General features: G+C 41.3%; 4 protein-coding genes across 12 annotated transcripts; 1 reads left to right on the top strand and 3 right to left on the bottom strand.

Annotated features, from left to right (window-relative positions):
* Positions 1 to 35,624: 35,624 nt before the first annotated feature.
* Positions 35,625 to 48,176, bottom strand: DAPL1 (death associated protein like 1). The gene is made up of 4 exons (XM_089659743.1): positions 48,021 to 48,176; positions 45,267 to 45,357; positions 44,488 to 44,548; positions 35,625 to 35,850 (listed from the first exon to the last, which is right to left on the bottom strand). The coding sequence occupies exons 1-4, from the start codon at positions 48,076 to 48,078 to the stop codon at positions 35,734 to 35,736; spliced, it is 327 nt and encodes a 108-aa protein (XP_089515869.1). The 5' UTR covers positions 48,079 to 48,176; the 3' UTR covers positions 35,625 to 35,733.
* A 31,849-nt stretch (positions 48,177 to 80,025) lies between these two features.
* On the bottom strand, positions 80,026 to 517,191 carry PKP4 (plakophilin 4). Of its 8 annotated transcripts, none has more exons than XM_089659730.1 (22): positions 517,015 to 517,191; positions 368,801 to 368,934; positions 311,309 to 311,421; positions 247,506 to 247,540; positions 228,271 to 228,402; positions 227,977 to 228,164; positions 217,585 to 218,152; positions 207,661 to 207,852; positions 185,054 to 185,270; positions 165,667 to 165,799; positions 163,335 to 163,548; positions 122,517 to 122,700; positions 119,993 to 120,110; positions 117,811 to 117,999; positions 115,454 to 115,627; positions 111,401 to 111,551; positions 108,881 to 109,076; positions 103,509 to 103,593; positions 97,831 to 97,948; positions 91,955 to 92,086; positions 85,936 to 86,006; positions 80,026 to 81,002 (listed from the first exon to the last, which is right to left on the bottom strand). In XM_089659730.1, exons 2-22 carry the CDS (start codon positions 368,927 to 368,929, stop codon positions 80,754 to 80,756), a joined length of 3,588 nt encoding a protein of 1,195 aa, XP_089515856.1. In that variant the 5' UTR covers positions 368,930 to 368,934; positions 517,015 to 517,191; the 3' UTR covers positions 80,026 to 80,753. The 8 variants fall into 8 exon arrangements, with proteins under 8 accessions (XP_089515856.1, XP_089515859.1, XP_089515858.1 ...); XM_089659733.1 differs by having other exon boundaries at positions 185,054 to 185,189; XM_089659732.1 differs by having other exon boundaries at positions 228,277 to 228,402.
* On the top strand, positions 517,022 to 826,973 carry CCDC148 (coiled-coil domain containing 148). Of its 2 annotated transcripts, none has more exons than XM_089659739.1 (15): positions 517,022 to 517,456; positions 561,905 to 561,963; positions 573,048 to 573,169; positions 659,393 to 659,496; positions 669,549 to 669,631; positions 682,282 to 682,445; positions 684,579 to 684,674; positions 684,756 to 684,934; positions 721,721 to 721,859; positions 728,234 to 728,440; positions 775,916 to 776,056; positions 789,897 to 790,015; positions 802,685 to 802,802; positions 805,426 to 805,566; positions 821,940 to 826,973. In XM_089659739.1, the coding sequence occupies exons 2-15, from the start codon at positions 561,909 to 561,911 to the stop codon at positions 822,084 to 822,086; spliced, it is 1,815 nt and encodes a 604-aa protein (XP_089515865.1). In that variant the 5' UTR covers positions 517,022 to 517,456; positions 561,905 to 561,908; the 3' UTR covers positions 822,087 to 826,973. The 2 variants fall into 2 exon arrangements, with proteins under 2 accessions (XP_089515865.1, XP_089515866.1); XM_089659740.1 differs by lacking the exon at positions 517,022 to 517,456 and adding an exon at positions 551,185 to 551,302.
* Positions 826,974 to 828,600: 1,627 nt separating this feature from the next.
* UPP2 (uridine phosphorylase 2) lies at positions 828,601 to 857,554 on the bottom strand. The gene is made up of 7 exons (XM_089659742.1): positions 857,433 to 857,554; positions 850,737 to 850,854; positions 843,756 to 843,914; positions 841,188 to 841,302; positions 835,991 to 836,200; positions 834,278 to 834,424; positions 828,601 to 829,250 (listed from the first exon to the last, which is right to left on the bottom strand). The coding sequence occupies exons 1-7, from the start codon at positions 857,492 to 857,494 to the stop codon at positions 829,108 to 829,110; spliced, it is 954 nt and encodes a 317-aa protein (XP_089515868.1). The 5' UTR covers positions 857,495 to 857,554; the 3' UTR covers positions 828,601 to 829,107.
* Between the last annotated feature and the right edge of the window lie 81,216 nt (positions 857,555 to 938,770).

Genomic DNA, 938,770 nt, shown 5'->3' with positions numbered 1-938,770 from the left:
CTGAACTCCAGGATAGGTCAAGAAATGCGCTCATCATGTGTCATCCTGCCGCAATCGCAGTGTACTTTGTGTATTTCTCCCAGATCTGTGCACTGATCCAGTGTGAGACTTTGTCTTGTAAGAAAGACCTATCACTAATGCTCTCTCTGCTTGTGCAGGGTGACTGGTCTTGTATCCGCCCCCTCTTGTCGTTTTCTGCAGGCAGCCTGTAGTAGGTGGAGCCTGCTGGGTCCCTCCCATAACTCTGCTCTCTGCACAGGCTCTGTACACCACTGATCATGTCACAGCTACTTTTACAAGGTGATGAATTTTTTTCATACATATTCATTAATTTTTATATATTTCAATGAAAGTTTTTGAGTCTGGAGTTCAACTTAAACAAAGTCCCTTCTTTTGCTTTCAGCCTCCTCCAAATCTCCAAATTCTTTTTTTTTTGCTGCTGTGATTTGACTTCCTTTTAGAGCAGGGATGCTCAATTTGTGGCCCTCCGGGCCCTCTGATGTGGCCCTCAACCTCAAACCAGGGAAGCGCATGCCCAGGGTCAGCAACCCATTGATTGCATTCAATCCCAGAGCATCAGAGCGCATCAAGCTGGCTCGAGCAGCAGAGGACACAGGAACTATATGAGCTGACGCTTCCTCTGCAGCACCAGCTCTAGTCCCAGGCGGAGTGATAAGTGCGCTTCACCTGGGACCTTTCTAGCAGCCTGGAGAGCCATACCAGCAGAAGCTGGAAGAGGAAAAGAAGGTCAGTGTATTAAATAAAACGTCTATAAGGCTGCTTTCTCAGTGATCCGCGTGTGCAGCTCAGTACACCTGAGGGTTAGCTGCAGTTAGTCATCGACTTTTGAATGCAGGAGTAGTAGTCAGAAAGTGCACCACCCCTGCAAGATATATTAGAAGTCTATGGAAAAGCACAGCTAACCGGCAGGAAAAGCGCAGGTGCACTGGACTGCACCCATAGTGCAGGTAAACTGTGAAAGCAGCCTTATAGGGGGCTCAAGACAGTAAGGGCTCATTTACATTTGTGGTTTGGAGAGTGATAAAATTCCATAGTTGAAATGTGTTTTTACCCCCCCCCCCCTAACCACTGGTGTAACTTCAGGGGTCGCAATGGCAACCCTGCCGCGTGCTCCAGGGGGCCCGTGCACCCTCCCTGTCACATTATGATTTACACTTCGACAGGAGGGGTGGCATATACAGGTACTGATCCTCTCCATTTTCCTTCTGCAACCGATGAAAGTCGGCTTTTCTATCCTCTCCCTCCCATCGGCATTCAATGGCTGCAGAAGGGAAATGTTCATTATGCTGATGTAGGAATGTAGGTTAGGTGCCTTAGATTGTATGCTCCTTGAGCATTAGGGACTGATGTGAATGTTTATATATATTTATATATATATATAAATTGACAGCGCAATAAAAGTACCTAAACCTGTAATAATAAATGCAAAGCTGATCTTTTACTTTTAGCGCTGGATCTGACTTCACATTCTTTTATGCTGGAGTCACTCTTTTGAATCTTTGCTTAATGTGTTCCACTGAAATTGGAAATGCATCTCAACCAGGGGCAGACTGACAACTCATGGGGCCCCCAGACCATAGGGGATCATGGGGCCCCTGTGTCCTCACCCACACTCAAACCACTCCCAAAAAAGCCTATGAAGGGTACCAGGGGCATCTCATGGGGCCCCCTACTGACCCCAGGCCCTCGGGCACTGCCCAAGTGAATGGTCAGTCCGCCCCTGATCTCAACGCATGTGTTAGGACATCACGTGCATTAACACACATAATGGTGCACATAAATGCACATAAATTACTGTCACTGACACCAATGCTTGAGGTTATTAATACTGCCATTGGAACCAATGGGGGGGGTTGTTATTACTGCCACGGGCACCAATGCTGGGAGTTGTTATTACTGCCACCGGCACCAATGCTGGGAGTTATGATTACTGCCACCAGAACCAATGCTGGGAGTTAATATTACTGCCACTATCACCAATGCTGGGGGTTATTATTATGGCCACTGGCACCAATGCTGAAGGTTATTATTACTGTCACTGACACCAATGCAGGGAGTTATTATTACTGCCACTGGCATGAATTCTGGGGGTTATTTTTACTGCCACCAATTTTGAAGGTTTATTATTAACGCCACTGGCACCAATGCTGGGAATTATTATTACTGCCACTGGCACCATTGCTGGGAATTATTATTATTGCTACTGGCACAAATGCTGAAAGTTATTATTACTGCCACTAAGACCAATGCTGGGGGTTATTATTACTGCCATTGGCACCAATGCTGGGGGTTATTGCACTCCAACTTTATCAGGGCACATTGCACACACTGCAAGAAAGTTCAGCAGGGCCAACATTTGTGGGCGTTGAGGTGCATTATAGCCCTTTCCAGGGGCGGACTGACCATTTGGAAACTCTGGCACTGCCCGAGGGCACAGGGTCAGTAGGGGGCCCCATGAGATGCCCCTGGTACCTTTTTCATAGGCTTTTTTGAGTTTGGGCAAAGACACAGGGGCCCCATGATCCCCTATTGCCCGGGGGCCCCATGAGTTGTCAGTCGGCCCCTGGCCCTTTCATTTTGAATGGGTTGCCTAAGTTGATGCAGTGCACCTCAATGCATGAAAATATGTTGCTAATGTGTGGCCCTGTGGAAGTGCCGCACTTGAGGCCCTCTATGATTTTCAAGCTGACCACCACTGATCTGAACACTCTGTGCAAAAATGCAGCATGTCCTACCTTTTTTTACTGTCCACACGCAGATCACATCAGTGTGAACTGAAACAATAGGACATTAGACAAATTGTATTGTTGTCACGTACATGATGGGAGACTGAAATGACAAGGTCAACCTCACTTGTGTCACTAGCCCTGACCCCACTGGAGTTGGAACAGAGGGAGTCTAGGGACCAGGGGGACAAGAGCGCCAGTAGTTGTTGTTTGCAGCTCTTGCAGATGATGGCCTTGGAAGACTGATGATCATCTGATTCAGACACAGTAGTAACAAGAAGAGCAGGTCTTGTAGATTGCCAGGTGTGCACCAGAGCAAGGCAGGTAGTGAGGGTAAGAGACAGGAGCAGTGTCATAGGGATAGCCAGGGTCATCGACAGTCGGGCAGCATGCTACAGAATCAGAAGGAAAGCCAAGGTCAGGAGCAGAGCTGAAGTCAGGAACCAGTATCAATCAGAAGAGCAATCTGAGTCAGGTCAGGCACAAGCCGGGTCAGCAACAAAGGAATCACACAGGAACAAGCAGGACACGGGGGAGCTGAAGACCAGTCAGCAACTAACATGGGCAGAGACACTCTTTAAATAGCCCATCTGGCGCCAATCTTCGCCATGCGTGTGCGCATGTGTGTGCGCGATCGCGCATTTCTGCGTGCATGCACACAACCGACCAGTCTTCTCCGGATGTTCCGATGCGCATGCGCACTTCTATTCGCAATTCGTCTTGCCAGAAATCCCTTACATTGCCCCCCCCCCCTTAAGGGCAACCTCCGGATGCCCACTAGGGCTCATTTTTCAGGGTGAAGATGGAGGTAGGCTTGAACTAACCATGGGGCATGGACATTAGTGGACGGCTCCCAGGAATTATCCTCTGGACCGTAGCCTTTCCATTTAATGAGAAACTGGGTCTGTCCGCCCCTCTTTCTACAATCCAGGATTGCCTCCACCTCGTATTCTTCATTTCCCTCAACCAGCAGTGGAGCAGGAGTCTCCGGATCTCGATTGAGTGCCCATCTTGCTTGTCGTGGCCTTAGACATTTCGCCGTTCTCAAATATTCAAGATTCTTGTGGTCCATGAAAATGAGAATAGGATGGGAAGTTCCCTCCAGTAAGTAGCGCCATTCCTCAAGTGCTCTCTGTCTCCCACATCATAATTCCTTTCAAAGGCATTTAGCTTTCTGGAGAAGAATGCAACAGGGTGCAGAAGGGATTTGAGTCCCTGTTGTTGTGACAAAATGGCTCCCACAGCATTCTCAGAAGCGTCTACTTCAAGGACAAAGGCTAAAGCAGGATCTGGGTATTTCAGGATAGGTGCAGAGGTGAACAAGGTCTTTAAGTGTTCAAAGGCTGCTTGAGCCTCAGGAGTCCACCTGAAGGTAGCATGTTGCCTGGTTAGCTGTGTTACTGGTGCAATGATCCCAGAAAAGTTTTTAATGAATTTTCTGTAAAAGTTTGCAAACCCTACAAAACGTTGCACTGCTTTCCTGTCTCTTGGAACAGGCCATTCTAATACAGAGGACACGTTTTGGGGGTCCATAGCAATGCCCTCGGGGATGATCACAAGTCCGAGGAACTGAATAGTCTGCCTCTCGAACTCACATTTTTCAGCCTTTGCATAGAGGTGATGCTGGTGTAATCTATCCAGAGTCTTTTTTACATGATACCGATATCTTTCAATTGAACTGGAAAAAACTAGGATGTCATCCAAGTAAATGATAATAAATAGATCCAGATAGTCCCGAAATATATTGTTTACAAAATGTTGGAAGGTTGCTGGGGCATTACAGAGACCGAAAGGCATCACCAGGTATTCAAAATGCCCAAAGCGTGTTCGAAAGACCGTCTTCCATTCGTCTCTTTCGCGAATTCTTACTAGATTGTAAGCACCCCTCAGATCCAGTTTTGAAAAGATACACGCCCCTCGTAGCTTTTGGAATAATTCTGGAATTAGAGGAAGGGGATAGCGATTTTTGACAGTTATCTTTTTCAGATCACGATAGTCCACACATGGTATGAGGGTGTGATCCTTCTTCTCAACAAAGAAGATGCCAGCTCCTGCTGGTGATGTAGAGGGCCGGATAAAGCCTTTTTCCAAGCTATCATCAATATAACCCCAGAGGGCCTCTAATTCTACTTCAGATAGAGGGTAAATTCACCCAAAAGGAATTTCGGCGCCAGGCAGAAGCTCAATAGGACAATCATAGGAGCAATGTGGAGGAAGAGTATTGGCACTCTTCTTGTTAAATACATCCAGATAATCATGGTAAACAACAGGAACGAGTTTCATTGTCTCGGGATCAGGGTGGATACTAAGAAGAGCAGTTGCTGCACTTGGTTCTTTAGGAATGCAGTGATTCAAACAGTATTCAGAAGGGAAAAGGATCTCTCCAGACAACCAATTGATGGATGGGCTGTGTACTTTTAGCCAGGGCATGCCGAGAATAACCGGAAATACTGGAGAAGTAATAATATCCAGACAAAGAAATTCCTGGTGTCCCGAGGAGGAGTGGCATAAAATTGGCATGGTGTCTTGTGTCACAGGACCAGAACTGATACCGAAGCCATCAGCTAGATGGACCAAAAGTCTTTGTGCCTTAGAACAGAGAGGAATCTTATTTTGGGTAGCGAAATTTGCATCCATGAAACAACTACAGGCACCAGAGTCTATAATGACCAGGACCGTAATCGTCCTTTCGGCCAGTTGTAATTGAAGGTGGAAGGAAAGGTGCGTTTGGCTTGCTCCTTGGGGATGCATCACATAGAACCAGCTAGGAGAGGGCTTTCGAGGTCTTACTGGACACGTCAATACATAGTGACCTGCGTCACCACAGTAGAGACAGAGGTCGAACTTCTGTCATCAAAGACGTTCTGCAGAGGACAACGGTAGTCTCCAAAAGCTCCTTCTAGAAGAATTAAGATGTTCTCCTTTATTGATAAGTAACTCTGATGAGACAACAGTCATAGAGGGCACAGGGGCAGGAGCAGACTGATCATTTGGAAACTCTGGCACTGCCCGAGGGCCCAGGGTCAGTAGGGGGCCCCATGAGATGCCCCTGGTACCTTTTTCATAGGCTTTTTTGAGTTTGGGCAAGGACACAGGGGCCCCATGATCCCCAATTGCCCAGGGGCCCCTTGAGTTGTCAGTCGGCCCCTGCACAGGGCTCCCCATTTCTGAACATATCAAGATCTCCCTGTTAGTCTTCTCACTCTGTCTCTCCCGGATCCGACGATCAATGTGGATAGCCAAGTCTATCACGTTCTCTAGCCGGGTAGGAACCCCCACTCGGGCAAGCTCATCTTTCAGGGTGTCAGAAAGGCCAAGACGGAACTGGTAGCGGAGAGCAGACTCATTCCATTGAGTGTCAGAACTCCATATGCGGAAATTGGTAACATATTCCTCAATAGGCCTTTGGTCCTGCTGTAGCTTGCTAAGCATAGATTCAGCACTCTGACACAGGAAAGGTTCGGCATAGAGTTGTGCCATTGCTGTGAAAAAAGAGTCCACTGAAGTTAGAGCAGAATCGTGTTGCTCACGAAGGTGGTGTGCCCAGGATTGGGGTTCATTCTTAAGGAGTAAGATAATGAACCCCACTTTGGTGCTTGGTGATGTAAAGATTCTTGGAAGCAGGGAGAAATATAACTCGCAGGAGTTGCAAAAAGTTCGGAATTTCCTGCGGTCTCCCGTGAAAAATTCAGGCGTAGGCACCCGGGGTTCTGGTACGGGAGGAGTTCCAAGAAACATACTGAACTCTGAGTAGTTACATCTGAGACTGCAGAGAGGTCCGTGGCTGTGGGGTCATTGGACTCGGGTAGTAGTTGACTCTCCAGATGCTCAAGGTTTCTTTGCAAATCTTGCACCAAGTAAAACAAGGCAGATACTGATTGACAAATGTCCCCCAATGCAGAGGCCTCTGTTTCAGACTCCATCATTGGCTGACTGGTACTGTCACGTACCTGATGGGAGACTGAAATGTCGAGGTCGGCCTCACTTGTGTCAATAGCCCTGACCCCAATGGAGTTGGAAGAGAGGGAGTCTAGGGACCAGGGGGACAAGAGCGTCAGTAGTTGTTGTTTGCAGCTCTTGCAGATGATGACCTTGGAAGACTGATGACCCTCTGATTCAGGCACAGTAGTAACAAGCAGAGCAGGTCTTGTAGATTGCCAGGCGTGCACCAGAGCAAGGCAGGTAGTGAGGGTAAGAGACAGGAGCAGTGTCATAGGGATAGCCAAGGTCATCAACAGTCGGGCAGCACGGTACAGAATCAGAAGGAAAGCCAAGGTCAGGAGCAGAGCTGAAATCAGGAACCAGTATCAATCAGAAGAGCAATCTGAGTCAGGTCAGGAACAAGCCGGGTCAGCAACAAAGGAATCACACAGGAACAAGCAGGACACGGGGGAGCTGAAGACCAGTCAGCAACTAACATGGGCAGAGACACTCTTTAAATAGCCCGCCTGGCGCCAATCTTCGCCGTGCGCATAACCGACCACTCTTCTCCAGACGTTCCTATGCGCATGCGCACTTCTATTCGCAATTCGTCTTGCTGGAAATCCCTTACAATTGTTCTTGCTTTGGACATTGAAGCCCAACATTGCTGGTGTAAATGAGCCACTTGCACATGGGTGGATGAGTCCGTTCAATATAAATGCCGGCATCTTTACCCTGCCAAGGATGTTATAACTAACATTTTCCAACAGACAGGTCATGACAGCCAGGTAACTAACACTCTTTGATGGAGAGACCATAACAGCCTAGCAACTAACATTCTCTAATTGAGAAGTCAAAATTGGCCACCTACATAATTTTCAAGACAGGTGCACTTTAAGTTGCCCACATCGACTATTTAGAAGTCTTTCACCTTTCCTCTTGCATCTGTAGCACTACTTCGTTAGAGGTTGCTGATGAATTTGGGTCCCCCTATAGCCCTGCACAGCCAGTCATTTTGGCATTTTCCACAAAAGCTGGCATCAGAGTCAGAAAATCAGTCCTTGAGCTTTGGTTTTGTGTTTTATTGAGGGGATTAGAACTTGGATAGGATAAGGGGGGCATAGGATGCCCAAGGGAACTGATATCTGAGGACAACTTCCTGAACTATTCACAAGCTTCTCCTTCTTCTGCAATACAGTCTCTGTTGGAGTGCTAGCCAGCATCTCCTAGTTGTACCACGCAGACCCTAGATGAACTCCTCTTCACCCGGCAATCTGGCGACTTTTCCTGAGCAGGGGATCTAGCTCCTGTCCCTTTAAATGAGGTGGACAATCACTAGTATGGGGGTAATCTGGTTTCCCACCAGAGTGCTGCTTCCCCTATCCGCCCAGGGGGTGCAGTTGTACTCACTCAGATCCTCTTCTGTACCACTTGCGGGTTGGCTGCTGCTACCAGGCCTATCAGCTGGGCTGCTCCTTCCCTGCCATACAGGTGGTCCTTGCTCAGGGAGCCAGTGTGCTCCGAGTTTTCTGCCTTTCCAGCTCCAGGCTCGCAGACAGGCCCCATCCCACTAGGCCTCCTGGCAGCCTCCTTCCTCCAGCCTCACATCTTCCTCTGTCCTCTCCTTATTCTACCTGACTCCCCCTACTCAGCAGGCTTCTACACTTTTAAGGGAGTCCCAGCCCCTTTACAGTATTTCTGTTGGGGACTGGCTGAGGTCCCTAGCTTCTCAGATCTACAAAACTGCCTCCAAGGCCCTCCTCCGAACCCCTCAGAACAGGGGGAAATTCCAGAGGGGCTGGCCTGCAAAATCTCTCGGCCCTGACCACAATTTTATCCCACTGGCTATTACACCTGAGGTGGTAACCAACTCCTGTCTAAACATTATGATCTAGCTCCCCCTAGCTAAAGTAGGAGGTTACTACACTAGTTTCATTTAAAGTGTTAGTTCACCTTGACAGAAAAAATATAAAGGTTAACAGGTTGAATAATGCCAGGGCTTTTCTTCAGCAGGAACTTGGGGGAACAGAGTTCTGGCACCTCCAGCACTGAAAGTATGTAATGGCAAAGGGTGCTGGGGTGTGCTGGAGGGTCTATTGTTGCTGGCTGCTGGGTGATCTATTGTCACTGGTGGGGGTCTATTTTTGTGTGGGATCTATTGTTGATGGGGTGATCTTATCTTGCTGGGCGGGGGGGTCAATAGTTGCTGGGTGGGAAATGTTGTTGAGGGAGGGGTCTATTGTTGCTGGCTGCTGGAGGGTCTATTTATGTTGCCTACTGAGAGTCTATTGTTGCTGAGATGGATTTATTGTTGCTGGGAATGCATTTTTTTGTAGGGATTCTATGTTGCTGGGAGGCTATTGTTGTGTAGGGGATCTATTGTTGCTGGGGGGGTTATTATTTATCTAGGCAGTCTATTGTTGCTGGCAGTAGGAGAATTACTTTACTACTTTTCTTGTTATCATTAACAAACTCCCTACAAATGACAAAGTTACTTGGTTTTGTATTCTCTACTGGGAGGTGGGTAGGCAGTGAAAACAAGGGGCATTACTCAGAGGAGGGTAGGGGAGAAGACAAGGGGTGACTCAGAGGGGTAGAGTTCCTCCACCTATTCTCTGAGAAAAGAAGCCCTGTCTAATGCCATACACCCTCTCCCCCCCTGTACTTACCTTTGTGGATGCTGAGCTGTCATTGCCCTCTTCTACCTCTTTCCTGTGCAGTGCTGCACAGTGGCAGTTGTAGCCTACAGGAGTGTGTGACTCCACAAGTCAACTTCTGGTTTCCTAATGAAAGCAATCCAATGGTTGTACAGCCATTTGTGTGCTTTTTGTGACCCCTGAACTGTGCCCTCCCCCCCATGCTTCATGAGCTTCCCAGTCCCACCTGCAGGCCCGGGACCAATATGGATGGTGTCACTGGATAGAGAGGGAGACAAGCGAACATCTGTTCACTGATCTTTAGTTAGAATGAACTTGAAAGTAAAATGTAAAACTTCTGTAGGGGTTTGTAAGGGTTAAAGTTTTTTATGCAAAGGTGTCAGGTGAGAACAAATCTGGAATGTTCCTAAATTCTAAAAGATACCATCACCCAACTCACCCAAGTGTGACCAGCCTGACCCCGAAGAAAACAGCAGGGCACTGAGATACACATATAAGGGATATGTGAGATTCTGTTCACACAAAAAGCTGAGTTTTCCCTACATACCCCACTGAGCTCCATATCAGGCCTGTGTGTCCATTCTCTGCTATCTGCTCTGGAAATAAGTGAGCCTCACCGTAAACCGTATGCCCAACATCTATTTTTACAGGACTGACTAAAGAAAAAAACCCATAAAAACATGAATTCACTGTACGGCCTAATCCAAAAGAATGCTTTTGAAATATCAGTAGGAAGATAACAACTACATCTGGTCTTTATTAATCATTGGAAATATAAGGATGTGTAAAGGGGAACCACATTGAGCAGCTTATTTCCCAAAAACACAGATTTTTCATTATTTTCTTGTCTTTATTGGCTTCTTGGCTGAAGGACGACAGCATCATCTAGCGCTTTCCTCCCCAGCCTGACTGTCCCTGGCCCCCTTTCATTCACTGGATTTCAGTTCTTTCAATCAAGGAGTCTCAACATCACATGAGGCTCAACAGCACGCTCCAGACTGATACCCACCCATCAAGGCATTTTGACATTTTAATGGCTCCTCCTATTGCTTGCATCAGAGCTGAAGCCATGGTGCTGTGATGTTTTCAGAATGCTAGGGTGCTGTCTGGCAGGGTGGCAGCACCCTGCCAGACCCTCCCACCAGCCATGATCTGTCTGCATTGCATAAAGAAGCACAGAGGCCCAGTGATGATGTCACTGAGTCTACCAAAATGATGTCATGAAAATGAAAAAGGTTTCCTATTTGGGCAGCACAGTGGCTAAATGGTTAGCACTTCCGCCTGGCAGTACTAGGGTCGTTGATTCGAATCCCAGCCGCGGCACCTCCTGCCTGGAGTTTGCATGTTCTCCCTGTGCCTGAGTGGGTTTCCTCCAGGCACTCCGGTTTCCTCCAACAATCCAAAGAAATGCTGTTAGGTTACCGTATTTTTCGCTCCATAAGACGCACTTTTTTCCCCCAAAAAAGGGGGGAAAATGTCAGTGTGTCTTATGGAGCAAATATAGAGCGGCCGGTCCGGTGTTTCCACCGCGGCCGTGTCAGAATACCGGGCCAGCCGCTCAGCTCTGCAGTGGGACCTTACCTGTCCCTCTATCCAGCGGCGCACTGTCTTCTCGGCTTCTGTAGTGTGCGTGACAGCCGGGTCCCAAGTGCGCATGCGGAAGAAGCAGTGCTCTTTGTGAATGGTAAGGCGGTACCTGGGACACATGACAGATCTTAGAAGCCGCCGGACCAATCACAAAGCGCAGCGCTTCTCGTGCATGCGCACTGGGCATCCGGCTGTCCGACGAGTGCCCACACTACAGAAGCCGGGAAGACAGCGCGCGGCTGGATAGAGGAACAGGTACGATAAAAAAAAAAAACTCTGCGGAAGTAAGAGCGGGTACCTGTCAAATTCAGGTACCCGCTCCCCACCTCCCCAAAGGTCAGCAGTCATCTCCTGTACTGTCCGCAGTCTCTGGTCATCCCTGTACTGTCCGCAGTCTCTGGTCATCCCTGTACTGTCCGCAGTCTCTGGTCATCTGTACTGTCCGCAGTCTCTGGTCATCCCTTTACTGTCCGCAGTCTCTGCTCATCTCCTCTACTATGTCTGCAGTCCATTAGTTCAGAATTTTTTTTCCTGTTTTCTGCCTCTAAAATCTAGGTGTGTCTTATGGTCAGGTGCGTCTTATGGAGCGAAAAATACGGTAATTGGCTCCTGTCTAAATTGGCCCTAGTATGTATATGTATGAATGTAAGTTAGGGACTTTAGATTGTACGCCCCTTGAGGGTTAGGGACTGATGTGAATGTACAATATATATATGTAAAGTGCTGCGTAAATTGACAGCGCTATATAAGTACCTGAAATAAATAAAAATATATTGTTTTGTATTGTATTGTTACTGTACTGTCTCCCGTACTGTCTCCCATTATAATGTACAGCGCTGAGCAAACCGTTCGCGCTATATAAATACTGTATAATAATAATAATAAATAAATACATTTGAAATTGTCATTAGCATGTTGATGAGGGGGGATGAGGAAACAGAGAAGGCAAAATAAAAGCAGATTAAATTTTACTTTAAAGTGTAACCAAAGGCAAAACCGTTTTTTTTTTTTTCGTTTTGTTTTGGACAGAGTGGAGAGGGATTAGAACCCCTGTCAGGTGTTTATTGCTGTTTGTGCCCCTGTTAGGTAGACTCATCCTCTCTATTTGCCCTGTTTACCAGTATTACCGAAAGTTAAACTATAAGAAAATCCTAGATATTGGAACAGAATGAGAGGGGAAATCTTCCAATGGGGTCACTAGTTCTGGTGACAACCAGGAATTCCCTCACTTTAGAGGGATTATCTTTCACTTCCTGTTTTGGCTATGGGACAAGATGGTAAAGGAAATCCCCCCAATTGGACACAGATAACAAAAATAAACCTTACAGGGGTTAAAACCCTCCCTTTTGCATTTAGTTCTACTTAAATTTCATTAGATATCAACTACTCCTCCCTCCCCCCATCCCTCTAACTAACTACTGGTTTATAAAAAATATGTTCTCAAATGCACATTTTACTTACCTGAAGTCATATGACCCTGCAGGCCAAATCCCTCTCTTTCTTCTTCTGTTTACTTCCTGGGGTCCTTTTTTGAGTGTCCACATCACTGCCTGGGTGGAGAAGGTGACACTGCCAGCGACCAGGTCCTCTCTCATAGGCTCCAGAGACAGAACTCACAGGGGTGGAGAAAGGACCAGAGAAGATAGCGAGTGGAGAAAAATGTCTGGTCCTTAGGGCAGGAAATTAGCTCATAGAGGAAACGGTCACTTTGATCCACTACAATGACGGATGGCTTAGAAGGTGGAGGAATAATGCACTATTCAAAGATAAATTCCAAGTATATTATAGCTTTGCATAGTTCCATTGGTTCAGCTTGGATTAATGTAACTAAGTGTAATCAGCGGTTTTTTTCAGCAGCCCCTGCACGCACCCTAATGTTTTCCTATGTGTCCATGTACACATCTTCGTTTACAGTCATTTACAGGCCTTTGAGTTTACAGTCATTTTTTTGAACGCAGAAAACTTGCGTTCAGCAGTTGATTTTATCAGCGTTTCAAACACAAAACACTTGTAAACGCAGCAAATCGAGTTTATAAGCGTTTGCGTCTGAAATTTTTTTTTAACTCTTCCAGTTCCCGATGCTGTCCAGAGCCTTTTTTCATCATGAAAAATGCATGCAAAGTGTTTTCAAGGTACTGGAATGGACAAAACACTGAACACAGGATGTTCCTGCCAAGCTTGTCACACATTGCAAAGACCAATTCACACTTCAGACCTCTTCCACCCAGTGGAAACAAAAGATATGTTAATGACCATTTACACCTCAAACCCTCATGAAGACCCCCTGCCAGGTGGCCTTAATGACTCACTCCACCTGACACCTTTCCTACCCTTGGAAACAAAAGAGATGTTAATGACCAACACGCACCTAAACTAATCTCAAGACATACTGCTGTCTCTGCTTCTACTCTGTGTATTTTTCTGAAACAGTCTGAAAAACTTTTCAGTGCATTCTGGGCATTTGGGAGGTTCTCCTGTGCTTCTCTTTAAAAAACGCTTCTAAACGCAAACACACATAAACGCGTTATGCAAACGCGGCTAAACAGACGTTTTTTAACCTACGTTTTCCAGCAGTAAGTTTCCATCTTTCAGAAGTGTCCCGTGTACATGGGGCCTTAAGCTTTTGAAACTTGGTCCTTACCAGGTCTGAAGTTACTTAAAGGGGTGCATGGTGGTAATAGTGTATGGAAGAAAAGGGCCTGTAATGCACACATGGGGTAACATGCCACTGTTAGAGGCAACATGTACAAGAGAAGGATGAGATGACAGCCAGACAGCAGGAGAGTGGTACCGGCAGGGGCAGAGGCAGACTGACGATTTGGAAACTCAGGAACTGCCCGATGGCCCGGGGTCAGTAGGGGGCCCCATGAGATGCCCCTAGTACCATTTTCATAGGCTTTTTTGAGTTTGGGCAAGGACACAGGGGCCGTATGATCCCCTATTGCCCGGGGGCCCCATGAGTTGTCAGTCCGCCCCTGGGCAGGGGTGATGGGATGGATCACATGTATAGTGAGGGGAGTGGTTCATAGCCTACCTCCCAAGCAATTGGTGCCCCAGCACCCGGGACCAGACCTGCTTGGTGGAGACCCTAGGGACCTAGCCGTATGGTACAGAAGAGAAGAGTTAATTATGCACACACATGGGGTCCACGCTGGTTCCCGGCAGGACTCATTTTGTCACTGAGAGTGAAGTGGCAGAATCAAACTGGATGGGTAGAATGGGATACTGCTCTGTGGTGTCTCCTTCAAGATGTCACATCCTGAGTAAAGGGAACTCTTAAGGTGTCAGCATACCAAGACATTTTGGACTATTTCTTGCTCCCCACTTTGTGGGAACAGTTTGGGGATGGCCTTTCCTTTTCCAACATGGCTTTGCTCCACTACACAAAGCAGGGTCCTTAAAGACATGGATGAGAAAGTTTGGGGTGGAGGAACTTGACTGGAGCCCTGATCTCAACCCGATAGAACACCTTTGGGATGAATTAAAGCGGAGACTACGAGCCAGGCCTTCTTGTCCGACATCAGTGCCTGACCTTACAAATGTGCTTCTGGAAGAATGGTCAAACATTACTACACTCTTAAACCTTGTGGACGGCCTTCCAAGAAGAGTTGAAGCTGGTATAGCTGCAAAGGGTGGGCCAACTCAATATTGAACCCTACGGACTAAGACTGGGATGTCATTAAAGTTCATGTGCATGTAAAGGCATGTGCCCCAAATCGTTTGGCAATATAGTGTGTGTGTGTGTGTGTGTATATATATATATATATATATATATATATATATATATATATATATACTGTATATACCATTCCTAGCCAATGCCAGACACCACTACTTCAGTGATCTCCACTTTCTTCCAGGGGGGCCTGTGCTGAGTGGCCAGCCTGATGCCTTGTGAACACAAGAGGTCGGCCACTCAGCACAGGTGCCATACAGATAATTCTTTGCATTCTCTGATTGGATGAGGTGGAGAGGAAGGACGGTGACATCACACATTTAGCCAGGTCCAACCAGAAAAAGCTTTGCAATCATTCAGAAGAGGTAAAGCATCCTCTGAATGGTGCCTGTGCTGAGCAGCCAACCTCCTTTATTTACAATGCATCAGGCTGGCCACTCAGCACAGAACCCGGAAACAAGTGGAGATCACTGGAGTAGTGGTATCTTCTTCAGCGAGTATTATACAGTATATACATGGTTATGCTGATCCAAGCTGGACCAATGAAAAATATATCATGCCTGGAATGAATTTTTTTGCCTGGAGTTGGGTTTCACTTTGTTTACTTTGGTATACATTCCATACATGGTAATGTCAGACTTGCCCACACCAAACATTATGTTGCGTCTGACATCCATCTGCAAGGTGCATTGGGGTGCCATTCAGAATGTGAAACAACTAAAGATCTCTGCTGTGCACACATGACTCTGTCAATTTACTCTACAAACTCTGGCATTGTGTTTAGGAGAAAGCAACCACCACGTATACATTAGAGGTCCCTGTCATTACAGTACTGCACATTACACGGGAGTTCACTGCAGTCCCTCTGCCAGTGGCAGCTGCTTGCAGTCATTCTTCTCTGACCTTGGGCCTTCAGGCCTAGAAACAAAGCCCTACCCTTGACAGGAGCCCTTGTAATAACATCCAGTTGTGTACTTATCTATCACTCTTCAGGTGGCCATACACTAGTAGAAGTTTGTTTTACTAGAGAATTGTTATTTTCATTTTTTTTATTTTCCAGTCATTAGCGGGGGTCAAATTGACCTTCGGTTTTTTTTTAAATACAGTGTTCATGTATTTTGTGCAACTACATCAGTATTCAGTATAGATATATTCTTCCACCAGTAGATGGCAGTGTTTATAAAATTTGTAGCTGCATCTATGGTACTGTATACCCTATGTCTTTTCTCTAAATAACGTTTCCTATTTCCTGTTTGCAGTGAACAAGCAGAAAAGCACATGTGGACTGTGCACTGTCTGCGCACACCTGTCACAATAGGACAAGTGGGTGTGTCTGTGCAATCACTGTGGCTGAATCAGTGTTGACAACCCTCAGTACTTTTACTAGCAGTCAGTAAAAAATGGGCACTTTCTCCTGCCAGTAAATGGCAGTGATAGGAAAAGGTTGCCTGTTAAAAATATGGCTGGAACTGTTCTTCCTCTTCTCGGGTCCCCCCGCCGGCGCTCCAGGCCACTCCCTCCTGTCAGGTTTCCCCATAGCAATCAGCTGGCTATGGTGTGCTCCTGAGCCGTGGCTCTGCAAGTTCATTCACACACAGAGCTGTGGCTTGGCCCCACCCCCTCCCTCTCCTGATTGGCTCACTGGCTGTGATTGACAGCCTCAGCCAATCAGGAGTGAGAGTCCCTGGAGAACCGAGGCTCTTGTGGACATCACTGGATCAAGAGGGGGCTCAGGTAAATGTTAGGGGAGGGCGGCTACACACAAAAGGTTTTTTCATCATCATGCATAGAATGCATGCAGGTGAAAAATCTTGAGACCTTAGAACCACTTTAATGCATGTATCTGTATTCCTGTCCCATCCTCTGCTTATGACTCAAGGTCATAAGGTAACATTATGGACACTGCTGCAGTACAGGCATCCACCAAAAATCTCTATTTTCTTGATTCAGTATCAAAAACTAAGTATCATACTCAGGCAATGATACCTTCCATAGTTTGTGGATGTGCTGTGTGGTTAAGCAGAAAAAGCTGCCCAAGTCTTGGAAAGATTTCATTTGTGTCCCGCACCAATATTTCTCAACCTAATGAGTTCCACAGCTGTCAGCGTAGACAGGGACCCAGAGCACATTGGAGGCACTCTGCTTGTTTACTACCTACGCTTTGTTATATAAACAGCCGACAGCAGATAGCTTGTATGGAGATCAAAGTGCGTCTCTGCAAAGAAAACGACAGATTTATCCCAAAATCTTACTGCCTGAGCGTGCCAGTAATATCACGGCACAGCTGCTTGAGCATAAAACGTATATCTCCAGAGAAAAGGGAGTAGACAAATGAAGCTGTTTTATAAACTTTCTTCTATTTCACCAAACAAAGCGGCTGCCTAAAAAAAATCTGAAATGTAACCATTACAATGGAAGACTACATCTATGTTTATATACAATAGTGACTTTTCCTTGTTGTGTGAGAACTCCGTTTAAGACTTTTATTTGTGTAAGACCCGCTGTTCTGTTCCTGAAGAATTCTTTTTTTGGCATCAGTTTCATCACTTGCTCATCAATGCCAATATTTTTGCTCTTGATATATTATGGCATAGGTTTGTTTTGGTACAAGACATGTTTGGCTCAGAAGTGTGGTAGGATTACAGCAACTGTAAAGCCTTGCTTGGGAGAGAGGGTTGGATTTGGGATTGAGGCCAAGAGTAAGATTAGATTAAGGGTGGCACAGTGGCTTAGAAGCAATGGGGTCTTTAGTTCAAGTCTCAGCCAGGATACTATCAGCATGGAGTTTGCATTTTCCTCCCACTCATCAGACATGCAGGTTAACACTTGCCAACCATATAACGCATATGTGCAACAGCAAGGCGGGTGGGTTTTAGTGCTCACATGCCGCATATATTATTATTATACAGGATTTATGTAGCGCCAACAGTTTGCTCAGCGCTTTACATTATAACGGTAGAAATTCTGAAGGACCCTCTGCACACTGGTATATACCCTTTCAAGCAAACTATGCAACAAATAGGGATATTTGGTTCACACATATTGCAATACATGTTTAAGCTGGCCAACTGCGTCAAAGTAATCCCTCTATGGCCAGTCCTACTCTGCCCTGCCTACACAAGTGCTACTGTGGACACAATGCTAGCATAGGGGAAAAGACACAATGGGGAGAGCTACAAGGTTCAGGTCTGGCTACTGACCTAACAATACAACAAACAAGAGCTGTATGGATTTGAGCACAGGGATCTCTTGTTTGTTGTATTGTTGGGTCAGTAGCCAGACCTGAACCTTGTAGCTCTCCCCATTGTGTCTTTTCCCCTATGCTAGCATTGTGTCCACAGTAGCACTTGTGTAGGCAGGGCAGAGTAGGACTGGCCATAGAGGGATTACTTTGACGCAGTTGGCCAGCTTAAACATGTATTTCAATATGTGTGAACCAAATATCCCTATTTGTTGCATAGTTTGCTTGAAAGGGTATATACCAGTGTGCAGAGGGTCCTTCAGAATTTCTAGAGTTAATGTGGTTACACCCCTTTAGCACCTGATGGATAAATGCATGCACTAGCTGTATGGATTTGAGCACAGGGATCTCTTGTTTGTTACATTATAACGGGAGACAATACAGCAACAATACAGTTCAATACAAGAGGGAAAGGAGGGCCCTGCTCCTTGGAGCTTACAATCTAGGAGGGAGGGGCTAGTGGTACAAAAGGTAGTAACTGTGGGGGATGGACTGGTTGGAAGAGTAGAAGTTTCAATTATTAGCTGAGGGCAGGATAGTCTTCCCTGAAGAGATAGGTTTTCAGAGATCGCCTAAAAGTGAGTAGAGTAGGCGATAGTCTGATAAATAGGGGTAGAGAGTTCCAGAGGATGGGGGAAGCTCTGGAAAAGTCCTGAAGACAAGCATGGGATATAGACACATATATGTGTCTATATCCGATGTTTCTGTGCTGAGAGTGCGTTCACTTAGTGCTCCCATTACAGAGAGATAGTGGGACAGTCTTCCGATTATGTGATCACTGTGACAGCCATTTGCAGTGATCATGCGGTCGAGAAGTCCGTCCCACCCTCTGGTGTAAAGACCCAGTTAAAAAGCTGCCAGGAGGGGGCAAGAAGGGGTTAATTGTCCCCTGTCTAAATTGACCCTAGTATATGTGTACAAATTGGCTATGCACATGTGTTATCCATAACACAAGCCGAGCAATTGGGGAGGTTTAAAGAAAGATCTGGCGACCTACCTTGTTTAAAAGTTGGCAAAAAACATTATATGGAATGTGTTTCAAGGGACATGGTGGCCAGAATGCTGACCCATAGGGGTTTATTTACTAAAGCTGGAGAGTGCAAAATCAGACTCACTTCTGCATAGAAACCAATCAGCTTCCAGGTTTCATTGCCAAAGCTTCATTGAACAAGCTGAGGTTAGAAGCTGATTGGTTTCTATGCAGAAGGGAGTCTGATTTTGGACTCTCCAGCTTTAGTAAACAAACCCCATAGAGTCACCATGAGTTAGATACAACCGAATGGATCTATACATACATACAAGGCTTAATATACATTTGTGATTTTTGATTTCAGAATTTAAAATCGATGAAGTGATAATTTCTGTTCTCCAACAGTATGCAAACATAATGCATTTTAAGGCTATTAGTAGCTTACATTTTTTTTTAATTGAAGTGGAGTGTATGCTGACAATAGCAAAGAATTGCAGAAAGATGTGTGTGATTGGGGCTTCAGGAGCCCTAGCAGGGACACTGTGGATCTGCACTTGCTAATACCTAAACCATAGGCAGGATCTGCGGTCATGTGAAATCAGCATTAAGGGGATACTCCGGACTTAGAAATGAGCAGTACACTTGCACAGTTAACTCTTGATAATCTGTTGCCATGCATTTTACACTGTTGACACTAAAGACTTCTGTTACAGATTACCTCTCCCTAGGTGTGCAGCATTTCTGTACCAGTTTCCTCAAACCCAGCAATCCCGTCACCTCACTCCCAGTGACAATGTCTGTATATTGCTATTGCTCATAGGAAACACACTTCTCCATAACTCCATGCTTGTTTTTCTCCCAGGGCTCCCACTACATCTCTTTTTATGACCCCAGGCTAGCTCCCTATGTACTCTGTGCTGCGAGGTTAGTGCTAGTATGTAGGGAACTGGTCGCTAGTGAAGGGACCAAGTACGACACCCCTTTGCTACCAGAGTATTTGTCACCCCTGCTACATCAGCAGTTTCCTCGCTGGTTGGCTGCTTTAGCAGTTGACACAAGTAGGACAGTAATTTTCAATGACAATATAGCTTACTCTGGACAGCATGCTGCATGTTAGACCTCTGTACTGTATCTTTCTAACCTCTCCGGTCCCCTGATGTAATCTCTGTTCTTTTGATAGTCCTTAAATGCACCCCTTTAGAGACTTCAAGACATCCAATGTAGATGAACAATAAAGATCTTTTACTGAGGTAGTTTCTGATAACAAGAAAACAGTTCTCAAAGACATCTTCCACACACCATTCTGTACAAAGCTCTAGTGCCACAAAGTAGTGCCCCATGAGGTAGTCTACCTTACACAGATGGCCTTACAGTAAAAGTCCATAATAAGCAGTAAATTCACAAGAGGTAGAAATAATCCATAACAGGGTCCAGTTTAAAGTGGAGCTTCACCCAAAAAGGGAAGTTCCGCTTTAATGCTTTGCCCCCCACTCCCCATTAAGGATTGGCACCTTTGGGGAGCAGGGGGGGAGCGGGTACCCGAATTTGACAGGTACCCACTACCACTTCAGCTGTGATAGCCTAGGCGATCGGAAGCGGAAGCTGTCCCCCCCCCTCCCTCCCCGTAGTCTTCTGGGACACATGACAGGTCCCAGAAGACTACAGGGCCATTCACAAAGAGCAGCGCTTCTCGCACATGCGCGGTGGGCACCCGGCTGTGAATCCACAAGCTGTCACAGTTGGGTGCCCACACTAAAGATGCTGGCGCCTGGGAGAGAAGATGGCCGGTGAAACCAGCGGTGGTGAGGACACCGCTTGACCGAGGGACAGGTAAGTGGCTGTATTTTAAAAGTCAACAGCTACAGTTTTTGTAGCTGTTGACTATTTTTTTTTTTCTTTTCAGCTGGAACTCCGCTTTAAGGTAGCACAAATCCATGTAGGTTCATAAGTTCCAGACTCAACTGGGAACCTCGACTGGGCTCCCCCCAAGGGGTGGTTCAGACCAACAGCATAACAGCTACATTTTGGCAGTGTTTCCCTAGGCCGACCCATTCAGGAGATTAATGAGCCCCTATTTATATGGACAGTGTTAATCCTTCCTTCCCAGGAACCACCAGCTCTGCAGGTCAACCAAAGTACACAGTGCAACATTTCTACACTTTAACAATTTGCAACATACAGTAGTTGACCTGATTACCCTCCTAGCATGAATAGAGCACAACTTTAGAAAACTGTTAACACTTTAGAACCTGCTTACATGTGACTAGGCACACTTAATGAAAGTTTCCTAGACCAAAGCAGAAGAAGAAGAATGCTACCACTGCTTGCAGCGCAACTAATTTGGAGCACGGTGCTACTTTCTGCAAATTCTGTAATACTTGCCTAAAAATCAACCCTGGATAAAGCAATGTGTTTCTAAGCAGGCAATTCATCAACTGTGATTTTAGTTATGTGATCAAAAACTGTCCGTAAAATACAAAATTTCAGACTAGGAGTAAGTTCCTAACATTTGTCACCAAGCCCACCCATTTCCCTGAAAGTCACTAACTGAAAACTTGAAATACTTTTCCTGTAGAAACCACAGTTTCAGGATCACATGGCAGCCAGTCAAATGACCTAATACCTAGGTATTTGCTGGAAAATGCCTGCAATTTATGAATTGCAGTTTTTAGCAGTTGTATGCTTAGGGTGGGGTGGTGGATATGTTCCTCACTGGGTAAAGCCAGCTGCAGGACACCATGCAAGTACAGGCATAGCCAGGCAGATTTATATCCCACCCAAAGGTGCCAGCATTGTCCCAGCACTGGCATCACTTGGCCAGTGGCTCGGATGTAGTGTATGGAGTTTTCTGCTGCCCAAGGTATAACTGTAGGTAAAATGAAAATGCACTGTTTAGGAGATATTCAGGGTTTTGTTTAAGTTGGTGCATGCTCTCTGAAGGAACAGCATACCCATTACGTTCCTTCAGAACAGTGTGCCATGGCCCATGACTCCTGTTCGCATGGAGTGACGTCATCGTGGCATAGCCAGTCAGATGGCCAGAACCCGCAATCCTAGAAGAAAACTGGGTGAAGATGGACGCCTTTACAGCGGTGACAACATGCCGCTGGGGGGCTTTGTTTTAAGATGTTAAGTGTCACATAATGTGATAGTATGTGCTGCATACTAGCACATTATGCCTTTGCCTTGCAGGGAGTTTTTTTTCTTTTTTTACTACCGCTTTAAACTATGACGTTATTATTATTTGCTATTTTTTTTGCACTGACATGATTTTTTTTTTCTTTAAGGTCAGATTAAGACATTTTTTACTGTTTCTTTTCTGGAAATTTTAATTACTTGTTTAATTTTAGTTTACCACTAGAGAATACCTCATTACATTTTAGGGATCAGCTGCAGAACCCCTTCAGGTTATTTTTTAAATAATCTTAATAGTTTGTTGCTATAATCTGTTTGTAGAATTTCTTACAACATGCCATCTTTTATCTGTTCTCATGACCCTCACCAGGCTTTCCTCTAAAGTTCACATCAGACTCATATCAAAAGGAAACATATTCGTGTTTGCACAGTGATATGATCTGGGGCTGAGCTATTAGAGGAATTTGTCTTGGCCGAACGTTCAAAGAATTACAAAAAGGTAAAAGCTGAACACTTCCGAAAAAACAAGGCTCAGCGCTCCTTCCACAACTGCACATCAGCCGTTACTGTAAACAGGATTGAGGTTTCATTATATCCCGGTGTCTGTACAGCTGATGCACAGGCCAGATTCCAGTCTTTGTACTGTGGATTACTGGATCACGGTGTATTGTGCGCACTATGAAACTGGTCCGGATGGCATCCCTATTACATCTGCACCACGAAAACATAAAGCAGGGGATTTGGTTCATTCACTATTGTAACCAAATGACCATTTGTCATATTCAAGGGCCTGGTAAAGTATAAGTAAATCCAATTGTAAAAATCTCATATAAGCTTTACAAGTATTGTAGGTATTGCAGTTTTAAAAGTCATTTCTTTGCTTTTTTTTTATTTAAATCAGCATCATTAAATCATTTTTGGTGGTTCTGTTATCAAGGTTCTTGTTTATCACTTCCTGTTACCTCCATCTGTGTCTCCTAATTGTGCTCCTGCATTGTCATTATGTCACATGGGCTCTGATGGAGACTATAAGTGGCAGCTGAAACACATTATGCAGGCATGGTCTACTGTTGTCACTGTAGCTGAGTACCTTCTACTTTTTATTACCCAGCAGCAGACGGTGGCTCCTTTGACTCCATTCCCCACAATCCCCTGGGCTCTTCCCACCTTCTGGTGCTCAGAGGGACCATGTTTGATGGGATAGCAGTTGAGGATGATGTAAGTGATCTGGTTCCCAGACAGGTGGCTTCTACACCCCAGAGGATCTCAACGGTCTCCTTGGCTTGTAGTGTAATGTAACAAAAATGTCAACTGGAGAACCACACCACTGCTTAAAAGCCCAGATATGACTTTATTCCAATAAACGTGAGTGGGACAATCCAAAGAGTATTTCACGTTTCAGGAGTTCAAAAACACCTCCTTCATCAGAGCTTGAGATTGAAAACAATGTGACTGGACTAGAAGTGAACAGGATCTTTAATGGTATTTTTCCAGTGTGATCACAAGCTCAGGTCTTGTCAGCAGCTGGTTTGGCAGCTTACATTTGGGCAATTTACATATTGAGGGACAGCAGTGACTGGGCATGCAAGCTGTCACCAGGCACTGGGCCTTCAAATGTTATTTTCAACTAGCTGGGCTGCCCGCGAGCACAAGAGCATGCAGTTTCCTTGTAAACCTCCTCATGGTGGACACTGTACCGACTGGCTCTAGAATATTTCCTTTCCAATGGGGTGGCATTAACTTCAGCCACCCAAATCTTGAGACAAAAGAATCCTCCAGCCTTACATTTGTGCCTAATGTTCCTGTGACACTACTACCTGAACCTCAAGTAACTGTATTACTGCAAATCGTTTCCTAAAAATCCCCGTTACTGAGGTAGCTTTACTGACTACCGATTTATCTGTGTTATCAATTCTCCCTGCATTTATTTAGTAAACGTTTTTTTTTTAATCTGCGTTTGCCTGATAATTTGGCTGACAATGTTACATAACATCATCATAAGGAAATCTGCCCTGCAAAATACGACTCTTCTCGATGAGTGGGTGGTGGGTGGAGACCAACCCCCAGTCCACCCTGTGCGGCTTCTCCCCTTCATTCCCAAGGGTGCCAGATGCTGGCCTACCTTTCTCAGGCCTGACAACCAGGTGAAGAACTCACTCTCTTCAGAGCTGCATTTTGACCAAATAAAGGCACCATGAGGCTGGATGTGGTCAAAGTCTTTACTTGAAAGCCTCAATTAATACCATGGGTTCAATGGGTCGCAGACCCAAACACAGTTCCTACAGCAAAGTGGAATCTTGGTTCCAGGCCCTGCCGGTGGCTGCTCATATCCCCACGGAAAGGCACTCACTCCCTTTAGGCCTGTTAAGGAGGGGAGGAACCAAGGGGTAGACCAGCTACCAAAGTCCTCTCCTGGGCCTGCACTGACCAACTGTCACTGTTTATCCTTCTGTCTCAGAGCTGGGATGGGAACCCCAGAGCATCTGCCCTGCCCTAGAAGGGGGAGAGCAGGAGCACAGCAGCAGGGCCAGTGCAAAGATTTTCATCTACACAGGCATCCCTCCTCCCCTTCACCACAATCCTTTACTGTCTACAGCTGAGCTGGTACCTCCTTTACATTGCGCCCAGGGGCGGACTGACCATTTGGAAACTCGGGTACTGCCCGAGGGCCCGGGGTCAGTAGGGGGCCCCATGAGATGCCCCTTGTACCTTTTTCATAGGCTTTTTTGAGTTTGGGCAAGGACACAGGGGCCCCATGATCCCCTATTGCCCGGGGGCCCCATGAGCTGTCAGTCCGCCCCTGATTGCGCCCGTAATGTGATGGGCCAAATTTCTATGCACCCGTTAGGAGAGAAGGTGCAGGGTTAGGGTATGGAAGACAGGTATTTTAAAAATCCCTATCCCCAACAAGTGGCTGGAGATTCAGATTTTACAGCCTCCCACCTATCCTGGTACCAAAGATGGCTGCTTAAGGAGCCCTATGCTGACGCAGGCCCTGGATACTCTCCATCCCGATATACAAACCCCAGTGGATACCCTCCATCCCAGTTTACATACCCTATGTAGCATTGGTAGTATAGTAGTGAGTATAGCTGCCTTCCTGTATATGTACCCTTTGGTATACCTACCGCAGAGGAAATCACCCCATACATGTTCTGGAAGTTTTAGCTTGCCTGCTGGTTTGGATAGGTATTTAAAAAATCTAAATCCCTAGCAAGTGGCTGGGAATTAAAATTTTACAGCCCCCCCCCCCCCCATGCTGGTGACCTAAAGTGGCTGCCTAAGCTGCCTTATGGTGGCGCTGACCCTGCACAGCAGATGGATGTCTTCCTCTTCTTTTCTTGTCTCACCCACCTCCCTCCTAGGTCCTGCCTAGACTCCCAGCCTTCTCCCAGGGGGAGGATGCACCTTAAAGGGGAACTTGCTCTACCACCTGCCTACAGAATCACTAATATGTAGCAAAGAATGAAGAAAAAACAGTGAAACTAAGTATTTTATTAACAAAAAATCGGTATACGTATAATACCCCATCGCTACTGCCCTGATACCTGATATCTTTTTATATAGTTCTGATTGCACGGGGAGGTGGGGAGAAGGGAAGAGAGGAAGGATCGGCAATGTTACCACTACCAAATACAGTAACTGGAAGCTGGTCCCGCTACCAGCTTTAGTCCAGACCAAGAGCTAGCCTGGGCAGCTTGGTCTTTGTGCTGGGAGCGCACAGTGATACTTTTTGGGAAAAAGGTTTTACATAAAAATGTAGAGCTTACTATTGTAAGCACTCCTGTCAGTGGTAAATGGTTTGTCTCAACCTTATAAACGACACTTTTGCTGGACAGCTTGGTCTGGTAAACAAGGTTGAAAAATACCAGACTTACTGGCCAGTCATCAGGTTAAAAGAAAGGGAAAAAAAGTGTAAAAAAAAAAAAAAGAAAACAAATGCAGCCAGCACATCGAAAAATTGGTAAGATGCAATATAATACATTTTTGTGGAGGTTTAATACCAAATGTTTTTTTGTCAGGTAGGCATTACTTTTATTTTAACTCAGAAGGTCATAAATGGTATCCTTTTTTTTCTGTCAGGGAAGGTTTACAATTTGTACAGGTAATATTCTGAAGTGAATTCATATACAGAACTTGGACTGTTGGTGGAGATATCAGTGAAGATTCTTCCCCTGGTATAGCTTTAAATTTTATAATCAGCACAAGATATTTTAGACTATTGCTCCCTCTAGTGGTCAGTACAATTAGCTGCTTTTTCAGAGTACAAATGACAACACAAGTGTTGGTTCACAGTCATTAGTTGTGACAATGCCTTGCAATTTGTTGTGCTGCATACTTTATAAGAAAAAAGTTGTACAAAATAACTTTTCCAAATTGTTATGATGTATACTTCATGGTGATTCTTCATGCAATTTTTAAATCTTAAAAAGAAATGCAATTGACCTGTTAGGATTAGTGTGTAAATGTAATTTTGTAAAGTGCTGTGCAAACTGTTGGTGCTATATAAATCATGTATAATAATAATAATGTCTTACAGTCTTTAGAAACCTGTCCTTGTTAAAGCAGAACTATACCATAAACCAAAAACACTATTTAATTCATTTTTAATATTCAAAGCAAATTCATCCATCCATCCTGTACCTCTTTCAGACACAGCAGTTGCCCTTCTCATGTGCAGACTTTGTGGCTTTTTCAAAGGCAGCTCCAAAGAACAATCTGATCTCAGACTGAAGGGCACAAACCAAGGAATTTAGAATAGCATCACATAGACTAGAAATCTGCATACATACAGGACAGCAGCCCAGCTTCCAAAAAAAACCCACTACCAAGCATGTATTACATTGTACTATACCAGAAATAAAAAAAAAATATTTACTTAAAGTGATTGTAAACCTCAGATATGAAATATGAACAAAGCATATCCTTCTATAGGTAAAACTCGAAAAATTAGAATATCGTGCAAAAGTTCATTTATTTCAGTAATGCAACTTAAAAGGTGAAACTAATATATGAGATAGACTCATTACATGCAAAGCAAGATAGTTCAAGCCGTGATTTGTCATAATTGTGATGATTATGGCTTACAGCTCATGAAAACCCCAAATCCATAATCTCAGAAAATTAGAATATTACATGCAATCAATAAAACAAGGATTGTACATAGAACAATATCCGACCTCTGAAAAGTAGAAGCATGTATATGTGCTCAGTACTTGGTTTGGGCCCCTTTTGCAGCAATTACTGCCTCAATGTGGCGTGGCATGAAAGCTATCAGCCTGTGGCACTGCTGAGGTGTTATGGAAGACCAGGATGCTTCAATAGCGGCCTTCAGCTCTTCTGCATTGTTCGGTCTCATGTCTCTCATCTTTCTCTTGGCAATGCCCCATAGATTCTCTATGGGGTTCAGGTCAGGCGAGTTTGCTGGCCAATCAAGCACAGTAATCCCACGGTCATTGAAACAGGTTTTGTTGCCTTTGGCAGTGTGGGCAGGTGCCAAGTCCTGCTGGAAAATGAAGTCAGCATCCCCATAAAGCTTGTCTGCGGAAGGAAGCATGAAGTGCTCCAAAATCTCCTGGTAGACGGCTGCGTTGACCCTGGACTTAATGAAGCACAGTGGACCAACACCAGCAGATGACATGGCTCCCCAAATCAACACAGACTGTGGAAACGTCACACTGGACTTCAAGCATCTTGCAGTGTGTGCCTCTCCATTCTTCCTCCATACTCTGGGTCCTTGGTTTCCAAATGAGATGCAAAAGTTGCTCTCATCAGAAAAGAGGACTTTGGACCACTGAGCAACAGACCAGGTCTGTTTTTCTTTAGCCAAGGTAAGACGCTTCTGACGTTGTTTGTTGTTCAGGAGCGGCTTGACAAGAGGAATACGAAATTTGAAGCCCATGTCCAGGATCCGTCTGTGTGTGGTGGCTCTTGATGCACTGACCCCAGCCTCAGTCCACTCCTTGTGAAAGTCCCCAACACTTTTGAATGGCCTTTTCCTGACAATCCTCTCCAGGCTGCGGTCATCACTGCTGCTTGTGCACCTTTTTCTTCCACAATTTTTCCGTTCCACATAACTTTCTATTAATGTGCTTTGATACAGCACTTTGGGAACATCCAACTTGTTTTGCAATTACCTTTTGAGGCTTTCCCTCCTTATGGAGGGTGTCAATGATGGTTTTCTGCACAACTGTCAGGTCAGCAGTCTGTCCCATGATTGTGATTCCTACTGAACCAGACTGAGAGACCATTTAAAGGCTCAGGAACCCTTTGCAGGTGTTATGGCCTAATTAGCTGATTAGAGTGGGACACTTTGAGCCTAGAATATTGCACCTTTTCACGATATTCTAAATTTCTGAGATTGTGGATTTGGGGTTTTCATGAGCTGTAAGCCATAATCATCACAAGTATGACAAATCACGGCTTGAACTATCTTGCTTTGCATGTAATGAGTCTATCTCATATATTAGTTTCACCTTTCAAGTTGCATTACTGAAATAAATGAACTTTTGCATGATATTCTAATTTTTCGAGTTTCACCTGTATAGTGTGTAATTGTCTCAATCTAGAGCACTAAGTGTCATTTCTATCTGTTGCTTAGTTACTCTGTTATCAACATGAGTCACTTCTGACAGCAAGTTTTCCTGACAGCAAGTGATAAATGGTGACGGGGAGGGACCTCCAGCCTAAGAGCTGTTCCTGTGTGCTATGTAGAGGGGGATGTGTCTCTTCCCTCCAATCAGCTCTCAGAATTCACCTCACTGAACTCTGCAGTGTCTGATTTCAGTTCTCTGTCCCCTTTTTTCTGGAATCTCAGACAAGCTTTATAAATTCAGCACTTTGAATGGCTGTAGAGAATAAAAATTGCAGATAAACAGGTACAACTTATGTGAGAGGATTTGTTTAATCTCTGTGTATCACCTGAAGCCAGTCACTTCACTGGGCATATGTAAGGGTTTACAACCTGTGAAAGGAGTGACTTTGGGTGGGGGGCCCATGGAACAGAGCTCACTTTGGAGGGGTGGGGAGACCCCTGTCTCAGCTCCCCATATCCCTCCTATGTGTAAGTCACCCTGTGCCTGTTAGGGTTACAGGGTGGAATGTCCTGATATTGTGTAGACATGTATAGGTGGGGTGTGGGGGTTGTTCATTGCCATGTGGTGCATTGCATTGTTCTATTGTGTGTCTTGCTTGGGAGCAAACTATTATGGGATGTATGTGTTTGTGTATTGGCTTGGTGAGGGTGTCTGCTGATGTGTCTCTGGTTGCTAGATTTGGTTTGCCACGCCCTGTGTCCATATGCAGGGAGGTGGGTTGTTCCCTTGAATGTTACACTGTATCTTGTGTCTGTGTTAAAATAAAGCAGTCTATTTCCTGCTTTTCGTTCAAGAGTGGTGTCCGTGGATCTGTGTTCGGACAGGGAAGCAGGAGTCTACTGGAAATACCCAAGTGCAGTCAGGGTCCAGTTCTGTTACACAACCACTTTAAAATCAAAACACAGGTGCTAATAGAAGGTAGTTGGCTGCGTCCAAACTACTGCTGTTCAAACTTCTGTCCTGATTCACTCCCAAAGAGGAGGCTAAGGAGCTCCTGCCTGGGATCTGAGGAAGAGTGGGAAGGTTTAGACCAGTTTTTCTCAATCTTTTTAAACCAGAGGAACCCCTAAAATAATTTTCAGGTCTCGGGGAGCCCTTACTTAAGCCCAGTGGCATCTCTAGGGGGGTGCGGGGTTGCGGGCTGCACTGGGAGACACCATTACAGGGGGTGCAGGAGCAGGATGCCAGCAGAGCTTTTGGGCTCTGTGAAGGTCCTGGCCAGTTATTGGGGTGATCCCGGATTCCCAGCACAGTGACAGCTGCCTCTGGTAAAATGAGTATCCCATGAAGATATGTATCCCCTGAAGCAACTGCGCATGTGCCGAAGAAGCCAATCGCCGATCTCCAACTTTAGCACAGAGCTGCCACTGTTCACCCCTTACAGGCTGCAAACCGCTGAAGCTGATCCTGTGGATCACTATGGATTGCAAGATCAGTTAACCCCGTATAGAGATCGGCTTCTTAGGCCTTCGGCAGTTGCTTCAGGTGATACATATCTTCATGGAATACTCATTTTACCCCTACACCGGCACCGCTCCTTCCTCTCTGGAGGGGTGACACCAACCCCAGGGATGCCTCTGCTTAAGCCAACTTTAGGTGGTTAATGGCAAAAATTCCCTTTGTGTTGGGGTTCAGTAGGAGGTGGTGGCCAGAATATCACCCCTACAGGCAGCTTATAAGGTAACTGGTGGCTTTACAAAGTGGTGCAGGCCTTGGAACCATACAGGCACCATCAAATGAGAGGTCAATAAACCACAGCTCAAGGTATCCCAAGCAACCTCTGGAGGAACCCTGGATGAGAATGGCTGGTTTAGACTATTTAGGCTTTTCAGAGGGCTTGGCCATCTACATCCCTGGAGTAGACAATTGGTTGGTGGACTTCCCAATCCATCAATGCTTAGACTCAGGGGAGTGCTCTCTGCACCCTGATATCTTTACAAATCTCTGTCAAAGTTGAGAAAACCAGATGCAGACATCATGGCCTTCAGGTTCAACAAAAATCTGAACAAGTTAGTAGCCGTGACCAGAGATTCTGTAACTTCACAGTAGGTGCTCTGGTGATTCTTTGGACTCATTTCAAGCTGGGTTATGCCTTCCCGCCAATCAAGTTCCTACCTCAAGTGCTGCACCAGATATTAATATTATACAGGATATATATAGCGCCAACAGTTTGCTCAGCGCTTTACAATATAAAGGGAGACAATACAGCAATGATACAGTTCAATACAAGAAGGTTAGGAGGGCCCTGCTCCTGGGAGCTTACAATCTAATAGGGAGGAGCTGATAGTGCAAAAGGTAATAACTGGCGGGATAAACTGATAGGAGAAATAGAGGATTCATTTATTAGGCAGGATAGGCTTCTTCTAGAGTTCAGACTTAACCCTTCCCTACCGTTTACAAGACTAAAAAAAAATATGTCTTAAGATGCACTGTAAAAACCTGTTACTGAGAAAGTAGGTTGACTGTGACATGCCTGCTGTGTTTAGTTGGATGTTCATTGTGACGTGACCTGTTAGGAGTAATCTATATACTCAAAAATCTAAATAAATTATCTAGTTTAGCCATCTAAAGTTGGGTGGTGCACCTAGGATACACCCTCCTGTTGCACCCCCTCTGCCGGTAAAATCAGTGGGCCCCAGCTGTAAGTTGTTGATATTTACCGCTCCAGCAGTCCAAACAGAACAGCGGCCATCTTTAACACCTCTCCTCAAGCTCTCCCTGCAGCTGCTGGCTGGCACAATGGCTCCATCACTTAGAGGACAGAGCCCTCCTACTGACGGATTACATTAGAGACTTTTTTTACTACCACATTGTAAGTGTTTTAACCGGTTTTTATTAATGTTGACCTGGAATACTGCACTTAGAAGCGCCTGTTTCACCTTCTGTTGATATTTACCACCTTTAGGCTTCGTTTAGACTTGTGGTTTGTGGGCGGCAAATATGTGTGCTTGAGGCGCATTTTTGTTGCCCACCAACTGCCCCCCATTTAAACTGCAATAGGAATCTGAAAGGGATATTCACATGCCGTGCCGTGATGCTTCACGCCCACTGCAAAGTTCACCCAACATGTAATGATTGGGGGGGCAAACCTGCCAGATGCTACATATTCAAGTATATGAGGAAGCGCTGCAAGCACTCCACAACCACGCACAATACATCTCAGTAGCCCCTGCAGCGCGTTCCAAATGCGGATCAGGCTTCAGAGGCAAGGTAGATTTAGACGCATTTCTAAATCAACCCCTATAAGCTCTCTAAGCAGGTTCTGTTACTGGAATGATGATTTTATTTTTAAATTCACTATTTTTCTGTACTGTATATAAGCTTTCTTTGTTTTTATTTCATTTTGTAGCACCAGGACAAACCAAACTTAGAAAGATTAAGCTTTTATTATATTTATAAATAATTGGTCATGCTTTGTACCAGAAACATTATTGTTGTGTCAGGCTCAGGAGCAATGGGGAATATTTGCAAAATAAAACATTCACTTTTTATCTATATTAACACAGCACTCCCCCCTCCTCACCCACTACCACCACACCTCACAAAAGACTGCATCCCTTGTGTCATGTTTTATTTTGCAAATGATTCCACTTTAAAGTGCAATTCCAGGCAAACCCTAACTAGCCAAATAACTGTCCCCTCCCAAGCAAACCAACCTGTGTAAGAAAGATATACATACCCACCCGCCTTCAGGCCATTCCAGTCCAGCTACCCTGGGTCAGCCAGTGAAGCTTCAGGGGAGAGGAAGGAGCACCAACACTGGATGGTCCATTGAAGCCTATGGATGATGTCACTGCTCCAGGCAGCCACTGCTGACTGACACAAAGGAAATCAAAAGACCAGACCAAAGAGGCCAGGATCTTTACTGCTCTGGACTAGCCCAGAGGATGTGGTATGCCAACCTGCTAATACTCCTGGCAACGCTCTACTAGCATGTGGACGCGTTGCTTGAACACTGAGCAGGCCACATGCTAGCTTAAGAGTGCATCCCCTTCATGATTCACTGCATACAGAGAGAAGGCCAGGTGATATAGCAAGGAACAGGTGAATGTGACATAATAATAGCAGTGTGTTGAAAAAAGTGAATAAAGCTCAAAATCCTTCTAATAACTACACAACATAACTACAACTACACATTCTATTCCAAATCAAAACATGAAGAAAAAAATATCAAAGTTGTGTTGTTCCTCTAAAAAAAATGAAGAAAAGTGAATATTAAACTGTTCAAAAAAATAGCAGTGTTTGTATTCTTCTTTACAAACTCAAACATTCACTATAGAAACTGAAAAATGTTTGAAGATTTTGCTTTCCTTTGAATCAATATTTGGTTGTAGTCGCACTGTTTCTGATAACTGCTGTACATCTGTGTTGCATGGAGTCAACCAACTTCTGGCACCTGTGAACAGGTATTCCAGCCCAGGATGATTGGACTACATTCCACAGTTCTCTATTTCTTGGTTTTGCCTCAGAAACTGCATTTTTGATGTCACCCCACAAGTTTTCTATTGGATTAAGATCTGGGGATTGGCCACTCCATAACGTCAATCTTGTTGGTCTGGAACCAAGATGTTGCACGTTTACTGGTGTGTTTGGGGTCGTTGTCTTGTTGGAACACCCATTTCAAGGGCATTTCCTCTTCAGCATAAGGCAGCATGACCTCTTCAAGTATTCTGATGTATTCAAACTGATCCATGATCCCTGGTATGCGATAAATAGGCCCAGCACCGTAGTATGAGAAACATCCCCATATCATGATGCTTACGCAACCATGCTTCACTGTCTTCAGTGGCTTGAATTCAGTGTTTGGGGGTCGTCTGACAAACTGTCTCCGGCCACTAGACCCAAAAAGAACAATCTTACTTTCACCACAAAATGTTGCGCCATTTCTCTTTAGGCCAGTCAATGTGCTCTTTGGCAAATTGTAACCTCTTCAGCACGTCTTTTTTTCAACAGTGGGACTTTGCGGGGGCTTCTTGCAGATAGCTTGGCTTCACATAGGCGTCTTCTAATTGTATCAGTACTCACAGGTAACTTTAGACCTTCTTTGATCTTCCTGGAGCTGATTGTTGGCTGAGTCCTTGCCATTTTGGCTATTCTTCTATCCATTCAAATGATAGTTTTTCGCTTTCTTCCACATCTTCCAGGTTTTGGTTGCCATTTTAAAGCATTTGCGATCATTTTAGCTGAGCAGCCTATCATTTTCTGCACTTCTTTATAGGTTTTCCCCTCTCCAATCAACTTTTTAATCAAGGTACACTGTTCTTCTGAACAATGTCTGGAACAAACCATTTTCCTCAGAATTTCAGAGAGAAATGCACTGTAACCAGCATGTACAACATTTGCTGCCTTCCTTACTTAAATAAGGGCAATAATTGCCACCTGTTTTTCAAAGAATGAATGACCTCACTAATACAACTCCACACTGCTATTATTTTGAACATGCCCCTTTCAATTAGTGATTCAATTACACAGAATCAGCAGCATGCATGTCATGACTGTTGGATTTCTATTACTCTACTACACCTGCTAGTATATTATTTGCCATGTAGAAATATCATTTCTACCAAAAACAGTGATTGATCAGGTTAGTGATGTCTGACTGCTATTATTTTGAACACAACTGTATATACACACACACACATTCTGAGTGTTGCAAAAGTAATTCACACACCTCAGCCCCTTCCAGGACAATTCTTGCTCTTCAGATACAATTACAACCACAAGTAAGTTGGCATACATGTGTACAATCTTTTGCTCATTCGGTTAAGAAAAGTGCCCCCTGGAAGGGAACTGCTAAACATCAGTTTAAGCCCTGTCATGAAACCCGAGTTGACATTGAGGTCTAAGCCCGTCAGGTTCTCCTGCAACCATGACTGCATTTATGGTCTTTGGGTTGTTGGTACATTGTTAACCCCAGTCTTATGCTTTGTCTTCTGCAATTTATCATGTTTAATTTTATGTCACTGAATTACGCCAATAAGGCAGTTATACAACGCAGGATCCATACTACTATCACTAAGGGGATGCTGTGCCAAAAAGTGATAAGCATTGTTTTGTTTTTATTGGCTATACAGTGTTTTGACTAAGGCAGCATTTTTTCATCCTGGGATGCCTTGGCAAAATTACTCCAAAATTGTATACAAGCCAAACAGGTGAATGAAGCCTGCCTCTTAGTTACACAAAGCCACAGTTTTCATTGTGCACCATTACAACCTTCCAGCCACTGGCCTCTAAAACAATGATATCATTAGGGTCCCTACACAGCATCCTTGTGGTTTGCCCTTCTCCTTCAGCACTGGGGTCACAATAGCTGAGTGAGGAAGAAAAAATGAGAAAGAAGAGACTCGCTGGAATAATATTCAGTACCAGTGTGCAAAAAGATATTTGCTTTGAAAGACAAAAAAAAATAAAATATTTTATTTATATATATATATATATATATATATATATATATATATATCACATCTAATGTTGGGTGTCCTACGTGTGTGGATGTTGCTGCATTATGTAAAATTATTAGTTTTGTTCTTTACACTTTAGAATGGGGTGCCTCAAGATTTAGAATTTTTTTTTTTTTTTTTTTAAAGTGTGCCTTGATTGGCAAGGAATAAAGATTTACTTTTGGTCTCAGACCAGGAACCCTTTCATGGTTGCCATGTCATGACTTTAAAGCTTTGCACTCGTTTTAGCAGCTATTTCCTTGACATGCTTTAAAACCCAGCTTTCTGTAGCATCAAAGTTGGTTATCCCAGGGCTGCATTTTCCCCATCTTTATTTGGGCGTTTCATAAAAAGGGGAAAAATATATATATTTTTTTATTTAAATATTTGGAAACAATAAAATTATTCCTACACTTCCAACACTATAGATTGTTTTGCTGAAATCCATATGTTGAGTAACTTTTTTGTGGAGCAAAACAAACCACAACACAAATTTTGCAGCCATCATCTGGCATATCACTTTTGTTAATGCATAGTTTTTTTTAAATGTATATTCCTTAGATGTTGTGCAGAAAACATTTGTAGGAGAAGACAGCAGGTATGCCACTTTTACAAAATAACCCAAGTGGTAATAATTAAACATGGAGACAAAAGCAATATCACAACTTTATTTTGGAAATATACAAAATATTTTTTTCCCTGTAGACAAAAACGTTGGTCCCTCCTGGAGAACATCAGCAACAAGCCACTTCATACATCTGAACTAACATCTACGTGGCTGCTGGATAATATAGAGTCTCTTCGGAGGAGTGACCTTCTCCACAGTGGGGCGGGGTTTCTGATGCGCAATCTGTGCCTCTTCTGGATAGTTATGACTCAGCTGCAGGAACAAAAACAGGCCGAGTTTAACCAGATAAAATAAAAAGCTCATCAAGTTTGCAATGTACACGACATCTACAACAAATGTAGGGAAAAAAAAAAAAAAAAAAAGAAGAAAAAAACAGAATACATACTTCCAGACCAACTGAGATCAGCGTTTGTAAAGAACTACAGTGTGTGAAGAACCTCTTGCCTACTTCTGGGAGAGCTGGATAGTGTGTGCTGTGGTACCATCTGCCAGCCCATAGATCACTACTTAAAGCCTTAATCCAGCTTTGCCACCACTTTAAGATAGTTGGTCTGTGTGGACCAGCTTAGCCCAAACCAACTACTTCCTTCACTATGAAATGTGGCTGCTGTGTGCACTGTATAAACTATATGCATCAGATACATACAATATACAGCATTGTTCAGGGACTTTCTGGCACAGGAACAAAAAAGTCAAGCTGAGCACTGCTCAGCCAGCCATTTATAGAAAGCCTTGTATTTTTAAAGAATGAGTTTTCACATCATGGACCTCCACCTCAGCTATTCACAATACAAGGCTTCCTATGAATGGTTGGCTGAGCAGCCCTCAGCCCAACATGATTTTGTTCTGGGGACAAAGTCCCTGTACCACTTCGTTATCTAATGGGACAGAAAGTCCCTGTAATGCTGCTGGAATATAGCAAAGTACATAGCCAATGATACTGTATGTAGATCTTGTCCATACAGCACTGACAATAGTCACATTTCTTAGTGAAGTGGATAAAGCTGGAATTTGGCTTTAAAGTGTTACTAAACCCAGGACCCTGCATTCACTTTATCTGGTCTCCCACACAGAACATGGAAATGCAATTATTTTAGTCAATATAAAACTGCTAAATACTCTCAGTGGTATATAGCAGTCTTGTAACCTCTATCAGTGTCCAGAAAAGCACAGATTGAAGCTTGGAGGAGTTTGTTCTCTCCTCACTGCCCTATGAGATTGCATAACCCCTGACCCTCTGTCTGGACAGTGCTGATTGGCCCTGGGCTGATCACATGCATTCTGCACATGCAGAGTTGGGTGTGTACTGCTAGAGGTTTTTATCTTGTGCGAGTGTCCGCGGCGGTTTTCCATCAAGAGACTAAATGCGGAAGGGGAGGATCAGAGAAGTCAGGATTATTATACAGGATTTATCTATTGCCAAAAGTTTGTACGGTCTCCCTTTATATTGTAAAGCTCTGTGCAATTACAATACATTTCAGTACAGAAGGAATAAGAGGGCCCTGCTTGTTGAGCTCACAATCTAAAGGAAGGGGGAGGTGGTACAAAAAGGGATAGCTGCATGGGATGATCTGATGATGGTGACTCAAGTACAGTTCTTAAGGGGGGTTGGGTAGGCTTCCCTGAATAAGTGAGCTTTCAAGTATCGAATAAAGGCAGACTGGGGGGGCGGTGGTTGTGACTGGACATACTGGTGTAGGGAGAGGCTCTGGAGAAGTCCTGGAGGTGAGCGTGGGAGGTGGTGACGAGGGAGCTAGAGAACAAGATGTCTTGGGAGAAGTGGGTGATATCTGCAGATGGTTGGTGATGTAGCTAGGGGCAGTGTTGTAGATGGCTTTGTATTTTTATACATGGTGTTTTAAATAAAAAAAAATAAAAAATTTGGCTTCCAATAACCCAATGCAGAGGATTAACCTTTTACGTTCCATAGTAAGTGAAGGGAGTCACTTGGGGTGGGGGTGGGGGCATGGAACCCAGGTCACTTTGGAGAGACCCCTGTCTCAGCTCCCCATATCCCACTTATGTGGGAATCACACTGTGCCTGTTAGGGGTACAGGGTGATCTGTCCCAATATTGGGGTGGGGGGGTTGTTGATTGTTTAATGTCATGTGGCTGCATCCTATTGTTCTATTGTGTGTCTGGCTTGGGAGCAAACTATTATGGGATGTATGCATTTGTGTATTAGCTTAGTGGGGGGGGGGGGGGGGGGGAGAAAAAAAAAGAAATGATAGGATTTGGATAGAGTGAAGAATGGTTAGAATCCCATCTGGTTTTTAATGGAAGTCTGTCCCTGTGAGAGGCAGTTCACACTTTATTTGTATTGGTGACCACCATCAATAGGATGGAAAGCAAGAAGGAAACCAAGAACAAAATCTTAAATGGGGACACTTAGTCAGAAATGCCTGCTTGGACAGCTGTCACTGGAATGAGATGTTCCTCTCACTTCCTGTTCTACAGATGAAGTTATGGAAGAGATCCCCAATGGGGCATACGTGATCTGCAATGGTCGAGTCAGTCACCTGATCTCAACCCAATTGAGCATGCATTTCACTTGCTGAAGGCAAAAAAAAAAAAAAAAAAAAAAAAAAAATATTGCAGTTCCTAAAATTTGTACTTTTATGTTCAACCCCTTGAATTTGAAGTGCAGACTTTCAGCTTTAATTCAAGTGGATTGTTTTGTTTTAATTTATTCTCGCAGGCACAATTTTCATACTTTTGGCTCTGTATGCGGTGTCCAAATATATATGGACCTAATTATATATCTACTCCTTCAGTCTCCTTTCACATTGCCAACTAACTGAGCAGCCTAGATGTCACACCACTTCCTTAAACTAAATTTCTCAAAAAGCGAACAGCTATTACATTCATACCCTCCAAGACTTTTCCCATCAAGATCAGTAATGCAACTATTAGTCCCTCCCCTCAAGCCAGGGTACTAGGTGGAATCCTGGACCTATCCTCGGCCGCAAATCCAATTGCTGTCAAAAGCGTGTAGACTTCACCTCTGTAACATCTCTAAAATTTGACCCTACTTAACTAATGAAATCACCAAGCTACTCATTCGCTCCCTTGCCTTGACTATTGCAACGCCATTCTCATGGGCGTACCTCTCCATAAGCCGTCATGAATGCTGCTGCCACACTTGCCTACCTTACCAACTGCTCAGTGTCCGCTACCCCTCTCTGCCTATTCCTCCACTGCCTTCTGATTGGCCAGCAAGTTAAATCCAAAATGCTAACATGCAAAGCTATTCAAAACTCTGCCCCAGAGTGACATCAATCTCCTCCAAATATCACCAAAACAGTCCTCCGTTCCCATCATGATCTCAAGCTAGTCTTCTCTCGTTGTCAGAGCCTCTCCCCTCTTCTGAAATGCTCTACCTCAATCTGTTTGGCTATCCTGTACTCTGGCAACCTTTAGGCAATCCCTGAAAACTCATCTCTTCAGGAATCCATCATGCCTCCAATGAAACATTGAAGCCACTGACCATTCTTCCCTTACTCATCTTTTCTGACTGTCTTTCACTAGTTTTGCATTTGGCTAGGGTCAGTGTTACTACTGGTAGCATGAGGCGATATCTGGATCCTACAGAGTTTGCACAGGCAGTTTAACTCCTCCAGGATGGCACAAATACATGTCATTGCCAGAATGTTTGCTGTGTCTCCCAGCACAGTCTCAAGAGCATGGAGGAGATTCCAGGAGACAGGCAGTTATTCTAGGAGAGCTGGACAGGACTGTAGAAGGTCCTTAACCCATTAGCAGGACTGGTATGTGCTCATTTGTGCAAGGAGGAATAGCATGAGCACCGGCAGAGCCCTACAAAATGACCTCCAGCATGCCACTGGTGTGAATGTGTGACCAAACAATCAGACTTTGTGAGGGTGGCCTGACATCCTCTAGTGGGCCCTGTGCTCACTGCCCAACCATACAGCTCGATTGACATTTGCCATTGAACACCAGAATTGGCAGGTCTGCCACTGGTGCCCTGTGCTTTTCACAGATGAGAGCAGGTTCACCCTGAGCACATGTGACAGATGTGAAAGGGTCTGGAGAAGCCATGGAGAACATTATGCTGCCTGTACCATCATTCAGCGTGACCATTTCGGTGGTGGGTCAGTGATGGTCTGGGGAGGCATATCCATGGAAAGGACGCACAGACCTCTGAAAAGGCTAGACAATGGCACCCTGACTGCCATTGGGTATCGGGATGAAATCCTTGGACCCATTGTCAGACCCTATGCTGGTGAAGTGGGTCCTGGGTTCCTCCTAATGCACAATACCTAGCCTCATGTGGCAAGAGTATGCAGATAGTTCCTGGAGGATGAAGGAATTGATACCATTGAATGGCCCCTAAGCTCACCTGACCCAAAATCCAAATAGAACACCTCTGGGATATCAGGTTTTGGTCCATCTGATGCCGTCAGGTTGCACCTCAGACTGTCCAGGAGCTCAGTGATGCCCTGCTCCAGATCTGGGAGGAAATCTCAGGACACCATCCACTGTCTCATTAGGAGCATGCCCTGACGTTGTCAGGCATACATACAAGCACCTGGGGGGGGGGGCCATACAAACTACTGAGAACCATTTTGAGTTGCTGCAATGATATTTCAGCAAAATGGACTAGCCTGCTGCATCATTTTTTCACTTTGATTTTCAGGGTCTTTGAATTCAGTCCTCTGTAGGTTGAGAATTTTCATTTCCATCAAATGATGGGGCATCCTTACCTTAAACACATTACCCAGTCTATACCAGTATACATATCCAGCATGATATTTTTCCCCCATTGAGATTGGATGTGTTCCTTTAATTTTTTTGAGCAGTATATATAGCCTGCATTTCAGAAAGACATTAAAAAGCCTTATGTTGGCAAGGCAATGACACTAGACTGTTCTAAAATGGGCAAAACAATATGTAAGAGGTAAGACAGGTTGTTGCACATCTATCACAGAGATAATCTGCCAGTCTGCAGAACGATCAAATGTTCCATACACTGTCTGAAGGCCACGGTGTCTTGTCTTCGTGATAAAACAGACAGCTGATGGATAGACATTGCCTTGTGCCATTCTACATTTGTGAAATAAAAGTCAGGGCAGCACCAGCTCCTAAAATGACGGGAAATTAGAGCATGCAGCTGTTCTGCTTCTCACAGGTAACTGCGCCTGTGTTTTTTGTGCTCTTCATTCTTTTCTCCGAGACTGAACAGACAGCTCGCAATGAGGAAAGCATCACATCAAACTGAATCCAATCTTCTCTGGCTGACGGCTGGTGGATGGAAATGGAAGTGTAATCTATTCTGCAATGGAAGAGACAAACTAGTGCTAGCTAAAGCTCCAACTGTAGCCACTGCCATCTGTCACACAAATAAATATTTTTAGATAAAGATACATTAAACTGTCTGTACCAACTTTACTACAACCAATGAAAGAATTGGCCAATCACTTGTATTTGAAAGTCTGGTGTACGGTCAAGAAATGGAGTTTAGGTGACTGGATAGAAAGTCCATCAAAGTCCAAACCTGCAAGCAGTCCTGAAGTTCTAGGGACATAAAATGTCCAATATTAAACTTCAGAATTACATTTTTCCTCCAGAATATTTACTTGGTTCTCATCTTCAAGTGATCTTACATCACCCAGCATACTTGATCTAATAAAAACAAGGAGACACCTCTACAGCTCCAATAAACTGTCACTCGCAAGGGATCCCCTTTAACTTGGCCAAAGACAACATAGGGGAGCTTTAGATCCTACATTAGGAATCCCCGTGAGTACCATTACACAAGAGAGCAAAGTAATTGACGAGAACACAAAGCAGGTTTCTGGATGTGGTAAGCAGTATTGTTACTACAATATCATTGTTAGTAGTCATCGGGCTGATTACAGTCGCAACAGCCTTCTGTGAGCTTGGTGTCATGTTATATACACTAAAGCACAGCACATTAGTGCAAGTCACATGGCTAAAACAGGGAACACATTACAAATTGCATAAGGGCTGGCAAGCAAAAAAAAAAAATTAATTTTATATATATATATATATATATATATATATATATATATATATATATATATTTTTTAATCAAGCTTTATTGCACCGGGGAAAGTGACAGTCCCCAACTAAGATTAAACCATTTACAGTCAAGTGTCATAGGGGCAGAGAGTGGACCAATCCAGTTGCAGGAAGGGTGCATAGCAGTTCAGCAAGCTGATGGGGAAGCAATGTGGATCAATCCAAACACCAATCTGGGCACAGAATGGACTGATTGGGTAGCTAAAAAAGGGCCACAGAACAGTGGGAGCCAAAGAGGCAGAGTCAAACAAACCAGACATTAAGGACATTAATATACTTGACACTTTTCATGGAGCAAAATTCCTGAATTTTGCTCCAGTAAAAATGGACAAGTATAAATCCCATTTATTCCTATAGGGGTGGTTCTCATCTATGCACTGCAGTTTAGTGTGAAAGGGAAACTATATGGGCCCCATTTACACATACGCACGCAGCTTACAAGGCAAACACCACATGAACAGTCTTAAACTAGCCTAAAGGGAGCAGACTGGTCTGGGTGCAAAGGTTTTAGTAGTTGTACGCAACTTCAGCTTACCATTTCCCTATAGCAGGTCATCCCTTCTTGCTGCCAAATCTACCTTCCCAAGACAGCGTACTAATCTGAATACTATGCCCCGACAGGCAATTTAGAATTTACAACATCTTCCTCACAAGGTCTCCTCCTGTGCCGATACTGATCCACATTAGCATGTCTAAAACCAAGACTATTTTTGGCTGCAGAGAGTGGCAAGGGGGTAGCACAGTGCCCATGTGTCTTGTGAAATTGTCCCTAGATCCTGGACACTGTTCCATAGGATCCAGAACAATTGGCATGTGGCATTTGGCAGCAGGCACCAAAAAGAGTGCCAGTACTGCAAGGTGGTATGACCTCTGCCCCACAGTAGGAGTTCCAGCCTGATGTCCTGCGAGAACAGCATGGGAGCGTGATCAGGTAATTAGCCACTGAACATTGATTCAGAGTGTTCAAGTACTGCCACTGACCAGTGCTGGGCGTTCTTGCCGACATTGATCCCAGCAATGGGGCTTATTTAATCCCACTTTCTCTTCAGTATACCTTCAGATCCATTTTGGATAAAGGATGGCAGAAGGGGAAGGTACCAAACTATAAGCCCTATGCTGTGAAGTGACCCCCACTTTAATCAATCACACACACACACACACACACACACACACACACACTTGTCCGGCAGTGTGTACTGCATTTTTACATAAAAAGTCATGGGTCATCCAAGATGCCACTGGAACAAAGTTTGTAACAGTTTCATATTGTTTTTACATATCCATGCCTACAAACAGTTAAAAAGTTACCTCAAAACCCAGTTCACCAGGAAGGAGGTAGCACAAACCGTTCTTGCTGGCACCCTCTCCCGAATCCTTCAGATGCCAAGAGCCAAGGTCTAAGAACCAAGTCTTGTGCTTTGAGAGGGATCCCAAAAGGGTATAACCCTCCCAAAGCACCCACTCAAATGTTAAAGGGCACATGGCAGGGAAATCATTGCCCTCTTCCATGTGGGTAGCACTATGGACTCATTTACTGTCCTGTGCAGGATTAAACATGCCAATGGGTAACAGCAAGAATATGGTTCAAGGTACTGGGCCTCCCCTAAAAAGGTAAGCATTTTTAAAATCATGTATTTGTACGATATGGTTGTGTTCAATACAGACAGTTAAGTGTTAAGCTCAAGTCCCAAGTCACCCTATGCAATGCTTTATCACAATGTGTTATGCAGCCCCTACAGAAGACACTAAACATGATGATCCTTCAATTCAGCACAACAGAACAATTATGCATACTGCAGCCTTTTTTAGCCAGGGTGCCCAGGCACCCTTGAGTGCCATGAGGTTTCTTCAGGGGGTGCCTTGGCAAAAGGTCTAAAAGTTGCCCAAAACGTGTATTCAGGCCAGAGGGTGGAAAAAGCCTGCCTTTTAGTTGCACAAAGCCACAGGTTTTTATTGTGCACCAATTATGACCTAGCCGCCGGCGTCCTGACAACCAATGATATCACAAGTTGATAATGAGGATGTCTGTGCCTACACAGCATCCTTGTTTGCCTCCTCTGTCAGCGCTGAGGTCACATTAGCACAGTGAATGAGAAAAACTGAGGGAGATGAGAAACAATGAAATAATCAGTCAGTACCTGTGTGCAAACATGCATTTGCTATGGAAGAATAAATCACCTCTTAGGCTAGGGTCACACTCATGTAGTGCATCGCATGTGATTCGCACCACATTCCTGTGCGTATCACATGCGATTTGTGTGCGGTGTGATTTGAGCCATACATTGTGGCTGGCTAAAATCGCATTGCAGCCACACCAAAAAGGTGTGGGACCTTTTGGGTTGGCACTAGAATTGGATCGCATGGTTATTCACAGCTATGCAATCCGATTCTGTACATCGCACTGCTTTTGCAGACCGATTTCAGGGTGTTAACATACACACTCACAGCAGTTCGCATGACCAGGGTGCGATTCTGATACGGAATTCAGACAGAAAACGCTGCAAATTCCAGACCATCAATGTGAACCCAGGCATAAGGCTGGGTGTCCTAAGCGTGTGGATGGGGTTGTGATGTATAAAAAAGGTATGAATATAGTTTTTTCATATTTTAGAATGGGGTGCCTCAAGACTGTTCATAATTTTAAAGGGTGCCTTGACTGAAAAGACTGTTGAGAAACACTAGCATATAGACCACTCCTGTCACTGTATTGGACTGACAGTCAAAGTGAAAAGGGTCTCATTTTGCTGTAAACTAGTGTGCAAATAGGTGCCTAGAATGCAAAAAGTTCCACCCCACCCCAAATTAATCAAAATCAGCAATACCAACCTTCTCCAGAGCCCCAGCCAGAATATTCACAGCCTGCATCTTCGTTAAATTCACCACAGGGCTGTTATATTAGGAGAAGAAAAATCTATATTAGTGTGGAATTACAGCCATCACTGCCCCCCCCCCCTTTCTCCCAAGCCACCAAAATTGGGCTGAACAAATCCCCTGAATCAATTTGTGTACTATTCCAGTGAAATTAGATTTACTGCTAGAGTTGAACCCCAGTAGTGGCCTTGGCAAAAAAAAAACGAAACAAAACAAAAAAAAAAAACCCATACACAATAAGTCTTTCCTGCATATCAAAAGTCAAGCAAAAAACAAATCTGAATGAATGAGTATCTGCTAGGGCAATGCAGTAGAACGTTTGTTTCTCTTCCACGTGGTCAGGTTTCACCCTTTTCTTCCTGTTTATTGTTCTACACATGACCCTATAACATAATCACTTAATATATACAGTAGTAGAATAAAACACAACTTGTTCTTATTTGGACAGCCCCCCCAAGAGTGAAAAAGCAACAGTGCAATCTCCTTCCACATCGACCTGCATAGTCAGATTACGGAAGTGGAAATATGATTCTGCTTGAGGGATAAACCAGGAAATAAAGTAGTTGAGGAACAAAAAAAAAACACCAGACTGCATCACAGGCTTACAAAGTCTGACTGTGAATTCGTGGAGATCTTAAAAATGAAGGAATCATGACCAGGCGAAGCACGACTTGGTCTCTAACCATTTTCTTGTGACCTCCCTGAGGATTCTGAGATTGAGCAGCTAGAAGTACCTTGGCTTGTCCGCTGTGGATTTCTTCCTCTCTGATGTCCCACTGTCTTCATTCCCTTGTTTTTTGGTGACCCGCATCCCTCCTGCTTTTACTAAAAGAAAAAAAAAAAAAAAAAAAAAAAGAAGGTTTTTGTTTAAAACCAAATGTCAGCCAAAAAAACAATCATAAAAGGCTGAACATTCATTAGATGTAGGCATGTCTGGACTAGTGCAGGTTAGATAGGTGTAGTACACTTGTACAGAGAGCTGTGACGTACACAGGTGATCCCATTTCCGTTTAAAACATACCAGCAGACACAAGCACACTGCAGAACAGTCACATAGCAAGACACCTGTGCGAGAAGGGAGCAGCCACCCCCCCCAATTTATGTGGTGGCTCAGGAAATACATCTGCTGCTTCTAGAACAGCCTTTTCATACCATTTCCTTTAGAAAAGGATTCATCATGAAGGACAAAAAAAAAAAAAAAAAAAAGAAGAATTTAAAAAAGTTCCTTTAATGACCTCAATAAGCAAACAATGATTATTGTAGAGCAGGCGGGTTCAATAGTCTGACCAATCCCTGGATGCCAGTCTGGTGATTGGATAATCATCAGTGACCAGTGTGAATGGATTCACCCAGCAGAAGATATTGGGATGACAGCTGGTCTATTAACTGCTTACATGAGCACAGAAAATGTTTTCCAGGCGGCTCTTAAAAGTGCACCTGTCTAAAATCTGCACAGTTGGTGGACACAGGGCTCAAGAAATACCAAGTCTCATATTGCAGCGACAGGCCAACAAAGAAATACTGCTCTAACCAAACAAACTGCTTCCTCTACTGTATGTAACACAGGATAGTAATTAGAATCTCCTTGTCACACACAGTGATATTTTTTTTTTATAGGCCAATTAAAATAGACTGCCATTTCCGCCGACTGTCCCCATTGTCATTCCATGGAGGGAACCCACTTTCATATGTTTTGGACAGAGGTGTTTACCTGTGTCAGCACCCAGCTGAGGCTGTCCCTTTCACTCTCTCCTGAGCTTACATTGTTGGGAATACAAGATGATGAACAGAGGCCTCGCCACACCAAATTGCTTCTTTCCTACCCATTATATTATGCCAAGAAGGATATACTTCATAACTGGACCACCCCTCAGTGGTCTCGTGGGGAGCGGCCATTAATGCAGCGTTAACACATTAATAGAGGTTGTCCTGGGAAGTCCCATAAGGTTTGGCAACCCTGGACAGAACAATGAATATGCTACTTTGTTGAGGTTTTATTTATTTGTTAACTGGTTGCGTAGCCACCGACATTGCTGTGAGCCCTGCGCCTCTACGACTGATTGGTTGCACTTATTTTGTATTTGATTGCTTTCAGTCTTCAGATATTGTTGTCTCACTGTTCTGCTTGTTTGTTGCTGTTAGTATTCTATGCCATTATTCAATAAACAATCATCCTAGATGACAAAATTAAATAAATTATATACTGCTATTAAATTAGACTGTGCACCGTACCAGGATCTAGTGGGGTTATGGTGTGGGTTGTGCCTCCCCAGGTCTCTGAAAGTGCATTCACTGAGCCAGCCTTGATTGAGGCAATTGATGCAAGGGGGGAATTTAATGGAGACCCTGATGCAAGTAGAGACTGATGTCATGGACTCACGATACACAAGTGTGCTGGAGTCTATGGGGTTAATTCACTAAAGCTGAAGAGTAGAGAATCTGGTACAGCTCTGCACAGAAACCAATCAGCTTCCAGGTTTTGTTGTCAAAGCTTCATTGAACAAGCTGAAGTTAGAAGCCAATTGGCTACCATACACAGATGTACCATATTTTGCACTCTTCAGTTTTAGTAAATCAACCTTTATGTAAGCATGGACACATAGGCTTTAATGGAGTGGAGATCAGGGGCTCTGGACAAACCCCCCCACCCCACACGCTTCTGAACGCACATTTATAAGCAGCAGTGTGCACAAGGCCTTAATCTCCCTCTAGTCTAGAGCAGGGGTCTCCAAACTTTCTAAACCCAGGTGGCCCACTTTACTATCCTAACTTGGGGGGGGGGGGGGGGGGGTCAGACCACCTGCCTGGAGTTTGCATGTTCTCCCTGTGCCTGCGTGGGTTTCCTCCAGGTACTCAGGTTTCCTCCCACACTCCAAAGACATGCTGGTAGGTTAATCGGCCCTAGTATGTATGAATGTGAGTTAGGGACCTTAGATTGTATACCCCTTGAGGGTGAGGGACTGATGTGAATGGAATATATATATATATATATATATATATGCGCTGCGTAAATTGATGGCGCTATATAAGTACCTGTAATAAATACACACACACCTGTGAACTATAATTAGACCATAGAGCAAATGTGATTGGCTACAAAGTTGCTAGACTGCTTTACTCAGTATTGTCAAGTATCAGGAAGGTTGAGGAGGGAAAAAAAAAAAAAACCCCCCCACACACACACACACACACAAACAAATATTCCCTAGCAAGCAAACGTCTGCCCACAGATCTGCCTGCACCAATCATAGCAGATAGCCCGGCGTGTAGAGCTTAGTGCAGAGATTTAGCAATCAATAGACGGGGTAACCTGTAAAACGTGGGCCACTCAGTAGACTGAACAAGACATTCCAAGAGACAAGTCCGCAAACATTGGAACTTTCCTAAGAACAAATCTACCATTAGCAACACTCATTACATCAGAAATCCACCTGGAACTTGTTTGATTCCCAATCTATTACACTGCAGACTGCACAGCAGCGACCTACCTGCAGGAAGGTGTCCCCCCTTCAGTGGCAGGGTCTGCAAAATCACCTCTGTAGCCATGATAATCCTCTCACACTTTGTTTACTGCTGACACGCAGCCTGCTCTGGTTTATATAGAGGGCAGGGTGGGGCCCTAGGGGACTACCCAGAGGGCCTTGTTTTGATTGCCATTCAGGCACAGCCAGGGCTGCAATCCCCAGCCCTGCCCAGGAGAACATATAGAAATCATAGTGATAAAAGGTGCAGTGTAAAATTTCGGCAGAAGAATTACAATATGTATTTTCAGTGTGTTGGTGATGGTGGGAACCCCCCTGTGAGGGCCCCGGCTGTCTCTGGTTGCAGTCAAATGGAGGAAAAATAAGTTTCTTGTGCAGGAAATGGAGTGAAGTACTTGCTGCAGGTGGGCCAGGTCTGTATTGTTATTCATGTTTATTTCCGGAGTCACCGATATTTTCTACTAGGAAAGGCAAAAATGTATAAATATAATAACCATAGCTAAAAAAACAAACAAACATTATAAATTAAAGTGTATAAACCCCAAAACAATAATATATTGCAGTCCTAGATTTAGTGGCTGCATTAGTTTTCTTTCTTCAGACTTTTATTTCCTTATTTTTTATTACTTCCTCAGTCTTCAGTGATAGCTGGGAACAATGTTAACTGATAGTTTTGCATTTACTGAAAGAATGCAAAGTGTTCTCTGATTGGATAAGGTGGTGAGCATGATGCCAAGGCATCAGGCCGACTGTTCAGCATGGGCCCAGAAGTAAGTGGAGCTTACTTCAGTCATTTCCAGCTTCCAAGGGCATTGGCCAGGTGTGGAACACACCTACAGGTGAAACTCGAAAAATTAGAATATCGTGAAAAAGTTCATTTATTTCAGTAATGCAGCTTAAAAGGTGAAACTAATATATGAGATAGACTCATTACATGCAAAGCAAGATAGTTCAAGCCGTGATTTGTCATCATTGTGATGATTATGGCTTACAGCTCATGAAAACCCCAAATCCACAATCTCAGAAAATTAGAATATTACATGCAATCAATAAAACAAGGATTGTACATAGAACAATATAAGACCTCTGAAAAGTATAAGCATGCATATGTACTCAGTACTTGGTTTGGGCCCCTTTTGCAGTAATTATTGCTCAATGCGGCATGGCATGGAAGCTATCAGCCTGTGGCACTGCTGAGGTGTTATGGAAGACCAAGATGCTTCAATAGCGGCCTTCAGCTCTTCTGCATTGTTCGGTCTCATGTCTCTCATCTTTCTCTTGGCAATGCACCATAGATTCTCTATGGGGTTCAGGTCAGGCGAGTTTGCTGGCCAATCAAGTACAGTAATCCCACGGTCATTGAACCAGGTTTTGGTGCTTTTGGCAGTGTGGGCAGGTGCCAAGTCCTGCTGGAAAATGAAGTCAGCATCCCCATAAAGCTCATCTGCGGAAGGAACCATGAAGTGCTCCAAAATCTCCTGGTAGACGGCTGCGTTGACCCTGGACTTAATGAAGCACAGTGGACCAACACCAGCAGATGACATGGTTCCCCAAATCAACACAGACTGTGGAAACTTCACACTGGACTTCAAGCATCTTGCAATGCGTGCCTCTCCATTCTTCCTCCATACTCTGGGTCCTTGGTTTCCAAATGAGATGCAAAAATTGCTTTCATCAGAAAAGAGGACTTTGGACCACTAAGCAACAGACCAGGTCTGTTTTTCTTTAGCCCAGGTAAGACGCTTCTGACGTTGTTTGCTGTTCAGGAGCGGCTTGACAAGAGGAATACGACATTTGAAGCCCATGTCCAGGATCCGTCTGTGTGTGGTGGCTCTTGATGCACTGACTCCAGCCTCAGTCCACTCCTTGTGAAAGTCCCCAACACTTTTGAATGGCCTTTTCCTGACAATCCTCTCCAAGCTGCTGTCATCCCTGCTGCTTGTGCACCTTTTTCTTCCACACTTTTCCCTTCCACATAACTTTCTATTAATGTGATTTGATACAGCACTTTGGGAACATCCAACTTTTGCAATTACCTTTTGAGGCTTTCCCTCCTTATGGAGGGTGTCAATGATGGTTTTCTGCACAACTGTCTTTTCCATGATTGTGATTCCTACTGAACCAGACTGAGAGACCATTTAAAGGCTGAGGAACCCTTTGCTTGTGTTATGGCTTAATTAGCAGATTAGAGTGGGACACTTTGAGCCGAGAATATTGCACCTTTTCACAATATTCTAAATTTCTGAGATTGTGGATTTGGGGTTTTCATGAGCTGTAAGCCATAATCATCACAATTATGACAAATCACGACTTGAACTATCTTGCTTTGCATGTAATGAGTCTATCTCATATATTAGTTTCGCCTTTTAAGTTGCATTACTGAAATAAATGAATTTTTGCACGATATTCTAATTTTTTGAGTTTCACCTTTAGATACACTATATTGCCAAAAGTATTGGGACGCCTGCCTTTACACGCACATGAACTTTCATGGCATTAAAGTCTTAGTTTGTAGGGTTCAATATTGAGTTGGCTCCGCCCTTTGCAGGTATAACAGCTTCAACTCTTCTGGGAAGGCTGTCCACAAGGTTTAGGAGGGTGTCTATGGGAATATTTGACCATTCTTCCAGAAGCACATTTGTGAGGTCAGGCATTGATGTCGGCCGAAAAGGCCTGGCTCACAGTCTCCGCTCTAATTCATCCCAAAGGTGTTCTGTCAGGTTGAGATCAGGACTCTGCAAGCCAGTCAAGTACCCCAAACTCACTCATCCATGTCTTTATGGACCTTGCTTTGTCATGGTGGAACAGGAAGGGGCTATTCCCACAAAGCTTGGAGCATGAAATTGTCCAAAATGTCTTGCTATGCTGATGTCTTAAAGAGTTCCCTTCACTGGAACTGAGGGGTCAAGCCCAACCCCTGAAAAACAACCCCATACCATAATCCCCCCTCCACCAACCTTTACACTTGGCACAATGCAGTCAGGCAAGTACAGTTCTCCTGGCAACCACCAAAACCAGACATATCCTCCGTGATTTGTCACTCCAGATAACACGTCTCCACTGCTCTAGAGTGCAGTGGTGGCGTGCTTTACACCACTGCATCCAGCACTTTGCATTGCACTTGGTGATGTAAGGCTTGGATACCGCTGCTTGGACATGGAAACCTATTCCATGAAGCTCTCTACGCACTGTTGTTGTGCTAATCTGAAGGCCACAGGAAGTTTGGAGGTCTTTAGCTATTGACTCTACAGTTAGCGACTTCTGCGCACTGTCCCCTTCAGCATGCGCTGACCCTGCTCTGTCATTATACGTGACCTACCACTTCATGGCTGAGTTGCTGTTGTTCTCAGTTGCTTCCACTTTGTTATAAAACCACTAACAGTTGACGGTGGAATATTTTGTAGTAAGGAAATGTCAAGGATGGACTTATTGCACAGGTGGCAACCTATCACAGTACCACGCTTGCATTCAATGAAAGCGACCCATTCTTTCACAAATGTTTGTAGAAGCAATCTGCATGCCTAAGTGCTTGATCTTATACACCTGTGGCTATGGAGGTGATTGGATGACCTGAATCCAATGACTTGGAGGGGAGTCCCAATACTTTTGGCAATATAGTGTACATTGGTCCAAGTATGAAGAAATGCACCTATATTGAACGTATATTGAAGCTGTTCAGTCAAAGTTAATAGGTTGCCTTAGTTCTCTTGAACAGGTGCACCGGAGACCCTAAGTGCAGCTTCGCACTGCCCCACTGTGCTTTTGCTGAAGTGCAGCTAACCTACGGTTTTCATGTGGGTTAGCGGTGTTTTCCCATAGACTTCCATGACGATCTGTGGTTTTGGTGCAGTTTCAGAAAGAACACCAAAACGCCAACATGCTTCTTGGTGCGATTTTTGAAACCGCACGAAAACCATGGACTAGCTGCGATTTTAGCAAAATCACATCGGGTCAGTGTGAAAGCCACCCTAACAATATACAAGTTGGATGTATTTCCCTGCCTGGAAGTCACAGGTGCTGCATACAGACACACATAGAAATCAATGGCTGTATATGGGTATACGCCAGTAGTTGCATACAACTGGTATGCATACAGACCTATAGGGCTGTATGTCAGTATGCATACATATGTAAGTACTGGTGTGTGCCAACCGCTTCATATATGTGCGGCTGTACACAGCACCTGTGTTTTCCAGGCAGTGAAATACACCTGTATATTATGATGTTAAGACCCCGGGCTCCTTTGTAAAGGAGGCCTTCATGCACCATGTATCCAGGCATAATATAAAAAAAATGCTCATCATACTTGTGAATAGAAATGAACAGCACATTCTGTCTGAGGATCAGTTCACATCACGAATCACACAGGAACATACTGTCTTTCTTGTGCGATTTGAACGCAGTTTCAGCTGATTCATTTGAATGGGCTGAAATTGCAGTGCACCACACCAAACATAGTACATGCACCACTTAAAACAAACGCATGGAAAGTGGATCACATGATACTTCAGTGCCATGTGATCTGGTGCAGGCAAATGCACTGCATTTGCAACCTCCATTTGGAGTGTCATTAGCATTGCAATGACACCTGCTGTAGATTGCAAGTGCAGTACATTTTGAATGTCACATCTCCCAGAAGACTGTGGGGAAGGGGAAGAAAAACGTCTGCCTAGGCGATCGCAGCGGCAGTGGATGCGGGTACCTGTCAAAGTCGGGCACCCGGTTCCCCAAGGTGCCAATCCTTAACGGGGAGTGGGGGACGAGGCCTTAAAGCGGAACTTCCCCTATTGGGTGGAGCTCCGCTTTAAGTTGGGTTGAAAACAAAAGACTACTTCATCTAGAAAAAAAATTATAAAAAACCTCCTTAACCACTTGCCTTCCAGAAGATTTACCCCCATCATGACTAGACCTAGACCGTTTTTTGTTATAGGGCGCTGCGCTATTTAAACCGACAATTGGTTGGTCATGCAACACTGTACACAAATGGTAGTATTGGTATTGGTGGTATCTGATCATCACTGAGTTTTTTACTTTTTTATGCTATGAATGAAAAAAAAACTAATAAAAAAAATATTTTTTACTTTTTGCTATAAAACATATCCAATAAAAAAAAATAACATGTCTTCATTAATTTAGGCCAAACTGTATTCTGCAAAGTCTTTGGGATAAAAAAACAAATCCCATTAAAATGGAGTTAGTCAGTTTTGTGTTTATTAAAAGTCAGCAGCTATAAAAACTGTAGCCATTGACTTTTAATAAACACTCACTTACCTCTCCCTTGATCCAGCGATGTGCTCACCCACGCCGTCCCTTCTCTCCTCAGCGCCGGCATCATAACTGTGGGCACCAGGCTGTGACAGCTTGCGGCTTCACAGCCAGGTGCCTACTGTGCATGCGTGAGTTGTGCTGCAATTCTGATTGGTCCGGCAGTCTTCTGGGACCTGTGAAGGCTCCCAGGAGACTGCGGGAGGAAGGAGGGGGGGGGCAAACTTCTGGATCACTTTGTTGCGTCGAACGAGTCGGAAGTAAAAGCGGGTACCTGTCAAAAACAGGTATCCACGCCCCCCTCCCCCCCTCCAAAAGGTGCCAAATATGGCAGTGGAGGGGGGGGGGGGAGGCAAACAAGTGGAACTTCCACTTTTGAATGAAACTCTGCTTAAGTGTATATTAATTGGTCTGCATGAAAATTATAGCGCCTACAAAAGTTTTTTTTTTTTTTTGTAAAAAAAAATGGCGTCAATCTGCGACTTATAGCGGGACTGTGATAGTGTGAGAGGCATTCTGACACTGACTGCCACTAACATCTCCAGTGACACTAATACACTGATCAGTGCTAACAAAAAGCACTGTCACTGTACTAATGACACTGGGCAGGAAGGGGTTAACATCTGGAGCAATCAAAGGGTTAACTGGGTTTTATGAGGAGGTGAGCAAAACCTGGGACAGAGGGGTGGCTGTGGGCATGCTATACTTGGATAGAGGGGTGGCTGTGGATGTGGTATACTTGGGACAGAGGGGTGGATGTGGTATACTTGGGAGAGAGGGGTGGCCGTGGACGTGGTATACTTGGACAGAGGGGTGGCGGTGGACGTGGTATACTTGGGACAGAGGGGTGGATGTGGTATACTTGGGAGAGAGTGGTGGCCGTGGACGTGGTATACTTGGGACAGAGGGGTGGCCGTGGACGTGGTATACTTGGGACAGAGGGGTGGCCGTGGACGTGGTATACTTGGGACAGAGGGGTGGCCGTGGACGTGGTATACTTGGGACAGAGGGGTGGACGTGGTATACTTGGACAGAGGGGTGGTGGTGGACGTGGTATACTTGGACAGAGGGGTGGCGGTGGACGTGGTATACTTGGACAGAGGGGTGGCGGTGGACGTGGTATACTTGGACAGAGGGGTGGCGGTGGACGTGGTATACTTGGACAGAGGGGTGGCGGTGGACGTGGTATACTTGGACAGAGGGGTAGTGGTGGATGTGGTATACTTGGATTTTGCAAAAGCACTTGACACAGTTCCCCACACACGGCTAATGTGTAAGGTAAAGTCTACAGGCTTGGAAAAATCTGTATGTAAATGGATAGAAAACTGGCTAAAAGATCGTATTTAGAGAGTAGTGGTTAATGATTCATACTCTGAACCTTGGGGTACACCACTAACAACCCTAGACCATTCAGTGTTGGGACCCTTACTTTTTAACATATTTATAAACGGTATAGGGTCTGGGATTAAAAATCCCATTTCAGTCTTTGCAGATGACACCAAGCTGTGCAGCGGAATAACGTCCTTACAGGATGTCTCCAATTTACAAGCCGACCTCAATGTAATTGGGCAACTATGTGGCAAATGAGGTTTAACCACTTGCCGACCGTAGATAGCCGAATGACGGCTTCACTGTGGCCGGCCAGTTCTAAGAGGACATCATATGACATCCTCCCAGAACGCGCCCTCCCGAGCGCCCTGGCGATTTGACACAGCTGATCATGTGATGTGGTAAAAGGCCAAACACAGCGGCTTTTTACCACAGGATCAGCCGTGTCCAATGACTCAGGAGATGACACGGTAAATGCAGTTGCCGGTTATCAGCTGCACTTTCCTCATGCTGTCACAGCCGTCAGTCAGTGCCAGCTTATCTGTGCTGCCTATCAGTGCCCATCATTGTTGCATATCAGTACCAGCTCATCAGTGCAACCTCATCAATGCACATCAGTGAAGGAGAAAAATTACTTGTTTGCTAAATTGTATAATAGAAACAAAGAAAAACTTTTTTTTCCCAAAACTTTTGCAATGTTTTGTTTATAGCGCAAAAAATAAAACACCCAGCGGCGAGTACATACCACCGAAAGAAAGCTCTATATGTGTGAAAAAAATTCTAAAAATTTAATGTGTGTGCAGTGTTGCATGACCACGCAATCATCATTCAAAGTGCAACAGCGCTGAAAATTGGCCTGGGCATGAAGGGGGTATAAGTGCCCTGTATTGAAGTGGTTTATGTTGATGAATGTAAGGTTCTGCACTTGGGGGCTAAGAATATGCATGCATCATACATACTAGGGGGGAGTACAACTGGGGGAATCAATGGTGGAGAAGGATCTGGGAGATCTGGTAGATCACAAGCTTAATAATGGCATGCAATGCCAAGCTGCGGTTTCTAAAGCGAGCAAAATCCTCTCTTGTATTAAAAGAGGTATAGACTCCAGAGAGAGAGATATCATTTTACCCCGGTACAAATCATTAGTAAGACCTCATCTGGATTATGCAGTTCAGTTTTAGGCATCAATAAGAACATTGGGGAACTGGAGAAAGTACAGAGAAGGGCAACCAAACTGATAACAGGCATGGAGGAACTCAGCTATGAGGAAAGATTAGAGGAACTGATTTATTCTCTTGAGAAGAGGAGATTAAGGGGGGATATGATCAACATAGGTCATCACAGAGGACAAGGGGGCACTCCTTACCTCTGGAGGAAAAGAAATTTAATCTCCAAACACGGAAAGGTTTCTTCACAGTGAGAGCTGCGAAAATGTGGAATAGACTTCAAGAGTTGGTTCTGGCCAGCTCAGTGGATTGCTTTAAAAAAGGCCTGGATTCTTTCCTAGATACACACAATATAACTGGATACTATTTATAGGTAAAGTTGATCCAGGGAATATCCGATTGCCTCTCGGGGGATCAGGAAGGAATTTTTTTTCCCTGCAGGAGTAAATTGGATCAGGCTTTGCTGTTTTTTTTTTTTCCTTCTCTGTGGGTCTCTTGTGGATCAACTGTGGGTATAGGATTATAATTGTCTGATCCCCCATTAGGTAGCTCAGCAGCCTCAGAGATGTGAGTACACCATTGCAATGTAGCACTGCCCCTCGGGACAAGCTGGAATATATTATGGGTCCTGCGCTCAATAGATCCAACCCTAAGCAAACCCAATCCCTCTGGCACAACTGGTAATGAATAGCAAATACCCCGCCAAGAAATTTGCTGACACAGGGTTAAATGAAACAAGAACAATTTTATGGAGAGTGAAATGCAGTGTAGAGGGGTGGGGTTCCCCTTTCAACTTCCAAAACTTACTTTTCTTCTTTTATGCAATGCAGTAAATTTGGTCTGCCACTAGAGGGCTTCACAGCCAAGAGTCTCCGGATGGCAGAGCTGCACTTTAAGCAGAATACAACTGATATCAAACAAATAAACTTACTTATACTCTATCAATGAAATGTATTACCCACACCGGTGTATGATTCTGCTTCTGAGGGGCGTTAGCCAAAAATCACCTCAGAATCAGAACGCAATAAAGAGGTACCTCTAATAAAGCTACTAAGCCAGATTCCCCCACTTCAGTCCTTGTAACGGTGGAGCTCTAGTTGGTGCACGTTTAGTCCTTACAATGAAGTAAATAGCAGCTGAAGGCTTCTTTGGAGTTTCAGCTGGTGTGGGTTACATCAGATATCACTAGGTTTCTGGGCTGAGAGGGTCCAACCTCAGTGTCTAAATGCAACACAAAGCACCCCAAGACCAGGGGCAGTCGCAGGATGCAATCTCCCAGTATGTGTCAGTCCCCGGGGCAGACAGTCTCAATTACACTGGTGGTGAGGGGCAAAGCAGGCAGAGGGATCTGTGGCTTGCACAGGGCCCCGGATGGGTGAGATCCCAGCAGTGGGGTGCGGATGTCCCAGTCTATATGCAAAGTGTAAATGGTGTGTCTCACTCTCTCCAGGGGGACAGCTCACCAGACTCAGAACACACAGCAGGGTCCCTCTATCCGCGCTGGGTGCTGTAGTGCCTCCTCCTCTGCTTGGACGGGCTCCACATGTCCCTGTCTTTTCTCCAGCCTCCTGTCTCTCCCCTCTCCCCTTCACTTCCTGCTTCCTCCCCCCCAGCGTTCTTTGCTGTGTAGTGGATGAGTCATGAACTTGGCAGAATGCCCAGGTTTTACAAATAGGAGAGAGAGAGAAAGGACTGACTGCTGATCATGTGATTCCTTCTGAATCCTCTTGTACAAGGAGCCTGCTACAGCAATTTATCTTTCCATCATTTTTCATTCAATTATCTGTCAAACTACTACATCATAAGGAACTCTCCTGCAGCCTATGTCTCTTTTTTCTTTTTTTCTCCTTCTCTTTGGAGGTACCTCAGATATAATGCATGACCCAATTCACTCCAGCAAGGAAACAAAATTCCTTCCTGATCCCCCAGGAGGCAATTGGATATTCCCTTGATCAACTACCCCTGGTATTACCTCTAAATGTTAGCACCTGGTATATTTTGCACATTTATGAATCCTCAAACTCTTTTTTTTTTCTTTTAGAATTTATGGAGTACTAGCTCCACATTTTTACAGCTGTTACTATGAAGAAGCCTTTCCATATTTGAAGGTAAATCTATTTTCCTCCAGACTTAGAGCCCCCCTTGTCATCTGTATTGACCTAAATGTCTACATTTACAAACTCTACATCAAGTTTACTATATGGACTACTTATGTATTTATACATGGTTACCATATCCCCACCTTAAATGTTCCTCTAATCTTTCCTTGTAGCAGAGTCCCTCCATTACAAACTTATAAGCCACAGCACATGCCACATTAATATGCATAAATTGAGTACATTTGCCCAGTGTTTTGTACTTGTATTTTCCAATAAAGTGTCTCCGTGCTCAAAACAATTCAAAGCTTGTGCTTGGTGTCCCCTACCCCTATGCACTCCTCAATCACCAGATAAGTTGGACTCTTAGCTTTTTGGGCTCAAGAGTCAAAATCGCTTTTCTCTGGTGAGGTGTGTTGTTGGATATTTCCAGGGTTCCTTCACAATAATTCACTAAATCCACAGCTGTCATGTAAAAAGAGTCAGCTTACAGATGGATCCCACTTGTCAAAAGTTATGAACCAACCAGTATATATATTGCAGAGGTGCGGTATCCCAAAATGACTCTGGAGCTCTGCTGTTTCATGTGCGCTCCACTCACTGGACATGAATTCATTCATACAAACCAGAATTGGAAATCGTGTCAACGTGTTTCGCCCCTCCTACAGGGCGTCCTCAAAGACAATGATCTCCGGTTTCCGCATCATATATATCATCCAAGGTAACCAATAATCGTTTGGTGGAGAGACTTTCAAGAAAATGGTGGAACATGATTTGGATGAACTAGTAGTTCCACTTAATAGACAGAAAATAGATTTGATCAGAGAGATGGAACAGCTCGAGAAAAAGAAAGAGATTGTAATAAGACCAGCAGATAAAGTGGGAGGGGTGGTGATTCTTAATAAGAGTGATTATGAGAAATAATTAAATAGATTAGTAGAAGACAGAGAGACTTATGATGTACTAAAAGGAAATCCCAGTAAGAAATATAAAGCCAAATTAAAAAGACTAATTAAATTGGGAGAAAAGGAAGGTATACTGAATAAGAAGGAGGCGGCTAGGTATTTAGTACCTGATGCTCCCATAGTCCCTGTGATTTATCAAGTACCTAAAATACATAAGGATACATGCAAACCACGAGCAAGACCTATAATGAGTGGGGTAGATTCCCTTTTTGCAAGAATAGGGGAGTATCTTGATATTTTTCTTCAACCCTTGGCCCAACAATTCCCTGCTTATCTCAAGGATAGTAAAGACTTAAATTAACATTATAAGGAAGATGAATATTAATAAAAACTGCATCCTAGCTAGCATCGATGTTAACTCACAAACAAGGTGATGCATTAGCTGCTGTAATTTGGGCTTTACAGAAAAGTAAAAACTTGAACAATAAACAAAGAGTTTTTAAAACAGGTCTTGGATTTAGCCATGAGTAATAATTTCTTTTGGCATAGTCGTTGATATTACAGGCAAAGGAAAGGGGTGTCAATGGGTGCTAAATATGCACCCTCAGTAGCCAATCTCTTTATGAGTAAATGGGAACATGATTCAATCTATGGGAAAAGCGGATCAGAATTAAAACTATACAAGAGGTACATCGATGATATGTTCATCGTGTGGGAGGGATCACAGAAATCATTTCTGGAGTTTATGAAAGAGATTGGCAATAACAAATATGGAATCTCATTTTCAGAAAATGTAGATTGGGAGTCCATTAATTTTTTGGATCTCACCACATAGAAAAAGGAAGACAAAATGTATACATGTACTCACTTCAAGGATGTATACATTCCAAAACATAGTTGCCATCATCCTAGATGGCTGAATACGATCCCAAAGAGCCAGTCTCACAGAATTAAACCAGATGAATTATAAAATTAGATTAGGGTTAAATATTTAAATAGATATGAATTGTTTCCTGTCGAATTGGTAATGATGTTATGGTTGTAATTACAATAGGATCACCTTAGATATGTATTTCTTAACCTAATATAGCCCAAAAAAATGTGTATTTTTCATATTTCTTATTTTTTTATTATTTGTAATTTTTAATTTTTTTTTTTTTTACATGTTTTTTTAAAAAAAATTTTCTCCATTTCACTTTTCATTTTTTCTTATATATATATATTTATTTTTTTTCAATTTTTGTGATTCAATTTAATTTTTTGTATTTAATAAAGGTTTGTAATAAATATTTTATTAATTCAAAATTTTATTTTAATCTGAGAGGTTTAGAAACGTGTATTCTACTAATTTCTACATGCAGAACCAGGCCTCGCCTGTCACAACCCTGGCAAACAGATGACACCAGAAGTCTCAAGATACGCAGCCACACTCTTGAGGGAGCATGGCGTAAAACTAAATCCCTGAAAGACTTTACCCTCTACAAATCCGCTCTTCTCAAATACAACTCCAGTCTCCACGCTGCTAAGCAAACCTACTACAACACTCTCATCAAGACCCTCTCATCCAATCCTCGTCAACTCTTCTCTACTCTTAATTCCTTACTCCACCCCCCACCCACCAACTTCCTTACTGCACAGGAGATTGCCAGTCATTTCAAGAAGAAGATCGACACAATTCGTGATGAGATCTCCAGTGTTAAGCTTCCTCCTCTAACCAACATACCAGGCTCAACACCAAACTAAACACTCTCCTCCTTCGACCCTGTTACCACCAAGGAAGTTACTGTACTCCTTTCCAAGGCCAACTTCACCATCTGTCTCCTGGATCCTGTCCCCTCACAACTGTTGCAGCCTCCTTCCTGCTCTATCCTAAATTCTCTAACCCACATCTTCAAGCTCTCACTCTCCATGAGCACCTTTCCCTCCCCACTCAAACATGCACTGGTTACCCCCAGTCTCAAAAAACCCTCTCTGGACCCCACCTGTTTGAATAACTTAAGACCCATCTCCCTGCTCCCGTTTGCCTCCAAGCTTCTCGAGCACCTTGTTCACAACCATATGAACTGCTACCTCACCGACAACAACCTTCTTGATCCCCGACAGTCTGGGTTCCGCCCACAACATTCCACAGAAACTGCCCTACTAAAACTCACTAATGACCTACTAACTGCTAAAACCAACAGCCATTACTCCATACTCATACGCCTTGACCTTTCCTCTGCCTACACAGTCAACCACCCGCTCCTCCTCAGTAAACTCCACTCCATCGGCCTTCGTGACTCTGCTCTCTCCTGGTTCTCCTCTTACCTTTCTCAGCGCACTTTCAGTGTCACATACAACTCCTCCTCCTCCTCTTTCTGTTGGGGTACCCCAAGGTTCTGTCCTTGGGCCCCTCCTTTTCTCTCTCTATACCTCCTCCCTGGGCCAACTGATAACCTCCCATGGCTTCCAATACCAGCTCTATGCTGATGACACCCAGATCTATTTCTCCGCTCCCCAGCTCACCCCCTCAATCTCCTCACGTATCACAAATCTATTAAGCGACATATCACCATGGATGTCACATCACTACCTTAAACTCAAAACCGAGCTTGTAATATTTCCTCCTCCCCGATCCCCCACTCGTGACTTTACCATTAAGATCAACAGCACAACCATCGGTCCTTCCCCTCATGCCAGGGTGCTAGGCGTAATCCTAGACTCTGACCTCTCCTTTGGGCCCCACATCCACTCACTGGCTAAATCCTGCCGCCTCAACCTCCAGAACATTTCCAAAATCCACCCCTTTCTGACCAATGACACCACAAAACAACTTATCCACGCCTTGGTTATATCCCGCCTCAATTACTGCAACTCCCTCCTCACTGGTCTAACGTTACACAGGCTATCCCCCCTTCAGTCTATTATGAATGCTGTTGCTAGGCTCATCCACCTTACCAACCAATCAGCGACTGTTGCCCCTCTCTGCCAATCCCTTCACTGGCTTCCACTAAGCCAACGTATAAAATTCAAAATACTAACCACAGCTTACAAAACCATCCACAACACTGCCCCTAGCTACATCACCAACCTCATCCACAGATACCGCTTAAATCGCCCGCTCTGCTCCTCCCATGATATCTTCTTCTCTAGCTCCCTCATCACCTCTTCCCACGCTCACCTTCAGGACTTCTCCAGAGCCTCTCCCATCCTCTGGAACTCCCTAACACAGCATGTCCAGTCAGCCCCCACCGTCTGCCTTTAGGCGATCTTTGAAAACTCACTTCTTCAGGGAAGCCTACCCCACCTCCACCTAAGAACTATACTTGAATCACATCCGCCAGATCATCCCCCGCAGCTATCACCTTTTGTATCACCTCCCCCTTCCTTTAGATTGTAAGCTCCATGAGAAGGGCCCTCCTATTCCTTCTGTACTGAAATGTATTGTAATTGTACTGTCTCCCTTATATTGTAAAGCGCTGCGCAAACTGTTGGCGCTATATAAATCCTGTATAATAATAAGGGTTGGGTGTAGGAAGTATAATACAAAATGAAGCCACTACACCCTCCAAGAAATGAACAAAGGGAAGTGAGTCGCTGAGGATCGGGATGGCTACTTGAGCAGTGAGCTCCGGGAGCTGAGCTGTACAACACCGACATGGGGCAGAGGAGAGTGTCACTCTCACCCCTGGCTGTTGTCCCATAGTCCCTGGACCCGACCTGTGGTGATGGGGAAGCATAAGATCAAAGAGGGGCCCCGCAAATTAACAGAGTTTTTCACTCCCCCCAAGATGGCAGCAGCCCTAGTGTCTCTCCCTTTGTGCAGCAGCAAGCAGCAGAGGAAAGCCCTCACTCCAGCTCCCAGCAGACAAGCCCTGCACATACAGAGGGGACTACACCTCCCAGCAGCCGTCTTAAAGCGAAGCAGCGCTGTTCTCCTGATCACCAGCCTCCAGTTGAGCAACCTATGATTTCTACTTCTCATACTGCTGCAAAGGAGTTTATTGAACATCTAGCAGATTACCCCGCTGACACTCTGCCTTTGACCACGTCCGTATTGAAAGATATGCTTGTTACCCTTAAAAGCTCATTACATAAAGATATGATGAGTTTTGTGTCTCAAGTAAACGCAGAGGTTGAGAGTCTGGGGGAGCGCGTCAGTCATGTGGAAACTAAAATGGGCGAGTTTGCGTCTGCCCACAACGAGTTAGTGGATGTTCATAATGAGGCGGAAGAGGAATTGATAGCGCTGAAACTAAAAGTGGCGGATCTAAAGGACCGCTTGCGCAGGAACAATATCAAATTTAGGGGGGTGAGCGAAACTGTCCCTGCTGCAGATCTTAGATGGTATGTCCAACATATGATCAGTACCTTGTTACCACATGCATCAGAGGGAGATGTGATAGTGGATAGAGCGCATAGGCTGCCAAAGCCTTCCTTTCTTCCCAATCAGGTTCCTAGGGACATTATCGCTAGAATCCACTTCTACCACATAAAGGAGGAATTGATGCCCTTTGCTACAACACACAATCCACTACCAACGCCATACAATGAAATATCCCTATTTGCGGATCTCTCGCAATATACCATCATTGCTCGTAAAAGGTTAATCTCCTTTACGAAGTTACTCCGCAAAAATAATATAAAATATCAATGGGGTTTTGCCATGAAATTGCTGATAAAACGGGACAATCGTTTACTGACTGTCAGCTTGGAGGAGGAGGGTTTCCGACTGGCAAAGAAATGGGGGATTGTACCTACAGGAGAGGAGTCACCGACCACCAAATCCTCCCCTAAGAAAGTCACCTCGGAATGGGACAAAGTAGCTGCTTAGCCCTATGCAGGGGCGGACTGACAACTCATGGGGCCCCCGGGCAATAAAGGATCATGGGGCCCCTGTGTCCTTGCCCAAACTCAAAAAAGCCTATGAAAAAGGTACCAGGGGCATCTCATGGAGCCCCTTACTGACCCTGGGCCCTCGGGCAGTGCCCGAGTTTCCAAATGGTCAGTCCGCTCCTGGCCCTATGTACTCCCATACTTTGATAGTGCCTTGAGAGGGCATCTCCCTACCCCAGTACTGCGTAAAAATGCTGAGCATCATTGCTTGCGGTTCCCAGATAATCCCTCCAATACATTGAAGTGATTTGGTTCACTTGCAGTTGTTTGCTATTTGTTTATACTGTTTATGTTTTTGTTTCTTCTGTTTCTCTTTCTAAGTTTTTCCAATGGAGTATCCCCAACTGCTTAACCCTGGAATCTCTACGGGGCACTGCAATGATTTTGATTTCAGGTTTGCCTATGTATCCAACTTGAAGAGAGCTGAGTGAAGTGAGTGGCTTCAAGCAGGTTAGCTATAAAGGGCCGCTGCTGTTTTCTCTTAATCCACTAGATGGCGAACATGCATTATCTGTGATATACTTTAGTATGGTGCTGAATATTGTATCTATGAATGCACATGGTCTCAATAGCCCTTACAAACGTAGTTTGATGTGGAAAGAGGCACAGAAATTGCATCGGGACAGGGGTGGACTGACAACTCATGGGGCCCCTGTGTTCTTGCCCAAACTCAAAAAAGCCTATGAAAAAGGTACCAGGGGCATCTCATGGGGCCCCCTACTGACCCCAGGCCCTCGGACAGTGCCCGAGTTTCCAAATGGGCAGTCCGCCCCTGCATTGGGATATTGTTTGTGTGCAAGAGATGCATTTTTCCACTAATAAAGCTCCGCGATGCTCCCTCCACCTGTACCCACAGGTATTCACGGCCAGGGGCGGACTGACAACTCATGAGGTCCCCAGGCAATAGTGGATCATGGGGCCCGTGTCCTCACCCACACTCAAACCACACCCAAAAAAGCCTATGAAAGGTACTAGGTGCATCTCATGTGGCCCCCTACTGACTCTGGGCCCTTGGGCAGTGCCCAAATGATCAGTCCGCCCCTGTTCACGGCTAATGCACCTGTGAAAAAATGTGGGGTTCTAATAGCCATTAAAAGCTCTGTAACATTTTCCCTCCACTCCCTGGAGTGTGATCAAAAGGGACGATACATAATAATGGTGTGTGCATTGAATAATGTTCTCTACACGATAGTGAATCTATATGCCCCTAATGTCAACCAAATTTCCTTTTTCAACTCCCTGAAGAAGAAAGTCATGAAAATCCAGAAGGGTTTTTTACTCTACTGTTGTGATTTTTAATGCGGTTATCCACAAACTTTTGGCTGTAGTAGGCCAGTCCCGTGGAATAAGGTATTCTATGGTGCCAACTATACAGGAATCAAATCTTTATGATCCTTGGAGATGTCTCCATGCCTCTGAGAAAGATTTCACATATTACTCAGCTCCGCATGGGTCTTATTCTAGGATTATTTTTTAACCGCTATACACCTTCTGCAACATTACTAAAGCAACAATCCATCCCATGACATGGTCAGATCACACGCCTATCTCTATTCGTATTGAGGAGTCATTGAGATTTTCACCGGTATTCCTGTGGCGTGATGACACCTCTATGTTCACTAACCCCAATACTCGCACATACATTTCTAAATCTTTGCAGGAGTAATTCGATATCAATGCCTCTTCAGATGCGAATGTTTTTAATATTTGGTGTGCGCATAAGGGCTTCTGCCGGGGCGTGTTACTAAAGATAGCCTGTAGGGAGAAACACCGTAGACAAAAGGTCATGTCAGAACTGCTATGAAAGATCGCTAGCTTGGAATCTCAACATAAACGAGGTCTCTCCCATACAGTGTTACAGGAATTACAGACTAATAGATTAGCCCTTAAAAATAAAGCTGGAAAAATGTTGGCTTCCTACATAAATGTCAAACAGGCTAAGACTAAAATCCTATCGTTGATAGACCCTCAGTCCCAGAAAAAAAGTCTTCCATCCCAATAGAATCGCAGCAGCCTTTTGGACCTACTATACTTAATTATATAATCTGAAAGATGATTCACATACACCTCAATTTACCCCTGACCTTATCAATAATTTTTTTGCGAATATCTCCTTACCTCAATTGGCACAGGCTAAACTGGATATTCTAAATCAACCTATATCAGATACTGAGATTGTAGCTGCAATTAAAGCACTGATGAAGGGGCCTGGGGCAGATGGGTTTGCTGCAGAATACGATAAAGAATTTCAAGATATATTATTACCCCATATTAGGAAGGTGTTTTTGCAGGCATTACAAAATACTACTTTTTCCCTTAGAGATGCTTAAAGCAATTATTGTCACCTTGGCTAAACCGGGGAAATCCCCAGACTGCCCCCAAACTTTCCGTCCAATATCCTTAATATGGATCTTAAGATTTCTGCTAAAATTTTAGCTACCAGATTGTTAACCGTAACTCCTTCTCTTATCCACTCAGAACAAGTAGGGTTCGTTAAAGGTAGGCAAGCAGCGAACGGCATGCGCAGAGTACTTAATCTATTGCGGATTACTGAATTGCGTAAATCGCAAACTGTTTTCCTGACATTGGATGCTGAAAAGACATTCGATAGAGTTCATTGGCAGTATCTCGATTCCACTCTTTGCAATTTTGGTATCAATGGCTATATCAAATCGGCCATTTCGGCATTATATACAGTGCCCTCCGCACAAGTTTTTACGTCTAATGCCTTGTCCGATCCTTTTCTTATCACAAATGGAACCAGACAAAATAGATATTGCATTGAGAAAATTTGTTTGCGGGGAGGAGGCCCAGAGTCCCGTTTACGGCTCTCATTAAGCATAAATCTAGGGGGGAGTAGGTCTCCCTGTTGCATATACCTACTATTATGCTGCTCTACTAGATCAACTTCAGTACTGGTTGACCCCATCAGATAAGTTATGGGTACAAATAGAGAAAAGTTTGGTTTCAGCTGGAGATCTTCAGGCTCTTATACTTGCGAAAACTATTTCCCCCAAATTAATTAATACCTACCTCCCTTCTGTCTCTGCATCACTGAGTGCATGGGTAATGGGATTATCTAAATCAGCCCCTTCTACCCCGAAGGTTAAGCTAGACATACCGTTAACAACCTATGAACACCTTATTCCCAATCTTACCGTAAAATCCCTGAGAGATGCGGGCTCTCTCGAGTTTACCGACATCCATGCTTCTCAAGTGCGGGGCAATATATACCCATTTCTTCAGATTAGGGCCTACAGGGGCACCAATTTTAACTCGGATGTACAGGTGGATGCTAAGATTTGGCATTCATTATCGAACCCTGCTGGGCTGAAAAAAAAAAAAAAAAAGTGCATTTCTTGGTTTTATAGATTTTTGCAGTATAATTCTGACAATTCCGTGATAGCATGCGTTGAGAAACAGGAAAGGGAGCTGGGGCAAACCTTCACTCAGGAAGAGTGGCAAGCAGCTTGGTCTTGCAATATCAGCCTTTCAAAGTGTACTAACCACTGGGATAGCTCTCTTAACCTCTTCACCCCGGCAGCACACAAATGTGTGGCCTCCCGGCGTCTGGGCCTAGACGCCGAGTGGCCGCACATTTGCGTGCAATTAACAAAAAACATATGTGCTGAGAGCGCGCACCCTGCACACTCCCAGCACATGTCCGGTACTCATGGAAAGGTCCCGGTCTGATCTTTCGATCGGGACCTTTCCCGATCATGTGACCGCCGCGATGATGCATCACGGCAGTCACATGATCCCTAAACCCCACCTGTCCCACCTCCCGTCTTCTGAAACTCTTAAAGGGCCAGGAGGCGCAGTCGGGAAGGGGTTAAGAACCTGTATCGCAGCTATCTCACCCCATATAAAATCGTAAAAATATACCCCGAAGCATCACCCTCCTGTTGGAGGGCTTCTGTTGAGGTTGGAAGCTTACTGCACGTTTTATGGGAATGTGCAAATATACCTGAATTTTGGAGTGATGTTTTTGCTTTAATCTCTTGGGTGTCAGGAGTACAGACAAATCCCAATCCTCATCTAGCATTACTAAATGTTACACTGAATTTATTTTTTTGTTCAATTTCGAACAATTATTGCCCACATTCTAATAGCTGCTCGGCTCACTATTGCTAAAGCATGGAAATCCTCTACATCCCTTCCTATTTGGGAGGTGATTAACAGAGTACAACTTCCACTATCTGTATGAGAGAGCCTACGCACTTTCAAATCACACTATACGGGTATTTGAAGTTAAATGGCAATGTTGGAACACTTTATTCAAAATTTCTGATCTGTAAGAGTAAGGGACCATATGGCAAGGATGTTGGAGTCTTCTTGTTGAATTCTGTTGGATATGTTGAACATCTTTATTTTTCTTTTGATTTTTTTCCTCTTTTTATCCTGGTTTTATTTTTTTTTCATTGTTGTATTCTATTCAACTGTATTTGCAATGGATAAAACTTTGTCCCATATGTATCACATGTGCCAGCTTGAATAATGAAGTGTGCACTGCTATGTTCTGGTTTATATATCAGATAACGTTCTGTAACTGCTAAATGTACTCTACATAATTTGGACAATGTGTGATGTTCCTATGGCTACTGTTACAGCCGACTACTTTTCCTTCCTGTTATTGACTTGAAAAACCTTAATAAAAAAAGAGTTGAAAGAAAAATGGACAAACAGAACGCTCATGTGAAAGGGGCTTTCGTGTTAAAAGTGCAATGGATGCTGGCTAAAGGTTACAAAGAGTTAACAGTGTAGTTGCTGCTCACTTCTAAGTTTGGGAGACCGACCTTAATGTTGAGTTCACGTGACCACAATGAGAGCAGTACTATCGAGTCCCCACTAGAGTTTCTAAGCCCAACGCACAAGCATTTGAGCCAATGGCTGCAAGTGCTGATCAGTGTATTCTGGCGGGGAGAGTCCCCCTGTCGGATTGCAATAGAACAAGGTGAGAGATCCTTGCATCGCATATCATTGCCTTAATATGGGGATCTGTCAGGTTTTTTTGTTTTTTCATTCAACTCACTGGTTGAATAAAAATAACTGAATTCATATACCTAACTTTAGTTGACTAGTGTTAGGCTGGCTTCACACCACTGTGTTGTGCTAACACACTTTACGTATTAGTTGCAGTACCATATATTTTGAATGGTACCCTGATGCACCTCCACAATGAACTTGCACTGCACAGCACACTGCTGTTCATTGTGGTAGGCTGCATTGCAAAAACAAGGTATGGGTGCTTTCTTTCTCCATTATGATGTATTGGCAGTCCATTCAAATGGTTCATTAAAGGTTCACCTATTAAACATGTTACACCTATATGTGGCGTGCAACATGTTCACACAGACCCCCCTCTTCTACTAACCCTTCCCTGTGACAGAGTGGGGATTCCTCTCCCCCACAGCCACTATTATATTCTAAAATCTGCGCAGCTGTGGGGGGGTCCACCTGCACAGCCACATCATTTATTCACAGGAATCTGTGAATGAAGAAATTGCAAGTCCTGTCTTCCACCTTGGCAAACAGCTTGTAGTTCTCAATGGACTGCAAGGGCGCTGATGAGTACCGTGATAGTTCATGTACAATTCCTCCAGCTTTCAAACAGAAATCCCTTCAGAGAGATTTCCCAATGCTTCCTGTAGGCCCCTTTCACACCTGCAGAACTTTTTTTTCCATCAATTCTTTACAGTCACTCCCAATGCAAAAATGGACTGTTTGTCTGTTTTCGTCCATTCCATTTTTTTTAACAAAAATAGGGCATTGATCGGTTTCAAAAAATTGATGGATGTGGAGTAAAAGGATGACCATCCGTTTTTTCATAGAGATGCATTGATGTCCACTTTTCATTCGTCAACAGATGGATTAAAAGCAGAAAAACGGTCTGCACGCGTCAAAGGGGCCTAAGTGTCTCTGAGACAGGAAATTATGAAAATATATCCCAACAGGACACAGGAAAAAAAAAAACCTGTCCAAGGTTATTATAATATACAGGCTTTATATAGCGCAAACAGTCTGTGTAGCACTTCACATATTAAAGGGAGACAGTACATTAACAATGCAGTTCAATACAAGAGAGTTAGGAGGGCTCTGCTCTAGAGAGCTTACAATCTAATAGATGTAACCGTTTTTAACAATCTATACAACTGAAATATTGTTAAACTCTGACTCAGGGTCAAAAAATACCTTCAAGTACAAAAATAAAAATTGGACAAGTAAGTTCAGAGTCCTCTGGCACTAATATAAATTCAAAGCTTGGAGCAGATCCCTCTGAATATCAGTCTCTGAGAACTCTTATCAAAAAATATCAGTTTGTAACAAATAAATGATTGAAAAAGCACATCTGAAGTCTATGAACATTGCATTTGTCAAAATCCACATCGGATAGCATAAACTGTAAAAACCGTGGTACAATGGGAAACCAGTATTACCCCTGGGCAATTCCCTGGAATCTCTCTTAAAATGAATTATACATGCAATGAGGATCATCTCACTTTCAAAATAATATAAAGTACGCTACTGACTCCCCCCCTCCCTAAACAGGCGAATTCAATGAATGTTCACCAGTGTTGGCATTCATGAAACAATCCCCCGCAGTGAATCAGATCTGTACAGGATACATCATAAATTACATTGCAAATATCAATATATATTGATGTACATACTATATATACATATGCATAACAAGAACATAGAAGGAAATTGGCCAGGTGGAAGTTTAATTATATGTACTTGCTATACATACTGTATGTGTGGGGAAAATATATATTGGTAGCTTTACCTCAGAAGTGCTCCACTGTTCTCCCTGCTTAGTTGTATGGATATAAAGTATATAGATATTTGCACAGTACTTTATGATCTATCCTGTACAGATCAGAATCATTGGATCATGGATCTGCAGGGAATTGTTTCATGAATGCCAACAGAGGTGACTATTCCGTTGAATTGACCTGTGTAGGGGGGATGCCAGCAGCATACTATACAGTATGTTAAAATGAAAAGGAGACAAATCAGTGCATGTTTAATTCAATTTAAAGCTGAACTCCAGGCACAAAAGCTTTTATGATGATATATTCTTCAATTGCAACAAAAGATATAAGTCCACTTTGTGTGCACCAAATACATTTGCAACCCACATTTAACCTTGTAAAAATAGAAGTGACTTTATTGCTGTGCTGTACATAGCCTGTGCAAAGAGCAAACCTGTGGGAAGGACCCAGCAGGCTCCACCCACTACAGGCTGCTTGCGGAAAGTGCAGCAGTGACCGGTCTTTGTTACAAGAAGCTCCTGCACAGAGGTAAAGTTTCACACTGCATTACTGCACAGATCTGGAAGAAATACACTAAGCACACCAAGATTTTCCTGTCTGCCCTATAGCAGATATACTGCTACAGGGCAGCACAGGTGCGCAAAATCGTGTATATATACGTGATTTTGCATTTTCGGGTAGGTGGCGCACGTCATTGGCGGCCGTGGCTGTCCATCACCGCGTCCCGCTGATTGCTGAGGATCTCCAGTGGGGGGGAGGGAGAACTGTTAGTAAACAAAACAGTTCTCCTCCCTGTCAGCTTGTGCACACTGCTTTGCATGGCTGTGCACAGAAGTGTGCTTACAGTGAAGCACACAGACACAGCCCTATAGTAAACCACATCCAGCACACTTAACTCTTTGATCGCCCCTCATGTTAACCCCTTCCTGCCCAGTGCCATTAGTACAGTGTCAGTGCTTTTTATTAGCACTGATCACTGTATTGGTGTTGCTGGGGATGTCAGTGACACCAAGTCAGTTCCCCCCAGTGTCAGAATACCCCCCACAGTCCCACTGTAAGTCGCTGATTGCTGCCATTACTAAAAAAAAAAAAAAAAAAAAAAAAAAATCATATATATTATATATAAATATATATATATATATATATATACACACACATATACACACATACACACTGGGATTTATTTATGCTTTTAGTAAAGACATGTAGCAGAATATATTTTGGCCTAAATTTGACGAAATTCGATTTTTAAAAAAAAATTTTAATGGACATGTTTAATAGCAAAAAGTCAAATATTTTTTTTTCTCAAAATTATCGCTTTTTTTTATAGCGCAAAAATAAAAATCCGCACAGGCGATCAAATACCACTAAAAGAAAGCGCAATTTGTAGAAAAAAAGGACGGAAATTAATTTGGGTGCAGCATGCATGACCGTGCAATTGTCAGTTAAAGTAATGCAGCACCGTAATGCAAAAAATGGCCTGGTCAGGAGGGGGGGGATCCTCTGGAGGGCAAGTGGTTAAAGTAAGAATACACAACTCTTGTGTTAAACAATATTTTTTACTTATGCTAGAGTTACCCTTTTAACAGAGATTCCCAGGAGATGTCGGGGGCAAGATTGTTTTAACAGTGTATTGTGGTTTTGAAATCTTATGTTATCCTTTGTGTATTTTGCATTACAACAATGTGCATAGAATTCTACAATTGGAAAGCATTTTTCAATCTTTACGTGTCTTGACATAAATTGACTTTTAATTAGATATTTTGGATAGAGTTCGTAGAGGACTGTGTTTTAATCAGTTAAACACACAGGAAATGTTTTCCTTTATATACACTTAAAAATATAAATAGTAATTGTAGGACTAAGCATTGATTTATGTTTTATTGACAATGGCCACAACTAGAGAGGGGATTATAAATAGTTTATTGCATAGAGATTAAAGCAATAACTGCCACATACCCTATTATTTTAAAATTGAATGTTGATTTTGGAACAAAGTGCAGGTAGAAAGAAACCCTGAATGCTGTAGGTTTAAAGGATTACAAACCAGCTTGGTGAGGGGGATGGATGGAAACATCAATTAACAGAGTAATAATAGCTGTGTTCATTTTCCAATAAACATCACAATAGAACTGACAGGTAGATGGAAAGACTCAGGTGAGCGCTGTGCCAGGATGTACGTCAGCTGGCTGCTACTGAAAAATGAGTAGAGCGTCTGATGTTTTGACTTTTGAACATGTCCAAACCAGAAGGTCTTTGGCGAAATATGAGAGGCCTAGTAGAGACACCAACCATACCAGAGGATGAAATCAAAGGACATCTCTTGAAAAAGGAAAGCTGTCAGGAGAAAAATATGGAGGCTGCGAATGAGGACATCTCCTGACTATACAAGTTGCCAGGCTTTTTGCCAATGTTTTGGCTTCTTAATCTTATTTTCTCATTAACCACTGAGGATTTACTCCCCTTTATGACTAGACCTTTTCTTGCGTTACGGCGCTGCGTTATTTTAATTGCACGGTCATACAACGCTGCACCCAAATTAAATTTTTTCCCACAAATTGAGCTTTTTTTTGGTGGTATTTGATCGCCTGTGCAGTTTTTATTTTTTGGTCTATAAGCAAAAAAAGACCGACAATTGTGAGAAAAAAAAAAAACAACATTTTGGACTTTTTGCTATTAAACATGTCCAATAAAAAAAAATAAAATTTCGGTATAAATTTAGGCCAAAATGTATTCTGCAACGTCATTGCTAAAAAAAATCCCAATACATTTATTTTAATTGGTTTACGTGAAAGTTGTAACGTTTTCAAAAGGCAGCATAGATAATGGGATTTTTTTTTCTACTAGTAATGGTGGCGATCAGTGACTTTTAGCAGGACTGCGGTGGACATTCAGACACAGGGGGGAACTAACTTGGTGTCACTGACATCCCCAGTAGCACCATTACAGTGATCAGTGCTAAAATAAAGCACTGATACTGTGCAGGAAGGGGTTAGCATGAGGGGCAATCAATGGGTTGTGTGCAGGGAGTGTTTTACTAGGGGCCGGGGGTGTGTTCTTCACTGTAAGCACACTGATCGGGATGGCTGTACTGTGCACAGCCATCCCGAGCAGTGTGCTCAAGTTGACAGGGAGGTCTCAGAGTGATCTGGACTATATCCTTATTGTTTTCAATAGACCATGAGGCCAAATGAACGGCCCCACCAAATTTGCCACTTTATTAGGTTGATCAGTTTATCTACCTGGGAGTAATTATTTCTCGAAATGTTTCAGATTTTCTCCCCCCAAATCTTCATCCAGTCAGTTAAACTGAGATTGAAGGCATGGGAGAACTTGCCATTGTCCCTTCTCGACCACATAAATTTAGTCAAAATGAAAATCCTACCCAAATTTACCTCTTTTCAGAAACTCCCCCCAATGGATTCCCAAATCTTTCTTTGCATGCCTACATAGTCTTTTCTCCTCTTTCCTCTGGAGCTCCCAAGGTACAAGTTTATCCACCCTCATGTGTCCCCAAGCTCAGGGAGGCCTGGCCATGCCAGATTGCCCCAAATACTTTATGGCCACTCAACTGGTTACTGTTGCCTGGTGGATGAACCGTGATAAAACCAACTCATCTACCATGCTCGAGGTAGCAATAGTAAATTCTTTGGAGACCCCTTGCATCTGAAATTTTCCCAAGCTAGCTGTTTCACCAAATGCTCCACTGTGGCTTAATCCCTCGCTGCCCCATCTTTACAAGTTGCCTGATCCTGGAGCTTGGGCCAAATAAAAAATTAGTCCATCTCCCTAGTGGTGGTTAATGGTACTCTAAATTCCCTGGCCCAACTCTCTCAAATACTTTAACATGCCTCCCACATTTTACAGTATTACTGGAGGATGCAGTTCTCCTATGCTCCGTTCCCTAGGGCTTCCCCCGCCCTGCTCCAGTCTACCCTGGAAGGGGTGCTTAGAATGGACTGCACTGAAAAACCCACCTTTCACTTATATGCCCATCTTGTGACAGTTGCCCTGCCTGTGATGGAGAACCTTTGAGGCAGGTGGTTGAGAGACGTTCTATACATGGACAATGATTGGGATGATATTTGGGACTCTCCCTTTCGATCCCTAGTTTCATTGTGTGATCAGCTGATACAATTTAAGATTGCTCATACGGCATATTACACTCCTACTAGGCTCCACAAAATGAACCTTTCTTGCCCACCAGAGTGTTGGAGATGCGGTCATTCCCCGGGGGATTTCTCCCACATATTGCATTTCCCCTTCATTTCCGGATATTGGGTGGAGGTCCTGACCCTAATAAATAAATTGACGTCTGTTCCTCGGAGACCCAACATAATGACCTGTCTGCTAGGCTTAGTTGAAAATATACTCCTACCTAGAGCTGAAAGGACCCTTGCTAGCCTTCTTTTCTATGCCACAAAGGCTATTACGTTACACTGGAAAAAGTCCACCCCCCTCCTTCTGGAAGCAGCTGGTAAATACTAGTTTACCCCTCTACAAAGATGTATAGACACAGGGACTAACCTGCGACTTTTGACAAGGTTTGATCTAAATGGCTTGCAAAAACCCGCAACTGCATCCTCTCTACCTTTTACTAGACCTTAAGGGGTATAAGCACATTATTTATGTTTCCCTGAGTATGTAGACATCCATCGACTGTGTCAATTCATCTAGTGATTTATTCTGTATGTACTGTCTATTGAGTGCAAAACCGTGGCCACACGGTTGTGTGTTTATGTTTTAAGTGTATACTCTCCATACAGTACATGCTGTGTAGTTGTCAGCAGTTCCATGCAGCCACTGTGTGGATAAAAACACAAAGGTAAGTTCACCTTTACACAAAAAATAATAAATACTAATTTTTTTGCTGGTAAAAAAAAAAAAATAAAAAAAAAATGTGCATTTATTATTTTTTGCTGCAGGAGGCTGTAGACCATTGCCCCAGTGATCAGCAGATCACTGGTGCCATTCAGGTCTCCTGCAGATTTGTCAGTGTCTCTCCTTGGGATGTGCGGGCAAGCAGATATACTGACAGGAAGATTCAGTGAATGACCACGACGCTCCACAGCACCATGGTAGTTCATTGAGAACTACAAGCAGACGCTCATTCACAGAACACAGTGAATGAGTGACGCGGTCTGGTGGGCTGAGCCCCCGCATGGCCACTTTTTTAAAATTTGACAGCTAGCAAGGGGGGAGAAGATTCCCTGCTGTCAAAGTGGGGGCTGCTGCATTCATAACATGTTACACCATGAATATGGGTGTAACATGTTATGAAAGGTGAACTTATCCTTTAAAGTAAATTAAAGGGATTTAAAAAAAAACAAAAAACAAATATGTGATATTTACCTGCTCTGTGTAATGGTTTTGCACAGAGCAGCCCTGATCCTCCTCTTCTGGGCTCCTCCCCCCTGCTGAGTGCCTCCATAGGAAGTGGCTTGCTATGGGGCACTCATGTGGGCTTGATCCTGAGCCGCACTGTATGTCCATTGGTATATATAGTGTGGCTTGGTCCCATCACCTGCTCTCTCCTCACAGGCTGTGATTGAAGACAGCAGCAGGACCCAATGGCTCCCATTGCTGTCTCCATGGCCAGTTAGGAGAGCGCGCCGCTGCTCTTGGGCACAGTGCTGGAATGGACTCAGGTATTTGGGGGGGGGGGGGAATTGGTGCAGAAAACAGCTGTTTTTTTTTAACCTTAATTCATTAAAGTAAAAAAACCTTCAATCTTTACAGCCACTTTATAAGTATTGAAAGCAGAAGGCTCAACATTAAAACCAGACAACTAGCATTATCATAAGGAGACAACTTGTGCTACTGTGCAATAGTTGTAGGCAGTTGTTAAAAATAAACTGTTAGCACGGTTCCTGAAAGCATTCTTCATTTACAGCATTTGTTTTATTTTATCAATTAACAAAATGGAAAGTAAATGAACAGAAGAGAAAACCAAAGCAAATCAATATTTGGTGTGACCAGCCTTTGCTTTCAAACCCGCATCAATTCTTCCAGATACACTTGTACGCAGTTTTTCAGTTTTTGAAGGAACTTGGCAGGTAGGTTGTACCAAACATCTAACTCCTGCTCTCTCTCCTTGAGCAGTGTGATTGGTTTGGTCTCCTTATCCCCTGTAGTTTTCTGCAGGCAGCCTGTAGTGGGTGGACCTGCTTGGCCCCTCTTCTAGCTTTACTCTCTTTACAGTCTATGTGCAGCACAGTGATGATGCCACTGCTACTTTTACAAGGTAATATCTAGGTTTGCAAAGGCATTTGGTACAAAGTTTGATTTAGACTTATGGCTATTTAAGAATATATTGAAAGTTGCTGTACCTGGAGTTCAGCTTTAACTATTCTCAGTCCTTTTTGTCTGCCTGAACTCTCCTACTGGCACTGACCTCCTACTTGCCGCTGTCACAAACACAGAAGAAGGTAGAGTCTGTTTTCCACTTGTTGCTTCCTCTGATGGTTTCTGTGTTTACAAGTGATAGCAAGCCTTTCTGGGAGTCTCATATGCAGAACTCTTCCTTATTACACTGCTGCACCATTCCCATGGCAGCAGCTTCTCCTTCACCCAGCTGACGCTGAAGACTTCTCCTCCACCTGTGGTACACTCCTCTCATCGATGCAATACTCAGAACCTGAAAAGTACCTGTTCCTCATTGTAGTGCGTATTAGGTGCTCTACCACAGCATCCCCTCCTATCTCTGTAATGAGGGAAAATGTGATTGTACACTGAGTGTTATCTACTCCTGAGACGTGCACTATATACAGCAGTGTGCTGCTTTACTACTCTCCCCTGGTTTGTATGAGTATCTGTATCGGTTCTGACAAAAAAAAAAAAAAAAAGGCCGGACTAGTATTGGATCAGGAGGCTAAGGTGAACATGCGTGAGATATTTGTATTGTATCAGAATAGTCAAGCTATTTATATCCCGCATGGTATAGTAACTTTCTCAGTCTGGTCTCATTTCATCTCTTCATTGAAAAGAAAAGCACAATCCAGCTTTTCAGCTTTAAGTAGATATCCCCATTTAACATAATACCAGGTGCAGTTTTGGAAATATATTATTACAAGCGCAGTTATCTGCATCCTGTGCGTTTATCTCATAATGCTAAGTGCCTGTAAGTAGCTGATCTGCCAGTCTCTGCTGAGGCAGATATCATAAGTTATATAACTATACACAGCTATCACAGAAATACACACGTGATGTCTGCCACGTACTTCCTAAGCAGAGGTGCCAATTGTCACCTTTCTTTGTATGGTAATGGAGCCTCACCAGCCATTTATCTTCAATCTGCTTAGTGTGCAAGTCTGGAAAGTTGCAGAGCTCAGTGGGATGAGGCTTCTCCTCTACATCTCGCTATTCTCTGTTATGAGAGGAAACGAATTCTAATTTCTAAAAGCTAACATGGTGTGACAGTATCAGCAGATTTCTCAAATGTCTTCCTTCCTTTGTAGCTGTGCGTTTTACACTGGCAACACTAGTTCAGCCACAATGAGGAACCAGTGGGGGATCCAACAGTCTCCCTAAATGCCATCAGCGAGTGAGATTTAGGAATGTGTCAGCTCAGTGTTGCTACACACTGCAGCCTGGAAGCTATATAGTATGCAAGGTGACAGAACCACAAATTATCCAAAGCTTCTTTTATGGAGATTTTTTCCAAAATGAATGCGTTAGTTCTGTGAATGGGACTAGAAGTCACAAGGTGAGCTACATTAATGGAAGTTCGTAGCACAAGGGCAAAAACTTGGCTCTAATCTATCATTAAAGAAAACCTGTTAATAGGAAGATGTGCAGGCTCTCATTCTGAAAATGCTATTTGCCTGGCTGTTATTCTGACCCTCTTGCTTCAATACTTTGAGCCACTCACCTGAAATAGATAAGTTGTCAGCATGCTTGTTTTGGGTAATGGATTCAGGTCATTGCTTCAGACAGTTACACATTATAGTTATGTTACAAATCCATACTTTTTTTCCTTTCTGTTCTGTATTACATTGCTGAATTCCATGAATACTAAGAAAATATTATTATTATTTTTTTTAAGACACATACACATTGAGTTCAACCAATAGAAAAATGAATAAATAAATTGAGAACCTGCATCTGCGGAACCCTATATGCATAGCTGATCCATAGGAAGGCAAAAAAAACCCTTAAAGCATGGTCCAATTTGCTCCAAAAGCTCACGATTTCTTAAGGTAAAAAGATGTTTCCTGGATAAAATATATACAGTGTTACTTATATGACACATTTCCACAGCTCTTACTGTAAAGAAGTATTTTCCTATGCAAAGGTTAAACCTCTTTTCCTCCTATTGGAAAGCTATTGCTTTGCACTGGAGGAAGTCCTCCCCTCACAGTCCAGTTCTGGCAACCATTGGTGAATTCCTCTTTGTCTATGTACAAAGATACTTACGCTAACATGGGCGGTTTTAAAATAAAAATTGATAGAGTATGGCTGAAGTGGATAGGAAGCAGCACAACTGCTTCAATGCCCAACTCACTTTGATGCTATTCTATTGGCTCCTGATGGTTAGTTGCTTGGTCTGGAGGATAACCCTACGTTTGTGAATGCTACATAAATGTCTGGGTAGATAAGGCTGGTGAAAGGACATGGTGTAGTGTACATCTGCTTTTTTTCACTATGAGCCACATACTAACACAAGCTGTACTTGTTAAGTGTTTGAGTTCATTTTTGTTTGGCCCTATATTTTCACATCTTGCATAAGTGTTTTTGTGCCATCATTGAAATCCAGATAAAAAGATTACTTTAAAAAAAAACAAAAAAAAAACTTTTCCTTCGTATGCAAAAGTGCCCCCTTGTCATTTGCAATGACCTTAATGTGAACAACTTAGCACCAAATACACTTTATGGACCATTAAGGGATACGATCGCCCTGTCCAAATATATTACATCTCTAATCTCAAGGGAGAATAATTTCAGTTCAGCTAATCGTTCTTCATAGCTTAGGTCCTCAATGTCTCTTATCAGTTTAGCTGCTCTTCTCTGCACTCTCTTCAGTTCTTCAATATAATATTTATTGTCTAGCCATTATGGTTGCTCCTACTGACCCCTACATCGCTATAGGATACAGTAGTGACTTATGGATTGGTAAGAGGAACCACAGGGCTAGCGGGGGACAAGCTATTCAACATACTCAGAAGAGTCAGCCATAGAGGGGACCAGAACTAACGGAACAAAGAATCAATGCATTGCCCACTTGACAGGTAAATACAAAGCTTCTTTTACAGTATTTGCTGATGGGAAGTCTGTACACTGTTGACACGGTCACTTTAAAGATTAAGAATTTAGTCAGTCACAAAATCCAATACCACTTGTGTGCTAATGAGCATAAAAATAGCAAAAATATTACAGATTAAAAAGCAAAAAACACATAAAAAAAACCAGTAGCACCTTTTACATAAAAAATAAACCGTAAGGTTCTAGCACAGGTTAGAGAATGAAAAAGTATCTGATTGGACAGCAGTGTCCTTTTTGTGTTCCCCCAGTTTTCAGGCCAAAGGTCAGCATGCTTTGACAAATATAAGGCAGCCATTCAATGACAAACGTGACACACATGACAAGGAGCACACATGAAGTAATTTTCTGTGGATGGCATGTCCACATTTATTTGATCTTCCAATGTGCATAGAAAATGGCAGTGAGACCGTTATGAAATCGGCAGGGAATGGAGAGGAATGTAAACTACGCTCTACGATTCAGTGATGCTACGCTTAAAAATGTTAGCTCTTTAATATACTGATTTACATATCTCTGCTTTTCAGTGATTGCAAATGATACACGGCGTTACAAATGATGGCACCCGCAATCGGTAATGGCTTGGCTATATTTACATGGGCGATGGGGAAATTTACAAGACAGGATAGCATACAAGGTCAACATTTAGTAACAGGGAAACAAAGAAAGCATTCGCTTGATCCATAATTCTGTACAAACTAATTGTAACGAGACTTTATTCACATTAAAAAAAATATCAAGATTTTGATTTGACCATAGACATTTTCCTCAAAAATCATTTTTGTCATCAATCTCATACCTTCACTCACATAGCTCGCACCATCACCAGACTAGCGCTACAAGCAAAGAGCTACACCCTAAACAGCAAAATGAAAAAAAAAAAACCCTTGCTTCATTTCTGCCCATCCATGATTATCCTTCTGCATAAAAAAATAACCGTGTACCAAGTTCCTTCTTATTTAATTCACTTTCTGATCCCATCTCTTTAAAAAAACAGCATAAGGCCATTCAAAAAAAATAAATCAAGTCAAGCATTATTGGTAGAGTCCATTGGGGGGCACTCTTCATATCACACCCAAGAGTCCGGAGAGCCTGGGTACTGTTCTGACCTGTACGAAGGCCTTCTAGTGGAGTAAAAATCCACATAGTTTGTGGTTGATTTGAGTCCATATTGCGCATTCTGATCACCAGTGGATGTGAAGTGAACACGCTCGTCAAAGTAAGGGTCTTCATAGCTGTGGGGGGACTGGAGATACAATCTGTAGGAGTCATAGTTTTTTCTGTTGGAGTCTTCAGGGCTATAATACAGCTGGTGCGGCTGGAGGACAAAGACAACGTTACGTTTAGAAATACTGATCTACGGCTGGGGGATTATAATTATATAATGTACATATAACAATATAGAATGGTAAGATCTATTTCCACAGTGTTTCTCAAAGGCCAGATTACCAATTGCATAGCTTGGTGAGCGGATTACGGTTCCAACCTTATGTTAAAGAAACACTTCAAGTATCACCTCCCCTGTTTTATACAGCAGAAAAACTTAGAGGAACACCACCCTCCCCCATATACATTTTTTCATCAATTCTACACTTACCTCTTTTGCTGGGGTATCCTAAATAAGCATACTCACCTGCCCATTAAGTCAGGCATAGTTATGCTGCTCTGCTGTCCCAGGCCCGCACCAATATCTTTCCTTCCTATATCATTGGTGGTTGGCTGTCTCTTCCGAGTTCATCAGTCAGCTCCCAATTACGCACCACCAGGTCAGTCCTCTAGCTGCAGTGTGTCCCTGCTCCTGCAGCCTCCTGGGGGGAGGGATATATAACAGGGATATCCCAGGAGGCAGCACAAGCAGGGACACATCAATCCTCCTGCCTGGGGCAGAATGAAGGTGGAGGGTGGGCAAATGTGAAGAACGTAAATAAATAAAAAATGGAAATAATAAAAAAGAGCATTGTTTACACATTGCAGGGGCGAAGCGGACAAATACAAAGAAGGGGCAAAGTATTTTTTATTTTTTTTTTTAAGAGTGAAGGTGCGCTTTAGGTATTATAGGAGATGCAATTAACAGTGACACAGTAGGAGAATTTTAGTCATATTGCATGTGATTATATATAGCCACTGGATCAGCCAGACAGCCAGGCAACTAAATGTTTCATCAGCACACTCAGTTTCCTGATTTTCTGGAGTATCTGGACATGCTACAGTTTCTTCTGAAATACAACTGTTACACATTTTTTAAATCCTGTTGCAAAAATATCACAACACAATATCTATAGAGTTGTACAACACCCTGGGGATGTAGATCAGGAGTTCAAACTGTACTTGCTGCATTCTTGCTCTGTGCCAATGAATAATGAAACTGAAAACAGCCAGGTAACTAGCAGAAAGACGTTAGCAATGTCATTCTACATGTTTTGCCTCATTGACTGATTAAAAAAAAAACAGCAGATATGATTGAAGTTGGCTATACATGTAGTGATCTGAGATCATGTTACATGCTCCGCTCGTTTTATGGTGGAACATGTAACCTGTTCCCGCTCCTGCAGCGGCTCGGAGAAGTACCCTGTACCAGTTGTCACTTTTTGAAAAAAGCTTTCTTTTTGAAAAAAAGAGTTCTGTGAATTAATCAACTACAAGAACCGACATCCTTTGCGAATGTCGGCTTGTAGTTCTCAAATAACTACCCCAACGCTAATCAGCGCAGTAGTAGCTTCCTGTCAGTGTGAACCGGCCTGCTCGTACGATGTATGGGCAGACAGCTTACAATGACAGTCTGCAGGAGTCCTGTATTTATTGCAGCAGCAATCTGCAAGCTTTGCAGGCCCCTAAAAAAAATTGTAAATGCACATTTTTTTAACCTGCAAAAAAAAATAAAATAAAATAATGTGCATTTATTTATTTATTCATTTTTTAAAGGTGAAATTGTCCTTTAAGTACAAGTGATTGCTTCCAAGAGACACATCAACTAACATATCAAACTATGTATCATATTCTATATTTATTGAAACTATATTAAAATCCGTTCCTTGACATGCATGCAGATATTCGTTTGATCAGATGTAATCAACAAAATTCTGCCAAAATCGACTCTGGAAGGTTGACCAGCTGAGTCGATCTCAATCAACAGCTCACTAAACTGATCTAATGGAGTCTACGGGTTATGATTCTTATTCAGTTAGATTATTTTAGTTGCATCAAATGATCAATTAAATGTTTATAGTGATACATGTGTGGTCACCTTAACATTCTGCTGAAAAAAAGATAAATGAATTCACAGAGCTAAAGGACTTCACAGAATGTTTTTGGTTGAGTTGGCAGGTTGTCTTCTATTTCAGAACAGGCAAATGTCATCAAATAAGTCACACATTTCTCAAATGTGGGGATAGCAGCAATATTGCTGTGTTGAATAGTTCAGCACTGATCTTAGTTCTACAAAACACAAAGGTACACTGCAGCTTGCTACAGTTTTACAAAGTCCCCACTAGATGGCACCAAGACAACCTAGAGTTTTGGATGTAGAACTGCAGATATGTTTTATACAGAGAATTCAAATAAATGTTTGATGAGCCATTCTTACTGCTTGTGTACTGAAATCTATAAGAATATTGATTCTGCATTCACGGGGAAGGTTCCCAGGGTAAACACAAGCCATGGCTTGTAATGCTTATCTTGGAGCAGCAGACTTTGTACTGAGGTCTGTTTAAACACCTATGTGGATGGTGGCGGCTTTGGAGAGAGAAGTCTCATTAACAGTTACATTAAGACTGGATACAGTGCAGGGTTATATCACTGCTGCTGCACAGGAGAAACTGATCTCTGATAAACAAAACAACAGTTCAGAGACTGATCGCTATATACACATCTGCAGCCGATCAGAAAGAATGAGCTGATAAATCTATTCTGTTCTGCATATTATTACACCTAATCCTATAGAGACTGGTATTTACTGATCCGGAACTGCTGTGGGAGCTTCCGTTAGGACGATTTAAACAAACAGTACTTTATTGACTTTCTAATCATTAAACAACATTGGGAGTATAATGCAACAGCATTAAACAAAGTGGTTGCTCTAGGGAAAGAACAAAGTAAAGTATTTCTGAAAGTTTTCCTCAACTGTTTTTTACACTGATCAGAACTTTATGATGACCTTGCAGCATGGGAACATAAAAGGCCATTTCCTTAAGAAAAATCTCTTTTGCATTTAATAGGACACTATAAAATTGCTGTTGCCTTGTCTGAAATACATGGACTGCATTCCCTGTGGACAAGGGTTATTCTGGATTTCATTTAGCTCATACTGTACAGACAGATTACTTCCAGGTCTCAGGTGGCCCCGGAATTTTCTTATCCTTCAAGAAACCTGTCATAAGAGAAGTATGTAGGTCCTAATCCTGGAAACAATGGTGGTTGTGATGATCCAGCCAGAACAAGTATGTCACAAGTTAAAGCGAAAATTCCTGGTCTCCATGTTTTTTCCAGGACAGCGACTCAGAAAGTGCTGAAGTCAGGGAATAATGTGACAGGCGGGGTTTTAGGTGGATAGCAGTTGCTAGCCATATTTTCCACAGACAAGGTTCTGAGAGGCAGGTGAGTGCTGGAATAACGCAGATCTCGGAATGGCCGGCTGCTTTTTCTCTCTCTTTCCTCTTTTATTCGTTTAATTTTGTGGGGGTGGGGGGCAGGACAAGATCACTCTAGCAGGTACATACTACCTTTGTAAAACCTGAGAATCTGTAGGTTTCAAATTCCACTTTGTGGCTACAGTACTATGCTGGCAGATCTCACTAGCAATTCCGCCTGGCAGTACTCGGGTCATTGGCTCGAATCCCAGCCACGACACCACCTGCCTGGAGTTTGCATGTTTTCCCTGTGACTGCGTGGGTTTCCTCCTGGTACTCCGGTTTCCTCCCACACACCAAAGACATGCTGGTAGGTAAATTGGTTCCTTTCCAAATTGGTCCTAGTATGTATATGTACGTATGTGAGTTAGGGACCTTAGATTGTACACCCCTTGAGGGTTAGGGACTGATGTGAATGTACAATATATATGTAAAGCGCTGCGTAAATTGACGGCGCTATATAAGTACCTGAAATAAATAAACCAGATTGGAACAGTGTCTGTCTTAACAGAGTAAAAGATCTAGAAACTGGGCATCTTCACTGTATTTTAATGAGAGTAAACTCTGTGTCCTTATTCGTAAGTGGGGACAGACTGCGTTTCTTATTTCAAACTGTGGACAGTAGCTTGCAGTCTGCCTGAGGCCTGCTCCAAACACACACCTTAAAATTAAGAAACAGGTTGCTGTGTTAATCGGAACACAAACAATGGTGTTTTCTCAAATTTGACTGAAAAAGTGGAAATACACTTTAAGCTAGCTGTAAACGTCTAGAAATGTCTTCTTCATCCCACAGGCCGAACAAGAGAAAAGCAACAGATTCCTCCATCTACGTTAAACAGCGTAGATGAAGGCATCTCCATTGCTGTTTATTATACTTGAGCATCCACAACACCCATACCTGTCTGAACATCTGATCAGTGACATCTGATAGCATGCAGTCACTGTTCTGATGAGAATTTTTAAGCCATCTCAGTTGATTTTTGAACCTACTAATGTCGAGCCTGGTTGTACCGACATAGCCACCCACGACTCAAATTCAGCCGATTCAGCAGGAATATAACTAGCTTAGGAATTATAATGCTATCTGCATGACCACCGAGCTATCACTCAAACCCAGAACAAGGATGCAAAATAAATTCAGCATTAAAGTAGAACTTAATGTGAAAAGTAAAAATGGGCAAACAGGCAGAATTTTTAATGCAGAAGAGACATGTCTTGTCTCTCCTGCATTAAAATTACCTGTTTGCCCCTGCATGCACCTGTGCATGTGCAGGAGCGAAGTCATCCCCGTCCAGCTAATGAGAGCGACCTGCGATCAATATCCAGAAGCCGGTCACTCAAAGATGTCAGCAGTCAGTGGGGAGCTACAGGACCTCGCATAGCTAAAGCTGAGGAGAGGGGAGTATAGTTCTGCTTTAACTCAGGACTCAATCTACATGCTTGTTCTGGTTTGATGATCTATAAACTGCAAAATACATAGTATGCATATGAGGGGCAACTAGTATTTTCAGAAAGAACTCAGAAGTAGATGAGTTTATATTTGCCCCATGACAGATTTCATTGAATGTTGTGATATCTGGCATTGTTTTTTTTTGAAAATTCACTTAAAAGTAAGGTATATCTCACCTGCCGCCTGTTCTGCTCCCGTGCTGGTGATGAATAGGAACTGATGTACATAGGAGACTGCTTACTGGACCCTGAAAAAAATAACATGTTTTATTCCCCTGGGCTACAGCTCTGCAGTGCGGTGCAGTCATTTTACAAGTCCATTCATACACATGGAAATGCAGTTTGGCTTATACCAGCAGTAAAAAATTCTGCCTGGCACATCAGGAACAAATAGCAATGTGTACAATTTAACTGTCACCAAACACAAGAGATTCTTAAATGGATGTTCGTTCACAGTGACTGAGCACTGCTCTCCCAGACAAAAGTGCTGGAGGATGTCTGGAATTCCAGAGAGCGATTGCTGAACACATGTATTATACATCTGGTAATGTCACAACTGATACCTATGAGCATGGCTAGGTGGAGGAGACACCTTTTATCTTCACCATGTAAACATGCATCCAACAGGGGATGTCCAGGGGCAAATATCTGCTTTTCTCACATTCTGTAATTTGCAGCTTGCAGTGGGGTAACATACAATTATATTATGTTATTACACTGGACTATATGTAAAAAAAATATACAATTCCAAAACAGATATAGAGGCAATGATGGGCAGCATTTATATTGTTAATGTATCGAAGAAGTTCAGTTCATCAGATTGAGATTCATCAAATCGCCGATAATAAAATGCCGTTGCTTTGCTCTATCTCCTCTGCAAGACCCATGAGTGCCTCTATATCGGTCTTGGATTTGTATAAATTTCTTCGTGGGTAGGCACCTGGGGATTTACCTCAGAGTGCGGTGGCTACCCTTGGGACTGTAAACTTATAAAGATATCATAAGGGACCTTAAAAGAGAAGTATTTAAGAAAAAAAAAAAATCACACTCAGCTAGATGACTGCAGCATCGATCCCAGCAACAGCTGGCCTCCGCCACCTCTAATACAAAAGAACTGAGCAATCAAAAATTGCTGTTCGCTCAGATTATTATACAAATTCTTATTATGAAATTCTTGGTCCTCAGCCTGCAGATAGCTGGTGACTGTCACTGGAGCGCAGGGCTGTGGAGAGGGCAGGAGCAGCTGGCTCAGGCTCTCAGTGGCTGGCTGGGAGGCTGAGCCAGCAGCTGCCAATCCAGGCTTCTGGGTGGATCCCGACCGCAAGGTCGGGATTTTTTCAGAGACGGGATTGGGTCTGTGACATCAGTTGACAAATGGTGTAACGGAACCGGACCGCAGACTGCACTTAGGTATATTCCATTATACCGCAGCTTCCCTGTCCCAACACAAATCCACGGACCACACCCTTGAAATCCCTCAGGAAAAAGACAGCACCCGACTCTTCTTAAAAAAGGAAGTCAACTTCTTTATTTTTACACAAACAACAAATTATATACACAGGGCAGGGAAACACAAACAGGAAACACATCATCAGCCCACCACATCAGAGGGAAGGGCTACAGGAAACACAACATCAGCCCGCCCCATCAGTGGGAAGGGCTACAGCACATGGCAAAGAACAATGGACAGCCACATGGCCGAGAACAAAGGACAACACACCAATACACAATACTAGGACATTCACATTCACAGCCTGTACCCCTTACAGGCACAGGGTGAATTAAACAATGAGCGGAACATGAGCTGACACAGAGGTCCCCCCACCCCCAAAAGTCACTCCCGTCACAAATGGGTCACAGGATTGCAGAACCAACTGCACTCCTCTGACCCACAGGAGAAGTATAGTCAAAAAAGCTTTGGCCATAAGTCTCCTTTAAGGTAGAACTCTGAATTAACAGCAAAATATACTATTGGAAGCATTTTTGCTACTTCTTCAGCTGAGAAAAAAATTGTGATTTAGTCAGACAGACTTTTGATTTACACATATAACACAATGCATAGCTAGGTGTGAGTGACCTGTTTTTTTTTTTATTTAATTTTACTTAACTACAGTCATCTCTCAGTCTGATAGAATATTAAAGGAGCCCATTAAGGTAGTAGCATATACCAGCAAGCAATGTTTAGGAGGTGCCAGTGTGCAACAGACAGGTAGTGTTTCTGAGGTGACAGTGTGTGGGATAGGCAAGCAGTGACCCTGAGGTGACAGTGTGTGGGATAGGCAAGCAGTGACCCTGAGGTGACAGTGTGTGGGATATGCAGGCAGTGTTCTTGAGGGCACAGTGCGTGACAGACAGGCAGTGTTCCAGAGGGACCAGTGTGTGTTGCAAGCAGGAAGCATTCCTGAGCTGACACTGAGTGATAGGTACAGCAGTGTTCTTGAGGTGCCAGTGTGTGTGACAGGCAGGCAGTGTTCCTGAGACGCCAGTGTGTGTAATAGGCAGACAATGCTCCTTATGTGACAGTGTGTTGCCAGCAGGCAGTATTTCTGAGGTGAGTGTGTGTGACAGGCAGGCAGTGCTCCTGAGATGATTGATGGACACATTTCCTAGGTAGACATTGTATCCAATGTTATGTAGACAGTCAGAGCAAAATCACACGCTTGTAGTGGAAAAAGACTAAAAAAAAAAAGACCACATAAACATGTGTTTCAATGACATTATTAGTTACAAGTGAAACAAAAATGCTACACAGAAATAGCTGCCTATATTATGAATCTAACTGCTGCCATAAATTGGTTGCTTGATGAAAATTAGTATTTTTGCCCTGCAAAGTCACAAGTTGACTCTGATTATACTCTGAATGACAATATAGGTGCTGTTACAAATGAGTTCTCTTCTGAAAGTTAATGGCACATACACCCCTGCTCCTCCCAGGGGGCCGTTCTTCCTAATGAACTCTTACAGACTAAGCTTTGGTGGGAAGGATAGAAAAACGGAGACGTCGCAGACAGCTGCTCTACTCCAGTATAATCTGACAACTGTCACAATTCATTACTTATGAGAGGCGTAATAAATTGCTTTCAATTCATGCTGTATTCCCACAGTGTTTACAATAAAGGGGTATCAGGAACCTCATTAAACTGAATGTCTTTGAATCTCCTGGCATTACATAATAGGCCCTGCGTTCTCTGTGGAAAGAAACTAGACTGTAAGCTTATAAAACTCAACTCTAGCCAAACCGCTCAACTTTTTTATTTTAGTTTATAAAAGCATTAACAAGTTCTGACTTTACCCATTGTGAATCCTCCTAAATGTAACCCGAACTAAGACCTCTGTCAGGTTTTTGTCATCGGCTGCAGCAGTAAATTATAAAAAAAACTTTCCTGCTCAAGCTTCATGTTAAAGCTTAAAAAAAAGAAAAAGTGTATTGGCTGGACTGACACTTTGATGCAGGACAATGACTATGTAAGAAACACTGCCCCTCCCCCTAATCTTGGCATACTGTATCATAGTTACATCTTTAGTCTGGTTGATGAGTGACGCAAATCCATTCAGTTCAACCAATATCATCACAGTGTTATACTGACCTAAAGTGTATCTAAACCCAAAACCGAAAATTGTAATATATTGCACCTTACTAGTCACTGGTGTGGTGGCTGAATTTTTTTCTTTTTTTCAAGCTTAATGTATAATCTTACTTGCTCTGTGCAATGATACTGCACAGAGTGGTCCCTTACCTCCTCTCTGGCAGTTCCACGCTGGCGCAGTCTGTTCCATCCCTCTCCCCGGTTGTCCCCACAGGAAGTGCAGTACTAAAGGGGCACCCATGCAGGTGTGCTCTTGATCTAGCTGTGTGTGTCCAGACGCACACAGCGCCAGTAAGCCCCACCCGCTCTCACTCCTCACAGGAGTTTGGCTAACACTAGGAATTTTTGAACACAGCTGCTCTTAGTGTGAGACCAGGAATAGAGAGCAGTGCTGGATCATGAGAGGAGGCAGGTAAGTGTTTAGGGTGTTGGGGGGACAAGTAGTGGGGAGTTTTTTTTACCTTAATGCAGGGATTGCATTAAGGTAACCCCCCCCCAAAACAAAAAAAAGCACAGACTGTAGAACCACTTTCATCGTGCAAATAACACATTTCCTGTCTTTGGGTGGCAACATCAAACCTCCACTGATCTATGGCAGGAGACATGGTTGTCACACTAGGCTGCTCTCCTGACACGGGACTACAAACATGTCTGTATCTCATGATTTCCATTGACTGAGGAGTAGGTCAATTGGTCATTTTCAGAAGATAGCTAGGAAGGAAGAGATTTTTCTGTGTAGCTCATATAAAGTGAAAAGGACAAGGCATTTGCTGAAAATGTTCTTAGCATGAAAATAAAAATAATGCAGCCAGCACATCCAAGGACTGTAACCAGAATATATTGCATTTGGGTCTAGTTATTCTTTAATCCATGGGCCCCTGAAAGCCAAAGTCCTAGTCCTCTGCTCTTCAGTGACATAATGTAGTTTGCCATTTAAAACAGCACCCACATCCCAACCTTATGATGTGGACCTGCACCTATTATGACGCATATAAGGACATCTTGAGAGGGGCGGGGACAACAGGATTGGTTGGAGACTGAACTGCAGACTGCTTAAACAGACTAGTGGTCATAACTGGAAGATAGCAATTTGCTACAAACTTTATTTGGAACACATAACAGTCTATATATATATATATATCATATGGACAGAATTCCACTTTAATGGTTTATGTGACACCATGACCTTTTGGGTGCTGTATATTTATGTGTGTTAAAGTAAGAAACAGGTAGCACAAATCTCCCATAAAAACCCTGAAATTACAAAAAAAACACAAACAATAGTAAACAAAAAACAAGGCACAGCAGAAGTGAGTGTCCATCAAAAGGAAACCTTTAATGCAGTCTACAGGTAAAAAATAAATGAACAAACAGCATGCTTGGGATATACTGCTTATGGGAAATATGTACTCAAATCATTAAGTATGAAGCCAGATACTGCCTGGCAGCATACATTTCCAGAGGTGGGTCAGCAATGGCAGTCTCCCAAGTTCAAGCCTTAAAAAGCAGATACCTTAGTGATCCCGATCACATACTGAACCAAGACCTATTTTACACAGTGTTCAAATTTTAACATAGCATGTGAGAATTTAACACCCACATAACAGCTCCTGAGAATTCATCAAGCTTCCTGCAAGCTCACAACAAAGTACTGAAGTCATTCAAGTGTTTCTCACAGCAGCTCAGCTCACCCTGCCTTCAGCTCCCAACAGTGACTTAGCAGTTCAGCTACTTCTCCCAGCAGTAATTCAACAGCCTTCCAATCTCTAACAAACACAGTAGAGAAGAAAGAGCTAAGCTTCTGAGTGCTTGCAGCGGAGAGCAAGGAAGCTATGCTGCTGAAAGAATGACATGAAGCACTGTAGTACCTCTGCTGTGATCTTTAATGATGAATTGCTCCACAGTGCCTGCCATTACAGAGGTCTAACAGGGTTTGTATTAAAGTGCATGCACAGCTGTTAAGAATAAGTCAAAGGATAAGTTCACCTTTTTTAACATGTTACACTCGTATTCAGGATGTAATATGTAACATGTTACTGCTGCAGCTGCCACCACGCCATCCTGAGTCCCTGCTGTGACAGCAGATTGGGGATCTTCACCTCGTTTCTGCTGCCACAATTGAAAAAAAAGACGAGGCCGTGTGGGGCTCTGCCCACCCATCCATATCACTCATTCACAGTATTCTGTGAATGGGAAACTACAACTGCCAACAGACTTTGTGGCTGTCGGGTTGTAGTCCTCAATGGACTACCACGGTGCTGTTGATTTTTTTTTTTTTCTTTTGAAAAGGTGAACTTATCCTTTAACCCCTGAATGACTATAGCCTGGCCACAGGTTGACGCAGAGTTGTCCTGGACACTATTCCTCATAAACTTCATCACTTAACACTGCTTCAGAGTAGGAAATGTCTCTCTCTATATGTATATTTTTAGTACTCAGCAATTGATTAAAGTTATAGTTAAGTTAAAGAGAATTTTTTTAAAAAGCAATATGGTGCTCCAACCAAAAGAAGTTTCAGATAATCCTATGATGACTTCTGATTAGTTACTACAGCAGGACTTACAATCCACACTATTAGATTTATGAGAGGGTAGCAAGTGTTCCCTTACCACTGTAAATGTCCTTGTGAACGAGGGATTCTCCTTGGCTGTTGTAGTATTGCATAGAGGGCTGTGTTCTCTCATAGCCGGAGTGTGGCTCCCGGATGCCTAGCAGTGCTGGTGAGGATGATGTGCTGCCCACTGTACCGTGACAAAAAAAACATTATTAATATTGGATTTATTATCACAGCTTATCAAGCACAATGAATGACTGTCTCAGATTCTTCTAAGAAGTAATCCTGCATATATCTTGTACATTACAGAGGCAGCAGTATGAGGAGGGGGGAAAGGGAGGATACGTGTGGTATATACAGTCAGGTCCATAAATATTGGGACATTGACACAATTCTAACATTTTTGGCTCTATACACCACCACAATGGATTTGAAATGAAACAAACAAGATGTGCTGTAACTGCAGACTGTCAGCTTTAATTTGAGGGTATTTACATCCAAATCAGGTGAACGGTGTAGGAATTACAACACTTTGCATATGTGCCTCCCACTTGTTAAGGGACCAAAAGTAATGGGACAATTGACTTCCCAGCTGTTCCATGGCCAGGTGTGTGCTATTCCCTCATTATCGCAATTACAATGAGCAGATAAAAGGTCCAGAGTTCACTTCAAGTGTGCTATTTGCATTTGGAATCTGTTGCTGTCAACTCTCAAGATGAGATCCAAAGAGCTGTCACTATCAGTGAAGCAAGCCATCATTAGGCTGAAAAAACAAAACAAAACCCATCAGAGAGATAGCAAAAACATTAGGCGTGGCCAAAACAACTGTTTGGAACATTCTTAAAAAGAAGGAACGCACCGGTGAGCTCAGCAACACCAAAAGACCCGGAAGACCACGCAAAGCAACTGTGGTGGAAGACTGAAGAATTCTTTCCCTGGTGAAGAAAACACCCTTCACAACAGTTGGCCAGATCAAGAACACTCTCCAGGAGGTAGGTGTATGTGTGTCAAAGTCAACAATCAAGAGAAGACTTCACCAGAGTGAATACAGAGGGTTCACCACAAGATGGAAACCATTGGTGAGCCTCAAAAACAGGAAGGCCAGATTAGAGTTTGCCAAACGACATCTAAAAAAGCCTTCACAGTTCTGGAACAATATCCTATGGACAGATGAGACCAAGATCAACTTGTACCAAAGTGATGGGAAGAGAAGAGTATGGAGAAGGAAATGAACTGCTCATGATCCTAAGCATACCACCTCATCAGTGAAGCATGGTGGTGGTAGTGTCATGGCGTGGGCATGTATGGCTGCCAATGGAACTGGTTCTCTTGTATTTATTGATGATGTGACTGCTGACAAAAGCAGCAGGATGAATTCTGAAGTGTTTCGGGAATATTATCTGCTCATATTCAGCCAAATGCTTCACAACTCATTGGACGCCACTTCACAGTGCAGATGGACAATGACCCAAAGCATACTGCAAAAGCAACCAAAGAGTTTTTTAAGGGAAAGAAGTGGAATCTTATGCAATGGCCAGGTCAATCACCTGACCTGAATCCGATTGAGCATGCATTTCACTTGCTGAAGACAAAACTGAAGGGAAAATGCCCCAAGAACAAGCAGGAACTGAAGACAGTTGCAGTAGAGGCCTGGCAGAGCATCACCAGGGATGAAACCCAGCGTCTGGTGATGTCTATGCGTTCCAGACTTCAGGCTGTAATTGACTGCAAAGGATTTGCAACCAAGTACTAAAAAGTGAAAGTTTGATTTATGATTATTATTCTGTCCCATTACTTTTGGTCCCTTAACAAGTGGGAGGCACATATGCAAACTGTTGTAATTCCTACACCGTTCACCTGATTTGGATGTAAATACCCTCAAATTAAATCGGACAGTCTGCAGGTAAAGCACATCTTGTTTGTTTCATTTCAAATCCATTGTGGTGGTGTATAGAGCCAAAAATGTTAGAATTGTGTCGATGTCCCAATATTTATGGACCTGACTGTATATGGAGAGCCTACAGTGCTCAGCATAAATGAGTATGCCCCAACAGATTTGTTAGAAAACCTTTACTTTCCTTTCAGAATCATTTTCTATGGGACACTATACTACAAAATACTGCCACAAATGCGGGCCATCGATCGCAAACAAGATTTCTTAATTTGCACACACAAAGTATTTTTCCGAACAAATTAATTCAAGACCATGTTGCAAAATGAATATACCCTAATGTAAGTCTTAGGAGCAAAGCTAACTTTTAGACAACAAAATCCTAATTACCAAGAATTTAACTACAGTTGAGTCTAATTAATCATTAAACAGGTGTCCAGCACACAGCTGATTATAAAAGGGTGTTACTTAAAGAAAACCCCTTCCCATTTCAAGCTGTCAGCAATGGCACCACATGGAAGAGAAATGTCACAAGGTTTGAGAAACAAAATAATTTCTTTACACAAGAAAGGCTACAAGAAGATCAGCAAAGCTTTACTTATTAGTCAGAATACTGTAGCAAAAGTAATATAAAAATTTAACAAAGATGGAACTGCAACGATCTCACAGAGACGTCCAGGCCATCCATGGAAGTTACAACCTCGACAGGAGTGTCTTCTGATAAGAAGGGTTGAAGAAAATCACCACGCAAGTTCACTGCAGTTAGCTAAAGAAGTAGAATGCCAAACTGGGGTGACTGTTTCCCGTGACACAATACGGCATATGCATTGCAGAGGAATGGCATGCATGGGTGACATACATGAAGGAAGCCTCTCCTAAAGAACATGCACAAAAAAGCCTGCCTAGAATTTTCCAGGGTCCATTGTGAAAAAGAAGACTACTGGGATTCTTTACTCTGGAGAGATGAGGCCAAAATAAATGTTTTTGAACTTGATGGCTTCAAAACTGTATGGTGTCGCAAAGCTGAGGAGTACAATGAAAAATGCATAGTGCCTACAGTAAAACATGGCGGTGGCAGTGTCCTTCTGTGGGGCTGCATTTCATTGATGGTATCATGAATTCACAGATGTACTGCTCTATATTGAAAGAAGATGCTATCATCACTCTGTGCCCTTGGTCGTCGTGCACTTTTCCAGCTTGACAATGATCCAAAACACATCTAAGGCCACTATTGCATTTCTGAAGAACAAGGTGAAAGTGATTCAGTGGCAAGTATGTCTCCTGATCTGAACCCAATCGAGCACCTATGGAGAATTCTGAAGAGACAAGTTGAGCATCACTCTCCATCCAGCACCCAGGGTCTACAAGATATCGTTCTTGAAGAATAGAAAAAGATAGATGTTGCAATATGTCACCAACTTGTTCATTCCATGCCTAGAAGACTTTGTGCTGTCCTTACAAATCTTGGAGGTCATGCAAAATACTAGATGGAGTAACTTTTGTTGTGGGGTATATTTATTTTTGCATCAATTTAAGTAAAACTGACGATTTTGTAATCCAAGTTATAATATTAACTTTACTTTCATGTAATGAGCTAAACAAATGTTCTATAAAACTCAGGTTTGTCAAAAGTTTGGAAATTGTTCTTGTGTTCATTGAGATATTGACTAAAATCTTACTTTTCAAAAGGGGTGTACTCATTTATGCGGAGCACTGTATGTGTACAGAATAGAATGATCACTGAAATCAAAACCTGGCTTTAGCATTACATTATTGAGATAAAGCTGTCCCTGTAACTTTTATTAGCCAGAGAATCTCCCCGAGCCCCTCTAGTTTCTACTTTGTTACGTGGACCTGAGTTCATGGCTAAGCCCTGACAACTGCTCATTCCCTGTTACAGTAATAGGAGAGCTCCTTTTTATTGGACACTGTTACGTGTGTGTGTGTGTGTGTGTGTGTGTGTGTGTGTGTGTGTGTGTGTGTGTGTGTGTGTGTGTGTGTGTGTGTGTGTGTGTGTGTGTGTGTGTGTGTGTGTGTGTGTGTGTGTGTGTGTGTGTGTGTGTGTGTGTGTGTGTGTTTTCAAGCAAGCAAAAGCATCTTGTGGTATCCACGCTTAAGTGACCCATTGGCCAAAGAGAGAGAGTGGATGTAAATGCAAAAGCCAACCACACACAGCAATGCTATGCTCCACATGTGACTTGAAAAGGAGGAGACAAGCAATGTTGACAGATGTAGTCAGAACAGCTTACCTTTCAGGGGAACAGTAGTAACTAGGACATGTTTTCTAGCCTGACCAACTGATGTTCTCTGTTGCAGCATCTGACAGGGGATGGGGCTCCTCATTGACACATGGCTGTAGCCAAATCCATCCACAATTTAAAGTGCCACTTTGGCACGACCTTCTTAATCCACTCATACTATCTTGCTGCTTTACCACAAAGCACACTAACGTGTGTTTTCATAACATATAATTCATTATGAATGACACCCCAATGCACCTACTCGGCACAATTTTGTTGCTGCCCAATGCATTAAGGTATATTGCAGAGCACTGCTCAAAATGCAGCATGCACGATTTTTGGCATGCTGTAGCGCACTGGGCAGCCCATCTAAATGAAGAGGCTGTCCTAATGCAACGTTTGTGTATTTAATGCACTGCAGCAGACCAGCCTGGTGTGAATAGGTTCTTATGATTTATAATGGTTGACAAGTTCACTTTAAGCCTTCCTCCCATGATGACTGAATCAAAGACTGCAAATACTTAAACTTTCACCAATACTGATTTTTAAAAATTGCATATAATGAATCTATCCATTTTATGAGATGCAATGGTGAAGGAAAGATCTAATTTTAAAAAACTGATATATACCAAAGGACCTGGCATGGAATTATAGGAAAGCCATGCAGGGCTTGCCCAAGGGCAAAAAAACTGATCCTTGGTTTATTTGTCATATTTCTATTGTTTCTAATTTCAGGGTTTTTTTTATTTTTGTCTTAACTGAAACCTGAATAGAATATGGAGTCTCAATTTGTGGATCTCCCCTTCTGAAAGTGCAAACTGCCTGGCTGCCATGCTGATCCAATGGATTAAAACTTTTGAGGCAATGACAAGTATGCAACCAGGCAGCTGTTATTGTTAGAAGGTTTCAATGCCATCCTCTGTATCTCTCCCAGCACCTGACAGGTCAGCCCAAAAGTGAAATTCTAGTTAGATAGGTGGAGCCATTTGGTCAAAGTCAGTTTCTTTTAAAAGTCTTGGATACTCAACAGTGAGATCACCCTGCCATAATTCTTCAGAATGTTCCTGTTCACCTGGGAGCTTTGGGTGTTCCTGTCCATCTGGGTGTGATGGCGCACCAGGTTGCATTCTCCATAGTATAAAATAAATGATAAATCCTCAGACAGCAAGAGATCCCACCAATAGAAACCTTGAGTAAAACTGTCAGGTGGATTAAGTCCCCAGAAGCTATCAAAAACTGAAATACCAATTTATAGTGTGCAGACCCTTTATGATATACTACAAATGTATTATTTATACAAGCTGTTAACTAGGAAGCCACAAGGGTTCAGTGACAGAAACACCAGTTATTGGGCAAGGTTGACAATTTAATTCTTGCTTCCTAAAAATGTATAACATGATTTAAAAAAGACCATTTCAGCAAAGCCGGATTCTGTATGTCTCCACACTAAATGAAAGTGGGTACACCCAACAGAACACACACAACAGTCTGGGGAAGAATTCAGGTAAAGCCGTGCCCTAGGCACACAGTGATTGTTTCAGTAATACATCTTGGCATGCAAAGCTTAGATTGCTGTCAAACTGTCTCCATGACTGCAGAAGCACATTAATAGAAAAGAAAGTCTAAAGCTGCAGGGACTGGAATCAGACAGTCTTGTCAAAATCAGCACGTGTTAAAAGAGCATCTGCAACTCTATGACAGATACATAGTCCAGGGGAGGGCTTTGTGCTGTTTCAGGATATGCTTGTTCCTTTTGGCTATGTGCAGACATTGCCTTGTATCATGTGATTCATTCCTCACCTGACTGGATTATGGGTGACATCTGCTGATTAGTGGTCGATAAAGACGGGTGGGATTTGAATCGGTCACGCTCTAATGTGGAGACTGGGGTGATAAAATGAGACTGATTCCAGCCATCCTGCAAAGAAAAACACATTAAGGCACCACAATTAATTTATAAACATTATGTGGCAGAGCTATGAAGAACATTCACAACTGTGTATATAAAGATCCCCACGGCTGTACAGAAATTGTGTGAAATTTGTGTAACGTTTATGTGCAGTCTATTTCTGTATGTCAGCTGCAAATGTAGGAAAAAGAAAGCTGCAAGGCCTGCAAGGTAAGATTTATTTTCTTGATCTATTAGACAGGATGCCAGTTGTGCGTATACGGATTCACACTGATTCAGATATTTATTTTAAACATCTGTTCTGACGGCCTATTTAAAGTGGAGCTCCACCCAAAAGGGGAAGTTCCGCCTTAAAGACTGGCCCCCGCGCCCCAATAAGGAGTGGCACCTTTGGGCAGCGGGAGCGAGGGGGGGCTGAAGTTGTCCTCCTACGCTCCCTCCCTCCCCGTAGTCTTGTGGGACACGTGACAGGTCCCAGAAGACTACGGGGCCATTCAGGAAGCGCAGCGGTACTCGCGCATGCGCAGTGGGCACCCGGCTGTGAAGCCGGAAGCTGTCACAGCCTAATGCCCACACTGAAGATGCCGACGCGTGGAACACCAGATGGCTGGTTTAACGGGCTGCGGGGAGGACACCACGCGATCGTGGGACAGGTGAGTGGCTGTTTTTTAAAAGTCAGCAGTGAGTGGCTGTTTTTTAAAAGTCTTTTGTTAATAAAATACTTTTATTTTGTTACAGTGTGAGTGGAACTCCGCTTTAAAATCCATTTGTTATGAAAATGTATGTATAGTGTTCCTTCAAATACAAGTAAATTTGACTATACATGTTACACTCTGAACAATCTAATTTACAAGTATTAAAAACCTGGTGGTGATGCATGGACCTGCTTGATGGGAGCAAAATCAAATAGATTTTTTAGGTAAGCTACCGCCAATGCTGATGTACACCATTAAAATATACAGTTAGCCCTCTCATAAGTACTTGTATTTCATGTCTATGACCAAATTAACTCCAGTCAGAAGGATTTAAAGTGAACCTGTGAATAAAATAAATACATTAAAGTATTCAGTCTCCTCTTGCATTACTAACTGACATATCAGCATGGATTCCACTCCACTTCCTCAAACTAAATCTTTCTAAAACGGAGCTCATAATATTCCCTCTAGCCCGTGCCCCCTCCCCTGGCTTCTCCATCAAGATCAATAATACATCAGTGCCTCCCCTCATGCCAGGGTACTAGGTGTAATACTAGACTCCCATCTGTCCTTTCAGCCCCAAATCCAATCACTGTCCAAATCTTGTAGACTTCAACTCCGTAACTTCTCCAAAATATGTCCCCTTTTTAAAGATTGAAACCACTAAGCAACTTATTCACTCCCTGGTTATCTCTCACCTTGACTACTGTAACTCCCTCCTCATTAGCCTACCTAATTACAGGCTATCCCCTTTTCAGTCTATCATGAATGCTCATCCACCTCTCCATCCCTCTCTGCTAACCTCTCCACTGGCTTCCCATTGCCCAGCTAATAAAATTCAAAGCATTAACAACATATAAAGCCATTTATAACTCTGCCCCAAACTACATCACCAATCTTGTCTCCAAATAGTCCTCTTTGTTTCTCCCAAGACCTCCTGCTCTCCAAATCACTTGTCTCCTCCTCTCATGCTAGTCTCTAGGACTTCTTCAGAGCCTCCCCCATCCTCTGGAACTCTCTATCCCAATCTTTCCGACTATCACCTACTTTGTCCACTTTTAAGAGATCCCTGAAAACATCTCTCTTCAGGGAAACCTATCCTGCCTTCAGCTAATAGCCTTTACCTTTTGTTCCACCAGCCCCTCCCTAATAGATTGTAATTTCCCAGGAGCAGGGCCCTCCTGTCTTGAACTGTGTCATTGTTGTATTGTCTCCCTTTATATTGTAAAGAGCTGAGCAAACTGTTAGCATTTTATAAATCATGTATAAAAATAATAATATACATAATTTTTACAAGCAGTAAATGAACTTTGAAAAAAACCTTCACTGAGCTCTGTAGCAGCAAGTGCTGTGGAGTAATTTGTCCTCAAGGATTACAATAGAGACTCTAAAATCAAGTTTCAGTCAATTTCTGAACAATTTAGATCACATGGTGTTTGTTTTCATTAGAAGGCTCGCAGTCTGCCAAGAGAAATCGCCTCTTGAACATTTTCAGGATTTTTTTTTTCCCCACAGTTCTTGCTGCTACAGAGGTTAGTGAAGGTGTGCTATAAAGGTTATTTATTGATTTTTAAAGTAGAACTAAATGCAAAAAACATTTTTTTTTAATTTTGGATAGCATAAGGGAGGGTTAGTTTTTTTTGTCATCTGTGTCCCATTGGGTAAATTACCCTTCACGTTGTCCCATAGCCTAAACAGGAAGTGAGAGGAAATCCCTCAAAAGTAAGGAGAATTGCTGGCTGTCACCAGAACTATTGTCCCAGTTTGAAGATTTCCCCTTTATTCCTGTTTGGGCGACAACCCAAAGTTTGGGATTTTCTTTCACTTCACTTTTAGTGATAACAGTAAACAGGACAAATAGATGGTGAATCTCCCTAATGGGGGGGCACGGACAGCAATAACCTGACAGGTGTTCTGATCCCTCTTCCATTCTATCCAAAACAAAGCCTGGCTATATGTTCATTTGTAGTATTTTTTTTTTCCTGCTAGAATTAAAGCTAGCAAGGACCGGAACAATGTGGCCCCCCTTTCTTTCTACTCTTCTACAGTTAAAAGCAAAGAGATGCTAAATTCAACGTGGTTCAGGGGCCAGGAGGGGCCCCTGCAATGAGAGGCCAGGAGTTCCAGCAGGGACCTGAGAAAAGGAGGATCAGGGCTGCTCTGTGAAAAATCCTTGCACAAAGCAGGTAAGTATATCATGTTATTTTTAAAAAAGTAAAATTTAAACCTTTTCAAATCACAGCATAGCAGAGCATTGTGCTTTTTTTATCTGATCCAAGTCAAATCAATGCAGTTAGAGTGTGAACATGGCTACAAGACTTAAGCCTGGTACACACAGGCAGTTTTTTTTTTTTTTCAACCCAGCGGGCTAAATGAAAGAAAAAACGAAGGAGCTTGTGAGGAGCTCGCTGTACTAACTATGCGATGTTAGTACAGCGTTCTCCCAGCTGGGCATTGTCGATCGGCTGCTGTTTTTCCAGCATACCCAAAAGTCCTGCTTCTGTCGGACAGGCTGCTGTATACATGGGCCAAATGTTGTGCAGTTTCTGTTGAACCAGCTGATACCGATCGATATTCACCCATGTGTACCAGGCTTTAGCCTGATCCCAGTAAAGAATACCATGCACATAAACTTTTCAGTCCACTCTTCAAGTAATATTATGGGTGCACAAACACTTTAACCTGCCTTATTTAGGTAGCGTAGACCTGTGTCCTGGTTCAGGAAAACACTGCAAACAATTAAACGAATCTGTGCTCAGGGGACATTGGGCATAATGTTTTACCATTTATTTCTCCTGCTACAGCACGTCCTATGTCAAATAGTGTTCTGATTTAGCAAGGTCATTAGCTCTTGGTGATCTAATTTGACAAAGTCTGGCTTCACAAACAAGGCGGCCTGTTGAAGACCATATAGTGCTGGAATTTTCATTAGCAAAAACTAAGAACTGTATTGAACAGATAAGAAAAATCTGTGTATTTGTTTGTGACCCAAAATGTGAATATCATAAAAATAAATTTATATAATCTATACTGATCTAGTGACAAGAGCAGCAAGAATGTGCAAGCAGCATTTCAAAGCAGAGGGACCAGTACCTGCTGACCACATACTATCATGTCATCTTACAGTGTCTCTCAGACGTGAGTCCACCCCTCACATTTTTGTAAATATTTTATTCTATCTTTCCATGTCACAACACTGAAGAAATGACACTTTGCTACAATGTGACGTAGTGAGTGTACAGCTTGTATAACAGTGTAAATTTGCTGTCCCCTCAAAATAACTCAACACACAGCCATTAATGTCTAAACCGCTGGCAACAAAAGTGAGTACACCCCTAAGTGAAAATGTCCAAATTGGGCCCAAATAGCCATTTTCCCTCTCCAGTGTCATGTGACTCCTTAGTTACAAGGTCTCAGGTGTGAATGGGGAGCAGATGTGTTAAATTTGGTGTTATCGCTCTCACTGTCTCATACTGGTTACTGGAAGTTCAACATGGCACCTCATGGTAAAGAACTCTCTGAGGATCTGAAATAAAAAATTTTTGCTCCACATAAAGATTGCTAAGAGCCTGAAACTGAGCTGCAGCACGGTGGCCAAGACCATACAGCGGTTTAACAGGAGAGGTTCCATTCAGAACAGGCCTCATGCTCAGCGTCATATCCAGAGGTTGTCTTTGAGAAACAGACGTATGAGTGCAGCCAGCCTTGCTTCAGAGGTTGAAGGGGGTCACCCTGTCAGTGCTCAGACAATATGCCGCACACTATATCAAATTGGTCTGCGTGGCTGTCATCCCAGAAGAAAGCCTCTTCTAAAGATGATGCACAAGGGAGCCCGCAAACAGTTTGCTGAAGACAAGCAGACTAAGGACATGGATTACTGGAACCATGATGAAACCAAGATAAACTTATTTGGTTCAGATGGTGTCAATCGTGTATGGCGGCAACCAGGTGAGGCGTACAAAGACAAGTGTGTCTTGCCTACAGTCAAACATGGTGGTGGGAGTGTCATGGTCTGGGGCTGCATGAGTGCTGCCTGCACTGGGGAGCTACAGTTCATTGAGGGAACCATGAATGCCAACATGTACTGTGACATATTGAAGCAGAGCATGATCCCCTTCCCTCTGAGACTGGGCCGTAGGGCAGTATTCCAACATGATAATGACCCCAAACACACCTCGAAGGCAACCACTGCCTTGCTAAAGAAGCTGAGGGTAAAGGTGATGGACTGGCCAAGCATGTCTCCAGACCTAAACCCTACTGAGCATCTGTGGGGATTCCTCAAACAGAAGGTGGAGGAGCGCAAGGTCTCTAACATTCTCCAGCTACGTGATGTTGTCATGGAGGAGTGGAAGAGGACTCCAATAGCAACCTGTGAAGCTCTGGTGAACTCCATGCCCAAGAGGGTTAAGGTAGTGCTGGAAAATAATGGTGGCCACACAAAATATTTTCACTTAGAGGTGTACTCACTTTTCTTGCCAGCTTTTTAGACATTAATGGCTGTGTGTTGAGTTATTTTGAAGGGACAGCAAATTTACACTGTTATACAAGCTGTACACTCACTATTTTACATTGTAGCAAAGTGTCATTTCTTCAGTGTGGTCACATGAAAAAATATAATAAAATATTTACAAAATAGTGAGGGGTGTACTGACTTCTGTGAGATACTGTATGCCCTCTTCATTCCCATGAAGTGGGTGAGTGAATTGTCTGGATCTCATGTGCAGCAATATTGTCATATAACAGAGGAAAAAAAAAAGTAATTTGTATTATATAATGATATTTCTGCTGAAACCATCTAGCAACACAACATAACTCTAGAACACATGAAAGTGTAATAACACAAACGTAGAATGTGAATTTTGTGACAGAAGTACCTTTTTATAAATGCTGCGCAGGTCTCGATACTGCCACAATGTATTTAACACCTGGGCTGCTGCTTTCACCACTTTCAAAGAGGATCTGTAAGAAAAAACAAACATAAAAAGATTATTAAAAAGCCCACAACAGTAAACGCAGGGCTTCATTTATCACAGTGTGTGGGAAAAAAAAAGAGTCACCAATGCCATTCAAGCATTTAAATGTCAGTTGGAAGTCTGAAACTGATCAAGGAACTACAGATAATTGTTTACACTCCTTACACTCCAAAGGAAAAGTTGAATGGAGGACTAGGAGCTTTACAAACAGCAACCTATTGTTACAAAGAGAGAGTTTAGATTTCATCTGCAGTGTCACCTACTAGTGATATCTGATTTTGCAATTCAACCTGTAAGATATGAGGTTCCTTCAGTACCTTTACATGACTGGACAGAAACGTTTCAGGGCTACCATTTCTGACCTCTCCATTAGAATATTAGTTCCCTGGATATCAGAGTGATGTTTTGGCTTCAATGCTTTTAGAGTCTCTGACAGTGAACAAGTGTAAAGATAAGTTGTTCTGACATTCATTTAGGGCATGCTTGTTCAGAGTCTGTGATTCAAACATATTGAAGTTTGCCCCAGCCACACATCCAGCATTTTCTTCTACAATGGAGATTATTGATAGTGTCAAGTCATCAGATAAATCCAAACGGTAGAAATAACAGTGAAGAGGAAATAAACATACAGTTCCTCTAGTTAACATGAAGCATAATAAATGCACTGAGTTACAGAAGCAAACAAAAAATGAAATTACAATGTGTAATTAAATGATGAGATACTTAAAGTGCAATATTGAATAGCATGTGAAGGCCTAAGATTCATTAGTTTGAATCTGTAGGCAGGCATGAGAACAGCATGCAAAGCGTTATGCATAACCCCACAATAGAAGTGTGGATACACCAATCCTTTGGGCCCAGAATGGGTCCAGAGATTGTACAAAAAGAAAAATCATATTCAGTTCAATTACAAAATAAAAAAAGCGTAGATGAGAAAAAAGAAAAAATGAAGGAAGAGGAAAAAGGGTCTCGGGGGAGCACAGGAGAAGGTCATCAAAGCGACAGAAGGGTGTTGTCAAATCTAGACGGCTGGGCTATGTTAATCCAAGGCTGCCAAATCCGGAGGAACTTATCATGTGTGTCTAGCAGTATATAGATGTTAACTTCTCATTAACCATTATAAAGTTCATCTGATTTTTGACTGCTTCAAAACTGAGGAGGGGGACTTCGCAATTGTCAACTTGGTGGCTGTGAATAAATGTGATGCCAATTGTCACTCAGGGCGAAGTAGATCTGCAATTGGTTTGAATAAAAGCACCTCGTTTAATATTTGCATGAAGCATAGTGCGAAGGAGGGCATAGACCCTGACCCAGAGTCTACATACCTTGGGACAAGACCACCAAATGTGGGCCATGGTACCGATTTGTTGGCAACCCCGGAAGCAATTTGGTGAATAAGATGGGATGAAACGGGCCAGTCGAGCTGGTGTATAGTACCACCTATAGAGGATTCTATAGGCATTTTTTAAAATAAGGACATTCTTTGAGCATTTGGATAACATTTGGGTCATGATTTGCCAATACTGCTGGTCAAGTCGACCCCCCAATTCATTTTGCCAGGGCTGGCAATAGGGTTGTAGCGGGAGATTTCTATAGGAGATAATGGAAGACTAGATCAGTGATATCAGGCCTGGAGACTGAGGTCTGGTTCTACAGAGGCTTTCAAAAGGAGTCAATCTGTACAGCTTGGGTTGTGGACGTAATAGTGTAGTGATAAAATGGCGAAGTTGAAGGTAGCAAAATGCTCCCGCAGTGGGATGTTATAGGACGACTGAAAGGCGTCAAAGGTGAGAATCCTAGTAGGGGAGAGTAAAGAGTTAATGTAATTGAAACCATGGGCCCCCCACCACGTGAATTGTCCTGAGTTGTCAAGACTTGGGGGAAATAACAGATTATGGAGAAGATGCATTAGGGAAGGTGTGATGAAATGAGACCTGCTGAATACTTAACGGAATCCCATAGTCGGAGTGTGTGTGTGTGTTAACGTCGGACTGAGGTGCGTAGGACAATGAGTAGGGGGGAGCCAAGGTAGGGATGGAAGTGGCGTCAGGTGAGAATCCATCAGATCTATTGTGGCCCACAGAGGGATATTTTGAGATTCATGAAGGTGGAAAAGAGGTGCAATATTAGCTGCCAGATTGTAGGCGTGAAGGTTTGGAATGGATACACCTCCATTAACCTTACGGGCAAATAAAATCGGTTTGTTAATTCTAGGATGTGAAGAGCCCCAGATAAATGTCAGGAGTTTACATTGGTGAATATGTAAGATGTGTAGGGGAACAGAAACTGGCAAGACACGAAATACGTATAGTAATTTGGGAAGATAAGTCATGCGAATTGCGTTAATTCTGCCAAACCACGAAAACGGGAAATGAGCTCTTGAAGATAACATGTCTGTCAATTCTTTAAATAATGAAAGGAAATTGGCTTGGTAAAGTCCATCGTAGGATGAGGTGAGTCTGACACTCATATATGGCAGCACTGGGAGTCATTGAAAGGGAAACTAATTTTTTAGAGTCGCTAATAGTGGTGGAGGGAGGGTCAACGATATAGTTTTAGATTTGGCAGGATTAACATAAAGGCCGAAAGGGAAGCAAAGGCGTCTCCTGGGTTCCTTAGTGTCCATAGTATATCATAAGCAAACAAGGAAATTTTATGTTGCGAGCCCGCCACATCTAGCCCTGTGACATCTGGGTGAGTTCAAACGGCCTCCGCCAATGGTTCCAATGCCAGCATAAATAGCAATGGAGAAAGCGACCAGCCTTGTCTGGTCCCCTTGCAGACCCAAAAGGTTGAGGATTCAAAGCCGTAGTATTTAAGTTTAGCCTGTGGGTCTGTATATAAGGCTGAGATCCAACGCAGAAAGGATGGACCGAAACCATAGTGGCGGAGGAGGACAGACATAAGATAGGGCCAGGACAATGTATCAAAAGCCTTAATAGTATCTAGGAACAAGAGCATCATGTCGATCATGCAGGTGTGAGCTAAATGTTGTAATTGTAGAACATGTTTAATGGCGTCCCCAGCTTGTCTATGTGGGACAAAGCCCACCTGATCTTTTTTTAATCGGGTGAGAACGGAATTCAGGCAATTAGTTAAAATTTTAGTAAGGATTTTCATATCTATTTTGATGAGAGAGAGAGGTCTATAATTAGCCCCACATCCAGCATTTTCAAAGGAAGGGCAGCAATCGAATTTCCGATTTTTATTTTCTCATGATAGAGTTTCTTCATGTCCACCAAATAAAACAATGAGATAAATGTATCACTATAGTAGTCACAGTAGATAGCAGGGGTCTGCAAACTTTCTAAACAAAGGGCCTGTGTACTAGACTTTAGGAAAGACAGACTGTAACCACAAGGAGTAGAAATGCCCCAGTACTAGTGGGAGTGAACAGACCCTTAGGCTTGGTGGTCAGTTATAACGTTACTTAGTGCCTGCAGGCAGTGGGAAAGAAATCGTGTCCCATTGTTGGTATTAGTGTGAGAAATATTGCCGCATCCTTGGTGTCAGAGGAAGGAATAGTGGTTCACCATTTATATTAATGGGAAGAATTATGCCCCATTGTTGGTCTCAGTGGAAGAAATAGTGCTCAATCATTTGTGTCAGTGGGAGGAATTATATCCCATTGCTGGTGACAATGGAAGGAATGATGCCTTATTATTGGTGTCATTGGAAGGAATGATGCCTTATTGTTGGTGTCATTGGAAGGAATGATTCCTAAGGCAGGCCATAAATGGAGTGAATTTCTTTTCTGCAGAAATTCGCTCGATTTTCCCATCAACATAGTCAGTGCTCACAGGGGAATCGCTCCCTCTGAGCTGTTGTCTTCTGCCAGCGGGGGGGGGGGGGTGAAAGTCACCCCCGCCAGGAGAAGACATTAATAGCCACTTGCAATAATCACATTTCAAATCCAGTAGACTTGTTGTACGTCAGTTGATCGATTTGGGTACATTCAGCCTGCCCATACATGGTTCGACTCTCGGCTGGTTCAGCACGAATCATCTATGGCTTTATTGTTGGTGTCAGTGGGAGAAATAGTGCCTTAGTGGGAGGAAGTGTCTTAAGGGTCACATAGGGGCAAACAAAGGGCTGCATCTGGCCCACAGGCCACAGTTTGGAGACCTGTGGCATATAGTAACGTCTGTTGGCTGATGAGGGATAATTCAGTCCATTAAAATAGTCATATAAGACAGATGTGCCAATATCTCAAAACTCAAGTTTATACTTTAGTGCTAAGAAAAGAGCCTTCTATTTTAGAGCTAAGAAAAGAGAAGTGCTAAGAGAAGCTTTTTATTTTGGTTACCACTGAATTTATGTAACAGATTAAGGGTCAGTTCTCACTATAGAAACGCAGTCCAGATGTGTTTCTGCATGCATGTTTTTGAGACATTCCAGTTCATCCCCCCCCCTCTTTTTCTTCAATTTAAAGAGGAACATGTGCATTTCAGTGTGGTTTTGGTGCATTCCGGTGTGGTTTTATGCATTTTATGTTTCAGTACAGTTCTGTGCAGGAAAAATGCAGCCTGTTCTACTTTTTTTTCTGCATCGGAAATGTACTGGAACTGTAAGCAGTGATGTGAACTATGACAATGACAACCATATAACCTACTTTCTGTGTGTTTTGGATGCAGAAAAAAAGCAACTGAAACGCATGTAGTGTGACTTGGTCCTAAAACATAAACCCTTCAGGAAACACCAAGATGCCCATGACAATTTAAGAGTTCAAATGGTTGAAAAACTTGCCAATCATTATTGAGCTACTGTCCCCAGCTGCAAATTCGATCCACAATACCTTGAAATGTAAAACCAGAGACGAACAGTATTAAAATGTGGATGTAGCCGTGCACAGGCAGGGCACCGTGACTCATGAGAAGGCAAAGAAATGGAATTTGGATTAAATCTAATAAAAAGGATAATCCAATTTTGATAAGAACATGGCTCTTCGCTGTCCCTTCACTCCTGCTGTGAAACCAAATGGCCAGATGTTTCTAATGAAGATGCAACATGAATTAATGAAAAGATGACTGTAGAAATGGATGATAATCTGAGCAGTTTATGGAATTTCAGAAAGTACAGCTTCTACTCATTCATTTACACTGAGCAGTGTGCTGCCAAGAACTTTTCAGAAATTAATAATTAAAAGCAACAAGTAACCAGATGTACAAGAGAAAAGGCCCAACTTTATCTGGGAAATGTACAGAGGCATTATGTGCTTATTATACACAATGTCTGTTTTAGGCCAGTTGATTACACCACTGTAGAAGACTTGCCTTTCCCCTTTTCCTTTGGTGATGTTCACTAACTTCTCAATTCCTCCAGTGTCCGCCAAGGCCTTTGCGTTCTCCATGTTTTTGCTGGTGACCTCATGCAAAGCACAGCAGATGGCAGCCACCGTGTCATCTGACAAAATGCTGGGGCCGTTGCCACCAGGAAGCCGATTCACCAGGTCCCGCATTGCATATTTGCCTATCGAATAAAAAAATCATGAGCATAAGGGGAACACATGGGCAAAGACACATGATCACTATAGCATAAAAAAAATCAAATATGCACTTAACTGTAGTATACAAATCTTTTAAAAGGGGAAAAAAGGTCTGAAACATTATTGGTGCTTGGATAATACCCAAAAACCAGGGTTATTTATGCAAATCCTGCTGCAGTTTCAAGTTGATAGAAAAGGGTTAAAGTAGCTAGAGCAAAAAAAAAAAAAAAAAGGAAATCCCCCAGTTTTGAACAGAGCGTGAAATAGTTAAAAACCCCTATCAGTTGCAATCAGCAGAGTCATCCCCATTTAAAGGTTTTCCATCATCTCCTATGCTGGTGAAGGTAAAATTTTGTATTTCTGTTACCTTTCTACCATAGTTATCAGGGTCACTTTGACAAATTAAGAATAAATCTCCCCACCAGGGACACAAGTTGCAGTGAAAACCTGACAGAGGTTCTAACCTTTCTCCACACTACCTGAAGCTAAAAAAAAAAAAAAAAAAAAGACTTTAAATTGTCAAAAGAGAGTGATGCAGGAGTATGGTGAAAAGGTAACAAAGGAAAAGCTTTCCATCACTACTTTCTGTGCTAAGGTCACAGGTTTGAGCTCAGTCTGTGGCTATCAGGCCTTAAGGCTGGCCCATACACTACACAGTTTTCTTACAATTTTCTGACCAATTTCCTTTAGATTTACCTTCAACTATGTAGTGCAAGGACCGGCCTAATTGGATACAATTGAAAGTGTTGTTTAGGTTTGACCTCATGTTATATGGTTTTTGGTAAATCTAAAGTAAAATTCTCAAGAAAATTGTATAATGTATGGCCAGCATAAGCAAATGTGTGTTGGTACAGGCATCCTTCTAAAATATTTTGGTTGCCTGGCTGCAGTAATGCTCCTCTGGGTGAAATTTGAAGACAATATCCTGGCCGGGCACAAATATGCATCAAGTGAGTCAGAGTGAAGTCAGAAGTCGGGACCCATATACTTTTTCGGTGACTGAAACAGTATTTAAAGCGGATGTAAACCCAGCTTGAATGATCTTTAGTTTACTAGTGCTTTGTACTAGTATCCTATTGGTTTGTGACGCTTGTTATTTTATGTAAATTAAGAACAAAATTATCACTATATGTGCTGGTGGAAAACACAGGAGCACAACGTGGAGTCAGAACTTCATCACCCAAAAAAGGACCTTCAGGGCCAGTTCACACCAGGAATTTCAATTCGCATGCAGTGCGATTTTAGCCCATTAATCACACTGGACTGCAACAAAAGTAGACAGTGCACTACTTTAAAAAACTCACTGCAACCACACCACATGGTATTTCTGTAGCATGCAATCTGGGGCAGGCAAACGCACTGTGTTTCCACCTGCATTTGTGGTGTCGTTAACAATGACACCCGCTGCAGATTGCAACTGCAGCGCGTTTCGAACGCGTTGCACAAAACGTGGGTTTCCCGCACTGTATTCTGGAGTGAAAGGGCACCCACTGCAGGATGACCAAACATTTAAATAAAAAAACTGCAGATTTAAAAACGTAATGGAAAACAACCTTTAAAATTACATAAAACTGGAACTAAACTGCCCACTGCAGGGAAATTTTGTCATGGCAGACTTGCTTCCTAATCTACTCTCCTATGACGCTGGCTGACAGATTCACGATTGCGGTCGCCGATACAGATATCTTTGCCATTTTTCTAGCCTGCCTTCTTCCCTCTTCAGCCAATGATAATGCAATTCTGCACACCTTCCCAGCACATCAGCTTTCATTCTGGGCAGCTTACAGTTTTGTTTGGTCAGGACTGTACACTGCATTATGCAGCCGTATGCGCAAAGCAACAACTGTTAAGAGAGGTTTATTGGCAGAAGAGACATACAAAGTCTCTCCTAGCCAATAACCTCTTAGCAATTCTGTGAAGGTTTAGTTCCACGTTATTATAGCTTACGTACAAAAGATTTTTTGTTTTGGGCTTATATTCATTTTAAGCAAGAAGTTCAGCATAACAGCTGAACAACTAGCATTAAAAAAAAAAGTCAGGAAGCATATGGATTTGTCTACAGCAAGTTTCCGTGAAATGAAGTCTGCTTTGGTCTCCAACAGTTGGAAACAGCTGGGAAATTGCGGCATCTCTACTCTCACTTAGTTGTCCAGGGTCAGTGTAAGGTTTCTGCCTTGGGTTAATATGAGCAAAATGGATTACTATAAAGGATGAGTATAAAATGGGAATATTTTATCATCTTGTAAAACCAAGTGCACAAACCTAAGCAATCAATACAGCCATCTATCCCTGAGCTTTCACTACGTACCAATTAGCTCTTTGTTGCGGACGTCCAACGCCATATTTCTCAATGCCGTGGCCACAGAAGACACCACTCTGTCGTTATCCATCCTCAGCAGCTCTACCAGTATGGGCAGTCCTTTTTCCTTCCTGACAGCTGCTCTGATATACGCTGCAAACTGCATAGACACAGAAAAGACGACAGATTACTTACAGTGCCGGGAGGAGATACTTCACCGGTCATCTCTACTCCGCTATCCAATATTCCTTACTGCTGGTAGCTGAAAGTAATATCCAGAGGCTTTATGCAGATAAACACTTTATTAAATATAACATTAACCCCTTCATGACTGGATACTAGGTTTCTCTGCACTACACCACTTAAATAAGTTGTCATTTAAGAAACATACCTTGATTTAGAACCTGTTTGAATGAAATACAATAAAAACAAAAAAGGGGCAAAAACTGATAAACACATTACTGAAGTGGTAAATAAAACCTGCAAAACTTTCCTGTAGTTGAATGCTGTGTCCATTTTTCAAACTTTGCAAGGGCAAATCAGGTTTCCAGCTTAAAGCAGAGTTCCACCCAAAAGGGGGAAGTTCCACTTTAAAAATTGGGGGGAGGGGGGTAGGTGATTGGAAGCGGAAGTTCCCTCCCTCCTCGTAGTCTTGTGAGACACGTGACAGGTCCCAGAAGACGACGGGGCCATTCAGGAAGCGCAGCGCTACTCGCGCATGTGCAGTGGGGACCCAGCTGTGAAGCCTCAAGCTGTCAGTTATTGTAGCTGCTGACTTTTATTTATTTTTTTTCAGAGTGAGTGGAACTCCGCTTTAAGTCTAGGTTCACACCTAAGCATTTTGTGGTGCGTTTTGCATTTTGCAGAAATACACTACAGTCCATTTAACATGATTTTCTATGGGACGCGTTCACATCACGTTTTTTGGAAAGGGTCAGGTACTTTTTTAAACGCAAAATATTGCATTTTGGTTCCATAGACTTCAATGGAGATGCTGCAGAAATTCATGTAGTGCGATTTTGATGCGTTTTAATCTGCCCAGCAACAAGTTGGGAGGAAAACAAAACGCGCAAAACACATCAAAAACGCAAAACGCACCACAGAAACAGATTAAACGCAAACTGCATAGGTGTGAACCTAGCCTTAGCCAAATTGAGTGAATTACTAATTTTGCATACTTTGTATCATCATTTCTGTACTGTCCAGGTGTATTGAAAAGACACAACCTCTTTTGCCTGCACATGTATCTTCATATTTTTTGTAATTAAAAAAAAAAAAACATTACTGCAACACAAACTACATTTGTATATACATTTTTCTTCCTATAAAGTAGAACTCTAGACAAAAAGTTCTTAAAGCTTTGGATAAAAAAGGGAAGGGTTATTGCTTGCCTTTCTAATGTTTCTAACTGGCAGATTATACCTGAATTATTGACCAAGAGAGACAAAAATAGCATCTGGAAATTTCTCCAAAAAGAGGTGAAATTACTTCTTTGACCATTGTCACCTGAACTGCTGTATCCCCATCTACCCTTGTCCAGTGACAACTGAAAAAAATGTGTCTTCCCCATAACCTTCTGTCCAGGCAACAATTGTCACCAAAACATATACTGAAGGCATATCTCTCCAGATGGGAAACAGACAGCAATTAAAACCTGAAAGAGGTTGTCACAATTCCTTGTATTTGAAAAAAAAAAAAATATAGGGTTCTTCTAATTTTGAGTAACATTAGTGCTCCCCACAAATAATGAAGAATAAATATGCATTCACCCATTCATTTCCTCTTAAATTATTTATATATTAACCCCTTTAAAACTTAAGAGCATGCTGTGCAGTTTCACAGCTGGGGGCCCACTGTGCATGCGTGAGTTGTGCTGCACTTTTTGAATGGTCCAGTAGTCTTCTGGGATCTGTCATGTAGGACAACTTCTGCTTACGACCATCTAGGCGATCACAGCGGAAGTGGGAGAGCGTACCTGTCAATTTCGGGTACACGCACCCTAAAGGTACCAATTCTAATGGGGAGCGGGGGACCAGTCTTTAAAGTGGAACTTCCCCTTTTGGGTGGAGCTGCACTTTAAGGGAATTCCTTGGGGACCCCCAGGTCACAAAAACTAGTGTCCCAATTGGATAACTTCCCCTTTATTACTTTTCCAGAGAAAACTTAGAATTTGGGATTATATTTTACTTTCACCTTCAATGATAATGGTAAACAGCGCAAATAGGGAGGGTGAATCTCCAGAATGGGGTACAAACAGCAATAAAAACTGACAGGTGTACTAATCCTTCTGTACTCTATCCAAAACTAAAAAAAAAAATTTCTCAGTAAATATTTTGACAATAGGTGCTATTGACATGAAATTTTCACCATGTCAGTAACATCCCATGCAAGCCAAAATTAAAAAACAAAACAAAAAAAACAAAAACAAAAACAAAAAAACACAACAGGCGTTCAGGAGGCAGTAGTGTCTCAAAAACATCGCCATCCACCGTAGACTGCAGCAGTGCCACCAATGTGAAAGAAGCCTTAGTGAGTATCTCTCCAAAATATAACTCTTATTATTATTATTACACAGTATTTATATAGCGCCAACAGTTCGCTCAGCGCTGTACATTACAATGGGAGACAATACACGAGACAGTACAATAACAATACAATGCGATACATGAGGGGTTCAAAGGCCCTGCTCCTTGGAGCTTACAATCTAGGAGGGAGAGGATAGTGGTACCGGAGGGATAGCTGTGGGGGATGGAGTGGTAGGAAGAGTGGAGGAGATCGGCAATTAGCTGAGGGCGGGGTAGGCTTCCCTGAAGAGGTGGGTTTTCAGGGTGCGCCAAGAGGAGAGTAGGTGAAAGTCTGATGGATTGGGGTATGGAGTTCCAGAGGATGGGGGAAGCCCTGGAGAAGTCCTGGAAACGGGCATGGGAGGAGGAAACCAGGAAGTAGAGAGAAGGAGGTCTTGTGAGGAGCGGAGAGTATGTTTTGGGTGGTATTTGGATATCAGGTCGGTGATGTAGTTTGAGGCAGTGTTATGGACAGCTTTGTATGTCAGTGTTAGCATTTTGAATTTAATCCGTTGGGCAATCGGAAGCCAGTGGAGGGATTGGCAGAGGGGGGGTGGCGGATATGGAGCGGTTGGTAAGGTGGATGAGTCTGGCCGCAGTATTCAGGATCGACTGAAGCGGGGATAGCCTGTGGTGAGGTAGGCCGGTGAGGAGGGAGTTACAGTATTCAAGTCATGATATGATAAGGGAGTGAATGAGTTGCTTAGTAGTTTCCGGGGTTAGGAACGGACGTATTTTGGAGATGTTGCGGAGGTGGAGTCTACATGAGTTTGTCAGCGATTGGACCTGGGGCTGGAAGGACTTTGCAGAGGATGCCTAAATGTACGTATATCTTAGTACCTAGACTTCTGGGAAAATCAGTGAGCCAATCACACAGAGGAAATTACATTTCTGGGGGAGTTCAGTAGACCAACTGTGCAAAGAAGGCCTCCAGGTTACCATATTGCAGTGATTTTTATAAAAAATTACAGAGGATGCAGATTGAAAAGGAACTATAATTTTTAATAACTACAATATGGCTTGTATACTTTTGTTTTTTTTTTAATTTGCTATATTTTAACAAAATGGTCTAGCATCTAGCTCTTCTCTACATGCAAACGTTCAGATCAGCACAAGCCTGAAGGTTGATTGCTTTATAGTGGATCAGCTTTAAAAGTACCTGAGAGTAAGGGGCTGAAGACACTTAAAATAATAAATAAAAGTGAAAGTAGCAGCAATAACATTTATTGGGTATCATCTTATATAAACATAAAAGGACTAACTCACCAGCACATTTATATAAAAATCCACACTATGCGATGAAGGGCAGGAATGGGTAAATATATGGGGAACTACAAGATTTAAGCTGGCGTACAGTTGTGGATGTTGTAGCTCCTCAGATGACAAGCAATTCTTTCCTCTTGATAAAGAACAAAGTGCAACAGCCTGCAGCAACCAACCATAATGCACCTCCCTGTGACCTCACTTCAGACTGATTAACATGCCAGTGATGTATTACCTTCCAGTTCCCAGCAGAAAGATTCTGAAGAGACCCAGCAGAACCTTCTAAAGTGGCTGGGTTCGAGCTTTCGGCCAGAAGAGTTAGATATGGCTTTACTACAGAGGGGTGCCAGAGCATTTCAACTCCTTTTGGAGACTGAGAGAGTCCAGGAATGGGGCCCACACCATCCCACTGCAGGAAAGAAAAAAAAAAATCACAATCCAAACAGTTGCCAAATATCTTCTTAAAAAAAAAAATCACAATCCAAACAGTTGCCAAATATCTTAAAAACCTCCAGTGTCTTTTAAGTGCTGTACATAGTAAGCAAAGTATAGAATAATCTACCACACTTTATGTACACTATAAGCCTGCAACTGATGATACCTGCTCACAGCTCCTGTTTGCTGGGACATTGGCTTGAAACCTAGGATCATAGTACTGGATGGGTGTGAAAGCTGGACTTGGCAGCATTACATTAAGGCTCTATTCACTCTTGTGAATCAGGCTCTTAGCAATTGCATGTGGGAGACCCAGCAGGGATGCTCAGAGATTAGCTGTGGGCGCTCTAAAGCAATGTAAAGCCGACAGTTGCCGCAGCTAATCTTGGCAGCTCGCATGTAATCGCACATGTAGCGTTTGCATCCAGATCTGATCTTTTGCGGATAACTGCTCCTTGAGCTACCACATGCCAGCTGTCGCGATGAGCTGCAGGACCTGTTCGCATCCATTGCTTTCAATGGTGTAGCCGCCCGCAGCTAACCACTGGAACCTCCTGCTGGGTCTCCTGCATGTCCACATGCCACAGAAGAAAAATGGAAGGACAAGCAGACACAATTATATTGATGAATATTTGTCTCATGAAAAATATCATCTCTTATCTTTGGGTATCTCACTCGCTTTCAGGATTAGGAAGTCTTCCTAGCAGTTTTGTTTTCCCATGACACTGTCACTTTAAAGACCTTCAAAAACTTACGGCTTGCATCACAGCCCGGCAGAGATCTTAAACTGCAAGTACCCTTATTTTTCACCACGTCCTTTTCGGGGAGCACTCTGGCGCCATTCTATACATAGGCCTCACTGTTTGCTTTAGCTTGGAGCTTTGCTATCTATATCATGATCTTATCAAGGTGCCCCAGCAGTCAAAACTGGAATGACAGAGGTACATGGCAAAGCTGCAAATTGAGAAGAGGCTTCTGTACTATGGGCACCTAGAATCTGGGGAATCAACAGGGGTAGAAAAGAGGATTTGGTGAAATAAAAGGTACTTGCAGAAATCTTGTGTTAGCTGCTCTTAAGGTGGTCTTAACCCCTCAAAAATGTATTACATTACAGCTCAGCAATTCTTAGATGTGGTAGCTGCATTAGTTTTCTTTTATAGTCCTTTTTCCTTATTTTCACCTGGTGATTTGCCCAGTAACTGTTATTTTCCAACTTACTTTAACAAACCAGCTGTCCAAAGAAACAGTTGGAGAGTTGAGACAAACCATTTTACTTTGACAGGGGTGCTTACAATGGTCAGCTTTTATGTAAAAGCTTTAACCCATTAGGAAAATAAAAACTGTTTGCAGTAACTACTTAAAAATGTTAGCTGGAGTTCAGCTTTAATTTTTTTAGTCAAGGCCATCTAAGTCTGTTAGTCTAACACTACCCTTCCCAGACCAACAATGCTGCTGTCCAGGTGTCTGCTTTACTACTTCATCCAGAATAAAGACACCCTAAGATAGGAATTGTGTTGCTGGCAGGATCACCAGGTGAAATAAAGGAAAACATCTTTGTTTTTGGGTTTAATATTGTTTTAAGCACTGAAGTAATTTACAACATTTATAATATCACAACAGGTCATCTTTAAGGTAAAATTGGCACCAAATACTACTACTACTAATAGTGCCAAAATACTACTATGATATCGGAACTAAAAGTTAGCTTTAAACTTTAATAACTGACTCATGAAGGAATAACCATCAGTTTAAACCCTGAATCAGGCTTTGTACAAAAAGAGTGACCGGAGCTGTCTTTCCAGGACTGGAATGCATGACGCAGAGAGGGCCGCAGCCTCTTGGTGTCTGAACAGTCTGCCATTATACTGCTGAAGCCATTACAGATTACCACTAGAGGGCAATCTTGGGAGAAAGGTTGCTTTCAGCCTAATGCAGAACCCCATGACCATCTGCAGAGTTCCCAACAAGTTCTGTGATCTCATATTCTGTTTCATTGATGCTGCGGACACATGAAAGAAATAATTCTATAAATGTCGCTACAGTTGCTCAGGAACAGAAAAGGGCCCAAGCAAAACCAACCAGTAACAGGATAAAGCAGCTGAAGCATCATGGCTGCTATCTCTTTATTCTTTACCATAATCCCCTATTTGTACTCACCAGCTCTTCTTGCTGCGGTCTTTTCTTCTTTTTCTTTTTTTTACCCCAACAGCTCGAGTCAGATTCCTTGCTGGGGGATTCCTTGCAGAAGTCCTCCATTTCATTAATTCCCAGCAAGCGAGCTTGAGGCACTTCCAATTCTAGACGGTAAGATAGGTTTCTTAACGTACAGACACAGTTCTCCACTGTCTGGAAAAGAGGGAAGGCAGGCTGTCAGAGACGGACATTCTCAGATGCTCCATATGACTGCGAGGAATGCTAGATTATTCGTTCCACCACAGAAAGCCTTACTGCCATTTTGCAAGCAAGATATTACGTGCTTTTAGACAGTCGGCCCTAATCCTAACGACTGTCAGAACAATTACAGAATTGAATGAACATATTCCAACTGCCAGACTATAAAGAAAACCTGACTGTCATTCAGGCTCATGAGAATGTGGGCAGTTATCTGGGCCATAGATTATAATGCTGGATTTGGCCGCCCACTGCACCTTCACTTCTACTTCTCTGGCTGAAACTCTATTCCTCAAGGCTGAAGAAATCTCAGGAGCTTGTTTTCCAATTTGATTCTAGTTTAACACACCTTTGTGTAGTTTAAAGTTACCCAAGAATAGTTTTTAAAGTAACTTTTACATTTATGTACTTGGAATGTTCATATTTTTGTGTTCTTACTTAAGGCACACATTTGCGGATTCTCCCTCAAGCATCTGTATCTATGCCAGATTGATATCCACCTCTTGGCTGACCTGTTGCAAGGAGAACACCAAGTACAGGATAATTAATAGAAATTGTATTGTTTTCACTCAATATGACCTGTGGACCTACAGATAGGAAGAAAAAAAGAAAAAGAAAAAGAGAGATGGGCAGCCTGCTGCTGCTCTGTCATTGTCCAGTCACTGCCTGGAGGCAGCGCTATATAAATGAGGTGCAGTAGAGAAAAGTGAGGTAACCTGACCTTCACACTTTCTCCCATGCTTCTATTCCTTTCCCCTCTTACTTTTTTTGCAGGCTTACCTTCAGAAAACATACTCACCTGCCCAGTGAGTCCAGCATAATCAACTCTTCTGCTGTCACACTCTAGGTACTGTATTGCCATCTCCCTTTCCCAGGTTATCAGAAGCTGGCTGTCTCTTCTGAGATTGGCCCCTTTCACACGGACTTCCTGATCAGGTCTGCCTGCCCTGTTTTTCAGACGGACCTGATCAGAATCTCTATTCTCCACTATGGAGTGGCGGGTATAAACAAACATGTGTCCGTTTATACTCAAAAACATTAAATTCGATCTGATAAAGAGAAAAGACGTTCCCATTCTGTCCATTGGATCAGTTGGCAGTCAGATGGAAACGGACAAGGGGTCCTTTCAATCCGGCCGCCCATAGAAGACAGCAGGCTGTGTCTGTGTCTGCTCTGCATAACTTGAGCGGACATGGACCTGTCAGCTGCTTGCTTAGTGAGAATCAGCAGACAGATCCCCCGCTGAGCAAGCAGGTCCACCCCATGTGAAAGGGGCCCTTTTCAGCCCACACACTGATACTCCCTGCCAGGTCCACCGCACAGCCACTGTGTGTCCCAGCTGCTAAAGCCTCTTTAGATATTTAACAGGGATATACCAGGATCTGCAGGAGTAGGGACACATCATTCTTGCCTAGGTAGGATACTGGCTTGAGCAAATAAATAAAAAATAACATTAAAACTTTATTTTTTTTTTTTTAAATAGGGGAGGAAGTGAAGGTTGTGGAAAAAGTTTGTTTTAGGAGTAAAGATTCACTTTAAACTAAGGACTGGCTTAAAAAAAAAAAACTGACAGAAAAAAAAAAAGTTCCCATACACAAACTGCATGTGTATATTTAGTTGCATGTCTGGAGTTCAGTTTTAAGACCTATGAATCTACAATCAATCATTCAGTAGCAACTGCAGTGCAGACTATTGAGGGACCATGTGACCTGCCATAATGATCTCATTGATTAGAATTTCTGGAGGAAAACAGCTGGGATTTGTATTTTACCCTTTTTCAATCATAGTATATAAAGCACAAAAACTCCTGAAACATCTCGAACTTCACAAACAGGGTGGAGGAAATTGCCTATGACTTAAGGATTTAAGTGCAGCAAAAAGCTTAACGCATAGTAAATGACGCTATGTAAAAATGTGTTATTACTACTGAAATAAATAAAATAGATACCTTGCTGTCAAAATCTGATGTGTTCACGCAGGTCTGAATCACAAAGAGGAGGGAGTCTACCAGCCCTTCACAATATCTCATCTGCTTGCGAGCCTCTTCTCCTGCTGAACTCAGATTTCTAAAGGAATAAATGCATGACACTGATAAACAATGCTGCCTATCAAAGACAGAGGGTCACAAAGAATGTTAGGAAGCAGGTTTAGGAGTTCCTGCAGAAGATGGCAAATTCTAAGTGCAATGGTGTCATATATCATATTATAGTAACATTGGCTAGTGGCAAACAAGAAATGTAAATGAGACACTACATAAAATACAAAAGGTTAATGGGTCAGTAAGCATTAGGGCACTTTAACATGGACAAACCGATCGAGTCCACCTGTCTGTTTTTCAGGCAGACCTGATCAGACCACCCATTGTTCTCTATGGGGAGGAGGATGTAAACAGAAGTGTCTGTTTACATCCGCCTGCATCCAATCCGCTAAAAACAGACAGATGGGGATCCGTTCCCCATCCATCTAGTGGACTGGACAACAGTCAGATGTAAAACAGAAAGGTAGTTGGTTTACATCCAACCACCTCATAGGATATATATACATATCATGCATTTCAGAGCAGTATTTGTTCACGTTCTGCATAACATGTTTCATTTGCTTTACCTGCATCCAGATATACAACATCATACGTCCCCTTATTTTCATTGAAAAATAAATGATCTGTAAATCTTAAGCTGGACATGGATTGAAATTCAGCCAATTAAGCAGGGACCAGCTGAATTTTAATCAATGTATGAGCAGGGTAATTGTACAGAAGATGATCTACCGATCCTGTTGGAAAACTTTGGCTCTGTCAGTGCCACAGGCTAAAGTGCTGACCAGTGTATTGACAGTGGGGAAGTCTACCCCCTGTCAGAAAACAATAGCTCAGTGGAGGATTCCCCCATTCACCTTGAATCATCTATCAGACCTCATCGACATGGCTGCAGAGGGTCATACACGATCCAGAAGGAGAGTATTTTTGTGCTCAGGAGTCACAGGTATGTGCATTATTCCACAGCCAATAGCCTGTACTAATCAATGACAGGATGACAGATGCCACCTCTGTAAGGATGTGAATGCAAATCTGGGCAGTTACATTCATACAGATAAGATGAGTGGTCCTTGATACAAACTGTCTGCATCCAGGGCCACTCATCTGTTGCTGTATGCATGTAACGTTCAGATGTGCACTTATATGTATACAGCTAAGGCATCTGTCAGCCTGTCATAGAAAAGCTGCTGGCAGAAGCTGTGACTCCCAAAAATATGCTCCTTCTTGATGATGTATGGCACTCTGCAACCATGTTCTAGGTCCTAAATTGTATATACATAGCCCAAACATTTTTTTAAAGTTTTTAATAAAGTATTAAATGGTTAAAACCACTGCCATTTTTTTTCTATCTATATGCTGATTTGCCTTTGCTTCCCAGAAAACACCATAACAGAAGTGAGAGAAAATCTCTAGAAGGCAAACAGTCTTCAGTTGCCATGGAACTAGTGTCCCCAATGAAAGACCACCTCACTATTTATGGTAACAATTGTACATTTTTAGATTTCACGTTACTTTTTGTCCCAGTGACAGTGGTTACTATGATAGAAAAAAGCAGGAGAATTTCCTTAATGGGGTAACAGACAGCTCTGATGTATATATGACCACTATAGAAGTAAGTGAGTTTTATGGCTGCAGTTACGTTTGTCATGAATATAATCTTTGAATCTGCTGCTCTGAATGCAAACATGACATGGATAAAGCTCCCCAATCAGCCTCGCTGATCCATAAGTTCAACTATTGAGATCACTCTTGTTAGGGTTGCAGCATCTGCTACTGCTTTCCTTTGTATGCCGATTTCAATGGAGCTGCCAGCCAAATAGTCTTATTTCAGCTTGGTTTTTTATTTTTTAGCACTTATTTCAGTAGCCAATTCATCTTAGATCAGCACATTTTTTTTCTTTGTGTTTTTTAATATTCATTAATTGGAGAGAGGGCAGTAAAAATAGACAGCTGAGCCATGGTTTTACTGCCCCTAAACTGCGCACCCTTAACCCACAAAGGCAGCCAGACAGAAGTCTACTGCAGCAGTAATAGTTTGCTTTGTGGCAAAAATGATACCCCCTGTGAATTGAATGGGACCATGCTGCACTGCCCACTGTGTTGCAAGCCTGTGCAATGTACAAGGTTGCAGCACAGTAGTGTGGGCTTAAATCAGACACTGAGAAGGTGACATATCAAGTCCTAGCTGCCCTCTGAAAACTGATCCACTTCAGATCAATTTTCAGAGGAGCAGCAGGGACTACTGCAAATGAAAGCAAGTCCTAAGGTAGTAAAAGAGGTTACAAATGTTCTCCGCTATATCCAAAACCAAAACGTTTTCAGAGAAAATACATTAATATTGCCAAACGTAGCCTTTTCTTAACATTTGTTTACTTCTATGTATCAGATACAGGTGCTCTTAAGGTTAAGAGTTGAGGGTGAGATACCGATGTATTACCTCATGCAGCCAGTGGTATTCCGTAAAACCGAAGAGGACTGAAACTTGACTTTATGATCGTCGTCAAAAGAAGAATTATTCAGGCCGGAATGTGGAACGATCACAGTGTTTGTGAGAGGAGACAGAGCGTCACGGATAATAGTCATCTTTACAGCATCGCAGGATGATAAGTTCCACAGAACTCCTGAAAGTACAGAGCACAGACTCCATAAAACACTGACACAGGGAGAACACAGCACACTTCTAGACTGTGAATAAGAACTGCAGCAGCCAACAACACTACCGGAACGCAGATGAAACAGAACACCAAAGTCTGTAGGACATAACGGATGGTATAGTTCCAAAAGAAAAGGAGTCAGTGTTAGATCTTTACTTTTCATATTACTCAGCCCATACATTTTCAGCCAAAATTGCAGTGTTTAAAGGAACTAATAAAAAAAGGACATAAATGTCGCAGTCTGTCAATGGCAATATCAGAAGTTTTCATTTTTCTGTGCTTCGCCTCCCCTGTATATTAGTTTTATTACCTGCTGATCCTGCCAGTAGATTAACTTTCCACCTGTAACAGGGTGACAACGCTGTTCATTCTGCAGTGAAATCACTGCAGTATTGTCACCCTGTGGACAGGGTAATCTTAGTTGGACATGTACAGTGGGGCAAAAAAGTATTTAGTCAGCCACCAATTGTGCAAGTTCTCCCACTTAAAAAGATGAGAGAGGCCTGTAATTGGCATTATAGGTAGACCTCAACTATGAGAGACAAAATGAGAAAAAAAATCCAGACAATCACATTGGCTGATTTGGAAAGAATTTATTTGCAAATTATGGTGGAAAATAAGTATTTGGTCACCTACAAACAAGCAAGATGTATGGCTCTCACAGACCTGTACCTTCTTCTTTAAGAATCCTGCACTCATTACCTGTATCAATGGCACCTGTTTGAACTTGTTATCAGTATAAAAGACACCTGTCCACAACCTCAAACAGTCACAATCCAAACTCCACTATGGTGAAGACCAAAGAGCTGTCGAAGGACACCAGAAACAAAGTTGTAGACCTGCACCAGGCTGGGAAGACTGAATCTGCAATAGGCAAGCAGCTTGGTGTGAACAAATCAACAGTAGGAGCAATAATTAGAAAATGGAAGACATACAAGACCACTGATAATCTCCCTCGATCTGGGGCTCCACGCAAGATCTCACCCCGTGGGGTCAAAATGATCACAAGAACGGTGAGCAAAAATCCCAGGACCACACGGGGGGACCTAGTGAATGACCTGCAGAGAGCTGGGACCAATGTAACAAAGGCTACCATCAGTAACACAGTACGCCGCCAGGGACTCAGATCCTGCAGTGCCAGACATGTCCCCCTGCTTAAGCCAGTACATGTCCGGGCCCGTCTGAAGTTTGCTAGAGAGCATTTGGATGATCCAGAAGAGGATTGGGAGAATGTCATATGGTCAGATGAAACCAAAATAGAACTGTTTGGTAGAAACACAACTTGTCGTGTTTGGAGGAGAGAGAATGCTGAGTTACATCCAAAGAACACCATACCTACTGTGAAGCATGGGGGTGGCAACATCATGCTTTGGGGCTGTTTCTCCACAAGGGGACCAGGATGACTGATCCATGTACAGGACAGAATGAATGGGACCATGTATCGTGAGATTTTGAGTGCAAACCTCCTTCCATCAGCAAGGGCATTGAAGATGAAACGTGACTGGGTCTTCCAACATGACAATGATCCCAAACATACCGCCCAGGCAACGAAGGAGTGGCTTCATAAGAAGCATTTCAAGGTCCTGGAGTGGCCTAGCCAGTCTCCAGATCTCAACCCCATAGAAAACCTTTGGAGGGAGTTGAAAGTCCGTGTTGCCCAGCGACAGCCCAAAAACATCACTGCTCTAGAGGAGATCTGCATGGAGAAATGGGCCAACATACCAGGAACAGTGTGTGCCAACCTTGTGAAGACTTACAGGAAACGTTTGACCTCTGTCATTGCCAGCAAGGGATATATAACAAAGTATTGAGATGAACTTTTGATATTGACCAAATACTTATTTTCCACCGTAATTTGCAAATAAATTCTTTCCAAATCAGCCAATGTGATTGTCTGGATTTTTTTTCTCATTTTGTCTCTCATAGTTGGGGTCTACCTTTGATGCCAATTACAGGCCTCTCTCATCTTTTTAAGTGGGAGAACTTGCACAATTGGTGGCTGACTAAATACTTTTTTGCCCCACTGTAGCTATAAATGGAATTTATGTTAGCAAAAACATGATTAAATCAACCACTTTTAGGCAGTGAAACTTTTTAAAGATTTAAACGATAAGTTCTCCTTTTGCTAAAAAATAACAAATGCACATTTTTTTGCAGGTAGAAAAAAAAAAAAGTGCATTTATTATTTTTTGTTGCAGGGGCCTGTAAACCATTGCACCAGTGATCAGTAGATCGCTGGTGCCGTGCAGGTCTCCTGCAGATCTGTCAATATATCTGCCTGCCTGTACGGGATTGTACGAGCAAGCAGATATACAGACAGGAAGAATCAATTAACTACCATGTTCCACAGTGCAGTGATAGTACATTGAACACTACAAGCTGACAGCAGTTAAGGCTGTCGGGACTTGTAGATTCTCATTTACATGGCCACATTTTTTTTTTTTAAATTTTGATAGCTGGCGGGAGGAGAAGATCTGCATGAAAGATTTGAATTTCTTCACAGATAATAACCACGTACAGTTACCATACAACAGGGGTAGGCAACCTTTTGAGCATGGTGTGCCAAAAAAGGTTTTCAAAGAAATTGATTGTGCCTGTTATATACAAATGTCAACTTTAAACACTTAGCCACAAAAATAATTTTTCATATAGTAAATGCGGTAAACTATTTGAATAATAGGAACAGGGTTGTCTTTAAGGAGGGGCAAAAGGGGCAGCTGCCCTGGGCCCAGTCAATTTTGTGGGACTCAAAGCAGCTGTCCCATACTTGCCAACTGTACTGGTTTACACTTCCTTGTACCTGGCAGTCTTTGTCCCAGGTGGTGTCTGATATCTGAGTAAATAATGGCAGCATTCATATGTAAATAGTGGCGGCAATGTGGCATTCATATGTAAATATCAGCGGCATTCATATGTATATTAAGCCCCCTTGTGGTTCCAGCCATCAGCACCTCTGCTGGTGGTTAGTGTAACTTCCCCCTTGCGTTGGTGGCCAGTGTAGAAATGTATTGGTTTTTGGTGTAAAATCCACCATCACATTGGATGTCAGTGAAAATTCCCCATTACACTGGTCATCCGTTTTAATCACACCTAACATTGGTGTAGAAATGTCACCTCCCATCCCCATCCAGCACTGCCACTGATCCCATCCTCCCCAAGCACTGCCATTGATCCCATCCCCCTTCCCCCCCAAGCACTGCCATTGAACCCATCCCCCCATCAGCACTGTCACTGAACTCATCCCCCCATCAGCACTGTCACTTATTCCATCCTATCCACCACTGGTCCCATCAACCCTCAACCCAGCTTTGCCACTGACCACACCCTCCCCCCCCCAGCACTACCCATGAAGCCAAAAGTACTAGTAGTTTTCTGACTATTGGTGGGTCCCCTAACCTTCTCAGTCCATGGTGTGCAAGTAGTGAGATACTGTACCCTTCAGCAACCAATCAGTGAGAAGTAATGAAGTTCTGTAACCTCTAGTAACCAATCAGTGAGTGGTAAGGATGTGTAGTAGCCTCTAGTAACCAGTGAGCGGTAACGATATGCAGTAACCTCTAACAACCAATCAGTGAGCGGTAATAATGAGCAGCAACCTCTAGCAACCAACTAGTGACCAGTAATGATGTGCAGTAACCTCCAGCAACCAATTATTGAGCAGTAAAGGATATGTAGTAACCTCTAGCAACCAATCAGCAAGCAGAAATCATGTGCTGTAACCGCTAGCAACTAATCAGTGAGCCGTAATGTGTGCTGTAACCTCTATCAACCAGTCAGTGAGCGGTAATGATATGCTGTAATGTCCGGCAATCAATTGCTATTGCTGCCTGATCTGCTGAAGTAAACAGATTTTGAGTTTCGCTGCTATTTATTGTACGTCACAGAGCAGGTGGAGAGCAAAGTTTCATGTGGGGAGGCAAGAAAAGGTTTGCCCAGGGTCCATTCATTGTTAAAGATGGCCCTGAACAGGAGGAAAAAATGGAGCTTTCAAGGATAGTAAATGGTAACTTACCCCTTTTCTAGAACACGTGCTGTGAGGCAAGTATGGTGCGGTTGAAATTAATATGTCAGCTAAAGACTTCTGCGAAATATACATTGGAAATGAAATGTGAGGTGATAGTGGTCACCCTAATACAGTTCTCTGGGATCAAACCCAATCTCTGCACCTTCAGACCCTAAATCAGCCCTCATTCCTGCAAATTCACACCTCAGATCACCCCAATTTCTGCACCTTCACACATCAGATCACCTCAATTCCTGCACCTTTACCCCTCAGATCACCCCAATACCTACACTTTCACACCCCAGATCAGCCCACTTGGACATTTAGCTTTAAATGGAATTTATGTCAGCAAAAACATGAATAAATCCACCACTTTTAGGCAGTTAAGCCCACGTCCTGCACCTTCACACCTCAAATCTTGTAATTTTGCACCCCAGATCAGGCCCAGTTCATGTTTCTTCAGGCCTCAGATCAGCTCCAGTTTCTGTACTTTCACGCCATAGATCAGCCCCAATTCCTGCACCTTCACACCTCAAACTGGCTCCAAATCCTGCACCTTCATACCTCAGATCAGTCCCAATTCTTGCACCTCCAGACCTCAGATCAGCTACAATTCCTGACCAGTAATGATGTGCAGTAACCTCAGATGAACCCTAATTCCTGCACATTCACCCATTAGATCACCCCAATGTCTGTACTTTTATACCCCAGATCACCACAATTCCTGGACTTTCACACACCAGATCAGCCCCATTTCCTGCACCTTCACAACTCAAATTGGCTCAAAATCCTACACCATCTCAGATCAGTCCCAACTCTTGAGACTTAGAAGAAATTGTCAAAGTGATACCAACTTCAAAATAGTGGCTGATGGCCTAAGACAAAGACTATTGGGGAGCGGATACTTTGGAGCGGATACTCTAGGACCTGCTTATGTAAGGCATTTAATAGAGTTTTGAAAAAATCACATACAAAATCAACTCTTTGAACCTTGTTAAAAAAAAGTGTTTAAAAATCGCAAAACATCCCGTTAGAATTAGAACAGCCTACAATGATCAGCATCTGTTGGTCAAGAAATATATCAGTCAATATTAACATTTATTGACTTCAGACACTAAAATTGCTAAATATATTCCCTCCACACCTATCCCTATTAAGTGATAAAATAGTTAAGAGTAGCTTTTCAAATGAGTTTAAAAACAGTCACTTAGAAATCGGTACCTTCTTCTGTGGGTCATACAACTAATGTAAATTCATCTGTCATGAAAAATATCCAACACTTCCGAAAGGCGAAACCTTCAACTCGAGACAGTTTGTGAATTGTCTCACAAAAGCGGGTGTACATCATGTCTTGCCCATGTGGCGCTTTCTATGTGGGTAAAACAATGCAGGAATTTTGGCGTAGGACATATGAACATACACATACTGCTGCAAGTTGTAATATATACTCACCCATTAGGAGACATATAGTTAAAGTACATGGATACAGAATGCAAGAACTAAAATTTTGGGCTCTAGAAAGGCTGCACCTTAACAGGGGAGAGAACCTGAACAAAATTCTTTTACAAAAAGAAATGAAGTGGATTCATCTTTCGAAAGCTAATATATATCTGGGGTTAAATGAAAAAATCAGTTTCAAACTGTTTTTGGAGGGCTTCACCTCTAGTAAATCAGAACAGGATCTATGATTAGGACGCTCTGGATATAATGTCTTGATTTGATATGCCTCTATATTGTTTATGGAGTCTGAGCTAGTTATTTGTATTTTGTTGATGGTTATTTGTATCTTGGTTCTGGGGTTGTTCCGGTGGGGGAGGTATGGGGAAATTGTTCCCCGTGTCTGCAGGTCTCCTTACTAACTTTTCATTGAGAAAAAACACTTGAGTTTTTAATTTTTGGTTTGGTTGCATTTTGATTGATTTACTATGTTTGGTATTATTGGTAATTTTTGCTGGTTTTCCTGCTATTGTCCTAGTGCACACGGCATGTGTGGCCCCATACACGATGTTCCTCGTGGAATGGGGGTCCTTGCCAGTCCCTTGTCTCCTCTATAGATTGAGGTAGGTCTTCTTTTAAACCAGACAATTGTCAGTGTTGTACTATCTGTCTCCCTTTTTAGATGAAGACTGGTTGCTTAGCAACCGCAGGACATTTACACGTGCCGGCACGGACCGTAAGTGACGTTCCAACGCGGCACATGCACCGGAAGTGATGTCACGACAGCCCGGATGTCAGAGGTGGACATCTTAAGTGACGGGAGAGATCTTTTCCATGTGCTGGGTATTATTTGACTCATTAATTGAAAACTGGTTTGGAGTAGAGGTTTTGGCTGTGGGGTCCTGAGGGTCTGATATTCTGGCACAAGATGTAGGTATATTTTACGATGTGGTATTATCCTCCTTGGTATCATCTGTTTGGCAATATTTTTTTTCCCTCTTTGCTTGTTTGTGAGAGTGGTTATATTAAGTGTATATAACTGTTTATATATATTCTGCGGATTCCTGTTACTGTTTTTGACTCCTGTGAACTGCTAGCTGCAGCCACCGAGCCTGCATAGTACACTTTTCCAGTGGCCGTAGCTATTACCTGAGGTGATCGCTGCTGAATGCACACAAAGTGTGTGTTCAGCACCCATCACCACAGGTAGTCACTTGACTATGTGAACGGTCACGAATAGCTGCAGCACCCAGTAACCTGTAATTATAGTGTAATGTATGAGCTTGGAGGCTGCAGCTAACTGCTCAGATTCCTGCTACTGCCATTCGCACTGTGGCTAAATGCCCATGTGAATGTAGCCTAAATTAATCACTCAATGCATCATCCATTGGCGGGAAAAAGTCCGGCCAAGGAGTATTGAAATGCCACAACACCTTTGGATCTATCCGGCCCAGTACCATTGAGGTAACTACAGGCGAGTGATCAGAGATCCCTCTGGGCTCAATAGAAGCATCCAAAAATGCCATCACAAGCTCTGCTGATGACAAGACCATGTCTAGTCTAGACAATGTGTTATGGGTTCTAGAATGACATGTGAAACACAGCTCTTCCAGGTGTAGTTTCCTCCAAACATGTAGTCCTGTCCATATTTGTGCACCAAAATGTAAACAACTGTGCCAAGAGCGTGTGTCGTGCTTGCTCCTGGCACAGTTACCAGCGCCTAATGGAAAGCTCCCAATTGCTACTTTTGATCAGGAGCTTTCTGATCATGTGACTGCTGTGACAGCCAATCACGGTGGTCACATGCTCATAAACCCTGCCCCTCGACATCAGAAACCGCTGGAAGACACCAGCCTTAAGGGGTTAAACAACATGTCATACATTCTTCCTACCACTGCACAGATCAACCCTGATCCTCTTCTTCTTGGGTCCCCCAATGGTGCCCCTGGCTCCTTCATCCCCCGTTGACTGCCCCCATAGCAAGCCACTTGCTATGAGGGCACTGGTACAGGCTCTCTCCTGAGCCCCACTGTGTGTATTCATTGACACACAGAGTGCAGTTTCGCCCGGCCCTCTATACCCTCCTGACTGTGGTTCACAGCACCTCTGGTTCCCACTGCTGTGCCTGAGCTTAAAAGGAGGGAGAGAGCAGAGAGGGTCACTACTCTTGTGCACAACACTGGATCGAGATAGGCAAGTATAAGTGGGGGCTGCAGAGTTGCATGCAGGTGGTTTCTTACCTTAATGCATAAAATGCATTAAGGCAGAAAACCTTCAGCCTTTAGAGCCACTTTAAGATATCAGTCACATGATCATGTGACCATGTTTCTATGTGATTAGACAAGGCCATGTCAAAGGGCTGTTAGTGTCTGAACTACTGTTCTCCCAGTACAAAAGTCTTAAGAAATTAAAAAGCCGCTTGAAGCAGCTCAGGAGGTTAAATGTACCAGTCAATGAACTGTAAATGAGCCTCTGAAGTATCTCAATTTGATTTTAAATGCAAAGAGAATCAAACAAGCTGCACTTGGCCATCGATATGATGCCTTAAACTTGAGGACAAAGGTCTATCTGCTACTGATGTTAAGGTGAACAAGAGCTGACTATTCTACATGCAGGTTCCCAAATGTTTTACCCTATGAATTTACCCTATGAGTTTTCCTCTTTTCCCTTTAACTGGTACAGATGCAAGGAGCTTGCTTGCCACTAAGATACATTTTACGATGTTAAAGAAAAAATACAATTAAGCAATTTCATTAAGAAGACACAGATCTGTAATAAGATTCTGTTTACTGCAACAGAAAAGCTAATTACTGTTTTTCTCTCCCCATAATGTTAAAAATTTAAAAAGCAACATTTGCTCTAGGATCTGCAATGCAGATCTGTAATATCATCAACACAATATTGCAGAACTTTTATTGATTTTTTTTATTTTTAACGCTCAATCATTGTTGCAAGCCATCAATGGTTCAAAAACCGACAGTCCAAACAGTTGGGATGGGGGGGTCAAACTTCACTTGGGAGGAACATCTAAAAGGACCTAGTTGGCATATTTACTCTGAGTCACTCAGCCATATTTCATGAGCTGTATGTTTTGGCCCTGAATGTAGTTCTAAAACTAAAAGGTTGTTTGCTCAATTATACAGTATATATAACATTATCATCTAATTGGCCACACATTTGATCTGGTTCTACAGTGATCCTAGCACATTGCTTGTCAGCAATGGCTGTATGAGTATGGCACAACAGAACGTTACACTACAGCTCCCCACATTTCCAAGGTCCTTCAGGTATTATTATACAGGATTTATATAGCGTCAACAGTTTGCTTAGCACTTTACAATAGAACGGGAGACAATACAGCAACAATACAGTTCAATACAAGAGGGAAAGGAGGGCCCTGCTCCTTGGAGCTTACAATCTAGGAGGGAGGGGCTAGTGGTACAAAAGGTAGTAACTATGGGGGATGGACTGGTAGGAAGAGTAGAAGATTCCATTATTAGCTGAGGGCAGGATAGGCTTCCCTGAAGAGATTTTCAGAGATCACCTAAAAGTGAGCAGAGTAGGCAATAGTCTGATAAATTAGGGTAGAGAGTTCCAGAAGATGGGGGAAGCTCTGGAAAAGTCCCTGAGACAAGCATGGGAGGAGGAGACGAGGGAGCTAGAGAGCAGGAGGTCTTGCGAGGAGCAGAGAGTACGGTTTGGGTGATATTTAGAGACAAGATTGGTGATGTAATTTGGGGCAGTGTTATGAACGGCTTTATACGTCAGTGTTAGTGTTTTGAATTTTATTCGTTGGGCAACTGGGAGTCAGTGGAGGGATTGGCAGAGAGGGGTGGCAGGTACAGAACGGTTAGTAAGGTGGATGAGTCTGGCAGCAGCATTCATGATAGACTGAAGAGGGGTTAGCCTGCGATTCGGAAGGCCAATGAGGAGGGAGTTGCAATAGTCAAGGAGAGATATAACAAGGGAGTGAATAAGTTGCTTAGTGGTTTCCGTGGTTAGGAATGAGCGTATCTTGGAGATGTTGCGGAGGTGAGGTCTACAAGATTTGGACAGTGATTGGATTTGGGGGTGAAAGGACAGATGGGAGTCTAGGATTACACCTAGTACCCTGGCATGAGGGGAGGGACTGATGATTGTGTTATTGATCTTGATGGAGAAGTCCGGGGAGGGGGCATGGGCTGGGGGGAATACCAAGAGCTCATTTTTGGAAAGATTGAGTTTGAAGAAGTGGAGCGACATCCATGCTGATATGTCGCTTAGTAGGTTAGTAATGCGAGAGGAGACTGAAGGGGTGAGGTGAGGAGTAGAAAGATAGATTTGTGTGTCATCAGCATAGAGATGGTACTTAAAGCCAGGGGAGTTTATCAAGTGACCAAGGGAGGAGGTGTAGATGAAGAAGAGAAGGGGTCCAAGGACAGAACCTTGTGGGACCCCTACAGAAAGAGGGAGTGGAAAAGAGGAGACAGAGTTATAGGTAACGCTGAAGAAGCTCTGCGATAGGTATGAGGAGAACCAGGAGAGAGCAGAGTCTCTGAGACCAAGAGAGTGGAGTTCTATGAGGAGGAGGGGATGGTCAACCATATCAAAAGCCGCAGAGAGGTCAAGTAGTAAGAGTACGGAGTAGTGGCCATTGGTTTTAGCCGTTAGCAGATCATATACCTGCACTAACAATCTGTGCATACTCTGTGTACTTTGGTATGCTAAACGCTACATAGGCTCACCTCCTTCATGTCTTGAGAGTGCAATCATTCAAACGTCAGACTCCACCAGGGATACAGTAAGGGGGTTTATGGCTAAACAAACCATTTAAATTACATACAGGCTGACACCAAGAATGGACTAAGAAAAAATATGTAACTAGTTCTTCAACTTTTACAGCTCTTGGACAATCAACATCTACCCACTTTGTGGTAACTGGATAATGGTGTCTATGCTTCATGTGTGGACACAAATGATGGAGTATCTTCTTGACACTCTTCCTGAACTGAAATGAGATTTGCAGAAACTACAAAACATCGCCAACATTACAGGACAAGTCCAGCTGAATTTTACTAGCTACTAATAGCTTCATATAAAAAGATCAGCCGTAATATTATGACTACCGACAGGTAAAGTGTATAACATTGATTACCTTGTTACAATGGCAAATGAAAGTAGGTGGGGTATATTAGGCAGCAAGTGAACATGTTGTCCCTGCAGTTGATATGATGACAGCAGAAACAATGAGCGTGCCGATTTGAGAAAATTTGACAAGGACCAAATTGTAATGATTAGAGAAGTGGGTCAGAACAGCTCTTGTGGGATGTTCCTGGTCTGCAGTGGTCAGGACTGACCAAGGAAGGAAAACTGCCAATGGTGTCATGGGCCGTCAAGGCTCCTTGATGTGTGTGGGTTGTGAAGGCTGGCTTGTGTAGTCTGATCCAAAAGAAGAACTATTGCAGCTCAAGTTACTGAAAAAGTTAATGCTGGTTCCGATAGACGGGTGCCCGAAAACACAGTGCATCACAGTTTGTTGAGCAGACCAATCAGGATGCCCATACTGACCCGTGTCCACAGACAAAATTGCCTACAATGGGCATGTGAGCATCAGAACTGGACCATGGAGCAATAGAAGATGGTGGCCTGGTCTGAAGAATAATGTTTTCTTTAATATCATGTGCATGGTCAGGTGTGTGCACAACGCTTACCTGGGGAAGAGTTGGCACCGGGATACACTATATGAAGAAGACAAGCTGGCGGAGGCAGTGTAATGCTTTGGGCAATGTTCTGTTAGGAAATCTTGGGTCCTGTCGTTCATGTTAATGTTACTATAGAGTCCATGCCTTGACAGATCGGGGCTGTTTTGGTTGCCAAATGGGGACTGACTCAATACTAGGTGGGTGGTCATTATGCTATGGCTGATTGGTGTACATTTACTGTTTTGCCAAACATCAGGTGATTTAGCAACTACACAGTCAGCAGACACACATTTCCTGTTTTATTAATGCACTGTCCTATTACATTCCTCTACCTGCAGTCTCTTTATTGGATACTCAACACCTCTGTCCAATAAGCAGGCAGCTGACCCTGAAAGGTTACACTATTTTTCATTTAAAAAAAAAAAAAATGGTAACAAATACTACAAAAATATTGGCACTGAATCACTGAGATATCACTAGTTTAGAAAGCAGCAATCACAGTTGAACATCCCTGATTTACATCCACCTCAAGTATGCTGTACAGGTTACAGTCTTCTATTTAAAAGCTTCAGAAGTTCGATGTCACCTCAATATCACTTCCTTATTTATTTGCAGCATGTCACACGGTTTGACAGAAAAATTATTAAAATCTTCACTTAAGATCTATCCTTGGTGAATTTGTTTCTTAGTGTTTGTCAGACAAGTTATATATTGCTAATCAGATCAGACAACTGAGATCTCCAGCAATTTAGAAAATTCTTGTAAATAACCAAAGTACTTTAGTAACAACTTCTCAACAGCTTATCCTCTTTCAAAAATATTAGTAAGTATCCATGGCATGGTCTTAGAACTCCTGACTGCATTCTGTTGGTATCTGGGTCTTCACTTCCGCTTGTTTACACTTATGTTGGGGAGCAGTAAAAATAGGTTAACCTTGTTTTACGGTCCCCGATTGCCCTCTTAAGCTGCAAAAGCAAATAGTCAGGGTTGTACACATGCCAAAGCATTGCAGCTTCAGCAAAAATCTTACATCATTTGGTACAACCAAATAATTTCTTTCATATGTTCCAAGCTTAACTTGCTAATGGGAACTTTAACGCATCTGACCTCCGAATTATCCTTTCAAGCTGGAGGTTTTCCAAAAGGTCGAATATCATCTATACATGGTTCCCTCGCTAATCCAAATGCTAAACTCCCTTACATGGTCCATTGGGAACAAGATTTACATATTTTTTTCAAACTGACTGAATGGCAGAACATGGCTTAGGCTTTAAGATCTACATTAATATGACATTAAAAGAAGCTAATTAAAAAACACTTTTGAGGTGGTACCTTGTTCCTACATGGATCGCAAGATGCATACTACTATATCGCCTATTTGTTTCCAGCGCTGTGGACAAATGGGTCTCACATATGGTGATAATGCCCCATAGTATCTAGCTTTTCGATTTGGATGTTAAATTTCATCCACTTGGTAATGGGAGTGAATATTTGCAGATCCCCAGAGGTAGCCCAGAAACTACCCACTGAGGTTCCAAAAAAAATATGCGAAACTGATACTATATATAGTTCTAGCAGCAATGATCACTATAGCAAAATACTACAGACGAGTGGTGCTATTTGATTATGTTAAATACAAACAGAACTGGACCATGGTTAACGACAAACATGTATTTTATCTTTCCATTTAGGGAGTTCTCTGGTCATCATATTTATGTGTTATGATAATCTTCTGCTTTTCATTTCCACGCACTATCACTGTACCTTAGATTCCATTTGTGCAACAACTTGAGAGCAACCTTTTAATCTTTTGCTACATTTCTACTGTGTACCACTGCTGCTTTAAAAAAAAAATATTGAAATATATAAAAAAAAAAAGCTTAAGTATTTCTCCTGTACCACCTGTTAAGAGTATCAAGAGACAAAACTTTTTTTTAGTACAGTGGTTTTCAAATCCCTGATGGATTTTTTTAAAATTGTCAGTCCCAACTGTGGAGAATTATTTGCTCTGATGACCATTTTCAACAGCACTAAAACTGAGAAAATCCAAAAATTTGAGTTGTCACAAGTGCAGGAGGTGAGGGATTATCTTTCTACAGCGACACTTGTTTAGGTGACAGCTGTCGAAGAGGGGATTAACTTCACTTTTGAGAGATTTCCTCTTAGTTCCTATTGTATCTACATGAAGTGAACAAAAATCTTCAAGGGGTACCAATGGACAAACAAATCAAAAAACTTTACACGGGTTTTAACCATCCCTTAATCCAATGGTCTCCAAACTGTGCCCTGAAGGCCAGACATGGCCCTTTGCTAGCCTTCATCCAGCCCTTGGGGCATTATTCCTCCCACTGATATGAGGCACTATTCCTTCCACTGATATCAACAGTGGGGCATACTTCCTGCCAATAATGATGGGACACTATTCTTCCAACTAATATCAATGATGGGACACCATTCTTCCCACTAATATCAATGATGGGACACTATTCTTCCCACTAATATCAATGATGGGGCACTATTCCACCTACTAATATCAATAACGGGACACTATTCCTCCCACTGATACGAACAATGGGACACTATTCCTCACACCGACACCAACTATAGGGCACAGTGTCTTCCAAGATACCAATGTTGGAGTAATATTCTATATTGTAAAGCGCTGAGAAAACTGTTGGCGCTATATAAATCCTGTATAATAATAATAATAATAATAATGATATTCTTCCCACTGATACCAATGATGGGGTACTGTTCCTTCAAGTAATACCAATGATGGGCTAATATATCTCCTCCTCCTGCTGACCACAGGCAATATGTAACTGACTACTAACCATGAGACAAGGTTAATTCTCACCGATGCTGGGTCCAGGACATTCTCAACCCCCACTGGTCACAATTTGGCCCTCCTAAAGTCTGAATGATAGTAAACTGACCCTTTGTTTGAAAAGTTCGGAGACCCCTGCCCTAATCGGTCCAAAATGGAAAAACAATTTAGGCTTTACATATACTATAAATGCTGATGTGCATTCAAAAGAACAGTTTCATATAAACCAAAACCACAGTGATTACTACAGCTTATGTAGCATTTCTAATATGAGATTAATGTGCTTGTTTTTGATCATCTGAAATCATGAAACTATACAAGATGGCAGATTATTCCACTAATACACCCCTCTGTTATGCTGCCAATGCCACTGTCCAGCCAAAAGGTGAAAGATTCAGAAGGAGGTGACAGAGCAGAATGTTCCCCTCGTTCTGCACTGTCAAAAGCGATAATGTGAAAATCACTGCCGCATACAAGTCAGCCAAATTGTAAAAAGCTTCTTTGATTATTTTCAAACATGTGAAACAATGACAATGTTCCTACCTGCAGCCAGGAGCACCACTTACACTTAAATGGTGATTGTTCCATTTTGCGGAACAAAGAATGAGCTTATAGATCTTCCAAAAAAGTCACTCAAGTGGCATCTTTTCTGCCTGCCTTCTCACAAAGATTCACATTTATATTCTGTCCAAAAAAAAAAACAACAAACACACCATGCTGGAAATGTTATGCCTGTCACACCTGGTGGTAACAGCCATTTTGTGATCTCGCCAAAGCAAATATTGAGAAAATGTGGCTGAGGTTCCTAGGTAACAATACTGCACTCCTTAGCTCTCAACATTCCCAATCACATAAAATGGCCTAAGCTTAAGGCTTTTGAAGTTTTGTCCCTGGAAATGTGTCTGAGTTGGAGCAATGATCATCCCTGATTTTTTTTGTTCACTTACCTGTTCACTTATGAGTACTTTAGAAAGCAATATGTTCAACAACCATTTCTATTTTCACGGTTAATTTCAAGAGGGGGCCTGTGCTTCACACAGCTCTTAGAAACCCCCCTGCAGGAATCTACAAGCCAACAACTGCTCTCAGCTCTGGTCTGTGTAGTACAAAAAAGAAACTTCTGAAAGCCACCTTCAAAAGTTTTAGAAACAGCTATTTTACCATGAATGCAAGATATCTGATCATCTTATAAACAAGATGCTCCATGCCAGTTTTAATCAATATGCTAGATATCATACCAGTCTTTATTAATGCCTTACCTGGCACATTTAGTCTAGGCAGGTATGAGTGATTGTAAAGTCTTAAGTGACGTTCAAAAGCAGGCTATAGTTTTCAGGCCTCAGGGTCCTAAAATTAATTCATCAGGGGTCAGTGGGAAAAATGCCACTTCCATTGCTGGTCAGTGAGAAGAATGCCTCCATTACAGTGGTGGTCAGAATGTCTCCATTATAGTGGTGGTCAGAAAGCCTCCATTACAGTGGTGGTCAGAATGCCACCCTTACTGACACAGCTAAAATAGATCATTGATGCCATGCAGCTGGTGATGTTGGGTCCAGAACTATGCCAGCACCATCAAGTGGGAAGTCAATTAGTCAGAGCTTAAATGATAAGTTCACCTTTCAACAAAAAAAAATAAAAAAAATAATATATATATATATATATATATATATATATATACACATACATATATATATACATACATATACACACACACACTTTTTTTGCAGGTAAAAACAGTGCATTTATTATTTTTTGTGTTAGGAGTCTGTAAAGCATTGCACCAGCGATCAGCAGATCACTGATGCCATGCAGGTCTTCTGCACAATGTCACTGTATCTGCTTGCTCAAACATCCCGAACGGGCAAGCAGATACTTGCCGACAGGAGGACTCAATGAACTACCACAGCGCTCACAGCGCCATGGCATTTCATTGAGGACTACAAGTCAACAGCCGCTAAGGATGTCGGGACTTGTAGTTCATTCATTCACAGAGCAGTATAAATGAATCCTGCGGCTGTGTGGGCAGAGCCCCGCACAGACAAGCTGTTTTTGAAAGATGACAGCTAGTTTGGGGAACTTCTCCATGTACTTCTGTAATGGGGGTTGGTCAGCAGGCCATGGCTTCAGGATCGGGAACATGTTACATGTTTTACCCTAAAAACAGGTGGAAGATGTAACATGTTCCCAAAGGTGAACTTATCCTTTTAAAAACCTCTCAGCAACCTCTGGAGGAATGTTAGGATTCCATGGACCCTGGTGGAAAATGGCTGCTCTATAATATTCCCACTCTTTTTACCAACTGCTACATAAAAGATTATGTAGGGAGCTGAGGGAAGGGTTAGAGATACTGGGCAAGCATAGCCACGACCTGAAAAGAAAGGGGCTCTAACCTGCAAAGAGATCAGGGGCTGTGCTATGCAACCGATTCTCCTGTAGTCAGATTTCCTAGCAAATTTAAAGGTAAACTTCAAGTCAAATAATTTATGGAAAGTAAAAATACTACAGATAAACATTTAACATACTTTATTTTTCTGCGCTTTATCCTGCGACTTTTTTTTTTTTTTGGTTATTTGTTTGACAGGGTCTCTAACACTCACTTTGAAGGACTGGCCCTTTACAGAAGACACAGATATTGCATGTGTGTGTGTGTATATATACACAGCATATATTTATTAAGGATCTCTATGGGGAATTTCTATTTCATGTACCTTGGCTGCAGTTCCAGTTTAACATGGTTAGAATCATATACACTGACTGACAGATTCTGATATATAGGGGTTGATTTACTAAAGCTGAAGAGTGCAAAATCTGATGCAGCTGTGCGTGGTAGCCAAACAGCTTCTATCTTCAGCTTGTTCAATTAAGCTTTGACAAAAAATCTTGGAAACTGATTGGTTTCTATGCAGAGCTGTGCTGCACCAGATTTTGCACCCTACAGTCTTATGAAATCAACCCCACGGTGTCCCTACTGGGATTTAAAAAAAAATGAACAAAGATGACTTCAAGCAATCAAAGACATCAGAAGTTAGAGAAATTCAGAAACCGAAACACAAGGGTGCAGTTCCTATGCATGTTTACTATCACCAAACTACACCGCAAGGCTTTTTAAAAACACAAAGTGGGATTCCTATGAAGAATATTAACAGCAATCAGAAACCTGCTGCACAATGTGTATGGAAGCAGGAATAGGTAGAGGAAGTTTGTAACACATGGTGCCACGCACATCAATTCATAGCCTCTAGGCATCCTCCTGAACAGTGTGAATAAGCCCCTTGTTAACAGGTTATCAGGGGCTGTTGGATTCATCTCTAGGTTTACAGAAAGCGGCCACGATTCCAAGCACGCTCTGCAGCACTTGAAAGAACACAGAATGGAAGACGGAGCTAAGTGAAGAATGGAGAATATTTGAGATCTCTGACACTTTGTTCTCTTTCCTAGCAATCTTATTTTCCTTAAAAGCACTGAATTCATTTCAAATAAAGCGACAGGCATGGCCCAGTGCTTAGGTTTCCTAGGCAGAAAAAAGGAATGAGACAGTTGGAAGAAAGAAATTGTATTGGGAAAAGAAATATCTTGACTAGTCTTTTCTTACAACGAAAGACAAAAACAACATTATGGGCAGCTCCCGTCATACAGCTGAATTCAAATATAGAAATTATTTTATCTACAAAAACATGTACTCTAGCACTCTGCTCTCTCTTCCCCTATTCTAAACCCACCTATGTACAATATATGACAGTGAAGGGTACTGATAATATTACAGCATATAAAAGACAACTGTGCACTACCAAGGTTGTGGCAACCTTTGGTGAAGGCCTTTCTCTGCTTCAGAATGACTGCAACCCTGTGCACACAGCCCAGTCCATAAAGACATGGTTTGATGATTGTGATGTGGAGGAACTTAAGTTGAATGCTGATTGCAAGCCAGGTTTTCACACCAAACATAAGCACCATACATCATAAATGCTCTACTGGTTGAATGGGTACAGATTCTTACAAACACTAACATTTTGAAATTTGGAAAATTTAACTACATGAATTTGTCAATATGTTAGCTTCTTAGCATTACCTGCAATGCAGGACAGGGTGAGGGAGACCCACAATATATATTTCTCAGACTCCACTGTATTACAAAGTGCTGTCAATCTGAAGCGCACCACACTCATTACCAATCTATGCAGTGCAAGGAACTGACATGATACAAATTGAATGGATAGTTTTAGTAAATCAAAAGAAGTTACAAACACAGCCCTGGCCATAAGTTTTGAGCATGGCACCAATGTTAATGTTTACAAAGTCTGCTGCTTCAGTGTTTTCAGATCTTTTTGTCAGCTGTTACTGTGGTATACTGAAGTATAACTGCAAGCATTTCATAAATGTCAAAGGCTTTTATTGACAATTACATTAGGTTTACGCAGAGTCAATATTTTCAGTGTTGACTCTTCTTTTTTCAAGACTTCTGCAATTCAACCTGGTTTGCTGTTAATCAACTACTGGGCCACATCCTGACTGATGACAGCCCATTCTTGCATAATTAATGTTTGGAGTTTGTCAAAATTTGATGGGGGTTTTTTGTTCACCTGCCTCTTAACCAACTGCCTACCAGGCACTTTTACCACCTTCCTACCCAGAACAATCTTCACCTTTCAACGCTGTTGTACTTTGGGTACAATGTTTCATGACCACGCAAATATCATTCAAACTAAACTTTTTGCATTTTTTGAGACAAATAGAGCTTTCTTTTGATGGTATATAATCACCACTGGGGATTTATTTTTTAACCACCATTTTAGAAAAAGAAAAGTTTTTCTTAGTTTCTGTTATAAAGTTTTGTAAACTATCTTTTAGGGCTCGTTCACACTAGGCTGTTTTGCCAACGCTTGCCAAACGCCCCTATAGCGTTTGGCAAGCGTTGGTCCGGTGTTTGCGGAGCGTTTTTAACGCTTGGCAAACGCTCCGCAAACGCCGCATGCGCGGTTTAGCGGCGGTTGCTAGGCGTTTGCCGAGCGTTAATAACGCCCCACAAATGCCTATAATGCATTTGAGTGGTGTTACCGCTCCGCAAACGCCCCGCAACCGCACCGCAAACGCCGGCCGGGCGTTTGCGGAGCGGCACCATAGACGAGAATAGGAGGCTTCAAAGCCTCCTGTCTCGACCAGAGGCGTCCGTTTTGCCGCGACGCAACGCGATGCAAACGCTCCGGTTAGAACAGCACCATGTGCTGTAATATGCAGAGTTGGCAGAGGCGTTTGGGAAGCGGTAAAAACACTTCCCAAACGCCTCTCTGCCGCCTGCACACAAGGCTAGTGTGAACGTAGCCTTATACAGAGCTATTGTTTTTTGTTTAAACATGCGCAATAAACAAGCATATTCTCTGCAATGCTCATATACTCAAAAATTAAACATGATTCACTAAAGTGTCCTTTGTGCTTCAATATAGTCTCTCTGTGCATATAAAGTGTCCACATGTTTCCAATTATTCACACTATAGTGCACAATGCCTTTAAACTTATTAAAGTGTCCGTGCTCAAAAAAGTACTTTATTTTCAACAATCAGTGCCAGTGTTCCCGAAATCCTTCACCATAAACACAGAACACTCGCCAGATTTATATGACTACCTATCACAGGTGAGTCATACAATGCTTATTATCATGGATAACCACCATCAGCCTTCTCTATTTGGGGCCAGCTGTACTCCTTCCTTTTAAATCTCTCACATAAAACGTAGGGAGAGATGGAGGGAGATTACCATAGTGTGAAATCTTTAAAACCTTTTATTTATTAAAAACCACTTCCACAATGCCCACTCACATTGTTAGGTGCATACCCTTGCATCAGGATAAAAACGCATTTTACATCATAAGCATAGAATAACACGGATCTGGCTCCAGGCTCTCTCACCACCACCTTCTCCTGTATTAACCACTTCCGGTATCGCTGTGTGGGATGAAGTCCCTTCCTGCTATGCCCCAAATAGTTTCATCTTCCCGATGTTCTCAAGATGCCACCATCTTTCAAAAGTCTTCACCTCACTGTGCGTGAGGATGCACTCACACCTGCCTGCTGTCATTCCTGAGCAAGCTCTGCACAGGTGGGGCCCCGATTCCACAGCTGAATCAACTTTAGAAGATGGTCCTGGCGCTTGCTTTCTTTCTTGGGCGCCCTGAAGCCTTCTTCACAACAATTGAACCTCTCTACTTGAAGTTCTTGATTATCCAATAAATGATTGTTTTAGGTGCAATCTTAGTAGCAGGAATATCCTTGCCTGTGAATCCCGTTTTGTGCAAAACAATGATGACTGCACAGGTTTCCTTGCAGGTAAATTAATATTTGTGTCATTCTCAAAACTTTTGGGCAGGGCTGTATGCTGAGCTTTACCCAGGGAGATTGCCAACATATGGGAACCCACCTCAGTATGGAAATAAACCCCAACTGTGTAATCAGTAGGCTAGGTTCAGGTTGGCTCCGATACTGTACTGTTTAAATGTAAAGTACAAGTAAAACCTTAAAGAAAAAAAAAATCACGTATCTGGAAGGCTTTATATCACTAAAAGCATTGGTCTTAAAAAAAAAAAAAAAAAAAAATCACAAGCTCACAGGTTTAAACCTTAAAACTCCTAGTGCATGGTGCCGCTTTGATTCCTAACACTTCCTATGCACATTCTAAAGCAGTGATATTCAAAGCCTTTATTTGTAATCAATAGCTACTTTGATTGGGTAAATGTTTTTAAGTTGCAAAAGGACTGAAGCAAAGGTACTTGGCGCAAAAAGAGAATCCACTAGCTGACTGGCAATGTGAGGGAAATACTTCCTCCAGGAACCACTGTCCATCATAGGTGCCAAAGAACAAGGTCAGACCCTTTGGTACACTACACTGAACTATGTTGACGTGCTGCTGCACTGTGCATTGGCAAGTCAGCTGTTGGCAAGAATTCTAAGGGGAATAACGCTGCTCCTGCTTTATGATCTACTCGGGCAGCATCATCACCTCTTAAAATGAAAGCTTACATACATTAACTGCAGTGTAGATACACGACAACAACCTGGATGTGCTGTCAGGAGTGCCTAGATCATGGAACTGGCTGAAAGGGATTACAAATATTTTGGTAAGAATCATGATTCACGTTGTGTCTGTATTTCAACTGTATACTTCACTGTTCCACTGACCTCATATGACCCCGGGGAGCCAAGATACTGAAAGCCTACAGTTCAATGAAGTTTCAAAATGTTTCTTAGCACTGCACACGTGGATTTCAGTAAATGGACAGATACAGTGGCTTTGCAGCCACCTATATATGACCTGACGTATATATGGTGAGAATATTTTAAATATCCTATAAAACACATTTTATATAGTCGGCAAAAGGTCTCTTCTGCATTAGTCTGGGAAGAGAGTTTTCAGAGTCAAGACAAGGTAAATATTTTTTCCCCGTATTCCCGGTGACCGATCTTGAGGTCAAAGTCATCATACTTGAAAGGGCTGGTGAGGATTAGAGAGAAGATTATCGTGTGGGTTATTAAAGAAAATACAAGTCTCCAGGAATAAATTGGGCAAAGTGGATAAAAAGATCAACGCTATAAATAACTGCAGCCGTACAGAGCTGGGGGACCACAGAGGATAGCTTTCATGGCTCGGGGAATTGTGGGTTTTTATATTCACTAATTTCCTATTACATCTGCAAACAGAGTTCTGAGATATTGCAACAAAATGAGTGACACAGCTAAAGGAATGTGTATTGCATAGTGTAAAATGGTGACTTACATATAAAACAAATGCAATTATTTGCTGGATACCTATAATTACAATCTCATATAAATGCCAGACAGGCTTTGACCAGGTTCAGCAACTCCATGCTAGCAAAAATCAGTTCTGAGATCACAATTAAAGTGGAACTTTAGGAAAAGGCTAAGAAGGTGAACTACAAACACATTAACTGTTTTTCCTGCCAAAAGTAGGGGCAGACACACTATTTGTGTAGATTGTGCAGCTGAACAAGGGTCCTGTGGGACGTAGGTGCCAGTTATAGTAGATGTAAGTGAGATGGGTTCTGGGACCCCTCACACTGTCACATACACCTGGACCTACAGTGAGGAACAGAAGTATTTGAACACTCTGCGATTTTGCAAGTTCTTCCACTTAGAAATCATGGAGGGGTCTGAAATTTACATTGTAGATGCATTCCCACTCTGAGAGACAGAATTAAAAAAAAATTCAGGAAATCACATTGTATGATTTTTAAAGAATTTATTTGCCTTGCACTGCTGAATATAAGTATTTGAACACCTAAGAAACAGCAAGAATTCTGGCTCTCAAATCCTATTACTGGGCTTTAAAAAGTCCACCTCTACTCCACTCATTAATCTAATTTAGTAGCACCTGTCTAAGCTCTTTAAAGACACCTGTCCACCCCACAGTCAGTCAGACGCCAACTACTACCATGGGCAAGACCAAAGAGCTGTCAAAAGACACCAGAGAGAAAATTGTGGACCTCCACAAGGCTGGAAAGGGCTACGGGGCAATTGCCAAGCAGCTTGGTGAAAGTAGATCAACTGTTGGAGAACTGTTAGAAAATGGAAGAGGCTAAAGACGACTGTCAGACTCCCTCGGACTGGGGCTCAATGCTAGATCTCACCTCGTGGGGTATCACTGATAAGAAAGGTGAGGAATCAGCCCAGAACTACAAGGGAGGAGCTGGTCAATGACATGAAGAGAGCTGGGACCACAGTCTCAAAGGTCACTGTCAGTAGAACACTACACCGTCATGGATTCAAATCATGCATTGCACGGAAGGTTCCCCTGCTCAAGTCATCACATGTCCAGGCTCGTTTGAAGTTTGCCAATGACCATCTGGATGATCCAGAGGAGGCATGGGAGAAAGTCATGTGGTCAGATGAGACCAAAGTAGAACTTTTTGGTCTAAACTTCACTCGTCGTGTTTGGAGGAAAAAGAAAGATGAGTTGCATCCCAAGAACACCAACCCTACTGTGAAGCATGGGGGTGGTAACATCATGCTTTGGGGGTGCTTTTCTGTGAAGGGGACAGGACAACTGCACTGTATTAAGGAGAGGATGAATGGGGCCATTTATTGTGAGATTTTGAGCAACAACCTCCTTCCATCAGTCAGAGCATTGAAGATGGGTCGTGGCTGGGTCTTCCAACATGACAACGACCCGAAGCACACAGCCAGAATAACCAAGGAGTGGCTCTGTAAGAAGCATATCAAGGTTCTGGAGTGGCCTAGCCAGTCTCCAGACCTAAATCCAACAGAACATCTTTGGAGGGAGCTGAAACTCCGTGTTGCTCAGCGACAGCCCCGAAACCTGACAGATCTAGAGGAGATCTGTGTGGAGGAGTGGGCCAAAATCCCTGTTGCAGTGTGTGCAAACCTGGTCAAGAACTACAGGAAACATTTGACCTCTGTAATTGCAAACAAAGGCTTCTGTACCAAATATTAACACTGATTTTCTCAGGGTGGGAATGCACCTACAATGTGAATTTCAGACCCCTCCATGATTTCTAAGTGGGAGAACTTGCAAAATTGCAGGGTGTTCAAATACTTCTGTTCCTCACTGTACATGCACAATAAAGTGCGTAAGCTAAGTTTACCTTAGAAAAGTGAAAAATTAAATGCATGTGTTTTTGCAGGAAAAAAGTGCAATGTCAGACCCCTGCAAACACTTTCTCCAGCTCTCTGCCTGTACCTCCACATGATCTGTCATTTGGAGAGCTGGAGGAAGATTCAATTGACTAAGAGTTCGCTGATTACCGCACTTGTAGTCCATTAAGAACTACAAGTCCATGTGCCATGGTGGAAGATGGGACTTGTAGCTGATTCATTTACAGATCTCTGTGAATGAAGGATGCAGCTGTGTGGATGGAGCCCTGCACAGACACACTGATTTCAAAAACTGAAAGCTAGTATGGGGAACTTCTTCCTGTACTGCTATCACAGGGAGGGGGGGGGGGGGATCAGGCAGCGGCTGTAGCAGTTGGCACACGTTACATGTTCCACCCTAAAAACGGGTGGAACATGTAATATGTTGCCAAAGGTGAACTTATCCTTTAAGGCAAGCCATAGATGCAATTTTCTTTCCTGTAACCACAGGTTTCAAGAAAAGAATCACTTGATTTCCCCATCAATACAGTGAGTCCGGAATCTCTCCCGCAGTGTTATTGTGTTCTACCAGCAGGGTGCCTTCCTTGCTGGCAGAACACAATGATCACTGCTGGTGGCAGTAATCACATGCAAAAAAAAAAAAAAAATCAGACAGGCTGCCAATACTGAAGTCGATCAATGGATCGACTTCAGCACAACCAGCCTGCCCATGGATGGATCGCATCTGGGACAGGTCCCAATGAACTGGCCGAGATTCAAACCATCTATGGTCGGCTTAAATCTTTTTCAAAATGTTTAACATAATGCCTTACAGTAGCTGAGAGCACTGAGCTATCACCTTGCCATTAACAGCAGAGTTGTCATGGCTCTTTAGTTGGCCATTGGGCATGGTTGCCAAATATAGCGGATATACGGTACTTCCCAACAGCAACTAAAGAAGCAAACATAAAAGAAATGGAACACAGCAGCACTTATCTGAGTGTAGTAATCATCATAAAGCCATTTAATTATTATTATTATACAGTATTTATATAGCGCCAAAGGGTTTGCTCAGTGCTGTACAGTAGCAGGGGGGACAGAACATGAGACATAACGGTAACAATACAATACACAAGGGGTTTGAGGGCCCTGCTCTTTCAAGCTTACAATCTAGGAGAATGAATGTAATAATTCACAAAAAAGGTCCCCATGTCACATAACAGTCTCCTCTATGGGTAATCTGCTCCGGGCCGCTGGGGGTGTCGTAATTCGCAGACCACTCAGCTGTACTGGTGGCTTCCAGGGTTCCAAGACGCTGGGGAATCTGAAGCCCACAGCTGTGATGTCACCGTAAGCAGAAGTCTGAGGAGAGTCTCTTAGCCCTCGTTTATTCATGTTATGAGCATGCTGGGCCATATAGTCCACCCACCAGGAGAGGTATAAAGCACACAACCAATATGGCTGCATCACGGCCCGGGAAAGGAGCACTCATGCTCCGAACACGTACCAATTAGCCAGCTAGTCCTCTGACTTCCACTCAGGTGATGCCACAGCAGTTGGCTTCAGATTCCCCAGCATCAGCTTTTGTGAGTTGTTCTCATTACATTAAATAGTTTTATGAAGTTTACTACACTCAGATAAGTGCTGCTGTGTTTCCTTTCTTTTATCCTTACTTCAGAGGAGCTTCGACTGACAGCTGGCAGCTCTCTGGACTTTAGATTAGGGACTTAGTTTATGGACTTTATAAGGACCATCAACATTGATATTCAATTTATAAGATACTTATCTAGTGATCCCCTGATTCCTTGAGCGCCACTGATCCCCCCTATGATCTCCCACTGATCTCCTAAGCAAACATAGCTGGCTGATAACGCTGTTGCTTATTACTGGTAAAGTTTCCAGCTAAAAATTTACAACAGATTCACAAAAAAAAAAAAAAAAAAAAAAACTTAGGAAAACTAAAGACAAGGTAAACAAGGCATGTTGCTAAACATACGGAAAAATAGATCAGGGTGTACATACACTTCATTATGATTCACACACATTTGCCACAATATTTTAATGTTTAGGCAAACACTGACTGGACAGGCCAGTGGAAGATAAGGTCTAACACAATTAGGTCAGTATGGGTATGCTGTACAGGAAACCCTCTTATACTGCTGTGCCTGCAAAAAGAGGTGAAAGAGCATAATGAAAAACACAGCATTACCTTTCTCATTTCATCTCAGGACTGGATCTAAATTCCTAGAATACAATCAACATACAAAAATTTAGAGGAAACAATGAATTCCCCTTTAAGCCAATGTGACAGCAGAAAACTATCCTGCTGTTAGGTCTTTCTCTTATGACTAATAATTTCTTGCTTTCTGAAAAGTCACTAAATGGAATTTTCCACTAGAAAGGACACCTGTCATGAGAGAAATGTGGTCATTGCTGACTGCTCCAGAAAATGCCTGGTTACCTGTGGTTTTAATACTTGAGTCACAACCTTAAAAAAGACTGCAGAAGGTGATGCCACAATTCCTGACCTGTCAGATAGCTCCAGGTTAAAGCTTCTGAAAGCACTGAAGCCAGACAGTCAGGACAGAAGCTAGGAGCTGGCATTTTCAGCAACAGCAATTTACATATTTTTTTTTCTCAGTCTGTATCCTGGGCTGATAATCTGCAGGTAATCACTGAATGAGCTATTACATGCAATCAGCCATTAAGCCCTCATGCACACTTGACGTTTTGATAACGCTGGTGACGTTAGCTGTGTAAAGCAATGTTAAAAACTTGAGTTTTTAAGCTTTTTTTAGTGTTTTTGAATTAGCAGCGTTTTGACGCGATTAGCACCATTTTCCCACGTTTTTCAGATTTTATTTACCCCCCTCTACATTTTTTTTTTGGTCAAAAAAACATCCAAAAATGCTCGTTTGTGGCGTTTTACAACATTTTTCAGTGTTAGAGTGTTTTTACAGCTAAAAAACTCCTCTAGAAACCTACTAGTCCTGGGTTTTTTTTCCAGCCAAAAAACATTGATTACAGTCTATGTGTACATGGACACATAGGATACCATGCTGGGGAGTTTACTGGCTGTAGAAAAAAAAATGGCAAAAGCCAAAAACAGCAGCTGTAAAAACGTCAAGTGTGCATGAGGGCTTATAGTTGTGGGAGATGTAGGCCTCCTATTGCTTCCTGCCTGTAGCTAATCGCAGGAAACCCTGATGGGTCTTCCACAGCTGATCTGTGAATGGGGACTACAGCTACAGTTACGTGGGTGACTTTTGATTGTGTACCTAAAACAACTAGAGATTAGTTGCCTTCTTTAAAACACATTGTAACAGAAAGGCACTTCATGGGCAACTTCCAGGTCACATCATTATAGTGATAGTAGCGGATAGTAACTCAGTTCTCCAAATAGGTTGCATTGTAGATAGAACAAGACTTTTCACTAGGTACAAACTACTGATTGCACATAGCTGCTATGACATGCAATCATGAGAGAAAAATACACACAATTGTGCACAGTTGCAGACATTTAAAAAAAACTTGCCTTTTTTTTTTTTTTAAACAATGCAAATAAAAAGTAGCTCAGTCTCAGGGTCTTGAGTAACACTGATTGGAATAGCCACCACTGAACACTTTGTGATTTCATTTGTCATGCGACTCTGTGTGTCACAAGTCCCATCCCACATCGCACCTGTGTGAACCAAGGGCTTACAGCAGGTTACACGGACAGATACAAAGTAATCATTGTTACATTGTTGAACAGTACAGCAAACCTGTACTTTTGTTTGTTAAATACAATTATTTTATGCTTTATCCTCAGTTAACCTTAGAACAGCTCTAATTAACATCTTCCTGTTTTCTTTTCGCATTTGTAAACTTTGCATTCTTATTACGTTTGCCAAATTTCTCAAGAACCTTTATTTAATTTGTGAACATTCTCACCAAGCTTTCTACCAAAATTTGTAGGATGTTGAGAAAGAGGGAATGTATATGGAAAATTAAACCTTTACCGAGGACATTACCTAAATAAAGGCCTCATTTAAAAAGTAGACTGTCAGTAACCAAACTTTTTGTGCCCTTTATAGAAGGCTTCAAACTACAGATCTAATCTAATTTAACTGACTAGAGTCCAATTCCCCTCTTTGCAGGATGTCATTATCCTATTTTTTTATCAAGGACCTGGGTAGTTTAATCTATATAAAATGTGCATTTTTTTAAATCCTAGTTTCAGTGATTTTTTTTTTTAACTTTTTTTTTAGTTTTGGAGGGTAGGGAAAGGTTAAAACGTCTGTCAGTTTTTCAAAATTTTGCTAACCTAAATTAGTGGTGCCCATACACTAGATGAAAGAATGTGCATCTCACCAGTTGTTAGTACTACGCGCATATGTGACCCAGACGCAAAAAAAAATGGACAAAAAAATGATTTATGTCCACTTTTGTTGAAATTCGGACAGTACATGATGGCAATATCGTTTACTCTCACAACCATGTGTTCATTTTTCAAAAACCCCTTCGGATGATTTTTTGACTAGTGTATGGCTAGCATAGGGCTCATTTAGGCCTTGTTCACACTAGTTTTTGTCTCTGGAGAGTGATCCACTTGCAGATCGCTCTTTAGAGAGTATTTAACAGGTGGTGAAGAGGAGTTATATTGCCTCCTCATGCCGGTTTTAACCCCCTAAATGCCAGACTAATGCACCACAAACACATGCATTGTGCGCGGTTGTGGGCCTATTCACTTGAATGGGTTGTTTTCAGTAGGAAGTAGTGCTCGCCGAGTGAGACTGGGATATGTATCCTGCATGTGTACACCTACGGTTGTTATCTTCCTAGCTAAAGAGGGAGCAGATGAGGGGGGGCAGTAAAAACATGGCTCACCAATGTGCTCGAAAAACAGCCGTTTTTCGTGGATTTTCCAGCATGACCGATAAATATAAATGAGAAGATCCGTGAAAAATGGCCAATGTGCATATGAAAATTCGGCCGATAAATGACCCGTCTATGGCCTGCATTAGAGACTGTGACGTGAAGAATTTCTGTCAGAACAAAAAGGTGATTGTTTTGTACTTGCAATACATACTATATATATATATATATATATATATATATATATATACACACACACACTTTTTCCAATTCTGCCCAGACATACACTTTAAATGGAAAGTAGTATTGACTGATTTTAGCCAGCAGCAGTAACAGATTACCCATTACACCTGTTACCTGGAGTTGCCCTTTAAGTATGGTTGCACCTTTATTCCTTTTTACAGGGAGTAAATTCTACTCAGGAGCTATGAAGTATATTAATATCCAGAAAGTACTTAGCCGACCTTTAATATGCATTCAGTTTCAGTGAAAATGTCTAGAGGGATTTGCATCTGGTTGAAGCATAGCACAACATAATTAGAAGGCTAGAAGCAGGCTATCACAGTAATCAGCATCAGGCACTGTAGAAAAATTCAGCAGGCGAATTAGCGTTTGTTTATCCTGAGCTGGAGAATGTAGCCGTTTATGCTAAACAGTCACAGAAAAATGAACAAAGATCCCACCTATAGACAACTGATGGCGGAGTAGTAAGCACTTCTGTACATCTGCAATAGTATGGCCTTTGCATCTGATTCATTGAAGCTTAATTTCATTTTTCAAGCCGCATTACTGAACAAAAAATAAATAAATAAAACACGAAGGCATACCTATCTGTGATCAGCGAGTGTGAAGAGGCTAATATGTTGCTAGGCAACGTGACATCCGTAAAAGTAAAATAAATGTACACAAGAAGATGGCTGCCTGAGTGCTCCCATCATTAGATGTTCTTTTCCCTGGCTGCGCTGGAAGACATCTGACCATGGCGAGGTCTAGTTTTGTTTCCACCGACTACAAGGCTGCAAACTAAAGGAAAGCACACTATATTTTCCTTTTGCAAAATAGACAGCTTTAAGTGCTGTTGACTAAAAAAGCCAAGGTTTAATGCTGAGGAATATACTTGTTAAATATGGCTGGTTTATGTACAGGATGCATGGTGAATGTCAAAAACACAGTGGAGTCACAGTCAAGATTTAAAGACTGGCAGACAGGTGAAGTAGCTGCACTGGGTCATGGTAAAAAAATAAGTGTGGAAGAACATTGCTTTCGTAATGCTGAGTGCTTCAGCAGAATGACTTCTTTGGCTAAAAGGAAACCATGAAGGTTTATTTTTTTGTTGTTAAACTTAGCTAAGTACTTTGTACATTAGAAGCTTAATATGCCACATAAGGCATGGCTGCCAAAAACGTTCTTGGACTGGTTTCTACTATCTGATGACTTGTACACAATCTGAAAAAAATATAAAGCAATGCAGATGTAATGCAAATATAAGTTGTGGGTAAGGAGACATTTTTCGTTTTGTTTGTTACCCAGCTGCATCTTCTTCCAGCTAGTAGTTCGCTTAAAACAAGTGGCTGTCATCCCTTAAAGCTGACCTACAGAAATTGTTTTAAATAATGTACACCACCTGAACTGTTTTCTCTATCTCTCTGAAAGTGTTACTTTTTTTTGGATGGAAGGTAGTGCATGCCTGGTTGGATCCCACAAACCCTCCTTTTACCTAATACTCCCTTTCTGCCAATTTTTCCCTTTCTTTTTTCCCTTATTACCTCTTTTTTTTTTTCCACAATTGCTTAACCTCTCTACTCCTACCCTTCCTCATTTGGCCTCCTAGTGTTCCCTACCCTGTCTTACTTTCACCTTGCACATTGTTTAAACAGGGCCTATAGTGCTTGCACTGTAGTCTCTGCAATCCAAGCTTTGTCCGCAACTCTATGATCACTCATGTTTAAACTGGAGCTATAGGCAAAACTTTTTCTTTTTTATTTTGGATAGCTTAAGGGAGGGTTATAACCGTTGGCAGGTATTTTTTGCCTTCTGTGTCCTATTGGAGAAATTTCGCTTTACTTCATGGCCATATCCAAAACAGGAAGTGAGAGAAAAGTTCTGCAAATGAAGGGAATCTCTTGGGGCCTCCCAAAGTCACCAGAACTGGTGTCCCCATTTGAAGATTTCCCCTCTACTGCTGTTCCAGGGACAACCCAAAATTTGGGATTTTCTTTTACTTTCACTTTCAATGATAATGGTAAACAGGACAAATAGAAAGGGTGAATCTCCCTAACAGAGGCAGAGGCAGCAAGTAAAACTGGACAGGTGTTCTAATCCCTCTCTACTCTGTCCAAAACAAAAAAAGAAAAAAAAAAGAAAAAAAACAAACAAAAAAAACTTTACCTTTAGTTATACTTCAAGTATTCAGGTGTTACGTTATCGCTTTACACCACAGTTGACCAATACCATTATGAACCACCAGTCTGTATCCATCTCACAGTATTCTAGCACATACTGTAACTCTTGGATTGCCCACTCCTAACACACACTGCTTCTTTTGTTGTACTGTTACCCTATTTGCATGTCCTTGTACTTCTCTGGTGGTCTCTGTGCTTCATATTCTGTACTGCATATTCCTTGTAAACTTTAAAACCAATAAAACATTTGTAAAAGAAAAGCCATATTTCTCCTTTCAGGGACCAGTGGGTCATTTGACCAGTGTCCGCTAAGCCCTCTCTCACCTCTATCCCCCCTGGCCTCCAGTCGTGAAACTTCCCCTCTGTTGTTCATTTTGCAGTGGCAAGTGATGTAGTTACGTATTTCTTGCCTTGCTATAGTGGGCAGCCCTAGGAGTCTAAGACTTCTGGTTTGAACTGCCCACTGTAACTGCGGCGTTTTACTGACAGGCCAGGAGACTGCTTGTTTGTCCTGTCTCCTATAACCTCACACTTTACCAAACAGGTCAGAAAACTCCTGATCTATCAATCAAATGATGCAAAGAACACTAATAGGAAGCGGCTTATTACTTATGAGATCCCTCCTCAGTGTCCAGGCATAGGAGATTCTTGTATGCAGTGATGAGGTCTCTGGGGTTTAAATGGATAGTGCTGACAAAACAATGCTAGATAGTTAAAAAAACAAACAAAAAAAACCAAAACAACTATTTTCTCTTTACTAGGGGAACAGAACAATAGAACTGTTGGATAGGATTTATTACAATTCTAGAGTTCGGTACGAGTGCTATTTTCCAAGTTTTGTGCGAGTTATGGTCAAAAACATTGGCTCCCCTGCATTTCTGTCAGATAATGCACCACTTCGCCCAGAAAATTGTCATTATTACAAATGTTTAGGCATTCTCGTGTTTGTTTCTTATGTTTCTATTGGTATGATACAAAAAAGTGAAGAAACAAAGCCAAATCTGACACATTCCACACAAAACGCCAAAAATGGACTGGACAAAATTATCGGCACCCTAAAATATTTGGTAGCACACCCCTTGGAAATAAATAAATCAATCGCTTCCTGTAACCATTAATGAGTTTCTTACAACTCTCTACTGGAATTTTCTTCTCTTCTTTTGGCCACTGCTTCAGGTCTCTCAGATTGGAACTATTCCTTTTCCCAACTGCTGCTTTGAGATCTCTCCACAGGTGCTCTATGGAATGGAGATCTGGACTCATTGCTGGCCAGTCCAGTGCTCTCCAGTGCTAGGTCTGGGTGCTTTTTGACGTGTGCTTTGAGTTATTGTTCAGCTGTAAGACCCATGGCCTCTGACAGAAAGCCAACTTTCTGACACTGGGCCCTAAATTGCACCCCAGAATTATTTGGTAGTCTTCAGATTTCATAATGCCATGCACACGGTCAAGACATCCAGTGCCTGAAGCAGTAAACCAACTCCAAAACATATGTGAACCTCCACCATGTTTGACAGTAGGGCCTGGATTCTTTTTTTTTTTTTTTTTTAATTGTTTTTTTCAAACATACACTGAACAAAAACATGTACATCTTCAGACACTAACCCACGTAGGGCCATCTCAGTGAAAAGCATATTAAGTTGGCAGTCAGAGTTTTGGCCCGCAATCATAACAACATACAGTAAGACAATAAAGAAACATAAAACAGGTGCTGCTGTTCGTGACCATCAAGTTAAGAAAATAAGACATCGTTCCCAGTACCCGAGGCACCCCCCCCCCAAAAAAAAAACAAACAAACATAAATGAGGCTCCAGGACGGACAAAAAAAATGCAGGGCGGTCAGGAGTCGGCAGCTGTTTAGGGTTCCGCAAACCATTTTGCCCAGACTCCATTATATTTTTTAGGACACCCTCTATTCAGATAAGTATCTTTGTACAAAGGTAAGGTGGCATTAACCTGCTGTGTCTAGAAAGTGAGGAAGGGGGGGAAGCCTGTTTTTTTCCAGCACAGAGTGATGGCTTATCTGGCGTGAAGCAATAAAAGGCTCACAAGCGTCTTGTCCACCACCCCAGGAAATAAGCCCTCCACTAAACCTAACAAGCAGACTCTGGGGGAAGGATGGGGTTAAAGGAATGACCACCATAAGGCTGGGCAGATCCAGAAAATATGTATAAAGTCCCCGAGAGTGCAGCCACAGCGCCAGCACTCTGGAGGAGAGGTTCATTTTTTGCAACATGTAAGGGGTAAGGTAGGCCCTATGGACAATTTTAAATTGTATGAGGCGGTCTCGCAAGAACACCAGTACTTTAAAGGGAAATTCCCATACATCATCCCAATCCTCAGAGTCCAACCCCGGAACATCACAGGCCCAACAGTGATGGAGCAATGACAAATCAGGGGAGGATGCTCAAAGAAGATGAGTATATAAGATGGAGGTAGGCTTTTCCGCACAATCGTGTCTTAATATTTCCTCCAATTCTGAGCTTTGCAGCTGGAGCGAAGCAGTAGGATATTGGCTCCTGAAAGCATGGGACAATTGCCAGTATCTAAAAATGTAAGAAGGGGGGACATTGTGATGGGACAAGACATAATCTAAGGGGCGTTGAATTCTTTTCTTTAAAGGCCTCATTTCTTTTTCTGAAAACAGTAGAATGATTGGCTTTACCAAAAAGCTGTAATTTTGTTTCGTTTATCCACATCACATTGTCGCAAAATAATTTTCAGGTGAGTTTTGGCAAACTCCAATCCGGCGTTTATGTTTGTGTCAGCAGTGGGGTCCTCCTGGGTCCCTTACCATAGCATCCTTTTTCATTCAGGTGGTGGCGTATAGTGTGAGCTGACACAGTTGTACCCTGTGCAGGAAAGTCAGCTTGAATATGTCTGGAAGTTGATAGCGGTTCTTTATCCACCATTCGAACAATCCTTCCTTGCAATCTTTGATACATTTTTCTCTTTCGTCCACATCCAGGGAGATTAGCTACAGTGCAGTAACTGTGCTGTAAACAGCTTGACAATGTTGCGCACAGTGGACACGGGAACATTAAGATCTCTGGAGATGGACTTGTAACCTTGAATTGTCCATGCTTTTCCACTATTTTTATTCTCAGATCCTCAGATGATTATTTGCTGCTCTCTTTCTCTTCATGTGGCACACAAGACACACAACAGAAAGGTTGAGTCACTTTTTCAGCATTTTAATTGGTTGCCGTTGTGATTTCTATATTGTCAGCACTTGTTAATTGATACAGGTGAGTTTGAATTGCAAATTACAGGAGCATCGCAAGCATGGAACGCAATAATTTTTTTACAATTTTGAGAAGGTGCCAATAGTTCTGTCCAGTCCAGTCCATTTATGGGGTTTTGCATGGAATGTTTCAGATTTGCCTTTTTGTTTCTCCACGTTTTTGTGTCATACGAACACAAACAAGAAATAAACATGAAAATGCCTAAACATTTGTAATTGCAACAATTTTCTGGGTGAAGTGGTGCATTGTCTGACAGAAATGTAGGGTGCCAATATTTTTGGCCATGACTGTATGACAAGTGTGCTATATAATAGTTTATATCTGAGTAATATTTAAAAATAAATAAATAAATGCTGTACACCTCTCCAACACATGTGCATTTCCCCCATGTTATAACCTTTTAAAAATACTTCAAGTACAGAAAAATACATGTTGACCTGCCTAATATCCAGTTTGCTCTTAAATTCCTTTTTGACCTGATAGCACAGTCTTTCTCTGCTGCTCTGAAATCCCAAGCCATTCTGGCAGACCTGTACAGTTTTCTTCTGCTCAAATACAAAACTTACCAGCCTATCATCTCCACAACATAACAAGGAAATGTTCTGTAGTCCTTGGAGAACTGTGCAGGGCTGACAACACTGCTTAGGAATATCAATGCAACAGACACGGGCTGCATGCGCAGAAATTTAGGACCTTTCCAGCAAAATCAAGAGGATTTTTTTTGGGGTATTAGCAGAGTTTTTAAAGCGATAAGCCATAGGGAAACATTTAAGGATTGTTAAAGGTCAATTTGCACTTTAAGTATTATTAAACCCAAAAATGCATTACAGCACAGCTTACTGATCCTTAGATGTGGTGGCTGCATTAATTTGCTTGTTAAAGCTTTATTCTCCCCCTTTTCACTTGTGATCCTGCGATTAAGTCTGTTATTTTGCAACGTCCCTTAATAGACCAAGCTGTCCAGCAAAAGTAGCAGTTAAGTGGGTTGAGACAAACCATTTACCAATAACAAGGAGGCTTACAATGGTCAGCTTTTATTCATTTATCTAAACTTTATCCCAAAAGGAACAAAAAAATCTTGGTGTAACTACCTAAAAAGTATTAGCTAGAGTCATTTTATCTAAACCTTCTAGTGCATCTAAAACTACTCCTTCCCCCAGACTGCCAATGCTGCTGTCCAAAGGTGTCTCCATTGCTCCCCCATCGAGACTGGAGACACTCTATGACAGCAAGTATGTTACTGAGAAAATCACCAGGTTAAAATAAAGGGCAAATGCCTAAACATGAAAACTAAAGCAATCCAATTTTAAGGAACGGTAAGCTACAATATATTATATTTTTGTTTTTGTGTAGTAAGCATAGGTGTTGGGAAAGGGACAATTTTAAGAGTAGTTAGGGTTTTCCCAGTATTTCACTTTAAGAGCTTGCTTAGCTGAACAAGTTATTTTGGCAGATGAATAGTAAATACTTGTACAGGGTGCCGATGATAAACCACCAACAGGAAAAATAAAATTGGCCGTGCTAGTGATTCTCAACATAAGGGTCTGTTAACAGACCACATTTTCAGGATTCCTTTAATTTCACACTGGTGAATTATTCTGCCTCCTTAACTCCAACTTGGGCAAATGCTGAAATCAAGAGCTCCAGGCAGGAGGAAGGGGTGAAAAAGGGTTCACTAATTTGAATTCCCTTTCCTTTTTCAGCCAAGGCCATTGTGCAGCAACTTAAAGCACCTAGATCTAATCCTTTGCGGATATCGCACCAATAAACTGAAAATTTGGTTATGATGGGTTATTAGACTTTGCAATGCACCACGGCTCTCTGCAAGACTGCACTGGATAAGTCTCCATGTCTGTCTTTACAGGCTTTCTCTTTGAAGCTTTTAAAAGCAGACCATGAAACTGTGTTCATGTTATAGGTTAAATTCAATAATTACATCCATAAAACACATTAATTAGCTTGTGTACTTTGCCGCATGTCTGCAACACGAGGAAACACAGGAGGGATTGTCAGTGGTCAAGAACACTCCAGTTGAGTTAAATCAGTCATTAGCTGGTGAATGTTTATGAATACTACTTTGCTCATTTGTATATTGCGACAGAAAGAAAAATAAGAACATTAGGCTGGGAAATTCGTAAACAGCACTCAATTATTTCTGCCAATATCATATGAGCTTGAAATTGAATGTTAATGCTTTAGATAATCAGTGTACTTGGCGTCAGAGATGACTTTAAATAAATAATAGTAATAATGAAAATTGCATAGGGAACAAATTACCCAGACAATGACTGCAAACAGTGCAGTTCCACAACCGCAGGACTTTTCACATTTCAAACGTTTTAATTAGTGATGGCGGAGTTTACTGTGCTATTTTCATATAAATAACCAAGGGCATAATACAGTTTAACTGTTCTCACAAGGATTCAGATATTGCACTGCTGAAAGATATTGAATCAGGTACAAGAAGTACCACGGAAATCTGTTTTTGCACACATTTGAATAAATTTCAGCCAAGGCAACATAGGGTCATTGCCCAAAGGAATCACCTTAGCTTCTGTCATCTTACCTGCTATAGAATAATGACAATGGGGATCTGATTGGTTGTTCGCTCTCTGTGCTAATTATGTGCAATTAATGGATTAATGGGAATGCTGAAAATATCTATAAGTCAGGAATTTCATACATCTTGGTGGTAGGGGAACATGATGGTATAGAACCAGGATTGTGTAGAATCTAGGTTTTGTTAAGGTCCCTTGAGCTGTGGCTAATTGACCTCCGACCTGATATAGTGTCTTTATAGTTTTAGGTCTATCCCCACTTGGCAGAAGCTGTAGCATGGCCAATGTGGGTAATACACCTGAGCTTCGTGTCGTGACTCAGTGCAACTGGAGGACTGCTGTAACTTAATCTATCTGAATACAAGATATATGTAAACACCATACAGAAAAAAGCTGTGCTGTCTCATTAAATTTGTCACCATTAATAAAAAAGAGCTCCAGCACAATGAATCTATAATCAAATTCATACAAAGAAAAAAATTATTTCAAATATTATCCAAATTGCTTAAAAAAGAACTGCACTGTATATGAGAACCACAAATCAAAAATACTATGTAGTACATTTTGTCTCCATGATTTATTTTGATGTGATATTACTTTGATAAACACTTCCTGGCATTTCTGGCAGTGGCCACTTTAAGTAAGGGCAGGGAATCCATTTGCCCTTTGCTCAGGCTGAGCCAAGAACCCTGCCTCCCCTCCTGAAGACTGCTGAGATGTAAGACTTCATTTGCCTAAGCAAGGAAGCCAGGAAGTAACTGAAGAAATGTTAAAAAAAAAAAAGTTTAAAACAAGTAAATATGATATACTTTCCTATCTATTTACTAATACCAGCAGCATAAGGAATAAAAATAGCCAATGTTGATTGAAAGAGTGAACTTCTGCTTTAAGTGCAAAAAAAAATTAACATATATCAGATTCATATATAAAAAGTGCTAATGTGCATATATACAGAGAAAAAAAGTGTCCATGTGTATCACTAAATTAATTAATTTAAGTCCATCAAGATTCATAAATAGACCTGTGCTGTAAACAATCCTCTCCAGTTCCTTATATGTGGATCAGTAGAGCCAGTAGCATGACACCAGTGATCTTTTAAAGTAGGCATCACTAAATGGCAGACCGCAGGTCACATGCGGACCGACTCACTTTCCTGCCCGGGGCGCCGCAGTCCCACCATTTAGAAACCTGTTGCACCCTGCTACCATCACCGCTGTCATCCTTGTAGCCTACAATGGGAGGAAAAGACAGCTCAGCATGGAGGGTTTGCTTCACGAGCTATCAGGCAGCTGATTGGTTGCTAGGACGGTCCTAGCAACCAATTACCAGCTTTCAGCTCCCAGCCTCTGCCCAGACTTCCTGTGCCTTTCGCTCTCCTGTGTAAGGCAGGACTGGAGGGAGGGGGAGGAGGGGAATATGAAGTAAGGCTGCTTAAGACAATAATGGGGGGATAGAACAGTAATGTGGGGGGCTGAGGACAATTATGGGAGAGCTAAAGACAATTATAAGGGGGGCTGAGCACAGTAAAGGGGGCTAAGGACAATTATAGGGGATTGAAGAACTGTAATGTAAGGGGGGCTGAGGCCAGTAATGGGGACTAAGGACAATTATAGAGGGGCTTAGAACTGTAATGTAAGGGGGGGGGGGGCCGAGGACAGTAATGTGGGGGGGGGGGGGGGAGATGTGGACAGTAATGCGAGTGAGGGTGGCTGAGCACATTAACAGGGGGCTGATGACAGTAATGTGAGTGGGGGGGGCTGAGGACATTTGTGAGGGAGCCGAGGACATTTATGGGGGAGCCGAGGACATTTATGGGGGAGCCGAGGACAATTATGGGGGCGCTAAGGACAATTATAGGGGAGCTAAGGACAATTATAGGGGAGCTAAGGACAATTATAGGGGAGCTAAGGACAATTATGGGTGGACTTAGGAAAGTAATGGGGGGCTAAAGACAATTTTAGCGAGGCTGAGGGCAGTAATGGGGGAAGCCAAGGACAGTAATGGGGGGGCAGAGAACAATTATGAGGGGGGAGAACAATTATGGGGGGGGGCTGTGGATAGTAGTATTAGGAGGAATTTTGATGTGAAAGGGAGGGAACTGTGATGTAAAGAGAGAACTTTGCATTGATGCGTCACAGGTTGGGCAGCCCATTAATTTTAAAGTGCTGCCCTACCATAAAGAAAGACAGGGAAGACGTTCCTGAGCCTTCTTTTAAAATCGTGCTGCACCAAGGCGCATTTAAGAATTATTGGCACCCTTGCACATCTGATAAAGTGCAGCAAATTTTTCTGCGGGTTGGGAACATATTCAATTTCACAGCCAAAGAGATATAAACCTAATAGAAGAATGGGATTGTGATGTGAAGGATCTGAACCATGGCACAAACATGCAATCTGGATCTCTGTTGGAAGAATCTTTTATTGACTGGACCTCTATTAATTTAAATTCAGTACCCCTGTTTTAAAGGATAGGTTCACCTTTAGGAACATGTTACATCCGTTTTTAGGGTGGAACATGTAACATGCTCTCATAGTCACAGCCGCCGCCCACCCTCCCATATGGCAAGCAGATATTCTGACAGGTCTGCAGGAGACCTGCATGGCATCAGCGATCTACTGATTGCTGAATGCTTTCCAGGCTCCTGCAGACAAAAATAATAAATGCACATTTTTTTACCTGCAAAAAAATATGCATTTATTATTTTTGTCTAAAAGGTGAACTAATCCTTTAAGCTGACCACTCTAGCCACCGACAGCCAGCATAAGGGGCATTTTCCTAATGATCACTTATGAATTGGTTTTAGAAGGGCGTTCCCAGGACCTGAAAGTTTATCACTAAAAAAAATATTTTGATGATGTCACTATATTGTTTATTGAAATTGAGATTGTGTATTTTGGACACATAAGGCTGTGCTTACCGAAGTTTATATAATTTTCAGCATTTACAGCTACAGTGGTAATTAACTAGTTTGATGATGAGGATGATTCTGACAGTCTGAAGAAAGTGTTGTTGATATATATTCTGTAATCAATTTTTCATTGTGTACAGGTACTTGTATAGAGCCATCAATTTTACACAGCACTTTATACACACACACACACACACACACACACACTGTACATTCACATCAGTCCCTGCCCTCAAGGAGCTTGCATTCCAAGGTCCCTAGCTCATATTCATACACACACACACTAGGGCCAATTTAGACAGAAGCCAGTTAACCTACCAGCATGTCTTTGGAGGGTGGGAGGAAACCAGAGTACCCAGAGGAAACCCACAAAGGCAAAGGGAGAACAGACAAACTCCAGGCAGGTAGTGCCATGGTTGGGATTCAAGCAGACGACACTATTGCTACTAGGCTGAGGTGCTAACCACCTAATTGTTCTACCCTGTTGGGGTTCATTGGGGGGTCTGTAATATTAAAAAGATTAGGAACCCATTGTATAAGTGATTCTGCCAATCTGTGCATTTGAAAACTGTTGCTACATTCATTGGATAGGTTTGAGAATCTGTCACTACTTTTTTTTTTATTTAAAGAAGAGATAAAACCGGTAACAAGCCTATCAGCCTAATATAGAAACATTCCCACACGCATTGGTCCTGATCATTTCTTATAACGTGGTAATTTTGTAACAACCTCTGGGTTGAAATTGTATAGATAATTTGTGCCAAATCTAAACCTGGTGGGGAAAATATTTAGGGCCAAGATAAAACTTCTGATTGTATCAGCAGCAAACCGCACAAAGAAATATGAGCCAATGAATATGACTGTATTTTTCTACAATAAATTGAATTGACTTTTTCGATAAGCCTTGTTTGCCGGTAGTGTAACCTTTTGCCTACCCAGAGGGCTTTACCTTCTGGTTAGGATATTTATTTTTTGTTTGCTATGCTTGGTTATTCCAGCAACACTTACTAAGTGAGTAGGCTAAATTGATTATAAGTCACCCTTTTTTGTTTTTTTCAAATACGAATTTGAAAGCAGCTGACTCACCAGTTACAAGTTCCCGTATTTCTTGGTCACTGGTTTTTCTCAGTAGTCTAAGGAGTGCGGGGACCCCACCAGCATTCTTTACTGCTATTTTATTTTCATCAGTAGACTTGCCATAAACCAAGTTCCTTAAAGCCCCACAGGCATTCTTCTGAACTTCCAGGACTTTGTTATCCAGAAGGTCCACCAGGTGCTTTATTCCTCCCAGCCTGCACACCTATGGAAGAAATACTGTATGTAAAGTACACTTAAGAAATTATCTTAGCATCTTGCATCATCAAAGAACATCTAATTCAGATAGGTCCACTTTTTTTTAGAAATCTATAGTAATTTTCTAATCAGATAAATATGAAATAGCCTGTATATATATTAAGTTTCCATTATATCTACTAAAGCCTTATTTTCACATCTAACATTGTATTTTTGCTCATACAACAGAAAAAGAAGACCCTAGAGTTTGCAGGAGTCAAATTATTCTTCACAGTAGTGACTCTACATCTATTGTGCAGCTCAGTAGCAGGTTTAATTATGCCAAAGGGAGCTGCAAAGCAAGCAGTGTCTGTTGTGCTGTCTCTTGACATACCCCACAGTTCTCTTGGAATCCATTGTTAAATATTACATGTAGTAAGCCTTTAAAAATGTACTTTTACAGCATTCAAAGAGCTCATTCACTTTCAGAGTATTTATACTTTGAATGGAGCACTTTTGTAACCACAAAGCAGATAAAGGAGAAGTTTAAGAGCTTACATACCAGTGCCTGATGGAAAAAATGTTTGTGCAGATTATAGCATCATTTGCTGTATGATCTGGAAGACCTCATAGCACATTATGGGGAACAAAAGAAGCACGGCTTTCATGTGCAACAAGGACAGTCCTCTTTTCGGACACTTAGATAAATACAGCCAAGTGTTGAATTTCCAAAGCAGCAGAATATCTTTATCCTGGCAGCCATTATAACATGACTAATGCCACTTCACATTCGGAATTACTGTGTGCAGCAGGAGGCATATTTTTCTCCAAAACAATACCAGTCTTTCCCTTCTGTTCTTATTATATGACAGCAAAAAGATTGCCATCATTCAGGTAGAGTGTAAAACTCAATGGAGACAACAGAGCAGCTATTTTTCATTGATATAAGTTATTTTGAACAGAGGCTATTGAGTGGTTCCTGTGCATTTTAAAAGATATTGGTTTGGTGATCAGATAACCCATCACTGTGACACAAAACGTAGACATCATGAGATTTCTAAGATTTAAACAAGCCTGAAATATAAAAATGGAGCTGAAAATGTATTATACCTTAATGGTAACATTTTGTAAAAGAGCCAACAAAAAAAATATGTGGTCCAAAGCAATGGCAGATACCTTACCCAAAGGACACTACAAAAGTGAGCAGCTTGAGTGCATTGGATAACATCTCCAATTTTAAATTCCTTTTTTTAAATTGTAAGTCAAACCCATTTTTTAGTTTGAATAGAGTTTTAGCAAACCTCTCAGAAACCAGAATAAATTTTTCTGTGAAATTGTCTGTCTTCTTAGCATGCGTGATTCCAGGACATAAATCTAAGAGAACTCACCCCAAAGTGGACACAGCAGTATAAACCCAGTTGAGGATTTAACCCTTCCTTAGTAAATCTAGAACTAGAAAAATGTTGTGGTTGGAGCTCCAGTTTGCTAACATCTCTTACTCAACAGCCTAATTTTTATTTTCCACAGAAGGAAGAAGATGGTGCAGTTTTTCCTAAGATACATCTGTTCTGCCCCAAGGATTCCCCAGCTACAAGTGCTGCTTTATAACGCACATGCTCTTAATGCCCAACTAGAGTATCCCGAGATATAGGGAGAACAGGCATGTTCCCTATCCATCCCACAAGTACTTGAGCAACCAACTGCCATATCCAACACTTGGGCGGCATTCCTAAACCATTCCTGGGCGGCATTCCTAAACCAACTATGCATACACTGAACTTTCAGAACATTGGATAATGCATAAGATTCTTCAGAGGTTCCAAATAATGCTCTAAAGGAGGATCAGTGTAAAGATGTCTTTTAAGCAGCAAAGCTTTCAACGCTTTTTAGGCAGTGCAAATGTATTGAAAAGATTTGTGTACATTTAGTGGCAGCCATTTTGGTAAGCTGCATTCATGACAAGACAAATGAGGTCACTAGTAAATTTGTATGAACTCTCGATACCATCAAGACAAAGTATACTGCACCTTAGTGATGTAATTACAGCCACAACAGTCTTACATCAGTTCACAGCCCATAAAACTACAGTCACAATGACCATGTGTCAGAGGGGCCTACAGCAATATACAGTGACGTTTAGGCCTACCTCAATCTTGGTTTTATGATCTCCAAAGCAGAGATGCTGCAAGTAGGCGGCTGCATTTGCTTGCACAGATGGGAAGTGATGCTGAAGCATGTGAATGACTTCAGGCAATTCGGGGTCACGCCAAGCAAACTCTCTGAGGGAGGAAATAGAGAAACAGGTTAATGTACACATTTAAAATCTAGTCAACGTCAAAGCATCAATATTTCACACTGCCAGAGCTATTGCTAACCACAATGAAGATACATATAAGAATATTGACCTTTCCAAATCAGATATCCAGAGTGTCAAAAATGAAAATCTAATTAAATCTGACAATCAATTAGAACATATACGAACTTATAGCTGAACTCCAGGTGAATATAAAAGACAATTACTGCAGCTGTGTATTCATTAATACATCATTAACCACTTCAAGTCCAGACACTTTCACTCCTTTCCAGTCCAGGCCAATTTGCAGCTTTCAGTGCTATCACACTTTGAATGACAATTGCGTGGTCATGCAACACTGTACCCATAGGATTTTTTTGAGACAGATATAACTTTATTTTGGTGTTATTTATTCACCACTGGGATTTTTATTTTTTCCTATAGAAATGAAAGTCCAAAAAGTTTGAAAAAAAACTCTCTTATAAAATTTTGGAAATAATCTTTAATACATCTTGGCCAAAATTAGTATTCATCTATCTTTTTAGCAAAAAAAACAAAATTAGTTTATTCCGCCCCGTGAGGATGTCGGGTGACGAAACTAGTAGGGCGGGGCTTCTTTTGGATGTGACTTCGGGATACTCCTCGTAGACTATCGGCTGTGATATCGCGGTGAGCAAGGCTCCTCCCTGCTTTCTTGAGGCTGTCATTGCTGGTGTCGGCTAGACACCCTGTTTGTGAGTGCATTTCTGATGTTTTAATAAAACAATTTGGTTTTAAACGTACTGCACCATGATTTTCTTTTTTTGATTCCCCGAACATGATCTATGGTATGGAGACGTGATGACTACCTGCTGTTAAGGCTATTCCATATTGTGCTGATTGGCTGCTTGCAGTATATTGCTCCCTGTTTGGATTACTACTGCTGATCATCGCTCCCAGAGCAAACGCTATCTTTGCTGACTTATAATCTGGTCAGCATGGAGCTCTGGTGAGTGTGCCCATTTCATTCGGTGGTGGATTTTTTTTTTTTTTTGCACGGTGTTTGATTTATACAAGATTTCAGAACTGTTTAATTACTTTGTGATGGTGGATGGACTTTTATATAATATTTTATTATCACGGACATCATTATTTTAAACTAATTATTTTTGTATTTACTTATATTTAAGCGCACTCTTTGATTTATTCACATTCTTACCTTTTTTTGGTTAGGAGTGCAGCTTTTGTTCTATTTAGTTTGTGGCACTTTTTTTTCGCTATTTCTTATATTAAAATTAGTTTATAACCAAAAATAATAATTTTTCAAAAATGTTTTTAATTTTTTTTATATTTATGTTTTGTTTTTTTTTTTAACATACTGTCACACTATCAGTACAGTGTCACCATAGTGATGAAGATTTTTGTTTTCTTTTTTTACACTGATTGCTTTTACACCCATAATGGCTGTAAAAGCAATAATTTCTCCTTTTCTCTGGCTGCATTCCTGCAGCCATTGAGAAATACTGTGCGAGCTGTGATTGGTTACAGCTTGTCACATGGTACAAGGCTGTTGTGAATAGTTGAAAAATATTTCCAGTTTAATGTGTCTTGCCTTTGGGCCCCTGGGCAGTTTACCACTACGGCATTACTTGGTCTCAATTCCGGATTACATCTTGTATACCAGACCTTTGACTGCATTAGGAATTAAGCCGTTCGGGAAAGACAGTTTCTTCCGCATATGCTAACCAACATTTACAAGCTTCTTAATGCTCTGGGTGAGGATTCTGTCCTTCCATATATACATAAGTGGGAATCTCTAAAAAGCACAGATTGATAGCGCCATTACACTGACCCACAAACTAGCCAACCAGTTCCAAGAACAGGGTTGCAAATTGTTATTACAAAGGTACCAAGTGCCAGTAAATTAAAACAAAACGTACCCGCAGGTCTTGAAAATGAGCTGGCGATGTCAAAAGGAACAGAGAACTCTGCACTTGTTAGGCAATGCTCTGACTTGGGTACATTCTGGACAGGTGTCTAAAATGTGATCTGTCATTTGACGTCTGTGGCCCTTAGTACAAACCCTATAGGACACCATGTAATTCCATGTAAATCAGATGCTGATAAAGCGTCATCGAAGTTTGCAGACATAACATGCAGCAAGGGCATGTATTCCTGACTGATGGAAACAAACTTCACTAGCCTTGTTGAGTCATTGGTTCATTAGACTGAAATCAGGACCATGGAAAAATTGATGGCCACTTTATAAAAACAGAGGACAAATTCAGGGTCACCTGGCTTCCATGGACAGCCTTTACGTTTACGGCGCAATACAATGGCATGCTGAATCCACCTGATTAAACTGATTTTGATGTGAGACACTTCCCTCTCTGGTATGCCGCATGCTGGGGGATACCTACATTCTCTGAGCCTCTACTTTTCTTCACCTTCTCCCAGCTGTTTTTCCCTTCTTTCCTACCCCCCCCCTTTTTTTATTTTCCTATTACAGTGACAGTCACTTCCCTTGATCTAACATCATTTATCCCCAACTTTATTTCCTGTGCTCCTTAACATATGAAAAATTGTTCTGGATGATGTGCTCCCTAAGGTGGCAAACACATCCCTTGGATTCACTTTGTTCAATGATACAGTGTACTGTAAATGATGATTGCACTTGCTTTTAAGGGAACATGTAATGGAGACTGTAATATTGGTCTGTACCATACTTATTTGTCAAAGTAGAACTATAGGTATAACTTATTTTCATTTTGGATAGAGTAAGGGAGGGTTACAATACCTGTCAGTTTATTTTTTGCCATCTCTGTCCCATTGGGGAGATTTATCTTTGCTTTATATCCCATCTCCAAAAGAGGAATTAAGAGATAATTCCCGCAAATAGAGGGAATGCCTTGGAGACCCCCAGGTCACCAGAACTAGTGTTCCGATTGGAAAATTCCCCCTCTATTACCTTCCTGGGGACAACCCAAAATTTGGGGTTTTCTTTACTTTCACTTTCGATGATAATGGTAAACAGGACAAATAGACAAGGTGAATCTCCCTAATGTGGGCATAGAGTACAATAAAAACCTAATAGGGGTTTTAATACATCTTCTTTCCATCCAAAACAAAAAGTTTTGCTTTTAGTTATACTTTAAATAAAGAATTAAAAAAAAAATACAAACATTTTAAATACCTGAATTTGACTGTCAGCTACTTGCAATTACAGTACAGCACAAGTCAGAATGGGAGATGGAAAATCAGCCCAATTTGCTGGAGTACAAAATAGCATGCTGATAGGGGGAAGTGAGGAGTGACCAGGAGTTGAGATCATCAGCCTGCTGCTTTTCCTTTTATTATCCAGAGGCTGGGGGTGGGAAAAGGCCTGTAAGTATTATGTTTGATATGCTATGTTATAGGAAACATCTACAAATGTTAATGGTACTTTAGCAGCACTCTGTAAAATGTACCTTTTGGTTTTTTCTCACAGATCAGTAAGGTGAATGCTATGTATAACATATCAGAGGAAGGAATCTACACCTGAAATGCAACCACATAAAACTGGGACAGAGCTCAATTTAAAGAAAACAAATATTTTGATATTGCTTTCATGAAAAATTCAAATAATGTAGGTATTTTGCAAAATGAACTATACTTTACATTCCAACCAAGCCCACAATCTGGATGGATCCTTCAATGTAAAATAAGTGGTGACCTTTCATCATACTGTTCATCTAGCTAGCACAAGTTCAAGAGAAAATGATGGTTGGTTCTTGATAATTAGCGCATTTAGCACTAGCTAGAAATGTTGTGATTCTGGAATCCTCATGACTAACCAGGCACATATGATAAAGGTTGTGATCACTCAAAAAGTTATTTTAATAAGAACTCCTCGGTCATATGCTAACATACTGGCACAAATCAGCAAAAATTATAACAAAGACACTAGACATGGATCATATTCTTGCCAAATTCTCTTCTATGTGAATAGTTTATTATTTAATATTGCACTTTTGCTTTGATTACTTAAGATTGTTCAACACAAAATAGAGTATCAAAACTTTCAAACTACTAGTTAAAACAAACAGTTGTATTGATAAAATTTTGTGTAAAAAATATTTACAAATCTAGTGACATTATTTAACTAATGAAGTATGGTCCATATTGTGCAGGTAGCTGGATCCTGTAAAAATATTCATTGCAGGGAGGCCATGATGGTCCCTCTCCTTTTGTTGAACTTCTGGTACTGAGAGAGTTAACAGCTTCTGATCGTCAGACAGAACAGCAATGACGAAGATGCGATGGGGACCAGCCTCCTCCACTGAGAAGTGCTCTTTCATTGTTTATACTGCATTTAAGGACGCCTCTGAATGGGGGAGATTCAGATGAATAACACGATCCTGTCCCCTATTCATAGACTGTGTTGCATGCAGTGTAAATAATTAAAGAACTATTCTCAGTGTATGAGAGGGGAGGAGGGGGCAGGTCCCTGTCAGCCCAATCTCACTGCTGTTCTTCCCAAAGAGCAGCAGCTATAAACTCCTGCAGCACTGGAAGTTCAGACGCAGGAAGAGGACCAGCATTCCTGTAAACAAAAACATTATAAGATCCAGCTGCCTGCACAATGTGGATCATGTTTCATTAATATACTTTAGTGATATTACATTTCTAAGTAATGTCATTAAATCTAGAGAAAACATTTTCAGCTTTAAGCATATGGCCAATATTACACGTTCAGATCAGCAATTCGATCCACATGAAGTGGTCTTTCTGCTTAACCTAATGATACATTTGTATTGATACAATTGATTGGCTGTGTAGATGTGTCTTGGAGGTACTTTCCAGACTTGCTGGCATGTTTACATCTTTAAAGGTGCATGGGTTCAATTTTAGTATACATTTTTGCAACCCCCCAACTTTGGGCATAGTACACCCAGCCCCTCCCCATTCATTGCAGCTCTCCAAGTTTTCCCATTTAACTTCTTCATAAAGCTAGTCATACACATATAGGATTTCTAACATTCAGTTGAATGGCTAAATCTAACAGATTACTGCATCCATACTAAACAGCGGGTATAAAGGAATTTCGCCTGCTGGCTATTGTATTTCTGCAGCAGGAACTGAACAGCAACTTATTCTGATTGGACGCAATCAATGTTTGACCGACAATTTTTCAACTCACTTCCTTTGCCAAAAGTAGATTGAGAAATTGGCTTTTGTCAAGATGGATGGTGCTGACAGGGTTAAACTGGCTGAAATTTGAGCCATCTATGGCAGCCTTTACACTGCCTTAACCCTAATAAGCCCTAATTATCATAATCTTCCCCACAGGATATATTTTTCAGCTCATTTCATTTTTATTCCAATTTTTTTATATTAATAGTTATGTTTTATAGTTTGGTCTTTAATATAAGTGACACATTACAAAAAAAATAAAAATTTAAGAAAAAAAAAAGCCTTAGTTCCGCTTGTAAATAATTTTGCTATGATGTAATAAAAAAACAACAGAAACTCTTTTTTTTTTTTCTATAGAGTGCAGCTATTTTTTTCAAGACAATATTGTCACGAGAAAGCCTTGTATATACTGAAAACAACCTTAAAGTATTACTTTATTATATCAAATGATGACAGTTATTTCTGAATTAAAATAGACTCATAGCTGAAATGCAAAGATTGCTCTGGTCCAAAGGTGTAGGCGCTCAAGTGGTTAACAATGGAAAACAGAACATTACAGACACAGTGCAACAACCAGCTAGAGTCTGGCCCTAATTTTCAAATTTACACTAGAAAAGTGGCTGGAATCTAAAGCCAGCCCATATGTGGTTCAAATCTCAGCCAGTTCAACAGGGACCGGCAGAGATTCGAACCATCTATGAGGAGGCTGATTGTACCCAAGTCGGTTCATCGATTGACTTCAGTACAACCAGCAAGTCAGATTTTTACACGCAATTATTGCTAGTGGCTATAGCCGCTAGCAGTAATCACTGTGTTCCCCCAGCAGGGACGGATCCCTGTGCCCCGTTGCTGGGAGAACACAATGGCTCTGTGGGAGGCATTCCCCCATCAACACTGTTGGTGAGTGAATCAAACTATTTTCTTTTGTGTGACTTGTGGTGGAAGGAAAGAAAATTCTATGGCCTACCTACCCAGTTACAGCTTTTATACCAGAGACATTTTACATTGATCTTGTACTGGCAGTAAAGCCTTTTCTGCCAGCCTGAACACTTTACTGTACACTACACTGTGATTCTATTTAGCTGACAAAGCCTGTCTTCCAGCAAACACATTACAATGTAGGCTTGCAAAGTAAATCCAATCACAAAGCATCACACAACAATGAACAAGGGAAATAAATTATCTCCTTACACAAACTGTACAGCGCTATCAGGTGCCATAGCACAACACTCATCCAGTGAATATCAAAAATCAATATGGTGCTAATCACATTATGCCGGACGTACTCACAAAGGGGAAAGAACAGTATGCAATATGACTTCAGGCTGGCAGCAGTTTTGGATTATTATCAAATAAGCAAAAAAAAAACCCACCAAAAACAGACAGGTCAATACAACAAGAAAACACCAGCTCAGCATTAGGCACCCAATTTAACAGAATTGTATTTAAAACTAGTGATAACATAATTGTATGTTACTTCATCAATGTGGATAAAAAGACAGGTCAATGTTACCGAAGCACCTCAAAAGGCTTTAAAAAAATGTTTGTTTTTTTTTTTCTCCTTTTAAACAGCCAATTATTTACGATATATGGCCTTATAGGTCTTTAGACAATGCAAACATTATATATGTATGCAAACTGGTAAGAGTTAAGCTGGCCATAGACAGTTAAAAAAAAAAAAAAATCAATCTCAGACTCCTCCATCAACACAAACAAGGTGAGCGGGGGAAACTTTCCTTGCTGGGACATTGTATTCTGACAAGAGGACCTGTGACTGTAAGAACACATTGATCATTGGCTGCAGCCATTGGCAAAGTTTCTCCAGCATGTCACTTCGATGCAAGTCAAATGATCGACGTCCGATGATCAGGCAGACCACTGATCAAGATTCGGCCAACCCCTGTTGAATTTCGATCAGTGTATGGCTAGCTTTATTGTCAAGCTAACCAACTCATACGCTAAATTTGATCCCAGCATCTAAGCTCTAACGACCTTTGGTCACAAAAGGAAGGATCACACCTTAATGACATTATATGGAATGTCTGTAAGGCCTGGCAGTGTCAAAATTTCACTTATATACAGTTAGAGGACATTTACTGCAAATGCACGTAATGATTTTTCCATGGTGCCATTCACAATGAGCATTTAGCTGCGTTTTGAGAAAACACAGTGCATTCATGATCCCAGTGGAAACACTAAACAATGTGTAAGCACAAAGGTTCATTCACTATCTGTGGTGACCTACTGTTTTCCACACTATTTAAATGCAGATCACAGCAAGGGTACAAAGGGCTGAAATGTGTATCACACCACTCCGTGCCAGTGCCAACACTGACACAAGCCTGACACAAGCCTGCATGATATAATGCCATGTGAACCCAACCTCAACATTGTCTATACTTCCCAGATAACTTCTATGTTTAGAAAGGCTAAACACAAAAGTGCCAGTGTGACTATAGCCTAAAGGGCACACACTATGGTCTGTATCTATGTTGTTTTACTTCTTACTTTCAGTATTATATTTCTTTAAGAAATATTTATTTTCTTTTTTTAATCAAGTAAATAATAAATATTGCAAATAAACACTGACGTTTATCACTTGATGCAAGAACTTCAAGTTTAATAGAATGTCTCTGAAACTTTCATGCTAGCAATAAATCTAAATAACAGGTGCACTACCTCCCTCTATTCTAGCAAAGAATACATAAATAACATGACTATATGAATTAATACATGACTACTGTATATGAATTAACTGATTAAATTAGTCGGTCAATAAGCAGTCAGTCCTGGCTTTCTTTTAAAATCAAAGCCCAACATACTGTTAAAAAAAAATGTTATGGAAACCTCAGTGACAGAACACGAATTTGAAATACAAAGATGTTGAATAGGTAAATAAAATAAAAACTTTCTTACACTGTACACACAATCTGAGCATTTTCTATTTTCTGCTTTCTTTTCCTATTACTCTGACTGATTTGCCTTCTGTCAGTAAAGCTGTTAAAATACTAGACAAGATTACAGTACATTGTAAAGCAACAGTTAGACATCTAGTAAAAGATTTTTTAACTCTAGTGGGTTACCTGACAATACACCAGCACCTTGCTGGAACATGGAATAAAAACATCACAGCACCTTTTGGGAGACTACCAGGCTTTTCCTGAAAATGTAACAAATGCCAGTGCCAAACAACTATACCAGCTCAGGTAAGCCAACAAGTACAGCATATAAATACTTTACCGTACACTCATAACGTAGAACTGTGTCATATTTATTTATAGAACATGCATGACAAGAGGGAGGATTTCTGAGGAGATTGGTAGTAGGCTACCTGCTAAGGACATGCATTGTGATAAATTATAAGGGCTACCATTGGGGATCTCTTTTTCAGAAAACTCCAGTTGCCTGGCTGGCTTGTTGATTCTCTACCTACAGTGTTGTCACTCAGTCACTTATGAAAATTAGGTGTCATAACTTCACTTGAAGCTCGCTTGTTCCAGGTCAAAACACAATATTGATTTCTCTTGTTCAGCCCCTGTGCATGAACGAAAGAAAATTTAATATGTATGACAGCCTTAGTCAGAGTCATTGCAGTGGCCAATCAACAAACTGCATTGGGTACAATGAATATGCCTGAGCAAGCATACAAAATGTGAAAGTTGCTTTAGGGTAAATTATGACACAACTTCCTTTTAAGGACCATTTTGTCAGTACTGGGGTAGGGTGGGGTGGGGTGGGGGGTGGATAGCAGAGCAGTGGTCCAAATGCAAAAGAATGTCACCAGCTCACCAAGAAATCGTCAAAATGGTTCCAAAGCTTTATTTTGTGGTCAGATGGTAAACACAAAGGCAAAGTTATGGGCCATGCTGGTCAGGCAAATGAAGGGGCCCTGTGTGGCTCTGAAATGTTGTCTGTGTTTACCATGTGACAACAAATTAAAGATTTGGACCCATTTTGAGGAATCCTTGGTGTTCTGGTGATATTTCTTCACTTTGATTGTCTATGGTTCCAAGCCTGTAGTCACCAGCAGTACTGAACAGCCACTAAAATGTATGCATTGGGAATATCATAAATGGTCTAAAAGCAGGTGCAAACCCCAAACTTTTGTTTTTACATTTAGACTAAGCAGGGAATTAATTTCAATTATTAAAACCCTTGTTGGTTTTGATTTTGATAATGTGTCCTGTTGCTCAGTCTTGCATTAATTTTCTGTAACAGACACACAACAGAAAGTAAAATAAAAATCTCTGAAAAAATGACGATAATTCGATTGTGTTGCTTCCTAAGCAATGTGCTGAATTTTTGCCACGTTTGCGTGTATTGCATTTTTTTTCCCTGGACATGGAAAGCACTTCCCACAGGTGTGTTGCGTTTTTGGTGTGATTTCTATTCATTTCAATGGGAAGGTGCATTTTTTTTTGCAGAGATGTCAGTTTTTCTGCACATGTTCTGCAAGAGCACAAATAAACCAATTGTTCTCTGTGTGCCCTGGTTTACACCACAGCACTAGAATCACTTGCAGATTTTTTTTTTTTTGCACAGTAATCTGTAATGTACACAAAACTCATTAGAAGCACGCATGAAAACTGATGTAAACTGCTGTGTCTGCAAGTGAAATCTGCGCATCTGTTTCATTCAGTTTTTCTACACATATGGTGTGAACGAGGCCTTAAAGGGATGCAGTTTTGTTCTGCTTTTCTTCCACTTTTTTTTTCTCTTTAACTGAACAAAAAATGATCAGTGAGAAAGCAGCAAGATGTGTCTCCAGTTGTAAGTGCAAACTGGAGCTTTAAAAGACAACAGCTTTCCATGGGAATATGGGGGGAAAAAAAACAAAGGTTGGTGTGCTGTTTTTATTGCTGCTCAAATTCTTGTGAAACTGCTAACTGTAACGGTTAATAAAACAAAAAAGAAAAACAAAAAAACCTTAGAATACTTTAAGTATTACTATGTATAAAATTTCAAAGACACTCAGATGTGGCTGCCAGAAATAGGAAAATAAAAAGATTTACTGTATCCCATTTCATCAGAAGAACAAATATTGAGTATTTGGATGTTGCTATCATTTCCATTTCTAAGAAATAAAAAACAGGAGATGGTCCCTAATACAGTCAAGGCCAAAAATATTGGCACCTGAAAATGTATTCACTTTCTAGATGTGCAAAGCTGGTAGAGACATACCCAAAAAGATTTACAGCTGTAATTACTCAAAAAGGTGGTTCTGCAAAGTATTGAGCAAGGGGGGCTGAATACAAATGCACGCCACACATTTCAGATAATTATTTGTAAAAAATGTTGAAAACAATTTATCATTTTCCTTCCACTTCACAATTATGTGCCACTTTGCGTTGGTCTGTCACATAAAATCCCAACAAAACACTTTTGATGTATTTGGTTGTACCATGACAAAATGTGGAAAATTTCAAGGGGTATGAATACTTTTTCAAGGCACTGTATATGGTATTATTTAACAGGATTATATTAATCAAAAATGTAAATTGTATTGTTATTGCATGAAGTGAATATTTGCCTAATTAAGTAATTTGTGTTTTATATTACTACATTCATTTTCCATACGTATATATGTTTTATCTATATTCATTGGTTTTAACAATTAATACATATTATGTTACAATGTCTGTATGCTATGGAAGAATTTAGATAATCAAGAAATATCGCTACAAATGAACTCAGCAAATGCCTGTAAGATGTATAGATGGAATTTTTTTCATAATCACTTAGGTAATACATTATATTAAGTGACACTGGTCCCAGTTTGTCTAACCAGTCGTGTCCTACCTCTTAAGTTTATTGCATTGTTACAAACTGAAGGTTAGAGGTCAGCTATTGACATGGCACAGGAGGATGTAGAAAAAATCCAAAATTATTCCTAATCCTATACTGCCCCCTTCAGGTAACTGGAATCATTTAGTATTGAACATGACACCATGAGTGACGTCATAATTAGGTGAGATATGCTTTGCTCAGCTAGGTTTTTTTGGATGATAAAAGTTAGGAAACAGACAAAGGAGGGGGGAGACCAGGGAAAATAGATGGACATACACACACAGAAGTGAGCTGACCTAAAGCTGACATCACTGATACCATAGAATCTATATTGGTAATGTAAAATTTTCATGTTTCTACAAGCAATTTGTGCTCAGCTTATATCTCCAGCTAAACCATTTAGTCTGATAGTGGTTATGGTTAGCACCGGAGTTGATTTGAGATCATTTTAACTGCAGTATAAATTATCTTAATTTCAATTCTCTGAGGGGAGGATTCTCTCTGGAATATCCCCAAAGCAGATTTCAGCTTTTAATCAATGGTTTAGTTGGATATATATGACAAAGTGGACAACTTAGTGGAACATTTGTTCTTGACCCCAGATAGATTCTAAGCTTATTGGATTGTCCTGTGTATGGTATTCTAAATCAGTTCATGCCAATGTGAACTTTGAGCTTGAATATCTGGTTGTAGAGAGATCACATGGTTAACCGCATGCCGCCCAGCCACTGTACATATACGACGGCAGGGCGGCACTCACAGGCAAAACCACGTTTTAAGACGTGTGTTTTGTAAACAAATAGGAGGCGCGCCGCCGCCCTATTTGTCCCGCGGATGACCGCCGCAGATGTCAGTCGCCGGGTCACAGCCGCTCGTTAGCGGCTATGTCCCGGCGATCGGCGGCAAACAGTGACAGACAGCACAGCTGCAGTAGCTGTGCTGTCTGTCACTTCCCTGTCAGCTCAAGGATGAGCTGATCGAGAAAGAAGAGTTTCTCTTTCTCGATCAGCCTTGTCCCGTGCAGCACACACCCCCACCCCCTAGTAAAACACTCCCCTCACTCCTATAACCCTTCCCTGCAAAATAAAGTTAACCCCTTCCTCCCCATTGCCATTAGTACAGTGTCAGTTTGTTTGTTTTTTTGCACTGATCACTGTATTAGTGTTTTTGGGGATGTCAGTGACCCCAAGTCAGTACCCCCCAATGTCAGAATGTCCGCCGCAGTCCCGCCATAAGTCGCTGGTCGCTGCCATAAATCCCTGATCGCCGCCATAATTCGCTGATCGCCGCCATTATTAGTATGAAAAAAAACCTAAAAATCCCAGTATCTTTCCCGCCATTTGTTAACGCTATAACTTTCACGTAAACCAATTAATTTACACGTATTGGTTTTTTTTTTTTTAGCAAAGACATGTCGCAGAATGCATTTTGGCAGAAATTTATGACTAAATTTGATTTTTGCATTTTTTTTTTACTGGACATGTTTTATAGCAAAAAGTCCAAAATATTGTTTTATTTTCCTCAAAATTGTCAGCCTTTTTTTTATAGCGCAAAAAATAAAAACCGCACAGGCGATCAAATACCACCGAAAGAAAGCTCAACTTGTGGGGAAAAAAAGGATGTAAATTTAATTTATGTACCGTATTGCATGACCACGCAATTGTCCATTAAACTAGCGCAGCGCTGTATAGCAGAAAAAATGGCGTAAGTTGCAGTATTTATACCATAGTTTGTAAACGCTATAACTTCCACACAAAGCAATCAATATACACTCATTGGGATTTTTTTTTACCAAAAACATGTAGCAGAATACATTTTGGCCTAAATTTATAACCAACTTTGAGTTTACTATATATTTTTTATAGCTGAAAGTAAAAAATATTGTTTTTCTTCAAAATTTTTGGCCTTTTTATGTTTATAGCGTGAAAAATAAAAAGCGCACAGATGATCAAATACCACCGAAAGAAAGCTCTATTTGTCTGAAAAAAAGGACGTAAATTTCGTTGGGTGCAGCATTGCATCACCGCGCAATTATCAGTTGAATTAGTGCAGCGCCGAGTAGCAAAAAGAGGCCTGGTCATTAAGGGGGGTAAATCCTCTGGAGCTCAAGTGGTTAATTTGCATAGCCTTTGTCATATTCTGCTGAGTTACTGATAGTTTACTACACTGTATTTCTAGACAGTTGGTCCTATTTCAATAATATTGCTATTTTAAATTAGGTAATTGAATTGCTAGTTTGTTGTAATTATTTGTCATCACCAATTATATTTTTGTTACCATTTTGCACTGATTTTTATTATTAATAAATATATTTTTTACATTATTACTTTTTATTTTGTCTTCAAATTAGCGCAAATAAAGAACTCGGATTATCAGTTGATTTATGAAAATTAGCCTGTTTTCATAAATCATATACGGATTATATATATGGATATTTTTTTACAGAGCTAAAGTTCTGACACCCCAAAAATGGATCGGGCAAAATTTATGGCACCTTCTTAAAATTGTAAAAATAATTGCATTCTGAGTTTGTGATGCTCCTGTAATTTGTAAATAAACTCACCTGTATCAATTAACAGATCTTAATGTTCCTGTGTCCACTGTGCGCAACATTGTCAAGACATTTACAGCCCATGGCACTGTAGCTAATCTCCCTGGACGTGGACGTAAGAGAAAAACTTGATCAAAGATTGCGACAAAGAATTGTTTGAATGGTGGATAAAGAACCTCATTCAACTTCGAGACAAATTCAAGCTGACCTATACGTCACAACCTGAATGAAAAGGGATGCTATGGTAGGATACACCCACTGCTGACACAGAAACATAAAAAAAGGCAGATTGGAGTTTGCCAAACTTTAACTGTGGAAGCCAAAATCCTTTTGTCAGAATGTATCAGTGTAGATGCTTCCTTTCACACTAGTCGATCAGCAGTACTTTCCTCACGCTGTCACAGTGTGACGAAAGTACTGCCGATAACTGGCAAGTGGGTTTACATTGTGATCATTTGTGATTGGACACAGCTGATCATGTAGTAAACGTCCACTGTGATTGGGCCTTTACCATGACATGTGATCAGCTGTGTCTGAAGGACACCACGATCACAGAGAGTGCTGGGTGCACACCGCAGTTCTGAGAGGACGTCATATGATGCCCTCCCAGAACCGGATGACCGCGCTGTAGCCATCATTCGGGTATAGTGCGATCAGTCAATCGTGGTGGAGGTTTACTTATGTTTTGGGGTTGGTCTGCTGCTTCAGGCACAGGATGTCTTGACCGTGTGCATAGCATTATGAAATCTGAAAACTACCAAAGAATTCTGGGGTGCAATAAAGGGCCCAGTGTCAGAAAGTTGGGTCTCCATCAGAGGTCATGGGTCTTACAGCAGGACAATGACCCAAAGCACACTTCAAAAAGCACCCAGAAATGGTTCAGACATAGCGCTGGAGAGTACTGAACTGGCCAGCAATCACAAAACAGCAGTGGGGAAAAGGAACCCTTCCAATCTGAGAGACCTGGAGCAGTTGGCGAAAGAAGAGTAGTCCAAAATACCAGTAGAGAGGTGTAAGAAAGGCATTTATGGTTACAGGAAGCAATTTATTTCAATTATTTTTTCCAAGGGGTGTGCTATCAAATATTAAATTGAGGGTGCCAACAAATCTGTCCAGTCTATTTTTGGGGTTTTGCGTGGAATGTGTCAGATGTGACTTTTTGTTTCTCCAAATTTTTGTATCATATCACTACAAACAAAAAAAATAAACATGAGAATACCTAAACATTTATAATTGCAAACAGGTATAGATGAATCAGAGTGACTTGCGAGCCACAGGTGTGATAATTACTAGAGGATCGCAAACATGAAACACATAACTACAACTGTGTTGGAAATATCTACAAATATATGTTGCGCTCCTAAATACTTCTCAATAAATAATAATTCAATTATTACCATTAAATGAATTCAAATTATGATACAAATAACTAATAAAAGTGTATAAATACCAAAAAAATTTTAAATAGATAATTTCAACTAATCAATCTCCTCCAAATAAATATCAAAATAATTCAACATGAAATACTCCTCTAAAAAATATTTTACCACGTGCTCATAAATCATCTATTAGTGACATGATGTACTTACTAATACCCTCAATTTCATTTATATTCATAATACCCTCATTTAATATAATAAAAATAATAAACCAACTAATAACCCTCAACTAAAACGCATTTAAATGATCCCCCATAAATAAAAATAACCAAATGCTCATAAATAATTAGTAGTGATTAGTATTAATCCAAATATCATCAAAATAATAGTCCCATTGAATAAACAATTGTTTATATATAGTGACTTGGTGCTTGTTGTTCTTCAATTTTGTGACTTTTGTGAATCCTTCAAATAGTGAAGATGTGCGCTCACCTCCTTTGATGCCTGCAATTAGGCTATACACGCTTTCGGTTCACTTTCCCTGGAACCTGCTGGACATATACTTTTGCTGGTAAAATTGGGAGATCCTTCCTTTAGGAGTAATGGATGTATCCTCCTGGTGGCTGATTATCCCCTCAGGGATTACACACTCCTTTTGTTATCTCAGACCTCCTAATTATCCTCTCCTTGTGTTACTCCGCATACAGGAAGAAATAGAGGACATAGTGCTTTACCTTTTAAAAACTTTTTATTCCCACAACCCCCTGATGAAGCCACGTGATTGGAGGCGTAACGCGTAGGGGAGGGGCTACGTCATCACTCGGAGAGGAGCTGCACAACACGATAGACGGCAGGTGTATGACTCAGAGGCCAGCAGAGGATTTCCAATGGGATATTGCGTTATTTAAACCTGTCTAATGTGAGTTAAATACTTGGATGGTGGGAATAAAAAGTTTTTAAAAGGTAAAGCACTATGTCCTCTATTTCTTCCTGCATGCGGAGTAACACAAGGAGAGGATAATTAGGAGGTCTGAGATAACAAAAGGAGTGTGTAATCCCTGAGGGGATAATCAGCCACCAGGAGGATACATCCATTACTCCTAAAGGAAGGATCTCCCAATTTTACCAGCAAAAGTATATGTCCAGCAGGTTCCAGGGAAAGTGAACCGAAAGCGTGTATAGCCTAATTGCAGGCATCAAAGGAGGTGAGCGCACATCTTCACTATTTGAAGGATTCACAAAAGTCACAAATTGAAGAACAACAAGCACCAAGTCACTATATATAAACAATTGTTTATTCAATGGGACTATTATTTTGATGATATTTGGATTAATACTAATCACTACTAATTATTTATGAGCATTTGGTTATTTTTATTTATGGGGGATCATTTAAATGCGTTTTAGTTGAGGGTTATTAGTTGGTTTATTATTTTTATTTATAATTGCAACCATTTTCTTGGGGAAGTGGTGCATTATCTGACAGAAATGCAGGGGTGCCAATATTTGTGGCCATGACTGTAGGTCAGACAGCACCAAATACTGGTTGTTTTCAGGATGAGAGTGGTGTTCGACACTCACTATAGTTGTACATAGGACATTTACCTATTGGATTTCAGTTTATCCTTGCAGTACTGCAAATATATCACTGGGATACCATAAAGAATGGTGATGAAAAAAATTATATCAAAGTAACAGAAGAAGCACTGACAGCACTATGTAAACGCAACAGAAGCAAACAGGTGGCTCTTCCTGTACGGTTACCAGCAGCAGGTCATCAGATGTACAGTCATCTCATAGGTTTATTAACATACTATCACAATATTATACTACGACCAGTAAAACAAAAAAAAAAAATGTGTTGCTTTGAGTGCACAAGTTTGTCTGCAACAAGCTCCAGTGGCAGACATCATGTGCTGCTGAGAGGAGGAATATAATGGATGCAAAAGGTCTGAGAAAAACATGATATTCATGTATAGTAGAGTTTACAATTATAGCCTTTTTACTATACTCAGAAGGAGGGCCAGTTTTACTTGGGAAGTGAAAAAAGGCCAATTGCACACTCCAAGTACGCTTACCTTGGCTACTACGTTTTAGCAGCCACTAACCAATAATAGGGGCAGATGGGTTAGGTAAAGATTTTAAACCACCTTCCAAGTGGCTCAGTCTATGAGGAAACCGACTATATCACCATAAACACCAGTGGCTTTTCTCTGCTTCTACTCTTATAACTGATCAGTAAATAGAAGGTTGGAAGGAGGTCTGCAAAAAGACACGCATGCCAGATGATCCTCCATAGGGCAGGACAACAATGGCAGGGAAAAGATAGTCCTCAGGGCTAGCTAAATATCGATGGAGGCTGCCAAATGCATGATTAAAAAAGTGCAAATTGCTCTGGTTCTATTTCATAGTGCAAATCCGTGACCAGACCTGAGTCTGTAGATTTCCTCCATAATGGCACTATTGATACTGATCAGCCATAGCTTTATAACCACCCACCAAATTTTGAGCAGCTCCCATTTTTGCCGGCAAAACAACCCTAGTCCAGTGAGGCATGAGCACCACTAGACCACTGAAGGTATCCTGTGGTATCTGGCATCAAGCCGTCAGTAGCAGGTCCTGTAAGTTGTATGGTTGGGCCTCCGCAAATCAGACTTGTTTTTCCAGCACATCACACAGATTCTTGATTGGATTGAGATCTGAAGAATCTGGAAGCCAAGTCAACACCTCAAACTTGTTTTTGTGTTCCTCAAACCATTCTTGAACCATTTTTGCAGTGTGCATTATACTGCTGAAAAAGGGCACAGCCATCAGGGTATACCATTTCCATGAAGGGGTGTACTTGGTCAGCAACAATGTTTAGGTGGTAAGTACACATCAAGTAACATCCATCCTAATAGCAGGACCCATGCTTTTTCAGCAGAGCATTGCCCAAAGCATCACACTTTCTCCATCAGCTTGCCTTCTTCCCAAACTGCATCTTGTTGCCATGTTTTTCCCAGGTAAGCAATGCACACGTACCCAGCCATCCACAGGATTTAAAAGAAAGCATGATTCATCAGATCAGGACACCTCATTCCATTGCACCCTGACCGGTCTGCAGCTACAACAGCCCTATATAAAACAATCTGTGTTGGCCATTTTTCTGCTTTCAACACACCTTCAGGGACAAAGTGTTTACTTGCTGCCTAATACAATAGCATATGAAAGTCTGTGGCATATAACAAGATCATCATTGCTATTCACTTAATCTATCAGTTGTCAAAGTTATAGCTGATCGGTGTATGTCCACTAAAGTATGTTATAAGCAAGTATTCACATTTTGTAGACTAGGGACTGGCTAAATAATGATTCATTTGATTCAGGTGACCAGCTTGAACATGTATTGTAATATATATGAACCAAATATTAATTGATTTTATGCAAAGGTTTGCTAGAAATATGTAAGGGTGTATATCAGGGCAAGGGTCAGAACTTTCAGTGCAAATGGTACTGTGATCATGTGCAGATATCACTTCTCTTCACCCAGTAGCTGTGTGCTCACCTTGTATCCAGTACATTAGAAAGCAGCATTTCTCTCTTTCAGAACATTTTAGGCTGCTTAAACTTACATAGTCAAAAAAGGACCAAAGAGCTGAAGAGAAGAGTCAAATGTGAGACAATTATGAGATATGAGGGGAGGAGGCAGTGTAAGTTTGAAGCTGTCCATAGACATGAGAAGACTGTCATCTGACTGTCCTTTTCCTACAGAAATGGTTACTCCTGCCTTAGGCGAAAGCAGCTGGCTGCCTACTTTGATGGAACATCAATTGGACAGGTAAGTAAACCTGTCCGACAAACTCCAATATTTCTGTACATACACTATGTGTGTTGCAAGCAGTATCTGTCTTTCCTACTCTTCTCCTCCCCCTCTATTGACATTTACATTAACATTTGGCAGAGCAGAATATTTCTTCTTATGGAGCGCTCTGCCCTCATAATTGCATAATGATCACACCTGGACAACAAACTGCCCTCATAAATACATCAGGGGTCTACGGCTTTCAGGTACACCTTTAGAGGAAGCATTGGAAGTAATCAGCAACTGCATAAAATAGTAAACTGCAGTGTGGGTCCTCTTTTCCCTAAATGCACTTACATTAAGAATGTTTTTCTTAAAATAGCAGTGTTGTCCTACTGAACGACTTTGCCATGTTACAGTACAAAAGAGGTCCACCCAATCACAAAGAAAGGTTTTCCACTGAATAATTAATAAATATACAGATAAAACAATCTTCAGAACACTTTTTCTAAATGAAGGGCAAGACTTCAATATGAAGCCTGCTTCTAACAACCGCAGAAATTATGTGTGACGCCCATGCCATCTACTTACCTGGGATCTTTCTGGATGCTGTCAATAGATGGTGACCTTGTTGTTCCATCGTCAGCCGGGGCCCCGTGTGGCATCCTGTTGTAGCTGCTTTCAGATACCCGGTACGGCATCGATCTGAATGGCTCTGCATAGGTAGCTGCAGTGTTGAGAGCATAATTATTTCTTTGGTATGTAAGAGTGTTACGCTGACTCAATGTCCTTTGAAGATTACCCGACCCTAGCAAAACAAAACACAAAATCATGCCTGCGCTCCTCAAATAAGACACCTGCTGTGATTCTTACAGGAACAAAAATCCCACAGAAACTGGACAGTATTAAGACAAGATGGTGAAGGTGACAGTTATTCAAAAACATTTAACATTAATCTGACATGAACTGCAGCTATGCAGCCAACAGCTGCCATGACAGAGTGACAGTGGGAGAGCTGCAGGATGCAAAGGCTTACTCCAGTTCATTAAGGAACATTGGATTAATCGACTAATGGAGTGAGGTCACTGTAGCATGCAGACAGACACAGCACAAGTCTTATTTGGTAAATATGAATAATGAATTCAAACTGAGAAAAGTGAAGCCATTGTCCATAGAAATCAACCAGAGGCTCAGTTTGATTAGAAAAAGTGACAAACAGAAGCCAATTGATTGGTATGGGAATCACAGTTTCCATCAGTTATCGTCCATCATGTATGATCGACAGTGAAGATTTTACCTCAAGGCTCCAACATTCTATCAATGCTCACAGTTTACCAGATCTTCCCACAAAGTTATGTGAATCCCTTGTACACATCAAGTATTGTCTGCTAAACAGTGTTTTAAAGATAAAGAATATACGTTTACACGGTCCTCAGCTACAAAACAATGGCAAACATTTGTTTAAAGTAAATTTGTCCCAAAGACTCAATTCAAAATGACCACATCATAAACAAATACCTTCAGAAGAAGCCTCATATCAAAATGATCAGTAGATCCAGACATACTGTAGAGGAAGCTTAGGTTTTATGCAAATCTTGTCTCTTTGTAAAAAATTTGCTTGGTTCTGCCCCTAACACCTCCTGGGTTTAGGTCCTTTGTTTTGATAGGTGGCCTAACTAAGCAGGCGCATGGTAATGGAGGGCCATGTGACACTTTTTCTCTTACTCTACTGATCATTTTGACATTTTTTTTTTTACTGAAGACTTTACCTCAGCTATATTTAATCATTTACTCAATTTTAACTGCCAACCTTATGCACAGGTTTACTTTGAAAGAAAACTATAGGCTTTTTAAATATTTTTTTTATAATGTGTTTGTGACTGAGTTGCAGAATGGTAAAAACTAATGTTATCAACCTATATCTAATAAATAATGCATAGTGCTGGTCCTTAAAAGCCATATACAGTTCAGGACAATCGGATAGTGATTTGTATTGCACTTACAGCAGACCTAAATTCTCAGCTAAATCCATCCTTTCACATTTCCTCAATCCTTTATTAAAATATAATTAAAGATTTTTGTTATTTACCTGCAAACCATTAAAGTTCCCTCTGGCTGGCATTCTTAGAACAGTCCTGCCATGATAGTTAAAATTATATTTTCACAAGGGAAGTACTGAGGCTGCCAATGCTGGACTTCTGAAGAAAATTCTAGTTGCCTGACTGTCTTGCTGAAGTACTTTTATAAATAAATATAGTGGTGAAAAGAGTCTGAAGCTGTCATCATCCCTATAACAGCTTTGGGAAATAGGAATTCCCCTGCAAATGGGAGTTTGAAGGCAACATACCTTCACAACCAGTAAAAATGCATAATCCCAGTAAAATACAAAAATGCATTTAAATTTCTATTAAAAAGACAAAAAACCCACCATAGGTGTGGTCAAAAACACACAGTCATACAATACATTTTTGTATTTTTACTGGGAATGTGCATTGCTTGGCTGGTGAAGGTATGCTGCTTTTAAAGACCCATTTGTAGGAGAAATCCGCTTTTCCATGCCTAAGTACTTTTGAGCCATTGACCCAGCACAAGCATGCTGAATGTAAATGACTTAAAGTGTTACTAAACCAGAACCTGCATTCACTATATCTGGTCTCCCACAGTACACAGAACATGGAAATGCAATTATTTTAGTAAATATAAACCGCTAAATACCTTTTCTCATTAGCAGTCAGATCAGTCTTATGACTTCTATCAGTGTCTAGCAAAGCAAAGGCTACAGTTTGTAGGAGGAGTTTTCATTTTCCTGTAGGAGGACACAGGGCCCCTGACCTCTGATTGGCCCTGTGCTGATCACAGGCACTCTCCCAAGAGAAAAAAAAACAAACAAAAAAACACTCTAGCAATACACACCAAACTGAGCATCTGCAGCTTGCCTACGAGCCTCTGTTCTACCATGAGATATTTAGGACACACAGGAAGAAGGGAAGGATCAGAGAAGTCACGATCAAACATCCTTTTTACACAATGTGGAGGATTAACCCCTTAGGTTCCACAGTGAGTAGAACAAGCAAGCTTTACTGCATATGCAGACTGATTTTGCTGTTGTGGGTTTAGTAAAATTTTAAAGAACAAGTTTACCTTAAAATAAAGCACTTATATTTGAAGGTGAAAAAAATGTGCATTTATTTTCTTTCTTGGGAGCCTGCAAAGCATCAGCAGACCGCGGGTGCAATGTTAGGCTCTTGTAGACGGTCACTACACTGTCTGCCCGTACCTCCAATACGGGCAGGCAGTTACTGAAGTCCAGAAAGCTCAATAGACTATGAGAGTGCTCACCAGTACCCTCGTAATTCATTGAGAACTGCAAGCTGTCAGCCACACTGGCTGACGGTACTTGTAGGCATTCATTCACAGAACTCTGTGAATGATGCAAACGGAGCCCAACATGACCGTGCGGTTTTCGAATTGTGACAGCGGGTACAGGGAGAGGGTCCCCTGCCCACTGTTACAAGGAGGGGGCTGTGAGGAAGAACAAAAAAGAAAAGAGAAGCGCACCAACCTTGCGCATTACCTCAGTAACCAAAATTTATTAAATAAAAGAATGGTACTCACAAACAGCGAATAAAAACAGGCATGTCAGTCCTCAAAGGGACTTTAAAGGCAAGATGCAAATGCGAATCCCATCATGGAGGAAGCCACTCAGTACAGCTGACGCGTTTCGAAGGACAAGCCTTCTTCCTCAGAGCTCAAGGAGGGGGCTGATCAGGTGGTGAGGTAGTGGATGCTCCGCATGTTAAATATGGGTTTAATATGTAACATGTTGAGAAAGGTGGACATATCGTTTAAGGAAGAGGTCCCATGAACAATGAAAAATTGAATTCTAGTCTATAGATTCATGCTGAAATACCCAAATGTTGAAATGCTAATTGACTGTAGTAAAACTCATCTTTTATACATACACTGGACATTCAAATGAGAATACATTTTAACCACAAATGGGGGAATTTATCAAAGTTAGTAAAAGTTGTGTGTTATTTGCCTTAAGGGTTATTATTTTAAGATTCTCTCCTATCCATTATCTTTATGAATAGACCAAGAGCACTAAAATCTTTTCTTCAGGTGATCCCTGTAACCTCCTATTTGTAATATGGGCAAATCCATCACAAAAGGAAGCAGTGCTTAACTTGATCAGGAGAATATGAAATGTGTGCATTAGCGTGCTCCAGGTTTTGGGACTCTCAGTTGTGTTCATGAAGAATTTAAAGTGCACTTGCGACCAGACATTAAAGTATTTACATATTCTTAACAGAAGTAGAAGAGCTTCAAAACAAGTCATCCCTGACCTCCTTAGCTGAGGCACATTGCACTAGTGAACCCTTTTGAAATACATAGAATGTAATGCACCTCAATGCACAAAAATTTAGAGCATGTTACAATTTTGCAGTGCAGCACATCAAAAAATGCACATTGCAATACAATGCAGCATAGGTGTTATTTGGAACTTGTGATGGATTTGGTAAAATGCTTTTTTCGTTACCTATTGAATATATATATATATACGCTATTTCTATAAGTTTTATAAATATTTACTTTTATACTTGAATATATATGTTGTGTGAATATTTTCTGCCTGCTGGGCTTTGTGGTACTTTAAGAAATCCTTGCTTAAGAAATATTTGCTCACAGGAACAGACCCCCTCCCATCCTGTGATTTGGAAGACAAAAGAATGTTTTTCTCTTTTTAAGATAAGACTGAAGAAGATCACACCTATACCATGACGGAGATTGTTTTCGTGTAAAGTGACCAATCAAAGACTAATATAATGCTTATGCTGTTGTCACATGACTCTTGCATCATTCTGCATATATAAGTTCACTTTCTCATTATAATAAACTAGAAGTATTCATAGACTGAACTTGTGTGTCAGCGTGAGTGTCTTCCAATGTGCGCACATTTCAAAGCTAGCGTCATAAATTTTGGACAGGAACAGATAAGCACTGGATGATTAAGTCCATGACTAAAACAATTTGGTGCCAAGAAACCCGGGAACTGAGTAATGAACCTGCAGCCAGCCGACATGAAAAGGGCATTAGCTGTCAGTCAAACTGGACAGGCCTGGAGATTGATCACCTCTCGGAGCATGGTAAGATATATTTTGCTATCTTACCATTGCTTATCCTGTCTTTGTTGTTGATTCATACCTGTGCCTAGTACGGCTGCTAAAGGTCACTAAAGGAAGGTAACCTTGTATGCCCGGAGTTTATTTAAATATACCTGCATGTGCTTATCTGTTGCCTGGGTCTCTGTTGTGTGTGTTTTTATGTATCAGTCTTGAGGTGGAAGAGGAGTGGACCTACTGAGGGTTTTGACACATAATTTCTCTGGGTGTGTGGTAACCTTGTGTGTTGACCACAACAGAGGAGGTGTCGGTTTACGGGTCACTTTAGTGTGACAGCGGGGTGCCGTAACTGTTTGTTTGGGTTACGATGGATGAGTTACTCAGTGATCTGTACTCAGAGCCCACCAAGATAGACTGCTATGTTATGTCCTAAATGTGTGTCTGTGAGCTAATGTTTGCCATTCATAACAGAAGGTTGGGGTTTGTTAAGGGTTAAGGAAAGTCTGGACAGCAGCCTGTGAAGTATCTTAGATTTCTGTTAGAAAGGACAGAGAAGGGGGGAGGAGATGGGTCAGAAGCTGATAAGACCCCTAGAAAGGAATGTTAGCATGTGACCTGGTTGCAGAGAGAGGAGAGGAACAGTATGTGGAATTAAAGATAAGGAGGTATGGCAAAGAAAAAAAAAAAGGAGAAGAAAGATGTCTTAGTTGACAAAGAATTTTGCTGAAGACAGCGGAAGCTTGGTATAATGTAGCCAAAGTTACCCACAAAGAGTAGTGGACAGAACAGGTATTGCTACAGGGAAAAAAAAAAAAAAAAACTGTTTGTGTGTACAATTAATGTGTTAAATATTGAAAAGGATTACTGGCATGTCATATTGTGAAGAGATGTGAAGAAAGTGAAGCAGTTAAAAAGTTATCTAAAGTAGCGAAAATTTGTAAGCTGAAGGTCAGGACTGGCATAAATCATTGTAGGAACAGAGAGGAATGTTATGTGAAAAAAGGTTTGCTGAACGTGACAGAAGCTTGGTAAAAAAAAAAAAACTGTAAAAAGCGTTGCATAAAGGATAGTTGGAAGAAATTCAATAAAATGGCGATTGTATAATGTATCATAAAAGTGAAAAGGGACAGCCCTGCCCTTTTGTCTAACGCCTACTTTATTCCCATAACCCCAGCCCTGCCCAGTACACTTCCTGCTAGCAGCCATCTTGCTACACCTGTGTTGTCATTTCCTGCCCTGCCCAGTACACTTCCTGAAGGCAGCCATCTTGCTGCTCCTGCTTTGTCCCTTCCTGCCCAGCCCAGTACACTTCCTGGAGGCGGCCATATTGGTACACCAAATTAGACAAATGGAAGGCCAACGCCTTGAGTGAGCCGCCTCTACCCAGTGTGTCCGGTCTTACAAGTCAATGGTACATTCTACGTGGCACCGGATGTGCTGAGCAGAATCCCAAGTTGTCTATGGTCCACAGGACCCAAAGATATTGGACGTTTAGGTACCCCCAATTATGGTGGAACTGAAGCCTGGAGCTCCCCTACCCAGGAAACCACAGTACCCACTGAAACCAGCGCAATCCAAGGCCATTTCGAAGCAGGTCAAGTCCCTTGTGGCAAATGGTGCACTCGTACCTTGTACCTCTCCATGTAATACACTTTTGTTCCCGATAAGAAAAGAAGACACCCAAAGGAGAACCAGAGAAGTACAGGATGATACAGGACCTCCGAGCAGTGAATGAAGCCACTGTTTTAGAGACACCTATCGTTCCAAATCCCCACACTTTACTCACAGGGGTCTCTCCAACAGCAAAGTATTTCACCGTGGTGGACCTGGCAAATGCATTCTCCAGCGTTCCCTTGTATCCTCCCTGCAGATACTTCTTCGTTTTTACCCATGAGGGGCAGCAATACACCTGGGCAGTTATGCCACAAGGGGGCTCAAAATTCCCTGAGCCAGTTTGCCAAAGCCATGACCACCATACTGGGCACGTGGAAAAAGGAACATTCGGCAGTGGTCCTTCTTGTGGATGACTTTTCCTCTGTGCTGATGACCTGCCCACGGCTGAAGAAGCCTCAGAGAGTTTACTATGTTACTTGGCACACCAAGGCTGTAAAGCCTCTAAACCGAAGTTGCAATGGTGCTCTACAACAGTCGTATTCTTGGGCCACTGCCTCTCATATGGAACAAGGCATCTTACGGAGGAAAGAGTTAAGGCCATCCAGAACTTGCCACTCCCTTTAGGCCAGAAGCCACTCCATGCCTTTCTTGGCCTCATATCCTACTGTAGGTCATAGATTCCTGATGTTTCTTGGTTTATGCAACCACTCTACGATGCTCTCAAGTCTGAGCCCTTCCATCTGTCCGAAGAGGCCGCCTCTAACTTTTTGGCTCTACAACGCTTACTTTCTTCAGCCCCAGCCCTGGTTCTACCAGACTACGAGAAACCTTTCAAACTGTTCATGTCTGAACGCCAAGGCCATGGCACAGGAGTATTGGCCCAGTCCCACGGAGACTGCCTACGATCCGTAGGCTACTACTCATGCCGTTTAGACCCAGTGGCTAGAGGAGCACCCTCGTGTCTGCGTGCAGTTTTTGCTGCTCCAGCTTTGCTGGATAAGACCTCTGATATCGTACCGGGACATGAACTTGTTCTTCTGGCGCCGTATGACATTGCTGCCATTTTAAACCAAGTCCAACCTAAATATTTGTCCACAGTGAGGCATCTTAGACTACAGTGTTCTCTCCACCTTCCTGATAACGTCACTCTCCTACGTTGCCAAACCCTGAATCCGGCCACTCTCCTCCCAATTGCTGAGGGGGGTAATGAAGGTAATGCAGAAAGTGGAAAGGATGATGGAGCCACTGAGCCTCATAATTGTTTTGAAGTGATGAAAATGGAAATCTTCCATCTCCCCCACAGTGAGTGAAACACCTCTGCAGGAACCAGACTTCACTTTCTTTGTTGATGGTTCCAGATATGCAGATGAAGGAGGAAAATATTATACAGGATTTGCGGTCACTACTGTAGACACAGTCCTACAGGCAAGAGCCCTATCGCCAGCAATATCTGCACAGGGAGCTGAACTTCAAACACTCACAACAGCATGCCAGATGATGGAAGGAAAAAGGGCCAATATCTACACAGACTCCAGATATGCCTTTGGGGTGGCCCATGACTTTGGACCCATATGGAAGGCAAGAGGATTTATGACTGCGGCAGGAACGTCCATAAGACATGGAGCGGCCATTGGACGACTGCTGGAAGCACTCCTTCTACCCATTCAAGTGGCTATTCTGAAGGTAAAAGTTCATGGGAAAATAAACTCCTCAGAAGCCAAAGGCAATAATCTGGCAGATTTGGCGACAAAACAAGCGGCCATGGGACCACCAGAAATGGAAGGAGAGGTGACCGGAGAGTGGGAACCAATGTTCACCTTACAGACCTTACCTGTGGACAGAAACTACCTCCAAGGAACTCCAAGAAGCAGCAAGTCCAGAAGAAAAAGAGAGCTGGAGACGGAGAGGAGCTATTCTCAAAGACGGTCTGTTTGAGTGCAACAAGAGGCTTTGTTTACCCAAGAATATGTTTCCAGCTGTAGTCCAGTGGGCACACGGAGCAGCCCATCTGTCAAAGAGCCTCATGAACTCTCTCATCAACAAGTACTATATAGCGCCTGGAATCACCACATTGATGAACAAGTTTTTGCAGAACATGTGTCATCTGTGCAAAGTGCAATCCGGGACGCACAGAGAAGACACCACAGAAACACTTGGCCAAACCCCTATACCCTTTTCATAGGATACAAATTGATCATATCAAGATGCCAAAGAGTGGGCGGTTGAGTACACCCTAGTGGTGTTCGACATGTTTTCCAGTTGGCCAGAGGCCTTTGCTGTAACTAACATGACTGCTAAAACAACTGCGAAGAAACTCCCCACTGAGGTTGTATGCAGATATGGGCTTCCAGAGGTGATAGAGAGTGACCAGGGCACCGCCTTCACAGCTTCAGTAACCAAAGAAATATGGGCGGCATTAGGAGTCACTCTGGCGTTCCATACCCCCTATCACCCCCAAACTAGTGGGAAAGTAGAAAGAATGGTAAAAGTAGCCCAAGAGACTGGCATGAGTTGGCCAGTCTGTTTATTGCCCTATTTAGTGTCAGATACACACCAAGAGAGAACACTCCCTATCCCCTTATGAGATTTTGTTTAGCTCAGCCCCCACATTTGGTTGTTATTTTCCACAACAGTTGCAATTACAATTTGATGTGTTAACTGATTATGTGACTGTATTATCACGTGAATTAACCCGTATCCATGTCCAAGTGTTTTCTCCATTCCAGATTCTGAGTCAGATACAGGAACTCACAGCCTATTACCCGGAGATTGGGTATTAGTAAAGACATTTATGAGGAAACATTCCCTTGAGCCAAGATATGATGGTCCATTCCAAGTTCTGCTGACCACAGCCCCTTCTGACAAGGTGGCCAGGAAGAACACTTGGATACACGCCGCCCACTGTAAGAAAGTCCCAACCCCTGAGGGAAAGGAGTCATCTACACCATGACAACTATGTTGTATATCCTTTTTCTTATAAGTCTGACAGAGGCTCAACAGGTGGATATCACCGAAATAGGTGACATCACTATATTTTGGTACAACTCATCCAACACTCATGTAGTTATTTTCACCTTTGATTTCTGTAGTATAGATCCCATGTGGTGCTATGACCATAATCTATATGATCTTAATACAACGAGCATGTTCCAATAGTAGTGATCAGGTATACATATGTGTCATGGATGATTACTGGGGACCAAAAGATTAGAATAAGATTGGAAGGGATTTGGACTGGTGAGTATGCCCTTGCAAAGGCCATTATGCCTCTCCACATCCTAGCAGAGAATACCCCTGACCCAATGCCTGGCCGTAGGAGGAAACGAAAAGCTCCTTCTGGTAGTTTTGACCCACATGTGTATAGATGCCATTGGAGTCCCAAGGGCGGTGTCTAATAAATTTAAAGCCAGAGACCAAGTAAAGCAGGTTTTGAATCCCTGATTCCCATGATAACTGTTAATATAAATGTAGATTAGATAAATTACATATACTACAACCAACAGAGGTTTGTGAATTACACCAGGGATGCCCTTCAAGGAATCGTTGACCAGTTAGCCCCTACATCCTACATGACATTCCAGAATAGAATGGCTCTGGACATGATTTTAGCAGAAAAAGGAGATGTCTGTAAAATGATAGAAGGAACCGAAACATGTTGTACATATATTCCTGACAATGCTGGCTCGAATGGTAAGGTTACTCTGTCTATAAAGAAATTGGAAGATCTGTCAGTTGAGTTGAAAAAGAATTCAGGGATCACAGACTTGTGGGATCAATATTTCAGTTGAATGAGTGGGTGGCAAAAGATACTTGCCCAAATAGGGGTAACTGTACTAATAATTCTGATTCTTCTGGTCCTGGTTGTATGCTGTGTTATACCATGTGTGAGGAAATTGATTTGCAAAGCTGTAGATATCAGAACATTTACCTTCCTGAACCAAGAGCAAGAGGATCCCCATATAATAGATGAAGGAAAACCTTATACCCCATTACGGTCCCTCCCCGCCAACAGTAATCTCACAATTTTGTAGGGATAGCATATGACTTTCTATAAGTTTTATAAATATTTACTTTTATACTTGAATATATATGTTGTGTGAATATTTTCTGCCTGCTGGGCTTTGTGGTACTTTAAGAAATCCTTGCTTAAGAAATATTTGCTCACAGGAACAGACCCCCTCCCATCCTGTGATTTGGAAGACAAAAGAATGTTTTTCTCTTTTTAAGATAAGACTGAAGAAGATCACACCTATACCATGACGGAGATTGTTTTCGTGTAAAGTGACCAATCAAAGACTAATATAATGCTTATGCTGTTGTCACATGACTATTGCATCATTCTGCATATATAAGTTCACTTTCTCATTATAATAAACTAGAAGTATTCATAGACTGAACTTGTGTGTCAGCGTGAGTGTCTTCCAATGTGCGCACATTTCAAAGCTAGCGTCATAAATTTTGGACAGGAACAGATAAGCACTGGATGATTAAGTCCATGACTAAAACAAACTTTACTCAGGTTTGATTTAAAATAAACAGTAAAGCAATGCAGGAATGGTGTGTTACTGCACATTACCACAATGTGTGTATATGAACAAGCCATAACATCTTACAAGCACCTGTTTGTTTACATTAAAGGGCAGCCAACCCATATTGCCATACAGATAAGGGGACCTTTGAGGATTAATTTATCCACCGTGATTAAGTCACAGGTAAAGGCAAGTTTTAAATTCCTTTATTGCTTTTTCAAATTATGTAAATGTTAGTTTGGAAACCGGTACACTTTATTCATGCAGCAGTTTATAGGTGTTTGCAAAATTACAGGTTTACTTTAAGCCTTCATAGGTCACAATGCATCACACACAGAAGTGTCAACAGGCAATCATTAAAAATGTGAAGTATAAGGGTAAGACAGTAATAAGTTTAGTATTTTACCCTTTATCACAACAGCACGTTATGATAGCACCACAGCTAGTGCTGACAGGCACATTACACCAGCACACTTAATGGATGTTTAATAGGGAAGGTTATTTGCATGAGGTCAGTGAGGCTAATGGGAGGCCTGTCTTTGACAAGACACAAGATAGACCGGGCTGAATACACAAGCCATTTATAGAGTTCAGGTGAACAGAATGGTCAAGGATCAGAACACAGAAGAGCAGACACGTCTTTATTTTTTAATGGGCACGTCAGACTGGAGCAACTTTCCTATAACTCTGCCTTTTATTAAAGAAGAACTGTTCAAGGGCTTTTATTTCACAATTTATATCATGTAATAAAACCTAAAAGCGACTTAAACCTTAATATGAAGCTCACAGCTGCAAATATGCAGAAGAAAGAGCTGCAAGGAATTATACGGATTAATGGTTGGAGAGTTCGGGTCATAACTGAATACTAATTGTGGCAGGTGTCTATAAAATGCAGTAAAGACATGACAGAGGAGTTCATTTTTAAATGCCCTGGAATAACGTTCACAGGAATGTAATTGGTTGCCAAGGGTAGCACCTGCATTTTTCTTTTCCGTTAGCTTTTAGAAATTAGTATTTGTTAACATATCAATGCCAACTGTAGATAGCTGTAGATACAACTCTATGATTAAAATCCACATTTTGTAGTTCCTCATAGGACGTAAAAGATATTTGAAAAGACTATATAAAACGTTTCTATAACACACAATTGCAGTTGTATCCCACAGCAACCTATCAATTTCTTGTTTAGGGCACCCCCAACCCCTTAAATAAAAAATAACCTGAAATCTTATTGCTTTTTATTAGTTTCAACTCCAGTTGTCTGTGTATTTTCACTGTTGATTTTGTTGTAATATTAAGCTCCTAAAGTAGATATTTTTAACATTTTTTTCAGTGACTTGTCACATTAATGCACACACCAATCAAAAAGGATATGCATTTGCAACAATTAATTTCACACTGGCTATCACTGTAAGAAGAGTGACCACTGGGTCAGCATTGAACCTGGCAGACAGAGAAATATTTTTAGGATGAGGAGTGTGCAGCTCAAACAATAGATAAGAACCCAGGAGGGACATGAAAGTGAGTATATACCCCAAGCTGACCACCCCCAGTGGCGCACACACAATATCCTAGCAGTAGACTGGATGCTTCACAGCCAACCTACCATATGAGCTGCAGTTCAGCCAAATCTGGTGGCCACAGGAGGCTTACATGTATTATCAACAAGCTCCTTTCCCCCCTCCAGCTCTAGATGAAACTCCTGCCTGCAGTTGGGGCTCCACTGCAATGTTGTAGGCTTGGGTTTACAGAGGCAGGCATCAGCAGCATATATGGTGAGATCCTCCATGACACTGAGATCTAGTTCTGTACTCCCACTGGCTCCTGGATTGAAAGCAAAGCCACAAGGCACTCCAGCAGAGAGCTCTGCACTAGGGAAGCTGGAGCTTGAGGAGCATCACTTTGCTGGGACTTTCAGGCTCTCAAGCCAGCCAGTGGTGGCCAGAAGAACCGTCTCCTCCACGAGCCAGTAGGAGTGCAAATCTAAAGTTTTGTCAGAGTAGACAGGAAACCAGAGCCTGATAGGAGAAGTTTGCAACCCATTTACAATTTCAGACATTTTGAGAGGAATAGAGAGAGCAGAAACAGAGAGAGCAGTATGTGTTGAGATTACCGTTTTTTTCTGGTTGTATTCACTATGGATCCCATCATGAGCATAATGCGGCACGTTCTACCATCTTTTCCTTCACGCAAAACCTGGGACTGACTGCACTGGTGTACTGGGTCCATTTGAATACATGGAAAACGCTTTTCATGCATTTCTGATGAAAAATGGCTCTGGACAGCATCTGGATATGGAACAGTTAAAAAATGCTTCTAAACGCAAATGCTTATAAACGTGGCTAACCACGATTACAAGCGTTTGAAACGCCAGTAAAATCTACTCCTGAACGCAAGTTTGGTGTGTTAAAAAAAACGACTGTAAACTCATCTGCCTCTAAAACGACTGTGTGTACATACACACATAGAAAAACATTAGGGAGAGTTCAGGCTGCTGAAAAAACCGCTGAATAGCTCCTGAATGTCAGTTTAGGAGCTGCAGTGTACATGAGCCCTAATTAATTTATGTGAAACCTTTATCCTGGGGGGGGGGGGACAGTTGCAGTAATTGCTTCAATCATAAGTTAACCTTTTTGACAAAAATAATAAATGGCCAGTTTTTTTGCAGGTGAAAAAATGTGCATTTATTATTGTTGTCTGCAAGAGCCTGAAAAGCATTGTACCAGCGATCAGTAGATCGCTGATGCCATGCAGGTCTCCTACAGACCTGTCAGAATATCTGCTTGCCGTACGGGATGTACGAGCAGGCAGATATTGCCTGTGTCCTTGTTGAGGAGATGCTCTCTTGATTTTAATGGTGACCCCAGTAAATGGGACTGAGAGTAAAAAAATAAAAAATTTTCAGTTGCACAGGAACCAGAATACAGGCAAAATCTTCCAAAAGGACACTTTTTCCAGAAACCACTTTCTATCAAGGCACCCTCTTCACATTGGAGAGGTTTCCTCTCACTTCTTGTTGTATCTACTGAACAGAAAAGTATAATGTGAAGAGAAATCTCCTCAATGGGACACAGATGTTTAAAAGAAAAACAAACTGCCAAGGCTTTTAACTATCCTCTATCCCATTCAAAATAAGAGTCATTCTCAGATATAGAATACACTGTGCTTTAAGGAAAAAATTATGTGATGAAAGGTAAAGATCATAATTTTACTCTTAACTATAATTGAGTTTCAATGCCCCCCCCCCCCCCCACAAAAATTCTCGCATTGGCAACTTCATTGGCATGACAATACTATAAAGCATCTTATTTTGGGATAAAACAAGGGTAAATAATATGTAAACCCTAATACACTGCACTTCTTTGCTCCCTTCTGGTCTGTTAAAAGGATAAGCAGACCGCTCCTGCAAGGCTCCTGCAGACTGTCAGTGTATTGGTCTGCTCATACCTCATATGTTCAGGCAGTTGCACGACGACAAGAAAAATTAATGAACCATCTATTCTAGAGTGCTCATCAATGCCCTGGTAGTTCATTGAAAACTACAAGCAGACAGCCGCAAAGGCTTTTGGTACTTTTAGTTCTCCCATTCACAGAGCTCTGTAATGAATGATGAGGCCGGGTGAGCAGAGCCCTGCACGCCCGCAATATCTGTAAAATTGTGACGGGGTACGGGGTGAGAATCCCAGGTTTGCTTTCAAAGCAGGGGGATGGGGGGTGGGATCAGGCACTACTGCAACAGTAACATGTTGAATTTTTCTTGCTTTTTATTCATTTGTTTGAGGAATAAGTTTTCGGTTTGTGCATGATCATTATATTTTTTAGGTGTTACCACATTTTTACTGTTTGATATTTCTTAGCGCTAAGCTTATATTCACCCAAAAATCTTGAGCAAAATTTTTTGTAACTTGATGTGTCGTATCAGTCATAGCATGGAGATCACCTATAGGAAGGTTTTTAACACTAGCTTGTTCATCACAGCCATCAGTCTGCAGTGGAGCTTCAAGAACGAGAATGTTTTTCAGAGGGGTAACTTTTTTGGTTGTGGGAGGAAAGGGATAAAAAAAAAAAGAACAAAAAGGGAGTAAACCCATGCAAATATGAGGAGAGCATACGAACTCTGTTACCGAAGTACTCAGGTAAAAAAAAATGCAACCTGAGACCACAGCACTAAAAAAAAACCAAAAAAACAAATTATAGTCTTTCAAAAGACAAGTGAAATTATTTATCAGCTGCAAATAAACCTCAGAAATTTTCCTCAAATTTCTGCTTTTGGATGGGACTGCATTCTTTTACCAGTCATTTTATGCAACCTCCCTGTAAATATGACTGCAGAGTCAGAAAGGTTGTAAAGAACTGCTTTCTGAATTATCAGGACTGTGCATGACTCCTAAAGCTGGCCATAGACAAGCCAAACCATGTATGGGAAGGTTGAATGTACCGAAGTTAATTGATCGATCAAATTGGGTACAACCAGAGTGCTGGATTTTACAAGCAATTACAACCGCTAGATGTAATTACTGTGTCCCCCCACCAGGAGAACTTAATGGATCCCACGGGAGGGATTCCCCCATTAACACTGACTGTGGTTGCAGGAAAGAAAATTGCTCCGTCTATGGCCGGCTTAAACCTTGGCATCGAGCATATGCAAATATGCGGCCCCACTGAACTGGGCATTTTTCTGTGGGGCCGTATATTTCCGTATCTGTCTTTGTGCAGGGAGCACGTCACTGAGAGCCCTAGGTCCCATTCTAACGATTTTGACCCAGAACTCCCGATTTCAGGTCACCTGATCGGTGTAATAGTCTCTGAATGGCTATAACAGTGATCAGTCACTGTGAAGCCCGCTCCCGTGTTTTTTTCCCAACAATGTGTAAAAAAGAAAAAAATAAATAAAAAAAAATCCCCCCTCCCCCCCCCCCCCAAAAAAAATGCCAAGATCAAGGTTTGATCTAGTTCAGTGCCAGGGTTAATGTTTGGATCAGGATCAGTATTTTTTGGCCAGGATTTAAAAAAAAAATCAGTGTCAGTTCATGTCAGTGTAGTTTAGATAGGTTAAAAAAAAAAAAAAAAAAAGAAGAAGAAGATGCGCACTATTGTGTCTCGGCTGTACTATGGGTATAAACAACAACAGACATACAGTGGACATAAAAAGTCTACACACCCCTGTTAAAATGTCAGTTTTCTGTGATGTAAAAAAAATTAGATAAAGATAAATCATGTCAGAACTTTTTCCACCTTTAATGTGACCTATAAACTGTACAACTCAATTGAAAAACAAACTGAAATCGTTTGGGGTGGGGGGTGAGAGTAAACAAACTAAAATGAGGTTGCATAAGTGTGCACACCCTCTTATAACTGGGGATGTAGCTGTGTTCAGAATTAAGCAATCGCATTCAAAATCATGCTAAACAGAAGTCAATACACCCCTGCCATCATTTTAAGTACCTCTGATTAACCCCAAATAAAGTTCAGCTGTTCTAGTAGGTCTTTCCTGACATTTTTTAGTCACATCCTACAGCACAAGCCATGGTCCGCAGAGAGCTTCCAAAGCATCAGAGGGATCTCATTGTTAAAAGGTATCACTCAGGAGAAGAGTACAAGAGAATTTCCAAGGCATTAGATATACCATGGAACACAGTGAAGACAGTCATCAAGTAGAAAAAATATGGCGCAATAGTTACATTACCAAGAACTGGATGTCCCTCCAAAATTGATGAAAAGGCGAGAAGAAAACTGGTCTGGGAGGCTGCCAAGAGGCTTACAGCAACATTAAAGGAGCTGTAGGAATATGTGGCAAGTACTGGCTGTGTGGCACATGTGGCAACAATCTCCCATATTCTCCATATGTCTGGGCTATGGGGTAGAGTGGCAAGACGGAAGCTTTTTCTTATGAAGAAAAAAATCCAAGCCCAGCTAAATTTTGTAAAACCACATCTGAAGTCTCCCAAAAGCATGTGGGAAAATGTGTTGCGGTCTGATGAAACAAAGGTTGAGCTTTTTGGCCACAATTCCAAAAGATATGTTTGGCGCGAATACAACACTGCACATCACTAAAGAACACCATACACACAGTGAAGCATGGTGGTGGCAGCATCATGCTTTGGGGCTGTTTTTCTTCAGCTGAAACTGGAGCCTTAGTCAAGGTAGACGGAAATATGAACAGTTCCAAAGACCAGTCAATATTGGCACAAAACCTTTAGGCTTCTTCTAGAAAGCTGAAAATGAAGAAGAACTTCATCTTTCAGCGTAACAACCCAAAGCATACATCCAAAACAACAAAGGAATGGCTTCACCAGAAGAAGATTAAAGTTTTGGAATGGCCCAGCCAGAGCCCAGACCTGAATCTGATCGAAAATCTGTGAGGTGATCTGAAGAGGGCTGTGCACAGGAGATGCCCTCGCAATCTGACGATTTGGAGTGTTTTTGCAAGGAAGAGTGGGCAAATATTGCCAAGTCAAGATGTGCCATGCTGATAGACTCATACCCAAAAAGACTGAGTGTTGTAATAAAATTAAAAAGTGCTTCAAAAAAGTATTGGTTTAAGGGTGTGCACACTTATGCAACCATATTATTTTAGCTTTTTATTTTTACTTCCCTCCAACTAAAAAGATTTTTAGTAGCAAGAAATATACAGTTAAATTTAAAAAATATTTTGTTTTCTAACTATTTTGGGCAAGTTTTCCGTTGACAATAACAAAAAAAATCAGGAAATATCCATTACCATTTACCACCAAATGAAAGTCCAATTTGTCCTGAACAAAGCAAGGTATAAACCACTTGGATGCACAAAGTAGTTGCAATGATATGTACGGTTTTACTAACACAGGTCAAAGTTGCAAAATTGTGCTTAGGCATCTACATTTGTTTTACTTTTAGGCGCAAAGGGGTTAAGTTATTAATAACCACAGGATTTTAAAGAGTGGGTTGGCTTGCACATTAAGGTACCTAATTCTTTGTATGCAACCTTATGACGTATTTCTAGTTTATTTAAAGTGTGTGCCTAGCCAATGTATTTATTTATTGCGGATAGTAGGGAAGGATTAAAACTCATCAGTTTACTTTTTGCTGGGAGATCTAGAAGGTAAATCTACCTCAGGGATAAAAGCAACAACAAAAACTTGACATACTGGACATTGCATAAAAAGCTTAAAGTAGAACTAATGGCAAAACATTTGTATTTTTTTTATTTTGGCTAGAGTAAGGGAGGGTTATAAACCATGTAATTTTTTGCCATCTCAATCCCAATAGGGAGATTTCCCTTCAATTGCTGTCCCATTGCCAAAACAGGAACTTAGAGGAAATCCCTTCAAAGAAAGTGAAATCCCTGGTTGTCACCAGAACTAGTGTCCTCATTTCACCAGGAACATTTTCCACTATTACTGTTCTGGCGACAACTCAAAATTTGGGATTTTGTTTTACTTTCAGTAATAATAATGGCAAAAAGGACAAATAGAGAGGGTGAATCTCCATAATTGGGGAACAAGACAGCACTAAAAATCTGGCAAGGGTTCTAATCCCTCATCACTTTATCCAAAACTAAAAAAATGTTTGCCTTTAATTATACTTTAATGTACATGATCAAATAAATTATGGATAGCCTGAAAATAAAAAAGCTATATGGCAAAAATCTACCTCACATTTTATAGCAATAAATATTTGACAGGTGTTCTAATCCTTTTAAAAAAAAAAAATAAAAACATTAACAAAATACAAAAAGTTTTGCCTGTACATACATTTTGATATGGACATTTAAAGACACTCCATCGCCTTTCCCAATCAGGGTTCTGGATACCAACAACCGTCTGCTTGCCTAAAAAATAACTGAGAATCAGTTGTAGGTATGCAGTGTCTGCGCTGTGCCCTTCACTACTGCATCATCATGGCCGACACATGATGCACAAAATAGAAAGCTTTTATTAGCTCAAGGGGAAATATCTTTTTTCTTTTTTGGATCTAGATCTGCTTTACTTCATCTTGTTTAAGAGTAACCTATTTCATTTTTTTAAAGCTTCCATGTATTTATCAGCCACAAATATCACACGAACAGCGTGTTATATTAAGCATTTACATGTAAATAGTGCCTAGCAGAAGCCTTTATTAAATGGCTAAAGCAATAGGCTGGTTGATCTGTTCTAGCAATGCTGAAGTGGAAAATTCCCAGCTCACAAAAACTTTTGTGCTGCAGAACATTCTGCCATAGTTTTATGTACAGCGGCTTGTCAACACTGTATTATTTTCATGTCCATCAAACCATTAGCCTAAATCATTTACCATGGGGCTCTCATTTAATCAGTGCCGCTTGATTTACTGGTCCTTTGATAATTGTTTGATACAAAAGGTCCTGTACAAATGACTATTGTGTGGTGTAACACGGTCACATCTCATGTATATAGCGCATTCATCATCCTGCTGCTAACTCCTGAGCTTCCATCACTGTCGCAGGCTGCAGACATACGGCTTTACTGTGCCCAAAACAAACTGGTAAGCAATGAATAATTGGGATGCCTCTGCGTCAGTTCACAAGGAATCACAAAACCACAAATAAACAAAAACTAGACCACTTCAGTCAAAGACAAGCTCAGTCTTTTGTCTCAGATTCCATAATACAATCCTATACCTCTCAGAATTGCACTATTACAAGTTTATGGCCTATTGCAAAGTTCCTCTTGCCCTTTCAAATATAGTGTTTTTTCCTAGGGCTTGTTCACCCCAGGTGCATGGAGCTATGTCAATCTGCATTGATCAATGCAGGCTCAATGCAGACTCAATTGATTTCATATGCCCTGCTCACACCCCAACAATGTGTTGGTGTGCGGTGCATAAAAATTATGCATGTCTATATTTTTATACAGTAAAATGCACAACATGTAACAACGCACAGCAATGTTTGGAAGTATTTTAAGTAACTGTTAATAAAGTTTATTAAAAAAAAAAAAAAAACACAACAGGATGTCCTGTTGCAATGCACACTGACCTGTATGCATCTTATACCACATAGCATGAGCCCGCTGGTGTGCATGGGCCCTTACTGACATTTAATAGACGAGATTTGCAGTACTAGAAAACTGTAGAGTGAGAAGAATGTGGCAAGAGAAGAGCCTAAAACTATATTAGTGACATCTGTAGGGCCCTTTTAGCAGTGCTAGAAACACACTGTTTATTTTTTTAAGACAAATGTCTAATAGTAATATTTAACTATAAATTAATTGTAAGACATTTTCTTAGGGAACTTTATTTGTTGCCTCTGAAAAGATTAAAGGGAAGCCGCCTTTAGATAAACATGCATGTTGACATTGTTGATCTCCACCTGTAAATGCTAGTTGCAGAGACATCATTCTTACCTCCTGGCTTTAAAACAAAGTTACAAACCCAGAATGAACCTGCAGCAATGAAATCAGAATTGCTGATCTACATACTTGTTCAAGGTCATTGTAATGAAGCCAGAGGACCAGACTGGCCATATAGCACAGCATTTCTCAACCTTTTCAACACAGAGAACCCCTTGAAAAAAAACTTTCCAGTCTCAGGAAACCCCTGCCAAAAATTACATGATCTACAACTTGTGATATATTAGTGTGATGCACAGTGGGAAGAATGCTCCTTACACTGTTACGGGGAAGAACTATCCCCTTATAGATAGCTAAAACGTTCAATGGTGTCAGTAGGAAATTATCGGAGAGGCAGAAAAAGCTCACAGCTCAAGCAACCCTTAGCAACCTCTGAAGGAACCCTGATTTAACATCCTATATTATATTTTTATGAGGAGAACAGCAGCCAGTCAAACCTCTTCAGCACTAATAGATCTTCTACATTTAATAAAAAATAGTACCTACCTTTCAATACTGACAACTCCAGTTAAGAGAAGCATGCTGCTAAAGGGGATTGTACAGTGTTATGGATTAAATTAAAGAGTTACTATACCCACGACCCTGCATTTACTATATCTGGTTTCCCACAGTACACATGGAAATGCAATTATTTAAGTAAATATAATCTACTAAATACCTTTTCTGTAGTTTGTAGCAGTCTTGTGACTTCTATCAATGTCCAGCAGAGCACTGGTTAAAGCTTGTAGGAGGAGTTTTTATTCTGCTCTGACTGTCCTATGAGACTGCATAACCCCTGACCCTCTGTCTGGACAGTGCTGCATTGGCCCTGTGCTGATCACATGCACTCTCCCAAAGAAAAAAAAGAAAACTTTAGCAATTTACATTAAACTGAGCATGTGCAGAGTGACTCCTAGAGCTCCGTACTATCAGCAGATGGATTGGGGACTGTGGAAGAAGGGGAGGGTCAGAGAAGACAGGATTAAACAGCCTTTTTACACAATGTGGAGGATTAACCCCTATGTTCCACAGGGAGTATAATAAGCATGCTTTACTGCATATACAGACTGAATTTACTGTTGTGGGTTTAGTAACATTTTAAGGTAGGTTTGTGTCAAGGATATTAATATTAGTTAAGTGCTATGGTCAGGTTGTGTGTTACGTTATAGTCAGGTTAAGCTAATGGGTCATAGTACATGTTGGGGTCTGTTTTACAGTTAGGGACAGTAAAGTATATAGTATTGTACTTTTTTCCCCATACTGAAAACAAACACACTGAGCTTTGCATCAAAAATTAACAATGACCGTTCACATATTTATTTTATGAGTTTGATATTAGGTGAAATATCTGCATTTAACCTTACCTTTTTGAGAAGCTCTAATTTTCAAACCATTCATGGTATGCACCTGGCTGTCTAAATTGCTAATTTATTATTTAACTAATGAACAGTCCCAAATCAGAATCTAGTAAAATACAAGGGTTTCCAGACACCCCTTGAATCTCTCAGAGACAAGTTATGCACACAGAACTTTTTGCAAGAAACAGCTGTCCCACAGAGAAAATGTAAATCCCATATTAAACCTGAATTCTGACTTTAATACAGGTACAATGTTTTATCCATTCCCTTAATTTTACTTGTTGCATGGAAGTGTCCTTTAAGATCATGCCACTTTACAAAGTAATGGTTTTAATTAGACTGCAGCTGTCCTTCAAGTGCACCTGTACTTGAAAGGCCAACAAATGCAGCAGAGAAGAGGTGGAAGGTGTAACAGGTTTTGGTATATTTTTAGTTCCATCATGTTTAAAGCCTACTCTATGCAGCTATACTGTAGGCTTGTCTCGATGGCAAAGAAGCTGTTAACATCATGACAGTAAAGTCTTTATGACCTAAAGAATGATATTATGCAAGAGAGGTAGACCCTGGTACTTGGGGGTGAGTACTAGTTAAAATGGGTGGTTTGACTTGTATGGTGGTTGCTTTTACCAAACTTTCCATTTTATGAATATATGCAATTTGCTATTTCATCAGCTAATTATACAACCATACTAAATCAATAGGTTTTACGGAGGACAATCATTTCAGATTGTAACAGATATTCGTTATTTTGTCACTACTAGTTTTTTTTTTTATGACAGAATAAGAACATTCATCAGAATCTGAAAATCTCATCCTACTTGTATTTACTATTTCAGTGTGCTGCCATACTAAATAGAACTCATGGGATCTAGTTGCCTGAAATATTAAATGAGATAGCAAAGAAACTCACTGTTTCAAAAATCTGCTATGACACTGTTCAATTGCCCAGAAGCCATTTATTTTATCAGATGAATTTAATATTTACTATAGAGACACAAAAAGGTACATTTTAGGATAAAGCTTTTACCAGGTGTGTCTGCATAAACATGCAGGTAAGATCAAAGTGAGCCCATGCATGTCAGTGTAAAGATCTTTCAGCTGTCTGATCTTGCCAACTCTTGTCCTTGAAATTAGGGCATTGGTCAGTAGTTGATAAAATAGCAGTCTATTATTTGAGATATTTTGTTACTATAGATAGTACTAAAAGAAAAGGTTTTCAAGAACAGACAACCTAAGCAGAATACACACCTGAGCCAGTGCGGTAAATTGCAGTCTGGGAACCTTGCCGTAGCTCAATTGTTCCATGGTTTGGATTGCGATAGACTGGACTGTAATATGTCCTACCCTCATATATTGGAGTAATCTGTAAGTCAGGGGATACAGCTGAACGCAGGTCCTGGCCCAACTGGCTATGCTGACTTGCATAAGAGCTTCTCAAGCCTGAAAAAAACACAATTACAAAGCATTAATATATTCCGGATTCTCCTCAGGGTGTTTAATCTTATCCCTCCCTAGTTCATTGGTAGGACGAGTACCAAATTTGCTATTAAGACACCTCCAATCAAGTATGTTTATATTTTTTGGTAGGTGTCGGTAAGCTCAGACACTATCTCATGGTAACTACAATTTTAAAACTCCCTGCCAATTTTAGGCCATAATAAAAGGAGTCACTCTGCTATAGCTGGCTTGCCTAATGGTTTATTCCATACTATGGCATCTTAATTGGGGAAAGGGTGGGGGAGGGATAGCTGGTAAGACCGCATGACTCAACTGTCTAGCAGCTGGACAGACCTGTGAATTTGGGTGAAAGCATCTGGTCTCCCACAAATACAAGGACCTGGAACAAATCCAGTTGCTAACAACTACATCTAAATAACCTGATAAATCTTTTTATGTAATCGCAGTTTAAATGGTTTCTCTGCATTTAGATCTAGTGCATTCATAAAGTATTCAGACCCCCTTCACGTTTTTCAATTTTGTTATGTTGCAACCTGATACAGTTGTTTAAATTAATTTTTTTCTCCTTAATCTATACTTGGCACTCCATAACGACAAAGTAAAAACAGAATTTTAGAAATGTTTGCAAATTTATGAAAAAGGAAAAACTGAAATATTACATTGGCATAAGTATTCAGACCCTTTGCAACAACATTTGAAATTTAGCTCAGGTGCCTCTCGTTTCTCTTGATCATTGCTGAGATTTTTCTACACCTTGATTGGAGTCCATCTATGATAAATTAAATTGATTGGACATGATTTGGAAAGGCACATGCCTCTCTATAAAATGCCTCACAGCTAACAATGTGTACTCGATCAGAACAAAAGCCACGAGGTCAAAGGAACTGCCTGAAGAACTCCGACACAAGGCACAGATCTGGGGAAGGCTACAAAAAAAATATGTCTGTTGCACTGAAGGTCCCCTAGAGCACAGTGGCCTCCATAATTCTCAAATGGAAGAAGTTTGCCACAGCAATTATTCTTCAAGAACTGGTCGCCTGGCCAAACTGAGCAATCGGGGGAGAAGGGCCTTAGAGGGGTGACCAAAAACCCAATGGACACCTTTACTGAGCTCCAGAGATCCTGTGTGGAGATGGGACAAAGTTCCAGAAGGACAATCATCACTGCAGCCCTCCCCTGAATTGGGCTTTATGGCAGAGTGGCTAGACAGAAGCCTCTCAGTGCAAAACACATGAAAGTCTGCTTGGAGTTTGCAAAAAAGCCAATTTAATTTACCAGAGGTGGACACCAATCAAGGTGCAGAAACATCTCAGCAATGATCAAGAGAAATAGGAGGCACTGGAGCTAAATTTCAAGTGTTGTTGCAAAGAGTCTGAATAGTTATGCCAATGTGAGATTTCAGTTTTTCCTTTTTCAAAATTTTGCAAACATATCTAAAATTCTGTTTTCACTTCGTAATTATGGGCTACTGAGAATAGATTAAGGAGAAAAAATGTAATTTAAACAACTGTAGAATCAGGCAGCAGCATAACAACATTGAAAAAGTGAAGAGGGTCTGAAAATTTTCTGAATGCACTGTATAATGGGAAAATACCTTTGTGCGTTCAAAGCAAAGCTGATGTTTAGTTACACTGAAAAGGGAATAGCAACTACAAAAGCTTTGGAAGACTTCATGCACTTTTTTGTAAAAGCAAATAAACTAAGGCAGCCCATAGATGATTCACTGGTTGAACGGAGAGAGAAAAAAAAAAAAAGACGACTCAATTCCCCCATCCACAAATTCGAGGTGGATGGGAAAATCCTCCCACTGCACTTTTGTATTCTGAAAGTGGGGAGACTTACCCACCATCAGAATATACTGATCAGTGCTGGCAGCGCTGATTGAGTGTAAATTTTCCAACATGGCAACTGTACAGAAGTCAACTGGAAGACTGACTTCTGTACAATCACCATGGCCATAGATGGATGGAAATTTGGCCAGTCCTGGCTGAACCGGCCGAATTTTGACCCAGACCAGCTTAAAAGGATGTTTGATCAAGGCAACGTTACAAATCACAGCTGTTCAGGAAATGGATCAGTTACTCAACTTGTAAGTGAAGACTGAAATCCCCTGGATACATATCAAAATGATCAAAGCTTAGGTTGCTATGAAACTGCATTGGTTGTACTGTCTTGTACTGGCAATAATCTACCAACTCCCATTGCTTGCCTCCTCTGGATAACCTGCCCAATCTGGAAGGAGGCAATTCTGGTCTGAGGGTTCAGTATAAATGTTTTATCAGAATCAACCCGAGATCCTGTCATTGTAATAAGCATTCTACTACTACTTGCTCAAATATATCAATCGTAAGCTTTGGTTAGGTAAAATTGTACCGTGAAAGGGCTATAACCTAGAGGTAATAACAGCTTATAACATGTTTAAAATAACAAAAATGAAAAAAAGTTTTAAAAACACTACTTGGTATTGTATGTATGTTAAAACACAAAATAATTAAATACAAAACTGTAGGATGAGATGAATAACGCATCAGAGAATTTACAGAGCAGCAAGGCTTATTTACTTCTGTTGTGTCAGATGTGACATGATGGATTTGTTTCTCCAGGCTTACCCCTTTGGCATAAAAGCAGCATAAACTCTATTCTGCTTCAAGTTAAAATTCTAACAAGTCAAATCAATATGTCAACTGCTAATACTGTTAATTAACACGGCAACTGTGCTTAAAGATGAACATTCGCTATTAGAAAAAAAAAAATACTGGAGCACAATACATGTCCAGATAGCTTACTCTGTCTCTGTAATGATCCGTCATTGTATTTTAGCAGAAAATGCCATATTTACTTTATGCCTTCCTGCATCACTCCCCCTCCCTAAAAAGCACTTGCAGCTCTCCACTTATAACTGAAGCCTCATTCTTACACCTTTGTCTCTTTCCTGAATCTATACAGACCATGCACATGTGCAGAGGACAGGCAGACCTCTACTTGGAGTGCGCCTAGAATGGCTTATCTCAGGGGTAGGCAGCCTTAAACAGTTGGAGATAAGCGCACAGAAGTCACCAACTGTCTGCAGAGTCAATAGTCAAAGACCTCCAAACTTTGTGTGGCCTTCAGATTAGCACAACAGTCCCTAGAGAGCTTTATGGAATGGGTTTCCATGGCTGAGTAGCTGCATCCACGCCTTACATCACCAAGGGCAGTGCAAAGCGTCGGATACAGTGGTGTAAAGCACGCCACTACTGGACTCCAGAGCAGTGGAGAAGTGTTCTCTGGAGTGACGAATCACTCTTGTTTGGCAATCCAATGGACATGTCTGGGTTTGGTGGTTGCCAGGAGAATGGTACTTCCCTGACTGCATTGTGCCAAGTGTAAAGTTTGGTGGAGGGGGGATTATGGGGTTGTTTTTTTAGGGGTTGGGCTTGGGCCCTTAGTTCCAGTGAAGGGAACTCTTAAAGCACCAGCATACCAAGACATTTTGGACAATTTTAATGCTCCCAGCTTTGTGGGAACAATTTGGGGATGGTCCCTTCCTGTTCCCACATGACTGCACACGAGTGTACAGAGCAAGGTCCATAAAGACACGGATGAGCGAATTTGGGGTGGAGGAACTTGACTGGCCTGCACAGAGTCCTGACCTCAACCCAATCGAACACTTTTGGGATGAATTAGAGTGGAGACTGCGAGCCAGGCCTTCTTGTCTAACATAAGTGCTTGACCTCACAAATGAGCTTCTGTGGACAGCCTTCCCAGAAGAGCTGAAGCTGTTATAGCTGCAAAGGGTGGGCCAATTCAATATTGAACCCTACGGACTAAGACTGGGATGCCATGAAAGTTCATATGCGTGTAAAGGCAGACGTCCCAAAACTTTTGGCAACACAGTGTAGTTTGAGGACACAGACTGAGGTGAACCTACAGTATTGTAAAGTCCTACGTTAACTGTCAGTGCTATCTAAACACTTATATTATTCAACTCTCACGACACGTTTCGCTCTTGTGGCTATGAGGAACTTCAGTTTTTACATTCCGATATATTACACTTTCTGTATGTGAAAATATAAAAAGCCTACAATGTGTCTGAATGATTGGCAACAAAAAGTTGTGTGGGTAGAGTAATGCGATAGATATATATATATATATATATATATATATGAAAAATGGAATATACCAGGGCAAGCATTACACCTTTTTGAGCTAGATAAACAATCCATGCCAAAATTGTGGCCGTTAATATGGAGCTACTCGCTCATCTCCCCCCCAAAATCACAACTATAATCGGTGCTCATCTAGCAAGGCTGTCCACAAGCTTTCAGAGTTTTGGGAATATGATCCCATTTGTGAGGTCACATACTGATTGTTGGATGGGGGGGAAGTAGCTCACTACGAGCATTTCAGTTCCTCCCTAAGGTGTTCAGTAGGGTTGAGGTCAGGGCTCTGTGAAGTCCACATAAGGTCCTTCACACCAAAATTATCAAACCATGTCTTTATGGAGAGGGCTTTACCATAACATTTTGGCAATATAGTGTATAGTTCTATACATTCTCTTTAAAAGTTAGGCAAAACGATAGAGTCCAAGCTTCAGTCAGCATACTGCAGTGTGTAAAGCCCCAGACTTTCACTGCAAAACAGAACCCAGGTAATTTTTTTAATATTTTTACAAATTCTGCTTTTGTGAAGTTGTGGAAGCAATGCAGATAATAATGGTAAAAGGTTATTATTTTAAATGCAAGGCTGCCTTTTAAATAGAATGAAAAATAATGAGAGCTTGTCTCCACAGGCATTACAAACTCAATGCCTGCAAACACTATGAAACCATGTCTTACTTTTTTTTTTTTTTTTTTAAGCTTTATTGCGTCACCACCCTTGGGTTGGAACTCTTTAGGAGGCCCAAGTAGTTTGCATTTCACTACAAACATGCTAATACTGTACGTTATATGGCTCCTGACTGCTTCAGCATTATTACCATGCTTATGAGGTTCTTACATTTAAACACCTATTCCTGGCTATCTTGGAGCAAATTATTTCCTCAAGTGAAAATACTATTCATCTAAAAGCAATTACGTTAAAAAATAGAAAGTTGAAATTGGGCAATTTGTTATTGATAATTGCTGTTCCCACCTGGCATGATTTTTCTGATCTGAATTTCAGGATAATTGTTTCATCTAGGGCGAGATGCTATGATTTGAAAATACTGTACATTTTTGCCTGAGGCACAATACTGGTAGGTCGTATGGAATGCAGAATGACATTTTAAGGGAAGGCGCAGAATGCTAACCATCAAGTTTTCTTTAATGTAAGACTACATTTATACTAGTCTCCTGTGTTTTGGCTTATTTTAAACACAGGAAAAATTACCTGAGAGGTAAGGGCAAACTTTGAGCTGCACAGGTCAAGTACTCCTGTTTGCACTTGCGTTTACAAAAGTTTAGATGCGTTCAAAGTATCTAATCTGGCTCTGGACACTCTAAACACAGCTAAAAACTGAATGCACCTAACAGGAGGTAAGCCGTGTAAACGGTACCAATAAAATCATTACATGCATTTATATGTATTTGGAAGAGCATGTATCTCACTGCCCGTGTGATTGAGGCCTAAAAAAAAGCCCTCACACAGAGTAAAACCCAAACATTCCAGATGTACAGGAATACAAATTAGGAGCAAATTGTGCTAATGTTAACTGATTATTTGGAACAGAAACTTTTTCTAAAACTAAAGAACGGTAACCTAAATATATTAAACACTTTATTATTCAGAAGAGAAAGTCCACGCTTACAGTAATGATTGTTGTTCTTTAAAACTGTCCCTTTCCTTCTCTTCTGACTGGTCCTAAAACTTCTGGCACCCCCTTGTTGTTTATCGGTGTCAACTTTAGCCATCCAGCTGCACTTGGCACCCGGCAAGCCACACCAATGCCCCCCCACTTGACAGCAGCACGATTAAACCACTTCTTGGCGTTACAAAGGTTAAAGTGTTACTAAACCCACAACAGTAAAATAAGTTTGTATATGCAGACAAGCATGCTTGTTATACTCACTGTAGAACCTAAGGGGTTAATAATCTGCATTGTATAAAAATGCTGCTTGATCTCCTCTTCTCTGATCCTCCCCTTCTTCCAGTGTCCCCCTCTTATCTCCTGATAAGACTTAGTGTGGAGTCGCTCTGCACATGCTCAGTTTAGTGTGTGTTGCTAAAGAGGTTTTATTTTCTTGGGAGAGTGCATATGATCAGCACAGGGCCAATCAGCACTGTCCAGACAGAGGTCAGAGGTTCTGCATCCTTCTAGAGCAAAATGAAAACTCCTCCTATAAGCTTTAACCAGTTATCAGCTGGACACAGATAGAAGTCACATGACTGCTCTAACTGCTGATGAGAAAAGGTATATAGCAGTTTATATTTACTAAAATAATTGAACTTCCATCCATGCTCTGTGTACTGTGGGAGACCAGATATAGTGAATGCAGGGTCCTGGGTTTAGTAACACTTTAAGGGCAGAAACCGAGGTGCAGAAAAATATCAGAAGTGCTCTGGACTGATGAGTCAAAATTTTAAATATTTGGCTCTAGCAGGAGGCAGTTTGTTCACTGAAGGGCTGGAGTAAAACAATGAGTGTCTGCAGGCAACAGTGAAGCATGGTGGAGGTTCCTTACAAGTTGGGAACTCATTTCTGCACATGGAATTGGAGATTTGGTCAGGATCAATGGTGTCCTCAATGCTGAGAAATACAGGCACATAGTATACTTATCCATCATGCCACACCATGAGGGAGGCATGTGATTGGCCCCAAATTTATTCTGCAGCAGGAAAACAACCCCATACAGTGGGGATCGAAAGTTTGGGCACCCCAGCTAAAAATTTGTATTAATGTGCATAAAGAAGCCAAGGAAAGATGGAAAAATCTCCAAAAGGCATCAAATTACAGATTAGACATTCTTATAATATGTCAACAAAAGTTAGATTTTATTTCCATCATTTACACTTTCAAAATAACAGAAAACCAAAAAATGGCGTCTGCAAAAGTTTGGGCACCCTGCAGAGTTAATATCTTGTACTGCCCCCTTTGGTAAGTATCACAGCTTGTAAACGCTTTTTGTAGCCAGCCAAGAGTCTTTCAATTCTTGTTTGAGGTATCTTTGCCCATTCTTCCTTACAAAAGTCTTCCAGTTCTTTGAGATTTCTGGGCTGTCTGTCACGCACTGCTCTTTTAAGGTCTATCCATAGATTTTCAATTATGTTGAGGTCAGGAGATTGTGAAGGCCATGGCAAAACCTACAGTTTACGCCTCTTGATGTAATCCCCCGTGGATATCGAGGTGTGTTTAGGATCATTATCCATTTGTAGAAGCCATCCTCTCTTTAACTTCAGCTTTTTCACAGATGGCATCAAGTTACCATCCAAAATTTGCTGAAATTTTATTGAATCCATTTTTCCTTCTACTCGTGAGATGTTCCCTGTGCCACTGGCTGCAACACAACCCCAAAGCATGATTGATCCAACCCCATGCTTAACAGTTGGACAGAGGTTCTTTTCATTAAATTCTGTGCCCCTTCTTCTCCAAACGTACCTTTGCTCATTCCGGCCAAAAAGTTCAATTTTAACCTCATCGGTCCACAGAACTTGTTTCCAAAATGCATCAGGCTTGTCTAGATGTTCATTTGCAAAGTTCAAACGATGATTTTTGTGGTGAGGATGTAGAAGAGGTTTTCTTCTGATGACTCTTCCATGAAGACCATATTTGTACAAGTATCTCTTTATAGTGGAATAGTGTACCACAACTCCAGTGTCTGCCAGATCTTTCTGGAGGGATCGCGCAGTCAAACATGGGTTTTCAATTGTTTTTCTCACAATCCTGTGAGCTGTTCTGTCTGATATTTTTCTTGGTCTTCCAGATGTTGCTTTAACTTCCACTGTTCCTGATGACTGCCATTTCTTAAGTACATTCCGAACAGAGGATATTGACATCTGAAAACGCTTTGCTATCTTCTTATAGCCTTCTCCAGCTTTGTGAGCGTCAACTATTTTCAGTTTCCGTTTTCTAGACAACTGCTTAGAAGAACCCATGGTGCTGATTGTTGGGGCAAGGTCAGATGAGTCTGGGCATTTAAAACCTTTGAGACTGACATCACCTGGTCTTCCCAGACGATGATTGAGAACAATCCATGACACTGGCAGGTCTCAGCTTGGCAAAGGGGGCAGTGCATGCTATAAATTCTGCAGGGTGCCCAAACTTTTGCAGACACCATTTTTTTGTTTTCTGTTATTTTGAAAGTGTAAATGATGGAAATAAAATCTAACTTTTGTTGACATATTATAAGAATGTCTAATCTGTAATTTGATGCCTTTTTGGAGATTTTTCCATCTTTCCTTGGCTTCTTTATGCAAATTAATAAACTTTTTTAGCTGGGGTTCCCAAACTTTCGATCCCCACTGTACATACAGCCAAAGTCATCAAGAACCATCTTCAGCATAAAGAACAAGGAGTCGTGGAAGTGATGATTTAGCCACCACAGGGCCCTGATCTCAACATCGAGTCTGTTGAGGATTACATGAAGAGACAAAAGGATTTGAGGCAGCCTACATCCACAGAAGATCTGTGGCTAGTTCTCCAAGATGTTTGGAACAACATACCTGCTGAGTAAGCTCAAAAACTGTGTGCAAATGTACCAAGAAATATTGTTGCGGTTATAAAGGCAAAGGGTGGTCACGCCAAATATTAATTTGATTTTCTCTTGTGTTCATTTACTCTCCATTTTGGTAATTGATAAAAAATAAACTATTAACGCTTCTATTTCTGAAAGCATTCTTAATTTACAGCATTTTACACAACTGCCTAAAACTTTTATACAGTACTATATACTGTATATATTCACATTCTCCCGTCTTGTACTTCAAAGACTCGCCACTTTAAGGCTCAGCATCAGTCCTTTCTGCTCATTTAACTCAGTTCATGTGGGCCCAGGATGCCACGGAGATCTCAGGCCGCCCAGGACTCACACCACAACCATGAAGAGCACTGTATTTATATCAAACACACACTGCAACTACAGAAAATATCAAAATTGCTGTAGCTACTGTGTTAAAGTAAAAAATCCCAATCAATTTACTTTGAATAAACTTAGTGCAGTCAGACACAGAAAGATGATTGTATAGCTCCAAGAACTGCAGTTACTTGCAATATGATTCATTGTAACCCTACCTTTTAGGCCCCTTTCACACAAAGGGTCTAATCAGGTCAAACTTTTCTTTTTCAGGTGGACCTGATCGGACCCCTCCATCCACCCCTATGGATTGACGTGTGTACACGGACTCACGTCTGCCTACCTCCAATTTGATTTGGTCCACGAATCAGATATATTCAGATGTAAAAGGACAGTGGAGTCAGTTTACACCCAGTCACCCAAAGAGCAGAGCGGGCTGTGTCTGTTTGGACACGGACCACTTTGCTTCCCTGCTGATCAAATCAGAGTCTGTCCCATGTGAAAGGGCCCTTATGCTGCAAATTGTGCCATGAATGGTGAGTTCAGAAGTAGCGCTTGAACCATAGAACATGCATAGAATGCTGCAGTTCTTTTGAGTTTCAAATTCAGCTAAAGGCATTTAGCAGATATGGAAACTAGCAGTCTAAAACAAATGCAAGGATAAAAATTATAGCTTCTCATCAGGTAGGTTGTGTCTCTTGTACAACTTTTAGATGTATTGTTTTATATATTTTCTTGCACTAACCTGTAAGACTGTCTGGCCGTGAAGGTACCATTCTTTCATAGATATCATATGACTGATATTGGTCTATTTCATTCAGGTTCCTCTGCAAAGTTCCCATATGCTGTGGTACCGCTGTCATTCCTGGACGTTTTGGCGAAGATGATGATCCAATAGGAGCTTGGGACAATGAGCCCACTCTGTTCTGTGTATCTGATAATGTTAGTGGAGAACCGACTCTGACAGTAGTGCCCAAGGTTTGGTAAGATGAGGACATGCTAGAGGGGTTGGAGTTTTGCCGCGTAGTGACTGACCCAATCCTTCGTACACCTGTTGGGGAGTTGGCCCTGCGCACTGTGTAGGGAGAACCAGCTCTCTGAGAAGGCAACGTTGTAGAAGTGTAGGTATTGGCGGTGGGAAGTGGCCGTGAATCTGTAACAGATGGTGAGCCATAACCACTCCCAAGAGAAGTTCTCACTGAGCCTCTAGATGGAGATACTCCAGACCCAATGACGTAAGAAGGTGACTGTGACCTTGAAGGAACAGAACTCACTCTCCGAACTGCTCGATTGGCTGCCATTGCATTTGACGGCTTTAAGAAAAACATCATAAAAACAAAACATTTAAAAGCAGAAACAAACCACCATAAACTATTTAGAGTTCTGTTTTATACTTCAGTACAGTTCTCAAGCTATGCTTGTGTTATGGGATATTGTCTCACAGAGTTACTAATTAGCTCTGCTTTGATTGACTACTTTGCTCCTGATCTTCAGAGGTCTGTTCATCTCATGATTCTCTGTTCTTGCAATTGAATGTTAGTATATAACCATAAACTGTGTGGTTAAAAGCTAAATTGAGCCTTTGAGGGTTAGCATATGGCCCACAAACAATTTGAGAAATCTCTGAGCCAATATTGCTTCCTGTTTCATTTCGCTCCAAAAATAAAAACTGCTAACTTTTTTTTCTTCCTTTTTTTGATAAATCTGGGGAAAGGATCATGTTGAATGTGCTAACACATTTATATGGACTTGACTAACAAATAAAGCCAGACCCTGACTAACACTTTCTGAAGTATAACCAAAAGCAAAACATTTTTTTGTTTTAGTTTTAGATATGGGACAGGAAACGAAAGTAAATCTGACTGGGGTTATAATCCTCCCTGAAAAACATTTTGCCCATGGTTAGAACAGAGCTTTGTTTTCCCTTGTGGGGTAAAGGTTTTAGATAAATACACTGTAGTTAACCCTTATCAGTGTTAATTTATTTGTTTCAGCCTTCTAACTGCCACTTTTGTCTCTACTGCTTTGTCTGGTAAAGGAAGTTGAAAAATACCACTTACTGGCAGAATCAACAGGTGAAAATAAAAAGAAATACACGGCAAAAGAAAACGAATGCAGTCATCACATCTATGAATTAATAAGCTGCAATATAATTATAATTTAAAGCGGTATTAAATCCAAAAACAAAAATTAAAGTCTTCAGGCTGGTCATAATGCCACAGATCCTTCCTCTTCTTCTCTGGCTGTGGCAATCCTCACCCCTTGACAGAGCATGGTTTACATTGCGAGGTGTGAGCATAATGCTTTCAAGAACTGCTGTCCAAGGCCAGTGTGATGTACATTCTCAGTGCTCAAAGGAAGTTGACTGGATGGCACTGAATGTCTTTGACTCTTGAAGAGGAACGATGCTGGATCACAGAGTAATGGGTCTGCATGGGACAACTCCATTGAGGAGGTAGGTATTGGAGCTGAGGATCTCAGTGAAAGCTGCTTTTTCATTCGTACAGCTGATGGGCATTTTTAATTGACGCAAAAGGTTAGAGTTTGCCTTTGGAGCAGTAGCTGCAAGTACTACTAGCCATAAAAAGTAGGTAATAGGTACTGCTTCTGGTTTCATAAACTACTATTAATAATTGGCTTGTTTGTGAATTTTTTGGTGAGCAAAAAAAAACAAACAAAAAAACAAAACAAATTCTGTGAGCAAATCTCCCCTAAGGCCTCCCTATACACTGCGAGAATTTCAACATAAAAAAAAACCAGATCAAATCTGATTCATTGTATGGATATAAAAAGTTTACACACCCTTGTTAAAATGTCTGTGATGTGAAAAAATTAAACAAAGATAAATCATTTCAGAACTTTTTCTACCTTTAACTGCTTGCTGTCCAGCCACTGTAGAAAAACGGCCACAAGGTGGCATTGCTGGGCACAATCACGTTTTAAAATGTCATTTTGCAAAACAAGTAGGGGGCGCGTGCCTGCCCTACCCATCTCACCGATCGCGGCAGCGGGTGTTAATCACCGAGTCCTGACTGGTCATTTCCTTGCCGGCAAACAGTGACACAGAGCACAGCTGCATTGTTTACAATGCGGCTCTGCTCCCGGTCAGTTCCTAACACACTGAACCTGAGAGCGGAGTTTATCTCTCGGGATCAGTGCGTTCCTGTGAAGTACACACCCCCGGCCACTAGTAAAACACTCCCCTCACACAGTTAACCCTTTGTTTGCCTAAAGAAAGTTAACCCCTTCCTCCCCAGTGCCATTAGTACAGTGTCAGTGTTTTTTTTTGGCACTGATCACTGTATTGGTGTCACTGGGGATGTCAGTGACCCAAAGTCAGTTCCCCCCAGTGTCAAAATGTCTACCGCAGTCCTGCCGTAAGTCGCTGATCACTGTCATAAACCGCTCATCACCTCCATAAGTCGCTGATCGCCGCCATTATTAGTATATAAAAAAATAAATCCCAGTATCTTTCCCGCCATTTGTAGACGCTATAACTTTCAAGTAAACCAATTAATTTACACGTATTGGCATTTTTTTTTTTTATAGCAAAGCCATGTCGCAGAATACATTTTGGCTGAAATTTATGACGAAATTTGATTTTTTCATTTTTTTACTGGACATATTTTATAGCAAAAAGTCCAAAATATTGTTTTTTTTCCTCAAAATTGTCATCCTTTTTTTTTTATAGTGCAAAAAATAAAAACCGCACAGGCGATCAAATACCACCAAAAGAAAGCTCAATTCGTGGGGAAAAAAGGACGTAAATTTAATTTGGGTGCAGTGTTGCATGACTGCGCATTTGTCAGTTAAAGTAACGCAGCGCTGTAACACAAACCGCTTCTGTAACCACTTCCTGACCGTCCTATAGCAGAAATACTGCTACAGGGCGGCATGGCTGCGCAAAATCAGATATATATATCTATATATAGATATATATATACATACACACACACACATGATTTGCGCTCCCGTGGTTTTCACTCCTCTCCCTGATAGCGTCAGATTGCCCGTCAGTACACCAGTCATCACATTTAACCCCTTGATTGCCAAGAGCACGCTCATGCACAATAAACCTCCATTGCAAGTATAGTGTCTGAACGGATCAATATATTTGATCAGATCAGCACTATACCAGCATTCACATTAGTATAGCGTCCCCAAAAACGCAGAGTTAGCAGGATCAGCCCCGGCACCTGTCAACACCTGTGTTTAGCCCCTACGCTTACCCCCCCCCCCCTTCTCCCCCAGCAAGTGCAGTGTCAGTAGGTCACTGTCACTTGATATATTGCACACAAAACCGCAGTGTTGGCAGAATCAGGCCTGATTTCTGTTAGCACTTGTCGGTAAATTTTGAGGACTCTCATATGCAGCAGAGTGCCAGTACTAGTGCTGTGCTACCTTTTGGTGAACTGGCGAGTACTAGTGGCCTAGTACATCCTGGTCTTTCACATACCTCTTAGATTGTAAGCTCCTAAGATCAGGGCCCTCCTAACCCTCTTGTATTGATCTATATTGTTGCTGTATTGTCTCCCGTTATACTGTAAAGCGCAGAGCAAACTGTTTGCGCCATATAAATCCTGTATAATAATAATACCAGCACTGCAGTATGACTTGGTGACGTGGCGAGTCCCATAAGTCCAGTACAAGCCGGTGCGGTGGCAAGCTCAAGTATTGTCCTGCAGCCACCAAGAATTCGCCCATAGAGCTCCTAGTATCCTTTTGGATGTGCTTGCAAATCCCAATAGACAGCCCACAAATTCTGCAGCACCCGTACTTCCCCCACTGCCCAACCCGGAATTCAGGTGGAAATAGCAAATTTAACTACTCCCCTTGATTTTTGGAGCTGTTTTTCACGGAATATCTGTATGCGTTGATTGTGGATCAAAGCAATTTATATGCACAACGACTTATCGCGGCCAACCCAAATTCAAACCTTGCCAGATGAGTCGCATGGAAACTCATTACGGTTTCCAAATTTACATTTTTTTTGGGCCTAACCCTCAACATCGACATTACTAAAAGAAATGAATTGCGGTTGTATTGGTCCGCAGACCCGATTCATCATATGCCCATGTTCTCTGCTGCCATGGCCAGGCATAGATATGAGAGTATAATGTGTTTTATGCATTTCAACGACAATAAACTCTGTCAACCTTGGGGTGACCCTGAATTTGATTGGCTCCACAAAATTTAGCCCCTTGCAAATCACCTTAACCAAAAATCTGTAGATGTCTATATTCCCCAGCAAAACATCTGCGTTGATGAGTCCCTGATTAATTTTTCTGGCCGCCTTGCATTCAAACAATTTCTCCCCAGCAAGCGTGCCAGATATGGGGTCAAGATGTAGAAGTTTAGGATTTACGAGGGAAAAGATAGTTACGTGGAGCCCCCCGGATGCCCAGACTACATGGGGAGTGGTGGCAAGATAGTTTGTGACTTGGTGTCATTCTTTTTCCCTATGGGGTACCACTTATACGTGGACAATTGTTATTCAAGCATGCCACTATTTAGAAATTTGTACAATCTTGGAACTGGCGCATGTAGCAAAGCGTGACCTAATGTGTGCCCACCATTAGAAGTGGGTGGATGCAGGGAGAAATATTCTAATGGTGGGCATACCACACACTTTTTCTGGCAGAGATTTCTTCTCTTTTTTTCCCATTCAGTCCACAGGCTGCATACAAATAAAAAAAAGAACATAGTATATATACCCAACAAGGACCAGCGATGTACTGGTACATCACTGGACTTTGAATGGTTATACCAGGATGATGCCTACAGCTGCAGGCATCATCCTGGTATCGTTTTTTTCAGCTGGTGATCGGCTTTCATGTAAAAGCAATCCTAGTGGCTAATTAGCTGCAGGATTGCTTTTACAAGCAGCGGGATATGATGCCCCCCCTCCCCCGCAGCCTTCCACGGCCTTCTCGGGCAGTCCCGTGCCATCAGGGGAACCTGAGAATGCAGCCAGTATTTCTGCCAGCTGACCATAGAGCTGATTGGAGACCAGAGTGGTGCCAATCATCTCTATAGTATAAGAATTCGGAAGCTACAAGCATTTCATCACTTCAGTTTCACAGGATATAAACAGCGCCATTTGTAAATTGGGAAAGCATCTAATCACACCGATTTTGGTTTGATTAAATAATGTAAGGGCAGAGGAGATATCTAGAGCCTGATAGACCCCAGATTTCTCAAAAAAGAATATATGACAATGCCCATTGAAGTTATAGGGGATATTTGCATTCCCTGTGATAGCATTAAAAGTGATAAAAAAAAATATGAAAAGGTACAGTGCAAAAATAAAAAAAAAATCAAAATAACCTAAAGAAAAAAAAAAAACTTGCCCCTCCCATACACGCACACCTGTGTGCACAAGCGTTGACCCTGTGCCGGTATGTAAACAGCGGTTGCACCATACATGTGAGGTATCGCCTTGAACGTCAGATCAAGGGCAGTAATTCTAACACTAGACCTCCTCTGTAGATGGTAAAAATGGTAGCTTTTAAAGGCTTTTAAAGCGTTGCCTATGGATATTAAAAATGTATGCAGTTTGTCGCCATTGCACGGGGCATGCGCAGTTGTAAAGCATGTCAAGTTTGGTATCTATTTACTCGGCATACCATCATCTTTTATATCTTACCAAATAATTCGCCAATATATTGTGTTTTTGTGCATTAAAAGTAAAAAAAGTGTATTTTTTTTTTTAAATTGCTTTTGAAAAATCACTGTGCGAGTACTATGTGCCATTAAAAAATTGAAGTACCCACCATTTTATTCACTAGGGTGTCTGCTTTAAAAAAATATATAATGTTTTGGAGTTTCAATTAATTTCCTAGCAAAGAATACTGATTTTTTTCATGTGAACAAAAAGTGTCAGAAAAGGCTTGGTCTTCAGATGGTTAGAAGAGTGAGTGATGTGTGGCATAAACTTCTAATGCTGGGCATAAAACACCCCCACCCCTCAAAACAACCCCTTTTTGGAAAGTAGACACCCCCAAACTATTTGCTGCGAGGCATGTTGAATCAATAGAAGAATTTAGAAGAAAGTTTTTTTTTTGTTTTTTTTTTTACACAAAATTGTCACTTAAATGATTTACTGCTCACACATGCCATGGGTAGATGTGGAATTACTCCCCAAAATACATTCTGCTACTTCTCCCAAGTATGGGGGTACCACATGTGAGAGATGTTTTGGCAGTCTAGCCAAGTACAGGACCCCAAAATCCAATAAGCACCTTCAGGCTTTTTAAGGACTTTATTTCCTCATTACACTTCCAGACTACCTATCACTGTTTCGGAGGCCCTGAAATGCCAGGATAGCACCTAACCCCCCCCCCCCCCAAATGACCCCTTTTTGGAAAGCAGACACCCCAAGGAATTTGATAAGAAGCATGGTAAGTATTTTGCAGATCTCATTTGTTGCCACAAGTTTTTGTAAAATTAAGAAAAAAAAAAAACATTTTTTATATTTTTTTTTATATCTCAAAACCTTGTGAGAAAAAATGAGATCTGTAAAATACTCACCATGCCTTTTTTTAAATTCCTTGGGGTGTCTACTTTCCAGAAAGGGGTCATTTGGAGGGGTTTGGTGCTATCCTGGCATGTCAGGGCCTTCGGAACTGTGATAGGTATTGAGGAAGTGAAATGAGGAAGTTACGCACCTTCAGGCTTTCAAAGTGGTCATTGGATTTCAGGCTCCTGTATGTGGCTAGGCTCCCAAAAAGTCTCACACACGTGGTATCCTCATACTCGGTAGAAGTAGCAGAATGTATTTTGGGGTGTAATTCCACATATACCCATGGCTTGTGCGAGAAATAAATCATTTAAATGACAACTTCGTGAAAAAAAAAAAAAGTTTTTGTCATTTTCCAGAAACTTGTGGAAAAAAATAAATCTTACATGGACTCAATATGCCTCTCAGCAAATAGCTTAGGGTGCCTACTTTCCAAAAAGGGGTCATTTGAGGGTGTTTGTACTATCCTGGTATTTTAGCACCTCAAGAAATGTGATGAGCTGTCAGAAAGTAAAAACTGTGTAAATTCCATTACCTATGCCAGTTTGTAGACACTATAACTTTCACACAAAGCAATCAATATACACTTACTGGGATTTTTTTAATCAAAAACATGTAGCAAAATAAATTTTGGCCTAAATTTATGATGAAATTTTAGTTTTTCTGGATATTTTTTATGACCGAAATGAGAAAATATTGTTTTTTGAAAAACTTTTTCTTCAAAAATTTTTTTGTTTATAGCGCCAAAAATAAAAAGTGCACAGGTAATAAAATACCACCAAAAGAAAGCTCTATTTGTGTAAAAAAAGGACAAATTTAATTTATGTACTGTATTGCATGACCGTACAATTGTCCGTTAATAGCAAAAAATAGCAAAAAATGGCATAAATTGCACTATTTATGCCATAGTTTGTAGACGCTACAACTTTAACACAAAGCAATCAATATACACTTATTGGGATTTTTTTTACCAAAAACATGTAGCAGAATACATTTTGACCTAAATTTATAACTGAGTTTACTATATATTTTTTTACAGCTGAAAGTAAAAAATATGGTTTTTCTTCACAATTTTCGGTCTTTTTTTGTTTATAGTGTGAAAAATAAAAAAGCGCACAGGTGATCAAATAACACTGAAAGAAAACTCTATTTGTGTGAAAAAAAGGACGTAAATTTTGTTTGGGTGCAGCATTGCATTACCGCGCAATTATCAGTTGAACTAGTGCAGCGCCGAGTAGCAAAAAGAGGCCTGGTCATTAAGGGGGGGGGGGGGGGGGGGGTTAAATCCTCAGGAGTGCAAGTGGTAAATGTGACCTATAAACTGTACAACTCAATTAAAAAACAAACAGAAATCTTTTAGGGGGGGAAGTAAACAAAAAAACTAAAATAATGGGTTGCACAAGTGTGCAAAACCTCTTATAATTGGGGATGTAGCTGTGTTCAGAATTAATAAATCACATTCAAAATCATGTTAAATAGGAGCCAATACACACCTGCCATCATTTTAAGTGCCTCTGATTAACCGCAAATAAAGCTGTTCTAGTAGGTCTTTCCTGACATTTTCTTAGTCGCATCCTACAGCAAAAGCCATGGTCCACAGAGAGCTTCCAAAGCATCAGAGGGATCTCATTGTTAAAAGGTATCAGTCAGGAAAATGGAATAAAAGAATTTCTAAGGCATAAGATATACAGTACCATGGAACACAGTGAAGACCACCATCATCAAGTGGAAAAAATAAGGCACAACAGTGACATTACCAAGAAATGGACGTCCCGCCAAGAAAACTGGTCTGGGAGGATGCGAAGAGGCCTACAGAAACGTTAAAGAAGCTGCAGGAATATGTGGCAAGTACTGGCTGTGTGGTATATGTGACAACAATCTCCCATATTCTTCATATGTCTGGGCTATGGGGTAGAGTGGCAAGACAGAAGCCTTTTTCTTACTTAGAAGAACATCCAAGCCTGGCTACGTTTTGCAAAAACACATCTGAAATCTTCTAAAAGCATGTGGGAAAATGTGTTAGGGTCTGATGAAACCAAGGTTGAACCTTTTGGCCATTATTCCAAAAAACATGTTTGGCACAAAAACAACATTGCACATCCCGAAAAGAACAACAAACCCACAGTGAAGCATGGTGGTGGCAGCATCATGCTTTGGGGCTTTTTTTCTTTAGCTGGAACTGGGGCCTTAGTCAAGGTAGACGGAATTATGAACAGTTCCAAATATCAGTCAACATTGGCACAAAACATTCAGGCTTCTGCTAGAAATATGAAAATGAAGAACTTCATCTTTCAACATGACAATGACCCAAAGCATACATCCAAATCAACAAAGGAATGGCTTCACCAGAAGAAGATTAAAGTTTTGGAATGGCCCAGACAGAGCCCAGACCTGAATCAGATTTCAAATCTGTGGGGTGATCTGAAGAGGGCTGTGCACAGGAGATGCCCTAGCAATCTGACAGACTTGGATTGTTTTTGCAAGGAAGACTGGCAAAATATTGCCAAGACGTGCCACGTTGATAGACTCATACCCAAAAAAAAGACTGAGTATTAGAGAGTGAGAATAAAATCAAAAGGTGCTTCAACAAAGTATTAGTTTAAGGGTGTGCACACTTATGCAACCATATTATTTTAGTTTTTTATTTTTACTTCCACCTAAAAGATTTCAGTTTGTTGATCAACTGAGTTGTACAGTTTATAGGTTACATTAAAGGTGGAAAAAGTTCTGAAATTATTTATCTGTGTCTTTTTTTTACATCACAGAAACCTGACATTTTAACAGGGGTGTGTAGACTTTTTATATCCACTGTATATACTGTGATGCAATTCATATTTACTCACATATTTGTGTACAGTATATTACAGACATGCACTTCTAGCATATACACACATACGTACACTCACATGCACATACATACATGTACTTTACCTAATGAAAACAAACACACACACATACAGTATGCCAGCATGCATATATTTATACACGTTATTAAAGCAGCAAACGAGAAGGGATTGAAAAGGAGGGATATACACATTAATACAAACTTGTATATACAGTACATATATTTGACAAATAGCGTCTGGTGGCAAGAGGGACAATTGTGGATGAAGTTTGTTTTGCCCAGATTTTGGCATTTTATCACAAAGGTTCCAGAATGATACCATTAGTAAGATAGGCAAATGGATTTAGTCTCACCAGAGGTGTGAAGTATGACCAGAAAATGTGTGGGTGGGCTCCCTACCCACGACTCCGCCCCAGGTTTTGCTTCAGTTTCCTGGATGGAGATTTGTGGCTGTTTTGAATCTGTTGGGGAGAAGGCTTGAAATCCAATGTTGTGCACCCTAGTTAGGAAGCTCATGCTATTTTAAAGAATAAATGTGGGTGGGAAAACACTTACATGGACTTTTCCTCAATCTTACCGCTTTGTTCCTGTCTTCAACAACAGCTACAAATGTGAACTTGGAATGGTGTTCAGAGATCCTTACCTCTTTCTCTTACCATATTATATTCTCTCTTACAAAGCATACCCATAATGCATATATATATATATATATATATACACACATACATACTCCTACATACATAATCTTACACATATTTAAGCAGAGAATGTACCTGGACAAAGGTCTGGCCTTCTGCTCTGGAAGACCTGACTACGTGGTTTCCGGTGGTTCCCGAGAAGGAATGCTGCTGTCGTAATTCAGGTTTCCCCGCGCTGTGGTTATGAAAAGTCCCAGCTTCCTGGTAACCACTATCAGAGTACGAGTTCATTTGTGTTGAGCTTCTCGAATTGCCTAAAGATCCTAAACAGAAAGATTACCTCAATTAGCTGAGAAGTGTTTTTTAAAGCAGGTGAAATCCTGCATGAGAATCATCGCAGTAAAGTAAAAATGAAAGCATAGAACAGACCCTCACTTTCATGAAGGGAAGTCTGCTCTGGGGAATACATGGTGACTGGTTCTGTGTCAGCTCGGATGAGGAAATGGTTTGGGTGAGTGGAGTCAGACAGTCTCTGTTTGGGGGGAACTCCGGAAGACGCATCTGAAACAAAAAAATAAAACTTGTGACTTCTAATGAAAGAGTTATCTGAGAACAAAGTAAGAAGTAAAAAAAACAAAACAAAAAAACCTTGCACACTTTTTCACCCACAAATGTAAAAACAAAATTTGAATTATGCAGCACTCAATCATGGAAACATACAGTGAAATTGGGGAAAATCTGAGTATTAAGTAGTGAAATCAACAAAACAACTCTGTAAATAATAGCAATTAAAATTGGTCCCCCAAATTCCTTAGGAAGAATTACACAATACAATCAGTGTCCCAAAAATGTTTGCTGGATTGAAGGCGAGTATAGTTCTGCTTTAACCAAAGTGAAAACCCGCTTCTCCGTGCTTTTCACACATATACAGGTGAAATTCAAAAAATTAGAATATCGTGCAAAAGTTCATTTATTTCAGTAATGCAACTTAAAAGGTGAAACAAATATATGAGATAGACTCAATACATGCAAAGCAAGATAGTTCAAGCCGTGATTTGTCAAAATTGTGATGATTATGGCTTACAGCTCATGAAAACCCCAAATCCACAATCTCAGAAAACTAGAATATTGTGAAAAGGTGCAATATTCTAGGCTCAATGTGTCCCACTCTAATCAGCTAATTAAGCCATAACACCCGCAAAGGGTCCCTGAGCCTTTAAATGGTCTCTCAGTCTGGTTCAGTAGGAATCACAATCATGAGAAAGACTGCTGACCTGAAAGTTTTGCAGAAAACCATCATTGACACTCTCCATAAGGAGGGAAAGCCTCAAAAGGTAATTGCAAAACAAGTTGGATGTTCCCAAAGTGCTGTATCAAAGCACATTAATAGAAAGTTATGTGGAAGGGAAAAGTGTGGAGGGAAAAGTGTGGAAGAAAAAGGTGCACAAGCAGCAGGGATGACCGCAGCCTGGAGAGGATTGTCAGGAAAAGGCCATTCAAAAGTGTTGGGGACTATCACAAGGAGTGGACTGAGGCTGGAGTCAGTGCATCAAGAGCCACCACACACAGGCGGATCCTGGACATGGGCTTCAAATGTCATCTTCCTCTTGTCAAGCCGCTGCTGAACAACAAACAACGTCAGAAGAGTCTTACCTGGGCTAAAGAAAAACAGACTTGGTCTTTTGTTCAGTGGTCCAAAGTCCTCTGTTCTGATGAGAGCAGCTTTTGCATCTCTTTTGGAAACCAAGGGCCCAGAGTATGGAGGAAGAATGGAGAGACACACACTGCAAGATACTTCAAGTCCAGTGTGAAGTTTCCACAGTCTGTGTTGATTTGGGGAACCATGTCATCTGCTGGTGTTGGTCCACTGTGCTTCATTAAGTCCAGGGTCAATGCAGCTGTCTACCAGGAGATTTTGGAGCACTTCATGCTTCCTTTATGGGGATGCTCACTTCATTTTCCAGCAGGACTTGGCACCTGCCCACACTGCCAAAAGCACCAAAACCTGGTTCAAGGACCGTGGGATTACTGTGCTTCATTGGCCAGCAAACTCACCTGACCTGAACCCCATAGAGAATCTATGGGGCATTGCCAAGAGAAAGATGAGAGATATGAGACCGAACAATGCAGAAGAGCTGAAGGCTGCTATTAAAGCACCCTGGTCTTCCATAACACCTCGGCAGTGCCACAGGCTGATAGCTTCCATGCCACGCCGCATTGAGGCAGTAATTGCTGCAAAAAGGGGCCCAAACCAAGTACTGAGTACATATGCATGCTTATACTTTTAAGAGGTCCGATATTGTTCTATGTACAATCCTTGTTTTATTGATTGCATGTCATTTTCTAATTTTCTGAGATTGTGGATTTGGGGTTTTCCTGAGCTGTAAGCCATAATCATCACAATTATGACAAATGACGGCTTGAACCATCTTGCTTTACATGTAATGAGTCTATCTCATATATTAGTTTCTCCTTTTAAGTTGTATTACTGAAATAAATGAACTTTTGCACGATATTCTAATTGTTCGAGTTTCACCTGTACATGCTCACCTCACAACCAGGCCTCTAAATCATAAAAGGTCTAAAGGTGCTTAATCAAATCTATCAGTGGTATCATACATGGCCAGATAATCCCGCAAACACAATCTAAGAACCAATTTATTATTTCCTGGATTGCTTCATAGGTCACCTCAATAAAATATACGAGAATCTAGTGCTCTCTGTGCAACCTTTATTTAGATAAAAAAAAAAAGATTATACTCACATCATACATGCAGAATAAAAGCATTCCCATGTATACAAAGCCACACTAATTTGCTCATGTTCTCAGCCAAAGGAATCCATAGACTACACTTACCAATATAATGTTCCATAACAAGCCAAGTGCTGACAGCTTGGAAAGATGCATGATGACATCACAGGGGTGTGGCTCAGCCCTTACATGTTATACTTCAGCGACAGGACTTCATCAGAGGTTCTACCCTCTGAGGCACCCTTTGATGAAGTCCCGCCTCAGGGATGTAACGCTAAAGAGCAAAACTACACCCCACGTGACATCATCACGCATCTTTCCGAACTGTTGGCTTGTTTTGGAACATTATATCAGCATGTGTACTTTAAGGATCCTCTTGGCTGAAAACATAAGCAGATGAGTGCGGCTTTGATGTATACACTGAGATGCTTTTATTCTTTGTTTACGATGTGAGTATAATTGTTGTTTTACTGGAATAAAGGTTGCACAAAGAGCACTCTATTCTATTTTATGTTATTAAGGTGATCTGTGAAGCAATCCAGAAAATAATAAATTGGTTCTCAGACTGTTGTTGTGGGAATATCTGGCCTTGTATGATACCAATCATATATTTATAAGCACCTTTAGACCTCCTATGATTTAGAGGCCTGGTTGTGAGGTGAGCATATACTGTATATGTGAAGATCACGGATTGGGTTTTCACTTTAAAGTGGAACTACAGTATACTCACCTTCAATCCAGTGATGTGCTGTCCCAGAACTCCCTGTCAACTGCTAACATCTTCGAGCGCCAGGCCATGATTAATGGCCACTATCACTGGCCAGGCCAAGATGGCGTCACTTCCACACATGCGCTGGAGTTCTATCAGCTTCAGTATTCTCAAATTTGTGTAGTGAACTGCTCATGCGCAGCTCACTGCAGAGGGGCAGATAGGCAAATAAGTAGCTTTAATGCAGAAGAAACAAAGCATGTCTCTTCTGCATAAAAACATTCTGTATGTTTGCTCATTTTTGTTTCTTACAAAAAGCTCCACTTTAAGGGGATTATGGTTGGCAAAATAAATTTTGAAGGAAGAGGATTTCACGTGGTCGAGTTTCTTATATGTGCACAAAATGACCTTTATAAATACTCAGCCACTTGAGATTAACTTGACCCAAATGTTAATACAAAGCTATCATAAGATCCAACTTCAAAAAAAAAAAAAAAAAAAAATACTGCTCTTCAGGTGTTTAAAAATAAAAAAATAAATTAAAAAAAATTTCTCACTGTAATACTTATCCTATATCTCTGGCACTGCTCCCTGCAGACTCATCATTTTGCAATCCAGTGACGAACCCTTTTAGGGCTCAATGACAGAGTCATTAAAAGTTATTTCCTGTGAGGCCATGGCATAAAGAACCCACTCCTTTGAGGAAGCACCATAAAGCTATACTGTTCTCAGAGGAAGTCCAAAGGAGGAACCATTTATTTTAAACAGCATACAGCTATTTCTGGCTTGTTGACCATCATCAGTGCAGTGTATGGGTAACCCATTGATATATTATTACTTGCAATACATAAAAATGGACATTAGATGGTGGCCTGCTATTCAGAGTTACTCACATTGATAGAACAACACTCTGGAACTTTTATTTCTGAACAGCAGGACTTGGCTGATACGCAGAGTGTCTGGGACTACATTTCCCAGGAGAGGTAGGTTGGGGGCATATAGATTTTAAAGCCCGGGAGATTGGCCAGGAGTGCGGAGAGACAGTGTAAAGAACTTACTGACCACCCACCTTCCCATGATGCCAGCAGGTCACATTGACAGCAGGAGACAGAGCAGGATGCCAAGTCTGAACCAGAGGGCCTGTGGACTGTGTCTATCTATCAGGAAAGACGGATCACGGCAATCTGCCGAACCACATTGAACGGGTGAGAGAGAACGATGCATCCACTAACAAAGTGAACATTGATAGTTCGTCACCTCAGTTATCTGCTGGCACATAGTTGTGAACATTACATACAGTTGACCCAGTTTGCGGCCTAGTTATACCAGCACCATTGTTGGAATATATCTGCAGTGCAGTTATCATCCAAGCTGACCACAGGATATACAGTTACAGATAAGATACAGCAGTGCCCACTAAATCAACAAGTCCATTTCCCTCTCTGCAGAGCAGGATATCTATTACTGGCATTTAGAGGGAGTTGTCTTTGTCCATAGATATTTATGCCAATTGTTGCTATTTCCTACTTTAGGCTCAATTCATGGTTAGAGCTCTTATAGGGAACCTAGCAATAATTCTTTACCATCAATCAGGGAGGTGTTAAATCCTCTCCTTTTCCTTTACCATATTTGATGTGATTACCTTAAGGAACTATCATCCACCCCTTGATGCAACTTCACATCAATTGGGCCCCATCAAGCATGCAGAAGACATTATAGAGGTCTTAAAGGGGACACTGTCAATTATAACTGAGAATTCTCTTTATTTCACATTTAATCCTTGTTTTCCAGTTCTGAGGAACCACAGTGAGCTTATTTGTTATTGATAGTCATTCCTGCTCACTGGTGATTCAACAGTCTCCTCAGACTGGAGGCAGTGGATTATTTCTGAAAGCAGGTCTGCTAACAGATACGGTTTTATTGTGAATGTCATTACTTTTGCTCACAGTTGCCAAAAGTGATCAGTCTTGCTGCCAATACCAGTGTTATTTTGTTATTCTTGAGTTAGTTACCTCTGAATACAATATAAACTTCATTTTGGTTTATACTACTCTGTGCGTGAGTCCATTTTACAGGTGTGATTTATCTGGGTCAACAGAGCACGGTGGTGTTAGCAGAGGTTGCACTTTCAACGAGAGGTTCAGATTGACAGGGAACCCAAAAATTACTAAGCAACCCTTAAAACATGGCTTCTATGGAGTATAGAGACACAAGACAGAAAAATAAGACAGGTTAAGGTGAAGCAGGCAAAAAAGAACTCTAATATTTGGCTGTGTCTGTATTAGAAACTAGCAGTTTTTAAACAGCTGGCCCGGGAGCATAAAGAAATTATTTACATGGCTTCACCCACTAAGCTATAGTGCAGAATAAAACCTTTATTTTAGAATTTATTAGATGTGGGACAAGCACTACTGTGCTTATCAATACAAGCCAATAGCTTCAATACCCAAACCATTAACAAAAAATATTTTGTTTCCATTGACAAATTAACTTTATGTGAATTGTGCAGTGAAATCTAACAGCAAATGAAGACCAACTGAATTACTTAAGAGTAAACTAGCATAAAAATTAGAGAACGTTCCAGTTCTTGTTATTGTCCCTGACCCACCAGAAACAATGAAAAAATGTATGCAAAAAAATGTTAGAGCACAAAACATGAAGAATATAGTTAAACAAATAGTTAAAAAAATGAACAAAGAATATTGAATAAAAATTCATCATACTCAATGCAGCCTGAATAATTTTCAAAGATTAATGTTCATAAACGGTTTTAAACTGTACTGCACAATACGTGTACAGACCAGGAAGCACCACTGAGAGCTTCATATTTTATGTTTTATACTGAGGCAAAGCACTTGAGAGGATCATGACTAATGAAAACGTGACATTTTATCGGATTTTGGTTGTTAGAAGGTGATCCAACCATCAAACAATCTTTCATAGCTCTGACATTACATATATTAATAATGCCCATTGCAAGAGCCGTGTGCAGTTTGAACATAGTGTCAGGTAGATGGAAATGTAATATAAAGCAATGGGGCTAAGTGGTTGCCATGCTTTCCTTGATAGTCTCCTGTATTAGGATTCCACAAGGGACACCAAATGCACTGAGTGTGGGCTTCCTTCAAATGTAGTATCTCCACAAAGTCTAAAACAGAACTGTGGTAAAATCGGCTTCTACCCTAATTTGGTCCTCATATATTTGTATGTTTTTGAACCTGGTAGGAACATTATGCCGTAAACTCCTAAACATTCATGGCTTGATGTATATAAACACTGTAAAGCAGATTGCAATTTATTATATCAATTGATAAAATAAATCATCAGAAGGATACAAGCTCACAAATCAAAAATACATTGGCAGTATCTCAATTAAAATACATATGCACACACGCGCACGCACACACACACACACACACACGACAGCTTAAGTCATGGGCTGTAGACAGAAAGCTCATAGTTTAGAATGGTACAAACAAAAGTACATCCACTCTGACTGTGTTGTATGCTTATAATCTTTAAACTTAGTATCAGTACATATGCTTCAACAAAATAGTCAAAAAGCTGATAATTTTAGTTGTCCTCAAAAAAGGAGCAATGGCGCATCATTTTTTGTAGACCATGTCCTGAAAATTAGTTAGGACATAGGAATGTCCCTTGTGCAGTTTTCTCTTGGTTTAGTTGAAGTCTACCTCCCCTGACCCCTTCCCTACCTGTGCTGTAATAATATTCTGCTGTAGTTGGGAATATTAGATCTGAGGGAGTAGTGACAGATACTCATATTTCTGTCCACCTCCGCCATTCATAAAAGCTGTCAATGACTATCACTTCTATGAATGAAAAATGACCTAAGAATTGAGGATGGTCAGATGACGGAAAGGTCCACCTCCTCCATTCATACATAGCCATAACTGAAGATAATTTGACCTGAGAGTTTTGATACAAAAATGCTAAATATAAAATTTGTGCTGACCTGAAAACTAAGACAAAACTAATTAGCTCTACAGTTTCACTTTCCATTAATGAACCAGTTGCTCTTGATTCCAAGAATCTATTTGGATGATTTAATTGAAACCAACACTGAATGACTTGGAGGGCTATGCAAATCTATTAGGCTGTGTGGATGCCTTATGGATGTTAATACAGAACTGATGAATGTGTAGAAAGCACCTTATGGGAAGGGCACTAATCCTTCACTCCAGGCTGTTGAGCCATGTTGACAACGCTATAAAATCAGAAAGCACTTCACGGTGTAGAAAAAAAAAATGATTTCAAAAGCGACTCCTGCAAACTGACATATGCTGATAATTATCCAGTGTGAATGGGCAAAGTGAGAGATTTGTGCTGGCGCTTCTTCCTGCAGCTCTAGCAGATAAAAGAACATTGGTTAATGGTAGTATTGTTATACTAACAATACAGGAACTGACAATTCTGGAGGGAAAATTGCACTTACATTTTGATACTAACAGAAAGGGGTGTAACTAAGAAAGGACATTAAGGGCAGCTGTCAAAAAGATAAAATGTTAAAATAAATAAAAATATTTAAAAAAGGAGTGCCAAACTCTAAAACCTAACAGAAATTGTAATTATTTTCAATAGTGATTGCAGAAAACCCCCCAAAAAAAACAAACAACGAAGCCATATATGCCAGGTAAGAGGAGGGCTAAGAAGCAGCACACCACAGGTACCCAAAAAAAAAAAAAAAACAACATGTGAAGATCTAAGCAGCAGGTTAAAAGATTGCTATGGCCAGAATCTCACAGGCACAAATTCAACCCACTGGATGGATTGTGCCTTTGGGAACAAAAACAATGACATGACATGGAGACCATGAAAAAAAAAAATCCAAGATGCCAATACATTTCTGTTACAGAAAATTTTACTGCAAGCTCTGCTTGGAGTTGCACTCTAAAAATGCCTCCAATATCGTGCCAAGGCTGACAAGTGAAAAGGACCACCAGGATTTTTATTAGCCTGTGAAATATTACATACCCAAGCAATAGCAGCACAGAATAATTAAACTTGACGCAGTATGGCAAGGATGAGGATGTTGGACACTTGTTTTTCCTTGATTGTTTGGGGAGCTATTACAAACTGAATGTCTGGGGCTGCTGGGTACGTTGCAAACTTAATTTTTTTTTAATGATGTGTTGTCCTTTCCTATTTCTTTTAGTTTAAAATATCCCTACTGAACCCAAATTTGTGGCCAAAAACCTTTAGAGCCGGTTCGCATATATGTGGATTGGATGCGGTTTGTCTGTTCACATACGTCCGGTGCACTGTCCTGTCCGATTTCTGAGCAGTGAGGTCCGGTTCAGGTGCAGATTACAGGCTCATTGGCTTCAATGGGAACAGCTTCTGAATTGCACATGTTGGGTTGTAAAACTGAGTCACCAAACTGGGCCCGCAAAGCATGACGAAGCTGGAGATAACAAAAAAACAAAGTTGAGGAGGTCATATTCCCCTTTGAGGTCTTGAAAAGATTTGACTCCAGCACTGGTAAACACCTGGGAAACGTACAAAATCCCCCTGCCGATCCATAGGCTAAAATCAAGGAGTGTGCGCAATTCGGGGAGATCCATGTTATCCCACAAAGGGGTATAGGCATGGATTTTCGGAAGCTGCAACCTTCCAGAGGCTAGTGAGCAAACCACCTCGCAGTAATAATTGAAGTGCAAGGTATCTATTCCTGTCCCCCTTATCCCAGTGGAAAAAAATGACATAATTGGGCTGCCAAATAATAAAAGTTAATATCCGGGAGCGTGATACCCCCCAGATGACTGGGATTTTTAAGAGCTCACCTTGACAATTTGTGCCAAGCACTACCCCAAGCAAAGGAGTTAAGCATAGAATCAAGGGATTTAAATACCCACAGCGGTAAATATATAGGTGCGTGCCAAAGAATATAGAGAAGTTTAGGAAGGAGCACCATCTTAAACAAATTAACCCGTCCCATAACCCCAATAGGGAGACGAGACCAGGCTTGCAATTTGGACTTTAGCATAGGATAAAGGTGTTCTAAATTAAGTCGGGAATAATCCGCAGCATCTCGAGAGACCAAAATCCCAAGATAAGTAATGCTGCTCACCCTAACCAGAGGAAGACTAGCCTGTTCCCTAGTGGGGGCATCAAAATCTAAAGGAAGAATCTGGGATTTCCCCCAATTTATACAAAGCCCCGAAAAACGGCCGAAATCCTCAATACAAGCAAGAGCAGCCCCAAGCGAAGGGCCCGCATCCTCCAGATACAAAAGCATGTCATCAGCATATAGACTCACCGTCTCAGCCAGTAGACCAGAGCACAAACCGTGGATATCAGGATGTAATTGGATAGCTATGGCCAAGGGCTCTACTGCCAGTGCATACAGTAGGGGAGATAGGGGGCAACGCTGATGCGTGCCGCTGGAGAGGGGAAAGGAATTCGACACCTGACCAACCACCAGGACCCTAGCCGTAGGAGCGTGATAGAGTAGTCTAAGCCATTTAAGGAACTTGACCCAAAACCAAAGTTGCGTAAACATTCCCATAAATACCCCCACTCCACGGAGTCAAAAGCCTTAGCTGTGTCTAGGAGACCACGACTCATGAAGAGCCTCCGAAGATTGAATGCCATATTCTTGGCTGGCATAAACCCAACCTGATCCTGATGAATTAGATCTAATATAACTTTATTTAGGCGCAAGGCCAGGGCCTTAGCCAAGATCTTAATATCCAATTGCAGGAGGGAGATGGGGGCAATACGACTCAGAGTGAGGGGTCCTGCCCAGGTTTAGAGATAAGAACATTTAAAGCTTTGGCATAGAATGGGGAAGAGAGGCAGATTCAAAGATATGTTGATTTAAAGAATGTAAACGGGGAAGTAACGATTCCTGAAAATATGTGTAAAAAACTCCAGAGGGAGTCCATCAGAGCCTGGCGCTTTTGAGGGGGACAGGTGGGCCATAGCCTCAGCGATAACATCCATGGAAATAGGAGCCTCCAGATCAGGGGTCCTCAAACTTTTTAAACAGGGGGCCAGTTCACTGTCCCTCAGACCGTTGGAGGGCCGGACTATATCCGGACTATATATATAGGCCCATCAATGCAGTCTTATCAGTGCCCATCAATGCAGCCTCACCAGTGCCCAACAATGCAGCCTCACCAGTGCCCAACAATGCAGCCTCACCAGTGCCCAAAAATGCAGTCTGATCAGTGCCCATCAATGCAGCCTCACCAGTGCCCATCAATGCAGTCTGATCAGTGCCCGCGGCCCGTAGTTTGAGGACCCCTTCTCCAGAAGGAAAATAAGAGGGAGCTGAAGCTGAAATATGAAGCGTATGAAAAGAGAAATAAAAGAGAGAAGGAGAGGAAGAGGATCAGATATCAATAGAGAGAGAAGGAAAAAAGGGATGGTGAAGACAAGGAGTAATAGGGAGGCATAGACAGAGGCATACACTCTCAGGGCACCGGGCTAGGGGGAGACCAAGCATAATACCAGACAGAAACCGTCCCAATAATAAAAAGGAGAAAAAAAAAAAAGTATATCAGGCCGGAGCAGGTCCTGGTGCTGTCCGTTGGTCCAGCCAGATCAGCACCGATGCTGGCTCCCAAAAAAATGAACCTTGTCATCCCCCAGGACTCTAAGTCTAGCAGGGAAAAGCATAGCATAGGACACATGGTGGACCCAGAGTTGTCTCTTAGCCTCCATGAATTGCGCACGTTTTTGGACCTCTGCTGAAAAGTCTGGAAAAACCGTGACTCTGACATTCTGGAATGGGATACTTCCCTTTTCCCTGGTGAGGTGAAGAATAGTGTAATGGTCCAGATTTGGCAATAAACGTGCGGGGCAGAGCTCTTTTGGGTGGAGGCCTAGAGGCCAAGCGATGGGAGCGCTCCACTATAAAAGTAGGGGAGAACGCCTCCCTACCGTAGGTAGTAGTAAGTAGCGACTCCAAAAAGGCCGGGTCAGAACCCTCCACATTCTCGGGCAGCCCAACCAACCAGAGGTTGCATCGGCGAAGCTTGTTTTCCATAACGTCTTACTTTTGCACCACTGTATGAAGCTGATGTTGCAGGCGTTCGGTGGTGACTTGTAATGGCGGCAAATCATCCTCCATGTGACTAAGCCGCGCTTCCGCCTCCGTAACCCACTCCCAGATTGTTTGTAAATCCTGTCAGATAAGCGAGATATCGATCTTCACCTCCTCAATCTTACAGGTTAAGGTACTCTGGCAGATAGATTGCTTCCAGCACCTTGTTAGTGTCAGTCTTTAATGGTTCCCCTGAGGCAGAGGCCTCAACGCCATCTTCCACTGCGATATCCCTCTCCTTATGGCGGAACTTATCAAGTTTACCACCAGCGTCTGCACCTTTCTTCGGCGGCGACATAGCACCAGGAGATGGAAAGAAATTTAGCAAGCATAGCGGGTGTCAGTACGAGCAGGATAGTAGTTAGGATCAGCAGAAACGGATGAATGTCAGACGGAGCTCCCAGAAATTGCCTCTACGCCATGCTGCTCCAGGCCACGCCCCCTCTGAATTGCACATGTCATGAGTTTGTGAACACAATTTCAGGACGGTTTTCTCTCCTGATCCTGATGTAAACTTGACATGATACTGATGAAAACCTGACCTGATCCAAAGCTGAACTGAACCGCTGAACAACTATTGTGTCAATTAACTGTGAAAACGGAGCTTCAATTTTAAATGCACATGTGTGAATCTACACTTTGACACTGCTTAGGGTAGTAGGCTATATAAAGTACCATGATATCCCTTTATGTCTTGCCTTGGCAGATGTTTTTAACATCTGCCAAACACTCTTCAGACTTTGGGTTGTGCTGAGCATCAGGCACTATATCACTGTTCCAACAGCAAACCAAAGTACTAACTTTCTGAACATATTCAAGAACTCGCCTCTCATATCACAATATAAATCAAGGTTCTATGGGATGTGGATCATTACTACACTTCCACTAATTTTGTTTGAACTCCACCTTTCTAAGCATTTTGGATAAATCAGATATTATAAGGCAGACACCACGCCCATAATTGTTTCACAATTTTGCAACCAAATGAAAATACAGTCAATTAGTGATAAATGACAAACTTACAATACAAGTATAGTATGCAGTTTAATACCAAGAAACTTCCATACCCCTACTAACCCGTCTTGGCCATTACTCATAATCCCACATTTTCCCCATGACACCCTACCCCTATGCCCTTAGATGAATGGATCCTCAGAGTTCTTATCCAAATAAGCCACCTAATTACCAAAGAAGGGTAAAAGCCCTTTCCGATACTATAGCATGAAAAAACTCCTAAGTCACCAGCTATTCCACTACCTACAGATCAAACCTTTCCTGCAAGCGAATGTCCGCAAACCAGAAGGTCCCCCCAGTCCCTACCCCCTTTGAAAAAAGATGCCATTCAGACCCCCTGTGCCAGGGATGATCACCTTAGTATACTATTAGTAACTTTAGTTGTTGAAGTAATGTGGTGAATAGCAACCTCCCACTGGAGAGTATCATCCCTGTATAGATAATCTCAAAACTGCATATATTGAAAGGGGACTTTAACTATATCTCCAGTGGGTACAACAGACAATGGTAAGAATATTTAAAAGCAACTATACAATTTTATTTTTGTAAACATTTAAAAATATTTGAAAACGCCATCTTGAAGCAATATAGGGGAAGCTGTATGCTTGTTTTTAACCACGCTGGGAACCTTATGCAACCTTTTGAGAACCTATGCAAACTACTTTACTGGGGGGCTCTAGTCCTAGATGTCAGGTCTGCACATTATAATCTGTGTGCTACATAAATATATCAAGCTTTCCCCCTGATTTGGTGGTCTCCCCATGGGCCGGTAGAGACTGCCTCTTTTTCCCTTCTGGTTTTTTTTATTTTTTTAGTGGTTTTGATTCTTTCTGCTATGTAGATGGGTGTAGTTTTCCCTTGGAATATCAGAGGAATATGATTATAGTAAATACAATGCACCCTCAGAGTGATTTACCTATCACTGGAGTTTATGAGGTCCTGAGGAAGTGGGGATTCCCTAGCAATGCATCAACTTATACAATTTAAGTCACCATTGTTCATATGATCTATTGATGTTCCTCTAGATTACTTTTAAAACTGTGTTTGTCAAATAGTTTTAAATGTTTACAAAAATAAAAATGTACAGTTGCTTTTAATCATGGTTAACATTGTCTGTTGTACCCACTGGAGCTATAGTTAAAGTCCTCTTTCAATATATGCAGTTTTGGGATCACCTTAGTATGTATGCAATTAGAAACCTCCTCCCAGCAAACCCCTAAATATATCTAAAATGGACAACAGTGCTAGAAATGAATACACAAGATTGGTCCCCAAAATGGAAAACAGCTTTTGCAATGCACTGGTGGTCAAGTCCTAACATGTTGGTCTTTATTACCAAGCCGATCATGAATTGCACCCAAATACTCATCACTTTGTTTAACCACTTCTCCTCCGGCTGTTGTATATAAACGCCCGGACGGTGTCAGTGTAGGGGCGGGTGGCCGTTCATAAACGGCCTCCCTGCCCCCTGCTTGTGCGTGCTCTTTGGGATCCGGACACAGTGGAACACTGATCGTCGTACGGGACCTCTGTGCGAGGTCCCGATCATGTGATCACCGATTGGCCAATCTGTGATCACATGCAGAGTAGTAAGCAAGATGCCACTTCTGACATCATTGCTTACTACGTGTGAAATCTGTGAATGATCACAGAGGTCACATGGTACAAGGCCAGAGAGAAGGAGAAATGATTGCTTTTACAGCCTTTATGGGTGTAAAAGCAATCAGTGTAAAAAAAAATAAAATCTTCATCACCCCCCACAAGTAGTACAGTGTCACCATGGTGACACTGTATTGCTAGGGTGACAATATGTAAAAAAAAAAAAACACAAAAAAACAAATATAAAAAAATAAAGTAAAATGTAAAAAAAAAATGTAACAAATTATAATTTTTGGTTACAAACTAATTTGTTTTGTTTTTTTAATAAAAAGATAACTAAATAAATTTTGGCCAAGATTTATGATGAAATATTATTTATTTGCAAAATTTTATAAGAAAAACACTTTTTTTCAAAATTTTTTAAATGTTTCATTTATATAGCAAAAAAATAAAAATCCCAGTGGTGAATAAATACCACCAAAATAAAGCTTTATCTGTCTCAAAAAAATGCTACAAAATTCATATGGATACCGTGTTGCATGACCGTGCAATTGTCATTCAAAGTGTGATAGCGCTGAAAGCTGAAAATTGGCCTGGACAGGAAGGTGGTAAAAGTGACTGGAATGAAGTGCTTAAGAAGGTGTGAACAGATGGGAACCTCTCTTAATATATGGTGGGCCTGCCTGTAGCACGGCACTTCTGGGAAGAAATATACCAGATGATTGATGTACTAATGGTTCTCCTTTTTAGCCCAACATGAGCTCCTAGATCTCAACAGCTACGCCTTCCCTACAGTAACTAGGGATGGAGCTTATCATAGGCTGCAGAAGTTTTTAACCACTAATAAATAACAGTGCAGGTTACTTTGGGCTTAGTATCACAAGTTTATTTGGTGTTAGCAGCTGCACATGAGGAGGGAATATACCTAAAGGCAATGGTTTGGTGTTTTATTTGCAGAAGATTTTAAGGCCGCTTCATTTTAAATGCAATTTTGGACTACATTCATTAAAAAGAAAGGGAGCCATGGCTGGAAGGTCAGTTTATGCTGCTATACCCATATGAGACAGCATTGTGTGCTTTTTGGTAAAGGCAAACCTACACTTTAAATTTGGTGGTGGCATTAATTTTCTTTTTTATTTTCAACCATTTGATCCAGCCAGGTCGTCTAATTTTTTAAAATGACATTTAAAACAGGCCAAGCTGACCAGCAAAAGCGTCAGAGGATTGAGACACACCATTTAAGAGGTGGTGCAATGGTCAGATTTTATTAATTTAAGTAAAACCTTTATCCCAAAAAAAAAAAAAGGTTGCTGTAACTGCTTAAAAAGTGTTAGCTAGAGTTTAGCTTTAGTTTGTCACCATGCCACTTATGTAAGGTCCATCTAACATTACCCTCTCCACAGGCTGACAATTCTAGCATCCAAGGGTGTCTACACTGTTTCTTATAGAAAGAAGAGTGAGCGTAGCAACAAGTGTTAGGCTTCTTTCACACAAGCGGGTAGCTGCGGCTGGCGGATTCTTGCTGCTAGAATGACTGGGTTATATGGTCAGAAAAAGCAGCTCAGCCCATTTAAACTAATGGCAGGCTGACAGCAGCTGCTGTTCTACGCATTTAGCTATGGATATGGACAGATGAAATCTGGCAGCCACAGCTACCCAGCCATGGGAAGGTTGCCTTACTGGCTAGTTTACCATACGAAAATAAAGGGCAGGGGGGAAGAAAATGAATGCATCCACATCAAAGTACTGGCAAACTGCCTTTAAGTTAGGTTAATTTTGGCACAATTCTTTTCTGAAAGTTTACAAAGTTCCACTTCAAGTCACAGAAAATACCTGTAAAACATTATAAATTGGTGTGGATATGCCAAATTTTTATTTTTCATTGTGATGTAGACTGATTAATTTAAAACCTTTTTATTCATATAAATGTCCTTGGATAGATGCAAACATGTTTGGACTGCAAAGAAAAATGGTGTTACAGTCAAAATATTGACTTAGTGGCGGACACCCTTGTCACCAAACACAGAGAGATGTAGCTTGAGCATCAATCAAACCACTGCAGAATCTATTGGTGATTGACGTGACTAGACTACTTGACCTCATCAGCTAAAACACAGGCGTACAAGTAAAAAGTTTCAAACAAGATGAAACACAGAAGATTCTGAAACCTATGCCTATTAAAAAGGACAATTTTCGTTTTAACAATGACTGCACATTTTTCTAATGGTTAGTTTTATTTTTGTCTGCAGTGATGAGAAAGTTTGAAGGAGCAGGATGGAAATTTTTCTTAAATTTTTAACTGGTGGTTTTCATTTGGGAAACTGCATTCATTCCCATATCAAATGTTGAAAGGAAACAAGATTTTTAAGTAATTTCGTACGGCATTGGTCATGTCATTGAATGTACTGAGAATTTTTGTACAAATGTTTGTAGTGTATGGCCAGCTTAAGATGCAAAGAAAAGAAATCTGAGATCTGTGTTTGTAGACAATGTACAGAAATAAGATTTTGTTTTTTTTTTGTTTACAAAATGTTTTTATTAGGAGATAGACTACAAAAAACGCACCATTTAGTGAGGTAGAATAAACAGCTTGAAAAAAAAATATGATAAATGAACAGAAATACAAAGTACAAACATGAAAGTATGAAAAAAAAAAAAAAACAAAAAAAAAAAAACAGTACATGAAAGAGGTAGTCAATATCGGTAGAACAACCACAAGAGCAATAAAAGGATTGATACAAAACATCCCATGATAGACCATCAATTGAATAATAAAAGTGTCGATGCGTTCTCCAACCATCCCATTTCCTGCTGGATAAATGCATCCATAAGCATAACCATATCAACCTTCTGTAAGACAGAAGCCAAAGGGACCACTGGAGACTCCCAATAAAGGGCAATGGCCCATAGGGTGGAATTGCAGATCGTGTGAATTAGCCTCATTTGGTTAACTGGGATTCCCGAAAGCAATACACCCAATAAGCAAATATGCAAGGATAAATCCACCGGAGAACCCGCCAAAGCAGCAGCTACCTCTAAAATCCTACACCAGATCAAGGAAAGACCAGGACAAGCCCAAAATACACGTACAAGGGTACCAGCCGAGTCACACCACCTAAAGCAAAGGTGCGATGTTCCCGGAAACATGACATGAAGTCTACAGGGGGTATAGTACCAGAGAGTTAAAACCTTCAGGGCCGACTCACGGACCAAAAGAGATCTAGAGCCCTTCCGTATATTCTCCGCCATATAAACCCAGTCCTCATTGAAAAACGTAATCACACACTAATGATCTGTAAGAAGGAGTGATATAAATTTGAGATAAGACCCCTATCCAGGACTTCCCCCATCCTCTGGAACTCACTACCCCAATCCATCAGACTGTCACCTACCCTTCTCACCTTCAGGCGCACCCTGAAAACCCATCTCTTCAGGGAAGCCTACCCCACCCTCACCTAACAGCCGATCTCCTCCACTCCTCCTACCACTCCATCCCCCACAGCCACTTCCTCCTGTGCCACTATCCCCACCCTCCTAGATTGTAAGCTCGAACCCCTCGTATACTGTTTTGTTACTGTATTGTCTCATGTACTGTCCCCCACTACTCTGTACAGCGCTGAGCAAACTTTTTGGCGCTATATAAATACTGTATATTAATAATAATACCCCTGGGCGAGTCACACCTGATACATTCAAAATAAGTAATCGGGGGCGAGGGTGTCAAACCAAAATGGGAACTGAAAAAGGGTTGAATTTGACGAAAATGTTCACGAAGTGGGATATCAAATATCGTACATAGCATATCATAGTATATAAATGCCCCATCATGCTGAAAATCTGATCACTGGTAAACTTTACTTTATCTGAGTTAGGCTAACCATACACGCATAGATTTCTCCCTGCACACTAAGCGTGAATCTCTGTTGCCGGCTATTATATGCAGACAACCGCAGAACCATGGCTGCTTGAATACCCACACAATGACTGCATCTCATTGGATGCAGTCACTGTTTGGCAGACAATTTTCCACTTGGTTCCTTCGATTTTTCAATTGAAGAAGTTTGTTGAGCCAGGTGGTACTGACAGGGTCATCCGCGGCTCACATACCCATTGAATGTTCCGAAATTCGGGCCATGTATGGCCAGTTTTGGAGGAAAACTTTTGTATGTTTTGGATAGATTAGGGAACAGTTAGAACCTTGTTGTTTATTAACATTTTTCTTCTCCCTGTTCCCACTGGAGCAATTTAAGAATTAAGCATAAATTGGAAGCATACCATGGAGCTTCAGTTAGCATCTAAATGTTTATTAAAGTGATCATATCACAGCAAAGAGTTCCCACTATATTAGGGGCCATACAAGACTCCATCAGGCATAATGAAGGGGTCCTGCATTGCCCCAAACATTACACCTGTTTGCTGTGATCAATTCAATACATTTTGGATGCTATCTAAAGATCCATGGTGTGCTGATGATATATGCTTTATTCTTGTGTTGATACTAGTTGCAAGCTGGCTACTGCTACAGCACCTATTTGTTGAAAGCCTTTTCCAGGAACGTGTTTGATGGGGAAATTTTTTTACACTGAAGCAATTTACTCGGCTTCTCCTAATCACCAATATCACCCGAATAGAAGATAATGGTAAATAAAACATTGTTTAACTTGTCACTTACACAGAAGATAAGGTGAAATCGTGCAATGGGAAAATGTTCCAGTGAGAACCAAGAAGGGATTTCCACTTGCTTCCCGTTGTGTCTCTGAGACAGCATGTTTATATCTCCCAAACAGCGCATGGTCGCAAAAAAATAACCTGGCTGGGATTCTAATCTTTCCCTGCTCTAGCTAAAGCCACTGGGCCATAATGACAGCCAGCAAGTCAGTACTTTCACAAGGTGAGGTCTGCAGTTATGTGGATTGGGGAATCTTCCCCGCTGTGCTATTGTACTCTGACAGAGGGTAGACCTCTCTGCTGTCAGAATACACTGATCAGCGCTGCCAGCTATACGAACAAGAAAAATTTGACAGGGTGGTTGTACAGAAGTTCATCAGTAGATCTACTTCTGTACAACCTCCCTGCCCATACATTGATAGAAATTGGTGGTCCCTGCTGAACCGGCTGAATTTTGATCCACTTACTTTTAAGGAAGTGATGTTGAAAGCAGCAGGAAGACATCTGCCTGTCCACAGTCCGCTATATACTAAAGAAAAAAATATACGGCTTCTCATGTTTCAGTGGGCACCATTACTGTAAACAGGAGACCAGGATAAGAACAGAGCAGACTGACTGACTGTTATTATAGACATTGCAGTCACTTTCTAAATTCAGCTCCAGTACCTGTACTATAAATCAATTTTACAATAGGGACAAAGTGCACAGTCCATCTACATATACCAAATTTCACATATCTGGTTTATTACTACTTAGCATTGAAGCATTAGTTTTCCTTTTAAGTTCGGTCATAAAAACAGAAGGAAAAAAAGATGAAACAGCTTTCAAATATTATAGGATTAACTTTTCCATACCTGCTGTTCTCCAGGGAAATGACTTTTCGGTAGAGCTGAAAGGGAAGAGAGAGAAAAGTCTTAACGAAAACTTTAACTACTGTGCATTGCCCTCCTGCGCACAGCAAAAAGAAAATGAAGCTGGGAGGAGGGAGGCAGGCAAAATATCAAGTCATATAGAAAAATATCATGGCATAGATTTATAAAACTTGGGAGAAACAAAGTGATGCAGTGGTAACAAAACAAAATCCTTGACACATTTTCAATTCAGAGTACAGAACCTGCAACGTATGATTTGCTTTAGCCCACTGCTACGTTTCCTCCAATTTATTTATACTTCTGACCTAAAATGTATAGCTTGGTCTACCCTGTATAGTCTGGAATATATAGAACCTGTCAACTTTTTGGACCTCAGAGTAGAAAAGTAAAGCTAGCCATATACAGCTCAATATTCAGCCAGTGAAGTTAAGCCTACAGCCATGGGAATGCAAAAAGAAAGCTCTCCACATGTGCAATAGATGCACTTTTTAATGCAAAGGCTGTGCGGCAATGGGAACAGCTCTACAGTTCACTACACAGACTTATACTGAAGAGAATGGGGCATTCTGAAGAATAAGCAGACTAAAATTGAGGTTGTCCTTTATGTTGCGTATTGAAACAGATGCAGTATGTAATTCAAACTCTCTTTAGTGAAGTTTGCATAAGGCCCCTCCTATCTTACAACTGCCTCTTTTGCCGCTTGACAATCCAAAAATATTGCAGACGAGAGGAACTGTGCCAAATGCAAGAAAAAAAAGTTAGGTTCTCATTACACCATTTCAAGAGACAGTCAGAAAAAGTTCACAACTCAGGGGAAGGGAAATTAAATGTTTCAGTCTAGCAAGGCATCCAAAGACTCCTAAACCAGCAGATGGATGCAGATATTTTAAGATCATTATTCCAATACAAGGTGACACAAAATTTGCAAAAACTACAATTCCAAGTGATAAGATCTCCTGCTGTACATAACTTCTTGCTATTACAATAATTGCGTTATATAATGGTTTGGAATAGTGATAAACATTTACAAAGATTTAAGATTACCAGTTAAAACTTTAGGGACAGTTGTCGGATTCTTGGCAATCATACATGTACAGTCATTTATATGGCAGTAATCAAAACTCCACCCGCTCCCCCCCCCCCACCAAAGGTCAGCAGTCATCTCCTGTACTGTCCGCAGTCTCTGGTCATCCCTGTGCTGTCCGCAGTCTCTGGTCATCTCCTGTACTATATCTGCAGTCCATTAGTTCAGAATTTTTTTTTCCTGTTTTCTGCCTCTAAAACCTAGGTGCGACTTATGGTCAGGTGCGTCTTATGGAGCAAAAAATACGGTAAATGAACGTTCGGCTGATTGTCTTCATTTCCAGATGTCAACTGCTTACTAAGGAAAAACAGCAGATCATTTAAGTAGATCAACAAGTGGTATTTGTCAAAACAAAATGAAGCAGACCTAGTTTTTAAGAAAAAAATGACAGACAGAAAGGCTGCCAATAATTTAATTTGATATAATATTGTGGACTTAATAAAGTTTTCTATAAATATTTTGAGCTGTACTTAATTTTGGTCTACCTAATGCCCCTGTGGCTCAGTAACATAGTCCTTATTGGTAGCCTTTCAGTCTGTCATTTTTTTCTCGTATGCTGTGGGTTGACCATTAAGCCCCACTGTTCAATATCAAAATTCTGGTGAGTGGGCAAGTTTCATAGGAGTACCTATGTAACTTCATATATACGGATTCCCTCAGTGTTTTTCTTTTTTTATCTTTGTGGTTCAGTCCTAGTTTTTATTGAGGTTATTTAAAGTGGATGTAAACTCAATAGCCAAAATCTCATATAAGCTTTAACATGTTAATTCAATTTCAAAAGCCACTTCAATATTTCTAACTCTTAACACTGGTTCACACTGATGCGACTTCAGGTATGACACACGATTTACAAAGTGCACCTGAAGTCGCATCTAATTTATTTCTAAGGCACTTTCTTAATTAACCGCTTCCCTGCCACGCTATAGCAAATATACTGCTACAGGGTGGCAGGGGTGCGCAAAATCACGTATATATACACGTGATTTTGTGTTTCCGGGTAGGGGGGCATGTGCGCCCTACCCGCGCCGCCATCCGTGGCCATGGCTGTCAATCACCAGGTCCCGGCTGGTGCCCAGAGAATACCGAGGATCTCCGACGGGGAGGAGGGCTGCTTTGTTTACTAATAGTCCTCCTCCCTGTCGGATCAAGCACACTGTGAGCACAGTGTGCTTACAGCGAAACACCAACACACTGCCCCCCAGTAAAACACTACCAGCACACAGTTAACCCTTTGATCATCCCAGATGTGAACCCCTTCCTGTCCAGTGTCATTAGTACAGTGTCAGTGCTTTTTATTTAGCACTGATCACTGTATTGGTGTCACTGGGGATGTCAGTGACACCAAGTCCGTTCCCCCCAGTGTCAGAATGCCCACCGCAGTCCTGCTTTAAGTCGCTGATTGCCGCCATTATTAGTTTAAATTTTAAAAAAAATAAAGGTTCCAGTATCTATACCACCATTTGTAAACGCTATAACTTTCACGCAGGGAATTAATATCCCTTCAGGGAAAGCAGGAAATGGCTCCGGAGCGCCGCAAACCAGCATGCGCTCCCCTGACTGGATATAACGTCACTACGCATCCACCGGAACCGGAAATACGTTGATGCACTTCGCCCCTCCTACGGGGCGTTATCAAAGACCTTTCTTGCCAACTGCTGCCAGCCCACAGAGCCCATCATAGAGGATGGCTGAAGTGCTATGGATAACCCAGGGGAAAAGGATCTCTCTGACCAGACCAGGCTGTGTGCATCCTTAAGGGGACCTCGGTTGACCACATTACTTATAAATGCGTATTAATATTACGCATCTGGTGAGTGCGTAATCTTACCACATTCCTGGCACATCACTGAATATTCGTTATAGCATGTGAAGCACTTATTTTGAGATCATTTTCATCTGGAGCTCCACATTGTCACTTTATGGACATTTAATTGTCACTTAGAAGATTTTGACAATTTAGCACTGTCATTTGCTCACCATTATCTCTTTATTAGCACTTTATATTGCTATTACAATGGTTCATTAGCACTTATTTTGCACTTTGTCACCTTTATAGACTTTTTTTGATTATTAACCACCTGCCGACCGCAGATAGCCGAATGACGGCTACACTGCAGCTGGTCAGTTCTGGGAGGGCGTCATACGACGTCCTCCCAGAACGCACTCTCCTGCGCGCCCCTGGGGGCGCGCACCCGGCGATCTCCGTGTTCGCTGTGTCCTACGGACACAGCTGATTCCGTTATGTGGTAAAAGGCCAATCACAGCGGCCTTTTACCATGTGATCAGCCGTGTCCAATGACACGCTGATCACCGGGAAATGCAATTGCTGGTTCTCGGCTGCACTTTCCTCACGCTGTCAGAGCGTGAGGAAAGTGCTGCAGAGAACCGGCAGTTGTCAGAGCAGGGATCGGCACCAATCATCAGGGCACTGATGATCAGTGCCCTGCTGATCATCGGTGCCCAGCAGTGCCACCCATCAGTTCCACCCATCTGTGCCAGCAGTGCACCCACCTGTGCCCAGCAGTGCACCCACCTGTGCCACCCAGCAGTGCCACACACCTGTGCTCAGAAGTGCCACCTACCTGTGCCCAGCAATGCCACCTACCTGTGCCCAGCAGTGCCACCCACCTGTGCCCACCCACATGTGCCCACCAGTGCAGCCCAGCAGTGCCCATCAGTGCAGCCCAGCAGTGCCCATCAGTGCAGCCCAGCAGTGCCCATCAGTGCCCAGTGGTTGTGCCAGTCAATGCCTAGCAGTGCTGCCAGTCAGTGCCCTAGTGCTGCCTATCCGTACCACCTCATTAGTGCTGCCTATCAGTGCCCATCAGTTCTGCCTCATCAATGCACATCAGTGAAGGAGAAAAATTACCTGTTTGAAAAATGTTATAATAGAAACTTTTTTTTTAAAAATTTTTTTGCACTTCTTTTGTTTATAGCGCAAAAAGTAAACTGCCCAGCGGTGATTAAATACTGCCAAAAGAAAGTTCTATTTGTGAGAAAAAAATTATAAAAATTTCATATGGGTACAATCTTGCACGACCGCGCAATTGTCATTCAAAGTGCGACAGCGCTGAAAGCTGAAAATTGGCCTGGTAAAGAAGGGGGTATAAGTGCCCGGTAGGCAAGTGGTTAATATAAAAGCTACTCAGTTTTTATAATTTTTTATAATTATTTATTTACATACAATTTATATTGCATTTATATTTCTGGTCATCAGTATCTCAGTGCTGCACCTATATTTAGCTTACTGGTTTGGAGGTTGTTTGGTTACATTTTTGGTGCGTTAGCTGCGCATTATTATTATTTCAGGTACTTATATAGCGCTGTCAATTTACGCAGTGCTTTACATATATATTCTACATTCACATCAGTCCCTAACCCTCATGTTTTAGCCCTCGCTTGTCTGCTTTGATATTCACACACACACATATATATATAAAATACTTTTTTTTGCACTGTGGAGTGTTTACATATGTATTTGATTGTTTTTTTCCTTTCATGAGCTCATTAGTAGCAGTATTTATATTTAGAACATAAACTTTTATTTTCCTTGGCGTAGGTTTATTTAATTTAAATAGGATACATTGGCTGATTGCTTCCTGGAGAAGCTTGCTAGAAGGTAAATATTTCAGAAGTGCTGGCATTAGTTTCAGTTAGGGAGCAGTGTGCATGTGTCTTGGTCACAAATAACGTCTTAGGAACTGATTAGCAGTTAGTCCTCATGCACAGTGGACGTTTTTACAGCTGCTGTTTTTGGCTTTTGATGTTTTTTTTCTAGGGCCAGTAAACTCCCCAGCATGTTATCCTATGTGTCCATGCACACATAGACTGTAATCAACATTTTCTGGCAGGGGCGTTTTTTTACTGGAAAACCCCCCCCCAGAACTAGTGGGTTTCTAGAAATGTTTTTTAGCTGTAAAAATGCTCTAACGCTGAAAAACACAGCAAAACGTGGTAAATTGTGGCAAGTGTTTTTGGACATTTTTTCGGCCCAAAAAAATTTATTTTTTTTTTGTTCAAAAGAAACTCTAAAAACCGCAAATGTGAAAAACGCTGCTGAATGCTAATACAATAATGTAAAAAAAAAGCTGAAAAATTCAAATTTTTAACGTGACTTTATACATCTAACGTTACAAGCATTATTAAAACGCCCAGTGTGCATGGAGCCTTAAACCCATCAAACAAGTTTCCCAGTATGGGTGCACATAAAAATATAGGAGGCCTAAGAAGGCTTCAAAATACATGTATAGCTTTACCATCAAAAGAACTACCTCTTCCGCCCTACCTCCTTTTAGGGCTGCAACTATTATTTTGATAATAGATTAGTTGGTCTGATTGTTGTTTCGATTAATCGGATAAAATGTCAAAAAAAGTTTGCTGTGTAATTTAGTTAATATGTTAAGTTTTCAAAAAGACTGTTTATTTTGGAATATTTATTTGCAGTGGTAAATATAAGTAACCAGCTTATATGGTTAGGAAACAAAATATCTAATTCACTCTTAAGAATAACAGATGAAAATATATATATATATATATATATATATATATATATATATATATATATATATATATATATATACCCCATTAGAGGTTAGATCTGGACATGTCAGACTCAGCAAGAGAAATTTGTATTTAAAGAAAAATAAAAATTAAAAAAACCTGTAAGATTTTCAGGGAGGACTGTAATATAATATTATGCATGACAGACTTCCTTGTCATAGGCAGGCAACCTGATACAAGCTACCTGCACCTGCTGTCACTTATGAGGACCATACACAAACAAATTTTTTCTTCTGAAAATTTAAAATTAAATTTTTCTAATCATTAGTGAGCTCAAAACTGACGTTTGTTTTCAACCACAGTGAAGGGAAAATTCGAAGGAGCAAAACAGAAAACTCTTCTCGATCGAACTCATTGATTTCAAATAATTTTTATACAATTTTTCTTGTCTGAAAATTGATACATGTATGGCCAGCATAAGATACTCAGCAACATGCTTTTTTTTAATTACCGGTCATGATGGCGTTAAAAAAACAAAAATTAGCCCTTTATATTACAAAAACAGCATATAATCACTATTATAAGGGGTTCATTTATACTGTGAAACAGGGAAAGTAAAAATAAATAAATATTACATAAATATATATTTATTTTTTTATACCCAGAAGTAGGATTGGTGGAGAAGTAATATAAATCTTTTTATATTAAAGTAGTGCTACAAGTGGATACCTTTTTTTATTGATATAACCATTTTAAATATAATGCACAATACTGGTAAACTTTTACTTTAATTTTGATTGTAATGCCTTATATTACCTCCAGTCTATCAGCCTCCAGCTTCTCTGGGTTCACATGCTGATCTTCCCTGCACACAGCCCCTTAAACTGATTGTAAACATGGCATTTTTTTTATAAACAATAGACGTCATACTTTCCTGCTCTGTGTAGTGGCTTTGCACAGAGCAGCCATGATTCTCCATTTTCTGTCGGCACTTCTGGGTCCTCCTGTCTTCATAGTGTTCCTATAGCAAGCCGCAAAGAGTAGTATAGCGTGTCCATATAGCAAGGTAATAAAAACCTTCTGCCTTTAAAATCACCTTAAATTATTTATTTCTTATGCCCAGGACTACATGCCCCATGAGGCATTGCTCCTCACACATTCACATGTTCTCAGGTAAATACTGACATATATGGACGGTGTACTGAGCTGTATGTGCGCTGCAGTGTGTATACTGACGTGTGTGAATCGTGTACTGAGCTGTATGTGTGCTGCACTATATTTCCTCATATGTAAACAAATAATGCATTCTGTATGCAGGCTAATCGATTATGAAAATTGACAACTATTTTCATAATCGATTATATCCTTTACAGTGCTACATTTATCTCCAAATACAAGTGTTCTCTAATACTTCTGGATAGAGATATTCTTTAAACATAAGGTTTCTATACAACTTCCACTTTTATATGTACAATCACAGTGTTATAAATTATTCTAAGAGACAATGCTTTATTGGTTATCGACTCAAAATATATTTTAAAGCATTTCTCCTTTTTACTGCCAGATTTAGTATGCAGCCTTGCTCTGCATGGAATGTGCCTGAAACCCACAAACTGCTGATATTCTAACTTTAAATATAAAGCCAGAGATCTGTGTTCTGAGAGAAAGTGCTTAAAGCATCCTCCTCCCCATTCACACCATCCCTGGCAGCAAGGAATAAAAGATACTGATCCATCAATAAAAATTCCAGTCACCGAGTTACTTCCTCACTGAGATTAAACATTAAACCCACGCACAATAGGCTTTGCGCCTGCCAGGCTTGCCAGGAGACATTTGCCTTATTCCCATGCCAATAAAATGACACGCTCAGAGCTGGCACTATTTCCTTAGCGAGGTCTCGGTACGGGGTTCAGGTCCATATTCTCTGGTGTGATCGGAGGATGTCTTCAGGCCTATTAATTTGTGTCTAGTTGAAACATAGGTTACAGATTTAAAATGCATTTGTGGACAGAAAAAAAACAAAACACACACAAAGAATAAATTACGTGTCTCCAATACGTGAACATTTCAACAATTATGTTAAATTTCACTAAAATGCTCACAAGGTGTTGCTTCTGCCATGATCCAGTTTCAGAGGGAAGCCTGTTTTTCTGAAACAGCATTTGTCATGTGCTCACTTCAATGTAATTTTTTCATTCATACTAAAGATGTAAATGTATCAATACTCAACAGTTGCCTGTAGTGTACAAAAAACATGTGCGCCATAATAGGATATATTAAACATTAATGAATATGACGTTGTCCTCAGAGGTCTCTTCAATCCTCACCTTGGGGAAGTCAGAGCACTTGGCTCTATGGAGAGAGTTTGTGGAGCAGCAGTTATTCCAAGTATAATCGACCGTTAATTTGTGTATTTCGCTATTACAAAATGTAAGCCCCCAATTTTTTTTGTCAGTATATTTTACACCATGCCTTACTGTATTCAGTTTTCATCAGCAAATAGTTTTTGTGAATCTGTGGCAAAGGATCTTACACAGAACTGCTGTCAGTAACACAACTTCCTTTTTCAGGCTGACCACACTAAACCGCTGCCTCGCAAGCAGCAGCAGTGTGAGCCTGCTGTGCAAGCTCCTTCAGTTGGAGGCAAAGCTGCCTATTAGATAGACCTGATAGGCAGCACAACAGGCAACTAAATGAGTGCACCATGATGCCCAACGTACATGGACAGAGATTTTGGCACTCTTATGTCAAGTTAGAGCTGAACTAGCTAGAATCTATATTTATGTTTTAATGATGTGGAGAATGCTGGACATGCCATTTATGCTTTCTGATGTAAGCACAATAAAGTTGGTTATGGCCAATTTGCAACTTGACCTGCTAGGTGGACTGTCAACACCTGTACAAAAAAAACATCATCTACCCCAAGAGATGGCAAAAATATTGCTGCCATCATTACAAAGCATTTACAGTACAACACTGGAACAATTTAACCCCTTGATGCCGACGTCACACAAATACGCAGCCTCATAGAACTGGGCTTTTTTCCGTGGGGCCGAGCGGCGCGCTCCCAGCACAGAGACCACGATGTCACTGAGAGCCCCGGGCCCTGTTCTAACAATCGGGACCCGGGACTCCCGATTCCGGGTCACATGATCGCTGTGATAGCCTCTGATTGGCAATCACAGTGATCAGTCACTGTACAGCCTGGCCCCCTTGCTTTTTTCTCTCTCTATGAATGGAGGAGAGAGATACGTTGTATCTCTCTAACTCCTGGCATAAAGAGAAAAAAAAAATGTTTGTAAAAAAAAAAAAAAAAGAAAAAAATACCTAGATCAAGGTCTAGTTCAGTGACATGGTTAGTGTTTGGGTCAAAGGTCAAGGTCAAAGGTCAGCGTCAATGGTCAGGATTTAAAAAAAAATTGGTGTCAGTTAGTGTTAATGTCTGTGTTTTAGGAAAAAAAGAAAAAAAAAAAAAAAAAAAAAGAAAAACACAAAATGCGCACCATTGTTTCTGGGCTGTACTACGGGTACAAACAAGTAACACACATATATGGTATCGCTGTGATCGTCAAGAGCTGGAGAATTTATTTTGGATTGTTCTATGGTGGTAGGTTATGGTCGTAACAAAAAACACACAGCTAAATAAAAAAAATATTTTTTTTTTTTTACTATTTTGGGCCAGTTTTCCTTTGATAATAAAAAAAATCAGGAGCTTTCCATTACCATTTACCACCAAATGAAAGCCCAATTTGTCCTGAAAAAAATCAAGGTATAATCCACCTGGATGTACAAAGTACTTGTGATATGTACGAGTTTACTCTCACATGTCAACGTTGCAGAATTGTGCTTAGGCATTTAGATTTGTTTTACCCTTAGGCGTGAAGGCGTTAAAGTAGATCTTAACCATAAATGGATCACCTATAGCTTGGTAAAGCACTATGCATCATAAACTACTGTTTTTCACAGCACACAGATTTCACTTTTTTCCATCTCTGCCTTACTAACTTCCTGAAGCCTCTTCCAGCCACTTTCGATATACATGCACTCACTCCAATGTCAAAAAGCTGCTGTGTAAATTATCTGTAAAGATAATTGAAGTAAAAAACAATCTAACAGCACTCACATAAAACGGATTATCACACAATGATTAATTGGTGTTCACAAAAAGATGTGTAAAATATCAATATACTTATTATTAACACATAACTATATTGTGTAAGGATCAATCAATTAAGTGAATCAAAATAAATAAAATGGTCAAGTATCCATCAGGAGAAAAAAAAAGAGCTTTGAAGTGAAAAAATATGTGAAAGTGAAAATAGCAACCAAAATCTTCTTATCACCCCATGTGCTCCTGTTACCACCACCCACTCAGAGGGAGGATCATCTCCATGTGTTCCTGACCAGACCAACCACCTAGAGAGAGGATATCTTCCTCCATCCCATACCACACCCTTAAAGGAGGCTTCTATGGATTTTTCTTAATACACATTTACATTGTGCATCTGGTGAGTGCACAATCTCTCTACATTGATTGGAACATCACTGCGAATTTAAAGGGGAACACTATATATAGACTATTAATAAGTTTTTGGTTGCAATACGGAACATTTGTTTACATTATTTTAGACTAATTTTATGATTGCTTCATTGCCTTTTAATAATTTTGCACCTTAATTTACTGATTAGCGCTGCACGTTTTTTTATGCGTACACCTTCCTATACTTTATAGCCAAAGAAGTTGCCATCTTAGCCTCTGTTTGAGCTGCAGTTGCCATGGAGTTGCACATGTGATCAGTTATGACACTAGAGATTGATGGCTTGATAGTTTGGTTGAGAGCACAAGTAATTGTTGACAGTTATCATTCACAGCATGTCTTAAAAGTAACTGTTTTGGGAAATGTTAAATTGATAGGTTATATTCCACTCTAGGATACAACATGAAATATGATTAACTAGCACATGTGTACATAAAGACCCAGGATATCCAACTGGCTGCTTTGGGGATTGGTTCACTGCTTTTCCCAGAAATGCTGGGGTAAAAATTTCAGGCATTGAAACAGGAAAGGCAAGTATAGTCATAGCCAAAAATATTGGCACCCCATGCAGCCATCTGATAATGCACCGCTTTGCCCAGAAAAGTGACGCAATTACAAATGTTTAGGCATTCTCATGTTTATTTATTTTTTTTGTATCGGTATGACACAAAAAATGGAGAAAACCCCAAAAACAGACTGGACAAAATTATTGGCACCCTCAATTGAATATTTGGCAGCACACCAAATAAATGGAAAAAATAACTGAAATTAATCGCTTCCTGTAACCATCAATGAGTTTTCTACACCTCTCTACTGGAATTTTGGACCACTCTTCTTTTGCCATCTGCTCCAGGTCTCTCATATTGGAAGGGTTCCTTTTCACAATTGCCTTTTTGAGATCTCTCCACAGGTGCTCTATGGGATTGAGATCTGGACTCATTGCTGGCCAATTCAGTACTCTCCAGTGCTTTGTCAGAAACCATTTCTGAGTGTTTTTGACGTGTGCTTTGGGTCATTTTCCTGCTGTAAGATGCATGACCTCTGAAAGACCCACATTTCTGAAACTGGGCTCTACATTGCACCCCAGAATTCTTTAGTAGACTTCAGATTTCATAATGCCATTCACACTGTCAAGCCATCCAGTGCCTGAAAGCAGCAACGCAAACCCCAAAAACATCAGTGAACCTCCACCATGTTTGACTGTATTCTTTTCTTTAAAGGCTTCATTTCTTTTTCTGAAAACAGTAGAATGATGGGCTTTACCAAAAAGCTGTAATTTGTTTTGTCTGTCCACAACACATTCTCCCAAAAGGATTTTGGCTTCCTCAAGTTCTGGCACGTGTCAGCAGTGGGGTCCTCCTGTGTCTCCTACCATAGTGGCCCTTTTCATTCAGATGGCAACGTATAGTGTGAGCTGACATAGTTGTACCCTGTGCCTGAAGGTCAGTTTGAATTTATCTGGAAGTTGATTGAGGCTCTATAGCCACCATTCGAACAATCCTTTGATCATTTTTTCTCTTTTGTCCACATCTGGGGACATTAGCTACATGCCATAGGCTGTAATCTTCTTGACAATGTTGTGCACAGTGGACACATTAAGATCTCTGAAGATGGACTTGTAACCTTGAGACTGTGTATGCTTTTCTACAATTTTTGTTCTCAAGTCCTCAGACAATTCTTGCTGCTCTCTTTCTCTTCACCATGCGGCACACAGAAAGACACAACAGAAAGGTTGAGTCAATTTTTCACCATTTTAACTGGTTGCCGGTGTGATTTCTATATTGTCAGCACTTGTTAATTGATACAGGTGAGTTTAATTACAAATACAGGAGTATCACAAACTTGGAATGCAATTATTTATTATTTTGAGAGGTGCCATTAATTTTGTCCAGTCCATTTTTGGACTTTTGCATGGAATGTGCCATTTGTGGCGTTTTGCTTCTCCACTTTTTTGTGTCATACCAATACAAAACAAACATGAAAATGCCTAAAAATTTGTAATTGCAACAATTTTCTTGGCGAAGTGGTGCATTATCTGACAGAGATGCAGGTGTGCCAATATTTTTGGCCATGACTTATTTAATCCTTACCCTACCTTTTCTAAAGCGAACTGCCTACTTTGTACTCAATGGAGAAACTACAGGTTTTTTTTAAACAGTATATTTTAATGAAAGTTCCTATATGCAGCTAAAGATCTAAAAAACAATCCCCCTCGAAGTTCCCGTATAATAAACTACCAGTGTCACCATTCTTAGACTTCAGCTTCCTGACAAACATGTGACTATATGATGAGCAGTGCTGGAAAACACCATATGTAGCAAGGCTCCATTATGGGAATTTGTACTCAAGAACAAGGGCAGAGGGAAATAAGATCATTGATTTTATTTCTGCTTCTGTTTTCTTCTGTACAAGGGGGCACGCAGGACAGGCGACCTCATTTACTGATAAGCAACTGCTCCTTGCATCAGTCAAGTGACAAAATCGCTTAGCTCGGCTCTATCTCTAATAAGAGCCAATGCACCAGCTAAAGTCTCTCAGCGTAGGAGCAGGCAGCAAAGGGAATGTTTTATTAATAAATTATTATTGCTAAAATAACCTTTCTTAATAGATTTCTATAAATCATCTTGTTCTCATAAAATGAATGCTTCTCTCTTCATTAAATATACTTGCTTTTATTTAAGGAGAAACACCCATTTTCAATTTGTTTTGCACATAAATGTCAGTCTTTCAAATACTTCCATACTAATATGAGATTGAAATGTCAATAGAAAATGATAAGATTGCCATAGAGGACAGTGAAACTGGGCCCCCAGAGGCTGTGCTAGAAATGCAGAGAAAATGCTTGATTGTTTAAAGGGAAATGCCACTTCATACCAGGTTATCCTCAGACACAATGGGCCAAAACAAATACATAATGTAAATCAGCCTGTCAACCTTTTTAACTTGGAGGAATCTAAATATAACTTGATAAATATTAAACATTCACCTCACAGGGCATTAGCAGGAATAGGAAGTTATGGATATAATAAATAATAATTAAAGTAATTGGTAATGCATTCAGGGACAAAGGTTCAGAACAAAGGTCTCCTGTGTTCCGGACCTTCATTTCTGATTGCAGTGTCCTACAAACCAGTACCAATAGATACAGGGTTCAGCCCAATCCACCACATGCTACTGTACCATAGATTTTGACAGGCTGCCTACAGTGGGGATGGACACTGCACCTGTTCCTTCTGGGCAAGAACTTTGACTTACACATACCTTCAGGTGATTGGACACTGTCAAGTTTTTGAAGACTCTCACCCCTGGGGTGCCTCCTCTACCCCATTCTGTAAGTCCTCAGTTTTTCGCTGGTGTCTGTAGGTGTCAGATATCTTGTCCATCCCCGAGGAACCAGCTTCACTAGTTTATTTATTTATTTTTAATCTTCTGATAGTTCAGTCAACCCTTACTGTCTCTTTACAAAAAAAGTAGTGTATCCAGATTGATGCAACCTTGGTAAAACCTTGCGAGACTTACCCAGACCACAGTGCTGCGGGGACAGCCTGTAATGTTGCTGTCCCCGCACTGATCCTGCATGAGGTGCCCAAATTGGCATTTGGTGCAACATGTTGAGTGCTATTCAGGTCCTGAGGTGTTGTCTATTGCTATGGAACACAGTCCCTGAAGACCTCCTCTGTCTTGCCACACCCCCTTGGACACAAAGAGATCAATATGAACTTCCAAAACATTCCCTGCTTGTGACAAATAGAATGTGCAGTCTACAACAATTACCGTATTTTCTGGTGTATAAGGCGACTGGGTGTATAAGACGACCCCCTAATTTTCCAGTTAAAACACAGGTTTTGGGCTATACTTGCCGTATAAGACTACCCCCCTTCCGAGGCAACACCATTGAAAAACATCAGATTTTTTAATTGAAATGCTTATGATTTACCGGTACTTAAAATCCTTCAAAATCCTCATGTTCATCCTCTGACATCATAAGTTCATGAATGACATATTGTGATACATTTGTAAGACAGTCATCATATGGATCAAATCCCAAATCAGATGGTTACCGCTGGATGTGCGGTAATACGGTAGCTTCGGCTACATACAGTATACAGTATATATACAGCCCGCTGGATGTGCATACATTATACCGCGCTGAGCCAAGCTGGCTCAAAACAAATGTTCCTATGACAGATTAATCTGTCAGCCCGCTGGATGTGTGGTATATACAGTATACTGAGTATATATCACTGTGGTATATACAGTATACTGACCCAAGCTGTTTCAAAACGTACCGGTACGTCCCTACGGTAATCAGATTGCTAGATGTGTGTATGTACAGTAGCTGCGGCTACATACAGTATACGCTGGGCCAATCACGGTGAGCGATGTATTCTACTAATGAATATAAAGCCTGCTCGGATTTGCTGAGGTTGTGACATCATCAGCCCACCTCTCTGACTCAGCCAGTCCGAGCAGGCTTTGTATTCATTAGTAGAATACATCACTCGCCGTGATTGGCCCAGTGTATACTGTATGTAGCCGCAGCTACCGTACATACATGCATCCAGCGGGCTGATGACAGTAGGGACTTACCGGTACGTTTTGAAACCGCTTGGCTCAACGCGGTATACTGTATATACCGCACATCCAGCGGGCTGACAGATTAATCTGTCATAGGGACATTTGTTTTGAGCCAGCTTTGCTCAGCACGTTATACTGTATGCACAGTATTACCACACATCCAGCCAGCTTGACCCAAACAAACTCAAGGTTCACATTTTATACCCCGCGTATAAGACGACCCCCAATTTTTGGGGTATATTTTTAAGTATAAAAAGTAGTCTTATACGCCAGAAAATACTGTATATGCACTCAAAATAATTTACTGGACTCCACCCAGTGGAAAAAGTTTGCAAAAAAAATGGGGTCATTTTGTATTGAGGTATTTAAAAAAAATACCATATTTTCCACATGGAGTCACTGATCATAGAAATGAATTACAAAAAGTACAGGGAAAATTTGTCCAGCCGGCACAAATGTTTGAGACAGTTGTCCAATTGATATTTTAAAAGCCATGTGGTGACATTCCAAAAGGGGATATTTAGGGGCTCAGTGCATTTCTGGCAGAACGACAGGTATTTTTCTGTGCTAGCAGGGTCAAGAAAGGGAATAAACATTGGGGACACGTGCATGTATTAAAAGATAAAGATATTTATTTAATTTTGCCTCATCAAAACTAATATTCAGTTTTGACAGGAATGTAACTTTAAAGCCCAAATCCAGCTTAAAATTATAATTAAAAGGCATGTGGCAAAAAAACATGTACTTCGTATTACAGCAGTAAGTGCTTCAATGTTTGCTGCCATACAGATCAAAGGTGCTATAATGTTTCCAGTGTTGCTGTGGGAGCTTCTTATTGAAACACCAGCACTGATCATGTGATTATATTGGGCAGACCATTTCATAAAACATTTACCATCAGCGTATTAGACTAGCCCATCCCAGTATTTACATAAAAGGTACAAGATAGGTAATGAAGTTAATAAAATACTTTTAATGTATGCAAGTGTATATAAAGAACACGCATGCACTTTTAAAATACAGATATCATTCCACTTATTTTCCCTACCCCCCCTCAACCCCTCCTCCCTTCCTCCTATTTAGCACTAAAAGTGCTAATGTTTCTTTAAACGTTTGTATAATTTGCTTATTTGAAAATCAATCAGTATTTAAATAAAAAAAAAAAAGAACACGCATGCATCACTCAACCTGCACACATGTCAAGAGCTAATCCAGTTTTAACCTTGTGTCTCTGGGTAGTCTATAAAATATGTACAGTGAATATAAAAAGTCTACACAACCCTGTTAAAATGTCAGGTTTCTGTGATGTAAAAAAATGAGACAAAGATAAATCATTTCACAACTTTTTCCACCTTTAATGTGACCTATAAACTGTACAGCTCAACTGAAAAACAAACTGAAATATTTTAGGAGGGGGAAGTAAACATAAAAAAACTATAATAATGTGGCTGTGCAAGTGTGCACACCCTCTTATAACTGGGGATGTATCTGTGATCAGAATTAAGTAATCACATTAAAAATCATTTTAAATAGAAGTTTTAATCATTTAAAGTGCCTCTGATTAACGCCAAATAAAGTTCAGCTGTTCTAGTAAGCCTTTCCTGACATTTTCTTAGTTGCATCCTACAGCAAAAGCTATGGACCACAGAGAGCTTCCAAAGCATCAGAGGGATCTCACTGTTAAAAGGTATCAGTCAGGAGAAGGGTAGAAAAGAATTTCCAAGGAATTAGATATACCATGGAACACAGTGAAAACAGTCATCAAGTGAAGAAAATATGTTGCAACAGTAACATTACTAAGAACTGGACGTCGCTCCAAAATGGATGAAAAGACAAGAAGAAAACTGGTCTGGGAGGCTGCCAAGAGGCCTACAGCAACATTAAAGGAGCTGCAGGAATATCTGACAAGTACTGGCTGCATGGTACATGTGACAACATTCTCCCGTATTCTTCATATGTCTCGGCTATGGGGAAGAGTGGCAAGGCGGAAGCCTTTTTTGTTACGAAGAAAAACATCCAAGTCCAGCTAAATTTTGCAAAAACACATCTGAAGTCTCCCAAAAGCATGTGGAAAAATGTGTTATGGTCTGATGAAAACAAGATGGAACTTTTTGGCCATAATTCCAAAAGATATCTTTGGCATAAAAACAACACTGTACATCCTCAAAAGAACACCATACACACAGTGAAGCATGGTGGTGGCAGCATCATGCTTTGGGGCTGTTTTTCTTCAGTTGGAACTGGGGCCTTAGTCAAGGTAGAAGGAATTATGAACAGTTCCAAATACCAGTCAATATTGGCACAAAACCTTTAGGCTTCTGTTAGAAAGCTGAAAATGAAGACGAACTTCATCTTTCAGCATGACAACGACTCAAAGCATACATCCAAATCAACATAGGAATGGCTTCACTAGAAGAAGATTAAAGTTTTGGAATGGCCCACCCAGAGCCCAGACCTGAATCCAATCGAAAATCTGTGGGGTGATCTGAAGAGGGCTGTAACAGCAGATGCCATAACAATCTGACAGATTTGGAGTGTTTTTGCAAGGAAGAGTAGAAGAATATTGCCAAGATGTGCCATGCTGATAGACTCATACCCAATAAGACTGAGTGCTGTAATAAAATCAAAAGGTGCTTCAATAAAGTATTAGTTTAAGGGTGTGCACACTTATGCAACTATATTATTTTAGTTTTTTTATTTTTACTTCAATCCACTTAAAAGATTACAGTTTGTTGTTCCGAGTTGTACAGTTTATAAGTCACATGAAAGAAGGAAAAAGTTCTGAAATTATTTATCTTTGTCTCTTTTTTTTACGTCACAGAAATCTGACATTTTAACAAGGGTGTGTAGACTTTTTATATCCACTGTATGCTACATATCTGCAACATGAAAGAGCATTCTGTATTTGGATAACGCTGACAGACAAGCCTTTCCTCTGTGAAATCACTGAATTGAAGATAGCAGTGCGTACAGCCACAGGTCTGTGAGCACCGTAAGCCTCTGAACCTATTTCACTTATCAAGAACAGCTCAGTCTGGGCAAGAAAACAGACAGATGCAGCAGTACCCCAATTTCCTTACTGAAGGTGAGGAACTCAGATTCCCATCTTCAAGTCTGGATGCTGCGCTCTGATACAAGAGAAGAAAATCTATTTATTTTTATCTTGTTGCAACCGAAAGGTTTTTTACGCACGTAAAATAAGTCCATCAGTGTTTTATATTAACAAAACTCAGATTTGTCGGGTAACTGCCACCTAAAAGTTCAGTCCGTATATTTCAGTTTTTAGAAGATACTGGATTTAAGGAGCTCTTATTGGCATTAATGGACTCCACTTGTGAGAGCTTTATAACTGCCACTGAAGTCAGTAATACAAGAAGTGAGCAGATGATTTTTTTTTTGTTATACTTACCTGCTCTGTTCAATGATTTTACACATTGCAGCTAGTGGTGCAACTAAATTAAAATTCTGGTGCCGAAACCAAAAATTCAAAATGCACTTGGCCGAAAACCAAAACTGAAATGCATAGTTTTCAAAAATGAATATGTTTTTGGAAAAAAATACACTTTGATTAAAAAAACAATATATACCCTAATTTTTTTGTAAAATATGAAAGAGGATGTTACGGAGAATAAACAGATACCCAACATGTCACGCTTTAAAATTGTGCATGCTCGTGTAATTGCTTGAAACTGCGGTACTTAAAAATCTCCATGGGTGATACTTAAAAAATTTCTACAGGTTAGCAGTGTAAAGTTACAGAGGAGGTCTAGTGTGAGAATTATTGCTCTGATGTTCATGGCGATACCTCACATGTGTGGTTTGAACACCATTTACATATGTGGGCATGGCCTACGTATACGTTCACCACTATGTACAAGCACGGGGGGAGAGGGACACTTTAAACTATTTTTAAAACATGTTTTAAATGTTTTTTGGTTTTTTTTGCACTGTTCCTTTAAAAAAAAATGTATTCTCATCACAGGAAATGCAAGCATCCCTTGTGATAGAAATAATCAGCGACAGGTCCTCTTTATGGAGAGACATGGGGTCAATAAGACACCATATCTCTCCTCTGCAATGTAAAGCATTGGATCAAAAAAAAAAAAAAAAGCATTGGTCTAGTGCTTTAAAAAAAAAAAAAAAAATGGCCCGAAACAGGAAGTGACATCGCTCCAGTCCTCCAAGGCCTGTGGCCATCTTTCCTTCACGCATGTCTATGCCCAGCGCCGGGACTGATGTTTTATCAGGTAAGGCTGAACTACGGAATGGCGCAAGGGGTGGGGTTATTTTGGCACCTGTATCGGTGCTTTTTTTTTTTTTTTCATTTTGGCCGAAGAGGGTGTTTTCGGCCACTGAAATTTAGGTGCATCCCTAATTGCAGCCCTAAGCCTCCTCTTCTTGGCTCCTCCTCTTTTCTGAGTGCCTCCATTTTAAGTCGCTTGCTATGGGGGCATGCATGTGGGCATGATCTCGAGCCAGGCTATGTGCATCTATAGTCACACATTGCACACAGCTCTGCCCTGCCCCCTTTTCACAGGCTTTCACTGACAGCAGCAGAAGCCAATGACTCCCACTGCTGCCAATTCTCCTGTGAGATAAGAGAGAGTGGAGAAGAGCTGCTGCAGACAGGCACAGAGCTGGACTGAGATCAGGCTAAATGTTACTAAAGTTAAAAAACATTTAATTAAAATAACAAACATGTTATACTCAACTGCTTTGTGCAGTGGTATTGCATACAGTGGCCTGATCTTCCTCTTCTCAGGTCCCCTCTCAGGTACGGAAAGCTGTCAGAAGCGGGCCAAAGACTATAAGCACATTACAAGATATAAATACAAACTACACACCTGATACAGGAATTTGTTAGAGACAAGACTCATGCTTCTGGAGAGTAGCAACATTACAAAAAAAAAAAAAAAAAAAAAAAAAAAAAAGACTACTGAAGCTCTGATCCCTTACAGACCAATGCTTTTACATTTGCACTCCAAATAGCTCCCATACAATTACTTGAGCCGCATTTGAGATTTCTTTTAGCATTATAAAAGAGGGGGAAAAAAATGAAAGGGATGGAATGCACAGAAAAAAAAGAAAATATGGTAAAAGGAGTAAACCAAATTATTTCCTGTGGATCTAAACGCTAAACGTTTTTGGTTGTTTTTTTTTTCACCTTATGCATGTCCTGCATTAAGGTAAAACTGCCCCATTAACTGTTTCAATCCCCACCTCCCAACCCTAAACACTTTCCTGACTCTTCTCTCTGCTCCAGCTTCGCCCCAGCTGCAGTGCTGCTTTCCTTTCTTCCTGGTCTTCTAGGAGACACAGAGTAGTGGCCATAGCCATAAGCTTCTTCTGCTGTCAGTCAACTCCTGTGAGAAAGTAGCAGGCGTATGGATTGCCGCTGCTGTGAACCTGCACAGGTACCCACTTAGCGGGGTGCTTCCTAAGAGTGGACAGTGCTGGCAGAGATAACTAAAGAGGTGGTAAGTGACTGCTCTAAAAAATAAATTGCCTTTAGAATCTTTTAACCACCAAAAACCACTTCAAAGAATATTTTACTTTTACCAGTTTGAGCAAGCACCAAAACTAACCTCACTATTTGTGGAATGTCAGGGCTGTTGATCATATCCAGCCCTTTTGCAGCCATTGTGGCAATGGCTGTATCCCATTTTTCAAGATGGCTTTCCTAAAGATGGACCCCAGACTGTGGTGAGACCAGTCAATCGTGTTACCACCAGTTCCCGTTGAACTGACACACCAATGTCAGCCAGTAAAAAATGCAGCCTAGTTGCATCATCACTGAATAGTATTAACAGTATTAAAAAAAAAAAAAAAAAGTACTTACCATAAAAATAAAGTGAGCTGTCAACAATTCCCATTAATGTGTTTGTTAAGTGGAACGCAAGTGCAGATGGTAACATAGTGAAGCCACTTTGTGCTTGCGAAGTTCTGCTTGCAAATTACTCTACCACCTACTGATAACTTGTCACTACAGAGCTGCCCAAGGGACAGAACAAACCCAGAAAATGTCTGCAGATATAATGGATTGTGACTAGGCAAAGCACTGAGCAGGAATATAACATACCTGGTTTAGGATAACAGCTACCCTTGAATTGGAAAACAAACAAAAAAAAAAAAAAAAGACCTTGGTGCCATCTCTTTGGAACGCTCAATGTAGAGTGTGCAGGAACAGATGTTTTCCTCAATGTCACTTTTGCTGCCTAGTTATACTATCAAGCAAAGGCAGTTGGTATAACAAAGAAGCAACTTTAATTAAACAAATGCAGTATTAATGAAGGGATTTGTGACACAACAAGGTGGAGATCCTAACCAGCAGTAAATCTTTATGGTCATATACCTTGTATTAATTTTGTACTCTAACAATGTCGTGAGGTGACTGGGCTCATTACCGTAACATTTTAGGAAAGTTTCTTTGCTGTTCAAAACAAGCAGAGGACTGGTAATGAAAAAGAATATAGCCTATCCTGAACACTCTTTGTTGCCATTAAAAGGACAAATAAAATGTATGCAAATTCGAACAATGAACCTCTTATTTTATCTATTAAATATACTATTGGAAGCATTTGGTATATCGGTTTGGTATGTGCTAAACATACATACCCTGCTGCTCCTGCCCAAAATGTAGAGCTGTCCTGTGTCCAGTGCTCACTTCCCGTGTTATCTCAATGACTCTGTTTTGCCTTTCTAGTTCTTATTTTAGGACTACATGTGAATTAGTGCCTGTGTTTTGGAGATGAAAATAAAGCAAATTAGGAAAAGAAAATGGGCAGGGCTAACACCAGGAAATGCTGCAGAGCCCAAAACAGGACTTGGTTGTCGAGTGCATTTCTAGCATACCGGGTATTTGCAGGATTTTATAAGGGATTAAAATATAGGAATATGACCAGGAATGGAAGAGATATAGTGAAAAATCCTTAAATGGAATCACCCTAAAATCACTGATATATTGCATTTATTAAACAAGGTTTACTGACTGGCTGTGCCTGGCTTCAGTATTTTTTGAGTCACTGACCTGGAACAAGCACACAACAAATTAACTCAACCCAAAGTTAGAAATGAACTCATGTGAACTGGTTTTCAAAGCCAATGCCAAAGTCAAATTGAAATTTACTTATAAAGACAGTATAATTTGGATACACGTATCCCAAAAACAAGTGTCTCTGCAAAATCCATGTATTATATATTGCCAATACAGTCACTAAGATATGGAGCCACAGAATCCAACACTTCTGGATGTTGGATGTGTGCTTCTCAGAGCATGGTTCCACATGCCAGCCACTACATCACTAATGTGTCCCTATAGCTCTGAAAGGAGACACAAATGACATGGAGACTAGTGGGTGGAGCCACAACAGGCAGCAAGGAGTTGAAGGAAATATATGCATACAAACGTTCAAGATCATATTGCTGTCTGGAACTCGACAAAGGAGTGGAGATTGTATTCAATGAAACTGATATTACCCACTTCAGCCCCAAGCCATTTCTGGCACTTGTTTACAAATCAGTAATGTTTGCTAGAAAAATCTTAGAACCCCCAAACATTATATATATACATATATATATTTTAAAGCAATTAGTGGTTTTTGCATTTTTTAACGTCACACGGTATTTGCGCAAATACAATTTTTGGGAAAAAATTTACTTTTATGAATTTTATTGCAAAAAAACACAATACATAACCAATTTTTTTGTAAAATATAAAAGATGTTGTTACACCGAGTAAATAGATACCAAACATGTCACACTTTAAAATTGCATATGCCCGTGCAACAACACAAATTTTACTATTCATAAGGCATTAAAAGCCTTTACAAGCTACAACTTTGGATTTACAGAGGAGATCTAGTGCTAGAATTACTGCCCATGATCTATCACAGCGATACCTCACATGTGTGGAACGATTGCTGTTTGCGTGCAGGCAATCTTTTTTTTTTTTCTTTAATTATACATTTTTTTATTCCACTGTCAATTTTATTTTATTACACTGTCGCTTTATTTTTTTCTATCACTTTTATTGCTGTCACAAGGAATGTACACATCCCTGTGACAGCAATATGACAAGTATTTTTATGGAGGGATCTGGGTTCTATAAGACCCCAAATCCTTCCACTGCAATTGAAAGCATTCAAAACACCAAGATCGATGTTTTTGAACGCTTTCAGATTTTTAAAAATGGTGCCGAAAGTCTCAGAGTAAATCATGCTTTGTTTTTTTTGCCTTTGGATTAACTGTGGGCACTGGATAGTGTATCACCGGTTCAGGTTTAGAAAACCTCCATATACAAGGCAGGATAGATCCATGCTTTCATGTTGTTTACGCCAAATTCTGACCCTACCATTTGATGTTGGTGATGTCCCATCAACCAGTCTGCCCATTCTCCTTTGACCTCTGAAATCAAAAAGGCATTTTCGTCCAAACAACTGACAGTCACTGGATATTTTCTCTTTTTTGGACCATTCTCTGTAAACCGTAGAGATGGCTGTGTGTGAAAATCCCAGTAGATTTTACTATTCAGTCAGCCCGTCTGACACCAACAGCCATGCCACGTTCAAAGTCACTTAAAACCCCTTTCTTCCCCATTCTGATGCTCGGTTTGAACTTCAAGAAAGTTGTCTTCACCACATCTAGATACCTAAATGTATTGAGTTGCTGCCATGTGATTGGCTGATCAGCAATTTGTGTTACCAAGCAATTGAAAATTATCTTCTGCTGCCACGTTTTATTCTTGTTTTGTTGCTGCTATGTGTCTCTATCATTCTACTATCCGATGAGCGCACTTTAGTAGCACTTACAGCAAAACAGGATTTGGGGATTATAAAGTCTTTGCTCAAAAAAAAAGTAGTTCTAGTAATTAAAAGCACCCAGGATCAGAGGGTCACAAAGAAAAGCTTTACCTGCCTAAAAAAAAAAAAAAAGCTTACAAATTCACTTTATGTTTGGCGTTGACACTAGTGGACTGGGCTATCCAATAGCTTCCTATAGTTCTTAGGATCCCAGCAGTGTATTCCTCCTGCCAGATGCCTTATTATCTTCCTAAAACCACTATGAAATATGTTCAGGACTCCTCTATAAATCAATCTATGATGAGAGAACAACTGAACAAATATTTTATATATGCAGACCTACTGATCCTAATGGGCAATTATACACACTGTAAATGTGATGTATGCTTTCAATTAGGGTCTAAATAGAGTGTCTGCTCTATTTCTAAGATGCTGAGATTAGAATACATCAGGAGCTAAGGAAACGTGAAGGGCTTGCCTTTTTCCCCAGCTCAAAAGAACTGAAATATCCTGCAGGGGTGTGGACATTTTTGAAAAAAGTACTTGTCCAGGGACTAAATCGGTGTTGCAACCTACTTGTTCCTCGTGACAATCTACTTGTCCTGATTAAAAAAATTTAATTTGAACCAAAACCATATTTAAATCTAAGGTGATTTTAGGAATAGAGAAAAACAAAACAGAGGGCGCACCGGCCGTGTGCATTACCTTTAAAATATGTTTATGCAATTTAAAAGAAGGTATTCTACTCACAAAAGTACATGAAAATAAGCACATCATGGAGTTAGGCTCTGAGGAAGAGGCTAGTCCTCAAAACGCGTCAACCATTTTGGATGTCCATCATTCTCATCACCATTCAGAAACGCAGTTCGAATTGGACAGAGCGGTCTCATATGATGTGCTTATTTTCATGTACTTTTGTGAGCAGAATACCTTCTTTTAAATTTAAGAAACATATTTTTAAAGGTAATGCGCAAGGCCGATGCGCCCTCTGTTTTGTTTTTCTCTATTAGTACTTTTGGACTCCCCGGTTCTTTGAGGGCAGCAAGGCGTGCATATTCCAAGACATTTGTTGTGTGATCACTATGACTGAGTCCGTCCCTAAGCGCAGGAGTATTTGGGTTTCCACCTTCACATCGTGATTTTAGGAATGTCGGTGGCTTTTAAAATCAAAAGGGGCTTTATGGCGACTTAAACGTGTAATAATTTTAACATTGCTCTGTTTATCTCTTCCTCCCCTCCCTGCCTGTCTCCAGCACAACCCCTGGGGACTAGCAGGGAGGGGAGAGACCTTGCAGTGTAATGAGCACTGATGGGGAGCTCGTTAGGAAAGGGGAGTATCCTTTATCCCTTTCGCTGCCAGAGCCGTTTTTGCACACGTTTAAAAAATCATTTTAGGCCTGAAGACTACATAAAAACCCCAAAACATTATATATTTTCTGAAAGCAAAGACCCTAGAGAATAAAATGTTGGTAGCTTCAAATTTTTATAGCGATTATATTACCGCACAAATTTCAGTAAAAAATACGAGTTAATTTTAAGGCACCAAAAAAAGCAATAAATGACCCTATTTTTTTTGTAAACTATAAAAGATGAGGTTGCATCAAGTAAATAGATATCCAACAGACAAACTTTAAATTAGCGTGCACCTGTGAAATGGTGACAAACTTCAGTACCCTATATTTTGCTATAGGCGACACTTTTAAAGCCCCTTATAAGTCATCAGTATAGTGTACGGAGGAGGCTTGGTGCTAGAATTATTGCTCTCATTCTGGGGTGCGTGGTGACATGTAACGTGTATCGCAATCGTCGTTTTCATGTGTAGGCACCCCAGCATGTGCTTTCACGGTTGTACATCTGTATATGTTGGGGGGCCTTAATTTTTTTTGGGGGGGGGAGGTGTTATGTGCTTGGGTGTAACTTTGATGTTTTACAATAAAAAAAAAAAAGGAAACAAAAAACTTATTTTTTTTTTTTCCATCACACAAGGGTCAACGTCCCTTATATAATGATTTTTGGTGAGAGGTTCTCTTTATTGAGACATCCAGTGCCTAAAACACCCTGAATGCCTCCCCTAAATGTAATACAGTGCACATCACACTGCATTACATTCTTTCCCAGCCTCGATGGCTGGGAAATTTTTGAACAGGGACTCAAAAGTGACATCATAATGTCACTTCCGGGTAAGGACAAGAAGGGGAGGGGAGCGGATGTGTCCGTCTCCTCCCTCTCCTCTAGCCAACGGTGAGCCAGCCCCGGGCCCGCAGATGGGTAAGCGGAGCCCGGGAGACAGTGGGTGGTTCGCGCATGTGGGAAGTGGAGGCTGGCACTGTGTGAAAGCAATCAGCAGCAGTGCTGCTGCCCGAATGCTTCCACCAGACAGGTGAGCCCTGCTGCTTGCCTGCAGTAGGGCTGAAGAATAAAATGCACTACCTGCCCAGCGCCATGTCCCGGGCATCGGGCTATACAAATTCAACATCCCTGTCCTGAGACAAAAGTCATATATAAACTTAGTCAGAAGCTGCTACAGAGTTCATTAATCTCATGCAGCAAACAGTTTTTGAGACATTTGTATTATTTGGCAGGTGTGACTCTGCATGTTCTGAGGATGCTTAACACTGAGTTTGTAAAACAGCAGACATTAGCCACAGCTCATTCACTCATGTATCAAAGCCAACAATCCCATCCACACAGCTGGTGTCCAACATGCGCTATGTGAGGATATAACAAAATGGGTTAAATGAAGACTTATGGAGAAAATACAAATATTCTTCAGCTTTGTAGGTCACCTAAAGCACTAGACAAACTTTTGTAACATATCTTATGCTGTGAATGCATAATTATTTATTTTAAGGTGACCCTTTTCTCCTGTGGTTCTTTATTTTGCGGCTACATGCAGTGCTCATCCACTTTTCAAAATTTACAGGTCCCCATGGGTGACCTATACACACAAAGCATTCATGTCTACACAGCAAAATTGCACCCCAACATTAAAGTTAATGTTAGGGATTACAGAAACTATAATAGCAAAGAACACCTGAGAGTACAAGTGTACAATTAAAATGACCCAATTCCAACAAGGTCACTTACCTGTTTGGTAACTGCAAAACAGTATCTGTTGATATCACCAGAAATCTACTGTGCTAATAACTTGCTGTGCTCTCTGCCTTTGCAGCACTGTTTTCAGTAATGCTCCCAGTTCTCTTAGTGGACTACAGACCACCTCACCCTTGTAACATAAAAAAAGAAAGGGGAAAGTGTTCTGTAAAACTAACAATTCCTGCCCTTGGATGACAACACTGCTCCCATGTACATACAGTACAGTGAGTGTTGTCATTCTAGGACAGGAAGTGCATTATAGGCAGAATCACCATGTAAAAGAAAAAGGGAAAAAGCTTGAAAAGAGAACAAATGCAGCCACCATATCTAAGGACTGGTATGCTGCAATATTCTATGTTTTTATTCTTTGGTTTAGATACATTATAACCCCTTAACCTTTTAACTTAACCTGACCTTCAACTGATGGAAAACCCAACATCATGTATCCCTAAAGCTGAAATCCAGTCTTTATTTAAAGAACACCCTCAACATCTTATTCTGTTACCTTTAGACTCAATAGGCAACATAAGTATAAAAAGATCTGGTACAACCAAGGGAGTAATAGTCACTTTTTTTTTATCTTCTCCTAATATACTATATGTAATAGCGGATGACAGGGTCACTTTAATTTCCTCAAACACAAACTTTTACCTTAACTCTTGAAATGCTAGACTTATCTGTGCTATGTACAGACTGCATGGTCAAACTTTTCTCAAGTATTTGGGACTGGAATGGGAACCATGTTGAGGTTTTCACTATTTTTATCTGATATATTTAGCAGTATATAATAAAAGGTATTATATATAATCCATAATCTAATTTCTTTTGTCACTAACTAAAGCTTCCTTTCCTGTGCTGGCATTTTGTATTTGAGTCATTAAACCTTCATAGTACCTGCCTGAGCTGTACCATCCTGTAGAGAATGAATAATGTTATTAATAAAACGCCGGCTGGCTGACTGCTTCCTTGCTTGTGTGTACACTCATAAAATGTGCCTGATTACCAGGCTGCTAATCAGCAGTTCTCCACAGCCTTTAGAACAGGCCAAATCTTGCTATTCCATTATTGTATTAGAAAGGTAATTTGATAGCAGAGGACATGCAACTAGGCTTGATTCATCTGTAGATATTTATTTAATCGGTGGTCCTCAAAGAATGGTCACTAAGGATTTTGTTCCCACCAGATGGTGGCACCTTTAGTTTCTACTCCCCAGTAGGGACAATGTTAAGAGTGATAAATCACTAAGAGGAGAAGCCTCACCAGTAACAGGAGAATATAGATTTGGCCAAATAAACTTCTTTGAAAGGCATAAGGCACGTGTGCCACAAAAAAGACCACATGTCAATGATGGGGCAGAAACCACTAAAATGAACAATTTAGGCTTGGATTCACAGAGCTCACCATGTGCAAAGTGAGGCACTGATCACAGTGTAGCAAATGCTTTGCTAAGTGTTCATGTGTTGAGCTTAATTACTCAAAATAACATTTTGATCTTGCAAACCCAAAGCAGAACAGATCACATTGGTCAGTACTGATAAAACTTATTTTAATAAAAAGAATAAAAAATATGCACTTACAAATAAGGGGTTGAATCAGGACATGCAACTAGGAGAACCCTTCTGAGAAAACCAGGCCACAGCAACTACATCAATTCTAACTAGGCAGCTGGCAACAGGAGAGGAAAGGAGTAAAAGGTGAAAACATGCAGAAGTGACACTGGCTGAGTACTGGGGGATGATACAAATCATCCAAAACAGGTTTCAGGGCCATGCCATTAGCGTCATACCCAGATGAAGGGGTACGGCCCGAAACATGTTACTGGAGGTCCTCCATTTACAAGGACAATATAAATTGGTCGCTGTTGCCAGCTGATCTCGGTGGACAATTTCTAAGTGTTAGGCCAATGTCCTGCCAGTAATCTTTCTGGTAATTTTCACCTTTGGCTCCTTTCCTCCCCTGATGCTGGCTGCCTACTGAGAGTTGATGTAGCAACATTTGCTATGACCTGGTTGCCTGCAAGTCCTGGTTTAAAGTATAACTACAGTAAGTAGAATTACTCCCATGCCCGCCTCCAGGACTTCTCCAGGGTGTCACCCATCCTCTGGAACTCCCTGCCCCAACCCATCAAATTATCATCTACTCTCCTCTCCTTTAGGCGCACCCTGAAAACCCATCTCTTCAGGGAAGCCTACCCCACCCCCTGCTAACTTGCCGACCTCTTCCACTCTTCCTACCACTCCATCCCCCACAGCTATCTCCTCCTGTGCCACCATCCCCTCCCTCCTAGATTGTAAGCTCGAAAGAGTAGGGCCCTCGATCCCCTCATGTTTTGAATTGTATTGTATTGTTATTGTTCTGTCCCCCTCTGTAATGTACAGCGCTGAGCGAACTATTGGCGCTTTATAAATACTGTATAATAATAATAATAATAATAATAATAATAATTGGATAGGGTGGAGAGGGATTAGAACACCTGTGAGTTTTTATTGTGGTTTTTGTCCTACTTTAATGACTGACCCAAGTCATTGTTTGTAAGTGCACGTTATGATTTTTCTTAGTAAAACTAAGTTTTATCTACACTATCCATTGCACCCTGTTCTGCTTTGCTCATGCATGTCTAGTTAACTGGCCTTTGGATACATACAGAGCTTGAACAGATAGGCTGCTTTTTTTTTGCATGGCTACTTGTGAAGCACATTGGAGGATTTCACCTAACTTTTGATCCTGTCTGATGATCCAAATGATCCTGGCGCTGGGCATAGAGATCAGTGAAGGAAAGATGGCCTCATCTCTATGCCCTTGTAGGACTGGAGAGATGTCATTACGTCATGTCTGGTGCTGGCGCCTTGTAAACAAGGCCATTTTTCTTTATCTAATGCTTTACATTGTAGAGGAGAGATGTGGGGTCTTATTGACCCCATATCTCTCTATAAAGAGGACCTGTCACTGCTTATTTCTATCACAAGGGATGTCTGCATTCCTTGTGATAGGAATAAAAGGGATTACATTTTTTTTTTCTTCAAAAGGGACAGTGTAAAAAAAAAAGTGTAATAAAATAAATAAATAAATGTTTAAAGTGCTCCTGGGCCTCCGTGCTTGCATGCAGTGGCGGACGCATATGTAGGCCATGCCCACATATGTAAACGGTGTCCAAACCACACGTGAGTTATTGCCACAAACGTCAGAGCGAGAGCAATAAATCTAGCACCAGACCTCCTCTGTAACTTTAAACTGGTAACTTGTAGACATTTTTAAAGCGTCGTGGAGATTTTTAAGTAACGTAGTTTGGTGCCATTACACGAGTGTGCGCAATTTTAAAGCATGACATATTGGGTATCTATTTACTCAGAGTACCATCTTTAATATTTTACATAAATTTGTGGTATATATTGTGGGGGGGGGTTATGCATTAAAGTGTAATTTTTTTCTAAAAAAAATTGCGTTTAAAAAAACATAAATTTTTAAAAACTGTCCATTTCGGTTTACGACCAATTGCATCCTGAATTTTGGGTTTCAGCAAAAGAATTTTCATTTTGGGGCACCACTAGCTGTAACTGTTTAAAAAATATTCACTGAAGATTAGCTTCAATTTTTTTATCTTAACCTGCTAACACATCTAAGGCCATTCACACCTGAGCGTTTTGTAGCTCCAATGTATTCTCAATGGAGAGAATTCACATCTCCACTCCAAGTCGCCTGAAGCTTAAACAAGTTCTGGAGCAGTTTTTGTAGCTCAAATTTGGCAGACTTGCATGTTTTTAGTGCATTTTTATTCCTAGAGAAATTAATGGAAATGTGTGATGTGCACAGTTTTGCATGATTTTCTGCTTAAATGAATATATTTAAAAAAAAAAAGTAATATATGAATACATGTAAAATACACACATAAAAGTTATCATAAATAAAATGAATATGTATTAATAAACATTATAAATAAGAACCCAAACCAAAAAATAAAATACTAATGTATTTATTTTGTGTTAGGGTGTTTATTTTATTATTATTCATTTAGGTGTTAGGGGGTTAAGGTTAGGGGTAAATTATTATTTATTACAAAGTATTAATTTATTGAATTTATTTATGATTATTATTTGTATATTCATTTTACATTTATTAAATTATTATTATATTATTAATACCCTAAGAAAATAAATAAATAGGACAATAAATAAAATATTAACCCCTACCCCAAACCCTAACCCCAACTCTAATCCTAACCTAACCTTAACTCTAATAAAATAATAACAATAATGATAAATAAAAAAGAAATCAAACTGATGGTAAAGCTAAAAAAAAACCTTGCAACAAATGATATGTTGCTCTATTGGCTAATAAAAAATTGTCAAACCTGAATGATAACACGCAAAAAATCATGCACAAAAACGCTATGCTCAAGTGTGAATGCAGCCTAACACTCCCCTCAGACTGTCAGTGCTGCTGTCCAAAAGGTGTCTCTGTTGCTCATCCATCCAGACTATAGGCACTACAGAATGTGTGCTACTAGCCAGATCAAAAGGTAAAACAGAAGCAAGCAAACAAAAAAAGAAAACCAATGCAGCTACCACATCTAATGATTGATAAGCTACAATACATTACTTTTCATTTTGAGTTTAATACCGCTTTAAAAGAAATACAGTTTCCCTTTAAGGAGGTTTATGGGTTCCAAACAGTAACTATAAGGAACTACAGAAAAGAACTAAAAGCAAAAAACACTAAAAATAGAATTTCCCAGCATTAAGAACATGCCTAGATGAACGCTTGGCCAGAAACATAATCCGAAGAGTAACATGAAGAAATTCATTCCAAAGCCAAATGGTTAAAAATCTGCATCAATTGCATGAAAATTTCCATGAAGATGAAACAAACCTATTCCTCACCACCTAAGGCGATGTAAATGAGATTAAGTACAAAATAGTGACAATCAGCTTATTTTAAACACTTCCCACTTCAGAGCTCTGAAACATTAGACAAACCCAGCTGCAATGTAAGCGCCTTCAAATGTAGAGAAACATCAAATGGTAATCTAGAACGTAACGTTATCTCCACCTGGGATCTCGCAAGTAAATCAGGAATAATAGGTGAGAGCAAATTCAGATTGGTTTCACCAGCAGGCACAGCGTTGGCCTTTTCACAAATTGAACAGAACATATTAAAGCCAGTTAACAAAGTGGAATCATTTTTACACAATCTACTTGTCTATATGGCGACCAGTGAAGCTAACCGGAAAATGGACATTTAAATTTGCTGCATTAAGGATAATGGAGTGGAACAAAGCTTATTCCGCATATAATAAACCGATGGGTTGTTCTCACTCTGGCCAGGCAGACTCGTAAAACTATTTGTTGCTGTGGATTTTCAAACATCTTTTATAATCATGTTCGTGAAATAGATTTCCATAAAATATTTGCTTTTTGCAGAATGAATGGGCCACATAAACAAGTCAGAACACATGGCATTCCTCGTGTTCTTGAGTCATTAATCCTTCATGCTTTCTGCATGTGCTTGACCCCTCAACAGCATTTGAAGCAACGGATTCATGGATTGCTTCCTACAATCTCATGTATGGGTTAAACTAAAAAAGGATAACAGGCACTTAGGATCAGTGGTAGCTTATGATATTATAAGCAAAGATCGCCCAAAAAGTCATGGCAGGATAGAGAGTTTTCTCTTTGTTACAGAGAAAAGGAACAAGCAATTTATTACACATGCGCCCCACTGTATTGTCAAGCTGGGTCACAGAAAAGATTGCAGCAGGTCCTGGTGGATTTGAGAGGGACAGGCAGATCTCTGACCTACTAAGTTCCTAAAGCTCTTGACACAAACCTAGGGAAACCCAAATGAGCATGATGGAAAAAAAAAAAAAACATAGGGAGGTTACCTTCATTAAAGCCACAATTTAAAATAGAACCAGAAAAACGGGCATCTGAAATTACACACAACCCTCATTTTGTTTTCAGAAGTCAAACATGACCATACTCCAACTTCTATATCACAAGCCTCCCTATGAATCGTTGTGACAGATGGCTTCCCTGATCAATAGTAAGGCTAAATTGTGAGAGCAGGGTCACTGTCAAGCCTTAGCCACCTTAAATGTCAGTAAATGCTTCAAACTTATAGATGGTTAACGCAAAGGGTACAAAAAGAAGATAGGTCCCAGAAGGTCACTGGCACTTACATATGGTGGACTGAAGGTGAATGTAGTTTATACACTCCATTCATGTCCTCCAAAGATGTGTTAAATTTGAGCTGCAAAACCTTCAACCACCTAGAAAGAGAATGCAGCAATTGGCATGTTAGTAATGTAACATGACAGCTTACATTTGAGGTTGTCCATATCTGCAGGTGATACATATAACCAAATGGCTCATTTAAAAGTTCAAGTAAGTAAAAATCCTAGAAGAATAAAATATAGCTAAAATCTAATTTCAGTGGTTATTACTGTAGTCTACAGAAGCACCTGTCCTGGCTCCTTAAAGTGATATTAAAATCAATTGAAAAAAAACAAAAACCACAAACATATAAATTACCTGCTCTTTGTAATTGTTTTGCACAGATCAGTCCCAATCCTGCTCTTCTCAGGTCCCCAGTCGGAACTCCTGGCCCCTCCCTCTTACACAGTGCCCCCAGAGCAAACGGCTTGCTATGGGAGAACCCTAGCAGGCTTGCTCCTGAGCCGCTGCTCTGCATGTCTATTCACACACAGCCCCCTCTCTCTATATTTGGGAATATATATATAAACATAAACACCTTTCTTTCAGCTGATTTTCTTTCATCTGTTTTGTTCCTAGCTACCCACATGTAAAGTAAAATCCAAGCTATTGACATCTTTTGAAGTCCTACTGGTACCTAATAGGGTTGGTGATGATTATGGTTTTGCCAGTCTACTAAAGGGAATTCAGGGATATATTGGGCAATCCGTTGCAGATCTGTAATCATAAAAGGTAAAAGTGGAAGTCCGGGCTAAACCTATGTAATGTTGAATCTGCACCCACCCCCATTCTCACTCTGATTCTAACTACCTGGTAGAGGAAAGATGTGTGTACTTGCCTATGCTTAGGGCACCGAGGTCCAGTCACATGATCAGTTCCCAGTGCCGGTTTTAGGGGAGAGAAAGGACAGTCGACAACAGATGCCCCACAGTAAGTCTATGGGTGATGTCACCACCCAGGCTTTGCAGCCATTGTGGCTACTCTCTTGTCCTCCCTGAAACCGGACACTTGGGAGATCATGTTACCGGACTGGAGCACCGCGAGAATAGGTATGACTGTGCTCTTCTAGATATCTGCCTTATACTTTTCTTTACTATATATATATATATATATATATATATATATATATATATATATATATATAACATTATATTAGTTTTATTTTGATTTACTCTACACCAGCTGCATAGTGGGTTTCCCAGGACTGATGTGAGTAAACAAGTTATAAATCTAGACAAACAAGGCCTTCTTTGGCAAGCTTTTTTCAAGAATGCGTGATCAATGAACAAGAGTAGTTTGTGGAAGAGATCCAAAAGTAGGTATTACGTAGAAACAGAAGAAAGGCGAAGATGCATATCTCCTCTGCCAGATAACATTCCCAAGGTATCACATGTGTGCCGATCATTACAATTACAGACTCAAAATTCGCTTGGCAAGCACTTCTGTAGAACACATGATGAATTGCCACTCCAAGCATTTGTACTACTTAGTTCTTCTGGTGAAACCTATAGAAAGAACATTATTTGATTGATGCTCTCTAGTCTTCGGCAGGAGGTATACCTATTTGGATTTCATTATAAAATATGACGCAGAGTTTGTTCCTGGCACCCAGTTATTGCTTTTCTCTGAAACGTCTTTTCACTGCCGCGGGTCTATTTTTCCATTAAATTTTGTTGGGTTGCATAGAGTTTGTAGTGTCAGTGGGGTAAGCAAATGCAATCATTGTAAATGCACGAAAGCTGGATCTGTGACATCTGTGGAGCCACATCCATTAGTATTTTATTCTATTAATAGAACAGAACCTAAAGGCACCGTTAACACCCACAGAAGCTGAACAGAGTGTGCTGTTCATGCCCTGTTTATCAGTTCAGGATGGAAACAAAGATAAAAACATTGTGTATTTTGTGTATCAGCCATTGAAAGCCAAAAAAAACTAAACAAAACCCTCTACTCATTTTTAGTGTGATCAATTTCATGGCCCAATTTCAGCTAAAGAATTTCATTTCAGGTTGTACAGAGCAAGAAGAGGGTTAGAGCTGGTCTTGCTTCTGTTCTGGGGTTCCTTCACTGGGGGGATAGAAAGTGACTGGACGTCTCTCTAATAGGGTCAGAATTTTTATTTTTTTTAAACACAGCAGGGAAGGGTTATAACTTCTGACACTGTTTTTATTGCTGAATGTTTCTTCATGTTGTGATGAGAACCATACTCCTGTTTTCTATGGGTGTCACAGGAAAAGAAAGAAAGGACAATTTTCTTCAATGGAATCACAGACCAGAATAAAAATCTAACAGACGTATAGCTAGAATTTAGGATAAAACTGACCTAAAATGCAGATATTTAGGCCCACTGAAAAGTTTACAAACTGCCATAATATACCAGCTGTGTAAGTGAAGCCTCTCCTAATATTACACCAAATTTTGGAATAAAATGTTAAAAGATAAAAATGTTTGTGACCATTAAACTTTAAACTGGATTATGTATAGCAAGGTTGTAATTTCACCGATAGCGGATTGTTATATTGCTTTTTGATTTCTATATTAGAGTTCTCCAAGCAGGATAAAAAGGTACCTCAACTGTGTAATAACACAAAAAAAACATTCAGCATATTAACGGTTTGAAAAATCATAGAAGCTGGGTAGAAAACGGTTGTCCAAACAGTGACCGCATCTAATTAGATGTACTCATTGTTTGGGTATTTTAAGAGCTGCAGGGGTGGCCGAAATTTGGTTTGTAGTAGTAGCTAAAGTCCACATTGTTGCCAATGTGTGACGTATGTCTGTGACACTAAAAGGGTTAAAGGTAATGTATAGTATAGAGTCATATTACAGCTTCCAATAATGAAACACAATCTATGAATGGAGGAGGCAGACCTTTAATTTACCCGGCCATCCTCCATTCATAAAGTGCTTTTCATTCATGGAAATTATATTACATCTTTTATTAATGGAAAAGGGGGCGGAAAGGACGGACATAGTTGGCACTGTTGACAATTGCATACAACACATCCCTCAGCCCATAATAACCCCTGCAGCACCGGAAGATTACCCCTGCCGGGATGGTGGGGGGCAAGAGAAATAGTCACATTGATTAGAAGTACAGTCCCTTGTGTAATTTTAGTTTTTCTTTAATTTGACTGAAATTGGTAATCAACCCTTACATAAGCCCAATGAAACGACTGGCCTAAGGTGTATTAAAAAAAAAAAAAAGAAAAAAAAAAGAAAGATGAAGCAAATCCTCCCACATAAGCTGTATGCTCTTTAGCTGCAGCCCTCTAAGTACATAGAGCAAAACAGCCTGAAAGAGCTGTATGTGGTTTGGAATAAATGGCCTTGGAATGTTAGGATATATTTGCAATATATACTGTATATCTCAGCAGTTCTGGATGTGCATTTGGCCATTGGAGAGCAAAGGAATGGTTTGAATGGCTCAGCCCACTGTTCTAAAATGAGATATTATCCTCATTTCTGGGATATATGGAACGAGTCTTGTGAATACTGTCCATTCCAAAAAGAATACAAACAGTTCTTGCAATATTGGCCACACAGGGAGTGTATTGATTTTGCCGAGTAGGATTATTCAGACTTGCATTGTGAAAAGTAGTAGTAAAGCAAAACAACTGGGTAGCATGAAGATAAATACCACAAAGCCCACACTACTGTATGATGAGTCATGAAAATGTTACAACATACACACCAAACCACCTAAAACGTGAGATAATGGAAAAATAATAGTTTACAAATCAAGAAAGACATCAAGAATTGAAAATGGTTTTGATCATTTAAAGTGGAACTCCAGCTTCATCCCAACTACTCTTAAAAGTGTCCCCTTCCCACTCCAAACTAACCTGTATGCCTACACTTACCTATTTCCAGGCAGCCAAGGTCCAGTCGCGTAATCCTGCTCCCATGTCAGCCAGTGCTGCTGCAAGAGAGTATAGGGAGCAATGACAATGGATGGGCCATAGACGCCTATGGGTAATGTCTTCAAGCATAACCAGCCGTTGTCAGAGCGCTCTCTCCTCTCCCCTTTAGCCACTGCTGGCTGACACAATGGAGGTCACATGACAGGAGTGGGCTGAAAATAAGTAAGTATATGCACCTTACTTACACAAGTTAGCTAGGCTAGGTTCAGACTTGTGAGGGTGCTTGCGGGTGTGGAACAGTGTGCACACTTTTTCCAGCAAGACGTACGGGGCTGTCATTCATTCTTAATGCCGCCTCCACGCTTCGGGAACAGCAAAAGCACCATGCAATTTCTCTATGGCTGTATTTTGAAAAAGGTGCACGGAACTTTTTCCTGTGTTTCCTACAGGTACAGAAGCACACTCAAGTGAATGCTGTGCCCACGCAAACACAGCAAGCATATGAAATTAGCATAGGTGTTGGGGGGTGGGGGGAGAGAGTGTTTCAAGGCTAACCAGGTGTAAGCTGGAATTTCACTTTAAGTTCTTTCTCAATTCCAGTTATTGTAAATAACTTAATGGATACTTTACTTTTTTAATATTGTATTCAATCACCTTGTTTACACACTTCTCTCCTTCATTTCTCTGAGAGTATGAAAACACATACAGTATACCAATGTCTGTTATAACAGACAGGGGCGGACTGACCATTTGGAAACACAGGCACTGCCCGAGGTCAGTAGGGGGCCCCATGAGATGCCCCTGGTACCTTTTTCATAGGCTTTTTTGAGTTTGGGCAAGGACACAGGGGCCCCATGATCCCCTATTGCCCGAGGGCCCCATGAGTTGTCAGTCTGCCCCTGATAACAGGTTTACATAATTGAGCTCTTTAAGTAAAATCTTAGGATAATCTTATGATTTGATGAACATGTAGACCAGGCGTCTCCATACTTTCAAAACAAAGAGCCAGTTTACTGTCCTTCAAACTTTAGGGGGGCCGGACTGTGGTGATTGGGAATAGAAAATATCCTGACTTGGGAGTAAACAATGCCCCATGATTAGTATTAGGGGGAGTATTAGTGACCCACCTTTGGTATTAATGGTAGGAATAGTGCCCTATTGTTGGTGTCAGTGGCAGGAACTATGCCCCACTGTTGCTGACAGTGGGGGAAATAATGCCCTAAGGGCCAGATAAAAGCAAGCAAAGGGCTGCATCTAGCCCCCCAGGCCGCAGTTTGGAGACCACAAGTGTAGACAATACAAGCCAAAGTCAAGATTAACCAAATGAAGGTATAAAAACAAAGTCATCAAAATTTAGCCAAATTTTATCACATGTGCAAGCCAAATATGTATGAAAGTTTGCCTCTGAGCTCCTTGGTGAAAATGATAAAAGTGTTACTAAATGCAGGACCCTGCATTCACTATATCTGGTCTACCACAGTACACAGAACATGGAAGGGGTTTTCCTAGCTAAGCACACCTTCCTGCCTGCATGCCTGAGCTAAGGGCAGATGGATTCAAGGAAGTAAATGCTACATGAACCATCTGCTCTTACAAAGATGGCCACAGACAGAAATGCTAGGGGGTGTTTTTCGAAGTGATTTCTCAGCAAAATAAAGCATGGCGACATGGATGGATGGGCAAGTTTGCTCTGAATATTATAAATGAATTAAATTGCGTTTTTGGTTTGTGGTTCTCAGATGCAGAGTAGTTCCGCTTTTGTTTCTAATATCAGTTCTTCTTTAAATACATACTGAATGACCACCACACGTGCATCCCTTGCCTGTACCATTTTGGGTAATTTGATATGAAAACAAGCAGCAGTTGGAATAGGAAGGTGTTAAATGCTTCTCCCTGTGAACTCTGCACCGAAGAAACCCTCTCCAATCACTTTACCGGTCTCTCTTACACCCACGCACTTATTAGCCAGAAAAGGGAAAATACTTGTTAGTGAGACTATGTTTCTGTGGAACAAAAGATGAGCAGTACTTTTCTCTTTAATTCTGTTTACATGATTATATGTGTGTGGCAGCACAAATGCTGTGCAACTGCTACTTGCTTCGTCAGGCGCTGTTAATTAACAGAGTGCCAGCGGAATGCATTAGAGCTGATTAGACCGTTCAGTTTTGATCACTGTTATCACAGATTCTGCTAGTTCAGTAATACTAATATCCAGTTTCATCTCTTGCTTGACATTGAATCAGACACACAAAAATGTTTCTCTTCTTCTGAATCTTAAAGTGCAAGTTTATTTTTCACAATTATCTAAGTAAATCATGTGTGATGGGAATTCTTTTTCTGTTATATATAACCCCTTTTTTCTGCTTTAATTCCCCTTTTTAATCTCTCACCCGCTTTTCCTAATTTCACTTACTGCGGTGAGTGATCTGCACACCTGCAGCTGATCTCACTCTAAAGTAAGTTCACACAGGAATTGAATTTTAAACCAGCTTTTAAAATGCATTAACATAACATAATTAACAGGGTTAATTCAGAAACATTTCGGAACACTTTGCACAAGTATTCAAGTTGCATCAAGCGACGCTTCTCGAACGCCTATGAGCTTTTTTCAATGTTCTTTACAATGTTAAAAGGGAAAGTGATCACTTTTTTTTTTGAGGCTTTGCAGCCTTTCAACGTGCTGTACGCGCATTTCAATAGATGTGAATGGAGGCAGTTGCAAAGAGGCAATGTCTGCCAAAAACAGTTAGCAACACGAGGCAATGCTTTCGCTACCATGAGCATGCCTCCGTCCACTCCCGGTTTCAACAATTTACAGTAGCATTAATAAGTGGTTGGCAGCGTAAAAACACAACCCAACCCCCTATTTTCAACGCTTGTGTGAACGAGACCTACCCAGCACCTGCAGAGCTCTTCCTCTAAAAAGTAAGACCAGCAGGTAACAGGAGCTTTGGTGATTGGAGAGCTACTGCATAGAGACCATTTCTTCCACACAGTAAAATCCTCTCTGCAGCTGAATGATGGGCAATGAAGTCTGGGTTGACCAGGGACGCGATTAAGCAACAATAAGGCCCCATTTACTCTTATGTAGCATTGTGGTGCACTACAGTTCTACTTTGTTGCTTGCGCTATCGGTGTACTTGGGTGGAATTCTAAACAAATTGTGCTCAAATCCATCACAGCACCCCAATGCAATAATATAGTAGAGGAAAATGCACATGGCTTGTCTGTCATGAAAAAAATGTTTTAGTTCTGTGAAGTAAACTATAAACAAGGACAATGTGGGAATTCACAAATCTCACCAAAACTTGGAAACTGCTCTGTGTAATAAAGGGTAGCTTAAGGGCTCATGTGAGAAATAGAGAGCAGAAGCAGAGAGAGCAGTATGTGTTGAGATGACCTGTCTTTTCTGGTTGTATTCACTATGGATCCTATCATGAGCATAATGCAGCACGTGCTGCCATTTTTTTTCCTGCACGTGAAACCTGGAACTGACTGCCCTGGTGTACTAAGTTCATTTGAATAAATGGAAAATGCTATGCATGCATTTTTGATGAAGAAAAAAGGCATTGGACAGCATCTGAATATGGACCAGCCAAAAAAGGTGTCTAAAAACAAACGCATTTAAACGCATTTGGAACGCCGGTAAACTCTACTCCTGAAAGCGATTGTACATGGACACATAGGAAAACATAAAGGAGAGTCAGTTTAGCAGATGTAGTGTACATGAGTCCTAACTGGGAAGACATGATGTGGTTAAATAAGGTGCTCTAACAATTAGAGATTCTGTGTGCGGGGGAAATTTAAGATGGAAAGCTTTATTTTCCACCATATTCTGACACAGATTGAACGGTATGCTTCAGATAGAACAAATCCTGCTCTAACAGGAATAAGCCACTACAGTGAGCACCTACCCCACAAGACAGTCCTGCAGCAGATTAAGGCATACACTTTTAATTCCAGCTGATGGGCATGGCTCCTGTTTGGGCTTTCGACATCCTGGATGAAATTGACTTGTGGCAGAAATCTGAGAGACCGGAATTGCAACGAGCTGATGTAATTAACAATGGCTTCATTCCATGCAATGCTTTTCAATGGCTTGCTCTAAAGTAACAGTATAATGAACAGCAGTAAATGGAAACATTGACCACTGCTGGATGTATAGTATTTTACAGTATACCCAAAAAATGTTGCTTGCTTTGCATAACCCCATTTGGGCACTGATAACTTTATCCTGAAAACAGCCTGTGAAAATGTGGGCCGAAGATTCAAATGTCCAAATCCTGCCCTCTGTAGTCTTAACAGAGAAAGGATGGAGTTCATAATTCTCTGACAAAAGGTTTCAGAACCACAAACCCCCCCCCCCCCCCAAAAAAAAAAACATAAAAGGTTGTTTTATCCAGCTGCAAAAAATACTTTAAGACGAATTCCAGGTATGATCCTATATGCATACTTGCATTTGTCCGGCTTGTAAGCATGTACTGTATATCTTATACCCAAGAGACTTCAATCGCAACCTCCATAGATGTGAACTTAGCCTAAATCTATGTCTGACCAAACACTACATTTGCTGAATAGGCAAGAATGACCGACTTTCAGAAAAATCACCCTAGTATACAATAGAACTATCCATGAAATGTCCTGCTAGCTGTCATGGTACATTAGAATGTGAATATTTTTTGAGACTGCAAGCATATTGCACATGAAATGACAGTGAAACTCAGCATTTAAAATGCTTTATTTTTTTTTTTTGCTTCTGCCTCAAATTTTTTGAAGTTGGTGTTAGGCCCTCTAAGCCCCTAAATGAAAAGTGTTAGAGAATTTTTGGAATTAACATGATTATTGCATTAAAAACAAGATAAGTAAATGTAGATGACCAACACTTGGACAAGCTACAAAGGCCTTCAATCTCATAGTAGGAGAAGGGGACTATTCTAATTTATTTTTCATTTGGAATATTCAGAATACTATGGATTTAATGTTTGAGTACAGAGTATGGGCTGACTACCTTGTGTTTTATTTAATTTTTTTGTGTTTTAAGATTCATTGATGAACATTTATGCATTACCTAAGCATGTGTTTAATGCAGATAATACATGTACGGTCTTCCTTATTGGCCAAATAAAATTCACACAATGCAAATGGTAAAAACCTACGCGCTGCTATGTTCCAACTACAGGTGTACCTCAGTTTACAAATGCCTCGTAACGTAATTTTCTGTTTACGAATGAAAATACATTGAAACTAATGCCTTGGTTTACAAATTTTTTTTCGCAATATGAAGTGTATGTTGGTGATGGTTTTTAAATGCAATTTCTGTTTTTTTCTCTCTTCACTATAGCTCACAGAATTAGTTGTCACTTTCCCTGGAATTAAAGGAAACTGTTTCTTTTAACTTGGGAAAATAAACTAAAAGGAAACTCTCTCTCTTTAGCTGGGGGGAAGTGACAGCTGAATCGCTGAGCTATAGTGAAGAAAAAAAAAAAAAAAAGCGGTAATAACATTTAAAAACCGACACCATAATAAATAAAAAAAACGCCATGGGGTCCCCCCTCCCATCCATACCAAGCCCTTTGGGTCTGGTATGGATTTTGAGGGGAACTCCTACGCCAAAATTAAAAAACAATGGCGTGGGGGTTCCCCCCCCAAAATCCATACCAGACCCTTTTCCGAGCATTCAGCCTGGCAGGTTGGGGGGGGGGGGGGTTAAAGAAGCATAATACATGGAAGGAACACGTCACAGATCAGACATTTGGAGGCACACTTTCCTTATAAAGCGAGTTTTTGGCCTATTATAATCTATAGGTCAATGGTCAAGGTGAGCAGGGAGTGGGGTCACAAGTCAACCACAGTGTTGATTATCACAGGATGATAACACCACATATACTGGATTGGATGTTTATTATTGGAGAAAAAATTTTTTTCTTGGACTGTCACTTTGTGTTTCTAAAGCTTATGGTTCTATTTATGATGAGATAGCAAATCACATTTTTTTTAATTTAAAAAATTCACACAATATCTCTGGAGCTCAGTCAGAGTGACCATGGGGTTCTTGGTCACCTCTCCTACAAAGGCCCTTCCCCCCCCCCCCCCCCGACTGATCAGTTTGGCTAGGCGACCAGCTCTTTTAAGAGTCCTGGTTGCGCCAATCTTCTTCCATTTGAGATTTATGGAGGCCACTGTTCTCTTGGGAACACTTCAGTGCAGCAGAAAATTTTGGTAGCATTCCAATAATCAGAATATTTTGTAGTTGATGACTTTTTTTTGGGGGGGGGGGGGGGCAGAGCTCTGCTTAAAGAAAAAATATGAATTTAAACAACTGTAGTATCAGGCTGCAACATAAAGTTGAAAAACGTGAAGGGGGTCTGAATACTTTATGAATGCACTGTATGTATACACACACACACACACGTTCTCAAGAAGATATCTCCACTGTAAAAAAAAACAAAAAGTTAAAATGGTGATCTTTGTATCTTGGGTAGATTTCTACCAAACTTTCTAAATTTACTCATTTATAGAGGGTTCCTTAACCACTTGCCCTCCAGAGGATTTACCCTCCTTCCTAACCAGGCCATTTTTTTGTGTTACGGCACTGCGTTACTTTAACTGACAATTGCGCAGTCATTGAATGCTGCACCCAAATTAAATTTATGTCCTTTTTTTCCTATTACTAAAGCTTTCTTAGTAGTATTTGAACGCCTGTACGGTTTTCATTTTTTGTGCTATAGTAAAAAGAAAATAAAGACCGCCAATTTTGAGGAAAAAAACAACATTTTTTACTTTTTGCTATTAAACATATCTAGTAAAAAAATGTAAAAATGAAAGGTCATCATAAATTTAGGCCAAAATGTATTCTGCTACATGTCTGTTTAAAAAAAAAAAAAAAAAAATCTCAATACGTGTAAATTCATTTGTTTACGTGAAAGTTATAGTGTTTACAAATAGTGGTATATACATATACTAGTTTTTTTGGGGGGGTTTTACTAGTATTGGCGGCAATCAGCGACTGCTAGCGGGACTGCAGGGGGTATTCTAACACTGGGGGGGGGGGGGGGGGGGAACTGACTTGTATCACTGACATCCCCAGTGACACCAATAGAGTGATATAGAGCTAATAAAAAGTACTGCCACTGTACTAATGGCACTGAGCAGGAAGGGGTTAACATGTGGGGCAATCAAAGGGTCAACTGTGTGCTGTTTTACTTTGGGCTGTGTCTGTGCTTTCAACTGTAAGCACACTGCTTTGCATTGCTCTGCAAAGCACAGTGCTGTGCATGGCTCTGCTATGCACATCCATGCAAAGCAGTGTGCAGGAGCTGACAGGGGAGAGAACTGTACTGTTTACATATAGTGCTCTCCCTCCATCGGTAATGCTCCTCGATCACCGAGTGCCGGCGAGTAATCACCGGCCGGGACCCGCTGCTTGACAGCCAAGGCTGCAAATAGTGGCTCGGGGTATATATACCTGATTTTGGTCACCCCTGTCGCCCTGTAGCAGTATATCTGCTATACGGCGGCAGGAAAGCGGTTAAGGATCATATACCCATACATGAACATAAACCCAGCATATACTAGAAAAAAAAAAAAAAAACATTGAGAGATTCAGGTCTTAGATGGAGCAATGGTCACATGCAGCCCGGACTGTCAGCTGACTCGGCTAAACAGTGAACTTTTTTTAACCTCCAGACCGCACAATAAATGGATTGTTAACTTCCTTATAAACACAGAGTTAAGGGGAAGTCCGAATTCACAGTAAAGCCAATTTAAATTAAACTGAAGAACATAATCCCAATTGACCAGTAATTGGGGTGGAATTCACCGGGGAAGATTTGTGTATAAATATCTGAACTGAAACTTGAGTTTTAACCAGTCGTGCCCTGCAATATTTTTAAGGATTCGGTAAGCATGACAGTATTGTTATGTAAAACAAAATTGGTTTACAATATGAATTGCACAGATATTTTACAGCAGATTTTAGCGAAAATTGGATAAAGTCAACACCTTTTTCTCAATCAAAAGAAAAGTTAGATAAGAGATCTGGCAGGGAGAATTATTTTTGTCAAGTTGGTTCATCTTTATTTTTTAAAAGGAACTAGATGTTTCGTCATGCTTCAATGCTCTCAGACTGCAGTACAATCAGTGTTGCCAATATATCATGCATTTGTTTTCCTCAAACCACATAGTTACATAGATACAGTGCATCCAGAATGTATTCACAGCGCTTAACCACTTGCCTTCCTGAGGATTTACCCCCTTCCTGACCAGGCCATTTTTTTAGTTATGACACTGCGTTACTTTAACTGACAATTGCGTGGTAATGCAACGCTGCACCCAAATGAAGTTTACGTCCTTTTTTCCCACAAATTGAACTTTCTTTTGGTGGTATTTGATTGCCTGTGCGTTATTTTTTGCACTATTAAAAAAAAAAAAAAAAAAAAAAGACCAACAATTTTGAGAAAAAACCCCCAATATTTTTTACTTTTTTCTATTAAACATGCCCAGTAAAAAAAATTTTAAAAATCAAATTTAGTCATAAATTTAGACCAGAATGTATTCTGCAACATGTCTTTGCTAAAAAAAATAATCCCAATACGTGTAAATTAATTGGTTTAAGTGAAAGTTATAGCGTTTACAAATGGCAGTATAGATACTGGAAATATTTTTTTTAAATTTTTACTAGAAATGGCGGCGGTCAGCGACTTATAGCGAGACTGCGGCGGGCTTTCTGAAAAAAAACACTGACACTGTACTAATGGCACTGGGCAGAAAGGGGTTAACATGAGGGGCGATCAAAAGGTTAACTGTGTGCTGTTTTACTTTGGGCTGTGTGTCTGTCCTGCACTGTAAACACACTGCTTTAGATGGCTGTGCTGTGCCATTTGTAAATCTAAAATGGTAGCTTGTAAAGACTTTTAAAGCGTTGCATATGAATATTAAAAATGTATGCTGTTTGTCGCCATTGCACGGGGCATGCGCAGTTTTAAAGCATGTCATGATTGATATCAATTTACTTGGCATACCATCATCTTTTATATTTTACCAAATAATATATTGTGACCAATATATTGTGTTTTTGTGTATTAAAAGTAAAAAAAGTGTATTTTTTTAAAAAAATACAAGGAGGGACTTTTTTTTATCTCTTTGGCATTTTTTGACATTTCTTGGCATATAAGTATATATTTATTTGATTACACAATAAACACGTGGTGTACCACAGTAATGCACGATGAGAGTGCGCCCTTATTTTTGTCCATTAGTATCCAGATTTCCCGATCTTTGAAGGGCTGCACCTCTTCGTTTGGCATTCTGTATTTCTTCCAGTCTGCATGAGATTTGAGCGCTGGTTTCGTTTGTTTGTTTTTGGAGCCCAATGTATGTAGTAAGAGGCATGGAGAGTTTTTTTAGGTTATTTTTTGTCAAAATTTTTGGGAAAACGATTCCCCCCTCCACCCCTCCCAATACATATTTACATTCTGTCACTAGTGTAGTACAGTGCCATCATATGATTAGTATAGTGGTGATCAGGAATAGCGACTGGTGAGAGTATGTAAAAAATACTTAAATCATTTTTTTATTCCACTGGATACAGTGGTCACCTCAGTGGGCGTGCTCTTGTGTATGAGCTAGGTGACATACCAGTACATTGCCTAGCTGTGCTGCCCGCTAGCAATATATGTACTGTTCGTGGATGGCAAGTGGTTGAATAAAAGATTTTTTGCACTTACATTAGTTAATGCACTACAGATAAAATCACAAGTCTGTATATGCACTGGCTCAGACTCTGTGCACAGACTTGCCTCCTGTGCAAACAATGTAATGCCACTGGCTCTGCCCCTCATGTGTTACTACAATCATATGGCTTCATCAGAAGGTCAGCCAATTTCTATAGCTTTGAAAAATCAGAGTTCACTAAGACCTGGTTCACACTAGTAAAATATGATTTTGATCTGATCTGAGTTGCAAAAAGGATGAGTTGAAGGCTACAGATAAAAAAAACATGACAGCCTTACAACCTGCATGTACATGCAATTTCTATGCATTTTCATTGAATTCTATGGGGCCGAAATCGTGCTGAAATCGCACCAAAGTGGTATAGAAATCCTTTTCCTATATTGCCCCATACACAGTTGCATTGATGTGAACGACCACTATTGAAAACAATGTAATTTCCTTTATCATGCGATCATATGTGACTCAAGCTGCATCTGAAATTGCATTAGTGTGAACCAGGCCTAAAGAAAACCCATCGTGCAATAAGTATGGAGGCTAGCATGGTTGATCACTCCCTTTAAAACTGCTACTTTTCTCACTGTCATATTATCCAATGGCTTCAGTACCTAGACCTGATGAAAACCATGTCAGATGAGGACTTCTCTGACTTACCCGATCTTCATTCCTTTTGACCAGCGGCTCAAAATCGTATAGCTAGTGAGCAGGCAGATGAGACAGGCAACTAGAATTTTCTGAAGGAGATTAACAATGGCAAACACATTTTTTTCTTGACAATTTTACTTTAAGTTATAGTCACTGACCAACAGTACCTTTTTATTGCTGTTGCGTAGAACTTCATGACCAGTTTAGCTTTACCACTGCTAATGATGAAGTACTGTTTGACTGCTCAGCAAGTGACAATCTTCACAGACCCTTGCAAATTTTCTCATATTGCTATGATTTCTCTACCTTTCTGCAAATGCTCAAGGCTGATATTAAAGTGAAAAGATAAAAAAAAATGCTGACCGGCAGGGTTTTACAACAGAAGAGACACTAGAGATCTGTTCTGTCATAAAAGGCCCCCCTGCCAATTAGCGGTATATGTGATCTGAGCACAGCTCAGACTACATTTACGGCCTGCTGTGTTCCGTGGCGATCCCATGCATATGCACAGGAATGACGTCACCACAGCCCAGCCATTCAAGCAGCTGAAGATACAGAACCCAGCAGGAAGACCGAGTGCAGATAGAAGTGCTGGGGACCAGGAGGAGCTCATTTGTAGGTAAAACTGTCATGTGCTAGTATGCAGTGCATACTAGTACATAATGATTTAAACCTGCAAGGGGGCACTTTTTTAACCCTACTTTTTTTGTAAAATAACAAACATGTTATACTTACCCCTTCTGTGTGCAGTGGTTTTGCATAGAGCAGTCCGGATCCTTCTCTTCTCGGGTCTCCTACCTACCCTCCTGGCTCCTCCTTCTGTCGGGTGCCCCCACAGCAAGCAGCCAATGGCTCCTGTTTGCTGTCTCAGCCAATGAGCCAGAGACCCATGACAAACGAGGCTGTTGTTCACAACAATGGATCGCGATGGAGCTCAGATAAGTACTAAGGGGGCTGGGGGCACTGCTGTACACAGGTTTTTTTACCTTCATGCATAGAATGTATGAAGGCAAAAAACCTTGAGCCTTTACAACCACTTTAATGTTACCATATTTCTTTACACCTTTATATGAGTTTCCCTGAAACAATAAGGACAGGATTAACAGACAGGGTTTCCCAGAATACATACCCCCTCTGTTCCTGTTCTTAGCTCATTGTTTTTTCTGAGATATCTACCCAGAACTTCAGGTCAGACTAAACAAACTAAAAACATTCATATAAATGTCCTTAAAGTGAAACTACACTGCATGCGAGCGCCACAAACCAAAAATGCTATTTAATTCATTTTTGATATTCAAAGAAAAATTACCCATTCATCCAGGTCTGTGTTTTATTTTGCTGAGAAATCACTTTGAAAAACACCCCCTGGCATTTCTGGTTGTGGCCATCCTGAGTAAGGGCAGATGATTCATGTAGCAATTACTTCTTGGAATCCTTATGCCCCTAGCTCAGGCATACAGGAAGGAGGGTGTGCTTAGCTGAGCAAACCCGACCTTACCTCCAGAAGACTCCTGGGATGTATGACATCATTTACCTAGGCCTGGAAACTACGAAGTAATTGAAAAAAATGTAAACAAAAAAAAAAAAAAATGAACACAAGTAAATGTGATACGTCTTCCTATTTATTTACTGATGCTAGTAGCATAAGGATTAAAAATAGTTGATTGAGAAAGTGAAGTTCCCCTTTAAGTTTACTGCATTTCACAGTATGCTTAACCACTTGCCTACCGGGCACTTCTACCCCCTTCGTGCCCAGGCCAATTTTCAGCTTTCAGCGCTGTCGCACTTTGAATGACAATTGCGCGGTCATGCAACACTGTACCCATATGAGATTTTTTTGCATTTTTTTCTCACAAATAGAGCTTTTTTTGGTGGTATTTAATAGCCGCTGGGTGTTTTATTTTTTGCACTATAAACAAAAAAAAGAGCAAAAAATTTAGAAAAAAGAAAAATTTTATTAGTTTCCTCCTAGATTGTAAGCTCGAAAGAGCACGGCCCTCAAACCCCTCGTGTATTGTATTGTTACTGTCTTGTCTCATGTTCTCCCCCTGCTACTGTACAGCGCTGAGCATACCCTTTGGCGCTATATAAATACTGTATAATAATAATATTATAAAATTTTGCAAACAGGTAATTTTCCACCGTCACTGATGTGCATTGATGAGGCTGCACAGATAGGCAGCACTGATGGCCACTGATAGGGAGCACTGATGGGCACTCATGAGGTGGCATGGATAGGCAGTACTGCCAAGTTGGCACTGATGATGCTGCACTGATATGCAGCAATGATGAACACGGACAGGCAGCACTGATGGGCAGCACTGCTGGGCACTGATCATCCGAGGTGTTCTCCGACAATTGCCAGTTATCGACAGTACTTTCCTCATGCTCTGACAGTATGAAGAAAGTGCAAACGATAACCGGCAACTGTATTTACCCGGTGATCTGCTGTGTCATTGAACACAGCTGATCACGTGGAAAAAGGCTGCTGTGATTGGCCTTTTACCACATCATTGGGAGATCGCTGGGTGTGCACCGCTGGGGGCGTGCAGGAGGGTACATTCTGAAAGGTTGTCATATGACGTCCTCCCAGAACTGGACAACAGCACTGTAGCCATCATTCGGTTGCCAAGTGGTTAAAGAGGAACTTCACTGACTACCTTTAATTTTTATACTGCTAGCCTTTTTTTTTTTTTTAACTTCCTGGTTTCCATGCCTAGCCAAAAGATGTCATACATCCCAGGAGTCTTTAGGAGGGGTTTTCTCAGTTTTCTCAGCTGAGCACACCCTCCTGTCATTATGCCCGATCTAAGGGCAAATGGATTCCAGGAAGTAAATGTTGTATGAATAATCTGCCCTTACTCAAGATGGCCACCGCTAGAAATGCTAGATGGTATTTTTCAAAGTAATTTCTCAGCAAAAGAAAACATGGAGACATGGATGGATGTGTGAATTTGCTTCTGAATATTAAGAATGAATTAAATAGAGTTTCTGATTTGTGGTGCATACTGCAGTTTAGTTCCATTTTAAAGTCTGACATTTGCTATAACAGCACTAGGACTCTTCATTTGATTACAGTAAAGAACCACCTCCTACTGATCACTGTTTCAGTAAGTGCACTGGAATTGGCCACTTCAGTCCCAAACAGTAGGCAAAGTCAACAATGTTTTTTCTTAAAGTTGATGTTTCACCTTGATGAAGTTTAGATAAGAGAAGATCATGAATAAAATATATATACCGTATGTATCCTGAATGAAAACTTTAAGTCCTCATGCACACTGGGCGTTTTTACAGCTGCTGTTTTTGGCATCTGGCACTTTTTTCTACAGCCAGTAAACTCCCCAGAACTAGTGTTGTTTCAAGATGAGTTGCTTTTTGACGATAAACACTCTCTAACACTGGTAAATGTGGTAAAACAAAGCTATCCAACGTTTGAGCATTTTTTAGCCTCCGGCTTTTGTGGGAGTAAAGTTTCCCTAAAAAAAACGCAAACGCTGAAAAATGCGAATGCAAAAATAACGCAACAAAACGGCATTCTACAGCTGACGCTACTGGTGTTTTTCTAACGTCCGGTGTGCATGAGGCCTACTACTATTCTTAATTTTGTAATTCAAAGTAGACCTGAGCTGAAAATATGGAGTGTTACTATCTCATACGGAAAAACCTAGAAATGTTAAATATGCCCAAGCAGTACCCAGAAAAAAAAATGTACCTCTTGTTTGAATACTTCCTGTGCCTTGAGCATCATAGCTACAGTCAGGTCCATAACTATTGGGACACCGACACAATTCTAACATTTTTGGCTCTATACACCACCACAATGGATTTGAAATGAAACGAACAAGATGTGCTTTAACTGCAGACTGTCAGCTTTAATTTGAGGGTATTTACATCCAAATCAGGTGAACAGTGTAGGAATTACAACAGTTTGTATATGTGCCTCCCACTTGTTAAGGGGCCAAAAGTAATGGGACAATTGGCTTCTCAGCTGTTCCATGGCCAGGTGTGTGTTATTCCCTCATTATCCCAATTACAATCAGCAGATAAAAGGTCCAGAGTTCACTTCAAGTGTGCTATTTGCATTTGGAATCTGTTGCTGTCAACTCTCAAGATGAGATCCAAAGAGCTGTCACTATCAGTGAAGCAAGCCATCATTAGGCTGAAAAAACAAACCCATCAGAGAGATAGCAAAAACATTAGGCGTGGCCAAAACATTCTTAACAAGAAGGAACACAGCGGTGAGCTCAGCAACACCAAAAGACACGGAAGACCACAGAAAACAACTGTGTTGGATGACTGAAGAATTCTTTCCCCGGAGAAGAAAACACTCTTTACAACAGTTGGCCAGATCAAAAACACCCTCCAGGAGGTAGGTGTATGTGTGTCAAAGTCAACAATCAAGAGAAGACTTCACCAGAGTGAATACAGAGGGTTCACCACAAGATGTAAACCATTGGTGAGCCTCAAAAACAGGAAGGCCAGATTAGAGTTTGCCAAACGACATCTAAAAAAGCCTTCACAGTTCTGGAACAACATCCTATGGACAGATGAGACCAAGATCAACTTGTACCAAAGTGATGGGAAGAGAAGAGTATGGAGAAGGAAAGGAACTGCTCATGATCCTAAGCATACCACCTCATCAGTGAAGCATGGTGGTGGTAGTATCATGGCGTGGGTGTGTATGGCTGCCAATGGAACTGCTTCTCTTGTATTTATTGATGATGTGACTGCTGACAAAAGCAGCAGGATAAATTCTGAAGTGTTTCGGGCAATATTATCTGCTCATATTCAGCCAAATGCTTCAGAACTCATTGGACGCCGCTTCACAGTGCAGATGGACAATGACCCAAAGCATACTGCAAAAGCAACCAAAGAGTTTTTTAATGGAAACAAGTGGAATGTTATGCAATGGCCAAGTCAATCACCTGACCAGAATCCGATTGAGCATGCATTTCACTTGCTGAAGACAAAATTGAAGGGAAAATGCCCCAAGAACAAGCAGGAACTGAAGACAGTTGCAGTAGAGGCCTGGCAGAGCATCACCAGGGATGAAACCCAGCGTCTGGTGATGTCTATGCGTTCCAGACTTCAGGCTGTAATTGACTGCAAAGGATTTGCAACCAAGTATTAAAAAGCGAAAGTTTGATTTATGATTATTCTGTCCCATTACTTTTGGTCCCTTAACAAGTGGGAGGCACATATGCAAACTGTTGTAATTCCTACACAGTTCACCTGATTTGGATGTAAATACCCTCCAATTAAAGCTGACAGTCTGCAGTTAAAGCACATCTTGTTCGTTTTATTCCAAATCCATTTTGGTGGTGTATAGAGCCAAAAATGTTAGAAATGTGTCGATGTCCCAATATTTATGGGCCTCACTGTATATATCTGCAGTGAGATGATCTAAGCCACTACTGGGTCTGACTGCTATTCTCACAAGATTCTGAGTTCAATTTAGTACAATCATTACTGTTCTGCTCACTGTTCTCCTTGCTGAAGAAAAAGCTGTACCTGAGGAACGTTCCTGGTTTTGCTTCATCCATTCTGTGAACCTATCACCAGATGTGCCACATTGAGAAGCAAAGCCTAGTGTCTCCACCAAGATGGCTGCATCATCTGGTAAGTCCGGAACAGGAAAAATGTCCGTTGCAGGCAGCTCAAAGTCAATACCAGTGACTAATCCTATGCCGTCCGTTTGACATTTTTGGTACAGCTTCCCATTTAGAAAAAGCAGAAACAATAAAATGAGTAAGTGCAACCTGTGAGAGAAAATGGGGGCCACATCTGAACATTCAAATTCAACTGGTTTCCACCACTGATCAAACCAATATCAAATACAAAGTTGGAAATCTACAGGCAGATATGTCCATGATAACAAAGGAAGGGAATATATCAATTCATTTTATGCAGCATCTGGACTCCCCACTGTTTTTCTTGCTACTAAACCAGAGAGACAAATGTTTTTCAATATCTCCTATCCTCCTCTCTGATGGACAGGAAAATCCTCCAGATTGCAGAGATTTTTTACTACTACAAACTGTAGTAGTCTTTGCAACTAATAATAAGCACTGCCAATTGTCAGAGGCATTTGCTATTGCCTCCTTAGGCAGCACTAAATTTACCAGTCCTCAGTTGACCACCATATTGGTCATTGATGGAAAAACCCAAATATAAGAATAATTTTACGAAAAATCACAAGACATTCATATTTCTAAACTATAAACATAACTTATGACTTTTTTTTGTATTGTAACTTCTACTACTTCCAACGTACATCAACCAGTTCAGCTCACAGCAGCCAAATGAAAAAAAAACAAAAAAAAAACAATGTCATATTTACCTGTGCTGTATAATGGTTTTGCGCAGAGCAGCCACAATCCTCTTCATCTCAGGTTCCCCGCTGGCGCTTCTGGCTCCACCCCCTTGATCACTGCCCCAATAGCAAGCTACTTGATATGGGGGCACTGGTGCGTGCTCGCTCCCAAGCCCCGCTGTCCTCATTGGCTCACTGGCTGTGATTGAGAGGCAGTGGAAGGCAATGGCTCCCACTTCTGTGTCCCAGCCAATGAGGAGGGAGACCCAGGACAGCTGAGGCTCCCGTGCACAAAGCTGGATCAAGAAGGTGAGCTCAGCATCCTTGTTTGTCCCTACCCTGCCCCTCTCCGTCAGCACTGGGGTCATTTTAGCTACTTGGGGAAAAGAACCTGGAGGGAGAAATGCCAGAATACTACTCAGAACCAGTGTGCAAATGTATATTTGTTTCTTAAAATTAAAGTATCTCTAGCCTAGCATGCCCTACATGTGTGGATGCTGCTGTGTTATGTAAAATTATAGTTAGTTTTTTTTACATGTTAGCACGGGGTGCCCCAAGACTGTGCATAATTTGAAAGTGTGCCTTGACTAAAAGAAGTTTGAGAAGCACTGACATAAAGTAAGCCGTCAATGAAGGGGGATGGCCACATATAGCTCATTTCTAGCACTAAACCATTTTTTAATAAAATCAATATAGAGCATGGGGTTATCATTAAAGAATGCTGGGAAACTTTGAAATAAGGCACAATCTTTGTTAAATTTTCAACACTTTACATTTCTCTGTAGTTTTCAAACTGTAAATTCCTTAAAGGTTTTCCTTATATACTGCAAAGTATTGGAGGCATAACTTCCTTCCATTTAGTTGTGCATGGCAGGTCTTAGAGGACATGAACAGGGGACCTCCTGACTAATCATGCAAAATTGTTACTCTGACCACCAGGGCTGCGTCATGTATCCTGTTCATCTAAATGGTTTGTTTATTCCTTAACTTCTCAAAGATTCTCACTTAAAATTTCGCAAGAAGATTTCCACCTTAATCTCACCTCTTGAGGTTTCACATATTGCACTTGAAAATTGATTGGGCTTTTTAAAAGATTCCCCCCTGTCGCGCAAGATTTTTTTCACTCAATATAATAAGCTGTAGCTGGAAAGTTCTGTTTCGGCCTGCAAAAAGCTCAGCTTCCATTTGGGAACACATGTAGAGAAGCCTGAAAGGTAAATAAAAGTCATTTTACAAGTGGTTAAAAAGAGTGTTTGGAAAACGTCTTTCCTCTGAGCAGCTGTCCAGCAGTCCTTGGCACAGGCGAAGCATAAAAAGTCCCAAGAAAAAGAATTAGATATTTGTGTGATTGTTGCTCAGGTGTTTCACAGTACATAGACTTCCCCTTTAGAGTACATTAAAATTCCTGCCTAGAATGCAGCAGCTGATATATTTTAATGTACAAAACCAAAGAATTTCCATTAAATGTATAATTATGCTCATGTCTATAACAATATTAGTAGATGAGGTACAATTTGATGCTCGGTAAACAAGTCTTAATAGACACAAAATGATTTGCTTCTACCAAGTAAAACTCCTCAGACTGACTACAACTGCTATAAAGTGAAGCAGACAGACATCTGATATGAAATCTGATTGGTTGAACAGAATAACATTTGCAGTTCTCATTGCACTAGTCTATTAAAACTGCACATAACAGCAGGAATGAAAATATCATCTGATCACAGGTGATCGTTTCAACACACATTATGTGGGAATGGTCCACCGCTGTCAGAAAGTGGCTGCAGGAGATCATCAATACTGAGATGCAACAAGTAACAAAAAAAGAAAAAAGTTAAAATATATGGCAATTTTCTTTTTGCGATATACAGTGCTTTAGCAGGATAGTAGTGGCTCAGTGGTTATCAATTTGGTCTTACAGTCTTGAGCTCAAATCCCATACAGGTCACTATCTGCATAGAGTTTTCATGTTCTGCCTGTGATTGAGGGGGGTTTCCACGGAGGACTCTGGTATTTTCACACTCTCCAATCATGCTAGGTTAACTGGCTCCTGTCTAAATTGGCCCTAGTATGCAAATATGTGTGCGATAGGGACTTTCGATTGCAAGCTTCTTGAAGGCAGGGACCTATGAATGACTAGTATGTAAAGCACAGCATAAACTAAGATTTAAAGTGGACCTCCACCCAAAAGGGGAAGTTCCGCTTTAAGGACTGCTCCCCCGCTCCCCATTAAGGATTGGCACCTTTGGGAAGCGGGGGGGGTGACAGGTCCCAAAGACTACAGGACCATTCATGAAGCGCAGCGCTACTCGTGGGTGCCCACACTGAAGATTACGGCCTCCTGGAATACAGGACAGCCGATGAAACGAGCTGCGGAGAACATACCACGGGACCGAGGGACAGGTAAGTGGCTGTTTTTAAAAGTCAGCGGCTACAGTTTTTGTAGCCGCTGACTTATTTTTTGATAGGTTGAGTGGAACTCCGCTTTAACTGTATGTCAGAAGACAAAATTATGCAGTACATCCCTGCAATAGAGGCACATTTTTATTTGCTTTTTTAAAAAAAAAAAAAATATATATATATATATATATATATATATATATATATATATATATATATATATATTTTGTACGGAATAATTCCTGTTGATTTGCCAAGCATCCAGTGTTCTCCTAACTTCCTGTTTGAGCTGACAATACTGCCTCTATGCCACTAGAAAGATGAGGATTGTAGTTAAGGAGGGAGTGCTCAGGCAGGCCTGACAACACTGTGGGACTACAGTGCAGAAGAAGTACTGAGTTTGCTAAAAAGGGAGTTTAAGCACTCACCTTGTAAAACTATTCATTCAGTTTAACATAGATAAACAGAAATGAAAGGCAAGAGCACATAAGTGAGGTTAGCAAAGCTTAAAACAGCTCAGAAGAAAAAGCCTGTGGAATCTTGCAGCGAGCTGAGGAACCCATCTTTTTCAAACCATACAAACATACACGGTAATGACAACCTACCCGGAAAAAGAAATTTCAAAGAGTGTTTGAGCTGTTTTTTTTTTTTTCTTTAGAAAGCAGTCTTACAAAGGGTTTTTGCGTGCATTTTGACACCTGTAGCCATGTGATCTAATCATATTTAGTATGTATTTTTATGCTATTCTTTTGACTTTAATGGGCCCCCAAATGTGTGCCAGAGCACCAAAAAACATGCATTAAAGGACAAGTTCACCTTTGGGAACATGTTACATCCATTAGGGTGAAACATGTAGCATGTTCCCACTCCTGCAGCGGCACCCTGATCCCCCCCCCCCCCTTCTGCCAACGCGTGCTGTCATTATTTGAAAAGAGTTCAACCATGCAGGTCCCCTGTCCACATGGCCATGTCATGTCAAGTACCAACATCCCTTGCAGATGTCGAGTTGAAGTTCCCAATGAACTAACAGGGTGCTGTTGAGCCTTGTGGTAGTTCATTGCTTCTTCCTGCCATTACATAACTGTCTGCCCGTATGAGGTATGAGCAGACAGCTACTCTGACAGTCTGCATGAGCCCTGCATTGCTCCAGCAATCTGCATTATTTTTTTTACTCTCTCATTTACATTGGATGACTTGCTGAATGTCATTCGAAATTTCAATTGCTTTCAACATTTGATTTTGGAATTAATGTAACTTCTCAAATCAAAACTACATTTACTGTTAGAAATTTGCTTGAGAAAAATTTTCTATCTCGCGCCTTCAAATGTTCTTATCACTGTGGCAAAAAATGGTCGATTTGACCCAACTGTCAGTTAGAAAATTGAACAAATGTTCTTAAATTGAAAAAATTTTAACGAAAGTCTACTAGTGCATGGCCAACTTAAAGAGTAACTTCACTTTTGTTGAGGAAAAATATTCTTCTATGTCATCAATGTACATTGCAAGGATTTTAAACAAACTTTGTTGCAGATTCCTGCCTTTTGTTATTCTGAAGAAATAGCCGTTTGTGTCCATGTGCTTAATGAAGGAGAAAGAGTGGTTTCACAATTATCAATCAAGCTGCTTCACCTGCAGGGATCGACTGAGGAAAATTGCAGGGTCTGCATCCCTTTAGACATGATTTCCCTTTGAGAGTATCTCACAAAAAAATTACATTTTTGCTGCAAGGGATACACATAATCTGATTTGTATCTTAGTGCAGGCTTCTGGGAAAATCAGTGAGAGAATCACTCAAGCAGGAAAGGACATTTCTGGGTTGCCTTCTGTACACCATCTGTGTACAGAACGCCTCCAGGTTGCCATATTGCATTGCATTTTACAGAAAATTACAATGCTGTAGAGTGAAAAAGGTAATTTTTAATAACATTCAACTACAGCCCTGGCCAAAAGTTTTGAGAATGACATAGATATTATTTTTCACTAAGTCTGCTGCCTCAATGTTTTTAGATCTTATTGTCAGATGTTACTATGGTATGCTCAGGGCTGGTGCTAGACTATTTTTCACCCTAAGCAAGACCTGCTACCTGCACCCCCCCCCCCCAAAAAAAACAAAACAAACAAAAAAAACACTACTTCACCTGTATGTCTACTTCACCCCTCCTAGAACACATCCTCTTTCCCCTCAAATGTTCCATCCTGGCTCAAATCCTCTCCCCAAATCCCCCCTCCTAGTATAAATCCCCCCAATCCCTCCTCCTAGCACAAATCCCCATAAATCCCTCCTCCTAGCACAACTCTCTCCAAATTACCCTTCCCAACCCAAGATCCTTCCTCCCCACCCAAATCCCCCCTCCTAGCACACCCCCTCCCAATATCCCCGCACCTACAACAAATTCCCCCAATCCCCTCTTCCAGCACAGCTCCCCCTAATCCCCCCCTCCTAGCACAATTCCCCCAATCCTCCCACGTAGCACAAATACCTGCAATCCTCCCTTCTAACACAACCCTCTCATCCCCTGTCCTAGCACAAATTCCCCTCCAATCGCCCCTCCTAGTACACATTCCCCTCCAATCTCCCCTCTGAAAATAAATCCCCCAAAACCCTCCATACAAACACAAATCCCCCCCATCCCATCTAACACAAATGCCCCAATTCCCTCTCCTAGTACACATTCCCCTCCAATCCCCCCTCTGAACACAAATCCCCCAAAACCCTCCATACTAAAACACAAATCCTCCCCCCATCCCATCTCCTAACATAAATCCCCCAATTCCCTCTCCTAGCACAAATCCCCCCCCCCCTCCTTACACAAATCCCCCCTCCCAGAACCAATCCTCTTCAAATTACCCTTCCCAGCATGAAATCTTCCCACCTTACCAAAATCCCCCCCCCCCCCTTTCAGCACAAATCCTTGCCAACTCCCCCTACTCCTAGCACATATCCCCCCATTACTTCTCCTAGCACAAATCCCCCTTTTGCCTTATGACAAGGCACTCAATCATGCTGGAAAGGCATTGTTCATCACCAAACTGTTCTTGGAGGGTTGGGAGAAGTTGCTCTCAGAGGATGTTTTTGTACCACCCCTTTATTCATGGCTGTGTTCTTGGGCAAAATTGTGAGCGAGCCCAATCCCTCGACCGAGAAGCTTTACTGTTGTCACGACACAGGTCTGATGGTAGTGCTCACCATTTCTTCTTCGGATAAGGTTTTTCCGGATGCCCCAAACAATCAGAAATGGGATTTAAGAGAAAATAACTTTACCCCAGTTCTCAGCAGTCCAATCCCTGTACCTTTTGCAGAATATCAGTCTGCCCCTGAGGTTTTCCTGGAGAGAAGTGGCTTCTTTGCTGCCCTTCTTGATACCGGGGCATCCTCCAAAAGTCTTCCCCTCACTGTATGTGCAGATGCACTCACACCTGCCTGCTGCCATTCCTGAGCAAGCTCTGCACTGGTGGTGCCCCGATCCCACAGCTCAATCAACTTTAGGAGACGGCCCTGGCGCTTGCTGGACTTTCTTGGGCACCCTGAAGCCTTCTCAACAACAATTGAACCGCTCTTCTTGAAGTTCTTGAAGATCCGATAAATGGTTAATTTAGGTACAGTCTTAGTAGCAGCAATATCCTTGCCTGTGAATCTAATTTTGTGCAAAGCAATGATGACTGCACAGGTTTCCTTGCAGGTAAATGATTTCATTCTCAAAACCGTTGGCCAGGTCTGTACAATATGATTTGTGTTGCAATTGCATAAACTATTGTATAAACTATATTTAGTATTTGTTATTTCTTTTCCCCACGAAATTGGACTTACCCTTTAAGCATGGGCACTTGATCTCACCTGGAATCTGGTGACTATGATTAACTGCTTTTAAATCCAGTTTTTAACCACTTGACCTCTGGAAGGTTTAACCCCTCATGACCAGGGTATTTTTCTGCTATTCAGCACTGGCTTTCCATTCATGACAGCTTGCTTACAGTTGACATGCTGTGATTGGCTACAGCTAATCACATAGTACAGGTAGCCAGGTACCATGTAATAGCTGTGGGCAAATCACAGCATCACAACAGTAATCAAGTTGTTCTGAAGAGAAAGCCATTCATGACACTTTGCTTGCACAATATCATGTGATTGATATGATTGGCCATAGTGATCAGGATACCCTAGTCGCTTATAGCAGCCGGGTACTGAACACTGTAAACCATAGTGTCCACCAAACAGAGTGTTCACATGATCGCGCTGCTGCATGCCCCCAGGGAGCGTTAGTGCACATGTGCCAGGTGACATACCAGTATGTCGCCTGGCCTGGCTATGTTACCCGCCAGCAGAAAATGTACAGTGAGTAGGCTGTAAATGGTTAAATGAGGGACACGCTACAAACATTCTTGACAGTATGCGTGTCTGTATTTCCCTCTTGCACAGGCATAGCTATTAACATTTCAATGAATTTTTATTTATAGGGTCTAACATTGGTTATTTATTCAGATTTATGTACATAGGAGATATATTCTGATACAATGCCATGAGAAGTGCTCACTGATGTCTCAAATGTACAGCCAGGATGAATGTGACCTACAGAAGGATTCATATGAGATTAGAAGGATAATGCAAGCCTGCAGCCATATTTTGGTAGCCCGATTAGTAAAGAATTCAAAATATTCAAATTAGTATGCCAAAAAAAGAAAAGAATCTAATTATACAACATAGGGGTCTTTACCTGTCGGAATTATAATTATATAGCTAGATATCTGTTTATATTTAAAGCAATCTTACTGTATATGTTATTGGCCTTTTGTCTAGTTGAAAAGTCAATGTTTTAAATTCTATCTTGGTCAAAAACATTTGAAGGAGCTCTCAACAGAAACTGATGAGTGTTGGATTTTTCATTCAATCAGGTAGTCAAACAGTCACTGACTGTACTGTGTGGTTTGTAATCGATGTGGAGAAGAATTGCTATAAAGCATTTTAGTATTTAAAAATGTCAGCGTGAAATGAGGCAGAACATGAAAATTAGACCTTTTGGATAAATCAAAGCTTGGACAATAGCATTCAGCTTTAACAAAAATGCAAGAGTAATAGAAAAAGCATCAAAATCTTTATGACCATTATCCAAACCACCGACTATTATGTCAGCTATGCAACAAGTCATGCTAAAGCAGAATGAGTATGTAAAGTGGGGCAGCATTCGGTCCACTGCTGGGCCTCAATGGCTCCAGGAATTTGTTAGGACTGCAAAATGCTAAGTATCAGCTAGTCAATGCCTTTAAAAAATGTTGCATTCAATAAATGTAGCCCTTTTGATCATTAACAATGAGAGTACTTGTACAATGTCACCCTAAATATTCATCCTGGCATCTAGACCAAGCTCACGGGTCTGTTCTCTCTCCTCTATCCTAAAGCCGACACTGGGAGCCTATCACATGACTGGACCAGAATGCCCAGGGAATAGTAAAGAATACACATCTTTCCTCTACAGCAGGGGGTATTGAATTAAAATTCAAGGAGGTCTTGTCACAAATTCTCTTCTGGCCGAGGTCTGAATAGGGTGTGCCCATTAGTGTGCCCACTTACATTAGGTGTTGCCATCAGAGTGCAACTTTTCATCATGTATTCCCATCACATCAGGTGTGCCCATCAGAGTGATCCTTTTACATCAGTTGTCCCCATCAGAATACCTCTTTACATCAGGTATCCCCATCACAGTGCCACTTTACATCAGATATTCCCGTCAGAGTGCCCCTTTACACTCAAAGTACCCCTTTCCATCATATTTCCCCATCAGAATGCCCCTTTACATCATATTCCACATCAGTGTGCCCCTTTCCATCACATGTGCCCATCAGAGTGCCCCTTTCCAAAGTATGCGTCCATTTGTGCCCCCTTAACATAAAATGTGCTCATCAGAGTGCCCCTTAACATAAAATTTTATGTTAAGGGGCACTCTGATGGGCACATTTTATGTTAAGAGGCACTCTGCAAGACTATATCTTACCTTGAGGGCAGACAGGAGCTGTGCCAGGATCCTTGCTGGACGCTTGTGTACAGGAAGGGAGCGGGAGCCGGAAAGATAGTGAGCTGAAAGGGACGGGGCACACGCTATGTCATGTTGTCATGACGACCGCTTTGCTCAGCGGCGGATCTGTCACTGCGGGCTGGCGGTCCGAACAGCAGCACTGCTGGGGTCGCACCCGGACCATGGTCCACCATTTAGTGACCGCTGCTCTACAGGATAGTTAGTATAGGGGTTCCATGGGGGCGGAAGCTAATTTACATTTAGTAGGAATTTGAATGGACGTCTACTCTAATGTGGACCTCTCTGTAACTTTCAATGTCTGCATGAATGCATTTGTAACATGTCACAATATACAGGAAAATTATATATTCTATCATCAAAAAAGCGGTTCCTGAATATCATTATCCATAATTATTACCAGGCAGGAGGATACAAATTTGTCTCCTCCCCAGTGGACAGATTGCAACATTGTAACTATGCACAAAGCTTCTGTAGAGGGGACATATCTTTCTCAGACATTTGTAAACACACCCAAGAACTGAACAGGGACAAGCACTTAACTGATTTACAGTATCTTTGCACTATCATCTCCGTTTAGGAACCTGGATGACACATGAGCAAAGATTGTGCTGCCTCCTGAAGAGAAAATAAATTAAATGAGTTGGCAAACTAAGTAGTGTGACCTCTGCGAGAAGTAATATGTACCCAGAAGTGTTATACAAACACAGCATACAAGCACATATCATGCAAATATTGCATCTGATGCTAGTTCTTCTTTAAAGTCAAACTCTAGGAACAAAAACTTTAATGAAAAATTCCTTAAAAGCCGTAAGGTACAATAATCCACCATGTTCATCAAATGCTTATTAATTGTAAAAAGTAGCAGTGCCATCATCACCGTTGTACAGAGCTTGTACAGAGAGCAGCGTTGTGAGAAGGACCCATCATGCCCATTCAATAAGGCTCCCTGCAGAAAACTAGAGGAGAGGGCGAATACAAGACCAGTCACGTACATAAGGAGAGAGAACAGCAGTAACTGGCCTTCATTACACAAAACTCCTGCACAGAGGTAAAGTTTCACACAAGAACACTGCACGGATCAAGAAGAAATGCACAAAGCACACCAAGATTCAAATAAGAATACACATACTTCTTGCATTTACACAATATTTGTTTACCCCGGAGTTCAGCTTTAAGTATGCATAATTTCATTTTAATACACACATAATAGCAGACACTGCTTTAGTTTCTCTTTTTCTGTGAGTAACTAAGTGGCTGAAGAGGAGCCAGGACCTCCTTTTTCCTTGCTTAACATGGACCTGAACTACTCGTCTTGATTTACTCTTGCAAAACAGCAGTGCCTTGGTATATGAGCGTGCCTAGGCATCCTCATAACTGTATACCTGGAGCATGAGCTCTAAGGTACTGCTGCCTATGACAGTTCATTTTAGAACATTTGGAGTGATGTCACTACTGTGCTGCTCACTGTTCTCCTTGCTGGAGAATCGGACAATAGCTAGCAAAACTGTGCCTTTACCAAGATGGTCGCCACCACACAGACATAGTGCAGAACAAGGCATGTGGAAGAAGGAGCTGCAGGAAGACCAGAGGCAATACTGGTGACTTATCCTTTGCCCTAAACCTACCTTTTTTGGCACAGCTTCCAGATCTCAGATTTAAATGTCATCAAATTGTGTATGGTGAATTTTGTATCTACTCAATAGCAATGTGGTTGCACACACATGCTGCAACCAAAACTAAATTATATATTTCATAAAAATAAGGCAATGCTTTAATGAGAATTCATAAGAATGAATACATGCCAAAACCCGTTTTAACAAGAGCATAGTTTGTGGATGATTTCTGTGTTTGTTAAATGGGAACTGCTCCATTAGTTGATGAACACTCCTGATGAGCGAGCAGATCAGCACATATAAACAGTGAAATAAATTATGCACAGTGGCTGGTTTGCTGCAATGGCCATTTCACAGTGTGGGATCGAGCAGAGTCATTAAAATGTGTACCTTACGCTGGCGATGCTTGGTGACTCCGCTCCCAGTCTGCATCTTTCTAGTTGATTGGCAACAATTTGTCTCTCCACCTCAAGCTCCCTGGTGAGCCGTTCAAATTGCAGCTCCTGGAATTTCAAGAAAATGAGAATGAAGCCTCAGGTGACGTGCAAACACACAGATTCATGTGAAGACAACCAGGTGGGACACAAAATAATCTGTCCTCCACTGCCATACCTCATTTCTGTAAAACCTCCTGCTGAACATATTTTTTATGAGTTTATAAAGCATTACTATTCACCTCAAACAGATATAAGCAGTCATTCATCTCAGCCATAATACATTATGGTGAGCCAGGCTTCTTGTATGTGTACAAACAGCATCCAAAAACAACCATTTGTAATTACTGAGGTGTACACAAGAATATCAAACATTAAGTAACCCTCATCAGTGTGTGGATTGGTCTTGCCTGTGTGAGAAGCCTCAAAGCAGCAACCCTCATCCATTTGCATAACTGCAGAAGGGATTGTTTACATATGCGGTTTAGGGGTTGTTTTTACACACAACCCCAACCACTGGTGTGGTGTGAGGGGTGGCAATTGCGACCCCTACCCATGCTCCAGGGGACCTGTTTGACCTCCCTGTCACATTCCATTTTACACTTGGACAGGAGGGGCAGCATATACAGGAACCGATCCTGTCCATTTTCTCCTGCTTCTATTCTCCCTCCTGCCGGCATTCAGAGGCTGCAGGAAAAAAATGTCCATTAAACTACCCCCCCCCCCCCAAAAAAAAAGAAGGCAATTCTGAACCATTTAATTTAATTGTGGCCTGCGATTGGTTTGCAGATCACTTAAGTAGCCCTCGCTCTTGAAAAGGCTGAGCTTTGCTGACACTTTGTGCAGTATGCTCCAATGATCTCAGAAAGCAATGGATGTGCAGCTGAAGCACAAGCAAGAAGACAGGAAGTGGCTGAAAAACTCTGCAAAAGATCAGGAACACAGAGATCCATATAAAAAAAAAAACAAAAATGTGAAATATTTGTTGTGAAAGAAAATCATGGCAACATGACCATTCAGAATTTATATCTAACTTTATGACAGATCACCTACCATAAAATACATCAAAATGCAGCTCTGTACACTGATTGTAACAAGATAGGTGATAGGTACAATGAAGGCTGCCATCCTTGCCTATTGCAGGATTAATGTGATCATGAATGGCTTATAGAAGGCAGGACAATGGCATGCAGTTTGCGGACTTGCAAGATCTGACGAGTGTAGTCACAACACATCGCAGGGCCGGTGTACCACAATGGACTGCACACGTTATAAATTTCATGTGTTTCACTGTGGATATACAGTGGTTTGGTTGGAGCAGCGCTTTAAAAAGCAATAATAATTCAGTTATTAACCCATTATGAAGAACACTTTGGCTTAGTGTCCCAGTAAGCCAGCAGAGTGCCATAGTTTAGCAGCAAAACAGTGGTGCATCCATGGAAATGATTATAAATGTTGCCATTCTGTTGCATCTTGTCTTAAGAAATGTCTCTCTTAGAAAAGTCTTTATTGAGGTGAGGTTTAAAAATGTCACAGAGTATTATATTCAGCAGTAATATAATCCATTTTATGTACTAGACTCCGTATCACAGTGCAAACAATAAGCATGTATTTTAAGATTAGCCTGTCTGCTCATTACGCTCGCTCTGGACCTTGGCTTGAAAACGCAAGCGAAATATAAAAAAGCAATCAAATTAATCTTCCCCGCTCCACATAAACCTTCCCCCCTCCCTTCATACACATGAATATTTGCATAAATCAGCCAAGTCGTCCAAATCTCCACCCATTACTGTCACTGATTCATTCATGTACAGCCTGGTGGCTGGGAGAGATAGCTGAAATCCAGCGGAGGTAGCTGCAGCTGTACTGAGGGCGCACAATACAGAAGGCAATATTTTATCCAAATCATCTCCTGCCATTGCATAAACACTGCAGTACTTAAAACCAGAGGGTCATTAAGGGATCGCAAGAAGAGCTACAACATTACAGTGAATCTGTCATATGCAAAAGCAAAAACCATTTCTGTAGTAAAGTAGTGAAAACGATATAGAAATGCTTTAATGTTTTAAATTCACATCGGTAACCAGCAGTACAAGTTTTTTTTTCTTTTTTAAATTTAATTGAATTTGGCTTAGCCCAAGCCCCCCCAGTGGTGAACGGAGCAGCAAGGGATGTGGAGTTAAGAAAGGTAACCATATGCTGCTCAGGATGGGAGGGATTAAACCAAACCTTGCTTTATCCTGAATGAGCAAAGAACAGGTTTGCTTTAAAAAGACTGTCACTAAACTCAAAGTGCTAATAACAGATGTTCCTGAAAAGGACAGTACTGCTCGCTGCTGCAGCCCACAATGCCAAATACTCCTGTAATTGACACTGGTTGGATTTCTGCCCAAACCCTGAAAAACAACCCTACACCATAATCCCCCCTCCACCAAACTTTACACTGGGCACAAAGCAGTCAGGAAAGTACCGTTCTCCTTGCAGCTGCCAAACCCAGACATGTCTATCAGATTGCCAGACAGAGGAGAGTGATTTGTCACTCCAAAGAACATGTCTCCACTGCTCTAGAGTCCAGTGGTGGCATGCTTTACACCACTGCATCCGACACTCTGCATGGCACTTGGTGATGTAAGGCTTGGATGCAGCTCATGAAGCTCTCTATGCACTGTTGTTGTGCTAATCTGAAGGCCACACAAAGTTTGTAGGTCTTTAGATATTGACACTGCAGACAGTTGGTGACTTCTGCGCACTATGCGCTTCAGTATGTGCTGACCCCGCTTATTTTATGTGGCCTACCACTTCGAGGCTGAGTTGCTGTTCTTCCCAGTTGCTTCCACTTTGTTATAATACCACTAACAGTTGACTGTGGAATATTTAATAGCAAGGAAATTTCACGGATGGATTTATTACACAGATGGTAACCTATCACAGTACCACGCTTGAATTCACTGAGCTCCTGAGAGCGACCCATTCTTTCACAAATGTTGTAGAAGCAGTCTGTATGCCTAGATGCTAGAGCAGTGGTTCTTAACCTTGTTGGAGGTACTGAACCCCACCAGTTTCATATGCGCATTCACCGAACCCTTCTTAATTGGAAAAATAAAATATGATTTTTAAAATTCAAAACATAGGTATATATTTATACATAGGTGCACAAAATGAACAAAACCGTTAAGAACAAAGAACAAAACCATTAAAACATGATTTTAACACAAAACAAAAACATAATAATGAATATTTACTGCACGAATCATATGAGTCGGGTGTGGGTCTTCACCTCTGCCGAACCCGCGAGACTGACTCACTGAACCCCTGGGGCTCGATCGAACCCAGGTTAAGAACCACTGTTTTATAGTAATTCATCCCCCATAGTAATTCATCCCCCATAGTAATTCATCCCCCATATAGTAATTCATCCCCCCTATAGTAATTCATCCCCCCTATAGTAATTCATCCCCCCTATAGTAATTCATCCCCCATATAGTAATTCATCCCCCCTAGAGTAATTCATCCCCCCTAGAGTAATTCATCCCCCATATAGTAATTCATCCCCCATAGTAATTCATCCCCCATATAGTAATTCATCCCCCATAGTAATTCATCCCTCATAGTAATTCATCCCCCATATAGTAATTCATCCCCCATATAGTAATTCATCCCCCATATAGTAATTCATCCCCCATATAGTAATTCATCCCCCATATAGTAATTCATCCCCCATATAGTAATTCATCCCCCATATAGTAATTCATCCCCCATAGTAATTCATCCCCCATAGTAATTCATCCCCCATATAGTAATCACTATATGGCTATCAGGATGTGAGTGGCAGCGAGACTGGCCAATCATTGCATTTGAGCGCGCTGCCCTGGCTGTTTTTTTTTTTGGATCACGCTGCAGAGTCCCTGCCGCCCGAGAGGAGGGAGGGGAGCGGGCGCCCGGCACACAAGAGCCGCATTAAAGCGTGTAAAGAGCCGCATGTGGCTCGCGAGCCGCGGCTTGCCGACCACTGGGCTAAGCGATGTTGCGTGACCACCTGCAGCCAATGATGGACAAGCGGGGCATGTCATCACGAATCATATGAGTCGGGTGTGGGTCTTCACCTCCGTTTGAACCCGCGAGACTGACTCACCGAACCCCTGGGGTTCGATCGAACCCAGGTTAAGAACCACTGTGCTAGAGTTTATACACCTGTGGCCATGGAGGTGATTGAAAAACCTGAATCCAATGATTTGGAGGGGTGTCCCAATACTTTTGGCAACATAGTGTGTGTGTGTATATACAGTTAGGTCCATATATATATATTTGGACACAGACACAATTTTATTTTCTTTCAGGTATTTACCAAAACATAATCAAGCTATAGTTATATGATGGATATGGGCTGAAAGTGCACACTCTCAGGTTTAATTTGAGGGTATGTAAATCCAAATTGGAGGAAGGGTTTATGAATTACAGCCCTTAAGAGTAGCCATCCCCCCTTTTTTCAAGGGACCAATAGTAATTGGACAATTGAATCAAAAGCTGTTTCATGGCCAGGTGTGGGCTACTCCTTTGTTATTTCTTCCTCAATTAATGTAAAAGGTCTGGAGTTGATTCTAAGTGTGGTATTTGCACTTGGAATCTATTGCTGTGAACCGACATCATGCATTCAAAGGAGCTGTCCATACAAGTGTAACAGGCCATTGTAAGGCTTCAAAAACTAAACAAATCCATCAGAGAGATAGCAACATTAGGAGTGGCCAAATCAACAGTTTGGTACATTCTGAGGAAAGAAGAATGCACTGGTGAGTTCAGCAACATAAAAAGGCATGGATGTCCATGGAACACAACAGTGCTGGATGATCGCAGGATCCTCTCTATGGTAAAGAAAAACCCATTCACAACATCCAGACAAGTGAAGGACACTCTCCAGGAGGTAGGCACATCATTGTCACAAGGTGCAAACCATTCATAAGCCTGAAGAATAGAAAAGCCAGATTAGACTTTGCCAAAAAAATCTAAAAAAGCCAGACCAGTTCTGGAAAAACATTCTTTGGACGGATGAAACTAAGATTAATCTGTACCAGTATGACGGAGGAAAAAAAAAAAAAGTGTGGAGAAGGCTTGGAACAGCCCATGATCCAAAGCACACAACGTCATCTGTAAAACATGGTGGAGGCAGTGTGATGGCATGGGCATGCATGGCTTCCAGTGGCACTGGGTCATTGGTGTTTATTGATGATGTGACAAAAGACAGAAGCAGCCGGATGAATTCTGCAGTGTTTAGAGATCTACTGTCAGCCCAGATTCAGCCAAATGCAGCAAATTTGTTTGGACGGCGCTTCACAGTACAGATGGACAATGATCCAAAACACACTGCAAAAGCAACTGAAGAGCTTTTGAAGGAAAATAAGTGAAATATTATGCAATGGCTGATCTCAACCCAATTTAGCATGCATTTCACTTGCTGAAAGCAGAAAGACCCACAAAGAAAATCTGAAGACAGCTGCAGTTAGAGCCTGGCAAAGCAACAGAAGGAGGAAACCCAGTCTTTGGTAATGTCCATGGGTTCCGGACTTCAGTCAGTCATTGCCAGTAAAGGATTCTCAACAAAATATTATAAATGAACATTTATGATTATATTCATTTGTCCAATTACATTTGAGCCCCCTGAAAATGGAGGGACGGTGTATAAAAATGGTTGCAGTTCCTAAAATTTGTACTCGATATTTATGTTCAGCCCCTTGAATTAAAGCTGAAAGTCTGCACTTCAAATTCATTTGGATTGTTGTTTTAATTTATTCTGGTGGCATACAGAGCCAAAAGTATGAAAATTGTGTCTGTGTCCAAATATATATGAACATAACTGTGTATACACACACACAAACACACACACAAATACCCAGACAATGTAAAAAAAATATAAATATATTTTCAATGTGAATAATGTGCTACATTAATACATTTTTCATATCATTAGTATATATCATAAATGTGTAATCTTTGAATCACTTCGGAACTTTTACAGAGGTATTTCATAAAACCAAAAGATAATGCGAACTAGTTGTTTCTGAGCAAGTTTAAACACAGAATAAGGGCCATGAGTTAGAAACTGGGCTCCCGGCTGAGTTAAGTGGTTCTTCCCACAACTCTCCTATGTCTTGTAGTGATGTGGGAGACAGCAGGAGAAACCACGGAGTGCAGTAGAGGCCCAGGAGATCAACAATCTCAAAGTGAAGATTTCTGAATAGATTTCAGTTGCCTTTATCTGCTCATTATAGTGGTGTGGGCTGGGAGATCAGTATTGGCACTTTGATTTTTAGTGACAGATACTTAAACTGTGAGGGTAAACACAATTTTTTTTTAATATGGTGACAGCGCTTCTAGAACGCACAGCACCATGAGGAAACCAAAACATAGAACAGTTCTAATCACTCAGTCAACATGCTATACAAACTGATTTACATTGCACCTACTAATACAGAAACTTTGAGTACATTCAGTTTCCAATAAATATAACATGAAAGTGGGAAATATATGCAGTTTTCACAAATGCTGTCAAATATTGAAAGGTACAGCTAATACTGAAAATTAAGCCTTGCGATACAGAAAAAAACCAACACATTTTCCTAATTCTGCAGATTTTTACACAAATACTGTGGAAGGAAACCAGACCACCAGATAACTAAGAGAAAAAAAAAAGTAATCTACTAACACACCAGATTGTGATTCTGCATGCTGCCTCACACAGATATTTTAAAGTAAACACATCTCAGTAGGGTTTCTGACAGCTACCAATCAGATACAGTTCTGACTTGGAAGCTTAGATGTGATTGGTTTTGCAGAAAGCAGTGAAAGAATGTCACACAGCACAGACATCAGGAAGATAACAACTAGTGCCCCCCTACTGATCGAAGCTGTGAAGGATTTTAGATAATTATATTAATGAAAACTTTAGTGAATTTTCCAATTTAATGAAGTCCAGCTACAGTATGTCGGAATGCTAGAGTATTTCACCAATTGGCTCCAGCACGGAAGTACAGAAGCCGAAAAACAATTTCATGTAAATAGTTTTGGATGATGGTGAGTGCTGCGGTGTGTTACAAGCCACTCCTGCCTGAAAAATGTTATTTGAAAACATTCCAGACCTGGGATGGGGAATCAGAAGAGCTACACAGCTCTTCACCCCCTGTGGCTTTGCTGCTTTCAAGTGGCTGAGTACTATGGGAAATGTATTTGGAGTTTGCCATTCTAAATTCATAGTAGGCAAGATACATATTTTGACAGTAATAGAACTTACAACTTACATTAACAAATCATTGTAAGCTAATCTCATAGAATGGTGACAAATATGTGTGAAAACAGCTCATTTAAACCTAAAAGCCCACTTTTTGTTGGGGAGCAAACAGATGCACTGCAAACTATCTTTATACATCTCTGAAATCTCAATTGCAACATTGCCCACAGCAGTTAAGTGTATGTCTGGGGATGATGATGATGATGATAGGGATGAAAATGAAGAACCAAAAGTAAAGCAGGGCCTTCCTATCCCTCTTGTATTGAACTGTATTGTTTCTGTATTGTCTTCCTTTATATTGTAAAGTGCTGAGCAAACTGTTGGCGCTATATAAATCCTGTATAATAATAAAAATAATGCAAAAGTGGGAATAACTTGTTTATTGACTTACATCAGTCGTTCAAATTTCACATGTTGTTAGAGTAACTATTCTAGTAACACTTTTTTCATTGCAGGTAAATAAGGGATTCCAAGCAGAAACAACATACCGTTATTGCATTCTTGACAAAGGAGTGCAGGTTGTCCGACATCCACTGAAGGCTACTGAATATTTACAGAGATTACACCACTGAAAAAGCATAAAGAAGGAGAAACCAGTATTGAAGGCTAACCATGCAACGGGAGACTAGCAACTAGGACCACAGAAGTGAATTGTCAGCAGGTGGACGAACTAATTCACACGGACAAATGAGTCACAATATGATTTTTCTGTACAACTAGACTGTGGTCCAAATGTCATACAGAAGATTGTGGAAGACTAAGGGAAGCCATTAGAAGGAAGAGACTCGGACATCAATCCATATTCACTGATGACAATGTATGACTTCCCACATCTTTAGCAACAAATCAAGCAAGCCACAAATTTGGTCGGTCAGTTGTCCCCCATCCTGTGCAGCCAAGGTTTACCACCCTCCAATTTCCATTTCCTTGGTCCAATGAAGGAAAGTTTTCAGGATCAAAGAGTTGAAGATAAATACGACCTGGAAGTTGCTGATAAATACGAGGTGAAGCGGGTAAACAGTGCACATGTGAATTTTTTCAAATAGGATACACAAGTTGGGTTCAACTAATGCAAATGCATCACTTGTGATGCAGACTGTGTTGAGTGGTATAGAGGAAGAGTTACTCTACCAACAAGTGAAATTTGAACAACCTATGTAGGGGAATTAAAAAAAAAAAAGCACACTTTTGCATTACCTTTGGTGCAGCCCTTGTAATGGTGAATATTAACGGCTTCCCGTCTGCCCTATAGCAGAAGTACTGCTACAGGGCGGCACAGGTGAGCAAAATCAATTACACACACACACACACACACACATATATATATATATATATATATATATATATATATATATACACACACACACACACAGTGGGGCAAAAAAGTATTTAGTCAGCCACCAATTGTGCAAGTTCTCCCACTTAAAAAGATGAGAGAGGCCTGTAATTGGCATCATAGGTAGACATCAACTATGAGAGACAAAATGAGGAAAAAGATCCAGACAATCACATTGGCTGATTTGGAAAGAATTTATTTGCAAATTATGGTGGAAAATAAGTATTTGGTCACCTACAAACAAGCAAGATTTCTGGCTCTCACAGACCTGTACCTTCTTCTTTAAGAGGCTCCTCTGTCCTGCACTCATTACCTGTATCAATGGCACCTGTTTGAACTTGTTATTAGTATAAAAGACACCTGTCCACAACCTCAAACAGTCACACTCCAAACTCCACTATGGTGAAGACCAAACAGCTGTCGAAGGACACCAGAAACAAAAATTGTAGACCTGCACCAGGCTGGGAAGACTGAATCTGCAATAGGCAAGCAGCTTAGTGTGAGCAATAATTAGAAAATGGAAGACATACAAGACCACTGATAATCTCCCTCGATCTGGGGCTCCACGCAAGATCTCACCCCGTGGGGTCAAAATGATTACAAGAATGGTGAGCAAAAATCCCAGGACCACACGGGGGACCTAGTGAATGCAGCGTTGCAATTGTCAGTTAGAGTAACGCAGTAACACATAAAATGGCCTGGTTAGGAAGGGGGGTAAATCCTCTGGAGGGCAAGTGGTTAAAATTTAAAAAAAAACATGCGCAGTACATCTTTGCAGTACAAGCATATTTCCCCATGTTTTGTCACTTTTCAACTGCTGCAAGTACAGGAAAATATATGCTGTTCCTTCCAGAAAGCCACTAAGCTCCTAACTTCCTCAAGCAAGCTGACAACACTGCCTCTGCTGCACTTTAATCCCAAGCAGTGTTGACAGTCCTACAAAACTCAACTCACCCAATCAGTCCTTAAATCAGCTCCATAAGGCCTGGTATGATTGTCCCTATTCTCAAGCTTCTGTGAAATCACTTTTATAAATACTATTCTAAGGCACAAAATGAAAATGGCCATTTTTATTGACAATGATACAGAAATCATACCTGTCACAGTTCCAAAATGATTAAAGCCGAAGCCATAAAAGCATAGATAACATGCAGAGATGTGTATTTATATCTCTGGTTTAAAAGGGTCATTGCTATCATTTGCCAAGGGTTAGACTAACGCAGATTAAATTTTCAACCCCATCATTAAGAATATTTGCATCTATACTACTTTGTAGCATGGGGGAAAGATCAAGTTCATTATTTCTAAAAGGTATGCAAGAGATGACACCATGTCAGTGGCACTTGGTAAATCAAGGCATGTATGGAATATTGATGTACGATAAGCAAGTTTGCTCATCTGGGTTTGTGACATTGATGGGTAAGAATCACACAGGATTAGATCAAATCTCTTCTTCAATCTGCTGTAACAGGAGATTATACAACGGCTGAAGAAATTGTCTTCCACGTATGCTTTCCGAAGGCCTTATTTATCAGGGTCAGTAATATATATACTGTCTATGCTGTGCCATAGTCACCTCACAAATTCACATTCAACTTTAAAAAAAAAAAAAAAATTACATGTAAAATCTGACTAGCTGCTTAGTGGCAATGCAAAATGACCTTATTTCAGACAAAAGCCCTGGATTACAACCAGCAGTGGTGGACACCATTTAGGAACTAAAAGTGCATTAACAGTGGTACATAAAACACCAAGAAGTTTCTATACTTATGATTTGATAGGTATCAGTGTCTCGCTCAAGTTCACCTCTTCCCACACCTTATCAGCCCATAAGGCTAACTTCATATATATGGATCTTTAAGGTTGCAAGAGCAATGTTGCCCATGTCTTCAGCCCATAAGGTACACTTATGCTGAGAGAAGTAAATAGGCTACCATTTGCAGTCCTCATTTTAAAAATGGTAACTGCCTGGCGGTGTCTGGTTTTATCACTTTTCCTATAGCTAATAATGTTATGTGCATGGTATAGGGGAAAACACATTCAGCAAGGGCCAGCCAAATTTCAATCCATGTATGGGCTAGCAGGGTGTACACAAGTCCATCTATTAATTCGACTTGTGTACAACCAGCCTGGTGGGTTTTTTGCAAACAAGTGGCAACGCTGGCTACAGCCTGCCACACAGATCATTGTATTATGCCAGCAGGGAGAGCTCCCCGACGGCAGAACACAATAGTGCTGCAGGAGGAATTCCCCTATCACCAGGTTTTAGAGAATTTTTTTGTCTCGAAAGGCACCAAGTGTCCTGCCCTTCAACTGGTGTAAAGTTTGTATGAGAAATGGTGCGGTCTGATTATTTATTAACGGGTGATTTTATATAAATTATTTCTACTGATTTTTACATACACATGCATACAATTTGTGCCTTTACATGTCCCATTTCTAAAGGGGTTGTTTCAATTTACTTACCTGTCAGTAGTTCCAGGCTCCCTTCTTTCTGCCGTAGTGGCAAGATATGAGCTCTCTGAAGCAGAGCATCCGATTGGTGCCGTCGCTTAAATGTTACCCTTTAAATGACAGCACATAACTAATCACCAGTAATGTGCTCAGATGGCAGCTGGAGGTAACCTGGAGCTGCTAAACGTAACAATGCACAGAATGATACGTCAACCAGCGTGGCCACCAATTCCCATACAGTTAATTGTGAAATCAGAAATACCGACTGTTTAAAGCTTCAGAAAACTCAGTTTGCACATATTACACCAGTGTAGCTTATTGGGGCCAGTGATTCCAAATAATGAAGACTAAGGAAAAGAATCACAACCAGGCAAGTACAATTTCCAAAGGATTAACAGCCTACATTTTTCTCTAATGGCAGGTTTAATTTAACCTAAATTAACCTCAACTTTAATCTAACTGTAGATTTCAGTATTGGAACATTCAATCTTCATATTTCAGCAATGCAGGTTAAACCCATAAATAATGCTGTAAGAACCTTCAGCACAGATGACGTTACATACATAAAGGTAACAGATTCAGTGTAAGCAAAATATTATAGTCCTTACATGACAGAAAATGTATGCGCTTTGGTGGATCCTTTCAGCAATCATTATTTCATTAAGCAAAATACAACCCGCAGAATCTTTCATTGAGTGTGAAGACTCCACAGCTCAAAGTATTGTCAAACAAGAGATGTTTTATTAATGCTTAGTACAATGATTCATTAACCAGAGGTGTAAATCAATGCAATGAAAGCATGCATGAGGAATTCCTCTTTATTTCAATGTGTTCAGTAATCTGCTAATCACACTAACAAAGACTTTGCCTACAATTTCTCATGTAGGCATGTGATCAGCATATGCTTTCAAAAATAAGACTTCAGGCAAATAATATCTCTCTCACTTTCTAGAATGTACTTTGTATATACATACACAAAAATATATGGATATAGTCAGGAATAGAGAAACAAGCAAAAAAAAAAAAAGTTCACCAAATGCCTACAATAGCCAAACACAGGTAAAAGTTTGGCTGATCCCTGCTGAATCGGACAAGACTCGAGCCATGGGTAGCCCTTTCAGCATTAACTGACTTGACAAACATCAACTAAAATATTGAAGAGACTGGGTGGAAAATTCTTGGCCCAACTGTAGTCAATCAGAGGCAGTCACCGTTTAGGTATGTTAACAGGCTACCAGAATACAATAGTTGGCAGGGAAGATACAGTATCTCCATCCAGGCTAAAATCAAATGACTTTTCTCATTCAAAGAATATATACAGTAGCTAACCTTCTAACCCATCCCACGTAGTCCTGCTTTGCAGAGAATTACAGAAGGCAGACATCTAGAACAGATTCAGGTCTTCATGCTAGTTGGAGAAAAATAAAATACTTCTATTTTTACAATCACTACCTAAACTGAATTAAATTGTGTTTTTCATATCTGGCTGGAGCTCAGCTTTATTACTGCACTTTGTATTTTTTTTTTCAGTTTTTAGAAACCACTGTAAACAACATAAAAAGAACAGAGACAGCTGAGAAAATGAACAGATCTGTGCAACTGTGTGCTAAAGACCAGAAGACCCTAGTAAACATATGTAAACCTACTCATAAATACATATATCATAACCTACGCTATAAATATAAAAACATGCTTAAAAGCACAGCTTTTACCAGGACTGATTTGGTTTTCAAAAACTGGAATCAGTCTGGCAAGTAACTGGACACAATGAAAATATTGGTAGTCCCACACAATGAGATGTATCTTCTGAACCACATTAAAAAGGGTTGTAAAGAGCTGAAAACACAATTTTAAAGCTGATCTCTGAGATAACCACCAATCTTCCAGATGTTCTTATAACTCCTCTTACTTGAATTCAGATAAGCTTTTCATCGTTAACAGTGAAATTGCTGTAAAAATGCATACATTGCCTGTGACATCTGTTTTGTGTTTTTTTTTTAAACTGGAATGGCCAGGCTAACTGAAGGGTACTCTGTGGTGCATCACATCATTTTCTCTTCCATTCTGGGAACTATCAGAGAACTACATCACTCATCATGCATTGGGAGGGTAGTGTTAGTTGTAGGCATTCAATGGGCAGGTCTGAGAGCAGTACACAGGGAGTATTATTATCTGTAGAAGATTAGAGAAGGAAAGGGGATGGACAGAGCTGATGAACACTGTATGGAGCTGAAAAAAGATTAAAACAGACAGGATGAATTAGATTAGTACCGCCCACTGTTCCTTTATTGCCAATATGATGCAAAATAGCCAATCATGCAACTCAGGGGGAGGGGACCAGTCACAGTGAAGAAGATAAAGCAGCTACAAGTATCCAGTTCCTGGACAGAAAATGACAAATAGAAAGCCTTTGATGTATGTTCCAGCATCCCCATTTTTTTTCTACCTGTGTCCCATTGGGGACATTTCCCTTCCCTTCCTGTTCCAGGACATCCCTGCAAAGTGAGGGAAATCCACGTCTGTCACCAGGATTATTACCAGAAATAGTGTCCTCGTTGGAAGATTTCCCCTTTACTCTTGTTCGGAGGACAACCCAAAATCTGGTATTTTCTTTTACTTTCACTTTTGCTAACCGTAAACATAAGAAATAGAAAGGGTGAATCTATCTAATGGGGGCAGAGACAGTAATATCTGACAAGTGTTATAATCTTTCCCCACACTATCCAAAACTTAAAAAAAAAAAAATAGCCACAACATAAGTGTGAGGAAATCCCTACATGGATGGGATGGGAAAGTGTCCCCATTGCAAGATTACCCCTCTATTCCTGTTCTGATGACCACTCAAAATTTTGGATTTTGCTTTCACTTTTGGTGACAACAGTCAACAGTCATTTTTTGGTGATATCAGTCAACCTGTGAATCTCCCAAAAGGGTACACAGACAACGAATAAACACACTTTTTTGCCTTCAATTTTACTTTAAGACTGGCCATAGACAACAGATTTTTCTTGTGCACTCTGCAGGCTAAATGGAAGAAAACACTTAATTCTACCATCCATGACAAACAACATGGATGTAAGAAACTCCACTGACAGCTATTGTATTCAGACAATTGTGTCACCCCTGGCTGTGCGAATACCCAAACATTGCTTGCAGCATATAAGAGCAGTCACTGTTTGACCAACAATTTTACACTCGGCCTCTTGCATTTTTCATTTGACTTCTGTTGAGTTGTATGGTGGAAAAAGAGCCACCAGCAGCTTGAATTTCAGCCTATTCCGCAGCAATCAAAAGAAATTCAAGCTGTGTAGGGCCAACTAAAAAGACAGTAAAATGAATAGAAAGCCTTTTTTTGGGGATTGAGCAAGGAAGTGTTAAAATCCCTTTCAGTTTTTAATAGCCCTCTTTGTCTCTGCTGGGGAAATGTACCTTCTCTGGTTTGTCCTGGAAACCATTGTTCCTGGTGCACAGTGATGGAGAGTTTTTGCAGAACAGGAGGTGTGGGGGGAAATATTTCTTATGTATTACCTACTCTACCCAAAAGCTTAAAAAAAACACAAAACAAAAAAACATTTGTCTTTATGTACACTATGCAAAAAACATATGAAGGGTGAACAAATTCCTAATTTCTTTCTTTATTGAACTCACCCATTAGAGCTCGTTCACACTTGACTGTTTTACAACCTCTTGCCAAACGCCCCTATAACGTTTGGCAAGCATTGGTCCGGCGTTTGCGGAGCGGTTTTTTTAACGCTCGGCAAACGCTCTGCAAATGCCGCATGCGCGGTTCAGCGGCGGTTGCTAGGCGTTTGCCGAGCATTAAAAATGCCCTACAAACGCCTATAGTGAAGTTTGAACGGTGTTACTGCTCCGCAAACGCCCCGCACCCGACTCGCAACCGCACACGCCAGCCAGGCATTGCGGAGCGGCACCATAGACTAGAATAGGAGGCTTCAACGCCTCCTGACTCGACCAGAGGCGTCCATTGTGCCGCACCACTAACGCTCCCGTTAGAACAGCACCATGTGCTGCAATGTGCAGAATTGTCCGAGGCGTTTGGGAAGCGGTAAAAACGCTTCCCAAACGCCTTTCTGCCGCCTGCACACAACGCTAGTGTGAACGTAGCCCTACACATTCAAAGTGCTGGAGTAAAAAGTAATTGAACCCACAGACTTATTAAATGAAATCTAACTGAAGTTAGTAGCTTGCACACCTGGAGTCCAATCAATGAAATGAGTTGGGAGGTGTGGTTTAGAGCTACAGTACTTTGATAAAAGACACTCAAACATTTTAAGATTGCCGTTTATAAGAAGCAGCAGCTGATGTGAACAATGCCTCGCAAAAAGTAGCAGTCTGAAGACATACGATCAAGAGTAGTGTATCTGCATGAGGCTGGAAATGGATACAAAGCAATGTCAAAGAGTTTAGGCGTCCATCAGTTGACAAACTTTCAATAACTGGAGACAGTTTAATACTGTTGTTAACTCCCAGGACACAATGCAGAATCCTCAAAGTAAAGAGCAACCCACAAGTAACAGCTAAAGGCATGAAGACATCACTGAAACTGGTATACTTCCTTGTTCATGAGTCTACCATACACAAGGAAGCAGCTGCTCTCCAGTTTGCCAAAGAGCAAAACCACAACGCTACAGGCAAAATGTTTTGCGGACTGATGAAACAAAAATTTAAATTGTTGAGGAAAAATACTCAGCACTATGCATGGTGCAAAAATGGCACAGCATACCAACATCAAAACATAATCCCAATGGTGAAGTATGGTGGAGGGAACATCATGATTTGGGCTTGCTTCCCTGCCTTAGGACCTGGAGCACTTGCCATCATCAAGGGGAACATTAACTTTCATGTTTACCAAATATTCTACAGGATAACATCTGTGAAGTTGGGTGAGTCAGCAAGAAAATGACCCAAAACATCAAAGTAAATCCACCACAGACTGGCTTCAGAAAAATAAAATGTGCCATTTGGAGTGGCCCAGTCAGAGCTGAGATCTTAACCCCATAGAGGTGTAGAGGAATGGCTTCAAGCAAACTGTTCACATCAGACACCCTTTCAAATGTGTCTAAACTAAAGCAGTATTATAAAGAGGAATGGTCATAAATTCCTCCTGAACATTGTGCAGGTCTGATCCACAGCTACCAAAAATGCTTGCTTGAAGCCACTGCTGCCAAAGGAGGTTAGACTAGCTATTAACTCCAAGGGTTCACTTACTTTTTACCCCAGCACTGTGAATGCTTAATGTGTCTGTTCAATAAAGACATGAGAAATTAGAACTGTGTTTTATCAGTTTAAGCACATTCAGTTTGTCTATTATGACTTAGATGAAGCTCAGATCATATTTTTCTCAAATTACTGCAGAAAACTAGTTCATTCCGAGGGGTTCACATACTTTTCCTTGACATTGTATATTGTATCGAACAATGAAGATTAAATTAATCTTTGGCATTGTTCCTTTAAAATGTGCAGTCAGATAAACCGAGAACAATTTAGGCATGGTAGAAGAAAAGATGCAGTATAGCAAAGGTTTACAAATGTCGAAGAACAGAATACAGAAGTCTAGACTAAACACCTTTTCAGTATAAGAAATCTACATGTTTACAATATTTCTAAACAGCAGGAGCAAACTGTTACTAAGAGATGCGAATTTACACAATCTAAAGATAATAATATTGCAGACTCACAAGTTCATTGCTTACGGGGTCCCTCTAGCAACTCCTGTGACAGCTTTATGTCTGGCTCAACTTTTTTCCGCCTATTGTTTAACAAACATCCTGTAAGCTGCGTAAAGAGCAAACCGAAATCCAAACAGAACGGCATAAATGTTTCTCTCATCTTCGTGTGAAAACAACCTAGGTCAATTAAAGTAACGCATACAAATAAGGAAGACCTTAAACAAACCCGGGCTGCAGATTGTTTGCTTTAAAAGGATTCAGAAATATTTCTGTGGAGACTTTAGTTTGTTTTAGTACGTGCTCGGATCATTCAGGGTATTCTTCTTCCCGTAGTGTACTTTTAAGCAGCACACATTTTCATCTGCTTTTGTAAAGATTACCTAAAAGTAATTTTTCATGTTACTTTAACATTTTTACATTACTAGCTTTTGCTTTTTTTTTTTTTTTTTTTAATAGATTGTATTTCATATTACATTTATAGATTCTCCCACTATGTAAAGTGGGCAGTAGAGCCAGTAACCATGTAAAACAGCTGCTAAGATAAACAGAAACTACACTGTACCCCAAGAGAGGAACAATAAAGCACAATCACTGTGAATCAATATATAGGCTATACACACCAGTCAGCCATAACTTATGAACACCCAGCTCGTATTGAGTAGGACCCCTTCTGCCACCAAAACAGCCTGTTGGGGCATGGACACCACTAGACCTCTGAAGGTATGCTGTGGCATCTGGCACCAAGCCAGGAGCAGCAGATCCTTTAAGCCTTGTAAATTGCAAACTGGGGCCTCCATGGTTAAGAATTTTCATTTTTCCCACAGATTGGGACAGAGTCAACACCTCAAACTTTTTGCAGTGTGTAGCTCATCCTGCTGAAAGAAGCCTCTGCCATCAGAGAATACAGTTTCCATGAAGAGGTATACTTGGCCAGCAATAATGTTTAGGTAGGTGGTACGTATCATAGGAACACCCATATGAATGGCAAGACCAAGGTTTTCTGGCAGAACATTACACTGCCTCCATCGGCTTGCCTTCCTCTCATACTGCATCTTGATGCCACCTCTTCCCCAGGTAAGAGGTGCACACATACACTAGGCCATCCACATGATGTTAAAAAAGCACGATTCATTGGACCAGGCCACCATGCTCCATGGTACAGTTCTGATACGTCAATTGTAGGCATTTTTGGCTGTGGACATGGGTTAACACGGGCGCCCTGACCAGTCTACGGCTACGCAGCCCAACACAACAAACTGCGAAGGCTATTTTGTCTGCTTTCAACACATCTTCATGGACAACATGTTTACATGATGCGTAAAACTTGCTGGCACTGGACTTTCAGATGCCATCAAATGAGGTAATCAATGTTGCTCACTTAACCTGTCGGTAGTCAAAGTTGTGGCTGACCGGTGTCAAACATTCATAAAATGCCTTCCTAGAAATCAGGAGTAATTCAGGCATATCAAGTTTGTCTTTTTTTTTTTTAAATAAGTTAGAAAATGTTTCTGTTAAATCATTTTCACCTTCATAATATTGATAGCTTTATGACTACACGTACACAGGCTAAATATAAAAGACACATACAGGTTGTTGTGACTTTGACAAACATGACATTCTCTGCTTGTGTTATTGCAGAACCAAAACCTGGGTTATGTGTCACCTACAGGTGAATAGACCGTGGCAGAAAAGACAGAGGAAGTCCCTATATAAAACACCTCCCATATACTAAAAATGGCTCCTTACTGGAAGGAGCCGCAATTCCGACACTCTCCATGCCGAAGTGATTGCAACGAAAAAAAATGACTTTACAAATCAGCAGGACTAACAAAATCTCACGAATTGGCTCAAAAGGCAGTTTCTATAAAACAGACAAAAGCAAATTCAAGTCCCATGTATTAAAACTGGATGCTAGTAGGTCCACTTCTGGGGTGCCCCAATGCTGACAAATTGCACTGAATACTTTGAAATACAGAGACCACTTTCCTGAAATCAACTGTTGTCGACCGAAGAAGTCTGCCTGCATATTCTCCACACCTGGTATATAAACTGCTGACAGGGCCAGAACATTACGCTCTGCCTAAGACAGAATACAATACACTTCCACCTGGGCAGCTGGACTCCTGGTGTCCTAATTGTTGATATATGCCACCGCTGTGGCATTGTCCGACTGGACTAACTGGAAACGTCTGAATCTGACTAGGGAATCCACACAAAACGAACCGCTTAAAGCTCCAGAATGTTGATGGGTAAAACCCTTTCCTGAAGAGACCATGTCCCCTGCATTGAAAGAGACCCTAGAACAGTTCCCCATCCTGTCTGACATGCATCGGTAATCACCACTTTCCATGCAACTGGAAGAAACAATTTCCAATCTGAGAGGAGTCCACCACCTGCTCAACACCTGAACCATACTTAGACTTAGGGCAAGTTTTGATAATCAAGTGATGGAGCCCACCTGTTCCACTGCAACAGGATTCCTCTGTAATGGCCTGGAATGGAAAGGAGTGTATAGAACCATCCAGAACGTGGCACCATGTTTCCCAGCAGTCTCGTACAAAGATAAATTGAGGGAAACTTGACTTTTGATTGCTGACGCCTGATTTCTCAGAGATCAGCACTTCCCTGTAGGCAGAAACACTTTTGCCTGGATAGTGTGTCTGATCAGGTCCAGATACTCCAAGCCTCTGTATCGTTTCCAATGCTGATTTTTGAACATTAAGGACCCAGCCCAGATTTTCCAACGTACTCACCATGAGAGGCAAAAGTAATGTACTGACTGTTCTCTGAGCAACAGTTTGTCCAAATACCCCAGAATAGAGACTCCCTGAACTCTTAATAGGCCCAGCACCAGAGCTACCACTTTTTTGAACACACGAGGAGCCATGGCCAAACTAAAAAGCAGGGCCACAAACTGAAATTGCCAGCACTCTATCACGGACCATAAAAATCTCTGATGCGCAGGAAAATTTGGAACATGGAGATAAGCATCCCTTATGCCCACCAACGCAAGAAAGTCTCCCTGCTGGAGCGAGGCTACCACAGAAGGAACCGACTGCATTAAAAAATGTCTGAATATTTAGGAACTTATTCAGACTTTTGGCTTTTGAAACCGTGAAGAGTTTGGAGTAGAATCCATGGAATATTTCAGGCCACTGGGTCCAACCTGATTACCCTCGGTAACCAATGATTCCCTCCTCTTTCAAATGGTAAGCTATTTTGCATGATTTAAATTATTATTATTATACAGTATTTATAAAGCGCCAATAGTTCTCTCAGCGCTGTACATTACAAAGGGGGACAGAACATGTGACAGAAAAATACCAATACAATGCAAAACATGAGGGGATGAGGGGATTGAGGGCCCTGCTCTTTCGAGCTTACAATCTAGGAGATCCCCTGCTTTGTTAAACTTATTGTAACTTCTGTTTGTACTTGTCTTTATTAAGCCAACTTACTCTCATAGTGCCTTGGCCGAGATCAGATAACTAGCCTCATCTTGTCTCCACCCTGCATGTAATTTGTTTAGGGGATAAAACTTTGAATATGTGTCTTTTATTAGCTCTTAACTGAATAATTGTCTAACCTCCCCCAGTCCATCCAAGTATAAATTCAGTACAATTCTTGGGACAGCTGGCGAAGGTAAAGGGTGGCCATTACTTGTGCAAAGTGTCATTCCGGTGCTAAGTGTATGGCACGTTGAACACGGCACCTTAACACCTCTCTTCATACACTCATTTCTTTACCCCTCCTTGCTACCTCACAACCTGTACATATCACTCTCACTTTTGCCATTTCAATATTACAGCACTTATCTCCTGATCTTTCTGAGCCCAGATAATGTCACCAACTCCAAACCACTGTGGCATCTGCCCACGTATAAATCCCACTCCCACCTTACCTTCCTCATCTTCCTACTAACTTCCGGAGACATCGCCTGCCAAACCCTGGCCCTCCACCTTCAAACTCTCACCTGCAGAAGCAGCAGTCACCCTTCTCTGGCAGCAGCCACAACCCCCACTCTCTTATCTCAATTCCCATGCTTCCACGAGCCAGATCCCCCTCTTATGTGCCCTCTGGAATGCACGATCGGTCTTTAACAAACTTTCTTCTGTCAATGACCTTTTTCTCTCCCACTCCCTCAACCTACTTGCCATTACCGATACCTGGCTCCAGGAATCCGACTGTCTCCTTAGCTACTCTTTTCCATGGTGGCCTTCTCTGGACTCACTCACCTAGACCCAGCGGACGGAAAGAAAGGGGAGTTGGACGACTTCTTTTCCCACAAAGCACAATCCAGGTTCCTCCTACACCTCCCTCTCTGTCCCTCTGCTCCTTTGAAGTACACTGTGTTCATCTTTTTTCTCCTGTTTGTCTAAGGATCGCATTCATCTACCGGCCTCCCGGCCCTGTGTCACGCTTTCTTGATGACTTCTCTACTTTCTCTCCTCTGGAGGTACCCGCCATCATCCTCAGTGACTAACATTCCAGGCAACGTTAATACCTCAGCCATTTCACCTAACCTCCTCTCTAACTCCACACAACGGACACAAACCACCACTTAATGGCAACGCCCTCAACCTTGTATTCTCCCACTTATGCAATCCCTGTAACCTCTCTAACAACCCCTTTCTTCTCTCTGACTACAACTTTATCAGCTTCCCACTCTCGCTGTCTCCTACCTCCCATGCCTCCAACCAGAAAACAGTTACCCGCAGAGACCTCCGCCACCTCAGCTCTTCCCTTTGTCACTCTGCTGCCAAGTGCCTTTATTATAAAATTTCACTCCTGTCCTGCCCAGATCTGGCCACATCTGTGAAAGCAACTATCATCCTCCCTGGACATACTTGCTCCTCTCTCTACATGCAGAACCAAGTCTCGCCTGCTACAAACCTGGCAAACAGATGACACCAGAAGTCTCAAGAGATGCTGCCGTGCTCTTTAGCGAGCCTGGTGTAAAACTAAATCCCTGCAAGACTTCACCCTCTACAAATCCACCCTTCTCAAATACAACTACACGTTGCTAAACAAACCTACTAGAACACTCTCATCAAAACCCTTTCATCCAATCCTCGTCAAAGCTTTTCTACCCTTATTTCTTTACTTCATCCCCCACTGTATTCAGCCCCTTTTACTCTGATACCCCTAACTAAAATCTAGTGGAACCAATTGCCTTCAGAAGTCACCTAATTAGTAAATAGACTCCACCTGTGTGTAATTTAATAACAGCATAAATACAGCTATTCTGTGAAGCCCTCAGGTTTGTTAGAGAATAGTGAACAAACAGCATTAGGAAGGCCAAGGAACACACCAGACAGGTCAGGGATAAAATTGTGGAGAAGTTTAAATCAGGAAAAGGTTATTAAACAATATCCCAAGCTTTGCACAATTCACGGAGCATTGTTCAATCCATCATCCAAAAATGGAAAGAGTATAGCACAACTGCAAATTTACCAAGATATGGCCGTCCACCTAGACTGACAGGCCGAGCAAGATCATAATCAGAGAAGCAGCCAAGAGGCCAGTGTTAACTCTGGAGAAGCTGCAGAGATCCACAGCTCAATTGGGAGAATTTGTCCACAGGACAACTATTAGTTGTGCACTATTAGAGTGGCAAGAAGAAAGCCATTGTTGAAAGAAAACCATAAGTCGTCCAGTTTGCAAGAAGCCATGTGGGGGACACACCAAAGATGTAGAAAAAGGTGCTCTGGTCAGATGAGACCACAATTGAACTTTTTGGCCTAAAAGCAAAACACTATGTGTGGCAGAAAACTAACACTCCACATCACCCGGAACACACCATCCCCACCATGAAAGATGGTGGTGGCAGCATCATGTGGAGAGGTTTTTCTTCAGCAGGGACAGGGAAGCTCCTTAAGGGAGTTAATGGGAAGATGGATGGAGGCAAATACAGGGTAGTCTTAGAAGAAAACCTGTTAGTCTGCAAAAGACTTGAGACTTTGGCGGAGATTCACCTTCCAGCAGGACGACTACACTAAACATACAGCCAGAGCTACAATGGAATGGTTTAGATCAAAGCATATTCATGTGTCTGAGTCAAATTCCAGACCTAAATCCAATTGAGAATCTGTGGCTTGAATACTTGAAAACTGCCATTCACAGACGCTCTCCATCCAATCTGACAGAGCTTTAGCTATTTTGCAAAGAAGAATGGGCAAACAATTTCACTCTAGATGTGGTAGAGACATACCAAAAAAGACATGCAGCTGTAATTGCAGTGAAAGGTGGTTGTACAAAAGTATTGGGGGGCTGAATAGAAATGCACGCCACACTTTTCAGATATTTGTAAAAAAATTTTGAAAACCATTTATCATTTTCCTTCCACTTCACAATTATGCACCACTATGTGTTGGTCTATCACATAAAATCTCAATAAAATAAGTTTATGTTTTTGGTTGTAACGTGACAAAAAGTGGAACATTTCAAGGGGTATAAATACTTTTTCAAGGCATTGTATGAAAGGACACTAAGGCAAAACAACAGATTTGTTGAATAGAGTACTTCAGGGCATCAACCGTTAAACACAGTGACAAGGGGTAACTCTGTTAACTCTTCACTATTGCCCACTTCCTCACTAGACTAACTCTTTTAACCAACCGCTGCAAGTGATCTTTAAGGCTGACAAAATGTCAATGGCTGCCACTGCAGACTGCATGGCAGAACCTGCCAAAGAGAAAGAGCCCTTCAACAGTGTTTCCAGTCTGTTGTCCACTGAGTCTTTAAAAACCTGGACATCCTTAACTAGGCAAGTCAAATTCTTATTGGGATAAGACACTGCTGCATCAACTGAAGGCAAGCTCCACCTCTCAAAAAATGTTTCATCCGATGGATGAAGTTGAGAAAATCTATTTGATGGCACAAACACTGAGTGATTCCATTCCGCATACATCATCTCTTCTAAGAGCGGAGACAGAAGGAAAGCCTGGTGGACATAATGACCCTAGAGAGGAATACTTAATAGACGAGGCTATGGCAGGAGACAACTTGAAATAGGCTGAACCATTTCAAAGACGGAATGCACCCACACCCTCGGAGCTTGAAATACACAGTCCCTGAATGTCTTTAGGCTCAGAATTCTCCGATGACGATTCTACAGTCTGACCGTTCTCAAGCTCTACCCCTACCTCCTCCTCTCCTATATCTACCCATTCCTCATCCACCATCACAGGAGAATCTGGCAAAGGTAAACTATCCCGTTATGAGCCAAGGCAGATGCCAAGTCTTCCTTCGTGACATATCCCTGAGTAGAAGCCCCATGCAGTGGCCACAATACAAGGCAGATGCAGTGGCTCCAATGCACCTTTATTTGTGGTCTATTGGGAGAGACAAACTCAGTGGGGTTATGACCAGAGTCCTATGGACCCAACAGCTGTGGACCTGTGATGCTCCCAGCTGTGCTCGTCCCTCCCCACTTTCTTGAAGACATCTTCTAAGTGTGCTGGCTAAGTTACAGGGTTGCGCCTACACAGCTAAGCTCTCCAGCTAAGAGGCTCTCTTGGGTAATAACAGTATGTAGGAACCCTTGGGGGACCACCTAGCTGCCAACATCATTCCCCAGGGAACAAGTACAGAGGAAGTTAGTCTTGTGTTCCCTTTGCTGCACCGCTAGTGGTCTCAGCTGCTGCTTGCAGACAACGTCAGGAGAAATGCCAACTTCCTTTCCCGCCAGATTTGCATCTATAATTGAATTCCGCTTCCCCTGAGTGCGCACCTTCACATACCGCTGTGGTAGAGGACTGAAAACCTAAACACACAGGGGAAAAAAAGTACAAAGTATGCGTGCCAACATCTACTCCTGCACCACAGGGGGTAACCAAGAGCCAGCACCATAGAAATCTCTATCTGCCGCAGCACAGAAACGCTGTAATCACCACTGCTCCTAGTGCACAAGACAAGAAGACACCTCAGGCAGCCTAGACATGATCCTCACTTAAAAGGGCCCTCATACTGTAGGGACACATCATTTCTCACTGCAGGATCCTGCCAACATGCCAAAGAGCCAACCATCACCCATCATGGCAGGTTAGGCCACCCTGGACCTTTAAGGACTTGATCCTCTATATTCCAGGGTTCATTGCCCTGGACCTGTACAGCACCCCACTGGCAAACCCTTTGTCAGTTATTACCATATATTCTGTATATTCAAGGTCCAGCGCCAAATGGTCACGTTATAAGCAATCCCAACTTGAACAGCCACTCCCATCATAGCAGGGCCTGCGTACCATTCATTGTAGCATCCCAGCTAGCCAAATAGATCCGGCTGACCAACCTCCTGATCCCTGCTAGAATCATTGAAAACCCGATATTAATATGCAGAGACCTGCATTTCAGTGACCATCACCTTTTAAACACTGGTGAAAAAAACTGAGCAGCTTCCTGAATGGGAGGCGTTAGAGAGGGAGAACTTCCCGCTTGTTTTTTCTGCCAGTGTCCATTCACTTACAGATAGCACATGACCCAGGTAGTCATGAATTATAGCCTGCTCTGTGCCCTGGGATGTATGTAAAGAAATTACCATTTACAGCCCAACAATACACACACTCACACATAAGCAAATAGAGTGGCGGTGTTATAGTAGTCCGCTAAGCCCCCAGTCATACTTGTTTTTTTGCAGATTCCCCTACATCAGACAACACTCAACATGCAGAAATCCATTTTTTCCAAATTGTCTCTGTTCACTTGTACACTCTATATATTCCATGCCCAACACCCAAAAAACAACATAAGCTATTTTGTAAGTATTTAGGCGTGTTTGGTCTCTCAAACTTCAATGGGAGCACTTGTATATGCACAATTTTTGTATTTTTACACATGAATAACTCCTCTCCTTTAGAGCTACTCTCCTACACTTGCCTGTAAAATGTCTGAAAAGCGCCTGGAAAAAAAATGCTTCAAAATCACCAGGAATATTCATGTGCTCTGCTCAGGTGTGAATGCAAGTTTTCTGTTAACTCCTTACCCTTCTGGCAATTAGGCACAAAATTGGGTCCCTCTTGATTTTTGGACATGAGCTAGAAAGCTAGAGAAACTCATTAAGCTTAATGCCCCATTCACACCTGCGATTTGGGGCCATTAGTGATCACATGGAGGAGACCCAGCAGGGATTCCCGGTAATTAACTGCAGGAGGCAGCCCCATTAAAAGCAATGGAAGGCTGAAAGCTCCTGCAGCTAACTGGTCACTCACATGCAAACCTTGTGGACCCCTCTTCCTGAAATGGATGGTTGCCTGGCCATCATACATTCTCATGTTATAAGCTCACTGTAGTACAGTTCAGCATTCATTTCTCTGAATATGGAAAATTCTGGACTTTGGGCAGGAAACCTATGTGACCATCGCCTGTACAGTACCACTACAAATGCCAAACCTAGTGGAGCAGTCTCACAGAATTTAACTGGCAAGTAGGACATTTTTAAGGGCAACTTCTGGTAGACTGCAATGACCAAGTTATCCAAAAAACATACACTATGCTGCTCTAAAAATATGTAAAAACTTACTTTCCAATGATCACTTGCAAAAAAAAAAAAAATGTGGTAGGACAAACACTTAAATGATAGACTAAAGTGTACCATCAGTATATAAGAACTGCAGAAAGGTGTAGGCAGTGTTCATCACAGCCAGTCAAGCAAGTGCTTTCATTTTCTAACCTTTTTTATGAAATGGACAGCTGAAATCCAAAAGAAAGTTAAAGCACAACACATTATGAGCATCATGGTGCTTAAATAATCTTCAAATCCCAGTAACAAGCCTTGCATCCATAAGTGCTGTAATCAGGAGGATGCATAATGAGTACATAAATGCTTGTGCATATTTATATCTTAAGAGTCATCATGATAAACAAGTTACTATGGAGCAATCACAAGGGACTACAACATCTTCCAGGTCAAATAAACTGTAAGCTATAGTTATTGAATAACTCTGCACAGGAGTCACAATGGAGGAAGGTGTTTTATCCATGTGTTACCTTCTTTAACTGGGATAAGAGGTTTTATTCTGTTTTATCTTGTCTACGGGTTATGAAGGCACCCATATACATTGGATAACTCCCAAACATAGAAGAGCAGACATAGGATACATTCAATGCAGAGGCAGCTACTTGGTCATTTAAAAAAATCATGCAAGTATTATTCTTAATATGATCATCCCAATTGAGGAATCTATTTGGGCAATTTACGTGTTTCGTCTTTTTACAACTGGTGATCTTCTAGCAAGCTTATTTTGCAGTCCTACGTACTGAACAATTGAAAACAATATAAATATAGCTCTATTCCCGCAGGAGCCACTTGGTAATTTTGGTTCTCTGTTCAGTGCATTGTCTCCTTTACCTTGGCTGTGAATTAGTAGCAGGAAATAAACAAGACTGTTTAGTGGTAAATTACCTCAACGTGTTGGTAAAGGTTAAAATAAATATGATTATATGAATTATATGATTATAATTTGAACATAGATGAACACACAGAACTTAGGTTAGGATACAGTCTGCTAGACAGTATGATCACTATGCCAAGATAATTTAGAATAGTGTTCTGTGCCCGTAGACTGGAATTAACTCATGAAATCAGCAAAGTCAGCACTAAACAGTGCTTTTAAACATTAACTGCAATGTAAATGCTATAACTAGTATGAATCGCTAGGATACGATGTAATGTGCCTCGAGAGATACCTCTTAGGATAAGCAATAGGTGAAGGTCTCTGTGTAGCAGCAGTAAAGGGACAGTCTTTAGTCCTAACTCTTCAGCTAGCTAGCGTTGGGGCCCCGTTGTATTGTTGGTGCACATGAGAATAATGTCATTAAAAACTTCAGGCAGCAAAAAGCCTACTAGATGGCTGTATGGTGAGTTCCTCGGTCTCTCTAGCAGCAGATATCAAATCCCCATGGAGCAGCTCACCATTCCCAGTAATATTGCAGTTCACCATCCATTCAAACACACAGATTAGTCCACTCACTGCTCTGCACCCAGGTGACTGGCTGTCTGCACTCCGGATCATTCTCAGGTTGCCATTATGCAGTAGTGATGGTGCACACTAGACATGGCAAGATTAAACTGTGTCCTGTACAGCAATCTCCCTCTGTGAATTGCAGGTCAAAAGCTCTTGATTACCAAAGTCTTTTTCCTCTGGACTACAGTTCCTACTGTGCGGTGCTGCCTGAATCTGTCTATTGAAATCTTCCTGCTCAGCAGAATCAGGTCAGCTACATATAGCAGTTGTGGCCAGTGTTTTTCTCACTCTCTTTTTTTAGCCAAACATCTAGCTACATAAATATTCCATGTATCTGAAAGCATAAGGTTGATATGTTCTGGCACCTTTGAGTATTGTGAATGTATGATATTCACTGTAGATGTACTGTAAAACTGTATACAGTCACAGAAGTGAGTACACCCCTCACAGTTTTTTTCAATATTTTATTATATCTTTTCATGTGACAACACTGAAGAAATGACACTTTGCTACAATGTAAAGTAGTGAGTGTACAGCTTGTATAACAGTGTAAATTTGCTGTCCCCTCAAAATAACTCAACACAGCCATAAATGTCTAAACCGCTGGCAACAAAAGTGAAAATGTCCAAATTGGGCCCAAAGTGTCAATATTTTGTGTGGCCACCATTATTAATCCAGCACTGCCTTAACCCTTTTGGGCATGGAGTTCACCAGAGCTTCACAGGTTACCACTGGAGTCCTCTTCCACTCCTCCATGACGACACCACAGAGCTGGTGGATGTTAGAGACCTTGCGCTCCTCCACCTTCCGTTTGAGGATGCCCCACAGATGCTCAATAGGGTTTAGGTCTGGAGACATGCCTGGCAAGTCCATCACCTTTACCCTCAGCTTCTTTAGCAAGGCAGTGGTCGTCTTGGACGTGTGTTTGGGGTCATTATGTTGGAATACTGCCCTGTGGCCCAGTCCCTGAAAGGAGGGGTTCATGCTCTGCTTCAGTATGTCACAGTACATGTTGGCATTCATGGTTCCCTCAATGAACTGTAGCTCCCCAGTGCGGCAGAACTCATTCAGCCCCAGACCATAACACTCCACCACCATGCTTGACTGTAGGTAAGACACACTTGTCTTTGTACTCCTCACCTGGTTGCCGCCAGACACACTTGACACCATCTGACCCAAATAAGTTTATCTTGGTCTCATCAGACCACAGGACATGGTTCCAGTAATCCATGACCTTAGTCTGCTTGTCTTCAGCAAACTGTTTGCGGACTTTCTTGTGCATCATCTTTAGAAGAGGCTTCCTTCTGGGACGACAGCCATGAAGACCAATTTGATGCAGTGTGCGGAGTATGGTCTGAGCAAAGGCAGGCTCACCCCCACCCCTCAACCTCTGCAGCAATGCTGGCAGCACTCATACATCCATTTCCCAAAGACAACCTCTGGATATGACGCTGAGCATGTGCACTCAAGTTCTTTGGTCGACCATGGCGAGGCCTGTTCTGAGTGGAACCTGTCCTGTTAAAAACTGTTGTATGATCTTGGCCACCGTGCTGCAGCTCAATTTCAGGGTCTTGGCAATCTTCTTATAGCCTAGGCCATCTTTATGTAGAGCAACAATTCTGTTTTTCAGATCCTCAGAGTTCTTTGCCATGTGGTGCCATGTTGACCAGTGACCAGTATGAGAGACACCAAATTTAACAAACCTGCTCCCCATTCACACCTGAGACCTTGTAACACTAAGGAGGCACATGACACCGGGGAGGGAAAATGTCTAATTGTGCCCAATTTGCCATTTTGAATGGGTTGCCTGACAATTTTGTTTTTCTCACTCTAGTTATGGCATGTGTGATATAATCAGTTTTTCTTTCAGTTCAACATATTTTAATAAACCCAAAAGTAACAAAAGAAAAGTTATCAAATGAACAATACTTTCATTTTCTTTTAAAAATCAAGTTGGGACGATTCAAACAGCAAATGCATGGCACAACTAGAACACTAGTAATCAAATTGGAAAATATATAAAATAAAACATGTACATAGTAGAAAAGTTACTTGGCATCTTCGCATGTCCATTTCAATAAAAATGATAGAGAGATAAATACATGACAGTACATAATGTTTGCTTAGATAGCATGTATAGTTTCACCTACTTCCTCACTTGCAATCTGTGCATCAGGGGATTAGACTGCAACAGTAATCAAGATTGGGTCAGTAGTCCCAATATAGCTAGCCCTCCACAGTGCAACCTGACACATGCTGCTCTAACACAGGATAAACCCCATACATAGTAAAGAAGAGCAACATATAGCAAACAAAAATAAATAAAACAGTCATTTTGAAGTTGGCCTGTCTTACTCTGTTACTACAGGCACTGGGCACATACTATAGTAAATAAATACTTGCTCTGGATGCTAGCTGTAATAAAATATGGTGAACAATAGGTGGCATCATAAGAGATTAGGTGTACAATCGTATTGTTTAGAATTGTTTGTGAAGGGTGTAGATGAAGAATTATTTTCATTTGAATGATGAATATACAGTATGACGTAGCAAGCGTGTCTCCAGAATGCAAAGGCAGAAATTCGCACAATGTAATATTATATTGCATATCTCTCAATTTGATCAACATTGCTATCCCCAAAAACAAAAACTATATATCATCTTAATTGGACTGTATTTATGACACAGTATTAGAAATCTAGTTAAAGCTGAACTCCAACTATGAACTTTATTGCATACTTATATTGGCCCAGCTTGGACCAGCTAAGTAACCACAGTGGGGCGCTCGCTCAGCACAAGCACCATTTGAAAAATGCAAGGTGTCCCCTGATTGGACAAGGTAAATATGTCACTGCCCCACCTCTCTGCCTCGTTCAAGTAGAGAACGTCTTGCATTAGTTGACAAGAATTCAAGGTATTTTGCGAATAGCATCCATGTGGAGGCCATGGTTCCCTGTAGTTACTATGCAGTAGGGCAGCTGGTCAACACAAGACCCAGGAGACTTTTTTTGTTCTTTTTAAAGAGCCATGGTATACTTGATATTCTAGAATGATTAATGTACAAAAATTAATTTAGGGTCACTAAGTCAAACGTAAAATAAACCAATTTTTTTTTTAAATCCAGGCATTACTATGGTATCTAGTCATCTGATTATTCCTGTTTATGATATAGGAGGGCTATCCCCAAGCATATTATCTGCATTCTCTTTGCTCTCTTGAAATTGTAAACATAAAATGTTTAAAAACGGTCAGTACAAAGAAGAGTCTCAAAGCCACCAATCAGATGCCAACCTGCCTTGCATGTAATTAGTGATGAATCTAGCAGAACATGTGCTTGCAGAAATACCCTCCTAAGGAACTTGCAAGGTGCCCTTTGCATTCTGATGACAGTGGATTACAGAAAATGTATCATAATTCCTACTTTCACATGGCCACAGTGTTTGTTGGATAACACTACTGGCTTACTCATTGATTGTACTCGCTGGTGTTTAGGCTTAGGATTGCACTAGTCTTTAAAAAAAAAAAAAAGCAGAGAGAATAGCACTGAAAAACAGCATTTAAGCATGGCTAGGTTCTAGAAAAGAAGAATTACAGGCAGTGCTCTTTTATAACGAATGTTCATATGTGGATGATCAGTCTCATGACACATCGAGCTTGGCACGCTAGTGCGTGAGATATAAAGCGAAGTGTTTCAGAAGATATCAGAAGGCCCTAGTAAATGCCAGGAATGTTGGGAATAGCTGTTACAAGCTATTTCTCTTGGTAAACACTTGAGCACAAAATGGATTGCATACAAGTCTTCAGATGCAAGCTATTTTTTCTGCCAGTTCAACCTTTCTTCCTTGCTTAGACTACCCACATACAGACAAAGAAAGTCAAGAAATGTGCAATATCGAAGCAAAGGTTTTACCATGTGAATTACTTAGCAAAGGGATTCCTGCATTGGAACGACAAACTATTTTCACTTCTATTTCTCAAAGATAAAGCCTGAAATCCCAGAAACAGCAATGGTCATGGTAAAAAAAAATAAAATAAAAAAAAACCAGTAACTACACTCCATTGAAATGTTTGACTTCTTCCCCATATTTGAAAAGGCAAACATTAGATTGTGACTCAAACAGTGCCTGTAGATAAAGTGATATACAGTATCTCACAGGAGTGTAAATTTGCTGCCCCCTCAAAATAACAACACACAGCCATTAATGTCTAAACCGCTGGCAACAAAAGTGAGTACACCCCTAAGTGAAAATGTCCAAATTGGGCCCAGTTAGCCATTTTCCCTCCCCAGTGTCATGCGACTCCTGTTACAAGGTCTCAGGTGTGAATGGGGAGCAGATGTGTTAAATTTGGTGTTATCGCTCTCACTCTTTCATACTGGTCACTGGAAGTTCAACATGGCTCCTCATGGCAAAGAACTCTCTGAAGATCTGAAAAAAAGAATTGTTGCTCTACATAAAGATGGCCTAGGCTAAAAGAAGATTGCCAAGACTCTGAAACTGAGATGCAGCACGGTGACCAAGACCATACAGCGGTTTAACAGGACAGGTTCCACTCAAAACAGGCCTCATCATGGTCAATCAAAAAAGTTGAGTGCACGTGCTCAGCATCATATCCAGAGGTTGTCTTTGGGAAATAGATGTATGAGTGCTGCCAGCATTGCTGCAGAGGTTGGGGGGGGGGGGGGGTCAGCCTGTCAGAGCTCAGACCATATGCCACACACTGCATCAAATTGGTCTGCATGGCTGTTGTCCCAGAAGGAAGCCTCTTCTAAAGATGATGCACAAGAAAGACATCATCTAAGACAAGCAGACTAAGGACATGGAACCATGTCCTCTGGTCTGATGAGACCAAGATAAACTTATTTGATTCAGATGGTGTGGCGGCAACCAGGTGAGGAGTACAAAGACAAGTGTCCTGTTAAACTGTTGTATGGTTTTGGCTACCGTGCTGCAGCTCAGTTTCAGGGTCTTGGCAATCTTCTTATAGCCTAGGCCATCTTTATGTAGAGCAAGAATTCTTTTTTTTCTTCAGGTCCTCAGACAGTTCGTTGCCATGAGGTGCCATGTTGAACTTCCAGAGAGCAGTATGAGAGAGTGAGAGCGATAACACCAAAATTTAACACACCTTCTCCCCATTCACACCGAGACCTTGTAACACTAACGAGTCACATGACACCGGGGAGGGAAAATGGCTAATTGGGCCCATTTTGACATTTTCACTTATGGGTGCACTCACTTTTGTTGCCAGCAGTTTAGACATGAATGGCTGTGTGTTGAGTTATTTTGAGGGAACAGCAAATTTACACTGTTATACAAGCTGTACACTCACTCACACATTGTGGCAAAGTGTAATTTCTTCAGTGTTGTCACGTGAAAAGATATAATAAAATATTTAAAAAAAAATGTGAGGGGTGTACTCACTTCTGTGAGATACAGTAAATTGGAATTTATACAGCTTTTACTTTGACTGCCTATCACATTTCTGGAGGTGTTAAAATGCCAGGGCAGTACAAACATCCACCAAATGATACCTTTTTGGAAAGTAGACACCCCAAGGATTTTTGCAGAGAGGCATGTTGAGTCCATGGAACATTTTATTTTTTGGCACAAATTTTTTGAAAAATAACAAATTTATTTTATTTTTTTTTACACAAGGTTTTCACTTAAATGATATATTGCTCATGCCTGCCATGGGTATATGTGGAATACAACCCCAAAACACATTCTGCTACTTCTCCCGAGTATGGCGATACCACATGTGAGAGACTTTTTGGCAGCCTAGCTACAGACAGGCCCCCAAAATCCAATGACCACTTCTAGGCTTTCAAGGGGCATATTTCCTCATATCACTTCCCCACTACCTATCACAGTTTCGGAGGCCCTAAAATGTCATGATAGTACAAACACCCCCAAAATGACCTCTTTTTGGAAAGTAGAAACCCCAAGGAATTTGATAAGAGGTATGGGGAGTTTTTTTTTACAGATATCATTATTGTCACAGGGTTTTGAAAAAGAAAAAAGAAAATACATTGTTTTCTTTCTTTGTTTCCAAAAACATGTGGAAACAAATGAGATCTGCAAAATACTCATCATGCCTATTAACAAATACCTTGGAGTGTCTACTTTCCAAAAAGGGGTGATTTGGAGGGGTTGCATCTACTATCCTGGTATTTCAGTGCCACCATTAGAAGTGTATGCAACACATCACCCACTCTTGAACAGCGAGCTTTTTCTGACACTTTTTGTTCACATTAAAAAACAGGTTTTTTGCTAGAAAATTACTAGGAACCCCCAAACATTATATATATATATATATTTTAAAAGCAGAGGCCCTAGAGAATAAAACGATGGGTGTTGAAATTTTTTACGTCACACAAAATTTGTGCAGCAATTTTTCAAACGCAAATCTTTTGGGAAAAATACACTTTTTAGAATTTTAATGCACAAAAACACAATATATTGCCCAATTGTTTGATAAAACATAAAAGATGACGTTACACCGAGTAAATGGATACCAAACATAACATGCTATAAAATTGCGCATGCCCATGCAATGGCAACAAAGTACATACATTTTTAATATTGATAGGTGATGCTTTAAAAGCCTTTACAGGTCACCAATTTCTATTTACACAAGTGGTCTAGTGCTATAATTACTGCCCTTGATCTGATGTTCACAGTGATACCTCACATGCATGGTGCAATCTCTGTTTACATACCGACACAGGACCAACGCTTGTGTTCGCCCTTGTGTACAAGCACAGGAAGGGTGAGGGTAAGAGGTGTTTTTTTTTTTTAAATCACTTTTATTGTTAGCACAGTGAATGTAACTATCCCCTGTGATAGCAATAGGCAGTGACAGGTATTCTTTTATGAGAAATCTGCGGTCTATTAGACTCTAGTTATCTCCTCTGCCCTTAAAGCATTTGATAACACCAAGATCGGTGTGATCAGATGCTATCCTAATTTAAAAAATGGCGCTGTTAAAGTTCGGCGGAACAAATTATGAAATGCTCGTAGCTTCCAGTCTCTTAAACCATAGAGATGATTGGAGCCATTCTTGTCTCTGATCAGCTCTATGGTCAGCCAGCGGAACTTCCGGCTGCATTCTCAGATTCCCCCGTGGGACAGGAGACCCCAAGAAATTCAGAAACAATGATAGGTTTCCATGTGAGTTGTCTGGCAAGAGCTGAATTTGGGTGGATGGTGATGTATTGTTGTGCGTATAAATTGCTTTGGCCCATAATCAATTGGTACAAATCTTCCGTGAAAAACAGCAGATGTGCTAAATGCTAGTGCTAGCAGCAAATGGGGCCGATCCTGCTAACACTGCGTTTTTGGGGACACTATAGGAAGCAAGCACTAGTATAGTTCTGTTCATGATCATTATATTGATCCGTACAAACACTGTACTAGTAATGGGGGTGATCAGCAACCTATAGTGTGAGTGTGATAGTGTGCAGGCAATGCTAGCTGACCTAACTGGGAGGGACGCTAACTGACCCTTGATGCTATCTGATGTCCCTAGTGGCAGTACTACAGTGAAAAATTCTATATACTGACACCATACTAATGGCACTGGCTGGGTGACGGGGTGATCAAAGGATTAATAGGGGCGATCAAAGGGTTAAATGTGCTAATGGACCGTGTGTGTGTAAAATGTACTGCTTTTACTCGGTGCAGTGTTCTCTCTTCTCTCCCTGGACCAACGGGGGCCGCAGGCGTGTTCACACCCCAAAGAGAAAGTAATGTAAGATTATGTTGTTTTGCCCAGAGCCACTGCTCACCTGCAAAATGCGGGTAAGCAGTCAACAAGTAGTTTAAAAAAAGGAAAAAAAAAACCTTAATTTTTTTTTTTTTTTTATTCTCAATACGGTATTTTTTATTTTATTAAAACATTTTAAATTTTTTTTTTTTAAATACTTAGAATATAACAGCGTTACCATAGTACCATTGTACTACTGTGGGGGGTGATCAGGGAATTTTTTTTTTTTTTTTTTTCTTTTACACTTTGCTTTGCAGGAGAAATAAAGATAATTTCTCCTGTAATGCAAAGCTTGCTATCATGAACCTAACTCATGATTAGGTTTTTGACAGACCAAGATAGTGATCTGTGATTGACTGGAGCTAATCACATGGTACAGGGTGCTGTGATTGGCCCCATGTATCATGTGACAGCTGTGGGTCAATCACAGCTCATTATGAAGAGAAGCAGAGCTGTTATGAATCAGATTGATTCATAGCAGCTATGCTAACAGTTTGATCATGTGATCAAAGAGCGATCACATGATCACGGGTTCCATTCACCAGGATCTTCATTCTGCTGTGTCCGCCGGACACAGCAGTTGAGGGTGGGACTGCTGCGTGCCCCGCCATGTGTTAGTACAGTCAGAGCAATGTACCCAGGAAGCAGTTTAGGCAGGACACAGCAATTGAGGGTGGGGAGTGCTGCCTGCCCTCCCTGTGTTAGTACAGCCAGAGCAATGTACCCGGGAAGCAGTTTATGCAGTTTAGAGATGAACGTACACCATGTGCATCTGCACCACAACTGTTTTCCAGTTAACTCTTGGGTTCCTATGTAAATATCTTCCCACTGTAGCTTGCAATTAGATGGGCCGTGCCAAACCTGTCCAGCGTTTTCCACTACCGGTCCTGGTAGTAACATGGAACTCCTGCTGTAGCTCGAGCTCCATTGTGCACTTTAATTCTTGAACCTCCGTATACATGATGGGGACCTCTGCAATGCAGTACCGCTCCGGTTACTATGGGGAATGGAATGTGGTGTAGGGAGTGCGGACAACATCACCCTCACGGCTAGAGGTAGTTCCACCTATAACAGGTACAAGTTACCCACAGGCTGCTTGCTGACTGCACCTCCATTGCCCATGGAAACCACATGTAGTACTGCACCATAATGGCTTTTTACATGCTGACTCTTCATACCCCATGCGCTAGTGACACAAACTGTAGACTAAGTGTGGAATTGTGCTGGTTACATGCAATGCACTCCTTTTAAGGACTTCAGACCAGGCAAAGGGTAATGTTTCAGAACTTCAATTAAAAAGTCATTTTCCCCAAATCCTTGGTCCTAATCAGGAGTATGTGCTGCCCCTGTGTACCCGCAAAGGTAGTGTCCATGTGAATAAAGGTCCATTAGTGTATTCCCTAGCGGCTGGTATCTTTGGGGCGAACCCCAGGTTGGGTGGCTCATATCTTTCGAGCTCCTAAGTAGCTGTAGCGCTCAAGGAACATGGCTGATGAACCAGCAGCAAGTCTCTCAGACTCCAACAGGGGGAAACCTCTGGCCCTGCCCACTGCAGGGTGGTCAAAGAGACTGCACAAATTCAACCTGCATGAGAGGTATGTTAAGAAAAAGTCTTTGCTATCCAAAAAGGTACAGTAAGGCAAGATTACATTTTACCACTGAACATATACTGTAGGTAAAGACTAGACCTTCTGGACCACTGTACTGAAGATGGATCAGACAGAAATGTTCGGTCACATTAACAGTAGACATGTTTGCTGCACACCGAAGAAAGTATTCCAGGAGAACCATCTCATAACTGTGAAGCGTGGTGGTGGAAATGTTATGGTTTGGGGTTGCTTTGCTGCCTTGGGCAACTCGCAGTCATTTAGTCAACTATACAGTACATTCAATCATATCAAGGTGTTCTTGATGTGAATTGTAAGGCCATCTATCCAAATATTTTACAGGAATTTTGAGATGGGCAGTTCATGCAGAGAAAGCCACATTTTATAACTGAAGAAAATATGCATGGAGAAATGGTGATAAAGTTCCCTGTGTCTATGTTAGAGACTGGCGGGCAAGTTGTACAAAATGCCAAAAAGACATCATTTCTGTTACAGTGGGTGATCACAGCTTTTGATACCAAAATTCTACTTACTTTTTCCTCTGCACACCATTACTTCTATTGATATTTTTGTTGAATAAATAACTTAAAAAAAGCAATTTGCTCCTGTTCCTCTTCCTATTCATGTATATCACCTTTATCTGTAGGCATGGTTTGCATAAGGATCTAGTGTTTGTCTGCTCTAACATGTTGGAAAAGTCAACTATTTCCATGGGGTGCACTTCATTTTTCACAGGACTGTAACTATATAGTTTACATAGGTCGATTGCATGCATGTGGCTAACAACCGGAAGGGCAGACCATCTGGGAGGGGTGGTGAGGGTAGTGCAGGCCTATACAGCTGGTGGTGGGAGGGGTGGTGAGGGTAGTGCAGGCCTATACAGCTGGTGGTAGTAGGGGATTCTATAATTAGAAGGACTGATAGAATAATTTGTCGCCAGGATCGCCTCAACCAAATGGTTTGCTGTCTCCCTGGTGCCAGGGTTCAGCATGTGGTGGACTGGGTTGATAAATTACTGGGAGGGGCTGGGCATGACCCAGCTGTTTTGGTTCATTTTGGAACCAATGACAGAATACATGGAAGGTGGAGGCTCCTTAAGAATCAATTTAAAGAACTAGGCTGCAAGTTGAAGGGAAGGACCTCAAAGGTGATATTCTCTGAACTATTACCTGGGCCGTGCGCAATTTAGGAAAGACAGGGGAGATTAGAGAACTCAATGCATGGCTGAAGACCTGGTGTAAGACGGAAAGATATGGGTTTCTAGAGTACTGGGCTGACTTTTCATTGGGGTGCAACCTATATGCTAGAGATGATTTTCACCTAAATGAAAGGAGGTCTGCTTGGCTGGGGGAGAGGTTTATGGGAAGGCTGGAGGAGTATTTAAACTAGGATCAAGGGGGGGGGGGGGAGGGGTTAGATTATAACAGGGTAGACAGATCAGACAGGGGTCAGTACTTATTGGTGGGTGGCATGGGGAAAGATAGGGGGGAAGGCTATGGCAGATAAGAATGTTCCCATGTTACAAAACCAGTGGAATTGGTACCATTTGTATGAAAATAAAAAATATACAAAATACGTGTGAACAAGATGTCAACGAATTAAAGTGTTTGTTCACCGATGCCAGAAGACTGCCAAGCAAAATAGGGGAGTTAGAAGCTTTGGTGCATGAAAAGAACTATGATTTAATTGGTATTGCAGAATCTTGGCTTCATTCTTCACATGACTGGGCCATTAATATTCCTGGCTATGTTCTCTTTCGGAGAGACAGGGTAACTAGGAAAGGTGGTGGTGTCTGTCTCTACGTGAGAATTGGTCTCAGAGCGAGTGTGAACAAAAGGACCTAGTTGATGGAAAGTGTGATGAGGCTGAAGTATTATGGGTGGAACTGCACATGGGGGTATGTACTACAAAGGAAATCATCTGAGTTTGTTATAGGCCTCCCAGTGTTAACGAGGAGGTGGAGACTCAGCTCCGTTCACAAATCGAAAGGGCCACAAGCACTGGGACAGTGATAATAATGGGGGATTTTAACTACCCGGAAATTGATGGTACTGCAGGAAAATGATGGAAAGTAATGGTACTGCAGGAACAGTTAAAAGGGCAAACATTTTTAAACCTACTACAGGACAATTTTATGGTACAGTTCATAGAGACCCCAACTAGGAATGATGCTCTGCTGGACCTGATAATCTCAAACCATGCAGAGCTTATACGAATGTCCATAGAAAAGAACATCTGGGTAGCAGTGACCATAACATGATTTAATTTGTTAGCTGTAAACAGCGAGCTCATATGGGAAACATAAAACCGCTCAATTTTAAGAGAGCTAATTTTCCAAGGCTGAGAGCGGTTTTCCAAGACTTAGACTGGGAGGGAATATTGACACTGATGAACACAACACAGAAATGGGAGTTCTTCAAAAAGACTGTATGTGAACACACTGCAAAATATATTCCCATGTGCAACAAGTTTGAAAGGCTAAAACTCAAACCTATGTGGCTTACAGCCAAAGTTAAAAAACCTATAGATAAGAAAAGAGCTTTTATTAAATATAAAAATGAAGGAACGCGATCATTGTTTAAAAATTACAAAGAATATAACAAAATATGCAAAAAGGAAATAATGGCCGCAAAAATTGAAAATGAACAGATTGCAAAAGATAGCAGGACCAACCCCAAAACATTCTTCAAATATATTAATAGTAAAAAGGTTCGGTCCAAGCATGTAGGCCCTTTACAAAATAATCTAGAGTGGGTGACTGGGGACAAAGAGAAGGCAAATTTATTAAATACCTTCTTCAGCTCTGTGTATACAAAAGGAGCATGGGGGAGCTTTTGTCCATAATGGGCATGGTATTGACAGATGATCCACATTGGCTCACAACTGATATGATCCAAAAATATTTAGACAGTATAAAGGTGAATAAAGCACCTGGACATACACCCACAGGTCCTTAAAGAATTGAGCTCTGTCATTTCAAAGCCATTGTTTCTAATTTTTAGGGACTCTTTAATGACTGGCATAGTACCACTGGATTGGCGTAAGGCCAATGTGGTGCCAATATTTAAAAAGGGGTCAAAATCTTTACCAAGTAATTATAGACCTGTTAGTTTAACCTCTATAGTTGGGAAGATACTAGAGAGTTTAATAAAAGTCCACATAGATGAGTTCTTACTGGAAAAAAATATTTGAAGCAACAGACAGCATGGATTCATGAAAGACAGAAGTTGTCAAATTAATCTGATTTCTTTTTATGAGGGGGCGAGCAAAACCTTGGACAGAGGGGTGGCGGTGGACGTGGTATACTTGGAATTTGCTACAGCGTTTGACACAGTTCTCCACACACAGCTAATGTATAAGGTAAAATCTACGGGCTTGGAAAAATCTGTATGTAAATGGAAAGAAAAATGCCTAAAAATCGTATTCAGAGAATAGTGGTTAATGATTCATACTCTGCATGGTCTAGGGTCGTCAGTGGTGTACCCCAAGGTTCAGTGTTGGGACCCATACTTTTTAATATCTTTATAAACAATATAGGGTCTGGGATTAAAAATACCAGTAAAGTCTTTGCAGATGACACCAAGCTGTGCAGTGGAATAACGTCCTTACAGGATGTCTTCAACTTACAAGTCGACCTCAATGCTCTGTTTAATTGGGCAGCTATGTAAAAAATGAGGTTTAATGTTGATAAATGTAAGATTATGCACTTTGGGGCTAAGAATATTAATGCATCATACATACTGGGATAGAAAGGAAGGAATACTATGTAAAAATTTAGGAACTTCATTTTTTCATGAACATGTACTGGCACAATTTTGTTTTCATCTTTGCAGAGTTATATCAGTAGATGTTGCTTCCTAAGATAACACTGGCTGGATTTTAACAAGTTTGTCAATTGCAAGGCGATGCAGGTATGCAGAACGTACCTGACATACATTCATACTACTTTGTTCTGAAAGACCATGACCAAAAAACTGCTAAGAAAAGGTGAGCTAAACATCACTAGGTTGTCAAGGTCTCCAGAGCTGCATTATGATGTAATCATTTTTAAGCTGAACATTAACTGCTCTGCTCTTTGCTTTGCCTTTTTAATCAATTCCTAGGATTAGGAGAGCCTCCAAAGGGCCTGTGGAGCTGCAGGCGACGTCTACGTCAGATGTTGAATAGCCTTTAGTACTATTAAAAGATAAATTTGCACTACACTACTCCATTCTCAAACACATAATTAACTAAAGTGTTGGCAAGGTTGTTTTATTTGTTATTTTTTTTTTTATTATAATGCAGAGGGTGTCTAGATACAATTTCTACAGCGTTTGAAATACAACAGAAAAGACAAAACAAGGAACTCTCCAGATATAAATTGTAGTTAATATTTTAGCGACCATCTTAGGTTATAAATACAGAATACAAGTTTGATGCAGTGAACAGCGTTACAAGTTTAAAAAAAAAAAATTATAAATATATAAATATATATAAATATATATATATATATATATATATATATATATATATATATATATATACACACACACACACACACACATATATACATACACGCACATATACATACATACACACAATCTCTATGTTGTCACAAGTAATGGGATATCTGCCTTTACACGCACAGGCACTTTAATGGCATCCCAGTCTTAGTCCGTAGGGTTGAATACTGAGTTGGCCCGCCCTTTGCAGCTATAACAGCGTCAAATCTTCTGGGAAGGCTGTCCACAAGGTCTAGGAGTGTGTCTATGGGAATGTTTAACCATTCTTCCAGAAGCGCGCATTTGTGAGGTCAGGCACTGATGTTGGATAAAAAGGCCTGGCTCGCAGGCTCTACTCTAATTCATCCCAAAGGTGTTTTATCGGGTTGAGGTCAGGACTCTGTCCAGGCCAGTCAAGTTCCTCCATCCCAAACGTGCTCATCCATTTCGTTATGGACCATGCTTTGTGCACTGGTGCGCATTCATGCTGGAACGGGATGGGGCCATCCCCAAACTGTTCCCACAAAGTTGGGAGCATGAAATTGTCATGGTATGCGGACACCATAAGAGTTCCCTTCACTGGAAGTAAGGGGCCAAGCCCAACCCCTGAAAAATAACCCCACACCATAATCCCCCCTCCACCAAAACTTTACACTTGGCACAAAGCAGTCAGGCAAGCACTGTTTTCTATGGGACACTATACTACAAAATTCTCCCACAAATGTGGGCCATTGATTGCAAACAAGATTTTTTAATTTTCACACACAAAAAAGTATTTTTCCTAACAAATTCATTCAAGACCATGTCGCAAAAATTAATACACCCCAATGAAAGTCTTAGGAGTAAAGCTAAATTTGGAACAACAAAATCCTAATTAACAAGAATTCAACTACAGGTGAGTCTAATTATTCATTAAACAGGTGTCCAGCAGACAGTTGATTATTAAAGGGTGTTACTTAAAGAAAACCCATTCCCATTTCATGCTGTCAGCAATGGCACCACATGGAAGAGAAATGTCACAAGGCCTGAGAAAGAAAATCATTTCTTTACACAAGAAAGGTGAAGGCTACAAGAAGATCAGCAAAGCTTTATTAATCAGTCAGAATACTGTAGCAAAAGTGATACAAAAATTTAACAAAGATGAAACTGCAACCATCTCACAGAGATGTACAGGCCATCCATGGAAGTTCACGCCTCGACAAGAGCGTCTTCTAATGAGAAATGTTGAAGAAAATTGCCATGCAAGTTCACTGCAGTTAGCTAAATAAGTAGAAACCCAAACTGGGGTGACTGTTTCCTGTGACACAATACGGTGTACACTGCAGAAAAATGGTATGCATGGGTGTCATCCACAATGAAAGCCTCTTCTAAAGCCCATGCAAAAAACAGCCAGCCTACAATTTCCCAGGGCCCATGCAGAAAAAGAAGACCACTGGGACTCTGTACTCTGAAGTGATGAGACAAAAGATACAGTGGACATAAAAAGTCCACACACCCTGTTAAAATGGCAGGTTCTGTGATATAAAAAAATTAGACAAAGATAAATCATTTCAGAACTTTTTCCACCTTTAACGTAACCTATAAACTGTACAACTCAGTTGAACAAACTGAAATATTTTAGGTGGAAGTAAAAATAAAAAACTAAAATAATATGGTTGCATAAGTGTGCACACCCTTAAACTAATCGTTTGTTGAAGCACCTTTTGATTTTATTCCAGCACTCAGTCTTTTTGGGTATGAGTATCAGCTTGGCACATCTTGACTTGGCAATATTTGTCCACTCTTCTTTCAAAAAAAACCACTCCAAATCTGTCAGATTGCGAGGGCATCTCCTGTGCACAGCCCTCTTCAGATCACCCCACAGATTTTTGATTGGATTCAGGTTTGAGCTCTGGTATTTGGAACTGTTCATAATTCTCTCTACCTTGACTAAGGCCCCAGTTCCAGCTAAAGAAAAACAGCCTCAGAGAATGATGCTGCCACCACCATGCTTCACTGTGGGTATGGTGTTCTTCTGGTGATGTGCAGTGTTTTTGCACCAAACATATCTTTTGGAATTATGGCCAAAAAGTTCAACCTTGGATTCATCAGACCAGAACACATTTTCCCACATGCTTTTGGGAGACTTTAAATTTGTTTTTTCAAAATTTAGCCTGGCTTGGATGTTTTTCTTCAAAAGAAAAGACTTCAGTCTTGCCACTCTACCCCATAGCCCAGACATATGGAGAATACGGGAGATTGTTGTCACATGTACCACACAGCCAGTACTTGCCACATATTCCTGCAGCTCCTTTAATGTTGCTGTAGGCCTCTTGGCAGCCTCCCAGACCAGTTTTCTTCTCATTTTTTCATCAATTTTGGAGGGACGTCCAGTTCTTGGTAATGTCACTGTTGCGCCATATTTTCTCCACTTGATGACTGTCTTCACTGTGTTCCATGGTATATCTAATGTATTAGAAATTCTTTTGTACCCTTCTCCTGACTGATACCTTTTAACAATGAGGTCCCCCTCTGATGCTTTGGAAGCTCTCTGTGGACCATGGCTTTTGCTGTAGCATGCGACTAAGAAAATGTTAGGAAAGACCTACTAGAACAGCTGAACTTTATTTAGGGTTAATCAGAGGCACTTTAAATGATGGCAGGTGTGTACTGACTCCTATTTAACATGATTTTGAATGTGATTGCTTAATTCTGAACACAGTTACATCCCCAGTTATACGAGGGTGTGCACACTTATGCAACCACATTATTTTCGGTTTTTATGTTTACTCCCCCCCCCCCCCCAAAACAAAAATTCAGTTTGTTTTTCAATTGAGTTGTACAGTTTATAGGTCACATTAAAAAGGTGGAAAAAGTTCAGAAATTATTTATCTTTGTCTCATTTTCTGTAAATGTTTTTTGGAACTGATGGCTTCAAAAAACCGTATGGCATTGCAAGGGTGAGGAGTGCAAAGAAAAATGCATGGTGCCTACAGTGAAACATGGTGGTGGCAGTGTCCGTCTGTGAGGCTGCATGAGTGCTGCTGGTGTCGAGGACCTGCATTTCATTGATGGTATCATAAATTTACAGATGTACTGCTCTATATTGAAAGAGAAGATGCTACCCTCACTCCATGCCCTTGATCGTCGTGCACTTTCCCAACATGACAATGATTAAAAACACATATTTAAGGCCATTCTTGCATTTATGGAGAAGAACAGGGTAAAAGACTCAGTGGCATGTATGTCTCTTGATCTGAACCCAGTTGAACACGTATGGGAATTCTGAAGAGACAGGTTGAACATCAATCTCCATGCAGCATCCAGGCTCTAAAAAATGTCGTTCTTGAAGAATGGAAAAAAATAGATGTTGCAATATGTCGCCAACTTGTTCATTCCATGCCTAGAAGACTTTGTGTTCTCCTTACAAATCATGGAGGTCATACAAAATACTAGATGGAGTAGTTTTTGTTGTTGGGTGTATTAATTTTTGCATCAACTTATTTTCAGTAAAACTGAAGGTTTTGTAATTTAAGTTATAATATTAACCTTACTTTCATGTAATGAGCTAAACAAACGTTCTATATAATGCAGTTTTGTCAAATTTTTGGAAATTGCTCGTGTTCATTGAGATATTGATTAAAATCTTACTTTTCAAAAGGGGTGTATTCATTTATGCTGAGCTGACAGGAAAGGTGAGAGGGGAGAGGGAACAAGGGGGGCCAGGGGAGTACATGGTATGGCGGGAGGGAAAGGAGAAGAAGCAGACTTTCAGCAGCTGCAGGAGGAAAAGGAAGGGCATCAGTTCCTCTATATCCTGCTCCCACCACCCCCTCCTATCCAGGTGTAGAGCAGAATGTGACAGGGAAGCCGTATGGGCCACCTGGAGCATGGGGCTAGGTTAAAAATTGCAACCCCTTATAGCTACTTCTCTGTATTTGAGCACAAACATTGTACATACAGTTGATATAAAAAGTCTACACACCGCTGTAAAATGCCAGGTTTTTAAGATGTAAAAAAAAAAAAAAATCATACCATGATAAACCACTTCTACCTTTAATGTGACTTATGTTCTGTGCAACTCAATTAACTGAAGGACCTTTTGATTTTATAAAAAAAATCCTACCCCAAAAGACCGAATGTCAGCATGACGCATCTTGCCTTCAGAATCTTTACCCACTGTTCTTTGCAAAAGTGCTCCAAATCTGTCAGATTGTGAGGCCATCTCACATGCATAGACCTCATGGGGTAGTGCTGTACCCCAAGGTCCAATATTGGGACCCTTAATTTCTAATATATTTATAAATGACATAGGGTCTGGGATTAAAAGTAATATTTCAGTGTTTGCAAATGACACCAAGCTGTGCAGCGAAGAGTGTCCTTACAGGATGTCTCCAACTTGCAAGCCGACCTCAACGCACTGTTTAATTGGACAACTGAGTGGGGTTAAGAATATGCATGCATCATACAGACTAGGGAGAGTACAACTGGGGGAATTAATGGTGGAGAAGGATATGGGTGTTCTGGTAGATCATAAGCTTAATAATGGCATGCAATGCCAAGCTGCATTGTCCTGAGCAAGCGAGCGATTATTTTACCCCTGTACAAATCACTGGTAATAACTCATCTGGAATATGCAGTTCAGTTTTGGGCACCAAATCACAAAAAGAATAATTGGGGAACTCGAGATAGTACAGAGAACGGCAACCAAACTTATAAGAGGCATGGAGGAGCTCAGCTATGAGGAAAGATTAGTGCTCTAGAAAGCTATGCATTTAGTTGTAAGAGTTAGGTTCTCCTTTAATAACATCCCAGAAAAACCGTATACATTTCCACAGAGAACATTACACAGTCACAACAAAAATTGCAATCTGCAACCTTCTCTTCCTTTCATGACTGGGTTTGAGGTGAGACACCACATTAAGATTTTTGTACAACCAAGTCTAAAACAAAAAAAAAAAAATCAGATCTAATTGTAATGTTCAATGGATACTTTTGAAGCAGAAAGTTAGAGAATATATGTTTTAGACAAACCCCTTTTTCATATTTCCTCCATGCACCTATCAATTCCTCATCAGACAGGCACAGAGAAAGTCAATTTACACTTCAATAATAAACTCTGAAATATGGTGCATAGAATAGGATGAAATTACACAGGACTATAACAATATGCAGAAAGAGGAATCATTTTAATCAGAAGCTGCAAGGCTGGTGGGAAATCAAAAGTAGCAAAATTAGAACGGAGCTAGATTGTAGATAGGCTTTTTCTTTTTTTCCTATTGAAAGCTTTAAAAACCCAAAAATTAATCCCAGAGATTGAAACTGGGTTAACACATCCTATGTAACCAAATTTTTCATGTTTTGCCTTGGGACAAGCCAAATAGAAGATATTAGACAGGGAGTTCACTGGTTTTGGGACAGTAAAAATAGATATGAATGTCCAGCTTCAGAATATCGTTAGCGTGGCAAAAGAAACATGGTCATAAATATATTAAAGTGGAACAGGAATTTTCAGGGATTAGGTCTTACAGTTGTGACCAAAATTATTCAACCCCCACTGAAATTGAGTGTTTTGGCCAGTTTGACATTGCTTTTGATCATTCAGTCATCTTGCTTACATTTACATTAAAGAGGCACTTGTAGGTCAGACAAATATAACATAACAGTTATAATGAAATAACCACAAATGTCTTTTCTGTGCTCACAGCATTATCAGTTTTATTCAACCCCCAAGTGACATTCAATCTTAGTACTTAGTACAGCATCCTTTTACAGTTATAACAGCTTTTAAACGTGAAGCATAGCTTGACACAAGTGTCTTGCAGCGATCTACGGGTATCTTCGCCCATTCTTCATGGGCAAAGGCCTCCAGTTCAGTCACATTCTTAGGCTTGCGCACTGCAACTGCTTTCTTTAAGTCCCACCAGAGGTTCTCAATCGGATTTAAGTCTGGTGACTGCGATGGCCACTCCAAAATGTTCCAGCCTTTCCTCTGCAACCATGCTCTAGTGGACTTGGAGGTATGCTTGGGATCATTGTCCTGTTGAAAGGTCCAACGTCTCCCAAGCCTCAGGTGTGTGACGGACTGCATCACGTTTCCATCCAATATCTCCTGGTACTGAAGAGAATTCATGGTACCTTGCACACGCTGAAGCTTCCCTGTACCTGCAGAAGCAAAACAGCCCCAAAGCATGATTGACCCTCCACCATGCTTCACAGTAGGCAAGGTGTTCTTTTCATCATAGGCCTTGTTCTTCCTCCTCCAAACATAGCGTTGATCCATGGGCCCAAACAGTTCTAATTTTGTTTCATCAGTCCACAGAACACTATCCCACAACTTTTGTGGTTTGTCCACATGGCTTTTGGCATACTGCAGTCGACTCTTCTTATTCTTTGGAGACAGCAAGGGGGTACGCCTGGGAGTTCTGGCACGGAGGCCTTCATTACGCAGTGTGCGTCTTATTGTCTGGGCTGAAACTTCTGTACCCACATCTGACAAATCTTTTCTCAGTTCCTCAGCAGTCACACGGGGACTTCTCTCCACTCTACGCTTCAGGTAGCGCACAGCAGTCGAAGTCAGCATCTTCTTTCTGCCACGACCAGGTAGCGTTTCAACAGTGCCCTTTGCCTTGAATTTGCGAATGATGCTTCCTAAGGTGTCTCTTGGTATGTTTAACATCTTTGCAATCTTCTTATAGCCATTGCCCTTCCTGTGAAGAGAAATCACCTCTTCTCTTGTCTTCCTGGACCATTCTCTTGCCTTCACCATGTTTGTAACCACACCAGTAAATGTCTAGAAGGAGCTGAGTATCACAGTCATTTTAAAGCTGCCTAATTGGTGCTTATTATGCTTGATTGCTGCTCGGTGACATCCACAGGTGTTTTCAATACCTGATGGAAAGCACCTGTATGAACCTCTGTTCTTCAGAGTGGTAGTCTTTAAGGGGTTGAATAATTGTGGCAATGAAGAAACCACATAAGAACCATTTACTACTGTATTACATAAACAATTGATGTCATTTTAGTTGCATTTGGGTAGTTACAACGTCCTTGTAGGATTTGATTCTGAATACAATTCCAAATGTACACTATAGTCCCTAAACCCCTTTACAGCATTGGGGGTTGAATAATTTTGGTCACAACTGTAGATGCCAAATATGCCCTACAGGGCCCTACTGCTCTGTAAACACCTAGAAAAGTGCAGTGAGCAAACGTCTCTTCTCTATGGTATGTTTTCCATATATTCCTTTAGAGTCCGTTAAGAGCTAGTGACAACATTGCTGGTTCTTTAGTGGTTTCTCTTTGGAAGTATCTTAAAAATGCTCTTCAAAGAAGGGAAACCGCACATTCATCGTACAGTAATGCCCTGGGTGTCACTAAGGAAGGTAGCAAGGGGGAAGTCTCCACAAGGGGCACAAAGACTACAGTTAAAACATGACAGATTATCTAACCCTTCCACTCCAGTGTATACATTAAAAAAAAAAAAGTGAGACATAAATTAACGAAAAAAACAAAACAAAAAACAAACAATCAAGCACAATAGCAAGTCATGGTAGGAAGCAGAAGAAGATCACGTGGGAATAAACATAACATTTTGGAAAATACAAGCTGTGGAGAGCTATAAGTGCCAGTGTACCATGTGTAGCAACAGTTGGCACGATATGCTGGGACCTTTAGTTCTTTGGTAGCTGTAGTAAAGCAGGATGCCCACAGATGGTACACATGAGTTGTCACCTTTTTCAAAGCCCCAGTAAAGGTATAACCTTCTATGGCCTGAACCGCCCTGTCAAGATAAGTGTGGTGTAATTCTGGTTTCACCTATAAATAGGCCAGTTCAGCACAGTATAAATGAATAGCTGCTGCTATTGCTCTCATGAAGTGAAAGAAGGGGCAGTAAGTAAAAGTGCTTATCACAATGTGTTCACTGGGTTACTGCTGACATAAACTGATCTCTCTATAAGCACCCCACTAAGTAGATTAAGGCACTCTCTCTAATGCTTGGCTTGTAAATACAACACTAGCAATTCCCCCGCAGGATTCTGGAACTCTTCACTGACAAGACTGCAGTGTACAGCTGAAAAGAAATGCAGTATGAAGCTATTACAAACTAAGGCAATTCACACATGGCCAGGTAAACATAAGAGATGGGACCAGTCAAACCATACCTTGGTTATTCCGACAGTGCATCAGTTAAACTACAATGTCACACAACAAACAGCAAACACTAACCTGCACTGTAGCTGTGTGAATATCAAAACATTCCCTCAGAAACCAATCACAATCTAAATATCGGTGTGAGAAGCCTCAGAAGCAAGCTGCTATTCTGATAAAGGGGCTACATACTAGTTAAATGGCAGAACATTTTCACTCCATGTTACAGTGCAGAACTAGACAGCAGGTCAAAAGTCAGGGAATGACAGCTTTTAGCTAGGGCTTACAAGGGTATTCTAATTCATGGCAAAATTAATTCTTCCTGAAGAGGCATTGGTTCTCCCTTCTATGGTCCCAATATCACAACTAAAGTACAAATTCCAGGTTCCTGAGTCTGGGGTGCAGTTTTCAATTATTAGTGTGGAGAGTCCATTAGAGACTTGTAACACCACAGTGGGAGGGAAAGGAGATCCTTGAGCTGAGCTCATGGACAACAGGAAAGACAAAGATCAACCTCTGCGCCTCCCCTATCCAAAAAAAGGAAAAAAGTTAAAACATTTAAAAAAATGATGATCAGCAAGCAAGACCAATCCTGACAGAAATTTCAGCCCACGTTACGTGTTCTAAAAAAAAAAAAAAAGACATCTTATACATTTGCAGGTATCGCACATGGCAATGCACATAAGTGCCAGTAGAGGGAGAAGTAGGTGCCCAGAGATGCCTGCACACACCTTAAACTAGCTGCATGAGCTCTGGGAGCCTCCAATCCAATAATGAAGAATGGGAGAGCATGAATTTTAAAAACTGAAGCTGCTATTTTGCATTATTGATTGCCCCATGTTTTGGAATGCATGGGACACTGATAAATTTCAAGTGCTTGTAAACGCTATTTTTTTTTTCTCAACATGTTTTACTTTCCTATTCTGTGCAATGGTATTGCACACCACAGAAAATAAAGCTTTTTCTTGACATTCTAAGCATGCTGCAAGTAAGTGTGTGGCGTTAAGGGGGCTGCCATGCATGCAAGATCAAACCAATGAAATACCATAAAACAACATGGAAAGAAACTCACAAAAAATTATATATGCAGTGGTTTAAACTACTTTCCCTTTACCACTAAACTCTACATGCTGTATTAGTACATTCATTTTTACTTTACATTTTCATCCCATTCAATGAACAAGCACACATTTGCTACCCTTACGTGAAGGCAATTCGTTTTCATGTGCTATTTATGATGAGAGAAACAGGAACCGAAGAACATCCAGAAAGTGTAAAAAGTCTGACAGAACATAATTTTCATCCAGTTGCAGACTGTGTAAAGATGACACTCTTTCCAGAAATCTGAATGAAAAGGGATGGGGAGAAAGCTGAAGCTTTCAGTTTCTTTTCTGTGTTGTCATTGAGGTGCAATGGGTCACAGTGAAAGATAATTGGCCAACAGAAAGTTCTCATCTAAAGAACACAAGAAATACATTTACATTATGTGGCTTCTTAAGGGAATTGCAGCACTCAGGGTTACCATACAGCACCCCATACATGTAAAATCCTCAATAGGTGCTTAAAGACAAGCTATAATGAATTTGAATATAGGGTCTTCTCAAAGCGGTTTTGCATGTGTGTTTATTTTTGTTTATATGTGTATATATGCCGATCAGCCATACCTTTAATGGCTATCCACACACTGAGTAGGTCTCCCTTTTGAGAACAAAACAGCCCTGAACAGTCAAGGCATGGACAACCCTAGTCATCTGAAGGTATGCTGTGGTATCTGTCTGCAAGCAGTCAGTAGCAGATACTTTAAGTCCTGTTGCGAGGTGGGGCCTCCATGGATCAGACATTTTTCCCAGCACATCCCACAGATGCTCAACTGTAATGAGATCTGGAGAATTTGGTGGCCTTCTTCCCAGAGGACATCTCATCCCTGGATAAGTGATACATACACACACAAGGCCATCCACGTGATATAAAAGAAAACATGATTCACTGGACCAGGCCACCTTCCTTCATTGCTCTGTGGTCCAGTTCTGATGCTCACATGCCCATTGAAGGTGTCTAACTGTGAACACAGGTCAGCATGGACACTGACCAGCCTGTGGCTACGCAGCCCCATACCACAACTAACTGCAATGCCCATTTTTTTCTGCTTTCAACATATCAGCTTTAAGGACAACAGGTTTACTTGCTGCCTAATATATCCCAACGACTTTCAGATATCATTGTAACGAGTTAATCAGTGTTATTCACATAACTGATCAGTGGTTATACAGTTATGGCTGATCTGTGTATATATTTATTTAATTTGTATGTCAGAGGATCAATTTAATGCATCACAAAGGAGTCCTGTGGCACTACAGTTCAGCTAAAGAGATATTGGCCATAAAACCTAAGTTTAGTCAAAAAGATTTTTTTTAAATAATCAACACAAGGGACAATACTCAGAGTTAATGCAATGTGTCTGTTGTGCTGATGGCTGCTGAATTAGTTTATATCCTTCAACTTCCAAACCACCCTAATTTTGCCGCTGTAATCTCCTGGTGTCGTGGGGTTAAATAGAGCTGAGGGACCTGTCCTATGCACTCTTCCAGAATGTCAAATATGCCCACCCTTACTGTTCCCTCCTCAAGTCATAGAAGCTGTACATTAGCTTTTCTGAATGAAAAATTATCTATGAATGAAGGGGGGCAAACTTTCATTAATTTGCCTATCCTCCATTCATAGATCGCAAACCACCTATTAGGATCGACCTTAGGGGACATTTTTCAACAAGAAAATGTATATTATATAGGGCGCTCTTGTTGGAGCCCAACCTCTGTAGCTGTAAGATAAAGGTGCCAGATGGATATCAGGGATGGATGGAAGCAGTAACACTGAGGCAGCTCTTCTTAGAGTGGAAGCAAGGCTCTAATGCAGTAACAAGAAAAAGAGAGGAAGGCGCCTCTAAGTGCGGTATTAACAATTTATTAGTAGACAATGGAAAATTTGCACTTACAAGATAAACGGTTAAAAGGACTCATCGTGTGGTAATTGGATCCAGGTGGGACATCCAGCCGTCCAGCAGCAAGCTATGCCTATAGGATCAGGAAGTAGAGTCCAGGATGTGCCTGTGCATCAAAAATGAAGCTTGGAGAGCAGAGTCAGATGTAGCAGGTGAAAGTGGCGGTAATGCATTTTGGAGCATGCTCAATAGGCTCCTTCAGAAGAAGGAGCCTATTGAGCATGCTCCGAAATGCATTACCGCCCCTCTCACCTGCTACATCTGACTCTGCTCTCCAAGCTTCATTTTTGATGCACAGGCACATCCTGGACTCTACTTCCTGATCCTATAGGCATAGCTTGCTGCTGGACGGCTGGATGTCCCACCTGGATCCAATTACCACACGATGAGTCCTTTTAACCGTTTATCTTGTAAGTGCAAATTTTCCATTGTCTACTAATAAATTGTTAATACCGCACTTAGAGGCGCCTTCCTCTCTTTTTCTTGACATTTTTCAACAAAGCTTTCTTTAATTGTATCATTCTAACAGTGTAAAAATAGCTCCAGAAATATTAGCCATGTTTTGGGTTTATGTCCCTATTACAAGCAGGAATGACTCATACTTGAAAAATAAGGCTATAAACCTAAAACTTAGCGCATGTTTTTGTAGCTATTTGTACACTGCTTATGATATACTGAAGTGTGGGAGAATAAAGGAAGAAAAAGTCCCCTAAGCTGATCCTTTTTGCTTGTACAGTACGTTCGACTTTAAAGGAAAGGGAAAGTGTAGTGGTTTATATGTATTTCCTTCCATTACATTCAGAAAAAAAAAAAAAATTAAAACACTTTTTTCTACAAAAGATGTGTTTTCTTCTATCCAGTCAGCATGTACAGCTTTAGACTTTAGACTAACTGCGGTCTTCTGGCTGAAAACCAATTACTAAAAATGTCTGCTTACAGCTGCGTGCACACAGGCACCTTTGAACATGCAAAAAACCTGCGAGCAGCCCAGGATACACAGCTGCTGTGTACAAATTCACATAGTAATGAATGGCTGTAAGCTACAGAAAAACTGTATGTGCCTGAATGCAGAATGTCTGCATCCAAAGGTGTATTTTCAGACATGTACAGCCATTACTATTCGCAGCTGTAAGCAACAACTGTGTATCCCGGGTGTGAAAATACATCTGCAATTTATATTGTATGCCGAAAAGCACCCATGTGCTTAAAGGATAAGTTCACTTTTGGAACATGTTACATGTTCCACCCGTTTTTAGGGTGGAACATGTAACATGTTCCCATAGCTGCAGCCAGCTTTTACCTGCAAAAAAATGTGCGTTTATTATTTTTGTCCAAAAGGTGAACTTATCCTTTAAGACCTATAGAGCTAAACAACAAAAGCTGCACTTAAACTGAATCAAAAAATCATCTCATCCTTTATCAGATGGTCAGCACAAGGTTTCAATTAGATAAGAGAAACAAAAAGCAGGCTGCTACTGCTTTGCAACCTCTAGATCAGTGGTCTCCAAACTGTGGCCCTTTGCTTGCTTTTATCTGGCTCTTGGGGCAATATTTCATCCTCAGACACCAAAGGGGCACAATTCCTCCTAATGACATTAACGATGGGGCACAGTTCCTCCCAATGACAGCAAAGATGGGGCACAATTTCTCCCAATTATACCAATGATGGGGTATGATTCTTCCAACCCAATGACACCAATAAGGGGGCTCAATTCCTCTCACAAACATCAAAGATGGGGCATGGTTTACTCCCACTGATGTCAGGGCATTTTCTACTTCTAATGGCCACAGTCAAGCCCCTCTAAAATCTGAAGGACAGTAAACTGGCCATTTGTTTGGAAAGTTTGGAGACCCCTGCTCTAGATTATCCATAGCTTGTTGGGATTCCTGTGTCATGTATTAAATGTTCATTAGCAGAGATTCAAACATTAGTTTAAAAAATAAAAATTACCCTAACCATGAAAGCTTTTGTAGAACACTAGCAGATATACAGGGTAATTTATGCTGGCCATAGACAGGCCATTTATTGGCTGATAAACGAAAAATCGGTCGTTGCCATTGCCGATGCTGCCACCAATGTCCACGAAAACGGCTGTTTTTCGTGGATTTTCCAGCATGACCGATAAAAAGAAGCGAAAAGATCCACGAAAAACAGCCGACGGCATTGCCCCACTAACGGTGTGAATATCGGGCAATTTTTCGCGTGGACGAAAATTCAGCCGATAAACGACCGGTCTATGGCCTGCTTTAGAGACATGGAGAAAGGAATAAAATGTTACATTTACAAAAAAGAAACAATGTTGATGGAGTTGCATAATGAAATTTCTAAAGGTTTGCAAAAGGTGATTTTTTTTCTGAATCTATGTTATTGTAACTGGGAAGCAGTGTGTGCCAAATATAATTCTCTACATTTTAAATATAATTTGCTTTGTTTCAAAATAAATTATTAATTAGCCCCAGTGGGCATAAATACTTCTGCAAGGTTATCATCACACATATTGTAAGGACCAGCTACATACACACTTTGCTTTTCCTTTAAGATGTTGCTGTGGTTTTCTCTGGTCATGATCTTATACTTCCCCACAATTACAACAGTCATTTCTCCATTTAGCACACTGCTTTTCAATTGGAACAGTCACGCTTTTCATAGAAACTATACTAAAACCATTGTGTGGGAGAAAACCAAAAATACCAGTAAACTTCAGTTTTTCCCACTATGAAAAGCAAACTTGGCAGACGAGGCAGTTTGTTTATTATTCTAGTGCCTTTGGGTAAAGAAATTCAGAAGACTGCAGATCATTCTTTTATTACAATGCACAATGGGGTTTTGGTCAATCTTATCCAATGAGAACTCAGGCTGTGGAGGGCTAAGCAGAGACAGACAGTAATGTATTACATCAGGTGCAGATCAGCAAAGAACCCGGTCATCAAATAACATGAACAAGATAATTTTTCCAAAAATCCAAAGTCTATACATGGCTGGTAAGCTGCAGTCTATTAAATTTTTGTCCTTGGGTTTAGTACACATCATACCAGTTTTTTTGTTTTTTTTTAATCTAGGAATTACTGAGGTATCTGGTTGTCTGTTAAGCATTGTTTACGATATAGGAGGTTTATTCCCAAGCTCTTTGCTGTCTCTCACATGCGGTTATAATGGTCAGTATTAAAAAGTTTCTCACAGTTACCAATCTAATGTGAACCTTCTTTAGAAGCTTGACACTGGTGATACAGGAGGTAAAGTACATAATTTAGGAAGAGCACTCCTAAGGAACCTGTGAGGAGCTCTCTGATGCTGGTTGAGGGTAGACTTGTAGAGAACCCCTTAAACATTTGACTTGGCGGCAGGATCACCAGTTTAAAATAAAGGGGGAAGAAAGCCCCAAAAAAGAAAAACATTGCAGCCACCACATGGAATAAGCTCAGCCGGTTCTAAATGATTGAAGGCTAACGTCGCTCTGTGCATGTGCCGCCACAGCATGAATGACTTTTTCAGGGAGAGATTTAATCATCAATAGTGTTTAACCCAGGGGTGGGCAAACTTTTTGACTTGAGGGCCGCAATGGGTTCATATATTGGACCCGGGGGCCGGACCAAGAGTAGATAGTAATTCATCCCCCATAGTAATTCATCCCCCATATAGTAATTCATCCCCCATATAGTAATTCATCCCCCATATAGTAATACATCCCCCATATAGTAATTCATCCCCCATATAGTAATTCATCCCCCCTATAGTAATTCATTCCCCATATTAATTCATCCCCCATATTAATTCATCCCTCATATAGTATTTCATCCCCCGCAGTACTATTTCCCCCCAAGTAGTAAGCCAAGTCCCCCCTGTGTCAATTCACTTACCTTTGCTCCGCGCGTTCCTCTCGCCGTGTTCCCGCGCCGTTCCGGTCTTCAGGGCGGACTGTGAGAGGAGCCTAGCTCCCCTCACGTTCGTCACGCTGCCCCGCCTACATACATCCTGACAGCCAATGTTTGCCTGCCCTGGCTGTGTTTTTTTTTTATCACTCCGCGGGCCGGATTAAAAGGTCAGCCGGGCCGTAGTTTGCCCATTGCTGGTTTAACCTCTTTCTGCACACAATAAACATATGTGCAACAGCAAAAGGGTGAGCTTTAACGTCCACATACTGCACATATGTGTCGCTGGGCAGCTGAAATTTCTTTGCTGAAAGCACGCTCTTTGCTTATTTCAAGCTCTTGGCCCATCTAGTCTTTTCTGCCTCTTCCCAGCATTCAGAGCTTTTTAAAGGGGTGCAAAGGGGGGAGGGAAAGCGTTAATCAGGAGCAGCATCACTGGCTACACATTGTTGATATTTACATGTTTGTCCTTAGCAGCAGTGGCAGTCAATAGGTTCCATGTATGGAAATGTTAACACAAATGTACAGCATAAAATACTGTCCATTCGGAGGACAGTGAACACAGATTTTTCTAGTTTTGGTTTATGGAGCCAAGCACCACGGGGCAAAAGAAAGCAGTGTGCATGGGTCCATAGCATACAATGCTGCTGCAGTCAGATCCTTATAAATTACAGATCTGAACTCAGTAAATTGTACGCCCATCTTCTTGAGCCCTTTAAGTCATATCTATTAAAAAGTACAACATTCCTGCTGTCTCTCAAGTGTATCTGTAGTAAAGACCTTGCCGTCGTATTTATAAGATACAATTGTAGCCAAGAAAAATTGTGCAGCCAGCTGAAAAACAACCAAGTTATCTGAACTCAAAAGACAAGCCTTACCTGTTCTTTTACTGAAGCCAAAATGTTTGTAGCGGTGGCTTCTGGTTCCATGCTGGCAGTAGGGGGAGCTTCTTGTGGGACTTTCTGTAGCCCCTCCTCCATAAAGGGAGTCTGCTCAGGAGCTGGCATGGCATCTAGATGGTATGGAAAACAGCTGGTAAGTAAAGCGCAAGTATAAATACAGCACCAAAAACTGTGCATTTGTCAAATACAAGGAAAAATATGGATATTATCCTTAGGTTGATTTCACTGTAAACTGTGAAATACATTCATAAAATGAAATATACTTATATGTTCTGTATGTGTTTCACAGGATATTCAGCATATTCATATATTGGAGGAAAAAAAAATCAGTTAAAAAGGGGAACTATACAATATTTTCAGCAAGTATAAATTATGAGCTGTTGTAAAGTTTATTCTCAAGCATGCCTGTGATTCTCTAAACTTTTCATGATATTTCTTGCAAAATATACACATTATACTTTAAAACAATTGTTTTCTATGTGACTTGGTGTCGAGTCTGCATTGGTCTGTGCAGGTTGATGGGTGAACAAATCCCACATTCCGCCACCCCCACCCAAAAACCCACAAAACTGAAGTTAGTGTTCTGGTTTGTCCTAACTCCTGTCATTTATCAGTGCGCAGCCTCACTAACAAATAAAAATTCAAATGGCAATACAGAAGAAATACTGTAAGAACTTAATACTGTAAGTTCTGCACAAACTGTTGGTGCTGTACAATAATAAGTTCACTGGAAACTATATCATTACATGTGTTCAACACATACAGTTACTGGATGAGAATACTTTTTGATATAGTGGTTCTCTAGGGTGTAAACCTGATTGTAAGTTGCACAGTCACTGTGTATGTAAATTCTATCACCTCTGCCTCTACCTGTCTCACTTCCTGCTGCTTTGCTTTCCAGGATCACAGTGCAATCACTAATGGGCGTTGTTGGCATATGAAAGATCAGGCTTTACTTTTTCAATTTCAGTGGCTGTTGAATGTCATCCTGCCACTTACTCACAAGTAGAGCAATCAGCCAAATCATAAAGAAACAGAAGCAATTAACTAATAAATCATTCTTCCGAGAAAACAAATATCTGGCTTAGACCAAAGTTGTTGAGTTCTGTATGTACACTGATAACATATGATGTACTGGATGACAGCTTCACTGAGTGGCCAGTGCCAGCTTACATGGCTAACTTCCTGTTAAAGGGAAATTATATACCGGTACTTTTTTTTTTTTTTCATATTAAGTGCATAAGGAAGTGACCAGCGTAGCACAATTCTAATCTATATGTTGAGATTTACAATCCTTTTTCCTATGTATATTTTGCAATGATATACAACCCAGGAGGCCATGTTTGCTCATTCCATATGTAGGCTCCGCTTTCTATTTAGTTGTGTTAGGCCTCTTGCAAAATAAATAAATAGTTGTAGCATTTGTTAAAGCCTCTGAACCCAGCTTTATTTTAGTCAATGTTTCCATTCACATTACAGAATTTAGCCTCATATTTTAGTGGCGCCTAGAAATAAAATGCCTGAAATATTCATTTCTAGAGGGGTTTACTGGTATGTTTTAAAGACTTCCCGACCGGCCGTTGCATATAAACGGCCGGACGGTGGCAGTGCAGGGTCGGGTGGCCGTTTATAAATGGCCTCCCCGCACCCTGCTTGTGCGCGCTCCCTGGGAGTGCGCAGCACTGCAATCCGGTGCCCGCTGTGTCCTCCGGACACAGTGAAACACCGATCGGACGGGACCTCTGTGCGAGGTCCCGATCATGTGATCACTGATTGGCCGATCATGTGATCACTGATTGGCCAATCAGTGATCACATGCAAAGTAGTAAGCAAGATGTCACTTGTGACATCATTGCTTACTACGTGTGAAATCTGTGAATGATCACAGAGGTCACATGGTACAAACCTATTCACAACAGGCTTGTACCATGTGACAAGCTGTGACCAATCACAGCTCACTCAGTACTTCTCAATGAGTGCAAGAATGCACACAGAGAGAAAGAGAAATGATTGCTTTTACATCCTATACGGGTGTAAAAGAAATGTGTAAAAAAAAAAAAAAAAATCTTCATCACCCCCCACAAGTAGTACAGTGTCACCATGGTGACACTGTACTGCTAGGGTGACAGTATGTAAAAAAAAAAAAATAATAATAATATAAAAAAATAAAATAAAAATGTAAAAAAAATGTTTAAAAATTATAATTTTTGGCTATAAACTAATTTGGATTTTTTTTTACTAAAAAGATAACGGAATAAATTTTGGCAAAGATTTATGATGAAATATTATTTATTTGCAAAATGTTATAAAAAAAACTTTTTTTTTTAATTTTTGGACTTTTTCATTTACATAGCAAAAAAAAATAAAATCCCAGCGGTGAATAAAGACCACAAAAATAAAGCTTTATCTGTCTCAAAAAAATGGTAAAAAATTCATTTGGGTACAGTGTTGCATGACCGCGCAATTGTCATTCAAAGCATGATAGCGCTGAAAGCTGAATATTGCCCTGGTCAGGAAGGGGGTAAAAGTGTCCGGTCTGGAAGTGGTTAAAAATACAGCAGGTAAAATAAGTATTGAACACGTCACCATTTTTCTAGGTAAATACAACCTGTTCCAAATTATTATGCAAATTCTAAAAAGATTAAATATTTTGTTTTTCAGTTTAACTCATAGATGGCATTGTGTGTCAGGGCTCTTTTGATCACTGAAAACAATCTCGGACACCTGTGATAATTAGATTGGCCGGTGAGCCCAATTTAAGGAAAAACTACTAAAGGAGGGTGTTCCACATTATTAAGCAGAACACCATTTTACAAGCAATATGGGGAAGAAAAAGGATCTCTCTGCTGCCGAAGAGTGAAATAGTTCAATGCCTTGGACGAGGTATAAAAACATTAGATATTTCACGAAAACTTAAGCATGATCATCGCACCATTAAGAGATTTGTGGCTGATTCAGAGCACAGACGGGTTGGTGCAGATAAAGGCACATTGAGGAAGATTTCTGCCAGATCCATGCATCGGATCAAGAGAGCAGCTGCTAAAATACCATTACATAGAAGCAAACAGATATTTGAAGCAGCTGGTGCCTCTGGAGTCCCACGGACATCAAGGTGTAGAGTCCTCCAGAGTCTTGCAACTGTGCATAAACCTTCTATTCGGCCACCACTAACCAATGCTCACAAGCAGAAACGGCTGCATTGGGCAGAAAAATACATGAAGACTAATTTTCAAACAGTCCTGTTCACTGATGAGTGCCGTGCAACCCTGGATGGTCCAGATGGATGGAGTAGTGGATGGTTGGTGGACGGCCACCCTGTTCCAACAAGGTTGCGACGTCAGCAAGGTGGTGGTGGGAGTCATGTTTTGGGCCAGAATCATGGGAACAGAGCTGGTCGGCCCCTTTAGGGTCCCCGAAGGTGTAAAGATGACCTCTGCAAAGTATGTGGAGTTTATGACTGACCACTTTCTTCTCTGGTACAGAAGGAAGAACTATGCTTTCCGTAATAAAATCATCTTCATGCATGACAATGCACCATGTGATGCTGCAAAGAATACCTCTGCATCAATGGCTGCTATGGGGATAAAAGGAGAGAAAGTCATGGTGTGGCCTCCATCCTCCCCTGACCTCAATCCTATTGAGAACCTTTGGAGCATCCTCAAGCAAAAGATCTATGAGGGTGGGAGGCAGTTTACATCCAAACAGCAGGTCTGGGAGGCTATTCTGACATCTTGCAAACAAATTCAAGCAGAAACTGTCCAAAAACTCACAAGTTCAATGGATGCAAGACTTGTGAAGCTGCTATCAAATAAGGGGTCCTATGTTACAATGTAACGTGACCTGTTAAAATGTTTAAAAAGTTAAAATGTTGTTAAAAGTTTGATTGAAATAGCTTTTGATTTCAGTAAATATGCTCCAAACACAACAAATGACAATTTTCAGTTCTTTACAACTTATAAAGTGTTTTGAAACTTACTGTGAGTAATAATTTGGAACAGTGCATTGTAAGTGTTTTATGTTTAACAAAAATCCCGTTATCATTAGGAGGTTTGTTCAATAAAATTTGAATTGTACTCTTAATAGTTGATAACATGAGAATTATGCTGACTGTTATTTACATCAATTATTTAGGTAAATGAGAAAAATATAATTTGCATAATAATTTGGAACTGTGTATATTTCTAAAGGTGCTATTACCATTAAATTTTCACCGCATGACCGTAACAACCCATGCAATCCCTACATACAAAGAAACTAAAACAAATAAGGTCAGAAATTAAGTTATGTGTAATAAAATGGAATGACACAGGGAAAAAGTATTGAACACATGAAGAAAAGGAGATGCAAAAAGGCATAGAAAGCCAAGATACCAGCTGAAAACTAGCAGTAATTAAAAAGCAATCCTGCCCCTTGTCAGTACAAATTAATTTCAGCTGGTTCAGTCTCAACTGAAGGCCTATAAAAGGTGTCTCATTACCAAGGTGTCACACAAGAAAAATCTCATGTTGGGTAAAAGCAAAGAGCTCTCTCAAGACCTTTGTAACTTTATTGTTGCAAAATATACTGATGGCATTGGTTACATAAGGATTTCTAAACTTCCAAATATCTGACCCCATCAGTGCTCACTGCAACATTCAGAAGTGGAAAGAATATAATTTCACCATAAACCAGCCATGGCCAGGTGCTCCTCACAAGATTTCTGACAGAGAAATGAAAATAATCAGAAGAGTTGTCCAAGAGCCAATGACCACCTGTGGAGAGCTTCAGATAGACCTGGAATAAGCAGGTACAATTGTGTAGGGTCATGTGAATGCCGTTTTTGGCTGTCATAATGGTCACATGATCGGAAAGGTCCCAATCGCAAGTAGTTATCGGGACCTTTCCGTGAGGCGCTGGTAAACGTGCCGGAAGCGCACAGGGCACGCGCTCTCAGCACGTTTGTTTACTTATGGTACGCCAATATGCGGCCGCTTGGCATCATTTGCCTACCATCGGCGCTAACAGATTCAACTGGATTTCACTGCCAGCTCCTGCTAGAACGATCCGGTGTTAACAGGATTGTTTTAATACGTCCGTATGCATCGGGCCTTACAAAGTGGTGGTACTTTACTATTCTGCACTCCAATTTGAAGCCAGGTCTATCAAATTGAATATAGCTACGTGACTGCAGTGAAATACAGATAACCACTCAAAAGTATATCTATATAAATGCATTAAAAGAAATACTGTGCAGCAAGTATGTAAAAGTTGTGTCACAGATTACATCAAATCAAATTCACAATTAAAAGCTTTAAAATTTCATATAGAAATCTGTAAACCCTTTTAGCAGCTATCTATAGCCTATCAAGCCAATTTTTCAATTATTATGACCGGAAAAACATGCACTAAAACCTTTTTTTTTTGCCAACAAAGTAGTTCCCCAAGGGACTGGGCAGTAACATTTTGTTAGACGTTTCAAACCTTAAAAAGCATGCAAGTCCAATACTTCATATTCCTGATATGTGCCTGCTGTACCATGTGCTTGTATGAAAAAAGTATCATGTTCTCTCTTGCTTCCTTTGTGAGAAATACCTGGATTAACTGCCAGTCCATCTGCTTTCCTGACCACATTAGGCATGAGAGAACAGCATGGTCAGTTATCTAGCTGTGCTGGGTTCTTAGCCTGCTCTACTCCAATGCTCAGACCTGTCCTGACACCCGCTGCCCTACACACATACACACTTTCATTGGGAAGCTCAGTGTGCTGCTGTTTCTCCTCTCCCAGCTCTTATGCAGCTGAGAACTGAGGTAATATGATCACTTACTAGAAAAGGAGAAAAAAGGGTGTTTATAATGGGGGTTTTTTAACATCTATACACAAATGTTTTGCGTTTTATTTCTAATTTAAACTGAATGGGCTTTACAAGGTGAGGGTTCACATATACTTTAAAGTGTATCTATGCCCAAAACCAAACATTTTGTAGATTACTAGTCCCCAATGCGATGGCTGCATTTGTTTAATTTTTTTCAAGCTCTTTTTGCTTTGTTTTCACCTGGTAATCCTGCAAATAACACACCTCTTCCACTGCATCAATGGAACAGCAATGGTTGTCACTCTAGGCTGCCCTACTAATATGAACTACAAATATGTCCATATTTCTTCATCGACAATACATGGAGGGCAAGGCAATTTGCAATTTACAGAAGACAGCTATAAGTTGCTATATAATACATTTTTGTTCTTGGGTTTAGTTATCCTTTAATTCCACACAACCAGTGTTTTTAAAGTAGGGCAAAGAAACCGGTTTGATTTACCCGGCCATTACCAGCTGCACACACATATATATATATCCCGAGTATGAAGGGGCATGCATTAGTGGGCCAATCAGCGCAATTACATAGTGAGTCCATAGCCATAAATGACAACTCAATAGAACAGCAGGGAACAATGGGAAGGTGAATACATTTTGGATTTCTTCTCAGGTCAGTAAGCTGTTTTTATATTACTTCATTGGAATTGTGTAATGTGGAGAATGTTTTTTTAGAAGCTAAAGGCATTTTTTACTTTTTAGGCTTCCGATGGGGTCTTTTCATCTTGTAAAGAATTAAAAAAACAAACATCAATCTGCAAACGACACAAACTGGCAGCAGTCATACTGTACACCTGAGTGCTATTTAAAAATAGGCTGCTTATAAAATGACATCAGATACAATATAAACCATTCATGTGTGCCGTATCCAACAAAGAGAGTTAATGAGTATGTGTCTGCTCTCCCCTCCAGCGAGGCTGACTGCGAGAAGGACAAGCCTGCAGAGGTCTTTACACATAACCACAAACAAAGTGCATGCCTCTATCCTTCTGTCCTCATCTCCACTGCAATTAAACGAGTTATTCACCTGATTAATTGGAATAATTACAAGCTATTATTTTTAATACACAGAAAAAAAAAACATTTGCCTTATCCAGTGCTCTACTGTGACTCCTATTTTCATCACCAACTGGTGTAAACGCTTAACTGAGCGGCCCCATAGTGGGACTGTAAATTTGTAGGTGGAAAGGAATTTTGTCATTAAGAACAAAACACCTGTCCTTGGCAGGGGGTTCAAAGACCAAGGCACAGCAACACGTAAAGAACAAGTCCAGCACTGCAACAGCTCTGTATTATATATATATACAGTCATGGCCGAAATTGTTGGCACCCTTGATATTTGTCCTGAAAATCAAGTATTTCACACAAAAAAGGTATTGCATTAACACATGTTTTGCTATACACATGTTTATTCCCTTTGTATGTATTGGAACAAATATAAAACAGAGGCAGAAAAGCAAATATGACATAATGTCACACAAAACCCCAAAAATGGGCTGGACAAAAGTATTGGCACCCTTAACTTAATATTTGGTTGCACACCCTTTGGAAAACATAACTGAAATCAGTCGCTTCCTATAACCATCAATAAGCTTCTGACACCTCTCACCCGGAATTTTGGACCACTCTTCCTTTGCAAACAGCTCCAGGTCTCTCTTATTGGAAGGACACCTTTTCCCAACAGCAATTTTAAGATCTCTCCACAGGTGTTCAATGGGATTTAGATCTGGGCTCATTGCTGGCCACTTCAGAACTCTCCAGCGCTTCTTTGCCATCCATTTCTGAGTGCTTTTTGACGTATGTTTGGGGTCATTGTCCTGCTGGAAGACCCAGGATCTTGGACGCAAATCCAGCTTTCTGACACTGGGCCCTACAGTGCGACCCAAAATCCTTTGGTAATCCTCAGATTTCATGATGCCTTGCACACAGTCAAGGCACCCAGTGCCAGAGGCAGCAAAACAACCCCAAAACATCATTGAACCTCCACCATATTTTACCGTAGGTACTGTGTTTTGTTCTTTGTAGGCCTCATTCCGTTTTCGGTAAACAGTAGAATGATGTGCTTTACCGAAAAGCTCTATCTTGGTCTCATCTGTCCACAAGACGTTTTCCCAGAAGGCTTTTGGCTTACTCAAGTACATTTTGGCAAACTGTAGTCTTGCTTTTTTATGTCTCTGTGTCAGCAGTGGGGTCCTCCTGGGTCTCCTGCCATAGCGTTTCATTTCATTTAAATGTCGACGGATAGTTCGCGCTGACACTGATGCTCCCTGAGCCTGCAGGACAGCTTGAATGTCTTTGGAACATGTTTGGGGCTGCTTATCCACCATCCGGACTATTCTGCGTTGCAATCTTTCATCAATTTTCCTCATCCGTCCACGACCAGGGAGATTAGCTACAGTGCCATGGGTTGCAAACTTCTTGATAATGTTGCGCACTGTGGACAAAGGCAAATCTAGTTCTCTGGAGATGGACTTGTAACCTTGAGATTGTTGATATTTTGCCACAATTTTGGTTCTCAGGTCCTCAGACAGTTCTCGTCTCCTCTTTCTGTTGTCCATGCTTAGTGTGGCACAGACAGACACACAATGCAAAGGTTAAGTGAACGTCTCTCCTTTTTATCTGCTTTCAGGTGTGATTTCTATATTGCCCACACCTGTTACTTGCCCCAGGTGAGTTTACAGGAGCATCACATGCTTGTAACATTCTTATTTATCCGCAGTTGTGAAAGGGTGCCAATACTTTTGTCCAGCCCATTTTTGGAGGTTTGTGTGACATTATGTCGAATTTGCTTTCTTTCCTCCCTTTTTTTGTTTTGTCCCAATACACACAAAGGGAATAAACATGTGTATAGCAAAACATGTGTTAATGCAATACGTTTCGTGAGAAATACATGATTTCCTGGAGAAATATCAAGGGTGCCAACAATTTCGGCCATGACTGTATATATATATATATATATATATATATATATATATATATATATATATAGCAGAACAAAGTGCCTGCTGTAACCACCTTAACCAAAGGTGGCCCATTTACATTTAAGTGTCCTGTTGTGGTGCATTAAAAGAATGGGCTGCCAAAGCATTGCAATGGATGAAAAAAATGTGCTTTTCTTTTTTCATATAATGCAGTGCAGCACAACAAACGATATATCCGCTGGGGTGTGGTACGTTGTGTTCTACTGTACGATGTGTTGGCGCTGCATTGCACATGAAGCAGATGTAGTGCCATGTGTTGACAATGTACATTTAATGTGGTTTTCTACCATTCACAAATATGAATGGCCCCGATTGTAGCGGACTACCATTCACAGTGAAACCCAGCAGTTGCACTCAAAAAGACATTGTAAACCAAACTATGTAAGATATATTATTATTAGCAGGTGTAATATAGGTTTGTCAGTTCACGGTCATTAGTAGTGTAATCCCACCCCAAACCAAAAAACAAACACATAAAAATAGGTCTCGATCTGTTTTTCAAAACACCGTGCTCTGAAATGAACACAGCAGTTGCATCTACAAGGGATAGCACAGGGGTAAATGGCAACATGCAGACAGTATACAGAGCAGTGAGGCAACATGTATAAAACCTTGCACTATTATGTATAATAAAGTATTAGGATCTATTCACACTGGGCATAAAAAAAAATGCTGCTTATACAGGAGTTTTGCTTTTTATTTTAATTTATTTTTAATTCAGTATCTAAAAACAGCACTATGTTAACCTGCTTCCGTGCAAATTTGGGAGTCTCCAGGCATATTTTCAGAGCAGCAAAACAAAAAATCAAATAATCCTTCAGAATTGCATTTTTGAGAGGAGCTTTCAGGCAGAAAATACACTTGATACTCATAAACGCGCTGTTCAGGAGAGTTCAGTGTTTTCAAGTGCATGCTATAAATAGTGAATACTTGTGAGCTATTATGAATGAGGTCTTCAGTGAATTATAAATAATTAATAAATAATTATCTACTGGTATCATGCGCTTGGTGCGCTGGCACTCACACAGACTCACTTACTAGTGTTAATTCAGTAACAAAGATATTTATAGTGCCGCGCTCCTAATGCTATATAAAATAATTAAATTCAATCTACTCTCTTTCCAATAAATATATATATTGAAACCTCAGCAAAATCCATAAACCACTATACTTAGTGGGTAAAAATAATATATAATCACTGTGACTGGTGAATCAAAAAAATAGTTGTAAAAGAACCTTAATAAATTAGGCTGATATCAATTAATTGTGACTAATAAATAAATTAAAATTAGAGTGTGTATAAATACTTGGTGCCACTCATCAATCCATCAATATTGTGCAAAAACATATATTAATATTAATGTGCAAGTGCAAACATTATAATACATGAATGAATAAAAGTCTTTTGAAGTAAGTGCAATGTGCAGGTGAGTTCCTTATTCCCTCTTGCCTCAGGTGCCTTGTGATCTCCCTATGCGCTCACCTTAATATTTGCCCAATCCAATCATTTCCCCCTGATGAAGTCACGTGACCCTGTGACGCAACGCGTAGGGGAGGGGCTCTGACGTCACGACGTTGCATCGGAGAGGCTTGGAGATTCCAGCACGGACGGAGGCAGGCAGAGAGATAGAGGCAGAGGAAGAGGTTTGCTCACTCACTGCTGTGTTTGCTTATGCTGTCCTGGATCACCAGAGAACCTTATATTGCTGTGAAATACCACTACTGGCAGTAATAAATTTCTGCTATATAAAAAAGGATAAGGCACCATGGTCTTTCTTCTTTGTTTCTTCATTTGACCTATATTCCCCACACTGGAGAAAGGAGGATATGAGAAGGAGGTGACCCCAGGAGGGGAACAAGGAGATCCCTATAGAGCTGGTCTAAATACCTACCTATGAGCAGCAGCTTAAGGAGAGAGAGGAGAGTACAGGAGTATCCATAATAGATCTATACTCACCTCGTGGAACATCTTATACATCAGCAATATCCCATCAATCCTGGAAGGATTAAAAGCTTATTTGCCTGAATTTATTTGGGCAAATATTAAGGTGAGCGCATAGGGAGATCACAAGGCACCTGAGGCAAGAGGGAATAAGGAACTCACCTGCACATTGCACTTACTTCAAAAGACTTTTATTCATTCATGTATTATAATGTTTGCACTTGCACATTAATATTAATATATGTTTTTGCACAATATTGATGGATTGATGAGTGGCACCAAGTATTTATACACACTCTAATTTTAATTTATTAGTCACAATTAATTGATATCAGCCTAATTTATTAAGGTTCTTTTACAACTATTTTTTTGATTCACCAGTCACAGTGATTATATATTATTTTTACCCACTAAGTATAGTGGTTTATGGATTTTGCTGAGGTTTCAATATATATATTTATTGGAAAGAGAGTAGATTGAATTTAATTATTTTATATAGCATTAGGAGCGCGGCACTATAAATATCTGTGTTTTCAAGTGCACATTGGAAAATGAGCAGAGGGGAATGGTTTGGGGAAAAAACACTCAAAAAAGCGAAAGCCTGTAAACTCTCATACTCATGTGCCACTATGAGCATTTCTTAATACCGCTTTTTTTAACCAGGGTTTTGGAATTTTTTCTGCCCCTCGTAGGCACAGACCCTTAATATGTTCTGAACAAGGATTGCAAGCACAGAAAAGTCCTGCCCAAGTCTGTAACTGTAGATATTGTGGGGGAAATCATCTTTTAAATTCTAAACTGATGAACTGAAACCACAAACAAATACCATGCTCCTGTAATCAGTTAGATAAAGATAGAGACTGAAACCCAACATCATTGTTGTTTTTAAAGCTCTTTTACAACTTGTTAAGAATATGTAAAAACTTAAAAGTGGTATTAATCCCACTTAAAATGTGCTGAGGGTTTTTATGACAGAAGGAAACCTATCAATCTCAGTCTAAAGGCTTCCTCCTGCCTGTCAATTGCCATATTTACAGAGTTGTGCCTGTGCAGCTCAGCCAACATGCATGGCATCCCAATCAAACAATTGTTCAATGAACAGTTCAAGAGCACTGCAGTTAGACTTCCAACGTATGCCTTCCATAATGCTGTGCTCAGGGTCTGAGTGACCTATCACTAGTTTTGGGCACAGTCACATGGTGTGCAGGTTTTTGTGATCTATACACAGGATTTTCCAGGGCTCTGGCAGCTCATCAGGGAGGGCCACACTCAAGCAATCAAGCAGGTACAAGTCTACGTGGTGCCTTCGGTACAACAGTTACAGTATATTACTTTTCCAGAATATGTACTGAATAGCTTACTTCAGTTCACTTTAAGTGAGAAAATGTCACACTGACTTGTGCACATGAGGAAAAGAAGCAACATCCAAACCAAATATAAAATAGGCATGGATAACTTCCAACAACAAGACCCACATACAAAGTCACAAAAGAAAAAAGTATTGACTAGGAAGGGGGCACCTCACAACCATGGATTCTAGTAGCAACCCAAGCACAAAAGACACCTAAAAGACGAGTACTTTTAGCCCACTGGAGCTACAACTACACTAACCTCCAAGTTGCTTCCAACTCTGAGCCTAAACAATTTTTTAATCGCCCCAAGCCGAAGTTCTCTTCACTGTTGACTGGATTTGTTTTGTAAGTCCTCATTGACTTGTGTAGGGCACATCTTCCATGACTGGAGATTCTGAAAACACAGACCTAAGTCAATGAGTGCTCACTGAACAGGCATGATTTCAGAGACCACAGAAAAAGGAGCAATGTATCTTAAGAGGGCTAAAGAGGTTCACGTTGGTGTACTCTGTATGAAATTACACTTAGGGCCAGTTCACACTGTATGTGTTTCTGTGTGCTTTTCTGCATCCAAAATGCACAGAAAGCAAGTTATATGGTTGTCAATGCCATAGTTCACATCAGTGCTTGCAGTTACACTGCGTTCCACATGCAGAAAAAAAAGTATAACCGTTCCCACAAAAATGCACCAGAACACACTGGAACGCACCAAAACACTCCAAAAACGCACTGGAACACACATGTCCCTATTTAAACTGAGGGGAAAAAAGGAGGGAAACTGGAACGCATCAAAATGCACCAGAACGTGTAAAAAATGCATCAAACCGCACCAGAACGTTCCAAAAACATGCATGCAGAAATGCATCTGGACTGAGTTCCTATAATATGAACCACCCCTTTTGGTTTAACCACTTCCAGTCCGGACACTTTTACCCCTTTCTGTCCAGGACAATTTTCAGCGCTATCACACTTTGAATGACAATTGCGCGGTCATGCAACACTGTACACATATGCATTTTTTTGAGACAGATAAAGCTTTATTTTGGTGGTATTTATTAACCACTGGGATTTTTATTTTTTTGCTATGTAAATGAAAAAGTCAATCAACTTTGAAAAAAAAGTGTTTTTCTTATAAAATTTTGCAAATAAATAGTATTTAATCATAAATATTGGCCAAAATTTATTCCATTATCTTTTTAGTAAAAAAAAAAATGAACAACAAAAATTAGTTTATAACCAAAAATAATTTAAACTTTTTTTTATATTATTTTTATTTTTTACATACTGTCACCCTAGCAGTACAGTGTCACTATGGTGACACTGTACTACTTGTGGGGGGTGATGAAGATTTTTTTTTTTTTTTTTACACTGATTGCTTTTACACCCATAAAGGCTGTAAAAGCAATCATTTCTCCTCTCTGGCTGCATTCTTGCAGCCATTGAGAACTACTGTGTGAGCTGTGATTGGCCACAGCTTGTCACATGGTACAAGGCTGATGTGACTAGCCTTGTACCATGTGACCTCTGTGATCATTCACAGATTTCACATGTAGTAAGCAATGATGTCAGAAGTGACATCTTGCTTACTACTCTGCATGTGATCACTGATTGGCCAATCAGTGATCACATGATCGGGACCTAGCACAGAGGTCCCGTACGACAATCGGTGTTCCACTGTGTCCGGAGGACACAGCAGGCACCGAATCGTGGAGCTGCGCACTCCCAGGAAGTGCGCACAAGCAGGGAGGCCGTTTATAAACGGCCACCCGACCCTGCACTGTCAGTTAAGTGGTTAAACTCTGTCTGCTGTGTGTACACACAGATCCTTTTTCAGAGGTAATTTAATTATATGATGTAACTTTTCTGCTACTGGCATTATTTAAAGAAATGTTACTTAAGTTTTATATAAAATCAAATAATGAACCTGTCCAGGCAAAAGCAAAAACCAACCAGTCAAGAGTAAGGCTTGTTCACACCAAGCCTCTTAAATTGCATTTTTCTACACAGTACCACACAACACTTCGGGGATGCTTAAAGGGCAACCCATAAAAATTGTTACCAAAATCTTTTTTTTTTTACTGTTAATATAAAAATGTATTTAGTGTGCAGCCAGCTATGATTTAAGAAAAAAAATGCAAGCACAATTTGCTGTAATGGGGCTTTGTGTACAGATTTGGTGTGCAGAACCCCCAACCACCAGTTCTTTTCTAAGTTTTTACTATACCCAGAGTTTATTAACCTCCCTAGTGGTAGATTATTTTCAATGGAAATATGTTTTTTTATTGTAGGCTTGTAATTCTTAGGAATAACTCACTGAAATCTGTTTAAACAAGAGTCTAGTAGACATCCTTGGTGCAATAAAGTTTAATAAATTAAATCATAAATTATAATATAAAAATAATATAATAAGAAATTAAATAAAGTAATCAAATCAAACACACAGAACTCTGTCCGAACAATATTATAAAGACACTGCATATTCTAGAAAACATCACAGGTGTGGTATATTTTGAAACACAGGACAGCACAAAGTCCGGCATCGCAATCAGGACAGTGGAACCTCGTTTCCTTGCGTATTTTTTTTCCACTCATTTCGCCGAGAGCAACATACCACGCACATCCGTATAGGTGCTGACTTTTTTTGGGTTGGTGGAATGTGGTCCATAAAATGACGTCCAGTCAGACGTTCTGGGTTGACAACTCCCACAGCACATTATCCGGATCTACCCACAGACACTGATGGTGTTTGATGCTTGAGGAAAATGGATTCCGCCACTTTCCAGATAAAGTCCGCATAAACCACAGGTTTGTCACTGTTTTTGCGGAACAGAATGTAGGCATTCCACAAGCACTGTTCCAGAAGATGCTGGAAAATCTTTTTATAGTATTTCCTCTGCTGCTTTCTCATCGTCGGATAGAATGTCATAGCTTGGTCAGCTCTGTTGACACCTCCCATGGTGCTGTTGTAATCGATAACCTGCGACTTCTGGATGTTTTTCCCACCTTTTGTTTGTACCATCACTGTGGAGAAATTGTGAATGGTACTCATTAGGCACACATCCTTGTCCCGCCATCTCAGTGCAATCATTTTGCCTTTCTGCCAGTCTCCCGACTTCAGTTTGTTTTTTGCAAACATAAATGGCAGGTTGCGCCGGTTAGCCCGAACGGTTCCATGCACATCAGGTTCATGCTGAAGAAGAACTTCGTAAAGTTCTGGAGAGGTGTAGAAATTATCTGACAGTAGCCTTGGTTTAGCAGAGGCTCATTCAGTGACAGGGCGGAAGATGTTGCCATTCCGTAGTTGCTGTACTTGGAATCAAAGTTTGTGCCTTTGCCGGTGTATAGAACGGTGTTCCATATGTAGCCGGTAGAGGATTCGCACAGCAGGTAGGATTTTATGCCAAATCGTTCTCTTGGACGCGATATACTGCATCCAGCTGAGCCTTCCTTTGTAGGCCATTAGACTTTCGTCTATGTTAATGTCTCTCTCTGGCACATAGCTCTGCTGGAAATCTCTTACAATTATATGGGACACTTCCCAAATTTTTTTTAGCTTGGGAGCTGGATGAGTTGTTTCATCAAAATCCTCATTATTTGCAAAGTGCAAAAATTTCATAAGGGAAAAGCTGTACTCCGACATGATGGTGCCAAAGAACGGCGTGGCGAGCATTTTGTTTGTGGTCCAGTACCACTTCTGCAGCGGTTTCCCCACCACCCCTTGCAGAATAATTAGGCCGAAAAACAGCCAAATGTCCTCTTTGGTCATAGGTTCCCACTTTCTGCTTCGTGAAAACCGGCTGTGTGGAGCAGCTAGTTGTTGCGCTGCGTACCTATTTGTCTCCGTCAGGATAATTTCAATAACCTCATCGGTCAGAAACAATTACAAGTACGCCAAGGGGTTGTCACCTTCAACGTGGATTTTCATACCAGGTGCGCCAGTAAACGAAAATCTTGGTGGCGCTGGCGTATCACAATCAATAGTGCGCCCCGTGTGCAGATCACTCATGTCAATCTCAGATTCGCCGTGGTCTTCACTTTCGGTGTCTGAACAGAAATCACGAGTCGCTATCGCTCAATTCAAGTAGCTCCTCACTGTCGTTCGCTAGCTCATCATAAACCGCTTTGGCACTAGCGAGGCGCTTTTTGGAAGCCATGAGTGCAAAACTGTTTTTAGTCACAGAAACTGAAAAACTGCACTATGGAAATATCTGAGGTAAAGTTACAATGTATGCATTAGAGTAACACTTTATTTTGAAACTGATCTATTTTTATAACTCCCGCAAGCCCCGCCCCCCAATGGCACAGCACGCTCACGCTGATCACACTGATCAGCGTGAGATACCAGGGAAGCAAGGAAGGAGACAGGGGACGGATGGCGGGGATGGCTGCATGCGTCCCAGGACACGGATCGGGACCAGGTACTTCGTTTGCGGTGACCCTGAGTCTGGCTCTGGGTTACCGCTTTTGACAGCTAGATTTCACCCCGGGCCAGACTCGGGAAAACCGCTAGGGAGGTTAAAATAGGGTTGATTACAGGATTGCAGTTACGCTTTTGGGTTCATTCACATTTTGCACGTCACAATAAACAAGTTCATTCATCATGATCTTTTAGAGAGCACATCAACAGACAAAATAAACACACTGGACTCACCGTATTGAAGGTCAATTGTGTTTGTTTTGTGTGTTGGGGTGCCATTAAAAATGAGTTGCCAAGCACTTTATAATGCATACGCGGTGCAACAATGTGCAATACATTGACATGCAATACAACCTGTGTGAACTAGAACTACAATGCATATGAAGAAGTGTGGTCTTAGGCCCACTACACACCTGTCATTTCTGGTGTTTTGCATTGTCACACATTAATATGTGCTGCATTAGGGCAGCTTATTCATTTGAAGAGGCTACCAATACACCAGAGCGGCAAAGAACCACACCTGCCTTTTTTTTCTCCTGTTGCAGTGCTTCAACATGCATTAGTGAATTACCATGTGATGCAATGCAGGTGCACTGCATTAGTAGGCTGGGGAACCAGTGAAAATAAATGGCAATGCAACACACTTATACAAGTATCGTGTTGCAATAACATGCAAGTTAAAGGCAACCCCCTGAATCTTGCCAAGAAAACGTGCATTGCAGCGTTCCAATATTGTTAATACACTACTATACATTGAGGTCCAAACTAACAAACGTTAACCTGCAGCCAATGTGTAAACCCAGCCCAAGTGTTTGCTTATCTCCTCTAAACACCTTTTCCCCTGGTAGGAGGAAAGCTGCCTAAACACAGTAAAAGATATTTAGCATGTTTGGTGTTAATATATTCTATGGATTAGATTAATTTAATCTAGCTATTAGAATGCATTAACACGCCTATCATTAGTACACACTTATACACAATTTTTCTCTGCCCAATTGCTCCCGTCCTGAACGCACTGGTGATGTTTTTTTTTCAGCCTGTAAAAGCTCCTCTTCTAAAATGCCAGTAAACGCCAATGTGCGCATGGACACATAGCAGGCTAATATACAAGGGTGTTTACAGGCTGAAAAAATAAAACTGCCAAACACCTGTAAATCTACCATTTTTTCTGCCCAGTGTGCATGAGGCCTAAATAGCTTTAGGCAGAAAGAGAAAAAGTGGACCACTGTATTGTGATGATCATATATAGTCCAGTGAGAAGGGAAGGCACACAGATGTTAGACGTTTCTCTCGAGTTCTGCTTTACATAACCAGCACCTTTGAAGGGGTCTGAATTCTACTGAGCTGAGAAGTAACTGTTTCTTGTTCAGCTGCAATGTAATACCCTTTCATGCTAGACTACTCAGCAGTCCGAAGCAACAGGAGAGCAATTAAATTGCACAGCAAAAACATGTATTGCCTGACCTTTTTCTGGACAACGAGGCCAACTGAATGTAATGTTCTCAAAACAATAAGAGAAAGAACCCCACAAGAATCCATGCTATTTTATCAGGGTGTTCCGTGCTGCACCGATAAATAGGTTGCCAGAACAGCATTGTAGGATTTGATACATCTCTGGTATACAGATGTGGCTTGTATTCTAAACCATATTACCAGGAATACATGGTGACACCGGCCTGAATATTAAACTCAGAAGTCAATTTGATGCAGCAGTATTACCCCTAGGGAAAGAGGATGTCCTATAATTGTGCCAGCTTGACAGGCAGAAGGATGAAGCTACTTCATAATACAACTAATTGAGAAAAGTTTTCAAATTTAATTTATTGTTTCCTAGACTAAATGCACTTTTAAGAAACTATTTTTTTTTCTCTTTTACCCAACGATGCTGCTAAAAGAACACCTGTCAGGAGAGAACACAGTAGGCTTCCATTGCCAGCCTCCTTGTAAAAATGCTAGATATCTGGATATCATACTGATCCTCCAACTTCACACTAACCTAACTTGCTGTATGCTTGATCCAGCTCTGTGATTCATAAAACCATGAGATCCAAGCTAATGTCATCTTTATGTAATAAATATGCAACAACTTATTCCTAACTCAGAAAGAGCATGAAGGGGACAGCAAACTTCACCCTGACTTTTGAGATCTGTATACTTGTTACAGGAATTGACCCAAAAATCACCACAGGGGTCAGAATCACAGCAAACTTGTGCCTGCGTGGGTTTCCTCCAGGTACTCCGGTTTCCTCCCACACTCCAAAGACATGCTGGTAGGTTAATTGGCTCCTGTCTAAATGGGTCCTAGTATGTGTATAAATGTGAGTTAGGGACCTTAGATTGTACATCCCTTGAGGGTTAGGGACTGATGTGACTATACAATATATATGTAAAGTGCTGCGTAAATTGACACACTATGAGGAGAATCCTGTTTACAGAAACATCTGGTTCTCTTCTCCTTACTGCTGATTGGTTCATTGCTGTTGCTAGGAGAGAGGGGAAAGAGTCCACACACACAGTCCTCACTTGTGGGTAAACTGTGCACTGCTGGGAGAAGCGGGGGGGTGTGATAGACAACCTGCAGTATACCTCTCCCTTGTCATGAGGGCGGGCAGGTGAGCAGGGGGGTGGGGAATCGGAGTATCAGTTGCCCGGTTACAGAGGAACTAGAAGATTTAGATACACTAACAAACTGAAGCAAAAACTAACACTTTTTAAGCAGCTATAGCAACACATTGTTTCTTTTAGAATAAAGGTTTTATATAACAAAATAAAATCTGATAATTGTAAGCACCACTATCAGTGTCAAATGGTTTGGCTCAACCCTGTAACCTATACTACTGAAGGAGAGCTTGTTCTATTGAAAAAACACAGACTTACTGGTAAGATCACCAAGTGAAATTAGAAAAAAAAGAAAGCCTAAAAAAGAGAGAACTAATGCAGCCATCACATCAGAGAATTGGTAAGATGCAATATAATAAATGTTTAAGGGCCCTTGACGAGGCAGTGAGGCTTTGCATATTTGCAAATGTTGCACAACTAAAACCTTTTTTTTTGTATAATCTTTAATAATACAAGATGAGAAACAGGATATAAAGACAAATTCAAGAAGCTTTGTAAATTGTATCACTATAAGTGAACTGGTAACAGTTTAGAGTTAGTACAGAGATTACATAGACGTTCATACACATCTCATACAGTTCATAGCTGAAATAGACAGAAGAATAGGAATATTTGTACTCAGTGTATCTTTGTCTGTCCAAGTAAGAATAGAGATTGACCGTATAATGTACTTGGCAAAGGCCAGATAGAAAGAAAACAAAAAACAAAATATAGAACAAACATATTGACAGAGGAAAAATAGAACATCAAGATGCCACCAGATATCAGTTGGAAACATGGTAACATTATGTCTTGTAGCCATTTTACAGAAACGAGTACCTTGAGATTGTATGTAATGATAAACCAAAGAAGCAAGAATAGTTAAGGTGTTTGCAGTTATCAATATGGCAGGCATAAAGGCAGACATGGAATTAACGGTTCTTGTATGAGTAATACATCCAGCCTGACCAAATATCCTGGAATTGCTACAATTTATTCTTGGACAAAGGCCTACCTCTCTGCCTCCATTGCCTTATTTACTTCTTACTGCCAGTCTATTATAGTTGGACAGGCAGTTTACTTCCAGAATCTAGGCATTAGACATTTGGCTCTGTTTAATAGGTGCAGAGTAATACTTTTTATAGGATTTGACGGAGGAGGGTATATCAGAAAATGAAGAGAAGTAGCATGTTTAAATTGGTTTGAGGTAAGTTTTGTGTACCCATGTTGAGATGGAGTCCCAGAACTGTATAATCTTGGGGCACGTCCACCAACTATGGAGGAATTTCCCTTCCTGCCCACAAACCCCCCTCCTGTAAAAAAAAATCCTTGCTAGGTGAAAGGGGGTCTTGACAGAAATGTCTAACACGGTTCTTGAGTTTGTCGCTAACAGACCAAAACATGCGAGTCCTATTTTTTGCAACTGGTGGAAAGTGAACTCTCCATGCCAAGTTCCCTCTCCCACTCCTTAATAAAATAACGTATCTGGTCAGAGTAACTGCTAATCAGTAGTTTGTACATGTGGAATAGGATGTGCTTTGTATTAATATATGTTGCACATATACAAACTGTTGTAATTCCTACACCGTTCACCTGATTTGGATGTAAATACCCTCAAATTAAAGCTGACAGTCTGTAGTTAAAGCACATCTTGTTCATTTCATTTCAAATCCGTTGTGGTGGTGTATAGAGCCAAAAATGTAAGAATTGTGTCAATGTCCCAATATTTATGGACCTGACTGTAGATTCAAATGGGGTTAGGTCGGCTATTGGTCGCCGTTTGGGAGACAATTTGTTAGAGAAAATCAAGTATTTATCTATATTTCTAAAAGTCAAAAGGAAACCCCTGTAAGTTCTGTCTCAAAATGTCTAGTGGTACAAGCCGTCCTTCAGGGGAAAATTTTAAAACATTTAATGATTCTGTATTTCCCCTATGCTCTAAAGAAGGTCAGATCCTCACCAGGAGCAAACCAAGGGAACCCACTTAGTGGCACCCGAGGTAAAGTTTGTGGGGGCTAGGTCCCTTTTGGTGTTAAGCCTATCCCAGGTTTTTAAGATCGTGAGAGTGATTGGTGACGTCCAATCTGATAGGTCCCTGCTAAATTGCATCCTGCCATGTTCTTTTATAATCTAACTCACAATTTGTCATAGACATTGAGGTGCCAGTTCACTACAACTACTAAGATTATTGTTTTGTAGTATATAGTCACATCAGGTAAACCTAGGTCTCTATCCATTTTTAATCTATGTAGGATAGAAAAAGGTTAGTCTAGGTTTTTTTTTTTATGCCAAAGGCAGTAAACAATTTTCACATCTGTTTGTAAAACAGAGGAGGGAGTTCGATAGGAATTGAATATGAGATAGGCAATTTGTGGCAGGATATTCATTTTGATTACATTTATTGTCCCCAGCCACGAGGGGGGAAGGCCCTGCAAACAATGAATGTCCCTCCTCTTAATCTAGCTGGAAAATACGCTGGGAAATATTTTGTTTGCACAGTGTCCTTAGCAGGCACATAGTTTAGGAGCACAGGCAAGTCTGCAAACGAAAGAGCCATGAATGCAAGAAGTGGTAAATAAAAAAAAAAACCAAAAGAACTCAGTTTACTTTTTGGGGGTTTTTTCTTTTTTAGAAAATCATTTTCTTCACCGGTAACCTATGTTTCTTAGCTACTGATGCTTTATAGGGGTTTTGGTTTTGTCCCAAGCACTTACATTCTGAAGCACAAAAATCCTTTCAATTCAGGTAATCCCAACTACAGCAAATTCTCTTATGAAAGGACCCAAATATCCCAACATTTTCAATAGGAGAGTCAATGCTCACAGCTAGCCATTAAGAATTATATGCCTTATTCCAGTATAGAAAGCAAAGGCAATTTATTTCTCTCAGCTACTCAGAAGTACAGAGACATTTAGATATTTGGCAGATGGCTGGCAGGCTTGCACATATTTGGACTCCCACACACTTAAAATGTTGTTACAAAGCAGACTTTAGATATTTTGAAGCTACAAAGCAAAGTCAACTTTGTTTTGGCTCTTAGCAGCAGCAGGTACTGCAGGCACTAGTGAAGGCTTTATGAGAACAGACTTCATTATTTTTTGTAGTTATTTTTTTTAAAACATTCATAAAATGTTCCTGTTTACTTCAATAAGAAGTGAAGGGAAGGAGGAAAGCTGTAGTGCAGGGAGACAATTGTGCCACCAGTGATAAGGAGATTGATACACCCTTGCCTCAAGTCTAGAAATAACACAAATAGTAAAGCTCTACCATTAAAGAACTAAAATGCAAGAAGAGGCTACATTATGTAATGACTACCCCAGAACCTACCTACATAATGAGTACTCCATTTCACAACTCCAGACAAAGCTTTTTTTTTTCTTTAAGAAACTCCAAATTTAATCAATTCAATTAAGCTTTGTACAGGTTAAAAGTTGGAACATCTGTTAACATGTTATTGCCATCTCTGCCCATTTGGGATTTTTCTACCCATTTCCTCTCTACTTAAAGTGTGTCAGACAGGACAGGTTTTTGTTTGCAATCTGTGTCCAGCCTTAGGGAAATTTCTCCTCACTTCCTGACCAGATGAAGGGTATTCTACAGAACAGGATGTGAAGAAAAAAATGATCTCATCAGGAACAAAGCCAGCATTTAATTATAGAACCTGGCCTAACCCTTCTCAAATCTAAGGGCCCATTTGGACCTATGCCTTGCAGTAACTAATGGAAAAGAAAAAAAAGGAAGGGCATGATGTCACTGGACTGAAGGTTACAGGAAAAAGTTAAGAGCACTGTGTATTTAAAAAAAAAAAAAATGTGTACTAATGCAGAACTCATTACAGCAGAATTACATCTGTAGATACCTAGAAAATACCTGAAATGAAAAAGGGTACATAACATGATACTGAAAAAACACCCCTCTCTAGAGTCAAATTCATCTCAATTCAGCTTCACAGTTGCAATCCACTTAATGCCAAAATGACTTTGCTAGAGGCATACCAAAGCACAAGCCGATTGTAGTCTTTAAACATCCTGATTTCCCAGGCCCTCTGCCACACCTTCATTACAGAACCTGTGATTCTGTTTTCTAATCCTTCCAGCTTAATGCCACACACAGCAATTGTGCCAAGTCCACATTTCTCAATAATATTTTCTCACACTCAAAATTACAGGAGGAAAGTAAACTCTCCTCCATTTCCTCGCTGACATTTTCCATTAATACCGCCTGAGAAACGGACACTGATTGATCGCCAGCCTGCAGACAGCAGTTACTGTTTGGGACAGATAAATAGTGAGTTGAGAAAGAAAATGTTTAAGAAAAAAAATGAACATTAAAAATGACCTTTCACAACATATGATTCTCCAAGTACATCTAAGCATTACTACTGTATGTTGCAGATTTCCTTTAGTGATTGTATGATCCTCAGCCTCAAAATTACTTTTATATACTCATTCATCCATCCCAATTCCTTACTGACCTAGAATACATGAAAATGTAGCAACGGCAAAGATGACCATTTGCAGAAATTGACAGCTGCCACAGTGTGACAGATTTCTATATACAAAGATAAAATTATGCTGTTTCAATGCTTATGTTAGCTTTGAAGATGTCCAAATATATGGATAGATCATCGATAGTGATGCCACCTCATCCCTAGAAAAATAATCATACATGAACTATGAAGGCTATATAGCTAATTAAATTCAGGCAAGACACTGAGTGAATCTAATTACCATCTTAATCAGCCACAGAACATGTGTAATTCATATGTTTGGTATTAAAAGGGATGAGGCAGCAACACTAATTATAAAAATGATATATAAACGTAATTAAAGGTGTGTATAGTATTTTATAAGCAGTATTATTCTTAGTATACTCACTAGTATTTCTTTTTTCCGTTTACCATTTTACGATTATACAGATTGTATGGTTCATGTTATACACTTCACTTTATTCATTCTTTATACATTTATTCCTATTCGTTCAATTTATTACCAAAAATGTATTTTAATAATAGTGATTATTGTAAAAAAATAAATAAAATTGACAACCTGGTTCTATTTATGCCCGTGAAGGGAAAATTGTATTGATACAGAGATCTTCTTATGTTTGTTCAAGCCCTGACGAAAGGGGCACTCGGACCCCCGAAACATGTTGAATACTTTTTGGATTATACCCCTGATTTTTAATAGAATAAAATGGTATCTGGGCATTTTAGCAGTGGTATGGCTCTTCAATCTCTCATTATAAATTATTTTATACTCCCCTTATGGATTCTTCTAAATGCAACAAATAGATAATCCAGTTGCTGAACTTATTGACATCTTTATATTTTTATAAAACAGAGGGGACAAAGACAACTACTTTAAAAGTAAAACTCCAGTCAAAGTGGAATATTAAACACTTGAGTGCAAATTACAACTGCTTTTGTTATTCATCCTGGCATAGATGCATTGCACCAGTCCTCCCCTAACCACCCAGTCAGTAATCTGGTCATGTTAGAACAATGTTTCTCAACCTTTTCTTAGTCAAAGCACTCTCTAAAATCATGGACAGTTCGAAAGCACCCTTTACAATTTTAGACAGTCTTTAGGCACCCCATTCAAACTTTAAAAAGCTATTATAATAGTTTTACTGTGTATAATGCAGCAACAGTCATACACATAGGACACCCAATGTTAGAGGTGATGCATTCTTGCAAAGAAAATACACTTTTGCACACTGGTACTGACTAGTATTCCAATGTTTCTCATCTCCCTCAGTTTTTCTCCATCACTGAGCTAATGTGACCGCAGGACTGACTGAGAGGGGCAGAGGAGAGTCAAACAAGGATGCTGTGCAGGCAACCAACATCATCAGTTGTCAGGATGCTGAAAACCTGTAGCTTTGTGTAACTAAAAGGCAGGCTTCATCCATCCATTTTGCCAAGGCACCCCTGAAGAAACCTCAAGGCACCCTGGTTGAAAAAGGCCATCATAGAGTGTACCTGCTTGAATGTTGGAATTTGCACTGCAGGCTCCTTGCTGACAAAATCTTCAGTACTAAGACATTTCTCTCAGACTCCAATTAAATTTAAAGCTGCCTTGGTAGTCTAAACATGACTAGTAATACAGGGTAATGGGAGAGGTGCTCACACATCACCGGCTTCAGAGGTACTCTGTCTCCTACTGACCCCATGTGGTGTTTTCTTAAAATATAAATAAAGGTGCAGCGCTTATAAAACCAACAGTATACATCCTGCAGTAAAAAATTAATAAAATGGAATCATGTGTACAGTACACAAACAAAAGTCCACGTGATGGCCAGGATTTGAAATATGGTAATGAGAATTTCTTCCTAAACACTTCTGGTGGTAAATAAATTGCGCACTCACCAGACACACAAAGTTATTGCGCATTTGAGAAAACTATCTCAGTAGGTCAGTTGGAGCATCTTAAAGGGGGCTTCTCCCATCTGATATGGATTCATTCCTGGGTACCTCTTGAATAGCAGCTTCCCTCTCCTCTGTAAAGAACTCTGTGGATGGTTGGACTGTATCAATTAACAGATCTTATTGTTCCTGTGTCCACTGTGCGCAACATTGTCAAGAAGTTTAAAGCCCATGGCACTGTAGATAATCTCCCATTAATCTTCGGTCCCATACAGGGGTTAGGCTCCTGCATAGTAAGGGTGCCAGGCAGGCCACATTGGGGAGTCAGTTGCCCATGTCTCAGCTTGTCTGAGAGCTCCCACTTGCCACACAGCTTGTGAGTCTCTCTCCCACTCACTTCCCTGACACACGGGCAACTGACCCCTCAATGTGGCCTGCCTGGCACCCTTAATATGGAGGAGCCTAACCCCTGTATGGGACCAAAGATTAATGGGAGATTATCTACAGTGCCATGGGCTGTAAACTTCTTGACAATGTTGTGCACAGTGGACACAGGAACAATAAGATCTGTTAATTGATACAGTCCAACCATCCGCAGAGTTCTTCACAGAGGAGAGGGAAGCTATCATCATCCAAGAGGTACCCAGGAATGAATCCATATCAGATGGGAGAAGCCCCCTTTAAGATGCTCCAACTGACCTACTGAGATATTGTTTTCTCAAATGCGCAATAACTTTGTGCATCTGGGGAGTGCGCAATTTATCACCAGAAGTGTTTAGGAAGAAATACTCATTACCATATTTCAAATTCTGACCATCACGTGGACTTTTGTTTGTGTACCGTACACGATTCCATTTTATTAATTTTTTACTGCAGGATGTATACTGTTGCTTTTTTAAGCGCTGCACCTTTATTTATATTTAACTTTGGAGAGGTTGTATTGGTACCATTTGGTGTCCCAGCTGCTTTGATATATAGCGCTCACTTTCTTCTATTTATTCTGTGTTTTCTTAAAGTTTGGCTTCAGTGGATTACACAAAAAGCAGATTAGGGCAATATAATTTTAGCATAAACTCTGGGTTTCCTGGATTTCATTATTAGGTCACTAATTGATTTTGCTTGCCTCAGAGCATGGAGTATGTTGTATTGGGTAGCCAATGCAGCACTAAAATAAAAATAAAAAATAAAAATAAATCAGTCCTCACCTATTTTTGAAAATGGAGCACACCACAATGTGCAGAGCAATCTGTGCATTGTGGTGAGGTGCAGTGCACTGTATATACACAAGTGGTAGCAATTCATGCATGCAACACACCATGGCACGCATGTCTTCAAATTATGAAATAAACACTTATCCCAGCAGCAGAAATATGTCTTCCCTGGAAATTCTTTTGCAACACTAGAATGGTAAGGCATATTAAAACTCTGAACCACACGATGAATGGGGATCTGTCTCTGCATTATTTTAGAATTAAATTTGTACAAGAATATAAAAATATAAAAGTAAGTCCATTTTCATTTTCAACAGGATCTCTGAGGCTTTATGCATATAAACATCTAATAAACTAACCTCTATGGAAAAATAATGTCACGCACAGAGCAAACACAAATCACTGTTGTGTGTAGTTTGTGATCACGGCCTCAAGCTGAGTAGCAAAGTGCATCCTCAATATCTAAAGAGAGTCTATGTTCCCCTATACCTTCTGATACCAGACAAGATTAAAAAAATATATATATCTGCATGTATTTGATGGTTAAGCCCTATTCATTACTAGAGGTTGTGGGAATAAGTTTAGTTCAAATTGATGCTTGAAAATATGGGTACTAAGATAGTAAGCACATTAAAGGCAGTCCCGGATAAAAGACAACAGCTGGAAGATCAGATCATCATAGGACGGTTCAGTAAAATAAAAGCACAAACACACGCAATTTAAAGTCATTGTACACTTTCAAAGGTTTTGGTTATTTTTCAGTGTAGTTACATCCTTGTGGTTTGCTCTTCCTTGAAATGAAGGGCTTATATGTTGTGGCTCCAGTTTGTAGTGTCATGGCTGATCGATCTTCCTATGCCTATTTATTCAACTAGCTTGTCTCTATTGCTAAAGGGACATGCAACTTCTTGTTCTGGGTCACACAGCATTTAATCCATGCCTCTCCATTTCCTCTGTGTTGCATCATAAAATGCGGGTGTTTTAATGTGATCAATAACAGCTCTTCCCTTTATTGTACTGCCTGCTTGTGTCTGTCTTAGACCTAATTATTGTGCAGCTCTCACCTGAAAGAGCACTAAACGGAGAGACACAGAGCTTGTGGGATATGTCATTTCTTCACAGGAAGTTCTGTTCTCAGAATACAGAGGTCGTGTATTACGCTGTGCAGTGCCATGCAACATGCTATGTTTTAAAACAAACAGAAATTGCTGACAAAGGAATGTGAAAGATTTATTCTACTATAGGCTGTGCATACAGGTCAAGAAATGACACCATTTAACAACATGATCAATGAATATCTCTCAGGTGAAAAAACACAAGGTGCAGGTAAGGAGGATTATAATGCTGTTAACTGGCTGAGTATGTATTTTTACAAACTGAGGGGCATTTCAACTACTAACTATACCTCTAGGGAACAGTGGTGACCATTTACAATTAGATGTTCTTTACTTGCGATTAACTGACCCATAATTGCTTTATAAGGTCAAGAGCAACCCACACATACACAATCATTCAGCAAGCTGTCTATAAATATGATAATTACTTTATCCAATGAATAATAATCACTAATTCCTCATTTTGTGCAAACTTTGCAAAGGTGTGAAAAGTATATTATGATACCCTGTCCTGTGTATACATTTTCCAGCACTAAACACAACAAGCTGGGACAATTAAAGTTAGAATGCCTTGAAGGACACATCAATTTAAAGTCAACAGCTAAGCAATGAAAGTTAAAATATGAATGACTGTAACTAGGCACCACAGTTAACCCTTTGAAAACACTGATAAAAAGTCTAAGTTGAAAACAAAGCAAAGCATCTTATGCATATAAACACCAAAGAGTAGACTTCAATCTAACCATAGACGACAGATTTTCAGGGCATACACTGGCTGGGAGAAACCTACAACTTGGATAGACACTACAAGTCATCTTGTAAACAAGGCCTTGTCTGGCCTAAATGCAGTATGAAACAGAGCAGAGGCTCAATGACAAATACCAAACAAGAGACAAGTGTTGAATTTAAAAGATGCCTCAGAGATCCAATTTTGTTTCTGCTGCCAAACTAAGCTCTTTTAACTGGTTATTGGTACCACCCATTTCACCAGGACAAGAGGTTACAATGCTGCATTTTCCTGGACTACTATGTAGTCTATGCAGAAGCAACAGCTGATTGCGAAGCAGGCAGAAGGATGGTTTGAGGAATAATTTAAAGCCTATACATTTGACAAAAGCCTCATACAACCATGTCAGGGAATGCGGTCAATGAATTGATCCAAGAACAAAGCACCAAATGCTTTTCAAGGCAACAGCAATGCAAAAAAGTCACTTCTTCAATCAACACTGAAGTATACATTTTATCACCAAGTCCATAACATTTATTAAAAAATTAAAAGTTCCATACTTGCCAGGGTCAGGGTTATACCAGTTAGGTTCATTTTCACCCCGACATTCAAAGAGCCTGACTTTTTGCTGTATACTCTAAGCCAATAAAGATGTATTGGTTACAGAAGTCAGCCAGTAAATATATAACTGAAAACTTAAAGTACAGCTAAAGCTAAAACGATTGTCATAGAAGAAGGGAATAGTTAATGCCCTGTTTAGGTTTTATTCAGTCTATGTGCAACTGAGGGGAAATATTTTCATTCCGGTCCTTTAGACATAAGAAGTGAGAATAAATCTCTCCAAAGCCTCAAGTGTGTTTTTTTTTTTTTTTATGAAACGAGTACTTGCATAATTTAAAAAAACCCTAGGTTTTAGGGTTCTTAGGGTGTTTTGGAAGAGATCTGCATTTATGTGTACAAAACGTGAAAGTAGATTTAGCTACTTTGAGATGTTATTTTGTGATATACATATGACCACCAGAAGGAGTATCTAGGTAGCTAAACACAATACATGGTAATCCAAATACAGAACAGCACGAAAATAAAAAATATCAAATAAACATCAAAAATTACTTTCAGGTAAATGTTACAATAACCCAAAATATATATTTACTTAAAATTCAATGTGATTTCTTTTTAATGCTGATATCCTTACAATAGAACAGGATCTATTTGCAGGCCGGAATATGACAACACTGAATTGTAATTCTGCCAAAAGACAACACAGCTTACAAGTAAGCATCACGTGAGTTGAAACTCTGTCAAGGCTTATGGTCCCTTAGCTTGGACATACCAAGAGCAGGGAATAGTCTTGAAATTTAAAAGGTTCCATGTTTCCTGACAGACCTAAGCAGACACACAGAGAAGGTTGCAGTGTTTTTATATAGTGATGGGATCACAAAACATGGCCATTTTAGTCATACAAAAGAACGAAAAAAATCCCCAACACTTTGTCCTGAAAGTCATCAAAAATGGATCCAAAATAAAACCATAATAAAAAGAGAGGTCCTAAATGTGCACAGCTGCAAACATACAGTACTGTGCAAATGTTTTGGGCAGGTCTGAAGAATTGCTGTAAAGTAAGCATACTTTCAAAAAAAATTTTGTTTACTTTTCTCAATTTATAAAATGCAAAGTGAGCTTACAGCTCACACCACACTCCGTTTTGGTGCGTTTTTGATGCATTTTGCCGTGTTCCAGTACAATTCTGTGCAGAAAAAAAAATGCAGTATGTTCTACTTTTTTTTTTTTTTTTATTTCTGCATGGGAACGCACTGTAACTGACATGACTGGCATGAACCTGGGTCATTAGAATACATGGAAAACACTGGACTGCATTTGGTGTGAACCAGCAAATAAATATTTAGTGTGACTACCCTCTGCCTTCAAAACAGCATTAGTTCTTCTAGGTACACTTGCACACAGTTTTTGAAGGAATTCGTCAAGTTGGTCTTTCCAAACATTTAGGAGAACTAACCATAGATCTTCTTTGGATATGGGCTGCCTCAGGTCCTTCTTGAGATCAGGGTTCTGCGGGGGCCAATCAAACCACCACTTTCAGGTCTCATTGTTCTTATTTACACATAGACCGTGCTTAATGACATTTACAGTATGTTTGGGGTCATTGCCCTGTTGCAGTTACTTTTCCATCGCGCCATGCCGTCAGGGAGGCGTGATTGGCCCCAAATTTATTCTGCAGCAGGACAACGAGCCCAAACATACAGACAATGTCATTAAGAACCATCTTCAGCGTAAAGAAGAACAAAGCCCTGAAAAGTGATGGTTTGGCGCCCTGAGCCCTGAACTCAGCATAGAGTCTGTCTGGGATTATATAGAGAAAGAAAGATTTGAGGTAGCCTACATCCACAGAAGATCTGTGGTTAGTTCTCCAAGATATTTGGAACAACCTACCTGTCTAGTTCCTTTAACCGCCTGCCATATAGTAAAATGACGGACGGAAGGCGGTTCTCTCGTTCTGGGAGGACGTCATATGACGTCCTCCCATTCTAACCGCGCATGCGCGGCTCCGGGAGCACGCAGCGTGGCAATCGGCATGTGCTGTGTCCCTCGGACACAGCGGATCACCGATCCATGGAAAGACCCGAAGATGTCAGCTCGGTCATGTGATCAGCTGTGTCCAATCACAGCTGATAACATGTAAAACAGGGAAATGCCGGTTATCGGCATTTCTCTCCTCACGAGCTGTCACGCTGACAGCTCGTGAGGAGAGGAGAGGAGAGCCGGTAATCGGCATTCCTCGGAGGAGACATGTACACAGATCATCAGAGCACTGATGATCAGTGTGCCCTGATGATCAGAGTAGCCCCAGCAGTGCCACCTGTCAGTGTCCCTCAGTGCTCATCCATGCCACCTGCCAGTGTCACATCAGTGCCACATTTCAGTGCCCATCAGTGCCACATCAATGCCACATATCAGTGCCCATCTGAGCTGCCTTTCAGTGTCACCCATCAGTGCCAGTCAGTGCCACCTATCAGTGCCAGTAAGTGCTACCTATCAGTGCAGCCTAACAGTGCCATATATGAGTGCTGCCTTTCAGTGCCCATCAGTGCCATCTACCAGTGCCTCCTCATCAGTGCCCATCAGTGCCACCTATCAGTGCCCATCAGTGCACTCTCATTAGCGCACATCAGTAAAGGATAAAAATCACTTATTTACAAAATTTTATAACAAAAACTAAGAAACAAATTTTTTTTTTTCTAAATTTTCAGTGGTTTTTGGTTTAAGAAAAAATAAAAAACTCAGAGGTGATTAACTGCCACCAAAATAAAGCTCTGTCACAAAATAAATGAGAAAAATTTCATATGAGTACAGTGTTGCATGACCGCGCAATTGTCAAAGTGCAACAGTGCTGAAAGCTGGAAATTGGCTAGTGGTTAAAAACTGTGTGCAAGTGTACCTAGAAGAATGTATGCTGTTTTGAAGGCAAAGGGTAGTCACACCAAATTGTGATTTTATTTGGAAATATCTTCTATGCATTTACTTTGCATTTTAATTGATAAAAGTAAGATATTAACACTTCGATATCTGAAAGCATTCTTAATTTACACCATTTGTTGCACCTTCCTAAAACCGTAGCACAGTACTGTACGTGGAAACAATACTACTAACGCTCCTCTGCAAATGCGTTCCTGTCCTTTACTATGGCAGTACCAGAACTGGAAATATAGCAAAATGGCCTGATGAAAATATATGTCTGTTGCAAGCTAGTTTGTGAACTGAACAGATCCTAAAATCCCAAAGTATTTTGCTCCCAGTTAAAACACTCAAAATATGCATTTTTCACCATATAAATGGATTTACAATCTTAAATGAAGTCTATTGTTTACAGAATGAGGCATTATACCAATCTTGTATGCCAGAGCTAAGCTGTTCACTGCAATTACACTTTCTATTCTTACTGCAATATGTGCTTCTTGAAATATACTGTGTATCCTTGAAATGCTGCTTGGATGGCATTGTTCCTGCACAAAATTTAATCACTGGATTTGCTTGGCTTTGGAGGAAAACAGAACACTGCTGGTAATGGAAGGATGGCAGCTCCATGGTTCAGAAATGACTGCGACACTACCAGGTAACATTTTATAAATAAAGCAATAACAGACTTCTATACAATGCTGACAAACACTGTGAGAACAGAACATACAAAAGGAAGGGTACAGCAGCTCCCCTACCATACTACAGAGTTACTTCAATGCCACTCACCTACAGGTTAAACTGGGGAAGAGGGTAATAAATAGTGGTGCAGCGAAATGAAAATGCTGGTGCTGAAACCAATACCGAAAATTCAGAATGCATGTGGCCAAAAACTGAACCAAAATTTCTGCGTATGTGGAGGTGGGTTGGCTCCAATTTTTTCTACTTTCATGTAATATATATATATATATATATATATATATATATATATATATTTTTTTTTTTTTTTAACTTATGATTTTATTATCACACATAGGGGACCAATAGTCCCCTATGTGATGGCATATGAGTGACGGGTCCTCTTTGTAGGGGGAGGGGGTGGGGGCAGTGTGTGCAAGAAGGGGGCAGGAGAGGAGCAGTGTATACAGTGAGGGAGCAGTGTATACAGAGAGGCTCCCTCACAGGCTGTAACTATATGTCGGTGCAGATTTTTAAACGTAATTGCCGGCTTTTTTTTTCTCTTCACTATAGCTCACAGAATTAGCTGTCACTTTCCCTGGAGCTAAATGAAATTTTGTTTCTTTTATCTCGGGAAATAAACTAAAAGGAAACGGTTTCTTTTAGCTGGGTGGAAAGTGACAGCTAATTCTGTGAGCTATAGTGAAGAAAAAAAAAAAAGAGCTAGTAAATACATTTAAAAACTGGCACTGACATATAGTGACAGCCAGTCGCTGTATACACTGCTCCTCCCCTGCCATTCTCAGCCCCCCCCCTTACCCCTTACATCTGCAGTACACACAGTCTCTTGTATCGGCACTTGTAACGGCTAAATTTTTCCTATCAGCAAGCTATTTTTGCCCGATATGTTTCTGTGGCCGAAATTTTGGTGCATCCCTAGAAAAGGTTCAGTCCACCCAATATCTACTGAAAGTAAACAGTAGGTTGGTTGGCAGAATGAGACATTGGTTTCTCAGGTTTCAGCCTTACTCTCCCAAATCTCACTTAGTCACAAAGTCCACTCAGTTCATTGCAGATAGAGTACATTTGCATGCAGCCAGATAGAGCAGGTCTTTTCGCACCACTGGCTAGAAATGCATCCTTTTAACAATCTGCAACTATTGTTTCCAGGAGTAGGGTGTGAATAACGTTCTGCACAGGAGTAAGCATAAAACTCCAACATCAGTAGTGCATAACATACTGCCATGAAATTGTGATGGGTAGGGTCGGGAAATTTAGGGCTTGTAAAATTTCCAGGCTTTGAACTTGGTATCACCAGAGTGCCAAAGAGTATTGCACAGAGGTGTGTCATAGTATCATATATGAGCAGAATACCAGAGGCCCGGAGAAAGGTGTCCAATGTTTCCTGTCTGTGTTTCAACTTTAAATATTCATGCATGACTGCAATTTACCACTAAAACAATACTAAAGGTTCATGTATTTTTTTCTTTTCTTTTTTTTTTAAACAAACATGGTATACTTATAGGCTCTGTGCACTGGTTTTGAACAGAGCAACCCCAACCCTCCCCTCCACCCCACTCCCCAAAGGTGCCAAATCTCAATGGGCTTGAAGTGAAACTTACCCTTTTGGGTGTAGCTCCACTTTAAATGGAACCAAAGTTATGGTATGTCACTACAGGACATGGCATGGTATGTAAATGGGTAAACAGGTATTGACTCATCCAGACATGTATACTTGATGCTACTGGGGAGTATTGTCATGGTGTTTTACTGAAAAAGTAAGTAAAGATCCTCTTCTTTCTGCAGGTATTACTATTTGTTGTTTTGACCATGTAGTGAATAGGGCAGCTTTTAGCTTTGCTGGGATGGATGAAAAAAATACCTTCCCTGGAGCACATTAGGTTCCGGGATCACTCTAGTGTTGCTCATAGAGTCAAAACACTAGCCATTTGGTGACATGTTCTTTGCTAAATAGAGTCAGCCAATCTGAAGTGTGATCCTCCATATAAACACAGACCACAGGCAGTTATGTGGGTAGCAATGGAGAGAACCTATAGTTGCATTTCCTCCTGGCCAGCTTTTGTATGCTAATCGCAATGACCCCCATACCTTCACAGCTGCGCACCTGAATGAAATTCAAATCAAACAAGTACATTCCAGGTATGTTATAATTGTGTGCCAATTTGATCCTTTAGGGCTAGTGGGTTTTTTTTTCTGCATCAGAAATGAATAGTGTTTTCCATGTATTCCAATGGCCCTAGTTCACACTAGTCAGTTCCAGTTTCCGTTGAAGGAAAAAAAAAAAATGAGCACATGCTGCATTTTTTCTGCACAGAACCGTACTGGAACATAGCAATATGCATCAAAACTGCACCGGAAATGCGTGTGGTGTGAACTGTAAGCAAAAACATATCCAGAAATCATCCGGAGTGTATTTTTTAGGCGTAAACTAGCCCTTAAAGATGTGCATAAGAATGAAATGCAAGAAGAAGAAAAAAAATGAAAGGCAGTTTACTGCCTTTATAAAAATCTTACACAACTCTTGTCTGTGTCTTTTCCCCAAAACTACAGACCAGCTTCCTGTACCTATTACAGAAGCTTTGAAGGACCCCTGCAGCCTCCAACAAAGATTCCTGATACAGCCAAAAAAAAAAAAAAAAAAAAAAAAGGAAGATTTCACCAGCTCAGACCTGGGCTCCCAGTACATGAAGGACATGTCCCATGACTAAGTCGAAACTGATCTGTGCATTTCAGAACACTGATGGCACAGTAAAGGTATAGTTCTGTTCATCAGGTGAAGATATTCTGTAGGTTACAGCATTTTGCATTGCACATGCTGGATTCAGGCTTAGGGACTAAAATGATTCCACTTTGTCTATGTGGCCTTTGATACTCATAATTCTGCATTCCAACTGTGTCTGCACTTTAGCCATAGTTCTAATTAGGAAACAAGCAATGATGTTCTTTCTTTACAAGCAAGTTGCAGGAAGCAGGAAAAAGGATAAACCCAGGGTGGGAGCTTTCAGTCTACTAAATAAATACAAACTCAATAATGCTGGGTTTCAGAATAAAGGAAACAAGAAAAATGTAAATCTTAAAAGGTTTACACTTCCAATATGTTTTTACAGGTCAGTGACTAACCAAACAGCTAAGAAAGCATGTATATGAAGAAATTAAACAAATACATAAGTACAGGCTAATCTGCCAATATCCTTCAGTTCTTAAAGCAAAAGTACACTGCTCACAAAAAATTAAAGGAACACTTTGAAAACACATCAAATCTCAATGGGGAAAAATCTCATGCTGGATAGGTATACTGATATGGACTGGGTAATGTGTTAGGAACGTCAGGATGCCCCATAGTTTGATGGAAATGAAAATTATCAACCTACAGAGGACTGAATTCAAAGACGCCCTGGAAATCAAAGTGTAAAAATGATGCAGCAGGCTAGTCCATTTTGCTGAAATTTAATTGCAGCAGCTCCAAATGGTACTCAGTAGTTTGTATGACCCCCACGTGCTTGTATGCATGCCTGACAACATCGGGGCATGCTCCTAATGAGACGATGGATGGTGTCCTGGGGTATTTCCTCCCAGATCTGGACCAGGACATCACTGAGCTCCTGGACAGTCTGAGGTGCAACCTGGTGGGGTCGGATGGACCAAAACACAATATCCCAGAGGTGTTCTATTAGATGTAGGTCAGGTGAGCGTGGGAACTGCCTGCATACTCTCACCACGAGGCCAGACATTATCATGCACCAGGAGGAACCCAGGCTCCACTGCACTAGCGTAGGGTGTGACAATGGGTCCAAGGATTTTATCCTGATACCTAAAGGCAGTCAGGGAGCCACTGTCTTGCCTGCAGAGGTCTGTGTGTCCCTCCATGAATATGCCTCCCCAGACCATCACTGACCCACCACCAAAACGGTCATGCTGAACGGTGTTGCAGGCAGCATAACATTCTCCACGGCTTCTCCAGACCCTTTCATGTCTGTCACATGTGCTCAGGGTGAATCTACTCTCATCTGTGAAACGCACAGAGTGGCGGACCTGCCAATTCTGGTGTTCAATGGCAAATGTCAATCGAGCGCTGTGGTGCTGGGCAGTGAGCACAGGGCCCACTAGAGGATGTTGGGCCCCCAGGCAACCCTCATGAAGTCTGTTTCTGATAGTTTTGGCAGAGACATTCACACCAGTGGCCTGCTGGAGGTCATTTTGTAGGGCTCTGGCAGTGCTCATCCTGTTCCTCCTTTCACAAAGGAGCAGATACCGGTCCTGCCGATGGGTTAAGAACCTTCTACGACCCTGTCCAGCTCTCCTAGAGTAACTGCCTGTCTCCCGGAATCTCGTCCATGCTCTTGAGACTGTGCTGGGAGAAAAAGCAAACCTTCTGGCAATGGCATGTATTGATGTGCCATCCTGGTTGGACTGCCTATGCAAACTCCGTAGGGTCCAGGTATTGCCTCATGCTACCAGTAGTGACACTGACCTAGCCAAATGCAAAACTAGAGAAACAAAATGTCAGTGGCCTCCACCTGTAAAACCATTCCTGTTTTGGGGGTCATCTCCCATCTAGTGTACTTGTTAATTTAATTAACACCAAAGCAGCTGAAAATGATTAACAACCCCCTCTGCTACTGTACTGACCAGATCAATATCCCTAGGATTTAATTGACTTGATGCTATACTCTGATTAAAAAGAGTTCCTTTAATTTTTTTGTGTATGACTGCTCTTATGAAAACTCTTCTAGCTAGACAATTTAACTGGATTTTCAAAAATTCAGGGGTAAAGAAATGTACTGCCTATCTACCATCTGCCTGACCTTACAAACTGCATGTACAGATTACAAGAGACAGAATGTTAGGTGAGGCAATTAACAGACCAGCAAATGTCAGACTTAAGGTGACATCTGAGCCTCTGATTTTTTCAGCAACGGCAGCTTCCATATTTCTATGCCAACAGCTTCTTTTTAAATTGAATTTAAAACAGCAGGAAGTATATTGAATATGCTGCCAAAATAAGCACTGGCATATATTTTTTATCATACTAAAGACATGTAATTGCCCGGTTCTGGCTAGCACCTAACCCCCCAACTAGACAGCAATGGGTGGATGTCAACTCTTTATTACTGAGAGCAACTTGCTTATCTGCACCAAAACTCCCAAAGTAAATGTCTTACCACTTGACAGGGCTAGTTGGATATACCTGGGCTTGCCCACCACAATTAGTGCTGAATAGGCTGTTGCAAGTATAAAGGGTTCCTGTTGTGTATATCTTAAGCATAACCAGTTCACATTGAAGAGGGCTGTGTGGCTGCTTGCATATGTAATTTGCTTAAGATTCTTAAGTTTCTATTGACAGTCAGCAGGCAATGTCTAGCTAAATACTATTGGAGAATGTCCTTACTGCTCTTTTGAAAATAACAGTACATGATCTACTACCGCTGTTACGATGTTCATCGTTGTACTCATGGCATCTATGTCTGTACTATGTTTTTCTTTATATCTCAATAAAATGGTTTGGATCAAAAAAAAACTAAAATCAGTCCCACAAATGTTATTTACCGCACTGATTTCCAGCAGCAAGCTAAACTTTTAGTGATAGACAAATCACTAAATACACAGTTGAAAAAAATGATAAGCATGTGTAAAGCAGATTTCAAAGCTGATGGCAAATGAAATGTAGGTAATTGCACTATTTGCATTGGAAAAAAAACGCATTTTAAGATGTATTGAAGATTACAGAGCTGTATTTGCATATTTTATATCGGGGACTGTGCAGGCCAGTCAAGTTCCTCTGCCGCAAACACGCTCATCTACGCCATTATGGACCTTGCTTTGTGCACTGGTGTGCAGTCATGTTGGAACAGGAAGGGGCCATCCCCAAACTGTTCCCACAAAGTTGGGAGCATGAAATTGTCCAAAATGTCTTGGTATGCTGACGCCTTAAGAGTTCCCTTCACTGGAACTAAGGGGCCAAGCCCAACCCCTGAAAAACCCCACACCATAATCCCCCCTTCACCAAACTTGACATTTGGCACACTGCAGTCAGGCAAGTACCGTTCTCCTGGCAACCACCAAACCCAGACATGTCCATTGGATTGCCAGACAGAGAAGTGTGATTCCTCACTCCAGAAAATATGTATCCACTGCTCTAGAGTCCAGTGGCAGTGTGCTTTACACCCCTGCATCCGATGCTTTGCATTGCACTTGGTGATGTAAGGCTTGGATGCTGCTGCTCAGCCATGGAAACCCATTCCATGAAGCTCTCTACGCACTGTTGTTGTGCTAATCTGAGGGCCACATGAAGTTTGGAGGACTTTAGCTATTGACTCTGCAGATAGTTGGCGACTTCTGTGCACTTCAGCATGTGCTGACCCCGCTCTGTAATTTTACGTGGCCTACCACTTTGTGGCTGAGTTGCTGTTGTTCCCAGTTGCTTCCACTTTGTTATAATCCCGCTAACAGTTGGCCGTGGAATATCTAAACGCAAGGCACTTTCATGGATGGACTTATTGCACAGATGGTAACCTATCATGGTACCAGGCTTGAATTCACAGAGATCCTGAGAGCGACCCATTCTTGCACAAATGTTTGCAGAAGCAGTCTGGATGGCTAGTTACTTGATGTTATACACCTGTGGCAATGGAGGTGATTGGAACACCTGAATGCAATGATTAGGAGTGTCGAATACTTTTGGCCATATAGTGTATATACACACTGTATATACATATACACACACACACCATAGACGCAAATCTATAAACCATACAGTTTAGAACGATATGCCAACCATTTTACTCCTTTTTTCTGTGTTTTGTTAAAATAACATCAATTCTATTTAAAAAGAAATTACTAAAGACATCTATTTAAAAAAAGAATTACACATTTTCTATTTAGTGTGCAAAAGATATTTCGGCTCACATTAAAAGAAAAAAACATAGCCAAGTTGTCATGCAGTTTGTAAAATGACCGCATAGTGTGACTAATCCATTATGTCTAAAAATATTTCCAGCAATACACCCTTTATTTAAGATTAAGAAAAAATACCAATAAATCCAATTTAGCTTTTAAAAACGACAGGTAAAAGGAATTGATGGATTCAGCTCGATAGAACCCTGAAAAATTGCTTTTAGGAGTCTAAATTACAAATACTTTAGGATGAAAGAAGAAGAAAAAAAAAAATAGAGAACATAACGACAATAGCATGATGTGTATGTGTCCTGATTTTAAAGGAAAAAAGTATTAGAGAAAAAAAATAAAAAATAAAGATAAAAAATGCAGCAAAAGTTTAATAGCTGTTCTTCTATACGCAGCAGGACGCCAGTTAAAGTACAGTTCGACGCTTATGGATCAATACCAAACCATTCGGGCTGGCTTTCAATAAAAATACTGCTTGTAGAAGCTATTGTATATACGGAGTGAGATAGAGATTAAAAAGTTTCACTATCGCAGTATTGACTGAGCGGTCTCACGGTCAATAAGCATAGCTTTGAATTGCTGAATCTAAGACTTTCCCAAGAAGAGCGTGAAACCAGAAACGGCAGGCAGGTTTGGTTCTAAACAGGCATTTCACTCTAACCTAAGCAATCAAGTGTGGTATAATGGTGAGAGATGCTGGGATCACTGTTCCCGTGGCCTAATGTTGAGGCTTCATAAAAAAAAAAAAATAAGCATTCTTAAAGCAAAACTATAATCTGTAAAAGAAAATTGCTAGCAGGTAGGCATTATGCTAGAAGAGACTGTATGTCTGTCTGTCATAAAAGCACTTTCCATGCCTGCAAGCAAATTTTTCCTTCAGGTACACTGACAGTCACAAATGTACAGCTTAGTGTACAATCCTGGAAGAAATACATTCTCCCAATCTGGCCAATAGACAGGACAGAAGACTCCAGAACCTGAAGTTCAGGAGCAAATGGCAGTGGCCACATGTGTCAGTTTACACCCACCTACATCCAATCTAATCTGCTAAAAACAAATGTATGGGGATCTGTTCCTCTCCATCTGGCCGGATCAAAATGGCAGTCCATTTACATCAGACCGCCCATAAGTGGCGCAGACACAGACCTGTCATCCACCTGCTCAACGGGGATCAGTAAACAGATCTCCTGACGAGTAAGTGTATCTCAGGTGGAAACCGCCCCTATGTGAAAGTGGCCTAAAAGTGAAAGTACTGCACATTCTCCTCCTCCACTCAGTTTTTTTTTTCTCTTGTGGCACTCACTGGCTCCTACTTTCACAGTTCTCACCTAAGCAAGAATCAGGTCAGCTTGGGCAGCCTAGGCAGTATCTGCTTAACCAATTCAATACCGGGCAATTTTACACCTTCCTACCCAGGGCATTTTTCAGGTTTCAGCGCTCTCACACTTTTAATGACAGTTGCGCAGTCATACAACATTGTACCCAAACTAAAATTTTATCATTTTCTTCACACAACTAGAGCTTTCTTTTGGTGGTATTTAATCATCGCTGGGGTTTTTATTTTTTGCTAAATTTACAAAAAAGGACGAAAATTTTGAAAAAAAACAAACATGTTTTTGTTTCTGTTATAAAAGTTTGCAAATAATTGTTCTTCATAAATTTAGGTCGAGATGTATTCTACTACATGTCTTTGGTGAAAATAACCCAAATTAGGATGTATTTTTTAGTTTGTAGGAAGGTTATAGAGTTCACAAACTATTGTATTGATCTGAATATTGATCAATCCTGAAGTACTGACAGCCAATCTAATTTCTTGAGGTCCAAGAATGTCAGAATAGTACAGATATCCCCCAAATGACCACTTTTTGCAGAGTAGACAGTCCGACGTACTTCATAAGAGGCATGGTGAGTTTTTTGAATTTGTATTTTTTTTGTCATAATTTCTCGGAAAATGAAAAAATAAAAAAAATTATTTTCACTATTTTTTTTTACATACTGTCACCAGTGCAGTACAGCGTCATCATATAACTGGCATGGCTGTGATCAGGGACACCGACTGGTGACAGTGTGAAAAAAAAAAAAAATATATATATATATTTTTTTTTAATTTTTTATTACATTTTATTTCTTTTTTTTTAAGATTTATTTTTCATATTTCACTATGTCCAAAGTAGTACAATGTTGCCATAGTAACATTGTACTACTTTGGGGAAGTGATCAGTTTTTTGTTTTTTTTTTTACACAATTTGCTTATAGCAAAGAATTACTTTGCTATAAGCAAGCATTTACCTCAATGAAATCGATTCATTCAGCTTTTTTTTGTGCTTAGCTGTGATTTGGCCACAGCTAATCACATGACATGTGACCATTCATAGCTAGACACTAGTATACAATGGATGGCATGAATGAAGCCATCCATTGTATACAACTGTCATGTGACCTGCTGTGATTGGTCACAGCAGGTCACATGGTACCAGCAATAGGGGCCGGTACTCAGATCTGTCATCGGCCGTGTCCGAGGTACACGGCCGGTGACAGATCACGCCGCTGCGCGGCTCTGCAAGCGCGCGAACTGCGCATGTACGGGAGGATGCCATATGGCGGCCTCCCGTAAAGCTAATACATTTTTACGGACGCCATTCGGCCATAGGCCGGGCATCAAATGGTTAAAAACCGCTTAAAAATTAGCTCATACAATAATATGAATCTTTAGCCTAAAATAATTAAAACTATGAAGGTTTACCTGTAAAAGACCTCTACAATTAAGCCCAATGTGGGTGAAACATGTCAGAGAGGCGTGACCAAAGGGCTGGGATCTCAGCTGAAACCCATATTTCCTTTACCTTGCACTGGAGTTGGATATAGTGTATGGTGGTACCTGCATGCCATATTAAAAGAAACCTGTTTAATACATCTGGGATTCCAATCATATAGCAGGTCTGGATAAAATTACTTGACTTAATGATGGCATCATAAAAATGTGCTGTAAAATGATTTTTCAAAATTTTGTAAAAATGTTCAAATGAACAGTATATGGCTAGCTTACATAGTTAGTCTGGCTGAAAAAAAAGACAAAAGTCCATCCATGAAAAAAAAAAAAAGTTATAATCCTACACCCACAGTTGATCCAGAGGAAGGCAAAAAAAAACCCCAGCAAAGCATGATCCAGTTTGCTCCTGCAGGGGAAAAAAATTGCTTCCTGTTCCCCCGAGAGGCAATCGGATATTCCCTGGATCAAATCAGGCGATTTACGCACGGTTAGTGGGTTAATTGGTCGGCCGTTTTTCAGGTTTTGTGCAGTTTTTTTTTTTAATCAGTCATGTTGGAAAATTTGCGTCCGATTTTGACTATAGGCCGATTTTCCTGGCAATGATGGGCAAATCGGCCAATCTTTTTACCGATAAAAAATCCGCGCATGAGCCGTGACCTGCAAGGGACAGAAGTTATGGCGTGAACTTTATGATTTAGTTGGCCGATTTTTTTTTACTGTTGGTGTTAATGTCGGCCGACTCAACGTCCGACATTAACACCGTATTTTTTTTTTGTTTGCTTGATTTTTCGAAAAAAAAAAAAAAAAAAAAAACCAGACGATTTTTGACCCGTCTATGGCCTGCATTACTGTGAAGAAACCTTTTAGTGTTTAAAGATTAAATTTCTTTTCCTCCAGAGGTAAGGAGTGCCCCCTTGTCCTCTGTGATGACCTCAGGGTGATTAACTCTAAACCGAGTTCACTATATGAACCACTGATGTATTTATACATGTTGATCATATCCCCCCTTAATCTCCTCTTCTCAAGAGAGAATAAATTCAGTTCCTCTAATATTTCTAAGTGCAGTTTGGTTGCCCTTCTCTGCACTTTCTCCAGTTCCCCAGTGTTCTGTGAATTGGTGACCAAAATTGAATTGCATGTTCCAGATGAGGTCTTACTAATGATGTGTACCGGGGTAATATGATATCTCTCTCTCTCTGGAGTCTATACCTCTTAATACAAGAGAGGATTTTGCTTGCCTTCGAAACCGCAGCTTGGCATTGCATGACATTATTAAGCATGTGATCTATCAGAACTCCCAGATCCTTCTCCACCATTGATTCCCCCAGTTGTACCCCCCTAGTATGTATGATGCATGCATATTCTTAGCTCCCAAGTGCAGAGCCTTACATTTATCAACATTAAACCTTATTTGCCACATAGTTGCTCAATTACACAGAGCATTGAGGTCGGCTTGTAAGTTGGAGACATCCTGTAAGGACGTTATTCCACTGCACAGCTTGGTGTCATCTGCAAAGACTGAAATGGGATTTTTACTCTCAGACCCTATACCGTTTATAAATATGTTAAAAAGTAAAAGGTCCCAACACTGAACCTTGGGGTACACCACTGATGACCCCAGACCATTCAGAGTATGAATCATTAACCACTACTCTCTGAATACGATCTTTTAGCCAGTTTTCTATCCATTTACATACAGATTTTTCCAAGCTTGTAGACTTTACCTTACTGTAAAGTGGGGAACTGTGTCAAATGCTCTTGCAAAATCCAAGTATACCACGTCCACCACCACCCCTCTGTCCAAGAATACCACGTCCACCGCCACCACTCTGTCCAAGGTTTGCTCACCTTCTCATAAAAAGAAATCAGATTTGTTTGACAACTTCTGTCTTTCATGAATCCATGCTGTCTGTTCCTTATATTTTTTTCTAGCAAGAACTCATCTATGTGGTCTTTTATTAAACTCTCCAGTATCTTCCTGACTATAGATATTAAACTAACAGGTCTATTACTTAGTAAATATTTTGAGCACTTTTTAAATATAGGCACCACATTGGCCTTACACCAATCCAGTGGTACTATGCCAGTCATTAAAGAGTCCCTAAAAATTAGAAACAATGGCTTTGAAATGACAGAGCTCAATTTTTAAGGACCTGTGGGTGTATGCTATCCAGTCCAGGTGCTTTTATTCACCTTTATTCTGTCTAAATATTTCTGGATCATATCAATTGTGGGCCAATGTGGATCATCAGCTTAAGACGGATTCTTGGCTCAAGGGTGACGGAGTCACCTAGACTGTGAGCAGTTGGCTAGCCTCATGCAGATAACACATGGTAATTAGCATGAGGTCAGGCAGTTGCCGAAACATTATGTCTCGTGAAATTGATGATATCTGACCCTTGACTTTCAGATCAAAAAAGGTCATATTTAGTTGTACACAACAACTACCACTTAACATAGGGGAAGATAAAACCGAGATCGATCTTGATCCAGCAATGTGCATGAGAGCAGCAGCTCTCCTGGGCCTCTCTCTCTCTCTCCTCATTGGACATAGCAGCGGGAGCCATTGGCTCCTGCTACTGTCAATCACAACCAGTGAGCCATTGAGGAGAGAGCGGAGGCAGGGCCAAGCCATGCTGTGTGTGAGAATGGACAATGTCCATTTGCAGGAGCGAGACTTGCTATTGAGGGCTCTCAGCTGGGGAAGGGGGGGGGGGATGGGGTGCCAGGACTGCTGTTGGGGGACCCAAGAAGAGGAGGAGGATTGGGACTGCTCTGTGCAAATCCATTGCACATAACAGGTAAGTACAAACTGTCTGTTATTTAAAAAAAAAAATAACCTTTAAAAACAAAGGTATGCATGAAGATTCTACAAGTCCCATTAGCTACTAGTTCTCATTAAAGTTTAACTTTAGACAAACTGCTAAATACACAGATGAAAAATATATGGAAACTGTAGTAGCTGCCAAATGTTTTCTACAGCTTTGCCACAGAGCACAGCCCTGTCTGGCAGTGGGAGAAACCAGAATTTGTTTTCTGCAGTAGTTAAACAGGTACATGTGTATCAAGTCACCCTCACCATTACTTTGTGAAGGAGAAGCAGCAGATGGATGAGTTTATGTATCTCTCACTCTCTTCCCATCAGCATGGACTTTATTAGCACATGAAGATCACAGAACAAATAATTGGCTCCTTGTGCTACTTCTCCCTCATGCAGCCTTGAGCTCTGTTGTACATCAAATTGCAAGAGGCTGATACCAAGTCAAATTACAATGCTTACATAAAAAAAATGCATTTAATGAATTCAGAGGTACATTAATGTGTCTTTTATATCTACCAAGAATTCGGCTTAAAAGTGGTACATTAGCCAGGCAGCTCAATTAAAGGCTACTCTTCGTAATTTACCAAAACACACCATAGTGTACATCCAGTGTACAGCTTGGATGGTGACACCACTATATGCTATTGTGAAATCCTAGGAGACACCAATTCAGATTCAGCTTTTTATCCGATAATAAAATGGGGAAAATGTAGATACTATAAGGGATCCTATAATGAGGGTCAATAGGGAACATGAAAGCTGTGTGGTACAAAAGACACTTGCAGTTTCCTTGCACAGTCAGCAAGAATGCTACTGCCCAGCATGGTAACAACTACTATATATAATACTAAAAACAACCATACAGCTGAAGGGCAACAGAGGTCATCACTGCATTACTCGGTGTAACTTCCCTTATTTAGTGCATTTGTCATGCTGTCAACTTAACGGTCACTATGAAACTCTTAAACTTCAATATTTAAATATTAAAAATGAAATGCTGAATCCAAACATAAAAATGTATTGGCCGACAACTAAAAAGGAAGTGAACTCTAAAGCTGGGTACGTACTTTAAGAAAATCAGGCTACGATCGTCCAGATTTCCTCAATGTTTCACATCAAGTCAACCCCCAGGATTGTACTTATTGTATGAAAATTTTCCAGCGACAAAGGTTTTTTTTTTTGTTTGAAATAAAAACATTGTAGTGTAGATTATCGCTTCTGATCATGGTCAGTCTTTCATATCCGATTCTTCTTGTACGACAACAGTGTACATTGAACTGAAATCTTTTGTTCTGTTCATGTACACGAAACATTTTGGAGTTTGTCCTTTTGGAAATATTTGTTTGGAAAGTCTGAATCGGATGTCGAAAGTTGTGTACACACTATATGAAAATCGAACGACTGTTGCTTGTATGGAATTTTTCTTCTGATTTTCTCTTAGTATGTACCCCAATTAAGCTTAAACCTGGCATGTCAAGCCAACATTGTCATATGTTCAGAATTTTTTTTCGGGGGGGGAGGGGGGGGTGTACTTTGCTATTTCCCGGCAAGGTACACAAGTCGAGTAAGTGCTATATAAATAACAGGGGTGTATAATTCCTCATCCACTGCCCCAAAGATACATATTAATGGATCATATATGACTTGCACTGATCAATGACATCCGTCCAATATCTTACTAATTTAGGGCAATTGGTGTCACACTTGGGACATAACGGGGAGTCCCACCTGTGAGTGTCAGTAAGTGACCCTCCCAGCCAGTGTGTTAGTGCTAGATTGCCCACCACCCTATCACAGTCCAACTATAAGTCGCCGATCACTGCCATTACAGCATAGTGTCTATAGCTGCATAAATCCCAGCATGTATACCATAGTTTGTAGATGCTATAACTTTAGCACAAGCCAATAATTATACCACTTTTTTTTTTCTTTTTCTTACCAAACACATGTAGCATTTTTTTTATTGGATAGGTTTTCTAACAGAAAGTAGAAGATATTTTTTCTGTCTTTCGTTTATATAATAAAAGACCCAGTGGTGATCAAATACAACCATAGAAAGCTCTATTTGTGTGAAAAAAAATTATGCAAATTTCATTTGAATACAGTGTTGCATGACCGAGCAATTAACACTTAAAGTAGCATGGTGCTGAATAGCAAAAAATTACCTGTCATGAAGGGGGTAAAAATTTCCAAAGGTCAAGTGGTTAAAGAGCAACTCCAATTTTTAGCCCAATTCATTTTAGTAAATCAAATCAGTTAACTTACTACTGTACCTCAGTGTGCCTCTATATTACCATGGTAACACTTCACTCATGCAAAATGTCAACCTGTAACCAAATGTGTCCAGAATGCAATTCTATGCAAATGAAGGATTTTCAAAGCTATGTGGTCAATGGGTAGGAATTTATCTACTGGAAGAAGGTTCTAGCTTGTGACAACCTTGTTACAACACACTAGTGAAGCAGAGGAGTAAGGGAACAGCAAAGTAAGTGATTAAGTCATTGGCAGAAGCTTTTTATTTTAGGTTATCACTTGCAAAAAATTGACAAATGCCAAGGTACTCTTTCAGCTGCAATGAAACAAATTCCACCAACTTCACAGACCATTTATTCTGCATTTAGTTTTAGTTACTATTTGAGCATTCTTTTATTTCATTTTAGGAACACATCACTGCAAAGAAAGCAAACTTGTTTGTTTTAGAAAAGGTTGACGTTTATAACAGGGTCAGAACCCAAACTATTCTGGAACATAACACAGAAAATGTTACCAAACATAAAAACACAAAACAAAAAACCATGGATGCATAATGCAGCCAGTGAGTGTCTGAAAATTGCAGATAATTGCAAAGATAACTGGCAGCCTCACATTATTATTACTATTATACAGGATTTATATTCCGCAGGGGCGGACTGTCCATTTGGAAACTCGGACACTGCCTGAGGGCCTGGGGTCAGTAGGGGGCCCCATGATCCCTCCTGGTACCTTTTTCATAGGCTTTTTTGAGTTTGGGCAAGGACACAGGGGCCCCATGATCCCCTAAAGCCCGGGGGCCCCATGAGTTGTCAGTCCGCCCCTGATATAGCGCCAACAGTTTGCTCAGCGTTTTACAATATAAAGAGAGACAATACAGCAACAATACAGTTCAATACAAGAGGGTTAGGAGGGCCCTGCTCCTTGGAGCTTACAATCTAATATAATGAAAAGTTTAAGTGAACATGAGTAAAAAACACAATCGCTTGCAGGGTTCTGCAGAGATAGTTCTACCACTAAAACTAATTAAAGGATCACTAAACTTTGTAAATATAATCTTTTGTCTACAAAATTTGCAAAGCTAGTTTCAGTACCCCATTAGCACTGCTTGGTCCAGTAATTTGGAAGCAGTCCACCAGCAAAGCATACCCAAAGCCTGTATTCCACCATTTCATGGCACATTCTGGCCAACTCAGAAGGTACATTAAATGTAAATTCTGGACAGCTGAAGAGGATGAGAGGCTTGGGATTAAATACCTCTGCTGCCCATCATCAGACACACACACTTAAATTCCTAAAACTGACAGGACCAACACACGATAGCACTAAGAAGGTGACAAACCATGGCCTGTGCTCTCAAGTGAAAAGTTTTCCTTGGCTCTGAGTCCAAAATACACCCCTCCCCACAAGAGAAGCCAAGGAAGATTAAAACACAATTTGTGGAACTCCAGAAATGATTCTAGCAGTAAAATGCTTGTCAACTGTAGGGGATGAATAATAAGGTATACTTACCTTGATCCTCACTGTGGCAGGCATCCTCCATCTGCGCCAAAGTGAGGAATAAAAGTATTACATCTTATTCCTTTATACTTACAGTTAAAAGATAACTAAACCCAAACACAGAAATGCAATTTATAGTATAGCAGCTTTCCTGTCCTTAGTATGAAACAAGCCTAAAAACCAGTGTATCCACCACATCTAAGAACATTTTCAGTAAAGTAAAAGAATACCTGTCGATCTTGCCAGAAATGTCCTTGTCACTTCTTGTGAGCTGCACTGAAGAATATCTACCTTCCTAGCGATCATCTGTAAACCACCAATTACCCTGCCCCTTTGTAATGAAGATGGAGACATTGACATATTTGTAGTCCATATCAGGAGAGTATAAATGCCCCCTCTGAGGAATTCCAATTACCGGCTCTCCTCTCTTCAAGCACTGTCAGTGTGAGGAAAGGACTGCTAATAACCGGCATTTCCCTGTTTACATGCGATCAGCTGTTTCCAGTCACATCTGATTTCATCAGCTCTTTACTCTGATCGGTGATCCTCGGTGTCCCAGGGACACAGCGCACCACCGATCGGCGCACCTGAGCAGTTAGAGTGGGAGAACGTCATATGACATCCTTTCAGAACAATAGAATCGCCGCCCGTCCATCATTTTCCTATATGGCAGCTGGTGGACAGTTAAAAAAAAAAAAAAAAAAATAGTGGTTTAAATTACCCAAATGTTAAAGCAGAACTCCAGGCAAAAGCCTCTTTACATGTCCCTGTTGCTGATTTCCTACCTTCACTGAATGTGTCATCCATCTTGTGGTTCACTCGGTAGTTGCTCTGAAATAGCCTATTTATTTTTAAATCAAACCACTAATTCTCTTTGGTTTCCGCTTTGTACGACCAGTCTTGGCACATCCCTTCTGTAGTTCTTTCTCCAAGAAGCAGTGATGTCATTCAGTCCCACTTGCAGTGGTGGGCAGACTGAGACTCATTCAACATGTACAGGCCTAGTGTACCCACCCACATTCACTACAATTCTATGTAGTTGATGGGAACTGTAGTTTCCTTTTACTTCAGAGAGAGGAGAGGATATTATGTATTCCCTGCGGTTATACCTCCGCCTTGGCAGAGCAGATGTGGCCATCTTTTGCATTACACAGATGAGGTCATGATAATTTAATTAGTCTTTTCTCCTAAATTATTTATTTCAGGTACTTATATAGCGCCGTCAATTTACGCAGCACTTTACGTATATATTGTACATTCACATCAGTCCCTAACCCTCAAGGGGTGTACAATCTAAGGTCTCTAACTCACATTCATATACAAGGGTCAATTTAGACAGGATCCAATTAACTTACCAGCATGTCTTTGGAGTGTGGGAGGAAACCGGAGAACCCGGAGGAAACCCATGCAGGCACAGGGAGAACATGCAAACTCCAGGCAGGAGGTGCCGTGGCTGGGATTTGAACCAGCGACCCTAGTACTGCCAGGTGGAAGTGCTAACCATTTAGCCACTGTGCATGGTAAGGATTTTCTAAATTTTATTAACAGTTTAGGGGGATGTACTAATTGGTGATTTTTTTTTTCTTATCTTGGAGTGCTTTTTTTTAACAATGAATGCATCAAGATTTACCCAAAAATCACATTGTATTTTTCCTTGCAAGTCCTGTGATGAAATCTCCTTAATAGTCCTTGTACAGTGTGCCTGTGTGTGTCCTGCTTGATAATTTAAAATGAGGCCATTGTATTCACCTTTAACTACAATGAAGAATCTGCCAGCAGACAATTTTGCTGATGCCAATGCTGAGCAATACAACACTTCTGGTCAAAAAAGATCAAATATAGACTTTATTTCAAACTAGCTTTTGTTTGAAAAGGGTAATTCAAGGTAAAAGATTGATTGCATTTTTTACTAGGACCAATCATTCCTTTTCAATGAAACCATCATATATAGATCAAATCATCCATACAGTGAAATCGATTGCTATATACAATGGGTATAGAAAAGAATCACCCCCGATAAAATAATAACATTTTGTGGCTTTGCAGCCAGAAATGAAGACAGACACAGTTTGTTTTATCCAGCTGTATTTACTCAATGCAGCTTATAACATCTAAAGACATAACACCAGCATGTCAGGAAAAAAAAAAAAATCAAACACAAAATCACTGAGTTGGAAAAATGATCCCCCCACCCCCTCCTACAAATTACTTGTAAACTCAATCAGGTGTAGTTAATCACTTTCTCAATGGCAGACAAAGCCATTTCACTTTCAACTCTGATCAGCTGTGGTCATTTTGATTAGCTCAACATGAAAAGAGCTTTCCTGGAGTATTTCAGTCCATGGTAGTGCAACTGAAGCAAACAAACAATCAACTATGGGTGGCAAGGCACTGTCAAAAGATCTCCAGGATAAAGTTGTGGACAGGCACAAGTCAGGAGACGTATACAAAAAAATGTCAAAGGCTTTATCAATGCCTAGAAGCAGTGAAGTCTATTATTAAGACGTGGAAGGTATTTGGTACAACACAAACCCTCCCTGGATCAGGACATCACTCCAAATTGAATGAAAGAGCCAGGAGGAAACTGGTCAGCAAGGTTATCAAGAGGCCTACAGCAACTCTAAAGCAGCTACAGGAATTTAAAACAAAAAGAGTGGTCATTGTGTGCATGTGACAATAATATCACAAATTCTCCACAAATGTGGCTTGTATGGGAGGGCTGCAAAAAAAGAAAAAAGTAATTCCTCAAGAAAGGTCACATGCAGTCATCATGGAGATTTGCCAAAATGCACCTTGAAGATTCTGAGGCCACATGGAAAAAGGTGTCATGGTCAGATGAGACTAAAATTAAATTATTTGGCCTCAACACTGAACGATATGTCTGGCGGAAATCCAATACAGCTCACCATCCAAAAAAACCATGCCTACAGTAAAGCATGGAGGTTGTGATATCCTGTTATGAGGGGTTTCTCTCCAGAAGGGACTGGAGCACTTGTCAGAATAGAAGAAAAAATGGATGGGGCAAAATACTATCAAATTCTTGAGGAATGTCTGCTGCCCTCTGCCAAAACTAGGGCAATGCAAGGACCCCCTCTCTCGTGACAGCAGACAAATGCCAAATCACAAGTTATTACAAAAATTACATATAGGAATAAAAAGAGGAAAAAAAAAAAACAGTTAAAAAAATTAAAAAAAATAATATATATATATATTATAGCTGTAAGCTATGTATATGTTTCTGTAGACTATCCCTGCAAAGCCTTTGAAAAAGCAGATGTGAACTACGAAACACGACGGCGCTAGTAGCGGGACCTGGAATCGTTAAGCTTAATTGAACTATCGGCCATGTTTTGTTTGTTCACAACCTGATGGAGTAGTTGGTCCACCTTTTTAATGGACTTTAATAAAGACATTTTTATATTATATTTAACTATGTTTGTCTAGCACAGCGCCTTAAAAGTCCCTTATTTTTTGGAGGTTTGCTCCTTCTAGATTTGGTATTGTTGGTTGGAATGTGGCACTGTGCGTCCATCCCTTGAGAGGCGGGTTATGCTTTTTGAAGGTAAAGTTAGTTAAAATAAAGTTTATGCCCCAATTGTTATACTTCCTGCATAATGCCCCTATGGTTATTACGGAATGCATCTTTAGGATGGTAAATTCTATCTTTAGACAGCTGCTATGGCATGATATAGCACCTAGAGTATGGTTAGAGCACTTGCTGAGGCATAAGGATGCTAGAAGTTTGGCAAAGCCAAATCCCAGCTCTACTACCTGGCCGCACAGTTACAGCGCCTTTGCAGGGGCCTGAACTCCCATTCAGATCAGCAGAAATGGCCCCCTGACTCCTCTACAAATATATTGACACTACTGAAGTGATGGATATGCCAACTGGGTTTGAGGCCACGGCCTCTGCCAAATCTAATAGGCTTTTACCCACATATGCGCTTATCCAAAAAAATCTGGAATAAAACCAAGTAGCTTCAGAAGGTTTCTGGCTTCACTCAATACAGTCCCATCTGGAACAATGCCCCGAGGTGCGAAAATTTGGTCTTACCCACTTGAGTGATATTTTTAACAAAGGGTCCCTTTACACATTTGGAGAACTACGAGCTAGGATTTCCCTGCCTAGCTCAATGTTCTTTTACTATATAAAACTAAAACATGCAGTACATAGCCTGTCCAGGGTATGGCGTCAATTCCCAACTCCAATTTTCAATATGATGGCTAACTCAACATCTTCTAAAGGTTTTAACTCGTGATGTTATGCCATGCTACAAGGGGAGTTTTTGCAGTACTTTCCCTTAACAGTGGGAGAAAGGTGGAAGGCAGACATTGTCCCTTTTGTGGAGGATCAGTGGAAAGAAGCTGTTCAGGCAGTACCCCAATGCTCCCTCAATGTGACACAAAGAGCACACTTTACCCTGGTAAAGGTTATACAGAATGGGTATTCTGGATACCCCCACCTGTAACAGATGTTACAGGGACCATGGGGATTTGATCCAACTACCTTGGCGATATTTTGCAAAGTGTATTATTATTCTTATACAGTATTTATATAGCGCCAAAAAGTTTGCTCAGCGCTGTACAATAGCGAGGGGGACAGTACATGAGACAATACAGTAACAATACAATACACAAGGGGATCGAGTGCCCTGCTCCTTGGAGCTTACAATCTAGGGAGGGAGGGGATAGTAGTACAGGAAGAAATGGCTGCGGGGGATGGAGTGGTAGGAGGAGTGGAGACCGGCTGTTAGGTGAGGGCGGGGTAGGCTTCCCTGAAGAGATGGGTTTTCAGGGTGCGCCTAAAGGTGAGGAGAGTAGATGACAGTCTGATGGATTGGGGTAGTGAGTTCCAGAGGATGGGGGAAGACCTGGAGAAGTCCTGGAGTTGGGCATGGGAGGAGGAGACCAGGGAACTGGAGAGTAGGAGGTCTTGTGAGGAGCAAAGAGTACGTGTTGGGTGGTATTTGGATATCAGGTCGGTGAGGTAGTTTGGGGCAGTATTATGAATAGCTTTGTACGTCAATGTTAGTAGTTAGAATTTTATGCGTTGGGCAATCGGAAGCCAGTGGAGGGAATGACAGAGGGGGGTGGTGGATACGGAGCGGTTGGTAAGGTGGATGAGTCTGGATACTGAGTTCAGGATAGACTGGAGCGGGGAGAGTCTGTGATGAGGTAGGCCGGTGAGGAGGGAGTTGCAGTAGTCGAGTCGTGAGATAATAAGGGAGTGAATGAGTTGTTTAGTAGTGTCTGGGTTTAGGAACGAATGTATTTTGGAGATGTTGCGGAGGTGGAGCCTGCATGAATTTGCCAGTGATTGGACATGGGGCTGGAAGGATAGGTTGGAGTCTAGAATGACACCTAGAACTTTGGCTTGTGGGGTGGGACTGATGGTGGCGTTATTGGTCGTGATGGAGAGGTTGGGGGGGGGGGGCACGAGCTGGGGGGAAAACTAGGAGCTCTATTTTGTTCAACTGTAGATGTGCAAAGTTAGTAGAGACATAGCCCAATAGAATAAAGGCTGTAATTAAAGCAAAAGGTGGTTCAACAAAACACTGACACAATGGGGTGATCCTTTTTCCAGCTCAGTGATTGTTTTTTTATTTTTCTGACAAGTTGGTGTTTAATCTTTCTCTTGGATACACAGCTATCAGTAAAAAATGTAATATTTTCCCTTTGCACAGTGGCGAGCCAGAGTTAGGGGTGAAAGCCGATATCATAAACTTAATTTACACAACACAATGAAACACGCCACAATAACAGCGAGAACAGGAAGGGAAGAAAACGTAGCTGTGAGCACTACTCCCCGATAACTAAACATTTGTCACACACCTGTCAGCTGAGAGCTCACACAATTACCATTCAGTAGCTTTAACTCAGGTGAAAAGCGGATCTTATAGCCAATTCCTCTCTCACAGATTCAATAAAGCAAATTACTTCTGAATTTTTCCAACAGTCAGGCAATCCTTTCTACAATAAGCCAATCAGACATGTTTTACACCTTTCCAATTCTGCAGAGTTGGGAGGAAGGGGAGCTGCAATGTAAATGACACAGAGTATTCAAATACTCCATACAGACACAGACATCTGTGCATGGAGGAATCCCAGCAGAAGATTACTAATGAGAAGGCTTTACATGTTCATGCATTATTTATGTACATTAGCAGATCATAAACATCCTTGTTCATTTCAAAGACAGCATGTAAAAAACACAGTTCCATCATTTTTCCCTCTTTCTTAAAATCAAATTTATTATACAGAAGAAAAAAACAAAATATCACAAATACATATGGGGACTCAGGGTACCCAATTTAGTATTTTTTTTTGCCACGGTTCATGTTCAACAAGCCAGTGTGCCTTACTGCCCACTCGTTGCATTTTCAACCCTGGTAACCAGAGAAAAAAAAATTGGCATGCGGCTCAAAGCACACCATGCTAATGTGTTTCTGTGCCTTTACGGAGGAATGGGCTCCCCTCAAGGCATACTTGCCCTTAATCCACTACTATACTGTATATACTCCAATACAGAAAGACTCATTGATAAGAGTTAGGACCACACTTTACCAAGGAGCCTCAATAAGGCAGTGTGGCTTCCACATATTTGCAAATGTGGGCAATTAAAACCTCAGTTTTTAAACACAAGCTGTTAGCTCTATTTTGCTTTATTTGCAGACTAACTGGTAAGTGCGCTGGGAAAACTTGTTTGTGTTGTGCAAAGCCCATCCACGCACACCTTACTTTAAAAGCTAGTTTCAGACTGGGGTGCTTGTCATTGTATAGCAACCTCATTGCAGTAGTTCGTACCCATGTCACTTGTTCTGCACTCCTCTAAACTTACTTAAAGTGGCACCCCACCCAAAAGGGGAAGTTCTGCTTTAAGGCCTCCTCCCCCCTCAGTAAAGGCATTTTTGGGGAGGGGGTTGGGGGAAGCAGGTACCCGATTTTGACAGGTATCACAAGAGGTACCAAATAAGGCCATACAATGATATCACTGCCGCAGCACAGCTCTCTCAATTGACAACATGCCATTCATTTAGAGCACAGTGCTTAAGCCTTATTATAGGCATACCTGTAAGTACAAGAAAAAAGCGGCGTTTACTTCTACATTAAATGTTGTGCTCCCAATTACACCACAGGTAAGCAAGATATTCAGATGTCTTTACAATAGGCAGTACATGCCGATTTTTTAAATTACTATCATTATTACGCATGTGTAAAACTAAAACTATGATTTGTACTTTTGTAATGTCTTATATTAGGATTAAAAAACAACAAACTATTGAAAAGGAATGGTAAGGTCAAGTAAATCAATTGATAGTTGAAAGTCAATTCATCAATGTTGCGTCTTGCCGTCAGGTCACATATCCACTGAATGTGAGGGACCAGATCATTTACACAGCTAGAATACATATCAGAGATGAATATTTTACCTGTGATTGTTCCTATATCCTACATACATTTTTCACTGTGGGTAGCAACGTGCAGTGAGCTAGATGAGAGTCGGGAGAGGGGTGATTTCAATAAGTTATTTATAGTTATGAAATACAGACCCGCGCCTTTCTTTCCGAGTGGAGAAATGCTCAGCCACCCTTGCTTATAGCAATAAATAAAACTCTATTCAACCTGCAGAAATCCATCAGCAGAATAATTCAGAGCTATAGGAATAAAAACAAGACAGCATTTCACAGAGAACTGCATAAAAATAAAAGCTTAGAAAAAAAAAATGTATCAACTATGGAAGAGACAGACTTTTCTGATCGTGAAACTACAAAATCCAGCATGCCCACAGCAGCTAAACACAGTTTTAAATGGAAACTTCACCAAAGATTTATGTGTTACGTTTACCAGCATAAAAATGTATCTAGAGCTTTCTTTTTTTTAGGTTAAGAAAAGGTGTCTTTGCTGGGGTGATAAATTCTCCAGTGAGCTTCATCAAAAGTGAGAGAGGGAAAAATCAAATCTAAAAAACAGGGTGAAAATCTTCCATTGGGACACCTGCTCCTTGTGAAAACTGTCACAGAGGGGATTCTGCTTATTTTGGGGAGAAGTCCAATTATTTCCTGTTATGTCAATGAGACAAGAAGTCAAAGCTCAACTCTGAAGGACTTTAAAATGTTCCTTTGCAGTGGGGCTGCACTTGTATTGAGGGTTCACTGCGGGATGAAAGAAGCTCTTTTACTTATCCAATCCTCCCAATCTACTGGCAGGCAGTGATCCCCCATGCTCTGGCGGTGGACGATCCCTCAGCATCATGTCCAATACAGGGCTATGGACTCTGCACTGGTCTTGATAACATCTAGATCTTAGACCTCTGCAGTATGAGGAAGAAGATGCTGCGGGGACCAGTGAAACACTGTGGAGGATCAAGTAAGTAAATCCTCTTTTCTGTGTCCCCTAGATCTAAACCAGCAATTTTAGGAAGCATTTTAAAATTTCCCTGAGTTAGGCTCTAGCTCACCATTACCAAAAAACTACCTATGAAGGTAAGGGACACCTGTAGATTAAAACAAACTGTGCATGTCCTTGCTATACATGTAGGTCATTTTATGTACCTCCAAACTCCCAGAGATGACATCATCCTGTCCTGCCTTGTTGCTAGGATGCAGCGAAGATACTCCCAACTGATTCAAACTTCTTTGCATTTGCTCTCTGCTTTGGGAGATATGGAAATGGATAAAAACCGAAAGCAAGATCAAAGCTGTTAGGAGTCCCTTTACCTGCATAGGCAGGTTTTTTGTTTTTTTTTCGGTAAAGGTCAACAGAGATTCCCCAATAGCAAACCGCAATAAAAAAAAAAAGTATGTACATAATAAATATGTTGCAAACCTGAGCAATTAAATTACGCAAATAGGAAAATGCATAAAGGCTACTTCTGGTGAAAACTACAAGTCAAAATTTTCATCAGATCTAAAGATTTTAGGCTCAATTCACAAAGCAATAATGATCACTATTTCCAGCAATAAGGGCTGATGGTCATGTGGTTCAAACAAACAGCAAATAACACACCTTCTAGCTCTGTGAAACCTTTGTTCAATGAAAGTTAAAGTAAACGTAAACCCTCACCTTGTAAAACAACCCATCCAGTTTAAAATAGAGATGAAGAGAAACTACAAACTGTGAATATAAAAAAGATAAATAACTACTAGAGATGCACCAAAATTTCAGTGGCCAAAACATTTTGGCCGAAAATACCCCTATCGCCCGGATATCCAAAAAAGCACAGATACAGGTGCCAAAAATAACCCCGCCCCTCGCTGCCACCGCCGCCGCCGCCCGCCCACCACTCAGTAGTTCTCAGATTTACCTGGGAAACCACCGAACGATCCTGGGGCTGAGCATAGAGATAAGTGAAGGAAAGATGGCCTCCACTCACCTCTATGCTCTTGGAGGACCAGAGCCATGTCTGGTTCCAGCGCCTTGTTAACAAGGTCATTTTTTTTTCTTTTTTTTAAAGCAATAGATCAATGCTTTTTGTGATCTAATGCTTTACATTGTAGAGGAGAGATGTGGTCTTATTGACCCCATATCTCTCTATAAAGAGAACCTGTCACTGCTTATTTCTATCACAGGGGATGTTTGCATTCCTTTTGATAGAAATAAAAGTGATTAAAACATTTTTTTTTTTTTTTTTTTTTTTTTTTTTTAACGGGGCAGTGTAAAAAATAAAGTTTAAAGTGCCCCCATCCCCCCGTGCTCGTACATAGTGGTGAGCACATACGTAGGCCACGCCCACATAAACGGTGTTCAAACCACACACGTAAGGTATTGCCGCAAACGTCAGAGTGAGAGCAATAATTCTAGCACTAGATTTCCTGTAACTTTTTTTTTATTTGCAATTTTAAAAGCATGACACGTTGGGTATCTATTTACTCGGCGTAACATCATCTTTCATATTTTACAAAAAAAATTGTGTTTGAAAAATATATTTTTTAAAAAACTGTCCATTTTGGTTTCGGTTTCCAGCCAAGTGCATCCTGAATTTTCAGAACCAGAATTTTCATTTTGGTGCATCACTAATAACTGCCCCCCACCTCCCCAACAATGGCGCTGATTATTACGGTCTGGTATACAGATGGCCACAAGAGGGAGAATCTACAACCTGTACAAGAAATACCATCATGAAAATTATTATTATTATTATACAGTATTTATAAAGCGCCAATAGTTCGCTCAGCGCTGTACATTACAAAGGGGGACAGAACATGTGACAGAACAATACCAATACAATGTGATACACGAGGGGTTCGAGGGCCCTGCTCTTTCGAGCTTACAATCTAAAATAACCAACAAATGAGTGAAGAGTATCAAAAACACATGTGAAATTACTTTTAGGTATCAATCTAATAGTAAAATATGTGCAATATACAGTTGAGTTTCTATTTAACTACTTGCCCTCCAGAGGATTTACCTCCCTTCCTGACCAGGCCATTGTTTTGCAATACAGCGCTGCATTACTGACAATTGCCCAGTCATGCAACACTGTATAAAATATATAAATGCAGCGCTAAGGATAAAGTGATAAAGTGCAAACAATTGGTGAATCACAGATAGTCAACAAAGTAACAAGTGCAATGGTGAATGGATGAGCATAAAGTGACAAATCAGTTGTGGATATTACAAAACAATGTTAAAATGAATATTATGGTAATCTCTGAAAATAAAAGATTCCTTAAAACATATAAATGCATGTAGTCCAGTGAATTGGTGAATGGATGAAAAACACCTAAAATATGATAAAAAGTTCAATACTCCAAAATCCAGTGCAGGTGACTTCATGTGATGTAAGAAATGAGGTATTCTTGCACTTACTAGAAGCGCAAGCTCGATGCGCATATAAATATCATATCCCAAAAGGGGGGACCCTGGTGATCATCATGGATCTGGTCACAACCTGGGGGAGGAGGGGGGGGGGCTTCAATGGCACACACACACCGACCGCACTCCAAACCTCGCAAACCAATCCAGCACACAGGGACATGGGTATAGCTCCTTAGATGAATCCAGCCACTTTGCCTCGCTTTGTACCGAAAGTACAACTCCACCTTAAATGGCTCAAAAAAATTGAAGCCACCAAAACAAGGGTGTGCTAATAGTGTAGTATGTTTATTTGGCATATGGCATAATACATCCAGCACGGGTATCCGTAGAGGTAAAACAAAAAAGCATCTTGCATTCAATGGTCATGTATCAGCTAAAAGTTCAGCTAACAGATATATTAGCATTCCATAGTCACATTCAGCTAAAAATTCAGCCAAAAAAAAATATATTACCAGCCTGACATACAATCAGTAGGCTGACATATAATTGCCAGAATCAGCTTGAAAAAAATTGTGTTACTGTATACAGCTGAGAAAATAACATTGGCATGCTGACAGGTAATACAAGCTGACATGTAAGAAAACCAAGATGGCTGCCGGACCCACGTGCGGCCTCGGCAGCGTGACGACAGCGTAGCAAGGCTCCTGACGCGTTTCGTGTAAAAACACGTTATCAAAGGGATTGTTTTGTGCGCTCACTCTTATTACTTGTTTTTATATGTAACGCTGTATATAAATGAAATGTATGTACTTTTTTTCCACACAAATAGAGCTGTCTTTCGGTGGTATTTGATCACCTCTGCAGTCTTTATTTTTTGCGCTATAAACAACAAAGAGCAACAATTTTGAAAAAATATATATATTTTTGACACCGATTTTTCTGTGTCTAAACTCCTGAAAAGGCCTATATCCAATAAAAAAAACATTTAAAAATCAAATTTCTTCATAAATTTAGGCCAAAACGCATTCTGCTAGATGTCTTTGTACGTCTAAATTAATTGGTTTATGTGAAGGTTATAACATCTACAAATGGCCGTATATACACTTTTTTTTTTGTTTCTTTTAAATACTAGTAATGGCGGCGATCAGTGGCGACTTATTGTGGGACTGTGGCAGGCATTCTGACACTGGGTGGGAACTGACTGCAACTGACATCCCCAGTGACACTAATGCAGTGATCTGTGCTAATAAAAAGCGCTGACACTGTATTAACACTTGGAAGGAAGAGGTTAACATCTGCGGCGATCAAAAGGTTAACTGTGTGCGATGTGTTTTACAGTATGTATTGTGCTGTCTTTTACTATGGAGATATACTGCTTTGTATTTCTCTGCTGTGCGGAGAAATAGAAAGCAGCATGCCCTTGCTGACAGGAGAGAGACCTGTGTTGTTTACACACGTCTCTCCCGTCAGCTTTCCCTGGCGATTGCCATGTGCCAGCCTGGACCTGGTGATTGACATCCCTAGCCGTCAATAGTGGCATGGGTAGGGCAGCATGCGCGCCCCCTACGCGGTATGCAAATCACGTATAGATAAGTAATTTTGTGCAGCCTTGCCACCCTGTAGCAGTACTTCTGCTATATGGCGGTGGGCAAGTGGTTAAAGGAGAAGTTCACTTTTTCAAAAAATATGGATCACACTGACCTACACTTTTTTGGCTTGAATTCAGGACAGTTCGGAATATTTGCTTGGAAACGTGGTCATTACGGGGTACTGAGTGTAGATTAATAAATTTAAAAAAAAAAAAAAAAAAAAAGGTAAAAATGCTTTTCTTTGCAGCACATTACATGTCAAATAATAGTAGAATAACACTACTCACTTCTGTGCAATTTAGCATGAAATGACTGAATACGGTTTATTATTTCATTACGAGTACCATAGGCAAGACAAACCAAGAGCTTGACATTAATGCACTAAAATGACAACATTAAATGTACACAATGCTAAATGCATACAGGTAACTGGATAGAGAAGAAATAGAAAGAAAGAGGCAATGATGAGAAAAGGATGGGAAACATAAATGGACAAGGAGAGGAAAAGAAAGAGAAAGGAATAAGATCAGAAGCAGAAGGAAAAGGACAAGGGATTGGATTTACAGACAAGGAAGAGGATATTAAAATGAGAGAGGTGCAGCATTAAAAAAATGAAAAATTGAAGACTTCAGAGAAAAAAAAATAAGCGAAATGAGATGAAAACAGGCGTAAAACTGAAGGGAACTAATGAAAAGTGTTCCTTTTTCTATACCTCCCATACCCCTATTCATCTCTATATGGTGTTTATGTCAGAGGATTGGTGCAAGTCTTGTCGGTTGCTTCTGGTAAACCAGGAGTGGACACATTTTAGTGCCATCCCAATTGTTTCTCATTAATTGTCATTCAGATGTGTAAGTTCTGGAAAGGAGGTCATTTTAGCCAAAGTAGATAATCCTTGACCTCCACCATCTGTTCATTCCGTGTATTCAGTATGTGAGCATTGATATGCTTTAAATGCTTGGCTGGGAGCCAAATATAGCATTTAATACACACCCCTGAATGCGGACAATGCCAACTATATTATAAGTTTTATGCTTTCATTGATGAAGTACAAGTGAAAGTTCAGTGAAACTGAAGAGAACACTTAAACTCTTATGGTCACATTAAGGATGTGAATACACATAAATCCATCCTTGTAGGCACCACTTCTATAACTTACCCATATTCTACCACATGAAAATCAAACAATGTTCGCCCTATTTTTCCAAAAGTTCCTTTTCATTTGAGTTTCAAAATCACTTTCCTGTAAAATTTTGGTACAGATCCTTCATGTGTCAATACTTCATGTTGCCTCTGCCTTGCTCAACAATTTCATACTTGAAATAATGCATTTCTTCAGTAATGTATTACTGTACACACTTAATGATCATTAGAAACCAACACCAAACCAGAGAGAGAGCAAAACTGTAGTCACATGACCCATACATGGGAAATTGCAACACGACTGGCTCAAAAATGATGTAAACTCCAACCTTTTTGTCTTGAATAGCATAGGAAATGATTAAAAAAAAGTGAGGTTTTTGTTGTCCCTTTATCATTAGGCAGATTTCCCTTCACTCTGTCCTAGAGACACAACAGGAAACAAGAGGAGACCCCCTTTCTTATGCAGGCCATGCATAACTTGAATTTAGGGGTGTCCAGCTGATTCATTCTGAAAGTCCTTCAGGTGATTTTTTGCAAACTCCAAGCGGGCTTTCATGTGTTCCTTTCATGACGCTTCTGTCTAACCACTCTGTCAATAAGCCCAGATTGTTGGAGGGCTGCAGTGATGATTGTCCTTCTGGAACTTTGTCCCATTTACACAGGATCTCTGGAGCTCAGAATGACCATCAGGTTCTTGGTCAACCCACCAAAGGCCCTTACCCCCCGATTGCTTAGTTTGGCCAGGCGACCAGCTCTTGGAAGAGACCTGGTTGTGCCGAACTTCACTGGAGAATTATGGAGGCCACTGTGCCTGTGAGAACCTTCAGTGAAGCAGAAATTTCTTTTTAGCATTCCTCAGACAGGCTCTACAGACCGTTCCTTTAACCTCATGCTTTTTGCTCCAATATAGTATGCATTGTTAGATGTGAGGCCTTTTATAAAGAGGTGTGTGCCTTTCCAAATAATGTCCAATAACTTTAATTTAACCAAAAGTGAGCTTCAATCAAGGTGTAGAAACATCTCAGCCACGGTCAAGAGAAATGGGAGGCACCTGAGCTAAATTTCAAGAGTTGTTGCAAAGAGTCTGAATACTTATGTCAATGTGTTATTTAAGTTTTTCCCTTTTTGCAAACATTTCTAAAATTCTGTTTTCAATTTGTCATTATGGGGTACAGAGTGTAGAGTAAACAACTGTAGTATTAGGCTGCAACATAATATTGAAAAAAGTGAAGGGGGTCTGAATACTTTATGAATGTCCTGTATACTCTAAAGTTGAATTGTAATTCATTTTTTTCCATAGACATAAGATATCAAAGAGATGTAATCCAACAGAAATATATGGAATGTAATAAATACAAAGAAAAATCCTTACATTTGCAAAGTATATACAAAGTTATACCAACACATAATGAAGGTCACCAGTTTCTAGACCAGGTCATCTTCAGTGAACATCTCCCTGTACCCTGGGCTATCTTCTTGGCACCGGGGAGGTTTGTAGTAAGTTCACACCTTTCTTTACTGTAAACCAAGTTGTATGCATGCCAGGAACAAAAACAGTTAAGCCAATTTAAGCATGAAATCCACTATCAAAACCTATGAGTAAGCAGTGACCTTTGCATTGTACGTAACTCAGGTTGTCTTAATACACTAGGGAATGAGCTCAATATCATCTACAGCAGCTGGCTGCTGTGTATACGGCTGCTTGTGTTTATCCAGATGCAATTGGCAATAATGAAAGTAGATTACAAATGCTCCTGAAAATGGCAGGGCCATGCCATCCTTGATTTATATGCCACTGCATCACCGGGAGCATACACAGCCCCAAGTGACCCTGGATGCAATTTGGTTGTAGCTAACTCCTAAAATAAAATGTGTGCTCAGAAGAATATAAGTGCAATGTGAGTATTTTATAAAGTGGTTCTGATCCAGTGGCTTGTATACTCGCAGGGTTAACAGATTTTGTCATGGAAATTTAACACCCAAAACAATTGTGAGCACCCATATATCCTTCCAAGTCTCTAATACTTATCCCGATTCTTTTCATTCATGTTAACCTATCCTAAAAAAATTACCTAGCACTGGAATTAAACCTTTAAAGTAGTACTAAACCCTCAGATTTTTAACTTAACACACTGAGCACAAAAAAAAGAAACAAAAAACCAACAACAGTAATCTTAAAATTCTTACCCCAACACTTGCAGTTTACAACTTTCAATATTGCTGGCTCCTGCTCTCTAAGTGCTGCTTCCCTGAACTTCTGATTTTCACAGAAAAAAGTTAACAGTGGTTAGGGGGCTGCATGTTTCTTTTGATGTACAAAGTGTAGGGAGACACAACTCTAGTCCCTGCAAGCAAGGGTGACTCCACAGAATGCTGTCAGAGAACAGGACCACCCTGAAACACGAAACCAAGGGCCACGGTCATTTCACCAGCTGAAACAAGGAATTAATAAAGAAGCTGCATACTCTAAGTGATTAAAAAAGGAGTTTGGGAGTGACATGAGCCTGCATTATGTCAGCTGACAGCAGGCTTTAACCTGCTGTGGGCTGAAAATGGGTTGAACAAACCGCACTCCTGTGATCCACTTTAGAAGTACAGCCAAACTAGCTTTGGATGTACTCCTTTAAGTTAGCTTCTGAAGGGGTTTACTGTAAATGGAGAGATTAATATCACTTTATAGGACTATAATAAACAGATATATGAAAAGCAATACTATATACCCTGCCTAGATGTGACAGCAAGTGCAACAATTCACACTACTCAAATAGCTTCTGTACAGCAACTTCCCTACATATAAAATTCCTGTGCAGCAATTTTATGGATTTATTTATATTGCTAAAAACACAAACATAACAAAAGTAAAAACTAATCCTTAAGCTCCGTTCACATGTGGGCATTTTGTCTCACAGGCAGAATCGCCACGATTTTGATCACGTTTAGCACGACTACATTTTTGCAAACTATTTTGGGATTGTGGGCAGAATCGCTGTGATTCTGCTCATGATCCCAAAACGTTGTGCAAAAATGTTAATTGTACCACGCGTGTTCAGGTGCCATTAATTTTCAATGGCACCTAAAATGCAGTGTGGTTCTGCCACAATTATCATGCAATAAAATCGCATTGCAATTGCAGCAAACCACAGCGTGTGAAGCTTCTTGCCCAAAAAAAAGAGCAGAAGCTTCTTTTGGAACGACAAGGTTTGTGTGACATTTGCAGCACATTTTAGGTACCATTGAAAATGAATGGCACCTGAACACGTTGTACGATTTTTCATTTTTGCTCAGAGTTTTGGCATTGCAGCAATTCTGCCCAAGATACAAAACACCCAGATGTGAACACAGCCTTAAAGTAAATCCTAAACATTTTGCTCTGGATAAAATATGGATGTGATAAGCCCCTCGGGATTTTATTTTGCTTTTTGGATCCCATTAGGAAGATTTCACTGCACTTCCTAACTTGAATACGGAATAGAGAGGAAATTCAATCAGAGACATTGGTCACCAGATTATGCTTCTTTATTATAATAATTCTCTGCATCACCTGTTTTGAATACAAATTGTATTTATATTTTCAGATTCCCCATAATTTTCTGCAATAGTGAAAAATAATAAATGAGAACAAATAGGGTAAATCTCCCAGCTGAGAGAAGGACAGCAATACAAATCTGACAGGGATTTAACACTTTCACATTCAATCCAAAATAATAAAAAAAAATATATATATTATTATACAGTATTTATATAGCGCCAAAAAGTTTGCTCAGCGCTGTACATTGTAGTGGGGGACAGTACATGAGACAATACAGTAACAATACATGAGGGGTTCGAAGGCCCTGCTCTTTGGAGCATACAATCTAGGAGGGAGGGGATAGTATATATAGTTTAACTTCAATTTTTGATGTATAAATTAGGTCATTTATTAGCAGCAGATGTCTGACAAGGAGATTTGCACATACTCAAACAATTATGCCGTGCAAAGTACTGCTGTGATGATTACTCTTCACTTGTGCAGCGTTTCAACCTGTGTGCAGTGAAAGGTTGTTCTCGTTTCCTGTACAAAGTGGAACGATTGATCAGTCACAATACATTCTCTACCGCGAGCCGTAAAAATCTCTTCAAGCTTTTGCCCACTTGTATTTAGTCAATCCATATTCCCCGCACCACATAATTTTGCTAGTAAAGCTCAGATCAGTTCCTTTGTCAGCAAAAACTCACACTGTGCCCAACTAGTCTAATGCTTACTATGATCATCAAAAGAAGAACGCCAACAAAAATGTTTTATGTATAGTTTTACATAGAATGTGGATGAACTAGGCCTTCTGTGAGCTTTTCATTGTTGTCACTTCCAGTGCCACTGGGGGGGGGGGCACCATTAACCTGATAGAGCTTCTAACCCCCTTGCTTGCACAATCCAATAGTAAATAAAGGCTTTTGTTAATCTCGCTCTAATTGTTTTAACAACTACCGAATCCAAATATAAAAAGGTAACTACATCTCTCATAAAATGTATTTGTCCAAAGTAGAACACTAACAAGGCGTGTGCACAAAATAACCTTCCAATGCAGACAGGTCGCCTAGCTCACTACATTATTTACTGGCTAAATTATACAGGGCAGAGTGTTTTGGTGGTTTAAATGGAATAGCTGAATGATAAACATTTCCCTGGAGACAGCCAGGCGGCACAATTTAAAATAAGTTCTTGCTAGGTAACTGACTGTGGATGTGTTGGAATCACAAGTTAAAGGCTGCTGTGTCTGTACATGGATCTGTGAGGACTTGTTCCAGTAATTAGTGTGATTAGGACACAGACTGGAAATGCAATCTATGAAACAGAAAAAGCCTCACATCAATCCACAATTGGCCATAAAGACAGGGTCTCTTAGCATTGGAAGTGTACTGTGAAAACGTCCCGAAGAGTCTTTAAAAAACTGCATTTAAGACCTGTCACTCCTAAAGTGCTTTAAAGGGTATTTTTACTATTGCAGACAAATTGGGATACCGCCTACTTTATATATTTGTTACATGTATCAATTCACATATCATAAAACTATAACTACGGTATCAACCAAAACTAAATATACGATCAATAATACCCTCTAACATATAAACAAACACAAAAAATCCAATATGTTAAATAAATATCCCTAAAACATGTATGCTAATAGACATAGTGAACCCAAACAATCATAAAATAAATCCCAAAAATAACCAATACATATAAAGAAAATTAAAATGCAAAGAAATATATAAAAATTCAAAAATATTATCCAAATTATAAGTCACTCGTGTCCAGAAAGATATATAAACTAAAGTCACTCCAAAAACTGTGTGTCCAAAAATATGCAACTTATCAGATCCTTTAGTGCCGAGCCCCTCTAATGGCTCCCAAAAGGAAAGAATGTACCTCAAAAGAAAGAAAACTCATATAGTGCATTAACTTAATAAATTAAATATCATACCCATATACCGTATGCAACTTCAAAAACTATGAAAAATTATTAAAGTGAAAATTGTGAAGACTGTGTAAAATGTGATAGTGCATCACTCTGTGCATACAATAATCCAAGTGACCATACAGTGTACACTTCTATAGTGTAAGGCATATATACCCTTTACCAAAAAAAACAGACAAAAACACCTTATCAATATTTCAGAGATCGGCAGCATGCTCCCACAACTTTCCTCCAAGCCTGAAAAGTACTCATTAAGATGTCATCCATCACATTCTTCTAGAGGTCACCATGGATTTTAAGGAAGTACTCCATAGTACTCAAAAGTACTCAAGCTCCATGCGAGTGATATATGAATAAAATATATAGTTTAATTCCGTTTCAAAATTAAAACATATACTTTATTAACTGCTTACATTAAAATATTATCCAAAAAGCATATTCCCATGCCCTTCAAACCTCTAGGGTTGCTGAGCAGCTTCCAAATTGTTTGACATGTGAATTTTCCACTATCAAAGATGGCCAACACGCCACTTCCGGTTCTTCTCCTGTGCGTCCGACGTCACTTCCCTTGAGGCATTTCGCCACATCCGGGATTTAGTCATAAGGGGTGGAATTCACATATCATACCTTAAAGTGATTGTAAACCCCTGAAATGAAAAATGAATAAAGCATAGCCCTATATAGTATGTAATTGGCTCAATCTACAGCAATTAGTGTGGATCCGGACTGCTTTTTCCTTTCTCTGCCATCTGCTTGCTTGCATTAGTTCTGGCAGTTTAAGTAGACACAAGGCAATCCTATGAGCTGCTCCCACTCCAGCACAAAGTATGTGATTGACAGTCTCAGCTGTGCACATTTCCCTAGGACAGGGGTGGGCAACTGTGGCCCTCCAGCTGTTGGTGAACTACAAGTCTCATCATGCCTCTGCCTTTGGGAGTCATGCTTGTAACTGTCAGTTTTGCAATTACTCATGGAACTTGTAGTTCTACAACAGCTGGAGGGTCACAGTTGCCCACCCCTGCCCTAGGAGATTATGTAGAGGGATCTGCGTCCATTCCCTCCACTCAGGTCCAACCAAGCCTTTAATTTCAGCTCATGTTGCTACAGAAAAGAATTTTCTTTTCTTTCCAGGTAATAGCTCATGTTCATTTCTTTTTCAATTACATTTCTCTCACGAACCTTGCATCCTTTTTAAAAAAAAATTACCAACATGCCCGATCACTCAAATTCGATGGCCATCCAAAAATCAGACGTTGCTGTGGCCCACTAATGGTGCAAAATTTGAACGAAAATTCTTAGAAAAGATTTTCTAAAAAGACAATTCTTTTGTAATTTGACCCATGTATTGCCGGCTTTAACCAGTCCCCAAGCTCAGCTATTGGGAAAGGTAAATTTCTTATTTGATATATACCAGAAGACAAAACCTTTCTTCTCCCAGCAGAGGTGGGGCAGCCCGTGACTCCATCTTACACAGACTTCCAACAACCACGTACATAGTGCTGGGCTTTCTTATTGGAAAGCCCAGTGTGATCTGCATACCCTTACATTTTTTAAAATATTTTACAACCATTACAAATAAAGTATGATAAGGGATGTGGAAATTTTTTAAAAAACTACTTGTCCAGGGACTAAATCTGTGTCCCAATCTACTTGTCCCGCATGACAATCTACTTGTCCAGATAAAAAATATAAAAAATAAAATTAACCAAAACCGTATTTAAATCTGAGGTGCTCTTAAAAATGTCTGGGGCTTTATGGCGACTTAAATTTTTTATTTTTTTAACCTTGTGCTGTATATTTATTCCTCCCCCTGCCTGTTTCCAGCACCGCACCCAGCGACTAGCAGGGAGGGGAGAGACCCTGCAGTGTAATGAGCAAAGATTGGGTGCCCCTTAGGAAAGGGGAGTGTCGGGGCTTATCCTTTATCCCTTTTCTGCCAGAGCCGTTTTTTGCATTGTTTTGCACATTAAAAAAATAATTTTAGGCTTGAAGATCACACAAAACCCCCAAATATATATTTTCTGAAAGCAGAGACCCTAAAGAATAAAATAGTGGTAGTTCCAAGTTGTTGGTAGTTTTCATGTTGTACAATATTACCGCAAAGGTCTAGGAAATGCTAAATTTCAGTAAAAAATACACTTATGTTAATTTTAGGGCACAAAAAAGCAATAAATTACCCCATTTCTGTTCATAATAAAAGATGAGGTTGCACCGAGTAAACAAAGATATCCAACATGTCAAACCTTAATTTTGTGTGCACCTGTAAAACGGCAACAAATTTCAGTACCCTATATTTTCTATAGGCGACCCTTTTACAGCCCTCATTGGTCATCAGTATAATGTTACGGAGGAGGTATGAACCTAGAATTATTGCTGTCATTCTGGCATGCACAGCGATGTGTAATATGTGAATCGCAATCAACGTTTTCATGCGTAGGTACCCCAGCGCGTGCTTTTACATTTGTACGTGCGTATATGTGGGGGTGCCTCAAATTTTTTTAGTTTGAGGGGATGTTATGTGCTTAGGTGTAACTCATTTTTTTTACAATTAAAAACTTTTTTTTTTCCTCACATAGGGGACAAAAAGTCCCCTTTGTGATTTTTGGTGACAGGCTCTATTTATTGAGACATACAGGGTCTAAAAGACCCTGCATGTCTCCCCTGAACATTCTCCCGACCTCAGTGGCCAGGAAATCTGTGAACGGGGACATCATAACGTCACTTCTGGGACAGGACAAGGGGAGGGGAGCAAACATGTCCGGTCTCCTCCCTCCCCTCTAGCCACGCTGTATCCATACAGAAAGTGTGCACAATCTGCTCTGATTTTCCAAGGAAAGTTGATCAGAAAAGCTCCTCTAAAAAGGTAGCTGATAAGGAAAATTAGGTGTTTTTAAATAGTCTTTAAAAGAACTCAACACATCACAGATGCTGTTCCTTTACTCTACTGCACATAAGCAGCAGACAGGAAGCTGACACCCACTGAAGAGCACATACACGTCTGAAGTAGGCATTCATACATACTGGCATCTTGGCATTTCTAGACATGTAAAATGATTTAGTTTACTATCGAACTGTGTATAAAGCAATGGCCCCTTTTTCCCCACCTTTGTTTTCATATTTTGGTGCATCTCAGTGCTGCTGATCTACTGCAGACTCTACGCCGTCACTTCCTGTCTACATACATGCACTCCAGCAATAGTTGCAAGGTACTGTATTTCTCAGGGCAAATTTCTACATTTAGTCTTCAGTATGGGGAGCTTCATTACCAATTGCATGGTTTAACAGATTCAACAACCATGGACAGAAGTCTTGTAATTGCTCTTGTAATAAAGCCCCTAGGTAAAGTAGCAGTGGAGAAGATCTAAATAATGTATTACTCAGCTGGCTGTTAAAAGAAGACAGAACAAATGGCCAGTCTAGGGTTGTCCAAGAACATTTCACAATATTTTTTAGAACGGATATGTAATTATTGGAAAATCAAGCTAGCTGTCGGAGGAGACATACTTGCATCATCTTTTTATTGTTAATAAAATGGTATTTCTAGACACGGTCCCAGCGAGAAAAATATATTATTATTACACCGCAACAGTTTACTTATGAAAACAAATTTGTGTAAAGCTGAAGAGCCAATGTAGCCTTCGGAAAAATTCTTCTAATATTTATTTTAAGAAGCTGCAACCTGCCAAATGGTTATGCTAATAACAAAGGTATATCTCTTCAAAATGGCTTTTAGACATGTTTTATAGTAAACTGGCAATTTTACACAGAGCTTCTATTAACATTTGTTTTCAGCTACGGTTTAATAATGAGTGAAGTCTAGTATATTAGCTCTTTAAAGGAGAACTCAAGGCAAAGTGGAAAACATCCCAAAGACAAATTTACAAATAAATATTATGCAAAGAATGCTCTTACATTAAAACAATTGTTATCACCACCCCTTACCCTTACACAATAATAAACTATAATAGGGTACCCCATGCAACATATATTTGTCCTATTGCTGCCCAGGGCTGGCCAAGTATTTACTAGTTTAGCATTCCTTCCTTCAATTAAAACCCCCAATTATGTTTCAACATAAATCCAAGAACTGGGTAGACAAGCTTAAAAGCCAAGTGTAACCATAAGCTCAGTTTGTGACCTAATGAAAGAGTGATGAGTTAGTCAACATTGTGAGAGCTCCAGGCAACAGGTAAGGGGATTACATTATTAAACTGGCTCCTCACAGTGAATAGTAGTCTCCTCCAGGTATATTAATACAGTTTAGTTCAATTTTCAGATCGCCTAAAATCTCAGCGTGTTCCATTATGTCAATTGCAATGAGAGCTCAAAAAAATGAGGCCCTGGTTTGCCCTCACAGCCCCCCACCCCCTGCCAAGACTTCTCTACTTGTCTCTAAAAAAAGATGTGTGGCATCACTAATTGCAAGGTTCTAACCGTTTGTGTTTTTGTTCAGGAAATTACATTCATTCCAAAACTGAATGTGAAAAGCAAACAAAATTACTTCAGAACAACATCCGTCAAGTCTCTGATGGCATTATGCAACGTACTGGCAAGCTTTTGAGAACAAACATTTTGATCCGAAAATATACCAATTTATGTCCATCTTAAGAGGCTTCAAGGTGTGGCTGGGAAAAGCTGGTAGGCTGTGAATATGCTTGGCTAAACACTGTAAAATATGATATATAGGACAGTATGTTCATTTCCAGATAGGGGGCAAAACTAGTAGACTGTTGACCTGGGTATGTAACAAACAACATCTGTAGATTTAGAGACATACTACTGTATACATCCAGAATGGCTGCCCTGTAACTTTACTCAAAAAAGTCTCCAGACCCGCTGCTATGTGCAATCATCGTGAGAACATCATTGCTTAGAAACTGAAATAAAGGATTTCGATCGCATGATGCTCTGTAAACTGCAATCTGCACTGGGATGTAAACCCAATCATATCCTGCTGTCTAAGGATAGTTCACACTGGCATTGAAAGCAGGTGTTTGAGGGGCGTTTTTAACGTTCCTCAAATGCTTATGCAAATGGTACTATGGGACAGCACACAGTGCTGTTCAAATTAACAAAACATGAAGTATTAGAGTCACTTCAAAATTGAAGCCTCACGTCAAGTCTGGAGGAGTTTGAAGCTTATCAATGCCTCCCATTCAAGTCTATGACGGGACTCTGCAAACGTGCTGACAGGCGTTAGCAGCCCAGTTGCGGCACATTAATAACATTAAAGTTTATTATAGGCGTTTGTGTTGCGGTTTTAACGCTTGCAAATCCGAACATAGGGCATTTGGGGAGCATTTTTAACTATCTAAAACGCCAGTCTAATGCACATACTAACGCTATAGGATAGTTTAAGAGTTAGGGCTTGTTCACACTTGACTAAGATTCTAACAAATATAAAAAGGTTTTGGTATGGAAAATCTGCTGTTAATTTTTCAGTACGTAGACTACTTACACAGCAATCATTTCAGGCAACATAATAATGAGTCCAAAGTTCAGCTTTAAGCCCTGTGCATTCAAACCATACTCACACCTTCAATGAAAGGACAAAGTACAGCATCTACCTACAATAACCTCCACAACTGTGTTGAGGTTTTTCTGCATTTGTATAGGTGTTTCAGTATTTTTCGCAGGCACTTTCCCAAGAAGGTTAAAAACAAAAATACAAACACAGTAGAAAGAGTTCATGCAGGAAGACCATTACACTGTGCGATGGTCAAGCAATGTAAAGGCACCAGTACGTAGGAAGATATTTAGCAGATTTCTTAAAAGTCAAGTTGCATAACAGGTTATTTATTCCTGCTACACAAATTGCTCCAATTAGCAGAAATCTGAGGACTTTTGCATGTAATTATCTTCAAAGGCGATAATTTGCCAACTAGTTTAACATTGCTTTGTCAATCTGAAAAAAAAAAAAAACAGATAAAATGCAGCTCAAAGGCAATTCAGTGCTGTTTTCATGGGATCCAAATAAATAACAGGAAATTTAATTATAAATGGGAATTTGGTTCAGATATTTAGAGGCCTTCAACAGGAGATAAGCATTCAAGATTTCAGGAGAAGACTATGTTCTTTTCAGGACAATGAGGAAAAAAAACATCACTGAACTCTGACAACACTAACGAAGTGTTATTAATCTATTTTAATACCGTGTGGAAGATCTGTGATTTGTCTGGTGGTGAAATTCTGACATATTCAGTAGGCACAGCAGTGGGGCTTCAACATATATCTGCAAATGTATGCAACAAAAACATGAGTATAGTTTTTTTTTTTTTTCCGCTACAGGAACCTTCCCCCTACAGTGGATATAAAAGTCTAAACACCCCTGTTAAAAAGTCAGGTTTCTGTGATGTAAAAAAAAGAGACTGAGATGAATAATCTCAGAAATGTTTTCACCTATAATGTAACCTTTAAACTGTACAGTTCAGTTGAACAACAAATTGAAATCTTTTAGGTGGCGGGAAGTAAACATAAAAAAACTAAAACAATATGGTTGCATAAGTGTGCACTCCCTTAAACTAATACTTTGGGCTCTGGCTGGGCCATTCCAGAACTTTAATCTTCTTCTGGTGAAGCCATTCCTTTGTTGTTTTGGATGTATGCTTTGGGTCGTTGTCATGCTGAAAGATGAAGTTCTTCATTTTTAGCTTTCCAGCAGAAGCCTGAAGGTTTTGTGCCAGTATTGACTGGTATTTGGAACTGTTCATAACTCACTGTACCTTGACTAAGGCTTTAGTTCCAGCTGAAGAAAAACAGCCCCAAAGCATGATGCTGCCACCGCCATGCTTCACTGTGGGTATGGTGTTCTTTTAGTGATGTGCAGTGTTGTATTTGCGCCAAACATATCTTTTGGAATTGTGGCGAAAAAGTTCAACCTTGGTTTCATCGGACCAGAACACATTTTCCCACATGCTTTTGGGAGACTTCAGATGTGTTTTTACAAACTTTAGCTGGGCTTGGATGTTTTTCTTCGTAAGAAAAGGCTTCGGTCTTGCCACTCTACCCCAGACATATGAAGAATACGCAAGATTGTTGTCACATGTACCACACAGTCAGTACTTGCCAGATATTCCTGCAGCTCCTTTAATGTTGCTTTAGGCCTCTTGGCAGCTTCCTGGACCAGTTTGCTTCTCGTCTTTTCATCAATTTTGGAGGGACGTCCAGTTCTTGGTAATGACACTGTTGCACCATATTTTCTCCAATTGATGACTGTCTTCACTGTGTTCCATTGTACCGTATTTGCCGGCGTATAAGACGACCCCCTACTTTTCCTGCTAAAATGTAGTGTTTGGGCTATACTCGCCGTATAAGACTACTCCTCTTCCAATGCACACCAGTGGGAGGAATAGTGCCCCATCATTGATGTCAGTGGGAGGAATAGTGCCCCATCATTGGTATTAGTGGCAGGAATAGTGCCCCATCATTGGCATTAGTGGCAGGAATAGTGCCCTATCATTAGTATCAGTGGAGGAATAGTGCTCCATCATTGGTGTCAGTGGGAGGAACAGTGCCCCATCATTGGTGTCAGTGGGAGGAATAGTGCCCCATCATTGGTATCAGTGGGAGGAATAGTGCCCCATCAATGGTATCAGTGGGGGGAATAGGTGCCCCATCATTGGTATCAGTGGCAGGAATGGTGCCCCATCATTGGTATCAGTGGGAGGAATAGTGCCCCATCATTGGTGTCAGTGGGAGGAATAGTGCCCCATCATTGATGTCAGTGGGAGGAATGGTGTCCCATCATTGGTGTCAGTGAGGGGTGGAATAGTGCCCCATCATTGGTGTCAGTGGGGGGTGGAATAGTGCCCCATCATTGGTGTCAGTGGGGGGTGGAATAGTGCCCCATCGTTGGTGTCAGTGGGAGGAATAGTGCCCCATCGTTGCTGTCAGTGGGAGGAATAGTGCCCCATCATTGGTATCAGTGACACCAATGATGGGGCACTATTCCTCCCACTGAGACTTGCTGACCCTGTTCTCGTATGGTGCTGCTGCAGCCAGCATATGTGGTTGCAGCAGCACCTCTACACAGAACACTTACCTGCTGCTCCGGCACTCAATTTTCGCGGGGCCGCTCGGCTCCACCCCCTCGCCGGTGATTGGCCGCCTGTGTGCCTTTCCTGAGCTACAGTTCTGGCGGCCAATCACCGGTGAGGAGGCGGAGCCGAGCAGCCGCACGAACATCCAGTGGCCGAACTGAAGGAGACGCCGCGCTTCCTGGACCGGATCGTCGTGGGACTGGATCCAGGTAAGAGACATCAGCCCCTGCAAAACCCTGTACATAATGCCGCAGCCCCTCTAAACATGTGTACCGGCGTATAAGACGACCCCCGACTTTTGAGAAGATTTTCAAGGGTCAAAAAGTCGTCTTATACGCCGGCAAATACGGTATATCTAATGCCTTGGCAATTGTTTTGTACCCTTCTCCTGACTGATACCTTTTAACAATAAGGTCCCCCTCTGATGCTTTGGAAGCTCTCTGCGGACCATGGCTTTTGCTGTAGCATGCAACTAAGAAAATGTCAGAAAAGACCTACTAGAATAGCTGAACTTTATTTGGCGTTAATCAGAGGCACTTTATAAATAATGGCAGGTGTATACCGATTCCTAAGGAAACAAACACCAGCGCTCTAATCTTCATGCTCCACATGTAAAACGGTGTCTGTCACTTGGTGTAGTGCAGCCCTCTAAAGATGGGGGAGTCTTGATACTAGCAAAAGAAAAAACACAAAAGGGAGCACTCTCCTCGTGCATTACCGTGGTTACAAATTAATTTATTTAAAACATAACAAATGGATATTCACAAAACAAATGTAAAAAACGAACATGAAGCCAAATGGGTCAATGTCACATGACTGGAGTCCTGTGATGATGGTGCCGATGGGAAAAGCTGACGTGTTTCTAGAGTTGAACTCCCTTTTTCAAAGCCAAGATGGTAGAGAATGCCCATGCTCCATATGTAGGAAGAATTACTGATTTAAATCATCACCACACCCCCTCCATGGAAAATAGCCCCACTGCTGGGTCCTAAAGCTATTTCTGCATGTGTCACTTCCATGAAATAAAATGAAATAAAATAAATGGTGCTTGTACAAAGATATGTGCAAACAGTGCACAAATGATATGAAAGACTTACTGTATGTGGTATGATGTCCCTTAAATGGAGAAGAGGTGGAGATGACTGTGCAGCCTCACAGAATCTGAAGTGTGTGGATACATGTGGAGCGCACGACGTGATGGCATTGGACGTCACTACAGGAACTGCGCATGCGTGCCACTGGGAATAGTGCAGGACGCACGCACCATCTCAAACACACCCACAGGAAGTGCATCATCTGTAGGGTGGAAGTGCACCGAGAAAATGGGCAAAGGAAGCATATGACAGCTTCCAAACAGAAGGAAGGGAATGTTAAGGGGCCAGAGACAAATAAATAGTAATGATACTGAAAATGTAATTTATACAGATAGGATGTAAACAGGATGTTGAAAAAAAAAACCAAATACATCACAAGGTGTAAAAAAATAGGTGCATATATAAATAGTAATGTCTCTAACCTGTTAGTTAAAAATGAAGATAAAATTGGCTAAAAATGAAATAAAATACTTTTAAAAAGTCATACACTTATAATGACCGAATGAGGAATACAGGGAATGCTAAGGGAAACTGGATGAAATGAAAATGTATTTTATCAGACCAAAATGGGCTGGACAAAAATGTAATGCGAATCCGCACACAAAACAATGTCCATGCGCGGAGACCAACTAATAAGACACCTCCCAGATGGCCAATGGGGTAGAAAACCATCTGGAAGGGGAAATATTTATTCTTCTGAGCTCATATGAAAACCATATATATATATATATATATATATATATATATATATATATATATATATATACACATACATATACATACATACATGGTGTCCAATTATGTCATATTGTGCTCATGCAAATGATAGGGACCAGGCACCAAGGAATATGACAATGTGACAGGGTGCTACACCAGAACTCCAGTGTAAAGACCTGCTAAAAGAGCTATGAATAGAGCCACCTCCAGAGGATGTACCAATCAAAAAAGAGACTGGATATCTAATGTCTCATTGAGGCCCTTAGGAACCAGTGAACCAAGCTGATGTATTCAAAAGGATTCCCTTCTGCACAGCTTACAGAACCTTCTACCTGTATCTGTATCATCTAGTATGGCTTCTATGCCAAATACTCTGAGTCCCTTGGGACGTTCGTGATGTTGTACATCACTGATGTGGCAAGACACCATGTGTTTGTCAAATCCATGAAGTATGTTTCTTTTATGTTCTCCAAATATAGTCCTGAGAGAGAGTGAAGTGCGGCCCACGTACAAAAAACCACAAGGACAGACTAAATAATAAATAAACTGTGTCCCACAGTTGATAAACTGTTTTAAGCAATGGGCTTTCCCATCTACTCCAAGAAATTCCTTTTTTCTGTGCCACATGTATTCACATGCTCCACAGTTAGGCACTCCACATCTATAGCTGCCTTTCTGGTCAAACAGAGCGCTCCACCTAAGTGAAGAACGCTTAGTGGGAAGAGTCACTCTGCTAGGAGCTATTATACTTTTCAAATCCCCGGGTCGATGGAATATCACTTCTGGCTGTGGAGGGATGTGCCCAGAGAGAAGAGGGTCCTGAACCAGGATGTCCCAATATTTGTGGAGGGTTCTCTTGATATCAAAGGGTTTCTGATTGAACATAGTGCATAACGCTGCACAATGTTGGTTGGATGTTATGCGTGTCCCTGACTTAGATTCCATGTTGGAATCTCCCTTGCTGCCTGTCCTACTAGAATATTCTTTTCTGTATTTATTGTATGCCTCATCAATCTTGGATAGCTGCATAGCCCTTCTCCAAAAACGTATTTCTCAAGATCAGACTTTGTGTGTCATAATCCTTAATTAAGGTGCAGGTCCTCCTCAGTCTGCAAAATTGTCCCAGAGGAACCTTGTTGATCCATCTGGGATGATGGTGGCTTACAGCATGCAGATATGAGTTGCCTGCTGTGGGTTTAAAGTGGGTTTTGGATACTATGCATGAGTCAGGCCCTATCCAAAGTTCAATGTCTAAAAACACCAAACTGTTGTCATTCACTACATGTGTGAATTCGATGCCATAAGGATTTGATTGGCAATACTGTATGAACTCATTTAGTGTGACAAAAGGGCCATCCCAAATTATGAAAATGTCATCGATGTAAAGCTCATAGAGAACCAGATTTGCTCCAAAAGGATTATGGTTCCAAATATGGTGTTGTTCCCAAAGGCCCATAAACAGGTTAGCCTAGCTTGGGGCAAATCTGGCTCCCATAGCTGTGCCCTTGATTTGCCTACAGAATTGTCCTGTGAAGGTGAAATAGTTGTAGGTCAAAGTGAACTCTATGCACTTAAGTAGGAATGAGATCTGGGAAGGGTGCAAGGAGTTGTCCCTGGATAGGAAGTATTGTACTGCTTATAGGCCAAAGTCATGTTGAATACTAGTGTATAATGACGACACATCCAAGGACACCCACCTGTACCCTCTTGCCACTAGTAACAAAACAGAATTTCAATCATGTGGCCAGAGTCTCTCACATAGGAAAGTAATTGTGTGACAAAATCTTGTAAGAAATAATATAATTGCCAAGATTACTGGTGAGGCTGTCAATCCTGAAAATAGAAGGTTGGTCCGGAAGGTTGGTTTCACTTTTGTGAATTTTCAGGATATGATAGAAATGTGGTGTCATGGGGAAAGGTCTAAATAAAAATGACCATTCCTGTTTGGAAACTATCTTGTTCTGGACAGCGGAGTCAAGCAGGTTCCTAAGGTTCAGTTTATATAACGAGATGGGATCCCCAGGGAGAGGCTTGTATGCGTTGATCTGCCAGGAGTCGGGCCGCTTCTGCTAAATAGGCCTCCTTGTCTTGAATGACAAGTCCACCTCCTTTATCTGCCTGTCTGATGACAATATCCAGGTTATTTTTCAAATTCTCAAGGGTTCTTTTCTATCTGTAGGTGACATGCTGGCACAATGATTTTCTCTAGATTTTTGCCATATTGCCTTAAACTGAGTTTAAGGCAATATGGTGAAAATCTAGAGAAAATCATAAACCACCTCATAGAAGGAAGAAATATGGTTCCCTTTAGCCCAATGGGGATGGAATGTTGATTTGGGCTTAAAAGGAGTATGTTGCAGGGAACCCATAAAAGCATGGCCATGAGTGTCTCTAGACCAAGCACCAAATTCTTCCAGATCTCCAATTCCATCCTGATCTGCACACCCCTAAACCCAAAAATCTTCTAACAAAGTAATTCTCCCTATATATGGGGCATGGGCATTCTCTGCCATCTTAGGTTTGAAAAAGGGAGATCAACTCCCGAAACACATCAGCTTTTTCCCACCAGGCACCATCATCACAGGACTCCAGTCGTGTGACATTGGCCCATTTGGCTTCATGTTCGTTTTTTACATTTGTTTTGTGAGTATCAATTTGTTACGTTTTTAATAAATTCATTTGTAACCACGGTAATGCACGAGGAGAGTGCGCCCTTTTGTGTTTTTCTTTTGCATGTACTAACTCCTATTTAACATGCTTGTGAATGTGATTGCTTAATTCTGAACACAGCTACATCCCCAGTTATAAGAGGGTGTGGACACTTATGTAACCACATTATTTTAGTTTTCTAGGTTTACCCCCCCCCCCCCCCCCCCCCCCAAAAGGTTTCACTTTGTTTTTCAATTGAGTTGTACAGTTTATAGGTCACATTAAAGGTGGAAAAAGTTCTGAAATTATTTATCTTTGTCTCATTTTTTTACATCACAGAAACCTGACATTTTAACAGGGGTGTGTAGACTATTTATATCTCTTTATTTGTTAGTTCCAAACTGATCTGAGCTGCCATTTTATATTTAATGCACTCACACTGGAACAGCTGCCTTGAAAAGGTGATGTCTGGGATTCTGTTGTGTTGCTGCACCTTTAAGGCAAGGGGTGGCCTCTACGTTTGCCTACGCATAGTTTGTGCATTGCTTATACACGTCCCATAGCTGCAGACATGGATTATGGACTTCAAGCTTTAAAGGTTTGTTGGGGATCCCCTTTGTATTCTTTTTTATATAAGCAGTAGGAACTTACCTTTCCAATTTTAAGGTCATCTCTGACCTGAAAATAAATGAGAACTGCAAGGCTAAAGTTTCCTCACTCAGAACATGCAGTCCTGCTTTAATATTGAGCACCTGTGTGCCAGATAAATGTACATATTGTTCACACCTAAATTACAACAACAAAGAACACCATTAGGAAAACTTGTAAAGGTTTTCATCAGCTTATCCCCAATATCTTCTTTTATAAAGACGGAAAAAAACCATATGCACCATATGTGCATTTTAGCACTGTGTGGAATTCTGTAAGTGGTTAAAAGAGACATTTGTGTTTGTGGTAGACTCTCACTTTTACAAATAATGGTTTAGTGTTAGAATATAGCTCACTTTAAATGGACTATATTTCAAACTGGCTCATGTCTGTGTGACCGAGGCTGCGTTATTATAACTGATATGCAACAACAGTTAAAGGCAATCTAAAAAAAATTAGATTTACCCCTCCAGGACCATTGTTACCAATGCAGGTGTCTTTATTGTAAAAAATTCCTCTACTAATTTTTGTGCCAACTGTAAAATTTTGGCTTTGCCGACACTTTCTGTCTCGGGCAGAATGGTCACAAGGATGAATCTCCCTAGGAGGGACAAAGACCGCAAAAAAAGGAAAAAAAAAATTGATAGGGGTTTTACGCTTTCCACACTCCATTGAAAACAAAGCAGAAAATGTTTGACTATATATGCACTTTGACCCCTTTGAGCTGACAGTGCGCAAATATGCAGCCTCTCGACCCGTGGGCCGAGACACCTAGAGGACACATATTTGCATACCTGAACGTAAACAAATGTGCTGAGAGCGTGCAACCTGTACACTCCCGGCACAGTTACCAGCCTCTAATGGAAAGCTCCCAGTTGCTACTTGCCAGTCAAGGAAGTCATATGATCATAAACACCCCCTACCGCCACCACAATAGCGCTGCGGGAAGCATTCCCCCAACAACACTGACTGCGTTGATGAAGAAATCTAGCAATTTTCCTTTAGAAAATCAAGTAAACTAAGCTTTGCATGGCCTCATGTAGACTCACCATAGCCACCCTTTTGTATGCACCCCAGGCTGACAACTACAGTCCAAAGCACGGACACTGCACAGGCAGCCCAGAACACTAGTACACCATGCCACGCTTTCTAACTCCTTAAGACAAGAGACTGACAGTAGCTATGAGGAAGAGGCACACATGCAATATGGATGGTGCTAGGGACATGCAGTCCCAAGGAGGGCACTCATGTAACTTTTGGTAATGTATTCCACTTCCTGCACCTCGACAGAAAATTCAGGACAGCAGCTCGGAGCAAGCTGGAGGCTGCATCTGTGGACACAAACAAGTGCAAGTTTTGGGACATCTTTACACATACAAATGTATTAGGCAATGCTAAATAGGTGGAGAGCAGTATATATAAAAAAGTTGAGATTTTATTACTACTTTAAGCAGAATTCTCGAAGCTATGTGTAACAATGTGACAAAGTAACCTTTATTTTCAGCCATGTTCAGTAGCTCAGCTCTCATTACCCATCAGGATTTTATGATAAGGCTGCATGCACACTGGGCATTTTAATAACGCTGGTAATGTTAGCGGTGTTAAAAACGTGAGTTTATCAGCATTTTTAGCGGTTTTGTATTAGCATTTAGCAGTGTTTTTCACATTTGCGGTTTTTAGAGGTTTTTTTTTGGTCAAAAAAAAAGTTAAACACTGGTCAATTTACCACGTTTTTCAGTGTTAGAGTGTTTTTACAGATAAAAAAACTCCTCTAGAAACCAACTAGTTCTGGGGGGTTTTTTCCTACCAAAAAACGCTGATTACAGTCTGTGTCACATAGGATACCATGCTGGGGAGTTTACTGGCTGTAGAAAAAAAGTCAAAAGCCAAAAACAGCCGCTGTAAAAATGTCCAGTGTGCATGAGGACTATAATAATCGTTACAGCTTGGTGAACTGATCTAAATTTTTGTAAAGTGCTACACAAAACTCTGGAACATTCTAAATAAATGCAAATACAATAAACACACAAATGTAAGCGATCTAGTCTATCCATATATAGCACAGATCAGAGGTTTCAACACTTAAACAATTGCCTCCAGAAGAAAGCTTAGACAGGTCCTCTCATCAGCATCCAGCACATACAGCTGGCCATTGTTACTCCTGATATGTGGCACGTGTGGCTTGACAGAGAAAAGAAACACTAGCGCTCTGACAAAATGAAAAGTTCAGAGTAGTGCAAGCTTACAATTTGTAACGGAGAACAAATAAAGTGCTGGTCTGTGTTTTTCTTCACTGGATTAGCCAGTGTTTTTATACTGCAGGAAACTCGGTCATTTCTCCTTTGTTTCCGACTAGCGCTAGGCCTTAGTATAACTTACTTTGCAAATCTGCAATTGGAAAAACTGCACAAGCTCGCACGTTCTGAACCCTTTGTTACAGCATCAGCTTGATCTATTATCTCAGCTCATTGGATGCAAAATAATACGTGCGGATTTCTGCTAGCTTCCAAAAGAAACATGTATTGCAAGTTCTATCTAAACAAAAGACAAAGAAACCGGTTTAATCCTAGGCAGACAGTTCAGTCACTCTGCAACTGTTAGACAATGTATAGAAATACAGTAAAAATATTAAAGTGGAAGTTCACTTTAGAATTATATTAAACCATGTAACACACATACCTTGAAAAATACATAACACCAAGTTTGACTTCTACCCACGCACACATTGTCCAGCAGTCAGCATTGGAAATTGACAGCCATTTACTAGTGACACCATGGTATTCACGGGGTCTCTCAGCTCCTTCATGCCATCTACATCCTATGATTTCAAAGCTTGCATAGGAATTGCTTCCCCTGTATTCTGTTGCCATCAAAGTTGTAGATGGGGGGAAAGGGTAAGGGCTGAATGACACCATCAGTTGCATAGTGTCACTGGTAAATGACCAGTAGTTTCTAATTCGGATTGCTGGACAACTGGAGCCAGAGCTCAAACGTGGTACTATGCATTTTCCATTGCAAATTCGTGCAGTTAAAAGTTCATCATCCATCTGAAAGGACCCCAAAAAGGGGATAAAAATAAGCGTAGATAAAAATTAGATGCAGTGCTGCTTTAAGAATAAAGACTATGGTTAGCTAGACTTGCTTATTTGCATCAATGGAAGCTAAAGTCAATTCCTCTATTAAATGTACGAAAGTCACCTTGCACCCAAGGTTTACATATTAACCTCCAGTTTGTTAATGGCCCTCTAGAATATTCATTAAAGGCATCTATAACAAGTGTCCTTGCATAGCATGGAAGACCTACAACTGGTCCAGTTTGAACAAGTTTACCATTTCTGTCCTGGAACTCCACAGAAAGAACATGATAAAATGTTAAACTTGGCAGAGTAGAGAGCACTTTGCTTTTCTCTAGGTAAAGAACATACAAGACATTATTAAGGTGTACCTGTCCACCTACGAAATGGAGGAAGAATGCATAATTCCATGGGAAATTCACAGAGCACCAATTATATGATTTTCCAAGGAATTGCTTCAAAAACGTTGATTCAAGCAACACATTTTTTTCAAAACTCTTATTCAGAGACTCACACATGATGTTTCCTAAGAAATTAAAATAGCACAACAAATCAGCTTGCTGGAATTTTAATAAGGTTCTGCTAGATCACTTCAGGCTGGCCCCTTTTGCAGGAATAGCTATCTAAAACATTAAAATAAGTCTCTTCTTGCTCTGCACATGCGCAGTTGATTTCTATTCTAAAGTACTGTCCCAAAATTTGTAAAGGCAGATCTGCTGACAGCCTTAAGATTTATTGCTGCTCAGGGGCTCAGAGTTTCAACAAAGTGGCAGCCTCCAGCAAGAAGAAACAGGAACAATGCTGGAGGCAATTTATAGCCCACACTAATTTTGGTAGCATAATTGTTAATGTGGAACATATGTTCCTTACTAAAGAACATTTTTTTAGCAAGTTGTTATGGGTAATGTTCCACTCTAAAGTGGAAGCTCCGCTTGTTTACCTCCTCCCCCCTCTAATGCCATATTTGGCACCTTTTGGAGGGGGGGGGAGCAGATAGCTGTTTTTGACAGGTACTCGCTCCCACTTCTGGCTCAGTTCACCGTGGTGAAGTGAGCCGGAAGTTCGGCCCCCTCCTCCCTCCCGCGGTCTGCTGGGAACTTTTACAGGTCCCAGAAGTCTGCCAGACCGATCAGGAGGTGTAGCGCAACCCACGCATGTGCAGTGGGCACCAGGCTGTGAAGCCTCAAGCTGTCACAGCCTGTTGCCCACAGTGAAGATGCCGGCACCGTGGCGAAGAGAAGGGGAGAAAGGACCGCATGGGTGAGAACATCGCTGGACCCTGGGGCAAGTAGTGAGTGTTTATTAAAAGTCAGCAGCTACAGTTTTTGCAGCTGCTGACTTTTAATAAACACTAAAATGGCTGGAACTCCACTTTAAGGATACTTCTATTCATGGATTGGAAATATAAAGTCTGTCATGGATCACCTCTACATTTGAACTGCGTGCATGATGTGGACCCTTATTATTAGCTGTCCAGCAGCAGGGTCCTATCAGGATCCTGAAGAGGAGTGAGGTTGGCATGAAGAACCATCTGCAGCAGTGGGTTAGCAATTCCCTGCACTTGAAAACTGTCCCGATGGAGAGTATAACTTGCTTTACCAGGAAAGAAGAAAAAAAAAAAAAAGCAGCATATGTTAGAGGAAGGTAGGTGGGAGGGGTACCTTATTTTGCCTGGAATGGGGCTTTAAATGCATATATCCACTGAGGCCTGATTTATATAGAAAGGCAATGTGCAGGTAACTCATAGAAATCTTTCACTGGCCTGCTACATATAACAACTGAAATCTGATTGATTGCTGAAGATTACAGTGTTTTGAATTATAATATTAATACAAACCAGAGTGCAGACATTTTTACTGGACAAAGCAGGATAACCAAATATTAACAATGGCCAGCCTCATTCACTGTAATTAAAATACAAAAGTAGTCGTCTTCGCACAGGGTTCTTCCATTCCTGTTTAAGCCATTTCGCCTATGTGTTTATGGCAAATTGGCAGGCAGACAGTCCGCTCCTTCTACACAGTGACAACTGTCAATGTTACCCACAGTCCCTAATCTACAGCGGGTAAAATAACTATTGAACACATCACCATTTTTCTAGGTAAATATATTTCTAAAAGGTGCTATTGACATGAATTTTTTCCACATGTTGGTAACAACCTATGCAATCTATACGTACAAAGACACCAAAACAAATAAGTTCAGAAATTAAGTTATGTGCAGTAAAATGGAATGAGTATTGAACATGCTGAAATGTATTTAATACTTCGTACAAAATTTTTTGTTGGTAATGACAGCTTCAAGACGCCTCCTGTATGGAGAAACTAGTCGCATACATTGCTCAGGTGTGACTTTGGCCCATTCTTTTACACAGTCTTCAAATCCTTAAGGTTCCGTGAGCCTCTTCTATGAACTCTGATCTTTAGTTCTTTCCATAAATTTTCTCTTGGATTCAAGTCAGGTGATTGGTTGGGAAATTATAGCAGCTCTATTTTCTCTTTTTTGGAAACCAGTTAAGAGTTTCCTTGGCTTTGTGTTTGGGATCATTATCTTGCGGAGATGTCCACCCTCCCTTCATCTTCATCATCCTGGTAGATGGCAGCAGATTTTTATCAAGAATGTCCGAGTAAGCTTTTCCATTCATCCTTCCTTCAATGGCATGAAGTCTGGCAGTACCGTATGCTGAAAAAACTTCCCCACACCATGATGTTCCCACCTCCAGACGTCACTGTTGGTATAGTGTTTTTGGGGTGATGTGCAGTGCCATTTGACCTCCAAACATGCTGTGTATTATGGCATCCAAAGATTTCAATTTTGGCCTCATCTGACCAAACTATAATCTCCCAATATTTCACAGGTCTAAATGCTGTGCAGCAAACTTTAAACAAGCTTCCACATGCTTTTACTTCAGCAATGGAGCCTTGTGTGGTGAGTGTGCATACAGGCCATTTCAGTTGAGTGCATTCCTTATTGTTTTCTTTGAAACAACTGTACCTGCTAATTCCAGGTCTTTCTGAAGCTCTCCACAAGTGGTCCTTGACTCTTGGACAATTCTTCTGATAATTGGTTTTCACTCCTCTGTCACAAATCTTGCAAGGAGCACCGGGTCATGGCCAGTTTGTGGTGAAATGATGTTCTTTCCACTTCTGGATTATGGCCCCAACAGTGCTCACTGGCACATTCAGCAGCTTAGAAATCCTTCTGTAACCAATGCCATCAGTATATTTTGCAACAATAAGGTTGCAAAGGTCTTTGCTTTTGCCCATCATGAGATTTCTCTTGTATGACACCTTGGTAATGAGACACTTTTTTATAGGCCATCGGTTGAGACTGAACAAGCTGATATTAATTTGCACTGACAAGGGGCAGGATTGCTTTGTAATTACTGATAGATTTCAGCTGGTGTCTTGGCTTTCGTCTTGTTAAAGACTTTTGCCCTGTGTCAATCCATTTTATTAACCTAACTTAATTTCTGAACTTATTTGTTTTGGGTTTCTTTGTATATATGGATTGCGTAGGTTGTTACCGACATGTGGTGAAAATTTCAAGTCAATAGCACCTTTAGAAATATATCGAGAAAAACGGTGACGTGTTCAATACTTATTTTACCAGCTGGACTGCTTGGCCATTTTAGGTCATCCTCACACCCAGTGTGTTTTTCAGTCATACTGTGGGTCTAACCCTTTGCTCCACACTCACCAGAAGTCTTCTGTGTCTACAAGGACAGCTTTCACATTGGCGGCTCTTGCAGATCCCTGCTTGCCCTGTACATAAGGTGGAAACCAGGGAGGTGTAGGTGCAGTGTGGTCATACAGTAGGTGGGATGGGGCATCATGTGGTAGGCTGCACTGTGTTCCCCATCTGTGTCCGGGTGCAGAAGTTGACCAATGATCTCGCTGGAAGAGAGAAAGGCGTAGCTGCCTACACTGCGGGGAGGTACTAGAGCCAGGCTGGTCTGGGAGGTATTGGAGAAGATGAGGGCTATGGTCAGAGTTAAGGAGATTTGGAAGTCAGATGTGGACAACCTGTATAAAAGAAAAAAAAAAAAAAGACCTGAACCCTGCACACTGTGCATAGCACACAGCACACCCCTAAACCTTGCACTCTGCACATATAAAATGAAAAACAAGAAATCCGCACGGTGTAGCCTAGAATCTGGAAGATGGGCGGCTGCTGAACACCTACCACACACTTAATGAGAATGTACTGATAATTAGTAAGTGTACACACACAACTTATTTTGCAGAAGGGGAAGTGTATCATAGCACTTCTCTGTCACTGGATATTTAGATTGACAGAGGACATGTGGAGAGACTCCTTTATGAAGTTAGGTAGCAATGCACCTGAAACTGCACTGCATAGTGCACTCCCGATATTTATTCCTAAAGATCCTCAATTTGGTGACACCCACCGTTCAATGAAGTTTGGTAGGGGGAAGGGGAGGGGGGCAGTGTGGTTGAGTTCCTGCACCTATACTCTGCATACATTTCTATAGTAAACAGATACAGCTAGCCCTTTGAGGGCAAACGTAATGTTTATGTGGCCTGCAATGAAAATTAGTTTGACACCCCTGCCCTAATGAGATTCAAACCTTTATATTCCAACTGTTTTAGTAGAAAGTATGATTTGTGGCTCTCCTCATGTACTATAAAAATTGTGGTCATTTATGTTTCTAATTTCTCATGCAAGAGAAATGCACTTAAAAGCATGCTCCATTTGCCCACTGACACAAGCCCAAAGTCCAGGCCACAGATCGAGGAATGCAGTACATTTCCACAGTACAGGCACATTTACCATTTTTTTCCCTCTCTTTAAATATGATACAGTACATTAAAGTCCCTGTTGATCTTCCAAAAATCCACTGTGCTCCTACTATCCTCTATGAGCTGACATCACAGTGCCTCTATTGCACTTAAATACCAATCAAGCAGAGTTGTCAGCCTGCTGATGAACAGACTGTACAAGATGGCATATGGATAACACAATCTGGAAAGAGCAAAAATGCAACAAAGATTTGAAAGTATGCATGTAAACACGATTTTAAACATGCTACCAAGACGCACAAGGATCATGGCGTGGCTGCCACAACTGAGCCCCTGCCGGGGGGATAAGAACTCTGTTGGTCACTGGCACAGAAGATACAGGAAGGTAGGGGGTTTCCTCTTACCTGTGTAAAGAGGAGGGATCCCAGATGCCACAAAGTAAATATAAAGGTGAGAAAAAGCAGCACAGCCCTCAAGAGAAGGACTCTGCTTACAACCTGCAGCAAAGTCTGCTCACAAATCTCAGGCTAAAATTTACACACACGATGGATGACTAGCAGACTATCCCTTTTGTCCTGCTTTGTCTTTGGTTTCAGTCAGGCAAATCATTACAGGCTGGTTCCTTTAGGTGTTAAATGTTTATTTGTAAAACAAATATTGTATACATATAGTAAAAAAACAAATCTAAAACATCAGCATAAAAACTTAGAGTAAAGTAAAATTGAATGAAAACTGGTAGGGCTTGTTCACATTACTTGTGGTGTGGGAAACACGTGCTTCTGTAAGCGTTTCCCACACCACACAGAAACATGATGGCTTCTGCAGACGTGTGGGTGCCAATAAATTCTTAATGGCACCCCCAAACATCTAGATAATGTGAGAGTGAGAGTGGCCGCCAAAACACATGGTACTCCATGCTGTTTGGTGCAGCACGATTTTAAAAACACCTGCAGTTTTTGTGCATTCCAGTGCATTGGACAGTCCATTAAAATTAATGGGTTTCTGGGAACACGCAAAAAATGTGGGTGCTTGGACACACCTTTATAGTGTGAACAAGCCCTTAAAAAGTTTAAGCATCAGACACAAATCTCCAGATCTATCAACAATCCAACGCCTATTAGTTACCTACAGACAGAGGGTCTTCCTGATCAGGGAAACTAGTGATCAGGTAGGTTAGAAAACCTTGTAAATCTCTTCTGTTTCAAATCTGGGTTCTGGCTTCTACATAACCCAAAAGATATCTCCTCACTAGAGTCACCAACTCTACACCAAGCACAGACATTGAGAAGCCAAATAATATGAATTAGAGAACTCAGAGCCAGGGCTCCTGCGAGGAATAAGGCCAATGCACAATATAACCCAGACACATCTACTCAAAGCAGAAATATTACGTTTATTTCAATGCCATATCAGGGCTGTCTAGTAGAAAGTCATATCATCTTATTCCCTCAACCTTTCATACTTCATTAAATAGGTTTGTTTTTTTTGTCCCTCAGCTTTTGTGTTGCAGCTTCTACAAGTTGCCATTTGGGAAACAATTAAACAAATACTGTTTTCACTGAGTCTTCACTAATGTTGCAGTTTGGGAAAAGTTTAACAGATGCCACATAATTTATTACAACTGAAAATTCCGAATATTGATGTTTACAAAATATTGAGATCTTAGCCACTGATGTTATAACATATTAAAGAACAACACAGATGCAAAAAGTGTAGAAGCCATTGGACAGAAACCTCAACGCAAAAGGTTATGTAACATTAGCACAGTGCAAAAGTGTACAGGATAGTATTACAAAATAATTGAAAACTTGTTCCCAGAAACTACCCATTAAAAGACAAGTTGAATCCCCCCATCTACAGCTCACCATTTTATATACTTACCTTCCACACCCATTCCAGGGATCCTCACAGTGCAGCCATGCTAGGACTTCCTCTGAAAATGTTCCTGCTGTGTCCTCTTTGTGCACATGCACCGCTGTCCCATTCATTCAGAGAGGAAATACTTTTTATGCCGGAGGTCTCCATGATTACAGCTCTCCCAAATTAGTGAATGGAGCCTACATTTTGGCAAAGTCCAGTTTTGTTTTAATATGTCTGAGCCTGACACCTCAGTGGAGTATAAGGCCTCTTTGCATACTGCAGCTTGAAAAAGCTCAGTACAATGTTTTTTTAACGGATCTAAAATGCAGCCCATTATTAACAATGTGTCTGTACACACAGGCACATAAACAAGCGCTGCATATTCTTGAGTTAAAAAAATAAAAAATCTGGGTGTCAGAATTTGCGCCATTCCGTGCACAAATACGGGCATAAATATGAATGGATTATGCCTAGGAATGTATTGAACATGGGAATACGCACATAAATATGCACGACAAACACCTGTAGTTACGCTTAGAAATGCTGATGCTCAAACATCAGTACTGTGTGCAAGAGGCCCAAGAGGTCAGAGGTCATCTGAAGTTTAACACTACCTCACAATACTGTTCCTGAATTACTGCGAGGGCACAAAACTATCAAGGACCATACTTGGAATAATACAGATAACTGCAGTCTTGGATATTTGACACCTTAAAGTGTATGTAAACCTAGTAATAAAAGTATTTGCTCCCTTTGGTCTATGAAATAGTATACAGGAGTTATACAGCGCACAGCGCTTTGCATTTTAAGGAGAAACAGCACGGTTATAATACATTTCAATACAAGAGGGTTAGTGGGGCCCTGCTCCTGAGAGCCTATAATTTAATAGGGGGGGCAAGTGGACCTAAAATGGAGCAAAGAGGAGTATTGTTAGGGTTTAGATATACCAGGTTTAAAACATCAGTTTTGATATTGAGAAGGAACTGCAACATTTATTTTTGCCTTTTGTGGTACAGATGATAAAAATCCTAACATGGCCAAAATAACAAAAAAAAAAAAAAAACCACAGCTAAAGTTTGAAGCAAAGATAATTCCAACGTACACAAACATCACATTTAAGACAAGAAAGAGCAAATTCCAGAGCAGGAAGCATGGTGTCTGCAGCACAGCCAGGCTGGTGTTATGGGTGTGTCATTCCTGTTTAAACAAGCCCTGCAGGGTCAGTGGAACAGGATAGGAAGTCACTGCTCCAGCATGGAACAGGGTAGGCAGCTTACCCGTCACCGGGAGGAATGACAAGTTTCTCAGTCAGAACTACTATGCTGACTATACAGTAATATATGCATATTGTTAAGACAAAGTAGATCTATGAGTTCATAAAACACATCACTGTAAGGGCAGTATAATTATAATCTAAAAACGTTTTTGCAAGCAAAAGAAGCACTAATGGCTTTTATTAAGTTCTCCAACCTGTCATCCAACATCAGCCCTGGAGCATGTTTTATGGATCTGTCTGAAGCGCAGGTAGAGAGCACACTATGTGAACCAAATAACAAGGTTTCCTTTTGCTCTTGGGAGAAAATGCAGCATGTGCACACTTCCACAATAAAAAAAAAAAACAAAGAAAAAAATAGATCTTCATTTGCATTTTAACAGCCTTCAGAGCATTACATAAAGTATGTGTTTTGACAATGAAACAATATGTGTTTAGGGGCATTGTTCATTGTTCTTTATGCATCAGATATATTTTTTCATGTTAAAGTGGTATTTAAAGATATCTAAAAGTAAAACTTTTGTTTTAGACAGAGTGGAGATGGATTAGAAACTTATTGAGTTTGTATTGCTGTCTGTGTCCCCATTAGGGAGATCCCCCTTCTCGATTTGTCCTTTTTACCATTACTATTGAAAAAGTAAACCCTAGTTCACAGTGGATCCGACTTTGAAATCCTGCAACTTCTCTTCACCAAATCTGCATAAGTTGTGCAGGAACTACTTTTCTAATCGGTCAAAGTCGCACAGATTAGAACCATTGCTGATCATTGGATGCAATTTGACTGTTCAATTCGCTATCAGTGTGAATCAGGACTAAAAGAATACCCAAATTTTGGGTTGTCCCCAGAAAAGTCATAGGGGAAATCTTCCAATGGGAGCACTAGTTTTTGTGACCTGGGGGCCCCAAGAGATTCCCTTAATACGCAGTGATTTCTTCTCACTTCCTGTTCTGGCTACGGGACAGGAAGTGAAAGTAAACCCATAACTCCCCCCGAAAAAAATGACAGAAGTTATAACACTCCCTTGTATCCAAAAAAAGTTCTGCCTATAGTTCTAGTTTAAACCCAAAAGCATATATTGTATTGCAGTTTACCAATTCTTGGATGTGATGTTTGCATTAGTTTTCTTTTATTTTCATGAAATTTTGTTTGCTTATCCTAACATTTGGTTTTAGAATGAATGATTTGCCCGAACAAATTATATTCAGTTAGAAATCTGCCTGAACGTTCTTAATGCAAAAATGCTTTAATTAAATTCTACTAGTGTATATCCAGGTGTACAGACATTTATTACCTCAGACACAGTTCCTCCTGACATCAGCTTTACTCTCCAGGACAGCATCGTCTTTGTTCAGGCAATATCCAAACTTATCTAATTCTTGCACTGATATTCTGGTTTTGAAAAAGCACAAATATGTAAATCTTGGGGCCTGATCAGTTTTTGGTTGTCTTCTCAAATGTCTTACAAAAAAGGTCAGCCTCATGCTAAAGCCTCTCAACCTTGCTACAAAAGTTAGTGTTGGTTCACATATTTGCGGATTGGATGTGGTTTGAACCACATCTAATCTGCATGACGTGAAAAAACACAGCTTCCTATGGTGCCTGTTCACATATGTGCAGTGCAGATTCAGCGCATTTTAAAAAAGAGTCATGGATGATTTCTGAGCAGGTCCTTCAGGTTCAGGTGCAGATTACATGCTATCGACTTCTATGGGAACCATTTCTAAACCACATATGTGCGAACAGGACAAAATCCTGAGCTAATCCTGTCCTGAACCTGATGTAAACCTGACATGAACTGGTGAACCACACATCAATTAGCTGTGAAACCTGAGCTTCAATCCGCACCACACATGTGTGAATCAGTGTTGCGGTCTTATCACTGGGGAAGAGGAGAATGAGGATATGCTTCCTCCTGCCTGCAGTTGACTGATGACATCTCAGCCCAAACAAATTCACGATACATGAGCTCAATGATTGCTTTAGTAACGAAGGTACAGCTCTCTGTAGAAATCTCTAGTGAGTTAAGGGCTTGCTCCCACTGTGCTCTCACAGGAAGCGAGCTGAATGCCACTGTGCATTCAACCCAGAAGTGAAGAACAGCAAGGCAGAGGACAACTTTTTTCTTCATTTCTGCCTGAGCTGTAGTTGGATTTTAAGCCCTAACATAATTCTTTGGTTCATCATAATTCCCTGCATGTACAGTTTCTCTCCTGAGAATTGCATGATCTGCACTATGGAGGCTTATGCACAAGTCGAAGCTAACAGATTAGGAAGTTTCCTGGGAGTAATTCGGTCAAATACAGACTTAATTTCCAATGGGGACACAGATCACAAGAAAAAAAAATTCTGACAGAGGCCCCAATCGTTCGCAGCCCCATTAAATACTAAAGAAAAACCATTTTCATTTAATTTCTCAACTTCTTGATTACGGTGTCAGGCCTGCTACTCCAAATATAACAAGGAAACCCTTATTTCTCTGCTGTAAGGCTCAGGATACATGTTCAGTCTTGCATGACAGGGAAAAATTATCTATGATTTCACTCGCCAAAACTTTTGTCTGTAGAAACGGGATGTAATAAAGAAAAAGTGTAGAGAAGCAGAAAAAAGTCTGGCAAGACAACATAAAGGAAACAGGTCTAAGCACAACTGAAACAAAACTGTGTGGAATCTCCTGTCCCTCCCAATAAACAATCCAGCAGAGAAAACTTCTTGCACACACCACCGATTACTAATGGCCTGTGGAAGCTCAGATACACACGCTTACATCTGCCTGCATGAAAATCCCATTCACAGGATGTCATCACTTTACATCAGTGTTAACATCTTTCTGTATAATTAGCTGCAGATAATAAATCATGGATATAAAATGGATATCATTGTTGTATTGCATTATGAAGTCTAAGCAAAATTGTTATTTAGGCTTCCAGGTGGTGTTAGCATGCTGAAACTCCACTCACTCCTTACATCTTTGAAAGGCAAAAATTAGATATCCAAACTGACAATTCCGAACTCAACCCTGCCACCGAAATGAGATGCGTGTCAAAAGATCCAACCACATTGAGTATGCAGGATCACTTCAGCCAGAAATACATGTTTAATAACTCAGCAGATGTCCCGCTTTATCCAGATAGCAATGAAAACCTGACAAGGGTTCTAAACTCTCACCATTCTATTCAAAGCTAAAAAAAATGTTGGGGTTACGTAAATTTTAAAATTATTTTTGTTCACTTGAATTCCCTTGAATTTGAGTTTCCTGCACCTTTTGTTGGATAGCTTGTAGATGTCCATCGAAATCCCGAACCCCCAAAAAGCTCTAAAATAATTTTTCTTCTACAACTAAAGCAACTACAGTTTCTAAGCCGTCTGTGTACCATTGATTTCCCTTCACCTTCTGTCCCATAGCCACAACAGGAATTGAAGGGATTTCTGGTTGTCACTCAGGCACCAGAAAGTTTCACCTATATTCCTGTTCTGATGACAAGCCAAAATTTAGGGTTTCTCCCCCCCCCCCCACGTTCACTCTCAGTGATAACAGTAAACAGGACAACTGTGTCAATCCACTTCCTGTGAAGCTTGTTGCCTCAAAAAGAGCGAGAGCTTCTTCGGGTGACAAGCTTCATGCGATGCGGTCTGTCAAGTGGAATGTGCTTTGCCACAATTGCAGTGCGATTTGGATTCAAAGACATACAACAAAGATTCATACAACATTGTACCCAAACTTTTGTTTTGTTTTTTTTTTGTGCTTAGCTGTGATTTGGTCACAGCTAATCACATGACATGTGCATGTGATTAGCTGTGACCATTCACAGCTAGACACTAGTATACAATGGATGGCATGAATGAAGCCATCCATTGTATACAACTGTCATGTGACCTGCTGTGATTGGTCACAGCAGGTCACATGGTACCAGCAACGGGGGTCGGTACTCAGATCTGTCATCAGCCGTGTCCGAAGTACACGGCCGGTGACAGATCGTGTCGCTGCGCGGCTCTGCATTAGCGCAAACTGCGCATGTGCGGGAGCTCGCCAAATGGCGTGCACCCGGAATGCCGAAGCACTTTTGAAGCCGCCAAACGGCCATTGGCCGGGCGGCTAATGGTTAATATACTACCAGGTAAAACTATGGAAGGAAGTTATCAAAACTGCAGTAGACAGAATTTGGAGCCAATCTTCATGGTAACCAATCAGTTTCTATCTTCAGCCTGTTCAGTTAAGCTTGAAAAACGAAAAATAGAAGCTAAATGGTTGCCATGCACAGCTGCTCTAGGTTCTGTCTTCTCCAGTTTTGACATTTGTATATCAGCCAAATATCATGACATTCGTATTTTAGGTTCGGCTATGGATAGTATTAGCACTCGAATTCCACGGATTAGTTTACTGTGCCAAGCCAGAAAAATCTTTTGCGGACCATCAGTCTTCACAGGCTTGTTTAACTTCAAGTTTTCCCACTCTTAAACCAACACAAGCAACAGCGGAATTTCTAGAACATTTGGGTGAAGTCATCTCCAACCGAATTGTTTCGCTAGGCTACTAAATCCATCACGCAGAAGGTATGGAATGCTGTGTATTGACAGAGGGATGGCAAAGATTTCAACCCATAACTTATTTCTACATTCTCTCCCCTAGCAAGAAGGCAGCAGAGTACAAGACAGACTACATATGATTGGCCAAAAGGCCACACAACCAACATTTTCAATAAAAGTCCTAATTAGTTCTCTTGCAACAATTTCCTCCCATCATAAATGAAAATATATTTTAAGGTGGAAATAAGAAACACAGCCAAACGCAGGTTGGTTATCTGGTGATCTGAAATCCTCTACTTGTTTGGGAGGAAAGAATTCTCAAACACACATCCACTGAAAACTTCCTGCTGCCTCATATTCAGAAAGTCTGACAAATCAAAAGGAAGAAAAAAAAAAAAAAAAGGCAGAATTAAAGTTTCTTACAGCTACCAGATTTAAACCTTTGACTGTCACCATCCTAACCACTAAAAACTCACCACCACAAGAGCATCCCTCTAGTCCTTTCACACATAAGGGATTCTGGCAGTCATAAGACTGGTCCATCACTTCTATACTCCACTGTCACTACCCCTACCTTTCTCAACATGCGTGTCCAAGGCTCACCTGTCTCCTTTGGAAGCCCAGGACATACAGTCATGTTCAAAATAATAGCAGTCAGACATCACTAACCTGATCAATCACTGTTTTTGGTAGAAATTATATTTCTACATAGCAAATAATTTACTAGCAGGTGTAGTAGAGTAATAGAAATCCAACAGACCCAACAGTCATGACATGCATGCTGCTGATTCTGTGTAATTGAATCACTAATTGAAAGGGGCATGTTCAAAATAATAGCAGTGTGGAGTTCTATTAGTGAGGTCATTCATTCTTTGAAAAACAGGTGGCAATTATTGCTCTTATTTAAGGAAGGAAGGCAGCAAATGTTGTACATGCTGGTTACAGTGCATTTCTCTCTGCAATTCTGAGGAAAATGGGTCGTTTCAGACATTGTTCAGAAGAACAGCGTACCTTGATTAAAAAGTTGATTGGAGAGGGGAAAACATATAAAGAAGTGCAAAAAATGATAGGCTGCTCAGCTAAGATGTTTGCAAATGCTTTAAAATGGCAACCAAAACCTGAAAGACATGGAAGAAAGCAAAAAACTACCATTCGAATGGATAGAATAGCCAAAATGGCAAGGACTCAGCCAACAATCAGCTCCAGGAAGATCAAAGAAGGTGTAAAGTTCCCTGTGAGTACTGTTACAATTAGAAGACGCCTATGTGAAGCCAAGCTATCTGCAAGAAGCCCCCGCAAAGTCCCACTGTTGAAAAAAGACATGTGCAGAAGAGGTTACAATTTGCCAAAGAGCACATTGACTGGCCTAAAGAGAAATGGCGCAACATTTTGTGGACTGATGAAAGTAAGATTGTTCTTTTTGGGTCTAGTGGCCGGAGACAGTTTGTCAGACGACCCCCAAACACTGAATTCAAGCCACAGTACACTGTGAACACAGTGAAGCACAGTTGCGCAAGCATCATGATATGGGGATGTTTTTCATACTACGGTGTTGGGCCTATTTATCGCATACCAGGGATCATGGATCAGTTTGAATACATCAGAATACTTGAAGAGGTCATGCTGCCTTATGCTGAAGAGGAAATGCCCTTGAAATGGGTGTTCCAACAAGACAACGACCCCAAACACACCAGTAAACGTGCAACATCTTGGTTCCAGACCAACAAGATGGACGTTATGGAGTGGCCAGCCCAATCCCCGGATCTTAATCCAATAGAAAACTTGTGGGGTGACATCAAAAATGCAGTTTCTGAGGCAAAACCAAGAAATCGAGAAGAACTGTGGAATGTAGTCCAATCATCCTGGGCTGGAATACCTGTTCACAGGTGCCAGAAGTTGGGTGACTCCATGCAACACAGATGTACAGCAGTTCTCAGAAACAGTGCTTATACAACTAAATATTCATTAAGTGATTCAAAGGAAAGCAAAATCTTCAAACATTTTTCAGTTTCTATAGTGAATGTTTGAGTTTGTAAAGAAGAATACAAACACTGCTATTTTTTTGAACAGTCTAATATTCACTTTTCTTCAATTTTTTAGAGGAACAACACAAATTTGATATATTTTTCTTTATGTTTTGATTTTGAATAGAATGTGTAGTGTTCCCAATGCATTTGTGTGTATGGAAAAAAAAAGCTATTAGAAGGATTTTGAGCTTTATTCACTTTTTTCAACACACTGCTATTATTTTGAATACAACTGTACATGGCCTGTACCATTCGCTGATCTCTCCTATGAAGTATAACCCCAGAAGAACTCCGCTCAGAGTACATCCATAGTTAACTGTCGGTTCAGACGCTCTAGCTGGTAAACTGTAGATCATGAATAGTTTTTGCTCTGTAGGTTTCAACAGAGGACATGGGTGACATTAAGGGTTTAATCCTCTTTCCCCCCCCCCATATATAACTTTTTGCACACATCATAAAATGCACATTTTAGGCCCAAAGATTACTTGCATTTTCATGTAAAAAATAAAATGTTCCATTTAGCAAGTGTGTATAAAATGAAAATGTGGCAGTAACATGTGCAAGCAACACAAAGGCTTTTAGGAAGTACACTTTCAGGGAACCTGCAAAGTGATTTCTGCATTATGATTACAGTAGATGACCAAAAAAAGTAATTTGAGTAAACTTTATGATTTTAGCACAGCTGCCAGTGATAGCTGGACAGCATTAATAGATCACATACTGTTACACTTATTGCCTGGAATTGCTCTTTAAGGCATTCTGCAAAACTATTAATCCAAATGTTGTATTTTTCTGCTTAATGTGGCTCATCCATAATGGTTATTTAGAGTGCGACTCGCAAAAGAAAACAGGTTGCTGACCTTTTCTCTAAAGTGTTCTCTCTACCTACATAATCACATATCAGAGAAGTATTATCAAAACGAATCAATTAAGAAGTCCACTTAATTAAAAGGAACTTTCTTCTAAAATGTCAGCATCATGCTGGTCGTAGGAGCTCCATACTTTCACCATCCAGGTTGTTCCTGGATTGGGTGTTTTGACCTTAGATGCTCCTTACTTATTCCAATGTCTGATATAATCGATGTTTTACTGTATGAGATAGAAATGATTAGAGTACCAACCACAAAATCAATACATTTGATTTTTGTACAGTGGAGGGCACTGGAAAATGTGCAGCAACCTTCCATGGGTCTGACTACTCTAACGTAATCAAAGGTAAAAAGTGAAATCTCATTGGCTAATATGGAGTTACTACGAATTCCATACTTGCTATCTGAAAGACAAATAAATTATTTCAGAGATTAAATTGCATTTGAGGCTAATGTGCACCATCTTATTCTGCAGTAAAATATGCTGGGAAATATCAAACAAAAATCAAAATGGAAAAATGACCGCAGTCATGTACATTAAAATAGGATCTGCAATGTACACTGCTCAAAAAAATTAAAGGAACACTTCAAAAACACATCAGATCTCAATGGGGAAAAATATCATGCTGGATATCTATACTGTTATGGACTGGGTAATGTGTAAGGAATGTAAGGATGCCCCAACGTTTGATGGAAATGAAAATTATCACGCTACAGAGGACTGAATTCAAAGACACCCCGAAAGTCAAAGTGAAAAAATGATGCAGTAGGCTAGTCCATTTTGCTGAAATTTCATTGCAGCAACTCAAAATGGTAGTTTGTATGGCCCCCAAGTGCTTGTATGCTTGAAGGATGGTGTCCTGGGGTATTTTCTCCCAGATCTGGACCAGGGCATCACTGAGCTCCTGGACAGTCTGAGGTGCAACCTGGCAGGTTTCGATGGACCGAAACATGATATCCCAGAGGTGTTCTATTGGATTTAGGTCAGGCGAGCGTGGTGGCCATTCAATGGTATCAATTCCTTCATCCGCCAGGGACTGCCTATATACTCTCGCCACACGAGAACGGGCATGATCATGCAACCGGAGGAACCCAGGACCCAGTGCACCAGCATAGGGTCTGACAAATGGTCCGAGGATTTTATCCCGATACCCAATGGCAGTCAGGGTGCCATTGTCCAGCCTGTAGAGGTCTGTGCATCCCTCCATGGATATGCTTCCCCAGACCATCACTGACCCACCACCAAAATGATCATGCTGAACGATGTTGCAGGCAGCATAACATTCTCCACGGTTTCTCCAGACCCTTTCACGTCTGTCACACGTGCTCATCTGTGAAAAGCACAGGGTGCCAGTGGCAGACCTGCCAATCCTGGTGTTCAGTGGTAAATGCCAATTAAGCTCTATTCTGCCAGGCAGTGAGCACAGGGCCTACTAGAGGACGTCGGCCCTCAAGCCTCTGACCAAACAATCAAACAGGCTTCATGAAGATATGAAGTCTGTTTCTGATTGGTCAAAGACATTCATACCAGTGGCCTTCTGGAGGTCATTTTGTAGGGCTCTGGCAGCGCTCATCCTGTTCCTCCTTGCACAAAGAAGAAGATACCAGTCCTGCTGATGGGTTAAGAACCTTCTATGGCCATGTTCAGCTCCCCTAGAGTAACTACCTGTCTCCTGCTATATAACAACAAATAACTGCTATGGAGAGAGAACTGAAGAAAAAATGGACAGTGAAATTTCAAAAGTAAGCAATCCAAACCAGAAGCCAAAAGGTAAAATCCAAACAGTTAAATATGGGCCATAAATGATTAAACTGCACAAAAGTCTAAAGCCTAGTCTAATTCTTGGCGCTCTTCTGAGTGTGTACATTTAAAGTGTATGATAACCCAGTTTTTGTAGATAAATGCCAGATTCTTAATTTTATTCTTTTTAAATTTATTCTGAATGGCAACCCAATTGTGCCATTGTGTAGTCTGTAGAGGTCTGTGCATCCCTCCATGGATATGCTTCCCCAGACCACCTTTGCTGACAGCCTTGATTGTAGGTTGCAAAAAAAAAAAAAAGAAAGCATGCCCCTTTTCTAGTGCATTAGGCAGCGACGCAATTGTCATGAACATCAGCGCAAGCGTAACAGTTCTAGTGCAAGACCTCCTGTGTAACTCTAAACTGTTAACCTGTAAAGGCGTTTAAAGCACCGCCTATGGATAATTTTAAGTAAATTATTTTGTTCGAAAAACCACTGTGCAAATATCGTGAGACATCACTTGCAACACCCATCATATATACAGTATACAGTTGCAAGAAAAAGTATGTGAACCCCTTGGGATTATGTGGAGTTTTGCATGAATTGGGCATAAAATGTGCTCTGAACGTCATCTAAGTCACAACAATAGAACACAGTCTGCTGAACATAATACTACACAAACATTAGATGTTTCCATGGTTTAATTGCACATAACATGTAAACAGTCACAGTGCAGGGACGAAAAAGTATGTGAACCTTTGGACTTAATAACTGGTTGACCCTCCTATGGCAGCAATAACCTCAACCAAACGTTTCCTGTAGTTGCAGATCAGACCTGCACAACGATCTGGAGTAATTTTGGACCACTGCTCTTCACAAAATTGTTTCAGTGTAGCAATATTCTTGGGATGTCTGGTGTCAATCGCTCTCTTAAGATCATGCCACAGCATTTCAGTCGGGTTGAGGTCAGGACTCTGACTGGGCCACTCCAGAAGGCGTATTTTTTTTCCCCAAGAGAGAGCGATCAGTTTTCTAGCATGATAGAAAAGTAAAGTAGGCAGTGTGCGTATAGCTGTAGTGGGGGCTAAGTCGTCTACCAAACTTAAGAGACAATGTCTCATGGATGGGCGTAATGGTATAGTGGTCACAGCTTGATTGCACTGGAGGATCTCAGACCAAAATCCCTGTATAGCTGGACAATCCCAAAATATGTGCATGAAATCAGCCCCACCCGCAGAACATTGCCAGCAGGAGGAAGCTAATCCAAAAATCTTAGCAATTTTTGCTGGAGTCATATATACACAGTGTAAAAATGTATTAATTTGTCACATGCGAAAACAACCCCGGTGAAGGGAGCATCCCAAACGTCTTCCCAGTCCTCCGTGCCCAGATCAGGGACCACAGACCTAGTCCTACACACATCCAGGAGTTTATGAGTTTCAGGGAAAAGAAACTTGTATATAGTGGACAAAGGCCACTGCTGGGTGGCACTGCTGGGCACAGGTGGTTGCACTGCTGGGCACTGATCTAACAACTGCCGGTTCTCGGCAGTACTTTCCTCACAATCTGACAGCATGAGGAAAGTGCAGCCGAGAACCGGCAATTGCATTTCCCTATTATCAGCGTGTCATTGGACACGGCTGATCACATGGTAAAAGGCCGATGTGATTGGCCTTTTACCACATCACGTGATAAGCTATGCCCGTAGGACACAACGATCACGGAGATCACCCTCCCAGAACTGGCCGGCCGAAGTGTAGCCGTCATTCGGCTATCTGCGGTCAGCAACTGGTTAATCTGCCCTGCAACAAGTTGACCAAAAAAAAAATTTTTTAATGCAAAACTCATCATAAAATGTGTCAAAAACGTGCATGCAAAAACAAAATGCACTGCAAAACAGACCATACGCAAACTGCATTGGTGTGAACCAGGCCTGAAATGCATTGAAAACTCATCAAAGAGCACACGTGTTGCGTTTTGTTTAGTCACTTGACCTATAAAAAGCACCCTAAATTCGGTAAAAATTGCGGCACAATCACAGGTAAAATTGCGACAAAATCGCAGGTAAAATCGTGGCAAAATCGCGGGTACAATCACAGACAAAATCGCGGTAAAATCCTGCGTTTTTGGTGGCCATTATCAGCACCTTCTTTCCTATTGGCAAGATGCCGATAACACTATTTTCGGCCGATACATTTTGGCCACCGATATTTCGGCACATCCCTAGTCAGAACTGCCTGCACGTTACCTCAATCAACAGAATCAAATTCCTAATCGTAGTCTAAAAAGACCAGCACCCCCCGTTATCCGGACTCTCTGGATGCTGTCCAATGTGTGTGTAAACCCACGTGAGATTAATGTCCGTGGCCTTACTGGGCATAAAGCCAGTTTTGATCTTAGGTCACTAGGAGATGGAGCACTCTACTGTAGTAAGTCTGGTTGCTAGCATCTTAGTAAGGATTTTGAGATGCATATTTAAGAGGGCGAGAGGCCTGTAGGAGGCACATTGTAATACGTTCGTATCAGGTTTGGCTAACAAAATTATATGCACTTCACAAAAGGACTGGGGTAGAGTTGGTTTGAAGACAATCCCCGTAGAGATGAAACAGCCTAGGAGCCCGTCTGATTATTGCTTATGCCACTCCACAGGAAGCCCATCAGGGCCAGGGGACTTACAATTAGGAAACAAGCCGATGGCACCACCTACCTACTTCTCAGTAAACGGAATGTCTAGCATGGCCCTAGCCTCACCAGGTAGTGTATGTAAAGGTAAACTCTCTAGAAAGGTCATGAGATACAAAACATAAGTTGGAATGGGAGAGTACAGGGATTTATAAAAGTCGACAGATGCCTGAAGGATACCCTCACTCGAGGTCTGAAGAGCCCCATCCTGGGAGTAAACACAAGGTATAACTGTAGGCAAGTAGGAGACGGCCGTCAGCAGAGTGAGCAACTTACCATTTTTATCACCCATTTCAAAATGATTTTCAGCACTCTTGTGAGCCAAACACTAAGTTAAAGTGATTGTAAAGACTTTTTTTTTTTAAATAACAAACGTGTCTATACTTACATGGAAAAGAACCCCCCCCCCCCCGGGAATACGTGCTGCATGAAAGCAGTCTCGAATCCAGTTCTTCTTCAAGGAGAGAATACTGTTGCCCATCAAGTGGGTCTCCTGTAAGAGCATCAGGTGTGTATTGTGCATCTTTAACCACTTCCCGTCCGGCCGTTGTATATAAACAGCCGGAAGGTAGCAGTGCAGGGGCAGGTTGCCGTTCATGAACGGTGCCCGCCATTTTGGACTGTGTGCGCTTCCCTGGGAGCACACGGCACCACGATCCGGTGCCCGCTGTGTCCGGAGGGTGGGATAATCTGTCTGCTTTTTTTCGGTTAACCCATTAACTGATCAGGAAAAAAAAAAAAAAACTATCCATGTACGGCAAGACTTTTACTAGTTGTATGTAGAGCTTTTTCGTAATTCATAACTGGAATGTTTTTTTGTTTTGTTTTGTTAGGAGTTCAGATCTACTTTGTTCACTTTTAGGTGATCCCTGAAAACTTCTCTCTTCAGAGAAGTCTATCCTGCCTCCACCTCCCACAGTTATTACCTTTTGTATCACTTGACCCACCTTTTTAGAGTAAAAGCTCAAACGAGCAGAGAGCTCTGATTTCTCTTGTACTGAATTGTATTGCAATTGTACTGTCTGCCGTCATGTTGTAAAGCTGTCGGCGCTATATAAATCCTGCATAATAATAATAATGCAAGCTTTTACCTAAAAAGCATGCAACTCCACGTTAAGCCCCAATACACAAACTTTAGCCCATGCAAATAAAAGTCCTGCAAAACAAGCAGTAGCTTAGCAACAATGTGCTGCAGACCACTTTATATAACGCGCCTGATAATTACCAGCAGTAAATGAGAGTTTTCCTGTATACCATACCAAGTCTAATCCTATTTACTGATAAATAAAAGAAGCCCACGCAATATATTCACAATACCTTCCAATTTACATTAATTTTTATTTGATTACTATTATCAAATTCCTCAGTTATTTCCTTCAACCAAACCAGAGACAAAGCAACCTGCTCATTGGTATTATTACTGGGCACAGCATGGAGACCAATGTTTTTAGTCTGGAACCTTGACATTTCTTTTCTTATTCTATAGGAGCCATTTATTCTTTGGTAACTATTCAAAAAAACACCTCATAAGTGCTCAGTATTAGGCTCCATGCACACTAGAGGTTATTTTTGTTTTTTTAAAGCGGAGTTCCACTCACCCTGTCAAAAAATAAAAGTCAGCAGCTACAAAAACTGTAGCTGCTGACTTTTAAAAAACAGCCACTTACCTGTCCCTAGGTTCCACGGTGTCCACCCCCCCCCCACCCCCCGCAGCTAGTTTCACCGGCCGTCCTGTATTCCCTGAAGGCCAGCATCTTCAGTGTAAGCACCCGGCTATGCAGCTTGCAGCTTTACAGCCGGGTACCCACTGCGCATGTGCGAGTAGCGCAGCGTTTCAGGAATGGTCCTGTAGTCTTCTGGGACCTGTCATGTGTCCCAAAAGACCACAGGGAAAAAGGAAGGACACCTTCTGCTTCCGATCGCCTATGCCAGTGGTCGGCAAGCCGTGGCTCGCGAGCCACATGCGGCTCTTTACAAACTTAAATGCGGCTCTTCTGTGTGCCGGGCGCCCGCTCCCCTTCCTCCTCTCGGGCGGCCGCCCCAAAAGTCAGGACTCTGCAGCTGTCAGGATGTAGGCGGGGCAGCCAGGATGTAGGCGGGGCACCGCGACGAACTCCTCTCCTCTCACAGTCCGCCCTGAAGACCAGAACGGCACGGGAACACGGCGAGAAGACCGCGCGGAGCAAAGGTAAGTGAATTGACACAATATGGGGAATGAATTACTATAGGGGGGATGAATTACTATAGGGGGGATGAATTACTATAGGGGGGATGAATTACTATATGGGGGATGAATTACTATATGGGGGATGTATTTTCAGTTTTAAAAATGTGGCTCTCAAAATAAATTTCAATCGTGGTTTTGGCGAGATTTGGCTCAGTTGAAAAAAAAGGTTGCCCACCACTGGCCTAGGCAATCGGACCGGAAGTGGGAGCGGGTACCTGTCAAATTCGGGTACCCGCTCCCCTCTGCCCCCCAAAGGTGCTAATCGTTAATGGGGAACGGGGGAGCAGTCCTTAAAGCGGACTTCCCCTTTTGGGTGGAGCTCCTCTTTAAACTAAAACACACTGGATAAAAAAAAACAAAAAAAAAACAAAACACTGTTGATACCTCTTTTTAGTAGCCTTCAGGAGCATTTTTACACTATACGTAGGGAAAAAATAAACTAGAAAAAAAAAAACTAGGAAAAAAAAAAAAACTAGGAAAAAAAAAAAAAAGCTGTTAACGGCTTCTAGGAACTTAAACGCTAGTGTGCATGGAGCCTTATTTTCCTGTGTATTGGTTTTATTTGAGGAAATTGGTTACATCAGCTGATTTCAATGCTATCATGTAGTAAACAAAATTATTTTTATTTGGAAGGTTTTTAGGGGTACTTTCCGTTTTTTCATAACAAAGTAAAAAAAGCAAGGAGGAAAAACAAACTAGATTAAAATGCTCAGTCTAGAAAGGTTTTTGTACCTCTCAGCTTTGTGAGCCACAACAAAGAGGATTCTGTACAATTTAAAACAAATTAAAAAAAACAGCACTGCTGCTGTACAGTACAAAAGAATGTAAAATGTTTTTCCACTTTTACAGTCAAATTTGAGAAAAAAAAAAAACACATTATATATTTGTTACGTGTTCCCATTCACACAACGTACCTAAAAAAAAGTTTTTAAAAATTTCTTACTTTTTAGATACTTCTCAGGAGGAGGTGTCATGGCTGACTGCAAAGTGCTTTTTTTTTTTTTTTTTTTTAAACAATCTTAGGCCTGGTACGCACTATAGGTTTTTTTTAAGCAACCTATTAAGTTGAACCAAAAAAAAAACCAAAATGACAGATTGCTGTACTAATGTAAGTGATGTTAGTACAGCGATCTCCCCTGCTGCGTTGTGTTCTGACAGCCCCCCCACCCCCTCAGGACACACTGATCAATGGCAGCCAGCACTGAGATCAGATGTTGATGGGAAACTTGTTTCTCAGCAAGCCTGTCCGACAGAAGTTGACTGTGAGACCGACTTCTATTGGACAGGGAACTATATACATGGGACTGTTTTTGGACGCTTTACGACCCATGTGTACCCAACATTAGCGTAACCTCTACACCTTTAACCCTTTGTAAGGACAGAACATATTCAGAACTTGCAATAATAATGAAGATTTGCCTGCACACTACAGACAGGGTTAATTATGCCAAACACAACTGCCCAGCCCCTTCATAAAGAAAGAAAGAAAAATACCTAGGATTTTTCCTTGCTGAAAGGATCCAGAAAAGAGCATCTAAAAAAGTAAGCTGCAATTTTTATTTATTTTAATGGGGCATGTAATAATAATAGGTAGATGTTATCCAAGTTTGGCTGTGTTAATTATGGGAGCTATACAAATACATGTAAATCAATAAACCTTAGCAGGACAATAAATGTTCCACATTGCACAGGGTATCTTTTTTTCACTAACACAATGTTACTACATAGCAGAATTTGCTGCAAGTAATCAGACAGCCCAAACAGAGCAGCTTAGTTTTTTTATCTTTAAAACATATAGGTAACAAAACAGCAGAACAAAACAGTATTATAGTATTATAAATACATCTTCATACTGAAGGACAGCCATTTAAAAGAAAATAAATATGGGAAATATGGGAACATGTTTTATCAAATGAATGTACCTTGGCTTACAAGAAAATAAAATAAAGCAATTTAAAATAATCTTTACATTCATGCAAAATATTAAAGCTATTAAAAAGATTAAAACATTGATCAACATCTACTCTCCCTTCACTCCCACAGTGCAGCAATATCAAACAACCATACAACCAATTAGACTATACAGATGTCTGCCTGAATTTAATGGCACACACAAACAGGAGATGTGTTGGCCATATTGTAGACAGATCATTGTTTGTATGGAACTAAAAACCCCAAACAACCAATTACACATTCTAATTCAGGTTGCTAATGATTGCTGCAATTAGTAATAGGCTTATAATGTGTGTTTTAAAAAAGTGTCATAAGAAAAAATATGGAAAATCGTTAAGGTTTGGCAAGGCAATACATTAATTGTGCCCTGGAAAACTCGCAAAAGCTCCACAAAATGTAGATCCCTCATACTGGGCAAGCTGACCGCAATGTAAAAGAAAATACCATAGCTTAACACAAACTTCAATTTAAAGGAATCAAGAATGCAAAACTGCTGGTGGGTGCTTTGATCTGTGCTTATTTAATGAAGACAAGACTTACTGCCAGAGCTTAAAATGAATTTAAATTGCCAATGTATACCAGAAAAATGTAAATCTCCTTGCCAGCTGAAGCCTGTGCCATAATAATATAGCAGATACATGTACAACAAGGTGACATGCAAATTATATACTATCATTACCCCATAAATGAAAGAAAATGTTCATTATTGAATAATATATTACACAGAAATCAATACTGGACAAATCTCGCTTGAGTGCAGCCTCTAGGATAGCTGGGGAAAGCGGCCACAAAGCATTTCATATGTGCAATTTCATTTTCATAAAACAACTGCCATTTATCAAAATTCTGAACGTTTCCACAATCTTTACCAGCAAACAGTTTGCCAAGGCCACCCAAGTTATTGGGAAGAAGATCTGTGGCACTTTTCTCAGAGCCAATGCATTCAAAGGACTCTGCTGCACTGTTAAAGTGATATTGAAGTATTTGTTTTGCCATTTTCAACTGCTATAGTAAAGACTTACAATATGTTCTGTCTCTTGATGTGTAAATGTTTTTCCTTCTTCTCAATTCAGCTGGTCTCTTCTATGCTAGTGTCACTGTTGGGTTTCAGAGAGGATCCTATTTCATAAGCTCATGGCAGAGAGACTAAAGCCGAATGTCCTCAGTAGCACGTGTGAATATAAACACATAGTGTAAGAAGGCAACCCATTTCCCATATCATCTGTCCTGCAAGCTAACAGCGTGACAGCTGCAGGAGATAGTGCTGTTCTTTGCCAACAGTTCTTTGAGAAGTACTCCATATGCATGCGGCCCAAATGGAAGTTCAGGGAAGCTGCACTGAAAGTGTTGGAGTCTAAGTAATACCTTACTGGGAGATGCTTATGCACGTCAAATGAACATGTTTATGTAAATATTGCTTACAGTTTAATACTACTTTAATATCTAAAGTGGTCACAAAGCTATCAAATAAATGGGTCAGCATGTCAAAGCTAGGTGTGAGCATAAACATCTGTCTAGGGGACAGTAAAGGCACATTTACTTGCCTGATCCATATCTTCCCCAGCAAACATTTCACTCCTACGCTCAGGCAGCAGTTGGACTTTTGGCGTCCTAATATCCATTGCAGGGCTATGGTTCCTGCACTGGTATTATTGATGTCAGGAGCATCCAGTTCACAAGGGATCAATCTTGTAGCACAGAAGAGAGGAGAATCAGGTATGTAAAACTGTTATACATGTTTCCCTGTACATAAACAAGCAGGTAAGCCTTGTAGAGATGTGGCAGTCCCACTGCAAGGGAGAACTTTTTCTAGAGATGAATTTTTAAACAGTGAACAAATACATCAGGTTACTCTGGGTGTCTGGATTAGGAGATCAGATCATGATTATGTTACCAGTGCAGTGAGACCAAATGAAACAAACAATAGAGATCTAAACAGGTCTGCCATTAGGATGCAACAAAATTTTAGTTTGGACTAGGGATGTTAATTAAAGTGAACCTGCCATGATGCAATGGCCCAATGCCAAGTTTGAGAGGAAAGCGGTCATTTAAGAGTACTCCGTATACTTCAGACCATCAATTTTGAAAAATTTCAAAAAAGTATTGGCCAAAACTCCCCCTTCATCAGTGTTTAAATACTGCCAGGGATTTAAAATACTGAACAGCTGCAAATTAGATGATGAATTTTGTGAAAGCTTCTCTCGTGCTCTAAACGTGGTGCAGCGTGCACCAAAGTCATGTACCTGTCTAGTACTTGAATTTGGTGCTTGCTGCACCACTTTTAGAATGCACGCAAGACACAAAATCTCTCTGCCTCAGGGTCTCTAAGTACACCAAAAGCGAGTTGGTCTTAAATAGTTCCACTTATGATATGAAGTGTCAGTATTTTATTTAGAATTTGGCACATTCCTTGCACACTGTAAAAGAGGTGCATTTAAGAACTACCTAAATTTGGCGCGGGAGTCGCTGGCAAGACCAGAAATGTCACAGATGCTTCATGAATTCTGTGCAGCACATCAACAAGAGGGATTAACACCAGAAAAGTGATGCAGCAGCTTTATTGAATACACCTGAGGATTCTGGTCACCAGGCTGTCAGTCTGATTTGAAATTTGTCCAGTGTTATTTTGGCATACTAAACCAAACCACCTCATCCTGACCATCCTTTACTTATAGTATACCAATAGAAGATTAAAAAAACAAATGAACATACTTACAGAAAAGTCAATATTTGTCTATTGTACAAATCATTTTGAAGGCTCCTAAATTTAATGTTTTCATATAATTACTGTGTGTGCTTTAAAAGACCTTTACATAGCACATGATACATCAGAAAGGAGGATTTACCAGCAGGCATTTTTCATGAAAATCATGCATGACAGTAGCAGTAAACAGCCCTTCACTTCCATGCAGCATGTAGTGTAAATTGGAGATTTTCACAGTCCCATTTTAAAAGGCTAAAGGGATGCCAGAACAGCAGACTATAAGAGTATTTTCACATCTCCAGGGCTGCCTGCAGTGAATCCTCTAGGCATAAAAAGGACAGGCACTGGGAGAATATTCTAAATTCATACATCAAGGCCTGCAGGCAAGAGAAAAGCTACACAAGCGGAGCCTCTTGTAAATGGTTTGCCTTCCCCAGATATAACAGTAAGCTCACCTCCATTGGGGATTGCAGCAGTGAGATGCCAAAGCACAATGGTTTCCAGCTTTTGGCTAACGACCATGACTTGCGGCATTATGTTTACTGGGTCTGCAGCACTGTAGATTTTTGCTTGTAGTTTGGGCCAAATAACACATTCTTCCCTGAAAGAGCCTGCAGTTTACTCTTTTAAGTTGCCCTTGGGAAGGGTACAGAATTGTTTCAAGGGCATAGTATTGGCATTTTAGTAGGACTGGTATAAAATGTAACCATCTTTCATTATAGTAAAGTTTCATATTCAACATTGTGGTATTAAACCCAAAACTAAAACTAATATATTGCAGCTTACCAACTAGATGTGGTGGCTGCATTTGTTTTTCTTTTTTAGTCTTTTTTTCCTTTGTTTTCACCTGATGATTTGGCCAGTAACACACCCTCCTGTATTAGAGTGCCTCTGGTCTGGATGAAGGTTCACAGGGGGCACCTATGGACAGCTGCATTATCAGCCTGGGGGGAGGGGAGTGCTAGATGTGCTAGCAGATTTAAATACAAGAACAAATTAAAGCCAAACTCCAGCTAACTCTTTATAAGCAGTTACAGCAAACTTTTTCTTAAAACAAGCTGATCATTGTAAGCACCCCGACTAGTGTTAAATGGTTTGTCTTATCTCAGTAACTGATGCATTCTGCGGGAGAGCTTGTTGTTTGGATAAACAACAAACTTACTGGCTGGATCAAAAGATAGAAATAGAAGAAAGAAAGACTAAACATAGAAAAATTATTGCAACTGCCACATCTAGGAATTGCTAAGCTGCCATATAAATGTTTAGTTTTGGATTTAATACAACTTAAAAGTTTGGGGGATTTTATTCCCAAAATTATACATACCTAGGTGGACGCAGCATCGATCGGATGCTGCATCTCTCCCTCTAGCTCAAAGTGAGAGAACTGAGCGATCATGAGACCGCTGATCGCTAAGTTCTCACCACCGCTGTGAGTAGAGAACGGGGACCGTCAGTCACCGCTGTCTGCTGTGCCCCACCCACACTGGAGCACTGGCTGTTGAGGAAGCGTCTAGCTCGGGCTCTCAGCAGAGTCGCTGATAGGCTGAGCCAGGTGCCGTTCCAGACTCTGGGGTGGATCCTAACTTTAAAGTTGGGATCTTTCCCCAGTCTGCAGCGGCTAACACGGTGCAGAACGAACGGCACTCCTGTGATCCACAGGAGAATTAAAGTCAAAAGAGCTTTGGCTGTACTTCTCCTTTAAATTCATATTCTATCACACAGCCTTGAAAAGGAATTAAGTTAAACTGCTAGGCCTGAACAATGATACTCTGCCTAAGTCCAGTCTATTTACCAAAAACAGATTTTTAAAATCCAACATAGCCATGTTGGCAAAGCTTTAATTTACAAGGCTTCAAGCCAGACGGTATAGCAGTCTCTTGTTAGATGATTCTCTGGTAGACAATTCCACTCTTGTTTTCTAATGTGTGTGGATGAGGCTGCAGTGGGCTTAGAAAGCCAATCACACAGCAAAGGCAATGCTAAAACGGAGCAGCAAGGTAGATTTGTAATTAGGTGGATTCATTGAAAGTTTAACTTTGAGGTTCTGACAGCTTAAAGCCTGCTTTCCCTACACCCCCTGGCACAAATCCTATTTCTGTAATAAAAAAAGTGCAATAAAAAAACTTTCAAAAATGACAAAGGTAGCGGTCAAATGACTACCACTGCTGCATCTCCTGTCTACTTGTAGCCTTCTGTGGCGGAGGAATGCAAAGTACATTTTACAAACCACATATCCATGCATGCAATTTTGTTACATTGCTGAAGGGTGCCCGACAGTGTGAGTAGGCAAGGGCACTCCATTTTCTGTTAAGACAGCCCTGGACTCACACATTCTGAAGCATAGTTGCAGTTCGATAGAGACATGCCCACTGCCAATCTAGCACCATGGAGTGTGGTTAGGGTGGTGCAAGGAGACACATTAGTAATGAGGCTGGGACTGTTATGATGTAAAAATTGCCCCAACATGCAAACAAGGAGCTGAAACTTGAAGGCAGCATTCACTTTAAAAAGCAGAGCTGGTGTTGATTAAAGCCCAGTTCACATCTGTGTGGTATGTTTTTGATTCAATGCTACTAGTTACATTACCATTCATCTCTAAGGAACATGTGTTGGGCATCAAAGATGCAGCACATAAAAAAAACAAAAAAAAACACGTGAACAGGACCTAAACCAGGAAATATAGCAAAAGGTGTACAAAAAGGTTTTACAATCCTCCTTTCACAAAGACAGAGGGAATTGTTTAAAATAAAACCAAAACAACCAGGGTAGGAACATAGGTAGCAGTCACTAGGCTTAGTGGTTGTGAAGGCTCAAGGTTTTTGCCTTCATGCACTCAAAAAAAAAAAAAAAAAAAAAAAAAAAAAAACCACACCTCTGTGCAGCAGCCCCCACCTAATACTCACCTAAGCCCCCTCTCAATCCACTGGTGTCTCAGCTATCCTGGGATTCCCTCTCCTCATTGGCTGAGACAGCAATGTGAGCCCTTGGCTTCTTACTTCTTCAAATTGACTCTAGGTTTCTTCCAGGCTTTAATTATAGTCTATTTAGTCACTATAAAAAGGAAAGGTGCAAGCTTTTGCTGGGTAGTGGTGAGATCTGGGGCTGAGTAGGAGGGCTATGCCAGGTCTTTTGGGACAGTAAGCTCAAGTAAGGTGTTCGTTTGTTGCTCTTCTTTCACATATCATTCACTTTAATAAGGCAGGGTACAACCCCTAGTAAGCATCTTTCAGTGATCCAATTTTAGTAACCCGAGGTCTGACTGAATGCCATACACAGCCCGTGCATGGTTCATGCCTCACAATCAGATTCTAATGTTGTAAAATTGTATTAGTGCAGTGCACAAAATGACTGCATACATTCAAGAGACAGGTACACTTTAACCTGGGAGAAAAGCCAGAGCCCAATAGCAAAGCTACAAGCAATTAGCACACTTCTATATCAAGACAAAGCAAGATTGTGAGATCATCCTGCGGTATTTTGGTTGCCTCTAGCAAGCCAAGACGTTTCACTTTCCAAATTCAGCCCGTAAATTACAAACCTGCAATAAACAATATGAGTAGAGCCAACACATAAAGAGAGGAATGCAATATCGTTCCAACGGGATACATCTATTTTGGTTTGTGAAGATTGCAGATAATCACATGTATTGTACTAGCTCTCAACATATGGAGCTCATTTCAACATTTTAGTGTTGCTCAGTTATTATATGACTGGTACGGATAAACAAGCTCCATCTGAAATACTATCACAGATTAAAGTGAATCTTTAGTTACTGAAGTCTACATGAATAAATTCTTAACATGTCCCTATTTATTCAGAAAAAGCTTTTTATAATTAAAAAGCAGTCTGTGTGTTCCAGTTGAGTGACTTTGCCTTAGCATGAGATGATATCAGTCAGCTGCAGGCAGATTGAAGCATTTCCTCAATTTCCCGGCCTCCAGCGATTACACTGTATACTGCAGTTTTGTAGCAAGGCTGCAGCAACGGGGAAATTGTGTCAGACATTCGTAAACATAGCACAGGCACCAGGATTTACAACATTATTAAAATGTATTCTCTGAGCCAGCATTTCAGCGTGCTGATCCTGGATAATGCCTGAAGAAAGATGGTGCAGACTTTTTGGTAAGGAAGGTATTGTCTGCATTAGTAGAGTTTAGAGGTATGAAGTACCAGTATGCAGTACACAATACAAACGTCTTTCTCACAAGCCTGTACTACGTGAGTGGTGGTGGCCTGCAACTTCAAGTTTCACTAGATTTTTTTGGTCCTACAGAAACAAATCATATGTAATGTGAACAGCAAATATGGGTGATATACTGTACAATACATACTGTAATAGGAGTATGTTTTGTATTGCATGGTATGAAAAAGGATGTACAGCAAGTTCAAGTATTCAGAACCCCTTCACTTTCTCAATTTTGTTATGTTACTACAGTTTAAATTCATTTTTGCTCATTAATCTACACTCAATACCCCACAATGACAAAGTTAAAGTGGAGTTCCAGTTGTTTTTGTGTTTATTAAGTCAGCAGCTACAAAAGCTGTAGCAGCTGCCTTTTAATAAACACACGCCGTGGCATCAGGCACAACCAGGCATCAGAAATCTAGCTTAGGTGCCTCCCATTTCTCTTGATCGTTGCGGAGAGGCTTCTACACCTTGGCTGGAGCACACCTATGGTAAATTACATTGATTGAACAGGATTTGGATAGGTGGTACACAACTCTCTATAAAGGCCTCTCAGCTGGCAATGCATACTGAATCCCAGCAAACACAATGAGGTCAAAAGGAACTGCCTGCAGAGCTCAGAGACAGGATTATTGCAAGGCCCTGATCTGGGGCAGGCTACAAAAAAGGTCTACTACACCAAAAAGTTCCCAAGAGCACAGTGGCCTCCATAATTTTCAAATAGAAGACATTTGGCTCAACCAGGACTCTTACAAGAGATTGTTGCCAGGCCAAACTGAGCAATCGGGGAGAAGGGCCTTAGTATGAGAGGTGACCAAGAAACCAATGGTCACTCTGACTGAGCTCCAGAGATCCTGTGTGGAGATGGGACAAAGTTCCAGAATGACAACTATCACTGCAGCACTCCACTGATCTGGGCTCTATGGAACAGTGGCTAGACAGAAAAACAAATAAAAGCCTGCTTAGAGTTTGCAAAAAAGCACCTGAAGGATTCTAATACTGCGAGGAACAAGATTCTCTGGTCGTATTGAAATAAAGATTAAACTGTTTAGCCTCAATTCTAAACGTTGTCAGGAGGAAACCAGGCAAAGCTCATCACTTTGCCCAATACCATCCCAACAGTAAAGCATGGTGGTGGCAGCATCATGCTGTGGGGGTGTTTTTCAGCAGCAGGGACTGGGAGACTGTTCTAATCAGTTTTTCCTCAACTCTGACCAAAGTACAGAGATACCCTCAATGAAAACCTGTTCCACACTGCTCAGGACCTCAGACTGGGCCGAAGGTTCACCTTCCAGCATGACAACGATCCTAAACACACAGTCAAGACAACACAGGAGTGGCTTAGGGACGACTCTGTGAATGACCTAGAGTGGCCCAGCCAGAGCCTCGACTTGAACCCTATTGAACTTCTCTGGAGACCTGGAAATGGCTGTCCACCAACGGTCCCCATCCAATCTGCTTGAGCTTGAGAGGATTTGCAAAGAATGACAGAAAATGCCCTAATCCAGGTGTGCAAAGCTTGTCATGTCATGCCCAAAAAGACCTGAGGCTGTAATTGCTGCCCAAGGTGCAAAGTAAGTACTGAGTAAAGGGTCTGAATACATAAATACATGTTATATTTAAGTTTTTTATTTTAAAACAATTCAGACATTTCTAAAATTCTATTTTCACTTTGTCATTATGGGGTACAAAGTGTAGATTAATGAGAAAAAAAATGAATTTAAACAACTGTAGTATCAGGTTGCAAAATAACAAAATTGAAAAAGTGAAAAGGGGTCTGAATACTTTATGAATGCACTGTATACTGTCTGTAGGCTGCACCTGCAAACTATATAGATTTTACTAGGGTTTTACTGTTAAATGATGGTAAAACAAGATATGTTCTATAAAAAAACAGCCAGCTTTACTACATATCCATTTTCCCTAATCCCCGACTGCTGTCATTGAGCGCTGATCCATTCCAATTTATAATTCATGTGTATGCATCACTCTGGAATCCCATGTTACATTAAACCCAGCAAGGATACTCAGCCATTTTGACCAAGACTGAATCAGCCTGGCTCCCCTGGATCGCACAGAAAGCTTATTAAAAGTAAATGTGTGTCTGCCACACAATTAGATTAATTAAAGTGTATTTTTCCCTCCCCCCACCTTTTCTTTCGTGGAGATTCAACAGGAAACGAGAGGAAATTTTTCCAACATAAAGGAAATGACCCACTACGGATAGCAGGATAGAGATCTATGGACTCCTTCACAGAACTGTATGCAGCAATGTGTTAAGCTGCGTTCAGTAGTGTAAAGAAAAATAACACGCAACAGCATGCAAGCACCCTTAGCAACCAACAACCAAAGATAGGACACCCTCCCAAGGTTTACCCCACACTGAGCTCCCCACTGTATGGGTATGGTAGAAAGGGGAGTTATAGGGAAAATAACCCCTCTAACCAACCTACCTTGGAGCCATCTACCAGATCCATAGCAGCGATCATGGCGGAACCAGACTGCATGGTGTAGCCTTGCTGGCCAGATGAAGTCTACTGTAATACTCCTGGGAAGATCCAGGACCACCTACTGCTCCATCCCCCACCCGTTTGCGCTCCCTCCATGATGTCTGTGGATGCTAACACCAGGGTATACTCACAAACCACCATACTGCTGTCCATTCAGGGGAACCTGTAGCATAGAAGGCTGCATTCTGTCCTAGCCTACGCCCCACAATTCACCTGACTCAGCTGACATGCATTCCCTATCTGGAAGTAGTCAGGGACTCCGGATGCCTCTGCTTCAACCTCACTGATCCCCAGGGGGGTTGAGTATGAACCTGCTCCAGCCATGCAATTCTCCCTTCAAAAGATTTGGGGAAGCCAGAGCCCATAATGCATCCCTACCAATCATCAGCAAACATCAGGAGCTCAGCCAGTCACTGAGGATTTGGAGCTTGAATAAATGTGAGTAAGCCTAGGTTCACGCCTATGCAGTCTACGTTTGATCCATTTCTGCAGTGCTTTTGCAGTGCATTTTTGCACGCGATATTTAAATGTATTTTTGATGCGTTTAGCAGGGTTTTTTCCCAACTTGTTGCTGGACAGAATAAAATGCAAAAACGCACTACATGCTTTTCTGCAGCATCTCCACTGCAGACTATAGAACCAAAAACATTTTGCGTTTAAAAATGTCCCTAACCCTTTCCAAAAAAACTCACCAGTTGAAAACGCGGAGATGTGAACCTGTCCCATAGGAAATCATGTTAAATGGACTACTGTATGTTTCTGCAAAACTCAGCAGAAAATGCATAGGTGTGAACCGAGACTAAGGGAGGGCTCCAACAGAGCCTTGCGCACATGCAAGGAAACAAATATGGAGGACACTAGGTGACTGCTCTTTTTATTTGATTGTGGATGATGTGTTTCCTATTTTAGGTGGGCGGAGTCTCTCTCTCTCCTAGCGGCCACCACTCCGGTCCAACATATAAATATTAACCAGGTGCAACCAAAGGCATTGTCACCACCATTTATGTAGACATTATAGATGTTTACATGCCAGCCCTGAATGAGTCATGCAGCAGTACATGTACAGAATGACCTTGGCCTTCTATCCTTCTGTACTGGCCAAGGTCATTCTCTGCATGCACTGCAGCTTGAATGCCTCATTCAGGGACAACATGTAAACGTTAACAATGTATAATGGGTGGTGCTGCTACTTACATAATGTTTATTTTTACAATCGTAAACAAACACAAACATTAAATTTGTATAGATACCAGAGGGATGCTGTGTAAATCAATACGGCCATCTGAATGAACCTTAAGCCTCGTACACGAGATTAGATGAATGATCATTTGTTTTTTTTTTTTGCATGCTAGTCTCATATTGATAATGAAAAGGTTACTAAAGTTACAAAAATTTTCGAAGGATAGAAGAAAAACTCAGAAGTGATGTCATGCATTGTAATGTATTTATACTGTATTTCCGTTGAAAACTGTACGGATTAAAACACAAAAAAAAAATTGTCATGCTTGTTCCTTCTAATAATTTCAGATGAAAGCTGTGTACTAACAATCAGATTGTCGTACGATCACATCGAAAGTAGTATTTTTTGTACAATTTATGATTATGTGTACGAGGCTTTAAGCCTCGAACACACTAAGAAGACAGACAGATCTCTGTACTGACACTAAAAAAAAAAAACTGACAGATCATGGTACTAACACAAGCAGGCTGTCAAATTTCTCCCCAATCAATCAGTGCCGCAGGCTATAGCCAGGAGCAATGGTCAGTGTATTCTTATGGCGGGGAACTCAATCTGCTGTCAGAATGCAAAGACACCAGTGGGAGGATTCCCCCATCCACATCAAGTGTGTGGCTAGGGGGAAGAGTCTTTTTTTCGTTCAACCCGGAAGGTGGAAAAAAAAATGACTAATGTATGGGCTGTCTTATTAGGGAGGGCTTGGGGTGGGTTTGGTGGCCAAAGTGATGTTGTCTTTTAAATGATGGGCATGGCAGCCCCACACACAGCACAGGTACTCTACTGCTGTAAAATTAGCATGCAGCTTGTGAATCAGACAACAGCCACCTCCAACAGAAAGTATTTAGCCTGACGACAGATTCCCTTTAGTGACAAAAAGGATACGAATGATCTCCGAGTCTTACAATGATCTGTGAACAGACTGAGCAGGTGTACCACTCACGTGTACAAACTAACATAATTCATCTAAACCAGAAAGTCAAAGCAGGAAAATAATGAAATAAAAAGGAGTGAAGAGGGAATCAGAAGAGCTAGAACAGAAGTGCAGAATCATTGCAAACAATATACTATAGAGATTTACTCTGCACAGCATACATCAATAACCAATAAAGCCCACAAAACAAGGGATTTGAGCAGAAGAGAGTCGGCATGGAAAGTATTCTGTTTAATGTCTCCAAGAGGTCTTACATGACATGACAAATGTCCATCAGTAGGAACATAGATTTGCGAACTGATCTTGTATCTGCAGTTAAGACATACCAAAGGACATTAAAGAGGAGCACAGCTTGTCAGGAGCACAGCCTGTTGGCATAATTTTATAAATTGCTAGGTTAAGGACAAATAAACGGAGAGCGTTTCAGTTTACACCTGTTTAGCCATTGCTGTATTGCAACCCTGAGCAGTAGAAGGGGAAGTAGATGCTATGAGTCCAGCTGGCCGTACACAAATACTCTGTAGGCTGAACAAAAAAAATGTAAACGGATTGTTCCATCCACATAATGGTGTGGAAGGACAAATTCCCCCTGCAGTACTATTGTATTCTGACAGGTGACGCTGACTGGCTGTTCAGTAACAATTTAGGCCCGGCTCCTTACTCAGTCAACTTTTCTAGAGCTGGCAGGCCACTCACTGTTAGACGTTTGTCCAATTCCTTTTAAGGAAATAAAAAATAATCCTACTTAGAAACTACAACAGGCCATGTATCGATGAAATTGACATGGTTTACAAATCCACCTGGCCTAATTTCATTAGTAAATTACAAACGGTTTCCTTTAGTGCCAGTTAGTCTTTGTCCCCTACGAAACCAAGCATCAGTAATATCATGTAAATTGGTCACAAACATACAGTTACTCTCTTCCACTCATGACATCAGTGCACATCCCATTTTATGTGTCAAATAAAAGTGAATATATTTTTATGATCCTTAGAGCCATAGATCATAGAGTTCCTGGGTGCTGCACTGACGTTACAGATGCCCCATCAAAATACAAAGTCCATACGCAGACATCTCACCAGCCACTAGTGGGCAAGGTGACATTTCAGGGTCACTGAGGACTCCTTTTCTCACGGACTGCCTGAGGATGAGGTCTTCAGCAGCTTCTGAAATGTCACTTTATCCTTTTGGGGTGAAAAATAGTTTCTTGTTCATAATGTATTGGAAATTTCATGTGGAAAAAAGTGTTGCACAAAAATTAATTTGTTGCATGATAGTGGAACACACTCCATCCACACATTGTCTTTTCCTCTTGCAGTGCTGCTTCTCACTACAGTATTTCCTCCACTCATTGCTTTACAAAGCTTTTTGTATTGGGGCCTTTAACAAGTTAAGCACATACATCATACAAGTAACAGCTCTTGACTGCAAGACCTGTGTATCATGAATACAATGCTATTCAAGTAAATGACAATGAAGAATATAATACATGTCATAGCATCTCACAGAACACATTAAGTATAGATTGTCAAAAGATATTATGATTTTCCAATTATCATATACATTATAAAGAGACTAAGCCACATAAAGTACATTTTGGACACAATTTTTTTAAATAAGCGCAAATGCGAACACTTTTTTGGCGCACACTATCAGACATTAGGGGTTCAGTCACACTTGAGCAGGGATCAGCATTTTTCTGCATTATACAAGTAGAGAAGGTGGTGTAGCACTAATACCATGTGATAACATAAAAAATTTAAATAAAGGACTCAATATTAAATTGGTGAATACATAAATTATATGAATATATAGGTGTACAGTGGGGCACCTAATCTGTAGCCCAAAAACATGCCATCAAGAATGTGACTAAATATAAGGGATAGGTGATGCAAGAGAAACAAATATTAACCAAATATAAATACATGTGATCATAAATGAACAATATTCATAAATCATATAGCACAAAGTCCCAAACGTATAACTGTGATGAATCAATCTTAGACCATGAAAATAAATACGTGCTCAAGTGCATCAGACCATCTGTCACCATCTAGCTTGCATGTTTACCTCCATTCTTTGACCCTCAAGGAGTCATAAGGCATAACAGATCACCAGTTAGTCCCAGGTGGGATGAATTTTACTCTCTGGATATACACAGGATCAGCTTCCACACAGCCCAAGCTTAATCAACCATTACAATGGTAAGGCACCTTTACAAAACTCCTCCACTCTCCCAATGGCTCATTAACAGGGAATCAGAGAAAAGGCACCATAGTGTAATAGAGTAAAGTTTATTATACCATACACAAATCCCAAAGAGCTACTCACATATTAAAATCGGATCATAGGCCCACCAGGCATGAACTGTATAACCCACAGTCAGAGTGCTTGCATAGGAAGTCCAAAGATGGCTGCCACCCGTGCGTAATTGCGTCACCACGCTCTAGTTTCATCCATTCTAGTCTAGTCAGGTGTTAGCAGCTTCTTAGTTTTTATATCTTTGGCAGTGCATGAGTCCACCCTCCTTTATTTCTGCATTATATACTTTCACCGGCCACTTTATTAGGTACACCTGTCGAATTTTGTGGGAACACAAATTGCTAATCTGACTATCACATGGCAGCAACTCAATGCATTTAGGCATCTAGATGTGGTGAAGACAACTTGCTTCAAAGTCAAATCCAGCATCAGAATGGGGCAGAAAGGGGATTTAAGTGACTTTGAATGTGGCATAGTTAATGGTAACAGACAGGTTGGTCTGAGTATTTCAAAAACTGCTGATCTCCTGGAATTTTCACACACAACCATCTCTAGGGTTTACAGAGAATGGTCCGAAAAAGAAAAAATATCCAGTAAGCGGCAGCTGTGTGGACGAAAATGCCTTGTTGATGTCACAGGAGAATGGGCAGACTGATTCGAGAGGATAGAAAGGCAACAGTAACTCATGTCAATATGGACCAAAATTGTTTCCAACACCTTGCTGAATCTGTGCCACAAGGAATTAAGGAAGTTATGAAGGCAAAAGGGGGTCCAACCCAGTACTAGCAAGGTGTACCTAATAATGTGGCCAGTGAGTGTACATATACACAAGTACAGTGCCTTGCATGGAAAAAAACAAAGGTATCATCTAGCATGGACACCAGCCCACATAGCTAGTTTAGACCAGTCTGTCACATACCACTTTTGTGATTTGGGTTGAGCTGGTGCAACAACTGACAGATCCCTGTGTGATGGCGCTGCATTGTTCACTTGGTGCAGAGAAAATGTGCTGATATTTGAAAAGGGCCCAATGAATTAGGCCCTTTTCAGATTAACGGTCCAACTGTCCATTTCCCAAGAGAACCCCGATTGGACCCTCCATTCTTCTCTATAAAGCGGTGGATGTAAACAGATTTGTGTCCATTTACACCCGCCTACATCCAATGTGATCCAACCCGCTAAAAACAAATAGAAAGGTATCAGTTCTTCTCCATTTGGGCAGATTAGATGATAGGACAGTTGGGAGTAAATGGACATCTGGTCTGTTTATATCCGACCACCCCTAGAGCAGAGTGGGGCTGTGTCCATGTTTGCTTTGCATAAGAAGAGCAGACACGGACCTGTCATCTGCCCATACAGTGGGGGATCAGCAGATAGATCCTCAGCTGAGGAAGTAGATTCCGCCCCCAGTAAAAGGGGCCTTATCCCCCCCCCCCCCATGCCGTTTTCCCTAATCCTGAGTTTCTAAAGCTGGCTAGATAGATGGCTGGATAGAAAGATGGCCGGTTCAGCAGGGGCCGGTTGGAAATCCAATCCACCTATGGCCATTCCAGTTCATGAGAAGCCGATCTAATGATCAGCTTCTCATGAATGGGTTTGTTAAAAAATTAGTCTTTGATCTCAGCAATTGGCTGTAACTGTGAACAGTGTATTCTGACAGTGGAGGAGTCATATTGTTAACTTACAATAGCACAGCAGGGAGAATTCCTCCATTCACCTCACTTGTCTGGATGGGAAAATCTGTTCAGTGAAAAAAACTGGGCCATGTATGCTCAGCTTAATGTGGCTCTAAAAGTAGGAGAGTTTAGTTTACCTTAATACAAACTGTGCATTAAAATAAAAAAAAAATAAAAAAAAAACTTTCTGCATGCGCCCCTCCCCCTTATACTTACCTGAGCCAATCTCGATCCAACAATGTTCACAAGAGCAGCAGCTCTCTCCCTTCTTACTGGCTCAGAGACAGCTGCTGGAGTCATTGGCCAGTGAGGAGGGAGTGGGACCACGCCCTGGTCTGTGTCAATGAACAAAGTGCAGAGTTTGGAGGTGAGCATGCACAGGTGCCACAGCAAGTGCTTGCTGTAGGGGCACTTGGTAGAGGGAAGGAGTGGCAGTTGGGGACATGAGAAGAGGAGGATCGAGGCTGCTCTGTGCAAAACCATTGCACAGAGCAGGCAAGTATAACATGCTCGGTATTTTAATAAAAAAAAAAATCAGTATTTACAATCATCTGAACAGGTAAAAATTCTAAGATGTATATATGAGTGTGGACACTGCTCCTCTGTCAGCATGTTTTAACAGTTTTAACAAGAGAAAAAAAAATACAGCTCAAGCAATGCAAGCTTTCAAAGCTTTGCTATGTGTAAAATGAGCCATTAGTCACTAGGATGCAAAATTCAAGGGTTCCCTATCCTGGGCTGCAAATCAGACGCCTCCAATTTGAAGGAAAGTGAGTCTTTTAATTGGCTGTGTGGAGCGGTTTCAGCAGATCTACAGTTTAAAACATCACCATGCTCTTTAGAGCAGTGTCCTTTAAGGCTGTACAGAGGACATAAAAGGAAGCACAACCATGAGAGCCCCAGCAGTCGGGTTTCTGTGCCATTTTCCATTCTACACCTAAAAGTCAGATAATCATTATCCTTTCCACAGAGCCAGCAATCTTACAAGAGAGGAAAAGCTTGCAGAAGCAGAAACCCAATGATAACCTGCTAACCTGTGATTCTCTTAATCCAGCCAGCACTACATGTGACAGGCCTTTCTGAAGCAGCAACCCAATGATAACACGGTAACCTGTGATTCTCTTGATCCAGCGCCAGCACTACATGCCTTTTATCCTGATGCTACAGACCTCACGCCTGCCTGATAGTGCAGAAGGCTTGGACTGCAACTGGCAAATATACATTTATTTTACATCAAATCTGTTATAACACAGAAAAAAAAAACACTATCACTAGCAACTGAGGCCTAATCACACATCTGAGTTTTCCTTTGCTCCAGTGCTTTTAATGTTTTACCAATTATCCCTATGGAACACTGACTTACTGCAAACTACCCAAAAAATCCAAAAGCAGTTGTTTTTTTTTTTCATTTCAAAAAGACACTGCACAGAAACCCAAGGTCCCGCCATCACTGTTGAACACTGTATTATGGAGAAGACATTTAGGCCAGATTCACACTATTGTGTTGTGATAATGGACTATAAAACATGCGTTCTTACCATCTATTAGCACAATAACTGCATTTCAGTGTCGGGCACTTAGGCTGGCCATACACTATACAATTTTCTGTCCAATTTCTGCCCAACTTCCTTTAGATTTACCTTCAACTATGTAGTGCAAGAGCCTGCCTAATTGGATACAATTGAAAGTGTTGTTAGGTTTGACCTCCTATTATATGGTTCTTGGTAAATCTAAACCAAAAATCTCAAGAAAATTGTATAGTGCATGGCCAGCCTTAGAATTTCACTCCAATGGACAAGGACAACACTGCAATTAAAAACAAGTTCATGTGCATAAAATCATGCATTGCAGTGACAGCCGATTCACAATTAATGGGCTGCCCCAACGCAAAGGGCATCCATGCCTGAGCATTAATATGCTGCAAAGGTGCGCACCTAGCATCAAAGTCTGAACTCCCCTTGGTAGGCTGGAGCAAATTCCATAGTGATGGTAAAAAAAGGAGCCAGATAGTAGATGTAATATTAACAAATCATTTTTGTTAGGTTTGCAGGAGAGCTTGTATTAGTCAGCAGGTGAAAGTGAACACCCTTCAGGCAAATACACAAACACACCCTTTCATTCATCTATTTAAAAGTCATGAAATCACTTTCCCTACATTTACCTAAACTCTTTCCTTATGATTGCCGCATGCCAGCGAAAGATACAATTCGGCATAAAGTAGATTTTCCTGCTCTGAAGTCTGACAGGTGGGGGTACCGAAAGCTGAACTTCAGGTATGGATTTTTTGCATAGTCACATTGGTCCAGCTTGGACCAATTTAGTCTAGGTTCACAGCTATGCATTTTCTGCTGAGTTTTGCGGAAACGCACAGCAGTCCATTCAACATGATTTCGCATGGGACATGTTCACATCTCCGCGTTTTAACCCAATGCCGTTTTTGGAAAGGCAAAACGTTGTGTTTTTGGTTCTATAGACTTCAATGGAGATGCTGCAGAAAAGCATGTAGTGCGTTTCTGATGTGTGTTTGACGTGTTTTGAATTTTAATCTGCACAGCAACAAGTAAAAAAAAAAAAAAAACAAAAACCGCAAAATATGCAAAACACACTGCAGAAATGGATAAAACGCAAACTGCATAGGGGTGAACCTAGCATTAAGAATGTATATGCCATACCTGTAAGATCCCTGTGGAAGCAGAGAATCAATGCAAGTGCTTGTTTACACTAGCAGCAAAAATTGCCATTCCTGTGAAAAGCAAACCACGCCTGGATCACTTTTCTGAGGCATTTGACAGGTGGTTATAAGGGGATATATGCCCTCCTGCCAATCTGTTTCAACCCTATAAATGACGCACCGTTGCACATGGTTGCAGGAAGACTGTAGCATGGCCCCATTCACTTGAATAAGTTGCAGTTGGGGAGCAGTGTGTGGTATAATTCCTGCTGCAGCCACAAAGGAAAGCATCACAACATGTGTACACCCCAGCAGCTACCTCTGCGTCTAAAAGGGCGCAGTAAAAATGTGGCTTACCCACATAGTTTTCCACCCCCTATTTCGCATGTGAAGGAGCTCTAATAAATCAGCACAACAGTGATCAATGCAGTCTCCTTGGTCCCATGCCAAGGAGCTGCCCTACTGCATTGTAACCACAGAGGCTCAGCACCAGCAGAATACTGCCATAGGCTGCAAAACCCTTTAGTTACAGCCCAATCTCAGGCCATTCACATTTAGATTTCTTTTTCAATCAATTCCCGATCCACATTAAAGCGGAGTTCCACTCACAGTGTAATAAAATAAAAGTCAGCAACTACAAAAACTGTAGCTGCTGACTTAAAAAAAAAAAAAAAAAAAAAAAAAGAAGCAGCCACTCACCTGTCCCACGATCCCTGCAGCCCGTTTCACCGGCCGTCCTGTGTCTCAGGCGCCAGCATCCTCATTGTGGGCACCCGGCTGTGACAGCTTGTGGCTTCACAGCCAGGGTGCCCACTGCACGTGTAAGTAGCGCTGCGCTTCCTGAATGGCCCCGTAGTCCTCTGGGACCTGTCACGTGTCCCAGAAGACTACGGGGAGGGAGGGTAGGAGGACAACTTCTGCTTCCGATTGGCGATCACAGCAGAAGTGGGAGCGGGTACCTGTCAATTTCATGTACACGCTTCCCTCACACCGCTCCCCAAAGGTGCCAATCCTTAATGGGGAGCGGGGGACCAGTCTTAAAGTGGAACGTCCCCTTTTGGGTGGAGCTGCACTTTAAACAGCACGGATGGAGGAATCTCCTTATGCTGGCAGTACAGCAGTGGGGAAAATAATTAGTTGATCCCCTGCAGATTTTGTAAGTTTGCCCACTTACAAAGAAATGAAAGGTCTAAAAAATTTTATCATAGGTGTAAATGATAGAGACAGAATATCCACAAACAATCCAGAAAAACCACATGATACAGATTATAAATTGAGTTGCAGTTCAGTGAGTAAAATAAGTATTTGAACCCCAAGCAAAACATGACTTAGTATTTCCTGGAGAAACCCTTGTTGGCAAGCACAGAGGTAAGGCATTTATTGTAGTTGGTTACCAAGTTTGCATACATTTCAGGAGGGATTTTGTTTCACTCTTTACAGATCTTCAATAAATCCTTAAAATGTTACTAAACCCCGGACCCTGCATTCACTATATCTGGTCTCTCACAGTACACAGAACATGGAAATGCAATTATTTTAGTAAATATAAACTGCTAAATACCTTTTCTCATCAGCAGTTAGAGCAGTCTTGTGACTTCAGCAGAGCACTGGTTAAAGCTTGAAGGAGGAGTTTTTATTCTCTCACTTCCCCAGAAGATTGCATAACCCCAGACCCTCTGTCTGTACAGTGCTGATTGGCCCTATGCGTATACCAAGAAAAAGAAAAAAACTCTCTAACAATACACACCAAACTGAGCATGTGCAGAGTGGAAATGGGGAACATGGAAGAAGGGGAGAATCAGAGAAGACAGGATCATATATCCTATTTTACAGAATGCAGAGGCTTAACCCCTTAGATTTCACAGTGAGTATAACAAGCATGCTTTACCCCACGTTAACACCTAAGCTTTTTCCGCAGCATTTTGCAGAAAAGCAGTACAGTCCATTTAACATGATTTCCTATGGGACATCAAAGGAGGGTGTTGGTGCTGCACTAACAAAACTACAAAAGGTGGGAAAAATGGATAACCCACAGAAAACGTAACACATGTGAACCACAATGTAAACACAAATAACAAAAGTGCACTACCATATTTGAAAACAAGGCAAATAAACACATCCTCATTTCAAGACGTGCCATAGTAATATACGTAAACTAAACATATGAAAGAGGAATAAAGTAGTAAAGATATATAAATAATGGAATATTGAATAATAATAAACTGGTATAACAATAATCAATACATAAAAAGCCCAAAGGTGATATATACCAGTGCAAGACTAAACATGGATGACATGAATGTCAGAAAAGAATATAAATAAATGATGGGTGAAAAATAAGCACAAAAACAAAACACGTCATAAATAATGGCATAAATATTGCCACAGAAACGAGACTTTTTTTAATGCAAAAAGTAGCGTTTTTGGTTTTATAGACTCAATGAAAACGCTGCAGAAAGGCATGCAGTGCATTGTTGCTGCGTTTTGCATTTTGAATCTGCCTAGCAACAAGAAATTGTTTTTAAAAAATGACAAAAAAAAACAAACAAACCACAAAATGCATCAGAAACACATCAAAAATGCGCCAAAAACGCAATGCAGAAAAAGCTCAAATGCAACCTGCATAGGTGTGAGCCTAGCCTTACCACATGTACAGACTGATTTTACGGTTGTGGATTTAGTAACACTTTACGGTTTCTTGACTGTCACTTGGCAACTCCAAGTTTCAGCTCCCTCCATAAATTTTCTATAGGATTAAGGTCTGGAGACTGGCTAGGCCACTCCATGACCCTAATGTGTTTCTTCTCAAACCATTCCTTTGTTGCCTTGGTGGTATGTTTTGGGTCATTGTCATGCTTAAAGACCCATCTACAACCCATCTTCAGTGTTCTAGCTGAGGGAAGAAGGTTCTCATCCAAGATTTTACAATACATGGCCCCGTCTATTGGCCCCTCAATGCGGCAAAGTCGGCCTGTACTGTTAGAGAAACAGCCCCAAAAGATAATGTTTCCACCTCCGTGATAGACCGTAGGGATGGCGTATTTAGAGTCATAGTCAGCATTTTTCTTCCTTCAAACACGGCGAATCGAGTTAATAAAAAAGTGCTCAATTTTGGTCTCATCTGACTACAACACTTCTCCCAATCCTTCTCTGAATCATTTAGATGTTCATTGGTGAACTTCAGATGGGCCTTTACATGTGCCTTGAGGAGAGGGACCTTCCGAGTGCTGCAGGATTTCAATCCATGGTGGTGTATTGTGTTACCAGTGGTTTGTTTGATGACTGTGATCCCAACTGTCTTGAGATTAAGCACAAGCTCCTCCTGTGTAATCCCTCACTCTTCTCATGATCATCCTTACCCCTTGAGGCAAAATCTTGCATGGAGCTCCAGACCGAGGGCGATTGATGGTTGTTTTGTATTTCTTCCATTTGACAGCTCTTTGGTCTTGCCCATGGTGATGAAGTTTGAATGGAAGAAAGATTCTGTGTACAGGTGTGTTTTATACACCTAACGAGTTGTCGTTAGGAGCACCATCTTAAAATTGACAGGACTAATCTGTGTACCAAATGAGCACATAACCAGTCTGTGGGAGCCAGAATTATTGTTGGTAGTGGATCAAATACTTATTTTACTCACTGAACTGCAATTCCACTTATAACATTTGTATCGTGTATTTTTTCTGATTGTTTGGTTGATATTCTGTCTCTATCATTTAAAATACACCTATGATAAAAATTATAGACTCTTTGTAAGTCGGCAAACTTACAAAATCTGCAGGGGATCAAATAATTATTTTCCCACTGTATGTAGACAGCCGCAGCACCTATGTCTGTCTGAATACTTGGTGGTTGCATCCAAAAGGATGCAGTCACGGTTTGAACAACAATTTTCCACACGGCTTATTTGATTTTTTAATTTGACTTTTGTGGAGATGGGTGGTACCAGAAAGGCCTACCTGCAGCACAAATTTTGAGATTCGAGTCATGTACGGCCTGCAAAAAGATCGGCACATCCTGACTGAGCTAAAGTGTAAAAAGTTTGCCTGCAAATTCCTAACCTATGCATGATCCTACTGAATAGTGGAACAGCCGATCATAGCGATGAGCCAACAGAAAAATGTGGGCACTTAGCAGCAAGCTCTGACCCTCAGTTCAGCCCAGTATTTGGATTTTGACAGGAAAGTTTGGGAGGCAGTTGCAGGTATGTGCACCTCTGGGTGCCTGCACTTCATTCATACCAGCAACAGCTTGCCCCATTTCCCCCCCAACAGTGACAGGGCTGCTTTAAAAATTATGTTTTCAGTCATTTGTAGAAAGTAATTAGTATACATGGCCAGGTTTGCACTTACCAAATAAGTAAACACCTCTGTCGCTCACAAGAAAAGAGAATTATTCTAGGATTTACATTCTATCCAGGACTAAAACAGTTTAGAAACAAATCATCTGCTCCCATCAATGGACGTCATCACTCATACAAGCTGCTATCGTGCTTTTCCATACAAGATATTCCATTTGCATTTATTGCCAACATCATCTCACTCGGCTCAGGAAAATGGGATTCCTTAGATGGCAGCAACAAATGAAATAAAATTAGATTCCTTCATTGCTCAAATCTCACACCAACTAAACATACAGACTCCAAAATACTTAAAGAACTCCAGTCTGAACAAAAACTTCTATGTAGTCAACAAATGCCAAAGCTGTTGAGATCTTCAAATAATGTATGAAATATTTTGCTTATTAAACCCAAAAGCAAAAATTATATTGCAGCTTACCAATTCTTAAACGTGATGGCTGCATTTGTTTTTCTTTTTTTTTTTATAGACTTTCCCTTATTTTCACCTGGTGATACAGCCAGTAGAGGTTCATGCACACCGGCTGTTCCTAAACTGACATTTATGGGAGTTTTTGGTGTTTTTTGCCTAAGCCCCAGAACACACCTCAATAAAAGCCTCTCTCTCCATACACACACAGTCTTTTAGAGAAGTTTACACAGGTAACTCCTGAGGAAGTCACGTGACGCAACACGTAGGGTGGGCCGATGACATCAAGCCACTAAACTGGAAGTTTATGAGCTGCCATCTTGGAAAATCCTGAACACATTGAAAATACATTATAAACAAGGTTATTTTTACTGTGGTGTCCCAGCAAGACACTTTTTAATGTGAGTGCACTTTGTTGTTTTAATAAATCACACTATATTTATATACTACACTATGGCAAGTGTTTGTTTACAGATGTGGAGGATATGTGGGATAAAGAGGGGACGAGAACGTTTACAGCAGAGTGAGAGGAAAGTGGAATCATCTATACAGTATACCTACTTAAAAGGAAAAAGGCGGTATTTGACCTCTGCTATATATATATATATATATATATATATATATATATATATATATATATATATCTCTGCAGGAGCACCTACAGGAATATATGTAGATATAATTCACCACTGTTGCATAATCACGTGGTCTGGATTTTTTAATTTATATATAAGGTTATAGAGATATAGGAGCGGCACTATTATATGACGTACCTTTTGTGTGTGGAAACGCATGTAAGTTTCAGCAGCACTGGTATACACAGGAGGGGGGGGGGGGGTCAATCAAACTCAGGCACAGTTTAATTAAACCAATCCCAGTGTGAGTACACTCTTGCTGGTCAGACATGGGTGCTTTCCTGCAGCATAGCCCATGTGGTTTTTCAAACAAAAGACAGCAGAAACATTAAAAAAAAAGAAGAATGTTGATGTGGACTATGTTAATTGCACCAAAAGTTACACTAAAAAATTAAAGGCAAACTGGACATTTCCTGAGAGCTGCTCACTCTCCCCCCACCCCCACCCCCCAGGGAAAACCCCAGGAGCACAATAGCAACAAAAGAAAATTTGACAACACACATTTTTGCTAATTGCATTACCATACAAAACAGTAACAAAAAATGCTGAGATGTGTTTAAGAAAACACAGTTGGGAGGGCAGTAACTGCCTGTATTTTCTTCTCGTTTACACCAGTTTTAGAAATGAACCCCCTAAAACCTACAATTTAAGGCTTGGCATCCACACAAACCCTCAATAAACAGATTATAGTATAAAATTCTACATGATGACAGAAAAGAACAAATGGTATTTTTTCATTCATACTGCTAACACTAGACATCCACAATGTGACAGCATGAAATAAATGAATGGGAGTGGAAATATAGCACACCCCACATATTATCAGGATAGTAACTATGAACACAGTACTTTATGGCAAGCATGGAAACTATTCCACAACTTCCAAAGAACTGCTTGCAAGTTTAAACACATGCTACACATAAATCTGAACTCCAGGCAAAAAAGCTAAAAATACAGCTGAAACACAGATATATAATCTGACAATTTGTATTTCTATTTATCCGATTCAAATGTTAACACAGCCCAGACAAAGGAGTTAGGTTTCTGTCCTCAGTTTTTACTACTGCAGTTAAGAAATACAGCCTGGCCACAATCCTGCCCCCAGCTAGTGAATAGACAGAAAAGGAGCAGCAGATTGATGAGATCCATCCCTCTGCTCCATCCTCTGACCAGTATATTTCTAGTTAAGTCTACAGTACACCTTGGCTGACTTCCAGCCTGATGCACAGGAAATTACAAGATTACAACCGGATATACAAACTCCTCAAAAAAGAACTATATTCAAAACTTTTTTTTCCCATTTTTGACAGAGAAAGGGAGGGTTTGGAAGATTTACCTCCACTTCCTGATCCATAGCCAGAACAGGAAGTGAGACGAAACCCCTGTAAATTAAGGGAATTCCTTGTACATCCCCCTCCTCCTGTCACCAGAACTAGTGTCCCTATTGGAAGATTCCCCCTCTGTTACATTCCTTGGGACAACCCAAAACGTGGGATTTTCTTTTACTTTCAGAAGGTAAACAAGACAAATAGAGAGGATGAATCTCCCTAAAGCCTGGTACACACTTTAAGTTTTTTTTTCCCATCCATCCCAGTGGGCTGAACAAAAAAAAAACAAAACATAAAAACAGAAAAGTTACCATACTAACTATGCGACGTTTGTGTGGTGATCTCTCCCACTGCACTATTGTGTTCTGACAGGAGGACTGCCTACCCACCAAAACACTGATCAGTGCTCACAGCCATTGCCTGCCAGTGCTGATCTGTGATTTGCTGATTTGTGGTGCCGAAACTTCCACATCAAAACCAACCAAGCAGGTTTTCATAAAACAAAACAAATGTACTGAATTTTCAGGCCAGACAGCACTAGAAGCATATATCAGTTACAATACACTGAGTGCTGTTGTGGATATTCTAGTCAACTCTTGTACACCCCCCTCCTCCTGTCTCTAGAACTAGTGTCCCTATTGGAAGATTCCCCCTCTGTTACATTCCTTGGGACAACCCAAAACTTGGGATTTTCCCTAAAGCCTGGTGCACACTTTTTAGGTTTTTTTTCCCATTCATCCCAGTGGGCTGAACAAAAATAAAAAATAAAAAACAGAAAGGTTACCATACTAACTATTCGATGTTAGTGTGGTGATCTCTCCCACTGGACTATTGTGTTCTGACAGGAGGACTGCCCACCCACCAAAACACTGATCAGTGCTCACAGCCATTGCCTGCCAGTGCTGATCAGCTGCTGACCATGTGCTGGTTTTCCAGCATGTCCTTACGATAAAAGCCAGTCATTAGGTAGTGCTAGGCTCAGATCAAAGGTTAACGTCATGACTTAGGTTGAAAATAGTAACGATTGCTTTTTGGATGTAACATAAATCTTTCAGACATGGGTAGTGCAGAACATGTGGTAAAATTGATTTTGGTGAATAATGAATGTGCTAAACATTTGTGGTGCCGAAACTTCCACATCAAAACCAACCAAGCAAGTTTTCATAACGCAAAACAAATGTACTGAATTTTCAGGCCAGACAGCACTAGAAGCATATATGAGTTACAATACACTGAGTGCTGTTGTGGATATTCTAGTCAACTCATCTTGGTTTAGCACTATACCCGCATCACATTTAAGGTAAACAAAAACACCCACAGGTCCAATTACATGGCATAGGTGTATTTACACCCAAGAACAAAAATTGTCAAACTGCATCATACCTGTACTTAGCTGTGTTCCTGTCCAAACACTCCCATCACTTAAGGGCCACTCCAGAATGGCAAAAGGTTTGCAGGCATCCATGAGGGAATACTGCCAACTCCTGATGCATTTTCTTTTATCTACTGCTGAACAGCACTGCTCTGCAAATGCATGTTCCCATTTACTTCCATGGGAGGGTTTAACAGGCAGGCTAATTTGGCGTATTGCATTAAAGTTGCAGCACGATGTCCACTTATAGATGGGATCTGCTTTTACTGCCTCCTGGCCACCCATGTGAAAGGAGCATTATGAAATTGGCCAGCTTATTCATGTATTGCGATATATGAAAACCAAGAACCCGTTTAAATTCTTACGTTTTCCAAAAACAGCAGTGTGCAGATGTTTAATTAAGCATTTTGTGTGTTAACACACTTAGACAATCCTTTCACAACCTTTTTAACATTAGGAACCTATGAAATAACTTTCTGGTCTCAGGAACACCCCCCCCCCCCCCCAGTAATATTTACTATATCTACAACTCACAGTACATTAGCTGATGGTCACTGGTAAGACTGCTGCTTACATTTGTGGTCATTGGGAAGAATTCCCCCTTACATATAGCTAAATGTATCATTGTTGTCAGTGGTTACTCATCTGAGAGGCAGACATTGTGCATTGCTCAAGGAACTCCAAGCAAGTTAGGTTGGACTGAAGTCGGAACTTCTGATCTGCAATTTTGGCTCCTGGACAGTGTCTCAAAAAAAACCTGAAGTTCAACAATTGCAAACTAAATATTTCTCTCAGTACTGGTTTCCTTTAAATTTGCACCTGAACTCAACACAGCGTAACCTATGACCAACCATAAAAATATTGACACTTTTCACATGAATAAAGCTCTGTGATGTGAATTGATGTTGCCCAAAGTAAGAAGTCTGAGCCTTATTGTACTATCAATAGGGAAGCATCTCTGAAATTAAGAAGCAAAATGTATTGCTCTACTGAAATGGCAACCACCACACAAGGACACAATGCAGAGCAATGCATGGCAAGTTGGTAATGGGAAAAAAATAAGCTGCAGGGAGACCACAGGCAATAGTGCGGACTGGCTCTTTTCCCTCTGTCTTTCCTACATGCAGCTTTCAGAGGTCAGTTCCGCTTTACAAATCACAACCAGCTCCTGTGATTGAGCTCATGTTCTTCCCATTCCACAGCTCCTTATTGCTCAACAAGGTGATAAAGCTTAACTCTACACGAATATAAAAAGTTTGGAGGCTTCAAGTCTAATTGAAAATTCACAAATGGAAACATTTATATAATAGGGCAACCTGGTTTTAACATTCAACATGCTGCCTCTGTGGTGCAGAAATAGGAAGAGATAGCCCGGCTGCCTCACACCACGCCCAGCCTGAGTGGTTAGCAGCTAGAAGCAGCCTCAGCTTGATTCATCCAAGTCATGCCTACAACATATTTACCCCACCCCTGCAGACCTCCATGGTTAAGCCCCTGGGGAGGGGCGAAACATGTTGAGAGGCGTGGTTTGGATGAATCGAGCTGAGGCTGCTTTTATCTGCTAACCCCTGAGAGCCGGTTATTTCTTCCTATTTCTACAGCGTGCTTTGAGTCTAGATGAACTTTTTCCCAGCCTGCACCATCACTAGTCAGTGGCATCCAATTCATCGGACCTGATTGGCCTGGACAGGGGTCGCTAAGCATTTATTGTGGGTCACATGCTGCCTCTGTGGGTTTCAAACAAATATAACCATTACAATCACTGCCTCCACCACTTCCACTATAATATTCATGTCCTTAAATAAAAGGAATTAGGATTCAGCTTCTTTAAATAATTGACTACTTTGCATATACAACTGTAGCTCCCCAACACCAACTGTACACAGACTGACATGATTCAAGTTTATCTGTATCCTGTCTGGAACATCTTAGAACCACAGAAAGCTAAAGTGGAGTTCCACCCAAAAGTGGAAGCTCTGATTTTCTGCCTCTCCCTCCGCTGCCACGCTTGGCATATTTTGAAGGAGAGGGGGGAGCAGGTACCTTGTTTTGACAGGTATCCACGCTTCCACTTCCGGCTGAGTTCACCGCAGCCAGAAGTTCGGCATCCCCCACAGTCCTCCAGGCTACTTCCAAGGTCCCAGAGGACTGCAGCCCATTCACAAAGCACAGCACACTTGTATGCGCAGAAGGAAACCAGCGGTGAAGCTGCAAGACCTCAGTTCCAGTTTCCTTTGGTCAAGATGGTGGTGCCGGATCTCAACAACCGAATGAAGAATCAGCTTGGGGGAGGACACCGCTGGATGCCTGGATAAGTAAGTGACCTGCTATTAAAAGTCACCAGCAACAGTATTTGTAGCTGCTGACTTTAACTATTTTTTTTTTTTTGGGGGGGGGGGGGGATACCAGGGGCCAGAACTCCGCTTTAAGGCTTGGAACCATAGAGCGAATGATACAATGCTGTGATCAGTCATGGATAAATGTCAGATGGTTGCAGCAGCCTGCCATTATTGGTTACTGTAATATAATTCAGTATGAAGGTTTGTGCAATTCATTGCATCACATCATGACTAATTGTGGTAGACTTCAGACAAATGAATGGCACATAACTCCCCCAAGTAACAGCTCTCATACTAAAATACTTTTCACTCTAGCCATCAAATTCTAACAAAAGTAACAAATGTCATTTATCCTACAAAAAAAACCCATGTTTGTGGATTTGTTTTGTAAAGTCATGGGGTCATGTGGCTGTAAATACAAGACAATAGAGCTTAGCACATTTAGCTGATGTACATTCACTGAACTGTAATGCTTTCTTTCAGAATCTCTATGTATTCTGTAAAGTTACTTTGTAAAAAGATAAAAAGCCAGAAAAGGAATCTGTAAATCTTTCAAGGATTGTGCACTCCTCCTTAGTCAATGATTTAAATGGTAATTGACACACCCAACAATTTAAAAGACTCCGTTCCTGATAGGACCCCTATCTAAATTTGCCTGTACAAAGGACTATTTGGCAGTCAAGGAAAAGAATGCACTTTTTAAACACTTCAGTTCGTTTCATATATCGAGGGAAATGTAGCAAGTTTGAAAATGTAACCACAGTTTTCAATTGTCCTGCTCTCCTTTAAGGGCTCTAGTGGGATCATCAAATGTTGTTGCAGTTCCAACACCCTTCATTTGTGCTGACAAAGCAACAGAATTATTCTTATTAGCAGTCTCTGCAGATGACACCAAGCTGTGCAGTGGAATAACGTCCTTACAGGATGTCTCCAACTTACAAGCCGACTTCAATGCGCTGTGTAATTGCGTGACTATGTGGCAAATGAGGTTTAATGTTGATAAATGTAAGGTTATGTACTTGAGGGCTAAGAATATGGATGCATCATACATACTAGGGGGGGTACAACTGGGGGAATCAATGGTGGAGAAGAATCTGGGAGTTCTGGTAGATCACAAGCTTCTAAAGCGAGCAAAATCCTCTCTTGTATTAAAAGAGGTATAGACGAGAGAGAGAGAGAGAGAGAGAGAGAGAGAGAGAGATCGATCATTCTACCCCGGTACAAATCATTAGTAAGACCTCATCTGGAATATGCGTTCAATTTTGGGCACCAATTCATAGAAAGAACATTGGGGAACTGGAGAAAGTACAGAGAAGGGCAACCAAACTGATAAGAGGCATGGAGGAGCTCAGCTATGAGGAAAGATTAGAGGGACTGAATTTATTCTCTCTTGAGAAGAGGAGATTAAGGGGGGATATGATCAACATGTATAAATACATCAGTGGTTCATATAGTGAACTCGGAGTAGAGTTATTCACCCTGAGGTCATCACAGAGGACAAGGGGGCACTTTTTATATCTGGAGGAAAATACATTTAATTTCCAAACACTAAAAGGTTTCTTCACAGTAATAGCTGTGAAAATGTGGAAAAGACTCCCTCAAGAGTTGGTTCTGGCCAGCTCAGTGGATTGCTTTAAAAAAGGCCTGGATTCTTTCTTGGATACACAGAATATAACTGGTTACTATTTTTATATAAGTTGATCCAGCAAATATCTGATTGCCTCTCGAGGGATCAGGAAGGAATTTTTTTCCCCTGCAGGAGCAAATTGGGTCATGCTTTGCTGGGTTTTTTTTTTCCCCTTCCTCTGGATCAACTGTGGGTATAGGATTATAACTTTTTTTTTATGGTTGAACTGGATGGACTTTTGTCTTTATTCAGCCAGACTAACTATGTAACTGTGTATACAGGATTAATTTAGCTTTAAAAATTAAAGACCGTGCAGATGTAAAAAGTTCAAGATGAGAGGGTCAGACAAGCCCTGTGTGAGAGCTTATGATCTAAAAGGAAGGGATATGTGACACAAAACATAACAGAGGAGATGAGTAGGTGAAGAAAGTAAAAATTCAACATTTAAGTGGAGGCAGGATAGACTTTCCGAAAGATATGAGTTTTCAGGGATCACCTAAAGGCTGACATAAAAAAAAAAAAAAAAAAAAAAAAAGGATTGTTAGGGTTTTTGGAGTAGGGAGTTAAATAAAATGAGAGAGGGCTACAAGGAAGAAAGAAAAGAAAATCAACATCATCTCTAAACATGTTTGTGGTGCCTAGGCTAGAAAACAATTGAAGAGTAGGTATGGATAGAACAAATGCAGGTCCAAAAGATTCTGGGGATGCTTACTTTGATTTAAACAGTGAGACCCATTGCTTCCTGTCTCCGCTTAGCATATTTCTTTTAGACATGCTTCTAATCCTAACACTGGAAACGTGCTTGACATGACAACTTTACAACAATGTATAAGAAGCATGAACAGTTGCATTTTGGTCAGGAAGGTGAACTTATCCTTTAAGCACAAGGATACATTTTTTCCATATGTTTAGCAAAACTATTATCTGCCCTTCATCATATTAAACTATAGTGCAAAGGAACGGAGTGCCTCTAGCAATAAACGGGTAGCATTTAGGCATGAGCGAGCAATAATTAATGTTCAAAAGTGACTGCAGTATGTATCACCGAGATCTTCTACCAGGTGAAAAAAAATTTCTATCTGCATTCAACTGTAGTACCACTGGCAAAAATGATAGGTCAAGAAAAGCTGTGCAATCTGCAAAAAAAAATGTATGCAAAAAGGTTTAAGTACCATGCAATCCGGTGCAGGCAAACACACTGCATTTGTGACCTGCATTTTGGATGTTAGCTTTCTATTGGCACCCGCTGCAGATCACAAGCTGTGTTCTGCAGGCGGTCTGAATTGCACAGGAATGCATAGCCCGTTCCTGTGCGATTCACATGCGGGCATGGTGTCAACTGACCGAAAGCCAAAATAAGGATGAGAGTTCTAGATGTTGCACCTAAGAACCCAAAATACTAATGGGAGCCCCATATTCCCACAGGCTACATGTAATCCAGTTATGAGTTCCTAAAGAATAACTAAAATGTACTCTTAAGAACAGTTTGCATAAGTCCCTAAAGGTATCCTTAAATTTGATTCTTGGAATTTCCTGAACAGCAGAAATGGAAGAAGGCCAATCAGCCATTGAAATAAGCAGGGCTAAAGCGCTTTTAGCCATATTTCCTCTGTGGGCCACTTAGCTGTGCACTCCTGTGACCCAACTTCAGCCAACAGCGAGCTAAAGTTCGCTGTTAGCTGACATCACCTAGCCAGTGCAGACTCTGGAGGGATCCTGACTTTAATGTTGTGATCAAATTCCTAACCAGCAGCTGGCTCAGCCTCTCAGCACACTGCTGAGAGCCTGAAACAGCCACTTCTGCATCCTCCACAGCCCAGCGCTCCAGTGAGCGCTGCAGGGGCAGAGCAGAGAGCCAGCGATCGACAGTCACCAACTCTCTGCAGACTGAGACCCGAACAATCAGTGGCCTTTGAATGCTCAGTTCTTAGTCTTAGAGGAGGCAGAAGACAGATGAAGCATCGGACCAATAATGCATCCACATAGGTGCCTATGTATGTTTGTTATTTTGAAATTCAACGCTTCTCTTTTAAAGCTGAAAGAAATTAAAGCTGAAAGAATTAAAGCAACTTTTTTTTTTTTAAATCAGTACCAGGCAAGGTATTCGATATGAATGACAAGTGACCTATGTGTTGGTGGCTGCTCTTTTCTTTGAATCTTTACTTCTCTGCCCCCGAGACCCAAGTAGCTGTGATCTTCTGGTGCTGTTAGGGTTAATGCGAGCAGTTTCACCTGTGAGAGGCACTTGTCAAGTGCTGGCTGTGTGCCCTTTCAGCCTCCTGCTTCACTCATAATGGGCCTCCTCCATTCATAGAGCACTTTTTATCATTGAAGCGATGAGACAGCATTTATGAATAGTTACTGGAGGCTTGGTCAGCATGAATGGATTTTTTTTGCTTTATTTCTCCACATGTTCACTGGTCACTTAAGGCCAATTACTGTACTGCCTTGTGTGCGCGCGCATATGTATTTGAGATATGAACCTTAGATTGTAAGCTCCTTGAGAGCAGGGACTGATGTAAACATACAATACGGAAAGCGTTGTAGAAATTGTTAGCACTTTATAATTGCCTGTATTTGTAAGAATACTGGCATACCTATTTTTTGTAAACTAACATTTTATTTTCATATTTTTTTAAATTTATTTCAGTCTTTTACAGGCAGTAATTGTGTACCTTGGATGCTTCAGTTATCATTTGCATTTGTTAATTCACAGCAGAACTGCACAAAACATTCCACATATGACCAACCGGCGACATAAGCCAGAGTTGAATCTAAGATGACAGCATAATTACTACAGCAAAATTACTACAGCACATACCAGAATCCCAATACCCATCGCAGCATGCTTCCTTCAATCTCAGAAGCCTCCAGCACATCAGCAGTATCTACAGGTGCTTCCACAGGGGAACTGAGGCTGCAGAATGAACAGCTGATGTGCAGTATTCACAAGGACGCAAAACGAATGGCGAAATATTGTCAGTGTGAAGGGTTGGCACACATTTGCTCAGTAAAGAATGAACCAGACGGTGATTTAACATAGTAGGAGTGACAAGCAAGTAGAAAAAAAGAATACACAACCATCTTCCTTCATTAACCCTTTCAAAACCAGAGGAGAATGTGACCTTCAGCAATCAAAGATAAGAGAAATTTCAAGAGGGGGGGAAATTGACTGCAAAGATCAACAATAGGCTAGAAGTTGAAATGGGGAGGGGGAAAAAAGAAAAACACACAAGATGATCCATGTTAGCTGAAATTAACCTTCTGCTGCTGTAATCCTGCATTAAATGTAAGCTCAATATAAAGCAGGCACAGCATGATGTGAAGGTCTGCCCTTAGCAATCTGTTGCAGCACTGCATCTTGCAATACATTGTTAGCATTCCATTCTTCAATATAGAAACCTACACACCTGCCTAGTCATCAGCTGAGAACAGCACCCTTCCTGTCTGCAAGGCAAAAATCACACTGCTGCACTTGTACAGGGCTTGTGTTCAACCATCACTGAATCTTACTCAAGCCCCTCTAATTCAAGGGAGGAACGAGGAGCAAATGAAGGGCATGGGGTCAATGCAGAACTCTCAAACGTAATCACAGGCAGCAGAGAGCTGTCAGATCTCATCAGGACGTGCAGTCTAAGAAATCATCATGGCTAACAACATATTGTGCAGTATTCAGTGGTGACCTTCATCACGAGGACTGGAAAGCTCAGGAGCTGCAAGCTTTGGGATGAGGCTTGGCAAAGGCTTGCTTTGCTGCAGAAAGAGCTACTAAACTTAATATACTGTGAATGTAAGACGAGTAACCCATTCTCAGCCGTGCTGGCATTCCACCAGGCCCATTAAATAGCAATCCAGCACAGTGGTCAAAACAAGGAGTTCAAACATTACACACATCTTTCTTTCTGTAGTAGTGGAACCATATCTGCTACATTGAAGCTACTTTTTACAAACATGATACATTCAAAGGAAGCCTCATTATAAAAGGTTGAACAAGAAGCTACAATCCCAGTGTATCATTTTTAAACCAGGACAACGTAATAAAAAACAAAAGTATAGAACAGAAATATAAAAAACAGTGTTGTGTTTCAGGGAATGTATGTACGGGACACAACTTCACTTCAACTGGGAGAGCATAACAGATAAAGCCATTCTTGGGTTCTGTGCAAGCAACGGAAGACTGCTAGAGCATACTCCATCCAGCCAGAATCCTCCAGCACCACGCATTCCATATAAGCACATCAAGTGAGTATGTCTGCTAAAAACAAGTAGGTCTCAGGGGTGGACTGACCATTTGGAAACTTGGGCACTGCCCGAGGTCAGTAGGGGGCCCCATGATATGCCCCTGGTACCTTTTTCATAGACTTTTTTGAGTTTGGGCAAGGACACAGGGGCCCCATGAGTTGTCAGTCTGCCCCTGGTAGGTCCTTTAAGTATGTCTGTCCTCAAAGCTGCTGCAGGGTAGACTTGCCCTGGAAATATAAGGATATGAGCCTGCTTATCTACAAAACAATGCACCGGCAACACTTACTACACGTGCCCACTAGACACACTGCCAAGAAGTTGGTGCACCCCTTGGAACTCTGCAGGGTAGTGCACTGGCCAGCAGGCAGAGTTTTCAATTCATTTTACACTAGCCTGGTGCAAAACTGACATGTAGGGAGCCACGCAAGCATTACAGCAGAGGAACTCAGCCATATTGTGGCCCCACGTCAGCATGTTGCAGTATGGGAACCAAACCTGTTTTGGGAAAACTGTAAAATAGGATTGTAAACAAAACCACACTGATTACCTAATACAACTTGTGGTGAAAGCAGGACTTTGTTTCGGTGTCCCTGCACACAGATTATGACATCAGTAGATGATAAAGAAAGTAGGAGCATGAGATGTGCTTGTCAGGTAGTGGCATTATAAGACGCAGGTAGGAAACATCTTATAGTCATGCTGACGCAGGACATACCAACTATACATCCAGTTGGATGACATCCCTTCACCAGGTACAAGCACTGTGCCCCAAGGAAGGTACAGGCACAATGAACTAGTAAGGCTCGGCTCTGTCAGCCAGAGAACTACAATCACAATGAGTGAAGTGTACAGCAATGGGCAACCTCTACCTCTCCAACTGGGGATGAACTACAACTCACTACATGCTGCCCTTGCCTCTGCTGGCACGTTAGGGGTTTACTAAAGGCAAATAGACCGTGCACTCTGCAAGAGCAGTTATTTCAGAGCTTAGTAGATGAGGTAAAGATTCACTTTGCAAAGAATACCCAATCATATGCAAGGAAAATTGAAAAAAAAAAAAAAAGCACTTTTGCTTGTACATGATCGCCTGACGGAAGTCCTGGTGCAACTGCACTTTTCAAAGCACACAATCTATTTTCCTTAGTAAATCAACCTCTCAGTCTCCAGCTGGAAGATGACAGTTGTGACAAGTCTACAGGAGGAAGCATATCCTGTCAGAGGTGTGCAGAGAAAGGAAAGCAGAGAGTACAATGGTGTGAGTGTATGGGGAAAAGGGGCTGATCTAAATAACCTGTACAGATGTCTGTAGACTGGAGCATACGGGAACTCTATACATGCCCAGCACAATCTAGAATAGTATGGTGGGTGTGTGGTGGGGGGGGGGTGTAGATCTGTAGGAATAAGCACAATGCTGTGTAAGCATTCATACATTTACAACACATCACAAAGGTATGTAAAGCAAAGACAGCACAGTGTATAGTGGAATGTGGGGGCTCCTCAGTGCAGCTGCAACACACAGGATTGGGACATCTCATTGTAGTACAGTGCTGTGTAGTGCATTAGACTTTGTGGGGGTTAGAGGTCTTCCATACAATCAGTATACTGTAGAAGGAACAGTGTCATGTACCAGAGTGTGTACCCTATTACAACAGGTGATTATTAGAGGGTGTAGGGGGGCTCCTTCATACAGTTATCCTGAATGGTATATGATGTATAGTGACACCCCCCCCCCCCTTCTTCCTCATCCTACTACACTATATACGCCATACTCTCAGCACAGTTGTGTTGCTTGGTGTACTGAAAAGCATGTTGGGTGACAGATCAACTTCAAACACTCAGGACCCAGCTCAATGTATTAAAGGAGTGTACTACCAGAGGCTCTCCTCACACAGTGCACTGAGGTGTGTGTAGGATGAGAGGGGTCACCTTTAAGCACAGTATACAGAGGTGTGTGTAGGGTGAGGGGTCTTCTAGCACAGCGTATTTGGGTGTGCATTTAGGGTGAGGTGTCTCCTGCAACACAGTATACTGAGGTGTGTGTAGGATGAAGAGGGTTTTATCAAGCACAGTGCAGTAATCTGAGGTTTGTGTAGAGCAAGGGGTCTCCTTCAAGGTATGTGTAGGGTGAGGAGGTCTCCTGTGACAGGATACTGAGGAATGTGCAGAGTCAGGTGGTTTCCCTCTAGCACAGTATATACATGTGTAGAGTGAGAAGGTCTCCTTCCAGCACAGTGTACTAAAGTGTGTGTGGGGTGAGGAGGTCTCTTCCTACTGAGGTGCACTTAAGGCGATTGAGTCTTCTTCCAGCATAGCGTATTAGGGTGTGTGTGTAGGGTCTCCACCAAGTACAGTATACAGAGGTGTGTGTAGGGTGAGGGGGTCTCCTTCCAGCACAGTGTACTGAGATATTACGGTGAGGGGATGTCCTTCAAGCAGTGTATTGCGGTGTGTGTGTAGGGAAAGGGGTCTCCTTCAATGTGTGTGTAAGGTGAGGAGCCCCTTAGAACACCGTACTGAGAAATGGGTAGAGTGATGGGGTCTCCATCCAGCCCAGTATACGAAGGTGGGGGGTTAACTTTCCAACATAAAATACAGAGACAAGTCCAGTATAAGGGGTCTCCTCCTAGCAGTGTATTAGGGTGTGTGTGTGTGTGGGGTGAGGGGTCTCCATCCAGCACAGTATACGGAGGTGGTGGGTTAACCTTCCAACATAAAATACAGAGACAAGTCCAGTATAAGGGGTCTCCTCCTAGCACAGTGTATTAGGGTGTGTGTAGGGTGAGGGGTCTCCTTCCAGCACAGTATACCGAGGTGTTTGTATAGGGCAACTCTCCTCATACACTCAGTACAGGAAGGTCTATGTATAGGATGGTGGGTCCTCCTCATACACTCAGTACAGGGAGGTTCTATGTATAGGATGGTGGGTCCTCCTCATACTCAGTACAGGGAGGACTATGTATAGGATGATGGGTCCTCCTCATACACTCAGTACAGGGAGGACTATGTATAGGATGGTGGGTCCTCCTCATACACTCAGTACAGGGAGGTCTATGTATAGGATGATGGGCCCACCTCATACACTCAGTACGGGGAGGTCTATGTATAGGATGGTGGGTCCTCCTCATACACTCAGTAGAGGGAGGTCTATGTATAGGATGGGGGGTCCTCCTCCTACACTAAGTACAGGGAGGTCTATGTATAGGATGATGGGCCCACCTCATACACTCAGTACGGGGAGGTCTATGTATAGGATGATGGGCCCACCTCATACACTCAGTACGGGGAGGTCTATGTATAGGATGGTGGGTCCTCCTCATACGCTCAGTACGGGGAGGTCTATATATAGGATGATGGGTCCTCCTCATACACTCAGTACAGGGAGGACTATGTATAGGATGATGGGTCCTCCTCATACACTCAGTACAGGGAGGACTATGTATAGGATGGGGGGCCCTCCTCATACACTCAGTACAGGGAGGACTATGTATAGGATGATGGGCCCACCTCATACACTCAGTACGGGGAGGTCTATGTATAGGATGGTGGGTCCTCCTCATACACTCAGTAGAGGGAGGTCTATGTATAGGATGGGGGGTCCTCCTCCTACACTAAGTACAGGGAGGTCTATGTATAGGATGATGGGTCCTCCTCATACGCTCAGTACGGGGAGGTCTATGTATAGGATGGTGGGTCCTCCTCATACGCTCAGTACGGGGAGGTCTATATATAGGATGATGGGTCCTCCTCATACGCTCAGTACAGGGAGGACTATGTATAGGATGATGGGTCCTCCTCATACACTCAGTACAGGGAGGACTATGTATAGGATGGGGGGCCCTCCTCATACACTCAGTACAGGGAGGACTATGTATAGGATGGTGGGTCCTCCTCATACACTCAGTACAGGGAGGACTATGTATAGGATTGTGGGTCCTCCTCATACACTCAGTACAGGGAGGACTATGTATAGGATGGTGGGTCCTCCTCATACACTCAGTACAGGGAGGACTATGTATAGGATGGGGGGCCCTCATACACTCAGTACAGGGAGGTCTATGTATAGGATGGGGGGCCCTCATACACTCAGTACAGGGAGGTCTATGTATAGGATGGGGGGCCCTCATACACTCAGTACAGGGAGGTCTATGTATAGGATGGGGGGCCCTCATACACTCAGTACAGGGAGGTCTATGTATAGGATGGTGGGTCCTCCTCATACACTCAGTACAGGGAGGTCTATGTATAGGATGGTGGGTCAGTGTAGCAAGGACTGCAGGTTGGCGGTCCTCCTCATACATCAAGCATAGTGTAGTGAGGAGTGTAGGTTGGCAGTCCTCATACATACAGCAGTGTAGTGAGGAGTGTAGGTTGGCGGTCCTCCTCATACATACAGCACAGTGTAGTGAGGAGTGCAGGTTGGCGGTCCTCATACGCACAGCAGTGTAGTGAGTGTAGGTTGGCAGTCCTCCTCATCCATACAGCACAGTGTAGTGAGTGTAGGTTGGCGGTCCTCCTCATACATACAGCACAGTGTAGTGAGTGTAGGTTGGCGGTCCTCCTCATACACCCAGCACAGTGTAGTGAGTGTAGGTTGGCGGTCCTCCTCATACATACAGCACAGTGTAGTGAGTGTAGGTTGGCGGTCCTCCTCATACACCCAGCACAGTGTAGTGAGTGTAGGTTGGCGGTCCTCCTCATACATACAGCACAGTGTAGTGAGGAGTGTAGGTTGGCGGTCCTCCTCATACATACAGCACAGTGTAGTGAGTGTAGGTTGGCGGTCCTCCTCATACATACAGCACAGTGTAGTGAGGAGTGTAGGTTGGCGGTCCTCCTCATACATACAGCACAGTGTAGTGAGGAGTGTAGGTTGGCGGTCCTCCTCATACATACAGCACAGTGTAGTGAGGAGTGTAGGTTGGCGGTCCTCCTCATACATACAGCACAGTGTAGTGAGTGTAGGTTGGCGGTCCTCCTCATACATACAGCACAGTGTAGTGAGTGTAGGTTGGCGGTCCTCCTCATACATACAGCACAGTGTAGTGAGTGTAGGTTGGCGGTCCTCCTCATACATACAGCACAGTGTAGTGAGGAGTGTAGGTTGGCGGTCCTCCTCATACATACAGCACAGTGTAGTGAGGAGTGCAGGTTGGCAGTCCTCCTCCTCATACAGCACAGTGTAGTGAGGAGTGCAGGTTGGCAGTCCTCCTCCTCATACAGCACAGTGTAGCGAGGAGTGCAGGTTGGCGGTCCTCCTCATACCTCCAGTACAGTGTTGTGAGGAGTGCAGGTTAGCGGCTCTCCTCATACATCCGGCACAGCGCAGTGAGGAGTGCAGGTTGGCGGTCCTCCTCATACGCACAGCGCAGTGTAGTGAGGAGTGCAGGTTGGCGGCTCTCCTCATACCTCCAGCACAGAGCAGTGTAGTGAGGAGTGCAGGTTGGCGGTCCTCCTCATACCTCCAGCACAGAGCAGTGTAGTGAGGAGTGCAGGTTAGCGGCTCTCATACCTCCAGTGCGGTGTAGAGCGGCGGCTCTCCTCATACACAGTACTCTGAGGTCTATGTGAAGGATTGTGGGTCGTCTTCGCACTCCCAGTCCAGCACACCTCTCCCTCCCGAACTCCTCTCAGTGACAGTCTCTTACCTGCCGCGCTCAGCTCACCCCGTCCTCAGAACTCCACAGCCTCATGTGTGTCCACAGCCAGCGGCGGCCCCTCTCCCCTCCGGGACGGGCTCTTACCCCGTGTCCATGGTGCGGGAGCTGACTACCCTCTGCCGAGCACACCGAGCCAGCACCGCCGGGCTCCCAGCCTCGTGACGTCACGGCGCAGCCGCTCTCTGTCCGAGTTGCCATTGGGGGAAGCCAGCCCGCCCAGGAATCCCATTGGAAAACCCACTGGATCCGAATGAGCCAATGGGAAGCGGGCCCTTCGTTGCCCGAGTTACCGATGCTGTTGATTGGGAAGAGGCGTGTCCTTCTGTGTACATAGCGCACATTGATCCCGAGCCTATCGCGACAGATGATAATAATCGTCACTTTTCGGAATCATTCTCCCGGCAAGAAGCAGTGTGATCGTCGTGTCCCTGTAAGTGGTGATGTGGATGTGAAAATACTGATACCGGGGGGGTGGAGAGGTGACTCTGGAGGAAAGGTCCTTTAAGAAGAGAACCAGGGTGACCCCAGGGCAGGGCTTCTTATTACTGTATTCCATTTTACAATGCTTTTATATTAGAAGAGAATATAGAGTCAAAGCTGACATCTCCATTCTACAGATGCTGGCTTCCTAGCAGTCTTGATGAACGAAAGGGTCATCTGTGTCCCCATGGGGAGATTTCCCTTCACTTCCTGTTCCATACCCACAACAGGAAGTGAGAGGAAATCTCTGCAAAGTGAAGGAATCCCCACTTGTTACCAGAACTGGTGTCCCTAATTGAAACTATTTCTTCTATTATTGTACTGATGCCAACCCAAAGTTTGGGATTTTCTCTTTTTTGGTGATAATGGTAAGCAGGGCAGGGGCACAGACAGCAAGAAAAACTGACAGGGGTTCTAATCCATCTCCACTCTAAAACAAAAAAAAAATGTTTTGCTGTAAGTTATACTTTACCAGCTCTGTAAAAGAAGAAGTAAGACATCATTTGGTGGCCTGTGTCTTGAAGCATCGCCACTTCCCTGTTCTCCAGCTACTGCAGGTATTCAACCTTTTGGATGGGTTTAATACCTTATTCCCCCTGCCACATGCAATGGTTCCTCCCACTGACCTGTACATCCTATGCTGATGTAGGATGCGGTGGGAAACACCACAGCATTCAGCAGGGGAGGCAGGTAGTCACACACCTGGAAGTGTTGAATACTTGCAACAACCAGAGGGCAGTGAAACCGCATTTGTAGACATGGGCTGTCTGTATAGTTAGAATGCTTCTTTTAGGGCTGTTTCACACGACGGGGGGGAATATAAAAACAGGTGTCTGAGCTGCAGTTTTACTGCCTCCCTGACCACCCACCTAAAGTCTAAAATACAGCTAAAGGGGGCTGTTCACATGCAAATTTAACAGGGCATGACAAGTTGACATTTGGCACCACCTGTCAAACGCACCTTTTCCAGTCAATGGCACCATGCTGCAACCACGAGACAAACACAGGACTGCCGCTATTGCAACACAATACATTATGGCAAAAAAACAGGCTTTTACCTCCAGTTCACATATATGCAGCCGTGCGGGCTGCGTTTTGCACAGGCATGAGAGACCATTCATTTGAATGGACTACCGTGCCCGTGACACGCAGGGAAGAAGTCCCTGCACTTCTTTGGAAAACGCAGCCTGCATGGGAACCTTGTTTCCCAGTACGGTTGCGTTTTCCAATGTGAGCAGCATGCCATTAGAATTAACGGCACCTGCCCGCGGGTCCGCATTTCTCTGTTCTGATGGTGCAGCTGCACGGATTTTTGTGCGGATCCGCAGCGGCACCACCTGCACAGATGTGAACCAAGCGTTAGTAAGTGGCAGGATCATTTCTGGTATGCCTAACAGTGGCTGCCACAGATTACTTTTCAGAGCATGAGCTGGTGTCAACTTTACAGTGCTGGTCTGTACTTCTCCATTGAGCTGTGTTGTCTACAAAGATCAATGAAGACTAAACACATTGAAAATAATTGTTTTCTATGTGCCCTGCTCACACCGTAATGCTGCATTGAGATGGGTTGTGTTGTGCACACGTCATTACACCTCACCACGTGCTGCAGTGCATAGCCTTGAATAAAGTCATTTGGTGACATTTCGATTTTTTTGAGGGTGGTTCCGGCTTCAGTGTTCTCTTTTAAATTATTTTTAGCCAATAGTGAGCTATACTTACCTATTGTCATGGTGCTCTGGTCCGGTCACATGATTTGCTCTCAGTGGTCAGCTTCAGGGGAGAGGAGGGACAGCCAACAATGGATGACCCATAGCAAGCCTATGGGTGACATCACTCCCCAGGCAATGCAGCTGTTGTCAGTGATCTCTTCTCTCCCCTGAAGCCGGCCACTGAAAAGATCACATGACCAAACCAAAGTGCTCTAAGAATAGGTAACTATATACATCTTCCTTTTACAGGGTAGTTAGTATAGGTGTTAGAAGGGGGGTGGGGGCAATTTTAAGCTTAGTTCGTTCTAGTCTTGAATTCCGCTTTAATGTGTGTTTTTGTTTTTTCTTTAAATACCAAACATGCTATACTTACCTGCTCTGTTCAGGGATTTTCCCATAGAAGCCCTGATCCTGCTCTTCTTGGGTCTCTGTCTAGCGCTCCTGGCTCCACCCCCTCGAGCAGTGCCCCCAGAGCAAGCCACTTGCTCTGGGGTCACTGATGTGTGCTTGCTCTCAAGCCACTGCTCTATGTGTTCAAAAGACACAGAGTTGTGGCTTGTTCCCCCCACTCTCTCTTCATTAGCTCACTGGCTGTGATTGATAGCAGTGGGAGCCAATGGCTTCCAGCTGCTGTCTCAGCCAACGTGGAGGGAGAGTCCCCGTAGAGCAGAGGCTCTCATGAACAGTGCTGGATTGATTTGGGGGAGGGCTGGTGGGGAGCCGCTGCACACAGAAGGTTTTTTAACTTCATGCATAGAATGCATGAAGATAAAAAACCTTCAGCCTTTAGGCTCCATTTTTTGTAAGCTCCTAGAAGCTGTTATTAGCATTTTTTTTTGCTCCTAAAAGCTAAATAGTGTTATCCTATGTGTCCATGCACACTACTTCAGGCTATTAGCATTTTTTGAGCTTCAGCGTCCAGAAGAAAAAAAATTTATTTGTAGCATTTTTGGAGCGTTTTTCCAGTAGAAAAAAACGTTAAATGCTCCTATCAGTTTTTTTCTAGCTTCTTTTTTTTACTGTAAAAATGCTCATAAAACACTAACATTCCTAAACGCTTCTGAACTCTTTTAAAATGCTACTTTTTTTAGCTTAAAAAAAATGCTAGTGTGCATGGAGCCTTAATATCATTTAGTGTAACTTAAAAAGTAACAATTTACTATGTTATTGGAAAAATTTAGAAATATCAGTTGTTTCTAAGCAGTACCCTGATATAGGTACCTTTTGTGTGTGGAGCTCCTTCTGAAACATAGCATGGGATGAGATATAATTTTACGTCAAGTGGACACATGCTAAATGTGGAATTTTAACACTCACAGGTATTTATTACCCCTCAGAGAGATCACTGTACTCAGGGGTTATCCAGGTCTGCATCTACTATAGAATTGTGTAAAGGCTTGTTCACATTGTGTGTCTAGCTGCATTTTTCCACACTGCATGAACGCAGGCCACCACTAGGGCACATGGAAAACAATTGTTTTCTGCATTCCCCGCTTACACCACAAGACTGGTGGGATGTGCAGTGTGATGCAGTACAGAAAGCCTCAGCAAGTCTGGATGGCACGCATGTCACCGCAGAGCAGCACAACACACAACGCTGCTGTGCAGTAACGTGAATGAAGTGCCACTTCAGTTAAAAAAGAAAAAAAAAATGAAGTAGTGATTCGCCGAAGCATGCATTGCACCACTCCCTACTGCAGACAACACTGACCCTAGCCTACATGGTAAAACGCAGCTACATGTAACAGGTTGCTAAACATCCACCCCCCAGCTCCTGAGCCCCCGCCCCCATCCCTTGACACCATGCAGGGGTTCCTTTCCCCCACAGCTGCTGTCACTTTTAAAATCAGCTTGGCTGTGCGGGCCTTCACCCATATAGGCTCATCATTTATTCACAGAGATCTGTGACTGAATAAACTACAAGTCCTATGTGACACTGCAGTAGATGGATTTGTAATTATCAATGAAACACAAGTGTGGTAATCAACATACAGTACTTGCAGTCCATTGACACTCCCTCCAGCTCTCCAACTGTAAGCCCATACAGAGGTATGGGCAGGGAGCTGGAGGAAAAGTTGTCAGGAGCCTGACGTTTCACCTGCAATCCACTGATCACAGGTGCTATGCTTTGCAGGCTTCTGTGTAAAGAAATCTTAAATGCATGCTTTTTTTCACAAAATAAGTGCATTTTTTTATTATTTTCTTAAAGCTCCATATACACTGACTTAAAAATCGCTGCTTCTGCAGGAGTTTTGTGATTTGCCTGTAGAAGCAGCTCAGTGTTATCCTATGTGTCCATGCACACTAGGACATATAGAAGTATATTTTAAGCAGCTGCCCTCCTCCCTATAGCAGAAGTACTACTACTGGGCAGCAGGGCTGAGAAAAATCACGTATATATATACGTGATTTGTATATCCGGGTAGGGGTGCGCACACGCCCTACCCGCACCACTATTGGCTCCTGGGGATGTTAATCACTGGGTCCCAGCCGCTAGTTCCCAGCCGGGACTCGGTGATTGTCGGTAGGGCTGAGAAGGGAGAGGCTTGTGTGTAAACAACACAGATCTCTCTCCTGTCAGCATGGACATGCTGCTTTGTATCTCTCTGCACAGCAAAGAAATACACAGCAGCAAGTCTCCCTAGTAAAACACAACAAAGCGCACAATGTAAAACACACACAGCACACAGTTAACCCTTTGATCGCCCCAGATGTTAACCCTTTCCTGCCCAGTGTCATTAGCACAATGTCAGTGCTTTTTATTAGCACTGATCACTGTATTAGTGTCACTAGGGATTTCGGTGGCCATTAGTCAGTTCCCCCCCAGTGTCAGAATGCCCACTGCAGTCCCGCTATAAGTCGCTGATCGCCGCCATTACTAGTATAAAAAAAAATTCCAATTTATATACCACCATTTGTAGACGTTATAGTTTTCACGTAAACCAATTAATCTACACTTATTTGGATTTTGTTTTAGCAAAGACATGTAGCAGAATACATTTTGACCTAAATTTATGAAGAAATTAGATTTTTAAAATCTTTCTATTGGATATGTTTTATAGCAAAAAGTCAAAAATATTGTTTTTTTTTTTCAAAATTGTTGGTCTTTTTTTGTTTATAGCGCAAAAAATAAAAAATGCAAGGTGATCAAATACCAGCAAAAGAAATCTCTATTTGTGGGGAAAAAAAGGACATACATTTCATTTATGTACAGCATTGCATGACCGCGCAATTGTTAGTTAAAAAAACACAGCTCCGTATTGCAAAAAATGGCCTGGTCAATAGGCAGGAAAAAAACCCTTCTGGTCTGCATTTTTGATTGGCGCTTACTGGCACAAAAAAGCTAAACTCGCCTGAACTGTATACAAAAGCGCTCTATATCCACGTTTTTGTTTCTGCCAAGGGAAATGGCGTTTTGTTTAAGCCCAGTGTGCATGGAGCCTTTAATAATGCCTGTGCAGTTCTTATCTGTGTTCACAATTGTCTGATTTAGATCAGCCCCTGCTGCAGCCTCTCACCCTGTGACTTGCTACAAAGCTTCAATGTTGCAGCCTGATCAGTGGGAGAGGAGATTGAGGAAATGCTTCCTCCTGCCCAGACTGGTGACATCATCTCAGCCTATGCAAAGTCACTGGACTGAAATTGAAGGATGTCTTTTTTAATGATACAAAGTAGAATTTTGATTAAACATTATATTGATTGTAGCATGTCTTGTAAAGTTACTAAAAGGTCCACTTTTACTTAATATTACACTATTGGTTTCAGGTTTTCCACCTCAGGAGGATTAATTCACACCAGCAGCCACATTATACCAAGGCTGCTGGTATGCTCTTTTTTATTTTTCAATTTTATTGAAATGTCAAACGGTGACTTTTTTTTCACATTTATTCATGGCAGCGGGCTGTGATATGTTGTACTGTGCAAATAATGCTGCACTTTGCCATTAGGGTAGATGATGGTGTCAGTGTGGCAGAAGATGGTGTCAGTATGGCGGAGATTGGTGTCAGTAGGGCAGTGGATGGTATCAGTAGGTTTTTTTATTTTTATTACTTTATTTTTATGATTATTTTTTTTCCCCACAATATTATTTTTAATATATTTTTTTACAGTTGGTGAAATATCAGGGGTCTAAATAGACCCCTGATGTCTCACATTTGAGACAGAGAAAAAGACTGAGGACAGAGATTGTCCAGGCCCTTTCTCTGCAGACTCCACTGTACTGGACAATGAATGAATGGGAAATGCTCTGTGCTGAGCAGCTTCCTGTTCATTCACAAACTGAAGACTAGTAAACACAGTTTACTAGGCTTCATGTATGAATGAACACGGTGAGTGATCAGTACCTGGCAGGGGTAATCTGCACCGCACAGGGTGATTAGGTGCGCATGCCTAGGGCTGCACTGATAAAAGTAGTGCATGTTCCACTCTTTTCAGCACAGTGGTGTGAATGGAACTCATAGGACTCAAGGCAAATTGCTTTGCCTATGCGTTAGGACTGTGTTGGGCAAGACTGCCCAGCACAGTCCATCATGCATGGTGTGATCAGGCCCTTAGCCAATATTTGAAAACAGTGTACCAGGGGCGGACTGACCATTTGGAAACTCGGGCACTGCCCGAGGGCCCGGGGTCAGTAGGGGGCCCCGTGAGATGCCCCTGGTACCTTTTTTCATAGGCTTTTTTGATTTTAGGCAAGGACACAGGGGCCCCATGATCCCCTATTGCACAGGGTCCCCATGAGTTGTCAGTCCGCCCCTGCAGTGTACTTTGACATTTAAAGGCATGTTCATTGCTGAATTGGTGTAGACTGGTGTCCATTGTGTAGAGGTGGTACAATGGCTGTTACAACACATCACACTGTTTACTTTTTTTCTTTAAACTTTATTGAAGTTGAGAACAATATGACACTTCATTCAACTCTATGCAGTGAAGTGCATTGCACCACACTGTGATGCAGTGACATATTGTGAGGTAGATTGCTCTGTATAAGAATGCAGTATGTCTGCATTTTTACACAAAGCACCATAACCTACATCAACATAGCACTATGAACACGACAGTTTTTTCTGTGACATAATGTTGAGGTTGCATTGATCTATGTACTGTAGATAAATGCAGTTCAAGTGATATGGTGTGATAGAGCTTCTAGCAGCTAAACAGATATGACAAAGCCAGGGGCCTAAAGTGCTTTGTTCTTTGTTTTTTGCAACAAGACATGCGTGGCACCAGTGGTGTACATATTTCTGGCAAATGGGCAAATGAAGCTTTATGTGGCAGAAGATTAACGCTCTCTCAGTTTGTCTTGACTGGCACACCATGTCACAGACGTGGCACCATCTGTGTTTTAGTTGGACTTGGAAATGCTAAAGCCTTTTAATATTAATCTGGCCAGTGGAAGAATAGACCATCATCCGGATCAAAGCTTTCTGGCTTTCATTTAAACAAATAAAATAAACACAGGGATTGATTTAAAAAAACTGAATAATAAGCAAATTTGGCATTGAGTCTGTCTGTTACAAAGTGATTGGAAATAATTTAGTGTTCACATGTAAAAACTGGTATAGAGAGAAGAATTGGCATTTCTGATGGTGTCCAATCCAATCCCTGCTGTCACTTTCTCAGTGCAGATTAAAAAGTGAGCATGTGATTGATTGGTATGTGACACCCCATTGTTATACAAGGATGTGACACAACCTCTTTATGTGGGTATATTGGGGCATACACTGATCACCTATAACATTATGATGACTCACATAATATAGAGTAGGTCCCCCTTTTGATGCCAAAACAGCTCCTTTTGCTGTAAAAACAATCCTGGCCTTTTTGTGTTTTGATAAAAATAAAGGAAAAAAAAACATTCCTGACTTATCATGGCATGGATACCACTAGAGCTCTAAAGGTATGCTGTTGTATGTGGCACCAAGCTGTCAGTAGCAGATCTTTTAAATCCTGTAAGGTGGGACCTCCATGGATCGCACTTATTTTTCCAGCACAACCCTCGATGGGATGCTCAATGGATTGAGATCTGGAGAATTTGTAGTCCAAGTCAACACCTAAAATTTATTGTTGTGTTTCTCAGACCATTCTTGAACCATTTTGTAGTGTGGCAGGTTGCATAATCCTACTGATGGAGCCACTGCCATTAAGGAATACCATTTCCATGAAGGGTCAGCAACAATGTTCAGGTATGTGTTATGTGTCAAAGTAACTTCCACATGAATGGCAGGACCCAAGGTTTCCCAGCAGAACATTGCCTAAAGTATCACATTACCTCTACCAGCTTGTCTTCTTCCCATGCTGCATCCTGGTATCATCTCTTCCCCATGTAAGAGATACACACACACACACACACACACACACACACACACACGGTTTAAAAGAGAGTGTGATTCATTAGACCAGGACACCTTCTACTATTGCTCAGTTGTCCAGTTCTGATGCTCACGTACCCATGTTAGGCGCTGTTGGCTGTGTACATGGGTCAGTGTGGGCAACCTGAGCGGTCTGTGGCTACACAACTCCATACACAGCAAACTGCTATACCCATTTTTTGGCTATCTTAGCCTCATCTTCAGGGACAACATGTTTACTTTCTATCTATTATATCCCATCCACATTCAGATGCTATTCTAGCATGATAATCAATGATCATTACCTATCAGTGATCCTAAAGGGATATTAAAGGCAGATTTAAAAAATAAAAAAATAACAAACATGTTGTACTTACCTGTTCTGTGCAGTGGTTTTGCACAGAGCAGCCCGGATCCCTCTTTTCTCGGGCCCCCTGTTGGCACTTCTGGTCCCTGCCTCCTACCAAGTGCCCCCATAGCAAACTCGCTCCCAAGCCATTGTGTGTCCATTCAGTGAGGAGAAAGAGTCCCCGGAGAGTCGCTGCTCTCATGCACATTGCTGGATTGAGAGAGGGCTCAGGTAAGTATTTGGGGGCATAGTGGGAGCTGCTGGACACAGAAGGTTTTTTACCTTCTTGCATAGAATGTATGAAGGTAAAAAATATTGAGTCTTTACAACCACTTTATTTCTGATCAGTGTATAATGTAACATGTTGCCATATTTCGATGCCCAGGAGCCACAGGCCTTGATTAAAGATGTCTGTACAAGAAAATGACAGGGTAAGGCTGAACGCGAGTATGCACAGCTCCAGGCATAAACATGCATATGTGTACAGGTATACAGACTGTCTGCATCCAGGAGCATACATCCGTGTACAATATGTACACATGAATACACTCAAACCTGTGTATACCTGCATACCTTCATATCCAGTATATAAATTATATAGACGTCTACATGTCAGCTGTGGCTCCTGGGTACCAAAATATGACTGTATTTCGTGTCACCAGGCTAGCTATACTGTTTTGTATGGTTGTACAAATTCCACGACTAGAGCGACAGAAATACAAATGCTTTTGTCAGTAAAACCGTTCCTACATATGTATTTCTGTGTATTTATTTGTTTGCCTAGAGTTCAGCCTAATATTCAGCAACAATATCAATGCCTTATACAGCCGCTAAAAAAGCAAACAAACAAAAAAAAAGAGTGGCTAAAATCTACAAAATTGTTATGCAGTGCAGTCCTAATATATTTTCAATGTATTCATTAATTCCTTACTCTAACAAGATCAACAAAATGGAAATCAGCTTTTTCAGAATATATCGTAAGTGCATTTAGTTTATCATAGACAGACTCTAACTAGGTGGAACCATGACAGGAGGGTGTTCACATACAGTACATGGAACAGCAAGGGGTCATCAAATCAGATGCAGCAGCTCCCTTCTATGAGTGCTGAATACAAATTATAATCCAATTACTAGAAGTGGGAAGCTGCATTTGTATTTTTTTTTTTTGATACTAAAAAAAAGAGTTTAGCTTAAGGAAATGGGAATATATATACACTGCGCAAAAAAATTAAAGGAACACTTTTTAATCAGACTATAGCATCAAGTCAGTTAAACTCCTGGGATATTGATCTGGTCAGTTAAATAGCTGAGGGGGTTGTTAATCAGTTTCAGCTGCTTTGGTGTTAATGAAATGAACAACAGGTGCACTAGATGGGCAACAATGAGATGACCCCCAAGACAGGAATGGTTTTACAGGTGGACGCCACTGACAGTTTTTCCCTACTCATCTTTTCTGACTGTTTTTCACTAGTTTTGCATTTGTCTAGGGTCAGTGTCACTGCTGGTAGCATGAGGCGATACCTGGACCCTACAGAGGTGGCATAGGCAGTCTAACTCTCCCTGGATGGCACATCAATACATGCCACTGTCAGATGGTTTGCTGTGTCTCCCAGCACAGTCTTAAGAGCATGGAGCAGATTCCAGAAGTCAGGCCGTTACTCTAGGGGAGCTGGACAGTGCTGTAGAAGGTCCTTAAGCCATCAGCAGGACTGATATCTGCTCCTTTGTGCAAGGAGGAACAGGATGAGCACTGCCAGAGCCCTACAAAATGACCTCCAGCAGACCACTGGTGTGAATGTCTCTGACCAAACAATCAGAAACAGAATTCATGAGGGTAGCCTGAGTGCCCAATGTCCTCTAGTGGGCCCTGTGCTCACTGCCCAACACCATAGAGCTCGATTGGCATTTGCCATTGAACACCAGAATTGCCAGGTCCGCCACTGGCACCCTGTGCTTTTCATAGATGAGGGCAGGTTCACCATGGGCACATGTGGCAAATGTGAAAAGGTCTGGAGAAGCCGTGGAGAATGTTATGCTGCCTGTAACATTGTTCAGCATAACCATTTTGGTGGTGGGTCAGTGATGGTCTGGGGAGACATATCCATGGAGGGATGCACAGACCTCTACAGGTTAGACAATGGCACCCTGACTGCCATTAGGTATCGGGATGAAATCCGTGGACCCATTGTCAGACGCTACACTGGTGCAGTGGGTCCTGGGTCCCTCCTGGTGCACAACAATGCTCAGGTGGTGAGAGTATGCAGGCAGTTCCTGGAGGATGAAGGAATTGATACCATTGAAAGGCCCCCACGCTTGCTTGACCTAAATCCATTAGAACACCTCTGGTATATCATGTTTTGGTCCATCTGCTGACGCTGCCAGGTTGCACTTCAGATTGTCCAGGAGCTCAGTGATGCCCTGGTCCAGATCTGGGAGGAAATACTCCAGGACACCTTCCATCATCTCATTAGGAGCATGCCGCGACATTGTCAGGCATGAATGCAAGCACGTGGTGGCCATTTTGAGTTGCTGCAATGAAATTTCAGCAAAATGGACTAGCCTGCTGCATAATGTTTTCACTTTGCTTTTTGAGGTGTCTTTGAATTCAATCCTTTGTAGGTTCATAATTTTCATTTCCATCAAAGGATGGGGCATCCTTACATTCCTAACACATTACCCAGTCCATATCAGAACAGATATCCAGCATGAGATTTTTCCTTATTGAGATCTGATTTGTTTTCAAAGTGTTCCTTTTATTTTTATTGAGCAGTATGTGTGTGTGTGTGTCTATCTCTTTCTCTCTCTCTATATATATATATATATATATATATATATATATATATATATATATATATATATATATAAGATTGGCAAAAGTATTGGGACGTCTGCCTTTACACGAACCACTTTATTGGCATCCCAGTCTTAGTCTGTAGGGTTCAATATTGAGTTGGCCCGCCCTTTGCAGATACAACAGCTTCAACTCTTCTGGGAAGGCTGTCTACAAGATTTAGGAGTGTGTCTATGGGAATGTTTGACCATTCTTCCAGAAGCGCATTTGTCAGGTCAGGCACAGATGTCAGACAAGAAGGTCTGGCTCACAGTCTCTGCTCTAATTCATCCCAAAGGTGTTCTGTTGGGTTGAGGTCAGGACTCTGCAGGCCAGTCAAGTTCCTCCACCCCAAACTCACTCATCCATGTCTTTATGGACCTTGCTTTGTGCACTGGTGCGCAGTCATGTTGGAACAGGAAGGGGCCATCCCCAAACTGTTTCCACGAAGTTGGGAGCATGAAATTGTCCAAAATGTCTTGGTATGCTGACACCTTAAGATTTCCCTTCACTGGAACTAAGGGGCCAAGCCCAACCCCCGAAAAACAACCCTATACCATAATCCCCCCTCCCCCAAACTTTACACTTGGCACAATGCAGTCAGCCAAGTACCGTTCTCCTGGCAACCTCCAATCCCAGACACATCAATTGAATTGCCTGACAGAGAAGCGTGATTAGTCACTACAGAGAACATGTCTCCACTGCTCTAGAGTCCAGTGGCAGCGTGCTTTACACCACTGCAGCCAACGCTTTGCATTGCACTTGGTGATGTAAGGCTTGGATGCAGCTGCTTGGCCATGGAAACCCATTCCATGAAGCTCTCTACATACTGTTGTTGTGCTAATCTGAAGGCCAAGCTAAGTTTGGAAGTCTTTAGCCATTGAGTCTGCAGATAGTTGGCGATTTCTGCACACTGTGCGCTTCAGAATGCGCTGACCCCGCTCTGTCATTTTACGTGGCCTACCACTTCATGGCTGAGTTGCTGTTCTTCCCAGTTGCTTCCACTTTGTTACAATACCAATAACAGATGACCGTGGAATATTATAGCAAGGAAATGTCATGGATGGACTTATTGCACAGGTGGCAACCTATCGCGGTACCACTCTTGAATTGACTGAGCTCCTGAGAGCGACCCATTCTTTCACAAATGTTTGTAGAAGCAGTCTGCATGCCTTGGTGTTTGATTTTATACACCTGTGGCCAAGGAGGTGATTGGAACACCTGAATCCAATGATTTGGAAGGGTTTTCCCAATACTTTTGGCAATATAGTGTGTGCGTGTAAAATAGGCAATAGGTTACCTGTATGTAAATTATTTTATCAATTCATGATGAATGACATTATCCTCTCCGCCATTCAGAGAATGTGTGTGTGAATGGAGGAGAGGACAGGAGGGACTCCCTCAATGTTATACCCAAGGCAGTTAACCCATGCAGCACCAGATGTTCAGTGCTATACCCATCATCATTAGAGGAAACGTTTCTACAGTAAGGAACCTACAGCACGATATGGGACGTACTTCATTACAGGTAAGTAATATGACTGAAGCTGTACCTCCCAAAAAAATAAACTAAGCTTCAGCTTTGGTGTGTATGTAAAACCTAAGATTTACCTTCTCTCATTTGCTCCCTTTTGTTCTGTTAAACATACAATTCAAAAAATGTTGTGATATCTGTTTATTATATGCAAAAATACTTGATACTTGAACCTGCCAAAAATTCAGTACTTTACTGTATCTTGTCTACTCTGTAGTCTTAACTCAAACATTGTTATTAGCCCTGTATAGTACACCTCTGTGGATAACAGAGCACCTTCTCCCTGTGTTATAAATATAAGGAGAGGGAAAGTTGTTCTGTAGTTCCAGTGTGACAACACTGAAACATAAATACATTGTAGTGAGGAAGCATTGTCACACTAGTACAGAAATTGTGCTACTGGCACAATCACCAGGTGAAAGTAAAGTAAAAGAAGCCTAAAATTAGAAAACAAATCAACTAAAGACAGATAAATTAAAATAGATTACATATTTAAATACAAATAAGGGTTTAATACATACAGAAATTCTCACCCAATAAACCTTAGTGGCTGTCTTCCGGTGCTATGGGGGTTTATATAGCTGCTGGACCTGTCATAGCTACTATGTTATACTAAGCTATAGTGCTGCACCTTTTTCTACATTTCTATCTTCAGGAGTGCCCACTCTGCTCGCCCTTTCTTTATGAATGGAGGATAGGCAAAATTAAACATCCACCTCCTCCATTCCTAGGGTACTTCTTTACAGTTATAGTACAGCTTCTATGAATGAAGGAGGATGGCAGCATAATTAGCACTCTTATTAAGTGCCTATGACAGATCCAGCAGCTGTATCTACCCCTGCAGTAGTGGAAGCAGCAGAAGATTACCACTGTGTGGGTATTGGGAGGACCTCTGATTGAATAAGTACCATCCCTTGTACTCATTTAAGAAAAATAAATAAATAACTAAACCTGGGCTTTAAAAATTTGTTAGTCAAATGATCTCTTTAAACACCAACATCAAGAACATGCCAGATAAAATATGACATACATACAGTAGTAACCCAAGACTGCCATGTATATTCAATATTCATGGATTTTCTTTGTACAACATAAAAATAAAGTCAGGAAAGTGACATAAATGTGGACTTCAAGGATAAAAACACAAAATAATTGTACTATTGCACCTTTTATTAAGTAATACATTCTTAAAGCGTTTTTTAAAAAAAGAATTGTTTGAACCTTTTGCGTCACTATTACCTTTCTTGATTCATCTACTACCCATCAGTTTCAGACTTTATAAATACTGCTTTAACCTTTTGAGTTGCTCTGTTTCCAGAAAAAGTCCTTGTAGTTACTCAAGGCTTATACACATGCTAAACTTCCAGAATAGCTGTAGTTCAAGTTGTTTTAATTTGGAGTGCCAAGTGTAGAATTAAGAACCCAAGTTTCCAGGATAGATGGATTGCCAGTCTGAAAGAAGGAGATCCTGAGGATCTTTGTATTCAGGTTACCAGAGCTGCAAAAGCACCAAGCAAAAACTCAATGTTCCTGTTTTGTAGATTATGCACAAGGACAGGACATTATGTTTTTAGTCCTGTTCCTTTATTAAACACACATCAAATTCCTGATAAAAGGCATTTTGTAGTGTTGGGGATGCCCTTGAAATGACAGTGACATTGTTCTGCACGGCCAAGATGTAAGCGCGTAGACACAGTTGTTGCTGTGCTTACTATTGATTTCATGCAACTAATACATGAAAAAAATTAACAATTAAAAGTGACCCTGTCATTATGTCAAATTAAAAAAAAACAGTTACTTGTAAAGTAGAATATAAATATCTATCCTGCTGCCCACATGCTTGAATGCCGCCCCGCAGAAGACAAATCCCAGGGTGAAATTTCCAGTAGTGTCCCTCTCCTCTTTCCCCTGCAGTGCTTAGCAGTGTCTACCACCAACCTCTACATCATTACTATGTGCAGCTTTCAATGACACAAGTATTAGAAGAGGTGAGTGTTAAAAATCTTTATAAGGCGTTATTTTATTTTGAATTTGATATTAGAAGTAGGGTCTCTTTTTAAAGTGTCATTAAACCCACAACATTAAAAACTATCAGTGAATGCTGTAATTCATTCTGTTTATACTCGCTCAGTCACTATGGGATTCATTTTCTGCATTCTGGAAAAAACCTAGTTGATCCTGCTGTTTTCTTGCTCCCCCTCCACTTCCATGTCCCCACTGCAGTTGGGGATTTTGCAGGACAGTGTTGGCAGCTAGTGCACATGCTCTGTTTTCAGTGTATTCTCTACCATGAGCATTATCCCACTTTTTTTGCGGTGCGCTAAAAAGGCAACGTGAGTTTTTAATACATGCATTAGACCCCATTGTCACCTGAGCGTTTTGTAGCATGAAGCTCCAAAATGCTCAGGGAGAAAAAAATTAATATTACTTTATGGAGATGGTTCACGTCTCCACTCCAGATCGCCTGAAGCAGAACGCCTGAAGCTCAAAAAAGGTTTGGAGCTACTTTTGTAGCTGCATTTGGGCAGATTGATTCTTTTTTGGTGCGTTTTAATTCCCATAGAAATGCATATGAATGCGCAAGTTGCAGGTTTTCTTGCACTTTATCACGTTTTGACGTGCGATCAAGAACATTTTACTGCCATGGCAAAACATGGCAACTATTGATGTCAGAGATTAAATTTTTCTCTACTGGCTGATACAAAAATGGCAAAACTCAAAAAGCCCGGAAACGCCTGAACAAATCGCGTACAAACGTTCACAAATGCCCACAAAAACGCTACACTCAGTTGTGAATGGGGCTTTACAGTGCACAGTGAAACAGGTGTGTTTTCGTTTTGGACATCTATGTGTGTTCTGGGGGCCATTGAAATTAAATGGCAATTTGCATACATGCATTGTTAAAACGTATTCACACGCTGTGCATTGCACACACAATGTTTCAAGAAGGCTTATTGCTATCTGAAACCATGTATTATATAGCTGACATCATAATGTGAACCATACACAAGAAGAGTGAGCCGTCAACCTGACTTTGGGCTAGAGCTTGGTGGCCCACTGTTATTCTGGTTGGCTGTAATTTCAAAGGAACACTGGACGGTGATAACATACGTGGTCTAAGATGATCATTATGCAATTGATTTGCAATGTTAAACATCCACGCCTATAATCTAGCTGGAAAATCATGCAGTGCTCAAACGTATGCTGATTATTAACAAATTAGGTGTAGAACAAGTTGTCTTGGCTGGAAGTCAAGCTTTATTTTTAAATAGAGCCTGCTTATGTAGTTTTTGACAGGTGTGTGTGCCGGTGATGGGCTAAATGGGTGGAGTCATTAGAATGTATGATTTTCAGTTTCCCACCTCAAGCTCTGGGAGCATTGTGGTTTCTGTTATCCGTTTCTCATCCTCTGATGACTCAGAGATGTCACCTGATATTCCCATGGATGGACTAAAGATTAAAGAGTTCTTTGTTTTCAATGCAGAGGGAAAAGCCTGTGGATGTTTCTGCCAGACTGCAGTGTCATGTGACACCCTAAAGAACAGCAAAGCTTCACACGGGTGCATTAAAATTTAAGACGTGATGATGTCATTACCTTTCAGTCATAACATTCCTGGTGATTGTTTTGGACCATGTATAGTTGCCAACCGTCTCTGATATCAAGACACTGTTCCAGGTCTAGATTTCAAAACTGACTCATTAATTAGCAGTAAGCTAGTTTTTGTCTTTTAAAAATTGCCTTGGTTAATTTTTGTGCAGGGATTCTCAGAATACATATATACAGTATAGATATAATGCTTGCCTCACATGTTCGGCTGGCCTTACATTATACAATTTTCTTATTTGTTTTCCTTTAGATTTACCTTTAAAGCGATACTAAAGATTCATTTTTTTTTTATGTAAAATAACAAACATGTTATACTTACCTGCTGTGTGCAGTGGTTTTGCACAGTGCAGCCTGGATCCTCCTCTTCTCGGATCCCCTGCTGGCGCGCTTGGCTCCTCTGTTCTGTCAAGTGCCCCCATATTAAGCAGCTTGCTATGGAGGCACCCAAGCAGGCATGTTCCCAAGCCTCTGCTCCATGTGTCCATTCACACACAGAGCCACAGCTTGGCCCCACCCCTTCTCTCTCCTCAGTGGTTGGCTGTGATTGACAGCAGCAGGAGCCCATAGCTCCCGCTTGCTGCCTCAGCCAATGAGGAGGCAGAGATCCGAGACAGCGGAGGCTGTTGTGCACATCGATGGATCGGGATGGGGCTCAGGTAAGTATTGAGGGGGCTGAGGGCCCTGTTGCACACAGAAGGTTTTTTTAGCTTCATGAATGGAATGCATGAAGATAAAAAAACCTTGAGCCTTTACAACCACTTTAACAATGTAGTGCAAGGGCCTGCCTAATTGCATACAAATTTAAATTGTTTAGGTTTGACCTAAAGAAAATTGTATAATGTATGGCCAGCCTTAGGGTTAGGCTGAGTCTCAATATGCTTTGGTTGCAGAGGCAGACCATACATCCATGCATGGGACCATGACCTGCCTCTGCTTGGAATGCTCTCTTGAAGCCCAAAAATAGAATGTTTAAGTCATTGGTATCGATTTACAAAAGGTAAATAGACTGTGCACTTTGCAAGTGCAGTTGCACTCCTTTTTCTTAGCAAATTTAATTGTGGTGAAGCGTCACTTTGTAAAGAATACCCAGTGAGATAATGGTGGAAATCTGAAGTGCTTTACCACATATACTAAGCTCTGGGGAAAATTAGTGCAACTACACTTGTAGAGTGCACAGTCTATTTACCCTTATTAAATCAATCCTATGGTTTACACATGGGCCAAATGTTCCACATAGCAACACAAATTTTGATGAATATGAAAGTGTGTACGAAAAGATGATAGGAGGTATGTTGTTTGACAATCATTCCGTGGTGATTGGATTGAGGAGACTGAGTTATCTCAGTGGCTATAAATGTTGGGTTATGTTCCTTACACTCTTGATGAGGAGAGGTTATTTAGATAACCAACAAAATGTCTTTAACATTGCAGAACATGTCCAGTCGAGTGTGACTATCTACTACTAGATACCATGACCAGCAGAACTTAGAACCTTAAAAGACATACGTTTTTCAGATGTTTGCTTAGAGTTCTAAGACTTCGAAGACAGTCTTCAAGTTGTATCCTGGGAATAGCATAATGCATTCTATTCCATGTATGCTTGCAAGAGTTGTAGTTATTAATACAGAAGATGACCAGCTATATAGGAAAATCCAGAATAAAACGAGGAAATAATTTGTGAAGGGACACATGGGAATGTAAATATAGTTCTGTCCCAGTTAAAGACAGATCTGGGTTAGTGCCAGTCTGAAAGATCTTGTTTTAAGTGGTTTGGATGACTTCACTCATGTCCGCTTCACTCCTCGGTCTCTTTATTAATTGTTGGGGTTTCATCAAACTACCTTTGTCTAACAGTAGAACTATCTGCAGGGTACATTATCTAATATTGGCAGGGCTGCTTTAATGGGAAAGAGCCATAGATATTGTACCTTTAGGCCCCCTTCACTCCTGTGTGTTGCAGCAATGTGGTAAAATGCATACTGCCACATAGTATGTTAAAGTGATTATAAAGTCTAATATTTTTTTTTTCACTAAGATAAAAAGATGTTATACTTCCCTTCTCTTTTGTCTCCAGCCAGTGCTCTCTGCACTGCTCTCTGCCTCTTTTCCGTGTTCCCCCATAGGAACCTGCTTTCTATGGGTGCACACTTGCAAGCACACTTCCGAATTGGGCTGTGTGCATCCATTGACCCACTCAGCTGGCCTCAGTCCTGCTCCCGGCTACTTCTTCACAGGATTTGACTGACAGCAGCAGGAACCAATGTCTCCCGCTGCTCTCAGCCAAGATTGTGAGAGGAAAGATGGACTGAAGCCAGGCACAATACTGAATCGATAGGAGGCTCAGGTATGAATGTAGGGAGGGGGGATAGAGGAACAACAACAGGAAGGTTTTTTTACCTTAATGTATAGAATACATTAAAGGCTAAGTTCACCTTTTGTAAAAAAAAAAAATAATAAATGCACATCTTTTTTTGCGTTCCTTAAATCATTGCACCCACGATCAGCGGATTGTCCCCCCCCCCACCAGAACACACAGGTCAGCACTTGCAGCCATTGGCTGCCAGCACTGATTGGATGGCAATCAAATTCTGGTTTTCCAACCTGTCCATTCGACATTAGGCAGCCTTTAGACCAGCTTCTGTTGGACAGGGACCAGTACACATGGGCTGAAAGTCAGCCGGTTTCTACTGTACCGGCTGATTTCGGACGATATTCGGCCCATGTGTACCAGGCATTAGTTTTTATACGTTTGAATGAATATGCTGTGTTTGAATGCCTGCATTTGATAGCAGCACCCAAGTATGCAAACCATGTGGTGGGTGACATGCCACTTCCTGACATGCCACCTACTGAGGTGGGCCTAATGTCCACAAACATTAACTGACCAAAGAATAAAAAAGGCATATCAGTAACTGTAAATAATGTCACTACAGCTTTGCGTCATCACTGAAAATAGCCTAACCTTCCTAGAAAGTGAATTGTGTTATGTTGGCTGTACTAAGAATAGTGCTCATTCATCCCAATAGGGGGAATTTTGACAAAAATAGAGAAGGCTGCATTCATTGCCTAGAGTTTCAAAAAGAGTTCATGTATACAGTGGAAGCACACCTGTGGGCATCAGTAGTCTGCAAGCTATTTCTGCTTAATTCTGTTCAGTATTCAGGACAATCATTTACCAGCTTTGAGCAAAGTAAAGTGGTTTTCATATGACTGTAAGCTAAAATCTGTTTGGCTACTGTAGATTAGGCTGGCCGTTTCTGGAATAATTAAATAATATTTAATGGACATGATTGGAAATTCAAAATTCCAAAGACTAAAACAATCTGTAAGAAGATAAATTTGAGAGTCAACAAAAAGTCAAGTGCGCAAAGAGAAGTTTAGACCTTTAGGTGAAATACAGCCAGCCATGGTAAGCAAACAGTAAAGCTAGCCATACACAAGTAGAATTTGGTTTGCAACTTTTGTTTACGGAACATTCATACAATTTACAAATGGTTATCAGGGTCAAATTGATAATCGCTTTCAACCATAATGATGAGAATTCGAAGAGGCAAGATGGAAGCTTTTTCTCAAACAAATGAAATTCTAACTGTGAATGTGGCTTTCATTTGGGGAACATCATACATATTGTAACCAAACATGTTTAAAGGATAAGTTGACCTCTTGGACAAAAATAATAAATGAACATTTTTTTGCAGATAAAAAATGTGCATTTATTATTTTTGTCCAAAGGAGCTTGGAAAGCATTGCACCAGTGATCAGTAGATTGCTTATGCCATGCAGGTCTCCTGCAGACCTGTCAGAATATCTGCTTGCCATATGGGACGTATGACCAAGCAGATATTCTGACAGGAAGTTTCAATGAACTACCATGGAGCTCCATAGCACCGTGGTAGTTCATTGAAAACTACAAGCCAAAGCTGCTATTGCTGTTGGGACTTGCAGTGAATTCATTCAAGGAAGTCAGTGAATGGATGATGCAGCCATTTGGGCAGAGCCCCGAACGGCCGCGCTGTTTTCAAATCTTACAGAAAGTACGTGAAAACTTCTCCCTATACTATCTGTCAGAGTGAAGGGCAGTGGCCGACGCCAACTTCTGGAAATGAATGAACTGCAAGTTCCGACAGCCTTAGTGCCTGTGGACTTATAGTTTTCAATGAACTATCAGGGCGCTATGGAGCACTGTGGTAGTTCATTGAAGCTTCCTGTCAGAATATCTGCTTGCTTGTACATCCCGTACACCAAGCAAATATTCTGACAGGTTTGCAGGAGACCTGTATGGCACCAGAGATCTACTGATCGGTGGTGCAATGCTTTCCAGGCTCGTTTGGACAAAGATAATAAATGCACATTTTTTTACCTACAAAACAATGTGCATTTATTATTTAATAAATGTCCTGGAACCATCAGCAATTATCAAAGGCTAAATACAAAGAGCAGAAAGTGCATCAACATAGTGTGGAGTTATATGGAGTAGAGTTAAAATGGCCAATCAAATGCAAGTATAAAGAATGAAATTTCTTATCTGTAGCCTAGAGATGACTTTTGGATCCGATCCAGGAACCTTCCTGCCATGGCCACTTGTGAGGATTAAAGTGGTTGTAAACCCTTACATATACCCAGTGAAGTCACTGAAGTGAAGTGATACACAAAAATTAAACAAACCCTCCTACATAGGTTGTACCCGTTTATCTGCAGTCTTCTCTCCTCCATATCCTTTCAAAGTGCAGAATTTACACAGGAACTCTCAGCTCTGAGACGCAGGGGGTGGGGAACTGAAGTTACACTCAATAAGGGGAGCTCTGAACCCTGATTGGAGAGAAGGAGCACACCCCCCTTCACACAGCACACAGGAACAGCCTTCAGGCTGTCAATCACTGGCTGTGTACTGGAGCTCCCTCCCCTGTCATCTTTTTTCTCTTGATGTCAGGAAAACTTGTCAGAAGTGACTCATGCTGATAGAGGAATGAGGCAGCAAACAGAAATTACATTACATTCTCTGGACTGAGACAAGTACACACTATAGAGGTATATCCATTGTTCATATTTCATGTCTGAGGTTTACAAACACTTTAAAGACATTTATCTTGGAAACACAGCTACTCTCTGACCTTGGAAGATGGACAAACATTACCTTTTCTTAGCTGCTAGATGCCATGTTCTGTACCTAGTGTCAGTGGGTCCTGCTGCTGATGTTTAGCGTTCCAGACATGTTTCAGCTTTAACCCCTGCCAATGGTCATGGCAGCAGGATTCCTGGACTGAATACAAATCATCTCTGGCCCAGAGACAAGCCCTTTGTATTTTGCATGGATGAAGATTAGAATGGAGATATTGGTAAACATGGTTTTCCAACAAACATCTGAGAAGTATAATGTGTACAAGTAATCCTTTAGCACACAGGGCAATTACATTCTAAACGATATAGTATCTGCAATTGTTGATAAAAAGAAAATAATCTGAAAACTGATCATAAAATAATTGTAAAGCGATCTCAGAACATGCTTCTGACTGTTATCACATAAGGATTATTTGTTGAAATATCTGTGGTTGGCTTTAGTCCACATCTTTTTTCAGAAATGGCAGCCTACATGTTTCTCTGAATACACATTTACTTTAAAGGCTGTGCTAACCCATATTGGGTTCAAATCCCTGTGTGTCCCAGTAGTTCATCGGAGTACAGGTTTCTTTTATAGGGCGTGCTAACCCATACTGGTTCCAGTCCCCTTTCCCCAGCAGTTCTGTACAAGAGCACTTGTCCCCTGTCTACCAAGACATTGGCCAATGCGACCCTCAGTTTCTTCTGCAAAATCTTCCTAGCAGGACCATGAGCTTCTCACACATGTGATTTGCAGACTCTGTTAATTCCAACAAGTAATGTGGTGCAACAGGGATGTGATTGGGTCATACTGGTGCCACTCCACTATATGGCACTCAAGTCACAAGAAAGTTGCATCAACGTAGTGCAGGAACTATTTTTAACGTTGCTGCGACTGTAGTTGCATATTTGAATGGGTGCCATTGGCCACAAAGTCGCATGACAAGTCGCAGCCTATTTATTTCAAAGTCACATGACAGGTCGCTATAGTGTGAATGGGGCCCAGTAAGGTTAATTAAACTACTGTTGACATTTTGTCACTGGAATAGGAGGGAAATCTCCCCTACAGGGCCTCAGAGCAGTGAGAAATGAGAGTAGTGCTAAACCTTCCACACATCAAAAAAAAATTGGCTAGAGAGAAAACTTTAGTTTTCTCATCAACAGACAGAAAAGTCTATAGAACAAACCATGACCTCACAGCCAGCATTTGTGTTGGAAAGTAACACACGCGTCCATCAAATTCAGAAGCTTACAAACTTCGGCAGCTTTGGTCTAAAGGAAGACGAAACAAAATCCCCTGGGTGGTCCACAGCAAAAGTAAAGTCAGTGCTGGCAGCAGAGAGGAACAAGGAAAGTCATGGCATTGAAAAACAAGCAGATGACAGTCTGGATCCTAATCACAATCACAGTTACATAAGCAGATAAACATAAGATACTACAAAGGGCCAGTAGGCTCTATTTACCCCACAGGCATTGTCTCAGTACACTGATCAATATTTATATAGTGTGTGACCACTGTTTGTTTGAAGTGCAATGATCCAGAAATAAAAGAGTTAATAGGGCCATTTAGTTAGTCCTTTATCTTGAAAACTCAGCTACACAAGACCTTTATTTTTTGTAAACTCTTAGGGGTGTATTTAAAAAAAATGCATAGCTGTTCCTTCATAGAAACTGCATGTAAATTCTGTCTGGCGAATTAAGCAAAATTGGTTGTTCTCAGGCTGTATTCTCTGCAAATCGAATATGTAAATAGGGAAAATACTGCATTATGGCCAATAGATGGCTCTGAGGAGCATACTGATGTCTTATGATAGTCAGCGCCACCTAATGACCATAATTCAGTGTTTTTCCCATTCATATTTTTGATCTGCACAGAATAGTCTGAGGACATCTGATGTTACCCAATTCACACAAAACAACTTTACATGCAGTTTCAATGAATGAACTTTTAAAAAATCGAATTAAAAAAATACTAGACAGAGTAGAGGAACGTACACTCCAACATAGCATTCCTGGCCACCATAGGTGCAATGACATAGGTTGTACCAGCCTCTGGAATAGAGGACCCCCAACTGACTATTTGAAGTAGACAGCATTGGATGCTTCTTTACAAAGTACAAGTCGAGTGATGAGAGAACATTTGGGTCTCTGACTGTTTCTGTATTATCAGATCTCAGGGTTTGTGTGAACAGCTTCACACAGGTAAAACTTTAGCAGCAGCTATTTATTGATCATCATACAAGGCAAAAATCTCACTTAACATAAATCAACAGAGCATTTCAACATTACTAAATAACCCGTTTCATGATAATCTACCTTTTTCTTGCTGTGAATCTTTTCTAAGCTCTATGTTTTTTGGCAACAAGCTGTTTGACATAATTAAAGACTGCAAAGAGTCATTTGATTCTATCTATTCAGTCAGACAGACTCAGTGAGAGTAGTAAACCGCATGAAGCAAAGGCTGCTTATGTACAATGAGCAAATATGACTGCCCCGTGTACAGATATAATTACTAATGCCCCGTATTTTTTTAAGATTAATGTTCTCTGACAAGATTTAAATTTAGCTGACCTTCTATATATATATATATATATATATATATTGTACATGAAAGCTGAACTACAACCTTACTGCAGCCCAGTTGTACAGGTTCCTCTCCTGTACTGAAATTACTCTTTATTTCACTGCACAGTGAGAGCATCTCACAGTGTGCTTTAGAACCTGCAGCAGGTCGGATGGTGCTCATTTCCTGGCTAGAGGACATCGAGCATCATCTAGTGCTTTCCTACCCAGCCTGACTGTTCCTAGCCCTCCCCTTTAATTTATTAGATTGCAGTTCTTCAATCATTAAGGCATTTTGATATTTGCATAATTCCTACCAAGAGCCAACCCACTGCTTGTATCACGGCTGAGAACTCTTGAAAGGAGTGCAAAGGCAGGCTGCTGTGACATTTTCTGAAAACGGAGTACAGCACCCTGTTGGCCCCTCCCACCAACCATGATCTGGTTGCGTTGTATAGAGAGCATAAATCCCATTTATGACATAATGTGGTCTAAAATAATGTATATAAAGAAAACGAGTTTTATATAAAAATGTCATTATCATATTGATGATGGGGCAAAGGATGTATCAATGAGACCAGATATAAGCAGATATAAACTTCAGCCATGAAAATACATCCTTAAAGCAGAATGAAACCTTTACCATTTTATCTTTTAATGAGGCCCTAGGAGCTGTTAGCCACAGCATATTAGGACATCATAGCAGACATTTCTGGCAAGCAATACCCTCCAGGGCCACGCTGTCAGCACTCCCACCATACATGGGTGCTGCCATTTTCTCTTGGTCTTCTTTCCATGTTCCAGACCTATGGCTGCTTGACTGGCCAGTCTGCAATGAGATCACTCCCTTGCATACACATGGGAGTCACATCTTCTTGGCACAAGGCAGTGCCATGAGTGTACACTGAGCAGCACAAGCGCAGCTCAGTGTATACAAAAGCAGACAGGCAGGATGAAGGATTTATAACAGAAGGGACTAGTAGGGTCTCTTCTGTCTTAAAAATCCTACCTGTCAGCGTTTTATTCTTTTTCAGGGTTTTTTTTTTAACAACATTTTATTAAACATAGTGCAATGTTACACATGTAGCACAGAGAAGAAGCAAATCAGACATTATTGGACAGTCACATGTCACTTCAGTAGTAATATGTCCATAAGGTTATAACAGATCATCATATCCAAGATCTTGCAAATCAAATATGAGAGGGAAACAGGAAGAAAAAAAGAGTAGTGGGGAAAAAAGGAAGGATGGAGGGGAGGAAGGAAAAGTGCGAGGAAAGGAAGGGGAGGGAAAGGGAAGCAAGAAAAGTTGAGAAGAGGAAAAAAATCAATGCATCAACTAGTCAAAAGTAAAGTTCCTTGCATCAACCCAAGCTGACCATATTTTCCCGAATTTTTGAGGTCAATTACAAGCCATATACGTGAGCCGGTAGAGAGGAAGGACTGCATTTATCATAGACTTCCAAACTGACACTGTTGGAGGGTTCACCAACTTCCACTTAGAGAGGATTGTCTTCCTAGCATAGTATGATGCATAAAATAAAAACAGTTTCTGGTGAGAAGTTGCATGAAGATTCTGTTATTCCCAACAACAGTAATAAAGGATCTAGGGTAATAGGAACAGCACTGACCATGTTTATATCTGCAACCACCACGTCCAGAAGTTCTGAATGTGAGTACAGGACCAGACCATATATAGGAAATTATCCACCTCCGCTTGACATTTAGGACAATTAGCTTGACCAGTACTGTAATTGGCTGACAGTCTCTGAAGAGTGTAATACACGCTATGGAGGAACTTGAGTTGAACTAAGTGATCTCTGGCTGAAATCATTTGGGGAAGATATTGCTGGACTCTTCCTCCCAGTCCTCACTAGTCAGTGCAGGCAGGTCAGGATGCCACATATTATATAAGCAGGCGGATTTCGGCATTTCGGATTTTTGAATCTCCAGCTGTAAGTCTAAGATATATAGAAGACATTTATATATATATATATATATATATATATATATATATATATATATATATATATCGAGTAGTTAAATTCCTTTTCAGGTTTAAGTCTACTTTTAAGACTTCATTAAAATATACAAGGCCAGTTTGGCCATGTATTATAATGCTGGTTGCTTTCCATATTCAGTACAATTATGACGGTTCTGAAAATTGTACTTGATTAGAATCAAGAACCACACACAGGGAAATTTTCTCTGCACTTCCATCCATGCCCAATCTCCCTGGCAGGCATTGTTTTATAAGAGGAACTCTTGTATCAATCCATTACCTGATATCAGTGTAATTGAGCTCCCGTCTCATGGGCAATTAGGAACCCGACTCTCTCAGGCCATTACAAGACATGCCGAATGGGATGTGTATAGTTTTATGGAAGTTATTTCAATTAATAGGCAATTAGTTGCTGCCGCCACAACTGAATGTTAAAAGCGCAAATGCATAACCTGTAATTGAAAATAAAGGAAAAAAAACTTGCCCACAAAGAGTAATATAATAGTGTCCCCTGTGTTAAATAGTGTCATGTCGACAAGCCAGGAACCATTGTGCTGTGCAGAAAGAACTCCATACTGCTGGGCTGGAGGTATAACACTGACCATTGTTCAAACACTTTCAAAATCAGTCACTATTTTTCTACGTGTGAACACCTGATCCTTTTGTTTAGAAATAACACATACCATTTATATCTGTCAGGAAAAAAAGATTTTGAAACCTAAAACCAATATTGCATGTCAGTCCCAGTTCACACCTACAGGTGAAACTCAAAAAATTAGAATATCGTTCAAAAGTTCATTTATTTCAGTAATGAAACTTAAAAGGTGAAACTAATATATGAGATAGACTCATTACATGCAAAGCAAGATAGTTCAAGCCGTGATTTGTCATAAGTGTGATGATTATGGCTTACAGCTCATGAAAACCCCAAATCCACAATCTCAGAAAATTAGAATATTGTGAAAAGGTGCAATATTTTAGGCTCAAAGTGTCCCACTCTAATCTGCTAATTAAGCCATAACACCTGCAAAGGGTTTCTGAGCCTTTAAATGGTCTCTCAGTTTGGTTCAGTAGGAATCACAATCATGGGAAAGACCTGACAGTTGTGCAGAAAACCATCATTGACACCCTCGTTAAGGAGGGAAAGCCTCAAAAGGTAATTGCAAAAGAAGTTTGATGTTCCCGAAGTGCTGTATCAAAGCACATTAATAGAAAGGTATGTGGAAGGGAAAAGTGTTGAAGAATAAGGTGCACAAGCAGCAGGGATGACCGCAGCCTGGAGAGGATTGTCAGGAAAAGGCCATTCAAAAGTGTTGGGGACTTTCACAAGGAGTGGACTGAGGCTGGAGTCAGTGCATCAAGAGCCACCACACACAGATGGATCCTGGACATGGGCTTCAGATGTCGTATTCCTCTTGTCAAGCCGCTCCTGAACAACAAACGTCAGAAGCGTCTTACCTGGGCTAAAGAAAAACAGACATGGTTTATTGCTCAGTGGTCCAAAGTCCTCCTTTCTGATGAGAACAACTTTTGCATCTCATTTGGAAACCAAGGACCCAGAGTATGGAGGAAGAATGGAGAGGCACACACTGCAAGATGCTTGAAGTCCAGTGTGTAGTTTCCACAGTCTGTGTTGATTTGGGGAACCATGTCATCTGCTGGTGTTGGTCCACTGTGCTTCATTAAGTCCAGGGTCAACGCAGCCGTCAACCAGGAGATTTTGGAGCACTTCATGCTTCCTTTCGCAGACGAGCTTTATGGGGATGCTGACTTCATTTTCCAGCAGGACTTGGCATTTGCCCACACTGCCAAAAACACCAAAACCTGGTTCAATGACCGTGGGATTACTGTGCTTGATTGGCCAGCAAACTCGCTTGACCTGAACCCCATAGAGAATCTATGGGGCATTTCCAAGAGAAAGATGAGAGACATGAGACAGAACAATGCAGAAGAGCTGAAGGCCGCTATTGAAGCATCCTGGTCTTCCATAACACCTCAGCAGTGCCACAGGCTGATAGCTTCCATGCCACGCTGCATTGAGGCAGTAATTGCTGCAAAAGGGGCCTAAACCAAATACTGAGTACATATGCATGCTTATACTTTTCAGAGGTCTGATATTGTTCTATATACAATCCTTGTTTTATTGATTGCGTGTAATATTCTAATTTTCTGAGATTGTGGATTTGGGGTTTTCATGAGCTGTAAGCCATAATCATCACAATTATGACAAATCATGGCTTGAACTATCTTGCTTTGCATGTAATAAGTCTATCTCATATATTAGTTTCATCTTTTACGTTGCATTACTGAAATAAATGAACTTTTGCACGATATTCTAATTTTTTGAGTTTCACCTGTATGTACTTAGAATTTTGAAAAAGACGTGTGTTCCCTTATAACCTTAAAGACCCACTCTGGGCAAAGAAACCCTCCCCCCCCCCGCCCCAACCCAACCTGACAGGCTTTTTTTTGTTTCACACAAGATTTTTTTTAGGTTTTTTAAGTTTTACGAATAGAGCAAGAGCATATAAATGAAGTATGACCAAGAAAAGTCGAACCGAGGCAAAATTGCTAAGGTATACTTGAGTGTTACAACAAGAGCTATGGACAGTGGCAAAGTGCAGGAGACTTCAAGACACCTAGGGTTAGATTTACTAAAACTGGTGCACACCGAATCTGGTGCAGATGTGCATAGTACCAAATTAGCTTTTAGGTTTTATTGGCAAAGCTTCCTTTTAGAAGCTGATTGGCTACCATGCACAGCTGCATCAGATTCTCTGTGCACTGGTTTTAGTAAGTCTCCACCTAGAGTTCCGTAGCCAGCGAAGGAAGTAAGGATACTGAGTATGCCAGCGGGGAGTGCTCCACATCGATAATTATGAGCGGCTCTTTTGGAAGAAGGTGGGGAAAGTTCCATTTAGCTCACAGTAGGGGCTCTAGGGCAAGGGGGGAGAGTAGACATGATTATAAGCATCAGAAAGGGAAAAAATAAGAAAATCCATGGATGAGGAGAGGAACTGGGCGGGGGGTACTTGATGGGGGGATCGGAAAGGGCGGGGAGGAATGGGCCCGTGCGGACCAGCAGCTGGGCATTTGAATGGTAAACTGTAGGTATTATAATGTGAATATAGGGTATGATCTATACTAAGGCAGGCTTTATAGGTTATCCAAGGGTCCCATACCTTCTAGATTTTATTGTTAGCGTCCTCAAGTATAGACGTGAGCTGCTCATGGACCATGAGCTTTTGCTGGAACTCGGCGAAGTTAAGAAATGGTTGTCACCAGGCTTTGTCTAACATCTGCCAGGCTTCCAGGAACAAAAAAATCACCAACCTCTGAACTGATTTGTTCAATTCTGGGTGTGGAAGACCGCTAAGCCAGTTCTGCGAAGGTGCCTGAGGCCACCTGTTCCCTTCTTTTCACTACACTGATGTCAGTAGTTTTCTGGATCCTAAGCGGACCCTCCCTAAGAGGACATCCAATAGGAAGTGTCCAGGTCATGTTGACATTAACAGCTGGTTTAGGTAAGTAAAAAGGGCTTTTGAATAGGATTTTTTTTTTTGACTAGGATTGTTTTTTTTTTGACTACTTAGAGATGGGGAGGTGGGTGGATTATCCTGAAGTGGGGCTTTAAAAGAAAATTAAGCAGACATAAGGATTTAAACTTGGGACTTTCAGGATACCATTGTTAATCAAAACATCACAGCACTTGAAGATTTTTTTTCATAAATGTATTACAAAAGGTTAAAAACATCATTAGATTGGTTAGAATTCAATCTTATTGAATTACAACCAGCCTGATGTTGTTGTTACCCTTTTGTAATACATTTTGATCTTTTTATGACCAATGGTACCTTGAAAGTTCCAAACTTTAATTTCTTATGTGTACTTCAATAGGTATCTGGGATAGCAGTACAGAACAATAGCCTAAGTTGATTGTGATCGATTTACTTTTTTATTCTCTTTTTTGTAGAACTTAAAAGGAAATGATCACTATAGCTATTTTTAGCTATCATAACTTTCCCCCGAAATTAGGTTTGATGAGAAATTTTACTTGCTGTTTTGCCTCTTATTTTATCTTTTCATGAAAATATTTTATATGCAGATTTGTAATTGCTCCCTCTTTTAACCATATGTATGTCATGTAATTTAATTATCATTTCTGCTTAGTATCCATGCACATTAGGGCATTTAGAGGCATATTTCAAGAGGAGAGTTTAGAGACAGAAAAAACAAATCACAAGTACAATTTTGAGAGACATTTTCAGGCAGAAAAAACTTTAAAAGCTCATAAACATGCATAAATCCGGCATTTAGGAGAATTCTGTGTTTTCAGGTTTACATCGAAAAATTAGCATAGGGGAATGTTTTGAGAAAAAAAAATGCTTATAAAAGCAAATGCCCATGCACTCTCATAAACATTTGGCAATACAAGCTACTATGAGCATTTTTTTTTATGCTGCTTTTTTCTGCTGCTGCTGTGCAGTATAAATTCACTGTTAGAGGACTTTCAGTAGCTAACTGGTAGGAATGTTACATAAACATAAACTTAATTAGTGATGCACCGATATATTGCCCGCTGATAATTATTGGCTGAAAATAGGTTTTTCAGCGTTTTGCCGATAATGATAATTGACTTTAAAGCAAAATCGTGTCTCATTGACTACAATGCAAAGACGCACCCTATTGACTTTAATGCAAAATCGCGTCCCATTGACTTCAATGCAAAACCGCCTCTATTTAAGTTTTTTAATTTGATATAAATTTTATTTTATTTTCTGTCCAATTTTTGTGTATTACTTTCAATAAAAGTTATTTTATGTTACTGGATTGTAGTTTTTAAATTCATATTCATTTAAATTCATGATGTTAATTAAAAAGTCGAATATAATGCAACTTTATATATATAAAAAATATGGGTTTTTTTAAACACTGTCCATTTTGTTTTTGGTTTTCTGCCAAGTGTATCCTGAATTTTCAATTGCGGTCCAGAATTTTGGTGCACCACTAAATTTAATATATAACTCCAGTAAGCATTTATGTGAGAGGAAGAGGGATGGTAGTTCAACAGATTTACTTTTTATATAGTGAAAAGTCCACTTTAAAGACAGAAAACCCACCAACAACACTATGTCCAACAAAACATTTTGTTCTGGAGACTATTGAAGATACAGAAACATCCTAGCAGAAATTTATCTCGCATCCATCTCCTTATATATAACTTCTGAGACCCTCTAAGATGCCATGTTAATGTCCATGACTTTCATAGAAATTACCACATTGCACTGTGGGATGCTGGTTTCGAAGTGACTTGCAGCTTTTGAGAATGGTGTAACTGAGAGTTTTTGAGAACACAGAAGATAATTTCTTTACATTTAAAGGTATTTGCAGACTCTTTTGGGGTGATTTTATACATCTTAAACAGGACACTTCTAAATTATACATTTCATCTCCAAAATAATCAATGGTAGTTTCTACTCTCCCCATCCTCCTTCTTTATATGAGTGCCCTAGAGGCAAAAGGCTCAATTCGTCAAGATCATTGCTTAATATGATGTTCCAAATTTTCAGGCATGTGAGTCAATGAAAAGACACATGGCTGAAAATAATGATTGTTACAGAAAATAATACATGCGGCATGGCTTTGTGAATTGAACCTAATATCTAAGGCACTTAAACACATACTGTGCTAAAGAAAAAGAGTATTTCATGTTGAAGTATGAAAAAGAAATGTATTTAGAAAAAGTCTTTATTTATTACTACTACTACTTGTTTATACATGCAGGGAATTTCAGTTGTACAGGTGGCATGGCCAGTGGGATTCAGTGTATGGACAAATGGGTCATAAATAGTTGGAATTTAAGTGATAAAACCTCTAGGTAAAGGTCAATGGTCTTCAGTAGGGCATGCAGATTTCACTGCTCAGCTGTTGTTTAGGTAGAACAGCTTATACTATTTGAAAGTGGGCTACTTAAAACACTAATCTTTTTAAGGTTTTCACAATGCAACTTTTAAATCTGACAGTTAAACTTCTGACCAAAACCAAACTTCTTTTAAGAGAGGTATAGACTCCAGAGAGAGAGAGAGAGAGATCATTTTACCCCTGTACAAATCATTAGTAACATCTCATCTGGAATATGCAGTTCAGTTTTGGGCCCCAGTTCACAAAAAGAATATTGGGGACCTGGAGAAAGTGCAGAGAAGGGCAACTAAACTGATAAGAGGCATGGAGGAGCTCAGCTATGAGGAAAGATTAGAGGAGCTGAATGTGTTCTCTCTTGAGAAGAGGAGATTAGGAGGAATATGATCAGCATGTATACATAGGTGGTCCATATAGTGAACTTGATATAGAGTTATTCACTTTAAGGTCATCAGAGAGGACAAGGGTGCACTCTTTGTGTCTGAAGGAAAAGAGATTTAATCTCCAAATACAAAAAGGCTTCTTCACAGTAAGAGCTGTGAAAATATGGACTAGACTCCCTAAAGAGCTGGTTCTGGCCAGCTCAGTAGATTGTTTTAAAAAAGACCTGGATTCTTTCCTAAATGTACACAATATAACTAGATACTAATATTTATAGGTAAAGTTGATTTCACACTAGTGTAAATTTTGGTGGAGGAGAGATTCTAGTGTGGGGTTGTTTATCAGGGGTTGGGCTTGGCTCCTTAGTTCCAGTGAAGGGAACTCTTAAGGCATCAGCAAGCCAAGACATTTAGGACAATTTCATGCTCCCAACTTTGTGGGAACAGTTTTGGGATGGTCCCTTCCTGTTCCAACATGGCTGTGCTCCAGTGCACAAAGCAAGGTCCATAAAGATGGATGAGCAAGTTTGGGGTGGAGGAACTTGACTGGCCTGCAGAGAGTCCTGACCTAAACCCGATAGAACACCTTTGGGAAGAATTAGAGCAGAGACTGTGAGCCAGGCCTTCTCATATGACATCAGTGTCTGACCTGGCAAATGCACTTCTCAAAGAATGGTCAAACCAAACATTCCCATAAACACACTCCTAAACCTTGTGGATAGCCTTCCCTGAAGAGTTGAACTTGTTATAGCTGCAAAGAGTGGGCCAACTCAATATTGAACTCTACAGACTAAGACTGGGATGCCATTATCTATAATGAAAAGGCCTTCTTCACAAAGTTATTGGGATATAAACCACTATAATACTGCGTGGGTAGACAACACATACAGAAAAGTGTTAGAATTGTGGTAGAGTACATTCCACATGATGGATCACTTCCAAAGGTCTGAGCAGTCCAGCTAGATATTGGAAACATTGATCGAGATTCTTTAATTCTGCAATCATATGAGATGGAGCCTAAAATTATATAGATGTCAATGGTGTGAATCTGCATAATTCACTCTCCTGGTACAACTATATGAAGCCAAATATAAAAAGTAAAATGATGGTATTGCACATGAAGCAACCCTTACAGTGGGTATCCACAATATCTAGGCCCACAGCATGGAGGTTAATTCTCTTTATTTGACATGGTAATCATTATGAAGTCCAGAATTTTAAGTTATCACTAAAACAGGAGAGGGAGGGGAACAGTAAGGGCTTACAGTGGGGGCCCTATTTTTGTAACAGCTGTCTGCGAGGAATTTCTTCTCTTTGAAGATTTTCTCTTCTTTTTTGTTTTTGCAGCTCAAATAAGGGAAGATCTCTGCAATGGGACACAGATGACAAAAACCTGACTATGGTTTTAACCATTCCATACTCAATCCAAAATAAGAAAAATATTTGGGTTTTGGACTTGGAGGTATGCTGATTACTTGATGGCATAGAAAAGAGAGTTCCACAGAAGGACAGTAGGTTAGGACAATTCATAGAGGAATGAGAATTAAAGTACCTATAATATATGTTGAATTGCTTGTAGTTTTGTGTAGACCAGCATAGATGTGTATAACTATAGGCATTTTTTAATGTGCTCAGAGAGCTTTGCCATGTTCACGGACTTGGCACTCTAAGACAGCAAAAATTTAGTGCTCTACAGAAGCCATTGATGATTGACTGGGGAAGCTGTGAACAAATAATGAAGGGGGAAAATAGGGCACTGAGCATCTGTCAAAGCCTCTATAGGGTGCAGAGCAACCCTCCTTGCTGTCTTCAGTGCTGAACACCATTGGATTGGAGGTACCAGCTCCCATACATGTATAAAGGCTATCATGTAAAAATTATATATTGTAATACCCATTTTTAGACACAATCCTATATAGAGGTAAGTGACTGAAAGGATCCGTAAAAGTTTAAAGTGTTTATTCCAAATAACGGAATTTAAACTAGGTAGGGAATTCAGTATGCATTGTCTTGTTCTATAAACATTTTACTGTTCACAGAGGAGTCTTCTAGTCCATTGAAAATTTGTTTCATTCAGGAATCTGACGGCTTGTCGTAGATTACATCGTAAAAACTGTCATGGTGTGTAAAAATTAATGGCAAACCAGCAATATTTTGTTTCTCCAGTAAAATATATATCATATCTAAAACACTGTTTAAAAGTCCAGAAGGCTGCTTTTATGGTTGTTCTGTTGAAGAAAAGTTTTAGAACATTAGTTTGTTTCATGAAATTTGACTAGATATGACATAACCTGCTTCTCGTACTACTTTTTAGTGTGGTCTAACATCATGTTTCCACTATCAGGATAGAAACTTCAACATCTAACTTACCAATATATTGTCAAAGCCATGTTCAGCTTAAGCATAGCCATACATGGCTTACATATCTACTGTACTTAAAGTGTTCCACATTTCTGCACTGTTCCACCAAAAACAGAATATTTAGGAAGGATGCTGACACCTTTGATTTATAGTAAAGACAATTTTACGATGCTCATGTTTAAAACACATTTTCACACTGTAATCTGGAGGATTGAGCTGTCAATTTGAAAGCTCAGTCCTGCACTGCACAGTAGATGGCTTGGCAATGCTTAGGGCGGAATTGGCTCCTGCCTCAACTGTGGCTCTTCAGCTGAGGCAGGTACCTCTCCCACATCTTCCCTGAGTCTGTGGGCTGTTGATTTGCAGTGTTACAGCAATGGGAGGGTGCAGTTTCATGTTTCCTAGTAAAGTCCCATACTTATGTAAAAGAAAACCTGTCATGAGAGAGGTATAGAGCTTTCCACTGTTAACCTCTATTTTGAAAATCTTAGTTTACTGGTTCACATGTTGACCTTGTCACTAACTTGAAAAAGGGTCCAAATAAGAACTTGCTACTTTGACTTTCTTGATCTGCATACTTGTTCCCGGTCAGTGAGACAAGAGACACCCCAGGGCCTCTCATTTTTAAAAGAAGATTAGAAAAAGTAGTATTTATGTTTTTTTCATGACATAGTTGTGCCTGTCATGTATGCTCCCATTTTCTAATGCAAAAGAGGACACAGTAGACAGTATGTACACACCCCTGCCACATCCGCAGTTATACAGACCATCAATAGTTAACAAAAATAATTTGGTCAGACCCACAAGAGCCTTTATTCATAGTTTCTTTTCTTTTTTTATACTGGCTTTTCCAAATTATAATTGCAGTCTTTCAGCTACATGGCAGCCAGAAAGCTTTTCAGCGTATGTTCAGGTGTATTTCTCTCTCTGGGAGTGACTGGTGGATCAGACATCCAAAGAAAATGAATAAACTATTGCGCTGACTAGAACCCAACCATAATTTAACGAGGCACATAAGAAGGCCAGGAGGGTGGTAGGGAACACCAGGTGAAGTGGATGCAGCTCCTATCAGATTAGGTCTTGAGATCCAGACACAAGACGGCACCTCCATCTAGGTGTAAAGATTTAATAAACATAATAAAAGAGAAAAATAATTATTAAAAACAAAAAAGAATAAAACAATTGGAGACAAAAACAACTGATTACTGTCTGTGATACATGTGATAGTTTCAATTGTAAAAATGAGGGCCCAGAGCTGCCATTTGTAGTAGTTTTTTGTTTTCCTTTGGCAGGGTGTCCCTGTGCCCACACCACCCAATTAAAGGGTCCGAGGGGTGTGGTGTAGGTGTGCTGGAGACCATTTTATTATGCTTACCTGGTACATCTTTAATTCCAACTATCCTGAGTACAGCTATATTTCCATATCAGAAGGTTTCACAGTTCGACCACCAACAAAATATTTTTTTTTTTGTTTTGTAATCTTTTATTCTTTTTTTTATTTTTCTGTGTTTAAAAATTACAACATGTATTCAGTCAAAGGGTCTTACAGCAGAAAACAAAAACAAATGTTTGCACTGTAAAATAAAGTTTACAAGATGACTCCTTTTTGTTATTGTAGGAGCAATAGTGCCTCACCATTGGCGTCAGTGGGAGGAATAGTGCCCCATTGTTGGTGTCAGTGGGACGAATAGTGCCCCGCCATTGGTGTTAGTGGGAGGAATAGTGCCCCGCCATTGGTGTCAGTGGGAGGAATAGTGCCCCGCCATTGGTGTCAGTGGAGGAATAGTGCCCCATTGCTGGTGTCAGTGGGAGGAATAGTGCCCCATTGTTGGTGTCAGTGGGAGGAATAGTGCCCCATTGTTGGTGTCAGTGGGAGGAATAGTGCCCCACCATTCGTGTCAATGTAAGGAATAGTGCCCCACCATTGGTGTCCATGGGAGGAATAGTGCCCCTCCATTGGTGTCAGAAGGAAGGAATAGTGCCCCGCCATTGGAGCATTGGTGTCAGTGGGAGGAATAGTGCTCCGAGGGCTGGATAAAGGCAAGCACTTGCTTGGGCGATCAGAAGTGTAGGTTGTCCTTCCCCTCTCCCTCCTTGTAGTCTTCTGGGACACGTGACAATTTCCAGAAGACTTTGGGACCAATCACAAGGCACAGCGCTACTTGCACATGCGCAGCGGGCACCCGGCTGTGAAGCCGCAAGCTGTCAAAGCCGGGTACCCACACTTAGAATGTCGGCGCTGGGGAGCAAGCATGCCCGGTGAAACCGGCTGCGGTGAGTACACCGCTGGATTGTGGGACAGGTGAGTGGCTGTTTTTTAAAATACAGCAGCTTTTGTAGCTGCTGACTTTTATTTTTGGTAGGTTTGACTGGAGCTCTGCTTTAACTCGTAGTTTAAAGGTAGAGCAGATTAGTCTGTCATATTTTGCAAACAAAGCATGTTTTCTCATCCAGTTGTGTTCCTTCCATCCGCCTGCTTGTGCACATCCTTTGCTGATGAGCCTTGAAAAGACTGTCAGATCTATTGTCTGTATGGCATCTCAGAGGAAGGAAGACAATTCATAGATCCAAGTGTAAGAGCCCGCATAGCATGCATAACAAATTTTAAATGGAAGACAAAGACATATACACAAACTTTAAACTTGGGCCTTGTACATATGCCTGATCTATCCAGGGTGATGTGACTGAGGATAGATCAGGCATACGTAGATGTGAATCCTTGTATTTAAAGTATGTATCTTGTGCCCCTTAAATGATTACAGTTTTTTCTATCACAGGGGAATTTAGTTTTTGAAATTGTATTAAATAAACATTCCCAACATGGCAGAAAGCTTTCAGTCTGCATCCAATGTGTTGTTTACTTGTAAATTCCTTGTGTAGTGATAGCATACTGGGCTGTGAAGACCTTCACCCTCCCCCATTCAAACCCTTCAGCTCATCAGCCATGTAAATACACCCCCCCCCCTTTCTCACCCTGTATCAATGGGTGAGGTTCCTAGACAGCCCTTCATTATGTCCTTTCTCCATAGTGTGAAAAGAAAACTTTGGTGAAAGCATTTGTTTTACATTAGCAGTGATATACATGGCCAAAGTTTGTAGACCCCTGACTCTGTTTTGTTGAAAAAGGGTATACAAGTTAAAAATACATTAGAAGAGTTTGTCTGGTCATCGATCAGTTAAGAGTTTGGATCACTTGCAGAGTAATGCAGCCCATAGATTTGTTGTTTTTTTCCTTCAACCAGTGAATGGAATGGAAAAAAAAAGACTTGATTCCCCCATCCACACATTGAAGGTAAAAGGGGGAAATCCTCCCCACTGAGGTATTGTATTCTGACAGCAGAGAGACATCCCCCGCCATCAGAATACATTGGTCAGTGATGCCAGATAAAGCAAACTGCACATATTAAGTGGGGAAAATTCGACAGGCTGGTTGTACAGAAGTCCATCAGTAGATCAACTTCTGTACAACCAGCCTGGCCGTACTTAGATCAATATTTCATCCCTACTAAACCGGCCAAATTTTGATCCATGTATGGCCAGCTTAACTGTCTCTGGACCTCTTAACATGACTCTCTCAGTATGCTTGGTAGTTTCAATTGTATTGAGGTGATTGTACCTGTACTAGTGCACTTGCGACAGAAACAACTGATTACTGTCCGTGATACATGTGATAGTTTCAATTCTAAAAATGATGGTCCAGAGCTGCCATTTGTAGTTGTTTTTTGTTTTCCTTTGGCAGGGTGTCCCTGTGCCCACACCACCCAATTAAAGGGTCCGAGGGGTGCGATGTAGGTGTGCTGGAGACCATTTTATTATGCTTACCTGGTAGATTTTTAATTCCAACTATCCTGAGTACAGCTATATTTCCATATGAGAAGGTTTCACAGTTTGACAACCAACAAATTTATTATTTTTTTTTTGTTTTACAATCTTTTATTCTTTTTCTTCAGTTTTCTGTATTTAAAAAAAATTACAAACATGTATTCAGTCAAAGGGTCTTACAGCAGAAAACAAAAACAAATAGTTGCGCTGTAAAATAAAGTTTACAAGATGACATAATACAAGAGTCAACATAGTTGAATAGTATACTACAAAAAGGCCGTCTGTAATACAGCAAGAAGCTACTTGCAACAGTAGATTGACCAGAGCAGAAAGAGGACCAGATTCATAACCAAGATTGCTTGGTTAATATAAGAGGTGTGGAAAGGTATCCCGTCTCTCTCCTAGGATCAGACTTGGTGTCCCAAGTAGCAAATTATCAGAACATAAATGATAAGGAAATAAGGGATGGGACTATAAAAAAAACAAAAACAAAGGAGGGGGGAGTGCTGGGGTTCATTTCTGAACAAAAAAAACGTAATCCCAGGTTACATTGTGAAAAAACATAGGTCTACATAGATTCTTACTCATACCAAAGCCTAACAATCACTCAGGTTTGCTCCTCTAGTGGTTATGAAGTATCCGTTTATAATTTATCTGACATAAATTATGATTTTGTATACCTTTTCCACTTAATACTTTTTTCTGAGGGTGAATTTTTAATTATATTATCCCATAAGGTCAGTCTTGATTGAGGGAGTGAATTTCCACTTTAACCTGCTCTGTGTTTCATCCAGTGTGTGTCACCTTTCATGAATACAGACATGAGTTTTAAATCTGAGCACTTTTGCTACTGACTTCTGGAGAAAACAAGGGTGGCACTGTGATCATTATCACCCTTTTTCTTCAACATAGTTTGGAGTTTGACAGATATGAGTATTATCATACTTTTTTCTTTAATCTATAGTGAGAACATATGTAGGCTGCCATTGCTTCCCTCCTCCTCAAAATGGTAGTTGCCTGGCTGCTATACTTTACACTGGCTTGGAACAAGCACGCAGCCAGTAAATTCCCAATGAAGTTAGAGATCCCCATCTGCATACTTGTTTCTAGTCAGCAACTGTCAAAATATGGAGACCAAAAGATCTGTATAACAACCAGACAATTAGTATTTTCAGAAGGAGAGGTGAGCAACTATACACTACAGTATATTGCCAAAAGTATTGGGACGCCTGCCTTTACACGCTTATTATTATTATACAGGATTTAATTAGCGGCAACAGTTTGCTCAGTGGTTTACAATATAACGGGAGACAATACAGCAACAATACAGTTCAATACAAGAGGGATAGGAGGGCCCTGCTCCTTGGAGCTTACAATCTAGGAGGGAGGGGCTAGTGGTACAAAAGGTAGTAACTATGGGGGATGGACTGGTTGGAAGAGTAGAAGATTCCATTATTAGCTGAAGGCAGGATAGGCTTCCCTGAAGAGATAGGTTTTCAGAGATCACCTAAAAGTAAGCAGAGTAGGCCATAGTCTGGTAAATTGGGGTAGAAAGTTCCAGAGGATGGGGAAGCTCTGGAGAAGTCCTGGAGACGAGCATGGGAGGAGGAGACAAGGGAGCTAGAGAGTAGGAGGTCGTGTGAGGAGCGGAGAGTACGGTTTGGGTGATATTTGAAGACAAGATTGGTGATGTAATTTGGGGCAGAGTTAATAATGGCTTTATATGTTATTTTTAATGTTTTGAATTTTATCCGTTGGGCAATGCGAAGCCAGTGGAGGGATTGGCAGAGAGGGGTGGCTGATATAGAACGGTTAGTAAGGTGGATGACTCTGGCAGCAGCATTCATGATAGACTGAAGAGGGGATAGCCTGAGACGAGGTAGGCCAATGAGGAGGGAGTTACAATAGTCAAGGCGAGAGATAACAAGGGACTGAATAAGTTGCTTAGTAGTTTCCAAGATTAAGAACAGGTGTATCTTGGAGATGCTGCGTAGGTGAAGTCTACAAGATTTGGACAGCGATTGGATTTGGGGCTGAAAAGACAGATGGGAGTCTAAGATTACACCTAGCACCCTGGCATGAGGCGAGGAACTGATGGTTGTGTTATTGATCTTGATGGAGAAGTCAGGGGAGGGGGCACAAGCTGGAGGGATTACTACGAGCTCAGTTTTGGAAAGATTGAGTTTGAGGAAGTGGAGTGACATCCATGCAGATATGTCGCTTAGTAGGTTAGTAATGCGAGAGGAGACTGAAGGGGTGAGGTGTAGAAAGGTAGATTTGTGTGTCATCAGCATAGAGATAGTACTTAAAGCCATGGGAGCTTATCAAGTGACCAAGGGAGGAGGTGTAGATGGAGAAGAGAAGGGGTCCAAGGAGGGAACCTTGAGGGACCCCTACAGAAAGAGGGAATGAAGAGGAGCATCCAGAGTTATAGGTAATGCTGAAGGAGCGCTGTGATAGGTAGGAGGAGAACCAGGAGAGAGCAGAGTTTCGGAGGCCAAGAGAGTGGGGTTTTTTGAGGAGGAGGGGATGGTCAATCCAATCAAAAGCCACAGAGAGGTCGAGTAGTAAGAGTACGGAGTAGTGACAATTGATTTTAACGGTTAGTAGATCATTCGTGAGTTTTAGTAGAGCAGTTTCAGTGGAGTTTAGTGAGTGAAAGCCAGACTGTAAAGTGTCAAGAAGGTTGTTGTCAATGAGGTAGGAGCTCAGGCGATTGTAGACTAGGCGTTCTAAGAGTTTAGAGGTAAATGGGAGCAGGGAGATGAGTTTTAAGTTGTTCAGGTTGGTGGGGTCCAGGGAGGGCTTTTTAAATATGGGAATGATGTGTGCATGCTTTAGAGGGGAGGGGAAGGCACTGTTAGAGAGGGAGAGATTGAAGATGTGAGTGAGGGAGCATAGGATACTTAGGATACATAGCATATGAGCTTAATGGCATCCCAGTCTTAATCCATAGGGTTCAATATTGAGTTGGCCCACCCTTTGCAGGTATAACAGCTTCAACTCTTCTGGGAAGGCTGTCCACAAGGTTTAGGAGTGTGTCTATGGGAATGTTTGACCATTATTCTAGAAGCACATTTGTCAGGTCAGGCACTGATGTCGGACGAGAAGACCTGGCTCAAAGTCTCCACTCTAATTCATCCCAAAGGTGTTCTATCGGACTGAGGTCAGGACTATGTGCAGGTCAGTCAAGTTCCTCCCCCCCCCCCCCAAACTCGCTCATCCAAGTCTTTATGGACCTTGCTTTGTGCATTGGTGCGCAGTCATGTTGGAACAGGGAAGGGCCATCCCCAAACTGTTTCCACAAAGTTGGGAGCATGAAATTGTCCAAAATGTCTTGATATGCTGATGCCTTAGCAGTTCCATTCACTGGAATTAAGGGGCCAAGCCCAACTCCTGAAAAACAACCCCACACTATAATCCCCCTCCATCAAACTTTACACTTGACACAATGTAGTCAGGCAAGTACCATTCTCCTGGCAACCACCAAACCCAGGCACATCCATTGGATTGCCAGACAGAGAAGATTGATTCGTCACTCCAGAGAACACGTCTCCATTTCTCTAGAGTCAGTGGCAACGTGCTTTACACCACTGCATCCGACTCTTGGCGATGTAAGGCTTGGATGCAGCTGCTTAGCCATAGAAACCCATTCCATGGCGCTCTCTACACACTGTTGTTGTGCTAATCTGAAGGCCACATGAAGTATGAAGGCCTTTAGCTATTGACTCTGCAAACAGCTGGCAACTTCTGCACACTGTGCGCTTCAGCATCTGTCATTTTACGTGGCCTACCACTTCATGGCTGAATTTCTGTTATTTTCAGTTTCTTCCACTTTGTTATCATACCACTAACAGTTGACTATTTAGTAGCAAGGAAATTTCACAGGTGGACTTATGGCACAGGTGACAACCTATCACGGTACCACGCTTGAATTCATTGAGCTCCTGAGAGCGACCAATTCTTTCACAAATGTTTGTAGAAGCAGTCTGCATGCCTAGGTCATGATTTTATACACCTGTGGCCATGGAGATGATTGGAACACCTGAATCCAATGATTTGGAGGGCTGGCCCAATACTTTTGGCAGTATAGTGTATCTCTCATTTTCTATGGTTGTTTTCACCCAATAATGCTAGACATGTGACATGTTTACCTGAAATACCTACTTCCACAGGCATTATAAAGCTAATTTTAGTAGCATGTTCTCCTTTAAAGTGCCTCAGACTCTAAATGGCCATCACCTGTGCATGTGTGATCCAACCCTGAGGGCCCATTCACACCACTGCGCATATACATTGACATGCAAAAAAAAATCAACTGGAAGCTGATTGGTTTCTATGCAGAGCTGCACCATATTTTGCACTCTTTAGTTTTAGTAAATCAACCCCTCTGCATTTTCCTTTACCTACTGCATGCTAAAGTGCATTGCAGTACAGTAAACACTGGGATGCAATGTTGCCTGCCTGTTTATTTTGTATTGTGCACCAACTCAGCATGTTGATGTGGACTGACACAATTGACAACATGATTGACTTGTTCTCACTGAGGAGTGTCTACAAATGCACAATCCTTGTCTGATCTAGGCATAAACAGCAGTATGGGGCTCTCAATGTGTGATCTACAGTTTGACAGATTGGTCCTGCTCTGCATTCATTTAGAATGAAAACTACTGTTGTAGCCTGTATTTGCAAAGTACTATGAAACAAAAACTGGAGGTCGTAACTACTCTTGGCAGTTATCTTAGCTGGCAAACACTTGATCCAAAGTACTGTAAAAATGTATAAAAAATGTAACAAACTCCAATACACTGTTTCAATCTGCATCTAGACTGCAGCAGGTGTTATTTTGTAATTTACTGTTTTATTTATTTTGTTTTACACAGGAGTTGTTAAAGTCATAAAGGTTATTAAAATGGTTTGGTTTTTATTTAAAGTGTTACTAATCCCCGGACCCTGCATTCATTATATCTGGTCTCCCACAGTACACAGAACATGGAAGTGCAATTATTTTAGTAAATATAAACTGTTAAATACCTTTTCTCATCAGCAGTATATTGCAGTCTTGTGACTTCTATCAATATCCAGCATAGCACATGTTAAAGCTTGTAGGAGGAGTCCTCATTTTGCTCTAGGAGGATGCAGGACCCCTGACCTCTGTCTGGACAGTGCTGATTGAGAGTGCCCCATGCACTCTTCCAAGAAAAAAAACCTCTCAAGCAATACACACCAATCTGAGCATGTGCAGAGTGACTCCACACAATATGTCTTATTAGAGGGGGACACTGGAAGAAGGGGAGGATGAGAGAAGTCAGGATCAAACAGCCTTTTACACAATTCAGAGGATTAACTCCTTAGATTCCACAGTGAGTGTAACAAGCATGCTTTACTGCATGTACAGACTGATTTTACTGTTGTGGGTCTAATAACACTTTAAGTCTTTCCATTGTAACCAGTTATTATATTTCTATTTGTCTTAATTAAATCTTTCTTCTCCCTGCTTTCCATACCTTTTTTGCCATTTTTGTCCTCTTTTTTACTTATCATACAATTAGTCTGCTTATCATACAACTAGTCTGCTGTCAGCTGATTCTGGATCACAGTAAGTAAATGCACTTCTGTGATCCAGAAGAGTAGTATGACCAAAAAAAGATTTACTTGTACGTCTCTTTTAAGAAAAGCTTAGAAAGCAAAACCCAGAAGCTTCACATGTGTGCTATATCTGTAAATAGTGAAATATTCATAGGCATAACCTTTCTCACTTATCTGTTGACTGGTTCGATTTTTTGTTTTATTCTTTTCGTTCCGAATATAATAAATGAAAATGTATATAAAAAAGCACACTATACATTCCCTTTAATGCAAAATGTTCTTTTATTTACAGAAACATGACTGGAAGAGACTTACGAACATTTGTAACAACACACAGAAGCAATAACACAGGTAAAGTGTTATGTCTGTCTTGCTGGTTATAAAGGTACACAAAGACAGGATACACATCTATTGTCCACAAGTGAGTCATCCAATGGTGATGGCAGCAAGAACATATATACTCCATATATTCTATAACATCTGCTGCTGAAACTCATCCAACCGTGCTATGCATGGCTGACATTAGAAGACTTTCTTTGTATAGCATGTTCAAAAACAAGGGAAAATGCAACATGTATTATACAACACGTATAGTACCACATATGAATTCACTACACATAAAAGAAGGTTATACCTTTATGACACCATACTCAGCATGATGCCAGATGGGCAAAAACTGAATGCTGCAACATTATTTTTAAACCGTTTGTAATGTACATCTGTTCTATGGCAGAACTGCTTTTTGTTTCTTCCATCTGACTGCCATTCTCAAATCTTTTTAAACTCTACTGTACTATCTTTTCATGTATTCTGTTCGTAGAAGGATTTGGTATTGTGCAAAGCAATAGTTGGCCATACACTATGCTAATTTCATCTGGTTCATTAGGAAATTCATTACATAGCTGGCCCTGTCGGCCCCTTCCCACCCAACATACTTGTAATGAATAATCAAAGGTGCCGAACAGAAAATAATCAGCAAAATAGCGGCTGTATCAAATCAGATGCAGCCACTGTTCGATTATTCTAACAGCTGGTGCTTCCCCCGTAAAAACTACAAGTAACTTTGTTGATACACACTGCAAAGGCATGGTCCACCATCACGAACAGAAAGTAACTGAAAAAAAGTGAAAACAACATTTTATGAAAAAAATGCAATTGTTTCTTGTAAAAGGCTTTAGCAAATTAAATAGTATCCACTTATGGTTTAAATAAACATTAAACTCAATTTAGTGCCCACATTTTTTCTTTAGTCTTGGATAGGACAGGGAATGATTTCCAAAACTTTTTTGTTGTTTACCATTGAGGCTCAGCTAGAAAAGGATACTGCAAACTGTGCATGCATGGGGCTTGAATGTCCCAGAGCACGTGTTTCTGAGCACATCTGGGCTGGGGAGAGCACACTATGGATCTGCGCAGTTTGAAAGGCCAGAAGCAACAGCTAGGGGGCGCATTACTGTAATGTTCAGCCCATCCTGCAAACAGCAAGATGGAGGAGGGTGAGGGGTCAGTGTATTTTGTGGGGAGGCCCCTCAACAGCTGCATCTGTAAGGGGAGGATGTGCACCATTTACAACAGGAAGAGCTCTGGTATGTACTATTCTGAGGATATAGAATTGCGTAAGGGGATTTTTTTGAAAATTCTCCTGAAGGTAAACTTACACTTTAAACAGGGAGGTTGAATGGGGCAGAAGGTATGGTAGAGCTCCCTCTCGTGGTTATTCTAAAAATATCTATATCTTATTTGTTTTGTTTTTATTTACATATAAACACATTTCTATGTTTAGTACTGTATGAAAAGTGGAAGAGTGACTATTTAAAAAAAAGTGAAAGTCACAACCAAAAAAAAAAAAAGCAAACCCAATACAAATCTATTAATTTTTAACAAGTTATTGTACAGTCCCACACTGGGATGCTGTAAAATTATCTTATTCCTCAAACCTAAAGGCTTCTGTTCACTTTGTATGAATGGACTCCCAAGGCCTCTTCTCTTTTTCACCCAGCCATTAGTAGGCTCTCCAATGTGATCACATACAATGCAGGACCAGAATTTCAGCATTGTACGTAAAAATGAGGGCCTAACCACATTATAGGAGCATCAAAGAACAAAGAAGAGAAGAGCCTCAGCTACTGGGGAGTGAGAAGTAAGGTAAGTAATTCACATCATTCATCATGGCCTGCTTTTAAAGTGTAGCCCTTTTAAAAATCGACTGATCTATGAGGGGTTAAGCCCAAGTTGGTGTATGCCACCTTGTGGACTTAACTCTTTTATTTACTATCTAAATTTTTACTGAGAATTGGGATTATAGCTATCACTATACTCCCAGCGCTTTGACAGGAGTGATGTGCTCTGCTATACAGGAGCCACTCTGCCTGGCACTCCTCTCTGCTTTCCATGTACAAAAATTGTATTTTATGAATGTGTTCGCATACAAAGCCTTCCGTGATTGGGCAAGAAGAGTGGAGGGGAGGGGCAGGCAGAATAACTGCAATTGACTCTGGGACTGCTGTATTAGAGTATTGAAGGTGCAGTGTCAGAGTGCCAGAAGTATTGTGGTATACTCCCGATGCTCAGTAAAAATTTAAATATTAAATAAAAGAAAAGACCATGAGATGACCTACACCATTTTGGACTTAACCTCTTATAAGCCAGCACATCACTTTCAAAAGTACTACAATTCCTGGAGTTCTCCTTTAATTTTTAACCCATGCAGTGTGGGGAGAGGGCCCACTGTATGGTTATATTTTCCACAAGAATGGAGGTCAGCTTAAAGTCTACAGCTACAATGAAGAAACTTGTATGTGCTCTTCATGTTATGCAGTGACAGCTCTCTTCCACTTTAAGGTAACCACAACACTATTATGTGCATACTGAAAAAAACATGTTTTCCATTTAAGGCAAATATTGATTCTTTGGTTACCATGTTTTAGAACATCCATGTAGTTAGAAAATTGTATTTCCATTGTGCCTGCACCCTCGTTTCAAATCCAGCATGTAGAAGAGTTGTCTATGATATAAACATTGCAACGGAACTGTGGTTATTATAAAGAACACGGGATCCAATCTTTTTACTTAATAAGCTCTCCAACTTAAAGAACACCGTCATTTCCATAGTGTTAGGGGATTAGTAAGTGTTTACCTCTGAAATGTAGTAAGTTAATTTCAGATTGAAAATAAAAGATGCCTTTTCACCTCTGTGCATAGTGCAGCTATTACAGAAATATTAGATAAACTTAATATGCACTAAATGGGTACTAATGTCTTCAAAACTGTGAAAGTGATGGTGCCTGGGGCTGGGCTTTAACTTTTATTAACACATACAGAAGGAACACAATGAGGTCTGCGTGCCACACTTCATAAATTTATGTTTTTGCTGTATACTTTTATTATGGAATGAAGACTGATTTTTACTTGGCCCACAATAAAAATAGGAAAGTGTCAGGAATTATAGGCTGGATGCTGTATGTGCTGATAATTAAACAATATTTGTATCCTCTAACATTCATCTAAGACTATGTGTAGGTTTGTGTTCATGGATGTACATTTGTGCTTCAGATATGTATTTGTGATGCAATTTAGCAGCATGTAAATTTGATTATTTTTGATTTGCCTTTGTTGCTGCATTTGCTTTGCATTTCAGTAAATGTATCATGTCACAATTTATTACAACTGATCCATGTTTTTCCTGGTATAAGTAATTGTAAATGCAAACCAAATCAATTCAAATGCAGATTAAAATCAAGTTGAAGCATCACAAGAGTAGCACAGGGGATAAGTGGTTAGCACTTCTGCCTAGCAGCACTAGGGTTGTCGGTTCAATTCCCAACAACCTGCCATGAGTTTGCATGCTCTCCCTGTGTCTGTGTGGGTTTCCTCTGGGTACTCTGGTTTCCTCCCCCCCTCTAAAGACATGCTAGTAGGTTATCTGGCTCCTGTCTAAATTAGCCCTGCACATATATACTTAGGGGGGGCTAAGCATGATGTTACAGTCTTGAAGGCTTTGAATCAGCCACTACTATGTGTTGTGGTGTGCTAAATATGAAACAAAATGCAGGTATTTTTCTAGTGTTTTGGCATCCCATTCAAAAGAATAGCAACCAGAATGAAAAGAATGAAAGCGGTGTTCCCCAAGATCATTTTTTGGTGCTATCAACAACAACAATACATAGTTTTTTCCCACCTATATAGTACAGATATGTGTATTTTACATTTTTGTTATGGTATTTCCCTAAATGATTTTCCTTATAAGATATCTAGCTTTAAATGGGGTGAGTACAGGAAAGAACAGTTACCTGGGCATGTGTGCCCCTTCAGTCCATCCTGCCACTGCAGAAAGCAAGCTGATATCTCCCCAATAACAATGAGTGGCTAGACATCTGCCTAGTGTTTGTAATGTAAGGATCTTCTGCTGATTTTTATGTAACTTGCATGATGAACTGAATTGCACATGAAAGCCTAAAGTGACACCAATGTATTTTCCTATTCTCCAAAAATAATCTGTGCGCATCCACTACTTAATGGCCCTTCAAACTATTTTTCATGAAATTGTATTCTTTGGAATGAGCAGTGCATGTTATTTGCAGCCATGTACACTGATCTGTGCACACTACACATCCCATAGTCAATAGTTCCTAGTCTATCTACGGCTATGTTCCTACATACAGTGAGACCATGAAGACCGAATGTAGCCTCCTCCTAATGGGAAGTTGGTTCACAGCAGCAAAAAAGGTTTGGAGATATGGAGGAGACTGAGATCAACAGAAGGTACTTTTTGGAGTTAGGAATACGTATTTGAATAGCATTTTTAAAAACCAGAGTATACAGTAGCAGTATAGTATTACTTTAAAATGAATATGTGGACATTCAAGTATTTAGCTATTCCTAACAAACTGGAAATGAGCTAGAAACCAAACCATCACTGAACTCTGAGAAATCGTTTCTCCACAGTCATTTTTTCAAGGGGTTTAAATTCCCTGCTTCTCCTCCCTTGTTCCTGCTGTGTATTTACAGCTACATCTCAATAAATTAGAATATCATCAAAAGTTAGTTTATTTCAGTAATTCAATTCAAAAAGTGAAACTCATATATTATATAGATTCATTACACACAGAGTGATATATTTCAAGCAAATTTAGTATCCCCGAAAATTTGAATATTACATAAGACCAATAAAAAAAGGATTTTTAATACAGAAAAGATGGCTTAATGAAAAGTATGTTCATGTGCACTATAGTATGCACTCAATACTTAGTTGGGGCTCCTTATGCATGAACTACTACATCAATGCGGCATGGCATGGAGGCGATGAGCCTATGGCACTATTGAGGTGTTATGGAAGCCCAGGTTGCTTTGATAGCGGCCTTCAGCTCATCTGAATTGTTTGGTCTGGTGTCTCTCATCTTCCTCTTGACAATACCCCACAGATTCTCTATGGGGTTTAGTCAGGCAAGTTTGCTGGCCAATCAGGCACAGTGATATCATGATCATTAGACCAGGTATTAGTACTTTTGGCAGTGTGGACAGGTGCCAAGTCCTGCTGGAAAATGAAATCAGAATCTCCATAAAACTGGTCAGCATAGGAAAGCATAAAGTGCTCTAGAATTTCCTGGTAGAGGGCTGCGCTGACTTTGGACTTGATAAAACACCGTGGACCAACACTGGTAGATGACATTGCTCCTCAAATCATCACTGACTGTGGAAACTTCACACTGGACCTCATGCAACTTGGATTCTGTGCCTCTCCACTCTTCATCCAGACTCTGGGACCTTGATTTCCAAATGAAATGCAAATTCATCCGAAAAGAGGACTTTAGACCACTGAGCAACAGTACAGTCCTTTTCCTCCTTAGCCCAGGTAAGACCCTTCCGATGTTGTCTCTGGTTCAGGAGTGGCTTGACACAAGGAATGCGACAGTTGTAGCCCATGTCCTGGATACTTCTGTATGTGGTGGCTCTTGAAGCACCAGCTGTAGTCCACTCCTTGACAATCTCCCCCAAATTCTTGAATGGCCTTTGTTTCACAATCCTCTCAAGGCTACAGTTTTCCCTGTTGCTTGTGCACATTTTGCTGCCATACTTTTTCCTTCCACTCAAATTTCCATTAATATGCTTGGATACAACACTCTGTGAACAGCCAGATTCTTTAGCAATTACTTTTTGTTACTTACCCTCCTTCCCTGTGGAGGGTGTCAATGACTGTCTTCTGGACAACTGCCAAGTCAGCAGTCTTCCCCATGATTGTGTAACCTACGGAACCAGACTGAGAGACCATTTAAAGACTCAGGAAATCTTTACAAGTGTTTTATGGCAATTAGCTGATTAGAGTGTGATACCATGAATCTACAATATTTAAATTTTTCACAATACAGTATTCTAATTTTCTGAGATACTGAATTTTGTATTTTCACTAGCTGTAAGCCATAATCGCCAAAATTAAAAGAAAGAAATGCTTGAAATATTTCACTCTGTGTGTAATGAATCTTTATAACATATGAGTTACCCTTTTTAAATTGAATTACTAAAATAAGGTAACTCTTTGATGATATTCTAATTTATTGAAATGCACCCGTATATTAGAGATGGATGTTTGCTGAGCCACTGCTGGGAGGGGGGAGCAGGGTGAACTAAACTGCTGAGAAAAAAAGTGGAGAAATGGCACCTGCAGCTACAGAAGTCAGATTTGCTTTAAGACCTCCTTTCATCTAGGTATCATTAAGATTTTTCTACAAACCCTTCCAATGACACATGAGAATCATTTAAGCATGATCTCAAGAGCTGAATCTGTCCATTTATGGTCAGCTAGAATGCAGTGTTTTTCATTTTTTTGCTTCTTTATCTTACTTTGCTGCTCTGTTCTGACTCAAGTACCTTGTGTTATGATGATGCCTGAAATCTCATATAAGCAATACCACTGCATTCTGATGGGGGGAGGCATATGAAGGGTGCTGTTTTTCCACTTGCCTCAGAATCCACAAGTTATAGTTTTATTCCTAGGTTCCTAGGGACTCTTTTACTCGTCACCCTCACTATATCTTGAGAGAAATAACCGTAAAGAATAATAAACTCTAAACAGATAAATTTTGAGCTATAGCCTTATTTTTCTGAAAATAAGTAGCTTCTTTATTACATTATTAAATTTATACTTGGGAACTTTAGATGTCACGTTGTATGGAATACAAAACAATGTCAGGATAAAAATTTTAGTGTTGGAGGTTTTTTAAAAGTGGATTTGAATGCTATTGATTACCTGTTGCAGCTCACCAAAGAACACCTCCCTAAGGCTTTCAGAATGATCAGAATTTGTAACAAGTATATAAAAGTAAGATTGCCTGTTTCTCTAAATGCAGTCCATACCTCAGACCAATATCTACAAATGGCGATTTGGAATTGCATTTCTCATTACATGAAAGGTACAGAATACGAGCCTGTAATAATATGATTGCACTGATTTTAGGCTGTTATCTTTACAATTGATTGTAGATGTGAAATGGCAATCAAATATGTGTTCATGATACATCTCTTAAACATCTTTTTAATGATTACTAAACTGGTCTGGTCATACTGAGGAACTGTGGACGTCTGTATAGGAAAACAGTGATTTTATTTCACCATACTTGTAATACCTATGATGGTTAGATTTTGCACTTGGATTTGGACATGTTCATAAACATAGCTGTTGTTTAACCTATTTTGCTACAATTAGACACATTGGGTAATGATCTTTTGATATGTACTGTATGTCCAGCTTAAAGTGGAACTTTACCCATAACAACTTGATAAATAATAATGTTCTTTAGCAAGGAACATACATTCCACATTAATAATTATGCTACAAAAATTAATGTATGCTGTAAATTGCCTCCAGCTTTTGCCTTTCTCCTGGTTCTTCTTGTCAGAGGTTGTCATTTTGCTGAACCCCAGAGCCCATGAGCAGCAGTAATTCTTTAGGCTGTCAGCTGATTGGCCTCTAGTGGCTCTGATTTTCCTGCCAAAAAAACAGAGAGCAACTGAGCATGTGCTGAGTAGGTTGAGACAGTGTATTAGTGGATTTTAAACAGTATAGGAACTTATTAATATTTTACACAGCTATACCTGCAAAAGAGCCTGAAGTGATCTAGCAGAACTTAATTTTCTGACTAAAGTAACACTTTAACAGTGCCATTCAGTATGAAATAAGTTCACATAAAGTGGAACTTTAGTCAGAAAATTAAGTCTTGCCAGATCACTTTATTCTGGCCCTTTTTGCAGGTAAAATTATGTAAAACATTAAAAATAAGTGGCTATACCTTTTTAAAATCCAGAAATGCACAGTCTCACCCTGCTTTGTACATGCGCACTTGCTCTGTATTTTTCGGCACTGTGCCAAAAAAATAGAGGCCAATCTGCTGACAGCGTAAAGATTTACTACTGCTCAGGGCTCTTGGCTTCAGCTAAATGGTGACCTCTGGAAAGAAAAACAGAAGCACTGCTGGAGGCAATTTACAGCGCACACTAATTTTGGTAGCATAACTATTAATGTGGAATGTGTGTTCCTTGCTAAAGCACATTATTTTTTTTTACCAAGTTGTTTTGGGTAAATCCCTGCTTTAAAGTAGATCTAACCCCTATCTGGCTCACATTCAATTTGCTTAAACAATTGCTATGTTGCTGTTGTATTTTAATCTGTCCATAACCATCCTTTAGCTTCTTAATATTCTCTTACCAACCTGTCAACTCACCAAAGTTCCAAATTGACCTGTTTGGAGTAAAGGAACCTCCTGACTTTAACCCCATGTGGCAACACACAGGTGTCTCAAAGAGAAGAGAAAAGTTATATGTACCTATATAGCCACAGATACCAGGTATTAAATTAAAGTGTTACTAAACCCACAACAGTAAAATCAGTCTGTATATGCAGTAAAGCATGCTTGTTATAGTCACTGTGGAACCTAAGGGGTTAATCCTCTGCATTGTGTAAAAAGGCCCTTTGATCCTGTTTTCTCTGCCCAAATGTCCACCTGATAAGACAAACTGAACCCATAGCCACATGCACATGCTCAGTTTAGTGTGCATTGCCAGAGAGGTTTTTTGGTTTTCTTGGGAGAGTATATGTGATCAGCACAGGGCCAATCAGCACTGTCCAGACAGAAGTCAGGGGTTCTGCATCCTCCTGGAGCAGAAAGAAAACTCCTACAAGCTTTAACCAGTGCTCTGCTGAAGTCACAAGACTGCTGTAACTGCTCACGAAAAAATATTTTTAGCAGTTTATATTTACTAAAATAGTTGCACTTCCACGTTCTGTGTACTGTGGGAGTCAAGATATAGTGAATGCAGGGTCCGGGGTTTAGTAACACTTTTTCTCATATGACACCAGAACTAATGATTTTCATTTAATCACTACAGTATTCGAAAACATTGAGTGACCAAGACTGTGCATGCTCAGAAACAAAAGAATACATTACAATACAATACATTACATTACTAATGAAGTTGTACTCTGTCGTATGAGAAGTTCTATAATTTTAGTTACCTCTTAATTTTCGATATGACACTATCATGCAAAAAAAAAACAAACGGACAATGATTTGTCTGATATTCTCATTATGTGTACAAGGCTTAAACCTGTGTTTTGTCTATTCAGGGCAAAGCAACAGCTTTGCTTTAAAGGATAAGTTCACCTTTGGGAACAGTTTACATGTTCCACCTGTTTTAGGGTGGAACATGTAACATGTTCCCATAGCTGCTGCCCCCCTTCCCCCTCTGACAGTATGGGGAGAAGTTTCCCTGTACTTTCTGTCAGATTTGAAAACAGCGTGGCCATGTGGGGCTCCGTCCACACAGCCGTGTCACTCATTCAGTTCTGTGAATGAGTGCCTACATGTCCCGGCAGCCTTAGCGGCTGTTGGCTTGAAGTTTTCAATGAACTACCATGGCACTGTGGAGCGCCGTGGTAGTTCATTGAAGCTTCCTGTCACAATATCTGCTTGCTCATACAACCCGTACGGCAAGCAGATATTCTGACAGGTCTGCAGGAGATCTGCATGGCACCAGAGATCTACTGATCGCTGGTGCAATGCTTTCCAGGCTCCTGCAGACAAAAATAATAAATGCCAATTTTTTACCTGCAAAAAAAAGTGCATTTATTTTTTTTGTCAAAAAGGTGAACTTATCCTTTAATCCACCATCCTCCCCAGCATATTCACCTTTCCTTCGCTCCCCTTCTGTTGTGTTCATTGCTGGAAAATGAAACTAGTACAGTACTTTCAGATGTGGAAGAGCATTGCCCTGTGTATTCTACAACTCCAATGCTTTATAGCTTACACAGAATTAGCCTTTTTTCACGGTGAATGAACAGAGTGACAGGGGAGCAAAATAAAGGACTGTATATACTGTATATGAGTCTGTTGCTTTGCCCTGTATATATAAGGTACAGATTCACTCTAAGGGTTTTATGTACATGAATGTGTGTGTTTTCTTTTTATATATATTTTTGAAGTATTTTTGGAATGCATTGTTGGTTTGGAGTGTACAAAGCAACATTCACTTGGATGATTGTTACTTTTGACATGCGTTGCTTTTTATTGCTCTGCACAAGTCAAAGGGAACATTATGTGAATGTATGGTAAATGGATCTGAAACACATCTTAAATACAAGCCATTTTTCTTTGTAAACAGCTGAAAGCATTCTGTGTTTGACATGCTTTTAACACTTAAGTGCACTAACCTAGGGGTTACAGAATATCCCTTATTTTTCAATGTCTCAGGAAGGAATACAGAGTATTTTCACATCATTTTCTAAGGTCTTTGTAATGTTAATGCTGAAAATCAGGCAGATATAAAAATATCAATTAAACCAGTTATGTATTTGTTCATTAAATGTATTTAAATACAACTAGCATAAAATTGAAACCGTTTTCCTCTGTGTTCCCCCTTATGTTGGTGGTCAGTGGAAGCCGTGTATATTTCTATGAGAGACACTTCGAGAGGGTCTCTTCCACTACCTTCCTGTTCCCGGGTCTCTGAAGAAAAACATCGGGTGGAACTATGCAGCAAATGTCGAACTTAAAAATCCCGCCATTAGTAATTGCCTGTAAAGAGTCAGATTAAGAGTGATTTGCTCTGTTAGTATCCTTTAACCTGGGGCACCAGGCAGGAGATCCAGGGAATTTACCCCCGATGCTGATGTCTAACGAAGGCGCTGATGCTGGTCTACCCAGATCGATAGCCAAACCTCTTTTCCTAGCTTAACCTTAGCTCAGCTTTGCTTGAATTACTTCTGCAGCATATTTACATTGTGTGGCTCCTATGCATTTTCATATATGGAACTGTTATTTTGTGAAAGACAGTAGTGCCCATATTCTGGTACATAAAACTCATGATCTGAATTTTCTGTTGTGTCTCTTTGCCTCTAGGTCCATTTATGAGAAGGTTATTCCTATTGATTTTTCTTTTTCATCTAGGGAATCTAGTTATTCGTATGAAGAATGGCATCAGCAGTTCGAAATACAAGCCTGTTGACTATGAACAACTGCGTGCAGGAGCTGAAGCCAAAAAAATTGCATCTGCAGGCATTCAGTTAAAGGTAAGCGTGCCTTTTTTAAACTTTTTTTTAACTGTTAAAATAAATGCAAACACTTCAAAGCTAAATTCTGGCAAGTGTCAAAGGGCTTATATTGAAGCTCTCCCCTTGATGTTCCTGATGATATAAATGTTTTTCTAGAAAAGCCATTTCTCTATATACTATTCCTGATCAAAGTCAAGGTTGTGTGACCTCTTTTTTGTGCCATCCTTATTTACTAAAACAGGAGTACACAGAATCTGATGCAGCTGTGCATAGTAACCAATTAGCTTCTAACTTCTGCTTGTTCAAGTAAACTTTAACAATAAAACCTGGAAGCTGATTGGTTTCTCTGCAGAGCTGGACCAGATTCTGTGTGCTCCATTTTTAGCAAATAACGCCTATTGTGTAGAGGAGAAAGATGATGTAAGTATGTTGTGGAACACCAATCTATTCCCAAAATTCCTAGAGTCAGTATGGCACTCTCCATAGTGTCACAGTTGGATACCACAGCCAACAGCCCAAGTACACATCATCCTTGCCTAGACATGAATTGAGGAAGTGGGAGCCGGTACCTGTCAAAAAAGGTTCCCACTCTCTGAAAAAAGAAGTTTCAGTTGTGTTTTGGTGGTTGATGACCAGTACTTTCTCTTGAAGTGAAGGTCAGATTTAACTGCAGATATTATATTTGGGTAAGAGTCTTGTAAGTGGTTTTCATGCAGTGGTAATTCAGCAAGGATCCCAAATGCATTGCCTGTTATACCCTAGACCAGGGGTCTCCAAACTTTTTAAACAAAGGGCTAGTTCATTGTGGAGCAGACTCTTTGGGGGCTTAAATTTAGCCATATAGGAATAAAATGTGCACATGCATCAGAGGTAGTTGGGAGTAATACATTCCCTTGCATCAGTGGGAGTAAAAAATGCCCCCACATCAGTGGTCAATAGGGGTAATAAATGCCTCTGTGTCATTGGTCAATAGGCATAATAAATACCCTACTGTTCTCTGGAAGTTAAACATTCCCTTGCATGAGTGGTCAGTAGGGGTAATAAATGTGCTGAAGTCAGTGGAATTGGTTCAAAAAATGCCCCAGTGTCAGTGAGAGTATTAAATGCCTCAGTGGTCAGTGGGAGGAAAAGATTTCAATTAATGGTGTTTGGTGGTGATTGTTGTTCAGTGGCTTCTGAAAGTCCCCCCATCGTTTGTGTGCAGTTAGATTCTCAATGTATCCCATCACTGGTGTTCAGTAAGATTCAGCAAGTACCGTGAAGTATTGGGCCTCATGCGCATTTTTGCTGTCTCTCCTAGACGCCTTTCCTCCTGGCAGCTCTGTTTTGGCAGAATAAAGGCTTGACATTTGTAAACAAGTGTAATGTATTTAGACTTGTCAATCACTTGGGCGTTAATTCATTTCACTGGCCAGATAAATAATTTATTCTGGCCATTGAAATGAGTTACCTCTCAAGCACTAAACTAGCTCTTTTAGACTTGCTTACAACCGTCAAGCATTTTTTCTGCCAAAATGCCTCTGCTTTTGGGTGTGCAAGGCAGTGAGTTTTCTTTCTGCCTCTAAATGCCCCTGCTTCTAAACTCCTCTAAATGCCTGTGTGTGCATGTGACACCCCTTAGAGCAGCGTCAAAACATCCAGTGTGCATGTTCAGTTCAGTTACCTCTAAGTAGGCTTCATGTCTCCATGTTGTCTTCATGAGAATGTGTCTTTCCTTTTACTTATTTAACTCCTGCTATTGAATCTGTTTACAGAGCAGAGTATTTACACTGAAGATGCAAGTCATTGGTGTTGATTTACTAAAACTGGTTAGTGCAAAACTGGTGCAGCTGTGCATAGTAACCAATCCGCTTCTAAATTCAGCTTGTTCAATTAAAGCGGAACTATACTCACCTAAACTCCAGTGATGCAATGTCCTGGAGCTCTCTGCCTGGCCTCTGACATCTGGCTCCCAAGTACCGGCCACTGTCATTGGCTGGGCAGGGATGACATCATACCCTCACATGCGAGAGAGTTCAGGCAGATTTGGCTTTGCATGCTCGGCTCACTGTACAAATTTGGCAATGCCAAATCTGATTGAACTCCTGCACGTGCGTGGGAGTGCCATCATCCCAGCCCTGCCAATGACAGTGGCCGGCGATCAGAACCCAGCCGATGTCATGGGTTGAGTTGGGATGACATCACTCCCATGCATGTGCGGGAGTTCATTCAGATTTGGCATTGCTGAATTTGTACAGTGAGCTGCGCATGCACTGCTTACTGTACAGGGGCAGACAGGCAAGTAGATAGCTTTATTGCAGAAGAGACAAAGAATGCCTTGTCTGCATTAAAAATCCTTCCTATCTGCCCATTTTTCTTATACAGTATAGCCTAAAGTTCCACTTCAAGCTTTGACAACAAAACAAACTTGGAAGGAGATTGGCCTCTATGCAGAGCTGTACCAGATTTTACACTCTCCACTTTTAGTAAATCAACCCCACTCAGTTAAACAAGTGGACAGTAGCTTTTAGCGCCACCTGTTGGCTGCAAGTGGAGGCATTCTGTCACCACAGTAATATTGTGTATGACACTGTTTTGATAAACCTTCTAGTTCTTCGGATATCCAGAGGCGATCCAGAGGGGTAGCCCACATCCCTCAACAGCAGCATGTTCTATATGGTTTGTATGTTGGCTGCAAGTTCATATTTTCATAATTTCTGGACTAAAAATGATAAAAAGCTAAATTCTATGCAAACGCACTCTACATTCCGATTAAAGTACTCCTACAGAATACATACTGTAGAAGGCACATAAGTGTGCACTGAGCCGTTGTGTTGTGTGCACATTCGATTAGTTCAGTACGGTCCATAGACTTCTGTCTTCCGAATGACACTAGAACACTCTTCTGTAGTTTTCTGCTACTCCAGTTCCATCTGATGAAATTATTACCCAAGCTCTCCCTGGAGATCAAATGGTTCAGCTCAGAGGCTGCACAGATGGGGAGGACACATTTCACAGTTTACACAACATACATAAAAGGCCTCTTGTCAGCACATTTAATATCTGTTCCATTCATGTACATAACAAACTCCTTTGAAGAAAAAAATGCATAGTTGCTGGTGAAGAGCAAGCTGAGACGTTGTAAATGTCTTCAGAAATCATCTTCATACCAACCATTTAAAAGTTCTTATGTTAACTGCTTTTCTTCCACTGTGAGTTTTTTTTAAATATTGTTGAATTGTACTGCACTGCAGAAATTAATCTGTATTTATTCATAGCAGCAATTAAGCATCATTATTTAATCATTTGGTAGGGACCACGAAACATAAAAAAAGGAAAAATTAAAGCTTATGAATACTAAATGTTAGTTAACACTATTTAAAGATCAAGGCCAGCTGAAACTTTTTTTTGGACAGAGTAAGGGAAAGGATAGAACCTCTGCCAGGTTTTTATTTGAAATCTGTGTCACAGTTGCAAAGATTTCTGCTCTCTGCTGTTATTATTACTTTTGTCTTCCTGTTTCAGCCCCCATTCACAATACTGTAGCACAATGCCAGGCAGCACATATGCACGTGTACCGTGACTCTTCATGCATAGAGCAGCCTGTTCAATCAGTGGGCTGCCCAACACACAACACCGGCAAAGAAGCTCAAGTATCTTTTTAAGCATTGCACGTTTTTTAACTGTGTGGTCTGACTTTTTTTTTGTATCCAAAACCACACTTGCTTGCCGCATCTGGTATGACATTAGCAATGAATGGCACAGCAAGTTCAACATGTGTTTTTTGCACGTTTGATGAATGCACACAAGTTTGCATGCATTCACATGCTACACAAGTGTAAATGCAGGCTCATTGATGACTGCACTGTTAATTTCTTGTCTTCAAGAGAGGTCCTATCTGAGCAGGTGGATATGGGCAGCAATAAAAACATGACAGTATTTTTTATTTGTACACAGTGGGACACAGGAGAAGTATTCAGGTACATTGGGTTATGCTGCTAGCTTTAGGAAATTGAACACTGGCCAACAAAAGCTGTATAACCTCTTCCATTCCCAGCATTCCTTTTTTTCTAGTGTGCTTAGGAGATCAAGCATCTTTTCTGAGAGAAGCTAACATTTTTTATTTCTCTTTTGCTTTTCATTCCACCATTGCCGGGTGGATTTGATAGCTCATCTTTCAAGTTTATGACCATAAGGGCAAGGTTCCCCCTTTCCTGTCAAAGCTCACCCCACCAGATCAGTTAGCGCTTCTTGGGCTTTTAAATATCTGTTTATTAGATTGCAAAGCTGCTATCTGGTCTTCTGTTCACTTTTTTTCGTTAACCACTTACCTACCGGGCACTTATACCCCCTTCCTGACCAAGCCTACTTTCAGCTTTCAGCGCTGTCACACTTTGAATGACAATTGCAACATTGTACCCATATGAATTTTTTATCATTTTTTCACACAAATAGAGCTTTCTTTTGGTGGTATTTACTTGCTGCTGGGTGTTTTATTTTTTGCGCTATAAACAAAAAAAGAGCTAAAAATATGAAAAAAAAAAAGTTTTTCTTTGTTTCTATTATAAAATTTTGCAAACAGGTAATTTTTCTCCTTCACTGATGTGCATTGATGAGGCTGAACTGATAGGCAGCACTGATGGGCACTGTTAGGCGGTACTGATGGGCATTGATGAGGCGGGACTGATAGGTGGCACTGATAGGCAGCACTGATGAGCTGACACTGATGAGGCAGCACTGATGATGGGCACTGATAGGCGGCATTGCTGGGCACTGACTGGCGACACTGCTGGCTGGTACTGATTGGTGGCACTGCTGGGTGGTAATGATGGGTGGCACTGCTGGGCTACACTGATGAGCACTGGTGGGCGTATCTCCTGGGCACTTGTGGGTGGCACTGCTCATCAGTGCCGATCCCTCCTCTGACAACTGCCGGTTCTCGGCAGTACTTTCCTCACGCTGTGACAGCATAAGGAAAGTGCAGCCGGTAACCAGCAATTGCATTTCCTGGTGATCAGTGTGTCATTGGACACGGCAGATCACCTGGTAAAAGGCCACTGTGATTGGCCTTTTACCACATCACATGATCAGCTGTGTCTGTAGGGCACAGTGATCACGGAGATTGCCGGGTGCGTGCCCCCAGGGGCGCGCAGGAGATCGCGTTCTGGGAGGATGTCATATGACACCATCCCAGTAAAGCTGTCATATGGCAATCTGCGGTCCGCAAGTTGTTATCGCAGAACTCCAGACAAAAAACATATTTACTTGTCCTTATTGCTGAATACCTTCACTGAATACATCATTCATCTTGTGGTTTACTTAGTAGTTGCTCTGAAATAGCCTATTCATTTTCAAATCAAACTGTTAATTCTCTTTGGTTTCCTGTTTCTAAGACCAATCTTGGCACATCCCTTCTGTAGTTCTTTCTTCAGGGAGCAGTGATGTAATTCAGCCCCACTTGCAGTGATGGGCGGACCCAGACTCTCAGACACATTCAACATGTACAGGCCTAGTGTACCCTCCCACATTCGCTACAATTCCTTGTGGTTGATGGAACTGTAGTTTCCTTTTACTGTAGAGAGAGAGGAGATGATATGATAAAATCCCTGCTGTTACACCTCCGCCTTGGCAGAGCAGACGCAGTTATCTTTTGAAATCCAGAGATGAGGTCATGAAAATTAAATTGAACTTTTTCCCTAAATGGTAAGGACTTTCAAGTTTTTTAACTGTTCAGTGTTTTGTGGGGGAAGGGGGGGGGGTGTATTTATGGGTGGTTATTTTGCCTACCCGGGACTTCTTTAAATTTTATCAGATGGATGTTTCGACCTCAGCTGATGCTCACTTCAGTTGTAAGGTTCTAAGATGGCTTTGTTAGCTGTTGAGCCCCTGTATTTACTTGTTGGTTCCTATGGGCCTGTTAGCCTTTGCTTTGTGGCCCACCCCTCAGTTGGACTTGTTTTGGATGTCCCTATGTACCTTAATACTTATCCTGTGTCTTCTAGTGCGCAATTAAAAAAAACAGATTTTTTTACTTCCCTTAAAATCCCTTTGAGTACATTTGTGACACATGTCCCTCCCTTCTGTTTTTTACAATCCACTCCTACTATTGCTACAAAACTGAGGCATGCTGGGAGTAAAAGGGATTGTTCATTCTTCTAAAGGCAGCAGCATAACTCTATGTACCTAAATAGTTCTCCTGATTTTAAGGTAAGTCAGAATTCCTATTTTACTGTCGCAAAGTCTATCCAAAACTTTAAAGAATTGTTTTGGCTGAAGGTGGGCTTCTTGTTGGATGAATTATTATTATTATACAGTATTTATATAGCGCTAAAAGGTTTGCTCAGCGCTGTACATTATAGTGGGGGACAGTACATGAGACAGTACAGTAACAAAACAGAACACGAGGGATTCAAGGGCCCTGCTCTTTCGAGCTTACAATCTAGGAGGGAGGGGATAGTGGTACAGGAGGAAATGGCTGTGGGGGATGGAGTGGTGGGAGGAGTTGAGGAGATCAGCTGTTAGGTGAGGGCGGGGTAGGCTTCCCTGAAGAGATGGGTTTTCAGGGTGCGCCTAAAGGTGAGGAGGGTAAGTGACAGTCTGATGGATTGGGGTAGTGAGTTCCAGAGGATGGGGGAAGTCCTGGAGAAGTCCTGCAGTCGGGCGTGGGAGGTGGAGACCAGGGAGCTAGAAAGTAGGAGGTCTTGTGAGGAGCGATGATTACGGGTAGGGTGGTATTTGGGTATCAGGTCGGTGAGGTAGTTTGGGGCAGCATTATGAATGGCTTTGTATGTCTGTGTTAGTAGTTTGAATTTAATGCGTTGGGCAATCGGGAGCCAGTGGAGGGAATGACAGAGGGAGGTGGCAGAAGGGTGGCAGCTGGGGTGAGCGGTTGGTAAGGTGGATGAGTCTGGCCGCTGAGTTCAGGATAGACCAGGGGTGGGCAAACTTTTTGACTTGAGGTCCGCAATGGGTTCATATATTGGACCCGGGGGCCGGACTAGCTGCTGGCCGGCCCAGCCACTACCATGCGATCCATAGTAAGTATAGTAATATTCCCCCAAAGTAAGCATAGTAATTAATCCCCCATATAGTAATTCATCCCCCATAGTAATTCATCCCCCATATAGTAATTCATCCCCCATATAGTAATTCATCCCCCATAGTAATTCATCCCCCATATAGTAATTCATCCCCATATAGTAATTCATCCCCCATATAGTAATTCATCCCCCATATAGTAATTCATCCCCCATAGTAATTCATCCCCCATAGTAATTCATCCCCCATATAGTAATTCATCCCCCATATAGTAATTCATCCCCCCTATAGTAATTCATCCCCCATATAGTAATTCATCCCCCCTATAGTAATTCATTCCCCATATTGTGTCAATTCACTTACCTTTGCTCCGCGCGTTCCTCTCGCCATGTTCCCGCGCCGTTCCGGTCTTCAGGGCGGACTGTGAGAGGAGAGGAGTTCGTCACGCTGCCCCGCCTACATCCTGACAGTCAATGTTTGCCACGCTCCGTGGGCCGGATTAAAAGGTCCGCCGGGCCGTAGTTTGCCCATTGCTGGGATAGACTGAAGCGGGGATAGTCTACGATGAGCTAGGCTGGTGAGAAGGGAGTTGCAGTAGTACAGATGTGAGATAATAAGGGAGTAAACGAGTAGCTTAGTAGTGTCTGGGGTTAGGAACGAACGTATTTTGGAGATGTTGCGGAGGTGGAGCCTGCATGAGTTTGCCAACGATTGGACATGGGGTTGGAAGGACAGGTTTGAGTCTAGAGTGACATCTAGGACTTTGGCTTGTGGGGTGGGACTGATGGTGGCGTTGTTGGTCGTGATGGAGAGGGTGGGGGGGGCACAGGCTGGGGGGAAAATCAGGAGCTCTGTTTTGGAAAGGTTCAATTTGAGGAAATGGAGCGACATCCAGTCTGATATTTGAATTATTAAATAAAAAGATCTGAAAATATGTCTCTTTCTATACCTAGTGCTGGTGCAGACACCCCCAAGTGCTGCTGATGTAACCACAAGTCGGGTGTTTAGTCATGTGTTCACAATTGAAGAGGAAGGTTAGCTAGTCTGAACTCTAATACTCTCCTTTAGCAGAGATTTCATGATCTAATGGCTAGACTTTAGATATGCAAGCCGTACTGAAAGGAGCCTGAAGCAGCATTTACTTTAGGAAAGGTTATTGCTATTTATCCAAGCTTCACTAAACCTGGAGCTAGAGCTATTCTGGATTAAGTAGAATGGACAGATGAGTCCGTGTGCAAGCAACTTTACATATCTTGGTGGAACACAACAACAGAGGAGCAGATTGGCTACAATTGTACTCTCCTTTACTGCATGCAACTGAGTCAGCAAGGTGCTAGGAACGGAAATGATATTGTCACTATGTTTGACTGCCAGTCTGTACCAAACATAGAAAAACATTTGATGGAATTTGCTAAAACGGGAGCAGACAGAATCTGGACTAGCTGTGCATGGTAACCAACCAGCCTCTAGCTTCAGCTTGTTCAATTAAACTTTGGGATTGAAAGGTACAAGTTTATTGGTTGCTATGCACAGCTACTCCAGATTGTGTCTGCTTCAGTTTTAGTAAATCCCTTTCACTGACTGCAGATCTCCTTTCTCATCTAAAAGGCAGTCTCTTCTGGCTCTAAGCTCTCTACAGATCTGCTTATAGAAGTCATTGCATTGCTCATCCTACCATTTTTTTAACCCTGATACACTGATATTACATTTCAACATATGTATAGTTTAAAGCCCAACTCCAGTAGAAAAAAATGAAATATTCCATGTGTTTTAAAATTAAAATAAAAATGCAGCTTTGGCTGCAATACTCACATCTTTTCTGGAACTGTCCCACACAGATTCACCACTCTGTCTTGCAGGCAGGCTCCTCTTCTGAGTTGAATGACTCTTAGTGTCATTCAACCTACTTCCTTTGAACCCAAGTTGTCAAGGACACACTCTTGGGTGGTCAATACATGAGCATCATTCTCTGCAGTATTCAGGACCTTCCAGCACAGGAGATCAGAAGATGAGGAGGACCTCGATACTGGCGATCTTGGTCTTTATTGGCACCAGTGGATTTGTGCTCCATGGAGGGTAGAATTAGGTGAGTATATCTGGCTCCACAAAGTAAAGGGAAAAATGTCAAGTAAAATGGGTTAGAGAGGGTGGGGGCAGAATAGTTATAATTCAGACAGGGTCTTTAAAAGTAGTATTAAACCCTCTTGCTCTCGAAGGTGGAAGTGATGAACAAGATGGAGGACCTGATACTATCAGCGCAAAACAGATGTGAAGCCTACTTGAAAACCTGGATTCTCTGGAACATGTTTACTTTCTCTGAAGAGGGGAAAACCCTCTTTGTATCTTCCTTTTTGATTGACACATCCTACCCCCTTTTGGCTGGGATTACTGCCCCCCCCCCCTTTTTTTTTCTATTCCTCTTCTTTTTTGCTTTCTCATCTCTCTCTCTCTCCTTTCTAATCTAGCTTTCCCTGTCTGAGTGCACCCCACTCTTCGCCCCCTCCTAAATACATTCAGTTGAAATGCACAAACCTGGGCACTCATAGATGCAGTCAGATCAAACTCTGAAGAACACCCCTTGCTTGGTTCCCATTTTACGGCCTAGTGGCTAATTTGAAGTCCAATGAAAGCTTATTTTGCATTTTCTACAGTTTTTACTTATGGCTGTACCTTTTCAAGATGACCTGTGTACATTTGGGGTGTTACCCCTTTCTGTTTTGTATATTCTGGATATATTGAATTGCTCTGTAAGTGCGGTGTTGTCTACATAAATAAAGAATTTGAAAAAAAAAAAAAGTATTATTAAACCCAAAAGCAAACATTTATTATATTGGAGCTTACAAATTCTTAGATGCGATGGCTGCATTCGCTTCCTTTTTTAGGCTTTCTTCTATTTTCATCAGCATGTCTGTTTTTCAAAAACAGAAGCTCTTCAGCAGAATGTATCAGTTCATATGGATGAGACAAACCACTTAACACTGGCAGAGGTGATTGAAAATATCAATTTTTTTTTTCATGAAAAACATCCCAAACATCCCTTTATCCCGAAAGGAAAAAAAACTGCTTGCTGTAAACAGAGGAAAGAAAACCAAAGAAAAAAAAACTAATGCAGTCACCACATCTAAGGATTGGTAAGCTGTAATATAATATATTATTGTTTTTGGGTTTATTACTGCTTTCAGGATCATTATATTATGGTGAGAAAAATAAACATTTCTTTACTGACTGTACATATTTTTCTGAATTTCAGTTTCTCTGCAAGAGATAACAAGCATGTTTGATGCTCAAGAACCCTTGTTATTGCTAATTTGGTGACCTTGGCTCGGCCCAGTTATTACAAGAGATGCTTACATTGGTCATGTCATTTGCAGAAACTTGGCATCTGAATGCAAATCAAAGAACTACTCATATATTGAATCATCCATGTTTTATATAAAAGTATTTGAAAAAATGTTTTCATACTCCATAATACATCCTTAATGTACTCTTTTGTTTTCTGCATAAAAAAGCAAATGCAAAGGTCATCCAACAAACAAAATGACAGTTCACTAAAAATGAAGAGCCATACAAATAGAACCATTTCCTTTTTATATTGAACTTCTGTGTGAATTTCTCCAGACTCTCTGTGCTGTGAGTGCACACAATGGTGCAGGAAAAGGAGATGCACTAGATGCCCATAACCTTTGTATTTAGATGGAAGTGGATGGTGTGCCACTAGTTATACAAGTGTTTTTTGATAATAGGAATTATTATCTGTGACAACACATGGGAAAATTTAATATAAAAATGAAACTCCAGACAAAACTAATATGTTAGTATAGAGTGGAACGTCTACTGGATTTATTTTTACATCCTTTTGGGGTGTCCCTCACTTCCTGTCGTGGTTAAATGACTCCTGTCACTGACACAGGAAACAAAGGGAAATCTCCCTAATGGGAGCACTGGAATAAAAACTTGATTAAAGGTGTGACTCTTTGGCACTCTGCTATATGTCCCCTTTCTCTTTCTTTCCTAGTGACACAACAGCAAATAGGAGGAAATCCCCAACACACAGGGACACAAACTGGGTGATGAGGTTAGCAAGATCAAAGAAACACCATTTATTGAATGCAGCACACTTACAAGTTAAAATATTTAAAAGCCTGGAAGAACCAGCATGGACAGTCAAGTGGCGGTCGATCATACAGCAGTGGTGTGGTAAGTGTAGCGCCACAACAAGCCAGCAAGGCGAGCAGACCAGCGGCGTCTACTGCTCTACTTAATGTCAGGGGCCCTGCCCTCTTTGTCAAGCCGCTTCCAGGTCTTCCCGTCTTGCTGGCTTGTTTTGGCGTTACACTTCAACCACTGCTGCATAATCGGCTGCCACTTGACTGTCCATAATGCTGGTTGCCTTTCCACTGGTTCTTCCAGGCTGATTTCAAAGATATTAACTTGTAACTATGCTGCATTCAATAAATATTGTTTGATCCAACTAACCCCAGTGCCCTGTTTTTGTTTTCTTCTTACCATGTGATTGGATCCTTCCAGGTCTGTCACAGGAACTGCAGGGGTCTGGCATATCCTTTATCACTCCATCCATCCATCCATCCATCCACTAGATTTGCTTTACTTTTGAACTTGACACTTTTATACACTGTGAGGAGCACTGTGTAAGCTGTGCACATTTATATACACAGCAGGGGCGGACTGACAACTCATGGGGCCCCCAGGCAATAGGGGATCATGGGGCCCCTGTGTCCTTGCCCAAACTCAAAAAAGCCTATGAAAAAGGTACCAGGGGCATCTCATGGGGCCCCCTACTGACCCTGGGCCCTCGAGCAGTGCCCGAGTTTACAAATGGTCAGTCCGCCCCTGATACACAGGGTCACATGCATGTTCATATCCATTCAGCAATATCCAACTCCGTGTTTCTGTGGCCAGCTGTCTGGTTAGCTTGGAAGCCTTTTTTGTAGACTTTTTTTGTTGATTTTTTTTATGAGGTAGGCTGCTAGGTCCTTTCCTCAACCCTGCCTAATTGTTTGGGCCCAGCATGTAGAATGTGATAACACATCTGCACAGCCAATTTGAACACGTACTAGTGACAATTTGGACAGGAGACAAATCACCTACCAGCATGTCTTTGGAGTGTTGGAGTAAACAGAAAAAACCGATACGAACACAGTGAGAACATAAAAACTCAAAGAAGATAATGTCCTTGGGAGAATTCAACCCAAGGACCACAGGGACACATACAGCAACAGAAATTTAATAGTTGTTCAAACTTTGCCCATTTTGGCTGGAGTACTGCTTTAAATTAGTACGTGGACATAACGGAAAACAAGATCCCCTTTTTAAACACAAAGTCCTATTAGAATTACTACATACAAAAAAAATTCACCTTGGATAAATGCAGGTCACCACTAAGGCACATAGAAAACAATTGTTTTCTATGTGCCTTGTTCACACCACAATTCTACATGTCTGCATTTTTCTGCACTGCACGGGATGGCACCACATGTTACCACACAGCAGCACAATGCACCATGCTGCTGTTCAGTGAAACTATGCCCTCTGAGAGGCTTCAAATAAAGTTAAAAAAAAAAAGAAAGGCTGAAACACGCATTGTATTGTTTCCTTCCTGGAGCCAACACGATGTTAGCCTGCATGGTAAAACGCTTCATGTGCAGGTTAGCATAAGTCTAAGAAATTGTCTTAAACCAGTGTACATAACCTGAGTGTATTTAAATTAGAACGATAGACAAAGCTTTTTTTTTTTTCCATTTTGGACAGAGCAAGGGAGGGCTATAACCCCTGTCAATTTCTTTTCGCCACCTGTGTCTCATTTGTCTCATTTCAAAGATTTCTCCCTTTCCCATAGTCAAACAGGAAGTGAGAGGAAATCCCTGCAAATTAGGGAATTAGTAGGGGATCCCCAAGTTACCAGAACTAGTGTCCCCATAGGAAACTTTCCCCTCTATTACTTTTCTGGGACATCCCAAAATTTGGGATTTTCTTTACTTTCACTTTCAATGAAAGCGACAGGACAAATAGGGGGAATCTCCTTAACGGAAGCACATATAGCCCCTCTGTCCAAAACTTAAAAAAAGATTGTAGCCTTTATGCAGGCCATAGACGGCCCGTTTATTGGCCGAATTGTTGGCCGATAAACGAAAAATCGGTCGTTGTCGTTGCCGATGCTGCCACCAATGTCTACGAAAAACGGCAGTTTTTCGTGGATTTTACAGCATGACCGATAAAAAGAAACGAGAAGATCCACAAAAAACAGCCGACGGTATTGCCCCACTAACGGCGTGAATATCGGCCGATTTTTTTGTGCGGACGAAAATTTGGCTGATAAACGACCAGTCTATGGCCTGCATTAGTTATACTTTAAAGCCCAACTTGGAAACTAAACAAATATCCCTTGCAGTGGGGCTGTGTCTGCACTGCAAGGGTTCATTGCTTGTTTTGATCTAGGGAAACAAACAAACAAACAAACAAAAAGATTTACTTACCTTATCCTGTGCTCCTCCCTTCAGCTAGACTGGTCTTCACAGGTTTTTTGCTCCATGCTCCAGTGGTCTATGGTCCTGATGTCATCAAGACCAAAGCAGGGCCCTGCATTGGATGTGTAGACACCAAGGGACAGTCCACTGGTGGAACGTGGGTGAGCGCCATCTGCCGGGGGAGCAGAGGATCAGGTAAGTAAATCTGTTTCACCTCTTCCCTAGGCCAGTGTTTCTCAACCTTTTTCCAGTCAAGGCACCCTTTAAAATTATGTACAATTTTGAGGCACCCCATTCTAAAATGTGAAAAACTAAACTAATAGTTTTACATAATGCAGCAGCATTCAGACATGTAGGACACCCAATGTTAGAGGTGATTTATTCTTCCAATGCAAATACACCTTTGCACACTGGTACTGACTAGTATTCCAATGTTTCTCTTCTTCCTCAGTTTCTTTCTCTCACTCAGCTAATGTGGTCCCAGTAGTGATGTAGGGGGGCAGTGGAGGAGCAAACAAGGATGCTGTGCAAGTTCCAGACATCCTCCTTTGGTCCATCATCGGTTGTTAGGATGGTTGTTAGGACACAAGCTAGAAGGTTGTAATGGTGCACAGTGAAAACTTCTGGCATTCTGTAACTTAAGACAGGCTTGATCCACCTGCTGGCTTGTATGCAATTTGTGGGCAATTTTAAGATATTTTGCCATGGCACCCTGGTTGAAAAAGAATGCTCTAGGGTATTAAACCTTGCATGCAGGCATGGCCCCACTGCAGGGGATCATTTTACACTTTCCCAGAGTTGATGTTTAAGGGCTTCCTGACCATGTTTATTTAGATGTAACATATACAGTATACAGTATGTAAAGCCTTTTACCTTACTAGGGTTTGATTCTGCTTAATGCATCAAAAACCATATTTAGCCTTTTGGCTCTGATGACAGTTTTTCACTGCTGCTCAAGTTCCACCTGGCACCGGCCCATGTCTGTTCTCAGCACAGACAGGCCTGGACCCACACTTTGTCCTAATCTCAAACTCCTCTAGTCACACTCTCAAAGCTGTCTTGGCACCAGGAGCTGACACAGCAACTCTTTCCTGGACACGCACCCTCAGGGTGTCTACTTTAGTTGGTGCCCCAGCAGCACTGGTTCTTCCTGGCAAAAGACTCTCCCTTTTGTCAAATAACCCACCCATTCTTAATTCTATTCATCTCCTGAGTTACCTGTTCTGGTCTCCATACACTCTTCGATACATTACCGATTTATTTTCAGATCGACCTCTTTCAATGGGAATAATCAACCTATAGTTGGCAACCCATTGGATCAGTTTGCTACACACAGGGAATTGGATTTCGAGCAACAGTTATGATATGATCGTAACTTATGAATGTAAGTTATCAGTTGCATCTCTGTGTCCTCCATGTAAACTCATAATCCGTTCGATAATGTTCCGCCCTAGCCAATCAATTGAGTTTGATCCAATCTATTCTACATCGAGGCTAAACCAATCAGAATGTAAGTTATGGCCCTGCGATTATTTGTAGATTTGATTGTTCTCATCTAATTGCACATCAAATAGATAAACATAAAATTGAAGTGCGTGTGTCCCCCATTAAACACCCATTCCTTGCCAACACGTTAGTGTTACTTACCACTTAAAGTGTTACTAAACCCACAAGAGTACAATCAGCCTGTATATGCAGTAAAGCATGCTGGTTATACTCACTGTGGAACCTAAGGGGTTAATCCTCCACATTGTATAAAAAGGCTGTTTGATCTTGTCTTCTCTAATCCTCCAGTTCTTCTACTGTCCCCAATCCATCTGCTGATAGTACAGAGCTCTAGGAATCACTATGCACATGCTCAGTTTAGTGTGTATGGTTAGAGAGTTTTTTTTTTTTTAATCTTTGGGAGGGTGCATGTACTCAGCACAGGGCCAATCAGCATTGTCCAGACAGAGGGTCAGGAGTTATGCAGCTTCGTAGGACAGTCAGAGGAGAATGAAAACTCCTCCTTCAAGCTTTACCAGTGCTCAATTTGACACTGATAGAAGTCACAAGACTGCTATTTACTGCTGATAAGAAAAGGTATTTAGCAGTTTATAACAATGAAAACCAGCGCAAACCCACATGATCAATTACATTACTCAGTTTAAAAAAACATTAATGTGCTAATAAAGTAAATTATATATAAAATATATTGATATATAAAAATTTAAAATTATAAGTCCAGTGACAAAAAAGCAAAGTGACAAAAAATCAAAAAAATCAAAAAAAAAAAAAAACCCCAGAAAATATATATATATATATATATATATATATATATATATATATATAATTACAGTCCCGTGACAAAATTAAATCAAATTAAATTATAATATATTTTCCATTTGATTCTTCCGTGTTACTGATCCCTTCACCATCCACCAGTGCAGAAATCAACATTAACCACACTCACCAGATAATGGTGAGTCACACGCCTTTCAGGATTGTTAAGGGCTCCTGGACCCCCTTTACTTTGTCTGAGACCTCCAAGTGCTGTTTCCTCTTATGTCTAGGTACCTCTTCTGCTTACTCCTCTCACCGAATCCCCCAAAGGAAAATCAGGAAGAAGAAAAGACCATAGCGTGATACCGCAGTAACTTCTCCTCAAATTAATCTCTCCAGACCACTCACATTCTTTTGCGGGGTATAGCCCACTTTTTATTCAAAACAACAGCGATTCTCTTCAAGAATGATCCACTTTTCATGTACACCGATTATACAAGGACCCCACAGTTTAGTGTGCAGCAGGATGGCAGACCTCAGCTACAGACTCTTCTACTTAGGCTAAGATGGCCCCTTGGAACGCACCGCTCGGCGTGCGCTCCACTCACCGGAAATGACGTCAGACGACGGACCAGGCAACCGGAAGTGTGTCAACGCGTTTCGCCCCACCCACAGGGCGTTATCAAGACGCTCATTACCACTTCCCAGCCGCTTATAAAGCTTTGGGAGATCCCTCCCACTAATTCCTCTGGCACAAAAACCTGGATACAAGCATGTCAATCACCGCCATCCATCTGCACACCCATGTGGGGTCCCCTTACATCAGAAACCATTACAAGAAATATATTGCTTAAAGGACACATTACTTCAAAAACATACTTTACTTAAAAAACATTCTTTAGATAAAAAATACTTTTAATCCTAAGTCTTCAACCCCACACACAAGGGAGAAGACCAATAAAAATAAATGCAAGTAAAAATAAATAAAAATACAAATAAAAATAAAAATAAATATAAAAATAAAATAAAATAAAAATAAAAATAAAAATAAATAAATATAAATTTTTTTTTTAATTAATTTATTAAAATAAAAAAATTTAAATAAAAATAGAAAAAAATATATAAAAAATAAATAAAAATAAAATAAAAATAGAAATAAAAATAAATATAAAAATAAAAATAAAAATATAAAAATAAAAAGAAATAAAAATAAAAATAAAATAAATATAAATCAAAAATAAAATAAAAAAGAAATAAAATAACCTAATTAAATTAAAACCTAATCATGAACACGCACTACGGACCTATAACTGGATATTACCAATTCGACAAGAAACAGTTTATATCAATATCTACATTCAACCCATTGGGATGCAATGTACCCATTTGATAAATCCACTTCGTTTCATTTTGGGACACATTTATTACCATATTACCTCCCCTCCATGGGGCTTCTACTCTATCTATCCCACAAAATTTCAACGATGCCGGATCTCTATTATGATATCTTCTAAAATGATATGATAAACTATGATGTTTGAATCCCTTCTTTATGTTCCTAATATGTTCTCCCAATCTGGTGGCAAGTTTCCTAGTTGTTCTCCCTATATACTGGAGCTTGCAGGGGCACTCCAGCAGATAGGTCACATGCGTACTATCACATGATATGAATTTATTGATCTTATGGGATCCTCCATTATAACAGGATTGAAAAACCTTTATTTGCTTCTTTTTATCCCCTTTCAGGGTTCTACAAACCAAACACCTCCCACATTTGAAAAAACCAGCCCTATCCAAGAAAGTAACCAATTTTTTAGGTACATCTGGAACATTTTTAACAAGTCTAGACCTTAAAGTAGTCGGTTTTCTATATATAAACAAGGGTTTACTAGGTAACACTTTCCCAAGCGTTTCATCCCTCATCAAAATAGACCAATATTTTTTAATTATGTTTTCAACTAATTTGTAATGCTTAGAATATCCTGTGATAAAAGCCACATCCCCCAACTTGTTTTTACTTGCTTTTTTCTTAAGAAGTTCATCTCTACTAATCTTTTTAACCTGTTCTAATGAAACAGCCAAATTTTCTTCTCTATATCCTTTCTCCCTAAACCTTTGCAATAACACCTCAGCCTGTTCCAAAAAAACACCTTCATCATCACAATTACGTTTGATCCTAATAAGCTGACTCTTAGGGATGGATTTGAGCCAATTTTTATGGTGACAACTAAAACTTGGGATATATCCATTCCTATCTACTTGCTTGAAATATGTCTTAGTGTAGAACCTGTCATCTTTCTTGTAAATTGTCAGATCCAAAAAATCAACTGCCACCTCACTAATATTTTTAGTAAATGATATGTTATAAGAATTAATCCCCATTTCTTGGATAAACTCCTCCAGTGTCTCTCTTGTACCTCTCCAGATTATAAAGATGTCATCGATAAATCTTCTATACACCAGCAACTCTGTGGTTTGTTTCTTAAAAATAGCTTCATTTTCCCACCTACTCATAAACAAGTTAGCCACCGATGGTGCATACTTGGCCCCCATGGCCACGCCTCTTGCTTGCCTATAATATTTCCCAGAGTACCAAAAGTAGTTATGTGACATAGCTAAATTTAAACTATTAAGTAAAAATTCAGTTTGTTGTGGTTTTAAGCCTGCCTTAGCCTCCAAGGCCCATCTAACAGATCCTAATGCATCCGTATGCCTTATGTTAGTGTACAGGGAATTAACATCCACACTCGCCATCACACATTTCCCCTCTTCCCTTATTCCCTTAATCAGATTAATCAGATCACCACTATCCCTCAGGTACGCTGGAAACATTGGAACTAGAGGTTGTAGAAATTTATCCACATATTCACCCAGTCTACAAAACAATGAATCTATCCCACTAACAATGGGTCTCCCGGGGGGTTTATTAAGATCTTTGTGAATTTTTGGTAATTGGTAGATCACAGGTGTTATTGGAGCAGAGGGTACCAGATATTTAATCTCTTTTTTGTTAAGTATACCTTTTCTACCCCCTTCTTTAACATGTTTTACTAACAGACTCTTATATTTATTGATAGGGTTACCCCTTAACAACTCATATGTTTCAACATCATCTACCAATCTACTTAGTTCTGTATAGTAATCCACCTTGTTTAGTACCACCAGGCCACCACCCTTATCGGCTGGCCTTATAACAATATTTTTATTTTCCTCCAGTCTTTTTATACCAATTTCTAAATCTTGTTTCTTTCTCATAAAGGGAATGGCTAAATCCTCCAGATCATGTTCCACCATTTTTTTAAACGTTTCTACACAACAATTATTAGAAATTTTCGGATTAAACACCGATTTATTCCTCAACTGCGTATGCAGAAAATAATCATCTCCTTTTACACTATTATACCCAAAATTAGTTTTATTCGCCCAATACTTCTTTAAATTTATTTTCCTTACAAACTTATGTATATCAATATAAGTTTCCAGTTTATTCAGTTTTTTGTCCGGTGCGTATTTCAATCCTAATGCTAAAACTTTTAACTCTTCTTCATTTAAAACAGAATCACTCAAATTGAAGATCCCTTGATTTAAGTTGACCTCTTTCTTTTTCCTTGTCCCCCCTCTGCATCCCCTCCTTTTGGCCAGTAGGGTTCTTGTTGGTTCATAGGAGCTCCTATGAACCAACAAGAACCCTACTGGCCAAAAGGAGGGGATGCAGAGGGGGGACAAGGAAAAAGAAAGAGGTCAACTTAAATCAAGGGATCTTCAATTTGAGTGATTCTGTTTTAAATGAAGAAGAGTTAAAAGTTTTAGCATTAGGATTGAAATACGCACCGGACAAAAAACTGAATAAACTGGAAACTTATATTGATATACATAAGTTTGTAAGGAAAATAAATTTAAAGAAGTATTGGGCGAATAAAACTAATTTTGGGTATAATAGTGTAAAAGGAGATGATTATTTTCTGCATACGCAGTTGAGGAATAAATCGGTGTTTAATCCGAAAATTTCTAATAATTGTTGTGTAGAAACGTTTAAAAAAATGGTGGAACATGATCTGGAGGATTTAGCCATTCCCTTTATGAGAAAGAAACAAGATTTAGAAATTGGTATAAAAAGACTGGAGGAAAATAAAAATATTGTTATAAGGCCAGCCGATAAGGGTGGTGGCCTGGTGGTACTAAACAAGGTGGATTACTATACAGAACTAAGTAGATTGGTAGATGATGTTGAAACATATGAGTTGTTAAGGGGTAACCCTATCAATAAATATAAGAGTCTGTTAGTAAAACATGTTAAAGAAGGGGGTAGAAAAGGTATACTTAACAAAAAAGAGATTAAATATCTGGTACCCTCTGCTCCAATAACACCTGTGATCTACCAATTACCAAAAATTCACAAAGATCTTAATAAACCCCCCGGGAGACCCATTGTTAGTGGGATAGATTCATTGTTTTGTAGACTGGGTGAATATGTGGATAAATTTCTACAACCTCTAGTTCCAATGTTTCCAGCGTACCTGAGGGATAGTGGTGATCTGATTAATCTGATTAAGGGAATAAGGGAAGAGGGGAAATGTGTGATGGCGAGTGTGGATGTTAATTCCCTGTACACTAACATAAGGCATACGGATGCATTAGGATCTGTTAGATGGGCCTTGGAGGCTAAGGCAGGCTTAAAACCACAACAAACTGAATTTTTACTTAATAGTTTAAATTTAGCTATGTCACATAACTACTTTTGGTACTCTGGGAAATATTATAGGCAAGCAAGAGGCGTGGCCATGGGGGCCAAGTATGCACCATCGGTGGCTAACTTGTTTATGAGTAGGTGGGAAAATGAAGCTATTTTTAAGAAACAAACCACAGAGTTGCTGGTGTATAGAAGATTTATCGATGACATCTTTATAATCTGGAGAGGTACAAGAGAGACACTGGAGGAGTTTATCCAAGAAATGGGGATTAATTCTTATAACATATCATTTACTAAAAATATTAGTGAGGTGGCAGTTGATTTTTTGGATCTGACAATTTACAAGAAAGATGACAGGTTCTACACTAAGACATATTTCAAGCAAGTAGATAGGAATGGATATATCCCAAGTTTTAGTTGTCACCATAAAAATTGGCTCAAATCCATCCCTAAGAGTCAGCTTATTAGGATCAAACGTAATTGTGATGATGAAGGTGTTTTTTTGGAACAGGCTGAGGTGTTATTGCAAAGGTTTAGGGAGAAAGGATATAGAGAAGAAAATTTGGCTGTTTCATTAGAACAGGTTAAAAAGATTAGTAGAGATGAACTTCTTAAGAAAAAAGCAAGTAAAAACAAGTTGGGGGATGTGGCTTTTATCACAGGATATTCTAAGCATTACAAATTAGTTGAAAACATAATTAAAAAATATTGGTCTATTTTGATGAGGGATGAAACGCTTGGGAAAGTGTTACCTAGTAAACCCTTGTTTATATATAGAAAACCGACTACTTTAAGGTCTAGACTTGTTAAAAATGTTCCAGATGTACCTAAAAAATTGGTTACTTTCTTGGATAGGGCTGGTTTTTTCAAATGTGGGAGGTGTTTGGTTTGTAGAACCCTGAAAGGGGATAAAAAGAAGCAAATAAAGGTTTTTCAATCCTGTTATAATGGAGGATCCCATAAGATCAATAAATTCATATCATGTGATAGTACGCATGTGACCTATCTGCTGGAGTGCCCCTGCAAGCTCCAGTATATAGGGAGAACAACTAGGAAACTTGCCACCAGATTGGGAGAACATATTAGGAACATAAAGAAGGGATTCAAACATCATAGTTTATCATATCATTTTAGAAGATATCATAATAGAGATCCGGCATCGTTGAAATTTTGTGGGATAGATAGAGTAGAAGCCCCATGGAGGGGAGGTAATATGGTAATAAATGTGTCCCAAAATGAAACGAAGTGGATTTATCAAATGGGTACATTGCATCCCAATGGGTTGAATGTAGATATTGATATAAACTGTTTCTTGTCGAATTGGTAATATCCAGTTATAGGTCCGTAGTGCGTGTTCATGATTAGGTTTTAATTTAATTAGGTTATTTTATTTCTTTTTTATTTTATTTTTGATTTATATTTATTTTATTTTTATTTTTATTTTTATTTCTTTTTATTTTTATATTTTTATTTTTATTTTTATATTTATTTTTATTTCTATTTTTATTTTATTTTTATTTATTTTTTATATATTTTTTTCTATTTTTATTTAAATTTTTTTATTTTAATAAATTAATTAAAAAAAAATTTTATATTTATTTATTTTTATTTTTATTTTTATTTTATTTTATTTTTATATTTATTTTTATTTTTATTTGTATTTTTATTTATTTTTACTTGCATTTATTTTTATTGGTCTTCTCCCTTGTGTGTGGGGTTGAAGACTTAGGATTAAAAGTATTTTTTATCTAAAGAATGTTTTTTAAGTAAAGTATGTTTTTGAAGTAATGTGTCCTTTAAGCAATATATTTCTTGTAATGGTTTCTGATGTAAGGGGACCCCACATGGGTGTGCAGATGGATGGCGGTGATTGACATGCTTGTATCCAGGTTTTTGTGCCAGAGGAATTAGTGGGAGGGATCTCCCAAAGCTTTATAAGCGGCTGGGAAGTGGTAATGAGCGTCTTGATAACGCCCTGTGGGTGGGGCGAAACGCGTTGACGCACTTCCGGTTGCCTGGTCCGTCGTCTGACGTCATTTCCGGTGAGTGGAGCGCACGCCGAGCGGTGCGTTCCAAGGGGCCATCTTAGCCTAAGTAGAAGAGTCTGTAGCTGAGGTCTGCCATCCTGCTGCACACTAAACTGTGGGGTCCTTGTATAATCGGTGTACATGAAAAGTGGATCATTCTTGAAGAGAATCGCTGTTGTTTTGAATAAAAAGTGGGCTATACCCCGCAAAAGAATGTGAGTGGTCTGGAGAGATTAATTTGAGGAGAAGTTACTGCGGTATCACGCTATGGTCTTTTCTTCTTCCTGATTTTCCTTTGGGGGATTCGGTGAGAGGAGTAAGCAGAAGAGGTACCTAGACATAAGAGGAAACAGCACTTGGAGGTCTCAGACAAAGTAAAGGGGGTCCAGGAGCCCTTAACAATCCTGAAAGGCGTGTGACTCACCATTATCTGGTGAGTGTGGTTAATGTTGATTTCTGCACTGGTGGATGGTGAAGGGATCAGTAACACGGAAGAATCAAATGGAAAATATATTATAATTTAATTTGATTTAATTTTGTCACGGGACTGTAATTATATATATATATATATATATATATATATATATATATATATATTTTCTGGGGTTTTTTTTTTTTTTTTGATTTTTTTGATTTTTTGTCACTTTGCTTTTTTGTCACTGGACTTATAATTTTAAATTTTTATATATCAATATATTTTATATATAATTTACTTTATTAGCACATTAATGTTTTTTTAAACTGAGTAATGTAATTGATCATGTGGGTTTGCGCTGGTTTTCATTGTTAAAAGTTTTTGGTCCTTTGTACCTGTGCACAGCAGCATCTCACGGGGATTTGTATGGTAAATAGGAAGTCCTGAGCGCTGAGGTTTTGTTTTTTTACAATTTAGCAGTTTATGTTTACTAAAATAGTTGCATTGTGCATACTGTGGGAGTCCTGATATAGTAAATACAGGGTTCTGGGTTTAGTTATACTTTAAATGAGAATAGGTGCAAGAGAAAATGTGTTTCACCATGTACATAACATAACCATTTTTACATACTATAGATTATCTGGAGCAAATTCTTGTATACGTTCCATTAAATATGATAACAACATTATCAGAAAAAATGTTTCTGAGATATAAAAGCCCCTTTTGAGTCAGAATAGTGTAACTAGATGCTATACATACTCTCTTGTGAGAGACCCCCTATGTCTATACTTACCTCTATAATAAAGGAATATGCAGACTCCTAGTTGTTTTGTAAAATATAATAAAATAGAGAGAAGCAGAGCCATCTAAGTACATAAGCAAATAATTTATTTCCACAAAATTGGCAACTCACAATAGTAGTAGTCAAATGAGTGCTTGTCAAACTGCATTGTAACTCCTGGCTGGTCCAACTGCAGGCATGTCTCCAAAGCACTGTCCTTGGCTGTGCTTGTGGTTCCCAGTACTTCCTGGTTGGTGTGGATCCTCAGGGCAGGGGGGAATGATGTCAGCTGCAGATACAGCAGCAGTAGGCATGGCACATGTTCGGAACATGCATGCTCCTTTATCAGGACATAGTAGGGACATACATTGGCAAATGATAGTGGTGAACTATAGAGCCCAGCCAACTCATGGAGAGACCCAAGTGTCATCATAGGTTGGTACAAAAAATATATCAAGCCTCCCTCTCTTAAACTAATTAGACTAAACGCTCTTAAATTAAAATACAATAAACATATGAGGAGGATATTATCGTAAATTAACTGAAATTATGCAAATTAGGTGTGTATCTCACTATGCACTATAACATAGAGACCATATGGGTCTTGTATGAATAAATAAATAGATATGTAAAAATAGAAATGTTTGTACATAAACAGATGATTCCATATTATTGAAAATGTGTATACAAAAATTCTAGATTATAATATTAATGCTACCTATGCAATTTGGGAAAATGAAAATAATGTAGAGCAAGAGAAAATAAAGAATAGAAATATAATACGAATCTTGGAAGGATGGCCAGCTACCGGAAATATTAGGAAATGGATATAACTATGTATAAGCTGAAGCACTAGAGGTATCAAGTAAGTAGGTGTAATCGTAGAGCATATGATAATCACTAACCCACACAAACAGAGCATATGGTGTACAAACAAACATGTAACATGTGGATCAATTATAGTGCCAAGAGGCAAACAGGAGGGGCGGTAGAACCCCCTACAACTCCACCACTAAAAGACTGCCAGCTTGCCTCCCTAAAAAAGGGAGAACAATGGTGGCAATGCCAAGGAGACATATCCATAAAATATTTAGAGAACTGTGCTGACTTCAAGTTCCTCATTTAGTCCGCCATGGGCCAAAGTGTCCAAGGTATAGATCCAAAATGTCTCTGTTTAACAGAGACATTTAAAACGTTCTTTTGTTGGTAGGTCATGGGATATGGCTTCAGTGACCCAGACCATCAGACCCTGAGAGGATTTTTGGTGGAATTCCAGGAAGTGCTTGGGGACACTGTGTTTGTTAATGCCATCCTTGACAAAACGATGGTGTTCCCCAAAGCTCTTCCTGGGGGTCTGGATAGTACGGTCCACGTACAGCAAGCCGCATGGACAAGAGAGACCGTAGACTATATATTCAGATGAACAGGTGTGAAACTCAGAAATGGGGTAAGTTTTACCCTTCGTGGTGAAGTCTCTCTGTCCATGTCGGACATGCTTGCATGTGAGACACCTGGGTTTACAGCACTGATACATGCCTTTGATGATAGAGAAGGTTAAAGAAGGACCTGTCTGGGGCTGAATACCTTTGACCTTACTTTGGGCTATTTTACTTTAAATTTTTTCGGGCCTGTCTATAGGAAACTTTGGGCTTGACTGTAAGTGATGATTTCAGATGGGGATCCTCAAGCAGTATGGACCAGTGTTTTTGTAATATATGTTCCATATTTCTGAACTGCGTATGGAACTGGGTAGTGAACCTGAGTGGTTGTAGAGTACAAGTGGGTGTCTTGCTTCTATCTACTTTGGCTCCATCAGTGAGATATAGTGTGCTGAGGTAAACTTTCTACAAGAATTTTGTCTTTTAAAGAGTTACCATGGGTAATATATAGTGTATGATGGGTACAATTGTGACTGAGCTGACAAAACTGGCTTTTTGGTATGTTTTGTACCCAACGAGGATGGTGGCAACTCTGAAAGTGTAGTTAAGAGTTGCCTGCCAGGGGCCTGGTGTAATTATAGGCATAGATGATATTACCTTCGTGACATAGTTCCAAATCTAGAAAAGACAGTTTTTCTGCTTCACAGACTGAGGTAAAGGACAGCCCCATGTTGTTATTATAGTGTGCTATGAATGACTCCACTAACGTGGCCGAGCCATCCCAGATGACAATAAGATCATCTATATAACACCCATAAAAGATTATATGGGCTGCATAAGGATTGTCTTGCAAAATTGATTGATGTTCCCAAAGACTCATAGTGATATCAACATAGCTAGGGGCAAAATGTGCCCCCATAGCTGTGCCTTGAGTCTGTAAGAAGTAATCTCCATTAAATTCAAAATAACTGTGGGTCAAACAAAATTCAGTAGCTTCTAATATGAAATTCACCTGTCTAGGGTTAAAGTGGAGTTCCAGCTGAAAAAAAAAAAGAAAAAAAAAGTCAGCAGCTGCAAAAACTGTAGCTGCTGACTTTTAAAATACAGCCACTTACCTGTCCCTCAGTCCAGCGGTGTCCTCACCACCGGTGGTTTCACCGGCTGTCTTCTCTCCCTGGCGCCGGCATCTTTAGTGTGGGCACCCGGCTGTGACAGCTTGTGGTTTCACAGCCGGGTGCCCACTGCACATGCGCGAGAAGTGCTGCACTTTGTGAATGGCCCCGTAGTCTTCTGGGATCTGTCACGTGTCACAGAAGACTATGGGGAGGGAGGACAACTTCCACTTAAGGGAGCGGGTACCTGTCAAATTCGGGTACCTGCTCCCCAAAGGTGCCAATCCTTAATGGGGAGCTGGGGACAAACCAACCTCATGGTATGGATTGAGGGAGTTCACATCCAGTGATAGCCATAGGTATGTGGGCTCCCAAGTGTAGTTCTTAAGCATATCCAATAGGTGTATTCCATCATGAATGTATGATGGAAGATCCTGGGCCAATGGTTGTAAATATTTGTCAATATAAATCGAAAAAATAGCTGGTATCACTCTCCATGGCTGCTATGATGGGACGCCCTGGTGGATGAGTAGCATCTTTATGAATCTTAAGTAGATGGTAGAAATATGGTCTTTTGTCATTCTTTTTGGATAAAAGCTGTTTTACTTTTGTCAATTATACCTTCTGTAGAAGCTCTTTTTACAAGAGCAACCGCTTCTTTAAACTGTGGTAATGGGTCACATCTAAGCCGTTTGTATGTACTAGTGTCAGATAGTAAGCATGAGGATTCTTTAAGATAGTTGGCTCTATTTTGAACTACAATGCCCCCACCCTTATCAGCTGGTTTGATTATCAGTTCATGGTTCCGGGACAGATTGCGGAGACTTATGTGTTCCTTAGGCTTCTGGGGGAGATGTTACATTTGAGATACTGTTGTAAAAAGAATTTATCCCACCTGTTCTGGTTGGCTGCTATGACAATATCTTCAATTTTACAGAATTTTGCACATAATACCCCAAAGTCTGTACTTTCCTCAATCTAACATTGAAACTTGATTGATCCCATATTTTGTAATTCTGCACATGGAAATGGATGAATATCATTATTCAACAGAGAGATATAAAATGGACATAGACAGACTTCACCACAAAGGGTAATAAACTTACCCCATCTCTGAGTTTCACATCTGTTCATCTGAATATGTAGTCTCTTGTCCATGAGGCTTGCTGTACGTGGGCCATAATATCCAGACCCTCAGGAAGAGGTTTGGGGAACACTGTCATTTTTCTGGGAGGCAAGCGGACAGTCTTTTAGTGGTGGAGTTGTATGTGGGGGTTCTACAACCCCTCCTGTCTGTCTCTCAGCACTATAATTGATCCACATGTTACATATTTGTACATCATATGCTTTGTTTGAGTCGGCTAGTGATTACCATATACTCTAGGATTACACCTACTTACTTGATACCTCTAGTACTTCATCTTATACATAGTTACATCCATTTCCTAATATTTCCAGTAGCTGGCGATCCTTCCAAGGTTCTTATTATTTTCATCCTTTATTTTATCTTGCTCTACATTCATTTTCATTTTCCCATTGGCATAGGTAGCATTATTATTATCATCTGGAATTTTTGTATATACACTTCCAATAATATGGAATCACCTTTTTATGTACAAACATTTTCTATTTTTACATATCTATTTATTCATACAGATCCCTTTATGGTCTCTATGTTTATAGTGCACAGTGAGATACATGCCTAGTTTACATAATTTTCCCTTAATATCCTCCTTATATGTTTATTGTATTTTAATTTAAGAGTGCTTAGTCTAATTAGTTTAAGAGAGGGAGGCATGATATGTTTTTTGTACTAACCTATGATGACAGTTGGGTCTCTCCATGAGTTGACTGGGCTCTATAGTCCACCACTATCATTTGCCAATATATGCCCCCTCTATGACCTGATGAAGGAGCATGCATGTTCCAACTGCATGCCACACCTACTGCTGCTGTTCCTGGAGCTGACATCTCTCTCTCCTGCCCTGAGGATCCACACTGACCAAGAAGTACTGGGAACCACTAGCACAGCCAAGGACAGTGCTTTGGAGACTTGTCTGTAGTGGGATCAACTAGGAGTTGCACAGCAGCTGACACCAGTTTGACAAGCGCTCATTTGACTACTACAATTGTGAGTTACCAGTTTTGTGGAAATATATTATTTGCTTATATTGCTGCACTTAGATGGCACTGCTTCTCTGTCTTTTATGGTTCACACAGTCTCTTCTAGCTCTTTTTGAATCTGCTGCCACTGAGTCAAGAGGCATATTTGTTGAAATATCCCATAACCACCTTTGGACTTTAAGGACTTTACTTCTGTGGTTAATATACTAGCCATCACAGTATACATCTGTTTTTTTTTCTTAGTGCGCCAAATATTTATTTTGTCCTAGTTGTGTAGTTGGTGTCAGATGCAGAATTCATATATGAATGATTGTATACAATGGGTTAACAAGAGAATGATGATAGAAAAATACATGCCGAGAAAGGAGCAACACTTGCCTGCTAACATAAAGGGGGGGGGGTGAGAGAAATGCACTGCCCCCTCCTATTAACTTCACAGAAAAAAATATTATTAAAAAACAATTAGGCTGAAAAAGACTTGTATCGAGTTTGACCAAAAGACAAAATTAAAAACCTGCATCCTTAAACCAGCAGTTGATCCAAAGGCAAAGGCAAAAAAATCCTTCTAAAGCATTATTATCATTATATAGGAGTTATATAGCACCATCCATTTATGTAGTGCTTTACAACAGGAGGGCAGACAGTAAAATTACAATACAATTTATTACAGGAGGAATCAAAGGGCCCTGCTAGTTAGAGATTACAATCTAAGCATGACTCCATTTTGTCCGATAAAGAAAACATTTCTTCCTGGTCTACAATAATATTTGCCAAAATCATTGAAATGTATATATTTGGAGGGAATTGTACTTCTCAGCAAAACTGCTACTTTACTTTGACTATATAGCATCAACAGGCACCACAGGTTCACAGCTTGTACACTAACAGCACTTGCAGTCCATCTCGAAGGCACACACTTCTGAAAGTTCTAACACAGGGGTGTCCAACCTGCGGCCCATGGGTCTCATGCATCCCAAGATGTGTATGAATGCAGCCCAACACAACATCCTAAAATTACTTTAAAATGTTGCTTTTTTGTAAGAATGCATTTACACTTAGTGAACACATGTGGCCAAATATGATTTAACTGTGTCGGTTTACTGAATTTTTATACGTTTTATATACCCAAAGAAATATATCCTACTCTTTGCCATCACGCCTTCGTGACATCAGTTTTCGGCAGTACCTATATTTGTGAGCAACTATTTTCAAAGATGAAGCACACAAAAGGCAAAATTAGAACAAAGATATCTGATGAGCACGTTGAGAATTCACTGAGAATTGCTACTACATCCAACAAACCAGATATTTGATGCATTCGTTTATCAAATATCACACTAGTTTTACGTTGCTTTCTATTAATTTTATAATAAAAAATATTACAAATTAAGTTTTACTACTCAGGTACATTATCTATGTCAGATCTGCCAGACTTTTTCTGCTCATCAGCTTTCCTTATTGTTAGTGTATTTTATGTGTGGTTCAAGACAATTCCTCTTCTTTCATTGTGGCACAGAAAAGTCAAAAGTTTGGACACCGCTGTTCTAACAGGTATGCTGTTGTTCAGCTGCAAGCAGTATTCCACTGTGCACACTCCACCCCAAACCACTCAGTCTTTCATGCCTTGATGCTTAGGAAAAGGGCACAGCCATTTCTTCTTCTCAGCCACATTTTTCTTGGTTTAACATTTGCCTGTTCTTCTGGAGAAGTAAGGCCTCTGTGGTGAAGAGAACTGAACTGATGTGCTTGCAGACGCAACTTACAAAGTAGCGAAGGACCAGGATGGCAGTCCTAAAACCTGGACCTTCAAAAATGAGTTCTGCAATGGCAGATTTTTTTTTCAGTAAGTTTGGCTGTGGAGGTCAGCAGAAGCCTTTGTTAGAAGGTTAGGGATAGCAATTATAAAAGTAAGGGCTTAGGAGATTTCAACATGACAGTTGGTGGGACTGGCATGGCTTCTGGTTTTGAGCAGATTGACCAGCTGTATGAAGTATGCAGGTGCATCACTACTCATTAACATCCTATAGTAAAGACATCTCAAACCCTGTACTAGTATCCAAGAAGCTATTGTTTAGCTGCTAATACATGGGACTTCTGAATGAATCAGTGAAGTTTGTCGAAGTAAGCAATAGGGCTTCAGCTATCACGAAATCACAAAGCCAAGAACAGTAAAACAAACCAGACATTTCATATTGCATCTGATGTCGTTTGCCGCACTCATTATCCTGTCATTGAAAAGACAGGTTGGGGAATGGTTTTATGACAGCCTAAATATTACCAGTCAACACACAGACGGCCCATGTCCATGTGTCAATGTCATCCAGGGTCCTCTGAGGTTCTGGCCCTAGGCTCTCTGCGCAAGTTTGTAATTTCATCCACTATCACATAGCTCAGTGCCCACACCTCCCGCTTTGTAGAAATGGGAATATTTACCCATTACTCTATCTAATCCTCAGGCACTGATTATTCTGTATGCTCATAAATGCACCAGCTATAGAACGCAAGATTTGCAGTACTACTGAAGAATCTTTTAAAGTGCACCTGTTGGCTACAAATTGTAGAGACACATTTTTATCTCATTGTTTAATCTTACTTATGAGAAACATTTGATATGGCTGAGGAAAGAGGCTTATTGTGACTAGTTCCTAGTGAACTGAAGCATCATGTTCTTTTATTTTGATTCACCTTTCAAAAATAGCAGGAAGTACCTAGTATTCAGGTGTTGAACAATACGAATATATTTCAAAAACTTGATACAGGGAAGGATCACCCTCTGGAACACCTTCAAGATGAACTCCAGGCAAACCGCAAACTTCACAGACTAAAAGCATAAAAGGGAGCTGTTTTTCCTGGCAAAGGATCTGTATTTCTGTCCATCCAGTTTTGAGATTTACACAGCTCAGTAAAATCATACAGACTTGTTTTGCAGGGGAAGAGACCTCATTTTTCTTTGCTGCAGTTAAAAAGGTTCTTTCGTCTGAAAACAAAATTAAAATCAGAAGCTAAAAATACTGTAGCCACTGACTTTTAATAAACAGACACTTATCTGTCCAGGGATCCAGCGCTATCCTCACCCAGGTCAGTTCTGCGTTAATGTTCAGGTCCCCAGCGCTGCCCTATTTACTGTGAGAAGCTGGTTGTAGTCGCACTATGCTTTGTGAATGGACCTACAACCTTTTTGGACCTGTGACGTGTCCCAGAAGGTTGTGGGCATGGAGGGAGGGGTGTGAACTTCCACTGGGATCGCCTAGGTGATTCTAGCAGAAGTGACAGCAGGTACCTGTCAAATCTAGGTACTAGGTATCCCACCCTACCCCCCCCCCCCTTAAAAAAAATACTTCAAAAGAGGGAGAAGGACATACAGTAAAACATCCCTTTTTAGGTGAATTTCCACTTTAACCAATACAGAACTTCCTCCCTGAGCCTGTGATTGGACACTGGAAGAAGTAGCACACTGATAAGCTCATCTCTCTGTCACCATGCTTTCCCCCCCTCTCACATATGAACAAATCAGAACAGCTACTTTGCTTCTTGTGCTACTTTTCTCTCTCCCAATTTTTAGTTCTGCTGTAAAGGGACTGCAAGAGACTGATACCAAGTCAAGTGTATGTACTTATACTGCTTGCATTAAAAAAAATACATTTACTGTTGTATGAATAAAGAGCTGCAATAAAGAGGAAATATACTGTGAAAGTTATGCCCACAAAAGGGAGGCAGAGGGCAAAGGAGTAGTCACCAGAATTGTCAGCTGATATTTCCCCATTACTGACTTACCATGCTTTGTTCTGCACTGTGTCTCTGTGTGGTGGTGGCCATCTTGGTAGAGACGGGGTTTTGCTTCCTCGTGTCAGAGCCTACAGCAAGGAGAACAGTGAGTAGCACAAAAGTAACATCACCAAATATCACTCCAAGTCTCCTGGGACTATCGGTCAAAGGCAGCAGTGCTCCAAATTTTACACAGCACATATTGGTGAGGCTCAAAGCACAGGAGGCTCTAGACAACCCCCATATGCCAAGATGTCCAGTGCTATTTTTCAGGAGAAATTCAAGACAAAGAGCACATTTTTCAAGGCGCTGCTTAGGCACAATGAGAACTTCTAGAATTTCTGTATAACATAGCAAAGCATCACTTTTTGAGTTTAGGTTTACTTTAATTTGTGTCTTTTATACCTGTCTGGAGGTTAGCTTTAAAATGTTACTAAACCCTCAGCAGTAAAATCAGTCTGTATATGCAGTAACACATACAGTAACTGTGGTACCTAAGGGGTTAATCCTTTGCATTGTATAAAAATGCTGTTTGATCCTGACTTCTCTGATCCTCCCCTTCTTCCAGTGTTCCCCTCTTATCATTTTATAAGACATATAGTGTGGAGTCACTCTGCACATGTTCAGTTTGGTGTGTATTGCTAGAGAGGTTTGTTTTTCTTGGGAGAGTGCATGTTATCAGCACTGGGCCAATCAGCATTGTCCAGACAGAGGGTCAGGGGTTATGCAGCCTCCTAAAACAGAATGAAAATTCCTCCTACAAGCTTTAACTAGTAAAAAGGTATTTAATAGTTTATATTTACTAAAATATTTGCACTTCTGTGTTATGTGTACTGTGGTAGACCAGATATAGTGAATGCAGGGTCCTGGGTTTAGTAACACTAAGGTCTTATTGGAATGCTGTTATAAAGGAAAATGGTTCTGGCATGACATGCAATTTAATTCTAAATATGCAAAAAAACAGTGAATTCTTACCTTCCCTGCTGCCTGCACTGCCAAACACAATTCTGATCCTTTGAAATTGCCCCACAAAATCCAATCGAAAATTAGGAAATTGTCACTGTTGGGAGTGTTGATCTCCTTGGTCCCCCATGCTCTCAGTGGTTGTTTTTTCTGCCCTGTAACTGCAGGACACAGGACATAATGCTATCTGTTTTCTTTCCAGTATGTCTTTAGTTTGCTTAGGTCCCTTTTTAATTCATATATAGTTTATATATTATATATGTGGCCAACATTTTTTATAGATGTTTTTGATATGAAGCAAACTTTGGGCACACAGAGAACAGATTTCACCCAGTTCCTGATGAACTGACCAAAGTTTGCTCAGTGGGTGGTCCTGTTGGCTGCCTCTGGCCCAGCATCCTTTGATTGAAAATTGTTGACCAAACAGTGCCTGCCTGCAGTCAGATGTTGGCACTGTTTTGGTAATTTGACAGTAGCCTGTCAAAATACAATAGCCATGTGGATGAAAAAATCTGTTAGATAGAACAGAAACAAATCTACTGTATATGTGTATAGCCAGCTAAATACTAGCTTTATAGTTTATCTTTATATTGGAACAGCACAGATCCAACTTCAGTATCCTCTTCCCAGTTCCCAACAACTTGAGATTTAAGGTCACTGTGCCTAGCAAGTATTTTCATCACTTTTGGTTGGGATTTCCATTTTCACATATTTGACCTCACTTAGCTAATACAAATATAAAGTTGATATCATCATTTATTTAATACCTGTGCTGTAAAGCAGCAACATATTATTCAGCATTTAACAAAACATGAAACTGTCACCCTTCTTTCTCTGAACTAAAATCTCTTTTAAATCTCATGGACATCTGCTTTTCAACTATAACTTTTTTTCACTATAATATCTATAGAATTATAAAAGTAGCCACAGAGCTCCATCACATATTAAAGTGATAATAAATACACACTGTTTAATTTATATTATCCCTTCTCTTACTGTATGTGGTTGATGACATCTAAGTACCTTTTTTCCTAATCAATATACAGCTGTCACATGACCCGAGCCTGTATGCAGGGAAACAGTGGCAGGAAGAGCTTCTACTCCTCTGCTGCTGATAATGGTAAAAAAACCAAACAAAAAAAGCAGCCTTCTGGATACAGAGTAAGAATAAATAATTAAGTTTTATAAGTATCAATAAACAGTTTGAAATTGCCATACAAATATATATTTGAAATCAAATCTTTATTATTTTTGACAATAACATGGTTTGGGATGATTTCTGTCCGTCACAGGCTGTGTCACGCCCCTCCAGGCCATGTCTTAGTATAACAGGGAGGTGAAGCCTTCATCAATCAAGATGTAATATACCACCCTCATTGTGCTTAGCTGGTTAGTGGGCATGGAGGAGGAGGGGGCTGTCATTTACCACTGGGCTGCTACGTCACATGGGCTGCTCAGATGTGATAGGAAGGAATGCTCAGGGTAGAAAATACACTGAAAACTGAGCATGTGCGCTAGCTGCCTACACTGCTCTGCAAAATTCCCAACTGCAGTGGGGAAATGGAACTGGAGGAGAGGGGGCCAGAGAACAGGAGGATCAACCAGTTTTTTTTTTCAGAATACAGAAAAGGAATCCCATAGTGAATGAGTAAGTATACAGCATTTACTAATAGTTTTTAATAATGTGGATTTTAGTGACACTTTAATAGAAAATTTTTATTTTTGTACAGGTTTATTTTTTATACATGTTATAAAACTATATCAAAACAAAAAAATAAATTACCAAACCACTAGCCCACCCTGTCCTAGATGCCTACGGTGCCTGTAAATAACTTTCCTGCCACTCCCCTGATAGTAATCATTGGCAATTGCCAACAACACATTGAATAATATGTCCTCTGCATCTGCTGGTTCAATAAAGTTGGTACTGAGTCCCCAAATCCTGCATTGTGGAAGGGCAGGTTATATGCTTCATCCTACCCAAAAGTACTGGGAATATTAGAAAGTAAGAGCAGCAATTAAAGCAGCAGGGGAACAGGTGATGAATGGGATTGGGAGGTCTGAGGTGAGTTTATAGAAGACTTCAGGACAAGCATCATCAGTGTAGTGGAGACCACAAATAGTGGTTAGTGCTTCTGCCTTGCTGCACTGGGATCATCAGTTCAAATATATGCCAGGACTCTACCTGCATGAAGGTTACATGTTCTCCCTGTGCGTTTCCTGTGGGAACTCCAATTTAGACAGTTAATTGCCTCCTGTCTAAATTACCCTAGTATTTGTGTACCCATGAGATAGGGATCTTCAAGTGTAAGCTCCTTGAGGGCAGGGACTGATGTAAATGAATAATATGTAAAGTGCTGCATATATAGCCTGTAATAAATAAATAGTTCAGGAAACAGCCCAGAGATGTGCTAGTGGCGCAGTCTGAAGAACTGCAGGCACTGCAAAGTGTTGTTGCTCTCCTTGTGCTAAGCTGCTATAGAACACAAGTTGAGTGGCTGGATCACTAAAATATTGCCAATAATTTACAAAACTTTCAGCTGTCCCAATCGTTTCTTATAGGTACATAGGAACACTGCATACTTGGCTGTATTAATTGATTCAGCTCTTAAGGCTCAGTATGATTTGAGGCATAATTATAATCGCTGAACATCTTCACAGAGCAGAGAAATGCATTACAGCCAGCTCTATATAAATATAATCCATGTCCCATTTTCTTGTGTTTATCTACTGAGCCATGCTGCATATTTCACAAGGTCACCTTGAAATCTTCTGACATGTTATTTCTGGTCATAATTTCCTTTCTTCCTGTGCAGTCTCTGCTCAGATTCAGGCCTGTACGACGCTCCTACATGCAGGTACTAGCAAGAAGTAGAGGAGCAGGAAGACATCAGCCAATGTAAACAGTATTTATGTCAATAATCATTAAAAAGAAATGGAAGCAGAAGGAAGTCCATCAGACCACAAAGATCTTAATAGGCAGATAGGGCAATTACTAAGACAAGCCAGTTTTTCTGCTTCTTCGATACATTAGAAATCAGTCCAATCCTGCACAAATGAATTCAAATGAGTCTAATATTCCTCTATCTAAATATACGTGGGATTTTTCTAAAATGTAAAGCTTTCCAGTGAGTTTATGTAAACCAGGAAATGCAGTTTCAGGACCTGTTGGCCCAATTTTATTAACACTGAAGTAAAGTTGAAACAAAACAATTGACCTCGCAGAGGTTTCCACAATTACTTTCTAAACAAAGAAAGCAAATTTAAAGAGGATCTTTACCCTAGAAAGAAAAAAAAAATAAAAGTCTAAAAAACTTTTCTTGAGTTTTGGCATCTTTAATATTCCAAGGATCTCTCCAGAAGGACCATGTCATCGCCATCTTCTGTGCAGAAGCTGGGTGTAAATATATATGGGTATTTTTTTTGTCAAATCTGAAATCCCATCTGCTTAAAGAGTTCTTAAGTCTGTTTGAAAAAAGTAAAAGTCAGCACCTACAAATACTGTAGCTGCTAATTTTTACTAAAAGGACATTCATCTGTACAGGGATCCAGTGCCATCTTTACCTGGGCAGGTTCTTTGCAGGTCTTTGGGTCCCCGTTGCTGGCATGTTTACTAAGGGAATCCGGGTGTGACTCCTAGTGGCTTCACAGCTGGATTCTCACTGCACATGCACAAGCTGCACTGTGCTTTGTGAATGGAGCCGCAGACCTCTGTTCCAGAAGGCTGTGGGCATGGGGGGAGCAAACCTCTGCTCGGATCGCCTAGGCTATCCAGGTGGAAGTGGAAGCGGGTGAAAACCATCAAAAAAATGATGTGCCAAATGTGGTAGAGGAGGAGAGGAAGAGGACATAAAGCAGAACTTCCCCTTTAGGGTGAAGTTCCACTTTAAAGCTCCTTGCTCTTTCTTGCTGCTGCTGCTCCAGCCTCAAGCCTAGGCCTTTGGTCTGGTTCCATAGACCAACTCACAGCACCGCTGTGCTCCAGTGCAGCCTCTGCACCTTACTCATGGGTCTCGTAACTTTCCTGCAGCTTTGGAAATCAGGCTTAGGGCCTCCGTCTGTTACTTCACATGGACTGTGCAGACATGCACACCTTTAGCTGCTTCTTTTGAAAACTTATGGACTCCTGGGGAAAGTGGAGAACTGAGCTATAGCTAGGCCCTAGAAAATTATAAAGCCTCTGTACACTTGCACATACAGCCTGGTGGTCCACAGTAAAACTTGGGCACCAGGTTAGAGGCTTCTTTTCTCCCAAAGTTCTTCAAAGCCTCTAGACTCCAGACCCTGATCCAGAAGTTACAAATCCCAGAAAAAAATTGAAGGACCAGTTTTCTACTCTCTGAAAATCTTCTGGATCCCCTCACTTTTCATTCATGAGAGCCTAGCACTATCTATCTATCTATCTATCTATCTATCTATCTATCTATCTATCTATCTATCTACAGTTGCAAGAAAAAGTATGTGAACCCCTTGGGATTACGTGGAGTTTTGCATGAATTGGGCATAAAATGTGTTCTGAACGTCATCTAAGTCACAACAATAGAAGAACACAGTCTGCTGAACATAATACTACACAAACATTAGATGTTGCCATGGTTTAATTGCACATAACATGTAAACATTCACAGTGCAGGGAGGAAAAAGTATGTGAGGCCCTAGCTTAATGACTTCTCCCAGAGCTAATTGGAGCCAGGAGTGAGCCAACCTTGACTCCAATCAGTGTGATGATATTGGATGTGTTGCTGACAGCTGTCCTGCCCTTAAAAAACACACACCTGTTTTGGGTTTACTGGTTTCAAGAAGCACTGTCTGATGTGAACCATGCCTCGCAGAAAAGAGCTCTCAGAAGACCTACGATCAAGAATTGTTGACTTGCATGAAGCTGGAAAGGGTTACAAAAGTATCTCCAAAAGCCTTGATGTTCATGTGTCCACGGTAAGACAGACTGTCTACAAATGGAGAAAGTTTAGCACTGTTACTACTCTCCCTAGGCGTGGTCGTCCTGTAAAAATGACTGCAAGAGCACAGCGCAGAATGCTGCTTGAGGTAAAGAAGAATCCCAGAGTGTCAGCTAAAGACCTACAGAAATCTCTGGCACATGCTAACATTTTTGTTGACACATCTACAATAAGGAAAACATTAAACAAGAATGGAGTACATGGGAGGACACCACGGAGGAAGCCATTGCTGTCCAAAAAGAATATTGCAGCACATTTGAAGTTTGTAAAAGAGCACCTGGATGTTCCACAGCACTACTGGCAAAATATACTGTGGACAGATGAAACCAAGATTGAGTTGTTTGGGAAGAACACACAACACTATGTGTGGAGAAAAAAAAGGCACAGCACACCAATATCAAAACCTCATCCCCACTGTAAAACATGGCGGAGTGAGCATCATGGTTTGGGGCTGCTTTGCTGCCTCAGGGCCTGGACGGATTGTTGTCCTTGATGGGAAAATTAATTCCAGAGTTTATCAAGACATCTTGCAGGAAAACGTACGACCATCTGTCCGCCAACTGAAGCTCCGCAGAGGATGGGTGATGCAACAGGACAATGACCCAAAGCATACAAGTAATTCAACAAAACAATGGCTGCAACAGAACAGAATACGCCTTCTGGAGTGGCCCAGTCAGAGTCCTGACCTCAAGCCGATTGAAATGCTGTGGCATGACCTTAAGAGAGCGATTCACACCAGACATCCCAAGAATATTGCTACACTGAAACAGTTTTGTGAAGAGGAGTGGTCCAAAATTACTCCAGATCGTTGTGCAGGTCTGATCTGCAACCACAGAAACGTTTGGTTGAGGTTATTGCTGCCAAAGGAGAGTCAACCAGTTATTAAGTCCAAAGGTTCACATACTTTTTCCTCCCTGCACTGTGAATGTTTACATGTTATGTGCAATTAAACCATGGCAACATCTAATGTTTGTGTAGTATTATGTTCAGCAGACTGTGTTCTTCTATTGTTGTGACTTAGATGACGTTCAGAGCACATTTTATGCCCAATTCATGCAAAACTCCATGTAATCCCAGAGGGTTCACATACTTTTTCTTGCAACTGTATCTATCTATCTATCTATCTATCTATGTCTCTCTGTCTATCTAGTGGATGATTTAAAACTACAGGAATCTAGGAGAATCTCAAGGATTGAATTGTAATAATAGTAGAGCCTTACCTCTCATGGTTATCTATTTATCTTGTATTCACTCTCTCTCAGAGCAGAAGTGTTCGCTGAGCTCTGTGCTGATTACACTCCTAAAACTATCAAATAAAAATCTACTGTCAGAACAACATGAATAACAATTTTAGGCTCTATTAAATGGCATTTTTACTCACCTTCAACAGACCAGAGAATGTGTTTTAGCAGTGTTTGTTTTCAAACTGATGCAGCAGGTGAGAAAGACTTTGGGTGGGGGGGCCTGCACTTCTTAGAGAGGGAGTAAATACAGTTACATAACAGGAAATACAGTTGTTCCTGAGATACAGACTTATACCCTTTTAGATGTGCACAGACCAATGGTACCTCTCAATATAAAGCAGTAAGAGTAATCTCATTTTAGATTTAAAATTGACTAAGGTTGGTGAGAAAAAGAGGTGGGATTTGTAAAAAGGGTATTATCATTGACATGTGTCTAGTGCAAAATTATCTGCTGAATAGAAAATCATTGTATCTATATCTCTGGTGCCAAACCTGCCACCAGGGGGCCGCATGTGGCCCTTTGGCACCTTCTGTGTGACCCTTGGGGCCTTTGCAGACACTATTTTGTGTTTCCCTATTACCCTGTTATAGCAATGATTCAGTTTTGTATAATGTTTCTTCAGTCTATGACTGTCAGGGCAGGAGCGATGGAATGGGCAGGCAGGCCTATGGTAAGGTCACGCAGCGACTGACGACAGCCACTACCCACAGACCAGAGTCCCTCAGGGCACGGAGTCTAAGCCCCAGGCTACCCTTCACCAGGGCCCCTGATGGTGGGGATGGACTTGACGCAGCCTGAGACCAGGTTGCGGCCCCCGAGTAGCTGCGGTACCAGCTGCGGTAATGACTGCCGCCAATGGCGTACAGCTGGTGGGAGCTAGATAGGAAAAGGTGTAGCGTGGTCAGACAGGCCGGGTCTATAACAACGGAGCAGACAGTACAAGACGGTAGGCAAAGAATACTCAGGTCACGGGCCGGGTTCAGCAACGGGGGGTCAGGTAAAGGGTTAAAGCAGAGAATAGTCTTGTCCAAGCCAAGTCCGTTACCAGGAGAGCAACGAGAACAGAACAAGAGCTTGCTGCAAGGGAACATACAGGACACGAATGCAAAGAGCAAGTGCAGACAACAGGCTTAAATGTGGTCAACCACACCCCTCTGGGGGAGGGGCCGCAGAGGTCTGAAAGCATAAAAGGCTCCCACCATGCTTTGCAGAAACCTAAGATGGATGCCAGCACATGGAGCAGCAAACCTCTGAGGAAAGGTAGGACCTTGACAATGACTCTCTTGTAGCATGTTCCCAGTCAAATTCTTTATCACAGTCACATTCTCTCACAGTCTCCTGCAGCATGTCCATACTCTGACCAACTCTGGTGTCAGGTTCACAGTCTCAGACCATTTCTTGTATGATACCTGCAGTCCCTGACCATCTTTTGTATCATGTTAACAGTCTCTAACCGTCTCTTGTATCATGTCCACAATTTTTGGCCATCTCTTGCGTCATATCCAGTCTCGGACCATCTCTTACCATGTCTGCAGTCTCTGACCATCTCTTGTATCACGTCCACAGTCTCTGACCATCTCTTTTATCATGCCCTTAGTCTTTGACTATATCCTGTTGTGTGTCTGACACTAAATATTCACTTAATTTTATGTGTGACGCTTTGATGATATTCGGGCTGTACATGAGGCCAACCATGTCAAGAAAGTTGTCCATCACTGATCTATTGTATAGTCAATATGCTACTTCATTGCACCAGCAGGTGCTTCTGCAAGTAAATTTGAATTTTGCAGCTTTGTTTGCTGTAAAGTTGCCTATACACTATAGATTGCAGACAGCCACTGACCCATTGTATTTGGGAATGATCATATTACAGACATGAACAAGTTTACATTTTTGTTCATATGGAAAATGGGAGGGGCAAGCTCTGCAGGCACACTTTGGAAAACTACAGTGACCAGCCAGAAGAGCAATATAGGAAGCCTACAAACAACACACATATGAAAAGCTCTGCCCACATACAATAATAAAAAATAGCATAAACTTAAATAACCAATATGCATGAATACAATAAACCAATAGAATCCTTAGTATGTAAATAAAGTCCTTAATGTGAAATTAATTAGTGCAAGTGCTTCTTTCACAGCCAATAAGTGATGCGTGCTCTGTGCCCTCCGCCTGTGTTCCCCCTAACTCACCAGCTGTAATGGACTCTTATAGTGATACAAGAGACATTCACGCTTTTGGTGGGGCATGTAGAGTTATGCTGGATGTTGTAGTCCTCCTGAATTAAGTGATGTTTGTCATCCTCAATCATCCTGATTTAGTTCCGTTTATTGAATCAAAGTCGATACACTCCGTGAGCTGGAGACATGCAGCCAGGATACATGCTTCCTGGGGTAAGCAGTCTTTCAGGCACAGATACCAAATCCAGTGAGATTAGTGGCAAACAGCGAAGGTGTTTATTAGTACTATTTACAGAAGACTATATACAAAGTGCTGTACAGTACTTAACCAAAATAAACAGGGCAGGAAAATGTCAAAATGAAACAAAAAAAAACTTAGCCGTGTCCTGACTCTCACTACACAGTAATGCAGGTCCTAACTACCAGACTGATCACGCCTACAGCTTGTCAGCTACAACATACACAGCTAGTTAGTTTCCACCAACCTTTCAGCTCTTCAGACAGGACTTGTCTGAGCCCCAGGCTGAGAGCTCTGGCTACAGGTCCCAGGTGGACTTAATTGCCCATGGAGAGAAAGGTAAACCCTGCACTGGACCTCATATCAGAGATCCCTAAAGGTATAGTTAAGGAACCTGGGGGATCTATAAACCCTGAAGAGGACTTTCCCAGGGTTCCTTTGGGGCACTCTGCCACAACTCATATTGCACTCACATGTTTCCAGAGAAAAAATGACATAAAAATGCTGGCTAGGAAGGCACTATACCATTAGTGTGCTCCAAACACTGGTAATAACATCACCGCGGTCTGTACCTAACGTGTTTTGCCCCTCCCACTGGGCGTCATCAGAGACATAGGGCCTTGGTGATAGGCAAACTGATTTATATGCTGCAGCTCCACCCACTACACCCAGCTATTACATTGTCTAACCGGATGTGTGCTGTCAGCCATCTTCCTACTCTCAACAGGAAACCAGAAGTGACGGGGACTGGAAGAATGACCTCCGCCGACCTGGTAACCTCATGAATATGCACATTAAGCTGGTAACCAAAAAACCTCTAAGATGATATATTGCTTTTCATATGTGTGTTTATTTGAGAAGGTTATACCTTATAGAAGCAGCATACTATTTATTCACTTTCTCAGTTAGGTTTATTCAACTATTGGGTGTTGTAACGGGGTTAGCTCGGCAGCGGGTGTGTGTGACCCCCCTGGATGGGTGCACAACACAAAAAGATAGGCACAGCACAACAATAGTGGAGGTGAAAACAAACAGGTGCACTTTATTTACAATATTTACAGAAAAAATGGTAAACCAAAAAGAAACATCAAAATAAATCCTGGCCAACTTGGCTACTTACTGCAACAACAGCTTTCCCTAGCTACCCACTAGGTACAGCCTGCTGCTATACCTAGTTGGAGGCTAGCCACACAGGCTTTGGTCTCTCTGCACACAGATAACAGGTCAGCTCCCCAGACAGTTCAGGCACAGATCTGGTTCCAGGGTGGAGCAACTCCCTAAGCACTCTGGGAAGTTTTATACAGGTGTTAATGAGCCCACTACCTTCAGCTGGGCTCATTACCTCAGTGCTGAAGGACTCAGCACTTCCCTCTAGCAGTACAAATCCCCATAAAGCCTGAACCTCGGACAAATATATCGTCCATCCAGGACGCAACCAGGGGATTTCACCTGCCTACTGTCACAGTGTGTACTATTGATTTGTTTGTCCTGAGTGCAAGTTAATTATTATTTACTACATATGAAGCCTACAGACACATCGCTGTTGCCTGATACACTTATAAACCACTGGACTGGAGCAATGAAAATAATTAACAGATAACTATGCACAGAAAGTATGTTACACATATAAAATGTTAGAGGTGCACCTGCGCATTATTGTGGACAATAGTTTAAACATCTCATAGGAAAGGGATTCTGGTTATTTAAAATTATTCAGAACATTTTTAGTAAGGACTGCTTGGTAAAACCAATCTGCACAGAAATCAAAAGAAAAAGTCTGTCCTATTTTGTTCAGTGGTAGTAAAATGCAGCTATCAACTTCTGAAAGATGCTTAGTCAGTAGAAGAGATGAGCTTTTGTTCGGTCCAAACCCAGAAGGAAGCTGTCAATCAGCCTTGGCCAGGGCAGTTTCAGTAACGTGATCCCTGATATATCACTTTTCAGAAGATTGCTAAGCAGCTGCTATCGATCCTGCTGCCTCCTGAATGCCTGTTTTTTTATCTTAGTTTTTTTGTCAAACTGTGAATTTAGTGCCACAACTGTGAGCCAAGTGTTTGGCTCACAGTTGCAATGTGGCCCCAGTGACTTGACCGGGTGAGTTTGATAGGAGGAAGTGCCACCTGTCAACTTGACAAGCCACATTAATTTTCTACAACACAAACGTTGTCCCCTCCGGCTGTATGTTGGCATTCATGTGGGTAGTTGAGTGGTGGTAAAACAAAAGCAGCTCACCTGCCTGTTTTCACTGCGTCCTAGCCACCTGATTGAAAGAGACTGTAGTCGTACCTACTATCCCTGGGCATTTTGGCTTATGCTTTATGAAATGTCCTCCATACATTGTGGACCTGCCCAATGCTAGGACATTTTTGGTCTAAAGTGTTTGTCCTCCTCAACAAATTATTTGAGGTTCATCTATCCAGAGACACATTGCTCATTCTCCTACATTTCAAACCACCAAATCGCACCAAAAATGTATTTAAACTGGCACGTTATTTACTCCTGGCCTCTAAACTGACAATCGCTAAAGCTTGGAGGAAGCAGTTCACTTACTTCTCCAAAGTTGAAACTAGGCTGGATGGCTCTTACATCAATGAACATTTGACTAGCACCATTACCAACAGCCAAAGGAAGTTCGACAAGATCTGGAACCTTTAGGTCACCTATTGCCATCCTCACCTTCTTTTGTGATACTTTACCTTTTTTCGCCCCCCTGTGCCAGTCCCCCCTCACTTTTTCCCCTTCTCTCCTCTAGTATGGACCTTACTTTTTCTTTCCTAATTTCTCTTCTCCACTTTTTCTGCCTTCTCTTCCTACAATAACCCCCCCTTTTTTTTGGTTGACTGTCTTGATCTACTTGTTCCACATGTATGATGTGACTTTTGACATCGAGATCCATTGCTTTGATTCAGAATTTGCATTGGTCCAGGGTATGCTCCAGAAATGTTGTCACATCTTTGCCCTTTATTCTCTTGTTTTTATTGGATGCCAATTTGACAAAATGTTGATCCTTGTATTTGGCTTGTTCTTTTTGTATCCACAATGTGGACTGTCTGATCTGTACTACTTGCCATATATTGAAATAGAAAGAGGCTGTAGTCAGAGAAAAAAAAACTATTAAAAAAAAATAAAAAATAGTTTCGTAAAAAATAATAACAGCTGTTGCAGTATTTTAGAGTTGATCTTGACGACTATGCGCATCCGAAGTCAGTTGTTCTAGGCTGTCATATGTTAACATGTGTTGCATTAAACCAGCCCATTCAAATGGACTGCCAACACATCAGCAGAAAGAAAAAGGGACATGCAGCATTTTTTCTAATGCAGCACACCACAATGCACAGTTATGTGTTACTATGCATTGTGGTGTGCTGCAGTGCATGTGCTTGATAAGTGAGTTTCCTTAGCGTGTTGGGGTTCATTCAAAATGAATTAACGCACATTGCGGTGATAATCATTCCTTTGAATGACCCGCTATGCAAACCTGAAGCAAAACACAGCATTTACACTCCTTTACACTGTAGCTAAGTCAGTGGCTTGTATTGAAGAGAGACAGAGCCAAGCAACTAGCATTTTAAAAGGAAGCCAGCAGTTAAACCCCCTGTACGTCTCCTATGACCAGTGTGAATAATATCTAAATAATAAGAATAATATCTAAACATGTAATAAAAGTACCCATAATACCATATATCATATAATCCAAATAAAGATATCATCATTACATAAGAGCTACTGTATACAAAGTGTTAATAGTAAACCAATAACATACTGTATGAGAAAGTTATTATAAAATGGAGATAACGTATAGGTATTTAGTCTCTGACTCAAACAGATTCTAAATTCCATTTTTGAATCTGATTAAAGTCAGAAAAAATAAAGGTTAGTAAATAACCAACCAAATCACTGTGTAAGTTTTACTGTTAAATTAGAATACATCATAAATCCATAAAATATGCTAATAATTAAAGTGTTTAAAAGTAAAAAATAGCTGGCAATAATTATTGTAATGTAGTTTAGAAATTAAACCTTAATTCTTCAACTACATTCTGACATATGAGGTAAACAATACCATAAATATTGATGAAAAACCAATGAGCAGTGAGTATTAAGGGGTACTAAAGTGGTAATAAACCCAGAAGTAAACATGTATTATATTGCAGCTTACCATTTCTTGGATGTAATGGCTGCATTCATTTTCTTTTATAGTCTTTCTTCTATTTTCTTCTGGTGATCCACTAAGTAAGTCTGTTGTTTTTTTTCAAAGGAACAAGTTCTCCAGCAGAATGTAACAGTTACAGGGATAAGACATACATTTTAACACTAGCAGTAGTGCTTACAATGATCAGCTTTTATTTATTTCTGCAAAACCTTTATCCCAAAAGGAAAAAAACTGTTGCTGTAACTGCTTATAAAGTATTTGCCAGAGTTTTGGTTCAGTTTGTTAGTGTATTTAAATCTGCTAGTTTATCTAACGCTCCCCTCCTCACAAACTGATGATGCTGCTGTCCAAAGGTGCCCCTTGTGCCTTTCATTTAGAGTGTGGGCACTCTAATATAGGAAGTGTGTTTACTGGCCAGGTGACACGTGAAAACAGAGGGAAAAAAGTCTTAAGAAGAGAAAACTAAAGCACCACAAACAGTGATTGGTAAGCTGCAATATATTACATTTTTGCTTTTGGGTTTAATACTGCTTTAACTAAGGCCCCTTTCACATGGGCATTGTCAGGCAGAAAAACTAGATGGTTGAGGCACATTTTTAACTTGCCTTAGCTGCCTGTCAAACAAGTCAATGGCCACTGGACAGCCTCATACACAGTGCTGCGGCCATAAAGCTGTGCTTTTCAGCATGGCAAAAAAAAAAAAAATAGGTTACGTTGCATTTGTCAAGTGGTATCTCCTGCTACTGTGCCCCGTAGAAGTGAATAGGGCCACGAAGAGGAAATTCAGTATGAAATCCCACTTCAAACAGGCATGCTGGAGGCAACATGTCCCCTCCCAGTCGCCTACTAACTACAGACCAACTGCTGCTGACAACGTGATCCACCCCGGATTGCAACTAGCTAGGGCCATGTAAAGGAGGCCTAAGATGGCACTGTCCTTCTAAAAAGAGAAGCAGATGTAGGCATTGTCAGATGTAGTACTGTGATTACTATTATTTTTACAATTAGGCCGGCCATAGAGGGATCGACTCTCGGCTGGTTCAGTAAGGACCAGTTGTGATTCGACCCATCTATGTGTAGGCTGATTGTACCCAAGTCAATTGACTTGGGTACAATCAGCATGTTGGATTTTTAGCATGTGATTATTGCCAGCGCCTATAACTGCTAACGTTACTCACTGTGTTCTCCCAGCAGGGTCGGCTCTCCGCAACCCCCCAATCGGGAGAATACAATAGCTCTGCAGGAGAGAATCAAGCCCATGGTTGCAGGAAAGAAAATCACATATTCTATGGCTTGGTTTAGGCTGGCGAGAAATCAGTTGATTCCCACTTCCTCGGTAAATAGCATGGAGGGAGGAATCTTCACCACTGGCTATTGTCTTCAGACAGCTGCAGCACCTGCGGCTCCTGAATTCCCAAATAGTGACTGCATCTGATAGGATACAGTCACAGTTTGGCCAATAATTTTCCACCCAACTCAATTTTTAAATGACTTTTATTGTGGTGGCTGGTGCTGACAGGGTCACCCATGGTATGTATGATAAACTTTACACTTTACTCAGCATTCATGCACTTAACAAATAGTTTTATTATATAATATATATTTAATGTTCACTCCATTTTAAATTGCTTGCGGTTATAGATCTGATGTAAAATGTAAAAGAGGGCAATACATTTCAGGTAGGAGAGTTTTAAGATGCCAAAGATTCTGTCCCAATGGGCTACAATTTGGGATTTTATTAATCTGTAGTATAGATTGTTCATTTAGAGACGCAGATCGAGAGCCTGCTGCGAGGGATGTGTTTATGTAAAGTATACATCAGAGTCTACTGAAACTGTTATTACATATTTAATGATTTTGAATGTTTCAGAAACTTCTGTGCCTTCAATCTTATCAGTGGAATATTTGAATTCTTAATATCCGGTGTGCCCATACCCTCACAGGAAAGGTATCATTATCAACTTCATAATGCACAGAACTATTAGATGTATTGCCAGCCTTAATATTGCATTCGTTAATGAAAAAAATACATTCTTTTATTGAAATACAGACTTGGGTAGAGTCATTCTGTCCTTGTTCTGCTTCGTTTTTATTTAGCTTCAAATAAGTTAGTTGATTAAAGATTAGGACTGTGCAGCAAACTCAGAATAAAATGACAAAGGAGAAAAGAAAATTATACCCTGACTTACTGCCGTAACCTTGCAGTGTAATTGGAAATCAGAGTAATTAGTGATTTCTGAAGCAAATGGGACAGCAGCCAGTTGTTACAGACACAATTACAAGAGGAAGCCCATTGTCGGGTCTTCAACAATTGCAACGATTAAAACTGTTTTGTTTTATTCATTTAAATATTGCCAACACATTTTAGCACATTTTTGAAGCCTACATAATAGTTGCTGTACCTAAGAGAGATAAGTGAACTCATCCACTCAAACTTGAGTTTCAGGCTGATCTGCATGAAATGTAGTCACCTTTTTTTGTGATCTGTGCCATTATGCCATGTGTGTACTTTGACACTGGCAAAGAGTTTCCATCCGCCATAGCATTGCTTCTGACCCAGGAAATAACTGTTCTGTTTGTAGCCTCTAGTCAGTAGGAGTGAAGTAAATGGGCACTCACCTATATAAAATTATGGGGACGCAGGGAATTGATGCTTTGTGTTACGGAAGGGGAAACAACTGGCTGGTGGATTGATGTAGTGGCTACTCTAATACCACAAATACAGTAGATGGCAATCAGCATAGTCACCCTTATATTATACAACAAAACTATAAAGAATATAAAAAATACAAACAAATAATAACTCCGTCATCAAAAAGTGTTTATCGAAAGCATGCAAATCACCTCCCGTGAACCATATCTGTTCACCTCCGGGTGTTGAGCCTAATCTAAAAATCAAGGTCAAACATGCTTGTGTTCCTCAATTGTGGCTCCAAGTAATGACTCAAACAATTCCCAGAATGGCTACTTCTTTTCCCCTCTCTCCTCCAACAAGATAAACACTCATGCAAAAGGAATTTTTAGGATGGAACATGTAACATGTACCCAATGCTGCAGCCGCTGCCCATTTGTGCCCCCCCCCCGTGACAGAAGTACGAGGAGAAGTTCCCCGTACTAGTGGTCACTTATTAAAAACAGCGTGTCTGTGTGCGGGGCTCCTCCCACACAGCCATACAGGATGTAGCCACACAAGATGTACGGGTTAGCAGATATACTGACAGGTCTGCAGGAGACCTGCTTAGCACCAGCAGTCTGCTGATCATTGGTGCAATGCTTTACAGGCTTCTGCAACAAAAAATAATAAATGCACATTTTTTTACCTGCAAAAAAAAATTTCATTTATTGTTTTTGGTCAAAAGGTGAACCTATTATAATACAGGATTTATATAGCTCCAACAGTTTGCTCAGTGCTTTACAATATAGGAGACAATACAGCAACGATACAGTTTAATACAAGAGGGTTAGGTGTGGCCTAGTTTCATCCGCTGACATCGAGAATGGGGCACTGTTCCCCCTATTGACACCAATGATGAAGCACTATTCCTCCTATTGAAACCAACAATAGGGCACTATTCCTTTCATTGATACTAACAATGGGGCACTATTCCTCCGATTTGATACTAACGATGGGGCACTATTCATCTGATTGATACTAACGATGGGGCACTATTCATCTGATTGATACTAACGATGGGTCACGATTCCACCATTGATACTAACGATGGATTACGATTCCACCATTGATACTAATGATGGGTCAAGATTCCACCATTGATACTAATGATGGGTCACTATTGCCCCATTGATACTAATGATGGGTCACTATTGCCCCATTGATACTAATGATGGGTCACTATTGCCCCATTGATACTAACGGTGGGTCACTATTCCCCCATTAATACTAAAGATGGGGCACTATTCCCCCATTGATACTAAAGATGGGGCACTATTCCTCCCATTAATATTAATGATGGGGCACCATTTCTCCCATTGATACCAATGATGGGGCACTATTCCTGTTATTGACACCAATGATGGGGCACTATTCCTTTCATTGATACGAATGATAGGGCACTATTCCTCCTATTGACACCAATGATGGGGCACTATTCCTGTTATTGACACCAATGATGGGGCACTATTCCTTTCATTGATACGAATGATAGGGCACTATTCCTCCTATTGACACCGATGATGGGGCACTATTCCTTTCATTGATATGAATGATGGGACACTATTTTTCCCATTGATACTAATGATTGGGCACTATTTCTCCCCCTAATACCAATAATGGGGCACTATTCCTCCCATTGACGCCAACAATGGGGCACAATTCCTCCCCCTAATACCAATGATGAGGCAATGTTTACTCCCACTGACCACAGTCTGGCCCCCCTAAAGTAAACCTGCCCTTTGTTTAGAATGTTTGGAGACCCCTATCCTAGAGCAAAATGAAGACTCCTCCTACAAGCTTTACCCAGTACTCTTCTGGACACTGATTGAAGTCACAAGACTGCTCTAACTGCTGATGAGAAAAGTTGTTTAGCAGTTTATATTTACTAAAATAGCATTTCCATGTTCTGAGTACTGTGGGAGACCAGATATAGTGAATGCAAGGTCCTGGGTTTAGTAACACTTTAAATACGACAATATAATAAAGCATCTATAGCACATATTAAAAGAAGTGTCCCAAATACCACTTTTTCTCTTTTATATACTCCATTCACGTGACAGCTGTAACTTGCTCTTCACCGCATCTTGCGATCTGGGGGAGGAGCAAGCAAAAACCCTCTGACGAAGCCGCCTGAGCTGATTGGCTAGCAGGGAAGAAGACCAATCAATCATCACCACTAAAGCCATCTGTAGAGACACAGATCACGTGGGGCAGAGAGGATGGTGAGAGGGAGAGCAAGCCATTCAATGTACTGGAGCTGCCCCTCAAGTAACAAAAGAGTCAAGTGAAAAGACCTGCGGAGGAAAAAAAAAAAAGAAGGTAATAGCTTCTTTTCCATAAACTTTCAAAGCATGTGCATTGAGTGGCAATGCGGCACCCACAGGTACAGGTGAGTTGTGTTGCCACTAACAATAGGGAAGCCAAAGTAAGAATCAACTAGGTATTTAATAATCTGGACATCTTGAATGACAGAAAACTTCTATAATCAGGTACAGAATGGAGTATTAAAGAGATGTACAAATAGAAAAATGTTGGCTTTAATGTCACCTTAAATCTAATTTACAATAAGCATTACATTTTGCTCCTGGAACTCTGTACTGGGAATGAAGTGTATCACACTTCACTAAATACTGATTGCAGGAAGGTAATTAACCACAAGATGGCAGTGTTCCATGATTTAGTTATTCAGACTTTACTGAAGCAAATCAAAACCTTGTTGAACTTGTATGCTGATAGCAGAACTTCATACAAAAAGAGTGAGCAGACTACATTTCCCAGAAGAGCTGGCAAAGGGGCAGGAGCGTATATATTGAGAAACCCAGGAACTTTCCAGGAAAGAAGTGGATGGTGAAAGGTGGAGGACGCGTGTATGGAGAAGGCAGTGCAGGACTCAGGGAATCCAGGCTGGATCGGGCCGTATCGCACAGAAGGAGAGAGGAACTGCAGAATGCTGGTATCGCTGACAAGCAGGACAGTCAATCCCGCAGGCAAATCGTAGTTTTGTCATCGACATTGCTTCTTTAACATCAAGAGAACACGGCCACCTCCGTAACAGAGAGACCACCGTTTGCGCTGCAAATACAATAGACCGGGTGAGAGGGTTCCATAACCGATCAAAAGTTGCAAGTGACTCTGCTATTTTCAACTGTTCCAGTTTAGTACACCTTACACCACAGTTTATCACATTGAGATGCAGGCTGCCTAGTCAATTCAGTACTACAGCCTACTGCTTTAGTTCCTCCATATTATTCTGAAACCGCAGGACTCTTGCTACAACATGTGCTCCCTGCAAACAGGATTACACTTAGTATCTGATTTCAAGCCTTTTCCAGCTTTAACGACACTTGCTTCACCAGACTAGTTAACCACTTGTAGAGGTTCAAACTCTGCTGAAATCTGCTTCCCTCCCTTTCTTTAACTTTTTCAAATTCCTACATTCATCTTCTGTGTTAAAGAGACTTTACCCAGTTTTTAACTCCTCTAAGGGGAATTTTTCTATTGCTGTATCATCCTGAGGAAATCTTGCTTTTACAGAAAAAGGATCTGAACCTCAACGTGCACCAACTAGGGCCTCATCAGGTGTGCAGAAAATTTGTTGCCATTACTTGATGAGATACTAATGGGAACATTATTGATTTTAAAAAAAAATCTCCTCTAGAGTTGTTCCCAGCTAATGAGAACCCAAAAGTGGGTTAGCCCAGCATCTTGATAGTCTATTCCAGCTCACTTGGGGAAAGATATCTCAGCACTGGAATTAAGGTTTAAACTCTGATCCTGCAGGACATTAGGATTTACTTAAAGTGATACTGTGCCTGATTATTTTGTTGAACCTTTTAGAGTGTTTAATTTTTTTTATATGCACATTTATTGTCATTCCTTTTGTGCTTGCACTTCCTATACCCTGACCTCAATACAATCAGAAACTTTGTGCACCTTAAACTGTGTGACTATTTTGTGGTTCAAAGCCAGGGGGTTGTCCTGGTCAAGGTTTACAAGTGGTGTGAGCAGGGGCTGTGCTTCCAAAACAGGCTCAGAACAGACAGGGAACCCAAAAATACTCAGAGGCTCTCAAGGGGGTAGCGCTACATGAGAAAATGGAGAAGTACTAGCATGAATTCTGTTTGTGTTACAGAAAATGGATAGTGACGTGTATGTATGTATATATGTATTGTGTGTGTGTGTATGTGTGTATATATATATATATATATATATATATATATATATATATATAATTTTTTTTTTATTTACATGGTATAGACAATAGCTTAGGCTCTAGATTTGATGGCAATACTGAAAGTTGTCAGGGAGTAGTGTGTAAGCTAATATAGATCAAAAGGAGCCTGGCGTACAGTAGATGGTGTCAGAGGGTAAAACAGATGCATTGTCAAGAGTATGAAAAGCTGTCATTGACAGGAGTAATCATAGACAAATATCAAGACCAGAGCAGGAAGCAACCACTTAGTAAGGAATCACAACAAGGTCAGATGTGGTAAAAGCGAGGTCTGCAACAAAGGTCAATACGAGAAACAGCAAAGACTCACAGGCTAACAATCTATATCAATAGGATCTTGAAAGCGGAACACGTTGCACTTGAAAAGGTAGCACGATCAATAAGGAAGTATGGCAATATGTCCCTCCAGGTGGACAGCTCATTTGAGGTCATAAAGGGAATGCTGGTATGCATGAGGAGACAGATGTAGAAGGGGAATCTGGAGAGCAGGAAGGCCCAGAGAGAGAACCGGGAAGCAGGGTAAACCAGTGTTAAGGAAGCAAAAGAAGAACTATCAGATGAACTACCAGAAGGATAAATAAGAAAAGGACTAATCCACAGTCAACTGACCAATGCACAACCACTTCCCATCTACCTTAAAAGAGAGAAGGCTACCCCCCACCAAAATATGTCTTGGTAAATCTGCTTGTGGTGGCAGAATTTGTGCATGTTGGAGTAAACACACTGTCATGCATAGTTTCCTGATATTCAGGGCCGTTCAGAATTAAGGATACAAGTAATTATAGTGATTAAGAAAACAGGGCAGCCATGTGCAGAAGATCTATGCCAAGATGAAAAGTATAACCACTTAGCTAGCATTCTAAATGTAACAATTTCACATTTGTTTGTAGCATATATATAGATATAGGGGAGATTTACTAAAACTGGTGCACCTGTGCATGGTCAGCTTCTAACCTCAGCTTGTTCATTTAAGCTTTGACAATAAAACCTGGAATCTGGTTGGTTGCTATGCAGAGCTGCATCAGATTTTGCACTGTGCAAATTTAGTAAATAACCCCCTTTGTGTTGAATAAAATGTCAAGTCACCTTACAGTTAAAAAATGCCTTACATGTTATACAGTATGTTACATGAAAGGCCTTTCACAGCTGGGGTTTCTCTTTCTATTTGTTCTATACTATTTGAGGTCTTGTGACTATTTTACTATCTCAAGTTGTGCCACGTTTACTAATCAGGTTTGTAGAGGAGGCCTAACATGGGTTGAGTTGTCACTCACCTTGATCCAGCTGTGCGGTCCTTCCTTATTGGCTTCAGTCTCATGTGCTTTTGAATAATGTGCAGGCTCCATCCAGTGGTTAAAGTTTATACTACCCTCAAGTGTTCCATAGGAGTGTGCCTATGCCATCTAGAGGTTGTAGTTATACTACCTGCTTGGAACTTCCCAAATGCACCTGTGGACAATTTCCCTAACTGCTCATTTTCAGAATGATGCCTGGGCAAGTAGAACCCTTCTGTTCCTGAGTGCTGGTGTATATGCTGCACTCTCTTCCTGCTTTCTGAACCTTGTTTCTGCATCTTATGTCTGGTACCCTGCTCCTAATATGCTAACTTCATATTCCTTGTATTGCTGACTGGCCATGACACCTTTGTTTCTGGTGATCAACTGTCAGCCTGCTACCAGCCCGGACCTTGGGGAGTCTGCTGCATATGTCCAACACCCCATGAGAGGTGCCTTGGTGAAGGTTGGGCTTCTTTTGGTTCCTACATCCCTAGGCAAGTCCACGCCATCTACGGGAGACACAGAGGGCCCACCACCATGCCTGGTACATAACATAGCCAAGACAAACAACAATAGAAAATATTAGACATTAGTAAACCCTCAGAGACTAAGTCTATAAAGCCACCCCATTCCTTTATATTCTCTGTGCCAAACACATCCATGTGGCTTGTCCCATGACATCGGTATCATCCTTCTCTTGCTGTAGCTGTCGCTGTGACAGAACTACTCCTGTATACAATGACACTGTGGGCTGTATTGTGCCTTTTCAGTTCCAGAGAATAAACATGCTCACTGGGAAAGTGAAGGCCTGTGAACACCTAGCCAAGAATTTTACATGCACAAAGCCATTCTTGTAAGGATCTGTTGTCACTTACACCTGCATTCACAAGGATGGCTCATATTTCACTGCAGAGAACATATTAGATGAAGAAAAATATATTTAGCGTTTACTGACTGATGATAAGTGCAAATTAAAACAGAGCAAAAATAAGACTTCATGCATACATATTTATATATATATGTATAGAGCATTCACTTACCTTGTTTTTTTCTGCTTTGTCTTGCAATGGGTATAGTGGCCAGTTGCTAGGCAACCAGGAAAGGACGGAGTGGGACTGCTTAGCATTGGAAGAACCAGAGCTGTCCGAGCCCTTAAATCTGAATTATAGTCATAAAGAAATAATTATTTAATATAGGTACAATCATTTATGAGCTGATTAAAAATAAATACTTTTTTTTTAACGTACAGTTAGTATAAATACCTGAATCTGTCTTTATATTAGCTTCCTTTTTTCCCTGTGCAGCAGGGCTCAGAATAGATGAGGAAGGAGAAGCCATATGAATCAGTCAAGCTCTATTGCGCAGCGCTTCCAGGAAGCTTGCTTCCAGGTGATGTTCCTTCATTGCCCAAACATTTAGCTCAGTAAAGGATGAAGATTTCTTGACTAAGCTGGATTCAGCTCTTTGCCTGAAATTCTGAAAGGCCAAATTCCACAGCAGGACCGCTACTGTTCCTACAGATCTGTGTGGCGGGACACTGAAATCAGGAACGCTAGATTCACACAACTTTCTCCCAGAATTCAAACATTCACCAGTTTATTTTACTTTGAAAAATGTGTAAAGGTTCATTCACACCAGAGACTCTGGCATGCATTGATCAATGCATGCCAGCACATATGCAATGTTAAAGCAATGTATAATGGATGCTGCCCTGTACCAAAAGAAAAATAGAGCATGCCCTACTTTCTTTCAGTGCAATACGAGTAGGCGAGTCAGTTGAAGTTTCCTTTACAAATTAAGCTTAGTGAAGTTAAAAGCAAAAATAAAACATTGAAGTGCATTTTAAAATGCAATGCAGCATTCAAATGCATGTCAGTGCATGTGCGTTTTAGGTTTGGAAAACTCGGTCTTCTTAACTTTCTGTCTGTACTGTACAAAAGGAATGTCTCACAGGATCTCTATGCTGACCGCGACTAGTACTCCTTCCAGAGATTTAAAGCTATACATAGTCACCAACTCTTCAGCACTGGAGGTAATTTACTCACATAGCCACAGGATCATCAGTTGCCTCCTGCCAATATCCACCAAACTTTTCTTAGAGAGGGAGATGTAGACTCACACCACCATAATACAGTTAGTCTCTTTCCCACCAACTTCCTCCTGGCTCTCTCCAGTAAGCTTCTCCAGACCCAACTTGATCCCCAAACTTAAGCTTGTGAATAGGCCTCCACAGCTAAGCCTAGCTGGGACCTTGATGTCTTCCTGATGGCTCCTTCTAATGTTCTGCCCCAGGGGACAGAGTCCCCTGCACAGGGGTCTCCTCCAGCAGACCTGGACCCAGGAACTCTGCACCTGCTGCCTCAGGCCTCAGACTATTTAAACACTCTCCAACCACCTACTGGGCACAGCTCTGCAGGGATTGGCTGGAGTTCCATAAATATTCAGGCTGCATGCTCTGTTCTTCCTCCCACTATAACTCTAGAATCCTCTAGAATACAGGGGGAAGTAATCAGAGCAGCAGCCTGTGAGACACTGAGCAGCCCTAAATAATTAACCCACGCTCCTGTGACTACTAAATTTACCTAGCAGCCAACACTACTCTAGGAGGGTACTACAACTGCATGAATCTTGTTTGAAAACATATATAAATAGATACCAACATATTCTTTTTACGAACCTCTGTAATGGATTAGGCCTGTGGTTAGGATATCTGCAAACTACAATGTGACACTGGTTCATGTGGGGTGGTGGGAACCTTCTGTTGTACACAGAGGTGTGAAGGTATGTATTGACAACAATAGTACTTGCATAAAGCTGTTGGTTTATAACATTTTGTTAGAAAGGTTCACTTTAAAGTAGAAGTTCAGCCCAAATTTTTGTTTTCTAGATTTCAATAAGGAGGGAAGGGTTAGATCCATAATGTTGCTGGCTGTGTCTCCACTGGGAAGATTCAGCACACATCAATGTCCTAAGTGTAACGGACAGGCAGTGAGGGAGAATCTCCCACACTTTATTTCCTGATTACACCCAGGGTAATACTGTGAGCGGACCCCCCCTATAGCTTTTCTGGAATGCAGTCTCACCGACAGATAGAAGTATCATTTTGTGATCTAGTGAGTTTTATTAACCTCACTCTGTGATAGTCACCAAGGTAGGAAGTGAGGCGAGATCTCTCCATCAGTATTAACCTGACGGATGTTAATATCTTTCCTACTCTATCTTTAAGTCTGTCTGGAGTTTCACTTTAAGCAAGGAGAGCACCGTGCACTAGCTGCATTTCCACATAATACTCCATAATCAAGTGAGATGATTGGCATTTAATTCTCCCCCCTCCCCCCTTCCCAAGAATGCCCCTTTTTATGCACGGAGATGCCGATTTTCCACGTTGCTGTGAATCTTTCAAAATGAATCAGACATGGTGAAATTAGGGTTGGAGATGAAAGCATTTCTGTTCCATACCCAGAACAACGGAGAATGAATTTCTAGTGAATATATTACAGCCTGTGCTGGGTTGTAATGCGGTCCTCAGATATTTAATGAATTTTATGGTATATTACAGGGTGTGCTGTTATAACGCCTTACATTATATTCCAACACAGGACGGCTTTGCCTTTGGAAAATAGAACACATGCTTGCAAATTACTGTTTGGCTTCTTTTCTAAATTGCATTTTAACAACTAAAAGGGATGACTTCAGGTCTATAGCTAAATACATATTTGAAATTCATATACTAAAATTGTTATACCTCTCTAAAGGGTCATAAAGTAATACACATGTTCATATTCTTATGTGTCACCTTCCATTGCTACACTATATTGTATTATCATATATCATAAAGAGGTCTGTATATTCAGTGCCCCTGCCCTACTTCTTGACTGCCCTGTAGCCTGTTACAGCAACTCTTTTTCCATAACAAAAGAGCGTCTTCCATGTTACTGAAGATCTACACAAAGGCATTGGATATCTGGGCGTGTTGAATTTCAGGTCCCCAGCTGGGTGTTGTGGTTTCTCTCACCAGCCATTAACTAATGTGTCCTGCAGTGACATAGCTGCATGCGGATGGAACCAAAAGTGCTGAGGATGAGGATATCTGACACTCCTAGAAGTGTCAGATGGGAATATTCTTCTGAGGCCATAACTTTTCAGCAAAGCAACAATCCGAGAGTCTTCTTTAGCAGAAACCCTTTTTGGAAAAATATCTCTGATGAAAAAGTAGCCTTTCCTCACTGAGATTTGGGATCTTCCATTGCTGACCTCTTTTTGAAAATGCCATTTTCCTGGTTGTTATGCTAACCCCACTGGCATTGATACTTTAAAAAAAATGATCTCAGAAAAAGTATACAGATCAGCAAAGACAAAGAGTATTGTCAGAGGTCTTTATCTGTGCAAGCTGGGTATAGTTCGCTTGACTTTCTTCTGTTCAGCATGGATGGAGGAATCCTTACTGCTTACTTTTGCAAGTGCTACAGCTGCCTGGATATCTGAACAGTCAATGTATCTGATAGGATTCAGCTACTGTTCAAGTGACTTTCCACAGTTCTCAATCAATTGAGTTAGGTGGTGCTAGCAGAGGTACTTACAGCTCAAATCTCTTCTAATTCAGTTGGAAGTGGCTAAAATGTGAGCCGCCTATGGCCAGCTCAGTAACTCAAAGTTATGAAGTAAAAATGTCAGAATGAAAACAGGGAATACAGCATTTATTTATTGACAGGGCTTTTTTTCTTAGAAAATAGGTGCAGGTACTCAAACATAATCCCCTCCCCCACACACACGCCCTCCAAAGGGCATCAAATACTGGGTATGGTCAAATTTCACTAACAGTGGGGGGGTCTTAAAGGGGCATTAAATACCAGGAGTGCAGTACATACATAGTGCAGAGTTCGCAGGGTTACACACACAGTGCAGAGCTCTGGATTACACTATGTACATAGTGCAGAGTTCAGGCATGCACTGCATACAGAGTGCAGAGTTCAGGCATGTACTGCATACAGAGTGCAGAGTTCAGGGGTGCACTACACCGGGAGTGCAGAGTTCAGGGGTGCGCTACATACTGAGTGCAGAGTTCAGGGGTGTGCTACACACTGAGTGCAGAGTTCAGGGGTGTGCTACACACTGAGTGCAGAGTTCAGCATTCTTCCACAGCTGCTTACTTGTGTATCCCCCATCCACATCTCACTTTCACCCCTCTTCAGCTCTGGCCTCTGCACATAACCCCCCCCCCCCTTCCCCCTTAAAAGCTCCACCATCTTCCTCCCTACACACTGTAGGTGTCTCTGCCTCTCTCACTTGAAGGGAGGGCATCTGCACTACACCCTGGGCACCTGCATCTCCCTTGTCCCTTTCCTGCACTCAGTGGTATCTGCTCAGGAGATCAGATACAGTATGTTGGAGCCACTGAGAGACTAGCTATCACTTGTAAACACAGAAGCCGGACTTCTGTGCTTACAAGTGATAGTGTTGAGCAGGGAGCAGAGGGCCTGAGCCAGAAGTGCTGGAGCTGAGTTCCACCAAGTTCCAGCAGAAAAAAAGCCCTGCTTATTGATGAATCAGCAATGACGACCTTCTTCTTTATCCATCAGCTAGCATAGCAGAGATTCAAAAGTGAGAGAATATCAGTAACCGGTCTTTATTATAGGAAGTTCCTAGACAGAGGCAAAAATTCACAGTGGATTACCACACAGATCTGGAAGAAATACACAAAACACAGTAGGATTCAGGTAAGAATAGTACATGCCGTTTGTATTTAGACAATATTTGCTTTTCCTGAAGTCCAGCTTTAAAAAGGGGATCCCCATTGTAATGGATGTCATAATGGGGGGGGGGGTGTCTCTAAATGCAGGTCTCCCCTGGGTGTGTACTTCTGTGAATTCCTTACTTACTGAACTGATAAATGATACATTGGACCACATGTTACCATTACTCTTACAAAAATAGTAATGGACTGCACTCCACCAAAACAGTGCTAAAGTAGATTATTCATTCCTAGCTCATGCCTTAGTGACCTTTGAACATCCTCTGCACAGATCTGTAAATGGAAATTGGTGCATTGTGAATTCAACAAAGTGATTGAGATTCATAGGGTAGGACATTCCACTCTGGGTATCTTCTGGGATAGCAAAGTTATCTTTAATACTCTTAGTACAAAACTACAGTTCTCTTTTGAATTCTACTTTGCTAGCTGACGTCTTTACAGGTTTAATTTCTCACCCCAAACAAAAGTCAGTTCCTTCATAAGAATTCCAAACAGCTGCCAAAATTGCAATCCGCTGACAATCTGTGCAAGCACAATACTCCACTTACTTTCATCTGGCAGTTAATTACTTCTGTTTCAGTTTCAGAGAAGGTGAATAGTGATTTTTTTTTGTAGTGCATGAATATCCTCAAATTACTGATTTTTAGCAGAGGAGACAAGGTAGGGAATAATAAAAAAATCTTTAAGTGTATGTCTGGCCAAACTTTTTCATTTGAATTCATAGTCCTTATTCATACGGGGTGTACTGTGGACAGTCTGCGTTCGAGGCTGTTCACCCGCATGGATGTCAGATTGGAAATAGCATCTGTGTCCGTGCAGCTGATGCATCCCAATTGACATCAATACGACTGCCTACAAAGGCATGTGTGGAACACCTGTGCATTCCTGTGTGGGTAATCACGACCACCCATTGGCATAAGTAAGGAAAGTTTAGAAACCTTGTTTTGTTGCTTTCTGTGTCCCTTTTGTCTTGGTGACCTTTATCACTGGGACAGAAAGTAATGAGAAATTCAAAAATTCTTCATCTTATTAATACACAGGATTTATATAGTTCCAAAAGTTTGCACAGCGCTTTACAGCGTGGGGACATACAGTACAGTTACAATTAAATATAGGAGGAATCAGAGGGCCCTGCCTATTAGAGCTTACAATCTAAAAGGGAGGGTCAAGTGATACAAAAGGTAATAACTGTGGGGGATGGGCTGATGGAGAAAATACATGCACAGTTGTTAGGTGGAGGCATGATGATAGGCAAAAATGTAAACAGTTGTCACTGGAACAGGAGTTGAGCATGAAACTTCCAATGGGGCCTGTCTTGGTGACAACGGTCTAAGAAGGGAATTCCCCTTTGTAGAGACTTCTGCTTAACTTCTTGCTGTGTCTTAAAGTACAGGAAGTAAAGAGAATTTCAACTGGTGTTCAGATGATGGTAATTTCACATAGCGAATGGTCTTTGGGTAGTTAACATAGCACAGGTTAAAAATAAGTGTAGCCATTTCTCAGTAAGTATTTATGGATTAATGGTAGGATTTCCCTTTGCCAGCAGTTGTTCATTAATTAGGTTCATTTACTTGAAATGATTGTGTGCCTGACCACGGGGGGTGTAAGAGTTGTCTCTCTGGATCACATGCTCATCAGTTGCAACCGACAACATGAAACTCAGCTCGTTATCTGAGTTTTAATTAAGAATTATGTAACTATTTTTTCCTTAACTGTATCTGGAACATTGCCGCACAAGTTAAGATCACACAAGCTTGTATATTTGCTTGTAGATAAACTTACTAATTAATCTACATTGTGCTATATTTATATAATTGGACCATTATACTCAAAAGGTTTTACAATGCTACTTTCCGACCTCAGTAATTATAGAACTATTGTTAGGCTATTGCCAAGTACTGATTATCATTGTAACATGAGAATCTGACCCTTTGAATACATTCAAAATCAACAACCTTTAGGCGATCTTTGAAAACCTATCTCTTCAGGGAAGTCTATCCTGTCCTCAGCTATTAATGGAATCTTCTTTTCCTCTTACCAGTCCATCCCCCACAGTTATTACCTTTTGTATCACTCACCCCTCCCTCTCAGATTGTAAACTCCAAGGAGCAGGGCCCTCCTAACCCTCTTGTATTGAACTGTATTGTTGCTGTCCTCCAGGACTTCTCGCGAGCTTCTCCCATCTTATGGAACGCTCTACCCCAACCTCTCCGGCCGTCTCCTAATCTATCCACCTTTAGACAATCTCTGAAAACCTTCCTCTTTAAAGAAGTCTATCCAGCTTCTACCTAGTAAACCGCCATTTATTTCCTCCATCAGCTCAGCCCCCCCCACAGCTATTACCTTTTGTATCACTCAACCCTTCCTCCTAGATTGGAAGCTCTAACAAGCAGGGCCCTCTTGTTTCCTCTTGTACCAAATTATATTGTAACTGTAATGTCTACCTTCATTTTATAAAGCGCTGCGCAAACTGTTGGCACTATACAAATCCTGTATAATAATAATATTGTCTCCCTTTATACTGTACAGCACTGAGAAAACTGTTGGCGCTAAATAAATCCTGTATAATAACCGCTAGCAGCCAATGGCAGTGAATGCTGATTAAGGTGTTTTTTGGTGGCTGGGCAGTCAGAATACAATAGCACAGTGGGGGACATTGCTGCACTAACATCGCTTGTGTTAGTATGCCTATCTGTAAGGTTTTTTTCGTTCAGTTCGCTGAACGAAAAAAAAAAAACTTCTAGCAAAAACCCAGCTTAGGCTGGTCATACATTATATAATTTTCTTACAATGTTCTGTACAATTTCTGTACAATCTCTTTAGAATTACCTGCAACTATGTAGTGCAAGGGCCTGAATAATTGGATACAATTGAAAGTGTTGTTTAGGTTTGACCTCATATTATATACGGTTTGGTAAATCTAAAATTGCACAAGAAAATTGTATAATGTATTGCCTGCCTTAGTCACCTCTGCATTCCCGAGATGTTAATTGAATGATAAAATTAATGCAGATGCAGCACATTGATAAAGTTATCCTTGTACTCCTTCTGCAAGCAGGTTCATTATGTTAAGGTGGCCATATACATAGCCCGAAAAAAAATCTAACATGCTAAACAATGCAGATGGATGAATCTCTCACTATGGCTATTGAATTCTGACAGTCAGTGCCTTTGGCTGTCAAGATACCTAAACTGTGCCTGCATCTGATTGGCTGCAGGTGCTGTTCAGCAGTCAGTTTTCAGCCCAACTCCTTTGATTTTTCATTAAAAGGATATCGAGCGAGAGGGAGCTGACAGAGTAACACACACAGCAAATTTCCAGGAACGAGCCAAATGCTCCAGGTATGGCCAGCTTTAGGCTGACCGTACTGTAGCAAGAAACCGAGTTCCCTCACTGGCTCAGAGCCTTCACCTTCCCTCTCTTAGTGTAAGCTCTGCTATTCAAAGGATTACAAAAAAACTGATAAAAATTTTTTTTAAAAGATTGGTATTTTTACCCGCTGAAACATAATGATTAGTGAATACATAATCTAGAATCTATATTTTAATACCTACAAGTAGACATGTGCAATTCTTTTCATTCTGAATCTAAATTTAGACAAATCTTTGGTTATTCATAGATTTGGATCCTGCAACCCCCCCTTTGTGAATGAGCATGAGGTACAAAATATCCCTACTCATTCACTAAAAAGTGCCGAAAGTTAATAAAAACACAGCAACAGTTCTTCACAAGTCCTTTATTAAAAAAAAAAAAAACACAAAAAACACCCAAATGAAAAAAAAAAAAAAACGGCTCCTGCCAAACACAGCTGTTCCCATCCAAGGATACAGCCATCTGACAGGTAAACATAAGGGTGGGGGTTACCTAGTTACGTCACCAGGTAACCCCACGCCTATATGTACCTGTCATTCTGCTCTGTCCCTGGACGGGAACAGTCGAGTTCGGCTGGTGACCTTTTTTTTTTCTCGTTCGGGTCAGGGGGTTTATTTGTTTTTGGACTTGTCAGAAACTATTGTGTTTTTATTGACTTTGACTTTTTTGAGTGAATGAGTAGGGATGCTGTTACCCCATATTCATTCACATGGGATGGGCTAGGATCTGGGGGCCCCCTTATTAAAGGGGGCTTCCACATTGTGATAAGTACTCCCCTCAGACCCCCAAAACCACTGGGCCAGGGTTGTGGGGAAGAGGTCCCCATGCTGCCCCAAAGTTCCCCCATGTTGATAGCATGTGGTATGGTATGGTTCAGGAGATGCCCGCGCCCCCCCCCCCTTTCTTTAGGCTGCATGCTTGGAAAAGGGTCTGGTATGGGTTTTAGGGGGACCTTATGCCATTTTTTTAAAAATTATGGCGTGGGGTTTCCCCTTAAAATCCATCAGACCCGAACAAATTCCAAAAGGAATCAACAAAATGACATTAGTAAAATAATGAATCTAAACCAAAACTAAACTAAGCTAATTTTCCCATTCTGCACATGTCTATCTGGCAGGACACCTTTTAAAATCCCTTTAAAAACATTCTAGGACAGATAACTGATGGAGAAAAATCACCATTCAGTATTCAGTCAATATTATTGTATTGATCCAGTGTATCCTTCATGGAACACAGATTTTATTACCCAACACCAAATCTTCCTTCTGATTATCCATAAATATAAAGGTTTTATTGGCTGATTGTGTTTTTCTTAAAAATAGGGTTTAGTTAAAAAAAAAAGTAGATGAAGCATCTTAAAATGATTAGTAGTTTTTATTAGACATAAATACGTCCCCACACAGCAAATTAATCCTGCCGAGTAACTCTAATTACACCGTATGGCCGTTTGCGGGAGGATATGGAAGCAGTAAAGAGAAAGATGTCCAGTGACAGGAAAATGGCGCTCATAAACTTTGTCCAGCTTATGGCATTCTCTCTCACAACAACAGTCTGTGCTGTTATAGCAGTATTGATGGACGCTAGTGAGAGAGATGAAGTTCATTAAAGTGTGGCAGGATAAATAACATTGCTGTAGTTACTACACACAGACTTGCCGGGCACATTACAAGAGAGGGAGAAGATGGATTTTTATATGTATAGCTGAAGCACTTGTATACATGAGCACTGGTAAAGGTAAGCATAGACACTGGAAAGTGGCTAACACAGAAGGCAATGATATGCCTAGATTGTTACATTTTGGTAAGGCACCATGACACATAAAAATTGCAATTTTTATAAATTAAATACTTTTTTTAAAAATCTTTTCTTTCATTTCAAGGCTTCTGATCTCCACCAGCCTCTTTAAGCCACTTCATTGGTACATGTAGTTGCTCCAGTGTCAGCTGCACGCCATTTCTCTGAACTTGATTGCTGATAAAGAAAATTGGGAGACAATTGTCACCCCAAAACAGGACGTGCCTGAACAAGGCCCTTATGTCAAGATCATAAGTATTATTTTAACAAAAACTGCAGATTACATCACATTAATGTGTTAAGATTTATATGGGATTGGACATTTTGGATTTAAATCTGCATTAAACATAAATGTAATCTTTGTACAGTGGCCGGCACTACTAAAGATGTATACTAATACATAGGTGGATTAGTATTATATTAAGTAAACAGTTTCCCACAGGGGTGTGGAAATGTTTTTTCAAAATTACTTGTTCGAGGGGCTAAAACTGGGTCCCAATCTACTTGTCCTTCATGACAATCCTCTTGTCTGGATAACAAAAATAATAATTTTAACTAAAATTGTATTTAAATCTGAGGTGCCTTCGGAATGTCTGGGGCTTTTAAAATGGACGGGGCTTTATGGCGACTTAATCTTTTAATGTTTTTAACATTGCGCTGTTTATCTCCTCCTCACCTGCCTGCCTATCTTCCCGCACCCCGGAACTAGCAGGGAGAGGACAGACCTTGCAGTGTGACAAGCAAAGATTGGGTGCTCTTCAGGAAAGGGGAGTGTCTGGCTCTATTAACACTCAGCAGAAGCACATCTGCTGAGCGAGTAAATAAGGCGCCGGCCCCAATGAGAAAAAAACCTTTATTCCTTCAGGTTACCCTCACACACAGAAAGACTTGGCTGCTGAACAAAATCAACTCTGGTGTCTGCTCCAAAATCGCTGCGATTCGGCCTGCAGTCTCAAAATGCACAAGAATCGCAAAACGCAGGTTCAAGCGTCATTTTCAATGAGCTCCTTTTGGGCGACAAGCTTAACGAGATGCAATTTGCCACGATTGTTGTGCGATTTACTGCGTGGCAATTCACATTGCATGAAGCTGGTTGCCCAAAAAGGAGCAGAGCCTTCTTTTGGGCAACAAGCATCATGCAATGCGGTTTGCCGCATGACAATTGCAGCAAAACCGCAGCACGTTTTAGGTGCCAATGAAAATAATGGCACTTGAACTTGTGTTTTGCAATCACAAGCAGAATTGCAAAGATTCTGCAGAGATCTCAAAACGCCCAGGTGTGAATGGAACCGCCCTGGTTCACACATATGTGAATCTGGATGCATTTTCAAACTCATAGATTCACATGACAGGCTAGATATTATGTGTTCTTATTGTGTGGTTCACACAGATGCAATCCACACACATTGCGTTTTGAGTGCCATTACGAACAGGGTCCTGTGCGAGTTTGTGGCAGGGAGAGAGAGACAGTGTTCGTTCACTCTCTATATTTGTCCTGTTTACCATTATCATTAAGAGTGAAATAAAAAAAAATCCAAAAGAAGGTTGTCCCCAGAAAAGTAAGAGAGGGGATATCTTCCAGTGGATACACTAGCTGTGGTGATCTGGGGGTCCTTACGGAATTCCCTTAATTTGCAGGCATTTCCTCTTATTTCCTGTTTTGGCTGTGGGACAGGAAGTGAATTGAATTCTCCCCAATGGGACACAGAGAAAAAAAAATGACATTGGTTATAACTCTCTGTGATGCACATGTGACATGATGTAATGTGCATGTGACATAAATGTACAGATTTGAGTAGATAAGATGTGATCAGTAGCAATATGTAATCGTAACTGTAGGGACATTCCATTGTCATTAAGAATGTATATTCAGTCTTGTCATCGGGGAAATGAGGTACTCAGACAGTGGTCATCAATCAGCATCAATTAGGCTGAAAAGCCCGGCTTCCGGGATGTGACACCTTTGTGTTAATAAAGTTGTCACCTTCTGGTGAAACCAGTTTGGAGGAAGTGGCCCCAGGCAGGTAGTCTGCCTGACATTGGAAGCTCTAAAAGGCGTATATCCATACATCAAAAGGGGTATGTTTCATCACTCATAAAAGCTAAAATATTAGTTGCAGAGAGATAAACATGCTTCCGTCTGTTAGGGCATTCTGTAGGCTATATCGGCACTAAAAATCATATTTGTGGTTTAGGCAGAAGGCCTGGAAAATGCAAGAAATGGTTAGGTGGCACTGGATTGCGACAGCCGAATGGTGTTTGGTACTGTCGCGATCGGGCCGATGCGCTGGTGTTGGAAATTCAATCCCCGACTTGGTGTTTCAAGCCGGTCTTAGTCCAATTGAACTTGGGCAGGTCAGCATCCAGAACATCCTGTGGGCAGGTACAGGAGCAGCCCCCCATGGTCAATTGGCCGAGGACTAATGTCCCGCCTATGTCCATATCTCCATAAAAGGAGTACCCGGGCATTGGGACATTTGTGATTCGTATGGAGCCAGTTTGATTTGACTGACGGATTGCTGACGCTCTGACTTGCTCCAGTCGCAGGATAGATCTTGGTAAAAGTTTTATCTCTGTTTTTTATTCCTTTTTATTTTATAGTGAATAGTCATTTGTGTGTCTTTTTGTATTTTTTGTATTTCTGTAACTTTATATTTTGTACATATTTTATGCACTGCCCACTTTCGGGAAATTAAATCTTCAAATTAATTAGTGACTTCTGTGTATTTAAGCATGGGCTCATATCTTCAGAGAGATTAGATTGGAGAGATTAGATTGTATTGTATTTTAGTGTCTTTAAACGCTCGGTCAAGCTCATTGCCAATCTGTATGCAATTGCACTGTGTGTGGGCAGATTGCGTGCAGATTGTAAAAGGTAACAGATCAGCCAGACGGAGATCTGTGTGTGGGGTGTCCCAGCAGACCATTCTGCGGATAAACTGTCGGGTGGTGGCAGGCTACCTTTTGTGGTGTGTCTGGTGCCCGGGGGGGGGGGGGGGTGTATGGACAGTGGATTTCAAGCTGTAGGGTAGCTGGAGGGACCCTAGAAGGGTGGGTAATTACTAAGCTGATTACAATACCACCAATATGAACCACTAAACAGAATATTGGTGCCGTGTCGTGCCTCTGACTCTTTTAAGTGGCATTGGCCCGAGAACTATGCCGGCACCAAAAAATGGAAGATAAATCAGCCACAGCAACCTCTAGAGCGGGCATCAATAAATGGCGGATCACTCTGGACTGAGTTATTGTCTTATCCGGACCACCGTGGTCCCACCGTTTAGGAGCCAACTTTTTACCCAAGCCTTGGCCGCTGCCACTCTCAGCAGAGCAGAGCAGAGCAGGAGACTGCCCTGTCCTAACAGCAGGTGTCGGGAGTTGCAGGAAACAGCTTTTCTAGTTAACCAGCAGCTGATTGGTTGCTAGGACACAGACACAGGGACACCAATCATCAGTTTGTTAAGAAGAAAAATGAATCAGGCTGCTACAGCCCGCTACTCAGGACTTTATAGCCTCCTGCTGTTCGCTGTGCTGAGAAAGATAGCAGCAGAAGCTTGAGAACTGTACAGCCTCCCACTTTGTCGTGTGCCCATGTAAGTAGAAGAGTAAGGAGACAGAGGAGACCGCTGTGATGGCAGTGATGTGGAGGGGGATGCAGTGGACCAGAGGACACCACTGTGGGGGCTGAGATATGAGGGACTATGGGGTTATGTGAAGGGGGGCAGAGGACACCACAGTGGGGGCAGTAACATGAAGAGGGGGACAGAGGACACTACTGTGGGGAGGAGGGGTAATGTGAAGAGGGGGACAGAGGACACTGCTGTGGGGGTAGTAACGTGAAGAAGGGATAGAGAACACAACTGTGTGTGTGTGTGTGGGGGGGGTAATGTGAAGGGGGGGCAGAGGACATTGCTCTGTAGGTTTAATGTGAAGGGGGGAACAGAGGAAACTGTTGTGGGGGGTAATGTGAAGTGAGGAGACAGAGGGCACCGCTGTGGGTGATAATGTGAAGGTAGGACAGAAGACATCGCTTTGGACGATGGTAATGCGAAGGGGGGGACAGAGGACACCACTGTGAGGAGGGTAATGTGAAGGGGGGACAGAGGACACTGCTGTGGAGGGTGGTAATGTGAAGGGGGGACAGAGGACACCTCTGTGGGGGGCTAATGTGAAGGGAGGGGACAGAGGGCACTGCTGTGGGTGATAATGTGAAGGAGGACAGAGGACACCGCTGTGGTGGGTGGTAATGTGAGGGGGGGGACAGAGGACACCGCTGTGGGGAGGGTAATGTGAAGGGGGGGACAGGACAGGGGACACCGCTGTGGGGAGGGTAATGTGAAGGCGGGACAGAGGACACTGCTGTGGGGAGGGTAATGTGAAGGGAGGGGACAGAGGGCACTGCTGTGGGTGATAATGTGAAGTAGGACAGAGGACACCGCTGTGGTGGGTGGTAATGTGAGGGGGGGGGCAGAGGACACCGCTGTGGGGAGGGTAATGTAAAGGGGGGGACAGGACAGGGGACACCGCTGTGGGGAGGGTAATGTGAAGGCGGGACAGAGGACACTGCTGTGGGGAGGGTAATGTGAAGGCGGGACAGAGGACACTGCTGTGGGGAGGGTAATGTGAAGGGGGGACAGAGGACACCGCTGTGGGGGGTAATGTGAAGGGGACAGGAGGGACAGAGGATCTGATACAAGAATAGAATTGTGATTCAAAAGGAGGGGTCCTGTAATGTGACAGATCTGAGTCATCACACAATGATTCGGACCTCGGTTGGAGGAAAATTTTACTAATCAGACTGAATTTTAATTTAGTACCCCTGCTGTAGAGGAACCCTTGGGTTCCACATAATCCTGGTTGAGAATGGCTGCCATAGATTGTTAAACCAGATTACATCCAGCTTTAGGGAATCCCGAAGGAAATGTTTTCCTTGTTGGAGCAAATTAGTCCTTGCTTTATAATAGTTTTATTTCTTCTTTTGGCCTTCTTTTGAATCAACTATGGGTTTAGGGTCATTTACAGCACCCCAACAATCATGCAGACAGGATGTTTCTGGGAAAGCCTTAAAAGGCCCCTGTCCTCAGTGGCAAACTTTCTGTGGCTTTGTTTTCTTTGTGTCTTTTACTTAATTCCTATGCAAGCATCAAAGCATTATACTAAAGAATGTGTCCTTTAGTAAAATGTATTCTACAAGATGTGAAATGGTCAACCTTCAAGATCTGTTAAATCTGTAGAAAAGACAGAACAAGATCGGTCTATGGGACTGCGTAATTGAAATCCGGCTCATTGTGTTTCATTTTCTATTGATGTCTTTTGCTGCTTTGAGATAATCAGATTAAAATAATGGAATTTTGGATAAGTATAATATTTGTGTTAACACCAAGGAAATAGAACTTATGAGTAATATCTGAAACAGCACCTTAGTACAGTGTGTAGCTATAGTGTCCCTGTGTGCTTCATTTACTTGATGGACTTGTTGGCAGGTATCCCCACAGCCTGCATATAAAGGTTACATAGCTGCAGATGATTTGTACCACGTTTACCTTTGTCAGGTGTGAAGGGAGCAATTATTTTCCAGTTTGGATAAATGATAGACAACATGAAGACGGTTGCTACAACCCACCTGCATCCATGTGAATGAAACAGTAAAGCCTAGGATTTACTTATAAAGCACAACAAAACAAATCAAAATTCTCATGTGTAAAGATCAGCGCAGCCCACCAACGCACAGATTGTCAGATAAACACAGCGTTATGTAAAAGTGGATATGTATTGCAATTGTACTGTCTGCCCTTACATTGTAAAGTGCTGTGTAAACTGTTGACGCTATATAAATCCTGTCTAATAATAATAATAATTTACCATGTTAAGAAATGTCTAGGTTCAGAGCAGGTGTGCAGAGTCGGTTCTGATGGAATGTTGGGACTTCAAGAGCTTTTTCACTTTCTTTTCTAACTATTTAAAATCAAGACCTTAAGCAGATCTGAACTTCACTAGCTGGCTTGAAATTGAACATCTCTTTCCACATCTGAACAGCCTAGTCTCATAGGGCTATTTGCTTTCAGTGGGTTTATGAGGCCTATCTCATTCCGAACAGTTTAATAAGAGAAACTCACCAGTTAGCACTAGAAAGTAAAAGTCTTTTTTATACCTGACCCACCAATCTTTCTGTTTATTCAGGTTTATGTATTTTAGCAGAGGTGAAGCACTAAGCGTAAAGCAGAACTCCATTCAAAATTTAAAAAACCCCAAAACAATTAAAAGGATAAGTTCACCTTTCTACAAAAAATAATAAATGCACATAAAATGTGCATTTTATATTTTTTGTTGTAGGAGCTTTTAAAGCATTGTACCAGCGATCAGCAGATCGCTGATGCCATGCACGTCTCCTGCAGACCTGTCAGTTTATCTGCTTGCTCGTACATCCCGTCCAGGGATCAGACAGGAAGACTCAGCAAACTACCACCGTGCTCACTGCGCAAGTCGACAGCCACTAAGGCTGTTGGGACTTGTAGTCCATTCATTCACAGAACACTGTGAATGAATTACACGGCCGCGTGGGCGGTGTGACAGCTAGTTTGGAGAACTGCTTCCCGTACTGCTGTCATGGGGGGGTTGTTGAGTCAGGCAGCGGCAGCAGGATCGGCAACGTGTTACATGTTCCACCATAGAAAAGGGTGGAATATGTTCCCAAAGGTTAACTTTTCCTTTAAAGATAAAAAAGCAGCATTAGCCACAGCAGTAATGCTGTGTCTCTTCAAAGTCTGCAAAATCCCTGGTTGCCACGAAAGACACCAGAACTAGTGTACCCATTGGAAATCCTATCTGTTCCTGTTCTGGTGACAACTCAAAATGTGGGATTTTCTTTCACTTTGGGATATTTGTCACCAGAACAAATAGTGTGGGTTAATCTGCCCATACATGAATTGAAATTTGGCCGGTTCAGCAGGGACTGGCTACATTTTGATCCATATATGGGAAGGCTGGTTATACAGAAACTGATCTACTGATTGACTTCTGTAGAACCAGGGTGTCGGGTTTTTCTTGATCGATCAGTGCAACCGGTTCTAGCTGGCAGCATAGATCAGTGTGTTCTGATGGCGGGGAAGTCTCCCCACTGTCAGAATGCAATAACTCAATATACTACAATAATAGCCAAGATCATCAAGTGTATAGATGGGGGAATCTGATCACTTTTTTTTTTTAATTAATGCATGGTCTGTCTTAATCTCCCTAATTCGGACACAAACTGCTGTAAAACTTGACAGGTGTTCTAATCCCTCTGTATACAAAACTAAAAATAAAAGTTTTGGATTCAATTCTACTGAAATCATCATCATAATTCTCATAATAAATACAGAGCTGCATTATTTGTATATTATTCTAGAGTTTTGCTTTAAAGCTGGCCACACAAGTTACAATCTGATTGCACAATTTCCTTTTGGAAGCTACCAATAAATATGTAGTACTAGCGCCTGTCTGATTGGATACAGATAAAATGGATTTTATAGGAAGACGCTCAGATTACATACATATGCATAAATCTAAGGGCACAGAGGGCTATAAACTGTAAAACACAAGTGTATTGCTGTGCATGCAAGTCACATGTGTTTGGATACAGCCATCTGTATAAATCAATGACAGGTCAAGCATTTGCATGAATACAAGAACAGATCTGCATTCCTGGATGCAGACAGTTTGCATCCAGGGCTGTTAATCCGTTTCTGTACATGTGTAAAGTCTCATATGGGCAATTACCAGTGCACGCCTGCAGTTTGTCCTTGATTAGGATAGGCAGCTGTACACATGCATCTGTCACTCCCGGGTGCAGAAAGTTTTAACAGTACATGGCTTTCTGCACCCATGTGAAATCATGCACCCTAGAGGGCATTGTATAGAATGCACAGTTTTGTTCCATCAGATTTCCTTTCCATCCAACACCCTCTCTCCCACTCTTCCCCTATATCCTGCTTACCATGGCTGGTTCTATGTTTACTGTACTTTATTTTTAGTATTGCTTTATTCAGTGCTGATATTATACAGGAATTACAATACACCAATCAGCCATATCATTATGACACCTTACAGGTAAAGTGAGTAAAATGAATTATCTCACGACAATGGTATCTGAAAGTAGGTTTGATATATTAGTCCGTAAGTAAACATGTTGTCCCTGAAGTTGATGTGTTGAAAGCAGAAAAAATGGGTAATGATTAGAATTTGAGTGACTTTGATTCGTTTGTTGGTGAAACAGGACAGAAGTTGCAAACACGGATGAATTTACACAGACATACCATCAAGGAACATAAAGAAGATGACCTCTGCACACCTGTAGGACACCATTTCTCACAACCAGGCCACAATATGGAAGACCTCAATATTTTAGTTCTGAAAGGAAAATTTAAATCCATCCAGGAAAGAAAAACATTTGAACTAAGAATGATAATTCTATTTGACACAAAAGATAACGGCCTTAATTTGGACATGGGATTTCTCAACCATTATCCGACAGCTTTATGACTATCTATTAGCTAAAGCTTGACCCCCTCTGTGTGAGTGTAATATCCCCCCCTCCCCCCCTCGCTTTTGATGTATCTTATCTGTAGCCCTTTTTTTTTTTTTTTCTTTCTCAATCCCTTCTAACATTCTGCTTAAACTTTGTGATTCGTAATAGTACTGCTTAGACCTTGAAGAAGGGGACATACCCCGAAAGCTTGTCCTCAAAATTGTATGTTAGTGCAAATAAAAAAAGTATCATGGACAGTACTCAATTGTTTCTGTCGCAAATGCACTAATACGGCTACAATCACCTCAAGCAGTGACTTTGATTGTAATGGATAGAAGACTGCTTCAGAGCATCTCCAAAACTGCAGCTCTTGTGGGATGTTTCCAGTCGCAGTGGTCAGGACCTACAAAAAGTGGTCCAAGGAAGCAAAACCAGTAAACCCACATCAGGGTCATGGGTGACCAAGGTGTGTGGGGAGCGAAGGCTGGACCGTGTAGTCTGATACAATAGAAGAGCTACTCAAATTGATGAAAAAGGTAATGCTGGTTCCGAATAAAAGTTGTCAGAACACACAGTGCATCAGAGTTTGTTGTGTATGGGGCTTTGTAGCTACAGACTGGTTAGGGTGCCCATGCTGAGATGCGTCCACAGCCAAAAGTGCCTACAATGGGCATGTGAGCATCAAAACTGGACCGTTCAGCAATACAAGAAATTGGCCTGGTCTGATGAATCATGTTTTCTTTTACATCTTGTGAATGGCCAGGTGTGTGTATGTTAGTTACCTAGAAAAAAAGAAGGTGATAAACTCACCTGTCAGTACCTCCCCTTTTTCTCAGATATAAAGCCATGACATATCAGAAGGTGATGAGTAAAAACAGCACCCAATATCATAATTACAGTGACTTGAAAAATTATTTATACCCCTTGAAATTTTCCAAATGTTGTCATGTTACAACCAAAAACGTAAAAAACAAAGTGGCACATAATTGTGAAGTGGAAGGAAAATGATAAATGGTTTTCAAAACGTTTTACAAATAAATATCTGAAAAGTGTGGCGTGCATTTATATTCAGCCCCCTTTACTCTGATACTCCTAACTAAAATCTAGTGGAACCAATTGCCTTCAGATTGTCTTTAAATAGGGACTTGTGTGTTGCAGTGTGTTTTTGGTGCGTTTTTGTGCGTTCCGGTGCATTTTTGATGCATTTTACCACGTTCCTGTACAGTTCTGTGCAGGAAAAATTCAGCCTGTTATACTTTTTTTTTTCTGCATCAGGTACTGAAAGCATTGATGTGATCGATGACATTCACAACCATATAACCTACTTTCTGTGCATTTTGGATGCAGAAAAAAAGCAACTGAAATGCATGTAGTGTGAACTGGCCCTAACAAATGATAAGAGGGAGAGGCTGGCACTATTTTTTTTTAATGGGCCCCCAGGAGACTTATGCCATAGTATGCTAGTAGGCCCAGTATCTTAATAAGTTATGGCAGACTTACCTGTCAAATGAAGCCCTCCAGTGTTGCGGTGTAAGCGATCCAGCTGGTCCCAGGCTCTTCCATCTTTGCCTGGTCTTCCTTCCTGGTTTGCTCTGTTTGGCCGCTTGAATGACCGGGCCATGATGATGTCACTCCCACGCATGCGCACGGGAATCACTTCATCACAGCACAGAGCAATAATCTAAATGTACTCTGAACTGCGCATGCGTGAGTCAGAGTACACTATTGCTGACAGGCAGGTAGAAGCATTTATGACAGCATAGACCACTAGGGTCTCTTCTGTTAAAGAAAAAACCTTGCCTGTCAGCCTTTTTTCAAAATTCCTATTTTAATTGTTCAAAGTGATGTACTGCATACAACATACACAGGGTGGAATAACAGGGAAGTGTGTGATTTGAATCTAAATACTGTTCTTGTAAGGTGATCACAGTATCATCTCTTTACATTCTACATATTGGACTGAAATGTAGAAGCTCTGCCAATAGTTGGAGTTGCTTCTTGGCTGCTTAATTGCATTTGACAGATAAAGGATTGGTGCAAGGTAAAGTGCTAAGCACTCTACTTACCTAGCATAAGGTTGGATTACTGATGACATTCCCAGAGTTGACGGATTAATTACAACAGACTAAATGGAACAGCGTCATTTCACAGAGCCCACACTGGACATAAAAATAAGGGCTAGAGCAAGAATTGAGAAAAGAATAAAGCTGGCTATTTATGTTAAAGCGTATCTATGGTGAAATGTAAAATCATATCTTCATTTCTACGTTGTAATTCAATTATTTCTATCCTACTAATCTGAACAATCTTGAGGTTTGTAAACTTACTTTGTGAAGATCCCCACAGATTTATTCCTTGAATCCTGTGACATGTAGTCACTATGCCATGTGAGTAGGTACTGCTGTGTCACACATTTCAGAGCTTGCCTTCTGAGTTACAAAGGTGCTGAGAGGAGGAGTTTCAGAAGCTGGAGTAAAGACAGGGATCACTAGTTGTTGGCAACATGGTACCATGGGACATGTAGTCAATAAAAATCAAAAGTAAATAGCAGATGGGAAGCTGCAAAGCATGCAAGGAATCCAGGAACTTCTGGAATGAGATGTCCAGAAGACAGGCAGAGCGTACAACATGAAAGGAGATTTTTCAAGTAATCTTATATTGGATTATCAAAAATATTTATTGTTTGTATTGCTATTACAATGCTGTTGCTATAAAATTAGTAGTGAATGTTGTGACCGTAGATTTAATTTAATATTTCTCTTGTTCAGCCTGCACACTGAATAAGAGAAATCACTCACTTTCATGGATGGACAAATTTGCAGTGCCGGATATTGTATTCTGACAACCAGCTACCCGCAGCTGTCAGAATACCTGCACAGTGCCTGCATCTCATTGCATCTAGGTACTGTTCATCCAAAAATTTTCTGTCCAGCTCCTTCACTGAATTTGATTTAGAAAACAAAGTTTTGTTGAGCCCGGTGGTGCAGACAGGACCACTCGTGAAACAAATTGTGGCCTATTCAGCAGGAGTCAGCCAAAATATTATCAGTTCATGACCAACTTAAAGCAGAACTATGGGAAAATGTTTTTTTTTCATTGTGGATAGAGTAAAGAAGGGTTATAATCCCTGTCAGATTTTTTTTCGCCATCTGTTTCCCATTTCAGAGATTTCCCTTCACTTCCTGTACCATAGACAAACAGGAAATGTGAGAAAATCCCTGCAAATTAAGGGAATTGCTTGGAACCTCCAGATCATGGTCACCAGAGCTAGTATCCTCATTTGAATGGGCTGCCATGCCTCCTGACATGCAAGGAAAAGATTACTACAACATTATAAAAACTGCAGCCCGCACGGGAACTGCAAGTACAGTACGGTTTTCAGTGCGAGAACAATTTACAGTGCATGGGGCATGCCATAAGGATTGATGGCACCCACACACATCCAGTGCATTTTTTCTGTACAGGTGGTTGCGGCTGCAGGAACAGGTGCAGACCCGCAGCAGGAACCACCCACACAGATATGAACCTAGCTTTACTGAAAAAGACAAGTTATGATGCACAAAATGTTATAACACCTAGCAACCAGATTGATATTTTATTTGTTTGAAACTGTTTAGGAAAAAATATATAGTTTAAAGCCCATCTAAACTTTTAGATTAAATCTGCTAAATACATTCCAGGTGCATGAAAGCAAAATGTGTGCAAAGTCTTCCTTTACAGTTTGTTTTCTTTAGAACTCAGCCAGAAATTGTGTAAAAAGCCTGTGCCATGCCAGCATGCTGTAGAAAAGTTCCCTTACTCACTGTGTGGAAGCTGTGGTCTTTTTACAGAAGTCCAACACACCACCTTATTTAATCAGAGCTAGAACTCTTGATTTAGCAGGGAGCATGAGCTTTAATGATTGCAGAGCTATAGCTGTCACTCAGTAGGAAGTGCGTTTTCCAACTTGTCCATTTGATAATCAAGTTCTCTCAAACAGGGACGGCCATACACTGATCACAATTCCTCCGGTCCCTGCTGAACCAGCCAAATTTTGATAAGTCTATGGCCAGCTGTACTGGTTCTTTAGGAAAGACTGCAGTTCATTTGCTTCACTCACAGGGCTAAGGCACAGTTCTAAAAAGGAAACTGCAATTATTTTTATTATGCAGGGTTTATTTAGCACCAACAGTTTGTGCAGTGCTTTCTAAAATGAGGGCAGACATTACGGTTACAATACAATTTTGGTACAGGAGAAATCAGAGGGCCCTGCTCGTTAGTGCTTACAATCTAAGAGGAAGGGTCAGGTGATACAAAAGGTAATAACTGTGGGGGATCAGCTGATGGTGAAAGTAAAAACACAGTGTATTAGAAGCAGAATAGGCTTCTTTAAAGAGAGAGGTTTTCAGGGATCGTCTAAAGGTGGATAGATTAGGAGATAGTCAGACATATTGGGGTAGGGAGTTCCATATGATGGAAGAAGCGCAGGAGAAGTCCTGGAGGCGAGAATGGGAGAAGGTGACAAGGGAGCTAGAGAGCAGGCGGCCTTGGGAGAACCAAAGTGAGCGGTTTGGTTGATATTTTGAGAACAGGTTAGTGATGTCGCTGGGGACACATTGCCCGAATAACAAAGCTGTAATGCTTCTTTATTCGGGCAATATGACATCACAAGGGATTGGGAATCCCATACTATAATCCCTGCTGACATCATCATTAAAAGCATGATATCCATTTGATCCCACTCGCAGGAGGTCAATAAATGGGAAGGAACATTTTATTAGTTTATTGGTTAGATAGTCACAATTAGATATTAGTTGACTGTTAATGTATTGCTACTCCCAGTGGACCTGCTGAATTGTTTTGTGATTTCTCTGCACAGCTGAAGATTACACACTTCACTCATCTAGCACTTACTGACACACCTTGTGGAATTTCAAAGTACAGGTGTACCTCAGTTTACAAATTTAATGAGTTTTCTGGGATGTTTCGTATTGCAAAAAATTGCATTGAAAACCAATTAATCCATTCCGGAGGTCAGAAAACAGTGAATTAAAAAGTCACTGTCACTATTGGTCAGTGCCGGTTTTTAAATGTAATTACCGTCTTTTTTTTCTTCAATATATAGCTCAGAGAATCAGCTGTTACTTTCCCCACAGCTAAAAGAAAGTGTTTCCTTTTAGTTTATTTCCCTGAGTTAAAAGAAACAATGTATCCTTTAGCACCGGGGAAAGCTAGTTCTGTGAGCTATAGTGAAGAAAAAAAAAGCCAGCAATTACATTTAAAAATCGGCAACGACATACACTTTGTATTGTGAAAAAAAATTTGTTAAAAATCCATAAACAAAGGCATTATTTTCAATAGATTTTCATATGCAAACCGAAAATTACGTTCGTAAACCGAGGTACACCTGTATTTTTTTAGGCTAAGCTTAAAAGAAAAGAGAATTAGCAAGTATACCTACACAAACAATCAATAAGACAATATTATTACTCTGTGAGATATGGGTAAACACCTGCGGTATTCTGAATAACAGTAATTCTCGGAAATGAACTGCATTTCTCTAGCAAAAGTATATAAAGACAGTACTAACTTGTTATACCAGTCCCCATTTTGTCACACTGGCCAGTGAATGATGAAAAAAAAAAAAAATGTTGGCCAGCAAAGCTGGGGCCCTTGAAACAGCACAACAGTTTCCAGCAGACAACAGGTTAACTTGTGCAATGCTAGTCTCTTACCAGACCCAGGCTGTTCTCTTCTGGGTCTCCAAACATGTGCTCTGATTCAGTTATAGTCAAGTTCATGTCAGACAGAGACAGGGGCGGACTGACAACTCATGGGGCCCCTTGGCAATAGGGGATCATGGGGCCCATGTGTCCTTGCCCAAACTCAAAAAAGCCTATGAAAAAGGTACCAGGGGCATCTCATGGGGGCCCCTACTGACCCCGGGCCCTCGGGCAGTGCCCGAGTTTCCAAATGGTCAGTCCGCCCCTGGACAGAGATATATGTTGCCGTGATTTCTCCCTCTTTTCCTTCCTTACAAGAAGTGGTAGAGCTCTCTAGTACTGTTTATCACACCTGGAATCCACATCATACCTCACACCCTTCCTGGGAGAAAGTTCTCAAGGCCCTGTGTGATGAGCAGCCTCTTTGCTTCTCTGAGGTCTCACAGGTTGTGATCAGCTATGGCAGGGTTCCATTCAGCCAGCAGCCCAGTCTCTTCTTTTCATACCTCCTAGTTTTATCACTGTCAACTCCTTCCCTCTCAGCAGCCTGCAGACACAAACTTCCTTGCTTTTCTTCATCAGCCAATTACCCTCCTCTAGGAGTGATCCAGACCCAGCCAAGTTGGCTTCTCCCTGCACAAGAGACACTCAGTGGACGAACTTTGCAAAGTGGTTTCCTTAACCACTTGCCAACCATGCTATAGCCAAATGATGGCTACAGCACGGTTGTCCAGTCCTGGGAGGGCATCATATGACGTCCTCCCAGAACGTGCCCTCCCGCGCGCCTCCAGGGATCTCCGTGATTGCTGTGACCTACAGACACAGCTGATCACGTGATGTGGTAAAAAGCCAATCACAGCAGCCTTTTACCATGTGATCAGCTGTGTCTAATGACAAAGCAGATCACAGGTAAATTCGGTGGCCAGTTATCGGCTGCACTTTCCTTGCGCTGTCACAGTATGAGGAAAGTACTGCTGATAACCAGCAATTGTCAGAGCACGGATCGGCACCAATCATCAGGGCACTGATGATCAGTGCCCAGCAGTGTCACCCACCAGTGCTGCCCACGAGTGCCTAGCAGTGCCACCCCACCTGTGCCCAGCAGTAACACCCACCTGCACCCATCAGTGCCTAGCAGTGCCACCCACCTGTGCCCAGCAGTGCCCCCCTTCAATGCCACCTATCAGTGCTGCTCAGCAGTGCCACCTATCAGTGCCCAGCAGTGCCGTCAGTCAGTGCCACCCATCAGTGCCCATCATTGTTGCACATCAGTGCAGCATCATCAGTGCAGCTGCATCAGTGCCAGCTCATCAGTGTTGCCTATCCGTGCCACCTAATCAGTGCCGCCTATCAGTGCTGCCTATCAGTGCAGCCTGATCAGCGCAAATCAGTGAAGGAGAAAACTGACTTGTTTGTAAAATTTTATAATAGAAAACTTTTTTTTTAATTAAATTTTTTCTCTTTTTTTTGTTTATAGCGCAAAAAAATAAAACACCCAGTGGCGATTAAATACCACCAAAAGAAAGCTCTATTTGTGTGAAAAAAATAATAAAAATTTCATATGGGTACAGTGTTGCATGACCGCGCACTTGTCATTCAAAGTGCTACATCTCTGACAGCTGAAAATTGGCCTGGGCAGGAAGGGGGTATAAGTGCCGGGTAGGCAAGTGGTTAAAGTGGTTCTAAGATATTTTTTTTTACCTTAATGCATTTCTTGCCTGTCCCTATCTCGATCCATCGCTGTGCCCTTCTGCAGCAGTGCTGCTCTCTCATTGGCTCCTGCTGCAGTCAATCAAGCCCAGTGAGGAGGGAGCTGGGGCAGGGCTGCGCTGTGTGTGCCTACCAGTGCACACAGTCCATCTCAGAAGTGCACAAGCAAAAGTGCCCCCTCAGTACACAGTTTGTTGAGGGGGTACTCATAGAAAAGGAGGAGAGTTGACAGGGACCCCAGAAAATGAGCTAAGCGGCAATTGCACAGAGCAGGTAAATATAACATGTTTGTTATTTTTTAAGAAAAAGTGAGCCTTTACAAACATTTTAAAGATGGCTGCTGTACTTCTGCATTGATGAATATTCAGTTTAACCCTGTCCACACTGCAAATGTATTATACAGCATCAACAAACAAAGCTCCTCAGCAATTATCAGATACATTCCAGGATACATTAGCAAATCCTTGTTTGGAAAAATTGGTTATGTATTTACGAACACCCTTTACAAACCATTTAAATCATATATAAAGACAAATTAGGAAAAGACATATGCAGTATATTTCTGCAATACATACTCATTTCCATTTGTTTTATCTCTTTAAAGATGCTGCAAATACAGGAAATATCTGTTGATCTGCAACAAATACACTTAGCTACTAAGACCTCTTTTGGGATTTGCAGCACTGAGTGGTGTCAGCCCTGCCAAGTTTTGTTTTGCTAAGCTTTTCAATAGAGATGAGCGAATCGAACTTGGCGAAGTGGAATTCGTTTCGAATATTGGGAAATATTCGATTCGCGCCGAATCCGAAAATTAGCAGACTTCGGATGCGCGAATCGAAATTTTCCAAAAATGGCGGCGACATGTGTGGCGACGGAGCGGGGATCTCTGGGAAGGCGCGCAGACAAGGCGCGCTGACCCATAATGCATTCATTCATGACATGTGATCGCATTAGCCAATCAGCAGCCAGCCAGCACTGTGTAATGGTCGAGCTATAAATTGCGGCCATCTTACAATTCTCCATTAGCCTCCGGTCATTCAAGAGAGACAGACCTCTCTGTATTAGGGACAGAGTTAGGGCCAAAGAGACTTTAGGGCCACAGAATCGTTACTTAGGGACACAGAACTGTTACTCAGGGACACAGAACTGTTACTCAGGGACACAGAATTGTTACTCAGGGACAGACACAGAATTGTTACTGAGGGACACAGAATTGTTACTGAGGGACACAGAATTGTTACTGAGGGACACAGAATTGTTACTCAGGGACAGACACAGAATTGTTACTGAGGGACACAGAATTGTTACTGAGGGACACAGAATTGTTACTGAGGGACACAGAATTGTTACTCAGGGACAGACACAGAATTGTTACTGAGGGACACAGAATTGTTACTGAGGGACACAGAATTGTTACTGAGGGACACAGAATTGTTACTCAGGGACACAGAACTGTTACTCAGGGACACAGAACTGTTACTCAGGGACACAGAACTGTTACTCAGGGACACAGAACTGTTACTCAGGGACAGACACAGAATTGTTACTCAGGGACACAGAATTGTTACTGAGGGACACAGAATTGTTACTCAGGGACAGACACAGAATTGTTACTGAGGGACACAGAATTGTTACTGAGGGACACAGAATTGTTACTCAGGGACACAGAATTGTTACTCAGGGACACAGAATTGTTACTCAGGGACACAGAACTGTTACTCAGGGACACAGAACTGTTACTCAGGGACACAGAACTGTTACTCAGGGACAGACACAGAATTGTTACTCAGGGACACAGAATTGTTACTGAGGGACACAGAATTGTTACTCAGGGACAGACACAGAATTGTTACTGAGGGACACAGAATTGTTACTGAGGGACACAGAATTGTTACTCAGGGACACAGAATTGTTACTCAGGGACACAGAATTGTTACTCAGGGACACAGAACTGTTACTCAGGGACACAGAATTGTTACTCAGGGACAGACACAGAATTGTTACTGAGGGACACAGAATTGTTACTGAGGGACACAGAATTGTTACTGAGGGACACAGAATTGTTACTCAGGGACACAGAACTGTTACTCAGGGACAGACACAGAATTGTTACTGAGGGACACAGAATTGTTACTGAGGGACACAGAATTGTTACTGAGGGACACAGAATTGTTACTCAGGGACAGACACAGAATTGTTACTGAGGGACACAGAATTGTTACTGAGGGACAGACACAGAATTGTTACTCAGGGACACAGAATTGTTACTGAGGGACACAGAATTGTTACTGAGGGACACAGAATTGTTACTGAGGGACAGACACAGAATTGTTACTGAGGGACACAGAATTGTTACTGAGGGACACAGAATTGTTACTGAGGGACACAGAATTGTTACTCAGGGACACAGAATTGTTACTCAGGGACACAGAATTGTTACTCAGGGACACAGAATCGTTACTCAGGGACACAGAATCGTTGAATTAAAGAGTATGTCAGACAACACGCAGAGGAGTGGCAGAGGAGGCAATGTTTCAGGAGCGAGCAGACGTGGCAGCAGAGGAAGGGGTCGAGGCAGCACTAGTCGCAGCCAGAGGCCAGTGCTCCCGGTGTCATCCAGCGGTCGTGTCTCCACCGACAACCCTGCCGTCATCGATTGGTTGGCTCGGTCGTCTTCCTCTTCCCAGGTCACCTCTGACACCTACAGCCAACGGTCGGTGGGTACGTCAGACACAACCGTTAGTTGGCATGGCCCGGGAGCAAGCCCACTGAAATCACGTGTCCTTTACCTGCCCCTGTCCTTTGGTGTTCCCTCACCAAGCGAAGTATCGCATGCTGTGGGCTCAGCCCCACTGTACAGTGAGGAAGAGCTAACAGAGGGCGGTCAGGAACGGGGGGAGACATCTGCCTCTTCAGCAGCCAGGCGAAGAAGTACTGGCGAGGAGAGTGGCTCGGTAGCCGGTCTAGAGACCGGTCTGTCTCCTGACCCACACGCAGCCGAGGGGGCTAGTAGTGAGGCGGAGACCCTAATTGATGATGATGAGGCTGATCGCACTTGGCAGCCTCGTCGTCATCAGGCTATTGCTTCCGCATCATCAGGAGAAGAGGGTGCCAGCTTGGCAGCGAGCAAAACAGTCGGTGGGTTGCCCAGGAGGCAGCAGGGTCGCAGCAGTGTCAGTGGAGGCAAACGGCCACAGAGTAGAGCACCAGCTCCACTGCAGCCTACCACCACGGCCAGTAGTGGTGCCGGTGTGCACGGAGGAAGTAGCAGTCAGCCAGTGAGGAGTAGCGGGGGCAAAGTTTCCTACTCGGCGGTGTGGCAATTTTTCGTCAAGCCGCCCGAGGAAGTAAACGTAGCCGTATGTCGACTATGTGGCCAGAAAGTCAAGCGTGGCCAGGGGGCCCATGTCTCCTTCGCCACACTCTGCCATGTGCCACTTTCAGGTCTCCTCACACTGCTGGTGGGTTCCATTTTGTCATAGGGTGCTGGCAGATTACGGGCCTCCCATTGCTGCTGCCAGGCCCGTAATCTGTCATGGGCCCCTGTACCGCCTCCTCATGCTGCTGCCAGGCCCGTAATCTGTCATGGGTCCCTGTACGGCCTCCCATTGCTGCTGTCTCCATCGCCACACTCTGCCATGTGCCACTTTCAGGTCTCCTCACACTGCTGGTGGGTTCCATTTTGTCATAGGGTGCTGGCAGATTACGGGCCTCCCATTGCTGCTGCCAGGCCCGTAATCTGTCATGGGCCCCTGTACCGCCTCCTCATGCTGCTGCCAGGCCCGTAATCTGTCATGGGTCCCTGTACGGCCTCCCATTGCTGCTGTCTCCATCGCCACACTCTGCCATGTGCCACTTTCAGGTCTCCTCACACTGCTGGTGGGTTCCATTTTGTCATAGGGTGCTGGCAGATTACGGGCCTCCCATTGCTGCTGCCAGGCCCGTAATCTGTCATGGGCCCCTGTACCGCCTCCTCATGCTGCTGCCAGGCCCGTAATCTGTCATGGGTCCCTGTACGGCCTCCCATTGCTGCTGTCTCCATCGCCACACTCTGCCATGTGCCACTTTCAGGTCTCCTCACACTGCTGGTGTGTTCCATTTTGTCATAGGGTGCTGTATGGCCTCCCATTGCTGCTGCCAGGCCCGTAATCTGCCATGGGCCCCCGTACCGACTCCTCATGCTGCTGCCAGGTCCAGAGTGTCTCATGGGTCCCTGTACAGCCTCCCATTGCTGCTGTCTCCATCGCCACACTCTGCCATGTGCCACTTTCAGGTCTCCTCACACTGCTGGTGGGTTCCATTTTGTCATAGGGTGCTGGCAGATTACTGGCCTCCCATTGCTGCTGCCAGGCCCGTAATCTGCCATGGGCCCCCGTACCGACTCCTCATGCTGCTGCCAGGCCCGTAATCTGTCATGGGCCCCTGTACCGCCTCCTCATGCTGCTGCCAGGTCCAGAGTGTCTCATGGGTCCCTGTACGGCCTCCCATTGCTGCTGTCTCCATCGCCACACTCTGCCATGTGCCACTTTCAGGTCTCCTCACACTGCTGGTGGGTTCCATTTTGTCATAGGGTGCTGTATGGCCTCCCATTGCTGCTGCCTCCACCGCCACACTGTGGCTCCACACTCTGGTTTTGGCCCCATGACTGCCCAAATGAGTGAAGTGTGCGGTGATTCTAAGATCGACGGCACTCATCTGCATGTCATACTGACTGACAGTATTATTTCTCTTCCCCAGCAGACTCCAAGGGCATTTAAATTAAAGGTACAGTGTTCTGCACTAATATAAAGGCTCTCTGAAGCCTAGAAACACCCTTTTTAAAGTTAAATTCGCAGCGAATATATTCGCCTCGAATCAAATTTATTCCTCGAATTCGCCGAATCAGCCGAATCGAATTTTTGAATACTTCGCTCATCTCTACTTTTCAACTTCCCCCACTGTTTTCATCTCCAAAGCATAAGCACTAATTCACATGTCCAAAAATAAGAACTAGGAGGGCTAAAAAGACTCATTGAGATAACACAGAAAGTGAGCACTGGACACAGGGCAGCTCTAAATTTCCGAGAGCAGCAGGTATTTTTTTTTGCCCCTATCAATAGAATATATAACAGACCAAAAGTAAGCAAATAAGAGGGGTTAAAATTTAGGGTTTACAAACGCTTTATCATGAAAAATAAAACATGTAAATGTCAAATAAAAATAACAAACTATTAACATCTCAAAATCAGCATTATAGCTTTGACAGTTGTATTGTTCAACTGACTTTCAGTTTGAAAATAAATGTAATTATTAATTATAACTCTGACAACAATTGAAACACATCAGCTGCCATTTCTGAGCATTGCCACTAACCATGGTTGCAGGTGGCTTATGAATTAAAGTTTTTGGTTAGACAGGATCTGAATTTTTCTTTTTCTTCACACAGATCAAGAAAACCCAGCATGCATGTAAAGTAACAAAAGACCAAACACTTACCAAACAGCACTCAGTGGTATGGTGGAAGGAGCACAAGCGACTAAGCGAAAGTCGGTAAGAAAGTGAAAACCTGCAATTATAATGTGACTGGCTGCTAAACGTGTAATTTTTTCAGTTTCTGCATTGTTTTTTGTCCAGCAGTCTGACTTGGTTTAATAATATGAGATGTGATTGTCCTCGCTGTGAGCGGATTGCATTCTAACCCCATACTTTTGATGACAAGGGGTCCATTGTTACAGTGATTATAAAGTAGATTTAAAATCAATCACTAAACTCTCATAGAAGTTTTAAAATGTTATACCCTGTTCACATATACTGCAGTGACCTGTGTTTTACCACACTGGAAGAACGCAGGTCACCGATAGGACACACAGGACTCCATTGTTTTCTATGTGTTCTGTTCACACTGCAATGCACCTACGGACATGTGATGTAGTGAGCTGCAATAAAATGCAGACTTGCTGCATTTTCATTGCAGCACAGAGGACGGGATCGCATGTCACTGTACATTAGCCAACATACTGCACTGCTGTACAGTGACATGAATAAAGTGTCACTTTTGTACACTTCAAATAAAGTTTGTACAAAAAAAGGCAGCTGTGTGGCATGCTGACACATCATCACACCACCCCCTACTGCCATCTCACTGCAGCCAGAACAGATAGCTGCAGCACTCTAAGCCACTGCAGTTTAGTGAGTGGCAGCTGTCCAGGGTAGTGTGATTTAGCCCTTAAAGCGGAATTCCAGGTAAAAATAACAAAGCAAAAATTTTAAGATAAAATACTAAACATAGCATTTGCTGTAATGTTTGGCACATTTTGCTGGCTGAAGCTAAAAAGAGTGGGAAATTTGAGTGGAGTTGAGTTCAAAACCAGAGTTGAAAAACAATTATAACAGGAGTCTTCTAATCTGCAAGTGACATCTGATATTTCCTGTTCATAATAATAATATTGTAACCGGGATAATGAGTGCTAGCGGGGTTGAAGGTTTTGTGCAGTGCACAGTGTGCCGCATGTATGCAACAATGGAACAACAGCTCCAGGATAGATACCGCTGCAACAGATGTGAGTGGGCTGCCCTTCTGGAAGCTCGAGTTAGAGATCTGGAGGAGCAAGTTGCAACACTGGGCAGAACCGACAACCTTGAAAGGGGTCTTCTGCTCTCTGAGCAGGTAGCTAATGGGATTGATGTGGAGGGGCTAGTCAGAATTATCAGGTAGGCAGATGGGTTTCTGTATCAAGAGGGAGTGGTAGGGGCTCACAGAAAAGCAAGGTTGGCCCTGGGTTTAAGCACCCAAACAGATTTGCCAAGTTTGGTAAAGATGTGGGGGTGGCAAGCTTAGGGGTGGCAGCCCATGATCTCACTGCTATCCCTAACAGCCAGGAGAGCAGACCATCTGGGAGGGGTGTTGAGGGTAGTGCAGGAAGGCCTAGACAGTTAGTGGTAATAGGGGATTCTATAATCAGAAGGACTGATAGAATAATTTGTCGCCAGGATCACCTCAGCTGAATGGTTTGCAGTCTCCCTGGTGCCAGGGTTTGGCATATGGTGGACCAGGTTGATAAATTACTGGAAGGGGCTGGGCATGACCTAGCTATCTTGGTTCATGTTGGAACCAATGACAGAATACATGGAAGGTGGAAGCTCCTAAAGAATCAATTTAAAGAACTAGGCTGCAAGTTGAAGGGAAGGACCTCCAAGGTGATATTTTCTGAATTATTACCTGTGCCATGCGCAACTCAGGAAAGACAGGGGGAGATTGGAGAACTGAATGCATGGCTGAAGACCTGGTGTAAGAGGGAAGAATTTGGGTTTCTAGAGCACTGGGTTGACTTTTCATTGGGCTGCAACCTATATGCTATAGATGCTTTGCACCTAAATGGAAGGGGGTGTGCTGTTCTGGGGGAGAGGTTTATGGGACGGCTGGAGGAGTATTTAAACTAGGATCAAGGGCGGAGGGAGCTTTAGAATATAATGGGGCAGACAGATTAGACAGGGGTCAGTCCTTATTGGTGGGTGGAATGGGGAAAGATGGGGGGGGGGGGCTATGGCAGGTGATAAGGTGATTCCCATTTTACAAACAACCATTGGAATTGGTGCCATTTGTATGAAAATAAAAAATATGCAACGTATGTGTATAGAAGGTGTCATTGAATTAGAGTGTTTGTTCACCAATGCCAGAAGTCTACCAAGCAAAAAAGGTGAGTTGGAAGCTTTGCTGCATGAAGTGAACTAAGATTTAATTGGTATTGCTGAATCTTGGCTTCATTCTTCACATGACTGGCGATTAATATTCCTGGTTATGTTCTCTTTCGGAGAAACAGGGTAAAAAAGAAAGTTGGTGGTGTCTGTCTCTATGTGAGAAGTAATCTCAAAGCGAGTGTAAAAGACGACCTAGTTGATGGAGAGTGTGATGAGGCTGAAGCATTAAGGGTGGAACTGCACATGGGGGTGTGTACTACAAAGGTAATCATTGGAGTTTGTTATAGGCCACCAAGTGTTAATGAGCAGGTGGCGACTCAGCTCCTTGCACAGATCAAAAGGGCTGCAAGGGCTGGGACAGTGATAATAATGGGGGTTTTTAACTACCCGTAAATTGACTGGCGTAATGGCACTGCAGGAACAGTTAAAGGGCAAAAATGTATAAACCTACTACAGGACAATTTTATTTTATTACTAATGTCCATATAAAAACACCTGAGTAGCAGTGACCATAACATGATTTCTTTTATTGTTAGCTGTAAACAAGCACATATGGGAAAAATAAAAACACTCAACTTTAAGAGAGCTAATTTTCCAAGGCTGAGAGCTGCTCTCCAAGACTTAGACTGGGAGGGAATATTGGCATTGATGAACACAGGACAGAAATGGGAGTTCTTCAAAAAGACTGTATGTGAACACACTGCAAAATATATTCCTATGGTCAACAAGTTTTAAAAGGCTAAAAATTAAACCTATGCGGCTTACGGACAAAGTTAAAAATGCTATAAATAATACCAAAAGAGCTTTTATTAAATATAAAAATGAAGGAACGCTATCATCGTTTAAACATTACAAATAATATAACAGAATATGTAAAAAGAAAATCAAGGCCGCAAAAATTGAAAATGAACGACAGATTGCAAAAGATAGCAGGACAAACCCCCAAACATTCTTCAAATATATTAATAGTAAAAAGGTCAGGTCCAAGCATGTAGGCCCTTTACAAAATAATCTAGAGTGGGTGACTGGGGACAAAGAGAAGGCAAATTTATTAAATTCCTTCTTCAACTCTGTGTATACAAAGGAACATGGAGGAGCTCTTGTCCATAATGGGTATGGTATTGAAACAGCACCAGATGATCCACATTGGCTCACAACTGATATGATCCAGAAATATTTAAAAAGAATAAAGGTGAATAAAACACCTGGAGTGGATGGCATATACCCACAGGTCCTTAGAAACAATGGCTTTAAAAAAATGACAGAGCTCAATTCTTTAATTTTTAGGGACTCTGTAATGACTGGCATAGTACCACTGGATTGGTATAAGGCCAGTGTGGTGCCTATATTTAAAAAGGGGTTAAAATCTTTACCAAGTAATTATAGACCTGTTAGTTTAACTTCTACAGTTGGGAAGATACTGGAGAGTTTATTAAAAGACCATATAGATGATTTCTTGCTTGAAAAAAATGTTTTAAGCAACAGACAGCATGGATTCATGAAAGACAGAATTTGACAAACAAATCTGATTTCTTTTTATGAGGAGGTGAGCAAAACCTTGGACAGAGGGGTGGCTGTGGACGTGGTATACTTGGATTTTGCAAAAGCGTTGGACACAGTTCCCCACACACGGCTAATGTGTAAGGTAAAGTCTATGGGCTTGGAAAAATTTGTATGTAAATAGATAGAAAACTGGCTAAAAGATCGAATTCAGAGAGTAGTGGTTAATGATTCATACTCTGAATGGTCTAGGGTTGTCAGTGGTGTACCCCAAGGTTCAGTGTTGGGATCCTTACTTTTTAATATACAGTATTTATAAACAATATAGGGTCTGGGATTAAAAATACCGTTTCAGTCTTTGCAGATGACACCAAGCTCTGCAGTGGAATAACGTCCTTACAGGATGTCTCTAACTTACAAGTCAACCTCAATGCACTGTTTAATTGGGCAACTATTATTATTATTATTGTACAGAATTTATATAGCGCCAACAGTTTGCGTAGAGCTTTACAATATAAGGTAGACAGTACAATTACAATACGTTACAGTACAGAAGGAATAGGAGGGCCCTGCTCGTGGAGCTTACAATCTAAAGGAAGGGGGAGGTGATACAAAAGGTGATAGCTGCGGGGGATGATCTGGCGGAGGTGATTCACGTACAGTTCTTAGGTGGTGATGGGGTAGGCTTCCCTCAAGAAGTGAGTTTTCAAAGATTTCCTAAAGGCAGACAGGGTGGGGGCTGACCGGACATACTGTGGTAGGGAGTTCCAGAGGATGGGAGAAGCTCTGGAGAAGTCCTGGAGGCAAGCGCGGGAGGAGGTGATGAGGGAGCTAGAGAGGAGGATATCATGGGAGGAGCGGAGTGGGCGATTTGGGCGGTATCTGTGGATGAGGTTGGTGATGTAGCTAGGGGCAGTGTTGTGGATGGCTTTGTAAGCTGTGGTTAGTATTTTGACTTTTATACGTTGGGTTAGTGGAAGCCAGTGGAGGATTGGTAGAGAGGGGCAGCAGTCGCTGATCGGTTGGTAAGGTGTATGAGTCTAGCAGCAGCATTCATAATAGACTGAAGGGGGGATAGCCTGTGTAACGGTAGACCAGTGAGGAGGGAATTGCAGTAATCGAGGTGGGATATAACCAAGGCGTGAATAAGTTGTTTTGTGGTGTCATGGAAGCCATGGGAGGTTATCAATTGGCCCAGGGAGGAGGTATAGAGAGAGAAAATGAGGGGCCCAAGAACAGAACCTTGGGGTACCCCAACAGAAAGAGGAAGCGGAGCGGAGGGGGAGGAGTTGTATGTGACACTGAAAGTGCGCTGAGAAAGGTAAGAGGAGAACCAGGAGAGAGCAGAGTAACGAAGGCCGATGGAGTGGAGTTTACTGAGGAGGAGCGGATGGTTGACTGTGTCAAAGGCAGCGGAAAGGTCAAGGCGTATGAGTATGGAGTAATGGCTGTTGGTTTTAGCAGTTAGTAGGTCATTAGTGAGTTTTAGTAGGGCAGTTTCTGTGGAATGTTGTGGGCGGAAGCCAGACTGTCGGGGATCAAGAAGGTTGTTGTCGGTGAGGTAGCAGTTTATACGGTTGTGAACAACACGCTCGAGAAGCTTGGAGGCAAACGGGAGCAGGGAGATGGGTCTTAAGTTATTCAAACAGGTGGGGTCCAGCGAGGGTTTTTTGAAGATGGGGGTAACCAGTGCATGTTTGCGTGGGGAGGGAAAGGTGCCCATAGAGAGTGAGAGGTTGAAGATGTGGGTTAGAGAGTTTAGGATAGAGCAGGAAGGAGGCTGCAACAGTCGTGAGGGGACAGGTTACAGGGGACAGGTGGTGAAGTGAGCCTTTGAAAGGAGTTCGGTAACTTCCTTGGTGGTAACAGGGTCGAAGGAGGAGAGTGTAGTGTTTGGTGTTGGGCCTGGTATGTTGGTTAGAGGAGGAAGCTTGACACTGGAGATCTCATCACGAATTGTGTCAATCTTCTTCTTGAAGTGACTGGCAATCTCCTGTGCAGTAAGTAAATTGGTGGGTGGAGGCAGTGGGGGGTGGCGTAAGGAATTAAGGGTAGAGGAGAGTTAACAAGGATTGGATGAGAGGGTCTTGATGAGAGTGTTATAGTAGGTTTGCTTAGCAGCGTGGAGGCTGGAGTTGTATTTGAGAAGAGCAGATTTGTAGAGGGTAAAGTCTATCAGGGATTTATTTTTACCCCATGCTTGCTCAAGAGTGCGGCTGCGTCTCTTGAAACTTCTGGTGTCATCTGTTTGCCAGGGTTGTGACAGGCAAGGCCTGGTTCTGTGTGTAGAAAGAGGACCAAGAGCGTCCAGGGAGGATGATAGCTAGTTGTTGTAGGCAGATGTGGCCAACTCTGGGCAGGACAGGGGTGCAATTTCATCATAGAGGCGCTCAGTAGCGGAGTGGAGAAGGTCAGGGCTGAGGTGATGGAGGTTTCTACAGGTAACGGTTTGCTGGTTGGAGGCATGGGAGGTAGGAGGCAGGAAGAGTGTGCAGCTGATAAAGTGGTGATCAGAGAGAGGAAAAGGGGTGTTAGAGAGGTTACAGGGCGTGCATAGGTGGGTGAATACAAGGTCAAGGGTGTTGCCATTGAAGTGGGTGGTGGATTGTGACCATTGTGTTAGGTTAAAATAGGAAGTTAGGTTGAGTAGTTGAGAGGTGGCAGGGGTATGAACATTGACTGGGATGTTAAAGTCACCAAGGATGATGGCAGGCACCTCAGAGAGGAGAAATTATGGTAGCCATGCTGAAAAGTCATCGAAAAAGCGTGAAACTGGGCCGGGATCCGGTAGATGACAACGATCCTCAGACAAACAGGAGAAAAGAGACGAATACAGTGCACCTCAAAAGAGCGGAGGGACAGAGATGGAGGGGCAGGAAGAACCTGGAACGTGCTTTGTGGGGAAAGATGAAGTCTGACTCCGCCCCCTTTTCATCCGCTGGGTCTGGGCGAGTGAGTCCAGAGGAGGCCGCCATGGGAGAGTGCAGCTGAGGAGACAGTCGAAATCCTGGAGCCAGGTTTCAGTAATCGCAAGAAGGTTGAGGGCGTGGGAGAGGAAGAGGTCATTGATAGTAGAGAGTTTGTTAGAGGCTGAGCGGGCATTCCAGAGGGCACATAGGAGGGAGGGGTTGGTCCGTGAAAGGGGAATTGAGATGAGAGTGTGAGGGTTGCGGCTGTGGCCAGAGAGGGGAGGCTGCTGCTTCTGTGGGTTGGAGTTTGATGGTGGAGGGCCAGGGTTTGGGGCAATGTCTCCAGAAGTTAGTAGTAATAGGAGGGTGAGGGAGGTGAGGTGGGAGCGAGATTTATATGAGGGCAGATACCGCAGTGCTTTTGTAGCGGTGATATTATGTGGACCAAGAGAGAGCAGGAGATAAGTACAGTGATATTGAGACTATGTGACAAATGAGATTTAATGTTGATAAGTGTAACGTTATGCACTTGGGGGCTTAGAATATGCATGCATCATACATACTGGGGGGTACAACTGCGATTTCTAAAGCAAGCAAAATCCTCTCTTGTATTAAAAGAGGTATAAACTCCAAAGAGAGAGATATCATATTACCCCGGTACAAATCATTAGTAAGACCTCATCTGTAATATGCAGTTCAATTTTGGTCACCAATTCACAGAAAGAACATTGTGGAACTGGAGAAAGTACAGAGAAGGGCAACCAAACTGATAACAGGCATGGAGGAGCTCAGCTATGAGGAAAGATTAGAGGAATTGAATTTATTCTCTCTTGAGAAGAGGAGATTAAGGGGGGATATGATCAACATGTATAAATACATCAGTGGTTCATATAGTGAACTCGGGGTAGAGTTATTCACCCTGAGGTCATCACAGAGGACAAGGGGGCACTCTTTTCATCTGGAGACAAATATTTAATCTCCAAATAAGGAAAGGTTTCTTCACAGTAAGAGCTGTCAAAACATGGAATAGACTCCCTCAAGAGTTGGTTTTAGCCAACTCAGTAGATTACTTTAAAAAAGTCCTGGATTCTTTCCTAGATACACAGAATAGAACTGGATACTAACTATTATAGGTAAAGTTGATCCAGGGAATATCCGATTGCCTCTCGGGGGTTCAGGAAGGACTTTTTTCTCCTGCAGGAGCAAATTGGATCATGCTTTGCTGGGGTTTTTTGCCTTTCTCTGGATCAACTGTGGGTATAGGATTATAACTTTTTTTTTATAGTTGAACTAGATGGACTTTTTTCAGCCAGACTAACTATGTAACTATGTAATTGTGTAACTATGTAATATTCACCAATCCAGAGATTTTCCCTGATGTATTTTTTTTTTGTATTTTTTGTCTGATAGCCAACATCCATTCAGCCCACTTCCTCTGAGCCCAGGTCACACTGGATCTGTCCCCAGTCTGTGACTGGACAGTGAAAGGAGAAGCAGCACAGTGATGAGCCCTCTACATCTATCAACATGCTTGTCAGCACATAAAGTAATGTGGTGCTCTGTGTGCTGCTTTTACCTCTCAAAGTTCAACTCTGATGTACAGAAATTGCAAGAGATACCAGGTCAAATTAAATTATTACAATGCTTACATTAAAAAAATACATTTAATGATATGTTAACCATTACAGAGCTGCATTTTATGTTTATGTAAGGCGTTCTGTGATTGGAGGGGGGAGACTGTGATGTTCTTTCACACTTCCTTCAATCACAGAATTCCTTTCATTCGTTGAAAAGAATACAATACATTTTTGGAATGGACATGCTACAGAGGAAGTGACCCACTGTGATATGTCCACTTCAGCCAGAAATGTAAGTTTCAGTACTGGATGTTCAGTGCGGACTGTACTGTATGGGGGGAACGAACGTAAAAATATTACATAACGTGGCAGCAACCACACATTGCACTCACTTCTTTTATTTTTACAGTGCCAATGCCCAATACTCTTTTGCCTGGAGTTCATCTTTAACCGCCTCTCGCCCGCCATAGAAGGAAATGACGGGCGCAAGGCGGTTCTCTCGTTCTGGGAGGACATCAAATGACGTCCTCCCACTCTAATCGCACGTGTGCTGCTCCGGGGGGGGAAGCGGATCACCAATCAACGGAAAGAGCCGCAGACGTCGGCTTGGTCATGTGATCAGCTGTGTCCAATCACAGCTGATCACATGTAAATAGGAAAATGCCGGTTATCGGCATTTCTCTCCTCACGAGCTGTCACGCTGACATCTCGTGAGGAGAGCCGGTAATTGGCATTCCTCAGAGGGGACATGTACACTGATCATCAGGGCACTGATGATCAGTGTAGCCCTAGCCGTGCCACCTGTCAGTGTCCATCAGTGCCAGCTGTCAGTGCTCATCAGTGCCATATCAATGCCACATATCCGTGCCTACCAGTGCACATCAATGCAACATATCAGTGCCCATCTGAGTTGCCTTTCAGTGTCACCTATCAGTGCCAGTCAGTGCCACCTATCAATGCCAGTCAGTGCTGCCTATCAGTGCGCATCAGTGCCGCCTATCAGTGCGCATTAGTGCCCATCAGTGCTGCCTAACAGTGCCACCTAACAGTGCCAGTCAGTGCCGCCTATCAGTGCCATATATGAGTGCTGCCTTACAGTGCCCATCAGTGATGCCTGTCAATGCCCATCAGTGCCACCTACCAGTGCCTGCTCATCAGTGCCCATCAGTGCAGCCTATCAGTGCCCATCAGTGCAGCCTCATTAGCGCACATCAGTGAAGGAGAAAAATCACTTATTTACAACATTTTATAACAAAAACTAAGAAATTTTTTTTTTTTTCAAAATTTTCAGTTGTTTTTGGTTTGTTTTAGAAAAAAATAAAAGATCCAGAGGTGATTAAATACCACCAAAAGAAAGCTTTATCTGTCTCAAAAAATGATAAAAATTTCATATGGGTACAGTGTTGCTTGACCGCGCAATTGTCATTCAAAGTATGACAGCGCTGAAAGCTGAAAATTGGCCTGGGCAGGAAGGGGGTATAAGTGCCCGGTAGGCAAGTTGTTAAAGGAAACCTGTACTGCAGAAGTGTAGAGGCTTCTATTGCCTTACTCTCCTTTGGCAAATGCTAGTTTCTGGGCTTTAATGCTGAATCACTGAAACACATATTCAAAAGCAGATTTGGCTTCCTTCTGACTTTCTAATCTGCATGCTTGTTCCAGGCCAGTCACACAATGTACTGAAGCCAGAGATAGCCAGTAATCTAGCATTTCCAGAAATAATTCCTCAATGACAGTTGCATGTTTTTCTCATGATTGGTTTACGTTAAAACTAAGATAAATGTCCATATACAAAAAGGGTTAAATAGCATTATTGAATCTGTAACTACAAATGAAATGCCTTTTTGACCAAGATACACAAAGAGGTTTTTATTAATCATCTTCTTCCAATTTCCACTTATCTGTCATCTGATTATTGCAGAGAGAATGTGGAATCTCGGCTACAGACCTTCCTGGAGGAGAAAAGTACATTATGTCCCTTTTTTGCAGATATGGTCAACCTCGGTGAGTAATTCATGAACTGTTTTATTCTCTGTACATGCTTTGCATGGCTTGTCGTGTTGTTTCCATGTACAGTAGGCTGTTACATTGGGATGATCAGAAAATGACATTGCTGTGCTATATGGCCAGTCACAGAGGTCACCCAAGGGCAGATGCCTGTGTAAATGCTGCAGGACATTTAATTTAACAGTCCATAGATTCAGGAATCTGCTAGGAACAAAGTACTGAGATGAACAGAATGGCAGAAAAAGCTACTTGTCAGTCAGGGCTGAAATGAACTGAAAGCAGTATTTTATCAGACATTAACATCCAGCGTTCTCTCCGGCTCCAGTGAACACCGCTGTGCCTTTTCAAGAAGACTTTTTCTGAGGGAAATATGTTGGCAACCTTCACTCACCTTCAGAAAATTCTATTTGCCTGGCTGTCATACCGTGCTATCAGATAAATTAAAACAAATGTAAAATTATAAAAGATTAAAAAATAATGACCCAAAGGAAAAAAACATAATTTTCTGTAGAAGTGACGGTCTTCTTTCTATAGCTTTTCTCCATTGAAGTTAATAGATTTTTGCTAATATCTTGGAGCTGGACTTTAATCTTCTTATATCTTGCCTTCCATGGTTCCTGCTCTCTCCTCTTATCAACATGCTAATGAAAATGTAAATTAAAATCTTTCAGTTTTAATTTCATACCTTATTTTAGACCCAATGATATAGTCTTTGGGTCTCTGAGCATGTCTATGAAATGCATGCAGATCATGGCTGATGGGAGTTGAGGGGCCAACAGGGTGCTGTACATACCTTCCTGAAAACATCACAGCTTCCTTCCAATACTTCTCCCAAGAACCCTCAACACTGATGCAAGCAGTGGGCTGGCTCTTGGGAGGAGTTATGCAAATCTAAAAATGCCTTGATGGTTGGATGTCAGTCCTCTAGACTGACATCCACCCATCCTAGGCATGCTGCATTTGCATGTGCTGCTATACCTCTGTGAAGGAAAGAACTGAAATCCAAAAATGAAAGATGGTGGCCAGGATGGACTCCAGACAGGAAATTAGGTGTGATCTATCTGAATTGCTGTGACTTCTAATGCACACTGTGAGAAACTTGCAGTGTGAAGTGAAACCAGAATTAGCAATTCCAGTAGAGGAGAAGAGCCTGTAAAGTTGTCCAAGACTGAAGGGAAGGCCAGAGCTTTAACCACTTGTTGGTAGTAGCTAGGGCTACAAGGGAGATTTTTAGTAGCTCAGCGGTGATGGAAGGAATGACTCCCTAAGGAGTAAGCTACATTCAGTAAGTGGCCTTTTTTTTCCACTGAGCACTGCAGTTCAGTGCTTATCGAATCCCTGTTAAGAAAAAAAGTGAACTGTGAAATCACAGCACATGAGTGCACAAGAGTACAGTAATGGACTAACGCCAAAAAGCAAGTCCTCTACTCCTGGACCCCCCCCCCCCCCGGGGGTAGTACAAGTCCCCTGAAAGTGGCAAGGTACAATGGTCCACCTAGGTTGAAGCTAGGCACAACCCATTCCTTAGGGACCCACCAAAGCCGATCCTCAAAATATTTGGGGAGAGCTCTCCCAAAGAAAGACCCCCAATGGGAAGAAAAAAAAGATCTGAAAGACACAGATCTTCTCCCCTGTAAAACCTGCTCCCTTAGTCTCTGTTAGTGAAAAAAGAACAAACCACAGATGCAGGTTTAAATATGTGCATAAATTAATAAAAAAGTACACAAGGCAGGCCTTCTGACCACCTTAAAAATTGATGTGGACTAGCCTTAAGATCTTCCTAAGTGATGAGTGGAAGAAAAGCAATAAATGATGAGACCAAGTGCCAGTGAAACTTATTGTGGTCTCAAACCCATAGTGCTTTTCTGGCAGTCCTAGGATGCCACCTCCAGAGGGCACATCTCCGGGAGCACCTTGTATGTAGCATGCTGTAGTATCTTGTAGCAATCTATTACAATTAGAATGGAGCACTGTGCAAGATTGATCGCTACACCATCCTATATGTGTAGTTTACCTTATAGGGAGCCATTAGTTCCATCTGTTGGTCAATAGTAGTGTTCAATTACTGCTTCTAGTGATTCATTGCTAACAGTTTTAGTAGAATGGTTGGGCTACTAATAAATGTCTTTGTAATTATAGTGTAAGTTGACTGCTAGCAAGAGGCTAAAATCAATTGTCCAGGGGTCTCCAAACTATGGCCCTCCAGGTGTTGAGGAACTGCAAGTCCCATGAGGTCTTGCAAGACTCTGACTGACATATGCAAGACTCCAAGAGGCAGAGGCATGATGGGACCTATAGTACTTCAACAGCTGGAGGGCCATAGTTTGGAGACCCATAGCCTAAACCCAAGCACAGGTGAATAAATCTCTGGTCCTGACATGTCAGCAGTCACTACTACATTTGCATACAGAAATCACAGTGATTCTAATGGGATAACTGTCAAGAAGCAGTTAAAATTCTCAGTAGCACAGAGATTACATTAAATTACTAACTGTCTAAATCAGAAAATTTACTTATTTTATCTTAGTCTGAATTCTATGTACATTAACCCACTGCAGCCAGTTTCTGGAGAGATACACACATGTGGTTGGATCTGATTCTTTAAAGAAGAGCTCCCACTTCATATTTTGATCTGTAGTAGGGAAGGGGGCATCTTGTCCAACTTTCTAGTGGGGCTTTCAAAGTTCATACAGTAGGAGCATGGAACAAAGTAATACAGTCTCAATACAGTAAGCCTACCCCACCCTCACCTAATGGCCATTCTCCCTCATTCCTCCCACCACTTCATTCCCACCACTTCATTCCCCTCAGCCACTTCCTACTGTACCACTACCCCCTCCCTCCTAGATTGTAAGCTCGAAAGAGTACCCCTCGTACGTTGTTTGTTATTGGTGTACTGTGCCATGTATTGTCCCCCCTATATTGTACAGCACTGAGCAAACCCTTTGGCGCTATATAAACTCGATGTAATAATAATAATACAGTTACTTTTTAATTGAAATGAGAGTTCTTCTTTAAATCCATCCAAACTCCAGGAGAATTTTAAATTATCCCTTGCAGTGAGGCTGCTCCTGCACTGCAAGAGTTAATTGCTTGTTTTGTTTAGGGGACAGGAGAAACCATTTTTACTTACCTGATCCTGCGCTCCCCCAGCAGGCAGAGCTCCCCCACAACCTGGCTGTGCATCTTCCTTTTTCTTTTACTGATGTATTGCTAATGAATGCTGGATCCATACTTTCAGGTCAATGTCTGATTAGTAGCTGTGAGAAACACTTAGAGGGAGATTTATTAAAATGAGAGCACTCAGAAACCACTGCAGCCGTGCATGGTAGACAGTCAGCTTCTAAGTTCAGCTTGTTCAATTAAGCTTTGACAATAAAACCTGGAAGATGATTGGTTTCTATGCAGAGCTGTATCAGATTTTGCAATATGCAATTTTAGTAAATAAGCCCCTTAGATACATTAGGCTTTTTCTATGTGAGAGACAACAAGGAGCCTTCAGTGGGTGTGTCTTAGAATCTCTCTCCTTCAATGCAAATGGAGAGGCATAAAAGGTCCCCAAATTTCCAATAAAATACCAACTCCTGTTCTACAACAATTCCTTTAAGATGATAACTAAAGCTCTTAGCTGCTTAAATTTGCTCCTTGTATGACTTTCAGGGGCTAATTAATAATAGAATTAAATAGATAAAAATAGATAAAATCTATAAGTTGGTGAAGTTATCTAAAAATACCTTTCACTTGTTTATATTTCCCTTAATTAAGGCACAATCTGGTCAATCGCGCTAAAGGGACACTAGGACAGGTCACAAACCTGCATGTACAGCCTGTCTAGGCTTATTGCAGGAAGAATAGTAGTGATAGAGTGATAGTTGCAAGTTTTCTTACCTTAGTATATGATACAGCAATCATGTGGACATCAAATAGAAGTGAGGTCATTGCCTAATCTGACTAAAGATGGGCATATAGGCAACTGTCATCTCATGTCTTTGAGTAACTTTAGGCATCTTTCATTCATAGATTATTATATATAAATCCTTTTCTGAGCCAAGTGGACAATGCAACTAGGAAGGGGGTAGTGTACTTATATTCATGTGCCAGGATGGGAGAGTATGAGCTGAAAGTGACAGATAAATAACTAGAGACTGTATAGAGCTCAGATTTGTGTTATCACTGCCAGATTCAGTGTTTTACATATGAGTGGGAACAATAGTAGAAATTTGTAAATACTTATACATCCAATTGGTTACTGGTCATTGCAGAAAGATAAAGGCAACTGTGGGACTCATTTCCAACATTTTTAACAAATACTTTATTTGTGATGCTTTTTTAGCAGTCATTGGTGAAGAAATGTTTACAGTGGGATGTCACTGCAAAGCTCGGCTGTCACTTTGACAGCAGGTGTAACATGTTTACTTCTTTATCTGGAGCTGTTAGCAAATCTCAATACACAGAGCCGAACCCATCTGGGAAATTTACTCTGCTGCCCTGCTGATTATACCAGGAGATACATCTCTCCTGATTTAATCTGTAGGCCTGGGATTTATAGCCTTGCCTTCAAGGCAGTTACCAGGCCCCCCCTCTTAGAACCCATAGTAGTCCCACTACTGTCTTTACCCCCAATGTGATGAGTGTAAAAAGTTCAAACAGGTCAAAAATTCCTTTGTCCAGAATATTTTTTCTTTTCCTTGTAGAATTCATCAGTGTAGTGAGTGATCGAATCCCTAGATGGGGAAAGGGTAATAATTGTTCCTGATTTGCCTTTAAAATGGCCATCATGCTAATGCAAAGACTTTAGTCCTTTCAGAGTCACTGACCTGGAACAAGTATGCAGACCAGGTGTTCTGATTTTGTATTTTCCATTGAAGGATTTCAAGGGCTCTCTCAGCATATGACTACCTTTTGAAGTAGCAAAGGCTAAACACTTAAAAGTCATCCAGGCAACAAGCATTTCCTGTGCGACACACACTTTTTGAAGGTTTTTGGATACCTTAACTCTAGGAAGACCACCTATTTAACTATTACAAATTAAATGCTAATGAACTTTTCTCATCCAGATGAAGTAGTCCTCCAACTAAGGCTATCACATTCATTCTCACTATACTGAAAAATGTAGCTAAACCATACTGAAAAGCCCTAGACCTATAACATTGAAAAATCAAAAACTCTCTATAGGAATCTATTCTATTCATTTTGACCATTCAGTCCCAAAGAACCATTTAGCTTCTTTATGCAACAGAATGTTACTTTGATCTTCCCCCCCATGCTGTCTCCCCTTACTGTCTTTTATACCATAACTCTAAACAGGGGCGTATCTACCACGAGGCAAACAAGGCGTTTGCCTAGGGCAGAATGTTTTAGGGGAGCCACGCTACTCCCTGGCAGAAGGGACACACAGAATGATCTGATGCCCCCCAAAAAGGCCACTGCAGCGCTGCTTTACTCATAGACAGTAATTTAGCTTCGAGTGTCCCGGCCGAGACCCGTTTTCACTTGTTCCACCACTGGCGCTAGGTTGTCTCGTGGTTGCTAGGACTGCCTGGCATCTAGCAACCAGTGACATCACATCACCTAATGCAGAGGGAAGCCGAGGCCCCAGCATTCAGAGCAGAGGAGGATTTTACTTCCTCCTCCTCCGCTGCTAGTGGTTAGCTCTGCCCACCTCATCCAGCATCTGCAACGGCATTGCTTAGAGGGAAGGGAACTGGATTTGAGTCTCAATTGAGACTCAGTTCCCAATTTTAGTTTTGCCTAGGACAGCACAAAACCAAAATATACCATTGATTCTAAATCTTCCACAAATCACTGTCACAGGTATTCTGAATGTCACTACTAAACTGTGAGGCTGAGATCAGAGCCTCTTGGCTCTTTGAGATCGAATGATCACAGTGAATTCAATGCATTCATCTAGAGTAGGGGTCAAACTTTCAAAGCAAAGCAAAGGGCCAGTTTATTGTCCCTCAGACTTAAAGGGGCTGGACTGTGGTCAGTAAGAATAGAAAATGCCCCAGCATCAGTGCCAGTTGACCGTGTCTAAGACATGGTGGTCAGTGGGAGTAAATAAAATACAGTGCTTGTGTTCTGTAGAAGGAGGAATAATGCTCCATCATTGGTATTAGTTGGAGGAATAGTGCCTCATCATTGGTGTCAGTGGGAGGAATAGTGCCAAATCGTTTATCTCAGTGGGTGGAATTATGCCGATTGTTTGGGTCAATGGAAGGAATGGCCCCTTATTGTTGGTGTCATTGGGAGGAATAGTGCCTCATATCTGTAATAGGAACAGTGCCCCAACAGCAAGCAAAGGGCTGCAGTTTAAAGACTGCTGGCTCTACAGGGTTGGGGGTGGTGTAGGATTTGTAAACTTCCATTTCAACACATTAATAGTCCTTTAATTTGAGAAACTTGTAGGAGAAACTTTGTCCCCCAAAGTTTAGTTAGACATCACTAAGCTAAAAAATGTTGGAAAGCTATAAAACGTCTTAGTTTTGATGGCTAGAATCTGGTCACTGTGGGTACCTCTACCTTATTTCTTGTTTCCAGTTTCATGAAGCTGGGTAAAAAGTTGCCACCTATGACAGCCGGTGATTTCTCATCTCCTTTCTGTCCAGTTACCATTTACCAGGGGAGTTCAAGTCAAACCATGACTTTTGAGTTTATATAATAAAAAACAAAAGGTGTGGAGACTGCATTAATTCTTCGTCATGCTGCATCTATAGAATTATCCCAGCATTTAATTGATGCCTGGAAAGCTTTGGCTTTAAAAGATTTTTCAGTACGCCTGAACCATCGCAGGACAGCCTGCTTCACTTGTCATCAGTGCTGTAATTCTGACCGACAAAGAACTCTTTAGGGGCCCAAACAGGTGGATATAACTCGGAGTGAGGTCTGGTCTGTAAGGGGATGTGGCAATACCTCCCAGCCGAGGTTCTGTAATGTGCTCATAGTTCGATGAACAGTATGAGCTTGTGCGTTCTCCTGGAGAAACAGGACACCCTTAGTGATCAAAGCAGGATATTTTTTTCCACATCGCTCAGAACACAACAGTAATATTCACTGTTGATTGTGGCACCACGGGGTAGAAAATCTTGGGAACCACCACAGCCGGGATCGTCACAGAATGCTGTACGACTATCTTTGAAACATTTACACCATTCAAATGTTATACTGCAGCTGAGCGTATCATCATCGTACTGTGCTTGAAGTCTTCTGTTGATATCTGTGGGTTTTACGCCTTCGTTCACAAGAAACTTCATCATCACACGCTGTTCCATGCACACACTAACACTGTTGTCTGCCATCTCGATTAACGGTCTCTGTACAGTGGCCCTTGACATTTGTGCCGCCTATCAGTAACAGGACACACTTGCCACTTACTACTGTGTGTAGTATTTCCACGCTAGCATCCCTTCTTATATCTGTAAAATTAAAAGTCCCGCTTTGACTTGAACGAGATAAAATTAAAAGCGCAAATTCTTCAAGACCAGCCTTTCCCAAACAGGGTTCCTCTGGAGTTTTTTTAGTGGTTCCTTGAGCAATAAGCAAATTATGTCTCTCATATAGGTAACCACTGACAACAATAATCTTTTTCTCTATCTGTAAGGGAAAGATTCTTACCAATGACCACAAATGTAAGAAGCATTCTTTCCACTGACCATCACACTAATGTGCTGTGAGCTGTAGATACAACACAATGTGCTGTGAGCTTTAGATATAGTCATTTATTAGCAGGGGTTCCCTGAAACTGGAAAGTAATTTGAAAAGTGTTCCTTCATGGTGAAAAGGCTGGGGAAGGCTGTTCTAGATCATGGAAAATGAATCCATCATCAGTCTTGCAGGCCATGTATTTTCTGCCGCTTCATATTGCCCCATTTTCACTTCCCAGCAGTAGAATAAATTCGACATGTACATGAACCAGTGCTAACCACATAAATGAGGAATAAATAATGCTTGACACACAGTGAATTGAATAAGGAAATCATCCACGGAACACAGGGAATATTAGACATTTGTAGAATGGGATCTACAGAAAAAAATTGACAGTCATATACAAGAGCAGCAGCAGCATAACAAAGCATTGACTAGGGACTGAGGGGAACACCTTGTTAGTACAGCAATAGTGACAGCAGGAGAGAATTCTGATCAAGCAATTTATAGGAATATATTCTGTTACTGTGCAGTGATGTTTTATACATGGTAGAAATTTTACTGCTTATAAACGCCATGTAGCAGCTGTTCCGCCAAGGGATGGATTATTTTGTAGGTATTAAGACTAAGGCAGTCCATACATGATACATTTTTTTTTTGTTCAACCAGCAGGTTGAATGAAAAAAAAGTTAATATTCCCCCATCAACACATATAGTGGTGATAGGGGAATCCTTCCCACTGTGCCACTGTGTTCTCTCTGTGGGAAGTCTTCCCTGTCATCAGAATACAGTGATCAGTGTTGCCATCTATAGCTGGCAGCACTGATTGTTCAGGAAAAACCCAACAGGCTGCTCGTACACAAGTTGATATAACCAACCAGCCTATACATGGAACAAAGTTTGGCCAGTCCCTGCTGAACAAGCTGGAATTCAATCCATATATGGCCAGCTTAAGACAGCATCATTTGAAAAGGGGTTACAGACACTAGTCTGGCCATTTTTGTTGGATTGAGCCACAGCCTTATGTCTGTGGTGTCAAACCGGCTCCTGCCATTCCACAACTCTCAGCAGGGACAATGTTTGGACCAGTCCTACTTAGCAAGCTCTACTTCCTACTGCACTAATAAAGACTACCAAGGTTGTCAGTGCTGACTTTGTAAACTCTTGGAGTGTGCTGTAAATTTGCCGTCCCAAAGTTGGACTACTGCCTGCCTGTCCTAATATGTACAGACTGGAGAAAAGGAAAGGGGAGATATGATTAAAACTGTTAAATACCTCGAAGGAGAAAATAAGTTTCAAGAAGGCAATATTGTCAATATGAAACCAATATCAAGAACACAGGGGTTTCTTTAATAAGGCTGGTTCACTCAGAATATCGTGCACTTCTGCATAGAAACCAGTTTCCAGTTTTTATTGCTAAAGCTTAATTGAACAAGCTGAGATTAGAAGCTGATTGGCTAGCATGCACATCTACATGAGATTCTGAGTGAATTAGCATTAGTAAATAAACCTCACAAAAACTAATAGGAGGAAAGTTCAAAACAAATCTTAACAAATCTTAGAAAGTAGTATTTTCCAAAAGTGTAGTTGATGCTTGGGATAGACTTCCAACAGAGGTAGTGAGTCAAATATTTTATATATATATATATATATATATATATATATATATATATATATATATATATATATACAGTCAGGTCCATAAATATTGGGACATGGACACAATTCTAACATTTTTGGCTCTATACACCACCACAATGGATTTGAAATGAAACAAACAAGATGTGCTTTAACTGCAGACTGTCCGCTTTAATTTGAGGGTATTTACATCCAAATCAGGTGATCGGTGTAGGAATTAAAACAGTTTGCATATGTGCCTCCCACTTGTTAAGGGACCAAAAGTAATGGGACAATTGGTTTCTCGGCTGTTCCATGGCCAGATGTGTATTATTCCCTCAATATCCCAATTACAATGAGCAGATAAAAGGTCCAGAGTTCATTTTAAGTGTATTTGCATTTGGAATCTGTTGCTGTCAACTCTCAAGATGAGATCCAAAGAGCTGTCACTATCAGTGAAGCAAGCCATCATTAGGCTGAAAAAACAAAACAAACCCACCAGAGAGATAGCAAAAACATTAGGCGTGGCCAAAACAACTGTTTGGAACATTCTTAAAAAGAAGGAACGCACCGGTGAGCTCAGCAACACCAAAAGATCCAGAAGACCACGGAAAACAACTGTGGTGGATGAGCGAAGAATTCTTTCCCTGGTGAAGAAAACACCCTTCACAACAGTTGGCCAGATCAAGAACACTCTCCAGGAGGTAGGTGTATGAGTGTCAAAGTCAACAATCAAGAGAAGATTTCACCAGAGTGAATACAGAGGGTTCACCACAAGATGGAAACCATTGGTGAGCCTCACAAACAGGACGGCCAGATTAGAGTTTGCCAAACGACATCTAAAAAAGCCTTCACAGTTCTGGAACAACATCCTATGGACAGATGAGACCGAGATCAACTTGTACCAGAGTGATGGGAAGAGAAGAGTATGGAGAAGGAAAGGAACTGCTCATGATCCTAAGCATACCACCTCATCAATGAAGCATGGTGGTGGTAGTGTCATCGCGTGGGCATGTATGGCTGCCAATGGAACTGCTTCTCTTGTATTTATTGATGATGTGACTGCTGACAAAAGCAGCAGGATGAATTGTGAAGTGTTTCGGGAATATTATCTGCTCATATTCAGCCAAATGCTTCAGAACTCATTGGACGCCGCTTCACAGTGCAGATGGACAATGACCCAAAGCATACTGCAAACGCAACCAAAGAGTTTAAGGGAAAGAAGTTATGCAATGGCCAAATCAATCACCTGACCTGAATCCGATTGAGCATGCATTTCACTTGCTGAAGACAAAACTGAAGGGAAAATGCCCCAAGAACAAGCAGGAACTGAAGACAGTTTGCAGTAGAGGCCTGGCAGAGCATCACCAGGGATGAAACCCAGCGTCTGGTGATGTCTATGCGTTCCAGACTTCAGGCTGTAATTGACTGCAAAGGATTTGCAACCAAGTATTAAAAAGTGAAAGTTTGATTTATGATTATTATTCTGTCCCATTACTTTTGGTCCCTTAACAAGTGGGAGGCACATATGCAAACTGTTGTAATTCCTACACCGTTCACCTGATTTGGATGTAAATACCCTCATATTAAAGCTGACAGTCTGCAGTTAAAGCACATCTTGTTTGTTTCATTTCAAATCCATTGTGGTGGTGTATAGAGGCAAAAATGTTAGAATTGTGTCAATGTCCCAATATTTATGGACCTGACTGTATATATATATATATATATATATATATATATGAAACAAGACTTGATACCACTTTGCTTTTTTTGTGCCAGCTTTCATCCATGTTTCTATGCATGTCCCACGACTGGTGGATTATCAAAAGATTAAAATGGGGCAGAACAATTCTGTTCATAGTAAAGCAGGACATACTATAGTAGAATTACGTACAAAAATTTCTGTTTTTGGAAAGTTTGTTCGATTTTCTAGTGGTTAGCAGGGTCAAATTAACATTCATATTCAACCATAGTAAGAAAAAATTGTGAGGTAGTAGGATTAAAAATATTTCTTGGAAAAAGTTCTATCTGTGAATGTTGTGTTTTTTGCAGATAAAATAGTATGAACAATCATGCTTATTGTAATGAAACCTATCTATCTGGGATTACAGCATATTTGGATGACATTTTAAGGGTTTTTGAACAATTATGACAAGAAAGAACGCTCTAAAAATATTATGACAAGAATATTCATACAGATATTCCAATTAATATTTCTCCTTGCTTCTGGGACACTAGGACCAAAAATTAGAGGAAAGATTTAATGAAAACAGAAGACACAGACAACTATAAATACCTGACAGATATTCTAACTATTGTCCATCCTAACAAAATGTATTTGTTGCTGTGTATTTTTATTTGGGAGATATCCTATTACTTTTTTGTCCCTCTGACCACATCACAGGGACAGGAAGTAGGGGGGAAATCTCCACAATGGGGGACATTGCAGGAATAAAAACCTAACGGAGGATCTAACCTTCCTACACTCTATCCAAAAGTAAACAGAATTGTGCTGGAAATGGTCTTTTAAAGATAGGTTAACTTAAAAAAACAAATCCTAGCCCTGTTAGCTATTCTAAGCTACCCCTCACCCACCCCCCCCAGAACAGGTGCTCACTTTCTGACAATGGCGCCCTCCCAAGGCGTGGTGATACCCTCTCGTTTCCAGCATTACTTATCCCTACACAGTAACTTCCTCTTGACTTTTAGTCTGCATTCACACTTGAGCATTTGTAGCTCAAAGATTGAAGCTCCAAAAATGCTCAAACTTAAAAAAAAAAATCGATTGTTCTCTATGGTGCCTGTTCATGTGATCATGTGTGAACAGGCACCATAGAGACCAGTTGATTTTTTTTTTAAGTTTCAGCTTTTTTGGAGTTTCAAGCTACAAAACACTCAAGTATGAATGCAGCCTTATTCAAATGGTACAGGTGCAGCTTATTCAAGTTAGTATCAAATAAGACTCCTGAACTGAGATTGTGAACACGAGAGGCCACCATGGTCTGAAAAAGGTAAGACTATGGCCTGGATAGCCGTGTAATTGGCAGAACAGATTAGCTTGTTGGGAAGAAGGGATTTTTTTTTTATTAAAGTGAACCTTTCCTTCAAGCCTGTATAAATGTATTGTTTTTCCATTGTAACATGGAAATGTTTTGGATTCATTTTGAATGCATCTGCTAGGGAGACCAAGCTATGTGCTAGTAGGCTGAAACATTCTGAAAGCTTCTGTGTAGATAAAATGGATTGAAGAAGTTAACTTGCTTAACCTCGGATGTCCCAGAGGAGCCACCAAGCTCCTCTCTTCCCTGTTTTGATGATCCCGCTGGCAGTCAAGAACTTAATTTTTCACTTGCCATTTAGTGATAAAACTCTCTGTTTGGAAGCAGAACAGCAATTATCGGAGGAACGAGATGGGTATAAAGCATGCACAGTATATCCCATCTGGCAGCTGAGGGATGATTTAAAACACAGGATTTGTGAACTGCGGCATGACTCTCTCCACCAGTCTGAAATGGAAAATGACTTTGATCCGGAGAATATAATCCAGCAGGTTAGTATTTTACCTCTATTTCCCCAACAGTACTTATGTGTTTTTCTCTTATCACTTTGCATAACTACTATGATACTTTAGGGTTGAATGTATGAAAATGAATAACAATTTAGAATAATATCGCTCATACTGGTGAATAAAAAGGCTGTTGCCGTGCAGAACAGTATTTTATAACTCTCTAGGCCTCGAGAGTCACAAATCACTGAAATGCTTGTAAGACCCAGTTGGGTTTTTCAATTCACATCTGTGGAGCAGATTATAGGTTAAGAGACAATGTTTCCAACTTAAAAAATTGCAGGTTTTGACTCGTCCATGAGTCAGTTTCTCAGCACAGCCCACCTCCTTGCACATCGTAGCCCTCATCTACTTTAGGAGTATTTTATTAATCTTTGTGCTGGCCCAGCTCCTCCACCCCCTGTCTTCTCCCTGCATAACCTTTTATGCCTCTTCGGGGCATGGAGTGAAGGGGAAAACTATAGAGCAGCCTTTCTCAACCAGGGTTGTGTCGAACACTAGGGTTCCTCCAGAAATTACTAGGGGTTCTTTAAGCAATGAGCAACACCACAGCTAAAATGAGTAACCACTGACACCAATAGTTTTTTTAAGTTATCTCTAAGGGTGCGATTTTTCAAAATAATATAAGGAGTATTCTTTCTACTGACCATCACACTAATGTACCTTCAGCTGTAGATCTAGCAATTATTAGCATCGATTTCCTGAGTCCTGAAAATTATTTTAAGAGCTCCAACATGTTGAAAAGGTTGGGAAAGGCTGCTATAGAATGTAACTTGAGTCACAGCTTTGAGTGTGCTGGTGCTGACGACATCAAGAGTGGTGAGCATTCTCTATAGTTGTTTGCAGTCATTCACCTTCTTGTTCCTGGATCTCTGTGAGTCCCGGTTCACACTGGTGTGACTTGTCATGTGACTTGAAAGATCAAAGTGGCATGACAAGTCACACTCTATTTTTGGCCATGAAACCATTCAAATGAGTACAACCCACACCAATTTTTAAAAAGGTTCCTGCACTATTTTTGCGATTTCATGTGCGACTTGCATTTACATCTGCCAGCAAGCTGCACATGAAGTAGCACTGATCAGCGGCTTTGAAATTGCGCTAAAGAAGCGCAATTTCAAAGCCACATTTAGTGTAAACCTGGGCTTAAATTTGTTTGCGGAGGTAAAGAGCCTATTAACACCTACTGAGCTGGTGTCCATGTTTTAAAGAGGTTTTTTGCCATTGCAACCACTTGAGCAGTTTGCAGAACCGAGCCAATATTACATTTTATGTGTATACGAGGTGGTATCAAAAGGTTTCAAGACTAGTTTTGTAACATGCCAACAGATGGAAGCACAAGGCTTCACACACAGTCACAGGGAGCACCACCCTTCATAAGTCAGTATGCCATACGACATCATCCTGTGTACATCGGGGGCTGTGCAACTGGTGCTATTCTGACTATGCAAGTTACCACATGTACTATTTCATCATGGACAGCAAGTTAGAACAAAGAGCAAACGTGAAACTTGGCAAATCGCTGAATCTCTGCAATGTTGACAAAACAGCGACCTTTGGGCTTTATCTTCATCTTCGGGAACAGGGCATTTTCGGGGGTTGAGCTCGTTGCAGGTCTTCCTGATCTTTTGTCATCTTTCAGTGATGTTCTTCCACTGTTGAAGTGTGCGTGCCACTCAGAACACCTTGAATGACTCATTACAGCATCGTCGTAAACTTGCCGAATCATTTCAAACGTCTCTGTGGCAGATTTGCCCAGTTTCACGCAGAATTTCACGTTTGCTCTTTGTTTTTACTTTCTGTTCATAATGAAATACCAGATGTGGTAACACACATGGTCAGAATTGCACCAATGTACACAGGATGATGTCTTTTGGCACACAGATGTATGAAGTTCGGTGCTCCCTGTGACTGTGCATGCAGCCTTGTGCTGCCATCTGTTGGCGTGTTACAAAACGTTTTGATACCACCTCGTATACTTGCATTGCCAAGGCTGCCTTTTAGCCCTTGTTCAGGGCTACGAATGTTGCATTTCACCAGAGGATAGTTATTCTATCATTTTTATTGAGTGAATTATCCAGGAATGTCAAATCATTATTTTCCTTTTTATATACAAAGGTTGAATCTGTGAAAAGACAGCAAAATGTGTTAATTGAAAAACTAATTCAAGAGCAGCGGGCTTTGGAGGAAGAACTTTTAGAATATGATATTCCGGTAAGGAAATAGACACTGTGATTTAAAAATAGAACATAAAGAGATGATAGTTATTTCAACTGAAAATCTATTGTCTCCTAGGAACGTATTCATGCAGAAGAATTTTCAGATCAGCTAGGAGAAATCCCTGTTATTCTGCAGGAGATAGCATGTCCATATCCAGAACTGAAGTCTTCTGTACTAAGTGGATATCAGCAGCTTGTTGACCTCTACACCCAAAAGTTGAAAGAGCTTGATGGACAGTTAAAAGATCTAGACAGGTGAGATGCTGTATTTTCTTCAGTAGACATTCAAGGGACTTTCCAGTGAAATGGACAACACTTTCATTGAGCATATGTCTCACCAGATCTAGGATGATAGTGGCAGTGGTACTTCTCACTTGATCATTTCTAAGGCTCCATGTTTGGAAAACACTTCTGAACGATGGAAACTGACTGCTGGAAAAACGTAGGTTAAAAAATGTCTGTTTAGCCGCGTTTGCATACCACATTTATGAGCATTTGCGCTTAGAAGCTTTTTTTAAAGATAACATCAGGAGACCTGCCAAAATGCCCAGAATGCACTGAAAAATAGTAAAAAATTTACTATTTCAGACATTTTGAGAGAAATAGAGCGAGCAGAAGCAGAGAGAGCATTTGTATTTGTTGAGATTAGCTGTCTCTTTTTTTTGTGGTGTTTAGATGTGTTCCAGCTCATTTCTGTGCAGAAATTATTGCAGCAGTGTCTAACATATTTTCTTTCATGTGAAACCTAAAAGTATGGTGTAACAGGTCCATTTGAGTACCGGGAAAACACTTTGCATGCATTCTTCATGATGAAAAAAGGCTCTGGACAACATCTGGAAATGGAAGAGTTAAAACATTTTTCCAATGGCTTATGAATGCGGTTAGCCGTGTTTACAAGCATTTGGCATTTGAAACGCTGATATAATCTACCCCTGAACGCACGTTTAGCGCATTCCAAAAAATATTGTAAACTCAACTGCCTGTAAATGTCTGTAAATGACATAGTGTACATGGAAAACATTAGGGTGAGTTCAGGGGCTGCTGAAAAAAACGCAGAAAAGCTCCTAAACGTGAGTTTATCAGCTGCAGTGTACATAGAGCCTTAGAAGAGCAAATTGTATAGTGATTTGCAACATATTTGCAACATCTACTTGTCCATGGCTAGCCTTATTGTCTCCAGTTTAAAGTAAACCCATGCTTAGCCCATGCATGTTAAAGCAACCTGTTTACATCAATGCCCCTTTCCCAGCAACACAGACTTCCTTTGCACTCCTGTCCCTGCGATCAGCTGCTCAGAAGCAGGAGAAGCCACCCTGTGTGAACTATAATGCACTCAAGTCACAGCTTACACAGGGCTTTGGACTTTTCCCAAATGACAGAGCTTGTGGTTGTTGCTTGGTCCAGTGTTACAGACAGAGTGAGTCACACGCTTCTCAATACTCAAAAGTACTGGATAGTTTCTTTGTTCCTAGCAGCTCAATGGAATGGCAGGGTAAAGAACAAATTACAACTATGTGTTCTTAAGTAAGGAAAGATAAATTAAAGCAAACTTCTGTCTTTTCACTGCATGGGCAAAACACAAATTTGCTTTTATAGAACACAAACTAGGTTATATTTAAAGTTTAACTAAAGGCAAAACCTTTTTAATTATTTTGGATGGAATGGAGAGGGTTTGGAATACCTGTCATGTTTTTACTGTAGTCTATGTCCTCCGTCAGGAGATTCACCCTATTTGTCATGTTATTGGTTATCATCTAAAGTGAAGACATTCCAAATTTTGGGTTGTTCACAGAATTAAGGGATTTCCTATCACTTCTTGTTTTGGCAATGGGACAAGAAGTGAAAGGAAATCTCCCCAATGGGAAGCAGATGGCAAAAAAAAGTTTTGCTTTTGGCTCTACTTTAACCACATGACCAACGGAAGGTTTTACCGCCTTCATGACCAGGGCATTTTTTTTTGCTATTCAGCACTCTGTTACTTTAACTGGCAATTGCTCAGTCATGCAAATAAAATTTATATAATTTTTTTTAACACAAAATATTTCTTTTGGTGGCATTTGATCACCACTGGGTTTATTTTTTATTATATAAATGAAAAAAAGTCTGAAAATTAAAAAACAACAAAAAAACCCAATATTTTCTATTTTCCATTATAAAACCTATCCAATAAAATCAAATGTCTTCTTAAATGTAGGCCAAAACTGTATTCTGCTACATGTCTTTTGGTTAAAAAAATCCTAATAAATGTATTTTAATTGGTTTGTGTGACAGTTATAGCATCTACAAATTATATTATGTATACTGGAATTTATCCAACTATAGTAACAATGGCAGTGATCAGAAACTTATGGTGTGACTGTGAGAGTATGGAAGGCAATCTGGCGCTAACTGACACTGGCTGGGATGGACATTAACTGACGCTGACACCGCTAGTGACACTAATACAGTGATCACTGATAATACTGTACACTGTACTAATGACATTGGCTGGGTGACAGAGGTGGTCAAGAGGGCAATTAAGGGGGTGATTGCATGCCTAACAAGTGTATGTGTGCTGCTTTTACTCACAGGATCTGACTGTCTTTTCTCCCTGAACTCAGAGTTGATTTCAGGAAGAGTAACAGCCAGATGTTCTGTGTCCGGTATATTTGTAAACACAAAACTCTGTGCTGTGATTGGCCACAGCCAATCATCCGGTATACAGCCAAAATCATTGGCTGTAACCTGCTGACAACTCATGCTGTGTCTAATATCAGCACGCAGCATACACACGTACACCCAAAAACCCGGCAGTAAGTCACCATGTACCAATACGCCGCTGAGTGTGGAGCTGACACCCGCCAGCAGTAAATATACTGTTGGTGGGCGGCAAGTGGTTAAAAACTTTGTATAAAGAATAATAATACAGTCCATGTACTGCGGGGGGTATGCATTTGCTAATTATTGGCTTTTAAAACTCATTTGCTGATATTTATGCTCCTGACCACCTTTCAGGCCCAAGCTTTGCAACCTGTAATGATTTGAATGGTATGGTAAAATACACATGATGATAGGATACACACGTAGGTTTACCTGCTTAAGCTCTGCCTCATAGCAGAAATATTGCTACAGGGCGGCAGCTGTGTGTAAAATCACTTGTATATATACGTGATTTTGCAGTGCCGAGTGGGGGGGGGGGGGGGCGTGCGCAACCTACCCGTGACGTCGGCCGTGGCTGTCAATCACTGGTAATTAATCGCCGGCATCCGGTGATTGCAGGGGATCTCCGACGGGGGGACGACTGTTAGTAAACAAAACAGTTCTCCTCCCTGTCAGCTCTGGCACACTGTTTTGCATGGCCGTGCACCGCGCAGCCATGCAAAGCAGTGTGCATACAGTAAAGCACAAACACAGAACATCGTGTAAAAGAGCACACAGTTGACTCTTTGATCACCCCAGATGTTAACGCCTTCCTGCCCAGTGCCATTAGTACAGTGGCAGTACTTTTTATTAGTACTGATCACTGTATTGGTGTCACTGGTAATGTCATTAACACCAAGTCAGTTCCCCCCAGTGTCAGAATGCCCGCCGCAGTCCTGCTATAAGTTGCTGATTGCCGCCATTACTAGTAAAAATAAAAAAAAAAGTCCAATTATTATTATTATTATACAGTATTTATAAAGCGCCAATAGTTCGCTCAGCACTGTACATTACAAAGGGGGACAGAACATGTGACAGAACAATACCAATACAATGCAAAACATGAGGGGATCGAGGGCCCTGCTCTTTCGAACTTACAATCTAGGAGGGAGGGGGTGGTGGCACAGGAGGAGATAGCTGTGGGGGATGGAGTGGTAGGAAGAGTGGAGGAGGTTGGCAAGTTAGCAGGGGGTGGGGTAGGCTTCCCTGAAGAGATGGGTTTTCAGGGTGCGCCTAAAGGAGAGGAGAGTAGGTGATAATCTGATGGGTTGGGGCAGGGAGTTCCAGAGGATGGGTGACACCCTGGAGAAGTCCTGGAGGCGGGCATGGGAGGAGGAGACCAGGGAACTAGAGAGAAGGAGGTCTTGTGAGGAGCGGAGTGTGCGTGCTGGGCGGTACTTGGATATTAGGTCAGTGAAGTAGTTCAGGGCAGTATGGTGGACAGCTTTGTACGTAAGCGTTAGGATTTTGAATTTGATCCGTTGCGCAATCGGAAGCCAGTGGAGGGATTGGCAGAGGGGGGTGGCGGAGACAGAGCGGTTGGAAAGGTGAATGAGTCTGGCAGCCGTATTCAGGATCGACTGAAGCGGGGATAGCCAGCAGTGAGGCAGGCCAGTGAGGAGGGAGTTGCAGTAGTCGAGTCGTGATATGATGAGGGAGTGGATGAGCTGTTTAGTGGTTTCTGGGGTTAGGAACGTGCGGATTTTGGCGATGTTGCGGAGGTGGAGTCTGCACGAGTTTGTTAAAGATTGGACTTGGGGCTGGAAGGATAGGTTGGAGTCCAGAATGACACCCAGTACTCTGGCCTGCAGGGCGGGTTTGATGGTAGTGTTGTTGGACGTGACGGAGAAATCAATGGGGGTGGTGTCCGGGCTGGGGGGAAGACAAGAAACTCGGTTTTGGAGAGGTTCAATTTAAGGAAGTGGAGTGACATCCAGTCTGATATGTCGCTCAGTAGGTGTGTGATTCGGGCTGAGACCAAGGGGGTGAGGTGGGGGGTTGAGAGATAGATTTGTGTGTCGTCGGCATAGAGGTGGTAGTTGAAGCCGTGAGAGTGTATGAGTTGGCCAAGGGCGGAGGTATAGATGGAGAAGAGAAGGGGCCCGAGGACAGAGCCTTGAGGGACCCCAACAGAGAGGGGGAGTGAGGGGGAGGTGGTAGCATTATAGGTAACGCTGAAGGAGCGTTGTGACAGGTAGGATGAGAGCCAGGAGAGAGCAGAATCTCTGAGGCCGAGGGAGTGCAGTTTTTTGAGGAGGAGGGGGTGGTCGACTGTGTCGAAGGCCGCAGAGAGGTCAAGGAGTAGGAGCACTGAATAGTGGCCATTAGCTTTGGCGGTTAGCAGGTCATTGGAGAGTTTGAGTAAGGCAGTTTCGGTGGAGTGTAGGGGACGGAAGCCGGACTGTAGGGGATCGAGGAGGTTGTTGTCGTTGAGGTGAGAACATAGGCGGGTGTAGACTAGGTGCTCGAGGAGTTTAGATGTAAATGGGAGCAGGGAGATGGGTCTGAGGTTGTTTGGGTCATTGGGGTCCAGGGAGGGCTTTTTAAGTATGGGGGTGATGTGTGCATGTTTCAGAGGGGAGGGGAAAGTGCCTGAGGAGAGGGAGAGATTGAAGATGTGGGTGAGGGAGCGTAGGATGGAGGAGGAGGAAGGTCGTAGGAGTTGTGAGGGGATAGGGTCGAGGGGGCAGGTGGTGAGGCGGGCATCAGAGAGGATCTTGGAGACTTCCTCAATGGTAGTAAGGTCAAAGGTGCGGAGTGTGGGGGGAGCTTCAGTATGAGGAATGTAGGGTGGGGTGGAAGAGGAGGTCAGAGCAGTGGTGGGGCCGTGGGAGAGGGGTGATGAGGGGGTAGCTGAGTGAGGGTGAAGGGGGTTGGAGAGAGTTTGAGCAGCGACGAAGTCCCTGCGGGTTATGTCGAGGGGGAGGGGGGATAAGGGGGTAGCTGTGTGAGAGGGGATGGGTTGAGAGGGCGTGTGAGTTGCGGCAATGTCTTTGCGAATTGTGTCAATCTTGTTTTTGAAGTTATTGGCAATCTCAAGGGCAGTGAGTGAGGTGCTGGGTGGAGGTGGGGGTGGAGAGAGTAGAGAGCTGAAGGCAGAGAAGAGTCGGCGAGGATTGGAGGAGAGGGCCTTGATGAGGGTCAAGAAGTAGGCCTATATATTGCCATTTGTAGAAGCTATACCTTTCACGTAAACCAATTAATTTACATGTATTAGGATTTTTTTTAGCAAAGACGTGGAGCAGAATACATTTTGGCCTAAATGTATGACGAAATTTGATTTTTAAACATCTTTTTACTGAACATGTCTAATAGCAAAAAGTCAAAAATATTGTTTTTTTTCTCAAAATTGTCGGTCTTTGTTTTATAGCGCAAAAAAATAAAAACCGCACAGGCGATTATATACCACTGAAAGAAAGCTCAATTCGTGGGGAAAAAAGGACGTAAATTTAATTTGGGGGGTAAAACTTCTGGAGGGCAAGTGATTAATTAATGTATTTTCAAAGATTGGAATACCTGGGATTAAACCTCATTTGAGTTGTCTGATCTTTACCATCTTAAAGCATATCGAAAATCCAAGAACAAGAATGTAAAATTGTGCAGTTTACCAGGCCTTAGATATGTTTGCCCCATTTGTTTTAATTTTCCAAGCTAAGAACATTTTCAGTAAGTACAGAAAAATACCTGTTGATTTTCCCAGAAATGCAGTATTCTTGTAACTACAATGTGATCATTCTCACAAGCTATCTTCTGTAAACCGCACATGTATTGCCTCCCAAGGAATAGAGAGGAGAAGAAGACCTGTTTGTAGTCCAAAGCAGGAGAACAGCCTAGAGTGACTCCTCCATAGATAGAGGCGTAGCCACTCTAGGACAGGAAGTGTATCAAGGTAAGCATGTGAAAATAACAGGAAACAATAATGCAGGCACCACATTGAAAGAATAATAAGCCACAATATATGACATTCTTGTTTTGGGTTTTGATACACTTTATGCATAATTACACTAGTTTGATATCAATTGACTTCCTATTGGTTCTGTGGGTCATCAAACTGTTATTATAGATACATTTTACTACATATATTTTTCTCTAGACACAAGGCCATGTCAGTTCCGTTTTACTTATACTTCATGCCACAGAAATCTGGACAGTTCTGGGTTATGTTTTACTTTATAAGCCTAGAATCAGATGAATTGGAAATGTGAAAGCCAAGACACCTGACATGTTTTACTTTTGGCAAAATGTATTTTATTCTTCATTGAGATAACTGAAAAAGGATTAGTAAGAATTGTATTTTAGTAATCCGTGAGCATCCCAGAAGAAGAAAAAAAAACTTGTTTCCATTTCACTTACTACAAATTAGAGTATTACAGCTAATACCCAAGCATTATAGGAAATGATCATTCAAAATCTGAAATTTAATTACTAGTTCTGCATGGGTTAAGGAAGAAAAGGCTGCATGATATATTTTTTATCTTTATTGGGAGAATACCAAGAATAGACCTTATTTGTCTTTAAAGGATCACTAAACCTATGATGGAAATTGATTTCTATAGAAAGCAGAAAATATATTTAGCATACAAAAGTAATATGTTCGTGACAGTCTGGTATATTGGAGTTTGATGTTGAAATGAATCAATTTCTCAGAAGAAAATTGCTGTTTTATTATTTGAATGTAATTTGAATGAGGTAAAATAACAGCGCTGCTGTCCCTTGTGCCAAAGTTGAGAATTTTCCTCAGTCTATCCCCCTCCCAAGGTATACATAGATCACTGACCAAATCCCACACTATATTCACTAACATAGCAGCCACTTTCACCAGGCTCACTGATCTTGTTTATTGTCTAAAAGAAGAATTGCCTTAGCCAATTCATTTTGCCCACTATGGCCAGGACTGTTTTCCTCAGAAAATAGGTGCAGGTACTCATCACCCAATCCTTCCCACCCAGGCGCTAATGGAGAGTAGTAAAGCACAGTGCGTATTGCACCAAGGCAATTGGTGGTCAGGGCCAAGTTGCACTACCAGTGGGAAGTTCCTTAAAGGGGCACGGTTAAAGAGGCTTAGATGGTACCGCACAATATGCTTTAATTATTGTGCCACAAGTGACAATATCACAGACACACAAAAACCTCAGGACAAAGGATTACTTTTAAAAAATCAACTCTTCCATTACATTGGTGTTTCTGCACACAAATCAGTTTGTCTAAGCCTTCCTTAACCGATTCCCACCCGCTACTGTACATAAATGACCAGGTGGGGCAAGCGCCGTTCTGGCAAGACATACCCAAACGTCTGTGTGGACCATCAACATTTTTCACAATATACTAGTGTCCTATGAACATCTGTCAGTGTACCAGTGCTTAAAAAACATCTGTCAGTGTACCAGTGTCCCATCAACATCTTTCACAGTGTACCAGCATCCCATCCACATGTGCAATAGTGCCCTATCATCTGTTGGTGTTCCTAGTGGACCATCAACATCTGTTGGTGTCCCTAGTGGACCATTAACATCTGTCAGCCTCAGTGGGCAAAAATGTCATAGGTAGTCAAGAAAATGGATGTGTAACTTATGCCCCTATAATGTCTGAAGGTGCTCCTTCAGGCATTATAGAATGTACATACAGAATGTATTATGACTGTATTTCTTACTATGTCCATGCTGTGTGTTAGATACCTTTTTATAAATTGACAACTTTGTGTGAAGAAAAAAAAAAAGTTTTAATTTTCTTTCCACATTTTCCAAAACATTGTGGCAAAAAAATGTATTCGGCAAATTAGATGCGGAATTTATGCTCCTTGAAAACTCCAAGGTACTTCTTGGATTTTGGACCCCTCTATGTGATTAGGCTGTTAAATCTCACACATGTGGTATCCTCTTACTTGGGAGAAGTAGCAGAATGTGTTTTGGGGTGTAATTGAAAGTATGCTTATGTGTGAAAAATAAGTTGTTAAAATAACAATTGGGGGGGGGGGGGGGGAGTTGTATTTTTTTTCTTTATTTTGAAAAGAATTGTGGGAAAACATTGCAACTTCAGAAAATTCACCATGCCACTTGCTAAATCCCTTGGGATGTCTACTTTTCAAAAAGGGGGTAATTTTGGGGGTATTTGCACTGTCCTGACATTTTAGGACCTCAGAAGATGATCGGCCATCAGAACATCAGGATTGATTAGTTTTCATATATACAGTATGTACTATAACTTGTAAATTTTATAATTTTTACACAAACTAAATGATATATACTGTGTTGGGGGTATTTTTACCAAACAAATGTAGCAGAATACAATTTATGAAGAACGATTATTTATTTGCAAAAATTTTATAACAGAAACAAAGAAAAACACTTTTTTTTCAACATGTGTTTAATTGTATATTTAAAGAAACAAAAGTGACAAATAATATTCTTAATTCCCCAAAATAACCCATACACATCCACTGCTTAATGGCCCTTCAATCTATTTTTTAATAAAATTGTTTCTTATCGCATTTTTCTGCCTCCTTATTGAGCTCCTGAACCTCTCCTTTGTTTGGAACAAGCGGTTCACATTAGTTGCTGCCATGTACACTACTTTATGCACAGTACAGTACACATTTCATAGTACATAGTCCATCTCAGGCACAAGCAAGAAACGGTAGCTATGTTGCAACATACAGTGGAACCATGGAGAATGAACAGAGCCACCATCTAACAGGAAGTCAGATCACAGCAGAAAATAGGGAATTTGGAGGAGGCTGAGAGCAATAGGTTTTTTTTTTTTAATTTTTTTTTTTAACCAAAGTTGGCCACTTCAACACTGCAGTCTGTGGCCAGCAGTTCTCATATTCAGAGCAGGGCTGAATAAAGTGGAAGCTGCGCTATCTGCAGAAAGAAAAGTATTGATTTTGGTGTACTGTGAAGTGATATTTATTTTTACAACCAAGCAGAGGTAACTTTTCATTTCCAGATCAGAACATACCACAATCTCTGTACCCAGAGTTGGGCTTTAATTTTGTCCTTTACAATATACAAATATCTGTATCCAAAGGTTAGCAGCAGTGCATGACAGTGGTCTGTACCGGACCCAGTTCTTTCCAATTTAACTATGAATGATCTAATGCTGTCTGAAATAGATAGCAATATTAACATTTTTGCTGATCACACAAAATGATGTAGAGTTATTACAAATCAGCAAAAAAGTGACATGTTACAGAAGGATCTTGAAAAAAAATAGTGGTGTCAGTTAAATGGTAAAAGACATTTAATGTATAAAAATGTAAGGATACAGAACCAGGCCAAAGGAATAGCTGAAGAAGTAGACTCTTGGCTCTACATTACCACTTTCCCTGGGGGTGGAGTCAAAGAGATAGCTGGTGTTCCCCCAGAGACCTGCTCAAGGGAGTTTGGTCTTTGTTGCAAGCAGAGGAGTGTCGGTGCCCAGGGAGCTGTAGAGGTGGTTGAGTAGATCCATTAGCTGGTGGCATAGGTAGAAAAGGATCTAGGCTTGTCTACATGAGATCTTGAAATCCTCTGGGACCTTTTGCTACCCTTATTGCATGTAACTTGATTATGTTGTGAGAGCTATTCTCTTACATGCTAATATTTTGTATGTTGTGGAATATTTGACAGTCGCCTATGTTTAACCTGTTTTATGGCAATAAAGCTTTGTAAAAGAAAGGATCTAGGCTGTGCTGGTAGCTGGGTGCACCAGTAGCAGGCAGTACTGGAATTGAATGGGAAACAGGACTGTAATAGGACAGTACTGAGCAGAACTAGTAGTTGAGAGTGTTGTAGCTGGACTGGGATGTGTCTGTACAGAGTGGGACAGGTTGCAAACTGTAGTTGGGCTGGGAGTCTCCACTTGGTCACTTTGCTGATTGTAGCAAGAGTGCAGGCTGACTGTAATAATCTGTAGCGGGAGACTGGAGACTAAAGCTGGCCATAGATGAAGCAATTTTCTTTCCTGCAGTCGGTGTTGAAAGTGATTCCTGCTAGTGGCTTTAATAGCTGCTAGCTGCATGTAAAATCCTGCAAGCTGGTTGTACCCAAGTTGATCGATCGATCACACTGACTCAGTGCTTGAGAGATGACTGCGTGTCCCACTCGAAACATGAATGGATTTTCTGGTCATGTAATGCATCACATGACATGGTTGCATCATTCTGGGGAATATCTGGAAGTGTCTGCAGACACAGAAGACAGAGGCGCTGACATGAGGGATAAGAGACTATGACAAAGACTTGTTAGCAATACTGGTTAACAGTAAGTAACACTCAGGGCCATGCGGGAGTTGCAGAAGGCTGCAAAATCTGATGACAATATAATAATGCTCCTGTGTAAATTACTTGTAAGGCCAAGTCTAAGATCTGGATTTAATGTTTGGCACCACAATGGAAAAAAAGAAATATTAGTGTTTGAGGGGAATCAGACATGGGCAACTTAAGAAAGTTGATTGGAAAATAGGAGAATTGGATATATTCACTTTGAGGGAAAAAAATGTTCAAATATATCCAAGTCCAGTATAAAACACTAACAAATTAACTTTTTTTTATCCAAGGAAATGTTTAAAGGACAATGTTAAAAGATGATTGTATTTAGGTATGAAGAGGTTTAAGAGGGAAAAAGATAAATCTACAGGTTAGGTAGAAAAAAAATTTAAGGTGACTCTCTCATCACCACATAAAATTTGATAACAAAAACTGCAAAAATTTGTTGCTCACTTGTCCTGCTGCCTGTAACCTTGGTTTAATTAGGAGCTAAGCAGGCTAAAGAATTTCTATCATCTTAAACAGCTGAGTGCTGTGGTTCCACCGACTAGCTGAAAAGTCGCTAATGAGTCTCTTTTATTATTTCTAAAAAAAGGCAATGGCAACAAGTGGGCAGATCAGCTTTTTTTAGTACTGCATAAACGTGGTCAGTAAACCAGAGCTTGATCACTGTATTAATATTTTCCTCATGTTATCGGCCCATTTATAAATTCACAGTGTTTTAGAAAGGGAATCGGTATCAATCTACTGTATTATGAAATCTACTTTATTATGAAGTGGGCTATCTTTTTATTATATCCAATAATCCTTTTAACATTAAACATTGCCTTTAAAAAGGACATATGTGCCAACAGTCCCATAAAATATGGGGACTATTTAACTATGTGTACAGGATGCTCACAGCAGCTGTCAGGGCTCCGGGAATGACCAGAGGTGTGTGGACCGACACAGGGAAACACAGACTTCAGGTATAGCGTGTAAACAAGATAATTTATTAAGGACAACACAAACATAAACGCAGTGCAACAAACCAAACCCAAAGCTAACACAAATACATACAACAAGGTGAAACAAACCCAAACCTAAACTGATATATATATATATATATATATATATATATTTATATATATATTTATATAATATATATATATATATATATATATATATATATATATGGAGCACAATGTAGTCAGGCGGGCCGGGTCGGTAGCTAACGGGCAGACAAGGTACAAGGAGTAGGCAGAAGATTGGTCAGGAGTAGCCGAGGTCAGTGCAGGCAGAGTTCAAGCAGAGTCAGGATCAAGCAGAGTCAGGATAAGGCAGGAAGCAGACAAGATGCAGGTACAGGGGCTCATAGGAACAATACACCAAGGCACTGACTGCAGGCCTGGCCATTCCTTAAATACACCTCCTGCAATCAGCCTCAGGTGATGGCTTGATTGCAGGAGTGAGCTTCTGGCTGCTGAGAGCACCCGCTGGCCAGCCCTGGTACTGCAGCCCACACGGCAGGTGAGTCCCAGCACCAGTGGTGAATCCATTCCTGACAGCAGCAGTTGGTAACTGTGCACAAATAGTAGATGTAATCTTAGTCTATAGCTTTAGATGGCTTTCTGGCTGTATGTGCTAAATTTGCTAAAGGGAATTTTAAAGGACTGGTAATATGATTTCGATTTTACAAGCATGCTAAGCATGTAGAAAAAAGTATGCATGAGTAAAGGGCACCACAGAAAACAAACAAATCTTTTTATTAAGTAGGACATCTATACAGAACAAAGGGCAATTCATTATAGTGTTTCATTCTTACAGTTTAGAACAGAAGAACAAAAGCACAAACACAGTTAAGCTGGCCGTAGAGCATGCAATTTTCTTTCCTTCAACCACAGGTGAAGGAATGAGCAGAACCGGCTGAATTTCAATCTGTCTATGGCCAGCTTTAGTGCAAGGCATGAAATCAGCTACCAGTATGGTGAAGTAGTAAATACTTTGTGTCATGAAAACCACAAGAATATACTGAAATCCATAGTTCCACTCAGGACTTGCTCCCCTTATCCTACTGTACATGGACAATCCAGATGCTGGCTACCATAGTCCGTCTCTATTCTCCATCAAAGATATGAAAAAAATATCAGCCGTACTCCAAACGTGGCTCCTCTTGCTATTGATTGTCGGCAAATTGCTGACAACCAAATAAATACAGCAACAGGAGCTAAGTTTGGAGTGTGGATGATATTTTTTCCTTTGATGTAAGCCACAACATATTATTAGGAATGTTCTGTATAACACACCACAAAAAACGGAGCAAAACAGCTAATTTACTAAACAAGCATGGCTTGGCAAAAGTAAGTTCTACATTTTAAATTCGTCAACTTTTATAACTCTTTGCCAAAATTAACATCTCAACAACCTCATTAAGATGCTAATTGTAGTTCTAATAATAAAACATAATTCTTCAGAGCATTACTTAGCAAAAACCAGCTGAATAAAACAGGATTTAAATATGCAAGATTCCATAGTTTCTCCCAAGTTGTTGCTTACCATAGTTGAAAGTGTCAGGCCAGGGTTCCCGTCCTTTCCCTCCAAACAAATTCCCATAACCTTTTCAATTACATTTGCATCTTCCCCAACCCTGCCTTCCCTCCTCAAACAGCCTATGCCATTTAAAAACACAAGATTTATTTTTGGAATGTTGACCATAAGCCTGTTGTGACAGAGCTAAAGTTTCACTAACACTTTTGTAAATTTCCATGCAAAATTTGATGTTAATTCACTACTCCAGATTCCGGTCACTCATTTTGTAACGTACCTGTTGGTGGAGCCTGATGTGGAGAGAGAGTGTCCTCTTACCACTCCCATTCGGGACCCCTGATAGGGTAGACAGGAAGTAACGAGCTGGGAGAGGCACGAGTGCCTGATGGGTCTGCGGTGACAGCTGGCAGGTGGAGACCCGGAATACCAGGATGCAGGTAGCAGGATACAGGAGAGCAGGTGCAGCAGAGACGTGTAGCTGAGATGCGGATGACCGTGTCAGCTGGTAGCCAAGGATAGTCACAGGCAGAGTAGAATAGTCAGGCAGGCCGGGTCAGGATCAATCGGACGGATTAGGTACAGAGCAGCAAGAAAGCGGATAGTCAAAGGGAGAGCCGGGTCAGTGCAGGTGGAGTTCAATCATTTGTCAGGAATCAAGCAAGGAGATCACAGGAGTCAGGATACAGGAAACAGGAAGTAGTAGACCAGAAGGCACCATTCTGTTTGTAGCAGGGATTAAATAGCCCGCCTGTGCTCGTCAGCACAAGCACGTGTGCGCAGCTGCGACAATCTTCTTCCCTGACACATTTTCTGCCAACAGTTCAATGCATACATGTGATATTTCTTCTACTATGTAAAGACTGAGCCAACTGGTCTGCCACCCAGGTGAGTGCAAGTTAGAATATGTCAGAACACGCTTGAGTGCTTATGGCTGTGTGACCTACCACCATAAAGCTACACCGCGGGCATTCTGGGAATTAATTTGTCACACCTCGTATATGTGACACAGTAGAACACAAATTGTACACAGGTTGGACTAGGTGGCCACTATTTACTTTTTTATTTAGTTTTCTTATTTATTTTATTTACTAATATTTAGAGACCTTCTCCCCACTTATGACAACTTCAGCATTAACGTGGTAAAAGTTCTTGGAAGAGAATGCTTAGCCATGTGTAAACCGCAACTTGAGCAACTCGGAGCATGCAAAAGACTTCCATTTTTTTGCTCCCAGGGATGAAAGGAGAAGGAAGAGAGTATGAACAGCTGGAGAAGGGCAAAACAGAGGTTTACTTTAAATGTATTGTTTACCTTTGTTTTACCTCCATAAACACAAAAATAAAATGCCCTTGAATCCTCAACTAGGGATGAGGTTAGAGTTTAGGGTGATGCAGGGTTCGCCCCAAACTATAGTTGTACGTATTTCTTCTAACTAAATGACCTGTTCATCTTTCTGCTGCAGCGAACCTCTGGCTGTACAGGCATTCATTCAATAGTGGTGGTGTAATTACTGCCACTAAAGAATGACGAGGGGGGCAGCTCAGGACTGTGTTGCCAGCAACTAATGATGCATCTCCAGCTACATTAGGCTGATTGTGGCGGAGATGTCAATGATGTCAGCCAGCATCCCTGATGCATTTTTTTTACATTCAGCTACTGAATAGGGAATCCCCCGGCTGGCAGTGAATGGAGCTGGGGATGCCTTTGTCTTAGCAATCACTTTCCTGCGTGAATGACCGCACTGAAGCTTTGTTGTCATTCATAGTGAGAGTATTGTCCTGGAACACTGATTGTGAACATTATAGGCCATTATTTTATGGAAAACATGGGACGTATTTTTTTTGGACACTGTGGGACTTTTGGACATCATAGGGTCCCCTTTGGCAATGCACCTTCCCTATGTTGTGGGCATGTGATATGTTATAGTCCAGGTGGAGGAGTGGGGGGCGCACACTCACTGTTCCCCTTTCCTGGAGCTGCATACTCTGATAAGAGTCTGATATGCATTTCAGGAAACCACACCATGGGGTCCTCCTTACAGTACATACCAGACACTTAAGGGTCTGATATGGATTGAATCCCAAGCCATATGTTTACAAACAGAACAAAGTGACTGGGAGCTGTCATTTACTGGCAATTAAAATGAAATTTTTTAATGTAATTTTTGCTTTAGTACAATCCTATAGGTGCGTTACTTAACAGACAGGTTTAGCGCATTCCTCAAGTAATTTTGTTTTTTGAAGTAATTATGCATTTTTAGTTTTGCTCTTTAACCCTATTTAAAAGTCCTGCTCCCTGTTAAATGATGTTTTTCTTACATCTGTATAGGTTCTCCTTGGCAGTGCACAGCTCCCTACGCCATTTGTTTAAAAATAAAGAACCAGCAAACAAAAAGCTCCTGCACTTGGGGATGGACTCGATGCAGGCTACAACCACATTAAGAATGTCCTGGAACATGCACACCATGCTGCCCTCAAAAGACCAGGGAAATCGAAATATACTGAATGAGGAAAGAACAAACAGAGTGCGCACAGGCCTAGTGCATTACCATAAAAATAAATAAGAAATAAAGTATGTTTAATAAGAAATAAAGTAGGTGTACAACACGTACTTTATTTCTTATTACACATTTTTTATGTTAATGCATTAGGCCTGTGTTTGTTCTTTCCTCATTTGTTTAAAAATCCCTTCCCTATTAGACTTAAAGGGCAAGATTAATGTGGCAGGATTCATCCCCCATAGACTTCAGTTTTTTAAACTGTTTGGTGAATGCCCCTCGGACCATTCCCAGGCAAATTTGACTCATTACAGTCTTCAACCTCAAATCCAATACTGAGAACAATGCCATTCTAAAATATATAAGCTCAAATATACGAGCTCATACTACACTCTCCTAACTGCCAATGATGTGATTTGTGCTCGCTACCTGCAGTGTCATCAAAATCGAATGCAAAAGAGCATCAGTGCAACACACACACACACACACACACACACACTCTCTCTCTCTCTCTCTCTCTCTCCAGTCCATGGTCTGGTCTTACACGGAACTTCAGCAAATTTGGTTCATTTGTATATGGTTCAGTGGCTCTCTTTTGCATTCTAAGACATGTTGTCACCATGTTAGGTCTTCACCTGTGTCAAGTTTAAAGCAGAACTCCAGTTAGAATTCTTTTTGGCTGTGCCCCACTGTTTAGATTGTCTTCATTTTTTCTAGGGGTGAGGACAAAACTTCTACTCACTTGATCCGCCGATCCTAAGAAAGACTGCACTCCTCCACAGTCCAGTGGTGGACTGTTTCTGCCTGTGGAGAGTGCATTGAGCGTGTTGACATCAGGAGTAGCCCATTTACAAGACTGCTGGACTACGGGGGGGGGGGGGGGGGTGGAGCCAGAAGGACAGGTCTTGTGCAGGGAGGATCAGCGGGTCAAGCGAGTATATCTTTGGTGTCCTCTTCTCTAGAAAGGCCAGCACAGCCTCACTGGATGGGCCAAAGTTTTGTTTTTTTTTTTACGGATTTCTGCTTTAAGGAAGTTTTTTGTTTATTGCATCATACTCACTAGGGTTGCCACCTCATCCCTTCAAAACCGAACACATATTAATTACACAGTTTCTGTGGCTGATTAAGGTGGTAATTGAACGCAGTGCCTTATCTGTATTAAATTAGCCTCAGAACCTGTGCAATTAATATGTTTTTGGGCTTAAAAGGATGAGGTGGCAATCTTTTCATAAGGAGGAAGCAAGGGGGGAGGGGCCAGAACATGGCACCGTGAGCAGCATGAGCTCCAGTCACCTGCTAGAGATGCCTAGTTCCTGACCGCCTGGAGCTTACCTGAGGGAGGACCCAGCTGACTGTGGTGCTTTGGCGGTCAGACTGTCCCGGTTGTGGCCTTGCGGAGGTGGGGGACCCTGGTGGAGTTTGTCCCTTGGTGCGGCTGGACGGCTGGCGGTCAGCGGCGGCTGTGAGCTGCACAGGAGTCCCGGGATCTCAGCGGGCCGAGAGCAGGAGGCGGCGGCTGGGAATGCCCAGGTGACAGGTGACTGCCCATGTGATAGGGAAGTCTTAAAGGTCCGGGAGAGCAGGAGGCTCTGCAGATGAAGAGGAGACATGGCTCTTGTGGGATCCCACCCTGTGCTGGGACACTAACTTCAGGAGACCCAGAGACACCCCAGATCTTCGCCAATGCATAGAGTCCCCCCAAAGGTGTGCCTGGAAGCTTGGCTAAGAACAGGGACTGAAGGGTCCTGAACAGTCAGTTTGGAGGGTGATGGTGAGTTGCCATGGGCAACGGCAGGATATTTAAGTTTCTGTTGATCTGTTGCATGTTTGATAATTCAAAACATACCTTAGCAGTGGGGGTGACAGAGGACTATATTTCAGATGTTCTCTTAGGTTGCTGGAACTGTTTAACTTATTCGGGCCCCCAAAGAAACAGAATAGGGGTGGTAAAAATCACTAGAAGAAAAGGAAAAAGGTATGATAAATTTGTATTTGTAAATTTTTAACAGATAAACTAGTGGGGGCTCAAAAACCCCCAATCGAATGCAAATGCCAGTACAATGAAAAAATACATGCCCCCTCAGGAGAAAGGTCCAGAGAAGCGAACCCAGGAAAAACAAAAAGAAGGAACTAGAAAATTTGACGGAGATAAATCCAGATTGTCATCTGGGTCCAGGGAAGGGAACCAGACCAATGAATCTATAAGTTTGGACAGTGCCATGGAACAAAGTGTCACTGAACAAGGAGCCATCTCACAAATGTTTATGAAAAATGAGATGGGGATATAATGCAATGATTTTGGTCTGATACTAACGTGAGTGGAAGAAGTAAAAGGGAGAATGGAGACACACTTTCAATTAATCAATAAGTTAGAAACGTAGGTGGAGGAGAAAGCTCTCATTTAAATTGGAAGACCAAGAGAACTGCTATAGAAGAAATAATCTAAGGATCCAGGGTCTACCAGAAGAAGAACAGGGAGAGGATCTATGGGAGAAAATAAAGAGAGTGTGTAATCCAATAATGGGAAGATCAGCGACAGAAAATAAAAATTGAAAGAGTACATAGGATCAGACGGCCACAAGGAGCGTCGGCGGAAAGCCCCAGAGATGTGATAGTTCGCTTCCATCACTATGAAGACAGAGAAAGGATATGGAATAGTTTGCGTGATACTACTGAAATAAAAGGAAACAAAGTTGCATATTTTTGCTGACATTGCTCCAGAGACACTGACCAGAAGAAGATTGCTGAAACTGCCATTGGAGCATGCGAGAAAGAAAAAAGTTTGATATAACTGGGGCTTTTCAGCATGCCTGATCAGATGGAAAGATGGAAAATCAAGGCCGAGGTTCCCAGAAGATCTCAGTGATTTTTGTGAGAAATTAGACTTACAGAAAATAGACCTTGAAGGGTGGCCAGAGTGGCCTAAAGAGAGTGGAGGGCAAGGTTGAGGAAAATGGCAGCGGGTATCTAAGAAGAAGGTGTAGGGAGGCATGGGGTGGGAGAGGAGGATAATCCCTAGGTGTTACCAGGAGTTGGGTATTTTTTTTTTCTCTCTCTCTGCCCCCCCAGGTCCTCTCCCGGCTGCACCATGGTTCCTTCTCCCTTGGTCCTTTCCTCCCCGGTTGAGATAATGGGTGGAAGGGAGTGGGAGGTAGAGAGAACTGTGATTTGGAAGGTTGCCTATAGGCCAATCATACTGTTAAACTCCAATCAGACTAATGATACAAGGTAGGAATTGGAGTGGGTGTGCTTGTTTTGAGTCTCACCCCAAATTAGGAATCACTAGTGGGAATAATCCACGACAGATTCCAGGGCAACAGGTAGGCCATGAGGGTTTTAGGGGTAAGATAAGTAGGGGAAAGTGAGGGTAGGAAGTTGGGTGGTGGAGTAGGGGGACAGGAGGAAAATGTAGGATAGGAGGAGGGGGGGGGAGAATGTCCATATCTTAAAGCAAAGCGCCACCAAAAAGGGGAAGTTCCGCTTTAAGCCTTTGTCCCCCACTCCCCAATAAATAATGGCACCTTTGGGGAGCAGGGGGGGAGCGGGTACCTGGATTGGACAGGTACCCGCTTCCACTTCGCTGCGATCGCCTAGGTGATTGGAAGCGGAAGTTGTCCTCCCCCCTCCCTCTCTGTAGTCTTCTGGGACACATGACAGGTCAAAGAAGACTATGGGGCCATTCACAAAGCACAGTGCTTCTTGCACATGCGCAGTAGGCACCCAGCTGCTTTCACAGCCGGGTGCCCACACTGAAGATGCCAGAGCCAGGGAGAAAAGATGGCTGGTGAAACCAGCGGTGGTGAAGACACTGCTGGACCAAGGGACAAGTAAGTGGCTGTATTTAAAAGTCTATAGTTTTTGTAGCTGCTGACTTTTTTTTTTTTTTTTAAGGTGGAACTCAGCTTTTAAATTATCTATATCTGTATTCCTTTGATGGGAAATTTGGTAGGGTAGCGGAATAACACCTGAAATGAGCATGATTAAGTTTATGACTTACAATGTGAAAGGATTAAACTCTCCGACAAAAAGACAAAGGATAATGAGGGAAATTCACCAACACTCCATAGATGTAGTGTTTCTGCAAGAGACACATATAACTCATGATACAAATGTTATGCTATACACGAAGTCCTACTCAATGTGGTACTCTGCCTACTCTCCAGTTAAAAGGGCTAAAGGAGTAGCAATCGGGTTCTCAAAAAATGTTAGTTTTACCCTGGAGGGGAGATTGGAGGAACCAGAGGGCCGGTTTCTATTCCTGAGGGGAAAATTACAAGGACTTGAATATACATTAGCTAATATCTACTGTCCAAATAAAAATCCAGTAACATTCTTGGAGGGTGTGTTTAAGAAGACTTTATGAATTTAAAAGGGTAGTCTGGTTGTGGCAGGAGATTTTAATTTGTGTCTGGATCCTCAGTTGGATACGCCATCAGGTACGCAGAGAGAAGGTGGTAGAAATGTAAAACTATTGAAGAGGTTGTTATATCAATGTCAACTGACTGACACTTGGAGAGTGAAACATCCAAGAGAAAGAGACTACATTTTCTTCTCTCCAGTACATGGATCGTATTCAAGAATGGATTATATAACGATTGAACATAGACAACTGGAGTCATTGGTTAGCTCCAAGATAGAGGTAACGTCCATCTCTGATCATGCTCCTGTCACAATGAGACTACGGGTAGGAGGGGACAAGAATAAAATAACTATGTGGAGATTAAATGAGATGCTTATACAAGATCCTGAAATAGAGAAAAGGCTAAGGCAGGAAATTGAGCAATTTTGTTTAGCTCAGTGAGACAGAGTAGGTTTCGGTGGCCACAATCTGGGAGGCACATAAAGCATATAGCAGGGGAATATTGATTTCGATAGGGGCAGAAAAAAAAAGAAAGAACGGAGAAAAAAAAAAGATGCTGATGGAGGAGCTCTATAAGTTAGAACAGTTACATAAAAAGAAGATAGGTACAAACTTATATCATAAGACAATTTTTAAAAGAGAAGAGTTAAAAGATCTTATGGAACAGGAGTCGAGAAGGAAACTAAATAGGGTCTCAAAAGAAAAATATCAGTGGGGGAATAGACTCGGAAAATACTTAATGAGGAGGTTAAAGGGAAAAGAAATCTAAAAACTTCATAGAAAAAATTAAAGATGGTAAAGGAGAAATGGTGTACGCCATCACTGATATTGCTAGTAGGTTCTAAAAATATTATAGCAGGCTGTACGATGGGAGCTCTAGAAATAAAAAAAAATAGAAGATGAAAAGAAGACAAATAGGCAGAAATACCTAAATGAGGTGGAAATGCCAAGAATAGCAATAGAAAAATTAGAAGCCCTAGAGAGAACTATTACCCCCAAGGAAATCACCTTGGCCCTAAAGAATACGGCCGCAGGAAAGAGCTCTGGCCTGGACAGATATACTGTGGGCTATTTTAAAAAATTTTGAGATCTCCTGGTCCCTAAAATGTGTGGTTATATGAATGCAATAAGAGAGGGGCTGGAAATGAGGGAAGAATCACGGCAAGCATATATAACTATCATACTTAAAGAAGGGAAGGATAGCTCACAGTGTGCTAGTTATATGCCCATATCCTTACTAAACATTGATACAAAATTGTATGCTAAGGTATTGGCAACTAAACTGAAGGAGCTGATGCCGGAGTGGATACACCTGGATCAGGTAGGATTAATCCCCGGGAGAGAAGGAAGGGACAATGGCCTGAGATCATTGCTCCTTTTACAAAGAGTAAAGAGAGAGACACAACCAACAATATTCCTGTCGATTCATGCTGAAAAGGCTTTTGACAGGGTTGACTGTGGATTTATGTTTGACACGTTGGAGGTTTTAGGTATAGGGCCTAAAATGTTAAAGTGGATAAAAGGGCTCTATAACAGTCCGTCAGCGGTGGTTAAGGTCAACGGATCCCTATCTCAGTTTTTTAAAATGTATAATAGTACTAGACAAGGATGTCCACTCTCTCCTTTGTTATTTGTATTATCCCTAGAACCTGTCCTGGCGAGGGTAAGAAAGTGTGTTGATATAGCTGGAATAAAGTTAGGGGAAGTGGACCATAAGGTGGCAGCATACACAAATGATATGTTCTATATTGTAAACCCCAGAATAACATTGCCTAATTTATTAAGGTATGGTGAGCTATCATATTTGAAAATAAAACCCGCAAAGGCAGAGATTTTAATCATCAATATCTCAAAGTTAGAGAAGATGAGTCTGCCAAAAGATTTTCCATGTACTTGGAGGGAAAAAGAAATAGGCTACCTGGGAATAAAATTAACTCCTTCAATAAATGGCCTATACCAGGCAAATTATATTCCATTAATAAATTAAATAAAGGACGAGCTGGGGAGACTTTTAAAGGGAGGAACCTCCTGGATAGGTTGTATAAACCTGCTAAAGATGGTGATGGTACCAACAATCCTGTATAAGTTTCATATGCTCCCAGTGCATCTACCAGGGTCTTTCTTTGGGATAATAAAGAAGATGATGCTCAGGTTTATATGGGCAAATAAGAAACCGAGAATTTTTGGTTTTGTGTAGGACAAGAGGGAAGGGGGGTTTGGGTATGCCCAATTTCAGGATATATTATTAAGCAGTATTATTATCATGAATAATGGATTGGACATATAATGCACAAGGGAAAGGCTGGGTAAATATGGAAGGGATTTTGAGTAAGGCACAGTTAGGGAAGATTGTCTGAATACCAAATAAATTCTGTATATTGGATGTGAATACTAGTCCATTGACAAAGAAAGTTTTAAGTGTTTGGGATACAATATATAAGCATAAAGGATGGAACTATAATTCAGTATTGACCCCCTTGGTGGGAATGGAGTACTCCCCCCCCCCCCCCCCCCATCCCCCCCAGTGTAGGACAATATTTCTGGGAAATGGATTAAAGATAAAAATGCATGTTTGAAGGATGTATTCAATAAAGGGAAATTGCACACTTTTGAAGATTTAAAGAACAAAAAAGATTTATTTTTCATATTAGATGAGTGGTGGTACTGTCAATTAGGTCATTTTGTTTCAAGGCTCCCACAACCACTGAGGATGTCATACATAAATATAGTTCCAAAACAAGTCACCTCTAAAATCTATAAGATCCTTATAGATATGGAAGGAGGTGATCCTCCATTGTTCTTGGAACAATGGGAAAAGGAACTTGGAACAGAATTGAATGAGCAACAAAAGAATAAAATATTTAAACTATCACACGAGGTAATGAATATGAACACAGTTGAAATGAATTACAAATGTCTGGACAGATGGTATATTACACCGAGTGTGGCACATAAACAACAAGTAGATGTTTCACCTTTATGTTGGAGAGGTTGTGGGAATAAGGAAACAATGGCACACATATGGTGGGATTGTTAGAAAATACAGGACTACTGCAAAGAAATAATCCAATATATTCAGGAAATCTGTGGGATCACCATACAGAAATACCCGTGGATGTGTTTATTTTATAATTTTGAGCCTTCAGAGAAACTGCATAAAAACAGTGTATTATACCATTTAGTCAGTGCGGCTAAGGGCTTGATTCCCAAGTTCTGGCAAGCTCCGGAGCCACCAAGAATAAATGATTGGATAAATAGAGTTGAAAATATTTATAGGATGGAGGAGTTATAGAGGAGGATAAAACAGAAAAATTCAGGAAAACGTGGAGTAGTTGGTTAGACTTTAAAACATCTAAAAGATATCCAGAACTGGTTGGCGTTTAGTGGGAAAAGTCTAGAGAGAGTTCAACTGAGTATCTGAAAGGGAGAGTGGAGGTGGGAGGGAAGGGACATAGATATAGATAGGGAAGCATGAGAGGAGATAGATACTAGGCAATAGGATGTGGACAGGGGCAATGGCAGGTGTGGGAGGGGGGGGGGACTGTTGGTGGTAGGAAGTGGGGGGGTAGGGGATAAGGTGATGTAAAATGGAATTTATGTACCGTATTTGCCGGCGTATAAGACGACTGGGCGTATAAGACGACCCCCTACTTTTCCTGCTAAAATGTAGTGTTTGGGCTATACTCGCCATATAAGACTACCCCTCTTCCAATGCACACCAGTGGGAGGAATAGTGCCCCATCATTGGTATCAGTGGCAGGAATAGTGCCCCATCATTGGTATCAGTGGCAGGAATAGTGCCCCATCATTGGTATCAGTGGCAGGAATAGTGCCCCATCATTGGTATCAGTGGCAGGAATAGTGCCCCATCATTGGTATCAGTGGGAGGAATAGTGCCCCATTATTGGTGTCAGTGGGAGGAATAGTGCCCCATCATTGGTATCAGTGGCAGGAATAGTGCCCAATCATTGGTATCAGTGGCAGGAATAGTGCCCCATCATTGGCATTAGTGGCAGGAATAGTGCCCCATCATTAGTATCAGTGGGGGGAATAGTGCCCCATCATTGGTATCAGTGGCAGGAATAGTGCCCCATCATTAGTATCAGTGGGGGGAATAGTGCCCCATCATTGGTATCAGTGGCAGGAATAGTGCCCCATCATTGGTATCAGTGGGAGGAATAGTGCCCCATCATTGGTATCAGTGGCAGGAATAGTGCCCCATCATTAGTATCAGTGGGGGGAATAGTGCCCCATCATTAGTGTCAGTGGGGGGTGGAATAGTGCCCCATCATTGGTGTCAGTGGGGGGTGGAATAGTGCCCCATCATTGGTGTCAGTGGGGGGTGGAATAGTGCCCCATCATTGGTGTCAGTGGGGGGTGGAATAGTGCCCCATCATTGGTGTCAGTGGGGGGTGGAATAGTGCCCCATCATTGGTGTCAGTGGGGGGTGGAATAGTGCCCCATCATTGGTGTTAGTAGGGGGGAGGAATAGTGCCCCATTGTTGGTGTCAGTGGGAGGAATAGTGCCCCATCGTTGGTGTCAGTGGGAGGAATAGTGCTCCATCATTGGTATCAGTGACACCAATGATGGGGCACTATTCCTCCTACTGACACTTGCTGACCCCTGTTCCAGTATGGTGCTGCTGGAGCCAGCATATGTGGTTGCAGCAGCACCTCTACATTGAACACTTACCTGCTGGTCCTGCACTTGATTTTCGCGGGGCCGCTCGGCTCCGCCCCCTCACCGGTGATTGGCCGCCTGTGTGCCTTTCCTGAGCTACAGTTCTGGCGGCCAATCACCGATGAGGAGGCGGAGCCGCGCGAACATCCAGTGGCCGAACTGAAGGAGCAGCCGCGCTTCCTGGACCGGATCGTCGTGGGACCGGAGCCAGGTAAGAAACAGCAGCCCCTGCCCACCCCTGTACTTATTGTCCCTTCCGTTGGAAGGGGGGGGGCGGCGGTGGCACCGCGCCGCCCCCCCTAAAAAGTGTCAGTATGCCGTATACCGGCGTATAAGACGACCCCCAACTTTTGAGAAGATTTTCAAGGGGTAAAAAGTCGTCTTATACGCCGGCAAATACGGTATATGTGAAGTGTTTGTGTTTAGGGTTGTTCTTTTTTTGTGCTGGAAAATTCAATAAAAGATATAAAAAAAAAATAAAAGGATGAGGTGGCAACCCTAATAATCACAGAAATAATGTTTTGGGCCATTCCCGACATGTGTGATGGTAAATTAACAAATAGATTTATAATTAAACAAATGATCCACCAATTGAAAAGTACTCCAGTAACTCATCATGGCATTCTAAAACATCCATACGCAGCCTCGGCTTCCCTTGTTCTCGGACCACATAACAGTGATATGGTTTCTCATTGACCCAGTTTTTGTCTCAGTAAGTGATAATTATCAAATACAGCACCTTGGACAGTGTTGAAGTTGAATCTGTACTCCATTCCTCATGCCTGCCACTGTTTTTTTTTCGCTTACATCTGATAAAATACTTTCCTCCAAAGAAAGTTTAAAAAAAAAAACTAATTTCTTTCTTTGCTTGTGTGGAAATCCCCTGTTAAAAGTCTTTGGCTTGGCAGTGTAATTAGATGTCTTTGTGTGGAGACAGCCCTGGAAGTCATACTGCGCCAATTTCTTCTGGCGTGTAGGAGGACGGAGTGTTCCTGACAGAAGCAGATGTATGAACCTGCAAAGTGAAACAATGGACGTCAGTGCAGAATCTGACTCCTTTACAATTTCACATTGCTCCAGGGCTGTTAGGGGGTAGAGCAGTTCTGTGGCCTATTTCAGTGCTGCATTTTCAGCTGCAAACATGAAACACAGCTCTGCATAAAGACTCATTCACATCAGCTCATCTGTTACCAGAATCGCTCCTTAGAAACGGTCGGTTAACCTTACATCAAAGCCACTTTCTTTAACATTTTGGCCTAATGTGCAATTGTTGTGGGTTATTTCATGCTGTGATTGGGCCCAAAATTGTGGAAATACTACATAGGCTATATCCTAGCGTGGCATTATTTTGAGGAAAGGTTAGGGACACTTTCCTCATCCATTTTCTTTCTTTTTTTTTTTTTTTTGTGCAAGGGTGGTCATGCATTATTGCACAGTAAGTCAGGTTGAAAAAAAGACACATATCCATCAAGTTCAACCAACAGAAATAAATGATACACAATGACTGAATTTTCATGATGTCCGATCACAGGGCTAGAAATAGGAAATAAAACCAATGCCTGAAACTGGTCAAAGCAGGAAAATCCAGCAAAATGATTTTCTAAAATGATGACATTTTCTTCTGCTGGCTTTTGTCAATAATTAATAACCAAAGCCAGTGGTCTCCAAACTGCGACCCTGTAGCCAGATGTTGTCCTTTGCTTGCCTTTATCTGGACCTTGAGGCATTATTCCTGCCACTGACACCAACAATAGGGCTTAATTCCTGCCACTTACACCAACAATGGGGCACTTTTCCTTCCAATGCCACCAAAAATGGGGTACGATTCTTCCCACTGACACCAACTTTCTCCTGCTTAAACCAAAGATTGGGCATTGTTTACTCCCACTGGGCACAGTCCACCCAATTAAAGTCTGAAGGATCATAAACTGGCCCTTTCTTTAGAAAGTTTTGAGACCCTTGACCTATGCAATCATATATTTGCTGTAATAGGCAAAATGTCTTAACCTGTTGTACATACAGGCTTCAGTATGTAAAAGATCAATGTGAATAGTATTTGCAGAGCTTTCAGCAAGCTTCAGGCAGCATTGTTGAGGCCTTCTCAGTAACCTACAATTCCAACATGTATTTGAAAGGGAGTGCTGACTTTCACTCTACATATGCCTCTAGCAGGCTTTCAACAGGCTTCTAGTGCTAGCATTGTGTTTAAAGTTGCTATTAATCTGTATTTAATCTTTCCAAACTGGAGCTGAAGGATGCGTTAAGGCTCATTCACACTAGCTTTGCTGAAGAGCAATCTGCATTTGACATGCAGTGAGGGTATCTTCTTCCCCCTGTCTGCTTTGACCCCTGGAGACTTGGCTGCTCTACTTTTGATTGTTCTTTTGGTGTATCACTGGCTTTTGGAGAGATCTCACCATCAACTGGGTCACCAGCAGGAGGAACAAGCAGGAACACCCCTTAGTGTCATTCCGATCTGGGCTTGCTTGCTACTTACGTCTGGTGAGTTGATTATGGTGAAGGTGCAGTGCGGAAGTCACAGAAGTCACTAAATTTTGTTGATTTGATCACATCACTATTTTTGGGTTATTATGATATTTAGAGGACTTATATATTTTCATTTGTAGTTTGTTATACCGTCCATTTTGTTTCTTCATTGAAGTATTCACTATTCTCTATTTCTTTTTTATGATGTTTCCTTTCTCTTTTACAATCACACTGGTCATCATTGATTATAACACACATTTTTATTAGCACTGCACATTGATATTATAGTGTGTCTGTGTATGCTCTGCACAAGCGGAGCGAACACGGCCTGCTATGTGCATGCCCAGTGGGGATCAGCAAACAGGTCCCCTGCTGAGTAGGCGGATCCACTTGGTAGAGTCCGCCTGTATGAAAGGGGCCAAAAACTTCAAGAAATTTGCGTGAAGATGGCTTCAAGCTTTGCGCAAATTTATTATAAACGTTTGCTGTACACACTGGGCCCAGCAAACTACAGTATAAATGGCACCATGCCTGCTGCTCGCTTCGACTGGTGAGTGTCTATCCGAACAATAATCACAGACATCCTGCCTGCTGCCTTCTTCCCTCTACTTACCTAGGCAGAGAGAGGGAGGAGGAAGATTGTCCTGTCTGTACAGATGCTTATCAGAGAGAGTCAGCCAGATATGCAGATCTATGCCTGGGCAGACCAGACAGAGATCTGATGCTAATATCTGTGTCACACTGTAGCACAATTTCTAGATTATTAGAATCTGCAACATTCTTGCAACAAATCGCAAATGGCGATTTGTCCATTTTTGGCACACTTGTTGCAAATCCTTTTCAACAGGCGCACTATGGGGTTGATTTACTAAAGGCAAATAGACTGTGCATTTTGCAAAGTGCAATTGCACTCTTCAAATGCAGTTGCTGCTGAGTTTAGTAAATGAGGTAAAGCTTCACTTTGCAAAAAGTACCCAATCACGTGCAAGGAAAATTAAAAAAAAAAACAGTAATTTTGCTTGCACATGATTGGATGATGGAAGTCAGTAGAGCTTTTGCTCATTTATTAAGCTCAGGAGCAATTGCACTTGCAGAGTGCACAGTCTATTTGCCTTTAGTAAATCAACCCCAAAGTTGTTTTTTTCATACATATCAAGTGTGCTTCACACATGTGCCATAAAAATGTTGAAAACACAATAGTTTATCAAGCACACTGTTACCATAAAATCTGAAGGTGTAATGCAGTTTACAGCCTATAATATTTAAAAAAAATATTTTCAAATAAATTGTTGGAGCTGCATAAATTCCTTGTATGTATTGGTAAATGGCAAGCTGAGAGAACAAAATGGAGTGAGCAACTTGAGAAAAAAGGGCACAACCTGGTAAAAAACAGTGCAAAAGAGATGCATTGCTGTGAATGTTTCTGTTACAACTTTCTTTCATTGAAATGTATGAATTAGCGCTGGGAAAAAAAAGTAAGAGTAAGAATAGGTAAAAAAATACATACATAAGTTACATCATGAACCTAGTCTCAAAATACAAATCTAATCATTCTCTTTGTTCCTCCCAAGACCTCCCGCTCACTAGCCCCCTTGTCACCTCCTCCCATGCTTGCCTCCAGAACTTTTTCCGAGCCTCATTTTCTGGAACTCCCTACCCCAGTCTGTCCAACTATCTCCTACTTTGTCCACTTTTAGATGGTCCCTGAAAACCTTTCTCTTCAGAGTGGCCTACCCTGGTCCCACCTATCAACTGTATTTTTACTTTCTCCATTAGCTCATCCCTCATAGTTATGATCTTTTGTATCTCTTTCCTCCCTCTTAGATTGTTAGCTCTAACAAGCACAGTCCTATGATTCCTACTGTATTAAATTGTATTGTAACAGTACTGTCTGCCCTTATGTTGTAAAGCGCTGTGCAAACTGTTGGCGCTTTATACATCCTGTATAATAATAATAATAATAATAAAGCTTATATTAAGAAACAAATCCATGTAGAGATCAGCCGGGTTTGCTTCAGTCCAGAGCCAGCAGCATCATATACTCATAAATGCTGACCTGGGACCTCATTAACCCAAATTCTTCATATTATCTTCATATTACAGGTTTAAAAACAATGAAAAGCACATATTATGAAGAGCTGTTTTGTTTTGGATTAATGTGCTCTTAGTTCCAGTATTGCTTATTTGTGAGAATACATTAGGAAATTGGATTTTGCTGTGACAATAATGTGGTAATGAAAAGACGTGAAATGTTAAGGAAAACAAATAGCTTAGGTTTTCCATAACCAGGGGAAGTAAAAAAAAATTAAATAAATAAAAGTAGTAACATTTCAATTTACCTCCTTATAGAGAATCACTGTTTATATAAAGTGAATGAAGCTGTACAGGCCCAGATATTTGTGGTCCTAGGGATGATGGTATTCTAATACTCCTGTAACTAAAAGGAGTTCTGGTTGTGGCTGTTTTCTTGGTTTCATAATTCATAAATTCTAAATATACAGTACTCAGCATAAATGAGTACACCCCAACAGATTTGTCAGAAAACCTTTACTTTCCCTTCAAAATCAACATTATTTTCTATGGGAAACTATACTACAAAATACTCCCAGAAATGTGGGTCATTGATTGCATTTAAGATTTGTTAATTTGCACACACACAAAAGTATTTTTCCTAACAAATTAATTCAAGACCATGTTGCAAAAATGAATACACCCCAATGAAAGTCTTAGGAGCAAAGCTGAATTTTAGACAACAAAATCCTAATTAATAAGAATTCAACTACAGGTGAGTCTAATTATTCATTAAACAGGTGTCCAGCAGACAGTTGATTATAAAAGAGCATTACTTAACAAACAAAACCCTTTCCCATTTCAGGCTGTAAGCAATGGCACCACATGGAAGAGTATTGTGACAAGGTCTGAGAAAGAAGGTAATTTCTTTACACAAGAGAGGTGAAGGCTACAAGAAGGTCAGCAAAGCTTTACTTAACAGTCAGAATTCTGTAGCAAAAGCTATACAAAAATTTAACAAAGATGGAACTGCAGCCATCTCACAGAGATGTCCAGTCCATCTACGGAAGTTAACACCTCAACAGGAGAAGAATTGAAGAAAATCGCCATGCAAGTTCACTGCAGTTAGCTAAAGAAGTAGAGAGCCAAACTGGGGTGATTGTTTCCCATGACGCAATATGGAGTACACTGCAAAGGAATGGCATGCATGGGTGTTGTTCATGAAAGAAGCCTCTCCTAAAGCACATGGACAAAAAAGCCTGCCTAGAATTTGCCAGGGCCCATACTGAAAAAGAAGACGTCTGTTGGGAGTCTGTACTCTGGAGTGATGAGACCAAGATAAATGTTTTTGGAACTGATGGCTTCAAAACTGTATGGCGTTGCAATGGTGAGGAGTAAAAGAAAAATGTATGGTGCCTACAGAAAAACGTGGTGGCAATGCTCTTCTGTGGGGCTGCATGAGTGCTGCTGGTGTCGGGAGCTGCATTTTATTGATAGTAGCATGAATTCACAGATGTACTGCTCTATATTGATAGAGAAGATGCCACCATCACTCTGTGCCCTTGGTCGTTGTGCACTTTTCCAACATGATAATGATCCAAAACACATCTAAGGCCACTGTTGCATTTCTGAAGAATAAGGTGAAAGTGATTCAGTGGCCAAGTATGTCTCCTGATCTGAACCCAATCGCAAACCTATGGGGAATTCTGAAGTTGAGCATCACTCTCCATCCAGTATCCAGGCTCTAAAAGAGGTCGTTCTTGAAGAATAGAAAAAGATAGATGTTGCAATATGTCGCCAACTTGTTCATTCCATGCCTTGAAGACTTGGTGCTGTCCTCGCAAATCATGGAGGTCATACAAAATACTAGATGTAGTAGTTTTTGTTGTGGGGTGTATTCATTTTTGCAACTAATTTGAGTAAAATTGAAGATTTTGTAATCTAAGTTATATTATTAACCTTACTTTTATGTTCTGAGCTAAACAAATGTTCTATAAAACTTAGTTTTGTCAAAATTTTGGAAATTGTTCTTGGGTTCATTGAGATATTGATTAAAATCTTATTTTTCAAAAGGGGTGTACTCATTTATGCTGAGCACTGTAGTAATTTAACATTATAATTAAATTAATTCCTTTCTGGGTCATTCCCTATCTCTTGTAAAATAAGGTAAATATTGGGTACAATAGTGGCTATGTGGTTAACACTTTTTATTTGCAGCTCCCAAGTTCATCTAAATGGAGTTTGTATACAGTATTTTCCCTGTTTGCAGTGGTTTTCTGCTAGGCGCTCTGTGTTCTTTCTAAAAGATTTGCTGATAGGTTAATGCCTAACATGTCAGAGGAGAGACCTCCCCCCAACTTCATTGAGCCCAGTATGAAGTTTCAGTTTCACATAGACATTTAGAAAGTGGGCAACCACAGCTGGGTCATATTATTATTTATTTATTACAGGTACTTATATAGCGCCGTCAATGTACACAGCGCTTTACATATATATTGTACATTTACATCAGTCCCTAACCCTCAAGGAGCGTACAGTCTAAGGTCCCTAACTCACATTCATACATACACATACTAGGGCCAATTTAGACAGGAGCCAATTCACCTACCAGCATGTCTTTGGAGTGTAGAGGGAAACCAGAGTACCCGGAGGAAACCCACGTAGGCATAGGGAGAAAATGCAAACTCCAGGCAGGTGGTGCCGTGGTTGGGATACAAACCCATGACCCTAGTACTGCCAGGCGGAAGTGCTAACCACTTAGCCACTGTGCTGCCCATTATTAAAATATGCTTTGCAAGTAAAAAATTTAATTAAATCAGCCAAAAACAATTTTAGCTTGCCTTTATTGGGTTGCTGAAGTTGAACATGTACATTACTCATGCAGGATAAAGAAACAGATTGTTCTTTAATGGTGGCCTCATCTGCAGCACATACTCGCCTTCTTTCACTTGTTTGCAAATCAGCAGATAAGAAAAACAACCAGCTCTTACTGGAAAAAAAAGAAAAGCAACCAGTACGGGGGAGCATATGGATAACTCCCCTTTCTCCAGTCTGACAGCTTGACGATTGGCTGGTCAAGCACCTAACACATAAGGTTGATTTGCAAAATCTGGTGCAGCTCTGCATAGAAACCAATCAGTTTCCAGTTTTTTTCAAAGCTTAATTGAACAAGCTGAAATTAAATTGGCTGCCATGCACAGCTGCACCAGATTTTGCACTCTCCAGTTTTAATAAATCGACCCCTTGGGGATGGAGAGCTAAGAATTGGAAAACAGGGTTTCATCTCTTTTAATCATAGGTTGAACTGAATGGACCTGTGTCTTTATCCAACCTTACTAGTATGTAACTCCTGATGGTGAAACAGACAGTGGACCAAAAGGCGTATGTAGAGGCGTGGGGTGCAGTATTAAAGCGAACCGGTTTCTTTGTTCTGCAGTGGCAAAGGACACATTCACTTTAAAGCTATCCCTCTTTCTCATCCTGACAGTTTGGGAGCCATGCCAAGCTGCAGGAGCTTTAATGCCACATTGATAGATAGGAGTAAAGCCTTGATGCCAAAATGTGTACTAGGCTGTAATGTGGGGAGACAAGTTCTTTTCCTCGTACAGTAAAATGGAGGGGTTAGCAACATCTTTTCTACACAGATAAAGAGAGATTATCTTTCCTACTTGTCTGCCAATGCGTCGCTTAGAAATAAGAGATATTCCGAAGACTTGGACTATAAAATAATTCCCAAGCTGCACAACGAAAGATGTGTAGGAGGATGAGAACTAGTGGAATATGCCTAACCTCTTCGTAATAAGTTGACATCACGTTCCTTTCAGCAGATGTTGTTTTGTTGTTGAAAACTTAATTGCAATATGTTTTTCTTGCACATCTTTAAGCTGTTTGTACTCACTTGTCTTTTTATATGTATGAGTTCTTTCTCTATATTGAAGTGGACTTTAAACACATTGATGGTGGGAGGGTGTGTGAGAAGTAGAATCAATATGCATGAGAATGCAGCTTGTCAATTTACTATGAATTGAGAACATTATTAGTGCCTGAATATTCATAAAAATGCAGTCAGTGACAAAATTGACAACCAATGGCATTCCATGCATTCTCAGTTATAGTGGTTACATAGAGCCTCACTGCTTCCCTCCTAATTACATAACTGTTCTAAGAAGTGCCAGTTGTCTCCCATGGCTCTTTTTGCCATATATCAATTTCTGGTAGCATGGCATAGCATAAATTGGCTATTTCTGCTGGTAAAGAGATGTTTTCACATCCCAAACTACTTCTGAGCAGTGCCAGGGGTGTCCTAGTGCTTGTCTGCTCTTCTACCATTTATAACTGAGCTTTAGTTAGGCATTAACCAGCATCAGTATGGTCATTTGTTGCCCATGGAAGAGACTGTTGCATTAATAATTGTAAAAACACCACCTGCAAAAGCAGCATGTGGTTGGGGCCTACTGCACCCTACATAAGGAGATACCTTTTTGCATGTCTGCATGCTCATCATTGCATGGGACCAGGAGGGGCTGTGTTTGTGGAGCCAACATTATTGTGGTACCCCGACTTAGAGACAAGCCATACTGTGTGCAGTAGTTGACTGTACAGAATCCCTCAGTAAAACGTGCTGTCAAAAAATCACTACACTTCATGTCTGTGAGTGTCTGCATTAAGGAGGGACACCACTGAACCTATGCCTTCTCCAATTATCCAGCGTATCTCTGTCACCTCACTCCCATTGACAGAATGAGACCCCGCCGTGTACTAGCGCGGACCTCATGCATGCACTTAGTTAACTGCTTCTGCTCTACTGTACCATGCAGCTAGGCCCTGGGTCTTCATAATATGGGTTCAGTCCTCAGGTATGTTTGGGGGGAGACTGACCTCTAGGGAGGGAGCCAGGATACTGACCCCCTCACTACTGAAGGACCTGTTGCCACGCCAGGTACCATGCTTCTTGACAGGCTGCCTTTCACTTTCCACCAGGCCTTGCTTACCCCGAGGCAACTATTCTCTTTCTCTACACCTTCTGCTAAGTTAACCCTTTTATAGTGGCCTTGTTTCTGTACCCCTTGTGTGCTTTGCAGACCCTGTTCTTTCATATGTCATGAACCATCATGCACCTCTTTAGAGTAACTTCAGACCATGATTTAGGGCAGTTTAGAACTTTACTGTAACTTCCATGGCAGTACAAAATACAAGTGCAATGCCATTCAAACTCTAACTAACTTTAGTGTGGCTGCCTAGGCATACATGAAAAGGTGTAGATCTATATACACTGTGTTCCAAATTATTATGCAAATGATATTTTTCTCATTTACCTAAATAATTGATGTAAATAACAGTCAGTATAATTCTCATGTTATCAACTATTAAGAGTACAATTCAAATTTTATTGAACAAACCTTCTAATGATAACAGTATTTTTGTTAAACAGAAAAAACTTGCAAAGCACTGTTCCAAATTATTAGGCACAGTAAGTTTCAAAACACTTTATAGGTTGTAAAGAACTGAAAATTATCATTTGTTGTGTTTGCAGCATATTTACTGAAATCAAAAGCTATTTCAATCAAACTTTTAACAACATTTTAACTTTTTAAACATTTTAACAGGTCACGTTACATTGTAACATAGGACCCCTTATTTGATAGCAGCTTCACAAGTCTTGCATCCATTGAACTTGTGAGTTTTTGGACAGTTTCTGCTTGAATTTGTTTGCAAGATGTCAAAATAGTCTCCCAGAGCTGCTGTTTGGATGTAAACTGCCTCCCACCCTCATAGATCATTTGCTTGAGGATGCTCCAAAGGTTCTCAATAGGATTGAGGTCAGGGGAGGATGGAGGCCACATCATGACTTTCTCTCCTTTTATCCCCATAGCAGCCATTGATGCAGAGGTATTCTTTACAGCATGAGATGGTGCATTGTCATGCATGAAGATGATTTTATTATGGAAAGCATAGTTCTTCCTTCTGTACCAGGGAAGAAAGTGGTCAGTCATAAACTCCACATACTTTGCAGAGGTCATCTTTACACCTTCGGGGACCCTAAAGGGGACGACCAGCTCTGTGCCCATGATTCCGGCTCAAAACATGACTCCACCACCGCCTTGCTGACATTGCAGCCTTGTTGGAACAGGGTGGCCGTCCACCAACCATCCACTACTCTATCCATCTGGACCATCCAGGGTTGCACGGCACTCATCAGTGAACAGGACTGTTTGAAAATTAGTCTTCATGTATTTTTCTGCCCAATAGTGGTGGCCGAATAGAAGGTTTATGCACAGTTGCAAGACTCTGGAGGACTCTACACCTTGATGTCCGTGGGACTCCAGAGGCACCAGCAGCTTCAAATATCTGTTTGCTGCTATGTAATGGTATTTTAGCAGCTGCTCTTTTGATCCGATGCATGGATCTGGCAGAAATCTTCCTCAATGTGCCTTTATCTGCACGAACCTGTCTGTGCTCTTAATCAGCCACAAATCTCTTAATAGTGCGATGATCACGCTTAAGTTTTCGTGAAATATCTAATGTTTTCATACCACGTCCAAAGCATTGAACTATTTCACTCTTTTCGGCAGCAGAGAGATCCTTTTTCTTTCCCATATTGCTTGAAAATGGAGCTCTGCTTAATAATGTGGAACGCCATCCTTTAGTAGTTTTTCCTTAAATTGGGCTCACCGGACAATCTAATTATCAAAGGTGTCCGAGATTGTTTTCAGTGATCAAAAGAGCCCTGACACACAATGCCATCCATGAGTTACACTGAAACAAAATATTTAATCTTTGTGAGACTTAAATAGAATTTGCATAATAATTTGGAACACGGTCTATATTAACGACCGATTCTGGTTAATCCCTCCAAAAACTCTGGTATCCTGTGGAACTACATGATACAGCAGCACTTCTTCAGGATCCCATGCATAGGCTTTTCCCCTGGGCCTGGCCTTCCCTCAATTTATACATGAACTGGGAAGGAAGGCAGGACCCAAAAAGCCTTGGAACCTGGAATCCCAAAGCTTAACCCCTTCCCAACATGGGTAGACTAACTAATTTGCTAACACACAACATTCACCTACAAGCAGGTTTAGCAACTGTCTTGCCACCTGTTCCTTCAAACTTTCTCTTGCAGAACTGTGACCTCTTCCCATATGACACACTTCCAGGTGTGACAGATGCCCATCAAATGCTTCTGCCACCACTTATATCAGCACAGAACATACTGTATGAGACAGCAGATGCAACTATAGCCCATGGTAGTCACAGGCATCTGACACTCATGGAAATGTTGGATGAAAAGACTCTGCTGGTGGCTGTAGCTGGTAAAGAGTGCAGGATGGAAGATTGGTGCAGATGGCACTTTTTTTTAATTTTAGTTTAGCGACAGAGTCACTTTTAAGAATAATCTATAAATTGCATAGAGAAGGTTTACCTGATCACACTGGGGAAGGTTTGTAGGTTTCATAGTACCTGAACACTTTCTTCCTATTCAAACACAGCTATGCAGGTAAGCTAAGCTAGACAAACACATGGTTAAGAAATAATGGTAATTTTATTTTTTTCCCAGGAACTGTACATGGAATAAAGAAGACCATTGGATTCTTCAGTCCGTTATTAGCCAGTATCCTTATGATCTTCCAAACAAAAGAGCTTTGTATTTGGATATGCTGTCCAGACTTCTCCCACATAAACCAAGACATGAGCTGGTCAGTGATTGATCTTCACATTCAGTCTTTGTGAATAGAGGTTTATGGTGTAGCTGTTTTTAAAAAATGAATTAAAGTACAACACTCTTTCAGAAAAACTCATTGCCTCTGGCAATAGCCTACACTACTGATCCAACTTGACAAATGGCTTCCTCCATAGTATATGTGGGCAGTTACATAATATTTGTTGAATTGTATCTATTATTAAAACTCAAATCTGTGCAAATTGATAAATATACATACATGGGAATTGCTTTACCTGCTAAAGAATTTGTAGGACTGTTCAGAAATCTTGTGTTCTAGGAACCACAGCCAGAGAGTATAGCCATATCCTAGACCTCTATTATTACATTGCAGCTAAACTATACAGGCTTGTCTAGAACCCATTGCAGCCTGTGATTTGGTACTTACAGAAAGCAGGACACTTCTGAATATCAACCCTGTTAGAAAACTTTCCCTCACTTGCTGTCATGTTGATAATGGTTTCACCAGACAGTAAGAGTGGAAGATGTGCAACTGGGACACAAACAGCACTTAAAAGATACATATAATGAATCCAATGAAATTACTAAACAAGTGTTCAAGAGTCCAAAGTAATTTAAAAATAACATTGATTCAGAGCAGAATAAAGCAAGTGCCTTTCCAGGGCCAATCACATTCCCCTTTCATCGGGGTTTAGGAATTTTCCTCTACAAAACGAAAAAGATTGTGAATGGACAAACACTTAGCAAGGCAAAGCAAAAAGTAATACGGATCTTTCGACACAGCAACCAATATATTTCATTTTAGAGCAGTTAGAACTTGAAAAGTGAATTCTGATTAGTTGTCATAGGTTACTGCATTGTACACATTACTCTTTGCATTTGTGAATAAGTCTGATGCTTTATAGCTGTAATTATGCTCAGGATATGTTCACTTTATGCCCTTTTCCTGCAATATATTATAAATTCCTCTTTTACTGACCCCCGAGCTATTAGTGATTTACCTTATGCTTATTATCTACTGTATTGAGGAAGTTATTCCATATCCCAGGTGGGCTGTAACAGTAAAAGTTATGAATTTACAGTGCAGCTTGTCATTAAGCAGTAAATGAGACAGCCAATTTATAACTTATTCGGAACCAAGTCTTTCTGAGTGTGTTCCAGGCAGAGTAACAATGGCGTATTTATCATCACCCACATAGTTGGCAAAATTCTAATCCATTAAATTCCAGCAATATTTTATCTCAGAAGGGTGAGATCAGTTGTTAGAAACTTGGCAATCTTTAGGCTCATCTATGCACACTGGAATTTGTGTTAACATTGCATCCGATGCCCAGGGGTATCCTCAAACAAGTAGGCATATGTAACCTTTTCCTATTGCATTGCCACCTATTGTTGCCAGTGTACTTTTGCCTGCAGTTAGTATGTTTTTTAGAAGGTTTAGAAACTCCAGTTATAATGTCTCTTATTATTATCTGTTCATTGCTACAGATAACAGCAGTCTCCTCACCTTTTCAGTCTCCTGAGCGAGATCTCATGGCCTGCAGCCATGACTCACTGTAGCCCATTGAGTTTAAAAGATTGATGGACTATGGATCTTTCTGCAAGCCCCAATCAATATCAGATTGTTCTTTTTATGGTGTTCAAAACAACAACTCATCAGCTTTCCATTGCATTTTCCTTCCAAATTTGAAGACATTCCAGAGACATAGGGCAAAACTGAAGTCCGCTTCATTTACTTCCCCTCCAGTGATATGACGTCTACATGCTACCTCATCACTGCTGATTTCTTTGTGTGGTTTCCTTCCAGGGTCTGCATCTTTGGTCATTTTGATTGCCCAGGCCGGGATGACATAATGGGAGTTTATTTTTTCCAGCACCCAAGACATATCAGAATTGTACATTGAGTTGCAGATATGCATCTTATCGAACAAACTAAAGAAACTTCCTAGCAGGCAGGGAAGAATCATTTATTGCAGAAGAGACGCTTTTGTAATTAAAACCTTCCTGCATGCAACTTTTAAAACTTCCAATTTAATACTTTTTAACACTTTTCCTTACTGCTAAATACCTTTGTGTTCATATAAACAGTTGCTTTGTGAATTCTATTTCTGTTGAGGTTATAATTTTGATATGAAAATTAAAAAAATTTGATCTAACCTGACATATATATTTGGATATACTGTATTACACATGTTTATTTTCCTTCGACACTGAATAGCCATTGAACCTTAGTAGTAAGGAGGTGTGCAGAAATGTTAAGGTTTTTTTAAATTTTGGTTTTTCTACATCTATAGCGGGGACGTCCCTTCTTAAAAGTCCTATAACCATCCCCAATCTGCTTCATTTTTTTGTAAAACTGTGTCCATAATCACTAAAACCCAGCTCTGTGAGGACAAGAAAATTGGAATGTGTGAGTTAAAAGAGAAGTTTAGATTTTTTTTTTTTTTAAATTATACTTACCTAGGTGGATGCAGCATCGGATCGATCAATGTTCAATGTCAGTTCTAAGGGCGAGAACTGAGCAATCAGACACTGCTGATTGCTTAGTTTTTTCCTTCCTGAGCAGAGAGCTGGGACTGTCAGTCTCTGTCTCTCTGCTCTGTCCTCCCCCCAAGCGCTCACTGGAGTGCTTGGCTTTGGAGGGGCAGGGGCAGGTGGCTCAGGCTCTCAGCAAGCTACTGGTCCAGGGATCTGGGTGGATCCCGACTTTAAAGTCAGGATCTTTCCATATCCTGGATCAGCGGAGTGACATCAGCCAACAGCAGACTTTAGCCCACTGTCAGTTGAAAATTGGTCAGAGGAGTGCAAAACAAACTGATCTCCTGTGATCCACAGGAGAAGTACAGCAAACGAGGTTTGGCCGTACTTCTCCTTTTAAAATAAATTTAAAGAGTAACTGCACTTTTGTTGAGAAAAAAACATTCCCCTCTGGGTGATCTATGGACATTGCAAGGATTTTAATAAACTTTGTTGCAGATTCCTACCTTTTGTTATTCTAAAGAAAGAGCTGTTTGTTTGTTTGTGTCCATGTGGAAAGTAAATCTAATGGGAGTGGTTTCATAACTATCAACCAACTGCTGCACTTGCAGGACTCTAATGAGAAAAATTGCAGGGCCTGCATCCCTTTAAGCATAATTTCCTATTGGGAGTATCTCACCAAAAATGAAATTTTTGATGTAGGGGATGCCTGAAATCTGACTTGTATTTTAGTGCAGACTTTTGGGAAAATCAGGGAGCCAATCACACCAGCAGGAAATTTTGTTTCTGGGGAGCGTTCTGTACACCTCCTGTGCACAGAAAACCTCCAGGTAGCCATACTGCATTGCATTTTACAGAAAATTACAATGCTGCAGAGTGAAAAAGAGAGATAATTTTTAGTACCATTCAATTACAATATTTCACAATTGTATATGCTTTATTATTTATTCTTTTATTTGATATTTTTTTTTCTAAAAAGAAGTGGAGTTACCCTTGAAAGCTTGTTTAGACATGCAGTTGAGATATGGTAAAAACAAAAGGTTAAGCTGCTTTTTAACTGCCTCCCCCACCTTAAAGCGGAGTCCCAGTCATTTTTGGGAACTACCCATATTGTAATGTACACCACTAATGAATCAAGATTTGGATACTGAAATGTAGAAATTTCCCACAGAAAGTACCTTTTTTTTAGTAATGTTCCCTGAGACTTCCGGTTGGGGCCGCCTAGGCGATTGCATCATCAGCCTTGCCCGTTGACTCCTGGGATATCTACGTCATCGATCCCAGGAGTCTTTGTGCATTTAACGCGGGTACACAAAGCGTGCCTTGCAGTGTCATTACTGCGCATGTGCGAGATCCCGGGGTGCATGCTGGGTAGCCAGCTGCACAAAATCCAGGAAATTAAGCCAGGCTGGCTTCAGCTGCCCAGATCCTGCATGGCTGCAGCCAGAATTGACAAAAGAAAAATAAGCAGTTTGTAAGTAGTTACAATGTGTACATGGGCAACATTATCCATTCTGCTTATGAGGAATTACAATGATCCCTGCAATGCTATTTATGCAATGTTGGCTAGGAGACTGGAACTCTGCTTTAAGTTGCAAAGGCAGCAGGTGGCGGTGTACACATGCTACGGCTGCTGCAAAAATGATCTTCCCTGTTGTATTAGGTAAGCAGAACTGCTGCTGAATGTGACTTATGCAAGTGAATGGGGTCACGCTACAACTGCGTGCAATTCACCTGGTTGTGGTGCAACGGTGTGCCATTTATAGGTTTAAAACAGGCAGTGAGGAGGTGACATATTGCTTCCTCATCGACTATCAAACGCTTTTGAAAAGTGATCCGACCTCAGAATGTTTAGCCTTAGAAAGAAAGATAGTCAATTCCAATGATAACATTGTAACAATCAGCCTTGATGCCTTCCCCATCTGCTGGTTGCTACTCAGTATGCAGCTCAGGTCTCTGCAGAGCACACCTGCTCTAATCAAGAGTATTTAAGAGACTGCTGGATATTCAGTCTGTGTCTGATCAACAGTCTAATCTTTCTGTTCATGCTTCTGTCTATTCTTACAATTAATAAATCCTCCAGATTATTCAGACTGCCGTTGTATTCAGCTTGTCTGTGGTTATCCTGATTATTGATAGGTCTTTTGACCCTGTTATTGTTAGTCATTGCTTTGTCTACCTGTCTGGAACCTGGACTCTATTTAAAATCTGTTTTTCTGCACCTGATATGAATATAGGTCCACTGATTCTGCTGTTGTTTAAAGACTTGAGCTGGCCCTAGGCAGATCGAAATCCATCCGGTTCAGTGTGTGGACGTTCCTGTTCAACAGAAGGTGATTGTTAGATCTGCTCCTGTTTAACAGACAAGCTGGAAAACTTATGTTGATCAGCAACTGCACACAGTTGTCTGCAGTTGCTGATCAGTGTATTCTGACAGCTGAGATTCCCATTGTCAGAATACAGTGTACCGGGGGGGGGGGATTCCTTCATCCACCTCATTTTGTGTGGATAATGGAATCTGTACTCCTTTTTTTTTTTTTTTTTTTTTTTCATTCAGGCTGAATGAAAGAAACTAACCATCTATATGGTCAGCTTTACACCACTCTAGCATCTATCTTACCTATTAGGGGGGTCACAGTGGGTATTACTTACTAAAACTGGAGAGTGCAAAATCAGGCTCACTTCTTTAGAGAAACAAATCTGCTTCTGACAGCAGTTAGGTTAATTAAGCTTTCACAATAAAACCTGGATGCTGATTGGTTTCTATGCAGAAGTGAGTGTGATTTTGCCCTCTCCAGCTCCAGTAAATAAACCCCAGTGGGTCTATGAAGCGCTATCATACATGAGTGGAAACAGAAGATGAATCTTCGTAAACACGAAGAAAAAATCCAAATGTTAAAAGTAGATTGGCCTAATGAGATAATGAAACCAGAATTCTACATATTATATTTTATGTATCACTTTTTATGTATAATGGTATAAGGTAATGTAATAAACTATATTATACTCATTGCTGTTAATTGTTGTGTATATCGCTTGTTCTGGCCGGAAGGGCGTGGCTACAAGGTCACATGCACACTGCATCACTTCCACTTGTACGGAAGACATCAGCACTACATATTGCCCGACGAATGATTTTTTTAGATTGGTTAATGTGGGTCACGATTTCGACAAACGAACGAACGCCTCTCGGTCGTCGGATGACCGATCGGTCGATTTTCTAATCGTGTATTCCCACCTTGAGTCCTCATGCACACTAGACGTTTTTACAGCGGCTGTTTTTGGCTTTTGACATTTTTTTTCTACAGCCAGTAAACTCCCCAGTATGTTATCCTATGTGTCCATGCACACATAGACTGTAATCAACGTTTTTTGGCTGGAAAAAAAAAACCCAGGACTAGTGGGTTTCTAGAGGAATTTTTTTAGCAGTAAAAATGTGGCAATACACAGTAAAATGCCGTGAACCGGCATATTTGGACTTTTTTTGACCCAAAAAAATGTTTTTTTGTAAAAACGCTAAAAAACTCAGCTAAATGCGAATGCAAAAACACTAAAAAAAAGCTGACAAAAATCACGTTTTTAACGTCACCCTTACACAGCTAACATTGCCAGCATTATGTGCATGGAGCCTAAAGCATATGAGATAGGTTCCTTATCAGTTTGGATGTAAAGTAACTGCCTCATAAGATCCCATTTAAATTCCAAACACTCCGTTGCATATCATTCAAAACTGATTTGAACATTAAGTTAAAAGCCAAAGTCTAATACCCATGTACAGGAACTCTATGTGAGACATATCTGTCCATGCTTGTTATTGCAGTGTGTGTGAAGCAGGACTCTATATCATTGTAAGCTTGGTTGAGTGAGAAACAAAAGTGCTTAGCTTTTACTTATATTGTGCTCATTTTGCAGGTGAGCCATGAAAAGATCTGGGACTTGAATCGCTTCACTAAAGATCAAAGAAGAGCTCTAACAGAAAGCTGGACTCGGTATAAGAAAGATTTTGTGATGAAGGCACTTCTGACCATCGCGGAAGCCTGCTCAGCATATGAAGCAGAACTCATTTTGGCTAATGACAAGCATCAGCAGCAACAGATTTGTACTGAGCTTAAGAAGAAGGTATGTGATGGTCTTATATAGTGTCCTACACAAAAAACAGTGACATACTGGGATGACCACCCCCAGATGTTCCCCTTCATTGTGGAACTACAACTTAGAGCTATACCCAGGCTGTTTCAATGATTTGTCCCTTTTAATAACATTCATAACAGAATTTAAATTTGTTACTGGCGTGTCCCTGGTTTGATTACTCACATTATTTTCATTATATGTAATGGGATTATCATGGATCATGTGATCAAGGTAACTCACCATTATGCTCTGGCTGGTAAAAGTTATGGAGTGGGCTGCATGGAGTCTATGAAGGTAGACTTGCTAGTAAGTCAGGAATATGGGAAGGGCTGAATTTTTAGTAATGCTGCACAGCCCAGGCCTAGGACTCCAGGAAACCAGGACAGTTTCAACCAAACTGTATAGTAATCCGTATACTGGAAAAAGAGCAAAGCATATCCTTGCATAGTGTGTACTTGCTTCAATCCAAAGCACAGAGTGTGATTTCTATTTGCAGTCACATTCCTCTGCTGTCTGTAGGAGTCATTTCTGATAGGCTGTGCGGACTCGGAGCACAGGGAGGGAAGCTCCAACAAACAACGGGTGATTGACAGACTCAGATGTGCCTGTTTCCCTGTGAGATTGTGTAGAGTGGTGTGTCATTTCCCTCCACTCAGGTCTCAGATTACACTCAACTCTCTTTTCTATTCAGATCTTCACTCCCTACCTACCTCTGGAAGCTCAGAAAAGTTGTGTAAATTCTGGAATTTAAACAGGTGTAGAGAAGAGAATACTGCAGATAAACAGATACAACTTCTGTAGGAGGATTTCTTTCATTTCTGTGTATTACCTGAGGGTAGTCACTTCACTGGGCATATGTTAGGGTTTAAAACCACTTTAACGATAGCAGACAAAAGTGAGATCAGGTCCCTGACCCGCCAATACTGTCTGGCATAGTTGCCTAGAACAGAGTTTCTCAACCTTTTGTAAGTCAAGACACCCTTTAAACGTTTGCACAATCTAGAGGTACCCCATTCTAAAATGTAAAAAACTAAACTAATATTTTTACATTCTGCAGCAACATCCACACACATAGGAACCCAACATTAGAGGTGATTTAATCTTCCAAAGCAAACACACCTTTCACACTGGTACTGACTACTATTCCAATGTTTCTCTTCTCCTTCAGTTTCTATCTCTCACTCAGCTAATGTGACTTAAATTCTGATTGAGAGGGGCAGGGCTGTGTCGGTGCCCAACTTCCTGCTTATCAACTGGTGACATCATTGGTTGTTAGGATGCCGGCAGCTAGAAGGCTATAATGGTGCATAATGAAAACCTGTGGCTTTGTGTAACTTTGAGGCATTTTGCCACAATACCCCTGAAGACACTTAAAGGCCCCCTGGAGTGTCTGGGAACCATGGTTGAAAAAGGCGGGTCTAGATCACAAGAGCAGCTTAGCAGAATTGCACATATTTTGGTTGGTAACACATATATCTATTTTAAAGAATATGTAAACCCAACATTTCATATTCCTGATATGTGCCTGCTGTACCATGTACTTGTGTTGAAACGTATCCTGTTCTCTTTGCATTGCTTTCTTTGTATAAAATACCTAGTGATCCTGGTACTCGCCCTGCTTTCCTATTTCAAACAGACCACACTAGGCACGATAGCACATCCATCCCAGCATCGTTAGTTTTCTGGCTGTGTTGGAAGAATAGCCCCCTGTCCTCCAATTGCCAAAACCTGTGCTGACACTCCCCTTCTGCACAGCCATTCATTGAGAAGATCAGTGCACTGCTCTTTCTCCACCTCTAGCTCTCCACGCCCCTTATGCAGCTGGGAACAGAGATTATGTGATCACTTGCAAAAAAAAAAAAGAAGGTATTTCTGTATATATACAGAAATACCTTTTTTTAATCTATATCTATCTATAATGGGGCGTTAAAGTCAAACTGGGACTTTTGAGTTTATATAATAAAAGAACACGTTTCAAGGAGTGGTAACTGCATTTATTTTTCGACATACTCCCCTGCTACATTTATTCACTTATCCCAGCATTTAACTGCCTGGAAAGCTTCATAATAGAAAGATTTGTCAGAACCATCCTGGGCAGCCTGCTTCACTTCATCATCATTGTGTTCATCATTCTCACAGAAAGATTTGTCTCTTGTGCAGTTTCATGACAGGTCATACGTTGATAATCCAAGATCAGGCGTTCCATCTGCCGAGTGTTCACAGGAATGACTGCTGTGGGCTGGGAACCACCACGGCCGGGATTGTCACTGACTGATGTACGGCCATCTTTGAAACATTTACACCATTCAGATGTCTTACTACGGCTGAGCGTCTCATCACCATACTGTTCTTCAAGTCTTCTGTAGCTATCCAAGGGTTTTACGCCTTCGGTCGCAAGAAACAGCATCACTGCGCGCTGTTCCATGGACACACTAACACTGTTGTCTGCCATCTTGATTAAAGGTCTCTGGACTGCCCACGACATGTGCGCTGCCTATCAGTAATAGGGCACACTTGCCACTTACTACTGTGTGTAGTACCGCCACGCCGGTAACGGTTTGACTTGAATGCCCCTTGTACATATACATACACAAACTTTTTGCCTTTCATTTCTATTTCAAACTGAATGGGTTGTTTTACAAGGTTCACATATACTTTAATTGCTTTCTCAGGTGTTTGCCTTGAGTTTTAAACATTCAGATAGAAAGTCCAATTTTTTATTTAGCTGCATAGTATTTACTTATGTCTGCATTCAGTTCTTCCAAAACTTTTTTTTTTATTTAGTGGCAAAATAGGTTTCAGGAAATTTTGGTTCCATGAGATACATGATCCTAAATCTGCCATGTAATATATATCCATTGTCAAGATAAATAAAACTGTAGGCGGTAACAAATGTGCTTCTGTGGAAGAGACAGGTGAGAGCTCTGAAACTTTGAAGTCATCAGGAGCTTCTTTTGACATGACATTTTCTGTGAGGTGAGAATAATCTTGTCGGCCTAGGCTTTCATTTTCTGTTCCCAGTACCAAATTACAAGAGGGTTTTTGTCACATAAAGTACAGACCTGAATGTAATGCCATTCTTTGTGGAGAAGCATTACATTGATAAACCTCTTCTAAGTTAAATAAACCTAGATACCTTTTATGAACTCCAAAGCTTTACGTAAATTAATTAAATTAATTGTATTAACTGAAGTAGAGCTCAAATTGAGATACATTTTTCCAAACGTATTCTTTGGATACAAATGCATTAGGGGTATATGAATTTTATGCTAAAGGATCTGTTTTTTATGCATACATACACTATGTATCTGACTGTAAGAGATTGTTTGACATGCCATTACAAAATCATGGCTATTAATATGAAGCTGCCCTTCCTTTTTGGCATTAAAGGATGAGTTCACCTTTGGGAACATGTAACATGTTCCCAATGCTGCAGCCACTGCCTGATCCTCCTCCTCCCTCTAACAGAAGTACGGGGAGAAGTTCCCCATACTAGCTGTCACTTTTTAAAAACAGCACACTTTTTAAAAACAGGGACTTATTCCCAAATTCTGGCAGGTACAGGAGCCTACAACAATGAGGAACTGGATAGACAGGGTTGAATATATAAATAAGATGGAGGAGTTATACCATATAGATAAAATGGAAACATTCAGAAAAAATGGGGCAGATGATATGACTTCAAGACATCTGAAAAATATATGGAAGTAGTGGGAGTCCCAGGTGCTCTGAGGTAGGAGAATTGAATGGAATGTTTGGTGGGCCATAACAGAATTAGGAAAAGGGAAAAGAAAGGCTGGAGGGAAAGAAAGAAAGAAAGAAGGGCAAGAAAGGAAGTGTAGGAAGAGATGATCAAGGAGAAGGGATATACAGTCAGGTCCATAAATATTGGGACATCGACACCATTCTAACATTTTTGGCTCTATACACCACCACAATGGATTTGAAATGAAGCAAACAAGATGTGCTTAACTGCAGACTGTCAGCTTTAATTTGAGGGTATTTACATCCAGATCAGGTGAATGGTGTAGAAATCACAACAGTTTGCATATGTGCCTCCCACTTGTTAAGGGACCAAACATAATGGGACAATTGGCTTCTCAGCTGTTCCATGGCCAGGTGAGTGTTATTCCCTCATTATCCCAATTACAGTGAGCAGATAAAAAGGTGCAGAGTTAATTTCAAGTGTGCTATTTGCATTTGGAATCTGTTGCTGTCAACTCTCAAGATGAGATCCAAAGAGCTGTCACTATCAGTGAAGCAAGCCATCATTAGGCTGAAAAAACAAAACAAACCCATCAGAGAGATAGCAAAAACATTAGGTGTGGCCAAAACAACGGTTTGGAACATTCTTAAAAAGAAGGAACGCACCGGTGAGCTCAGCAACACCAAAAGACCGGGAAGACCACGGAAAACAACTGTGGTGGATGACCAAAGAATTCTTTCCCTGGTGAAGAAAACACCCTTCACAACAGTTGGCCAGATCAAGAACACTCTCCAGGAGGTAGGTGTATGTGTGTCAAAAGTCAACAATCAAGAGAAGACTTCACCAGAGTGAATACAGAGGGTTCACCACAAGATGTAACCCATTGGTGAGCCTCAAAAACAGGAAGGCCAGATTAGAGTTTGCCAAACGACATCTAAAAAAGCCTTCACAGTTCTGGAACAACATCCTATGGACAGATGAGACCAAGATCAACTTGTACCAGAGTGATGGGAAGAGAAGAGTATGGAGAAGGAAAGGAACTGATCATGATCCTAAGCATACCACCTCATCAGTGAAGCATGGTGGTGGTAGTGTCATGGCGTGGGCATGTATGGCTGCCAATGGAACTGCTTCTCTTGTATTTATTGATGATGTGACTGCTGACAAAAGCAGCAGGATGAATTCTGAAGTGTTTCGAGCAATATTATCTTCTCATATTCAGCCAAATGCTTCAGAACTCATTGGACGCCGCTTCACAGTGCAGATGGACAATGACCCAAAGCATACTGCAAAAGCAACCAAAGAGTTTTTTAAGGGAAAGAAGTGGAATGTTATGCAATGGCCAAGTCAATCACCTGACCTGAATCCGATTGAGCATGCATTTCACTTGCTGAAGACAAAACTGAAGGGAAAATGCCCCAAGAACAAGCAGGAACTGAAGACAGTTGCAGTAGAGGCCTGGCAGAGCATCACCAGGGATGAAACCCAGCGTCTGGTGATGTCTATGCATTCCAGACTTCAGGCTGTAATTGACTGCAAAGGATTTGCAACCAAGTATTAAAAAGTGAAAGTTTGATTTATGATTATGATTCTGTCCCATTACTTTTGGTCCCTTAAGAAGTGGGAGGCACATATGAAAACTGTTGTAATTCCTACACCGTTCACCTGATTTGGATGTAAATACCCTCAAATTAAAGCTGACAGTCTGCAGTTAAAGCACATCTTGTTCGTTTCATTTCAAATCCATTGTGGTGGTGTATAGAGCCAAAAATGTTAGAATTGTGTCGATGTCCCAATATTTATGGACCTGACTGTAGATATGGACTGGAATGATGAAGGGTGGTTGGGAGACGGGAGATGGGGATGGAAAGTTCAGGTGAAATGTTTGTATTTCGGATGAATATGGTATGTTGTTGAGTTTTTGTAATGAAAAAATTAATAAAAGATATAAATGGAAAGGAGGGAAAGAAAGAAAGTAGGAAGGAGGGGAACAGGAGACAGAGAGAGAGAAAAAAAATAGACATATAAAAGAAGGGAAAGATCGAGAGAGAAAGGAGAGAAACAGGAGACAGACAGAGAGAGATAAAGAAAAAGAAAGAAAGAGAAGAGAAACAGGAGGCAGAGAAAGAAAGGGAGAAAGCAGGAAAGGAGAGAAACAGGAGACAGAGAGAAAGGGAGAAAGAAAGGAGAAAAACAGGAAAGAGAGAGAGAGAAAATGAGATAAAGCAGGAAAGGAGAGAAACAGAAGACAGAGAGAAAGAAAGGAAGGAAGGAAGGAAGGAGAGAAACAAGAGAAAGAAAGAGAGAAGTATATAAAAAGGAGAGAAACAGTAGAGAGAGAGAGAGAAAAAAAGAAAGAGAGAAAGAAAGGAGAGAAACAGGAGAACAAGAGAAAGAAAGAAAGAAAGAAAGAAAGGACAAGTATAAAAAAGAAAAAGAGAAAAAAAATGAGAGAAACGTAGACAGAGAGAAAGAAATAAAGAAAGGAGAGAAACAGGACACAGAGAGAGAGAAAGGAGAGAAACAGGACAGAGAGTGAGAGAGTGAGAGAGAGAGAGAGAAAGAGAGAAGTATAAAAAAAGAAAGAGAAATAAAAAAAACAGAGAAACGGGAGACAGAGAGAGAAAGAAAGGAGAGAAACAGGAGACAGAGAGAGAGAGAAAGGAGAGAAACAGGAGACACAGAGAGAGAGAGAAAGAAGGAAGGGAGAGAAACAGGAGACAGAGAGAAAGAGAAAAAGAAAGAAAGGAGAGAAACAGGAGACAGAGAGAGAGAGAAAGAGAGAAGTATAAGAAAGAAAGAGAAAAAAAATGACAGAAACGGGAGACAGTGAGAAAGAAAGGAGAGAAACAGGAGACAGGGAGAGAAAGAGAAGGGGGGAGAGAAGACACAAGGCTGACTGGGAGTGTGGGCAATGCAGATACAGGAGGAGAGGGCGGGAGGAAGAGGGGCAGCTTTCTTTCTCCTCTCCAGTCTGGGTGGGGAGCTGTCAGCACTGGGCACAGAATATGCTGACAGATCCCCACAGCACTGGAGGAGATTGGGAGGGGGGGCGCGGGGGAGCATACAGGAGCTGAAAAATGCACGGTCCTCTATCTGCCACCCGGCCGCCTCTCCTATCCAGGTGATCTTGGCCCACTGGGCAAATGCTCGGTGTGCCCTATGGCCAGTCCAGGCCTGCATCCAACTATCAAAGGACATTTTTGAGTACAGACCAATGTGTGAGATGCCAGTGACTGTATGCTGCTGCTATCCCTCTTGCATCAATGCTTTTTGCAGTTTGTCTTGCATTCTTCTACCTGCGTTGTTACCGCATTCCGCGTTTTTGTTCAGCTCTGTTTTTTCTTGTTAAAATGAAATTTTTTTTGTTGCTGGGCAGAATAATAACGCAAAACGTGGCAAAAACTAACATGGATTTCAGCTACTTCTCCATTGAACTCTTTTGTAGCAAAAACGCTGCTTTTTGCTTTTAAAAAAAGTCCCTGATCCTTTCCAAAAATGCAGCAGCTCAAAAAAGAAAAAAGCATAGTGGAGATTTTTTTCAGAAAGGTAAATTTTGATCAAGAATGGGTTTAGATCATAAAGATTCTTCACGACTGTGGGCGAGGGGAGGAGCCTGGGCATGACGCTGGACGGGAAATCGATGTGAGATCTCCCGACACCCGGCTCCTCCAGCGTCCCGCCAAGTGAGCACTGAGAATGGGGGCGGCAGGGGGGACTCATCTGCTGTAGCCCTGGTACCTTCTGGGCTGTCTCCTGTGGACCTCGGTGTGCAGGGGGAGGCAGTGGAGCGTGCAGAGCCAGAGGAGTGGGAGGAAGCTGTGAGCCCTGGAAGCTGGAGCCCGGAGGACGCCGGGTGGGCACGTGATCAGCGGCAGAGGAGGAGTGTTGGAAGGAGAGAAATGCCGGCCGGCATACAGGAGGACGTGTGGCTGCTGTCCTCCTTGTCTCCCTCATCCCCCTAAATTGGAAACTGTCTCTTTCAGTGATATTGGGGTAGCCTCGGACCCAAAGGAGGTCAAAGGATGAGAACCCTAATTCTGAACTGACTTGATGGTTTCTCTCTTTTCTCCCTTTTCAGGGGGTCATTACGGTGACTATTGAAGGTCTTGGACACAAATGGATGAAGGGTAAACAAAAGAGAGACAATTTGAAAAAAAGCTGAGTTCCTGAAGGGGGAAAGAGGGAGATGGAGGAAAGGAGGAGAGGAGAATGTAGGAGAGGATAGGAGGCGAAGGAGAGGAGAAGAAGGAAGAAAGGGAGAAATACTTTGTTGGCAGAGTGGATATCTGAATACCTAAGATATCAGATATAAATTACAAATTAAAAATAAGGCAATAAAAAGAGGTGGGTCAAAGGCCCTTCAATCAAAAATATATTCCCAGGCAGGAAAAAGGGACTCCTGAGAGGCAAATTGGAATAAATGAAAAGTGTTTGTTGGAAAACAGTATTGGAGAAAGCTCCAGACTACCTAATATTAGCCAAAATTTAGAAGAAGTAGACATTGAGAAAATAGGTCCGCATGAGAACTTAGAAGAGCAGGATACACATCTGCCAACTAAAGCAGAAATAGCAGGACTGGTTTGGAAAAATCTATAAAATAGGAAATGGCAAAGTCACATAAAGATCTGGGGCAGGTGCTATCCAGAGTAGAGGAGATGGAAGGAAAAATAAACAAACATGCCCAAGAGATCCAGTCCATAGGAAAACAAATGGTGGAAATTAAAAAAGAACATAGAAATCTGCTATATAAACTTGAAGATCAGGAAAATAGGCTTAGAAGAAGCAACTTAAGGATACAAGGTTTTCCAGAGATCTCTCAAGGAGAAGATTTGAGGGAAACAATAGAGAAAATGGTAGACACAATAATGGAAAGATCTGCAGCGGAACTGTATAAAATAGATGGGGTGTACAGAATTGGGAGACTCCATCAAGAAGGAAGAAAAGGAAACCCGAGAGATGTCATTGTTCAATTCCATCACTATCGAGATAAAGAAGAGATCTGGAAGAAGATGAAAGGAAGAGCAGCTATAAAATACGTTGAAATAAACATACAGATTTATGCGGATCTCGCTGCTGAGACATTGTTAAGAAAGAGAACTTTGAAACCATTAGTAGAACAAATGAGGAAGCAGAACATTTGATACAGCTGGGGGTGCCCAGCATGTTTAATCGGTTGGAGAAATGGGCGTTCTGCCAGATTAAGGTTTCCTGAAAAATTTAGAGACTTCTGTGAGAGACCTGAAATATATAGATATCTCTGGATAGGGTGTGGTGGAAGAAGAAAGTGGGAATATAGAAAGTGAAAGGTGGCAGGGGGTCCAGGAGGGTACTTGAGGGGGAGGGGGAGAGGAGGGTGTTGAGGGGGGTTCCCCCCTTTTTTTTTCCCTCTCTCCTCCTCTTTATCACCCCCTTCTGTCCTCCTCTTTTTCTCTTTTCCCTGATGATGATGTTGTCTGTCTTCTTCCCTTTTCCTCCAGAAAATTTTTTTCTTTTATAATCCTCCTTTTAGTTAAGATGGCGGGACGTGGGGGGAGTGTAACTGGGCTGAGGTGGGCATGCTCAGAGCTTCACCCTAAAGTGAAATCAAGGGTGGGATTTAGACCACAAATGATTCATAGGCTAATGGCCTAAAAAGGGAGGGGGGTGGGGTGGGTGGATGGGATGAGGGTATGGAGGAGGGTAGGTAGTTTAAGACTCTGTGAAATAGTAAGAAATGTATCAGTCTGGAGAAAACCTAGAAAACGAAGGGGAAGATATGAAGGAGAGAGGAGAAGGGGGAAGATGGAGGAGAGGAGAAGAAAGGTAGAATGGAAGAGATTAATTTTGTGATTTATATTGTTAAAGGATTAAATAGCTTTGGGAAGAAATTTAGGATTTTCAAAGAAATTCAGCATAGATTTTCTTCAGTGTTTTTTTTTACAGGAGACACATTTAGAACGAGAAGCAAATGTGAAATTCAATTCCAGATATTATCCAATATGGTTCTATGCAGATTCCCCAATCAAATGAGCTAAGGGAGTGGCAATAGGTTTTGCGAAAAATATCAGGTTTAATTTGGAAGATAGATTGGTAGATCCGGAAGGGAGATTTCTGTTTCTGAAGGGGAAATTACAGGAAAGGGAGTGCACATTAGCAAATATATATTGCCAGAATAAGAAACCGGAGGAGTTCCTAAAAAATACTCTGCGGAGATTATTGGATTTCAAGAAAGGTAGCCTAATTGTGGCGGTAGATTTTAATCTTTGCATGGATCCTCAGAAAGATATGACATCACATGTGCAGAGGGATGGCAGTAGGTCTCTGAAATCTTTAAAAAAAATATTATATCAATGTCAACTTGTAGATATATGGAGAATTAAGCATATGAAGGACAGAGACTATACGTTTTATTCTCATGCACATGAGATGTACTCAAGATTGGATTATGTATTGTTGGATCATCAACTTATTGAGTCTCTGGTCAAAGTAAAAATAGAAGAGATATCAATATCGGATCATGCTCCTGTCACAATGAAATTATTGTGGGGAAATGAGCAGAATAGGGGAAATATATGGAGGTTAAACGAGACACTTTTCCAGGATCAAGAGATGGCACAAAAGATTAAAAAAGAAATAGAGCAATTTTTTTAGGAAAATTATTCTGGGGAGGTGTCTGTAGCAACGGTGTGGGAGTCTCATAAAGCCTATATTAGCGGTATTCTGATAGCGATCAGAGCAAAAAAAGAGGGAAAGGAGAGAAAAAATAAATATGCTTCTTGAGGAACTCTGTGAGTTTGAGCAGACACATAAACATAGAGTAACAAAAGAGATTATGCAGAGGGTAATAAACAAAATAGAAGAATTAAATAATTTTCTGGAAGAAGATAAGAGAAGAGTGTTTAATAAAATGATATGTGAGAGATATAGATGGGGAGATAGGCCAGGAAAATATTTAATGAGGGCTCAGAGGAAAAAAAAATCCAGGAATTATATAGAGAAAATAAGAGACAACAAAGGTGAATTAGTGTACTCAACTAAAGCTATAGCTAAAGTGTTTAAAGAATACTATAATAAGCTATATAATATTATTCCCCATAGTAAAGAGGATGTAGGAGAAGTAGAAAAAAGACAGACATATTTAAAAGAAGCAGGATTACCGAAATTAAGTGAGGAACAATTAAAATCTTTGGAATCAGCAATAAGGCTGGAAGAAATATATTTAGCATTAAAAAGTACTATAGCTGGGAAAAGTCCTGGACCTGACGGGTATACAGTGAGATATTAAAAAAAATATAAAGAACTATTAGTACCCAAATTGAAGACATATATATGAATGCATTGGGAGGAGAAATGGAAATGAGGAGGGAATCTTTACAAGCCCATGTAGTTCTCTATACATAAGGAAGGTAAAGATGATACTCACTGTGCAAGTTATAGACTGATTTCCTTGTTAAACACAGATACCAAACTATATGAAAAGTTCTGGCATATAGGTTGAAAGACCTGATGCCGGAATGGATACATATGGATCAGGTGGGCTTTGTACCAGGAAGAGAGGATAGATATAACGGATTAAGATCTTTGTTTCTCATACAATAAAGTAGGAAAGAAGAAATCCCTGCTGTGCTACTCTCGATAGATGCTGAAAAGGCATTTGATAGAGTAGATTGGGGTTATATGTTGGATACACTGGAAGTAATGGGGTTGGGACCCAGAATGAGAGAATGGATAAGGAAATTATACAGTCAACCCTCTGCAGCAATAATGGTTAATGGGGAATTGTCAGAGTACTTTGTGATGCAAAATGGAACAAGACAGGGATGTCCTTTGTCTCCACTGTTGTACATTTTATCTTTGGAATATCTGCTGGCTACAATAAGGAATAACATAGATATAAAACGTATTAGGATAGGAGATACAGAGCGTAAGGTGGCAGCTTATGCAGATGATATGTTGTTCTATGTGGGAAATCCAAAGATAACATTGCCAAATTTAATGAAATCATTGAAGGAATATGAGGAGATGTAAAATTTAAAAATTAATCTGACTAAAACAGAGATTTTAACTATAAATCTTCTAAAAAGAGAGAAATATGTGACAGGAGGAATTTCCTTTTGTATGGAGAGAAAAATAATTAAAATATTTAGGTATAAAATTAACTGTATCTCCCAAGAATTTATATAGATCAAATTATATCCCATTATTAAATGAGATTAAGGATGAATTAAGAAAATTAGGTGGGGGAACTCTGTCATAAATAGGTCATATAAATCTGCTAAAAATGGTAATTGTTCCAAAAATCTTATATAAATTCCAAATGATACCAATTAAACTACTAGAAGTATATTTTAGAATAATTAAAACAATGTTAACAAGATTTATTTGGAGGAATAAAAAACCTAGAATAAGTCATGAAATTTTAAGTAGAAATAAAGAGAAAGGTGGACTGGGAGTTCCAGACTTGAAAAGGTACTATAATTCGGTAATACTGACAAGAATTTTTGATTGGACACATAATGCACATGGGAAAAGTTGGGTAAAAATAGAAAAGACGCTAAGTCACACTAACCTTAGTAGAATTGTATGGTTATGTCCACAATTCCAAGGATAAGCAGATAGCACAAGTATTTTTACACTTAATGTGTTAAGAGTATAGGATGTTTTACATAAACAAAAGGGGTGGGAATATAAGTCACCTTTAATGCCCTTATGGTCCACAGAGTTTTTTCCTCCAGGTGAAGAAAGTGTCCCTGGGAAGTGGATAAAGAAAGAAGATGTACGGCTGAGAGATGTAATGGTGGGGATGGGGGGGGGAATAGGTTCACTTAAGGATCTAGAAAAAAAGACGGAGATTTTCACAAGAATTGATGAGTGGCGTTACTTTCAGTTGAAACACTTTATAGGGAAGCTTCCAAGGCCATTGAGAACAAGAGAGGATTGGAACCGTTTTGAGCACTTATTAGATACACTGGGTGATGGGAAAGGGAGGGGGATGGGGGGCGGGGGAAATATTAAGATTAAGGTTAATATTTAGATATCATGACAAGCAAATTAGAGATTTTTTTTATCTTTTTAAATGGTCCGTTTGTACAAACTTGTAATTTGAAAATGTAATAATAAAATTTTTAAATAATGAAAAAAGAAATAGATTCTTCACCACCCTTTAAATGGTGGTCCTATTTACAGATTAAACATTTACTGTTGGAATCGTCATACCGCGAGCTGTGTGGCAGGCCACTTACCTTTTTTAAGTCGCTCTACCTGTCTAGGGAACCGCGAAGGCACTTGATCTCCTCGCGTTATCCTAATTTGCAGCATGAAGGGTCTGACAATACGATAGGACATCTTGATAAATGGGAGAGAGAATTGGATATATCCTTGATTCCAGAACATAGAGAGCAGGCTCTTAAGACGATACACAATGGTACAGTAAACGTATCGGTTCAGGAGCATAATTTCAAAATCCTTATGCGTTGGTACAGAACTCCTCATTTCTTGCACAAGATATATCCGACTATACAAGATCTCTGTTGGAGATATCAGCAAGCATCGGGCTCGATTCTCCATATTTGGTGGGAATGTCCTGTACTGTGTATATATTGGCAGAGAGTGCATGACATAATTGTTCGAGTCACCTCCTATCAACTGGTCTTTGCTCCTCTTCAATACTTGCTCCACTGTTCACCTTCGTTGGGTCGGGGATATCATGGTTCCCTTGCTATGCACTTGATAGTGGCAGCAAGGATGTGCATTCCACTCTATTTTAAACAGACCTCAGTGCCTTCTCTGAGAGAGTGGTTCTTGAGGATAGACAAGATGGCAGAGATGGAGGAGTTGATTGCCACGGCTCATGATAGATACTCGTCGTACTATAAGACTTGGGCTTGCTGGATACATTATAAACTTTCTAAGGAATACTGCAGAATTTTTGCGGGTTGAACACATCATATTTCTGTACCCTCTTGTGACCAGTTCTCCTGGAGATGGGCAGCATTTTCCTCACCATGCCGTGTGGCTTAGATGGCTTGGATGGATTCCCCCAGGGCGGTGTTGATCATTCTTCCTCGGATGGGGGTGTGGGAGGTGGATAATTTCCCTTTTGTTCTTGCCCCTCCCCCCCCTTTTTTTTTCTCTTTCTCTTTTTCTTCTTCTTCTCTTCCCCTCTCCTGTGCTCTTCTTTCTCCCTCTCATGCTCCTTCTATGGTCTGTATTCTGGTCTGCTTTTCTACTCTATACTTGTTTGTTCTACTAGTTTAGCTGGATGATTATAATAATTACATAGATGAACGCTGTCTTCCCTCCACACCTTCTCCACCATTTGCTATCTTTTGTTGCTCAGTTTTTTGATATGTCAGCTTTTCTGTTGCGTCATGCTGATGGTAAACCACGTATCTTATATAACATAGGTAACATGAAGATTTTTTCAGAATGTAAATCCATGGGTTGAACGCTTTTGCATTGTGTATGTCTTTTATATAGTTGAGAACACACTGTTTAGATTTATTATGTTGAGCTCTTGGCTATATGCCTTGTTCACCTTGATATGTTCAGATGGTGCTAGGGTGCCTTATGAGGGAATGATTCTTTATATTGTAGTACGGTATGTTACTGATGTAATTATCCATTATTGTGTGTTTTCTGTTGCTGGTGATTATGCTATCTGCTGTAATGACGATTTTACTGATGTAAGTTTCTTCTTCGATAATAAAAATTGATTATGGAAAAAAAAAAGAAAAAAGCATAGATGTGAACATATTCCATAGGAAACCATGTTAGATTGACTGTAGTGTGTTTCTGCAAAAAGCACTAAAAAAACGCATTGGTGTGAACAGTAGCTTGTCCACAGCAATAAATCCTGGACTGTCTAGTTCTAACTGAACATCAGTTCCCCTTCTAGCAGGGAATGAACCTTGGGTCAGTATCTCTTACTTGTAAAATTTTCCTCAACAGAAGAGCTCCACAAGTTGATGGAATGAGAGACTCCTGTAAGGGCAGCTGCCACCATTATGCCTTGGCATAATTACCCTTAATTAGGTCATATTGTTAATAGCAAACTGCATCTTTTCCTTGCCAAACTTTACCAGTGTTCCTCTCATAGTATATTCACCTGATGGACAATGGAACTGAGCAGGAGACTGCCTTTGTCAAAAACAAAATCTTTTTATGACTTTTGTTACATAGAATTATACTAAAATTTGTAGAAATTCTCTTTAACAAAAGCTAAAGTTTGCAAACAGGCAGCATGTAATGTAATCCCATCACAACTCTTTTTTTCCCTATGTGAGCCATTTATAGGCTGCAGTATTTTGGTTCTATCCTTTCTCCTCTTTTTTCAGACATTAAGCTTTGCGTAATTTTTCTTGATCAAATAATTTATTAGGTAGAAAATATACCATCACAAACAGTAAAAAGTAAATATAACAGAGAAACAAAGTTTACCACACAGGGAGAGGCTCATTTGAATTTGCAATATGTAGTGCTTAACATCATAGAAATACCCTCTGAGGGTTGTAGACAAAGCAAGATCAATTGAAAGTTGCAAGGTGATGGCATCAACAACCTATGAAAAGCGGTGTAAAAAGAAGGAAAACTGCCAACTTTCGTTTGGTCCACCCCAGCCATAGCCTAAGGGAGTGTACACAGTATATGTTAGAAAATAGAAGGGCAGAGGACTAAAAAGAGAGAGAGAGGGGGAGGGGAAGGTGGGGGCGTGAGAGGTAGATGTTCTGGAGAGTATGGTAATGATGATCCGGAAGAAGCAAACTCGTGGTAGAGATGCAGGATAACTCGGTTCCAAGAGAGTGGCGTCAAAATCAGGCAGTAAATATGTATTGATCCAGTGCTGCCAAATTTGAGTGCGCCGCCTAACCTTGATCTGAAGTGTTGCCACAATCTTAGGATGTATTACGTGGGTATCTGTTCTTAGTAGTGACCATACAGAGAGCTGATGACTTCCACGATCAGTTGTGACATACTGTAAAAGAAGAGGCGCGATTGGTTCCTGCGAGGGTGTAACATTTAGTAGCGCTATCTTGGATCTGGTTGGATTGGCGTTTCGAATAGGCGGGATATAATTGAAAAGATTTGATCCCAAAGGGAGCGCAGTGGAGGATAAGTCCACCATGTATGTAAATATGTGCCAGGCTCACCACCAGGCTTTATTTAGACGTACCGAAAAATTTCAGAGCTGTGAAGTTTGTATTGGATTTCTAGACTTGAGTTTTGTGCATTTTCTAATTGTGCACTTTGACACACATCTGCTTAACACATTTGGGATGCCATTATCACTGAATGGCCCCACAAGTGTGACATGTATTTTTCATGAGTTTCATGGACACATGCAAAATTACGTGTTTTGGCAAACGTTCCCAAAACACTTAGGTGAATGCAGCTTTAGACCCCTTTCACACTGGTATTCCAATCAGGTGTGCCTGTTAGTTTTTCAGGCAGACCTAATCGGAAGGTCCATGTAGTCCTATAGACAGGCGGATGTGAATAGACTTATGTCCGTATACATCCGCCTACTTCTGGGTTAGTCCAGGTCCTGAAAAGGAAAAAAACCTAATGAACATTCATTCATTACATCCATTCAGATTTGTCAAAACAGAAAAAGAACACAGCCTGTTTAAAAAAGGGACATGAATGTGTAGGTGAATGTAAACAGTTGACCAGCCATTTACATCTGCCTGTCCATAGACATACAATGTGGTTCAGTTTGGATCCTTCTGAAAAACTGACAGATGAATCCAGACTGAATGCCTCTGTTAGGCCCCTTTCACACGGACATTCCGATCGGGTCCGCCTGCCTGTTTTTCAGGCGCACTTGATTGGAACCTCTATTCTCCTCTATGGAGTGGCAACTGTAAACGGACATGTATCCTTTACACCTGCCAACATCTAATCCGATCTGCCAAAAAAGAGATGGGGATCCATGGGATGGCAGTCAGATGGAAACTGACAGGCGGTCCTTTTCCATCCGACCGCCCATAGAGGACAGTAGGCTGTGTCTGTGTCCGCTCTGCAGTAGTGGAGCGGACACGGACCTGTCATCCGCTTGCTTGGTGGGGATCAGCAGAGAGATCCCCCGCTGAGCAAGCGGATCTGCTGACTGGTCCGCCCAGTGTGAGAGGGGCCTTAAAGGCCCCCTTATGTACTAAACTGAGATGTCCCCCCTTCCCCAAGTGCAGGCTTACCTCCCTCAATGGTAGGGGCCCTAGGCATTGTCTACAGCCCAGCAGGTAGAAATCTAGTGATGGGCTGCCCTTGTCTACTCTTTTAAGTGTACAGGCAGGGCCAACACAGGAGACTGCCATTGTCAGAGCAGGTAAGCATGACTACTGACTTCAGTGGGATTGGGGGTGTTACAGTACACATTTCCTGAATTTCCTATATGTGTTTTTGTTTATTTGGCCTACACAACTCCTTTTACCAGAGTGATAGAAAACTGCCTGTTAGCACCGTTTGGTGAATTTCTCCCTCTGTGTCTCTTTTAGTGGGGGTTTTCTTTATAATCCATGACATCTGGCTGACACGCTTCACTTATTCTTGTGTTATTTGCCTGGATTTATTAACCTTCTGAAAGAATTAATCATTCATTTTTTATGATTATAATTCCATAATTGCAGTATAAAAAGAGCTATGTGAATGAAAAATCAAATATAATTACAAAAAGCCCATGATTAATTACCAGCAGCTATTTAAAATTCACCTCAAGCAAAAAAAGTGAATAATTATATTACATTAAAGAAAAGTTTGGAAATATTCAATGAAGAATTTGGCATCTCAGAGGTGGCTCTATATATCATAGTTATGGAGGTTTCCAGGAACCCCAAATGGGTTAATGTTGAGGAATGAGTGGTGCCCTTATTATGCAAGGACAAATATATTGCATGTGCAGTGTGTGCTACATGCTCAGGGACCTGAGAAAGAAAAAAGGAACCATGTGGGTCATAATTAGTGGAGTATGGGAAACTTGAGGCTCTCTTAAAGTGGAACCTTGGCCACCTATTAAAAATATGCCCTATTAAGTAAGCTTCAAATGATGCCTTCCTAATGCTGCACATCATTTCTAATAGAAAGCAGTTTCCTAGCGGTCATATGACTGCATGGTTCCATGCTCTTGGTGGCTGCTGCAGCTGGTGGGGGGAGACCTCAACAACACCCAGAGTTCTAGCACCAGTGAGATGACGTTGTTGCTCACCGTTGTTGGCTCCCACAGCAGCCGCCCAGGACCTGGAGCTGTGCAGCCACCTGACCACTAGGAAACAGATTAAAATAAAAAGTATTTGCACTGCTTATTACTAGAACTAATCTACAGTATCCGCAAAGGGAAAGGGTAGGACAGCATTTAATACTTTCTTAGAGAGCCTTTTTGTCTTCTGTAATTATAAGTGAATCTGCAGGTTTTTCCTTTAGTCCCCCTGTAAAGTCTCAAAAATACTAGTCCACCTATTGCAGCTTCCTTTACTGTAGAGGCCACGATGCTGCACTGTTCCTGAATTCAGAGTAGAGAGTTGCCATTCTTAAGAAGGCTGTGTCTGCTAACACTACAGTGGGAGGAGATGATGTTGCAGGGAACGTGGCTATCAGCATTGTCATTGCTGATTCACAAGCCTCTAGCTTGTCATATAGCATAGTTGCCAACATTAAAAAAAATGTTTTAGGGACACTTTTTTATTGTATGTCCAGAAAGCCAGTGTAGGTGGAGCGATATGTAAATTAGGGGTGGGGGCATCCATTATGGGTGTGGTTTGGTCAAAAAAAATACGGCAGTATGCAGCACCAAAATGTGGGTGTGGCTTAAATTACTCTAAATGTTGGGCATGGCTTAAATTACTCCACATGTTGGGCGTGGCTTAAAGGGGTGTGGTTAAATAGTCTGAGATTTTCTTGGGCTCCCCCATACAATTTTGCTCTCCACCCCAACAGCCCAAAAAACAAATAAACACACACAGACTTATCTAAGAAAAAAAAACTTTAATATAAACCTAAAGAACTGGTCCACAGTCATTGATTGGTTGCTAGAGATTACTGCACATTATCTCTCACTGATTGGTTTCTAGAGGTTACTGCACATTACCTCTCACTGATTGGTTGCTAGAGGTTACTGCACATTACCTCTCATTGATTGGTTGCTAGAGGTTACTGCTGTTAGTACAGGGGAGGGTCAGAGACTACAGTAGTACAGGAGATGGTCGGAGACTGCAGACATGGCACAAGGGATGGTCATAGTACAGTATGCTCCACCATAAATATCACAGTATGCTCCACCATAAATATCACAGCATGCTCCACCATACTTCCCCCCCCCACACAAAAACTCTGCCCCCCCATACACACTCCCCCCCCCCACATACACACACACACACACTCTGCCCCACACACACACTCTGCCCCACACACACACACACACACACACACACACACACACACACTCTGCCCCACACACACACACTCTGCACACCACACACACACCTCTCTGTCTCACACCTATATGCCATACTATAGAGCGGCATCTGGCCGGTCTGCAGTCACTCTGACAGTGTGTCCTGGTGTGCATCCCGGGCTGCAGGTCCTTAGCTTCCTCTGCCTTGCACGTGAGGAGGAGGAAGAGGCTAAGGCGGGCTGGCGCAATCACCTCTGGGCTGGCCATACCCCCTCACAGTAACAACCAATTAGCATGAGAGAAACAGTCACATGACTTCCTGTCTCTCACAGATTGGCAGTCCCAGGCAGGGGGAGGACAGAGAGGTGGGGCAGAGGATCCGATCACTGGGAGCAAGGGGGAAGAGTTAACACACACACTGCAGTACTAGATCATGCCCCGGACTGCCATGCCATGGCCTGTGGTCCGTGACAAAAAACACCTGTAGTGACAAAAATCATTTTCCGTGATTCAGCCCGGGACAAAGACTGTCCATGACAAATGTCAAAAATTTGTAAGCATCCCAGGCAATTCGTGACTGTTGGCAACTATGATATAGTACTTGGCTACACCTAGTCCTTCCCACTGCTTTTTGGATTGACAACATTGCCTCTGTTGCTTAAAGTCTCCCGCTGCGAGCTGCAGTGTCTGGGAGGAGGAGTGTGTGAGACACAAAGGAAGGAGGATTTGACTCATAGGCCTGCAGTTTGTTCTGCAGGCTGAATCCCACTGTTGATTGACATCACAGAGCTGGTCCAGGCTCTGAAAAGGTCCATATGGTTGGGATCCACCCAGTGGCCTGGGCCAGCACCTGGCTCAGCCTCTCAGCAAGCCATTCAATAGGACACTGTATACCCATGATGCCTATTTGATTTTGGTGTTTTCTGGCTTCATTAGAATTGAGACAGGCCAAAGAGATTAATATCCAAACTTCAACTTCAGCAAGCCAGTTGTACTGGAGTTCTAGTTAGTATACCACCCGTCCCTGTACCAATAAACCCAGGGGGTGTTCTTTAATGCAACTAGAAATTATCTTTCTTAGTTGCAGGTTCTGTCCTACCCCCACTCCCTCTTAATGTTGGCTAGTTGCTGTGAGGGTAGCCCATAGTGAACCAGAAAAGATAGGAGGGGGTGTACCAGGACCAGCAACCATGTAAGCTAGTAACTGGTTCGGCTGCAGAACATAATGGGTTTTGCAGGTACCTGGAAACATTGCTGGCATACTGTAAGATGCATGTCTTTTGTGATGGGTACCGATTCCATACACTTTTACCCCCTTCCTGCCCAGGCCATTTTTCAGGTTTCAGTGCTCTCACACTTTGAATGACAATTGCGCGGTCATACAACACTGTACCCAAACTAAAATTTTATCATTTTCTTCACACAACTAGAGCTTTCTTTAGGTGGTATTTAATCATTACTGGGGTTTTTATTTTTTGCTAAATTAACAAAAAAAGACTGAAAATTTTGAAAAAAAAACCCACGTTTTTCTTTGTTTCTGTTATAATAGTTTGCAAATAAATAATTGTTCTTCATAAATTTAGGCCAAGATGTATTCTACTACATGTCTTTGGTGAAAATAACCCAAATTAGGATGTATTATTTAGTTTGTAGGAAAGTTATAGAGGTCACAAACTATGGGATATATCTGAATATTGATCAATCCTGAAGTACTGACGTCCAAGAATGTCAGAACAGGACAGATATCCCCCAAATGACCCCTTTTTGCAAAGTAGACAGTCCGACGTATTTCATAAGAGGCATGGTAAGTTTTTGGAAGTTGTAATTTTTTTGTAATTTTTTTGGAAAATGAAAAAATGAAAAAAATTATTTTCACTATTTTTTTTTACATACTGTCACCAGTGCAATACAGCGTCATCATATAACTGGCATGGCGGTGATCAGGGACACTGATTGGTGACCGTACGAAAAAAAAAATGTATAATTTAAATTTTTTTTTTTAATTAATTTTAATTATTACATTTTTTTTCTCTTTTTTTTAAGATTTTTTTTCATATTTCAAAAATGACCAAAATAGTATAATCTTACCATAGTAACACTGTACTACTTTGGGGAAGTGATCAGTATTTTTTTTTTTTTTACACAATAAGCTTATAGCAAAGAATTACTTTGCTGTAAGCAAGCATTTACCTGAATGACATCGCTTCATTCAGCGTTTTTTTTTTTTTTTTTGCGCTTAGCTGTGATTTGGCCACGGCTAATCACATGACACAGCTGGGCTGTGATTGTCCCAGCTTGTGCATGTGATCGCAGTGACCATTCACAGCTAGACACACTAGTATACAATAGATGGCATGAAAGGAAGCCATCATTGTATACACTTGTCATGTGACCTGCTGTGATTGGTCACATGGTACTGGAAACGGGGCTGGTACACAGATCTGTCATTGGCCGTGTCCGAGGTACATGGCCGGTGACAGATCGCGCCGCAGAGCGGCCCTGCGGGCAGGCGCACTGCGCATGTCTGAAAGGACACCATATGGCGTCCACCCGGAGGGATGAGGTGTTTTGCCGTCCGCCTTTGTGCTATTGGCCAGGCAGGAACCGGTTAAGGACTTAGGGTGGCTTTAAGGGCTCTTGCAAGCAGACACCTTAAAATGCCACATTCTAGGCTTTCAGGTTTTGCTTATTTATTTTTAATAAACTGAGCGAAATGAATCCAATCCTTTTTAATGGGCGTGTATACAGAGGCACATAAACCTGTGCTGCATATACATTAGTAAGAAAAAAACATTAAAAAAAAAATTGCTGATCAATATTATATGTGCAAATATGTGTGTACATGCCTACGCCATACCCCAAGAAATGCTAAAAGGAATCTAACAAGTGTACTAGTGAATATGCACATTTACTATGATGGAACTTTCTGCTAGGAATATGATGTTCATACATCAGTATTGTGTGCAAGAACCCTTAAAGTGTTACTAAATCCAGGGCCCAGAACATGGAAATGCAATTTGTTTAGCAAATATAAACTGCTAAATACCTTTTCTCATCAGCAGTTAGAGCAGTCTTGTAACTTCTATCAGTGCCAGCAGAGCACTGGTTAAAGCTTGCAGGAGGAGTTTTCCTTCTCCTCTCACTGCCCTGTGAGATTGCATAACCCCTGACCTTCTGTCTGGACAAAGCTGATTGGCCCTGTACTGATCACAAGCACCCTCCCAAGAAAAAGAAAAAACTCTCTAGCAGTGCACACCAAACTGAGCATCTGCAGAGTGTCCCCAAGGCTGTGTTCTATCAGGAGATGAAATGGGGAACATGGAAGAAAGGGGGGGAGTCAAAGAAGACAGGATCAAACATCCTTTTTACAAAGTGCCAGCCTATATCATTTTGTAATAGTTTTGGGTTTTCTTTCCTAATTGATGCATCAGATGTATAGAAACACTCATTTTATCAGATATATGCTTCATTTCCAATCGATTTTTATAAAAATGTTATTGCACAGTCACGTCAGCAAGAAAAGAACACATAAGCTAAAGCTGAACTCCAGGCACACATTCAGGGGTGTCCAAACTATGGCCCTCCAGGTGTTGAGGAACTGTAAGTCCCATGAGGCCTTGCAAGACTCTGACATCCACAGACAAGACACCCAGCAGCAGAGGCATGATGGGATTTGTAGTACTTCAACAGCTGGAGGGCCATAGTTTGGACACCCATGAATTTTAAATGCACAGTTGAAACACAGATATGGAAGCTGTTTTACATGGGAAAAGTATTGTATTCCTGTCCATCCAGTCCTGAGATACACGCAGGCCTGCCACATAGCAAAGCCAGGGAGATGACACCACTTTGTGTTTTACAGTTAAAGTGGAGTTCCACTCACCCTGTCAAAAAATAAAAACAGCCACAAAAACTGTAGCTGCTGACTTTTAAAAAACAGCCACTTACCTGTCCCTCGGTCCCGTGGTGTGCCCCTGCAGCCCGTTTCACTGGCCATCCTGGATTCCAGGAGGCCGACATCTTCAGTGTGGGCACCTGGCTGTGCAGCTTGTGGCTTCACTGTACCCACTACACATGCGCGAGTAGCGCTTTGCTTCATGAATGGTACTGTAGTCTTCTGGGACCTGTCATGTCAGGGAGGTAGGGAGGACACCTTCTGCTTCCGATCACCTAGGCGATTGGACCGGAAGTGGGAGCAGGTACCTTTCAAATTCGGGTAACCCCCCAAAGGTGCCAATCCTTAATGGGGAGCGGGGGAGCAGTCCTTAAAGTGGAACTTCCCCCTTTGGGTGGAGCTTAGCTTTAAGGAACTCATTGGTGTCATCTCTCTGCTTCCAGCATATGATTAGACAGTAAAGGAGCAGCAGTACACTGATGAGGTCTCCTCTGCTCACTCTGCTCTCTCTTCCATCCCGTCAGCTGTTTCTTGGCAGCATATACTGTATGAATAGAGCACACTTGATTGACTCTGAGTCCTGCCCCTCCCTTTCCTAGTCTGGGTGCACTTGGCAAAGAATTAAGGAGTGTTTGGCAAGGAATTCAGGCTAATGCCAATTCAAATTTGGGCACTTAGAATAGTTGCATTTAAAATATACATTTTATGTTTAGTAATAATTATAGAGGTGTATTAATATGTGCCTTCATATACCTTACTAGAGTTTGACTTTATATTTTAACAGCTTTATCAATTGTAAAGAATTGACTAGAGCTGGCCATACGTGGATCAAAATTCTGCCACTTTGGCAGGGACTGGCCACATTTCAATCTATGTATGGGTGCTGTGGTTGTACAGAAGTTAATCTACCAATCGATTTCTGTACAACCGCCCTGATAGATTCTCCCCACCCAAACAGCGCTGTAGACTATAGCCTTTAACACTGAGCAGTGTATTATTACAGCAGGGGAAGTCTCCATGCTGTCAGAATACAGTCGTTTACCTGGAAGATTTGCCCATCCACCTCGAGTGTGTGGATCGGGGAATCTATCCAGTTTTTTTATTCAACCCACTGGTTGAATGTAAAAAAAAATTCCTCTATGAGCTGCCTAACTGATGTAGTCCATCTTGGTGTGAAAAGGCTTTCCATGTACTTTGTAAACCCTAAAAATCATGAAAATGGCAAGTGACTTCTGAAAATAGTTGTTTCCAGTTCTAAATGTATAAATAAATGTATAAATTAGCCCCATAGCCCACATTCAGGGTGCACATCTGTCTGACCTCTAAAGCCTGGGGAAAGCCTTGCAGTCATTCAGTCAGACCTGACATTTATTATGTGCTATCGATAATCGATTCCATAATTTTCTGTATGACTTTGGATTTCTCCTTTCCCCTCCAGCCATATGCTTGGCCCAACCACAGCTGTTCCACTCCCAGACACTCAGCAACACATTATATATCCTGGGGAGAAGTTTAATATCTATAGATTGTGCCTCTAGGTTGATATGCATAAAGCAATCTATAGCTAACAATGGTTTTCTGCCAGACAAAGTTAGGTGAAGGACTTCATTCATGTATGATGCCACAGTTTATCTAATTGATTTGTCCATATATATCCAAGTTTACAGCCTTGTAAGCCTACAGCTTTCTTGCATTCTTGTGCTAGTAGCATTATCTTGATTGTGCATATGCTGTATTATTTGCTTACAGTTTGTACAATCTCCTTTGTGTTTGAAGGTATTTTACAATAAATATAACCTTACTTGCAGCTTTTCAGTTTTCAGGAAACATAGTGAACTCTTATTTCACCAGCAGCATCGTCCTGTAGATAAGTCTGAGATCACGTCTCTGTCATTTATTATTATTATTATACAGGATTTATATAGCGCCAACAGTTTGCTCAACGCTTTACAATATAACGGGAGACAATACAGCAAAAATACAGTTCAATACAAGAGGGATAGGAGGGCTCTGCTCCTTGGAGCTTACAATCTAGGAGGGAGGGGCTAGTGGTACATAAGGTAGTAACTGTGGGGGATGGACTGGTTGGAAGAGTAGAAGATTCCATTATTAGCTGAGGACAGGATAGGCTTCCCTGAAGAGATAGGTTTTCAGAGATCACTTAAAAGTGAGCAGAGTAGGCGATAGTCTGATAAATTGGGGTAGAGGGTTCCAGAGGATGGGGGAAGCTCTGGAGACGTCCTGGAGACGAGCATGGAAGGAGGAGACAAGGGAGCTAGAGAGTAGGAGGTCTTGCGAGGAGCGGAGAGTACGGTTTGGGTGATATTTAGAGACAAGATCAGTGATGTAATTTGGGGCAGAGTTATAAATGGCTTTATACATTTATTGTTAATGTTTTGAATTTTATTTGTTGGGCAATGGGAAGCCAGTGGAGGGATTTAGGTGTTTTTTTTAGGTTTACCACCAAAATCTAATTTTAGGTCAGTGATTCCGATCTCTTTACTAATCCTTGTGCACTTTTACCAATAGCAGCACCTCAGACTTCAATAGCAGAAATGCTTTGAACATTTTTACATGGAGAGGTCTATGACAGTTCTGATACCATAGATCTGTCTAACAATCCCTTCCAATGCCCTCCATTTACAATATTACCTGGAAGCAACCCAACAGTGGACTGTGAGGTCTCTTTTATCATTATTAATAAACATTGTATCAGACAGTCCCAAACTTGTCCACCTTTGTTCAGTGCAGCCTGAACCACACATTGCTCCAATTATTAGTGTACCTCAGTACCAGCCCATCTGCCAAAAGATAAGACAACACAAGTAAATAATGGCTGAACATTCAATAATTGACACATGCTTGCCAACATGTACTGTATGTCATAAAGAGGAACCATGAATCCTTGATTACGATCCTCTTGGGGACGTTCATGTGGCTGATCACATGTAGAGACTTTTGCTGAAACTCTAGGGATGCATCTCTTCAAGGGACCTCCTCAGGACACAAGTGACACAACCTTGCCAGAGACATTGTCAGTTTGGTACACTGCATCTTTTGTCCTAGCAGGAGCTTAGGATACACCTTGGCATTCTGAGTTTGCTAATCAATGCAGGCTTTTTGGGGTACCCCCTTTAAACAGTGTTATTACATCTGCCCACTGCTTCTCTAGCAGCTTACGTTCAGTAACTCTCTCCAAGATGCTGAGGTAGGCTTCAACATCAACTTCCATGGACTATTTTTGTAAAGCCCTCTGCAACAGCTGTTGTGGGGTGACACCGTCTGCCTCTCCGACAGGTCTTGTACCTGATGCTGTACATATAGTTTCACTTGCTTTTTTTCCCTTTTGAGAAGGCCTGGTGTGCTTAAGTCAGCTGTTGCACCTGCTTTACCATTAATTCACCTCTTGCAATAGCTGATTAGTCTGCTATTGGGCAACATTGCACTGTTGCTGGCTAGCGTTTATCAATATAGCTAAACCAATATAACCAATCTGTGCAACCTAAGAATGCCCAACGAACCTAATTATCTTCTGTATAAAATCCTCCCCTGTTGCTCGCTGAACACTGACAAGTGAATCTTACATCATCCTCTATTAGATTTTCAAATTAAATTAGTGCAGCAAAACTCCTTTCACTACCCCTCATATATATATATATATATGTGTGTGTGTGTGTGTGTGTGTGTGTGTGTGTATATATATATATATATATATATATCCACCCACAGATATATGACAAATGATGAACAATGAATTCATACAAAGTAGCCTATGTAGATTGGACTTTTATGTTACTGAGGAAGCCCTAAGGGAGGGCGCCACACGTCAAGGGAAGAGGAGCCAAGCCCGTAACTTCACACCCCTGCTGTCCTGCTAGCAGAGTGGTGAGCTGGGTGTGGACTAATTTTAAAGCGACACATTTTCTATTATTTTTACGTGTTATTTTAATGCAGCGGATGCAATAAAGGTTTATATGGAGAGCACGTTATGTTCTTTCTGTTGCATGGGGTCCATATCGAGAATATCCAGACGAGCGCAAATTTATATATATATATATATATATACACATACATATATGTAAGTTGAGCAGGTTTTTCACCTGGTGTTGTGGAGGTGCACTGACCACTAGAGGAAGAGAAGGAAGTTATATTTCACATGTCAATCATCACCAAACACTTCATGGTGGCTTTATTGAACTCTTTTATGTGGATTGGACTTTTATGTTACATTGTATGAATTCATTCTTCATCATTTGTGGTATCTGTGATATATATTTGTAAGGAAGGGGGAGTGAAAGCAGTTGGGTGCACTCATTTCGTTTGAAGATTTTGTCAATATAAGCTGTTTCCTAAGCCCCTCACTATCTGTAGGTGAGAAATTTAGTTGACGTATATACATTGTCCTTAATCCTGCCAGGCAGTACTTCAGTATAATGTATACATTTCACTGCCTGAACTCCTCACCAGCTCGCCAGACCATAGGAATGCTGTGCTTCTCTCCTTTCACATAGAGGCCCAGAGGCAATTGTCCCATTTGGCCTCTCTTTCATCTGGCCCTGTTATTATGCTGCACATGGCTATAACCTGTGAATAACATTCTTTGATGTGCTGAATATAAATCTTCGATAGATAATTCTGTCTTTTAATTCTTAGAACATCATTAAATTGCTCATAACAGTATATCATATTTCTGTAAAAAAGAATTTTCAAGATTCAATTTGTTCAATTGATCTGCTCTTGGATGTAATGTGGATATTGATTCCTTTTACCAACATACAGTTTTTCCATTCGCATTCTGCTTGTAAGAAGCCATTGTTAGTCTGTCATCTTCTCGTTATGTGAAGCATTGGGCAGGCCCCAACCTTTCTTTCTGTTCAATTTATCTTACAAACATCTGCTCAGTAACACCCCAAGCTACAGCAGAACCTCTCATGTCATTCCCATCATTTATGCCAGCCTGCGAAAAGTCTGCTGCCACAGGAACCAGTCAATAAAGAATTTATTTTCTCTGTCAAAGCTGCACAATCTAAGTTAGATGTTCCATAAATGGAGACCTTCAAAACAGCTTACACAAGTGACATTATTTGATGTGTACTAATCATTTTGCAATTAAAGCACTGTCTGCCTCCTACAGTCACGGTTATCATATCCATAATTCTGAAAGGCTGACTGGAAAGTATCAGCTTTGCTATCGACTATGAAATATGGGTGCCATTAACGTGGGTTTGTAAGAGCATAGGCTGAAATTACCCGTGGAACTTCTCATCTATCCATGCGATCATCTTTTCTTACTTGTACATAATTACAGGTAGTGCAAGTACGATGTCACTCACATGGTCAGGGGGGGCCAGGAATAAATGCTGTTCATTTTTGTTTGTCAGCTCATGTTCATTGTGCTGCTGTTTTTTTATTTTCTTTCGCTCATATCCCTTTTGTTCCTGTTTTGTTATTTGATGCTCCTGACTTTATATGCTAATTTTGGAAGTTTCAGATAACAAGCTCATATTTGTGCTATGCTGTGATCTTTAACTGGGGAATTCAGCTGGTTGAAAATGCAGTCCTTTAAAACATCTTTACTTCTTCCTAATGCATTATCCAATGAAAGGTTTTAGGCTGGCCATAGACAGTTCGAATCTCAACAGGTTCAGCAGGGACTGGCCAAGATTCAAAACTTGTATGGGCAGGCTGAATGTACCAAAGGTGATTGATCAATCAACTTTGGTACAACTAGCCTGTCAGATTTTACATGTGATTATTGCTATTGGCTATAAATGCCACTAGCAATAATCACTGTGTTCTCCCAGCAGGGATGGCTCCTCCACCATGAGAACACAATGGCTCCGCAGGAGTGATTTTCCCCCATCAACACGTACTGTGTTGATGGGGGAAGTCAAGCGATTTTTTTCATTCCTGCAGGAAAAAACATGCCCCCCATCCATGACAGGCTTTGTAGTGCCTATTTTTCTTTGATCCCATGCAAGCTTTTAGGACACCCAGTTTTCTTAGTCAAATATTAATCTATTCAAATCTTCCAGTTTCTTTTATTTTGGTGTGTTGATTTAGAAAGCAATTTAAGCGCTTAGAATTGCTCTTTAACCCATTTAATGAATTAACCATTAAATGGTGTTACTTTAATTATACACTTTCTGTAGACCGTATAAAATATACAGTCAGGTCCATAAATATTGGGACATTGACACAATTCTAACATTTTTGGCTCTATACACCACCACAATGGATTTGAAATGAAACGAACAAGATGTGCTTTTACTGCACACTGTCAGCTTTAATTTGAGGGTATTTACATCTAAATCAGGTGAACGGTGTAGGAATTACAACAGTTTGCATATGTGCCTCCCACTTCTTAAGAGACCAAAAGTAATGGGACAATTGGCTTCTCAGCTGTTCTATGGCCAGGTGTGTGTTATTCCCTCATTATCCCAATTACAATGAGCAGATAAAAGGTCCAGAGTTCATTTCAAGTGTGCTATTTGCATTTGGAATCTGTTGCTGTCAACTCTCAAGATGAGATCCAAAGAGCTGTCACTATCAGTGAAGCAAGCCATCATTAGGCTGAAAAAACAAAACAAACCCATCAGAGAGATAGCAAAAACATTAGGCGTGGCCACAACAACTGTTTGGAACATTCTTAAAAAGAAAGAACGCACCAGTGAGCTCAGCAACACCAAAAGACAAAGAAGACCACGGAAAACAACTGTGGTGGATGACCGAAGAATTCTTTCCCTGGTGATGAAAACACCCTTCACAACAGTTGGCCAGATCAAGAACACTCTCCAGGAGGTAGGTGTATGTGTGTCAAAGTCAACAATCAAGAGAAGACTTCACCAGAGTGAATACAGAGGGTTCACCACAAGATGTAAACCATTGGTGAGCCTCAAAAACAGGAAGGCCAGATTAGAGTTTGCCAAACGACATCTAAAAAAGCCTTCACAGTTCTGGAACAACATCCTATGGACAGATGAGACCAAGATCAACTTGTACCAGAGTGACGGGAAGAGAAGAGTATGGAGAAGGAAAGGAACTTCTCATGATCCTAAGCATACCACCTCATCAGTGAAGCATGGTGGTGGTAGTGTCATGGCGTGGGCATGTATGGCTGCCAATGGAACTGGTTCTCTTGTATTTATTGATGATGTGACTGCTGACAAAAGCAGCAGGATGAATTGTGAAGTGTTTCGGGCAATATTATCTGCTCATATTCAGCCAAATGCTTCACAACTCATTGGACGCCGCTTCACAGTGCAGATGGACAATGACCCAAAGCATACTGCAAAAGCAACCAAAGAGTTTTTTAAGTGGAATGTTATGCAATGGCCAAATCAAACACCTGACCTGAATCCTATTGAGCATGCATTTCACTTGCTGAAGACAAAACTGAAGGGAAAATGGCCCAAGAACAAGCAGGAACTGAAGACAGTTGCAGTAGAGGCCTGGCAGAGCATCACCAGGGATGAGACCCAGCGTCTGGTGATGTCTATGCATTCCAGACTTCAGGCTGTAATTGACTGCAAAGGATTTGCAACCAAGTATTAAAAAGTGAAAGTTTGATTTATGTTTATTATTCTGTCCCATTACTTTTGGTCCCTTAAGAAGTGGGAGGCACATATGCAAACTGTTGTAATTCCTACACCGTTCACCTGATTTGGATGTAAATACCCTCAAATTAAAGCTGACAGCCTGCAGTTAAAGCACATCTTGTTCGTTTCATTTCAAATCCATTGTGGTGGTGTATAGAGCCAAAAATGTTAGAATTGTGTCAATGTCCCAATATTTATAGACCTGACTGTATGTATGCTATCCTTTCTTTAATTTGTAGAAAATGTACACATGCATTGAGAAATTTGATTTAGGATTACTCTTAGTAATTTTGGGGATGCCTGTTCGCTTACAACTGATTGGTGTATGTTTCACGGAGGAGTCCTCTGCATGCAGCCTCTCCCAGCCAACTGCCTGGATGGGTTCCTTGTGGTGCAAAGGTGTGTGTCAGTAGTTTGGCCCCTTTAATACGGATGTTCTGATCAGGTCTGCCTGTCAGTTTATCAGGTGGACCCAATCTAAAGGTCCATGGATCCCCAGTGAACATGTAAACAGGCTTGCATGGGCCTCCATGTCCATCCAGGTCTGGTAACAAGAATGGAAAAGGACTTCCTCTTTTTTCCCTTTTTGCAGACTGAATCAGAGGTAGCTAAATGCACTGTGATGTCTGTTTACACCCAGCCACTCAGACAGCTAACAGGGGTCTGCCCTTGTCAGCTCTGCAGAAGCTAAATTGGCACAGATTTGACTTCCGTTCCATTTTTGCCCATATCAGCAGGGAATCTGCTTACAGTTGTGAAAGGGGACTTTTTTCCACAGATATCATTGCCTCTGGCAAAGCCACATAGTGTAAAGTGTGAAGCATTCTTGGGCCTTGGAGAGGGAGTATTGAATATGAAGTATTGAAGTTATTGAACCACCGGGGCTTTTTTTCAGCTTGAACTTGGTGGAACTCAGTTGAAACACCTCTGACTCAAGCCCTCTGCTCCCTGCACACCACTGTCACTTGTAAACACAGAAGTCTGGCTTCTGATTTTACAAGTGATAGCTAGTCTCTCAGTGGCTCCCACAGATCTGATCTCCTGACCAGATCCCACTGAGTGCAGGACAGGGACAAGGGAGATGCAGGTGTCATGATTGAGTTTCTGCACTTATTGTCTGAGAAAAAAGCCTGATGGTTCAGAATTGGAGAAAGAGGCTTGAAGTACCAAGAACTATTACCAGGACGAATGGATGACATTGGGGCAAATGACAGAATGTGTTGTTAAGGTGGTCATACACCAGTAGATTTTCAAATGAAATGAAGTACATTTGATGACTTGATGAATGTCATTTGAAAGTGCTTCAGTTTTTTTTTTGTGTTTAACATTTGATTTTGCAATGAATGGACCTTCCAGAATGAAATCCACATACACTGTTAGAAATTTGCTCATTCGAGAAATCCTGCTCCTTTGAGCTTATAGTCATTGTGGTTGAAAACAACTGTTGAACTAAACTAAAGGTTAGTGGGGTCAAATGTTCTTAAAACATAAAATTTCAAACAAAATTCTACTTGTATGTGGTCAACTTTACTGGCTGTCCTGGCTCATGAGAAAGAAAAAAAAAACACAGGATCATTGTGCTGACTGGTTGAACCCCTGTTGGAGTAAAGGACAAGATATAGTTTACAGTTGCAAGAAAAAGTATGTGAACCCCTTGTGATTACGTAGAGTTTTGCATGAATTGGGCATACAATGTACTCTGAATGTCATCTAAGTCACAACAATAGAAGAACACAGTCTGCTGAACATAATACCACACAAACATTAGATGTTGCAATGGTTTAATTGCACATAACATGTAAACATTCACCGTGCAGGGAGGAAAAAGTATGTGAACCTTTGGACTTAATAATTGTTTGACCCTCCTTTGGCAGCAATAACCTCAACCAAACATTTCCTGTAGTTGCAGATCAGACCTGCACAACGATCTGGAGTAATTTTGCACCACTCCTCTTCACAAAACTGTTTCAGTGTAGCAATATTCTTGGGATGTTTGGTGTGAATCGCTCTCTAAAGGTCATGCCACAGCATTTCAATCGGGTTGAGGTCAGGACTCTGACTGGGCCACTCCAGAAGGCGTATTCTGTGCTGTTGCAGCCATTGTTTTGTCGAATTACTTGTATGCTTTGGGTCATTGTCTTGTTGCATCACCCATCCTCTGCGGAGCCTCAGTTGGCGGACAGATGGTCGTACGTTTTCCTGCAAAATGTCTTGATAAACTCTGGAATTAATTTTCCCATCAATGACAACAATCCGTCCAGGCCCTGAGGCAGCAAAGCAGCCCCAAACCATGATGCTCCCTCCGCCATGTTTTACAGTGGGGATGAGGTTTTGATGTTGGTGTGCTGTGCCTTTTTTTCTCCACACATAGTGTTGTGTGTTCTTTCCAAACAACTCAATCTTGGTTTCATCTGTCCACAGTATATTTTGCCAGTAGTGCTGTGGAACATCCAGGTGCTCTTTTGCAAACTTCAAACGTGCTGAAATATTCTTTTTGGACAGCAATGGCTTCCTCCGCGGTGTCCTCCCATGTACTCCATTCTTGTTTAATGTTTTCCTTATTGTAGATGTGTCAACAAAAATGTTAGCGTGTGCCAGAGATTTCTGTAGGTCTTTAGCTGACACTCTGGGATTCTTCTTTACCTCATGCAGTGTGCTCTTGCAGTCATTTTTACAGGACGACCATGCCTAGGGAGAGTAGCAACAGTGCTAAACTTTCTCCATTTGTAGACAGTCTGTCTTACCGTGGACACATGAACATCAAGGCTTTTGGAGATACTTTTGTAACCCTTTCCAGCTTCATGCAAGTCAACAATTCTTGATCGTAGGTCTTCTGAGAGCTCTTTTCTGCGAGGCATGGTTCACATCAGACAGTGCTTCCTGAAACTAGTAAACCCAAAACAGGTGTGTGTTTTTTAAGGGCAGGACAGCTGTCAGCAACACATCCAATATCATCACACTGATTGGAGTCAAGGTTGGCTCACTCCTGGCTCCAATTAGCTCTGGGAGAAGTCATTAAGCTAGGGTCTCACATACTTTTTCCTCCCTGCACTGTGAATGTTTGCATGTTATGTGCAATTAAACCATGGCAACATCTAATGTTTGTGTAGTATTATGTTCAGCAGACCGTGTTCTTCTATTGTTGTGACTTAGATGACGTTCAGAGCACATTTTATGCCCACTTCATGCAAAACTCCACGTAATCCCAAGGGGTTCACATACTTTTTCTTGCAACTGTATCTACATATCCTGTGTAAAGTAACAATTCATCAATAAAGAGCCATGCACCAGAATTTGGTCCTGCAGTCAACCTGCAGGTATAAAGCCACTAAAACTCCCAAGGGTACTCTGAGCCAAGGGCATCCTCTTTCAAGTAATGCTGTTGGGGATTTCAGCTGCAAGCTCCCCTCCCATCCAATAAATATTTTCGGCCCATATTTTTTGTGCCAGTTGTGACTGGCTTTCACTCTGAGCCTATGGATTATATGCTTTATAGGTCACTGATCCAGAATAAGTAGATCACAAGTTTAAATTTACTCTGCATAGTTGCTCCAGGTCAGTAACCCAGAAATTATTAAAGACAAAGGATCAGTTTGACCGCCAGAAAACTATAAGTTTAAGAATGGGTCAGCAATGGCCACCTGCTTATTTCTCTAGGTGCAAGATTCCACCAAGCTTTGATTTGTTGCCCGTTTGCTTTTTTTTTTATTTTTCACTGTAAACTGTTATCTTCTCTTGCTCACAAAGGGTTCATTTTTTGTAGTAGTGAAGCATTTTTGCAGCCACATAAAAACCCAACAATAGTCTTGGCTGCCTGTCAAATTCTCTTGTAGTGAACAGCGAAAGGAGTCGGATAATTCAGACTATTGTCTTTTCCAACTGCTACATGTCAGCAAAAATCTGCAGCTTCTAGGTAATAGGGTCAGAAACCACTTTAATATGATTTTTTTCCTGCCTGCTTTTTTTATCAGGTAAGTAAAAAATTATTTTTAAAGAGCAAACTATATAAAGTTCAATTTTCAGTTTCTAAACTTCTTGATTCATGTCAAGGGAGAGCTAAAAAATGTTCTCAATGTAGTCAGTAGAGGGAGTTGTGGGGTGTTCATACAGATATAGCAACAGTCCTTGATGGTAAACAAAAATGCCTTTTAGGCCCCTTCCCATGGGACAGATTCCATTCTGATTAGAAAGGGATCAGCTCAGATCCCCTGCTGATTGGAGCAGAACGGGCGGATTACAGGTCCATGTCCACTCAGTTTCTGTGGACACTGACAGGCGGCTCGGAGTAAATGCACTCTACTGTCCGTTTACACCCAGTTACCCTCTGACCTGCCTAAATAGAAGAGGATGGATCCCCTTACCTTTTTTTAAGCAAACTGGATCAGACCCAGAGGTAGGTGGATGTAAACAGACCCAAGTCCATTTACACCTGCCTGTCCATAGGAATTCACGGACCATCCAATCAAGCCTGCCTGAAAAACTGACAGGCGGACCTGATCAGGTCACCGGCATGAAGAGGGCCTAAGTGGTAAAAAAAGATTAAGGCATGAGATACACCTCTGACACACCAACAATTATAATTCTGTTATTACAAAGAGAAATAGAAACAAAGACGGACTATTAGGCTCGGTTCACACTGCCGTGACTTGAGATACGACTTGTGAGACCCCAAGTCACATGACATATGAAATCCCATGTTAGTAAATGAGACCTGGCTTAATTTTCACTAATGAAGTTGCTCTGACTTTAGAAAAGGTTACTGTACTACTTCAAGGCGACTTCTATCTGACTTGTGTCTATAGACTTTAATGGAAGTCACCTCCAAGTCGGATCCTCATCTACAGTCAGGTCCATAAATATTGGGACATCGACACAGTTCTAACATTTTTGGCTCTATACACCACCACAATGGGTTTGAAATGAAACAAACAAGATGTGCTTTAACTGCAGACTGTCAGCTTTAATTTGAGGGTATTTACATCCAAATCAGGTGAACAGTGTAGGAATTACAATTGTGTCGATGTCCCAATATTTATGGACCTGACTGTATATTGATGTGATTTGGATCCAACACACCTTTTTTTTTTTTTTTTTTTTTTACCAATTGGAAAATATCAGTTTTTTTATTTAAATTTTGTTTATTTCATAAATTTTTTACAAAATCCTAACATTTTTGGCTCTATACACCACCACAATGGGTTTGAAATGAAACAAACAAGATGTGCTTTAACTGCAGACTGTCAGCTTTAATTTGAGGGTATTTACATCCAAATCAGGTGAACAGTGTAGGAATTACAATTGTGTCGATGTCCCAATATTTATGGACCTGACTGTATATTGATGTGATTTGGATCCAACACACCTTTTTTTTTTTTTTTTTTTTACCAATTGGAAAATATCAGTTTTTTTATTTAAATTTTGTTTATTTCATGAATTTTTTACAAAATCCTAATTCAAAATTCTAATTTTCAGAGTAAAGAATAGCTGGTTGCTAAGGAAAGGGCCAGCAGATTAAGATTAAAAAAAAAATGCATGCCCCCTGCAATCCATACCAGGCCCTTTGGGTCTGGTATGGACTTTAAGGGGAACCCTATGCCAAAATTAAAAAAAAAAAGAACAGTGTGGGGTTCCCCCAAAATGTATACCAGACCCTTATCCGAGCATGCAGCCCAGCAGGTTAGGAAAGGGGGGGGGGGAATGAGCAAGCACCCTTCCTGAACCGTATCAGGCCAAATGCCCCGAACATAGGGAGGGGAGGTGCTTTGGTTCAGCCAGGGCCAAATGGAGGCATTTGACAGGTAGTGAGGGGATATGTTTCTTCCTTGCTATCTGTTTTAACCCTGTAAATCTGCACTACCGTCACACAATCAGAGAATTACATGCATTTACAGGACGGTTGCGGTCCATCCTCATTTACTTGAATGGTTCATGTGAAGCAGTGGTACTACCAAACAAGTGGTATGATTTTTGCTGCAGACAGGAAGCAAACCACCATGACCATGGCATATGTATGCCCCTGTCCGACTGCCTTTCTTTGTAGCTTAAGGGGGGGGGGCAGTAAAAACATGGTTCAACCACCTGTTTTTCTTTGCAATAACTTTTTATTAAAGAAACCGTTCAAAAAACAATACACTGGTAATGTTTACAATGTTTTAACAGACGGGTTTGCTTACTTCGGAACTACATGGTACAAACCGCACACTAGTGTAAAAGTAAGAGATAGTTGAGAATGATTTGTCACTTGTAGTTGTTAGCCACATTGATAATAAAATAAGTAATCAACAAGATAAATCAGCTATGAGGCATGTACAGGCAAATAGAGGGAGAGTAAAACGATAGAAGAAATGGTTTGCTAAAAGGTCAAGTACCTGAACAACACAGAGATGTTATCAAAAAATAGAATGCACCCGAAAAAAGAGATTATCTATGCAAAGACAAAAAACTTTGCTTCAGGAAGACAAAGAGATGAAGAGCAGCAGGTAAGAGGAAGCAGAAAAGGAGACGACAGAGGAAAGGATCCATGGCAAGCCAAAACAGATATCTGCTTTCTGAACAAACCACTCCACATATATGCACCATTGAATTAGAGTGCCCATATCGGACCAATGAAGCTTCAGCCCCCCCCCAACCACAGTCTAAACCAGCTCTCAAGATAACAATAGCCCATTAAAAGAAAAAAAAGCAGCTTTTATTGCAATTTTTACTCTCAGTCCAGATGTTTCCACTGCGATATCTATTTTCCACCACAAGATGCCCTTGATCTGATCAACAGCTGCCACTTCCTATAAGTGCTAGCTCTGCCTTTGCCCATGACTGGACAGTGAAAGGAGAAACAGCTCATCACTCTGTTACTTGGCACATGAACAGATTGGCTCCTTGTACTCCTTCTTCCTCTCACATTTGAGCCTGCTGAACAGTGACTGCAAGAGGATGGTAGCAGGTCAAATTCAGATACTTACTCTGCTTACCTTTAGAAAAAAAACATTTAACGGTGTATCAGTAATTACAGATCTGCATTAGGTTGTGTCTATTATATTTGCCTAGAGTATAGCTTTACCATTTCTGTTTTTTTTCTATCTCCCCTACTGGGGAGATTTTTTCCTAGTCTCTGTGCCTGCAATGCCTGTATAGGTATTGCATGGGGTGTCCACATCTCAGCAAGAATTATGTGATATTAAATCAAGGCAATTGTTACATATCTTGCATTGCTTGAATTAAAGCCGAATTCCAAGTATACATTTTAGTTTGCATAATTACATTGGTTTAGCATGCACAATGTAAGTATGTACAGTTGTGTTCAAAATAATAGCAGTCAGACATCACTAACTTGATCAATCACTGTTTTTGGTAGAAATGATATTTCTACATGGCAAATAATTTACTAGCAGGTGTAGCAGAGTAATAGAAATCCAACAGACCCAACAGTCATGACATGCATGCTGCTGATTCTGTGTAATTGAATCACTAATTGAAATGGGCATGTTCAAAATAATAGCAGTGTGGAGTTCTATTAGTGAGGTCATTCATTCTTTGAAAAACAGGTGGCAATTATTGCCCCTATTTAAGGAAGGAAGGCAGCAAATGTTGTACATGCTGGTTACGGTGCATTTCTCTCTGAAATTCTGGGGAAAATGGGTCGTTCCAGACATTGTTCAGAAGAACAGCATACCTTGATTAAAAAGTTGATTGGAGAGGGGAAAACATATAAAAAAGTGCAGAAAATTATAGGCTGCTCAGATAAAATGATCGCAAATGCTTTAAAATGGCAACCAAAACCTGAAAGACGTGGAAGAAAGCGAAAAACTACCATTCAAATGGATAGAAGAATAGCCAAAATGACAAGGACTCAGCCAACAATCAGCTCCAGGAAGATCAAAGAAGGTGTAAAGTTACCTGTGAGGACTGTTACAATTAGAAGACGCCTATGTGAAGCCAAACTATCTGCAAGAAGCCCCCGCAAAGTCCCACTGTTGAAAAAAAGACGTGCTGAAGAGGTTACAATTTGCCTAAGATCACATTGATTGGCCTAAAGAGAAATGGTGCAACATTTTGTGGACTGATGAAAGGAAGATTGTTCTTTTTGGGTCAAGTGGCCGGAGACAGTTTGTCAGACGACCCCCAAACACTGAATTCAAGCCACAGTACACTGTGAAGACAGTGAAGCATGGTTGCGCAAGCATCATGATATGGGGATGTTTCTCATACTACGGTGTTGGGCCTATTTATCGCATACCAGGGATCATGGATCAGTTTGAATACATCAGAATACTTGAAGAGGTCATGCTGCCTTATGCTGAAGAGGAAATGCCCTTGAAATGGGTGTTCCAACAAGACAACGACCCCAAACACACCAGTAAACTTGCAACATCTTGGTTCCAGACCAACAAGATTGACGTTATGAAGTGGCCAGCCCAATCCCCGGATCTTAATCCAATAGAAAACTTGTGGGGTGACATCAAAAATGCAGTTTCTGAGGCAAAACCAAGAAATAGAGAAGAACTGTGGAATGTAGTCCAATCATCCTGGGCTGGAATACCTATTCACAGGTGCCAGAAGTTGGTTGACTCCATGCAACACAGATGTACAGCAGTTCTCAGAAACAGTGCTTATACAACTAAATATTCATTAAGTGATTCAAAGGAAAGCAAAATCTTCAAACATTTTTCAGTTTATATAGTGAATGTTTGAGTTTGTAAAGAAGAATACAAACACTGCTATTTTTTGAACAGTCTAATATTCACTTTTCTTCAATTTTTTTAGAGGAACAACACAAATTTGATATATTTTTCTTCATGTTTTGATTTGGAATAGAATGTGTAGTGTTCCCAATGCATTTGTGTGTATGGAAATAAAAGCTATTAGAAGGATTGTGAGTTTTATTCACTTTTTTCAACACACTGCTATTATTTTGAACACAACTGTATGTGCCATACTTGGAAGATCCCCGTGGAAGCTGAAAATCATTGTAGAAAGCATCACTACTGCAACAATCGCTGCTTGCTTTGTGCTAAGCGGCTGCCCTGCTGCTTAGTGAACCCAGGGGATCGCTTGCTCAGCATGGATGCCATTCAAAGAGCACTTTGCATTTTCAGTGAACGCCAAGAGATCAGACAACGTGGAGAGGTGGGGTGGGAATATCACAATGTTCACCTTGTTCAATCAGAGAATACTTTGCATATTGGTGTCCGTTTATGAACCAGCAGTAATAGATCACTGCTCAGTTCTCCGGCATTCTCGGAGAACACAGTTCTCCTATGAATGCAGTTTATGAAGCAGTTCTCCGAACGAAGGGAGAACGTTCTCCAAACGCTGGAGAACGGTCTACAAACTCTGAAAAACGGCTGATTTTACTATGATCTCGCGAGATTACAGTAAAAGATCAGTTTACTAAGCAGAGGTAAATTATCTGTGCTTAGTTTGCGGTCCCTCCGATTCTCCAGCTCTGGGCTGGAGAATCTGGAGGGAGAACACAGATCTCCAGTGAAGGGCTGACATGATCTCCTGAGTGTCATAAACTGTGAATGACCAGAGAATAGCTGAGATCCGTTGAATCGCAGCTATTCTCTGTGTCATAAAAGGACACCTTAGTGACAAAATGCAACGTGTTCTCTGAATGGCGTCTGTGCCGAGGAAGTGACTTTCTGTGTTCACCAAGCAGAAGGGCAGCAGGAAACTAGTGGAGATCATTGGAGTAGCAGTTTGAGTTTTTCTCTGAAGAAGCGGACATGACCCCCAAAATGTGTCAGAGGGTCATTTCATGTGCATTTGAACCAGTAGAGTTCCACTGTGTGCAAGACCCTGGGTTTCTGGGTTTAAGTACAACATTATTACTAAAAACAGACAAACAAAACCAGCGCTCAAATCTTCATGCAAACTAGAAGGAATTCTGAATGCCAACTGAAGAGGTGCAGCCCTTCAAAGATCGGGAAATCTGGATACTGATAAACAAAAGCAAACAAGGGCACACTGTCATCCTGCATTACTGTGGTACACCACGTGTTTATTGTGTAAACAAATAGATGTATACTCACAAACCAAAGGAAAATAAAAAGCAAAATATGTAGTCCGCAAATGGCAGTCAATAAAATGCTGAGCTATGTTTAGCTCTGAAGAAGGGGGTTTGTCTCCCAAAACGCGTCAGCTTATCCTTAAATAGGGCACAGCATTTTATTGACTGCCATTTGTGGACTACATATTCTGCTTTTTATTTTCCTTTGGTTTGTGAGTATACATCTATTTGTTTACACAATAAACACGTGGTGTACCATGGTAATGCACGATGACAGTGCGCCCTTGTTTGCTTTTGTTTATTACAACGTTATTACTACCTTTTTTTTTTTCGAGTATGTATTCTTTTATCCTTCAATAAATTGCTGTTGATAATGCACTAGGTGTTTGCGCCATTTATTATTCTGTTTACACTCTGGAGTAGCTGTGCTTACTAAAGCTCTTTCCAGCTTCCAGGGGGATTGGCCATGTATGACACATGCATACTTGTGTTGGTCCAGGCAAGACTAATGTAACTATACAAAATATGCATACCTGGAATTCAGCTTTAGAGAAACCTTAATATACATTGTAACAAATTTAGCAGTCAGACAGAAGTCATAAGTCAATCTTTCAAAAACTGAGTAATATTTCCTCCTCCCCGATCCCCCACTCATGACTTTACCATTAAGATCAACAGCACAACCATTGGTCCTTCCCCTCATGCCAGGGTGCTAGGTGTAATCCTAGACTCTGACCTCTCCTTTGGGCCCCGTATCCACTCACTGGCTAAATCCTGCCGCCTCAACCTCAGGAAACATTTCCAAAATCCGCCCCTTCCTGACCAATGACACCACAAAACAACTTATCCACGCCTTGGTTATATCCCGCCTCGATTACTGCAACTCCCTCCTCACTGGTCTACCGTTACACAGGCTATCCCCCCTTCAGTCTATTATGAATGCTGCTGCTAGACTCATACACCTTACCAACCGATCAACGACTTCTGCCCCTCTCTACCAATCCTCCACTGGCTTCCACTAACTCAACGTATAAAATTCAAAATACTAACCACAGCTTACAAAGCCATCCACAACACTGCCCCTAGCTACATCACCAACCTCATCCACAGATACCGCCCAAATCGCCCACTCCGCTCCTCCCATGATATCCTCCTCTCTAGCTCCCTCATCACCTCCCCCCACGCTCACCTCCAGGACTTCTCCAGAGCCTCTCCCATCCTCTGGAACTCCCTACCACAGCATGTCCGGTCAGCCCCCACCCTGTCTGCCTTTAGGCGATCTTTGAAAACTCACTTCTTCAGGGATGCCTACCCCACCTCCACCTAAGAACTGTACTTGAATCACCTCCGCCAGATCATCCCCTGCAGCTATCACCTTTTGTATCACCTCCCCCTTCCTTTAGATTGTAAGCTCCATGAGAAGGGCCCTCCTATTCCTTCTGTACTGAAATGTATTGTAATTGTATTGTCTCCCTTATATTGTAAAGCGCTGCGCAAACTGTTGGCGCTATATAAATCCTGTATAATAATAAGTCACAGTTGTGACCTTGTTATGTGTTTTCAGCTTGAGCTACTGAGCTCTTTAAACATCCGGCCTTATAATATAAGGATAAGCTGTAAAGGATAGCTTAAAATGCATGAAAATAAAATCCTGTCATGCCACCAGATAGCTGAAAATAAGACCTACAATTTTTTTTATCTAAAGCTGTATTATTCATGTTCAATATTTCATATTTGACTGTAAAAAAAAAGAAAATAATGTAAAATGTTACTTTACATTTAGGCTCTTTATATAACTCAAAGAAAAAACTATCCAAACCTACTGTACTTTCTTGTTAAAATCCAGTTTTTCTTGGATGAAAAGTGATCAAAAACCATACATCTCTGAAAACTGCTCTCCTATTGGTAAAAAAGAAAAAGAGGAACGCTGCCTACTGGATGACTCTGAATGAAATTATAATATACAGTCTTCTGAATCTGAACTTCTCACCTTGATAGTGACTGGGAAAAGAACGCTGTCTGTACTAGCAGTAACTTGTAGATTAATTGAATGTATTCACAAGGATGATCACTGTATTCGGCAAGAGTGATTGACACAACGCAAATGGGTATAGCGAACAATACGTTTTATTTGTTATCAGGAACACATTATAGGCACTGGCCTTCTCTGGGTTTCTTGAAATGCATTGGACATTACCAAGATTAATGTCTGTTTTGTACACTCGTGGTGGAGTGTAGTGCCCTCTGAAGAGCGATTCACATTTGGATTGCTTTTAAGAGAGGATTTGACAGGCGGTGAGGAGGCGTTATATTGTCTCCTCAGCACCTGTTTTAAACCTTTAAGGCCTCATTCACACAGTCATAAATAAGTGTTTAATTATGGCTCTGAATGCAGCTGTATTATTATTAATGGAGTCATTCAAACATGCACTGCATTCAGATCTGTAACACAGAATCCAAAAATCTGCAGAACATGCACTTTATGTGCTTATAAACGCATGTATACACATTTCTAGCTCATAAATTAAGTCTAAACAAAGGAGAAAAAAATTAATATATACGCATACACTTCATTACGTTTTTGGATGCATCCGTACGCAAGTATTTTACTGATCATTACACAGGAACTTTTCTCTTAGAAAACACATGTGTAATAACAGAAGTTTTTATGTCCAAGTGAATGAAGCCTTATGCTGCACTACCACGCTGCAATTATGTGGAATGCATTCAGTTGAGACGCAGCCCCATTGAACTCAAAGGGCGGGTTTTCCAAGCAGTGCTGTTTGCCAGACTCTGCACCCCAAGGTAAAAATTCAGCATCCACAGCATATGCTCAGCCCTGTCCAGCTGTATTGTGACAGTTCGGGTGCACAGTCGGGGACTGGTAAAAATGTGGCTCAGCTGCCTGCTTTTACCCCCCCCCCCCAAGCCACACATCTGAAAGAGATCTTACTGCTGGTACTGACTTACTCTATATTGCCAAAAGTATCGGGGCGCCTGCCTTTACATGCACATGAACTTTAAGGGCATCCCAGTCTTAGTCCGTAGTGTTCAATATTGAGTTGGCCCACCCTTTGCAGCTATAACAGCTTCAACTCTTCTGGGAAGGCCGTCCACAAGGTTTAGGAGGGTGTCTATGGGAATGGTTGACCATTCTTCCAGAAGTGCATTTGTGAGGTCAGGCACTGATGTGGGACAAGAAGGCCTGGTTCACAGTCTCCACTCTAATTCATCCCAAAGGTGTTCTATCGAGTTGAGGTCAGGACTCTGAAGGCCAGTCAAGTTTCTCCACCCCAAACTTGCTCATCCATGTCTTTATGGACCTTGCTTTGTGCACTGGTGTGCAGTCATGTTGTAACAGGAAGGGGCCATCCCCAAACTGTTCCCACAAAGTTGGGAGCATGAAATTGTCTAAAATCCCCCTCCACCAAACTTTACACTTGGCACAATGCAGTCAGGCAAGTACCGTTCTCCTGGCCAGACATGTCTGTCAGACAGAGAAGTGTGATTTGTCACTCCAGAGAACACTTCTTCACTGCTCTAGAGTCCAGTGGTGGCGTGCTTTACACCACTGCATCCAACGCTTTGCATTGCACTTTGGTGATGTAAGGCTTGGATGCAGCTGCTCAGCCATGGAAACCCATTCCATGAAGCTCTCTACACACTGTTGTGCTAATCTAAAGGCCACATGAAGTTTGGAGGTCTTTAGCTATTGAGTCTACAGATAGTTGGCAACTTCTGCACACTGTGCGCTTCAGCATGCGCTGCCCCCACTCTGTCATTTTACGTGACCTGCCACTTGGTGGCTGAGTTGCTGTTGTTCCCAGTTGCTTCCACTTTGTTATAATACCACTAACAGTTGACTGTGGAATATTATAGCAGCAAGGACATTTCACAGATGGACTTATTGCACAGATGGCAACCTATCACGGTACCACGCATGAATTCACTGAGCTCCTGAGAGTGACCCATTCTTTCACAAATGTTTGTAGAAGCAGTTTGCATGCCTAGGGGCTTGATTTTATACACCTGTGGCCATGGAGGTGATTGAATGACCTGAATCCAATGATTTGGAGGGGTGTCCCAATACTTTTGGCCATATAGTGTATGTCTTTTGCTAGCCACAACAAATACAATGTTATATTTAAGCATGTGTTTAGGTGGCTATTCCCTTTTTTCTTCTCATGTAATTACCACAGTGATAACTTTTTTTTTTTCAGAGAAATTTTGGATTAGTAGAATGCAGCCCAATTCCTAGGAAATTTGGCTTTTCTTTTGCGTATCATTCATATTACTACGTTACGTTGGGTGCCCCCATTTATTTTTTGTCTGAATTAATGTCAGTGTGTAGGCTGAGACATTGGGGGGCGATTCACTATAGGAAAATAAGGCTGGTCACTTTGCAAGAGAATTTTCCCGAAAGCTTTGTGAATGAGGATAAGCAAAAATACTGTTTTTTTTTTCTTTTTTTTTGCACATGATTGGTTGTTCTTTGCAAAGTGAACTTTCACCACATTCAAGCTAAGGCATAATTACCTTGCAATGTGCAATTTCTTTTTCAATGTGAAAAGCCTATTTGCCTTTAGTAAACTAACCATTGTTTGTGTAAATACGTTATCTAAATCAGTCTTGTCTTAGATTTCATCAAATCAGGTATTTCACTCCTAGCAAATTTCCTTCTCCATTTCATGTAGTGCTGGCTATTTCAGGCCTGGTACTCGGTTACATGGGTGAAATTAAGTGGCTATAATCATTGATGATGGAACGTCTCAGGGATTGATGCACCTTTACAGGAACCATAGATGGTGTGATATTCAGAGCAGAACGCTCCCCCCCCACCCAAACTCCTCTTCTCCTTCATCCTTCTTGATTCTAGTAATGCAGCATCACTGATGACAATGCCTATCTTTTGATCTCAGAACATTAGAGATATGTATAGAATCAGATATGCTAGGAGGGGGGGAGAGGGCAAAAATATCACTCTGCTATTGATTTGGAATTGTAAAATAGTAAACAGCTTATTTATACATCCATTGAGAGATAACCTGATATGATATTAATTTCAAATCGTAATGTATAATCATTTTTTATTTAAAAAATTGTTCTAGGCAACAAACAAAATCAGCAACCTGTTAATGCAACCCAGGAAACATTTCAGCTGTGCTAAAAGCTGAACAACACAAATGAATTCAGTTCTGTTTCGCTAATACACAATGAAATTTACTATTATAAATGCAAGAAGTATAAATTCCAACAATTTGACTTGCAATCCCCCATTCACCAGAGCTCAGACTGCGAGGTAGAAAAGCAGCACAAGGTGCTGCGGTACTCATGTACTAACAAGCGGCATGTTGATAGGAGGAAAGAGCAGAATGACAGCTCATCAGTCTGCTGCTTCTCCTTTCACTGTCCATTCACAGGCTGGGGAGGGACTAGATCTATAAATGTTATGTAACTACAGCGGCGAAGAATTGGGTCCCCTGCCCTGCCAGACTGGGATGTATTATTTGGCAGATGGAGAGAAATACAAGTACATCTGTTTCTGTATACCTATTTCATCTGTTTATGTAATTGTTTGCCTGACGTTCAGTTTAAACTCAGAACATCCATTTGGTGCAAAATAATAGGATAGTACATTTCAGTGAGAAACTATTTTGGCTTATTTTTGTAAAATTTACCTTAAAACTATTTTTACAAACCCTCCCCTTCCTCAAAAAAAAAATGAATTCGCCTTGGGGCCTATTTATAGCGGAGAGCAGTATCGCATTTATATGCATTTGTAGCTCGTAAATTAAGTCTAAACAAAGGAGAAAAAAATCATCATTATATACGCACATGTGTCTTTACATGTTTTGGATGCATCTGAACGCAAGTATTTTACTGATCATTACACAGGAACTTTTCTCCTAGAAATGAATTCTCATTTGGGGCCTATTTATAGCGAAGAGCAGTATCTGGTCTTTGTTATAATCTGTGGCGCAATGTGAAGCCATATATGATGGATCAAGTGTGTGCTGAGCCTCTTTTAGATCTAATGTTTGGAAGGGGGCTAGGCAGGAATTGCTGATGCTTGATAAACACCACTGTCTATGCCTTTGAGAACAAGCGTTAACGCTGGCCACACACTCATTTTCTAAAAAACGATGACATCACAATCCTTCCCACAAGATCATGAGAATGCAGAGAATCCCAGTTCTCAGGAGGAGATGTGCCTGCACATTGTTGGAGCATCTTCTCAGGAGAATTGGAACCCCTGGCATTCCCAGAATCTTGCCATAAAGACAGTGACCTCACGCTTGCCTGGGCACCATGGGTGGAAGCTGTATGAATTTTTGTTTTTCTATGAACTTGTAATGTGTTGTTTTTAAATGAATTAGCAGGCCTTGCATTTTGGTGCAAGGTTCAATTATAGGGCCATTAATGGTATTTGTGGGGATTTACCTAGCAATCATCTGAATACCAGGATGAAAATGAAGTCAGTAAGTTGGCCTTGGGTAAGTTTGTAAAGCAGCCTATCTCAAGCCACTGGTATGCCAAGAATGATGATATGGCAGGCAACTCCAGATGTCTTCTGTTCCATTCAGATTTTATAAAGATGGCGAACAAAGCCTAGGGTGCCGTTATTCATTGTTAGCCAGGTGCCCTGGCCAAGCATCTAGCCGTTTCTTCCTACACTCTACAATTGACCAGTGAGACCTCCCACTGTGATGGGCCAATAGCAGAGTAGGAGGTAGAAGGGGGCAATCCTAAGGTTTGGAAGACCTAAGGTGTACAGGAGGTACTTTTTGAAAACATTTCTTGCAATAAACTGCACCTTTAAGAAATGTATTACTTGATTTATGCCTAAGCCATTATATGTTCCTGAAATCTTGTCTGTATCCCATTTAGGTCATGCAGTGGAGAGCACACCAGGAGGAAGCCGCTAGATTAGAATCTGCCATCGCTGGCAGGAGACAACAAGAAGAAGAGCAACGAGAAAAACAAAGAAAAGAGAAAGAGAAGCTGCAGAGAGCAGATGAAAAGGAAAAAGTACAAACATTTCTAACAATTTGCATACGATATTAAAAGCTTAAAGAGAACACCTAGATGCATTCTAATTACCCGTCTGTTTCTGCTGCCCATAGATTGGATAAGTGTGTTTACACAGCATTCTAGGAAAGCCTTCTTTTTTTTTTTTTTTTTAAATTCCAGCTAAAGCCATTAATAGCTCAGAGAAACTAAATCTTACCATACTGCATTGTGTGCTGAGTGTAGCACTGCCTGAAAGATTCTGGAAATGTGGGTTTTTGTAACAGTACTAGAGAGACTGTGGGAATGCTTGGAGTGCTGCAGTCAAGTACCCTGCACTGCAGTACATTCTCGTCACAAGTCAGCAACTCTGTGCAAAGTAAACTTTGCCGCACAGCCATCTTCTTTCATTCACTGTTGTAACAAAATACTTCTCAAACCTGCAGTCTTAAAGAGAACCAGTCATGACTGGCTACTGAGAACTGTGCAAGCTTACTTATGAATGATGTATAGGTATCCCTTATTTCTATTTGTATCTTTTTTAAAATGTTTCTCTGGGAAAAGTTTAAAAATAAATGTATTCATTAGATCTTTGGAATAAATGCACATTTCCCAATGTTTTCTCTATTTAAAAATGCTGCAAGTACAGAAAAATACTTATTGATCTGCCAGAAATCCACTGATCTTCTAACGTACTGTAACTGACAACGCTGTCTCTGCTGCACTGAAAACCTTCAGGCCTGTCTGAGTTTACCCTTCTGGACTACAGAACATCACCTTGAAATGAAGAGAAGGGAGGTGTTCTGTAGTCCAGCAAGGGAGAACTCAAGCTGTGCTGACAAAGCTGCTTAGGAATACAGTGCAACTGAGGCATTGTGTTGTAAGATCTCTACAGTAGGTTAGAAGTGCACTGGGTGTTTGGCAGAATCAAGAGGTGTTTTTCTGGACTTGCAGCGCTTTTAAAGAGGCTAAATATGGGAAATATGCAGGTATTGAAAAAATGCACTGCAAGGGTTTCTTATATTAATTTTACCTAGTCCTGCACTTTAACATAAACCTACACTTTACTCATAGAATACAAAGCAATTGGTTCACCTAAATGCCCCCTCCCCTGTAGCACATACTTTCTTCTCTATTCAGCTGCTGTGTGAGCTTCAATCAGTGGGGAGATGCCAGCTCCTGCAGCTGATCGCTGCCATTTGCATGTAATGACTAATGCAACAATCACATGCAATGATCGGCCCTGGATGCAGGGAGTCTTCTTCCAGGGCCAATCACTCACATGTAATCACTGCATGAGTAATTACATGTGAGCGGCCACAATTAGCTGTAGAAGTCGGCAGCCTCCCATTGCTTTCAATGGGGTTGCCTCCTGCAGCTAATCATGGGAACCCCTGCTGGGGTTTTTGCATCTACTTAGAGGAAGCAAGCTTTCACAGGTGTGCATGCATCCTAAAATGTGCAAGCACTGCAGCATAAACATGAACGTCTGGGTTCTCTGAGCCTTCATCTATGCTAAGGAGCAGTTGGATGAGAAGGGGAGGAAGCTGGGAGAAAAAACAACTAATGTCAGGGGAAACATTAGGGATTAAATAAGATTTTATCAACAGTTTTGTGGTCTTTATAGACATGAGCTTGTTGACAGAGCTGGCCATAAAAAGTTTTGTTTTGGGTGCACGCAGGGGCGGACTAACAACTCATGGGCCCCCGGGCAATAGGGGATCATAGGGCCCCTGTGTCCTTGCCCAAACTCATAAAAGCCTATGAAAAAGGTACCAGGGGCATCTCATGGGGCCCCGTACTGACCTTGGGCCCTCGGGCACTGCCCGAGTTTCCAAATGGTCAGTCTGCCCCTGGGTGCACGGTTATTGTTACTGCCAGTTCCCAAATGGGTGACTGGTGCCCTTGAAGCCGCTCTTCCTCCCTAATCATGTGACCTTTCCATTGCTGACATTCATACAATGCAGAACCAGTGGTCCTGCATTCTATGTGAGGACATCAGGAGCTCACCAACATTCATGAGGCTTGAGATGATGTCTTCAGGTCATGACAGCTACAATCCTGATCACTACAGCACAAACATAATTAACTTTATACCTTACTTTGACATAATAGCCATAACACCACTGATTATAACCGTACCACAGCTTCACTCTGTTGGATATGTCAGCTATATTTTCCACACTATAGTGTAACATTAGCAGGAAAGGCAGTTTTATACAAAAACACAGAAATAGTGCACAATATCACAAACCTATCAATAACATTGCACATCAAGACACAGCAGAAGTATTAAATGGAAACATTTTGCAGATAAACACATTCTATGCTGCATATCAGTCCCATCAATCTGGCAATACGCAGTTTAAGAGCAATAAACAATGTCCTTCTAAATAATATTTATGATCAGGAATACTTCTCAGTCTTAGGGTGAGGATGATGAAATTGCAGGTAAATGTCCTCCTCTCCAGGCTGAACAAGAATATTCCTGTCCTTCATTATGTGGCGACTCAGGATGAACTCATGGAAACAATGCTTAAAGTAGTATTAACCTCCCTAGCGGTATGATTGTGTCAATATTTCTGTGCTCAAAGCGGTACATTTTTTTGCATGGAAATATGTTGTTTTTTTATTGTAGGCCTGTAATTTTTAGGAATAACTCACTGAAATCTGTCCGAACAAGAGTCTAGTAAACATCCCGGGTATGATAAAATATGAAACACGAAATCATAAATTATAATATAATAATCATAAAAATAATAATATAATAATAAATTTAATTCAGTAATATAATCAAACCAAAAACACTGAAATTTGAAATATAGCGCCAAGTTCGCACATCACTGAGCTTAGTCGCAAAATCGTTTTCAGTGTCTGATGACAAATTTCCCCACGAATCATTATCACTCAATTCTGCAAGTGGTTCTGATTTTCTATCGCTGTTCTCTAGCTGGTCTAAAACCGCTTTTGACCTAAAGGGACACTTTTTGGACTCCAAAATGCAGGCAGTGCACAGGACAAAGCACTCGGGACAAAATGCATGTGAAATGGTTTGATACAGTAATGTTATACTATGTGATTTTAGTGTATTTCGTGAACGTCACTTTAAATTTTTTTAATTTCCTGCGGGTTCCGGCCCCCGTACGTCCCGACGCTCGCAGGGACCGGAAGACGGATGTCGACATCGGCCGGAGACGCTGCAGGGGGGGACATCGCGGGAGCGAAGGACAAGGTAAGTGCTGGAGGGATCACAAAGCAACACTACAGAGTAATCCCGAGTGTAGCTCGGGGTTACCGCTTTTGACACTGATACCCCGAGCTACAATCGGGAATACCGCCAGGGGGGTTAAACTCAAAATCAAACATTTATTATATTGCAGCTTATCAATTCTTAGACATAAAGGCTGTATTAGTTATCTTTTTTAGGCTTTCTTTCCTTTATTTTCACCCAGTGATCCTGACAGTAACTGTTATTTTTCACAAGAACTAGCTGTCCTGTAGATGCAAAAGTTAGAGGGTCTAGACAAACCATTTACCCCTGACAGGGGTATTTACAATGGTCAGCTTTTAATAATGTAAAACCTTTATCCCAAAAGGAACAAAACTGTTTGCTGTAAAGTATTGGTTTTAATTTGTTAGTATATCTAAATCCGCTAGTGCATCTAACATTCCCTTCCCCCAAGATTACCAAAGCTGCTGTTCAAAGGTGTCCCTGTGCTCCTTCATCAAGACTGGAAGCAGTGTGTTACAGGAGCAGGGGCGGACTGACCATTTGGAAACTCGGGCACTGCCCGAGGGCCCAGGGTCAGTAGGGGGCCCCATGAGATGCCCCTGGTACCTTTTTCACAGGCTTTTTTGAGTTTGGGCAAGGACACAGGGGCCCCATGATCCCCTATTGCCCGGGGGCCCCATGAGTTGTCAGTCCGCCCCTGTACAGGAGGTGTATTACAGGCCCAATCACCAGGTTCAAACAGAGGAAAAAAATCTTAGAAAAAGAAAACAACTGAAGCCACCCTATGTAATGATTGGTAAGCTGTAATATACACTGCTCAAAGACATTAAACACTTTGAAAACACATCAGATCTCAATGGGGAAAAATATCATGCTGGATATCTATACTGATATGGACTGGGTAATGTGGGGCCATTCAATGGTATCAATTCCTTCATGCTCCATGTACTGCCTGCATACTTTCGCCACATGATGCCGGGAATTGTCATGCACCAGGAGGAACCCAGGACCCACTGCACCAGCATAGGGTCTGACAATGGGTCCAAGGATTTCATCCCAATACTTAATGGCAGTCAGGGTGCCATTGTCTAGCCTGTAGATGTCTGTGCGTCCCTCCATGGATATGCCCCCTAAGACCATCACTGACCCACCACCAAAACGGTCATGCTGAAAGATGTTGCAGGCAGCATAACATTCTCCATGGCTTCTCCAGACCTTTTCTCGTCTGTCACATGTGCTCAGGGTGAACCTGCTCTCATCTTTGAAAAGCACAGGGCACCAGTGGCGGACCTGCCAATTTTGGTATTCAATGGCAAATGCCAACTGAGCTCTATGGTGCCGGGCAGTGAGCACAGGGCCCACTAGAGGACTTCGGGCCCTCAGGCCACCTTCATGAAGTCTGTTTCTGATTGCTTGGTCAGAGACACATACCAGTGGCCTGCTCAAGGTCATTTTGTAGGGCTCTGGTAGTGCTCATCCTGTTCTTCCTTGCACAAAGGAGCAGATACCGGTCCTGCTGATGGGTTAAGGATCTTCTATGGCCCTGTCCAGCTCTCCTAGAGTAACTGCCTGTCTCCTGGAATCTCCTCCATGCTCTTGAGACTGTGCTGGGAGACACAGTAAACCTTCTGACAATGGCATGTATTGATGTGCCATCCTGGAGGATTTGGACTGCCTGTGCAGCCTCTGTAGGGTCCAGGTATCGCCTCATGCTACCAGTAGTGACACTGACCCTAGCCAAATGCAAAACTAGTAAAAAACAGGTGGAAAAGATCAGTAGGGAAAAAATGTCAGTGGCCTGTTTTGGGGGTCGTCTCATTGTTGCCCATCTAGTGCACCTGTTGTTAATATTATTAACACCAAAGCAGTTGAAACTGATTAACAACCCCCTCTGCTACTTGACCAGATTAATATCCCAAGAGTTTCACTGATTTGATGCTATACTCTGATTAAAAATTGTTCCTTTTAATTTTTTTGAGCAGTGTATTACATTTTTGGTTTTGGTTTTAATACGGTTTTAAAATTGCGTCTTCATGCACCTCAGGAGAGAGAAAGTGTTATTTTACTGTTAGATGTTCCCATACACTGCTCTCGTAAATGTCTTGCTGCTCTTTTTCAATTTGTTGGAAAATTGCCTCTGGAATGTAGGTGAAAAGGTATCTGTACTCCTTGTAGATAATTTGCATGAGGTAACATTGAAGTGAAGAGAGTTGGCTCAATCTCCTGCCTCAATGTTCTCCTGGAGGCATTAAGCACTGGGTTCCCAAATTGGATGGCATATTCCCTAAATTGGGGTAACCACCGGTGCTGTTATGCAACCATCTGAGTCCCAACTCTCTGACCAAAAGGCAAGCAGCAGAGGGGGAGAAGTGCCCCTGGTGATCACCGAGAGTCCTTCAGTGCCACAGACACAGGTGCTGGGATTGGGAACCGGTCCTTGCTCTCGGTAACTACATTAAGTGCAGGGCATCTGTATTAGTGGAAGTCTCCACTATGCTCTCAGGCCATGAGACAGGCTCAGTAAAAAAGACAGCTCCGGCAAAGGGATTTTCACCTTTTCAGCCGCAGCCTCCTCAGGTGGTGAGTCTGGTACACACTCCACCAGTTAAGATGCCAAACAGGCCTCCAGGAACTGATCCATTCCCTCAACTGCAGACTGTTGCTCTAGTCCAGTGGTTCTTAACCTTGTTGGAGGTACTGAACCCCACCAGTTTCATATGCGCATTCACCGAACCCTTCTTAATTGGAAAAATAAAATATGATTTTTAAAATTCAAAACATAGGTATATATTTATACATAGGTGCACAAAATGAACAAAACCGTTAAGAACAAAGAACAAAACCATTAAAACATGATTTTCACACAAAAACAAAAACATAATAATGAATATTTACTGCACGAATCATATGAGTCGGGTGTGGGTCTTCACCTCTGCCGAACCCGCGAGACTGACTCACTGAACCCCTGGGGTTCGATCGAACCCAGGTTAAGAACCACTGCTCTAGTCCTTCTGATGAAGACATATCAACGGTTGCTCCTGAATCGGACACCCTGTCTGCATTCTAATAACTGGGTTCCCTCGGCTCAATCCCTACCAGGTCGGGGGAGCCAAGCTTTACCCTGTTAGAGCTCAGGAATCCTCCAGAGTTGTTTCATCCAATGATGAGGCTTTACGTGCGGTGACTTTCTCCCAAGCAGAGCACTCCTTCCACAGCACTCTCTGGTCACAAGACTTTTTTTTTTTTCAGGCAACGTATCAAAAAAGAAAACTTTGCATGCCTTATGCTGTGTCCAAAGTGAAATCTCCTTAATCCGGTTGCAGGCAGGACATAAGGGTCACACAGTCCATAATGGCACATGGAAAATCCCGACCTCACATGGAAGCACAGTCCAATGTCCAGAGCAGATTCCTTCTCAGGGTGGAAATATCCGTAGATCATCTTCCTACTGCTTCCATACTTTTATGCTGCCATATTGTTGAGCTGTCTCACACCTCTGTGCTGCTCTCTCCACATGTGAGTGCGCTGAACACTGCCTTTTCATCCATTTATGTGCATAGCACTGCCTCCTGACAGGACTCCAACCCCTTTTCTCAAGTCTTCTCAGAACTTCAAGAACATTTGAGACTGTTCAAGGATCTTCACCACTAGCAACATCTTCTGTTGGGAGGGCAATCCTTCCGACTATGCCAAATTATGTAGGTAAGCCCTTAGGTGACCAAATCGGCACACTCTCCACTAGGGGGCCCGGTACAACACAGGGCTGATTCGGGCATAACTAGTCCACCTGCATACAGTCCACAGCCCACTCTCTCAGCCCACACAAACTCTCTTTCTACAACATGTGCACGAATGGCGGGTTATAAACCCTTCACTCACCATTCTCCTGGTCTCCATTAACAACAACCCACAATGGTTGGGAACTCTTCCTGCATGAAGCCTCATGTCTTCTCCCAGGTTACAAGATATAGCTCAAATAGTCCATCAAACATCTGAGGCTCATGTGACATGTATCCTTTGTGCATGTATGTGTAAAAGTACTCACAGACATAAAACAATAGCACAAGATCCTACCACTGCATAATAGTCCTGTGCAGCTGGGAGCACACAGGTGATTTTATTTGCAGGACCTGTTGTCAGACAATGAAAGCCAGCTTTGAATTTATTTTGTTGTAAGTAAACAGTACAATTTCTTAGCTCATTGACTTCAATGGGAGGACTAGAGTATTTGCAAGTTGTAGTATAATCAGGCTACTGTATGTCATGTGATTATTTTTTTTTTTTTTTTTGCCTTTTTTTTTTATTTAAGGCCTTGCAGAACACAAAGACAGCAATTTTAATCTTAACAATTCTCTTGGGAATGTTTTTCAGACAGAGACTTTGCACAATCATGGCCATTAAAAAAGTGTGCTTGTTCTTTAGTTCCTTCGTATTAATGCAGACCTTGCATCAAAACTCAAGGTCTGTATCCTTGTTAGAACCCCTGCAGCTTAAAGAGAAGCAAATCTCAATTTGGCCTGGGCAGAACTGAATGTTTCAGCACTAATTGCTGTGTACATTATAGGCATGGACAGTTGACAGGCAGACTTCCTCAGTTGGCAATGTCTAGATCTGAAAGAATGGTCTCTCCACCCAAAGGCATTTCAAGCTCTCTGATGCAGGTGGGAGACACATGACATAGACCTTCTGGTGTCCAGGTTCAACAAGAACCTAGACAGGTCTAGGGATTCTTGGGCCCTCAGAGTGGATGATCTAGCCACTCTGATGGGGAAAAGCATAGATCAGGCTGAACTGATTCCACAAAGATTTTCCCTGGTCTGCTCCACAGAACAAAGGACATTCCAGTGATCATACTGCAACAAACTGGCTAGGACAATGTGGTACTTGGACTCCAGGCATATTCTTCATGAGCTTTACGGGCCATCTAGATCTTCTTTCAAAAGGGCTGGTCCACCATCCTGCTACCCGGTCACTGGCTTTAGTGGCTTGGCTTTTGAGGCCCAGGTCCTGAGGGACAGGGGCCTATTGGTTTCAGTTATCCCTATGCTCCTAAGGGCTAAGAAGCTGATGTTTTGCAAACTTTGATGATGGTACCTGGAATGTGAGGATCAACAATTGGCCTTTAGTACCATCAAAGGAGAATGCTCTGCCTCGGCTATCCTTTTTCAAAGACCTCCTGCCCTTTATGGATATTTCCCAATCAGACGTCACTTGCAAGGTTGCCTTCTTTGTTGCTATTACCTCTGAGATGGGTCTCTGAGCTAGCTGCCTTGTCCTGTAAAGAGACCTTCCTAGTGTTACACAGGGATAAGGTTGTCTTAAGGTTTAGAGCTTTTTTTCTTCCCAAGGTGGTTTCTGCCTTCCACCTTAACCAGTACATTGCCACCCCCCTCCCCATCTTCCACCCCATTTCCTGCTTCAAAATGTTACATGGTCTAGATGTGGTATGAGCTGTCCGAGTCTAACTCTCAGCTATAGCTTCTTTTCAGCAATCACATTCCATCTTTGTCCTTCCCAAAGGTTCTCGTAGAGGGTTCCGTTTTGCTCCACTGTAGCACCCTCCTAGTCAGGTGCTAGGATGTGTATAGTTAGGTTAAGCATAGCTGTGCTTCTCTGCTTACCAGAGGTAAATTCAGTGTGGTATTCTGCTTAACAGAGTGCTGTGATTGATGAGTTAGGTCTGCTCGTGCTGCTCTGGTGCTGTTGGAATTTGTCTGAGTTCTGCCCACCTTCAGGAAGCTTTGAGAGCCTTCCAGAACATAGGTAGGGGCTCAGCAAATCCACAGCATGAATATGGATACAGCCCTGGCCAATTGCAGGGAAGGGTTGCCCCATTGAATGTTGGGAGTGGGATTTATGTTCTGAAAGCACATGGGTTCAGAGTCTTTCCAAGGAGTGGATTGCACCAGCAAGGCTGGAGGCAGGCTGCCTCACCTGGCACCTGCTGCCATGCGGCCTCAGGTGAGTCGACCTGAGGACCTGAAGTTAGAGAGAGTGACCCTGCTTCTTCAGTAAGCTGACTGAGAGGAGCTGTCTGCCAGAGCTCTGTCTGGTATCACTGGAGGGTTTCGCATGGAAGATTGGAAGGAGGCAACCATTCTATCCTTGGGCCTTTTGAGTACTGACGTTGAGGGACTCTGTGTGCTTGCTACCTCCCCTGGTGCTTGATAGTCAGCATGGGTCTGGAAAAAAGGAAACGCTGGCCAGTGTTCTGAAGAGCTTGTCCAAGTGTTGCTACTGCAAAGGACTTTTCTCAGCTGCATTACCTGTGGGCTGTTGCAGTCTGTCATAACTGGCTTATACCTGAGGAGAAGTCTGCTATCTGCTTCAGCTTAGACTTCATAAGTGCTCAACTAAGAGATCAGCTAGATGTCCTCAATGTGAATAGTTCTGATTTTGGAGTATCATACTACCTATCCTACCTATCTTAAGTCCCCATCCTTATCCCCAGTTCTACAATAAAACTCCAAAAACAAATATCCCCTAGACTGGTCATTGAAGACAACGTCAGAAGTGAGTGTATTGTTTTTGGCGGAAGAAATACACTGTGTCTGGCTGCGGGGAAAAGTAAAGGAAAACCAGGACATCATACCTTCGGGGGTAGCGCTACACCACCCTTGCAAGGTGGATTAGACAAGTCATTATTCAGGCCTATACTCTAAAGGATACGGTACCACCTTTCCCTTTTCTCAGCTTCAGGCATCTGGTTCTCAGAACTGCAAGGCTGCCAGCTGGTCTACTGTTCACATGTTTAAGTTTTACCCTGTGGATTTTCATGCCTCTCCCAATGCCACTTTCAGTTGTCCTTCGGGTCCTTCAAGCTGCTCTCTGGGTTATTGAGCCCTTTTTTTGATCTGTTGTTCTGTGGACTTATTGGCAAACTTTCAGTTGGACTGCTCTTGGAGATCCAATGGTTTAAACCCTGAACCTGTGTCCTGTTCTGTACTCCAAAAATAGGATTTTGCTGGTGAGTCAGAAAATCCTAATTTGTGCAGTTACCAAGCAAAAAAACCAATTTTTTTGCAATGATCGAAATAAAACTTGCAGTCCCACTTTAAGCTGAGACAGAGGTCTCCCTGGTGGTTGCAGTGAAGGGAGCTGGCATCAGTGCACCAGGGGTGTTGGAGCATTATCAAAGAGAAAGGCGCTGCTCACCAACCCAGTGCATTAGTATGTAGATGAATGTGGCCTCATCCAGCGCCGCTCCAGCCGCACCCCCTGGTTGAGGCCACATTCATCTATATACTAATGCACTGGGTTGTTGAGTGGCACCTTTTCTTCTCTTTGAAACATGTTCTAATAATATATTTAACACACCAAAAGTGAGCAAATATAGGAAGATCATTGTTGGGAATTGTATATACTTTTAATATAGCATTATGCTGTACAAACAGAAACCATCTTTGGGTTATGATTACATTGTTTACACATATAAACAAAGCCAATTTAGCAAGTCAGTGAGCTTGCATGTATTAGAACTGATTTATGGCTTAGGAAAATTATTTTTATTATGATAATTATTTAGGAAGAATTTTGATTCTGGCTAGCTGTGCAGATAATGTTCATTCTTGAGATAAAATTGAATTCTTGACACAACGCTAATTTCAGTTGTATATTTTGCAGAAAGCAGCATGAAGTACATTTTCTGTGAAAGAATGCAACTTTGTTCCGTGGATCTCCTTTTGCTCATGACTTGTTTATTATTGAGCTGCAGTTATATTGTCTGTCTCCTTACCACCTCTGGTTTTATCAGTATTGAATGACCCTAAATGATTTCTAAATAGGCATCTCAACAATCATCTGTAAAAAATACATTGTGAATGCTTGTGACAGATTTTACAAATATAATTCCCACTTCAGAAGCATTTTCTTTTTTCCTGCTTGACCCAATCTCCAACCTCCTGTGTCATTCAGCAGGATTATTTGCAAGCAATGTCTCCATTACCAGACAATGGTTTGGTGGTGTTTACTGTGCCGTTTCCTGAATTTCAACACAATTTTTTACAATCCTACCATGCTGTCTAAAAATCATTTATTTTACAATAATGCTGTACTCTTTCAAACACAATTTAGACTGACAGAAGGAAGGAGGCACCTAGAGGCAATACTTTGGTTTTCTGCACTAGGAGCCCAACTCACTTGTACTTGACATGGGGCTTTTGATAATGAAAACAAATAACTTCTACAGTTACCCATGTGCTTACGCTTAAAGCCAAACTCCAGGCAAACGGCTACATAAACACACAGATTAAATAAAACACAAAATACATACAGTATATGAGAGCTGTTGCACCTGTCAAAGGATTTAGCAGGTCTGACACAGTGGTTTCCAAACTGTGGCCCAGGGGCCAGATGTGGCCCTTTGCTTGCCTTTATCTGGCCCCTAGCTCACTATTCCTCCCACCGAATAAATGCACCATTCATTACACTGACACCAACAACAGAGCATAATTCCTAACACTAATACTAACAATTGGGTACTAAATATACCAATGACCCCAACTATGGGGCATTATTCCTCCCACTGATATCAACGAGAGGGCAGTATTCTTCCCACTGACACCATTGATGGAGCACTATTCCTTCCACTGATACCATCAATGGGGCACTATTCCTTCCACTGATACCAATAATGACGCACTATTCTTTCCACTGACACCAATGATGGGGCAATATTCCTCCCCACTGATATCAATGCGAGGGCACTATTCCTCTCACTGACACCAATGCCTGGGCACTAATCCTCCCGTGATAGCAACAATGGGGCAGTATTCCTCCCACTAACACCAATGCTTGAGCACTATTCCTCCTCGTGATACCATCAATGGGGCACTATTCCTCCCATTAATAGCAGTGATGGGGCACTATTCTTCCCACCAACACCAATGATGGGGCAATATTCCTCCCCACTGATATCAATGCTGGGGCACTATTCATCCCACTGACACCAATGCCTGGGCACTATTTCTTCTGTGATAGCAACAGTGGGGCAATATTCCTCCCACTAACACCAATGATGTGGCATTGTTTACTCTCCTTGAGGACAGGGCACTTTCTACTCTCACTGGTCACACACTGTCTGGCCACCTCAAAGTCTGAAGGACAGAAAACTGGCCCTTTGTTTAGAAGGTGTGGAGACCCCTGGTCTGGCAGGACAGAGGACCTGACATTTACTCAGTTTTATAGTATTGCTCCTGTACCAAATTACTCATCTTCTTATGTTTCTCAGGGATTTTATTGTTAAGGATTTCCCACTGGAGTTACTGCTTCTACTGCCCCGTAATGGAGTTTTACTCCTCCTGCTCCAGCAGGAGTAGTCTCACTTTACTTGTTCCATTATCTGTAGTAGAGAATGATACAAACCAAAATTCCTGCAGAGAAAGTAAGATCCTCATCATGGCTATGATAACTGGGAAGAACTACAAATTCACACCCAACAATACAGCCTGCAGAGCCTAGAGAGAGAAATCTCGATGTTGTGAATCAGTTTAGTGCCAGTCTATCCTTCTTCACATTTAAAGGGTCACTCTATCAAGATATCAGGTGGACTTGCCCTTTGTACTTTCTGCCGTTTGACCAGTCAACTCAATATATACATTTTGATAGTATGGTAGAAGTATCAACCAGCCTCTTATATTTCTCTTGTCTATAGGATAGCTGCATCTGAATTCCCGACACCTCCCACTTTGCTGTTTCCATGAAAGTGAATCTATTTTTTTTTTATTATGCTAAACCTAACAACAAAAATGGAATATATTACAGCTTTGTAATCCTTAGATATGGCGGCTGCATTTGCTTTTTTTTCAGACTTTCTTCCCTTTGCCAGTAACAGACCTGTGCAAGGATGATAACGCTCAGTCACCATACTGTGTCTATGGAGGAGCAGCATTATCACCCTATGACAGGAAGTATTTTAAGACCACAGAGCACCTCATCCTCTCCATCTCCATACCAAAGAGCAGGTTTTTTTGTAGTCTACAGAAAGAACTGGAAACAATGCAAGCTAACAGTCAGTTGAGGCAAAGAACACAGGAAGTTTCAGTTCATTTCTGCCAGGATCCAAAGATAGGTTTTTTTTTTTTTTTAATACACTCATTTTTATTATTGTACAGGATTTACATCTATAGCACATCAAAAGTATATAACAAAATGCTTGTAATGTTTTTGGAACTAAAGGGAGCAAATAACAGAAGTTCATAGTTATATACACTTACATAGGATGCCATTGGGCAATTCAACCCATCAATCTCCATCCATATTTGCTGAATCAGATTACGGTGGATTGGCTTTTAATACGATCTGTCAAGAGAATCAGGTATTTTGTAGAGAGGCAACTGTACACGCTCCATGAAAACGGAATCAATGTGCCTGGGGTGGTGCAGGTGGGTGATTTTATGGAATGCGGCTCTTTGTCTTATAAATGTTTCCACTTAGTTAGAAATGAAATCAGCAGTGAAGCCACAGGAAAACAAAGCACGGGATTTCAAGCCTCACAGCACATTTATACTAAATTGTATTTGCAAGAAACAATATCAAGATATTCTGGCATCTGGGATTTCCTTTTGTATGGCTTGTCACGCAGGCTTAGGTGCATTTTAGTCTGAACTTTCTTTTTGCCTCACGCGACAGATACAGAAGTACAAAGCAGAGAAGCGACAAGCGTGGGAAGAGCTACAGAGAAGAGATGAAGAGCGCCTGGAGCAGTTGAAGAGAATAATGACGCAGCAAGCTGAAAAAGACAGAGAGCGGTAAGAGCGGAGTTGGTGTGGTGCAAAACCAATGCGGTTTCCTTAGTAAAGTGGTCCTCCCAGCAATGTTGGGCTCTTTACTGTGCAACTCCTCCACCCTTCCAAGTACCGGTAAACAAGATTGCTGTAGTACTGTTGGAGCTGCAGGAAGTCATCTTCTAAGGGCCCTTTCACACTGGCTTTCCAATCAGGTCTGCATGTCCATTTTTTCAGATGGACCTGATTGGAAGCTCAATGCAGCTCTATGGGTAGGCTGATGTAAACTTGTAGACTTGTGTCCGTGTACACCTACCTACTTCCAACTCCGTCTAGGCCTAAAATAAAAACAGAAAAGGGATGCGTACATTTTTATTTTTCTGGTCCTAAATATGATGGATTGGAGGTTTTCTGATGTAAGTGGACACAAGTTCGTTCACATCTGGCCGCCCATAGGTGCCCTTGCTCTGCTGTGTAAACATGGACACAAACCAAATAGGCACAGAAGTAAAAAAACTGAAATCCATCCTGTTCAGCTCTGATTCAGCATGGGATCTGCTTACGAATCCCCTACTGAATGGAGCAGAGGGGCTCTGTGTGAAAGGGCCCTAAGGCTAGCTGTATGCACTTTTCTCTTGTAAAAAGAGAAGTACGAGCTTTTGTTTTCCCCATTTATACTTACCTAGGTGGATGCAGCATCGGTCCAATGCTGCGTCTGTCCCCCACCGACTAAGTGTGAGAACTCAGATCAGATGACTGCTGATCGCTGAGTTCTCACAGCTGATCTGAGCAGAGAGCGGGACTGTCAGTCACCGGTGTCTACTCTGCCATCCAACGCTCACTGGAGCGCTGGGCTGTGGAGGTGGAGGGAGCGGCTGGCTCAGACTTTCAAAAGTCAGGTGCCGCTCCAGACTCTGGGGTGGATACCGACCTTAAAGTCAGATTCTTTCTCCAGCCTGGACCAGCTGAGTGACATCAGCCTGCTTTCAGTGAGTACGGGTCACAGGAGTGCAGAAATAACTGCTTTCCTGTGATCCACAGGAGAAGTACAGCCAAAGAGCTTTGGCTGTACTTCTCATTTAAGCCCTGCAGCTGTCTATTGATGTCAAAATGTGGAGAGAGTAATTTCCCTTGATGGCTACTGTATTCTGACACCCACAGCTCTCTGAATACCCAAACAGTGGCTGCATCTGATAGGTTGAAGTCACTGGTCAACTGACAGGTTTCCACCCGCTCCCTGAATTTTTCTGTCAAAGTTCATTGAACTGGCTGTTCCTGGCAACTCCAGCAGGAATTGGCCGAAATTCAAGCCATGTATGGCTTATCATAATATTATTATTATTATACAGTATTTATATAGCACCAAAAGGTTTGCTCAGCGCTGTACATTATAGAATTCCTTGGTTCGCGGGAGAAGCCCACCCATCTCCTGGATGCCCCATTGGGATACTACCAATACATTTTTTGTCAAAAAATTTCATTAATTAGGACCCAAAAGTATCTACCAGCAGTTCCAGTGCCATTCATCTACTACTTCAAACACATTTGGGTTTAAGGATTAGTTCTTAGTTATTTGTATCCATGGACATATCCTTGGTTTTCAGTTTTAACTGGTAGTCTGATTAGGTCTACTTAGTCTAGTTACTTAAAATATTGAACAAATGATTATATTTAAACCAATTAAAAAGACAGAAGTGTTCTATAGTCCAGAGTCGTTACTGTATGTGACTGGCTCTAGAGATTCTCAGAGAGTCTGGTAATTCATTTTTATTTTTTGCTAATTGTGCAAGCTTGGTGTTTTTTCAGAAAAAGAGATGTTATCACAATGATAAATTGTACCATTTGTGCCTCTGAATGCAGGAATCATTGCTGCCTCCCTAAATGTATCAACAGAAACGGTTTAAAAAGAATAATTCTGGCAATAGTCCTTGGTAGTTATTTACTGAACAAAAATGCCCTGGGCTCACAGAAAGTAGGTGTCATTCATTCTGCGGAGAACAGCACTGGAATGGAGGTTGAATAGTGCAGTGAGCTCTGTTTTTTGTGTTTTTTTTTTTTTTTTTTTATTTCATCAACTGCTGGCTAATTGATTTTTTATTTATTATTATGAACCAGAAGTGGGTATGGTATTAATAATATAGAGATAATAATATTAGCCACTTCCCCTCTTGAGGATTTACCCCTTCCTGACCAGGCCATTGTTTGCATTAAATTGCACCCAAATTAAATTTACGTCCTTTTTTTACCACAAATTGAGCTTTCTTTCGTTTTTTATTTTTTTGTGCTATAAAAAAAAGACCGACAATTTTGAGAAAAAAAACAATATTTTTGATTTTTTTCTATTAACCACTGCCAGACCGGACACTTTTACCCCCTTCCTGACCAGGGCAATTTTCAGCTTTTAGTGCTATCACACTTTGAATGACAATTGTGCGGTAATGCAACACTGTACCCAAATGAATTTTTTACCATTTTTTTGAGACAGATAAAGCTTTATTTTGGTGGTATTTATTCACCACTGGGATTTGTATTTTTTTTTCTATGTAAATGAAATGTCCAAAAATTTTGAAAAAAAGTGTTTTTTTTAATAAAATTTTGCAAATAAATAATATTTCATCATAAATCTTAGCCAAAATTTATTCCGTTATCTTTTTAGTAAAAAAAAAAAAATCCAAATTAGTTTATAAGCAAAAATTATAATTTTTAAACATTTTTTTTTACATTTTTATTATATTTTTTTATATTATTATTTTTTATTTTATTTTTTACATACTGTCACCCTAGCAGTACAGTGTCACCATGGTGACACTGTACTACTTGTGGGGGGTGATGATTTTTTATTTTTTTTTACACTGATTGCTTTTACACCCATATAGGATGTAAAAGCAATCATTTCTCTTTCTCTCTGTGTGCATTCTTGCACTCATTGAGAAGTACTGAGTGAGCTGTGATTGGTCACAGCTTGTCACATCGTACAAGGCTTTTGTGAATAGCCTTGTACCATGTGACCTCTGTGATCATTCACAGATTTCACACGTAGTAAGCAATGATGTCACAAGTGACATCTTGCTTACTACTTTGCATGTGATCACTGATTGGCCAATCAGTGATCACATGATCGGGACCTCGTACAGAGGTCCCGTCCGACGATCGGTGTTTCACTGTGTCCGGAGGACACAGCGGGCACCGGATCGCGGTGCTGCGCGCTCCCAGGGAGCGCGCACAAGCGGGGTGCGGGGAGGCCGTTTATAGATGGCCACCCGACCCTGCAGTGCCACCGTCCGGCCGTTTATATACAACGGCCGGACGGGAAGTGGTTAAACATGTCCAGTAAAAAAAATTTTAATTCAAATTTCGCCATAAATTGAGGCCAAAATGAATTCTGCTACATGTCTTTGCTAAAAAAAATCCCAATACGTGTAAATTAATTGGTTTACATGAATGTTATAGTGTTTACAAATGGCAGTATAGATGCTGTTTTTTTGTTATTAATTTTTTTACTAGTAATGGTGATGATCCGTGACTTATAGCGGGACTGCGGCAGGCATTCTGACACTGGGGGGAACTGACTTGGTGTCACTGACATCCCCAGTGACACCAATACAGTGATCAGTGCTAAAAAAAAGCACTGACACTGTACTACGGGCACTGGGCAGGAAGGGGTTAACATGAGGGGCGATCAAAGGGATAACTGTGTGCTGTGTGCTGTTTTACTTGTGTTTGTGTGTTTGTGCTTCACTGTAATCACACTGCTTTGCATGGCTGTGCTGTGATATATATGTGATTTGGCATACCCGTGTCACCCTGTAGCAGGATATCTGCTATAGGGTGGTCGTGAAGCGGTTAGCAGTGTAGTAACAGTATCCCTTTAGAAATTTTGAGTTAATAGATAGCCCCACTTAGTGGCAGACTGTTACGGATCCGCCAGGTGGCACCTCTGGCAGCCCACTAGGCGGAATCACCCGGAGCGTGGGGTCTAAGTCCCGGTCTGCGTTTTCACCAGGGCCCCTGATGGTGGGGATGGACTTGGAGCAGAACCAGGACCAGGTCACGACCTCCGAGCAATACCACCCGTGGCAGAGGGAGCCTCCGGGGATAGAAGTAGGACAGAGTAGAGTCAGATGTGAGGAAGCCGGCAGGACCTGGCAGGATAAACCGGCGGTTGTCACCGTGGGAAATGGCGTGGTACCGAGACAGTAGGCAGAGAGTGGTCAGGTCACACGCAGGGTCAGTTACCGGGGTCAGTCCGCAGAATGGTCAAACAAGCCGGGGGTCGGGACAGGAGAAGGCAGCGTAGTCAGGGACAATCCGGGTCAATCACAGGAGAAGGCAGCGTAGTCAGATAATCCGGGTCAGGGCAGGAGCAGGCAGAACGTCAAACAATCCGGGTCACAATCACAGGAAACACAGGTATCAGATCAGACCTTGCGGCGATTTGTGACAGTGCAGGGCATCTTTAAATATCTGTCATTGGTCGCCCGAGGCGCGCCCGCGGCTCCTACTGCACATGCGCTGCCTCCTGTCAGCCGCGGCCCGCCGGGATCTGGTGCCTGTGTCCCAGCGTGAGCCGCCGCTATTGCGCATGCGCCGGGGACAGAGCCGCGGCGGACCCTGACACAGATGATGGGGGAAAGAACACCTAATATACAAAATATTAAACACCTGTTTCATAGAATGCTGGGTTTAAAATCCCATATCTCACTCAGATTTTACTCATATGGCATAACCATCTTGTATGTAGATCATATACAGTGAGTGGCTCCGTTCAACGCATTTCACAGTAAATCTTCAGGAATTCAAAGGTATTCCTAAAATAGGTATATACAGTCATTACCAACATGTATAATAGTAGAACCTTTGACTATTTCTGGAAGGTTTTACCCCCTTCATGACCTGAGCATGTTTAGCTATTCAGCGCTATGCTTCTTTAACTGGCAATTGCTCATTCATGCAACGCTGTAGCCAAGTGAAATTTATATCACATTTCTTACTTTCTGTTATAAAATTTTGCAAACAAATAATCTTTCTTCATAAATTTAGGCCAAAATGTAGCCTTCTACTTTTCTTTGGTAAAAATAACCCAAATCAGTGTAAAGCATTTAGTCTGTGTGAAAGTTATAGCATCTACAAACTATGGTGTATATACAGTGTATTTGAAAATTGATCAGTTCTGATGTACTGATGGCCTGTCTCATTTCTTGAGGCCCTAAAATGTCAGGATAGTTCAAATACCCCCAAATGACTTTTTTTGTAAAGTAGATCGTCAAATTTATTCAGTAAGGGGCTTGGTGAGTTGTTTTGAAGTTGTAATTTTTTGTCACAATTTTTGGGAAAATTAAGAAATGAAACACATTTTTTTCACAATTGTTTACATAACATCACCAGTGCAGTACAGCGTCATCATATGATGGGTGTGGCTGTGGTCAGGGATAGTGACTGGTGACATGTCTGACTAGGAGATTTTTTTGCTGTTGTGTCACAATTATAAACCCTACTCATTTCTTATAAAGGCCTTTGAAGTGATCATTGCAATCTATGGGAAATTCAATATTTTTCTGGTAGCTATGTATCGAATGTGGCTTTACGTTAAATAACCAGTGTCTCGTAGTTTAATATTGTAGATCTCTTTGTTATAACATGGTTATAATGTTTTTTTAAAGAATGTACTCTTCCTAAACAGATATAAAAGGTCACTGCAATATCACCTACTGACATCATTTGTGGATTCAATGAGAAAAATTTGGTTTAAACTTTCTGCTGGAACTCCCTACTCAACCCTACCTTCCTCTGGAATTTACTACTTCGCTTCCTGTGTCTGGCATTGACTACCCACTCCCGTCCCCATCTCTAAAACTTCCTACTCAACGCTCCTCCTTCTATGGTACTCTGTTTATTATTAGTCACCCCCCACCCTTTCACCTTTTAACCTCCCTTCTCATCCCCTCTCTATCTCTTGGAATCTTACGCCTTCTCTCACAGGAAGTTCATCCTCAGCCTTCTACCTGTAAGTAGTGTAACACTGATAAGAATGTAGTAATAGCCTTACCTGCTGAACATTAATTTTTGGTGGTCTTGTTTTTGCGAAGAGCAAGAGGGGGGCAGATTCTTCCAAGGAACCTCAAGAAACCATGTTTGAATTATTGAAATTTACCCTCTTTCTTGGGTTTACAAGGAACATCAACATAGCTGGGACAGGGTTGAATGTCCTCTGAGTTAATGTCCCCTCTCTATTCAGAAGTGAGGTCCACATCCCATCTTTCCTCAGATATAGGTTTCTAACTTTCCTCATTCATGATGTTCCATGCTTCCTCCAATTTTGGTTCCCAGTCTTCTTATGGCTTATGGTCCCATTTCTCCTCTGTGTCAAGGTCCCAATTTTCTGCAGTTGGCTCCCATATGGTGGTGAACAGAGGAAACCGATGACATTCTAGAAATGCTTCCCAGTCCTCCTCGGTTTCGAAGGTCCTAATTTTCTCCACTTGGCTCCTGTTGCATGGTATTCAGAGGAGCCTGGAAGCTTTCGGGAAGCTATTCTTCTTATTTCTCCTCAATGTGGAGGTCTCAGTTTTCTCCAATTGGCTGCTCTTGGGTGCTGGTCAGAGGTGCCTGAAAGTCTATATATCCTTCTTCTCAATTTCCTTGGTTTCTAAATCCCAGTTTTCCCCACTTGGCTCCTTTTGGGTGGTGTTCAGAGGAGCCTGAAAGTCTCTCTCAAGAGTACATTTTTCTGAGAGTTCATCCTTCCATTTTCCCTCAATGTTGAGGTTCAAATTTTCAACAACTGATTCCTCTTGGGTAATGTTCAGAGGAACTGTAGATATGTCCACTCTGCATTTCTTGAATAAAGTAAAGCACTGAAGACACAAAGAAATGGCTTTCATTCAAGTGAAAAGCAAGCATCTGACCTTAGGCTGTGAGCCCAAGGTTTATTTATCTACAGGTATTCTAAACCAAATAGTAAATCCGATGGGTCACTTTCGAATTTGAAACGTTGGACACCAAACCCTGGCCAGTCAAAAAAGTGTAGCCTGGTGGATACATATGCCCATATAGGTCATGTCATGTCACTGGTATTCTCAAAACTTGTCATACTCAAATGAAAAAACTGTCACTTTTCTGAAAACAAGGAGACAGCTATATCATTTTTGTCAGTTTCCTGTAATGCCCTGCATAGCAGGCTGGGAGAGAAAGTGATTGGTAGGGAGTGATTTTATCCAATCAACAGGCGGGTGTGTGCCTCTCCTCCCAGGTTGTTTCTTATAACTACCATGGATGTCCTTGGCTGTGCTGTCTATGGAGAAATAAAGTTCATAGAAAAGTATTTCCTCTGTTCGTGTCTGGGCCTCAGCTTTGTATTTTGGGTGACATATGGCCAATAGAATTGCTGGAGAGCTACTGAGCAACTGTTCTGACTGGTTACATGCAATAACTTAACCTCTTCCTGTTGTGGGTTTATTATTGTGCAGCACTTGGGGTTAACTTTTGTGCTGTGCTTGGGGATAATTATTAAGCCTTTATACCAGGGGTTGATTATTGTGCCGTGCTTGGAGTTAAAGTGGAATTCCAGCCTAACACAAACTATGCTTAAAAATGTTCCCCCACTACCTATCCATTGTATCCTGTGATCTGAATGCTTACCTATTTTGAGTCTGCTCTGGTCCTGTCACATGATACTGCAGCTCCATCTCCCCTGTGTCGGTGAGCTGCAACTGCAAGGGAGAGATGGGAGTACTGACAACAGCTGGGATATGAAAGCCTGTTGGTGACATTATGGCTTCCAGATTCCAAGCCATTATCAAGTGTTCTCTCCTCTCATGTGCATCTGCTGCTCACTGACATAGGGAATCACATGACCAGAGCAGACTAAGAAACGTTTGGTATATAGATATTTTGTACACATTAGATAAGATAGGTAGCAGGAGGGGGGAGGTAACATTTTTAAGCATAGTTATTGTTAGTCTGGAATTCCACTTTAATTAGTGTGCTGTGCTTGCAGGTAATTATTGTGCTGAGCTTGGGGTAATTACTGTACCAAATTGAGGGTAAATTATTATGCCATATTCAGGGCTAATTATTGTGCCACTGGTTAATTGTTGTGCCATGCTGGGGGTTAATTATTTTGACATTTCTTTGGAGTTATTGCTGGTCCTAATATATGCTGGGGTTTGTTGTCAGGGGTTATTATTGCCTTACAATATATGGGGGTTATCATTGCTGGCCTTGACACCTGCTGGGGGTTTTCATTGCTGGCCTCAACTGGGCTTATTTCACTCCTACAATCTCTTCAGTGTACCCAAGTCTCTATTTTGTCTATACAAAGATGTGGAAAGGTGGCATACTAAAAGCCATAGACCATGAAGAAACACAAATTGTTCATTAAGGGCATTTATGACCACACCCACTCTTCAACCACACCCACAAGTGAGTGGTAGGCGGTGCGTTGCAGTACATTAGCTTCCCTCTTTATACCCCCAGCACCAACAGAGCACCCCCCCAAAAAATAGTTTGGAGGCACTCTTGCATGTATATAAGACCCAAGACAAGTGTTTGTTGCATTGTTCAGCTTTGCCTGAAGTTGGCTTTTGCCTTATGGCAGACTATAGCAGAAAAAGCATTCCCAACGTTAAACTGAAATAATTGTTAAGATACCAACATCTGTCCCCAGGATCAACACTTTTAACTTTTCAAATGTCTCTGTAGCCGTAAAGATTTAAGCATGTTTCACACAAAGAAACTATTGCTTTTAATTTTTAATGTTGTGGATTGAGAAGTCTGGTAATATCTGCAGAGTTTTCACAACTCTTAAAGATTAATATTGATCCTGCAAACACAAGGGAGAATAGAACATGCACCAGACAGTGTGAGCCTTGCAGGGCTACGGGGAAACCATTAAGAAATGTCACATTACAATTTTAGTGGATTGCAGAACTCTTAACCCTCTGGTACCGTGCGCCTACTTAATTTATTCTTGTTATAGCTGATCTAAACAAAACTGCAGCTCAAGGTCAAAGTGAAATTAAATGGGGAAGATATTATTTTTAATATGGCAATATGTAACGTGCAACAGCCTGTAATAGGAATGTGCAATGTGGTCACTTCCCTTGTGTTTTGTCTCAGTGTTATACATTTTATGTCTACATCTGTCATCTCCAAGTGTCACTTGCCTTTGTTCTTATTTAATGTGCATAAGTGTGCTACAGTTTAAAGTAGATGAAAACTTAACTGAATTGCTCAACCATTGTGCATTATAAACATTTGCCTAAATAAAATACATATTTTTAGCTGAACTGAAGGATAATCAAATATTGTCCTAACACAAGGTTCATGCATATTCCTAGTTAAATTTTGTGATCTGGGTAATTCTTCTAGGTCTGTGCAGTAATCCAGTGTGAAACCTTTTCTCTGTGTAAGAGCTTTCTGTAGTAAAGACCAGTCACTGCTGCTCCTTCTTCTTGTGTAGGATGACTGGTCTGTGATGGTTGGACCTGTTGAACCACTCCCAAAGCCTTGCACTATTCACAAGCTATGTACAGCACAGTGATGATGTCACAAGTATTTTTACATGGCAATCTGGGTTTGCTATGACACTTGGACACACAGTAGAGTGGAGTAGAGTTCAGAGAGATTTTGGTGACTGGGTATGCTTTAAAGAGGAACTCAGTTCAGTCTGTCAATAGCATTAACACAGAATTTTTTGTTCAAAATCTATCTCAAAGGGTATGAACCCAGCAGATGCTTCAGCCCACCAGCATTTGAAATAATAGTTAAAGTATACATTTTTTGTTTTTGTTTTTTTTTGTAAATAGCTTAGGGAATGGTTAACACAAAAGTGACCCTGTCATTAGATTAAAAAAAAATTCCAAACAGGCATACCTGTAAAAGATGTCTTTGAATACAGGAAGGAACTCTTGAGCACTTTGGAGGACACAGGAGATCGACACTCCTGAAGTGTCAATTTTCCTGCAAGCATGAAAATATCCTGCAAGCACATTAGTGTCCTGGTGGCTTGGATAACAGGAAAGGAAAGTCTTCTTTTACAGGTATGCCTGGTTGTAGGGGGTCACTTTAAGGGTGGAGTGACCCTTCAGTGATGTATAGGGTGGTGTGATGTGCAGTAACAAACTGTTGTCTATAGCAATTATCTCCCATTGTTCTGGCTACTGATGAATGGAATCTGATTAATTACTAGATGTTGTACATCATGGTTTCTGTATTTAATTTCTTACACACGCACCCAATAATCTTCTGTTTCCCTCTTACTAGTTTCATTATCTTGTTCTTTTTATTTTGTTTCTCTATCGGTGTCTTTATCTTGCTATCTTCTCCAATAAAACATCATGGTCTCCACCACCTCTTCCTGTCGGCTATTTCTCTGGTGTCTGTATCGAGGAACTGAGCTGTTAAAAATGAACAGAGCCTCTATTGATCCACAAACAGAGATAGAAACTCCTTAATCATGGCTTGTGAAGCCTGTCAGGGTGATGTGAATGTTTGCTAAATAAAAGTCACAGTTTGCATACAAATACCTTTGCGGTTTATTGGATGGAGCAATGCAAGGGGTAATGGAAGTATGCTTTGGATATAGATAGTGCTACATACTTTTTTGTGTTTTGAACAGAGGCAGAAGGGTTAAAACACATCAGATTTTAATTGCTCTCTGTGAGATTTACCTTTACTTCCTGTCCTGGGGACCACCAGGACAGGAAGTGTTGGGATATCCCTCTTATAAGACCGAGACTAAAGCAAAAAATATTTAGTAGACTTGGGGGTGTTAAATTTCTTTTGCTGTATGTCATCCTGCCTAGGCGACACCCACGCCCTCTCATTTCTTGTCCTTGTGTCCCCTGTACATGGAGGAAAAATCTCCCAAGGAAGTATACAGGTGGTATTAAAAACGTGCCGGAGGTTCAGACCCTTACCCACTATATAAATAAAGGTTTGGCTGGAGCTGGGTTTTTGATGCAAACGTGGCCTAATTGAACATCCCCTTATTGTAAATAGTGCCCTGATATCCTTAAATATGATTCATTACAGGGACAGGGACCACAACTCTCATGGTTTTGAGTCTTCTCCTTCCTAGTTTTCTTGTCTGTCTATTGGCTAGTAAGGTTGTCATTCACATGCCATAGCCAATAGCCAAAACAAAGGAGCAGATGGAAGCGTGACTTTAACTGTCATCCCTCTTTTTTGTAAAAAAGTACAGATTATTTTTTAGAGATCACGGCAGTATGTGAATTAAAGAAATCCCATTTTCAGTCTGTTACCAATGAGAAGTCTAAAGGTTTCCTTTAAAGTGGAATCCCATTTTAACTCATGTTAGTTATAACAGATGTCAGACCTATCACTATGTGACATATGGAATATGCTGTGAAACCTGAATTACTGTTAAAGTAGGCTACTGCATATCCGGTACTTTAAAATCAGCTCATCATGGCTAATCAGAGCCCTGGATGCCACCAGATAATAGGGTACCTTAGATTGTGAATACTGACCAGTATTGTAGATGCTGAATAGCTAAGCAGACTCACATTTGGACACCATGATGATCCTGCCATGTGGTAATAAGTGACATTTCAGGTTAACTATAACTAAATTGTAATAAATACAATGCTGAAATACATACCAATCCTTCATTTGTATTGTTAACTGCAGCCATGAATTATTCCATGGCTCATGCCCAGATTATACTTTTATCTCCTTTTGCCCTCTTCTCTCCAACATCCTGAAATATTCCAAAGGTATACAAGTTATTCCCAATGATGACATTTTGGTATGTAAGAGTTCACAGGGCAATAGAAAATATGTATGTCTTTAATAGACATATGATGAGTAATCTCTGGAGATCTCTACATGACAGGTTGGAACCTTTTAATAATTAAAGCATATCTTTTGACACCTTTTTTTTTTAGTTTTAGACAGAGTGGGAAAGGTTTAGACCTTCTGTTAATTTTGTTTTGCTGTCTGTGTTATCATTATGAGGATTCACTCCACCAAGAAGGTAAGTAAGGGGAAATCCAAAACTTTAGAGTTATCTCCCAAACAAGAGGTAAGGGGATATTTTCCAAGGGGGAACCTGTTCTGGGACAGCTGTGTAAAGCTGGCCATGGCCATACAGTAGCATATTTTTGAATGAGCGTTCGTATGAAAATTTGTACAAAAATCTGCTATTTGATGACTTTCGTTTGAAAGCACTTTATCATTTCAGTTGCTTGGGATTTTGACATAAATAAACTTTCCTGAATAAAAACAGCATACACTTATTAAACTTTCCATCCTGCTCCTTCACATTTTCTTGTCACTGCAGTCAAAAATGAACGTCGATTTGACCCCACTAACCATTAGATAATTTATGGAACATTCTAACTATGACAAATTTCAAATAACATTCTACTAGTGTATGGCCAGCTTTAGACAGGGATTCCCCTCACTTTAGGAGATTTCCTCTTCCTCCAACTTTGTATTGTATTTTGTGGACAGGAAGTGAAGAGAAATTTTGCTAATAGTACACAGACAACAAAAAATAACCCTTCCCTACTCTTTACTATATTGAAAAATAGTTTTGACTATACAACTACTTTTGGAGGTTACAGAGGGGCAGAAGATAAAGGAAATTAAAGTAAATTATACAATTTCTGTCATTTAACTTGAGAAGTCAGCAGTCATTGGTATTAATTCTTAACTGTCTTCTCTTAGGGTTATATACCGACAGCAGCTACTGGAAAAACGTTTGTTAGAGAGAAAGGAAATGGTTGTTCACGATGAGCAAGTTGAGATGGAGAGGCAGAGGAGGCTGGAAGCTCTGCGGCAGCAGGTGAGATGATCTGAAGACCCCATTTGCATGTGCTTTGTGTCATAGACGTGTTTATAGAGATATACCTTGGGACCATATATATCCACTAAGCAATGGGAAGTGCATGAGCTGCAACTGCTAACTTTTCTCACAATGTCTGAAGATGGGGAATCCTTGCTGTGGAATGAAATACAGTACTGTGAAAAAAGTATATGCCCCCTTCCTGTTTTTTGTTTCATATTTGTCACACTTAAATGATTCATAACATCTAACAAATTTTAATATTACACAAAGATAACCTGAGTAAATACAAAATGCAGTTTTTAAATGATGATTTCATTTATTAAGGGAAAAAACTGTCATAAAACCTGCCTGGTCCTATGTAAAAAAAGTAATTGCCCCCCTCCCCTCCCCTGCTAAGTCATGAGTGAATTGTGATTAACCACATTTTTTCATAAAGCTGAGTTAAATTTCACTTGCCACAATGAGGCCTGATTACTGCCAGGCCTGTTGAATCAAGAAATCACTTAAATAGAAGCTGTCTGATAAAGTGAAGCATGCTAAAAAAATCTAAAAAAGCAACACATGCCCTGATCTAAAGAAATTCAAGAACAGATGAGAAACAAAGTAATTACCATGTATCAGTCTGGAAAGGGTTACAAAGCAATTTCTAAGGATTTAGGACTCTAGCAAACCACAGTGAGAGCCATTATCCAAAAATGGAGAAAACTTGGAACAGTGATTGGCCTAGGAGTGGTTGGCCTACCAAAATTACTCCAAGAGCACAAAGATGACTCATCCAGGAGGTCATACAAGATCCCAGAATAACATCTAAAGAACTGCAGGCCTCACTTGCCTCAGTTAAGATCAGTGTTCATGATTCAACAATAAGAAAGAGAATGGGCAAAAATGGCATCCGTGGGAGAGTTCCAAGGCATAAGCCACTGCTGAACAAAAAGAACACAAAGGCTTGTCTCACATTTGCCAAAATCATCTTGATTATCCCCAAGACTTTTGGGCAAATATTCTGTGGACTGATGAGACAAAAGTAAAAATTTTTGGAAGGTGCGAGTCCTATTACACCTGGTGTAAAACTAACATTTTATAAAAAGAACATCATACCAAGAGCCAAACATGGTGGAGGTGGTAGTATGATGGCTTGAGGCTGCTTTGCAACTTGAGGGCCTGGACAACTTGCCATAATTGATGGAACCATGAATTCTGCACTCTACAAGAAAATCCTGAAGGAAAATGTCAGTTTGTGACCTCAAGCTCAAGTGCACTACAGTTATGCAGCAGGACAATGACCTGAAATACACCAGCAAGTCCACCTCTGAATGGAGATGCTGTGGCATGACCTTAAACAGGCCGTCCATGCTCGAAACCCTCCAATGTGACTGAATTAAACTTCCTGTTTCTCCCAGCACAGGATTTCATTATGGAGGCAGGCTACTCATTGTTCTGTTTGGATAAGTGAATGGAAGGTGAATAAAGCCAGCCATACTTGGATCAAAATTCCTCAGGTTCAGTAGGGACCAGTCGAATTTTGATCCATGCATGGTCAGGCTGGTTGTACAGAAGTCAATCTATTGATTGATATCTGTACAACTAGGCTGTCGGGCTTTTCCCAAACGATCAGTTCTGCCCGGCTATAATTGGCAACACTGATCAATATGTTCTGAGAGCCGGGATATCTCCCGGCTCTCAGAACACAATAGCACCGTGGGAGTGATTCCCCCCATCCACATCGAATGTGTGGATGGGGGAATCGGGTAATTTTTTTTTTTTGTCCATTCAAAAAAAAGATTAATGTATGCCCAGCTTAAGTACAGCTGGAGATGGGGGCAGTTAAATTAACCTATGGCTATATCTAGCATGAGCAAATCACAAGTTCGCTTTAATTCTCTGACATGGAAAAAGTATGCAGATTAGGAGTTTTTATTTTGCTTTAGCCTCCCTTGCTACATGCTTGTCCTGTGCCAGTGACTTAATCTGACCATACATGAATCAAAATTCATCTGCTTCAGTAGGGATATAGGCCATGATTCAATCCAAGTATGGGCAGGCTTATTGTACCTAGTTGATCAATGGATCAACTTGGGTACAAACAGCCTGTTGAAGTGTTTACATTCAATTACTGCCGGCCGCTATAGCCACTAGAAGTACTCATTGTGTTCTGCCAGGTGGTGAGACTTCAGCTCTGCAGGACCGTGTAGCCCTACTTTATTTTCTTTTTGTGTATGAGTGGCTGAAGGTGGTCTAACAACCAGCTTCTGTTGAGCAGACGGGGTATACACATACCTGTTAATACAGATGAACCAGCTGAATTTCAGTACTTGTATACCCAGCTTTACCGTGAAGGTTTCTAGTTGTTTTTTTTATTTTACCAGGTGGCCACTGTTCAGCACTAGACTTGCCTTTCCTTATTTATTCCCTTTTTCTTCTTTTTACATTCATATTATTGGTTTCTTATTTTCAGTGGTTTTCATGATTCATTCCCACTGAGCAACATATTGCTGTGATGTCTCTAGCCCCTAGCAGATGGACTTTCTTGATTCTTAGTAGTCATACATTTTTCCTCTTTTGTCTTGATCATTTATGTAGCATTTTTCTTTCAGTGTGCTGCTATTTTATGTTCTTGCAGGTTGCTGTGATAGCAGATTTTGATCCTGTTCGAATGATGGGTGACACGAAAGCCTGGAAAGCTAGAATGGGTATTGGGATAGAAGAAGAAGTCGTTCTTCAGAAACCTCTTTTTGAGTTATATACATACAATGAGCAGCAGGTAGGTGTGATATTCCCATCACTGCTTCATTGGTTCTCTGTTAAAGGAATACTCCAGACAACAATGTTAATTTTTTTAAACCTCCTTGTCAAACCCCATGTACTGAATCAAAAATAATTTTCTTCTTCTTTTTCTTGGGCATGCATCTCCAAAAACATGCCTTACCCCCTGTGAAGTCGCATGATTTCAAAGTCGGGGGAGATGCTGATTTCAGGTGCATTTTGCAAGACATCTGATGCAGATGTCTATGCAAATCGCACCAAAAGTAGTACATGTACTACTTTAGAAGTCGGAACTGCACCGATTTGACCGCTGTAATTGTCCCATGAGCTAGAATAGTTTTTTCAAGCTGGTCATATGGGTGGCTTGAACAGATCACCTTTTGTGAAGAAAGACATACTGGGGCATAAGACATTGTGTGAAAACAGTGAGTGCTTTGTCTTATTTCCCTGAACAATCTGCAGCTATGACAGGGGAGCTTTCTGCTCCCCTGTCACCACCCATAGAGGCACTCACATAGCCCTGGCTGTTTGGAGTATATTGTGTAGATAGCTGGTGACGGAGGAGCAGAGAATGCCCCTGTCATAGATGCAGGATGTGCTGGGACATAAAACCTAGTTCCAATACAGTCAGCACTGTGCCTCTGTAAGTTCAGGGGTGACAAAGAGAGCATCTGACCTTACTGGGGGGACGGACTGGAGAGCCAGACAGCCACTTTGTGATAGTTTGACTGACAATTACTCATGCAACACTGCACCCATATCATTTTTGGAGACAGACAGAGCTTTTTTTTTGTGGCATTTAAAAACAACTGGGGTTTTTTATTTTCTACTATGAAAAGAAGAAACAAACGCCAACCAATTTGAAAAGAAACCTGTTTTGCTTACATTCTCTTGCAATAAAAATGCCATAATAGTATGAACCTCCCCAAAATGATCAAGTTTTGGAAAGTAGACACCCCAAGGTGATCTCAGTTTCTGCCACAATTGTTTGAAAAAGAAAGAACGCTGGTACTAAGTGGGCTAGACATGGAGCTTGGTAGTGGAACACTAGATACATTAATGTGCAGGTCATACACAGAGGGAGGAGGAGATGAAGGGGTTAATATACTGGTCCCATACATTGGCAGGATGGAGGTGAAGGAGATTATATTCAGATGTGCAGGATAAGGGAGGTGAGGGATCAATTTATAGGTCACTAGATATTGTATTGGAGATAGTATGTGTAGGAGAGGAGGGGGTCAAGAAAGGGTTGAACAAAATCTGTGTTATTGCAACAGAATGAATGGATCAGCAGCCGCAGTACTGATCTCCCTCCTTTTCCTGTTGGATGGGGAGGGATCAGTACTGTAAATAGTACCTTGCTATGATTAATTACAGTGATCACATGGTACAGGGCCCCTCGGACTGGCTGGGTACAGTGTCTGTGTCTAAAGACAGCTGGGTACACAGCAATCACCTGGTGGATCGGCTGCCCAATGGCTATTTATCTAGTGTTGTTCATAAATGGCACTGGGTAGGTAAAGGACCACCAATCCACCGTTGAAAAATGTACATTGGTACATTGGTTTTTAATACAGTTTTTTTAGTTCAGCTCTACTATTTAAGTATCCAAAAGCTGGAATGGCTTGGACAGGAGTTTTAGGATAAATCAATGTTTGAGACTGATGACCATGTTTTATAAAGACTGTGGCAGGTCGATTGATGACTCTGGTATACATTAAACGTGCAGAAGTCCAGTGTAATGTATAAGCAACCATTTTATCCACCCAGAACTACAGTTAAAGCTGATCTCCAGGCAAACCTCTAAATACACAGATGTAATACACATATGCTTGCTGTTTTATGTTTGTATGTCTGTTCATTCCTGATATTTACCCAGCCATATGGATGACACCACTTTCTCATGGACAGCTAGAAATACAGTGGTGTACTCTCTCCATTCCCAGTCACTGATTTGAAAGAGCAGCAGCACAATGATGAGATGATCCCTCTGCTCGCTCCTTCTCTAAGCATGGTTCTTATCAGCACAGAGGCATGCAGTACACCTGATTGTCCTGCAATGCTGCCCTTTCCTTTCCCAATCTAATTGCTACTACATCTAGGAAGTTGCAAGAGGCTGATAATAAGTAGAAAACCTGTACTTACAATAATGACATTAGAAAATATTACAAATAATATAGGCTTACATATATAGCTGCTGTAATTTTATGTCTGTTATATCTGTCTGAAGTTCATCTATAAAGTGAGGAATTTGTGTTGATCGTGTACTTTGAAGTTAAAGTGTTACTACCCCCAGGACCCTGCATTCACTATACCTGGCCTCCCACAGTACACAGAACATGAAAGTGCTATTATTTTAGTAAATCTAAACGGCTAAATACTTTTTCTCATCAGCAGTTTATAACAGCCTTGTTATTTCTATCAGTGTCCAGCCGAGCACTTAAAGCTTGTAGGAGGAATTTTAATTCTTCTCTGACGGTCCTATGAGGCTGCATAAAAACTGCCCCTCTGTCTGGACAGCGCTGATTGGCCCTGTGCTGATCACATGCACCCTCCCAAAGAAAAAAAAACCTCTCTAGCAATACACACTAAACTGAGCATGTGCAGAGTGACTCCTAGAGATCTGTGCTATCAGCAAATGGACTGGGGACAGTAGAATAAGAGGAGAATCCGAGAAGACAGGACCAAACAGCCTTTTTACACAATGCAGAGGATTAACCCCTTAGGTTCCACAGTGAGTATAACTAGCATGCTTTACTGCATATAGACTGATTTTACTGTTGTGGATTTAGTAACACTTTTTGAAGTGTTTGTAAAACCTTACATATACCCAATGAAGCTACTAGCCTCAGGTTATACACAGAGATTAAACAAATCCCCCTACATAAGTTGTATCTGTTTAGCTGAAGTCTTCTCTTCTGCACATTAGTTCAAAGTCCAAAATGTATAAAGTTTTTCTGAGCTTTCAGAAAAAAAGGGACGGAAAGGTGAAATTACACACTGCAGAGCTCAGCCAGGAGAGCTCTGAGAGCTGACTGGAAGGAAGGGACACACCCCCTTCATACAGCACCCAGGAACAGACTTGAGGCTGTCAATCACAGGCTGTGTGCTGGAGATTCCTCCCCTGTCACCATTTTTCTTTTGGTGTCATGAAAAAACTTGCCAGAAGTGATGCATGCTGATAGCAGAGAGAAGAAGCAGCAGACAGAAATGATACTAAGTGTTCTTAATTGAGACAAGTACACACTATAGAGGGATATGCTCTGTTCATATTTCATGTTTGAGGTTTACAACCACTATAAGGGTTCATAGAACGTACAACCTGAACACTTCTATTTCCTATCCTTGAAATTAAAGAGCAGTTTTGTGGCCCTCCAGGATCAGACACAACATAATGTTTTGATCTATTTCCTCTCTGTTCAGTAAATAATGATTGTGGCACAACTTAGGCCCCTTTCACACAGACATCCGTTTTTCATCTGTCCATTTACGGATGAAAAATGGACATTCATATATTTCTATGGACTAGCAGATGTAAACGGATAATCATCTGTTTACATCCATTAACATTTGTTTTTTTGAACTAAGAAAACCCTATTTTCTTCCATTAAAAAAACCAGAATGGATGAAAAAATGAATGTAAACAGACCAAAAACGGATGTAAATTGGATGTAAACTGACCAAAAACGGATGTAAACTGATGAAAACTGGATGTAAACTGATGAAAAACTGATGTGAACTGATCTGTGTTTTCTTGTAAAAAATTAGACTGAACTGATGAAAAAAACGGAACGCCCGTGTGAAAGGGGCCAGAATGGGGAAAGCCCCTATTGCTTTATGGGAGACGAGTTTTATTTCATGGTTTCGATCAGTTCTGCCTTGCTGACATCACACACACTGAGGATTTTGTTTTTGTACCTGTCTCTTAAAGGCACGAGTCCCCTAAGGTGGCTGCTTTGCATTGCAAATTATTTAGCAGGATACCTTTCAATAAAGAAATATTGCTAATCTATCTTTCGTAAAATGCTAGTTGCTAGGCTGTCATGTTGATCCTCTGGCCTAAAGCTGAAGCTTGGACAAAAATTATTTTTTTTAGCTGCAGTCACATCACCTGCAATCAAGTATTTCACATCTCATCTCACATTGTTAATTCAAGACAGTCCAACAAAGACCTGCCCCCTCCTCCCCTCTCATCCATTGAGAAAAGCCTGTGCTTTGTTTACACTATATATTACAATATCTCTGAATGGAGGAGAGTAGGATGAATGACAGGATTCTCTTCCCTATTCAGAAACCATGTTACATTCAATGTAAACAACACATGGGCTTTTTCCAATGGATGAGCGTGGAGGAGGGGCAGGTTCCACATGGACCATCTTAAATTGAGTTCAGCCTGATATTATATAGACAGGTATCTATGAATATTTTTTCCTTATAGGCAGCAAGCAGACAGGACTTGAGGTTTACTTCTACATGACTTCTAGCATCTTCTTTGCCCTTTTGTTGTTAAGAGCATTATATCCCAAACAGAAATGTACCCTTCTTGACACCACTGCGAAGACGCACATGACCTCCTAATCCCACCACTGCAACAACATGCATGACCCCACACCACACCAATGCACATGACCACCACTGAACTGGCCTACAAGAGCCCCTCTTGCTGCAACTCTACCAATGCGCACTACCCTTCTCGCGCTCACTGCACGCTTCTTCATGCTCTACCCTGCTCGCGCTCACTGCACACTTCATGCACTACCCTACTCACGATCACTGCACGCTTCTTCATGCACTACCCTACTCACGATCACTGCACGCTTCTTCATGCACTACCCTGCTCAAGATCACTGCACGCTTCTTCATGTTCTACCCTGCTCGCGCTCACTGCACACTTCATGCACTACCCTACTCACGATCACTGCACGCTTCTTCATGCACTACCCTGCTCAAGATCACTGCATGCTTCTTCATGCTCTACCCTGCTCGCGCTCACTGCACGCTTCATGCACTACCCTACTCACGATCACTGCACGCTTCTTCATGCACTACCCTGCTCAAGATCACTGCACGCTTCTTCATGTTCTACCCTACTCGCGATCACTGCACGCTTCTTCATGTTCTACCCTACTCGCAATCACTGCACGCTTCTTCATGCTCTACCCTACTCATGATTACTGCACGCTTCATGCACTACCCTACTCATGATCACTGCACGCTTCTTCATGCACTACCCTACTCACGATCACTGCACGCTTCTTCATGCACTACCCTGCTCAAGATCACTGCACGCTTCTTCATGCTCTACCCTGCTCGCGCTCACTGCACGCTTCATGCACTACCCTACTCACGATCACTGCACGCTTCTTCATGCACTACCCTGCTCAAGATCACTGCATGCTTCTTCATGCTCTACCCTACTCGCGATCACTGCATGCTTCTTCATGCTCTACCCTACTCGCAATCACTGCACGCTTCTTCATGCTCTACCCTACTCATGATTACTGCACGCTTCATGCACTACCCTACTCATGATCACTGCACGCTTCTTCATGCACTACCCTACTCACGATCACTGCACGCTTCTTCATGCACTACCCTACTCAAGATCACTGCATGCTTCTTCGTGCTCTACCTTACTCGCAATCACTGCACGCTTCTTCATGTTCTACCCTACTCACGATCACTGCACGCTTCTTCATGTTCTACCCTACTTGCGATCATTGTATGCTTCTTCATGTTCTACTCTACTGGCAATCACTGCACGCTTCTTCATGTTCTACCCTACTGGCAATCAATGCACGCTTCTTCATGTTCTACCCTACTCGCGATCACTGCACGCTTCTTCATGCTCTACCCTATTCACTATCACTGCACACTTCTTCATGCAATTACCTACTCACGATCACTGTATGCTTCTTCATGCTCTACCCTTCTCGCGATCACTGCACGCTTCTTCATGCACTACCCTACTCGCGATCACTGCACGCTTCTTCATGTTCTACCCTACTCGCGATCACTGCATGCTTCTTCATGCTCTACCTTACTCGCAATCACTGCACGCTTCTTCATGCTCTACCCTACTCATGATTACTGCATGCTTCATGCACTACCCTACTCATGATCACTGCACGCTTCTTCATGCACTACCCTACTCACGATCACTGCATGCTTCTTCATGCTCTACCTTACTCGCAATCACTGCACGCTTCTTCATGTTCTACCCTACTCGTGATTACTGCACGCTTGTTCATGTTCTACCCTACTTGCGATCACTGTATGCTTCTTCATGTTCTACTCTACTGGCAATCACTGCGCGCTTCTTCATGTTCTACCCTACTGGCAATCACTGCACGCTTCTTCATGTTCTACCCTACTCGCGATCACTGCACGTTTCTTCATGCTCTACCCTATTCACTTTCACTGCACACTTCTTCATGCACTAACCTACTCACGATCACTGTATGCTTCTTCATGCTCTACCCTTCTCGCGATCACTGCACGCTTCTTCATGCACTACCCTACTCGCGATCACTGCACGCTTCTTCATGCACTACCCTACTCACGATCACTGCACGCTTCTTCATGCTCTTACTACACTCCAATTTCTGGTCCAATCCAAGAATGTCTGAATGTGTCCACAGTAGCATTTGCATAGGCAGAGCAGAGTAGGACTGGCCTTAGAGGGATTACTTTGACGCAGTTGGCCGGCTTAAGCATGTATTGCAATGTGTGTGAACCAAATATCCCTGTTTATTGCATAGTCTGCTTGGAAGGGTATATACCAGCGTGCAGAAGGTCCTTCAGAATTTCTAGTGTTAATATGTGGTTACACCCCTTTAGCACCTGATGGATAAATGCATGCACTAGCTGTTGGGATTTGAGCACATGTATATCTTGTTTGTTCAACCCAAGAATGTGTCTCCTGCATTATGCTTTGTGCATTCTTTCAATATATGGGATTCTCAGGCTCCCTGAAGGCTGAATGACACAGCACCCACGTGAACAAAAATGCACCTAGCAATGGCCCTAGTAGAGCTATGCCCCTACTTCTCCTTAAATATTATTTAGATAAACAAGTGACATTTTTTAAAACCCATTAGAAGATAGGTAAACTGAAGGTGATATATTGGGCATGGATGGGGACTTCTGTTCTTTGAGGTGTACTGACAGCTGTAACCTTTCAGCATTTTAGCTTGTCACACATAGGGCAGCTCATCAAACTTATATACAGTAAGTGTCAGTTTTCTTTATTTCTCTGCATGTACAAGAATGTGTACTTACCTATTTGTAGAATGTGTATATCCAAAATTTGGGATAGAGTATGGAAGGATTGGAACCCCTGTAAAGTTTTTTGTTTGTTTTCTCTGTCCCTACTGAGTAGATGCATGCTCTGTTTCTCTTGGTGACCATCAAGACAACATTTTACAGATGGCACCAGAACTAGAGGTGAGGGTAAAGCTTTCAATGAGACAAAACATTTTTTAACCATATACTATTCTACCCATTAAAATGTTACTAAACCCAGGACCCTGCATTCACTATATCTGGTCTCCCACAATAGACAGAACATGGAAACGCAATTATTTTAGTAAATATAAACTGCTAAATACCTTTTTCTCATCAGCAGTTAGAGCAGTCTTGTGACTTCTATCAGTATCCAGCAGAGCACATGTTAAAGCTTGTAGGAGGAGTTTTCTTTTTGCTCTAGGAGGAAGCAGAACTCCTGGCCTCTGTCTGGACAGTGCTGATTGGCCCTTTGCTGAACATGTGCACCCTCCCAAGAAAAAAAAAAAAAAACCTCTCTAGCAATACACACCAAACTGAGCATGTACAGAGTGACTCCACACAATATGTCTTAACAGAAGATAACATACTGGAAGAAGGGGAGGATCAGAAAAGTCAGGATCAAACTGCCTTTTTACACAATGCAGATGATTAACCCCTTAAGTTCCACAGTGAGTATAACAAGCATGCTTTACTGCACATATTCTGACTCAGATTGTTGTGATAGCAATTTATCCCTTGTGAGACCTCTATGCCTAGCCTGTATAAGCAGATATAATCACTGTGGGCAATCCTTATCAGATAGCTGAACTCACCAATACTGTGTTCATCCAGAAGTTGCTTTATTCTGTACATGTGACAACAGGATACAGCAGAATGAATGGTTTCCAGTATTATGTGGTCAAAAGATGATACTTTCTGTAGCGTACTATGCAGAATACATGTGTCCCTGTTACATGTGGTCTGTTAGCTGCATCCATGACACAGGAAGTGCTGTCCTCAAGAAGAAGGGAGGAGCTTCATATGCAAAGGAATTGTGTCATAGATCTCAGGGAGGTAATATGAAAAACAAATGCATACCAAATAAGGTCACTGGATGGCAGCATATAACTAACTATAGAAATATCCATAGGAAATGGTACAAAGAATAAATGATATGAATTCTCATGTACATTAACATAAATATTAACTGTGTAACAGCATAGCACATACAGACTGATTTTACTGTTGCGGGTTTAGTAACACTTTAAGGACTTTGGCTGCCCACTCCTTAACAACCAGCTATTTACAATGAATTCGGATCATTTGAACAAATTCAAAAATGTGACATCATCCAAATGAATCGACTGAAATGAATGCATTTGTTATTTTTCGTTATAACTTTTGCTCGGATTCTTTGCCATTCTTTTCTATGTACATTTTGAAAAAATTTGGATACATCTGAACCTCTGAAAATGACAATTTTGTCCGAAAACAAATCAAAATGAAAGGAATTGCACATGACTAATGATCATACTTGTGTTTTCTTTGTTCTTCATTTTCCTCTATACTGGCTTGCAGGAGGAGTCGGTAACACCCACTCAACAGTGACTGATATTTAGCAAGACAAAATGCCTATCTACACTAATACACAGAGGCTTCTCTCAATTAGTTAAACAAACAATATTGTCAGCGCTACAGGTGTAAGAGCCCTCGATGATGAGTTCAAGTGCTGGCCCAGGGCAGGCTCCTCTTCAATCTTGTAATTCAGGAATACAAAAGCCGCCACTGGAATGTCAATCCCTCCAACAGCACAGGCCGTGCTGCCCACTCCAAATCGGGGAAATCAATACTGAAATAAAAGCAAAAGAGGGCTCGGAGGAAGAGGGCTTGGCCATCAAAACGCATAAGCTACACCTCGGAGGATGAACACGATCCTGGCATTGGGACTGGAGATTGTCATATGCACTTGACAGTGTACCTTTGTTAAATAAATAAAAACAATTCCAACGTACTCACAAAGGGGGATTTACTAAAACTGGAGCACTCAGAATCTGAGGCAGCTGTGCATGGTAGCCAATCTGCTTCTAACTTCAGCTTCTTCAATCCTCCAGAGGATTTACCCCCTTCCTGACCAGGCCATTTTTTGCGTTTCGGTGCTGCGTTACTTTGACAATTATGCGGTCAAGCAACGCTGCTTTGACAATAAAACCTGGAAGCTGATTGGTTTCTATGCAGAGCTGCACCAGATTTGGCACGCTCCAGCTTTAGTAAATAACCCCCAAAGAGTCTTCGGATAATGCACAAGGCCAATGCGCCTCCTTCTTTTGCTTTTATTATCTATATGTGAACAGTAGAAGACGGTAAACCAGATGCTGTGTGTTAGCACTAGGTTACGTTGCACAGATAATAGCCTGAGCTCCCCTTCCATACACCCATACTGCTTCTGTAAGAGTGGATAATACAGCACACAGTATAACCAGAGGAAACACAGCAAGTCAGTACTACTAACTGCTTTCACACATGGCGAACAGCAACATGGGGTAGATTTACTAAAACTGGAAAGTGCAAGATCTGGTGCAGCTTTACATACAAATCAATCAGCTTCCAGGTGTCAAAGCTTAAAGTGGTTGTAAAGGCTGAATGTTTTTACCTTCATACATTCTATGCATGAAGGTAAAAAACATTCTGTGTTCTGCTCCCCCCACAGCCCCCCAATACTCACCTGAGCCTTCTCTTGATCCAGCGCTGTGCACAGGAGCTTCGGCTGTCCTGGGTCTCTCTCTCCTCATTGGCTGAGACACAGCAGGGAGAGCCATTAGCTCCCACTGCTGTCAATCAAAGCCAGTGAGGAGAGATTGGGCGGCAGGAATAAGCGGCAGCTCTATGTCTTATGAATGCATAGAGCAGAGTGAGCACACACCAGTGCCCCCAGAGCAAGGGGCTTGCTGTTGAGGTCACTGATCAATGAGGAGGAGCCAGGAGCGCCCCACGAGGGACCTAAGAAGAGGGAAATTAAGGCTGCTCTGTGCAAAATCATTGCACAGAGCAGGTAAGTGTAACATGTTTGTTATTAAAAAAGCAAAAACAAACCTTTAATATCACTTTACCCTTTTCCCCGCTGCCCTATAGCAGATATACTGCTACAGGGTGGCAGGGGTGCGCAAAATCACGTATATATATGTCATTTTGCATTTCCAGGTAGGGGGCGTGCGCTCCCTACCCGCACTGACATTCGCAGCCGCGGCTGTCAATCACCGCGTCCCAGTGAGTGTTCCGGTGAATCACCGTGTCAGAATGCTGGCCGCAGTCCCGCTATAAGTCGCTGAACTCCGCCATTACTAGTAAAAAAAAATTAAAATTCCAGTATCTATACCGCCATTTGTAAACGCTATATTCACGTAAACCAATTAATTTACATGTATTGGGATTTTTTGCAGACATGTAGCAGAATACATTTTGGCCTAAATATATGACGGAATTTGATTTTTTTAAATTTTTTTACTGGATATGGTTAATAGCAAAAAGTCAAAAATATTTTTTTTTTCAAAATTGCTGGGTTTTTTTATAGCGCAAAAAAATTTAAAACGCACAGGCGATCAAATGCCACCAAAAGAAAGCTCAATTCATGGGAAAAAAAGGATGTAAATTTCATTTGGGTGCAGTGTTGCTTGACTGCACAATTGTCAAAGTAACGCAGCGCTGAAACACAAAAAATGGCCTGGTCAGGAAGGGGGTAAATCCTCTGGTGGGCAAGTGGTTGATTGAAGAAGCTGAAGTTAGAAGCTGATTGGCTACCATGCATAGCTGCACCAGAGTTTGCAGTCTCCAGTTTTAGTAAATCAACCCCACTGACTTACCCTAGGTTCACGGGTGCCGCTGCGGATCCACACGAAAATCTATGCAGCCGCACCACCCGCACAGAAAAACGTGGACCTGCGGGTGGGTGCCATTGGTTCTAATGGCACGCCACCCGGACTGGAAAACGCAACCATACTGGGAACTGAGGTTCCTGTGTGGGCTGCGTTTTCCAAAGAAGTGCAGGGACTTTTTCCCTGCGTGTCACGGGCACGGGAGTCCATTCAAATGAATGGGCTCTCGTGCCCGTGCAAAACGCGGCCCGCACGGTCGCATAGGGTTATATATTGTTAGCTGCAGTTGCCGAGACTTGAGGTGGAAATACACGATTAGAAAATCGACCGTTCGGTCATCCGATGACCGAGAGGTGTTCATTCATTGGTCAAAATTGTGGCCCACATTAACCAATCTAAAAACAATCATTTGTCTGGCAATATGTAGTGTTGATGTCTTCCGTACAAGTGGTAGTGACGCGGTGTGCATGTGACCTTGTAGCCACGCCCTTCCGGCCAGAACGAGCGATATACACAACAATTACCAGCAATGAGTATAATATAGTTTATTACATTACCTATATACATAAATAGTGATACATAAAATATAATCTGCAGAATTCTGCTTTCATTATCTCATTGGGCCAATCTACTTTTAACATTTGGATTTTTCGTTCGTGTTTACGAAGATTCCTTGGACATCAACATTCGGGTCATCTTCTGTTTCCACTCATGCGTGATAGCGATTTTTTTCGTAAGACCGTCATACCACCGCATGGAAAATCGGTCGTTTGTATATGACATTTTTCACTGTTGTTCTTCATTGTTCACTGTTGCTTTTTCGTATGATTTTCTTATCGTGTGTATGGGGCATTAGGCTTCATTGGGGAAGGGCTCTGCATCAACTCTTTCTCACCCAGATTCCTTTCTATGGAATTTGTATGCATCACATAGGACACAGCTGCAGTGATTGACTTGAAGCCCAGTAGGTGCGTCACCGCGAGTCAGTTGGTTTCATGGTGTCTACAGACAGGATGTATGCCTAAAGCAATGTCCTTCAATTAAAATTCGGAGGCACACAGTGGGAAGGGGAGGGGGACAAAATGAAAGAGCAACACAGTTTTCCACTAAGCTTCAGTGTCAGAAGCAGATGGGACCGAAACAGGTGAGGCCAAAATTCTTCTTTAAACCAAATCATCACCAGAAATATGATTCTGTAAGTGAGCCAAGTTTTTACTTCTATCTTCCAGTTTCAATCATGTACTTTTATTTTATTGTTAAATGTAGGAACTGCATCCATCTGGCCTTTTCAAAGATAGGTTTAACAAACAGTTTGGAAGTTGCCGAGTGCAGATCTGCTGAGATCACTTTGTTTTGTGTGATTGACAGATCGCCAAGTCTGGTGACTCTTCTGTGCGATGTCCATCATAACCCAGAGATGTGCATTTTAGTCTCCTTGGTACTCTTGTCTTTGTTTGACACTTCTGGACTCATAACTATTGATAGACACGAGTGCTTTGCTCAGCTGCTGCAGCTGACCTTTACCCACGCAGTCATATTTTCTGAATGTGAAATGTTCTATTTTTTTGCATAGTGTTTATCTAAGCCACTGACAGCTCTGCAGAAGCTGATCTGTGTTCAGATGCTCCAACCTCCTGCCCAGCTCCACTGAATTGGCCAGCACGAGGGCTGTCATCGGTCAGAACAGCTACAGAAAATAGCTCCACAATATTCCCAAACCACTTAACATTTTGAACTTGTTCCAAAAATAAAATTGCATTACAAATATTCTGTTGTAAGATTGTTCACAGAAGTGGAATCATCTTGGGTAACAAATTTGTAAACCATCCTATACAGCGGTTTCTAAAATCTGTTGTATTGCTATATATCATTACATAGTGAGTCATGTCTACTCAGTACCATCAATACCAAAAAGTTATATCCTCAGAACCCTAATGAACAAAACAGCGCCACTTCAAGCCCCTTGTGTATCTCGTCTTGGTTCAATGTTTATAAACGATATTAGGTCTGAGATTAAAAATCCCATTTCAGTCTTTGCAGGTGACACCAAGCTGTGCAGTGGAATAATGTCCTTACAGGATGTCTCCAATTTACAAGCCGACCTCAATGCGCTGTTTAATTGGGCAACTATGTAGCAAATGAGGTTTAATGTTGAAAATGTAAGGCTCTGCACTTGGGGGCTAAGAATATGCACACATCGTACATACTGGGGGGGGGTATAACTGGGGGAATCAATGGTGGAGAAGGATCTGGGAGTTCTGGTAGATCACAAGCTTAATAATGGCATGCAATGCCAAGCTGCGGTTTCTAAAGGGAGCAAAATCCTCTCTTGTATTAAAAGAGGTATAGACTCCAGAGAGAGATATCATATTACCCCGGTACAAATCATTAGTAAGACCTCATCTGGAATATGCAGTTCAGTTTTGGGCACCGATTCACAAAAAGAACATTGGGGAACTGGAGAAAGTACAGAGAAGGGCAACCAAACTGATAAGAGGCATGGAGGAGTTCAGCTATGAGGAAAGATTAGAGGAACTGAATTTATTCTCTCTTCAGAAGAGGAGATTAAGGGGGGATATGATCAACATGTATAAATACATCAGTGGTTCATATAGTGAACTCGGTGTAGAGTCATTCACCCTGAGGTCATCACAGAGGACAAGGGGGCACGCATTACGTCTGGAGGAAAAGAAATGTAATCTCCAAACACAGAAAGGTTTCTTCACAGTGAGAGCTGTGAAAATGTGGAATAGAATCCCTCAAGAGTTGGTTCTGGCCAGCTGAGTGGATTGCTTTAAAAAAGTCCTGGATTCTTTCTTGGATACACAGAATATAACTGGTTACTAATATTTATAGGTAAATTTGATCCAGGGAATATCTGATTGCCTCTCGGGGGATCAGGAAGGAGTTTTTTTCCCTGCAGGAGCAAATTGGATCATGCTTTGATGTGTTTTTTTGCCTTCCTCTGGATCAACTGAGGGTGTAGGATTATAATTTTTTTAAATTTATTTTTAATGGTTGAACTGGATGGACTTTTGTCTTTTTCAGCCAGACTAACCATGTAGCTATGTCTGTGCTAGGTCTTGGAAGGAGCACATCCAGCTCCACATAAGCAGCAAGGTACAAGGATCATTGCAGTATTCTATCTCCACAATTAAACCCAATCCGGAGAAACCCATCATTAGGGCTTGGCCAAGGGTGAGCACTGTGGAGATGCTGATGAATTTGTAATAACACTGAATGGTTGCTATCATTAGGGTGTGGTCCTGATCTTTGTATCTTGGCGCTCAGAACCCTAAACTCCTTGATCCAAAAGAAGATTTAAATAAAAACGTATTTAGGGCTACAAAGCTAGATCCAATTTGCTCTAATAGAGAAAATTTGCTTTTATATTCCCACAGGCAAATTGATAATTCCCCGTATCTACATTGTATATTGCTATTTCTTATTAACGCTTATCTATCCCCAAAAACAAAAATGCAATATATTTCAGCTTACTAGTTCTTATATGTGGTGACTACTTTAGTTATCTTTTTTCAAGCTGCTTTCATTTATTTTCACCTGGTATTTCTGCCAGTAACTCTTATGCAGCCCATAGATCAGGGGTGTCAAACTCAATCTGCATCAGCATTATGATCACCCTCAAGGGGCCAGTTGTATCTGTAACAATAGATGTCCAGAGTACCCCACCCTCCCCTTACATCAGATGTCAAGAGCCCCCCCACCATCAGAAGTCAAGAGTCCCTCACTCTTCCTTACATCGCAGTGCACCTCCCTTACTTTCTGCTGCTGCTGGGATAAAGCTGGGAAGCAGAAAGTGCAGAGTCTGGAGGAGGACTAGAGGAGTGTTGGAATTAGCTGCTGGAGTCTTCTGAATTTTGAGCGGGGGGAGGTTTGCGGGGGAGCCGGCATGGACAGCAGAACACAATGATTACTGCTGGAGGCTATAGCCACTGGCAGTAATCAAATATAGAAAATTCAACAAGTTGTACCCAAGTTGATTGACTTGGGTACAATCAGCCTGCTCATACATGGATCGAAATTCAGCTGGTCTCTGCTTTACAGTCTTAGCAACAGCAACTCTGCCTGCTGTATCAGGACAACAGAAACCAGATAGGACTTTGAAACCTAGGCCATCCCCTTTTGTTCATAATTTTATAGGGGTGTAGTTACGTAGTCCTCAAAGCATTAAATCAAAACACTATTAATGGTTTATTTATTAGACCAGAAGAGACTAAAAGAAAAGTTCACTCTTAGAATTTGCATAAACTTAAAAGGCTGTTGCAAAAAAAAAAAAAGTAAGTGGAGCAACACTGATCACTGATGGTGTTTTGCAGTGAGGTTTGTAGAGCATTCCATCCATGATCAGTGCATCACAGGTGCGGTGCACAGGCTCTGGCAATGTATTCCCCCAGCCTCAGGTCCTTATGGAGGTACAGACCTGATTAGAGGAAGTGCTGCTAGACTACAGAGCTGGACAGGGTGGAATGATCCGCTCTGCATAACTCCTCCAGATGGGGCATGTGGCAACTTTCTTTGAGCCTTCCTAAAACTTGATGATGTGGCTGTGTGGGTGGAGCCATGCATCCAGTGATTCAGGTAAGGGTGGAGTGGGGTGGTATGGATTTTGTGACCATGCTTCATGTACACCCTAAATATGGAGTCTAAAACATGGACTTTAAAGTGACATTAAACCTTAACTAAAAAAATAAAATAACAAACATGCTATACTTACCTGCTCTGTCCAATGGTTTTGCACAGAACAGCCCCGATCCTCTTCCTTTGGGCCCCTCGCTGGCACTCCAGGTACCCCCTCTTTGGCAAATGTCCACATGAAAAGCCGTGCGGGCTCGCTCCTATTGGCACAGAGCAGACAGCTCACCCCCCCGCACCCTTGTCACAGGATTTGACAGCAGTGATAGCCAATGGCTCCCACCGCAATCAATCTGCCCAGTGAAGAGGGAGCTCCCATGCATATTGCTGGATCGGATTGGGGTCAGGTAAGAATGGGGGGGGGGGATTCATGCAGCACAGAAGGTTTTTTACCTTAATACATTTTTTGTGCTGTGAGAAATACGTTTTACCCTTTTTTTTTAAATATTTTACTTGGTAATGGTTTATAATTATTAGATTTTTTTATAACTTCTGGCATGTAGCAATTCCTGTACATGTGCTTTATACGTATATTTAAACAGAGTTGCCCCCTAAAAGTGCTGTTTTGATTATTATTTTACAGATAGTTTCTGATCCAAGGGTCCGAGTTGAAATGGCTCTTCGAGATGCCGGTCTTCACAAGACTTCCTACGCTAAAGAAATCTTACCTAAAATCCTTCCACCAAAACCGCCGAGAAAGGACATGGAGTCCACCGTGTTTAAAAAATAGCAGAACCTCTCTTGTATTACCTTTTATCATTAAATTATTTATAGTGTTACTGGGGCTGTCATTAGATTCCTGTTACCATGGAAGGAGCGTTGCCTCATGCACACTGACCTGGCAGCAAATGGACAAATACATCAGGTTATGGCTGTGCAGTAAGTATCATTATATTCGGTGAGTGGATGGAGATTGAGATATTACATGTGAGAGATAGACCAGAGGTGACAGCTACACTGCTGCTCTGGAATTTAACAGCCCTTCTTGTTTACAAAGTGTTTATTGCCAGAAGCGCTACATAAATTGCAGGATATGTTAGCAGTAGTTGTGATTGCAGCAGAAGGAGCACAAGATGAATTTTGTTTATACCGGAAACTTAGCAGTGCCGTTGACTTGTCTGACCACGGGGCATAAGAGCTGGAGAGAGCTGTCACCTAAAGGGCATCAGGGTCAAGATACTATAATATCTTCATTATTGCTCTGCATTGTAACTTTTCATTTATCAGCAAACCTGAGTTAAGTCTTATAAATAAAACCTTTCACTTAAAAAGGTGAACTTTGGGTAAACACCTACATTAATTGTACATCATTAAATTTATTTTTCTATATCTTTCTTTGAGGGACACAGCATTTCTGCAGTAAAACCACAGGTTCTATTGCCGCCTACAGGAGTATGAGACACTAGACCAGCCATTCACAACTAGGGTTCCTCCAGAGCAGTGTTTCTCAACCTTTTTCAGTCAAGGCACCCTTTAAAATTATGGCCAGTTCCAAGGCACCCTGTAAAATGATGCAGTCTTAAGGCACCCCATTCTAAAATGTGAAAAACTATTCTAATAGTTTTATATAATGCAGCAACATCCACACATGTAGGACAGACAACGTTAGAGTTGATTTATTCTTCAAAAGCAAATACACTTTTGCACCCTCTTCTCCCTCAGTTTTTCTCCATCACTGAGTTAATGTGACCCCAGCACTGATGGAGAGGGGCAGGGGAGGGTCAAACTAGGATGCTGTGCAGGCAGCCGACATCCTCCTTATCAACTGATAATGTTGTTGGTTGTCAGGATGCCAGCGGCTAGAAGGTCTTATGGTGCACAATGAAAACCTGTAGCGTTGTGTAACAAAAGGGAAGGCTTGTTCCACCCGCTGGCTTGTATACAAGTTTTGGGCAATGTTTAGACATTTTGCCAAGGCACCAATGAAGAAACCTCAAAGCATCCTGGTTGAGAAAGGCTGCTCCAAGAGGTTGTGAATACTAAATGTGGAGTCTTGTGAGCTATGATGTAAATATTCAAGTGTATAAAAGCAATAATGTGGGTGTTAATGCAATAAAAATGATAAATATTGAAATTATAAGTGGGTCGCTTACACTCTACACATACCAATGTGTCATAGTGAACCAAACATAAGCAGTGTCGCTCTCCACTGATAATGCAATGAAAAGTGAAAAAGTATGTATGAAAATATAGTGAAATAAAATATGAATACATTTTAAATGAATAGTCCAAAAATAAATTGTAATATTACAATCACACTTGTGCCACAACAAAGGTCCTAGATCAATCTGTGATTGACGTTCCTTCTATTGGTGTAATAAAACATAAATTTTCCGTGCAATTCTCCAATCAGTAGTGCATACACCTTCACCGGCTATGCTCTCACCTGGCGTATATGACCAAACCATTAAGTGAGGTCATATAAAGCTTGTGTCCCTTTAAATTGAACTATGGTGTCCCAGTGTGGCTCAGTCCATTATTTGCTGCTGCAAGGACTGTGCTAGGCAGCTTTGAGAGAGGAAAGTGTTCTCAAGTTGCTACTTTACTGAAGCATCCCACAGTTACCTTACACCCTATTCAAGTTCAGATTTTTCATGAAGCATAAAGAAAAAAAAATAAAAAAAATACTCCCAGACTATTTACTGTGCCAGAAGAGTCACTGAAACGCTGTGCCTGACTGAAGATGTCCTAGCCTGGGAAAGATACTCGGGCTCTTTCAGGGGTGAGCACTACATACACAGTAAGGAAAGATTATACAATAATGAAACATTTCTTGCAATGCATCAAAAACTCGCTTTGCTTATCGCAATCCCTCCAGGTTTTTCTTAATTACTAGGTGTTTGGTACCTGTGTGGACTCCTTGTTTTTTGAACACATATCCTCAATATCAAGCTCTTAATACTCACACAATTTCTCCAAATATCTAAAATTTTCTTTATTACATATTATATACATGTTAAGTATACAGTACCAAGCATCAATATACACATTTCACAAAAACAGTACATTTTTTACAGTACCAAGAGTTAAAAAAAAAACCAAACACTTAAAGGTTTGGCTGACATAGGGAAATGATGCTTTTTACAGGCAGATTACTTTATCTATAGCAAGAATAACAGGTAAATAACAGAAGTGTGTGGTATTACAGCATTTTACTTATATAGCACCATTAGTGAATAGTTACTATAAAAGCTTACATTATGGAATTGAGCTACCATCAATGACAATAAAAGACGAAAGATATTTTTCTGTGCAGCTCAGAAAATGCGCATTACCTCTACTTAATGGAAACAATTATTTTGTGTGATGAATGAGCCATTATTGTGGAGTAGAAAACAGTGCCATAAATAAGCAATAGTTTAGCCATTTTGCAGGGTGACTGCAGCTTTACTAAAAGTGACATCACTCAGTAGCAGTGTGTCCCAAGGCTGCCTATAAAATGTAAGTATGTGTGAGCAAAATAATTAAAAGAAAAAAAAAAGGAAGGAGCACATGCAGTACATATCTGCACTATGTGCACATTTCTACAGGTTTTATCCTTTTAAAAGAAAAAAAAATACCTGATCAGCAATCCAGTAACTTCCTGTTGGCTGACAACGGCTTTTGCTGCATTGCAGTCCCAGACAGTGTTGTCAGCCCTTCCCCACTTTCCTCTGCTCCTGTCCACATGCCTGTATTGATTTCATTCTCGGTAAGCAATGGGCTTGTGCACATGGATAGTATGAGGTGAAAATATGCTCCAATGTAAAAATGTTTGCAATGGCAGCTACTATGAGGGATCAGAAGGATGCCATCATGTCAGTTACTACTGACGTACGCCAACACCCCAGAACTACATCTCTCAAGAGCCATTAAGGGCTCATGCACACAGATGGTTTGAGGAGCAAATATGCTCTGGTGTAAAAATCTCTGCCAGGTGGTGCGTACTACCAGTCGAAGTAGTAAATGGCAGCACATGGCGGTATTCTGCTAAACGCTGATGCTTTTGTGCCTCTGCATTTACACGCATGTGTGTATGACATTCTCTCAATGCAAATGTTCCAAGCTTGAGAAATACCGGTACATTATAGGTAAATATATAAAGGTATGGCGCGAAGGGTGAACATATACCAAACAATATATAAAAAGCACAATGAAGTGTACTAGATAAATACATAATGACAGTCCACACTGGACTCTGAAGTGCTAAAAGTCCTCAAATGTGAACAATCATTGCAAAACAGTCTTTGAGAGAATTTCTTCATTCACAAAGTGCAAATAAAAAAAATTTGTCTTCATTCCAACCAGAAATCACCCGTGTGAGTGGCCACCACCATGTAGGGCAAGTGAGCCTAACCAGACCCCTTATTACACGTCGGGTTAGGCCAGTGTTTCTCAACTCCAGTCCTCATGGACCCCCAACAGGTCATGTTTTCAGGATTTCCATTATTTTGCACAGGTGATTTGATCAGTTTCACTGCCTTAGTAATTACCACAGCTGTTTCATCTGAGGGAAATCCTGAAAACATGACCTGTTGGGGGTCCATGAGGACTGGAGTTGAGAAACACTGGGTTAGGCTCAATGTGAATAAAGGCTCCATCAGGCAGATTGACTATACTGAGACCCACCGCTCCACTCCAACCATTCTGGGTTAAAGATCAGTATTGGCCCATAAAAAATAAAGTGGTGCCAATCATAGTGTATTAATTCAGGGATGTTGTAAGTGCAATCTTGTCCTGTTCAAATAAAATTACTGGAGAGAACAGGCATCAATTGCCATGTTTGGGTGTTCCAAGATGGCGGACAATGCGATGACATCAGAACGAAGGCTCCCTCTGACGCGTTTCGTCATAAAAGAGGTTTTATCGGGGCTACATACATTATATGCATAAGCACAAAAGCATCAGTGTTTACCTGAGTATACATGCAGCTCATCATGCACAGAAAAAAGCTGGGATTTGTATTCTAGAGCATACTTGTTGCTCAAACAGTCTGTGTGCATGAGCCTGTAATGGCTCTTTGGAGATGTAGGGGGGGACCACACCACAACTGTGAGCCAAGAATTTGACTTGCAGGTGTGGTGCAAATACATTGAACTCAATGGGCGAGTTTGACAACTGGTGCTGCCTGTCAAACTCTGCACCCTTAGTTAAAAATGAAATGGCATGTGTACAGTACTGTCCGGCTGTATTAAAATTCAGGTGGGTGGCCCGGAGGGGAGGGGGGGCAGTAAAACCTTGACTGTATTTATTGCCCTCCGGCCACCCATCTGAAGAAGTTCCAAAATTAAGTTTAGATGGCAACTATGGGTAAAACCTTGAATTCACCAATAATGAATCAATTTATTGTTTTGTATCTGGGAGTTCTCACCACTTCAACTCAAAATAACTGGTGCCAGTTTCTCGAAAGGCCATGAAGACTTTGGCCCATTAGAGAAAATTTTAGAAGTCTTATTTTGTTTCTCAAACGTAATTGGTTGCTGTGGGTAACTGCACTTTACACATCAGCTTTTTGCAGTTTCTTGTATAATAATCCTGCATGTGCTTATATTTGATGTCACGCTGTAAAATCTGTTATTTATTTAATTTTACAAACTGTTAAAGTAAAATAACTCATAAAAGGAATATTGCTTTTAAATGTTGTATGTCTGTATTTTTATATATGGATTTTCATCTTTAGAAAATACGAGCTCTTGTAAAAAAAATATCATTATCCTGTAAATTGAATTTTTTATTCATTACAATCGTTTATGTCAACCATCCAAAAAGGGAATTCATTAATGTTTTGTTCCAGAATGACTTTGTATTCGTCCATAAAAGATTCATTATTTTAAAAAACACACTGCAGTTACTGAGCTGAGAAAAGCACAATGAGCCATATAAAATACTACGAAACATAAACAGCTGTATGTGTACTGCAAGGTCTACCAGTAGCAAAAATACATCAGGTCTGACCTCTGTAATCCTCTCCTGATATACTGTTTGTGAACCTGCTGGCTACAATCCTTTTATATTATTCATTAATCAAACTTCACTGACCTTAAAGTACTTTAAATCATTAGCCAGTATAAAAGCATATAAACATACTATGTTGCCAAGAAAAATATATAGTGAAAATCAATTTTTGGAATGAAAATCTGTTTTTCACTGATCCTTGCTCCAGCTAAAAGTTTAATTCTGATATTTAACATTGTGTTTTTTCCTATACATTTATTTTTCATCCCACTAAAATGGCGTAGGGCATTTCTTGATATTGGAGGTCTCCATTATTTTTTTTTATTTAGCACCTCCACTAAGCCGTCTATGCTCAGCTAACTTGGACCTGGATTATGGTGTCCTGGAAAGGTAGTTTCTCAAGTTGTCTCACGGTTAAACCCAGAATACTACAGTATGTGACAAGTGTACTTAGCATTCAGAAATAATTACGTCCCAATTTTTCAAAATCATAAACCTGAACATCTGGAATTGGTCCATCCATTTCAGTTTTGGATTGGTTGGAGATGGAGTCTCCCACTGGCTTTTTAATAGGTCTTGGACTGTTGAAGGTAAAATCTCTGCACTGGATTTCTCATCTCCACCTACCCAGAAACCAACATTTTAAGTCCCACCTTGATCTGACCAATCTCTGTTATTTTAAAAATGCTTTACAAATACTTTAAAACAGTTGTTTTGTCAAACTGGTGGAGCAAACATAGTATAATTACCTGCACTGTGCAATGGTTTTGCACAAAGCAGCCCCGATCCTGCTCTTCAGGTTCCCTTGCCTGCACTTCTGGCTTCTGCTTCCTTCTGAGTGCCCCCATAGCAAGCTGCTTGCTATGAGGGCACTCATGAAGGCCCAATCCTGAGCCACACTCTGTCCATTGACTAATGCAGTGCAGCTCAGCCCTGTGCCCAGCTTTCTCCTCACAGGCTGTGATTGACAGCAGTAGGAGCCAATGTCCCCTGCTATTGCAATGCCCAGTTAGGGTATGGGGGGGGGGGGGGGAACAGCATACAGAACGTTTTTCACGCAGAGAATACATTAAGATAGGGTAAATATTAGTCACTGATTGCCATCATTGCTAGTATAAAAAAAATCCAGTACACACATTTGTAGATGCTATAACATTTGTGCAAACCAATCAATGTACGCCTATTGAGATTTTGTTTATCAAAAATTTGTAGCAGAATACATTTTGGCCTAAATTTATGAAGACATTAGATTTTTTAAATTGATGTTTTATAGCAGAAAGTAAATATATTTTTTTTTAATGTTGGCGTCTTCATTTATAGCGCAAAAAATTAAAAACCCAGAGGTGATCAATTACCACCAAAAGAAAGATCCGTTTGTGGGGGAAAAAAAACAAACCAAAAAAACAAACAGTTCATTTTTAAAATCACCATATAAGAGTGAGGCATCAAAAAAACGGCCTGGTCATGAAGGGGGTTAAAGACACTAAAGCCCAAAATTTTAGGAAAGCCCATTAAAACTGGGACTGTTAGGAGACAAAGAAGTTTTTACCAAATAATGAACTGTGAATTTAAATTTTATGATCAGCACTGCCAGCAAGTGGATTCTAATTTAGCTGCATATCCGTAACTGTACTTTGCTGGCTTAAGGCTTGCCAGCTTTACTAGGGTTTCACTGACCAATCACTGCAGAAAAAGAGCTATGCAATACACTCATCTTTCAGAATATGTACAGTACGTATAAATTAAACCCATCACAGGTACAGTATATCTAATGAGCCCCAGATAGCAGCATAGTCTAGAATCAGGCACAGCTGGAGCTATGTGCACAAGTTTAGCTGCTTCTTGATGAACTTTGCAATCAGCTTCTGAGGTCGCCTCTGGTACTCGGCTAGAACAGCATGACTCTCTGTGATCTGATCTCCTTGTAGCCTGTCAAGTAGAGTCACGCAGACCACTGCAGCTAAAAGAGAGGAGATGATAAAGCACCGTGAAAGCTTCAAGTGTATATTCTGAGCACATTCCATTTTAACAGTAATCTGATATGAATACCATGCAATCCAAGCCTTAAAGGAAATACTGGTTCAGCTAAAGCAACAATATCTTGTGGATGAATCCTTAAAAGTATAATGTACACTATATTGCCAAAAGTATTAGGACACCTGTCCAAATCATTGGATTCAGGCGTTACAATCACTTCCATAGCCACAGGTGTATAAAAGCAAGCACTTAGGCATGCAGACTGCTTCTACAAACATTTGTGAAAGAATGGGTCGTCTCAGGAGCTCAGTGAATTCAAACGTGGTACTGTGATAGGTTGCCACCTTTGCCATAAATCCACCCATGAAATGTCCTTGCTTTTAAATATTCCACGGTCAACAGTGGTAGCATAACAAAGTGGAAGCAACTGGGAACAACAGCAACTCAGCCACAAAGTGGTAGGCCACATAAATGACAGAGCAGGGTCAGCACATGCTGAAGTGCACAGTGCGCAGAAGTCGCCATCTTTGTGTGGCCTTCAGATTAGCACAACAAAAGTATAGAGAGTTTCATGGAATGGGTTTCCATGGCCGAGCAGCTGCATCCAAGCCTTATCACCAAGCGCAATGCAAAGTGTTGGATGTAGAGATGTAAAGCATGCTGCCACTGGACTCTAGAGCAGTGGAGACGTGTTCTCTGGAGTGACCAATCATGCTTCTCTGTCTGGCAATCTGATCGACGTGTCTGGGTTTGGCGGTTGCCAGGAGAACAGTACTTGCCTGACTGCATTGTGCCAAGTGTGAAGTTTGGTGGAGGGGGATTATGGTGTAGGAGTTGTATTTCAGGGGATGGGCTTGGCCACTTAGTTCCAGTGAAGGGAACTCTTAAGGCGTCAGCACACCAAACTATTTTAGACAAATTTCATGCTCCCGACTCTGTGGGAACAGTTTGGGGATGGCCCCTTCCTGTTCCAACATGACTGCACATTAGTGCACAAAGCAAGGTCCACAAAGGCATGGATGAGCAACTTTGAGGGGGAGGAACTTGACTGGCCTGCACAGAGTCCTGACCTCAACCCGATAGAACACCTTTGGGATGAATTGCCACGGAGACTGCAAGCCAGGCCTTTTCATTCTACATCAGCGGCTGACCTCACAAATGCACTTCAGGAAGAATGGTCTAACCACTCCTAAACCTTGTGGACAGCATTCCCAGAAGAGATGAAGCTGTTATAGCTGCAAAGGGCGGGGCCAACTCAATATTGAACCCTGCGGACTAAGACTGGGAGGCCATTAAAGTTCATGTGCGTGTAAAGGCAGGTGTTCCTATACTTTTGGCAATATTGTGTATTTTCAGTGGGCACATATATTGAGGTGTTATAGCAGTATCTACTTTAAAATATTAAAGCTCAATCAAAAATGCTTTCAAATGCCTGCTCTTTCATAGTGTTATTTTAATAAAGCTGAAGTTTAGTAAATAAACACATTTTTTTAAAAAACACACCGCAACAGGTATGGAATTTGCCATGAATGAAGAGTGTCCCATGTGCTGGTGGCTGCTGTGTACATTTGAAATCCTCAGTCCTCTGCCCTGTCTTACCCACACACCAGTTATCTGCTGTGGGAGTTATGAGGTGTTGCACCTCTGACAGGCAATAGTCAAGTGCCAGCTACGCTTGCCCTCTGCCACTGTGCTCCATTTAAAGAAGCCGTTCTGTCGGTTCCCACAATGCAAAGCATTCCATGACTGGAGAAGGAGGACCTTTAATTCATCTGGCCATCCTCCATTCAGAGAGTGCTTTTCATTATGGGAATCACTAGCACAACTTCTGTAACTGGAGCACTGGGGGCAGAAATAGTCGGCACTAGACGACAGTTGCTTGTCACAGGTAGTCATATTGCTCATATTAATCCTCACAGCACCAGAAGATCACCACTGTGGTGGTAGCCAGGGGCAGAGAACTGAGGACCACAGTCACCTGCACATGGGAAACCATTCATTGGAAATCCCATTCCTGGTGCCATTTTATTTTTTTAAAGCCCTAAACTTCAGCATCAAAAAGTGTATCTATGGTGAAAAGTTTATATTATATAAACATTACCACATTGAATTTTAGTTATTTCTAACGGACTCTTAATTGTCTGAATGATCTTGAAGTTTGTAAACTTATTTTGTGAAGATCCTCTCACATTTACTTCCTTGAATTCTGGGACAATTATTTACTATGCCCTGTGTCACGCATTTCGCAGAGCCTGCCTTCTGAAATACAGGAGGTACAGAGAGGAGGAGTTTCAGGAGGCAGAGTCAGTACTTGCAGGCAGTAAGGTATCATGGGATATGTAGTCCATGGAAATTGAAAGCAAACCGCAAAGGAGAAGCCGAAAAGCATGCAGGGAATCCAAAAAGTTGTAAAAAAGACACCCAAGAGACAGGCAGCACTCACAAAACATAGGAGATTTTTTCAAGAAAGCTTATATTGGATTGTCAGATATAACCATTGTTTTGTATTGCTATTACAATGTTAATGTTAAAACAATGAAAATGCATGCTATAACCATAGATCCTCTTTAAAGTGTACCTAAAGCTCAAAAGATTTTCTTGCAACCTGTGTAGACAGGTTGGTACCTTTGTCAGGTTTTTTTTCTATTGCTGTCTGTCTCCCCGCTTGGGAGATTTATGTTTTCTAATAGTCCTTGTGAATGTTGTCAATGGGGCAGAAAGTAATGGGAAATCCCAAATTTTACTCCTGTCACCAGAACAGAAATTGAGGGAGAACCTTTCAGTGTGGACACCTGTTCTGGCAATAGTTGTCTCCGTGCCCCATTGCTTCTCAGAAGAGAATACTTATAAAAACGCATACATGTTGTACATTTTATATTTGTAATCCATAAAGGTAGTAAGGTGTTTAAGGTTCCAATTCTTAAAACTATAACTTGGCTCCCAATTTTAGTGACGCTTGTTTTTCAGGGGGCTCCTTGCTTTGTGGAGAGCTACCAAAACCAAACTATTAGGCATTCTTTGTCTCTTTCTTTGGGCTGAGGTTTTTATTGTCTTCTGTTTCCTCAGTGGGGAAAAAGTAACCTCACTATTTGCATTGGCTACCATTGCCGCTGAGAAAAAAAAAAAAAAAAAAAAAAAAAAAGAGTGGGAATCCAATACAATTTTTCAGATGTAGGAGGTGAAGAGATATATTCCTATGGGGATAATTGTTCTGCTAAATCCCCCTCATTTGTAGGAGATTTGAACTTGCTTCCTGTTGTGATTCTAGGAATAGTGTCAGGGCCTGGAAAAAAAAAAAAATGTAAGAACTGGGCCCTATTTTTTTCCTCTAGACCTAGGCGGACTAGGAGGTAGGCGGATGTAAATGGTCTGTTTACATCCCCCTGCCCATAGGCCTGCGTGGTCAGAGGCAGCTCTCTAATTAGACAAATTAGGCAATCACCTAAGGCCTGGCACTCACAGGGTGCCTAAATTGCATAACGCAGCCGGCTTCCGGCTTGGAAATGAAAGTGATGCTGCAGCTCTTCAACAGAGCTGTCAGCGCAGTGGCTCCCCCCTTCTTCCGGCAGTTCTCAGGATCTCCTGCTCTAACCAGAGCCCAGGAACACATCCACCAGCTAGGGAAGTGAGAGAGATGCAAGAGAGTCAAAGCCATGCCTCGATCTCACATGCAAGCAGTGAAACCAGATGTGATGTCACTTCCGGTTTACAATGTACCCTTTCCTGGCCAGGGGAAACATCTAACCAAGCCGATCTGTGCTTTGTTAGATGGCGTGAAGGGCAGGGGAGACATTATGGGGACATTAGGGGTCTAATAGACCTCAAAGAGTACCTGTTAGCTGCCCAATGCTATCACATGGAGGTTTATTAATCCCTTGTGATAGCAATCAAGTAAAAAAATATAAAAGTTTAAGTAAAAAATTATTATTTTTTTAAATGCCGTAACCCCAATTGCCCCGCACACCTGCGCAAATCAAAGCCCAGGGTGTGTCTGTGTATGTATACTGCGGTTGCACCACATATGTGCTATATCGCCATGAACGGCGGAGAGAGAACAATAATTCTAGCACAAGAGCTTCTAGGCAACTCTAAACTGATGAGCTGTAAAGGCTTTTAAAGCGTAACCTATGGTAATTTTTAGGTATCATTTTTGGTGATATTGCAGGCGCATGCAATTTTAAAAACATGGAATGTTTGATATTTACTTGATGCAACCTCATCTTTTATATTTTAACCAAAAATGGGTATTCTATTGTGTGTCTTTGCACTAAAATTCATTTTATCCTGAAAATTTGCATTTAACAGTTGCACAAATCTCATGACATAAAAATGTGCAAATATCATCACCTTTTTATTCTACAGGGCCCCTTTCATAAAATATATAATGCACTGGGGTTTAAGTAATTTTATTGCCAAAAATAGGAGATTTTTACACCTGTACGAAAAATAAAACAAATTGCTCTGGAGCCGAACTGGTTAACACTGCTGTGCATGGGATGTGTCAAGAACTCTGCCACAGTCACCTCTCGCATAGCCTAAGACTTCTGGAGCTCCAGACACCAGCCAATGAGGAGTGACATTGCATCCGCGCATGTCACCCCTTCCATCCACTGCACGAGGGTCTCAACATGGGATGGCCTGCTGCGTAGCCAACAGATGGATGGGCATGAGTGGGACCTCATGTCTACATTTTGCCTAAGGTCTCACAAAGCCTAGAGCCACCTCTGTGTGTGGTGCTTCTGATCAGATCCACTTGGGCTGATCAGAAAGAGGCCTAAGGGATGGGGTGGGGGGAGGCAGGCAAAGCTGCTACCTTGCCCAGGACCTCATTCCACCCCATACGATCTCTGAATCTGTGTTTTGAGATATAATACAAGATACAATATAAAACATCAAACAAATACCATAAAAGCAAAACAGCTCAGTTTGTTACTGAATTGCACATAATAAAAAAAGAGAATAGTGCCTTGCCAGAATCTACTGTAATTTGTAATTAGATTTAATAAATACCTTTAAGCCCGCATAAATGGCACATTGCAGCAAAGACTGAAGATTCCATCTCGATATTTCTGACGCCAGCGCTATATGCCTTCTGCAGATACTCAAATTTTTCTTCTTTAGAAAATGAACACAGTGCTCCATCCAATCTCCCCTGACCTTAGAAATAAATTACTTTTACTGCTTGTGTACATGTTTCATTTCTTCAAACAAATACTCAATTATCTTACATTATATGAGTAATTTTTGCTCAGCAAGAGATGTTTTCCACTTTTACATAGTACATAATGTAATAAAATGAAGGTGTACTTTCATAGAAGGAGCATTTTCATGGATTGTAATTATGCATGGATTGCTCTGGTAAATTAAATGGCTGCAACCCAAAAAAAAACAAAAAACACACAACAGGTTGCTCCTATTGGGTGGAACAAGGCTGGGTGTAATCCCAGAATAGGTCTTCACTATTGTCCAGGAGCTTGATGGGGGGGAGGGGGGGATCCCACTATCCCTCAGCAATGAGAGACTACTTGCAAAAAGTGGTGAACCTTTTGTGTTGCCAGCAGTTAACAGGGTTGCTTAATGAGCCCTCCCCTATAGTTCTACTTTCTGTATTCTTAAAAGTGTATGTATAAATAACAAGTACAAATAACATCTCTGCAATAAATGCACATTTGCTATGTCTTATCTCTTTAAAAGGCTTCAAGTACAGAAAAATGCAGGACGTTTAATCAGAAATCCAGTAAACCAACAAAAGCCACCTTTACTGCACTAAAATCCCAAGCAGTGTTGGCAACCCTGCCTGGTTCTTTAGGACTAGAGAACATCTTCCCCTCTCCTCATTTCCATACCATGAAGAGGTGGTGTTCTGTAGTCCAGAAGGAAAAAAAAAACCCACGTAGGGCTGATAGCACGGATTGTGATTTTAAGTGCAGTAGAGTCAGCCTTGTCAGCTCAAACAGGAAGTATGGGATAGCTGGCAGGATCATCAAGTGTTTTTGATTTTTCATAAACATAGGGAAGTTCTTTACATGTGGAGATGTACTGCATGTTTCTCGCTTTTCAATTTTGCACAGGCATGCACATTATTTACAGACCTATTTGACCAGAACCAAAAAACGGGCCATATGTCATTTTCAAGTCTATGGGATTTCAGTATACAAGTTTAAGCCCCCAGTGAATGGCAGTTTATATACTTCATGTTACATTGTGAAAGGAAGGGCAGAGAGTCATTGGGTACTTCATCTACCTCTAGCAGGGAATCAGCAGCAGTAGAAAAAGATAGCTGGAATTTAGTAACAGGGTGCTAATATACAGCGAGTTTGTACACATTATGATCAGGAATACTACATTATATACATACACACACTTATTTTAATATGCAATATTTCATATTTACATATGTCTCTTTTGAGTCAGAAGGTGGCGCTGTAGTCTCCTTTTCACATGTTAGAAATGTATCATTCTTAGCTGTGCTAGCCCATTGTTTACAAAATACAATAAATCAGAACACTGACTTTCTGGCAGCTCAGTCAGAAGTTTCAATTAGAAAAGGAAGCCTCAAAAGCAAGCAGTGTCTGCTGCCTAGTTTCTTTATCTTACCCCCTAGTGTTCTGGGTATCTTTTTTCATGTATTAACCTTTTTTTCCCTTTTCTTCTTTTTTTTTTTTTACAAAATGGGCAAAGTATACAGACGCTTCAATATCTAGGTATACAGATGCTTCATACCTTCATAAAAGTCATACGTGCACATGGTGTGTCCAATAATGGTTGGGAAGTCATTGATCTCTTTGCTGCACCGTAGAAGATTTTCTGCTAGTTCCTGGTGGAGCTCTGTGTTCCTGACCACCACTTTATCTAAAATCACTTGTTCAAATTGTGGCCTGAACAAGGCATCTACAGCAATGTCTGTGATTACAACAGTCCCGGGTTTAATGCCTGGAAAAAAGGCATAAGTGCATGGTGGGTTAGTAATCTTCCAAGTAGAGGTATTGGTAAACTACAGCTATTTTTATTATTAAGGAACCCGACTGTCAACTATTTTCTTGCATTGAAAAATATTTAGTAAAGACAATAAATCTGTTCCATGAAATGGATTCCACCCTGTAAATGCCAAGCTGAAATCCTATTCATACAGGTCACATTTTACCAAGAAAAGAGACCTTGGACAGAGCAGCACAGTGGCTAAATGGTTAGCACTTCCACCTGGCAGTACTAGGGTCGTTGGTTTTAATCCCAGCCATAGCACCACCTGCCTGGAGTTTGCATGTTCTCCCTGTGCCTGCATGGGTTTCCTCCGGGTACTCTGGTTTCCTCCCACACTCCAAAGACATGCTGGTAGGTTAATTGGATCCTGTCTAAATTGGCCCTAGTATGTGTATGTATGGATGTGAGTTAGGGACCTTAGATTGTACACCCCTTGAGGGTTAGGGACTGATGTGAATGTACAATATATATGTATAAAGCGCTGCGTAAATGGACGGCGCTACATAAGTACCTGAAATAAAGCAGTTAAAGCTGAACTCCAAGAAACAGCAAAAGTAGTTGAATAAACATATTTGAGTGTATTTTTCCTGACAAAGGTCTGGCAATACTGCTAAGCCAGGCCTATGGTGCAGACTGCACAACCAGGTCCTAGAGGCCAGTCCGACTAGCTTCCATCGAGAATGGGCTAGAGACAAAAGCTATTGGTTTAGTTTAAAAAAAAAAAAGGAGATAAAAGACAGACCTTAGTGCAATGTGTGGGTTTGCTTACACCAGGACAGGCAATGACATGCGTTATGTTATGCTGATGTGTTGTGTTACTGTAATTGACTTAATTGGAAAACTGCAGGTCAATGCACTCAGAATACATCATACAAGAATGTTTCAACGCAATGCACATTATTTAAAGCAGAAGTAAACTTCATTAGTGGAGGAGAGCTTTTGCCATAATCTTGAAGGATGTATCGCTTACTTGAAGATTATGGCACACATCTACCTCTTTCCGTGCCATGCTCCAGCAATAGCGGCTCCAGGCACATCACCACTTTGTTCCCCACTGCCATCTTTGTTGCCAATTCTTCCAGATCCTCTTTGGTCATTTGGTAGCCACTGCTAATGCAACTCCGGCCTTTCACAAAGGAGCTACATGGTCTCTGGCATCTGGCCCATTCCTGGCATTTTACAGATGCCAGAAATGAGGCATGAGCGTACACTACACAAAATAAAAAATTGTTAAGGGAAATAAGAAGTTTAACGTTGCATATCTCTGTCAATCATTACCTCCTAGTAATTTTAATTTTAGAGTTTTATTTTGTTTTAATGTAATGGGGATTTTTTTCTTGTTGTCCAGTGCTGAAATAACGCATTTCTCATGTGTCGTGAACAAGCCATGAAATCCACCGGAGGCTATTCAAAGGAAATGAATGTCCTCTTGAACTTTTATAGTGGCAGTAAGTCAAACAATAGGGGAGATTTTTTGAATAGCACTTTAGAAATCTACTTAGCTGTATATCTACTTTTCTTTTATACATCTCATACATTATTCATCCTCGAGCTACTTTTTGAGAACAACTTTAGCCCATTTGATGGGTTTTATGGCCCGTTTACACCAGCATGTTGCAGTAAGGTACTGTATGTGTTTAATGTGCGTTGTGTTAAGTGGCCCATTCATTTGTAATAGGCTGGCAAAGCTCCACAACATACTAAAAACACATCTGTGCATTCTGATGCATTTAAAAAGCAAGTGCGTTGCAATGTGTTGTGTTGCTGCCTTACTGAGACACACTGGTGTGAACGGCCATTACACCTGGCAACCCTGATTTCAGTGAACTATAATTGTGTTGGTCACAATGAGAGGAACTGGAAACTAATGTGCAGAGATATGAGTAACCTCCAAATAAAATCAATCTGTTATTTCTATATTTTTGGAAAATAACTTTGGACTGGCTAAGCCTTTAAAGTGGTTGTAAAGACTGAACACTTTTAACCACTTGCCATCCAGAGGATTTACCCCCCTTCCTGACCAAGCCATTTTTTTGCGATACGGCGCTGCTTTACTTTGACAGTTGTGCGGTCATGCAACGCTGCACCAAAATTAAATTTACGTCCTCTTTTCCCCACAAATTCTTTTGGTGGCATGTGATTGCCTCTGCGGTTTTTATTTTTTGTGGTATAAACAAAAAAATGAAAATTTGTCATAAATTTTGGCCAAAATGTATTCTGTTGCATGCCTTTGCTAAAAAAAGCAAAAATCCCAATACGTGTAAATTAATTGTTTTTAATGAAAGTTATAGCGTTTACAAATGGCGGCATATATGCTGGAATTTTTTTCTTCTTCTACAAGTAAAGGCAGTGATCAGTGAGTTATAGCGGGACTGCGACGGGCATTCTGACACTGGGGGGGGTGAACTGACTGTCACTGACATCCCCAGTGACACCAATACAGTGATCAGTGCAATGAAAAAGCACTGACACTGTACTAATGGCACTGGGCAGGATTGGGCTAACATGTGGGGCGATCAAAGGGTTAACTGTGTGCCATTTTACTGTGTGCTTTACACTGTAAGCACACTGCTTTGTATGGCTCTGCATAGCAGAGCCATACATAGCAATGTGCAGGATCTGGCAGGGGAGAGATCTGTGTTTATACACAGGTCTCTCCCCCATCGGTGATACTCGATGATTGCCAGGTGATTGACAGCCAAGGCCGCAAATGATGGTGCAGGTAGGGCACGCGGCGCATGCATGCCCCCTACTCCGAACTGCAAAATCACGTACACATATGTGATATTGTGCACCCGTGCTGCCCATTAGCAGTATTTCTGCTATAGGGTGGCGCAGAAGAGGTTAATCTTAATGCATTCCTTGAATTAATGTAAAAGTTCAGTATCCCTCCTGAACTCCCCACCCCTTTTACTTACCTGAGCCGTGCCTGTCTCTCCCCCCTCACTTCCTGGTTTCACTGGCTTTGCTGGGGCAGTGGGAGCCATTGATTCTCACTGCTGTCAATCAAACCCAGTAAAGAGGAATGGCTGCGCACCTCTGTGTCTATAAATGCAGGCAGCATGGCTCGGTAGCGAGACTGCACGAGTGTCCCCATAAGAAGCAACTTCCTATGGGGGCACTTGCTGGAAAGGAGGATCCAGAAGTGCATGGAGGTGTCCCTAGAATAAGAGGATCGGGGGCCACTCTCTGCGCCATAGAGCAGATACAGTTGCAAGAAAAAGTATGTGAACCCCTTGGGATTACGTGGCGTTTTGCATGAATTGGGCATAAAATGTGCTCTGAACGTCATCTAAGTCACAGCAATAGAAGAACACAGTCTGCTGAACATAATACTACACAAACATTAGATGTTGCCATGGTTTAATTGCACATAACATGTAAACATCACAGTGCAGGGAGGAAAAAGAATGTGAACCTTTGGACTTAATAACTGGTTGACCCTCCTTTGGCAGCAATAACCTCAACCAAACATTTCCTGTAGTTTCAGATCAGACCTGCACAACGATCTGGAGTAATTTTGGACCACTCCTTCTCACAAAACGGTTTCAGTGTAGCAATATTCTTGGGATGTCTGGTGTGAATCGCTCTCTTAAGGTCATGCCACAGCATTTCAATCGGGTTGAGGTCAGGACTGACTGGGCCACTCCAGAGGGCGTATTCTGTGCTGTTGCAGCCATTGTTTTGTTGAATTTCTTGTATGCTTTGGGTCATTGTCCTGTTGCATCACCCATCCTCTGCGGAGCTTCAGTTGGCGGACAGATGGTCGTACGTTTTCCTGCAAAATGTCTTGATAAACTCTGGAATTCATTTTCCCATCAATGACAACAATCCGTCCAGGCCCTGAGGCAGCAAAGCAGCCCCAAACCATGATGCTCCCTCCGCCATGTTTTACAGTGGGGATGAGGTTTTGATGTTGGTGTGCTGTGCCTTTATTTCTCCACACATAGTATTGTGTGTTCTTCCCAAACAACTCAATCTTGGTTTCATCTGTCCACAGTATATTTTGCGAGTAGTGCTGTGGAACATCCAGGTGCTCTTTTGCAAACTTCAAACGTGCTGCAATATTCTTTTTAGACAGAAATGGCTTCCTCCGTGGTGTCCTCCCATGTACTCCATTCTTCTTTAAGGTTTTCCTTATTGTAGATGTATCAACAAAAATGTTAGCATGTGTCAGAGATTTCTGTAGGTCTTTAGCTGACACTCTGGGAATCTTCTTTACCTCATGCAGCATTCTGCGCTGTGCTCTTGCAGTCATTTTTACAGGACGACCGCGCCTAGGGAGAGTAGCAACAGTGCTAAACTTTCTCCATTTGTAGACAGTCTGTCTTACCGTGGACACATGAACATCAAGGCTTTTGGAGATACTTTTGTAACCCTTTCCAGCTTCATGCAAGTCAACAATTCTTGATCATAAGTCTTCTGAGAGCTCTTTTCTGCGAGGCATAGTTCACATCAGACAGTGCTTCTTGAAACCAGTAAACCCAAACAGGTGTGTGTTTTTTAAGGGCAGGACAGCTGTCAGCAACACATCCAATATCATCACACTGATTGGAGTCAAGGTTGGCTCACTCCTGGCTCCAATTAGCTCTGGGAGAAGTCATTAAGCTAGGGCCTCACATACTTTTTCCTCCCTGCACTGTGAATGTTTACATGTTATGTGCAATTAAACCATGGCAACATCTAATGTTTGTGTAGTATTATGTTCAGCAGACTATGTTCTTCTATTATTGTGACTTAGATGATGTTCAGAGCACATTTTATGCCCAATTCATGCAAAACTCCACGTAATCAAAAGGGGTTGACATACTTTTTCTTGCAACTGTAAATATAAACTTTTTTTTGTTTTTTTTTTATAGCATTTGCAATTGCTTTAAGTGTCCAAAAAAAAACAAAAAAAAAACAAAAAAAACAAAACCCACATACGACATACACTCACCAATTCCCCCAGATGTCCCAATACGAATTATTGTGACGTCTCGACACTTGGCGTGATGCAGCAGCTTAATGAGCTCATGAAGCATGATAGAGATGGAAGGGATACCCATGCCATGCTATAGAAAGATAGGGTCACAGGATACTGTTACATAACACATACAACTATGAAGAATACATTTAACTCTGATATAAACCGACGAGCAAATAGCAGTGAGATACATGCACCCTAACACAACATTTTATTTCAGAAAGATAAATGCAGCTCTCTTTAGCTTGACAAGTTAAAACAACGATAAAACCCATTTACCTGCAGCATGGCAGGTCTTCACCTCTGATATTTCTACTTGTGAATTCATTAAGGTGAATCTGTCAGCAGCAAGGCAAGATTACGGAGCTGAAGAGCAGGCAAGCACTATGAAGATCATTTTGTTTTTTTCCCCATTTAAAGGATAAGAGCACTTTCCTGCAGAAGCACAATGTTGAAATAGTACAAGCACGGCAATGAAGCTTGATCAACAAAAAGCCTTGTTTGTCGCCTGATCTCTACATGGGGGCCTTGTCTACTTTGGGTCCATCTCCGAACAGTTGGCACCTACATGAAGATGATATGGGTGCAGATGTCATTAGCTGCACATGAACGAAGAAGTACATTCATCTTGTATAAAAACTTATTTACACATGGTGTTAAAATTCTAAGCCAGGTTGGGACCAGTAAAACAGATAAATGTTCTGTGTAAAAGGCAGAATTCTACCCCATGGGTATCAGTTTTAAAACTGAAGGCTCTAGTGACGGAAATCCAGCACTGCTCTTACATCTATCTCTGAACACTGTCAACCTCATACAAACTGAAGATTACAGGGAAGGATTTTGACCGATTATGCACCAACTTTGCTATTGCTATATATATATATATATATATATATATATATATATATATATATATACACACACACACACACACACACACACACACACACATATATACATACACTTGGATTATTGTAGCACTGTCCTTTTGTATGAAAGTACACATATCCTGTAGGGCTCATGCACATGAGTTTATTGGGCCATATAATGTAAACTACCTTGTTATTTTGGCACCAGGGGGTCCCAGGTGTTTACAGCTGTCTGAACAAATGAATTGCAGAATAAAAAATTGTATGCGAATGTACAGACTTGTAAAGCACTTGCATCAACACAGGCATGCCTATGGGTTTAGACCCCTAAGGGGGCGGTCTGCATTTGGGATTCTACTCCCATGCAGAGATTTATGCAGGCCCCAGTATATACTCATGCATAGCCCTGTCCCGTAATTCTTTTGTACAGGTAGCTGTACACAACACCCATGGCTATGTTATATGGTCCAATACACCCATCTGCCCTTGTGGGCTAGTCAATGTAAAAGTGTTGTTTTAGTTGTAGGTGGGGCATGGTGAACCGAGTCAGCCCCTGGCTTCTTATACACCTTGCATATACTCAATAGATACATCTTGCTCTAATTTCAGATTCTGTTGCTGCCCAGCAGCAATCTTGGATTTTTCTTGCCCACCTCTGTGTGTTCCAGGCCCTCCCTTGTGTTTTACTTTAAAGTAATATAAAAAAATACCGTCCACAACAGCCACATTAGATGTTCACACCCAAGAATCCAGGCACAAAGATCTCACCATGCAATGAGTTGTTATAAGATATAAGAGACTGTCAAATGGTTTACCTAGTCAGAGATAATATGAACTGATTTTTATTCTAAGGCAAGCCATAGATGAATAGATTTTCTTTCCTCCCACCACGGGTGGAAGGAAAGAAAATCACTTGATGCCTCCTATGACTATTGTGTTCTGCCAACAGGGAGTCTTCCCTTCCAGCAGAACACAATGATTACTGCTCACTGCTATAGCGGATTGCAGTATTCGCATGCTAAAAATCAGACAAGTTAGTTGTATCCAAGTCGATCGATGGATCGATTTGGGTACAATCAGCCTGCCATAGATGGATCAAATCTCAGCTGGTCCCCGCTGAACCAGCTGAGATTTGATCCATAGATGGTCAGCTTAACTCACCAGCATCTACTAGGAACCAGAATATCATTTTTGGATGGACTGACCCTTTAAATTAGAACACCAGTAAGTGTAAAAACCATCAGTAAGCTTAACCTCAGGTTGCGTGCAATCCAAGTTCATTTCTACATGACTGTAATCTGCAGGAATAGCTGCTATGACTACTGCAAGTCAGGGGGCCTGAACGCAACTCCTGCAAGGACTGAGGAGAAGTCAGTGCGGATTTAATTTGCATTGTGGACAATGGCTACTGTCAGGATCCAAGAGAAGTTGAATGCTGCAGATTGCTACGGTTCCAAATCTTTAGACTATTTTTTATTCTCTTATTCCAACAATACATCCCGAAACATAAAAGCGGACACAGCTATACTGTTTTCAAGTCTGTATTACTGACGTGTTTTGACTGGAGTTCTTGAAATCTGACAATATGATGTGATAATCTTGATATGAATAATAGGATACGAAGAATGAGTTAGTAGTTAGTGATTGCTGCCGAGTTGTATAAAAGACTCACACTTATAGAAAGCACGGGTCCCGTTTTGTACATGCTGTATCTGTCGGTCCCAGCACATATATCTGCAATGTTATACCCATCTCCTTCCAGGCCCAACTCCTTGTGCATGAATCTTGCAAAATCTCTCATTCTGTTTGGACTGCCACCGACACAGACAAACTGCAAAGAAACACCAGAGGTTCAACTGCTTAACGCCTACACACAGGAAGACACCATTAGAAAGGCTCATTATAAAGTGAGATATGGTTGAAATAATGAGAAGCTGGTGAAATCATTGAATACAACCAACCATTGCAACTGCAAATCACAGAAGCTTAGCAAATCTCCATTCTTTGGGAGTGTAGAGTTGGAAGGATTTGGGGCCAAGCTTGACTAACAGGAAAAGTCAAGATTTAATTAGCATTTGCACCTTTATCTTTGGATCTACTGATTGTTTAATCTTAAAGGCACCCTAGAAAAAAGTGTAAAAAAAAAAAAAAAAATGTAAATGTTACATCAACAGGAAACTTGAGCCGGGGAGAATGCACACAACCGACTTGATGAAATTAACTTCAGATCCAAATCTCTTCACATCATTGGTTCCCCCTTTAGATTACAGCCCCACTTTACATCAAAGTCCCTCCTTTACAACAGAGGTTCCCCCTTCCCTTCAGAGTCACCCCTATACATGAGAACCCCATCACATCAGAATACCCCTATACCTGAGTCTTTCCATCAGATCAGATTCCCCCCCCCCCAAATCAAACAGTCCCTTGTTCACATCACTACCTTTTGCTTCCAGCGGCATGTGAGCAGGAGGTGGAGGAGGCAGACTTCCATCTTTTCCTAAAAGCTGTGGGTGGCCCTGAATGCTGCCTGCCCTGGATAACAGTTGAGGGCAAACCAGCCACTGTCACTATAGAAAGGAGTGAAACCATTCGTCATGACCCTAGATGATTATTGGTTATTTTGGTGCTGGAGGCTGCTCTGTTCACACCATGACAACTCATGACTCTAATCCAGGGCAAACTGGGTCCTGTGTTAATGGCACCTTGATTAAAAAACACTGGTTAATGGGTAGACCCTGGACTGACTGAAACATAAATCAGTAATATCTCTCAATCATTGTAACACACTTTCTGTGCAGGCCCATTTTATCAGACGTGAGTATGTGTACAGGGGCATTTTAGGAAATGGTTGAGCCCAGGACAAACATGTTGTTATGGGTGGGCACCAAAAGAGCCTTCGACAGTGCTGGATTCAAAGGGCAAAGCTGGTTGTGCCACACAAACGTTTTGCTGTCCATTGTAATCGCCAAAAATCCTGTTGCACTGATTACAGAGACTAGTAGCTGGACTTATAGGCACAGTGAACCATGGATCTGTGGCCAAAACCATCAGCCATGCCTTATGCAAAAAAATCACAAAACGATGGTACCAAGGTGCATGGAAAGTTTGTCCTGTTGCAATAATGAGACTTACTGGTCACAGAGTGTTGGGAACATCGGCTCTGTTTCTGGGATGGTAAAGAAAAAAAAAAAAAAAAGGGGAAAGGGGGCAAGCCAACCCACCCATGAGATATTTGTCCTGGGCTCAACCATTCTTAAAAATGGCCTTGTGTACATTACAGCTTAGGAACCTCATCACTGAGTTATATTTCACCCAAACCAGGGTCCACCAATAACCCCATAACAATCAGTAGATGCAGAGATAGGAACAAATTATAATCAAATCTTGACTTTTTCTGTAAATGTTAAACTTGGCTCCACCCCCTTTCACCTACTGATCACCCCATTGGTGGTGTAAAGTGATCAGCATCCTTATAGATTTCCGTTTATATTTTTCTATCGTTTTTCAAGTAAAGAAACATTTTTCCATAAACCAGCCAGCTGGCAGTAAATTCAATACATAACAGAGTATAAAATATTTGAAAATGAAAAAAACAGAAGGGCAACTAGACACAGCAAAATAATACTTTCCATAAAGACACAATAGCATTTAGACATCTACAGGACAGAAGATTCATTAAGACTATTATGAAACCTAATTCTCAGTTAATTCGATGCCAAGTGGACCTAGTCCAACCCTTGGTTACCATTGTAACAGGAATGCTTAGTGTCCTCAACAGAAACCTTTGTCATAATGCTATTGAGTACTCGATGCTGGCCTAAAAATATCTACACCTTAACCAAAAAAAAAAAAAAAAAGGCAAGATTCAAGAAAAGTCAGAAGAAAGGGATGAGCAGAACAGCAAAGCAGAGTGAAAGAAAGGAAGGGGAAGGGAGGGCAAGAAGATGGATTCACTCCCTCTTTGGCCCCAGTCCCGACCAGCTTGTGCTGTGTGACTACAAGTAACGCCAAATACATTGCTGAGTCCAAATTTATTCAAACTTAGTTTGTCTTTGAGAAGGCTGGCTATTTTCTCTGGTAGCATTATCCATTGCATTTATTTTTTATTGCGGCTAGGTCAACCATGGGAGATTTCCATGCCCTTGAAATAGTCATTTTGGTCACTAGAAACCTAAAGAATATAAAAAGATAGTGTAGATGTCTATCTTCTAACAATTACTTTGACATGTGATTTCACTGACTGTAACCGCTGCTTGTCATACTCAGTTTGAACTGCTCAGGTTTACAGCAGATTTAGGGATTGATTTACTAAAGGCAAATAGACTGTGCAGTTTGCAAGTGCAATTGCTCTCTGCGAGGGCGTTTGCTCCAGAGCTTAGTAAATGAGGTAAAGCTTTACTTTGCAGAGAATACACAATCACGTGCAAGGAAAATAATTTTTGCATGCACATGATTGGATGATGGAAGTCAGCATAGCTTCCCCTCATTTAGTAAGCTCTGGAGTAAATGCCCTTGCAGAGTGCAACTGCAGTGTACAGTCCATTTGCCTTTAGTAAATCAAACCCTTAGTTTCACTCCTTAATGCAAAAAGGTAAAAAACAAACCTTAACATGTTAACCCAGCCCAGCCCAACATGTATTAGTAACAACTGTACATTTCTTTGCGACTATATACAAAGGGAACTATTTTTCAAACAATTGTTGTGTTAATGCCTCAAGCATTAGCACAGCTGACAGGAATGAGCTCAAAATGGTGCCATATATGTTTATTTCCTATGAACTTCAGCTCCATCTAGTGGTCATGGGGTATTTCCAGGAAAACATGACATTATGGACACTAGATAGAGCTGACAATAATATGAATAATCACCATATTGTCTGTTTATTTTCTGACAGCTGTGCAAATGCTTGAGGCATTCACTTAGCAATTTATAAACCGTTGCATATGTACTTGAACCATTTACACAGCAATTTTGTATGCATACTGTAGTTCCCTTAGTGTTTCCAGGTGAATTATTCCTTGTTTTTTTTTCTCAGGACAAATCAAACACTTATATGGTGGTAAATGGATACCTCCTTATTTTTGTTCCCTTATCAAAGAAAAACTAGCCCAAAATAGTAAAAAGTAGTTTTTAACTAGTTGTATATTTCTTGCCATCACCATGACCCACCAGCAAAGAAACAACCCAAAATAAATTCTACTTCTGCCATGAATGAAAATATCACATGTATGTATTTTTTGATGTTTGTACCCATACTAGAACTAATAAAAAAAAAAAAATTTGCATTTTGCTCTGGCCACTATGATTGGCCTTTGAATGACCACGTGACCAGGAGCCTGTGCTGCCAGCTCCCAATTGTCACTCTGTGACCAGGGGTTGTCACAGTGCTCTTGATGCAAAATAGGCCCACTCCAAGCTGCCCCATAGATGCAGGCCAGCAGGAAAGGTTTAAGATATCAGGAACAGGGCTTGTATTCGTCCCTTTATTTCCTGAAACCTCTTGATGGCCAACACTGCTTATCCACTGCAGCCTCCAGAGGCTCACTACTTATTGGTGAGGCCATCCATCACAGAGATGGACAAACAGCGGGACTGAGGGGTGGAAGGAGCTGGACAGACTGGCTGGCTGGCCAGAGGAATTGGTCAGTATTTGTACATTGGAGCGCCGCTTGAATTTGCAGAGGATGAGGTGTTCTGAAAAAGAAAAAAAAAAAAAATTAAAAAAAAAAAATCACCCATCACATTCCAGCACCTGAAACTGCACATGCTACACCATAAGCACCATTTTTTATTTTTACTATCGCTACACAATTACTTTAATCTCCTACTGTGACAAGATCATTTCTCAGTGATTCAAAGTTTTCCAGGAAGGACAATGTCCTGGATTAGAGGGGTCACTGACAGAATGAAGAGATACTATCCCAGCCTGAGCGATGCCTGGTGTCTCCTGGCGCTGTAACAGAACATTCACACTAGTTATGAATAATCAGTCCAACTGTATTGGGAATAAACAGAATGTGATATATGGGTGCAAAGTGTGCAGCCTGCGTGCTGTTCTCTTTATTGTATTCCCCTGAATAATGCAAATTGTGTACATTAGGGTTACAAAAGTTCTGTATGCAGGAATAAAATGCTGAGTAATGAAGTCACTCCTCAGCGCTCTGCTATATCATATTTATTAAAGTCTGGAGTACACAGGCAAGATAAATGACTATTTTCTACTACAGCTCCTGAGAATTCTCGGCAGGAAACAAGAATGAATTTGGAGATGTGTGAGACAACAAATTGTCAGCAGAAACTGCTAAATTGTAGGCATCTGAAAAGAATTCCAGGTGTCGATATTTTTACATAGTTGCATTGGTCCAGCTTGGATCATTGTTAGTATGTATGTATGTATCATACCTGTGGGATCCCGTGCAAGTGGAGATCACAGCTGTAGGCACCGCTGCTGCAGTGATCACTACTAGCTTCAGGTTCCCATGCCAAGTGGCTGCCGTGCTGCCTTTTGGACACAGGTCACTCGCTCAACACAGCCACCATTTAGAGTACACTCTGTACTTCAATGAATTCAAATAATTTGGTTATTGGATGAGTTGGAGATCGTATTGTCACCCTTGGCATTTTCACCGTGTGCAATCAGAGAGTGCTTTGCATTCATTGAGAAAAATGCTAAGCATTCCCTGAATGGTGCTAGACGGTGCCAAGCAAGCACCTCCTATATTCACAATGTAGCAGGGCAGCTGCTTGGCATGGAACCTAGTGGAAATCACTGTTGCGGTGATTTCTAGCTTCCAGAGGGATCCCACAGGTATGGCACATACTTGATCTGTGTTAAAATATATATAAGCCCAAGAGCAAAAATTTTATATATTGCATCCTACCAGTCCTTAGATGTGGTGGCTCTGTTAGTTTTCTGTTTTAAGGTTTTTTTCCTCCATTTTCACCGGGTGATCCAGCCAGTGAAAAACACTTCCTGTTCTAGGGTGACAATGTTCACTCACTGTACTATATGGAGAGTAGTATTGTCACCTTAAGACAGGATCTCCCTGCTCATCTTCATACCATAGACAGGAGATGTTGTGTATTACTAATACACTTCCCAACAACACTTGGCATGATCAAGAGGTATTTTTACCCTTCTGGAAAAGGTATATCAAAATGCATTCCTAGGTATGTTTAACATTAATAAGCAAATAAGAGACCCTCACTGTTAGGGTTTACATATCTTTTAAACTTGAGTTAAAGCATGAACCCACCTAACTAAAAAAAGGACAATTACATTTTTAATTAAGTGACCACAGAAATACATTTTTTTCTACTCCACAGTCATAAGGACTATGTCACATGACTCTTTGCTGATCTGTTCATTTAGAGTGGGAAAAGTTACATAGTTAGTCTAGTTGGTTACATAGTTGGTCTGGTAAAAAAAAAAAAAAAAAAAAACCCTAGCAAAGCATGAACCAATTTGCTTTTGCAGGGAATAAACAAAAAAAAACAAAAAACAAAAAAAATACATTCCTTCCTGATCCCCTGAGGCGCAATCAGATATTCCCTGGATCAACTTTACCTATAAATGTTAGTATCCAGTTATATTCTGTGTGCCCATGAAAATCCAGGACTTTAAAGCAATCCACTGAGCTGGCCAGAACCAACTCTTGAGGGAGTCTATTCCACATTTTCACAGCTCTTACTGTGAAGAAATCTTTCCGTATTTGGAGATTACATTTCTTTTCCTCCAGACGTAAAGAGTGCCCCCTTGTCCTCTATGATGACCTCAGGGTGAATAGCTGTACACCGAGTTCACTATATGAACCCCTGATGTATTAATACATGTTGATCATATCCCCCCTTAATCTCCTCTTCTCAAGAGAATAAATTCAGTTTCCTCTAATCTTTCCTCATAGCTGAGCTCCTCCAAGAGTGATCTGGTGGGTTACATGTGGTCATTTTAGACATTCCTTGCAGTCAGGTTAGGCATTTATAGGAAAAACACACCCCTTAATCTGAAGTGACAGAGGTTCAAAGCGGTCTCCACTACTACACAGAAGGCACTTTGGGGCATCAGTCCTGCTGCTAAGTGTCCTGCTGACCACAATTCTAGGAATACTGTGGTATGCAAATATTGACCAGCCTCCTGGTTCAGAAATGTGGCCATACCCCCTTTCACGTCCTGCTCTGTACTACTGATCAGAGAATCAGCCCATCATAGTGATGGTCCAATAGAGATGATTTATGCCTTCTCAACTTTCCTGAACTACATACTTGTTTCAGTGATTAAAGAAGTAGTGCAGTTAATGGGTCATAACAGCCATGCATCTACATTCAGCAAGGTGATAGCCCTGACCATCAATGGTAGCTCATATATGCATTTATATATATATATATATATATATATATATATATATATATATATAATAAAAAGGTAAGCAGCAATGCCAAATTTCACCAAGAGGCACTGCCAATGTAATCTGTAACTATAGTGCCAGGTCCCTATTACATGAGGTGTGCTGCAGAAGGGTGCAACACTATGTTCTGGCACAATCTAGTTAGAAAAAATAGGGAAATTTTAATTTTAGCTGAAAATCTCAGAATTTACCAAAGTTTGTTGTTCACCAGACTAAGCCAAATATATGCTGTTAATGGATGGTTTACCTTAACATCTCCAAACATAGAGGGTAGGTCATGGGTCTTTGTTCCCAAGTCGAAGTGGTAGAGGATGTCCTCAGGTAATAGGTCTAGATGGGGGTTTTTAACATGTACAAATCCACTGCTGTCAGTAAATAAATACAAAAGAAAGTCAAAACATAAAATGTCAAATCTTGTAAAATAGAATCCAAAGTTCTAGAAAGCATTGTTAAACTAAAACTCAGAATATGCAGATTTTAGAAAGCCATTTTTATTAACTGTCCATAGAACCTATACTGATTTACTAAATCTTCATAGCAGGGGCGGACTGACCATTTGGAAACTCAGGCACTGCCCGAGGGCCCGGGGTCAGTAGGGGGCCCCATGAGATGCCCCTGGTACCCTTTTCATAGGCTTTTTTGAGTTTGGGCAAGAACACAGGGGCCCCATGATCCCCTATTTCCCAGGGGCCCCATGAGCTGTCAGTCTGCCCCTGCTTCATAGTAAATCTTCAAATATCTAAATGGTGATTCCAGCATTGGAAGGAAACTATTCAGTCTCAGGTCACTCAGGAAGACACGTGACCATTCGTTGAAGTTGGACAATAAGCATTTTAACCTTAAACTGTGTAAGGGGGTTTTTACTGTTAGACCGGCAAGGATGTGGAACTCCCTTCCACAATCAGTGGTGTCATTGGGAAGTGGCGCCAATTTAAAAAACTTCCTAGATGGCTTCTTATTGAACACAATATACAGCAATATGGAAGGTAGTAGAGACATAAATTTGCACACACACCCACAGAGGTTGAACAGGATGGACTGGTGTCTTTATTTAACTGTACCAACTATATGTAACTAAGTAGGAGCATGTTGACACCAGTGGCTGCACATCATGTTGCAGTAACAGTGTTACAGCGAGCTTTACCACAAACGTACATCAACACACATTTACTTGAATGGCAACCCAAACACACCTTGCTGATGGAAATGCGTTGTAGTACACTACCACAAAAATGCGAGGCATGCGCCATTTTTTGGTAGTGCACTGCACATAATCCAGCCAAAGTATTTTGGGATTCCATTTAAATTAATGGCACTGCATCGCACCAACGCATTTAATGTTTTCTCAAATTCATTCTCTGATTGGACAAGGTGGAGAGCGTGACATCACTGCCCTGCATCTCCACCTCATCCAATCAGAGAATGTTTTGCATTCATTCAGAAAATGTAAAGCATTAACTAAATGGTGCCCATGCCGAGCGGACAACCTCCTGTGTTTTCGTCCGACATCAGTGCCTGACCTCACAAATGAGCTTCTGGAAGAACGGTCAAACCTTCCCATAGACACTCCTAAACCTAGTGGACAGCCCTCCCAGAAGAATTGAAGCTGTTATAGCTGCAAAGGGCGGGGCCAACTCAATAGTGACCTCTACGGACTAAGACTGGGAGGCCCAATACTATTAGCAATATAGTGTATGTGAGATCCTGTACACAGCACAGTCCACGTTTGGATTTCCCTTCACTTCCTGTCCCATAGTCAAAACAGGAAGTGAAAAAATCTCTCCACAGTGAAATTTCTGATCGTCACCAGAACTAATGTCCCCATTGCCTCTATTCCTATTTTGGTGGCCACACATAATGTAGGAATTTTCTTTTACAGATCTTTGCACTGGAATCCTGGGTTCACACGCCTGTTGTGGTCATTATGAGAGGCCTCCTCCCTGCTGGATTATTTATTGTATATTATGGAGAATACAAAATGAGGTGCTGGAAACAAATGTTGTCTGAAACACTTAAAGCTCCCAGGTGGAAAAGAGCAGAGTCAGGAATTATGGCTTGGAGATATCCCAGTTAAAGTAACCAAGATATATAAAAAGCCAGGGACAAAAGCTGTCCTGGATGATCGAGTGGGGAAAATATGACAGTGTGGATGTACATAAGTCGTTCAGTAGATTGACTTCTGCACAACCACAGTGCCCATACATGGATCGAAATTTGACTGGTTCCACAGGGATTTGCAATCCATGTAGGGGCACTGCATTTGTACAGAAGTTAATCTACGGATCGACTTCTGCACAACCAGCCTGTCGGATTTTCCCCACTCTATCAGCACCGGAGGCTATAGACTGCAGCTCTGATCAGTGTATTCTGACGGTGGGGAAATGTCCTGTCAGAATACAATAGCTCAGCGCAAAGAATCCACTATCAATCTTGAATGTGTGGATGAGGGACCCAGGTATAGGTATGGATTGCCTAAAGTCCAACATACACGTTACAGTCTCTTTACAATCAACCTTACATTAACCAAAACTATGTAATAGGAGGACATATCCAATCAATTTGTACCCAATCAGGCAGGCCCTTGCGCTAGATATTTATTGATGGACCTAAATCTGGCCATAGATGGTTCAAATCTCGACCAGTTCAGCAGGGACTGGCCAAGATTCGAACCATGTATGGGCAGGCTGAATGTACCCAAGTTGAGCGATCAATTTGGGTACAACCAACCTGTCAAATTTTATATGCGATTATTGCTAGGCTGCTATTTTTATCTGCTAACAGTGATCACTGTGTTCTTCTGGCGGGAACTGCTCCCCCATCGGGATTTCCCCATCAACACGGTCTGTGCTGATTGGGTAATCAAGCAATTTCCTTTACCGCAACCTGTGGTTGCAGGAAAAAAAAAATAATTCCATCTATGGCAGCTTAAGTGGGATTGTCCATTGAGCTGCTTTGATCTGCATAGATCAAGAAAAACGAATACATTGAAATAACGCAATGTGCTATTCTTCACAGCCCTTACACAATGCACATTAGGTCACATGCGTTTTAGCGGGTGGGCTGGTCTGGACTCCTCCTAACTCTAAGATGAAAGATCTCAGAGCCCATTTATTTTTTGCATTTTCATGCATGTTTGGAAACACACTTAAAAGTTTGTGTCCCATTTCCTCATGATATATATAGTGCCTGCTTGCACTTCTATGCTGTGGTGCAGTGCATTTTGAAAAATATGCCACATTTTTCTGTGCAATAGCACATTGGGAGGCACATAAAAGACAATAGCAACACATCAAAAGATCAAAGTAAGATATGCTTTCATGCGTTGGCAATAGGTATTAACAAACCTTGGTTAGAGGCCATTAACTCTATCCTCTCCAAATCCTAACTTCAAATAAGCACTGGAAATGCAGAAAGAAATAATTTATATCAACACACAAAGAAAATTCATGCTGACGCATGTCAACGCTCCTGCCTAGTGCTATTAAAAAAAAAAAAAAAAAAAAAAAAATGCACACACTTAAATCTAAATGAGCAACAATGGTGGCCATACACATACTGATCTGAGCAAACATTTCTTTACAGAATTGGGCAATATCAAGTCTATGAATTATCGAAGAGATGCATACAGTGCATTTGAGCAAAAGCAGTTGATTTAATTGAAACCGTCAGATCGGTCAGGACAGAAAAGCCAATCATGGGAAAATAGATTGTTGGCTAGGATCGTTAGGTATATGATGCATTGACCGATCATTATGCTCTTCCAGCGTATTTTTCTCCCGGACAGTAAATTGATCAGCAATACAATTATATATAAAATTGTTCTGCGTATGGCCACCATTAGATTTCCCAAGAGATCAAAGATAGTGCCAGGTGATTTAAAGTGTATGTAAACTTAGCAATAAATGTCTCTTATTTGCTCCCTTTTGCTTAGTTCAGTATGTCATTGAAAGTGTTTTATTATATCTGTTCGATACGTGGCTGTTCATCTAACCAGAAATCTTCCTGAGCTCTCTGCCTCTGGACTGTTATCAGTTTGTATAGCTCCCTGCTATCGCCAAACACTACAAAACACCCCCCCTTTACAGAGAAGAGAGGGAGATGTTATGTAGTCCTAATACACTCTATCCCAAGGTGAAAATGCTGCTCCGGACAGTTGTCACCCTAGGAAAGGAAGTTAATGACAGAATTTCCAGATGAAAAGTGTAAAAAAAAAAAAAGACATAAAAAAAAACAAAAAAACGAATGCACCCACCACGTCTAAGAACCTGTAAACTGCAATTCAATCAATTTTCGTTTTAGGGTTTAAGTATGCTTCAAACTCCCCCCCCCCAATTTGGATAGAGAACAGGTGGATTGTAATTTCTAAGATTTTTTTGCTATGTCCTCTTGGACATATTTGCCTTCATTTCCTGTCCTATAACCATAACATGAAGTGAGAGAATAAAAACCTGCAAAAATGTGGGAAACCCTGGTTGGCATCAGAACTAGTGTCCCCATTGCAAAAGTTAACCTTTTGTTCTGATGATAACCAGATAGCAATACAAAAAAACAAAAAAAAAAACCAAAAACAAACGGGTCCTAATAGGTCTCAACTCTATCCAAACCTATAAAAAAAAAAACTTTCCACTAAAAGCGGACGTTGTAGACTGACCCTTTGTTTGATTCTTTGTTATAGTGCAGTTAATTGTTGATCTATTATTTCATTGTCACAAAGAAATTAAAGCGTTGGGTCAAAAAGTCAAATAATGGATAATGTCTGGCCACCCCATAATGAACAATAAAAAGTACGCTATAACAATCCGATGTTAATAGTCATTGGTTTAGAATAGATCAATGCTTTGCTAATTGGCTGTTGCCCTTCCTACTTCAAAAGTGATAGGATAGTGGAAAAGTTTCAGTATGAGATGTATGTGTATGAATGATACAGACATAATCCACTTCCAGCGTGATGGAAGTAGAAATGTGCGATTCGTTTTGTTAAAAATTAAAATTTAGATGAAATGTGTTACTCACAGATTCGAATGTAACCAAATCTACGAATCACAATAGTAACAAATTTCAATGAATCCGAAATAATGAAAAAACAAATTCATTCATATTCCGTCGGATGACACAATGCAATAGTTTGGGCCTTTTCTTAATGTTTGAAGGATCCAAAATAATGTAACAAAGTAACGAACGATCTGAGTTGATTTGGATGTTTATTCGGATGAGAGTGGCATGGTAGTCTTTGACTCTAGGATAATTAGCTGATTCTTTTTGCATTAACGTTTTTCATTGTTCTAAAAAAAAAAACAAAAAAAAACCACTACATATGAAATAGAAACATATTGCAATAAATAGTGCTGCACTTATATATCGGCTGACAAAAATTATTGTCCAAAAATAGGGTTATTGAAGTTTTGCCGATAGAAAAAAGAAAAAAAAAAAAGTGTGTGGATAATGGCTCTGTCTCTGTGGCCATTACTCTGCTTCAGCGCTTCACCCTCAATAAACCTAAAAAAAGTCAAACATAATACAATTATATATAAAATTGTATTATATTAGGCTTTGTAATTTTATTGAGGGCGGGCATTAGAGCACAGTAATGGCCACAGACACGCAGCCATTATCCGCACACTCTTTTTGTGATTTGCACGGTAAATTGATGTGAAGGATCTGAGTCATAGCACCAACATGACACTCGGACCTCTGCTGGAAGAAAATATTCCTCACTGGACCCCTGTGATTTTTAATTCAGTACCCATGCAGTAAGGTATAGAAGTGAAAAACAGATTATTCCTACCTATTGTGTTTGGGTTGGATCCATCAAAATCTCCAAATCATAACATAACGAATGAATCCAAAGTCAATTTAGTTCCATTTGTTACTTTCAGTTGCGAGCAACTCCAGTCAGTATTATCCAAGCCACTCATTTCATTGCTCTTTGTGGGTTGGACTAGCAGGAATGACTCAGTAATAAGTAATTGCCTTAAAATGAATATAGTCAATTTTCTGAAATACCTTCTGAAAATACAAATCGTTTTGGAATAACGAATATATGAAAACAAGTTCAAATATACAAAAACGAATTCTGAAAAATGACTCATTCTAACTTAAGACAAAAAACATTTACTTAACGAATCTGAAATTCAGCAAACGGTTCTGTTTTGCACATCTCTCATTGGAAGACAAGGACAGAGACAGATAATCAGCCAGGGGCGGACTGACAACTCATGGGGCCCCCAGGCAATAGAGAATCGTGGGGCCTGTGTCCTTGCTCAAACTCAAAAAAGCCTATGAAAAAAAAAAGGTACCAGGGGTACCATCTCATGGGGCCCGCTACTGACCTCGGGCCCTCTGGCAGTGCCCGTGTTTCCAAATGGTCAGTCCGCCCCTGTAATCAACTACTACCATATAATCAGAGGACTGCATAGGACAGACGGGTTTATTTACTAAAGCTGGAGTGTGCAAAATCAGGTTCACTTCTGTATAGGAACCAATCAGCTTCTAACTTCAGCTTGTTCAATTAAGCTTTGGCAATAACCCCCGGTTCACATATATGCAGCCGTGTGGACTGCGTTCTGCACGGGCACGAGAGCCCATTCATTTGAATGGACTTCCAAGCCATGCAGGAAAGAAGGAAATGCAGCCCGCACAGGAACCTCGGTTCCCAGTACGGTTACGTTTTCCAGTGCGGATAGCATGCCATTAGAACTAATGGCACCTGCCCGCGGGTCCGCATTTCTCTGTGTGGGTGGTGCGGCTGCACGGATTTTCGCGCGGGTCCACCCATACAGATGTGAACCTAGTGTAAAAGCTGGAAGCTGATTGGTTTCTATGCAGGAGTGATTCCAATTTTGCACTCTTCAGCTTTAGTAAATAAACCCCACACTTTTCTACATAGATTCATCTAATCCAGTACATATTTCTTCTATAGTCCCTGAATTTCCTGCACACTTACTTTTCATAACTGTCCCTCTCAGCCAACTTGGAAGGGCTGTTATCGGCTATGATTGGAGCCATCACTTATCTCCAGCGCTGCCTTTGCTTCTCTATAGAGTCTTTTCCCAAATCCTGCACCGCCAGCACTTAACAATACTCTGACATCATCTGCCAGGGCATCTTAATAAGGGAAGGTGATATCACATGGGCTATGTCTCAACAGGGCTTCTGGTTGGCTGGGAAGGTGGAGGCGTTGTCTCTGATTGTTTAACTAACCCCCTGGTTATTGATTAGTCCTTCTTTGAAGGGTTAGGATTCCTAGGTTGGGCAGAAAGAAAAACTTTGAGTCACTGATTAACTATAAAACATAATAATCACAATAGCCACATCATAAATGAAAGTCAGCAATAACATTCCATTTTAACACAATTCTTCTTTTTATTAGAACCCATAACTTTCAATGTCTTTTTCTGTTTCTGTGCAGTTTACTTTATGGCCATTAGAGGTCACTGAAGAGCATTTATTTCTATTGCTCCCATAGGACATTCCTGGGAATGAAATCATATCAGGGTGAGAAGAGGAATGATGACATATCAGGGTAAGAAGAGAAATGATACATGAGGGTGAAAAGAGGAATGATATATCAGGATGAGAAGAGGAATGTTATATCAGGGTGAGAAGAGGAATTATATCATATCAGGGTGAGAAGAGGAATCATATCATATCAGGGTGAGAAGAGGAATTATATCATATCAGGGTGAGAAGAGTAATGATATCGTATCAGGGTGAGAAGAAGAATGATATCGTATCAGGGTGAGAAGAGGAAACATATCATATCAGGGTGAGAAGAGGAATCATATCGTAGCAGGGTGAGAAGAGAAATGATATCTGATATCTGTGAAGTCTGAGGATGGGGGCTGTGAAACCTGAGGATGGTGGGCCTGTGAAGCCTGAGGATGGGGGGCATCTGTGAAGCCTGAGGATGGGGGGCTGTGAAGCCTGAGGATTGGGGGGATGTGAAGTCTGAGGATAGGGGGAACTATGAAGCCTCTGATGGGGGGATGTGTGAAGCTTGAGGATGGGGGCTGTGAAGCCTGAGGATGGGGGGAACCTGTGAAGCCTGAGGATATGGGCCTTTGAAGTCTGAGGATGGGAGGACCTGTTAAGTCTGAGAATGGGGGGACCTGTGAATTCTGAGGATATGGGAACCTGTGAAGCCTGTGGAGGGGGAACCTGTGAAGTCTGATGATGGGGGGGAACCTGAGAACCCAGAGGATGGGAGGGGGGCTGTGAAGCCTGAGGATGGGGGAACCTGTGAAGCCTGGGGATGGGAGGAGACTGTGAAGCCTGAGGATGGAAGGGGGGCTGTGAAACCTGAGGATGGGGGGACTGTGAAGCCTGAGGATGGGGAGACTGTGAAGCCTGAGGATGGGGGAGACTGTGTAGTCATTCTCACTCCTCTATATACATTATATTGTACATGATTTACTCCTCACCAACATGTGAATTGTCTCAGCAGTTGCTGGTAGCTGAGCAGTCCTTGGCTCTATTAATGAAGGTCTTCTATAAGGTGGGCTCAGATGACGTGTCATCTCTCTGACTGTATTCAGTGTCTGCGACTCAGATGGAAGGAAAGAGTTTTATTTTTTAACCACTTCATGCCTGCAGGATGTCATATGACGTCCTCGGGTTGAAATGGGTATACCTTGCAGCTGCAGGCATCATCCCGGTATCAAAATTTGCAGCCAGCAATTCCCTGTATGGCAGAAGTGATTCAAGTGGAACAGCCACTCAATCACTTCTGTGGGCCGCTGGATCAGCTGGGGGTATAAGGTTCTGTACATGGAAATTTATTTATGTTCTTCTATTGGTTGGACTAGATGGACTTGAGAGTTTTTTTATCCTGATTATATAACCAGAAATAAATGATCTTCCAGGCAAGATAGAGGTTTTCATTTCATGATGCTATGCTTTCCTGTCATTGTCCTCTTTTGTCCATGGGAGGGGGGGGGGGCACAAATATCTTTATCATGAGAGATAAGGGAGGAGATGTATACAATACACCCCACATGTTTATTTATTTAAAGCACTTGTGTACAGGGGGTGGTTCTTTAATATCAGTTTGTGACATTTTTGACAGAAGTGGATGCAATGTTTGAATTCTGAATGGGATCTCATGGAGCTGCGCTTTGTTTGTATCTGTGGGGATTGCTTCTCTCATTCTATTACCTATTGTCTTGCTCTGCTTCTAACAAAGGTATATGTGAACCCTCACCTTGTAAAACAGCTCAGTTTAAAATAGAAATGAAAAGGTAAAAAATATGTGTGTGTGTGTGTGTATATATATATATATATATATATAAGATTTAATACCTTTTTTCCCCTTCTTTACAAGTGACCACATTCTCTCTGTTCTCAGCTGCATAAGGATCTCAGAGAGCTGGGGGACGAGAAGCAGCAGTGCACTGGTCTTCCCAGTGAATGGCTGTGCAGGGGGGAGATTGGTCAGCAGAAGTCTGATCATTGGAGGAGAGGCAGGCTGAGTTCCCAGCATAGCTAAAGAACTGGCCACACTGTTCCTGCTTAGTGTGGTCAGTTTTTCCTGTTCTCTTTGTATTGCTTCCTTAGAGTGAAATCCCTGCTGATCCTGCCAGTCTCTCTGCTTACCTTAAAAACTGACCACACTAAGCAAGAGAGCAAAGCGTGGTCCGTTTTCTTGCTGTGCTGAGAACTCAACCTGCTCTCCTCTAATGATCAAACTTGTACTGACATGCCTCCCCCCCTGCACAGCCATTCACTGGGAAGACTAGTGTCCTGCTGTTTATCCTCCCCCAATTCTCTGAGCTACTTATGCAGCTGAGAACAGAGAGAATGCGATCAGTTATATAAAAGGAAAAAAATGCATTTATAACGTTTTTTTATCTATACACAAATGTTTTCCCTTTCATTTCTAATTTAAACTGAAAAGGTTGTTTTACAAGGTGAACGTTCATACTTTAACTCAGGTGGAATTAATCGCTAACTATATAACATTTATTATGCAGGTATATATGTATCATTAACTTTTTTTTTTTTTTAAATACCGCTTTCACATTTTCCATCCTTTCCTCCATATCTGTGCTGTTGATCTCTTCCAGATAATGGAGGATCATGCCTGAGCAATGTTTGCTGGCACAGCTACTTGTAGTGCCAGGATTGCATGCGACAGGGTGGAGACAGTTGTCACCCTATAACATGAAGTTCCTGAACAAGGGCTTTTATGGCAGGATCACCAGATATTGCTGAAAGCTGCAGATGTAAAAATACTATATTATATATGTACTATATTAAATTAGCATGAGATTTTAGTGATTGGTTATAGATATATTTTGATATCTCAAGTCAGTTCCAGACTGATCTCTAGTTCATCCTAAATGCAAGCCATTTTTCTGTATTGGAGTTGATGTGAAGTCCAGGGTAGTTTGGGTACGCACCAGGGGCGGACTGGCCATCGAACACTCAGGCACTGCCCGAGGGCCCGGAGTCAGTAGGGGACCCCATGAGATGCCTGTGGTACCTTAATAGGCTTTTTTGGGAGTGGTTGAGTGTGGGCAAGGACGCAGGGGCCCCATGATCCCCTATTGGCCGGGGGCCCCATGAGTTGTCAGTCCACCCCTGGTACGCACACATGCTTAATGGCCCATTCATACTGATGCATTGTGGGAGCTTGTGTGTTGAAGTGCAGCAACACACATTACATATACTGGTGCCATGCAGTGCCATTGCACTTTGCTGACAGACACACATTCATATGCGTTGCAATGCAGTGTGCTAACGAATGTTATATGTTCCTTTGGTAGCCCATTTAAATAAATGGTCTGCCATTACATAACATGTTAACTTGCAGTATAAAACTCCTGTGCTAATCCCTGCAATGATGTGAATGGGCCCTAAATAATAATGTTTTAAACTACCCAATGACACCCCAATGAGAAGTGTCTGCATTGCTCAAGGCTACCAGTCAGATTGCAGATGTCATTTTTAATGTGGTTTAGAAGCAGAACAATCCAGCAGATTGCTATGGACAGCATTTCCAGCCCACAGGGCCTGATGGAGAATCAGAGCTGGATCCTCAGATATTTCACACTCAGCCTTTAGATGTTCTGCCTAGCCTTTGGGCTTCTATCTTTATTTAATGAAATGGAATAGAATTCCCTTTATTTAGTATATATAATGTCTTCTACGATGAAAATATAGATCTGCAGTATAGAAAGATGGTGCTACGTTATGTACAGAACCCAATGTGTGCACACAGCTTGTAAGTGAGAAGCAGCAGTGGTTGGGTCTCTTGACCTAATGGCTTCTTTGCACGCACTGAACCCTGTCTACCAGTATTTTTTCTTTGCGCTTTCAGATATTTTCGCAAGAACCCCTGTGGCCCATCCATACTGAAGCAATCTGCTGCGTGCAAAGCATTATAAATGCCTGTAGGATGTAGGGGGGTCTGGGTATAGGCACCCCGGAGGGAAGGAACGGCACACACAGTGGTTGAAATTGCAGAAATTGTATTGTCAAAAATCCCAAAATACAGTAACAGCGTCCATGCAGTGTCTTAGAACTGGCAGGAACACTCACAGAAGGGTATACAGTACTTGCAGAGAGCGATGCACAGAGACCAACAGCACCTGGTACAGAGGGCGGTTGGAAAGCGACGTCCAGCAAAAAACTAGTAGCGCAGGGGTGCTTAACTTGTGGACTGCGGGCCACATGTGGCCTTTGGAGCCCTCTAATGTGGCCCTTGACCTCAAACCAGGCAAGCACATGCCTGAGGTCTGAAACCCATTGATCGTGATCTGAGCTTTCTAACTCGCCATCCCAGAGCATCAGAGTGCATTGAGCCAGTGCCAGCAGCAGAGGAAGCAGACGATCACAGAGGGAGGAGGACCCCCATAGGCTGATGCTTCCTCTGTAGTGGGACCTTTCTAGCAGCCTAGAGAGCCATACCAGCAGAAGATGGAAGAGGAAAAGAAGGTCAGTGTATTAAATAAAATGTACACTGTGCTTTTGTAATGGGCATATTAACACCTATGAAAGGGTTAACAATCGTTTGACTGCTTTCACACTGATCTGCAGATGTAGCTCAGTGCACCTAGTGCTTTTTTTTCGGGTTAGCTGCACTGGGATATAGACTTCTATTATATCCTGTGGGTTTGGTGTGCTTTCTGAAAGTGCACCACACCTAATAAATATAAAAGAAGTCTATGGCAAAGTGCAGCTAACACAGGTGCATTAGTGTGAAAGCAGCCTTACAGGAGGCTCAGAACAGTAAGGGCTTGTTTACATTTTGGTTTGGGGGGTGGTAAAACCCCATAATTGTTTATACCACACACCCCCAACCATTGATGTAGCATCAGGGGTCGCAGTAGCAACCCTGCCCCATGCTCCAGGGGGCCCATGCAGCCTCCCTGTCACATCCTGTTTTACACTTGGGACAGGAAGGGCAGCGGGGGCAGCATATACAGGAACCAATCCTTTACACTTTCCTCCTGCAACTTCTGAAATCCAGCTTCTCCTCCCCTTCCTCCTGCTGGCATTCAGCATCTGCAGGAGGAATATGTTTATTATGCTATTCAAAATAAATAATTTGAGATTTTGAACCATTTCATTTCATTGTGGCCTATGACCAGTTACCAAATCATTTAAGTGGTCTTCGCTCTTCAAAAGGTTAATCACACCTGTAGTAGTAGAAAGGTTCCCTATTGTAGTTCTGATGACAGTCCCTATGCTGTCCCTTCTCCTTTGGAACCTCTGCCAATGGTACACTCACTTTCCCTATCATTTAGGTTCCTGTCCCTGACCTGGCTACAAGCTATAAGCACACCAACTGTAGTAAGCCAGTGCTTTATAAAGCACTGCCTTCACTAAAGATGGCCGCAGGCATCATCCGGGTGGCAGTGTCCAACTGGACAGCAGCCCACCCGATGACATGTATGGAGGCCTAAGAGGAATGTGCATTGCTCTTGTCCTCTACTCTTCCTACATCATGGTTGTGACAGCTCTGCATGTGTAGGGAGGTCATACCAGGGGCGTCCCTAGGGCTGGTGTCACCCAGTGCGGTAACACTTGGTGACACCCCCTCCCCTGTGGATGGGGCTCCGATCCATTATAATCAAACCGCAGATCCGATCCATCCTGCGGGGATCGTCGGCTTTCTTTTTTGCTTTATAACTTACCTATTCGTGGAGAGGGTTCGGTGTCACCCCGTATAGGTTGCATGCCGACGATCCCCACAACATGGTTCAGATCTATGGATTGAGTATAATGGATCATAGTCCGATCCATTATGCTCCCCAATCTGCAGATCCGATCCATCCTGTGGGGATCGTCGGCATGCAACTATACGGGATGACACCGGACCCTCTCCATGAAAAGGTAAGTTGTAAAGAAAGCCGACAATCCCCGCAGGATGGATCGGATCCATCTTGCGGGGATCGTCAGCTTGCTTTACAACTTAACTTTTTGTGGAGCGGGTCCGGTGTCACTCCGTGCGGTTGGTGTCACCCTGTGTGGCGCGCACCCCCCACACCTGCCTTGGGACGCCACTGGGTCATACTAACCTGCCTACATACCAATGCACATCAACAAATTGAAAAAAGTATATGACCCTTTTTTAGTGGTGCCCACTAAATGCCTTACCTCCCAACTTTATGAGGTGGGCCAAAAGAGGGCTACAAAGTGTAGAAATGACATGCTGTACTTTGCACACAGGAAAGTAGCAGGATGAGCGCAGTCATGGCTATACGGGGAGGGGGAGAGCACTGTGTATGAGCAGGTTTTGCTTCTGTTGGGGGAACACTCAACCTATAGTGTATCCTAGCTTCTAGGCAGGATATGGGTGATAACTTACAAGAAGAGTTTTTCAGATAGGCTTTAGAGGTGCTGCTGATGGGCTACATTTGTGGCATTTAACCATTTCAATACCGGGCAATTTTACACCTTCCTGCCCAGGCCATTTTTCACGTTTCAGCGCTCTCACACTTTGAATGACAATTGCGCGGTCATACATTGTACCCAAACTAAAATTTTATCATTTTCTTCACACAACTAGAGCTTTCTTTTTTGCTAAATTAACAAAAAAAGACCAAAAAGTTTGAAAAAAAAACACGTTTTTCTTTGTTTCTGTTATAAAAGTTTACAAATAAATAATTGTTCTTCATAAATTTAGGCCAAGATGTATTTTGCTACATGTCTTTGGTGAAAATAACCCAAATTAGGATGTATTTTTTAGTTTGTAGGAAAGTTATAGAGTTCACAAACTATGGTATAGATCTGAATATTGATCAATCCTGAAGTACTGACAGCCAATCTAATTTCTTGAGGCCCAAGAATGTCAGAATAGTACAGATATCCCCCAAATGACCCCTTTTTGCAGAGTAGACAGTCGAACGTATTTCATAAGAGGAATGGCGAGTTTTTTGAAGTTGTATATTTTTTGTCATAATTTTTCGGAAAATGAAAAAATTAAAAAAATTATTTTCACTATTTTTTTTTTTACATACTGTCACCAGTGCAGTACAGCGTCATCATATAACTGGCATGGCGGTGAACAGGGACACTGACTGGTGACAGTATGAAAAAAAAAATATATATATATAGTTTTTTTTTTATTATTTTTAATTTTTTATTACATTTTTTTAATTTTTTTTTCATATTTTACTATGACCAAATTAGTACAATGTTACCATAGTAACATTGTACTACTTTGGGGAAGTGATCAGTATTTTTTTCTTTTTACACAATTTGCTTATAGCAAAGAATCTATTTGACAAGTACAAAATTGAGACAAAGCAAGGACGCCTGACCACATGGGTTCTGTCTTTTTACTGCACTTGGGGCATATAAACTATATTTACCAGCCACTCCAGGCCCCATAAATGTAAGCTATGGAGACATCTTGTATGCAGACTTGTGAATTCAGCAAATTAGCATCTTGGTCACTTAAAGAGGAGTTCCACCCAAAAGTGGAAGCTCCACTTATTTGGCTCCTCCTCCCCTCCACTGGCATATCTGGCACCTTTTGGGGGTGAGTGGGTACCTGGTTTTGACAGGTACCCGCTCCCACTTCCAGCTCATTTCTTCGCAGCAAAGTGAGCCGGAAGTTCGGCCCCCCTCCTTCCCCCCATAGTCTCCTGGGAACCTTCACAGGTCCCAGAAGACTGCCAGACCATTTAGGAGGCGCAGCGCAACTCACGCATGCGCAGTGGGCACCCGGCTGTGAAGCCGCAAGCTGTCACAGCCTGGTGTCCACAGTTGTGATGCTGGCGCCATGGAGGAGAGAAGGGGAGAAGGGACGGTGCAGGTGAGAACATCGCTGGACCCTGGGACAGGTAAGTGTGTGTTTATTAAAAGTCAGCAGCTACAGTTTTTGTAGCTGCTGACTTTTAATCATCAAAAAAAAACAGCTGGAACTCCGCTTTAATAAATAGCATTGTTCTAGTTCTGGGAAGTAAATAGATGAAGTGTAGAACTCTGTATATGTTTAAAAATATCCAAATAACTAAATCTCTTTTTCTGGATCAAACTATTATAAATATCACGGACGTATTTAATAATATATGATTTTAAGATTATAACACAAAGCCGCAAGGTATCTATAAAAGAGTTTATCTGGACACAAAATCCCATCATAAGAAAGGAATACTGAATATTATCTCCGGCTGTTATGTGTAATCCTATTATATTTAGTGTGATGAAAGTTATTATTACCAAAATAGTGCATGTATGATGTCATAACTGCAACCAATCAGTGGTGAAGTAGATGAATTATTAGGTTTATATGGAGATGTGGATGTATGTGTATGTATATATATAATAGCAGATAGCAGTCAGACATCACTAACCTGATCAATCACTGTTTTTGGTAGAAATGATATTTCTACATGGCAAATAATTTACTAGCAGGTGTAGTAGAGTAATAGAAATCCAACAGACCCAACAGTCATGACATGCATGCTGCTCATTCTGTGTAATTGAATCACTAATTGAAAGGGGCATGTTCAAAATAATAGCAGTGTGGAGTTCTATAAGTGAGGTCATTCATTCTTTGAAAAACAGGTGGCAATTATTGCCCTTATTTAAGGAAGGAAGGCAGCAAATGTTGTACATGCTGGTTACAGTGCATTTCTCTCTGAAATTCTGGGGAAAATGGGTCGTTCCAGACATTGTTCAGAAGAACAGCGTACCTTGATTAAAAAGTTGATTGGAGAGGGGAAAACATATAAAGAAGTGCAGAAAATGATAGGCTGCTCAGCTAAAATGATCGCAAATGCTTTAAAATGGCAACCAAAACCTGAAAGACGTGGAAGAAAGCGAAAAACTACCATTCAAATGGATAGAAGAATAGCCAAAATGGCCAGGACTCAGCCAACAATCAGCTCCAGGAAGATCAAAGAAGGTGTAAAGTTCCCTGTGAGTACTGTTACAATTAGAAGACGCCTATGTGAAGCCAAGCTATCTTCAAGAAGCCCCCGCAAAGTCCCACTGTTGAAAAAAAGACATGTGCTGAAGAGGTTACAATTTGCCAAAGAGCACATTGACTGGCCTAAAGAGAAATGGCGCAACATTTTGTGGACTGATGAAAGTAAGATTGTTATTTTTGGGTCTAGTGGCCGGAGACAGTTTGTCAGACGACCCCCAAACACTGAATTCAAGCCACAGTACACTGTGAAGACAGTGAAGCATGGTTGCGCAAGCATCATGATATGGGGATGTTTCTCATACTACGGTGTTGGGCCTATTTATCGCATACCAGTGATCATGGATCAGTTTGAATACATCAGAATACTTGAAGAGGTCATGCTGCCTTATGCTGAAGAGGAAATGCCCTTGAAATGGGTGTTCCAACAAGACAACGACCCCAAACACACCAGTAAACGTGCAACATCTTGGTTCCAGCCCAAAAGATTGACGTTATGGAGTGGCCAGCCCAATCCCCGGATCTTAACCCAATAGAAAACTTGTGGGGTGACATCAAAAATGCAGTTTCTGAGGCAAAACCAAGAAATAGAGAAGAACTGTGGAATGTAGTCCAATCATCCTGGGCTGGAATACCTGTTCACAGGTGCCAGAAGTTGGTTGACTCCATGCAACACAGATGTACAGCAGTTCTCAGAAACAGTGCGACTACAACTAAATATTCATTAAGTGATTCAAAGGAAAGCAAAATCTTCAAACATTTTTCAGTTTCTATAGTGAATGTTTGAGTTTGTAAGGAAGAATACAAACACTGCTATTTTTTTGCACAGTCTAATATTCACTTTTCTTCAATTTTTTTAGTGGAACAACACAAATTTGATATATTTTTCTTCATGTTTTGATTTGGAATAGAATGTGTAGTGTTCCCAATGCATTTGTGTGTATGGAAATAAAAGCTATTAGAAGGATTTTGAGCTTTATTCACTTTTTTCAAAACACTGCTATTATTTTGAACACAACTGTATATATATATATATATATATATATATATATTGTAACAGTGCAGGGCCCTGTCACAGTATACATGCGGGTAGAAGTGGTCAGGTAATGAACACAGGGTCTGCACATGTGAGGAGTGCAGAACTGCGGAGCATAGATTTTGAGTGGAGAAAACTTCTGTTGCAGGTTTCTCTAGATTTTGGTATTTCTGGATGGGGCTCCGTAGTTTGGAGATTTCAAAGTGCCTTGGTAGGGAAGAAATCTCCAATCCAGTGTCCAGAGTTTGAAAGCAGCCAGCACACTAATGGTACAGGTCAGGGGCGGACTGACCATTTGGAAACTCGGGCACTGCCCTTGGTCAGTAGGGGGCCCCATGAGATGCCCCTGGTACCTTTTTCATAGGCTTTTTTGAGTTTGGGCAAGGACACAGGGGCCCCATGACCTCCTATTGCCCGGGGGCCCCATGAGTTGTCAGTCCACCCCTGGTACAGGTGTGTGCAGGGCTTTAAATGAGTGTCTCTGTGTGAGACTGATGCTGGGTGCGGTTCAAGGACTCCAGGGCTGTGTGCGTTGGAGAGCTCCACCCCAGAAAACAGAAGGTTATTGCTAGGAGTCAGGAGGGCTCCACCTAGGAGAGGTGGAATTCAGAGCAGCAAGGGGCTGCTAGCTGTGTGCCAGTGGCTGATAGCGAAGTTAAGTTTGGCCAACAACGACTGCAAGGCCCACAGCTGAATTTTGCGCTTGCCCAGTACCCCACAAATTTGCCCTTGTAGGGCCAACAGCTTGTCTTCAGGCAGCCGGCACTCCATTGCGCCCGAATCCAAAATAATGCCCAGGAAAGTCATCACCGAAGCCGGGCCCTCCGTCTTGTCTAAAGCCAGAGGAATCCCGAAACGTTCAGCAACGTGTGGCAAAATGGCCAGCAAAACTGTGCACACTCTGAAAGCTGGCGGACCCACACAAAGAAAATAATCCAAATAGTGGATGACTGAATTCACCCCCGAGACATCCCGCACCACCCACTCAACGAACGAACTGAACTTCTCAAACAAAGCGCAAGATATAGAACACCCCATGGGAAGGCACTTATCAACGTAAAATGAGCCCTGCCAATGACAACCCAAGAAATGAAAACTGTCCGGATGTACCGGCAACAGTCGAAACGCGGACTCTATATCCGATTTTGCCATGAGCGAACCGCGCCCATAACGACAAACCCAGAAAACCATCGCATCAAACGACGTGTAAGACACTGAACAGGACTCTGGATCGATTGCGTCATTCACCAACCCCCCTTTTCGTTAAAGACAGGTGGTGAATTAACCTAAACGTATTCGGCTCCTTCTTGGGCACCACCCCCAAGGGAGAAACCACCAGATCTGAAAACGGAGCACAAGAAAACGGAGCACAAGAAAACGGGCCGCCCATGCGTCCCAGCCCCAGTTCCTTACGCAACTTAGCTGAAACCACCTCTGCATGCTGCATGGCCAACCGTAAGTTCCGAGCTAAGGGGGGGATCAAAGTCAAATTACACGGGATGCGGAAACCCTCCGAAAACCCTGCCTCCAGCAGCACAGCGGCTGCCCGATCTGGATATGTATTTAGGAAAGGCTGCATCCTTTCCACTCTCACTGGCATCCCTCTTACCCGCATGCTCTCCTGGCAGGCCTCTACCCCGCTTGAAACAGCGTGACAAAGGATGGGAGCCACCGCAACTGGAACATTCGCGCTTAAAACGGCAGGACCCTCTTTAACGACAAGCGCCCTCTTGGAACTGCCAGCAGAAACCCCTACGCTTTGAGGCCGATTGTCCAGGGGAGAACGAACCGCTGGCCCCGCCCTGAAAAAATGGGCCCTCGCTGGAGTCATGAGCCGCATCCAAAGGCCAATGTCCTTATGGTCCCAACGTAACGACGGGCGAACAGCCCTCCGCTGCTGAAACTGCTCATCGTACCGGAGCCATGCGGTCCCCCCATGAGCCTTGCTAATAGCGTCAAGGTCACAGAACAGTGCCGAGCAATGCTCAGGAGCCTTCTCCCCAATGACACTGGCCATGATCGTGAATGCCTGCAGCCAATTCTCAAAGGTACGTGGGATAAAGCGAAAATGCCGCTTCTCCACTTCCTCCCGCCTGCCCTCGTCAACCCGTGACCAATTGAAAGGAAAACGCTCCAAGGGCAAGAGTGTGAAGATCTCCATATACTCACCTCTCCAAATCTTCTCTCAAACCTCCGACTGTAAGTGCGCACCCAAAGGGCCCTCGAAGCACACGTACACCTCACACTTGGCCGAGTCCGCCAAGCCGACAGTCCCGGACACTCCCGCACCCTCACCCAAAACCGTGGAGGGGGCCGCGGAACCCAGAGCACCGGTTTCCGCCGTAACCACCCCTGGGCCAGAACCAAGAGGAGAAGAAACCCCCGGGCCCCGCACATTCCCACTGTCCTGCCCTAGGACCCCGAACCCTTCCCCACCAGCTGGCGGGAGCCACGCCGGAGCAGGCCCAGGGCCCCCACTACCGCCCCACTCAAGTCCTGCAGACCGGAAATGAAATCGCAGAGACCCCCACCTGTACCTGACGTGGGAACGCTGACATCCCTCACCGGAGAGGCCATACCCCAACCTCCCCCCAACAGGTCCCATAGCGCAGAAGAAAAAGAGACAGTAACAGGTAACTCACCAGGCTGCCCAGGAGATGTCCCATCAGCCGCGCGACCAAAATCCACCGACGCCGAGCGGCCAGCTGTCGCCCCCGCATTGGGTTCCGACAGCTCGCCCTCTGATCTCTCTTTGTCCTCTCGACGATTGGATGGCCTCCCGGTCCCAGGAGCCACGGGGTCCCGCAGGTCTGTGCCGCTCCCGACTCCGCCACCAGGCACCAGCCACGTTCACTGCTGTCCCTGGGCTCCATCCTGCATCGCTCCCAGCAGCACTCTGCCCAGCGCTGCCCTTCCATCTGTGTTTCTTTGGAGCCACAGCTCCAGGCTTTCCAGGGGGCCCGCCGGCTGCAGCAGGGGACAGCCCGGCAGCCGCAGCGGTGCGCCTCCCCCGCCGGGCTCCCTCCCTGACAGGCACCTCGCCAGTGGAGGAGCCATTGACGTCCCATCCTCTTTGCCGCGCGGGCTGGGGGGAGGGGCTTCCTCCACGCAAGACCCCGAGCTTGACGGGGATTCCTCCCAGCTTCCCCGCGAGCAGGGGCAAGAGGGTCCCAAGCGGAGCTCCCACTGTGACGCTGAGCTCTGGGGGAGGGGGAGCCTGGACTAAAGCGCTCCGGAGGCCTAGACCTCTGAGCACGTGGGCGCTCCCGCCCCCTCGCCACAGGTGACAAGCCTGGGTCTCGCAGCAGGTCAGAGACTCGGTCCTGCAGCCACTCCATCCCTCTAATAGCGACAGCCTCCCGCAATTAAGCCAAAAGGCCCTCCATAGCAGCTGCCCTGATGAAGGCAGCCTGCACAGTACCCGCTGGTGAAGAAGCTCTCTCCAACGTCCAGCTCCGACTGACTCCCCTCACCAGAACATCCCACCCTAAGGTGCAGAAGACCCCACCTATGCTCTCCCTCTACCAACCAGCTCCACAGCTATCCCTTACAAACCCCCTAGCACTATCATTAACCCTTTCCAGTCTTCCTTCCCACTCTAGGCCTAGTCATGCCTGCCCTGCGCTAATTCTTTTCTTCTTTTCCGCTACGGGCATTTCTTTTATACCATTATCACAAAGTCCAATTTGTTATTGTGAAATATTAATCTTTCCCTATAACAAATGAGTTACTTCAATTTCAAGGAAACTAGGGCAGCACAGTGGCTAAATGGTTAGCACTTCCGCCTGACAGTACTAGGGTCGTTTGTTCGAATTCCAACCACGGCACCACCTGCCTGGAGTTTGCATGTTGTCCCTGTGCCTGCGTGGGTTTCCTCCAGGTACTCCGGTTTCCTCCCACACTCCAAAGACATGCTGGTAGGTTAATTGGATCCTGTCTAAATTGGCCCTAATATGTGTATGTATGAATGTAAGTTAGGGACCTTAGATTGTACGCCCCTTGAGGGTTAGGGACTGATGTGAATGTACAGTATATATGTAAAGCTCTGCGTAAATTGATGGCACTATATAAGTACCTGAAAGAAATAAATAAATAATAAATAAACTAAAAATAGTCAGGACTTATCTTAGAGTGACACTAAGTGGCAAAATGGCGATCATAATAAAAACAAACAATGGGTGGAGTCTGAGACAAAGTCACCAATGAAGAGTAGATAACACCTACCAGGCTACCTCCTAGGCAGGTATATTAATATTTTTTATGAATGTTTTGTGTGCCATTAGATAATAGGGAAAGTCAGGTAGACAGGGGAATCGCATCAGGATCACATTCAGATATGACATTAGCAGGACAATCATATTATCACATTGAGATCACACTCATATCATCAGAGGACATTTCATATCATCATCATTACATCAGGACACACACAACCTACCATCTGACTATCCATCTGCACACAACTCCAGCCTGTCCAGATGCCATATTGTGAGAGCTCAACTCCACCCATCAGTCGCCAGCCATCTTTTGCTTTGCCTGAGAATTGGAGGGTAACTATAATCTCTATTTTGGTAGTTCTGATTGACCAAATTAATAAGTTGTCATTTTGTAGTAATGTCATTGTCAATGTCATTGTGTCCCTAAATAACCACCCACCTTTATATAGTTTAGTTCTAGTATTAAAATGATTCTTATTTGGTTCTTGGGCCATATTGGCATAAGGTTTTGTGTATTTTGATGCTTATTCCTTCTGCAGGGGAACAATCGCTGAAGTCCCGTAAAACACAGACTATTGTCTGATAGTTAGATATTAATGGTTTTTTTGTCTATGGGGAGAAATTAGTTATTGATTTTTATTCATTATATAGGATTTATATAGCGCTGTGACGTATTGTAAATAAATAATTATTTATTTCATAACCCGTAGTCCATATTTTCCACTGATCTAATCTGCATTTTTAAAGGATTTTGGTTGGCTTTAAATTACTCAGACTTATTAAGTCAGTAAAATTATTTTATAAATTAATGTTATAGTTGCAAGCACCTTTAGCTGACTGAATTAATTGTCCAGGTGTTACCTGGCAGAACATATTTTTGGAGGCACCAATGAATGAATTATTGATAATTCATCAAAAGCACAACATCATCTAGCAATAGCAGACAGCATCATGTCAAATCTAGTATGTTCATACAGACAGAACACGCGCACAGGGGATTATTCACTAAAGCCGGAAAGTGCAAAATCAGACTCACTACTTCATAGAAACCAATCAGCTTCTAACTTCAGCTTGTTCAGTGAAGCTTTTGCAATAAAACCTGGAAGCTGATTGGTTTCTATGCATAAATGAGTGTGATTTTGCACTTTTCAGCTTTAGTAAATAAACCCCATACAGTTTAAGAAAAGGTGATTTCTGTCTCAATATACAAGGTGCATTCTAGGTGTTTCAAACCATTGGAGCCTGAGGAGAGTCTTTTGTTTTCAATCCAGCAGACCATAGAGTCAAGAGGATGAATGCAGAGCATGTATATGTAATGAGCAAATAAGTTTCCTCTATCAACTGTACACAAGAAGAAGACAATAGCACACTTTGTTCCAATAATTTACAATTGTCCTGTTCACATGTATATCTTAAAACTTAAAGGGAATGGCCCACCAATAGGGTTGTCACTCCAACCTTTAACAACCAACCACATATGAATTGCACAGGTGGTAATCAGAATCACCTAGTGCCTTAAGCCAAGTACACATGATGAGAATATTGGACTAATGATTGTCTGTTTTGCTTTTTTTTGCATGGTAGTCTCATATCAAAAATTAAGATGTTACTAGAGTTATGAAAATTCTCATAATACATAATACAACTTCAGAAGTGATGTAATGTATTGTGTTGTAATGTATTTCTTTCTGAGCATGCATGATCCTGGTCACTTGATAGATAGATATATATTACTATATATACTGTACTAATTACTAGCATTTCACCAAAATGATAATTCTGGACCCAAATCGAAAATTCAGGATGCATTGAAAACTGCATTTTACTGCTACGTATACTCTTCTCCCACATCCTACAATGTAGTGTATCCATATAGCCTGACAAGCACAGGGCACTAGGAGGAACGTTCGTTTTGTGACATCTAGATCTTTACACTCCAGGTTATTGCTCTTGCTGGAATTATGGTGGAATGTTCTGGAGAACTAAGCGGTCTGATATTAAACTACTAAATGTTAAAAAGGTTGTACACGCACGCTGCAGACTGGCCCTACGTTGGTGGAACAGATATGGTGTTTGCACCTCTGAAAAATGGAGTGCTCATCATCACTGGCAAGTGTGTGTAATGGGCAAATCTGTGAAACTGCTTGCTTTTAGTAGAGCAACATATACAAAAAGTGTGAAATGTTAAAAATGACCAAGACACAGTGTTTGGCAGCTGGAGGTTTGGCATTCTTCTAAGGGCTTGTTCACACTTGACTAATTTCTAACTCTTGCCAAACGCCCCTATAGCATTTTTAACGATCCTCAAACGCTCCCCAAATGCCCTATGTGCGTTTTTGAGGCGTTTGCCAAGTGTTAAAACCTCACCACAAATGCCTATAATGACGTTTAAGGCTACGTTCACACTAGCTTTGTTAGCAGGCGTTAGACAGGCATTTGGAAAGCGTTTTTAACGCTCCTCAAATGCCTTTGAAAATTCTACACATGGCAGCACACAGTGCTGTTCACACTGAAGCATTAGCGTCGCGGCAAAATTGACGCATTTGAGAAGCGTCACCATTGACTTGAATGGGAGGCTTCAACTCCTCCTGACTCAACATGAGGCGTCAATTTTGCTATGACGCTATCTCATTCAGTGTGAACAGCACTGTGTGCTGCCATGTGTAGAATTTTCATAGGCATTTAAGGAGCATTAAAAACGCTTCCCAAACACCTGTCTAACGCCTGCTGACAAAGCTAGTGTGATCTTAGCCCAAGTATGGAAGACGGTGAGAAAAGTTAAAATGTATTTAAATCCTAAAAATAAACTTCTCATATTTGCTCCTTTTTGTGATTTAAAGTAGATTTATTTTTTGCTATTTGTTTCCCATTGTGGAGATTTCCCTTCACTTCCTGTCCCATAGCCAAACAGGAAGTGAGAGAAAACCCCTGTATATTAAGGGAATGCCTTGGGGACCCCCAGGTCAACAGAACTAGTGTCCCCATTGGAAGATTTCCCCTCTAATACTTTTTGGGGGACAACTCAAAATTTGAGATTTTTTTTTACTTTCAGTGATAATGGTAAACAGGACAAATAGAGAGGATGAATCTCCCTAATGGGGACACAGACAGCAATTACAACCTGACAGGTGTTCTGATCCCTCTCCACTCTATTCAAAAGTTATACTGTAAATATATACTGTAAATATAAAGTTGAAAGCATTTTGCTATATCTGTTTAACAACTTTACAACCACGCTATAGCCGAAAGACGGTTAGAGCGCGGTTGTCCAGTTCTGGGAGGGCGTCATATGATGTTCTCCCAAAATGCGCCCCTTTGTGCCCACAGCGACACGCACCCAGCGCTGTCAGTGATCGCTGTGTCCTACAGACACTGTTGATCACATGACAAGGCAAAAGGTCTTTTACCACGTGATCATCCTATCCAATGACACAGCACCCCACAAAGTACATACAGATGCTGGTTATCGGCAGCACATAACCAGCAAATGTAACAGAGCAGATCTGCACTGATAGTCAGGGCACTGATGATCAGTGCCCAGCAGTGTCGCCCAGCAGTGCCACCCATCAGTGCCACCCATCAGTGCTTCCCATCAGTGTCATCAGTCAGTATCCAGCAGTGTCGTCAGTGCCGCCAGTCAGTGCCCATCAGTGCTGCATATAAGTGCAGCATCATCAGTGCCCACTAGTGCCAGCTCATTAGTGCAACCTATCAGTGCCCATCAGTACTGCCTATCCGTGACACCTCAATGCTCATCAGTGCTGCCAATTAGTGCCCATCAGTGCTGCCTATCAGTGCAGCCTCATCAACGCACATCAATGAATGGGAAAAATTACCTGTTTGCTAAATTTTATAATAGAAACACAGAAAAACTTTTTATTTTTTGCTATTTATTTGTTTATAGTGCAAAAAAATAAAAAGAAACAGCAGTAATTAAATACCACCAAAAGAAAGCTCTATTTGTGTGAAAAAATGATAAATTAATATGGGTACAGTGTTGCATGACCGCACAATTGTCATTCAAAGTGCAACAGCACTGAAAGCTGAAAATTGGCCTGGGCAGGAAGGGAGTATAAGTGTCCAATAGGCAAGTGGTTAACTAGTGCAAATGAATACCCGCTGATCCAACCAGAAATCTTGTGAGCTGCTAACTTCTTTTGTTTCTTCTGCATTCTTAGAATACACTATGGTATAGATACTGCAATTTATGCCATTTTTTGCTATACAGCGCTGCACTAGTTTAACTGACAATTGCGTGGTCATGCAAAGCTGTACCCAAACAAAATTTATGTCCTTTCTTTCACACAAATTGAGTTTTCTTTTGGTGGTACTTGATCACCTGTGCGCTTTTTATTTTTTGCACTATAAACAAAAAAAGACCGAAAAGTTTGAAAAAAAAGATAGTTTCTAATTTCTGTCATAAAAAATATCCAAAAAACTAAAATTTCATCATAAATTTAGGCCAAAATGTATTCTGCTACTTGTTTTTGGTAAAAAAAATCCCAATAAGTGTATATTTATTGCTTTGTGTGAAAGTTACAAACTATGGTATAGATAATGGAATTTACACAGCTTTTATTTCTGACTGCCCATCACATTTCTTGAGGTGCTAAAATACCAGGACAGTACAAACACCCTCAAATTACCCCTTTTCGGAAAGTAGACACCCTAAGCCAGTGATGGCGAACCCGTGGCAGGCGTGCCACAGCCGGCACGCCGAGCCTTATCTGTGGGCACGCCAGGAGAATCCAGCGGCGCGCTGTCTTCCCGGCTGTAGTGTGCGTGACAGCCGGGTCCCAAGTGCGCATGCACAAGAAGCAGTGCTCTTTGTGAATGGTAAGGCGGTACCTGGGACACATGACAGATCCCAGAAGCCGCCGGACCAATCACAAAGCGCAGAGCTTCTCGCGCATGCGCACTGGGCATCCGGCTGTCCGACGAGCGCCCACACTACAGAAGCCGGGAAGACAAGACAGTGCGCGGCTGGATAAAGGAATAGGTAAGATAAAAAAAAAACTCTGCGGAAGTAAGAGCGGGTACCTGTCAAATTCAGGTACCCGCTCCCCCTCCCTCCCCAAAGGTCAGCAGTCATCTCTGTACTGTCCGCAGTCTCTGGTCATCCCTGTGCTGTCCGCAGTCTCTGGTCATCCCTGTGCTGTCCGCAGTCTCTGGTCATCCCCTGTACTGTCCGCAGTCTCTGGTCATCTCCTGTACTGTCCGCAGTCTCTGGTCATCTCCTGTACTGTCCGCAGTCTCTGGTCATCCCTGTGCTGTCCGCAGTCTCTGGTCATTCCTGTACTGTGTCCGCAGTCTCTGGTCATCCCTGTGCTGTCCGCAGTCTCTGGTCATCTCCTGTACTGTGTCCGCAGTCTCTGGTCATCCCTGTACTGTGTCCGCAGTCTCTGGTCATCTCCTGTACTGTGTCCGCAGTCTCTGGTCATCCCTGTACTGTGTCCGCAGTCTCTGGTCATCCCTGTACTGTGTCTGCAGTCTCTGGTCATCCCTGTACTGTCCGCAGTCTCTGGTCATCCCTGTACTGTGTCCGCAGTCTCTGGTCATCCCTGTACTGTCCGCAGTCACTGGTCATCCCTGTACTATGTCCGCAGTCTCTGGTCATCCCTGTACTGTCCGCAGTCTCTGGTCATCTCCTGTACTTTCCGCAGTCTCTGGTCATCCCTGTACTGCCGCAGTCACTGGTCATCCCTGTACTGTGTCCGCAGTCTCTGGTCATCTTCTGTACTGTGTCCGCAGTCTCTGGTCATCCCTGTACTGTGTCCGCAGTCTCTGGTCATCCCTGTACTGTGTCCGCAGTCTCTGGTCATCCCTGTACTGTCCACAGTCACTGGTCATCCCTGTACTATGTCCGCAGTCTCTGGTCATCCCTGTACTGTCCGCAGTCTCTGGTCATCTCCTGTACTTTCCGCAGTCTCTGGTCATCCCTGTACTGTCCGCAGTCACTGGTCATCCCTGTACTGTGTCCGCAGTCTCTGGTCATCTCCTGTACTGTGTCCGCAGTCTCTGGTCATCCCTGTACTGTCCGCAGTCTCTGGTCATCCCTGTACTGTGTCCGCAGTCTCTGGTCATCCCTGTACTGTGTCCGCAGTCTCTGGTCATCCCTGTACTGTGTCCGCAGTCTCTGGTCATCCCTGTACTGTTAATTAGTTTGCACTACTGTACGAGTTGTTTTTTCTAAACCAAAAGCTCGATATTCAGGTTTCATTGCAGTGTTGGCACTTTGAAAGACATAAGTTGGTTTTGGGTTGCAGTTTGGGCACTCGGGCTCAAAAAGGTTCGCCATCACTGCCCTAAGCTATCTGCTGAGCGGCATCTTGAGTCCATGGAAGATTTTTTTTCCGACAGGTTTTTGGAAAACGACAAACTTTTTTTTTTACACAAAGTTGTCACTTAAATGATATATTCCTCACACAAGCCATGGGTATATGTGGAATTACACCCCAAAATACATTCTGCTACTTTTACTGGGTATGGGGATACCACGTATGTGAGACTTTTTGGGAGCCTAGCCACATACAGGAGCCTGAAATCTAATGACCACTTTGAAAGCCTCACTACCTATCACAGTTTTGGAGGCCCTAAAATGCCTGGATAGCAGCAAACCCCCCACAATGACCCCTTTTTGGAAATTAGACACCCTAAGGAATTTAAAAAGAGGCATGGTGAGTATTTTGCAGATCTTTTTTCTCACAAGGTTTCAAAAATATAAAAATACAAAAAGGAAAATATGTTTTGTTTTCTTTCTTAAATTTCCAAAAACTTGTGGCAACAAACGAGATCTACAAAATACTCACAATTCTAGTAAATAAAATGGTGGGTGCTGCAATTTTTCATGTCACATAGTACTCGCGCAGCAATTTGTCAAGCGCAATTTAAAAAAAAACAACTTTTTAAAAAAATTTTATGTAGAAAAACACAATATATTGGCCAATTATTTGGTAACTTATAAAAGATGATGCTATGCTGAGTAAATAGATTCCAAACATAACATGCTTTAGAACTGCGCATGCCCTGTGCAATGGCGGCAAACTGCATATATTTTTAATATCCATAGGCAACGCTTTAAAAGCCTTTACAAGCTTCCATTTTAGATTTACAGAGGAGGTCTAGTGCTAGAATTACTGCCGTTGATCTCACGTTCGTGGCGATACCTCACGGTGCAACCGCTGTTTACATTCTGGCACAGGGTCAACTCTTGCCCACACAGGTGTGCGCGAGCGTGGGGGGTGAGGGTATTTTTTTTTTGTATTTAAGTTATTTTAAAAAAATTTTAATTATTTGTACACTATCCCTTTAATTTTTTTTAGCACTTTTTATGCTATCACGTGGAATTTAAATATCCCCCTATAACTTCAATGGGCATATTCTTTTTTGAGAAATCTGTGGTCTTATAGACTCTACTGTAAATATCTCCTCTGCCCTTACATTATCTAATCTCACCAAGATCGGTGTGATCAGATGCTTTCCCAATTTACAAATGGTGCTGTTTATATCCTATGAAACTGAAGTGATAAAATGCTCGTAGCTTCCGATTTCTTAGGCTATAGAGATGATTGGCACCATTGTGGTCTCCAATCAGCTCTATGATCAGCTGGCAGAAACACCAGCTGCATTCATATGTTCCCCCGATGGCACGGGAATGCCCGAGAAGGCTGTGGAAGGCAGCGGAGGAGGGGGGGCATCTTCTCCCGCTGCTTGTAAAAGTAATCCTGCAACTAATTAGCCACTAGGATTGCTTTTACATGAAAGTCCATCGTGGCTGAAAAAAACGATACCATGATGATGCCTGCAGCTCATCCTGGTATAACCACTCAAAGTTCAGTGATGTACCAGTACGACGCTGGTTCTTGTTGGATGTATATGCTATGTTCTTTTTTTTTTTATGCAGCCTGTGGGCTCCATAAAATGAAAGAAAAAGTGTGTGGTATGCCCACCATTAGAATATACCTCCCTGCATCCACCCACTTCTAATGGTGGGCACACATGAAATGTGCCAACAAATATTATAAAATATATGTGCCGAAGCATAGGGGCCATCCACCCACTGGACACCCCAGGACCCCATGCTTTGGCATATATGCTCTTTTTTAACTGCGGATGAAAAATCTCACAGCACTGCACACACCTACTTATGTATATTCTGAGAGCAAGTTCCTGTTGCTGTCAGAATAAATAGGTCGGTGCTGCAGCTGAAAGCATTCCTGCAAAAAAAAACAGCAATGGTTAACAATAAAACAGTAAAAGTGTAACAGTAGAACAGTAACAACAAAGACAACAACAACAAAAACTAACTATTTTTGGTTTTTAAAATTTTAAATTTTTTTGGGAATTTGTACTTTTTATTTTTTTTATTTATTTTTTATTTTTAAACTTTAACTTTTTAAAACAGACTGTCGGGTCTCTTCAAATGCGATAGCCAGTTTCCTGACTACCTAACATCTTTTGAGACCCTGTGTAAATATGTGCCCTGAACTGTGCCATGCTGAACCCTATACTAATACTCCACTAGTGTGTGGTAGCGGCGGAAGCAGTCCTTGAGGCAGAGACCAGGTTGGCCAGGATAGAGGGTAAAAAAAAGTGGCTGTCATGCCTAATTCCATGTCTGCTACAGACACATCTTTTTTGGGGTTTCCTTTGGATTGGGGTACCAGGAATTTGTATCGAGAAGATGCTTCTCATGCAGCCAGCTATCTGCTTCTAGGTTGGGGGTTTGGGCCACAGCACCTTCTGGATGCAAAAGGGCCGTGATGATCTCTTCCTGGAATTTTAGGAAGGATCCACTATGTCCAGTTGCTTTGTAAAGCACAAAAGCATTATACAGAGCCAATTGAAATAAATAAACAGACACTTTTTTGTACCAGCGTCTAGCTTTTCAGGAAACTAAATACGGCTTCATCATTGAAGTCCACCCCTCCCATGTTAAGGTTATAATCGTGGACACAGAGGGGCTTCTCAACAACACCAGCTGTCATGGTAATTTGGATGGTCGTATCTGCGTGAATGGAAGACAGGACAAAAACATCCCGTTTGTCCTTCCACTTCACTGCAAGCATTTCCTCATTTCTCAAGCAGGCTTTTTCCCCCTTTCTAAAACAGGTATTTACAAGCTGTTTGGGGAAGCCCCGGCAATTAGGTCGCACAGTGCCACATGTGCCAAATCCAAGATTGTACAAATGTCTAAATAGTGGCACTCTTGAATAAAAATTGTTCGTGTATAAGTGGTACCTCATATGGAAAAAGGGTGACACCAAGTCCAAAACTATCTTGCCACTGCTCCCCAAGTAGTCTGGGCATCCCCACGTGACTATATTTTCCCTCGTAAATCCGAAACTTATATGTATAGCCTGTTGCCCTTTCACAGGTCTTATGCCCCTTGACCCCATATCTGGCACGCTTGCTGGGCATAAATAAATGGATTGAATACAAGGCGGCCAGAAAAATTAATGAGGGACTCATCAACGCAGATGTTTTGCTGGGGAGTATAGACATCTGCAAATTTCTGGTTAAGGTGATTTACGAAGGGCCAAATTTTCTGGAGCCGCTGAAATTCAGGGTCACCTCGAGGACGAATGAGTGTGTTGTCGTTTAAACGCATAAAATACATTATATTCTCATATCTATTCCTGGCCATGGCAGCAGAGAACACAGGCATATGATGAATTGGGTCTGTGGACCAATACAACTGCAATTTACTTTTTTTAGTAATGCCCATGTTGAGGGTAAGGCCCAAAAAAAATTTAAATTCGGAAACTGTAATGGGTATCCATGTGAATGATCTGGCAAGGTTTAATTTGGGTTGGTGGCGATAAACTGTAGTGCATATAAATTGCTTTGATCCACAATCAACGCATACAGATCTTCTGTGAGAAACAGCTCCAAAAAATCAAGGGAAGTAGTTAAATTTTCTTTTTCCACCTGAATTCCAGGTTGGGCAGTGAATGGGGGAAGTACGGGTGCTGCAGAATTTGTGGGCTGCCAATCGTGATCTGCAAGCACGTCCAGAAGGAAACTATGGGCTATACGGGCCTGTGTGCGAATTCTTGATGACTGCGGGACAATACTTGTGCATCGTACTGCACTTATGGGATATGCCACGTCACCAAGTAATACTGCTGTGCCCGTATGAAAAAGACCAGGACGTACTAGGCCGCTAGTGCTCGCCAGTTCACCAAAAGGTAGAGCGGCACTAGTACTGGCATTCTGCTGTATATGAGTGTCATCATGTGTTTGTAACATCTCAGCAACCTGAAAATGGGGTTGGTTACACCTGACCTTAGCAGGGACCTCTCCATTGTCTGAACTATCTGTCAGAATGCCGCTGCTGTCTACAGGTTTGCATTCTGAGCTTGATTCTGTCAGGGACTCTTCCTCTTTGCTCTCACCTGACATACTCAGAATCCTGTAGGCCTCTTCACTAGTGTACCTTTGGTTGGACATTTTTACCACTAAATTTATAGGTACCTAGTGCGACACATGGGAAAAAGAGCGCCTGGCTGTCAGGGACAGCTTGAACCGCTACAAAAAAAAATTAACGACAAGTGCTAACAGAGATCAGGCCTGATTCTGCGAACACTGTGGTTTTGTGTGCAATGTACCAAGTGTCAATGATCTACTGACACTGCACTTGCTGGGGGAGAAGGGGGAGGGGTAAACGTTGGGGCTAAACGCAGGTGCTGGCAGGTGCTGGGGCTGATCCCGCTAACACTGCATTTTTGGGGATGCTATACTAATGTGAACGCTGATATAGCGCTGATCTGATCGAAGATATTGACCCGTTCAGACACTACAGTATACTAGCAATGGAGGTTTATTGTGTAAGTGAGCATGTTCCTGGCAATCACGGGGTTAAATGTGATCACTGGTGTACTAACAGTCAATCTGACGCTATCTTGGAGGGGTGCTAACTGACGCTAACACTATCTGAAGTTGCCGGTGACACTAATACAGTGATCAGAAAAAAATCTGTACACTGTACTAATGACACTGGTGACAGGACAGTGAAGGGCTTAAATGGGGGGAGGGTGATCAAGGGGTTAAATGTGATTACTGGTGTACAAGTGGGCAATATGACGCTATCTGGGAGGGGCGCTAACGCTATCTGAAGTTGCCAGCAACACTAATACAGTGATCAGCAAAAAATCTGTACTCAGTACTAATGACACTGGTGACAGGGCAGTGAAGGGGTTAAATGAGACCTAGAGTGTTCTAACTGGGTTTGTGTTCTGTCTTTACTCACAGCTGATGTTCTTTCTGCTCTCTCTGGGACGGAATGTGCCCAGGCAGAGAAGATTGACATCATGTCCTATCCTGTGTAACTATCAACACAGGACAGATTAGGACAGGTACCGATGATCTGACTTAGATGGATATCACTGGCCTAAATCGAATGATTGTTCCTTCGGGGATCAAATCGTGACACCTGTGGGTCAGCGGGGGAGAGCGCGCGCCCCTCCCCCCCCCGTGCCACGAAAACAGATCTTGCACACAGGGGCCACAGGGGCCACCTTGCAGCAGTATAAGTACAGCGGGCGATCCCCTAGTGGTTAATAGCAAAAAGTAAAAAATATTGTTTTTTGTTTGTCAGTATTTTTTTTTATATAGCACAAAAAAATTAAAACCGCCCAGGCGATCATATAGCACCAAAAGAAAGCACTATTCGTTTGAAAAAAAGGATGTACATTTCATTTGGGTGCACCGTTGAATGACCGCGCAATTGTCAGTTAAAGTAACGCAGTGCCATAACACAAAAAATGGCCTGGTCAGGAAGGGGGTAAATCCTCTGGAGAGCAAGTGGTTAGCTTGCTGGCATCTCCCAAAAATTAAATATCTGTTCTTGGTGGGCTGACACTTTACAGAGCTAACTACACAAGTTCCCCTAAAAAGGCAGACCTCCATGGTGGCCTCTTGAGTAGGAAATTTTAACCACTTGCCGCCCAGCCACTGTAGAAATACGGTGCAAAACCACGTTTTAAAACGTGTGTTTTTAAAACAGGTAGGGGGCGCGCGTGAGGCACGCCGCCACCCTACCTGTCCCGCCGATCACGGCCGCGGATGTCAGTCGCCGGGTCGTTACCAGCTATGTCCCGGTGATTAGCGGCAATCAGTGACAGAGAGCACAGCTGCAGTAGCTGTGCTTTCTGTCAGTTCCCTGACAGCTCCAGGACACGCTGATTGGGACAGAAGAGTTTATCTGTCCCGATCAGCGGTGCTCCCTGCAGTACACACCCCCGCCCCCTAGGAAAACACTCCCCTCACACAGTTAACCCTTTCACTGAATAATAAAGTTAACCCCTTCCTCCCCAGTGCCATTAGTACAGTGTCAGTGGTTTTTTTTGCACTGATCACTGTATTGGTGTCACTGGGGATGTCAGTGACCCCAAGTCAGTTCCCCCCCAGTGTCAGAATGTCCGTCGCAATCCCGCAGTCCTGCCATAAGTCGCTGATCGCCACCATAAGTCGCTGATCACCACCATTATTAGTATAAAAAAAAATTTAAAATCCCAGTATCTTTCCCGCTATTTGTAAACGCTATAACTTTCACGTAAACCAAATAATTTACACGTATTGGTTTTTTTGTAGCAAAGACATGTCGCAGAATGCATTTTGGCAGAAATTTATGACTAAATTTGATTTTTTAATTTTTTTTTACTGGACATGTTTTATAGCAAAAAGTCCAAAATATTGTTTTTTTTTCTCAAAATTGTCAGACTTCTTTTTTTTATAGCGCAAAAAATAAAATACGCAGAGGCGATCAAATACCACCAAAAGAAAACTCAATTTGTCCGTTAAACTAGCGCAGCGCTGTATAGCAACAAAAAGGCATAAATTGCAGTATCTATACCATAGTTTGTAGACGCTATAACGTCCACACAAAGCAATCAATATACACTTATTGGGATTTTTTTTACCAAAAACATGTAGCAGAAAACATTTTGGCCTAAATTTATAACTAACTTTGAGTTTACTATATATTTTTTAAAGCTGAAAGTAAAAAATATCGTTTTTTTTCAAAATTTTTGGTCTTTTTTTGTTTATAGCGTGAAAAATAAAAAGCGCACAGGTGATCAAATACCACCGAAAGAAAGCTCTATTTGTGTGAAAAAAGGACGTAAATTTTGTTTGGAAGCAACATTGCATGACCGCGCAATTATCAGTTGAATTAGTGCAGCGCTGAGTAGCAAAAAGAGGCCTGGTCATTAAGGGGGTAAATCCACAGGAAGGCAAGTGGTTATTGTGACTAACAAAACACACCAAGATGTATTTGAGCACCTTTTAAATGAATCCTCCATATCTGCCGACATTTGTGCATAAAGTTCTGTTCCAAATGCTGCTTTCTGCATTGACATACTTCCTTAGACCCAGTCTGTCCGGACATTATGATCACCTGCTGACTTGGCACCATCCACAGGCAGCTTAACTCTTCAAATTAAGTAACTATATGCTGCCTCTTAAAAAAAAAAAAAAAACAGTTACAATCTCATATAATCCCCAATATACAGCATTTTCATAAATATAAAGTGCAAAGTAAATAACCTGAAAAGCAACAAATATCCACATATGATTCCTGCTAGTATAAGCTAATAAAATAGCATTTATAATAAACTTCATATATATTCTATGAATTTGTGGATTATATTAGTTATTGCACATTATTGTGTATATTACAGCAGCTACTGTTTACAGGGGGAGTTAATAGAGCGCAGGTATTTTGGTTATATGTAGTTATAATCTCATGTGCACAAATCCAATAATAAATACTTTATGTAAATGTGATAAAAAATGTAATCAGCAATTTACATAACTTGAATATACTGAATGAATAAACATAAAAATGTACAGTTCTCAATTAATAAAATATTCGTACAAATATAATAAAAGTGAAAAATAAATAAAAATTAAATTAATCACTCACAGATATAACCTAACATAATAAATAAACGTAAAACATCCACTGCTCTCAATTTGTCAATAATTCATGCAAAATAACAAAAATGAAGTGAAGTGTAATTAAGTAAAGATGGCAAATAGTCCCAATTCATAAAGAGTCACTAGACACAGAAGTTGAATCCAACACAATTTTATTTCAGTTAATTGCAGTATTGGGGAATTTTTCAAATCTTTTGAAGTGTAAGAAAACAATGACTTTCCGTAGCCCTGGCACTATAAATAACTAACATTGACTAGGACTATGGAAGAAGGGAAGGTCTAGCTAGGGCTAAACTAACTAGCACTAAACAGGAGGAAGTTACCCAAATCACATTAGTAAACATGTTTACTTGGACACCCCTCTGTCCAAGTATACCACGTCCACCGACACCCCTCTGTCCAAGTATACCACGTCCACCGACACCCCTCTGTCCAAGTATACCACGTCCACCGACACCCCTATGTCCAAGGTTTCGCTCACCTCCTCATAAAAAGAAATCAGATTTGTTTGACAACTTCTGTCTTTCATGAATCCATGCTGTCTGTTGCTTATTTTTTTCCAGCAAGAACTCATCTATGTGGTCTTTTATTAAACTCTCCAGTATCTTCCCAACTATAGAAGTTAAACTAACAGGTCTATAATTACTTGGTAAAGATTTTGACCACCTTTTAAAATATTGTTAATGAGATCCCCTGGATAAAAAGTAAACAATCAGAGGAGGAGGTATAAAAATCATAATCCATCCAGATACATACCATTCAAAACATGAATGCGGTGGCCAGGTGGTATAAGTCATCATATATAACCAAACATAGATTGCCTTACAAAAATAGTGAGACAAATATCTTGTCGAAGAAGGGGGGAGGAATGAACCTCAAGCCCATTTCCCCCTGTGTAGTCTTGAATTGAAAAACAGCCTCCAAGGTTTATATAGCACTTATTTGGTGCCAAAATGGCGACTAGGGCAATGCAGGGGCGGACTGAAAACTCATGGGGCCCCCGGGCAATAGGGGATCATGGGGCCCCTATGTCCTTGCCCAAACTCAAAAAAGCCTATGAAAAAGGTACCAGGGACATCTCATGGGGCCCCCTACTCACCCCGGGCCCTCGGGCAGTGCCTGAGTTTCCAAATGGTCAGTCCGCCCCTGGGGCAATGAAGTTCATGCAGTTCAATCCAACACAGAAAAAATTACTTCAAGGTGGGACAGAACACAAGGTTTGCTTATTTGGGTGGTACAGCTTTGTAGGCAGTACTCCTGGGTGTTTGGTTTCATCAATGCCTTTGACATATACATGGTGGTACAGCTCCTCCAGTTATGCTGAGATTAGATATATAAATGTGTTTTGTTCTTCTTGCTGACCTAACGGTGTTCTGGTCATAAATGATTATATTTAAAAGCTACAAATACTAAATATATCAAGATTAGCATGTCACCCCTGGCAGCTTAGTAGGTTCTAGCCTCCTCCTGGTACAACACAGCTATCTGCAAATTGCCCACCCACATTGCTTTCTTTGTTGTTCAGAGGGAAATAATTATACAGCTTTATAAAAATAGGAAAAAAGCTACCGATAAGATTACAGTTTATCTGCAGAGCGTTGAATGTAAATTCAATTCATAAGAAACACTAGTTTAGACGTTTTATAAACAGTGCTAAATCTGATTTTGTATACATTGATAATGTGGCGGGTGAAGGAGGCGGCAGTTTACTTTAATGCTACACAAATATACCCCTAATTACTAATTAGATGATTTTAGATGAAGAGCTCATGACTACAGAGCAGCTTTGGTTTATTTTTTTTAAAGCTGATCTCCAGACAGACACCTGTTCGCACATGTGCGATTCGTTGCAGCTCACCTGCCGCATGACAATGCACAACAAGAGGAAGCCCATTATTGTTTATGGGACCTCTGCAATACTTTTCCTTGCAGCTTGCAGGAAAAAAGGTGCAGGCTTCTCGTTTTTTGATGCATTTTGGGTCCTGTAGACTTTAAAGCATGTGTAAATGCATAAAAAAGTAATTAAAAACTGAATAAAAAAAATATCAAAATGTCCCACAAAAAAATGTTTAACAAAAACACATGAAAATGCAGCTGCTAAGTGTGAAAGTAAAAGTACATAAGGAGAAGGTTCACAAATGTGCTGGCAATATTTTATTGTCCACGCAAGCTCTAGAAAACATTTTTTCTAGTTTTGGATAGGGTGGAGAAGGGTTACAACCTCTGTCATAGATTTCCTGCTATCATCTCAGTCTCTGTTGGGGAAAGTCTGTCCTGGTGTCCATTGTCACTGGGGTCATATAGGATGGAGGTCAGCAACTCATCGATCATTCTCCTAGATTGTAAGCTCCAAGGAGCAGGGCCCTCTTATCCCTTTTGTATTGAACTGTATTGTTGCTGTATTGTCTCCCGTTATATTGTAAAGCACTGAGCAAATTATTGGCATTATATAAATCCTGTATAATAATATAATAATAATACTCATTGATTGTGGGAAGGTGGTGGGCAGGTCAAGTCCCTTTCTTGCTGACCCCGGATAGGAGTGGGGGGTGGCCTTTACTGAAACCGATCCCCAGTATCTTCCTCCTGCAGTAGCTGAAAGTCAGCTTCTCCTCTATCTCCAGCTGGCATTCAACTGCTGCAGGAGGAAAATACATGAGATTGGTTCCTGTAAATGCTTGTCAGAGCCTGGGTCCTCTGCTGTGTCTGGTGATGTCTCTTCTTGTTGAACCACCTGGAATGCTGAACAGCTGCCTGGACAATTCCTTGAATGATCCTGCCATGACCTTGTTTGTCATGAACCTTGAACCCTTTTCTCCTCCCATGAACTTCATGATTTAGGTAATGTCTCTGCACTTCCTGTTTGCCAGATTTTTGTGCTCTCTTCAGCCAGTATTTTGCTCTCATCTTCCCTGCTGCCTCCATATTTTGTTACCACTTGTGATCGACCCTTGGCTTGTTTCTCAACCATGCTTCCGCCTGATCCCAACCTGTGACTACTCTTTACTGACTTTAGACTTGTTTACTGACTATGCTTCTGTTTGATCCTTACCTGCTTAATCCGCTACTGGACCTCCGCTTGCTCACCTCCTGGTGGAGCAACCCTTAGGACTGCGACCTGGTGCTAACATGCAGCAAAATCTATCTCTACCATTAGGAGCTCTGGTGAACACCGGTTAGTACTTAGACTCCGCACCTCAGGTGAGCCCGTGTCATCCACCAGGTTGACCTGCTTGTGTACCTATCCAGCTGATTTCTGTGTGAGCCTTTCCATTGCTATAGCAACTGGTCTTCGAGCCTGACCCCTGATCTTGACAATGCTGCCCCCTCCTGTCTAGGTTCCCCTTCCTTCTGTTGCTGTGGCTCCCCCACCCCAGCACTTCCCCTCCTCCTCTCTCCTCTTTGGAGAGCGAAGGAAGGGGCCAGTAAATATGTAATTTACCAGCCCCTTCATTTTCCAAATGAACACAGTAAATTATCAGTACTGATCACTCACTGTCTTCATTTATAACTGAAGTATAGTAAACTGTGTAAACTGTTTCAGTTTGTGAATGAAAGAAAGACTGTGCAGGGCTCTTCTTGTTCATTTATTCATTCTGTGTGGCTACGTCTGTTTAAACCCCTGATATTTCACCAAAGACCCACCAACAGGGCTGCTAAAAATAATAGTGAAAAAATAAAATTGAAAAAAATAATAAAAGAATGAAATTGTAAAAAATAATAACAATCTAAAATAATAAAAACTGCTGACTGCCCTACTGACACCATTTACTGTCCTAATTATGCCATCCACTGCCCTACTTACACCATCCACTGCCCTACTAATTGACACTGTTCACATTAAGGTGGGCAAAGTTTATATGGTTACAGTGTCATTTTTTTATTATAGTTTTCTAAGTTTTCCTTACTATTTAGTTATGCCTCGCTAGTTAATTTCTGTTTTTAAAAAGGGTGTCGATCCCTGGTGATCTTTTATCTTTTTATGTTGTTCAGGTAGATCTCTACCTTGTCTACCCCTGTGCTAGACAATCCAATCATGTAAGATACCAGAATGTGATTCAGCTAGCCAGCAACTTCACAGAACAGTTTTGTGTCTTTAGTTACCTTCAAAGATTATGAGGTGATAACCAAAATTTAATTTGGGATTTTTGGGGGCAATCATATAGCTGAAATATGGATGAAGCATTGTTTGTGTTGTTCATTTTGATTTTAGATCACCTGTCAAATGTTTGAGCAATTCGACTTACTGAAAGTGTCTTCCAGAGCGACATGTGCTAAAACCAATATTTGCTCAGGATTATGTAACTTCTTTCACAACAATTAAAAGTTCATTCACCTTTTGCAGAAGACCATAACACAAACTGACATTAGCATGTGATCCAATAATGTTTTATAAAAGACAAGAGACTTTTTACAGGAGGTGCAGCAATGGGGTGGGACATATTTTGAATACTACCTGTCAGCTATATAAAAAGGAAGCTATCACTTTTTTGTATTGCTGTTACTGTTATGGACATTAGCATGTACGTAATAAAAAAAATCACTATATCTGTTTTTTTATGATATATTACAACTTTGTGGCTTTTCGAAAAATCCAAGGTTTTTCACCTGTAGCAGTCAGAATTGACTGCACAGAGCATTACATTGGATTTGTATTATTTGGCTAAGAGCTTTAGGCACTTATTGCCAGGGTTAGCAACTCACAAAGTAAAATAACTGCTCCATAAGAATTGCACAAATTATCTAGGTAAAGCACAGACTGAATAATAACAAAATCAAAACATAAAAACATCACCAAAACTTCTCTCAAGGTCCAAAAGTAATCAGTAGTACTATATGAATTAGAGTCCCTTTTATAAAAAGGAATTTATTAAAAATTAGAGAAATCTTTTCTTTTACAGGTATTGACACTCACCCCTTTTTATCTCTTATTCACAAATTTATTGTACCAAAAGGGCATATGACCATAAAAACCATGGTGGAAATACTTGGTGTGAGTCCTAAATGTCCATGTCAGTTAGGTTGTGTTCACACATATGCGGTGCGGTATATTGCACGTGATTTGCACAGGAACCGCACCGCATTCCTGTGCAAATCACATGCGATTTTTGTGCGGTGCGATTGGAGCCATACATTTTGTACAGCTCAAATTGCACCGTATCTGCACCAATAATGTACAGGACCCTTTTTTTGGTCCACACTTGAATCGGATGGGTATTCACACCCATGCGATCCGATTCTGCACATCGCACCGTGTTTTTCGGACCGATTTCGGGGTGTTGTTAACATACACACCCGCAGCAGTTCGCATGAATAGGGCGTGATTCTGATGTGGTGCGGAATTCGCACAGAAAACGCTGCGAATTCGGCACCGCATCAGTATGAACCCTAGCTTAGTTTTGGGAGATGTGACGATGGGACTTGTTTTACACTCTTATACCAAGTTTACAGAAATATAAAACCTTCTAGAAACAGATTGAATGCAGGTCAGGGGGAACCCAACTGCAGGTCAGATGCACCTGTCATTAAATTCTGAATGATCTCTAACTGGTGTCATTGACACAGGTCTTAACCAGTCATCTTGAAGATCAAACCTTTTACAGATAGGTCCTCAAAAAACAAACTTGAGCAAGGTTCAGCAGACCTGTCTGCATATGTATGGTGAATATATGAATGTGTGATCCTATTTAAAAATATAGGATAGGCAGCCTTATTGGCCAAAAGAAAGGCTTGGATGATCTCAAACTGATGTCAAACTGGTGTCATTGACACAAGTCTTCACCATTCATCTTGAACACCAAATCTACAGACCAGGTCCTCAAAAATCAAACATGAGCAAGGTTGAGCAGACTAGTCTACATATGTATGTGAATATAAGGATATGTGGTCCTATTTAAAATTCTCTGATGGGTGGCCTCATTTGCCAATAGGAAGGCTTGGAAGGTAGAAGAAGTACAGATTGATGAAACCTTGACTTTTACAGGAAAAGTTGCGATTTGCATATGACTTCAGTTGTCTTTATCTGTGGATCTACTTATCATTGTAAAATACAGGTAACCTCTAATAATGCATTATTTCATCATATGGTCAGCTTGAATTGCCCAGGTTTAAGCCGGCCATAGGAGGTGCAATTTTCTTTTCTGCAAATGTTGGGAGAACACAGTGATTACAGCTAGCAGCTATAATAGCCGCTACCAATAATCGCATGTAAAACCCGACAGGCTGGTTGGACCCAAGCGGATTGATCGATCAGTTTGGCTACATTCAGCCTACCCATACATGGTACCCATACACCGTCTATGGCTGCCTTTAATTTTAATTCATATCCCTGTGGCCCATCATCAGCTTTGTGCTTAATAAACCTAAAACATATTGTCTAATTATATTCCATAAGAAAAATTTGGCTCTTTGTTAATTAAAAGCAGCGTAAATGCTGACTGGGGAGTTGTGTTCTTTTTTATGTAACTCTTGATATAAATAAATGTTTACTTATGTAATTACCAACCCTCATTATCAGTTCTCACCTTATTCAGCTTGACTTTGGGGACACCTTGATTTCCCGTCTCAGTCATTAAATTTACTTTACTCTGACCGACCCACTCTATGTAGACATCTCAGGTGCTCCTGCAATCACCAATTCCTCAGCTCACAGGCAGCAATTGGAGAGTCCTATACATGTATGAGCTCATTAGCATTTGACGTTTTCATTGTATAGGAAGACTGATGCCAATGAGCATACTTCACATTCTCACGCGGGAGCCCCAACACTACCTCATACAGCTGTGCCCCTACAACAAATGTTGTTTCCTACCAAGCGTAAGGCTAGGTTCACACCTATGCAGGTTGCATTTGATCCATTTCTGCATTGTGTTTTGCGTTGCGTTTTTGCCACTTTTTTTTAAAGTGGCAAAAAGTGGCAGCTTTAAAATGCAAAACGCATCAAAAATGCATTAAAAAAGTGGCACAAATGCAGCAAAAATGCACTACATGCTTTTCTGCACCATGTGCATTGAAGTCTATGGAACCAAAAAAGCAACTTTTTGCGTTCAAAAAAGTCCCTGACCCTTTAAAAAAATGCACGGAGATGTGAACGTGTCCCATGGGAAATCATGTTCAGTGTACTGCTGTGTGTTTCTGCAAAACGCAGCAGAAAATGCATAGGTGTGAACCTAGACTAAGGAAACCCCAGATAGTAGTGACAAGCCAGCAAGGGGTTTAACAATTCTACGAGTTATCCAAAGCTAGATACAGGGTTTTTAGCTTGACATACTGTACACTTTCAATAGTACTTGGTTTTTTATCAAGGCCTATACATCAGACTAAATAGAAAGACAGCTGAGAAAAACAAAGGCACAGTGACTGGGTTCCGAAAAAAGGGACTGCCCCTCCAATTTAGAGACAGGTGGGATTTATGTTATTTTAGGAATGAATACATCTCCTATAATACAGCATTTGAAGCCTGAACAGCCAATCATCGCGCCCAGGGCTGTCACTTGACATTGGCAAAAAGTGTAGGGGAGGGGATGCTAGCATTGCCCTGTAAGTTTTAACTTTCTTAGAAATGTGAAACTTATGTAAGAGTTTCTTGAGGTGCAGATTGGGTCATTAATGGAACAAGAAGAATTTTGCCATCTATACCTTAGATTATAAGATCCTTGAGAGTGGGTGCTGGTTTGATTGTACAATATATACAGGAGATAGACTAAAACAATGGAAACGCTACATAATTTACAGGTGTGAAAGTGATGACATATTTCACGTTGAAACCAGAAGTGATGTAACATTCTTTGCTTCCGCTGTGTGATGAGACACCTAGCTGACAGGTGGAAAGCCTCACTTTTATCATTCACTGCGTGTGCTGGTAGTAATATTGTGTTGTGTTAGAGCTTACTGAGCTTCAAAGAGGGCAAATTTTTGGTACCATGTCGACATGGTCAACTGCTGCAAAAGTGACTGCTGAGCTCAATCTCAATCTTCACAGGACTGAGATTGAGCTCTGCAGTCACTTTTAAAGCAGTTGCTTTCTTTCTCCGGGTCACAATCCTGCGCAATGTCCTCTTGTCTCTTTCGGTCAGCTGACCATGTCGCGGCGCTTATGCTTATCAGAGGATTTTTTCCCAGAAACTGTATATGCCGTCATAACCTTTCATACTGTACCCCACCACATGGCAGATAAATTGGCAACTTCAGGCACAGAGGCACCAGCTAGTGGCACCAACAATTTCCCCTCTTTGAAGCTTAGTAAGCTCTGACACAACTCTGTATTACTAGCAGCTCATGCAGTGAATGGCGAAAGTGAGGTTTCCCACCTGTTAGCTTGGTGTCTCATCACACAGCGGAAGTAAAATAATGCTACATAACTTCTGCTTTTGAAGTGAATGGGCTGCCTGACTTTAACACCTTGGTAATATTTTCAAAAAACATCAGCAGTTCTTCAACTGACCAATTGATCTTTTAGTTTAACACCCCGGTCACAACGGGTGCGACTTGGCATGCAACATGCAAATTGTATGCCAGCTCGCACCCTATTGTCCGCTATTAGAGCGGTTATATCGGTGCGGTTCCAACTGGTCGGAGCCGCACCGATTTCTAAAGTAGCACATGCACTACTTTTGGTGCGATTTGCATAGACATCTGTGTCATATGTCTTGCAAATCACACCTGAAATCAGCAAGTCACCCGACTTTGAAATCATGTGACTTCACTGTAAATCGCATGATTTCAAAATCGGGCTTGATGTTACCAGGGGATAAATCAGCTAAATATTTTCCAGGTGAAACAAAACTCATGCTACCTGGTGATCTGAGAACTCCAGCTCTGAATGTTGGACATCTACAAAAAGACCGCTTCTTCTATATAGAAAACAAGCAATGGGATAGGTTGGCATAGGACAGGCTTTTCCACTCAGGTTGTGGCTGCTTTCTAGAGAAAAGGAACTATACGACTTTTCAGGACTTTTGATATGATGCACCTTGGACTATAGATTCATTCCAGGTAGGGATATTTTATGCATATTTACATTGTTCTAGCTTGGACCAATGTAACTATGTATATACTATACCTGGCTGATGCCCCTGGAAGCTAGAAATCACTGAAGTGGGAACCGCTACTGGAATTCATCCTAAAGAGTATGTAAACCCTACATTTCATATTCCTCAAATGTGCCTGCTGTACCATGTATTTGTAATGTACCCTTTCTTTGTATTTCTTCATTTGTGTGAAATCCCTGGTGTTCATGTCAGTCCCTCTGGTTTCCTAATAAAAACTGGCCACACTAGGAATGAGAGCACATTATGGTCAGTTTTCTAGCTGTGGTGAGAACTCAGCTTGTTCTCCTCAGACTTGACTTGACCCCCCCATTCTGTGAAGATCAGTTTGCTTCCTCTTCTCCTCCCTCAGCTCTCTGAGCTGAGAACAGAGGATATGAGATCATAAAAATATATGTTTTTTATATGTATACACAAATGTTTTGCCTTTTTTCTCTATTTTAAACTGAATGGGTTGTTTTACAAGGTTAAGGGTCACATATACCTTAACTAGTTGCCTGAAGGTACACCCTTATAGTCCTGCACTGCAATGGAGAAAAATGTTCCTTTAACATTACGAACTTTTAAGCTGAAATGCCATAAACAGTAATTTGTGCAACACCTACCTGTCATGAGGAAGGCCAATTACAAAACTCTCCTTCCCAGAGTCATAAATTCCTTTGACATTGGTAAAAGAAACTCTTAGAATGTGGAGAAAGGTCACATCTCTCCAGTGTCATGATTTTATTCACTGTAAACCATATCTAGAAATATACAGTGCCTGATGGAAAATCCCCGTTGTTCCAAGGAGTATTTCTGAAACTCTGAATGCAATCAGATTGTACGTTGTAAAGTCAGCTTTATTGGGTCTTGTACTGACATTGTACAATGTGATTGCAACTCAATGTTACCAACTTAAGCCCCACTTTACACTTGTGGTTGGGGGGGGGGGGGCAGTAAAAATAGGTGGTCGACTGGTGGTTCTGTAGCCTCCTTAAACTGTAAAGGCAGCTGGATGGCAGCAAGAATTTTACCCCCTATACTGCTGCCGAATGTGACCTATTCAAGAGAATGGGCCACACTTAAACCACTCTGCAACCATATATATATATTCATACAAAACCTTTAGAAATATAAGAAAGTATTAAAGTATAAAAGTAGATATGTATAGAAAAACGTATATATTCAATAGGAAACCAAATAGGCATTTTACCATATCCATCACAATGGCACCACAACACACTGTAGAGGCCAATGCACAACACACTGCAGCGCACCACAATGCACATACCATGCACTGTGCTGAACTGCAATGCATCAGAAAAAAGGGCCATATCTGTCAATTGGTCCATTGGGGCTGTGTTGGCAGTAACTAGGGTTCCTTTAATGGATCAAAAAGCAGCACAACAGGTCTTATAAATGTAGAGCCTACCCCCCCAGAGACCACTGAAAGTCTTTCCTAAGGCAGCCAGGCACCCAGCAGCAGTCACTCTTTCTGGTTCAACAAGAGTGGGAACAATGAAGAGTGGGATACAGTTACTCCAAATCGCTTGAGCACAAATGCAGGCTGAGGACAGTTCTTGCTGAAACAACAGCACAGTCAATACCCTCACAGGCAAAGTCTATGAGCACAAACGGGGTTTTAGCACAGTTTGAAGTAGAACAGAGCAATCTACAGCTCCTGTATTTGAAAACCACAGAAAGTCATAAGCATGTTTAGGGCTAGAAGAGTCGCTATCCACAGCTGGAGACCACGGGGACTGCAGCTCAGTAATAAAGCTCTACTCACAGACCAAGGAAGAGTTCAAGAATTTGAGGATCCTGCCCATACCACCAAGTAGTCTAGTAGCTAGTCCTGGATGGCTCCAGGGTAAGGTTGTCACCTCATTCCATTAAAATACATATTAATTACACAGATTCTGTGGCTGATTACATTGGTAATTAAAATCACTTAGGGCCAGTTCACACTACATGCATTTCTGTTGTTTTTTTCTGCATCCAAAAACACACTGAAAGTAGGCTATATGGTTGTCAATATCATAGTTTACATCACTGATTGCAGTTCCAGTGCATTCTGGTTACACAAAAAAAGAACAGGCTGCATTTTTTCTGCACAGAACTGTACTGGAAAGCGGTAAAATGCATCAAAAACGTACCAGAATGAACTGGAACGAACCAAAAATGCTCTGGAACGCACATGTCCCTGTTTCAATTGAAGAAAAAGAGGGGGGAAATTAACTGGAATGCATACAAAAACACTGAAACGCATCAAAAATGCGCACCCAGAACGCATCTGGGCTGCGTTTCTAGTGTGAAGCGGCCCTAAGGCTCCACTGCTTTTTGCTTTTAATAAAGTTCCTGACCCTTTAAAAAAATGCAGCAGCTCAAAAAAGCATAGATGTCAACATATTCCATATTTGCAAAAAGCACTAAAAAACGCATTGGTGTGAATGCAGCCTAAATGCCTTCTCTGCATTAAATTAGCCTCAGAATCTGTGTAATGAATGCGTTCCATTTTAAAGGGGTGAGGTGGCAACCCTTCTACAGAGGCAAGCAGCCCCCTGAAGCATCAGCGTCCTCAAGTAGGTCAGACCAGGCACACACTAAGGCTCTGTTCACACTGCTGCAACTTCCAATGCAACGCTGCACCAGGGGCGGACTGACAACTCATGGGGCCCCCGGGCAATAGGGGATTATGGGGCCCCATGTCCTCGCCCACACTCAAACCACACTCAAAAGAGCCTATGAAAGGTACCAAGGGGCATCTCATGGGGCCCCCTACTGACCCCGGGCCCTCGGGCAGTGCCCGAGTTCCCAAATGGTCAGTCCGCCCCTGTTCTGCACTGTGATTTCTTTTGGGTGTCACACAATTTTTTTTGCGTGATCGCAGCACGTTTGTTGCCTGAAAAATCGTGCGGCAATGGTGGCAAAAATGCACCATGTTTTCAGGTGCCAATGAAATGAATGGCACCTGAACACGCTGATGCGTGATTTCAAATTTTTACCAGTGCATTTTGAAATTGTGGGCAGAATCTCTGCGATTCCGCATGCGATTTAAAGCGCCTGTCTATGAACAGAACCTTTCTTATTCTGGAGCTCAGCTTTAATGAAAAGTTTGTAAACATTTTCTCTTGACATCTCCTGTGAATTCATTAGCTGATACAATGACTTTTGATGCCAAACCTTTAGTAGTACTTTGTTCTTTGTTAAAAGTTAACTTGGCATTTTAGCGACAGGACAACAGAGAGGCTGGTAACAGAAAATCTAATGAAACCTATATGTGTGAAGTTCTAATCGCCTTTCAATCAATTGCAACAATCAACGGGGTACAAATTACTTCTAACATGCACTTGCTATGCAATTAGTTCCAACTGAGATGGAGTGTGTGTGTGAACATAACTAATCCTCTGTGTAAAGTTCTGTATTAGTATCCAGGTGTGCACTTAATAACAATGCACTGTAAGATCATTCCATGAAGGCAGGAATGCATTAAAGGACCACTAAACATGAGTTATAAGCAGGATTATGGAAAGAAACTTTTAATAACTATAACAGCTAAATATGTAAAAGTTTAAGGAGATCATCAGATCTGAAATATTTCAGCTAAAATTGATATAGCAGGGATTGATATTTCCCATAATACAGCTAACTTCCTATCCTGCTACCCAATAAAAGAATCGGACCAATCAGCATTTTTTTTAAATCACTTTGAGCCTATCATGGCCGCTTACCTAGGATAAACTAAGAAATTAAACTAAAAAGTAATGTTTTATCAGGGATGGACAATTTCCCGTCTCCATTACATGGGGGTAGGGCAATGGGTAGATTATCTGCTTCCCCTCCGCCCTATAGCAGAAGTACTGCTACAGGGCAGCAGGGCTGTGCAAAATCACGAAAATACCCCCCAGGTAGGGGGCGCGCTCATGCTGCCATTGGTGGCTACAGATGTCAATCCCAGGGTCCCAGCTGGAGTTTCCCTGCTAGCACCCGGCGATCGCCGAGTAACACTAACAGGGGAGAGACCTGTGTGTAAACAATGCAAGGACATGCTGCTGTGTATTTCTCTGTACAGCAGAGAAATACATAGCAGCATGTTTCCCTAGTAAGACACACACAGTTAACCCTTTGATCACCTCAGGTATTAACCACTTCCTGCCCAGTGTCATTAGTACAGTGTCAGTGCTTTTTATTAGCACGGATCACTGTATTAGTGTCATTGGGATATCAGTGGCAGTTAGTCAGTTCCCACCCAGTGTCAGAATTAAACATTTTTTACTGGACATGTTTAATAGCAAAAAGTCAAATATTGTTTTTATCTCAAAATTGTTGTCTTTTTTTTTTATAATGCAAAAAATTAAAACCGCACAGGTGATCAAATACCACCAAAAGAAAGCTCTATTTGTTGGAAAAAAAGGAGATAAATTTCATTTGGGTGCAGTGTTGCATGGCCGCACAATTGTCAATTAAAGTAACGCAGTGACATAATGCAAAAAATGGCTTGGTCAGGAAGGGGGGTAAATCCTCTGGAGGGCAAGAGTGGTTACTGAATTATAGTTGTGAACCTACAGTGGACCTTAATACAGTTTTCCAGCTGCATGTTTTGGAACAAAAATTTGACTTTTCAATGAAAGGCTTATTTAAAAATCCTCCTTGGAAAAAAAAATTAAATTTTATATATATATACATACACTGCTCAAAAAAATTAAAGGAACATTTTGAAAACACATCAGATCTCCATGGCGAGAAATCTCATACTGGATATCTGTACTGAAATGGACTGGGTAATGTGTTAGGAATGTAAGGATGCCCCATCGTTTGATGGAAATGAAAATTATCAACCTACAGAGGTCTGAATTCAAAGACACCCCGAAAATCAAATTGAAAAGATTATGCAGCAGGCTAGTCCATTTTGCTGAAATTTCATTGCAGCAGCTCCAAATGGTACTCAGTAGCTTGTATGGCCCCCACATGCTTGTATGCATGCCTGACAATGCACCAGGGTAGCATCTGACAATGGGTCCAAGGATTTCATCCTGATACCTAATGGCAGTCAGGGTGCCATTGTCTAGTCCAGGGGTGTCAAACTGGTGACCCTCCAGCTGTTGCGAAACTACAAGTCCCATCATGCATTTGCCTTTGGGAGTCATGCTTGTAACTGTCAATCTTGCAATGCCTCATGGGACTTGTAGTTTGGCAACAGCTGGATGGCCACCAGTTTGACACCCCTGGACTAAACAATAGTACCCTGACTGCCATTAGGTATCAGGATGAAATCCTTGGACCCATTGTCAGATGCTACTCTGGTGCAGTGGGTCCTGGGTTCCTGCTGGTGCATGACAATGCCCATCCTCATGTGGTGAGAGTATGCAGGCAGTTCCTGGAGGATGAAGGAATTGATACCACTGAATGGCCCCCACGCTCGCCACCCATGGTCTAGCCTGTAGAGGTCTGTGCGTCCCTCCATGGATATGCATCCCCAGACCCACCATCAAAACGGTCATGCTGAACAATGTTACAGGCAGCATAACGTTCTCCACGGCTTCTCTAGACCCTTTCACCTCTGTCACATGTGCTCAGGGTGAACCTGCCCTCATCTGTGAAAAGCACAGGGCGCCAGTGGTGGACTGCCAATTCTGGTGTTCAATGGCAAATGCCAATTGAGCTCTATTGTGCCGGGCAGTGGGAATGCTTTTTTGAGCATTTTATTTTCGGGCATTTTTTAGCTTATAAAATGTGGTCTCCTACCCTTAGTGCTTCCCATTGTCTAAAACAAATATACCTAAAGCTTGAATACACATATAAAACACTTGAAATTTTCTTCTAAACTGCTTGCACACTTGCGCAAAACCACTCAAATATAAATGCCTGAAAATCGCTCAGATGTAAATGTAGCCTCAGTAAGAAAGCACTTCAATATTATTTTTTTATGGAGTTGTAAAATTGCTAGTGATCTCTCGCTGGTTAGATTTATGGGTATGTAATAATCCAGTTATTTAATATCAATTCCATTAAAAAAAAATAGTCCCCAGCAAATAGTTCTATATGTTAGATCAACATCTAAGCCTAATGAGCCTCCAGTTTTCTACTGATGTCTATTTAATCACAACTATTCTTTCCATCTATTTGACCTATTTCAATCCCAAAAACTGAGCAAAGTTTCCTGGTCAGTAAAGTTTATTAACCACTTTTCTCCTGAGGATTTACACCCCCTTCCTGACCAAGCCATTTTTTGCATTATGCGCTTCGTTATTTTAACTGACAATTGTGCGGTTTCTTCCCCACGAATTGAGCTTTTTTTGGTGGTATTTGATCGCCTGTGTGTTTTTTTTTTTTTTGCGCTATAAAAAAAAAGTCTGACAATTTAGAGAAAAAAACAATATTTTTGACTTTTTGCTATTAAACATGTCCAGTAACAAATTTAAAAAATCAAATTTCATCATAAATGTAGGCCAAAATGTATTCTGCTATATGTCTTTGCTGAAAAAAAATCCCAATACGTGTAAATTCATTGGTTTACATGAAAGTCATAGTGTTTACAAATGGCATTATAGATACTGGGATTTTTTTAAAAATTGTATTTTTACTAGTAATGGCGGCGATCAGTGACTTATAGCGGGACTGCGGCGGGCATTCTGACACTGGGGGGAACTGGATTGATGTCACTGACATCCCCAGTCACACCAATACAGTGATTAGTGCTAAACAAAAGCACTGACACTGTACTAATGACACATTAGTTGACACCTGGGGTGATCAAAGGGTAAACTGTGTGCTGGGTCTGTGTTACTATGAGGGGGTGTCTTTGTGCTTCACTGTAAGCACACTGCTTTGGATGGCTGTGCTGTGCACAGCCAACCAAAGCAGTGTGCTCGAGCTGACAGGGAGGAGAATTGTTAGCAAACAAAACAGTTCTCCCCATCGGTGATCCACGGTAATCACCAGGCGCCACCAAGTAATCACCAGCCGGGACCCGTTGAACAACAGCCGCGGCCGCAAATGGCGGCGCGGGTAGATAGCGAGCACGCCTCCTACCCGGAAATGCAAAATCACTTCTTTATATGTGATTTTGCACACCCGTGCTGCCCTGTAGCAGTATTTCTGCTATAGGGCAGTCGGGAAGCGGTTACAGGTAGTTTGTCTTTCGTTTTCTTGTAATCACTTTCGTATTGGTGATCAAAAGCTGATGTGAAAGGAGTATAAATAACTGTATAAAGGAAACCGTCGAACAATTCAATCCATTAAATTAAAAAAATATATTTTTGAATGCAGCATGTACATGAATTTGAATTTATATCAGCTTCCAATAACTCCCTATATAAGAAGGGAATTCAAGTTAAACTGGGTCTTTGAATATATATAATAACAGAACAAATTTCAAGGAGTGTAAACTGCATTTATTTTTCAACATGCTCCCCTGCTACATTTATACACTTATCCCAGTGTTTACCTAATGCCTGGAAATCCTCAGCATAGAAAGAATTGTCAGTACGCTTGAACCATCCTAGGGCAGCCAGCTTCACTTCATCATCACTGTGTTCATTATTTCCACAGAAAGATTTGTCTCTTGTGCAATTTCATGATAGGTTATGCGTCGATTAGGTTCAGGCGTTCCATGTACTGAGTGTTCACAGGAATGACTGCTGTGGACTGGGATAGATTGGTTTAAATTGATTTACAATAATTTCTTATAATTTATTGTTTTTTCCAAGAGAACAGATACATTGAGGAAAGAGCGCACTATGCATATACAGCACATTGTTTGACACGTGCGCTGTAAGGGCTGTCCCTCTTTTTTTTAAAAAGGGAATGTGAATTGATTTTGTGCATACTGTTAATCCTTATACAGTATATCATGGTCAGGAGTATAAAATACCATTGACAATATTTTTCATTTTCTGCCCCCTCCTTTGCTGTCTCTGGATTGATCTGCTGGCCCTTACATCACTATACTGTCCTGTGCTGACATACAGGCTGGCGGAAAGAACCACAGAGTGAAACAGGGTACAAGGACAGCAATACTGCCGGCGGTGTCAATAGATTCCAAATGCAAATCCCACACTTAGAATCAACTCCAGACCTTTTACCTGCTTAATTGATGAAGAAATAATGAAGGCGTAGCCCACACCTGATTCAACTGTCCAATTACTTTTGGTCCCTTGAAAAATGGGGGGGGTGGCTAGTCTTAAGAGCTGTAATTCCTAAACCCTTCCTCCAATTTGGATGTACATACCCTCAAATTAAACCTGAGAGGGTGCACTTTCAGCCCATATCCATTACATAACTATAGCTTGAATATGTTTTGGTAAGTACCCGAAAAAACTAAAATTGTGCCTGTGTCCAAATATATATGGACCTAATTGTATACATGTAAAGCACAGCATAAATTGATGGCGCTGTATAGGGCCCATAGCAATTGTACGTACAAATATGGATGCGAATGTCCATTTTGCTAAAGATCCTCCATCTTGTGTCATTCTCACTCCAAAATCAGCCCCCCTCCCTTTGTTGAGTAGCAGGTGGTTTGTGTGTGTGCTGAGTTCAGTAGTGCACAGGGCACAGCTGGATACCCGTGATGGTTGTAAACCCAATTAGCTGATGCCTGGGTGTCTGTCCCACTCTTGCTCTGCAGCTGATCGTAGAGCTATACACCCGTCACTCACTGGACTTCAAAAGCATTCCGGGATAGTAGTAAAACATATATCTAATTTGGAGACCACTTTTTTATACACTTTCATAATTTCTCGTAAGAAATACGTATAATAATACAAAGTGTATATTCAGAGAGGTCATTTTAATACAAGTCACCTGATACCTTACACCCCTAGATTACGTCTACCCGAGAGCAGAAAGCGATATCTCTTTAACCGTCCCAAGCAGATATCTGGACGTTCAGAATATCTTTCTGCATAATATCCTACCAGCGGATAGGATGCTACATGTACCTATGGATGGTTATTGACCAGGATATAAACTGCGAGGGATTTGGTCATAGCGTGAGTTCCCCGCCTAAACACCCCTCCCCAAATGAGATGATTGGTTCTCTGCTTTAAGGAGACACCCTGCTGAGGAACTACAAAATAGGCTGTCATGCTTGGAGAAGTAAGTTGAAGAGATCTCCCTTTTAACATCAGGAACCAACTTTGGAAGAACGGTACCCTTTTGTTCAGGATCCTTGAATCTGCTTAAACCAAGGCTGACGGCAAGTATTCTACCTCCATAAACTTCTTTCTGTTATCTCTCCACTGTTTTATTGCTCTCTGTATTTATATATATATATATATATATATATATATATTGGCTACATCTTTATCTGTAAATATTTTATTGCACCATTTTGACCTTTTTAGTAATAAATCCTATTTTCTGGAAAGGGTTGAACTGTTTCTAAAGCTCTTTAATGCAAACTAAGAATCCCTGTCTGTGAAGAGCGCTACTGTGTGTTTTAAACTTCTGCATACATCTGCCTGCAGTGACAGTGTGTATACAGACGCTTATTCAAACATCATATTGTTACTGCTAAGATTGGCAAGTTTCCTCCTCTGTACAAAAAGGCGGTGGTGGCAGTGTGAAGGGTTAATTGCGTAATTAACCTGACCCAGTAACAATCGCTCTCAGGCTACGGCACATAGATTGTGGTCCAGTGAGCTGGAAAATCTTTTTGTAGGTTGCAGCTGAGTGTGGCATTGTTACGCAAGTGACAGTGCGGTTTTAGATTGGCTAGTCCTTCGGTCACAAGTTGGTGAGAAGGGCTGGGATCTGACGCCGCGCCTGTCACAGGGCCCATAAATTAAAAAAATTCTTTCTTGCTTTTATTGTATCTTTTCAATATCTTTTATTTTATCATTACTACCCAAAATAATTGACTTTTTTATCTGATCCTTCCTTTAGTAATTTCAAGCCCTGTCCCCTGACATCAGTCTGAGCATTATCTGAACTCTGTGTGCAGTCTAAACCCAGAACAAACCTACAATAATTACCAACAGCGGGGGTAATATGACGTTATCAGAGCTGCAGACAGGAAAGCATGCTGATATCATGTATCAATCATTCTCCCTCTCTCTTACAACTGGTACAAGCATTTCAAGGTTTCTTGATTGATTTTAAAATTCAGTTGGTCTGGTGTGTGTGTGTGTGTGTGGGGGGGGGGGTGATGGGGTCTAAATCTAAAAGGGGGGTGCAGCAGATTACACATGGGGCTTTCGACAGGTGGCCATGGTCTGCCAGTCCTATTAATGTGTAAGCTGGTCCAGAGAAATACAGGAGGCTAGCTGCAGCAGAGATGTACCTCGGACTAGGGAATATCCCCAACAAGTAATAAACTGTAACTCTTACAAGCCCCAACACCACTTTCCCCCCCCACCCCTCCTCGGGAAAAGTGAGCATACCGTGTCAGCAAAAAAAAAATAAAGAACCCTAATAAAACACTTCTCAACAACCCTATGAGAGAGAGAGCAAGGGAGATCACAGGACAGAGACCTGGAAAAGACATTGTTAAAGTCTGCATATGATACTTAAAGGAATAGAGACACAAAAAGAAGCGGAGGGAGAGTTGCAGAGGGATGAAGTAAAAGTGGCCGTATGGACATGTATTGCAATGTAACAATGAAGGGGAAAAATAGGAGAGAGAGGTCCTAAGGTCCTGTGATATAGCGGGAATATATATGGCTTTGATCTGGAATAATAAAAAGTTAAATACAAAAATCTTTTTAGAGGATTAAAGGTGCCTTCTCTAAGTGATCTGCGTTTTGGGAAAGGTGAAGAGAACCAGGCGAACAGTAAAAGCATAAAATGGAAGTGGGGAAGGAGTAAGAAGAAAAAGCAGAGGGAAGGAGGGAAAAGGAAAGAGAAAAGAAAAGGAAAAAGGGAGAATAATGAGGAATAGAGCGACTAAAGGATGTGGTGCTAAAACACCTCAAGCAACTGTTATTTCCTCTAATATAAAAAAATATTTGACCACCCAGGAAAAAAAAAAGCCCGGAACCTCAAAATGAAGAGAATGATTGTGTTAGGCCCATTAATTTAGGAGGTGACCAATCTAGATTGTCTATTGGATTGTCAGAAGAGAATCAGGAAAGAGAAATCTCAAGCATAGAAAGTACAGGTGAACAGAGAAGAACAGAACAAGAAGGGGCACTGAAATACTCAATCTCAAAAACAGATCTGGCTGAAATGTTTGCAAAGATGGAGACTTCTGAAAAAGGAGATTGGGAATCTCCGCAACGATCTGGACCATTTATTAGTGCGAATAAAAGATATTGAGAGAAAATCGGAGGAGTTTGAAAAAAAAATTAAGAATTTGGAGGGGCAAGTAGAAGAGAGGTGCATAGAACAGAGAGAACTATTACTCAAATTAGAGGAACAAGATAATCGTATTAGAAGGAACAATCTAAGGATCAGAGGATTACATGAAGAAAAAGCAAGAAGAGGTACTAACAGGGAAAATAAAAATAATCTCTCACACTTTAATGGGCAGAGAAAAGTCCAATACGTTGAAAATAGAGTATATAGGGTTAGACGTCCAAAAGGAATACCAGTAGCAAGCCCAAGAGACATGATCGTAAGGTTCCAGGAATTGGGAGATAGAGAACGCATATGGAAAGGGACACGAGATCTTACTGAAATAAGATATGAAGAAACAGACATACAAATTTTTGCAGATGTGGCAATATCAGATCATGCCCCTGTCACGATGAGGTTACAAATTGGGAGATGTGAAGATAAAAAACTTTCCTGAAAACTGAATAAAATGCATTCAGGATCCTGAAGTTGAGAAGAGGCTAAAAAATGAAATTGAACAATTTTTTGAGATAAACGAGACCGAGGGAATATCCGAGGCAACAGTTTGGGAGTCACATATATATCAGAGGAAAATTGATCTCCATAGGCATAGAAAAGAAGAAGGAAAGACGAAAAAAAATTAAACAGGTCATTGAAGAACTACAAAAATTGGAACAAATACAAAAATAAGAAATGGGATAGATAGATATCAGAGGATAATACTGAAAAGAGATGAGTTGAAAGAACTGATGGAACAGGACTCTAGGAGGATATTCAAAAGAGTTGTTAAGAAAGATACCAATGGGGGAATAGGCCAGGAAAATATCTAATGAGAAGACTCAGGAATAAGAAAGGCAGGAATTTCATAGAAATAAATTAGAGATGGCAAGGGAGAGAATATGTATAAAACATCAGACATTGGCAGAAGGTTCTATAATTACTATAGTGAACTGTATAATGCAAGAAGGGGAAAGTATAGGGGAACTGAGGAGGAGGAGATAAAAAGAAGACCGAATTATCTAAGTGAGGTAGATTTACCACAAATAGAACAGGAAAAATTGGAAAATCTTGAAAGCCCTAGCTATCACCCAAAATGAAATTAACTTGGCCTTAAAAAATACGACAGTCGGTAAAAGTCCTGGGCTAGATGGGTATACAGTAAGGTACTTGATAAAGTTTAGAGATCTTCTTGTCCCTAAGATATGTAAATATATAAATACGATAGGAGAGGGATCAGAAATGAGGGAAGAATCTCTTCAAGCTTACATCACGCTCATTTTGAAGGAAGGGAAGGATAGCTCTCAATGTGCAAGTTATAGGCCGATTTCATTGTTAAATGTAGATACCAAACTGTATGCAAAGGTACTGGCAACAAGGATGAAGGACCTGTTGCCTGAATGGGTACATATGGACCAGGTGGGATTTCTACCAGGGAGAGAAGGGAAGGACAATGGTTTGAGATCCTTGATATTGGTACAAAAAGCTAAAAAAAAAACAAAAACACCGGCAATATTATTGTTGAAAAGGCATTTGATAGGGTCAACTGGAGATATATGTTTGACGCATTGTAAAAGTTGGGGATGGGTCCTAAAATGCTGAACTGGATAAAAGGATTATATAAAAACCCATCGGCGGCGGTGAAGGTAAATGGAACCTTCTCTCAAATTTTTAAAATGCATAGTAGTTATAGGCAGGGATGCCCCCTCTCCCCTTGTTGTTTGTGTTGTCATTAGAACCATTCATGGAGAGGGTTAGGAAAAGTAAGGATATTTGGGGGATAAGAGTAGGAGATACAGAGCACAAAGTCGCTGCTTATGCAGACGATATGTTGTTCTATGTTGTCAATCCTAGAATAACATTACCCAACTTAATGAAAGAATTAAAACATTATAGGGCAGTATCAAATTTGATAATAAATCCTGTAAAATTGGCAATTCTAAATATTAATCTCTCAGTTATAGAAAATAAAAACTTACAAAAATTTTTCCTGGAGGAAAAATGAAATAGGATATCTCGGAATAAAATTAACGACATCGGTAAAAAGTTTTTATCAAACAAATTACATCCCTCTGATAAATGAGATAAAGGATGAGTTGAAAAGATTAGTAAAAGGGGGGGCCTCTTGGACTGGAAGAATTAATTTAGCTAAGATGGTGATACTTACAAAAATATTATACAAATTCCAGATGCTCCCGATTGCTCTACCGGGAGCTTTCTTTGCAATAATTAGAAGGATGATTACCAAATTTATATGGGCAAATAAGAGACCAAGGATAAGTTTTATGAGGCGTTATGTAGAGCAAAAGGAAATGGAGGACTGGGATTACCAAATATGAAGAACTATTACACAGCTGTAATTTTGTCACAGGTAGTAGCTTGGTCATTTAATTCACAAGGGAAAAGTTGGGTAAAAATGGAAGGAGAACTAAGTAAATCACAATTAGAGAAAATGATTTGGATACCTTATGGGTCCCGCACATTAGACGTAGAAACAAGTGAACTGACTAGGATAGTACTGGAAATATGAGATAGAATACACAATAAGGAAAATTGGAAATTTAATTCACTGTTGATTCCACTAGAGGGAACAGATTTTTTTGCATTTAATTCACTGTTGATTCCACTAGAGGGAACAGATTTTTTTGCACCTGGAAATGTTAAAATTTGTGGGAGATGGATAAAAGATAAGAATGCACGTTTGAAAGATATCATAAAAGGGGGGAGAATATGCACGTTTCTAAAGTTAAAAAAGAATAAGGATTTGTTTGTTAGGTTTGATGGATGAAGGTATAACCAGTTACATGATTTTGTTGCGAATTTACCACAACCGTTGAGGGAAGTAGAGGAAATTAATCCATTTGAAAAACTAATGAATGTTGATGTAAGCCCAAACCATATCACTTCAAGGATATATAAGATCCTTATGGATCTAGATGGTGTAGAGCCCCCTGGGTATGTAGAAAAATGGGAAAAGGAATTAGGAAAAGAAATGAACCCACAGCAAAGGAAAATCATCTTTAACTTAACACATAAGGTAACAAACATGTGTACAGTAGAAATGAACTATGAATGCTTAGCGAGATGGTATATAACACCTAGTGTTGTCCATAAGCAGCAAAGGGATAGCCCCCCATGGTGTTGGAGAGGTTGTGGAGAAAAGGGCAATATGGAGCACATTTGGTGGAGCTGCCTGAAGATACAGAATTATTGGAGGGAAATAGCTCAACATATACAGGAAATAAGTGAGGTAAATATTCAGGGACATCCATGGAAATGTTTATTTTATTACTTTGAGCCCTCTTTGGAAGTATATAAAAATAAAGTATTGCATCATTTAATTACTGCGGCAAAGGGTTTGATCCCAAAATTTTGGCTAGTGGCTGAGGTACCAAGGATGGCAGACTGGATAGAGAGAGTGGAAAATATTGTTAGAATGGAGGAATTGAGATGTACAGAAGAAGATAAAGTGGGAATGTTTAAAAGAATATGGAGTTGCTGGACGAAATTTAAAACTTCGGAAATTTACATAGATTTAATTAGAGTAAAGGAGGTAGTTTAAAATCTATGGTGAAGTTATGTGGATTAATAAAATAAGGGGAATTGGATACACATAGAAAAAAGATTACAAGGGTGTAGGAAGGGTGGGAGGGAAAGGGTAGGGGGAGGGAGGTAGTGGGTAACAGATTGTAATTTAAAAAAAGGTATAACATGGAAGATGTATTGTGTTTTAATATTGTTTATATAATAACCAAATAAAAATTTAAATAAAAAAAAAAACAAAAAACAGTAAAGTAGTCCATGGAGTAATCCAGTTTACTATGCATTTTGCCTGTTTGTTGCATGTTTTTGTGTGTGGCAAAACACGCATTTGGTTCCCGCATCTGGGGCGCCATTAACAATAGCACTGCAAGCACGATGCAGATTTTTTTTACATTTTCAAGGAATGCGTGTAGGAACGTGCATTTCTTCACACATTTCCAGAATGCGCAGATCTGAACGGACATTAACTGATAGGGGAGGCAACACAGTAAACTTCTGTGACATGTTTTGTCTCCATTATTGGCAATTTTCTCAAGTGGACGCAGTATATCGCAAGTAAACACTTCATAGCAGTTTGCAATGTTGTTCCACCGTATTTCCCCTTATTACCTGGAATTAAAATAAAAACTTGCGCGCTTCTATGGATCAAAAAACTAGTGATCGTGAAAACATATATTATTGATTATGTTGTAGCCGCTATAGCATATATGCCTCTCTCATATCAGGCAAAATCAATCAAATAGTGCAAACAGTGCAACGCTACAAATCATGAAATGTGCAAAGAAAAAGTGATCATTGAAAAAATATAATAAAATAAACCATATAATAATAAATGATATAAAAGTCCAAACAATTATCTTCTATATATGGTGCTCCCTTCCTCCTGTGATCACCAAGTACTCCAACCCCAAAAGTGCACAATTCCTCCACCCGATATCTGCTCACCTCCAGCAGTGTGACCTCACATATTATTATGCTTGGTTGAACTGCACTTTTGGTCCCACAGGGGACACTGAAGATCAACTCGATGGATAATAGCTGTTAACATCTCGGCCAGAAAACATCTCTCACCACCAATTTACCTCATAAATGAAAAAAAAGCTTCACATAGTGCGTAAAAAACTGGAAAGCTTTTATTTGCACTACACATATCCCAATGCACACTCACAGGTTACAGGTGCCTGCCCGCACCAAGTATGGAAAGCCTCTAATGAAGCTTCGAAATCTGAAGAAACTGTGCCATCGAAATCAGCTCTAATAAAACTGCAGCGATGTACCCTCCCACTATATCACCATTTCATATACAAATCGTATAACACAACTGACATAAGGACCATCGATTAGATTACCAGAGTGTCTTCTGATCTGGATCCATATGAAAGGAGGTGTAATACCACTGTGATGATCGCTGGCTCCGTATTGCGTTGTGACATCATCCAAAAGCTCCTCCCCGACACGTTTCATCATGTGACTTTTTCAAGGGGGATCTGATTGGGCCATCCGATGCTAAACAACAATATATGTAGACCATGGCGACATTTTGTTGTAGACAATACAGGCGCGCCATTTTTGAGGTGATATGTACTGTATCCTAATTGGACCAAACCTCACAGGGGATTTTAACTAGTTGAGAACTAACTGCATTAATAGTTAATCCAAATAAGAATGACCATCACTATCCAGCACAGATTCTCAGATATCCCGGACCAATAAATGTAAATTACAACAATAGTAGGCATACAAATCCATTTCCACAGCATATAATATTAGGGGTACATATGATACTACTACACCTCAACCTCATAGCACATGCCTTAAATATTAATTAATAAAATAAATCAAATTAAATGTAATAATAAAAAATAGTATATGATCTAAAACAATATAATACTATTCCCCTATTTTAATGATCACTTATAAAACAATTTAAATCAAATTCTTTATTCATTCCTCTTGGGGCCAGAGTCTTCAGCTCATAGATCCAAAAAGACTCCCTTTTGCTCAACTCTGTAATCTTATTATCACCCCTCCAGTTACAATTGTAGGACTCAATCCCCCAAAATTGCAAACCTGAACAATCCTTATGTGTATCTAAGAAATGTCTTGATACAAAATGTTTGGGAAATCCCTTACTAATATCACGAATGTGTTTGATTTTCTCCTTATTACCTTTGGCACTGAGGCCCCATTCACATCTCAGCATATCAGAATCACGAGGCAGATTTGTGCAATTGTGCCTGCATTTATGGAATGTGCTAAAAGAGCATCAAAATGTACAATGTGCACTTGGGAGCCATTCATTATAAGGCCTTTTTGCATTACAATTTTTTGTGCAATATACATGTGCCTCTACATTTCATACATAGGGCACACCATTGACGTGTATGGACTGCGCTATGTGCGTTTGTCACACCAAGGAAGCCAAGGTACCCAGTTTTGGTTTGTTCTCAGGTGTTGTGTAGCAATCTTTGCGTGTTTTATCACACAACAATCACAGAAAAATTGCCCCACATTTGGGGTGCCTTTAAAAATGCATGTCAACTAAATGCATGTTGAGCATTTTGCTGCAATGTTATCATGATTTGGAAATGCTGGCAGAATCTCACTAATTCTTTCTGCACGTCTAAATTGCTTGGATGTGAACAAGGCCCTTGACTGCATTCACACCTGAGCAATACAGAAGCTTTTCGGTTTTTGGTGCTTTTGCGTATTTTTGGCATGGCATGTAGGGCAGCCCATTCATTTGAAATAAGCTGCCCTCTGCTCCAAAAACACTCCATAGTAGCTCCTGTACCATTTTTTTGAGCTAACTTTGGCATGTTTTTGAATAGTGCATTTTGCGCATTTTTGGGTGTTCTGTTGCACGACAAAACACTCGTTTTTAGTATGTCTAGGGTGCTGTTAACAATGAATGGCACCCAAATGCACATTATGATTTTTGGCACCTTTTTTAGCATGTTCCAGAAATGCATGCAGAATCACGCGTTTCAGCCTGCATTTCCAGAATGCACTAAAAATGAGCCAAATCACACAATGTGCATTTGGGTGCCATTCATTGTTGACGGCACCCCAAACACACTAAAGAAACAAAGAAACAGGTGTTTTATAGCATGACAAAGTGCCTGAAAAAAAAATTTGGCTCCAAAAATTGGTACAGGAGCTACTATGGTTCTTTTTAAGGAGTTTTTTCAAGTGAATTGGCTGTCCTATATGTCACCCCAAAACTGAGTAAAAAAAACAGAAAAAACGTGATGCTCCCATGTTGAGGTGAACGCAGTCTTACTTGTGTCTGATTATCACTATGGGAGGTTTATGTGTCTTTCTGATAATGAATGTAGGGACACCATCCCTAGCAACCAATAACAATAAGTGTGTTATTTGCCCTGTAGTAGGTTTCTCTTCCCAGCTACCAGCTCCTGCCTGCCTATAGAGAGACATCTCCTACATCTACAGATACAATGAGCACTGTGATTAGCGGGGTCACTCTAATAGGGGCAGCTAAACTATGATGACACTCTGATGGGGCAATTATTCTATAGGGGCACTCTGATGGGTCAACGCCTGAAAAATACATAAAACTCCGGTGTGTGTGACAGTGGCGTAGCATGGTTTGCCAGCACCCAGGTCAAAGCAAGTATTGCTACCTCTAAGCCATGTGGCATTGGCACTCCCTGAGTCTCTTCCACCAGAATATATATAATCTGTGCCTTACCTTACCCCCAATTTCTCTTCCTCTTCCAGCACAAATCTCTGTGACCCCCCTTAATCATCCCTCGTCCCAAAACAAATCCCCCTTTCTAGAATAAATCCCTTTCCCAGCACATCTTCCTCCACCACAAATCCTCCCCCTTTAAACCACCCCTTCCTCCTTCTAGCCCCAATCCTCTCCTTTCCTAACTGCCTCCCAGCACAAATCCTCTTACCAACATACCCTCCATCACATTTCCCAGCCTAAAACTACCCCCAGCACAACCTTTGTTAACTGCCCAACCCCCTCCAGGTCGAATGGCCCCAAAGTGCACTTCCGCCTGGCAGCACTAGGGTTGTTGGTTCGAATCCCAACCACGGCACCACCTGCCTGGAGTTTGCATGCTCTCCATGTGCGTGCGTGGGTTTCCTCCGGGTACTCCGGTTTCCTCCCACACCCCAAAGACATGCTGGTAGGTGAATTGGATCCTGTCTAAATTGTCCCTAGTATGTGTATGTATGAATGCGAGTTAGGGACCTTAAATTGTACACCCCTTGAGGGTTAGGGACAGATGTGAATGTACAATATATGTATGTAAAGCACTGCGTAAATTGATGGCGCTATATAAGTACCTGAAATAAATAAATAAATAAGTGCAATTTCCCCTCCCTTAAAATCGGAAACAGACCCCAGATCAACATGGCCTAATACAGGGGGACATCCCTCCTCTTGGCACCTCCTCCTCCTCTTGTGCATGATACATGTTAGAGCCAAGGAGGATCCTAGTTTCCCTTGGTTCTGACATGTATTTCTGTTACAGAAAGCTGGTGGGGAGAAGTGCATCTGCTGCAGAGGAGGAGTATATGGTACTGGGGACCCAGGGCACCCTGCTGGACATGCAGGGCAGGTGCCCTGGGTGTCCAGTATTAGCGAATCCTTGCCAGTTGAATTTGTGGAGCCAAGTGTCAAAATTTGTTCTGACACTTGGCTCTGGGACTCAGCCCAGATCCATGGCATCCCAAGATGGTCCCTTGGAAACCAGGACAGCTGGAAGGTATGTTTTTCCACCCCCCTAAGAATTTTGCACCCAGGGCAACTGGCCCTGTGGCCCCACCCATACTATGCATGCCACTGGTCTGTGGTTTCAGGTGCTCCAACCTACAGGGCCAAAAATGCTGGATTCTGAATGGACACCGTTAAGTATAATGGGTATGTTGAATGTTGCCGCTCTTCAAGAAATGCATAACATATTGCTTTGATGTTAATGGCGGCTATAAATTTTGCCATAATAACTGGGATCTTTGTTGCAGAGACTAGAAAAGCGAATGTTGGACAAAGGACAGAGCTGAATAAGAAGAATTTTTATTCAAATCAAGGTTATTCTAATCATTGGTTCTCAGTATGTTAGGTATCCTTTTTGTAGGTCAGTAAATAATATATTGAGGTTTTTTTTCTGGTGATGCTAATGGTAATGAAATTCAAGAAAATCAGCTGGGATGTAGCTGATGGATTTGATCTGGTCGCATGTTAATTCAAATTATGTTTGTAAAGAGCGGAAAGTGGACCTGCATTGCATTTTAGCATCATTTTTAAAATTCAAAGCAAACCCCCCTGTCCGTTCTTGTCTCCATGCTTTATTTTGCTGAGCAATCATTTTTAAAAACACCCCTTAGCATTCCTGGCCTTGACCTTCTTGAGTAAGGGTAGATGATTCATGTATCATTTACTTCCTGGAATCCATCTGCCCTTAGCTCAGGTATAGGCTGAGCTGAGAACCCTCCCTCCCCTCCTGAAGATTGATGGGATGTATGACATCATTTGCCTAGGTATAGAATTCAGGAAGTAACTGAAAAAGTGTAAAAAACTGTTTAAAACAAGCAAATATGATATACTTTCCTATCTATTTACTAATGCTAGCAGCATAAAGATTAAATATAGTCCATGCTGATTGGGAGAGTGAAGTTCCACTTTAAGTAACTAACAGAGATTTGTATAATTTAACATATCCTGGATTGCTCACTTTTGCAAATTGATCACTAACAAGCATCTCACTGTACACAATCCTTTGTAACTTCTAGAATTTCCCAAGGAAAGAACCAAACTCTATAAAAAATGTATAACTTTCTCATTTGCTATCACTGACCCACAGGTTGAAAATTTCATGCCATTCTTGAATCCAACATCAAGGTTTAGGATGGTAGAATGGCATGAAATTTTCAGCCTGTAGACCAGCAGCAGTAAATTAGACTGTTGTGTTGCTCCCCATAGCATATCTCCGATGTAAAAAACAGAAACTCTTTCTGTATTCATGGCCAAACTTTTTCTAGTTTAGGAGTAGGGAAGGGTTAAAATCCTTGTCAAGTTTTTATTGCTATCTGTGTCTTCAATAGGGAGATTCCCATCTCTATTTGTTCTGGTATCACAGAAACAAAAAGTGATAGTGACATTTTACTGTTTTAACTAGTACAAGATTAGAGAGGAAATCTTTCAGTGGGGACACTTGTTCAATGGAGACACAGGGGGTTTAACCCCTTCTAAACAAAAGTGGCCATACATTTATTTTAGGAGGCTCCTATGCCTGTAACAAGCACGTTTGTATCTTCAAGAACCTAGGACTTGTGTATGGCCACTCCAGGATGGTTTAAAAGAGCTTCTGCATCGCTCAGGTGCTTACTAGGGATAAGTGGAATGAGTGGAGTTTGGCAAAATTCTGCAATGGTAATTTTACTGTCAAACAGATTGTTTAACCGCTTCCTGACCACCCTATGGCAAAACTACTGCTAGAGGGCGACAGGGCTGTGCAAAATCACATATGTATATGTGATTTTGTATTTCCAGGTAGGGGGCATGTGCCCTGCCCGTGCCTCATTTGGCAGCTACAGCTGTAGATTTACTACATCCAAACAGATTATGCACTTTGCAAGTGCAGTTGCACTCCTTTCCCTCAGATCATAGCAAATATGGTGAAGCTCAGCTTATCTCCATCTTCCAATCATGTATAAGCAAAAATTCACCTGATTGGGTATTCTTGCATCTGGCTGGGTATACTTCACAAAGTGAAGCTTTACCACATTTACATTTAATAGGAAAAAAGAGTGCAACTGAACTTGCAGATCGTACAGTCTATTTGCCTTTAGTAAATCAGCCCCCTATGTGTGGATTGCTTGAGCCGTCAATAATTATTTTAAAAAAACGATATAATACCAGTCCAGAGAAAAAAAACGTTTACAGATGGTGGCAGGCAAAATATTCTTTTCAAGATACATTTAATAAAAGACAGCAATTTTTATTAATACATATTTTATCTTATTGTATTATTATTGTGTATTATTTTATATAATTTTTATATAACTTGTATATAGAGTGGGGGCCCTTCAGTCAGGGGGGCCCAGGGCAGTTATCCCTTTTGCCCCCTTATAAATCTGGCACTGCTACAGGCTGGTGGTTATTCACGGCACAGGAAATCAAGACTGGCCCGTAGTCAGGCAAGCCAATTCAGGACCGTGAATGAGATCAGGTATAACAACGTTAACAAAAGCAAGGTCAGGGTATAGGCCAGAGTCAGTAATGGATGAGCAGGTCAGGAACCGAGAGAGCAGGTAGAAACGTAGTCCAGGTGCAAGCTGGAGTCATTGCAGGTGGATGGCAATTGCAGGTCAAGACATGCTGGGTCAATAACAGGTAGTCTAGCACAAAGACACAGATTCACAGGGAACACTGTAGATAATATAGTGCTAGCTACAGTCAGGTCCATAAATATTGGGACAACGACACAATTCTAAAATTTTTGGCTCTATACACCACCACAATGGATTTGAAATGAAACGAACAAGATGTGCTTTAACTGCAGACTGTCAGCTTTAATTTGAGGGTATTTACATCCAAATCAGGTGAACGGTGTAGGAATTACAACAGTTTGCATATGTGCCTCCCACTAGGGGACCAAAAGTAATGGGACAGAATAATAATCATAAATCAAACTTTCACTTTTTCATACTTGGTTGCAAATCCTTTGCAGTCAATTACAGCCTGACTGTATGTGCAGGGGACCATTTTAAATAGCCTATTTGGCACCAGCATTAACAACAGGAGTGCGCACATGTACATAGGTAGGGCTAGCAGTAATCCCTGATGTGAGGCTACAAGCCAGCCTGCACCTGTGCATGGATACTTGCATAGAAGTACCATTCTGCATACTGGCACTGACTTTCTGACAATGTCCCTATTTTTCCTGTAAAGTTGGCGAAGCAAAAACTCTTAGTTTCCGTCATCCCTACTATATACCGTTTTTAGTATTGTGTAATGCCTCCAGGAGCCATTGTTGAATGCCAATTCTCCCAAAGAAATTTGACTCATTGATAATTTATACATTTTCCCCACTGATGTCAGACATACATTAGCAAATGGTCAAGTCTTTAAAATGTTCTTTTTATGGGGCAGCCACCAATACATTCAACACATGACTGTAGATAAGAGCAGCATACTCTCTCAGCGGAAGGACCCAACACAATATATATGGAGCTCAAATCATCTATTTGCACAAAAATAGATTAAAATATGAATTAATATGATTATTGAGTATGACAGCCACTGATGCGACTTTCTGCAGCAAAATCATTGGTGCCATTAGAGCTGCAAGAATCAGAACATTCTTAACAGCTGAGAGTATCAATTGCTCCCACCTGGGGAATGTTTGCTGCTAAAACACATATGTTGATTGATGGATCCATGTCAAACGCCTTGTGTCATAACTTCCTCCTTTTATGTTCTAATGCTCTGCTGTTCAGCATTAGCATAAACACCTGTCAAAATGTATCTTTTGGAGTCGCATTAAGTAAGTGGTTTGATTTATCACATGATCAGAAAGAATTATTGAGCTGGAGAGATTGAGAAAATGAATACATTGTTGGCTGTTTTTTTCTTTATATAATATACATATAGTGCAACATACTCCCTCTATTAAGTGCCTGTTGGGTCAATTCAGAAATCTTTATGCCTGGCCTTAGACTAGGGTTGCCACCTCATCCCTTTAAAACTGAACACATAATAAATACATAGGTTCTGTGGCTGATTAAGGCAGTAATTAAACTCACCTAGTGCCTTATCTGCATTACATTAGCCACAGAACCTGTGTAGATAATATGTGTTTGGGTTTAAAGGGGCAATAAAGCTGCACATTAATGCATGGCAAACAGCATTTTTTCTGAACATGACCACATTGTATGGTAAAGCACAATTGGCATTGTTCTACCATTCATTTTAGGGTGTATTTCTGAACAACACACCATGCAAATGTACCTGTAGTACCCTCTTCTAGTTAGGCTGTTATAAATATAAAAACATTATTTTATTATCCATATCATTGTAAAAAAAAAGTTGATCAACATTAAAAAAGGGTTTTATAAAAAAAACTAATGATTTAACTGATGTCAGGGGTGGACTGACAACTCATGGGGCCCCCGGGCAATAGGGGATCATGGGTCCCCTATGTCCTCGCCCACACTCAAACCACACCCAAAAAAGCCAATGAAAGGTACCAGGGGCATCTCATGGGACCCCCTACTGACCCTGGGCCCTTGGGCAGTGCCCGAGTTCCCAAATGGTCAGTCCGCCCCTGTACAGTATACAATGTTTCACATATCCATATTCGCCACAAATATATTGCATTTTTAGTGCATCCTTGTTACAGGGTTACATTTCAAAACAGTACAATTTTCAACAACATATACACAGTGGTATCCCCAGCTAACACATGTACAAAACATGTCCACACTTTTACAACCTGTTGAATCTTGATTGTTAGTTGCTTAGCTTGGGGTATCCAACGTGTTTCAAAGCTCTTTTCATTAGCTCCTTCCTCAGGAAAATCATACCACTCTGCAATGCAAGGTTCTTATCACAATCAACTACATCCACGCTACAAGAAATAATATTTAAAGGAAAAAAACGAAATATTCTCAAATATATGTTACATTACAAAAAAGATTTTTTTCTTATGTATATCATAATGTTAGATATGGAAACCATCTTCTATAGCCGAGCTGTGACAAATGGTTGCCGCCATCGCCCCTGTGGATTCACACAAGGACCTCTTAAACCTCACCGCCCACTGTCATAAAGAAAAAGGAGGATACTAATACATTTGACTTTAAACAAAGGGATTCTATATCTCTCATGTGTTGAGCTAAATGAATAGTTTGGGATTTCACCCATAATTCTGGCTGAATAAATCCTCGTAATGTATATTCTTCCTCTTAGAATTGGGAAAGAAAAACATCTCCCATATTTTTGCCAAAAGTTCACCGGCAAAGCACCAATCCAAAATTACACTGTCTTCAGCTAAAGAGATTATATATTCAAATACCAATTAATATCACAAAAACAACTCTATCTAATCAGATTTGTGCAAGATTCAGATGAAACTAATCTGGACCATCACAATGACTACTGGCTAATTAGAACACGCAGGAGGTGGGACAAGTAAAGCATCCTTCATCACTATCAAGAAATTTAAAAACTGGCATGTTTGTGGCACCACTGGTGTTGGAGCAGTCATGTAAAGTTATGTGTTGGTACAATTAGGTGCAAGCTACGTACTTCTGCAGCCACTTCACTACCTTCATCAAATTGTCATATTTACTTTACTTTTGCAACTTGGAATAATGAGTTTTACCAACACGACAATGAATTCTTTAATTGCCAGAAGCATGTTTGTCTTTTTGCAGTGCAGTTCAAATATTTTAGGTTTGTATTCTTATACATGAACACAACGATACTTATTATTATTAATAATGATTAATGTAGTGCCATCACTTCTCGTGACTCCATAATAATTTTGTTTCTAGAGATGTTTAAAAACAATAGATGGAAATAATAAATGTAATGTTTATGAGCTATGTCATTTTTGGCAGTTAATTTTGATGAACATTGTTGCAATAATTATTCATGATGAAAAGCTGCATTATCAAGGTAATATTTCACCTGTAACAATACCTATTGCTTGGAAATGTACTATTTTTCTTTTATAATAGAGAAAATAAAGGAAACAGCAAAGCAAAGGAAGGGGGGCTGGTTACCTTGTCATGCTGTGGCTCTTGTATAGATCTGGGAGCTTAATGCATATCTAAACACAAGTACAAAAATGTCATATAATATATTGTGGTGGCATCATAAATGTTCTCCTTTCAGGCTTTGTTTCCTTTATTTTCACCTGGCGATACTGACAGTAACACACTTCTTGTTCTAAGGTGACAACGCTCATTTATTGTACTGTGTCCAGGGAGGAGCAGCATTGTCACCCATAAAGTCCACAAGGAGAACTGAGACCAAACTATTAACATTGCAGAAGACGGAGAAAGTACATGAAGTTATCAGCTCCCAAGATTTATGGCAGGATCTGCAGATATTTTTTGCACTTACTGACAAAACAATATGCTTTTAATGGAATATTTACCAGATCAAAATGGAGAAAATAAGGGAAGTTTATGGTTAAGCTGGCCATACACTGATTGAAATTTGGCCAGTTCACCAGGGATCAGCCACATTTCAATCAATGTTTGGGCTCAACCGCTCAACAGAAGTGGATTGTTTTAATTGGCTTCTGTCACAGGGACATGTTGGGAAATGTTTGATGGATCAGTGGGTGACCGCTATGAGAATACAATGTCCTAGTGAGAGGAATTTCTCCACCAATCCCATTTATGCGAATGGAGGAATCAGCCTGCTGGCTAAATGAAAAAACAAAAGTGAACTGCATATGGCCAGCCTCAGAATTTACATACACTTTTCTAAGCAAACAGATGATATATTGTAGAGAATACAAGAGTGTATGTGGAAGCAGTATGTGTATTTTTTTTAGGCTTTTTCCCCTCTGTTTTCACCTAGTGATCTGGCCATTAGCACAACTCCTGTATTAGAGTACACCCACTCTGGATGAAGGAGCACAAGAGTCACCTTTGGATAAAAGCATTGTCAGTCTGGGGAGAGGGGAGTGTTAGATGGACTAGCAGATTTAGATACACTAACAAATTGAAGCTAAACTCCAACTAACACTTCATAACCATTACAACAAATAGTTGCTTTTTTTTTCCTTTTTGGGATAAAGATTTTACATGAATAAATAAAAGCTGATCATTGTAAGCACTCCACATAGATGAAAGCTGACTGACCGAAGATGTCAGTGTCCGGGGAAGAGCTCTGGGAAACCGCAGCGCCAGAAAAAAGGCGAGTATAGTTATGCTGTAAAGGCTCTGGGACATACCAGGAGCCCAGTACAATGGTAGCTGGAGGCTTACAATATGACCCTGCACCAATTCCAGCAAGCTAAACAAAAATGGAAACCACCCCAATTCATAATGATCTTTCAGGGCTCATTCACATGTGCGGCAGGGACTGTTGCTTATATTAACAACAATCCACACTCAGATTGCTTTTCAGAGGTGTTTGATGGGCGGTGAGGAGGCATTGTATCATTCTAATCTCTGAACCGTGCACTTGAATAGGTCATAGTCGGCAGGCAGTAGTGACAGGGGGTATATTTCCTGCAGCGGCCGAGGCATGTGTAACCCCTCCCGGGCTGCTGCGTCTGCTAAAAGGGTAGCAGATGGCGCGGTAAAACTAAAGCTCACCTGCAGTTTTACTGCACCCTGATTGCTCCTGTGAACAAGCCCTTAGTGTACGGTGGACATGGAAGGGCTTTACACAGAGCAAATACGGTAAGTATTACACCTTATTCCATTTCCCCTAGAGTTAACCCTTGTGGGGGTGGGCACTGCAAGGGTGTCTTTTGGTCTAATTCTCAATTTCAGCTTTAAGGATATTAAAATGTGTAAACGTGACAATGAATTTGTGATGTTAGAGAAGAAATTGAAGCACCTATTATGTTTGCCAATAGATATTATGATATGCTTTGAAAACAGCTTAAATCCCATCCCCTGTCAAGGACAACAATAATTCAGTTATATAAAACCCTTATAACACCAATTGTCACGTATGGCGCAGAATGTTGGAACCCATTCACAAGCAGATAAGAAAAGGCTTGATGCGTTGCAAAGGAAGGTACTTGGTAATAAGGAGGTGTACTTGAGAAGCAAGTGTGAAGATCTAGATATAATAATGAGCTTTATGAAAGATAGTGGAGAAAATGTTCATGTTTGGGCACAAGAGGAATAGGGAAATAGCAAAAAATTGTTAAAGATACAAAAATAATATTGTCTTCTGTTAAGTGAGTACAGTACATGCGTGTAATGACAGTATTCAGTATATTAATACCATCTTTTATTTCACGCGCCTTTATTGATATTTTTTTTCTCCTGCTGTTCAGTAAACCATTACCTTTTATTTTTATGCTTTAAAAGCCAATTGAAGTCTGATAGAAAATTGCATTCACCTTTTCAATTGCAGCAAAATGACAGCTTTTCAAGACTTAACTGTCATACTTGTGTACATGCACCCCCCCCCCCCACCACAACCGAATGTCTGCAGCTAAGTACTCCTTCTCTCTCTGAGAGCACCGTCTTGCGGCAATACTGCGGTATGCCCCCTGATCTTTGCTGATTGAAGTAGGGGCTGTTTTCTGGGCTCTACATAACTACTGTATGCTTTAGGGACATAAGAACCAGTGTGAACATAGGCATCCAATACCTGAGGTTTCAGGTTCTTCAGGCAGTGTTAACTCTTCAAGAGGGTGAAGGTCGGCAAAAGTAGAGTAACTTTATGTTTTCGGGACAGTTTAAAGAAAAACTCCAGCCATAAATGTGAAAATGAATGCCCCATTTAAAGATACAATCATAAAACCAGTGTTTGCTGTAATATTCTTTTTCATTCCAGAAAATTTCTAGTTAGGCTGTTAGGTAAATTTAGTTTCTAACTCCATTGTAGTGAATGGAGCAGTGATTGATTGTATTGATCTGATCAGGGTTTCCAGAGCTGAGAGTTTGCCTACTCCCCCCTGCCTTTGAAAGAAGTGTCAAAAACAGAGCTGGGGTATTCAAATGATTGGTTGAATATTTATCTTGCCACAGCCAATCACTGGAAGGTAACGTCCAGAAGGTGGCTGGGAAGGTGATAAATCTGCAGGAGGCTCGAACAGAGGGGGAGATTTGCTAAAACTGGTGCATTCAGAATCTGGTGCAGCTGTGCATGGTAGCCAATCGGCTTCTAACTTCAGCTTGTTCAATTAGTCTTTGACAATAAAACCTGGAAGTTGATTGGTTTCTATGGAGAGCTGCACCAGATGTTAGGAGATAACAGCACAGTGGCTAAATGGTTAGCACTTCCACCTGGCAGTACTAGGGTCATTGGTTTGAATCTCAACCATGGCATCACCTGTTGCATGTTCTCCCTGTGCCTGCATGGGTTTCCTCAGGGTACCCCGGATTCCTCCCACACTCCAAAGACATGCTGGTAGGTTAATTGGATCCTGTCTAAATTTGCCCTAGTATGTGCATGTATGAATATAAGTTAGGGACATACTACAATCTAAAGGGACTTTATATTGTAAGCCCCTTGAGGGTTAGGGACTGATGTGAATATACAAATGTATATGTAAAGCGCTGCGTAAATTAACAGTGCTATATAAGTACCAGAAATAAATAAAAAACCCTCGGAGTGTTCTTTCCCTCCAGAGAGGGTTCTAGTTCTCTTGGGGCTGCTGCCGTTGGAGACAACTCCACTAATGGCAAGAAGCTGCAGTCTGGGCCTCAGCTACTGCTGGGCTGAGGGCCTGGGGAAGATCACCTGAGGATTACATTTGTTGGAGGGCACCCCACTGAGTTCAACCCATGTATGGGTATCCTGGTTGTACACATGATCTATAAATCAAATTGTGTACAAGCAGCCTGTCGGGTTTTTCCCAAACCATTAGTGCCAGCAACTACAGTTGGAAACACTAATCATTGTGTTCTGATAGCAGGGAAGTCTCCTCGACGGCCAGAACACAATAGTACGGGAGGGATCCCCTATCCACATTGACTGTGTTGATGGAGGAATCAAGCAATTTTCTTTCCTTCCACCTGTGGTGGAAGGAATGAAAATTACATGATATATGGCCTACCCAAGTGTTAGGGTGTGACTTAGTTGTTAGGTTTACACTAGTCTTTAAAGTGGTTGTAAAGGCTGAAGGTTTTTTTACCTGCATGCATTCTATGCATGAAGATAAAAAAAACTTCTGTGTCCAGTAGCTCCCCCAGCCCCCTCAGTACTTACCTGAGCCTTATTGCAATCCAGCGATGTGAATGACAGCTGAGGCTGTCTTGGGTCTCTGCCTCCTCACTGGCTCAGACAGCAAGCGGGAGCTATTGGCAGCTCCTACTGTTGTCAATCGCAGCCAGTCAACCAATGAGGAGAGAGAGGGGGCGGGACCAAGCCATGGGTCTGTGTGTAAATGGACACACAGAACAGCGGGTGCCCCCATAGCAAGATGCTCACTGCGGGCTCACCCAACAGAAAGGAGGAGCCAGGAGAGCCTGCAGAGGACCTGGGAAGAGGAGGATCCAGGCTGCTCTGTTCTAAGCCACTGCACACAGCAGGTAAGTATAGAAGAATTTACATGCTTGTTATTTTCCTAAAAAAACACAAAAACAAACCTTTAGACTTGCTTTAATGACCTTAGTCATTTGTATTGTTTCTGTGCCTTAATACATGTGTGTTCACATGCATTGTGTTAAGGCAGCCCACACTACAACACACCTTAGAATGCACTTGTACTATTTTTGACAATGCAGCACATCACAATGCCTAGCATATGTGTTGTGGTGCACTGTAGTGTAGGTGCAATACAATCTACTGTATATATGTGCTGAAACACGCTAGTTTTAATGTGCCCTTAGCAGAACTTAGGAAATGTTGGTTCTTTTTAGTATAGCAAGCCCAGCACAGGATTCCAAGCACCATAAACTAATGTATCAAATTGCTTTACATAGGTTTTAAGTAATTTTCCAATTGTTATGGTTTTTCTTTTTTTCAGCAAATACTTATTGTAAACACACTATACTAATTATTTGTGTGTTTTGCAACCTATTATATTGTTAAAGCAGAAATATAACACATTACAGTAAATGCAGTTATGTATTTAGTTATAAAACCCCATATAAATATATATAGTATATTTTATGAATTCTTTATTTAAAAAATGTTCACAATGACAATAAGCAAAAACACATAAAAATGCACAAAATACAGAGACCTAATCATCCACGTACAAATTCAGAAAGGGTACCATTAAGATACCACCAGAAGTCTAGATGTAGTAAACACAGGTACAACATTAACCTGTCTTGGACCTAATGTATAGCCCAACAGACTTCAAAAACTAGAAAGTGTAGGGCCTATGGCACAGATGAGTAGAGAAGTTTGAAAATAGAAAAGAAAGAAAGGGATAAAGAAGAAGAGAACAAAAAAAACACACAAGGGGATGGGGGGAGAAAGGGAGGGAAGGGGTGGTGGAAGGATGGTGGCAGATGGGGCAGCACTGCCACAAAATATATTTTTTACATGCAGCTAGTGAATCTGTTTATATATCAGCCTCCTGTAATTCCCTGTACAGCAGCTTTCACATTGCTAGATGGAGGACAAGAGCTAGGAACCAATCTGTCTCTGCACTGTGCACATGCGCTGACAAGGAACATGCCAACAGAAAAAGGAGGAGAAGACAGTTACCCTCATCAGTCACTTGCTGCTCATTCAATGTCCCTTCTCACCATAAAAGCAGAGAGCTGACTACGATGTATTACTTAACTGCAGTAGAAAAAAGTGAGGTCACTGACCTGGCTTTGATGTCTGGCAGGACTGTGTTAATATCATGAAAGAAAGTATATGTGTCACCTTGTAAAACAACCCATTCAGTTCAATAGAAATAGGCAAAAAAATTAAAATAGAAAGGCAAAACATTTGTGTATACGATATATATACAGTCATGGCCGAAATTGTTGGCACCCTTGATATTTTTCCTGAAAATCAAGTATTTCACACAAAAAAGGTATTGCATTAACACATGTTTTGCTATACACATGTTTATTCCCTTTGTATGTATTGGAACAAATATAAAACAGAGGCAGAAAAGCAAATATGACATAATGTCACACAAAACCCCAAAAATGGGCTGGACAAAAGTATTGGCACCCTTAACTTAATATTTGGTTGCACACCCTTTGGAAAACATAACTGAAATCAGTCGCTTCCTATAACCATCAATAAGCTTCTGACACCTCTCACCCGGAATTTTGGACCACTCTTCCTTTGCAAACAGCTCCAGGTCTCTCTTATTGGAAGGACACCTTTTCCCAACAGCAATTTTAAGATCTCTCCACAGGTGTTCAATGGGATTTAGATCTGGGCTCATTGCTGGCCACTTCAGAACTCTCCAGCGCTTCTTTGCCATCCATTTCTGAGTGCTTTTTGACGTATGTTTGGGGTCATTGTCCTGCTGGAAGACCCAGGATCTTGGACGCAAACCCAGCTTTCTGACACTGGGCCCTACAGTGCGACCCAAAATCCTTTGGTAATCCTCAGATTTCATGATGCCTTGCACACAGTCAAGGCACCCAGTGCCAGAGGCAGCAAAACAACCCCAAAACATCATTGAACCTCCACCATATTTTACCGTAGGTACTGTGTTTTGTTCTTTGTAGGCCTCATTCCGTTTTCGGTAAACAGTAGAATGATGTGCTTTACCGAAAAGCTCTATCTTGGTCTCATCTGTCCACAAGACGTTTTCCCAGAAGGCTTTTGGCTTACTCAAGTACATTTTGGCAAACTGTAGTCTTGCTTTTTTATGTCTCTGTGTCAGCAGTGGGGTCCTCCTGGGTCTCCTGCCATAGCGTTTCATTTCATTTAAATGTCGACGGATAGTTCGCGCTGACACTGATGCTCCCTGAGCCTGCAGGACAGCTTGAATGTCTTTGGAACATGTTTGGGGCTGCTTATCCACCATCCGGACTATTCTGCGTTGCAATCTTTCATCAATTTTCCTCATCCGTCCACGACCAGGGAGATTAGCTACAGTGCCATGGGTTGCAAACTTCTTGATAATGTTGCGCACTGTGGACAAAGGCAAATCTAGTTCTCTGGAGATGGACTTGTAACCTTGAGATTGTTGATATTTTGCCACAATTTTGGTTCTCAGGTCCTCAGACAGTTCTCGTCTCCTCTTTCTGTTGTCCATGCTTAGTGTGGCACAGACAGACACACAATGCAAAGGTTAAGTGAACGTCTCTCCTTTTTATCTGCTTTCAGGTGTGATTTCTATATTGCCCACACCTGTTACTTGCCCCAGGTGAGTTTACAGGAGCATCACATGCTTGTAACATTCTTATTTATCCGCAGTTGTGAAAGGGTGCCAATACTTTTGTCCAGCCCATTTTTGGAGGTTTGTGTGACATTATGTCGAATTTGCTTTCTTTCCTCCCTTTTTTTGTTTTGTCCCAATACACACAAAGGGAATAAACATGTGTATAGCAAAACATGTGTTAATGCAATACGTTTCGTGAGAAATACATGATTTCCTGGAGAAATATCAAGGGTGCCAACAATTTCGGCCATGACTGTATATAAAAAAAACATTATAAATACTTTTTTTTTTAGTATGTCACATATATAGTTACATAGTTAGTCTGGCTAAAAAAAGACCAAAGTCCATCCAGTTCAACCAAATAAAAAAAAAGTTATAATCCTATACTCACAGTTGATCCAGAGGAAGGCAAAAAAAAACCACAGCAAATCATGAATCAATTTGCTCCTGGTGGGAAAAAAAACTCCTTCCTGATCCCACGAGAGGCAATCGGATATTCCCTGGATCAACTCTACCTATAAATGTTAGTATCCAGTTAAGAAAGAATCCAGGCCTTTTTTAAAGCACTCCACTGAGCTGGCCAGAAACAACTTTTGGTTGGTGCCAATCAATGCAGCATAATCAGTGCCTCCTCATCAATGCCCACCAATGCCACCTCATCAGTGCTGCCTATCAGTGCCCATCAGTGCTGCCTATCAGTGACCATCAGTGCTGCCTATCCATGTCACCTCATCAGTGCCCATCAGTGTTGCCTATCAGTGCATCCTCATATTGTAAAGCGCTGAGCAAACTGTTGGTGCTATATAAATCCTGTATAATAATAATAATCAATGCACATTAGTGAAGGAGAAAAATAAATTATCTGTTTGCAAAATTTTATAATAGAAACAAAGAAAAACTTTTGTTTTTCAAATTTTTTGCTCTTTTTTTTGTTTATAGTGCAAAAAATAAAACAATCAGTGGAGATTAAATACCACCAAAAGAAAGCTCTATTTGTGTGAAAAAAATTGTAAAACGTTCCTATGGTTACAAGGTTGCATGACCGCGCAATTGTCATTCAAATTGTGACAGAGCTGAAAGCTGGAAATTGGCGTGGGCATGAAGGGGGTAAATGTGCCCAGTAAGCAAGTGGTTAAAAAAAATTTGCCTTTAACCCCTTGACGCTGACCGTACAGCAGCTAGGCCTCGATACTGAGCGGCCTCACATTTGCGTACCATTTGAAAACACATACGCCCTGCGCGCTCCCAGCACATATGTCGGTGTCTCATGAAAAGGTCCCGATCTCCCCTTGCAATCGGGACCTTTTCCGATCATGTGACCGCCGTGACAGCAAATCATGGCAGTCACATGACCCTAAAACCTGCCCCGCCTCCCGGCCCTTTAAGGGGTTTCAGACACCTGCATGAAGAGGTTAATATCACTTTAACTATTTAAGTGAATAGGGCCACACCACAACCTCATGTAATGTACACAGTTGTGACACAGTGCTGCAACCATTCAGGGGTTAAAACAGGCATCCTGGTGGAGACAGAGCTGCCTGTCAAATGCCTCTGAAATGCGATCCAGCACAGATGACTTTTCAGAGGAGCAGCAAGTGTAAACAAGCCCTAAAAGCAAACAAGTAAAAGCAAAACTTAGTAAAAATGATAATAACATCTACAGTCAGGTAGGCAATAACTTATGAAGCAAATGTATTAAAATTAAGCTATGATCCCCTTAATACACTCTTTAGCTGACAGTAGGGATCATCAAGGTCATAGTGAGAGATGTAAAAGTTTGTGCGGTGCACATTTAACCTGTACCCTGGTCACGCTGTTTATTTTGATTTCTTTTTTCTTTATGATGGGTAATGATTAAGCAGCTCAAAAATAAAACAGCCTGTTGACATTTCACAGAACATTTGGATGGAGCGAGGAGTTTCTTTAAAATGCCAACTGAACCATTCAGTAAACAAGTTATATTTAAAGGTGAGGCTGACAATTCTCTGTGGAGCCTGCACAAAAAATATGCAGACACCATATAATTCTATGCGACAATTCGATGTGCTCATATCTGTACTTTCAGTGTATAACCTATGTCAAGATGTTACATAGTTAGTCTGGCTGAAAAAAGACAAAAGTCCATCCAGTTCAGCCAATAAAAAAAGAAAAAAAAAATGTGTACTCATATACAGTATAACTGAAGTTTTTGTATGATTTTGTACTCAGATTATTTCATACGTGTTCAATAACAATGTACTGAAACAGAAAACTATGTGAGCGCACAGACCCCAGCAGGAGGGTGGAGGGGACAGGTGGAAGGAGCTTGTTACAATTGTTGGTGGTAGCGGCGTACTGGGGTCAGTGCAGACCATGTCACTCTGCAGTGTCAATCCTGGGTGGCATTTTGTGACCATAAAATTGCAGAGCAGGAATGGCTTGCACAATTATTTTCCAATCCTTGTAAGCTAACGTGGAATAAGAAGTCATCTGTGGACGTCACAAGGTCAGCATGGCACAGCTATTTATCTGACAGCTGGATGAGTGCAGGGCAAAAGCTCAACATCGAGAATGGTGGAGCTGATGGCATCCACGCATCGGCGCATTACAATTATTGTCTAACCTGACGAAGGGTCACACAATAGTCTGCAATTTTTCTTAAAAAATCTTTACCTGATGTATAAATAAAATCCCTCGCTAATTACTCAGCTATACTCCTGCTCTGCTATTAAAGCACTTCTGTGCTCTGTTCAATGAAGATTTGACCCTCATGGTGATCTTAAAGGAAGATCCTGAAGCAGAACTAGACTGAGAATCCCAAACTGAAAACAGTGTTATCATTAATTTTTTATATTCAAAGCAAACTCGCCCGTCCATGTCTCCATGCTTTATTTTGTTGAGAAATCACTCTGAAAAACACCTGTCTAGCATTTCTAACCATGGACATCTTGAGTAAGGGCGGATGAGCATTTACTTCCTGGAATCCATCTGTCCTTAGCTTAGGCATGCAGGCAGGAGGGTGTGCTTAACTGAGAAAGCCCCTCCTCCCTTATTTCAATGAAAGAAAATAAAAATGCCCATGAAAACTCAAGGGATGTATGACATCATTTTGGCCAAGGACAGAAACCAGGAAGTAACTAAAATGTAAAAAAAAAATAGAACAAGCAAATATAATATAAAGTATCTTCCTATCTATTTACTAATGCTAGCTGTGTAAGGATTAAAAATAGTTAATGTTGATTGAGAGAGTAAAGTTCTGCTTTGGCATCTGAACCCAGTTTTGCAACTTTGACATGTGTTAGTAAAACTGTATCATGTCATTGCAACTACTTTGTAGCCAGGTAAATTATACCTTTTTTGGGCTTTCATTTGGTGGTAAATGGTAATGGATATCTCTTGATTTTTATTTTTAATATCAAAGGAATACTGGCCCACAATAGTAAAAAAATATAATTTTTTTAAATTAGGCTGTATACTTCTTGATATTAACTACTTGCCCTCCACCCTATAGCAGAAATACTGCTACAGGGTTGCAAGGATGTGCAAACTCACGTATATGTACGTGATTTGCATTTCTGGGTAGGAATGTGTGCCACCCTACCCACACCACTATTGGCGGCTACAGATGTCATTCACTGGGTCCCAGCCGGTGACTCCCGTTCGGCACTAGGCGATTGTCGGGGAAAGCCGACAGGAGAAAGACCTGTGTGTATACAGCACAAGTCTCTCTCCTGTTAGCATGGACATGCTGCTTTGTATCTCTCTGCACAGCATGCCTCCCTAGTAAAACACAGCACACAGTAAAACACACAGTTAACCCTTTGATCGCCCCAGATGTTAACCCCTTCCTTCCCAGTGTCATTAGTACAGAGTCAGTGCTTTTTGTTAGCAATGATCACTGTATTAGTGTCACTGGGGATTCCAGTGGCAGTCAGTCCCCCCCCCCCCCGTGTCATAATGCCCGCCACATTCTGCAGTCCCGCTATAAGTTGCTGATTGCTGCCATTACTAGTATTGAAAAAAAAGAAAATTCCAGTATATATTCCACTATTTGCAGATGCTGTAACTTTCACGTAAACCAATTAATTTACACGTATTGGGATTTTTTTTTAGCAAAGACATGTAACAGAATACATTTTGGCCTAAATTTATAACGAAATTTGATTTTTAACATTTTTATTGGATATGTTTTATAGAAAAAAGTCATAAATATAGTTTTTTTATCCAAATTGTTGGTCTTTTTTGTTTATAGCACAAAAAATAAATGCACAGGCGATCAAATACCACCGAAAGAAAGCTCCATTAGTGGGAAAAAAAAGAACGTAAATTTCATTTGGGTGCAGCGTTGCAAGACTGCGCAATTATCACTTAAAATAATGCAACGCCGTATCGCAAAAAATGCCCTGGTCAGGAAGGGGCATAAATCCTCTGGAGGGCAAGTGGTTAATATGCCCTACCACCAAAGAATAACCCAAAACAAAATCTCCTGCTCCCGCTGATTGCAGCGATACCACATATGCCTGTGTTTGTTGTTTGTACCTGAAGTAGGGCCAAGAATCAATAATGTGCACTTCGCTTTTTTATCTTACCTAAAACACACTAACACTAACTGACATTAAAGCGGTTGTAAAGGTTGAAAGCTTTATACCTTTATGCATTCTATGCATGAAGGTAAAAACCTTCTGTGTGCAGCAGCTTCCCCAGCCTCCTCAATACTTACCTGAGCCTCATCGTGATCCAGCAATGTCAATGAAAGCCTCGGCTGCCTCAAGTCTCTACCTCCTCACTGGCTGAGACAGCAAGCGTGAGCCAATCGCAGCCAGTCAGCCAATGAAGAGAGAGAGGGGACGGGGCGAAGCCGCGGCTCCGTCTGTGAATGGACACACAGAGCAGCGGGTGCCCCAATAGCAAGCTTTTTGCTGTGGGGGCACCCGACAGAAAGGAGGAGCCAGGAGAGCATGCGGGAGAGCGAAAGGGAAGACTCACTGACATAATCAAGCTCAGAATATGAACCTGTAGACAGCAGCAGCACCCTGACAGATCGCTCAGATAATAAAGCAGAGGTCCCTGCTAAGGTCAGGCACAACTGACCCCGTTCCCAGGTTGCTGAGATGTTACAATTGCATGATGATTCTCACATGCAGGAGAATGCCAGTACTAGTGCCACTCTACCTTTTGGTGAACTGGCGAGTACCAGCGGCCTAGTATATCCTGGTCTTTTACATAACAGCACTGCAGTATCACTTGGTGACGTGGCAAGTCCCATAAGTGCAGTACAAGCTGGTGCAGTGGCTAGCACAAGTAGTGTCCCACAGCCACCAAGAATTCGAACATAGGTCCATAGAGCCCCTAGTGTCCTCTTGGATGTGTTTACAAATCCTGATTGGCAACCCACAAATTCTGAAGGACACGTACTTCCCCCATTCACTTCCCAACCCAGAATTCAGGTGGAAACAGCAAATTTACCTAATCCCCTTAATTTTTGGAGCTGTTTTTCACGGGAGATCTGTATGGATTGATTGATTGTGGATCAAAACAATTTATCGCCAACAACCCAAATTCAAACCTTGCCAAACCTTGTCCACAAACCCGATTCATCATATGGCTGTGTTCTCTATTGATATTGCCAGGCATAGATATGAGAATGTAATGTGATTTATGCATTTCAGTGATAACACACTCTGTCGGCCTCAGGGTGACCCTGAATATGACCAGCTCCAGAAAAGTCAGCCCCTTGTAAATTACCTTAACCAGAAATTTGCAGATGTGTATACTCCCCAGCAAAACATCTGCGTTGAGTCCCTCAATAATTTTTCTGGCCACCTTGCATTCACACAATTTCTTCCCAGGAAGCGTGCCAAATATGGGGTCAAAATGTATAAGTCCTGTGAGAGGGCAACAGGCTATACATGTAAATTTCGGATTTACGAGGAAAGAAAATAGTCACGTGTAGTCCCGTTTGCCCAGACTACATGGGGAACAGTGGCAAGATAGTTTGGGACTTTTTTCCATATGGGGTATCACTTATACTTGGACAATTTATATACAAGCATGCCACTATTTAGACATTTGTACAATTTTGGAATTGGCGCATGTGGCACCGTGTGACCTAACCGCTGGGGTTTCCCCCAAGGGCTTGTAAATACCCCACTTAGAAAGGGGGAGAAAGCCTGCTTGAAAAATTATGAATTGCTCACAGTGAAGTGGAAGGACAAACGGGATGTTTTTGTCCTATCCTCCATTCACGCAGACATGACCATCCAAATTTCCACGGCATCTGGTATTGTTGAGAAGCCCCTCTGTGTCCTATAACCTTAACATGGGAGGGGTGGACTTCAACAATCAGATGATGATGCCGAACTTAGTTTCCTGTAAAGCCAGACGCTGATACAAAAAAGTGTCTGTATATTTTTCAATTGGCTTTGTACAACGCTTTTGTGATTTACAAAGCGTCCTTCCTAAAATTCCAGGAGGAGATCATCACGGCCCTTTTGTATCCAGAAGGTGCTGTGGCCCAAACCCCCAACCCAGATGCAGTGAGCTGGCTGCATGAGAGGCATTTTCCTGATGCCACTCCTGGTACCCCAACCCAAATGTGACCCTAAAAAAAATGTTGTGTCTGTAGCAGACACAGAATTAGGCATGACAAACGCTTTTTTTGTCCCTTCCTGGCCAACCTGGTCTCTGCCTTAAGGACTGCTTCCATCGCTACCACACACTAGTAGAGTATTTAGTATAGGGTACAGCACGGCACAGTCTAGGGCACATATTTGCACAAGGTCTTGAAGGATGTTAGGCAGTCAGGAAACTGGCTAACGCATTTTGAGAGACCCTAAAAACTGGAATGCTTAAGTTTTTGTTAAAAAAAAGGTAAAATAAATAAGTCAATAAAAAAGTAAAAAAAAAAAACAGTTGTCGTTTTATTTAGTTATTGTTTTATTGTTAACCATTGTTGTTTTCTTTGCAGGAACGCCATTCAGCTGCAGCACCAATCTGTTTATTCTGACAGCAACCAGGTGTGCTCTCAGAATATACATCAGTGTGTGCAACGTTGCTGAATGAGTTTTTTAATCCCCAGTTAAAAAGGAACATATATGCCCAGGCGTGGGCGTCTGGGGTGGCCAGTGGATGACTTGCTCCTATGCTTTGGCACATATATTTTCTCTAATGTTTTTGGAATAGATTTCAGTAAAAACGTTGCTGTTTTATTGAGCTATTGTTTTATTGTTAACAGTTGTTGTTTTCTTTTCAGGAACACCATTCAGCTGCAGCACTGATCTGTTTCTTTTGACAGCAACAGGGCGTGCTCTCAGAATATACGTCAGTAGGTGCAGCACTACTGGATGAGATTTCTCATCCGCAGTTAAAAAAAAGAACACATATGCCCCAGCATGGGGGCCTGGGGTGGTCAGTGAGAGGAAAGCTCCTATGCTTTGGCATCATCCTGGTATAGTTTTTTTCAGCCAGCGGTCAGGTTTCATGTAAAGGCAATCCTAGCGACTAGTTAGCTGCAGGATTGCTTTTACAAGCAGCGGGAGGAGATCATGATCAAAAAAAAAATGAAAGGGGCAGTGTAAAAATTTAAAAAATTAAAATAAATAATTAAAACAAAAACTAAAGCATCCTCGCCCCCCTCGTCAACTGTGTACGCAAGCATCGGCCCCATGTTGGTATGCAAACAGCGATTTCAACATGCATGTGAGATATCGCCGCGAACATCAGATCAAAAGCAGTAATTTTAGCTCTAGCCCTCCTGTGTAAATCTAAAGTGGTAGCTTGTAAAGGCTTTTAAATAGTTGCCTATGGATAGTAAAAATGTATGTAGTTTGTCACCGTTGCACGGGACATGTGTAATTTTAAAGCATGTGATGTTTGGTATCTATTTACTCAGCATAACATAATGTTTTATACTTTACCAAGCAATTGGCCAATATATTGTGTTTTTGTGCATTAAAATTTAAAAAAATCATTTAAAATGACAACTTTATGTAAAAAAAACAAAATTGTAATTTTTCAAAAACTTGTGGAAAAAAAATGAATCTTCTATGGACTCAATATGCCTCTCAGCAAATAGCTTAGGGTGTCTACTTTCCAAAAAGGGTCATTTTGGGGTGTGTGTACTGCCCCAGCATTTTAAATGCGAAAGGCAGTCAGAAAGTAAAAGCTGCATAAATTCCAGTATCTTTACCATTGTTTGTAGATGCTATAACTTTCACACAAACCAATTAATATACACTTCTTGGGATTTTCTTTTTACCAAAGACATGCAGCAAAATACATTTTGGCCTACATTTATGCTGAAAATTGAGTTTATTATGCGGGAAGGATGAGCCAGGAGTGCTGGCGGGAGACCCGAGAAGAGAAGGATCTGGGCTGCTCTGTGCAAAACCATTGCACAGAGCAGGTAAGTATGACAAGTTTTTTATTTAAAAAAAAAATATGGGTTTACAATCGCTTTAAGAGGGCTATACACAAGTGGATTTTTGAACAAGTATTTTATGTACATTCATATGAAAATTCTTTGTGCTTTCAATAACTGGACGAATGTGGTTCAAAAGTACTTCAGAATTTCAATTGCTTTTAAGATTCGATTTTGGAATCAGTGTAATGTCCTGAACGAAAATCACATACTCTCTCAGAGTTCTGTTTGTTCAAGAGAAATTTTCCATCTAGCTTCTTTACTCTGGTTGAAAACAAACGTCAATTTGACCCCACTAACATTTAGAAAATCGAATGAGCATTCCTGAAATAACAAATTTCTAACAAGTTTCTACCAGTGTATAGCCAGCTTAATTCTTTAAAAACCATCGTCCCTGCCAGGGAAGGACTTCTGTGCTCTCTAGCTAACCCATTGTGCTCTCCAAATTCTTTCTCCTGTATAAAATATTTATTCATAAAACAAAGATTGTATATATAGTAAAAATAGCTATGAAAAATAAAAAAAATCAGCATATTCCTGCAGCACATTTCACCATGTTTTTGTTCAGAATTATACCTGTTGATCCTGCCAGAATTCCAAAGTAGTAGCAGCACAAACAGTGTTATCAGCCAACCCAATTCACATCTGTGAACTACAAAACCCTTTTCCCTGGGGTATGGAGACAAGGATAGGGGGTGGTGTTCTGTAGTCCTTACACATTTCCTGTCCTAGGGTGCCAAGGCTGCTCCTCTGATTCAGTACAGCGAGAGTGTTTTCATCCTAGGACAGGAAGTGTGTTACGGGCAGGATTACCATTTAAAAATAAATTGTAAAAAAACCCAGAAAAAAAAACAATATTAGTTATTCATGTAAAGGAAGAGATGATTTTGTACTTAAAGTGTTACTAAACTCACAACAGTAAAAATCAGTCTGTATATGCAGTAAAGCATGCTTGTAATACTCACTGTGGAACATAAGAGGTTAATCCACTGCATTGTGTGAAAACTCTGATCCTGACTTCTCTGATCCTCCCCTTCTTCCAGTGTCCCCCTGTTATCTCCTGATAAGAAATATTGCGTGGAGTCACTCTGCACATGCTTAGTTTGGTGTGTACTGCTAGAGAGGTTTTTTTTTTTCTTGAGAGAGTGCATGTGATCAGCACAGGGCCAATCAGCACTGTCCAGACAGAGGTCAGGGGTCATGCAGTCTCATAGGACAGTGAGAGGAGAATGAAAACTCCTCCTACAAGCTTCAACCAGTGCTCTGCTGGGCACTGATAGAAGTCACAAGACTGCTCTAACTGCTGAGAAAAGGTATTTAGCAGTGTTTATTTACTAAAAATAATTGCATTTCCATGACCTGTGTACTGTGGGAGACCAGATATAGTGGATGCAGGGTCCTGGGTTTAGTAACACTTTAAAATAATAATGTGATTTGATAAAGCTCACAGGTGCCCTATTGATTCGTTTGAATGTAAGTATAAATTTTAATGACAGATCCAATAAAATGAATAGTTTCATAGTGATGAGAGTTAATTCTTAATTAAACTGATGCATAGTAATTATCACATAAACTAAATGAGTTGACACACCGCATAACCTGAGAGCCCATAAATTCCACTCTGGACACATTACAGTCTAGGTGGTTTTAATTTTATGCTGCTGAATGATTTAGCCTTTTGCTGGTTAACATCTAATGGAGTGCATTTATTTCAATATTCTGCAGATGAGGCGATCATCACCAAGGGGCTAATTCACTAAAACACTTTGTAGTGTATCCATATATAATTATTTTTTGTTTTATTCACATGGATTCACATGGGCGTACCTGTCCGTACATGAAGGGCTGTCTTTGCGCTTTGCCCGCACAGGATGCACAGCTGTTCCATGCATGTGCCTGCAAGGCAGACCCATCCATGTTAACTTGGACCAGATGGGGGGTGGGGGGTGTTAGAGCTTGCATATAATTTTTTTTTGGTTAATATAAAAATCTTGACTTCAAAAATAATCATTGAAAGTGGTATTAAGCAAAAAAAAATTATATTGCATCTTGCCAATCAGATATGGTGGCTGTGAAGACAGGAATGTTTTCTGTTAGCAATTGAGATGGGCTGCCTAGGCTAGGAAGGGGTTAAAGTGGTTGTAAACCTTTACATATACCCAATTAAGTGACTGACCTCAGGTGATACAGAGAGATTAAACAGATCCTCCTACATAAGTTGTACCTGTTTATCTAATGTTTTCTCTTCTTTACATCTGTTCAAAGTGCTGAAGGTGCACTCTTCAGAGCTCAGTGAGGAGAGTTCTAAGAGATGATTAAAAGGAAGAGGCATCCCCCCTTCACACAGCACACAGGAACAGAGCTGAAGCTGTAAAGCTGAAGCTCCCTCGCTTATCATCATTTTTCTCTTGGTGTCAGGAAAACTTGCCAGAAGTGATTCATGCTGATAACAGAGGAATGAAGCAGCAGACAGAAATGACACTTAGCGCTCTT

The sequence above is a fragment of the Staurois parvus genome, unplaced genomic scaffold (assembly GCF_062004578.1).
Source record: "Staurois parvus isolate SC_StPar_1 unplaced genomic scaffold, SC_StPar_1.0 ptg000031l, whole genome shotgun sequence".
Taxonomy (NCBI): domain Eukaryota; kingdom Metazoa; phylum Chordata; class Amphibia; order Anura; family Ranidae; genus Staurois; species Staurois parvus.
The sequence above is the reverse complement of the archived record's forward strand: the minus strand, read 5'-3'. Positions and strand labels throughout refer to the sequence as shown.

Excerpts from the sequence above, each read along its gene's own strand:
- DAPL1 (XM_089659743.1), bottom strand. The coding sequence starts at position 48,078 with ATGGCTACAGAGGTGATTTTGCAGACCCTGCCACTGAAGGGGGGACAC. Across the intron at positions 45,358-48,020 it reads GGGGGGACACCTTCCTGCAG|TAAAAGCAGGAGGGATGCGG; the intron begins GTAGGTCGCTGC and ends TTTTTCTTTTAG. Across the intron at positions 35,851-44,487 it reads TGGCTGGGGCTCTGGAGAAG|CTGAGTCATAACTATCCAGA; the intron begins GTTGGTATTGCT and ends TTGTTCCTGCAG.
- CCDC148 (XM_089659739.1), top strand. The coding sequence starts at position 561,909 with ATGACTGGAAGAGACTTACGAACATTTGTAACAACACACAGAAGCAAT. Across the intron at positions 721,860-728,233 it reads ATAAACCAAGACATGAGCTG|GTGAGCCATGAAAAGATCTG; the intron begins GTCAGTGATTGA and ends CTCATTTTGCAG. Across the intron at positions 790,016-802,684 it reads GCTGAAAAAGACAGAGAGCG|GGTTATATACCGACAGCAGC; the intron begins GTAAGAGCGGAG and ends GTCTTCTCTTAG.
- UPP2 (XM_089659742.1), bottom strand. The coding sequence starts at position 857,494 with ATGGCTCCAATCATAGCCGATAACAGCCCTTCCAAGTTGGCTGAGAGG. Across the intron at positions 843,915-850,736 it reads CTATGTTTGGAGATGTTAAG|TTTGTCTGTGTCGGTGGCAG; the intron begins GTAAACCATCCA and ends GTTTCTTTGCAG. Across the intron at positions 836,201-841,187 it reads TGGGACATCTGGGGGAATTG|GCATTAAACCCGGGACTGTT; the intron begins GTGAGTGTATGT and ends CCTTTTTTCCAG.
- PKP4 (XM_089659730.1), bottom strand. The coding sequence starts at position 368,929 with ATGCCAGCTCCTGAGCAGACTCCCTTTATGGAGGAGGGGCTACAGAAA. Across the intron at positions 165,800-185,053 it reads AGCATCCAGAAAGATCCCAG|AGAGTTTGCTTGGCGTGACC; the intron begins GTAAGTAGATGG and ends TTCCTCCCTCAG. Across the intron at positions 118,000-119,992 it reads CATCAGATTTTGACAGCAAG|ACAGTGGAGAACTGTGTCTG; the intron begins GTATCTATTTTA and ends CCTCTTTTCCAG.